The sequence below is a fragment of the Cydia strobilella genome, chromosome Z (assembly GCF_947568885.1).
Source record: "Cydia strobilella chromosome Z, ilCydStro3.1, whole genome shotgun sequence".
Lineage (NCBI taxonomy): Eukaryota > Metazoa > Arthropoda > Insecta > Lepidoptera > Tortricidae > Cydia > Cydia strobilella.
The window spans coordinates 976,801-2,130,233 of record NC_086068.1 but is presented as its reverse complement, the minus strand read 5'-3'; the positions used below and the strand labels follow the sequence as shown (position 1 = coordinate 2,130,233).

Below are 1,153,433 nucleotides of genomic sequence, written 5' to 3'. Positions count from 1 at the left end.
GCTTTAACTTGCCCTGATTGTTTAAAACCGCGGTCCGTAAGAAAATCAGCTGTAGTTCTGTTCTAGACACAAATAAATGTGACGTTTTCAACCAAAAGGTACCACATTGTCGGTTGTCAATAAGGTTGATTTTAAATGGAAGCTATACGGAAATAGCCCCGTATTGACAACCGACAATAAGTACCCTTTTGGTTGAGAATGGCACAAATGTTAGTAGAACGTTTATCCTCACACAGTAACTTAAATGGGACATTTTCTATGAAAAGGGACCTTATTGTCGATGGCGCTTACGCCGCACAGCGTCGCGCGGCATTGTATTTATTTCGGAGCATCGTTTATAATGGCTTTAGCGCCATCGACAATAAGGTCCCTTTTTATAGAAAATACCACAAATGGTCGCGCAATGTGCGGTTTCTATGTTCTATAGCGTGACGTGTCGTAAGTGTTTTGCGTTAAGTGTCATTTTGTATGGGATTTTGAGTTTCCAATTTAATCCCATACAAAAATAGACACAGCCCAGGTAACAAAGTGACGTCAGCGACGTCATAATGACGTAATAATGACGTAATAATGGCGTCATAATGACGTCGCTGACGTCATAATGACGTATAAATGCTGTTAGGGAGTATACAGTTACAGCCTTTCAACTTAGCAGTGTGCAGTGCGACAATTGGCACATTACGTATGTCGAAAATTTATAGGGCCATATGTACTGTACAACGTTGTACGACACATGTGCGAATTTCCTATTTTTCGCACTTGTATCGTAATGTACTATTGTTAATCTACATAAAAATAATTACCTATATCTGAAGAAAATGCGTATTTATGTGATGCAATTTTATACTTTTCAAGTAACAAAAGAAACCCTTAGTCACAACAAATCGGTCTAAGATTTAGATTTGCCGTATCAGAGTTCAGTTAGAAATCAACAAACTCCGATAGACCATTCATTTGCTCCCATCTAAATCAAATTCTCATATTACCAAAATAACTTGGTCTGTACTTTTCTCACTGTAGTACTAAACGAGGGACCAGTATAACTGGTGACTACAAACGCGCTGCTATTCCACCGTATTACACTCTCAATTCAAAAACGACACAAGTACATTGTAACTCGTGGCGCTTAAGCCTTTACTCATCCGCGTTTGAAACTTTAATTCTAAAACGTCTTATGTGCATACAAACGTGATGTACTTAGGGCCTTTTAGTTCTGAGTTCGTGTTAACGGTACTGCACGGCGCAGCGGCAGCGTGCAAAGATTGCTAACACGACTGTTGATAACACATCGGAAAATTAACTTTAATAGGATTGAGTACAGTTCATTATTGCTTGTGCGAGTGTTAATTTATTTTACGTAAAAACTTAAGGTCAAGTTTGTATTGCGTACGGAATAAGAACTAGTTTTGATTGGACAGTAAATGTGGTAAATTGATAAATTGATTGTTAGCTGATGGTATTTCATTTATTTCCCACATATAAGCGGATGAATGCCATATAGGCAAAATAATGTTAGGGATGAATGTTGATGGTCGGAGACTCGGAGAGCGTATGGTAGACCCAAAAAGCGATGGATGGATTGTGTGAGAGGATATGAGAAAGGAAGGAGTGAGTGCTGAGGTGACGAAAGATAGAGGAGAATGGAAGGGAAAAACATGTTGTGCCGACCCCACATAACGTGGGATAAGGGCAGGGTGAAAAAAAAATGACAGTATTTCACCAAAACGCTTAAACGGCAATAATAAAAAAAAACTTAAAACAACAATAAAATAGTTATTTGTTATACAAGGGTGCAAAGTTGTATTTTACCCGCGAGTGTAGAATTGAAACACGAGCAAGCGAAAGGATTCTATAGGTGAACCACGAGCGAAGCGAGTGGTTCTAAAATAGAATCCTGAGCGTAGCGAGTGTTTCAACACACGAGAAATAAAATACATTTGCGCCCGTGTGTAACACAAAACTTTTCACCTCACTATAGCGAGGAAAGTGCAACATCCACAGGCGTTAGATCATCTTCATCACTGGAATCACTCATTTCTTTACGATATTATAACAGAAAACTCTGGAAGTTGTGTATTTTTACGCAAGTCGGTGAGAAAAATTGTTGATAATGTTGACATTGACTTTTCTGATGTATGAAATGTCAACGATGCGAAAATGCGATGCGATGCGATGTGAAATTGCATCGACTCAACTTGTGCGTTCAGAATTATATTTAACATCATTATAAAAAAACGAACGTTTCTTATGGAATTGTAAGGTTTATGACTTAAAATCATTAAATAAAGCTAAATTTGGTATTTTTTATTAGATTCTCAAACCATTTATTTAATGATAATTAATATCGAACGAACCATTATCATGAGCGTTTTACGTTTTGTTATCTGTCAAGCTACTTAAACACGCTCCATCCAAGGTCAAATTACTTTCCCCACTAGTGGATAAAACGCGTTTTTCCCCGCTTGTATTGAAGGATAAACGACAACTTTCCGAGCTAGTGAGGGGAAAAAAAACTTAAAACTAATCAGTTGCGCATAACAGGCATACAATAATTTAGACATATTAAATTGTTATCCTCAATTTTTGTTTTGCTTTAAGACATTGGTCCTATACAGACATTTGATACTCAAAACAAACCTGATCGACTGATACCATTAAAAAAAATTGGCACCTACCCAATTATAATAGAGACAAAGTCAGGTTAAAAAAAAAACAGAATTTCGTTCGCTACGGCGCAAACCATTGGCATCAATGGGATCTTGGTTACTTAGACCACAGAATAAGTAATAGTATTATCATACAGAACGGCCACGCACCGCCCCGCCCCGACTCGAATTACCTCGCCCCGCGACAGCAGATTGACGGCCGTTCGCCGACGTCTCAGTACTATTTTTAAGCAACTTACACTAAGACGCATGACGCGTGTACAGACGTGCCGTTCATACATAGAAACGCAAGTGATTTTTGATGTGTAGCGTGTCCGCCCTGTGCTTAGACCCTCTGTTCAGATGCTATATTTTATTTTCTTTGTTTTACTTCTTAGCCATTTAGTCAGAACCCCGTCGCTAGCTATTAACAGTGGCCATATTTAGCATAGACTGCGTTTTTTTAGGACATTTGTGACGTTTCCAACTAAAAGGTACCACATTGTCGGTTGTCGATAAGGTTCTTCTTTATGGAAATAGCACCTTATTGACAAGCAACAAAGTACCCTTTTGGTTGAGAAACGCACATTTTATGGTTTTTATTAATAAAACAGGCTTCCAAAAGCGTCTGTGGGGTCGTTAACTTAGTCGTGTGCAAAAAGCATAAGATAAATCTACGTTTTAGTATAAATTAAGTTTTATATTCCAAGTATTCCGTACGTATTACACAATTTTTAACAATGTATTTTTTTATGTGAAACGTGAGTGAAATGTCTTTAAAAAACCGGCCAAGTGCGAGTCGGACTCGCGCACCGAGGGTTCCGTACTTTTTAGTATTTGTTGTTATAGCGGCAACAGAAATACATCATCTGTGAAAATTTCAACTGTCTAGCTATCACGATTCATGAGATACGGCCTGGTGACAGACAGATAGACGGACAGACGGACAGCGGAGTCTTAGTAATAGGGTCCCATTTTTACACTTTGGGTACGGAACCCTAAAAACCCGTAGGGGTCGAATCAAAAACTTAGTAATTAAGTGCGACTCACGCTTGACTGTATATTTCTAATAGGTTTTCCTGTCATCTACAGGTAAAGAACTATTTGTGTATTTTTGTTTTCAAAATTTACAGACCCAGTAGTTACGGAGATAAAGGGTGTAATGGTAATATTTATCTATTTTCGTTAATATCTTCTAAACTATTTATTTTAAAATTACAAAAAATATTAATTTGAGATTCTTAAAATAAGGTCTTTCATTTGATATGTAACACGATGTAATTTAAAAAACTTTATTTTTAAATTTTCTCATTTACCCCCCAAAAGTGACCCCCATGTTTGAAATTCATTTGTTTACGTTACATGTCCGTCTTTGGGTCACAAATTTACATATGTGTACCAACCAGTAGTTTTGGAGAAAATGGGCTGTGACAGACGGACAGACAGACGCACGAGTGATCCTGTAAGGGTTCCTTTTTTTCCTTTTGAGGTACGGAACCCTAATAAAAACTTCGTCAAAAAATCTATTTAATCATCGAACTTGCTCACAAAAATAGCTCGAAAAATTGAGCTCGAAATAAACGTTAATTTATTTTTATTTTTTATTTCTCGAGAATCTGTTGAGAATTGCGACCTGTAGAGGAGAACATGCGGACATACTAAAGCATTTTTGCCCAAGCTGAAACAGCGACCTTCGATAACGCTCGGTCAATTATAAATGCGAAAGTGTCTGTCTGAGGGCCTACCGCAAACCACGTTCGACGTGTTGCCTCCCTGTCACACTTACATACGAATTTATAAGGGCAACAGAGAGGCAACACGTCGAACGTGCTTCGCGGTAGGCCCTCTGTTACCTTTTAACGCTTAACCGCTGAACCCATTTAGATGAAATTTGGTATGGAGATAGTCTATCCGCTAAATTTTATCGAAATCTGTCAATAAAAACCGGCCAAGTGCGAGTCGGACTCGCGCACCGAGGGTTCCGTACTTTTTAGTATTTGTTGTTATAGCGGCAACAGAAATACATTATCTGTGAAAATTTCAGCTGTCTAACTATCACGGATCATGAGATACAGCCTGGTGACAGACAGACAGACGGACAGCGGTCTTAGTAATAGGGTCCCGTTTTTACCCTTTAAGTACGGAACCCTAAAAACTACAACATAATAAGAATCTGTCCAAATAACCCTGATTATGGAGTTGAATTTATATTTTATATTTACATATGGACATGTTTCACTTAAATCCCCGTAAATTTGTATCTGCAATGAAAGCATCAAAATCAAATAAGCAAACAAATGATAACAATAATTAAAAAAAAAAAAAAAAAACAAATAAAAATAAATAAAAAAAACTAAACAACGAGCACTAATTTTTATTTATTATTGTTTTCCATTTATTTTGTTACACTAGCAGCTCTTGGAGCTGATGCGTGTTAATGTAGTAAATCAGTTTAAAATTTCTTCTTCTTTCTCTTTTTTTTTTTAAATATTATCATTAATTTACTTGTTCATAAATTATGTCATTAAATTGTATAATCTTAGTTTCAGTTTTAGTTTGTAATTGCCTTGTTAATTTACGAATGTGCATGTACTGCATGTTGTTTCTCTCAGAGCAATCATTGTGTTACCTATAAGTGGAAACTGTTCTGGCTGTTGTGTCAACTCAATTTGTTAAACTATATGTGTGATTATATGCTGTTTGTTTCCCTTTGCAATAAAAAAAAAAAAAAAAAATTATTATCAAAGATAGATATAACTCCGTAATAGATGGATACAGTCTAAGGAAAAAACGTGCCCCGAAAATCAAGAAAATTTTATTCTCGTTCAGAGGGCGCTACTAGTTTTGGCCTACAGTCGAATAGATGGCGTTGACGGTTTCGTTTGTTATTTAACAATTTTAGCGCATATCAGTGAAAGAACATGGGTCAAAATCATAAAAATAATTAATGCTAATAAAAAAAATCATTTATCTATATTTAAATACATTCTATCGTATTTTTATAAATCTTCATTTTTAGTTTTAAAGTGTGTCGACAGATGGCAGTGAATTTACTGGGGTTACAAAATTTACTATGACAGTACCGCTCTAGTATAAGTTACTCTATGTTATTATAAATCGTGTATCGTGCACCAGATTTTTTTATTTATTAATGGTATCACTCGATCAGGTTTGTTTTTAGGATCAAATGTCTATATGGGACCCATGGGGAAAGCAATACAAAAGTCACAAATGATGTCAAAGTCCGACAGTCGTACTTCACTCGCGAAACGCTCCTAACAAAACGATAAGTGAACGTGACGTCACGGTCACTGAGAGCCCATCTTGAATGTATGGTAAATAAGTAAAATTGCGATTTTGTCGGTGAAATATTGCGTTTAGGCATATAGTTGCTATACAATCTTATTTTGGATAAAATGTAAGGAATCGAATGGTACCCTTACTTTATTCCATTTTAAAGTTACAAAAAACTAAATTTTGAAACCCTGTATTTTTTACATTCCATATATTATGTTAATATCCGCATTATTGCGATAAATCGCTCATTTGCTATCTATTTTACTAGATTTTGAAAATTCAAGTGTCATCATCCCTATTCATTTTGGCGAAATATAATATAAAATAAAGAATACTTACGTTTTACTGTTTACTATTTATCTTTGATTAGAAGATATGTTGTTTTTGTTATATTTTCTGTATGCACCTAGATTAAGATTCATCAAACACAGATGTAATATTGTTATTGAATAAATAAATGAACGACGAATGAATTCAATCCGAATTTCACATGCCTAACGTTTGTTCCTCGGAAAGCATATTGTAGCCAAACTACTGTGCCTGACAGCTCGAACAGCTTCCATCATATCAGGTACAGAAAACAAACGAATATCGCGAACCTGGATGCCAGTATTGCTGCAAAATATTCCATTTACAAAGCTTACCTCGTAACTGCATAAGCTTCAACAAGGCAATATATATGAATATATGATATGAATTTAATCAAGTGGTAATGAAATTTTGCTGCTGGCTATTAGAGGAGAGAGAGATAATTTGTAACTTAAAAATGGATGAGAATTTTAATGTATCCACGAATTCAGTGTCGATAAAAAACCCGATGGGGTTTCACGGCACTTTTCTGTCTGATTTAATGTAAGATTCTAATATAGAATAAAAAATATTAATAATAAAACTTCCTTGAGACACTGATATAGAGTTAGACCAAGAAAACTCGAAAAGTATGTACAAGATTTTGATAGCATGTTAGTCATGTTACGCAGTGCAAGTTTGACGTTGAAAATTTATTTATTTATTATTAACAATATATTTACCCGGCATTACAGACAAGCCAATACACCGAGAAATTAGACATTGCAGATTACACAGTATGCAAACACATGAAATATATATAAGAGACAATTAATGTAAGTGACATTAAACATAAGTGCTGGACAGCCTGTCATCCATCAACTCGCAGAACTTTAAACATTCACGGCACACAGTCGCCCATCTCCAAGCAAACAAGTCACATTCAGGTACCGATGTCAGGAGCGCATTGAGCGATTCGCGCCTGCTGCCTCCACCGTAGCGGGCTGCGCAGGGCTCCGGGGGAGTCCCTGCGGTTTTTCTAGCTCACAGGACGGGTCACTCACCAAGTGGCACCCAAAAATGCTCACGGCCTGCGGGCCGCCCGCCGGGGCGCATGCGGTCGAATGCTGATAGCGACCCTGCGGCACCCCATCTAAGGCGGATTCGGCACTCGTTGGTGGTTTTAGACGGTAGTCCTCTGGTTAGTCCGTCATCCCTCCTGGTTCCCCCGGACCAGGTGGCATGCGTAAACGCATTTCCCCAACGTTAAAAAAGGAGCGCATTGAGCAGCGTCAGCGCACGATAGAGCGGCGAATTCCTATGCGACACCGTGCGCGCCGCCGGCACTGCCAGCAGTGGACGCGCTCGCGGTCTCAAAGGGATCTTTGGCAAGATAAAAAAATAACGCACTGCGTATGTTAACAAGATCGATGCAGACTTGTCTTGGTCTAACTCTATTAAATTGTTTTGACATATGTTGATGAGAGTGGCTAAGTACGCTGCACGCTGCGTCAGACATATGTGCACGCAACCGATATGCGTCACGACACAACGACACGACATACAAATGTGAACCCTTGACTGATAGCCGTTGCTTGTCCACCTCGAAAGGATGGGAGAAGATCGGGCAGTCATAAGAGCATCCCAGGTAGCATTTATACGACATTATGACGTCTGTTACGTCATTATGACGTATAAATGACGTCATCATGACGTCACTTGTACGTCGCTGACGTCACTTTGCTACTTGGGATACTTGGGATGTCCGAGCGCGGGCGCACGCAAGCGGGTGCCTTACTTACTTCCGATGGCGCTACCACCCTTAGTGGGTCTTGCCCTCCTCCACTATCTTCCTCCAGTTGTCGCGATCCTTGGCAACCTTTATCCAGTATATTTCCTCATCCTCCTAAGATCTTCCACGCAATCCAGCCATCTTTTCTTAGGTTTACCACTAGGCCTTTTCTATTGCGGGTGCCATTGTAGCTAAAATCCGCCGCCCGCGTCCGCGCCGTTAGCGTTGCTCATACTACCGCTAGCGGTTATCCTAAGACTCCAGAGTCCAAAGTATCGTCAAATAGAGTGGAGATGTGACGCAGCGTACTACTTAGGCGAACAACACGCTAACGCGAATGCGGCGCGGGGTAAATCAATCCTTTGATACGTATAGAAGTCTACGTGGGCGATCTCGTTGCGAACGCGAACGCCGTGGGCCGCCGCGCCGCGCCGCTTCGCTTCGCGTTCGCGAGATTACGTGACAATCAAAGCTCAGAAAATCAAAGCTGGCGTGAATCCGCGCAGGACTTGGTAAAATGGCGTGCTCTTGTGTTAGAGCAACTGATTTTGGGTCATCGCACCAGTCAAGTGAGCAAGTACACCCATTAAAAAAAAACATTTTTTTCGGACGATATTACAATCCATATTTTGTTAGTTACAAATATACTAAAATTACTATGTTAGTACCTAAACTAAGATGTTGGGAGGTCCAGTGCCTAATAAGTGCATTAAGTGTGTGGTAGGTAGTGGTTTCACTTATAAAAACTGCTACGTAACATGAAGGTCGACTAGCACCTACGCTCAAAACTCAGACTTTGATAACAGCTACCTAACTTATCAATGTTTGAGTGTAACTAGTGTTCTAGCTTAACCTCATTGTCCCGGAGACAAATTAAAATTTTGAACTTTTATAGAACCAAACAATACCATTTTTGCACCAAAATTTGTCCTCGTTAAAGTTTGCTTTTGATTAGGAGATTTCATTATAATTCATAATCATAATTCATTTATTGCATCCATTAGGTACATAGGTATTACACAGTAGTAGTAAGTTTCACATGGACCCTGATAGGGTACAGCAAGTCTTAAATCTAAGTTATGCTAGGTTACATTTCATGCGGTCGAATGCTGATAGCGACCCTGCGGCACCCCATCTAAGGCGGATTCGGCACTCGTTGGTGGTTTTAGACGGTAGTCCTCCCTCCTGGTTCCCCCGGACCAGGTGGCATGCGTAAACGCATTTCCCCAACGTTAAAAAAAAAGGTATGGTTACAGAATATTGTAATTAAATTCTCTAAGTAAACGAGGTTTTATAACAATGGTTAGTTGATTTTATTTTTATGTTGAGTGACTTGGATCTTTCCGCTAATTGTTTAATGCAACTGGCTCTTAAAGACAGACAGATAGACAGACACTTTCGCATTTATAACAAGTAATGATAGTGTAAGTGTTTCACTTGCAAGAATCGCTACGTATCCTCAAGGTGAACTGGCACCCACGCTTAACTTTCTTCGATAAGTTCGATGTCAACTGCCGTACTACTTAATAGCAACTGTAAAGAGACACACAAGAACGAATTAGTTACTACTCACGTTATAAATATGTTATTACCGAACGTCGTTTCAAAATGAGCGTAACTTCAATTAGCCTCATGTATGAAGCTTATATTTAAACGAAATATTTTAGATCACATTTAGAAACGGGTCTATCGCGAATTTATTTTGTTACCTTTATTTACCGACGTTTCGACACAGGTACAGGTAGATATGTGTTCCCCAGGTAGCAAAATGACGTAAAATGACGTCAGCGACGTCATAATGACGTAATAATGCCGTCATTGTGACGTCGCTGACGTCATTTTACGTCATTTTGCTACCTGGGTTCAAACCGCGAAAGTTTTAAATGAAATATTTTAGATTTGGATGTTTGTTACCGTTATATCATGTTACAAATGCATTTCCGTTATTAAATTATCATTTATTTGCTTAAAATCTTAAAAAGGCATGTGACGTCACGCGTTCGACAGATGAAATTATTTTTGTCAACATCACTATTATTTTCTCTATTTATTTTCCTTCTTAGGTTAGGGTTTTTACAATATGTATATAAAATTAGTGCTAAATTAAGTCGTGTTAAATTGGAGAGACAAGGTCCTGAAATAAATATACGTACCAGGTAGCAAAGTGACGTCAGCGACGTCATAATGACGGCATTATTACGTCATAATGACGTCGCTGACGTCATAACGACGTATAAATGCTGCCTCTAGTGTTATACATATATTAGACAGGGCGACCCCCTCTCACCAAGAATCTTTAAAGCTGTCCTCCAAAGCGTGATGAAAACTCTGAACTGGGACAGAAAAGGAATAAACGTAAATGGGAAAGTTCTCAGTAATCTCCGCTTTGCGGATGGTATTATACTTTTTTCTGAAACAGCATCTCAATTGGAAAAAATGATTAGTGACCTAAATGAGGTAAGCAGTAAGATCGGCTTAGAATCAAATAATACCAAGACCAAAGTAATGACGAACCATCAATAAATACCAATAAGTGTTGTGATGTCTTAGCCAGGCCAAGAAGCTCTACTATTGAAGCTTTATAATCTTAAATAATGAAATTTTCCTCTACCTACTAGTTTACTGATTGAAAGCCAGATGGCGTTCTGATCCCACCGTCGTATTTTCAGCGCAAATATAACGCGCGAAATTCAATCCTAACAAATTCAGTAATTTCCGAGAGAGTAAATAAATGAATGTCAGTCTGTTAACAACAACACACTAGAATACGTTCAAAGCTATATCTACTTGGGCCAACAGGTGTCATTCTCTGCGACAAGAACCGAAGACGAGGTTAAAAGAAGGGTTAACATAACATAGAATAAATTTTACAGTACATATGGTGCTACTTTCTCGCACTAGTGCATCAAATAGCACTTTTCGTGCATATGTCGAAAGTTTAAAGGGCCATATGTACTGTAAAACGTTGTACGATACACGTGCGAATAGGTAATTCGCAACTCGTGTCGATTTATAACACTCCCTGCGGTCGTGTTTTAATTTATCGCCACTCGTTTCGAATTTCCTCTTTTCCGCACTTGTATCGTAAATAACTATTGGAGCAATAAAAGTTCCCCATGAAGCTGAAGAAAAAAGTTATCTACTGTTGTTTACTACCCTGCCTGACATACCAAACCTGGACATATAAAAAAAAAATAAAAAAAAAAATACAAGTAAGTCAAAGAGAAATGGAACGGAGTGTACTTAATATAAGATTAAAACACAGAAAAAGAAACACTGAAAGGAAAAACCACTAAAATAATAGATGCTTTGGAACACTCAAAAATAAGGAAATGGGCCGGTCATATAGCACGCATGGACAAAGAAAAATGGACACAGAGAAATAACTACTTGGCAAGGACCAGCAAACAAAAGAAAAAGAGGTAAACCGCGGGAAAAATGGATCGACGAAATTATAAGATAAGCCGGCAAAGACTGGATCACAAAAGATAAAAATTAATAAAAATAAATAAAAACACGACTGCTGAATTTTAAGCGAACTGAAAAGCTAAAAAAGCTCTTCATTTTGATACCCCACTCGATAAGTTTGCAATTTTTTTTCCAAATGTCGCGCATTATTGTGTATTACGTCCGCCATATTAATTTTATTGTGACGTCACATAGCCTATGTCACCCGGGATGACGTAAGGATTCTAATGATATATCATACATCTAAATCGGTTAAGGCATTTAGAAGTTATTGTGGAATAAAGAAACTCACATACAAACATGAACCCTGAAAACAATACACTCCTTTTTTTTGGGCAGTCGTGTAACAATACACTCCTTTTTTTTTGGGCAGTCGTATAACAATACACTCCTTTTTTTTTTGGGCAGTCGTGTAACAATACACTCCTTTTTTTGGGCAGTCGTGTAACAATACACTCCTTTTTTTTGGGCAGTCGTGTAACAATACACTCCTTTTTTTGGGCAGTCGTGTAAAAAGCACAGGATACACAGGCGTAGAGCGAAATGTAGGAGGCCTTTACCCGCTGAAAAATGAATTTTTCGACGGCGTGCACTCTTGAACTGGTTCACAATCCCAAGCTATAGAAATGTAAAATATGAATTTAACTAACCATAATTATGGGATATACTTACATGAACTTACTGTAAACAGTTAAAGCTATAAATAATAAATTTTAAATAATAATTGTACCTACCCGACATAATTATCTTATACCTAATATTATATAGTACATAAGTTTTGTTATGTAACTTAGATATAAATAGTTGTAAATATGAAATACTGTGTTTGACATGTAAAACTATGTTTTATAAAGAAATGAATGAATGAATGAATTGTATAAAAATTTTATAAATTTCAGATTCTTACCCAGCTTTAACATAATTACCTATATAGAGAATGAAACTTAATTTCAGCATGGAACAAAATTTTATTTATTAATTAATCGTGATAAGACAACAATTTAATAATCAATTTGTAAATGTAATAATTATGTTATGCATGTTAGATATGTACTTAGATTAATTATTCATTATGGAAATAAAGAGGCTTAGGGCCTGTTTCACAATGTCCAAGTAAAGTCCTGAATAAGCTACTTGCCACTTATCTGACGAATAAAGTCATCGTTGGCGTTTCACAATCTCCAAATAAGCTTTATCTGCTGGATAAAGTGCTTTTTTTGTAGGAAATTTTATCTGCCAGTAAATTAATTGGTAATTAGCTATCTAATATTTTACTTGGACATTGTGAAACAGGCCCTTATTATTATTTATTATTTTTATAAAATTAAAATATAAAAACACAAAACAATACAAAAACTATATAAACACATTATAAAAAACCTAACCCAGGGTGCCGCCGGCAGCGGGGCAAGGCCCAAACTGCCGGTGGTCAGGGCCGCAAAGTGAGGAACCGACGTACTATACGCACCGTGTCCAACATTATCCTGCATCTGACCCTCGATCCAACCACCCAGCGAGTCTCTCTAGGTTTTAGTCGAGACTCTTCGCTATGAAACCGTTCGCTGACACGACTATAGGAACAATGATCGTCGAGTCAACATCCCACATGGTTATCTCGTGAGCCAAGTCTATTAGGTACTTGCTGGACTTGTACTTCTCGGCCTTCACTATTATTATTGACCTGAGACTATAGCTAGGAATGCAATAAACAACAGGCCAGGTGTAAGAAACATACACACCTGTTTAACTGGGGGACTAAATGTCAACCAACATAAATTAACATAGGGCCTTTTCGACTTGTCAGCATTGACATGTCGTGACGTGGCCTCCATGTGTCCACTTCATGTTGCACTAAAATTCATTTCGTACTAAGTCTGCCGTTTAACTGGTGGTCTTAGGGGCCGATTCTTAGAAACCCCTATCCCTACTACTAACATCAGAATTATGTATCAATTAGAAACCCCTATCTTCCTCTTTTCTTCTTGTCTGTTACTCATCGGAAGATCAGCGCTGGAAGTCACCAGCAACATGCTGAGATGATGCCATTTCGTGGCACTTTAATCTTATTTTATGTTTTCTTTTGTATTATGTAATGTCTTGTTTGTTTGTGCTTACGAATAAAATCTCATTCTATTCTATTCTATTCTATCCCTACAATATCCTTACTCATATTCATCATCAACATCATTATCATAACAGCCTTTTATCGCCCACTGCTGAGCATAGGCTTCTCTTCGAGTACGCCACTTATCCCGGTCCTGAGCCAATCTCATCCAGAAGTGACCCGCACTCTTCCAAATGTCGTCCACCCAACGAGCCAACGGACGCCAGGCACTCCTTTCGTCTGAAAGCGGCCACCATTCCGTTAACATTTTGGTCCACCTGCCATCATTCTGCCTGGCAACATGTCCCGCCCAGCTCAAAGTTTGGTAATGAATGACGTATTGACATTCCTTACTCGGTCCTGAAGTTTGATGCCGAGCATGGCGCGCTCCATGGCTCTCTCATACTCATATTATAAATGCGAAAGTGTATTTGTCTGTCTGTCTGGCAGCTCTTCACGCTCGAAATCGGATAGTTTCCTTGGCATTCATGATTTTAGTGTCTGCTTCACTATTAGATTTAACTTAGTAGTTACCCTAACAGTATTTATACGTCATTATGACGTTAGCGACGTCATGATGACGCTATAATTACGTCATTATTACGTCATTATGATGTCGCTGACGTCACTTTGTTACCTGGGTAGATTTCCTCTAAAATATTGTTTTTTGTTACAGGAAATATATGCCGACCCGACCTTCGTGAGAGACAATTGCGATATATTTGACGTCGTACCAGGAAAATTAGGTATTTTTATAATTTATTTGATTATCTGTAGTCATACGAACTGGCAACCCACCGCCAAAAAGCCGCTCAAATACAATCGAAGTGACGCTTTCATGTTAAAACGACATGCTTAAATAATGGCTCACGCTAGACCGGGCCGGGGCCGGGCCGGAGCTTCCGGAGCTTCGTTTTCTATGGAAAGACCCACGTGATCACCGACCCGCCGTCATAGAAAAAGTAGGGTATCCCAATTTTGTTAACACTGATACTCTTGCATTTTATTTTCATTATTGTTTTTTTTCTAATTAAGATTATAGGTTATATTATCTTAAAAATTTAATGTTACAATTTAAATACAATAACAAAACTTATAAACTATTATTAAAATTAACCTATAAACCTAAAAACAAATTAAAAGTAACAGAAATAAATTAAACTACGAACTAAACAAACTAAACTAAAACTACCTAAAAAGTCCTACAAATAAAAAATTGGCCCCAGGCACAGATTAATAAATAGTTACTACGTCCCCAGATCTGTGCCGTTTGCACAAATAGCTCTGTTTTACTCTGTAGAAACTTTATTAAACATGTTAAAATATTTTGTGTCGTTTTTGTTCTTGTTTGCACAAATAGCTCTGTTTTACTCTGTAGAAACTGGACACTGTGAGTCTAGCTTTAATAAAATTTCCAGTGTTATGTATAACTATAAAATACTGTTTGTTTCTTAAAGGATGACTCACGTTAGACCGGGCCGTGTTCGGGTCGGAGCTTCCGGCGCTAACTTTTCTATGACATGACAAGTGATCACGTGATGCTTTCCATAGAAAACGAAGCGCCGGAGGCTCCGGTCCGGACACGGCCCGGTCTAACGTGAGTCATCCTTAAATAAATAAATAAAAAATATAAACATGGGACCGGCAAGAAACTCGGCGGGACACATCTTTTTAGAACATATTATACTCAGAATTATGTCCAGCATCATCCAACACAAAAGATGAGAAAAGAAAAAAAAGATGATGATGATGAAGATGAGCAAAAGATGATGTTTTGAAAAGATGTGTCCCGCCGAGTTTCTTTTCGGTCCCATATTGGGATACCCTCCTACAATTAAGGAGGGAATTAAATCTTCACGGGTCAGAGGTGTAGGGTTAGAGCCGGCGTAGCTTTATCGCGTATATCTTTACTTGAAAATAGTTGTATTGTATAACTAGCCTTATGAATCGATTTTGCATGTACAGCCAGCCTTAAAGTTTATAGTTTATTATGGTTCATTATTTTTGTATGTGAGTATTTTTGCACATTGTAGCTTTTCCTCAGTCACCCGTTGACCACGAATGCTGTAAAGGGTTCGAATCGTCGGGATGTATTAAAAATTTAATATTACACGATATAATCCGTTTTCATAGTTTTATAACATAATACTTTCCCCTCACTAGCTCGGAAAGTTGTCTTTTATCCTTTAAAACAAGCGGGGAAAAACGCATTTTATCCACTAGTGGGGAAAGTAATTTGACCTTGGATGGAGCATGTTTAAGTAGCTTGACAGATAACAAAACGTAAAACGCTCATAATGATGATTTGTTTGATATTAATTATCATTAAACAAATGGTTTGAGAATCTAATAAAAAATACCAAATTTAGCTTTATTAAATGATTTTATGTTATAAACCTTAAAGTTCCATAAGAAACGTTTGTTTTTTAATAATGATGTTAAATATAATTCTGAACGCACAAGTTGAGTCGATGCAATTTCAAAACGCATCATTGACATTTCATACGTCAGAAATGTCAACATTGTCAACAAAAATTTTACTTAAACTTCTCACATAAAAATACAGAATTTCCAGAGTTTTTTGTTATAATATCGTAAAAAAATGAGTGATTTCAGTGATGAAGATGATCTAACGCCTGTGGATGTTGCAGTTTCCTCGCTATAGTGAGGTGAAAAGTTTTGTGTTACACACAGGTGCAAATGTATTTTACTTCTCGTGTCAGAGGTGTAGGGTAAGAGCCGGCGTAGCTTTATCGCGTATATCTTTACTTGAAAATAGTTGTATTGTATAACAAATAACTATTCTAATATTAACAATAACGTGTTACACATGTAGTACATAATTCGTTTCCATCGTATTTTCACGGAAACGTACGAACGTGTCTTGCTATTTCAGTCAGTCTCGGTACCACCTCGGTACATAATGTACTGAGATTGACTGAAGTAGCATGACAAATACAATTATGCACTACTTAACTATCATTCCGCCGGACGATATCGGCCTGTCATTTAAAGCAAAAATTTGACAGATCTATCCGAACAACAGACAGGCCGATATCGTCCGGCGGACTGATAGTCAGTTTTACATCTGTACTGTAGGGCTAAGATGGTTGGTTTTTTATTACCTCTCATCATGCCTGTCACGTTCTAACAAGTATGTTAGTGGGAAAGTGACGCATGACATGACAAGTGATAAAAATGCGTCCATGATACCGCCGCTGACATTACCGTTTGTCCACAGGCGATAAGTGGCTGGTGTCGTGTCTATCAGTCCTGTTTCTGAGCAAAGGTTTACTCTACAGAGTAGTGCCGGCCGATCAGCGAGTGGACGCCGGGTACGCTGGCATCTTTAGGTACGACATCTATAACGAGGTTTAGACTAGCAAGAACTTGGAGGATGGATGACTCACGTTAGACCGGGACGTCTCCGGGCGGGAGCTTCCAGCGCTTCGTTTTCTATGGAAGGCATCACGTGATCACCTGTCATGTCATAGAAAAGTCATCATCATTAACTTAAGAGTTATTCTCTTGTCGGTGGAGTATCTTCCAGCTTTCCCTATCCCGCGCCAGCTCTTTGACTTTTTGATACGACACGACCCCTACTTTTTCTTTCACTTGATCTAAAAAGCTGCGTCTGGGTTTTCCTCTACCCCGCTTCCTTCCTATCCGCCCCTCCAGGATAGTTTTAAAGAAGTAGTCGTGTCGTATTAAGTGTCCAATCATTTTCCCGCGTCTATTTGCAATAGTGTTCAGAATAGCTCTTCTTTCACTCACTCTACTTAGCACCTCCTCATTCGTTATCCTGTCTCTCCAACTAATGCCTTCCATTCGCCTCCAGCACCACATTTCAAATGCTTCCATTCTCTTTCTATCTCTTAGGGTCATTGTCCACGTTTCACTTCCATAAAGGGCTATACTCCAGATGTACACCTTAATCAGTAGCTTCTTGCTTCTGCATGATAAACGGGATTTCAATAATTGTTTCCTCTGGTTGAAAGCTTTTTTTGCCATAGCAATCCTTGAAACGATGTCTGGTGTGCACCTGGAGTCCCTGGTAATTAAGCTACCTAAATATTTGAAACTATCAACCTGCTGAATTGGGATGTTGTTGAGAACTATTGGAGGATGATTAGTTTTGCGTTTTGAAGTTATAAGGGTCTTAGTTTTCTTTATGTTTATTTTTAAGCCTAATTCGTTAAATACTGTGTCCATTGTTAACATTAGATGTTCTAGTTGAGCTGAAGTTTCTGCAAACGCCGCGATGTCGTCTGCAAATCGTATAAAATGTATTTTCTCCCCATTGAATTTTACCCCTCCCTTGTCTGCTTCAACAATTTTTCGTATAGCGTATTCTATGTATATATTAAATATTAAAGGTGAAAGTGGACACCCCTGTCGTACTCCTTGTCTAATCCTTGCATTCCCAATTTCCTCTCCCACTTCCATCAACGCCTCCTGCTCCTTGTAAAGTTGGTAGATTATTCTTCTATCTCTATAGTCTACTCCTACTTCTTTCAAGATGCTCATCATTTTTCTCCAGTTAACTTTATCAAAGGCTTTCTCTAAGTCTATGAAAGCGATATGAGTGTCGAGTCCTACATCCAGCCGTCTGTCTACTACTAATCTAAGAGCTAGTATAGCCTCTCTGGTACCTTTGTTTTCACGGAAACCATATTGGTCGGGGCCTAAGTAATTCTCTGATATGGGTCTGATTCGGTTCTGAATTATTTTTAAAAGTATTTTACTTGCGTGTGAGATTAAACTGAGGGTTCTGTGTTCTTCACAAAGTAGGGTATTAGGTTTCTTGGGCAAAGCTACTATTTTACTTTGTTTAAAATCTCTTGGGATCTGGCCTGTGGTATGTATTTGTTTCGTAAGTAAGAAAATTTCATGAATAACTGGATCACAAGCTGAAAGTTTGATCAATTCTATGTAGATATTGTCAACGCCTGCAGCTTTACCGTTTTGAAGTCTCGCAATTGCCTTATCAAATTCTTCTCTAAGTATTTCTGGACCCAGCTCATCTTCTGGTACTAGTTCTTCCGTCTCTAGATCAAGTTCTGTCAACTCTTCGCCTTCATATAAACCCTCAAGATACCTCACCCATCTATTAACTATGTCTATGTTATTTAATAGTATTTTCCCTTGTTCATCCACTACTGATGTGCTTCTAACTTTATACTTTCTATTTGAACTTCTTATAATATTATATGCTTGGTCTAACTTTCCTTTTTTGATAAGGTTTTCTATTGTGTCACAAGTTTCAATTACATCTTTCTCTCTCTCGGCTCTGCATTTTAATGTTATACGATTAGTCAGTCTCTTGTATTCCTTAATACTAATATCATCGGTTTTATTTCTATACTTTCTTCTTTCTATCATTAAGTCAATAATCTCCCCTGTGAGCCATTTTTTCCTAGGAGCAATCTTCTCCCTTTTTAGTGTTTCTTCAGCCCCTTTTTTTATAATATTTTTCACATTCATCCATCTGTCTTCTATACTAATATTGCAAATGTCCTCTGTTAAATTATTCTTAAAGTCTATAAGCTTATCCCCTATATAATTACTATATTGCACTCTAAAATTGCTATTTGCGTCCTTAAGTTTACTGAGATCTATGTTCTTCGGCTTTGGCTTCTTCTTTATCTTAGCTGTAGTAAAATTGTGTGCACTTAGTAGCAAATTGTGGTCGGTATTTAAATCTGCACCCGGAAAAGTTTTGCACATATTAATTTGATGGCGGTTACAATTTTTTATGAGTATGTAGTCTATTTGGTATCTTCCTATATCACCCGGCATCTTCCATGTGTATAGTCTTCTTTTGTGCTGTTTAAAAAGGGTATTAGTAATAATTAAATCGTTTTCCATACAAAATTGGACTAATCGATCACCTCTTTTATTTCTCTTTCCAAGTCCGAAATCACCTACGATATTACCTTCCTTTCCTTCACCTACCACCGCGTTGAAGTCTCCCATTATTATTAAGCTATCATTCTTGTTAACGGAATCTAATATTTCGTCTAAGTTATTATACACCTCTTCTATTTTATGATCTGGGTAGCTTCCTGTTGGCATGTAAACTTGCACAATGACAATATCTGTTGGATTTGATTTAATCTTTACTGCAGTTATCCTTTCACTGTGGTGTATAGTGTTTTCAACCTGTAAGCCCCATTTCTTGTTTAACACTATTGCAGTTCCGTTTTTACCTCGCTTCTCCCCACCATACTACCATAGAAAAGTAAGCGCCGGAAACTCCGGTCCGGACACGGCCCGGTCTAACGTGAGTCATCCTTTACATTGCCGACTACTAAGGTAAACTGCATTCAAAATGTGTTATCAGATACTGCAATGTGATGAAAATTGCATGCAAGTTTTTGCTAGTCTAAACCTCGCTTATGGCTTTTAAGATGAAAGTGGAGGACCCGTGAGAAATCCCGATCCTCATTTTCCTCTCTGGATATTAACATTATTGAAAATATTCTAACACAATTTGTTGTATATCAACCACAATGCCCATACGTTTGTTTTTTTTCGAATATTTAATTATTATAAAAGTATTTAAAGTAATTGGCCAAGCACTATATAGTCAACTACGGTGTTCAGAGCTCCGCACCACGCATCCCTAGGCGGTATTAACGTTGGATACTAACACCTACTACTTTATCCCATACATTTTATTCATAGAAAAATAAGTAATGTTTGGAGGCTCTGGGATCTTAGACTATTATTAAAGGCCTCTGGGCTATTATATAGGTAGTTAATGTAGAAGTTATAAAGCTTGTACCTTAGATAAACGGAGATGCGGCCGCGGCGGATTTTATTATCCACCTTCCCAGGTAGCAAAGTGACGTCAGCGACGTCACAATGACGTAATTATGACATCATTATGACGTCGCTGACATCATAGTGACGTTTATATGCTACCTGGGTTGCCGGATTGAGTGATTTATATATTCATACCCAATTACAATCTCCATCCATCATCTTTGAGGTAAGATGAGGGTGATTGATGAATAAATCGTAAACCACACTTTTGTTTTACTGCTCGGCCAATTGAAGAACCTTTATAAGTCTACCGCTTATCTAAAACGTTTGGTGAAAGCACAGCCCAGGTAGCATTTATACGTCATTATTACGTCCGTTACGTCATAAAGACGTCATTTAGACGTTGCTGACGTCACTTTGCTACCTGGGAGTTCTAGTAGCAACAAATTATTTCGAATTTCTCTGTATACTTAATTGTTAGTTTTACAAACCATTTCGTAAAATGTCATTTGGTTAAACTATTTTGTAAACATGTTCATCTCACGATCTCTTTTTTCGTCAGGTTCCGTATCTGGTGGTGCGGCCAGTGGCTCGAAGTCCTCGTAGACGACCGTCTACCCACCGTCAACGGGAAGCTGGCGTTCCTGCAGACCAGCTCCACCGAGCAGCTGTGGCCAGCTTTATTGGAGAAAGCGTACGCTAAGTAAGTCAGAGCTAGGTCTTATGGCGCTGCTGAACACTGCTCAACAATTCAAAGAGAAGCGAAGGATTTAGGGTGCGCTAAGTAAGTAAGAATAATCCTCAAATTCTTTGGACACATCACTCGTAACGAGGATTCCATGGAACACTTGGTGGTGCAAGGTAAAGTCGAGGGCAAAAGATCTCGTGGCCGCTCCCCAACACGATGGACAGACACCATTAAGTCTATCACAGGAAATACAGTCAACGTTCACGGATAACAATTGCCGTGGCGCATAAATCGACCGTGACATGACCACGACCACTGTCAAAGAGTGTACGACTTAGAAGTAAGTAAGTCAACGGGAAGCTGGCGTTCCTGCAGACCAGGTCCACCGAGCAGCTGTGGCCAGCTTTATTGGAGAAAACGTACGCTAAGTAAGTTATCAGAGGGCCTAGACAAAACCCAATTCATCCAGTTCGATCTGTCCGGACGCAGGCGCTGCCCGCTGCATGTGGGACTCGCCAGCGGCGTCATCGGTCAAGTCAATAGTACCTCTTTCTTGGGCTTTCATATTGACCAAAGCCTGACGTGGGAGAGCCACATCGAATACCTGTGCGGAAAACTAGGGAGTGCTTGTTTCGCCTTAGGTAGGCTGATGACTGTTCTCCGACGACAGGCAGTCATCAGCTGCTACTATGCCAGCATACAGTCTATTGTACAATATGGGCTTGAGCTTTGGGGACGCGCAGCTGATTGGCAGCGTGTTTTCCGGCTCCAAAAACGCGCCGTAAGATCCTTGGCTCGAGTACCATGGCATGAGTCGGCAAAGCCACACTTTACCGCCTTAGGTATCGTCACATTGCCGGGTCTCTTAATACTGCAGACAGCAGTGTACACACGGGAGAATCTAGATAAATATCCCAGACGGGGTGAAAAAAGCGACCGTGTAACTCGCTACGGTCACAAATTTGCGGCAGTGCCACGTAGATTAGCCAAAACGGCTAAATCTATACAAGTCATGGGCCCCGCTGTCTACAACAACTTACCAGCATCCATAACTGATGCGCCTAGTCTGGTGAGTTTCAAGGCAAAACTCAAAAATTGGCTTATTGAGCGGCCGTTTTATAGTGTCGAAGAATATCTGACCTCAAAATATGTATAAATAAGTTAATTATGTAACAAAACTAAATGAAGTTAATAATAATAATTAAGTAATAATGCTGTAATAATGATATAATAATAATAATTGATTTCATCCATTTATATTTCCGAAATGTACATATGTAAATCTTGACATGTAATTTATATTACCAATAAAGTATGAGTATGAGTAAAACAAAAATCGTTGGTAGAAAACGCCTATCGTAACTTGCCAATTCAGTACAGAGCGTACTCTATACTACATACCTACAAGATTCCTCGCGATTTTCCTCACCGAATAGATAATTTTCTTGTTCCTGGTGCATACCAAACTTCTAAGAATATTACGCAAAACTCTGCGCAGGGGGCGCCACTACCACAATCTGAGAGTATATCGCGAAAGAAGAAAATCGAAAATTCGTTATCTACATCTCTGTAACTCTTGCTTATCGAGCGATAAAGAGGCAGATAACCAAATTTCGGATTCGCGTTTCCCGGTAGGGGACCTAATAAACAAACCGCCTTGATGCATCAATGTCATATTTATCTAGTATTACAAATTTCTTTACATACAAGATATATACAGTGGTACTACGTAAACGAAATTAATAACTAGCTTAAATCTAAAATAGGCCCTTGAGGCATTGTACCAAGGATGCTGGCGGCATTTCCCCGCTGTATCGCAATGCTGATACGTTGTGCGAGAAAGCCGCCAGCTCTTCGGTCACCAGTTACGTCAACCAGACGCTTCGCGATTTCTGAAAACAACTTATGCGCGCTGGGACCCCATGGACCTAGAGTTTCAACTCCAAATGGAACGAAATGATACTCTCTACCGAGGCTCTTACATTTATTACGTTTTAAACGCTCTTATATTTTATTATCTCTGAAAACGTCAAAAACCTGTTAAAGCTACAGTATGTATAATTGACTCTATGCTTTACTAAAAAGGCTAGTGCTGCACTCTGGTGGCAGAACATTGCAGTAATATCCCTTACGGCTGACAAGCAATCCTCACAAAACTGACGGTCAATGTCAAACACTGACTTAAAACTCAACTTAAGTCACGCTTGATGAATGACACGCTAGACCGGGCCAATGCCTCCGACACGTCATTTTCTACGACGGCTGATCGGCAGAAAACGAAGCGCCGGAAGGCCCGGCCCCGGACCGGTCTACTGAGTCATCCTTTAAAGTACAAGTTAAGATGAAAATGCTCTGACAGCACTTCATTTTGCAGGCTCCACGGCTCTTACGAAGCGCTAAAGTACGGGAGCCTATTAGACGGCATGGCGGACCTCACCGGCGGCATCACGGAGTCCCAACCAGTCCGCGAGCTGAGCGACGGCCACGCGCTGGCCAACCTACTACGCGCTACTAGTGTGGTCACTGCCCACTACCAACCCAGCGTGAGTAGATACAGCACTAAAGTACGGGAGCCTACTAGACCGCATGGCGGACCTCACCGCCGGCATCACGGAGCCCTCTGGGGGTAGGACAGACAAGACTACGTGGAAAGCGGGGTGCTCTGGTTCGGTTTTGGGTGACCTTGAGATTTTGGTGGCCGCGAGGATGGTGGTGCAGTGGTACAAAAGGTAATATAAATTGATAAAACAGCATTACCAATTTGCCTTTTGCCAATTTGGCAATTTGCCAACGACGCCGTTTGTAAAATGCCGAATCTTACAATTTGCCTGCGACATATACAATATACATAGGGCATGGGCGGGCGGTGGGAAAGGGCTAAACATCGTTTTTTCCAGCTTGGACGTTGTTTCAACCTACCTCTTTTTTCTCTCACCTCGGTCTCCCCTAAGCAAAATGCTCGTATTGCTTGTGTTGTGTTGGGTGTTTGCTGGGGGGTTATATCTATACTATACCTCGTTTTTAGGGTTCCGTACCAAAAAGGTACAAAAGGAAACCTTATGGTGCGGCTCTGTCCGTCTGTCTGTCTGTCTGTCTATCACATTGCTAAATATCTCGAGAACTACTGAAGCTATCGATTTGAAATAGGGAATAGTTATGAATAACGCTAACCTAAACACATTGGAAGTGTATTTTTTTTAATTAATTATGAAAAATGCCCAATATAAAAATTTCAGTCTTACAAGATCGAGTGGGATATCTTTTAAAAGAGCTCGAATTGAACATAACAAAACAATTTTTTTTTTTTTTTTTTCATAGAAATAAATAAAATATTGACTTAAGAAGGAAAATGTGAAAAAAATATATACCATTCCCCCTCCCTTATCTCCGACGTTTACCAACGAAAAGTTATATAATTTTAACATAACAATAATATTATCATAAATATTACAGGAAAAATATAATCATACCTTATCTTAAAAACTTTTTTTTAATTATCAAAAACCATTTTCTAATTTAATTTGCAATTTAAACCCACTTGCAGATGTTTGTTACCTATACTTGAAATGTCTATGAGATTACACTAAAAATACCTTATTTCAAATAAAACGAAAATTGTTGAAATTGGTTCACATGGTAAAGAATTAAGTATTCTTGAAAAACCAACATACATACAGGTCGCGCAAATTAGTTAGCCAATTTGCCGATAGATCGCGCTGTACACAATTACGCTTAGTATACTTCTGGTCAAAAGTCTCGTGATTCATTTACATGAGAAAATTGAAAGTTTGTACGTAACCCTCGGTGCGCGAGTTAAAAGAAGTCTCACTTGACCGGTTTTTTTTATATTATGAATAATATGATGCTTTAAAATTCCTTTTCTAGCCTCCCTGACTTGTGGAATGTGCATGGGGTTTATATATATTATATTATAAGCCTATACGGTGTCTCACTGCTGCGCAAAGGCTTCCCCCCTAAGTTTGTGGGCTTTATAAAGAACAAAATAGACGGTACATTTGAATCGGACAACTGAACAAACTGTTAGATTTTTTGCCCGACATTCCGTTATCAGGTCACCACATCTTCATACCACGCATAGCTGTATCTGATGACTGATTGCTAAAAGTATATTCTAGACGTCACCGTAAAGGTTTGACTGACTAAAACAAATTAACATGAAAACGTTGTGTCCGAAACGAAAGTGAGAGAAAGAATATGAACGTAACCTTATTTGAAGTTGGGGGTTGCAACCAAATTTTGGGGCACCCACTATCTGAGGATGCAAAATGTTTATACAAACTTGTTGCGCTTGGACTAAATAGAAGATAGTCACATTTTTGTATACGCACAGAGCGACATCGTCACAAAAGTGACAAAGCTCTTTAAACAAGGATTAAAAAAAAAAACAAAGACGTCACCGTAAAAGGTTTGACTGACTAAAACAAATGAGTCTAATATAAAACGTGAAATTATTTAATATATTCTAGGTGTTTGTGGATTCCTCCTTACTGGTAAGAGCAAAAAACCGAGCTGTTAGTATTTAATCCTAAATCGGAAAAATCCTTATACTTCCGTACACCCTTAGACTAAAGACTTATATTGACCGGGATATAGACCCATGCATGTTTATGAGCTCCCGATATTTCGACGCAGTTACATGCATCTGGTTCACGGGTGTCTATATCCCGGTCAATATAAGTCTAGTGAAACTAACCGTGAATAATTCAAAACCCCTTCCTTGTTAAATACGGAATTGATACTAAATGTCGGCAGTACCTATCGCTGATAATACTATTACTTATTCTGTGCTATCGCCTAGGCGCACGGCAATGCCTCTGCCTGGATAAGACAAAGGGTACAGTAAACCTTTTAGTAGGGGAGAGCACAAACGTAACGGCGGGTGGAAAGTACCTATTGCTTTGTAGGTTTATCTAAGTCAAAACACCACTCCGCTACTATTAGGTTAGTGGCTACCACTTCACTTGCATTCAGTCGAAACGGGCGCCGTTCTATTAGATTGTGTGAGAGGACGCAACGTGGTTTTTCGAATCAAAAGTACCCCAGGTAGCAGTGACGTCAGCGACGTCATTATGACGTAATAATGACGTCATAAAGACGTCGCTGATGTCATAATGACGTATAAATGCTACCTGGAACATTTTTTGACTTTTAGTTATTTATTGTTCACGTTGTAACAAAAGACATACATTTATCTATATTTGCATATTGATTAGATTGATTGCAAAATGATTTCATTTGTTTTCTATGGTTTTTCTCTAGCACGTTCCGTTTCAAACATATGTCATGTTTTCAGAAAAATGCGGGTACAAATAAAAAAAACAAAGCCGTAGGGTACAAAAGTAACGTTTTACATCCCGTACAATGTATTAGATCTAATATGGGGTCACATGCTAAATGCGTCAATGATGATTTAAATGATGTATGCCATATTTGTGAGTGAAAAGAAGTCTGACTGAATTATCTGATTAGAAAACATGTTTATAACACAGTAATGAATGAATGGATGAATGTTTATTTGTATCAAACAAGCGTATATACAGGTGTTGCGTTTTTGTTTTTGGGCGATTCTTGTTTTGAAGAAGAAAAAAACCATCATGAATCGATCTCATCACTTGAAATATAGGTACAAATAATTTCTAACGAGGAATTTAAATTGATTTGTTTTATTAAAATCATAGAGTAACTTATACTAGAGCGGTACTGTCATAGTAAATTTTGTAACCCCAGTAAATTCACTGCCATCTGTCGACACACTTTAAAACTAAAAATCAATATTTATAAAAATACGATAAAATGTATTTAAATATGGATAAATGATTTTTTTATTTGCATTAATAATTTTTATGATTTTGACCCATGTTCTTTCACTGATATGCGTTAAAATTGTTAAATAACAAACGAAACCGTCAACGCTATCTATACGATAGTAGGCCAAAGCTAGTAGCGCCCTCTGAACGAGAATCAAAATTTTCGAGGCACGTTTTTTCCTTAGACTGTATCCATTTATTACGGAGTTATATCTATCTTTGTTAAAATGCTAATGTTTAAGTAGTTGCAAGTATTAAAGTGTATTTATTATTCATAACAATTTACATAATTAGTACTTTTTAGGGTTCCGTACCCAAAGGGTAAAAATACTCCGCTGTCTGCTGTCTGTCTGTCACCAGTCTCATGAACCGTGATAGCTAGACAGTTCAAATTTTCACAGATAATTATTTTTTTGCCGTTTTTTGCGTAATGGTACGGAACCCTTCATGCGCGAGCCCGACTCGCACTTGGCCGGTTTATTTTAGCATTAGATAAAAGGTAAAAAATCTTGTCGTGTCTTTTTATTGAAAAACACCAGTAAAAAATAAGTCACGGCAAACATATAGCAATTGTAAGTCTTATAAGATAATTTACATTATTTTGCTTTCATAAGTAATAAACACTGATTTTTGAAAAGCGTTTCTTAATAACACGTCAATATTGTTTACCTTTTTTCTAATGCAGAAAAAACGAGGTATAGTTAGGTCAGACCAAATTGGCAATAAATAAGAACAAAAAAAAACTATAATCATCCTTTTCTTTTGGGTGTTCTAGTACTAGTGGAAGACAAAGATAGTATGATTCTCTCTGTCTATGTTTGAAATGAGACAGTCCTTTGACAAACTATATAAACGTTGATGTCTTGTTACAGGGCGTGGAACAGAGGGGCTTGGAGCCTGAAATGAACTACCGCATCTACAGCTGTGAAGATGTAAGTTAAATTCTTACTCATACTCATTCATTTGGCCAGAATATCTCGCCAAATCAGGAAAAGGCTTATCAAAGTGTACATCTGGAGCATAGCGTTATACGGGTGTGAAACGTGGACAATGACACAGAGGGACAGAAAAGGCTTGAAGCCTTTGAAATGTGGTGCTGGCGGCGGATGGAGAAGATTAGTTGGACCGAGAGAAAATCTAACGAGGAAGTTCTTAACCTTGTGCAGGAGAGGAGGTCTCTGTTGCAAATCATTGAGAGCAGAAGAGGGAAAATGGTTGGGCACCTGTTACGACACGACGAAGGAAGGCGGAAGAGAGGGAGACCAAGAAGAACATACATGGACCAACTAAAGGAAAAGATAAACGTCGTGACGTATCAGGCGGTCAAACGAAAGGCTCAGGAAAGAGATACATGGAAATTGCTCCACCGACAAGAGCTAGGCTCTTAAATTAATGATGATGATGACTCATTCTTATTCATAGTTCAGTAGTTTAGCCCAACGTTAATAAACGTCCCGCCGAATAGGCTAGGTGTACCTATGTATCGCGCTTGCATGTTTCCGCCACGGCTGACGATGTGGTGGAAGAAGATCCGTTACGAGCTGAGGATGTTCTAGCTGCCATCGCGCCCTTACGTGTAGTTCAGCTCGTTTGTGGTACGCGAGCCGCGGCCGCTACTGGGCCAGGTAGCATTTGTACGTCATTATGACGTCGCTGACGTCACTGCTACCTGGAAGAACCATCGCGAGCGCGTCATTATAACGTCATTATGACGTCGCTGACGTCACTGGTACCTGGAGGGGAACCATCTCGAGCGCGGACTTCTGGGCGAAGGGTGTGTCGGGGGTTACGTGGGAATTTGTCGAATCCTACACCGCAACAGTAAACTGTCGCTGATTTTTTTGTCCCCCTAAATTAGTAAATAAACTTTTTTTTCGTCTAAATTTGTCCATGTGTAGTAAATTGATATTTGATTTTGATTTTAAAAGTCAAATGGATCTAGAATACTCACAATATTTTGTAGGGTTCCGTACCCAAAGGGTAAAAACGGGACCCTATTACTAAGACTCCACTGTCCGTCTGTCTGTCACCAGGCTGTATCTCATGAACAAAAAATAAACATCTAAGCAACACAGAATAAAATAAACATTTAAGTGCGGCTCCCATACAACAAACGTGATTTTTTGCCGTTTTTTGCGTAATGGTACGGAACCCTTCCTGCACAAGTCCGACTCGCACTTGGCCAGTTTTTTTATTTGTTTTTATTTTGGTCAGGTGGGGTAAGTAACGAACGAACGTCTCTATTAGTTTGTATGTACATATTAAATTTAAACCTTTACCTCGTTTTTTTAGGATTACAAAAATGTTAAACAATCTTGACATGTCTTTTTATTGAAAAACACTAAAAAAAATAGTAACTATTACTTATGAAGCCGAAAGAATGTAAATATATATCCTTGCTACGTAAACGAAATTAATAACTAGCTTAAATCTAAAATAGGCCCTTGAGGCATTGTACCAAGGATGCTGGCGGCATTTCCCCGCTGTATCGCAATGCTGATACGTTGTGCGAGAAAGCCGCCAGCTCTTCGGTCACCAGTTACGTCAACCAGACGCTTCGCGATTTCTGCAAACAACTTATGCGCGCTGGGACCCCATGGACCTAGAGTTTCAACTCCAAGGGCCTATTTTAGATTTAAGCTAGTTATTAATTTCGTTTACGTAGTACCACTGTATACATCTTGTATGTAAATAAAATAAAAGTTATCCTTGCTATATAATTGTTACATATTTGCTGTAACTTATTTTTAAAAGTGTTATTTAATAAAGACACGTCAAGATAGTTTACCTTTTCTTTAATGCAAAAAAAACGAGATATATAGGTAGTTACAATTTCATAATGAGAATAACATTGTTTTCCAGATAGTGACTGATGACGGCCTCGTGCAGCAGGTGCGTCTGCGTCGGCCTCTCACATCACGGGACTCGCAGCGGGACGAGGCCGAGTGCGTCCTACTTTATTATTTATGAAGTCCGGTATATAATGGGAACTTAACCCATTAAGTGGCAGACAATAAATAAATAAATTTTAAATAGACATTCCCGCTGCGGGAGTTTGCCAGACGAAGGAATAATTATATAGGTGTAAAGTAAGAACGCCAAGCACGAACTATTACGTATCTACATTGACCCATGATGCCAGCCATGAGGACAGCAATGTAATTACGCGAGTGCGATAGAGATAAGAACATGCGGGTCAGTGTACGATATTATTCGTGTTTAGCGTCCTTACCACTGTCACAGAATAAGTAATAGTATTTTTACGGGACCTTATTACTAAGACTCCACTGTCCGTCGGTCCGTCTGTTTGTCTGTCTATTTGACTGCCTGTCTGTCTATCTGTCTAACTGTCTACGAACGTTTCCGAGAAAATACGATGAAAAACCATTATGCACTACATCCATGAATCTAGTATTACTGGATCGGTCATGAGGGGTGGGGGGAAATGACCGAACGGGATAGTCTTATGTATCTTTTAGTAGGAGTAGCAGAGAAAGCGCTGTTATTGTTTGTCCTTGTCACAGTCTCACATTTTTAGGGTTCCGTACCCAAAGGGTAAAAACGGGACCCTATTACTAAGACTCCGCTGTCCGTCTGTCTTTCACCAGGCTGTATCTAATGAACCGTGATAGCTAGACAGTTAAAATTTTCACAGATGATGTATTTCTGTTGACGCTATAACAACAAATATTAAAAACAGAATAAAATAAATATTTAAGTGGGGCTCCCATACAACAAACGTGATTTTATTGCCGGTTTTTGCGTAATAGTACGGAACACTTCGTGCGTGAGTCCGACTCGCACTTGGCCGGTATTTCCGCCAAGTGCGAGTCGCCCGATTCGAATGCCCTCGCCCCGCGACAGCAGATTGACGAGCTTTTGCCGGCCGCTCAGTACTGTTTTTAATCAACTTACACAATGACGCATGACGCGTATACAGACGTGCCGTTCACACATAGAAACGCAAATGATTTTTGATATATGGCGTGTCCGCCCTGTGCCACTGTCTATTAAGTTATAGTTAACTGATTCAGGAATACGGATGGCAGTTGATCTTTAAGGGGCCCAATGATTACCAGTCCGCCGGACGATATCGGCCTGTCAGTTGTTCGGGACTGTCAGTTTTTTGTTCTTATTGACAGGCTGATATCGTCCGGCGGAGTGATAATCAGTGGGCCCCTTTAGTATCTTCACTAACGCTTCTAACCCGTTTAATGCAGCCCATTTTCGGAAGTTCTTTACTATGTATGGACGTCCGTCATTAGATTCGAAAATCTACGGTAAGTATACTCTTAAATACTTAACTTATTTATAAAGTATATAGTTCGTTTTTTTTTCAGCTTTAGAAATAAGGTAAACAATCTTGACGTGTCTTCTTATTGAAAAATATTGAAAAACGCTTTTAAAAAAATTGTTTATATTACTTACGAAAGCAAAAGAATGTAAAAGATCGTGTATGATTTATAATTGTAACATATGCAAAATTTCAAAAGTGATTTTCAATAAAAAGACACGTTAAGATCGCTTACCTTCGTTCTAATGCTAAAAAAACGAACTATAGTAAATAGAATACATCTGACAATACAACAATATGGTACCAAGCACAGTCGGCTATAAATAAGCCTAACAGCATTTATAAATACGTCATTATGACGTCATCTATGTCATTATGACGTCAGTGACGTAATTATGACGTCGTCTATGTAATTATGACGTCGCTGACGTCACTGCTACCTGGGAAGGCAACATTTTTTTATATTTTAATTTCTCTCTAGCCGTAAAATCACCAGCGCCGACCGCGAGCGCCTCAACGCACCAAGCATCGAGTTCACCATGAGTTTCATCGACTTCCAACGTCTATTCCACCGAGTGGAGACCGTCCATCTTGACGCGGAGACCTCCTGGCCCGAGCCTACCCTCGCGGACAAGATGAAGTGGCAGGTGAAGATGCATCAGGGGGCCTGGAGGAGGGGGGTCACGGCTGGGGGGTGCAGGAATTATGTCCGTAAGTATATTTATAACTAAAATATAAATCTGTATTGTGTCATTCGGATCTTAAAATCGTAATATAATTCTATAGAAGTATAAATTATAAATAGTTAATTCCAAAGCTAGCTTAAAATAATATTGAATATGTAAACAGTTTTGGAAATAATCGGTCAACCCAAGACTTGATGAATATAGGTACGTTATTGGTTAAGCCGTTTTTGAATTTTAGCCTGAAATATCCCTTAGTAAAAACCAATAAGAGGCATGGTGTGAGTAATTTTCTAATAATTATTAGTAATTCCGGGTTTTATATTATGCCTTCATAAGTTCACGGCATAGCGAGATATTTTCTCGTGTTTTCTGGTTCTTGTTTTAACAATTTTATTGAAATTCCCTATCTGCAGCTCTGCTAGACTTAGGATTGGAGAATGGTTAGTAATTACACATAAGTGAATATTTTTATAACCGTCTATTTTGATCGGCGCAGAGTAAATTTTGCTCATTGACAAATGACGGCTACATATAAATTGCAAGACTTGACGACATATGGCGTTTTCTAGCAGCTGTTTTGCTCCAAATGTCATCCAATATCGGATCGCACAGTGTGAAAATGCTCTTAAGGTAACAGACGGTTTTTTGCATCCGACCCTTAACTACAACCTCACCATTGATAAAAAACACTATTCGTATCGATTACTATCCAAATACCTAACTATAGACAGGAAGAGAATGGAAGCATTTGAAATGTGGTGTTGGAGACGAATGGAAGGCATTAGTTGAAGAGGCAGGATAACGAATGAGGTGTTACGAAGACTGAGTGAAAGGAGAGCTATTCTGAACACTATAGAAAATAGACGCGGATAGAGGAAAACCTAAACGCAGTTACTTGATCAAAATCAAGTAAAAGAAAAAGTAGGGGTCGTGTCGTATCAAAAAGTCAAGGAGCTGGCGCAAGATAGGGAAAGCTGGAAGATACTCCACCGACAAGAGAATAAATATATCCTCTTTGGAATAAATTAAGTCCACCAACGTGCTCACTAGCGCCACTGCTTAATAATTGTGATTATTTAAATTTAACGATAGATATTTAAAAAGGGGCCCGCTACGTATTTACTGTAGTTTATATTTAAGTTCCTTTTGAATACTTCAAACTAGTTTTTATGTTGCTGGATTCGTCGATCTGGTATTAGTGGCCATACAGATGATTCCCGGAACTTGTCAAATACTGTTGTAGGGATACCGATTTTATATGATTTGTACGACTCGTGCTTTGAGGTTATTTGTTCAACACTATATTCGTATTCATCGCAGATGGATTTTAGGTGCTGTATTAGCTTATCTGGGGTAGTTTCTTTTTCGAAGTAGCAGCCGTGGAGAAATTTGAAGGCTTCAACTCCGTGTAGGGTGGTGTTGGTGGCGGAACCTTTTATGATATGACCAGTTTTATTGCTACGGCGCTGATGGTGACGACTTCGGACAGTTTCCCAGTCGTTTTTGTCGGACAGACTTATATCATTGTCATTAGTTCCATCAAAGTGACCTATGAACTCCAAACAAAAACGGCCGTTTCAACTTTGGAGTTGGACGCATAGATTGACGAATCTAGCAACTTGAAAACTATTACAATGTATTCAAAAGGTAGTTAATTACAAAATAGACGTAGCGGCCCCATTTTTTAAATATCTATCGTTAAATTTAAATAATCACAATTATTTAGCGGAGGCGCTAGTAAGCGCGTTGATGGGTTAAGTTCATGATGATACCTTACTAGATTTTAACCCCATTTTTTCCAGATTTCTTCCACATGAACCCCCAAATCCAGATAGTGGTCTCCGAGACCGACACCCTCGTGGTGTCCCTGAACCAGCACAGCGTGATGGAGCCCAAGGTGATCGGCTTCAGCATCTATAAGCTGCCGAAGCTGCTCATCGAGACCGCTACCCCGACCCAGTTCAAGAAACTCAAGAGTACCGTAAACTCACAGTATACGAATAGCAGACAAGTTAGTCACAGGTGAGATATAATAAACCGGCCAAGTGCGAGTCGGACTAGCAAGGGGGAAAAATCACGTTTTTGTATGGGAGCCCCACTTAAATATTTATTTACTTCTGTTTTTAGTATTTGTTGTTATAGCGGCAACAGAAATACATCATCTATGAAAATTTCAACTGTCACACTTTTGCCCCTTACTCCTTTGTAATAAGGTGAAAAATGTAAACATATCTGTGACGTTGACTGTACTAACACCAAACGTGATTTTCATCTGCATCCCTAAACAGTCCAGCGTTATTCATAAACGCATTATTGACCTGAATTAGCTGTGAATCGTTTGTCTTTATCTGTCATTTTGACTTATGTATTTGTAAGAAAGGGATAAAACATAATTTAACTAAATCAGGCCCGTAAAGTTTTATGAATAAAGGATGACACGTTAGACCGGGCCGTGTCCGGGCCGGAGCTTCCGGCGCTTCGTTTTCTATGGAAGGCATCACGTGATCACCTGTCATGTCATAGAAAAGTAAGCGCCGGAAGCTCCGGTCCGGACACGGCCCGGTCTAACGTGAGTCATCCTTAAGGGGGTTATTAATTTGTCTTCGTCACAAACTCAACGGCTCATTTCAGACACAGAATAAGTAATAGTATTATCATACAGAACGGCCACGCACCGCCCCGCCCCGACTTGAATGACCTCGCCCGCGACAGCAGATTGACGAGCTTTTGCCGACCGCTCAGTACTGTTTTTAAGCAAGTTACTTACACAATGATGCATGCCCCGTGTACAGACGTGCCGTTCACATAGAAACGCAAGTGATTTTAGACGTATGTGTCCGTCCTGTGTTTCAGATGCGATCTCCAGCCCGGCTCCTATCTCATCATGCCGACGACCTTCGAACCGCGTGAGGAAGCCAACTTCTCGCTCCGCATCTTCTCCACCAAGACCATCAGGATGAGGGCCTTGGACTCCGCCCCGCAGATGATCAAAGCTGCCGTCATCAGGGCTCCGCCTGGCTTGGAACTTAGCCGATCAGTCAGGTTAGTATTCCTTTTTCCTTCTTGTATCTGTCGTGGCTAGACCATAGAATTTGATCATTTCATGAAATACATATTTACCATTTCAGAATTGATCACTTCATGATATTATTATGGTTAAGTTAGGTTTGACTTTTTCATGTGGCCAACCGCTCATTTCTTGAAATAATTGCCACATCATGAAATGATCAATTCTAAGATCTGACCACGACATATCCACTATCCTAAGCAATTACTTGTCTCTTCTCTCCAATGCGAACGGATTCTAGCATCTTTTGTTAACATGTTACACATGTCATTTGTCGCAACATCCACCCAGTATGTTGGGGTTTCTGTGGGTTCTCTACTAAAATCCCCCGATCCAATAAATGCCAATTTTTACCTTCTCAAAAGCCTGTTTGAATAATGATAATTACGCACTGTGGATCGACGCCATAACTTGTGGTTTGACATGAGAATTTTCTGTCTTTCGATGATCGATGATATTTTTTTCTGGTGTTGACAACGAATCGTTAAATTTGGGAGACATAGTCCTGGACAGATTCCCAAGATTCTTACAAAAATTCACAGTATTTATTTTGTTAAGATAATAAAAGGTTATCGTCGAATAACAGAAAATCTCATGTCCAACCACATGGCGACTTTCCACAGCGTTACGGTCTAGATTACTATTTTTCTGCCTCCTTAAGAAAAGGCCTATAACTTAAGTATTTAGCTTAATAAAATAAAAGGTGCTCTAACAAGAAATGCAAAACAGTGCTCGAGAGAATGCTGTGTACCTTAACGTTTGTTTGTTATTCTAATTGTTCTGTATAAAACTCGATAAAAATGCTTTTTGATCAATATTAATGTATGAATTATCAGAATCCATTTTAGACTATTCTTTTACAGTCCTGAACAAGAAGAGCTAAAGCAGCTGTAAGTAATAGCCAGTAAGCAAGAAAACACAAAAAAATCAAATGTAAAAAGTTTTATCACAATAGACGTAAAATATGGCCCAGGTAGCAGTGACATCAGCGACGTCATAATGACGGCATCATTACGTCATAATGACGTCGCTGTCGTCATAATGACGTATAAATGCTACCTGGGGGGACATCGACCCTACGCGCCTACATTTTTTAGTATCCCCTGTGCTTGCCAAACTATAGAAGACACAAACCAAACTGAGAACTGAAACTGAAGTTCGCCTTTGTACATCTTATTATTTGTACCATGTAATTTTTAATATGTATATTTGTACAATAAAGAGTTTACTACTACTACTACTACTACTGACGACAGTCGTAAAACTTCAGATTCTAGCTCACGAGGTCGAAGGTAGGGTGAGAGAGATAGAGATATGATCTCGTCGTCAGTTGGTTTGCGTAAAGTGCGGATGCCAGACTGATCATCATTTGTGACTTTTGTATTGCTTTAAGACAATGGGTCCCATATCATATATAATAAATCTGATTGACTGATACCTTACTAAAATTTGTGGAATACCCTATTGACGCTTCTAAGCAGATACTGCCCGCTACACCCCAGGTAGCAAAGTGACGTCAGCGTCGTCATAAAGACGGCGCTGACGTCATAATGACGTATAAATGCTACCACGGTTACGCTGGCTCTATTTCACATAGTAGGGTCATGAATCTAGGTGCCATTTAGTGGAAATCTAAAAATGGAAACTTGACATCATGCTTCGCGCCAATGAATAGGGGGCTTCTGTGCTGCCATCTACAGTTCATGCACGCCATATAAGCTCATATAGAGCCCTAGACATTAGTATATACAAGTAGTTATAGACGCGCCACCGAGCGACCGGGGGTAAGAGAAAGAATATTCATATAAAATTTGGGCAGCATAGGATATTTTCTCTTTCACTCTTATAAATTTCGGTATTTCGCCATTGCCTACCTATCTATGATGCCACCCGGTCGGTGATAAGGACAAAGCATGGCACTATTTTCTCTTTCCTCTTATAGGAATCGCAATAAGACTATATTTCTCTATCAAAGAGTGTCAGGCCCTTGGCGCAAACCAGGTCAAGTCTCCATTTTTAGATTTAAGCCACTAGATGGCACCTAGATGCATGACCCTACTATGCAAAATAGAGCCAGCGTAACCCAGACGGTCTAGCATAAGTTGCGTTCTCGCGCGCGAGTCCATACTTGAAGTCGCGCTAGATGTATGGAGTCGCACGCGAGAACGCAACTCATGCTAGACCGTCTGGTAGCATTTATACGTCATTATGACGTCAGTGACGTCTTTATGACGTCATAAAGACGATATTATTCCACAAGCCATCCATAGCTTATATAGAGCCTTTGTTGGTCCAGCTTCGCCCAGTACGAGGCGATCTTCCTTCAGCTAGCCGACGAGCACCGAACCATAGACGCCTTCGAGCTGCAAGAGTTGCTGGACGCATGCCTGCCCAACGATTATATCAAGAGCTGCGCGTCCATCGACACGTGTAAACAGATTGTGCTGTCGCTTGATGTATCCTTTTTAATACAGTTGCTCAAAAAAGTGGTACTTTTTGTGGCTGCGTAGCGTGCGAGAAGCTCAATTTCTCGAACTAGTGCTTTTTACTTTTTAGTTCCAAACTATACTTTCGAAACGCAGTTAAATAGTTATTTACGATACAAGTGCGGAAAATAGGAAATTCGAAACGAGTGGCGATAAATTAAAACACGACCGCAGGGAGTGTTTTAAATCGACACGAGTTGCGAATTACCTATTCGCACGTGTGTCGTACAACGTTTTACAGTACATATGGCCCTTTAAACTTTCGACATATGCACGAAAAGTGCTCTTTTACGCACTAGTGCGAGAAAGTAGCACCATATGTACTGTAAATGTAATTTAGCGCGGAGCAGGTACCAGGGCCTCATGAGTTACTCGGAGGTGTCGTTGAGCAACCCGCGCCGGGCCCGCGGCGGCCGCGGCCGGGGCGCGCACGAGTATGAAGGTATCGCGGGCTGCGGCAGCTCAAGTATCGCGGGCTGTATAGATACTTTTGGTTTTGGTTTCGTTTGGTGGTATGATTCTACTAATGATATATTAATTTATTATTTTTTCGCAATTGTATTAAAAAAACGTCGTTTACAACACGTGTGAAATGTCTTTTCACACTAGTTGTAAAATGTACTATTATAATACCAGGGCTGCGAAACTCGCTTCGGGCAAACTCGGCTCCGTTCGGCTCAGCATTGCTCCGAGCAATTATTAGGGTTGGCACAACTTGACGTCCCTTTGCGTGCACGACCACAGACAAGTCTTTCATCCAAATATTTGAAGCCGATTTTGCGTCAATGAGAAAAAAATGATAGTCAAGTAGGTATAATTTAGTTTTACCTTCTGCATTTCCGCAGATTAAAAGCATTTTATTTCGTGTATCAGAACTTTTTCGGAGTTTAAAGTCGATATTTATTTTTCTGGGCATATTTTTGACCATTTGTCACAGAAAAATAAACTGGTATACCTGCAAATCTTCATAAAATACGTGTTTATACGAGACAACGGTAGACAACTTTCACACAACAGGCCGCTTACAAATATCTGAACACGCCTCTATAGGGAATATTACGCGAAACTTTGCGTAGGTGGCGGCACTACCACAATCTGAGGGTCTATCGCGAAACAAGAAAATCGAAATTTCGTTATCTAGCATCTCTGTCACTCTTGCATATTCGAGCAGATAAAGAAAATATATAACGAAATTTCGGATTCGCGTTTCCCGGTAAGTCCTCTGTAAACAAACCGCCTTGATGCATCAATGTCTTCTTCTTCTTTTCTTTTAAAATTATGGCTTCAGCCCAGTGGGACTATTTCGCCAGTGTCAAGGTATTAAGAGGTTTAAAAACGACAAAAATTGTACGGTTGTACAAGACAGTGTACGGTGATTTGTTAGCTCTTGTAAATCGATAGCTAGACTTTACAAGAAGCACGTGGACTACCGGCCGTTGACTCCAAGATGATGGTTAAACGCGCTTCAAAATTAATTCTCCATTCACTGTACACTACCACATTAGTTTACTGTATAATAAGCTATCGATATTACACTTTAAACAATATTAATGAGCAAAAAACAAAGTAATTAATCACGATGCTAACTATCAAGATGGCGCTCGAACCGGAAGTCCCTGCATCAATGTCATATTTTATTATCTTTGAAAACTTGTCAAAAACCTGTTAAATGTACAGTATATATAAGTTACTCTATGGTTTACTAAAAAGGCTAGTGCTCACAGATTTAATGTATACGCTAGATTACGCAAATATCACGATATGTATTGAAACCAAGTGTGCCGACTTTTTCATACAAAATTTACTTATAATATTCTTTTAAAATTACTTACCTGCGATAGGAAATATGTTTTTGCCTTTGGGTGCTCGCAATTATTGGGCTGTTCCAGTTAATTATCACGCAACAAGGCATTTTTTAAGTTTTCACGGACGTCCGGCTGCAACAACTGACGCGCGTGGACTGTCAAGAGCGACAGTCAACCCCGAGGATTCGTCGGGGTTCGGACACGCGAAGTAGATACATTTGCTGTGCGTCTGCCGCTCCGATATCTCTGATGGCGACTACATAAACCTTCCTTAGCCATCCCCCAGAAAACAGGCACCGGGCGCATCAGCCTCGCCAACTTCAAGGACCTGATGTGCTCCCTGAAGCACTGGCAGATGGTCTTCAAGGCCCATGCCCGCGAGAAGATGGGAGTGTTGCTAGCGGAGCGCCTCAGGGATGCGCTACGAGAGGTATCTGTTATTTATGTAATTCCAACAGCTAAGCATTCCAAAAACAGTATGTTATGTATCTAATAATGCCCGTGTAAACAAAATAGTACAAAAAAAAACATGGTTTATGAAAAATCTATTTTAAAACACGAAATCAGTGTTCTAAAGATTGATTCACCCTTTTGACATTCAAGATCACGTCTTCAAAATCACCCAGTATAATCCAAGTAATAAGAAAAAAAAACCTCGGTTGTTACCACAGGTAATAACTTGGTAACTAGTGGGAATACCGTAAAACGGTCCTACTTTGCACCAATTTTTGCTCCATTTTAAGGGAATTTTGAAACTTGAAACTGTTCATCATTAAATATTTTGACGAATTATATATTAAGAAGTACGTCTTATGTAACATATTTTATCGGTAAATCAACTTTATGAAATGTTGTTTTATATATGGGGCATTTTCTATGAAAAGGGACCTTATTGTCGATGGCGCTTACGCCGCACAGCATCGCGCGGCATTGTATTTATATCGGAGCATCGTTTATAATGGCGTAAGCGCCATCGACAATAAGGTCCCTTTTTATAGAAAATACCACATATAACCAAAGATAGATATTGATATAACGAAGCTATGAATAAGGAGCACAAGATACCCATTGTTTGGGGTATTTTTGCTCCTACTGATAGTTTACTTAGGAGTGCAAAGTTACCCCATTGTGCGACAAATTAATAGGCCGTGCCAAAAAAGATAGATTAATTTTATGACTACTGTAGCAATTGAAAATATGAATACAATTTAGTTTATCTAAGTATATAAAAATTAACATATAAATATTATGTTTGAAAATATTAGACGTTAAGTCCTTTTTTTGAACTGGAGCATAGTTACCCACTAGCAAATAGGACCGTTTTACGGTAACCCTAATTTCCTTTCCGTATCGTCACTTTTTTACAAGCTTTTATTTAACTTGTAATGTACCTATGTAAGTATGTATGTAAAATGTTTGTAAGGGTCAAATCTTGCAAGTTCAATATGACCCACTTCCCGGTTTCCGATGAAGCTGAAAATTTGTATACATATGTAAGTCGTGTGACAATACAATATTATGGTACCATCGACCTGATCTGATGATGGAGACAGGAGGTGGCCATAGGAACTGCGATAAAACAACGCAACCTAATTGTGTTTGGGGTTTTTAGAATTGTCTGGATGAGTATTAGTTGCGTGTGGAAAAAAGTACAGTCAGTGATAAAAGCTTGTACTAAAAATGAAATTTTTGCTAAAAACTTATTTTCCAGGTGGGCTTCGTTGTTCCCGATAGGGCGATGACCTTGCTGCTTCTGAGGTACATGAGGAAAGACGGCATGCTGCGGTTTGGAGACTTCGTGTCCACCGTCATGCACTTGCATCGAGCGTTCAGTAAGTTTGTGTCTACTGTCTAAAAGCTAGTTTCTTAAAATGGCACATAAGCTAATACCTCAGGTGATCAGAGGGCGGTACTTCCTTTTTAGCGAAATTTATTTCGCCAAATTTCACTTGGCAACCAACTTTTCGCTAAAGTTTCATTTGGCGAACCAATCGTTGGCATAACCTTACTTCGTAACCATTTCATTTCCCAACCAAATACTTGCGAAATGAAAATGACGTACTAGGTTGGGTTAGGTTAGGTTAGATTATGTAAAATGTATATCAAACCCCTGCCTCTAAATCCATTCAAAGCCCAACTATATACTTGGCTCAAAAAACAGGTGTTTTACTCTTTAAATGAGTTCCTCCAAAAATAGTAATATTAAATAGAAATTATAGTTTTAAGCAAAGATAGATATAACTCCGTAATAGATGGATACAGTCTAAGGAAAAAACGTGCCTCGAAAATCAAGAAAATTTGATTCTCGTTCAGAGGGCGCTACTAGCTTTGGCCTACTGTCGTATAGATGGCGTTGACGGTTTCGTTTGTTATTTAACAATTTCAACGCATATCAGTGAAAGAACATGGGTCAAAATCATAAAAATAATTAATGCTAATAAAAAAAATCATTTATCCATATCTAAATAAATTTTATCGTATTTTTAAAATATTTATGTTTAGTTTTAAAGTGTGTCGACAGATGGCAGTGAATTTACTGGGGTTACAAAATTTACTATGACAGTACCGCTCTAGTATAAGTTACTCTATGTTTTAAGTAAACAATGTAATAGATTAAGACATAGCTTTAAGATAACATTTGCATGCTTAACCAGCAAAATATGTCACTGTACGGGAAAACCTTTCCAATATGAAATTTTAATTTTTTAAATTTGCGAAATGAAATTTCGGCCAACTAAAAATATGGGATAAATAGTTTGGGAACTGAAAGTTTGTCAAGTAATTTTCGCCGAAACATCAGTAAACCCTGGCAGCTACCTCAGCCAGAGGATAAGCCTGGCCATCCAAAAAGGTAACGCTGCCAGCCTTCTGGGCACTATAACGCATGAAGGTGACCTGGGGAGCATTTTTTATTTATAAGTTTACTCATAGAGTAACTTATACTAGAGCGGTACTGTCATAGTAAATTTTGTAACCCCAGTAAATTCACTGCCATCTGTCGACACACTTTAAAACTAAAAATGAAGATTTATAAAAATACGATAAAATGTACTTAAATATGGATAAATGATTTTTTTATTTGCATTAATTATTTTTATAATTATGACCCATGTTCTTTCACTGATATGCGATAAAATTGTTAAATAACAAACGAAACCGTCAACGCCATCTATACGACTGTAGGCCAAAGCTAGGAGCGCCCTCTGAACGAGAATCAAATTTTCTTGATTTTCGAGGCACGTTTTTCCTTAGACTGTATCCATCTATTACGGAGTTATATCTATCTTTGGTTTACTTTAAGATTTATTAAATTATTATTACCTTCACGCTTAAACCGCTGAACCGATTTAGTTGAAATTTGGCATAGAAACAGTTTGAGTCCCGGGGAAGGACATGATAGTTTTTATCTCGGAAATCATCCCTAAAAAAAGTGTAAAGGGTGGTGAAATTGAGAGATTTAATGAGTTGCCTGATAATTGTGTCAAGGAATTAAGCTTATGCCTAAATTGAATTATTGCTATTACACTTTCTCCAGGCGCTAAATTTACTCTAGCTACTGTTAAGGGGCCTACTGACTATCAGTCCGGCGGACTATATCGGCCTGTCAGTTATTCGGAACTGTCTAATTTTGGTTCTCAGTGGGCCCCTTTACTGATTCCACACAGACGAAGTTGCGGGCAAAAGCTAGTATATTTTTAACACTTCGTTTAAACTAGCTGAGGTTCTCTCGCCTTAATTTATATTTATATGTGAGACAGATACCTATTACTTATTTTACAATTTTGTTTTTTTTTTCAGACGTATTTTACGCAAACGCGGCCACGTCCAACTACATCAATCTGAACCTATCTGAGGTAAGTATTTTTTTTTTATCTTTTTAACTCAATATCAGCACGGCTAGCACATCTTAAGGATGACTCACGTTAGACCGGGCCGTGTCCGGGCCGGAGCTTCCGGCGCTTCGTTTTCTATGGAAAGCATCACGTGATCACCTGTCATGTCATAGAAAAGTAAGCGCCGGAACGGAAGCTCCGGCCCGGTCTAACGTGAGTCATCCTTAATTTGAAGTCGAAGAAAACGGTGTACCTATAGATCATACTCGTATCGCTCCATGAAAACCATACTTTCGTCACAGGGCGGACACGCTATACATAAAAACAATTGCGTTTCTATGTGTGAACGGCACGTCTGTACACGCGGCATGCGTCATAGTGTAAGTTGCTTAAAAACAGTACTGAGCGGTCGGCAAACGGCCGTCAATCTGCTGTCGCGGGGCGTGGACATTCGAGTCGGGGCGGGGCGGGGCGTGGCCGTTCTGTATGATAATACTCGTACTATTACTTATTCTGTGCTTTGGTTATACAGAATCATTTGTGTTTCAAAATTTAACTTTTGACAAATCGAACAATGTCATTTTTTTAAACTAAAGTAAAAATCATTTATTGTACACAAAGATTTAGGCAGAAACAAAAATTAACTGGTCTTAAAACTAAGGGACAATTATGTACATTTATGCATTTACAATGACCAAAGATAGATATAACTCCGTAATAGATGGATACAGTCTAAGGAAAAAACGTGCCTCGAAAATCAAGAAAATTTGATTCTCGTTCAGAGGGCGCTACTAGTTTTGGCCTACAGTCGTATAGATGGCGTTGACGGTTTCGTTTGTTATTTAACAATTTTAACGCATATCAGTGAAAGAACATGGGTCAAAATCTTAAAAATAATTAATGCAAATAAAAGAAATCATTTATCTATATTTAAATACATTCTATCGTATTTTTATAAATCTTCATTTTTAGTTTTAAAGTGTGTCGACAGATGGCAGTGAATTTACTGGGGTTACAAAATTTACTATGACAGTAACGCTCTAGTATAAGTTACTCTATGCAATGACGGTTGTACCGGTTCCTACACTAGGCGTAGCCTGTCACGTAGGTAACCAATCCAGACACGAAATATCAGTGACATGATTTGTGCGAAATGCCAATAAGACACTATACTTAAATTTAAAGAAGTTACTAATGAGTAGGTGATCACAATAATAGTAGTTACAAAGCTAAAATTAAGATAATTGAACAGATACTTACTTGTTTGTCTTGTAAAAGTCGTATAGTAACCGTCGGTGGTTCTCAAGGAGCGATACGAGTATGTCAAGTTGCGCTGCGGGCTTAGCACGGTAGCATTTTTATCGCCTGTCACGTTCTAACAAGTATGTAAGTGCGAAAGTGACAGGCATAGTGACAGGTGATAAAAATACAACCATGCTGACACCGGATCACAGCAAGTTGTCCTAGCCGTGCAGTAGTTATCTGAATGTTTTTGCAGTATGTTTCCCTATTTTGTTTTTGTTACCCGTATAATGCGTCTCATACATTGCTACCTGGTCCTGATACAGATCATCAACCTGATCTAAAAATGAAGGCCGGAGATCAAAGATGAAATCTCGTTGAGTTTAGGCTATTATGTGAGTATTTGAGCATTAGGTGACTAAAAGTTCGTGTCATTCACGATGACGGGCAGATTTGTCAAATCTAACCCACAGGGCGGACATACATCAAAAATCACTTGCGTTTCTATGTGTGAACGGCACGTCTGTACTGTACACGCGGCATGCGTCATTGAGGAGCGGTCGGCAAACGGCCGTCAATCTGCTGTCGCGGGGCGGGTGGTGCGTGGCCGTTCTGTATGATAATACTATTATTTATTCTGTGTCTAATCTTTAAATCTAACAGTTAATTTTTTTATCCTCATGACAATACGTATAATGAATAGAATCCTGCGTTACTTTGAGGAAATCCATATTAATTAATACAAAAATATTAACACATGCGTCTTCGCGAATGACACGATCTATACCTACCAAAAGATAAGTACAGCCACCGATATTAGGGGCCATTTTATTTAAAGTTGTACGGTTAAGGAATTTAATTTCAGTACCATTTCGTACCTTGTCACAGTGATAATAGTATGAGGTCCCTAGCAACTTTCATATTGATTATCCCTTTGACAGGTACGAAATGGTACTAAACCTACTGAAATTAAATAGGTACTTTGACTGTATACTACACTATGATTTCAGATTAGTGATAATCGAACTTAAACTATCGTGAGACATATTTCAAAATATTTAGATCAGTACGGTTTTTACTCACTATTATTTTTAGTCGCTTTTTGCGACATGTTTCGGATTCTTTGCACTGTGCACGACGTACAACCGCCGCGGACACTCGTGCCTGAGGAAGGATTCCCAAAGAATCCGAAACATGTCGCCAAAAGCGACTAAAAATAATAGTGAGTAAAAACCGTACTGATCTAAATATTTTCAGATTAGTGATTTTTTAAATGTTATTTCTACTTAGAATAACAAGTTCATTCGATCCTACTAGGAGAAAAAAAAGTCCCTAGATTTTCCATTCCCTCACCATTTTTTGTACACTTTGTATGACGGTAACGGCATGCAAGCCACGGCTGGATTGAATAGGGACGAAATTAGAAATGTGATTTAACTGACAATTTTTTATGTAATACCCCAAAAATTATATCATTCGATTGAAAATTTAATTGTATATTTTGTATAATACAATTTGTGTGGGTATTTTTTTAAGAAATTGTCAGATAAATCACATTTTAAGTTTTGTCCCTATTCACCCCCGCCATCAGGGATGGCAGTTAGTGTTAATAGGAGAATAAAAGTACAAAATTTATTCTCCTATTAACACTAACTTCCTTTCGCTTTTACCACTGACATAGATACGTCCGTGCATTACAGGTAATGCACAAATGTATAGAGTTAGACAAAGAAAATCCTGCAACGATTTTGATAGCATACGCAGTGCAAGTGTTATTTATACGTCATAATTTCATACAAGTTTGACGTTTATAATAACGCTCTCGGTATGGATGGTATAGAAAGGATGCCAATCTCTTATGGCAGAATTGTTGTAAAACTGACCGCTTTCAGCTTTCAAAAATAGTTCCTAATCTCTCCGGTGGCGCTAGTTAGGCTCTGGGACATGAGTATAACATGAACCATATAAGGCAACAAATAACCCGACCAAACTACGTAGGTTGTTTTTGGTAGTATTTCGGTGTATGGTGGCGCCGCCTAATTACTGTTTTTTGATGGACACTTTTCATACATAGAGATTTGGCTCCTTTATATAGTCTCCATGCAGAGTAGTTTGACGGTGCATTTCATGTAATGTACGGACAGTCAGTGTTAAAATCGAAAGAGCTTCCTGATTCCGAGTAGGTAGAATCAACATATAAATTCACAAATTTGAAAAAAGGTACCTACTGTAAATATGACCCTCGTACAATATGTGAGTAATGTGACCAATATTTTTTTTGTTGCAGTGGCTGAAATGTGCGCTAACCTGTTGAATCATCAGTTGAACATCATCCTTGTTATGTGTGTAAAAAAGGACGATTTCATATCGATATTGATAATTAACTCGTTTTTAAGTGACATCTTCATACATGGAGTCAAACCAAGAAAAGTATGCAGAGATTATGACAGCACACGCAGTGCAGGTGTTATTTTAAACGTCAAACGTATGAAATTATCACTGCATAGTATTAAACAAAGTCGCTTTCCGCTGTCTGTCCGTCTATCCCTATATGCTTAGGTCTTTAAAACTACGCAACGGATTTTGATGCGGTTTTTTTAGTGTTTCAAGGGGAAGGTTTATATGTATAATTTGTAAAGGTTTTGTGTAAATTAGTTGAACTACCCGTGCGCAGCCGGGGCGGGTCGCTAGTGACGTATAAATAACACCGGCATTGCGTGTGCTGTCAAAATATCTGCAGAATTTTCCTGGTCTAACTCTATACGTTTTGTGGTAATCAAATGTTATATCGATGGTTGTATTTTATCATTATTAACAGATCAAGAAAACATTTACTCGTCCAATTTTCAACAGTAATATATAAAAGTAATAAAGTTATAACTTTCATGATATTTCACAGTATAAAGTGTATATTGTTAATTTGAATTCTTAACTGGCATTATGCTCGTAGTTATTGGACTTTTAAGAATAATTCGTAGATACTTGACAGTACTCAAGCTATAAGATAATTTGTGTAAATGTCATCCCAGGTAGCATTTATACGTCATTATGACGTCAGCGACGTCTTTATGACGTAATAATACCGTCATTATTATGTCATTATGACGTCGCTGACGTCACTTTGCTACCTGGGATAGCTTAAAAACGTAGGTAGGTACTCTAAATTGAACGTCAACGCTGCTTACACACGTAAAAATCTATATAATTCCGAAACAAGAAATAATTCTACAAGATCCAACGTTAAGTAGTTATTTTGAAAATGTTCAAAAACATTTCGTCTCGCACAGAATTACTAATGTTTGTCTGTCTTAGAATCGTATAGCACTTTCGACAGTAAATAATATGTTCCAAAGTTTATTTAGTTCGAACTCTGGCCTAAAAAAGCACTGATATATAAAGATGATATTAACCACCAAAATTTTAATTTTATTTTAAAAATTTGCTATTTTACACGAATTAAAAAAGGTCTCGGCTTTTTGTTAGTTAGTTCGTTTTGCTGGGCATTTTCCGCAACTCGACATCCAATGTGCCTATTTTGCGTGAAACGAGGTAGCGCTACTCTAACCACCCCAGCTCCTCCACGAAGCCTAGCAAAGTCTTCAGGTTGCTAGTTGCCTCATTTAGTGTGCATGGATTCCCTAGGTATTTGCTCCTATATACTTCTACCTGTTTACAGTCTAGGAGAATATGTTTTGTTGTTTCGGCTTTTTGTTACAACCGCATGTGTATGGCCAGCTACACAATGGAATACTCGATGCATTTAAAATTAAATTATGTGTATGTGTGTATAAATGTTAGTTAAGATCAGAAATTTAATTATAAACGATCTCGCTTTAAAAATAAAAGTATTTTAAGTGACATTTTTAAAGATCACCAAGGTGGCGTTATGCTGTATCCACACTTGTGCAAACTTGTGTTTCAATCCTTAGGGCAGTTCCCTGAGCCAGAGGGCTAAAATATCTTCTTATATGATCATACTTTTCTAAAAGACGTTGATATTCGTAGACGTGGAAAAAATATATGTAGTTCTTGATTATATTATCTTTAATTTATAATATTCCGATACACGAATTATGAGAATTCGCTCGATACAATTAATTCCCAAAGTAACCTCTAACTAGGACTTTTAATCCAACTTTACTCGGTTGTTTATTATGTGACACCATAGAGTAACTGATACTAGAGCGTTACTGTCATAGTACATTTTGTAACCCCAGTAAATTCACTGCCATCTGTCGACACACTTTAAAACTAAAAATGAAGATTTAAAAATACGATAGAATGTATTTAAATATAGATAAATGATTTTTTTTATTTGCATTAATTATTTTTATGATTTTGACCCATGTTCTTTCACTGATATGCGTTAAAATTGTTAAATAACAAACGAAACTATCAACGCCATCTATACGACTGTAGGCCAAAACTAGTAGCGCCCTCTGAACGAGAATCAAATTTTCTTGATTTTCGAGGCACGTTTTTTCCTTAGACTGTATCCATCTATTACGGAGTTATATCTATCTTTGGTGACACTATAAACGAAAAAAAGAAGAAGAAACAATCTTAACTTAAATAGTAATTTGACCGCGTTCGAATTTCGATATTGTAAGGCAACGTTTTAAAAAAAATCGACAAAATTCGATCAAAATTGACATTTGGCGCGCATGATCTTCCCCGTTCTTTCTTGCGAAATGTGACAGTGATAGCGGCAAACCGATGGAACGGCCTTAAGGCATATGACTAATAATAGTTTGCTGTGTGAAAAGTCGCAGAAAAAAAAATGTAAGTCGTGGTGATATGACAGTGAGACTACAATTGATTGCGTCGATTGATGGTCCCTATCACAGTGCCTACAAGTCTCTTTTGGTTAAGCTTAATTTGAGAAATAATTGAAGAAAAATGTTTTTTTATTATATTACATAAAATGTTACATTTATTAAATAATAGGGTATTACACCGTATATAAAATAAATTATTTCACACCATGCACGAAATAAAGCACCAGATAATTATTACAGATACAGCAGTTATTTCTAAACACAATTTCTATTTAATCGGATTGAAGTATAAAAAGTAGGTGAGTTGACCGTGACGTCATTGTTTAATGTTTCATATAAATTCCATATGTGGTATTTTCTATAAAAAGGGACCTTATTGTCGATGGCGCTAAAGCCATTATAAACGATGCTCCGATTTAAATACAATGCCGCGCGACGCTGTGCGGCGTAAGCGCCATCGACAATAAGGACCCTTTTCATAGAAAATGCCCCATATTAGCAAATCGTTTTGACAGTTCTAAAAAAGAAACTGATTTGACTAGTAGGAGAATACCCTATTGTGTTAAACTTAAAAAAAATGTCTAAAAACTTTTTTCTCAAGCATGCTATGTAATATTGATATTACGTTCGTTTTTTTATATTAGGCTGGGAAGTATCGCGTTTCAGGCGCGGCTAGACGAGAGGTCTGTAATGAAATTTCATACAAAGTTGCAGGCCTAGGCCGGGAAGTGGCTTTTTTTTAATTTCTATTTCACATATAATTGTGGCACAGGATCATGGCATTCAGCCATTAAAAAAAACTATAAGCAATATTTGCTTTTTGGTTCGTTTATGACATTCTGCCAATACGCCTATTAAAAAAAATTTTTTTCTTTTTTTTAACCTGACTTGGGCTCTATGGCTTAGGGACATTAGAGCGGTAGGACTGTGGGGGGATGGTAGCCTGGGGAAAATCCAGGACCCTATATTAATCGTTTGAGAAAAGCACTATACATACATCGGCGTGAAAACGGGTTGTCGGCCTCATAACTATCCGGCCTCACTACCCCGGCAACCCCTTCCTTCCCGGCCTCTGTAGTAATGTACTATTACTTAACAGGTACTCGATAAAAAAGGGAAATGTCATAGGGAGAATCATTCATTTTAGCATGCTAAAATTTTCAATAGCTTGGTGGTCTTTAAAGTATTCGACCTAGTAATATGTTCTTAAAGCTCTTGTATGCTATAAATCGCTTCTATTTATACCCCAGGTAGCAAAGTGACGTCAGCGACGTAAAAGTGATGTCATAATGACGTCATTTATACGTCATAATGACGTATAAATGCTACCTGGGACGTATTACGTTATACGTTACGTATTAAATTACTAAAGTTTCCACCGACTTGGCGTTTCAAATTAATTGTAAGACTCTTTTCACATGAAATTACCAATTCGTTAATCACATTATTTTGTATCAAAGCTGGGTTTTTAAGTTTTTATCAATTTTTTTAATAAGGGGGCCTAGCCAAAATGACAATCGTACATCGAAAAACGCCAAACGAAAGGAAATCTCGTCTAAGCTAACTTTGTATTGGTTTAAAAGGACAAAGTCAGGTAGTGTCATTATTTAATGGAAATGAAAATTAACGATGACATTGTCACACTTTATCAGGATCAGGAAAAAATAACAGAATGACATATGCTAAGAAAAGTCACGTGACTTTTTCCATACATTATTTAAGTTTCGAATAGCGTTTTTATCTTTTTTTTTGTTCTGTGCTCTACAGCATTCTTGCGAATTTAGCTGGAGGTCCTATTTGTGTATGCTCCTTTTTTGGGCCTCCCGATACACTGATAATTTTTATTTATTGAAACGCGAGCACTCGCAATGCGAGGCATAGTAGTAGTTTTATCAACTTGTCATTTTGGTTAGACCCATGAATCTAGTTTAACTGGATCGGTCATGAGGGGGGGAATGACCGTACGGGATAGTCTTATGTATCTTTCAGTAGGAGTAGCAGAGAAAGCGCTGTTATTGTTTATCCTTCTCACAGTCTCACTTTTTTTTATTCCTCACCGTAAATTATGGTTTATGGTGGGCTACAAATCTACTCGACCAATCATATTGTCGCGTTGCGTATGTTCTGTCCCTCACGGGCGCACGCGTATAGCTCATCTATGTAATGCTAGATGTATTGTTAGACCCCTTGTTTGTTTAACCAGGTAGCATTTATACGTCATTATGACGTCAGGGACGTCTTTATGGCGTCATAATGACGTCATCTCTGACGTCACTTTGCTACTTGGGATAGTATATAGAAATCTGTCAAATTCTCAAAGATGTCAAATAAAATACGTATAATTTAGAAGGTAGTTGAAAGGTGGAGCTGATTATTACGTTAAATTTTTCGCTATATTTCGTGGATACAATCCACTGTTATTTAGATAAGTTAAATTTACTATCTGGCATTCCTGTAGCCTTTAAACTAGATTTACTAAAACTTAAATGTTTTTTAGAATTAAACGTTATTTCTCGGATTTGTAAAAATATGACATAATTGAAGGAAAATTTATGGGAAGCGAGGGCGTGAGAGGCGCATATCATCATGGACTTAAAATATAAGAGACTAGTTAAAAGTAAAGAGCATAGATAGACTAATTCGCATTGCTGAACATAGAGACCTATAGACATATGGTCGCCGACGGAGATGGCACGTGAAGAATAAAAAAACAAACGGAAATGCTTAGTGTAAATAGACTAAAATCAAAGTTAAAGTATGCGAATAAAATTTGGAGCTAAATTATAATGGAAATTATTACAGGGCATGGTGTTCTGCCTTTTCGCAGAGCTTTTTTTGGCCGAATTTCATTTGCCAACCAACATTTCGCCGAATTTGCGATCAATATTTTCGGACCGATACGACCTTCAGACCTTCAAGAAAAGTGCGTACTCCCATCTTAAAGGCCGGCAACGCGCTTACAACCCCTCTGGTGTTGCGGGTGTCCATTGGCGGCGGCAATCGCTTACCATCAGGTGATCCGTCTGCTCGTTTGGACACCCGCAACACCAGAGGGGTTGTAAGTTCGTTGCCGGCCTTTAAGATGGGAGTACGCTCTTTTCTTGAAGGTTTGAAGGTCATATAGGTCCGGAAATACCGCAGGCGACAGTTCATTCCACAGTTTAGCTGTGCGAGGCAGGAAGTTTCTAGAGAAACGCACAGTTGAGGACTGCCAACCATCTAAGTGGTGAGGATGGTAATGTTGTCGCGTAGGGCGATGGCGAAAAGAAGCGACAGGGATTAATCCGAACAATTCCTCAGAGCACTCCCCGTTATTGTGCACATAGCCAGTATACACGATAATCTAGTATCCTGATAGCCCGATAGATGTCGTGGGCCAATTCCAGTAGTTTAGTTGTTAGTGATTGTATGCTGTTTCATGTTAAAGTACTATGTAACACGTGATTTGCTTTAACCTTTTCGACGCCCCAGGTAGCAAAGTGACGTCAGCGACGTCATAATGACGTCATAAAGACGTCTCTGACGTCATAATGACGTATAAATGCTACCTGAGGCCGTGTCAAACATAAAGCTGTCATCCAGACGCCACGTCACCGAAGTGTCAAAAAAATTGAACTATGCATAGACTTCCGGTTCGAGCGCCATCTTGATAGCATAGCATCATGATTAATTACTTTGTTTTTTGCTCATTAATATTGTTTAAAGTGTAATATCGATAGCTTATTATACAGTAAACTAATGTGGTAGTGTGCAGTGAATGGAGAATTAATTTTGAAGCGCGTTTAACCACCATCTTGGAGTCAACGGCCGGTAGTCCACGTGCTTCTTGTAAAGTCTAGCTATCGATTTACAAGAGCTAACAAATCACCGTACACTGTCTTGTACAACCGTACAATTTTTGTCGTTTTTAAACCTCTTAATACCTTGATACTGGCGAAATAGTCCCACTGGGCTGAAGCCATAATTTTAAAAGAAGAACTATGCATATGCATGTAGGTCTATGTTGCTCTGTGGTCTATGACCGATTAATCGGTCTTTGGCGTTGAACCTACGGTGCGTATATATCGGTCATTGGCGTCCAAAAGGTTAAGGCCTTAAGCATTGTGAAATACCTGAGAACCCAGTTTTTACCTAATCTTTCTATTTATATCTTATGTAACTTATGTAATTGATCTAATCACAATAATTACACATTGTATGTACTATATGTGGTTACAAATAAATGTATGAAAAATTACTCTCGTGTTTTATTATATGTACGTACACTTTAATTGACCGAGCGAAAGCGAAGGTTTCCCTTTCAGCTTCGGCAAAAAAAAATCTTATGTGTCGGATGTTCTCGTCTACAAGTCACCTTTTCCATCCAATTCTCTTCTGGCGTTTATTATATTATTCTATAAAGAATCTATTCTAAATGGGCCCACTGACTATCAGGCCGCCCCAGTAGCATTTATACGTCATTATGACGTCAGCGACGTCATTATGACGTAATAATGCCGTCATTAAGACGTCGCTGACGTCATTTTGCTACCTGGGGCCGGACGATATCGGCCTGTTAGAACAAAAATTTGACAGATTCAAAGATTCATTTATTTCGTCATCATGGGTTACATAAGGTGTCATTTCGGTAATATATTAGGTCCATGAGCCATGGTGTGCCTTTCGGCGTACGATATAAAAATATAACAAACACTAAAATACCTAAGAGTACACGCTAAAATATTCTTAAAATAACAACAAACACTTTAAACATAAGGCCAAACTCACATGCAAAAAAAAATTAAACCAGATACAAAACAGATGTCAGAGGTGTGTTTTTAAAAAGAAGCATGTCAAAATTGTCAAACAGTTAACAAAAGAAAAAAAATATAGTAAAAATTTATACATCATTCAACACATTCATTAATAAATATAGTTCCGAACAACTGACAGGCCGATATCGTCCGGCGGACTGATAGTCAGTGGGCCCCTTTTGAACCACGTGAAGGTATGTTTACAAATATGCATGTATGCATAGGATCATGAAGACAAAGATATATTATGAGTCATAATTACACATGAAAAAAATGTGCATGTCCATTGCCCATAGGAACTATGTAAAATGCCAGTGTAATTAGTAGAATATAAAACAACATTAGTGAAACAAAATATTTATTCACAAAAAACGACAAATGTCAAATATATCTAGATCATCCATACTAATATTATAAATGCGAAAGTCTGTCTGTCTGTGTGTTCCCTCTTCACGCTTAAACCGCTGAATCGAGTTAGATGAAATTTGGCATAGAAATAGGTTGAATCCCTGAGAAGGACATAAGATAGTTTTTATTCCGAAAATCATCCCTTAAGAAAGTAAAAAGCGGGGTGGAATTGAGATAATTAATGAAGTGTCTGCTAATTTGTGTGCATGATATGCTCAAATTGAATAATTGCTATGAAAATTTTTCCAGGCGCTATACTTACTTTAGCTGCTGTTACTAAGTCCGCGCAGACGAAGTCGCGGGCAAAAGCTAGTGATCAATTATATAATTATTCACTACTACTAGTTCTAAATGCACTGCTTGCTAAAGGTAAAATAATCATAACATAATACTATACAGGAGTTTATAACAGAAAATACACAAAATGATAATATACATTAAAATTATCAAGTCAATACACATTTTTCTATAATAAATCGAGCTTATTTCAATAAAAAAATAGAAACGGGAGTTGGAAGGGGCAGACCTCGGCGGCGGCTTCTCTGATCAGATCGGGGAAATCCTGAAGAAAGGCCAGGTCAAGAGCACCCTGAACCGGCGAGCGTGTATGAGGAATGTTATGAAAGTGAAGGAAGCGAAAGAGGTATGTCAGGATCGTAGCAAGTTGAAATCCGTGGTCTCTGCCTATCCCTCCGGGAAATAGGCGTGATTATATGTATGTATTTCAATAAAAAGTACTTAATATTAAAACAACACCGTATTGAAAAAAAGGTCTTCGTTATTTCTTTAAACAGGTATAATTAAACATTATTATATTATTAATGTAGAAGTTTTACTTCGCTCAAAAGTTACGTTTCTTTTTTTCTTTTTTTTCTCTCAGTGCACCCACCTTGACGCTTTTCTGTTTAGCCCTATGGTTGACTGGTAGAGAATGCCTATAATGGCATTAAGTCCGCCTGTTGTACACTTTTTATGTGCAATAAAGTTTAAAAAAAAAAAACTTATATTGTGTGTTTCATGGATTTATTATGCGTGAGTATTTTTTCGACAATGCTTGAGCTTATATTATGCAGATGCGTGCGCATATTGTCTTTGGTGCATACATTTTTCTTATGCTTGCGAATTTTGGTGAAAGTGAATCACATTTCCGTTGCGTTATGTTTGCGAGTTTTGAGTATTTCGACTGCATATTATTATTAATTCAAAATTCCTTATGTTTTGTAATTTTTGTATCAATTGATTTTAAAGATTACATGTCAATATATACCAGAATCATATATTTGTCAAGGAAAATACCAATTGTAAAAAGTTTATTTTCACTTCTCTCAATTTTCAGATTTAATTGAAAAACAATTACCTAAACTATCAATTTCATGCTTTACTGAAATCCATTATAACTTACTATTGTATTACTATTTCACTCAGATAAATTGATGTACGGTTAGCAGCAGAAACGCGCTATTATTCTCTTAACAATAAAGTCGTGTCAAGATCATTTTGAACACCTCGCCCGCTTAGCAACTTCTGTTCCTGACTGTACCTACGCTAGCTCATATAGTAGGATTTAATTTTGTACAAGAATTGATGTCATAGTTACATGCTTTGCTTAGCATATATTTATCCAAACCTAATTGGCGTAGGCACTAGTTTTTACGAAAGCGACTGCCATCTCACCTTCCAACTGAATACCGAAATTTATAAGAGTGAAAGAGAAAAAATTCTATGCTGCCCAAATTTTATATGAATATTCTTTCTCTTACTCGGTCACTCGGTGGCGCGTCTATAACTACTTGTATATACTATGTTTATTGCGTGAAATGACAATGTCAAGTTAAAGGTTTAATTTTAGGTCACAAGATGGCAGTCCTTCCAACTCGCAAGGTATACATGCGAGCAGTGCCTCAGTGCATATAAACTACTTTTCCTTACTTCCACCGTCCTCCGCTACCGATGCTGCTCTGTGCAGTTCGTAGAGCTGGCACAGCTGTTCGTCGCTCATGTGGTCGAGCAGCTTCGGGTCCAGGTATTTGCCTACTTCTTTCCTCTTTGCTTGCTGCAGCGGTTTCATCTGCTTTGCCAGGTTTATGGCATAGTCCTGGTAATTGAAAATAACATTAGTAAGTATTTAAGAAATTACCCATAATTTTTGTTTTCTAATAGTTTTTGTTCCATTCGCGTTTTTCCCCATTCTGCTTTTTAACCAGCGTTAATTTTTTTAGTAGTTAATTTAATCACAGACGCTTTTTTCCCCAAAGAGTAATGTTTTAACGATAGTCACACTAAGTCGATAGATAGGTAGGTTAGGTTCGTTAGGTAGCTTCAGATGCCCAAAGGGCAAACCGCCAAGAAATAGGAGCCCGCGTAGCGGGGCTCCGTCGTCTCAGGCTAAGAAGGGCATGTTCTCGGAAATATTACTCTTTGGGGAAAAAAGCGACTGGGACATAGGCGTGTGATTAAATTAACTACTGAAAAAATTAACGCTGGTTAAAAAGCAGAATGGGGAAAAACGCGAATGGAACAAAAATTTTGGGTTATTAATGTATACAGTCATGCCATACTTTGTTACCAAGGATTGGATACCGGTATTTTTACGTTCTTTGTTAATTATAAAATAGTGAACTCTTTTAATGGGGGAGGTATGTTATGTATAGACAATGGTGGTAGGTTTTGACATTTGGGTACAAAGTGGGGTAGTTGTGAAAAGTCAGTCTGTCAACGCGAACCTGACCCATGCCAGTGTCTGGACCCCTAAACTGTGAGTTATATTAATTTCTAATTGGGCAATCTAATAATACGAAGTTGTTACCTAAAAACACAACTGAGTCCTACATTTGGAGTATAAAATAATTCGAAATCGTTATGTCAAAGTTTGTGTAAAAAACCGGTTCCTTCGGTAAATATCAATGAGTTTCTCACAACTTAGTTATTGACTGGTTGCTATGGAATTTTTACCAGCATAACTATAAACCTAAATTTTGCCTTGCATTCACAATAGGGCAGTGATTTATGGAAAATAACACCAGTATTTATCAGTACGGTTTTTACTCACTATTATTTTTAGTCGCTTTTGGCGACATGTTTCGGTGTGCACGACGTACAACCGCCGCGGACACTCGTGCCTGAGGATGGATTCCCAAAGAATCCGAAACATGTCGCCAAAAGCGACTAAAAATAATAGTGAGTAAAAACCGTACTGATAAATATTTTGAAATATGTCTCACGATAGTTTAAGTGCGAATAACACCAGTATTCAAACCCCGGTCTTTGGTGAATAATATATGCATACAACTGCGAAATTCAATGCTGTAAAGTCTATATTCTGTAGCTAGCTAATCCTTGTACAAGGTTATTACACAATAGTAAAATATATGATCAAAGTATAAAATATCTGTACAACTTCATATCATCTTGTAACTTTCATATTTGTCACTGTGAAGTATGAAGCGTACAGAAATTAATTTCCTTAACCATATTTAGATTAACCTTTTCGACGCCATGTCAAACACAAAAGCAGTCATCCAGACGCCACATCACCGAAGTATCAAAACTGAAATTGAACTTTATGCATATGCATCATCTATGTTGCTCTGTGGTCCATGACCGATTAATCAGTCTTTGAACGGTTAAACCTACGGTGCGTATATCGGTCATTGGCGTCCAAAAGGTCAACTGTATTTAGATTAATAAAGCTTGTTCACACCGTCCATTCATTAAGGAATATTCCCGCCTCCTCCGGACCGCACTGTTTGTGCCTCTTGAACTCGTCCCTCGCGTAGTTGTCCCCCATCACACGGAGCTCCGCGGGCAGCGCCCGGTGCACTCGGAATATCAGCTTGTAAAGCTGCCGCACACGGGATACATGCTCTGAGGACATGCTAAAAAAAGGCCGAAAACACAGTAGTTATAGAATATATTTAAAAAATAAACTATTTTTTTTTTTTTTTTTATTAAAGACAACAAAATGGTCCAAAGAGTGTTAGTTGATCCTAGCCTACGTTAGTACTTAATAATAAACACAGATTTTGTCCTTTGACACAATTTCCACATCAAAGGACAATCAAGCTTATTAGCTATCATGTTTAAGATGCTATTACTGCTCCCACGTACCCTACTTAAGAGCGAGGACGTTTTCTTACGCCAGATAGCGTCGAAGCTATCAGTCCGCGCCTCAGCAAACATAGTCGACGCGCTGCAGTATCGTGGAAGCCGTAGTAGCACCCTAAACGCGTTGTTATACTGTACACGCAGAGCATTGTAAGCCCGCTGCGTGTAATTGACCCACAGACTTGACGAGTACAGTGATGTGCAGTATGCCTTAAATAAGGTTATTTTGACAGAATTTGTACATCGTGCAAATCTGCGGGCCAGCATGTTCGCACGGACTGACAACGCTCTGCGCTCCCTCTCCATATCGGCATCGTCCCTCAGGTCGTCTGTCAGCAAATGTCCTAAGTATTTAAATTTAGTAACCCGCGTAAGTGGAACACCATTAAGTACAATGGGAGGAAAAAAGAAAGGACATTTGCTGCCAGCTTTAAAGACCATGTACTCGGTCTTTTTAACATTATATGAGAGACCGTGCGAGACCGCATATGTCTCACAGACAGCAATTAGCCGGCGCAATGCAGTGACCGAGGGGGCCAACAGGACCATGTCGTCTGCGTAACTTAAATTATTGACGCAGACACCGTCCACAAAACATCCGACATACATGCTGCTGAGCTCCTCGATCAATGCATTGACATATAGGCTGAAGAGCAGAGGCGAGCTCAACCCCCCCTGCCTTACTCCGCACTCCAGTCTCTGGGGATTCGACAACTCACCCGCCCACCTAACCGTATTCTCCTGGTTCAGGTACCAGTATCTAAACAGTGAGATCAGCTCTGGTGGAAGCCCTATATCACCCATCTTACGCCAGAGAATGTCGTAGGAAATCGTGTCGAAAGCTTTCGACAGATCCATAAAACATGCATAGACAGGTGTTTGCCTGTCCGTGTAATACTTGACAGTGTGTTTCAAACTCAAGATGGCGGCTTCCGTCGACAGCCCGGGAACGAACCCGAACTGCGCGTCATGTAACTTAACCTGTCTTTTTAAATACGAGTTGAGCACACTGTCAAGTACTTTTGCCACTATCGTGGCCAAAGAGATGGGTCGGTAATTTGACTTATCCGACACATCCCCTGTCTTATTCTTGATAACAGGCACCACCAGAGTTTTGACCATATCCTGTGGAAGATACGAGTGACCTAAACAGAGGTTGTATAAAAGACTAAGTACGCGAGGGAGGTGATTGCCAGCATACCGCAGATGCTCGACACTGAGGCCATCGTGCCCAGGTGATTTGCCCCCTTTCATCTTCTGTATAGCCAAACTGACATCCTTGGCTGTGATCAGTATTGAGGGCTTGCCAAAGTCCTCAGTGTCGAGCAATCTGTTCGGCGGTCCTAAGGGTGACTTAACGCTAAAATGGTCCTGAAACATATTTGCGATTTCCCCGGGACTCGACACACCGTCGACACTCACGGGAGTACCAAGCTTAGAACTTAACTTATTAGTGCATTTCCAAAACTTTCGAAAATCTTGTTTTGCATGATGACCAGCAATTAAATCCATTTTTATTTGTTCTTGGTTGTTCTGACACCATTTCAACTTACCTTTAAAGATTTTACGGGACTTAATCATATTGTCATATACTTGACCCCTATTTGGTTTACCAAACCACACCCAAGTATCAAAATGTAGCTTGGCACTCGCGTGAGCCTCGCTCACATGCTTATTCCAGCCAGTCACAGGTTTTTTACGACCCTTTCGCATGACGTCACCCCTAGTGCAACTTGCCGCTCGACATAACACATTAACTATTTTATAATACAATTTATCAATACACTCTCTGTGACTACCATCAGTACAAGACTGACCACAACACGTGATAAATTCTGAAGGAAAATCTATATATTTTAACTCATTATCACATATTACATTATAATTATTTATCTGTTCTAAGTTACGTTCACCCCATCGAATTTTGTTAGTCGGAGATACATGTAAAACAGATTTTGGCCTTATCATATTTAAATTACATTTAACAACAAGCGGGAAGTGGTCCGACCAGTACACATCATATTTAACGTACGCATCCACAACACATTGCTGTGCCGCAGAGGTAACTACGCAGTGATCCAGCCATCGCTTACAGCCGTGGGCTTCACTTACGAATGTAAAGGTATCTGAACATAGGCCTAACATCTCAACATCCACGCACGACCAGTCTTGTACTATCGAGAAGTCAATAAGTTCCTTGTAAAATCTAGTACTAGGGTGCGCATTGAAATCGCCCAGTATAAGCACAGACTCAACGTCACTTTCCTCTATAATAGCGTGTACCGAACTCAGACAGTCTGTGAACTCCGTAACGTTTTCAGCGCAGTCCGTAGGCATGTATATACTGAACACTAACACTAACTATGTATGGTGTTGTTTTTTTTTTACTATTTTGGTAGAATTACGACTATGTTCTATGCTCTAAGTGGTTTAGAGATCTACATATTTACAGATAGGTAAATAAATATGTAAAATGTGAATCCGTAGTCTTTAAGCAGATATTTTTAGTAACTAGAAAACCAAATAAAATACTGTTTTCATTTACAAATCCCGTTTTTTGACCGTAAATTAATGTTATGAAACACGGAACGATTTCGTAAACATAACCTAAAAATATACTTATTAAATTACTTACGTTTATGAAGAAGGAATCGCAGATTGTATCATATTATTTTGTATTGTTTTCCAACATTTCACTTAGCACATTACTTCGATTAGAAAGTATAAGTTTACGAAAATTTCTCTTCTGTTATGCAGCTGTCAGTTCAGTGAAGAGTGAACTCTGAACTTCAGTGAACTTCAGTGTCAAGGTGTCAAAGTCAAGTGACATCTGTCAAGGTACTTTTTTTGTTACTCCTCTCCGGGTGTGGCACAGGCTAAAACCATACTGCCTTTTAAAAACCACAGATTATAAGCAGAAGGAGTTGAAAATAGAGTTCCGGTTATAATATTAGCTGAAAATCGTTGCTTTACTTTCCGTTCACCGCGAAATCTATTGTCGAGTAGCACTGATAGTTCCGCTACATGACGCTAGATGCCGACTACGAAAATAATAGTCGTTTTGGTAACAAAACTGATGTATGGAGTGAGTACTCTGTCCTCTTGAATTCACTTCGTCAACGTAATGACTTTTTTCAAACGATTGCAGCGTCATCTGCGTTAATCTTTGCGCATGTATCTTCATTTTGGCCTAAAGGTGCGTCAAAGAATATTGTACTACTCAATAAAATAATGATAACTTCATATTACCAATACCAAAGATATATAACTTAGATATAACTCCGTAATAGATGGATACAGCCTAAGGAAAAAACGTGCCTCAAAAATCAAGAAAATTTGATTCTCGTTCAGATGGCGCTACTAGCTTTGGCCTACTGTCGTATAGATGGCGTTGACGGTTTCGTTTGTTATTTAACAATTTCAACGCATATCAGTGAAAGAACATGGGTCAAAATCATAAAAATAATTAATGCAAATAAAAAAAAAATATTTATCCATATTTGAATACATTTTATCGTATTTTTATAAATCTTAATTTTTAGTTTTAAAGTGTGTCGACAGATGGCAGTGAATTTACTGGGGTTCCAAAATTTACTGCAGTACCGCTCTAGTATAAGTTACTCTATGCCAATACAGTGCCAACGGACTCATTTCCGAAAACAAAATTAACACACCTAGCGTTCTCTTCGCAGTAAATATGTTATATTAAGTGTATTAGGACCTTTATTTGAAAAGAAAAGCGCACATAAATGTCTTAATAATTTAATTCCAACTAACACATCCCAACTTAAGTAACTTCATTGACACTTCATTACATCTTGTGAAATAAGCCTAACTATAATTAAACTTAACTTTAGATCCACTGCTTAACTGAGACGGTTTGGTGGGAAGCAAAGATAGATATAACTCCGTAATAGATAGATACAGTCTAAGGAAAAAACGTGCCTCGAAAATCAAGAAAATTTGATTCTCGTTCAGAGGGCGCTACTAGTTTTGGCCTACAGTCGAATAGATGGCGTTGACGGTTTCGTTTGTTATTTAACAATTTTAACGCATATCAGTGAAAGAACATGGGTCAAAATCATAAAAATTATTAATGCAAATAAAAAAAATCATTTATCTATATTTAAATACATTTTATCGTATTTTTATAAATCTTCATTTTTAGTTTTAAAGTGTGTCGACAGATGGCAGTGAATTTACTGGGGTTACAAAATTTACTATGACAGTACCGCTCTAGTATAAGTTACTCTATGGTGGGAAGTAAAGGGGAAAAGAAAAAAAAAAGTTATTTGCGAGGTTTTTTAAGTAAAAGTCACCACATTGTCGCTTACCATAAGGACGAAATTTGCTAATATCTTTATACGAATAACCTGTCAGAGCGTGCTTATGGCAAGCGACAAAGTGGTACCTTTTGCTTGAAAACGACACATTTAGATTGACTACTGTTAGTATTTCCAGTAAGAAAAATCTCCAGATTTTTAATGCACAACTACCATGCCAAGCGTCTGAGTTGAGTGGAACAAATGTACAGTCAAATAATTTAATTTCCGTACCATTTCGTACCTTGTCACACTGGCAATCAATATGAAAATCGCTAAATCACACTATTGTTGTGTTGTTCACCTGTGTTGTGTACAGTCGCTATCAGATATATCAGAGCGCCCGAGGTGGTCACAAATATCTGAAAACGCCTAGTGTGTACAGTCGCCATCAGATATATCAGAGCGCCCGAGGTGCTCACAAATATCTGAACACGCCTCTATTGTCAAGGCGTTAAGAGTGCGTGTTCAGATATTGTGAACACCTTGGCTGCTTCGATATATCTGATGGCGACTGTACAATAAAGTGATTACTACTATTGTCACTGTGACGAAATGGTGCTGACATTAAATTTCTTGACCGTACTACACAGGGTTTTTCACATCGCCAGATGAATATATAGATTATACTGAAGGGGGGCGTTCAAATTTTAAATATTACGTAACACAATATGGGGTGGGGGGGGCGTCTTGTAAAACGTTACGATTGACCAAGGCGTTACATAACAATGCTTTTTTTTATTAAATAAAATATATACATAATCACGCCTATTTCCCGGAGGGGACCACGGATTTCCACTTGCTACGATCCTGACATACCTCTTTCGCATAACATTCCTCATACACGCTCGCTCTATTCTTAAATATGATTATACTTTGCTTAACATATTGTGACTTTTAGGTAAAACTGGTCAATTGGGTGTTACGTAACTGTTAGGTAGGGGGAGGGGGAGTACACGAAAACGTTGCGGCGCCTTACACGGGGGGGGGGGGGGGGGGGTCAAGAATATTCGAAAATTGCGTTACGTAATATTTGAACGCACTAACGCCAGAATAAGCTAACAAAAGTTAGACCATTTTTTTCGGGATTTTGAGGTTGGTTCATATTAAAACAACCTGTATATTCACCTTGATGTTACATAACACCCTATATATGCGTGCGATCTACACCAGATTCTATATCAGCTTATAAAATATACATTTTAATTCCGTAACTAAAACGATGATAATATGTGACGTTTTCAACCAAAAGGTACCACATTGTCGCTTGTTGATAAGGTTGATTTCTAATTGAAGCTATAAGGAAATACCGCCTTACTGACAAGCGACAGTAAGTACCCTTTTGGTTGAAAATGGCACATCTGATAAATCCAAGATAAATCTGTGCCAAGCTCCAAAATTCCTATATTCGTACAACAATAACCCGCGTAGCGGGATGGCAGCGAAGTTTTTTTACAGACTTGGGCAGATTTTTATTATGATGCTTTTTTTGTTAGATTTGGATAGAATAGGGATGTTGACATGAATCGCGAATATAATATGCCAAAAGTGTATTTGACTGTATTTAAAATAAATTATTTTACACTACACATGAAATAAAGCACCAGAAGATTAATAGAGAAACGTAGACAGCAGTTACTTTTAGACACAATTCCTATTTTAAAACTCGTAAAAAACTATAAATAGTACGTAATTTGATTGTGACATCACATGCTAGTGTATCATATCAATGAGGATTACGGAGTTATATCTATCTTTGATCATCCACTGTTTTTTGTTGACGTGATCAGGTCCTGGCAGAAAATCAGTGCTTTTCCTAATGGGTGAAGCGTAATACTGAGCCAGAACCTTTTTGTTTTGCTGCGACGCACACAGGATTTTTATTTGTATAAAACAGTATTTTTATGTATTTTTTTCCTTTTCCTCTACATATTATGTAAAAATCGGTGTGACTTATTTGTTGTTGTAATTTTTATTTATTTTCTGGATTGTTCTGTGTACCTATGTCATTTCTGTATTTGAATATTTTGTGTGTATTGTGGCAAACAAATAAACTGTTTATCTATCTATCTATCATCTAAATTCTATAGTAGCAAAATCGTTTTGACAGTTCGAAAAAAGAAACTGATTTGACTAGTAGTTCCTAGTAGTCCTATAGGGATGTTGACATGAATCGCGAATATAATATGCCAAATGTCGCAAAATTGTATTGAACTGACATCTATCAGATAAGCGTACCAATCTTTGGTACCATACTTCCTGTTTGAAGTTTCTAATTTAAGCCACTAGGTGGCAGACTCTTAAGGTATTTAACTACTAATCAACTACTAATCAAATCAGTTTCTTTTTTCGAACTGTCAAAACGATTTTGCTACTATGGAATTTATATGAAACACTAGCATGTGACGTCACAATCAAATTACCTACTCTTCATAGTTTTATACGGGTTTTAAAGTAGAAATTGTATCTAAAAATAACTGCTGTCTACGTTTCTCTATTAATCTTCTGGTAGACTATATAAAGGAGCCTAATCTCTATGTATGAAAAGTGTCCATCAAAAAAAAGTAATTAGGCAGCGCCACCATACACCGAAATACTACCAAAAACAACCTACGTCATTTGGTCGGGTTATTTATTGCCTTATGTCCCAGAGCCTAACTAGCGCCACCGGAGAGATTAGGAACTATTATTTAAAGCTGAAAGCGATCACTTTTGCAACAATTCTGCCTTAAGAGATTGGCATCCTTTCTATACCATCCATATTCTGGTGCTTTATTTAATGCATGGTGTAAAATAATTTATTTTAAATACAGTCAATAGGGTATTTGACTTGACGCCAAGAACGTTTATAAATTTTAAATCAGACTAAAAGTAAAACTGTTAAAGTAAAGTTCAGATACATTTCAAGTCTAGACATAGTATATACAAGTAGTTATAGACGCGCCACCGACCGAACGGGGGTAAGAGAAAGAATATTCATATAAAATTTGGGCAGCATAGGATTTTTTCACTTTCACTCTTATAAATTTCGGTATTTCGCCATCGCCTCCTACCTATGATGCCACCCGATCGGTGATAAGCACAAAGCATGGCACTATTTTCTCTTTCCTCTTATAGGAATCCCAATAAGACTGTCTTTCTCTATCAAAGAGTGTCAGGCCCTTGAAGTCTAACGACATATTAACCCTTAAATGCATGCTTTTTTTGTCCGAAATTAATATGTGTATAATTGTTTACCGATTCTGGGAAAAATAATAAATAAAATTAAAACATCGATTTTTACTGCTAAAACAGTGTTAGAAGTTACATAGGGTAAATCATAATTTTGTAAATATAAAATTATTGATAAAAGGTACTGTCATAGTAAATTTTGTAACCACTGTAAATTCACTGCCATCTATCGACATACTTTAAAACTAAAAATGAAGATTTATAAAAATACGTTAAAATATGGATAAATGATTTTTTTATTTGCATTAATTATTTTTATATGATTTGGACCCATGTTCTTTCACTGGTATGCGTTAAAATTTTAAATAACAAACGAAACAGTCGACGCCCTCTATACGAGAGTAGGCCAAAACTAGTGGCGCCATCTGATCGAGAATCAAATTTTCGTGATTTTCGAGGCACGTTTTTTCCTTAGACTGTATCCATCTATTACGGAGTTATATCTCTTTGATAAAAGATATATGAAAAATCTTACTACCGTCGGGAAATTTACACTATTTGTGCTATACTCGTACCTATAATAGATATATTAAATAATTGCAAACCCCGAAAGAAACCGCCTTAATCACATACTAAAAACCGGCCAAGCGCGAGTCGGACTCGAGCACCGAGGGTTCCGTACTTTTTAGTATTTGTTGTTATAGCGGCAACAGAAATACATCATCTGTGAAAATTTCAACTGTCTAGCTATCACAGAGATACAGCCTGGTGACAAACGGACAGCGGAGTCTTAGTAATAGGGTCCCGTTTTTACCCTTTGGGTACGGAACCCTAAATATCATCAACTTTAGACTTTTTCCAAATTTTCCGCCATTCCGTCTTAAAACGAATGTAAATTTTTAATACTAAAATTTGAATAAAAAATCGGAAAATTCATTAATTTACTGGTAAAATAAATGTACAGGAATAAATCGATTTTATCTATTTATGGGTGAATCAACTATTTCATGTTGTTATTGTGTCCCGTCCAGCCAGGAGACAATATTAACACAGTTTGTCAGACGCAAAGATAGATATAACTCCGTAATATGTAGATATAAGGCCTTTCCAATGAGCTACCACTAATAAGCACGTTTCTGGATCGTTATACAACATTCCGTCTGACAAAGAGGATATAATATTATAGAGCGGTACTGTCATAGTAAATTTTGTAACCCCAGTAAATTCACTGCCATCTGTCGACACACTTTAAAACTAAAAATGAAGATTTATAAAAATACGATAAACTGTATTTAAATATGGATAAAAAAAAAAATTATTTGCGTTAATTATTTTTATATAATTTTGACCCATGTTCTTTAACGAATATGCGTTAGTATTATAAATAACAAACGAAACCGTCAACGCCATCTACACGACAGTTAGCCAAAGCTAGTAGCGCCCTCTGAACGAGAATCAAATTTTCTTGATTTTCGAGGCACGTTTTTTCCTTAGACTGTATCCATCTATTACGGAGTTATATCTATCTTTGCTGCATTTGAGGGTTAAGCTGTTACATTCTATCCGACAAGGACCTTATTTTATAAAGCTACGAGTAACACTCGTCAACGGTAGATGTAAGGGCAGCTTCATAAAATGTGACGTTCTCAAGTAAAAGGCACCACATTGTCGCTTACCATAAGGGTGAAATTCGCTTGCATCCCTATACGAATAACCTGTCAGAGCGACCTTGTGGTAAGCGACAACGTGGTACCTTTTACTTGAGAACGACACAAATTGGACCCTGGATTTACTAATATTTTTCACATGAGACGTGAGCAGGACTAATTCTCCACACTCAGTAACTGTTGATTGCATGGAGACTGTATAAAGGAGCCAAATCTCTATGTATGAAAAGTGTCCATCAAAAAACAGTAATTAGGCGGCGCCACCATACACCGAAATACTACCAAAAACAACCTACGTAATTTGGTCGGGTTATTTGTTGCCTTATATGGTTCATGTTATACTCATGTCCCAGGGCCTAACTAGCGCCACCGGAGAGATTAGGAACTATTATTTAAAGCTTAACGCGGTCACTTTTACAACAATTCTGCCATAAGAGATTGCGATCCTTTCTATACTATCCATAGTTGATTGATTTATTTGAAACAAACCACACTTTTTCTGATTTTTTAACTTTTTGGGTGAGGACAAATTTAATTCTCTACAATCGTGGTTACCCTACAACATCTAATTAATAAACATAAAACCTCTTGAACCGTAATGACTTATTATGACTCAATGACTGCATTTTAATTATGAAGAAAATAAACAATCAAACTTGAGTGAGATAAGAGTTTTCAAAAGTTACCAGATTGATGACAGGATGACAGTGATGAAACGGTGATGACACTCAATTTGACACAGAATATCGGTAGTTTAGTACTTATTTTAATTGTAGTGCGACCATGCATGTCGTAAATAAATTAATAACTTTTTTTTGTCTATCTGTGGTAACACAGTAAATTCACTGCCATCTATCGACACACTTTAAAACTAAAAATGAAGATTTTAAAAATACGATAAAATGTATTTAAATATAGATAAATGTTTTTTTTTATTTGCATTAATTATTTTTATGATTTTGACCCATGTTCTTTAACTGATATGCGTTAAAATTGTTAAATAACAATGAAACCGTCAACGAGAGTAGGCCAAAGGTAGTGGCGCCATCTGATCGAGAATCAAATTTTCGTGATTTTCGAGGCACGTTTTTTTCCTTGGACTGTATCCATCTATTACGGAGTTATATCTATCTTTGTTAATACTGATACGAAACAGTTGCTTGTAAATTACGAAACGCGCAGTGTTGATCCTGCTCACGTCTTCTGAATCACCCTGTATGCTTGGCCGGGTCAAGCATGAGCATGCGCTCCAGTAGATCCTTGAGCTGCGTGATCTTCTTCGCTTCGAGGCCTTGTTAGTCAGTGGTGGCAGATTTATGGGAATTTTATAGTAGAATTAGTTGTTTTGCCATTTTAGTTGATTAGGTGTGATTTAGATAAATGTTTTTAATATTTTTGTGTCATTTAGACATTTCAGTGTGATTACTGATTTCACTAAATATTGTCAAGTTTGTGTGACTTTCACTAAATATGGTCAATTCAGTGTGATTTTTGTAGTGCCCTGGTCATTTTTAGTGTGATTTTAGAAACAGCAGTCATTTTAGAGTGATTTAGTTAACTTAATATATCACTTGAAGGGTACACGGAAAGAGGGTCATGTCTAGTCACTTTTTTTCGAAAATGAGATTTTAATCTCAAAATATAGAGCCCTCAATGAACTATTAGTTACAACTTCTGTTACCGCTGCAATTATAAATATAACTCCTTTTTTTCTCACTTTAAAATCACTACTAAACGAAAATAATATGGTTAATTACCTACATCGTTCCTTTCAAACAGCGATAACTCAAAATGTTGTCACAGTGACAAGACATGTTCTTTCCGTGTACCCTTCACTTATAATACCACCAATTTAGTGTAATCATTGTAAAATATGACAAATTTATTTTTTATAATCGTTTTTTACTACAAAAATACGCTCACCACCCGACTAAGGGTCGGTTGGACCAAAAAGTCTGTCACCGCTAAAGGGTTCGTTATATTTGTGCCATTCTCAATCAAAAGGGTACTTGCCGGTTGTCAATAAGGCGCTATTTCCAAATAGCTTCAATTTGAAATCAACCTTATTCACAAGCGACAATGTGGTACCTTTTGGTTGAAAATGGCACATTTTATTGTATGGAAAACTTTATAGATATCTGCTGCGTGACGTTGATATTCGCCCTAAATATTGAAATGACCTGCTTAGTACATGAAAGGGTATATGCTATATTTTCTCCTGTATAAAGGCGTGCGCGAGACAGTGGTTGACGGACGCACGCTTGGCCGGGTCAAGCATGAGCATGCGCTCCAGTAGATCCTTGAGCTGCGTGATCTTCTTCGCCTCGTTGGCTGGGAGGCGGTGGTGGGAGGGCGCGAGCTCTGATTGGAGGTCGCGTGACGGTTTTATGCTGGTCATTACTACTACTTTTTCCTGAAATTTGAGGAAAATTTGTTAATTGTGACGTTTTCAACCAAAAGGTACCACATTGTCGCTTGTCGATAAGGTTGATTTCAAATTGAAGCTATATAGAAATGGCGCCTTATTGACAACCGACAATAAGTACCCTTTTGGATGAAAATGGCACAATTATTTAAGGGTTTCCAGAAAACTCGGTTCTCTATACAAACGTAGTTCGCTCTCATTTTAAAACGACTAGCTAGATTTCTCAACTTTGTACTTACAATAGGATAAGGTATATCTATGCCTGTAAATATTTTATCTAGCTTCAGATACCATAGTTAAAAAAATACAGTGAATTTAAGTTTTCCATACAAAACTTGTTTTTGCTCTATTTCGTTTGTTTTATAAATTGGAGCTATATAAACTAATTTTAGACCTAGATATACCTCATATCATTGGACTACTGGAGTCTAAAAGTGACCAATAAAATAAGTTTTTCATTTTTTAAACAAGCTTTTATCGCTGACTGTACTTTTTCTCCACAGACAACTAATACTCATCAAGACAATTCTAAAAACTAAACACAATTAGGTTTTGTTGTTTTATCAGAGTTTCTATGACCACCTCCTGTCTCCATCATCAGATCAGCTCAATTGTACCATAATATTGCATTGTCACCCGACTTACAAATGTATGCAAATTTTTAGCTTCTTTGGAAGTCTGGAAGTGGGTCAAATTTAACTTGCATGATTTGACCCTTACAAACATATTACATACATACATACATAGGTACATTGCAAGTCAATAATACATACACTACCGCTCAAAAGTATTTAGGCGCCCGCAATTTTCACCATACAATTGTATACAAAAATTATTTTCAAAATCATACTGTTCGATCGCAGGCAAATGACTCTCTTACATGTTGGATTGAATTTTAATTTAGGTAAATATATTGAGTCTCAAATTGTTGCCAAAGACATCCTTTAAAATTTCGAGTTTACTTTATGCAACGATTTAAAAAACCCTTATGTACTAGTTCATACAAAATAAAACGATTTTGTACTGGAAAACGATTTATGGATTTTTTAACCCTTGCCATTTGGTAAATAGGCAATGTACACGAATATTCTGCACATCATTTTGGAGCTCGATATGTCTGTTAAATTAAAAAAGTAAACTGCACAAAAAACTGTCACCCGACTGCGACTTGGCGGTATAATTCTGAAAGTCGATTTTGTATACAATTGTATGGAAAAAATTACGAGTGCCTAAATAGTTATGAGCGGTAGCGTACATAGGTACATTGCAAGTAAATAAAAAGCTTGTAATAAGCCAGCTTTTAATAATTTCCCCCAAAAACTAAAAATCAAAATCACCAAACTCACCCTCTCAGTAACCCGGTCCAACTCGTGATACAGGAAATTGCACTGCGCATCAAAATGCTGGTCCTTAAACAATCCCTTCTTAATAATCTTATTGGGTATCTTTCCCTTCAAATCCATGAAATATTTCAACATTTCATTATTAGATTTCCCACTGAACATGATCCGTCCGGTGGACAGTTCGTATATAGTGCAGGCCGTGGACCACATGTCGATACCGAAGTCATAGGGTACTCCGAGGATGATCTCCGGGGCTCTGTAGAATCTGGAGACGAGGTATGGGGTGAAGTCGTTCTCTGTGACCATGGCAGCAGAGCCGAAATCGCACAGTTTGAGGAGGAGCTTGCTTTCGTTCACTAGGATATTGTCGGGTTTTATATCTGAAAAGAAATTCATATGTTTATTGAGGTGTGTAGCATACCGTTAGAAATTTCATAAACCAAAGATCTAAGAAAATGAACCCTCCAATAGCTATTACTTTTTTAGGGTTACGTACAGTCGCCATCAGATATATCTGAGCGGCCGAGGTGCTCAAAAATATCTGAACACGCACTAACGCCTTGACAATAGAGGCGTGTTCAGATATTTGTGAGCACCACGGCCGCACCAATATATCTGATGGCGACTGTACCCAAAGGGTAAAAACGGAACCCTATTACTAAGACTCCGCTGTCCGTCTGTATGTCACCAGGCTGTATCTCATGAAACGTGATAGCTAGACAGTTGAAATTTTCAGCAAATGTTGTAGATTGTATTAAAATTACGTGGAAATTAAATCGATGTTAAGAGAAATTGTCACTTGTTTTGAAGTAATTTCTGGAGAAAATTGATATCGTCTAACTTTCATTTACACAAAATTACTATTTTTAGCAGTCCAAACTTCACCAAATTTACAAATAAGAGCGACAAAATCAGTGCTATACGCGTCCATAAACCTCCATATACCTAAACGTCCATTAGAAAAAAAAAACATTACTAATTTAGTGGGTCTGTTTTCAAAAAATTTATCTGTAAAACGGCAAGATGAGAAGACGTGCTAATAGAAACCAGTACTTATTATTTCAATTAGCCTCATGCATGAGGTTTATATTTGAACGAAATATGTTTTATTCGGATGTTTGTTACCGTTATATCATGTTACTAATGCATTTCCGTTTTTAAATTACCATTTAATTACTTTAAATTATAAATAAAAATTACAAAAATTTGCCCGCGAAAAGCTAGTGAGCGAAACGCTCGAAACGCCACGTGACGTCACGCGTTCGACAGATTAGTGTCATTAGTAGCAAACGTCAGTTGGGCCGCCCAACGTGTGACGTCATCACGCTCTGTCGAATTCGCGCCAAAAATTATGAGCGTTTCAACCGCTCAAAAATTTTCAACATTTTAAATATTTTTAATAAAATAATGTTAAGGTTTACAAAAGTATTTTTATCATTTCCGGTGTTCCAACGATATAAATTATGAATCCAAAAATAAAAATAAATTCATGCATGGAGCTAATTACGTATCAAAAGGTGTACAATATTAGCGACTAAATCTATCAATTTTACATTTTTGTGACTAAAATCGATAACTGGTTTTTAACTAGGATACACATACCAGCGTGTAATATTCCAGTCTTCTTGAGCAGTTTTAGGGCCAGCAGTATCTGCTGAGTATAACTCCGCACTGCTTTGATGTGGATTCCGCTATTTTTGCCATATTTCTTTAGCACCTAAAAAAAAAAACAAATAGGTTCATTGAAGATTTATTGACTGACGAAATTAAAAGTATAGTAGATTTTAAAACTTTTGACAAAGCAGTTAAAGAATATTTCTTGAGCCGTCCTTTTTATTCCATAAATGAATACTATGATAAGTTTTTTGACCAATGTACCTGACATCTCTTTTATTACTAATCTAACGCATTTTGTTCTTCTATAATAATTTGATATTTGATTTGACATTATTATTGTTTTTTTTATTTTACATAGTTTTTATTATTTGTGATCCTTGTATTAATGTTTTATTCTTTAAACTTACCTGTCTAATTTTAAGATGTGTGTGTGTATTATTATTTCTAATATGTATTGTTGTGATCTGTTTTTTTTTTTAAATTGTATTTGCATGCATTTTTATGTGTTTGACGCAAATAAATAAATGAAATGAAATGAAAATGAAATTATATCGGTAAAGTACCTATAGTAAGTATAATGTTATTAACCAGATGAAGTCCTTTCGAAAGATAAAGGAACAAGTTACATTTTTCATTTAATCAAAAGGGCATTTTATTACAAGTCCCCGGCAAGCTCGGCCGAATTACACCTTCCCATACAAACGTAGTTCCGCTCTCATTTTAAAACTACGTGTTGGATTGTAATGAAACTTTGCACATACAATGACATGAGGTACTCATATCTAGGCATGAAATTAGTTTTTTTTTAATACCACGACGGTGGCAAACAAGCATACGGCCCGCCTGATGGTAAGCAGTTACCGTAGCCTATGGCCTGCAACACCGGAGATATTACACGCGCGTTGCCGACCCTTTAAAAACCTGTACACTCCTTTTTTGAAGAACCCCATACTGTAGCCCCTCGGGAAAACCTCGGCAGGGAGCTCATTCCACAGCCGAAGCGTACGCGGGAGGAAATTCCTCTCAAACCGCACAGGTATTCCTTTTATATAGCTCCAGTTTATAAAACAAACGAAATAGAGCAACAACAATTATTGTATGAAAAACTTAAATTCGCTGTATTTTTTTAACAATGGTATCTGAAGCTACATAAATTAATTACAGACATAGATATACCTCATCCTATTGTAAGTTCAAAGTTTCAGAGCAATCTAGCTAGTCATTTTAAAATGAGAGCGGAACTACGTTTGTATGGAGAACCGAGCTTGCCGGAGACTTACAAAATGTATCTTTTTTTTTTTTTATATATAATCTGGTTTTTATGGAGGCTTTGGACACTCTAGGTGAACATGTCAGCCTCATGGGTGCTATCATAGTTCCCTACTCAAGGGAGAGGTCAATAAAGTGGTAAACACTGATTGCTTTGTCCGATATAGGCTCTGCCAACCAGCAATTGATCTGTCCATTGTGCATGGAGCCCAGACTACCAAAAATTCTTTTTCTCAAGTCCGAATTCCGGACGCATTCCAACAACACGTGAGACAAGTCATCAGTCTTCTGACAGTTTGCACACAGTGGTGACGATTTAACACCCATCATGCACAGAAATTTGTTTGTAGGGATGTGTCCGGACCGGACTCGGAAAGAAAATGTATCTTTGCTAAAATAAAATGTTCTTTTGATTAAATGCATAATGTATCTTGTATCTTTATCTTTCAACAGGCGTCGTAGCACGGTACGCTTATCACTATGCCTGTCACGTTCTAACAAGTATGTGAGTGCGAAAGTGACGGACATAGTGATAGGGGAACCATGCTGCGCGGGCAGGACTTCATTTGGTTAATGACATTGTATATAATAAAGGGTGAAACGGGTATTTACGGTATTTAATGTACGATCACAGTGTAATCCGCGCCACACAAAACGATCTCTGGATATTATGTATGTATGTATGTATGTATGTATAAACTCTTTATTGTACAAAGACATAGAACACAAATATGGCACAGAGATAGGCAGTACAAAGGCGAACTTATCCCTTTAAGGGATTTCTTCCAGTTAACCTTTGAGTAGATGAGAATTGATGAACGGTAGACAAATATAGCACTGCGTACAATAGACTAGAGGAAAGTCAATAAATTTATAAAAGAGGGCGAAAATAAATAAAATAAGATAAAAATTTGAAGTAACAGTACTTATACTTACTTATACCAACTAGATATAGGTTAAAGATGAGTAAGAGCTTACCTGACCCTATGGGATGTGAACTATATAATAAGTTACCATACAATATTAAAAATATAGAAAGCGAAAGTTTATTCCGTTTACGAGTGAAAACACTTCTGTTGTCTCGCACATTGTACAGCGTTAAAGAGTACATGACCAATGATTATTCCGAATTTGATATTATTTTAAACAATAAAATATTATGAAATAAAACTATGAAAACGGATTATATCGCGTATATTGAATTGTGTGGTGTAGGGTTGGAGCCGGCGTAGTTTTTATCGCGTGTATATATATATATATATATCTTTACTTTAAAATAATTGTAGTGTATAACTAGCCTTATGAACCGATTTTGCATGTACAACCAGCCTTAAAGTTTGTAGTCTATGATTGTTCATTATTTTAGTATGTGGGTATTTTTGCACTTTGTAATTTTTCCTCAATCACCCGTTGACCACGAACGCTGTAAAGGGTTCGAAACGTCGGGATGTATTATAAATTCAATATACGCGATATAATCCGTTTTCATAGTTTTATTTCATGAGTAACTATCGCGGTAACCGAAGACAATATTAATAAAATATTATGTAACCACAGTAGTTGAGCTGACCAATATATAATATTAGTAGTGTTTGACGAAACTTAATTTTTCACTGTATAGATATAATCTTAATAAAAATTGTAATATACTGTACTATAATAATAATAATAATACAAAATTGTATTCCTATGAACATAATCTCTGACGATCATTATAGTTATGCGTTTTAGGTTTGATTGAAGGCAAATTTATAATGTATTTTATAATGAAATAAAGATATCTTATCTTATCTTATTTGTAGTAAGATAAAAGAGCATTTTTCTAAAGTGACATGCGAACGTGCCAAATATACACGGTACTTGAGCCACTGAAAACCTGAGACACCCCAACAGATTTTATTTTTATTTTAAACTCATCTTGAGTATTTATTCTTTAATCCGGTAAATATTAAAATAAAATATTCGTTGTTTAGTTTTCTTAACAATTCTATTCGACTAGTAATTCTACACACGATACTTCGTCGTTTGAGTGACATCAAACAATTGCTAGTTACAATCGTAAACACTGTTAACTGACCATTTGTCAATACTAAAGTCCCTATCAAAAAGTTGACCGTTAGAGAAGTTCAGAAAAAAATATCCTCTTGGCTCAGCTCTCTTTCCTACGAGGACATAGAAGAACTTCTAAAAGTTGACAATTAAATAATATTCTTTTCACACACACACACCCATATACATACATACATACACACACACACACACACACACACACACAGACACACACACACATTCACTTTAAAATTCCAATAAGTTTAAATTAATTGTATAAACTCAAACTAAACTAAACTCATTCGAGTCTGGGTTACCTACGAGACAGGCTAAGCCTAGTGTAGGAACCAGAGTAACCTGACTGTATTTTTCTATACCAGGTACATTTTGTCAACTGTGTTTAATTTAAGTTAATCTTAACAACCCTAAAAATATTTTGTGTACCTACAATAAAAAAAAAAATGATTTTTTTATTTTATTTGCATACCTTACTGCAACGAGATAAGGTCTACCAATGGCCAGTTAAGGGTGTTGCTCATTGACATATAACGTGTCAAATGCTAGTTATTGATATTGTTGCATTACAAACTTGTAGACTGAGCATGTAAGAATAATAAAAAATAATAAAAAAATTACCCCCATTAAAATATAGCGTAATCGATTCTCCTATCGATTCTGAACAAACCGTTTTTAAGTTTTCAGTGGGTCATGAAACACCGTGTATAGTTTTGTGGTGAAGTACTCACCTCTCGTAGATTCATAGATAAAGAGTACTCACCTCTCGTAGATTCATAGATAAAGAGTACTCACCTCTCGTAGATTCATAGATAAAGAGTACTCACCTCTCGTAGATTCATAGATAAAGAGTACTCACCTCTCGTAGATTCATAGATAAAGAGTACTCACCTCTCGTAGATTCATAGATAAAGAGTACTCACCTCTCGTAGATTCATAGATAAAGAGTACTCACCTCTCGTAGATTCATAGATAAAGAGTACTCACCTCTCGTAGATTCATAGATAAAGGTTCCATGACCATGCACAGATGGCGCTTGTGGAAGAAGTGGCGGAACAGACGGAGACAGTGGAACTTGTCGTCCGCGTCCGCGTCGTTCAGACGTTTCAGGATCTCCAACTCGCGGAGACCGGTCTTGTGCCTGTGAAGAAACAAGCGCTTAGTGTGGGCAAAGAGGATATAATAAGATAGAGCGGTACTGTCATAGTAAATTTTGTAACCACTGTAAATTCACTGCCATCTATCAACACACTTTAAAACTAAAAATGAAGATTTATAAAAATACGATAGAATGTATTTAAATATGGATAAATGATTTTTTTTATTCGCATTAATTATTTTTATATGATTTTGACCCATGTTCTTTCACTGATATGCGTTAAAATTGTTAAATAACAAACGAAACCGTCAACGCCCTCTATACGAGAGTAGGCCAAAACTAGTGGCGCCATCTGATCGAGAATCAAATTTTCTTGATTTTCGAGGCACGTTTTTTACTTAGACTGTATCCATCTATTACGGAGTTATATCTATCTTTGTTATTAGCAATGTTTAGACACACATGCTACTAAGTAGCAATTGCTCAATAGTGGCATGCTTTCGTGCTAGTTATCAGCAAATGTAAACAGTTCATAAGCATGCTCATGAATGATAGCACGCTTTTTAGCATGCTATTCTAGAGCATGTGTAACAGTAGCTTTAGGCAACTTTAGGTTAGGTACTCACATGATCTCGTTGTTCCGTATGATCTTGACGGCGACGTCCGCGCCTCCACGCGCCTGGTCGCGCGCTCTGATCACGTTACTGAACACGCCCTGCCCCGTGTATCCGTATACCGCGTAACGGTTGTCCAGGGATTCGCCGATACGGACTCTGGCGACATTCATCATATATATATTTTTTTTAATAAATAAATATTATAGCACATTCTTACACAGATTGACTAAGTCCCACGGTAAGCCTAAGGAGGCTTGTGTTATGGGTACTCAGACAACGATATATATATTATATAAATACTTAAATACATAGAAAACACCCATGACTCAGGAACAAATATCTGTGCTCATCACACAAATAAATGCCCTTACCGGGATTCGAACCCAGGACCATCGGCTTCACAGGCAGGGTCACTACCCACTAGGCCAAACCGGTCGTCGAATAAATAATGTACACTACCGGCCAATAATATATCACCATGTTTTTACGGTATAACTTTTTTTTATATATTTGTGAGTGACAACCTTCACTGCTTTAGGCGGTCTAGTAGTATTCCTTTGTAGCTATAAATACAATGCCGCGCGACGCTGTGCGACGTAAGCGCCATCGACAATAAGGTCCCTTTTCATAGAAAATGCCTCATATTTATGCCCTTGACTGTAAACACTTTACCTGTAGTATCCTTCGGCGTCATCCCAATTGTCAGTGAGGGATGGATTCTCTAGAGTATTCTTGCCACGAGGTCTGCCAACTGTAGGGCTCTGTGGACAACGGACATTTTATTATATTTTTATTTTATTAATTCAAAAAATTTACACAGCATTACAGCGAACTAATACACTGAGAAATTTATAATAGAAAGTATTTATACAACTAGGTACATGATACAGTCTAGAAAGGACAACAGAACAAATGTAAGAAAAAAACTAATACAAAACAGATGATTCACGCTTATCCATCGCCTCACAGTACCTCATACATTCTTTACACATTCCTCGCCAGTCTGCCTTTGACCACGAACGTAACGTCACGTTCGAAACGTCAGGTCATAAATAAACGTAAGTTTTTACGCGATTAAGTCCCGTGCTTGTTTTAAAAACATTTTATTAATTCGCATTTCGCTTTTCTTTTTCAGGGTTCCGTACCCAAAGGGTAAAAACGACCCTAGTCCGTCGGTCTGTCTGTCTGTCACCAGGCTGTATCTCATGAACCGTGATAGCTAGATAGTTGAAATTTTCCCAGAGGATGTATTTCTGTTGCCGCTATAACAACAAATACTAAAAAACAGATAAAAAATAAATATTTAAGTGGGGCTCCCATATAACAAACGTGATTATTTTGCTGTTTTTTCCGTGATGGTACGGAACCCTTCGTGCGCGAGTCCGACTCGCACTTGGCCGGTTTTTTATTTTCTATTTTGGTGTGATAATCTTAATGCGGTTCACAAAATACATCTACTTACCAAGTTTCAACAGTAAAGTTCTTATAGTTTCGGAAAAAGTGGCTGTGTCATACGGACGGACAGACAGACAAACAGACAGACAGACATGACGAATCCATAAGGATTCCGTTTTTTGACATTTGGCTACGGAACACTAAAAAGGAAAATACTCACATCGACATCGAAGTTATCCTGATCCGCAAACATGTCCCACTCCGAGCCCGTTCTCTTCTCCGTCTTATGAATTCTGTCTTCCTCCTTCTTATCTTCTTTAGGTTTGTCTTCCTTCTCTTTCTGTTCGGGTTTGGGCTCCGGCGTGTCGGGTTTGGGCTCGGGTTTTGGGTCGGGTTTTGTGGGCGGCGTTATGTGGGGTTCGGGTTGTTTTTCTTCTTTTTCGTCTTTGGCGCCGCCTAGCCTCTGTAATTAAAAGAAGGGTTAATAGGGAATATTACGCGAAACTCTGCGTAGGGGGCGCCACTACCACTATCTGAGGGTCTATCGTGAAACAAGAAAATTTCTTCATCTCTGTCACTTTTGCAATAATATTGCATTGTCACCCGACCTACATATGTATGCAAATCTTCATCGGAAACCGGGAAGTGGGTCAAATTTAACTTGCAAGATTTGACCCTTACAAACATGTTACATACATACTTACATAGGTACATTGCAAGTTAAATAAAAGCTTGTAAAAAACTGTCCATCGACACATCAGTAACAAGCACACAAGTCAGATAGCAAGCCAGTTAACAGGCGCCATCAGATATATGAAAGCGGCCAACGGATAACTAAACACGCCTCTATGGTAAAGGCGGTGAGTGTTAAGATATTTTTGAGCACCTCGGCCGCTTCGATATATCTGATAGCTGCTCCCGCTGGTTGCGTCGCTCGATCTGCTCCTCGTTTCCCTCATCATCAGTGTTGAAGATGTCCAGCTCTGATTAACTAGCTACTAGGTGCTCCTTTACATGGCGACCCTGTGCCACAAATTATGTAATAGTTCTTACGAACAGATACTTATCTCTCAAAGAATACGTAAATACCTACCGTTTTGATACCTACACAAGAATACAATGGAGTGACCTTCAACGCGCCGCTCCCCGCACCGCGCGCGCCGGCACAGCGCTAGGGTTGCCGACACTTCTTTCAAACACTTAGGTATCTTAGGTAGATATCTAGCTATAAATGTGTCATAAAAAACATTACCTACATCTTTACTACTTAGCTTGTAACTATCGTAAAAATAATAACAGTAGGTGTAAGTACCTATATTGAGAATGTCTACTTTTTCTCATTTGTCGGAAGAGTAAAAAACGATAATTAATTATTTGTTTTTGGTATTCCTGCATCCACACACTACAAGCTGACCTATTGTTTCGTTGCGAAGACATTTCTTTCGTATAATCTCCGGCGTGTTCGAGCGCGCGGTGACGCGTGTGGCAACCAACTGGCTTGGTACCGCGAAGGGGACGCGATTCGTAGGTATAAATCCGAGCTCGCGCGGAGAGTTCCTTATCTGCCTGCCTGTGCACCAACCTTGAGCAGCTGCTCCCTCTGCTTGCGGCGTCGCTCGATGATCTGCTCCTCGGTTTCCTCCTCATCATCAGTGTTGATGGAGATGTCCAGCTCGTCGGACGAACTGGCTACTAGGTGCGCCACTTCGCTGCCGGAGTTCTGAAATCATTTTTATTAGTAACTATGGATACTTTTGCTTCTAACAAAAAATGTGTGTGTAATCTTTACGCACGATTGAAGTAAAACTTCTTTGACGATGACGTTTATCGCTATGTTGACACTTTGACGTGTCCTATTGTGCGTGTGTCACTACTGAGCGTTACTTCCGTCAGAAAAAAGTCTAGTCTAGTCGCGCCTAAAGAAGTTTTACTTAAAAAAAAACAGTTTAATATCCCATCTTTTGTGGCTTTCCATAGAGAAGAGTCCTTATGCACATGGAGCGTAGGTAAGGACCCTTTAGGCATGGAATGCCACATTACTTCATAGTATTATAGTCTTCATCAAGAGTTCCACTTTAGAAAATTATGGTTTTCTTGAAGGAACAATTTTAGAATTTAATCCTTTTTCGGTCGGTTAAAAAAGAATTAGGGTATAAAATCTAGGCTCAAAATGTTCCCTTTTCAATTACACAAATTGACTGTCTTCTAAATAGCCCTTCTGTACTCATGGACAAATTAAGGGGATCGTAAAACCCGGCCAAGTTCGAGTCGGACTCGCGCACGAAGGGTTCCGTACCATTACGTAAAAAACGGCAAAAAGATCACGTTTGTTGTATGGGAATAGGGGGGGCCCACTTAAATATTTATTTTATTCTATTTTTAGTATTTGTTGTTATAGCGGCAACAGAACTACATCATCTGTGAAAATTTCAACTGTCTAGCTATCACGGTTCATGAGATACAGCCTGGTGACAGACAGACAGACGAACAGCGGAGCGGAGTCTTAGTAATAGGGTCCCGTTTATTACCCTTTGGGTACGGAACCCTAAAAAATAGAAACCTATATAATTCTTACCTTGCGTCTATCCCTGCTCCCTCCTCTCCTATCTCTCGACCGATCTCTCTGTCTCTCTCTCGACCTTCTATCTCTGTCCGACGGCCGTCTCGTACGTCTCAGCGGCGACCTCTCTCTAGACCTTCGACGCCTGACTTCACTCTCTCTATCCCTCTTTACCACTTTATCACGTCTTTCTCTTTCCCGCTCACGTTCGCGCTCTCTCTTCTTTTCTCTCTCGCGTTCCCGCTCCCGCTCCCGCACCCGCTCCCTCTCAGCTTCGTGAATCTTCCGTCGCTCGCGCTCTTTCCTTTCCCTATATTCTAATCGTTTCTCCATCTCTTTCCTATTCTCTCTGTTAATGATCTCTCGTAAATCTTCTTCGTGCCTTCTTGTTCTATGTCGTTCCTTTTCCGTTTCAGCGGATCTGTCTTTGCTTGTTTTCTTTCTTTTGTCATCTGTTTTAGATTTTTTGCCAACCGGTGATTTATCATCGTTAATACATATGACATCATCTTTTTTTTTCTCACTATCGCTTTCATCACTTTTATCCGAATAGTAAGCGACAAGAAACGCTTGTAGCAGTTCTTTTTGTTTCATAAGTTCTTCCAGATTTAGATCATCTTCTATCATATTTAGTTCAGGGCTGGCGCAGTCTTCTTGGTAATTTTCTGTCTCTGAATTTGACGATATGATCTCTAACGCTTCATCTTTTTCTTTAGTGTCACCGTTCTTCTCTTTAACTATTGAAGGTTCTTTTGGCGGCGGTTTTCGGTCTCTGCTCTTCTTTATAAGTTCTTCCACATCAGAGAGAGATGTCTCACTCTCCGGTTTGGGGCTTTTATGTTTTTCCTTTTTAGATTTTTTCTTCTTTTTGTAAGCTTTGTCTTCATCCTCTTCGCTCCGCTTGTGCTTTTTGTGTTTCTTGCTTTTTTTCTTTTTTCGCGTTTCGTCGTCGTAGTTGGAGCCGTTTAGAGCCTTCTCGGCATCTAGTTTACTTCTGGAAAAAAGTAGAATTTCATGTTAAAACTTATTAAATCATGGCTTTGTTTAAAAGATTGTTGTAATAATTGGTTTTTTTCACCGAGCGTTAGCGTTGCCATAAGGAGTGGTAAAATGTGAACATTATAACATTATGACATCTGTTATGCGACAGCAGTAGGCCGAGCACATGATTGGCGCGACAGTATCTCGCCGCGAGATAGACTACCCGTCTTTTACTAACTGTATGAATTAAAGAGGGACGTGTACTCTCTCGCCAATCATGTGTTAGCCCGGCTGCTAGTGTATAAAATAAATAGTGGAGAAATATGTCACATAAAACGTCATGCACATTTGTTGTAAAACCATCGCCTAGAAAGTAAGATTTGTGTCGATCTCGAATAAAAGGTACCACATTGTCGTTTATCACAAGGGCGCTCTGACAGATTATTCGTATAGAGATGCAAGCAAATTTCACCCTTATGGTAAGCGACGACGTGGTACCTTTAACTTGAGAACGACACCTAATGAGTTAAATAGGGGCGAATTTCGCAAAGCTGCGGGCACAGAATAAATAATAGTACTAGGTACGGAAGATTCACTCTCTAACAAAACGCGACAAATATGGCCGCTAGGTGGCGCAAGCGCGAACAGGCGACCGTTCCATAGCGCTCGGCAACTACTATGGCTAGACACCAAAATTGGTGTGGGCCGCATGTACTTGTAGCGACGCGACGAAATCGCGGAGTGAGCCACGCCTGCTGCAGGGCTATAACTATGTACATACTTCATAAATATGTATACATTTCTTTACCCTAATGGATTAAGGTGAAAAAACCGGCCAAGTGCGAGTCGGACTCGCGCACCGAGGGTTCCGTACTTTTTAGTATCTGTTGTTATAGCGGCAACAGAAATACATCATCTGTGAAAATTTCAACTGTCTAGCTATCACGGATCATGAGATACAGCCTGGTGACAGACGGACAGCGGAGTCTTAGTAATAGGGTCCCGTTTTTACCCTTCGGGTGCGGAACCCTAAAAATGAACACATATTTACGAACTCGTTTGTAGCTATCAGAAGCATAATATATCAAGGGCCCGTTTATCAAAAGCTTGTAGCTTTTAATACAAGTGGATGTCCCTTTTTGACAGCTTTTGTTAGAAAGGGACTTCCACTTGTATTACAAGCTAAATCCTGACCAGGAATATATGATCACGCGCCATGTTGCGGAATTTCACTGGAACTAATTTCATACTAAACTGAACTGTCACCCTATACATGAGAATAACAGCGCCCTCTTGACAATGATATATTTCTGGTCAGGCTTTACAAGCTTTTGATAAACGGGCCCCAAGTCGCAAATCTCGCGAAATAGTGCTTATCGTCTCTTTCGCTCAGTAGTAACTAGAAAGGGAATTACGATCGCTAGTAAGATAAGTAAAGATAATCGAATATGACAAGGTAATTTAAAAAGATAATAATAAGTAGCCAATAAGCCTGACATTGTGATAATAGATCGATCGCAACGCCGGGCCGTGCTCGTCGACATCACCATCCCGCATGATGAGAATCTCGTGAAAGCCGAGAAGGACAAGTCCAGTAAGTACCTAGACTTGGCTCACGAGATAACCGCCATGTGGGATGTTGATTCGACGATCATTGTCCCGATAGTCGTTTCAGCGAACGGTCTCATAGCGAAGAGTCTCGACCAACACCTTGAGAGACTCTCGCTAGGTGGTTGGATGCAGAAGGCGGTCATCTTGGACACGGCGCGGATAGTCCGTCGGTTCCTCCCTCTGCGGCCCTGACCACCGGCAGTTTGGGCCCTGCCCCGCTGCTGGCGGCACCCCAGGTTAGGTTTTTTATAATATGTTTATATGTATTTTATATTGTCTTTGTACGTGTTTTTGTATTTTTTTTTTAAATCCATATTATAAAAACCTAGCCTAAGATGAAAGAAAAATAAAGAGAATAATAATAAAAGACATAATATTGTCTTCGGTTACCGCGATAGTTACTCATGAAATAAAACTATGAAAGTAGTGTTTAAACTTTCTTGGATCACCTAAATTCCATCCATAGCAAAATAAAATTTACTATGGAGTTGGAAAAAGACTGTTCTCTCCCCTTCTTAGATGTATTGGTAAAAAGAAATCCTGATAACACCCTAGGTCGCACTGTGTATAGGAAACCTACTCATACTGATATATCTTTACTTGAAAATAATTGTAGTGTATAACTAGGCCTTATTAACCGATTTTGCATGTACAACCAGCCTTAAAGTTACTATAGTCTATGATTGTTCATTATTTTAGTATGTGGGTATTTTTGCACTTTGTAATTTTTCCTCAGTCACCCGTTGACCACGAACGCTGTAAAGGGTTCGAAACGTCGGGATGTATTATAAATTCAATATACGCGATATAATCCGTTTTCATAGTTTTATTTCAATAATAAAACACGTTTATTCAAGAAGTTTAAACATAGATACATAATAAAAGTACACGATAATGCTTACAAACTAATAAGATAGGTGTTAGCTGGTACTTACTCTTTACCCATGATTGAATCCTCAGTGTGTGTTGAACTAACTTGTTATTCGGACTATATCTGTAAATCAGGGAAGTGATGTTGTTAACAAATTATTCAAAGGAGCAATCATAATCATTTATTTCTAGAATGCGGTACAATAAAGATGTAATAAAACAATTTTTGATCAGCACATCCTGCCTGAATAGGCATAGAAATAATAAGTATTGCCAATAGAACTTATACTAGAGCGGTACTGTCATAGTAAATTTTGTAACCCCAGTAAATTCATTGCCATCTGTCGACACACTTTAAAACTAAAAATTAAGATTTATAAAAATACGATAAAATGTATTTAAACATGGATAAATGATTTTTTTTATTTGCATTGGTAAGAGTGTGCGACTTTCTGAAGGTCGCCGGTTCAATATCCGGCTCGTACCAATAAGTTTTTCGGAACTTGCTGTACGAAATATCATTTGATATTTACCATTCGCCTTTCGGTGAAGGAAAACATCGTGAGGAAACCGGACTAATCCCGATAAGGCTTAGTTTACCCTCTGGGTTGGAAGGTCAGATGGCAGTCGCTTTCGTAAAAACTAGTGCCTACGCCAATTCTTGGGATTAGTTGTCAAGCGGACCCCAGGCTCCCATGAGCAGTGGCAAAAATAGAGCGGCAAAGGAACACTTAAAACAGTAGGTACCAAATATTCTATAGGTCTAGCCTTTAACTGAGGTGGTTCGCACTAAAGCTATCATGGGCAGCTAAGGACTGAGTGAAGGCTTGGCTGCATGAAGCTGATTTTGTATTATTGGTAAGTTAGTAAATCCCTACTAATATTATAAATGCGAAAGTATGTCTGTGTGTTACCTCTTCACGCTGACAACGCTGAACCAATTTAGTAAAAATTTGGCATAGAGATAGTTTGAGTCGCGGGAAAGGACATAGGATAGTTTTTATGTCAGAAATCATCAATAAAGAGAGTGTAAAGCGGGGTGAAATTAAGAGATTTAATGAATTGTCTGATAATTAATGTCAATTCAATTAAGCTTATGCTAAAATTGAATGATTGCTGTTACACTTTATCCAGGCACTAAACTAATACCTTTCTCGTCACACGACTTTCATCCCATCGCATCACATGCCCGTACCACGCTAAGCAATTTGCCCTTACTTTTTCTGTTATGGGTGCAACTTCCAGTGTTCCTCTTATATACTCATTCCTTATCCTATCCATTCTCGTCACGCCACACATCCATCTTAACATTCTCATCTCTGCTACATGCAATCTCTTTTCATCCGTCACCTTTAGGGCCCAACACTGATCCATACATGACGACAGGACTTATGATTGTTTTATAAATTTTACTCTTCAAGGGATTACCTATAAACAGAATTAATTTTAGTAGGAAGTGGCCCTACTGCATAAGCAAAAAGTGTGGTGCAACCTCTTTTAGTTTTTTTTTTATATTTCGACTTGGGTCATATTCTAGAGATCCTAAGGATTAACACTGATTTCTAGTTACTGAGTATCCTTAGTAACCAAGCTAAATTAATATTGAGTAGGTTATCTTCGTGAATTATTAAGATATCCATGTCATAAATAAGTCTAAACACGTATTTCAGCTATAAGTAAACCAATTTTGAGAATGAGATCTTAAAGCTATCAATTTTGTAGCCCGTAATTGATAGATGAAGAGTACTCAAAATTGTTGTTTAGTCCATAGCCTAATGTGTACAACTGTTTCTTATATGCCGCCTGCTTGCTCTAAATAAGTGATTACTTAAAGGCGTTAGAGGCATGTACTCACGGAAATCTTCTTCGGAACTTATGGATTAACTTACTTAACACTATTTACAGCTATATACGAACACTTTTTAAGTGGAAAATTATAAAATATAAACGTGACATTACCATGAAATTTCACAGGAACATTTTGATGGACGGGATAATAGTGTTGCCAGCACTATTGATGATGAGCCCAGTAAAAAAAGTAAGTATAGTCTGTAACTAATGAGTTTGTCAAATTTCAAACATAGAGAATCATACTATCTTTGTCTTACACTAGTACTAGCACCCAAAAGAAAAGGATGAGTAAAGTTTTTTTTTCTTATTTACTGCCAATTTGGGTTGACCAACTATATTTTTATAGCTATTTTTAATTTGGGTGCTAGTACTAGTGTAAGACAAAGACAGTATGATTCTCTCAATCTATATTTGAAATGAGACAGTCCTTTGACAAACTATATTTTGAGTTCTCCCCACGATTAAAACATTAACTTTTTCTATAATTGTTATTTTTTAGTTTGTAGGTACATGATTAAAAAAAGATTAATCGTTTTCATGTTTCAAGCAATGGTTTTGAAATAAATGCAAATCGAACTTTACACAACTGCTACACAAAGATAAATTATGTATCTTTTTCGCTTGTTTGATTTATATAGTTTGTCAAACCAAATTATCAGTAAATAAGAACAAAAATAACTATATTCATCCTTTTCTTTTGGGTGCTAGTACTAGTGTAAGACAAAGATAGTATGATTTTCTCTGTCTATGTTTGAAATGAGACAGTCCTTTGTCCAACTATATATAGATTTACAATTTATTTACAAGGTTATATTATTATTTTTCTTTGCATTCAACCTATTCCCTGTCCTCTACCATATTTTTTTACATGGGCAACACATATCGGCGTGGGTTTTGGTGAACGATTGTTGGCGTGGGTTGATTCATAACAATTTACGTATATTTTTAACGAAAACTGGACGAAAAACTGAAAAGACGATTAAATTATTATATTATGGGTGAGTAATCTTTGAAATAGCTGCGGCGACACGGCACGCTGTTATTGCATTGTTATTGATTGATGTCATCCTGGCCGGGCTCGCGTTCGGTCGTTTTTTTTTTTGTTAAATCATTCGTTATTAAGATTATCCAGTGATGTGTTGTGTTGAGGTGTGTTTTAGCTAAGTTAACATTCCAATGTGAAGTGTTGTTTAATTCCTGCCTTTGAAGCACCGGCGCAGTCCGTGGGGGGTATGATGGAAGTAAGACAAGCAACTATCAATTTACTTTGTTGGTGTTCCTACGCAATATAGTGGTTAGTGTCCTCATGAGTGGTAATATCTTGCGTCTTAGCCCTTTAAAATCGCTACGTATCTCAAACAAATGCTGTCACATCAAGTAGAAATGCATTCTGTTTACTTTTTTCACAAAGAATTGTGTGTTTCGTTAAACGGGAAGTATCAACATCTACCTATGTAAAATCGTGTATACTGTAACTTACAGCGCAGTGAAGAACTTAACTTTGCCAAAAAATACCAGTTACAATAACTAAAACATACAAATGATTTTTCCTAAACACCTAACCTTCTTTACAGGCTTATAAAATATATGCACTTACCTTTTAATGGTATTTCTTATATTGATTTTGATTGTGGATCTCAGATGTTACTTATCACTTGTAGTTTGTTTAGAAACTAGTTAAATAAACAAAGTTGTGTTAGAAATGTAAAATTAAGTATAAAGACCCATAGTCAAAAGGGAAGATGAGTTTAGCAGGCTGTGTGTGTTTTTGTGATGTGTGTTCCGCCGTAATGTTGGAACTGAGCTGATTTTAGTAAGTAGTGTCAAACAATGGGGATACCGCCGTTTAGCCAAAATATTTTTCGCCAAATTTCACTTCCCAACAAACTTATGGCATCAGTTTCATTTCCCAAATGAAATTTTTGCAAGTTTTTTACTTCGCAACCATTTCATTTCCCAACGCCATACTTGCGAAATGAAAATGACGTACTAGGTTGGGTTAGGTTAGGTTGGATTATGAAAATTTGCGAAATGAAATTTTGCCAAATGATAATTTGCTTAAAATAGTTTGGGAAGTAATACTTTGGGAAACGATTTTTGGCAATACATTAGTAAACCCAAATAATGTGATGTTGTAGCCCCACTGAATGAGTTTCTATAAAAAAACGTATTTTTTTTTTCAAAAGTCAAAAAAGCCAAAAAGTCAAAAGCATTTATTTGTTCAACGCTTCGTTTCGTCATTGTTCTGTGTATTATTTACATTAGTTGGCTGAGAAGGCACTTGTAGCTGAAGTTGTCTATCCTCTTCTGCTTTTCTTTCGCGTTCCCTGCGCGTTGTACTGCGAGTATTAACCATCTTCACAGGCGGAGTATGGAACATAAATCTGTTGATGATTCCACAATAAAAGCTCACAATACGGGACACGAAAAACAGTTTAATTATCAAAAAGTTACAACACCATGTGATTTTAATATGAGAGCAGTATATACGTGAGTCGCGCGCGGATTGACAAGCCGACTGACTTGGTCAAAGACAAAAACCGTTGGAGCCTTGTCGCTGCGTCACACGTAGGTATATCTACCTTCAAATTTCAGCTTAAGACTAAAGTTGAACAAATTATTATAGTACCACCATAATGAACAAAATTAAATACAAAGAAAAAAAAAACCATTTTGAGCACGTCGCTAACAATAGGTAAGGTACATAAGTACAGGTCTCACATAATCATTGTATCACTATGTTGTGCCGTAAGGCGTACAATTTTCCATTTATGTACTGTGGCTGCATGCTCATCACAGTTACTTATCAAATTCAAATTTTGTTTTCTTTTTTTGGGAAATTTATGATGGGCTCCTGAAGAAATGGAGGGAACTGCTCAAGTTTTATAGGCACCTATAGATCTTTTTATGGTAACTCATGCATATCTTTTGAAACCAACATTTGGTGTACTTCACCTTCACGTTTTTTTTTTCTCTCATTTTATCTGCAATCAACCGTTCTAGCCATAATCAGATGTTCTGTCTTTTTAAGGGTTTTGAGAGGATTAAATACTCTCTCTTGACTTTTATAGAATAGAATTTATCTTCTAGTGCCTCTGGTCTATCCGCAGTATTTGCCACCTTTTGAGCCTACTCGGGTTGTCATTGATGTTAACCAAGTCCCTTGCAAGTTCGTTTGTATGTTTTTTTTACAATATTGCTAAAAATTATAGTACAATCTTTTGTGAAGTAGGTTTAAAAAAAAATAGTTGTTTCTATAAAATGTATCTTTCCTGGCAGTTCTAGAGTAACAGGGAATAGTTTTTTGACTCAAATAGCTTGATATTTAGTCTAGCCTTATGGAAATCAGCCACAATTCCTAAGATAGTCTAGTCGGTGTTTTTTAATCTGTGGGTTGCGACACCCAAGCGTCTAACAGCAATACATAAGGATGTCGCATCATGAAAGAGGTTGAAAAACACTGGTGTAATGACTAGTGACCCACTCGGATTTACACAGGTTACACAAAAGCGCATGAAAATCTGTTCAGTAGTTTTTTAGTTTATAGTGGACATACAGACAGATAGACGTGGTTTGTTTTATAAGGTGTAGATAAACAAAGAACCAGATGACTCGGTCATTCAGGTACAACATTTTTGTATCTATAGAAATATTAGAAATATCATCGCTATGCTTACTCAACATCATATCTGCAAGAATCATTTGATGGAAATGTCGCTTTTCTTTCATTCGGAATACGGGTGTTTTTGTCATCAAATGAGTGTTACAGATACGAGGTTGAGTAAGTATAGCGGCGGTATGTCATTTCCCAAACACGAATATTCTTTTCAGATCTATGCAGAATAGACTATGGTACAGTCGCCATCAGATATATCGGAGCGGCCGAGGTGTTCACAATATCTGAACACGCACTCTAGCGCCTTGACAATAGAGGCGTGTTCAGATATTTGTGAGCGCCTCGGCCGCTCCGATGTATCTGATGGCGACTGTACAGTCAACGTTAAAGATATTATGCTTACATTTTTCGCCTTATTACAAAGAAGTAAGGTGCAAAAGTTGACTGTACCACAGAATAAATAATAGTATTAGGTACAAGCGCAAGCGTGAGCAGGCGACCGATCCGTAGCGCGCGGCAACTACTATGGCTAGACACCAAAATTGGTGTGGGCCGCATGTACTAGTAGCGACGCGACGAAATCGCGGAGTGAGCCACGCCTGACTGTACATATATTTTGTGCTTGTTTACAATATTTTCCGTTTATATGAGCTCTTTAAACAAGTTATGTAAAAGTAAATTTTTGTCTCTCTCTCTCTCTCTCTCTCTCTCTCTATTAACAAGCTTTAGACTGTGACCATGCTAACTTTGCACAAACTTGACAGTAATAATGCAAACATGGCCCTATATAAGCTCCATACTTAACATAGCCGTTAGCATGAAAACATAGCATGGTCTGCCTATAACTCATAAATAAGAATTTTAAATCAGTATTTCTTGGTTTCGAAGATATTGTAGATTCTGATGATTTTAATCTCACAAGGACATGGTTTTAAAAAGTGACCCAGGAGACAACCAAGTAGTTTTTTTAGTATTTGTTGTCATAGCGTCAACAGAAATACATCATCTGTGAAAACTTCAACTGTCTAGCTATCACGGTTCATGAGATACAGCCTGGTGACAGACAGACAGCGGATTCTTAGTAATAGGGTCCCGTTTTTACTCTTTGTGAACGGAACCCTAAAAACTATACTGAACGGATTTTCATGCGGTTTTTAAATACAAATATCTTAATTTTGCTTAAAAATGTGGTACAAGGTACCACATTGTCGCTTGCCATAAGGACACTGATAGATTTTTCGTATAAAAATACAAGCAATTTTCGTCTATATGATAAGCGACAATGTGGTACCTTTTGATTGAAAACGTCACAATTTGTTAAGGTTTTGTGTCCGTGCGAAGCCGGGGCGGATCGTTAGTAACTAAAATATATGTGCGATTTTCAACCAAAAGGGTACTTATTGTCGCTTGTCAGTAAGGCGCTAATTCCATATTCAATTAGAAATGAACCTTGTCGACAAACGACAATGTGGTACCTTTTGTTTGAAAACGTCACATATTATCGTCTGACTTGCTCTCTAAAATTAGAACTGATACATATCAAATGAAACAACATTGTATATGAGAGAGCCACATTGTGTCTGTACAATCAGAATATATCCAAGACATTTACGCAGTGATAAGGCGGTTGAGCGCGCTGTTTTACGAGCCCCGATGCAAATTAGTTCGTCTAGTTCCACACAACAATTTTGTTTATTCTAATAAATTTTACACATGAAGATAAAATGACCCAGTAATGGGAACAGTAATAGTAATGTTTAATCTCGTTTATTATGATCGTATAATAAAATTGCATGACTCTTATTGTTAAAAAAGTGTACTTTTCAAAAACGTTCTCCAAATCATATTGTCCTCTCCTATAGCACTGCTGCATGCATGGGCTCGAAACAAAATTGTCAGTACATTGGTAGAGCCGTGTTGCTTTCTCTAGTAATAGCCCTTTTGACATCTGTTAATATATTTCTACCCGTCAAATAAAAAATCGTTTTTTTTTTCTTTCAGTCAAACGGTATTTCTTGTATTTGGATTTAGTTAATGGAGAATATTACCATATAAAATTTAACTACATTAGCATTAGCATTAAATGTTAGTTATTATTGAACTTAATAGTACATTATGATACAAGTTGGTCAATACACACGAGGCGATATTGTGCGCGCGAGCTGTAAGCGAGCGCGCAATAAGAAAGCCGATGTGTGTAATGACCAATGCACACGCGTTTCATACGACGTTTTTCAACACACTTGCGAGAAAAAAAAGATACTCATATTAATCAAATTTTAATAGTTAAAACAGTTAGTATTGTGTGTTGCATCTGTCATACTGCCGGCCGCCCCTCGCCCCGGCCGCGGGCGGCGCGGCGGGCGCGCCGGTGCCCGCACGTCCGACCAATTAAAGAAGGCTCCCTTTCCATGCATATTATTAGCAATCAGTTACCTTCTTAACTCAGTCGGATAATATAATGAAAAAGCACGAGTGGAATAATACACTGAAAGAGCACGCGTGTTTAATATCTAGGATTATGAGCCAAAAATCGGTGGAATAAAAACGTCGTTTTGAGCAAGTGTGTTGAAAACATTATTTTTGTACAAACGCGAGAACCTCAAAGAATGGTCTGCGATAAACGCAGCGTTAAACGCATGCGTTAACGGAATGTATGAAAAATTACAATGCGTTTACCGCGTAAAACAATAGTCATCATCTTCCTCGCGTTGTCCCGGCATTTTGCCACGGCTCCATGGGAGCCTGGGGTCCGCTTGGCAACTAATCCCAAGAATTGGCGTAGGCACTAGTTTTTACGAAAGCGACTGCCATCTGACCGTCCAACCCAGAGGGGAAACTAGGCCTTGTCGACCGCGTAAAACAATAGTGTCATTAGATTATATAATGTAAAATGTAATTTTTCTTACGTTCCGTTGATAACACTGATGTGGAACCGCACGTCGGTGCGGTATGCGAGCGAGACAGCGCTTTACAATATTGTATTGTATTGTTTACATTATGTTTACCACTACATTTTTGCAAATAAATCATCATCTTCCTCACGTTGTCCCGGCATTTTTGCCACGGCTCCATGGGAGCCTGGGGTCCGCTTGGCAACTAATCCCAAGAATTGGCGTAGGCACTAGTTTTTACGAAAGCGACTGCCATCTGAACTTCCAACCCAGAGGGGAAACTAGGCCTTGTTGGGATTAGTCCGGTTTCCTCACGATGTTTTCCTTCACCGAAAAGCGACTGGTAAATATCAAATGATATTTCGTACATAAGTTCCGAAAAAGTGTGTTACCTATAAGTGGAAACTGTTCTGGCTGTTGTGTCAACTCAATTTGTTAAACTATATGTGTGATTATATGCTGTTTGTTTCCCTTTGCAATAAATAAAAAATAAAATAAAAAAAATAAAAACTTAATGGTACGAGCCGGGGTTTGAACCTGCGACCTCCGGATTGAAAGTCGCACGCTCTTACCGCTTTTAAATAATTAAATTTGTATTTGCCTTTGCGTTACTATAGTCAGCTATGCGAATTTTTATATTAACTTATTGCTACCGCAATATTCGGCGTTGGTCCCTCTTAAGCCGAAATAACATTATTAAAACGTGACGCGACGCCACCAACGCATATGTGCCATTCTCAATCAAAAGGGTACTTATTGTCGGTTGTCAATAAGGCGCTATTTCCATATAGCTTGAATTTGAAATCAACCTTATCGACAACCGACAATGTGGTACCTTTTTGGATGTAAAAGGTCACATATTTCCCACCTTGTACCAATGAGGATATAATTAGATAGAGCGGTACTGTCATAGTAAATTTTGTAACCGCTGTAAATTCACTGCCATCTATCGACATACTTTAAAACTAAAAATGAAGATTTATAAAAATACGTTAAAATGTATTTAAATATGGATAAATGATTTTTTTATTTGCGTTAATTATTTTTATATGATTTTGACCCATGTTCTTTCATTGATATGCGTTAAAATTATAAATAACAAACGAAACCGTCAACGCCCTCTATACGAGACTAGGCCAAAACTAGTGGCGCCCTCTGAACGTGAATCAAATTTTCGTGATTTTCGAGGCACGTTTTTTCCTTAGACTGTATCCATCTATTACGGAGTTATATCTATCTTTGCTTGTACCAATGATGTTGGACTGTTGGCGTGCGCTTGATATTTTTTAATTTGACTAGCTAGCCGATTGCGAATTTAATTAATTTTGTCTAATATTGAAGTTTATAAAATTATTATTTACTTACAATGTATGATTTGGTTTCAGTAAGGAGTTGGAGTCATTCAGAGCACACTGAATAACACAGGTAAGTTCTTTAAAGAAACTGCACTTTCTATTTTGTCATCATTATTAACCCAATGTGCATTACAATGTACACATTGACTGTATCTATCCAAAAGGTACAACCAAAGAGGATATAATATTATAGAGCGGTACTGTCATAGTAAATTTTGTAACCACAGTAAATTCACTGCCATCTATCGACACACTATAAAACTAAAAATAAAGATTTATAAAAATACGATAAAATGTATTTAAATATGGATAATTTTTTTTTATTTGCATTAATTATTTTGACCCATGTTCTTTCACTGATATGCGTTAAAATTGTTAAATAACAAACGAAACCGGCAACGCCCTCCATACGAGAGTAGGCCAAAGGTAATAGCGACATCTAATCGAGAATCAAATTTTCTTGATTTTCGAGGCACGTTTTTTCCTTAAACTGTATCCATCTATTACGGATTTATATCTATCTTTGGTACAACTGTACAGTCGCCATCAGATATATCGGAGCGGCTGAGGTGCTCAAAAATATCTGAGCACGCAGACCTTGACAATAGAGGCGTGTTCAGATATTTGTGAGCACCTTGGCCGCACCGATATATCTGATGCCGACTGTACAAGGCACTAATCTAAGTGGAAATCTCTTCAGCGATGCTAAAGTATTTTATTATGAGTGTGTTAGTCAAGTTTATTTATTATTATTATTTCTTTCTCTCATCATCATCATCATCACTTAAGAGCTTTGCTCATGTCGGTGGAGTAATTGCCAGTCCTTTCTTTCCTGAGCCAGTCTTTTGATTTGCTCGTACGATGCATTCTCTTTTACTTGGCTCAGATATGTGATTCTAGGCTTTCGACTGCCTCTCGTCTTTTCAATTTTTCCTTCCAGGACGTTAAGGAAAAAGTTGTCGCTTCGTATTAGGTGTCCTAACATCTTGCCTCTCCTATTCCTTATATCCTATTCCTTCTTTCTCTCCTAAGACCTATTTATTTATTTACTTCAATGTGCTTTAAACCATAACTATCAGGACCATGTTGATTTACTTTTGATTATTTCTATTTCAAAATAAAAGAAATACAACCAAATTTTATACACTATTTATTTCAAATTCAACAGCCAATTTTTAGGGTTCCGTACCGTAAAGGGTAAAAACGGGACCCTATTACTAAGAATCCGCTGTCTGTCTGTCCATCTGTCACCAGGCTGTATCTCATGAACCGTGATAACTAGACAATTGAAATTTTCACAGATGATGTATTTCTGTTGCCGCTATAACAACAAATATTACAAAAGTACGGAACCCTCGGTGGGCGAGTCTGACTCGCACTTGGCCGGTTTTTTCTTGTAATAGCCTTAGGAAGCTTTCAAAACTCCGAACAACCAATACTAAAATACTATCCCGTTCAGGCCGCCGCGATGTCGCAGCAATACAGCCTCAGGTGGAACAACCACCAGCCGAACTTCATATCCATGTTCACGACGCTGCTGAACACCCAGACCCTGGTGGACGTGACCCTCGCGGCGGAGGGCAAGCATCTGCAGGCGCACAAGATCGTGCTCTCGGCCTGCAGCACTTACTTTCAGGTATGCTGGTTCATATCCATGTTCACGATGCTGAACACACAGACCCTGGTGGACGTAACCCTCGCGGCGGAGGGCAAGCATCTGCAGGCGCACAAGATCGTGCTCTCGGCCTACAGCACTTACTTTCAGGTATGCTGGTTAATATCCATGTTCACGATGCTTAACACCCAGACCAGCATGCTGCGCAAATGTTTTAAGATCTGACCTCAAATGAGGCCGTAAAGGAGCTTATGGAAACAATTCAATCTTTAATATAGTTGTTTTTCTTTCTTCTTTCTTACATTACACTACCGCTCATAACTATTTAGGCACTCGTAATTTTTTCTATACAATTGTATACAAAATCGACTTTCAGAATTATACCGCTAAGTCGCAGTCGGGTAACAGTTTTTTGTGCAGTTTACTTCTTTTATTTAACAGACATATCGAGTTTCAAAATGATGTGCAGTATTCGTGTACATTGTCTATTTACCAAATGGCAAAAATATCCATAAATCGTTTTCCAGTACAAAACCGTGTTATTTTGTATAAACTAGTACATAAGGGTTTTTTAAATCGTTGCATAAAGTAAACTCAAAATTTTAAATGTATTTTGCAACAATTCGAGGCTCAGTATATTTACCTAAATAAAAATGAAATCCAACATGTATGAGAGTCATTTGCCTGTGATCGAACGGTATGATTTTGAAAATAATTTTTGTATACAATTGTATGGTGAAAATTGCGGGTGCCTAAATACTTTTGAGCGGTAGTGTATACGTAATGTTTAAAGAGTGGTGAGTCATGAAATTTCCCATATATATACAATATTAAACAGGTCTATTCTATTAGTAGTTTAAGCGTATTTCCGGACATTTATTAGAGAGAGCTTGTCCTTAATAGGAATTGCCAACCTTGTCTTACTTAACGGTCTCGCTTCTGCCCGTTACGCTCAACCAGCGACTCTTAGTGCCAGTTGCACCATCCGCACTTGACTAACTGATCAACGTCACCCGGCGCGCCGCGGCGGTTTACTATGAAACTTTCCATACAATTAAATTAAGCGAACTCTTTAACGATGACATACAGTTTGGTGCAACTGACCCTTAGTATGTCCTGCAATGAGGGCTCCCGCGTTTAATTTCGCCGCTAGGGGCGCTAGCGTAGATGGAGGTCTTTCAAAATGTCAAATGCATAGAAGTTTTGGGGGTTTCAAGCTTTTTTATCGGGAAATTTCACTCATTCATAATTGTGGTAAATCTTTGTTCATCTTTGATTAATCTTTAATTATTTTTCACACTGCACCCACATTCGAGAATTCCTGTTTTGCCCTATGGTTGACTGGTAGAGAATGCCTTGAGGCATTAAGTCCGCCATTTGTACGTGTTTTAATTGTGCAATAAAGTTTTAAATAAATAAATAAATAATCATGGTAAACAATAGATATAGCTCAATAAATGTTAGTGGTTTAAAAAAAGTGCCGACTAGAATATATGCAAAATTGAACAAGTTGAAAAAATGGCACATTCAGACGTTAAAATACCTTTGTGTACATTAGAACGTATTGATTTTATAAAATAAGCATAGAAGAATTTTGAGATCTGTTTTTCTGGACCAACATCAACAGTGGCGCCAACTGGTGAGCACAAAAACGGTAGCCCTCATTCTCTATGTCCTTTGTAGTAGGTAATACTATTAATTAATGAATTAAAACACTTTACTTTACTAAACTGTTTATTGTTTTCCAGGCGCTATTCGTTGATAACCCATCGCAGCACCCCATCGTGATCCTCAAGGATGTGAGCTTTGCGGATCTCCGAACCATGGTGGACTTCATGTACTGCGGGGAGGTCAATGTTACCGAGGAACAGTTGCCACAGGTTAGAACGCCTTAGGGTTTGAATAGTTGCGCGCGTTCAGAGTTTGAATAGTGGAGTCGTCAGCGGGGCGTCAAGTTTACAAGTCTTTCGTACAGTGCAGGGATGTCGCGAATATTCGCATCCTCATCCGCATCCGTGGAACTTCGCATTATTTTCAACATCCGCACCCGCATAAATTCGATGCGGATGTGGAACAGGTAGGTACAGGAACGTCTTAACGGCGGCGTAAGTGCTAGGTAATTTCGTCATTAGCCAATAGGAATCTCGTTTCGTTTGTGTGATTCGTCGATCGAGCACTTTAGCCTATGACGGACAGCGGTAAGAAGTGAAAAGTTTGTTTTGCGTAATAGTAATAGTAATGCGATTGTGGGGCACCTATATTCTTGTTGAAATACTAAAAGTTTAGTTTTTTTTAAAAATAAAAATTACTAAAGTGTAATATTTGACGTTTTTTAAGTGCCTAATCTCGACATCCGCGTCCGCGGATGTGAGCCTTTAAAAATCCGCATCTGGATCCGCGGATGTCAAAAAATCGGCATCCTCAACATCCCTGGTACAGCGTGTCGTACAGCTGCGTTCGTTCGTGGCCCTCAAACAAATGGTCTCGCCGGTAGATCAGCGCTGACTTTTGAGCATTATGCTCAGGCGGGACCATTTCGTGGTGAACTATTTTTTTTTATACTACGTCGGTGGCAAACAAGCATACGGCCCGCCTGATGTTAAGCAGTCTCCGTAGCCTATGTACGCCTGCAACTCCAGAGGTTGCCGACCCTAACACTCCTCTCCCTCGAGTTCTGGCAACCTTACTTACCGGCAGGAACACAACACTATTAGCAGGGTCTAGTGTTATTTGGCTGCGGTTTTCTGTAAGGTGGAGGTACCTCCCCAGTTGGGCTCTGCTCTAGATCTGGAATGACATCCGCTGTCCTGTGCCCTACCACACAAAGCGAGATGTCATTCACAGTGCCCATACCTCTCTTTTGGACGTAGTTTAAGGACATATCCGGGTCCAAAATTTATTTTTATTATTATTTATTTTTATGTTTATATTTCTTTGTTGTTTTTATACTTTTGTATGTTATAGTTTGTCACGAATAAATGCGATGATTTCTGATTTCTGATTTTTCTCTCAGGTGTTAGACACAGCAAAGCACCTAAAGATCAAAGGCCTGACCGAGATGCCGGAGACGACCTCCCTCACCCGCTCGCAAGGCAACGAGATGCAGTCACAGGCGGACTCGCTGGATTCGAACCGGCACTCCGCCTCTCCCGCCACCTCGCCCAACACCAAACGGAAAAGGTACGGAATGTGAGTCATTGACCATTTACATAAGTAGCGTTAGACGCAGTTGCAGTACTCGACGCGCTCGGCAACCAAACTGCAAAGGTGAGCCATTTTTGATAAAAAACTTTTTACAAATAGGCTTCTTCTTCTTCCTCCTTCCCTTAGTCCCAGTTCTATCTGGGGTCGGGCCTCCTTGTACGGCGGCGCCAGGACGCTCTATCCTGGGTTGTCATAGGGGTAAGGTTCTGGGCTTTCATCTCCCGCTTGATATTGGACCACCATGTGTCGGGAGGTCTTCCTCTTCCCAAGGATTTAGTGGGGATATTTAGGACGGATTTAACTGGGTAATGGTCATCTCGTCTCATGATGATTTTTACAAATAGGCTCGATGACAAATTTTCATTAATGTTATCAATCGATCAGATTTGTTTTTAGGATCAAATGTCTGTATGGGATCCATTGTATTAAAGCAATACAAAAGTCAGAAATGATAGTCAAAGTCCGACTGTCGTACTTTACTCGCGAAACTCTCCTAACAAAACGATAAGTGAACGTGACGCGAAGGTCACTGAGAGCCCATTTTGACGTATGGACAAAACAATTAAATTGTGTTGTATGTAGTTGCTATACAATATTTTTGTAGATAAAATGTAAGGAATCGAATGGTACCCTTACTTTTTTCCATTTTGGGAGTTTAAAAAAAAAACTGTATTTTTGTATCACTTCCATATATTATTTTAATACCCACATTATTGTGATAAATTGCTCATATGCTATCTATGTTACTAGATCTTGTTATAAAATTCAACATGTGTCTTCATCCCTACCATAACGAGCGTTTCGTGCACGGTGTTAAATAATTTATTTTACAATGCATGTGCTCGAAAAGAGCGTTTCCTACGGAGCCATATCATGCCCAAAGTACTACTTTTCCGCACTAGTGCTTTTTGTTTTCAATTTTTTTTTACAGTACATATGGTGCTACTTTCTCGCACTAGTACGGAATAGAGCACTTTTCCGCACTAGTGCTTTTTGTTTTCATTTTTTTAATAATTAAACTTATTTGCCATGATATGTTTTTTTATTTACTCGCACAATGCATAGTAAAACATTGTATGATACACGTGCGTAAAGATGATTTCCGACTCGTATTCCTTTATACACTCGTCGGAAATCATACACTTTCCGCACTTGTTGCATAAATAGCTATTTCATTTCTCATGCTCTGAAAGAGGGTCATTGTTGTTCTAAAAGGTGTGCAGAAAATGATACGTGTCTGCACTAGAGCATTTTACGTTCGAAGTACGATTTTTTTTTGTACAATAAGCAATTAAAATTTGAGTTTAAATGGATTTAATCGCACTTAAACTATCGTGAGACATATTTCAAAATATTTAAATCAGTACGGTTTTTACAAACTATTATTTTTAGTCGCTTTTGGCGACATGTTTCGGATTCTTTGGGAATCCTTCCTCAGGCACGAAATAAAAATAATAGTGAGTAAAAACCGTACTGATCTAAATATTTTAAATGGATTTGTTATACAATTTTCATTCATTTGACTCTCCATTCCATAAATAACGATACTTTTGTCTGAATTGTTAATTGAAAGTACTCTCAAGAAATACTATAAAAATGTATACTTAGCATGACGCTTTTAATAAAAACACATTCATTTTACTTTCCTCGTATTCGAAATGAAAGTGTTTAACACGTGTGAAAGGCATCATTTCAGCCTCGGACTATTTTCGCTCTCTGCTTTCTAGCGCCAAGATACCTCGGCAAAGATGAGTGCCTTTCATCCCTTGGTTAAGCCGGACACAATCTACTATTAAGTAGAGGAAACTCCTTTTGATCGCTCTCTGCGTGCATTAAATCATGTTCCTTTTGTCAGACGCAGAAAAAGCTCAACCGGTTCAACGTCGCTCAACATGGTCGAGGAACACCGAGAGGAGCAGCAGGAACCAGCGCGGGAATCCGTCACGCTCAGCAGCCTGCCGCGGAGGCGCGAGTACGAAGACACGCACCAGGTACTTAAGTCCGTTCCATCGGTTTGCCGCTGTCACTGTCACATTTCGCAAGAAAGAACGGGAAAGATCATCCGCGCCAAGTGTCAATTTTGATCAAATTTTGTCGATTTTTATTTATTTTAAAAACGTTACCTTACAATATCGAAATTCCAAAGCTATGAAATTACTATTTAAGTTAAGATTGTTTTTTCTTCTTGTTTTGTTTATAGTGTCACATAATAAATAACCGAGTAAAGTTGGATTAAAAGTCCGAGTTAGAGGTTACTTTGGGAATTAATTGTATCGAGCGAAGTGTCACAATTCGTGTATCGGAAGCTATGTTGTTAAAGATAATATAGTCAAGAACTACATATATTTTTTCCACGTCTACGAATATCAACGCCTCTTAGAAAAACGTGATCATATAAGGAGATTTTTTGCCTTCTGGCTCAGGGAACCGCCTTAAGTCACTTATGTCAGGTCGGACACGCTATACATCAAAAATCACTTGCGTTTTGTATGTGTACGACAGCCAACGTGGCAATGATAGTTCCAGTCAGCAAAATAAAATAAAAAGTGTTACAGTGAAATCGTATTATATGACGTTTTTATTTCTATAAATAACAAATAAATATTTACTTTATATCGTGTAACAATACTTTTTGTATGTAATAAATGTCTAATGGCAAAATAAAAATATAATAAGTTTTTGAACATCCAAACTCTTTGGTATGGACGTATCGATTACGGTCAGAATTAAATTTAAAAAAGCTGGTAAAGTAAAAAGCACTAGTTCGCAAACAACAACTTTGCGAACGCTAAACAGCTACGTAAAGTAGCACTTTTTTAGCAACTGTATTAAAATAGTAGATTGTGTCACAAGGGAGCAAAATGACATATTTACGGCGAGGGCGTACAATTGAATTCTAAACGGAGCGAAGGATTCTATAATAGAATCCCGAGAGTAGCGAGGGGTTCTAAAGGAGAATCCTGATCGTAGTGAGGGATTCAATTGTGTTACGCCCAAGATGGAAATAATTTTGCTACCTATGAGGTAATTAAAATGTTTAAAACTATTATTTAGCTAAAAAAATGTGAAAAAAAAAATGTAAAAATAGTGTCCTAAATAGAAAAGAAAAGTGCCACTTTGATCCCTCCTAGCAGGGAAGAAAAAGCCCTTTTTCGAACTGGTGATGTCATGATGTGAAAACATATATGCACTACAGCTGTAATATATTGTTTAGTTACTGGAAAATATCTACAAAATTCTTTTAAAACCACATATGTGCATACGCTGACAACACCGATTGTCGTATGTGTGGCGAAGAGGAAGAGACAATAGAACACCTTATGTGTGAATGTCACGCCCTCGCCAGACAAAGAATGAAGGACTTTGGAACAGGCTACCTGGTACCAAAGGAATTCAAAAAGCTACCCATAAGGTCCAACATCCGGCATATGGAGATGGTGGGGAAGGCTCTTGAGTAGCGGACGGATCTTTCCTAGGGGGTAACTGCACAAAAGATCCCTATGGGTCGAAGTGTATCCGTAAGGGCCCCCGAAACTATAAGATAAGATAAGATAAGACATATGTGCATTTTAATGTCTCGTCTGATCACAAGTGTAGTTTCCGTTCCACCATTGTTTCAAGTTGTCGTGCGCGGCGTTCTGCTTGTACTCATTCTCATTCAACGCCTCACAGAATTTACAATAATCATCAGTATCGGGGCTCGAGTGTCGGAACTCGAAACTGTAGTGATTCCGCCATCTGAAGTACGAGTAGTATTCGTCGGGGTGCTTCATGAGGTGGTTGATGGTTTCGGCTAGTTTCGCTGGGCCTAACTCGCGCGCGTTTAGGTACGAGCCGGGTGGTAGAAATCTGGAACGATGAGTAGTTGGGGTGAGATTATAGAGAAATAAAACCGGACAAGTGCGAGTCGGACTTCGTACTTTAGGGTTCCGTACCCAAAGGGTAAAAACGGGACCCTATTACTAAGACTTCGCTGTCTGTCTGTCTGTCACCAGGCTGTATCTCATGAACCGTGATAGCTAGACAGTCGAAATTTTCACAGATGATCTATTTATGTTGCCGCTACAACAACAAATACTAAAAACCGGCCAAGTGCGAGTCGGACTCACACACGAAGGGTTCTGTACCATTAACTATAAAAACGGTCACCCATCCAAGTACTGACCCCGCCCGACGTTGCTTAACTTCGGTCAAAATGAGGCGTGTTATAAGTAAAACCGGCAAAGTGCGAGTCAGACTCGCGCACGAAGGGATCCGTACCATTACGCAAAAAACGGCAAAAAAATCACGTTTGTTGTATGGGAGCCCCACTGAAATTTCTATTTTATTCTGTTTTTAGTATTTGTTGTTATAGCGGCAACAGAAATACATCATCCGTGAAAATTTCAACTGTCTAGCTATCACGGTTCATGAGATACAGCCTGGTGACAGACAGACGGACAGCGAAGTCTTAGTAATAGGGTCCCGTTTTTACCCTTTGGGTTTGGGTTTGGGTTGTTGGTGAGTGTATGCCAATCGCTGATACACAATGGTCACGCGCGCGCACAAAAGGAACAAAGGCTTTTGTTTAACAGATAAGGGTCTTTGACGAAAAAAACCATTTGAGAAGATGCACACTATAATAGGGTCCCGTTTTTACCCGTTGTGTACGGAACCCTAAAAACTGAGTCCGTGTCTCAGATATGAAGCTTCAAATGCGAGTAACTAAATGTGCCATTTTCAACCAAAAGGGTACTTATTGTCGCTTGTCAGTAAGGCCAAAGATAGATATAACTCCGTAATAGATGGATACAGTCTAAGGAAAAAACGTGCCTCGAAAATCAAGAAAATTTTATTCTCGTTCAGAGGGCGCTACTAGCTTTGGCCTACTGTCGTATAGATGGCGTTCACGGTTTCGTTTGTTATTTAACACTTTTAACGCATATCAGTGAAAGAACATGGGTCAAAATCATAAAAATAATTAATGCAAATAAAAAAAATCATTTATCCATATTTAAATACATTTTATCGTATTTTTATAAATCTTCATTTTTAGTCTGAAAGTGTGTCGACAGATGGCAGTGAATTTACTGGGGTTACAAAATTTACTATGACAGTACCGCTCTAGTATAAGTTACTCTATGGTAAGGCGCTATTTCCATATAGCTTCAATTAGAAATCAACCTTATCAACAAGCGACAATGTGGTTTTGGTTCGTCACAAATACACTTCAATTGCACAACAAAAAGAAAATTTTTATAACAGATTTACAATGTAAATCTCAATCAATGTAAGTCTGCGTACCTCGAGTAATTCGCTCCTCCATAGACAACAGGCACCGTATTATGTTTATAAGCGGTCAACACCTTCTCCGTAACATAATCCTCGCCAAATGAATTCTCGAAAGCGAAATAAAAATAGTATTCTCTCTCCAATAAACGCAGACATCTCTCGTTTATAAAAGATGGACACTGCAACGTCCCACATGCGCCATATATATCAACACTCAAACTATAATTCTTTAAATGACCTTTTACTCTCTCCACAAATACTTCTCTGCGGCTCATCGTGTGACAGTTTGTCGCGAACCACGCTACCGCTTTCGTCTTATTTCTCAATTTAATTTTGAATCTCTCGCTGATATCCTCCATATTTTCAAAACTCACCCAAGTGGCATCTAGTTTTGGCGCCACCACATTTCCGGTCTTGTTTTTAACGATAAAATAACCCCAGTTTATATCCGAGTCTAATCTATACGTCCAAGTCAAGTTGAAAAATCCATTGAAGTTGCATAACGGGTAGTTTTGCGCTGATTCTATATTAGCGTATACGTATTTTTGACTTAAAGTACGACTGTTTGGTAAATCGTACATGTTCAACATTTGTGTTAGTTGCGGTCCGTTGAATAAAACTACGTCGAATAATGATATATCTCCCAATTCCTGTCTATCTCCAGTCACGTAGCAATTCTTATATTTGCAGGATTTCTCTCTGAATGTATACGAACCTTTACCTAAGTAGTTGAAAGGCGATGCTCTTGGATCCGTCCATAGAAGTATATATTTCGTATTATCGTTTGTCCTCTCATATATTTCTGTTTTTTCCATCGTTGTTACCTCATAAAAGTGATCTTCGTCGTGACCAATTAAGAGCAGAGCGAGGGTCGTTAGAAGAACTATTACCGTAAATAAGCCTGTACGTTTGATGGCTTTGAAAAAGTACGTTGCTACCGCCATGGCGATTAAACTCTGGCGAGAAAAGTCGAGAGATTACTCTAACATTTGCTTTGTAATGTAAGACATTTTGTTTGTAAATACACAGTGTGGATGTCTTATTGTTTGCGAGATTTATACGCATTGAAATGCGTGCTGACATTTTTCTCGGTTTTCTTTATAAATTAAAGGCGTTTCTAATGCAAAAATTAGTGCAAATTATACTATGCATGTAAATATTTGGTAATTGAAATAGATGCGGTTCTATTTCAATTGCCAAATATTTATTTCGTTCATTATCTGTGGTAATATTTTTTCGTTTATTGCAGAACACCGATCCCCACATGAACGTGGAACCATTGCCTATGGAGGGAGGCTCCGCCGGTCTACCGCAAGGTAAGGTTTTATATTATTTCTAATCTTCTTCTTCTTCTTCTTTGTCGTAACCTCATGGCTGAGGGACGTGACGAGTGTGGACACTCTTCACCAGTGCTCTCCAGGCCGCTCTGTCTTGGCCCCAGTGCATGTGGCGTTTGTCACTGATGTTATTCTGTCCGCCCAACGCGTGGCCATACGTCCATCCCTACGCTTCCTTGCCATGCGGCCAGTAATTATGAGCCTTTCCAGGCTATCTGGCCCTGTCCTGCTCAGATGACCGAAGAAACCAAGTACACGTTGGGAGCAAACAGTGGAAAGCCTCGTTGTAATGTTAAGTTCGTCGTATTTCTAATACAACTGTACTAATAGGCATCGGTGGAAATTACCCCGTTACAATATTGTCAGTTAACAGTAGACAATTGTGCCTTGATCTGAACAAAATAAGCTATTTTACCGAATTCAATTTCACCTCTAGGGGCGCTAATGTAGATGGAGGTCTTTCAAAATGTCAAATGCATGGAAGTTTGGGGGGTTTCAAGCTTTTTTATCGGGAATTTTCACTCCTTATTCATAATTGTGGTAAATCTTTGTCCATCTTTGATTAATCATGGTAAACAATAGATATAGCTCAATAAATGTTAGCGGCTTAAAAAAAGTGCCAACTAAAATATATGCAAAATTAAACAGGTTGAAAAAATGACACATTTAGACGTTAAAATACCTTAGAACGTATTGATTTTATAAAAATAGGCTTAAAAGAATTTTGAGATCTGTTTTTTTAGACCTACATCTACAGTGGCGCCAACTGGTGAGCACAAAAACGTTAGCCCTCATTCGGCTACTCTTTCAGCAACATCACACGATTTGTGGCTATGGATTTATGAGTCGTATGTAGCACAGGGCGGACACGCTATACATCAAATTTTTATCCGGAGATAATATGTCTGATTCTCACGGAAGTAGGTAAGCCACAACCGTATTCCTTTGAAAATATGTCGGTCAGTTCCTAATATTGTTTCTGGGCAACCAATATTCAATAAATTAAGGATGTTTTATACGGATTAGATCGAGATTTAGGTTTCGAAGCCATTGTGTATTTTCAATTTCCCGCGAGCGCCACGTGACACGACTATCGTGCGAGCCGAGCGGCAGCCCACTGCCATACGCCTGCCCGGGAGGCGCGCCGGCCAAATGTACCTAAACTGCGTAGTGACACCCCCCTATCGCTGGGACAGGTTGTGTATCATCGTTTGGGGAGCTGTGGCACATACGCATAGAGTATCTGAGCCGCTTAGGCCTCCCCACCTTACCAAGGTACATGACTGCCCCACCTTACTGGTAAGGTACATGAAGTGATTCTATTGGTTCTTAACAAACGCATCCCTCGCTACGCATCCTCGCACATCTCTAGTGGAAACGCAGCCTAAAATTACACTTAAACTGTCATATTGTCACAGGGCCGACACTCTATACATCAAAAATACTTGCGTTTCTATGTGTGAACGGCACGTCTGTACACGCGTCATGCGTCATAGTGTAAGTTGTTTAAAAATAGTACTGAGAGCACGCCAGAAGTCCGCCAGATTTCTGTCGCGGGGCGAGGTAATTCGAGTCGGGGCGGGGCGGTGCGTGGCCGTTCTGTATGATAATACTATTACTTATTCTGTGGTATTGTTGTTGTTGTGTGCGTGGCCTCTCCTTACCTTGCGACACCTGTATCCGGACATCATTTCCAGGGAAGGGAGATCAATGTGTATCACAGTAGTAAGCCAACATTTACAGAGACCAACAGTTATAACAGACTGCTAATGTCAAAGGCAAACTTTTGTGTGGTCAAAATTGCAGTTTCACTACTCTCATACGTCTATATTATTAAATATGTACCTCATATTTCGATATTTTTACGTTGAAATTACTTGTGAATCTATGGAATAATAATATAAATTGTCATATCAGAGGTACAATTTTAAAACCAAAGCTCATAATATTATGTGTGAGAACGTCTAGTGATAATGCCATTTTGACACTTTTCTTTGACTTAGCACTCGTGTACGATTCATGTCACACTTTTGATGTCGGATAACGTCTTACTAGTCAAAGGAATTTGAATCTTCGATACTAAAGTTGAAAAGCTCAAATTCCTTTGACTAGTAAAACGCGCTCCGGTTCCCGTTTGATGTAAATCGTACGTAAGAGTCCGTCTAAGCTAACTATGCGCCGACTTCGCAGTGACAAAGCGTGGGAATGCCACTAAAAACGTCGCGTTTTCATGGTGACATTTCGACTCTGTTACTGCAAAGTGGGTCAATATCAGGGGCGGTTCAACCGCCTAATTTCTTTGGACACATTTTTGTCGAAATGCTGCATTTGAATGATATTTCTGGTGACTTATTAGTAGTCATACAACCAAAAATATCATCAAGATGTCGAAACACTAGTCCAAAGAAATTAGGGGGCAAAAACGCTCAGATATTGATCCAAGTCCGTGCAGTTAGCTTGGCCCGACTCTATAACTGCACTCTGACATTGATAATCTAAACCGTTTATCTCTCTTCCCAGGGGCCCAGTGGAGTATGATGGACACGTACCCCCGATACTCGAACGCGTGTCTCGGCCTCCAACACGACCCGGCCATGTACATGGGTAACGTCATCAACCAGCACATGGAGAACGATATCAACGATTACGCACAAGCAGTAGGCGTCACGGGACCCAGCCCCGGACCGAGCTGCGTACCCGAAGCACAAGTCACACAAGAGCAAACACCCCAACAACCCAAGAGACGCAGAGCCACCAACCCACAGTCAGAAGAAAACTTCCAAAGGGCATTAGAAGCTGTGCGCTTCGGAGGCATTGGCTTCTGCAAAGCCGCTAGAATGTTCGGTGTCAACAACAGAACACTCTGGCTCGAATACAAAAAGAAAGGCTACCCGAACAACCGACCCAGCATCAAATCTCGCATCAAACGCGAACACACCACACCCCCGCCAGAACACAAAGAGGACCCGCCGCTACAGGAACAGCAAATGGTCCTCTGTCCCCCACACCCGGTCCCTGTGGGCTTCATCGACTCCCGTCCCCTAGACTTTAACTTACAAGGCGTCCCGCACAACTCCCCCCTCAACATCTTAGGGGTGAACTTTAATAACATGCAATAGAATACCGCATGCGGGGCTCCCATTGAAGAGTACCACTTGTGACAAGAGTGGGCGGGCGAGCCGCCGGCCACCCCGCCGAGAGTCCCGCGCTACGATATTTATACGCACATGCTGATGTAAATAGTTACCGGTAAGGTGGCCTCGGGGTGTCTGACTGTAGTAAAACCTTTTGACACTCATATTAATCCTTTGACCGCAAAAGACGTCATCTGGCGCGCGTCTACAACCCAATTCAAGGTTAACGATGACGCGCTGAACACGATAAGCGTTGCGTTGAAAGAGTTAAGCGCCAATAACTGATTTTAAGTGACAAAAAATTGTCAGTAACTAGTGTTTGTTCACGGAAACTGGTTCTCAGTGGGCAACAACTGGTTTTTCGTCACTGATAACTGCTTTTGCGTCACCGTAACTAGTTTTTAAAGTTCAATAACTGTTATTTAGAAATTTATGGACACTAATGAGTTAAACTAGTTTTTGACCACCAGTTTTTTTACGCCAAAAGGTATTTTTCTATAGTCAGTAGGTACCCCGGTCTTGAAGTAGGTCCAGTATTAAAGAACCCCACCTATGACGTCATACCTCTATATAGCAATAACTGGTGGGATGCCACAATGCCTTTTCTACTCGGGTTGATGACGTCATAGTTATTGGGTGGCGCGGTCAGTAAACGCGAAGATCGAGCTGTACACTAGGGGACAACGAAAACGGGTCACTGTATGACCCAGTTTTGATTTCTTCATAGTGCGGGAAAATTATGCCCAAGCATTTTAACCCAGTGTTTTAATTTTTATTTTGTCTTAAAACATGACACGGCAATGAGAAGTAAATAGTAAAGACAGTTATTAGAAAATAAATAATGCGTATTTATCATTGTTATGGATATAGTCACCAGTCTCAGTACCATGTGTTCTGTATTGTGCTTTGACCTTCGGCAATCGTATCATCTCTACAGTCATGGGTGAATCAACTTTTTCTTTTCACTCGTTGCAACGGTTCGGTCGCCTGGGTCACTTTTTTATATCCTAGTTTTGTGGCATTCAAATTACACACATGCATTTATGTGGTGGCATTTATAAGCTATCCACAATGGGCCGTGACTGGGCACTATTGTCGCCTGACTAACGGGAGAGAATAACAACAAGAAATAGTTAATTCACCCGGATTAATTTTTCAGCAGTTACTAAACTCTTAAAATATATATAGATCGTGTCATTCACGATGACGCGCAGATTTGTCAAATCAAACCTTTAATGACATGACAATACGAGCCAAAGCAGCAATGTAAACTGTACAACGCCACCTATATTTCCTCGTTAAGAAAGCAAGGTCAAAAGAATACTCAACAGGCCTAGTGACGCCATCTATCACGACGATAACGCAGTGAATTTCTGTCTTTATTATTTAACTGTCTCTGCTAAGGCAGCTAACACGTCTCTATCTAAGCGTTGCTCAAAGGATTGCGATGTATTTACCAGTGTTCTGATCATTAAATACATTTGTAGTCACACAAACAAATAATGCATTTGCGAATTTTTATTGAACATACAAAGGTATGGATTTTTTTTTTTTTAACTTGGTTAAACTAAAGAGTTAGAGTCAGACGAACGTAGTCGCACCCATGCGCAGTCGTAGTCACGCTGTCATTTCATAGCGGCATTCTGAAATGACATTAAATTTGACATGAATATTCAAGGTATACCTACACCTACTACTACTAACTGAGCGTATTTTTTGCCATTTTTTTATGTGACCTTTTTGCCACTTTTGTGTTATTTCTAGTCGGGATCACGAGCCCTTTTCATCCTTATATGTAGGAGAAAAAGTGTCCCAAAATTTCCATACATTTTTCAAACTCCTTTTGGTTACCGCCATCGAAAGTATATGGGGAATAACAAATACATAATAGAAAAAAAAAACCTTGGGACATTTTCTTATCCCATTAAGATCGAAAGAGCTCGTGATCCTGACTAGGAATAACACAAAAGTGGCAAAAGAGGTCACGTAAAAAAATGGCAAAAAAAAAACTCAATACTAAAAATAGTATCAGTCATAGATTTTTGAAGTTTGAAGTTTCATGTAGTTTGTGCAATTTTCAACCAAAAGGGTACTACTTATTGTCGCTTGTCAGTAAGGCGCTATTTCCATATAACTTCAAATGGAAATCAACCTTATCAACAAGCGACAATGTGGTACCTTTTGGTTGAAAACGTCACATTTAAGCATGTCGTTTTCAAACGAGAGCGTAACTCCGATTGTATGGGAGCGGATAAATTTGTGTGTCTACTCTTATTAAGATTGTAGAAAAAGTGTACAGCCTAAGAAAAGAGAGGGCCCCGATTTACGGAGCCGTGCAGCGCACTCTTCATTAGCTGTCAAAATCGAAGCATCAATTTGTCTTAGACTTTACACATCTAGAGTCGGACCAAGCTAACTCTGCACGGCATTTGAATGAAGTGTGGCAATGTCATCTGAAAACATGTCGTTTACAATGACAACCCCCCCCCCCCCACTTTGTTCTGTTCATGTCGATGCATAGTTAGCTTAGATATACTCTAGTACAATCGCCATGAGATATATCTTAGCGGCCATGGTGCTCACAAATATCTGAACACTCCTCTATTGTCAGAGTGCGTCCAGATATTTTTGAGCACCTCGGCCGCTCAGATATATCTGATGGCGACTGTAAAATCAACGAGCCTGTATCAAAGTGGCGAAATATATATTGTGTCGTATGGAAATAAAAAAATAAAATATAAAGCAATAATGTACATATCTGTATTGATGTTAGCTTTAATATGATCAAACGCTAAGCGATTTTTTTACTGTGTTTAATGTGAAATCAATTTGACCTTATTTTATTTATATTTGATTATTGTTTAAAAAGAAACTGACAGTCGTATACAGAGAGTTTAATGGTTGCTGACAAAAAAGTAGATAACACTTTTTATGTCAACAAAAAGTGTTAAAAAGTAGTAATTTCAATACGGGTAAGTGTACTGGCCTTCACATTTACACATTGCTTAGTGTTTAATAACCACTTGGCGCACCAGCGACACTCGCAGCTGTAGAACGCAGTCGCTGTGGCCGTAAACTGCTTAGTAGATGATGATGATGACTCGTGCAGAGCCCGGAATTTTCGCGGCAAAACTAAAAACTATCGCAATCTTGCTAGAGTTAGAAACATTTTTTTATCGACATCGATAGTTGGGTAATAGAAGAAAAAGGCGGTCAACCAAATAAAAACAATATTTCCAAATATTTGTGAGGTTTTGTATAAAATTATATACAAACAGATACAATTAGTATACATAATTTAATATTATACATAAATGGCTATATTGATAAACGAAACAGTTTACTTCCAGTGAAGTTTGAGAAATTAATGATCATATAGGTATATGATTATCTACTCCTATCACAAACCAAACACAATGTCATATGCTGCTGTGTGTCATCATCATCATCATTGGCCACGACATCTATAGCAGATGATTGTTGCAGCGTCAGGTAAAATCAGGTGTTACGGGGAGTTTGATTGCAACGTCTGCGATGACTTAAGAGTCCAATACCAGAGCGGCATCTTCTGCCACAGCAATCACAAACATGACGTGAGTCCAAGGGAGGAGGTCTAGCAGCGCGGAGTCTTTTCTGCCAAAGGTTTTCTAACCAGTCCTCGTCATGTTTGTCCACACCCGCTTTGAGATCTCCACTCTAGTCTCATTTCAGCCTGAGACTCCCAATTGTGAGGCTGAATGTTGAAGCAGATCAGGTCTCTTTTGCAGCAGTCCTTAAATCTAAGCTTAGGGCGTCCAACCGGCCTTCTGGCGTTTGCGATTTGGCCCAGCACAGCAACTGCTGTGTGTACTGAAGTAGATTTGAAAGAAGAAATTGCATCTGTTTCTATTTAATCTTATAAAAACCTTGCGTAAATTTTCTTATTATTTTTTAATTGGTGGGCCATTTTTTTCTTCCATTACCCAACTATCGATATCGATAAAAAAATTATTCTAACTCTACCAAGATTTTGGACCCGGGTATGTCCTTAAACTACGTCCAAAAGAGAGGTATGGGCACTGTGAATGACATCTCGCTTTGTGTGGTAGGGCACAGGACAGCGGATGTCATTCCAGATCTAGAGCAGAGCCCAACTGGGGAGGTACCTCCACCTTACAGAAAACCGCAGACAAATAACACTAGACCCTACTAATAGTGTTGTGTTCCTGCCGGTGAGTAAGGTTGCCAGAGCTCGAGGGAGAGGAGTGTTAGGGTCGGCAACGCGCATGTAACTCCTCTGGAGTTGCAGACGTACATAGGCTACGGGGACTGCTTAACATCAGGCGGGCCGTATGCTTGTTTGCCACCGGCGTAGTATAAAAAAAAAGATTGCGACAGTCTTTTTGGTTTGCCGCGAAATATGCTATACGTACCCGTATTGACATTACTACTTATTATGAAGTAAAAACCGTTTGGATATCTCTGAGTACAGACACATCGCAATCCTTAACTCAGTTTGCCATAATGTCTTAAGTAGATCTCAATAATGATAAGTTGTAAAATAGCTATGCGTTTTGCATGTTTTTTTTTTTTTTTCAATTATAATTCTTGCACAATATCTAGGTTTAGATAAGGGAATGAATTGTGATAGATATCTCGGTGTAAGATGTACTTAAGCAGTTAGTTAATGCGAGAGATGTGTGTTTTATTAGACTTAAAAACTCAGAGCTTACTTTATTTTATTGACACCCTTTGAGAAAAAAAAACTGGGCCTTAATATGGTTATTTACCTATCGCAACCCCGAAACATTTTTGTCCGATATTTCATACGAACGTTTTTTTTTCCAAAACCGTCTTTAAATGGGTCACAAATCTAACCCGACGGAACCCAGAGGCTTTTACACTATTTCTTTTTAGTTTAGAAAAAATGACGGTTTTTGATTTAAAAAATTTTTACAATTGTAACAACCAACAAACATTTTTTGAAGTTGCGATTGGATACCGTAGGTAGATATTTTCAACCAAAAGGGTACCTATTGTCGCTTGTCAGTAAGGCGCTATTTTCATATAGCTTCAATTAAAAAATCAACCTTATCGACAAGCGACAATGTGGTACCTTTTGATTGAAAACGTCACATATTCTAATAAAGGGAACTTTACAGAGTTTAATCTAGATAAAAGCAAAGCAGTTTTACAAGCAATTTTTTTTGTCCCGTAAGCCAGAATACACCGGTGTTAGAGTTGGAAAATTACTTATAAACATATTACTAAAAACTAACGCGTAAAATCCTATTTTCGTAAAGTGACCCAGGAGACAGCGGCATCACAATATTTAAATGTCTGTAATATAATTTTGAAACGGAAAAACTTCACACGGGTTACTCGAAACCTTAACAAATTATACCTAAACCTTTCTCAAGAATCACTCTATTGATAGGTGAAAACCGCATGAAAATCCGTTCCGTAGTTTTTGAGTTTATCGCGCACATAGATACACACAGACAGAGGCGGTGGGGGGACTTTGCTTTATAAGGTGTAGTGTTTCAATGTAATTATATTACACATCTCTCGCATCCACGCATTTATGTTTGAGGAAGGCAGCTTATTGATTTCAAACTACCTCCCCCAAGTATTCGAAGTATTTTTTTTTTACATTTTTATACTCCTTTTTTACACCAAAATGATGCAGTATTATCTAAACAGTTGTGTACTTGTATGTACCCAGTTTTACATGATTTTCTACAATTTTTATATGGTCATGAATTTTTAATTTTTTTTTAAATATTTTGAATTTTAAATGAATCTTACGCATGTCGGTGAATGACACGTGTTTCTTTCTCTGGCTGAATATTTAAACTCCTCGGTATATCATTTATTTATTTAATGAATCAGTAAGTTACTTGTATACAAAGAGACAGCTTAAGAATCACACGAACCCGTCACCAAAAAGCCGCTACTGATGGTACTAATAGTTTTTGTTGATAAAAATTGTAATACAAATAAAAACTTCTATTTGTCACTCTTTCTCTTCTCTTTAGCGAGTTTTAGACTAGCAAGAACTAGCATACCTCGCTAGAAACGTGTTAGTCTCAGCTTTCCGAGTCCGGTCCAAACACATCCCTACAAACAAGTTTCTGTGCATGATGGGTGTTAAATCGTCACCACTGTGTGTAAACTGTCAGAAGACTGATAACTTGTCTCACGTGTTGTTGGAATGCGTCTGGAATTCGGACTTGAGAAAAAGATTTTTTGGTAGTCTAGGCTCCATGCACAATGGACAGATCAATTGTTGGTTGGCAGAGCCTATATCGGACAAAGCAATCAGTGTTTACCACTTTATTGACCTCTCCCTTGAGTAGGGAACTATGAAATCACCCATGAGGCTGACATGTTCACCTAGTGTCCAAAGCCTCTATAAAAACTAGATAAAAAAAACACGCATGCAATTTACTTTACATTGCTGACTACTGAGGTAAACTGCATTCAACATGTTTGATCAGATAACGCAATGTAATGAAAATTGCATGCAAGTTCTTGCTAGTCTAAACCTCGCTTTTGTTTGGTAGTGGCAAGTTTCATGTGACTCTTAAGTAGGTGTAGCTACTGTAGCTATACTCTGGTTGTCAAAAGTCAGCGTTTGACATTTTAGCCTTTTTGGAAACGATTTTGCCAATGAAAGAATATAATCGTGATGTCACTGAAACTGGCATGCGTCATTTTTCAACTATATCAGGATACGTTGGACTAAATGAACCGGTTCATCACATTTTTTGTGCCAATACGATGATTTTTTTATTGTATACACTTTGGCAGCAAGAATAAGCATTTACTACACTCTGGCGATGATTTCCATACTCACGAATGACTTATTTCCACACTCAATAACTCAATAGTGTCTCTAATGGATAGGTTCATAAAAGTCACAACAACTTAGCCACCGTTATACAATCGAAGTAATATTTGTACTGAACTGTCAAAATTCTCATGAAATACGCGCCAGCTTTCGTGAAAATTCGGCCTATAGTGATTTTATTCGTTGGCTATTTATATTTGATGCGAAGTTTGATAGCACGCAATTGCGAAATTCTTACTATTTTTAAGATAACCATCCTTTTAAAGTATGTTGCCAGCATTTACGTTTATTATTTTAAAACATTCCTTTAAAAATAATTAAGCAACATAAAGTAATTATCTAAGCATTCGTGCGTATGGAAATACTTGTTGGAGCTGAACGTTTATATTACAGTGAGAGATCTCGATTTTGTATATAATTTTTGTATAGTTTAAGCTTTAGAACGAAAAGTTGCTATCGCTCAAATTCTTTGACAAGTCGCGAACTGATTTTGAATTTTAACTTACACTGGAAATAAATACGATCGACTTTTTATTGCTTTTTCGTCCCGTGACCCAGGATACAACACTGGTAAAGTTTCTAAATGTTATTCAAAGCTTATGGACTATATGGTGTCAAGAAGTCCACTGCATTTTTTTGTTAGATTGTATCAAAAATTATACCTCTCAAAAGTGACCCAAGAGACATTCACGACGACAAGCAACTGAAAGTAGATTGACATAGAAATGATTTCGACTTTTTGGATAGTTTGAGCTGTAGTATCTTGGATTTTTAGTGTTAGATTTCTTATTAAGTGTCTAAAGGTACCAGTGTCGATACCTTTAGACTTCAGGGGTATTTTATATATAAAAAAACTGTTTTGTACAATATAATTTACAAGTATTTTTTTATTTTATTACGAAATTGTGTCACCATTACAAATAACAGTAATTATGATAACCAAAAGTATATTATGCATTATTCTTTTTAAAAGCATTTATTTTATAATCCATAAAGACAGTGTCAGAATAATCGTCTGCGAAAATATGGTGTTTATTAAGTTACTTCCACACGTCTAAAGTCAGTGCAGAGTTACCTTGGTCTGAAAGCAAACTGGGCCATACAAATGTCAAATACACCAAGTCGAATGTTGAGCACTTAATGTGTTCAGTTACTTAGAATTCCTTGTATGCATTTACTGTTAAGTATTATCTTGCCGCTTGCGAGTCTTTGCGCGTGGCTTTGTAAAATATTCTCATTTTAAAATTACCTAACAACGAAACCTGTATGGATATACGTAAATTATATTTGATAATAATCTCATTCCGTCCATCACAGATTAGACTGTGGCTGAGATGCACTGAGATTAATATTAAAACAATACAAACGGGTTATTTATTATTCTGTGGACTTTCCTTCAAGTTTTTGAATAAGGGAGCGCTATATTACCCTAACAAGCTTTCTGAGCGCTAGTCCAGCTGTAGTACTGTAATATAAGTAGGCCTCCGCGGCCTAAATTTATGTATACATATATCTTCATCTGGAAACGTTGACCACCAAAAACTTGAAGGTCTTTAATACATCCGCCTTTCTCGCTCTCTTGGCATCAGAAAAAGAACGAATCTATCGACATCGCAAGCGGCCATAATCATCACTAAGATACACTAAACGCCAATGAAAACAGTACATTAATAAACAACTACTAGGTTTTCATTGCTGTTAAGGTGAAACGCAAAATGTAAATTTGTTTCGCTAATTTAGATATTTATTAGTTAATTAACAAAGCATTACTCTGCATTTCACCTCTGCACTCAAAAAACAATCACAACGGGTCATTTTGTATGGAATTTCTCTGCAGTGACTGGTTTTGATTGTACGAAAGTGTGTATTATATTTTTCTAATGGAAATTGTCTCTATAAGAACGTCGCTGTGGTGTATTGCGATCTCTTTGTTTATGACTGATTTTTTACTTTTTATTAGGTTTAATATGTAAGATTACTTTTAATTTTCGCTAATATATATAGATATGAGCGAACATGTGAGATATATCTGTACGTATAGTAAATAAGCTCTATCATAAGGCCAGTCGAGAAGATCGCAGACATCTGTTAGAATGAGAGATATATAACTATCCCGTTCCAGATATGTCTGTCTCATATATGTAACATGCGGTGATAAATGGGCCGATTTTATATTTAACGTCGATTTTTTTTTGTTAGATTTGGATCAAATTTGGTAGGTTTGAAGAGGCTCCTAATTCTGTCAAGGTCAATAAAGATTGCATGTAATTTTTTCAACGAAAACGTGCGACTATGGTAATTTCGTAACTAGAGGAAGTTTTTAAGGACATACGGTGATATTCCGCTTAATTTGTACAAAATAGGGAACTATCTATCCAGATTCACATTATTTATTGGTAAAAAGAAATTGATTTAATATTAGACTTAAATGTACGATAGATATAGTTAAATACAATTTCAATATGACAGTTATTTGTTCAAGTTAATAATCAGAGAATATTGTTGTAAATTGATTTAAAATTACGAAATAGAATTATCCAATCAACCAATCTTTATCAGGGTGAATCAACTTTTTCTTGTCACTCGTTGCCATGGTTACGTTCCCCTGGGTCACTTAAAACCCCGATTTTATGGTAATTAAATTAACCAAACATGCATTTTTGTGGTAGATATAAGGCCTTTCCAATGAGCTACCACTAATAAGCACGTTTGTGGATCGTTATACAACATTCTGTCTGACAAACTGTGCTAATATTGTCCTCTGGCTGACGGGACACAATAACAACAAGAAATAGTCGATTCTCCCATCAAAATCTAACTAAAATCCGACAAAAACATAAAAAATCGGGCCACATACTCCCGCCCGGCGAACCCCCATACGCGGTGTATATAAATGTAAATATTTTATTAAGGAGCAAATATCACGTATTATCAAGTTGAGTCGCGAGGAAAGACTGCTAGAGTGAACAATTATTATGTAAACTGTCCTGTTCTTAGACCCCTACATAGTTAAATGCATGGATAATTGTAAAAATACACGTACAAAATTAAACAAGGAGTCGTGACGTTAGAATATTAGTGTTCTCCATGTTCAAACATTGCCATACATTGTAAAAGTGCATCAACACCACAGTAAACTTATGTGTTTTGCAAATATAAGTTACCTTATGCACAGTGTTCCTTCACTAAATTTAACTGCGGAGTGAATGCACCTTGAGAATCCAATACGATAGAAATTTAAATACAATGTATGATCGAGTGGTGTGAACGTAAAACGTTAATCTTTTATTAATTATTACATAGTCTACATATATGCTACACCTCAAATATTTTTATAAATTAATCTTTAAAGATTTAACCCAATTATCTATGGTAATAACTTCTGACAAAAAAAAACTAAACTAGTTTTTTTGCACAAACAAATATTGTTTTTACTTACCCATCACGTACAATGCGTTTAGTACTCGATCGTATTGGATTTCCACACAGTGAAGTGAAATTGTGAATAAACTATATTAACAGAACGACATTTTGTTTATTTCGTACGTTTATTATTTCAGTAATCTGTGAAATAACTGTAATAAGACTATCAAGGAACCTATACTATATCTGTCTTAATAAAAAAAACATAAATATGGTTTAAAATTATATTACAATGGGTCACATATTAGGCAGTGTTGGACATTATGTCTAAAAATCCAGCTCTAAAAATGACCTTACATAGTTACTGAAATGTCTACATTGAAATTAATATACATAGTATCGTATATTGGAGAGTATTTTGATATGATTTTGTATCAAGCCATGTTTTAAGTGATACGAACATAGTGATTTTAGATCTGGATTTATCTGTGCCAGTACGTACGCGGTGAAAAATAAATGCATACATATTTTCTGTAATGAACTCGAAAATAGCATTACCACATATATAATATATGGGTAAGCATTTGATAAAAAAAGTTTTTTTTTTGCGTTTTTTATTCAATTTTTTATTTGTTTGTTTTATGTGAGGCAGGGGACAATTATATGTTCCCAAAAGAACATATGCACACATATTTTCTGTAATGAACTCGAAAATAGCATTACCACATATATAATATATGGGTAAGCATTTGATAAAAAAAAATATTTTTTTTGCGTTTTTTATTCAATTTTTTATTTGTTTGTTTTATGTGAGGCAGGGGACAATCATATGTTCCCAAAAGAACATATGCACACATATTTTCTGTAATGAACTCGGAAATAGCATTACCACATATATAATATATGGGTAAGCATTTGATAAAAAAGTTTTTTTTTGCGTTTTTTATTCAATTTTTTATTTGTTTGTTTTATGTGAGGCAGGGGACAATCATATGTTCCCAAAAGAACATATCTGGGGAAACGTTTCGCTTAATTCACTTTACCACATAATATAGTTGATATTTTTATTGTGTCCCAGGGGACAAATATTATGTGTGTTTTTTTTCAATGGCCAGTAATATGCATTTATGTTTTCGACGCGTACACAATATACTAAATGTAAAATATGAGATGTGCAGTTATCGTGTGATTCCATGACGTGCGTCTACGCTGGTCTCATGCGATTTACACAATACCTATTGTATTTTAATAAAAAAAACTGAGCCGGCATTTGTTGTAAAAAAAATAAACACATCACTTGTCCAATTTCGTTAAAAATTAAGTATTTTTTATTTTATTTCTTCGGGTCTCTATTGTTTCCCATATAGTTTTGTCATAATGTATTGTTTGTTCACATTTTCGTTAGTCATAATTTGGTTTTTCTCTGAAACACGTAACTTTTCAGGATTGCCATAAAACAAACCTAACCTAATCTAAAGGATAACCTGAGGAAAATCATGAAAAGTTAACGGTTTCAGAATTATGACTAATGATAATATGACAATCATTACATTATGACTTTCAATAATTATGTCATACAAAGGGACCCCTATTTGTTCTCACCGGGGTTGGAATTAGGTACTATCGCGAAAAACGAAAATCGTAATAGTACATTTTACAACTAGTGTGAAAAGACATTTCACACGTGTTGTAAACGACGTTTTTTAATACAATTGCGAAAAAATAATAAATTAATATATCATTAGTGGAATCATACCACCAAACCAAACCAAAACCAAAAGTAGCTATACAGCCCTTGATACTTGAGCTGCCGCAGCCCGCGATACCTTCATACTCGTGCGCGCCCCGGCCGCGGCCGCCGCGGGCCCGGCTCGGGTTGGTCAACGACACCTCCTCATAACTCATGAGGCCCTGGTACCTGCTCCGCGCTAAATTACATTTTAACTGCGTTTCGAAAGTATAGTTTGGAACTAAAAAGTAAAAAGCACTAGTTCGAGAAATTGAGCTTCTCGCACGCTACGCAGCCACAAAAAGTACCACTTTTTGAGCAACTATTAAAAATTTCTTTATCTGCCTCTATCGTTCTTACATACTCGAGCGATGAGAAAATTTACGATTTATTGTACTCATACTCTCATACTAATACTCATTTATTAATAAAAATATTTCATATTACACGTCATAATTGGATTTACATAATATATTCAATTAATTCAAATAATCATTAATTAAAATTAAAGTAAAATAAAACAGTATAAAAATATTGAGAAGCGCTGGTGGCCTAGCGGTAAGAGCGTGCGACTTTCAATCCGGAGGTCGCGGCTTCAAAACCCCGGCTCGTAACAATGAGTTTTTCGGAACTTATGTACGGAATATCATTTGATATTTATACCAGTCGCTTTTCGGTGAAGGAAAACATCGTAAGGAAACCGGACTAATCCTAACAAGGCCTAGTTTCCCCCTCTGGGTTGGAAGGTCAGATGGCAATCGCTTTCGTAAAAACTAGTGCCTACGCCAATTCTTAGGATTAGTTGTCAAGCGGACCCGAGGCTCCCATGAGCCGTGGCAAAATGCCGGGATAACGCGAGGAAGATGATGAAAACAATATAAAAATAATCAACACATTACAAACTTCCAATAATTATTAAAAATACAAAATATAAAATTAAATTAAGATTAAATTATTATTATTATATTCTGACATGTCATAAAAAGCTTTAGTGGTCAACCATTTTTTTTAACTGATTATAGAGTGTCAGGCCATTTTCAATATTTTTAATGTTATCAGGTAGTTTATTGTAAATACCCTGTATTTCGCGATAGTATCTGAGGCCCCGGAATTTTCATAGCACGTAAAGGGGCCCACAGACTATCAGTCCGCCGGACGATATCGGCCTGTCAGTTGTTCGGAGCTGTCAAATTTTTGTTCTAACTGACAGGCCGATATCGTCCGGCGGACTGATAGTCAGTGGGCCCCTTTAGACTAAAGTGATGTACAGCCTGGCAAAAAAGACTAGAAATTAAAAAGTGGCAACTTGTCGTACCGTTTTCCTTAGATTGATTTGAAAGGTTATGACACTACGGTGTTGCCACTTTTTAATTTTTAATTTTTTTTCTACTCTTTTTTGCCAGACTGTAAGGAGTCGATTAAAATTCAACCCACACGTATTCGACTGTACCGACCAAAAATATATCACTTTCAGGTTTTTACCGCAAACGTTTTTAGGGTTCCGCAGTACACTATGAACCCTAAAAAGAACCCTTGTCGTAAAAACCTGAAGGTGACATTATTTTGGGAGGTACTGTAGCCGGTTCAAATTTTCTTATTAAAATAACAATCATATTATATAACAAAATGTTACCACATAAGATGCTTGTTCGACTGAATTACTGGTGTAAGTGAAACTAGCACAAGTGACAACGCGACACAAAAGTACCACTCTATATTCAATTAGCAGTGTCAAACTGACATATTCGCTAGCGTATGCGTAACTTACTTTCTATACATCTCGCTCGCACTTATATGCCAGTACGAGCGAGATGCATAGAAAGTAAGTTACGTGAATATGGTGTTAGCTGTTTAAATAGTTTTGTAAGAACGTATATCACGGTGTCGTTTATTCTATAGTATTTTTCAAACTGGAAGGGTATGCTGACAGGTGTCATCTCCATACAATTTATAACCTAAAAATGCTAAATGTCGCAAAATTTTATTGAATTGACATCTATCAGCGTACTTTTCCAGTTTGAAAAATACTATAGCCGCACAAGCCTTATTGATCGGACTATTACCCCAGTAATTCAGTCCTTCGAGTGCGATTAGTTGACGGCAGAGGTTAGCGACGTTGAATTTATAATAAATAGCTTAAATAATCAAATATCATGAGGGAAATGAATAATGTGCGTAGCACTACATAATAATGTTCTATACCAAAATAGATAATAAATTCTTTGGTTATTTTGTAATTATGGAAGTTTTAATTATCTCCCCATAACTATCCTAAGTACAGTCACAGGGCGGACACGCTATACATCAAAAATCACACGTTTCTATGTGTGGACGGCACGTCTGTACACGCGGAATGCGTCATAGTGTAAGTTGCTTAAAAATAGTACTGAGAGCACGGCAGAAGTCCGTCACATTTCTGTCGCGGGGCGAGGTAATTCGAATCGGGGCGGGGCAGTGCGTGGCCGTTCTGTATGATAATACTATTACTTATTGCGCAGCAATTACTATGGCTAGACCCCAGAATTCGGGGCGGCCGCATGTACTTGTAGCGGCGCGACTAAATCGCGGAGTGAGCCGAGTGAGTCACGCCTGACCAAGATTGGTGATTCGAGGTCTCGCACGAAATATCTGAATCGAGATTGGGTGTTTCGAGATCTTGAGCGTCAGTCTTTCGAGATCGAGATTTGACAAAGTATGTAATTGAAAATGTGTTGCTTGTCAATACTACTTTATTAGTTAACGTCATGATATATTTAGAAAATGAAAACAAATAATAGATACTGTTCAGCTTTGTTTTTTGTATACCTTGGCCGCTCTGGTATAAAAGGTGAAAGCTATCAAATTTTTGCAGGTCGAACATGCTACTACGAAGAGAAAATGAAAATCCAAAGTCTCTTAAATGACTAATTTTTAACCCCCGACGTAAAAAGAGAGGGGTGTTATAAGTTTAACGTGTCTCTCTGAAGTGACACACAACGTAGCTGTTAGCGAACTAATTTATTTAACCCGTTATCGCGGTGGGCGCAGCCACCGAGCGTACTTACATCTATCTATGCATGCATATACAACAATCCCTTCCCCATAGTTTCTTACCCTAACTTAAAACTAGCACAGTCCGATCAGCTTAGAAGTACTGTTTATAATGAAACCGCTTGAGCCGTGAACACGCGGCCGGTGGGTCCGCCGAGTCGGGAGGCGCGTCGCCCGCTGCGGGGCCGGGCGGCCAAGGTTGCCGACGCAGGCACAGGAGCCGGCCTCGGCGCGGCCACAGACGCTGTGTCGAGCTCGAGAGGCCTCGCATCCTTCTCCCCCATCGTCAGTTCATCTTCGTTATTCCAGCCTACAGGCTCGTGTGACGGGGATTGCCTAGTCATTGCCTCCGGTCCACCAGCTAATATGTTAGGCACCCCAGTAGGCCCGACATTAAAAACGGGAGGTGCGTCAGGAGATGATGACTCGCTGGAGAATTCTGGTGTTATGTTTGGCTCGGGAAGGCACACAAGTGACACACAACGTGGCTGTTAGCGAACTAATTTATTTAACCCGTTATCGCGGTGAGCGCAGCCACCGTGCGTACTTACGTCTACCTATGCTATTTATTTAGTAAGTAATTAATTAATGTACATATATATAAAAAGCATGTTTGTAGGGTTAATAAATAATGATAGGGTTAATATTGTATAATTTTAATTTTGAATTTTTATTAATGTTATTTTATATTTTTCATTTTTTATTTTCTATTTTTCTTTTTGTAATTTTTGTAATGTGTTAAAATATGGGTTTGTAAGACCTGAAATAAATGATTTTTTTTTATGCATGCATAATTGCATATATCAACAGTGGGGTAAGTAAGACTACCACTTAAGGGGCCCTCTGATTATCAGTCCGCCGGACGGATATCGGCCTGTCAGGACAAAAATGTTTTTTTTTTTGTTCTGACAGGCCGATATCGTCCGGCGGTATTGTTAACCGATGATTCGATGAATCACATCAAAAATAAAGTCCGGGAATTTTCTCGTCGTTCGTTAAAATAGCCATTAGGTATAATTTGTTTATTGATTTTACTAACATAGTTTGTTTTGCTCAGGGCAAGACTAACAGTATGAGAATTGCATACAAATGATAGTCTTACAGTTTTGACTTATTCACGGTTAGTTTCACTAGACTTATACGTCGAAATATCGGGAGCTCGAAAACAATAGGGTATTTGACTGTATTTAAAATAAATTATTTTACACCAGCATGAAATAAAGCACCAGAAGATTAATAGAAAAACGTAGACAGCAGTTATTTTTAGACACAATTTCTATTTTAAAACCCGTATAAAACTATAAATAGAAGGTAATTTGATCGTGACGTCACATGCTTATAGTGTTTCATATAAATTCCATAGTTATTTATTTATTTAGTCGTATGGCATATTACAATTCATGGTCGCTTTACAGATTTACAAATTAATAGTTAGGTTCTTCACCCAAAGGGCTGCGTTGTCGCTTAGCTTAAGTAAGTCCAGAGGATCTCCTGTGTACTTCCTTTTTGGACACTCGCGGACTATGTGGTAAATGGACTGTACAGGTGCTCCACAGTCGCACTTCGGTTCTATAGTAGAAAATCGTTTTGACAGTTCGAAAAAAGAAACTGATTTGACTAGATAATCACGGTCCATATCCCGGTGAATATAAAGGGGCCCACTGACTATCAGTCCGCCGGACGGTATCGGCCTGTCAGTTGTTCGGAACTGACACATTTTTGTTTTAACTGACAGGCCGATATCGTCCGGCGGACTGATAGTCAGTGGGCCCCTTAACCTAATGTAATTATATTCTGTTTTTTTATTCCGTAGACTAAAATGACATTTCATGTGGTACTAAGAAATGTCATTTCATACACATGAAACGTAATTTTAGTCTACGGAATAAAAAAACAGATTTTCATTTTCATCCTGGCAGGGTCGCCATGTGAGGTGGGACGTAAAGGAGAAGTCGATTGTGTTGAATATAAGTTTATTCTGTATTAAATAACAAGTACATGCCCTTATATACTAAGCTACGCACGTGTGTGGGTAAGGCGTACACACTACACATGATCTAAATTAATAATCTGTATCTGTTTTTACTAGATGCCGCGAGCCGCCAGCGTCGCTCAAAGTACTTCAAGCGTCAATCGCGCGTGCAGCCCGAAGAGAGAGAAGTGAGGAAACAAGCGTCCGAGCCCGCGCCCCCCGCGCCCGGCCCCGCGTCCACTCCCGCGCTCAGGAAACATGAGTCCTACCCGCAGTATGGCGGACAGGTCAGTGCCTATTATGCTCTATTGTACCTAATATTGCCAGCGTCGCTCAAAGTACTTCAAGCGTCAATCGCGCGTGCAGCCCGAAGAGAGAGAAGTGAGGAAACAAGCGTCCGAGCCCGCGCCCCCCGCGCCCGGCCCCGCGTCCACTCCCGCGCTCAGGAAACATGAGTCCTACCCGCAGTATGGCGGACAGGTCAGTGCCTATTATGCTCTATTGTACCTAATACTGCCAGCGTCGCTCAAAGTACTTCAAGCGTCAATCGCGCGTGCAGCCCGAAGAGAGAGAAGTGAGGAAACAAGCGTCCGAGCCCGCGCCCCCCGCGCCCGGCCCCGCGTCCACTCCCGCGCTCAGGAAACATGAGTCCTACCCGCAGTATGGCGGACAGGTCAGTGCCTATTATGCTCTATTGTATCTAATACCACAGAATAATTAATACGGTACAGAAAGGAAACTTCCTACAAAATCGAAGTTTGACAGCGGTTCAGGGCGTCAAGTCATTATCTTATCTGTGGTCGTGCACGCAAAGGAACGTCAAGTTGTGCCAACCCTAATAATTGCTCGGAGCAATGCTGAGCCGAACGGAGCCGAGTTTGCCCGAAGCGAGTTTCTCACCCCTGCTAATACTGCCAGCGTCGCTCAAAATTCCTCAATCGTCTATTTATACTTACCATCATCAAATCGTCCATCTATAATATACGCGTCACATCACTAGTATAGCGGCCGGCAGACATTTTAGTCTGACGCTCACATCGCTAGCCTAATATTACAGGGTTCTATGTTTCACTTTTATCGAACTGAAATTTGAACTTTATCATAGTGACATTAAGTCGAATTTCAACTATCTGGAAAATGTAACATAGAACCCTGTAATAGTCCTTGAAAGGACTAATCACGGCACGGGAATAGCTTGCCGCCTCTCCCGCACCTCTATATTTTTGACATCATCGGTTTAATTAAATAAATCCTCAAATCTACGCCTTATAGACGACCGGTCTGGCCTAGTGGATAGTGAGTGTAGTGACCCTGCCTGTGAAGCCGATAGTCCTGGCTTCGAATCCCGTTAAGGGCATTTATTTGTGTGATGAACACAAATATTTGTTCCTGAGTCATGGGTGTTTTCTATGTATATAAGTATGTATTTATCTATGCAAGTATGTATATCGTCGTGCAAGCTTTGCTTAGTTTGGGGCTAGGTTGATATGTGTAAGATGTCTGTAATAATAAAAAATAAAAAAAACGCTTATTGACAGGCAAGGATCACCCATGAAAAATTTACAGACACAATTACACTATTTGTGGTATTTTCTATAAAAAGGGACCTTATTGTCGATGGCGCTTACGCCATCATTAACGATGCTCCGATATAAATACAATGCCGCGCGGCGCTGTGCGGCGTAAGCGCCATCGACAATAAGGTCCCTTTTCATAGAAAATGCCCCATTTAACTACATATATGTGACGATTTCAACCAAAAGGTACCACATTGTCGCTTGCCGATAAGGTTGATTTCAAATTAAAGCTATATGGAAATAGTGCCTTATTGACAACCGACAATAAGTACCCTTTTGATTGAGAATGGCACATGTATACCCATGCTACCTAACAATAAATAAATTGCAAATTGCAAAATATGCCACAAGTATATCGTACATGGTTATTTCCGATTCTCATCGGTGTACAGACACCCAATATCGGAAAAACAGGCTGTCCGGGTTATTTATTAATTTTATTATTATTTATTTTATTGTCTGTGCGTCTTAATACACGAAGTAAGATAAAAGTACCTATTTTGAACCGTTACTCTCACTGGTCCTACTTGAAATAAACTCTAGAAGCTTTTGGTTTTTACTGTTGATATGCGTAAGAAATGATACCTGACCTAGGCAGCAAAGTGACGTCAGCGACGTCATAATGACGTAATTATGGCGTCATAATGACGTCACTGACGTCATAATGACGTAATTATGGTGTCATTATGACATCACTGAGGTCATAATGACGTATAAATGCTGTTAGGGGAAGAGCTGTTCCATGTATAAATAGTAATTATAATTGCCTCTTCTCACAGAACCGCACGCGGACTCTAGACCACGAGATAGGTTCGCTGCTGATCCGCGCCGTGACGTACATTGACCGGCAGACCAACGCCCCCTCGGCCTCCACTTCCTTCGAGGAGGCGCCAGCCACGCGAGCCAGTCACACACCCGCCGTCAGGTAAGTGAATTGTTAAGGTAGCTATTAGGGGGCGATGTCCCCATTTGCTAGTGGAGAAACTGAGAGACTTTGCCCCCTGTAAGCATTAAGACTTGTTTAACTTGTGTGTTATTGTAAGAGCGAGATGAGTTGGTAATTTAAAAAAAACCGGCCAAGTGCGAATCGGACTCGCGCACCAAGGGTTTTCCGTACTTTTTAGTATTTGTTATAGCGGCAACAGAAATACATCATCTGTGAAAATTTCAACTGTCTAGTTATCACGGTTCATGAGATACAGCCTGGTGACAGACAGACGGACAGCGGAGTCTTAGTAATAGGGTCCGGTTTTTACCCTTTGGGTACGGAACCCTAAAAACATACCAGCTGTTAGGTGAGTGATCTTACAGAATCACTAGGCCACGAGATAGATTCGCTACTGCCGATCGATGTACGTCACCGCGCGGTGACGTACATCGATCGGCAGACCACTTCCTTTGAGGAGGCGCTACGCGAGGTTTTGATTAGAGTAAAGAAAGTAGAAAAACTTGGCGTTCAAAAAGACAATTTACTATTCATAAAATAAATAGATCGTCGATTATTGTCTCTAAATCGAAAGCAATGAAAAAACTGTCCAAGGAAAAGTTCGCTTTAATTTGACGGTTGCGGTGTCGATCGGGAGAATTAAAATTGTATAACGAAAACTAAGTTGCCATTGCAGCCTTTTATGCTTGACCGTCCGGCGTCAACTTAAAATGCTTGTTGGTAGGCCTACATGAATAAAGTATATATGTGACAGTTTCAACCAAAAGGTATCACATTGTCGCTTGTTGATAACGTTGATTTCTAATTGAAGCTATATGGAAATAGCGCCTTACTGACAAGCGACAATAAGTACCCTTTTGTTTGAAAATGGCACAAATGATTCTTGAAGCTTTTATTCAAGGCCAAAATATCGTATGAACCGTTTGTAGGACTAGGTACCCCTGAGCGATAAAGCTTAAACTTTCACTCACAGGAATGGTCCCCCTCTAAGCTGCAACTTCTGCTGGAACACAGTAGACGAGTGCGGCCGCATCCTCCGACGAAAGACGCAGTACCACTGCCCAGAATGTCAGACCAACCTGTGCATCGTGCCCTGCTTCCACGAGTACCACGAGGGGCCCGACGCGGCTGACGCCAGTGCGAGCGCGGCCGCAAGTGCCAGGTGAAGTGTTATTAGGTACCATTAAGACTGATCTTAGCTACGCTAGTCGCACGAGCTACCGGGGGGCGAAGCACCAAGGTAATGTGGCAGAAATGAGCTATTAAGGGGCGATGCCTTTGAGTGAATGGTACCTGAGGGGCGATGCCCCTTGTAAGCATAAAATTGAATGTTTTGTCGTTGGAAAAAAAAAATGAAAATTGTTTAATTTTGTATACGTTTTAGGATTGCTTATTATTTGGAAATTAATATATGGCGTGCCTTATATCTCGATAGTGTATGCGCTGAACGTGGAACTATAGTATTAAAATGTCCTACATTGTCCATGTTAAGAGAAGAGACGTTAAATACGCAAGTGTCTCTCTGTTTTTTTTTTAAACAAAAAAAATGTGTGAATTTATGCTAAATTTCGTAATTATTTTGAACGTATTTAAAGTTGCACTTTTTTTTAAAAAGGGGAATTATTATGTTATTTCTGCTTAGAATCACGAACTCCTTTCGATCCTAATGGAAGAAAAAAATTCCCAAATTTTCCATTCATACGTTCCTTTTATTCCGTTGCCGTGATGCAAAGTCGATAAAAATGGTAACATAAAAATGGAAATAAAAACCTTGGGACACATTTTTTTCTCCTATTAAGTTCGAAAGAGCTCGTGATTCTAAGGAGATATAACATAAAATTTCCCAAATTTGGAAAAAAGGGTCCCTTTAGACTACATATTTGTCAGCGCATTTGTAAAAAAATATATTTGTTGCGATAGTTAATATAGAATAAGGACCTCCGGCTTGCTCAGCTAATTCATTATAGTTTGAATCTTCTCAAATGATTTTTACGCCAAAAGCCATAGTTTCGTGCCACGCGCTGAGACACAATGGCCACGCGCTCAGACACAATGGCCACGCGCTCACACAAAAGAAACAATCGCTTTTGTTTAACAGATTAAGGTCTTTGGCGTAAAAATCATTTGAGAAGTTTCAAACTATACAAGCGGAATAAGCAATAAACTGCCTTAAAACTGATTAACACTTATAGAGGTTATATGACAAATACATGTTCAAAACATACAACCTATTATGAAATATAATAACCAATCATATAATAAGGTTAACATTTTAAAGTATTTAAAGTTACAAAGTAATTTATAGATATCGAGAATAACGTTTAAGTGGTCTATCTATATCACTTGTTTGTATTTATTTATATTAATATGTTTTTATAGGGTAAATCGTCAATTACCGGCCACTGTTTAATAACTGGCCACCTTAAACTAAAAATTCACCTATAAATAAATTAATTTTACTGACACCTTATACTAAAAATGATTTCTGTTTAGGTATAGATGAATAAAATTCATTTTCAGTAGGTATGAGGTGGCCAGTTATTAAATAGTGGCCAGTAATTAAAGATTTACCCTACATCTTACTGTACCGAAAACCTCTGTGTTGTGGGAGCATTTTAGAAGTATGGCTTATATGTATTTCGGTAAACGACACTGGTGGAAGTCCTTACTGAACCGAAAGCAGAACCAGATGTTTTAAATTTGGTTTATCGGAACCAGAAATCGGAACCGAAAACGGAACAGGAACCAGAATCATAGCCTGAGTCAGTACTGTCAGTAGGTACACATTACACAACACAATACATACGAATAGATATTTTTAATTCAATAACACGAATAAAACAAAACAACTAATTAGTGCGGCACGTGGCAATCGGGGAGATGAGAGAATGACAGGTACAATAAACCTGTTTGTTTTTGATGTACGCCGCTCATGTCCCGAATGCTAAGATTTGACATCCGATACAACTTCCGATTCAAAAGTAACGGAACCGGAACCGAAGCGGATTTGTAATACCAATCGGAAATTCCGTCTTAACGGAACCGGAGCTCCGTAGCATCCCTAGATCGGCTTTTCGGGGGCAAAATTAAATGACAGATATGGAGTCCCTATATCGATTAACTTAAATATCGATGCTTTTCTAGTGATCGCTCCAAGTTATGCTTGATAGAATAATAATTTAATTTTTTTCTTCTTATTTTAAGGGAATGTTTAAAACTTCTCTCTACATCGCGTTTTTTTTTCAAGTATGTCTTTCCGAATAACCATCCCATTATGCTATTTCTTTTTTATAACGCTTTTTAATTAACTTTTTAATTTTTAATATAGAGATAACTACATATTTCATCATTCAAAGGTACCTTACCTGGTGATAATTTGAAGTTATGAGAATCTTTGTCTCCAAAATAGTACTCCCAAAAAGAACACTTCCAAGCAAAGCGGGGAGCAATCACGAGTAAGATTAATAATGGTATTCTCCTATTAATCAAATCAGTTTCTTCTTTAGAACTCAAAACGATTTGCTAATATGGAATCTATATGAAAACTAACATAGTGACGTCACGGTCAACTCACCTACTTTTTATATTTATATCCGATTGATAAAATAGAAATTGTATTTCTTACAATTAACTGGTGTTTTATTTCGTGCATGGTGTAAAACAACTTATCTTAAATACAGGAAACATCCCTATTGAGTTTATCGATCGAACTCCCTGTCTATAATTTAATTTTGTTCTTAATAACACAAAAAAATAAGAAAACTAATAAAAACCTAAAATATCGTGACACAAAAATCATCGACAATAACAAAACCTTCATGATCTGCGACACAGGAACTTAGTATCGAAAAAAAAACTATAGTCACGTTTCAACTCACACTACTTTTTGCGGCAATAACTTTTTTTCACACAAAGATTTGGGACTACCTGCCGTCCGTAGTAAAAGTTTTACAATTTAGAATAACCTGTCCGGTGACATACCGATTGCCCTTATTGGTCAAATTTGCCTCCTTTAGATTCAAAAAATTCGAGTTTTTCCCAACGCTGCCAGGCTATTTATATCGAAAATTAGCTAATTATGCCTTTAAAAGTTAATAAAACAATTTGACATTTAAAGAAAATATGAGGTAAGCGATCTACTATAATATATGCGTATTTTGTTCCCCAACGGTTTATTAGATCTGATCTGATACTTGTGTATTCCCGTTTGTCCCAGCCCCCAGCCCAGGGACATGGAATGATTCATGTGAATGTATATTCCCATCTGTGCCCGGTGGGGACAAATGGGAATATACCGATAATTCGATAATATCTAGTTAGATGTATGCTTTAAAATGTCATCGCTCATGCTGAACTAATACAGGGTGCAAATTAATTTGGTGCCGATTTTTACGGAGCTAAATGAAATAGCATTGCATAGAGTATTTACTTTTGTTTATTCCCACCATTTTTAGCGTAAAGTAGCTAAAGCCTGACAGGATTCTATTTGGCCCTGAGATACTGTCGCTACAAGCACCTTACATTATATGTACATATGTGCTATAATATAATGTGCGTACGTCATGTAAGTCAGTACCAATGAGGGCTATCGTTTTTTTGCTCACCAGTTGGCGCCTCTGTTGACGGTGGTCCAAAAGACTAAAGAACAGCTGTCAGTCATTGAAGTGACAAGTGACATTTGACATTTCGAACTATGACCACCAACTACACTAGCGCCCCTAGCGACGAATTCATACGCGTTAGCCCTCATTATGTCAATGAGTAATCTAAAAACATTGTTAATCGGAATGCTACAAAATCCTTCGTCCTATTGACGCAATGTTTTATTGTATTGATAATATTTTTTCTTGCATTTTGACAATCTATTTTGAGGTAAAATTGCTAATAATTGCGAAATATATTCTTCTTGTTGACATTGGTGTCATTCTATGACATTCAACGTCTGGTGTCATAAATTCTCCTTGCCAGTAAAATAAATTAGTACCCATAGACATATATATATATTACTTCGTAAAGGCTGGCCTTACGAGCACTACGAATGGGGCCTATACATTGGAGTCAAAATCGCATTTAGATGCACCAGCGCGCTCAGTCGTGTGGCGAATTGCGCAGTGGAAAGACATCATAGGCGATAAGCGTACGCATACAATTCCGACCGAACACCGACGCCTTTCCACTGCGCAATTCGCCACACGACTGAGCGCGCTGCTGTAACTAAATGCGACTTTGACTCCAATGTATCAGCCCCATTCGTAGTGCTTGTAAGGCCAGCCTTTACGAAGTAATATATATACACCCCAGGCCAAAACAACGTTGTTTTCTTTAATATCTCATGTTTCTATCTTTGTTGTATATATTTGTAAACTAAGACTTACATTAGGCAAACCCAAAAGATTAAAAATACACGCTTAATATCAAAACATCCTAAAATATTGTCAAAAAGCTAAAAAAATAAAGAAGGAAAATGTTACATAAATAAATAAATATTATAGGACATTCTTACACAGATTGACTAAGTCCCACGGTAAGCCCAAGGAGGCTTGTGTTATGGGTACGCAGTTAACGATATATATAATATATAAATACTTAAATACATAGAAAACACCCATGACTCAGGAACAAATATCTGTGTTCATCACACAAATAAATGCCCTTACCGGGATTCGAACCCAGGACCATCGGCTTCACAGGCAGGATCACTACCTCTAGGCCAGACCGGTTGACATAATTATACCTAGCCTTTAATTACATGACAAAATGTTGAATTGGCAACTATCACAGCCAGAGTAATATACTTTTAAAATGTTTTATTATTATTTTTATCAAATTGTCAATGAGTAGTATAAAATCCATCGCTTAAGGCCGTTTCGTCGGTTTGCCGCTGTCTCTATCACATTTCGCAATAAAGAACGGGAAAGATCATGCGCGCCAAGTGTCAATTTTGATCGAATTTTGTCGATTTTTATTTATTTTAAAAACGTTACCCTACAATATCGAAATTTGAAAGCTATGAAATTATTATTTAAGTTAAGATTGTTTTTTTCTTCTTTTTTTATTTATAGTATCACATAATAAATAACCGAGTAAAGTTGGATTTAAAAGTCCGAGTTAGAGGTTACTTTGGGAATTAATTGTATCGAGCGAAGTGTCATTATTTGTGTATCGGAAGCTATGATATTAAAGATAATATAGTCAAGAACTACATATATTTTTTCCACGTCTACTAATATCAACGCCTCTTAGAAAAACAGGATCATATAAGGAGATTTTTCGCCTTCTGGCTCAGGGAACCGCCTTAAAAGATCACACTTTTCTATTAAAATACAAGCTTGTTTCCATACTTTTGGCCTGGGGTGTATGTCTATGTTAGTACCACTGAATATCCGCTACATGGCGTAGGCCAAATATAATTATGTCAGAGTACAAAAGTCAATATTAGACAAGATATTTATCTGTAATTTATTCTGTGCTGTTAGCATCTATTTAGCCCCTAAAACACCGGTAATGTCCGCCCAAATGTATAAAATTGTATATTGACATGGTGATTACAAAGTTCTTTGTAAAAGAACTTTAGTTGTCTCGAATTAGTGTTTAGTAACTTAGTAATTTAGTGTTATTTTTATACTATTGGCGGTGACTCAAAGTCTTTCGATGCTTTAAGAATATGCCTGTGGATTTTAGAGTGAGTTGTTGCGAATAAATTTAACCTAAAATTCGCTAAATGAAAAATTGGTAATTATAGTCTGCCCATACAAAAGCAACATTAATTCAATGTACTTTTGAAATCCATCGGCATTCATCGGTAGAATGGAATGGTCATATCCATTTGCTACTTTTTTTGTTGCATGCAGTAGAAAATCAGTACTCACTGAAAAAACTCATTTTGCACCCTTGTTGCGTTATAGTACATTTCGATACAAGTGCGAAAAGTAGACACGTGTTGCGAATTACTTATTGCACTTGTATCGTACAAGGTTGTAAATCGTCACTTTGTCGTCGTACTGGCCACTCTTTAATAACTGGCCACTATGGTTGGCTAGTTATTGACACCTTATACTAAAAATGAATTCTGTTCACTTATAAACAGAATTCATTTGTAGTATAAGGTGTTAACTAGCCAACCATATAGTGGCCAGTTATTAAAGAGTGGCCAGTCAATAACGATTTACCCAATGTCATACATTTTCGATATAGGCACGTTAAGTGCAAATAAATAAATAAAAGTAAACATATGTACTGTAAATAATAACTGGGTCATTCTAATGGGTTGCGTCTAATTGCCACGACCCCTTTCATACATTTTGTATGGGTCGCGGCAATTAGACCGCAGTCATTTTTTTTCTGAAATGAAATTATAGGTGATATAATTTATTTATAAATATTATTTGAGAAATTGTTATGCCCATTCCAACTTCGATGTTTGTTTTCTAAAGTGCCATGAAGAATTATTGCAGGTTTATAACTATAAAACTATAAAACTTTAGATTGTACGAAATTCTTTGTATGAAAAATATGTAATACGTGTTTAAATTTATACGTATTGTTGTATATAAATTATATGAGAGAAATTTTTGTTAGAAATTATTTAGATTAAAGAATTTTATAAAAATTAAGGTTTCACCTGAAGCCCAAACCACGAATATATAGTTATAAGGACACAAATAATAATTATTGCACTAGTTTTCATATGCATTGATGTTGATATATTTAATATGTATTATTAAGAATTATAACCAATGTTAAAGTATTTTAGATAAGTTTATATTTCTGTGTAAATCAGCTCAATTTATCTCTTATTACCTCTAATGAATACTTGTTAATTTATTGTATTTATAACTTTTAAAACTTTATGTTTACTTAATTTCTATATACGTTGGCCATCACCAAAGATTTATGCTTGTATAAGACGTGTAATGGGTAATGGCAAATACGTGCTTGGAAATGGACAGCTAATGGGGAATATTACGCGAAACTCTGCGTAGGAGGCGCCGCTACCACAATCGCGAAACAAGAAAATCGAAATTTCGTTATCTAACATCGATGTCACTCTTGCATATTCGAGCGATAAAGAGGCAGATAGCGAAATTTCGGATTCTGGTTTCCCGGTAGGTCCTCTGTAAACAAACCGCCTTGATGCATCAATGTTATATTTTATTATCTCTGAAAACTTGTTAAAAACCTTTTAAAGGTACAGTATGTATAAGTTACTCTATGGTTTATTAGATGGGCTAGTGCTGCACTCTGGTGGCAGAGCATTGCAGTAATATCCCCTATTCAGAGGGCACTGTACGGCTCGGTGCATTATGCGGTAACTTTGTTTGGTGACGTTTTACAATTTATGTGAATACAGGTAAGTGTGGCTGCGGGCTTACGTCCTGGCCACGACATTGCACGACTGGCTTCGGCTAAGGCGACAACCATAGGTTGGAGCGAGACACAGCGATCGGATATGGTTTTGGTCGCATAATGACGTGGCCAGGACGTTAGTGTGGCTGGCCTTCACATTAGGGCCTGAACCGCGAACACGAAAGTTCGCAAATTTCGAGCATCTTTCTCTTTTACTCCAATTAAGGCGAAATTAGAGTAACAGAGATATTTGCTCGAAATTGACGAATCATTATCTAGGGCGCCGTACAGCGACATCTAGACCTCTCAAGTTCACTTTGTCTCTAGGATACGATTTTAAAAAATTATACCTATTCTACAATCAATAACTCTTTGGTAACATGATACAGTCGCCATCAGATATATCGGAGCGGCCGAGGTGCTCACAAATATCTGAACACGCACTCTTAAGGCCTTGACAAGGAGTGCGTGTTCAGATATTTGTGAGCACCTTGGCCGCTACGATATATCTGATGGCGACTGTACTAAAGTGTAGTTCAATAGAAATGGCAAATAATGTAAACAAACCAATTTACCTTTATTACTTAATATTTTCGCACACGCAACGCTTTGTGCGAATGGGGCCTAATGCGACGCCTGCGCAGCGGCGGAACGATCGTGGAGGCTAATGACAGCCCCATAATTGGCCACTGGGCAAAATCGCATGCGTCGTTAGTAGATTACGATAAATGACATTTAATGAGACCTGTTTTTATTGGTATCACTTAATTATTATTATTTTCTATTTAGATTTTATTATTTCAACTTATGTGTGTCCAATTTCGTCTGAATAATGTAAATAATATGTAAGTGTGATGAGCGAAAGCTTGAAATGCCAACATAGAAAGAGACCTCAAAAGATCCCAGATGTCAAAAGAGACAACCCAAAACAGAGTTGCTTGGCGCAGAAGAGTGAGGAGGCCCGACCCCAAATAAAGGGAACAGGGAAAGAAGAAGAAGAGATGTCAAATGCCAACAAAATCTGTCATGCCTATCTTTTTATTTACATTATCCGCAATTTCTATTTTACTCAACTTTACTTGATATTTATTTTGGTAAATTTGGTGCCCTCCCTGTAACAGCAACACTCTTAACTGTCTATCGATGGACCTTATGCGTTTTATAATAAGGTTTACGAACTGTCACACTGTGGGCGATGGTACTGCGTTGTTAAAGGTGTAAGACCTGTGGCTCTAAAAAATTATGGCTCTTCAAACTAAACGACGTAATAATCATTTCTGATATATATTCTTGATTATAATAAATTTGTGGACTGTGTAAATCTCACCCTGTATACTGTCCTGCAATACCTGTGTTACTATTTAGGAAATGTGATATGACATATCAGGAGTATATGGAGATTATGGAGGTGGTGTATGTTTTATAATACTTAAAATGTAAATAAATGGTCAAAACTGTAGTTTGTTTTGTATTTTATGATCAGAGAAGGGAACCAATGCTGCTGATTGATTCCCTTCCCGCACGGCTCATCGCCACTCAACTCCGCCTCAGTGGAAATGCAGCCTTAGTCTGATTTATTAGCTGTGTGCGTGACAGTGGTGTCCGCTGGCGGTTATAGTATACAAAGGATTGACACATGTCAAATATATATTTTAGGCTGGTCCTTATTTGTCGAAGTTGTTTTTCTACGGCCATTTACCACTAAAAAAACAATGTATTTTTTTTTAGAATTTTTAAATATATTTTAGGGGTGTTTTATTTCTTATTTTCTTCGATTTTTCGTTGTGGGGCGATGAGTCAGGATGTATTCCAGGGTGTATATCCTACATTGGTTTTTAGTGGTAGATTTTGTGAGAGAGTGGGTGCCCCGTAGAAAAATCGTCAACGAAATAAGGATCATCCTAATATGGTGGCCAAAAATAAGTGCATTCCCGTTGCCAGGGAGGTTTTGGGATTATACTGAGCGACTTTTCCTAATGGACTAACCCCCAGATCGGAAAAAATATTGGCTGGTTCATACATTTTAGCTGGTCCATTTTCTATGGGAGGGTAAATTTTTCGCGATTTCCTGGTTGGTCCCATAGTAGAAGTTGCTCAGTATAATCACAAAACCTCCCTGGCAACGGGAATGCACTTATTTTTTAGCCATCCTGTATTTAATAGGTATGAAAATTTGTATGGCAAGTAAAATACATATCAGTGTATAAAAAAGTTTATTTACAACCTTATAGCTAGTTTGACTAGAATTTAAAGTGTGATGAGACTAGTAATTTCAGCCTTTTAGAAGTTTCCGCACGGATATAAGCTGTGTCCCCATCACAACATTAATTAAAATGTAAAATAAACATATTAACACGGGTTGGAGGAGCGACGCAGACTCAGACAGTTTGCCTCGATCCGCCAATGCGTGCTCCTGTTGAAGCTTCTCGTTACGGAGCGAAACATTTCGAGCGATTTGGGACTTAGGTTTAAAGAACGAAAGAAAGAACTTCATTTAAAGAAAATTGCATACAATACAAGTGTATTTTGAATTACAAGAGCATCAAAAGACTTAAGGGGCAGAAGGGGACGATATCGGCCTATCAGTTAGAACAATTTGACAGTTCCGAACAACTGACAGGCCGATATCGTCCGGCGGACTGAGTCATTGGGCCCCTTTAAAAACGTAAGGGGTCAGTTTAAATATATTTATTTATTTTAACTGTTTTTTAATTGACTAGTGTAAATCGTCAATAACTAATAATTTTATTTACCTATAAACAAAATTTTAATTTTAGTATATGGTGGCTAGTTATTAAAGGGTGGCCAGTTATTTACATCTTATACTAAAATGAATTATGTTTATAGGTGAATAGAATTCATTTTTAGCATAAGGTGGCCAGTTATTAAACAGTGGGAATGGGAATTTACTTTTAATGTATAAATCCTAAAGCACTAATTCAGTTCTAACGAAGCTACATGTATTAGGCACTTTTTATAAGCTCTTCGTTTATATGGTTTCTTAAATAAATAAATAGATACAGAAATACACATTATTTATACAAGTATTTTACTTCTATCCGATATTGAATCGGACAATGTGAAAACGCTCATAGGATATATTTGCGCCAAAATAGCAGTAACTCGGAGTCCACTTTCCAGGTAGCAAAGTGACGTCAGCGACGTCATAATGACGTCATTATTAAGTTACAATAACGTCGCTGACGTCATAATGACGTATAAATGCTACCTGGGTTGGTTACCCTGGACAGTGTATGGGGCATTTTCTATGAAAAGGGACCTTATTGTCGATGGCGCTTACGCCGCACAGCGTCGCGCGGCATTGTATTTATATCGGAGCATCGTTAATAATGGCGTAAGCGCCATCGACAATAAGGTCCCTTTTTGAAAATACCACGTATGTGTAGCCTACGAAGGCTTGAGGCGCGCGTCAGTTGACGTCTTAGACGATGAAAGGGTTAAACGTAGTATGAATGTTGCGTGGCAGGACACGTGTCGGGTGGGGGGTGAGGACACCCCACCAACACTCGGCAGGAGGGCACTGGCGTTGACGAGTACTGCTGCAATAAAGATATCAATCAAACAATCAATAATAATTTATTTCGAACAATCCATAATGTGTTAGTAACATACATACTAATTCTTAAATCTAGGGTTAGTACAAACATAATATTAATACAGAATTTTACATAATGGGGCACGTAGCTGCACCCAGTGCTTCAGTGGATATTATTAAGTCTTATTGGAGGGAGGGGGGGAGGCTGAGAAGATCACGAATAACCCTGCAATGCCTGCCCACGAGGAATTCTTCTGCCCACCCCCTCGGCGACTAAAATCCCGGAATCCACCCTGTGCTGCAGCTGCGAGCCTGAGCAGCTTTAACGTTTCGGATAGGTGGAAAGCGGAATGGTCTGCTTCGGCAACTCCGGGAAGCCACATATCTGACCCGTTTACAAAACCGAAAGGGTTTGACCTTCCTCGTAAAATCTGGTGCCGCCTGAACAGGCTGAGAACCGGACACGGTCGCTGCAATTCAGCTACACACAAATGGGGATGGACGGCTTCCCCACTTTGCGAATGTGGAGAGGAAGAGCAGACCACAGAACATATTTTTAAACGCTGCCCACTCCACTCATACCCTGGGCCTGCTGAGGATCTGAGCACCGTGACACCTGAGTTGGTTGCTTGGCTTGGCAACCTCAGGGCTACACTCTGATTGCCCTCAATGTAGGTATGTATGCCATACGATTAAATAAATAAATTAAGTCTTATTTTTTTACTAGCGACCCGCCCCGGCTTCGCACGGGTTACATAAAACCTTTACAAATTATGCACTAAAACCTTCCTCAAGAATTACTCTATTGATAGGTGAAAACCGCATCAAAATCCGTTGCGTAGTTTTAAAGATCTAAGCATACATAGGGACAGACAGACATACAGAGCGGAAAGCGACTTTGTTTTATACTTGTACAATGTACATACCTATGTATTTTAATGTAGTTTTGATACGTGCGCATATTGCAAAGGTAGTTCCTAGTGTATGCCCTAAAGAACACACTTTCCTAGGTTTTATTAAAAACCGGAAAAGTGCGAGTAGGACTCGCCCACCGAGGGTTCCGTACTATTTAGTATTTGTTATAGCGGCAACAGAAACACATCATCTGTGAAAATTTCAACTGTCTAGTTATCAGGTTCATGAGATACAGCCTGGTGACTGACAGACGGACAGTGGAGTCTAAAGGGGCCCACTGACTATCAGTCCGCCGGACGATATCGGTCTGTCAGTTAGAACAAAAATTTTACAGTTCCGAACAACTGACAGGCCGATATCGTCCGGCGGACTGATAGTCAGTGGGCCCCTTTAGTAATATATATTACTTCCTAAAGACCGGTCTTACGAGCACTACGAATGGGGTCAATACATCACCTATTTAAATTTTAAAGTTTTTTGATGGACACTTTTCATACATAGATATTTTGATCCTTTTACTTCTACACTCCATAGAAAGTTATGATTGAGTTGTTAGATTTTGAAGTTGTAGGAATACATATCTGGGGCCCGTTTCTCAAAAGCTTGTAACTTGTAATACAATGATGTCACTTTTTGACAGCTTTTGTTAGAAAGGGACTTCCACTTGTATTACAAGTTACAAGCTTTTGAGAAACGGGCCCCTGTTCGGGTATTTGGGATACATCGTGATTAGGGAATATTACGCGAAACTGCGTAGGTGGCGCCACTACCACAATCTGAGGGTCTATCGCGAAACAAGAAAATCGAAATTTCGCTTTCTAACATCTCTGTCACTCTTGCATATTCGAGCGATAAAGAGGCAGATAGCTAAATTTCGGATTCGCGTTACCCGGTAGGTACTCTGTAAACAAACCGCCTTGATGCATCAATGTCATATTTTATTATCTCTGAAAACATGTCAAAAACCTGTTAAAGGTACAGTATAAGTTACTCTATGGTTTACTAAAAAGGCTAGTGCTGCACTCTGGTGGCAGAACATTGCGGTAATATCCGTTATTGACTTACATTCTGACACGAAGCCAGCTGGTTGACGGTGATATTGGTCGTACCCAGCACCCGCTCGCCGCCCACGAAGTCGGGCTCGCGATGGAACGTTCCTGTTGCCAAAAAGGAGATCATTAGGATTAGCTTAGGAAAGATGTTTGGGTTCAAAACCCGGTAAGGGCATTTAATTGTGTTAATCACGAATATTTGTTTAAAGTATATATTTATCTATACATTGTATAAAACCGGCCAAGTGCGAGTCGGACTCGCGCACGAAGGGTTCCGTACCATTACGGAAAAAACAGCAAATAAATCACGTTTGTTGTATGGGAGCCCCATTTAAATATTTATATTATTCTGTTTTTAGTATTTGTTGTTATAGCGGCAACAGCAATACATCATCTGTGAAAATTTCAACTGTCTAGCTATCACGGTTTATGAGATACAGCCTGGTGACAGACAGACAGACGGACAGCGGAGTCTTAGTAATAGGGTCGCGTTTTCACCCTTTGGGTACGGACCCCTAATTTTTTTTATTTTATTAATTCAAAAAATTTACACAGCATTACAGCGAACTAATACACTGAGAAATTTATAATAGAAAGTATTTATACAACTAGGTACATGATACAGTCTAGAAAGGACAACAGAACAAATGTAAGAAAAAAAAACTAATACAAAACAGATGATTCACGCTTATCCATCGCCTCACAGTACCTCATACATTCTTTACACAGATCCATCCAACTACTTGCAAATAAATCACATTCCGGTGCTGATGCGAGGTAATAAGTATGTATTATCGTCGGCATAGTACCCATAGTACAAGCTTTGCTTGTTTGGGGCTAGGTTGATCTGTGTAAGATTGTTCCCAAATATTTATTTATTTATTTGCAAAACGGTGAAAGATTTCGATTGAATGAGGAATCTAATTTAACCACATACACAGACATACAGCGTAGTCGCCGCGACAGTGACAAATGGCAAACACTCCGTGTAAAGCGCTTTACGTGTGTCTGTGTCTGCACTGCGCGCACAGAGAACCATCCGTTCTTGTGTCTCCGTGACACGGTGACAAAGCGTTGTCGCCGCTACAGCGACAGTGACAACGACAAACACTCACCATCCGCCCTCGGCACCAGATCAGGGTTGTCCGTGTATCTCCTCGCCCGCACCGCGCGCACGCAGAGCGTTGTCGCCGCTATAGCGACAGTGACAACGACAAACACTAACCATCCGCCCTCGGCACCAGATCAGGGTTGTCCGTGTGTCTCCTCGCCCGCACCGCGCGCACGCAGAGCGTTGTCGCCGCTACAGCGACAGTGACAACGACAAACACTAACCATCCGCCCTCGGCACCAGATCAGGGTTGTCCGTGTGTCTCCTCGCCCGCACCGCGCGCGCGCAGAGCGTTGTCGCCGCTACAGCGACAGTGACACCGACAAACACTCACCGTCCGCCCTCGGCACCAGATCAGGGTTGTCCGTGTGTCTCCTCGCCCGCACCGCGCGCACGCAGAGCGTTGTCGCCGCTACAGCGACAGTGACACCGACAAACACTCACCGTCCGCCCTCGGCACCAGATCAGGGTTGTCCGTGTGTCTCCTCGCCCGCACCGCGCGCACGCAGAGCGTTGTCGCCGCTACAGCGACAGTGACAACGACAAACACTAACCATCCGCCCTCGGCACCAGATCAGGGTTGTCCGTGTGTCTCCTCGCCCGCACCGCGCGCGCGCAGAGCGTTGTCGCCGCTACAGCGACAGTGACACCGACAAACACTCACCGTCCGCCCTCGGCACCAGATCAGGGTTGTCCGTGTGTCTCCTCGCCCGCACCGCGCGCACGCATAGCGTTGTCGCCGCTACAGCGACAGTGACACCGACAAACACTCACCGTCCGCCCTCGGCACCAGATCAGGGTTGTCCGTGTGTCTCCTCGCCCGCACCGCGCGCACGCAGAGCGTTGTCGCCGCTATAGCGACAGTGACAACGACAACGATGGCTGACACCTCGAGCCAACGTGCCCAACCGCGGACCGGAGTCGGTTCTGTCACTGCTAGAAAAATTAAAATATATTTTTAAATTAAAGGAAAAATGGAAAAGTTTACACCTCCGGCAGCGCTCGAACCTGCGACCATTGGAACACCGGTCCAGTCGCTTCTGCCAACTGAGCCACGAAGGCCTACCATTACCAGTACGTACCAGTACCAGTCAATAGGAAAATGAAAATTAGGGGTAACACTAACACTCTCTCATCATTTGTGACGTTTTCAATCAAAAGGTACCACATTGTCGCTTGTCGATAAGGTTGATTTCTAATTGAAGTTATATGGAAATAGCGCCTTACTGACAAGCGACAATAAGTATCCTTTTGGTTGAAAATGGCACATTTAGAGCCTCAAGCAAATAAACAAAACCAAGTATTTGGTCAAAAATCAACAAAAAAGTCCGAATGATGGACTATACTAGTACTCTCCTGCCGCAAAGATCGTCTTATTAGGTTTTTTTTTTCTGGATGACATGGGTTTTGATGTAGCTTTGATTGGAAATAATAGGCAAGATACTAAATTACAATTATAGTACACAATTGTATTTATTTCGTAGGTTGTTACGTGTTTATAATAATTTTCGCGAGGTACTAAAAAGCCGATTCATGTTTTTTTTACTTCCAATATTATTTAAGTAAAGGTTAATACTATGGATGGTATAGAAAGGATGCCAATCTCTTATGGCAGAGTTGTTGCAAAAGTGACCGCTTTCAGCTTTAAATAATAGTTCCTAATCTCTCCGGTGGTGCTAGTTAGGCTCTGGGACATGAGTATAACATGAACCATATAAGGCAACAAATAACCCGACCAAATTACGTAGGTTGTTTTTGGTAGTATTTCGGTGTATGGTGGCGCCGCCTAATTACTGTTTTTTGATGGACACGTTTCATACATAGAGATTTGGCTCCTTTATATAGTCTCCATGGTTAATACAGTTAATTTTGAAACAATGTCAAGAATGCAGTAGAATTATAAAAAAAGATCCAATATAATTGATCTGAAGTTATAGTTTTTCCTAATTTTAATTTTACTGCTATTATATTATTTATATTGCTAGCACCATGCTGAGTCGGGACCATTTCGTGGCTTGTGTTACTTTTGTTGTGTTACGTACGTGTTATTATCTTCTTTTTTTGAGACGAATAATATGGTATTTTCTATAAAAAGGGACCTTATTGTCGATGGCGCTTACGCCATTATTAACGATGCTGCGATATAAATACAATGCCGCGCGACGCTGTGCGACGTAAGCGCCATAGACAATAAGGTCCCTTTTTATAGAAAATTCCCCATATACGCTATCTATCTATAACTGTATGTTTTGACCTCAGTGATAAAAATCTTTTACTTTTAAATCTGTACATCCTTAAAGACTCACCAAAAGCGCTCATCGGTGTATTCTGCATCTGTAACTCCACCTCCTCGCTCCGGCCCCTACTGTTGCTCGCGTACACCACCGCACTCAGGTTGCGCCCGGCCAACGCTAGCTGGAAGTGGCCCGCGGCGTCGGAAGCGTTGGTGACCACCGTACCGGTGGAGTCGCGGACCACGAGGTGAACGGTTTGGGGCCGGCCGCCGTCCCAATCTGGAACGGTTCATTGTTTTTTTTTTATTGTTACTTGCAAAGGCATTTTTAGGCGGGTTTTAGTGTCACGCGGATCGTCCGTGCAGATCGCTCCGCACCGGACCAATATGTATTAAGTTCAAGGAGCGTTTTAGAGTGGTACGCGCGGACAGCTTTGTCATACAATTTGGCGGTGCGGAGCGATCCGCACGGACGGTCCGCGTGACACTAAACTCCGCTTTAATGAATGCCTTGACCGACACCTAAACTTAAAATGACTAAGAAAATGTGCGACGACGCCGTCATGACTTTTTATTTGTTTGGGGTTGTACCAACTATCCTTAACTTTCCTAAATGGCATTTGAAGAATATACGTTTCAAATATAAGTCTTTCCATCGGTGGTTTAGGATGCGCGTTGTCATGTCTCACAAACGTAAACTTAGACTTCTAAGACTTCTTTCTTGCACTGAATGAAATTTCAAGCTCCCCACGGCTTAGGATTTGTGTTGTCTTTTCTGCCATCTAACTAACGTAGGTTCCCAGGTAACATAGTGACGTCAGCGACATTATGACGTCATTATGACATCAGCATGACGTCGCTGACGTCATAATGACGTATAAATGCTACCTGGGTTTTGAACCTCCAGAACCTCACCTTTCTTGCACTGAATCCTTAGAGTCCCCACCTCCTTGAGCACGCACCGCGGCGCACGCGGCGCGCCGCCCCGCGCCACCGCGTACGCGCATGCGCGCTTTTGCTCGCCGAACGAATTCGTTGCTCGGCAGAGCAGCGCGCCGTAGTCGCCGGCTCGCGGCAACCAGGTAAGCGTTGAGCTGTAGCGGTTCTGGTGGCCTGGGAGTTTCTGAAAACGTTGATAAATTTTATATATATCTTCTTGGATTTCATATAAAACTCGGTCTTTTGATAGACTTACGTGGGGATATAGATCCAACACGTAGAGGCCCCTTGCAGAGCTTTAATGTCATGTAGAACGCCTGATGGAACCTGTTCACAGGCGCAACAATAGACACCCATGAACCGGTCGCCGCAGGCATTGAGACTATTGCAGAAAAAGTGAACGGTATACCGGTCTAGCAAAGATAGATATAGCTCCGTGGTAGATGGATACAGTCTAAGGAAAAAACGTGCCTCGAAAATCAAGAAAATTTGATTCTCGATCAGATGGCGCCACTACCTTTCGCCTACTCTCGTATAGATGGCGTTGACGGTTTCGTTTGTTATTGAATTTTAACGCGTATCAGTGAAAGAACAAAAAAAAACATCGATAGATGGCAGTGAATTTACTGTGGCTACAAAATTTACTATGTCAGTACCGCTCTATCCTATTATATCCTCTTTGGGTCTATGGATTGAAGTTTGAGTGGACAATGAGAATGGGTTATTGCAAAGACGTCCGGACACCTGCCATAACAATGTTTTCACTAGTTATCCAGTAGAATCCAGTAATTATTTATCGTCTTATTTATTTTTAAACTGATTCACATTTTGTGCTAAAACCATACGTCTTCTGGGACCCAGGTAGCAAAGTGACGTCAGCGACTTAATAATGACGTAATTATGGCGTCATAATGACGTCGCTGACGTCATAATGACGTATAAATGCTGTTAGGGGATTTTATTCCAAGCCAACTCGTCGGTTGCCCAGAAAGTGTTTGTATGGATTAGGTAGTGCGGGAGATATGGGTTTTGTAGCTTTAAGGATGACTCACGTTAGACCGGGCCGTGTCCGGGCCGGAGCTTCCGGCGCTTACTTTTCTATGACATGACACGTGATCACGTGATGCTTTCCATACAAAACGAAGCGCCGGAAGCACCGGCCCGGACACGGCCCGGTCTAACGTGAGTCTTCCTTTAAGTGATAAGCCCTAAGACGGGTGTTGTTTTTGCGCTTAAACATCTCTTGAAAATCTTTAAGGTAATAGAGCCCAGATAGTATTTTGTTCTTTTCTATTAAGTAAGTCTCGTTCTCTACGGTGAACACTTGACAGGCAGACTGGAAGTTCATAAACCATTAGAAATTAATATAATAATAAATAACACCAAAATTGAGGAAGTGGACACTTTTAACATGTTAGGAATATCCCTAGACAGTAACATAAACTGGAAAAAACACATAGAAATAACTAAAACCAAAATCTCAAGCTTCCTATATGCACTGTACAACCTTCGTAGGACAACAGACTTAAAAACTGCTCTATCGGCCTATCATGCATTAGCACACTCGCGGTTAAGTTACGGAATCATGCTGTGGGGCAACAGCACAGATTCCGAGGATTTATTTGTCATGCAAAAAAAATGCGTCCGAATAATGGTTGGCATTCAATGCCCTGAAAGCAGCAGACCCTATTTTGAGGAACACGGGATACTGCCATTGCCGTGCCAGTATATCCTATCATTAGCCATATATGCGTGGAAATATAAATATTTATTTAAGGAACCAAATAGTGTCCGGAGAAAATATCAGCTTGTTATCCCCCCTTCCAGAACAAAAATGCTATCCAATAGCCCACAATATACAGCAATCCGGGTATACAATAAACTGCCAAACAAAATCAAGTCGCACAATAATTATAAATTATTTTATAAGGCAATCAAGGAATTTTTGTTACACAAATGCTATTATTCTTTAAATGATTTCTTAAATGATAATTTGGAATAAATTGAATTTCATAATAATAATGTAAAAATTTGTAATTGTAAAAATATTAATATTGGGATAATTTTATGATAAATTATAATTTAATATAATTTAAGCTGGTGAATAATGTATAGCTGTTAAAATATAATTTAGACTAAGTATTATTTAAGTAACTATGTTGCTATGCCCTAACGGGTGCATGTTGTAACCTAAGATATAAATAAGACCTAATGTAAACACATGTATGCAATAAATGATATGACTATGACTATGATAACTACCTTAACGCTGGTATACAGGGTGCGCGAGTCCGCGAAGGTCCAGCTGAACTGTAGGGGCTCCGGTGACGCCTCCACCACACAAGTTACTGTCTCGGCCTCTCCAGGCATGGCACCTATGGTCTCCTCGCCGCTTGACAGGCAGACTGGACGATCTGAAACAATTAGGAAGAAGTTAGGTTATGTTTGAAGAGTTTGTCCTATATCATAACCTGGTCCTGGAACACCAGCCCGGGGAGTCGCAGCTCGTGCTGTCGACAGATGGCGCCAGTGTCTACGTGTAGTTAGTATAGACAACTCACAGCCCACATTCAGAGTGACCTAGTCCTGGAACACCAGCCCTGGGAAGTGGGAGCTCGCGCCGTCGACAGATGGCGCCAGTGTCTACGTGTAGTTAGTATAGTATAGACAACTCACAGCCCACGTTCAGTGACCTGGTCCTAGAACACCAGCCCGGGGAAGTGGGAACTCGCGCCGTCGACAGATGGCGCCAGTGTCACGTGTAGTTAGTATAGACAACTCACAGCCCACGTTCAGCGTGACCTGGTCCTGGAACACCAGCCTGGGGAAGTGGGAGCTCGCGCCGTCGACAGATGGCGCCAGTGTCACGTGTAGTTAGTATAGACAACTCACAGCCCACGTTCAGCGTGACCTGGTCCTGGAACTCCAGCCTGGGGATGTGGGAGCTCGCGCCGTCGACAGATGGCGCCAGTGTCACGTGTAGTTAGTATAGATAACTCACAGCCCACGTTCAGCGTGACCTGGTCCTGGAACACCAGCCTGGGGAAGTGGGAGCTCGCGCCGTCGACAGATGGCGCCAGTGTCACGTGTAGTTAGTATAGACAACTCACAGCCCACGTTCAGCGTGACCTGGTCCTGGAACTCCAGCCTTGGGATGTGGGAGCTCGCGCCGTCGACAGATGGCGCCAGTGTCACGTGTAGTTAGTATAGACAACTCACAGCCCACGTTCAGCGTGACCTGGTCCTGGAACACCAGCCTGGGGAAGTGGGAGCTCGCGCCGTCGACAGATGGCGCCAGTGTCACGTGTAGTTAGTATAGACAACTCACAGCCCACGTTCAGCGTGACCTGGTCCTGGAACTCCAGCCTGGGGATGTGGGAGCTCGCGCCGTCGACAGATGGCGCCAGTGTCACGTGTAGTTAGTATAGACAACTCACAGCCCACGTTCAGCGTGACCTGGTCCTGGAACACCAGCCTGGGGAAGTGGGAGCTCGCGCCGTCGACAGATGGCGCCAGTGTCACGTGTAGTTAGTATAGACAACTCACAGCCCACGTTCAGCGTGACCTGGTCCTGGAACTCCAGCCTTGGGATGTGGGAGCTCGCGCCGTCGACAGATGGCGCCAGTGTCACGTGTAGTTAGTATAGACAACTCACAGCCCACGTTCAGCGTGACCTGGTCCTGGAACACCAGCCTGGGGAAGTGGGAGCTCGCGCCGTCGACAGATGGCGCCAGTGTCACGTGTAGTTAGTATAGACAACTCACAGCCCACGTTCAGCGTGACCTGGTCCTGGAACTCCAGCCTGGGGATGTGGGAGCTCGCGCCGTCGACAGATGGCGCCAGTGTCACGTGTAGTTAGTATAGACAACTCACAGCCCACGTTCAGCGTGACCTGGTCCTGGAACACCTGGCCGGGGAGGAGCGAGTTGTGGGCGCGGCACGCGAGCTCGCGCCCGCCGTCGCGGAGAGATGGCGCTAGTGTCAATGAGGATACCGTGTAGTTGCCGTCGTGGAGTTCCTGCAAATTATATATAATTATTATTTGACGGTAAATATTATACCAAAGTCAAGCGTGATCACGGCTTCCTGTTCCTTCACCGTCTACGTCTCAATCCCCGTTAACTAGTAACTTGGTGTAAGATTGGTCTAAAAAAGCGTCTTATTCGCCGAATCTCGACAATGTTTCGTCTAACCTCTGCACTCTGGGTTTAACTGTGGGACTCGATCAGGAAACTACTTGCGAGGTGCGAGGCATACGCTGACCGGCATGGTCTTAGGTACAATGCAGGAAAAAGTGAGGTCATGGTATTCAAGACACGAAAGTATAACCCGACCACTGTACCTAGAATCGTGATGGGAGGCGCACCCCTTAATGTAGTAAACAAATTTAAATATCTGGGTCATGTAATTAATAATGAACTAAGAGATGATTTAGTCAGAGAGAGAAAGGAGGGCAATGTCTATAAGAGGCAACATGCTTGCCCGCAGATTCGCACGGTGTAATAAGCAAGTAAAGCTGACGCTATTTAGAGCGTATTGTCAGACGTTTTACACGTGCGGTCTGTGGGCAAGTTTTACACAAAGGGCCTACAACACGTTGCGAGTCCAGTACAATAATGTCCTTAGGGTGCTGTTAAGGCTGCCGAGGCACTGTAGTGCGTCAGGCATGTTCGCCGAGGCGCGAACGGACGACTTCTATGCCATTAGACGGAAGAGAGTGGCCTCATTACTCCGACGTGTGCGCGGCAGCACTAACAGCATGCTAAGGGCGTTAGCCGAGCGCCTTGACTGCCCGCTCATTAGGTACTGGACAGAAGTAGTCATTGGTAGGTCTAAGTAGATATAGGTTACTAACATAATATTAAGGCTAAAATGTTACTAACAAAATATGGATCGCTTTTGATCTGAAATAAATATGTTTTATTTATTTTATTTTTTATTTAAAAGATTAAATTAACAAATAAGCAGTTCAGCCATATATTTGTTGTAATACTAGGAAGTGCACGCGCATAGTTAGGTTAGACATATCATGTGGCGCGTTTACCAAATCTGGACGCCTTTAAAATGCAACAAATTTAATAATATATGGAAAATGATAAAAAATATCTACCTTATGCACGCTCAGTCTTAGTAAAGTGTCCCCTAAATGCCAGGTGACGGAGGGGGGAGGCACGCAGCCAACACCACGCAATCCACCATTCTACCTTTGTTGTCCTACCTTATGCACGCTCGGCCTCAGCAGCGTGTCCCCCAGGTGCCAGGTGATGGAAGGGGGCGGCACGCAGCCAACCACCACGCAGTCCACCACTCGGGGTTGGCCCGCTTCAAAATCTACGTTGTTATTTAGGCGTATCTCCACGCTTAGAGGAGGCACTGAAATTAAAGAAATCAATAATTATCGGGGTAATTTACTTACACAAATCGAGATAACCCCGGCTGTCTTAGGGAGTCCGCAATGTCGCTCGTCATGAGTGCACGCACGTGTACGCGCGCAGGTGACATTGTAGGTAAAATCCGCCGCACGCGCCCGCGTCAGAGCGACGCTCATAATATTTTGACTAGGAGGATATAACCAGATATTACCAAAACGGAGACGCCACGTCTGTAATTTTCTTTACAAAAAGGTCTGCCGATTTTTGCGGGGGAGGGGAACGTCAAATGTATACGTAACGTAAAAATAGCCATGTCAGATAAACGTCAGTCCATACATTGTGTATGACCATTGGCCGACTATTTTCGACAGAGGGGAACGCCTGTTAATGGCTACTCCGTTTGGTTATATCCTCTTAGTATTTTTCGTTAACTCGCTCGCCCGCTCCGTGCACATGCGCGCTGTTGCGGACGCCATAGAAGGTAGGATCCTATAGAAGTGGCCTACCGACTGGCACTGGTCTCGGACTGGCATGTATCGGAGGAGGTGTCGTGCTCAGACCACAGGTGGATTCGATTTGACATTCAGGTAAAAACACTCACAGCAGTGCCAAGGCGGGACCCACGTAGGACGAATCGCGACCTCTACACCCTGCGTTTAAGCGCAGCATTGGAACAGCAGGGGGGTCCCCTCAAATTGGAAGGCACAGCGAGAATTGAAGAACAGGTAGACATCCTCACGAACACTATCCTGGATTGCTACCAACAGGCATGCCCATTATCCACCCCACCGACAGGAAGCGGAAGGAAGAACAACTGGTGGGGACCTGAGCTGGAGAGACTCAGGCGCAAGATGAGGAGGCAACTCAACAGAGCTATGAACACTGGCGCCGACGAGGACTGGGATAACTACAAGTCCACCAAGGCCGCGTACAAAAAACGTCTCAGGTACAGAAGCACAAACTCATGGCGCAAGTTCTGTACTGACATTGAGACCACCATGCAAGCTAACAGGGTAAGGAAGGTCCTCTCCACCAACTCGACTATTACCTTAGGATCCCTGCGTAAGCCAGACAACTCTCTCACCAACTCACCGGAGGAAGCAGAGCGGGTCCTGGTGCAAACACACTTCCCGGACTGCGCTATATCGCACCCAGTGAGTCTGGGGGAAGAGGAGACTACTCCGACAGAGGACGAGTGGCTACAGACACACGAGGTAATCAGCCTGCAGCGCACGCAGTGGGCCATAAACAGCTTTGACTCCTTCAAGTCTTCAGGAACGGACGGGATCTTCCCTGCGCTACTCAAATGGGGCGGGAAGCATCTCACCCTGAAGCTGACCATCGTTCTGCGCGCCTGCCTGGCTCACAGATATGTGCCGAAAAGATGGAGAGAGGTCAAAGTGATCTTCATACCGAAACCAGGTAAAGGCGACTACTCGGATCCTAAATCGTTTAGGCCCATCAGCCTGACCTCCTTCATGCTGAAAACCTTGGAGAGGTTGTGCGACAGGTATCTGAGGGAGAGGGTGCTAAGTAATGTGCCCCTACATCCCAACCAACATGCCTACAGCCCTGGCAAATCTACAGAGTCGGCACTTCATGCAGTGGTAAGCAAAATCGAGGTGGCGATCAAAAGCAGGTCCATGTGCTTAGGAACCTTTATTGATATAGAGGGAGCTTTCGACAGGACCAGGTTCAGCAGCATAACAGCAGCACTGGTAAGGCACGGTGCGAATGCAGTTATGACCAAATGGATAAACAACATGTTGAGCCAGAGAGTCATCAAACTCGGGACAGGTGAGACACAACAGGCACTAGTGGCAAAGGGATGCCCCCAAGGCGGAGTCCTATCACCACTTCTATGGAACCTAGTGGTGAACGACCTGATCACTACACTAAACAACAATCACTACTACACGATCGGCTATGCCGACGACATAGTGATACTAACGAGCGGCAATCATTCAGGTACGGTGTGCGAGGTTACCCGCTCTGCACTAGCCATCGTGGAGCGCTGGTGCATTAACAACGAACTCACAGTCAATCCACGCAAGACGGATCTGGTTATGTTCACCAACAAACGCAATTTGGGAAACTACCGCCTTCCCAAACTGTTCAATACAGAACTCCAACTATCTGCAGAGGTAAAGTATCTAGGGGTAATACTCGACAGCAAACTAAATTGGAGCAATCACTTAAACAGCAAAATTGACAAAGCTACAATCGCATTCTGGCAATGTCGTAGAATGGTTGGTAAAACCTGGGGACTAACTCCCAGGATAATTCTATGGCTCTACCAGGCAATCATACGACCAATAATAAGCTACGGCGCGATAGTATGGTGGCCACGCACCAAACTATCCACAGTGGAAGCTAGACTACAACGACTCCAGAGGCTGGCCTGTATGGCGGCCACGGGCTGCATGAGAACAACACCAACTGCGGCCCTGGAAGCCCTACTGGGCCTGCCGCCGCTGCACCTCTTTATACAACAGGAAGCGCTAGCTGCGGCGGTACGTCTCAAAAAATCTAATCTCTGGAGACCGCCTAGGGTGCCACACACCGAGATCCTCTACGAGGCCATAGGTAAGGAACCGCTAATTGAGGCGGTGACTGACAGGATACCCAGGCAATTCGTCTTCGACAAAAAGTACAAAATACAATTACACGAAGAACCCCATGAAGGACTCAACCCAAGGGAGCTGAGAATCTTCACGGATGGATCAAAGACAAGGTCAGGCACTGGCGCTGGGGCATTCTCAGAGGACCTAAACATACACATCTCGACACCACTTGGTGCACATAACACAGTCTTCCAGGCAGAATGTATGGGCATCATAATGGCAGCACACGCAATCGTCTCAAGGAAAGTACTGGACTACCCCATCCGCATACTCTCCGATAGTCGGTCGGTATTACAAGCCCTGCAAAGTTATACTTTGACCTCAGGGCTAATCTACGAATGCCACAAAGCTCTATCAGAGGTATGTACCACCAATAGCGTAACTCTGCAGTGGATTAAAGGACACAGCAACTCGCGAGGTAACGATGCAGCCGACATATTAGCAAGAGGAGGCTCGGAACTGAAGGTGGCAGGACCGGAGCCAATCCTACCTCTGCCATATGCCTGGCTCCGGAACATGCTGCGACACAACACCAAGGTAAAACACCAACAGTATTGGACTAACCTAGGTACCTGCAGACAGGCGAAGGAAGCCCTCCCGACGATCAACCCAGGTCTGTCACGGAGGCTGCGACTGCTGAAGAGGCCACAACTCCGGCTACTAACTGGAGCCATAACTGGCCACGCCTCACTAAACAAACACTTACTAACCATGCGTGTTACAGATAGCCCCCTTTGCAGGGCATGCATGGAGGCAGAAGAGACAGCCGCCCACGTCATCCTCGAATGTCCAGGGGTGGCAGAATACCGGGCACAATACCTCGGTTCGCCGGGGTCTCTCCCAGAAGTCGTCGGCAACATCAAGGGTCTGCTAGGCTTCTTGGAGGAGTTGGGTTGGCAGGAGTAGTGCCGGCAACCCATCACGCAAAATAGGCGCATCGTAAGACGTCGAGTTGCGGAAACCTAGCCCGCGAACACCTAGTGGCCTACCGAACGCCCGTGAGGGACAGAACATACGCAATGCGACATTACGATTGGTAGAGTAGATTTGTAGCCCACCATAAACCATACAAATTTACGGTGAAATCAAAAAAATGTGAGACTGTAACAAGTACAAACAATAATAACGCTTTCTCTGCTACTCCTGATACATAAAAGATTATCACGTTCTGACAGTTCCCCCCACCACTCATGCCTAATCCAGTTTTATACTAGATTCATGGCGGACGCCTTTTGTATAAACTGGCGCACAGTGTGCGCGGTTACATGTATAGTAGACACAGAGACATCTTGTGTACTAAGTAATCACTCAGGGACATATATGTTGCCAGACAGGGTGATGGCAGGTGGGCCGAAATGTTAACGGAATGGTGGCCGCTTTCAGACGAAAGGAGTGCCTGGCGTCCGTTGGGTGGACGACATTCGGAAGATTGCGGGACACTTCTGGATGAGATTGGCTCAGGACCGGAATAAGTGGCGTACTCGAAGAGAGGCTTAAGGATGACTCACGTTAGACCGGGCCGGAGCTTCCAGCGCTTCGTTTTCTATGGAAAGCATCACGTGATCACCTGTCATGTCATAGAAAAGTAAGCGCCGGAAGCTCCGGCCCGGTCACGGCCCGATCTAACGTGTCATCCTTTATGCTCAGCAGTGGGCGATAGAAGGCTGATATGATGAAGTAATTACGTGTAGGTTAGGTACTCACAATACATAGTGACCAGCACACTCGCGCTCAGCGGCTCTGTGACGTCGGCGTTCTGCGCGAGGCACTCGTAATGCGCGTCCAGCTCGACGCGCGTCGCGTTGGTCACGCTAACTGTAGCGCGTAGCGTGCGCGGGCGCGACGCCTCGGCGCGCTCGATCACGATGCCGTTGCGACGCCAGAAGAGAAGCGTGTCAGGCTCTGGGATACATAGAAAACGTGTATCATTTAAGGCAATGGCCTGACACTCTTTGATGAAGAAAGATAGTCTTATTGCGATTCCTATAAGAGAAAAGAGAAAATAGTGCCATGCTTTGTCTTTATCACCGACCGGGCATTTTTTCATGGTCGTATGGCATCATGTGGGCATCATAGCAAGGAGGCGAAGGCGAAATACCAAAATTTATAAGTGAAAGAGAAAAGACATTGGACATGCAAACCGGATAAATTGCGTACATTTTATATGAATAGAGTAAGACCAAGAAAAGTCTGCAGCGATTTTGACAGCATACGCAGTGCAAGTGTTATTTTGAATGTCAAACGTCTATGAAATTATGACGTATAAATAACGCACTGCGTGTGATATCAAAATCGCTGCAGACTTTTCTTAGTCTAACTCTATTCTTTCTCTTACCCCCGGTCGCTCGGTGGCGCGTCTATACTACTACTACTACTTGTATATACTATGTCTATGATTTAAAGCTTAGAGTAAACACGTCACATTTTTATACTTATTAACAAAATGAATAGCAAAAAATTACGTAGCGGTTGCAGACTATTTGATATTTTATTAACACGTCTCTTAAAAACTGTAAATCCCGCCATATTAAGGATGACTCACGTTAGACCAGGCCGTGTCCGGGCCGGAGCTTCCGGCGCTTCGTTTTCTATGGAAAGCATCACGTGATCACCTGTCATGTCATAGAAAAGTAAGCGCCGGAAGCTCCGGCCCAGACACGGTCCGGTCTAACGTGAGTCATCCTTTAGTCAGCGCTATGGAAATATATCAAGTATTGAATATAAATATAAATAAGTAAATGTATAAATGTAACTTTCCGGTTGTCCTACCTACCTAGGTAGGTATGGCTCATGTTTTTCTTTGATCTTCTTTTTATCTCTGCTGTTTAGTGTGTATGGTAACATTATGTTCTTAGTAATGACTGTAGATTTGTTAGTTCGCATGATTATTAATTTATTTTATTTTATAATGTTTAGCCTAGATTACGGTCTAATATATTGTTGTATGTCCTCACAGGACGTCATGGACTGACTTTCAGAATTGATGTAACACCTAAATTATAAAATGTATGTATATACATGACTTTACAATCAATAAATGATATGATATGAATGAACCTCCAGGTCTGTTTCTTAAGTATGTTAAGTACATTTGTACTTCAAATCCATTTGTGTTCTAAATAAACTAAAAAAGAAGATTAACTTACCATCAGCAACTTCGCAGGTGAGAGTAAAGTTGGTTCCAAGGCTAATGTGCTGGATGTGACCTCTCTTAAGTGGTTCACCAGCGTCATTGTAGATCTGAGGCGTGCCGGGAGAATCTGAAATACATTCGTGATTCTAAAGCTTAGAATTATACCTACCAAGCTAAGTTGGCAGCGATTTTTGATAGGACAGACTGTGCAAGTGTTATTTTAAACGTCATAATCCATACTAATAAAGCTAGACCAAGAAAAGTCTGCAGCGATTTTGATAGCACACGCAGTGCAAGTGTAATTCCCCAGTAGCATTAATACGTCATAATTACGTCAGCGACGTCATTATGACGTAATAATGCCGTCATAATGTCGTCGCTGACGTCATTATGACGTCGCTGACGTCATTTTGCTACCTGGGTTACGTCATGATTTCATAGAAGTTTGACGTTTAAAATAACACTTGCACTGCGTATGCTATCAAAATCGGTGTAGACTTTTCTTGGTCTAACTTTATTATAAATGCAAAAGTGTGTCTATCTGTCTGTCTGTTACCTCTTCACGGTTAAACCGCTGAACCGATTTAGTTGAAATTTGGCATAGAGATAGTTTCCCGGGGAAGGACATAGGATAGTTTTTATTCCAGAAATCACCCTTTAGGGGGGTGGAAGTTTGTATAGGAAATCGATAAAAGGCAGATTAGATAAAAAATAAGCTACCCAAATTACTAACTCCAAGCAGACGAAGTCGCGGGCAAAAGCTAGTTTCAAATAACAGTAGGTAAACTGAAATAAATGTTATATACTAAGGAAAAGTGACCCATTCGGCCACCGGGCCACAGCGGCATAGGTCGAATTTTTCCAAGTATATGCACTTGTTACTGAAGGCTAAGGCGACCCTGGCCATCACTAAGGTAGAACAGTAGGGTTCGACCTTCTAACTGAATCAACCATGTGATGATGTGTGATGTGAGTATTTTCTGTAAATAATTTAATTTGTTCTAATACTTCTACCAGTGACAGTAGGTACTTCGAGTAAAGGATGACTCACGTTAGACCGGGCCGTGTTCGGGCCGGAGCTTGCGGCGCTTCGTTTTCTATGGAAAGCATCACGTGATCACCTGTCATAGAAAAGTAAGCGCCGGAAGCTCCGGCCCGGACACGGTCCGGACACGGCCTGGTCTAAAGTGAGTCATCCTTAACAGTACTTTGGATAAAAACACAGACTATGGGTTAGATTAGGCAACACCACAGACTATGGGTTAGATTAGGCAATACTGTGAGAGAGAGATTGTGGTAGAACTATACGTACACAACTACTCACCAACCAGTCTTATATCGATGACATAGTCCACCGACGGCGACGCCTGATAGTGCACCCGGCAGCGATAAACGCCGCTGTCTCTGTCGCTCACGCGCTTTAGAAGGAGAGAGGTGTCGTCGTGGCAGGCGCCCGCGATGCACGTCGTGCCGAATACTTGGTCTAGTGAGAGTGATCTGGGGAAGTAGTGTTGAGTTAGCGATAGATGGGGTAAGTCTGATAAAGGTAATTAATTTTGCATTAAACATTTTAAATAGTAATTAATTTATAGAATAGAATAAAATTTTATTCGTAAGCACAAACAAAGGAGACATTACACAATATAAAAGATACATAATATAAAAGAAAACACAGAATAAGATTAAAGTGCCACGAAATGGCCTCATCTCAGCATGTTGCTGGTGGCTTCCAGCGCTGATCTTCCGGTGAGACCATCAGGTGAGAAGAATCACGGAAGGTAACAGACAAGAAGAAAAAATACATAAAATAACATACAGTCAACAAATAGTAAAATAAGAAAAAGTTACACAGCAAGAAGATACAACATAACGACTAAATTAAATTGAAAATATTTATATAAAACAAGCATCGTACTGTATAGGTCGGTTATAGGATGACTCACGTTAGACCGGGCCGTGACCGGGCCGGAGCTTCCGGCGCTTCGTTTTCTATGGAAAGCATCACGTGATCACCTGTCATATCATAGAAAAGTAAGCGCCGAAAGCTCCGGCCCGGACACGGCCCGGTCTAACGTGAGTCATCCTTATAGTGGTAGGTGTACATGCTCAACCGAATTTAGCATGCAAAATGGGTAACTTAAAGGAATATTTTACAACTGAATACCCGCAGAGGAGCCACAACACCTCTTAGTCCCTTACGTAAGCGAACAACTCGCAACGCGAAGCGGCGCGGCGCGGCGGGCCCACGGCGTTCGCGTTCGCAACGAGGACACTACGTACGAGGACGTAGGACACTTCTAGAAGGTATCAAAGGATTGATTCAACGCGTGTTGTTCGCCTACGTAGTACGCGTACCTTCGTTGAGTCTCCTCATTAGGGAAGCGGTAGAGGAATTCCCTTTCGTTCTTGAGCCACAGCACGTAAGCGTCAGGCCCGTCTAGAAACACCTTGCCTTGGCCGCAGGGAAGCCGTGCGTCGTGACCCCTTACGGCTCTGAGGACCACCACTTCTGTGAACGACATTATTAATTGTGGTGTTTTCTATAAAAAGGGACCTTATTGTCGATGGCGCTTACGCCATTATAAACGATGCTCCGAAATAAATACAATGCTGCGCGACGCTGTGCGGCGTAAGCGCCATCGACAATAAGGTCCCTTTTCATAGAAAATGCCCCAATTTACTTTAGGGGTTATATCTTGAAATTGACGACCGGTCTGGCCTAGTGGGTAGTGACCCTGCCTGTGAAGCCGATGGTCCTGGGTTCGAATCCCGGTAAGGGCATTTGTTTGTGTGATGAGCACAAATATTTGTTTCTGAGTCTTGGGTGTTTTCTATATATTTATGTATTTGTACATTATATATATCGTTGTCTGAGTACCTATAACACAAGCCTTCTTGAGCTTACTGTGGGACTTAGTCAATCTGTGTAAGAATGTCCTATAATATAAAAAAAAAATATTTTCATTATCAATATTTAGTTACATGTGAAGTGATAAGAAATGGGATCGCGGGCTTAGCATGGTAGCGTGACAAGGCCGTGATAGGGCGAAATCGTGATAGTTATCCACATCTGACAGCGGTAGATGACAGAATGACAGCGGTAGATGACAGAATGACAGCGGTAGACGACAGAATGACAGCGGTAGACGACAGAATGACAGCGGTAGATGACAGAATGACAGCGGTAGATGACAGAATGACAGCGGTAGATGACAGGAGCTTGACAGACGACAATTTGCATAACATAGTCGTTGCCGTCGTTGATAATTTGACACATTGTCCCATTTTGACAGTTCAACTTCGTTAATTCTATCTACGTGCTTCTTAGGTGACGATAAGCCTTGTCGTGAAAGCAAAATTATTGAATAAACCAATTTTAAGGTATAAATTACGGGTAAATATCAGTTTTTCTATGATATTGAGTTATTAGTTACAATGTTCCGCTGTATATATATATTGTCAATTTTTTCTTTGCAGGAAAGTCAAATTTTATTATTCCTACTCGCGGATGCTGTTAAAGAAAAAGAGCGTCTAAAAATCTCGTGCATAGCTTTATCAAGACACTCTTACAACCCGTCTGATATGCCAGACGAAGAATTTCGGGCATTTCGCATATTTACAGTTATGTGCCGAACTTAACGCCGAGCCTCAAAAGTCAAAACGGTGATGGATTACTAAAACACCTAAAGGTAAAGCTATAAAATTGCAGTGTTTCTCGTAAAGTTTACATGTCTGTCAAACAAACCTCTCGATAACAATGCTCCTAAACTCTTAAATACTACCTCACATTATAAATGTAAAAGTTAGTATGATAAGATATCTGTTGCACAATCTCTTACTTATGCTATTAACCTAGGTTAGGTTACATTACTAAGCTACTTTTTACCTCAACATTCAAATCCTAACCTAAGGGGGAAAATCTACTTGAAAAACTTACATCTAGGTAGATACTTTTTTGTTTTAGGTTCTAACAGGTGTAATAACACCTGCTAGCTGATGGCAACTAGTCCATTGGTCAGACTACTGTGAGCCAGTAGCTATTGAAGCAATTTGTAATAGCTGTAAATAGAAGGTAGGTTCTTTTGAGTACCGAATTAAGTACTAGACATAAAAAAAACTGTAACGCTCCACTAGGTCTGTCTTAGTAGGTAACTTTTACTCTTTTGAATAATTATGAGTGTGGCTGTATTGTGCAATGAGATAGGTACCTATTATTTGATAGTTAGGTACCTCTGAGATACATAATCTGGGAATGCAATATTAGGTTTAAATAAGGCACCCAGTTCTAATCTAATCTGCGCCTTGTTTACAGACATAAAGACAAATGATTGTTCCCGGCGATTAGTTAGTATATCTTGGGTGCAAATATACTGTTCTCATGTGAAAATATTTCCTCCGTTGCTGCCACATGAACCTACTTTTACTTATTTCCTTCTATTTCTTCCAGAAAACTTCTCTTGGATCAAGGGAGAAATTAAGGATGGCGCTCAAGGACTTCCTAAGCATCATGCACAAAACCGGCTGTTACTAAGAGTGTGCGCTTGCGAGTTGCTAGCGAGCTTAATAAATACATACTTATGTCGCCTATGTTTTACTATCACACGAATACCTACCTAAACTATTTACCTATGTTTCTATACAAGTAGAGACTAGTAAACATTCAAGACGGACAATCTTCATACAAAACAGCATTCCCCGCAACTTTAATGGACTCGACATAGGTGAATAGGTTTCGCTTATTCCTATTTTTTATTTTAGCTTTATACGTATATAAATCTGTCACTGTTAGGTACTTAGTACCTCTATTATAGCTGACTCATAGCGCGGTCCCGATACTTTAGCACTGAATTATCTCTGTTAGTGCTGAGACAAAACAAGCCTCTATAACTGAAATAACCTCAAGTCTCATCTCTATAAATGGAACCCTCTGTAAATGAGACAGAAATTTACTTATACCTGGCTGAGACCCTGGGTAGGTGGAATAATAATAATAAAATTCTTTATTGTGCACTACAAAGAAAAATACATGTTACAAACAAAGACAGGACATAATGTTTTAATGTTTATTTGGGCACAAACGGTACATGTTTCTTATAACTAGTTTCTTATAAGTGAGAAATATTGCCCCCCCTTGATGAGATGAGTATAGGCTAAAGGTGTGGCGCCATCTATTCGAGTATAACTTTTTCTTGCTTTCCGAGGCACATTTTTTCCTTATACTATTTATCTTGCTTATACGGAGTTACATAATTATGTCTTTGCTATAAGTAACTTAAATTCCATTTACAACAATGACAATTCTTGCGGCGTTGTCAGTCTTCTATGTTTACTAATGTAAACTCTGATACAGATATGTAACAATGTCGGATTGTCGGCTCTGTGCTGCTGGAGAGAATATTATAAATGAGTAAATAATACAACCATTGCCAAGAAAATAAACGAAGTTTATTTACACAAACCTATTAAGTAAATGTAGATAGATAGACAAATCATTTATTCTTTTGCCACAATACACACATATAAAAGAAACAAAAGAAAAATATAAAAACAAAACAAAAAAACCCGTAGGATTGCTGTGTGCGTTGCAGCAAAACAAAATTGCTGTGCCCTTACAGGGTCTGTATTCTTGTAATTTGTAATACTATGAGCAATAAATATGTTTGAGTTTGAAAAGGGTTCCAAATTATTGTTATAATTATTAGCTTCTTGACATATTATAAAAATGTTAAATTAAATTAGATATGCAGGCATTATAATTGGTACAAGCAATAGATTATAATATAAGTATAAGTAGGTAACAAAGATAGATATAACTCCGTAATAGATGAATACAGTCTAAGGAAAAAAAGTGCTTCGAAAATCAAGAAAATTTGATTCTCGTTCAGAGGGCGCTACTAGCTTTGACGGTTTCGTTTGTCATTAAAACAATTTTAACGCATATCAGTGAAAGAACATGGGTCAAAATCATAATAATAATTAATGCAAATAAAAAAACTCATTTATCCATATTTAAATACATTTTATCGTATTTTTATAAATCTTCATTTTTAGTTTTAAAGTGTGTCGATAGATGGCAGTGAATTTACTGTGGTTACAAGATTTACTATGACAGTACCGCTCTAGTGTAGGTAATGAGGGCTACCGCGTTTAATTCCGCCGCTAGGGGCGCGAGTGTAGATGGAGGTCTTTCAAAATGTCCAATGCAAAGAAGTTTTAGGGGCTTCAAGCTTTTTTATCGGGAATTTACTTAACTCCTTCCTTATTCATAATTGTGGTAAATGTTTGTTCGTCTTTGATTAATCATGGTAAACATGATATAGCTCAATAAATGTTAGTGGTTTATAAAAACTGCCAACTAAAATATATGCAAAATTAAACAAGTTGAAAAAATGGCACATTTAGACGTTAAAATACCTTTGTGTATATTAGAACGTATTGATTTTATAAAAATAAGCATAGAAGAATTTACATCTACAGTGGCGCCAACTGGTGAGCACAAAAACTTTAGCCCTCTGTAGGTACCTCATAAGTACTAACATTATGTGCCCTACCCGGGTGTCAATGTACTGACTACATTTTACTAACATCTTCTGTAATGCACATGACTTTTAATGTTAAATAAATGAAATGAAATAAGGACTTTGTTCAAACTGATATTTTTGATACAAGTTTTTATTGCCGATTCTTTTAACAGGCAAGGAGGACTATCGTTTTTTTGCTCACCAGTTGGCGCCTCTGTTCTTCTTCTTCTTTTAAAATTATGGCTTCAGCCCAGTGGGACTATTTCGCCAGTATCAAGGTATTAAGAGGTTTAAAAACGACAAAAATTGTACGGTTGTACAAGACAGTGTACGGTGATTTGTTAGCTCTTGTAAATCGATAGCTAGACTTTACAAGAAGCACGTGGACTACCGGCCGTTGACTCCAAGATGGTGGTTAAACCATTTACTGCACACTACCACATTAGTTTACTGTATAATAAGCTATCGATATTACACTTTAAACAATATTAATGAGCAAAAAACAAAGTAATTAATCACGATGCTAACTATCAAGATGGCGCTCGAACCGGAAGTCCGGCGCCTCTGTTGATGGTGGTCCAAAACACTAAAGAACAGCTGTCAGTCATTGAAGTGACATTTGACATTTCGAACTATGGAAAAGACCACCATCTACACTAGCGCCCCTAGCGGCGAATTCATACGCGTTAGCCCTTACTAATACTTATCAAGACAATTCTAACAAATCCAGACACAAATTAGGTTGCGTTATTTTATCTCCTTCTATGACCTCCTATATGACCACTTCCTGCGTCCATCATCAGATATTTGATCGTACTGCAGGGAAAAGGTACCCTACGTTCATACAAATTTAAATTTGTATGCAGGGGGGTGCCTTTTCTCTGCAGCTGACTGTACCATAATATTCCGTTATCACCCAACTTATATAATGTATTATGTTATCACCCAACTTAAAGAATGTATGTGAAGTTTTAGCTCAATCGAATACAGGGAAGTGTGGTCGTATTGATTTTATAAAAATAAGCATAGAAGAATTTACATCTACAGTGGCGCCAACTGGTGAGCACAAAAACTGTAGCCCTCTGTAGGTACCTCACAAGTACTAACATTATGTGCCCTACCCGGGTGTCAATGTACTGACTACATTTTACTAACATCTTCTGTAATGCACATGACTTTTAATGTTAAATAAATGAAATGAAATAAGGATTTTGTTAAAACTGATATTTTTGATACAAGTTTTTATTGCCGATTCTTTTAACAGGCAAAGAGGACTATCGTTTTTTTGCTCACCAGTTGGCGCCTCTGTTGATGGTGGTCCAAAACACTAAAGAACAGTTGTCAGTCATTAAAGTGACAAGTGACATTTGACATTTCGAACTATGGAAAAGACCACCATCTACACTAGCGCCCCTAGCGGCGAATTCATACGCGTTAGCCCTCACTAATACCAATAGATGGATACAGTCTAAGGAAAAAACGTGCCTCGAAAATCAAGACAATTTGATTCTCGTTCAGAGGGCGCTACTAGTTTTGGCCTATAGTCGTATAGATGGCGTTGACGGTTTCGTTTATTATTTAACAATTTTAACGCATATCAGTGAAAGAACATGGGTCAAAATCATAAAAATAATTAATGCAAATAAAAAAAATCATTTATCTATATATCTAAATACATTTTATCGTATTTTTATAAATCTTCATTTTTAGTTTTAAAGTATGTCGACAGATGGCAGTGAATTTACTGGGGTTACAAAATTTAATATGACAGTACCGCTCTAGTATAAGTAACTCTATGCTAATACTTATCAAGACAATTCTAACAAATCCAGACACAAATTCGGTTGCGTTATTTTATCTCCTTCTATGACCTCCTATATGACCACTTCCTGCGTCCATCATCAGATATTCGATGGTACTGCAGGGAAAAGGTACCCCACGTTCATGCAAATTTAAATTTGTATGCAGGGGGTGCCTTTTCTCTGCAGCTGACTGTACCATAATATTGCGTTATCACCCAACTCATATAATGTATTATGTTATCACCCAACTTAAAGAGTGTATGTGAAGTTTTAGCTCAATCGAATACAGGGAAGTGTGGTCTAATTTATCTTGCAGGACTTGATACATACATTGCAACGTTGCAACTTAAGTTTGTAAAAAAAAATCCTATACACTGTAATAGATTCACCTACATATGTTTTACAAATAAACACTGACTATTGACTATTCGAAATGCATGGACATGCCACTTGCTGAGAGGTTTGTTCCAGGCGGAATGTAAGAACTTTTCTTCTTTCGTTCGATAGCTAAATTTTATGACTATCCCTTTTCTAAATAAGTCTTCCATGTCCTCGATAATTTGAGTGTCCTCTAATATGTTATGACTGAAACAGAAACAAAATAGATTAGATGAGGTCATGAGTTGTATAGGTATAGTGGTGCAGGCTAGTATGGCGGTTCATTGGCAAATTATGAGAAAATAATGTCACTTTTAGAAAGCTCTCGTTTTTAAGTCAGGGGGATTTTTTTTGTTTCTCAGTATTCAGCAACATCTACCTGTAAGAAATGATCTTAACACACACACACACACACACACACACACACACACACACACAATGTGCTAATACCCATACTTAACTTTTTTTTTAAGCAGAAACATATGCGAGCGTTACTCCAGATTTTTAAATTAAAGGAAAAATGGAATAATTTACACCTCCGGCAGGACTCGAACCTGCGACCATTGGAACATCGGTCCAATCGCTTCTGCCAACTGAGCCACGGAGCCCTACATAATTTATGCCACAAAGTGTGGTGGTCTTTTTTGTCAATAAACTTGGATTCTTGCATACAAAACCAGGTTCTAGAATATAGGTACAGACAGGGTAAGAAAAAAATGTTTTTGAAGTTTTGAGTGAGGTCGACGGGTTTCAAAGTTTTTAATATTTGTTAGAATCCTTATGCACTTTTTCTATAGTGTGAGTAAATGTATGAATAATTACGTAGTTTTTAACAAGCAGAAACGTCTGCGATCGATGCTATTAAGCTTAGAATAAATTTAAAAGTGGAAAAATTACTGCCTTGGGTGAGACTTGAACTCACGGCCTCTGGATCTATACTCCAGCGCTCTGCCAATTGAGCCACCAAGACCTCATCCATAGTCAGCAAATCTTCCCACTATATGGGTCTAGGGGACCCTAGCGATATCTACCGTAAGAGTGTTACACTTCTTAAATGGCCACCGGAGTTCCAAGTAATATTGGAAGTTCACGTTCAGTTAGTGATAGTTTAACAAACTTACATACATACATATAATCACGCCTATTTCCCGGAGGGGTAGGCAGAGACCACGGATTTCCACTTGTTACGATCCTGACATACCTCTTTCGCTACCTTCACTTTCATAACGTTCCTCATACACGCTCGCCGGTTTAGGGTGCTCTACCTGGTCTTTCTTCAGGATTTCCCCGATCTGATCAGAAAAAGTCCGCCGAGGTCTGCCCCTTCCCAACTCCCGTTTCTACCTCTCCCTTATACACTCTCTTTGTTAGCCTTTTTCCACTCATTCTTTCCACGTGTCTAAACAGGGAGTATATATATATATATATATTTCGCTAGCATTTTCTTCTGCGCCTAAGCATCGTCATCGACTGAAAAACAAATTCATGATAAAGTCAGTTATTGATTATTGGTCAAACAATCTACACGAACTATAACTTTTTCTATAAATAAATTATTGTTCTTTAGAGAAACTTACATTATCGGTGGCATTTTCTTTAGTTATCATCAAATCAGTATATATTTTTTTCTAGTCAGTTGTATTTTCTTCAGACGCGCACGCGTGCTTGTCAATGTCAATATTGTCAATTGTCAAAACGTTAAGCCCGCTACAGACTACGCGGTGCGAAGCCGCGAACGCGAGCGTGAGTCGATTTCGCTTTAGATTAACTTGCGTTCGCGGCTTCGCGCCGCGATTCGCGCTCGAGTGTGCTTTAAGTTGAGAGAACACAATTATCCGTGCATGTTAGGCCCCACCCATTCGCACGAGAGCTTATAGAAAGAGATATCGCTTTCTCGCTCTTACTTATGGGTGCGTCCCACACGCAACGCTTTTTAAGCTCTCGTGCGTATGGGGCCTTATAGTTGGTCAAGCTAATCTTATCAGTAAATAAGAACAAAAAAAACTATACTCATCCTTTTCTTTTGGGTGCTAGTACTAGTGTAAGACAAAGATAGTATGATTCTCTCTCTTGTTTGAAATGTCTATGTTTGAAATGAGACGGTCCTTTAGCCCCATAGACCTACGACTCTACGAGTAGCATTACATAGATGCGGGCTACCGCGTGCGCCCGTAAGGGATAGACATAGATGACGTCATAAACGTGGGGGTACCATATTGGTAAAAATTACGTTGGGGCGATTACCCTGGAGGCAAAGTTTGACGGTATTAAAATTGTTGAATAAATGTCAATGGGCCGTTCTATTTAGGCGTATGAACAATGAAATACCTCCTATAATTCGCGCAGGTGGTACAAAACTAAACATGTTTAGTAAATAAAACGTAAAATAAAATGTATTATGAGTTAAAATTTTATGAAATCACAAATCACAATCACATTATTCACACCAATTAATGTACACCACATTTAATCTTCACAACATTTGTTTATTTTATTTTTTAGAATTAGAAATACGAAAAACTTAAGTCAAAATTACCCATAAAATGATGATATCTTCATCTGGTATCCCTAACATGATTGTTATGCAGCTAAATTAAGAAGAAGATTAAAAACGGCTGACTTCAGACTCGTCTGAGTAGCTGACAGATTACCACAAACAACCTACGTAATTTGGGCGGATAATTTTACAAATAATGTTTTGTTAATTTGCGTAAATAATTGTGATATTTTTATTGAAATCGTTTGATTCTACATTGCTTTGAGTGTAACGTAATTTTACGATGTTATTCTCACATATTGCGTTAAGAGGAAGGTGTAAAATACCGTACTTACGTGTGAAAGGTTATGTTCTCATATTTTTGCTCAGAGCGGCTATGACAGCCAATTACAGAACAATTCACCATTATTTTATCAATTCAAAACGCTAACCATCACTATGTTTTATAAGAGAAAGCACAATTTCATAGAAAACAACAATAATTAAACAAGCAACGAAGCATGACATGTCACGTACTTATTTGTTTGCCACAATTTCGGTTGTGGCAGCGGTGGAAAAGTGAAACTATGACAAAGACAAAAAGTAATATATTGCTCTCTGTCACTACTACTTAAAGATACATAAGACTATCCCGTTCGGTCATTTCGCCCCACCCCTCATGACCGATCCATGTTATACTAGATTCATGTTTAGCCCGCTCCAGACTACGCGGCGCGAAGCCGCGAACGCAAGTGTGGATTCGATTTCGATGATTAGCGAACTAGACTCCAAACTCGCGTTCGCGGCTTCGCGCCGCGATTCGCGCATGAGTGTGGAGGGCCCTTTTGACAAACTATATAATGCAAGTCAATTTGTATAAAGCTGTCACTCAACTGTCACTCATTTAAACTCTTTTCAATTTGGAAGTGTAGTAATAAAACTAACTATTCGTGTTCAATCTTTGTCCGACACACGTCCGAAATTTAAATAAGGCCAGCCATTGACATACACTCTAGGCATAGATAATCGTGGTCACTTTCGAATGATTGTCGATAACTTTTTTCATTACCGACGTGATATTGTTATCGTAGTCATGTATGAATGAATGAATGTTTTTCATGGAAATATGGGACACTTGGCAACACTGGCGCACGTGTGCGGCAGTCTGTAAGGTTCGCACCGTTTTGACGTATTTGCCTTTACAGGTCGTAACACACCGTCGCACCGCACCAAGGTCATTGTGCGACGCATCCATAGGTAAGAGCGAGAAAGCGATATCTCTTTCTCGCTCTTACTTATGGGGGCGTCGCACAATGACCTTGGTGCAGTTCTAGGAATAGGTAGTACTGGCGTGGGCTTCCATACTATCGCACCGAACCGTCAAAACGGTGCGATCCTACCTTACAGACTGCCGCACACGTGCGCCAGTGTTGCCAAGTGTCCCATATTTCCATGAAAAAAAAAGAAAAACATGGAAATATGGGACACTGTTTGTGTCCCTATTCCTAAGGGCCCTCCACACTCGTGCGCGAATCGCGGCGCGAAGCCGCGAACGCGAATGTGGAGTCGATTTCGCTGAATAGCGAACTAGACTCCACACTCGCGTTCGCGGCTTCGCGCCGTGATTCGCGCATGAGCGTAAAGGACCCTCTAGAATTGCTCCAAGGTCACGGTGCGGTACGATGGTGTGTTATGGCCTATAATTTCGAAGTGTAATAATAAATCTAGCTATTCGCGTTCAAACTTCATCTGACACATGTCCGACAATTGAATAAGGCCACCTATTGAATGGATCTTTCAAAAACTCTAGGCATAGACAATCGTGGTCACTAACGAATGATTGTCGATTAGAGACTTCCGGTTCTAACGCCATCTTGATAGTAGCCTCGTGATTAATTCCTTTGTTTTTTGCTCATTAATATTGTTTAAAGTGTAATATCGATAGCTTTATTATACAATAATCTAATGTGGTAGTGTGCAGTGAATGGAGAATTAATCTCAAAGCGTGTTTAACCACCATTTTGGAGTCAACGGCCGGTAGTCCACGTGCTTCTCGTAAAATCCAGCTATCGGTTTTACGAGACAACTACAACAACCACCGAACAGCGTCGTGCTCTAAGAGCATTTATTTTGTTCCTACCCTTTTACGTGACATTGGCTACGGGCAACACCGCCCTCAAGTCCATCAAGAAAAGGAAAAAAAAAAGATTGTCGATTACTTGCATTATCGACGGGATATTGTTATCGTAGCCCGGTACCATGCTCGCAAAATGACAGTTTTTTACGATAACGTTAGAAGACAGCAGTCCTATCACGCGCAATATGATAATAACCATTTCACGCGCAATATGACAATAACCGTGCTAAGCCCGCAGTAAAGTAACTTAAGTAACTTTTGCATGTAAATTGTATATTGTATACCTACAGTTCAATCAGTCAAATCACATTATTAAATTATATATTTATGGACAGAAATAATCAAATATCTAACTGCTAGATAAAAAGCATGTCACACTTGCAAACTGGTAAAGAGCCAACTATGCTTAAACCTGACCAGTAATATATTTGTCAAGAGGGCGCTGTTATTCTCATGTATAGGGTGACAGTTCAGTATAGTATGAAAAAATTTGTTCCAGTGAAATTCCGCAACATGGCGCGTGATCATATTACTGGTCAGGCTTCAATTTCAATTCAAATATGGAATGACTCATAGTATAAATAATAATTAGTGTTTATTAGACTTATTAACTTGTAAGTAAGTAGGTATACAGTACATACCTGTGTCGACACAAAATACTGGAATGCATATTAGCCCGAAGATCACGTAGTGTATCAGCATTGTGGGGCCTGCAACATAACATTATCCTATATAATATTAAAAGTATTATACTCAAGATCATATTGAGTATTTTGCGCAACAACCTATAATTCTATATACAATCTATGCAAGTTATATACATATACCTATACAAAACAACTAATCCAGTACCATTTTGCAGCCATATAACAAAAAAACAAAATCGCTAAGTACCAAATAACTTTAAAAAAATCCTGCAGCCTTATAAACAACAATCCAAGGCCTCAAGTACCAAAAAACAAAAAACTGCCATGCATAGCATATCCAAAACGTGCCCCCTATGATTCATTCAAATAAACAAAACACCTACGTTTCTAACTGGACCCCATCCTTTCGTACTTTTCTAAGTAATATAATAGCTTTATCAAAGACAACAGGGGGTTGGTCGGCCAATATATACTGGTCTTACCAAAGTGCATTGAACACGCAACGTGTGAGTCATACTATTGAGTCGTAATTTGTGATTAGGACGATTTTAGCGCTTTTTAATGAAATGGGTCGATCGGTTGGGGCCAGGACGCGGGGGATCGACCCGTTTTGAGTGTTATGATACGGTTTTTGAAATGGCCTGCATTCATTTCATATCTATTATTAAAATTATAAACCCAAAATTTATGCTTAACCGCTTTAGATGAAATTTGTAGTGTAGATAGACAGATAGATTGGTTAATGAATTAATTATGTGTTCAAAATATTTTTGTTTTTTAAATAGTGAAAGACGTGTAAGTAAGTAATTAGCTTATTTTTGACTAAATACCCCCATACCCCTCCTCCTCCCCTTGGCCATCGGACGGAAGGATAAAGGTAATTCTATCCCAGATCTCCTAGCACGACTTGCGATATCACGCGCGATTATAACTTTCAGGGTGCAGTCGCGCGCTTTAACGCAATTTTTTTTATACTACGTCGGTGGTAAACAAGGATACGGCCCGCCTGATGTTAGGCAGTCTCCATAGCCTATGTACAGAGGAGTTACATGCGCGTTGCCGACCCTAACACTCCTCTCCCTCGAGCTCTGGTAACCTTACTCACCGGCAGGAACACAACACTATTAGTAGGGTTATGCTAGGGGCTCCAAAATCAGCATTCAGCGTATAGACTCAGAAGCAAAAAAATTGCGAAGCAAAATATACACAATCGCTTTGCTATGACAATAACGACAATTTGATTCAAACGCACAATGAAGTATAAAGGATGACTCACGTTAGACCGGGCCGTGTCCGGGCCGGAGCTTCCGACGCTTCGTTTTCTATGGAGAGCATCACGTGATCACCTGTCATGTCATAGAAAAGTAAGCGCCGGAAGCTCCGGCCCGGACACGGCCCGGTCTAACGTGAGTCATCCTTAAGAAAGAAATGTAACACAATTAGAAAACATTTATTTAAAAACTGCTCTGCTGCTTTCGGCCGTAGTAGCTCCAGCAGTTTTTGAGAATGAAGAGCCATAAATAGTACAGTATAAAATAAGAAGTACAATAGTTAATGTCTGGGAGACCGAGCTTTGCTCGGAAAACATAAAAACTCAAAAATCCGCGTTTTCCCAGAGATAAGACCTAGCTAGACCGATTTTTGCCCCCGAAAACCTCCATATAGCAAATTTCATGGATATTTAGAGCCGTTTCGAGATCCCCAAAATATACAGGACAAAGCCGAAATGTACATATGCATTAGATTTTTTTGAAACAGTATACAAAGTAACATAACAACCGGTGTAGCGGTTACGAAGAAATTAAGAAATTACGATTATTTACTTTGGAGCAGCCTGTATGTATTAGTATCTCCAGGTCATAAATAGTATGAAACCTTCTTCGACCTTCTTGATTCTTCCTTCCTTTTTTTTATTTATGGCACTAATAAGATTGACTTTTGACAAATGTCATAATTGCCGCACATTTTCAAACAAATTGTCAAACGCACTGCCAATGATTAATACGGTATGTTTCTTTTTGTTGCCGATTATTGGAAATAACTTGTTTGAAAAAAAAATATTAACAGATCATTCCTGAAAAGTAACCCTACGTGGGATTTCAGGATTTTTACAATCTAAGGACACCCTGTATATGTGTGTGTTATATGTTTTACAAGGGGGTAAAGTTGTTGTTTAACCTCTTGTGCTAATATTGATACCCGAACAAACGAAAGGTTCCAAAATTGAACCACGAGCATATCGAGTGGTTCGAAAAACGGAATCTTGAGCGTTGCGAGGGTTTCAAGGCACGGGGGTTAAACAAATTTTGCCACCGAGTGAAACACAAAATGTATCAGCACACGAACACGTGGAAAATACTATGAAATATCCAAAAAATCAAACCAAATCAAATCCAAATGAACGTAATAAAAAAATCATTTAAAAACATCATTTAAAAGTCAATTCTGTCAGCTAACATAAGGAAACAACTCAAAATTTGCATCTGATTACTTTTTCCCACATGTGGATAAAATGCAACTTTCTCATTCGTTTTTGAACAATCAAGAGGGCCTTAACCAGTTGGTATGGTGAAAATCTAGTGTTAATATTGTCTTCGGTTACCGCGATAGTTACTCGTGAAATAAAACTATGAAAACTATGAAGTTTATAGTCTATGATGGTTCATTATTTTTTGTGTGGGTATTTTTGCACTTTGTAGTTTTTAGTTTTTCCTCAGTCACCCGTTGACCACGAACTCTGTAAAGGGTTCGAAACGTTTGGATATATTATAAATTCAATATACGCGATATAATCAGTTTTCAAAGTTTTATTTCATCTATTGTTAAAGGATGACTCAGACTTTAGACCGGGCCGTGTCCGGGCCGGAGCTTCCGGCGCTTACTTTTCTATGACATGACAGGTGATCACGTGGTGCTTTCCATAGAAAACGAAGCGCCGGAAGCTCCGGCCCGGACACGGCCCGGTCTAACGTTAGTCATCCTTAAGTCAACTAAGTTAAAAAGCATTAAAAAGTTATAAAACTTACTTAAAAGATACTTCCTTTGCAGTACACATAAAAAGTTTCAAATAGGTAATGCAAGAGGTACCAAAAAAAAGTAATTAAACTAATTAGGTAAGTAATGACTTACCCGGTAGTCAGCTGGCGAGTGCTGGCACGAGTGGGCTCGCCGGTGGTCGGGCCGGAATGATTCGTGGGCGTTCTTGCGCCCTTCAGGTGATGGTGTATTTGTGTGGATAAGACAACAGGGTTGATTCATGCTAATTCTAATAACCAAGGGCATTCTAATAATCAGGTTTGTTTTGACTCTTTGATAGAAAAATATAGTCTTATCGCGATTCCTATAAGAGGATAGAGAAAATAGTGCCATGCTTTGTCCTTATCACCGACCGGGTGGCATCATAGGTAGGAGGCGATGGCGAAATACCGAAATTTATAAGTGAAATAATCCTATGCTGCCCAAATTTTGTATGAATATTCTTTCTCTTACCCCCGGTCGCTCGGTGGCGCGTCTATAACTACTTATAAAACAGACTAACAACTTAAACAACCGTGTACAAATCATAAAATCACTATCTAATAAATTTCTTATAGTATGCATGTTTATGAAATGAAATGAAATGAATATACTTTAATTCAGACCATGTCAATACAATTAAATTACATGTAAAATTAATATTAAATTATATAATAAATTTCATTTGTTAGTAGCAGTATTAAGCCTTACAACAGGGGCCCACTGACTATCAGTCCACCGGACGATATCGGCCTGTCAGTTAGAACAAAAATTTGACAGTTCCGAACAACTGACAGCCCGATATCGTCCGGTGGACTGATAGTCAGTGGGCCCCTTAAGGTTAGTATATACATATATACTATTCATTCATTCACACAGCATTCTATTTTTACATACAATAGGTTTATCACCAGGCTTCGGAGTTTACGCAAAACTCGGACATTTAGGACCCAAATGAAGGTATTAAAACGATATCTAGCTTGCTGGGGATTAATTCCTCAAAACGCTTTTTTTGGAAATTTTGATTGGCTTATATAAGTGTCTAGAGTCAAACCAAGAAAAGTCTTCAGAGATTTTGACAGCACACGTATTGCAGGTGTTATTTTAAACGTCAAACTTCTATGAAATTATGACATACTAGCTTTTGCCCGCGACTTCGTCTGCGTGGACTTAGTAACCGCAGCTAGAGTAAGAATAGCGCCTGGAGAAAGTCTTATAGCAATTATTCAATTTGAGCATATTATGCATACAAATTAGCAGACACTTCATTAATTATCTCAATACCACCCCGCTTTTTACTTTCTTAAGGGATGATTTTCGGGATAAAAACTATCCTATGTCCTTCTCAGGGACTCAACCTATCTCTATGCCAAATTTCATCTAAATCGATTCAGCGGTTTAAGCGTGAAGAGGGAACACACAGACAGACAGACAGACAGACAGACTTTCGCATTTATAATATTATAGTATGGATATATAGTATGGAAGTATGGATTAAATAGTATGGATATGGATAAATAACACTGGCACTGCATGTGTTGTCAAAATCTCTGCAGACTTTTCTTGGTTTGACTCTATCTAGCTACTCTAGCTAGGAGTATCTCTTTATTGAAATTCTATGAAATTGTCACAAATAAGTAACGTCGAACTGCGTTTGCGTGATTTTTGCGATTTTCAATATTTTTAGTTATTGCTACTTTTGCTTTCTTTTCTTTGTGTGTGAGCAAACTGAGTGAAATTACAGTCTACATGTACGGTCAAGTTTATAAACATCTTTACAAGCTAACGTTGCAAAAATATATCCACACCAAAGATTTTAAAAGTACCCGGCCCGGCCCGTTCATATAACGCCGAGCGACCACGCGCACCAACGAATTATATTTTTCGAACATTGGGTTATAGATGTTTAAAAATTCAACTGTACCTACATTTTTCCTTACAATGTCAGTCTTTCATTATCACGTGTAATTTAATATTAATCCACATTATGTCTGTCCGCGCGTAAGTTTCTCGGTGTCTGCTTACAAAATATACCCTCAAAAGGTGACCACACACCCCAATGTAAAACCAACCCTTTGGCTCACCAATAAAGTCCATTTTTGATTGACAAAAAATATACTTACACGGATATCACTCGGCCGAAGTAAAAAGGTTGTAATTCGTTGAAAAATGTATCAAACATAAGACCTTTTGTAATTGATTAGTTCAGTTCCCCTCGTTGCATATCGGGAGTTCATTAAAACTCTTTCATTATATTATTCGCTGCGCCAATCAAAGAGGAAAGTAAATTAAACATCACTGTTTTAACATCAAACTTTAATATCCTATACATATAGTCTATTTTCGCTTGTGTTATATTTGGTAGTTAATCCGTTTCCGTTTTAAACGGAGATGCATTTGCAATTACCATTTGGAGGTCTTGTCGGCGATATTTCGACTGTTTATTCACGAAAACTCGTATTTGTTTTGATATTATCGAAATTAATGAACCTTAACTCAAAGTTGTAAGGGTGAAATACGTTTGCAGCGTTTCATAATGAGCGACTGTTTTATAATAATCTTTTTATGAAGTGCTTGCTTTGTGAGTTAAGCGATCCAAAGGGAAAATGGAAAAAATAAAGAAAAGTCCGAACTGAAAGGTAAGGGAATAATGTATACTGAAAATCCATTAAAATATTACTTACTCTAGATTATTTTTTAAGTTTTTTGAGGCAGAAATAATTTCAGTATGTAATTACACCTACATTAACGGTGTGCCACACTGCGTGTGAAATTGTAACTTGCAGTTCACTAACTTTTTTAGTTACATTAGCGCTCAATAGTTATTTTGGTAAAGAAATAGTATGATAAAATAGGGTCAAATAAGCAAATAATAAATAGCTGAATAAATAAGTATTACGGGATAATCTTACACAAATTACAGTAAGCCAGAATAAGTAATAGTATTATCATACAGTAAGTTCAATAGGTAAAGGGGCCCACTGACTATTAGTCCGCCGGACGATATCGGCCTGTCAGTTAGAACAAAAACTTGACAGTTCCGAACAACTGACAGGCCGATATCGTCCGGCGGAATGATAGTCAGTGGGCTCCTTAAGGACAACAACGATATATAATATATATAAACAAATACTTAAATACACAGAAAACATGCATAACTCAGGAAAAATACCAGAGATGAACACACAAATGCCCTTACAAGTATTCGAACCGGCTTGCTACGTAGGCTACCAGATAGTGTCACTACCAGCCTATTTAAAATTGTGACCTATTAAAAATTTTCACAATTATTTTGTCGAATTACGGCATATTTTTTAAATTGTATTTCAGCGTCCTGTAGACTGTTTTTTCTCTTGTTGAAATAAAGCTTATTTCTCCAAGTGTACGGAAATCGCACCATTAAATAACTCGGCGGCGCTTTACCGAAGGGCGTGACACACGGCCGTCGCGAACGTCATACACTGGCAAAAATCTGCTGATGAGTCAAACAAACCCGCTGCCATAACGGTTATTATAAGAACAGTACAGTCAACAGAGAACGCGAGTCCGACTCGCACATGAACGGTTTTTTAGGGTTCCGTACCTCAAAAGGAAAAAACGGAACCCTTATAGGATCACTCGTGCTTCTGTCTGTCTGTCTGTCCGTCTGTCACAGCCTATTTTCTCCGAAACTACTGGACCAATTAAGTTGAAATTTGGTATACACATGTAAGTTTGTGAGCCAAAGACGAACATGTAACGTAAACAAATGAATTTTAAACATGGAGGCCACTTTTGGGGGGTAAATATGAAAATTAAAAAATAAAGTTTTTCAAACTATATCGTGTTACATATCAAATGAAAGACCTCATTGTGAGAATTTCAAATAAATTTTTTTCATAATTTTAGGATAAACAATTTAGAAGTTATTCAAGAAAATAGGCAAAAAATTACCATTCCCCCCTTTATCTCCGAAACTACCGGGCCTAAAATTTTGAAAAGAAATACACAAAATAGATCTTTACCTATAGATTACAGGAAAACCTATTAGAAATGTGCAGTCAAGCGTGAGTCGGGCTTAATTACTTAGTTTTTGATCCGACACCTACGGGTTTTTTTAGACATTTTTTTTTACTCACGTTTCACATAAAAAATACATTGTTTAAATTGTGTTATTAACGAACCCTTAGAACGCGAATCCGACTCGCATATGCCCGATTTTTTTCATTGACAATTGGGTAGTTGACAATTTTTTTATGGTATCAGTCGATCAGGTTTGTTTTGAAGATCAAATGTCTGTATGAGACCCATTGTCTTAAAGCAATACAAAATCACAAGTCTGGCATCGCCACTATACTGAGCAAACGCTCTAAAACGAATGGCAACACATCGTGACCTCACCGTGCCACTTTGCTTTGAAGCCGTTTCCATGTATGGAAAACAAGGAAATTGCGATTTTGTCGGTGAAATGTAGCGTAAATATATATATTTTTTAAATACAATATTTTTTAAATTAAATGTAAGGCATCGAATGGTATCGTTATTTTTTTCTTATTTGAAATTTAAAAAAAAGTTTTTCTAAACTTTAGTCTTGTATTTTTTATTATTCCCATATAAAGAATAAGAATAAAGATCATTTATTTTCAGCTAAAGGTTACAGACATTCCAGGGGTCTCCGCACTAGGCAGTGCCTGTATCGCGGGGAACCAATTACAATTTAAATATCAAACTTTTATTTTTTATGTTTTTTATATTATATTTTTTAAGTTTCAATTTTATGTGATTAATTGCTCATTTTCTATCTATTTAACTAGATTTAGTTATACACTTCAACATGTGTCAACGACCCTATTTGACAGATTTTACTATTATACTTAATTTACTCTTTGAATTTTACTTTACAAAAGCATTTTTTTAAATGTCCTACTGCGGTCGTAGTGTCAGACCGACCGTATAGTTCCTGTATACGGTATCTCGACGTGAGATCGTAAGGTTTACGTATTCTACACGTTAAATTAATAGGCTTCATTAGGATACAGACGCGCTTTGGTCACAGAAAGTTGCATGTCCGCGTTGTTTTGTTTTTATATGAGTTTTGATTTTTTTCAATGTCTGGCTAAATATTTATATTATTACATTGTACCAATAATAGTTTTTTTTAAATAAAAGTAAAGTGTGAGGGGGGGGGAAGTAGGGGAATTAGGGGGGGGGGGTAAGGGGAGGGTTGCAAGATTTTTAATAGTTCTTAATCAACTAAGCTACCAAAGCTTAGCGGAAGCGTGCGAAGATAAAATACTATTACCACATCCCTGTAAATGTTCAAACCCTGGCGCGTACCAATGAGTTTTTCGGAACTTATGTACGATCATTTATTATTTACCATTCGCTTTTCGGTGAAGGAAAAACATCGCGAGGAAACCGGACTAATTCCTAACAAGGCCTAGTTCCCCCTCTGGGTTAGAAGGTAAGATGGCAGTCGCTTTCGTAAAAACTAGTGCCTACGTCAATTCTTAGGATTAGTTGTCAAGCGGACCCCAGGCTCCTATGAGCTGTGGCAAAATGCCGGGATAACGTGAGGAAGATGATGATAACATTAAAATAAAATAAAACTGCATTGAATAGAATGCACCCCGAGACACCCTCTAACTAACACAGGGGGCGTGCGATCAACTGATAAGATGGTATCTGCCTGTTTATAGACATGTCTGGACATGTCATTCCTTAATTACTATTTTTGTATCTAAGTCACATATTTCTTGATGGCTAGGAGGATATAACCAAACGGAGTAGCCATTAACAGGCATTCCCCTCTCGAAAATAGTCGGCCAATGGTCATACACAATGTATGGACTGACGTTTATTTGACATGGCTATTTTGACGTTACGTATACATTTGACAGTCGCTTTTAGGTGAAGGAAAACATCGTGACCAACATTCTCCTCACGTGTGAAAGTCAAAAACCGACATTGGCAAATTCACCCCGTGCAAAATTGCGGGGAGTAAAAGCCAGATAGGATAAAAAAAAAAAAACATCGTGAGGAAACCGGACTGATCCTAACAAGGCCTAGTTCCCCCTCTGGGTTGAAAGGTCAGATGGCAGTCGCTTTCGTAAAAACTAGTGCCTACGTCAATTCTTAGGATTAGTTGTCAAGCGGACCCCAGGCTCCCAGGAGAACGCGAGGATGCCGGGATAACGCGAGGAAGAAGAAGGGACGTATATATTTGACGTTCCCCTCCCCCGCAAAAATTGCCAGACATTTTTGTACGGCTCCGTTTGGTTATATCAAAGATAGATGTCCGTAATAGATGGATACAGTCTAAGGAAAAAACGTGCCTCGAAAATCAAGAAAATTTGATTCTCGTTCAGAGGGCGCTACTAGCTTTGGCCAACTGTCGTATAGATGGCGTTGACGGTTTCGTTTGTTATTTAACAATTTTAACGCATATCAGTGAAAGAACATGGGTCAAAATCATAAAAATAATTAATGCAAATAAAATAAAATAAATATACATATCTAAATACATTTTATCGTATTTTTAAAATATTTATTTTTAGTTTTAAACTGTGTCGACAGATGGCAGTGAATTTACTGGGGTTACAAAATTTACTATGACAGTACCGCTCTAGTATAAGTTACTCTATGGTTATATCCTCCTAGCTTGATGGTTATATCCTTCCAGTTTATTGTAATAGACTATTCTAAACAAAATATCCAATGTAGTTACTAGATTTTGACAGCGACTTGGCGTAAATAGTAAATATAGGTAAAAAACCGGCCAAGTGCGAGTCGGACTCGCGCACGAAGGGTTCCGTACCATTACGGAAAAAACAGCAAAAAAAATCACGTTTGTTGTATGGGAGCCCCATTTAAATAATTATATTATTCTGTTTTTAGTATTTGTTGTTATAGCGGCAACAGAAATACATCATTTGTGAAAATTTCAACTGTCTAGCTATCACGGTTCATGAGATATAGCCTGGTGACAGACAGACAGACGGACAGACGGACAGACGGACGGACAGACGGACAGCGGAGTCTTAGTAATAGGGTCCCGTTTTTACCTTTTGGGTACGGAACCCTAAAAAAGATGATTTTCGTAATAAAAGTACCTAAGTACCATACCATAAAGGATGACTTACGTTAGACCGGGCCGTGTCCTGGCCGGAGCTTCCGGCGCTTCGTTTTCTATGGAAAGCATCACGTGATCACCTGTCATGTCATAGAAAAGTAAGCGCCGGAAGCTCCCGCCCGGACACGGCCCGGTCTAACGTGAGTCATCCTTTATACCGAATTTCCTCAAAATCGGTAAGAGGTATCACGAAAATATAGTTACTTCCGAATTTATAATATTAATAGTAGGAATACCTACATATTTTTGTAACAGAAAATTTATTTTATTAACTAAGGTAGGTACCGTCAACCGGGGTGAATAGGGATGGCTGAGGTGAATAGGGACAGAACTTAAAATGAGATTTACGTGACAATTTCTTAATATCTACCCACTCAAATGGTATCATTCCATTGAAAATAATAGTAGTTATTGTATGATACAATTTGTGTGTGTAGATATTAAGATTTTGTCACGTAATTCTAATTTTAAAGTTTGTCCCTATTCACCCCGGTTCCTGAAGAAAAATACCCAGTCTATTGAAGTTTAAGTTCAATCATGTTAAATGAAGCTAAAGAATTGGAGGTTTTACTCGTACTGCGAAAAAGAAGCAAGGAGCGCTGGTAGCGTAGCGGAGAGCGTGCGACTTTCAATCCGAAGGTCGCGGGTTAAAACCCTGGCTCGTACCAATGAGTTTTTCGGAACTTATGTACGTAATATCATTTGATATTTACCATTCGCTTTTCGGTGAAGGGAAACATCGTGAGGAAACCGGACTAATCCCGATAAGGCCTAGTTTGCCCTCTGGGTTGAAAGGTCAAATGGCAGTCGCTTTCGTAAAACAAGCAAGCAAGCGTACTCCAGCCTCCCAGGAGTCGTGGCTAAAATGCCGGGACAACGCGAGGAAGATGACTGCGAAGTCTACTTTTCTTGCATCTTAATTATCAATTGACAGCTTTAACGATCCGTATCTCTAAACAAGGTGATGCAGTTAATGAGGCGTGAGCTGCCCTAAGTCTTGTTAGGCATTCACAAATATTCAGTGGGCCGTAATTGTTTCCCGTCTGGCCGTCACGTAGTGCCGCGTCCGATGTCTGGGCCTAGTCCCATGAAATTGTCTAATAAACTTTAAAATTAGAAAAAAAAATAGATCACACACCCACACCTGGATCACACAATATAGGTCACAAACTAAACGCAAACTAATATTAGTCTCTACAGCTACAAGAATATGGTCGAATTTGATTTACAATACCTCCTCAGGGGTGCGTTTCGAAGGGTGAATGAGTCACTGTAAGTGAATCATTAGAATGTTTCGAAGAATAGTAATTCGACACTAGAACAGGTATGGATAGTATTAGTAATACTGTAAGAAGTTGAGTCATATACAAACTCCATTATTAAAGTAACAGTTAATTAAAACGCTTCCTGTGGACATCATAAAATTTATGTAAAGTACATTCATTTTTAACAGACTTCAAAACATCAAACATTTATTCAGCAAATAGGCCACAGGGGCACTTTTACATGTCAATTTTTACAAACAATAAAATTAACCCAAAATTACAAAAAACAATTACATAAATATAAATGTCAAATTACACAAAAAAAAACCAATAAAATATATACAAACAACAGAAGTACTAAAATAGTTTAGAGATGTAAAAGTCTGTAGGTGTCAGAGATAAAATGTAGGTATATAATAATATAAAAAAAACATCAAATTATCCAGAGATGTAATGGGTCTCCAAGACTTGAATTGTTATATAATTAATAAAAAGACAAGCTATTAAATCAGACAAACAGACAAGAACCGAATGAAGTGCCTCACGTTAATGCCACTCAAAAGTAAAGTTACATAGGTAAAATGAAGCCCGTGTAAACTTAAACAGACCGAAACAAAACTATGTAAACGGATTATATCGCGTATATTGAATTTAACTTTTTTTTATAAATATACGCGATATAATCCGTTTACATACTTTTATTTCATGAGTAACTATCGCGGTAACCGAAAACAATATTATAAGACTTCAAAGTCTTCGTATGTTTGTTACAGAACTCCGTCATATTCCGTCATGTTCATAATGCTTCCAAGATTTCAAACATATTTATATTATTTTATCCTTTTGATGCCTTTTTCTTTTTCTTCAAAAGTTATACCTATGATGCCCTATGTGACAATGTGAAGCTTAATATTGTTGCTGAGGTTCTTAGAGGCATATTCAACATTATTTTAACCTTATATTGGATGCCTTAGTAACGCATCCAAATCGTTTAATTATTAAAGTATCTACAGGATAGAAGTTCCGTAAAATGGTCATACTTTGCTCCCCAGTGGGTAATGCTCCACTTCAAAAAAGGACTTAACGTCTTATATGTGGTATTTTCTATAAAACGGGACCTTATTGTCGATGGCGCTTACGCCATTATAAACGATGCTCCGATATAAATACAATGCCGCGCGACGCTGTGAGGCGTAAGCGCCATCGACAATAAGGTCCCTTTTCATAGAAAATGCCCCATATAAGGTCGTAAGGTTAAGGTTAGGTAAGGTCTTTGTAATATGGGCCTTGTTGCCTGATTTAAATTTTTAAATAAAATAAATTAAATAAATAAATTAAATAATACATAATATTGTCTTCGGTTACCGCGATAGTTACTCATGAAATAAAACTATGAAAACGGATTATATCGGATAATAATACATTCAAATATTATTATTTATATACCTAATTACCTACTCAGACAAACGAAATCTTATATATATTTTGAAAAAAATAATATCTCTTATTGGGCGGGGGCCTTTTAATTTGGTGCACATTAGGGTAACTTTGCGCCACTAAGTAAACTTCCTATAGGTAATAGGTAGGAGCAACAATACCCCAAACAATGGGTATCTTGTGCTCCTTGTTCATAGCTTTAATACCTATATAAAACAACATTTCATAAAGTTGATTTACCAATTAAATATGTTGAATAGTTTAAGAAATATTCAAAATTTCCTTAAATTGGAGCAAAGTAGGTAGGTGTTACGGTTTTCTAAAACCTAAAACTGCCAAACATAGTGCGAAACTAACTCGAATATCTTCGTTCAGGTGTGAATATTATTTGAATGATGCATTTTTAAGGCAATTTAGTTTTATAAAAAGAAGAAAATCAGACAACACCAAAGATGATTGGTATTGACACCTACTTAATTAGGTACTCAATCGGGGTGAATAGGGACATCTGGGGTGAATAGGGACAAAACTTAAAATGATATTTACTGTCACACAAATTGTATCATACGAAATCTACAATTATTTTCAATCGAATGATACAATTTTATTAATAAATTGTCAGGTAAATCTCATTTTATTAACTTTGTCCCAATTCACCCCAGCCGTCCCTATTCACCCCGGGTGACGGCATTGAACTTGTGGACTACAGTTGGGTGATGTTACACATCGTACTTAATTCAGAATTTCAGAATCCTAAGGGCCACCCCCCACTAGCGTCTCCCGAGCGTCGCCGTCTAGCCAACACTATAGTTGGCGCAACTGCGCAGCGACGCTATTTTTCATAGCGCCGACGCTCAAAAGGCGCTAGAGTGGGGTCTCTCTTTATCTCAAAGGTTTAGCAAGGACAGCAATTTGAGCATTTTAGTCTGACTAAGGGCCAGCCCACACTAGCGTCTCCCGAGCGTCAGCGAAAAATTGAACCTAGTGTAGGGAGGGTCCCTTTTAGGGTTAGGAACATTTTTTTAGTATCCTAGTCAGGATGTCAGTTAGGACGACTGAATAAGTAAGGTGTGTGTTTAACCCGGTTGTCTTGTTGAGGTGGAATAGTGTGGGTTAGATAAATAAAATACAACCGTTGCCATATAAACTTTTATTCCTCAAGGAAAACAATCTGTCGAAGCAACAAAAATAACCAATGGCGAGCCGCGGCGCGCGGCCGGCTCCTGGCCTATAAGATACACACTAACTTTAGTTAACTAATTTATTTACACATTTTTTGTATTTATTATTTGAGTTTTTCTTGGCCCGTCTAAGCTAACGCACCGGCTTGAACAGAACAAAGTGAGATCATTATAATATGTCATATTTTCATAGAAATTCGACATTATCGATGACAATGTAACACTTTGCCATTGCAAATGCCATGCCGACTTAGCCTGGTCTGACTAATCCTTTGCATATTCAATTGTAGTAAAACAATAACCCATTTTTAAACGGTTTCATTATATAAGGTAAACGTCCCAGTTCTTGACATTTGTCCAAAATATTACACTCCGCTGTCACAACTACTGTCAGTTTCTTAAGTTCAGTCCCTTTTCCGCGACTAACGCTCGCAGCTACAGCCAAATGTCAACTTTCGTGCATTCCCACAAGGCTCACTATTGCGCGCCGCGCACGACAGGCGAGACGATCAAAAGGTTAAAGATGACATGTCATTGGGACAGTGACTAGGACATCTACCCTATTTAACAACAAAAATCCATTTTGTAGAATTTAAGATAAAAAAAATACAAAAAATGTATAAATCGCTAATACATATCCCTCAACTACTGCAAGGATTACATGATTCATTTGAATAAATCAAATTACTTGTACTGACTTAATAAAAATCACATCACAAACTTAGTATATTAATATATGTTCTTTTACATTTAAATATATATATCCATTATCAACTTTTTAAAGTTACTAACATATCGTCGACTTGACGATCGGGCTTGACGCCCTGATACCGGTACTGAAATGCTTGCATGAGATTTCGGGTTCAAAATATATCTCTAATCCGGTAAGCGAAAGCGGTAGCACGTCAGTTACCGGTACCCAACGATATAATTTCTTTTTTAAATATTACAAAATGAAAAAAAAAAAGAAATCTATGCATTCTTAAACAAATGCACTCTCACTTTCGATTGGGGCATGCCCCAATATAATTCACCCGTTAGCAAAATGCCACATTTATTTACCACATTAACGTTTTAACAGATTGCCAACCGTCAACCGGGGTGAATAGGGACAAAACTTAAAATGCGATTTATTCGACAACTCCTTAATAACTACCCACACAAATCGTATCATACAAAATTTACTATTATTTTAATTCGAATGAGACCATTTTCGTGGGTGTTATTTAAGAAATTGTCAGGTAAATCACATTTAAAGTTTTGTCCCTATTCACCCCAGCCATCCCTATTCACCCCGGCTGACGGTATATCTGAAAAATTTACTGACAAAATAAGGGAATTATTTTTCGTCGCGTAAAATACTTTACATAGATTTAATATTGGAAATCTGGTAAAATGTGTCGTTTAAAAAATGTGGTACTTTAAAAACGAGTGATATAATTCTATAAAAATAAAACTGAAAGAGCCAACTCGACGCCTGTTCGATTTGTTTATTAATAAATATAATTTAGTACTTACTCCAACTTTTACTGAAAAAAAACCAGCAGCTTGTAGGGAACTGTCAGTTTACTTTTTTATTGCACAAAAAATAAATAACAGATATGCCAAAAAAAAATTAGGCACACTTGACCTCAAAACTGTTTTATTCTCACGTATTTTTTAAATTTAATAATTATTATTTTCTGTTGCCTTTATACAGAATATAGAAGAATGTAAATAATTCATAAATCTAGGCAAACTTGAATTACTTGAAGTCGAAACTGTTTTTTTTACATAAAATTTATTGCAAATCACATTTTCTTTTGCTTTTATACAGAATATAGACGAATATAAATAATTCATTACACGTACCAGAATTTAATGTCGTAACTGAATTCTAAATTTAAAAACAATCTATCGACAGTTCCTCAAGCTACAATTTTTACTAAAATCATACAATATTTAATTACCTAATGATTAGAAAAATTTAGTGATTTGTTTAAATTATCCTTAAACTATATTTTTACACAATTAAATGCATTCAAAGTAACGTGGTGTGACGGAAATTTCACGGGCGGATTTCGCTTGTTATTATATTTTAATTACAGTAAAAATTATGACGGTATTTATTACTCGTATGTAAACTTAGAAGAAAACTTCTTAGAAACTTAGGTATTCAAATAAGGCCGATACGGATAAGTGTGGCTGCGAGGTAAGTGTGGCTGGCCTTAATACCAGGGCCTGTTTACACATTGATTATTGCGATTTAAACGCAAGTAGCAAAATGTATTCACTCGCAATACACACTTACCCGTTACCAGTATTGATCTTACTTTTTTTTATCTGCATATTTTCTACCAATTTATAGACGCGCAAAGATTCCATGAGTGTATCAGACCTGTTAAGTATAAGACAAACTAGTGCTTCGAATTAGATAGATGGCGCTGTACGCTTCAAGAGTTGATGTTTCACAAAGGTAATAAAATTTAGGTACATGGCGCCGTTATTTTCTTTAACTGTCAAGTACAAACGCTGTTTATAAGACTTTACGCATCTTATGCTATATGAATCTTTACTACGTACAACACCAGAGACGCAGTTATCTGCTAGAATGAGATATGCACAAAGTATATTACTATCCCTTTCTGTCTGATCCCTTCGTCTCACTCGGACCGTAAATTACAATTTATAAAAGTGCTGTGTACAGTCAAGTCTCTTTAAGTCAGAAAAAGTTTATAAACTGTGCAACCTAAAAGCGAATAATGTTTTCGTATTTATAGAGAACAAGTTTTTTTATTCATACCTAATGTATTTACTCAGGTATAAAGTAAGTATGGCTGACCACTTTGATTAGTAATACACATTGATGCCACTAAACGCAAGTAACAATATGTAAGAACTCGCAATAAACACTAATCATTGTGTAAACAAGCCCCAGTGTAGCCACACTTACCCCTACTGACCTTACTTGTGATAGTTGTGATACTGTGTAATTGGTGCCTTAGACTATCTGACACCTAACAATGAAAGCAAGCTCAAACGAGTTAAAGCTAAAAGATAAATAAATACTAATATGATTATTTCGCTACTTAATTAGTCGTTTCAATTAGTCTTAAGGTATAGACTGAGCAACGCTGGGTGCGAATATATCAACTGTTCACTTTTATAAAAAAAATCATTTTTAATGACTGTTTATGTGACTGATACATAAAGAAAGGCAGACGAGAGTGTGTTTAACTGTTTATTAGGCGAAGTTGGGCACCAATGGCGAGTTAGGTTAGGAGTTTATTTTATTGAATAACAAAGAAACGTGTGAAAAAGTGAACAGTAAAACATAAAGCATCAGCAAAAATTGCACAAAAAAAATCAAATCACTTAAATTATTAGTAACCTGGCCTTGAAACAGACCGCGACGCAATAAATATGACTTTTCCTAGGAAAAACAAATATTACCAAAAATAATTTGGTGGCTTATATCTACATCCCTACAGATAAAAGGTTACACGAGTCGGGTTTTTTTTAAAAGGTCTACCGTTTAACTGAGGCTGCTGGTAAGATGTTATGGTCAGCTATATGGACTTGTTGAATGCAGCTGATTTGTATTATGTTAAGGAAAAATGTAATGCCAGCTGTACACAATAGTCGAGAGGCTCGCGCCGAGTCTCAGAAAAAACCGACCCAATCGAAGACTGACGCGACGAGAAGGGAGCAATATGTACACACCCATAGATATATTAAATCTGTGTAATCACCCGTTCTCGACCTGAGGGTCGAGGCTCGAAGAGTGTGTCCAGCTGGCTTAATATGTGCCATCAACCAAAAGGGTTAATGTCGGTTGTCAATAAGGCGCTATTTCCATATAGCTTCAATTTGAAATCAACATCAACAACCGACAATGTGGTACCTTTTCAAAACGTCACATATATAAAATAGTTTTAAACTCAAAACTGAGCTGCAAATCAAATCGCCGCGGATTTATGTACCAATCGCCTGAGAATCTAGGCTTTCGCTGTTGAGATTATTAGTTCGACTCGATTTTTATTAGTGTACACCTAGTGTACATTTTATTCGATAGAGTGACGTGATGTACGTTTGCGTTAAGTTTCATTTTGTATGGGATTTTGAGTTTCCAAAACGTCCCGCTTAGCGCGCTGTTCAAAATCACATACAAAAACTTTATCGAATGAAATTCACACTAGGGATTCAGAGCGAAAAGTGTACGTAGATATTTATCTGTCGTCCAGTATTTTATTAGATTAGTCAGATTTATTATGCGACAGTCCACGCATGTGCAAGCTGCCGAAAGTTTGAAAAAAGTTCTCGGAAATTCCAGGAAAGTTTCATAGGGAATCAAGGAAACTCATTTCGGACACGGAAAATTATGAGCCCGATACAAAAATATGAGGTTTATGAAAATTTTAAGTGTGAAAATTTTGCAATTTCGCACTTTCCGACGGCACATCAATACGCGATGGTACCTACCTAAAACATACTGAAAAATCATTACAAAGGAAGTAAATGAGATAAATATAAGCAAAACTTCAAAATAAACTAGTATACGATTGCACTAAGTTGATCAACAAAAATCTAGTCCAATTTAGTTATCGTGCAGTACCAAAAAAAACGGTACCACTTAGTTTTCGGTACCGGGATAAATACCAACTAGACGACTTAAGATTGCAGAATATTGCAGAGGACTTACCACATTTATTTTAACGACAAAATAACTGTCTTAAAACAAATTCATTAATAATTACATTTTAATAGGATAATGTAGATTATTAACTCTATAACAAAATGAAAACGTCTGTTACTACAAAAATAAGACGACGCAAATGCCTCAAAAACGTTCCATCCTTTTCACCACATTGAGAGTGAGCAGGACAGCGATTCATCAGAAAAGCACGTCGCCAACACCGCCATTAGTTTCTAAACATTCCTTATCACAAAATAATTATATTTACAAAATGGGCGTTGAATTGTATCTCTCAGCTAAATCTATTTTACAGCCTTACGTTATTTTTCATCAACGCTCCACCCACACTCCATCCTTTACCGTTATTTAACACGTTTTTTGGGTAACGGCCTAAAAAGTACCGGTATTGATGGTAAGAATGAAGTGCGGGTTGAACATTATTATAAGATGTATCACCAGCCTTAGATGTCGCTCCCTATATACCAAAAATATTACTATTTATACTCTAGCATTACCGAAGGAAGCTACGCACTACTTGGATTTATTTGGGAGCGTTTCAAACGTGGGCTTGTGAAAAATAACCGTTAAAACGCAGTTAAAGTAAAATATGTGATGTATAACTAAGCAAAGTTAAAGGCACTAAATGTCGGCTCAGAGATCAACACACTGAACATATTTGCACGAAGCCGATTAACGATAAAAATAACGGTAAACTAACGGCAAATCGGTACCGTTAATTACCGGTATACTGCTACCGGTTTTTTTAGGCATACCGATACAGAATTAAATCGTACAACTATTTAATAGTTATGAAACGTTCCCAACTAGACAGCGAGAGAAAGGATGAAAATACCTTAAAGCGCGGCGCTTTAACGTCTTATCGTCCGACATGTTTTTTCGTATTTTACCGAACTCTTAAACTTCAGATTAGTGATTTTTATATAGGTATTACTTATTTCTAGTTCGTGAGACAACCAACTTATTAAGCTTTCGAATTCAACTCAAAATAATAATAAAAGCTGACGTTCCACGAATAAAGGTCCCTTATGGCGGTTGGTGCTTATTATTATCCACGACGCTCCTATACTAATACGGTAATATGCGACTTAACCGCCGATGACTATAAGGTACCTTTACCTATTAAACATCACAAATTCCTTAATGAATCAAATATCGATTTATACGCGACTTATCTACACATCCGACGATACTACGTACCCATTACCGACGCATTTAAGTAGCCACACCGTGCACATATCTCAAAAAATACCTACACTATTGCCCAGTGTGACACGACTTCTTATAGAAGTTATACCCAAAACTACATTACTGTATTACTAAAAAACGTAGACCACTACCTCAAGTTTTACAAAAATTGTAAACATTCATATAACGGTTACCAAAAACTTGACTTGAATCGTTATTTTGATACCACGTTAAAAAACCGGTTATTATATTTTCAGTATCAAAAAAGTACATCACAACATATGGAACGAATTTATTTTATCATTATTCATTATAAACAATATCAGTCGTTTGGGTACAACTTCTCGGGAGAAATATCAGCTTATACAAATTTGATTGACATATTTTTCTAATACTCTAAGTAAGAAAGTACTCTCATACAATTTTAAGTCGACACAGAAACTATATGGAGAAAAGTTGTCAACACACAACAGAAACGTCAACTGCCTTATAGTACTCATATATAACAAAGACATTAAATGATTGTATTAGGTGTGTAAAGTCAACAACAAATGTGTTAGAAAGTTGGTTGTCAAAAGTTGACGTTTGACAATTCCGTAAACACAAAGCGGTCAATACGGTTAAGTGTAGATGCGGGATAAGTGCGGTTGATCTTCACATTGGAGCCTGTTTAGTGTTTACACATTGTGTGTGTGTGTGTGTGCAAGTTCATACAGCGATAGGTGTCGCGCGCTAAAACTACTCGCGTCCCCGCGGCGACGGTTGGCCAAGGCCCGAGCGTCTCTCAGCGTCTTCGGGCCCAAAATATACAATAAAATTCCAATTGACATAAGAAATGCAGACAACAATTTTCAAAAATAAATTTAAGTATTTATTTATTAAATGTGCTAGTTACGACATAAACGAATTACTGTCATATTGAGATTGTATTTAATTATATCTACCGTGCATTTAAGTTTAATCTTAAAACATGCAGAAATATGACGTGTAAAAATTGTATTCTTTTACCAATAAAAATCTGAATCTGAATACATTTGCTACTTGCGTTTAGTGGCAAATGTATGTACTCTCAATAAACACTATACAACGTGTAAACCGGCTCCGGTATGACGGCCAGTTACATTTACCCCACAGCCACACTTATCCGTATTGACCTTACGATTTTCTTCTTAAACTTTACTTATCTCATCAAATTATTCTTTAAAAGAAGATACTAAATGTTTAAACAAAGCGTAAACGTCCAATGAATTTAAAAAACAAACTCTTTTATTGCAACAGTCCAAAAACACCCGATTACGCCTAAATATTACTACTTACATTCTTCTACCTAGGTTAGTTAAGGTAGGTTAAGTTAAATTAAAACGCGATACGACGCGAAATAAATAGATTGATAGTGTATATTGGCATATTCCAAATTATCGAAAATATGATATACAGTGATGCAAATCCTATTTTATTCAAGAATATTTAATATAGACAAATGGATTATAATTATAACAGAAACCATAAGCAACACGTCGTGATTGTTTACTGTACGACATATTGCTCAACTGTGTACGTATATTATAATTTATTTGTCCATAGTAACGCCTAGAAAAACCTTTCTGTACTAGTTTTATAGTATACTAGAAGGGCAGTTATACGTCGTCTAAAGACTTTAGTAAATCCTGTAACACATCACACATAAGATATACGCAACTATAATATTATATCAATAGTGTAAATCCACCGACTGTTACTTGATAATGTTGAAAGTGTGGCTGCGGGTGAAGTGTGGCATGTTTACACATTGAATAGTGTTTATTGCAAGTTCATACATTTGTAAGTTGCGTTTGTAACTCGCAATAAACACTAATTTGTGTAAACAGGCCAAAATGTGAAGTCCAGTTACACTTACCTCGCAGCCACACTTACCCGTGCTGATTTACTTAGCTGAGTGCTATGAAATCATTTTTGCCCTACGGTAACTTTGGCCACTGATGATCAAGGACAAATGCCCATTTAATTGTAAGTTTGCCCGTTTATAATTATAGGCAAACATGCGTATTTAACTATATTAAAAACAGTGTTGACATAATAACACTATTATTTATTTGTGTCATATTTAAGTATACGAGCAAGTTGAATTTTATGATTTGCTGTGTTATACAGCTCTGTTAAAACTTATTTTGATTACTATTACTACTGTAAAATCGCACTTAAAATAATATAAAATAAAATCTAATAAGAAGTTACTTTCACAATACGTATTATTTCATAAGTAACAGTCGACAAATCCTAAGAAAGTTACAAAATTAATTTTGCAGTCCATTTTTACGTAACGAATGGAAAAATGTGAAAAACGATGGCCAACAGAGCGCAAATCTAATCGGATGACGTTAAATCTATACGAGTGTCAAAATAATGATTGACGAATGTATGTTGACAATTTGACATGATACTTAATCAACATATACCTACACACTACACATACCTCTATCGGTCAGTTTTAAATACAAGACCGTATTTTTCTAGATTTACATGTCAGGTATGACGGCAAATAAATTTAATTTAACTTTGCCCCCTGACATGATATTTTAGTGCGACTTGGCCCGCCGTCAGTATGGGCGTTCGCATAATATTTAAATAGTTGTCACGTCTATGACGAAAATAGTATCTCCTATGCCTTACCGATTCAAGTACCTCGGATTTCTCTACAAGTTCTTGTTTCCGTCAACAATATTGTTGTTATGCAATTTAGTATTAATACAGTCATATATGGCACCAAACGAGACTATTGTATCTGATTTATCTGTACATTATTGTGAATATATTTGCCTATTTACAATGTATTCGTATAAAAAAATAAGTTTACGAGAACTAGCTATAACAACAACTAACCGACATATAAGTAATAAAAATATATCCTTCAAAAAGCTATTACTTCATTCTTACTTTGCCCACTGATTTCTAAAAAAAATATTTATACTGTTTATATAGTAATGTAATATGTACGATAAATACAGGCATTTGCTATAGAATGTACTTTGTTGAAGAAACAAATAGCTAGTACTGAATATTTCGCTCGGTATAAAACTTAAGCTTCTATTTACTGCTACCTGCTACCGCTATAAATATATATTTTCTGCATCTATCGATGGAAGGAATTTATTAAGAACTGCTAGAAGTAATGAATGACGACGTATTAGGAAGAATATAGAACAGTGTATTCTTAAAGTTCGATCGCTGGTGGTTTACAAAATAGCGTCCCCACCCCACACCACACTAGCGTCTCCCGAGCGTCGTCTAGTCAACTCTATGGCTACGTTGAACTGCGCAGCGACGCCATTTTCCATAGCGCTGACTAGACGCCAACGCTTAAAAGACGCTAGTGTGGGGGACTAACAAAGAAAGGTACCCAACTATCCGGCTTCAATTTGATTTACTTTTATATGTTATAGAGCAGTCTATAATTACACACGTATTTTTTTAACTGCCCAAACTCAACCTACATTGGCCCCCAAAGTACTAAAAAGCGACAAAACCTTCTAACTTTTGTAAAGAGTTTTGTTCAAATTGCTAGTTAATTGCTGTACATCAGAAAAATAATGGACACGTGTTTTGTTATTTTGGCTCAAACTCATGTTTTACAAAAAAAAAACATTTCAATGTTTCATACTTCTCATCGTAACCTATATCAAAATAAATCAAATCGGAGCCGGACAGTTGGGTACCCTTACTTGTGTCTCACATGAACTCGCCGCCTAAAAGCCGATATTATACAATCGAAGTAACACTTTCATTTTATAATGATATGCTTATTTACATGAAAGGCTTGAACACAGCTGGTCGGTACCGACACTAAGGGCGAGCTCATGTTGTAGAGGCTGCGGCGATGGTTTTGAACACACAAATCAACAGTTTGCATTCGCAATCGCATTTTTGATTTATCACGACGGACGAGCTTGCCATTACGAGCATGAGCAGCAATCAAATCGATCTACCTTCAACTGGCTTTTATAAACGTCAAAAAATTCGAAGAAACTATCCTACCTACTGTCGCTAATTAATGCGTTCCATTTTACGATCTATATATCGTATGACATTTCTCAAACAAATAAACACTAAACTAGAATGTATGGTGTACGGAACCACGGATTTTTGTCTTACACTAGTACTAGGACCCAAAAGAAAAGGATGAGTATAGTTTTTTTTGTTCTTATTTACTGATAATTTGGTTTGACCAACTATAGAAATAAGCAACGAAAATTAGAAGTTAAGCATAATTAAATATTTAGAAAGTCATCTTTAAAAATTACTCTATAATAGATCTAGTACCATGAAGTGGTATCACTTTCAGATTGAAAATGTTTTTTTGTTTTTTGCAAAGTTAGTGCACTATTTGATAATATTTAGATGTGTATTTATACTTACAGATGAAAAGAAACGTTTACTTTGTGTACGCTACAGGTAACCGATCTCTTTTTGCACGAGAACACGCTGCAATGCCTGCAATTCGGCATTTTTAGCTCCGATCATTCCGCTTAGAATTATGACGTCATCTTTTTTTTGTATTGTTAAAAAAATATATTTTTGTTGAGAAACCTATCGTGTGTGATATTAAATGAAGGGGCATTCTGAGCCGGTTCTTAAAATATATCACATTACATTTCAGTCACGTGTTTTAAATTAAAATTAAAATAATTTCAAAACATACCAAGTTCGGGCATCCTACAGATACGATACAGTTGAATTTTTTTTTGGGTGAACCGCCAGGACTATAACCTCGATGACCCGCGGCCGAGGACTTGGCAGAGGGGAACGTCTGTTAATGATACTCCATATTGGTTATATCCTCCTAGGTTAAAGTGACCGAACCATTTTTATGCATGTAAGTAGCACTTGCGGTGTTACATACAATAAACAATGAGTTAGCCGTAAGCCAGCTTGAAATCTAAAGACTATGCTTCGCCTTCACGTGTCTCAGCTAAAGGTCAGCAGTAAGGGTGCTTTAGAATGAGCACCAAGTTCCGATAGCTGTCATTATCGGCGTCTTCGTGTAGGCAGGTCCATCTATTGTCCATACAATTAGGATTCACTTTCGTCAACAGACGGTTCACATTTTGAATACAGTTTTCGCTTGCAGCTATGTGCAATGACTTTGAAGTTTTTGTGTTGAGCGAACTGAAATCCATGCTTGATTAATATATAATGCTTTAATATTTTTTTAATACAGTTGCTCAAAAAGTGGTACTTTTTGTGGCTGCGTAGCGTGTGAGAAGCTCAATTTCTCGAACTAGTGCTTTTTACTTTTTAGTTCCAAACTATACTTTCGAAACGCAGTTAAAATTGAATTTAGCTTGAGCAGGTACTGGGGCCTCACTCGTTACTCCTCGGTGTCGTTGACCAACCCGCGCCGGGCCCGCGGCGGCCGCGGCCGGGGCGCGCACGAGTATGAAGGTATCGCGGGCTGCGGCAGCTCAAGTATCAAGGGCTGTATAGCTACTTTTGGTTTTGGTTTGGTTTGGTGGTATGATTCTACTAATGATATATTAATTTATTATTTTTTCGCGATTGTATTAAAAACGTCGTTTACAACACGTGTGAAATGTCTTTTCACACTAGTTGTAAAATGTACTATGTGAATACAAACATGAAATATTTTCCGTTGCACTATGATTGCACAATGAGTATTTTTTATTATGACTTTCCTTGCGGGTTTTGGCAGGAGCATAAAGAAACAAGAAAGAGCATTCCAACTCAAGGCATAAAGGTAATTTCCATGATAGGACAGAATTTTAATCATGTTCTTGTGAATAGAACGTATTCTCATTTGAAATCAACTTACAGATTTAGTGCATAATTATTCCATCGTTTTTTTTTCACGGAAACGTACAAACGTGTTTTGCTGTTTCAGTCAGTCTCGGTACAAAAAGTTCAGTACTTTTTTTGACTGAAGTAGCATGACAATTACGAACGTTCCCGAGAAAATACGATGGAAAATAATTATGCACTACATATGTACTTACTTCCCACTTGTAAGCTCAAGTAACGTCTTTGATTTCAAATAATAATACCTACTATTAGGCCAGATTACAGAACGAGCCGCCTCGGGAGGGAATTGCCGCGCGGAGCAGCTCGGTCTGTGTAGACGTGCTTCGGCCGCATTGCCTTGCCGAGGCAAGTCTACACCGACCTATCATCAAATGATTCTAGTCGTCGTTGGCATGGGAACGATTAAAGGAATCTATTATAAGTATTATAACCTATATGAGCTTATCTCGTCTTGTGACATATATGACTGGGCAAAGTTGCATAATATTTTATTATAATGAAGTTTCGGTAAGATATAGAAGCGCTATTTCGTGTAGGTAAAATTTGAATAATGCTACCCGAGAAAATAAAATGCAACCGAGTTAGTCCACAAAAAAAGTAATTTAGGAGAAAATTATGACATTGCCCCAGAAATACTGATGCGTGGTTTATAACTCAATAGCAGCAATAAATTTTAACCTTAAAAAAAGTACCTGATTTGACTCGATAGAATACTATCCTATCAAATCAATACTTCAAAAAAAAAGACAACTCTGTCGTTAAAAATAAAAAAAATATTTGAAACACTTAAAACTATTCAATAACTTAAGCTTAATTTACAATAAAAAAAAATATCATACTTTTTTGCCGATTTGCGGTATGATAAATAAGTGTGCCTGACTGGCTGTATTTAAACAGTGACGCACTTTATCAATCCAGATAGGATACTAGTCCAGTAATCACAGTAGTAGCTAACTAAACGAAGTTTTCAAAACTTTATTATTACGTAAGAGGTCAGTTTTTGAATATTGTTCATAGGGCATTGTTGCAACTGACCGTACTTGACCCCCGATCTACCCGTTTCACTCAAGAAGAGTATGAAAAAGAAAAACAGTTCAATATTAATGCCACTAGTGGAAATAATTGAGTTTTGTCAAAATAAGCGGACCTAAAGTCATAAAAAAAGTCTAAATATGTCCCGTGTAGCATAATAGAGTTAGACAAATAATAATAGACGTACCAAGTACTCGTGCCTTGCACTTTACAGTTTTGTAAGATTTTTGGCTAAATTTTATGCCCACTTCAAATTGATCAGTTTTTCACAAATTCATTTGATATTTTATTTCAAACATTGTATATGTTTAATTTCAAGTCTTGAAATAAATCTTTAGGCCCAAACGCTGGGCAAAGTTAATAGTGGGCAATGTTGCATATACTTTATAGATGCGTTTCTTTTTTTAAAGACAAAATTACTAATAATTCCACTAAAGCATAAACTAAAGCATAATTCGAAAAGAACATTGCTTCTAGTGATGAGAAAATATTTACGGTAAAACCTTTTCGTTGGTCATATTCATATACGACAAATAGTTCAACTTCAAACCACCTGATATTAAAATAGTCATGAAAAAATTATCAGGCAGTATAATTAAGTCAGGGACAGGGGTCGCCGGCCGAGTCAACGAGCGAGGTCGTTTAATAACACGAAGCCGGCAATTCTCGTCCGGACAAGATTATCAGTCAATTACACATTAGAACGATATTTTGGCGCATGTTTTCAATACGAGTCATAGACACACAGAAAAACAAAAGTCGTGTCTTCTGTCCCCTAAAGGAAAATGTAATCCGTGGGAACTCGAAACTTTTGGGAACATGAGAGATAAATTAGAACTTAAAATTATATACGGCACTAGTTTATATTTCAGTATAGAAGTAATAAGAGTCCATCAAATCTAACTAAGCGACATAGGGTATGTGAGAATATGAAATGTATAGTAGCACTTACACACTTTTTCGTTGCAAAGTTGATACAGAGTTTAGACCAGCGGCCCTGCTTTTTATTGATAAAGCCAGAGATACACTAGGGGAGAAATGTCCTGCGACATTTGAGGTGACTCACGACTACGCGAAACTTCACCTGATATTTCCGGCGACATCGCACGACTTCTAGCGACACGTGTCTTCGCGATGTTGCCAGACACGACGAGTGAAGTTCGGCAACGTCGCGCCACTTCACCCGTCGTCGCGGCAACACGTTGCGCGGGACATTTGTCGCCTAGTGTATCCCTGGACCAGTCGACTTTTTTGCCAGGGACAATCAACTGTTAAGTGGAAAAAAAGTCAACAAAAGCTTTGCTGGACTGCTTTAGATGGACTCTATTATAATATTTTAGTGAAGGGGTAATGTAATGTACAGTCAGCAAAACTAAGCATCCTGGCTAAAAAGCTTATCATCCCTGAATAGAAATATGTATGCAGGGGTGCCAAGCTAATAACAATGCTGACTATACTAATAACAATGTTATTGTGAACTTAGTCAGCGCTCTTGAACTCCGTGTCAATGCGGCGCGCGAGCGCTTCGAGCTCCTCTTCCAATTCCTGCTAAAAACAAAAGATTTGAGTACAACCCTAACAGAAACCATCGACCACAGATTTAATATATACGCTAGATGACGCAAATACCACGATTTGTATTGAAACCAAGCGTGCCGAACTTTCATACAAAATTTACGCATAATATAACTTTAAAATTACTTATCTGTGATAGGAAATATGTTCTTGCCTTTGGGTGCATGCAATTATTGGGCTGTTGCAGTTAATTATCATGCAACGAAGCATTTTTTATGTTTTCACGGACGTCCGGCTGCAACAACTGACGCGCGTGGACTGTAAAGAGCGACGGTCAACCTCGACGCTTGGTCGGGGTTCGGACACGCGAAGTAGATGCATTTGCGTCTTCTATAGTATATTTATTTCTGTGCCATCGACATATCCGTTTAGAAACAATTCCATGTTAACTCTTAAATGCATATTTTTTTCTATTTGCCCGAAATTAATATATGTGTTACGTAATTGTTTGCTGATCATGGGAAAAATAGTAAAAAAAATATACCATCGATTTTCACTGAAAAATCAGTGTTAGAAGTTGCATAGGCTTATATAATTTTCAGTAAGAGATATGAAACATCTTACCGCCAACAAAAAGGTACACTATTTGCTATACGTTTATGATAAAGTTTTTAAATATAAAATAATTACAAACCCCGAAAAAGACGTCCAAAATCACATACTAAAAATCATCAAATTGTGGATTTTCAAATTTTCCGACATTTTGTCTTAAAACGAATGTAATTTTTATAAATTAAAATATTGTGTAAATTAAAATAAAAAAATCTGAAAACGGATAAGTTTTACTATTGAAATTATAGGAACAAATAAATTCTATCCAATAATGTATAAAATTAGACGTTTTTGTAATGTATGCTGCATCCATTACTATGCGTTTATGTGTGTATACATGTGGCATAAATAAACAACGGCCATTTCGAATATTCTCAATCTCCAGATTTTATTTTTCCTAAAAGCCCAAATGATGGGCAAAGTTAAAAGTGGGCAATGTTTCATGTACTTTTTATTGGCATTATTGCGGTAGTTTCGGAACGAGTTTTGTAAGAACTTAAATTTTTAAGTCCCGCCATCTATACATTTGTTCATACAAAATATGTACAAGCGGCTATATCAAAACCTAGCTCCTTGTAACATTGCCCACACTGTTTAACTGTCCATGGATGGACCTTACGCCTGTCCACCGATGGGCAGTTTAGAGTGTTGCTGTTTCTACTTACTTCATCTGCGAGGCAGGAGGAGTTACGGTCTGGGTTGGCGAGACGGTCTGCGCCCACCACCCTGCGGTCTCCCACACCGAACATCTGCAATATACACGACAATTAAAAAACCGGCCAAGTGCGAGTCGGACTCGCGCACGAAGGGTTCCGTACCATTACGCAAAAAGCGGCAAAAAAATCACGTTTGTTGTATGGGAGCCCCCCTTAAATATTCATTTTATTCTGTTTTTAGTATTTGTTGTTATAGCGGCAACAGTAATATACCATCTGTGAAAATTTCAACTGTCTAGCTATCACGGTTCATGAGATATAGCCTGGTGACAGACGGACAGACAGACGGACAGCGGAGTCTTAGTAATAGGGTCCCGTTTTTAACCTTTGGGTACGGAACCCTAAAAACGGTCGATTTCATAGACTATTACTTCGTAAAGACCGGCCTTACGAGCACTACGAATGGGGCCGATACCACAGGGCGGACACGCTATACATCTAAAATCATTTGCGTTTCTATGTGTGAACGGCACGTCTGTACACGCGGCATGCGTCATAGTCATAGAGTAACTTATACTAGAGCGGTACTGTCATAGTAAATTTTGTAACCCCAGTAAATTCACTGCCATCTGTCGACACACTTTAAAACTAAAAATGAAGATTTATAAAAATACGATAAAATGTATTTAAATATGGATAAATGATTTTTTTTATTTGCATTAATTATTTTTATGATTTTGACCCATGTTTTTTCACTGATATGCGTTAAAATTGTTAAATAACAAACGAAACCGTCGACGCCATCTATACGACAGCCGGCCAAAGCTAGTAGCGCCCTCTGAACGAGAATCAAATTTTCTTGATTTTCGAGGCACGTTTTTTCCTTAGACTGTATCCATCTATTACGGAGTTATATCTATCTTTGGTCATAGTGTAAGTTTCTTAAAAATAGTACTGAGAGCACGGCAGAAGTCCGTCAGATTTCTGTCGCGGGGCGAGGTAATTCGAATCGGGGCGGGGCGGTGCGTGGCCGTTCTGTATGATAATACTATTCTGTATGATATGATATATTATTAGCCGGTACTGTATGTATGATGGATCAAATGATTTAATTTCAATGAATAATAATCAAATTAAGTGATAACTTACGTCTTCGGTGTTATTAGCAAATGGCTCCATCACATTGGTCACGCCGTCGAAGAACGCCTGGAACAAATGTATACAATATAAAACTAGCCAAGTGCGAGTCGGACTCGCGCACCGAGGGTTCCGTACTTTTTAGTATTTGTTGTTATAGCGGCAACAGAAATGCATCATCTGTGAAAATTTCAACTGTCTAGATATCATGGTTCATGAGATACAGCCTGGTGACAGACAGACGGACAGCGGAGTCTTAGTAATAGGGTCCCGTTTTTACCCTTTGGGTACGGAACCCTAAAAAGAAACTACTTAATAGTATTACCACAGAACAGCCACGCACCGCCCCGCCCCGACTAGAATGCCCTCGCCCCTCGACATCAGATTGACGGCCGTTTGCCGGCACAGTACTATTTTTAAGAAACTTACACTATGACGCATGACGCGTGGACAGACGTGCCGTTCACACATAGAAACGCAAATGATTTTTGATGTATATCGTGTCCGCCCTGTGGTATCGGCCCCATTCGTAGTGCTCGTAAGGCCGGTCTTTATATGTCTATGGTAGATTTCCTCAAGCAAGCGCAGATGTACTCGTATCACAATATTATGAGTTCTACTTATTCATAAGCGGCTGTCAAACATTTGCCCCTAGCCCCGATGTCCTTTAAAGAGAACATTGGGTAGGAGGGTAAAGGTACAGTACCGGCCAATAATATATCACCATGTTTTTACGATATAACTTTTTTTTTTTATATTTGTGAGTGACTTCCACTTCACTGCTTTAGGGAGTCTAGTAGTATTCCTTTGTACGGGCGATGAGAAAAATTGGTCTCATGTAATTTTTTTATCATAGTTTTTTTTTTTATGTATTGTTAACTTCATTCTTTTTGCTAGAGGTTATGTAGTAATATGCTGAGTATCCTATTGTATATCCTATATATTCATCATATATTTGTATAAAATGACTAGTAAAATATGCCATGTACAAACTAACCTATATTGTTTACTCTATACAAGCTCATACAAAAACACTCAAAGGTGATATATTATTGGCCGGTACTGTATGTATGATGGATCAAATGATTTAATTTCAATGAATCTATTTAAGTGATAACTTACATTTTCGGTGTTATTAGCAAATGGCTCCATCACATTGGTCACGCCGTCGAAGAACGTCTGGAACAAATGTATACAATATAAAACTAGCCAAGTGCGAGTCGGACTCGCGCACCGAGGGTTCCGTACTTTTTAGTATTTGTTGTTCATCATCTGTGAAAATTTCAACTGTCTAGCTATCACGGTTCATGAGATACAGCCTGGTGACAGACGGACAGCGGAGTCTTAGTAATAGGGTCAAGTTAGAGTTTTGAATGATTCACGGTTAGTTTCACTAGACTTATATTGACCGGGATATAGACCGTGATTACCTTTTGTATTATTTGTAAGCTCCCGATATTTCGACGCAGTTACATGCATCATGTTCACGGGTGACTGAAGATAGCGGGTGGGTGTCAAAGTTGTGTAGACAGCGCTCTGTCTACCCTCATTCTTGCGCGTCGGCTGCGTTCACTTTCAACGTTACCAACGGTCGCATTCACACTTGTTGGTCCGGTCGCGTTCACACTCGTTGGTCTGTCCAAACACACTACACTCACGGTGTCACTACGCGTGTTTGATTCGGATATCACTGGTTTTTTACACAAACAAATCACAGGATTCCACACATTTGACAGTTTAAACCCATCTTCACGATTAAAATTTTTGTATTTGTGAATTTCAACGGCTTCTCTTACCAATCTTGGTATATAGTGGCGTTCTGTCGAAATGACCTTGGGACTATGCAACTCGATCCAGTGATTTGTACCCGACTCAAGGAGATGCTGAGCAATAGCTGATTTGCGAACGTCATTGTTCTTGACCGCAGCAATGTGTTCTTTAATTCTGCAGGCAATAGTGCGTTTGGTCTGCCCAATGTACGAACTACCGCAGGTGCACTCAACTTTGTATACACCAGGTTTTTCCAGGGGAAAATTGTCTTTGGGCGACCGCAGAAATTGTGCAATATTGTGCTCACAAATAATACAAAAGGTAATCACGGTCTATATCCCGGTCAATATAAGTATAGGGTCAAGTTTTTACCCTTTGGGTACGGAACCCTAAAAAGAAACTGATTTGACTAGTAGGAGAATACCCTATTCCCGTGTCGTTAGATGTTCTTATACCTAGTTGACCGGCGGCCACGTCTCGAGCCTCCTCTGACAGATTTCCACGTACTAGACGCCCTACTGCGTAAACGCCACAGAAATAAATATACCATAGAAGACGCAAATGCATCTACTTCGCGTGTCCGAACCCCGACCGAGCGTCGAGGTTGACCGTCGCTCTTTACAGTCCACGCGCGTCAGTTGTTGCAGCCGGACGTCCGTGAAAACTTAAAAAATAAACTGAAATAAATGTCATATACGAAGGAAAAACCGATACGGATAGCCGAGCGGTTCAGGCACCTGTCCGGTAAACGGCGTACGCTGGTTCGATTCCAGCTCTGGACACTGGAGGCTGGTCGTTTTTTCCTTCGTATATGACATTTTTCAGTTTCTAGTTTAAATAGTAGTGTGTCTACTTGAAAAAACACAAATTAAAATATTTTCATAGAAAATAATTTAATTTGTTCTTCGAGAACTTAAAAAAAAATGCTTCGTTGCATGATAATTAACTGCAGCAAAAATTGCGGCCACCAAAAGGCAAGAACATATTTCCTATCACAGATAAGTAATTTTAAAATTGTATTATACGTAAATTTTTGTATGAAAAAGTCGGCACGAATGGTTTCAATACAAATCGTGGTATTTGCGTCATCTAGCGTATATATTAAGGCCAGAGCCAGAAGGCGAAAAATCTCCTTATATGATGTTTTTCTAAGAGGCGTTGATATTCGTAGACGCGGAAAAAATATATTTAGTTCTTGGCTATATTATCTTTAACAACATAGCTTCCGATACACGAATTATGACACTTCGCTCGATACAATTAATTCCCAAAGTCACCTCTAACTCGGACTTTTAATCCTACTTTACTCGGTTATTTATTATGTAATACTTATAAACAAAAAAAGAAGAAAAAACAATCTTAACATAAATAGTAATTTCATAGCTTTAGAATTTCGAAATTGTAAGGTAACGTTTTTAAAATAAATAAAAACCGACAAAATTCGATCAAAATTGACACTTGGCGCGTATGTTCTTTCCCGTTCTTTCTTGCGAAATGTGACAAAGACAGCGGCAAACCGATGGAACGGCCTTAAATCTGTGGTAAACGCCTTGCTGCATATGCTGCACTGGTAGGGTTTCTCGCCCGTGTGGATGAGGGCGTAATACATACCTCATTGACCGGCTGCCACGGGTCCCTGTTGACCGGCACGTAGTTAGAGTCCCTCCGGAAATCCGGACGCGGTTCCGGAGGCACTGTTAACAAAACTACATTTAGTATCAAGTATTTCTCCCGGGGTCCCTTTGTTTGACATAATTATTGAGTCATAATGTGGTGTCATATTATCATTAGTCATAATTCTGAAACCGTTAACTTTTCAGGATTTTCCTCGGGTTATCCTATAGATAGGTTAGGTTTGTTTTATGGCAATCCTGAAAAGTTGATATATGATAATATGACAATCATTACATTATGATTAGAGTTTTGAATGATTCACGGTTAGTTTCACTAGACTTATATTGACCGGGATATAGACCGTGATTACCTTTTGTATTATTTGTGAGCTCCCGATATTTCGACGCAGTTACATGCATCATGTTCACGGGTGTGAGTGAGTCACCCGTGAACATGATGTATGTAACTGCGTCGAAATATCGGGAGCTCACAAATAATACAAAAGGTAATCACGGTCTATTAGATTATGAGTCAATAATTATCTCAAACAATAGAGACACATTTCTCTCTCAAAAAATAGGGAATATTACACGAAACTCTGCGTAGCCACTGCCGCAATCTATTAATAGGTGAAAACCAAATGAAAATCCGTTCAGTAGTTTTTGGATTTTTCGCGAACATACAAACAGACAAACGCTTATAAGGTGTAGTGATGATGAGCCAGGATTACACTCTTAAGTTTTACTTACGTAAGTAGGGACACAGCTATACTACAGAATGATATATGAATATCGTTATCTCATTCTAGCAAATAGACCCTACTTACGTAAGTGAAACTTACAAGTGTAATACTGGCCTAACCCCGATGGACGTTCTCTCAATAATAGGGAATATTACACGAAACTTTGCGTAGGGGGCGCCACTACGACAATCTGAGGGTATATCGCGAAACAAGAAAATCGAAATTTCGTTATCTAACATCTCTGTGCATATTCGAGCGCTAAAGAGCTAGGCAGATAGCGAAATTTCGGATTCGCGTTTCCCGGTAGGTCATCTGTAAACAAACCGCCTTGATGCATCAATGTCATATTTTATTATCTCTGGAAACTTGTTAAAAACCTGTTAAAGGTACAGTATGTATAAGTTATTCTATGGTTTACCAAAGGAGCTAGTGCTGCACTCTGGTGGCAGAACATTGCAGTAATACCCTTATAGTTATTTAGTTTTAAGTCTAATTTTAAGTTTAGTAATAACTAGTGACCCACGCGGCTTCGTCCGGGTAAACAAATTATACACCCTCCTAAAGAATCACTCTATTAATAGGTGAAAACCAAATGTAAATCCGTTCAGTAGTTTTTGGGTTTTTCGCGAATATATGATGATGCTAATCCCGATGGACTTACGTCTAAAACATAGAGTAACTTATACTAGAGCGGTACTGTCATAGTAAATTTTGTAACCCCAGTAAATTCACTGCCATCTGTCGACACACTTTAAAACTAAAATTGAAGATTTGTAAAATACGATAAAATGTATTTAAATATAAATAAATGATTTTTTTTATTTGCATTAATTATTTTGATGATTTTGACCCATGTTCTTTCACTGATATGCGTTAAAATTGTTAAATAACAAACGAAACCGTCAACGCCATCTATACGACTGTAGGCCAAAACTAGTAGCGCCCTCTGAACGAGAATCAAATTTTCTTGATTTTCGAGGCACGTTTTTTCCTTAGACTGTATCCATCTATTACGGAGTTATATCTATCTTTGGTCTATAATAAACGATATTTTTTAATAAACGAAAACTCAATATGTTTAGATGTTTTATCACCTACCGTTGGTTATCTTTAGTCTCCTTAATTCGACTCGACTCGACGTCATAATAAAACATTGTGACAATATGTACTCACGCAGGCGTTGCTGAACACGGTCTCCGGGTACCCGGCCCGGTACACGGGCAGGTACTCCGAGGGTAGCTCGTTGTGCGGATAATACTGCCGGTCGGTCATCAGTATATGCACCGGATATCCGGTTACTATCCGGTATCCGGTCCTTATTTTAATATCAGGCTGGTTACCGGCTAGTGACCTATTATCCGGCCGGATACCGGATAGTAACTGCTCGAATTCGGAGTACACAAATTGGATGTAAGAAACTGTCAAGGTCATAATCGTACTCGTTTATTATTAAAAAAAAAAACTTTCCACACTTGCACGCGCACTCATTTCAAACCTAGAAATGAGACCGCGCAACGATAACTACGAAACAGGTCAAAACCTCCATAATGCGCACCTGAAAAACCGAAATGTAGGTATAGTTCCGTCGGCCGATTATTCGGCGGCCGGAAACCGAATATTCGGCCGATGGTCATGCCGAACATCCGGTATCCGGGCAAACAACTATTCGTTGCATCTCTATTAACGACGTTGTAGTTGGCGTTGTCGAACACGATCTCCGGGTACCCGGCCCGGTACACGGGCAGGTACACTAGCGGTAGCACGTTGCGCGGGTAATACTGCCCGTCTGTCATCAGTTGCTGGTATATCAACGAGTACTCACGCTCCCTTTGATCGACGTTGTAGTTGGCGTTGTCGAACACGATCTCCGGGTACCCGGCCCGGTACACGGGCAGATACTCGCGGAACTCCGCGGGCGGTAGCACGTTACGCGGGTAGTACTGACTGTCGGGTAGCATCAGTTGTTGGTTGTGCAAGTGATTGAAGTTTCTGAAAGGTAAAAAATTAGGGTAATTGATAGGTTTGCGGGGTGTTCCAGGGGGGTTCGGGTTACTCTGTTTAGAGCGTTCTGTACTTCCCTGTATGCCTGCAACCTTTGGGTTCAGTATTCGCAGCGGGCCTATGGGGCTCTCCGTGTCCAATATAATAACGCGTTCCGGGTGATTGTGGGACTGCCTCGCTTCTGTAGCGCATCAGGAATGTTTGCGGAGGCGCGCGTTGATTGTTTTCAGACGACCTTGCGCAGGCGCGCCGCATCCCCGGTGCGCCGGGTGCGGGACAGTCCCAACATCATCTTAAGGATGATAGCGGATAAGCCGGATTGTCCGCTAATGTTACACTGTGCGGGGCTACATTCCCCAATGGGCTCCATACAGTGGTAACTTGTAGGTTAAGTGTGTAGGTTTAGGTATAGGTATAATTGTTATTAGGCTTAGGTATACTAACCCTCTTGAAACTGTCTTATACTAACAGAATGTATGTGTCACGGTTACACGAAATAAAATTATTTCATTCATTCATTCATAGGCAGAGCCCGGAATTTTCGCGGCAAAACAAAAGACTGTCGCAATCTCGCTAGAGTTAGAAACATTTCGATCGATATCGATAGTTGGGTAATGGAAGAAAAAGACAGTCAACCAGATTTAATTCCCCCCTCAATTAAAAGAGGTAGTTAAAATTCTCAATAATTAGCCTTCGTTTGAGCCGCAATAAATTCGACACTGTGTATTTAGCATTTATTTTATTTATTTATTAGCAAACTTACACTAACACGTATACCAAACGTGTAAGTTATGTCTTTTTCTAATACCATAGAGTAACTTATACTAGAGCGGTACTGTCATAGTAAATTTTGTAACACCAGTAAATTCACTGCCATCTGTCGACACACTTTAAAACTAAAAATGAAGATTTATAAAAATACGACAAAATGTATTTAAATATGGATAAATGATTATTTTTATTTGCATTAATTATTTTTATGATTTTGACCCATGTTCTTTCACTGATATGCGTTAAAATTGTTAAATAACAAACGAAACCGTCAACGCCATCTATTCGACAGTTGGCCAAAGCTAGTAGCGCCCTCTGAACGAGAATCAAATTTTCTTGATTTTCGAGGCACGTTTTTTCCTTAGACTGTATCATCTATCTATTACGGAGTTATATCTATCTTTGCTAATAGTAATATTATAAATGCGAAAGTGTGTCTGTCTGTCTGTCTGTTACCTCTTCACGCTTAAACCGCTGAACCGATTTAGTTGAAATTTAGCATAGAGATAGTTTGAGTTCCGGGGAAGGATATAGGATAGTTTTTATCCCGAAAATCATCTCTTAAGAGGGTTAAAGGCGGAGTGGAATCATGGTGGAATTGAGATAATTAATGAGTTGCCTGATAATTTGTGTGTGATTTGTATTATGCTCAAATTGAATGATTACTACTAGACTTACTCTAGCTGCTGTTACTGACTCCACGCAGACGAAGTCGCGGGCAAAAGCTAGTATGTGTATAAAAGCGGTTTTATGACATTTTTTTCAACGATTTCAACAATTCTACAAAAGTTTCGGCCGAAACTTGAGACAAACCAGAACCTTCGGTTTCGGTAAAAAAAAACATGTTTCGGTCGGACACTAAAAGTAACTCACTCAAGTAACGGTTAGTATTTAAGTCGACTTTTCATATATATATATATATATACATATATATATATACACGGTGTTTCATTACCCACTGAAAACCTAAAAACAGCTTGTTCAGAATCGATAGGAGAATCGATCGCGCTATGTTTAAATTTTTTTATTATTAACAATATCAATAACTAGCATTTGACACGTTATTTGTCAATGAGCAACACCCTTAACTGGCCATTGGTAAACCTTATCTCGTTGTAGTAAGGTATGCAAATGGTCTGTTAACAGTGTTTACGATGGTAACTAGCAATTGTTTGATGTCACTCAAACGACGAAGTATCGTGTGTAGAATTACTAGTCGAATAAAATTGTTAAGAAATTTAATATTTAATTTTTTTTTTAATATTTATCGGATTAAAAAACCGGCCAAGTGCGAGTCGGACTCGCGCACGAAGGGTTCCGTACCATTACGGGAAAAAACAGCAAAAAAATCACGTTTGTTGTATGGGAGCATCATTTAAATATTTATATTATTCTGTTTTTAGTATTTGTTGTTATAGCGGCAACAGAAATACATCATCTGTGAAAATTTCAACTGTCTAGCTATCACGGTTCATGAGATACAGCCTGGTGACAGACAGACAGACAGACGGACAGCGGAGTCTTAGTAATAGGGTCCCGTTTTTACCCTTTGGGTACGGAACCCTAAAAATAAATACTCAAGATGAGTTCAAAATAAATAAAAACTGTTGGGGTGTCTCAGGTTTTCAGTGGCTCAAGTAACACCGTGTATATAAATATATATATTCTTTGCCACCTACCGTATATTCTATTCTATTGTCTCCGATACCTAAAGGATGTCTTGAAGAGATCGCTTTCAAGCGTTAAGGCCGCCTGTTGTTACCTCTATCCAATTATGTGTTGTTTATGTTTCTGTACGTTTATTGTAAATTATGTGAGGTGTGCAATAAAGAGTATTGTATTGTATTGTATTGTATTGTATTGTATTGTACTGTATTGTAACTCACGAAGGTTGGCCGGGCTCCGCGTGCGCGTTCTCCTGGTTGTACTCGGCATTTGCCAGAATCTCCGGCTGCAAGTTTGGAGGCGGCAACGACGCCATATCTGGAACAGAGGCACAGTGTAAAAAGCAAAGTGCGAGTCGGACTCGCCCACCGAGGGTTCCGTACTTTTAGTATTTGTTGTTATAGAGGCAACAGAAATACATCATCTGTGAAAATTTTAACTGTCTAGCTATCACGGCTCATGAGATACAGCTTGGTGACAGACAGACGGACAGTGGAGTCTTAGTAATAGGGTCCCGTTTTTGCCCTTTGGGTACGGAACCCTTATAAGTAACAGTGGACCGAAGCCTTTGATGTTTGCGTAAATGCCGACACCGCACAAGAACACAGTAGAGTTTTCACAGACTTTTACATAACTGGGCAGTTATTGACTTACTATAAGACACGTTAGCCCTGTAAGTAGTACCGAGCTACTAACAATGGCGACGTATGCAGCTCGGGTGCGCGCGACCCACCCCTCGCACCCCTGTTTAGACGGCTTCGTCTAATGAGTGTATTGATTTATAGACTGTGACAGTCATCAAATACATATATACTCTGGCAAACATACTTTGTCAGTACAGAAAGGCGCGAAATTCAAATGTTCTACATTTTTTAAAGTTACCCCCCTTTTGTACTGAGCGTACTGACGGTAATGGCTTGCCAAACTATATTTAAATGTGTTTTTTTTTAGTTTTCCGCCAAATGTAATATTAAGGTACAATTTTAAAAACAGGCCTATAACGGCCCCATTTTGTGCAAATCCCCAAAATTTTCTCGAGTGATTTCTCTATTTTTATATTATAAAAACCACAATTAGGTTAATCCAATAGGGTATTTGACCGTATTTAAAATAAATTATTTTACACCATGCATGAAATAAAGCACCAGAAGATTAATAGAGAAACGTAGACAGCAGTCATTTTTAGACACAATTTCTATTTTAAAACCCGTATAAACTATAAAGAGTAGGTAATTTGATTGTGACGTCACATGCTAGTGTTTCATATAAATTCCATAGTAGCAAAATCGTTTTGACAGTTCTAAAAAAGAAACTGATTTGACTAGTAGTCAAAAATTTCCCCACAAATCGGGTAATCTCCCGACTCTCGGGTAATACCACTCACTTGGCGCGTAGGGGGGGTGGTAGGGCGGGTAGACGGCGGGCGCGGGCAGCGCGGGGAGCACCGCGCCCGGCGGGAGGAATAATCCATTGCCGTTCAAGCCCGGCGGCATGGAGCTCAGGTAGGTGCGGTACCTAGAAAAGTGAGCAAAATAGTACATTGTGTCACAAGGGAGCAAAATTACATATTTACGGCGAGGGCGTAAATTGAATCCTGAACGAAGCGAAAGATTCTATAATTGAATTCGGCTTGCGATTTAACTATACTCACGTTTGCAATATTATTACGCCCCGAGTTACACATGATGTTTTTCATCACACTTGCGATACAAAAAAAATATTTATTTATTTTATTGATAAGAATGTTTACATGACATTACAGTTGAACCAATGCGTCACGAAACTCAAAACTAACAGCAATAATAATACATAAAACAGCAACAATTATAACAACAATAATATCACATAACATTAGTATAGACAGACAGACAAATTATGTTGGAACAGTTGAGCACCTAGCATCCATCGCCTCACAGAATCTGAGGCATCCATCGCCACGCAAATAGGTCGCACTCAGGCGTCGATGCCAAGAGCGCATTGAGCAGTGAAAGGGCGCGGGGCAGCGGCGAGTTCCTGCGCGATACGGTGCGCCCCGGCGGCACGGCCAATAGATCGCATGAAGTAGAAAATGAAGTATACACAAAAAAACTGTAAATTATAATACTGGAAACTTCATAACTACCTAGGGAAGACGCTTTTTCTATAGTTCCCGCTAAGGCTGCGTGCAATTCCACATTTACTGAGCGAGTGTGATGAAATAGTAGATTGTGTCACAAGGGAGCAAATTGACATATTTACGGCGAGGGCGTACAATGAAACCTGACTGAAGCGAAGGATTCTATAATTTAATCCTGAGCGTAGCGAGGGATTCTAAACTTGAGCGTAATCTTGGGTTCAAGTGTTAACGCCCAAGGTGGAAATAATTTTGCTACCATGTTACACATACTGTTTTTCACATCACCTAAAAGGAAACTAATATGTTCTAAAATATTAATTACGTCAAAAAAAACTGTGTCCTAGAACAGAAAAGTGCCACTGATCCCTCCAAGCAGGGAAGAAAAGTGGCACTTTGATCCCTCCTAGCGGGGAAGAATAAGCCCTTTTTCGAATAGGTATAAATTAAATAAAAATAATTAAAGTATTTAAAATAATGCCCAGCATCACGTGACTACAAACGCAAATCGGAGCGCGTGACGTCACGGCGTGAGAAACACGCACAGACAAGTTGTCAAACCTGGTGGTCCTCTGGCATCACATCGTTACGTCATCCAGTAACTAATTACGTTCGTTTTTCCCTATAGTTCTTTCAACATCCATTGTAATTGTTTAGGGCTTAAAATTATATTCTACTAGCTTTTGCCCGCGACTTCTTCTGCGTAGAATTAGTAGTTTGGGTAGCTTATTTTTTACCCAATCTGCTTTTAATCGATTTCTACCCCCTTAAAGAATGATTTCTGGGATAAAAACTACCCTATGCCCTTACCCGGGACTCAAACTATCTCTATACCAAATTTCAACTAAATCGGTTAAGCGGTTTAAGCGTAAAAAGGTTACAGACAGACAGACACATTTTCGCATTTATAATACTAAGTATGGATTAAAAGATATTACTAAAGTATTCTCACTGAACCCATCTTGACATGTTTCTGTTTGGCCCTATAGTTGACTGATAGAGAATGCCGCGAGCCATTAGGTCCGCCATTTGCATATTTTATAATGTGCAATAAAGTACAAAAATAAATAAATATTATTTGTACAGTTTTGTTGACTAAATTAAGAACTACCCACATATGGTTATTAGAACCATAAAAAATATTAGGTACTTTAAATATAGGCTTCTTGTAATGAGGGCTACAGTTTTTGTGCTCACCAGTTGGCGCCACTGTAGATGTAGGTCCAGAAAAACAGTTCTCAAAATTCTTCTATGTTTATTTTTTATAAAATCAATACGTTCTAATATACACAAAGGTATTTTAACGTCTAAATGTGCCACTTTTTCAACCTGTTTAATTTTGCATATATTTTAGTTGACCCTTTTTTTAAACCACATTCATTTATTGAGCTATATCTATTGTTTACCATGATTAATCAAAGATGGACAAAGATTTACAACAATTATGAATAAGGAGTCAAAATTCCCGATAAAAAAGCTTGAAACCCCCAAAACTTTTATGCATTTGACATTATGAAAGACCTCCGTCTACACTAGCACCCCTAGCAGCGAAATTAAACGCGGTAGCCCTCATTGTTCTCAAAACTTATGTACCTATATTATGTGCGTATCTTTAGGTAGTTAAATAAATGTAAAGAATGTGTTTTTACATTTTCGGGTACTTAAAACATTTATCAGTCAACCAGCCAACCACAAAACTGCCTGGATCTGTTCCTCAGCGTTCTGGCTTTAACCTATTTCATTTAATCGTACAATGTTTTCATCTACCCTCAAATGGCTAAATATTCGATCTTGTTTTAGGTTATTTACGAAGTAATGGCGTATATTACAAAATTAAATTACTATCTGTAATTCCATTCAATTTAATCTAAAATTCATATATGTATAATAGATTAATTTAATTTATATTGTAATTTAATATTATAAAATAAATAAATCTAAATTTATGACATTTTTACAACAAATACATCCATGCATAGATCGTGATCGGCAACGCAGGCTTCGTCAAGTGGACACAAAAGCAAATCAGAAATTACTATTGATTAATCAAATCATCCCGATGCATTCATATGTGTCATTTTCAACCAAAAGGGTACTTATTGTCGCTTGTCAGTAAGACGCTATTTCCATATAGCTTCAATTAGAAATATCCTTATCAACAAGCGACAATGTGGTACCTTTTGGTTGAAAACGTCACATATTAACAAAATAGCACGAATATAACAGCTTCGTTGTTACGTTAAGTAATATATTGTAGCAAAATTTCTGTAAGTTTCGGCACATTGAGTTAAATTAATGACTTGAAGAATTTTCTTGCCCAATAAAATACCAAATTGTGGTTTGCGTACATTCTTTTAAATACCTAAAGATACAGACTATCTGCCACTACACGTAAAGAAATAACCAGTTTAAAAAAAATAAAAACCGGCCAAGTGCGAGTCGGTCTCGCCCACCAAGGGTTCCGTACAAATAAAACTTTTTATTTTATTTTTGGCATTTGTTGTTACGTTGTGTTTGGCAACTGTAGCTATCACGGTTCATGAGTTACAACATGGTGACAGACAGACAGTGGAGTCTTAGTAATAGGGTCCCGTTTTTACCCTTTGGGTACGGAACCCTAAAAATAAAACATCGATTCAATTTCGAGTACGAATTGCTGTGTCTGGTACCTACTTTAACTTTTTTTTTATCCTGTTATTTTTGTAACAACTTATGTACATGCACTAACATGCCAACTTTAAAGAAAAATAATATCGTTTACGATATGACCTGGAAGATGGACAAGGAGGGCCGACCCCAAGTAAATGGGAATAACGGTCGAGGAATATATATATGACCTACCCAAGAAAGTTTTGTACCATTTGGAGTTGAAGCTAGGTCTGTGGGGTCCCAGCGCGCACAAGTTGTTTGCAGAAATCGCGAAGCGTCTGGTTGACGTAACTGGTGACCGAAGAGCTGGCGGCTTCCTCGCACAACGTATCAGCATTGCGATACAGCGAGGAAATGCCGCCAGCATTGGTATAATCGTCTAAGAGGCCACAGCTTAAAGATTATTTGAGTTCCCAGCACAAGCAATCCTAGGAAGCACTTTCTATCAAACCGCGTCGTACGCGAGTGGAATAAATTACCAGAAGCAGTAATATGTGCTCCTTCAGTGAACACCTTTAAAACAGACTTGACAAACACTTAAAACAACTAACAAAATGAACACTAATAGACCTAATAGTAAAAAAAAACACGTGCAGTGATATACACGCATCAGCTTTCAGCTGCTAGTGTATTAAACAATATAATAATGCCTCAAGGGCCTATTTTAGATTTTAGCTAGTTATTAATTTAGTTTAGTGTTTTTACAGTTACTGTGGTACCTCTGTATATATCTATAATGGAAATAAATGATTTTATTATTAGAAAGTTGAACCAACTCACCGTAACAGAAAATGTTCGTTGATTTCCAAAACGGCTAGACACCGCAGCTCGGTGTGTAATGAGTATGTACGATAGTACATAATTCTAACAAACATATTTTGAAAACAAAAACTTAACAATCAATTAAATCTTTGATTATTATGGCAAAAACTTAACAAGTATTAACAAAATGATGCCACGCGGCGCAAGTCACTCGGGGAAATGGAAGGAGAATAATAAATGTGTCGGTAGGTCAATTTATTAATGAATTTATTACGTTAAATATCCATCTACCCACATAGTTATTTATAGTTAGTTACTTAGTGCCATAACAGACGGTCGAACGTAACTTGCCGAAGTTGTAACAGATGATCGAACTTGACGGACAACGGATTTTATCCGTTCCGGATCAAATCAAAAGGCGTCTATAGTAAATTCAATGCGATTTAAATATGTATAAAGAAGCACAGCGCATAGCCTAGTGGGATTATACTGTTGTCATAACCATACCCCGCAATAGGGAATATTACTCAAAACTCTGCGTAGAGGGCGTCACTAGCACAATCACATGGCCTACCGCGAACGGTTTCTGCCTCTATCACTCTCGCCTATTCACTCGATAGAGAGGCAAATAACGAAATTTCAATTTTCGCGTTTCGCGGTAGGTATATGTCTGTCTGTCCGTCTGTCACAGCCTATTTTCTCCGAAACTACTGTACCAATTAAGTTGTAATTTGGTATACATATGTAAGTTTGTGACCCAAAGACGGACATGTAACGTAAACAAATGAATTTTAAACATGGGGGCCACTTTTGGGGGGTAAATAAGAAAATTTAAAAAATAAAGTTTTTCAAACTATATCGTGTTACATATCAAATGAAAGAGCTCATCGTGAGAATCTCAAATATATAAACAGTTTAGAAGTTATTCAAGAAAATAGGCAAAAAATTACCATCCCCCCCCCCCCCTCTTTAGCTCCGAAACTACTGGGTCTAAAGTTTTGGAATAAATACACAAAATAGTATTTTACCTATAGATCACAGGTAAACCTATTAGAAATATGCAGTTAAGCGTGAGTCGGACTTAATTACTTAGTTTTTGATCCGACCCCTACGGGTTTTTAACCGACTTCAAAAAAGGAGGAGGTATTCGACCGTATTTTTTAGTATGTATGTTACCTTATAACTCCGTCATTAGTGAACCGATTTGGAAAATTGTTTTTTTGTTTGAATGTGTATAGTCCCAAGTTGGTCCCGTTTTTGTCTAAACCCAGTTCTGATGATTGGATCCATTAGGAATCCAGGGAACTCCTCAAATCAAATTTTATAGGCATACATATATCGGTTTTAGTATTTTCATCAACAAACCAAGCACTTTCATCCAAAACAGTACCATTTGATGAAGTGGAACTACTGATGATGACCAGAACGGGACTCTTTAACAACGCATATATAAATTATGGCGATTTAAGTCTTCTTCGTTATATTTGTTAAGCACAAGTAAGTTCTGAAGGAACATTTGTGTTAAGGTCTAGTTCTAATGATGGGTTCCATGAGGTCCAACTGCTCAAATCTTGATAGCTTTGATCCAGACCTTGAAACTTACCCGAAGTGCAAAAATGTTTAGTGCTGTCACTATTTGGCCAGACAGATGAAGAAACACTAAAAATGGAAACTTAAAATTAATCTTTAAAAAAAAAGTAAAACCGACTTAAAACGGGAAAAAAACATATTATCTCGTTTTATATGCGCTAGCAAACTGATACGTTTGAAGTCGGTGCCAAGCTAAATAGTTACAATACTGGTTATTTTGTTCTTATCAAACTATACCAGGGTTGGGATTCGGTTTGATGGCAACTTGACGCTTTTAAGATTTGGCTTGGCACCGACTTCAAACGTATTAGTTTGCTAGCGCATATAAAATGAGATAATATTTTATTTTTTCCCGTTTTAAGTCGGTTTTACTTTGGTTTAAGATTAATTTTATTTAAAGACATTTCAGTCACGTTTCACATAAAAAATACATTGTTTAAATTGTGATGTACGGAACCCTAGCAATGGAACGTGAGTCCGACTCGCACTTGGCCGGTTTATTTTTAATAGAAAGAGTGATTCAAGAGGCAGGTTTATATGTATACATTGCACCCGTGCGAAGCCGGGACAGGTCGCTAGTCCGAAATAAAAGCTTTATAATTTATTTTTAATTTTTTTACGGCAGACACTTTGTGATGAACTCGCTTAGATCATAATCATATATAAAAAAATCGCTGTAGCAAGTATTGAGATATCAGAAAGAAATCTTAATTTAAAGATAACTTAGAAACTATCAGTGCAAGGAAAATAACATTTTGTATAAACATATAATGCTTCGTACACCACCCACGTCGTTCTCCGGATATTCTCGAAAAAGTAATGATGACGGGCAAAGTTGAAGGCACAAGACCCTCCTCCCACTAGATGTATGAAAATATTTAATGCCCTTCCTGAACATATCAAACCCCTGCCTCTAAATCCATTCATTGCCCAACTATATACCCAGGTAGCAAAATGACGTCAGCGACGTACTGGGGTACTTGGCTCAAAAAACAGGTGTTTTACTCTTTAAATGAGTTCCTCCAAATATAGTAATATTAAATAGAAATTATAGTTTTAAGTAAACAATGTAATAGATTAAGACTTATAGCTTTAAGACAACATTTGCATGCTTAACCAGCAAAATATGTCACTGTACGGGAGAATCTTTCCAATATCACCTTGTTGTACCATATTTTATGCAAATAAAAGAATTTTTGTTTGTTTGTTTTTGATGGTGTGCTCAAATAACGGCACTTATGGAATTAAAACTGCACTAGGCCATGCGCTTGGCGAGGAACAGAACCCTATGGAGGAAACGCCTGCTATGAATATATGAATATGAATAAACTTTGTTCTATAAGTAAATTAAAACACAATACAGAAACACAATGTCAAAAATTATACAAATATTAATAAATACCTAAAATCTAAAATAATCTACATACAATTTCATCAAAAATATCTAATATATTTTAATATATAAAAAAAAACACACACAAATACAAAACAAAACACCAAGCAGTAAGCAACAGTCAGTCAAAAATCCCACCCCGCGTCATCCCCGGCGCAAAGGTGCCCAAAACGCTCGCCGCATTACCGCGCTGAACCGCAATGGATAACCTCTGCACCAAGACTCTCAGATGACATCATGTAAAACTTATTTTAATAAGTTTGAAATTCTCACAGTACCTAGTGTCTATATTCTTGTGATTCTTAGCGACCTTATAAAGTACCTTAACTGCATTGAAACGTTGGAAGAAAGTCAAAAGCGATTGGAAACCAGAAGGAAGGACTTACCACAAATAATAACCACTAAACTGCAAGTGGTCAAACACTCTTCGGCTTACCAGGCAGTTACTCTATTCAATAGATTGCCATCCGATTTGAAGACAGTTACTAAATTAAATTTGTTTAAAAATTATATCAAAACTTATTTGTTAAAGAAGTGCTTTTATTCGGTTGATGAGTTTTTGTCAGCTCAGAGTACAATATAGTATTAATGAATCTTTTTTTTCTCTTATTTTCTGACATAATCAATAGTAACGAATAATTAATTTAGATGAATTGACATAGACTTGGGAATTATATTTATTATTTTATTATAAGCCAAATTGTTATTATGTTAGATAGTTGTAATACATTTAATTGTTATTTATAAAATTGTAATTGTGATATAATGTGAAATTCAAACGCAATGTATATTGTTATATGAATAAATGACTATGACTATGACTAAGAATGACCCGGAGCGGGGATCCAGGCCCTTATTCCGCAAACGGTTCCCAACCTCCTTGAAAAACTCTCGAGCCTCTGAGCACAAACAGCCAGCCGTAAGTAAATTGGAACGAATTTAGTTTGTTTTATTTACAACGCAATGAAACAAAAAAAGAAATGCTACTTTATTTGATGACCCTGCCTGTGAAGCCGATGGTCCTGGGTTCGAATCCCGGTAAGGGCATTTATTTGTTTGATGAGCACGGATATTTGTTCCCGAGTCATGGGTGTTTTCTATGTATTTAATTATTTATATATTATATCGTTGTTTAAGTACCCACAACACAAGCTTTATTGAGCTTACCGTGGGACTTAGTCAATTTGTGTAATAATGTCCTATAATATTTATTATTAATATTTATTTATTTGTTAACCGACACCAATTTCATAGAAGAAGGAGGTTCTGTATTAGGTTGTGGCTATTTTTTATGTATGTTCACCGATTACTCCGAGACCCGTGGTCTGATTTGAGTAATTCTTTTTTTGTTCGAAAGGAGCTACTTCCAAATTGGTCCCATATTAATCTGGTTCTGGTCTGATGATGGGATCCATGAGGAATTGTGGGAACTCCTCAATTTTTAAAGGCATGGTGCTTTGGGTGTTTTCATAAGCAATTTGAGCATTTTCCGAACCACCAATAAGAAACTGGATCTTGTTTTGATGATAATGATGATGATTATTTCATGAAAGGTTCAAATTAGATTGTAATGAATATGTACATAAAAAAAAGGCCTTTTATTTTCAAATTTACAATTTTTTTTACATTAGAAGTTCTAGCGTATTGGTTAGTAAGTTTCTTATAGTTAGTAGTTAGTGTTAGGTTTATGTATGCTATTTACTATCTATTTATTTGATTTGGACCCCTCTTCGGGTGTAGGCCTCCTCAAATTCTCTACATTTCTGCCTGTCGTCCGCTTTGTTTAGCCAGTCTTTCCCTGCAGTTTCTTTTATATCGTCTAGCCATCGTCGGGCCTATGGAACTCTCCGCGCGAGCTCGGATTTATACCTACGACTCGCTTCCCGCCGGCGGGACTCAAGCCAGATGGTTGCCACACGCGCTCACGCATGCACGTCACCGCGCGCTATGCCAAAGTAATGTCTTCGTAACGAACAAATAACACAGCTTGTAGTGTGGATGGATGAAGAAACAACAAAACAAATAAAAAATATCGTTTTTTCCTCTTTCCACAGATGAGTAAAACTAAGTAGACATTCTCAATATAGGTACTTACACCTACAGTTATTATTTTTACGATAGTTACAAGCTACGTAGGTACTATTAAGTTGTTTTAAAGATGTAGGTAATGTTTTTTACGACACGAGTGTTTGAAAGAAGCGTCGGCAACCCTAGCGTTGTGTCGGCGCGCGCGGTGCGGGGAGCGGCGCGTTGAAGGTCACTCCATTGTATTTTTGTGTAGGTATCAAAACGGTAGGTATTTGCATTTTCTTTGAAAGATAAGTATCTGTTCGTAAGAACTTTTATATAATCTGTGCCATCGTTTATATGGCTTTCCTACTATTATTTTGCCAAATAGGAAAAAATAATGTACATATTAAGGTTAAAAGACACATCATACCTTTCCAGCTCCTCCTCAGAATGGGCAAACGTGCAGGTGTTGCCGCGTGGGCAAAACGAGCGGGCAGCGGCGTCGCGGCACATGGACACCTTGTACTTGGAGTGGGTGGGGGTGGTCGCCGCGGCTTGGGGGGAGGGTTGACCTGGAACGAGGGTCACATATTAGGGCCTTTCCACATGCCCTGTCAAAATATCAAAAGCACGAATAAAATCGGAATGATGCCGATGCACTAAGCTGCCCTGCTAAGGATGGTATCCACCTATCCAATTTCTTTTTTATGTATCTTTATGCATCGCCAAACTGTAACCAGTTTGTTGGCGATTGAAGCGCTCAATTACATCCCAGGTAGCAGTGACGTCAGCGACGTCATAATGACGTAATTATGGCGTCATAATGACGTTGCTGACGTCATAATGACGTTGTTGACGTCATAATGACGTTACTGACGTCATAATGACGTTGCTGACGTCATAATGAGGTATAAATGCTGTTAGGGATAATAGAATCATGCAGTGGAGGGCTCCGGAGGCTTCTGGTTGTGGATGGTGCTCTGGTGCAAGTAGTATATGAGCCCGAAGACTATCTTCAGTGTCACTATCGTCATGCGCATAGCCAGTACTCACTAGTGGAGGGCTTCGGGAGCTTCTGGTGCTCCGCTGCAAGTAGTGTGAGCCCCGACACTGCCTTCAGTGTCACTACAGTTGTGCACTCACTAGTGGAGGGCTCCGGGGGCTTCTAGTTGTGGAAGGTGCTCCGCTGCAAGTAGTGTGAGCCCGGAGACTGCCTTCAGTGTCACTACAGTCGTGCACATAGACAGTACTCACTAGTGGAGGGCTCCGGGGGCTTCTGGTTGTGGAACGTGGTCCGCTGCAAGTAGTGTGAGCCCGGACACTGCCTTCAGTGTCACTATTGTCATGTGCATAGCCAGTACTCACTAGTGGAGGGCTCCGGGGGCTTCTGGTGCTCCGCTGCAAGTAGTGTGAGCCCGGACACTGCCTTCAGTGTCACTACAGTCGTGCACATAGCCAGTACTCACTAGTGGAGGGCTCCGGGGGCTTCTGGTTGTGGAAGGTGCTCCGTTGCAAGTAGTGTATGAGCCCGGAGACTACTTCCTTTAGGGAGGTCATCACTTCGGCTAGCTGCTGCCATGAGGGGCTCTTGGCATCTAAAAAAATAATGTTAGGTCAATAGGGAGCGTGCATAAACTGTAGGGGGCAGCACAGGAGACCTCAGATTTTTGGCGCGAGGCATAAATGTGTAGTAGTGTGTACTTTTATTATGTACCTATGTTACAACTTCTTGAGTTAACGTCTTTTATTATTATTATTATTAGTTTATGCTTCCAAAGTAGCCCACAAGATGGCAGCACTTGCTTTGTTCCGATTCAACGGCGCGGCAAATTTTCGCGGCAACACAAAACTGTAGGAATCTTGCTCTTGCTCAAAAGTCTGTAACATTTTTTTAATTAGGGTTCCGTACCCAAAGGGTAAAAACGGGACCCTATTACTAAGACTCCGCTGTCTGTGTGTCCGTTTGTCACAAGGCTGTATCTCATGAAACGTGATAGCTAAACAGTTGAAATTTTCACAGATGATGTTTTTCTGTTGCCGCTATAACAACAAATACTATAACCAGAATAAAATGAATACATACAACAAACGTGTTTTTTTGCGTAATGGTACGGAACCCTTCGTGCGCGAGTCCAACTTGCACTTGGCCGGTTTTTTGATATCGATAGTTGGGTAACGGAATAATTTGAAAAACTATTTTTTAATTTTCTCATTTACCCCCCAAAAGTTTAAACATGTTTAAAATTCATTTGTTTACGTTTCATGTCCGTCTTTGGGTCTATTTTTAAACCATTCTAAGAGCATTATGCATATGTGTCGTTTTCAAGAAAAAAGGTACCACAAGGTTTGCCATAAGTAGAGCGGTACTGTCATAGTAAATTTTGTAACCCCAGTAAATTCACTGCCATCTATCGACACACTTCAAAACTAAAAATGAAGATTTACAAAAATACGTTAAAATGCATTTAAATATGGATAAATGATTTTTTTATTAGCATTAATTATTTTTATATGATTTTGACCCATGTTCTTTCACTGATATGCGTTAAAATTGTTAAATAACAAACGAAACCGTCAACGCCCTCTATACGAGAGTAGGCCAAAACTAGTGGCGCCATCTGATCGAGAATCAAATTTTAGTGATTTTTCGAGGCACGTTTTTTACTTAGACTGTATCCATCTATTACGGAGTTATATCTATCTTTGCCATAAGTATGTTCCGACAGGTTATCCGCATAGATACAAGCAATCGTCGTTATGGTGAGCGACAAAGTGGTACCTTTAAAAAAACGTCATATGACGATGGATATAAAAAGGGTCACCTGGACTGGCGTCTATGGTGGCGAGTCTGTCCAGATGCATGCTCATCACGACCAGCTGTTGCGGATCCCCGGTGCGTTGGAGAGCTATGAACAGCTCTTGAACTGACTGAGCGAACGACTGCGGCGTCTGGAGCTTATCTATTGAATGAGAATAGGAATAAATTTTCATTAATGGTATCAATCGATCAGGTTTATTTTTATAATATCTATATGTGCCATTCTCAACCAAAAGGGTATTTATTGTCGGCTGTCAATAAGGCGCTATTTCCATATAGCTTCAATTTGAAATAAACCTTATCGACTAGCGACAATGTGGTACCTTTTGGTTGAAAACGTATTAAAGCAATACAAAAGTCAGAAATGATAGTCAAAGTCCGACCAGTCGTACTTCACTCGCGAAACGCTCCTAAGAAAACGATAAGTGAACGTGACGTCAAGTTCGCTGAGAGACCATTTTGTATGTATGGACAAAACAAGAAAATTGCGTTTTTGTCGGTGAAATATTGCGTTTATATATATAGTTGGTATACAATATTTTTTTGGATAAAATTAAGGAATCTCCCCTTTTTTAGAATAGAATAGAATAAGAAAGTGGCACCAGTCCGAAGTAAAAACAAAAAATATGAAAAACATCCTTTTTTTTTCTTTTCACCCTTAAACCGCTGAACCAATTTAGTTTAAATTTGGTATAGAGATAGTTTGAGTCCCAGGGAGGAACATAGGATAGTTTTTATCCCAAAAATTTGTACGGGGATTCGATAACAACTAAACTGATTTAGATAAAATTTGAGCCCAGCTTCGGTGGCTATTTGGACTATTTTACTATAAGGCTATTTGGAGTGTTGCTTACCTATAATGCTCTGCATGTGGCTCTTATGCACCGTGTCTCAGTACAATAGCGCGCTCCACTGGTCCGGGGCTATCCTGAGCCCAGCTTCGGTGGCTATTTGTACTGTTTTGCTATAAGGCTATGTTGGCTATTTGGAGTGTTGCTTACCTATAATGCTCTGCATGTGGCTCTTATGCACCGTGTCTCAGTACAATAGCGCGCTCCACTGGTCCGGGGCTATCCTGAGCCCAGCTTCGGTGGCTATTTGTACTGTTTTGCTATAAGGCTATGTTGGCTATTTGGAGTGTTGCTTACCTATAATGCTCTGCATGTGGCTCTTATGCACCGTGTCTCAGTACAATAGCGCGCTCCACTGGTCCGGGGCTATCCTGAGCCCAGCTTCGGTGGCTATTTGTACTGTTTTGCTATAAGGCTATGTTGGCTATTTGGAGTTTTGCTTACCTATAATGCTCTGCATGTGGCTCTTATGCACCGTGTCTCCGTACAATAGCGCGCTCCACTGGTCCGGGGCTATCCTGAGCCCAGCTTCGGTGGCTATTTGGACTGTTTTGCTATAAGGCTATTTGGAGTGTTGCTTACCTATAATGCTCTGCATGTGGCTCTTATGCGCCGTGTCACCGTACAAAAGCGCGCTCCACTGGTCCGGGGCTATCCTGAGCCCAGCTTCGGTGGCTATTTGGACTGTTTTGCTATAAGGCTATTTGAAGTGTTGCTTACCTATAATGCTCTGCATGTGGCTCTTATGCGCCGTGTCACCGTACAAAAGCGCGCTCCACTGGTCCGGGGCTATCATGAGCCCAGCTTCGGTGGCTATTTGGACTGTTTTGCTATAAGGCTATGTTGGCTATTTGGAGTGTTGCTTACCTATAATGCTCTGCATGTGGCTCTTATGCGCCGTGTCACCGTACAAAAGCGCGCTCCACTGGTCCGGGGCTATCCTGAGCCCAGCTTCGGTGGCTATTTGGACTATTTTTCTATAAGGCTATGTTGGCTATTTGGAGTGTTGCTTACCTATAATGCTCTGCATGTGGCTCTTATGCGCCGTGTCACCGTACAAAAGCGCGCTCCACTGGTCCAGGGCTATCCTGAGCCAAGCTTCGGTGGCTATTTGGACTGTTTTGCTATAAGGCTATGTTGGCTATTTGGAGTGTTGCTTACCTATAATGCTCTGCATGTGGCTCTTATGCGCCGTGTCACCGTACAAAAGCGCGCTCCACTGGCCCGGGGCTATCCTGAGCCCAGCTTCGGTGGCTATTTGGACTGTTTTGCTATAAGGCTATGTTGGCTATTTGGAGTGTTGCTTACCTATAATGCTCTGCATGTGGCTCTTATGCGCCGTGTCACCGTACAAAAGCGCGCTCCACTGGTCCGGGGCTATCCTGAGCCCAGCTTCGGTGGCTATTTGGACTGTTTTGCTATAAGGCTATGTTGGCTATTTGGAGTGTTGCTTACCTATAATGCTCTGCATGTAGCTCTTATGCGCCGTGTCACCGTACAAAAGCGCGCTCCACTGGTCCGGGGCTATCCTGAGCCCAGCTTCGGTGGCTATTTGGACTGTTTTGCTATAAGGCTATGTTGGCTATTTGGAGTGTTGCTTACCTATAATGCTCTGCATGTGGCTCTTATGCGCCGTGTCACCGTACAAAAGCGCGCTCCACTGGTCCGGGGCTATCCTGAGCCCAGCTTCGGTGGCTATTTGGACTATCTGCGCGTCGTGCTCGCGCCGAAGCGACTCGTACGTGCGAAACTCCTCTTTTAATTGCATAAGGGACGAATCCGATTCGCGTTTTGAGACCTGTTGATAAAGGTAAGGTGGTAAGGGTTGGTGTCTTATAAAGATAAGGTATTTACAAAGGTGTTATATAATTTTACATGCGTCCGTTTTATATTGACATTAGAAAAGTCTGCTGTCTTTTTTAGTTTTTTCGTTCTGACAAATTTTGCGATATCCTCAGTTCAGTTACAGTTACAAGTGGCCATACAAAAATAACATTTCTAACATCAATATTCTAAGTAAAAATAATATAAAATTTCTAGAAATATAAGTATTTATATCACAGATTTAATATACACGCTAGATGATGCAGTATTGAAACCAAGCGTGCCGACTTTTTCATACAGAAATTACGCATAATATAATTTTAAAATTACTTAACGGTGATAAGAAATATGTTTTTGCCTTTGGGTGCTCGCAATTTTTGGGCTGTTGCGGTTAATTATCACGCAACGAGGCATTTTTTAAGTTTTCACGGACGTCCGGCTGCAACAACTGACGCGCGTGGACTGTCAAGAGCGACGGTCAACCCCGAGGATTTCTCGGGGTTCGGACACGCGAAGTAGATGCATTTGCGTCATCTATGGTATATTTATATCTGTGATTTATATGATCACTTAGTGCCCACAGTACAAGGTTTGCTCAATTTAGAGCTATGTTAGATCTTATAGCGCCCCCAAATACTTGTTTAATTTTATTTATAGTTATGTAACAATCGGGGACATTGCCGGTGAACCACTTCACATACAGATAACCAATTACGATGCAATTAGGATTCTTTATCTTAATAATGGAAAGTGAGGACAGTTTATATGTTGTTGTTTAGCCTAAGCTTCGCCTCCCCATTAAGATAAACAATTAGGATGCATTTTGGATTCCTTATCTTAGCTTGCAAATGCCGGCCGTCACAAAGACAATTAACCGCAATAAACTTTACCTGAGAAACTTTTTTTTTTCAACACCCACATTTTTAGGTGCCATGATATTTGTCATCACTTTTATGATAAACACGACGCGCGATATAGTAGTCGGACCACAATGTGGCCGATGCTCGTTTTGGACGCCTGAGGGAACTGGGACTCTAACCGTTGGACGTGTAAAAACGTCCGACGTGTATAGACGTCCGACGTGTATAGACGTATGACGTGTATAAACGTCCGACGAGTATTGACATCCGACGTGTATAGACGTATGACGTGTATAAACGTCCGACGTGTATATACGTCCGTTGTGTAAAGACGTCTGACGTCTACAACCGTTACCTTGAAACACGACGCGCGGTACAGTAGTTGGACGACGTGACCGATGCTCGTTTTAGACGCCTGAGGGAACTGGGGCTCCAACCGCTGGACGACGAACATCACCAACACCTAAAATAATAAATAAGTAAAAAAAAAAAGTTTCTTTAGGTTGCTCAAATCGGGTAAATCAGGATTTGGCTCATTCTAAAAATACCTTATGAAAAACGAACGCTTGCGCGTTGTACAAGTACAGCAAGCTGCAGACATAACTGACCCCCCCGCATAGAAACTTGTTTGCAGTGGGGGTAAGTAATCTTACAATACGCTCCGTACGGAACCGCGCCATCTAACGGTAAATTGGGTAAACTCAAAGCATTTATAGAAATACCTTTCTGGACAGTGCCGTTCCTCCTCAAAGGCCAGTAGAACTAGTATCAAAGTGGCCTACCACGAACCACGTTTGACGTGTTGCCTCTCTGTCGCACTTGTAAATTCGTACGTAAGTGTGACAGGGAGGCAACACGTCGAGCGTGGTTCGCGGTAGCCCCCAGGACCTCTATACGACGGGCCCTAGGAACTGGCAGCCCCTCGCTCTCACGGCAGCCCGTACGTTCGCGGCAAGGGCCTGACACTCTTTGATAGAGAAAGATAGTCTTATTGCGATTCCTATAAGAGGAAAGCGAAAATAGTGCCATGCTTTGTCCTTATCACCGACCGGGTGGCATCACAGGAGGAGATGGCGAAATGAAATTTATAAGAGTGAATAAGAAAAAATCCTATGCTTAACTAACTTAGCGGTTTCACTGACGTGTTTTTAGTCAATCCTAAGCTGCCCAAATTTTGAAAGAAAGAAATAAGAAAGAAAATACATTTATTTGACGCCACAACATAGTACATAAAAAAGAAAAGCATGCAGACAAAAAACATTTGGACGCCAAAAAGGATCCCCACTCAGCATAGTGCCGCGGCAAACCGTGGCGCTGGTTTTCTGTGGGGACCTGGCTTAATCTAAAAAATTAATGGCGACACGTACGCCAACGACACACAAATAAAATTTACATTGACATAAAAATACAAACATTTTATATGATTATTCTTTCCGTTACCCCAGCCCGCGCAGCATGGTTCCCCTATCAATAAGTCCGTCACTTTCGCACTCACATACTTGTTAGAACGTGACAGGCATGGTGATAAGCGTACCGTGCTACGACGCCTGGTCGCTCCGTGGCGCGTCTATAACTACTTGTATATACTGTGTCTATGGTTCGCGGTCACCTCATAAAACTACGAGAAACAAACGCTTGCGCGTTATACGATCCGCTCCGTACTTGCGACATCTAACGTGAAATTTAGTAAACTCAAAGCATTTATAAAATTACCTTTCTGGACAGTGCTGAACCGTCCTCAAGTGCCAGTAGAACTAGTTTGAGGACCTCTTCTTGCATGGCGGGCCCTAGGAACTGGCAACCTCTTGCTCTCACGGCGGCCCATAGGTTCGCGCTCAGTTGTTGTGGATTCTAGAATATAGACATAATATTTTTTTAGGGTAACCGTAAAATCAGTTTATTTACTTAACATCCTTTTTATAATATAACAGCCCTTATTTATTATTAATAATTATATTATGTAGATAAACTTATGTAGATATGTTCAATTTACACAAGCACAGTTCTAAGCAATCAGTGACGCTCCGGTCCCAGCCCTCCTCATCTATTTCTTTATTTTATCAAACAAGTAAAACAGTATGACAGTAAAATACCAAACCACTGCTAACTTACGCAGAAAATACAAAAAGAAAAAGAAACAATATACAATTTATCACAAATTACAATACTAACATTTAAAAATAAATAATTAACACATTTTAAACAGTTGAAAGACGTGCATCCATCTTCTCACAAAACCTCAAACATTCATCACGCACAACCACCTGTCTGCCTGCAAACAAATCACACTGAGGGGCTGATGCAAGGAGCGCATTCAAAAGGAGCAAAGAACGAACCAGGGGAATTCCTACGCGATACAGTACGCAAAACCGGGACTGCCAGGAGACAACGGTCACGAGGTCTGAAATCGATTCTGGTCCGTGAGGGAACGTACAGACGTACCAATTGCTCCGCGATACAGCCCGATTCCCCGCGCAGGATACTGCAAGCAGTAGTGAGAAGTGCAAAATTACGCCTTACCTCCAGCGAGTTGAAACCCAGTCTATGACGCAACACTATATGTATCACTAACCTAGTGTTGTAGTATCAGCTCAGAGACGCTTATTCTCTCGCCTAATGACCTCGCCGCTCGCGCGCGCCGCCCCCACCCACCCCTCCTCATCTATGACGCAACACTAAACGTATCACTAACCTGGTGTTGCAGTATCAGGTGACGTTTCTCTCACCTAGCGACCGCATCGCCCGCATCCCTTTTCATCTATGACGCAACATTATATAACCGTCACTTACCTGATGTTGCAGTATGAGCTCAGTGACGCTCCGCTCGCCTAATGACCTCGCCGCCCGCGCGCACCGCCCCCGCCCCTCCTCGTCTGTGACGCAACATTGTAGAAGCGTCACAAGCTTGCGTTGCATCGGCCGGGATAGACGACCGGCTACGGTGTTGTTGGATACTGTTAATTAAAAATGTTGAAGACACATTCAAATACAAACATAAATTCTTTAATTTCATGAAAAAAATTAAACTAATACTGACTGGCCGTCAATATCTATATGATGCTGATTGCACAATGACATTAAGTGGACGTTGGTCAAAATTTCTTGACATGTTATATTTGTACCGAAATCTGACGAATGCGACATCAAATCTTGTCAAAAACCTGAATAACTACAGATAAACTATAAAACTCCCGTGAGACTCAAACATATTAGATTATTTTAAACCGGGTCACTCACGTATTATTAAGTCGAATAGCTCGACATGTTTCGGTCCAATTTACGAGGACCGTCTTCACGGAGCCACAACACGTCTTCACTGGTCGAGGGCGCGGCGTGTACTGCGGGCCAAAGCCCCGACTCGTCCGGCCGCTCACGACAGACGGCGTCGGCGGTGCCGGCGACGTCACCGTTGCGAGGATAGCTCTACCCTCCGTATTGCGTTTGTCAAATGTCGGATCGCACACAACACTCACTGAGTCACTTGCTAAAGGCCAGTCCACACTGACCACCGACGCAGTACCCAAAACCGTTTTCCAACTAGGCGGCACCAACCAGCCACTGTCACGATTGAAATTCGGATAACGACTGATCTCAATAGCTTCCCGTATTTTTCGTTGAACGAAGAACTTTTTTCGCGCCAGAACGGTTACCCTATCAAACCTAATATAGTGCGTCGCGTCCGAATCCAGTACGTGTTCTGTCACTGCGGAGCTTTGGCCGTCCCGGTTTTTCATACTGCGTATGTGCTCAGAAAGTCTCGTCGAAATGTTCCGGCCGGTCTCCCCAATATAATACTTCCCACAGGAGCACGAAATCCTGTACACCCCAGGAACATTTAAGGGCTCCTTGTCCTTTGGCGAACGCGTCCACCGTCTAAGCTGCGCGTGCGGGCGGAAAATCGTCTTGATGCTATATTTACGGCGTAACAAGTGTCCGATCTTATCCGTCACACCCTTAATGTAAGGCAAGTACATAGGCTGTCTTTCCACCACAGGCGGTCGTGGGCGCGCAGATGCATTCGCAATCCGATTACTGTGCCTCCAGTTGTAACCGTTACTTTCCAGGACACGCTTAACGTGAACCAACTCGCGATCCACGTGCTGTGGATCACACAAACTCAAAGCGTTCATTTTATTTAATCAGTCTCGGCACAGAAGACAAATAAGCTGGGTGGTGGTGTGAATCAGCCCTTAGGTAGCGGTCAGTATGGGTCGGCTTCCTGTACACCGTTGTTTGTTAACGCCCACTGAGATTTCGCATGACTAGGACGTCCAAAAATGGTAAATTCCCATCTATCTCCTCCGCCGTAAACCCGATTTTAGGGTGTAAAGTGTTCACATATTCCGTGAGCTCCTGTAGGCCATCCTTTGAGACAATAGCAAAAATATCATCCACATAGCGACACCAATATCTCGGTTTTACAGGCGCGCTGTTTAAAGCTTTACATTCCAGCCATTCCATAAAAATATTGGCAGCCACGGGAGCTATCGGTGAGCCCATGGCCACTCCATCAACCTGGAGGTAGTAGTCACCGTGCCACATCAGATATCCAGATTTTACACACAACTCAATAGCGTCCATGTACACAGTAGGTATGTCTGTAGCAGCTAAAAGGTCTGATATTATCTTTATTGTCTCATCCACTGGTACATTCGTGAACAGTGACGCTACATCAAAGCTCGTCTTCACACAGCTGAATATCCGTTAGCAAATTGATGAAATGCCTCGAATCTCTTATATAACTCGCAGTCTTGCCTGTGAAATGCTGCAATACTGTCGACATATGACGGGCAAGTTTATAAGTAGGCGAGTCAATCTGACTGACTATCGGTCTTAACGGCCAGTCAGGTTTATGAATTTTAGGCAGACCATAAATTTTAGGCGACGTTGGGTTATGTGGGCGCAAGTACAGATAAATCTATACAAATGGCAATCCTACTTAACATGTGTGGGTAAGTAGGGTCAAAAACCTAAATAAGTACAGATAAACCTATACAAATGGTAACCCTACTTAACATGTGTGGGTAAGTAAGGTCAAAAACCTAAATAAGTACAGATAAACCTATACAAATGGTAATCCTACTTAACATGTGTGGGTAAGTAAGGTCAAAAACCTGAATAAGTACAGATAAACCTATACAAATGGCAATCCTACTTAACATGTGTGGGTAAGTAAGGTCAAAAACCTGAATAAGTACAGATAAACCTATACAAATGGCAATCCTACTTAACATGTATGGGTAAGTAAGGTCAAAAACCTGAATAAGTACAGATAAACCTATACAAATGGCAATCCTACTTAACATGGGTGGGTAAGTAAGACAAGGATGTATAAACTCACCATTGCCCGTATATTTCAGTATGACGGCCAAGTTCTCCATACATCGCACGACGGAGTCGTACGCTCTTCTATCGCGCTCGCACAGCGCCGCTATACAGGGTGGGTGGTAGGGCTGGGAGGGGGGCGTGTAGCCGGCCAATTGGAGGAGTGCTGTGTTGACTACCAGCTCTTCTGGTTCCACTTGTATCACTGTCTGTAAATAATAATAAAAACATCACTGTGTCGAACATACGAACGTAACCTAATAGTGATTTTATAACAAAATCTAGTAAAATACACTACCGCTCAAAAGTATTTAGGCACCCGCAATTTTCACCATACAGTAGGCTAAATGACAAATTTTTATTTCTCAAACATGCAATGAAATATCGTCCTTATGTGCGTCAAAACAGGCTTCAAAGTATCACGTTTCGGGCGGAGCAACTCAAGAGAACTGTATCTTCATACGAAATTGAAGGCCTAGGCCGGGAAGTAAATTTTTTTTTAATTTTAATGTAAACATGGCGTCTGTGTTCGTGAACAGGCTAAACAACTGAATTATATTTTTTAGTTTTTTTCTACTGGCTGAATGGTTATCGGACCAAAAATATCCGCGTTAACGCCTATTACACACGAACTGATATTAAGTATACTAATCTGTATAGCCCGCTCCATACTAAGCGGCGCGAAGCCGCGAACGCGAGTGTGGAGTCAAATTCGCTGATTAGCGAATGCTCGTGCGAATGGGGCCTAACCTAAGTCAACAGAGACCATAGACAATATTTAAGATCCCCTGCATTTATAGTTTGTCAAAGGACTGTCTCATTACAAACATAGACAGAGATAATCATACTATCTTTGTCTTACACTAGTACTAACACAAAAAAGAAAAGGATGAGTATAGTATTTTATTTATTTATTTTTTGTTCTTATTTACTGACAAATTGGTTTGACCAACTATATCAGGTTGTGTATAATAATCCTAATAAGGTCTATTCGAACACTACACACGCGAAATACGCACGACATCCGTAAAAAAAACATTATGTAGGGATCTAGGGATTGGAGGGAAAATTAAAAAATTTTTGTCGAGTAGCTGGATTTTATATTTGTGATTGATATTTATAAATAAAATTTCAATGTGAGTTCCGATGATAATAGCGACGAAGAAATTATAATAACATGTTGCCGCCATGTCGAAGGAGAATTTTTTTTTTTTGAGTTGTGTTTTTCTTTATTTCATTGCATAATATGTTTGAGAAAAGCACTATACATGCCTGGCCGTGAAAAGGGCTTACCGGCTTCGTATTACTATCCGGCCTCACTACGGTCTATACCTACTCAGCCGGCAAGCCATTCTTTCCGGGCGCCTGCAGTAATGTACTATTAATGCTATCAATCGATCAGGTTTATTTAACTTTAGCCAGTCTTCTCCGACACCACGGGGACAACGCCGTCCTCGAAACGTCGGAGGTAAATTTAAAACTTATTTTACGCGATTAAGTCCCGTCGTGATGAATAATAATGATCCCAAAAACAAACCTGATCGATTGATAACATTAATAAAAAAATGTCATCACGCCTATTATTAAGCGATACTCCTTAGGACAGGATACAGGACACAGCTATAGCTATACTACAGAATGATATATGAATATCGTTATCTCATTCTAGCAAATAGCTTTGTCCCTACTTACGTAAGTAAAACTTACAAGTGTAATCCTGGCCTTAGAAGAAGACAGGATAAGAAATTACTATCAATTATAGGAAATTCGCAATGAGTGACGTTTTAAATTTAAATCGACACGAGCTGCGAATTACTATTCGCACGTGTAACGTACGTTTATAGTACATATGGCCCTTTAAATTTTCGACGTAGTTACGTAATGTGCTTATTATAGCACAGGGTGTCGTAATGGAGCACCAGATGTACCGTAAAAGTTTCTATTCAAAAACTTTACCTCATATGTGATTTTTCTTAATTTTTAGGATTCCGTACCTCAAAAGGAAAAACGGAACCCTTATAGGATCGCTCGTGCGTTTGTCTGTCTGTCTGTCACAGCCTATTTTTTCCGAAACTAATGGACCAATGAAGTTGAAATTTGATACACATGTAAGTTTGTGACCCAAAGACGAACATGTAACGTAAACAAATGAATTTTAAACATGGGGGCCACTTATGGGGGCTAAATCGGAAAATTAAAGAATAAAGTTTTTCAAACTATATCGTGTTACATATCAAATGAAAGAGCTTGTTGTGAGAATCTCAAATATATTTTTGCTGTAATTTTAAATTAAATAGTTTAGAAGTTATTTAAGAAAATAGCCAAAAAAAAAACCATGTTGTACAATAGTTCACAAATGAATTAATAAGTTTTCCGTTTGTCAAAACAAAGTATTGCACGGAACACTAAAAATAGCGGAGACGTAGGTATCTGCCTACTTCCCATGCCACTCGTCGAGTATGTGGCCGGGGTATTATGCAGTGCAGGCAGTATAGGCAGTCACACACACACACACACACACACACACACACACACACACACACACACACACACACACAGCGTCAGGACTTTATAAAGACTGCTGTCATAGTCCTTACAAACATGACATCTATTTAGCGCGTGTGACATTCAACTTGCTTTGGTACCGCCGGCGGTACGCGACGAGTACCAAGAGCTTACCTGGTCGAAAGGGCATTGTTTCTTATGCAGGTTCTTGAGGCAGTGCCTACAGAGGGTGTGGCCGCAGCCGAGGCTGACGGGGCTCTGGGGCGGAGCGCCGAACTCGCGCCGGCAGACTGGACAGTTCCGGTAGTCGGTCCATTGTGGCGCCTGGATTGGCATTCTGCAGAAAATGAAACCATGTTAGGAATCATACAAATAAAGATAAGGTGATAAACTAATAGATGTCATATATTAAAACAAAAGTGACAAAGCCCAGGTGCAAGCGCGAACTGCTTGCCCTTAGAGCTGGTCAAAGACGCCTAGTCTTACCATAGAGTAACTTATACTAGAGCGGTACTGTCATAGTAAATTTTGTAACCCCAGTAAATTCACTGCCATCTGTCGACACACTTTTAAATTAAAAATAAATATTTATAAAAATACGATAAAATGTATTTAAATATGGATAAATGATTTTTTTATTTGCATTAATTATTTTTATATGATTTTGACCCATGTTCTTTCACTGGTATGCGTTAAAATTATAAATAACAAACGAAACAGTCAACGCCCTCTATACGAGTGTAGGCCAAAACTAGTGGCGCCATCTGATCGAGAATCAAATTTTCGTGATTTTCGAGGCACGTTTTTTCCTTAGACTGTATCCATCTATTACGGAGTTATATCTATCTTTGGTCTTACTAAGATGGCATATAGTCGAGAAATTCGGACGGGCACCGCCGTGGCGAGGTGGCCTAGGGGTTCATGGCGTTAGCCGCGATAGCTAAAAACGCCGGTTCGAATCCGGCCTTCACCACTGGAGGGCTTTGTCACTTTTTCTTTAATATATGACATCTATTACAGTTTATAATTTATATGTATATAGTAGTGTGACTACTTAAAAACCACAAATCAAAATATTTAATAAAATAATTTGATTTGCTCCCAGTTGTTTAAAGATAGGGTGGGTCATCATTTTTTTTTTATACTACGTCGGGGGCAAACAAGCATATGGCCCGCCTGATGTTAAGCAGTCTCCGTAGCCTATGTACGCCTGCAACTCCAGAGGAGTTACATGCGCGTTGCCGACCCTAACACTCCTCTCCCTCGTTGAGCATTTTTAACCGACTTTAAAAAAGGAGGTTATCTTGTTATAATTATATTTCGTTGTATGTACAGTCGTGTGAAAATATCGATACGGACAAAGTGACAAAAACATGTTTACATGACCTTATTTCCCATATATAAAGGGGCCCACTGACTATCAGTCCGCCGGACGATATCGGCCTGTCAGTTGTTGGGAACTGCCAAATTTTTGTTCTAACTGACAGACCGATATCATCTGGCAAAAAAAATAAAATCCGGCAAGTGCGAGTCGGACTCGCGCACCGAGGGTTCCATACTTTTTAGTATTTGTTGTTATAGCGGCAACAGAAATACATCATCTGTGAAAATTTCAACTGTCTAGCTATCACGGTTCATGAGATATAGCCTGGTGACAGACAGACAGACGGACAGCGGAGTCTTAGTAATGGGGTCCTTTGGGTATGGAACCCTAAAAATTACAGTCTAGTATACATTCCATGTATATTTTTGTAACAATTAGTAACGTGTCATAAGTAAGCTATAATCAATATCATCTACAGTACAAACAGCAACACTTAAATGTCCATCATTGGACCTTATGATTATAGGAATAAGGTTTACTAACTGTCAGTTAACAGCGTGGGCGATGTAGGCAGTCTAGTAAATTGGATTAGGTTATAATAATATTGTCATCGTAGTCGGACAACGCAACAGACAAGAGATTTTTAATTTTAATAATATGTACTGCTACAGATATATGTATAATACGAAATAAAAGCTTTTTAATTTAATTTAATACGCCTATTAGGGTTCCGTACTCAAAGGGTAAAAAATGGAACCTATTACTGAGACTCCGCTGTCCGTCTGTCTGTCATCAGGCTATATCTCATGAACCGTTATAGCTAGACAGTTGAAATTTTCACAGATGATGTATTTCTGTTGCCGCTATAACAACAAATACTATAAAGTACGGAACCCTCGGTGGGCGAGCGACTCGCACTTGGCCGGTTTTTTTTTATTAACCATTGAAATATAAGATAATCATTATGTAACAATCTTATTATATTTTGTAAATTTTAAGTTTCAAATCGATTGGATAATAATTTCTTTTTCTATAATTCATAGCTACCAAAGATAGATATAACTCCGTAATATGGATACAGTCTAAGGAACAACGTGCCTCGAAAATCAAGAAAATTTTATTCTCGTTCAGAGGGCGCTACTAGCTTTGGCCTACTGTTGTATAGATGGCGTTGACGGTTTCGTTTGTTATTTAACAATTTTAACGCATATCAGTGAAAGAACATGGGTCAAAATCATAAAAATAATTATTGCAAATAAAAAAAATCATTTATCCATATTTAAATACATTTTATCGTATTTTTATAAATCTTCATTTTTAATTTTAAAGTGTGTCCACAGATGGCTGTGAATTTACTGGGGTTACAAAATTTACTATGACAGTACCACTCTAGTATAAGTTACTCTATGTAGCTACATATATAAATAAATGGCATTTGAAGATGTTTTCATATACATATTCGTACTACACACAAAATTATCATATTCAGAAACTACCTTCATCTCGCGAGTTTCACTGCACAAAATGATGATGATGCTTAATAAAAACCACCCTGTATCCTTCTCCATACCAAATTTCATCAAAATCAAAAAACGTTGACGCCAAAACGGTGGATAAACTCGTATCTAGATTAATTCTTCATTATCCGCAAACGTCTTCGTTAGTTTACTGCATAATAAGCTATCAGTATTACACTTCAAACAACGTTAATGAGCAAAAACAAAAAATTAATCCCGACTCGATGTCGCCAAGATGGCAGTCGTCAAGCAACTCTTTTGATTTCAAGTTGAAGCTATATGGAAATAGCGCCTTATTGACAACCAACAATATGTACCCTTTTGATTGAGAACGGCACATATATATTACAGCCTCGATAATCCATACACAGGCTAATCCAAACGCTGTAATCCGAACTGCCGAGTGACCCCATTCTCTGGCAAAGCTCTTGCTAGGTCGATTACTTAAGTTACTTTGTTGATAATATTCTGTTTTTGTAATTTTGTTATTAAATAATATGTGGTATTTTCTATAAAAAGGGACCTTATTGTCTATGGCGCTTACGCCATTATTAACGATGCTCCAATATAAATACAATGCCGCGCGACGCTGTCCGGCGTAAGCGCCATCGACAATAAGGTCCCTTTTCATAGAAAATGCCCAGTATTATATGTAACATACTATAATCCGAAATATCTGAATGCTCCGTGAGTCCGAATAGGGTATCCCAATATAGGACCGGCAACAAACTCGGCGGGACACATCGTTTCAAAACATATTATACTCAGAATATCCAACATCATCCAACACTAAGGTCTCACAGTCTATGTCTCGCTTGCTCCTTTATATGTTGGGTCCTATATTGGGATACCCTCCTACAATATAGGAGGGAATTAAATCTTCTCGGGTCCGAGGTGTAGGGTTGGAGCCGGCGTAGTTTTTATCGTAGTTTATATATATCTTTACATAAAAATAATTGTAGTGAATAACTAGCCTTATGAACCGATTTTGCATGTACAACCGGCCTTAAAGTTTATAGTCTATGATGGTTCATTATTTTTAGTATGTGGGTATTTTTGCATTTTGTAGTTTTCCTCAGTCACCCGTTGTCCACAAACGCTGTAAAGAGATCGAAACGTCGGGATGTATTATAAATTCAATATACGCGATATAATCCGTTTTCATAGTTTTATTACCTGAAATAAATGGGTTTTTTTTTATAGGACATTCTTACACAGATTGACTAAGTCCCACTGTAAGCCCAAAAAGGCTTGTGTTATGGGTACTCACACAACGATATATATATAATATATAAATAGTTACATAGAAAACAACCATGACTCAGGAACAAATATCTGTGTCATCACACAAATAAATGCCCTTACCGGGATTCGAACCCGGAACCATCGGCTTCATAGGCAGGGTCACTACCCACTAGGCCAGACCGGTCGTCACAACCGGTCGTCCTCTTTATTAACAACTTTATTTTATTATATTATAGGACATTCTTACACAGATTGACTAAGTCCCACGCTCCCACGGTAAGCCCAAGGAGGCTTGTGTTATGGGTACTCAGACAACGATATATATAATATACAAATAGAAAACACCCAAGACTCAGGAACAAATATCTATGCTCATCACACAAATAAATGCCCTTATCGGGATTGGAACCCAGGACCATAGAATAAGTAATAGTATTATCATACAGAACGGCCACGCACCGCCCCGCCCCGACTCGAATTATCTCGCCCCGCGACAGCAGATTGACGGCCGTTTGCGGGTCGCTCAGTACTATTTTTAAGCAACTTACACTATGACGCATGCCGCGTGTACAGACGTGCCGTTCACACATAGAAACGCAAGTGATTTTTGATGTATAGCGTGTCCACCCTGTGCCAGGACCATCAGCTTCACAGGCAGGGTCACTACCCACTAGGCCAGACCGGTCGTCAACTTATGCCATTTGGCTTTTGATGGCAAAGCAGTTGTAGTAAACCTTTCAGTGATAAGGGACCACTCAACACTATTTATTTATGATGACCTCAAACTGATTGACAAATTAAGTCAACAAAGGTTTGTCCTAGTTATAAATTTGCAGACCAAAGGTTAAGATCCACTGTTGTAGAGATATCTAATTTCTCTAATCCTAGTCCCTTTGCATAAAAAGCAGGAGATCCCGGGTTTGAATCCTGGTAACGGTACTATCTGTGTGTCTATCACAAATATTTGTTTCTGACATATATATAATTATGTATACAGGGTGGAACAGAACGAACGACCTTTACGCAAACGGTAAATTGTTTAGGCTACGTACTTTATTTTTCACTTATTAATCACGTTAATATTTATAACCGTTTGTGAGATACAGTTTGTTAAACATTTGTGCAAAAATCTGTATGTTTCAACCCTAGCAAGTAGATCCGAAATGAATGACATGGCATGTGTCAATTAAAAATGTAAATAACTTTGTAGGGGGACTTCCGGTTCGAACGCCATCTTGATAGTAGCCTCGTGATTAATTCCTTTGTTTTTTGCTCATAAATATTGTTTAAAGTGTAATATCGATAGCTTTATTATACAGTAATCTAATGTGGTAGTGTGCAGTGAATGGAGAATTAATCTCAAAGCGTGTTTAACCACCATTTTGGAGTAAACGGCCGGTAATCCACGTGCTTCTCGTAAAATCCAGCTATCGGTTTTATGAGACAACTACAACAACCACCGAACAACGTCGTACTCTAAGAGCATTTGGTATCTACCTCTAACCGTGTCTGGCTAGAGCCCTAGAGGCCCATAATTTTATTGTTTACCGTACACTGGCTATGGCCGATATGTTTTAATCAAGAAACATTAATTCGATCCCACGTGGATCCCACTTTGACGTTGGCGAAATCATCGACAGTATCGATGGAGCCATACTACCTGAAAAATTGATTGATTGATTGAACTTTGTAGGGTTGTCACTGATATAAACATATTTAATTTTAATGATTTTGTTTTACTTTTTAATCCAGCTTTGCGATTGTAATAACTCGATTGTAGATCACTTAAATAACACTGTCCTTTCAGCTCAGTCGCTAGAAATGTCCCACTCTGTATATTTTCTTATGTATGTAATGGATATTTTCTTATGTATATAAGTATAAGTATTTATGTATAATTATATATTATACTAACTGCTTACTGCTAGTCAGTCATTGAGAGAAGTAATGAAGAGTAAAGAAATTAATATAGCCACAAAGAGGAGGTTGTTTAATACATGCATTCTACCGGTCTTAACCTATGGCAGTCAAACTTGGACACTAACTAAGAACAACTTAAATAAACTACAAGTGTGTCCAAGGTCCATGGAAAGAAGTATGATTGGAGTTAAATTGAGAGACATCATGAACAAGTATATTAGATCTAATACACGTGTAGAAGATGTAACCATTAAAGTTAAAACACTCAAATAGAGGTGGACAGGACATACGATCAGGGGCAAAGAAAAATGGAGCAAGAGAATTATATGGTGGTTCATGAAAAATAGAAAAAGAAAACAAGGACCACCAAAAATGGGATGGGAAGACGAAATTGTAAAATTCGCAGGGAGACATTGGACCAGACTGGCGAGAGACAGGGAAAAATGGAAAGGGATGGAATAGGCCTTTGCCAAACGGCATAACTCTCAAATTGTAAAAAAAAAAATGTCTGAATAAAAGGCTTATATTATTATATATTATACAGGATAGGGCAATTGTGTTGTGGTGAAAACTAGTGCCTACGTAGTTGCCAAGCGGACCCCAGTGCCGTGGCAAAATGCCGGGATAACGCGAGGAACATGATGATGAGGGCAATTGTGCCTGTTTGCTGTCCAGTGCTAGTTTTCGTCCACTTGACGGAGTTGCTACAAAGAATTGCGTATAATTTGAATATAAACCTACCACACCGCACAATTTTAGACTTATCGCAAACCTTAATGTGTAAAAAATTGATCTATCTACATAAATATGATATTTCGCAAGTAGTGCATTAAAAATAAAACATATTAGTAGTAGTAGCAATACAAACAAATATAACACATTTAAGTAAGAGTACTTAAGGGTCTCCGGCAAGCTCGGTTCTCCATACAAACATAGTTCCACTCCCATTTTAAAACAACTTCCTAGATTGCTCTGGTATATCTATGTCTGTAATTAGTTTATGTAGCTTCAGATACCATAGGTAAAAAAACAGCGAATTTGGGAAGGTGCAATTCGGCCAGCTTGCCTGGGACTATTATTATTTTTCGCATTTCAAAGTTGGCATCTCCTATAATTGGACGTAATCTGACACACCTACCCCATTTATATGTATATTGTATAGTCATCTAGTAGCCACAACACAAGCTTACTTAGCTTACTCTGGGACTACGTTGATCTGTGTAAAATTAGTCTGATCCACACAGAGTGAGCTTACGCGCGAGGCATTTTCCTCACGCACAAAACGGCCAGTGTGGACAGTGTGTTGTATCGACACCTTTAGACGTGCCTCGCGCGCGCCGCCTAGGCCGAGACACGTCTACACTGGCCATTTTGTGTACGAGAAAATTGCCTCGCGCGTATGCTAGTTCTGTGTGGACTCAACTATTGACTTTTTTTATATTGTGCATGTAAATGTCACTGATATTCACTATTTTCTAATACAGACCCTCATTGGATAAAACATCATACGGGCATTTGACTACTAGTTAAATCAGTGTTATTTTTTGAACTGCCAAAACGATATTGTTACTATGGAATTTATATGAAACACTCATGTGACGTCACAATTGAATTACCTACTATTTATAGTTTCATACGGGTTTTAAAATAGAAATTGTGTCTAAAAATAACTGCTGTCTATGTTTCTCCATTAATCTTCTGGTGCTTTATTTCATGCAAAAATAATAAATTTTATATACAGTCAAATACCCTATAGTGCTTGTTTATCTATCATGTTCAAAAGTTTTCTGTGGCACACATTTATTTGAGTCATACATCATCATCATCATCATGTCAGCCGATAGACGTCCACTGCTGGACATAGGCCTCCCCCAGGGCTCGCCACTCCGACCGATCCTGTGCCGTTCGCATCCACCAAATTCCCGCGACCTTCACCAGGTCGTCGCTCCATCTCGTTGGAGGCCTACCAGCAGTTCGTCTTTCGGTACGCGGACGCCACTCCAGAACCTTCCTGCCCCACTGGCCATCAGTTCTGCGAGCAATGTGCCCCGCCTACTGCCACTTAAGGTTTGCAATTCTGCGAGCTATGTCGGTGACCCTAGTTCTACATGAGTGAGTGAGTCTTACATGCTATCTAATAATTTTATAAGGCATACTTGAATCACAATGGTATTTTAGATTGGTGCAATGTTTCATTTGCCAGGGTTTTTTTAGGGTTCCATACCCAAAGGGTAAAAACGGGACCCTATTATTAAGACTCCGCTGTCCGTCTGTCCGTCTGTCACCAGGCTGTATCTCCTGAACCGTGATAGCTAGACAGTTGAAATTTTCACAGATGATGTATTTCTGTTGCCGCTATAACAACAAATACTAAAAACAGAATAATGTAAATATTTAAATGGGGCTCTCATACAACAAACGTGATTTTTTTGCTGTTTTTTTCCGTAATGGTACGGAACCCTTCGTGCGCGAGTCCGACTCGCACTTGGCCGGTTTTTTTAGTACAAGCACATTTTCATCATTAGTAGTTATAAAAAATATGAGTAGTTGAATTTATCAAAGAGCACAGCTGTTTCTTAGGAATGTTATGTCAAAAAGGTTCAGGCAATGTTATTGTTTTAGAATGACATGCAAGAGGTGACCATCGCCAAGCAGATATACATAACAAATATGTACGTATTAACACTAAATATTAGCCAGTGACTAACTCAAGGTCCTCCTTATAATTGGATAAAGAAATGTACGTACAATGTAACCTCTGACATCAGTGATAGCAGCTGTATGCTCCCACAGCATAGGCACAAATCATCATCACAAGACTCGACTTCGCCGTAATCACAGAAACCGTCCAAACCACCCAGCACAGCATACAAATCTACTATTTTTTCACATTGCATCGCCATCAACAAGACAAATATGCTAACAATAATAGTGATATGATCAAAACCCAGAATATTCCAAAATATCTGACATCAAAAATGCCACCTAGGCAGGACATCGGCGCGCTGACCAATACATCGACATCGTCAACAATCCGAGCATAATCTATATGTGTATTTATAAAGGGTAGTTTGGAATGAAAATAAATCGTATTTACCTTAAAAATTACACGAACACTCATCACAAAAATAACACATTTGGCTTCTACCCACTTCAAAACATCATCCGTCAAGTCAGCAGCCCTTTAGTACCACAGATTATGGATATGGATTTAAGACAATCAAAACCACAGATAAGGGCAACCATAATGTCATATGTTGAGTTTTAATTATTAATGCGTTCATAATTTTGTTTCTAATTTCTATTAAATTTATTTATCCGTTTTTTAAGTCAAGTTTAAGTTATATTAATCACAAACAATTGAACCTTTTATTTTAAATAGTTTCTAAACTTTTCGAATGACTATTATATAGTTTGTCAAAGGACTGTCTCATTTCAAACATAGACAGAGAGAATCATACTATCTTTGTCTTACACAAGTACTAGCGCCCAAAAGAACGGGATGAGTATAATTTTCCTGGTTGTTATTGAATGACAAATTGGTTTGACCAACTATATCTTGTCACCAGTATCAAGCTTTAGCTCCTTTCAAAACTTTTTACCTGTTTGTTTACCCAAACTTTCCTGTAATGTTCCTTTATAAAAAAAGAAAAAAATCCTGGCAGTTGGCTCATTACTTTCTATAGAACCTCAGTATAAAAATGGACACAGTCACTGGCTAAGTACTGTCACTGTCATGTCACTGTCATGTCATTCTGACAGTTTGAGTTTGTACCTGTTGGCTCTCAGAATTGGTTGCTGTGATGGTTGGCTAGCTGTGTTGTGTGCGGTATTGCTTAAAAATGTAATCGAAAAACCAGCCCTTTTATACGGAGCGGACGTGTAAAGATTTATCCTTACATTAAATTTTGGCTTATGAATAAATACAGTGTATTTTTGTAAGAGGACTTAACTTGGGCCGTTTTGTAAAAACAACTATTTATTGCTTAAAGTTTACAACTTTATATAAACTTTGTGATCTTTCAAAATGATAACAAATGCAGTGATTGTTTTGTCTCTTATATTAGGAACTTTGGTAAGTACATAATGTTATGAATATTGCTTTTTAACAACATTCAATCAAATGCAAATATTGACATTTCAACAAGTCTTTTTTTTTTATAATCATATTTTTTAATTATGTGTTCTTTAAAGTTCTAATCAAAAAAGTTGCAAAAATGAGAAAAAAAATTTTTTTTATGAAAAATTTCTATGTCCTAAAATGGGGCCCCTTTTGCTATACTCTGACCCCCCTCTATCAGGATTTAAAAGTGGTAGCAGCACGTTGGATCATATATTGTCAATGAGAAGCATTATAGAAAAGACGACTGAATATCAAATGCCTTTGTGGTTAGCATTTATAGACTATAAAAAAGCATTTGACAGTGTTGAAACATGGTCGGTCATAGAATTACCACAAAATGCACGCATAGATCACTGATATACTGCTCTAATCGAAAATATGTACAAGAGAGCCAGCCTAAAAGTGAACCTACCCCCGCTGACCGAGCCAGTTCGGATTGAGAAGGGTGTACGACAAGGTGATACGCTTTCACCAAAACTGTTTAATCTGGTGCTAAGGACATCTTAAAAAGCCTGAACTTGGAAAAGCGTGGATTGAATATATGGGGTAGTCGCTTGAAAAATTTGCGGTTCGCTGATGATATTGTCTTGCTGGCAAGCGACCCCGCTGAACTTTAAAGCATGATCCAAGAACTCAGTGATGCTTCCATACGGTGTGGCCTGGAAATGAATCTAGACAAGACAAAAGTTTCAGACCAACACAGATGTCAAGGCAGATATCACAGTTAACCATACCGCCATCGAAACTGTCTATAAATACGTGTATTTGGGACAAGAGATAGTGACTGGAAAAAAGAACCAAAGCAATGAGATCAACAGACGCATACGACTAGCCTGGGCAGCCTATTCCAATCTTGAGTTTGCCTTCACGCATAATTCACCAATGTATCCTGCCTGTTCTCACTTGTGGAGCTGAAACCTGGGTTTTCAGCAAAGACATACTATGTAAATTGAGCGTTGCCCAGTGGGCGTTAAAGAGAAAATTGGTGGGGATCACATTGAGAGACCGTAAAACAAATTAATGGCTGAGACAACAGAGCAAAGTCAATGATGTTATAAAACGCGTAGCCAATTTGAAGTGGGAATGGGCTGGTCATATAGCACGGAAGACCGATTCGTGGAGCAAACGACTACTCGAGTGGCGACCATGGGGGAAAGAGCGTCCTCAAAGTAGACCCCAGATGTGTTGGGACGACGACATTAAGAAGACTGCGGGGAAACAGTGGCTCCAAGTCGCACAGAACCGCGACGAATGGCGCAAAATGAAGGAGGCCTACACCCAAAGGGTAGAAAAAGGCTAAAGAGAGAGAGAGAGAGATAGAGAGACCCCTCTATCTATCCAGGCTGGAGATCCCCGGCCAGTATTTTGTACACCGTAATTTGTTTCGGACGGAGATTTGTCTTGATACCTGCAGTCGAAAAGTAGATTTATTTAAATAATAATACGTATTATATTCTATTAGTCCTCATCCAATACAAACGCAATGAAATGAGCTACAGATTGGTGCAGATGCCGAATATAACTTCACTTTCCAGAAATTTCAAATGCGTTGAAAACAATATTTTTACAAGTACATCTTAAGGGGCCCACTGACTATCAGTCAGCCGGACGACATCGGCCTGTCTGTTGTTCGGAACTATCAAAATTTGGTTCTAACTGACAGGCCGATATCATCCGGCGGACTGATAGTCAGTGGGCCCCTTTAAAGTAATATACATTTGTCGATAGCATATATCTTTGAGAGCCAGAATAAATAAAACAAGTTATAATAAATCACTATCATAATTAACGAGCATATTTAATATTTATGTTCCCTGGAGTTGGAGCTGCAGGTTACTATCTCGGCGGCATTCCCACACTATTCTCCTCAAATCTTCTTGTTTTCCAGAACATAAGGACATCTTTTAGTTCGACATCCTTCAGTGCGAATGAGCCGTGGTTACTGTAATGAAATATGTTGAGTACTGTATTTCCAATATAAACAAAATGAAGCCTGATTCATGCTCTTCCAAAAAACATAAGCTTTGTTAAACAAAAGTATACATTTTATTTTTATTTTAAACGATAGGGTCAAGTGGTTTGCTCCGAAAAAACCGTGTCAAATTCGAGGGCACCGCGCGGGTGAGGACCGGGTAGACGGGGTTAACAAAGATTTGGCCGGAAAACTCTAGCCTGGGTGCATAGGTGCTGGGTGCCTGGGTTTATAGATATAGATGTATCCCTAGGTTTAAGAAATACTAATACATAATTAAGGGCCTGTTTCACAATATCCAAGTAAAGTCCTGAATAAGCTACTTGCCACTTATCTGACGAATAAAGTCATAGTTGGCGTTTCACAATCTCCAAATATGCTTTATCTGCTGGATAAAGTGCTTTTTTTTGTAGGAAATTTTATCTGGCAGTTAATTTATTTGTTAATTAGCTATCCAATACTTTACTTGGACATTGTGAAACAGGCCCTTAGAATTAAGTTTTACTAACCACATTATGAGTGTAACTTACTTGCAATAAATGAATTATTATAGAGGAGTACTTTTTGTTTGACAATGGTAGACGACAGGATTAGCTCCAGATGCGAATCGGTGTGCAATATTGATTTCCCTTATCCCATACTGACAGGGTGTCAAAACAAAGCATATGTTGTTTCTCACACATGCAAGTATAAATATATGTTAGAAAGAGTACAAATATTTGATGAATATTCAATTCAATTATTTATTTCAGGCAAATGCCCATATAATTTGTTAGTAATACAATTAAATTAATCTTAATATGCTAATGTTAGTAAACACACATTAAATTACAAATAAAAATAAAAAATAAAAATAAAAAATAAAAAATATACAGGTTGGCTAAAAAATAAGTGCATTCCCATTGCCAAGGAGGTTTTGATTTGAGATTATACTGAGCAATTTTTGCTATGGGACCAACCATGAATTGCCTGATAATTTGTGTGCATATTATTTATGTTACTGATTCCACGCAGACGAAGTTGCGGGCAAAAGACAGTTATGAAATAAATCTAAATCATATAAGCTGTAATATGTGTAGAATGTGTTAAAATGATGGCGTAGTGTTTTGGAAGCCCATTCTTTCTTTGCTAAAGTTTTTCATTTCCTATTTCCAGGGTCAAGTGTACGAAGACAAGCGTTGTAAATGTGTGTGCCCGAGCCCCGCCATGGTGTTCAACAGCACTGTGAGTCCGCAACGAAAGCTGTACATAGCTGACGTGCCGCCCAACAAGTGGTATGTCAAACTTCAACATTAATTCAGCAAATAAATAAATCAAGGCATAATAAATAGGCCTTTGTCATCTGTGTCAGGTGTTTCAAGCAGCATCGCGGTTACGAGTGTTACGACACGCGTTCGTGGCTGTAAAGCCCTATACGAGAGAGGATCCCTCGGCCACACACGCAGCAGGTGTATGCTCCCCCAGGTGGACGGGGGTTGGAGGCCTGCTCGTGGCGCCTGGTCTCACAGTAACCCTTACAAACACTTTCTGAGCAACCGAGTAGTAAGGGCTTGGAACAGACTTCCAGAAAACGTGGTTTCAGCACAAAATGTGAACCAGTTTAAAAATAAATTAGACAAGCATAACACTACGTCTAATACTCGTTCATGATAACTATATATCTTTATGATTACTGTATACAGGCCATATCAGTTGCCATAACTGTCTGCCTGCTTATTAAATAATAATAATAAATAGGCCACAAGGGCACTTTTACACTTCAACATTGAATTTACATACAAGCAAAAAGAACCGGACATAGTATGAATTTTCTCAAATGATTTTTACGCCTAAGACCCTAATCTCTTAAACAAAAGCCATTGTTTCTTTTGTGCGAGGCTACTGTGTTTGAGCGCGTGCCAAAGCAAAACAATGTTGTTTAAAAATCGGCTGTATCGTGGTGGTTTAAAGGTTTAAATCTATGTATGTAAGTAGTATTTAATTGTGTACGCAATATGGGTAAATGCCTGAAATAAAAGCTTTTTATTTTATTTATTTATGTACAGTAGACTCCGGTTATAACGACGCCCAAGGGACCGTCGTAATAACCGGACGTCGTACTAAACGAACTGCCAATTTTAATATAATTTTTATCAAAATAATTACAGGTGTTATTTTAAACGTCAAACTTATATGAAATTATGACGTATAAATAACAATGGCACTGCGTGTGCTGTCAAAATCACTGCAGACTTTTCTTGGTTTAACTCTAGTAACGCACGGTAACGCGGGGTTCAGGCAGACCGAAAAGGAGATGGCGGCACAGAATAAGTAATAGTATTATCATACAGAACGGCCACCCACCGCCCCGCCGCGACTCGAATTACCTCGCCTCGCGACAGAAATCTGGCGGACTCCCGGCGTACTCTCAGTACTATTTTTAAGCAAATTACTCACACTATGACGCATGACGCGTGTACAGACGTGCCGTTCACACATAGAAACGCAAGTGATTTTTGATGTATAGCGTGTCCGCCCTGTGATGGCGGGACGACTTGGACGCATTCTACCCCAAATGATGGGAATATGCCGATGACAGGGTCGAGAGGGGAAAACGAGGGAACGCCTTTGACCAGCAGTGGGACACCAAAGAAGGCTAAAGAAAAACTTTCAGTTATCTTTTCATGGTTTGTGAAACAGTTTATTTATTTATTTGCAGCAACTGCCTCGAAGTAGTACTCCCGCGGCTCGGCGACTTGAAAGGCCGGGAGGCCGAGTACTGTCCGCGGTGCGAGTGCAAATACGAGACGAGAAACACCACTGTTATTAAGGTAAGGAATGGAATGCGCTACCGCCATCTGTATTCCCTGATCAATATGACCTCTGTCTCTTTAAAGCAAGAGTGAATAGGCTGTTACTGAACCGGTGAGCTCCATCTTAAGCCCTGTCTTCTCTGTCTGCGACTAGCGCCAATCGCCGAAAAGTTTATAATAATAAAAAAAGTTAAAATGAAACATGTGACGTCACAATGGACCCTTTTAACCCCAAGACGTCAACTGACGCGGCTACGGCCCAACATCAACGTTGATGCATTCTGACAAGGTTAACGATGATAGATAGATAGCGTTTATTCGTGGAAGAAAAGGAAAACAACACGTAGCTTACACAACATAAATAATATATGACACGAATTGGTCCCGACTCAGTATGCCGCTAAAGTCGTCGTCAATAGAACCTGCAAATAAAGTAAACAAACCATTTTACCTTCATTACTTCGTAATCTTGCTCTTTAAAAGGACAACCATGACCTTATCAACAGTCTATATACTTAAATATTTTATCTATATAAAGTTTTAGTTAAATTAAATGTTAACTATTGTTTCAGAGAATAGTTAACACTGGCACTGCTAGAAACTAGGTATTTCAGAGAAAATAACCTTTGTAAAAATGTTAGATTATGTGTCAAACGCTAACAAAATCTGTCATATTTGTTTACAGTATTTGCATGTTCTAATGACGACGACTTTACAGAGAATACAGCAAGTCAAGTGGATGTAAAAATAAGCGGTGTTATTGCTAAAAAGCGATTTATTACTATATTCAGTGACATGTTATTTCAGGTAGTGGTAATAACGGTTGTCTGGCTGATAGCTTTACTGCTCGTGTACGCCGGGTTCCTGGCTTGTTTGCAACCGCTCATGCGCCGAAAGCGGACCTACAAGGATCACTCTGAAGAGGTAATATCTTAGTAAATATAAATACTCCAGCTGTAGATATAAAGTCGTCGTCAATAGAACTTGCAAATAATGTAAACATACATGACAGATTTTGTTAGCGTTTGACACATAACCTAACATTTTTACGAAGGTTATTTTCCATGAAATATTAATAATTAACGTTTAATTTAACTGAAACTTTATATAAATAAAATATTTAAGTATATAGACTGTTGATAAGGTCAGCGTTTGACACATAACCTTACATTTTTACGAAGGTTATTCCCTAAAATATTAATAATTAACGTTTAATTTAACTAAAACTTTATATAAATAAAATATTTAAGTATATAGACTGTTGATATAAGGTCAGCGTTTGACACATAACCTAACATTTTTACGAAGGTTATTCCCTGAAATATTAATAATTAACGTTTAATTTAACTGAAACTTTATATAAATAAAATATTTAAGTATATAGACTGTTGATAAGGTCAGCGTTTGACACATAACCTAACATTTTTACGAAGGTTATTTTCCCTGAAATATTAATAATTAACGTTTAATTTAACTGAAACTTTATATAAATAAAATATTTAAGTATATAGACTGTTGATAAGGTCAGCGTTTGACACATAACCTAACATTTTTACGAAGGTTATTTTCCATGAAATATTAATAATTAACGTTTAATTTAACTGAAACTTTATATAAATAAAATATTTAAGTATATAGACTGTTGATAAGGTAATGGTTGTCCTTTTAAAGAGCGAGATTACGAAGTAATGAAGGTAAAATTGTTCGTTTACATTATTTGCAAGTTCTTTTGACGACGACTTTATGAATGAATACATTTCTAATCTAAGGCAATACAATATAACATACTATTATTCACAACGAAGGAACTAAAATAAGCTTATTTTACTCGATTAAGTCCCGTCGTTGTGAATTTTTTTTTATACTACGTCGGTGGCAAACACGCATACGGCCCGCCTGATGTTAAGCAGTCTCCGTAGCCTATGTACTCCAGAGGAGTTACATGCGCGTTGCCGACCCTAACACTCCTCTCCCTCGAGCTCTGGCAACCTTACTCACCGGCAGGAACACAACACTATTAGTAGGGTCTAGTGTTATTTGTCTGCGGTTTTCTGTAAGGTGGAGGTACTTCCCCAGTTGGGCTCTGCTCTAGATCTGGAATGACATCCGCTGTCCTGTGCCCTACCACACAAAGCGAGATGTCATCCACAGTGCCCATACCTCTCTTTTGGACGTAGTTTAAGTAGTTTGAATAATAATGAATAAAAATCGTGAAAGTTTAAATCAATGGAATACAACATATATCTTAACTGAACCAGCGCGTGCGCCGTCTCCTGTCTATATAGTTAGGCCTACTGTCCACGGAAGCGTAGCTGCATAGACGCGTACTCGTCATTGTACGCTTGCTGTACGCTTGCTTGCAGCCTACATACAAAACCGCACAACTCTGTCGACGGAGCGGCAACGTCGCGTCAGTGACGCTGCATGCAAGCTTCACGCCGCTGGGCGTACTGCATGTCATACGCCGGGCTGCATCGCAAGGAATAGCACGTTGAGTTTTTGTAAATAACGTCTTCATCGTTGGACGACATTCTCACGAATGAAAGGAAATGTAGGCTACGATACGCTTACGCTACGCTTCGTTGACAACGTCTGTACGCTGGGCTACATGGCAGCTGCACTGCGTATTCATGCAGCGTCTATGCAGCTACGCGTCGTGGACAGTAGGCCTTTTTGTCATCTGATGATAATATTTTGCTGACCGGCAAGCATTTCTGTAGCAAAGTCTACTGTTAAAAAAGTGCGGTTATTTTTCTTTTTATCGAAAATTCGGCATGTCGGTTTTATCTTTGTTAACGGCATCTTCCTTTTATACTAATACTTCGTAAATCTATGAACAATTTGAAAGAAATATTTTATACACGTGCCATATATTCTGCCTTCGTGGTAGACAGTGCAACTCGAACTAGCTGTTCACCCCTGGAACAAACAATTTTCATTTTTTCATCATGGAAGTGAGGTAAATTCAATGCTAAAGTACTTATGACAATCTGTAGTTTTGTGTAATGCCATTAACCAGCTATATAGTCAGCCTAAGCTAACTTGAAAAGATCAGTATGAAGGAGTGTCCTTATACCTAAACGTCATATTTTCATAAAATTTTGACATTAATTATGACATGGCCACACTTTGTTATTGCATAAGCCATGGGGAGTTAGCTTCTGCCTCGCGCTGTCCCGGCATTGGAACTAGTTTTTAAAAACCGGCCAAGTGCGAGTCGGACTCGCGCACCGAGGGTTCCGTACTTTTTTAGTATTTGTTGTTATAGCGGCAACAGAAATACCATCATCTGTGAAAATTTTAACTGTCTAGCTATCACGGCTCATGAGACCTAGTGACAGACAGACGGACAGCGGAGTCTTAGTAATAGGGTCCCGTTTTTACCCTTTGGGTACGGAACCCTAAAAAGCGACAGCCATCTGACCTTCCAACCCAGAGGGTAAACTAGGCCTTATTGGGATTAGTCCGATTTGAACCCGCGACCTCCGGATTGCAAGTCGCACGCTTTTACCGTTAGGTCACCAGCCAGTGTTGGCCGAACGTTAATTGCAATTAACCATTAACCAGTACAAATTAAACCGTAAACTGTAACCGTCTGTTATTACGGTTTAATTTGTACTGGTTACATTAACGTTTCGGCCAACACTGCCACCAGCGCTTTTAATGTTTAGATTCCTTGTGTTTCGATTCTTGACTTTTACTGTTTTTAGGGTTCCGTACTCAAAGGGTAAAAACGGGAACCTATTATTAAGACTCCACTGTCCGTCTGTCTGTCTGTCCGTCTGTTTGTCACCAGGCTGTATCTCATGAACCGTGATAGCTACACAGTTGAAATTTTCACAGATGGTGTATTTTGTTGCCACTATAGCAACAAATATTAAAAACAGAATAAAATAAATATTTAAGCGCGGCTCCCATACAACAAACGTGATTTTTTGTCGTTTTTTGCGTAAGAATACGGTACCTTTCGTGCCTTTGGGCCAGCTCGCACTTGGCCGGTTTTTTTAACCAGGCAATGTTGGGTACGGTGGGCAATGTTGAGGAGCTTTCGTTTTTAATTTTCTATACATTAGATTATACCATACAGTAACTTATACTAGAGCGGTACTGTCATAGTAAATTTTGTAACCCCAGTAAATTCACTGCCATCTGTCGACACACTTTAAAACTAAAAATAAATATTTATAAAAATACGATAAAATGTATTTAAATATGGATAAATGATTTTTTTTATTTGCATTAATTTCTTTTATGATTTTGACCCATGTTATTTTACTGATATGCGTTAAAATAGTTAAATAACAAACGAAACCGTCAACGCCATCTATACGACTGTAGGCCAAAGCTAGTAGCGCCCACTGAACGAGAATTAAATTTTCTTGATTTTCGAGGCACGTTTTTTCCTTAGACTGTATCCATCTATTACGGAGTTATATCTATCTTTGATTATACCTATGTTTCAGGCTCGACACCTAATGCAAAGTTACGACGACGAAGACTGAGCTACGGACGCTTTAAACCAAGACCTATGCGATTACTTAACTGATATCGGCCTTATGTACCTACACTTAAGACCGGTTTCACTTTGTTAGATCCTATATCGGATGTAGGATCCTACCCGCGTAGTCAGGCCGCGGGCGCGCGCCCGGGCGCCATCTTTAACGGTCACGCACACTACCACAAGCATTATGCCTACACATACGCACACAAATATTATCGGTCCGACAGCTGACGGGGGGATCCGACATGGCTGAATATGGCGAATCGGATTTCGGAAGGCGCCTATGACAAAAACAGCTGCAGGAGAGTGCGATTGCATTAAGCCCGCCTTTTTGCGTTATTTATCGTTATTTATTAATAATGATTTATTAAATGCATTAATAAACACATATATCTTACATTTTACTTCCTTCCTACATCCGATATCGGATCGGACAATGTGAAAACGCTCTAAGGCTTACAAATAGGGTATTTGACTGTAATAAAATAAATTATTTTACACCATGCATTAAATAAAGCACCAGATGATTAATAGAGGAACGTAGACGGCAATAATTTTTACACAAAATTTCTATTTTAAAACCCGTATAAAACTATAAACAGTGAGTAAAATGATCGTGACGTCACATGCTAGTGTTTCATATAAATTCCATAGTAGCAAAAAATAGTTATGACATCGAAAAAAGAAACTGTTTTGACTAGTAGTCAAATACCCTATTATCAGTTAGAGTTAGACCGAACGAGTAGCGACAGTACTAACAGTAACGACACCTACTGGCTGTTATATAAGTTTGTATAACTGCCAGTGTGAGAGCACCATAACACTCCCTGGTGGAAAATGGTCGAACTAAATCACTACATATATACAGGCTGGCCCAATACGTTGACAAAGTTTTTTCCAATTATTTTATCAAGTACTTACGTAACCAGTACAAAATATGTTACATATTAAAACTACAGTCTTTTTGAAAGCATACAAGCTACGTAAAACACAACTACTTGAGGATAAAGATAAAAAAAGTCCGCTTGGAGAGATGTCGGTTGATTAACCTTTAAATGCATATTGTTGCCAAATGTATACAAAGCATTAGACACTTGGACAGCTCACAGGTTCAACAGAAAATAAAAAATAAAATAAAATGGGTTCCAAAAATAAAAAAATCGTGCATTTTAGGGTTAAGCAATGTGCAGCTACTGAAAAGTGGGAAAATGTACTTTTTACTGATGAAAAACTTTTTTGTATTGAACAGGCCCATAATCACCAAAATGACAGAATTTACACTTCTAGTCGCCTTGGAGAAGACGCGGTCATTCATCATCGCCAAAAGCAGGATTCAGTTATGGTTTGGGCCTTTAAAATAAAAAAATAAAATAAAATTCATTTATTTCGGATCCATATATCACAATTTACATAAAAAAACAATTTACATAAAAGGGTCGGTATTTGCAGTAGTGTGCAGCAAAGATAATTTTCACCTCACTCGCTCGGAAAACCTCAGTTTATAGCGCGAAATCTGCGTGCAAATAGTTATTTACGATACAAGTGCGGAAAAGAGGAAATTCGAAACGAGTGGCGATAAATTAAAACACGACCGCAGGGAGTGTTTTAAATTGACACGAGTTGCGAATTACCTATCCGCACGTGTATCGTACAACGTTTTACAGTACATATGGCCCTTTAAACTTTCGACATATGCACGAAAAGTGCTCTTTTACGCACTAGTGCGAGAAAGTAGCACCATATGTACTGTAAAGTCTATTTTATCCGCTAGCGTGCAAAAGTCATTTGAATTTCGAACACGATGAATATATGTGCTTTTCTCTTGTTTATTTTGTTTTGATTTGAGTGTGTTATGTCTTAAATTTGATATGTTAAATAGAGGGCATAATTTTTTTTTTTTTTAATCCAATGGATTATAGTTTGTGGTCAATCTTAGAGACAAGGGCCTGTGCTAGTAAACACAAAAGTGTAAACGGTCTAAAAGCAACACTTACCAAAGAACGGAAAAAAATATCCTCGGAGGAGCTGCGGGGCATATCGTTGAAAATTTTAATAAACCTTTGCGTTTGTGTATCAAAGCGAAAGCAGGCTATTTTGATGACAATAATTTTTTGTTACATAAGAAAGACTGTAGTTTTACTTTTTAACTTATTGTACAAGATAAGTTAAAAAAAATACGTAACTGGTTACGTAAGTACTTAATAAAATAACTAGAAAAAAACTTTGTCAACTTATTTTTGGGCCAGCCTGTATACGAAACTATTATGAGATCTTTGGTAGTATGTTATATACTCGTATTGTTGTAAGGTCAATACGGATAAGTGTTGCTGCGGGGTAAGTGTGGCTCACCTTCACATTGGAGCCTGTTTACACATTGGTTAGTGTTTATTGCGAGTCCATACATTTGCTACTTGCGTTTAGTGGACAATGTATGGACTCGCATTAAACCCTTATCAATGTGTAAACAGGCCCCAATATGAAGAGCAGGCACACTTACCCCGCAGCCACACTTATCCGTAATAACATTAGCATAAAAAACGGAATATGAAACCCCCATCTCTCGGGGGTAAAAAACTTCCTTGATATTATTAATTTAGATATGAAGTTTGATTATGTTTTTGTCGATTGCAAATATTGTAAAGCAGTCAATGTTGTAGAGCATTTAAAAAAAAAAGTTTCTGAATAAATGATTTTACATATTATATATTAAAATTCACTCGGTCACTCACTGCTCGAGTAAAAACATGAGTGACCCGTTTTTAATATATCCGAGTCTTACGAAAGTTTTGTTATTAAAATTATAATATATGATGAGGTTAATAACTATCAGAGGTTCTTATAAATGGCGCCACTCTGTGTAAATTTTTTTTATGAGATTTGGCTTAAAAGGGCTAGAATCCAATCGAAATAATATTCCAAAAAGTCAAGAAGAATTTGACACTGTTCGTATCGTAGGATTGACAGGTAAAACTTATGCTGGCGCCATCTGTAAAATACTTCGACCTGCCAAACCTGCATTTAATATTTTTCTATATAGTTGTTTTAATCTGGGTATGGGTATTCATCGCCTTAAGTTAATTGAATTGTCAAAAAAAACTTGATAACGAAATAACACACATTTAATAACAAAACTTCCGTGAGACACAGACATATTAATAACGGGTCACTCACGTATTGTGTCGAAAACGCTCGAGATGTTGTCATGTCGTTGTCGTGAGTGTGTTATAACACACATTTAAACTCAATTAAAAAGTATTTACTAACTTTTTTTTGGAAATGCTCAGTTTGTTTTGTTATTTCTTTTATATTTTTGTACTTTGTAATAGGCACTAATTCTAAGTTAGTTATAATCCCTTCTAAAAAGCCTGCATGTATTACATATTTATTATTTTAATACTTATAGTATGTATTTATAATATAAAAATACATTTATATGTAAGTATGTTTGTACATATATATTTACTATACAATTCAACAAAATGTCGTGGTTGTGAAACACGTATATGTCGAATATATAATCGAAATTATACACTAATTATATATTTTTATATCGCTAGACAAAAATATTTATACGGCGAAGAAAAAAACTACCATTTGTTTTGGCATTGAAAAATATTTATCTATTGGACGCCGACAATACTTAAATAAATGCGACGTGAAATTACGTGCCAAAAAAACCGGTCAAGTGCGAGTCGGACTCGCGTTCCAAGGGTTCCGTACATTACACAATTTAAACAATGTATTTTTTATGTGAAACGTGAGTGAAATGTCTTTAAAAACCCCGTAGGATCAAAAACTAAGTAATTAAGTCCGACTCACGCTTGACTGCACATTTCTAATAGGTTTTCCTGTAATCTATAGGTAAAGATCTATTTTGTGTATTTTTTTTTCAAAATTTTAGACCCAGTGGTTTCAGAGATAAAGGGGGGGGGGGAGGGGGGAATGGTCATTTTTTGCCTATTTTCTTGAAGAACTTCTAAAATTATAAAAAAAAAATATTTGAGATTCCCACAATGAGCTCTTTCATATGATTATGACACGATATAATTTGAAAAACTTTATTTTTAATTTTCACTTTTACCCGCCAAAAGTGGCCCCCGTGTTTAAAATTCATTTGTTTACGTTACATGTCCGTCTTTGGGTCACAAACTTACATATGTATACCAATTTCAACTTAATTGGTCCAGTAGTTTCGGAGAAAATAGGCTGTGACAGACGGACAGACAGACAGACGCACGAGTGATCCTATAAGGGTTCCGTTTTTTCCTTTTGCGGTACGGATCCCTAAAAACTGCCTAGATTCTCGTTTAAATTGACAAAAAAGGGCAGCGGGCATTGAAATATAAAAATCATGTAACATTATTTAAAAAATGATCAGTCATAAATGTTGTCAAAATTACGGCAGTGATGGAACGAAATACATTATTTAAAAAATGATCAGTCACAAATGTTGTCAAAATTACGGTAGTGATGGAACGAAATGACCGGCTGTGATTGGAAGATAATAATGTTAATCTCTTAAGAAGTGCCAAATTGTATTGATTTATATTATTTTTTTGGTACATTACATAGTAAAAACATGAGTGATTAAAAACATTGTGTAACTCCGGGGGTAAGAATATTGCAAACTCGTCTTTATTAATATAAAGACTGCGGCTGTCAGCATGAATATGAGTTTATAGATTCGTTTACAATATTTCACTTACCCCCTCGTTGCACAATGTATAAGTGCTATTATAATGAGGGCTACCGCGTTTAATTTCGCATTTAATAGATGGTCTTTCAAAATGTCAAATGCATAGAAAGTTTGGGGGTTTCAAGCTTTTTTATAAATCTTTGTCCATCTTTGATTAATCATGGTAAACAATAGATATAGCTCAATAAATGTTAGTGGTTTAAAAAATGTGCCAACTAAAATATATGCAAAATTAAACAGGTTGAAAAAAAATGGCACATTTAGACATTAAAATACCTTTGTGTATATTAGAACGTATTTATTTATAAAAATAAGCATAGAAGAATTTTGAGATCTGTTTTTCTGGACCTACATCTACAGTGGCGCCAACTGGTGAGCACAAAAACGGTAGACCTCATTGCGTTGTTATATGTTAAAGTCATCACACTGGCGATTTGCAGGAGAGTTGAGAGCAAGGCGAGCACAGCAAATTTTTAATTAATTTGCTTATATATTTTTGTAAATTCCCAGAATCTCCGTACTACGCAGCGAATTCGTTGCGCGCTCGCCTCGCTTTCAATTCTCCTGAACTGTGATAATGCTGTAAAACGCCAATAACAATCCATACTAATATTATAAATGCGAAAGTGTGTCTGTCTGTCTGTTACCTCTTCCCGCTTAAACTGCTGAACCGATTTAGTTGAAATTGGGTATACAGATAGTTTGAGTCCCGGGGAAGGACATAGGATACTTTTTATCCCAGAACCCCTCAAGGGGGTGAAAATTAGTATGGGAATCAATAACCGCTGAAACGATTCAGATGAAACTTGGTATGGTGATAGTTTGAGCTGTGTGGAAGGATATAGAATAATTTTTATCCCCGAAATCATCCCTTAAGGGTGAAAAAATGGGGTGGAAATTTATAGAGTGGACCAAAAAAGGATGGATTTAAAAGCAGATTTGTTTAAAAATTAAGGTACCCAAATTACTAATTCCACGCAGACGAAGTCGTGGGCAAAAGCTAGTTTTAAATAAATATAACAAGTGGCGGTGAAAAGTATGTACCTAATTATACTCATATTTATTTGTTTCTTACAACTTATAATATTATTTCCAAATGTTTAAAATAATACTTAGAATAAATTTGTATACTAGTTAAACAAAGAAAAGTCTGCAGAGATTTTGACAGCATACGCATTGCCAGTGTTATCTATACGTCATAATTTCATAAAACTTTGACGTTTAAAATAACACTGCGTGTGCTCTCAGAATCTCTGCAGACTTTTCATGGTTTAACTCTATCATGACGGTACGAAGTAGTTTTTTTTATGTAAAAACACTTAATAAAACGTTACCAAAAGTGAATCTATTTAATATTAATGTACTATTAATAAGAAATATTGTATGTATACGTCCCCGTTGTTATAACTAATAATTCCAGAACAAATCTATAATACGGCCTAATACTTGTGAAGAAAACTAGTTTGTATAACTAGCGACCCGCCCCGGCTTCGCACGGGTACAATGCTGATGTATTATACATATAAACCTTCTTCTTGAATCACTCTATCTATTAAAAAAAACCGCATCAAAATCCGTTGCGTAGTTTGAAAGATCTAAGCATACATAGGGACAGACATCCATCCAGACAGCAGGAAGCGACTTTGTTATATACTATGTAGTGATAATTATGTATACATGTATTTAATCTCTGTGATACCACAACAGAGATATACAATGTTAAAACTTTACTGGAGTATTAAATATTTAAAATTAACGGCAATGTTTTATTTACTTGATGACTTCGAAATATTGATAATATGTGCACTGAGGAAGATCTGAGGGCCACACCCCGAGGGTTAGAAGTAGGGTTGCCACCCATACTATAATATATGTATAGTATCGTACTATATTTTAGTCAATTGTACTATATATTATACAAGAACAATATAGTATGAAAAATACTATATTTTCATAACTTAAGAAAGGGTTATATAAATGTCACCGATATCACATCGTATGCGAATTGGATTTTTAATTCGCCTCAAACTTCAAATGGCGTCCTATTTTTTATTTTATTTTTCCCAGTAAATACTATATTTTTTTCAATATTTTGACAAAAATACTATGTGTGTAAAGAAAAAAGGTGGCAACCCTAGTTAGAAGTGGCAAAACATTGACAGACAAAAATTTAGTTTTAAGAAGTTTGATCGCTTTACACGAGCAAGAAGAAGAACATCGAAATTTTGGATTTTTGTCCCCCCTACATGCAATCCGGGCTCCCAATGATTATTATTTATTCCCAAATTTGAAGAGGGAGTTACAGGGAAGGAAATTAATGATGCAATTTTGGCTCATTCCCACAGGAAAGTAAAAAAATATGATTTTCGATATTTAGATTATCTTTTTATCCCGATCACACAAGAGTACCTTAAAGGGGCCCACTGACTATCAGTCCGCCGGACGATATCGGCCTGTCAGTTGTTCGGAACTGTAGAATTTTTGTTCTAACTGGCAGGCCGATATCGTCCGGCGAACTGATAGGCAGTGGGCCCCTTAAGGGGGATTATATTGAAAAGGAAAAATAATAATAGATATTAAGTAGGTGCGTATGTCAGGCTTTTGAATAGTAAATCACCCTCAACCCTTTAAATTAGGGGATGGAAGACCAAAATAAGTGAAATCCCACCAAAAATATTTCAAGTTCCCCCTCCAGGAGAGAAATAGGAGGTGAATTAGCCGCTTACTGACACAGATCGAATTTCAGCTAGGCTTTAATAACACAGCTTCCGATACCCGAATCGAACACTTCGCGAACACTTCGCTCGATACAATTAATTCCCAAAGTAACCTCTAACTCGGACTTTTAATCCAACTTTACTCGGTTATTTATTAATTATTATGTGACACTATAAACAAAAAAAAGAAAAAGAAACAATCTTAACGTAAATAGTAATTTGACAGCTTTCGAATTTGGATATTGTAAACCAACGTTTTTGAAATAAATAAAAATCGACAAAATTCGATCAAAATTGTGACAGTGATGGCAAACCGATGGAACGGCCTTAAATAGATTTAATATTAATACATACAAAACATCCATAACTCAAAAACAAAATATCAGAGTCTGTTACCATTTTTAGGGCTCCGTACTTAAAGGGTAAAAACAGGACCCTATTACTAAGACTCCGCTGTCCGTCTGTCACCAGGCTGTGTCTCATGAATCGTGATAGCTAGACAGTTGAAATTTTCACAGATGATCTATTTCTGTTGCCGCTATAACAATAAATACTAAAAAAAAGTGGAACCCTCGGTGTGCGAGTCCGTCTCGCACTTGGCCCACAAACACTCCCCTAAAATCAAATCATGAAATTAACGAGCTAACTGGGAACGAATAAAACTATTACATTTAACCCCATCAATAACCTTGGTGACGTCATAATACAGCAGGGAGGTGGAGGGTCACGCAGGTGTGCAACGGTATTCGTAGTAGAAATAATAATAGTATTGTATAGTGGTGTAATAATGGTAATGGCGTGGGAACGCGGGGGATAACGGTCAAAAAAATCTTACGAGTGTTTGTTCGTGTAATGGCACGCGCTGAAGTTTTTCTCGATTGTCTCATTAAAGAATGGGTCACTCACGTCACATTTTTTAAGTCGAATGTTTAGCTAGTGCAACCGACCCTTAATCTAAAAAACTTGTAAATACCCCTTTTTGTCAATTCCATTTTCAAGGGAACCATTCAATATTGTTTAATAGTTTTTGCCAGTTTAAGTAAATATTTGCCTTGATAAAGTACCTACGCGCGCGGTGTGCTTTTATATTTAAAATTTGCGTAATAAACTTTAATGCTTATTATTTGCTTATGCTTCTACCATACAAAACATCTAAATGGAATAAATACATAAAATCTAGAATCCTAGATCGAGTATACCTTAGTGTGTACCTAATGACAATTAGACCACCCTCTGACCTCTTTACAAGCGCTCTGAATAGCGGGATGATGTCTTTGATGATGGTAAATAGTTATAGTTTGTTCACAACCTTTGCGATTTTCTTTTAATATTGCCTTACATTCCGAATACTAGCGGATGGCCCAATGGCTAGGTAAGGTACCCACCCTAGTAGCATTTTGGTTTGGTAGGCATTTTGTTGGGCCTCTGTTTACTTACATAGGCCCAACAAAATGCCGTACCAAAACGCTACTAGGGCAGCAATATAAGGTGATTCGTCGCGGACACCGGGTGAATTATTCGCACCTCGTGCCTTACATCTCTGTTACGCTCAATGTTCCAAATTCAAATTAGATTTATTACACTTTTAAGCTCAAAAATCGCAGCAAAAACTTTACTCTCGCACAACAACATAGGTAATTATTATTTGACTACAAAGTGCATTGTCCTAAACTCTAAAGTCACCACCAAATTTGAAGGGAGGGCCGAAGCAATTCCCTCATGCCATTGCCATGAAACAACCAGTATAACTAAGACGTAAAAATCCGTAACAATTTCAAGTAACCAAAGGGCTATTTATACTGGTAAAAGTAGGCTATAGAAACAACATCCCAGGTGTTACACAGAAATTCCGCTAAGGAGGGAGATTTGCGAATAATTATTTGTAAATACGTCTTATAACAGTGTGATTTAATGAGTGTTGTGATGGAGAGCACATTTGCGTTCCCACGCGTTGGTAAAGAAAGCGTAGGTTGCAATAGTTGACGAAGACGGTTGTACTCTTTAAAATAATAGGTACAATACGCCAAGTAAGTATTCTTTCAAGCGGATGTTACGTAAGCGTTTGATAAAACAAGAATAATATTTACTCATCAATATTATATTTATAATATGTATGTGTCTATTATTTATAGTGTGTAATGTGTATGTATTTTAATAACAAAACTTCCGTGAGACACAGACATATTAAAAATATTGCTGCGGCCCGCAGTCTGCGCCGGTCCGTCACCGTCTACGCAAGCTCCTGATGAAGTGATGACGCTACTCGGTACGGAGTCAAACATGTCGAGCGTTTTTCGACTTAAAATACGTGAGTGACCCGTTATTAATATATTTAATGTGTATGTATGTTTGTTATTTATGTAATATACGTAGTTTATAAGTATAATAGTTTGCTTTTCATCTAATTTTTTTTTCTTTCTCTCCTTGCACCAATTGTAAGTCTCTGTTTGGCCCTATAGTTGACTGGTAGAGAATGCCATTTGGCATTAAGTCCGCCATTTGTACATTGTTGTATATATTTTGTGCAGTAAAGTTTAAATAAATAAATACAATAGGGGTCTGTAGGCCTCACGGTAACAACAGCACTCTTGTGAGGAAAGTAAACGTAGTTCCGATTTTCCTCTGGATGTTTAACATTATATGTCTCTTGTTTTGATCTTTTTGATCTTTAACCCTTCGAATGCCTTGTCCCGTATACGTCACAGACAATTTGAACTTTAATTTACAATTTCAAGGTTATTAATTCGGTAGCAAATGTTTGACACTGGCGTTCGAGGTCTAACTAAGTCCCCAACAAGCTCGGCCGAATTTCACCTTCCCATACAAACTGAGTTCGTTCGTTCTCATTTTAAAACTACGTGTTGGATTGTAAATGCAACTTTGCACAAACAATGACATGAGGTATATCTAGGTCTGAAATTAGTTTATAGGTTTATCCATACTAATATTATAAATGCGAAAGTCTGTCTGTGTGTTACCTCTTCACGCTTAAACCGCTGAACCGATTTAGTTGAAATTTGGTATACAGATAGTTTAATTCCCGGGGAAGGACATAGGATACTTTTTATCCCAGAACTCACCCCTCAAGGGGGTGAAAAGAGGGGTGGAAATTTGTATGGGGAATCAATAACCGCTGAACCGATTTAGATGAAACTTGGTATGGGGATAGTTTGAGCTGTGGGAAAGGATATAGAATAACTTTTATCCCCGAATTCATCCCTTAAGGGTGTAAAAAATGGGGTGGAAATGAATAGTGTGGACCAATTTGGAGGTGAAAAAAGGATGGATTAAAAAGCAGATTTGTTTAAGAATTAAGGTACCCAAATTACTAATTCCACGCAGACGAAGTCGCGGGCAAAAGCTAGTATAAAATAAACGAAATAAAGCAAAAACAAGTTTTGTATGAAAAACATAAACTCGCTGTATTTTATTAGGGTTCCGTACCCAAAGGGTAAAAACGGGACCCTATTACTAAGACTCCGCTGTCCGTTTGTCCGTCTGTCTGTCTGTCACCAGGCTGTATCTGATGAACCGTGATAGCTAGACAGTTAAAATTTTCACAGATGTATTTCTGTTGCCGCTATAACAACAAATACTAAAAAGTACGGAACATTCGGTGCGCGAGTCCGACTCGCACTTGGCCGGTTTTTTAACTATGGTATCTGAAGCTAAATTAAAACTGAAAAACCGTTAATAAGTTTAAAATCGCACGAATTATCGCGAAATTGTAAACATTCTCTGCCTACCCCTCCGGGAAATTGGCGTGATTATGTGTATGTATGTATGTATGTATTGTAAACATTGGAAATTTACGTTTGCCGTCAATACGAGTTTTGTCAATAATATACTATGTTAGTAATTGCACTTAAACTATCGTGAGACATATTTCAAAATATTTATCAGTACGGTTTTTACTCACTATTATTTTTAGTCGCTTTTGGCGACATGTTTCGGATTCTTTGGGAATCCATCCTCAGGCACGAGTGTCCGCGGCGGTTGTACGTCGTGCACCACTTAAACTAATACCATAGAGTAACTTATACTAAAGCGGTACTGTCATAGTAAATTTTGTAACCCCAGTAAATTCACTGCCATCTGTCGACACACTTTAAAACTAAAAATGAAGATTTATAAAAATACGATAGAATGTATTTAAATATAGATAAATGATTTTTTTATTTGCATTATTTATTTTTTATGATTTTGACCCATGTTCTTTCACTGATATGCGTTAAAATTGTTAAATAACAAACGAAACCGTCAACGCCATCTATACGACTGTAGGCCAAAACTAGTAGCGCCCTCTGAACGAGAATCAAATTTTCTTGATTTTCGAGGCACGTTTTTTCCTTAGACTGTATCCATCTATTACGGAGTTATATCTATCTTTGCTAATACCGACTAAAAATAATAGTGAGTAAAAACCGTACTGATAAATACTATGTTAGTAATGTTATTCAAATGGCATCACACTCCAGGTGTGCTCGTGGGAACGTGGGAGTTCAGATGGGGTGATTATTGCTTATTCCGGCGCCCCCTGTGACGTCACGCTCACGTTACATTGTGCCGTAATTTATAGTTTTTTTTTATACAATTTCGGCAAAACATACTTGACTGTTAATATTGTTTTATTTTACATAAATCCCATGCCCATGCTATATACTGTAGGTTATAGGTTTACCTGTCTTTTAGGAAACTAAATATTTTCTTTCATGCCGTTTAGTACTACAGCTTTGATGTCTACCGTTCTCCAACTCTCCCTCAATTAGCTCCATGCATGAATTTATTTTTATTTTTGGATTCATAATTTATATCGTTGGAACACCGGAAATGATAAAAATACTTTTGTAAACCTTAACATTATTTTATTAAAAATATTTAAAATGTTGAAAATTTTTGAGCGGTTGAAACGCTCATAATTTTTGGCGCGAATTCGACAGAGCGTGATGACGTCACACGTTGGGCGGCCCAACTGACGTTTGCTACTAATGACACTAATCTGTCGAACGCGTGACGTCACGTGGCGTTTCGAGCGTTTCGCTCAGTAGCTTTTCGCGGGCAAATTTTTGTACTTTTTATTTATAATTTTAAGTAATTAAATGGTAATTTAAAAACGGAAATGCATTTGTAACATGATATAACGGTAACAAACATCCGAATAAAACATATTTCGTTCAAATATAAACTTCATGCATGAGGCTAATTGCTCAAAGGTTAACTGGAAGAGATCCCTGAAAGGGATAAGTTCGCCTTTGTACAAATGATGCGTTTTTCTCTTGTTTTATGTTTATTTTTGTACAATAAAGAGTTTTACTACTATCTGCTACTACTACATACGATTAGCTTGATGGCAAGCGGTTGCCATAGTCTAAGGGCATTGGGTATTTCCTATTAGCTGGGGTCCGCCGTTTAAAATGTTCTAGAAATTGTAATACGTTAGGTGATTTATTTATTTTTGCTTTACGTGAAAGTGCCCTTGTGGCCTGTTTGCTGAATAGATATTGAAGTTTCTTAAAAAGCTAAACTTCGTATAGGGTAACTACCCTACCCTACCTACCTACCCTATGTTAATAGTTATTAACAACTGATAGTTTTAATTAATAGGGGCTATTACTGCAATGTTCTGCCACCAGAGTGCAGGACTAGCCTTTTTAGCAAAGATAGATATAACTCCGTAATAGATGGACCAATTTTAACGCATATCAGTGAATGAACATGGGTCAAAATCATAAAAATAATTAATGCAAATAAAAAAAAACATTTATCCAAATTTAAATACATTTTATCGTATTTTTATAAATATTTATTTTTAGTTTTAAAGTGTGTCGACAGATGGCAGTGAATTTACTGGGGTTACAAAATTTACTATGACAGTACCGCTCTAGTATAAGTTACTCTATGTTTTTAGTAAACCATAGAGTAACTTATACATACTGTACCCTTAACAGGTTTTTGACAGAGATAATAAAATATGACATTGATGCATCAAGGCGGTTTGCTAACAGAGGACCTACCGGGAAACGCGTATCCGAAAATTCGCCATCTGCCTCTTTAGGCTAAGTACAATCTCGCACAAACTCGCCAAAACGGAAAGATCAGTATACTACATGGACCTTCCGTGTGTAATCGGTTGCCAAGCACAGTACGAAATGCAGCATCCGCCCAAAGCTTTAAAAGTAGACTGAAGACGTGGCTCGAGGAGAATAATTTTTATAATTATCAAGATTTTTTCAATCTGCCTCTTGCAGTATAAATAAAAAAAAAAATTGTAATTAAATATATATAATGTATTTTAATAAATAAATACTTAAAAATAAGTACTTAAATATACCAAATGTGAAATGTGAAATAATCTAATTATGTATTGACCTATAACTGTGTGTTATGAATAATAAAATTCATTTCATTTCTTTATCGCTCGAATATGCAAGTGACAGAGATATTAGATAAAGAAATTTTCTTGTTTCACGATAGACCCTCAGATTGTGGTAGTGGCGCCCTGGCGCCCCCTACGCAGAGATTCGCGTAATAGTCCCTATTAATTTTACAGCATTTTTTTTTATTTGTATTTATTATTTATATTTTTATTTATTTATTTATATTTTTTTTTATTATGGAATCAGTTACGGAAATACACCAAACAGAGGGTTCGGGCGGAGTACGTCCTTTCTGAGTACGTAACTTTCTGAGTACGTCACTTTCTGAGTACGTCTGAATGCGTCTGAGGCACAACGAAATTTCGATTTTCGTTTTTTGTGGTAGGCCCTCAAATCCTATGATTTTAGGTAAACCAATAGCAAGGACAATAGAAGAGAACTTCTATTGTCCTTGCCAATAGTAACATTGGTAACACGTAAAGTCAAGCCATTCATTCTACGGAGGTACTAGAAAAGAAACAAATCATTTTAATGTTTTATAAAAAGGTGCTGATTTGTCTAATAAATTACTAAAATGTCTAAAATAGGTACTTAGCCTATTTGCACTCGTAAATCGATATTTGTCTAAATTTATTCAATACCTACATAGATGCTATTACTGTTATTTTCATGCAAAATAAGTACATTTTTATTGTTTTAAGTTCTATTTAAATGTTAATATATTTTTCCTTTTTTTTTATTGTGGGACGTACCACATTATTACAATCTATAAATTGTATATACAGATGTAAATCACAATGAAAAAATCAACGATGATCAAACTCTGGTCAACGTGGGACTCGAACCCACATCCTTGGATTGCCGGTCCAATGCGCAATTGGTAACGCATTGGACCGGCAATCCAAGGATGTGGGTTCGAGTCCCACGTTGACCAGAGTTTGATCATCGTTGATTTTTTTCATTGTGATTTACATCTGTATATACAATTTATAGATTAAGTTCTATTGTCAAATATAAATAAAGAGTCTTCTCCGAGACCACGGGGACAACGCCGTCCTCGAAACGTCGGAGGTGGGTTTAATACTTATTTTACGCGATTAAGTCCCGTCGTTGTAAATAATAATAAGTAAAAATCGTGAAAGTTTAAATGAGTATAAATAAAGAATATCTGATGGACTGCTAGTGTCACACACCAATTGTATTCTGTTGGTTGCTTGACATAATGATAACTCACAATATTGCTGAAAATAAACACTTTATTGCTACTAAAATACTTTAAATATAAAAGCGCAATATTATGAATGATATTGCTTAATGAGGACACGCGTGATAGGTTCTAATGGTGAACGTGTACTGACTAGTATTTTATTCAGTGATGCCAGAGCACTGAAAACTAAGATACGACCCCGATCTAAAAAAGGTACGATTTTACCAAAAGAAGTACAATTTCATTTTTTGTTCCAAAAAAACAGTATAAACAGAAGAAGTGTTTTAGAAACGGGTGATTTTTTTAAACTGATAATCCACGATAAGTACGCAAAATAGTAAGGTATAAAAATACCAAAACAAACAAGTCACAAATTTTTACGGAATAAAATGGTACTTTTTTGGTCTGTCACTATTATTTCTACGCCATTTTGGCATATTTTTGAACCACTCATACGAAAAGTACGTAAAATCGTACTAAAATGTACGGTTTAGCCAAAAAGTACGATTTTAGTACGGTTTTGGGCGGGGTACGTTTTAAGTACGCACGCTGTTCAAAAAGTACGTAAAATCTTACTAAAAGGTACGATCTGGCAACACTGATTTTATTGCTTTACGCATTTGTAAGTAATTTCGCTGAGATAGCAATGTGCGGTATTTAGACCGTACAATATCAAACCTGACAAATCTAGATGTCAATGAATCTAGAGTTAGACCAAGAAAAGTCATAATCATAATATTTATTAATAATATAAATTACATGTCACATTTTATACAGTGTATAAAGATTATATTTAAGCATGAATTTTCGCTACATAATGTAGGTTGTATTTAATATCTTACATCTACCTAAGTTCCTAATTTAAATAACTTTATGGTCGTAGAACGCTTGCTCGATTAACCATCTTTTTAATTTTCGGATACGCGTTTCCCGGTAGGTCCTCTGCGTCACATTGAAAGAGAGGTATGGGCACTGCGAATGTTATCTCGCTTTGTGTGGTAGGGTAGGGCACAGGACAGCGGATGTCATTCCAGATCTAGAGCAGAGCCCAACTGGGGAAGTACCTCCACCTTACAGAAAACCGCAGCCAAATAACACTAGACCCTACCCATAGTGTTGTGTTCCTGCCGGTGAGTAAGGTTGCCAGAGCTCGAGGGAGAGGAGTGTTAGGGTCGGCAACGCGCATGTAACTCCTCTGGAGTTGCAGGCGTACATAGGCTACGGAGACTGCTTAACATCAGGCGGGCCGTATGCTTGTTTGCCACCGACGTAGTATTAAAAAAAATTGTTTTTAAATACTGCTACGCTTTTAGCAACTACTATTGAGTCTGCATACGCAGTGCAAGTGTTGTTTATACGTCTTAATTTTATAGAAGTTTGACGTTTAAAATAACACTTTCACTGCGTGTGCTATCAAAATCGTTGCAGACTTCTTGGTCTAACTATAGGTACTTTGGTTACATTTACTACCGAAGACCTGTATTCCGAATTATTTATTAACAAGCAGAAACGTCTGCGATCGGTGCTATTAAGCTTAGAATAAATTTAAAAGTGGAAAAATTACTGCCTTGGGTGAGACTTGAACTCACGGCCTCTGGATCGATACTCCAGCGCTCTGCCAACTGAGCCACCAAGACCTCATCCATAGTCATAGTCGGTGGCCGTTTAAGAAGTGTAACGCTCTTACGGTAGATGTCGCTAGGGTCCCCTAGACCCATATAGTGGGAAGATTTGCTGACTATGGATGAGGTCTTGGTGGCTCAGTTGGCAGAGCGCTGGAGTATCGATCCAGAGGCCGTGAGTTCAAGTCTCACCCAAGGCAGTATTTTTTCCACTTTTAAATCTGTATTCCGTTTTATGTCTCATACTAGCCCCCTCGCATGAGAGGGACAGGTGTGGCTGCGCCCTTACCAACGCCCGCCATTCCCACGCTATCACAAAAGGGACCTTAGGACTAGTGTGGCTCAAAAAGTTGCACAAAAATAAAATTATCTACAATTTAATACGATTGCACAAGAAATTCCAATTTGGGGCAAAATAGTTATTTGTGCAACAAGAGAGGAAAGTTGGTTTTTCATGCGAGTGTTTATTTTGAGTCCCGAGAAAGCGAAAGATTCTATAATTGAATCACGAGCGAAGCGAGTGATTCTAAGGAAGAATCTTGAGCGTAGCGAGGGACTCAAAAACACGAGATGTAAAATAACTTTGCTCTCGTGTTGCACACATAATTTTTCACCTCAGTAGTGAGAACATATTAAAGGTTAAAATGTATTTCGAATTACACAGAATAAACAGAAAAAAAAAGTATTATAATATGTACGATAAGATACGATACGATACGATACGAGACAAGACCGGACCGTACCGGACCGGACCGGACCGGACCGTACCGTACCGTACCATAAAAAAAATGTAATAAAAGTATGAAGTTCATGGCCTTCACTAAATTAAAAAGCTACATTGTTTCACTCCCTGGAGTGAGGAAAGTCGCACTTTCCTCACTCCAGGGAGTGACGAAAGTAGGCTTGTTCGAGCTGCCGAGGTGAAAATGAATGATCTATTCACATTTATAGTTAGACCAAGTAAAGTCTGCAATGAATTTGATAGCACACGCAGTGAAAGTGTTATTTTAAACGTCAAACTTCTATAAAAATTAAGGGTCGGTTGCACCAAACTGTTTGTCATCGTCAAAGATAGATATAACTCCGTAATAGATGGATACAGTTTAAGTAAAAAACGTGCCTCGAAAATCACTAAAATTTTATTCTCGATCAGATGGCGCCACTAGTTTTGGCCTACTCTCGTATAGAGGGCGTTGACGGTTACGTTTGTTATTTAACAATTTTAACGCATATCAGTGAAAGAACATGGGTCAAAGTCATATAAAAATAATTAATGCTAATAAAAAAATCATTTATCCATATTTAAATACATTTTATCGTATTTTTATAAATCTTCTTTTAGTACTGAAGTGTGTCGATGGATGGCAGTGAATTTACTGGGGTTACAAAATTTACTACGACAGTACCGCTCTAATATATTATCGTTAAAGAGTTCGCTACATTTTATTGTATGGAAAGTTTCATAGTAAACCGCCGCGGCGTGCCGGTTGACGTTGATCAGTCTGTCAAGTGCGGATGGTGCAACTGGCACTAAGACGTATAAAGTCTGGCTAATGAAAGTTGAACCTGAAAGAACGGCAATTTCAAAAAATCTGTAGCAGGCGGCTCTTTGATTACAAGGATTGGATAATTTTTATACTTTTTATGATTTCTAGAATACGAAAATTATAACTTTCATTAGCCAGACTAAATAACACTTGCACTACGTATGCTATCAAAATCATTGCACTTTTCTTGGTCTTACTCTAATAACATTTCAAATAACATCAAATCAGAAGAAAAATACAACATATTTTTTTCTTCTAAAAATTCGGCTAAAAAAAATCTTAGCTAAATATGCATCCTCCATCGATCCACAACTTTCATCACTACATACTATAAAAAACAGGCCAAGTGCGAGTCGGACTCACGCACCGAGGGTTCCATACTTTTTAGTATTTGTTATAGCGGCAACAGAAATACATCCTTTGTGAAAATGTCAACTGTCTAGCTATCACGGTTGATGAGATACAGCCTGGTGACAGACAGACAGCGGAGTCTTAGTAATAGGTTCCCGTATTTACCCTTTGGGTACGGAACCCTAACAAAGTCGCTTTCCGCTCTGTATGTTAAGCTTGTACCTAATACTGTTTTTTACTGTTTTTTTTGTATACTTACTGCGACAATAAATGACTTTTTATTTTATTTTTATTTTATTTATGTATGTCTGTCCCTATGTATGCTTAGATCTTTAAAACTAGGCAACGGATTTTTATGCGGTTTTTTTAATAGATGGAGTGATTCAAGAGGTAGGTTTATACTCGTATGTATAATTAGTAAAGGTTTTGTGTAAATTAGTTGATCTATCTGTGCGAATCCGGGGCGGGGCGCTATTAGTAATATGATATAGTAGATATAATCATAGAGTAACTTATACTAGAGCGGTACTGTCATAGTAAATTTTGTAACCCCAGTAAATTCACTGCCATCTGTCGACACACTTTAAAACTAAAAATAAATATTTATAAAAATACGATAAAATGTATTAAAATATGGATAAATGTTTTTTTTTTATTTGCATTAATTATTTTTATGATTTTGACCCATGTTCTTTCACTGATATGCGTTAAAATTGTCAGATAATAAACGAAAACGTCAACGCCATCTATACGACAGTAGGCCAAAGCTAGTAGCGCCCTCTGAACGTGAATCAAATTTTCTTGATTTTCGAGGCACGTTTTTTCCTTACACTGTATCCATCTATTACGGAGTTATATCTATATTTGATATAATATAGATATTGTATTGTAAATTAATAAATTTTATAAGTGTTTATTAAGCAAGGTGTATTATTCCAGCTGTCTAGACATATCCATCGAAAATCAATCATAAAGTACCGCCCGTCTTTGAAATTTAATACTTATTTGTATTTAACACTCTGTCTGCCATGGGCCTTATTACATAGATATAATTAGAGTTGTCATTGTTTTGTTACATTTAATTCTATTCGTTGTAGAAATATTTACTAAAATCTTTAGTACTTAATATTAAAATAACTAATTTTCACCTCAGCAGCTCGAACAAGCCTACTTTCGTGACTCCAGGGAGTGATGAAAGTGCGACTTTCCTCACTCCAGGGAGTGAAACAAAGTAGCTTTTTATTTTAGTTAAGGCCATAAACTGACACTTCATACTTTTATTACAATTTTTTTTCTCTTTTTTCTCTATTATTCTGTGTAATTCGAAATACATTTTAACCTTTAATATCTCACTACTGAGGTGAAAGATTTATGTGTGCAACACGAGAGCAAAGTTATTTTACATCTCGTGTTATTGAGTCCCTCGCTACGCTCAAGATTCTAACTTAGAATCTTTCGCTTTCTCGGGACTCAAAATAAACACTCGCAAGAAAAACCAACTTTCCTGTCTTGTTGCACAAATAACTATTGCTACTGTCAGGGTTCATGTTTCAAATATTATGTTACTTTGTTGTTACTTATGTTGTGCATGAATGCAATAAAGAATGATTATGATTAAGTTTTATAATTTACAGTTGACTTACCTACGAAAATTCCATAATTAAATTAAATAAAAGGCCCTGGCATTAATTTCTTAGGCCCTGTCTTCACTTTCCATCAGGTGTGACTAGGGCCAATCGCCGATCAGTTTATAATAAAAAAAAAATAAAAAAAAAATAAGAGACAATAATTGTAAATACAAATTCGGAGATTTTGTTGTTTTATGTTATTGGATGTCTCTTAGTGTGGTGTGTCTGTCGGCATAGGCCTCTTCTAACTCTTTCCAGTGCTTCCTGTCTAAGTGTAAGGCCTGAGTGGACGCTCGAAGCGGAGCTTTCGGCGGGGCGTGCAGCGTGGCGTCGGGCTCACAAGTGATTTGAGCGGCGTGCACTAAGGCCGTTCCTATACGTTTGCATTTGTTTAACATGCACGCCGCACGCCCCGCCCCGCTGCACGCTCAACTCGAGCGTCCACTCAGGCCTTACACTAAGGCAACTGGTCCAGTGTGGTCCTAGAGTAAACTGGATGTCATCTTCCTATCTGGTTGTTTGCCGTTTTTGCGCTTACAGCCTAGTGGGTACCATTGGGTCACTTGTTTGCTCCATTTTTAGGGTTCCGTACCCAAAGGGTAAAAACGGGACCCTATTACTAACTCTCTGTCTGTCTGTCTGTCTGTCTGTCTGTATCTCATGAACCGTGATAGCTAGACAGTTGAAATTTTCACAGATGATGTATTTCTGTTGCCTGGTGACAGACGGACTGCGAAGTCATAGTAATAGGGTCCCGTTTTTAGGGTTCCGTAGCCAAATGGCAAAAAACGGAACCTTCTGGATTCGTCATGTCTGTCTGTCCGTCCGTATGTCACAGCCACTTTTTTCCGAAACTATAAGAACTATACTGTTGAAACTTGGTAAGTAGATGTATTCTGTGAACCGCATTAAGATTTTCATACAAAAACAGAAAAGAAAACAATAAAATTTAAGGGTACCCATACTACAAAAAATTTTTTTTCATCAAACCCATATGTGTGGGGTATCTATGGATAGGTCTTCAAAAATGATATTGAGGTTTCTAATATCATTTTTTTCTAAACTGAATAGTTTGCGCGAGAGACACATCCAAAGTGGTAAAATGTGTCCCCCCCCCCCCCCGTCCTGTAACTTCTAAAAAAAGTGAATGATAAAACTAAAAAAAAAAAATGATGTACATTACCATGCAAACTTCCACCGAAAATTGGTTTGAATGAGTTTTTTTTTAATAAGTCATAAATCGTAAACCGCAATTTACCTTTCACTCACGTTTCATATAAAAAATACATTGATTAAATTGTGTAATGTACGGAAGCCTCGGTGCGCGAGTCCGACTCGCACTTGGTCGGTTTTTACCCTTTGGGTACGGAAACCTAAAAACGGGTCACTCACGTTTTTTAAAATCGATCGTTGTTCGATACTATGTTTTGACATCGACGTGCATCTTTTTTAGCAATAATTGGGGTCACCCGTTCACATATTTAATAAAGTCTGTAAAAAAATAAAAACAAAATTTATATTTGTATTTTAGTAGTAAAGTACCACTTGATCATAATTTTCTGGTAAAATTCTTGAAGTTTAAGGAACGCCAAAATGCGCGGGAAAAATCCCATCTTCCATCTCAAGGCGCCAACATAACAATAATAGCACAAGTAGGCGTGTGTCGGAGCGATTATAGGTGCGTCTGCTGGAGCAGCTGCGTAGTCGCGAGCCACCCCCGTTCTCACGATAGCCACGCTTAAGTATTATTTATTATTTCTTACCCCAATGACGTCTCTGATTTGAGGTAACGGTAACGGTACTCATTCCGTCTTCGGAAGTCGCACGCGCTGCATCTCGGGTCTATGCGCATAGACAGTTTTTTTTTGTGCAGTAATGGCGGTCGCCGGAAATTTTCAAATGCTGGATGTGAGCGGTGAGTGTTTTTGTTTTTTTTTGCAATCTGCGATTTTTTTTTATTTAACGGTTGGTTTTAGGAATTTTAAAGTGATTAACAATGTTCTTAAATATTGCAGTGCGATTTTATTTATTATTATTCATTGCTATAGCGCGTGTAAATTATTTTTAACCGCTTCTAAAGGAAATTCTTAATTTTTCTTAGACCATGAGACCGATTAAAAAAAAAATTCAAACATTCAAACAAGTTTAAATCATTCATTTTTTTTTTATCTTTGCAATAATTCGTTAACACAACAATTACTTACCTAATTAAATGTGATTTATTATCATATTTTGTATATTGTATTTTGTATTTAATTTTTTGCTAAATTATAGCATTGGGTTAATCCCGTAATGATAATTGTATGTGTGGAAAAAAAAAATGCAATTTAAGTTCTAAATCATTTAGTTACGCTAGTGTTATCCGACAATGTGTATGTTTATATGGTTTATAATTAAGTCCTATGTTTTCCGGTTAAGCCTTTTGCCGCCGGCGTTCGAATTTTGCGTAATTTTTCTTACATTAACTCAATGTAACATGTCAAAATATAATATCACAATTAAAAAACTATAAATTCAGGTAATGAATACTTATAAATACTAAATATAGTTTGTCAAAGGACTGTCTCATTTCTAACATAGACAGAGAATCATACTATCAAAACTATCATGTCTTACACTAGTACTTGCACCCAAAAGAAAATGATGAGTAGTTTTTTTTTTGTTATTATTTACTGACAATTTGGTTTGACCAACTATATGTATAACGACGCGGTACTTGGCGGTATTTGTGCAAATAGTTATGGCTTTGCGTGTCTGAATTTAGTTTCTAAACTAAATAAATAATTACAACGCGGTAATTTGGTTAAATACAGCAACTTGGTTTACTTAGTCTGTGTAAAACAACTTTGGTATAATTATTACACCATTCATATAAATTAAACACGAAATAGTTAAACGGATAACCAATACATAGATAAACCTAATTCTTCAAATAATTTTCTATGCACATACATCTGGGCAATTTATGAAAAATACATACTTAGGATGATCTTGAAATTCTTAAATACTACTCTAATACCTACTTAAGAATGTGAATCCAGTCTAAAGTAAACATCCAGTTTTAATAACAAAACTTCCGTGAGACACAATATGTTAAATATATTAATAACGGGTCACTTACGTATTTTAAGTCGAAAAACGCTCGACTTGTTTCACTCCGTACAGTCAACTCTTATACCTTACACACTAATGTCGTGTTCACATATTTTTGTGCCATCTGTCTAGATGTATATTTTTGCCTTCGACTGTACCGAGGAGTGTCAACGCGTCCTGATGACACTCCTCGGTACAGTTTCCAGAAAAATGATCCAGAAATTCCATTTCCATTTGTAATGAAACGATAGCCTTTTAACAATTATTACCTAATAGTTTTACTGTATTTTAGAATTAAAAATTTCATTGCCAAATATTATTTTAATTTGTGCTAATAAACCGCCCAATATCTCAACTCAATTTGCGCGCCGCCACCAAAGTCACCGCCGCCACCGGTAATGAAGTTTCATACAATATTACCGGCGCGCGCGCCGTTTAATCTGTCTTTTATATTAAATATATTTTAATTGTTTTTATATGTAATCTTAAGTATTGTTAAGTATTGTTAGCCTAATTGTTTTTTTTAAACTACATATATTGGGTTTTACCGTTAGGTTAACCATAAAATCACCTAATATATTAAATATACTATACGAACTATACTACGAACGTTTTTCGACTTAAAATGAGTGACCCGTTTTTAATATATTTGATATGTCCGTGTCTCACGGAAGTTTTGTTATTAAAACCACCTGACTATATATAGTCCAATACTACAAATATAGTATACAAGTTTAATGTCGGTTTTTTCTTAGTTTGCCCTCTCATTTTGGACTATAAACGGGTAGTTTTCACGTTACTTTTTTATTTCCTTTATTAGTTATCTGAAATAGACAATCGAGGGGGTGCAGTAAAACCCGATAAGTCGTCCAAATGGGGTATATATAACGCGCGTTATGTAATTGACAAAATATCTCGACTTGACTTTGATTGTAGGTTTGACCGCCCATCCCTCGCAAATCTCGCAATCGACCCTTACTTCCCGGTTCCCGGCTTGCTTCTGATCCGTACCTCTAAGGAGAATGTTCAAAAAATGTTAGGGTTGCTGAAAAGGGGGAAAATCCTACACGCGCTTTCCTAAAACACATGTGGGTGATATTAAACAACAATTTTAACAGAATTTGAATTTCATTTTTGCAAAAAACGTAGTTGGATTAATTTTAAGATCAAATTTTTATTTTCTTTTTATTAGCCTACTTTGGTGTCCCACTGCTGGGCAAAGGCCTCCCCTCGTTTTCTCCACTCGACCCTGTCATCGACATTTTCCCACCATTTGGGGTAGAATGCGTCCAAGTCGTCCCGCCATCTCCTTTTTTTTTAAGATCAATTATTTTGCTTCATCAGGTATATGTTACGTTTATTATTTAAGTGACAAAATATCTCGACTTGACTTTGATTGTAGGTTTGACCGCCCATCCCTCGCAATCGACCCTTACTTCCCGGTTCCCGGCTTGCTTCTGATCCGTACCTCTAAGGAAAATGTTCAAAAAATGTTGCTGAAAAGGGGGAAAATCCTACACGCGCTTTCCTAAAACACATGTGGGTGATATTAAACAACAATTTTAACCGAATTTGAATTTCATTTTTGCAAAAAACGTAGTTGGATTAATTTTAAGGCCAATTTTTTTTATTAGCCTTCTTTGGTGTCCCACTGCTGGGCAAAGGCCTCCCCTCGTTTTCTCCACTCGACTCTGTCATCGGCATTTTCCCACCATTTCGGGTAGAATGCGTCCAAGCCGTCCCGCCATCTCCTTTTTTTTAAGATCAATTATTTTGCTTTTTTCGCATAACCCAGAAATAGGTCTTATATTTCTAGGCCTTTCCTTACACGTACTTACTTTATAAATGCGATCCCGTTGCCTCAGTTACACAGATTTGAATAAGTTATTCATTTTGCAAGCCGCGTAATATATTGCCAGTTCTAAAAAGTCGAAAAGTGCAATACATTTGTACGGGAAATGCGTCGTTTTAAGCATAATGGCTTAAACTAGGCCGTAGGCAGATGTTCTGACGACACTATTACTTACATAATTCTTAACCAATTTCGAAAAATAGCTGGAAAAGCATTACGCCTAGAGTAGGTACTCATACCTTTGAAGTGTTTTGAAAACAGCAAAACAAAGACTTGGCTTTTTTAAATTAAATTTAAATTTAAAAAAAAATTACAAAAAATTGGTAAATTTATGACATTCTAATTCTTAGTATATTCTATATTATTTTGAATCTGACATATTAATTATTACTATTATATTCATTATTTAAATTTATTGGATTGTGATTTCATTGTTGAAAGTTTTATAATATTGTCTTCGGTTACCGCGATAGTTACTCATGAAATAAAACTGAAAACGGATTATATCGCGTATATTGAATTTATAATACATCCCGACGTTTCGAACTCTATACAGCGTTCGTCACCCGTTGACCACGAACGCTGTAAAGAGTTCGAAACGTCGGGATGTATTATAAATTCAATATACGCGATATAATCCGTTTTCATAGTTTTATTTCATGTTGAAAGTTTTGTTTAAATTTATTGTATGTATTTACTAACACATAGCTATAACGATGGTACTAACAATATTGTATGGAATTTTGAATGTTCCGAAATAAAGTTTTTTTTAAAGGGCATATGATAAGCTTTGGTAACTCAGTTGATTAAAAGCGGTTGGACCAAAAGGTCGCAAGTTCGAGTCTTGATCGAAGCCATGATTTTTAAATTTGCCTTTAACATGAAAATTTAAAGGAAAAATGAGTTACCACCGTCAAAGAGGATATAACATTATAGAGCGGTACTGTCAAAGTAAATTTTGTAACCACAGTAAATTCACTGCCATCTATCGACAGACTTTAAAACTAAAAATGAAGATTTATAAAAATACGATAAAATGTATTTAAATATGGATTTTTGTTTTTTTTATTTGCATTAATTATTTTTATGATTTTGACCCATGTTCTTTCACTGATATGCGTTAAAATTGTTAAATAACAAACGAAACCGTCAACGCCCTCTATACGAGAGTAGGCCAAAGGTAGTGGCGCCATCTGATCGAGAGTCAAATTTTCGTGATTTTCGAGGCACGTTTTTTCCTTAGACTGTATGCATCTATTACGGAGTTATATCTATCTTTGCCACCGTGTAACAAATCAAAACAGGCATAGATTGCTACTGCTACTAAAAACAGTAAAAATTAAAAAAAAGTAGACAAATTGGAGCTACTCGTGTTTTTTAGGGTTCCGTACCCAAAGGGTAAAATCGGGACCCTATTACTAAGACTTCGCTGTCCGTCCGTCTGTCCGTCTGTCACCAAGGCTCTATCTCATGAACCGTGATAGCTAGACAGTACTCTGAGTTAAGTAGGTACCTATGTAGGTGTCAGCACTATAGGTATTACTAATGCATCGTAAGGAGATCAAGATGTGCTTCGTAATAGCACAGAATAAGTAATAGTATTATCATACAGAACGGCCACGCACCGCCCCGCCCCGACTCGAATGACCTCGCCCCGCGACAGCATATTGACGGCCGTTTGCCGGCCGCTCAGTACTGTTTTTAAGCAACTTACTCACACTATGACGCATGACGCGTGTACAGACGTGCCGTTCACACATAGAAACGCAAGTGATTTTTGATGTATAGCGTGTCCGACCTGTGGTAATAGGCTACGTCTATTCTGCGGTATAGGGAGCATGAACTATAGGGGGCAGCACATGAGCCGTCAGATTTTTGGCGCGAGGCGTAAATGTGATGTTTATGCTTCCGATGTAACCCACAAGATGGCAGAACCTACTATGCACAAGAAAACGTACGAACGGTAGAGGGCAGCACTTTCTTTTGCAATGTACATGTTTATGTTTCCGGTCACAAGCTCAATTACGGGATAATTCTCTGTGGGAACAGTACTGACATAAATGATATATGTCCTTCAAAAAAAGTGCGTACGAATACTCGCCAACACTACAGACTTAGAAGATTGTAGACAATACAATACAAATCTTCTTTATTGCTCACCAATATAAATAGGACATGACATACAAATTAAGCACTTAAACTATGGTAGACAACAGGCCTTGTAGATATACTTTATTAAATACAAAATTTTGACTTTAACATCAATTTACATTCTAGAAATCTGCAAGTTTGTCAGGAAATACCCGGAATTCTTTCCAAAAATTGCCGACCGTCCTCGACGTTTTAAAAGTAGATTTAAGAATAACCTGGCGCCACCTACAAGCTCTGTACTAAAACTACATAAATCAAGCCCAAACATGATGGCAATCAAAATTTACAATAAGATCAGGGAATTGGGGAGACGCATGCGGGAGAGGGGTTTGGATCCTCGCTCTGGGTCCTTCCTGATGCAAAGATTGTCCATCGCGGTTCAACGTGGCAACGCGGCGAGCGTCATGGGCACCTTTGCATCGGGGGGGTCGCAGGACGATTTTCGGGACGGCTGAAATGTGACTTATTATTAGTGTTAGTTTTTAGGATAGTATAGTTTAGAGTAAGAGTAATTTGTTATTGTGATGTATAATTGTATATTTGATTTAATGTAATGTAATTTAGTATAATTTTTAGAGTATGAAAGATTGACTGTTATAACCAAATTGGTTCAATAGATTAATTATACAAAGAAATATTATTAAATAAGATCAGCGACAACATTAAATTACAGACGTCAGAAACGCTATTTTTTTTATACCACGTCGGTGGCAATCAAGCATACGGCCCGCCTGATGGTAAGCAGTCACCGTAACCTATGGACGCCTGCAACACCGGAGATATTACACGCGCGTTGCCGACCTTAATAAATAATATAATAAGCAGTATATATTTAATAAGCAGTTGAATTTAATTAATTATATTCTATAATTCTATAATATGGACATATAATATGACTCAATTTTTAATTTTCAAATTTTAATTTTTGATGTTTCAATTTTTAATGTTTAATTTTAATCTTTTGCGGTACGAGCGGATCAGCTTTGGAATGAGTTGTCTCCCTCCTTAAGAAAATCGCGGTCCGTTGCATCGCTTAAGGGGCAGTTAAGGAAACTGTGGCTATCGGACCAGAATTAACTGTTTGTGACTATGGATGTATATTTATTATATAAAACGTAGGTATTATATATATTTGTTATACTGTTACTTCAAATTTTTCTTATTTTATTTATTTTCGCCCTCTTTTATAAATTTATTGACTTTCCTCTAGTCTATTGTACGCAGTGCTATATTTGTCTACCGTTCTTCATCAATTCTCAATTTCTCATCTACTCAAAGGTGAACTGGAAGAAATCCCTTAAAGGGATAAGTTCGCCTTTGTACTGCCTATTTCTGTGCCATATTTGTGTTCTATGTCTTTGTACAATAAAGAGTTTATACATACATACATACATACATTTTTGTTTATAATTTTTATTTAAGTTTTATTAACATAATTTATTGATAATTGACATTAACCGTAATAATTTTTTCATCATGAATATTTAATTTTAATTAATCAAGATATTGATAATCATTGTACATACATACAATCTCTAGATTTAATTATATGCCGTGCCCTACCAGGGCCCATGTTTTTTTTTATACCACGTCGGTAGCAATCAAGCATACGGCCCGCATAAGCATATGGTAAGCAGTTACCGTAGCCAAAGATAGATATAACTCCGTAATAGATGGATACAGTCTAAGGAAAAAACGTGCCTCGAAAATCAAGAAAATTTGATTCTCGTTCAGAGGGCGCTACTAGTTTTGGCCTACAGTCGTATAGATGGCGTTGACGGTTTCGTTTGTTATTTAACAATTTTAACGCATATCAGTGAAAGAACATGGGTCAAAAACATAAAAATAATTAATGCAATTAAAAAAATCATTTATCCATATTTTAACGTATTTTTATAAATCTTCATTTTTAGTTTTAAAGTATGTCGATAGATGGCAGTGAATTTACAGTGGTTACAAAATTTACTATGACAGTACGGCTCTATCTTATTATATCCTCATTGGTATGAGTATGAGATGGCAGAACCCTCCAACGCGTACGGTCTGTGTGTTTCAGCTGGCATTTTCATCATTTCATTGAATCTGTTGCTCTTTTTTGGTAATACAAATGATAGATACAAAACTTGGTGTACTTCTGGACTGTGGCGCCTCATGAGTCATAAGTTACAGCAAAGATAGATATAACTCCGTAATAGATGGATACAGTCTAAGGAAAAAACGTGCCTCGAAAAACAAGAAAATTTGATTCTCGTTCAGAGGGCGCTACTAGTTTTGGCTTACAGTCGTATAGATGGCGTTGACGGTTTCGTTTGTTATTTAACAATTTTAACGCATATCAGTGAAAAAACATGGGTCAAAATCATAAAAATAATTAATGCAAATAAAAAAAATCATTTATCCATATTTAAATACATTTTATCGTATTTTTATAAATCTTCATTTTTAGTTTTAAAGTTTGTCGACAGATGGCAGTGAATTTACTGGGGTTACAAAATTTACTATGACAGTACCGCTCTAGTATAAGTTACTCTATGCTGTTAGTGACTCATGGTACGGATACAGTTGGCATCTGTCAAATAGTTTAAAAACGTTGGCCTAAGATGAATATGTGGCGTCTGCAATTATTAGCTTTGTGCTCTCGCAGTGGGGGGGGGGGGGGGGGGGCTTCGCACGGGTTACACAAAACCTTAACAAATGATGTGCATCACACACAGTTTTTTTTCACACCATCGTCCAGGGATGTACATCAAAATCACTTACCGAACGCAAACAAAATTAAAGCATAACCAGTACAACAGCGCTTTCAGGCCGCACATAGTTCCTTTGAAACAAGAGGTCACCTTATACTGGCTAGTAAAAAAAAACCGCAAGTGCATTCACTCTCGCCTATTTCCACTCCCGCGCACGCGACACAGGTGCATCAGTTGCGTCCCGACCGTCGCTCGGGGCAGACGTGTTGCTAGTGGGGGGCCGCGCGCGCGGGGGCGGCGGTACCGGTCTTGCGACCTGACGACCTTACACACTCACTTCTGATCGTAGAACTGCAAGTCTGCAACTAGTAGTTTCGTGAGAAACGCTGTTTTGAAGTGAGTTTCAAGTTTTTGTTCGCGATTTGTGTTGTGTGGGTGAGGAACTGGGGATTCCTTTCGCCAATCTGATGCCTCTAAGTTGGAGTGAAGTTTGTTTATTATGTTATGAAACAAGCTTGAATCAAATACGGTAACATAAACATTTCTAACTGTTCATATAAAGCGTTATACGAAAAGTAATGCATATAACCAGGTTAATGTGAATGTTGTGTATATAGCCAACACACAACGAAAAGGTTTGAGAAACTTTAATCCTTGTATGGGGTTTCGTATACTCATCAAAATCGGGTAAACAGTATTGAAGCTTCTTTAGACGTTGCAACAAATAGCATGCGATTTAAGGTAACTGGTGGATGATTGCTGGCTAAGTAGGAGCAAAGAATTCAATCGATTTACCAAATGCCGCAATGTACTTATTGCAAATCACATGAAGACACAAACATTTGCGGTATAGTTACCTAACTACCTATACTATTCAGCAGAGGGTCTAAAATTACCGGTTTTTTGCAGATTGTGCTTTTTTAATATTATTAATGTTTAATACAAAAACAAATAATCGGGAAATAAAATATGTAATCCCACCAAAAACAATTCATGTAAAATGTTGCCAAGAACAAACCATAAGGCTCGCACTGTCAAAAAGTTATCAGATCTTTTGTAGAGCCAAGTTTCTAACTCTACAGACCCTAACTTCACAAACTCTACACCTGAGTTAAAATATGTGGCTTGGCAGTTTCGCTACCGTCACATGGGCGTAAGGTGAAAATGTATTCACTATAAATTATTTTTTATGTAACAAAACGGCCAAGCCACATACTTTAACTAAGGTGTAGAGTTTGTGAAGTTAGAGCCTGTAGAGTTAGAAGCTTGGCTCTACAAAAGATCTGATAACATTTATTATACAATCTGCTTTTTACTGATTCCCCTTACAAAGTTAAACCCCCCTTTCCCCTAATGCCCTTTTCCACCCCTTTTTCACCCTTACAAGGTGATGTTGGGGTTGAAAACTATTCTATATCATTCCCCATAATAAAAACTATCTACATGCCAAATTTTAACTAAATCGGTATAGCGGTAATTGATTCACCGTACAAAATTCCACCCCCTTTTCACCCCATTAGGGCCTAAAAATTTAAAGTTTTCGATTTTTTTTGTTGTTTATGTACTATGACTATCGTACATGCCAGATTTTAGCTTCCTAGGACTTCTGGAAGTACCCTAAAGCTTTTGAGTGGCTTTTGATAATCATCAGTGCGTGAGTGAGGGACGAAATCAAGGGTTTTTAGGTATGAATAAAATCTAAAGTATAAGAATTATGCAATTGAAATTTTTTATGCTTAATAAGTCCACTATTGGCATCATACCCCGAGAATTTTGTTTAAATCCAAACCCAAGTAATGAGGGGTCATAAAAACGACGTAGCGCTTCGAGAAAAGGTAGTCCCTTGCGCCTCGCTTTGCTCGTCTTGGCGGTGCCCCCAGATTTCAACATATAAATACATACATAATATTGTCTTCGGTTACCGCGATAGTTACTCATGAAATAAAACTATGAAAACGGATTATATCGCGTATATTGTATCGCGTGTACCAGTCACCCGTTGACCACGAACGCTGTAAAGAGTTCGAAACGTCGAGATGTATTATAAATTCAATATACGCGATATAATCCGTTTTCATAGTTTTATTTCATATAAATACATACGTTTTATTTTGTAAATTTGATAATTGCAAGCTTAATAGTTTTCTATCTAAGTATCTACTAAATTGAAATCAGAGATGGGCATTAATCGATTAATCTTTTAGTTAACTAATCAATCGATTAAAAATATCAATCGTCATTTTTTAATCGCGATTAATTTAGTTGCGATTAAATTAGTTGTGAGAATGTTCGACTAACAACTAAATTAGTTTTAGTTTCAATCGACTAAATTTCACGATTAAATCTATATTAAAACTACGTAGTCGCCCGTTTTTGCATTTTTTATCTTGCAATATGTAACTACAAGTACGTATGTATGTAACATACGGAGGTACTCGTATGTTGTAACTATGTTAGTTTGGGTTCCCTAGTTCTTATTTACCCTTAGATAAGAGAAATTTAATCCAATTTCAGAGAGATGCACTACTTTTGTAGCAAAATAATAGTGAGAACAGATCTCACTCCTTAGAAACGGTCAAAATATCGTAAGTAATTCATGACTAAGATGTCCTAATCAGTCTGTCAACAAAGCCATACCGAGGTATTCTATTCAATTTGCTTCTAACATTAGTCGCGAGAAAATAGTCTAACTAATTAGTCGATTACAAAATTTAGTTGTCCGAAATCAATCGGCAACTAATTTAGTTGCAACTAAATTAGTTGCACTCTATACAACTAAGATTGATCAATCGTCGTTTTCAATCGTCAGTCGCAATTAATTCTTGTAATCTTAATCGTTAATCGTTAGTCGATTACATTTTGCCAATCTCTGATTGAAATCTGACGGCGAAATACGACCCTTTTTATCAAAAATAATGAAACTTGCGCTTTCTGTGCTGAGGTTTAGATCAGCCTACTCGGCATTTAAATAAAAACTTTAGTCAAACTTTAATAACAAAACTTCCGTGGGACGCAAACATGTTAAATATATTAATAACGGGTCACTCACGTTAAGTCGAACAACATTCACATCACATTCGACATTTTATTATTTTTCGACTTAAAATACGTGACTTATATTGACCGGGATATAGACCGTGATTACCTTTTGTATTAGTCTAGTGAAACTAACCGTGAATCATTCAAAACTTTAAAATACGTGAGTGACCCGTTATTAATATATTTAATAAAAGGTACGAAAAATACGTTCTCAGGAAAAAATGCAAGATGAAAAAATATCGGTTAGGATGCTTATACACAGGTGACAAGAGGTTATCTGCTAAACTAAAATAAAATCACAACTCTTCCCTGCCTTTGCCTTAGTTGGGTAAAAGCAGATAGGCATTGACCATCTGTGTGCAGCATCGCCTAATCTAATAAATAAGTGAACACTATGAAAACTAGTTTTAAATTCATATAATAAAACATTCAGAAAAACATATTCCTTCACATTAGTCACGGTCAAAACATCCCCCACAAAAGCGCGCGTCGCCATTAAAAATACGTCTATGAAAAACCAAACAAACTCAGGCCTGAATCCTAGCTTCTTTCAAGTTCCTTTTATGTACCAAACCGGATCAAAAATGATTGAAATGACATTATCCTTTGTGTAAACCCTCCGTAGACCCATAGCAACATTTACAAAGCAGACCCCTCCTTACCCGAGTTAAAGAAAAAAATGTCCCACGCCTCACAACCCAAGGGGGATTCTTGGCATCGGATTGGTCCATAAAATTAACCAATAGGAAGCTTAAGATAGTGACGGGCAACGAAAAGGTGCAATGTAATCATCGGTAAATAGTGCAAAAGTACACCTGCCTAAATTCGCGACATCTCTCGTGGCAAAAAAAAAAAATTGTCTTTTTTGTGGTTATTTCCGCATACGGAAATATTTCTGAATAACCCACGTATTTACCGTGAAAAAATCGGTCAAGAGCATGTCGGGCTATGCTCATTATTGGGTTCCGTAATAGTTCCGTAGTTACCATTATATCAGAATAGGCTAAATGAGTAGGCACGTACTTATGTACAAAAGGATGTTGACAATTTTTTTTGAACTGTTTTCAATTTTCGTTTTATAGATAGACGCGTAATTATGGCAAAAAAATCTTTAAATTTTTATTCATTATTTTTTATACAAAATCAACGTTAATTAGTTTAGTATTGGCCATAAATGTTCAAAAAAATTAGTTTAGTGTTTAAATTTCGCGCAAAAACGCTCCAAGCTGTCACGTGATCCGGATGACGTAACGATGTGATAAACAAACGACTGTCGGTGCCAGAGGACCACCAGGTTTGACAACTTGTCTGTGCGTGTTTCTCACTCCGTGACGTCACGCGCTCCGATTTGCGTTTGCAGTCACGTGATGCTGGGCATTATTTTAAATACTTTTAATTATTTTTAATTAATTTATTACGCATATTTACAAAATATAATTTTCAGCATTCTTATATTCCCTGCTATGGCAAAAACTAAAAACATAACATTTTATATATTCGCGATTCATGTTAACATCCCTATTACAAGCATACCTAAGGGAGCACCTTCGCAGCGCTTCGTACGTATTTTTACTGAGAAGAGGAAACTTCGCAATAACTAAAAACCGGCCAAGTGCGAGCCGGACTCGCGCACCGAGGGTTCCGTACATTACATAATTTTAACAATGTATTTTTTATGTGAAACTTGAGTGAAAGGTAAATTGCGGTTTACGATTTATGACGTGTTAAAAAAAATTACTTACTAGATCTCATTCAAACCAATTTTCGGTGGAAGTTTGCATGGTAATGTACATCATATATTTTTTCAGTTTTATCATTCTCTAATTTTAGAAGTTACAGGGGGGGACATAGATTTTACCATTTTGGAAGTGGCTCTCGCGCAAACTATTCAGTTTAGAAAAAAAATGATATTAGAAACCTCAATATCATTTTTGAAGACCTATCCATAGATACCCCACACGTATGGATTTGATGAAAAAATTTTTTTTGAGTTTTAGTTCTAAGTACGGGGAACCCCAAAAATTTATTGTTTTTTTCTCTATTTTTGTGTGAAAATCTTAATGCGGTTCACAGAATACATCTACTTACCAAGTTTCAACAGTATAGTTCTTATAGTTTCAGAGAAAAGTGGCTGTGACATACGGACGGACGGACAGACAGACAGACATGACGAATCTATAAGGGTTCCGCTTTTTGCCATTTGGCTACGGAACCCTAAAAACGTCTGGACTGATCATATTCGCTATAGTTTAATTAAAGTATTTACTAAGCTCTTGTGTAGTTGACTACGGAACCCTAAAAAGAAGTTTAAAGGATGACTCACGTTAGACCGGGCCGTGTCCGGGCCGGAGCTTCCGGCGCTTATTTTTCTATGACATGACAGGTGATCACGTGATGCTTTCCATAGAAAATCTAACGTGAGTCATCCTTTATCCTATCCTATCTAACAAACAAGCGAACTTGAAGCATATGTACAAGTTGTAAGTACTTACAACAAATTACCATTACCCTGACCTGACGACGACGACCTGACGATTCTATATAGTAGGTAGGTATATTCGCGGCAATTATTTAATTAGTGTTAGATTATTTAATTTTAGTTTAGTTTTAGAATAGTTAAGCTTAATATAGATGAGCATGTATAAATTTAATGTAATGGGTTGATACCTAAATAAATAACATTTTTATTTATTATATTAAATTATGACTCACTCTAGAACGGTCTGGGCCGAGGCGTTTCTTCGTTTCTTATAGAAAGCATCACGTGATCACCGATCATTACTCATCATAGGAACAGAAGTGTCAGACGCCTAGCGTGACACCAAGGGCCTGACACTCTTTGATAGAGAAAGATAGTCTTATTGCGATTCCTATAAGAGGAAAGAGAAAAAAGAGAAAATAGTGCCATCATAGGTAGGCGATAGCGAAATACCGAAATTTATAAGAGTGAAAGAGAAAAAATCCTATGCTGCCCAAATTTTATATGAATATTCTTTCTCTTACCCGAGGTCGCTCGGTGGCGCGTCTATAACTACTTGTATGTACTATGTCTATGGTGAGGGCAGTAGCTTAAATGACAGGTGCAACGAAAACTTGCGTGTCCATTTCCATGTTTTGTTTTGTTTGGCATTTTGTTTGATATATTGTCACTTGGCTAGGCCGTCAGGAGACATAACCCGCCATCGATTCCTGTTGGAAATAATCGATGTTGATTCCCTTGCTTGTTTACAGGCTGGACAGCGTTCGCCCCAGATGCGCGCGCAGCCAACATGTGCACCACCAGCATGAGCGAGGCTCCGCGCAGCCCGCGCCACCTGCACAAGCGGAGGCGCCTCTCCCGGCTCCTCGACAAGCTGTCCATTCAACTACAGAACAACAACCACTACCCGCAGTGGGAGAAGATGCCCGAAGATGTACCTCTAGACTTATCAGTCAAATCAAAATCGCCTCCAGCATATTCCTGCGACGCTTGCGGACAGACGTTCACAGTTCACGACCGTTTAGCGAAGCATGTAGCGTCACGACATCGGAATAGAGTGCCGGAGAGCGAGCGCGCATACGAGTGCGATATATGCGAACGCCGCTTCGCGCGCTCGGATATGCTGACGCGCCACGCTCGTCTCCACACCGGGCACAAACCGTACACTTGTCCCGCTTGTGGCCAAGTGTTCTCCAGGTCTGATCATCTGGCGACGCATCATAGGACTCACACAGGTGAGAAGCCGTACAAGTGCACGGCGTGCCCGTACGCGGCTTGCCGCCGAGATATGATCACGCGCCACATGAGGACACACACGAGGCGACCGCAGCCCGCCTAGCTGTGGGACTGGACCTTGCTGGTCCCAATTATAGGGTGAAGGTTTTAACCAGAGCCGTTTTAAAACGTGAAGTGCATTTAACTGTTAGTTTTGTTTTGCCTATTTATAGAAGTGTTTATGCTAACTTTGTACCGACAAGATGTGTCAGCGCCACTTCAATGATACCATATAAGTAACTATATGTATTATACATACGAGCCGCGATGCATATATGTTTTCGTCTAGTCAGACCATTTTTTGAGGTTCTCGCGTTTGTACAAAAATAATGTTTAAGTTTAAAAATCACTAACATTTAATGCTAATGTAGTTTAATTTTATATGGTAATATCCTCCAATAACTAAATCCAAATACAAGAAATATCGTTTGTACTAAAATAAAAAAATAACGTTTTTATTTTTATTTGACGGGTAGGAATATAACAGATGTGAAAAGGGCTATTACTAGGGAAAGCAACACGGCTCTACCAATGATGTACTGACAATTTTGTTTCGAGTCCATGCATGCAGCAGTGCTATAGTATAGGAGAGGACAATATGATTTGGAGTACGTTTTTGAAAAGTACATTTTTTTTACAATAAGTCTTATGCAATTTTATTATACGATCAAAATAAACTAGATTAAACATTACTATTACTGTTCCCATTACTGGGTCATTTTATCTTCATGTGTAAAATTTATTAGAATAAACAAAATTATTGTGTGGAACTAGACGAACTAATTTGCATCGGGGCTCGTATATATAAGGGGCCAAAAATACTTCCATATTTATTTCATTACCTACGAATGAATCTGTTTTTGTTGAATAATTGGCACGACTAGGTTAGATGTCATATAAATATATTAATAACGGGTCACTCACGTATTTTAAGTCGAAAACCGCTCGTACGAGCAACCCGTTACGGATACGTGAGTGTCCCGTTATTAATATATTTAATATGTCTGTGTCTCATGGAAGTTTTGTTAGATGTCATATTTTTATCAGATTTAGAAGAATATGGCCGTTCGCGTGACCAGTCGGTGCAGGTAGCTTAAATGTAACATTCATTTAATTTAATTTCCGTACCATGTACCTTGTCACATTGACAATCAATATGAAAGTCGCTAGACCTCATACTATTGTCACTGTGACAAGGTTCGAAATGGTACTGAAATTAAATTTCTTGACCGTACTCTAAATACGTTTGATTTAGAATCAGAGGGGCTACCGCGAAAACCGAAATTCGCAAATTGCCGGGATCTTTCTCTTTTACTCCAATGAAGGCGTAATTAAATTATTTTAAAACGGGTCACTCACGTATTATTAAGTCGAATAGCTCGACATGTTTCGATCCAATTTAAAATAATTTAATATGTTTGAGTCTCATGGGATTTTTATAGTTAATGCGTAATTAGAGTGGCAGAGAAAAATGTCCGCAATTTGCGAACTTCGATTTACGCGGTTATAGCCCAGTTTTATTGCGAATTAGTCTGAAATATGAGTAAGGAATCGCGTTGCGTCATAGAGAAATGAGTAAGCATAGTGCTCACTCCATCATCAGTTTTGTTACCAAAACGACTATTCTAACCTAGTCGTGCCAATTATTATTGTCGTAGTCGAAATCTAGCGTGCTATTCGATAATAGATGGCGCGATGAACGGAAAGTCTAATGCTCAACAATTTTCAGCTATTATAACCGGATTAATCGGAACTCTATTTTCAACTCCTTCTGTTTGTAATATTAGTTGTAAATGGTTGAGCAATACACTTTTCAGTCGCGACACACGTGACATCTATTACATATAATTCCGCTACTTGACGCTAGTTGTCGACTACGAAAATAATAGTCGTTTTGGTAACAAAACTGATGTATGGAGTGAGCACTCTATGTTTACTTATTTCTCTATTGTTGCTTTTTTGTTATTATGTGTTATTATTGAGTTATTATTTTGAAACCTTTGATGATACTTTGATGATTAGTAGTGTGATATATTAATGGCGTTATTCATAAGCGTTTGTCAAAACTAACAAACCGTTGATAACCGTTTGTCCCTTTCCGTCATTTTGTTATTTCTGTTTGTTAGAAAGAGACAAAATTTGACGGAGGTTTGTAAGTGATTGCCAAGTTGTATGACTAAGACGGTAGATATATTGTAACAGGTCACTCACGTATTTTAAGTCGAATTCGACTTAAATGCGTGAGTGACCCTGTTAATATATGTATTGTTATATCTGTGCCTCAAGTTTAATGTGACATAAAATAGTAGAAATGAAATGAAATGGAACTAAAAAACTTCCATACTAAATTATTTACAACAAAAATGTGACAGTTACGAAGGAAGTGGCGCCCTCATTTATTTTCTACAATTTCTTGTCGGACTTATAAGTATTATTATTAAAGAAGTGCGATGTGCCAGACATAAGTGCTGTTGTTTACACATAAAAGCTTAAAATATTTCGCTTTTCTAGGTATTTAGACTGCGGTTAGTTTTAAAAATGTAAAATTGAAATGTTCCTTTGAGAGTGTATGACAAGAATGTTGGAGTAGCTAAATATTTTTGTAAGTACAAACCTTGTATTGTATACCTACGTTACTAGAGTTTAGAAGAATGGTAAATCATTGCGCATATGCGACGTTAAATATTACAGAAAGGGGGCAGTTAAGAAAACAGCAAACTAGGTTTACCCAAATAAAAGCCGTAACAGACTATCGCACCGCACTGCGACCTTGGTGCGGTGCGGCGCACGTATCGATAGTGTGTAAGGGGTCGCCATACGTGCGTTAAGGATGCAGCTATAAGTTAGAGCGAGAAAGAGATATTTTGACCACCATTGGTGTAAACAATGCATACAATTCCGACCGAACAACGACGCCTTTCCACTGCGCAATTCGCCACACGACTGAGCGCGCTGGTGTAACTAAATGCGATTTTGACTCCAATGTATCGGCCCCATTAGTAGTGCTCGTAAGGCCGGTCTTTACGAAGTAATATGTGGTATTTTCTATAAAACGGTACCTTATTGTCGATGGCGCTTATGCCATTATTAACGATGCTCCGATATAAATACAATGCCGCGCGGCGCTGTGCGGCGTAAGCGCCATCGACAATAAGGTCCCTTATCATAGAAAATGCCCCATATATATGTCTATGTGGGCTACTGTAAAAACAATTCACAAAACAACAATGTTCAAAAAAGCGAAGATAGCTTACAGGACTTCCCAGGTAGCATTTATACGTCATTATGACGTCCGTTACGTCATAAAGACGTCGCTGACGTCACTGCTACCTGGGTTAATAGGTAAGTTTGACGAATGAAAGAACAGAGATATACTTGTCTTATGTTTTGTATGCTTATTGTTTTGAGCTTTATTACATCTAATGTAAAAAAAATATGTTATTTAATAACTATGGCTGTAATTGCATAAAAACGTTTTGTTTGTTAGAATAAAGTTTGTACATGTGATGAACGATATCTAAATATAAGTGAGTTATAAATTATTATAAATATCTTAGCGCCACTTGCACCATCCCACTGACCCGGGGTTAAACCGTTAACCCAGTGTCAAATTTAAGCCGCATTCACATTTTGTCTGTCGTATTGTGTTGTGACACACTCGTGCGCGAATCGCGGCGACGCAACCATAATTAAATGTATGAAACCGATGCATCAGACAAATGGGGTATTTTCTATGAAAAGGGACCTTGTTGTCGATGGCGCTTACGCCGCACAGCGTCGCGGCGTTGTATTTATATCCGAGCGTCGTTAATAATGGCGTAAGTGCCATCGACAATAAGGTCGCTTTTTATAGAAAATACCACAAATGTGAACGCAATCATATTAAATGTATGCAACGTGATGAAACTGATACCAGTCACAACACAACACCCGGGGATATTGAGAGGTGCAAGTGGCCCTTAAAGCTCACTAGATGGAGTTGAGAGACGTGGGGGGGGGTTAACCAATAGAGGATGGATAAACGTGAATCTTCTGTTTTGTATTAGTTTTTTTTTTTTTTAATAATAATAATATATTTATTGCTTTCACATTGGTAAAATTACAGATGTTCTTAATCGATAATGTATCACATGACACCCTGTAAGGGTATTGCAATTTTATCTATCTACTCTAAACTAATACATATGTAAATTAAACACAGAGATAACATTACACAAAAGTTATACCTACCTAAGCATACAATTCCGTACCCAAAGGGTAAAAACGGGACCCTATTACTAAGACTCCGCTGTCCGTCTGTCACCAGGCTGTATCTCATGAACCGTGATAGCTAGACAGTTGAAATTTTCACAGATGTATTTTTGTTGCCGCTATAACAACAAATACTAAAAACAGAATATGTTAAATATTTAAATGGGGCCCCCATACAACAAACGTGATTTTTTTGCTGTTTTTTTCCGTAATGGTACGGAACCCTTCATGCGCGAGTCCGACTCGCACTTGGCCGGTTTTCATTTTTGCATTTGTACCTACAGTCAAGGGCATAAATATATATACTTACATTCCCAAAGTTATTAAAATATGTGTACACTCTTACACCTTAATAGAATAGAATAAATAGAATAGAAATTTAATTATTAATTAATTCTATAAAGATCATTTGTTTTCAGCTAAAGGTTACAGACATTCCAGGGGTCTCTAGGCAGTGCCTGTATCGCGGGGACCCAATTACAATTTAAATATCAGATCTGTTACAATTAAAAACTATCATTTAGTAAGAAACTACAAACTAAACCTTACCCAGGTAGCATTTATACATGTCTTAATGACGTCATAATCACGTCGTTATGACGTCGCTGACGTCACTTTGCTACCTGGATAATCTAGACACAATATTGGAACTAAATTTTGTTAAATATGGGCTTCTTACCTTAGACAATAAAGTCGTGTTCACATATTTTTGAGCCATTTGTCTGGATCGATATTTTTGCTCTAGACTGTACTATTTGTCATCTACTTAAGACCGTATAATGTACGTAGTCTGTATACTGTGTGTTTTAAATTTCACAGTGTATTAGTTCGCTGTAATGCTGTGTAATTTTTTGCATCAATAAAAAAAATTGCATTGGTTGAAATTCAACGGAGCGAAGAATAGAACCCATGCTATGGTTGTCCCCGTTCCCACTCGCACGTCCCTCTCTCTGCCTCAGTGGAAACTGGGGAAAGGCAGCCTTAACCAAGTGTTTTAGCGGTCCAGTAATTTTAAAAAAGCTCAATAAATTATACAGTATGTAACTGGACGTATAGCAATTACTCAAACCTGTTTAGGTCATACTGAGCATTTTTTACTATGGGACCAACGCCGAAACGTTTAAATTAAATTTCCATCTGCAGGTAAAGCAATTACTCAAACCTGTTAATGTTTAGGTCATACTGAGCAACTTTTACTATGGGACCAACCCCGAAATCGCGAAAAAAAATTTGGCTGTTTCATACATTTTGCTGGTGTGATGCTGTGATGTTGAAATTTCCTATGGGAGAGTCCATTTTTTTCGGGGTTGGTCCCATAGTAAAAGTTGCTCAGTATGACGTATGACCTAAACATTAACAGGTTTGAGTAATTGTTTTACCTGCAGATGGAAATTTAATTTAAACGTTGATAAAAAAAAAAACTGCGGCAATTCGGTAAATTATTGATAATTTTATTTAACAAGTGTTTGCGTTTATATAATAAAGGTAGGAGTATATTGAAAATAATACGTTTTGTTTTAGTTAAATGATTGTAGTTTTTCTTTTCAATGACATTGTGTAAAAGGCGTGTCAGGTAAGAAAAAATATTCGTATTTTTTTTTTACATATTATTGTGCCACTGTAGTGAGTAAGAGCATACGAGGCCTACGTTTCTTATTAAGTTTAGTATTGTTTTTTTTTTCTTCATATTTAAGTCGTTTTGTATTTGAGTGCTGGTTGTTTTTTTATTGGTTATTTAATTCACGTTCAAATATCGTTGCGGGAACGATTGTAAAAGTCATAGAGACTATATAAAGGAGCCAAATCTCTATGTATGAAAAGTGTCCATCAAAAAACAGTAATTAGGCGGCGCCACTATACACCGAAATACTACCAAAAACAACCTACGTAATTTGGTCGGGTTATTTGTTGGTTCATGTTATACTCATGTCCCAGAGCCTAACTAGAGCCACCGGAGAGATTAGGAACTTAATTAAAGCTGAAAGCGGTCACTTGTAACAATTCTGCCATAAGAGATTGGCATCCTTTCTATACCATCCATAGTAAAAGTTTTATCACAAGTATGGACGGTATATAAAGGACGACAATCTCTTATTGCAGAACTGTTGCAAAGGTTGCAAAAGTGATCAGCTCTCTGGGGTATGACATATGACATGAACCATAGAGGTATAGTAATATAGAGATCAAATGGGGGAGGGGCAACAAATAGAGAATAATCCGACCAAATTACGTAGGTGTTTTTGGAATGCTGTCAGAATAAAATAGAATAGAATTCATTTATTCATGGTAGACTACATTGCATACAAACGTATTACAAATTGAAACGACAGATTAATAATGACGTCGCTGACGTCATAATGACGTATAAATGCGACTGTGTGAACACCATAAGGCCACGCTACACCAAATAACATATACTAATCTATGCGCTACACCACGATTCCCATACGATTCCTAGAAGTGTATAAAAAACCGACAACTTCCCGATTGCGCACCACGATAGACAATTGATGGCCAGTCGTCCGCCATTGTATACCATTGCCCCCTGTACACAATGGCGATGGCTTATCATGTACCTTGACCACTGCGGACTGTGGCCTTAACAATCGTCCCGCAACAAATGTCATTTGAGTTGATTGATTATAAAATACCTAATAAAAGTTATAAACTTTTAGATGTCATCCTCCTAATTTCATCTGTGTTAGTTCTGTTAGTGTTACTGCTATATTCATTTGTCTTTAATAGTGTTATCGAGTGAATATTGTTTTTGTAATTATAAGAGTTGTGCCAAATTAATAGAACTTGGAACTACGTATAACAACGATGCGATGTTATAGCGCAAAAAATAATGTTTCAATAATGTTATATTATTTTAATAAACTTTAAAATATAGGTTGGTGTTTTTTTATGAAATAGTAACCAAAAGTACCCGATAGTTTTAGCGATGCAGCCGATATAGGACAAATTACATCCACACTCGCTAAGTCGCTATCAGGCATATAAACGCAAAAATCGAAGTTCGCAAATTGCGGGCATCTGTCTCCGTCACTATAACTACGCCCTCATTGGAGTAAAAGAGAAAGATCCCCGCAATTTGCGAATTTCGGTTTTCGCGGTAGCCCCTCGGCCCCGATGTCAAGGTCCCAGTTTACAGTGGCTATCGATGGGCCATACCAAGCCACTGCCATGGGCGACTGTGTGCCACGAATAGTTTACATGTGTGAAAGAGAAAGTATAACAATATACTTGTAAGAGTGAGATAGATTTAGTTTTGTTGAGGTTTTGTTAATTCCAACACGCCCCTCTAAAATAAATCTAAGTTTAAAATCTTTATACAAAATAGTAACAACATTACCTGCCTTGCTCTGGGAAACATCATGGCCAACATTTGTTCGAAGGTAAGAGAAACCCAGGAAAACCTTACCAGCTATGTCAACTAATAGTTTGTCAAAGGACTGTCTCATTTCAAACATAGAGAAAATCATACTATCTTTGTCTCACACTAGTACTAGCACCCAAAAGAAAAGGATGAGTATAATTTTTTTGTTCTTATTTACTGACAATTTGGTTTGACCAACTTAATTCAGAAAGTCTTATTGCGATTCCTATAAAGAGCCCTCCAGACTATGTGCGCGAATCGCGGAGAGAACATGTCGCGACGTTGACGTATGATTCCACACTCGCAACCTTCACGGCGATTTCGCAGTTTGGTTCGCGTCAAGATGGCGGAAAAGCATCAGCTGATCGAGTTTAACTGCTATGGCATCATACGTGATTTAGCTATTGTTCCACTTTGTTTTGTTGTAAAACCGTAAAATATAGCCGCTTAATATAATATAAGTATCATTTATCTTGCCACATATGAGTCAAAATAGTGCGTAATGTGGAGTCTTGCCAGTTCGCGCTTCGCGCTTCCTTTGACGCGGGCTAATAAACCGACAAAAAACGGGGAACTAGGCGCGAAGGCGTGAACAATCTGCGAAATCGACGCCACACTTACGTTCGCGGCTTCGCGCCGCGATTCGCGCACGAATGTTGAGGGCCCTTAAGAGGCAAGAGAAAATAGTGTCATGCTTTGTCTTTATCACCGTCCGGGCATTTTTTCATGGTCGGGTTATGGTATCATGTGGGCCTCATAGCAAGGAGGCGATGGCGAAATACCGAATTTATAGGAGTGAAAAAGAAAAGACATTGGATATGCAAACCGGATAAATTGCGTAGTATACATTTTATATGAATATTATTTCTCTTACCCCCTGTCGCTAGGTGGCGCGTCTCTAACTACTTGTATATACTATGTCTATGATATGAACCATTGTATTACAATTCAAAAGCTCGCTTTAGACTACGCGGCGCGAAGGCGCGATTCGCGCACGAGTGTGGAGGGCCCTTAATACCATGCGTTATCGTAAGTCAGAGGAAGATTTTGTAGGACATACTCTAAAAAATGCGCTTAAATATTGTTCAGAATAGGGGACTATATGTACCTACATATCTATATATATCGGCCATATTTTATCGAATTCTGACGAAAAAAACTAGTTACAACAAAGTTCAATCGGCCCAACAGGTGTTTTCTTGTGCTTAGTTCTTGTTACACCTTCCTAAATTTATTATAGTAACAGACGAGAGGGACGCCGTAATACATGAGAAACGACAGGATATATATCTTATCGTGTCTCACGTATTGCGTATTTGAATTTTTTTTATGGTAAAGGTATAAAGAACTTTTTTACTGTAATATAAACGGCCAAACATGGGCCAAAATTTCGGGTGCGTTCATAACGCCATCTTGTTTGCCTCGCCATAGACCATTTGACATTGACGAATATTTATCACTGGCAACATTGCATCATTTTGTACTATTGTATCGTAGTTCACACTGCGTCCGCCATTTCGCGTCAGCGTCACAATCGCAAGAATTGATCGAGTTGAAGACCGAGACGCCCTCGTTGGGAAAAAGTAGAAGTTATAGTTTTCCCATTTACGGGATCCAGGTATATTAATGTGATTTTACCTAATTTTGTTAATTAAGATGCACTTTTCAGGATTCCTAAGCGGTTAGACGGTGATAAGTTGGTCAATCAAGTGAAATTTCTGTCGAAATGTGCTTCATTTTCGTAACATCATTTGGCATATAAGCGACCTGACGACAGCGCTCTCTGTGATGCCTTTTGCTAGGTAGTTTTCACTTAGTGGCGCTAATTTGTCATTATTCATTAATATTATGATAATACAATAGAAGTTAATTATTTATTTTGTTATTTCGTTTTGTGCACCGCGTGTTCGATTATTTGGCTGAATCCCTTCATAAGATGGCGGACATCCTAACGCCATTTATTTATTTATACGACGAGTAAACCGTTTTATTCGTTGTGCAAAGTGTTTGTGTTGAAAAATACTCTTAAAACTACAGTGTGATGGACTCAAATTCGGTCTATTAACAATTTAGTGTTCGGTACTGATATATATATTACTCAAAGTACATATGATTGTTTGTGGACGGTTTTTTTCTCTGCTTAACGCATCTCTGACTCGGTCAAGTACGCCGGTTATTGATTGATTTATTATTTATACGGCGAGTTGCTCTTTAGGTCACTGGGGTGAGGAAATACATAGTTTCAAAGCAGTAGAAAACATCCAGGTTTTAGTTTCTGGTGTAGATACTAGTACTAGACGTGTAATAATAACAGAGATAAGCAATGATAGATACAATTAGAGTTGTGCATGCTCGTTCACCGAAAAGAGCGCTCCCAACTAGTACAATCTCACAACTTACTAGTGCGGTCGGTTCGGTTTTAATACAGTAGTACACACATCAAAGGTTTGATAGGTTTCCTCGAGGAGCTGGGCTGGCAGGACTAGCCCACCCCCATGTCACGCAAAATAGGCGCCAGTCGTCGAGTTGCGGAAAATCGCCCGAATTACAATACAATACAGTAGTACACAGAGAGACGACGTTTAGTTTTAGTTCGGTCGGATCACTCGGATCGCTTTGCTGTCATTGTCACTCCTCGGTCCTCGCTCCCATTCTGTTTCGTTCGCGTGTATTGTACTAAAACATACTAAGAGCAGAATCATTAGGGAATAGTTCGGTCTAGTACAGTGGAGGGAATCGTGTCTTTGATTTTAGTACATGTACTACACAAGCCTAGATACAATAACTAATCTAAGAATAAAAAACTAGTGTTGGTCAGTGGCGGATTTGCCCTAAGGCCCAGTAGGCTGGGGCCTAAGGTGGCAGTCTAAATGGTGGGGGGCTGAGAAAAAGGGCGGCTAGTGTTTACTACATGACCTGGGGCCTAGGGAGGCCAAGACTGCAAATCCGCCACTGGTGTTGGTTGAAAGACTTGAGTTCTCTGCTTTAAGACTGAAGTTTTTTGGTTGGTTGGTTTGGTGTGGTACATTATTTACACCACTACATTAATTTTTACTGACAGTAGTATTGCGGTACTTCTATATTACTATAGATCTCAGTACTAGACATGAGTAGTTCGCGAATGAAAGATTCAAATGAAGTACTTCACTTGATGTAACTCTTTCATTCACTAGTTCTGTTCGGATTTATTTAGTTCTTTACTTCAGCAGTTCAGTTTAATTATCTTTTCATTTACTTGCTCATTCGCTTAGAGAGTGACAAGGACGCCACATTTAAACCTTCGATTTATAAATTCATTTATTTAAGTGATTCATATTGAATGAAATTATCAATCGAATCCTTCATTCAACTCAATATATCCGCGAATGAGAGATAGAAAACCAGTACTGATGATATAGAAGAATCTTTTGAGCTACTGAACTAAACTGAACTAGTGAACTAAAAGAGTGAAGTACTTCACAGCGTATGAAAGATGCATATCAATCTTTTCTTTTTAGTGACGCATTTTGCGCATGACTGAGTGACGAAACCCCATTAAAAAAAATATAGATAAAAAAAAAGTTTTTTGGTTCAGAAACCCGAGGCTTTTGTTGAAACTTATCAGACCTCTTTTTTGTAGAAAAAAAATGTCAATAACAGATTTTCTTTACTGCTACTAGTATTTAGATAAAATCTACAAAATTGTTGATTGGGAGTCTTTAACCCTTAAATGCATAGTGATGTATGTATGTACACAACAAAAAACATATAATTTTATGCATAATTAGGTAAAATCTATTTGATCCTGTATATTATTTTGATCGTAAATTAATACACTTTCCGTCGTTTTATTGAAATTTGCGCAGTATTTAAGTTTAAAAAAATTACATTTCTTTTAACACGAAATGGCGGAAAATTGGGAAAATTTAATGATTTTTAATATGTAATTTAGGCGGTTTTTTCGGGGTTTGTAATTATTTATATTTAAAATCTTTATTATAGGTATATTACAAATAGAATAAATTTCTAATGGTAGTAAGATTTTTTATATCTTTTACCAATAATTGTATAAATTTACATAAATTATTATTTACCCTATGTAAATTCTAATACTGGTTAAGCAGTGAAAATCGATGTTTTAATTTATATTTTTATTTTTCCTAGAATCAGTAAACAATTATGTAAGACATATATTAATTTCAGGCAAAAAGAAAAAATCATGCATTTAAGGGTTAAGCAAGATTGGAGGTTTTTATTATTCCGAGGCTCAAGTCCTTTTGAGTATTGCTTAAAATACCGGACTTGGACTCGCCCAGAGAGGGTTCCGTACTTTTAAGTATTTGTTGTTATAGCGGCAACAGAAATACATCATCTGTGAAACTTTCAACTGTCTAGCTATCACCGTTCATGAGATACAGCCTGGTGTCAGACAGACGGACAGCTATCTAAAAGAATGGGCTTGTTGTAGTGTAAAGGTGTAGCATGCAACTTCGTACCTCAGGTATCATTACTAGTAAAAACTGGCCAAGTGCGAGTCGGACTTCCGCACAAAGGGTTCCGTACCATTACGCAAACAACGGCAAAAAAAACACGTACCCAAAGGGTAAAAACGGGACCCTATTACTAAGACTCCGCTGTCCGTCTGTCTGTCTTTCCGTCTTTCACCAGGCTGTGTCTCATGAACCGTGATAGATAGACAGTTAAAATTTTCACAGATGATGTATTTCTGTTGCCGCTATAACAAATAATAAAAACAGAATAAAATAAATATTTAAGTGGGTCTCCCATACAACAAACGTGATTTTTTTGCCGTTTTTTGCGTAATGCTACGGAGCCGTGCGCGAGTCCGACTCGCACTTGGCCGGTTTTTTTATAACATGAATGGGGTTATACAATATACAAGTCCCGTTTTCGTAAATAATAATGTGTAAAAATCGTGAATGTTTAAACAAAAGGATTGACTTGTCCACAGCTGAGCAAAATGCCGCCGCCCGATAAGAAGGCTATTGCGGAGGGAAAGCTGATACAGTCCTATCTGAACAGCTATAATGCCACCACGGAGACTCCTGTCCTGGACTGTAAGTTATATTATATTATCCTTTATTTCAGACAGTAAAGTAAATTTCATATTTTTACAGTTCTTGCATATTTTATTGCTGTCTGTGTGCCACTTATTGGCAAAAGGCCTCCTCCAACCTTCTCCATTCCTCTCTATCCTTAGCAACTCTCGTCCATGTGCTTCCTGCTATGGCTTTGATATCGTCCACCCATCTTCTATATGGTCTACCTCTTTTTCTTTTCTTATGGCCCGTGAACCAGTTCATTATCAGTTATCAGTTCAGTTTGACGACCGGTCTGGCCTAGTGGGTAGTGACCCTGCCTGTGAAGCCGATGGTCCTGGGTTCGAATCCCGGTAAGGGCATTTATTTGTGTGATGAACACAGATATTTGTTCCTGAGTCATGGATGTTTTCTATGTATTTAAGTATTTGTATAGGTATTATATATATCGTTGTCTGAGTACCCACAACACAAGCCTTCTTGATCTTACCGTGGGATTTAGCCAATTTGTGTAAGAATGTCCCTATAATATTTATTTATTTATTATCGATTTCGACCATTAATTGTATGTCCTGAACATTTCCATTTCAACTTTTTTATTGTTTTTGTGACATCTTTTGTTTTGGTGAGCTTCTTTATGGATTCTATTCTTATCTTATCCGATAGTCTTTTCCCCAGCATACTTCTCTCCATGGAGTTTTGGCAAGTTCTTTCTAATGTGTGTTTTAGTGAGAGCCCAGGTTTGGCAGCCGTAAGTGAGTACAGGAAGTATGCTGGTATCAAAGAGTTTTTTTATCGGGGGGACTAAGTACTGTACTTTAACCCTCTCTCTTTAGCGAAGAGAAGTTGACAGTTCCGCTACTTGACGCTTGATGTAGACTACGAAAATGTGACGTTTTTCAAGTACCACATTGTCGCTTACCATAAGGACGAAATTTGCTAGTATCTTTATACGAATAACCTGTCAGAGCGTGCTTATGGCAAGCGACAAAAGTACCTTTTGCTTGAAGGCGACACAAATAATAGTCTTTTTGGTAACAAAACCGATGTATGGAGTGAGCACTCTATGGCCTTTTCCCCACTTGGCGGTGCGGTATCGGTGCAGTACGCAGTATGTATTTGTCATTGGTGCTGATTCGCGGGCGCGTAGCGCGGTCCCGAATCTGCACCAGTGACAAAGAAATACTGCGTACTGCACCGATACCGCGCCGCCAAGTGCGAAAGCGGGCTACGTCTTCTTAATTCTCTTTGCTAAAACTTCCTGCCTAGCACAGCTAAACTTTTTTGTCTCATCTTAGTAAGGCCCACGGTCCTACCTGTAGTACTAATTACTTCAATGTAATGTAAACCATTTTCAATGGGGTTGGCCGATCGAAATAATTAGCAGATGGCGCCAGCATAGCTTGCCCTGTCAATCCCTAGAATTGTGTCAAATTTTTGTTTTTTTAATGCCCTGGATGCCGGCCCTTTAAGCCAAATCTCATAGAAAAAGGGGCAAGCTATGATGGCACCATCTGCAAACCTTTGACAGTTGCCAACCCCACGTTTAATTTTCCCGCTAGGGGCGCTAGTGTAGATGGAGGTCTTTCAAAATGTAAAATGCATCGAAGTTTTGGTGGTTTCAAGCTTTTTATCGGGAATTTTCACTTCTTATTCATAATTGTGGTAAATCTTTCTTTATCTTTGATTAATCATGGTAAACAATAGATATAGCTCAATATATGTTAGTGGTTTAAAAAAAGTGCCAACTAAAATATATGCAAAATTAAACAGGTTGAAAAAATGGCACCTTTACCAAAAATACCTTTGTGTATATTAGAACGTAATTGATTTTATAAAAATAATCATAAAAGAATTTTGAGATCTGTTTTTCTGGACCTACATCTACAGTGGCGCCAACTGGTGAGCACAAAAACGGTAGCCCTCATTGGAACAGAGTTGCATTTCTTTTGTTTCGTTCGATTTCAAAACAAAATAAATTTAACCATATCTATTTCACTATTGATTTTAAATTCAGATGGCTGTTTTATAATGTTTATTTTATTAGTTGCCTGTTGAGAAAGATTTTTTTGACATAAAGCTTATTTTATATTTTCTCAAAAGTGCCGGTTGCAACAAACAGTATATCAAATCACAACTAATCTATCTTTTTTAGTGAACAGCGATGGTGGTGACACAGACGAGGTGCCCACTAATGGCGTCACTTACTTCGTGGACGAGCAAGGCCGCTACTACTACCAGCAGGGAGAGAACCAGTCCATCATGTCTCTACCCACCCCGGATGATAATGATGTAAGAGTATTTTAGGGTAGGGAGTGCCCAGCAATAGCTTCACCTTGCGGACGAGCAGAGCTAGTACTACCAGCAGGGGGAAACCAGTCCATCATGTCTCTACCCTGCCCCGAATGATAATGATGTGAGTATAATTCAGGGTAGGGAGTGACTAGCAATGGCTTCACCTTGCGGACGAGCAGAGCTAGTACTACCAGCAAGGGGAAACCAGTCCATCATGTCTCTACCCACCCTGGGTGATAATGATGTAAGAGTAGGGAGTGCCCAGCAATGGCGTCACATTGCGGACGATCAGAGCTAGTACTACCAGCAAGGGGAAACCAGTCCATCATGTCTCTACCCACCCTGGGTGATAATGATGTAAGAGTATTTTAGGGTAGGGAGTGCCCAGCAATGGCGTCACATTGCGGACGACCAGAGCTAGTACTACCAACAGCGAGGACCAGTCCATCATGTCTCTGCCCGCCCCGGATGATAATGATGTAAGTGTAGTTCACTGTTCAGGGTAGGGCCCAGTTAGCAAAGTGACGTCAGCGACGTCACAATGACGTCATTTATACGTTATAATGACGTAACGGACGTCATAATGACGTATAAATGCTACCTGCCGGGCTAGCACATGATTGGCGCGAGAGTATCTAGCCGCGACATAGACTATCCGTCCCCCTTTAATTCATACAGTTAGTAAAAGACGGGTAGCCTATCTCGCGGCGAGATACTGTCGCGTCAATCATGTGCTCGGCCTACTGGGGGACAATGGCAGCGCGCTAGGAGAAATATATAGATAGATAGATATATTTATTTCTAATTGGATGTTACATGTTATTTTCACTTAAAAATATCACAAATTCACAAAAAGATCGTCAAATATAAACAAAAATAATAATAAGCAACAAAACAAAATATAAGATAATCATACAAACCAATAATGTGAACAAAAATAAATAAAATTTATAAATAAAATAGTTAAATTCCGAATTGAAGTAAGGCATATTATTCTGTAACCGAATTCGTAGCAGATGGAAACATTTAGTCAAATTTGTTGTTATTAAGAATGAGTGACATTTTATTAATTGTATCTTATTGTTTTTATTTTCCTTTCATATGTACTGACTGCTAGTTTTAGAATTTTATTTTATTGCATGTTATTTTTAATTTTGTAAATATCTCTTATTCAAACACAATGTATGTTGTAAATGAATGAATAAATGAAATGAAATGAAATTTAAAATTTAAATATGAAATATGAAATGTCAATATGGGCGCTAGCGGCATTTACTTGTGGAAATATAACAAAGTCAATACTAAAGTCCCTATCAAAAAGTTGACCGTTAGGGGAGTTCAGAAAAAAATATCCTCATGGCTCAGCTCCCTTTCCTACGAGGACATAGAAGAACTCCTAAAAGTTGACAAATAACTAATTTTCTCTTATCACATACACACACACACACACACACACACACACACACACACACACACACACACGCATACACACACGCACACACACATTCACTCGCAACAATTAACTTGATCGAGTCGCACGCTGATGGGATAACTTTATAATTCTAATAAGTATAACTTAGTTAGTTTCAATATAATTTAATATAGTTTTAGAATGCTCGTTTCTTAATAATTTATTGTAAAAAATGTAAAATTAATTCTGTTTTGTATCTCCTCTTATAGGCTTTATGTTAATTAATTGTGTAAACTCATTCGAGTCTGGGTTACCTACGAGACAGGCTAAGCGTAGTGTAGGAACCAGAGCAACCTGACTTGTATATTTCAATGCCAGGTACATTTTGTCAACTGTAGTTAATTAGGTTAATCTTAACAACCCTGAAAATACTTTTATGTACCTACAATAAAAAAAAATTGAATTTTGAATTTGAAATAAGACTAGGGTTCCATACCAAAAAGGTACAAAAGGAACCCTTATGATGCGACTCTGTCCGTCCGTCTGTCTGACACATTTCTATTTTCCATGTCGTGATTCGGTACGTACGTCTGTTAGTTGTGTTAGTACAGACAGCAGCAGAAGTTGCTAAACGGGCGAGGTGTTCAAAATTACCTTGATACGTTCTTATTCTCTTAATAATAGAGTCGCGTCAAAATGGCTCAAAACTAAAACATACGAGGAAACAGAAAGCCTTTTAACGTTGAGTACCATTACACACACCACACACACACACACATACACACACACACACGCACGCACGCACGCACACACACACACACACACACACACACACACACATGCGCGCAGGCTTGAGTACCTACTGGAACTTCCATGTTGTTTGTTTGTAGTGCTTGGAATTAGTATAGTTTGTCTCTAAATAGTATTAGTATAGGCAAAGATAGATATAACTCCGTAATAGATGGATACAGTCTAAGGAAAAAACGTGCCTCGAAAATCAAGAAAATTTGATTCTCGTTCAGAGGGCGCTACTAGTTTTGGCCTACTGTCGTATAGATGGCGTTGACGGTTTCGTTTGTTATTTAACAATTTTAACGCATATCAGTGAAAGAACATGGGTCAAAATCATCAAAATAATTAATGCAAATAAAAAAAATCATTTATCTATATTTAAATACATTTTATCGTATTTTTACAAATCTTCAATTTTAGTTTTAAAGTGTGTCGACAGATGGCAGTGAATTCACTGGGGTTACAAAATTTACTATGACAGTACCGCTCTAGTATAGGAAATAGGTAGTAAATGTTTGTAAATAGTATAGCACTGATTAAATAATAATTGTGTTTAAAAATAACTGCTATCTATGTTAAATCTAATAATTATCTGGTGCTTTATTTCACGCATGGTGTGAAATAATTTATTTTAAATACAGTATAACCTATTGACACTAAATATGATCAGTACTTCATATTCTGACACTATTGGCACTTTAACATCTTTATATGTGACGTTTTCAAGCAAAAGGTACCACATTGTCGCTTACCATAAGGACGAAAATTGCTTGTATCTTTATACGAAAAACCAGTCAGAGCGTGCTTATGGCAAGCGACAATGTGGTACCTTTTGCTTGAAAATGACACATATAAACACAACGGTATACGTCAATTAAAATACAGCCCAATCCGCAGGAGGGTATAGCCGAAGACGAGAACAACCTGATGGAGGAGGGGTACCAGACGGTGACGCTGGTGCCTTCGGAGACAGGGTCCGGGGAGGTCAGCTATGTGCTGGTGGTACAAGAAGAAACCAAGCCAGTTCTCAATGTGGACATCAAGATTGATCAGGTATGTTATATAACCATGGGGGAGGGGTATCAGACAGTGACGCTGGTGCCTTCGGAGACAGAAACCAAGCCAGTTCTCAATGTGGACATCAAGATTGATCAGGTATGTTATATAACCATGGGGGAGGGGTATCAGACAGTGACGCTGGTGCCTTCGGAGACAGAAACCAAGCCAGTTCTCAATGTGGACATCAAGATTGATCAGGTATGTTATATAACCATGGGGGAGGGGTATCAGACAGTGACGCTGGTGCCTTCGGAGACAGAAACCAAGCCAGTTCTCAATGTGGACATCAAGATTGATCAGGTATGTTATATAACCATGGGGGAGGGGTATCAGACAGTGACGCTGGTGCCTTCGGAGACAGAAACCAAGCCAGTTCTCAATGTGGACATCAAGATTGATCAGGTATGTTATATAACCATGGGGGAGGGGTATCAGACAGTGACGCTGGTGCCTTCGGAGACAGAAACCTAGCCAGTTTTCAATGTGGACATCGAGATTGATCAGGTGTGTTACCCATATTCGTTATTTAATGATGATGATTCATTCCTGTTATACCTCATTAGGGACATAGGGCTCGCAGAAGGATTCTCCATTTGTCGCAATCTTGTGCGGCTACTTCCAGCTCTTTCCAGCCGAGTCCAGTTGAGCCAGCCTCCTTCTCGACTGATCATCTCCATGTAGTTAATACAAGGCCTCCCCGACCGCCTACTGCCAGCCGAATGCCAGTGGAGACCCTGCTTGGCCAGGTTGCTGACCGGCCTACGGAGTACGTGACCGATCCAACGCCATTTCCCGTCCTATGGGTTTCTGCTCAGTCATCTGCCATAGTCTAACGTTTGATATGTATAATGATATTAATGATAAAAAACTTGTTATGATTTTTATAAGTCGGGTGACGATGCAACATTATGGTACCATCGAGCTGATCTTATGATGGAGATAGGTGGCCATTACTATTACTAGGTGGCCATAGGACTGTGATAAAACAACGAAACCTAATTGTTTGGGGTTTTTAAAATTGTATTGTCTCGATGAGTATTAATTGTGGAAAGAAAAGTACAGTCAGCGATAAAAGCTTGTACCAAAAATGAAATTTTTGCCAAAATCATATTAATAACCAATGTTAACAGGAGGAGGAAGAGGACAAAGGCAACGAGGACGTGTACAATTTCGAGGAGGAGGGCGCCGAGGAGGCCTCGGAGGGGGAGGAGGAGGGGGCCAAGCGCAAGAAGACCCCCAAGCGGCGCAACATGCGCTCCAAGTTCACATGCACCTTCTGTAACTACACCAGCCACCGCCGGTGAGTTACCTGAATACTCATCCTCCTCGTGTTATCCTGGCATTTTGACACGGCTCAAAAAAAAAAACCGGCCAAGTGCGAGTCGGACTCGCGCACCTAGGGTTCCGTACTTTAGTATTTGTTGTTATAGCGGCAACAGAAATACATCATCTGTGAAAATTTCAACTGTCTAGCTATCACGGTTCATGAGATACAGCCTGGTGACAGACAGACAGACGGACAGCGGAGTCTTAGTAATAGGGTCCCGTTTTTACCCTTTTGGTACGGAACCCTAAAAATTATCATTTTAAAGGTTGGTTTAGACCCGCTACCCCGCAGACTTGCAGTGCTGAGGTAGAGTAAGATAGGAGAAGTATCAGGCAAACTTTCAGCTTTCCTCAAGGACCTACTCTCTCTCTCGAAATTCTTTGGTACGCACCAAAGAATTTCGCATATTAAGTATTGTATATGCAAGTACGAGCGAAATGCATAGAAAGTAAATTACGCCGACGTTGGCGAATATGTCAGTGCCAAGCTCGTGGTAAGGCTACTGGTATTAGTAGTGATTCCTATGACGTAAAGAAAAAACCGGCCAAGTGCGAGTCGGCCTCGCCCACCGAGGGTTCCGTACTTTTTAGTATTTGTTGTTATAGCAGCAACAGACATACATCATCTGTGAAAATTTCAACTGTCTAGCTATCACGGTTCATGAGATACGGCCCGGTGACAGACAGACAGACTACTGAAAATGCAAGGCATTTAAAGGGTTAAAATGTAACGTTTATGTATTTCTCTGCTAATAATAAGGTCTCTTCCAGCTACCTTCTCCTGCGACACATGAAGACCCACTCCGAAGACCGGCCCTACAAGTGCAAGGTGTGCGAGCGGGGCTTCAAGACCATGGCCTCGCTGCAGAACCATGTCAACATGCACAACGGGGTCAAACCGCACGTCTGCAAGTATTGCAACAGTCCCTTCACCACCTCAGGTCAGTACCTAGAATTTTTTTTAACAAGGATTATTTTAAGCTTAGAACAAATTTAAAAGTGGAAAAATTACTGCCTTGGGTGAGTTGAACTCACGGCCTCTTGATCGAAACTCCAGCGCGCTGCCAACTGAGCCACCAGGACCTCATCCATAGTCAGCAAATCTTCCCACTATATGGGTCTAGGGGACCCTAGCGACATCTACGGTAAGAGCATTACACTTCTTAAACGACCACCACTTCCACTTTTAAATTTATTCTAAGCTTAATATCATCGTTCGCAGATGTTTCTGCCTGTTGAAAAATTAAGGATTAAATTAAGGAAGGAGGAAGGAAAGGTTCACTGACGTTGTTTTTGTTGCTTTTAAATCCTTGGTACTTATGATTCCGAACTGACTTTTCGATCGTCATATGAAGTTTTTTTCATATAGCACGAAATACCAATTCGTGGAGTAAACGACTACTCGAGTGTCGACCATGGGGGGATGAGCGTCCTCAAAGTAGACCCCAGATGCGTTGGGACGACGACATCAAGAGGACTGCGGGGAAGCAGTGGCTCCAAGTCGCACAAAACCGTGACGAATGGCGCAAAATGAAGGAGGCCTACACCCAAAGCAAAGACATATAACTCCGTAATAGATGGATACAGTCTAAGAAAAAAAACGTGCCTCGAAAATCACGAAAATTTGATTCTCGATCAGATGGCGCCACTACTTTTGGCCTACTTTCGTATAGAGGGCGTTGACGGTTTCGTTTGTTATTTATAATTTTAACGCATAACAGTGAAAGAACATGGGTCAATATCATATAAAAATAATTAATGCAAATAAAAAAATAATTTATCTATATTTAAATACATTTTAACGTATTTTTATAAATCTTCATTTTTAGTTTTAAAGTATGTCGATAGATGGCAGTGAATTTACTGTGGTTACAAAATTTACTATGACAGTACCGCTCCATCTTATTATATCCTCTTTGCCCATAGGGTAAGAAAAAGGCTAAAGAGACAGAGAAAGATGCAGTTTTTTTAGTTACCTTTAGGCTTTTCTTATTTCATCCATCCATACTAATATTATAAATGCGAAAGTCTGTCTGTCTGTCTGTGTGTTCCCTCTTCACGCTTAAACCGCTTAACCGATTTAGATGAAATTTGGCATAGAGATAGGTTGAGTCCTTGAGAAGGACATAGGATAGTTTTTATCCCGAAAATCATCCCTTAAGAAAGTGAAAAGCGGGGTGGAATTGAGATAATTAACGAAGTGCCTGCTAATTTGTGTGCATAATATGCTCAAATTTAGATTGCTATGAGATTTTTTCCAGGCGCTATTCTTACTCTAGCTGCGGTTACTAAGTCCACGCAGCAGAAGTCGCGGGCAAAAGCTAGTTGTTAAGGCGGTTCGCTGAGCCAGAAGGCGAAAAATCTCCTTATATGATCCTGTTTTTCTAAGAGGCGTTGATATTAGTAGACGTGGAAAAAATATATGTAGTTCTTGACTATATTATCTTTAATATCATAGCTTCCGATACACGAATTATGACACTTCGCTCGATACAATTAATTCCCAAAGTAACCTCTACCTCGGACTTTTAATCCAACTTTACTCGGTTATTTATTATGTGATACTATAAACAAAAAAAAGAAGAAACAACAATCTTAACTTAAATAGTAATTTCATAGCTTTCGAATTTCGATATTGTAGGGTAACGTTTATAAAATAAATAAAAATCGTCAAAATTCGATCAAAATTGACACTTGGCGCGCATGATCTTTCCCGTTCTTTCTTGCGAAATGTGACAGAGACAGCGGCAAATCGATGGAACGGCCTTAATAAGATAATGTGTTGTACAGGCGAGCTGGTGCGACACGTCCGCTATCGTCACACGCACGAGAAACCGCACAAGTGCACCGATTGCGACTACGCTTCCGTCGAGTTGTCCAAGCTGAGACGACACGTGCGGTGTCACACCGGCGAGCGACCCTACCAGGTACTGTATAAATACTAATATCAAATCACTTTATTGTACAAAAAAAAAATATTGTTAACATGAAAACGTTGTGTCCGAAACGAAAGTGAGAGAAAGGATATGAACGTAACCTTATTTGAAGTTGGGGGTTGCAACCAAATTTTGGGGCACCCACTATCTGAGGATGCAAAATGTTTATACAAACTTGTTGCGCTTGGACTAAATAGAAGATAGTTACATTATTGTACACGCACAGAGCGACGTGACAAAGCTCTTTAAACAAGGATAAAAAAAATATGAAATTCATATAAATTTAGGTACAAAGGCGAGCTTATCCCTAAAAGGGATCTCTTCCAGCTAACCTTAGAGGTAATGAGTGGAAAATTCGAATTAGATAGATAGACAAGCTTATAGAACGTACTACGTAATATTTAAAAAGTTAAACTACAATATTAACGTCTACGACTAACTAAAATACATCAATAGCATTATACAATAAAATAAATATGTACTAGCATACATAAATATCTAGTACTAAATAAATAAATATATATATATATATATATATATATATATATATATATATATATATATATATATATATCAAGTGCAAATAAGAAAACAATAATAAAAAGATTAGTACTCAACCAAATCACACTTCGTGGGAAAGCCAAAGCTTTTTCAGATTAACTTTGAGTGATGTTACAGACCGGGACCATTGAGCGACAGGGGCAACTCGTTCCACAACTTCACAGCGTGCACTGTGAATGAATTTGCATCATCATGTCAGCCGATAGACGTCCACTGCTGGACATAGGCCTCCCCCAAGGCTCGCCACTCTGACCGATAAGAAGGCTCAAGGTCACGCAAAGGGCAATAGAGAGAGCTATGCTCGGGGTTTCTCTGCGTGATAGAGTCAGAAATGATGATTCCGCAGTAGAGCTAGGGTCACCGATATATCTAGCAGAATTGCAAACCTTAAGTGGCAGTGGGCGGGGCACATTGCTCGCAGAACTGATGGAAGACGAACTGCCGGTAGGCCTCCAACGAGATGGAGCGACGACCTGGTGAAGGTCGCGGGAATTCGGTGGATGCGAGCGGCACAGGATCGGTCGGAATGAATTCGCATACGTCATATAAATAGTAATGATGGCATTAGTTTGTTTTAATGATCCGAGCACCATATATTTTGACTTAATAGGATCAGGCAATTCGCAGATGGCCACTCTGATAGTCGTTTCAGATCCTCATAGCCTTAGAACAGTTGTAGCGAACTCTCCAGGATGAAACGATAGAAAAACCTGCAGATCATCCGCGTAAAGATGGTATTTACCAAGGGCTTGACACTCTTTGATAGAGAAAGATAGTCTTATTGCGATTCCTATAAGAGGAAAAGAAAATAGTGCCATGATTTGTCCTTATCACCGACCGGGTGGCATCATAGGTAGGAGGCGATGGCGAAATACCGAAATTTATAAGTGAGAGAGAAAAAATCCTATGCTGCCCAAATTTTATATGAATATTCTTTCTCCTACCCCTGGTAGCTCGGTGGCGCGTCTATAACTACTTGTATATACAACGTCTATGGTATTTACAGTATTTTATGCAGTAGATGATATCGCTGCTGTACAAAAAAAACACTATCATGGGCATTTTCACTTAATAGTGTACCATTTTTTTTTTTCAAAACTGCATTAATTTTTGGGTTATTTCTACTCAGAATCACAAGGATTATCGATTTAAAAAGAAAAAAAAATATATCCCGAAAAAATGACAGTTTTGTAACGCATTTTCACATATTCTGACGTCGGTCGAGCGTACGAATTAACATAATGTTCTATGACTCTGACGTCCGCGGCAGATTTTTCATCCGACGGTACGCTCGACAGACGTCAGCGACGTCAGCCTAGGAGGAAATCAGAGGGCCTACCGCGAACCACGTTTGATAAGTTGCCTCTCAGTCGCACTTGTAAATTCGTACGTAAGTGTGACATGGAGGCAAAACTTCGAACGTGGTTCGCGGTAGGCTCTCAGGCCTTATAGTGGTTTTACCAAATATTCAGACTAACTAACCGGACTCTAATATAAGTAATTTTTTCCAGTGCCCGGACTGCACATATGCTTCCCCAGATACGTTCAAGCTGAAGCGACATTTGCGTACGCACACTGGGGAAAAACCCTACAAGTGCGACAGCTGCAACATGTGCTTCACGCAGTCCAACTCGCTCAAAGCTCACAAACTCATACACAACGGTAAGACTTTTTAAGATAATTTACTTAACAAAATTACGTAATTTGTCACTAATAATTGAGGGTTAACCGTCTAGTTTCAGAGTGAATGTCCGAGCGTTTTTGCGCAAAATTTAAACACTAAACTAATGAAAGTCGATTTTTTATTAAAAATTAATGAATAAAAATATTAAAAATATCTTTTTGCAATAATTACGTGTCTATAAAATGAAAACAGTTCTAAAAAAATTGGCAACATCCCTATTACTGTCATTTATATCAAAAATAAATCAAGTTTCTACATTAGAATTTTTGACACAAGATCCTTAACTGTTTATTAACTGGCATAGTTAATGGCAGTTAAACTCAGGTCGCTTCTGTAGGTCTCTATTCTTTCCCATATAGTTTTAAGTCATATTGTATCGTTTGTCCACATTTTCGTTAGTCATAATTTAGTTTTTCTCAAAAACGCGCAACTTCTCGGGATTGCCATAAAACAAACCTAACCTAACCTATCTATAGGATAACCCGAGGTAAATCCTGAAAGTTAACGGTTCAGAATTATGACTAATTCAATTTCAATTTCAATTTCAATTTATTTATTTCCTTTAAGTACAATTTTAATTTACATCATGTTGTTCATAAGAGCAGGAAACGATTCCTCCGTACTAGTAAAAACTGTATGACGGCAGGAAGCACCACCTCTCCCGGATCACATTTAATCTTATCTAGCAGTAGGTATACATGTATTTGCGCAGTACTAGATATATATACATATATATATGTAATATTGTATAAAGATGACAAGAAAATGAAAAAATAAAACAGGTTGCAACAAGAAAAAAAAAACAAAGCAAATAGCATTGGAAATAAGTGTTTGTGTATGTGCGCGCGTGTGAGTGTATGTGTGTGTGTGTATGTGTGTGTGTGTGTTGTATGTGTGTGTTTGTGTGTGTAGTTGTCATCACTAGTGAGATTCTAAAGATCATGAGAAGCATAGCATGTATGGAAGCATATATGGATATATGATGGATATGTAATATGTGAGGGAAGCACAACGTATATAGAAAAAAAAAATAGATATCAAGATTATCAAGCATTGCGTGTTCATTTTAAGTGGAGGGTAATTCTTTAATATGATAATATGACAATCATTACATTATGACTTTCAATAATTATGTTATTCTCACGCGTGAAAGTAAAAAAACCGACATTGGCAAATTCACCCTGTGCAAAATTGCGGGGTCTTGCTTGCCAGACAAGTATTAGTATTTTTTTTTGTAAATATTTTTGTTTTCTGTTTTTTTTTTCTTTTTCTTGTTCTTGACATTCGACAAAACCTAGGTTGGCCCTAGCTATGTATACATTGACATCTCTTTTTTTGTGACATTTGTTTTATTTATTAATTTTATATTCTATTATTTGATTTTTGTTCTAATCTTAAGTTGACGATCTTTTAGTGAAAGCCTTTGTTTTATCCCTTTTTGTAAAATACTGTGCCTTTTTCTTCAAGAAATAAATATATCTAATCTAATCTAATCAAGAGAAAAAAAAAAAGTCAAACAAAGGTACCCCCGCTTCTGTATTGCAGTGGCAGAGAAGCCCGTGTACCGATGCGAGCTCTGTCCGGCCAAGTGCGGACGGAAAACAGATCTACGCATCCACATACAGAAGCTGCACACCTCGGACAAACCTCTCAAGTGCAAACGGTGCGGGAAAACTTTCCCCGACCGCTACTCATGCAAGCTACATAACAAGGTACACACTTCTCCTCGCTTCGCTCGTCGTCACACTTCAAGAACCCAAATGTTATGCTTATGATTGTCAGTTTTTAGGGTTCCGTAACGGGACCCTATTACTAAGACCCCGCTGTCCGTCTGTCTGTCAGTAGGCTGTATCTCATGAACCGTGGTAGCTAGACAGTTGAAATTTTCACAGATGATGTATTTCTGTTGCAGCTATAACAACAAATACTAAAAAGTACGGAACCCTCGGTGGGCGAGTCCGACTCGCACTTGGTCGGGTTTTTAACGAATAATAAAATTTGTTTAGTCTAAAGCACGTCACAGACGGAGCGATAACATACCAAAATATATATATTAGCAAGGCATCTTACGTACTATTTGACAGTGTCCACACACGAAGCTATAATATATATTATGGTATATTACAATATCTTATAGGCATCTTAAACTAGCTCGGTACCTATATTTCGATATATTTTGGTATATTTCGTCTCTCTCACGATGAAGGTGCTAGACAGTGAGAGATGCATGTTTTGGTATCACTGTCGTGTGTAGTGCTTAGCTATACTATAAGATATATGTCGGTATCTTACGGGTATATCAACATATAATATCGTTCCGTCTGTGACGGCTTTAACGCTAAGTTTTTACTTTCTTTTTCAAGTTTTTTAGTTTGTAACCCTATTTCATGCCATAAAAAAAGGTACCCGATTTTTGTACGTAAATTGTATGAATGAGTCAATTATGTGAAGATTAATACAAAATGTATTGTGAATAGGCGTCACTGTGACATAAGCACTCGTCCCTGGTTCTGAGAATAAAAAACCCCAATTTTTTTTATGCAAATTAGACAAAGATACAGAATTGCACGTTTTCCTAAAAACTGCTCATTTATATCACAATTTTTAATGAGCTAACAAATAGATTTACAATATTAACAAATTTGTATCATATTTCTAATTCTCTCCTTTAATGTTTAGACTCACGAAGGGGAGAAGTGCTTCAAGTGCGACCTGTGCCCGTACGCGTCGACAATGCTGCGCCATCTCAAATCGCACATGCTCAAGCACACCGACGAGAAACCATTCGTGTGCACCGATTGCGACCAGAGCTTCCGGTAACTATATACAGTCTATCTTACTTAACTCTGTAGACCACGAAGGGGAGTCAAGTGCGACCTGTGACACTACACTGGCAGATCTTACAGTTACGAATTTTCCCTTGAACTTGAATCTTCTTCTTCCTGGCTGTATATGTCCTATATCATTTGGGGTCAGCCCTCCTTGTACGTTTACGCCACAATGTACGGTTTTGTGTTGTCTCCGTATCTACCTCCACCAATTCCAGGTCCTTTTTAATGGTCTGACTCCAAGTCGCGGGGGGTAGGCCTGAACCTCTTTTTCCCTCCTGAATGGTCCCTTGAACTTGAATGATATTGTTAATTCAGCACACACTACGTTCAGCCATGATTAACATTGCAAAAGTTTATCACAATAACTAATTTCATACATAAACACTCTCACAGTTGAATTATTTTCATTTAATTTTTTTTCTGCCTACGTGGCAATGATAGTTTCATTCAGCCAATAATTAAAAAAAAGTTTTTTGTGTAATGTCGTATAAAAATATATAGTTTTTAGATATCCAAACTCTATGGTATGGACGTATGGATTACGGTCACAAATAAATTTAAAAAATTTGAAAAAGTAAAAAGCACTAGTTCGTATTATACCAACTTTGCGAACGCTAACCAGCTACGTGAACAAGCACTTTTTGAACAGTATTTAATAAAGAATTTATTTTAAATACAGTCAAATCAAGTTTATTTTAAATACGCCCATATCAAACTCAAACACGCGCACAAGAGGACACAACCTTAAACTAATAACAACAAAGCACAAAACAAATATCGGCAAACACTTTATTGCAAACCGAGTAGTAAAGGCTTGGAACAAATTACCCTCAGAAGTTGTGAACTCTGCAAGTGTTAATCAATTTAAAAATAGACTAGACAAACTATGCTAACTGTGCTAAGTGAACTATGATTTAGACGTACCAGCATCAGCTGCCTGTCTAAAATGAAATAATAATAATAATAAATACCTTATTAAATAGACATCTCCGCCACTCACGGTTCCGTCTTATGAAGTATGACCAATAGTCAATATATTCTTTATTCAAATAGGCCTAGCAACAAGCACTTTTAAATTGTCAAGTATTAAATATCACCTTAATCTAAATATCAGAGCAATTTATTGATACAGTTATTATTACCTATTCTTAAAAACATTGAATTATTATAGACTAGCTTTTGCCAGCGACTTCGTCTGCGTGGAATTAGTAATTTGGGTACCTTAATTCTTAAACAAATCTGCTTTTTAATTCACCCTTTTTTCACCCCCAAATTGGTCCACACTATACATTTCCACCCCATTTTTTACACCCTTAAGGGATGATTTCGGGGATAAAAGTTATTCTGTATCCTTTCCCACAGCTCAAACTATCCCCATACCAAGTTTCATCTAAATCGGTTAAACGGTTATTGATTCCCCATACAAATTTCCACCCCCTTTTTCACCCCCTTGAGGGGTGAGTTCTGGGATAAAAAGTATCCTATGTCCTTCCCCGGGACTCAAACTATCTGTATACCAAATTTCAACTAAATCGGTTCAGCGGTTTAAGCGTGAAGAGGTAACACAGACAGACAGACAGACTTTCGCATTTATAATATTAGTATGGATATGTCATACTTAATAATAAGAATTCACAAAAGGATCGTCAAATACCAAAATTGTCGCACTTAAACTATCGTGAGACATATTTCAAAATATTTATCAGTACGGTTTTTACTCACTATTATTTTTAGTCGCTTTTAATAGTGAGTAAAAACCGTACTGATAAATATTTCACAAAAATTGTATTAAAAAAAATACTAGTCTAGAAACTTTCTGGAATAAAAATCTAAATGTCAAAAAATACGGATTACCTAATATAGGTATTCATTGAATTATCATTTTCATCATTATTAACCGATGTTTTTGTGTGTTGTTTAGTCAGAAGCAGTTGCTGAGGCGGCATCAGAACCTGTACCACAATCCGGACTACGTGCCCAAACCTCCCAAGGAGAAGACGCACGCTTGCCACGAGTGCAAGCGTACATTCGCTCACAAGGTTGGTCCTCTGTTCTGTTACATTCAGGGACCGGACAACCCTTTCCGCGATAAAACCCTTTCAATGGGCGACACTTAAACACGGCTAACACATTGAAAGACTTTCCCTTTTGAGCTGCAAGCCCATTCATACCCTTACCTTTGACTAACCCTTACCGAAAAGCTAACCAAAAATAAGGCTAGCTCTTAATAAGGGTTACCCTTATCTTTAAGCGCTTTTTATAAAGGTTTCCCTTTGCGTGAAAGAGGCAGGATTGGTATATATCTACGGTAGTGTATGAAAAGGAAAGAAAATACTTGCCTAGTCAAAGAACGCCGCCGTCGCCGCCGACGATCGCTCGGATTCGAAGTAATGTGTGCTTTATGAACAAGGTAGACAACTTAAATTAGCACGCTTATATGCTAAAAGGGAAGCCCTTTATAAGGCTAACCCTTATAAGCAATATGCAAGGTGTTGGTGAGCGGATGATAAGGGTTTTGTAAGGGTATTTGGGCTACCGATTACTCAAATGTGGTAGCTTTATATAAGGGTTTTTAAAACCAAAACAAAGGGTTTCGTCTGGCAAAGGGTATGGTGAGTTAAGCCTTATGCAATACCCTTATAAAACCCCGATAAGGGATAGCGGGCCGGTCCCTGGTTACATTTAGACCACTTCATCTATTTCGATCATGGTGAATGCAGTGACAACTTAATTTATTATACATCCATACTAATATTATAAATGCGAAGTCTTCACGCTTAAACCGCTGAACCGATTTAGTTGAAATTTGGTATTTATATTTAGACCACTTCATCTATTTGGAGTTATCCAATTATTACTTCACAGGTTTAGGGGGAGGGAGGGGGTCAAGAAAATGTGACATGTGGCGAGCGGGAGGGGGGGAGTCACCAACTTTGTGACGTCACTTCAACTTATTTAAATTATTTTATTCGCTATACTGTTAAATAACAGAAGTAAGGGCAAATCGCCTAGCATGGTACGGGCATGTGATGCGGAGGGATGAAAGTCATGTGACGAGAAAGGTATTAAGAATGAATGTGGAGGGAGGTACGAGGAGAGGAAAACCTAGGAAAAGGTGGATGGACTGTGTGAAAGATGATATGAAACTAACGCACGTGAATGATGAGATGACGGGTGACAGAGAGGTATGGAAGAAAAAGACATGCTGCGCCGACCCCAAGTGAATGGGACAAGGGCAAGCGAATGATGACTGTTAAATAACAAGTTTTGGAACGATAATCGTTTTTATCCGTTTAATTTTCTTTCCTGGTCAGGTTTGGGTTATAAAATTACTTAATAATATTTCTTTTGTCAAAAATATATTATTATGTTATTATATTATGTGTCTAAAATGTTTAATACTTAATTCAATTTGCCGATATCGTTGATAAAATGTGACGTCACACCAGGGGGGGAGGGGTTTGCCAAATGTGACCAAGTGTGACAAGGAGGGGGGAGGGGTCAAAAAACTTTGTAATTCGTGTGACGTAATTACCCTAGCCCCTTACCCCCTCTATGACTCGGGGGTTTCCAATCTTTTTCAGTCCGCAGCGACTAGAAATGCGAAAAGAACATGCAAATAATGTATACAAATATGACAGATTTTTTAGCGTTTGACACATAACCATTTTGACACACACAAACATTTTTACGAAAGTTATATTCCCTGAAATATTAATAATTAACATTTAATTTAACTAAAATAATATATAAATAAAATATTTAAGTGTTTAGAGAGTATATTTAGTACGCCAAAAGGCAAACTTAGCGAGACCAATTTTATAATTTTATACATCACTGCAAAGATATACCTCCGTAATAGATAGATACAGTCTAAGGAAAAAACGTGCCTCGAAAATCAAGAAAATTTGATTCTCGATTAATTTAATTTAATTTATAATTTAATTTAATTTTTAATTTAATTTATAATTTATTTATTTAGATAACTAGGATCCATTGGGGTTAGGTACATGGTGACTTAAGATCTATTGTTAATATTTTAAATACTAATTAAATTAAATTAAATTAATTTAAAAATTTACAATAAATTAAATGAATGGATTTTTTTTTTACAATAAATTAAATTAATACAATCAAAATTTGCAATAAATTATTAAAATCAATTAAAATAGAATTCACAAATAAATAAATAAAATCAATCAAATTAAAATTTACACAATTGACTACCCATGATCGTTAAGTTATTAATGTGTTTGTGCATGGGCGAATCAGGCTTTTCTATAAAAACTTTTAGGATGCTGTTAGAGCTGCCCCGCATCCTACTGACTAGCGAGGCAGTTCTTTTGCGCACGATGGCGTGAAACCCGTCTGTACGTGCCTCCGCAAACATTTTAGATGCACTACAGAAGCGGGGCAGCTTCAACAACGCCCGAAAGCCGTTATTATATTGAACCCTCAGGGCACTGAGCGCCTTCTGAGTGCAGTTGTACCACAGGCTGCTCGTGTAGAAGCTCTGACAAAACGCTTTAAATAGAGTGATCTTGACTTGATCCGAGCAACGAGCAAACCTGCGGGCCAACATGTTACTCCTCACCGCCAGTGCCCTGCGTTCTCGTTCAATATCTAAATGATCTTTAAGGTCGTCGGTTAGATAATGCCCCAGATATTTGAAACTATAGACTCTCTGCAATGGTGCACCGTTGAGACAAATGTCCGGCACATTAAGAGGTGGCATTTCCGGTCTTTTACCGGCGGCCTTAAAGATCATGTATTCACTTTTTTTTACATTATATTGTAATCCGTGTCTGCTCGCATAGGACTCGCAAATATTCAGGAGCCTTCTCAGTGCCTTCACCGATGGGCTCAACAACACCATGTCGTCTGCGTAGCTGATGTTGTTTACACAGACACCATCCACGTGACATCCCACATGCGTGTTGCTGAGCTCAGATATAAGCCCATCCATATACAAGTTAAAGAGCTTAGGCGAAGACAATCCTCCTTGTCTTACGCCACACTCTAAACCATACGAGTCTGAACGTGCACTAGCCCATCGTACACAATTGCGCTGATTAGCGTACCAATACTGAAATATGCTGGTCAATTCCGTTGGTATGTTCCTATCCCTCATCTTCTGCCATAAGACGTCGTAGGAAACTAAGTCAAAGGCTTTAGAGAGGTCCAGGAAACATGCGTAGACGGTAGTGCTACGTTCAGTGTAATACCGGACGGCATGCTTAAGGCTCAAAATGGCAGTTTCAGTCGAGAGGCCAGGTCTAAATCCAAATTGTCCGTCCTGAAATTGTAAGTAGTGGTCAAGATGGGCGTTAAGCATGCCATCCAATACTTTGGCGAGTACATTTGCGAGAGAGATTGGTCTATAGTTGGTTTTGTCAGCGATGTCTCCAGTCTTGTTTTTCACTATGGGTACAACAATGGTATTCATTAACTCATCTGGTAAGTACGCATGGCTTAGACAAAATGAAAAGAACATAGACAAAACTCTCGGCAAATGAATCCCGGCATATTTTAAGTGTTCGATACTGAGGCAGTCACTACCAGGGGATTTGCCTCTAGTCATACCTCTAATAACGTTTGCTACTTGTTTAGCCGTGATATTAATTGTTGTCCTGTCATAACTAGTCTCAGCATCGATCACCTGTTGCGAAGGACCTAAAGGTGATTTCACCGTGAAATGCTTCCTAAATACCTCCGCAATTTCCTTGGGTTCACTTTGACCTGCAACGCTCACGGGTAGGCTAGGCTTTATATTTAGCTTGTTAGTAGCTTTCCAAAATTTAGTGAAGTTTTTAGTTTCCCTATGCATTGCAATGATATCCATCTTAATTTGTTCTTGGTGTTTTATGCACCAGTTCAGTTTACTTTTAAATACTTTACGAGATTCACACATTTCGTCATATATTTTTCCTTGACTTGGTTTATTACAATTAAGCCACATTTTGTATTTATGTCTAGCCTCCCCGTGCGCACTACGAACATGTTTATTCCAGCCACAGACACGTTTATCTCTTTTGGAACTGGTCACATTGGCAACATGAGTTTGAATAGCAGCATCAGACAAAATATGCACAATATTGTTATACAGTTTATTTATTATAATCTTGTGTTCCTTACAATGGCAATGAACACCACAGCAGTTAATAAGTTCTCGAGGAAAATCTATATTCTTTAACTTACTGCTACATATATTATGGTACATATCTATTTGCTCCTCGTTCCTGAGCCCCCAAATAACCTTACTACTTTCTTGCAAACAATGGTTAGTTTTAGTTCTTATTACGTTAAAATTACACTCAACACTAAGAGGCAAATGGTCAGAACAATAAACGTTATAATCTATATAAATATGAGTCACAGTACTCCAGGCGCTCTGTGTGACCACACAATGGTCCAGCCACCTTTTGCTCCCATGCGCATCGCTTACAAAGGTATGGCTATCAGAGTTTGATTTTAAATATTCTAAGTCTGCACATAACCAAGATTGGTCCATACAAAAGTTAAGCAACTCATTACAAAAAAGTTCACCTGGGTGAGCGTTGAGGTCTCCCAAAATGTACACTGCCTCTATGTCACTACTTTCCACTATAGCACTGATTTCACTTAGGCACTCCGTGAAAATTGGTAGGTTATCTAACGACGCGGTCGGCATATACACGCTGAAAACTAAAACTGAACGCTCACCTACGGACGCTTTAATGGCCGCTAAACGAGAACTGCTACACTCCACTACTGACACAGATTTGAAAAGCCCCTTCCGCCACAGAATCGCCACTCCACCATAGGGTCTGCCTCTCAGTGTTCCAGTTGAAATGTCGACGGCTGATTTCCCAAAATATTCAAAGTCAGGATCGATGGTTCCCAGAAATGGAATATCAAACGGAAGTAACCAGTGCTCTTGCAGGGCAATAACGTCCGACTTTTTACACAGATAACGTATATTTTCAGTTGACGTCTTTACTGACTTGCAGTTAAAGCTAGTAAACACAAGCCTTTTTTGTCTATTATGCAAACTTTCCATTAAATATTATTATTTTCTTTATTTTGCAGGCGATCAGAGCCGCGTACTTCCTTATCCTTGTGGATTCGTTTTGCAAAACGCCTGTATGTAACCCCCATTGGCCAAAAGGAGTCATCCAGCATCGTATCCAATTTGCTTTTTGAAACGTACACTTTATATGAGTCATATCTTCTGTCATTTTGCGTATTTATTTTGTAAAGTGTAGCATCCTCGCCTATTTTACTTTTTATGTAATCTTTTATATCTTCTTCTTTTGTTTCCTTACAGACATGAGATATATGCAATGGCACCTTAACTTCCACAGATTTAAATTTACAGTTTGGGTCAAAGTTTCCTTTGCCCAATTTTCCCACAAACTGACTTGGTCTTCGCCTTGTTTTCTTCGAAGTTACGCGCTTCCATTCATTCTTATTGGCTACTAGTTGTTCTCGATTAGGACTCGAGTGAGTAATATTCGACGCGCGCCCGACCGCATCGCTATACAATGACTGTTGTTGAGACTCACTCGCACGGTCCGCGCCTTGCTGGGTGACTTGCGCACCCGCGGTAGGGCTGCATTGTGCCTGCTCGCACAGCTGCTCGTTATCAGTAACCGTTATGTTGTGCGATGTTATACTCGGCTGACTATTTAAGTTACTTTTCATACTTTTGCACTCAGTGTTTGGGAATTCGGTCAACTCGTACGCATTCATGTGTTGGTCTGACAAAATCCTCGATTGATTTTCGATGTTTTGTGGAATATCTCGAAGGTCAACGGCCGTTGTAGAGGTCAACGGCATATCATCACTATATTGCGGATTTAGGGTTTCGAACAATACGGGATTAAGACCCATAGGACCGCTATTGTAAGTAAAGCTGTTCATTAAGTGTGCTCCTCGCTTGTTATTAACATATTCAAAGCCGTTAACGACAGACGAACGTTTCAAATTATGCAGCTCGTTTTGAACTACCGTCAAGTCTGTTTTTGTGACATATTCGGCTTTAATTGTATGTAAATCATTTTTTAGCAAAAGAATGTCTTTTAATAGGCGAGTAGGATCGATATGGTCGAAACAGACCGGGGGAAGTTTGTTTAGGTCTTTAGCCACGAAAATAGGCAATAGTTCGTCATCAACTCCCTTAAATAACGATACAATATCTTCAATATCACGCAATGTTTTCCCCGTATTTCTTCGAGATTTTAGTGTCGAGTTAGGTACTGAATCGAATAGTAACATCTTCGCTCGTTTGATGTCCTCGGCGGAGAATGCAGTATTACAAATTTGCACTAAATTGTCTTTGTTCATAATGTCCACTTTGTTTTGCACAAAGGCAAGTACTTCATCAATCACGATGTTACACTTGTCACATTTTAACACTTTCGATGCCTTTGAGGCCATCTTCAATACACTATTTAATCAAAACGACAATAAACACGTAAAGACGACGAGGGCTATAAGCCACGGCGGATATGCGTGCGTACTCGCTCATGCAACGGCATAGACTGATGATTAGATGTCGCTACTACCTTTGGCCTACTCTCGTATAGGGGGCGTTGACGGTTTCGTTTGTTATTTAACAATTTTAACGCATATCAGTGAAAGAACATGGGTCATAATAATAAAAATAATTAATGCAAATAAAAAAAATCATTTATCCATATTTAAATACATTTTATCGTATTTTTATAAGTCCTCATTTTTAGTTTTAAATTGTGTCGACAGATGGCGGTGAATTTACTGTGGTGACAAAATTTACTATGACCGTAGAGTAACTTATACTAGAGCGGTACTGTCATAGTAAATTTTGTAACCCCAGTAAATTCACTGCCATCTGTCGACACACCTTAAAACTAAAAATAAATATTCAATAAAATGTATTTAAATATGGATACATGTTTTTTTTTATTTTTCATTAATTATTTTTATGATTTTGACCCATGTTCTTTCACTGATATGCGTTAAAATTATAAATAACAAACGAAACCGTCAACGCCCTCTATACGAGTGTAGGCCAAAACTAGTGGCGTCCTCTGATCGAGAATCAAATTTTGGTGATTTTCGAGGCACGTTTTTTCCTTAGACTGTATCCATCTATTACGGAGTTATATCTATCTTTGCTATGACAGTACGGCTCTACATATAATATTATATTCTCTTTGCAACAGGGCAACCTGATCCGACACTTGGCCATCCACGACCCGGACTCGGGGCACACGGAGCGTGCCCTAGCGCTGAAGATCGGACGCCAGCGCAAGATCAAATACATGCAGCCGCGCGCGCAGGTGACCCATCCTTACTGTTGACTCTAGTTCCTCATAACGTGAAATAAGAATGAGGGCTATCGCGTATGAATTCGCCGCTAGGGGCGCTAGTGTAGATGGTGGTCTTTTCCATAGTTCGAAATGTCAAATGTCATTTGTCACTTCAATGACTGACAGCTGTTCTATAGTCTTTTGGACCACCATCAACAGAGGCGCCAACTGGTGAGCAAAAAAACGATAGCCCTCATTGAAACGCCGATTTGCAACACAATTTTTTTTTTTAAATATTACGTCGGTGGCAAACAAGCATACGGCCCGCCTGATGTTAAGCAGTCTCCGTAGCCTATGTACGCCTGCAACTCCAGAGGAGTTACATGCGCGTTGCCGACCCTAACACTCCTCTCCCCCGAGCTCTGGCAACGTTACTCACCGGCAGGAACACAACACTAGAGGGTCTAGTGTTATTTGGCTGCGGTTTTCTGTAAGGTGGAGGTACCTCCCCAGTTGGGCTCTGCTCTAGATCTGGAATGACATCCGCTGTCCTGTGCCCAATTACAATTATATTATTAATAAATTAAACGCGTATACATGTTATTTCTTTGAAGGATATTGTAAAAATAAAAAGCTTGACAATGGCCGCGCTTATATAGGTCGCAGGAAACCAGTAGCGCGCTGTGTGTACAGCGCAGCGCCATCTACCATGAAATTGAGTATGCTTTCTTGCTTGCCGCAACATTTACCTTCGCTACATACTACGAGGGCTGCTACTTATGTATCCAGAATGGGCCACTTACTGGAACAATATTAAAAATATATATACAATATATATTTTAAAAAAACCGCGTGTCGGACTCGCGCACGAAGGGTTCCGTACCATTACGGAAAAAAACAGCAAAAAAAATCACGTTTGTTGTATGGGAGCCCCCCTTAAATATTCATTTTATTCTATTTTTAGTATTTGTTGTTAGCGGCAACAGAAATACACCATCTGTCTAGCTATCACGGTTCATGAGATACAGCCTGGTGACAGACGGACAGCGGAGGTCTTAGTAATAGGGTCCCGTTTTTACCCTTTGGGTACGGAACCCTAAATACGCTCCAAATCGGCTGTCATCCTCTAAAATATAGACGCTGTGCGCGAACTCATAATGCAAGATCGTCTCAGTACATATCGCAATATAGAGGCGTCTCTGGGCAATAGTATGACGAGCATTTCTAAGATATTACATCGAACATTCGGCTGTTAAGAAAAAGAAAACATCGCGAACATTTCTGTGTGCTCTGCCTGGCGCCCGAGTTATATCTTTAATTATATTTATTTAAACTTTCTTTGAGGGAATTTAGCCCATTCTTTACTTTTTCTCTATCTTGGCAGAATAGACAGACGGTTTAAATTTTTATGGAGAACGTGGCGTGGTAGCCACCTCACCGAGCCTTAGACGGATTGAAAGAGCGACAGCCCCAAGTGGCCCGTTACATAAATTGGCATTTTTGCGAACATAATGCACGTTTTGTATACATAAATCAGAATGGAAAAAGTGCTATTTAAAGTGGTTTCAACGTATGAAAAAGTACATTGTTCATCTTCGCGAACAAATATAAAAACAATAAAGGCATAAATAACTAAGATTTTTGTAATTTTTTTTGCTTTTCCGGATACATAAGTAGCAGCCCTCGTATATAAACAAAGTCGCTTTCCGCTGTCTGTCCGTCCATCTGTCCCTATGTATGCTTAGATCTTTAAGCTTTTGGACGCCAATGACCGATATATTTACCTTCTTGCCGAATCGTGTGGTAAATGTGTATAACTTTCTAACACTGTTGTTAGTGCACCATCAGTGAACACTCAAAAATATACTGAATACCCATTTTAGAACTTTGAAAAGTGCGAAATAAAATACAAGTGTTTCGATATACACGCATCAGCTCCAAGAGCTGCTAGTGTATTAAAATAAATAAATAATAAAAATGTGCCATTTTCAATCAAAAGGGTACTTGTCGGTTGTCAATAAGGCGCTATTTCCATGCAGCTTCAATTCGAAATCAACTTTATTGACAAGCGACAATGTTGTACCTTTTGGTTGAAAATGTCACAAATAATAATAATATACGCACGCTCAACGCCAAAGACCGATTAATCGGTCACAGAACGCAGAGCAACATAGACCTACGTGCATGTGCATAAAGTTCAATTTCAGTCTTCACATTTCGGTGACTTGGCGTCTGGATGACAGTTTTTGTGTTTGACACGGCGTCGAATCTTATTAATTTATTTATTTATTATTAACAATATATTTACCCGGCATTACAGACAAGCCAATACACCGAGATATTAAACATTGCAGATTACACAGTATACAAACACATGAAATATATATAAGAGACAATTAATATGTAAGTGACATTAAACATAAGTGCTGGACAGCCTGTCATAAAAAAAAAAAAAAAACAGCCTGTCATCCATCAACTCGCAGAACTTTAAACATTCACGGCACACAGTCGCCCATCTCCAAGCAATTAATAATCTCATTCTATGATTTCTTTTTTATTATCCAACGTCTTGTCTGTTTGTGGTTACGAATAAAATAATTCTATTCTATTCTAATTATTATCACGTTTTGTATTAATGCAGCCTGCGGAATTATGCCAAGTAAGTATGGCAATAAAAAATATTTACAGACTATATTAAAAACATAGCAAATTATTTACATATATAGCAAAAGGCCTGTGTAAAGTTTTCAATAAGGAAATTGAAATTATTAAACTAGTGCCTACGCAAAGTCATGGGATTAGTTGCCAAGCGAACCCCACGCTCTCATGAGCCGTGGCAAAAATGCCGGGATAACGCGAGGAAGAAGAGAAAACAATTTGTGGTATTTTCTATAAAAAGGGACCTTATTGTCGATGGCGCTTACGCCATTATTAACGATGCTCCGATATAAATACAATGCCGCGCGACGCTGTGCGGCGTAAGCGCCATCGACAATAAGGTCCCTTTTCATAGAAAATGCCCCATTTACACTCGCAAGACATGATTCGTAAATTTCATATATGTAATGCACGCTTTTGCGAATTGACTTTAATTTTAATAGCGCCGTGCGAAAACATAAACATGTACATTGCCAAAGCAAGTGCTACCATCTACCGTTCTCGTACGTTTTCTTGTGCATAGTAGGTTCTGCCATCTAGTGGGCTACATCGGAAGAATAAACTTCACATTTACGCCTCGCGCCAAAAATCTGACGGCTCCTGATGCTGCCCCAAATAGTTCATGCTCTCTCACAGAAAACATTTATAAATCTATACTAAATATATTATAAATGTGAAAGTGTGTCTGTCTGTCTGTTACCTCTTCACGCTTAAACCGCTGACCCGATTTAGTTGAAATTTGGTATAGAGATAGTTTGAGTCCCGGGGAAGGACATAGAGTAGTTTTTATCCCAGAAATCCTTTAAGGGGGTGAAAAGGGGGATGGAAGTTTGTATGGGAAATCGATAAAAAGCATAATGGATAAAAATATGCTACCTCCATGCAGACGAAGTCGCGGGCGAAAGCTAGTAAAATATAAGCACAATTTTTTGAAACGTGTGTTTATTCTAAGATACAGCCAACACCGCTTGACAGATAGTAACATATTAGGTGTCCTTAATCTGGGGCATTTTCTATGAAAAGGGACCTTATGGTCGATTTCAATTGTGGCAGTGACATACATAGGCCTCGCCGGCCGTATGTATGTATGTCAGTTTCATTTTATAGATTTGGAATCAATTCTTCTAACATCAATTATTATTTTAATTACATATAATAATGCTGCCTTGCGAATTTAATTAAAAATTAATTAATTACTCTGCGTAAATTTAATTTACTTATAAAGTGGGGTAACATAGTTCATTTTGCTCGGGGCAAGACAAACAGTATGAGGAATCCATGCAAGTGATAGTCTTACCCCATTTTAACTTACTTCGGAGGTTTAGGAATTGTATGTTTTTTTAATGAAAACAACATAATTTAATGTAACATATAACTATTTTACGCGTTCTGTTTGTTAGAAATAAACAAAATGTAAAATAGGTTTGTAAGTTCTAAGTTTAGATCGATAGATAGATATATTTATTTGTAATTGGAAATTACATGTTATTTTCACTTAAAAATATCACAAATTCACAAAAAGATTTACTAATAATGGTGGTTAGTCTTTATTTATGATCATACATTATTACATACGGATTTACTAAAACGCTAATGCCGCCTTGCGAATTACAAAACATATGCATAAAAATAATTTTACTCGAAATTTTTAGGCTTTTATTAATATTATACGATAATTTAACGCAGATTTTAAATTAACTATTTAGGTTAAGTAGTAAAAACAAAGTTTCAGTAAGGCTTGTGTTGTGGCATAGAGTAACTTATACTAGAGCGGTACTGTCATAGTAAATTTTGTAACCCCAGTAAATTCATTGCCATCTGTCGACACACTTTAAAACTAAAATTGAAGATTTGTAAAAATACGATAAAATGTATTTAAATATAGATAAATGATTTTTTTTATTTGCATTAATTATTTTGATGATTTTGACCCATGTTCTTTCACTGATATGCGTTAAAATTGTTAAATAACAAACGAAACCGTCAACGCCATCTATACGACTGTAGGCCAAAACTAGTAGCGCCCTCTGAACGAGAATCAAATTTTCTTGATTTTCGAGGCACGTTTTTTCCTTAGACTGTATCCATCTATTACGGAGTTGTATCTATTTTTGGTTGTGGGTACTGGACATATCCATACTATCCATACTAATATTATAAATGCGAAAATCTGTCTGTCTGTCTGTCTGTGTGTTACCTCTTCACGTTTAAACCGCTGAACCGATTTAGTTGAAATTTGGTATACAGATAGTTTGAGTCCCAGGGAAGGACATAGGATACTTTTTATCCCAGAACTCACCCCTCAAGGGGGTCGAAATTTGTATGGGGAATCAATAACCGCTGAACCGATTTAGATGAAACTTGGTATGGGGATAGGTTGAGCTGTGGGAAATGATATAGAATAACTTTTATCCCCGAAATCATCCCTTAAGGGTGTAAAAAATGGGGTGGAAATGTATAGTGTGGACCAATTTGGGGGTGAAAAACGATGGATTAAAAAGCAGATTTGTTTAAGAATTAAGGTACCCAAATTACTAATTCCACGCAGACGAAGTCGCGGGCAAAAGCTAGTTTGTTTATATGTAAGTACTTATATACATGGAAAACATCCATAACTCAGGAACAATTAATTGTGATAAACACACAAATAAGTGCCCTTACCTGGATTCGAATCCGGGACCTCCGGCTGGGGTAGGATAGCTAACAGGTTGTGATTATGATAATGAATTAAATCTACTGTTATTTGACTTTACCTATAATTTTCTTCTCGACATAACTTTGGTTTTGTCAAAACAACACAGCATTCGAATAATATACGATTTTAAGCGTGGTTAGTTAACTAAGGCCCCTTTGCACCATTCACTAATCCAGGGTTAACCGGTTAAACCTGGAGTTACCAGTACAATTTGACACTGGGTTAACGGTAACCCCGGGTTAGTGGGAGCAAGTGGCGCTATATTGGGCTGTGGCCGTGCGCGTCAGTTCACGTCTTTGGCAGTAATGCTTAACCTTTTGGACGCCAATGGCCGATTGATACGCACCGTAGGTTCAACGCCATAGACCCATTAATCTGTCACAGACCACAGAGCAACATAGACCTACGTGCATATGCATAAAGTTCAATTTCAGTTTTGACACTTCGGTGACGTGGCATCCGAGTGACAGCTTTTGTGTTAGACACGACGTCGAAAAACTTAATCAATTTTCCTTTTCATTACTATTACGAATTAGGTATGTTAAATATATTAATAACGGGTCACTCACGCTATTAGGTATGCTTTAGCGAATGGCCAGCAATGACTATCCAATATTCCTAATTTCTATCAACTGTTTCTTTAACTAAAACCAAAGATAGATATAACTCCGTAATAGGTGGATACAGTCTAAGGAAAAAACGTGCCTCGAAAATCACGAAAATTTGATTCTCGATCAGATGTCGCTACTACCTTTGGCCTACTCTCGTATAGAGGGCGTTGACGGTTTCGTTTGTTATTAAACAATTTTAACGCATAATCAGTAAAAGAACCAAACCTTCAAGAAAAGAGCGTATTCCCATCTTAAAGGCCGGCAACGCACTTACAACCCCTCTGGTGTTGCGGGTGTCCGTGGGCGGCGGTAATCGTTTACCATCAGGTGATCCGTCTGCTCGTTTGCCTCCTATTTCATAGAAAAAAAAAGAACATGGGTCATATCATATAAAAATAATTAATGCAAATAAAAAAAAAACATTTATCCATATTCAAATACATTTTATTGTATATTTATAAATCTTCATTTTTAGTTTTAAAGTGTGTCTACAGATGGCAGTGAATTTACTGTGGTTACAAAATTTACTATGACAGTACCGCTCTATCTTATTATATGGGGCATTTTCTATGAAAAGGGACCTTATTGTCGATGGCGCTTACGCCGCACAGCGTCGCGCGGCATTGTATTTATATCGGAGCATCGTTAGTTGTTGCGAACGAAACCTTTTATTTGTATAAGGCAGTAGCAAAACGCAGCCGTCGGGCTCGCTTACTATGCGGAGGCTTATTTAAATGCACCAATAGGAGCGCTCCACATAACCTGTATCGCGGCCAATTAGAGGCACCTAAATTAAGACTCCCTTTTTACCATTCAAAATTAGCTTAATCACTTTCGCATCAGCCTCCATACTATTACCACCACTTTTACACCTTTAACCGTTTACGTCAACTGTACCTTGTAACGTAACCAGCACCTATATATTATAAGTTTACTTCAAATCGAAGTCTTTTTATTTGTCGTCGAGACCTGCACGGCGGCTACAGTTAGTAATGGCGTAAGCGCCATCGACAATAAGGTCCCTTATTATATAAAATACCACATATCCTCTTTGCTATTACGAATTAGGTATGCTTTAGCGAATGACCAATGACTATCCAATATTCCTAATTTCTAATTTACTATCAACTGTTTCTTCAACTGAAACCTAACCCTCAGGAGGAACAAAACGACTCTGACGACAACAGTATGGTGAAACTCGGTCTGACGTCGAACGAGCTCCGCCGCGGCGAGCTGGTCACCGTGGCCGACGGCGACGGGCAGCAGTACGTGGTGCTGGAGGTGATACAGCTGGAGGACGGCACCGAGCAGCATGTCGCCGTCGTGGCGCCCGAGTACATCGAGTGTGAGGAGCCAGGTGTGTACTCTTGACAGTACTGCTGCTGAAATGCTGGAACAACCTTCCACCTCCTATTTGAGAGAGCATGACTGTTAGTAGGTTCAAGTCTAAACTGAAAACACACCTAATAGCTCAACAAGGTATTGCTGCCTAAGGGCATCATTCTACATAGCTCCAGTTCCTAAATATTACTAACCCCCAAGTCGATTTCTAGTTACCGCAATATAATGAATTTATATGTATAATACGTGTACCTTTGCTGTAATATACATGTATTTATATTTCATATTTACTATTGACAAATGTTTATTTATTTATTATTACCTGACACACAAGTCGCGCAGTATGCCGTTCCGCACACCTCTCCTCCTGGCTCCACAGAAAACCAGCGCCGTTGACAACGCTTAGTCGTGCCAACTGCGTTGCTGAGTGGAGACCATTTCAGCCTCACATCCTTATCTGTTAGTTTTGTATTTTTCACCTTTGTTTTTTTTTTTTTTTCTTGTTGTTGTTAATGTATCTTTGTAATGTAATAATGATTTCTACTCCTCTATCCTATATATTGTCTTTGCTTGACTACAAAAAACCGGCCAAGTGCGAGTCGGGACTAAGGGTTCCGTACTTTTTAGTATTTGTTGTTATAGCGGCAACAGAGGTACATCATCTATAAAAATTTCAACTGTCTAGCTATCACGGTTGATGAGATACAGCCTGGTGACAGACAGACAGACGGACAGTGGAGTCTTAGTAATAGGGTCCCGTTTTTACCCTTTGGGTACGGAACCCTAAAAAATCAGCTAAGCATTCAGCCCCATTGTGGCCAATCACAGCAATTTCTCACCATCCACCTCAGTTAACCATAGAATTACAACGTATTTCCGTTTCCTATTTAATTAAATATATTAATAACGGGTCACTCACGTATTTTCAGTCGAAAAACGCTCGACATGTTTTACTCCATACCGAGAAGTGTCATCAGGAGCTTGCGTTCCGTTTAATATATTTAATATGTCCGTGTCTCACGGAAGTTTTGTTATTAAACATCCTATTTAATTTCTTAATGTTAATTTAACTAAGTTTACACAAGTTGTGTTTGCCTATAATTAGCTGTTCAATAAAGCTTAAGATACCTATTGAATGTATACCTAACGTTGTATCATTGTAACAACTTTTAAATAAAATAAAATACTGTAAAAACCATATTTCATCCTAGAGTTTAATTTATGACGATAAGTTTTTCTTCTTCAACCATGTCCGCTGAAGAAGAGGAGGAGGACCAAGAGCGGGAGTCAGTGGCCAGCGGCATCGAGGAGGTCCGGCACAAGGAAATGGAGACCGTGTTGGAGAAGAGCATCAAGCTCGAGAAGGACGTCACCACATGCTTTGGCTTCGATGTGAGTAGCTTGTACGGTCTCGGTCACAGGGCCCATTACCAAGTCGCACAAGATAGAGACCAGGTGGAGAAGAGTATCAAACAGAAGGACTTCACCACATGCTTTGGCTTCGATGTGAGTAGCTTGTACGGTCTCATTCACAGGGCCCATTACCAAGTCGCACAAGAAGATGGAGACCGGGTGGAGAAGAGTATCAAACAAAAGGACGTCACCACATGCTTTGGCTTGAATGTGAGTAGCTTGTACGGTCTCGATCACAGGGCCCATTACCAAGTCGCACAAGAAGATGGAGACCGGGTGGAGAAGAGCATCAAACAGAAGGACGTCACCACATGCTTTGGCTTCGATGTGAGTAGCTTGTACAGGGTCTCAGTCACGGGGCCCCGTGACCAAGTGGCACAAGGAGAAGCCGGGGCGGGTTGCTAGTACACCTATATGGTACAAGTTTGTGCTTCTGGTTTTATAGATATTTATCATTTTCAAAATTAACCCACTTTTGAAGTTATCCCAATAGAACAACAAAAGTTATATATTTAGTTATATATTGTTTAATATTATATATTGGTTAAACAATATATAATAATATATGTGACGTTCTCAATCAAATGATACTTCGTACATAAGTTCCGAAAAACTCATTAGTACAAGCTGGGGTTTGAACCCGCGACCTCCGGATTGCAAGTGCTCTCTTACCGTTAGGCCACCAGCGGTTCTTTTCATATTTGTGTGAATCTGTATATTAAACTGGGTTAATTTGTCTCGCAGGAAGACGATGAGGGCGAAAACGAAGAAGACTACGAGATGTTGGAGGCCCGGGGCTAAACCGGCATGACATGACTATAAGGGGCTAAACCGGCTACTAGTGACAATGTGACTATAACGTGACTCAGTGACGAAAAAGACGTTTACTGCGGCACTAACGGCTTTTACACGGGCGTAGTGTGATCCACACACTAATAAACATACTTATGTATAGCATAATTCTTTTCCATAGTATTTTCACGGAAACGTACGAACGTGTCTCGCTATTTCAGTCAGTGCCGGTACAAACGGTACTGCGGTTGACTGAAGTAGCATGATAAATACATCTGTAGTATGCGTACCCACAGTTTAATAACTACTTAGTTAAATTTTGTTAAGAAGTGTGTGAAGATTATTATGGATACATGGCCCATTTAGACATACGTATACCTAGTCGCGTCGTATGATTCATATTATGACAGTTTCTTTAAGGCCGTTCCATCGGTTTACCGCTGTCACTGTCATATTTCGCAAGAAAGAACGGGAAAGATAATGCACGCCAAGTGTCAATTTTGATCAAATTTTGTCGATTTTTATTTATTTTTAAAAACGTTACAATATCGAAATTCGAAAGCTATGAAATTACTATCTAAGTTAATATTGTTTTTTCTTCTTTTTTTGTTTATAGTATCACATAATAAATAACCGAGTAAAGTAGGATTAAAAGTCCGAGTTAGAGGTTACTTTGGGAATTAATTGTATCGAGCGAAGTGTCATAATTTGTGTATCTGAAGCTATGTTATTAAAGATAATATAGTCAAGAACTACATAAAAATTTTTCACGTCTACTAATCAACGCCTCTTAGAAAAACATGATCATGTAAGGAGATTTTTCGCCTTCTGGCTCAAGGAACCGCTTTAAAACTCTTCCTTGGGCTTAATTTCCGGCCGGCCCGCTTATTGTGTGCTTGTTTGCAACAGAGTAAAAAAAAATTGAGAAACTAGTCATGGCAAGTCAGGCAAGAGTCAGGAACTTTCACCACCGGTACCACCGTAATGTTTAATTTGAAAAATATTCACAAATCAGAAAGAAAACTATTAAATAAAGTTATACAGTCATATCTAAAATAATTCAATGTTTTTAAGAATAATAATAACTGCATCAATAAATTGCTCTGATATTTAGATTAAGGGGATCCCATGCCCCAATGACCTTCGATTTGAATCCCTTAGTTTTCTTATGTTTTTTGTAGCTTATCATATTAACAGCAACGGATTTTAGCAATACAGCATCCCATATCTACTTCAAACTTCATTGTTTTCGAAATATTTGGCATCAAAAATGAACAATTTTAGGCCAAAAAACTGGTTTTCTGGCCATAACTTTTGTGTTAATTAGTTTAAAATTAAAACCTTAGGCAAATTTTTAAAGACGTCTAAGACGAACCTAAATATGTAGATTTCGTATAAGTAAGATCTTTCACAGCAATCGAGATACGATAAAAGTGTTTTTTTAGACAATGTTTAACACAATCATAAATAAATAAGTATTCATTTTTTTCACAATCCGGTAGACAAAAACGGAGATAAAAGATTGAAGAACCGATAGCCGCTTGTCTTATAATTCTATATGTAGTGCAAAAGTAGGAGATACGATTCAAAGCTTGTCAAAAATCGATGAAAACCTCAGGTAGCCCCTTAAGGTAATATTTAAAACTTGACAATTTAAAAGTGCTTTTTGCTAGGCCTATTTGAATAAAGAATATATTGACTTTGATGGTGTATTGTAGTTTGCCGGATTGCAGTGTCACTGCAGTGTCACGGGGTCAAATAATCCAAGCAAAGTTTTCTTAACGATTAATTGTAAAATTAACGTCATGAAAAGCCGGATTATAAGTTTTTCTTCCGTTGTGTGCTAATATTTTATCATATTAGTAAATAATTTAGAACATATTGTTTAAAAACATAAACTGTTACTTTATGCTAGGGCATGACAAAATGTTCATATGACTGTATCGATAACTTAACCCTCAAATGCATATTGTTGCCAATTATTTTTTTTTTTATTTTTTTTTTTTTTAATAACCTGTAGTATCCCACTGCTGGGCAAAGGCCTCTCCCTTAGATTTCCATGACTCCCGTTGTTGAGCTGTTTCCGGCCAGTTATTAGTGAAGGTGTCTAAGTCGTCCCGCCATCTCCGCCTGGGCCTGCCACGTCCGCGCTTCTTTTGCGGCATCCACTTGGTGGCTATACTAGCCCACCTATCCGGATGCATGCGGCAGACGTGACCTGCCCAGTCCCACTTCAGCCTAGCGGTCTTCTCCCCTACGTCAGCTATGCCTGTTCTGGAGCGCAGGTGTATTATATTACGCATAATTATATTACGCATAATTAATTAATTAGTGATATTACATTGATTAATTTAATCATGAATTTAAGGGTATTTAATCTACGTAATATTTTTATTTATAAAATTTACATTCGTTTTAATACAAAATGTCGGAATATTTGAAAAAATCCTGAATTTGATGATTTTTAGTATGTGATTTTGGACGTTTTTTCGGGGTTTGTAATTATTTTATATTTAATAACTTTATCATTGGTGTATTACAATTAGTGTACCTTACTGATGTCAGTAAGATTTTTCATATATCTCTTGCTGAAAATTATATATTTACATAAATATGATTAAGGCCTTTGCAACTTCTAACACTGATTTTTCAGTGAAAATCGATGTTATAATTTTTTTTATTATTTTCCCCATAATCAGCAAACAATTACGAGACACATATATTAATATCGGGCAAAATAAAATAATAAAATAAAATAAAATAATAAATAAAATAAAAGGAAAAAATCATGCATTTAAGGGTTAACTAATATTAATAGCTATGTATAATATTTCTTTCACAAGATATCATTAAAATATAAACCACTTCAAGTAATAAAGATTGACATGTCTGTCGCATGCACCCGGAAAGGTGGGCCAAAATGGTCACTGAGTGGGACCCACGGAGCACCATAGACGGTGCAGGCCGGGGTTAAGGCAGACCAAAAAGGAGATGGCGGGACGACTTGGACGCATTCTACCCCAAATGGTGGGAAAATGCCGATGACAGGGTCGAGTGGAGAAAACGAGGGAAGGCCTTTGCCCAGCAGTGGGACACCAAAGTAGGCTAATAAAAAAAAATACCTTTTTGAAGGTGCACATGTTTAGCGGTAAATTTATTATAAATAACCTGGTATCCCAAGGACCCTTACTTACGTCGGAATTTCGGAAATGGTTGCGTGCAATTAACAGGGAAACTTGGAGTCCACATAAATATTCTGTTGTTTGTGGCAAACATTTTCATACAAAATCTAGTATTAGTAGTTAAACTTTTTATTGTACAAAAAGAAACCTGAAACAAGAGAAAATGTTTCAGAGGAATAGTAAAAAAAAATCTCGAGAACGGCTCGAAACTTAATAGTTTTTTTTTCCTGATTTGTTTATATTTTTCAATTTTAAAAATTACCGTGATACTCTCTTGGCCATCCGCGGCCGTTGTCAAACTCAAAAATGGTCAGATAAAAATAGAAATATTTAATAAAAGATACAACGGGAACGGGGATTTGAAAAAGTAGTCGATAAAGCAGTCAAACACCGATAGATTTTTTTTAATACCACGTCGGTGGCAATCAAGCATACGGCCCGCCTGATGGTAAGCAGTTACCGTAGCCTATGGACGCCTGTAACACCAGAGATATTACACGCGCGTTGCCGACCCTAAAATTAAGATTATTAATATGTTGTGACATGACATCACTATTTTTGATCTCACATAGACAATTTACGCACACACTTGCATTTCATTTTTGGTCGCACTTTTAAAGCTTGACAGTTGTTCTTTGTCATCCAGTTCTGTGCGCTCCATAGACATAGTATAGTAGTTATAGACATGAAACCGAGCGACCAGGGGTAAGAGAAAGACATATTCATGTATTGACAGGTTAATGTATGGCAACATAATCCTTTTTCTCTTTCACTCTTATAAATTTCGGTATTTCGCCATCGCCTACCTATGCTGCCATAACCCGACCATGAAAAAAAACCCGGTCGGTAATAAGGACAAAGCATGGCACTATTTTCTCTTTCCTCTTATAGGAATCGCAATAAGACTATCTTTCTCTATCAAAGAGTGTCAGGCCCTTGGTGCCCTCACATTTTACGTGACAGCTAGCTACACCATATAAATTTAACTGTCATTCGACGCGACAGGTATACGGGTAACCATATGTCGCACTACAGCGGGCATGTCACTTCGTAAGGTTCACAAAACAATTATCGAGTTGTCAGAATAAAGTATTTGTACTTAGTATTTGGTACCTAGTATTTGTAATGTGCAAATCCAAATACTTTAGCAACTAAGACTGTAAATTAGTTAGGTATCTATTAGTTTATATCTCTTTCATTTTAAATAAAAATAAGACTGAATAATATGAAACGACAGTCATAAACGCACGCACGCATGTCAGCTATTAATCTGTTTTTTAGATGGCCGTTTAAAGCGGTTCCCTGAGCCAGAAGGCGAAAAATCTCCTTCTATGATCATGTTTTTCTAAGAGGCGTTGATATTTGTAGACGTGGAAAAAAAATGTAGTTCTTGACTATATTATCTTTAATAACATAGCTTCCGATACACGAATTATGACACTTCGCTCGACACAATAAATTCCCAAAGTAACCTCTAACTCGGACTTTTAATCAAACTTTACTCTGTTATTTATTATGTGATACTATAAACAAAAAAAGAAGAAAAACAATCTTAACTTTAATAGTAATTTCATAGCTTTCGAATTTCGATATTGTAACGTTTTAAAAATAAATAAAAATCGACAAAATTCGATCAAAATTGACACTTGGCGTGCATGCATCTTTCCCGTTTTTTCTTGCGAAATGTGACAGTGACAGCGGCAAACCGACCTTTAATGAAGTCACTTCAAACTACCAACAAAATCGACGTCAAAGTTCATACGGTCATAGATTTTTTTAAATATCGAATTAAATTAATTAAAACTCTTGATCTTGCATCAACCGAACAATGAAATAGATAAACTAAGACGTCGAGTTTAAGTCTTGTCAAAGCACTTATATTCACAGCTTGGAAACTAAATGAAACTAACCCTCCTTTGGTAAGAAAATGAAACCGCTCTCGTCCCGAACGTCGTATGCGTCGTTCAGTTCCTCGCAAAGCTTCACATAGTCCGCTTCCAAGCTTCTCTTCCAAAATCTTAACTTAAATAGTAATTTCATAGCTTTTTAAAATAAATAAAAATCGACAAAATTCGATCAAAATTGACACTTGGCGCGCATGATCTTTCCCGTTCTTTCTTGCGAAATGACAGTGACAGCGGCAAACCCATGGAACGACCTTAAATGGGCTTATCAGTTGTCACATCAAAGAGTATTAAAGATTAATACATGATGACAGGTAACTGTTACAAATACTAAGTAAATGTACTAGTAAGTTAAGATTTTTTGTAAACCTTACCAAATGACTTGCCCGCAAAATGGCCGCTGTAGTGCGACGTATGCGGATAACATACTGCGAGATCATGTTCAAAGTAATAACAAGAAAAAAAGGTTGCCTCGTACATTTAGCCTTTCGTATGTTCCTGTCAAAAAATTGCTATTTAAATAGCAAACTGACCTCTAGCAATTTCATAGCTTTTTAAAATAAATAAAAATCGACAAAATTCGATCAAAATTGACACTTGGCGCGCATGATCTTTCCCGTTCTTTCTTGCGAAGTGACAGTGACAGTATATTTTAGTTGACACTTTTTTTTAATTACTAACATTTATTGAGATATACATTGTTTATCATGATTAATCAAAGATGGACAAAGATTTACAACAATTCTTAATAAGGAGTGAAAATTCCATATAAAAAAAGCTTGAAACCCTCAAAATTTCTATGCATTTGACATTTTGAAAGACCTCCATCTACACTAGCGCCCCTAGCGGCGAAATTAAAAGCGGTAGCCCTCATTGTGTTTTTTGAAAAACAAATTATAGCCAGTAATACCTTATGTAAATATATATTCAACTTTCGAACCTAGAAATGAGTTCGAGCGAAATTTCACTACGAAACAGGTCAAAACGAAATGTGAGTATATTTCCGCCGGCCGAATACTGAATATTCGGCCTATGATGAAGCCGAACATCCGGTATCCGGCCAAACAACTATCCGTTGGATCTCTACTGTAAACGTTGTTATAATCATGCGTTTGTTCGAGAAATATTTCTATTCATGATTTTGCGTTTGGAATCATAAATAAACTACAAATTATGCTAACAATAGGGTATTTGACTACTGGTCAAATCAGCTTCTTTTTTCGAATTGTCAAAATGATTTTGCTACTATGAAATTTATATGAAACACTAGCATGTGACGTCACAATCAAATTATCTACTCTTTATAGTTTATACGGGTTTTAAAATAGAAATTGTGTCTAAAAATAACTGCTGTCTACGTTTCTCTATTAATCTTCTGGCGCTTTATTTCATGCATGGTGTAAAATAATTTATTTTAAATACTGTCAAATACCCTATTGTTGTGTATAGTGCGACATAAAATTGTAGAAAATAAATAAAACGGAACTAAAAAAGTTCCATACTAAATTGTTGCCATGTTGCATTTTACATCAAAAATGTGACAGTTACCATAGAGTAACTTATACTAGAGCGGTACTGTCATAGTAAATTTTGTAACCCCAGTAAATTCACTGCCATCTGTCGACACACTTCAAAACTAAAAATGAAGATTTATAAAAATACGATAGAATGTATTTAAATATAGATAAATGATTTTTTTTATTTGCATTAATTATTTTTATGATTTTGACCCATGTTCTTTCACTGATATGCGTTAAAATTGTTAAATAACAAACGAAACCGTCAACGCCATCTATTCGACTGTAGGCCAAAACTAGTAGCGCCCTCTCAACGAGAAACAAATTTTCTTGATTTTCGAGGCACGTTTTTTCCTTAGACTGTATCTATCTATTACGGAGTTATATCAATCTTTGCAGTTACGTAGGAACGCCCTCAATGATATTCTACAATTTCTTGTCGGACTATAAATTGTGATTTTGTCATTACCTCTAATTGACTGCTATGAGAAATCGTTTTAATTTACCTGTTATCAATATTATGTTACAAATCAATATGGAGGAATGTATATTTTCAAACTTTAGCACACTGATTTGGAAATTGTTATATTCTGTAGATCTAATTCGTTTACCACTCTGCGTGTATTTTAAGAAAGTAAACGCATCAAAATATAAGTTATCTTTCTACTAATATTTCTGCGACATGTGGTCAGATAAATCATAATGGCCTGTACAGTCGAAGGCAAAAATATCGATCCAGACAAATGGCTCAAAAATATGTGAACACGACTTTATTGTCTAAGGTGTAAGAGCGTACACATATTTTTCAAACTTTGGGAATGTATATATATTTATGACCTTGACTGTACAAGTGTACATTAATCTCGCTGAAGATTAAGTGTTAAAAACACCCTGTATGTATGTAAAGAGATGACGGACCAAATTCTAGTTCAGAATCATGCATTCACCTTGTATAGAATAATCACGACGATTGCTGTGGTAATATGTGACATTTTCAACCAAAAGGTACCACATTGTCGCTTGTCAATAAGGTTGATTTCAAATTGAAGCTATATGGAAATAGCGCCTTATTGACAACCGACAATAAGTACCCTTTCGATTGAAAATGGCACATATGACTCCTTATGTGCCATTTTCAATCATTTAAGGGTTAACTAATATTAATAGCTATGTATAATATTTCTTTCAATAATAAAGATATTTGAAGTGGTTTATATTTTGAAGGTGTATATTTTGAACCTTTTTGAAGGTGCATATGTTTAGCGGTAAATTTATTATAAATAATCTGGTATCCCAAGGACCCTTACTTACGTCGGAATTTCGGAAATGGTTGCGTGCCATTAACAGGGAGACTTGGATAAATATTATGTTGTTTGTGGCAAACATTTTCTAGCTATATGGTTCAAATTGAAGCTATATGGAAATAGCGCCTTATTGACAACCGACAATAAGTACCCCATGGAGACTATATAAAGGAGCCAAATCTCTATGTATGAAAAGTGTCCATCAAAAAACAGTAATTAGGCGGCGCCACCATACACCGAAATACTACCAAAAACAACCTACGTAATTTCGTCGGGTTATTTGTTGCCTTATATGGTTCATGTTATACTCATGTCCCAGAGCCTAACTAGCGCCCCCGGAGAGATTAGGAACTATTATTTAAAGCTGAAAGCGGTCACTTTTGCAACAATTCTGCCATAAGAGATTGGCATCCTTTCTATACCATCCATAAAGTACCCTTTTGATTGAGAATGGCACATATGACTCCTTCAAATGAGGGCTACCGTTTTTGTGCTCACCAGTTGGCGCCACTGTAGAATTGTTTGACATGATGCCAACGGCCGCTTTCTATCACCGCACCGCTCGCCATCGGCAGGGCGTTCATCCTCACACCCTAGCACCTAAATGGTCGCGTACTGTGCGGTTTAACAGGAATTTCCTCCCGCGTACGATTCGGCTGTGGAATGAGCTCCCTGCCGAGGTTTTCCCGAGGGGCTACAGTATGGGGTTCTTCAAAAAAGGAGTGTACAGGTTTTTAAAGGGTCTGCAACGCGCGTGTAATATCTCTGGTGTTGCAGGCGTCCATAGGCTACGGTGACTGCTTACAATCAGGCGGGCCGTATGCTTGTTTGCCACCGTCGTTGTATAAAAAGATGTAGGTCCAGAAAAACAGATCTCAAAATTCTTCTTTGCTTATTTTTATAAAATCAATACGTTCTTAATATACACAGGTATTTTAACGTCTAAATGTGCCACTTTTTCAACCTGTTTAATTTTGCATATATTTTAGTTGACACTTTTTTTAAACCACAATCATTTATTGAGCTATATCTATTGTTTACCATGATTAATCAAAGATGGACAATGATTTACAACAATTCTTAATAAGGAGTGAAAATTCCATATAAAAAAAGCTTGAAACCTTCAAAATTTCTATGCATTTGACATTTTGAAAGACCTCCATCTACACTAGCGCCCCTAGCGGCGAAATTAAACGCGGTGGCCCTCATTTATTTCATCAATAGTATGATACCTTTGGGTATGGTCCTATACGCACATTAGTTTCCCATCCCCACCCCCTAACACAAGACGCAATCCCCCCTGTTAGCATTAAATATGACCTGGTTGGCAATTTTTCAAAGAAATCAAGTTGGCTTATCTCTGTAAATATATATATGAAATTTATTAAGGACTAGCTTTTGCCCGCGACTTCGTCTGCGTGGACTTAGTAACCCCAGCTAGAGTAAGAATAGTGTCTGGAGAAAGTCTTATTCAACTCATTAATTATCCCAATTCCACCATGATTCCACTCCGCTTTTCACCCTCTTAAGGGATGATTTTCGGGATAAGAACTATCCTATGTCCTTTCCCGGGACTCAAACTATCTCCACGCCAAATTTCAACTAAATCGGTTCAGCGGTTTAAGCGTGAAGAGGTAACACACAGACAGACAGACTTTCGCATTTATAATATTAAGTATGGATCATTTCTTGACAATTTTTTCCTAGTACTTTTCTCAAAAAATAAAAATAATATCGTCATTTGGGACATATTTCTTGCTAAAAGGGGGGGTTGCGTCAGGGGGAGGGGGGGGGGGACGCTAGTGTACCAAAGGTATCATACAACATTAATTTCATGCCGGCTATAATTTGTTTGTCTTCCCCATACATTAGAACATAACTTGACCGAATCAATAGTGAAAAAAGTCTCATGTTCATATATTTTTGAGCACATTGGCCGCTCAGATATATCTGATGGCGACTGTACGTTTAGAAACGTTTAAAAGCCGTTAGCGTGTGGACATTTTGAATCTATTAATTCGAAAAGAACCAATGTCAATATGAATTTTCGAATTAATCGATCACATTATTGTATATTTAATAATGTACATTATATTGTAATAATTAGATAACTAGACGACGTTCCCATTAGTATAACTTTAGTTATTTATGTTTAAGTGCAAGTTGGCAACTGTGTAAGGATGAGTTTTTGAAATTGCAGAGTTTTTCTAAATGTGATTTTATCAACCAAAAGTTGTCGCTTGTTGATAAGGTTAATTTCAAATTGAAGCTATATGGAAATAGCGCCTTATTGACAACAGACAATAAGTACCCTTTTGGTTGGGAATGGCACAAATATTGACCTTAATGTATTTTATGTGAAGGGTTAACATATTTATAATTATTCATGCGATGAATAGATATAAGTTTAATATAGAATTATGATTTTTATTTTAGACCTCTGCGTATATTGCGACAAAATAGAAATTTAATAAAAATGGAACTTAAGATTCCCTGCTAAATTGTTGCCATTTTAAGTCAAAAATGCCTAAATAATTTTCTACAATTTATTGTCGGACTATACTATTGAAATGATTTCGACTAAACCCAAAGTATACGTAACTTTAACAGACGAAAGATCTCAACTTGTTTAAGCAAGTAGGGCTCGCAACGGTTATTGAAATACCCGTTAATATCGTTACGAACCGTTATATTAATTCGTTAATTCAAAAACCGGTTTATGGGTGATTGATGGAACGCGAACTTAAATCCATCGTTCTTTCTCCTTAACAGTAAGAAGAGGGAATGAAATTTTATGGTTCGCTGGGATCGATATAATACCGGTTAACCTCGTTTAACCCTTAAATGCATATTGTTGCCAAATGTATACAAAGCATTGGACAGCTCACAGATTTAAAAAAAAAGTAATAGGTTCCAAAAATAAAAAATCATGCATTTAAGGGTTAAATATGTGAAAGTGATAGCAATGGCGTCCCTACGTTTGACATAATTATTGAAAGTCATAATGTAATGATTTTCATATTATCATTAGTCATAATTCTGAAACCGTTATTTTCAGGATTTTCCTCAGGTTCTCCTATAGATAGGTTAGGTTTGTTTTATGGCAATCCTGAAAAGTTACGCGCTTCTGAGAAAAACCAAATTATGACTAACGACAATGTGGACAAACAATACATTATGACTTAAAACAATATGGGAAACAATAGAGACCCGATAGCAATACTTATTAGTTCTATTTTGCTTCGATATTTTCAATTTAACCGGTAATTTTCGTTCCACAAAAACGACAGACAATCGAATTTGTTATAAACAGGGTGCGTAGCCAAAGTGCCAATCGTTAACGCTCCGTGGCGAACGAAACAGTTGTCTCTGTCGCACTAATATGGAAGTGATAGAGAGAGAGATGACTACGATACGCTACGGAGCGTTAACAATTGGCACGTTGGCTACGCACCCTGGTATCTCAAAAGAACAGTGCCTTTAACCGGTAACCGCTAACGGAAACAAAATCCTTTTCGTTTCCGGGTGTTTGAACGAAAACGGTTTGAAAAATAAAACTGTTTCCGAGGGTGTATTCCCATTTGTCCCCGCCGGGCATAGATGGGAGTGTCTTCATATTAATCATTCCCATTTGCCTCATGTATGGGAGTATATTATTATTGAACCATGTATTATACGACCAAAAACTATCGCATTTAGTCATATTTTACGTGCCAATACGTACCCCAGAGCGGCAGTCAGAAAGAAAATCATCTTTTTCTGGATATGTTCAAAATCTTTTTTTTTAATGTACAAACGCCTTGTGGTTCTTAAGATCTCACTATTTTTTAGGGTTCCGTACCCAAAGGGTAAAACGGGACCCTATTACTAAGACTCCACTGTCTGTCACCAAGCTGTATCTCATGAACCGTGATAGCTAGACAGTTGAAATTTTCACAGATGATGTATTTCTGTTGTCGCTATAACAACAAATACTAAAAACCGGCCAAGTACGAGTCGGACTCGCGCATCGAGGGTTCCGTACTTTTTAGTAATTGTTGTTATAGCGGTAACAGAAATACATCATCTGTGGAAATTTCAACTGTCTAGCTATCACGGTTCATGAGATACAGCCTGGTGACAGACTGACAGACAGCGAAGTCTTAGTAATAGGGTCCCGTTTTTACCCTTAGGGACGGAACCCTAAAAATCACTTGCGTTTCTATGTGTCAACGGCACGTCTGTACACGCGGCATGCGTCATAGTGTGTGTAAGTTGCTTAAAAATAGTACTGAGCAGCCGGCAAACGGCCGTCAATCTGCTATCGCGGGGCGAGGGCATTCGAGTCGGGGCGGGGCGATGCGTGGCCGTTCTGTATGATAATACTATTACTTATTCCGTGCTTTAGGTTTGACGAGGCGTGTTCAGATATTTGTGAGTGCCGTACATATTTACATAGGCTTTCTTAGTACTTGTACAATTCACGTTTTTAAAGGTTTCTTTGCGTTCAAAGGGTACAATATTGGATAAAGGACCTCATTGTACTATTAAAATGTTAATGTATGATTGGTCTTATTGTCTATAACCTTAAATGTTATCTGTCTGTGTGTATCTTACAGCGTCTGTTAGCTATATATGTAAATAGTTGTAAATATAACATGTACATGATGTTACTGTTTGTTTTGTATTTGACTTAAATTACATACGTCATTTTTTAGGAGAATAGATAGGATTAAGTCCGACACGAATCCCGCCAAAACGTCGCTCCCATACAATTGAAGTTATGTTCTCATTTTAACCCATATATGCCCATTGGGTCGTTTTCGACCCACACTCGTTAAGGTTACAGACTCACTCCCCTACTAATTTTAACGTGTAGCTTGTTTTATTGATTAGGTCGAAAACAACCCAATGGGCATATTTTTAGTTCCATATTATACTCGTATGTGGCTTAATTTTTGCTTATTTAAATGCACGAATAAATATGACGCAACACCACGGAAGTAAGAGTCAGAACTAAATAAACCGGCCAAGTGCGAGTCGGACTCGCGCACCGAGGGTTCCGTACTTTTTAGTATTTGTTGTTATAGCGGCAACAGAAATACATAATCTGTGAAAATTTCAACTGTCTAGCTACCACGGTTCATGAGATACAGCCTGGTGACAGACGGACAGCGGAGTCTTAGTAATAGGGTAGGGAACCCTAAAAATTGCGGTCGAGAGTGCAGGATAGGGAAGTAGGCAAATCGCGGGCGATAAGTCAAAATCAAAACTTGCGCAGCCGCAACAATACCGCAGCCTAACTCCGGTAAAAATTTAACGAAGGCGGAGCCGGAAGTGCAACATTAAAAATACCTAAAACCAAACTGAATTTCCGGTTTATCGGTTCCGGAGGCGAAGCCACAGGGCGGACACGCTATACATTAAAAATCACTTGCGTTTCTATGTGTGAACTGACGTCTCTACACGCGTCATGCGTCATAGTGTAAGTTGCTTAAAATTAGTACTGAGCGGCCAGCAAACGGCCGTCAATCTGCTGTCGCGGGGCGAGGGCATTCGAGTCGGGGCGGGGCGGGGCGTGGCCGTTCTGTATGATAATACTATTACTTATTCTGTGGTAAAGCTCCGTATATAGATGCCTACCCAAGATACTGAAGATCCGTTGGTCTGTTACTGAAGTGCTGCGTAGAGCATGTGGGTGGTATTGAGTATACCTCATGCGACGTGCTACGGTGGTGCGGACACGTTTCACGGATGAACGACCAGCGTGTGGCTAAGTGCATTTTTTATTCTGAGCATGAGGAGGGCAAGCGGAAACAGGGCGGCCATATTCTCAGGTACAAATATGTGGCACATGAAAGTGTCGTATAGAGGAGCAGGCAGCCATACGAACAAAACTGCGGGCTGCAATAAATGCCAAGGTAACTGAATTTGCTCGCAGAACTGATGGCCGGTGGGGCCGGAAGGTTCTGGAGTGGCGTCCGCGTACCGGAAGACGAACTGCCGGTAGGCCTCCAACGAGGTGGAGCGACGACCTGGTGAAGGTCGCGGGAGTTCGGTGGATACGAGCGGCACAGGATCGGTCGGAGTGGCGAGCCTTGGGGGAGGCCTATGTCCAGCAGTGGACGTCTATCGGCTGACATGATGAACTGAATTTAAGACTTATTGAAGGCGCTTAGAGCTGGATGCCAAGCGCGACGAAATAAAAGCCTTAAATAAAATTATTAAAGCCGTTTTTTTCCCATCTCAATCAATCAATCAATGTTTTTATTTGTTAAACATAGGTACATAGGTGTTACAATAATTACTTAGAATCACTATGTCTTACCAGCATTAGGTATACAAATTTGTTTGTGTTGGTAAGTTTAATAATAAATCTTACTCAAATTATTACATTAAATTAAATTATTGTCTCTTTTATATTCGTCAATGGAGTAATACGCTTTGTTTGATAAGAATGCAAACAGACGTTTCTTAAAGAGTTATGTTGTCTGTATTTAAAATGCTATTTGGTAATAGTACATTATGATACAAGTGTGCTAAGTTGGTCATTACACACGAGGCGATATTGTGCGCGCGAGCTGTAAGCGAGCGCGCAATAAGAAAGCCGATGTGTGTAATGACCAATGCACACGCGTTTCATACGACGTTTTTCAACACACTTGCGAGAAAAAAAAGAAACTTTCATATTAATCAAATTTTAATAGTTGAAACAGTTAGTATTGTGTGTTTCATCTGTCATACTGCCGGCCGGCCCTCGCCTCGGCCGCGCGCCGCGCAGGCGGTCGGGCGCGCCGGTGCCCGCCAGTCTGACCAATTAAAGAAGGCTCCCTTTCCATGCATATTATTAGCAATCAGTTACCTTCTTAACTCAGTCGGATAATATAATGAAAAAGCACGAGTGAAATAATACACTGAAAGAGCACGCGTGTTTAATATCTAGGATTATGAGCCAAAAATCGGTGGAATAAAAACGTCGTTTTGAGAAAGTGTGTTGAAAAATATTGAAAATTCTTGAAGCCATTCCAAAAACACTTTTAGATAGCAAGGCCGTGTTAAATGAGATAGTATTGCTAATCTTCCCTTGTTGACGTACACTATTAAAGCTTTGAAATTGATTTTTATTTTGCTTAACATAACATGAAATTTCATAGATCAAGTTATTTGCTTTACTATTTCATTGTTTCATGATCATTTTCTAGGATAGGAACCCCTGTCTGGGTATAGGCCTTCCAGTTTTCTCTGTCTTTAGCTTGGTTTATCCACTCTTTTCCAGCTGTAGCTACCGCTCCATCGCTTAGTAGGTCGTGCCTGTCGTCTTTTTCCACTGGGACCTTTCCATCTAGTTATTTATGCTTATAATTATTAAATATTATAAATGTGAAAGTGTCTGTCTGTTACCTGTTCACGCTTAAACCGCTGAACCGAATTAGTTGAAATTTGGTATATAGTCCTGGGGAAGGGCATAGGGTAGTTTTTATCCCAGAAATCATCCTTAAAGGGGGTGAAAACGGGTGGAAGTTTGTATGGGGAATTGATAAAAAGCAGATTGGGTAAAAAAAACCGGCCAAGTGCGAGTCGGACTCGCGCACGAAGGGTTCCGTACCATTACGGAAAAAATCAGCAAAAAAATCACGTTTGTTGTATGGCCCCATTTAAATATTTATATTATTCTGTTTTTAGTATTTGTTGTTATAGCGGCAACAGAAATACATCACCTGTGAAAATTTCAACTGTCTAGCTATCACGGTTCACGAGATACAGCCTGGTGACCGACAGACAGACGGACAGCGGAGTCTTAGTAATAGGGTCCCGTTTTTACCCTTTGGATACGGAACCCTAATAAGCTACCTCTCTAAGCAAAATGTGAGATGACATAACAGAACAGTGTAATGGTGTCATTATAAATGACATTTAATTTTATAGAAAATTCGACATTAATGATGACATTGCAAATGCCAGGTGGAGTTAATAGCTTGGTCAGACCCTAGCGCATGGAGACTAAATAAAGGAGCCAAATCTCTATGTATGAAAAGTGTCCATCAAAAAACAGTAATTAGGCGGCGCCACCATACACCGAAATGCTACCAAAAACAACCTACGTAATTTGGTCGGGTTATTTGTTGCCTTATATGGTTCATGTTATACTCATGTCCCAGAGCCTAACTAGCGCCACCGGAGAGATTAGGAACTATTATTTAAAGCTGAAAGCGGTCACTTTTGCAACAATTCTGCCTTAAGAGATTGGCATCCTTTCTATACCATCCATACCCTAGCGGTCTCGCTTCAGTCAGTTCACCGCAGCGAATAGAACCGGGGTGAATAGGGACAAAACGTATAAGGTAATTTACCTGACAATTTCTTAAAAAAAAGACACAAATTATGTCATACGATTGAAAATAATAGTCAATTATGTATGATATAATTTGTGTGGGTATTTTTTTATGAAATTGTCAGTTAAATCACATTTTTAAGTTTTGTCCCCATTCACCCCAGTTGACGGTATTTAGAAATTTTTCGCTGCGGTGAACTCACTATTTTTTAAAGAGCAGAACGGGTCACTAGGATTTCTACACAGTGACCCGTTTCCATTGCTCTCGAGTGTACGACATTGTAACAAAGTTAATGGTAGTTAGTTTAAATTTAGTGGACTAGGCAAGTCATTGTGAACGCCTATTGCCTTCGGCGTAGGGAATGCAAACCGGTTTTTAATTGTATGGATAAACCGGTTATTAGTCGAAATTTCATACAAATAAAAACCGGTTTGCCATCCCTACTTTTCGGCGTTCCGTATTTGGAACGTCGGGCGGTAATAGGCGTGTAACTCGCGGGGGTATAATGTAAATATTACACTACTGTATGAAAGGATTATGGAATAAATTAATGAGCTTAATAAGCGTTGGATGGTTTTATTTTTAACGATTTAAACTAAATTTAGCAAATAGGGAATATTACGCGAACATCTGCGTAGGGGGCGCCACTACCACAATCTGGTCTACCGCGAAACAAGATGAAAATCGAAATTTCGTTATCTAACATCTCTGTCACTCTTGTATATTCAAGCGTACTATTTCTCAATTTTAGACCGTTTGATGTAAGGTACTGTTATTATCATTTATCCGTGTCATTTATTTAGAAAGCCTGATTCATTTCCAAATTCAATGTAACAGTGGAATAGTTATTTGTTATACTAGGGTGCAAAGTTGTATTTTACCCGCGAGTGTGGAATTGAAACACGAGCATGCGAAAGGATTCTATAGTTGGATTCTAAAATATAATCCTGAGCGTAGCGAATGTTTCAACACACGAGAAGTAAAATACATTTGCACCCGTGTGTAACACAAAACTTTTCACCTCACTGTAGCGAGGAAAGTGCAACATGCAAAAAAAAAAGCTCATAAAAAAGTCTTTATTGGTACACATTACAATCATCATCGGGTTAATTGGAATCATCAAGGGCCTGACACTCTTTGATAGAGAAAGATAGTCTTATTGCAATTCTTATAAGAGGAAAGAGAAAATAGTGCCATGCTTTGTCTTTATCACCGACAAGGCATTTTTTCATGGTCGGGTTATGGCATCATAGCAAGGAGGCGATGGCGAAATACCGAAATGTATAAGAGTGAAAGAGAAAAAAATATTATTCTCTTTATTTATATATCTTTCTTCTTAAGTTACTTATTTTATAACATGAATATAAAAGTAAAATATAAAAACACAAAACTTACAATAGTACATTATGATACAAGTGTGCTAAGTTGGTCATTACACACGAGGCGATATTGTGCGTGCAAGAAAGCCGATGTGTGTAATGACCAATGCACACGCGTTTCATACGACGTTTTTCTACACACTTGCGAGAAAAAAAAACTTTCTAATTAATCAAATTTTAATTGTTAAAACAGTAGAAGTCTAAAATCTGTCATACTGCCGGCCGCCTCTCGGGGCCGGCCGGGCCGCAGCAGGCGGTCGGGGGGCGCCGGTGCCCGCCAGTCCAACCAATTAAAGAAGGCTCCGTTTCCATGCATATCATTAGCAATCAGTTACCTTCTTAACTCGGTCATATAATATAATGAAAAAGCACGAGTGTTATAATATACTGAAAGAGCACGCGTTTAATATCTAGTATTATGAGCCAAAAATCGGTGGAATAAAAACGTCGTTTTGAGCAAGTGTGTTGAAAAATACATATAAATACATTATAAAAAACCTAACCTAGGGTGCCGCCAGCAGCGGGGCAGGGCCCAAGCTGCCGGTGGTCAGGGCCGCAGAGAGAGGAACCGGCGGACTATCCGCGCCGTGTCCAAGATTACCGCCTTCTGCATCTGACCCTTGACACAACCACCTAGCGAGAGTCTTTCAATGTCGAGACTCTTCGCTATGAGACCGTTACTTACAATTAAGTATACAGAGAAATTCATAATAATTTAGAAGCAGTAGACCTATATAGGTTCTTAAATTGGCCGAGCAAAAGTGCTTACGATCTTTTCATCAATAATCCTCATCTTACCTCCAAGATGAGAGTGATCATTAGTGCTAGACAGCCATAATTTCATATGGATATACACGGTGGCTAAAAAATAAGTGCATTCCCGTTGCCAGGGAGGTTTTGGGATTATACTGAGCAACTTTTACTATGGGACCAACCACGAAATCGCTGAAAAATTTGGCTGGTCCATTTTCTATGGGTGTAAAATTTTTTTCGCGGTTTCGTTGTTGGTCCTATAGTAAAAGTTGCTCAGTATAATCCCAAAACCTCCCTGGCAACGGGAATGTACTTATTTTTTGCCACCCTGTATAAATCAATTGATCTGACAAGGTGGTAAATAAATAAAATCCGCCGCGGCCGCATCTCCGTATATCTAAGGTGGAAGCTTTATAACTTCTACATCTATCTATCTATTCATTCTATATATATGTTTCCTGACTGAATGTAAGTATAATGTCTTAGTTTTTTAATAGAACACAAATACAGCAAAAGTGAAATAATGACCTTGGACGTGATACAATATTCAATCAAAATATTTCATAATTCAGGAAAGTAAATTTGGTATAAGTATTTTCGTTCTTGAAGTACACGAATGACAAAAATTATAGTCACAGGCGTCACAGCCGAAAAAGGTAGAATTTTGTAGTCATTAGTAGATCAATTCATAGAATTTAAGTTATAAATAAATAACCTAAAATAACCGTGCCCGGTTAATCAAGTTTCCAATAATCGGATATGAAATATTTCAGTTACGGTCATAACCAATTTGCATTCCCTAATAGTAACATTTTACCTTTGTATACACAGAGTAAATGAACGTGGGAAGGAGAGAATAGTACCTAATTGTGGAGATGAAAGGTAGGTTTATCAAAATTCTAGTTTCATTGTTCAAAATTATCTGCGAAGGGGGCGCCACTACCACAATCTGAGGGTCTATCGCGAAACAAGAAAATCGAAACTTCGTTATTTAACATCTCTGTCACTCTTGCATATTCAAGCGATAAAGAGGCAGATAGCGAAATTTCGGATTCGCGTTTCCCCTTAGGTCCTCTGTAAACAAACCACCTTGATGAATCAATGTCATATTTTATTATCTTTGAAAACTTGTTGAAAACCTGTTAAAGGTACAGTATGTATAAGTTACTCTATGGTTTACTAAAAAGGCTAGTGCTGCACTCGGGTGGCAGAACATTGCAGCCATCATACTTTCACAGCAACGCATGAATATCTTATGCTATATTAGTCAGGCTCAGTACAAAAAGTATGATGGAAAACAATTATGCACTACATCGGTAATGTGTTTGAGTATACAGAGTTGAAATTCATAAAATAATTAGTAATAGTTATCTGGAATATAAAAACCTATAACCTATAAAAATGGTTAACCTTTTGGACACCAAGAGTCACTAAATAGGTCGTGCCTGCCATACCAGCCACTAAAGTGGTCATGGCGGATGCTGTCAAAGCAATTATATTCGTTATTCACTAGTCGAGATATTGGCATGTAGGCCACATCTTGACGCTTGAGGAAAAGCGTTCAAAAGGTTCAAAATATTAGCAACAAGACAAATCTTATACCATTAAATCAATTCTTGTATATATTATATTTCGGGGATCTCGGAAACGGCTCTAACGATTCTGATGAAATATGCTATAAGGGGGTTTTCGGGGACGAAAAATCGATCTAACTAGGTCTTATCTCTGGGAAAAAGCTCGGTCTCCCAGATATTGATAAATTATATGAAGTAAGAATTCATAGCAGTAACAAATGTCATAACCAATTGGTTATGGATTTATACAGTAAGTGTATACTGTGTATATCAATAAAACATAATACAATTCAAAATGGGTCTATGGCATGTTCCCTCAAAGTCATGTAATAATTCATCAATATCATTGTCCAAGTCATCACTCTGCGCCATCTTAGAAACCATGTCGCTGATGAGAAATGCACCGATGGTAGCTTCCTCGTGGTTGTCCTGTATGTCCATGTTGATCACATGCACAGGCTGGTTGTGGATGGACCTCCTTGACCCGAACCATTCAATAACTTGATCGTATACTCTTTCTTCACATGTGATGATCACATCAAAGCGGTTTTTACAATCCTGGAACCTCTCCGGGCATGGCTTGATTCTTCGATTTCTATCTAACATGTGTAACAATCCATTTTGGGTGTAGTATGTTTTATCTTTGTCCAACAAGTCGTTATAGATATCATCGTAAGGAACCCCAAACTCGTAACAATTGGGTCGATCGGCTGATGCACCCGGTAGTTTCACTTTTTCTCCCGTACCAAATGATTTCACTTTGAACCCCTTCTTAGCCAGGAATGCGTGAGCTTCCATGCTACGATTCATGTTCGAAGAACAAACGACAGCGACAAATAAATCTGCCATTGTTGCTGTGACTGCCTCAGTGGCCTTAGTTCAATCTCGTATAATAAATTCCTTAGCTTGAGACAGAACGTTCATTTAATCATTTTTAGGAATAGTCTATTCTCGCGCGCTTTACATAAAAGACTTTTCCTAATACCTTGTTTTTAATTAAAATATAAACGTTTTGTTTGGAGAAATGAGGTTAGATTACGTTTACGGCTTACGTTCCGATTTGGCGATAGGGTGCGTAGCAATAGCAAACGTGCAATCGTTAACGCTCCGTAGCGAACGAATAGCAATTGTCACTGTCGCACTAGTATGGAAGAGTGATAGAGAGAGATGACTAAGATACGCTGCGAAGCGCGATTGGCACGTTGGCTACGCGCCCTGACCTGACATTTCGTTCGTTCATTAAAGCTCTTTACAGACGGGCGTACCGGACAGCGACTTGGTGCGGTCAAAATATCTGTTTTTCGCTCGGAGGATATAAACATTAAGCTTACTCCAGACTACGCGGCGCGAAGCCGCGAACACGAGTGTGGAGTCGATATCGCTGATTAGCGAACTAGACTCCACACTCATGTTCGCGGCTTCGCGCCGCGATTCGCGCACGAGTGTGGATGGCGCCCTTTATGAAAAATAACCATGTTGTTTTTGTTTTATACGGCATTGAAATTTGTCCAGATTTCACTCCGCATACGTTATTGCGGGGAGGGGAACGTCAAATGTACCTATATACGTAACATAAATCTAGTCTAACTGGATCGGTCATGAGGGGTGAGGGGAAATGACCGAACGGGATAGTCTTATGTATCTTTCAGTAGGAGTAGCAGAGAAAGCGCTGTTATCAGTGGCGAAGCGTGAACTAATCTAGCCGTGTGCGAAATCGCATCTGCGAGGCCCTATTTCTTCACTATGCCCGAAAGAGCCTCGCGCGAGGCCCCCCCTTGGGGCGCGAGGCCGTGGGCGACGGCCCACTTCGCCCACGCCTAGCTACGCCATTGTTTGTCCTTGTCACACTCACATTTTTTTTTATTCCCCACCGTAAATTTGTATGGTTTATGGTGGGCTACAAATCTAATCGACCAATCATATTGTCGCATTGCGTATGTTCCGTCCCTCACGGGCGCACGCGTATAGCTGATTTGTGCAATGCTAGGTCTATAGGGCCCTCCACACTCATGCGCGAATCGCGGCTTCGCGCCGTGATTCGCGCATGAGTGTGAAGGGACATTTTGATACGTAACGTAAAAATAGCCATGTCAGATAAACGTCAATCCATACATTGTGTATGACCATTGGCCGACTTTTTTCGAAAGAGGGGAACGCCTGTTAATGGCTACTCCGTTTGGTACTACTCTACTACTCCGTAAAGTGCGCTCCAGACTACGCGGCACGAATGCGAGTGTGGAGTCGATTTCGCTGATTACCGAACTTGACTCCACACTCGCGTTCGAGGCTTCGCGCATGAGTGTGGAGGGCCCTTAAGGTTTTTCGTTCTCACTGTTAAGTGAGTCACACTTAACTATGTCCTAGTCAAAGAATATAATACTCACTGTCCTAGTCCTAGACGGACGTACGACGGACCACGTACACACGATCGAACGTGCGCCGAATCCCACCAAGGTCGCATCTGAGCGTTTCTTTTTTTTTGTCTTTTTTTTGATGTGACTTTTTGAAACTTTTGTGTTACTTCTCTATGGCTATTTCTACTCAGAATCACGAGCTCTTTCAACCCTAATGGGATAAAAAAATGTCCCAAGGTTTTTTCCTATTGTGTTACCATTTCCCCATATACAAATTTTAGGACACTTTTTCTCCTATAAGGATGAAAAGGGCTCGTGATCCTGACTAGAAATAACACAAAATTGGCAAAAAAGGTCACATAAAAAAATAGCTAAAAAAAGAAACGCTCATCTCACTATGTTGTGTTGACTTTCTCACTATATTGAATTTGTCTGTGGAGCCCTTTATGATAAGGAAGTTTGTCTTAGTGCTTATGGCACTATACAACGCCATCTTCTTCCGCCGTCAAGTTTTTTAGGCTTTACGCATACAAACAATGGTTACAAGAGTGAAGCTTATATTATATATACATATATTATTTGAAGGTATAATAAAAAGGATAATAATTGCTGCAATATTTTTTAATAGTGGAAACTTCAATATCGGTATTAGATACAAAACCACGTTATACAGGGTGGTTAAAAAATAAGTGCATTCCCGTTGCCAATAGACCGATAGTGGGACCATATTTTTGACCTTAAAGTTATGATAATTCTAAAGAAGGAAAAGTGATGCTTATATGGCAGGGGACATGTTTTTAAGCATATTTGTAATTTAAGAGGAAAAGTTAGAACGAGCGTTAGGTATAAATTAGGTATTTATATATTTTGATTGATGCTTTTTGAATATTGAATTAAAGTGCAAAGTTTAAGCTTCATCGTTTAAATTATGTATGACTCTTTAAACTGTTACATTTTTAGACAAAAATTTAACGTGCTTCTTTGTCAAACTAAAATTAGCTTATTATTTTGTCGATATTGAATTAAAGTTTTAAAAATCCACAATAATATCTCTAAATTCTTAAGTTAATAGACAAAGCCGAAAAATTAGAAAAATAGGATTGCTGCTTAAATTTTAATATGCGTTTTTTGTCCTGTAAGGTCCAATATTGAATTAAAGTCTATAAAGATAAGTTTCATACTATAAAATAATATATGCAACCATATTATGAAAAGTAAGAAATTTCTGTGTGTAGCTTCCATTGTTATAGCCAAATCTATTTAAAAAGGCGCGAAATTCATACATACGCCGCGCTGGTCCGTCAAGGTGCCGGCGCGGCACGCGGGAGCCTATCGTAGCATTCGTATCTATCTATACCTATAGGTACCTCGCCCGGTCGCCCCACCCCCCGCTCAGCTTCGTAAGTACTTCGTACTTTTCTTGTCATTCATTAGTTTGTTTACCGTGCACATAAATTAGATGCCGATATTACGTGAAATTAATGTAATTATGACTTCAAAATGAGTACAAAATGTTTGTTATGTGGACTGATTATTTGTAGTTACTTAGTGGTCCGAGAGCTGGTAGACATTTTGGAGTAGGTCCTTGAGGCAAGCTGAAAATTTGCCTGATACTTCTCCTATCATACCCTAACTCAGCACTGGAGGTCTGGCTGCAGGGTAGCGGGGCTAAATCAACCCTTATATTTTTTAAGATTTTTTAGGGCTCCAAAAAAGTTCGTGAGGCAATCTGTAATTTTTACAGGTTGAAGTTAAGTATCTAAATAGTCACAAAAAATAAGCCTGAACATTTGGTCGGGTCTTTGACCTTGCCAGAAGAGCTAAAAAGTAACGTATGGCACTTACTCGTACGTAAAATTAAGTTTGTCTACTATAGTAATTGTATGCATTACAAAGTTATTTTTGTAGTACAGTAAATTAAAGACTACTGGGTAGGATGTACAGTCAGCAATACTATTCGCTTAGCACCGTTGCATACAAACTTCTTTACAGGGGTGGTATGTTTTCTCTGCAGCTGACTGTACAATGTGATTGTAACTATGACGATGGTGTATATTTATGATATATGTTATTTATTGTGTTTTTTGTATGTTACTTAAGGGCTTCTGTTAAGGGAACGAAAATTTGATTATTTAAGCCCTGTAAATATTTTTTTCTGTTTTTTTTTTTCTATTTGTTTTTTTTTTAATGTTTATTAAGGGTCCACTGCAGGCGAACGAAAATGTTTATTATTTTGCGCTACGGCACACGGTTTAGGAGATACAGAATTAAAAAGGTTTTTTGTGTTTTTTTTTTAATATATTAGTTAAGGGTTTCTTAGTGGAACGAAAATTTGATTATTTTTGCGCTCCGTCGCACGGTTTAGGAGATACAGCCCTCTAAAAAAAATTTTGTTTTTTTTTTCTTTTCTTTTTAAATGTTAATTAAGTTGAACGAAAATTTTATTATTTTACGCTACGACGCTATTATTAAATTATGTTAGATTTTGAAATTTTTATATTAAATATATCTACTTATATATAAAGTTGAAGTTTGGTTATTGAATTTTATATTATATAAATATACAAAAAAAGAAATATAGGGCTGTATCTCCTAACCCGTCCGTCGCGCGTCGTAGCGCAAAAATAATAAAATTTTCGTTCCCCTTTAAAAACACTTTTAATATACAAAAAACACAATGAAACACAATAAGAAAAAAAACTCTACACGGCTGTATCTCCTAAGCCGAGCGTCGTAATATTAAAAAAAAAAAAAAATACCAAAAAAGTCTTTATAAGGCTGTATCTCTGAACCGTGGGTCGTAGAGTAAAATAATAAAATTTTCTTTCAACTTAATTAACATTTAAAAAGAAAAGAAAAAAAAAACAGAATTTTTTTTTTTAGAGGGCTGTATCTCCTAAACCGTGCGTTGTAGCGCAAAAATAATCTAATTTTCGTTCCCCTTTGAGAAACCCCTAAGTAACATACAGAAAACACAATGAAAAACTAAAAAGAAAAACAAAGAAAAAATCTTTATAGGGTTGTATCTCCTAAACCGTGCGACGGAGCGCAAAAATAATCAAATTTTCATTCCACTAAGAATCCCTTAAGTAATATATTTAAAAAAAACACAGAAAATTTTTATAAGGCTGTATCTCCTAAACCGTGCATCGTAGCGCAAAATAATAAAATTTTCGTTCCATTGCAGTGGACCCTTAGTTAACATTAAAAAAACAGAAAAAAAAAACAGAAATAGTACATTTCGATGCTAGTGCGGAAAGTATGTCATACTTTACATACTTTCGAAGAATGACATTTCCGCACGAGTATCGAACGACGTTTTTTAATACCGTTGCGAAAAACAACAAGTAAGGAATTCGAAACTTTTATATTATTAATTCTGTGACATTATTGACATTAGACTTATATTGACCGGGATATAGACCGTGATTACCTTTTGTATTATTTGTGAGCTCGCGATATTTCAAAACCACCGTGAATCATTCAAAACTCTAATTATTGACATTGACATTATGAAGAGGTGTTTTTATAGCTTTTATTCGACTAGAATGGATTTTGTTATTATTATTGAACCCACTACATACAACATTATACACATTGTATTGTTTTACAAATATAAAACATTGTACTATTATTACCTAAATATCGTTATTAACGATTATTTCAATACTCAATACTCAGTAATCAACATAAAAACCTACTGTTAAAGTAAGAATACGAAAAATATACATATTTCATATTTTATTACTTACCTCTTCATCATTATAACACGTCTATTTTTTTATATATTGAATATTGAAAAACCGTTCTTAATAAGTTGTCTGAATAGAACGGAACGCCTGTCAAAGGAGAGGCGTTTTTTATTTCTGCTTTAAATTTCCAAAGGCAACATTCGATATTGTTTTTATAAATGTACGATACACAAATAATCGTAATTAACGATATTTGGGTAATAATAGTACAATGTTTTATATGTACAATTGTCTTATAGAACATGCATTTAAAAAAAACTTTCATTAAAGTGGGTTCAATAATAATAACACCCAGCTAAAAACACACCTCTTCATAATGTCAATGTCAATGATGTCACAGAATTAATAATATAAAAGTTTCGAATTCCTTACTTGTTGTTTTTCTTATTTTTTCGCAACTGTATTGAAAAACGTCGTTCGATACACGTGCGGAAATGTCTAATAATGACACACTTTCCGCACTAGCATCGAAATGTCCTATGACAGGGCTGTATCTCGTAAACCGTGCGTTGTAGCGCAAAACTAATCTAATTTTCGTTCCCCTTTGAGAAACCCGTAAGTAACATTCAAAAAACATAATCGAACAACAAAGAAGAAAACAAAAAAATAAAAAATCTTTATAGGGTTGTATCTCCTAAACCGTGCGTTGTAGCGCAAAAATAATCTAATTTTCGTTCCCCTTTGAAAAGCCCCTAAGTAACATACAAAACACACAATGAAAAACTAAAAAGAAAACAAACAAAGAAAAATATGTTTATAGGGTTGTATCTCCTAAACCGTGCGTCGGAGCGAAGAGCAAAAATAATTAAATTTTCGTTCCACTTTAAGAAACCCTTATTAATATTTAAAAGATACAACCCTATAAAGATGTTTTAATTTTTTGTTTTCTTTTTTGTTTTTCATTGTATTTTTTGAATGTTACTTACGGGTTTCTCAAACGAGAACGAAAATTAGATTATTTTTGCGCTTCAACGCACGGTTTAGGAGAGACAGCCCTGTAAAGATATTTTTCTGTTTTTTTTTAGTTTTTTTTTAAATGTTAACTAAGGGTCCACTGCAATGGAACGAAAATTTTATTATTTTGCGCTACGATGCACGGTTTAGGAGATACAGCCTTATAAAGATTTTTTTTTTAAATATAAATTAAGGGTTTCTTAAAGTGGAATGAAATTTTGATTATTTTTGCGCTACGACGCACGGTTTAGGAGTTACAGCCGTGTAAATATTTTTTTCGTTTTTTTTTGTTTTTTCTCATATTAAAAAAGGGTTTCTTAGAGGCAAAGAGGATATAATAAGATAGAGTGGTACTGTCATAGTAAATTTTGTAACCGCTTTAAATTCACTGCCATCTATCGACATACTTTAAAACTAAAAATGAAGATTTATAAAAATACGTTAAAATGTATTTAAATATGGATAAATGATTTTTTTATTTGCATTAATTATTTTTATATGATTTTGACCCATGTTCTTTCACTGATATGCGTTAAAATTATAAATAACAAACGAAACCGTCAACGCCATCTATACGAGAGTAAGCCAAAACTAGTGGCGCCCTCTGATCGAGAATCAAATTTTCGTGATTTTCGAGGCACGTTTTTTCCTTAGACTGTATCCATCTATTACGGAGTTATATCTATCTTTTTTAGAGGGGAACGAACATTTTACTTTTTTTGCGCTCCGACGCACGGTTTAGGAGATACAGCCCTATAAAAAGATTGTTTTCTTTGTTTTTTTCTTTTATGTTTTCATTGTATTTTTTGTATGTTACTTAGGGGCTTCTGATAGGGGAACGAAAATTTGATTATTTTTGCGCTATAACGAACGGTTTAGGAGATACAGCCCTGTAAATATTTTTTCTTTTTTTTTCTTTGTTTTTTTTTTTAATGTTTATTAAGGGTCCACTGCAGGCGGACGAAAATGTTATTATTTTGCGCTACGGCGCACGGTTTAGGAGATTAAGCCTTATACGGATTTTTTGTGTTTTTTATATACCTATATTAATCAAGGGTTTCTTAAAGTGGAACGAAAATTTGATTATTTTTGCGCTCCGTCGCACGATTTTTGCTCTACAACGCACTGTTTAGGAGATACAGCCGTCTAAAGAATTTTCTTTCCTTTTTTCTTTTTTTTTTAATGTTAATTTAGGGTCCACTGCAGTTGAACGAAAATTTTATTATTTTGCGCTACGACGCACGGTTCAGGAGATAGAGCCTTATAAAGATTTTTTCGTTTTTTTTTTGTTTTTTTTTTTTATATTAATTGAGGGTTTCTTAAAGTGGATCGAAAATTTGATGATTGTTTTTGTGCTACGACGCGCGGTTTAGGAGATACAGCCGTGTAAAGATTTTTTTTTCTTTTTGTGTTTCATTGTACGACCGGTCTGGCCTAGTGGGTGACCCTGCCTGTGAAGCCGATGGTCCTGGGTTCGAATTCCGGTAAGGGCATTTATTTGTGTGATGAACACAGATATTTGTTCCTGAGTCATGGGTGTTTTCTATGTATTTGTATATTATATATATCGTTGTCTGAGTACCCATAACACAAGCCTTCTTGAGCTTACTGTGGGACTGTCAATCTGTGTAAGAATGTCCTATAATATTCATTTATTTATTTATTGTGTTTTTTGTATATTGAAAGAGGGGAACGAATTTTTTTTTTATTTTTGCGCTGCGACGGACGGTTTAGGAGATACAGCCCTATATATATTTTTTTGTTTATTGTTGTTTTTTTTGTATGTTATATAATATAAAATTCCATAACCAAAATTCAAATTTTTATATAAGAAGATATACTCAATATAAAAATTTCAAAATCTAACATAACTTTTAATAGAAATGTCCTCATACATCATAAATATACACCATCCTCATAGTTACAATCACATTGTACAGTTAGCTGCAGAGAAAAGATACCACCCCTGTATAGGTTTGTATGCAAAGGTGCTAAGCGAATAGTATTGCTGACTGTACATCCTACCTAGTGGTCTTTAATTTACTACAAAAATAACTTTGTAATGCATACACTTTGTTTAGTAGACAAACATAATTTTGCGTGCAAAAATAACTGCGATGCATACGCTTTGTATAGTAGAGAAACTTAATTTTGTGTGCAAAGATAACTTTGTAATGCATATAATTTGTATAGTAAACAAACTTAATTTTGCGTGCAAGTAAGTGCCATACTTTTTAGATCGCCTGGCAAGGTTAAAGACACGACACGACCAAATGTTCTGGTTTATTATTTTTATGACTATTTAGATACTTAATTTTAACCTGTTAAAAATACAGATTGCTTTTAGAACATTTTTTTGAATTTTGTGAAATATTATTTTGCACGCGTCTAGCAAGGTTAGGTTACCCGCTAGCCCGTTGATCTATATACCGTTGATCTACCTATAGGTATATATCAATACCGTTTGATCGCTGCCTCGGCGGCGCACAGCGCGGCGCGCGCAACCATGCCGCGCGTTTGAAATGTAACGTAAATATAAGCACGGAATGCATACGTATCAGTATTTAGTGACGCACAAATTTTATATTTCTAATCTTTTGTGTGGGAACTAAGATCATTGTCATGACCGTTTAATATTAACTCTACAAACTTTAATTCAATATTGGCTATACTGCTTAACCAGATATCAATATCTAGAGAAGCACATTGTCTACATTTCTAATTTTTTACAAGTATAATAAGCTGATCCATAATATCGTAATTTTGCAATATCAGCTACTCTAATTATTTATTTACAAAATAATTCATGTTTTTAAGTTCACCAGAAAGCACATGTTCCAGATTTCTAAAAACCGAATATTGTGTATAAATTAAAGTGGTATTCAATATGTTAAAGTTTTTTGTAACTTTAATTCTATATTTACAAAGTTATTAGCAGAAATTAAAATATTTCAATATATCCGAACGCTCACCCTAAAAATTTCTAACTTTTTACGAAAGTCTTATTTAACATGCTAACAATGACATATCGAAAAAGAAAAAACTTTAATATTATCAAAACCCATTTTTGTCCCACCGCTGGTCTACAAGGAGGTTTTGGGATTATACTGAGCAAATTTTACTATGGGACCAACCACGAAATCGCGAAAAAAAAAATTTACCCTCCCATAGAAAATGGACTAGCCATGATGTATGAAACAGTCAACATTTTTTCCTCGATTTCGGGGTTGGTCCCATTAGTCCCATAGTAAAAGTTGCTCAGTATAATCCCAAAACCTCCCTGGCAACGGGAATGCACTTATTTTTTTGTCACCATGTATAATTTACTAATTACAAAAACATCTACTATATACAAGTCTACGTGTAAAACTTACAATATCCAAAAAACGTTGTCTGTCGATAGTTACACCGAAATATAGTTGGTAAGACACGAGTCTTAATTATTCGAGTTTCGAGTACTGACGTGTCATCAGAAACTTTTCTTAATTTAGAAATTTTCAAATAGAAATATTTCTGAATCTTGTCATTCTTTTGTATGGGGATAAAAAATTCAATTTCCAAAGTGGTTAAAATTATTTACTTTTACTTAATAAAATCGAGGTTAAGAATCGAGTTGATATGAGTAGTTAACACTTAAGAAACGAGTAGTAAACTCTTAGGTTAGGAAATGAGTTGACACGAGTAGTGAACTCTTAGGAAACGAGTTGACACGAGTAGTAAAGTCTTAGGAAGCGAGTTGACACGAGTAGTGAACTCTTAAGAAACGAGTTGAGTAGTGAACTCTTAGGAAACGAGTTGACACGAGTATTGGATTAAGAAATGAGTTGACTTGAGTAGTGAACTCTAAGAAAACGAGTTGACACGAGTAGTAAAGTCTTAGGAAGCGAGTTGACACGAGTAGTGAACTCTTAAGAAACGAGTTGACTTGAGTAGTGAACTCTTAGGAAACGAGTTGACACGAGTAGTGGATTAAGAAACGAGTTGACTTGAGTTGTAAACTCTTAGGAAACGAGTTGACACGAGTAGTGGATTGAGAAACGAGTTGACTTGAGTAGTGAACTCTTAGGAAACGAGTTGACAGTTGACACGAGTAGTGAACTCTTAAGAAACGAGTCTTTACCAACACTTCACTGAAATAAATCTTAAAGCTAATTACTATAACATCAAAATTCGTAAAATAAATGTTATTGCTAAATTATTGCCAACGCTGGTGTTTTGATTTTATAGCCTTCACATAAATGAAAATGTGCGTTTCATTCGTATAGACCGCAAGCCAGGCGCAAATTTCGTCAGTCATCGCCTCCCGGGCGAAAACTCGTATAGCGGTTAACGGCTATGTATGATGAACCCTCGTGAACGTCAGCTGCCGCTCCGTTGGTGGGTTGAGGAATGACAGCCACCGAAACGCTAAACACGGTCTTTCCACCACGATATAACCAGCTAACGATTTGTTTTATTAACAATAGCATCTAAACTATCATCTGACAAAGTATCAAGCGGGAGGCGATGACAAAAAATTTTTTTTTTTGACTTTATTTGCTGCCATTCCTCAACCCACCAAACGTAGCGGCAGCTGACGTTCGCGAGGGTTCATCATACATAGCCGTTAATCACTATACGAGTTTTCTCCCGGAAGGCGATTGGTCATGGAAATCTGTTCCTGGCCCGCGGTCTAGTACAAAAAATAATTTCAAAGTGTACATATTTAATTATTTCGACCTGCGAAAATTTACGGCCACTACTTTATCCCAGCCTAGATAACAATAATTCTGCTTTGCGATGTTTTTTTGTACGATTGAGTCGAGCGCACATATAATAGTACATCACACGATACAAGTGCGAAAAGTAAGAAATTCGCAAGAAGGGGCGATAAATTAAAACACGACTGAAGTGTTTTAAATCGACACGAGTCGCGAATTGCCTTTTCGCACGTGTCTTGTACAGCGTTTTACAGTACATATGGCCCTTTAAATTTTCGACATATGCACAAAAAGTGCACTTTACGCACTAGTGCGAGAAAGTAGCACCATATGTACTATAAAAAATATAATATGTTTTTATTGTACTTAATATGTATTTGGTATTCGAAAAATAAACAGTGTAACAGGTAGGTAAGTACAAAAACGTCTTATTAAGATAGTCGAACTTAATTTGTATGACTCTCCATAGTTTTTTATGTATATTAACAAAGAGGATATAATAGGATAGAGCGGTACTGTCATAGTAAGTTTTGTAGCCACAGTAAATTCACTGCCATCTATCGACACGATTAAAACTAAAAATGAAGATGGTTAAAAATACCATATAATGTATTTATATTTGGTTTTTTTTTTATTTGCATTAATTATTTTTATTATTTTGACCCATGTTCTTTTATTGATATGCGTTTAAATTGTTAAATAACAAACGAAACCGTCAACGCCAACTTTTCGAAAGTAGGCCAAAGGTAGTGGCGCCATCTGATCGAGAATCAAATTTTCTTGTTTTTCGAGGCACGTTTTTTCCTTAGACCGCATCCATCTATTACGGAGTTATATCTATCTGATATTAATCTACAAAGAGTGAAATGTGTATGAAATGGAAATGTTAATATTAATACCTAGCTTTCTAAGCGTGAAAATGTGCAATGACTATCTAAACGAAATGATCGCTCTTATACATTATACTTATGGTGATATTCATAACATTATGGCTCTTGACTAATGCATGTAATGTCTTACGGGGGAGACTGTCCTGAATGAGGGCTAACGCGTATGAATTCGCCGCTAGGGGCGCTAGTGTAGATGGTGGTCTTTTCCATATATGGATGGTATAGAAAGGATCGCAATCTCTTATGGCAGAATTGTTGTAAAAGTGACCGCGTTAAGCTTTAAATAATAGTTCCTAATCTCTCCGGTGGCGCTAGTTAGGCTCTGGGACATGAGTATAATATGAACCATATAAGGCAACAAATAACTCGACCAAATTACGTAGGTTGTTTTTGGTAGTATTTCGGTGTATGGTGGCGCCGCCTAATTACTGTTTTTTGATAGACACTTTTCATACATAGAGATTTGGCTCCTTTATACAGTCTCCATGTTTCCATAGTTCGAAATGTCACTTGTCACTTCAATGACTGACAGCTGTTCTATAGTCTTTTGGACCACCATCAACAGAGGCGCCAACTGGTGAGCAAAAAAACGATAGCCCTCACTGGTTGCACAGCTCGTACGCTTGTTCGTTCCATCTATAGCTAAGGCCCAATTTAATTTCCGACCGCGAAGTTGTCACCTATTAGCTGTGCCTAAAACGCGCGAGTCTCATGGCATAGAGTAACTTATACTAGAGCGGTACTGTCATAGTAAATTTTGTAACCCCAGTAAATTCACTGCCATCTGTCGACACACTTTGAAACTAAAAATGAAGATTTATAAAAATACGATAGAATGTATTTAAATATAGATAAATGATTTTTTTTATTTGCATTCATTATTTTTATGATTTTGACCCGTTCTTTCACTGATATGCGTTAAAATTGTTAAATAACAAACGAAACCGTCAACGCCATCTATACGCGAAGCTAGTAGCGCCCTCTGAACGAGAATCAAATTTTCTTGATTTTCGAGGCACGTTTTTTCCTTAGACTGTATCCATCTATTACGGAGTTATATCTATCTTTGCTCATGGCAAATCACCGCTTGTCCGCGCTCTATAATATATCAACGCGCTCCTCGCATCATCACCGGAATGTGATGTATTTGCAAGTAGTTGGATGGATCTGTGTAAAGAATGTTTGAAGTACTGTGGGGCGATGGATAAGCGTGAATCATCTGTTTTGTATTAGTTCTTCTTTCTTACATTTGTTCTGTTGTCCTTTCTAGACTGTATCATGTACCTAGTTTATATAAATACTTTCTATTATAAATTTCTCAGTGTATTAGTTCGCTGTAATGCTGTGTAAATTTTTTGAATTAATTAATAAAATAAAATATCTAAATAAAAATAAAATATACTGGCCTGAATTAGCTATGGATCGTTTCTTTAGATTTATGTATTTGTAAGAAAGGGATAAAACATAATTTAGGGCATTTTTTATGAAAAGGGACCTTATTGTCGATGGCGCTTACGCCGCACAGCGTCACGCGGCATTGTATTTACATCGGAGCATCGTTTATAATGGCGTAAGCCATAGCCATTTTTATAGAAAATACCACATTTAAGTCAATCAGGCCCGTACATTTTTATGATCGCGAAGAGACTTATATGCTCTACCTAGAAACGTGATCTATGGATATAAGGCTGCCTATCCACTGAGGAATAGCATTTAGTCCAGCGGAATGGAGAAGAGAACCAATGATATTGATTCCCTCATGTCTCCTCTCGCCTCCGCCTCAGTGGAATGGCAGCCTAAACCACTGACGAGACTAGTTACGTAAATATATACGAAAGATTAGATCACATAAATTATTCGATGTGCAGAAAATACAGTGGAATATAATATTACAATTCCAAATGTGATAAAATAATAGATTTTAAATATTCTTTTTCTCCATTATGTTCACCTTATTGTTGCAAAAGTAGTACGAAAAGTTCTTTACAGTACATATGGTGCTACTTTCTCGCACTAGTGCGTAAAGAGCACTTTTCGTGCATATATCGAAAGTTTAAAGGGCCATATATACTGTAAAACGTTGTACGATACACGTGCGAATAGGTAATTCGCCACTCGTTTCGAATTTCCTCTTTTCCGCACTTGTATCGTAAATAACTATTATTCTCAAACTCAAACTAAAATAAATCAAATCTTTCTGTCTTGTTTTACCGGACGGGAAGTATAAAAAATACAGTAATAACTTATAGGGTGTTTGACTGTATTTTAAATAAATTATTTTACACCATGCATGAAATTAAGCAACTGATTTGACTATAGTTAGATCAAGAAATGTTTAAACGTCAATCTTCTATAAAAATTATCAAAACCGTTGCAGACTTTACTTGGTCTAACTCTAGTACTTTTGGGGTTGCAATGACAATATTTTGGGATTACTATGACATTTGGGGTTGGAATAAGAATGTGTTGGGAGTGGCAATGAGAATCTTTCGGGGTCACAGTGAGAATATTTAGGGGTTGCAATGAGAATCTTTTGGGGTTAGAGTGAGAATATTTAGGGTTTGCAATTACAATGTCTTGAGGTTACTATGACATTTGGGGTTGGAATATGAATGTGTTGGGAATGGCAATGAGAAGCTTTTCGGGTTACAGTGAGAATATAACCTTACATTATAAACAAAATATGTCTTACGCAATAAAGACTTAAGAATTTTTTGAATTCTGAATAAAATACGAGGAATTCCGTACCAGTGTACACCTTCTATTATAGAATTGGGGTTGCAATGAAAAAGTTTTGGGATTACTATGACATTTGGGGTTGGAATAAGAATGTGTTGGGAGTGGCAATGAGAATCTTTTGTGGTCACAGTGAGAATATTTAGGGGTTGCAATGAGAATCTTTTGGGGTAACAGTGAGAATATTTGGGGGTTGCAATGAGAATCTTTTGGGGTTACAGTGAGAATATTTAGGGGTTGCAATGAGAATCTTTTGGGATTACAGTGAGAATATTTGGGGGTTGCAATGAGAATCTTTTGGGGTTACAGTGAGAATATTTAGGTGTTGCAATGAGAATCTTTTAGGGTTACGATATTTTGTGGTTGCAACGATGTCACCCTGTTATCCAAGGCAGGCTATATCTTAAGGTTGTAATGTAGTTCTTGGTGCACGGAGTGTACTGGTGGCGCGCGGCTCTCCGCAAGCAGCGCGGCCGTGAGCGCCTCGTGCCCCTTCAGGCGCGCCACCAGGGGCTCCCACGGCCCGTAGTTCAGGGACGTCAGTTGGACGGCCTTCGTGAGTATCTTGTGGGTCTCCAGCAGCCAGTCCCTATGAACAAAGGTAGATATAACTCCATAATAGATGGATACAGTCTAAGGAAAAAAACGTGCCTCGAAAATCACCAAAATTTTATTCTCGATCAGATGACGCCACTAGCTTTGGCCTACTTTCGTATAGAGGGCGTTGACGGTTTCGTTTGTTATTTATAATTTTAACGCATATCCGTTTAAGAACATGGGTCAAAATCATATAAAAATAATTAATGCAAATAAAAATATCATTTATCCATATTTAAATACATTTTGACGTATTTTTATAAATCTTCATTTTTAGATTTAAAGTATGTCAATAGATGGCAGTGAACTTACAGTGGTTACAAAATTTACTATGACAGTACCACTCTATCTTATTATATCCTCTTTGCTATGAACAATAGGGTATTTGACTGTATTTAAAATAAATTATTTTACACCATGCATGAAATAAAGCACCAGAAGATTAATAGAGAAACGTAGACAGCAGTTATTTTTAGACACAATTTCTATTTTAAAACCCGTAAAAAACTATAGAGTAGGTAATTTGATTGTGACGTCACATGCTAGTGTTTCATATAAATTCCACAGTAGCAAAATCGTTTTGACATTTCGAAAAAAAAAAACTGATTTGACTAGTAGTCAAATACCCTATAGTACATTGTGCAATATGGGGCGTAAGTTAAATATTGCAAACGAGAGTATAGTTAAATCGCGACGCCTTAGCGGAGCGATTTATAGACTCGAGTTTGCAATATTATTACGCCGCGAGTTACACACAATGTTTTTCATCACACTTGCGATACAAAAATGAAGTATAAAGACAAACTATTAATTATAATACTAGAAACTTCATAACTCCCTAGGGAAAACGATTTTTCTATAGTTTCCGCAAAGCAAGCGTGCAATTCCACATTTACTGAGCGAGTGTGATGAAAATGTACATTATTGTGTCAAAAAAGAGCAATGTATTTATTTACAGCGAGGGCGTACATTGAATCCTGGGCGTGATGGGGGATTCTAGAGTTAACGCCCAAGTTCCTTCACTTTCATAACATTTCATACACGCTCGTCGTTGTAGGGTGTTCTTGACTTGGCTTTTCTTTAGGATTTCCCCTTTCCCCTTTAGGAGTTGTGTTCTCGCGCGCGACTCCGTACATCTAGCGGAACTTCAAGTATGGAATCGCGCGCAACTTATGCTAGATCGCCTGATCAGAGAAATATCCGCCGAGGTCTACCCCTACAAACTTCCGCTTCTACTTCTCCCTTATACCACAGGGCGGACACGCTATACATCAAAAATCACTTGCGTTTCTATGTGTGAACGGCACGTCTGTACACGCGTCATGCGTCATAGTGTGAGTAAGTTGCTTAAAAATACTAAAAATAGTACTGAGCGGTCGGCAAACGGCCGTCAATCTGGTGTCGTGGGGCGAGGTCATTCGAGTCGGGGCGGGGCGGGGCGTGGCCGTTCTGTATGATAATACTATTACTTATTCTGTGCTTATACACTCTCTTTGGATGTAAAATAATTTAGAATATATGTGCTCACCGGTAGTCGGGGTTCTGCTGTGAGTTGAAGATCCTCTCCAGCATCACGTCCGACAGCTTCCTCAGCTCGTGGGCCACCTGACACACAAATAATGTATTTTCATTTCGAGGATTTCATAGAGAGAAGGGCAAGTATAAAAACCGGCCAAGTGCGAGTCGGACTAGCGCACGAAGGGTTCCGTACCATTACGCGAAAAACGGCAAAAAAATCACGTTTGTTGTATGGGAGCCCCACTTAAATATTTATTTTATTCTGTTTCTAGTATTTGTTGTTATAGCGGCAACGGAAATACATCTTTTAAAATTTCAACTGTCTAACTATCACGGTTCATGAGATAGAGCCTGGTAAAATCAGACAGACAGTGGAGTCTTAGTAATAGGGTCCCGTTTTTACACTTTGGGTACGGAACCTTAAAAATCCCTATACGTCTATATCTACTTGCCCTGCAACCCTCCATTTCCCGGCCTCTATAGTAATGTACTATATAAAACCCCTATTTTAATCCATACTATCCATACTAATATTATAAATGCGAAAGTCTGTCTGTCTGTGTGTTCCCTCTTCACGCTTAAACCGCTGAATCGATTTAGATGAAATTTGGCATAGAGATAGGTTGAGTCCCTGAGAAGGACATAGGATAGTTTTTATCCCGAAAATCATCCCTTAAGAAAGTAAAAAGCGGGGTGGAATTGAGATAATTAATGAAGTGTCTGCTAATTTGTGTGCATAATATGCTCAAATTGAATAATTGCTATAAGACTTTCTCCAGGCGCTATTCTTACTCTAGCTGGGGTTACTAAGTCCACGCAGACGAGGTCGCGGGCAAAAGCTAGTTTCTAAATAAATGTCCTATCGTCTTCTTCAACCCAGCGTTTTCCCGGTCTAACGCCAGGGTCCGCTTTCCTGCTCAATCTTCACTTTTCCCGGTCTTCGGCATCCTCAAGTGTGAGATTGTTCTCTTGTATGTCCGCTATTACGACGTCCAGCCAGCGCTTCTTATAGACCGCGGGCCAGGAACAGATTTCCATGATCAATCGCCTCCCAGGCGAAAACTCGTATAGTGGTTAACGGCTATGTATTGAAGTGTAGGTATAGAATATTAGGTAAGGATTCAAATAACATGTAATTAGATCATAAGGTTAGCGGTACCATATACGGAGAGTCATGCAATATGACTCTCCACCGTATTAGGCTAGGAATGTAGACCACACACGGAGAGTCATGTAAGATGACCCTCCGCCATATAAGGTCAAGCTATTGGACACCTGCCACGTACAGGCCTCCCCCTCCACCTAACCACATTTATATATATACCAGTTTTAATGAATAAATAGTACAGTTTATACTCGACAGTCTTGTGTTTTAATACTGTCCTGGGTCCCATCCTTACATGGCCTTATATGGCGGAGAGTCATCTTACATGACTCTCCGTGTGTGGTCTACATTCCTAGCTAATACGGTGGAGAGTCATATTGCATGACTCTCCGTATATGGTACCGCTAACCTTATGATCTAATTACATGTTATTTGAATCCTTACCTAATATTCTATACCTACACTTCAGTATGATGAACCCTCGTGAACGTCAGCTACCGCTCCGTTGGTGGGTTGAGGAATGGAAGAAAATAAAGTCTATAAAAAAATTAGTCATCGTCTACCGCTTGATACTTTGTCAGATGATAGTTTAGATGCTATTGTGAATAAACAAAATCGTCAGCCGATTGTATCGCTGTGGAAAGACCGTCAGCTGGTCACATGAACATGTAAAGAAGAAAATTCTTTTCAGTCATCGGCGTCATCGCGTCCCGTTTGATACTTTGTCAGATGATAGTTTAGATGCTATTGTTAATAAAACAAATCGTCAGCCAGTTGTATCGCGGTGGAAAGAACGTGTTACGCGTTTCGGTGGCTGCAATTCCTCACCCACCCCTCAACCCACCAACGGAGCATCAGCTGACGTTCACGAGGGTTCATCATACATAGCCGTTAACCGCTATACGAGTTTTCGCCCGGGAAATTTGCGCCTGGCTCGCGGTCTAAGGCCTTCCGCGGCCGCGTGATCTAGGACCTAAATAAATTCCTAAAATTTCTATAAACAAAACGATCGACACGACGACCTGTCACAGGAATCATAGACATAGTATAGTAGTTATATACATGAAACCGAGCGACCAGGGGTAAGAGAAAGACATATTCATGTATTGACAGGTTAATGTATGGCAGCATAATCCTTTTTCTCTTTCACTTATAAATTTCAGTATTTCACCATACCCATGCTGCCATAACCCGACCATGAAAAAAAAACCCGGTCGGTGATAATGAAAAAGCATGGCACTATTTTCTCTTTCCTCTTATAGGAATCGCAATAAGACTATCTTTCTCTATCAAAGAGTGTCAGGCGCTTGTGCTGTTCACAGGTTCACGATGACGTAGGCTTGTGTCAGTCACGTTGTTCGCGAGTCTCGGAAGAGAGTACCAGGCGGACTATATTCTCAAAGATAGATATAACTCCGTAATAGATGGATACAGTCTAAGAAAAAAAACGTGCCTCGAAAATCAAGAAAATTTGATTCACGATCAAATGGCGCTACTACCTTTGGCCTACTCTCGTATAGAGGGCGTTGACGGTTTCGTTTGTTATTTAACAATTTTAACGCATATCAGTGAAACAACATCGGTCAAAATCATAAAAATAATGCGAATAAAAAAAAATCATTTATCCATATTTAAATACATTTTATCGTATTTTTATAAATCTTCATTTTAAGTTTTAAAGTGTGTCGATAGATGGCAGTGAATTTACTGTGGTTACAAAATCTACTTCATAGTAGATTAAATGTCCGCGCGGTAAAATAGAGCGGTACTGTCATCAGTACCGCTCTATCTTATATTATTATACCATAGAGTAACTTATACTAGAGCCGTACTGTCATAGTAAATTTTGTAACCCCAGTAAATTCACTGTCATCTGTCGACACACTTTAAAACTAAAAATTAAGATTTATAAAAATACGATAAAATGTATTTAAATATAGATAAATGATTTTTTTTAAATGCATTAATTATTTTTATGATTTTGACCCATATTCTTTCACTGATATGCGTTAAAATTGTTAATTAACAAACGAAACAGTCAACGCCATCTATACGACAGTGGGCCAAAACTAGTGGCGCCCTCTGAACGAGAATCAAATTTTCTTGATTTTCGAGGCACGTTTTTTCCTTAGACTGTAAACATCTATTACGGAGTTATATCTATCTTTGATTATACTATGCGTATAGCTGAACGAATACGCACCTCAACGCTAAACGAGCCATACTGATATTCGTGGCTTTGGATGTTCTGCTTGATCAACTCCACGCTCTTCGTGAATTCACCTGGAAACATAACATTAAGAATAAGAATAAGAATGATTTATTGCAGTACTGTGTACATTTGTAGATGGTAATCATGATACAATTAGCTCCATGCATGAATTTATTTTTATTTTTGGATTCATAATTTATATCGTTGGAACACCGGAAATGATAAAAATACTTTTGTAAACCTTAACATTATTTTATTAAAAAATATTTAAAATGTTGAAAATTTTTGAGCAGTTGAAACGCTCATAATTTTTGGCGCGAATTCGACAGAGCGTGATGACGTCACACGTTGGGCGGCCCAACTGACGTTTGCTACTAATGACACTAATCTGTCGAACGCGTGACGTCACGTGGCGTTTCGAGCGTTTCGCTCACTAGCTTTTCGCGGGCAAATTTTTGTACTTTTTATTTATAATTTTAAGTGATTAAATGGTAATTTAAAAACGGAAATGCATTTGTAACATGATATAACGGTAACAAACATCCGAATAAAACATATTTCGTTCAAATATTAACTTCATGCATGAGGCTAATTACAATTTGTTTCAACAGTTACCCATTAATTAAGTACAATCAGCAACACTCTTCACTGTTCATCGATGGCCTTTTGTGATAAGTTTTATGAACTGTCACAGTGTGGGCGACGGTACGAAGGCGATTAGTATAGTTAACGCTATCTCTACTGAGCTCGTTCACTTACTTACTAACAATGGCATTATGTTAAACAAAAGCCATTATGTATTTTGTGCCTGAGCGCGTGGCCTTTGTGCCTGAGGCTCCCACACAATAGCCACGCGATCAGGCACAAAGGCCACGCGCTCAGGCACAAAAGAAATAATGGCTTTGTCAGTACAGGTAAGTGAACGAGCTCAGTAGATAGACCGCATACTATACCTAATAGGGATGACATGAATCGCTATAAAATTTCATTTTTTATCATAGCACGGAATATTAGAATGCAGAAAATCATATTTTGTAAGTGTAAATATGCGTAATAAATAAATTGAAAGTATTTAAAATAATGCCCAGCATCACGTGACTGCGAACGCAAATCGGAGCGCGTGACGTCACGGCGTGAGAAACACGCACAGACAAGTTCTCAAGCCTGTAGGCCATGCACATGATTGGCGCGACAGTATCTCGCCGCGAGATAGATTACCCGTCTGTTTCTAACTGTATTAATTAAAGAGGGACGGGTAGTCCATTTCGCGGCGAGATACTGTCACGCCAGTCATGTGCTAGCCCGGCTGGTGGTCCTCTGGCACCGACAGTCGTTTGTTTATCACATCGTTACGTCACGTCATCAAGATCACGTGACAGCTTGGAGAGTTTTTGCGCGAAATTTAAACACTAAACTAATTAACGTCGATTTTTTATAAAAAAAAATAATGAATAAAAATTGAAAAAAAAAATTTTTTTTGCAGTAATTACGTGTCACGTAAAATGAAAAGAGTTCTAAAAAATAGCCAACATCCGATATTTGTAAATTTGAAGTTAAGTTTGGTATGCAATAGGAAGATCACAGTCTTTTGGAGTTTAATGGGTACCAAAGTACAATAACCGCACGAGGTCGGCGTTCCGTTATATTATAATTACCGGCGTCGGCGTGGTGTTATTGTAACATAATGACCGGCGTCGGCGTAGTGCCGCGTCGGCGGTGTAACGTGGTGTAACACTAGTGGTTTCAGCTTGCAGGCGGCGTGGTGTCACTGTAACATAATTACCGGCGTCGGCGTAGTGCCGCGTCGGCGGTGTAACGTGGTGTAACACTAGTGGTTTCAGCTTGCAGGCGGTGTGGTGTCACTGTAACATTTACCGGCGTCGGCGTAGTGCCGCGTCGGCGGTGTAACGTGGTGTAACACTAGTGGTTTCAGCTTGCAGGCGGCGTGGTGTCACTGTAACATTTACCGGCGTCGGCGTAGTGTCTAGCTAGGCGGTCGGCGGCGGCGCGCAGTGAGGCATGGTGGCGGTGTAACACATGTTGCTTTAGCTTGTAGGCGGCGTGGGCGTGCTCGATGCGAGCTTCCACGGATGGCGCGCGTTCCGCTGTTAGATGACTTTATTTAAATCAAAGTTTAATACAATTATTATTTACAACGACGGGACTTAATCGCGTCAAATAGTTTTAAATTTACCTCCGACTCCTCCGAATTTAAAACTATTTTACGCGATTAAGTCCCGTCGTTGTAAATAATAATGAGTAAAAATCGTGAAAGTTTAAATCAGTGTTTAATACGATTGTTTGGAGCGGACATAAAACTGAAAAAAAACCGGACAAGTGCGAGTCGGACTCGCCCACCGAGGGTTCCGTACTTTTTAGTATTTGTTGTTATAGCGGCAACAGAAACACATTATCTGTGAAAATTTCAACTATCACGGTTCATGAGATACTACAGCCTGGTGACAGACAGATGGACAGACAGACAGAGGAGTCCCGCTTTTACCCTATGGGTACGGAACCCTAAAAATCGAGAAAACCGTAAAAGCTATGGCGCTCTCGACGATGGCCACATACCTTGTAATAGCAACTCGTTGGCGCGCTCCAAGGTATCCAGAGCCCCTTGCAGTTGGAATGGCACGTGGCATTGTTGGCATTGGGCACGTTTGGCACTGCCACTGCATATGACGGGGCCTTTGCACGATTGGCATAGGTAGGCAGAGAATAGTAGCTGAGAAACAACAACCAACTATAATATTTGCCAAAAATAAAAAGGCTTACTCATATTAGTCAAGCTCGCAGTCACCATATACTCTACCGCTCATAACTATTTAGGCACTCGTAATTTTTTCCATACAAATACAAAATCGACTTTCAGAATTATACCGCTAAGTCGCAGTCGGGTAACAGTTTTTAGTGCAGTTTACTTTTTTAATTTAACAGACATATCGAGCTCCAAAATGATGTGCAGAATATTCGTGTACATTGCCTATTTACCAAATGGCAAACGTAAAAAAATCGATAAATCATTTTCCGGTACAAAATCGTTTTATTTTGTATGAACTAGTACATAAGGGTTTATTAAATCGTTGCATAAAGTAAACTCGTAATTTTAAAGGATGTCTTTGGCAACAATTTGAGGCTCAATATGTGCCATTTTCAACCAAAAGGGTACTTATTGTCGCTTGTCAGTAAGGCGCTATTTCCATATAGCTTCAATTAGAAATCAACCTTATCGACAAGCGACAACGTGGTACCTTTTGGTTGAAAACGTCACATATATTTACCTAAACAAAGATTCAATCCAACATGTAAGAAAGTCATTTGCCTGCGATCGAACAGTATGATTTTGAAAATAATTTTTGTAAACAAAGGGATTGGCCGGTCGTAATAACTAGCAGATGGCGCCAGCACAGCTTGCCCTGTCAAACCCTAGAATTGTGTCAAATTTTTGTTTTTTTAATGCCCTGGATGCCAAACCTTTAAGCCAAATCTCATAGAAAAAGGGGCAAGCTATGATGGCGCCATCTCTGCAAACCATTGACAGTTGCCAACCCCATTTGTGTGGTGAAAATTGCGGGTGCCTAAATACTTTTGAGCGGTGGTGTACCTACGTACCTATTGTGTGACCAGGGATAACATTGTTTAGTATATTAGGGCACGGGGAACGTGAGTCAAAGACGAGCGCTGCTTTAAGACTGGTTTATTATTTTTCTCCAACAACCCTCCACATGCTAATATATGACAATTCCCTTTTTAATAAAAAAAAAGGAAAAAAAAAACTATTACGTTATATATAAACCAACTTAAAAATAAATTATGATCGAGTATCCATTTTACACGTAACATCAAAATATAAGTTGACATTGTAAATTATTTAGGTACTCATTGACTATAATACATTCCTTTCTGAACATGCAATAAGTTTTATCTGTTATCTCCTTGCTTCATTAAATAATAATCATCAGTGTAAATAACAAAAACGCATTACAATTCATTAATAGGTAGATTCTTAACTTTGGTAAAAATAAGTATTTATTACAATAAAATGCATTTCAATTCATCTATAGGTAAAACTTTAAAATTGGTATAAATAAATAATATAAGCAAAAATTTTGGTAATTAAAAAATAAACAACTTTGAGGTAAGTTAAACATTACCATTACATGCAATTGATTTCCTATAACAGTACAGTTACCTACTTAGTCTAAACTTTTTTCGCCGGGATTGGATTCACTGGATGTAGTTCACCCTTCATGATGTGGCTGGGAATCCCCACCGATCAGGAGGTCGTACTTCCCTGCCGGAACGAGTAGTTCGGTAAGTATTGTTTATGGGAACGTTAGAACCGGTGCTGGGCGAGTGTGGAGGGGATTGCGCGGGGGCGCGGGCGTAGGAACACGTGGGCGCACTGATCAGCTGTGCGTTATTTGTACCTACTCGTATATTTATGTCATCATAATTTGCACGCGGCAATTCATTATCAACCCTAAACTGTGAATCGACAATTATGTGTTTTCTGTTTCGTCTTAATACTGTGCCTGACTGTAATTGAATAACGTAAGATCTAAAACTCAGCTTTTTCAGTATCGTGCCAGCTATCCAAGAATTGTTATGTCTAGCTTTTACTTTTTGACCAATGTATAACTCCGGTAATTGTCGAGCTCCCCTATCATAATAAAATTTCTGGATGTACTGGCGGGCCTTCAAGTTTTTGACAACATCTTTCTGTATTCTCGGCATTAACAAATTAGGTGAACATGGAACTATAACTTCTTAATTTCCTATTGTAAAATAATTCCGCCGGGGATGGTAGACTAGATGATATGGGTGTGTTTGCGTATTCCAGTAAAGCTAGGTTTAAATCTGTGTTATCAAACGTAGTTTTACGCATCATGTTTTTAATTACCTGTACGAATCGCTCGACTTGACCGTTCGATTGAGAAAACCCAGGGGATGACGTCACATGCTGGAAGGACCACTCTTTGGAAAACTGTTTAAAACTGTTCGAGCTAAACTCTGGGCCATTATCACTCATAAGTATTTCGGGAATACCGTGCCTCTTAAAAATAGTTTTTATTTTAGTGATGACATATTCGGTTCTTAGGCATTTTAATTTTACTACCTCTGCAAATTTGCTATAGTAATCTATTAGTAATAGGAACGATTTCCCGCCATAGTGAAAGACATCTACACCTACTTTGCTCCATGCTCGCTCGGGAACTTCATGTGGTATGAGGGGCTCCTTACTATTTTTCTTTCTATAAGTGAGGCATGCCTGGCAACGCGACAAATAGTCTAATAGTTGTGAATTTAAATTCGGCCAGTACATAATCTCACGAGCTCTTAATCGACATTTTTCTATACCTAAATGCCCTATATGAACTTTTTGTAGCATTTCTGTACGCATACACTTAGGAATTACAACGCGGTTTCCTTTCCAAACTATTCCAAAGGCAAGCGTGAGTTCATCCCTCACATCCCAATAGAGATTTAACAATGTATTTATTTTATTTTTGTGTGTCGGCCACCCGGACTTAATTACTTTAATTAGCTGCTGTAATTCATCATCCTGCTTAGTACACTTTTGTATTTCTAAAAAATGTGAATCTGTGAGTGGATTTGAAGTGGTCAGCGCACACACCTGCGCCTGCGCCTCGAGATAGTCGCGTGGGACGGAGCTCTCGCTCGCGCCCGGTGCAACTGCACGGGATAGTGCGTCCGCTATAAACAAGTACTTACCCGGCTTGTAAACAAGTTTAAAGGTATATGGCTGAAGTCTCAATAACATTCTTTGTAATCGCGCAGGTGCATTTGCTAACGGTTTATTTACTATGCTAATTAACGGTTTGTGATCTGTTTCTATAGTTACGTCACTTCGCCCGTATATATAGCTATAAAATCTTTCACACGCATAAACACAGGCATATAGCTCCTTCTCGATCTGAGCATACGATTGTTCGGCTTTTGACAGGGACTTTGAAGCATACGAGACTGGTAGGTCATCCTGAAGTAAACAGCAACCTAATCCTTGTTTACTCGCATCTACCGAGATCACTACTGGTTTATCGAGACTGTAATATTGTAAGACCGGTGGATTAGTCAAACATTCCTTTATTTTATCAAAACATTCTTGGTGTTGATGATCCCAGTGCCATTTTACAGATTTCTTTAATAGATCCCGCAAAAGGAATGTTTTCTCTGATAAGTTTGGGACAAATCTACCTACATATGTAACCAATCCTAAAAACCGTTCGACGTCTTTTGTATTTTGTGGCCTCGGGAGATTTTTTATCGCTAATATATGACTATCATCTGGCTTTATCCCTGAGTGGGTGATTTTATGACCTAGATATTTTAATTCTTTTAATCCAATTTTACACTTCTCACGATTTAATTTAATATTTATTTCCCTGCACCTCTCGAGTACCGCCTTAAGTCTCTGATCGTGAACTTCTTTTGAGTTTGCGTATACTAATAAATCGTCGACAAAAAGAATTACCCCCTCGATATCCTCAAAATGCTCATATAGTTTCCTATGAAATACCTCTGATGCAGACGAGATGCCGTATGGCATTCTGAGAAATTTGTACCTACCGAAAGCCGTATTAAATGTACATAAATCCGTACTTGACTCATGTAGTGCCACTTGCCAGAATCCATGTTTTGCGTCTAAAGTACTAAAGTACTTAGCTCCCGATAAACAAGAAGTTATTTCTTCCAAGGTTGGCAACTTAAAGTGCTCACGCCGAATAGCCTTGTTAAGGTCCTGGGGATCTAAACATATCCGCAGGTCGCCATTTGGCTTTTTTACCACCGTCATGCTATTCACCCAATCCGTGGGGCGCTCAACCTTGGCAATAATGCCCTGTTCCTGCATTTCTTGCAACTTATTTTTAATTTTATCTTTTAATGGTACCGGTAATTTCCTAGGGGAATGGACTACCGGTCTGACGTCATCTTTTAGCCTTATTTTGTAATTTCCTGGCAAACAACCTACACCTACAAAAATGTCTGAATATTCATCCAAAAATTCACTTTTCTTTTGTAACGTATATACTCTCTTAACCAAATTAAGCTCTCGACATGAGTACTTGCCTAGTATCGGCATCGAATCTGTGTCGACGACAACAAATCGTAAAACATACACATTCGTTCTATGTGTGACTTTTAAATAACATTTACCTACCACTTTTAACTGATCCCTTGAATACGCTTCCAACTTAAGGGACGTTTTAGTCAAATCAGACTCACGAATATTTAATTGTTTTAACCTACGTAAAGGAAGGACATTCACGTCAGCACCGGTATCTAACTTGAAAGCTATGTTTTTACCACAAATTTGTAAACTCTCTAGAAAATCATCTGTCTTTATATTCATATGTTTATTTACCTGATCGGAAGAATCCTCACGCACCTCATAAATTCCACACATTCTCGAGTAGTGGTTAAATTTCTTACAACTTAAACATTGTTGTCCATATGCCGGGCACTTAAACTTTGCATGAACTCCACCACATTGTAGACAACCGCGATACATCGGTGTGTTGTGCCACTTTCTCTCCTCCCGGTAGCGTGAAGAAGGTAGGCCTCCTCTAGCACCCCTTGAGTCCTGATGCTGCTCTTGCTGCCGCGACGGACCTGGACGCGACCACTGCCCGCCCGGTCGCGTGCGCGATGACCTTGACCGCTGCGCTCGAGAAAACCGACGGTCCTTATGTATAGCATCAATCTCCTTCACTTGTGAGTTTGTACCTTGATTTTCATTAGAAATTTCATGTACATGGTGATGCTCAGTGCTCTCCGATTTCAAGGTCACAGCTTGTGCGCGAGATAATTCTGCCAAATTACCAATCTCTACAGCCTTTGTTAAAGTCAAATCTGGTTCCCTCAACAAGCGTTCTCGTAATGTTCCATCCCTTATTCCACATATCAATCTATCTCGCACTAAGTCTTGGCACAGGTCTTTGAATTCACATTTCACCGCCATTTTGTTTAATTCGAACACGTACTGTTCGACGGACTCGAATTCACTGATCGCGTGTAAAGAATCTGTGACGTTCAATCGTTAAATTCTTTTTTGGGTAAAAAAAATCATCAAATTTCGCCAACACTTTGTCAACCGTATCACATTTTGTTTGATCCGTAAACTGATCGTACACGTCTCTGCACCGATCACCAATGACATGAAGCAAAATATTTATCTGCACTGTGGCGTCTTTCTTCCCGATTTCACACGCTGCATAGTAAATTTTGAAACTCTTTTTCCATTTGTCCCACTCTTTACTTAAATTACCAGATGTCACATTTACAAGATTATTTTCAAATATAAATGGCGGCGGTGGTTGCAAAATGGTTTCCATTGTACTTGGTAATTAGTTTTGCTTTTATATTTCACAACACTCAGTTTTTTATTACATTTATCTTATCACTTCGACTTCAAATAGCACTATTAATCTCTTTTAAAAACCGACTGCGCCATGTTTAGTATATTAGGGCACGGGGAACGTGAGTCAAAGACGAGCGCTGCTTTAAGACTGGTTTATTATTTTTCTCCAACAACCCTCCACATGCTAATATATGACAACATGGTACGTACCACTCCGTCCTGGGGATCGGTGCAAGCGTCGCAGTTACATGTGAACATGTATTGTGCACGTAGCGAGGCGCGCCGGTGCGCGGCAGGCTCGCGGGACCGCGCGGGCCCGTAGCAATTCAATACCTGGGGCAATATGTGGTATTTTCTATAAAAAGGTACCTTATTGTCACAAGATAGGGACCTTATTGTCACAAAAAGGGACTTTATTGTCACAAAAGGGACCTTATTGTCACAAAAAGGGACTTTATTGTCACAAAAAGGGACTTTATTGTCACATAAAGGGACTTTATTGTCACAAAATAGGGACCTTATTGTCACAAAAAGGGACATTATTGTCGATGGCGCTTACGCCATTATTAACGATGCTCCGATATAAATACAATGCCGCGCGACGCTGTGCGACGTAAGCGCCATCGACAATAAGGTCCCTTTTCATAGAAAATGCCCCATATGGAGTTAATAAATAAATATTATACAGTATGTCTCTGACCATGGAGCTTTATGATCAGGGTTCGATTCTATTCGCTAAACTGAGCTACTTTTGTTATGGGACCGACCTCAAAATCCCGAAAATTTTTTTGGCTTTTCCATAGAAAACGTCATCTGATCAACCAAAATATATGAAAAAAAAAACCGGCCAAGTGAGAGTCGGACTCGCACACCGAGGGTTTCGTACTTTTTAGTATTTGTTGTTATAGCGGCAACAGAAATACATCATCTGTGAAAATTTCAACTGTCTAGCTATCACGTTTGATGAGATACAGCCTGGTGTCAGACAGACAGACGGACAGCGGAGTCTTAGTAATAGGGTCCCGTTTTTACCCTTTGGGTACGGAACCCTAAAAAGTCAAACTTTTTTCGCGATTTCGGGGTTGGTCCTATAATAAAAATAGCTCAGTTTGAGGAGTATCCAGCTCTGAATTTAAAAGGTAGCATGGAGTAGAAACATTCATACACAAAATGTAAGCTCAAGAAGGCTTGTGTTATGGGTACTCGGACAACGATATAACTACACAGTATAAAACAAAGTCTCTTTCCGCTCTGTATGTATGTCTGTCCCTAATTATACTTAGATCTCTAAAACTAGGCAACGGATTTTGATGCGGTTTTTTTTAATAGATAGAGTGATTCAAGAGGAAGGTTTATATGTATAATTTGTAAAGGTTTTTGTGTAAATTTGTTTAACAACCCGTGCGAAGCCGGGGCGGGTCGCTAGTTTGTAATATATACTTAGAAAACATCCAAGACTCAGGAACAAATATCTTTTTTCTTTTTTAGGGTTCCGTACCCAAATGGTAAAAACGGGACCCTATTACTAAGACTCCGCTGTCCGTCTGTCTGTCACCAGGCTGTATCTCATGAACCGTGATAGCTAGACAGTTGAAATTTTTACAGATGATGTATTTCTGTTGCCGCTATAACAACAAATACTAAAAACAGAATAATATAAATATTTAAATGGGGCTCCCATACAACAAACGTGATTTTTTTGCTGTTTTTTTTTCGTAATGGTACGGAACCCTTCGTGTGCGAGTTTTTATTTATATATTATGGGTACTCAGACAAAGATATATACCTATATAATATATAAATACTTAAATACATAGAAAACACCCATGACTCAGGAACAAATATCTGTGCTCATCACACCAATAAATGCCCTTACCGGGATTCGAACCCAGGACCATCGGCTTCACAGGCAAGGAACCACTAGGCCAGACCGGTCGTCAATGTTAGTTAATGGAGTTACGGCCACTAACCCAGTGTGAAATTGTAGTGGTAACCATGGTACCTCCAGGTTTAACCGGTTAACCCCGGGTCACAGAATAACTAATAGTACTACCGTACAGAAAATTCACTCATTTACAAAAGTCAGATTTAGGTATAAAATTATACCTATACTCGCCGCCTGCAAGCAAAATTGAAACTTATAACCGCGCACGAACCGTGAATCTTCTTTGCGCGCCGCAGTTTTATGACCGAGCTGCGAGTGTCGGCACGGGGTTGTCACTTGACAAGTTTTTGTACCTATACCTACTTATTTATTATTTTTAAGACAAATATGTAGGAATTACAAACGTTGATTGTGTAAACATAGTTTTTTTATCCGGAGATGGTATGTCACATTCTCACGGAAGTAGTTATGCCACAGAAGTACTTATTTCTTTGAAAATATGTCGGTCAATATAGTCCGGAATAAAAAAAAAAATGTTATTTCTGCTTCCTTGTTCTTCCGTTTATTCACACATTCGTAAACAGAACAATATCTATAGATTTAGGTTTCGAAGGCATTATGCATTTTCAATTTTGCGCGAGTCGAGCGGCAGCCCATTGCCATACTCCTGCCCGGGAGGCGCGCCGGCCAAATGTACCTAACCTGAGAAGTGACACCCCCCTGCCCGGGTCAGTGGAATGGTGCAGTGGGCCTAATAATGTTAGGATTAAATCACTAACCTCGGTATTGGCTGGCAGTTCACGCGCGCACACTACGATCAAGCGGTTACGGTAGAACCTGGGGAACAAGGGGATGTATAGGACGATACCAACGTGCATCTGACATCAAAATGATGTCAGTTGTCTTTTAAATAATATATTATCGTTTTTTACTCTTCCTACAAATGAAGAAAAGTAAGTAGACATATGTGACGTTTTCAATCAAAAGGTACCACATTGTCGCTTACCATAATGACTTAAAGAGGAATAGTTATTTACGATACAAGTGCGGAAAAGAGGAAATTCGAAACGAGTGGCGATAAATTAAAACACGACCGCAGGGAGTGTTTTAAATCGACATGAGTTGCGAATTACCTATTCGCACGTGTATCGTACAACGATTTACAGTACATATGGCCCTTTAAACTTTCGACATATGCACGAAAAGTGCTATTTGACGCACTAGTGCGAGAAAGTAGCACCATATGTACTGTAAATTAAATTGTATCTTTATACAAATAACCTGTCAGAGCCTCCTTATTGGCAAGCGACAATGTGGTAAATTTTGATTGAAAACGACACATATAGGTACCAAAGATAGATGATAGATAGATCACCGCTAGATGGCGCCACTTTGTATGCGAGTTATCGATTCGCTTAATGGTTCTCGATGAAATGTATAGATGTCGCCAGAGTCAGTGGACGTGTAATTAGTTTATTTAGCTTCAGCAAAGATAGATATAACTCCGTAATAGATGGATACAGTCTAAGGAAAAAACGTGCCTCGAAAATCAAGAAAATTTGATTCTCGTTCAGAGGGCGCTACTAGTTTTGGCCAACTGTCGTATAGATGGCGTTGACGGTTTCGTTTGTTATTTAACAATTTTAACGCATATCAGTGAAAGAACATGGGTCAAGATCATAAAAATAATTAATGCAAATAAAAAAATCATTTATCTATATTTAAATACATTTTATCGTATTTTTATAAATCTTCATTTTTAGTTTTAAAGTGTGTCGACAGATGGCAGTGAATTTACTGGGGTTACAAAATTTACTATGACAGTACCGCTCTAGTATAAGTTACTCTATGTAGGTACATACATACACCTATTGTTATTATTTTTATGATAGTTACCAGCTGCGTAAGTACTATAAAATTGTTTTACAGTACATATGGTTCTACTTTCTCGCACTAGTGTGTCAAATAGCACTTTTCGTGCCAAAAGTTTAAAGGGCCATATGTACTGTAAAACGTTGTACGATACACGTGCGAATAGGTAATTCGCAACTCGTGTCGATTTAAAACACTCCCTGCGGTCGTGTTTTAATTTATCGCCACTCGTTTAGAATTTCCTCTTTTCCGCACTTGTATCGTAAATAACTATTATTGATGTAGGTAATGTTTTTTACGACACATTTATAGTCATATATCTACCTAAGACACCTAAGTGTTTGAAAGAAGCGTCGGCAACCCTAGCGTTGTCCCGGCGCGCGCGGTGCGGGGAGCGGCGCGTTGAAGGTCACTCCATTGTATTTTTGTGTAGGTATCAAAACGGTAGGTATTTGCGTATTCTTTGAGAGATACGTATCTGTTCGTTAGAACTATTATATAATCTGTATCTGAACCACAGAAATATATGATCTAAACTCACGTGTTGATGATGTTGGGATCGCAAGAGTGATTCATCATGGCCGCCGAAGGGTATATAGCTGTCGCACGTCGCACCTCTCGCTCGCTCACTGTCCGTCCTATAGAATCATAGACAGATGTATATAGATCATAAGTAGTTATAGACATGAAACCGAGCGACCAGGGGTAAGAGAAAGACATATTCATGTATTGACAGTTTCATGTATGGCAGCATAATCCTTTTGTTAGGAGCGTTTCGCGAGTGAAGTACGACTGTCGGACTTTGACTATCATTTCTGACTTTTGTATTGCTTTAATGCAATGGGTCCCATATAGACATTTGATCCTAAAAACAAACCTGATCGATTGAATACCATTAATAAAAAAATGCCATCAAGCCTATTGTTCTACATTTGTATGAATAGTTGCGCGCCATTCCCTGAGCCAGAAGGCGAAAAATCTCCTTATATGATCATGTTTTTCTAAGGGGCGTTGATATTCGTAGACGTGGAAAAAATATATGTAGTTCTTGACTATATTATCTTTAATAACATAGCTTCCGATACACGAATTATGACACTTCGCTCGATACAATTAATACCCAAAGTAACCTCTAACTCGGAATTTTAATCAAACTTTACTCGGTTATTTATTATGTGATACTATAAACAAAAAAAAGAAGAAAAAACAATCTTAACTTAAATAGTAATTTCATAGCTTTCGAATTTCGATATTGTAAGGTAACGTTTTTAAAATAAATACCGACAAAATTCGATCAAAATTGACACTTGGCGCGCATGATCTTTCCCGTTCTTTCTTGCGAAATGTGACAGTGACAGCGGCAAACCGATGGGCGGAGCATTTTTAGACATAATAATGAATAATAAATGTGGTATTAACCGTCCTCGTGGTCCACCGTGGCCAGGCTGAGGGTCGCGTGTCCGTTGCAGACCAGCTGGCCCATCGCCCGCAGCAGGAGGGCTGCTGCGAATAACCGCAGCTGACCTTGAGACAATGGGTAAGGCACCTGCAACAATATATTGAGACTTACACACAGTACACTACACACGGGTCATTTACCTACTGTCTTAATATTTAAACAAGTAATTATCACACGACATGCACATATAATCACACTTTACACAGTACATTTCATTCCGCTTACGTAAGCACATTGTATATATATTATCTGTTGTGACCTGGGTCCCGGCAGAAAATCAGTGCTTTGCTCCAAAGAGCGAAGCGTATCACTGAGCCGTGACCCTTTTGTCCTGCTGCAACGCACACAGTTTGCACATAATTTTACACCATTTCTGTTTCATTTTTATTAGGGTATTTTCGTTATAATTTTATTTCTTTGTTAGTGTAAGTAGTAATTAGTTTTTTTTTCTTCTGTTGTGTTTGTATAAATATTGTGTGTAATTGCAGCTGTACAAATAAATCTTTTATCTATCTATCTATCTATCTATATTAACTTTCTTATAATATAGCCTCAATAGGGATTGACACGTGTTGAATTTTATAATAAAATAAGCGATTTTGACTTATTTACAATATTAGTGGTGGTAATTGTTATAACTGTTTCAAATTTTAGGTGTCTACGTCAAATGGTCTCCGAGAAAAACGCATTTAACTGATTTGCAAGACCGAAGTGATCCCATAAGTGTTCCGTTTGTCAAAACAAAGTTTTGCACGGAACACCAAAAAACCGACAAAGTGCGAGTCGGACACGCGCACCGAGGGTTCCGTACTTTTTTTTGTATTTGTTGTTATAGCGGCGACAGAAATACATCATCTGTGAAATTTTCAACTGTCTAGCTATCACGGTTCATGAGATACAGCCTGGTGACAGACAGACAGACGACCAGACGGACAGCGGAGTCTTAGTAATAGGGTCCCGTTTTTACCCTTTGCGTACGGAACCCTAAAAATCTAGTAAAATAGATATAAAACCGAGAACCGAAAGAATAGAGTCGGACTCGCCCACCGAAGTGTCCGTACTTTTTAGTATTTGTTGTTATAGCGGCAACAGAAATACATCATCTGTGAAAAATTAATATTATAAATAAATAAATATTATAGGGACATTCTTACACAAATTCACTAAGTCCCACGGTAAGCTCAAGAAGGCTTGTGTTGTGAGTACTCAGACAACGATATATATAATACTTATACAAATAATTAAATACATAAAAAACATCCATGACTCAGGAACAAATATCTGTGCTCATCACACAAATAAATGCCCTTACCGGGATTCAAACCCAGGACCATCGGCTTCACAGGCAGGGTCACTACCCACTAGGCCAGACCGGTCGTCAAAAATCTAAATTACAACTGTCTAGCTATCACGGTTGATGAGATACAGCCTGGTGACAGACAGACGGACAGTAGTCTTAGTAATAGGGTCCCGTTTTTACCCTTTGGGTACGGACGGTACTTACCCTAGAAGGCAGATAACTGAAGAATTTCGTGTAATTCTCCAAATATAACGTCAACATAGTAGCCGTCTGTAAATGAAAACAATTAATCAATAAATCAATCAATCGGAGTCAATTTTAAGGGACAAAACTTAAAATGTGATTTACCTTACAATTTCTTAAAAAATACTAACAAATAAGTTTTTTGTAAAAAAATTCATTTTTGGTACAAGCTTTTATCGCTGACTGTACTTTTCTTTCCACAGGTAACTAATACTTATCGAGATAATTCTAGAAACCCCAAACACAATGGGGTTGGCAACTGTCAAAGGTTTGCAGAGATGGCGCCATCATAGCTTGCCCCTTTTTCTATGACTTCTGACAGGGCAAGCTATGCTGGCGCCATCTGCTAATTATTTCGACCGGCCAACCCCATTAGGTTGCGTTGTTTTATCACAGAGTTCCTATGACAACCTCAAGTCTCCATCATCAGATCAGCTCGATGGTACCATAATATTGCATTGTCACCCGACTTACATATGTATGCAAATTTTCAGCTTCACCGGAAACCAGGAAGTGGGTCAAATTTAACTTGCAAGATTTGACCCTTACAAACATGTTACATACATATTACATACATACTTACATAGGTACATTGCAAGTTAAATAAAAGCTTGTAAAATTTTATCATTCGATTGAAAATAATAGTCTAATTGTGTTTAGAGAAACGTGCAGATTGCATACCTACTTAATACTGGCCACTTACATTTCGTTACGTTAAATAAAAAAAAAAGTTTAAAAGTAAAAAATCTAAAGAGAAAAATCTAAAAGAGGTTCACACATTTCGTATTATGTTATATTAAGGCGAGTCTAGGAAATGTATGTAAAGATATCTCTATGTTCTCCCTCAGATAAAATTTTGAAAAAAATACATGTTGTAGTTTATTAGTGGGTGTACTATTGGTGAAAAAACTAGAGCGGTCTCTAACCTGTAAGTAATTAAAAAAAATTTAAAAAGTTTAGTCAGCTTTTTTTTTTTTTTTGCTATGACATAATGAAAATATTATTATGTCATATAATTATCTTGACTCAATGTACAACATATGTGAATTATACTAAAATCGGTTAACTAGAAAAAAAGTTATCAAAGAACAATGATTTTCCGTTTTTTTTTTTTTTTTTTTTTACAAAAACTATAATGTTTAGGGTGCTCAAATTTTGCACAATAATTACTGGTGTAGAGCCATACCAACCATAAAAATTACAAGCCCAAATTCGTCGGGGGCAGAATCACTTAGCTTATCCTGGCACGCCCTTTAAAATTACTTATCTGTTATAGGAAATATATTCTTGCCTTTGGGTGCTCGCAATTATTGGACTGTTGCAGTTAATTATGATGCAACGAAGCATTTGTTAAGTTTTCACGGACGTCCGGCTGCAACAACTGACGCGCGTGGACTGTAAAGAGCGACGGTTAACCACGACGCTTGGTCGGGGTTCGGACATATTTCTGTGTTTGTTGCTGATAATACTATATAGTTTGAAATAATATAGCATGTCTTACCAGCGCGTATTGTATGTAGTCTGTGTTGTTCATTTTATCGAAATTATTGAGTAGCCCAAACATCCTGTGAAAGGGATGCGTCTGGCGCGCATATAGCGGCGCTTGTACATGCGCGTAGCCCTGGAAGATGATTATTATAATAAGTTCAATGTATCAGGTAAGGCCATCTTACAAGCTATTGTCCGTCCGTCCGTCCGTCCGCAGGAATAGCAAACCTTATCTATAATGTAGTGTTGAGGATGTTAAAAAAACCGGCCAAGTGCGAGTACGACTCGCCCCCGAGGGTTCCTTACTTCTTAGTATTTGTTGTTATAGCGGCAACAGAAATAAATCATCTGTGAAAATTTCAACTGTCTAGCTATCACGGTTCATGAGATACAGCCTGCTGACAGACAGACGGACAGACAGTACGGGTACGGAACCCTAAAAACACCGCATCAAAATCCGTTGCCTAGTTTTAAAGATCTAAGCATACATAGGGACAGACATACATACATCGGAAAGAGACTTTGTTTTATACCATGTAGTGTCAAAGGACTGTCTCATTTCAAACATAGACAGAGAGAATCATACTATCTTTGTCTTACACTAACACTAGCATCTAAAAGAAAAGGATGAATATAGTTTTTTTTTTGTTCTTATTTACTGACAATTTGGTTTGACCAACTGTATGTAGTAAACGGCATAATCTTATGACTATATATAGTATAACTTAGTATGCATTATATGTATGTATGGTAGCGAAGTGGAAGACGAACTGCCGGTAGGCCTCCAACGAGATGGAGCGACGACCTGGTGAAGGTCGCGGGAATTCGGTGGATGCGAGCGGCACAGGATCGGTCGGAGTGGCGAGCCTTGGGGGAGGCCTATGTCCAGCAGTGGACGTCTATCGGCTGGTAGCGAAAGTTGGGTATGGCAGAAGAGGCATCAGAGCCAAGTGAATGCAGTGAGAGCGTTGAGAAGTGTGTGTGGTGTGAGATTACAAGATAGAATTAGGAACAGTGTGATAAGGGAAAAGTGTGGACTGAGAGAAGATGTAGTGACAAAAATTGAGAAAGGTATGTTGAGATGGTTTGGACACGTGGAAAGAATGAGTGAAAGAAGGCTAACGAAGAGAGTGTATAAGGGAGAGGTAGAAACGGGAGTTGGAAGGGGCAGACCTCGGCGGAGTTTCTCTGATCAGATCGGGGAGATCCTGAAGAAAGGCCAGGTCAAGAGCACCCTAAACCGGCGAGCGTGTATGAGGAATGTTATGAAAGTGAAGGAAGCAAAAGAGGTATGTCAGGATCGTAGCAAGTGGAAATCCGTGGTCTCTGCCTACCCCTCCGGGAAATAGGCGTGATTATATGTATGTATATGCATTATAACGATTTTTAGAATATATTTGTGTCGTTTTCAAGGAAAAGGTACCACATTGTCGCTTGCCATAAGTACGCTCTGACAGGTTTTTCGTATACAGATACAAGCAATTTTCGTCCTTATGTTAAGCGACAATGTGGTACCTTTTGATTGAAAACGTCACATTTAATACCTGAAAAAGCTCCATAGCGGTCCGGGGGTTTTCTGAGGGGGAAAGTGGGGGGAAGCCGTCCTCCGCGCCTACCAGGAGGACCCTGAAATAGGGATGATGGCACATGTTGAATTTTGTGACAAAATCTAGTAACATAGACACCAGATGAGCAATTTATTGGCAACTAGCTTTTGCCCGCGACTTCGTCTGCGTGGAATTAGTAATTTGGATACCTTAATTCTTAAACAGATCTGCTTTTTAATCCATCCTTTTTTCACCCCCAAATTGGTCCACACTATACATTTCCACCCCATTTTTTACACCCTTAAGGGATGATTTCGGGGATAAAAGTTATTCTATATCCTTCCCCACAGCTCAAACTATCCCCATACCAAGTTTCATCTAAATCGGTTCAGCGGTTATTGATTCCCCATACAAATTTCCACCCCCCTTTTCACCCCCTTGAGGGGTGAGTTCTGGGATAAAAAGTATCCTATGTCCTTCCCCGGGACTCAAACTATCTGTATACCAAATTTCAACTAAATCGATTCAGCGGTTTAAACGTGAAGATGTAACACACAGACAGACAGACTTTCGCATTTATAATATTAGTATGGATAAAGTAACCTGTAACGTGTCATCTCATGACAAAATTGTTGATAACTAACTTGTCGTAAATTTTATGCTCTACAACTCTTTCCTACATGTAAATACAATTCTTAACCAAAGAAAATGAGCTCAAAATCAAAGTCACTCAACAAAGTATGGAGAGGAGTATGCTGGGAATAAAACTAAGAGACCGATACAGACTCACAGATATTAGGAAAACAACCAAAACACAAAACCAAGAACCCACCCAACCCACCCAGAAACCCAGAACCCATCCACCCCAGAACCCACCCAGAAAACCCAGAACCCAGAGAATCCGAACGCTCAAATGGAAATGGACAGGGCACATGATGCGCTCACAAAAAGAAAAATGGACAAAAGATGTCACGGAATGGTACCCAAGAGGTAATAAAAGACCCCAATGTAAACCATACAAAAGATGGGAAGATGACTTTCCTGAAGACTGGAGAAGACTCTCAAAAAACCGCGATGAGAAGAAGCAGAAAAAAAAGAGCATAAATAAATAAAATATAGATACATATACTAATATAATTGTAATGTAAAAACTGAGTCAGGAATAAAGGCTATTTCAATTCAATTCAATTCAATACATGCAATGAGGATATAATAAGATAGAGCGGTACATTCATAGTAAATTTTGTAAGCACTGTAAATTCACTGCCATCTATAGACACACTTTAAAACTAAAAATGAAGATTTATAAAAATACTTTAAAATGTATTTAAATATGTTTTTTTTTTATTTGCATTAATTATTTTTATATGATTTTGACCCATGTTCTTTCACTGGTATGCGTTAAAATTATAAATAACAAACGAAACAGTCAACGCCTTCTATACGAGAGTAGGCCAAAACTAGTGGCGCCATCTGATCGAGAATCAAATTTTCGTGATTTTCGAGGCACGTTTTTTCCTTAGACTGTATCCATCTATTACGGAGTTATATCTATCTTTGATACATGTAAATAACATCGGAGCTATAGAAATTTCGATATCCGCGAAAAACCGATTTGTGTGACATTTGACCTAGAATAACTTCTGACGCTCACACGATTTATGCGTAGATTTTTAAGAGAACCTTTATTACGTCATAACGAAGGTGTATACGAGTTTCCAGCTTATTATCACTCATTCCGAGGTTGACCCCTTTTTTAGGCTTAAAATGACTGGCCCATTGTGTTATGGGTACTCAGATAACGATATATGTAATATACAGATACTTAAATACATAGAAAACATCCATAACTCAGGAACAAATATCTGTGCTCATCATACAAATAAATGCCCTTACCGGGATTCGAACCCAGAACCATCGGCTTCATAGGCAGGGTCACTACCCACTAGGCCAGACCGGTCGTCAAACAGGACAGGTGACAGATGACCCCATACAGGTGATACTGACCTGAGGGCCAAATGGGCGATGCCAATAGTGGGGTAAAGGTTGAACGTGGACCCGGGGCACTCCCAGCGGTGATGGGTCGCTGGCACCCGACACTCCACGGAGCAGTATATAGACCGGGAACATGTGACGCACCTGAAAAATACAAGAATTTTATTTAAAAAATGTACAGTCAACGAGAAAAATTCACAAGTAATAGCACAGACTAAGTAATATAGAACGGCCACGCACCGCCCCGCCCCGACTCGAATGCCCTCGCCCCGCGACAGCAGATTGACGGCCGTTTGCCGGCCGCTCAGTACTGTTTTTAAGCAACTTACACAATGACGCATGCCGCGTGTACAGACGTGCCGTTCACACATAGAAACGCAAGTGATTTTTGATGTATAGCGTGTCCGACCTGTGCTGAAAGTTTCCGTACTCACGGCAGAGGGTTGGTGCCCGCGCCCCCGCAGCCCTCGCAGACGGGCTCCGGCGACGGCAGCGCCACCCACGCGTAGGGCTCCTCCGAGAACAGCGCGTCGCCTCGACGTGTTGGCGCGGTCGTGACCACGTGCCGCCCTACTGTTTCGTTTTGCCTGAAATGGAAACATTAGAATTTATTACGATTTGTACTCTGGCACAGCCACATTGAAAAAGGGGGCAAATTCGTTGACAGTCCGAAGCTGAAACCCGAGTTAAACACTCTACTTTTCATTTCGAATACAAGGAAAGTAAATGCATGTGTTTTTTTTTTACAAACATGATCACTACATAGTATAAAACAAAGTCGCTTTCCGCTGTATGTATGTCTGTCCCTATGTATGCTTAGATCTTTAAAACTACGCAACGGATTTTGATGCGGTTTTTTTTTAATAGATAGTAATTCAAGAGGAAGGTTTATATGTATAATTTGTAAAGGTTTTGTGTAAATTAGCTGAACTACCCGTGCGAAGCCGGGGCGGGTTTTTTTTATAACATAAGTAGCTTGAGTTGAGGGTACTTTCAATGGGGTTGGCAACTGCCAAAGGCTTGCAGAGATGGCGCCATCATAGCTTGCCCCTTTTTCTATGAGATTTGGCTTAAAGGGCTGGCATCCAGGGCATTAAAAAAAAACAAAAATTTGACAATTCTAGGGATTGACAGGGCAAGCTATGCAGGCGCCATGTGCTAATTATTTCGATCGGCCAACCCCATTAACAATTTAGGCAAAAGTATCGTTATTGATCGAATGGGAAGTTTCAATGTTCAATTGCTAAACGTAAAAAAAAAACGTACTTGTAACGTAAATTGCTCTAGTGCAGAAACGTATCATTTTCTGCACACCTTTTAGAACAACAATGACCCTCTTTCAGAGCATGAAAAATGAAATTTTTTTTTTTTTTTTTTTTAATTTATTTAGGAAACAAACAGTCACATACAGATAAGTTTAAACTTGCAGATATACAATAAGACCTATAGTTCCAAATTAAGCCTTCGCTCCAGTCCTTAAAACCTTAAATTAATTATAGTAAATAAATATTCAATTATTAAATTCAAAAAACTGCAAAAAAATACTTTTACTTAAATAAAGCAGTACCTTAAGAGTCCCCGGCAAGCTCGGCCGAATTGCACCTTCCCATACAAACGTAGTTCCGCTCTCATTTTAAAACTACGTGTTAGATTGTAATGAAACTTTGCACATACAATGACATGACAAATGAAAGTTTTGTATGAAAAACTTGAATTCGCTGTATTTTTGTAACTATGGTATCTGAAGCTACATAAACTAGTTACAGACATAGATATATCTTATCCTATTGTAAGTACAAAGTTTCAGAGCAATCTAGCTAGTCGTTTTAAAATGAGAGCGGAACTAGGTTTGTATGGAGAACCGAGCTTGCCGGGGACTATTTAACTATATTGCGTTATGGCGGGATTTCACTAGTGTGAAATAAATAAATAAATATACCATAGAAGACGCAAATGCATCTACTTCGCGTGTCCGAACCCCGACCAAGCGTCGAGGTTGACCGTCGCTCTTTACAGTCCAACCGCCTCAGTTGTTGCAGCCGGACGTCCGTGAAAACTTAAAAAATGCTTCGTTGCATGATTATTAACTGCAACAGCCCAAAAATTGCGAGCACCCAAAGGCAAGAACATATTTCCTAGTAATTTTAAAATTATATTATGCGTAAATTTTGTATGAACAAGTCGGCACGCTTGGTTTCAATACAAATCGTGGTATTTGCGTCATCTAGCGTATACATTAAATCTGTGGCAGTACCACATGCAGTTTTGTACTGAATATGCTTGTACCACACACTACACACTGGTGAAATCCCGAGGCCGGGGAACACAAAATACACTAAAGTACCTTAACTCTATAGCATTAGATCCGGACACAAAGTTGGGGTTCTCGCCCATATACAGTTCGGGCAAAGGTCCCTCTTTCTTCACTTCCGTTTCCTGTTGGGTGGCCATCTTTTTTTCCATTATTCTCACAAGTCGCTCGAACTCCGCTGTAAAGAAACCAATAAGCGAAGTATAGTGATTAGGGTTCCGTACCCAAAGGGTAAAAACGGGACCCCATTACTAAGACTCCGCTGTCCGTCTGTCTGTCACCAGGCTGTATCTCATGAACCGTGATAGCTAGACAGTTGAAATTTTCACAGATGATGTATTTTTGTTGTCGCTATAACAACAAATACTAAAAAGTACGGAACTCTCGGTGGGCGAGTCCGACTCGCATTTGGCCGGTTTTTTTAAAATGAGGGCACCCACCAGATTCCGTGTTGCTGCCACAAAATGGTCTTAGGAAGCCATCTCTAACTTTTTAATTATACATTGACTTTTACAGATTCTAGAGAAAAAAATAACGACTAAATCGATCACTTTGAGTAAATTATTATTTGGATGCCAAATACTGTCATTGAGAAATCGGAAATTATTTATTTGCATTCATACAGCATTGGGATGTTGAAATACATCGTGTTACACTTCATGTATCTAGCTTGCGTGCAAGCATGCTTTAATATGTGCAAGCAAAACAACAGCATAGAAACAACAGCTAATAAAACACAACAAAATCAACAAAATGGAAACCAAACAACAAATGTAAATAAGAACAAACTCCCCAAGCCGATTGGTCATCGTGGGGATTGCGACCAAAACCCTCCCACAAATAAAACACACACGGAGCCCAAAAAGTGTTTAAATTTGAATACTACCATAAATATCGGAACATATAACGTCAGATCCCTCTCATCAAATGAGAGATACCTGCAACTCATACATGCACTAGACAACATCAATATTGATGTGCTAGGACTATCTGAAGTTAAGAGAATTGGCTGCCAAATCGAAGAATATCAGGACAACATTCTGTGCTACATTGGAGAAACAAAAGGTTTACATGGCGTGGGATTTCTGATTAAGAAGGAACATAAAAACAAAATACATAATTTTACAGGTATCTCCGAAAGGGTTGCCTTGCTACAACTAAAAATAGAAGATTGTGACATCTCAATTATTCAGACATACGCCCCAACAGACACAGCACAAGAGGAAGTTGTTCAAGCATTCTATAACGACTTGGAGAAAGCACACGATCTAGCGGACGAGAACCTCATAGTAATGGGTGACTTCAACGCAAAAATTGGACAGCCTGAGAAAGAAGAAGGCCTGTGCTTTGGAAATTATGGATTTGGAGAACGCAACACGAGGGGTCAACTATTAGTAGACTATGCTCTCGAACACAACCTACTAATTATCAATACACTTTTCAAGAAAAAAAAGGGAAAGCGATGGACATGGACATCTCCCAATCATAAAATCCAAAATGAGATAGATTTTATTATGACAAATAAACCGCATATGGTCCAAAACATGGAAGTTTTAAACAAAATCAACTTCTCTTCGGACCACAGACTACTTCGAGCAACATTCAATCTATGCCACAAAAGTAAAAACAGAAAAAATTATAAAAACAAGATAAGAAGCCCTAAAACTGTTGATGAAATTAAAAATTACATAGACAACCTAAAAACAAATCTTAATGGAGAACTGACCAATAAGCCTGAAAGTGTACAAACATATTACAACTACTTGGAAGAGAATATATTGCGCAGTTTACAAAGTAGGGAGGAAACTAGAAGGAAACAACATACAATACTTAGCAACCATACAAAAGAACTAATCAAGAAACGTGCAGAATTAATACAAACTAAAAACAAAACTAAAGAACAAAAAAAGGAACTCACAAAAATGTTTAAAAATACTAACAAAGCAATCAAAGAAGACTACAATAATTACAGGGAAGAGATAATAACAAGAAATCTACAAACGCACAGAAGTACCAAAAGAGCTTACAAGGAAATGGCTCTACACAAGAATTGGATACAAAAGTTAGAGAATGGCTCAGGCGAAACCAAATCAAGAAAGGAGATATTAGAGCATGCAACTAAGTTTTATAGAGAACTCTACAGCAAGAAAGAAAATACTCCATTACAGCAAGAACATATCAACAACAATGAGTGCAACTCAGTTAAATCAATTGACGAAGACGAAGTAAACTCTCACATAAAGAAATTGAAAAATGAAAAGAGCCCTGGCCCAGATGGACTAGCAAATGACTGCCTTAAACTAGGAGCTCCAATATTACTTAAGCACCTAGCGAGATTATTTAATATGATACTAGAATTTGAAATAGTTCCAACACAATGGTGCTCTTCTGATATAGTACTAATATACAAAAAAGGAGACCCACTAGACATTGGAAATTACAGACCCATTAGCCTACTGACAAGTGTATACAAGCTCTTCACATCGATTATACTGAAAAGAATTGCTATAAAAATCGACACCATACAACCAAGAGAACAGGCAGGCTTCCGCTCAGGCTTTAGCACCACCGATCATATACATGTAGTGGAACAACTAATCGAAAAATTTAATGAATTCAGGAAACCATTATATGTTGCTTTTGTTGACTACAGCAAAGCCTTCGACAGCATCAGCCATAACTCAATCTGGAATGCACTGAAAATGTCAGGAGTAGAAGAGAAATACATAAATATCATCAAACACATATACTCACATAGCACAAGCAGAGTTAAACTTGAAACAAGAGGAGATCATATTAAAATTGAAAGAGGAGTGAGGCAAGGCGACCCTCTGTCGCCTAAGCTTTTCATTGCCGTACTAGAAAATATTTTTAAAAACTTAAACTGGACTGGATATGGTATCAACATTGAAGGATGTCACCTAACGCATCTGCGGTTTGCAGACGACATAATCATATTTGCGGAAAATGCCAAACAACTAGAGAATATGCTATGCACACTAGAAAAAGAAAGCAATAAAGTAGGCCTACAAATGAACAGAAGCAAAACGAAGGTAATGACTAACAGCCCAAACATTCCCATCAATGTCAATGGAAACACTATTGAGTATGTAAAGAAATACATATACCTGGGCAAGCAAATTTCCTTTTCACGGACTAATAACGAGGAAGAGGTAGATAGAAGGAAGAATATTACATGGCGAAAGTTCTGGTCATTCAAAGAAATTCTGAAAGGAAAATATAGTATGAAGATAAAAAGGATAGTAATGGACACATGCCTTTTGCCCAGTTTACTATATGGATGCCAAACGTGGACTTATACTAACAAAATCAAACAAAAAATAAATACTACACAACGAGCTATGGAAAGAAGCATACTGAGAATTAACAAAATGCATAAAATTAGAAACGAAACTATAAGAAGCAAAACAAACGTAAAGGATGCGCTCACACAAGCTCTAAAGCTCAAGTGGCAATGGGCAGGACACATCTCAAGGTGTATAGATAACAGATGGACAACATTAACAACAAAATGGAAAGGACCATTACCAGCGAAGAGGAAAACTGGAAGACCTGTCAAACGGTGGACCGATGACATAGTAGAGGTTGCCGGGAAAGACTGGATGTACAATGCCAAACATAGATATTTATGGAAGAAATGGGAGGAGGCCTTTACCCAAACGGGATCCATACCCCAAGAAAGAAGAAAAAAATAACAGAAACAACAACAGCATAAAAACATATTTTAACCAAATAAAAAAAAAAAAAAAGAAAAAAAAAAAAAAAAAAAAAAAAAAAAAAAACTAAATAATGGAAAAGAGTATGGAAACAAAGAGGCTATAATAATAATAATAATAATAATGCTTTAATATCAATAAAATTACACACAATAAATTTAAATCAATATTGTACGGGTTGTACATCTGAGCTGATATAATTCTTGATCTTGATGGTTGATTGATATCTTGATGGAAACACTGATTTATGTATATGTCTTTATTTATAACCAAGGTATATAATGAGTACTAGCTAGGTGTACGTAAACTGAAATATAAATCAAAGTAACCTCTAACTCGGACTTTTAATCCAACTTTACTCGGTTATTTATTATGTGATACTATAAACAAAAAAAGAAGAAAAAACAATCTTAACTTAAATAGTAATTTCATAGCTTTCGAATTTCGATATTGTAGGGTAACGTTTTTAAAATAAATAAAAATCGACAAAATTCGATCAAAATGGACACTTGGCGCGCATGCTCTTTCCCGTTCTTTCTTGCGAAATGTGACAGAGACAGCGGCAAACCGATGGAACGGCCTTAAAGCGTAATCGCCATGCATGCGTAAGCGCAATCGTAAAGATCATGTCCATCAGAAGCAGAATACAGGCCATACAGGGTAGTGCAACAGCATACTAAATATGTTAGCGGACATGCCAGATAGTCTTTTACAAAGACATTGGATGTCTGAACTTATAAACCCCCATTTATATATTTTTTTAATTGAGGTAGTGTGTAGTAAAAATAGTTTTAGTATAAATAACATAGCTTTTAAGTAACTAACTAACAAATTTCGAACACAGTGTCTGAATAAAGAAATTATTTATTTATTATAAACAGCAATAGAATGTCAAATTGAAATAAATGAAAAAGTTAACATAATATCTAGGAGGATATAACCAAACGGAGACACCACGTCTGTAATTTGTTGTACAAAAAAGTCTGCCGATTTCTGCGGGGGAGGGGAACGTCAAATGTATAGGTAACGTAAAAATAGCCATGTCAGATAAACGTCAGTCCATACATTTGTAAGACCGTTGGCCGACTATTTTCGACAAAGTACCCGCCTCCTAGCATTATAGGCATATCAAAATGCAAGAATAATTTAGTAATTTGAGATTTAGATTGATGATTTTCTATGATTCCTTGGTTTGGCCGCAGGGTTTGAAGGGATAATTATCAATGATAGTTAGTTATCTTGATAATTATCGTGATTTTTATGCCTGATAATTATCGATTTGATAATAACCGAAAATTTACGAAGATTCTAAGACGAGATTTTAAAATTTACTAAAGAATTCAATGAAAATAAATGTAGCACCATCCATACTTGGTATATATCGGATAATTATCGCGATAATTATCAAAGACTATAATTATTATAATATAACGCCATTTTGCCGGGGACTAAGGGCCGGTTGCACCAAACCGTCTGTCACCGTTAAATCGTTCACAAATTTAATTGTATGAGACTTTTCATAGTTCTCTGCTGAGTGATGTTGAGCTGTCATGTGTGATTGGTGATTTAAATTTAAGAATAATACAAAAAACAAGAAATATAGACATCGGCAAGAGAACAAAGATAACAGATGCTCTGCAGTTTAGTCTGAAACAAAAGTGGAGGTGGGCAGGTCATATAGCAAGATATCAGGATCAAAGGTGGACAAATCTTGTAACAAAATGCCCAGGCCCAGCTGGAAAAAGAAGAGCGGGAAGGCAAAGAAAAAGATGGGCAGATGACATCCTACAGGCTGCGGGAAGAAAATGGATGAATGTTGCCACCGACCGACAAGAGAGGTGGAGACAGATGGAGGAGGCTTATACCCTTAGGGACCACTAATGTGGGATAAAGCTAAATAATACTAATAATAATGTGATTGGTGCGACTGGGTCTTAGGAGTTTCCATTTTACAAAAATAATGCTAACCAGTACTAGCCGGGGACAGTCTTAGCTCCGCCGCATGGGCCCTCGCTTCATCCAGCGCCGCCAGGGCTTCGGTCCGCGCCCGGAGCTCCGCGTGGCAGTCCGCGCGCCGGAGGAGCAGCTTGTGACGCTGCTCGCGCGGATACCCGTGCGACAGGGCTAGGGATATGTCAGAGAGGCATTCCTGAAAGATGATACTAGTTTGATGATACAGTCAAGGGCATAAATATATATACATTCCCAAAGTTTCAAAAATATGTATAAGCTCTGAGCTTAGACAATAAAGTCGTGTACACATATTTTTGAGCGATTTGTATGGATCGATATTTTTGCCTTCGACTTGTACGTTAAGAGCGAGGAAACTGAGTATCTTTGTATAGAGGTGACCTGTAAACTGATTTACGCGTGTGCTAGACGGTCGCTGCGAACCTTCAGACCGTCTGACCTTGGTATGTTTAGTTTTGAATGATTCACGGTTAGTTTCACTAGACTTATATTGACCGGGATATAGACCGTGATAAACTCATAAATAATACAAAAGGTAATCACGGTATAGACCCCGGTCAATATAAGTCTTGGTATGTTTGTACGCAATTTTGTTGGAGACAACTGTCTACACGGTCCGTCAAGACCAAGGCCACGCGGTCTGAGGGGCTTGTCGGCGACCGTCTAGCAAGGCCTTTAAACAGCACGATTTTTCACATATTAAGTACAGAACGAATTATCTCAAATAATTTTTTCGCCCAAACCCTAAGCTGTTGAAAAAAAAAGGCATTGTTTCTTTTGTGCGCCACGGTGGCTACCTTCTTTATCGTTTAAAAGGCAATTTTAGCGTTCTACTTTTATGGTACAAATTCAGTCTCCTCTCTCCTCCTCATGCATTCTGTCTCTTGAGTTTGTGCAAAGTAAGCTTAGTCAGAGTCTATGCATATTTATTATAGGGTCATTGCGCTAGTTTTCGTCCACTTGACGGATTAGCAAATAATATATTTCATTTTTAATTTGCTACTTGTAAAATTATATTTTTATGTAGGTAAATATATTGTTTAGACCACTTTAGACATTAAGGCTAAGTCTGCCAAAATAGTATGGAAAGAAGCATGTGAATATAAAACTTAGAGATATAGAATAAAACTGAAGGACATTAGAAAGAGAACAAAAATAATCGACGTAAACCACACTATGAAAAAACTAAAATGGAAGTGGACCGGCCACATGCTCCGAGACAATAGAGAAAAATGGTCAAAAGACATCACAACATGGTACCCAAGAGACGGAAAAAGGGATGATGGAAGACAAAAAATGAGATGGGAAAACGAGTTCAGGCAGGTGGCTGGAGCCTTCTGGAGAAGACAGGCTCTGGACAGGGACTCGTGGAGGAATATGGGAGAGGCCTATGCCAAGGGCAACCAGACAAGACATCTGCGGAGAAAGGCTAGCAGTAAGCAGTAAGATATTAAGGATTGCAATAAATCCAAATTTGTACAGTAATGTAGGTTTATATTCAAATTACGTCAAGTGGACGAAAACTAGCGCAATGACCCTATTATAACAAGTTCATTTCAAGTCAAAAACAGAGTGAAGTCACTATAGGTACACTCAAGTTATAACGACATTACATAGGTTAGATAAGTAACTGATGTGACTCCCAACTTACTCCCATCTTTATAAAAAAATACACACACACACTTCACTGGCTCAGTGACCTAAAAAGGATCTTGGCCTCTGACTCAAGAGAGCGCCACTCTGCCCTATTCTGCGCCACTTCTAACCAGTTGGGTATTCCGAGGGCGGACAGGTCTTTTAGGGCTTCGTCACTCCAGCGGTATCTGGGATGCCCAGACGGACGTTTCCCGCCTGGGTGCCCCACATACGCTCTTCTCTCAACACGAAAAAAAATAGATATAAAAAAAACTAACCTTAAACCTCTTCATCCTGAGCAGCGCGGCAGACCTGTTAGCCAGAGCGAGAGGGAACATATCTCCATCCTGTGTCGCATACAGTACACTCTTGTTATAGCACTCGTAGCTATCCAGCAGCATGCTGGCTCTAAATTTCTCGTTGCCCCGCTGCCTCCACAGCAGGGAGACGGAGTCGCATTTGAGGGCAGTGTCCGAGTCGCTGGTCTTACGGGCGTAGGTTGAGCGCATTTGGCTGAGCCAGTGGAGAAGGATTTTTCTATAAACCGAAATAAATGTAATATAGTGTGTAATTGAAATAAGAATAAGAATAAAGATTTTCAACTGTCTAGCTATCACGGTTCATGAGATACAGCCTGGCTGGTGACAGACAGACAGACAGTGGAGTATTAGAAGAATACTAATATCAGATTACGACAAGTCTAAAAGAGAGGTTACTGAGTTACAAACGAACGAGCGGTATTTCAACTTGTTTACAGAATTATTTATAAACGAACCTCACTCCTTCATTCTTCAAGAAGTAGTTCATCGTGTCCACTTCGCAGTCACACGTTCTGTCTATCTTCTTTTCTTCAGAAGACAACAGAAGGAGAAGGATTTCCCACTGTTTCGATACATCCTCCGGCATATCCATACTGTTCGTTCCACTCATTTTGTATAAATTAGGCACTATAACTGGATCTATACTTAGCGAACACTATTTTCTCACTATATTGTTGGTTTGTATTGCATATTTTATATACAATTCTTAAGCTAACAGTGAAAATATTCAATAACTCAAGCTCAAGTGTTATTATTTGTCGATTTCTACTGTGTAACACTAACGATTTGCATAGGCGTTGCTTTTGCGGAAACTTTAAGCTAAAACGTACCTACTTATTTTGGTCGGGTTTATTGATTTGACACAACTGCGTTTCGTTACACGCAAGGTGCGGTGCACTTAAAATGTAAAGATCATCGACATGGTACACAGAGGGTCTAACGTGAAAATCGATATTTTATTTTGTTATCTGCCTCTCTATCGCACGAATGCAGAAGAGAGCACCATGTCCTGTCTAAAGTATATACAGGATGATTTATTGGTCGTGATCCAGAACCACCAAAAAGAGATGGGATGCATTTAATTAACTTGTAGGCTGTACTGACCACCAGACATTGTAAACTATAGCCAAAGCCATTCACCTTGCATGTATGTAACATACGGTGGGTAAGTGTCATGAATCTAGTATAACTGGATCAGGCTTGAGGGGTGGGGGGAAATGACCGAACGGGATAGTCTTATGTATCTTTCAGTAGTAGCAGAGAAAGCGTTGTTATTGTTTGTCCTTGTCACAGTCTCACATTTTTTTATTCCCCACCGTAAATTTAGTATGGTTTATGGTGGGCTACAAATCTTCTCGACCAATCATATTGTCGCGTTGCGTATGTTCTGTCCCTTACGGGCGCGTATAGCTCATCTATGTAATGCTAGGTCTATGGTAGTACTAGCTTTTGCCCGCGACTTCGTCTGCGTGGACTAAGTAATTTGGGGAGCTTATTTTTATCCAATCTGCTTTTTATTGATTCTGTTTCCAGTTCCACCCCCCTTTTGAGCCCCTTAAGGGGTGAGTTCTGAGATAAAAACGATCCTATGTCCTTCCTATGAGACCAAAGATAGATATAACTCCGTAATAGATGGATACAGTCTAAGGAAAAAACGTGCCTCGAAAATCACGAAAATTTGATTCTCGATCAGATGGCGCCACTAGTTTTGGCCTACACTCGTATAGAGGGCGTTGACTGTTTCGTTTGTTATTTATAATTTTAACGCATACCAGTGAAAGAACATGGGTCAAAATCATATAAAAATAATTAATGCAAATAAAAAAATCATTTATACATATTTAAATACATTTTAACGTATTTTTATAAATCTTCATTTTTAGTTTTAAAGTATGTCGATAGATGGCAGTGAATTTACAGTGGTTACAAAATTTACTATGACAGTACCGCTCTATCTTATTATATCCTCATTGCCGAGACTCAAACTATCTCTATACCAATTTCAACTAAATCGGTTCAGCGGTTTAAGCGTGAAGAGGTCCACACAGACACACAGACAGACACGATTTCGCATTTATAATATTACTAGCTTTTGTCCGCGACTTCGTCTCCGTGGAGTTAGTAATTTGGGTAGCTTATTTTTTATCCGATCTACTTTTTATCGATTCCCCATACAATCTGTCTGTGTGTTACCTCTTCACGCTTAAACCGCTGAACCGATTTAGTTGAAATTTGGCATAGAGATAGTTTGAGTCCCGGAGCAGGACATGGGATAGTTTTTATATCGAAAATCATCCCTTAAGAGGGTCAAAAGCGGGGTGGAATTGAGATAATTAATGAATCCTAATGCTCAAATTGAATGATTGCTATTAGACTATCCAGACGCTATTCTTACTCTGGCTGCGGTTACTAAGTCCACGCAGACGAAGTCGCGGGCAAAAGCTAGTATTATATATATATATATAAAACTACTACTACTACCTTTCCTACTACTAACCTAGTACTTTAATACTAGCTTTCCTGGGTGTCATGCTTCAATACTTGTATCACCGAATTAGGCGTGTCAACAAATAATGTGAGTTTACCCTACCTTCATCAAGCGATTTGTCTGTTCGTTTGCCTCCTATCATTAAAAAGTCACTAGTTGCTAAACTCCACCACATTACCAGTCCATTTACTACCATCAATCCTTATCGTCGTTGTGTAAACAATGATTACTAACACAAATGGAACCTGCCTTATCCGACTTGGTGCCACTTTAGACCTATCTTTATTCAAAACCATTAATTCTTATCAGGTTTGCTAACCTAATCTACCGTTAAAAGAAAGCGCTACTTCTGTTTTACCTGCTGTATTTAGATCCCACAATGTTGAAAACTATGCATATTCGGCGGTCAAGAGTTATTGGTTGCTGTACATGCGCAGGATAATACTTTCATGCATGCATACCTTTACCATATATATAGTGGACAAAAGCTATACTATGACCAACAGAGAATAATGTTTCGCTATTTGATATTCAACTCTATTCCACTATAATAGCGTAGTTAAAGGATGCATAATTTAATTTGGTAGTAATTCTACAAGACTTTTTTTCAATTGGCATTCGATTTTGAACTTTAACGGTTTTGTAATAGCATTGGTGTGAGGTATCAAAGTATCTTTGTCACATTTTCAAAATGGTCGACGGATTGTCATGGAATCCTTTTACGATTATAGTAGGGTAATCAGAAATTTATAAAGGTCGCTCCACACCCATGCGCGAATCGCGGCGCGAAGCCGCGAACGTGTGTGGAGTCGATTTCGCTGATTAGCGAACTAGACTCCACATCCACACTCACGTTCGCGGCTTCGCGCCGCGTTTCGCGCATGGGTGTGGAGGGCCCTTAAGGTGTCCGTAGATACAAACTGCCCGATTCGAATTTTAAGATATAGTTTGTCAAAGGACTGTCTCATTTCAAACATAAACAGAGAGTATCATACTATCTTTGTCTTACACTAGTACCAGCACCCAAAAGAAAAGGATGAGTATAGTTTTTTTTGTTCTGACAATTTGGTTTGACCAACTATAGGTACGTCAAATATTTTGTCTAGATACGATATGGTTAATTACTATCATGAGATTAGAGATCAATGTTCTAAAATCTACTCAATATCCAGGTCCTATGCCAATGATGGTGTTACTTTAAAAAAAGTTACAAATGCTAATAAGTATGTCACTAATTCGAAAAAGGGCTTTTTCTTCCCTGCTAGGAGGGATCAAAGTGGCACTTTTCTTCCCTGCTAAGAGGGATCAAAGTAAAACTTTTCTGTTCTAGGACACAATTTTAAAATTTTACGCACATAATTTTTAAAGCTTAATAGTTATTTGTTATACAAGGGTGCAAAGTTGTATTTTACCCGCGAGTGTGGAATTGAAACACGAGCAAGCGAAAGGATTCTATAGTTGAATCACGAGCGAAGCGAGTGGTTCTAAAATAGAATTCTGAGCGAAGCGAGTGCTTCAACACACGAGAAGTAAAATACAAGGTAGAATCTTGAGCGTAGTGAGGGACTCAAAAACACGAGATGTAAAATAACTTTGCTCTCGTGTTGCACACATAATTTTTCACCTCAGTAGTGAGAACATATTAAAGGTTAAAATGTATTTCGAATTACACAGAATAAACAGAAAAAAAAGTATTATAATATGTACGATACGGGACCGGACCGGACCGGACTGGACCGTATCGTACCGTGCCGTACCGTACCGAACCATACCATAAAAAATGTAATAAAAGTATGAAGTTCATGGCCTTCACTAAATTAAAAAGCTACATTGGTCGCACTTTCCTCACTCCAGGGAGTGACGAAAGTAGGCTTATTCGAGCTGCTGAGGTGAAATAGTTATTTGTGCAACAAGAGAGGAAAGTTGGTTTTTCTTGCGAGGGACTCAAAAACACGAGATGTATAATAACTTTGCTCTCGTGTTGCACACATAATTTTTCACCTCAGTAGTGAGAACATATTAAAGGTTAAAATGTATTTCGAATTACACAGAATAAACAGAAAAAAAAGTATTATAATATGTACGATACGATAAGATACGATACGATACGAGACGAGACGAGACGAGATCGGACCGGACCGGACCGGACCGGACCGGACCGTACCGTACCGTACCATACCATAAAAAATGTAATAAAAGTATAAAGTTCATGGCCTTCACTAAATTAAAAAGCTACATTGTTTGACGAAAGTAGGCTTGTTCGAGCTGCTGAGGTGAAAATAATTTTTCAACACACTTGCTCAAAACGACGTTTTTATTCCACCGATTTTTGGCTCATAATCCTAGATATTAAACACGCGTGCTCTTTCAGTGTATTATTCCACTCGTGGTTTTTCATTATATTATCCGACTGAGTTAAGAAGCTAACTGATTGCTAATAATATGCATGGAAAGGGAGCCTTCTTTAATTGGTCGGACTGGCGGGCACGGGCGCGCTCCTCGCGCCTGCGCAGTGCGCGGCCCGGCCGGCCCGCCCGCCGCGCCGCCCGCCGCCGGGGCGAGCGAGGGCCGGCCGGCAGTACGAGTATGACAGATGAAACACACAATACTAACTGTTTTAACTATTAAAATTTGATTAATATGAAAGTTTCTTTTTTTTTCTCGCAAGTGTGTTGAAAAACGTCGTATGAAACGCGTGTGCATTGGTCATTACACACATCGGCTTTCTTATTGCGCGCTCGCTTACAGCTCGCGCGCACAATATCGCCTCGTGACTGTAATGTTCGATTCAACAAAAAGAAGTTTCAATGCATGATTAGACAAGTCAAATACTTAGGGCAAATATTTGAAAATGGTACGGTCCGACCTAATGACGACGCGATTAAGACTATAACTAATTATGACAGACCCAATGACAAGTCCGACTTACAAAGTATGGATGGTATAGAAAGGATGCCAATCTCTTATGGCAGAATTGTTGCAAAAGTGACCGCTTTCAGCTTTAAATAATAGTTTCTAATCTCTCCGGTGGCGCTAGTTAGGCTCTGGGACATGAGTATAACATGAACCATATAAGGCAACAAATAACCCGACCAAATTACGTAGGTTGTTTTTGGTAGTATTTCGGTGTATGGTGGCGCCGCCTAATTACTGTTTTTCGATGGACACTTTTCATACATAGAGATTTGGCTCCTTTATATAGTCTCCATGTTACAAAGACTATTAGGTCTAATTAACTATTTAAGACCATATATTCCCAATCTGGCTTCACTTACTAGCCCATTGAGAGATCTACTAAAGAAAAACACGATATTTGACTGGCAAAAAATTCATACTGATGCCTTTGAGCGAATTAAGACTATTTTATCGACGAATCCCGTTCTGCAAACTTTTGATCCCAGCAAAGAGATCGTGATTCAGACTGACTCGAGCAAGACAGGCATAGGTTGTGTACTTTTGCAGGATAATATGCCTCAAAATCCCTAACAGAGACTGAAATAAATTATGGTCAGATAGAGAAAGAATTTCACTCATTTAATTATGGCCAAAAAGTAATTATGTTGACAGATCATTTACCGAGATTTCTATAATGAAAAAAAACTTACATGACATTCCGTCAACTCGCCTGCAGAGAATAAAATTAAAATTAAGTAAATACGACTTAACCATGAAGCATGTTCCAGGTACACAAATGCATATAGCCGATGCATTAAGTCGAGCCTGCTCCGCGGCTAGTCAAGACTGTGAAAGTGATCTCAATGTAGTGATTCACAGTGTTAACGTTTCAGATGCAATACTATCTCAATTAAAACAAGAAATAAAAATAGATCCTGTAGCATCAAATTTAATGGATTTCTTCAAAAAAGGATGGCCAACTTCTGTATCTAAGGTACCGATTGAACTGAAATGCTATTACGACATCCGAAATAACATTAGCTTTGAGGATGACTTGATATTTATAGACCATAGGCTTTACGTTCCCAACATCTTTACTAATACTGACAAAACTGCACGAGTGTCATTTCGGCATGTCTAAGACCAAAGCTCGAGCGAAAACACTATTTTACTGGAAGAATATGTTTTTCCCCTCACTAGCTCGGAAAGCCGTCTTTTATCCTTTAAAACAAGCGAGGAAAAACGCATTTTATCCACTAGTGGGGAAAGTAATTTGACCTTGGGATGGAGCGTGTTTAAGTAGCTTGACAGATAACAAAACGTAAAAAGCTCATAATAATGGTTCGTTCGATATTAATTATCATTAAATAAATGGTTTGAGAATTTAATAAAAAATACCAAATTTAGCTTTATTAATGATTTTAAGTCATAAACCTTAAATTCGATAACAAACATTTCTTTTTTTAAATGACGTTGCATGTAATTCTGAACGCACAAGTTGCAATTCGAGTCGATGCAATTTCAAAACGCATCGTCAAAAATGTCAACATTGTCAACAAAAAAATTCTCACCTACTCCGACACGTAAAAATACACAACTTCCAGAGTTTTCTGTTATAATATCGTATTATCGTTAAAAAAATTAGTGATTCCAGTGATGAAGATGATCTAACGCCTGTGGATGTTGCACTTTCCTCGCTATAGTGAGGGGAAAAGTTTTGTGTTACACACGGGTGCAAGTGTATTTTACTTCTCGTGTGTTAAATACAACTTTGCACCCTTGTATAACAAATAACTATTCTGATATAGACAATTTCATTTCTGGCTGTAGTGTGTACCTTAAACATTCTAATAACAACATAAAAGTCAAAGACAAACTAAACAGTCTACAGTGTGTAATGACCAACTTAACACACTTGTATCATAATGTACTATTTTTGAATACAGTCAAATACCCTATTATATAGGTAACTGTAACTTTTTCGTTCAGGTGTGTCTGTTACTGTATTTTTTGTCGTTCTAAGGCAAACTTTGTTTATAAATGGAAGAAAAAACTCGGAGTAAACCAATAGAAACATTGGTATTGACATTTAATTTCCTAATTAATGCCATTACCGGTTCTAACGCGATTAAATTTCATTATTTTACCTTTTTTCCGACAAAAAAATAAAAAATAAATACTTAAAGGTAAAATAATAAAATTTTACCGCGTTAGGCGGTAATGACATTAATTATGTGTACAAAATGCGAGAGTTTAAAGTGTTATACTTCATTTCCTTTTGAACTTACATAGGTTTTACGGTACAAGTATTTTCGTTGAGTAGGTATATAATATAGACAGAGAGGCAAGATGTTAGGACACCTAATACGAAACGACAACTTTTTCCTTAACATCCTGGAAGGAAAAATTGAAAAGACGAGAGGCAGTGGAAAGCCTAGAATCACATACCTGAGCCAAGTAAAAGAGAATGCATCGTACGAGCAAATCAAAAGACTGGCTCAGGAAAGAAAGGACTGGCAATTACTCCACCGACAAGAGCAAAGCTCTTAAGTGATGATGATGAGGTATATAATATAGACAGAGCATTAGTAATATTAGTGTATTTAAGCTCCAAAATAAATTTAACGAGTACAAATCATAATGGCTCGATAAGAATCAATGTTAAAAACTGTTGTATTTAAGGGTCTCCGCCAAGCTCGGTTCTCCATACAAACGTTCCGCTCTCATTTTAAAACGACTAGCTATATTGCTCTGAAATTTTGTACGTACAATAGAAAAACCAAAAAAAAATTACCTAGGGAAGAGCGGTGCCTCCCGACACAGGCAATTTTTTGCTTTCCGGGCGGCTCCATCCCCTAAATCATGGCAATTTGTATTTTAAAGAAATAAAGAACTTTCCTATGTTGTTGTTATATTTTATTATTGTATCAAATCTACTGCGGATGGTGTACCGAGACAAACCTTACTGGTTTAACGGTACTTTTGTAATTAAGTTGTATATTATGTGTATTTACCTGATTAAAAAAAAACAAAAAAAAAGAATTTTGTATTTGTATTTTATATAAGGTATATCTATGTCTATAATTCGTTTATATAGCTTCAGATACCACAGTTAAAAAATACAGCGAATTTAAGTTTCTCGTACAAAACTTGTTTTTGCTCTATTTCGTTTTGTTTTATCAACTGGAGCTTAAACAAATTTCAGACCTAGATATACCTCATGTCATTGTATATGCAAAGTTTCATTACAATCCAACACGTAGTTTTAAAATGAGAGCGGAACTACGTTTTAGGGAAGGTGCAATTCGGCCGAGCTTGCCGGGGACTTAAGGACTCTGATTTTTCGTTACATATTGTTGTTTTCTCGTTTTCTTCATGTTTGCCTTTCTACCAATATTCAGAGCAAAGATACTGGTTCAAATCAGCGTTGGACTCTTCATTCGGAATGACGCGGCAGAGGCAGTGGCAGTGGTACCCACGGACGGAGCGGCAGGTAGAGAAAGTTCGACGCGCCCCACTGCCCCGCTTGCTGCGTCATAACTTGTAATAAAACGTGAACAGTAAACGTGAGCTTTTGCAAATTTATCATTCACTTCATCCATTTGTTTATTTATTTGCATCCATGAATACACCTTTAGGCAATACAATATACACACATACAGTACCTACACGTGTAGGTAGTTTGAACCCAAACCCCTTAGGGGAGTGGTAAAAGATAAAATTCACAGTACAATGTCAAAGGGTAAATATCGTTTAAATTCAGAGTATAATAGATTTTAACACGCTTTTATTAGGTCGACCTGTATGTAACTAACTGCTGAAAATTAGCATACGCATGTAAGTCGGGTGACAATGCAATATTATGGTACCATCGAGCTGATCTGATGATGAAGACAGGAGGGGGTCATAATAGGAACTCTGTGATAAGTGTTTTTAGAATTGTCTCGATGAGTATTAGTTGCCTGTGGAAAGAAAGTACAGTCAGCGATAAAAGCTTGCCAAAAATGATTTTTTTGCCAAAAAACTTATTTATCAGAAACATTTGAAGGGTAGGTACTGAATTTATTGTAGGTACATGGAAACAACATGTCGAAAAAAGTCTAATGAGGGCTATCGTTTTTTTGCTCACCAGTTGGCGCCTCTGTTGATGGTGGTCCAAAAGACTAAAGAACAGCTGTCAGTCATTGAAGTGACAAGTGACATTAGACATTTTGAACTATGAAAAAGACCACCATCTACACTAGCGCCCCTAGCGGCGAATTCATACGCGTTAGCCCTCATTGAGGAAGTATTAATGTACTAATTTGTTTTAGTTTATGAAATAAAACTATGAAAACGAACCCTTTACAGCGTTCGTGGTCAGGGTTCGAAACGTCGGGATGTATTATAAATTCAGTATACGCGATATAATCCGTTTTCATAGTTTTATTTCATGATTCATGAGTAACTATCGCGGTAACCGAAGACAATATTTTGTTTTAGTTTAGTTACATTGTTTTGTAGTACATAAATGAGTGAAATAATTACAGTTTTATTTTATAGAGCGTATCTAACAATGGAAACCAATCGAATTACACCATTTCATCGCTTAGGGCTTTGGCACCGCCATTTTTGTTCCGACTGCCATACAAACACGGCGAACTTAGAAAATATAAATTTGGTTACCTGCCTTTATATTGTGGTATTTTCTATAAAAAGGGACCTTATTGTCGATGGCGCTTACGCCATTATTAACGATGCTCCGATATAAATACAATGCCGCGCAACGCTGTGCGGCGTAAGCGCCATCGACAATAAGGTCTCTTTTCATAGAAAATGCTCCGATTTTTCTCTTTCTTGAGATTTCAATAAAATCAGTTTTTCACGGAAATGTACGAATGTGTCTTGCTATTTCAGTCAGTCTCGGTACAAAAAGTACTGCTACTACATCTTTCTCTGTTACTCTTATTACTCCTTCATTGGAGTAAAAGAGAAAGATCCCCGCAATTTGCGAATTTCAGTTTTCGCGGTAGGCCCCCTGTTGAGCAAGTGGCGCTCATAGTGTTTAAGTTAACTATAAGTATAACTTGTTATAAGTTAACTATATGTTATAAACAAGTTTGGGAACAAATCAAATTATTTTATTAAATATTTTGATTTGTGTTTTTTAAGTAGTCACACTACTATATATAAATTAAAAACTGTTATAGATGTCATATATTATCGGCGCCACCCAACACATGCATTTTTGCTTACCGGGTGGCTCCATCACCTTATATTATGAAATAAGTGTGTCTTACGCAATAAAGAATTTTGATTTTTGATTTTTGATATATTAAAGAAAAAAAAATAGAGAAATTCGGACGGGCATCGCCGTGGCGGGGTGGCCTAGGGGTTCATGGCGTTAGCCGCGATAGCTAAAGACGCCGGTTCGAATCCGGCCTTCACCACTGGAGGGCTTCGTCACTTTTTCTTTAATATATGACATCTATTACAGTTTTTAATATATGTTATAAGTTAACTATAACTAAGTATAACTTGTATGGCTGCCTTTCGCGACGACCGCTAACAAGACTTAATTTCATACTTTTGATCGCAAATCCGTGCTGCTTTCTTAGAGAATTGATCTGTCTCGCCCGCGCCGCGGTCGCGGGTTGCTTGTGCAACTGAAGCCCTCTTAATTTTGCTTTTTTTAATTGTTAGGTGTTACATTTTATGGTTACCTCGTCATAAAAAAAACAAAGCTATGAAGTCATAATAAGATAGGTAGAGTTAGACAAAGATAAGATTATGATAGCACAAGCAGTGCAAGTGTTATTTTAAACGTCAAACTTCTATGAAATTATGACGTATAAATAACACTTGCACTGCGTATGCTTACAAAATCGTTGCAGACTTTTTTTTTTGGTCTAGTCGGATCAAGCTATCTGCATGACATTTGCATTGACAAAGTGTGGCAATTGTCGTCATTAATACAAAAATTTAATAGAAAACCGGCCAATTGCGAGTCGGACTCGCGCACCGAGCGTTCCGTAATTTTTAGTATTTGTTGTTATAGCGGCAACAGAAATACATCATCTGTGAAAATTTCAACTGTCTAGCTATCACGGTTCATGAGATACAGCCTGGTGACAGACGGATAGACGGACAGACGGACAGCGGAGTCTTAGTAATAGGGTCCCATTTTTACCCTTTGGGTACGGAACCCTAAAAAACTGATGTCAATGATTACAATCCAACACTTTGTTCTATTCGTCGGTGTAGTTAGTTTAGGGCCGATACGAACGAACTGCAATCCGACTGCAATTTGCATGGGAATTGTACGCCAACCAGTGGCGTAACTAGGGGGGGGGGGGGCGCAGAGGGGGCAAGTGCCCCGGGCGCCATCCAAGGGGCGGCGCCAAAATGGGCAAAATGCATAGCTGGGAAACTTTTGCCAGTCGTTAGTGGGCGCAAATTTGGTGACTGCCCCGGGCGCCATATCCTCTAGCTACGCCCCTGACGCCAACTGCAACGTCGGCGTGCAGTTCCCACACAAGTTGCAGTCGGGTTGCAGTTCGTCTGCACCGGCTCTCAAGTGCTATTAATTGTAAGGTGCGTTGGGATAAGATTGAATAGTTATTTGTGCAACAAGGAGGTTTTCTCGGCGCGCGGCAGCGGCAGTACGCAATACACGGTCGTCGTGAACGCTGCTCGCACTATTAGTGCTTGAGAAAGGAGACCTAGGCTCTCCGAAACATGTCGCGCGAGTGACTAAAACAAGTGAGTCTAAACCGTAAAATGATTTATTATAAGAGAGGAAAGTTGGTTTTTCTTGCGAGTGTTTATTATGAGTCCCGAGAAAGCGAAAGATTCTAAGTTAGAATCTTGAGCGTAGCGAGGGACTCAAAAACACGAGATGTAAAATAACTTTGCTCTCTATGACTGATGGACCATCAGTCATAGTTTCCTTTTACGCCCAGATGCTTCATTCATAGGTACATTAGCTACTTGCAGTGGCAAATGTATGAACTCACACTGGACAAATGAAATGTGTAATAAGGCTCCGGCATAAAGGATACTTATCCCACAGCCAGTCTTACCAATACTGACTATACCTAATTTAATCAAATAAAAGTATTTTTTGCAGTAATATAACAAGTAATTAGCTTTTCAAATTTCGTACCTCACATAGTACCATACGGTATAATAGAATAGAATAGAAGAAATTTATTCAGAAAAAGATTAAATTTAGGTATTACATAGACAACAGAACCAAAGATAGATAGAACTCCGTAATTGATGGATACAGTCTAAGGAAAAAACGTGCCTCGAAAATCAAGAAAATTTGATTCTCGTTCAGAGGGCGCTACTAGTTTTGGCCTACAGTCGTATAGATGGCGTTGACGGTTTCGTTTGTTATTTAACAATTTTAACGCATATCAGTGAAAGAACATGGGTCAAAATCATAAAACTAATTAATGCAAATAAAAAAAATCATTTATCTATATTTAAATACATTCTATCGTATTTTTATAAATCTTTATTTTTAGTTTTAAAGTGTGTCGACAGATGGCAGTGAATTTACTGGGGTTACAAAATTTACTATGACAGTACCGCTCTAGTATAAGTTACTCTATGTTATAACATACTGATATTGATAACAAGTAGAAACAGGGCTTGTTCGGCACTGCCTATAAATAGGAAGATACACAGAAAATATTGGCTTACAATCTTTATTGTTCATGAATGTCAAGATACCACACGCTGGTCTTCCGTGGAGATCCTTCCGAGAGAGTGCAACTACACGCTAAACTACATAATATTTTATATTTTATTTTACATAAGTGCAGTTTCAAGTAAATTTAATAAGGCATAATTATTATTATTCATGAAATAAAACTATGAAAACGGATTATATCGCGTATATTGAATTTATAATACATCCCGACGTTTCGAACCCTTTACAGCGTTCGTGGTCAACGGGTGACTGAGGAAAAATTACAAAATGCAAAAATACCCACATACTAAAATAATGAACGATTATAGACTACAAACTTTAAGGCTGGTTGTACACTACAATTATTTTCAAGTAAAGATATATATATACGCGATAAAAACGGGTTCGGGGGGTGGGGGGGGGGGGGGAAACGGGGGGTCGGGATGTATTATAAATTCAATATACGCGATATATATAATCCGTTTTCATAGTTTTATTTCATGAGTAACTATCGCGGTAACCGAAGACAATATTATTATTATTCAATTAAAAACTACAATTTACCTAATTTAGTCTAATAAAAGTATTTTTTGCAATAATATAACAAATATAGCTTTTCAAATTTCGCACCTCACATAGTACCTCTGTACTCGATTGAAATAGTAGATTGTTAACCAAGGGATGAAAGGCAGTCATTTCTGCCGAGGTATTTTTGGCGCTCGAACGCAGTGAGACCGCTAATAGTCCGAGGCTGAAATGATGCCTTTCACCCGAGTTAAACACTCTACTTTTCATTTCGAATACGAGGAAAGTAAAATGCATGTCTTTTTTAAAACATGACCAAGTATAATTTTTTATAGTATTTTTAGGTACCCTACCTTCAGTTAACAATTTAGGCAAAAGTGTCTCTATTTATAGAATGGAGAGTCAAATATCAGAATGGAAATTGTATAACAAATACATTTAAATTCAAATTTCAATTGCTTATCGTAAAAAAATTCAAAAAATCGTACTTCGAACGTAAAATGCTCTAGTGCAGACACGTATCATTTTCTGCACACCTTTTAGAACAACAATGACCCTCTTTCAGAGCATGAGAAATGAAAAGCTTTTTTCAACACACTTGCTCAAAACGACGTTTTTATTCCACCGATTTTTGGCTCATAATCCTAGATATTAAACACGCGTGCTCTTTCAGTGTATTATTCCACTCGTGCTTTCTCATTATATTATTCGACTGAGTTAAGAAGGTAACTGATTGCTAATAATATGCATGGAAAGGGAGCCGGTCGGCTTTCTTATTGCGCGCTCGCTTACAGCTCGCGCGCACAATATCGCCTCGTGTGTAATAACCAACTTAGCACACTTGTATCATAATGTACTATTATCGTATAACTATTGTATAAAATAATACCAATATGTTTATACTTTTCTGCCCACCGGGGCTTCAAAAGTTCAAACAGTACCCATAACGATTCGTGCACCGCACGGATTCGAACCCGTGCCCCAGTGACCCAGTACGCCGCATCGCGTATTCGGCGCGCGATCGAACGTGTGCATGTGTGACACATCCGTGTTGCCCTATAAACACTTACCGATTTGGCTGCGTTAATCCGTAATAGGCGGCAGACTATAATCGAAATAGGTTAATTTAATACTTAAGAGGGGGCGTAAGTAAAGCCAGGGGCGTAGCTAGAGGATATGGCGCCCGGGGCAGTCACAAAATTTGCGTCCCCTGACTGACAAAAGTTTCCCTGCTTCTGCCTTTTGCCCATTTTGGCGCCTACCCTTGGATGGCGCCTGGGGCACTTGCCCCCTCTGCCCCCCCCCCTAGTTACGCCACTGAGTAAAGCCAAGATATTAGAAATAACTGTCACTTGGTCACTTGCGGTATGTCCGGACCGATTCGACCTTTAAGAAAAGAGCGTACAGTCTAGGGTTTGCAATCCGGATCCGAAATGTATGAAATAATCAGCGGATCTTTCCATACATTTCGGATCCGTCGTGCAAACCCTAGTACAGTCTGGCAAAAGAGAGTAGAAATTAAAAACTGGCAACACTGTCGTGTCGTCCCGTTTCTCTTAGATTGACTACAGTGCTGCCAGTTTTTAATTTCTACTCTTTTTTGCCAGACTATACTCCCATCTTAAGAGTCTCCAGCAAGCTCGGTTCCCCATACAAACGTAGTTACGCTCCCATTTTAAAACGACTAGCCAGATTGCTCTGAAACTTTGAACTTTGATAGGATAAGGTATATAAAGTCCTGTAATTAGTTTATGTATTGTAAAATACAGCGAATTTAATTGTTACATGTTATATACAAAACTTGTTTTCACATCACGCTATCCAATGAAATTTACACTAGAACAGTTAATGACACTCATACATGGTGACACTCATACTGAACTATTTTTGTTAAGATATCAAAGAAAGGTAAATAGTAGTTTGGTGGTGACTGTAATTTTTTTATTTCTTCGTTATTTTTACTAAGAATCATGAGTTCCAAGATTATTATTTCCTTTTCGTTGCCATTTTTCATGACGGTAACGGAATGAAAGGAACAAAAAATTTAAGAAAAGAAAACCTTTTTGGGTCAGTTTTTCTCCTATTAGGATTAAGAGGTAGTTTAAGCTAACTTTGTACAGAATTAAACAAAACAAAGTAAGTTAGTGTCATTATAAACGGCATACAGTCGAAGGCAAAAATATCGAGAGAGAGCCAGACAGATGGCTCAAAAATGTGAACACGACTTTGTCTAAGGTGTAAGAGCGTACACATATTTTTGAAACTTTAGGAATGTATATATATTCGTATTTATGCCCTCGAAGTAAAAAGCAATATAAATTTGACATTAATGAAAACATTGTTATTCTTTGTCATTGCAAATGCTGTGGCTAATTGGACTCAATTTGTATTTATAACTGTTTTCTGTTTATCATACTATGCCATACGATTAAATTAATAAATTGCAAATGCCTTGGTCCGACTTAAAATAAAATGGCCGGCGAGGTGTGTATAGGCCCTTACGAGCTCTTGGGGCTGCGCGCGCGCACCTGCCAGTGCAGCCAGTGCCGCCAGTGCGCCGCCGCCCGTTGCGCGTCATGCCGCGAGTGTTGTGACTGCTGCAATCATGGATGTGCGATTAACGTTGCTGTTCATTGCAGGTGTGTTTAATAATAACAAGTGGTTGTACATTAAAAAAAAGGTTTTGGTGTTTTTTTAGGGTTTTATTTAATTTTCGCGCTTATTAGAAAGTTTAGAGGATATAAAATTGTGTTTCGGATGAATACTTACCTGGTTTTTTAATTGTTTTTGAAACGTTACGTTTTTAGGGATTTATTTGGATATATATTTACTATAAGTGATTTTTTTTATTATTTAAGCACAGTGTTATGGAGTTCTTGTAAATTTCTCGGCTTTCTTTTAATTGCAAAAGTTTTCCAGTTGAGTTTTGAAGATTAGAGAGTGGTTGCAAGTTTTTAATTGTAACTAAAATTAATAATTATGTTTATTTTTTTTAAATAATAGTGTAGATAATTAGGATGGTTCTATGGGTGCGCTTTTACAAATTTTAGTGAAAAAGGCATATGTTTCGGAGAAAAATAGTTTCATGAAATTCAAAAAGTTTATTTAATAAAATAAATAATTATATAAACTTGGTGGTATTACAAGGTTTAACAGGCAAACTATTTTTTTGTAGAATATTAAGGGAATTTCTACTCACTTATGTCCTGTCATTGTTTGTAACATGTATTTTTCTTTGTAGTGCACAATAAAGTATTTTATTATTATTATTATTAAGGGGTAAGTACTAAAAAACTATAAATTTGCTTACGAATGCATTGAATCCACTTTAAAGTGAAAATCGAGTACAAAAAAATACAAATACGTGTGTTAAATAAATGTTTGTGATTTTGTATAAGTATTCTTTTATGATTGTGATATTCACAACTCCCATTGATTTCCACGGCTCTGCCGGCTACGGTTGCAATATGAGAATAAATGTGCCATTTTCAGCCAAAAGGGTTTATTGTCGGTTGTCAATAAGGCGCCATTTCGATATATTTAATTTGAAATCAACCTTATCGACAGCCAACAAATTGATTGAAAACGTCACAAATGCAAAATCCTGACATTTTCTTGATGGCATCTTGTCATCGCTCCAAAATCCATGGTGGGTGTATTGGTCCGAGTGGTCAACTAAATTAGACCTCCGTACCTTAAAATGTTCATCCTCATACCCTAGAACCTAAATGGTCACGTTCTGTGCGGTTTAAGAGGAATTTCCTCCCGCGGACGCTTCGCCTGTTGAATAAGCTATGCCGAGGTTTTTCCGAGGGGCTACAGTATGGGGTTCTTCAAAAAAGGAGTGTACAGGTTTTTAAAGGGTCGGCAACGCGCGTGTAATATCTCTGGTGTTGCAGGCGTCCATAAGCTACGGTAACTGCTTACCATCAGGCGGGCCGTATGCTTGATTGCCACCGACGTGGTATAAAAAAAAATACGCACTAAATTAAATTCCATTTATATACCGAATATACAATAACAAAACACAAATAATGATTTAAAATTAAGTATAAATTAATAAAATAAAATAAATAAAACTTACTCACCTATTTTAAGTCCTCTAGATCTGTCCCCTGCGGAACAGGCTGGCTCCATTCCCACGCTGAATAGCTAGCTATAGCTGCCTATATAAGCCTATTCTTTGAATGAGCCAGCCCTAGGGTCACCCGTAGTCTCAATCAGTTTTTTAGGCCCTGACTATGACAATTTGTGGTTGTTTCTAATATGTTTTGGTTAACTCACAGAAACTTAGGTAGGCATATTTTCTAAATAAAAAAATATAAAATATGTAAAAATAAAATATGTCCGGATGGCAGTTGTTAACTCGCCACCATAATAATTATGCTATAGCTACAACATAACCTTCCCTTTTCTCTGTCCAACTCCAAACTTTGAGCTAGCTTCATGGTTAGCTGAGGATTATAATAAACCGTCAAGTGCGAGTCGGACTCGCCCACCGAGGGTTTCGTACTTTTTAGTATTTGTTGTTATAGCGGCAACAGTAATACATCATCTGTGAAAATTTCAAGTTTCTAGCTATCACGGTTCATGAGATACAGCCTGGTGACAGACAGACAAACGGACAGTTGAGTCTTAGTAATAGGGTTCCGTTCGGGCTCCCATACAACAAACGTGATTTTTTTGCCGTTTTTGCGTAATGGTACGGAACCCTTCGTGCACGAGTCCGACTCTTGACTTGGCCGGTTGCCGTCAGTCCATTGGGACAATTTAGCCAGTGTCAAGGTATTGGTATACACATAAAATTCAGCTAGGTGTCAGTATTACACTTTATACAATGTTAATAAGCAAAAACAAAGAAATTAATCACGGGCCGATGTCAACAAGATGGCGGTCGACAAACGTACCCCAATTGACTATAAAAACTTCTTACAAACTGAACCACCTCAACAACGGTATATAGTACCTACATGTCTAAAACGCTAACCCGCCATGAATTCAGCTAACCTCGTATAACACTAACACTAAATTATACAGAAACACTTTATCTCCGCGTTTTAAACATACTTACATCTCGCGACAGTTATACATAAACACTTAATAAATAGTTATGGCGTGTAGAGAAAGTTACCGCAAATATGCTCGTCGCTCGAGAAACTTTAAATGTCGGCGAGACATGACATGATATTTAGCCATGATAGTCAGTTCAAAAGTTACATTTATGGTTTAGTCGTGAGGCCCTTTTTTAGAGTTCCGTACCCAAAGGGTAAAAACGGGACCCTATTATTAAGACTCCACGCTCCGTCTGTCCGTCTGTCTGTCACCAGGCTGTATCTCATCAGCCGTGACAGCTAGAGAGTTGAAATTTTCACAGATGATGTATTTCTGTTGCCGCTATAACAACAAATACTAATAAGTACCGAAGGAGTCGTTCGACTCGCACTTGTCCGGTTTTTTTATAATTCTCAGCTCCACTAGAAGCTAGCTCAAAGTTTGGAGTTGGACAGAGAAAAGGGAAGGTTATGTTGTAGCTATAGCAAAGCGGGTCCAACTCGCACTTGTCCGGTTTTTTTGGACCTCATAAAGCCATAGCTCTCGCGTCGAACGACCACCTATGACAGTTTCTTGAAGTCTCACACAGCCGAACGCCGGATTACAGAGCGGTTGCCGGTTGCATTTGTTCGTATTCGGTTTAAGTAATTAACAGATGTCAGCATTGGTGTAAGCTGTCAATCTACTGTGTATATATCCAGCATCCATATTGCATCATTGGCCAGTGGTGCATTAATATCTACACGCCCTGTTATTATTGTACCCGTTATGACAGCACCGGTGCGCGCGCAAAAACGCGCCACGCGCCGTTGCGCGTTACATTTCATCTGCCATATCTGCCAATGTGTAAGTCAATCAGCATGGACAGACAAATTACGAGGAATATAGCTTTACTCTTATAATGCTCTTATAGCATTTACACGGGAGTCGCATTTAAGAGCTTTTACCTCTGCCGAAAACCTAGCACAATTGTGCATACTTTTGTATGGACTGACGTTTATCTGACATGGCTATTCCATCTGTCAGTTACAATTACTTACGTGGTCGTAGCTATCGCCTTCTAGCTAATGAAACCTCTTTCACACGATAGCACACCTGGGGCCCGTTTTTATTAAAAGCTTGTAATACAAGCGGATGTTACTTTTTGACAGCTTTTGTTAGAAAGGGACTTCCACTTGTATTACAAGCTACAAACTTTTGAGAAACGGGCCCCAGTACTCTCTAATCGTCCGCTCTTTGACACTCCTCAATTTTTTTTTATTTTGCACCTGACTGCGACTTGTTTGCCGACAAAAATCATAAACTTTTAAAAGATTTTTTACGTTTTTGTGAATCAACATAGGTAGCTTATTAATTATTGCAATATTTATCGTATAACTTTATTACATATAAGCTTTAATTACTTAGTTTTACAGCGCATTGGCGCCCTTAGCTGTAATGCTGTGAAATTTTATTTCAATAAATATCAAATATTAAATTTGTAGGTAGGTATACAGATGGGTCAAAATTGTCAAAAACCTTTAGTGGATGTAGCAAAATAGAGCTAATAGTTATCTCTGCACCTTACTGTACACTGATAGATTAGACGAGGCAATCAAAAACTGTAAAATATTTAATTGAGTTTAAATTTTAGTCCCAAAAACATCACATTTCGCGATATATTATGCTCCCCCTCGCCGAAACCGGAAATGCGTACAGAACCCTTACTTCCTGTGTCATATCTGAGCATCATTATAAGTGCATTATAGAGCGGATGTCTTTTATTTACTTGTTTTATCCATTCTAGCCTCCTAAGCCATGAAAGAAACCACAAATGAAAAAAAAAACAAAGGATTGATTCAGCCGCGTCGCGCCGCTTCCCTTCGCGTTCGCGCGTCGATCGCCTACGTAAGACGCTACGTAAGATGTTCCCTAATTTTTATTTATTTATTTAAACCCCCAATGTAAGATATCTAAAAATCCTCTCCTCCAGTCCGCCGCGTAAAATGAAAGAGTTTTCAATGTAACGTAATCCAGGACATCCCGACAAAAAACCGGCCAAGTTTAGGCCGGCCATTTTACGGTTTAGACTCACTTGTTTTAGTCACTCGCGCGACATGTTTCGGAGAGCCTAGGTCTCCTTTCTCAAGCACTAATAGTGCGAGCAGCGTTCACGACGACCGTGTATTGCGTACCCGCGCACGAACGGTTCCGTACCATTACGCAAAAAACGGCAAATAAATCACGTTTGTTATATGGGAGCCCCACTTAAATATTTATTTTATTCTGTTTTTAGTATTTGTTGTTACAGCGGCAACAGAAATACATCATCTGTGAAAATTTCAACACGGTTCATGGGATACAGCCTGGTGACAGACAGACAGACAGACGGACGGACAGACGGACAGCGGAGTCTTAGTAATAGGGTCCCGTTTTTACCCTTTGGGTACGGAACCCTAAAAACGCATTCTTCGTCGAACCTTCTGGGGTGTTGTTAAGTTGTTATTATCTCGACTAGTCGCCTCACTGATATGCTGTTTTATAATGGTCGCTATGAATCTTATTTAGCAATAATAATATTTTCACAGATAAAAAATTTGCTGCAATTATGTTAATGTTGGCCACATAGACATAGTATATGCAAGTAGTTATAGACGCGCCACCGAGCGACCTGGGGTAAGAGAAAGAATATTCATATAAAATTTGGGCAGCATAGGAATTTTTCTCTTTCACTCTTATAAATTTTGGTATTTCGCCATCGCCTCCTACCTATGATGCCACCCGGTCGGTGATAAGGACAAAGCATGGCACTATTTTTGCTTTCCTCTTATAGTAATCGCAATAAGACTATCTTTCTCTATCAAAGAGTGTCAGGCCCTTCGTTGGCCATTATTCACGGATTTTAAAGGCATCATAGAGTGTTTATGATTTGTGTCATATGTGTAGATAGAAATAATAAATCTATAGATTTTAGTGGTTAAGCCACCAACGCTCTCTAAGCATTAGGAACGGCTCCCCTGTCTGGAATTATCCCCTAAAATTGCCCCCAAAAATACCTCCGACCACTTAAAAAGGGTCCGGCACGATCTCACCCTCCATACACAAAGGGCGTTAGCGACTATAGGAATGCCGACTATAATCAACCAAAATTCTATAATAGCGTGACGGTAACGTTGGCAACCTCGTATCTTGGCACTGAAGCCATATGTGGTATTTACTAGGGACCTTTTTGTCGATGGCGCTTACGCCATCATTAACGATGCTCCGATATAGATACAATGCCGCGCGACGCTGTGCGGCGTAAGCGCCATAGACAATAAGGTCCCTTTTCATAGAAAATGTCCCATATTGGGATGCTTTAATGTTGTTTGTGATTTGGGTGACCAGCGATGCTTCTTAGTACGTTTTGAATGCCGTGCCGTTTAAATGGACTGACATGGGCGAGTTTTTGAAATGCCTTTGAGTTGAGTCAGGATGTCAGGATGATAGCCGATTTCTAAACATACTAGTGTATCTTAGGCCTGAGGTTATGTTGAAATAAAACTATGAAAACGGATTATATCGCGTATATTGAATTTATAATACATCCCGACGTTTCGAACCCTTTACAGCGTTCGTGAGTTTACAGTGTGCGTGAGTTTTTTCCTCAGTCACCGTCGGGATGTATTATAAATTCCATATACTCGATATAATCCGTATTCATAGTTTTATTTCACGAGTAACTATCGCGGTAACCGAAGACAATATTCTGAGGTTATGTTTTTAGAAAATTTGATGTATGTCTGTATATTTAACCATAGCTATACCTCTTCATTTGAGTATTAAATTTTTAGGGTCCCGTAACTAGGAACTATAGTTTCGCCATGTCCGTCTGTCTGTCCGCCCGCGGCTTTAGAATAGAATAGAATAAAATGGAATTTCTTTATTTGCTAGAATACGTGCGTTGCTGCTCAAATCATGCTTGGCGACGGAAGGGTTAATTAAATGGGGCATTTTCTATAAAAAGGGACCTTATTGTCGATGGCACTTATGCCGCACAGCGTCGCGCGGCATTGTATTTATATCGGAGCATCGTCAATAATGGCGTAAGCGCCATCGACAATACGGTCCCTTTTTATAGAAAATACCACAATTACTTACTAATAGCTTCCGTTTAGCCTATTCTGACAGCATTCCTGGTTCCATACCAAAAGGCGCAGGGCGGACAAGCTATACATCAAAAATCACTTGCGTTTCTATGTGTGAACGGCATGTCTGTACACGCGGCATGCGTCAGTGTGAGTAAGTTGCTTAAAAATAGTACTGAGCGGCCGGCAAACGGCCGTCAATCTGGTGTCGCGGGGCGAAGGTCATTAGAGTCGGGGCGGGGCGGTGCGTGGCCGTTCTGTATGATAATACTATTACTTATTCTGTGCCAAAGGGTAAAAACAGGACCCTATTACTAAGACTTCACTGTCCGTCTGTCTGTCACCGGGCTGTATCTAATGAACCGTGATAGACGTTGAAATTTTCACAGATGATGTATATATATCTGTTGCCGCTATAACAACAAATACTAAAAAGTACGGGACCCTCGGTGGGCGAGTCCTACTCGCACTTGTCCGGTTTTTATTTTAGGTAGGCAGTTAGAGACGAACCAAGCTATCTCTGCATGACATTCGCAATGACAAAGTGTGGCACTTTCATTTCATGTGGCAGTTTACAATAATGACACTATTTTACTTTGTTCTACTCATGACAAGTTAGCTCATCGCGTATTGGATATAACTATAATACAGATGTAACAAAAATAGTAGGGATCCGTTGAATGGCATATTCGGTATCGTATTCTGAACAACCGAATATGCCCACTTTTTTTGTTATAGCTGCCACTCTAATTAGTACTATGTTTACTGACCATTACGGCTCAATTTCAATTACCATTAAAAGCGCTAGTTTCCGTTACCCCATAGAGTAACTTATACTAGAGCGGTACTGTCATAGTAAATTTTGTAACCACAGTATGCCATCTATCGACACACTTTAAAACTAAAAATGAAGATTTATAAAAATACAATAAAATGTATTTAAATATGGATAAATGATTTTTTTTATTTGCATTAATTATTTTTATGATTTTGGCCCATGTTCTTTCACTGATATGCGTTAAAATTGTTAAATAACAAAACTAAACCGTCAACGCCATCTATACGACAGTAGGCCAAAGCTAGTAGCGCCCTCTGATCGAGAGTCAAATTTTCTTGATTTTCGAGACGTTTTTTCCTTAGACTGTATATTACGGAGTTATATCTATCTTTGGTACCCGCACGTAGTGATGAACTGATTCCGTAGTTATCAAACTCTCGCTGCACTCGAATACGTAGTATGCACTCTGTCACACCTAATCGCCGCAGGTAAGTGTGACAGAGAGCACACTACTAATTCGCGTGTTTGGGTTTTAGTATAACGGTACCGGGGCGGGCACCGGTTTCCGAACGGTCCAGAATTCGATGCCCGCTCTATGCTCAGTGCCGTTAGAGTATTTAATAAAACATTTTCGCATACTGACGGGTCAAAGTTTAGATTTGGTAGAAAGAGGTTTGGTTTATACCGTTCAATCTGCATGTATTTAGGTTAGTTTTTACAGACAAACATACAGCGAAAAGCGACTTTGTTTTTGCACTTATTTAGCTTCACTGCGTATATACCTACCTTTGTATATACATATAGTGCTTCAAATCTTGAACCTAAAATTTGAACCACTTCCCGGTATCTGATTCAGTTGAAATTTGGAGTACTGCTATATGCTAACATGGTGTTCTGATGATGCAGCCGGTAGGTAGCCAAAGGAACTCCTCGATGGAAAAACACAAACACATCAAATGTAGGCTCATTATAAAGGTCTCAAGAAGTACTTGATAGACATGCAAGGAGAAGTATAGTCAGCAATAAAAGTGTGTCACAAAAAAATTTGTATACTATGTAGTGATTCTATTAAGCATATACTCTTTAGACTGTATGACGCGAGAACTGTCACAACATGTATGGCCATACCATAGACATAGTATAGTAGTTATAGACATGAAACCGAGCGACCAGGGGTAAGAGAAAGACATATTCATGTATTGACAGGTTAATGTATGGCAGCATAATCCTTTTTCTCTTTCACTCTTATAAATTTCGATATTTCGCCATCAGGAGGTACCTATGCTGCCATAACCCGACCATGAAAAAATGCCCGGTCGGTGATAAGGACAAAGCATGCCACTATTTTCTCTTTCCTCTTATAGGAATCGCAATAAGACTTTTCTCTATCAAAGAGTGTCAGGCCCTTGGGCCATACAAACAGGTGAATGACATGTGTCGTAACCGCGACTAATTAGGACTTTCTCCACTCTTACTCGCGTTGCCGAATTCGGCCATCGTCTGTTCACTTATATTTTAAACTTTAACACAAAGACTTAAGGTATAACATTAGTTGAATTTATGTTACTCTTAATAATGTCAAATGTAAAACGATTTTACACTGCTACATTAGGATAAGACGTAAAACGTAATGGTGAGTGTGTTTTGAGCTTAATAGGTGTAATAAGTTATTGGCAAAAATTTCATTTTTAATAAATAAATAATAATAAAAGAATTTTATTTCGGACATAAATCCATAGTTGTTAGTTACATATTACATTAACTTATAAAATAGTGTTAGAAGAATTACAAAACTAATCTTAACCTACATACCTAAGTATAAATTAACCTATTTTACTGCAGTGTGGTACAAGCTTTTATCGCTGACTGTACTTTTTTTCCACAGGCAACTAATACTTCTCATCGAGATAATTCTAAAAACCCCAAACACAATTAGGTTGCGTTGTTTTATCACAGTGTTCCTATGACCAGCTCCTGTCTCCATCATCAGATCAGCTCAATGGTTGGGGGAGGCCTTTGCCCAGCAGTGGCATTTACTGTTAATACTGTATCTCAAGCACAGATTAATAAATAGTTACTATCTCAAGTCTATATTGAAAAACCGGCCAAGTGCGAGTCGGACTCGCGCACGATGGGTTCTGTACCATTACACAAAAAAACAGCAGAAAAAATCACGTTGGTTGTATGGGAGCCCCATTTAAATATTTATATTATTCTGTTTTTAGTATTTGTTGTTATAGCGGCAACAGAAATACATCATCTGTGAAAATTTCAACTGTCTATAGCTATCACGGTTCATGAGATACAGCCTGGTGACAGACAGACAGACGGACAGCGGAGTCTTAGTAATAGGGTCCCGTTTTTACCCTTTGGGTACGGAACCCTAAAAACCGGACCAGTGCGAGTCGTACTCGCCCACCGAGGGCTCCGTACTTTTTTAGTATTTGTTTTTATAGCGGCAACAGAAATAAGTACCTACATTATCTGTGAATATTTCAACTGTCTAGCTATCACGGTTCATGAGATACAGCCTCGTGACAGACAGACAGACGGACAGAGGAGTATAAGTAATAGGGTCCCATTTTTACCCTTTGGGTACGGAACCCTAAAAATGGCTTAACCGATCATGTTTGCTTTTAGTTTTCATTGAAAGTTTTTACTAAGACTTACTTTCACGGGTTGTTTCATATTTTTTGGACCCATGATTCCAAAGTTAGAGGGGTGCCAGAGCCAGACAGACAGACGGACAGAGGAGTCTTAGCAGGGTCCCGTTTTAACTCTTTGGGTACGGAACCCTAAAAATGGCCTCCATCACGTTCAGTACCGTAAATAATGACCTAAAAACAATCGGTTGCAACTTCCCCTAGAAATCGCTTGCACAAGCGATCGCCCGTGTGATACCGCTCGACTCGCTCGAGCAATGCGTACATAGGTGCTTAAAACATTAGGTAAGTACGTCAGTACCGTGCTGACCCAAGACGTAGGGACCGGCCCGCTATCCCTTATCGGGGTTTTATAAGGGTATTGCATAAGGCTTAACTCACCATACCCTTTGCCAGACGAAACCCTTTGTTTTGCTTTTAAAAACCCTTATATATATAAAGCTACCACATTTGAGTAATCGGTAGCTCAAATACCCTTTCAAAACCCTTATCATCCGCTCACCAACACCTTGCATATTGCTTATAAGGGTTAGCCTTATAAAGGGCTTCCCTTTTAGCATATAAGCGTGCTAATTTAAGGCGTCTACCTTGTTCATAAAGCACACATTACTTCGAATCCGAGCGATCGTCGGCGGCGACGGCGGCGTTCTTTGACTAGGCACGTATTTTCTTTCCTTTTCATACACTACCGTAGATATATACTAATCCTGTCTCTTTCACGCAAAGGGAAACCTTTATAAAAAGCGCTTAAAGATAAGAGTAACCCTTATTAAGGGCTAGCCTTATTTTTGGTTAGCTTTTCGGTAAGGGTTAGTCAAAGGTAAGGGTATGAATGGGCTTGCAGTTCAAAAGGGAAAGTCTTTCAATGTGTTACCCGTGTTTAAGTGTTGCCCATTGAAAGGGTTTTATCGCGGAAAGGGTTGTCCGGTCCCTGAGGGTAACTCGCATTATTTGGGGCATTTTCTATGAAAAGGGACCTTATTGTCGATGGCGCTTACGCCGCACAGCGTCGCGCGGCATTGTATTTATATCAGAGCATCATCAATAATGGAGTAAGCGCCATTGACAATAAGGTCCCTTTTTATAGAAAATACCACAATTTTATTCAGTTAGAGTTAAGGGGCCACTGACTATCAGTCCGCCGGACGTTATCGGCCTGTCAGTTGTTCGGAACTGTCAAATTTTTGTTCTAACTGACAGGTCGATAGACTTCCGGTTCGAGCGCCATCTTGATAGTTAGCATCGTGATTAATTACTTTGTTTTTTGCTTATTAATATTGTTTAAAGTGTAATATCGATAGCTTATTATACAGTAAACTAATGTGGTAGTGTGCAGTGAATGGAGAATTAATTTTGAAGCGCGTTTAACCATCATCTTGGAGTCAACGGCCGGTAGTCCACGTGCTTCTTGTAAAGACTAGCTATCGATTTACAAGAGCTAACAAATCACCGTACACTGTCTTGTACAACCGTACAATTTTTGTCGTTTGTAAACCTCTCAATACCTTGATACTGGCGAAATAGTCCCACTGGGCTGGAGCCATAATTTTAAAAGAAGAAGACAGGTCGATATCGTCCGGTGGACTGATAGTCAGCCCCTTTAGACCAAGAAAAGTGCAACGATTTACATAGCACACGCAGTGCAAGTGTTATTTTAAACGTCAAATTGTATGAAATTATGACGTATAAATAACACGTCAAAATCGTTGCAGGCTCGTCTTAGCAAAGATAGATATAACTCCGTAATAGATGGATACAGTCTAAGGAAAAAACGTGCCTCGAAAATCAAGAAAATTTGATTCTCGTTCAGAGGGCGCTACTAGTTTTGGCCTACAGTCGTATAGATGGCGTTGATAGTTTCGTTTGTTATTTAACAATTTTAACGCATATCAGTGAAAGAACATGGGTCAAAATCATAAAAATAATTAATGCAAATAAAAAAATCATTTATCTATATTTAAATACATTCTATCGTATTTTTATAAATCTTCATTTTTAGTTTTAAAGTGTGTCGACAGATGGCAGTGAATTTACTGGGGTTACAAAATGTACTATGACAGTAACGCTCTAGTATCAGGGTGCGTAGCCAACATGCCAATCGTTTACGCTCCGTAGCGAACGAAACGCAACTGTCACTGTCGCACTAATATGGAAGAGTGATAGAGATACACAAACCGTTTCGTTGTCGTAGCCCAAGCGATTGTCATCTTGGCTAGGCACCCAGTTACTCTATGGTTTAACTCTATCAGTTTGTTTTGCTCGTCAAGAAAAGTAAAGCTTATTCGTTCCCTAATACTTAATCAGATCGCGTGCGCTAGCGATGGCCGGTATACTTCTTATGCGCGTGTAAAGTTTAACACTATAAGGCGATGTGTAATTATAGTAATGGGCTAATTAATGCTGCCTTACCTACTGCCACACAGACAGATTGTAACATAGACAGTATATACAAGTTATAGACGCGCCACCGAGCGACCGGGGGTAAGAGAAAGAATATTCATATAAAATTTGGGCAGCATAGGATTTTTTCGCTTTCATCATAAATTTGGTATTTCGCCATCGCCTGATGCCACCCGGTCGGTGATAAGGACAAAGCATGGCACTATTTTCTATTTCCTCTTATAGGAATCGCAATAAGACTATCTTTCGCCATCAAAGAGTGTCAGGCCCTTGGCCTGAAAGTTGTTCGGAACTGTCAAATTTTTTTTCTAACTGACAGGTCGATATCGTCCGGCGGACTGATAGTCAGTGGGCCCCTTAAGCCGCACAGTAAGTTCAAGAACGCTTGTGCCGTGGGTACTGTTTGGTACTGTAAAGGGATACGACCTGTACAACGATATAGGTACATACATAATATAATATACTTACAGATAATTAAATACATAGAAAACACACCTGTTGTATAATACGCCTGATTTACTGTGTTTACTCAATTTCCCGGTAGATGTCGCTTTTTATTTCTAGAACTAGTGAACGGTTGTCTATCGTAGGATTCATAAGATATTTTGATTTGTGTGAGCCATAGAGTAACTTATACTAGAGCGGTACTGTGATAGTAAATTTTGTAACCCCAGTAAATTCACTGCCATCTGTCGACACACTTTAAAACTAAAAATGAAGATTTATAAAAATACGATAGAATGTATTTAAATATAGATAAATGATTTTTTTTATTTGCATTAATTAGTTTTATGATTTTGACCCATGTTCTTTTCTGATATGCGTTAAAATTGTTAAATAACTAACGAAACCGTCAACGCCATCTATACGACTGTAGGCCAAAACTAGTAGCGCCCTCTGAACGAGAATCAAATTTTCTTGATTTTCGAGGCACGTTTTTTCCTTAGACTATCCATCTATTACGGAGTTATATCTATCTTTGGTGTGAGCCCATTAAACATACTATTATTTTAAAGGAGGTGTTTGGTTAAAGCTTTCCTTTCGAAACCAGAGTCCAAATTGTACACCTGTCTCAGGAATAAATATCTGTGTTCATCACACAAATCCCCTTACCTGGATTCGAGCCCAGCTCTGTTACTATTTACTTTATCTGGATATTTTGTAAATGGGGCTTATGTCTGGGAAGTATCTCTGTGTCTCAAGTACACCGCTGGGGCGGTGCTGACCTTATTATAATGTTTGCGAGCTAACTGCGCGTTGGACACGTAACGGTGCCGCGGGAGTGCTCGTAGGTTACACATGTACTGTTACGATGGTACGGGAGTGCGATAGTAAAACGTAACTTAACTTTTAGCGTTTGATATGAACTGATATTTTGATGAAGTTATTACAGACACAGGGCGGACACGATATACATAAAAAAAACACTTGCGTTTCTATGTGTGAACGGCACGTCTGTACACGCGGCATGCATCATAGACTCATAGTGGGAGTAAGTTGCTTAAAAATAGTACTGAGCGGTCGGCAAACGGCCGTCAAACTGCGGGCGAGGTAATTCGAATCTGGGCGGGGTGGTGCGTGGCCGTTCTGTATGATAATATTATTACTTATTCTGTGTTACAGATGAGTAAGTCGTACTCGTGACTCTAACAATAATAACAATATAGGCCTTTGTCCTTCAGTACACCTGAATTAAATAAGATTCGAGCAAGTGTCATGAAAAATTTACGGATATTAAAATGTAAACGCAATATTATGGATGTCGCCCGTCAATGTGACAAGTCAAATCGGCCCCGAGCCAGGGGTGCGAAACTCCATGCTTCGCGCAAACTCGGCTCCATTCGGCTCAGCATTACCCCGAGCAATTATTAGGGTTGACACAGCTTGACGTCCACACCACAGATAAGATAATGACTTGAATTTTGACAACCCTAAAAAGCCGAAACGGATAGTGCCATATATTAGAAAGGAACATCATGATTCGACCCTGAACCGCTGTCAAAGATCGGTTTTTCAGGAAGTTTCCTTTCTGTACGGTAGTATTATTTATTTATTCTGTGCCCCAGCTAAAGTTCTGCGTGCCAATTCCCACTATACCCAAAACGTGTCAGAAATGCTCATAAAAAAACATTCAATTCATAAAATTGTCCATACCTTTTTTATGTAGTTAACGAATACTTTCTATAGCCCGCGGCAAACAGGTGTATCGTATACGGAACAGTAGGTCGAAGAGATACCTTAAGAATAATGACTGTTAACTGTTGCAGTGTAGAACAATGCCATTAGTTTTCGTTGGATTTGAGAATTTTCATATCTTTATTGCTATTATGTTCATTAGAGTACAGGCCCCTATTTCACCACGGTGACAGGTGCGACAATTGTCGACATCACTGTTGCTGATGTCACAGGCCTCCATGGGTTACGGCCCGGCCACGACATCGCGCGCGGCGGCGGCAGCGGCGAGCGGCGTCCATAGGTTGGAGCGAGACACAGCGATCGGACCTTTCGTTCCCACCTATGGCCGCCGCTCGCCGCTTTCGCCGCCGCGCGATGTCGTGGCCGTGCCGTTACCGCTTACCACCGGGCGTGCTGTATTCCTGTTTGTGTTTAGTGCGAATTTATACAATTGCTACTAAACGTAAGTACTATCTCGGACGACCGATGTTCGAAATGACATTGATATTTGTTTGGTTGAGTTAAATAATAATGCCCGTGTTACAACGCTATATATGGGGCATTTTCTATGAAAAGGGACCTTATTGTCGATGGCGCTTACGCCGCACAGCGTCGCGCGGCATTGTATTTATATTGGAGCATCGTCAATAATGGCGTAAGCGCCATCGACAATAAGGTCCCTTTCTATAGAAAATACCACATATACAACATTTAATACCTTTTATGTATATATATATTTTAATTAATTATTCATTCATATTCATTTAATCATTGCTTTGTGTGTACAAAAAGATTTACGACATTATGACATTTCGTTTCCTTAAACGTACTTAGTAAGTTAGTATACCCCGAAGTTAACAGATTTCAATAAAAACACGGTGTATAGACCCAATGTTGGCCGAAACGTTAATGCAATTAACCATTAACCAGTACAAATTGAACCGTAAACTGTAACCGTTACGGTTTACGGCTCAATTTGTAGTATTTGTACTGGTTTTTTTTTAAGTAATTACAAAAACAATATCTAACTAATTTACAAAGTATCGTTAAACCCGTAGGGTTTGTCTCGAATATTCCAAAACATGACATCTTATACAAAAACATAACAAATGGCCGAACGTTAATTGCAATGATTGCAATTAACGTTCGGCCATTGTATAGACGTAAGGTCAAATTCTTTCAGTAACAATCTCTATTATTGCTGGTCACTGGTCGCGATGAGTCAGCCAAACGGTCCCTTTACAGCGTCCCAAAAACTATTCTAAAAGGCTCTTAAGCCATTTCGTGTAATTTATCCGATCTTAAACCTTACTGCTACGACTTAAGGTACATTGATGCTTACTCTTAAGAGTAATGTCCGAATAATAACTGTTGCTTGAATACGAAATCAAGACGATTGTTATTGGTCGTGATGGAATTCAGATTTTTGATATTTGGGTGACTGGGTCTTGCCCATCTTCACCAGCATACTTATAATATACATATGGGGCATTATCTATAAAAAGGGCCCTTATTGTCGATGGCGATTACGCCGCACAGCGTCGCGCGGCATTGTATTTATATCGGAGCATTGTTAATAATGGCGTAAGCGCCATCGACAATAAGGTCCCTTTTTAAAAAAAATACCACATATGATACAGTGTGCAAATCCAATACGGGCAAATTAAACGGTAAGAAGTATTGAGATAAATTTTGCTTAGAAATACAATGAAAATATTAACCATACTAAATAAATCGGCCTGTCAGTTGTTCGGAACTGTCAAATTTCTGTTCTTACAGGCCGATATCGTCCGGCGGATTGATAGTCAGTATCATTCCAGACCTGTGGTACAGGACGGACACGCTATACATCCAAAATCACTTGCGTTTCTATATGTGTGAACGGCACGTCTGTACACGCGTCATGCGTCATAGTGTGAGTAAGTTGCTTAAAAATAGTACTGAGATTCTGAGATGACTGAGATGAGAGTACGCCAGAAGTCCGCCAGATTTCTGTCGCGGGGCGAGGTAGTTCGAGTCGGGGCGGGGCGGTGCGTGGCCGTTCTGTATGATAATACTATTACTTATTCTGTGCCTGTGGTTTGACCCCACATACCATATTGACCACTTATCGTGTTTTAATCGGTTCACGAGTTTACATAACCAACCATGAATGCCATTTTCCCGTGCCAGTGAAAAATACTTAATCTCACTTTCACCTGTCAAATTACGTACGAATGTTGTGGAAATACGTGTGTCTGCAAGTGCCTGACACTCTTTGATAGAGAAAGATAGTCTTATTGCGATTCCTATAAGAGGAAAGAGAAAATAGTGCCATGCTTTGTCCTTATCACCTACCGGGTGGCATCATAGGTAGGAGGCGATGGGCGAAATACCGAAATTTATAAGTGAAAGAGAAAAAGGATTATGCTGCCATACATTAACCTGTCAATACATGAATATGTCTTTCTCTTACCCCTGGTCGCTCGGTTTCTTGTCTATAACTACTATACATAGACATAGTATATATGTACAAGAAGTTATAGACGCGCCACCGAGCGACCAGGGGTAAGAGAAAGAATATTCATATAAAGGTTGGGCAGCATAGGATTTTTTCTCTTTCACTCTTATAAATTTCGGTATTTCGCCATCGCCTCCTACCTATGATGCCACCCGGTCGGTGATAGGGACAAAGCATGGCACTATTTTCTCTTTCCTCTTATAGGAATCGCAATAAGACTATCTTTCTCTATCAAAGAGTGTCAGGCCCTTGCTACTATACTATGTCTATGTGTGCTGTGATTATGGGGACGTTTAACTGGCGGTTCGTAAGTCATTATAGTCAGAGGGCCTACCACAAACCACGTTCGACGTGTTGCCTCCGTCACACTTACGTACGAATTTACAAGTGCGACAGAGAGGCAACACGTCGAACGTGGTTCGCCGTCAGCTACGGACTGGAAGCCGCCTCCTAAAAGCCGCTACCATACAATCGATGTTACGCTGTCATTTGCGGCATTTTCTATGAAAAGGGACCTTATTGTCGATGGCGCTTACGCCGCACAGCGTCGCGCGGCATTGTATTTATATCGGAGCATCGTTTATAATGGCGTAAGCGCCATCGACAATAAGGTCCCTTTTTATAGAAAATACCACAATTAAAATCTCAAAATTTAGCTAAACTGTGTTATTGAGTCCGGGAGTTCCGGGGCCTGACATGTAGGTCGATAAGTACTTTCGTCCTACATTTATTTACGTGACATATTTTTATGTAGGTATGTCATATATTTATTGGTATGGTATATATTTATTAAGGTAAGTTTTCGTTGCTAAAAATTGTTATACAAAGAAAATATAGCGAATGGAATTTTTCTGTCAGTTTTTACAAGTCTCAGCGCATAGCTCTTTTTTTTTATACCACGACGGTGGCAAACAAGCATACGGCCCGCCTGATGGTAAGCAGTCACTGTAGCCTATGGACACCTGCAACACCAGAGATATTACATGCGCGTTGCCGACCCTTTAAAAACCTGTACACTCCTTTTTTGAAGAACCCCATACTGTAGCCCCTCGGGAAAACCTCGGCAGGGAGCTCATTCCACAGCCGAAGCGTACGCGGGAAGAATTTCCTCTCAAACCGCACAGTACGCGACCATTTAGGTGCTAGGGTGTGAGGATGAACGCCCTTTTTTTTTTTTGTCGGAGTGGGAATGCACTTACGCACGGTGTGTGGGACTCGCCGCTCCTTTTCGGGGGAGAATTGGCCCTACCCACTAAACCCACTCCGGCGTTTCACCCTCTTGGCCGTTCGTGAGGGCGCACTAGGATCGATAGCATTCCACCACGGCGCCCTCCGAGGATGAACGCCCTGCCGATGGCGAGCGGTGCGGTGATAGAAAGCGGCCGTTGGCATCATGTCAAACAATTCTTCAGCTATCGGTCTCCGGACTCTCCGGCTTGGAATCTCAATATGCGCAGAACATAGCTGTGCTTCTTGTGGGGCCCGGGGCCCCAGTCTACCGGCTTTGCCCCCACGGCCTTTCAGCTGATCCTGCCGCAGCCGCCTGTCTCGCCACTCCGCCCTTAACGACATCCTTAGAAGGGTTCTCGTCAGCGCAAACGTCCCTGCAACTCTGGAGCCCGGGACGACGTCAAGCGCCCCGACGGGTTGTCGTTGATCCCCTGGAGGAAGGGCCGTGTGCTGGTGTGGCGATATTTCAGCAACCAGCTGATATGCCGGGGCGGCGGCCGACGCCTGAGAACGATTCAAGGCTAACAAATGTAGCTGTCTCGGCGCCAACTACGAGTTCGTAGCCTTTGGCGTCGAGACTCTCGAGACGTGGGGCAAAGGTGGACGTGGGCTCCACTAGGACCTCGGGTGGCGTTTAAGGGAGGCAACAGGAGACCCTCGCGCCGGTAGCTTTCTCGCGCAAAGACTCGCTATCACGATACTCTCGCTGCCTGCGTGATGCGTGGGTTGGAGGGTAGTTTTTAATCATTTGGGGCATTTTCTATCAAAAGGGACCTTATTGTCGATGGCGCTTACGCCGCACAGCGTCGCGCGGCATTGTATTTATATCGGAGCATCGTCAATAATGGCGTAAGCGCCATCGACAATAAGGTCCTTTTATATAGAAAATTCCATATTTTTCATTCTAATAAACATGTTTATCTACATGAATGTTTGTAGATTATTTTGCTCTTACACACGCTTAGATATTTCTGCAGCTATGATGTACAAAACGACCTTTCTCTGATAAAACGAGCTTCTCGTATTCAATTCCGAACGTACAACTTTGCCATAAATATGTACACACCCTTGCACCATAATCCATTGAGTTAAAGTCACAAACATGTTCACATATTTATGCGTTCAGTCGGGGCGATTATATCGTTAAGAAAGCGTAGTGTTGACCTCAACTATTTTAGTTTGCCGTCGGTTTAATCTGTCGTATATTTGCGACTTTAAGTCGAAGGGTTAAGGTTTAGATTGGAAAAGGTTGTGATGTCGAGCGCATTGGTATTGTTGTTATTGGTAGAACGGAATTGTAGGTATTTTGCAGTTTGCACTTTATTATGAGACAGGTAATATATGATTTGTTTTTAAGTGTTTATGTTCTACATATTAATACGACGTCTGTATGTCATTGAAAACTTTCGCGTCTTCGCTTTTACAATGAAAATATTAACACCTGACCAGCCAAAATGTATGAAACAGAAATTTTTTTGTGATTTGTGGTTGGTCCCGACAAAACCTTGCGTGATTTGTGCACAAGCCCTTTCCGCCATCGCTCTACCCGACATAGTTTTATCGTTCTCTTATTTTAGAAGTTACAAAGGCGGGGGGGGGGGGGACAAATTTTTGACGAATCCATAAGGCTTCCGTTTTTTGCCATTTGGCCACGGAACCCTAAAAAAGAATTATAAGTCCTATAACGTACCTATCTAACTCTTAAACCAAACTAAAATAGTTGTAAGAAAGCCTAGAAATGAAATAATATACCCTATGTTACTGTCTCACTTTACCACCTAGCTGGCTCCTGCTCTAGAGCAAGTAAACCGTAAGACTTAGAGAGAAACCTAAAGTAATTCTAGGCTTTCCCCGAAGGTCTAACGTCTCCGCAAATATGCCTTGTAAAGAGCCATTTAATTTAAATAATAAACACATTTACGATGTAATATAAATAATTTATAGTTATCTATGTATATAAATAGAGGTCAACACCCTCGGGGCCTACAAACTTAGAAGATACATAAACAGTAATTCCCATGAAAACTCGCCATGTTAAGTTCACCTTTACCCCCTTGATACTGTCCTCCGTATTAAACAAGGGCCTGACACTCTTTGATAGAGAAAGATAGTCTTATTGCGATTCCTATAAGAGGAAAGAGAAAATAGTGCCATGCTTTGTCCTTATCACCGACCGGGTGGCATCATAGGTAGGAGGCGATAGCGAAATACCGAAATTTATAAGTAAAAGAGAAAAAATCCTATGCTGCCCAAATTTTATATGAATATTCTTTCTCTTACCCCGGGTCGCTCGGTGGCGCGTCTATAACTACTTGTATATACTACGTCTGTGGTATTAAATGTTAATTTCCTTTTTAACTTATGATCCTTCTAAAATAAGATGGGAATAGGTCAATAGGTATTAATCAGACATAGTATATTTATACAAGTAGTAATAGACGCGCCACCGAGCGACCGACCGGGGGTAAGAGAAAGAATATTCATATAAAATTTGGGCAGCATAGGATTTTATCTCTTTCACTTATAAATTTCGGTATTTCGCCATAGCCTCCTACCTATGATGCCACCCGGTCGGTGATAAGGACAAAACATGGCACTATTTCTCTTTCCTCTTATAGGAATCGCAATAAAACTATCTTTCCCTAAGTACCTATTACTTTGAACTCACATATAGCTGGCACCTGAGGGTCTACCGCGAACAGAAGTTCGTAAGTTGCGGGCATCTTTCTCTTCTACTCCAATAGAGGCGTAATTACAGTGACAGAGAAAGATGTTCGCAATTTTGTGAGCTTCGATATTCGCGGCAGACCCTCTGAAAGGACTGCAGGTTCATCTAATTTAATCAATCTGATGTAGAGCTTATGTAATGTTGATACGGTATATTTTCCATATTGCGTGTGAAGTGAAAGTGACGAAGCCCGATAGAGGGCGCGCTCAGTGTGTTATTTTCGATTTCAATTTTAATTTTATATTTGTTTTTATTATTTTTATGACGTGCAAAAACTGATTATGAGCCTTGCAGCTTGAAATAAATGAATTTTATTTTTATTTTTATTTTTTATTTTATTTTTTTTTATTTTTTTTTTTTTATTGAGGAAAATACGTTTCTTAAGTCATTTAGACCCGAGAGAGTAGTTTATGGATGTGATGTCATCTGTGTCACTGTGAGGCCTAATATTCGAAATATGTGACGAAGTGACAAATAAGTATAGAATATCACCACTGCAACAAAATAAAAACCGGCCAAGTGCGAGTCGGACTCGCGCACTAAGGGTTCCGTACATAAAAATGGCATAAAATCACGTTTGTTGTATGGGAGCCCCGCTTAAATGTTTATGAAATATTTTTTTTTATATTCGAGTTGATTGAATGAAAGGTGAATTGCGGTTTACGATTTATAACGTATATATTGAAAAAAAAAAAAAACTACTTACTAGATCTCGTTCAAACCAATTTTCGGTGGAAGTTTGCATGGTAATGTACATCATATATTTTTTTTAGTTTTATCATTCTCGTATTTTAGAAGTTACAGGGGGGGGGGACACACATTTTACCACTTTGGAAGTGTCATTCGCGCAAACTATTCAGTTTAGAAAATTTTTTTATGTGAAAACCTCAATATCTTTTTTGAAGACCTATCCATATACCCCACACGTATGTTGGATGAAAAAAAATTTTTGAGTTTCAATTCTAACTGTTCTAAGTATGGGGAACCCACAAAAAAATTTTGTTCTAATTTTGTGTGAAAATCTTAATGCGGTTCACAGAATACATCTACTTACCAAGTTTCAACAGTATAGTTCTTATAGTTTCAGAGAAAAGTGGCTGTGACATACGGACGGACAGACAGACAGACATGACGAATCTATAGCCCAGGTAACAAAGTGACGTCAGCGACGTCATAATGACGTAATTATGGAGTCATAATGACGTATAAATGCTGTTAGGGAAGGGTTCCGTTTTTTGCCATTTGGCTACGGAACCCTAAAAATCACCCAAGTACAACATATATATTTTTTTTTAATTTATTTATTTAAGAAACAAACAGTCTTCTATAGTTATACATAACACTGGAAATTTTCTTAAAGCTAGACAGTTTCCTTAATGAAAATATTTTAACATCATGTTTAATAAAGTTTCTACAGAGTAAAACAGAGCTATTTGTGCAAACAAGAACAAAAACAATAACAACAATAATGAAAAAAAAGATGCAAGAGTATCAGGGTGTTAACAATTAAATTGTATATAAACTGAATACTAAAAAGGTTTTATTATTCTTATTTTTTTTTTATAAATAAATAAATATTATAGCACATTTTTACACAGATTGACTAAGTCCAACGGTAAGCCTAAGGAGGCTTGTGTTATGGGTACTCGGACAACGATATATATAATATAATATAAATACTTAAATACATAGAAAACACCCATGACTCAGGAACAAATATCTGTGCTCATCACACAAATAAATGCCCTTACCGGGATTCGAACCCAGGACCATCGGCTTCACAGGCAGGGTCACCCACTAGGCCAAACCGGTCGTCAAAATTTTAAAATATTACTTATTAACGTTCAATACTGAGATTTTTTCCTAATAGCGCCAAACTAATGATCTGGGTTATTACACTGCATGGATAGTGTTTATAGATATTTTAGATAACTCGAACCAAATGGCCATAGTCTACAAATATGGCTAGAATACTAAAGAATCCAGCCATAGCCAACACTATTCTGAATGCACGCTTTCTCTGATCTATGGATCATATCGAATTTGGTTGTTCGGCGCATTCGTCATGCGTCACTTTCCCTTACTTGTTTGTCCGTTGCTCTTAAACTGTTTCCATATTTGTGGTATTTTCTATAAAAAGGGACCTTATTGTCGATGGCGCTTACGCCATTATTAACTATGCAAATACAATGCCGCGCGACGCTTTGCGGCGTAAGCGCCATCGACAATAAGGTCCCTTTTCATAGAAAATGCCCCATTTATATCCGAGCGCGGCAATAGTAGATTGTGTCACAGGGGAGCAAAAATGACATATTTACGGCGAGGGCGTACATTGAATCCTGAACGAAGCGAAGGATTCTATAATTGTATCTTGAGCGTAGTGAGGGCAAGTGTTAACGCCCAAGGTGGAAATAATTTTGCTACCATGTGACACATACTGTCTTTCACATCACCTATGAGTTGTTAAGTTCCAAAATATTATTTAACCTAAAAAAATTGTATGCAAAAAAAATATATCCTAGAACAGAAAAGTCCCACTTTGATCCCTCCTAGCAGGGAAGAAAAGTGCCACTTTGATCCCTCCTAGCGGGGAAGAAAAAGCCCTTTTTCGAATCTTAGGTGATGTGAAAAACCAATTTTTACTCGTAATGGAGGTGTTTGATAAATATAAATTATATGGATATGGATTAACCTTTTCGACGCCGTGTCAAACACAAAAGCTGTCACCGAAGTGTCAAAACTGAAATTGAACTTTATGCATATTGCATGTAGGTCTATGTTGCTCTGTGGTTAATGGCCGATTAATTGGTCTTTGGCGTTGAACCTACGGTGCGTATATATCGGCCATTGGCGTCCAAAAGATTAAACATAATATGGTCGCTTACTTTACGATGTTACTCTTTCATCGAACTAGAATAACAGCTATAGTAAGTCTGACTAAAGCTCAAAAACCGGCCAAGTGCGAGTCGGACTCGCGCACGAAGGGTTCCGTACCATTCCGTAATATCGAGCAAAAAACGGCACAAAAATCACGTTTGTTGTATGGGGGCTCCCATACCCACTTAAATATTTATTTTATTCTGTTTTAGTATTTGTCGTTAGAGCGGCAACAGAAATACATCATCTGTGAAAATTTCAACTGTCTAGCTATCACGGTTCATGAGATAAAACCTGGTGACAGACATACAGTGGAGTAATAGTAATAGGGTCCCGATTTTACTCTTTGTTAAAACCACTGCACTGCGCGCAGCTCGATATGTGTTAAATTAAATGTATCAATTAAAATGTGCTAAATGTGTAACAGTTAAATTGAATATGTATGTACATGATGACATGTAACTTGGCGTTATGAATAAACTATCTGTATCTGTATCTATCTGTATCTGATAACATCTGCAAATATTTTTGTAACGCCGCGCAAAATATTTGACATAATTAGAGTTTTATCTTTAGCCATTAGAACTTTTGGCTGAGAATTTGTTTATTAGGTAATATTCGAATATGCGGCCGGGGTATATTTATGGGAAGGGACAACATTCAGTGATATGTGTTAGACAATTTGCTGGTGCTTTTATTTCGTGTGTGGTGTGAAATAATTTATTATTTTTAATTGCAACATCCCTATTGTGTATGGTGTACAAACCTATCAACGTTGGGTGGTAATTGTGATCCTCTGCAGTAAGTAAAATTGTCCCTAACAGTCCCCGTTTGTCGTCAGGCGCGTCAGCAACATGCCGGTTCCCGGGCGCCCCCGCTCACTCCCACGTCACATTCTCCGACGAGACCCTCGAGGAGGGCTCCGTCGCCACGTACGCGTGCGAGCGGGGCTTCGAGCTACTGGGCCCCGCGAGGCGGGTCTGCGGCGACAATGGGAGGTGGAGCCCTGATGGAATACCCTTCTGCGGTGAGTACTTTAGAACTGTCTTAGAAAGTGACTAAGGCCTGACCAGTAATATATGATCACGCGCCATGTTGCGGAATTTCAATAGAACTATTTTTTTCATACTATACTGAAATGTCACTACATAGGTAAATGACAACAGCGCCCTCTTGACAATGATCATATATTAGGTCAGGCTTTACATTGGTGCTTTTTACTGTTTTTCACTTTCATAAGGATTTCAATAGGGGATATTACTGCGATGTTCTGCTACCAGAGGGCAGTATTAGCCTCTTTAGTAAACCATAGAGCAACTTGTACATATACTGTACCTTTAACAGGTTTTTGACAATACTTACATTGATGCATCAAGGCGGTTTGTTTACAGAGGACCTACCGGGAAACGCGAATCGGAAACTTCGCTGTCTGAATCTTTGTCGCTCGACTATGCAAGTGACAGAGATGTTAGATCGCGTAATTTCGATTTTCTTGTTTCGCGATAGACCCTCAGATTGTGGTAGTGCCGCCCGCTTCCAGAATTTCGCGTAATATTACCTATTGTGAAGAAAGGTCCAATCTCATCCTGACCTTGGCAAGGTCATGTGGTCGCAAGTCTCATTTCCAACCGTGTACAGTTAGCATATGGGGCATTTTCTATGAAAAGGGACCTTATTGTCGATAGCGCTTACGCCGCACAGCGTCGCGCGGCATTGTATTTATATCGGAGCATCGTTTATAATGGCGTAAGCGCCATCGACAATAAGGTCCCTTTTTATATAAAATACCACATATGCGTATGAGATAACGCGGCAATAGTATCTGCCACCCTGAATAACTCATCCAGACAGAAATTGTATATTCTCTACAGTTCGCTGATTGTACCTAGTAGGAAAGCAGGTGATCTTTATTTGTTTACACTTGTATCTTTATCCAAACGTGCTCACAAATGTGTCGTTTTCAAGCAAAAGGTACCACATTGTCGCTTGCCATTGGGACAATCAAATCATTCCGATATAAATATTCCTATTAACAAAATAACACGATTATAGCAGCTTAGCTATAGTTTACGTTGAGTAAGTAAATAATATATCGTAGTAGAACTTCTGTAAGTTTTGGCACATCGTGTTAAATTAATGAGGGCTATCGTTTTTTTGCTCACCAGTTGGCGCCTCTGTTCAATCAATCTTTAAGTAGTATGGCTCCATCGGTACGTCGATAATTTCGCCAACGTCAAAGTGGGATCCACGTGGGATCGAATTAATAATTCTAGATTTTCTTCAGCCAGTGTACGGTAAATAAAATTATGGGCCTCTAGGGCTCTAGCCTGACACGGTTAGAGGTAGAAATACCAAATGCTCTTAGAGCACGACGTTGTTCGGTAGTTATTGTCTCGTAAAACCGATAGCTGGATTTTACGAGAAGCACGTGGACTACCGGCCGTTGACTCCAAAATGGTGGTTAAACACGCTTTGAGATTAATTCTCTATTCACTGCACACTACCAAATTAGATTACTGTATAATAAAGCTATCGATATTACACTTTAAACAATTTTAATGAGCAACAAACAAAGGAATTAATCACGAGGCTACTATCAAGATGGCGTTCGAACCGGAAGTCCGGCGCCTCTGTTGATGGTGGTCCAAAAGACTAAAGAGCAGCTGTCAGTCATTGAAGTGACATTTGACATTTCGAACTATGGAAAAGACCACCATCTACACTAGCGCCCCTAGCGGCGAATTCATACGCGTTAGCCCTCATTGACTGGAAGAATTTTCTTGCCCAATAAAATACCTAATAGCCTATTTGACTGTATTTAAAATAAATTATTTTACATCTTGCATGAAATAAAGCACCAGAAGATTAATAGAGAAACGTAGACAACAATTATTTTTTGACACAATTTCTATTTTAAAACCCGTATAAAACTATAAAGAGTAGATAATTTGATTGTGACGTCACATGCTAGTGTTTCATATAAATTTCATAGTAGCAGAATCGTTTTGACAGTTCGAAAAAATAAACTGATTTGACTAGTAGTCAAATACCCTATTGTGTATGGATGGTATAGAAAGGATGCCAATCTCTTATGGCAGAATTGTTGCAAAAGTGACCGCTTTCAGCTTTAAATAATAGTTCCTAATCTCTCCGGTGGCGCTAGTTAGGCTCTGGGACATAAGTATAACATGAACCATATAAGGCAACAAATAACCCGACCAAATTACGTAGGTTGTTTTTGGTAGTATTTCGGTGTATGGTGGCGCCGCCTAATTACTGTTTTTTGATGGACACTTTTCATACATAGAGATTTGGCTCCTTTATATAGTCTCCATGCTATTGTGGTTTGTTTACATTCTTTTAAATACTTAAAGATACAGACTTATAAACACTACATTAATTTTAGGCTACCCTATGGCTATAGTATAAATGCTATAATAATACAATACGGTAAAAATTGTAGCTGACTGCCAAACTACACAGTTGGGGACGCAGTAAAAGCGAGTGAAGTAAAAATTTGAGGTTATGTTTATATTTTTATCAAAATGTGCTCACAAACGCATAATGTGTTACATTGATCCACGTTACTAGAGAGAGCGGCCTGCTTTTACTTTCTCTCGAAACTCTGGTAAAGAGACGGAAGCTCCCATCCCACGGCTCTCTCGATTGTCATGCGCTTTCCTTTAATTCTTATATTACTCATCTTGCTCTTGTACCACTTACCTTGGCTGCTTAATTATGTACACATGTGCAGGCATCATTGGCGCGAGTTTATAGCGATTGCGAAGGCATTAAGTGACCTAATTAAGCACTGTAACACCAACCCCTATTCGATAGCGTAACGTGACGCGTTTGCGTTGTCATTTTGTATGGGAGATTCCAAAACGTCCCGCTTGGCGCGCTGTTCAAAATCCCATTCAAAAATAGACATATTTGTATGTTGGGTATTTTATTGACATTGTTTAATATTATACCCGATTTTTTTTTGTTTCCTAGCGTGTAAGTAAATTTGAAATTAGAATTTGTTTTGACATTTTTATGCGCATGTTTTTATAAGTATTTATGTTGAGGTTAGTTTTAATTCCTACTCATATCTGTACTCCTAGCATGTAAGTGAATTGGTTTTAAACTGTAAACTTACATTATTTCCAATAAATAATAATAATAAACAATCGCGAACGCACGTCATGCTATTGAATGAAATTTGCACTAGGGGCTCTGAACTACATTCCTATACTAAATACATGTCTTTTTTTGACGATCGGTCTGGACTAGTGGGTAGTGAGTAACCCTGCCTGTGAAGCTGATGATCAAAGATATTTGTTCCTGAGTCATGGGTGTTTTTTATATATTTAAGTATTTATATACTTATTATATATATATCGTCGTCTGAGTACCCATAACGCAAGCCGCCTTGGGCTTACCATCACACTTAGTCAATCTGTGTAAGAATGTCCTATAAAATTTATTTATTTAATACAAACTATGATCCACAGTTTCAAAATGTAATTAAGACGAATGTAGACTACCGGCGCGATACCGCCTTTTCATACAAACGTAATGCTCAATTTCCTCTCAGGGTTTCATTTTTGAAAATATATGTGGTATTTTCTATAAAAAAGGGACCTTATTGTCGATGGCGCTTACGCCATCATTAACGATGCTCCGATATAAATACAATGCCGCGCGACGCTGTGCGGCGTAAGCGCCATCGACAATAAGGTCCCTTTTCATAGAAAATGCCCCATATTGACACAATTTGATGTAGGTATATCAAGTATCAACCACAGCTAAGAAAGAAGCTAGTAAGTAGCTTAGTATAATATGTTTCTTGCCATTACGCGTCTATTATCACGCAATTTGTTTTTAAAAATTGCGATTGAGGTAAAGGCCCGATGACTCGGACAGGTGGGTCGCGGTGTGGGTCAAGTTGGAGGCCACCCGCGACCGGCCACTTTCTACTGCAAGTTGGAGGTCGCCCGCGACCGGCCACTTTCTACTGCATTTCGTTAGTCAGACCAAGCTACGGGACCTAATAACCAGGAATGTCAGGATAACAACTGTTGATCGTTGATAGAAAATGCCAATCAAAAGTCAAAACCCTCGCCAGTCCGCGTACTTGTCTAAGTACGCATTTAAGGTACAAATTCAATTATCTGGAGTTACAGGCGTACATAGGCTACGGTGACTGCTTAACATCTGCTTAACATATAAATTAATTAGAGTTTATACATTATACCTACTGCTTTGAAATAGTATCCTAATCTCTTTTACTAAATGTCGACAACCATAGACCAAGACAAGTCTTAAGTCTTACGTCTTACTTACTTACTGACGGCTTAGAACCTCTTAGTCTTCGGAGAGACGTTGGCTCTCTTTGCATGTTCTACCGTCTGTACAATGGGGAATGTTCCGTTGAACTTTTTTAACTGGTGCCATCGTCTCGTTTCTATCACCGCACCTCCCGCCAAAGGAGCAAAGCTCATCCTCACTTCTTAGACACATGGCACACCATGAATAAGCGGACATCCCGCTCGTTTCTTCCCAGAACGTGCAGAATGTGGAATGAGTTGCCTCCTGAGGTATTTCCTTTGCGCTACGACATGGGATTCTTCAAGAAGCGGGTATTTAGGGTTCTCAAGGGTCGTGATGTTGCTTACGTCCATGGGCGATGATGACTGCTTCCCATCAGGCGGCTCGTCTGCTCGTTTGCTATCACATTAAAAAAAAGTCTGCAACGATTTTGGTAGCACACGCAGAGTGCAAGTGTCATTTATACGTCATAACTCATAATTTCATAGTAATTTGACATTTAATAATGCTACAGCGTTCGCGTAGTTTTCAGGGTTCCGTACCCAAATGGTAAAAACGGGACCCTATTACTAAGACTCCGCTGTCCGTCTGTCTGTCACCAGGCTGTATGTCATGAAACGTGATAGACAGTTGAAATTTTCACAGATGATGTATTTCTGTTGCCGCTATAACGACAAATACTAAAAAGTACGGAACCCTCGGTGGGCGAGTCCGACTCGCACTTGGCCGGTTTTTTTTGTTTCAGTTGGCCTATGACAGGGGTCGGAAACCGGTAATTTTTGTATGGGAACGAAATCGGTATTTATTCGTTCTTTGTTAATTATTTCATTTCTAATGGGGCAATCCTATAATAACGAAATAGTTACCTCACAACTGAGTCTTACATTTCGAGTATAAAACAGTTCGAAAAATAAGGCTATTTCGAAATTTTTGCAACACCGATTCCGATCCCTCCCAGGTAGCAAAAAGACGTCAGCGACGTCATAATGACGTAATAATGACGGCATTATTACATCATAATGACGTCAGCGACGTCATAATGACGTATAAATGCTACCTGGGCTGGCCTATGACACACGAACGTGATAAAACAACACTAACTGCGTGTGCAATCAAAATTGTTGCAGATTTCTCTTGATTCAACTCTATGTTACTGTCATTAATAGAAACGCAGTGGCTTCAGTCGTACACAATAGTTTATTATGACAGCTAGCATTAAAATAAATCAAAACGACACCTTAATAGCTAAATATAAAATAGAATTACATATAATAATAATAATAAGTGTACCAAATGAAGAAGCACGTACTAAACCCATTTATTTAATAGACTTAATAGCGGACTCAATAAAATGAGTACAGAATACGAATTGCAGTATAGCCCGAATAAAAAATAACCTTATTTTATACTAGTTAGAGTCCAAATTAGATTCGGTGCGTGATACGAGCTTGTAGCTGTAACAACATAGGCACGTATGAAATGTATAGTAATGTAAAAAATGCGAGTGTGGGTCTATTTTTTATTAGCGACCTCCTACCCTAGTCGTACATGTGTCCATATAAACATGGAAAATAAAATATGCATAACTCAACGCAATAAATGTCCTTGTCAGGATTCGAACTCGGGACACTTCGTAGCCCAGGTAGCAGTGACGTCAGCGACGTCATAATGACGTCATTTATACGTCATAATGACGTATAAGCTCACTACCTACTAGGCAAGTTCATTACAGATGTAGTGCATAATTGTTTTCATTTCTCATGGTCTGAAAGAAGGTCATTGTTTCTATGGTTCTAAAAGGAGTGCAGAAAACGATACGTTTCTGCACTAGAGCATTTTACGTTAAAAAGTACGTTTTTTTTTAAATTTTATTCGAAAAGCAATTGAAATTTATGTTTAAATGGATTTGTTATACAATTTCCTTTCTAATATTTTACTCCCTATTCCATAAATGACGAAACTTTTGCCTAAATTGTTAAAGAAAAACACATGTATTTTACTTTTCTCGTATTCGAAATGAAAAGTACTGTTTAACTCGGGTGAAAGGTATCATTTCAGCCTCGGACTCTTGGCGCTCTCACTGCGATCAAACGCCAAACTACCTCGGCAGAAATGAGTGCCTTTTTATCACAGAGTTCCTATGGCCACCTCCTGTCTCCATCATCAGATCAGCTCGATGGTACCATGGTACCATAATATTGCATTGTATTCCGACTTAAAGCCTGACCAGTAATATATGATCATTGTCAAGAGGGCGCTGTTATGCTCATGTTTCCTCATTGTTTTATTTATTTCCAAGCCTTCGCCCGCGGCTTCGTCCACGTTATGTACAAGTCGTCAAAACTCTCACGTCAGTATGAGTTGAATTTCAAAATAATCTTTCTTACTGGAGCTCTTTAACATTTGAAGAATTTATGTTCCCAATGACACCCCTTCGATGGTTTAGGCTGCGCTTTGTATATTTGTAGGTATCGAAGTAACGGAACTATTTTAAATATCCTCGACAGGGTGAGTGAGGGTGACAGTTCAGTATAGTATTAGTTCCAATAAAATTCCTCAACGTGGCGCGTGATCATATATTCCTGATCAGGCTTTACAGGGAAGTGGGTCAAATATAACTTGCAAGATTTGACCCGTACAAACATAGTAACATAGTCTTTGTCAATATTTACAACTTGCAAATAATGTAAACATACCATTTTACCTTCATTACTTCGTAATATCGCTCTTTAAAAGGACAACCATGACCTTATCAACAGTCTATATACTTATATATTTTATTTATATACATTTTTACTACCGACATAGCTCGCAGAATTGCAAACCTTAAGTGGCAGTGGGCGGGGCACATTGCTCGCAGAACTGATGGCCGGTGGGGCCGGAAGGTTCTGGAGTGGCGTCCGCGTACCGGAAGACGAACTGCCGGTAGGCCTCCAACGAGATGGAGCGACGACCTGGTGAAGGTCGCGGGAATTCGGTGGATGCGAGCGGCACAGGATCGGTCGGAGTGGCGAGCCTTGGGGGAGGCCTATGTCTAGCAGTGGACGTCTATCGGCTGACATGATGATGATGATGATGATACATTTTTAGTTAAATAGAATGTTCATTGTTAATATTTCAGGGAAAATAACCTTCTTAAAAATGTTAGGTTATGTGTCAAACGCTAACAAAATCTGTCATATGGAGCATTTTCTATGAAAAGGGACCTTATTGTCGATGGCGCTTACGCCGCACAGCGTCGCGCGGCATTGTATTTATAACTGGTCAAGCAAATCTTGTCAGTAAATGAACAAAAAAACTATACTCATCCCTCTCTCTTGGGTGCTGCTAGTACTAGTGTAAGACAAAGATAGTATGGTTCTCTCTGTCTATGTTTCAAATGAGACAGTCCTTTGACAAACTATAAATCGGGGCATCGTTAATAATGGCGTAATCGCCATCGACAATAAGGTCCCTTTTTATAGAAAATACCACATATTCGTTTACATTATTTGCAAGTTACATTACTTACATAGGTATTGCAAGTTAAATAAAAGCTTGTAAAAAATGTGAATTTAGTTATTTTAGCGGAAAGTTCACACGATAACCCGATTGTGGTAGTTACGTGAGGGGGGAGAGGGGAGTCGATGACACGCAGGTCGCGCCGTTAACGACAAGTACTGACACACTTTCTGGCTCCGTTACTCGTAGGGTTGCCATCTTACTTATATTTGCAATTTAAATTTCAATGTCATTTATTAACTACTAGCGACCCGCCCCGGCTTCGCACGGGTGCAATGCTGATGTATTATACATATCAAAGAGGATATAATAAGATAGAGCGGTACTGTCATAGTAAATTTTGTAACCACTGTAAATTCACTGCCATCTATCGACATACTTTAAAACTCAAAATGAAGATTTATAAAAATACGTTAAAATGTATTTAAATATGGATAAATGATTTTTTTTATTTGCATTAATTATTTTTATATGATTTTGACCCATGTTCTTTCACTGGTATGCGTTAAAATTATAAATAACAAACGAAACAGTCAACGCTCTCTATACAAGAGTAGGCCAAAACTAGTGGCGCCATCTGATCGAGATTCAAATTTTCTTGATTATCGAGGCACGTTTTTTCCTTAGACTATCCATCTATTACGGAGTTATATCTATCTTTGATACATATAAACCACATAAACCTTCCTCTTGAATCACTCTATCAATTAAAAAACCGGCCAAGTGCGAGTCGGACTCGCGCACCGAGTGTTCCGTACTTTTTAGTATTTGTTGTTATAGCGGCAACATAAATACATCATCTGTGAAAATTTCAACTGTCTAGCTATCACGGTTCATGAGATACCTTGTGACAGACAGACAGACGGACAGCGGAGTCTTAGTAATAGGGTCCCGTTTTTACCCTTTGGGTACGGAACCCTAAAAACCGCATCAAAATCCGTTGCGTAATTTTAAATATCAGCATACATAATATATCTAAGCAAGCATAATAATCATTAATACATGTTTTTACCATATTTTTATTATTTTAATGTTGCATTTCTTAGCTCCACTTGCACCATCCCACTAACCCGGGGTTAACCGGTTAAACCTGGAGTTACCAGTACGTGACAGTTAATCCATATAAAATGAACTGTCATATCATTCTACGCGAGAGGCATGGCATACCAGCAGCGGTATCATGGTCGCGTTTTTATCACCTGCCATGTCATGCGTCACTTTCGCCCTTACATATTTGTTAGAACGCGACAGGCATGGTGACAAATGATAAAAGAGCCGGCCATCTTAGCCATGGATGTAAGTAAATACCTACATCTATGATCTTAGCCCATGGAGACTATATAAAGGAGCCAAATCTCTATGTATGAAAAGTGTCCACCAAAAAACAGTAATTAGGCGGCGCCACCATACACCGAAATACTACCAAAAACAACCTACGTAATTTGGTCGGGTTATTTGTTGCCTTATATGGTTCATGTTATACTCATGTCCCAGACCCTAACTAGCGCCACCGGAGAGATTAAGAACTATTATTTAAAGCTGAAAGCGGTCACTTTTGCAACAATTCTGCCATAAGAGATTGGCATCCTTTCTATACCATCCATATCTTAGCCCTTCTGGTCACGTCATTTTGTGAATCTTGTTTTGGTGACAGCCCTAGACGCCGTACTACGCAGCCTCAATGGCTACTACTGGCGCATTCCTGACGTAATTTCAGAGACAAAGGTACTCTACTACCAGGAATCTGCTCATTCATTGTCCCCCAAACAAGACAATAAAGCTATGAAAACGGATTATATCGCGTATATTGAATTTATAATACATCCCGACGTTTCGAACCCTTTACAGCGTTCGTGGTCAACGGGTGACTGAGGAACAATTACAAAGTGCAAAAATACCCACATCCTAAAATAATGAACAATCATAGACTACAAACTTTAAGGCTGGTTGTACATGCAAAATCGGTTCATAAGGCTAGTTATACACTACAATTATTTTCAAGTAAAGATATATATATACGCGAAAAAAACATCATTATTTTAGTATGTGGGTATTTTTGCACTTTGTAATTGTTCCTCAGTCACCCGTTGACCACGAACGCTGTAAAGGGTTCGAAACGTCGGGATGTATTATAAATTCAATATACGCGTTATAATCCGTTTTCATAGTTTTATTTCAAGACAATAAAGGTTTACTAGTAATACGTTTCGTTCTTGATCGTTCGTTTTAATCACGAGCGACCCGCCCCGGCTACGCACGGGTTACACAAAACACAAAAAGTTATACACCTGAATCTTAAAGAATCACTAGTGATACATACACACAGACAGACGCGGCGGGGGAATTTGTTTTCTAAAGTGTAATGATCGTGAAAAGACGGACGGACTGCGGAGTCTTAGTAATAGGGCCCCGTTTTTACCCTTTGGGTAGGTACGGAACCCTAAAAACGATGTACTCCCAGACTCGATGGTGGTAGGAGACCTCCACCTTACTTCTTAGTATGGATGGTATAGAAAGGATCGCAATCTCTTATGGCAGAATTGTTGTAAAAAAGACCGCGTTAAGCTTTAAATAATAGTTCCTAATCTCTCCGGTGGCGCTAGTTAGACTCTGGGACATGAATATAACATGAACCATATAAGGCAACAAATAACCCGACCAAATTACGTAGGTTGTTTTTGGTAGTATTTCGGTGTATGGTGGCGCCGCCTAATTACTGTTTTTTGATGGACACTTTTCATACATAGAGATTTGGCTCCTTTATACAGTCGCCATGCTTCTTAGGCCAGCAATTTACGGTGAATGTCATTGTTAGGTGACAATTGTCATGGTGAAACAGAGGCCGTCTCGCTAGAAATATTACAATGTCAATGTCATTGTCAAGTGTCAAGTTATCACTTATCAAACAATGACGATCGCGTAGACGTGTGCGCCGCCATAAAAATTCGCGGCGGCGGCGCGCCGCAGATTTTTCGCGGCGTGGCTGGACCACGCCGGCGTCAAGGTCGTCGGGTGTTGTTCGATGGTTCTTATTAAAAACAAAGTGGAGTTTTTAGCTTTTTAACTATATTTATAAAAACAACAACATAATGCAATCGTTATTGTTCATCTAACCTAAACTGCTAAATAAACAATAAACGCTACTAGGCCATCAAGAAAGTCATGCAGGCTACACAAGTTGCACATCCTATGTGCGTATTATAAATTACATGCTTTTTGCCACTGAATCCTGCCACTGAAAACACCCGTTCACTGGGCGTACTGGTGGCAGGTGTTGCCAGTACAGCTCTGGCTAGTGCAGCGATCCAAGGAAGAGAATGACGTTTTTCACGCCAAAACTTTTAACTGCCATTTAACTGCTCCACTAGTTCTTTAGGAACCGCAGTAGCCAGATATTTCCAGCACCTGAAAAGCGGGATCTGTGGACTCATCGTAACTAAAACTGCTGTGTTTTAATGACAGTTTATTCAAAAGGCTGGAAGTTGTATCGGTCTTTGAAGTACTTGGCATTGTGACTGGATCTGGTGTAGCTATGTCAGTAGGGTCGACAAATCGCTTGATCATTTCCGAAAGAAAAACTGCACGCGTGGTGTGCTGTTTTTCGAGGAAAGCGTCAATTTCCTTTAGACCAGAAAATCTAGTCTTGAAGCGCTGCGCAAACAATATTTTCAGACAGAGGGAATCTCTTATCTATGTTAGATAACATATTATTTTTTAAAGACAAGATTATTAGTGACAAGATTTGTTAAAGACAAGATTATTAGTGTTTCATCTTCAGGTACATCATCGAGTACGTGCTTTAATTCTGTCCTGAGTACAAGTGCTAAATTTATAGAGGCGGTCTTTTGTGCAGACAGGACTTCGACAGCCGCAGCCTCACGAAATTTCTTCAAAAACCGTATCATGGACATGTTCCACTCTGCTTGAATAAGTTTTAGTTCTCCCTGTCCGATTTTCGTCAGCATTTCGTTTATCGGACCACGATTGCAGAAATGAGCCAAACTCTCAAGCATGGCCAAAACACTATGGCAACGTGTAGGTGTCGACGTTTTTACGGTCGGCACATGGTTTACCTCACCGAACTCATTGTTGAAGGAGACAGTAGTTTGGGCACTACAGTCTTCGCGTGTTGGTGATGATAAGTCTTCGTCAACCATAGAACAAATTCAATATCTTCACCAACGCTATCTATTTCTTGCAGAAATTTACGTTGTTCTGTCTCCACCTCTATCTCTAGGTCCGGCAAACGATACCTGATACTTTTGAATTTTTTTTACACTTGGTATCCACAGCATCAACTTCTGGGACGCGTTTTATTCCGTCTACTATTACTAGGTTGTGTAACCCATGGCCCAAATACAAATGGCCATCCAAGTTACCCAGTGCGATAGCTCGCTTCATATTAGATCCGGCGTCAGTAACGACATGAAGGGTTTTATCGCACAAACCGAATTCCGCCACCGTTTTGTTTAGCATCTCCAAAATCATTTCCCCCCGCGTCTCGCTGCCGCCCGTGTCCTTGATCGCCGTCGCACGCGGCCTAGCGGTAAATTCAATTTTTCAAAATTTAGCTCACGGCGCGAATTTTTAAAACCGCGGCGGCGGCGGCGGCGTGGCGTCCACGGCGCGGCGGCGCCGCGCCGGCGCGGCGCACACGTCTACGATCGCGATGACCTAAGTCGCCATTGGCGCCGGCGTTTAGAAACAATAGAGAGGGATGGAGAACAAAGTGAGGGAGTGTCATTATGAACTTCATGTTTGATAAATTTGATATTGTTGATGACATTACCACACTTCGTCATTGCAAATACCTTGCCTAACCGTGCGTGTTAAACGGTCTACCAATGACGAAGGCAACTGTCAAAGGTACATATTTGGCTTAAATGCCATACGATACCAAAAAAACCGGCCAAGTGCGAGTCGGACTCGCGCACGAAGGGTTCCGTACCATTACGAAAAAAACAGCAAAAAAATCACATTTGTTGTATGGGAGCCCCTTTTAAATATTTATATTATTCTGTTTTTAGTATTTGTTGTTATAGCGGCAACAGAAATACATCATCTGTGAAAATTTCAACTGTCTAGTTATCACGGCTCATGAGATACAGCCTGGTGACGGACAGACGGACGGACAGACGGACAACGGAGTCTTAGTAATAGGGTCCCGTTTTTACCCTTTGGGTACGGAACCCTAAAAACAAACGAAAGTGACAATATTGTTAACATACCTAATATTAAATAGATGATTACTTCGAAACCATTAATTTACTGTGAACATAATTATAGGCCTTTTGACAATTATATGATGAGTTATTATCTTGTCTAAGTCCCTGATTTTGACGTCAAAAGTCACCTTTGCTAGTGCATCCCCCCTAACACAGTTCGGCTTGACAAGGTAGGTAACATTTCATGTTAGAATTGTACTAGATGCCATGTGCCAAAAGCCATTCAGGCAGGTCACACTCAACGACAAACTTTATATAATCTATTAATTCAGCGTTACTGATTAAATTTTCACGATGATTAATTACATACATCTATTCATGACGTGTGTGCGTGGCCTTTTCTTACGTTACAATGTTATTTCTTTGGCGTTCAGACAAAGAAAAAAAAACATTATCAAGTGTCTAGTCTAGAAAGAAGGTTCACATAGTAACTTTCATTTTTATAATAAATAAAAGAGGCCCATTGACGTCTCCGTACAGTTCAAATATGACAATAAACCCCTTTAAAAAAGGAAAACATTTTGAAAGTAAAAGTATCAAACGTTTTGGAAATGGCCATATAAAAGGACTTAAATACTAAAGAAATATTTGGCGCTTATGCCCTTTTTAAGTTTCAAATCACGCGCATTAGCCTAGATCCTTGGCCGCCAAAAATGTCACAGCATTTGGAACACTATTTGTAAAGCTTTAAAGTCAATTTTTGTATACTTTTTTGGCAATCTCCGTTTATTTACGCTAACTTAAGATGATGATTTTGTCGAATTTATTTCAGATTTAGTATAATGAGGTGCTTATATCTTATATGTGAGCTTTGAAACAGCTGGTAAATTAACCAAGGCTGTATGCGCGACAGTGCCGCCGCTAGCGGCAATTATTAGGGTTCCGTACCCAAAGGGTGAAAACGGGACCCTATTACTAAGTGCCAGTTGCACCATCCGCACTTGACAGACTGATCAACGTCACCCGGCGCGCCGCGGCAGTTTACTAACGATGACAAACAGTTTGATGCAACCGACCCTAAGACTCCGCTGTCCGTCTGTCCGTCTGTCCGTCCGTCTGTCCGTCTGTCACCAGGCTGTATCTCGTGAACCGTGATAGCTAGACAGTTGAAATTTTCACAGATGATGTATTTCTGTTGCCGCTATAACAACAAATACTAAAAACAGAATAATATAAATATTTAAATGGGGCTCCCATACAACAAACGTGATTTTTTGCTGTTTTTTTCCGTGATGGTACGGAACCCGTCGTGCGCGAGTCCGACTCGCACTTGGCCGGTTTTTTTCTACTCGTCGACTTTAATTGCGTATGTACTCCCGACTCAACTATAATAATGACTTCTTACGAAACGCTTTAGTCAACTGTAATTAATTCGACCAATCACTTGTCGCCAAAAGATAGAACAAAAGACATCAACGCGCTACTATTTAATAAATAAAACATTTTGCGTTGATGTCTTTGTACTATTTTTTTATCTACTGAGATACTTATCTAGTTTTGTTTAATTATTTAGGTTTTACATACATATAATCACGCCTATTTCCCGGAGGGGTAGGCAGAGACCACGGATTTCCACTTGCTACAATCCAATCTTTCGCTTCTTTGACTTTCATAACATTCCTCATACGGATTTCCTCATTCCTCAACCCACCAACGGAGCGGCAGCTGACGTTCACGAGGGTTCATCATACATAGCCGTTAACCACTATACGAGTTTTCGCCCGAAAGGCGATTGGTCATGGAAATCTGTTCCTGGCCCGCGCTGAAGTCGGTTAATGAAAACTAAGTGTACTTATTCTGTGCTTAATACAGGGCAATCTCGTCCATGACAACTTCATAAGGCATCACAACAACCATCGGAAAGCTCATTCAATTCTCTACCATATTGCCTTGTCATCAAAGTCCAAAATCCAAACTGCTCCACGTGCAGTTACGACTTTTTTGCGTATTGGGGTATTTTATGGGACAGATAAGAGTTCGTTGGCCCGAAGGCGACCGCACAACGGGACCGATTAGAGAACAACCTCTAATTGGACGTGTCTTGCTACATGTTGAATAGGTAGTCGCCATCAGATATGTCGGAGCGGCCGAGGTGCTCACAAATATCTGAACGCCTTGACAACGCTTCGGCCGCTCCGATACCTTTATATTTGATAGCGACTTTACAATAATAAATAGGTATCGCTCGATATATTTTTGGCCGATGTTACATTTGACCATCATCTTCCTCGCGTTTTCCCGGCATTTTGCCACGGCTCCATGGGAGCCTGGGGTCCGCTTGGCAACTAAACCCAAGAATTCAATTCAATTCAATTCAATTCAATTAATTTATTTCAGAATAAAAAATTCCATATACAATTACATTTACATTTAAAATAAAATAAAATAACTAATCCTAAATTAAAACTAAATATGTTAGTAACAATAGGTAATACTTAGAACTATGTTAGTACACAGGAAATAATTTGTTAATAAAATACATTAAAATAAAATAAAATTACATTAAAATAAAATAAAATTACAATTTTAATAACAAATTCATTACAATTAAAAATCCTTCAAATTTTTATTTCCCCACTGTGGAATGGAGTTCAATCCATCGCCGCAGTATCGCACCAGAATTGGCGTAGGCACTAGTTTTTACGAAAGCGACTGCCATCTGACCGTCCAACCCAGAGGGGAAACTAGGCCTTGTCGGGATTAGTCCGGTTTCCTCACGATGTTTTCCTTCACCGAAAAGCGACTGGTAAATATCAAATGATATTTCGTACCGATTACGTTGACCGAACGCGTTTTATTAGTAATGTTTTTAAAATTTTGAATGCCATTGGGTTAGGTTGATTGGGTTAGGTAGATTGGGTTAGGCCAAACTAGGTCCTCGAGACGAAGGGTGTGTCAAAAAATGTAGGCACGCCCCAAATGCCGGTTGGGAAATCAATTTCCCGGAGATGGGGCTTAGCAGCCGGCCGATTTAAAGATTGCGTAAAGAGGGACATGATTGCCTTCCATATCGACCACCCTGACTGGGAGAGGCTCGCAGAACAACGGACGGAGTGGCTCAAAGGCGTTTTGGAGGGTCGCAAGTATTGTGATGAATCCTGGTTCGCCGCACTCGCTGAGAAGAGGCAAAAACGACGTCAAGACGTTTCAGTACCGTTTTCCGCAAGCTTCTCTTGTCAGGCCTGCGGTAGGCCATGTCGGTCTCGCATTTTTTTTAGCCATCAAAAACGGTGTCTCTCCGGTGTTACACCATAAATCGTCTGCAACAGACGATAAGGCCAATGATGAGACTTGGGGTCCCATCAGCCCAAAACAAGGAGTCCCACATAACCACTCGGGTTCGTCCCCGCGCCCGAGTGGTATGCGTAATTGCATTTATCCCCCCCTAAAAAAAAGAAGGTAGATTGGGTTAGGTAGATTGGGTTCGTCGTGGTTAGAATGCTAGCGATCACATGGCGCCTCCCGTCAACGGCAGGTGACGGAAACGCCGCAGGGGATGTTAGTGGGTATTCTCCTCCTCTCTCTGACTAGCAGATAGCCTTGGGTTGGGAGAGGAACATACTTTTAGTCAGAGAACGTAACGTTGATTCTGGGAGCCGTCAAAAGAGACGATGGCAGTTGGAGGATCCGAAAGAAAAACGGCCGGACTATTTATTATGTACTAGCGAACGACCCGCCCCGTCTTCGCATAAAAATCAACGTGCCTCATGTAATAAATTAATAATACATTTTTATCTAGGTTTGAATACCGGTTTTGTCCCTACTCACCCCATTTTACGGTATGTTATGTCTGACCGATCTCTGAGACCCCTAATATGTAGGTCACAACTGAACAACTACCATGTATCTGTACCTACACAAGCAAACTTTACTGATTTCCGTTTCTTTTTCAGTTCTAAACGTGGCAGCGGGCAAAGCGCCCATGCAAGCGTCTACGGAAGACTCGGGCGTCCCCCAGCGGGCGCTAGATGGCAGCACTTCGTCCGTGTACAGCCCCGAGACGTGTACACTGACGAAGCAAGAGCGTGTACCTTGGTGGTACGTCAACCTACTGGAACCGTATATGGTGCAGTTGGTACGGTTAGACTTTGGGAAGCCTTGCTGTGGTGAGTCGCTTGTTTACCTACTATTTAATATGTCAGTTTAACGCGCTAGATGGCAGCACTACTTATTCAGCCAGGAGACGTGTACACTGACGAAGCAGCGCGTACCTTGGTGGTATATACGTCAACCTACAGGAGGTGCATTCCACGAGAATGTCCCTTAAGAAACGCCGTTCTTCTAATAATTCTGAAAAGACTGAGAAAATGATATTGCGTCTGGTAATATTTCATGACTAAAATAAATAAATAAAACCTTACATTTAAGTATCTTTGTGCTCATCCGGTTGCGTCTGTGTTTGTAACTTAGTTCTGTATTACCATAGAGTAACTTATACTAGAGCGGTACTGTCATAGTAAATTTTGTAACCCCAGTAAATTCACTACCATCTGTCGACACACTTTAAAACTAAAAATAAATATTTATAAAAATACGATAAAATGTATTTAAATATGGATAAATGATTTTTTTATTTGCATTAATTATTTTTATATGTTTTTGACCCATGTTCTTTCACTGGTGTGCGTTAAAATTATAAATAACAAACGAAACAGTCAACGCCCTCTATACGAGTGTAGGCCAAAACTAGTGGCGCCATCTGATCGAGAATCAAATTTTCGTGATTTTCGAGGCACGTTTTTTCCTTAGACTGTATCCATCTATTACGGAGTTTGGTATTACTTAATAATTATTAACAATAGTCTTGTAAGTTATGCTTTGTACATGTACCTAATACTAACACTTTTATGGGCTTTGCCTGAAATAAATGGTTTATTATAATTATAATAAATAAATAAATAAATTGGCAGTATATTCTCGAGCTTTACGGATTTGCTTGAATTAAATAGCTAACATACTACATGGTACGGGCATGTGATGCGGAGGGATGAAAGTCATGTGACGAGAAAGGTATTAAGAATGAATGTGGAGGGAAGTACGAGGAGAGGAAAACCGAGGAAAAGGTGGATGGACTGTGTGAAAGATGATATGAAACTAACGCAAGTGAATGATGAGATGACGGGTGACAGAGATGTATGGAAGAAAAAGACATGCTGCGCCGACCCCAAGTGAATGGGACAAGGGCAAGCGAATGATGACTACAAAAGCATTTCGTGTGGGACATTCTCGTGGAATGCCCCTGGACTGGAACCCTATATGCTGCATATGGTCTGCCTTACGATGCGTCACTACGATTCTGTATCGTCACCGTTATTAGGGTTCCGTACCCAAAGGGTAAAAACGGGACCCTATTACCAAAGATAGATATAACTCCGTAATAGATGGATACAGTCTAAGGAAAAAACGTGCCTCGAAAATCAAGAAAATTTGATTCTCGTTTAGAGGGCGCTACTAGCTTTGGCCTACTGTCGTATAGATGGCGTTGACGGTTTCGTTTGTTATTTAACAATTTTAACGCATATCAGTGAAAGAACATGGGTGAAAATCATAAAAATAATTAATGCAAATAAAAAAAATCATTTATCCATATTTCAATACATTTTATCGTATTTTATAAATCTTCATTTTTAGCTTTAAAGTGTGTCGACAGATGGCAGTGTATTTACTGGGGTTACAAAATTTACTATGACAGTACCGCTCTAGTATAAGTTACTCTATGCTATTACTAAGACTCCGCCGTCTGTCTGTCAGTCTGTCTGTCAGCAGGCTGTATCTCATGAATCGTGATAGCTAGACAGTTGAAATTTTCACAGATGATGTATTTCTGTTGCCGGCCGCTATAACAACAAATACTAAAAAGTACGGAACCCTCGGTGCGCGAGTCCTACTTGCACTTGGCCGGTTTTTCTAAGCAGCGGTGTGGCCCTGTGGCCGAACCTTATCATATTCATGAACGTTTTAGCCGTAAGCATAAATTTTATGTCTGTGGTTTTAGCGTAAGCATAAATTTTAGGTCTGTGGTTTTAGCGTAAGCATAAATTTTAGGTCTGTGGTTTTAGCGTAAGCATAAATTTTAGGTCTGTGGTTTTAACCATTGAAATGGCAGAAACTGGCTCGCGGACATTTTACGTCCATTTAAATTTGGAATTAGATTGATATTATTGTCTTCGGTTACCGCGATAGTTACTCATGAAATAAAACTATGAATACGGATACGATTCAAGATACGCGATATAATCCGTTTTCATAGTTTTATTTCATGGAATTAGATTAATTAAAAAAGAAAGGTTGCCTTTAGGGGGGGGGGGGGGGTCAAATGTGACATGTTGTGACAAGGAGGGGGTCACAAAGTTTGAGACGTCACTTTCAACTTATTTAAATTATTTTATTCGCTGTACAGTTAAATAATAAGTTTTTGGAACGATAATCGTTTTTAATCGTTTAATTTTCTTTTCTAATCAGTTTTGAGTTATAAAATTACGAATATTTCTGCTATATTTATATAATATTTTTGCTAGGCCTATTTGGATAAAGAATATTTTGACTCTTTTAATAATAATTAATTAATTCATTTGCCAATTTCATTTAAAAAATGTCACGTCACACCAGGGGGTGGGGGGGGGGAGGTCAAAAAACCTCGAAAATCGTGTGACGTAATTAATGGATGAACCCTTATCTCATACTATCACCCTACTGGATGTGTAATGCGTTACTGGCCATAGCAGTACAATTTTTATCTAACCAATAAGGCAACGCCATGTTGTGCAACTTGTAATAGCGGACAAGGAGGGACTTTGTGAATGTTTCGACACGGTTAATAGGTGTTTAATAAGTTTGTATGCTGAAGGACATTATGTACTGTAAGTTCATATGTTCTCCGGCTCCGTTTGGTTATATCATAGTCCGCCAGTTTAGTATCCGAATGTTACTTAAGAGATCTTCTTTACGGACATCTTTAATAATTCTAACTGTACGATCCGGGGTATAAAATTCACAAACAATAAGCAATAATAAGTGCACTTGCAGATTGTTATTTTATAGTAAACCGAGAAGGGCGATAAGAAAGCGGCATCAAATTGATGGAAACTTAGACGCCGAGGTCGGCCGAGCATGTGGGCCGTCGCTACTAGTTCGCAGAATTTATATAACTACGAACGATATACACTGTCTACAGTCGTTTGTTGTGGCCACCACGTGAAATAACTGGGGGCCTAGCTGTGTGAAACACACCTAAATAAATATCAGATAGTGAACCGCCTTTACAGCATAAAACGCCTCCAGCATGTGGCAACACTGGTACTCTCTCTTCCTATATGCTCTTCTTAGCGTTCACGTTCTCAAAATGTAATAGTTTCTTGTTTTATTTTAATTAATAAATGTAGTAAAAGTGCTATTGTAAGAGAGTTTGTACTCACAATAGGATAAGGTATATCTAGGTATATGTTTTATATACTAGTGAGTAGTGTAGTTAGTGTAATTTGACCATCTTTGTAGCATATTCTATGAAATAAATATTTGTATTTGTAGAGCTATATCAAAGATAGATATAACTGTAATAGATGGATACAGTCTAAGGAAAAAACGTGCCACGAAAATCACGAAAATTTGATTCTCGATCAGAGGACGCCACTAGTTTTGGCCTAGTCTCGTATAGAGGGCGTTGACGGTTTTGTTTGTTATTTATAATTTTAACGCATATCAATGGAAGAACATGGGTCAAAATCATATAAAAATAATTAATGCAAATAGAAAAATCATTTATCCATATTTAAATACATTTTAACGTATTTTTATAAATCTTCATTTTTAGTTTTAAAGTATGTCAATAGATGGCAGTGAATTAACAGCGGTTACAAAATTTACTATGACAGTACCGCTCTATCTAATTATATCCTCATTGGCTATATAAACTAATTACAGACCTAGGTATATATACCTCATGACATTGTATGTGCAAACGAAATTTTCTATAAAAATTTGGTATATTTTTTTATCATCTCTAACAATTTTGTTAAAGGTAAAACCAATTAAGTTCTGAGAGAAAGAGTGTTTTGTACAGTAAATTTGGAAATCGACCATGTGTGGTATTCACCCTGAATTCACACGGGGACGCGGCGCACGCGCCGGCACTCCAGTCGAGCGTGGCGCCTTTTTTCTCACATACCTGCCTATTAGGGTTGACACTTGCTTAGAGTTAGAGTCTGTGCAGAAAGAGAAGGGTCGTGGCAGAAACGGGAACTAACATTACCAATTTTATATGGCAATCCAACCTTTGACACCTGTCATGTAAAAAGTAAACAGACTTCTATTGTCTTCGGTTACCGCGATAGTTACTCAGCGTTGCGTTGCACGAACGCTGTAAAGGGTTCGAAACGTCGGGGTGTCTTATAAATTCAATATACGCGATATAATCCGTTTTCATAGTTTAATTTTATGAGTAACTTCTGTCATTGTGTATTTTTATTGACAAAAACTGCAAGTTTTATATATGAAATACTTTCAAAACAGCATAAAACCGTACATAATACTACAAGGGAAATAACGTTTGACATTATTCGGTTTTGTCACCGAGAAAAAAATGGCTAAAAGCCGACTATCGATTTAAAAAAAGTTCACACAATGTGTTTCTGCTAAGACGGGTATTTATTAGTATAAAAAGTTATTTATTATTAACTTCAAATTGTTGTTTTAGGAATAAGTTTGAAAAACTACCCTTTATTTCTCATATAACGCAAACAATCCGGAACGGCACGGGTTTGTGGCCAATTTTTGCGGGAGGAAACGTACACAGTCGCACTTCTCACTCACTACATACACAATCCAATCTGTAATGACGACACAAATACATAGAAAATGACACACGACGAAGACAAATCTTGCACACCGCGCTAGTTGTGTGCATGCCCAATGAGGGCTATCGTTTTTTTGCTCACCAGTTGGCGCCTCTGTTGATGGTGGTCCAAAAGACTAAAGAACAGCTGTCAGTCATTGAAGTGACAAGTGACATTTGACATTTCGAACTATGGAAAAGACCACCATCTGGACTTCCGGTTCGAGCGCCATCTTGATAGTTAGCATCGTGATTAATTACTTTGTTTTTTGCTCATTAATATTGTTTAATGTGTAATATCGATAGCTTATTATACAGTAAACTAATGTGGTAGTGTGCAGCGAATGGAGAATTAATTTTGAAGCGCGTTTAACCACCATCTTGGAGTCAACGGCCGGTAGTCCACGTGCTTCTTGTAAAGTCTAGCTATCGATGTACAAGAGCTAACAAATCACCGTACACTGTCTTGTACAACCGTACAATTTTTGTCGTTTTTAAACCTCTTAATACCTTGATACTGGCGAAATAGTCCCACTGGGCTGAAGCCATAATTTTAAAAGAAGAAGAAGGAGACCACCATCTACACTAGCGCCCCTAGCGGCGAATTCATACACGTTAGCCCTCATTGGGCATGTGCGGCAGAGGGAAAATAGTGCGAATGCCGACTCCCTTCCCGGTGTTGCTCGAAGATTAAAGGTATACTTAAATTAACTTTTCCTTTAATAGTAGTAGTAGTTTTGAAGTCTTAATTATTCAAATTTAAATGAAATAAGTGTAATATTCTATAATGTCAACTGCATTCTAGGAGCCCAAGTCACAGGCATAGCCTAGTTTCGGATCCACTGTATCCATGTGTCTGTACACTGTGTTTTCTATTGTCAATAAATTATTTAAAAAAAAACCGTCGCTGGTTGTAGTATTGAGTTTGACAACCCTACTATCTAAATCTAGTTAGACAGGTATCAAGTGTTACATACGGTTAATTAGCTATTAAATACTGCTGTTATGTCACAGTATCTTCGCTAACTCGGTCATACGGACACTGATAAAAAAAGTCTTTCCTCTTCAGTGGAGCTTGAATTGCTTGATATTGGGTTTTGAATATTTCAGTTGAATATTCGATCGATAAGCAGTTAAAGAATATTTCTTGAGCCGTCCTTTTTATTCCATAAATGAATACTATGATAAGTTTTTTGACCAATGTACCTGACATCTCTTTTATTATTAATCTAACGCATTTTGTTCTTCTATAATAATAATCTGATATTTATTGTTTTTTTTTACATAGTTTTTATTATTTGTGATCCTTGTATTAATGTATTATTTTTTAAACTTACCTGTCTAATTTTAAGATGTGTGTGTGTGTTATTATTTCTAATATGTATTGTTGTGATCTCTGTTTTTTTTTTAAATTGTATTTGCATGTATTTTTATGTGTTTGACGCAAATAAATAAATGAAATGATATTGGCTGCTGTTACATTACAGTCAAGAGGTTAGAGTTAGACCGAGGTAAGTCTGCAACAATTTTGATAGCATACGCAGTGCAAGTGTTATTTATACGTCATAATTTCATAGAAGTTTGACGTTTAAAATAACACTTGCACGGCGTATGCTATCAAAAACGTTGCAGACTTCTCGATCTTACTCTATTTATTTATTACCTCTGATTTATTAATGATTGAGGTTTATTGATTTATTAAAGAGAATGTTGAGATGAATGTGTGGAGTGACGAGAAAGGATCGGATTAAGAATGAGTATATTATGAATGAATGAACGAATTAATGAGGGGAATTTTGAAAGTACCACCTGTAACGGAGAAGATGAGGAGTAGTAGGTTAGCGTGGTATAGGCATTTAATGAGGAGGGATGAATGCCATATAGGCAAAATAATGTTAGGGATGAATGTTGATGGATGAAGAACGAATGGTAGACCCAAAAAACGATGGATGGATTGTGTGAAAGAGGATATGAGAAAGAAAGGCGGTGCTGAGGTGACGAAAGAGAGGAGAATGGAAGAGAAAAACATGTAGTGCCAGCCCCACATAACGTGGGATAAGGGCAGGAAGAAGAACAGGTTATTTATTTATTACCTGTAGACTACAGGCTGTAGTACAGTCACCTGCAATAATACGACAACAACACAACGAAGACCGCTAAAATATCTGACGCGATCTTATTTGTGCCATTTTCAATCAAAAGGGTACTTATTGTCACTTGTCAGTAAGGCGCTATTTCCATATAGCTTCAATTAGAAATCAACCTTATCGACAAGCGACAATGTGGTACCTTTTGATTGAAAACGTCACATTTGTAGAGCCTTGAGCGTGTCACATATTTTTCCGGCCTTCGAAGAGACATGTATTACTTATAGGGTTGTTGATTTTGTAACTAAATCTAGTAGTTAAATAGATATAAAATGAGCAATTTATCAAAATAAATTGAAAATTTAAAAATATGGGAATTATAAAGAAGTGCGACATCAAATTTTCAATTTTTTTTTCAACATCCAAAAAAGAAAAAAGTTATTGTTCCATTTGATTCCTTACATTTTATTAAAAATAACATTGTGTACCATAACATTCTTCCATGATAGTATGCGGTCTATCTACTGAGCTCGTTCACTTACCTTCACTGACAATGGCATTATGTTAAACAAAAGCCATTATTTCTTTTGTGCCTGAGCGCGTGGCCTTTGTGCCTGATCGCGTGGCTATTGTGTGGGAGCCTCAGGCACAAAGGCCACGCGCTCAGGCACAAAATACATAATGGCTTTTGTTTAACATAATGCCATTGTTAGTTCGTAAGTGAACGAGCTCAGTAGAGATAGCGTTTACTATACCTCTAGTACATTCTAGCTGCAATGATAGGTAACTATTACAGTAGGTATAATATTAGAAACCTTAAGTCGAAGCCCTCCTTTCTATGCCATTATCAGAATTACTTGTGGATAAGCTTCAGTGCCCGCCAATTGTAGAAAGTGATACCAACTGTTTATCCGAATGCAGCGCTGCCTTACAGTTTACTTCTATTCTTAGATAGGGTAAACTCGCATTTTTTGAGACACGCCTAATTCGGTGATGTATATGTTTTGAAGCATGACACCCAGAAAAGCTAGTGAGTTAGGGCCTTTTAAATGGGACCTCACGGCAAAGCCGCCGAAGCCACGCCCCTCCGCGACGCTGTTCGCTCGCCACTGACACCGTACCACAGGGCGGACACACTATACATCAAAAATCACTTGCGTTTCTATGTGTGAACGGCACGTCGGTACACGCGTCATGCGTCATAGTGTAAGTTGCTTAAAAATAGTACTGAGCGGTCGGCAATCGGCCGTCAATCTGCTGTCGCGGGGCGACGGCATTCGAGTCTTGGCGGGGCGGTGCGTGACCGTTCTGTATGATAATACTATTACTTATTCTGTGACCGTACATTAACACAACGCATAAAATTACGCGTTATGTCGATGCGTGACTCACTGTCAATAATTATGGTGATTTCGCGAAAATCATCTATCACTTTCACGTTACGCAAGTGTTACGCGATGAGACGGAAACATCGTAGTGGCGATTAGCGTGTGTTAGGTTTAATTCGTGACAATTATTGTTACGATTACGGGAAGGTCTTTTCATGGTTTGTCTACACGTAACATATAATATGTTGACCTGTGTCTTACGTGGTTTATACAAAATAGAAAGCTCTCGTTTGAAAATGGCTCGTGGATCAAAAAATACTGCCACCCTACAAGAGTCTTTGGGTCTGTGAGCTGTAGACCTCCCGTTAAGCTTAAAAAAACCAGCCAAGTGCGAGTCGGACTCGCGCACGAAGGGTTCCGTACCATTACGGAAAAAACAGCAAAAAAATCACGTTTGTTGTATGGGAGCCCCATTCAAATATTTATATTATTCTGTTTTTAGTATTTGTTGTTATAGCGGCAACAGAAATACATCATCTGTGAATTTCAACTGTCTAGCTATCACGGTTCATGAGATACAGCCTGGTGACAGACAGACAGACGGACAGCGGAGTCTTAGTAATAGGGTCCCGTACGGAACCCTAAAAATGTAAATATTTAAAAGTCAACAAAAGTCAAAAGCATTTATTTGTTCAACATAGGTATATGTACATAAGTACAGCTCTCACATACATTATCATTTATGGACTGTGACTGCATGCTGTACACAGTTACAATTACTTACCAAAATCATCTAACAAAAATTCACTTACACTATAATATGCTATTTAGTATTTTTTATTAAACTAAACTCTACCCTGTTGTCCCCAGGAGCCAACAAGCCCGCAGTGATCGTGGTCCGTGTTGGCAACAATCGACCAGACCTCGGCACTAACCCCATCTGTAACCGCTTCACCGGCTTCCTCGAGGAGGGGCAACCCCTGTTTCTACCCTGCAACCCCCCTATGCCGGGGGCGTTCGTCAGCGTGCACCTAGAGGCATCTACGCCGAGCCAGCTGTCTATATGCGAAGCTTTCGTGTATACAGATCAAGCTTTGCCTATAGAAAGGTGAGTCTATATAATGTCTTTCGATCCCGTTTTTGTGAGGTTAAATGTCTATGGACCTCGTGCGTTAAAGCAAGACAAAAGACAGAAATAGTCTGTTCTTCACTGCCTTTCCTTGAGGAGGGGCACTAGGGGCAACCCCTGTTTCTACCCTGAAACCTGAAACCCCCCCATGCCGGGAGCGTTCGTCAGCGTGCACTTAGAGGCGTCTACGCCGAGCCAGTTGTATATAGGTATGTGAAGCTTTCGTGTATACTGATCAAGTTTTGCCTATAGAAACGTGAGTTTTTGTTTGAAAGGTGACATTTTTCTGGTGCCAGTCGAACCCGTTTTTTGGGTAAGTTATGACCAGGTTTAAAACTACAGAAAAGTTAGAAATAGTCAAATCTTAACCTGTTCCTCGAGGTACAATAAGTCAATATGTCAATTTATGACAACACTCATCCATTGACTTTCTTCTGCAGATGCCCTCAGTTCAGAGACCAGCCGCCCGGCAGCACGGCCACCTACAACGGCAAATGTTACATCTTCTACGACCGCCAGCCCACCAACTTCCGCGACGCTATCGCGTTCTGCCGCGGCAGAGGAGGCTCGCTTGTCGACGAGAGCAACCCGGCGCTGCAAGGGTTCATCAGCTGGGAGCTTTGGAGGAGGCATAGGTATGTTTATAAAAGCCCTTTCATTTGATACCCCACATTAAAAAACTTTGTACTGCCGACTTTATGACGTCACAGTAACCACCCCCATTGTCACGCTTGTCCATCTCACGTATTTGTAGTTCAGGACATCATACTGAATGCACTGATACCAAATATACCCATGTCGCCGACTTTATGACGTCACAGCAACTACCCCCATTGTCACGCTTGTCCATCTCACGTATTTGTAGTTCAGGACATCATACTGAATGCATTGATACCAAATATACCCATGTCGCCGACTTTATGACGTCACAGTAACTACCCCCATTGTCACGCTTGTCCATCTCACGTATTTGTAGTTCGACATCATACTGAATGCACTGATACCAAATATACCCATGTCGCCGACTTTATGACGTCACAGTAACTACCCCCATTTTCGCGCTTGGCATTTCACGTATTTGTGTTCAGGACATCATATTGAATGCACTGATACCAAATATACCCAGATGACTTGAGCGAAAATCGATTTCTAGAAGACTGGTGGACAAAATGCCAGTCAAATTAAGTAAGTAATAAACATTTTAATTTACTAAACAAGGATAATATGTCCCGTAGCTCTTATGTCAGCGAGTTACGAACTATGGGACATATGTTTGAGTAAGTTATCTACACCCATATGTCCCATATTATTACACTTGACTGTACCTTAGTTTTGGGACTAAAACTAACTTAAATTTACAATGCAGCTAAGCTCGTCAACCAGTCCGTAACTAACCACAACTTCTTACCAACCGCCAGTGTGGCAATGTCATTATAATGTCACATTTCTATAAAAATATTTATGACACAACCTCACTTTGCTGTATTCAATTCAGTGCAACTGCAAAGTTTAACGGCACATCTCGCACTAACACACCTGTCATACCTAACTCACGGATACGTCACAAATACGTCAGATATTAAAGATAGTTCGGTAAATCGGCCGTTAGAAGTAACGGATATTTTACCGATATGATATGTCACGAGGCAAATTGGCAGTAACGTTAGCCCACATCGGGTTTATGGTTTGACCGGACTCGGTTCATAGGCATAGATGTTACAAGTATTACCTTGGTTCATAGATCTAGGCTAGATGCAGTCAGGTGCAAAAATGTTTACCGTATAACCTAGCAACAGAATGAGGACTAGCACCGGGCGCTATAATCGGCTCGGGGTACCTTGATTCCTATGCGGTAAAAACCTATTTCTTCATCATCTTAATCATCATTCGCCGTGCCGATTATAGCAATGTGCAAGGCGCATGACATTCTCAAATTTTCCGCAATTTCTGGAAACTTTTCTGAGAAAATTCGCAATGCAAGTTTCCAGTTAGAAAGTTCCCGTTCAGATTAGGGATTTTTAGGTTTTTAACTGTTGTCGTAACTACAATGGGTTTCCAATATGAAAACAGTTGAATGATTCACGGTTAGTTTCACTAGACTTATATCAAGCGAGATATGAACCGTGATTACCTTTTGTATTGTTATCGAGCTCCCGATATTTCGACGCAGATTCATGCATCTTGTTCACGGGTAACTGAAGATAGCGGGTGGGTGTCAAAGTTGTGTAGACCCCGCTCGGTCTATTCTTATTCGATTCATAACCCGATCGTTATTAATTATAAACTGATATATAACATACACTAAAGACAAAGTGACCAAGTCCACCGTTGGCCGAGGCGGGAATCGAACCCGCGTCTTCAGCTTACGCGGTTAACGTCCTGGCCACTAGACCACCTGGCCACGGTACAAAAAATTATCTGGTGTACGCTATCTTTGAAAGGCTAGGCGCCTTTGACCAACTCTAAGGGCGAGCAGTGTGATTTCATAAATTAATTTGATTTGTTCCCTAGTTCGGTCGATATAAGTGTAGTATTTTCATATGTCAAAGAAATCGAAACTAACCGTAAGTAGGTTTGGCAAACGTGCAGAACACCGAGAACATTTCATGAGAATTTGGACATTTTCGAAAATTCTCTGTCGCACATTTACCGGGCGCCCATAGATAGATAGGTAGAATGGTCTTTATTGACACACCTTAGTAAAAGATACAACTTAAGGAATAAACTATTGATTAAAGCACAGAAATAAATATACCATAGAAGATGCAAATGCATCTACATCGCGTGTCCGAACCCCGACCAAGCGTCGAGGTTGACCGTCGCTCTTTACAATCCACGCGCGTCAGTTGTACCTACTTAAAAAATTCTTCGTTGCATGATAATTAACTGCAACAACCCTAAAATTGCGAGCACCCAAAGGCAAGAACATATTTCTTATCATAGATATGAGATAAGTAATTTCAAAATATATATTATTCGTAAATTTTGTATGAAAAAGTCGGCACGCTTGGTTTCAATACAAATCGTGGTATTTGCGTCATCTAGCGTAGGTATATATTAAATATGTTGATTAAAGATAGAGGCAGACAACAGACGGCCTTATCGCTAAAAATATATCCCTTCAAGACAGCCTTTTGGTAGCGAAAACAGAGACAGAGATAAATAAACAAGGGTTCCGTACATTACACAATTTAAACAATGTATTTTTTATGTGAAATGTCCTTAAAATACCCGTAGGGGTCGGATCAAAAACTAAGTAATTAAGTCCGACTCACGCTTGACTGCACATTTCTAATAGGTTTTCCGGTGATCTATAGGTAAAGATCTATTTTGTGTACTTTTTTCGAAATTTTTGACCCAGTAGTTTCGGAGATAAAGGGAATGGTAATTTTTTGCCTATTTTCTTGAATAACTTCTAAACTATTTATCTTAAAATTATAAAAAGAATATATTTGAGATTCTCACAATGAGCTCTTTCATTTGATATGCAACACGATATAGTTTGACAAACTTTATTTTTTAATTTTCTCATTTACCCCCCAAAAGTGGCCCCCCTGTTTAAAATTAATTTGTTTACGTTACATCAGTTACATGTCCATCTTTGGGTCACAAACTTACATATGTATACCAAATTTTAACTTAATTCAGTAGTTTCGGAGAAAATAGTGTGTGACAGACGGACAGACAGACAGACAGACGCACGAGTGATCCTATAAGGGTTCCGTTTTTTCCTTTTGAGGTACGGAACCCTAAAAAGTAGTGTAGTTAGTAAAAACATGCTGTATAGTGTATACCCACCGTCCTTATGGATTAATTAAAGTCTTGCAGGTATGTTAGACGTTACACATATTGTACTTGTACATTAAATCATATCAAATCACAATTACAACCGCCTATCGCGAATTTATTTGTAGTGATGTGATTTAATATGTGTTAAAAACGCGAGTTTTAAATGTTATACATTAAGCATATTACCTCAATTTAAAATCCAATTCAGTTTTACTTACGAGTGATTAATTGGTCAGAAACTTTCTCGAGTTGTAAGTATTCTCTTCGATTGAGTCTTACTATATTAGAAATAACAATTCCAAATTTCAAATCGATAGCTTAAGTAGTTCTCGAGATATTTAGCAATGAGACAGACAGACGGACGGATGGACGGACAGAGTCGCACCATAGAGTAACTTATACTAGAGCGGTACTGTCATAGTAAATTTTGTAACCCCAGTAAATTCACTGCCATCTGTCGACACACTTTAAAACTAAAAATGAAGATTTATAAAAATACGATAAAATGTATTTAAATATGGATAAATGTTTTTTTTATTTGCATTAATTATTTTTATGATTTTGACCCATGTTCTTTCACTGATATGCGTTAAAATTGTTAAATAACAAACGAAACCGTCAACGCCATCTATACGACAGTAGGCCAAAGCTAGTAGCGCCCTCTGAACGAGAATCAAATTTTCTTGATTTTCGAGGCACGTTTTATCCTTAGACTGTATCCATCTATTACGGGCGCACCAGAGAGCGGATCAGCTACACGCTAATAACGCGAATTAAAAATTGCCTACTCCAGAGCACACAGTCGCTGTGGCCGAAATCGGTCAGGAGAGCATCATCATCATCATCATTACGGAGTTATATTATATCTGTCTTTGGTCGCACCATAAGGGTTCCTTTTGTACCTTTTTGGTACGGACGGAAGTTACGGAACCCTAAACATAACTCGAATTCAAAAAGATGCGAAAAGAGACTCCAAAAATAATTGACCCAATAATCAATAGAAGTATTTTAAGCGCCGTCTTAATAATATAATACCTGGTCTATTAGTCTAATTCTTTCCCAGGTAGCAAAATGACGTCAGCGACGTCATAATGACGGCATTATTACGTCATAATGACGTCGCTGACGTCATAATGACGTATAAATGCTACTGGGGTTAAATTTAGACTTAAGACTACGCATCTTAAACACAGTTGTAATAAACACTAAGTTTTAGACCTATTAAGTAAAATGGGCACCACAGATCACCCGAGGCAGAGGCAGGCCAAAAAGGAGATGGCGAGACGACCTGGACTCTTTTTGTAGCGACTGGCGGGGTTCTTCAAAAAAGGAGTGTACAGGTTTTTAAAGGGTCGGCGCGTGTAATATCTCCGGTGTTGCAGGCGTCCATAGGCTACGGTAACTGCTTACCATCAGGCGGGCCATATGCTTGATTGCCACCGACGTGGTATAAAAAAAAGCATGCATAAAGCCGTGACGAGTGGCGGAAGACAGGGGAGGCCTTTGCCCAGCAGTGGGACACAATATAGGCTATGAAAAAAAAAAAAGTAAAATAGAATATAGTTGGTCAAGCAAATCTTGTCAGTAAATAAGAACAAAAAAACTATACTCATCCTTTTCTTTTAGGTGGTAGTACTAGTGTAAGACAAAGATAGTATGTTTCTCTCTGTCTATGTTTGAAATGAGACAGTCCTTTGACAAACTATAGAATCCATGCCCTGAACCTGACCTATAGGTTAAAACTTTGTTTTTGTTAATTCCATCTAAGTTAACTTTGAAGTGACAATTAAAAGTGGTAGTGGCACATATTCACAGAAATTGCAAGATACAAGATACAAGACATTTATTGGTAAATGTTAATGTTTTACAGGTCAGTAAAATAGGTAGGTACATAGTAGGTACAACATTTCTAGAGTAAGTATTTATCTCACTTAAACTTAATTATTATTAAATAAAACATATTTTGAGCAAAGCAGGTTCGTAAACAGTAGACAATAGGGTCGCATATGGCTTAACAAGTCGTCATTTTAATTTATAAGGTATAAATTTGCTTATACATATTAATTAGGAGATAAATTACTTAGGGTTAGTACACGTTTCAACAAATTCGTCGACGCTGTAGCATGCTAAGTCAGTTAACATTGTTTTAAGATTTCGGTCAAACTTTTTATCCGTTTTAGCTAATTTTATTTCCTCGTGTAGCAAGTTATACAATTTTAGGCCTAAGATCCCAAGTGACTTTCGGGCCTTTGCAAGCCTGCACCGCGGGACGATTAGCCGGTTACTTCTACGGGCCAGGGAATGGGTAGCGTATTGATCCACGTTTGCCCTAAAGTACTTACATGCGGTTAATATGTAAACACTCGGAAGAGTGAGAATCTTATGGTGTTTAAATAAACTTTTTGCGGGATGATCATATGGCTTTCCGCTAATGATACGAACAGCACGTTTTTGTAATTTGAAAGGCCTTTCGCGGTCAGCCGCCGTCGCCCACAGGTCAGCACCCATAATAAGAACAGAATGAAAATATCCGTAGTACGCTTTTATCACATTTTCATGTGTCAAGGTCGGTGCTATTCTTGAAAGCGCATAGCAAGCGGAAGACAGTTTGTCGCACATACGGTCGATGTGAGGGGACCACGTGAGACCGGAATCCAGGATGAAGCCTAGGTAACTTACCTCTTTAACTTGTGGTACCTCGATGTCATTTAGCTTTATAACTAATTTGTTGTTGATGTTATGTCTAAGCTGGAAATATAAAATATTGTTTTTTTCTAAATTTAATAGCATTCCGTTTGCAGCAAACCATTGAGATATTCGTTGCATAGCAATTTGGACCCTAGAATTCAAAATTTGAAGGTTGTCAGCACTTACCAGGATGCATGTGTCATCGGCATACGTTATGAACTCCAAATCGGGACTTGCCGATGAGATGTCGTTTACCAGAATCAAAAATAGGACATTTCCCATTGTCGATCCCTGCGGTACAGCAATATTACCAACATTTTCTAAATTCGATTTAGAGTTCATAACGCATGTACTCTGTTTACGGTTATAGTGCCACGGCCACACACTGTCACTGCAAAGTCTATTCAGAGTTGGCTCGGTGTCTTGGTATCTACCTAAAAAACGAGTGGGACTCGAAATTCAATTTTTAGTATTTATTGTTATAGCGGCAACTGAAATGTGTACATCATCTGAAAATTTCAACTGTCTAGCTATCACGGTTCATGAGATACAGCCTAGTGACAGACAGACAGACGGAAAGTGGAGTCTTAGTAATAGGGTCCCGTAAGACCCGTTTTTACCCTTTAGGCACCACACCATAAAAAGATGAAAACCTTCATTTGAAACCTTCCCCTCAGTTTTAAAGTATTATTCTTAAAATGTCCAAACCTTTAAATTTGCGAAAGTAATATTTACTGTACTGTAGGTATCTAGGTATGTAACACCTACCAATTCCCAGCAACTTTCTCAATCCTACATAATTCATTACACTTGCATCGATTTCGAAGAAAACATATCACACTCAATACACTTTAAAACCATAATGCATTGCGAAATACTTTACTTGCACCAAAAAGAAATAACGTACTCGACCTCCATTTCAATTTGAACCTTAATGGGCTCGTAATTAGATTTAAAATTATGTGGATTTCTGATTATGTTATTTCCTTTTGTAACCACATGCGAATTGTTGCCAGATTGTCTTCTGCGAAAGCTGCATTAGCGAAAAGGGATATCTGTTTTTTTTACTCATTGTTGCTATACAGAAACTTCAAGTGGCACAGAATGTTGTAAGCGTGGAATAAGATTGAAAGGGTTTTTCATGTGGGGTAAGATGAACAGTCGCCCGTAATGCTTCGGCATACGGACGATTTTTTGTCTTACCCCTCATAATCAAAAACTATGTGCTCAATCCATTTTAAGAGGCCGGTGTCGATTTTGGAGCAAAAATATAAAATTGATATATTTAGTCGTTGAAATTTTACACGTTTTGTTACGTAATATCTAAATAACAAGTATTGGTTTCTATTAGCACGTCTTCTCATCTTGCCTTTTAATAATGAGGCCGCGAGCGTGCGTCACCGGTAATATATGAAGAGAAGGGGCAGTTTAAAAAAAATATCAAAAAATTATGGTGGTAAATTATACAAATTGATGTATAAGAATAGTTTCAGCAAATGTTGTAGATTGTTTAAGTATCAAAATTACGTTGAAATTAAGTCGATTTTCAGAGAAACTGACCCTTGTTTTGAAGTAATTTCTGGAGAAAATTTAATTCGTTTAACTTTCATTTCCTCGAACTCGTAAGTCATATAACAAAAATGTAATCTGATAAAGGTCAAGTACAGAATATGTGTAATACAAATATACTGTTTTTATCAGTCCAAACTTTACGAAATTTACAAATAAGAGCGACAAAATCAGTGCTTTACGCGCGTTTAACTAAACGTCCATCAGAAAAAAAATCATTACTAATTTAGTGAGTCTGTTTTCAAAAAAATGATCTGATAAAAGGCAAGATAAGAAGACGTTCAATTAGGTAACAAAAGGTGTACAATTTCACCGACTAAATCTATCAATTTTACATTTTTGCGACTAAAATCGACACCGGCCTCTTAATTGCGGTTTTTGTATACTACGTCGGTGGAAAACAAGCATATGGCCCGCCTGATGTTAAGCAGTCTCCGTAGCCTATGTACGCCTGCAACTCCAGATCACTATCACTACACTTTTTTTTTAATAAAACAAAGTCCCCCTCCACGTCTGTCTGTCTGTGTGTATGTATGTTCGCGATAAACTAGAAAACCACTGAACAGATTTTCATGCGCTTTTCACCTACCAATAGAGCGATTCTTGAGGAAGGTTTAGGTATATAATTTAAGGTTTACCCGTACGAAGCCGGGGCGGGTCGATAGTAATAATCTAAACGCGATAAAGAGTCACTGGATTACTAATAGCCGCCGCCGTCATACAATCAAACACGCTCTCATTTTAAAACGGTATGCGAAATTAACATGAAACTGCTTTCATTTCATTTCATTTTTCATATGCAAGTAAAACAAGGGGTGCGAAACTCCTCGCTTCGAGCAAACTCGGCTCCGTTCGGCTCAGCATTGCTCCGAGCAATTATTAGGGTTGGCACAACTTGAAGTCCCTTTGCGTGCACGACCACAGATAACATAATGACTTGAATTTTGACAACCCTAAATAGCCGAAAGGGATAGTGCCATATATTAGAAAGGGATAGCTTTATTCGACCCTGAACCGCTGTCAAACTACTGTTTTGTAGGAAGTTTCCTTTGTACCTACGGTAGTACTAATATTTATTATATGGTAGAACTTGCATGATTGTACAGTCGCCATCAGATATATCGGAGCGGCCGAGGTGCTCACAAATATCTGAACACGCACTCTAGCGCTTTGACAATAGAGGCGTGTTCAGATATTTTTGAGCATCCCGGCCCCTCCGATATATCTGATGGCGACTGTGGATGGCTGCGGCTATATTCTTGTGACTCTTAGCGCCACTTGCACCATTCCACTAACCCGGGTTAACCGGTTAAACCTGGAGTTACCATGGTTACCAGAACAATTTCACACTGGGTTAACGGTTTATCCGCTTACACCCGGGTTAGTGATGGTGCAAGTGGCACTGAAAGATGACTCAATATGAAATGACTCGTGCTACGGAGCGTGCGTTCAGTGGCCGAGGCAACTTCTAGTACTTGAGGTGAGGTTGAGGTGAGGGTGAGGTTGAGGTGAGGTAGTGTTCGACGTGATCTTATCTTATTACGAATATACTAGAGAATTTGGGACGGGTACAGCCGTGGCCATTGGGTCCATTGGTCAAGATTAGCCGCGTAAGCTGAAGGAGCCGGTTCGATTCCGGCCTCGAACATCGGAAGGCTTGGTAAATTTTTGTCTAGTTCTTCTTCAATCGTTCCCTCAATGCTGAGGATCGTGACATCATGTTCTGTTGAAGACCAGGTTCCTTCATAGGCTTCTAATTCTCGCTAAGCCATGGTTTTCTCTAGCATATGACATCTATTTTAGTCTGTAGAATAGAATAGAATAGAATGGAATAGAATAGAATAGAATATAAATAATATATTCGTTAGCACAAACACAAAAATAGAAAATTATACAAAACAGAGAAACATAAAAAAGAAAAAGTGCCACGAAATGGTCTCACCTCAGCATGTTGCTGGCGACTTCCAGCGCTGATCTTTCTGTGAGACCATCCGGTGATACAATCACGACAGGTAACAAGAAAAACAACAAAATTAATATATATATTTTTATACCACGTCGGTGGCAATCAAGCATACGGCCCGCCTGATGGTAAGCAGTCACCGTAGCCTATGGACGCCTGCAACACCGGAGATATTACACGCGCGTTGCCGACCCTAACACTCCTCTCCCTCGTTGAGCTCTGGCAACCTTACTTACCGGCAGGAACACAACACTATGAGTAGGGTCTAGTGTTATTTGGCTGCGGTTTTCTGTAAGGTGGAGGTACTTCCCCAGTTGGGCTCTGCTCTAGATCTGGAACATCCGCTGTCCTGTGCCCTACCACACAAAGCGAGATAACATTCACAGTGCCCATACCTCTCTTTTGGACGTAGTTTAAGGACATATCCGGGTCCGGACGCAATTTAAGGACATACCCGGGTCCATATATAACATACAAAAGACAATGACAAAAATAAGTTAGAGATACATATTACAGAATTCTTTATTACGAGTACAATAAATGGTAGTATTACGTACAGCTGTTATATCGGGCCAAACTCAACTTGGCCGTACATTACGTCTGAGAATATAACTAGCGCCATGCGGCAACTACGCAAACTAAACTAAAGTGACAGCTAATACAGGTCGATTTTATTAGAACAAAAGCAATACTGTATCGATCTAGATATTACCTTCTATGATTTGATCTACCTATAATCCTAACTCTATTCCAGGAGCGACAGCAGTAGCCAATACTGGATGGGGGCCGTACGAGACCCCCAGGATCCGAACAACTGGAAGTGGGTGAACGGGAATGACGTCACTGTCTCCTTCTGGAATAGCGTGCCTGCGGGGGGCGAGGGGTGCGCGCGGTTCGACGGCAGCAAGGGCTGGCTGTGGGCGGACACGGACTGCCAGGCCAATCTGAACTTTATCTGCCAGCACCGTAAGTTTTTTTTAGCTAAAGGCCTGTGTATAATATACAGTTGTGAGAGATATGACACGCCGCTCTACGTATGGTGTGCGTGCAAAGATGTAAATAACACCTAACGGCCCGGCCACGTCATCGCGCGGCGGCCATAGGTTGGAGTGAGACACAGCGATCGGACCTTTCGTTCCCACCTATGGCCGCCGCGCGATGTCGTGGCCGGGCCGTTAAAGTGACCATAGGTACAAAATAATTATAGAAGTGGCGTTCGTAAGTAACACTGGGGGAAAGCTAAAGAACAATTTTATTTTTTTCTGTTTCTTATGATTATTAGCTGACGAATGTATTTTATGTGCTGCGCTTGCGATTTTGCTATTGCGACTGTATAACTGCGACTTTTTTTTATACTGTTATTTTTAATGGCATTTTAAGTCTCCGGCAAGCTTGGTTCTCCATACAAACGTAGTTACGCTCTCATTTTAAAACGACTAACTAGATTGGTCTGAAACTTTGTACTTACAATAGGATAAGGTATATCTAGGTCTGTAATTAGTTTATGCAGCTTCAGATATAGTAAAAAATACAGCGAATTATGTTTTTCGTGCAAAACTTGTTTTTGCTCTATTTCGTTTGTTTTATATACTAGAGCTATATAAACTATATAAACTAATTACAGACATAGATATACCTCATTTCATTGCATGTGCAAAGTTTCATTACAATCCAACACGTAGTTTTAAAATGAGAACGTAACTCCGTTTGTATGGGTAGGTGAAATTCGGCCGGTCTTGCCGGGAACTCTTAACCCTTTAATGCATATTGTTGCCAAATGTATACAAAGCATTAGACACTTGGACAGCTCACAGATTCAACAGAAAAAAAAGGGTTCCAAAAATAAAAAAAATCATGCATTTAAGGGTTAACTATTTATTTTTGGAAGATCGTCTCTATCAAACAAAGGTATCGATGAATTATACATTGTGTATAGGTAGTCAAATTCCAATTGGATTAATGAAATTGTTGGGTTTATTGCCTTTTTCTATAGACTCCAATTCCCCGAGCGCGAGCGGAGCGTCTCCTTCAACATGGGAAAAGATTTCTTATCTTTGGCTGTGTGGCTGTTTTCCTCGACAGATCGCATTTCTCAACAGATTTTCATAAAATTTGGTGAAGCAGGTCACGAGTAGGGTAGGGTAGGAAACAGTGGCTCCGCTCGAACAGTGGCTCAGTCCTAATATCGCCTCTTGGAATCAGGTTAAATGAGCCACTGTACCCGGCTATTTTTTTCCGAGCCACTGTTTCCTACCCTACCCTAGATAAGATTATATCAAGAAGCAATATTTGCAATGAAAAATTTTATGACGGAGCTGTGAGATATTGCAAGGTCTAAATAAGAGGCACTCCACAAAAAGGTGTACCTTTTTATTATGATTATTTATTTATTTAATAAAATACAGAGTATTCATACAATAATCATAGCCCCGCAAAACTCAATAATGAGTTTGACTGTGGGGTCATCAGTCTCTAGTTACATTTGTACTTAACTTAATTTTATAGTAGTGCAATTACTACAAAATATTGAGGTAGTGTATTTTTAACATAGATTTAAATTGAGACTTCTTATTTTCACATCTTATGGCTTCGGGCAAACTATTAAGCAAATATGGTATTCTTTTCCTAAGGGTTCTATCCCCGTAGTAGTAATTAATTCTAGGAACGCATAGTTTGCCTGAAGTCACAGCCTTTGTGATGTAAGTGTGAATAACTGGTGTTAAAACCTTGTCGGGGCATATGGTAGGTACTTTAATAATAATAACCTGCAGAAATGCCAAATACCGGTTTGTCTTAGAAAAATCAATTAACAACTAAGTTTTACAACTAAATTACAAAAAGGCTTACAACATCTACGTAATTCTAACGATCTTTGTCTTTAACCAGCTAGAACTAAATGTGGCAAAAACATGAATCTGGTATAACTGGAGCGGTTATGAGGGGTGGGGGAAAATGACCGAACGGGATAGTCTTATGTATCTTTCAGTAGGAGTAGCAGAAAGCGCTGTTACTGTTTGTCCTTGTCACAGTCTCACATTTTTTTGTATTCCCCACCGTAAATTTAGTACGGTTTATTAAATCTACTCGACCACTCATATTGTCGCATTGCGTATGTTCTGTCCCTTACGGGGGCACGCGTGTAGCTCATCTATGTAATGCTAGGTCTATATGCAAAAAAAATTGTATTAAAGATAAGTATTAAACAGTGCAAAAATTACAATATTCACAAGCGAAAACTATTGGACTATGTAATTCATAATATCTAAATTCGGCCCTGGCAAACATTCACATTGGAACAAAAGGTATTAAGAAAAATTAGAAGGTATATTAACAGGTCGAAGTGGCATTTCGTCGCTATACTTACTCAACCTCATATCTGCAACAATCATTTGATAGAAATGTCGCTTTTATTTCATTCGGAATACGGGTGTTTTTGTCATCAAATGTGTGTTGCAGATACGAGGTTGAGTAAGTATAGCGGCGATTTGTTAGCGGCCATTATTCTTCTGCTGATTTCTGAAGATACATCGTTATTATCGGTTACTAAGGTACTATGGATGGTATAGAAAGGATGCCAATCTCTTATGGCAGAATTGTTGAAAAAGTGACCGCTTTCAGCTTTAAATAATGGTTTCTAATCTCTCCGGTGGCGCTAGTTAGGCTCTGGGACACGAGTATAACATGAACCAACAAAAAACCCGACCAAATTACGTAGGTTGTGTTTGGTAGTATTTCGGTGTATGGTGGCGCCGCCTAATTACTGTTTTTTGATGGACACTTTTCATATATAGAGATTTGGCTCCTTCATATAGTCTCCATGTAAGATACACAAATTTATTGACGCTAGCGAACGTGTTCATAGAAGTTTGACGTTTAAAATAACGCACTGCGTTGTGCTATCAAAATCGTTGCATACTTATCTTGGTCTAACTCTAGTACCGTAAAATGGGGGTTAGTAGGGGCAAAATTGACATTCAAATCTCAATAACATTTTATTTTTACATATGAATGGTGTATATAATAAGTGTTCCGGACGTTTGTATTTTAGTTTCTATTTTATTTTGGGTAGTTCCATTTCATAACTTTGACGATAAACAGGAAATCCCACCTCACCCCGTAGTCCCTCGTAATTGGGGTGAGATGGGATTTCATACAAAGGTGATTTTGAAAGATTGTTGGATCTTTTATTTTTATTATGAGTATTACTAATTACTATAGCTCCATTTTAAATTGGAATTCATTATTTTTGTAGCAGTAGCCTTAAAATCCCATCTCACCCCCTTTCATCCCTTCTCTCCCCATTTATAACCCAACTCTCCCCGCGAACCGTACTCACCCCATTTTGCGGTGCAATAGGAGTTCAAAGTTAGAGCCTGCACTCATTTCTCAATCTCTTTCCAGAACCGAAGGCGTGCGGGCGTCCAGAGCAGCCCCCAAACTCGACCATGAGCACCGAGTCCTTCGAAGTAGGCGCTGCGGTGCAGTACTCATGCGACCAGGGGCACCTGCTGGTCGGCCCCACTGTCCGGACATGTCTGGACACCGGGTTCTATACGGAGTTCCCGCCCGTGTGCAAACGTGAGTAAAATCAAATAGAACATTGGTAATTATACCCATACAATCATTACGCTCTCATTTAAAAAATAAAAGCTTGTAAAATAACATAAAAAATATATATGAAAAAATGGAAATGAAAATATTTTAGTACAATAATTATAGTAGTTATAGCTGACAGGCTCGACAGTCAGCTTATCGTGCACTGGACCAGGGTGCACTCATTGGTAGCTGCGTACACATGAGTATGTAGCAGCCGATGAGTGTACCCTGGCTCCTGCCAAAATAGAAATACAATAATAATAATATAAATAATTTAAGTTTAGTTGCTTAAGATAGTATTAAGTACTAACATGTATGGACCATTATGAAGCCTGACATAAACGAATTTTATTTTTATTTATAAAATGTTACATTACAAGGTAGTACGTTGGGACTTGCTATTAGGTATATTATACCTGTATCAGGAAGCCCCGCTCCTCCGTAGCAACAAGTTGCAGGTTAACAAAAACAGAAAGAAAACAAGCTAATACTATTTTATCTACATGTGTGTGTGATGAAATTTTATCTATATTCGTGTGTGTGTGTGTGTGATGAAATATCTAGAAATTGTAATACAAGTAAATTAGAGGGAGTAGAAGTTTTACATACTACATATCTGTAGGTGTATCGAGTCCCATAGAAAAGTTAAAAATAACTTTCAAGTAACATTAAAACAAGAACGATATAAATTAACTTATGTCGGTACTTTGATAAACAACTTTTGACGACTGGTCTGGCCTAGTGGGTAGTGACGCTACCTGTGAAGCCGATGGTCCTGGGTTCGAATCCCGGTAAGGGCATTTATTTGTGTGATGAGCACATATATTTGTTCCTGAGTCATGGGTGTTTTCTATTTGTATATTATATATATCGTTGTCTGAGTACCCGCAACACAAGCCTTCTTGACCTTACTTTGGAACTTAGTCAATCTGTGTAAGAACGTCCTATAATATTTATTTAATTCAATTCATAATTACCTATAGTTTACGAACAAAAAAGATTTATTTCTCATTATTTTCTTTTGATCCTATTTTGGCTCAGATTTTCGCCACCACGGCAATTCCTCGTAACTTACCTGTGACAATGTCTATGCCTATAAAAACTTTTGTATAGCTAGCCATACATGCACGGATTTGCCCGTCGGATCTGCCTGAAAAATGTATCTGGCGGACACATCCGTCAATGTGTGGCGAGAAATAGACACAGATGGGCAGCGGACGGGCATCCGGCGGACACATTATTTGGTGACACGCCATTCGGCGATACAAGTTTTGAATTGTTTTGAATTAGGGTGAAGCCTTGAGGTCCCATTTATAAGGCCCTAATTCACTTTTTCCTCGTTCTCATGCTTCAAAACTTGTATCACCGAATTAGGCGTGTCACCAATGCGAGTTTACCCTACCTATAGTTCCAAAGATATAACAATGCCATGTCACGTTCCAGGAATTGAATGCGGCTACCCAGCGGAGATCGCGCACGGCTCGTACACGCTGCTGAACGAGTCCGTGTCGTACCTGTCGCACGTGCAGTACGAGTGCTCGGAGGGCCACGAGATGGTGGGCAGGTCGCGACTAGTCTGCGATATAGATGAGAGGTGGAATGGGCCCCCGCCGCGGTGCGACGGTACGTTCATAGTTGACGTATAGTCGTCATCTAGTACCCAAAATACTATTATCTTACTGTGACACTAGGTCCACCTGTGTAAAATTGTTCTATAATATTTGATAAACAAGTCTACAAAAAATCAGAGCTACCGGATTTGATGCAAACGCTAAATGTACCTACATATAAAATTACTGTAAGTATTAAAAGCTTTCGCTATAATAATTTAATTCACAATAATCATTAATTCATTTATGTGTTTAATAACTTAATTATTTAATTTAATTATTGGGTGCTTGGCATGTGTACAATGCGAAAGTTTAAATTCATCATCATCAATTCAATCATCAATGCGCCCGTTTCGCTACATCTGCTGCTGGTTGTATCTGACAGTTATTTTTACTAATAAAATGTTAATTTCTAAAGATAAAGGACATTTGTGCCATTTTCAACCAAAAGGGTACTTATTGTCGCTTGTCAGTAAGGCGCTATTTCCATATAGCTTCAATTAGAAATCAACCTTATCAACAAGCGACAATGTGGTACCTTTTGGTTGAAAACGTCACATTATTCGTGACTATGACTAGTATGACTATTACTAACATATACAGACAAAAGAAGCAGAGATAAAAGCAGAAAATTGTGCATCACGAAATGGACCCAACTATTACGTTCTTATTTCGTTGAGCCCATTCCGTGATGTCACGACAAATAACACGTAAAGATACATACAGTACCGGCCAATAATATATCACCTCCACGTTTTTACGGTATAACTATTTTTTATATTTGTAAGTGACTACCTCACTGCTTTAGGTAGTCTAGTAGTATTCCTTTGTACGGGCGATGAGAAAAATTGGTCTCATGTAATGGTTTTTTCATACAGGTTTTTTTTAAATGTATTGTTAACTTTATTTTTTTACTAGAGGTATTTTAGTAATATGCTGAGTATCCTGTTGTAATTCACAGTATTTCATTGCAACATTTATCACATATTTGTATAAAATGACTAGTAAAACATGCAATCTAGCTATAAACTAACCTATATTGTACTCTATACAAGCTCATACAAAAACACTCAAAGGTGATATATTATTGGCCGGTAATGTACATATTTATAAAAATAATGTGTTCTTGTTTTACAGTTGTGCACTGCGAGCCTCCAGCGCAGGTCCCCAACGGACGCGTAACGCTGTCCCACAACGCGTCGGTGTACGGCGCCGTCGCGGAGTACGCGTGTACCCGCGGGCACCGCCTCGTCGGCGTCCGGCGAATGAGCTGTCTAGCGAGCGGCGTCTGGGACCAGCAGCCGCCTAAATGTCAACGTGAGTTCTAAGTTAATAATAACTGGGACCAGCAGCCGCCTAAATGTCAACGTGAGTTCTAAGTTAATAATAACTGGGACCAGCAGCCGCCTAAATATCAACGTGAGTTCTAAGTTAATAATAACTGGGACCAGCAGCCGCCTAAATGTCAACGTGAGTTCTAAGTTAATAATAACTGGGACCAGCAGCCGCCTAAATGTCAACGTGAGTTCTAAGTTAATAATAACTGGGACCAGCAGCCGCCTAAATGTCAACGTGAGTTCTAAGTTAATAATAACTGGGACCAGCAGCCGCCTAAATATCAACGTGAGTTCTAAGTTAATAATAACTGGGACCAGCAGCCGCCTAAATGTCAACGTGAGTTCTAAGTTAATAATAACTGGGACCAGCAGCCGCCTAAATGCCAACGTGAGTTCTAAGTTAATAATAACTGGGACCAGCAGCCGCCTAAATATCAACGTGAGTTCTAAGTTAATAATAACTGGGACCAGCAGCCGCCTAAATGTCAACGTGAGTTCTAAGTTAATAATAACTGGGACCAGCAGCAGCCGAAATATCAACGTGAGGTCTAAGTTAATAATAACTGGGACCAGCAGCAGCCTAAATATCAACGTGAGGTCTAAGTTAATAATAACTGGGACCAGCAGCCGCCTAAATGTCGAGTTCTAAGTTAATAATAACTGGGACCAGCAGCCGCCTAAATGTCAACGTGAGTTCTAAGTTAATAATAAGTGGGACCAGCAGCCGCCTAAATGTCAACGTGAGTTCTAAGTTAATAATAACTGGGACCAGCAGCCGCCTAAATGTCAACGTGAGTTCTAAGTTAATAATAACTGGGACCAGAAGCCGCCTAAATGACAACGTGAGTTCTAAATTAATAATAGCTGGGACCAGCAGCCGCCTAAATGTCAACGTGAGTTCTAAGTAAATAATAACAGGGAGGTCAAAGGTTATGACTTATGACACATGCATTAGAAGTGAAGGTTACAGAAAAATATGTCACAAATCATTACAACATTGTCAATAATAAAGCTTAGTTAGTTAAAATACAACGGTCTAGATCGAGGTTAAGTTTCTGTAATTAGACATATGTAGACAATTAGGCCCACTTGCACCATCCCACTTAGCCGGGGTTACGCGGTTAAATTGTTAACCCAGTGTCAAATTATACTGGTAACCATGGTAACTCCAGGTTAAACCGGTTCACTCGGGTCGGTGGAATGGTGCAAGTAGGCCTTAAACACATACATACCTGTATTTATTTATTTAAGAAACAAACAGTCTTCTATAAGTTACACATAACACTGGAAACTTTCTTAAAGCTAGACTTACAGTTTCCTTAATGAAAATATTTTAACATCATGTTTAATAAAGTTTCTACAGAGTAAAACAGAGCTATTTGTGCAAACAAGAACAAAAACAATAACAACAATAATGAAAAAAATGCAAGAGTATCAGGGTGTTAACAATTAAATTGTATATAAACTGAATACTAAAAAGGTTTTGTTATTTATTTAATATGTAATTACGTAATTAGTATCCGTAATCTAACTAAAGTATGTACCTGACGACGTATTTTTTTTTACGTCTTTACAGATTAGTACTCACTTGTATTATTTCTCTCACAGCCGAAGAGCGCTCAACAACGACGACCACAACGCTCCCTCCCCCCACCACGGCTGTCCCCCCCACGCGCGTCACGTCACGCGCGCCGCCGACGCGGCCGCGCTCCACGGCACGTCCCGCGCCGACGCCGTTCGTCACGCCGGAGACGCGCCGTCCCCGACCAAAGACCACCGAGAGGCCGACCACGAGATACGAAACGAAGGTCACGGACGCGCAGGAGTCGCCGACCAGCCATGTGCCGCATATTATTGTGGCTAGTCATCCTAGGGAGAACCAAGTAAGTAATACAAGAGCTTCTCTTTTTTTTGCCATTTTTTTATGCTACCTTTTTTGCCACTTTTGTGTTATTTCTAGTCAGGATCACGAGCCCTTTTTATCCTTATAGAAAATAAAAAGTGTCCCAAAAGTTACAATACATTTTTGAAATTTTCCTTTTTGTTACCGCCATACAAAGTAAATGGTAACACAATAGGAAAAAACCTATGGACATTTTTTTTATCCCATTAGGATCGATAGCTCGTGATTCTGAGTAGAAATAACACAAAAGTTGCCAAAAAGATGACATTAAAAAAAAATGGCAAAAAAAAAACGCTCACGTGTAACAAAAATAGTGGTTATCCGTTTAAGGGCATATTCAGACTCGTGGTCTCTACACGTAGTGTTAAAATGAGAAGGGAACTCCTTTGGAAGGGATGGTGAAATTCGAAAGACTTAATTAAACATTTGTCATTGAATTTATTTTTACCTGTAACGCCGCTTCAGATCCTAGGCAGCGGCAACAACATCCGCGCCGAGCAAACCCCGCGCGTCAACGTGCCCCAATCGGTGGACGGCGAACGGCGCGAGACGGTCGGCGCGCGCCTCAACCTCGGCGCCGTGGTCGCGCTCGGCGCGTTCGGCGCGATCGTCTTCCTCGTAGCGATTATCACTACCATCGTCATATTGGTGCGGAGGTGAGTTTTAATGAAGTCGGCGTGAATTTTGAACTGTGTGTTGTCGACGAATCACAGTTTAATACTGAGTGGCTACCATGTAAAGGGGAGTAGAGGGATTCAGTAAAAGATGCGCGAGCGTGACTAAAGCTTTTTTTTTACAAATTACACAGTATGACAGTTAAAACCAATTCACTGTGTGTTCATTCAGAATCAGATTAACAACTTTAACATACACAATGTCATGCAGATTGGAGATTGGATTTATATAAGTGTATACAATTATGTGATCAATAATATAGCAGAGACATTTAAAATACAAATCTTAACCTCGGTGCAACTAACAAATATAATAATTATTGTTGAAGTGAAACTTCTTATGGGACTTCCAACTGAGAGTTGCGTTAAACGTTTAACGCTACCATAGATAAAGTTTGTCTTAAAGAAAGTAAAGAAACAATATGAGTTCACTAAAAATCAATTTCTACCCGTTCCTATTTCCATTTCCACATTACGAAGTTTCACTTCTTCCGCGCGGAGGGACTCCACGATTTTTTATTTTATTTTATTATGAATAGCTTAAACCATCATACTATTCATTTGAAAGACCACGGTTGTCATGGCAATGACTTTCACTCCGCCGGTATTATACACGGTGGCAAAAAAATAAGTGCATTCGCATTGCCAGGGAGGTTTTGGGATTATACTGAGCAACTTTTACTATGGGACCAACCCAGAAATTTTGGCTGGTCTATTTTCTATGGGAGGGTAAATTTTTTTTTCGCGATTTCGTGTTCGGTCGCACAGGAAAAGTTGCTCAGTAAAATTCCACAACCTCCCTGATGGCAACGGGAATGCACTTATTTTTTAGCCAACCTGTTAAAGTACGTAAAAGTTTGTGATCTCTACAGTGATTTAATAAGTGATAGTTGGTGATAGAAACAACAGTATCACAGTGATTATAATATATCCAGTACACTTATACTCGTAGCAAAGATAGTAAATAAAGTAGATATAAAAGTTTCAAATTCAAATACAAAAATTATTTATTTGTCCAACATAGGTGTACATGGGGTGTTATAGATCAGTCAATTTCACTATGTGGCGCTTTACGGCATACAATTTTTGAGTTTTTAACCAACTTTCTAGTCGAAACCTGTGTACCAACTATATTAAAAAGCCATAGCAATGATTTCAAAAATATTTCGGTATTTAGGTATTTTAACGGCCACGGCGTGGTGATTTATAAAACGTGATAAGTGTTTAGCTACCATAAATAATATTACTCGTAAACATAAAATATAATCATGCAAGAACTTTTTAATTATCTGACAACCCACTGACATACTGTCTCAGACTTGCTTTCATAATTTCAATGTGCAGGCGAAAGAAATAGTATTTTAAATAATTTTCTACGTCTTAAAATGAACTTTTAAAACGCCTTTAACGATATCTTTATCTTTTTCTTTCCTACGCTTCTGTTTGTTGCTATCAGCCCAACTAAGAACTGGGAATTTCTTTTCTATTCTTAAACTGAAGATATTTAGTTTGGTATTTTTCATACGGGACACCCAATATATTGAATGCGATCAGACATGAATTCCGTATTTTGTTTTAAAATCAATAGCATAGCTCTATGTGTACGTGTTTATAGATTTAAAATCTAGCTACCGAAGATATGTCTCTGTCCTTTGCGGATTACAGTGTTAAGGCGGGATTCCACCGGTGTGCGGCACAAACTTTTTTTTTAATGAATATACTTGTGCTGCACAGCGCCGCATACTAGTGGATTTATGCCTAAACACCTAGTACTCGTATTAAGACCGAGTGCGTTGTAGAGTAATCAAAATCTAGAACTTTGTCACTTACGATTTGCGCCAGGGATGTTGCGGATGCCGATTTTTTGACATCCGCGGACGCGGATGCGGATTTTTAAAGGCTCACATCCGCGGACGCGGATGTCAAAATTAAGGCGCATGAAAAACGTAAAATACACTATTAATTTTTATTAAAAAAAGACGAAACAGTATTTGAACAAGAATATAGGTGCCACACAATCGCATTACTATACTAAAGTCCAAATAAAACAAACTTTTCACTTCTTGTCGCTGTCCGTCATAGGCTAAAGTGCTCGATCGACGAATCACAAAAACGAAACGAGATTCCTAATGACTAATGACGAAACTACCTAGCAGTTACGCCGCCGCTAAGACGTTTCTGTACCTACCTGTTCCACATCCGCATCCGCATTAAGCTCCACATCGATTTTATGCGGATGCGGATGTTGAAAATAATGCGGTAGTTCCGCGGTTGCGAATATTCGCAACATCCCTGATTTGCGCTAGTAACAACCCCATACAGTCCTCACTGGTTAGCGGTGACGTAGCAAATATTTGTGAAACAACACCATCTAGCGACATATACCTTAACTACGTCGGCCATTGGTTAGCGGCGGCGCGCGACGTACGGCGGCGCCGGCGCCGCGCTGGTGCTCGCTGCTGGCGCTCCCGTTCCCAGACCAGCAGGTTGGGCGGAGGGAGTTTGCGCGTGCGCACCGCCATGTGCGCGCAGGACGGTTCAGCAACCCGCTGTAGAGGTACATACTGAGCTACTGGCGGGGTCTGGGAGAGTTAATGATTGTAACGCCAAGGCCACGAAACGTGAACGATCAACGTCAGCGTTGAGCGTTCACGCTCGGAACGTGCGCTCTGTGGCATTCGGGTGAAAGTTACGTGCAAGGAAAAGTTGTGGCTGAATTTGACAGATAAAAATTATAAATGATTGCAACCTTTTATTTTGTTCAAAGTATATTTCATGTTTAGAATGTTTTTACGATGCAATATCGGACGTGAAGTTACAAATACGTTTATTTATTTGATAATTCTTTAAGCAACTCTTTTCAATTATGTAAGCCTTTAAAATATGGATGGTATAGAAAGGATGCCAATCTCTTATGGCAGAATTGTTGCAAAAGTGACCGCTTTCAGTTTTAAATAATAGTTCCTAATCTCTCCGGTGGCGCTAGTTAGGCTCTGGGACATGAGTATAACATGAACCATATAAGGCAACAAATAACCCGACCAAATTACGTAGGTTGTTTTTGGTAGTATTTCGGTGTATGGTGGCGCCGCCTAATTACTGTTTTTTGATGGACACTTTTCATATATAGAGATTTGGCTCCTTTATACTTATAGTCTTCATGGTTATTACTGGATTTTCAAACACCAACTTTGACAACCAGTTACCGCATGATACGTACGTAGCCAGATAGCGCCATCTATATAAATTTTTTGTCAAATTCCGTGCAACATTTTTTCTTACACTTTACAACAACTCTTCTACAATCAATCTCTTTTTTCAGTCATTTAATAAAATCACTAAAATGATGACCTATTTAGCGTATGATGGTCGCGTTTACATCTTTGGAAAAAGCTACAGCTCGTAATCATGAGAAGTATTTAGCACAATTGTTTGGTTCTCTGTTTGCCTCGTACAATTGCTGCATCAGCCTATAGACCTCGAGCCAGGAACAGATTTCCATGACCAATCGCCTCCCGGGCGAAAACTCGTATAGTGGTTAACGGCTTTGTATGATCAATAAGATAGAGGGGTACTGTCATAGTAAATTTTGTACCTACTGTAAATTCACTGCCATCTATCGACATACTTTAAAACTAAAAATGAAGATTTATAAAAATACGTTAAAATGTATTTAAATATGGATAAATGATTTATTTATTTGCATTTTTTTTAATATGATTTTGACCCATGTTCTTTCACTGATATGCGTTAAAATTATAAATAACAAACGAAACCGTCAACGCCCTCTATACGAGAGTAGGCCAAAGCTAGTGGCGCCATCTGATCGAGAATCAAAATTTCGTGATTTTCGAGGCTCGTTTTTTCCTTACTGTATCCATATATTACGGACTTATATCTATCTTTGGTATGATGAACCCTCGTGAACGTCAGCTGCCGCTCCGTTGGTGGGTTGAGGAATGGCAGCAAATAAAGTCTATAAAAAAAAATTTGATCATCGCCTCCCGCTTGATACTTTGTCAGACGATAGTTTAGATCAGGGTTTCTTAAACTTTTTGCAGTCACGGACCATTTTCACAATTTAAATATTTCCACGGACCCCGGTCAAAAAATATTTTAGAAAAATAATAAAAACCCTTATGTATATATTTTTTAAATTAAGTTTCATTACACTTAGATTTCGTCAAGTTTACTACAAAATTTTCTAATAACTATATTTAAAGTAGGTAACTGACTTACTACGGACCCCCGATAAACATGCTACGGACCCCTAAGGGGTCCATCTCTCATAGCATCTAAACCCCGTCCGTGGGGGTCCGTTTAAGAAACCCTGGTTTAGATGCTATCCGTCAGCCGATTGTATCGCTGTGGAAAGACCGTCAGCTAGTCATATGAACATGTAAAAAAGAAAATTATTTTCAGTCATCGGCGTCATCGCCTCTCGTTTGATACTTTGTTAGAATAAAACAAATCGTCAGCCGGTTGTATCGCGGTGGAAGGACCGTGTTACGCGTTTCGGTGGCTGCCATTCATCAAACCCACCAACGGAGCGGCAGCTGACGTTCACGACGGTTCATCATATATAGCCGTTAACCGCTATACGAGTTTTCGTCCAGGAGGCGATGACTGACGAAATTTGCGCCTGGCTCGCAGTCTACTAAAATATATACAAGTTTTTATTTATAACTTTGCCCAGTTGAACAAACCATTTTTCAATTTAAACATTATCAGACGGGTCTACTGGCAAATGGCTGGTCTTTGCCCATTTTGCTTTACTTTGCCCACCAGGGAAAGGTATCCAATATAATCCGTAAGCCTGATGTAACTAAGTGACGTTTTCAACCAAAACCACATTGTCGCTTGTTGATAAGGTTTATTTCTAATTGAAGCCATATGGAAATAGCGCCTTACTGGCAAGCGACAATAAGTACCCTTTTGGTTGAAAATGGCACAATGATTGACAGTCATTAACCAATTGTGCCTTTATCTAGGACAGTAAACGCCCATCACACGATTACACGTCAGTAGCTTCAGCTGGGAGTCGCGTCGTTGTGGGGTAATCGGTAGCTTATGGATCATTAATGGCGTAGAATCCGACCAAGCATTTGCAACGATAAAGTGATATACCTAATGCCATCATTATTGACAAAATTCTATGAAAATATGACGTTTATAATGAAACTTGCAAAGTTTTAAGCAATTTAGCTGAATGGTTTGATGCGCTGTATCGTTTAAACTTTAATAGATAAACATTTGAAGATATGTCGCAACATGTGATAGATAAAGGTATGTCATATGAATGTAATAAATTGAAAAACACCTAACTACTCATCTAGCTATCTAAAAGTCGAGAGAAGAACGAGAAAAAACAGAAAAGTCAAAGTCTTTAATATGTATTTTGCCAAACAGCAAAACGTAACTTTTTGTTCATACTTATACTAATAATTATTCGATAGCATCGGTGATTCATAAGTTACCGAGGGTTTCAGCCCGTCGTCAATTTAGGCAACTTAGCGACGGCACGACAAGCGACAGAATATCACTTTGGTTGTCGTGATAAAGTCCAATTTTGCATAGTGGAAAGAAAGTGATATTGTCGCTCTTCTGTCGCCGTTGCGTCGCTTGAATGAACGACGTGCCTTTCGCAGGTTTACAGTGTGTAAGGTTGACATGGTGGCTGATTTTGACAAACAGAGGCACTTCAATTTAATGGAAAAGGTAAAGAAATCGTTTTTAAGTAAGTCTAATTAGTAAGGTTATCGATCTTTAGTAAACAAGCCGATGTAGGTATTCAAACGTAGTCTATACATGTATCGTAGTCGATACAATAAAGAGAAACAGGCCAAGTGCGAGTCGGACTCGCGTACCGAGGGTTCCGTACTTTTTACACGACTGCCCAAAAAAGAGAGTGTAATGTTTTTAGTATTTGTTGTTATAGCGGCAACAGAAATACATCATCTGTGAAAATTTCAACTGTCTAGCTATCACGGTTCATGAGATACAGCCTGGTGACAGACAGACGGACAGCGGAGTGTTAGTAATAGGGTCCCGTTTTTACCCTTTGGGTACGGAAGCCTAATAAAAAACGTCGTGTGTTCACACTAGACAATTTGTACATTCGCGATCGCTTGAAACAACTAAAGCGCTTTTACAAATACAAAAGCCATCATGTCATCCACTGCACACTCACAGACAAGCACCGCAGACACGCCATCTTGAAAAAACTACACGTTGACAGCTCACCGCAACACAAAATACGCAAAGAAAAATCACAAAAGCACATCGGATTTACAACACGTCTTGCATTTGTACATACAGTATACGTTTATGCACCTTTTTTACACTTCTGCGTTGTTTTTAGGAACACCTGTATCGCACAAACGTTTAGAATGATTTACTACCTAAATACAACTACACCAAGCTTCGCATCGTCACAACGTTTCGTTCTATTTTATTCCTTAAAAGAATATCTTATATCAACTTACTGATTCCTGTTAGGCACCGTTGCCGCTCTACGCACATCTTTTGTTCTCATGAAAAGCTTGAAATGCTAAGGTTTTATTACATGACTTCGGATGCAACAAAACAGCCATATCAAAATTACAAACAAATATGAATTCACCTTTTACAGAAACAAAGTCGGTCAAATGTGATGACCCGGTACGTATATTTAACACACAATAAAACGACCCTGTCACATAAAACGCGATTCTGGCCAAAGCACGGCATCCGCAGTCATGTTTTAAAACCAATCTCTCCCCTTCTAACTCATACTTCTCCTTGCAGAAAGCACCACGACGGCAAACGCTACCGCCACCACGTGTCCCCCGACTGCAACACGGTCGCCTCCCTCGACTCCTCGTCATCAGAGTCCCGTTCGGGCCTGAACAGGTACTACAGACAAGCTTGGGAAGAGCTTCACGAAGCAACCGGCGCTAAAGGGCGAAGACACGACAGGGAAGCGCCGAAGGACGGGTCGGAACTTGTCGTGTCAGACGTGTACCCGGCTCCGAGGGACAAGAGGAGACACCATCATCATCACCACCACCGCCAGCCGAGGCATCCGGATTGGCATTCGCCGCATCGTCCGCAGCACAACCATAAGCCTAGGTATTAGCAGTTGTAAAAATAGTTTCAGTCTGACGTATTTCATTAGTGCGCTTTGTGCACAACACACGTATTTAAAGTATGGCACGTAGGTAAAACAGTCAAATTTTGCACTGTATTTGTTAACCAAGGGCCAAATTTGCAGGTGAAATAAGTACGTTGTTTTTAACTATGATTGAATTTGACGCAACGCAATTTTAACTCAACTTTGCCCGGTCACTTAATTACCTAACTATCCAAATCCGTAAGTGCAAAGTTAGACTTTTTTTACGACACAGTGAAATGCAATGTTGGAATGATTCGGCGAACTAAGGCTGAAATGGTTTTTTAGACACCGTAATTTAAATATTGCTTCCATTGGCATTGGGTCGAAATGGCGCTAGTGTGTTGGTAGATGATGAACGTAGGTATTAAATGTCAGATGTGTTTTGTTGACCGGATACTACCGCCAGGGCAAAGTCATGTAAATAATTAAATATATGACCACGCGCCATGTTGCGGAATTTCACTTGAACAAATTTTTTCATACTATACTGAACTGTCACCCTATACATGAGAATATACAATGTTTTTAAGAATAGGTAATAATAACTGTATCAATAAATTGCTCTGATATTTAGATTAAGGTAATATTTAAAACTTGACAATTTAAAAGTGCTTGTTGCTAGGCCTATTTGAATAAAGAATATATTGACTAATAACAGCGCCCTCTAGACAATGATCATATATTACTGGTCAGGCTTTACCTTGTGATTAATGCATGAAGAATGACTGTGTGTCCTATTGGTAGAGGAAAATATCTGGTCAACAAAGCACAGTGTGGCGAAAAGTAGAATGACATGACTTTGCACAAAGCTCGTCTGTTTATAATTACATAGTACAGTTTAGTGTATCAAGAAAGTCGTGTCGTAGTAAAAAGATATGCACCTATATCTTTCTTATGTAACGGTTTTTCCGATACATACTCGTATTTACGTAAAACTTAGTATATGACTATTATTTAGTAACGACATCAGAACGACACATCCACCAAATATAAATATAATCTAATTTGTATTCATTTGTATTCTTTATATTTCAAATCATTAACTAGCACTAGCACACTGTAAATTTGTAAAGTACGTAGGGTAATTCGTCAATTACTGGCCAATTACTGTTTAGTAACTGTTTATATTATTCTGTTTATAGGTGAATAGAATTCATTTTTAGTGAAGACTGTCAACTTGTTCCAAATGATACTTGATAACTGGACCAGTTGACAAAAATATGGATCAGTATTTTTTCTTATAAAATATGTTTTCTACTATGAAAAATCTTACACGTTTTCAAGACTCACTGTGACATGCAAACATGTCTCTTGACTGTCCTACCACTTCGTAACGAATCCTCAATTATGACTATATATTTAATAGAATTCAATAATTGGCTATTCATGTATTCGTATTATTGGACTGATATTACATTATAGTATATACTTATAATTATTTTCATATATTCTTCTCATAACCTCAAGCTGTCTTGAGTGAAAGATTATTTTTTTGTCTCTCCGTCACTGGCAAAGTTCCAGGCAAAGGGAATTGAGATTATTAGATATATGTTTCTAATTATTATACTCGTAAGGCCCACCATACAAAGTTTCCCTATTTTTAATTTGAACCTTATCGTATAGAAGATTAGGGTGACTTTCGTTTGTTTTAGAAAACAATGAAACAAAAGAAATGCTACTTAATTCAGTTAGTGTAAGGTTCAAATTAGATTGAAACAGAGTGTACATTGTAATGCACATTGGGCCTTACGAGGTTATTATTGATTTAATTATTTACTTATATATGTATAGGGCCTTACTGATTTACTTAATGATAAAGGAAAAACTGAAGGTAGGGGAGACCGAGGCAGGTTAACACAAATATTTCTCTAACTATAGACGCTAGAAGTATGACTCCAAACAAAAAAATGTTTCATTTTCCATTTTTATCAACTTCATCATACATGGTTTAGGCTTCAGATGAGCAGTTCAGATTCTACAGCGGTTTGAGCTAAAATATTGCTTAAATTAAGTTTCTCGACATTTTTTTCAAGGCCATTTTTTTATCAGTTTGGCATTTTTTCGATATATGTTTGAATCATTCTGGCAGTGATTTTTATCATATATTTGGACTTATCAACGTTTTTAAGTATAGCCAATGTTTTCTAAACTAAAATTGCAAAGGAGTGTAAACATCTGAAAAATACCAAAACAAATAAATATTCGTCATTTTTTTGTTTGTTTGGCAGGCTAATTTTTCAATATTATTTAACCTTTTGGTTACCAATTGAAACCTTATTGAAAAATATGTGTATTTCATAATGCTTCTGTCACTAAAAAGTTAACACGACAAAAATATTGATTAATGTAGCATATTTTTCTTTTTTTAAATTATAACCCGCTAAAAGGTGAAATTTCTAAATTGAGCTGCGCTTACCGGTGAAAATGTTTCACTGACAATTTATTGTTTCAATTCATAAATTATTGATGTGTGTCAACTTACATCAGTACCCGTTTTAAGTTACCTCGGTATTAGGTGAGTTGGAGTTAGGTGAAACAGTCTGGATTGATACAAAACAAATGTTTTTAAATAGTTCTAAGAACACTGTGGTATTTCTGTTCTGGGTGGTAAATGGTTATGAAATTTGCTATCAGATGATAAATAAATAAATAAATAAATAAATCTTTATTGTCACACCTTAGGAAAAAAATCTACAATTTGTGAAAGGATAGCTTAAAAATACAATATAAACTAAACTTAAACTTAAATATCAATATCCGGCCTTCACCACTGGAGGGCTTCGTCACTTTTTCTTTAATATATGACATCTATTACAGTTTTCAAATATCAACTTAACATAATAACTTAAATCTATAGTGAGGCAAAGGGTCCCAATCTTAGCATGTGCGGTGCCAGAGGGCTTCGCGCTGATTTTCAGACTGGTCCCGGGACGGTTGGGGATGATGCAGATTTCATAAATCTAAGCTTTTAATAGAGTTACGGGCGAAAAAGTAAAATTGGTTCCAACTCTCCTTGGTCTCCCCTGTTTATTAGACTGGCGGTGCTTTGTTCAAAGTCTAGTACTAAACCAAATAGCTATTTAAACAATTGTTATTTGTTAATTATGTTTAAACCTTAGTATAAGGGATTTAACGAACATTACTTTCTATGTTATTATTGTTAATAAATAAATGATTTCATTACGCATACAACGAAGTTAAAGATGTGACACCGTTTGTATACATTTCAACTGGCATAAGTAATTGATATTACTGTAGTATTTAACATTTAAGATTGTATTTTATGTACCTTATAATGATATTCTGACCTTGACAATTAGCCTCATGCATGAAGTTTATATTTGAACGAAATATGTTTTATTCGGATGTTTGTTACCGTTATATCATGTTACAAATGCATTTCCGTTTTTAAATTACCATTTAATCACTTAAAATTAAATAAAAAGTACAAAAATTTGCCCGCGAAAAGCTAGTGAGCGAAACGCTCGAAACGCCACGTGACGTCACGCGTTCGACGGATTAGTGTCATTAGTAACAAACGTCAGTTAGGCCGCCCAACGTGTGACGTCATCACGCTCTGTCGAATTCGCGCCAAAATTTATGAGCGTTTCAACCGCTCAAAAATTTTCAACATTTTAAATATTTTTTAATAAAATAATGTTAAGGTTTACAAAAGTATTTTTATCATTTCCGGTGTTCCAACGATATAAATTATGAATCCAAAAATAAAAATAAGTTCATGCATGGAGCTAATTGTAATATTTATAATAGACTTAATTATATCCAATCGCCTAGACGCATGCAGTTGAGGTCGATTACAAGCTTTTATTTCAGTAAAAAAAAAAAACAAAGCAATAAATATTAAGACTTAAGAGTAAGTATTAAAGAATATTCACAGCCGCTCTTGTTTGATAGCTGAAGTATATGACTCTATATGAAAGAAAGTAAATATATAAAACACATTACATAATAAAACTGTATAGATATTTATTCTCATAATATGAAATTACATTATAAATTATGCTAGACTAATCTACATGAATTTATATAAATTGTGACTTCAAAATATTACGTACACGACTGTGGCTCTTAAAGTGCTTCTACGGAAGTTGCAACAAATGGCATGCGATTTTAGATAATTGCTGGTAACCCTTTTGCAAATCGCATGTAATTATACTTTATAGGGTATTTGATTATATTTAAAATAAATTATTTTTCACCATGCATGAAATAAAGCAACAGAAGATTAATATAAAACCGGAGACAGCAGTTATTTTTAGACACAATTTCTATTTTAAAACCCGTATGAAAATATAAAGAGTAGGTCATTTGATTGTGACGTCACATGCTAGTGTTTCATATTAATTCCATACTAGCAAAATCGTTCAGACAGAGAAAAGAAACTGATTTGACTAGTAGTCAAATACCCTATTGGTTACGTTTGGAGAGCCTTTAATTCCTTTGTATTGAGTATAAATGTGCCATTTTCAATCAAAAGGGTACTTATTGTCGGTTGTCAATAATGCGCTATTTCCATACAGCTTCAATTTGAAATCAACCTTATTGACAAGCGACAATGTGGTACATTTTGGTTGAAAATGTCACAAATATTAACGCTATGACTATGATTACCTTGATCTGTTCTTATTGTTTATTCATTTATATTATTATTTCTTAATACTATTTTAGTTAGTAAGCAGTTATTCTCCACTGTACATATTGTAGGTTAGTTTCGGTAAGACGTAAGACTAGATTGAAGTAAATCATCGTGTTCCGCTCTTTACTAAGTTATCTGTATTTATAATTATCATCTTTTGTAAACTTTGCCCGGGTACAAAGCTAGAAGCCGTCTCTGTAGCGATTCGATCAGAACAAAGTGAGGGTATGTCCTTATAAACATCATATTTAAAGCCTGACCAATAAATGATCATTGTCAAGAGGGCGCTGTTATTCTCATGTATAGGGTCACAGTTCAGTATAGTATGAAAATATTAGTTCCAGTGAAATTCCGCAACATGGCGCGTGATCATATATTCGGTCAGGCTTTTCCATTTCCATACTATTTCTTTGCAAATGCTCCCACCTTAGGCACCATATTGTCACATAATAAATAATAGTACTACCGTACAGAAAGGACACTTCCTATAAAACCGAAGTTTGACAGCAATTCAGTGACGAATCATGCTGTCCCTTTCCGGCACTATCCCTTTTGGGTAATTAGGTGTTGTCAAAATTCATGTCGTTATTCTGGTTCGTGGTCGTGCACGCAAAGGGACGTCAAGTTTATCAATTTGTGTCAACCCTCCCTAACAGCATTTATACGTCATTATGACGTCAGCGACGTCATTGTGACGCCATAATTACGTAATTATTACGTTATTATGACGTCGCTGTCGTCACTGCTAACTGGGCTAATAATTGCTCGGAGCAATGCTGAGCCGAACGGAGCCGAGAAAACCAGAAAGGAGGAGTGTCCCCCCACTACTATTACGTTTAGTTTTTGTATTGTACTTAATTTTAGGTAAATCCTGACCAGGAATATATTATCATAGTATCACGCCATGTTGCGAAATTTCACTGGAACTAATTTTTTCATACTATACTGAACTGTCACTATACGTGAGAATAACAGCGCCCTCTTGACAGTGATCATATATTACTGGTCAGGCTTTACAATCAACTGATGAACAGCACAACTTTCCCGTTATAGAAAACTCTCATTTTCACCTCAGTTGAATTATAATATATATTTAAGAAAAAGATGGGCAAAGTTACAATATTTGGAGTAGTAAAATTACGCTAGCTCAGTGGTTCCCAAAGTTGACTGGGCTCCGACCCACATAACAAAAACTGCCAAATTCGGGACCCACCTCTTGACCTTCTTAAAGCATTTACAATAGTAGATTGTGTCACAAGGGAGCAAAATGACATATTTACGGCGCGGCGAGGGCGTACATTGAATCGTGAACGAAGCGAAAGATTCTATAATTGAATCCTGAGCGTAGCGAGGGATTCTAAAATAGAATCTTGAGCGTAGTGAGGGATTCAAGTGATAACGCCCAAGGTGGAAATAATTTTGCCACCATGTGACACATACTGTTTTTCACATCACCTATGAGGAAATTATTATGTTCCAAAATATTAATTACCTAAAAAAAATAGTATGCAAAAAAGAAAAGAAAATGTGTCCTACAACAGAAAAATGCCACTTTGATCCCTCCTAGCAGGGAAGGAAAGTGCCACTTTGATCCCTCCTAGCGGGGAAGAAGGTGATGTGAAAATATTATTAGTATCGACTGTTAAACCGACCGGTCGGCATCTCGTCTTAAGGAGCCCACTGACTATCAGTCCGCCGGACGATATCGGCCTGTCAGTTGTTGGGAACTGTCAAATTTTTGTTCTAACTGACAGGCCGATATCGTCCGGCCCCCTTTATGTTTCAGGGCCCATTCAAATTTCGTTCGTTTGGGAAATGCTGCGCTAGATATTTTCTTTCTTATTTTATGATTTTGACACTTTCACGTGTGGTACAAAGTAATATTAATTAAATCGACTCGTGAGTAGTACAAGTCATGAATTTGTATGAAAAAACAATTTGTATGAAAATGTGCCATGAACGGGCAGACATGACGTAAGACGATCTGATTATGATCTGATGGTGTCTAATAATTTATTACTGTGTACGAATAGATATACTTATTTTGTAAATAATTAAACTGGTTACAGTTGGCGATTGATGTATATTTTTAATTAGAACTTGTAGGTAACTTAAAAACAATAGCTATCATACACCGACACGGAATATATTATGCGTATTTCAAGTTAGGTTTGTGGGTATAACACACACACACACACACATTTTCATATTTCATTTTCAAGTAGGTAATATTTAAATATTGTTGTTTGTTTTATTGTTTATTTGTTGTTTGTAACTTCTTAATGTCTCTCTTCTTCCTCGCGTTGTCCCGGCATTTTTGCCACGGCTCATGGGAGCCTGGGGTCCGCTTTGACATCTAATCCCAAGAATTGACGTAGGCACTAGTTTTTACGAACTTTGTAACTTCCTAATGTATCATTGGATAAAATGTTCATGTTAAACCGACTCGGTGCGTCCCAAGATACAGGCTCAGCCTAGTTTGGGACACACATGACAACATTTGTGCAACTTCTATCTACCATGTTTCTGTTAAAATAATAAATTATTCTTATGTTGTGATAACTAGTAAAAGAACCATTCAATAATTTATTTACTTCGAGGGATTTTTTACAGGAAATTCATTATGTTATAAATCGAGTCATAATTATAATTACCTACTACAACGTTTTACAGTACATATGGCCCTTTACATTTTCTATATAGGCACGTAAAGTGCTAATTACCGCACTAGCGCGGTAATGATGTCATAAAAATATCAAAGCGTCAAAATACTTTTGTTGCCGGCTGTACCAGTCTGTGTTTACGGTTGTATAGATGTCCGACTTATATCAGAGTATTTTAGAATTAAATATTTTGTGATAAACAATATTTGTTTTCTTTTCCTTATCTAAGTATAGCTAATATTATAATCGCACCGCAACAGCAGCCAAATAACACTAGACCCTACTAATAGTGTTGTGTTCCTGCCGGTGAGTAAGGTTGCCAGAGCTCGAGGGAGAGGAGTGTAAGGGTCGGCATCGCGCATGTAACTCCTCTGGAGTTGCAGGCGTACATAGGCTATGGAGACTGCTTAACATCAGGCGAGCCGTATGCTTGTTTGCCACCGACGTAGTATAAATAAATAAATAAATACACTATTTATACGGTGTATTCCTATTTGTCCCCGCTCCTCGTTACCACCGCCATACATGAAGCGGAAATGGTAATGATTTTAACAAAAACACTCATTTGTGGGCGGCGGGGGCATATACTTTAAGGCTGGAAACAGTGCTCGATCGACGGTCAGCGCTGATCCTCGGTCCTGACCAAATCACGCGCGTACGGTCAGCGTAGCTGTGTGCGCGTTCATAGACTTGCGTAGATATAGCTACGCCGACTGACGGTCAGCGCTGTCGGTCGAGCACTGTTTCCAGCCTGACCCCGCGCGCCGACCGTGACCGTCATAGCGACGAACACATGGGAATACAATATTCAAGACGAACACACCGTACACACCCCAGAACGTGGAACTTTGTAAATTATTTTATTTTACCTACAGCAGAACCTCGATAAAACGACTTTCAGGAAATCGCTAAGTTCGTGTTGATAAATAGGGAATATTACGCGAAACTCTGCGTAGGTGGCGCCACTACCACAATCTGAGGGTCCATTGCGAAACAAGAAAATCGAAATGTCGTTATCTAACATCTGTCACTCTTGCATATTCGAGCGATAAAGAGGCAGATAGCGAAATTTCGAATTCGCGTTTCCCGGTAGGTCCTCTGTAAGCAAACCGCCATGGAGACTGTATAAAGGAGCCAAATCTCTATGTATGAAAAGTGTCCATCAAAAAACAGTAATTAGGCGGCGCCACCATACACCGAAATACTACCAAAAACAACCTACATAATTTCGTCGGGTTATTTGTTGCCTTATATGGTTCATGTTACTCATGTCCCAGAGCCTAACTAGCGCCACCGGAGAGATTAGGAACTATTATTTAAAGCTTAACGCGGTCACTTTTACAACAATTCTGCCATAAGTGATTGCAATCCTTTCTATACCATCCATACAAACGGCCTTGATGCATCAATGTCATATTTTATTATCTCTGAAAACTTGTCAAAAACCTGTTAAAGGTACAGTATTATGGATGGTATAGAAAGGATGCCAATCTCTTATGGCAGAATTGTTGCAAAAGTGACCGCTTTCAGCTTTAAATAATAGTTCCTAATCTCTCCGGTGGCGCTAGTTAGGCTCTGGGACATGAGTATAACATGAACCATATAAGGCAACAAATAACCCGACCAAAATACGTAGGTTGTTTTTGGTAGTATTTTGGTGTATGGTGGCGCCGCCTAATTACTGTTTTTTGATGGACACTTTTCATACATAGAGATTTGGCTCCTTTATATAGTCTCCATGTACAGTATGTATAAGTTACTCTATGGTTTACTAAAAGGCTAGTGTTGCACTCCTGGTGGCAGAACATTGCAGTATGATTGCAGTAATATACCCTATTTTCGCCTTATGTTCGTTGGTTTCGGTTCGTTTTAAATAGAGGCTAAGCCTACGAGAAATTCGTTTTACAGGACTAGGATATACGGATTAGTTCCCGGAATGTGAATCCGGCGAAACAGCCGGCCTAGCCAAGTTAACTATCGTTACGACAACAAAACGCTTCATGTCTCTATCACTCTTCCATATTAGTGCAACAGTGACAGTTGCGTTTCGATCGCTACGAAGCGTAAGCGATTGGCATGTTGGCTACGCGGCCAGGTATCCGGCAAGACAAGAATCCGGCGAATCGGGAACTATATAATGACTGACTATCAGTCCGCTGCGATATCGGCCTGTCAGTTGTGCGGAACTGTCAAATTTTTGTTCCAACTGACAGGCCGATATCGTCCGGCGGACTGATAGTCAGTGGGCCCCTTTACAGTCAGTCAGGATCAAGATTGAGATCTTTTATTGATAAAATTATAAATAATGTTACATGTCACACATGACATAGGTATTTGATTATATATGATTATAACTAAGTATTTAGGTAGGTAGGTACCAAAGATAGATATAACTCCGTAATAGATAGATACAGTCTAAGGAAAAAACGTGCCTCGGAAATCAAGAAAATTTGATTCTCGTTCAGAGGGCGCTACTAGTTTTGTCCTACAGTCGTATAGATGGCGTTGACGGTTTCGTTTGTTATTTAACAATTTTAACATCATAAAAATAATTAATGCAAATAAAAAAAATCATTTATCTATATTTAAATACATTCTATCGTATTATTATAAATCTTCATTTTTAGTTTTAAAGTGTGTCGACAGATGGCAGTGAATTTACTGGGGTTACAAAATTTACTATGACAGTACCGCCCTAGTATAAGTTACTCTATGGTAGGTACATATCACAGATTATAAAATACTAGATTTTATTGCGAAATGGAGTTAATAAAAATATCGGTGTCGGAGAAAGTTACTTGATTTTAGGTCAGGAATGTACCCTTCAAATTAACGGATATAACAATTCACTCCTTTTTTTGGGCAGTCGTGTAAAAAATAAACACGGTGTATACATATTATAGGTATAGAAGAAATGCTGCTTAAATCATCTGTACATATTATAGGTATAGAAGAAATGCTGCTTAAATCATCTGTACATATTATAGGTATAGAAGAAATGCTGCTTAAATCATCTGTAAAGATGCACAAGGCCTAATGATGATGATGATGAGAGGAAATGTATATGCCGATTTGCATTTGATTTATATTCTTATAACTCGCCATAATTTTCTTTTATTTTTTCCTTGCTTATCGATAACATTTATATCGATATTTCATTTTGTCAATCCCTCGTTTTGCTACAATAAGTTAAAGGTGTAGTCCCAATATATGGGGCATTTTCTATGAAAAGGGACCTTATTGTCTATGGCGCTTACGCCGCACAGCGTCGCGCGGCATTGTATCTATATCGGAGCATCGTTAATGATGGCGTAAGCGCCATCGACAATAAAGTCCCTTTTTATACAAAATACCACATATTTGATTACTTTGGCTGTCACTTATGGATGGTATAGAAAGGATGCCAATCTCTTATGGCAGAATTGTTGCAAAAGTGACCGCTTTCAGCTTTAAATAATAGTTCCTAATAATCCTAATCTCTCCGGTGGCGCTAGTTAGGCTCTGGGACATGAGTATAACATGAACCATATAAGGCAACAAATAACCCGACCAAATTACGTAGGTTGTTTTTGGTAGTATTTCGGTGTATGGTGGCGCCGCCTAATTACTGTTTTTTGATGGACACTTTTCATACATAGTGATTTTGCTCATTTATATAGTCTCCATGCTGTCTCTATTTGTTTGAAGCTGACTGCATGTACCAGTTGTTTTCCTCGAGTTCATAGGTTTCTAAGTTAATGACTATTGGCAATCATATGATAGATATCAAGAGCTATGGAGGTTAAATCTAAACCATGTAAGTCATGTCTAATCACTTTATTGAGTTAGAACCTTTTTACAATTTATATTGTATGAACCTAAGTAAGTACATACTTAGGTACTAGATAGGTATCTAGTCCTAATTATGGCCTACATAGGTAACTATAAAAATAATCAGCTTTTGTACCTAATTGAAAAAAGCAGTTACGTACATTTTATGTTTGGTTTTGATTAAATAATAAATTGCATTTATTGATTTTGTGATTGAATATAGATTTTAATTATAAATCCAATCAATGCATTTCAGAAGCAATTATTTTTAGTAATTACAATACTGCATATATATATGCAAGTGTTGCCTACAAAGCATCATTTGTACATAAAGTAATATGAGACCCCAGTAGCATTTATACGTCATTATGACGTCAGCGACGTCATTTTGCTACCTGGGGAGTAACGATGGTCGAAAGTTGACGGCCGGAAGATACATATTACAGATATCTGAGATATCTAACTAATATTTTATTTTCAGATACATAAAAATATTTTTTTGTCATTTACTTGACTTTTTTAACTATTGCGATGTCGTGAGCGGCACAGTAAGAGCATAACCACTTAGGTAAAACAGTACGTTGTATATACATACCTACATGTCATATATAACACTGTTTTTATACTAATTGACACACTTTGTGTTGCTATCTCTTTTATTTTCAGAAGACAGGTAAGTGATGTATTGTGTCTGTTTTCCGACCGGAAAACGTCAACTTTAAACGCTAACGAAGTTGACGCTTTCCGGCTCCGTCGAACAGAACAATAGTATACACACCTCGGACAGTCAATAAGATAATCTCAGATCACATTTTAGTGCAATTTAATGTGATCCGACACATGTCTCACTTTACTGCTCTAGGTATGTAATACACCTAGTATTAAGACTATTTATTTACTTTAGTTTTTAAGAATCCTGTACAAGTGCAGACAAGTATTAAAACAATACATTTTTGCACTTACTTCCTTAAAAATTGTACAATACCCATCGGAAAATCGGAACAATTAGGTAGGGTAGGGTATTAGGTAGGGTAGGGTATTGTTAGGTAGGCTCGTAGGTAGGGCACTCTAGGTTAATGTAGATATTTTACTAATAAATTTCTGATTCTGATTCTGATATGTTAAGTGTTATTTCATTTGCATTCATATTTATAATTCTCGCTACTATTGCCACAGCCGCTGTCCCACTCGCAACGAGTGTGACGACAGTAGGAGACTCATCCCGATCATGCCATTAAACTCAGCAATAGTTATTAATAGTAGAAAAGGTATAGTGTAAGAAATATTGGTGCCTCGAGCCTGCCAGCTGTCAGCTGAAGGTGCCGCCGCGCGACGCCGCACATTGTGTGCTGCAGTCGAGGTGTTTTATATCGACACGAACAAACTGACAGAACGTGTACACACTGCCATAACTCACGGGCAGTAAGGCTGCGCGTGCACGCATATTCTGTCACTTTACTGTGTCCATGTTTAATACCTTCACTGTAACTGACTGACGTCTGGCAAGTCAGCGACTACAAAATATGCGGCGCCATCTGGTGCAGCAGCTCTTAGACCACACCTGTTCTACAATCAATAACCGTTTGCTCCCAGCGTAGACAAGGGAATGCGGAACACGAGGGTGTGCATATTGGAGCCGCTACGTACACCGCTGAAATAGGTGCATACGGTTGTGGTGAATGGATTATCAAACGCGAGCGCTTGTCACACTAGTCACCGCATGACGTACAGGGCCCACCTACTTCAGCGGTCCAACTTGAGGGTACAATATTAGGCACTGCTACACGTGTGCGCGTCGTATGTCCTTGTTTATGCGCGGAAAATGTTTACTTAACTAACTAACGACGCCATTTTTCACTTCAGATGAAAGGTATAACAACCAATGCGGCGTAATGAACCCCGAAGATGATACCGCTAAAAGTAAGTACACCATCATCACCGAACCCCATTATCACTGTTGCAATTAATTAAAAATAAGGGTTTTGTATATAAGTATCTACCGTAGGGAACCCTAACTTCACTGATGGTGCCCCCACAACTACACAAGCAATAGTAGATTGTTAACCAAGGGATGAAAAGCACTCATTTCTGCCGAGGTATTTTGGAGCTCGAACGCAGTAAGAGCGCCAATAGTCCGAGGCTGAAATGATGCCTTTCACCCGAGCTAAACACTACTTTTCATTTCGAATACGAGAAAAGTAAAATGCATGTGGTTTTTTAAAAACATGACAGTATACATTTTTATAGTATTTCTTGAGGGTACTTTCAATTAACAATTCAGGCAAAAGTATCGTTATTTATGGAATGGAGTCAAATATCAGAATGGAAATTGTATAACAAATCAATTTAAACTCAAATTTTAATTGCAGTACAGGTGTTATTTTAAACGTCAAACTTCTATGAAATTATGACGTATAAATAACACTGGCACTGCGTGTGCTGTCAAAATCACTGCAGACTTTTCTTGGTCTAATTCACTAGTCAAATACCCCTTTTATATATGATGTATATGATATATCTGGTTATTTTCCTCGCAATCGATCTGAAAAGCAGAGTACCTATAAAACTCGGGCATACATGCTCATTTTTCCCAAGTCAATTTATCGGTCCGAGGATATTTTAAGGTCAAACGGGATAAAAAGTCACTTGAGGCATAGAGTAACTTATACCAAAGATAGATATAACTCCGTAATAGATGAATACAGTCTAAGGAAAAAACGTGCCTCGAAAATCACGAAAATTTGATTCTCGATCAGATGGCGCCACTAGTTTTGGCCTACACTCGTATAGAGGGCGTTGACTGTTTCGTTTGTTATTTATAATTTTAACGCATACCAGTGAAAGAACATGGGTCAAAATCATATAAAAATAATTATTGCAAATAAAAAAATCATTTATCCATATTTAAATACATTTTATCGTATTTTTATAAATATATAAGTTACTCTATGATTATACTAGAGCGGTACTGTCATAGTAAATTTTGTAACCCCAGTAAATTCACTGCCATCTGTCGACACACTTTAAAACTAAAAATGAAGATTTATAAAAATACAATAAAATGTAATTAAATATGGATAAATGATTTTTTTTATTTGCATTAATTATTTTTATGATTTTGATCCATGTTCTTTCACTGATATGCGTTAAGATTGTTAAATAACAAACGAAATCGTAAACGCCATCTATACGACAGTAGGCCAAAGCTAGTAGCGCCCTCTGAACGAGAATCAAATTTTCTTGATTTTCGAGGCACGTTTTTTCCTTAGACTGCATCCATCTATTACGGAGTTATATCTATCTTTGCTTGAGGTAAATGAGTCTTTTAAAGATTTTTTAGAACTATTCGAATTGTGGTCACTGAACTTTCAATGCAAACAGCTATATTAATTATAATATTTTGAGTTTCGAATATGTCTTCAAAAGACGCATTTATCCCGGTCGACCTTATGCCCTGACTATTATTTTGTATTGTCTGTCCGACCGACCTTTCAGTCTTTATTACCTACTTTCAGAATGGGTCAACAGAATCAGCCGAACGGGCAGTTGCTACCGTTTGATGCTGGAGAACAATACAAATTATGTCGGCGCAAAAGCCAATTGCATAGCAGAAGGGGGCCAGTTAATAGTGATAGATAACGAGGTGGAGCACGACGTCATCAGAGAGATACTGAATGAGATCGACTATACAACTTACAAGCTCCTATACACGGATTTAACCCGCAAAACTTACGATGGAATGTATGTAGATAGTGATGGTAAGTGTCCCATATAGAGTTGTGCCGTTCCCGGTAACATTACCCATTTAGTATGGGGAATGTTACCGAGTGTGAAATTTCCCCGTACAAAATGGGGAATGTTACCGGGAACGGCACAACTCTAGTCCCATAACTCCAGTTACACCATATGTGGACAAAATTATATATTATCAACAGAATTATATATTCTCATCTATCAACTACCTACATACACCATACACATAGCGATAAAGAACAGTTCATATAGAATTGTTACATAATTAGTTGTGGTAAAAAAAATTTCATGGCGTGAAAAAAATTACAATTACAGTTCAATCACCAACCTCAAAGTATTCATTGTGAAATAGTTATTTGTTATACAAGGGTGCAAAGTTGTATTTTACCCGCGAGTGTGGAATTGAAACACGAGCCAGCGAAAGGATTCTATAGTTGAACCACGAGCGAAGCGAGTGGTTCTAAAATAGAATCCTGAGCGTAGCAAGTGTTTCGACACACGAGAAGTAAAATACATTTGCACCCGTGTGTAACACAAAACTTTTCACCTCACTATAGCGAGGAAAGTGCAACATCCACAGGCGTTAGATCATCTTCATCACTGAAATCACTCATTTTTTTACGATATTATAACAAAAAACTGGAAATTCTGTATTTTTACGTAAGAAGTTTTTAAGTAAAAATTTTGTTGACAATGTTGACATTTCTGACGTATGAAATGTCAATGATGCGTTTTGAAATTGCATCGACTCAACTTGTGCGTTCAGAATTATATTTAACATCATTATTAAAAAACAAACGTTTCTTATGGAACTTTAAGGTTTATGACATAAAATCATTAAATAAAGCTAAATTTGGTATTTTTTATTAGATTCTCAAACCATTTGTTTAATGATAATTAATATCAAACGAATCATTATTATGAGCGTTTTACGTTTTGTTATCTGTCAAGCTACTTAAACAAGCTCCATCCAAGGTCAAATTATTTTATCCACTACTGGGGAAAGTAATTTGACCTTGGATGGAGCGTGTTTAAGTAGCTTTTGACAGATAACAAAACGTAAAACGCTCATAATAATGGTTCGTTCGATAATAATTATCATTAAATAAATGGTTTGAGAATTTAATAAAAAATACCAAATTTAGCTTTATTTAATGATTTTAAGTCCTAAACCTTAAATTCCATAAGAAACATTTGTTTTTTTAAATGATGTTGAATGTAATTCTGAACGCACAAGTTGAGTCGATGCAATTTTAAAACGCATCGTCAGAAACGTTAACATTGTCAACAAAAATTCCGACTCCGACACGTAAAATACACAACTTCCAGAGTTTTCTGTTATAATATCGTATTATCGTAAAAAAATGAGTGATTCCACTTCCAGTGATGAAGATGATCTAACGCCTGTGGATGTTGCACTTTCCTAGCTATAGTGAGGGGAAAAGTTTTGTGTTACACACGGGTGCAAATGTTTTTTACTTCTGTGTTTTGATCACTCGCTACGCTCAGGATTCTATTTTAGAACCACTCGCTTCGCTCGTGGTTCAACTATAGAATTCCATGCTCGCGGGTAAAATACAACTTTGCACCCTTGTATAACAAATAACTATTGCTGGCTTTATGCATTTTAAAGTTTTCGACCATGGAAATTGAGAAAAAGAGAATAATCGTGAACAAATACCTAGAAAATTTTTATCGATGCTAAAAACTATTGTTTGCAGTCACCTATCGAAGTAAAACATTCCAACCACAAACATTACAACTACATTTATTCATGTATTTTTATCAAATTATCAATATTGGACAGTACAATATTTTAATAGAAAAAAACTGACGTTTGGTTATAGGTCGGAATATTCATGAAATCGGCTACGCGCCCTGGGCGTGGGTAGTAGACTCGTCTGTTACTCAATCGGTTTATCCAGACCTATCAGCAGTCACCATCAGGACCAAGGACGCCCTGTATTCAGAAGAGTAAGTATTTTATAATGGCATGTATTTAACGCGGCGACAAATTAATCTGATTTAGGGATTTATAAAAAATTAAAGGGGGTAGCAAAAATAATAAGTTGGCGACTAATTGCGGAGACTAGTATAAAGTAAAAAGTAGCAGCTAAGTAATCAATTTTCGGATTTGTTTCAATATAAACTAGCATCGAGTTATTGTTTTGGCGACTGAATTAACTAATTAAGCGGAAACATGACAGCGGATAAAAAGTTGAAAATGGCCTACTCTAATTGTTCAATGGAGATTGCATATAAAATAAATCAAGGTCATAAAAAAAATACTTTGTGCGACACTTTAAGAGCTTTAATCAAAGCTGAAAATTGCATGTATAAATAATAATTTTGGTCTATACTTTTATTTAGTGGCCAGCTAACTAGACGGAGCCCCGCTTCGCGTGGCTCCTATTTCTGGGCGGTTTGCCCTTCGGGCATTTAAAGCTACCTAACGAACCTAACCTACCTACTGATTTAGTGTAATTTTAGATTCCCATTTTACGCGATCCGCACGCCACTTCAAACGAACGCGCTTGTCGCCGTCTTCATTACATTATGGTTTCGAAAACTAAAAAAATAACTCCCCATTACTTTTATATAGCACCCATTTTAATATTTAAGCTGCCAGCAAATCAAAGCCCAAAATGCTTTTTTAGATGGAGACCTGTAGTTGCCACTAATATAAAGTTTGTTATCCTTCTGCTAATATTAGTCGCCAAGTCATTATTTATAGTACCTCGCCTATGATTTCAGTAATCTTGTTTATTATTTCTGCTACCTTAAATTAGCTGCCATTATTTGAATTTTAAAATATACTTAGTTTAAAGCTCATTTAATATAAATGATTGCCAACATATTTAATCGCTGACAAGTTATTATTTTAGTTGCAAATAGTTTGCTGCTCTTTAATTTTTCTGTCGCCGCGAAAATAATAAGCCTTTTATAATACCCCAGATACTCGTTAGGCGGAGTAGGTAGGTCACTTTCTCAGGAAGTCACTCACTGACTTCGTCACTTTTTTTAGCATAAAGTGGCATTCTTAGACGTCCCAAGAAAGTGACGTACTCCGTCTAATAGTAGGGCAGTTTCAGGTTTTTTTTAGGTACTAAGGGTCCATAGCTTTAAGTTTTTGATAGAATGTCGGCCATCTTTAATTTTATGGCGGCCATTTTAAACTATACGTATACGTAAGAACCAAAAAACTATACTCATCCGTTTTTTTAGGGTTCCGTACCTCAAAAGGAAAAAACGGAACCATTATAGGATCACTCGTGCGTCTGTCTGTCTGTCCGTCTGTCACAGCCTATTTTCTCCGAAACTACTGGACCATTTAAGTTGAAATTTGGTATTCATATGTAAGTTTGTGACCCAAAGACGGTCATGTAACGTAAACAAATTAATTTTAAACAAGGGGGGCACTTTTGGGGGGTAAATGAGAAAATAAAAAAATAAAAAAATTCAAACTACCTATATCGTGTTACATATCAAATGAAAGAGCTCATTGTGAGAATCACAAACATATTTTTTTATAATTTTAAAATAAACAATCTAGAAGTTATTCAAGAAAATAGGCAAAAAATTTATCTCCGAAATTACTGGGTCTAAAATTTTGAAAATAATACACAAAATAAATATAGATTACAGGAAAACCTATTAGAAATGTGCAGTCAAGCGTGAGTCGGACTTAATTACTTAGTTTTTGATCCGACCCCTACGGGTTTTTTAAAGACATTTCACTCACGGTTCACATAAAAAATACATTGTTTAAATTGTGTATAATGTACGGAACCCTTGGAACGCGAGTCCAACTCGCACTTGGCCGGTTTTTTTAGGTGCTAGTACTAGTGTAAGACAAAGATAGTATGATTATCTGTGTCTATGTTTGAAATGAGACAGTCCTTAGACAAACTATATATCATTAAAATTTGCTAACTGCTTGAAAAATTATTTAACGAGTAATTGTTTTTATTCTATACAAGAATATTTTGATTGTAATAAATACCATAAATAGACATATAAGTGATAATTACATAGCTTAGATAGGTATAACTTTTGTGTAATGTTATCTCTGTGTTTAATTTACATATGTATTAGTTTAGAGTAGATAGATAAAATTGCAATACCCTTACAGGGTGTCATGTTGTGATACATTATCGATTAAGAACATCTGTAATTTTACCAATGTGAAAGCAATAAATATATTATATTATATATATATTGTAATTAAAATCTCGAGTTCTAAATAACGTAGAATCACAAACTTAGTGTCTATATATATAATATATATTTTAATTTTAATTTTATAAATTTTGGTAAAATAAAATCAGTTATTGACTTTAAAAATAACTATAAAAATAAACATTTATTTATATAAACAAATATTTTTGCTTGTATGTACATACTGTTAAGATATATAGATCATAATATATTATATAATAGAACTATGAAATTATCAGGCAATGTATAGGTAGGTATATAAAAGGCCTATGTCCCGTTCCGACTGTCACCTGGTCCAAACGTGCCAAAAATGCTAGCGGCATTGCCGCGTTGCACGGCCAGCGATATTTGCTGGACTAGGTAAGAGCCGGAACGGGGGTCGCAGCCCCTATCCCTCAAACGTCGCCCCAAAGTTTTTATAAATGTTTTGGCCTCCGCACACCAAGGCCCTGCCGTTTCTATAGCGACCGGAACAAAGTCGTATGTTGGTACCAAGTTTGCATATTTGTTACTTTTTAATTTTGCAGCAATAAATAATAATAATAACTATATATTATATAATACAACTATGAAATTATTAAAAGTTAAATAAGACACTGTCAAATATATAAATTAATCTTTAGATTTAAGATAATTGCCTTGCCCTACCAGGGCCCATGTGAAACTATTATATATGTAACACCTGTGTACCATGGATGCAATAAATAAATATGAATATGAATATATTTGGGGCCAAGGAATTCAACTAGATATTTTTTTGAGTCGAGTTCCCAAAGGATATCAAACAGAACCCTGTTCCTAACCCAGGTAGCAAAATGACGTAAAATGACGTCAGCGACGTCATAATGACGGCATTATTACGTCATTATGACGTCGCTGACGTCATTTGACGTCATTTTGCTACCTGGGAAGTTTCCGCTGTCCATCCGGCTGTCTGCGTATCAGCAATAACTAGACAGTTCAAATTTTCACAGTTGTTTTTCTATTGCTGCTTTAACATACATTCATAAAAATAAAAATAAATTAAAAATTAAACAGTGCTCTCATACACGAAACGTAATTTTATGGCGTTTTTTGCCCGCCCATAACAACCCAGGTAGCAAAATGACGTCATTTTGCTACCTGGGAATCGGTATAGAACCGTAATATATGTATATGTGGACACTTGAAATTTCCGCAGACTATGTATTACTCTTACTTATTATATAATAACGTTAATAATTGTTTTTTTTAACATAACTTAAACCAAATATATAAATTAACACCAATTTTGTATTTTCAAGTAATAGAGATATGTTAAAATACTTATCTAGATGAATTCCCTGACCCCAAATATGTATATTTAGACACCAAGTTTGTGATTCTAAAGGGGCCCACAGACTATCAGTCCGCCTGTCAGTTGTTCGGAGCTGTCAAATTTTTGTTCTAACTGACAGGCCGATATCGTCCGGCGGACTGATAGTCAGTGGGCCCCTTAAGTGACTTAGAACTCGAGATATTATAAATTAACTATTATTCAAAATGGCCGACGGAGGAGTTGGTTCCTATCAAAAACTTAAAAGCTATGAACCTAACAAGTGTCTGAAAAATAATTAGTGCTTTTGTCCAGCGTGTTCACATTTACGACAATTTGTTCGAGCGCTCTGCCCCACTAATAAACATTCATTTTGAATAGATTTGCTTTGTTTTTGTTTGATATTTTACAGTTAGTATTTTCCTTTTGTTCGTGTGATGAACAGTCGCAACCCTCGCAACGCTCAAGATTCCATTTTTCGAACCACTCGCTAGTCGCTACGCTCGTGGTTCAATTTTGGAATCTTTCGCTTGCTCGGGTATCAATATTAAAATGTTTAAGCAATCAAGATATTTTTTTTCTCTTATTGCACGAATAACCAATTGTTTACTTACAGAAAGGGCAGTCACGGATTTTGTGAAAAGAAAATAGAATAGGGGCCGGATGGACTAACACAAAAATGAACAGAAGGTTACGCTATCGTATTGCGGTTTTAATTAGACCCCACTCTGCACTCCATATAATATTTGTGGTTTTTACAATCAAATATAGATCAATGATCGAAATTAAACTATCGTGAGACATATTTCAAAATCTTTCAATCAATAAGGTTTCACTCACTATTATTTTTAATCGATTTTGGCGACATGTTAAAAGTAACACGCAGTGTTGCCAACTCGGAATTTGAAAAAATGCCAGACTTATGTCTAAATTATGCCAGAAATATGCTAAATAATTTTGAAATGTGCTAAAAAAGATGCTAAAATATTATAAGTAACTAAAAACCGGCCATTATGACATATGACATGACATTGACTATACCATAGATAACACAAAAAGATTAGTGGGTGTAGACGAGACAATTTTTCGCACAATCTGATTGTCAATTTAATTGGTAACGCGTATGAAAAAAAGGTCGCGGTGCGGTGCGGTAGTCTGTTACGGCTTATTATAATTCCTCGTATGTATAAAATTTCCTTTGACGGTTGTGCCATGCATTGTCTATCACTGCCAAGTAGGTTTCAAACTTGGCTTAGGGACATAATCACTTGATTCACTAAATTATGCTAAAAAAGATGCCAGATGCTAAATGAAAATTTTCGATGCCAGAGAGTGTGAAATTATGCCATATCTGGCACCAATTATGCCAAGTTGGCAACACGCGCTTCCCGTTCGATGGCTCGGGGCCTCGGGGCGGTGTAAAGCCCGAGAATACCGAATGCCGCTCGTAGCGGCGCTCGCGCATCTTCGGAATAGCTCGTTAGCGTTAGGGATCCGCTTTTAGCGCTTTAAGTAATTACCGAGGTTCAGTATTTAAGATTAAGTTAACGCGTACACTAAGAGTGCGACGTTACATATACATTGGACATTCCATAGCGTATGTATGGAACAACCAGCAATGAGGTTGGCAACTGTCAATGGTTTGCAGAGATGGCGCCATCATAGCTTGCCCCTTTTTCTATGAGATTTGGCTTAAAGGTTTGGCATCCAGGGCATTAAAAAAAAAAATTTGACACAATTCTAGGGTTTGACAGGGCAAGCTATGCTGGCGCCATCTGCTAATTATTTCGACCGGCCAACTCCATCTAGAACCCTAAATGGAGTAACAATAATCGCGGAGCGTGATGACATTACGTATGGTCAAATAAAATGTGGTATTTTCTATAAAAAGGGACCTTATTGTCGATGGCGCTTACGCCATCATTAACGATGCTCCGATATAAATACAATGCCGCGCGACGCTGTGCGGCGTAAGCGCCATCGACAATAAGGTCCCTTAAATGTTATTACGAGGCATGTCAACGGCTAATTTCAAAACATTGCTTATTGGAATAATACGAAATACTTCATTTTTAAAATCATTTTTCTTGCGTCTTTGACAATCTTTTTGTCAGTTTTGTGAAACTACATTTATATAAATATGCAAAAATATTTCTTCTTGTCGTTTCAACGATCAACGTCTGTTCTCAGTCTCCTTGCCAGTAAAATAAGTTAGTACCTACCACTGAAAATCCGCAACATGGCGATGGCCAAATAAAATCCTGTCAGGGCACTATCGAACATTAGTGGGCAAAGTTGACAAATAAACAAGATTGGCAACTTTGCCCGCTTTCGTATTCCTGACGATGACTGTCCACGGTTGTTTTTATATAATATTTTTCTTCTTTCTTTATTGTCGGATAACTTTTTTTTATTAGTATACATTCAATTATTATAAGTCTGAGGCTAAATGTGACGTTTTCAACCAAAAGGTACCACGTTGTCGCTTGTCGATAAGGTTGATTTCAAATTGAAGCTATATGGAAATAGCGCCTTATTGACAAACGACAATCAGTACCCATTTGGTTGAAAATGGTACAAATACTTATACGGTTTCGCCTGCTTCATGCGTCATGCGTTGCACAAATGAATATAGTCAAATAAAAACCCTTAGTAATTATGATTACCGCATTTTATTCGTAAAAATATATTCAATAAGTTTTTTGACAAAAAACATTTTTTGATACAAGCTTTTATCGCTGACTGTACATTTCTTTCAACAGGCAGCTAATACTCACCGAGACAACATTTACAAACACAACTAGGTTGCGTTGTTTTATCACAGTGTTCATATGGCCACCTCTTGTGTCCATCATCAGATCAGCTCGATGGTACCATAATATTGCTGTCTCCCAACTTACATAGTTTCAGCACTTTCAGCTCAATCGAATAGCGGGAAGTAGGTATAGCTTGCAAGATTTGACCCGAACGAGCATATATGGTATTTTCTATAAAAAGGGACCTTATTGTCGATGGCGCTTACGCTATTATAAACGATGCTCCGATATAAATACAATGCCGCGCGACGCTGTGCGGCGTAAGCGTCATCGACAATAAAGTCCCTTTTCATAGAAATTGCCCCAATATATATAAAAAAATACAAAAAAAATGATAATAAAAAAAGGGGTAAAAACTACAATTCATTCACCTGTCCAACGATCAACACGCATATTTACTTTAAGATATACCTAACTATATTTACAGAGCTAATCAAGTTGATAATGTGCTGGAATATTTGTAACTATAAAACAGAACCTAAGTATGTAATGAAGAGCTGGCGGCTTTCTCGCACAACGTATCAGCATTGCGATACAGCGGGGAAATGCCGCCAGCATCCTTGGTACAATGCCTCAAGGGCCTATTTTAAATTTAAGCTAGTTATTAATTTCGTTTACGTAGTACCACTGTATATATCTTGTATGTAAATAAATGTTTTTACAGTATGTAATGTATATTATGGATGACAGTCGCACTCCGAAACGGATGAGGACCCTTGTTCATAAAAACTTAACCCTTAAATGCATGATTTTTTGTATAACTTTTTAATAAATTGTAATAGATCTGTCATGCTGTATAAAAGTAATAAATGTGATTTTGGATAGCTGCTTATTGAGCCACGGACCATCAAATATACGATGCATATATACATCATTATGCATTTAAGGGTTAAATCTGTTAAAGGACTAATGGGTCAAAATGGTCCAAATACCAACAGAGTTGAGAGTTATCTCATTTAATAGGTATTTTTAGGGTTCCGTAGCCAAATGGCAAAAAACGGAACCCTTATGGATTCGTCATGTCTGTCTGTCTGACTATCCGTCCGTATGTCACAGCCACTTTTTTTCCGAAACTATAAAGCTCGCTCCAGACTACGCGACGCGAAGCCGCGAACGCGAATGTGGAGTCGATTTCGCTGATTAGCGAATTAGACTCCACACTCGCGTTCGCAGCTTCGCGCCGCGATTCGCGCACGAGTGTGGAGGGCCCTTAAGAATTAAACTGTTGAAACTTGGTAAGTAGATGTATTATGTGAACTGAAAATCGAAATTTTTTTTCATCAAACCCATCTATGGATAGGTCTTCAAAAATGATATTGAGGTTTCTAAATATCATTTTTTTTTTCAGTGCAACCGACCTGACTCTGACTCTATTGCCAACGTAATAAGGATGACATTTTGACTAAAATACCAATATATCAGTTCCGCAGTGGAATTCCGCTTGGTGCCCATAGAACGAAATGAAGTACATAGAAATACCTATCTAATGACCTCTCATTTCTATTGGTTTTTGGACCACACGCCATACAAAGTTGCCCATGGGCCTTTTGTCCCTTTCTAACACATGTCAAAATGACGGGTAAGGACTAACGATTAAAAAGGGCTTGTTAGAATTGACAAGCTTAGAATAACGTCACTAAACAGTAGACCTATATATCGCACTAAACACGGCGCGGTGTAGCGTGAGACACGGCGAGGTGTAGCGTGAGACACGGGGTGTAGCGTGAGACACGGCGCGGTGTAGCGTGAGACACGGGGTGTAGCGTGAGACACGGCGCGGTGTAGCGTGAGACACGGGGTGTAGCGTGAGACACGGCGTGGTGTAGCGTGAGACACGGAGCGGTGTAACGTGAGTCACCCTTATGTTAATTTGAGCCTTAAGATGATTTATTTCATAAAAAATAAAGGTTTCCTTTTAAAAAGTGGACCACAGTCAAACGCAACTAAAATATTTACTCTGTAATACCTTATCAGCTTATTTTTATGTCACATTTATAATTTATAGCTGCGTTGATGTCGCAATCGAACATCCCCTAATTTTGTCAAGTTATGTAATGTTTGAACAAAACAACAAACAATAGCTAGCTAGGCCGATTTTAATTTACATGTATTTAGGTTTAGAAATGTATTTTATAAGCCGGATTTTGATATAATTTTCCTATTCTGTACAACATAAACGTGATTTCACCTAATGTCCTTAAAAGTCTTGCACTAAATTACGAAAAAGTAACTTACTGAGTACTTATTAAAAGTACTTAAGTTACTGATTTTCGTAAATACAACGGAGAATTACTTAATTTTTTTTAGTGGCACGTCGTTATTTAGTATTTATTCTGTCTAGAATGAGCTCTTCAAACCAGCAACATTTTATCCAAGTCTTACGGCAATATTTTTTTTTACAAGAAAATAAAAATCGACAAAGGTAAGCAAGACAATCTGTAAGAATTTTGACTCGCATTATTTTTACGATTACTTATAACTCGCGTCACTGATTATATAATAGTTCTTCCCACTCAATGACGCGTCACCATAAACATTAATGAAATGCATCAATATTAAACTGTGGTGTTAAAATCGTGGTTATCAAAGGGTTAAAATCGTGTAACTTTGCCCATTGATTCAACTGAAGAACAACAAACAATTATTGCTTTAAAAAGATAAGAGAAAGAGAGATATTAAACATAATTGTTATCTTGCGCGCGTTTGAAATGTGATCCACTTTAATAAACTAAGTTAGTTATAATCTATACATATATTTCCCCTTTAAAAAATATAATCTATTTTCTATTATACATACGAGTATTTCCCTTTAAATTAGATAATTTCGTCAATATTTGGCGCAGTCAGAAAGTTTATTGAATTCTAATAACATTTAAATATGTCTGTGCCTATTTTGTGAATAATTCTAAAAATAAAATTTCATTCGTGAAAATTCATCTGTTCTCGATACCCGGGCTTTTTTTTCTGTCGCTTTTTTGTTTTCGTTCCCTTTGGATAAAATTTGGCTGGTATGAAGAGTTCCTCATTCTGGGTGGGATAAATAATATAATAATAAATACCACACGTTTTCGTCAGTGGAAGATTTTTTGACATAGGTAAAGTGAAATCTGGATAATCCGTATATATTTTTGACATAGGTAAAGTGAAATCTGGATAATCCATATATATTTTTGACATAGGTAAAGTGAAATTTGGATAATCCGTATATATTTTTGACATAGGTAAAGTGAAATCTGGATAATCCGTATATATTTTTGACATAGGTAAAGTGAAATCTGGATATGGTATATCCAGAAATCCGGCACCAAAATTGGGATACAAATGGTCATTCTATGTCCTAATTTAATGTGCGCTTTCATTTTCGCCCTTCCATCTCTTCATAAATGGCTAAGTTTCAGATAACAGTAGAATTTTCTTTGAATTTTGTATTTTAGTAAAATGTATTTCTACGGCATATTAAAAAACACATCAACAATTCTGCATATATGTATGCAGTTTTGGTCTAACTTCCAGTAATCCGAGATTTCCAGTAATCCGGCTCTTGTGTCAGCATTAGTGCCGGATTAGTGAGATTGTACTGTACTTACAGTGAAATGCGCTTATGTATAGAATAGGGAACTCTCTATCCACCAAATTTTATCGAAAGCAGACGATAAAAATCGGCCTAATCACGGCCTGACCCCTTTTCTTACAGAGTGGCCAGTTACTGACCAATTTCCCTATTTCTATTTGACTAAGTTGTCATGTTCACATAGTGGGTACTATAACCGTTTGTAATTCTCGAAAGATAATTTTGTGGTTTAACCTTTTGGACGCCAATGACGGATATATCGGCACCGCAGGTCCAACGCCAATAACTGATTAATCCGTCACAGACCACAGCGCAACATAGACCTACGTGCATGTGCATAAAGTTCAATTTCAGTTTTGACACTTCGGTGACGTGGCGCCCAAGTGACAGCTTTTTTTTACACGGCGTCGAAAAGGTTAAGGAATTATGTATTTTAGTTCATTTTTAAAACTCTCAAACTATACCAATATCGGTAGTTTCATAAGACCTTTTTTGAAATGGAGGTCCAAAATGGAATATTTTTGTTCTAATAAACATGACGTCTGAACGATTTACTTACAGATATACACATACAGAGCTCAGTTCCGAAGCTTAATTACTATACAAAATAGTAAAGAAATTGAACAAAAGCGAAGTTAATATAAAAAAATATTGTAGAGCTTTAGTGACCCGTGGATTAACTATCTTATGATTAAGTTAGCTTTAGCTTCACTAACACAAAATGACTTCACATAATGAGCTTCACTTTAGTGTCGCTTACGAACGCTAATATTAAATTATTTAATAAAAATATTTAAGTGTTATTTCAAGTATAAAATTAAAAACTATGCCCTAGGCTGGAGTCGAAACAATCGGACCCTCTGCATTCGCGGCAGTTGCCTATACCGCACGGCGACCCGGGCCACGGCGGTCCAATTTTCTAGTATATAATCCCTTAAGGGCTTAGGGCGCCCTCTACCTACGCTGCGTTATCTTTTTAATCGGTCTCTATTGTTTCTTATATAGTTTTAAGTCATAATGTATTGTTTGTTCACATTTTAGTTTGTCACAATTTGATTTTTCTCCGAAACACGTAATTTTTCAGGATTGCCATAAAACAAACCTAACCTAATGTTCGGGCATAATAAAACATGTTCATCGGCTCATCATCATCATCATATACTTAAGAGTAAGTCTCTTGTCGGTGGAGCAATTTCCATGTTTCGCGGTTCTCTGCCTTCTCTTTGACAGCCTGATACGACACGACGTTGAGTTTTTCTTTTATTTGATGCTTGGTCTTCCCTCCTTCCTCTTTGCTTCAACTTTCCCTTATATGATGTTTTTGATAAATTCGTCGTGTCGTATCAGGTGCCCAAGCATCTTTCCTCTTCTATTATCTATAGTTCTTAACAAAGTCCTCTTTTCTCCTACTATACGTAAAACCTCTTCGTCGGCTACATAATTCAAATGACGCGGGAAAACGCCGTCGTTGCGCCGATCGCGCGACAGTCACGCCGCTCTCCGGTGAGCTCCGCCCGTGGCTAAAAAGGGAAACGAGTCGCAAGAGAAAACAAAATACGGGCTGCACGTTTTTGCTGTCGCGCTGTAATAAAAACGGTTTTATTGTGAAAATGCTATACTTTTGACCTGTGACGGTTCTGTGTTTGTGTAAAAGGTGTTAAGGAACTCGGAACATTAAATTTAAGAACCAACGAGAGCGGGGGCTCTGCACCTTGCCCCATTGAAGCCGGCTTCGAGGCGGTTAGCAACAGGTAATTACCGTGTTATTTGTTTGTGTAGTTGATGATGTGTATTTGCCTGAACATGGGGTTTATTAGAGTATAGTTATTAACACCTAAACTAACTGTAGGATAACCTGAGGAAAATCCTGAAAAGTTAACGGTTTCAAAATTATGACTAATGATAATATGCAACCACATTATGACTTAATAATTATGTCAAACAAAGGGACCCCGTTTTTAATACTAATTAAGAAACACATTTGCAGAATTTAATATCGAAATGAACCGGTAGCAATATTACAAAAGTTTCGCCTTTTTGTGTTAGTAAGGCATAACCTAAGCCTATGCGTCATTATGTATACATATACCTATATTATATAAATATACTTATTTGGCATATCTAGCACACCGTAGTCCACAAGGGGTTGTGAATATCGTCCGGTTTTCAATGAAAACGGACACAAAACAGACATAGGCTGAATTTGAATTCTTAATTAATTAACGAAAAAATTAAAACTAATTTGCAACGTTACATTATTTTACTAAACATTCAATCTTCAGTTTGGTTAAAAAAACAACAATGCTGCGTTCTGGCCGGCGGGAGAACCGCCATTTTTCCCCTAAATAAAACATCTACATTTCGAGACGATTGACAGTTCCTTTTAAAATGGAGTAGCTGCCCAGATAGCATTTAATACGTCATTATTACGTCCGTTACGTCATTATGACGTATAAATGACGTCATTATGACGTCACTGCTACCTGGGTGTAATGTATAATGTTTGTAGCAATTTTTTTTAAGTTATAGTTTATTAACAAATTACAACATTTAAGTAATAAAAATACAGTAAAAACCTATTTTTTTTTAAAATAATTCAGCTAATAGATATTTGGAGAAACTGTCATTCGGCACGGGAGGTATAACCTAACTTTAAAACGGTTAAAATTTGATCGTGAACCAATAGGACTTTATTAGGTGCGAAACGAGTTATTTGCAAACTATTGTGAACGTATCAGGTATACGTAGATTATAAAATGTAAGTCGGGATACTCATAAGTCGTAACCCGCCTCACAAATATCTAAACACGCCTCTATTGTCAAGGAGTTAGAGTGCGTGTTCAGATATTTTTGAGCGACTCGGCCGCTCCGATATATCTGATGGCGACTGTATTAAAGTTCGATAACTATTAAAAAAAAGTAATACCTTGAAATATCAAAACAATAAACACAGTAAAGTAAAGAATAGAATATTAAAAACAAAACATAAAATGCTCCATTAGACATAGTCTATACAGGGTGTTTCTGGCTTTAAATTCAGGGCTTGATTCTACTCGCTAAACTGAGTTACTTTTATTATGGGACCAGCCAGCAGTGAAAAAAAAACTTTACTTTTTCATAAATTTTGGTTGATCAGATGTCGACGTTTTCTATGGAAAAGCCAAAAAAAAACGCGGTTTTAGGGTTGGTCCCATAATAAAAGTAGATCAGTTTAGCGAGTAGAACCGAGCCCTGACATTAAACACCTATGGTCAAACTGTAATAAATGTGTGATGCATTTAAATGCCTATAGTATAACAATAACTAAAATATTAAAGATATGAACACTAAATTTTGCTAAAATAAAAACTAAATTCAATATAAAACCCTTTGTCACCTAGCCACGTTTAAAAAAATAATCTAATACGTATGTATAAAAAGTATAGGCCCAGCAGTTTTTGACACAGATATACGTATGTTTTATAACTAATTATGTCTGAAGTAGATCTCGTGTGGTCTCTTATATGAATTTAAATACAATACTAATTAATATATTCTACAATAAAACACGTTTTTCGATTACAAAGATCATGAATATCATTACCCAGATAGTAAAGTGACTTAAGTGACGTCAGCGACGTCATAATGACGTTATTTTTTTATTTTTTTAAACCATGGTATTTAAATTATGACGTCGTTATGACATCATTATGACGTCGCTGACGTCATAATGATGTATAAATGCTACCTGGGTACAATTTTGTCATTATCGAGTGTAGCGACACGACATTATGTTACAAGCACAAACTCCCATCTCATAGTTCCGTCCTTATTTTAATAACAATTCCGTCCTTATCTTTCAATTAAAAAAATAGGCACAAAACTAAGTTTTAATAAAAAAACTTCCGTGAGACACGGACATATTAAATATATTAATAACGGGTTACGGGTCGGGCCAGCAGTGCGCCACCGTCAACGCAAGCTCCTGATGATACTCCTCGGTACGGAGTGAAACATGAGCGTTGTTAGACTAAAAATACGTGAGTGACCCGTTATTAATATATTTAATACAAAACTAAGTTGACCGTTAGACTAAACTTCAGTTTTCATCAGTTCATCACAAAACTGTAACACATTTTTCTTAGCTGTATCCTTACCACGAGTTTGACACTGAATTATTCGCTAGCGATGGCGTAAAGTAACTCACAATGCATCACTCAAGGTAAGGATACTGTTCTTACTTCTAACAATACAGCTGTGAAAATTGCGTCCGTGTGTGTGACGTAGGCCGAAGGGACCCGACGACTGCCGAAGCAGACCCGAGAGCTGCTGAGTTAGGCCTGCGGTGGTAGGTGACGTAATGTGGGGGGGGGAGTGTATAAAGGCGTCGCTTTAGTCACCAACGCCGCTGCCCGCAGCACTGCGTCTCCTGAAAAGGACAGTAGCTTACAGTGGGGGGGTCCCACACTGGCTGTTATAGACCGCGAGCCAGGCGCAAATTTCGTCAGTCATCGCCTCCCGGGCGAAAACTCGTATAGCGGTTAACGGCTATGTATGATGAACCCTCGTGAACGTCAGCTGCCGCTCCGTTGGTGAGTTGAGGAAGCCACCGAAACGCCACCGCGATACAATAGGCTGACGATTTGTTTCATTAACAATAGCATCTAAACTATCCTCTGACAAAGTATCAAACGGGAGGCGATGACGCCGATGACTGAAAAGATTTTTTATACATGTTCATATGACCAGCTGACGGTCTTTCCACAGCGATACAATCGGCTGACGATTTTGTTTATTTACAATAGCATCTAAACTATCATCTGACAAAGTATCAAGCGGGAGGTGATGACAAAATTTTTTATATATTTAATTTGCTGCCATTCCTCAACCCACCAACGGAGCGGCAGCTGACGTTCACGGGGGTTCATCATACACATACATAGCCGTTAACCACTATACGAGTTTTCGCCCGGGAGGCGATTAGTCATGGAAATCTGTTCCTGGCCCGCGGTCTAGTAAAAATGACGTCATTTTGTACACAGGTGGATGTGGTGAATATAGTACATTTCATAGCAAGTGTGTCATTATGTACAGTGTCGCTCCGTACCTGTCAGCGGCCATCAGCGCCTGGTGCGCCTCACGCTGCGCCGACACCTGCACCAGCTCCGCCACCGTCGCCGCCTGTTGCTCCGCTGGAACAACACAACATAAGTTGTTCTAAGCAAAGTGACACAGTGACGTCACGATGTGTTGCCATTTTGTAAGAGCGTTTGCTCAGTAAAGTGGCGATGCCAGACTTTGACCATCATTTGTGACTTTTGTATTGCTTTAAGACAATGGGTCCCATACAGACATTTGATCCTCAAAACAAACTTGATCAACTGATACCATAAAAAAATGTCAACTACCCTATTATTTTCATCACACTTGCTCGTAAAGTATAGCTATTTATGGAAGTGAAACGCGGACAAGCCTAAGAGACAGAATGAGAATGGAAGCATTGGAAAAGTGGTGCTGGAGACGAATGGAAGGCATTAGTTGAAGAGACAGGATAACGAACGAGGACGTAGTACGAAGAGTGAGTGAAAGGAGAGCTATTCTGAACACTATTGAAAATAGACGCGGAAAATTATTGGACATTTAATATTATACGACCATTTCTTTAAAACTATCCAACTCATATGGCTGTACGCGCGCCACCGCGCCTCGAACACAGGTGCTAGCGTCCGTGCCCCTCTTATTGTACAAGTTGGCAGTAGGATCAACGAGGGGTAGTCACCTGACAGCGGCCGGTATAGTCGCCGCTCCAGCTGGCCGTCGCCGCGGCAGCACCGCCCACCGCGCCTCGAACACAGCTGCTAGCGTCCGTGCCCCTCTTATTGTACAAGGAGGGCCAACGAGGGGTAGTCACCTGACAGCTGCCGGTATAGTCGCCGCTCCAGCCAGCCGTCGCCGCGGCAGCACCGCCCACCGCGCCTCGAACACAGCTGCTAGCGTCCGTGCCCCTCTTATTGTACAAGGAGGGCCAACGAGGGGTAGTCACCTGACAGCTGCCGGTATAGTCGCCGCTCCAGCCGGCCGTCGCCGCGACAGCACCGCCCACCGCGCCTCGAACACAGCTGCTAGCGTCCGTGCCCCTCTTATTGTACAAGGAGGGCCAACGAGGGGGAGTCACCTGACAGCTGCCGGTATAGTCGCCGCTCCAGCCGGCCGTCGCCGCGACAGCACCGCCCACCGCGCCTCGAACACAGCTGCTAGCGTCCGTGCCCCTCTTATTGTACAAGGAGGGCCAACGAGGGGGAGTCACCTGACAGCGGCCGGGACAGTCGCCGCTCCAGCCGGCCGTCGCCGCGGCAGCACCGCCCACCGCGCCTCGAACACAGCTGCTAGCGTCCGTGCCCCTCTTATTGTACAAGGAGGGCCAACGAGGGGGAGTCACCTGACAGCTGCCGGTATAGTCGCCGCTCCAGCCGGCCGTCGCCGCGACAGCACCGCCCACCGCGCCTCGAACACAGCTGCTAGCGTCCGTGCCCCTCTTATTGTACAAGGAGGGCCAACGAGGGGGAGTCACCTGACAGCGGCCGGGACAGTCGCCGCTCCAGCCGGCCGTCGCCGCGGCAGCACCGCCCACCGCGCCTCGAACACAGCTGCTAGCGTCCGTGCCCCTCTTATTGTACAAGGAGGGCCAACGAGGGGGAGTCACCTGACAGCTGCCGGTATAGTCGCCGCTCCAGCCGGCCGTCGCCGCGGCAGCACCGCCCACCGCGCCTCGAACACAGCTGCTAGCGTCCGTGCCCCTCTTATTGTACAAGGAGGGCCAACGAGGGGTAGTCACCTGACAGCGGCCGGGACAGTCGCCGCTCCAGCCGGCCGTCGCCGCGACAGCACCGCCCACCGCGCCTCGAACACAGCTGCTAGCGTCCGTGCCCCTCTTATTGTACAAGGAGGGCCAACGAGGGGGAGTCACCTGACAGCGGCCGGGACAGTCGCCGCTCCAGCCGGCCGTCGCCGCGGCAGCACCGCCCACCGCGCCTCGAACACAGCTGCTAGCGTCCGTGCCCCTCTTATTGTACAAGGAGGGCCAACGAGGGGGAGTCACCTGACAGCTGCCGGTATAGTCGCCGCTCCAGCCGGCCGTCGCCGCGACAGCACCGCCCACCGCGCCTCGAACACAGCTGCTAGCGTCCGTGCCCCTCTTATTGTACAAGGAGGGCCAACGAGGGGGAGTCACCTGACAGCGGCCGGGACAGTCGCCGCTCCAGCCGGCCGTCGCCGCGGCAGCACCGCCCACCGCGCCTCGAACACAGCTGCTAGCGTCCGTGCCCCTCTTATTGTACAAGGAGGGCCAACGAGGGGGAGTCACCTGACAGCTGCCGGTATAGTCGCCGCTCCAGCCGGCCGTCGCCGCGGCAGCACCGCCCACCGCGCCTCGAACACAGCTGCTAGCGTCCGTGCCCCTCTTATTGTACAAGGAGGGCCAACGAGGGGTAGTCACCTGACAGCGGCCGGGACAGTCGCCGCTCCAGCCGGGCCAGCCGGTCGTCGCGGCGCGGGTCGCGGGCCCGGCGCTGCGCCACCAGCCGCGCCCACCGCGCCTCGAACCACAGCTGCATTGCGTCGCGCTCGTCCACGTACGACGGCCCTGCTGTTAGTTTGGTTATGGGCGGTGAGTCTGATGAGAAAAGCGAATGTTAAAGCTATGAATGAACAGAATCAATGATCAAGAATCATTGGTACGGTGGTACGCTTGCCATAAGTACGCTCTGACAGGTTATTCGTATAAAGATACTAGCGACAATGTGGTAACTTTTACTTGAAAACGTCACAAATGGTTTCATTTCTTTGCTAACCGTCTGAAACAAGTGATGGCAAATCAATACAGCATATTTAATCTGTTAGGTCGTACGCGTACGTAACCAAGATGAAAGATGACAAATGCCAAAAAGCAAATGTATTGGGATGACAGGATGCGAACGAAAACTTACGTGATCTACATGCATCATTAAGTTTCGTTAGGCAGTTTCTATTCTACAAACAATTGTCATTTGGCTATACAGGGTGGTTAAAAAATAAGTGCATTCCCGTCGCCACGGAGGTTTTGGGATTATACTGAGCAACTTTTACTATGGGACCAACCACGAAATCGCGAAAAAAAATGTTACCCTCCCATAGAAAATGGACCAGCCAAAATGTATGAAACAGCCAAATTTTTTTTCGCGATTTCGTGGTTGGTCCCATAGTAAAAATTGCTCAGAATAATCCCAAAATCTCCCTGGCAACGGGAATGAACTTATTTTTTAGCCACCGTTTGCTCCTTGATAGTAAATCTTACTGTAGAGCAGAGCGGGGTCAGTTGTAACACTAGTCTCGCTATTTCTCACTTAGCAGCCAGTTCTGTCGCAACTCTAGTGAGGATGATATTAGATAAGAGTGGAGTCAGTTTTGTCTTGCTGTTATTATCTGACGGCAGTCACTATTAAGTGGGAAATTGTAATATATGTCATATACTTATGAGAAAGTGACCAAGGCCTCCAGTACCCAGGTGAGATCGAACCAGCATCTGCATTTTGAGGTGTACGCCACAACCACTAGGTCACCAAGGTTATGGGTCGAAATTTTAGTAGTACATATATGCAACCGTTGGCTAACTCTAAGGTAGAATAGTATGTGCTCTTACCTCCTATCCGAATCCTGGCCTGATGGCACTGGCTGAGGATCCTGGGTGGAACGGGGTTAGTTGACACTAGTCTAGCTGGTGAGCAGTAGAGGGGGGGGGGGGCTGTAACGGACTCACCTGGCAGCGGACAGGGGGGACGGTAGCGCGCCGGGGGCGGCGGCACGGGGGGCGGTTCCTGCAGCGCCCCCGTCGACTTGTGGGCACTGTAGCAACTCTGTGGCGGATCCTGGGGCGAACGGGGTCAGTTGTTACACTATGTCTTATTTTAGGTTGCCTCGAATTTAGAAACATTTTTACCTGTTTTTTTTAGGATAAGGAGTTAGGATAGTTTTTATCAATCATCATCATTCCACCCAGACGAAGTCGCGGGTAGAATTAAGTAAAATATAGGTATTACAGTAGGCAAATTTTGGCAGTTTGTTTTAACTTAAAGTCAATATAGTTACATGGAAGTGTACGAGTAAGAATTTGAAAAAAGAAATCAAGATACTTTTCACATCACCAATTCCAAAAAGGGGTTTTCTTCCCTGCTAGGAGGGATCAGTGGCACTTTTCTTCCCTGCTAGGAGGGATCAAAATAACACTTTTCTGTTCTAGGACACTATTTAAAAAAAATGCACATTATTTTTTAGGCTTAAATAATATTTTTAACATCATAATTATCTCATAGGTGATGTGAAAAGCAGTATGTGTCACATGGTAGCAAAATTATTTCCATCTTGGACGTAACACACTTGAATCCCTGACTACGTTCAGGATTCCACTTTAGAATCCCTCGTTACTCTCGGGATTCTATTATAGAATCCTTCGCTTCGTTTAGGATTCAATTGTACGCCCTCGCCGTAAATATGTCATTTTGCTCCCTTGTAACACAATCTACTACGAGTATTTAAGTCCAGTTAGCTTTTCTAACGACAAGGCATAAAGCTAAATACAATAGCAAAACAATCACATTGCGAGAACGAAATGAAAAAGGAATTGCCGGCTGATGCAAACAGGCAAGCGAATCGAGGACGTTTATTAACGTTCAGGATGCTGATGGGGTTGCCGCGGTACTGCAGTGCTTCGGGGATGTTCGCGGAGGCACACAAGGATTATTTTCATGCCATTATGCGCAAACGCGTCGCGTCCCTGATGCGCCGTGCGCGCGGCAGCACCAACGGGCTCGTGAGCGCGGTCGCAGGGGCCTATGACAGCCCGATATTCAGCCACTGGGCGAAATCGCACGGCGCACATGCAGTCTATCAAAAGTAATTTTTTAAATATGATAATTTTATGTTAATTTCAAGTTTAGTATTAATTTATTTTTATTTTACAATTTTAATAATGTGTAATTCTATGGATGTAATATGTAATCCGAAATAAAAGCTTTTTAATTTTTTAATTTAATTAACACAAGGCCGGCAATTCCTGTACCGACAAATTCTGTTATAAGAGCTTTGCACAAAAAATGCACGCATATAAATAAACACTGACATTAATTAGAAAGCTTTATTTTTTAAATGTGATGCTTTGTAGTTTATGGAAATAATCATGGGGCCAATATACCCCGCATTCATTGAGAAAATAATTTAAAGTAATCCGTGTGTTGTTATGTTCGTACCTTTAAATCGTTGTTTCTTTTTTTGCCTTTTTTTGACACCTTTTTTGCAACTTTTGTGTTATTTTCTACTCAGAATCACGAGCTCTTTCGATCCTAATGGGATAAAAATATGCGCCAAGGTTTTTTTCCTATTGTGTTACCATTTCCCCATATACTTTGTATAGCGGTAACAAAAAGGAAAGTTTGAAAAATTTATGGAAATTTTGGGACACTTTTTTCTCCTATTAGGATGAAAAGAGCTCGTGATCCTGACTAGAAATAACACAAAAGTGGCTAAATAGGTCACATAAAAAAATGGCAAAAAAAAGAAACACTATTAAACGTAAACTTTAAAAAAATTTTTTAAAAAAATTAAAAAATGTGAAAAATATAATCATATAAGATTTTTCGCCTTCTGGCTCAGGGAACCGCCTTAAGAGTGGCCAATTACTTATAAACACAGGGAAGGGATTTTTTAAAGGGATAATGATACTTCAATACAGAAAGCGCATGCCAAAACGTCCAATTTACAATAGGTCTTATTAAAATAGGCTTAGAGTAGAAAATTGAAAGCACAGTAATGCATACGAGAACATTTTTGTCCGAAATTCACAATAAGCCGTGCCTTGTGTGCTCATGCCACATGTAACACTGAACTGACCGCCGGCGAACTTTACGTGTAACAAGGCATTTTGATACGTATACGAAGACGAAGTCACCACACATAGCCGCAATTATGCATATGAAATCCTTCGTGAGCTGCCAGCAAACTAGAATACCTATGGAAGCCTGACTACTGTTCAATAAACCGCCCAAGTGCGAGTCGGACTCGCGCGGACTCGCGTACCGAGGGTTCCGTACTTTTTAGTATTTGTTGTTATAGCGGCAACAGAAATATCTATGACGGTTCATGAGATACAGCCTGGTTACAGACGGACAGACGGACAGCGGAGTCTTAGTAATAGGGTCCCGTTTTTACCCTTTGGGTACGGAACCCTAAAAATGAGCCTAATCGTACAAGCCAATTGAAGCCTTATTGTTAAGGCAGTTCCATCGGTTTGCTGCTATCACTGTCACATTTCGCAAGAAAGAACGGGAAAGACCATGCGCGCCAAGTGTCAATTTCGATCGAATTTTGTCGATTTTTATTTATTTTAAAAACATTGCCTTACAATATCGAAATTCAATAGCTGTCAAATTACTATTTAAGTTAAGATTGATTTTTCTTCTTTTTTTGTTTATAGTGTTACATAATAAATAGCCGAGTAAAGTTTGATTAAAAGTCCGAGTTAGAGGTTACTTTGGGAATTAGCTGTATCGAGCGAAGTGTCATAATTCGTGTATCGGAAGCTATGTTATTAAAGACAATATAATCAAGAACTACATATATTTTTTCCACGTCAATATCAACGTCTTTAGAAAAATATAATCATATAAGATTTTTCGCCTTCTGGCTCAGGGAACCGCCTTAAGAGTGGCCAATTACTATGAAGTGCCAGTAACTGTAGCAGTCACCCTATACGCAATTGTGTGGTGACCGTCGTCTTATATCGTCGTATTGTGGACGTTAACCCCCTTATTCATAAACGTCTACTAAAGTTAACAAGCCGCTAATAATAGTTTGTCCCTTTCCGACGTATTGGTGTGATGGAAAGGGACAAACGATTATTAGTGGCTTGTAAACTTTAGCACAGAATAAGTAATAGTATTATCATACAGAACGGCCACGCACCGCCCCGCCCCGACTCGAATGCCCTCGCCCCGCGACAGCAGATTGACGGCCGTTTGCCGGCCGCTCAGTACAATTTTTAAGCAACTTACTCACACTATGACGCATGCCGCGTGTATAGTTAATGCTATCTCTACTGAGCTCGTTCACTTACTTACTAACAATGGCATTATGTTAAACAAAAGCCATTATGTCTTTTGTACCTGAGCGCGTGGCCTTTGTGCCTGAGGCTCCCACACAATAGCCACGCGATCAGGCACAAAGGCCACGCGCTCAGGCACAAAAGAAATAATGGCTTTTGTTTAACAGAATGCCATTGTTAGTACGTAAGTGAACGAGCTCAGTAGATAGACCGCATACTATACAGACGTGCCGTTCACACATAGAAACGCAAGTGATTTTATGAATAAGGGTAAGCTGTTGCAACTAGGTTCCCTAACGGTCAGCCAAGTGATGATTCCTTACTTGTAGTGTAAGATCCGGCTCCGAGTACCACTGTAAACGTAACTACTGTTAGTCTACTGGTGTCCGCTACGTGGCGTAAGTATACTTAGATAACTAGTGTTATATAAAAAAAACAACTATGAAAACGGATTATATCGCGTATATTGAATTTATAATACATCCCGACATTTCGAACTATTTACAGCGTTCGTGGTCAACGGGTGACTGAGGAAAGAAAAAACTACAAAGTGCAAAAATACCCACATACTAAAAGTAATGAACCCATCATAGACTATAAACTTTAAGGCTGGTTGTACATGCAAAAACGGTTCATAAGGCTAACAACAACACAACTATTTTTAAGTAAAGATATATAAAAACCTCGAACGATGTAAAGGGTTCGAAACGTCGGGATGTATTATAAGCTCAATATACGCGATATAATCCGTTTTCATAGTTTTATTTCATGAGTAACTATCGCGGTAACCGAAGACAATATGTGCCATTTTCAATCGAAAGGGTACTTATTGTCGGTTGTCAATAAGGCGCTATTTCCATATAGCTTCAATTTGAAATCAACTTTATCGACTAGCGACAATTTGGTACCTTTTGGTTGAAAAAGTCACATATAGTGTTATATTTGTTGTGATACGGCTCATTTAGACGGTGCGCGTACTCGCTTGCGATTTAAATTACATTGCGTTTATTTTGGGGCGTTATCACACTAGCGATTTGCGGGGGATTTAAAAGCGAATCGAACGCGCAGCGAGTGCGACGCGGCCGCGCAACGTGTTCGCCGCGCGCAAAGATAGATATAACTCCGTTACTCTATGCCGCGCGGCCGATCTCGTCGCGCGCGTGCAACGATTTAGCTGGGTACTAAGATACTGGAATCATAGAGTAACTTATACTAGAGCGGTACTGTCATAGTAAATTTTGTAACCCCAGTAAATTCACTGCCATCTGTCGACACACTTTAAAACTAAAAATGAAGATTTATAAAAATACGATAAAATGTATTTAAATATGGATAAATGTTTTTTTTTATTCGCATTAATTATTTTTATGATTTTGACCCATGTTCTTTCACTGATATGCGTTAAAATTGTTAAATAACAAACGAAACCGTCAACGCCATCTATACGACAGTAGGCCAAAGTAGCGCCCTCTGAACGAGAATCAAATTTTCTTGATTTTCGAGGCACGTTTTTTCCTTAGACTGTATCCATCTATTACGGAGTTATATCTATCTTTGGTCCATAGTAAAGATGTGTCTGTCCATAGTAAAAAAGATTTGTTCCGATATATTTTGCCATATTGATCACTATTTGATGCCGACTATGGATTACATTGGTTAAAACTCCTGATAAAGTCGTCGTCAATAGAACTTGCAAATAATGTAAACGAATATGACAGTTTTTGTTAGCGTTTGACATATGGATGGTATAGAAAGGATGCCAATCTCTTATGGCAGAATTGTTGCAAAAGTGACCGCTTTCAGCTTTAAATAATAGTTCCTAATCTCTCCGGTGGCGCTAGTAAGGCTCTGGGACATGAGTATAACATGGACCACATAAGGCAACAAATAACCCGACCAAGTTACGTAGGTTGTTTTTGGTAGTATTTCGGTGTATGGTGGCGCCGCCTAATTACTGTTTTTTGATGGACACTTTTCATACATAGAGATTTGGCTCCTTTATATAGTCTCCATGGTTTGACACATAACCTAACTTTTTTACGAAGGTTATTTTCGTTGAAATATTAATAATTAACATTTAATTTAACTAAAAATGTATATATATAAAATATATAAGTATATAGACTGTTGATAAGGTCATGGTTGTCCTTTTAAAGAGCGAGATTACGAAGTAATGAAGGTAAAATGGTTTGTTAACATTATTTGCAAGTTCTATTGACGACGACTTTAACCTCGTAAGGCCCACCGTACAAAGTTTCCCTATTTTTAATTTGAACCTTATTGTATAGAAGGTTAGGGTGAATTTCGTTTGTTTTAGAAAACAATGAAACAGGAGAAATGCTACTTAATTCGGTTAGTGTAAGGTTCAAATTAGATTGAAACAGAGTGTACATTGTAATGCACATTGGGCCTTACGAGGTTAAAGATGAACGAAATAAATGCGTATGAATGAAACGTCCATGGGAATTCAAAAACAGTTTACAGTCACAGAAAGTTATTTCGTAAATGTTAAAGGCCAGCGTGTGCATACGCTATTGACGCAAGGGCCTGACACTCTTTGATAGAGAAAGATAGTCTTATTGCGATTCCTATAAGAGGAAAGAGAAAATAGTGCCATGTTTTGTCCTTATCACCGACCGGGTGGCATCATAGGTAGGAGGCGATGGCGAAATACCGAAATTTATGAGTGAAAGAGAAAAAATCCTATGCTGTTCAAATTTTATATGAATGTTCTTTCTCTTACCCCCGGTCGGTCGGTGGCGCGTCTATAACTACTTGTATATACTATGTCTATGTATTGAAACGTAGGTATCGTACAAGGTACAAGGTGTTCACTTAGTGGCTTAGCGCCCAAATTCCGCATTAATATCGGAATACGCGGAAAAGGTTGGAGCAGTGCGTAGCGTGTTAACATTTAAAAATATGATTTATCAAAAAACTTAATCCGCATTATCTTCTTTACTAAAATAAAAAAATATTATAGATTTTCAACTTTTCACAAAAACAAAACGGAAATTTGCTGCTGGACACCTGCAAAACCAGAGCTCAGTCACGGGAATGGCTGTTTAGAATTAGGATATACATGTGGCATTCTTAAACAAGAGGGTACTTATTGTCGGTTGTCAATAAGGAGCTATTGCCATATAGCTTTAATTTGAAATCAACCTTATCGACATGCGACAATGTGGTACCTTTTGGTTGAAAACGTCACAAATAGATACGCATTTATTCCCTCACCACGATTTATTACACTACATTGCCATCAGGTGGACACCCCAACGCTGCCACCAACAATATTATTTACATATACGTAAAATAATATAAACAGTATTGAAACACATACCTTCTGCCGCGGGCCGAGCCTCCTATTCAGATAGTTGGAAATACTTTTCATAATACTCTTCCGCCGTCTCTCTCTCGCCAGCTCCGGGTCTGAGAAAGACGGGGTGACTTGCATTAAGGGGGGCGCGGGGCGGGGAGGCGGAATCTCAGGGGGCGGGGGCGGGATCTCAGGGGGCGGAGGCAAAGGGGGCGGGGTCGGTAAGGCAGGGGGCGGGGGGACAGGCGGAGGCACGTTCAAACAGGGCGATACTTTAGTTCTCCTCGTAGATTTCCTATTCAATCTAGGCCCGCTCCCTAACCGCTCCAAAACTAATCTTCTAACAACCTCTGTCTGTTCCTCTCTTTCTCTCTTTATCTCTTGGACTTTGTCTGTAGTGTTTAAAGGGGTGGGGCTGACTGGCGACACGGAACCAGAGCTAAGCATCAAAGACACTGATAATTCTATGCTTCTAGACGGCGAATCCGTACTTCTCGAGTAGGATAAGTTGATGTTATCGCTCGCAGATCTGCAGATAGCCGGTAAATACACTCTTAAACATGGAGCGAAGCTGTTTGAGTTGTAGATGGGTGCGTTTGGAGATTTTGGAGTTTCGGCCGCCAGCGGCGGAGACTCAGATTCATTTTTTGTGTCTAAAGGTGGCGATACGTCTGAGAGAGATAAGGAATCTATCTTTATATCCGGAGATAGAGAGTCTTTGTTATCATCTTCGCTCTTTTCAGGTTTAGGCACTTCGGTAACTTCGACCTTACGCTCTTCTAAAGGTTCCAGTTCAACAACTTCAGTCACAGCCAAAGTCGGTTTGAAGACCGTTTCAAAACTCCTCTCAATGAAATTCATTGATCTATCATTGCTGGGTGAATATTCAAAGTCATCTACCAATTCCATATACCCTTCGTTGCGTGGTGTAGCTTGGGTCTCAATAGAAGGATCCTGTTCACCTTCATCGGCGAATTCAAAATGCTCCAAAGCGTTAGAATATACCACAGGTTCAGGGCTAGTTTTCCCGCAAACGTGCGAAGAAATCGTTGCGATATTTTTAGCGTCGTGAACCGTTTTTAAACCGCTTAGTTTCCTCGGTTTATTTCTCTTATTGTCTTCTAGACATTCGTCTAAAACAGCACTTTCTGCGGCCCAATCCGATAGCTCAGTTTCTGTCAAAGCTAACGTAGTTGCGTCTCTACAAGATTCTGAAGATTCCGACTCAGCCGCGACGACCGTAGGGCCGGTTTCAGTCGCTGTGCCGGACGCTTTCTCCGTGTCTTCACTGTTAACTATTGTTAAACTGTCTAATTGAATCAATTCCCCGCCCTCATCATGAACTTCGACTCTCGGCACGGATTTAGGGGCCGTTTCCGTGTGCGATGAGTCCGACAATGAATCTGAATCTAATTCCTTTTCTTTCTCTTTAATTGTCTCTTCTCTCCACTCTTTTTTGACCTCTCTAGACAAGAGATCAACTGGAGCATCATCGCAGAGATTTTTAATGATATCCGGCATAGGTTGAGCCTTCTTGTCTTCTGTATGGTAAGCGACTACTGGGCTTTGAGTGGTCGTGGCGGGATGTAATAATTTTTGGAATTCCGTTATAGTGGATCTGAAGGCTTCAAATTTGGTGTCGAGTTGCGAGGTTGAATCTGATTTTCTGACAGCGGGAGGGGATGGTTCTCCGAGCAAGTATCTTCTTTTGAGTTCTAGAGCTCTTTTGGTGGCGAGTCCGCTGGCGGATTTAGTTTTGCTTAGAGGGTATTCTAGAGGGGGCGGGGGTTCGGTGACGAGGATGGCGGGCGGGGTGGGTTGGGGCGCGGATTCCTCGGCGGCGAACTCGCTGTCGGTGGAGACCTCGGTGGCGGAGGACACGTCCTCGTCGCTGGAGGAGCTGTCCTCGGACTCCACCTGTGAGGGGAGCTTTATAATAAACTACGGCCCGGGGGCCGGCTTTTAAAGGCTATACAATCAAGGGAAGAGAAGTAAAGGCATGGCCATGATAAGATCAAAAAGTTTGAAGACTTTGGATTTTAACTGGAACAGGTTTAAGACAAGTGTCGCTTTTAAGTCATGTAGGGTTAGCAGTAAAAGTTGCTAAGCAAGCGAGATGTTCACAAATATCTTGACAAGTCAATGTTCCAAAAATATTTACACGTGTGCACAACTTTGTTGTTAAGAAAAAAAAACGTGGGTAATTAGAGCACCAGCTTAGCTAATTTTATTGCTAATGGTATAGACTATTTTTTGACGTTAGAAATAACATGAATGTAAAAATTTCCACAAAAGTAATACCGTCAACCGGGGTGAATATGGATGGCTGGGGTGAATAGGGACAAAACTTAAAATGTGATTTACCCGACTATTTCTTAAAAAAATACCGACAAAAACTGTATCATAATAAATCTATTATTATTTTCAATTGAATGATACAATTTGTGTGGATATTTTTCAAGAAATTGTCAGGTAAATCACATTTTAAGCTTTTTCCCTATTCACCCCAGCCATCCCTATTCACCCCAGCTATCCCTATCCACCCCGGTTGACGGTAATGTGTAAGTACTCAACACTTTTTTACGTAAATAGTAAACTGATTCTGAAAGTTTAGGAATACCTATTTCTCCTTTTTTTGTTTTTAAAAAATTAAAAGTTACACTTTTTGTCAAATAATAACAAAATATACCTAATTTATGGAATATTATCTAGCTTTTATACCAAATACTTGATTCCTTCAGCCAATTCAATGAAAATAATATAAGTATGATTTTAGCTGAAAACATCGAGTCATTTTAATTTATCACAATTCTTAAATAGCAAACAAGGCAATAAAGATCAATTTCCTTTACGCTATACTCTAATTAAGTATGAATTTATCATAAACAGCGTCAAGGGAAAATGAGCTTTATTCGATAGAAAAGTGCGCCGCAGGCATTCACACTAACTTATCGCCCTTCGTGATGGCAAATCAAACTCTCGCTGCAAGCTAATACATATGCTCTCTGTCACACTTACCTAAGGCGGCTAGGTGTGTTGGACCCGGGTATGTCCTTAAATGGACCCGGGTATGTCCTTAAACTACGTCCAAAAGAGAGCTATGGGCACTGTAAATGACATCTCGCTTTGTGTGGTAGGGCACAGGACAGCGGATGTCATTCCAGATCTAGAGCAGAGCCCAACTGGGGAGGTACCTCCACCTTACAGAAAATCGCAGCCAAATAACACTAGACCCTACTCATAGTGTTGTGTTCCTGCCGGTAAGTAAGGTTGCCAGAGCTCGAGGGAGAGGAGTGTTAGGGTCGGCAACGCGCATGTAACTCCTCTGGAGTTGCAGGCGTACATAGGCTATGGAGACTGCTTAACATCAGGCGGGCCGTAAGCTTGTTTGCCACCGACGTAGTATAAAAAAAAAACTACGCATTCGCGTGCAGCGAGTGTTATATTTTACTATAGATCCAATATCGCTCGAATATGTGTCGTTTTCAAGCAAAAGGTACCACTTTATCGCTAGCCATAAGGGAGCTCTGACAGGTTATTCGTATAAACTAGAAAATTTCTTCCTTATGTTAAGCGACAATGTGGTAACTTTTACTTGAACACGTCAATCTCCTATAAGATTTCGGCGTAATGTCAAGCGATTTCGAACCCAACCCACGCGTATAATACATAAATACAGTAAGGGCCTGTTTCACAATGTCCAAGTAAAGTCCTGAATAAGCTACTCGTCACTTATCTGACGAATAAAGTCATCGTTGGCGTTTCACAATCTCCAAATAAGCTTCATCTGCTGGATAAAGTGCTTTTTTTTGTAGGAAATTTTATCTGGCAGTTAATTTATTTGTTAATTAGCTATCCAATACTTTACTTGGACATTGTGAAACAGGCCCTAAGTGTTATAAAAACCCAAAAACAGCATTATTTACACATATATAAACATATATACATCGTTGCTTGTATATACATATTACATATATACATATTTTTATTCGGAAGCAGTTATTATGGCGCTTTATGTGTTTTTTTATTTTGTTATACCGGGTGTTTCCTGTAACAAGAGCATTAAATTAAGCTGTAGGATGTACTCCTCAAACTGATCAACATTTGTTCAGCAACTTTTAAAAATAACTTGTGTTTTGATTTTCATTACACTTTAAAGTTTATTCTAAGATGCAATGTATTGCAAAATTTGTTATGTTTAAAGGGTGACAGGCAACGTCAAACACACAGATGGCAGCGTACATTGAAAATAATATTTAATTAGTATGAATATCAGTAAGGCAGAATATCAGTGCTTCACTCAATAGAGTGGAGCGTATAGCCGAGTCGGAACCCATTTGTTGTTGCTGCAATGCACACAGCGTACAGCTAACCACTAAAAACTAATTTTTCGTGTTTAAGTAATTTTTGTTAATTTAACTTAAGTACATAAGTTTTGTTCTGACTGCAATGTACCTATTTATAAAATTGTGTGTTTTTGCAGCATCCAAATCATAGAGTAACTTATACTAGAGCGTTACTGTCATAGTAAATTTTGTAACCCCAGTATATTCACTGCCATCTGTCGACACACTTTAAAACTAAAAATAAATATTTATAAAAATACGATAAAATGTATTTAAATATGGATAATGATTTTTTTATTTGCATTAATTATTTTTATATGATTTTGACCCATGTTCTTTCACTGGTATGCGTTAAAATTATAAATAACAAACGAAACAGTCAACGCCCTCTATACGAGTGTAGGCCAAAACTAGTGGCGCCATCTGATCGAGAATCAAATTTTCGTGATTTTCGAGGCACGTTTTTTCCTTAGACTGTATCCATCTATTACGGAGTTATATCTATCTTTGATCCAAATAAACGTTTTATCTATCTATCTATCTAAAAAGGTATAATCTGAAAAATTTCATAATTTTAAAAAGTTGCTGAACAAATGTTGGTCAGTTTGAGGCGTACAGCTTCCAGTTTAATTTATTGCTCCTGTTACAGGAAACGCCGTGTATATTTGTGACGTTTTCAACCAAAAGGTACCACATTGTCGCTTCTCGATAAGGTAGATATCTAATTGAATCTATATGGAAATATCGCTTTACTGACAAGCGACAATATGTACCCTTTTGGTTGAAAATGGCACAAATAAGGTCGCAAGGCACAAAATATCAAGTCTCCAGGACGGTAGTTAGTGTGGTCACACTACACTCACCGCGGCCGCCGCCAGTGTTAGCGGAGCGCGTACGGATGATACGGCAGGAAATGCACCTTAACGTGGTCAGATTAGAGTTGAATTTCGAACGCTTGTAAACGAATAGGGGTGGCTACGCGATGGAATCATGTTTATATGGTTCCGTACCCAAAGGGTAAAAACGGGACCCTATTACTAAGACTCCGCTGTACGTCTGTCTGTCCGTCTGTCACCAGGCTGTATCTCATGAACCGTGATAGCTAGACAGTTGAAATTTTCACAAATGATGTATTTCTGACGCGTGTGGACTGTAAAGAGCGACGGTCAACCACGACGCTCGGTCGGGGTTCGGACACGCGAACTAGATGCATTTGCGTCTTCTATGGTATATTTATTTCTGTGTTACTGACCCTGACCACGTATCGCATACCGTCCACAGGCATATTTATAATTAATGTATGTAATTAATTGATGGATGAATGCCTATAAGGGCGGCGGCACACGGACGACTGAGCGCACCTCTCCACCGCTTCCTTGGGCGAGCCGGGCAGGGGCAGACTACCCATTTAGAAAAAATTGTTTTAGACCTATTTTCGACCGTTCTTATAAGTCTTCAAGTTTCTACCCACTTATGTAACCAAATTTAGAATTATTTTAATTTATTACGATTGACGGAAAACGGAAATACATTTTCAACCAAAAGGGTACTTATTGTCGCTTGTCAGTAAGGCCAAAGATAGATATAACTCCGTAATAGATGGATACAGTCTAAGGAAAAAACGTGCCTCGAAAATCAAGAAAATTTGATTCTCGTTCAGAGGGCGCTACTAGCATTGGCCTACTGTCGTATAGATGGCGTTGACGGTTTCGTTTGTTATTTAACAATTTTAACGCATATCAGTGAAAGAACACGGGTCAAAATCATAAAAATAATTAATGAAAAAAAAATCATTTATCCATATTTCAATACATTTTATCGTATTTTTATAAATCTTCATTTTTAGTTTTAAAATGTGTCGACAGATGGCAGTGAATTTACTGGGGTTACAAAATTTACTATGACAGTACCGCTCTAGTATAAGTTACTCTATAGTAAGGCGCTATTTCCATATAGCTTCAATTAGAAATCAACTTTATCAACAAGCGACAATGTGGTACCTTTTAGTTGAAATGTCACATATGTCTTTGATAGGTATTTCCGTTTTTCGCTTTAAGTTATATTTGATAGCTTTATAAGTTAGCTTTGATTTGTTTTTGTGATTTTTTTTGTTGTTTTTAAGTTTAAACTATTGATGTTATGATGTTTATATTTAGTGAAATGTAATTTTATTTTATGTGCTCTGTAAGTGTAATTATCTTTATCAATAAATATATGAATATGAATATGGAAAAAAAATAGTTTTACACCTATGCAGTAACAAATTCTGTTTTAAAGCGATAAGACCGCCTCTTGCTACCTTTTATTTAGATTATTCTGTTATTAGCATAGAGTAACTTATACTAGAGCGGTACTGTCATAGTAAATTTTGTAACCCCAGTAAATTCACTGCCATCTGTCGACACACTTTGAAACTAAAAATGAAGATTTATAAAAATACGATAGAATGTATTTAAATATAGATAAATGTTTTTTTTTTATTTGCATTAATTATTTTTATGATTTTGACCCATGTTCTTTCACTGATATGCGTTAAAATTGTTAAATAACAAACGAAACAGTTAACGCCATCTATACGACAGTGGGCCAAAACTAGTGGCGCCCTCTAAACGAGAATCAAATTTTCTTGATTTTCGAGGCACGTTTTTTCCTTAGACTGTAAACATCTATTACGGAGTTATATCTATCTTTGGTTATTAGCATAGAGGTTATTAGGTTTGTTTTCTTTGGGTGCAGTAAATAGTATTTAATTTACTTGGTGGGCGTTTGCGGCTGATGATTGATTGATGATTTTTAGATATATTATAGAAATCGGATCATTTTATAAATTATGTTGAAAAATAATTTTTGAATTGTGTTCAATTGTGAACAGGAAAGCTTAATTTATAACTCTTTGGCAACATTAAATATTTCGTATATTTTACTTTGGTATATTTTTTATTCCTACATTTATTTTGAGATTCATAATTCAGTCATATATATAGTTATAATTATCACGTCTGTAGCTTCAATTAGTAACTATTATTTTGCAACGTGTTTAAGTTTGTATGTTTCTTGCTGTTTAACAATTTTCAAATCTTTTCAGTGCATAATAGACTTTTTCGCTTTAATTAACTTTATTCTTTTAAAAGAATAAATAAAAGCACTATGTAGGATTGTTTGAACAGTTTGAAGTAATTCAATTTTATAATTCTGATACAATTATGCTCAATAAAGCTAGCTATTATGTACATATTAATTTATAGGTATATTGTATTAATTCGAAACAGACTTTTGTGTTTTTATTAATTAATGAGAACCTTTAAGCACTTTTAAATATTTTTACTTATTTTTTTTTATAGCTGCATTAGTTTTTATTAAGTTTATTTCTGTTGTAGTCTTTTTAAGTTTATAACTTTAATTATGTTAATTTGTATGATTCGTGACTATTCATACAAAGCTATTTATAAGTCGGCTGTTTGATTTTTTTACAATTATTTTTTCAGCGTAGATTTTTAATTATGTTGATTTTTATTGTTTTAGCCAGAGCTTTTGAGCCATTTTTTTTTATCAGTAAAAGCCCTATCGATTATTATCTATAATTTTGATAGCTATTTTACATTGAGAAGCTAAATGTATTTAATAATGACTGAAACAGAATACGGTAGGTATAATATTTTTTTAGTATTTTTTTATCAGGAGCGCAATTTTATTGTCTATAAATTGGATTAGATACTTAATATTTTCTTTTAAAATCTTATTTAACATATTTAAACATGTTATAAACATATATAGCTTTATTTATTGTATAATAATTACTAAACTATAAATTAATAATAGTTAAGCAAGCTCCAAATGTGCTTAGAAATTTTTAAATTGTATCGGTTTTTTATTTTCTGGTTAGTGTAAAACAGTCGCGCACCGTTAACCCCGTTTATAACATGTTTAAATATATTAAATAAGATTTTATAACAAAATATTATGTATATAGACAATAAAATAAGAGCTCCTGATTAAAAAAAAAAACAAAAAATTATAAGATATAATAAGATAGAGCGGTACTGTCATAGTAAATTTTGTAACGACTTTAAATTCACTGCCATCTATCGACATACTTTAAAACTAAAAATGAAGATTTATAAAAATACGTTAAAATGTATTTAAATATGGATAAATGATTTTTTTATTTGCATTAATTATTTTTATATGATTTTGACCCATGTTCTGTCACTGATATGCGTTAAAATTATAAATAACAAACGAAACGGTGAACGCCCTCTATACGAGAGTAGGCCAAAGCTAGTGGCGCCAGAATCAATTCGTGATTTTCGAAGCACGTTTCTTCCTTAGACCGTATCCATCTATTACGGAGTTATATCTATCTTTGCCTCCGGTAATGTTTCAGTCATTATTAAATACGTTTATCATCACGATGTAAAAATAGCTATCAAAATGATAGACAAAATGATGATTTTATTTTAGATGTTATTATTTTTTGCTCTCAATATTTCCCCTATCCCCCCCCCCCTGCCCCTCTGCCCCCCCCCCCCTGCCCGGTCACGCGACTGCGCAGCGCGGTACCTCGCTGCTGTCGGTGGGGGGCCTCGCGTCTGCGGGCACCTCGCGGCGTCTCGCCTCACGCGCCAGGCGCATGCGCGAACACGACTCGCCGCCAGATGACTCCGCGCCTGTAATGGAGCATGGAGACTGTATAAAGGAGCCAAATCTCTATGTATGAAAAGTGTCCATCAAACAGTAATTAGGCGTCGCCACCATACACCGAAATACTACCAAAAACAACCTACGTAATTTGGTCGGGTTATTTGTTGCCTTATATGGTTCATGTTATACTCATGTCCCAGAGCCTAACTAGCGCCACCGGAGAGATTAGGAACTATTATTTAAAGCTTAACGCGGTCACTTTTACAACAATTCTGCCATAAGAGATTGCGATCCTTTCTATACCATCCATATAATGGAGGATCGAAATTAATCACATTTATTCAGCAAATAGACCACAGGGGCACTTTTACATGTCAATTTTTACAAACAATAAAATTAACCCAATATTACAAAAAAAAACCAATTACGTAATATAAATGTCAAATTACACAAAAAAAGCTAATAAAAAATATACAAACAACAGAAGTACTAACATTATTTAGAGATGTATAAGTCTCTATTTAATTATTATTTTTATGATTTTGACCCATGTTCTTTCACTGATATGCGTTAAAATTGTTTAATAACAAACGAAACCGTCAACGCCATCTATACGACAGTAGGCCAAAGCTAGTAGCGCCCTCTGAACGAGAATCAAATTTTCTTGATTTTCAAGGCACGTTTTTTCCTTAGACTGTATCCATCTATTACGGAGTTATATCTATCTTTGCATATACTAAGTGAGTGGAGCTCCATATCTCTCCTGTTTCTAACATGAGGCTATATTCTTACTCACCCTCGGGTCCGGTGGACAGGTCGTCGTATCCGGACGAGTCGTCCGAGTATAACGCCGGACGGATGTGCGGTAACGCGTCCGGGGAGCGTCCGCCGGACCGGTCCGACGCCGCGTCCGTGTACTCGTCCGAGCTAGACTCGTCTTCGTCGCTGTCGGATAAAACATTTTATGTTACTAAGAACAATACTTTTTTGTAGTGTCCACAGATTTTGTATATATGACGTTTTCAAGTATAAGGTACCACATTGTCGCTTACCATAAGAACGAGATTTGCTTGTATCTTTATGCGTCCTTATGGCAAGCGACAATGTGGTACCTTTTTCTTAAAAACGACACATTTATCTCTTTATTTCATTAACAATACAGTAATAAGTATTAATTTTTAAGCAAGCTTCGAGATTAATAATACGTTTATCAAGTCTCCGATAACTTAACATTATTAATTTATTAAGTAAGGAAAATCATGCAAGTCACTCTGATCCTACTTACTTATATTTCTCGACGGTAGTAGGTTTGTTCAAAAACTGATGAGACAATACAGTATTGTTTCTGAATATTTTTTACATGCTAACTTAGATTAGGTAAGTATTAGGTAACTAACTAGGTAGGTACACTAAAGAATACAGCCATCACTAAAAATGACAAAGCGAGATTACAATTCAGAATATTAAAGGAAATGACCCCCGTTCTGAGTCATGGCTTGTCCAAGTCTCCATCGCCATGCAGCGCTCAACCGATATAACAAATATAGAAAACATTAAAACTACCTATTAACTAAACAAAATAAAAATAATATTAAGAAATATATAAATTAGGAAAACAATACAAAAATTAATCATTAATTCAAGTAAGGTAAAAGCCGCCTTGAGCTTTGCTCCAAGCCCCCAAATTACTACCCCATAACGCGATATACCATGACACTACCCAAAGTAAAGTAACCCAAAAAATAAGTGCATTCCCGTTGCCAGGGAGATTGTGAGATTATACTGAACAACGTTTACTATGGGACCAACCACGAAATCACGGTTTTTTTTTACCCCTCATAGAAAATGGACCAGCCAAAATGTATGAAACAGCCAAATTTTTTTTTTCGCGATTTCGGAGTTGGTCCCATAGTAGAAGTTGCTCAGTATAATATCAAAAACTCCCTGGGAACGGGAATGCACTTATTTTTTAGTTATCTCTGTCTAACCTGAGGCCGGGGGCGGCGCTCGTCTCGCTCTGCAGACAGTTGCGATCGGTCCACTCATCCTCGTCTATCTCCCTCGCTCCATCTGACAGCTCGATGCTGATCCGCTCGGGGGTTGGGGTGGGGGTGGGGGGCTCGGGGGCGGCGCCCGCGTGCCGGAGGCACACTAGGCGGCTGCCGTAACGCTCCATCGCGTAACTCCTATATAAAAATAATAGATGAATGAATATCACAGGACAATCTTACACAAAAACAAAAAAAATCTTAAAGATTTCGCAAAAAAGTCTTGTTTTGCTGGGAAAATTCCGGGCTCTGTAGGCGCAAATTTCGTCAGTTATCGCCTCCCGGGCGAAAACTCGTATAGCGGTTAACGGCTATGTATGATGAACCCTCGTGAACGTCAGCTGCCGCTCCGTTGGTAGGTTCAGGAATGGCAGCCACCGAAACGCGTAACACGGTCTTTCCACCGCGACACAACCGGCTGACGATTTGTTTTATTAACACACAGCATCTAAACTATCATCTGTCAAAGTATCAAACGGGAGGCGATGGTGCCGATGTCTGAAAAGAATTTTCTTTTTACATCTTCATGTGACCAGCTGACGGTCTTTCCACAGCGATACAATCGGCTGACGATTTTGTTTATTCACAATATGACTGACTGATGACTCAATTTTTTTTATAGACTATTTGTTGCCATTCCTCAACCCACCAACGGAGCGGCAGCTGACGTTTACGAGGGTTCATCATACATAGCCGTTAACCACTATACGAGTTTCGCACGGGGGGCGATTGGTCATGGAATTTTTTTCCTGGTCCGCGGTCTATCATTTTTACATAGTATAACCATAGAGTAACTTATACTAGAGCGGTACTGTCATAGTAAATTTTGTAACCACTGTAAATTCACACTTTAAAACTAAAAATGAAGATTTATAAAAATACGATAAAATGTATTTAAATATGGATAAATGTTTTATTTTATTTGCATTAATTATTTTTATGATTTTGACCCATGTTCTTTCACTGATATGCGTTAAAATTGTTAAATAACAAACGAAACCGTCAACGCCATCTATATTTATATTAAATTGAAGAAATGGCTAATTGACAAAGCCTTTTATGACTTACAAGAATTATTGGAAATGTAGAATATAATATGATATGACTTTTGTAATTACATTTCTGAACATAATTTTACTTTTATTGTTTCGATGTAGAAATAAATTGAAATTTTAATTGTTATTCTACTACATGTAATTGTATTTTGTATTTTGACGTGTAATATATGTGTATATTAACAAGTTTGAGAACAAATACAATTATTTTATTAAATATTTTGATTTGTGTTTTTTTTTAAAGTAGTCACACTACTATATATTAATTAAAAACTGTAATAGATGTCATATATTAAAGAAAAAGTGACGAAGCCCTCCAGTGGTGAAGGCCGGATTCGAACCGGCGTCTTTAGCTTTAGTAAGAGCTATACTCAGTAACCTGACAATACTTAAAAACAAAATGCCATATAATACACTCCGTCTAATATACATGGCCATGGCTGACTCGGTGATAAACTATGGAATATCTAGCTATGGCAGAACCCACAAAAGTCACCTACAGCGAATATATAGTTTACAGTTAAGAATCTTAAAATCCATTGTACCACTAAAAATCAAATATAAACATAAACATAATTATGATAACTTATTCCAACATTGTAGAATAATGAATGTGTATGATAAAGTGAAACTAGCGATAGTATTAGAATATAGACATAAATTGGAAAGTCTGAATAGGTATGACAGGCCAACTAACCTTAGAGTACTGTTAAATAAAAAATATTTCAATATACCAAGTAGCAACAACTATTATGGGCAAAGAGTCTGGTCGAGTTATTTGCCACACATCTTAAATAGTCTTCCTAGAGATATAATAGATAATTTAGAAGAGGGTAAGCCCCATAAAATTAAAATCATGATAAAAAAGCACTGCCTGAATATTTAAGTTAACCTCATAATTGTTAAATATAGCATATTATACCATAGACCATACTTAGCATACAATCTATTAGAATGTAGATTAGGCTAAGTCTGTAAATAGTCTTTGTAATCTTTCTTGAAATAAACAGTTTAAAATTTTTTTTTTTTTTTAAGCTGTCGCGGCTAACGCCATGAACCCCTAGGCCACCCCGCCACTCACCACTGGAGGGCTTCGTCACTTTTTCTTTAACATATGACATCTATTACAGTTTTTAATATGTGTATATTATTAATAAATATGAATATACGACAGTAGGCCAAAGCTAGTAGCGCCCTCTGAACGAGAATCATATTTTCTTGATTTTCGAGGCACGTTTTTTCATTAGACTGTATCCATTCTATTACGGAGTTATATCTATCTTTGGTATAACTGACCCCGGGCGCAGCACAGCCTTGCACACGGCGCAGCGGAAGCACGCACGGTGCAGTTGTAACCCGTCGGCCGTCACGCGCTCGGCGGCGAACACGCGCGTGCCGCACGCCGCGCACTGGACGCCCGCTGACGACGGGCCGCGCCAACTCTTCTTCTACATAACAAATAAATAAACTAAAATAGTACATTTTACAACTAGTGTGAAAAGACATTTCACACGTGTTGTAAACGACGTTTTTTAATACAATTGCGAAAAAATAATAAATTAATATATCATTAGTAGAATCATACCACCAAACCAAACCAAAACCAAAAGTACCTATACAGCCCGCGATACTTGAGCTGGTCGTTCCATCGGTTTGCCGCTGTCACTGTCACATTTCACAAGAAAGAACGGGAAAGATCATGCGCGCCAAGTGTCAATTTTGATCGAATTTTGTCGATTTTTATTTATTTTAAAAACGTTACCTTACAATATCGAAATTCGAAAGCTATGAAATTACTATTTAAGTTAAGATTGTTTTTTCTTCTTTTTTTGTTTATCTTCTCTTCTTCTTTTCCTGTTACCCCCTGCTGGGGTGTAGGGCCCGAATCTTGTCTTTCCATTGACTACGGTCTTGGGTTTTTGTTTATAGTATCACATAATAAATAATCGAGTAAAGTTTGATTAAAAGTCCGAGTTAGAGGTTACTTTGGGAATTAATTGTATCGAGCGAAGTGTCATAATTCGTGTATCGGAAGCTGTTATTAAAGATAATATAGTCAAGAACTACATATATTTTTTCCACGTCAACGAATATCAACGCCTCTTAGAAAAACATGATCATATAAGGAGATTTTTCGCCTTCTGGCTCAGGGAACCGCCTTATGTTGCGCGCGGCCAATACCATCAACCTTCACGCGTTCCGTTAAAGTTGAATATATATATATTTTTAATATTATACATATAACTCTTACCTCTTCTTTAGGTTGAATTTTAGCGTCCGGTTCTTCCTTTTTAACAAATTTGGTAGCTAGGTTGGCGACCTAGAAAAAAAAACTTTGATGACAAATATATAATTTTAAACAATTTCGTTCGTAGCGGGGTGGGCCGTGGCCATTCTGTATGATATATTGCTAATAGGGTAAACTCCTACTAGTCAAATCAGCTTCTTTTTAGGGTTTTTAGAACTGTCAAAACGATTTGTCAATATGGAATTTATATGAAACATTACACAATTACTCATCTACTTTTTATATATCTATCCGATTTATTAAATAGAACTTGCGTTTAAAAATAACTGCTATCTATGTTGTTCTAATAATTATCTGGTGCTTTATTTTATACATGGTGTGAAATAATTTATTTTACAGTACATATGGTGCTACTTTCTCGCACTACTGCGTAAAGTGCACTTTTTGTGCATATATCGAAAGTTTAAAGGGCCATATGTACTGTAAAACGTTGTTCGATACACGTGCGAATAGGCAATTCGCAATCGAATTTCCTCTTTTCCGCAATTGTATCGTAAATAACTATTACAGTACATATGGTGCTACTTTCTACTTTACCGCACTAGTGCGATAATCAGCACATTAACACATTACGTATAGTCCGACAAGAAATTGTAGAATATAAAAAGTGGCAATACTGTAGTGTAGTTCCTTTCAAAAAATTGAATTTTCTGGAGAAAAGCACAGTTGAGAACTGTCAACCATCTAAGCAAATGGAAATGTCGCGTAGAGCGATGGCGGACATAAGCGGCAGGGATTAATCCGAACTAAAGTTACCTTAGTTAGTTAGTAGTTCGCATAGGAGGTGCAGGCGCGCACTGCTTGCCCTTAGAGCTGGTCAAAGACTCCTAGTCTTACTAAGATGGCATATAGTCGAGAAATTGTGACGGGTACCGCCGTGGCGAGGTGGCCTAGGGGTTCATGGCGTTAGCCGCGATAGCTAAAGACGCCGGTTCGAATCCGGCCTTCACCGCTGAAGGGCTTCGTCACTTTTTCTTTAAAGCCGTTCCATCGGTTTGCCGCTGTCACTGTCACATTTAGCCAGAGAGAACGGGAAAGATCATGCGCGCCAAGTGTCCATTTTGATCGAATTTTGTCGATTTTTATTTATTTTAAAAACGTTACATTACTATATCGAAATTCGAAAACTATGAAATTACTATTTAAGTTAAGATCGTTTTTTCTTCTTATTTTGTTTATAGTATCACATAATAAATAACCGAGTAAAGTTTGATTAAAAGTGCGAGTTAGAGGTTACTGTGGGAATTAATTGTATCGAGCGAAGTGTCATAATTCGTGTATCGGAAGCTATGTTATTAAAGATAATATAGTCAAGAACTACATATATTTTTTCCACGTCTACTAATATCAACGCCTCATAGAAAAACATGATCATATAAGGAGATTTTTCGCCTTCTGGCTCAGGGAACCGCCTTAATATATGATATCTATTACAGTTTTTAAAGTTACCTTCTTAGTGCCGTGGTCCGGGCGACCGGAGTCCTTCAATTTCTGATCGAGCTTGTGCAGAGTTTCGTCTATTTCACCCCACCTCTCCTCGTTGTCGCCCTCTTTTAGACGTTTCTGGCGGCCTAAGAACTGCGAATAACAAAATGTATATGTACATCGGCAAAAATATCGATACAGACAAATGGCTCAAAAATGAACTTTATTGTCTAAGGTCACAGGGCGGACACGCTTATAGATAAAAAATCACTTGCGTTTCTATGTGCGAACGGCACGTCTGTACACGCGTCATGCGTCATAGTGTAAGTTGCTAAAAAACAGTACTGAGCGGTCGGCAAACGGCCGTCAATCTGCTGTCGCGGGGCGAGGGCATTCGAATCGGGGCGGGGCGGTGCGTGTCCGTTCCGTATGATAATACTATTACTTATTCTGTGCTAAAGTCTAAGAGCGTACACATATGTGACGTTTTTAACCAAAAGGTACCACATTGTCGCTTGTCGATAAGGTTGATTTCAAATTAAAGCTATATGGAAATAGCGCCTTACTGACAACCGACGATAAGTACCCTTTTGATTGAGAATGGCACATATTTTTGAAACTGGGAACGAATATACAGGTTGGACAAAAAATAAGTGCATCCCCGTAGCCAGGGAGGTTTAGGGATTATACCGAGCAACTTTTACTATGGGACCAACCACGAATTCGCGATTACATTACATTTGCTGTTAAGATTGGTTACGTCAGTCACCTGAGAGCACACCCATGTAGCAAAGTAACGTCAGCGACGTCATAATGACGTAATTATGGCGTCACAATGACGTCGCCGACGTCATAATGACGTATAAATGCTGTTAGGGCACCAGCGACACTCAGCGGTAGAAAGCAGTTGCTCTAACCGAAAACGGCTAGGAGATGATCTGTGTGTCACGGAAATTATGTTATTAAAATTCACCTGTTCTCTGTCCCACTTCGGCACGCGCTCGGCTGCCCTCGGCTCCGGTCGGCCGAGCTTGTTTTCCAGTATCTTGCGTTCTATCTCCCTCACGTTCCAGTCGTCTCGCTCTATCTTGCCAACGGATCTGAAAGGAAATGATTGTTAACTTGAACCTTGTCAAAGTTTGTTCACGCAATGAAATTTTGCATTTTATCCACAAGAGTGGCAAAGTATCCTGATCCAAACGGGGTCCCTTTGTTTGACATAATTATTGAAAGTCATAATGTAATGATTGTCATATTATCATTAGTCATAATTCTGAAACCGTTAACTTTTCAGGATTTTCCTCAGGTTATCCTATAGATAGGTTAGGTTAGGTTTGTTTTATGGCAATCCTGAAAAATTATGCGTTTCTGAGAAAAACGAAATTATGACTAACGACAATGTGGACAAACAATACATTATGACTTAAAACTATATGGGAAACAATAGAGACCGGAGGCAAACTTTGTGTTGTTCCCTCATATTTGTTGGTAAAATTACCTTTTAATAAATATTACCATAGAGTAACTTATACTAGAGCGGTACTGTCATAGTAAATTTTGTAACCCCAGTAAATTCACTCCCATCTGTCGACACACTTTAAAACTAAAAATGAAGATTTATAAAAATACGTTAAAATGTATTTAAATATGGATAAATTATTTTTTTATTTGCATTTTTTATTTTTATATGATTTTGACCCATGTTCTTTCACTGATATGCGTTAAAATTATAAATAACAAACGAAACTGTCAACGCCCTCTATACGAGAGTAGGCCAAAACTAGTGGCGCCCTCTGATCGAGAATCAAATTTTCGTGATTTTTCGAGGCACGTTTTTTCCTTAGACTGTGTCTATCTATTACGGAGTTATATGTATCTTTGGTAAAATTAAGTTTTAATAAATATTTAATAACAGTTGTAGTACATTTTACAGTAGTACGGATATTTCCTGAGATGAATAATTTTGTGTTTCAGTCGGGTTTAACCGCCGTACCTTGAAACTATTGTATCTTATCTTACTTTATCCAAAGATAATATACAGGATAGAGGGGTACTGTCATAGTAAATTTTGTAGTCACAGTAAATTTACTGCCATCTATCGACACACGATTAAAACTATAAATAAAAATATCAAAAAATTTATATATGTATGGATAAATATTTTATTTATTTATATTTATTATTTTTATATAAGTTTCACCTATGTTCTTTCACTGATATGTGTTAAAATTGTTAAATAACAAACGAAACCGTCAACGCTGTCTAAACGAGAACAGGCCAAATATGTTTTTTTTATTTTATTTTATTTTATTTTGAAATAGGAGGCAAACAAGCAGACGGATCACCTGATGGTAAGCGATTACCGCCGCCCATGGACACCCACAACACCAGAGGCGTTGTACCTAAGTGTGTTGCCGGCCTTTAAGATGGGAGTACGCTCTTTTCTTGAAGGTTTGAAGGTATTGGTGGTAGCGTCATCTGTGCGAGAATCAATCTTCTTTCTTGATTTCCGAGCCACGTTTTTTCTTAGACTTTATTCATCTTATACGCAGTTATATAGGTTTTTGCTTTATCTAATTAATGCAAACGGTGGAAATAGTTATTTACGATACAAGTGTGGAAAAGAGGAAATTTGTTTGAAATTGTTTGAAATTTGTTTTAAATCGACACGAGTTGCGAATTACCTATTCGCACGTGTATCGTACAACGTTTTACAGTACATATGGCCCTTTAAACTTTCTACATATGCACGAAAAGTGCTCTTTACGCACTAGCGCGAGAAAGTAGCACCATATGTACTGTAAATACCTTTTTTTATTTTTTATTTATTAAAGTTCTAAACATTAAATAAATCGCAGAGTTTCATGTTTCTTAACTGCTAAGCCAGAAATGGCTTGTTAAGGCCCCATTCGCACGAGAGCTTAAAAATGTGTTGCGTGTGCGACGCACCCATAAGTAAGAGCGAGAAAGCGATATCTCTTTCTCGCTCTTACTTATGGGTGCGTGCGTTAATATTCCACACATGTTATATGCTTTTATTTAACTTGCAATGTACCTATGTAAGTATGTATGTAATATGTATGTAACATGTTTGTAAGGGTCAAATCTTGCAAGTTAAATTTGACCCACTTCCCGGTTTCCTATGAAGCTGAAAATTTACATACATATGTAAGTCGGGTGACAATGCAATATTATGGTACCATCGAGCTGATCTGATGATGGAGACTTGAGGTTGTCATAGGAACTCTGTGATAAAACAACGCAACCTAATTGTGTTTGGGGTTTTTAGAATTGTCTCGATGAGTATTAGTTGCCTGTGGAAAGAAAAGTACAGTCAGCAATAAAAGCTTGTACCAAAAATGAAATTTTTGCCAAAAACTTATTTTTAGGGTTCCCTACCCAAAGGGTAAAAACGGGACCCTATTACTAAGACTCCGCTGTCCGTCTGTCTGTCTGTCTGTCACCAGGCTGTATCTCATGAACCGTGATAGCTAGACAGTTGAAATTTTCACAGATGATGTATTTCTGTTGCCGCTATAACAACAAATACTAAAAACAGAATAATATAAATATTTAAATGGGGCTCCCATACAACAAACGTGATTTTTTTGCTGTTTTTTTTTTCGTAATGGTACTGAACCCTTCGTGCGCGAGTCCGACTCGCACTTGGCCGGTTTTTTCTTATAAAACAATCACCTCACCTCATCAAATCCTTAGGTTTGGACGCCTTCGGCGCGCTGACCGGCGCCGCTCCGGAGAGTTCGGCCGCGAGCCTCGCGACGCGCGCGCCGCTGCCCGCCGTGCGCCCGCCCCCGCCCACTATTCGCCCCTCCTCCTATAGCAATACGGGTCAAATTAGCTTGGCTTGGGACAAAGTTGGCAGTAGATTATAACTTTGTTTTGTATCGTCGACACAATAACCAGGGGCCAATTTGACAATTTCTCGAACGATAATAGTCTAGTATTATTAGTGTGTTGTCATGGCAACCTATACGATTTGACTGGACTAATATTGGACCCGGGTATGTCCTTAAACTGCGTCCGGACCCGGATATGTCCTTAAACTACGTCTAAAAGAGAGGTATGCGCACTGTGAATGACATCTCGCTTTGTGTGGTAGGGCACAGGACAGCGGATGTCATTCCAGATCTAGAGCAGAGCCCAACTGGGGAGGTACCTCCACCTTACAGAAAACCGCAGCCAAATAACACTAGACCCTACTCATAGTGTTGTGTTCCTGCCGGTGAGTAAGGTTACCAGAGCTCAACGAGGGAGAGGAGTGTTAGGGTCGGCAACGCGCGTGTAATATCTCCGGTGTTGCAGGCGTCCATAGGCTACGGTAACTGCTTACCATCAGGCGGGCCGTATGCTTGATTGCCACCGACGTGGTATAAAAAAAAATACTTATAGACATGAAACCGAGCGACCAGGGGTAAGAGAAAGACATATTCAAGTATTGACAGGTTAGTGTATGGCAGCATAATCCTTTTTCTCTTTCACTCTTTTAAATTTCGGTATTTCGCCATCGCCTACCTATGATGCCATAACCCGACCATGAAAAAAAAAACCCGGTCGGTGATAAGGACAAAGCATGGCACTATTTTCTCTTTCCTCTTATAGGAATCGCAATAAGACTATCTTTCTCTATCAAAGAGTGTCAGGCCCTTGTATAATATAGTTCGAGAAATGGGCCCCCGTTGTCAAAGCGTCTCCTTACCAGTAAAATAAACCACTGAAAATCTGCAATACGGCGAAGGCCAAATAGAGTCAGACCAAGAAATCTGCAACTATTTAGATAGCATACGCAGTGTTATTTATCCATACTAATATTATAAATGCGAAATTCTGTCTGTCTGTTTTTCTGTCTGTGTGTTCCGTCTTCACGCTTAAACCGCTGAATCGATTTAAATGAAATTTGGCATAGATATAGGTTGAGTCCCTGAGAAGGGCATAGGATAGTTTTTATCCCGAAAATCATCCTTAAGAAAGTAAAAAGCGGAGTGGAATTGAGATAATTAATGAAGTGCCTGCTAATTTGCGTGCATAATATGCTTAAATTAAATGATTGCTATGAGAATTTTTCCAGGCGCTATACTTCAGCTGCTGTTACTAAGTTCACGCAGACGAAGTCGCGGGCAAAAGCTAGTAAGTAATAATTCCATAGCAGTTTGACGTTTAAAATAACATTTGCACCACAGAATAACTAATAGTACTACCGTACAGAAAATTCACTCGTTAACAAAAGCCAGATTTAGGTATAAAATTATACCTACACTCGCCGCCTGCAAGCAAAATTGAAACTTATAACCGCGCACGAACCGGGAATCTTCTTTGCGCTCCGCAGTTTTATGACCGAGCTGCGAGTGTCGGCACGGGGTTGTCACGCCACAAGTTTTTGTACCTATACCTACTGATTTATTATTTTTAAGATAAATATGTAGGAATTACAAACGTTGATTCTGTTAACATAAAATTTTTAGCCGGAGATAGTATGTCTGATTCTCACGGAAGTAGGTATGCCACAGAAGTACTTATTCCTTTGAAAATATGTCGGTCAATATAGTCCGGAATTTAAAAAATATGTTTTTTCTGCTTCCTTTTTCTTCCGTTTATTCAGACATCCGTAAACAGAACATTATCTTTTATACAGATTACAGATTAGATCGCGATTTAGGTTTCGAAGCCATTGCGTATTTTCAATTTTGCGCGAGCGCCACGTGACACGACTATCGTGCGAGCCGAGCGGCAGCCCACTGCCATACACCTGCCCGGGCGGTGCGCCGGCCAAATATACCTAAACTGCGCAGTGACACCCCCCTGCTTGCACTGCGTATGCTATCAAACTCGTTGCAGACTTCTCTTGGTCTAACTCTCATATTTTTCAGTCAATCAGTTATGTATCGCCGAAACACAAGCTCTCAGAAAAGTTTGATCAAACAACAAGTGTGCCATTTTCAACCAAAAGGGTACTTAATGTCGCTTGTCAGTAAGGCGCTATTTCCATATAGCTTCAATTAGAAATCAACCTTATCAACAAGCGACAATCTGGTACCTTTTGGTTGAAAACGTCACAAGTAATTAAACCGGCGAGCGTGTATGAGGAATGTTATGAAAGTGAAGGAAGCGAAAGAGGTATGCCAGGATCGTAGCAAGTGGAAATCCGTGATCTCTGCCTACCCCTCCGGGAAATAGGCGTGATTATATGTATGTATGTATGTAAGTAATTATGGCAATTTATAGGGGAATATCTACTGCCAACATTAAATATTTATGTTAGTACAACACTGTGTGAATTCAAAACAAAACATGTGTTTTCGAGCAAAAGGTACCACTTTGTGGCTCGCCAAAAGGACGCTTTGACACGTTATTCGTATATACAAGCAAATTTATTTAATTTAAAATTTTATTAAAAAAAAAACAAGAGTGAATAGGCTGTTACTGAACCGGTGAGCTCCATCTTAGGCCCTGTCTTCACTTTCCATCAGGTGTGACTAGGGCCAATCGCCGATTAGTTTATATATATAAAAAAAAAATCGTCCTTATGGTAAGCGATAATGTGGTACGTTTTACTTGGAAACGTAACATATGTACAACAAAAAAACATAAGTTTCACAACAGTGACTGTTAGAAGATAAGTAGAAAGTGATAAATAAGACACGACATGGTTTTCTAATATACACAATTTGTACGCTCAGCATCAAAAAGATGGTAGCAAATTTACTTGTGTACAGTCGAGTGTCAAAATTTGGGAGCATATAATTTAATCAAAAATATGTCTCATAGTCACTTACTCGTAATTCGCTGACATAAGAGCTATGAGAAATATTTTTGTAATTTTTTATTACTTTTACAGACAGGAGAAATCATGCAAACGAAATAAAAACCTTAAAGGAGGAACCAAAATCTGTGAAATTGAGATGAGAGCTCGTTTCAGAGAAGGTTGTTATAATACTTAGAAATAATGTTTATAATAAATAAAAGTATTTTTTTCTCGAAACGGGCCCTAGTTCAGTTACGAAGACGTAGATTTAGAACAAAAAATTGCATCTGTTTCTATATAATTTTATAAAAACCTTACGTAAATTAACTTGTATTTTTTTTTATTGGTGGGCCATTTTTTTGTTCCACTATCGATATCGATAAAAAACAGTTTCTAACTCTAGCAAGATTGCGACAGTGGTTTGTTTTGCAGCGAAAATTCCGGTCTCTGGTAACGACGTTGACAATACCGCAAAGTTATAGTATTTTTCAAAACTCTATGGGTAGAATGACAGCTGTCATTTCAATACAATTTTGGGAGATTTAGCATTCTTAGGTTATAAATTATATGGAAATGACACCTGTCATCCTATCCATCGAGTTTGAAAAACATTATAGTATACTTCGGCTATTTTCATTGAATCTTGTGTTACGGGCTAGTAGTTTGGGGTAACACTACTGGCAGTTTCTACCCAGTATAGACTTTAAATACATCTAACCGCCTTTTTATTTTACTAGATACCGTCTAAGCTAACTCAGCACGAGTAGCAGGGCCAGGAAAATCGACACAAATTGCACACACACTATTTTTATAGTAACAAAGTTGCAGTGAGATATTTTTGTCCACTTTTGCCATCACTGTATTTTTGATGATGACATTCCAACGAGAATATGACGTTTGTCGGCGCCAGATGACAATAATAAATCGATAAACGTTTTACGAAAAGCCACGTGACTATTTCCGTACATTTAAGTTTCACGTTTTCTATAAATGATTATCTTGGCTAGGTACCAGAGTTAACTTAGACGGTTCAACACTCCGTTAGTTGGCATGCCACACGACTCTCACATAATGCTGCAGCTGTTTCTCCAAAGTCTTGACTCGATCGTCGAAGTGCGGCGCGCTCGCCCTGTACTGCTGCAGCCCATAGTCATTCTCTAGATCCGCCCCAGCGAAGTCCAACTTCGGTTCCGCCGCTAGCATTTGTAAACTCTTCTCAAATCGCTGCTTCATTATAACCCTGGCCGCTTTCCTTCTACCACAATTCTTCTTCTTCTCAGCTCTCTTCTGCATCATGTCAGACACGCGCTGCATACGAAAAGCTTGCATGTCCGACGATTTCTTAATATAATCATCGCTTTCGCTCTCTTTCGGCTTCTGTCCGTGTATTAAATCGTGCACTCTCTGCCTTCGAGCGGCCATTTCGTAATCTCCAATAGAATCTAATTTCAAACGTTCTGGATTATAAGTCTGTTTTCCTTCTATAATATTAGCCATGCGTTGACACCGGAGAACCATCTCTGGGGTTGTTATAGAGCTGGAGCGTTTAGTCCTCGACTCTGGACTGGGAGTGTTCCTTCTAGACTGTCCTTCGAATATCTGCGCTATGCGTTTAGTGTTCTGAAGAGTTTCAGGTGAATCTATAGAGTTGGACCGCTGCTTTAAACTTCTACCTTTAGGAGATTCCGTTGAAAACGATCGCGTAAACTTCTCAGTAAGTTTCGGTGTATCTATCGACGCAGATCTAACAAACTTTTCTTGTCGCAGCTTAGCTAATTTCTGTTTTTGATCTATTTTAAAATCATTAACTAAAGTTACATCTGTTTCCGATATGTCTAAATCTGATAAATCCACGACTTTGATTGTAGACGCGTCTAAACCTTTCAATCTCCGCGGCGGTTTCACAGGTATCTTATCATCTTTGTTGAAATAGCTAGCAACGGATTTTTCATCGTTAACTTTAGCTTTAGTTGTGCCGAGTAGTTTCCCTAGTGATTCTCTTACTAGTGCTGGATCCGGAGTGTCCTCTGGGTCGAGTAGCGCTAGTATTTGTTCTTGCAGCTCTCTCTGCTTATCTTGATGTGTGTCCGCGGAGTCGTGTCCTTCTATGAGGCGTGCTAAGTGTGTTATATCGTTGAGGTCCAGTTTGCCGATCTGCTTGCGGATGTATTCGGCGGGGTCGGTACTTACTTGGGGTGTGCGGAGCGCGCGTCGCTTCTTTCTGTACGACGAGTGCGATTTGTCCGCCTCGGCTGCGTCTGAAACAGTTGCGTTTATATATTAGATTATTTGACTACTAGTCAAATCAGTTTTCTTTTTTCGATCTGTCACAACAATTTTTCTACTATGGAATTTATATGAAACACTAGCATGTGACGTCACAATCAAATTACCTACTCTTTATAGTTTTACACGGGTTTTAAAATAGAAATTGTGTTTAATAATAACTGCTGTCTACGTTTCTCTATTAATCTTCCGGTGCTTTATTTCATGCATGGTGTAAAATAATTTATTTTAAATACATTCAAATACCCTATAACTAGGTACTATTAAAAACCGGACAAGTGCGAGTCAGATTCGCCCACAGAGGGTTACGTATTTTTTAGTATTTGCTGTTATAGCGGCAATAGAAATACATCATCTGTGAAAATTTAAACTGTCTAGTCATCACGGTTCATGAGACACTGGTGACAGACAGACGGACAGTGGAGTCTTAGTAATAGGGTCCCTTTTTTACACTTTGGGTACGGAACCCTAAAAACGGGGTAGGTATTTACAGTTGAGTTGTACAGATGCCATCGTAACGGAGTAATAGTAGACTTCAATTGTCACATATATTGATTTAAACTAACACGATTTTCACTCATACTTTTAAACTATAACTTTAAACTAACACTGGGACTTAATCGCGTAAAAACTTACGTTTATTTATGGCCTGACGTTTCGAACGTGACGTTACGTTCGTGGTCAAAGGCAGACTGGCGAGGAATTGTATCAACATCTTGCCGCGCGGGTTTTGCGAACTACCCGCACTTTATCTTGATTATTAACTTGTACGCTAGGGTTGTCACTTTGCCCACACAACACTCACGACATCTGACGGTATGTGGTGGGATGTTTTATCCCCCTTACATTTGCTAATTACTGGATTCCACGAAGACGAAATCCCCTGTCCCTTATTTTGATTGAAATTTCGATGTTTTCTGATTTCAATTGCTTCACGTACGTAGTAAAAACGTTCCGTTGAGAGGACTTTGAGATTATGGAGCTCAATCCAGTGGTTTGGTCCCGACTGTAGCAAATGTTCGGCTACCGCAGACTTATTTGACGTTTTTCTACGCTTTCCGCTATAGTACGCTTGGTTTCTCCAATATAGGAACTACCACAGCTGCATTAAATCCGCATCAATTGTCACTTCTTCTTCCTCGCGTTTCCCGGCATTTTGCCACAGCCTGGGGTCCGCTTGACAACTAATCCTAAGAATGGACGTAGGCACTAGTTTATACGATAGCGACTGCCATCCTCCCAACCCAGAGGGGGAACTAGGCATTGTTAGGATTAGTCCGGTTTCCTCACGATGTTTTCCTTCACCGAAAAGCGGCTGGTAAATATCAAATGATATTTCGTACATAAGTTCCGAAAAACTAATTGGTACGGGGTTTGAACCCGCGACCTCCGAAAGTCCCACGCCACCGCTAGGCCACCAGCGCTTCTGCATCAATTGTTACGATAAAATTAATAATACTTACTTGAGTACACAGATATGGCGTCGTTCGCTGTTCGCGCGTGTTTCTCGTTCTGCTGACTGATTTTAATCTGTAAACACACTTTATGTTAGCTACCTTCAAGACATTTCATTTTAACAAACATTTGCAACATTTAGGAAAATTATCTAAAACAACACCTCAGTTGTTAAGACCAAACACCAGGAAGAATGGGACAGTCTGACGGGTCTAAAGCACTCAAAGCTCTTTATAGAAGGGGTAGACTCTGGTTGGAGCGAAAAGCTTTGGAAACTTAGCAAACGGCAACTCCAAATAATAACGGGGGTGTTTACTGGCCATTACGGGGTCAAGGGAATCCTGGTCAAGATGGGGCACGATGACAACACCGATTGTCGTATGTGTGGCGAAGAGGAAGAGACAATAGAACACCTTATGTGTGAATGTCACGCCCTCGCCAGACAAAGAATTAAGGGCTTTGGAACAGGCTATCTGGAACCAAAGGAATTCAAAACGCTACCCATAAGGTCCATCATCTGGCACATGGAGATGGTGGGGAAAGCTCTTGAGTAGCGAACAGATCTTGGTCCCTATGGGTCGAAGTGTATCCGCAAGGGCCCCCGAAACTATAAGATAAGATAAGACACCTAAGTTGGCAGTATGGATCAGTTTTTTTTAATAGTTTTTTTTTTATGTACAAGGTCAAATGCGGACGCAATATAAACAAATGGTTGCGCTCGCATACTAAACCAGTGGTGTCAGCATGGTTGCTTTTATATCACCTGTCACTATGCCTGTCACTTTCGCACTTACATACTTGTTAGATCGTGACAGGCATGGTGACAGGCGATAAAAATGCTACCGTACTAAGCCCGAAGTACGAGAGCACATATGTGTGGTTGCAGCGAGGTGTTTTATATGCTCAATCTTGTAATTTAGTTGTTTTGTACCTGTTCGAACTCGTACCCGTTTGTGTCACGTGAGGCACCTTATTGAAGGCGAGGTACTTCACGAGTTCTCAACTTTGCCTGGTCCTGCCTGTATAACTCACCTGTCCGAACTCGTCACCCTTGTGTCACGTGAGGCACCTTATTGAAGGCGAGGTTGATGAGGTCTCAACTTTTCCTGTTCCTGCCTGTATACCTCACCTGTCCGAACTCGTCCCCCTTTGTGTCACGTGAGGCACCTTATTGAAGGCGAGGTACTTCACGAGGTCTCAACTTTTCCTGTTCCTGCCTGTATACCTCACCTGTCCGAACTCGTCCCCCTTGTGTCACACGAGGCACCTTATTGAAGGCGAGGTACTTCACGAGGTCTCAACTTTTCCTGTTCCTGCCTGTATACCTCACCTGTCCGAACTCGTCCCCCTTGTGTCACGTGAGGCACCTTATTGAAGGCGAGGTTGATGAGGTCTCAACTTTTCCTGTTCCTGCCTGTATACCTCACCTGTCCGAACTCGTCGCTCTTGTGGTGCACGTGAGGCACCTCACCCTTGAAGGCGTGATACACCCTCATCAGGTAAGAGCGGAGCTTTGCCTCGGTCACGTCTCGGGTGGAGCCCGTTGAGGAGAACGGCGCGATACCTTCAAACAAATTAGAGACTATTTGTTCATTGTATGTTATTTTATGTATCCTTTCTTCTTGTCTGTTACCTTCCGTGATTCTTCTCACCTGATGGTCTCATCGGAAGATCAGCGCTGGAAGTCACCAGCAACATGCTGAGATGAGGCTATTTCGTGGCACTTTAATCTTATTTTATGTTTTCTTTTATATAATGTAATGTCTTGTTTGTTTGTGCTTACGAATAAAATCTCATTCTATTCTATTCTACTAACTTATATCATAGAGTAACCTATACAAGAGCGGTACTGTCATAGTAAATTTTTTAACCCCAGTAAATTCACTGCCATCTGTCGACACACTTTAAAACTAAAAATGAAGATTTATAAAAATACGATAAAATGTATTTAAATATGGATAAATGATTTTTTTATATGCATTAATTATTTTTATGATTTTGACCCATGTTCTTTCACTGATATGCGTTAAAATTGTTAAATAACAAACGAAACCGTCAACGCCATCTATACGACGTAGGCCAAAACTAGTAGCGCCCTCTGAACGAGAATCAAATTTTCTTGATTTTCGAGGCACGTTTTTTCCTTAGACTGTATCCATCTATTACGGAGTTATATCTATCTTTGCTTATATTGACCGGGATTAATGTTTTCGAGCTCCCGATATTTCGACGCAGTTACGTGCATGCTTGAAGATAGCGGGTGGGTGTCAAAGTTATGTAGAACCGCGCTCGGTCTACCCTCGTAGGTAATATAAGTCTAGTGAAATTAACCGCGAATCATTCAAAACTCTTAAATTAACAGAGACTCGTCTCATTAAAAAACCGGCCAAGTACGAGTCTGACTCGCGCACGTAGGGTTCCGTACCATTACGCGAAAAAAGGCAAATCACGTATGTTGTATGAGAGCCCCACTTAAATATTTATTTTATTCCGTTTTTACAATTTGTTGTTATAGCGGCAACAGAAATACATCATCTGTGAAAATTTCAACTGTCTAGCTATCACGGTTCACGAGATACAGCCTGGTGACAGACAGACAGACGGACAGACAGAAAGCGGAGTCTTAGTAATAGGGTCCCGTTTTTACCCTTTGGGTACGGAACCCTAATAACGAAGAAACATATTATGAAGCTAATAATAACACACTAAGAAACTTTAATTTCTTTTTGTGTTTTGCGGTAATCCTTGCTTTGTATTCTTAAGGGCCTGTTTCAGAATGTCCAAGTAAAGTCCTGAATAAGCTACTCGCCACTTATCTGACGAATAAAGTCATCGTTGGCGTTTCACAATCTCCAAATAAGCTTCATCTGCTGGATAAAGTGCTTTTTTTGTAGGAAATTTTATCTGGCAGTTAATTTATTTGTTAATTAGCTATCCAATACTTTAGTTGGACATTGTGAAAGAGGCCCTAAGTCTCACCCTGTGTGTGAAGTGAATGGCTCAAAACGAAACACTAATGAACGTTCCATAATGCGGTGTCTAAAATCTGTAGTGTATTGTGGTATTCTCTATAAAAAGGGACCTTATTGTCGATGGTGTTTACGCCATTATTCACGATGCTCCGATATAAAATTAAAAAAAATAAAATCCCGCGCGACGCTGTGCGGCGTAAGCGCCATCGACAATAAGGTCTCTTTTCATAGAAAATTACAAGATAGAATTAGGAACAGTGTGATAAGGGAAAAGTGTGGACTGAGCGAAGATGTAGTGACAAAAATTGAGAAAGGTATGTTGAGATGGTTTGGACACGTGGAAAGAATGAGTGAAAGAAGGCTAACAAAGAGAGTGTATAAGGTAGAGGTAGAAACGGGAGTTGGAAGGGGCAGACCTCGGCGGAGTTTCTCTGATCAGATCGGGGAAATCCTGAAGAAAGGCCAGGTAGAGCACCCTAAACCGGCGAGCGTGTATGAGGAATGTTATGAAAGTGAAGGAAGCGAAAGAGGTATGTCAGGATCGTAGCAAGTGGAAATCCGTGGTCTCTGCCTACCCCTACGGGAAATAGGCGTGATTATATGTATGTATGTTCATAGAAAATGCCCCATATTAACTCACCGAATTCCTGTTGTAGTACTGCATGAGGGGGTGTTTCGTCTGCGAGTAAGTCGGGCCGGTAGCGGGCCAGTAGCGCCAGTAGCGGGCCCGGGCCGCACGCGGCCCGCAGCCCGCCTTCGGTCACCTCTGCCCAGGACAGTAGGACTTCGTCGGACACGTCCGCTTCTGTAAATAATAATACCAGTTATCTGTTTGCAAAGATACAAGTTGCTACGTTACCCAATCATTTATTCCGATATGTGAAAGCATAGGTTCTATCAAAGATAGATATAACTCCGTAATAGATGGAGACAGTCTAAGGGAAAAACTTGCCTCGAAAATCACGAAAATTTGATTCTCGTTTAGATGTCGCTACTACCTTTGGCCTACTCTCGTATAGAGGGCGTTGACGGTTTCGTTTGTTATTTAACAATTTTGACGCATATCAGTGAAAGAACATGGGTCAAAATCATAAAAATAATTAATGCAAATTTAAAAAAAACATTTATCCATATTTAAATACATTCTATCGTATTTTTATAAATCTTTATTTTTAGTTTTAAAGTGTGTCGACAGATGGCAGTGAATTTACTGGGGTTACAAAATTTACTATGACAGTACCGCTCTAGTATAAGTTACTCTATGCTAATATGTGGCCCTTGGCTGCTAAAAGGTTGCCGACCCCTGGTTTAGGGTGACTGGTATAGCTATTGGTACATTTGTGTCATTTTCGAGAACGTTCTCCATTTTGTATGTGGAACATGAATCTAGTATAACTGGATCGGTCATGAGGGGGGGGAAATGACCGAACGGGATAGTCTTATGTATCTTTCAGTAGGAGTAGCAGAGAGAGCGCTGTCATGGTTTGTCCTTGTCACAGTCTCCCTAGTCATTATTACTAAGACTCCGCTGTCCGTCTGTCTGTCACCAGGCTGTATCACATGAACCGTTATAGCTAGACAGTTGAAATTTTCACAGATGATGTATTTCTGTTGCCGCTATAATAACAAATACTAAAAAGTACGGAACCCTCGGTGCGCGAGTCCGACTCGCACTTGGCCAGTTTTTTTATTCCCCACCGTAAACTTAGTACGGTTTATGGTGGGCTACAAATGTACTCGACCAATCATGTTCCGTTGCGTATGTTTTGTCCCTCACGGGCGCACGCGCATAGCTGATCTATGTAATGCTAGATCTATGATGTGGAATGGTTCTCTGCCTTTTCGCCGAAAATTGTATTGCGGAATTTCACTTGGCAACCAACTTTTCGCTAGTTTTTTTTTTTTTTTTTCAACCTTCCAACCTAGTACGTCATTTTCATTTCCCAACTATAAAGTTGAGAAATGAAATGGTTGCGAAATAATTATTTGGTAACGCTTGGTTTGTCAAATGAAATTTTGGCGAAAAGTTGGTTGCCAAGTGAAATTCGGCAATACAATTTTCGCCAAAAAGGGAGTGCAGCATGTGGAATGTTCCCGTCCGGTACCGGACCGGGAGTGTAACTACATACCGCGTCGTCGCTTGCGCAGAGCCGTGCCGGCGTCGAGCGGTAGAGGCTCGTCCGAGTCGTAGAACCCGGTAACCCGGAGCGCCGCCACGGCCGTCCGGTTCAAATTCCGGTACCGGGTGCCCGGGTCGAGTGTGTACGCGCCGAAGTCCCGGTGCAGGTTCTCGGGGGTCGTTTGAGCTGGAAATATAACATTATGTTAGTAAGGGCCTGACACTCTTTGATAGAGAAAGATAGTGCATGATGGATACAGTCTAAGGAAAAAACGTGCCTCGAAAATCAAGAAAATTTCATTCTCGATCAGATGGCGCCACTAGTTTTGGCCTACACTCGTATAGAGAGCGTTGACTGTTTCGTTTGTTATTTATAATTTTAAGGCATACCAGTGAAAGAACATGGGTCAAAATCATATAAAAATAATTAATGCAAATAAAAAAATCATTTATCCATATTTAAATACGTTTTATCGTATTTTTATAAATCTTCATTTTTAGTTTTAAAGTGTGTCGACAGATGGCAGTGAATTTACTGGGGTTACAAAATTTACTATGACAGTACCGCTCTAGTATAAGTTACTCTATTTGGTGACCTATAAAATAAAATAAAAAAAATCAAAATGAGTGTACTAACCCAGCAGTCTATATACGGACTCCCGCTCCGCTATGACGTGTAAGGGGTGTAGGGCGCCGCTCCAGGTCCGGACGGCCCACGCGGCGTCGAGCGCGGAGAGGAAGCCGCGCGCGCAGCCCGAGCCCGTCGGCCAGAACGGCTCCAGCAGGCTGTCGCCGACCAGCTGGCAGAGCAGACGACGCCCGAGCCGCTCGTACACCTGCCATGGCATTTATCATTTTTGTGATTAAATCATTTATTCTCATGTAACTGTGACACATACATTTTGTTAGTAAAAAACAGTTTCAAAAGGGTTAGTACCTAAGCCTAATAATAACAATTATACCTTTTTTTTTAATGTGATATTCAGCAAACGAGCAGACGAGCCGCCTGATGGGAAGCAGTCATCGTCGCCCATGGACGTAAGCAACATCACAGGAGCCACTTAAGCATTGCCGACCCTTGAGAACCCTAAATACCCGCTTCTTGAAGAATCCCATGTCGTAGCACAAAGGAAATACCTCAGGAGGCAACTCATTCCACATTCTGCACGTTCTGGGAAGAAACGAGCGGGATGCCCGCTTATTCATGGTGTGCCATGTGTCTAAGAAGTGAAGATGAGCTTTGCTCCTTTGGCGGGAGGTGCGGTGATAGAAACGAGACGATGGCACCAGATCAAAAAGTTCTTCGGAACATTCCCCATTGTACAGACGGTAGAACATGCAAAGAGAGCCAACGTCTCTCCGAAGACTAAGAGGTTCTAAGCCGTCAGTAAGTTCGGAATTGCCGACAATACGAACTGCCCGACGTTGGATGGAGTCAAGGGGAAGGAGCTGGTATTGTGGAGCGCCAGACCAGTGATGAGAACAGTACTCCATAACCTATACCTAAACCTACACACTTAACCTACACGTTACCACTGTATGGAGCCCATTGGGGAATGTAGCCCCGCACAGTGTAGCATTAGCGGACAATCAGGCTTATCCGCTATCATTCTTAAGATGATGTCTTTTAGACAATACTTATTTTCACCTCAGCAGCTCGAACAAGCCTATTTTCGTCACTCCCTGGAGTGAGGAAAGTGCGACTTTCCTTACTCCAGGGAGTGACGAAAGTGCGACTTTCTTCACTCCAGGAAGTGACGAAAGTACGACACTCCTCACTCCAGGGAGTGACGAAAGTGCGAGTTTCCTCACTCCAGGGAGTGAAACAAAGTAGCTTTTTAATTTAGTGAAGTCCATGAACTGCCACTTCATACTTTTAATACATTTTTTTTTCACTAATAACTATTGTGCACAAGGAAGGAAAGTTGGTTTTTCTTGCGAGTGTTGATTTTAAATCCTGAGTAAGCGAATGATTCTATAATTCTACTCGCTTTGCTCGTGATTCTAAGTTAGAATCTTAAGCGTAGCGAGGGACTCAAAAACACGAGGTGTAAAATAACGTTGCTCTCGTGTTGCACATATACGGGATGACTGTGCCAGACTGCAGAGAGATATTCGGGCTGTTGCAGATTGGAGTGATGCTAACAACTTGCAATTTAACGCATCTAAGTGTAAAACCATCACTTTGACTAGGGACCAGTGTACGCTGCATACCATCTTCGGGACGTTCCGCTTGGAAGAGTCAGTGAAATATCTGATTTGGGACTCAAACTGGATGTGGAGCTCGACTTTCGTACACATATAACACAGTCGCACTTAAACTATCGTGAGACATATTTCAAAATATTTATCAGTACGGTTTTTACTCACTATTATAGCGACTAAAAATAATAGTGAGTAAAAACCGTACTGATAAATATTTTCATATAACACAGATGTGTAAAGCCGCTACGAAAACGCTCGGGTTCATAATGAGTGTATCCGCGCAGTTTAAAAACATCAGGGTGGCGATATTGTTGTACAATGCATACGTCCGCAGTAAGTTGGAGTTTGGAGTTCATTCCAAACTAACCGTCATTCTTAATTATATTGATAACAGCGCCATCTATCGTATTTCTCACCATACTAGCGTTCTCAGCAGCATACATCGACGTAAAGTCGAACAGCGCTACATCCGGCTCGCCGTAGTGGTTAAGCGCGAACTCGGAGAGGGGCAAGCGGCCCTCGGTTGAGAAGCGGGCCGCTTCTTGGGCGTATCGCATGAGGGCCGCTCGGTCGACGTTCTCGAACGAGAGGAGGCGGGAGACTTCGGCGTAATCCTGGGTAATAATAGTTCGGTAAAATATTTTTCTCAAACATACTGATACATATTGATATTACGTTCTTTATATTAGGCTGGGAAGTATCACGTTTCAGGCGCGGCTAGACGAGAGGTCTGTAATGAAATTTCATACAAAGTTGCAGGCCTAGGCCGGGAAGTGGCTTTTTTTAAATTTCTATTTCACATATAATTGTGGCACAGCATCTTGGCATTCAGCCATTAAAAAATAACTATAAGCAATATTTGCTTTTTGGTTCGTTTATGACATTCTGCCAATACGCCTATAAAAAAAAAATTTTTTTTTAACCTGACTTGGGCTCTATGGCAGTAGGGCTATTAGAGCGGTAGGACTGTGTGTGGGGATGGTAGCCTGGGGAAATCCAGGACCCTATATTAATCGTTTGAGAAAAGCACTATACATACATCGGCGTGAAAACGGGTTGTCGGCCTCATAACTATCCGGCCTCACTACGTTCGGCCGTATATTCTATTCGGCCGGCAACCCCTTCCTTCCCGGCCTCTGTAGTAATGTACTATTCACTGAATGCAGTTAAGTGTTGATTTACTTTCCAAGTATATATTGTCTTCGGTTACCGCGATAGTTACTCATGAAATAAAACTATGAAAACGGATTATATCGCGTATATTGAATTTATAATACATCCCGACGTTTCGAACTCTTTACAGCGTTCGTGGTCAACGGGTGACTGTGGAAAAATTACAAAGTGCAAAAATACCCACATACTAAAATAATGAACAATCATAGAGTACAAACTTTAAGGCTGGCTGTACATGCAAAATCGGTTCATAAGGCTAGTTATACACTACAATTATTTTCAAGTAAAGATATATATATATACGCGATAAAAACTACGCCGGCTCCAACCCTACACCACGGACCCGAGAAGATTTAATTCCATCCTAAATTGTAGGAGGGTATCCCAATATGGTATATACTTAAGTATATACTTCTTTTTGTTTCGTAGGTGCGATTAGCAATAAAAATCGAAGTGATATACAGACAGACACAAAACATTCATACATTGCGTCTCTATTGTTTGACATAATTATTGAAAGTCATAATGTTATGATTGTCATTTTATCATTAGTCATAATTTGGTTTTTCTCAGAAACGCGTTACTTTTCAGGATTGCCATAAAACAAACATAACCTAACCTAACCTATCTATAGGATAACCAGAGGAAAATCCTGAAAAGTTAACCGTTTCAGAATTATGACTAATGACAATATGACAATCATTACATTATAACTTTCAATAATACCGAACATTCTCCTCACGTGTGAAAGTCAAAAACCGACATTGGCAAATTCACCCTGGTGCAAAATTGCAGGGAGCAAAAGCCAGATAGGAAAAATAATAATAATAATAAAAACCGACCAAGTGCGAGTCGGACTCGCGCACCGAGGGCTCCGAACTTTTTTTGTATTTGTTGTTATAGCGGCAACAGAAATACATTCATCTGTGAAAATTTCAAGTGTCCAGCTATCACGGTACATGAGATACAGCCTGGTGACAGACAGACAGACGGACAGCGGAGTCTTAGTAATAGCAATGAGGATATAATAAGATAGAGCGGTACTGTCATAGTACATTTTGTAACCACTGTAAATTCACTGCCATCTATCGACATACTTTAAAACTAAAAATGAAGATTTATAAAAATACGTTAAAATGTATTTAAATATAGATAAATGATTTTTTTATTTGCTTTAATTATTTTTATATGATTTTGACCCATGTTCTTTCACTGGTATGCGTTAAAATTATAAATTACAAACGGAACAGTCAACGCCCTCTATACGAGAGTAGGCCAAAACTAGTGGCGCCATCTGATCGAGAATCAAATTTTCGTGATTTTCGAGGCACGTTTTTTCCTTAGACTGTATCCATCTATTACGGAGTTATATCTATCTTTGGGTACGGAACCCTAAAAAGCAGGAAAGCGGACCCTGGCAAAGGCCGGGATAACACTAGGTTGAAGAAGAATAATTATGTCAAACAAAGGGGTCATACATTACGTGTACTCACATTTAACAGCACTCCTTTATCCAGCAGACTGGGTTTCTTAGCCGTCATCACGAAGTAATGCGTGTCGTCCTTATAATACACGATGTTCTCCAGATCTATACCGGTGACCTCGTACAGTTCTTTGAAGAATTTCTGATTGAATATGAACGCAACGCCGCTTATTTCTGGGACCTGAAACAAAACAATCGGTTGTAGAAAATTTCAATTTTGTCGGCCATCTTTAATTTTATGGCGGCCATTTTAAACTATACGTATACTTGGTCAAACCAAATTGGCTGTAATTAATAAGAACCAAAAAAACTATACTCATCCTTTTTTTTAGGGTTCCGTACCTCGAAAGGAAAAAAGGAACCCTTATAGGATCACTCGTGCGTCTGTCTCTCCGTCTGTCACAGAATATTTTCTCCGAAACTACTGGACTAATTAAGTTGAAATTTGGTATACATATGTAAGTTTGTGACCCAAAGACGGACATGTAACGTAAACAAATGAATTTTAAACACGGGGGCCACTTTTGGGGGGTAAATGTGAAAATTGAGAAATTGTTGCAGGCGTACATAGGCTACGGAGACTGCTTAACATCAGGCGGGCCGTATGCTTGTTTGCAACCAACGTAGTATAAAAAATAAAGTTTTTCAAATTATATCGTGTTACATATCATATGAAAGAGCTCATTGTGAGAATCTCAAATATATATATTTTTTTTATTTTAGGATAAACAGTTTAGAAATTATTCAAGAAAATAGGCAAAAAATGACTATTTATCTCCGAAACTAATGGGTCTAAAATTCTGAAAAAAATACACAAAATAGATATTTACATATAGATCACAGAAAAACCTACTAGAAATGTGCAGTCAAGCGTGAGTCGCAATTACTTAGTTTTTGATCCGACTCTTACGGGGTTTAAATACATTTCACTCACGTTTCACATAAAAAATACATTGTTTAAATTGTATAATGTACGGAACCCTTGGAACGCGAGTCCGACTCGCACTTGTCCGTTTTTTAATGATAAAGGAGGCAAACGAGCAGAGGAATCGGCTGATGTTAAGTGATTTATCGTCCAGAGGACTTGCAAGAGCGCTGCAGGATTGGAGCGATACCAGTACTCACCAGTGATGTTGCGAATATTCGCATCCGCATCCGCAACCGCGGAACTTCCGCATTATTTTCAACATCCGCATCCGCATAAAATCGATGCGGAGCTTAATGCGGACGCGGATGTGGAACAGGTAGGCGCAGGAACGTCTTAGCGGCGGCGTAAGTCCGTAATTTCGTCATTAGCCAATAGGAATCTCGTTTCGTTTTTGTGATTCGTCGATCGAGCACTTTAGCCTATGACTGACAGCGACAAGAAGTGAAAAGTTTTTTTTCTACTCGTCGAGTATAATCTGTGTATTACAACGTCGCATGCAACACTACAACATTACTCTTTTCAACGTTGGATAGTCTATGGCACTTCCGACTCAAGCATAAGAATTTTATCGATACGGTTTAGTCAATTATAAAAAATTTGAAATAGAACTTCATACATTTCGATAAAATATTTCTTGTTTAAGGAGACTCGATTCAATGCAAATTAGCCTACTTAAACACGCTGCTGCGTCGCATCTGCTTTGTGATTCGTTGGCCAACAAAAACATTTTATTTTATGTTGTAGTAGAAACAATTGCTTCATACGTCAGAAACGCGTATGTGACACCCTTCATATAGCAACATCCATACCCTAAGAAAACCGCTTAGCGTTGCTTGTAAGTCTCCATAGGCTACGGTGGCCAAAATCGAGAAAAAAACTGTCTTAAAATTGAATTTAGCGCGGAGCAGGTACCAGGGCCTCATGAGTTACGAGGAGGTGTCGTTGACCAACCCGCCGGGGGCGCCGGTCCCGTACTCACCGAGGCCTCCTGCTCGCTGTGCCGGTTTATGAAGTTGGCTGTGATGGCCATGGCGAGTTTGCCGCGGAACTCTTTCCGCTTGAAGCCGTGCAGCGTGTTGCGTTTGCCGTCCGCGCCGAGCAGCGCGTCGAACTCATACTTGGACACCGGGTGGTCGGGCGGCGACACGCGCGCTCGCCAACCCAGGGCTGCAAACAGGAACCATAGAGTAACTTATACTAGAGCGGTACTGTCATAGTAAATTTTGTAACCCCAGTAAATTCACTGCCATCTGTCGACACACTTTAAAACTAAAAATGAAGATTTATAAAAATACGATAGAATGTATTTAAATATAGATAAATGTTTTTTTTATAATTGCCTTAATTATTTTTATGATTTTGACCCATGTTCTTTCACTGATATGCGTTAAAATTGTTAAATAACAAACGAAACCGTCAACGCCATCTATACGACTGTAGGCCAAAACTAGTAGCGCCCTCTGAACGAGAATCAAATTTTCATGATTTTCGAGGCACGTTTTTTCCTTAGGCTGTATCCATCTATTACGGAGTTATATCTATCTTTGCAGGAACTAAGATTAGGACGGGACATTATATTGTCTTCGGTTACCGCGATAGTTACTCATGAAATAAAACTATGAAAACGGATTATATCGCGTATATTGAATTTATAATACATTCCGACGTTTCGAACTCTTTACAGCGTTCGTGGTTCAGTCACCCGTTAACCACGAACGCTGTAAAGAGTTTGAAACGTCGGGATGTATTATAAATTCAATATACGCGATATAATCCGTTTTCATAGTTTTATTTCATTAGGACGGGACATTATAACGTAGCATTATACAGGATGATCAACAGGGGGTCAGTATGGAGAAGACAGAAACTATGAGAGACAGCGACACCTGTTCTCAGGAACCATGGCTTCGGTTTTAGATTTGATAACAATGGCATGTTTTTTTTTCTATTTTTTTTTTCAAAGCGCTGGTGGCCTAGCGGTAGGGGCGTGCGACTTTCAATGCGGCGGTCGCGAGTTTTTAGAAACTTATGTACGAAATATCATTTGATATTTACCAGTCGCTTTTCGGTGAAGGAAAACATCGCGAGAAAACCGGACTAATCCTAACAAGGCCTAGTTCGCCCTCTGGGTTGGAAGGTCAGATGGCAGCCGCTTTCGTAAAAACTAGTGCCTACGTCAATTCTTAGGATTGGTTGTCAAGCGGACCCCAGGAACATGATGATGACTAATATTATAAATGTGAAAGTCTGTCTGTCTGTTTAAGGTACTTAAATACAAAATACAGTACGTAGCGGCCCCCTTTTTAGGGTTCCATACCCAAAGGGTAAAAACGGGACCCTATTACTAAGACTCCGCTGTCCGTCTGTCTGTCTGTTTGTCACCAGGCTGTATCTCATGAACCGTGATAGACAGTTGAAATTTTCACAGATGATGTATTTCTGTCGCCGCTATAACAACAAATACTAAAAACAGAATAATATAAATATTTAAATGGGGCTCCCATACAACAAACGTGATTTTTTGCTGTTTTTTTCGTAATGGTACGGAACCCTTCGTGCGCGAGTCCGACGCGCACGTGGCCAATTCAAATAATCACAATTATTTAGCAGTGGGGCTAGTGAGAACGTTGATGGGCTCTTAACTGGTTCATAAAAATAGTTTGCTCACTTTCAGAATTCTCTGTAACTGTGGGCTCGAGCAGGCCTTCGAAACTGACTCCCTCGTGGATCTCCACGCCGAGCAACAACGCCACCTGTCAACAAACACAACCATTCGTTACAATTTTAATTTACTGTATTTAGTTCGTATTGCATTGTGTTCGTGTTCGTGACGACCGGTCTGGCCTAGTGGATAGTGACCCTGCCTGTGAAGCCGATGGTCCTGGGTTCGAATCCCGGTAAGGGCATTTATTTGTGTGATGAACACAGATATTTGTTCCTGAGTCATGGATGTTTTCTATGTATTTAAGTATTTGTATAGGTATTATATTTATCGTTGTCTGAGTACCCACAACACAAGCCTTCTTGAGCTTACCGTGGGACTTAGCCAATTTGTGTAAGAATGTCCCTATAATATTATTATTATATTATTATATTGCAATATGTCAGGAGACACTGAAATATTTAGATTTAAGGGTCTCCGGCAAGCTCGGTTCTCCATACAAACGTAGTTCCGCTCCCATTTTAAAACGACTAGCTAGATTGCTCTGAAACTTTGTACTTACAATAGGAAAAGGTATATCTATGTCTGTTATTAGTTTATGTAGCTTCAGAGTTCAGATACCATAGTTAAAAAATTATAGTGAATTTAAGTGTTTCATACAAAACTTGTTTTTGCTCTATTCCGTTTGTTTTATAAACTGGAGCTATATAAACTAATTACAGACCTAGATATACCTTAAGTCAGTATGTGCAAAGTTTCATTACAATCCAACACGTAATTTTAAAATGAGAGCGGAACTACGTTTGTATGGGAAGGTGTAATTCGGCCGAGCTTGCCTTCGCTTGAGCCTTGAGCTTCGTGGTTGGTCCCATAGTAAAAGTTGCTCAGTATAATCCCAAAACCTTCCTGGCAACGGGAATTCATTATTTTTTAGACAACCCGTGTTTTTATTGAATTCCGTTAACTTCGGGGTATGGTTAATTACGTTTAATAAAACTAAATGGCATAGTTAATTTTCAAATTTTTTTTTTTGTTTTTTTTTTTATAAAAAGTAATGAAATGTTGAAATGTTGCAAGCGCTGGTGGCCTAGCGGTAACAGCGTGCGACTTGCAATCCGGAGGTCGCGGGTTCAAACCCCGGCTCGTACCAATGAGTTTTTCGGAACTTATGTACGAAATATCATTTGATATTTACCAGTCGCTTTTCGGTGAAGGAAAACATCGTGAGGAAACCGGACTAATCTCAACAAGGCCTAGTTTCCCCTCTGGGTTGGAAGGTCAGATGGCAGTCGCTTTCGTAAAAAACTAGTGCCTACGTCAATTCTTGGGATTAGTTGCCAAGCGGACCCCAGGCTCCCATGAGCCGTGGCAAAAATGCCGGGACAACGCGAGGAAGATGAATGAAATGTTGCATATAGCGTTTGTTGTAACATGGGCATAACATTTCACTCAATAAAACAATTGAATACTGTGACATATCAATGTCATTTCGAACATCGATCATCCGAGATAGTACTTAAGTTTAGTAGCAAATGTATGAACTCACATTCTAAACACTAATCAATATGTAATATAACGGCAAGTGTACACGCTCGTAGGGGCCTAATCAGAATTTTTTTTTATTGATTATCTCCGAAATGAAGATAATTAGTATACCGGTGTCTTTAAGAAAGTTACTTGATTTAAGCTCAGGTATGCACCCTTGAAATTAACGGAAATAAAAAAAAACACGGTGCATAAATACTTAAAAACATAGAAAACACCCATGACTCAGGAACAGATATCTGTCATCACACAAATAAATGCCCTTACCGGGATTCGAACCCAGGACCATCGGCTTCACAGGCAGGTCACTACCCACTAGGCCAGACCGGTCGTCAAACCGGCCCATGCTTCTTCGTCTAAAACAGTTTCTATCCAGTGACAACGCCGAGTCCAAGTCTTGCACTTCATCTCTCCAGCGGTACCCAATACCTCCAGAAGGATGTGGATGGAGGTGGTGACCTTAGACGTGATCCTGTCTTTATTACTTTGAACAGGAACTACAAGGGTCCTTCAACTAGGGAAGACCCGACTGAGCATGGTAACCAGTGTCATAACAGGTCATGGACTATTTAACAAACATCTTTTCATAACAGGTATCACAGATAGTCCCCTATGCTGTGGATGCATGGAGACAGAAGAAACAGCCTCTCACGTGGTGCTGGAATGCCCTACAGGGCAAAACATCTCGGATCCCCGAGAGACCTCCCCGAGGTCCTCAACATCAAAGTTTTGATAGGATCGAGGAGCTGGGCTGACAGGACTAGCCCACCTCCCATGTCACGCACGCGCCAGTCGTCGAGTTGCAGAAAATCGCCCGAACTACAATACTTTTTTTTTATGTGATAGTCAGCAAACGAGCAGACGAGCCGCCTGATGGGAAGCAGTCATCGTCGCCCATGGACGTAAGCAACATCACAGGAGCCACTTAAGCATTGCCAACCCTTGAGAACCCTAAATACCCGCTTCTTGAAGAATCCCATGTCGTAGCACAAAGGAAATACCTCAGGAGGCAACTCATTCCACATTCTGCACGTTCTGGGAAGAAACGAGCGGGATGTCCGCTTATTCATGGTGTGCCATGTGTCTAAGAAGTGAGGATGAGCTTTGCTCCTTTGGCGGGAGGTGCGGTGATAGAAACGAGACGGGTGCCATCGTCTCGTTTCTATCACCGCACCTCCCGCCAAAGGAGCAAAGCTCATCCTCACTTCTTAGACACATGGCACTCAAAAAGTTCTTCGGAACATTTCCCATTGTACAGACGGTAGAACATGCAAAGAGAGCCAACGTCTCTCCGAAGACTAAGAGGTACTAAGAGGTAATACAATACAATACCTTGAGCAGGATGCACTGCAGCTGCCTGATGCTGATATGGTCGATGGAGCCGGCGCAGAACTTCCCGAAGAACTTCTTGGCGGCCAGCGCACGCAAATCGTGGATTACGAACGGCCACAAGTGCAGCACGTTGTTGCGAGACATGCGGTCTCGTTTCTCGACGACCACCTGAAAGGTATTGTCACGGTCACGATATACATCAAAAACCGGCCAAGTGCGAGTCGGACTCGCGCACGAAGGGTTCCGTACCATTACGAAAAAAAACAGCAAAAAAATCACGTTTGTTTTATGGGAGCCCCATTTAAATATTTATATTATTCTGTTTTTAGTATTTGTTGTTATAGCGGCAACAGAAATACATCATCTGTGAAAATTTCAACTGTCTAGCTATCACGGTTCATGAGATACAGCCTGGTGACAGACAGACAGACAGACGGACAGCGGAGTCTTAGTAATAGGGTCCCGTTTTTACCCTTTGGGTACGGAACCCTAAAAATTAGATGCGTTTCTATGTGTGAACGGCACGTCTGTACACGCGTCATGCGTCATAATGTGAGTAAGTTGCTTAAAAATACACTACCGCTCAAAAGTATTTAGGCACCCGCAATTTTCACCATACAATTGTATACAAAAATTATTTTTAAAATCATACTGTTCGATCGCAGGCAAATGACTCTCTTACATGTTGGATTGAATTTTTATTTAGGTATATTGAGCCTCAAATTGTTGCCAAAGACATCCTTTAAAATTTCGCAACTTTATGCAACGATTTAAAAAACCCTTATGTACTAGTTCATACAAAAAAAACGATTATGTACTGGAAAACGATTTATGGATTTTTTTACGCTTGCCATTTGGTAAATAGGCAATGTACACGAATATTCTGCACATCATTTTGAAGTTCGATATGTCTGTTAAATTAAAAAAGTTAACTGCACAAAAAACTGCTACCCGACTGCGACTTAGCGGTATAATTCTGAAAGTCGATTTTGTATGGAAAAAATTACGAGTGCCTAAATAGTTATGAGCGGTAGTGTAATGAGCGGACGGCAAACGGCCGTCAATCTGGTGTCGCGGGGCGAGGTAATTCGAGTCGGGGCGGGGCGGTGCGTGGCCGTTCCGTATGATAATACTATTACCTATTCTGTGTTATTGTTATGTAAGTTTAAATGTCAAATCTATTGCGGGACGTGTGCGACGCCTTGAAGATGTGATGATGATTGATTTTTGTCTTTGATGCGAGTGAGGGGGGGAAGGCCAAAAGCACTTCGCGACACTTTAAAACAATGCGACAAATTTTCGTGATTTCTGTCATCATTCTGTAGGCCGAGCACATGACTGACGCGACCGTATCTCGCCAGATAGACTACCCGTCTTTTACTAACTGTATGAGTTAAAGGGGGACGGGTAGTCTATATCGCGGCGAGATACTTTCGCGCCAATCATGTGGCTAGCCCGGCTGCCCTATTAAGCTTATAAAGATTTATCCATTCCACGCAATCTGTAAAGCCTGACATGATGACGCGCCATGTTGCGGAATTACACTGGAACTAATTTTTTCATACTATACTGAACTGACACTCTATACATGAGAATAACAGCGCCCTCTTGACAATGATCATATATTTCTGGTCAAGCTTTACTTTCATTATGTCCGTCGCCCGTACCATAGAGTAACTTATACTAGAGCGGTACTGTCATAGTAAATTTTGCAACCCCAGTAAATTCACTGCCATCTGTCGACACATTTTAAAACTAAAAATGAAGATTTATAAAAATACGATAAAATGTATTTAAATATGGATAAATGTTTTTTTTTATTTGCATTAATTATTTTTATGATTTTGACCCATTTTCTTTAAAATTGTTAAATAACAAACGAAACCGTCAACGCCATCTATATGACAGTAGGCCAAAGCTAGTAGCGCCCTCTGAACGAGAATCAAATTTTCTTGATTTTCGAGGCACGTTTTTTTCCTTAGACTGTATCCATCTATTACGGAGTTATACCTAACTTTGCCCGTACTGAAGCGGCCGTCCCCTTTCCTCACGAACTTGTACGTATGATTTACGAGTACATATGAGGCATTTTCTACGAAAAGGGACCTTATTGTCGATGGCGCTTAAGTCGTACAGCGTCGCGCGGCATTGTATTTATATCGGAGTTTATAATGGCGTAAGCGCCATCGACAATAAGGTCCCTTTTTATAGAAAATACCACATATGGATGTCGTAGTGGAAACTAAGATTTCCATACACAATCTGTTACTTTTTTTAAGGTTCCGTACCCAAAGGGTAAATACGGGACCCTATTACTAAGGCTCCGCTATCTGTCTGTTCGTCTGTCACCAGGCTGTGTCTCATGAACCGTGATAGCTAGACTGTTGAAATTTTCACAGATTATGTATTTCTGTTGCCGCTATAACAACAAATACTAAAAACAGAATAAAATAAATATTTAAGTGGGGCTTCCATACAACAAACGTGATTTTTTGCCTTTTTTTGCGTAATGGTACGGAACCCTTCGTGCGCGAGTCCGATTCGCACTTGGCTGTTTTTTTGTAATGATGGCTACCCAGTGCCGGCCCGAGTCCTTGATCAGGGTAAAGCGAAATCGGGTTTTGGCGCCCTTCGTTGAAGCTTTTTACCCAAAAGCAAAACGAACCGTATTTTGGGCCCGCGTCACACTCGTGTCTTTTAAAACTTATTTTTTTTTTCTCATTTGCCATTTTGGCGCCCCGCTTGCCATCCGGCGCCTAGAGCGGCCGCTCCACTCGCTCTACCCTAGATCCGGCCCTGTGGCTACCTTTAACTGACACGTACCACTTTAGCCCCCAGTAGCTGGCACTCGACGGCGGCGCGCAGCCCGCACGGCCCGGCGCCGATGATCAGCACCTTGTTCTGTGCACATATCCGCCCCTTGCCGTACACCTTGTGGTTGGCTCGCGCGTCAAACTTCTTGAACAGAGCTTGCGCTTTCCATGAGCTGCTGAGTTTTGCCTGAAAACAAAAGACAGTTTTTTTTTATAATGATGGAAACCAAGGAAAAACGGTAACTATATACGGCGGTCCGCGCGCGAATTCCGTGCACGGCTGAGGAATGTTAGGAATGTTGGGCGTCATGACAGAGTGGTGTCATTTTGTACGTACGGCCGCGGCGCACACCCTCCCACTTCCTCGACCTCCGAATGCACGGAATTGGCGCACGGACAAGTAGAAAGGAAGAAAAGAAACAGCGCTGTTCGCAAAATTTGCGACGGGCGATAAGGACGTCGCGGTGAATAAAAACGGGTTTGTCGCCATTGCTCATACAATTTTTCGTTAGCCCGCTCACCCGGTCCGCGTACCAGCGCCAGCTAGCGGAAGCCCTTATCCATACTAATATTATAAATGCGAAAGTGTGTCTGTCTATCTGCTATAAAAAAAAACATTTTTTTCGGACGATATTACAATACATATTTTGTTAGTTACAAATATACTTAAATTACTATGTTAGTACCTAAACTAAGATGTTGGGAGGTCCAGTGCTTAATAAGTGCACTGTCCCATCTCCCTGCCACGATTATCTCTTCAAGCTTAAACCGCTGAACCGATTTAGTTGGAATTTGGCGCATAGATATAGCACAGGGCGGACACGCTATACATCAAAAATCACTTGCGTTTCTATGTGACGGCACGTCTGTACACGCGTCATGCGTCATAGTGTGAGTAAGTTGCTTAAAAATAGTACTGAGCGGTCGGCAAACGGCCGTCAATCTGCTGTCGCGTGGCGAGGTCATTCGAGTCGGGGCGGGGCGGGGCGTGGCTATTAATTATTCTGTGGATATAGTTAGTCCCGGGAAAGGAAATAGGGTAGTTTTTATGTCGAAAATCATCCTTAAATAGAGTGAAAGGGGAGGGGGGGTGAATTTGAGTTAATGAATTGCCTGATATTGTTGAATGCAATTAAGCTTATACTCAAATTGAATTATTGCTATTACACTTTATCCAGGTGCTAAACTTACTCTAGCTGCTGTTACTGATTCCACGCAGACGAAGTCGCGGGCAAAAGCTAGTCAATTATATTTTAAAATATACCTGAATCATATTTACAATATTTTCTCAATAGCTGATGTTAGTTTACTCAGTATAGGCATAGAGTAACTTATACTAGAGCGGTACTGTCATAGTAAATTTTGTAACCCCAGTAAATTCACTGCCATCTATCGACACACTTTAAAACTAAAATTGAAGATTCGTAAAAATACGATAAAATGTATTTAAATATAGATAAATGATTTTTTTATATGCATTAATTATTTTGATGATTTTGACCCATGTTCTTTCACTGATATGCGTTAAAATTGTTAAATAACAAACGAAACCGTCAACGCCATCTATACGATTGTAGGCCAAAACTAGTAGCGCCCTCTGAACGAGAATAAAATTTTCTTGATTTTCGAGGCACGTTTTTTCCTTAGACTGTATCCATCTATTACGGAGTTATATCTATCTTTGGTATAGGCACGGTTCATAACGGCGTCCGTGTATATAGTCCGTAAATAATTTAATAAATAAATATTATAGGACATTCTTACACAGATTGACTAAGTCCCACGGTAACCCCAAGGAGGCTTGTGTTATGGGTACTCAGACAACGATATTATAATATACAAATACTTAAATACATAGAAAACACCCATAACTCAGGACCAAATATCTTTGTTCATCACACAAATAAATGCCCTTACCGGGATTCGAATCCAGGACCATCCAGTCCGCAGAATTAATTCTAGCGCGGGTTTGCAAAAGTAACTGAACATTCCGCTCTTGCCCCGTAAAAATCACAAAGTACAGGTTTAATTACTAAAAAGGAAATACATAATCATAATACACATTAGTACATTTTACAACTAGTGTGAAAAGAATGACTTCTTACCACTAGTACCGAGGTATCTTGCCACGAGCTGAAAGCGAGTGGCAAGACTCGGTACGAGTGGTAAATTTGGTAAAAAGACATTTCACACGTGTTGTAAACGACGTTTTTTAATACAATTGCGAAAAAATAATAAATTAATATATCATTAGTAGAATCATACCACCAAACCAAACCAAAACCAAAAGTATCTATACAGCCCGCGATACTTGAGCTGCCGCAGCCCGCGATACCTTCATACTCGTGCGCGCCCCGGCCGCGGCCGCCGCGGGCCCGGCGCGGGTTGGTCAACGACACCTCCTCATAACTCATGAGGCCCTGGTACCTGCTCCGCGCTAAATTCAATTTTAACTGCGTTTCGAAAGTATAGTTTGGAACTAAAAAGTAAAAAGCACTAGTTCGAGAAATTGAGCTTCTCGCACGCTACGCAGCCACAAAAAGTACCACTTTTTGAGCAACTGTATTAAAATAGTTATTTACGATACAAGTGCGGAAAAGAGGAAATTCGAAACGAGTGGCGATAAATTAAAACACGACCGCAGGGAGTGTTTTAAATCGACACGAGTTGCGAAATACCTATTCGCACGTGTATCGTACAACGTTTTACAGTACATATGGCCCTTTAAACTTTCGACGTATGCACGAAAAGTGCTATTTGACGCACTAGTGCGAGAAAGTAGCACCATATGTACTGTAAAATAAATTATTGATAAACACTCGCTTGGCATGCAAAGCGGTCTGCCTACGTGCAGTCGTGCAGTAAGTACGCGAATCCTACGCATTGCTTTATTGGATAACGTAAGACTATAATTTATTCGACTTTTATGTTATAAGTAACGCCATAAATTAGTTGTTTTATTTTATTGTATTAGATACAATAGGCTAGATGACAAATTTTCATTAATGGTATCAATCGATCAGGTTTATTTCTAGGATCTGCGGTATTACAACCATGGATTCATGTAAACCTCATTTTATAGAATTAAAAATACTAACAGTCCCTTGTTTATATGTGTATGAAATAGCAACCTATGTCAAATGTAATATGAATAAATTTACAAAATACAATAGCCTGCGTCATCAGGAAAAAAATAATTATAAGTCATCCAGAACCGCCTTTGTGTCTACAAGCATAATTGGTATGACGACCCGAATATTTAATAACTTACCATTAAGCATCCTAAAACTAGAAAACATTAAAGAATTTAAAACTGCATTGTATACCTTTTTAGCCTCTAAGGCATATTATACTATTCAAGAATATCTCAATGATATACATTTGTAATAGAGTAGGTATAAGTAATTTGAGCATGCAATATACATATACATTACACACATGACATTTTAAATATATAGTATAGTAGTTTTGATATCGCAAGTTAAAAATATTTGTAACCGTTTGAAAGATGTATATAATATTAGGGATAGCTTTAAGCCATAGTAATTAAGTTAGATTTAAGTTATATTGCATTGCCCTACAGGGTTTCATAGCTGAACCAATAAAATGTACCAACTTGTATACCTATGACAGCAATAAACACTGATTACTGATTACTGATCAAATGTCTATATGGGACTCATTGCATTAAAGCTATACAAAAGTCAGAAATGATACTCAAAGCCGTACTTCACTCGCGAAACGCTTCTAACAAAACGATAAGTGACATCAAGTTCACTGAGAGCCTATTTTGAATGTAATGGACAAAATAAGAAAATTGCGTTTATGTATATATTTGCAGTACAATATGTTTTAGATAAAATGTAAGGAATCGAATGGTACCCTTACTTTTTTCCTTTTTGAAAATTAAAAAATTACTTAAAGTCCTGTATTTTTGTATTATTTCCATATATTATTTTAATATCTACATTATTGTGATAAATTACTCATGTGCTATCTATGTTACTAGATTTTATTCATCCCTATCCTCTCCTCTCAGAGAGGTATGGAGCGCAGCATATTAGGTGTGAAACAAAGGGATCGCATCCGGAATACCACGCTGCGCTCTAAAACTCAAATAATAGATATAGCTCGAAACGCGGCCAAGTTAAAATGGGACTGGGCTGTTCATGTCTGCCGGATGCCGAATGACTTGTGGGTCAAGATGACCACGGAGTGGGTGCCTCGTGAGTCAAACCGGGGATCCGGCAGACCTCGTCGGCGATGGCGGGATAGCTTGGACTCCTTTTTGAGAGACTGGCCAGATATAGCTCAAAACCGAGAGTGGAAGAGGGGGGAGGCCTATGCTCAGCAGTGGGATACAATAGGCTCGTAATAATAGATACAATCTGCTCTACTGCTTCCTAATATCGGTGACTGAGCGAGAGCGAAGCTTGGGCAAAAATATCCCTCATTGTATGTCCAGCTGTTCTCCTTTACCTATACAGCTCACATTCCTCAAGAGATTCTCGTGATATTTGGTGAAATTCGATAATTACCTATATATCTTTTTGTGAACTCTCAAGTCAACATGATTTCATTTTCAATTAAATATCATTTGATTTCATGGCATTTACCATGAGAGTTCGCGAGTGATAACAATAATCCTTAATAGTCGCTATAGGAGTTCCCATAATACTTGAAGAGCCTTGCCATCGTTACGATACAAACTTGGAGACACTTTCAAACAAGGTAAAAAAGATTTACAAATCCCGACAGAATGAGAACTATTGAAATGTTTAAGTCTGTTAAAATGAAGTGTTAAACGAAATGTGGCATTTTCATCTAAAAGGGTACTTATTGTCGGTTGTCAATAAGGCGCTATTTCCATATAGCTTCAATTTGAAATCAACCTTATCGACAAGCGACAATGTGGTACCTTTTGGATGAAAACGTCACAAATATATACTAGCGGGTCCCAGCGCGCACAAGTTGTTTGCAGAAATCGCGAAGGTCTGTAACGTAACTGACGACCGAAGAGCTGGCGGCTTCCTCGCACAACGTATCAGTATTGCGACACAGCGAGGAAATGCCGCCAGCATCCTTGGTACAATGCCTCAAGGGCCTATTTTAGATTTAAGCTACAGCTATAGCTAATTGTTGAATATTTCTTTAGAAAAACTGGAATCTCTGAAGACTGGAATCGGATAAGATGCAGCTATTACTTGTGTAAACTGTAAGAAAAACGCAAAAAGCTCTCTTATAATTAAGTTAATAATTTGTACTGTAAATACTGTAATGGAGAATAGTCACGAATGCATTCGCAAGCAATAACAACCTGAGTAATAAATCATAACTAATTCGCAATGCAATTGAAATAGTTAAAATAATATTATTTATGACACCTTAATAAGTTAAGTTATTAAGTTTTTAGGTTACAGTTTTAATTCAAATTTATTTATTTTTTTGTAAATTTTTTGTAAGCTTTGTTTCTATGTTTTTTTATATATACTTAATTCATTGTGCATTTAATATTTCATTATTGTTTTTATTTTTTCTCTTTTATTGTTTAGTATGTATAGATTTTTTTGTGGCAGTTACTTACTTTTTGTCTGTGTTTTTTGTTTGTGTCGTTGGCGTATGTGTCGCCACCAACTCATAGTTTTAAGTCAGGTCCCCACTGAAAACCAGCGCCGCGGATTACCGCGGCATTATGCTGAGTGGGGTCCTATTTTAGCGTCCAATGTTTTTTGTCTGTATGTTTCCTTTTTTTCATATATGTATTCTGTTGTGGCGTTAAATAAATGTATTTTCTTTCTTTTCTTCTTTCTAATATTCTTAATATTAAAACAAAATCGGGTTTGTTACAACACTTTAGGGTCACTTTCACCCGGGGTTACCATTCAAACCTGGAGTTACCATGGTTACCAGTACAATTTGACACTGGGTTAACGGTTTAACCGGTCAACCGCGGGTTAGTGGGATGGTGCATGGTAAAAACTAATAAAGTGATTGATATTAATAATATAAAAATAATATAATGTGCAATTTAATATTATCATAGAGTAACTTATACTAGAGCGGTACTGTCATAGTAAATTTTGTAACCACAGTAAATTCACTGCCATCTGTCGACACACTTTAAAACTAAAAATAAATATTTATAAAAATACGATAAAATGTATTTAAATATGGATGAATGATTTTTTTTATTTGCATTAATTATTTTTATGATTTGACCCATGTTCTTTCACTGATATGCGTTAAAATTATAAATAACAAACGAAACCGTCAACGCCCTCTATACGAGTGTAGGCCAAAACTAGTGGCCCCCTCTGATCGAGAATCAAATTTTCGTGATTTTCGAGGCACGTTTTTTCCTTAGACTGTATCCATCTATTACGGAGTTATATCTATCTTTGATATTATGTAACTTTATAATTTAATGTTTATCTTATCTTTGAATATTTTGTATTTTTGTTTGACATGTAAATGAGATGTACATTTATCAATAAATCATCTGAAATCTGAAATCTGAATATTTCCGCACTTATATCATGAACACACGACATATTTATGAGTGTGATTACGTCAACGCTTGGAAATAAACGTTGATAATCGCCGAGTTTTCCCGACAGCGATTCCTTAATCCAGGGGTCGGCAACAGGCGGCCCGCGGGCCGCATGTGGCCCGCGAACCTCTCACTTGCGGCCCGCGAGCCTCCCTGGCTATTTTGTATGTAATTTTGACAAACGACAATACCTGATAAAGTCATAGATATTATCAAAGTGCGGCCCGCGTCAATTTCGTTAACTGCTATGTGGCCCTTGGCTGCTAAAAGGTTGCCGACCCCTGCCTTAATCTAACCGTGCTACGGTATAGGATTATGATTATCACCACCATGGATCGAATACCGGTATATTTTTCATACAAATTAACCGGTATTCAATTTCTGTATCACGGTTATTTATGTATATTTTTTTTCATTTCATTTAGGTGATATGATAACTCGTTGTCCTTACCTCAATACCATTGTACAATATCAAAGAAATATTTCGAATGCTACGTGATATTTTGATTTTAAGTTATACCTGTAACGATCCCAGCCCGCGCAGCATGGTTTCCCCTATCACTATGTCCGTCACTTTCGCACTCACATACTTGTTAGAACGTGACAGGCATGGTGATATGCTAGTAAATAGTGCTAGTAAGTTTGTTATTTTTTATGTATTATGATTCTGGCCCTTACTATTACTATTCTATAGGTTTATCACTTAAACGACGCAATATTTCCTACCTGTATAAAAGAATATAACTTAGAGATTTAAAAAAACTGTTGTTATGTTGAAATGTTTAGAGTCGGACCAAGATAAATCTGCATTAAGATTACTTATTCTGTGCTGAAGATACCTGTATTAATGTTATTTTCACATGACCAATTCGAAAAAGGGGTTTTTCTTCCCTGCTAGGAGGGATCAAAGTGGCACTTTTCTTCCCTGCTAGGAGGGATCAAAGTAACACTTTTCTGTTCTAGGACACTATAAAAAAAAATTATAACATTATTTTTTTAGCTTAAATAATATTTTTAAACGTCATAATTACCTCATAGGTGATGTGAAAAGCAGTATGTGTCACATGGTAGCAAAATTATTTCCACCTTGGGCGTAACACACTAGAGTCCCTCACAACGCTCAGGATTCTACTTTAGAATCCCTCGTTACTCTCGGGATTCTATTATAGAATCCTTCGCTTCGTTTAGGATTCAATGTACGCCCTCGCCGTAAATATGTCATTTTGCTCCCTTGTAACACAATCTACTATTAGGCTCCCTGATCAACCGCAATGTATGAAACAGACCATTTTGTATACCGGGTTGGTCCCATAGTAAACGTTGCCACAGGGGCGGACACGCTATACATCAAAAATCACTTGCGTTTCTATATGTGAACGGCACGTACACGCGTCATGCGTCATAGTGTGAGCAAAGATAGATATAACTCCGTAATAGATGGATACAGTCTAAGGAAAAAACGTGCCTCGAAAATCAAGAAAATTTGATTCTCGTTCAGAGGGCGCTACTAGTTTTAGCCTACAGTCGTATAGATGGCGTTGACGATTTCGTTTGTTATTTAACAATTTTAACGCATATCAGTGAAAGAACATGGGTCAAAATCATAAAAATAATTAATGCAAATAAAAAAAATCATTTATCTATATTTAAATACAATCTATCGTATTTTTATAAATCTTCATTTTTAGTTTTAAAGTGTGTCGACAGATGGCAGTGAATTTACTGGGGTTACAAAATTTACTATGACAGTACCGCACTAGTATATTACTCTATGGTGTGAGTTAGTTGCTTAAAAATAGTACTGAGCGGTCGGCAAACGGCCGTCAATCTGGTGTCGCGGGGCGAGGTAATTCGAGTCGGGGCGGCATTTCGGCTTAGCGTTCCTCATTACAATCGTAAAATCGTAAAAAGCAGTAGTTACACAGGTTAGCGTGTTTGCAGACGCACTTTCGCTCGGTGTCGGCGCTACAGCGATTAACACTTAGATACATTCATGCTGACTTTGTCGCTGTAGGCAAAGATAATATACAGGATAGAGGGGTACTGTCATAATACATTATTTCTACTCGTCGAGTATAATCTGTGTATTACAACTTCATATGCAACACTACAACATTACTCTTTTCAAGGTTGGATAGTCTATGGCACTTCCGACTCAAGCATAAGAATTTTATCGATACGGTTTAGTCAATTATAAAAATTTTGAAAATAGAACTTCATACATTTCGATAAAAATTAGCCTACTTAAACACGCTGCTTCGTCGCATCTGCTTTGTGGTTGGTTGGCCAACAATTTTTTTATTTTATGTTGTAGTAGAAACAATTGCTTCATAAGTCAGAAACGCGCATGTGACACCCTTCATATAGCAACATCCATACCCTACGAAAACCGCTTAGCGTTGCTTGTTAGTCTCCATAGGCTACGGTGGCCAAAATCGAGAAAAAAACAGTCTTAAAATTGAATTTAGCGCGGAGCAGGTACCAAGGCCTCATGAGTTACGAGGAGGTGTCGCTGACCAACCAGCCCGGGGCGCCGGGCCCGGCGGCCAGGGCGCATACGAGTGTGAAGATATCGCGGCTGCGGCAGCTTGCGTATCTTAGCTGTATACTTTTGGTTTGTTTACCTATATGATTCTACTAGTTGAAAGTATAATTTTATTGTCTCGTAGAAAAAGTATTGTATACAATAGTGATATAATCAAGCTTTTCAATCTCGTACCGTAACTTAAGCAACTCAGCAAGCTTCGTTGCTTAAACACGGTACTCGACTGAAAAGCTCTCTATGATATCACGATTGTATAAAATACTATTGTAGTCACAGTAAATTTACTGCCATCTTATCAGTCTAAGGCAAAAACGTGCCTCGGAAATCAAGAAAATTTTACTAGACTTAAATTGACCGGGATATAGACCGTGATTACCTTTTGTATTGTTTGTGAGCTCCCGATATTTCTACGCAGTTATAGTTTACGCTATCTCTACTGAGCTCGTTCACTTACCTGTACTAACAATGGCATTCTGTTAAACAAAGCCATTATTTCTTTTGTGTGAGCGCGTGGCCTTTGTGATTGGGCGCGTGGCCATTGTGTGTGAGCCTCAGGCACAAAGGCCAGCACGCGCCCACACAAAAGAAATAATGGCTTTTGTTTAAGGCGGTTCCCTGAGCCAGAAGGCGAAAAATCTCCTTATATGATCCTGTTTTTCTAAGAGGCGTTGATATTCGTAGACGTGGAAAAAATATATGTAGTTCTTGACTATATTATCTTTAATATCATAGCTTCCGATACACGAATTATGACACTTCGCTCGATACAATTAATTCCCAAAGTAACCTCTAACTCGGACTTTTAATCCAACTTTACTCGGTTATTTATTATGTGATACTATAAACAAAAAAAGAAGAAAAAACAATCTTAACTTAAATAGTAATTTCATAGCTTTCGAATTTCGATATTGTAGGGTAACGTTTTTAAAATAAATAAAAATCGACAAAATTCGATCAAAATTGACACTTTGCGCGCATGATCTTTCCCGTTCTTTCTTGCGAAATGTGACAGAGACAGCGGCAAACCGATGGAACGGCATAATACCATTGTTAGTATAAGTGAACGAGCTCAGTAGAGATAGCGTTAACTATACATGCATCATGTTCACGGGTGACTGAAGATAGCGGGTAAGTTGTGTAGACAGCGCTCGGTCTACCCTCATTCTTGCGCGTCCCGTACCGCGTAATCATTCAAACTCAAGAAAATTTGATTCCCGCACAGATGGCTTTACCACAATACCAACCTTTGGCCTATTCTCGGCTAAATGGCGTTGACGGTTTCATAATCAAAATCATAGTCATTTATTCATTTCCTCAAAAACTCCAACACGGACGCAGAGACGACCCAGAATAGACCACTCTGGAGACTTAGGATTAGGAGAGCCGACCCCAAATAGAGATGGGAATAAGGCCTGAAGAAGAAGAAGAAGATAGTAATTTATTCATTTCTTGAATGCGGTGAAATAAAGATGTAATAAAACAATTTTTGATCAGTACATCCTGCCTGAATAGGCGTAGAAATAATAAGTATTACCTATTCGTTTGTTATTTAACAATTTTGACACATACCAGTGAAATAACTGGTCAAAATTATACAAAAATAATAAATACAAATAAAAAAAATCATTTATCCATATACATAATATATAAGTACTATTTTTATTTTTAGTTGTAATCGTGTGTCGATAGATGGCAGTAAATTTACTGTGACTACAAAATTTACTATGACAGTAACCCTCTATCCAATATATTCTCTTTGGCTTTACTGAAAGCAACTACCAAACAACATCATGTTCCGCGAGCACACTTTTGACAAGTCATTTAAAGAAAAAGAAGATGCCTCTCCAGTCTCCAGGCATTAACCACCTCTTTCTAATTAGCACTGAGTGAAAAAGACAACGTATTGACAGGCACACGCTCGCACAGATGTGATAAAGCATATGTAAATCTAATACAAGAACCACTGTTTTAACCAAGTCATCGCAAAATGAACTTTATTCGTTAGCAATAGAGTCCACGGCAGCCCACGCATAACACCATTTTAAACGCATACTTGAATAATTAGCTGCCAGTATTCGTACTTTTCTTTCGCTTAAGCGGTGATCACACTTTCCAATGTAAAATATTGTACGCTTTGGTACTCAGAAATATCTAAACATGGATTATGGCCTACAGTCACAGAATAGGTAATAGTATTATCATACAGAACGGACACGCACCGCCCCGCCCCGATTCGAATTACCTCGTCCCGCGACAGCAGATTGACGACCTTTTGCCGACCGCTCAGTACTGTTTTAAAGCAACTTACAAAGCAAGAGGTACCACGAAAGTTACAAAACATTGTGACGCAGCCGGACAGAAAGTGACGTCACAGGATGAGCGCTATTTTTAGGGTTCCGTACCCAAAGGGTACAAACGTGACCCTATTACTAAGACTCCGCTGTCTGTCGGTCTGTCAACAGGCTGTATCTAATGAACCGTGATAGCTAGACAGTTGAAATTTGCTCAGATGATGTATTACTATTGCCGCTATAATTATTAATCTGTGGCTATAACGACAAATACTAAAAACAGAATAAAATAAATATTTAATAGTTGTGTGTTAGTGGCGTCCCCTACGCAGTTTCGCGTAATATTGTATCAGACCTGTTCAGGGATGGATTTATTAAAATCGACGAGTGTACAGCAAGCTTTATATCTGTTTTAGCGCTGCCCACCTTTTAGCCTTGACGTCATTCGAACTGGCCGTTCTATTATCGACCCTATTATGACATGGTTGTTGAATTAAAAATGGCACGCCGATTTGTACGATCTATTTATTGTGCGTACAAATGAGTTGTTAGAACAAATTCGCATCGGAAATCTGTTATTATTGGATATGAGTATAGATTATATAGGTAGATACAGTTCATTTAGTCAAAGAAATTAATTTCAATACCATTTCGTATTTACCTTGTCACCGAGACAATCAATATGAAAGTCGCTAGGGATAGTAGGGAGTTAGGGACCTCATACTATAGGGTTGTTTCCACATGTTGAATTTTATAACTAAATCTGGTTAAATAGATAGAAAATGAGCAATTTATCACAATAAATTGTTAACTTAAAACATATATGGAAATAATAAATAGAAGACTTCATAAAAAAAAACTTCCAAATAGGAAAAATTAATGGTACCATTTGATTTCTTACATTTTATTAAATAGTTATTTGTGCAACAAGAGAGGAAAGTTGGTTTTTCTTGCGAGTGTTTATTTCGAGTCCCGAGAACGGACCGTACCGTACCATAAAAAAAAAGTAATAAAAGTATGAAGTTCATGGCCTTCACTAAATTAAAAAGCTACATTGTTTCACTCCCTGGAGTGAGGAAAGTCGCACTTTCCTCACTTCAGGGAGTGACGAAAGTAGGCTTGTTCGAGCTGCTGAGGTGAAAAATATATTGTATGGCAACAATATACATAAACGCAATATTACACCGACAAAATCGCAATTTCCTTGTTTTCCACGGCTTCTAAGCAATAGCGACGTTACATGCTGACGTCACGATGTAATGCCAATTTGTTAGAAGCGTTTCGTCAGTAAAGTGCGGGTGCCAGACTTTGACCATCATTTGTGACTTTTGTATTGCTTTGACAATGGCTCCCATACGGACATTTGATCCTCAAAACAAACCTGATCGACTGATACCATTCATACAAAATGGTGGATTACAATTGTCAGTGTGACGAGATACGAAATTGTGCTGAAATTAAATTCTTTGAACGTACATCTATACAGTACATAGGTCTACCGTTTAACTGAGGCGGTTGGTAAGAAGTTATTATGGTCAGCTACGGACGGGTTGATTTCATGATCGTCATCATCATCATTTTCAACCCCCGACGCAAAAGAGTTGACGCCAATGTATATGTGTCTGTCTGTGGCATCGTAGGTCCACGGATGGACCGATTACGATGCGGTTTTTTTACGTGAAAGCGAAATACTTGCGGTGGTTCTAGCTATGTTTGATAATCCAGTAGTTTAAAAAGTATCCGCTCTTTACCACAATGATGTAAGGCATTTTTAGCATGAAATGTCTTTTTCACCTCAGCAGCTCGAACAAGCCTACCTCACCTCAGTCCAGGGAGTGAAACAATGTAGCTTTTTAATTTAGTGAAGGCCATGAACTTCATACTACGGTACGGTACGGTACGGTACGGTCCGGTCCGGTCCGGTCCGGTCCGGTCTCGTATCGTATCGTACATAATAAAACTATAATACTTTTTTTTTCTGTTTATTCTGTGTAATTCGAAATACATTTTAACCTTTAATATGTTCTCACTACTGAGGTGAAAAATTATGTGTGCAACACGAGAGCAAAGTTATTTTACATCTCGTGTTTTTGAGTCCCACGCTACGCTCAAGATTCTACCTTAGAATCTTTCGCTTTCTCGGGACTCAAAATAAACACTCGCAAGAAAAACCAACTTTCCTCTCTTGTTGCACAAATAACTATTTTTTATAATGCTTAGGTTTTTAAAATTTTTTAATTTAATATTTAACACACACGTGCACGTTCTACCCGTGTGGGTAAGATTTACAAAGAGGGCAAATAACACACTGCGGGTGCAATATAACAACGTCGTCAGAATGCTGCTGAGGCGGCCAAAGTACTGCAGTGCTTCTGGCATGTTCGCCGAGGCAACAACAGACGAATTTTTTGCTATTCGGCGAAAAAGAATTGACTTTTTTGCTTTTCGGCGACGCGGTAGCAGCAACAGCATGCTGAGGACTTGGGCCGGACGTCTCGACTGCCAGCTTCCATACTGGGTCAGTGTCATAATTGGAAGGGACAAATAGGCTAAGTCTAGACTTTTGTCCTATTAGACTTATATTGACCGGGATATAGACCGTGATTACCTTTTGTATTATTTGTGAGCTCCCGATATTTCGACGCAGTTACATGCATCATGTTACCGGGTGACTGAAGATAGCGGGTGGGTGTCAAAGTTGTGTAGACAGCGCTGTCTACCCTCATTCTTGCGCGTCGGCTGCGTTCACTTTCAACGTTACCAACGGTCGCATTCACACTTGTTGGTCCGGTCGCGTTCACACTCACTTCGTCGTCCACCCAACGAGCTAACGGACGCCAGAAAAGAAAAAAAAACCAGCCAAGTGCGAGTCGGACTCGCGCACGTAGTGTTCCGTACCATTACGCAAAAAGCGGCAAAAAAATCACGTTTGTTGTATGGGAGCCCCCCTTAAATATTCATTTTATTCTGTTTTTAGTATTTGTTGTTATAGCGGCAACAGAAATACACCATCTGTGAAAATTTCAACTGTCTAGCTATCACGGTTCATGTGATACAGCCTGGTGACAGACGGACAGACTGACAGACAGACGGACAGGGAGTCTTAGTAATAGGGTCCCGTTTTTACCCTTTGGGTACGGAACCCTAAAAAGAAGAGAAAGCTGAACATATAAATTAGCTTTAGTTCTAAAAATGTTCAGTGACTCAGATCCGCGAAGGAAAACACTATTTGTATAATTTTTGTGAATGTTGCCAAAAATGCACAGCATTTCCTGGAATAAACTAGAATATTATGTCTTGTTTTAGTAAACATCCCTTGACCAATTGCCTAGACATAAGTATGTATGCATAACAAAAAACCGGCCAAATGCGAGTCGGACTCACACACGAAGGGTTCCGTACCATTAACTATAAAAACGGTCACCCATCCAAGTACTGACCCCGCCCGACGTTGCTTAGCTTCGGTCAAAAATCACGTTTGTTGTATGGGAGCCCCGCTTAAATCTCTATTTTATTCTGTTTTTAGTATTTGTTGTTATAGCGGCAACCGAAATATATCATCTGTGAAAATTTCAGCTGTCTAGCTATCACAGATCACGAGATACAGCCTGGTGACAGAGAGACAGACGGACGGACAGACGGACAGCGGAGTCTTAGTAATAGGGTCCCGTTTTTACCCTTTGGGTACGGAACCCTAAACACAACAAATAACAGTTAGTTATATTGGGCATATAAATAATAAATTAAATAAATATTATAGGACATTCTTGCACAGATTGACTAAGTCCTACAGTAAGCTCAAGAAGGCTAGTGTTGTGGGTACTCAGACAACGATATATATAATATACAAATACATAAATACATAGAAAACATCCAAGACTAAGGAACAAATATCTGTGTTCATCACACAAATAAATGCCCTTAACCGGGATTCGAAACCCAGGACCATCGGCTTCACAGGCAGGGTCACTACCCACTAGGCCAGACCGGTCGTCAAAGGCAATCATTCAATTCAATATTTTGCGTGAAAAACGAGGTAGCGCTACTCTAACCACCCTATCTACTTTAATAAACCTAGCAAGGTTTTCAGGTTGCTAACTGCTTTCTTTTGTACGCACAGAAACCCTAAGTGTAAGGCCTGAGTGGACGCTCGAGTTGAGCGTGCAGCGGGGCGGGGCGTGCGGCGTCCATGCAAATGCAAACGTATAGGAGCGGCCTTAGTGCACGCTGCTCAAATCACTTGTGAGCCCGACGCCACGCTGCACGCCCCGCCGAACGCTCTGCTTCTAGCGTCCACTCAGGCCTTACACCAAAGATAGATATAACTCCGTAATAGATGGATACAGTCTAAGGAAAAAACGTGCCTCGAAAATCACGAAAATTTGATTCTCGATCAGATCAGACTAGTTTTGGCCTACACTCGTATAGAGGGCGTTGACTGTTGAGTTTGTTATTTATAATTTTAACGCATACCAGTGAAAGAACATGGGTCAAAATCATAAAAATAATTAATGCAAATAAAAAAAATCATTTATCCATATTTAAATACACTTTATCGTATTTTTATAAATATTTATTTTTAGTTTTAAAGTGTGTCGACAGATGGCAGTGAATTTACTGGGGTTACAAAATTTACTATGACAGTACCGCTCTAGTATAAGTTACTCTATGGTTCCGGCAAAAAACTGCCAAACTATTCGGCTGCACCGATGCTGTATTTACGGTAGTGTCCAGCCAAATGTGGTATTTTCTATAAAAAGGGACCTTATTGTCGATGGCGCTTACGCCATTATTAACGATGCTACGAAATAAATACAATGCCGCGCGACGCTGTGCGCAATAAAGTCCCTTTTCATATAAAATGCCCCAAATCATGTTTCTGTGCCTAATAACGTTCGGGTCCGGACAAAACTAAAGCAAAATTGAACCTTCGGTTTCAGTAAAAAAAAAAACCGGTCGGACACTAGTGATAATACGACCATTAAGAAGGTAATTTAAATACAGTAACGAGCAATATTAGCGCGTGTTACCGAGTCACCCTGTAGTCGCGGTATCTGGAGCGGAAAATAAGTAATTGAGGCAAAAAGTAGAAAGTACAATGCTAAGCAAACAGGCCGGAAGACATAATGTCTTATAAATTACCCGCTTTGATCAACTCCGAGATATAATTATGATGCAACTCGGATGTAATAGTCGAAGAAAAACATTTTCTATGATACAGGAGGCAAACGAGCAGACGAATCGTCTGATTGGAAGGGATTACCGTCGCCCATGGACACCCCATACTTTAAATATACTTTCCCTCGGGTAGTCGCACAAATCTCTGTTTTGACATTTTGCTGGGACGTGAGCGTCAGTTAGCCGCGACCACGACCAGTGAAACCTGTGTCGAAACGTCGGTAAATAAAGGTAAGGCGCTGTCTGTTCGTTGTAACATGTTGGCACGTAGATTTGCAGGGTGTACAAAGGAGGCTAAAATAACTTTATTTAAGGCGTACTGTCAGTGCTTCTATACCTGCAATCTATTGGTCAAATATACGCAGAGAACGTACAGCGCTCTGCGTGTGCAGTGAAATAACGCTTTTAGGGTGTTAATTGGACTTGGACGGAGGTGCAGTGCGTCGGGCATGTTTGCGGAGGCAGGCGTGGATGGCTTCCATGCGATCATGAGGAAGCGCTGTGCCTCCTTGCTCGGTAGGCTGAAGGAGAGTCCAAATAGCATCCTAAGAGTGTTTGCCGAGAGATGGGATTCACCGATGCTCCAAAGCTGGCTTAATATGCACTCCAGCTTTGTAAATTATAACTGGTAACACACTCCGGATTGCGTTGTCTTAATTAGCATTTATTATCTATTGAATATTCTTTGTGTTTCGATTGTAAATGTGATTTAATAAATAAGGGTGTGTACCGCTATTTGGCCACTTTCGCCGTTACTATCTTTTTGATGCTGACTGCACTTTAGAATCTGACTTCGCCTATTAACCCACAGTGGACTGTTTTACAAACCAAGTAACCTCACAACCTTGTGTCCGAAGTGCTTACGGTGGGGCAGCGTGTATTGGTCTCGTACAGGCCAGGCCAACAACCGCGAGTGTTGAAATTCCATATCAAGACGGATCTGATGGCCACATCTATACGTGTGTATAAATAGGCCAGGAAATTAATGCTCAGAAAAAGCGAGGGAAATGCTTGGAACACAATTTTCACAACATGTCGCTCAGACGCATAATTTCCGAGATATAATCGTAAAACCGAAAAATGGAACCTTTACCCCCCCCCCCCCCCTCCTCGCCCTGGCACCTTAATTGAAAGTACCACCAAATCTTGAGGGTATACTTGCAATTAACAATTAACAATTTAGGCAAAAGTATTGTTATTGATGAAATGGGTAGTTAAATATCAGAATGGAAATTGTCTCACAAATCCATTTAAATTCAAATTTCAATTGCTTATCTTAAAAAAAAATTAACGTAAAATGCTCTAGTATCATTTTCTGCACACCTTTTAGAACAACATTATGACCCTCTTTCGGAGCATGAGAAATGAAAAACATAATAATCAATAACTCTTTGGTGAAAGTTAACTATAAGGTATTTACATAAACTGGTTCCTGCGAGCCTAAAACAAGGTAGACAACGAGAATGTATCAAACGAGCCAGTCATTTCTGGCCATGTGCCAAACTGCATTTCCCGCAGCGCGAAAATTGCTATTTTCTAGTGATGTACCTATACCGACTATTGATTTGGCCGACTAACCGACGATAAACAAAAATAAATATTTTTTTGATAACGAAAATTATGCCATTGTTTCAATACATGTCAGGCGTCCGCTTAAACTCTCTGAACCATAATAGACATGTAGCCAAAAGTTGAACCGCCACACTACTCCCCCGCTGAGACCGTTGCGTCTGGACGCAAAGTGTACGTGTACGTTTCGACCACTGCGAGTTCGTCTTGCCATAGTTAATTCTTGCTGGCCTGGATGCGGATTAGCAGGAGCAGGTGCGGGCAGTTGCGGATTTGATCGCGCATTAGCAGTGTTGGAGTTGGGATTTTTCCGACCTTTTAATCGAATCGCCCGACCTTTTACTGTGAAGGGCGCCACAGGCACCCTGCATGCAAGGGAGCGCAGAGCGCGCTGAATGACCTTTTATTGTGGATATGTTACTAACTAATATCTTTTTTTTTTCATTTATTCAGACTAATATCCAGTTCACAAGTGAACATCGTTAACCTAAACCTAATAAAACTAATATAAAATAACTTTGGAGCAACCTGAACAGTCTCGTCATATTACGCACTTAAATATACAAACATAGAAAGCATCCATCACTCGGGAAAGTGTTCGTACTCATCACACACACAGTTCTCTACCAGCATTCGTACCCAGGACCACTAGCGTACCTATTAGTTAATGTATACTTTATAAGCCAATATATCGATCTACAGCTACGGAACCCTTCATTATGCGTGGTCCGACATGCACTTGACCGATGGCCAAGAGATTTACCGATCGTGAATAATGCAGTAATCACCGTTCTTTCACTAATAAAGTGCCGACTAATCAGCCATTTATGGTGGTTAGTCGCCGACTACAAATGAAGCCGTATAGACTAGTCTACTAGTCGGTACATCCCTACTATTTTCTGATTACGACCCTTTGTTTTCGGGGCAACTATGCGTCAGAGGGGCTTTGGAGCGAATTTGCGCCAGCAATAGTCAAGGTTTTTGCAAGCTATTTTCATTTCTCGCGTCCTAGTCTTTATGAGTGATATCACTTAGACACAGTCAGGAAGAGCTTCGCTCCTTCTGTTCTACCGACCTTCTGTAAGAGTATGTGTCCAAGCTCAAGAGTTAGAAGCGAGGAAAGACCTTGTAGACGGTCTTTTCCACATTGACAAAGCAGCCGCCTTCAACCAGTCCTTAACTGACCATAAAAGTTTCAAACCAACCGCTTCAATTAGACGGTATACGGTATACCTATACATATATTATAATAAACTATATTTTCTCCGAAAAAACGTCGAGATTGAAGATCTTGTGGCTGCACCCAACATTATAGGCGAGACAAAAGCTCACCGTCTCCACTGGTTCGGCCACGTTTTGAGAATGGAGGAGGATCGCGGCGTTAAAAGGGCATACTTGGGACGCCAGGTGGGGCGGAGGCCGACCGGACGTCCCAGGTATCGCTGGGGCGATGCTGTTGGAGTAGACTCGAGCGATCTCCATGCCGATAACTGGCGGGAGATGGCACAGGATCGAGACGACTGGCGTACACTCGTGTCGGAGGCCAAGACTCATTTTGGGTCGCTGCGCCATTAAGTAAGTAAGTATATTTTCTCACCTTAAGTTTGGGGTAGAAGTCCGGCAGTCTGTTAGGCTTCAATCCGAGCGTGTTGCACATCTCTCTGTGCAGTGCGAGGATCTGTTTCATGGTGCCGGCCGCGCAGAAGTGGTTGAGCATTTCAGCTGCGAGCGCGCACTCCGGCGGCGTCGGCTCCGCTCGCCCACGATTCATGTTGGGGCTAGAAATATAGATCTGGTTAATTGTGTAAATTGTATCACGTGGATGATCCCCCCCATCCCCATGGATGGTCATCCGTTGACCACGAACGCTGTAAAGGGTTCGAAACGTGGGGATGTATTATAAATTCAATATACGCGATATAATCCGTTTTCATAGTTTTATTTCATGAGTAACTATCGCGGTAACCGAAGACAATATTACATGGATGATGTTTTTTTCCACAATTTTACCATATTTTACCGAGGCGAATAAATAGGTCATACTGTGAATTTTTTCCATGGGAAACGGGACCAACCGACCCCGATATAAAACTTTCAAATCAACTGATTGAAAAAAGATGTCTTCATGTAAAATTCATGGGTTAAGTACTGCACACAATAACGCTTAAATATTTATCTTTACTGCTACACTTGCTACAGTATTAAGACGTAGATAAAAACTACAAAATTGTTGACGGAGCTCCGCGGAGTCAGTATTCGGAAATCTTCAAATTTAGACTCAATAGACTCCTAGTAGTCACTGGGCGGGCACGCTATACATCAAATATCACTTGCATTTCTATGTGTGAACGGCACGTCTGTACACGCGTCATGCGTCATAGTGTAAATTGCTTAAAAATTGTACTGAGCGGCCGGCAAACGACCGTCAATCTGCTGTCGCGGGGCGAGATCATTCGAGTCGGGGCGGGGCGGTGCGTGGCCATTCTGTACGATAATACTATTAAATACTTATTCTGTGGTAGAGTAACCGACACCAGTCAAACATGTCGAGCTCACAAAGATACGCAAAAGATTTGTCCCAGTGACACTTTACAAACATTAGGTTATTTTCCGCGAGAGAAAGCCACTTTGACTCCCAAAACGGACATAGGAAAGTATAATATCCCTTTGCCTTTAAAATGCCCAACGCAGTTTGATATGCGCTTTCTAGATACATACGTTACATATGGAAATACGGGGTCCTCATACAAGTTCATGTTTATTAATGAAAAACGTGTTGTTTATTCTTAATTTTTATCAGTCGTTTTCAATAAATATAGCTAAGGTTAGATGGGGGACAATATTATTTAGCATTCCGATTAGTTACAAAATGGATATTGTCAAACACTGATTTAAACTTTCACGATTTTTACTCATTATTATTTACAACGACGGGACTTAATCGCGTAAAATAAGTATTAAACCCACCTCCGACGTTTCGAGGACGGCGTTGTCCCCGTGGTCTCGGAGAAGACTGGCTAAAGTTGACATCAACATGTTCTAGGCGCGCGAGTTTTTCGAACTACCCGCACTTGGTCTTGTCCACATCCCTAGTGCGCAAAACGTTCAAGTTAATAAACAAGACCAAGTGCGGGTAGTTCGAAAAACTCGCGCGCCTAGAAGATGTTGATGTCAACTTTAGCCAGTCTTCTCCGAGACCACGGGGACAACGCCGTCCTCGAAACGTCAAAGGTGGGTTTAATACTTATTTTACGCGATTAAGTCCCGTCGTTGTAAATAATAATGGATATTGTCGCCCAGGCGACGAAGATTAAAGTCTGAAAATGTGGAAAAAATGTTGATTGTATATTATGAAAATTTTATAAAATATTAATAAGGTTAATTGCTCATAAAGTTTATTTATGTGTCGTTTTCTTCTTAATTCTTATTCTTAAAATTATCACAACGGTTGTACGTCATTTTTAGGGTTCCGTACCCAAAGGGTAAAAACGGGACCCTATTACTAAGACTCCGCTGTCCGTCTGTCTGTCACCAGGCTGTATCTCATGAACTGTGATAGCTAGACAGCTGAAATTCACAGATGATGTATTTCTGTTGCCGCTATAACAACAAATACTAAAAACAGAATAATATAAATATTTAAATGGGGCTCCCATACAACAAACGTGATTTTTTTGCTGTTTTTTTCCGTAATGGTACGGAACCCTTCGTGCGCGAGGCCGACTCGCACTTGGCCGGTTTTTATCGATATCAAGTAATAAAATTAATTTAATTTGTCCTCGCACTATTAAACGTCAGTTCAGATTTGCCCCGTCAATCCGGTGTTTGGTTATCTGGCAGAAATCGCTCTTTAGCGATAAGACCGCTTGTTATTTACCTCTACTTTTAATCTTTTTGTGAAGAGAGAAATGACAAGAAAAATAGAGAAAATGAAAAGTCCCTGATGACAATTCAAACTGCCCTAGAATTCCGGCCTTGAGGGCCTACCTGAAAAACCACGTTCGGCGTGTTGCCTCCCTGTCACACTTACGTACGAATGCACAAGTGCGACAGAGAGGCAACACGTCGAACGTGGTTCACTGTAAGCCATCTGATTATTGTTTTACGTTTGGCGATTCAATCGAGTTTGTGAAAGTTATAAAACCTATTACGAATCGATAATAGCCAGAAAATTACCAAACCAGTTTTAATACTGTTACGTGCATAGACAATACTATTACAAGTAGACATGCATAGACATAAAACCGAGCGACCAGGGTATGTATGACAGCATAATCCTTTTTCTCTTTCACTCTTATAAATTTCGGTATTTCGCCATCGCCTTGCTATGATGCCATAACCCGACCATGAAAAAATGCCCGGTCGATGATAAAGACAAAGCATGGCACTATTTTCTCTTTCCTCTTATAGGAATCGTAATAATTTCTTTCTCTATCAAAGAGTGTCAGGCCCTTGGTTACGTGTCTTACCATAGAGCAACTTATACGGAGTTATATCTATTATGGATGGTATAGAAAGGATCGCAATCTCTTATGGCAGAATTGTTGTAAAAGTGACCGCGTTAAGCTTTAAATAATAGTTCCTAATCTCTCCGGTGGCGCTAGTTAGGCTCTGGGACATGAGTATAACATGAACCATATAAGGCAACAAATAACCCGACCAAATTACGTAGGTTGTTTTTGGTAGTATTTCGGTGCATGGTGGCGCCGCCTAATTACTGTTTTTTGATGGACACTTTTCATACATAGAGATTTGGCTCCTTTATACAGTCTCCATGATATCTATCTTTGGTCTTACTGTCTTAGAACGGCCGTTTCCTGCCTGGTACAGTCAGCAGAAGAATCTAACGGGCGATGTGTTCAAAATGATCTGCACGCGCTTTTATTAGATATCTAAACTTATTCAGTTGTGTTTGTGATTGTACGAGTCAATTACATTTAGAATATAAAGTCGCCCATTGCCATTCCGCCGGACGATATCAGCCAGTCAGCTAAAACAAAACATTTGACAGTTCCGAACAACTGACACTCTGACAGGCCGATTACGTCCGGCCATAGACATAGTATAGTAGTTATAGACATGAAACCGAGCGACCAGGGGTAAGAGAAAGACATATTCATGTATTGACAGGTTAATGTATGGCAGCATAATCCTTTTTCTCTTTCACTCTTATGAATTTCGGTATTTCGCCATCGCCTCCTAACTATGCTGCCTTAACCCGACCATGAAAAAAAGCCCGGTCGGTGATTAGGACAAAGCATGGCACTATTTTCTCTTTCCTCTTATAGGAATCGCAATAAGATTATCTTTCTCTATCAAAGAGTGTCAGGCCCTTGCGTACGGCGGACTGGTAATGGGTGGGCCCCTTAAGAGGACTTAGAGGACTGCACGTCAAGGCCAGAATCTAGAGGCAAAGATAATAGAGTGTATAGAGAGTTACTGCCATGGTAAATTATGTAGCCACCGTACTACGTATCTGACGTGTCAATACAATACATGTTACTTGAATGTTCATATCAAATTTTATGTTATTTCAGGATGTCGTCTTTGTTTTATACTACGTCGGTGGCAAACAAGCACACGGCCCGCATGATGTTAAGCAGTCTCCGTAGCCTATGTACGCCTGCAACTCCAGAGGAGTTACATGCGCGTTCACCCTCGTTGAGCTCTGGCAACCTTACTCGCAGGAACACAACACTATGAATAGAGTCTAGTCAAGGGCCTGCCACTCTTTGATAGAGAAAGATAATCTTATTGCGATTCCTATAAGAGGAAAGAGAAAATAGTGCCATGCTTTGTCCTTATCACCGACCGGGTGGCATCATAGGTAGGAGGCGTTGGCGAAATACCGAAAGTAAAAGAGTGAAAGAGAAAAAATCCTATGCTGCCCAAATTTTATATGAATATTCTTTCTCTTACCCCAGGTCACTCGGTGGCGCGTCTATAACTACTTGTATATACTATGTCTATGGGTCTAGTGTTATTTGGCTGCGGTTTTCTGTAAGGTGGAGGCACTTCCCCAGTTGGGCTCTGCTCTAAATCTGGAATGACATCCGCTGTCCTGTGCTCTACCACACAAAGCGAGATGACATTCACAGTACCCATACCTCTCTTTTGGACGTAGTTTAAGGACATACCCGGGTCCAAAATGAGATGAATGAATGAATGAAAGATGAGATGTCTTTTGAATGATTCACGGTTAGTTTCACTAGACTTATATTGACCGTGATTACCTTTTGTATTGTGAGTGTACGGGTTGTACATCTGAGCTGATATGATTCTTGATCTTGATGGTTGATTGATATCTTGATGGAAACACTGATTTATGTGCATGTCTTTATTTATAACCAAGGTATATAATGAGTACTAGCTAGGAGCACGTATGTACGTAAACTGAAATATAAATCGAACTAAAGCGTAATCGCATAAACAGCAATCATTCATTATATTAAATGCTGACGCGAGAAATGTGCGATGCTTGCATTGTACAGTGAGCTCCCGATATTTCGACGCAGTTACATGCATCTTGTTCACGGGTGACTGAAGATAGCGGGTGGGTGTCAATACAAAATGTAATCACGGTCTATATCCCGGTCAATATAAGTCTAGATGAGATGTCGTTTTAAAACGAGAGCGTTACTTTTTTTTTATTTATTATAAACTGATCGGCGATTGGCCCTAGTCACACCTGATGGAAAGTGAAGACAGGGCCTAAGATGGAGCTCACCGGTTCAGTAACAGCCTATTCACTCTTGTTTTAAAGAGACCGAGGTCATAATGATCAGGGAATACAGATGGCGGGAGCGCATTCCATTCCTTAGCCGTCCGTACCAAAAAGGAGGAGGCAAATGATTGTATGGCGCTGGCGGCGGCTAGGTTCGTGTAAGTTAAATGAGTTACGGCTGTTATGACTCACAAACAAAGTAAATACGTTTGCGAAGCGCAAGTCCGGTCAATATTACAATTAACGTTTCCTCTTACGCAAGAGAGTTTATATTAACACGAGCCTCGGTCATAAATATGTATACAATTATACACCTTACCACAACGACTTTAGGTTACAAGGCGTATACGTATTTTGATTGTAACTTATTAGCATGCCCTTCTGAAATCAACAGTGAAATCTCGGTATGTACAGCCACAGACTAAGTAATAGTATTATCGTACAGAACGGCCACGCACCGCCCCGCCCCGACTCGAATGCCCTCGCCCCGCGACAGCAGATTGACGGCCGTTTGCCGGCCGCTCAGTTTACTAATTTTAAGCAACTTACTCACACTATGACGCATGCCGCGTGTACAGACGTGCCGTTCACACATAGAAACGCAAGTGATTTTTGATGTATAACGTGTCTCAACGGTTTGTTTCTTCCCGAAAAAATGCCCGATCGGTGATAATGACAAAGCATGGCACTATTTTCTCTTTCCTCTTACAGGAATCGCAATAAGACTAGGGATGAAAATTCCGGAAATCTCAAATGTTTTTTTTTTTTCGGGAATTTGACAAAATTTAGTTCTTTTCGGTTATTTCAAGTTCTGTTCAGAAAAATTAAATACGTCACACAATGCCACTGATGAGTGATGACAGTGTCAATGCCATAAACAAACACATTAGACATGCAACCTTAACCTGAGACTTAAGAATTTTGTATTTGTATTTAACCTACCTGTTTAAATTCCTAATTAAGTATATGTGGTATTTTCTATAAAAAGGGACCTTATTGTCGATGGCGCTTACGCCATTATTAACGATGCTCCGATATAAATACAATGCCGTGCGGCGTAAGCGCCATCGACAATAAGTTCCCTTTTCATAGAAAATGCCCCATATTGAAAAATACATAAGTTTTGAAAAAAAACTTGGTTTTTTAAGCATTATTCTTTTTTTCGGAAGTATTGTAACTGAAATTTGCATTGTTATTTCGAAAGAAACTTGAAAAAAAACGAGCCGTTTTAAAATTTTCGTGTAATTTTCCCGGGTTTTTTCAACGCTAAATAAGTCTATGACTAAGACTCCCTGCCGAGGTTTTCCCGAGGGGCTACAGTATGGGGTTCTTCAAAAAAGGAGTGTACAGGTTTTTAAAGGGTCGGCAACTGCTAATATCAGGCGGGCCGTATGCTTGATTGCCACCGACGTGGTATAAAAAAAACTATATTTCTCTATCAAAGAGTGTCAGGTCCTTGTTACAAACACTAGTACCAACATACTCGTACAACATATATATGTATAAGTACATCCGTACATACATTTTACTGACAAATGGTACATCTTATTACAACGTTATTAAGGTGCATTGATGATCAAAGCTGCTGTATGCAACTATGCACACGAGCCGCTTGACCTTAGCTCGAACATTTATGTATGTATGTATGTATGTACGTCATTAAACGCCCTTCCTTGTTCAACGAATAGCTGTGGATCGCTTGGATTTTTTATAACTACATAATTATATATAGGGATATATGTGGGAACTATAGCCGTCTACGTCGGTGGCAAACAAGCATACGGCCCGCCTGATGTTAAGCAGTCTCCATAGCCTATGAACGCCTGCAACTCCAGAGGAGTTACATGCGCGTTGCCGACCCTAACACTCCTCTCCCTCGAGCTCTGGCAACCTTACTCACCGGCAGGAACACAACACTATGAGTAGGGTCTAGTGTTATTTGGCTGCGGTTTTCTGTAAGGTGGAGGTACTTCCCCAGTTGGGCTCTGCTCTAGATCTGGAATGACATCCGCTGTCCTGTGCCCTGCCCACACAAAGTAGTCCCAGCAGTGGGACGTAAATATATAGGCTGAATTATTATTACATTACATATATATACCTACCGTAGATACATACTATTTTAAGACAACTTATATCATGGAATGTTTTTTTTTTATCTGGTTTTTGTTGAGGCTTCGGACCATGGAGACTGTATAAAGGAGCCAAATCTCTATGTATGAAAAGTGTCCATCAAAAAACAGTAATTAGGCGGCGCCACCATACACCGAAATACTACCAAAAACAACCTACGTAATTTGGTCGGGTTATTTGTTGCCTTATATGGTTCATGTTATACTCATGTCCCAGAGCCTAACTAGCGCCACCGGAAAGATTAGGAACTATTATTTAAAGCTGAAAGCGGTCACTTTTACAACAATTCTGCCATAAGAGATTGCGATCCTTTCTATACCATCCATACTTCGGACACTCTAGGTGAACATGTCAGCCTCATGGGTGCTTTCATAGATCCCTACTCAAGGGAGAGGTCAATAAAGTGAAACAGTAGGTAATGCTTCTAGCAAAGAGGATATAATATTATAGAGCGGTACTGTCATAGTAAATTTTGTAACCACAGTAAATTCACTGCCATCTATCGACACACTTTAAAACTAAAAATGAAGATTTATAAAAATACGATAAAATGTATATGAATATGTATAAATGATTTTTTTTATTTGCATTAATTATTTTTATTATTTTGACCCATGTTCTTTCACTGATATGCGTTAAAATTGTTAAATAACAAACCAAACCGTCAACGCCCTCTATACGAGAGTAGGCCAAAGGTAGTAGCGACATCTAATTGAGAATCAAATTTTCGTCATTTTCGAGGCACGTTTTTTCCTTAGACTGCATCCATCTATTACGGAATTATATCTATCTTTGCTTCTAGTAATGTAGACATATTAAACATATTATGTATTATGTATGTAGACATTACAATTTTCACTTTGTGGCCGGTACCTTATTGGCAAAGATAGATATAACTCCGTAATAGATAGATACAGTCTAAGGAAAAAACGTGCCTCGAAAAATCAAGAAAATTTGATTCTCGTTCAGAGGGCGCTACTAGTTTTGGCCTACAGTCGTATAGATGGCGTTGACGGTTTTGTTTGTTATTTAACAATTTTAACGCATATCAGTGAAAGAACATGGGTCAAAATCATAAAAATAATTAATGCAAATAAAAAAATCATTTATCCATATTTAAATACATTTTATCGTATTTTTATAAATCTTCATTTTTAGTTTTAAAGTGTGTCGACAGATGGCAGTGAATTTAATGGGGTTACAAAATTTACTATGACAGTACCGCTCTAGTATAAGTTACTCTATGATATTGGGATACCCTCCTCCAATTGAGGGGGGATTTAATCCTTCTCAGGGCAGAGGTGTACGTTCATAAGCGCATTGTAATATGCCTACTTAAATAATAAACTATCAAACTAGGATAAGCTTTCGAAAATATCAAATTAACCTTTTCGACGCCGTGTCAAACACAAAAGCAGTCATCCAGACGCCACGTCACCGAAGTGTCAAAACTGAAATTGAACTTTGTGCATATGCATGTAGGTCTATGACCGATTAATCGGTCTTTGGCGTTGAACCTACGGTATCGGTCATTCGCGTCCAAAAGGTTAAATAATTACAATCAACAAGTCACACCTAATTCGAAAATCGTTACCCTTCCTTAAGTTAGCGGTAAAATGGGGCATTTTCTATGAAAACGGTCCGTATTGACGATGGCGCTTACGCCGCACAGCGGCCGGCATTGTATTTATGTCGGAGCATCGTTTATAATGTCGTTAGCAAACCAAACATCATCATCAATGCATGATGAATGCAATATTAATGAGATATTCCTTAACTGTATGAATGACGCATAATTAATAATTAAAAATTTCTTTGTCATTTGACATACAAGGTGAGGGCCTTAATGGTGCCTAAGGTTCTAAATGGCATATTTCCCAGATGAATGTACAACGAATTGGCGTAGGCACTAGTTTTTACGAAATTGGGATTAGTCCGATTTCCTCACGATGTTTTCCTTCACCGAAAAGCGACTGGTAATTATCAAATGATATATCGTACATAAGTTCCGAAAACCTCATTGGTACGAGCCGGGGTTGCAAGTCGCACGCTCTTACCGCCAGGCCACCAGCGCGTATCACTTTAGTATATGATATCTATTTTAGTTTATAATCGCACATTTGCCAAGCAAAAGGCAATCCACCGTAGTTCTAAATCCTAAAAGATCTAAGAATAGCCGCGGCGAAGCGAAATTGTAACAAATTCCAGCGAAACAATCATCTTTCCTAGTATTGCTATTTTAGGACACTCCAGTCTCGAGAAACTTTAAGCGAAAGTTTATTTGGGTCATGCATAGACAGAAAAACAATAGTACACTGTGCAACGAGGGGGGCAAGTGAAGTTTTGGAAACGAGAGTGGTAATTCCCGAGTTTGTGTGTTTTTTTATCACACTTGCGAAGTAAAAACCAAATTTTAAGCTAAATAATTCTTCGCACTTAAACTATCGTGAGACATATTTCGAAATATTTATCAGTACGGTTAAAAGCGACTAAAAATAATAGTGAGTAAAAACCGTACTGATAAATATTTTGAGATAATTCTTAACTTTTTCGACGCCGTGTCAAACACAAAAGCTGACATCCAGACGCCACGTCACCGAAGTGTCAAAATTGAAATTGAACTTTATGCATATGCATGTAGGTCTATATTGCTCTGTGGTCTATGACCGATTAATCTGTCTTTGGCGTTGAACTTACGGTGCGTATATATCGGTCATTCTCGTCCAAAAGGTTAAATACGGTGACACATCAAACATTCGTCCTCCATATTGTCATTTCTTGACAGGTTTGTCAGCATTCAACCCATCCAAGTTGCGTAGAAGTTAGGTATAGAGATAGTTTGAGTCCCGGGGAAGGACATAGGATAGTTTTTATCTGGAAAATCATCCCGTTAGAGGGTGAAAAGCGGGTGGAAGTGAGATAATTGATGTGAGAATATGCTCAAATTGAATGAATGCCATTACACTTTATTAAGGCGTTATAGTTATAGGCATCTCAAAAATAAGGAAATTTGTATGGGGAATTAATAAAAAACCGGCCAAGTGCGAGTCGGACTCGCGCACGAAGGGTTCCGTACCATTACGGAAAAAACAGCAAAAAAAGTCACGTTGTATGGGAGCCCCATTTAAATATTTATATTATTCTGTTTTTAGTATTTGTTGTTATAGCGGCAACAGAAATACATCATCTGTGAAAATTTCAACTGTCTAGCTATCACGGTTCATGAGATACAGCCTGGTGAGAGACAGATAGACGGACAGACGGACAGCGGAGTCTTAGTAATAGGGTCCCGTTTTTACCCATTGGGTACGGAACCCTAAAAAGCAGATTGGATAAAAACTAAGCTATCCAAATCACTAATTCCACGCAGACGAAGTCTATGTCTATGTCTGGTACTAGTTTTCTTTGCTATAAATTGTTATATGTACAAAGAAAATAGAGCGGGTAGAAATGTTGTTTTGTAAAACGAGTTGAATTTTTTATAAATACAAAGGTATTTACATATTAAATGTATTTACTGTATTGATGACTTCACAATTTATCAGGAATCTGATCGTTACTAATAATTGTCAATTAAATTAGGCTGTCTGTAGATTAGGTTATATTATTTTTCGTTATCAACTGTTATCAGTGATAACATGACAGAATTTGTAAATGTTATTGTTCATATTTACAAATTTTCTCATTCTTGCTGTTATAATAGTGTTCAATCTTCATCTCAAATGACTTTTTCGCCTAAGATGGTGTAGGCGCATGCCACGGCGAATGAGGCGCTCACACACAATGGCCGACCGCTCTCACAAAAGAAACAATGGCTTTCGTTTAACAGATCAGTCTTAGACGATAGTCATTTGAGAAGATGAAGATTGAACACTATAACAGCAAGTAGATAGACTATATAGTCACGAGTCTAAGTTTAGTTTTTTTAAGTGCATAAATGTTTAAAATGTAAAAATGAGCGCCATCTCGCCAACAAACTGCAATCGCAGCTTGGCGAGGAATATAATTATAAGAAAATTGTTGTGTATTTTGTGATAAATAATAAAAAAAACCGGCCAAGTGCGAGTCGGACTCCGTACCATTACGGAAAAAAACAGCAAAAAAAATCACGTTTGTTGTATGGGCGCCCCATTTAAATATTTATATTATTCTGTTTTTAGTATTTGTTGTTATAGCGGCAACAGAAATACATCATCTGTGAAAATTTCAACTGTCTAGCTATCACGGTTCATGAAATACAGCCTGGTGGCAGACGGACGGACAGCGGAGTCTTAGTAATAGCAAAGATAGATATAACTCCGTAATAGATGGATACAGTCTAAGGAAAAAACGTGCCTCGAAAATCAAGACAATTTGATTCTCGTTCAGAGGGCGCTACTAGTTTTGGCCTACAGTCGTATAGATGGCGTTGACGGTTTCGTTTGTTATTTAACAATTTTAACGCATATCAGTGAAAGAACATGGGTCAAAATCATAAAAATAATTAATGCAAATAAAAAAAATCATTTATCTATATTTAAATACATTCTATCGTATTTTTATAAATCTTTATTTTTAGTTTTAAAGTGTGTCGACAGATGGCAGTAAATTTACTGGGGTTACAAAATTTACTATGACAGTACCGCTCTAGTATAAGTTACTCTATGGTAATAGGGTCCCGTTTTTACCCTTTTGGTACGAAACCCTAAAAATGTAGACTAATGTAGAAATAAATGAAGAAACGTCAAGTTCGGGACGCCAGTTCAGTTCAGTTGTAGCAAATATTAACCAGAGATAATTCGACAAGGATCTGTTTAACATCAGCAAGCTGTCCATTAGGCGCTGAACTGATTTAGACGATCTTACCATCATAAATATACACTGTTTTACACAACAGACAATTTTATACATTATTACAAAACCAGAAGGTTTACTGAGGAGAAAATGCAACCATGCTAACTGTTTGGATGTTACATGTTTGACACCAAAGTCTGTCTGTCTGTCTGTAGCATCGTAGTTATTCAACGGGCCGATTTCGATGCGGTTTTGTGACGCTAAAGTGAGTTTTTATGCCATGGTTCTTGGTGGCGGAGAACGATCACATCCAATTCATGAGTTAGGTACACAAATCAAACAATAACGCCTACATTATTGACTTTTAATTAGATAAAACCTACAAAATTGTTGACAGAACCCTTATTCTCGCGGCTCGAGTCCATGTACTGTTGGCAGCTTAAACAAATAATAACTTCAAATTGTTTCCTAAAGTATGTTTGTTTATTCCAGTGTTTCTTGACCGTTCATTGATAAGGGACAACTCTGAATGGTCAATTAATTAAGAACAGCATATTGCGTCCATATTTATGGAATATATATAGGTATTTATAGTTCGTTGTACATAAGTAATTGAAGTGATCTAATCAGTGACAGACACATATACAGTACCCCTTACTCGTCAGTCGCATAAAATTAAACATGGACAAAAATAAAACGCGTGGGTGTTTCAATTTGTCATCAGTTTCGCGACGGTATGAGTGGTATGACGAATGGCCATTAATAATATATAATGATATGTCCCACGTGACTGTAATGCTTTCCACCGAATTAGATTAAAGTAGTATCGTCAAATATTGTCTCTTTTACCGCGATAGTTACTAATGAAATAAAACTATGAAAACGGATTATATCGCGTATATTGAATATATAATACAGGTTGGAGCCGGCGTAGTTTTTATCGCGTATATACATACATCTTTACTTGAAAATAGTTATTGTATAACTAGCCTTATGAACCGATTTTGCATGTACAACCAGCCTTAAAGTTACCCTGGTCTATGATGGTTCATTATTTTTAGTATGTGGTTATTTATGCACTTTGTAGTTTTTCCTCAGTCACCCGTTGACCACGAACGCTGTAAAGGGTTCGAAACGTCGGGATGTATTATAAATTCAATACACGCGATATAATCCGTATTCATTGTTTTAGTATCGTCAAAGTTTGAACTTGAGCATAAAAGTATACACACATCGAATACTAAGTAATAAGCTGTGTGTTTACCCCAGATACCTAAAGGGGCAGCCTATCAGTCCGCCGGACGATATCGGCCCGTCAGTTGTTCGGAACTGTCAAATTTTTGTTCTAACTGACAGGTGATATCGTCCGGCGGACTGATAGTCAGTGGGCCGCTTAAAGGCCACTTCGATTGGCTAATTATAATTAAATCCCTAATCATCCTGGTTTGTACCCCGACGGCCCCGACGCAAAAAGAAGGCTGTTAAGGGGATCCCATGCCCCAATGACCTTCGATTTGAATCCCTTAGTTTTCTTATGTTTTTTGTAGCTTATCATATTAACAGCAACGGATCTTAGCAATATAGTATTCCATATTTACTTCAAAGTTCATTGTTTTCGAAATATTTGGCATCAAAGTTGAACAATTTTAGGCCAAAAAACTGGTTTTCTGGCCATAACTTTTGTGTTAATTAGTTTAAAATTAAAACCTTAGACAAATTTTTAGAGACGTCTAACACGAACCCAAATATGTAGATTTCGTATAAGTAAGATCTTTCACAGTAATCGAGATACGAAAAAAGTGTTTTTTAAGACAATGTTTAAAACAATCATAAATAAATAAGTATTCATTTTTTTCACAATCCGGTAGACAAAAATGGAGATAAAAGATTGAAGAACCGATAGCCGCTTGTCCTATAATTCTATGTGTAGTGCAAAAGTAGGAGATACGATTCAAAACATGTCAAAAATCGAAGAAACCTCAGGTAGCCCCTTAAAGATGTTTGATGAGAATGTCTGTATGAATGTCTGAAAACGAGTGTCCTCGCGATAGTTCTCAGTTGTGTGATAAAAATAAAAATCGATCCAGCAGTTTGAAGAGTCAGCTATTTTCTGTAACTACGTGAAGCATATTTTGAGGCATCTTCAAACTGAAGATTATCAGCTTTTTTCCAAAATGATGTAATGCATTTTTGGCATAAAATCTTATGATTAGCATAGGGGTTTTTGAAGTTTATAATTTTATAGTGTCATTGCATATTGCTAACTAATGATTACTTGAAAGGCGATATATGATACATGTCCGAAGCCATTGTTTCCGAATAGGATCAATTATCACAGAATAAGTAATAGTATTATCATACAGAACGGCCACGCACCGCCCGCGCCGATTCGAATTACCTCGCCCCGCGACAGCAGATTGACGATCTTTTGCCGACCGCTCAGTACTGGTTTTAAGCAACTTACACAATGACGCATGCCGCGTGTACAGACGTGCCGTTCACACATAGAAACACAAGTGATTTTTGATGTATAGCGTGTCCGACCTGTGCAATTAGGCTGGAATTGGTGGTAATGGTAGCCTGATAAGTTTCACTTAATGTTGGCTATTAACCTTCAAGTTGTACTTCATTGTACCAGCTTAATTAGCCTATAGTATAGGAGATGCAAGCGCGTACTGCTTGCCCTTAGAATTGGTCAGACGCCTATTCTTAGTATGATGGCATATAGTTGAGAAATTGGGACGGGTTCCGCCGTGGCGGGTCGGCCAAGGGGTTCAAGGCGTTCCCGGATTGTTAAAGACGCCGGTTCGAATCCGGCCTTCACCACTGGAGGGCTTCGTCACTTTTTCTTTAATATATGATATCTATTACAGTTTATAATTTATATATAGTAGTGTTCTACGAACACCTAATATACTACGCTCCATAGCTCGCTGGCAAACCTTGAGTTTCGATTTTAGGGCCTCAGTTAAAGAACTGATCGAATCAGAAACACGGAACTACGCTCCAGAACTAGAGTTGCAGATGTAGGCGTCAAGACCGCTAAGCTTAAGTGGGACTGGGCGGGACATGTCTGTCGCATGCACCCGGAAAGGTGGGCCAAAATGGTTACTGAGTGGGACCCACGGAGCACCATAGACGGTGCAGGCCGGGGTTCAGGCAGACCAAAAAGGAGATGGCGGGACGACTTGGACGCATTCTACCCCAAATGGTGGGAAAATGGCGATGACAGGGTCGAGTGGAGAAAACGAGGGGAGGCCTTTGCCCAGCAGTGGGACACCAAAATAGGCTAATATAAAAAAAAAATATAGTAGTGTAGTGTGACTACTTAAATACACATATCAAAATATTAAAAAAAACAATTTCATTTGTTCCCACAGTTGTGTACTAAAATTTTGTCAAAAACAGGTAATAACATAGATATTGCAATGAGGTAAGTTCGCCATCAGATATATCGGAGCGGCCGAGGTGTTCACAATATCTGAACACGCACTCTAACGCCTTGACAATAGAGGCGTGTTCAGATAATTGTGAGCACCTTGGCCGCTCAGATATATCTGTACTATGTTATAACAAATTCATCATTATCCTAGCGTTTGTTCCGACTTTTTGCCACGGATCACGGCCCAAAAATTAGTTACCAAGCCTAGGTCCGCTTGGTAACTAATCCCATAAAGGTTTGGTTTGGTTAATATGTTTGTAATTATTCCTTGTGTGTATTTTTGTAATGTTTTAATATGTATCTTTGTGTGTTATCTGTCGTGGCATCACCGAATGGGCCCTACGGAAGACCAGCGCTGGCTTTATAGCTATGCTGAGTTAGGTCCATTTCGTGATGCACACTTGATGATTTCTTCTTTTTTTGCTATTGTTGTCTGTACATGTTCGTGTTGTGATCGTCACGAATAAATAAATATATTTTTTATCTTTTTATAAACCGGCACAGACAGTTTTCTACGGAAGCGACACCCATCTGACCTTCAAAGGCTTCAAACCCAGCAGGGAAACTAAGCCTTATTTGAATTAGTCCGATTTCGTCACAATCTTTTCCTTTACCGAAAAGCGACGATGGTAAATATCAAACCATATTTCGTACATACTTAAGGTCCGAAACTGATCTCTGGATTGGATGTCGCTTTGACTATCCGAACTCTCCGAACAAGTCTCGGTCCTAATTAGAGTAATTAGGGCGCACGCACGCGGGAGCCATTGTAAGCAAAGACCTATATAACTCCGTATTAATCTACGTAATTTTTTTTTAAATGTATGTTCACCAATTCAGAGACCGCATGGTTAGTAGTATCATAGAGTAACTTATACTAGAGCGGTACTGTCATAGTAAATTTTGTAAGCCCAGTAAATTCACTGCCATCTGTCGACACACTTTAAAACTAAAAATGAAGATTTAAGTATAGATAAATGATTTTTTTATTTGCATTAATTATTTTTATGATTTTGACCCATGTTCTTTCACTGATATGCGTTAAAATTGTTAAATAACAAACGAAACCGTCAACGCCATCTATACGACAGTAGGCCAAAACTAGTAGCGCCCTCTGAACGAGAATCAAATTTTCTTGATTTTCGAGGCACGTTTTTTCCTTAGACTGTATCCATCTATTACGGAGTTATATCTATCTTTGGTAGTATGCATATTAGCAAAAAGGATATACAGGGCTCAGTCAATTTGTGTAAGAATGACCTATAATATTTATTTATTTATTTAATTATGTTGTATATTATAGTTGGTCAAGCAAATCTTGTCAGTAGAAAAAGACGCGAAATTCAAATTTTCTATGGGACGATCCCTTCGCGCCTACATTTTTTTTAAATTTGCCGCCTTTTTCTACTGACAAGATTTGCTTGACCAGCTATATCTATTTTTTTTTGTAATCGACAATTATAGTAAGTTAAAGGAAAGTTTTCGAATGGGTAGAGACGTACAAGCTCACAGAGCGTCTTGTTTACTTGACTAATGAACTAATGAATAAAGATATCACAGATTTATGTTCCTGGGTCAGTAATAACAGCAACAATATTTATTAGTTTTATTACTCACAAATGGCTAACTACATTTAAGGAAACTGAATGGCATAACTAATAATCAATTTATTTTTATTTTTAGGGTTCCGTACCTCAAAAGAAGGGTTGCCACCCATACTATAATATATAGTATCGTACTATATTTTAGTCACTTGTACTATATATTATGCAAAAACAATATAGTACGAAAAATACTATATTTTCATCACTCAAGAATGGGGTATACAAATGTCACCGATATCGCCGATATCGCATCGTATGCGACTTGGATTTTTAATTCGCCTCAAATCGGCGTCCTATTTTTTTTTTCAAATTTCCAAAGTAAATACTATATTTTTTCAATATTTTGATAAAAATACTATATGTGTATAGAAAAAAGGTGGCAACCCTACTCAAAAGGAAAATCGGATCACTCGTGCGTCTGTCTGTCCGTCTGTCACAGCCTATTTTCTCCGAAACTACTGGACCAATAAGTTGAAATTTGGTACACATATGTAAGTTTTTTACCCAAAGACGGACATGTAACGTAAATAAATGAATTTTAAACATGGGGGCCATTTTTCGGGGTAAATGAAAAAAATTAAAAAATAAAGTTTTTCAAACTATATTGTGTTAACGATGCGCGATGGGCGCTAACGATGGGCCTCATAAGAAGGCTCAAGGTCACGCAAAGGGCAATGCAGAGAGCTATGCTCGGGGTTTCTCTGCGTGATAGAATCAGAAATGATGATATCCGCAGTAGAACTAGGGTCACCGACATATCTCGCAGAATTGCAAACCTTAAGTGGCAGTGGGCGGGGCACATTGCTCGCAGAACTGATGGCCGGAAGGTTCTGGAGTGGCGTCCGCGTACCGGAAGACGAACTGCCGGTAGGCCTCCAACGAGGTGGAGCGACGACCTGGTGAAGGTCGCGGGAATTCGGTGGATGCGAGCGGCACAGGATCGGTCGGAGTGGCGAGCCTTGGGGGAGGCCTATGTCCAGCAGTGGACGTCTATCGGCTGACGTGATGATGATGATGATTGTGTTACATATCACATGAGAGCTCATTTGCTATGTACAAGAAAATGTACGAGAATAGTAGATGCCGTACTTGCTTTAGCAATGTACATGTTTATGTTTCCGATTCTGGTCACAAGATGGCAGAACCTCCAAAACGCACGGTCCCTATTGAATGTTGGATTAAACAACAAACAATGACAGATATAACTCCGTAATAGATGGATACAGTAAGGAAAAAAGGTGCCTCGAAAATCAAGAAAATTTGATTCTCGATAAGATGGCACCACTACCTTTGGCCTATTCTCGGATAGATGGCGTTGACGGTTTTGTTTGTTATTTAACATTTTTAACGCATATCAGTGAAAGAACATGGGTCAAAATCATATAAAAATAGTTAATGCAAATAAAAAAAATCATATATCCATATATAAATACATCATCATTTTTAGTTTTAATCGTGTGTCGATAGATGGCAGTGAATTTACTGTGGCTACAAAATTTACTATGACAGTACCGCTCTATCCTATTATTTTTTGCTACAAAGAAGCAAAATGCTAAAAGGGCATTTTTAAACATTTAACTATTGATTGTTGTTCAAAAAAAAGTGTTAATGCTAAAATTGATGCCATAGGATGTATTTAGCAGCTGTATATTGATTTGATATTGTACCAGACAATGTGAAGACAGTGAATAATCAGGGGCGTAGCTAGAGGATATGGGCCCGGGGCAGTCACCAAATTTGCGCCCCCTGACGACTGACAAAAGTTTCTCTGCTGCTGCCTTTTGCCCATTTTGGCGCCTCCCCTTGGATGGCGCCCGGGGCACTTGCCCCCTCTGCCCCCCCTAGTTACGCCACTGTGAATAATATGAGTGCAAGTGTACCTCGCTACACTGTTATGTTTACTGCAGTAATTATGTAAGCTCAGTTAGATTGAGAACTTCCTTAACCAATGTTACAGCATAGGTTTCCAACAACATAGTACTCATATTAATAAGTACGGTTTTAAAGATAACAGTAATATGTTTATTTATTTGCGTAAAGTATATGTACAGTCGCCATCAGATATATCTGAGCGGCTGAGGTGTTCACAATGTCTGAACACGCACTCTAACGCCTTGAGAATAGAGACGTGTTCAGATATTTGTGAGAGCATTGACCGCTCAGATATATCTGATGGCAACTGTACTGTTTAGCTGTTATAGTAATCATTTAAAAACGGTTGGGGTAACATCTTTGTACGAAAACATAGTTAATAACGTTATTTCTGTGTTATCTGAAATATCCGTTTAATCGAATATTTTGAGTTTTATTATTCGAATATTTTCGGATATTATTATTGGCGGATATTCGAATATTATTCATATAACCTATTAAATTAATTGATTTATTAATAACAGGTGTACTGATGAACTTGTTTAAAGATTAATAAGATAATTGACTTAGAAGGAACTATCCAAACAATAAAGGAAGTTTTACAGAATTACGGTGAAAGTATTTTCTATTTTGCTTGGCTTAACACAGACTAGACCTAGGTTTCACTGCAATTACTTGTCACACAACATGCTATAAATGATGTAGTTTCTATTGTTTCAAACTATTATTATAACTAGTATTAAAGAGGAGTATAAAAAAAAATAACTGGCTTCCATACAGAAGACCTGTATGGTATATGTAAGACAACATGCATAGGTCTTGTAAAAAAAGAGAAAGAGAAAAGAATACCACCAGAGACAACCCAGGACAGACGCTCTTGGCGAAGCCGTATAAGGAGAGCCGACCCCAAGTAAATGGGATAAGGCTAGGAAGAAGAAGACTATGGTATATGTAGGATAACCACAATGGGAAAACCATAAGGAATGCCTTTAAGTAAAAAATATAGTTAAAACAAAGGTTTTTCTTTTTTATTTATATACTTAGGGTAACCTATAAGTTAATATTTAAGACAACTTAAAAGTTTAAAGAATACTCAGGTTAATAGTGATAACGTAGGCATTCAATGTTATTAATTCAAATGAAAACTTATAATAGTAAATCGGGAAACACCGTTTTATACTGTTTAGATTAGCTACCCAAAATTTTTATTCCCAGATAGCTTTTGTTCCATTTGCGTTTTTCCCTATTCTGCTTTTTAACCAGGCGTTTATTTTCAGTAGTTAATTTAATCACACGCGTATGTCCCAGTCGCTTTTTTCCCCAAAGAGTAATGTTTTCGCGATAGTCAATAGTTAGTTAGTTTTGCTGGACATTTTCCGCAAATTGACATCCAATGTGCCTATTTTGCGTGAAACAAGGTAGCGCTACTCTAACCACCCCAGCTCCTCCACGAAGCCTAGCAAAGTCTTCAGGTTGCTAGTTGCCTCCTTTAGTGCGCTTGGATTACCTAGGTATTTGCTCCTATATACTTCTACCTGTTTACAGTCTAGGAGAATATGTTTTGTTGTTTCTTCTTCTTCCATGCACACACTGCACATGGGGCTGTCAGTTTTACCCATATTATGTAGGTGTTTGTTTAGTGTGTTATGTCCTGTTATTAATCCTACTATTTTACGTAGTTGGCTTCTTGGTGTTTTCAGTACTAAGTCGATAGATAGGTCGGTTAGGTTTGTTAGGTAGCTTCAGATGCCCGAAGGGCAAACCGCCCAGAAATAGGAGCTCCGTCTAGTTAAGTTGTGAAGGAAATGTTCTCGGAAATATTACTCTTTGGGGAAAAAAAGCGACTGGGACATACGCGTGTGATTAAATTAACTACTAAAAAAAATGTCTGGTTAAAAAGCAGAATGGGGGAAAACGCGAATGGGACCAAAGCTATTGGGGAACGAAAATTTTGGGTAATTAATCTATGCAGTCCCCTTAAAGAAAGTGCAGTAGCAAATCAATCGAGTGTACAGAACTAGTAGGTCATCAGCCACTCCTAATTTCACTTCAAATTATGCGACAAACGCCATGCATTTGAATTAAACTACACTTTATTTAAACTATATTCGTATTCAGCACAACCAAAATGCGAGGCCAAAGTGTTACACATACAACAAGAGGTGAACGCACGAAGTGTAAATTTAGAAAAATACACCTACTTAAAAACCTACAGTTAACTCAATTCTACAGAAACAGTTCACTTCTTCAGTTTCAACAATAAAATACTCACAAGATCGTAACTACCGCGCAACTAGAGCCAGTAAATAAACAAAGAAAAATACACAATTAAAAACAATATTAAAAAAATTACCTATAAAATTAGGAACTCGGTATGAATTCTATGCGGGCGTTGACACAACACATTTAAGTTTATAAACTATTATTTCTTTAACAGTCTTCATTGACATTAGTGCACTTTGTAATGTTTTAACACTGATTAAAATATCACTCACCTGTAATTCACTAGAAATTAAAAACACTCCCCTTCCGTGACTTTGATTTCGTTTCGACTCTCAGAATAATGACTAAAGCAAAGAAGCCGGGCAAAAATAAAAGCTTGGTAAAAGATATCGTATTCACAACACGTTATTACTTTTTGTCTATGAGTGAGTGAGACAACAATCCGCAAGTTCTTTCGTTTTTTTCAGTATTGTCATAAGATGAACTGAGGGAAATGTCAAATGGTCCTATGTGGTTCTATAATATAATCCAGCCAAATAAAATATATGTTCGTTATTTCACAGGTAGGTGTCAACTGTAACAACTTGACATAGTCGTATTATTTTAGTTGAAATATTTCGGGATGTTTCAGCGGTCATCTTGGTTTATTTTAATTATAATGTTGCTATTCCTGAAAGATTGTTGGAAAACGTGCTGAGTTTTTATTTGTAATGGTTTGAAGTTCCCTTTGTGATAATGTCTTGTGTGATCGAGGGCTGTAAATCGTATACAGGAAGAAAAGAAAATACGCACGAACCGATAACCTTTAATCGGTGAGTTTTGTTCAATTTTGAAGAAATTAATTTATAGGACCTGACCCTAAACATAGAAATCGATATGTTGTTTATGTAATTATTACTTGCATTCAAGTCTTTATAGATTTTTGCATATTTTTTCGAACTTTTCTGCTAAGTATGAAAGGTTATATTTTTGGCATAGTGATGTATCGACCTCAGATCAATAACGTATCGACATTTACAGCTTTCTTATAGTTTGGCCCAGGACTGTCTCATTTTAATTGATGAGTACAGTCAAGGGCATAAATATATATACATTCCCAAAGTCTCAAAAATATGTGTACGCTTAGACAATAAAATCGTGTTCAAATATTTTTAAGCCATTTGTCTGGATCGATATTTTTGCCTTCGACTGTACCTATAGTTTTCTTTGTTCTTACTTACTGACAGATTGTGTTTGCCAGACTATAGTTTAATACTAAAAACCGGTCAAGTGCGGGTCGGACGCGCGCACCAAGGGGACTACTTTTTAGTATTTGTTGTTATAGCGGCAACAAAAATACATCATCTGTGAAAATTTCAACTGTCTAGCTATCACGGTTCATGAGATACAGCCTGGTGACAGACAGACGGACAGCGAAGTATTAGTAATAGGGTCCCGTTTTTACCCTTTGGGTACGGAACCCTAATAAAAAAGACATTAATGATCAGTGATGAATGTTCCTTTTATTAATACTGTTGGTCACAAAACTCAACTTTTTATTTCAGATTTCCAAAGGACGAGGAATTGGGGATATTACTGCAATGTTCTGCCACCAGAGTGCAGCACTAGCTTTTTTAGTGCACCGTAGAGTAACTTATTTATACTGTACCTTTAACAGGTTTTTGTTAAGTTTTCAGGGGACCTACCGGAAAACTCGAATCCGAAATTTCGTTATCTAGCAGCCTCTTTATCGCTCGAATACGCAAGAGTGACAGAGATGTTAGATAACGAAAGTTCGATTTTCTTGTTTCGCGATAGACCCTCAGATTGTGATAGTGGCGCCACCTACGCCGAGTTTCGCGTAATATTCCCTATTATTAAATAAAAAAAATATATTACACGAACGTTTTTTTTTTTCATTTCCTATTTGGTACAGTCAGCTGCAGAGAAAAGGTACCCCACGTCCATACTAATTTACAGAACTTTGTATGCAGGGGGGTGCCTTTTCTTTGCAGCTGACTGTACATGACTAGAAACTATACTTAGTCTTTTAGCATTAGAAAAAACGGTAAACCATTTCCACGTGTCTTTTTATTGACAAGTTTTTTTATAAATAAAGCAATATTTTACTTATGAAAGCAAAAGTATGTAAATTATCGTATATTATATTTGTTGTGACTTATTTTCAAAGTGTTTTTCGATAAAACGACACGTTAAGATCGCTCGCCTTCTTTCTAATGATAAAAAAACGAGAGGTATAGTTAGACGGTTCTGAGTGGTAGACTGCAAATGAGATAAAAGCTATATTAGGTACATGCATTAATCCTCATATCAGGCGGCTCTTTGATTCCAAGGATTGCATAATTTTTATACTTTTTAATGATTTTTAGAATATGAAAATTATAAAAAGTATAAAAGTTATGCAATCCTTGTATTCCACGCATTTCATTTCATTTCAACGAGCCGCCTGCTACAGATTTCTTAAAATTGCCGCGTTTTTTCAGGTTCAACTTTCATTAGCCAGACTATTATCAATTTGCCAATTTCGTGATTATTCTTTTACACGGCACATAAACTTATGCATAATTTATCGATATAAAAAGTCGACACAGTTACATCCCTAGCAAATTATCAAACTTATGACACCATACGTAAATGAGAAATAACAAGCATATATGCATCTCTTTTCGGCACATTATCTAATTCGTGAGGAAGTAAAGTACGGGTATACATATTTGCGAAGCATTTTTGCCCTACTTCTATGCTTTAGTCATTATTCTGAGTTTCGACTTAATCGCACCACAGACGCGGTATATTTTGCTCACTAATGAAACTTTCACGCTACGTCGTTCATAATCTGTGGTTCGTACCTGGCGTTTTTAAGGCTTCTCCAGACGAGGACAATTTTTCGCCAATCTGATTAAATTGTCTGATCAAATCAGGCCGCCCGGCGCCCGGACTTAAGGCGCTTCGCGCAGTTTTTGGCCAAAAACTGTTACTTTTTAGAGCTTATAACTTCTAAATGAGTCAACCAAAAATTATGAAAAAAATATATATGCATCTTCACTCTATGGACAACAATCGCAACATTTGACTTTTTTCCTGAAATTTGTAGTTTCACCGAAAAAAAAATAACACGACAGGCCGTTTTGCGGCTAACTTTGCTTATAACTTCTAAACGGCTTAATCGATTAAATTTATTTTTAAACTAACAAAAATGTTTTAACAGGTTCTACAAATGCAACATAGCTTTTCTTAATCAAAAAATATTTTCTTAAGAAATCGAACGTTTTTCCACATTTCATGCGTATGCAGCCTGAAAATGGCGTGGCCGGCAGTCGTGTGCCAGCTTTGAGACGAGGAGGCTGTGTCGCTCGTCGCTCCGTGCCTTCCTTGCACTATGTTCGCTTATGCACAAGCAAAGTGCTATAATATCGGAGTTATTGTGGCCAAAGAATAAATAACTGCAGAGCGCTGATTTGGTTGCGACGCGCATTAGCGAGCGCAACACGGTATTTTGCGGTCTATTACAATGAATGTAATGATAATATCCCTATATATTATACTATAATATACGTATGTTTGAGAAAACTTCATTTGAAATAAATAAATTATAAATGTTTTCTAACCGACATATTATAATGTCATTCAAGTTTTACGTTTTGAAAATTGTTCCATTCCATCTCGAAACAATAAATAATTGATTTAACATAAGCTACCTATTACGTTGTATGTATGAATAGTACCTGTTGAAAAACATTGTTTTTGTAGTTTAAAAATAATTTTAATCGATCAAGAACTAGCAAAACGGCCTATCGTATTTTTATTTACGGAAAAACTTACTATTAAGTTTATTGTAGGTTTAGTTAAGTAGTAATTAGTGTTAAATAGTGTAATTGTAGTTATGTCTGTAAATTTTTCATGGGTGATCCTTGCCTGTTAATAAACTTTTTATTATATTATTATTATTTGTATCTCCTTCTGGATATCAGTAATTATTTCATTGGGTCAACTTGGTGTATTATGTCTTCTAAATGGGTAAACAAAAAATTATGAAAAAAATATATATGAATCTTCATTTATTGTTCAACAATTATAAAATTAAACTTATTTCCTGATATTTATAGTTTTACCGTAATAAAAATAATAAAACAGGCCATTTTGCGGCTAACTGGTTATTTTTACTAAACGGCTAAATCAATTAAAATTATTTTTAAACTAACAATAATGTTTTAATAGCTGACGGTCTTTCCACCGCGATACAACCGGCCGACGATTTGTTTTATTAACAATATCATCTAAACTACCATCTGACAAAGTATGAAATGGGATGCGATGACTGAAAAGATTTTTTTACATGTTCATGTGACTAGCTGACGGTGCACCGAGATAAAAACCGGCTGACCATTTTTTTAATTCACAATAGCATCTAAACTATCATCTGACACAGTATCAAGCGGGAGGCGATAATAAAAAATTTTGCGTGGTTCGGTGGCTGCCATTCCTCAACCCATCAACGGAGCGGCAGCTGACGTCCACAGGGTTCATCATACATAGCCGTTAACCACTAAAAAAATAAATGACTGCAAAGCGCTGATTTCGTTGTGGCGCGCTTGTAATAAAAACCGGCCAAGTGCGAGTCGGAGTCGCGTTCCAAGGGTTCCGTACATTACTCAAATGAAACAATTTATTTTTTATGTGAAACGTGCGTGAAATGTCTTTAATAAACCCGTAGGGGTTGGATCAAAAACTAAATAATTAAGTCCGACTCACGCTTGACTGCTCATTTCTAATAAGTTTCCTGTGTTTTCTGTGGTAAATATCTATTTTGTGTATTTTTTTTTCAAAATTTTATACCCAGTAGTTTCTTTATTCTTTAACAATTGCATACATGTAGTAGGTACAAAAGGTATTAAATATTACAAGAAGTTCTTACATGCTACCCGATTCGGGTGTTGCAACACGGGTGGTGTTGTAGTTTCGGAGATAAAGGGGGGGAATGCTCATTTTTTGCCTATTTTCGTGAATAACTTCTAAACAATTTAAAAGTGCTTGTTGCTAGGCCTATTTGAATAAAGAATATATTGAATTGAATTGACTGTTTATCCTAAAATTATAAAAAATATACATTTGAGATTCTCACAATGAGCTCTTTCATTTGATATGTAACACGATATAGTTTGAAAAACTTTTTTTTTTAATTTTCTCTTTTACCCCCCAAAAGTGGCCTCCGTGTTTAAAATTAATTTGTTTACATGCCCGTCTTTGGGTCACAAACTTACATATATACCTACACCAAATTTCAACTTAATTGGTTCAGTCGTTTCCGAGAAAATAGGCTGTGACAGACGGACAGACAGACAGACAGACGCACGAGTGATCCTATAAGGGTTCCGTTTTTTCCTTTTGAGGTACGGAACCCTAATAATGATGATATTCCCACGTAATGATTAAGAAAACTTCGAACTTCGAAAAATAACACATTTGTAGTAGTATATGAAGTTAACTATTAATGGCATTATTTATATTTATTTATTACGGATAAAAAAAACTGTATAAAATAAACGCACTGTACGCCTCAACTCTGTCTGTAGCTTTAGCTATAAATCTTAATCCGTCGATTTGACTTAGGTATTTATTTGTAAGAAACAGATAAAACACAAATTAACTAATTGAGACTTGTAAAGTATAATGCATTAAGGGAATATATTTTATTATAATTTACGACCTCAACTACACGCATGATCTACTCATACTCAAACAACAAAATATCTCCAAAAGATACACAAATACGAGGTATAGCGCCAAATGCCGCGCGCCTCTGGGTTGTAGGTTATTCTTTGAACCTCGTTCCGCCGCAGTCGCCGCACCGAGACGAAATTCACGTACGATCGCAGTGAGCGGGGTGCGGGTACAGAGACGCTGAGACGCTCAAGGCCAAATCAGCGAGAATCGTCTTAAACGTCAGTGACGCCAGTAGGGGGTATTATTGCAATGTTCTGCCACCAGTGCAGAGTGCAGCACAAGCCCGTTTAGTAAACCATAGAGTAACTTATACATACAAAATACAAATACAAAATTCTTTATTTCATAATAATATACAATTTTGTGATACCCTTTGGGTTGGGAGGCATCGTTCTTCCCTCGGTTTATAAGTATAACATTTATTTTTACTAAAGCGACGAAAACTATTATAAATACGGATATTACTTATACAGATATAGGTAATTATACAGAATTACTAGTTAAAAGATTTTTAACTTATTCCAAGACATGAAAACACAGGTACATTGTCTCTGTTAATTCTTACTTGTTTAATTTAAGGTGTGAATAATTGTGACGTTTCAACCAAAAGGTACCACATTGTCGGTTGTCGATAAAATTGATTTCTAATTGAAGCTGTATGGAAATAGCGTCTTACCGACAAGCGGCGATAAGTACCCTATTGGTTGAAAATGGCACAATTTAAACTGAGACTGGTTTGTGTGTGTGTGTGGCGTCCAACAGTGACTGCTTACCATCAGGCGGCCATATACTTGTTTTATTAAAAAAATCGTTTCGAGCCATATTATAAACTTGTATGAAATGGTAAAGACGCTAACTTCCGTTAGTGCCAATTTTTACGACGTAGCGCATGCGCAACGATCGCGGACATTTTTTTCAGAGGCCTAGCAGTATAGCAGCTTTATTACCCGCTCCAGACTACGCGGCGCGAAGCCGCGAACGCGAGTGTGGAGTCGATTTCGCTGATTCGGCTTCGCGCCGCAATTCGCTCACGAGTGCGGAGGGAGCTTTAGATTATGAATTTATGACCGATATTACCGATAAAATGGAGGTGCGGACGCAAAAATACGAATTTGTGACGCTAGTATTCGCGTTTGGGGGCATTTTTTAATTTAGAGCGCTATCACCATAAATCTACAAGCCGTAACACACTACCGCACCGCACGTGAAATATCTCTTTTTCGCTTTCACTTATGGGTGCTGTGGTGCGGTGCATCAAGGTCGCGGTGCGGTGCGGTAGTGTGTAGCCATCGAAATTGGTGTTAAAATTGGAGATTAACGCCAATTACTATTCTAATCTAAACGGTTGATTTGATCATTCCGTCTGGACTGGCCTTATATTGAAAATTGCAAATATAGTTGGTTACAGGGACCGGACAACCCTTTCCACGATAAAACCCTTTCAATGGGCGTCCCTTAAACACGGCTAACACATTGAATAACTTTCCCTTTTGATCTGCAAGCCCATTCATACCCCTACCTTTGACTAACCCTTATCGAAAAGCTAACATATATTATACTACTCTTTGAAGCTAACCAAAAATAAGGCTAGCCCTTAATAAGGGTTACCCTTTGCGTGAAATAGAATCCTATCTACGCTAGTGTATGAAAAGGAACGAAAATACGTGCCTAGTCAAAGAACGCCGCCGTCGCCGCCGCCGATTGCTCGGATTCGAAGTAATGTGTGCTTTATGAACAAGGTAGACGACTTAAATTAGCACGCTTATATGCTAAAAAGGAAGCCCTTTATAAGGCTAACCCTTATAAGCAATATGCAAGGTGTTGGTGAGCGGATGATAAGGGTTTTGTAAGGGTATTTGGGCTACCGATTACACAAATGTGTGTACACAAATATAAGGGTTTTTAAAAGCAAAATGAAGGGTTTCGTCTGGCAAAGGGTATGGTGAGTTAAGCCTTATGCAATACCCTTATAAACCCCGGATAAGGAATAGCGGGCCGGTCCCTGGTTGGTTAAGCAAATCTAGAGCGAGGTTTAGACTAGCATGAACTTGCATACAGTTTACGTTACATTGCTGACTACTAAGGTAAACTGCATTCAAAATGTTTATCAGATACCGCAATGTAATGAAAATTGCATGCAAGTTCTTGCTAGTCTAAACCTCGCTTAGGACTCAAGATGTGAACAAATATCAATGATGGTAGGCCGCCATCTTTGCTTCCCTTTTTGCCGACCCGTCCCCCCCTCCATAAACTAAAACCGGTCAATGGGGTTGGCCGGTCGAAATAATTTGCAGATGGCGCCAGCATAACTTGCCCTGTCAGTCCCTAGAATTGTGTCAAATTTTTGTTTTTTTAATGCCCTGGATGCCAGCCTTTTAAGCCAAATCTCATAGAAAAAGGGGCAAGCTATGATGGCGCCATCTCTGCAAACCTTTGACAGTTGCCAACCCCATTCGTATTCTAGAGACCACGAGGTACACATCCATACCAGTTTTAGGTATTTAGAAGAGATATCGACGACTTTTCTTCAAACAGGCCGGTTTCCTCCATTCTAAAAACTTTTACACTAAAAAATTGTAAGTCCTAACATATCTGTCCGCGCGCGAATTCCGTGCACGGCTGAGGAATGTTAGGAATGTTGGGCGTCATGACAGAGTGGTGTCATTTTGTACGTACGGCCGCGGCGCACACCCTCCCACTTCCTCGACCTCCGAATGCACGGAAGTTTCGTTGCAGTCACATAAACACTCCCTCGGTGGACTTGTTGTGCAAAGTAGTAAGTAAAGCCTGACCAGAAATATATGATCATTGTCAAGAGGGCGCTGTTATTCTCATGTATAGGGTGACAGTTCAGTATAGTATGAAAAATATAGCTGGTTTCAAATTCTGAAAGTGTCACTGTCATGTCATTACAGTTTACGACAGTGGTTCCTAACCTTTTCAGTAGTCACCCCTTTGACTAACTAGGGAACTCGATTTTACCCCTCCTCCATAATCATTAATATTCTTTCTTATAGATAGGCCTTTGTTATCTTCGATTTTGAACCCCGTAAAATGCCAGTTTTACCCCCACGGGGGAAATTACCCCCAGATTAGGAACAGCTGGTTTACGATATTGTTCATATAACAGTAAAGAAACGGCCAAGCCGTACTGTTTGACCAAGATGTTGGCTTTACGAGTATACAGTTAGAGCTTATAAAGTTAGAACTTACAGAGTAAGTCTTGGTACCTACTACGGGATCTGATAACTTTTTAGTGTAAAAGTTATTAGATTCATGGCAACACTTTACATGAAATGTTTTTGGTGGGATAAGATTAATAAGTTAAAAAAGAAAACAAAAAAAGCATGCAATATTGTTGAACAAAAAACAATAAATAAAAAGGAATTTTCTTTATTTTCAATTATCTATTAGGCAGTATTAGACGTACAGATGCTACACTAGCCGTAACAGACTACCGCACCGCACCGCGACCTTGGTGCCGTCAATATAACTCTAACTTATAGCTGCGTCCTTAAAGGGCCCTCCACAGTCATGCGCGAAGCCGCGACTCGCGCACGTGTGGAGAGAGCTTAACACATTCACTGCCAACGTTTTCGTAGCGCCCCGCTCGTAGCCGATCCCAGCGTTTTCCCGCTTTGTAAAGAAAAGCGTCTATCTATATCGATACGTGCGCAAGGTAGCGGTGCAGTGCGCTATTCAGTTACGACTTTTACATATAACATATCGGTAGGAATTGACGCAAAATTAATAATTAAGTATCACAACCTATTCATATTCAATTTTACAAAATAGTGAACGCAATATTTACACTTACAATACTAACATATACAGATTCTAGAACATTTGTATGCGTGATAATGAATGACCATTTGATACTGTGGTAAATAAACATAACTTAATAACATTTGTGTGTTAAATAAATAATAACGGGTCACTCACGTATTTTAAGTCGAAAAACGCTCGACATGTTTCACTCCCCGAGTGACCCGTTATTAATATATTTAATATGTCTGTATCTTACGGAAGTTTTGTTATTAAATAAATATTATTGGGATTTGTGGTGTCAAAATACACGTAACTGGCATCGCTGTTCAACTATCATGACGCCGGCGGTGTTACAAGTGCTCTGTGTGGTGCAATAACAAATTATTATAAAGCCTGACCAGGAATTATATGATCACGCGCCATGTTGCGGAATTCCACTGGAACTAATTTTTACATACTATACTCAAAGATAGATATAACTCCGTAATAGATGGATACAGTCTAAGGAAAAAACGTGCCTCGAAAATCACGAAAATTTGATTCTCGATCAGATGGCGCCACTAGTTTTGGCCTACACTCGTATAGAGGGCGTTGACTGTTTCGTTTGTTATTTATAATTTTAACGCATACCAGTGAAAGAACATGGGTCAAAATCATATAAAAATAATTAATGCAAATAAAAAAATCATTTACCCATATTTAAATACATTTTATCGTGTTTTTATAAATATTTATTTTTAGTTTTAAAGTGTGTCGACAGATGGCAGTGAATTTACTGGGGTTACAAAATTTACTATGACAGTACCGCTCTAGTATAAGTTACTCTATGCTATACTGAACTGTCACCCTATACATGAGAATAACAGCGCCCTCTTGACAATGATCATATATTACTGGTCAGGCTTTAATTACAATAATTGTTATCCCGAGCGATATTGAATTGATAATTGATGAAAATTCATACATTACAGGATTAGACAATGATTTAAAAAAATATTGTCGTATAATACATTATTTTCAAATCAAATTACAAGGAAATATAGTAAACATTTGGCCATATCGCCCTTATTGCACGAAGTACAGTCCGACAACACAGAATATAAATTATAGTTGGTCAAGCAAATCTTGTCAGTAGAAAAAGGCGGCAAATTTAAAAAATGTAGGCGCGAAGGGATATCGTCCTATAGAAAATTTGAATTTCGCGCATTTTTCTACTGACAAGATTTGCTTGACCAACTATAAATAAAGAGGAACTAATAATACACAGCTGGCAATACCGGATTGTCAAAAATGTGTCAATGCAAACGTGCAAAAAAAAATCAGTGGGAAGACACTCCCCGTTTCGGGCAAACTCGGCTCCGTTCGGCTCAGTATTGCTCCGAGCAATTATTAAGGTTGGCACAACTTGACGTCCCTTTGCGTGCACGACCACAGATAAGATAATGACTTGAATTTTGACAACCCTAAAAAGCCGAGGGCCATACATTAGAAAGGGACAGCACGATTCGACCCTGAATCGTTGTCAAACTTCGGGTCTGTACGGTATTTTTTTCAAATATAGTTGTTTCGATGTAGGTACCTAACCTACTCGTATTAATAATTACATATTTTATATTCTTTTTTGTAGGACTATACTATATCTTGTTCTAATCTCTATGTTATTATTATAAGTTCTTAAACAAATTAATCACTCAATGAGAGTTCGAAATACATTTTACATAAAGGAATGTATTCGCGCCACTAAAAATTAATGACAGAAGGGCCAAGTGGGACCGAAGGGGCAATTGCGGCTACCCTGTGTACACCTACACCTTAAAGCCCGCTCCAGACTACGCGCCGCGAAGCCGCGAACGCGAGTGTTGGGTCGATTTCTCTTAATGACATGTACTTACAAATAACTGACATATTGAAATTGTATTTAATTATATCTACCGTGCATTTAAGTTTAATCTTAAATCATGCATAAATACGACGTGTAAAAAATTGTATTATTTTACCAATAAAAATCTGAATCTGAATCCAAGCGAACTAGACTCCACACTCGCGTTCGCGGATTCGTGCATGAGCGTGGAGGGTTAAATGGTTAGATTAGAGCCACCGAAGTGAAAGGTAGGCCGTAGTTGACCCTATTGGGCGCACTTGTCCCGACTACTTATCTTTAACAATACATTAAAATTAACGTTGACCAGTCAAAATCGATAACAATATTTTCGTATTTATTCGTACTACCTTAAACTGTCTTCTAGTGCTCTTATAGTTATCAAAATAAGATCTAACGTCAGTCTCAGAGATAATTAAATACTTGAATAGTAATTAATTATATAGTGATCTTTCAGTTCTATAAGGACAATGTGATGAAGACCGACAAATAAAATGTTTGAAAAGGAAGACCGTCACAGGGCAATAACTAACTAATAGGGTATTTGACTACCAGTCAAATCAGTTTCTTTTTTCGATCTGTCAAAACGATTTTGCTACTATGGAATTTATATGAAACACTAGCATGTGACGTCACAATCAAATTACCTACTCTTTATAGTTTTATACGGGTTTTAAAATAGAAATTGTGTCTAAAAATAACTGCTGTCTACGTTTCTCTATTAATCTTCTGGTGCTTTATTTCATGCGTGACGTAAAATAATTTAGTTTAAATACAGTCAAATACCCTATTTATATACGTACGAGTACGTCGCTCAGACACAATGAGATAGGAAGAGCTTGGCTCCTTCTGTAAGTGAAGTATGTGTAGACTGGCTAAATCCAAAAAACTCACCCACGTCATGGGCCGTAAGGTGTACAATCATCTACCGCGGGAAATTATAACAGCACAAAGTGACGGTCCTCGTAAATTGGACCGAAAAATGTCGAGCTATTCGACTTAATAATACGTGAGTGACCCGGTTTAAAATAATCTAAAAGCTCAAAGTGCTTCATTTTTTAAATCAAAACTTAAAAAATGGCTTCTTGAGCAGGCGTTCTACGACCACAAGGAGCCTTTTAATTGATTAATTATTTAAGTTTAACCTTATGGTTTAGAATTTTATGATATTTGTATAGTTAGACGCTGTAATGTAACATACTTATTGACATGTATGTGTCTGATTATGATTATGTATGTGTACCTACCTACAAACGCAAGAGTTAGAAGCGACGAAAGAGCTTGTAGACGGTCTTGTCCGATAGGCGGTCTTCACCACATTCAACTTAATGTTTTCTTAAACAAAGCTGATGAGTTTTTAAAGCTTCAAATAATTATAACCGATTAAATCTGATCAACTTTACCATTCTAAAAACACTCATATAATTAAATATGAACTGTCTTTTGTCGTTGGAGCTTTTAAATGGTACAATCGATTCTTCCACACTTATCCTTATTGGACTTAGGTACTTATGTAATTTAGTTAAGATTCTGTCATAGTACCTAATAATAAGTAAATAAAAACACCAAAGACATAAGACGTTTTAGAAACGGTAACACTAAGTACGATCGTAACGCTTAAACCCGAAATCGATTCTTGCGATTTATCATTTAACTATGACTTTAAACACTAAATTCGTATACTAACATGAAGGGAGGTGGGTAGTCGGCCTATACAGCCCGACAAACAAGTAGAAATAAATAACTGAGGATCTAAATCTTTTATAAATAGAACATCATTTATTTTTCATTTTTGTTCTAAAAGGTGTGCAGAAAATTATACGTGTCTGCACTAGAGCATTTTACGTTCGAAGTATGTTTTTTTTTTTTACGATAAGCAACTAAATTTTGAGTTTAAATGGATTTGTCATACAATTTCCATTCTGATATTTGACTCCCCATTTCATAAATAACGATACTTTTGCCTAAATTGTTAATTGAAAGTACCCTCAAGAAATATCGTAAAATTTATACTTAGTCATGTTTTTAAAAAAACACATGCATTTTACTTTCCTCGTATTCGAAATGAAAAGTAGTATGAAAAGGGATGAAATGCATCATTTCAGCCTCGGACTATTGGCGGTCTCACTGCGTTCGAGCTCCAAAATACCTCGGCAAAAATGAGTGCCTTTCATCCCTTGGTTAACAATTTGAGAAAATATTTTAACGGGAAGGGAGGCCTTTGCCCAGCCGTGAGACACACTTATAGGCTAATAAAAAAAAGCAATGTTTCGTTTCTGGAGCTTGAATTAAAGATTCTTAGGTACATTTCACAAAAAGTTCTACTTTGTCGGTGACGTGACGCATATGGCTACTTTAACCTTTTCGACGCTGACACTGAACAGCTGATTTTTTATTAGGATTAAGGGAGCTCCATAGTAAAGGTAGATCCGAAAAACATATTTAATTATTTACCGCCTATTAAGCTTTGGTTTCCTAGGTAAGCGGTGCCGTGATATAGCGGACGCAAAAAGACGGCCGTCTTTACGGTGACGACATGTCATGCGCCATGTATGATTTTTGTAATAAATCAGGGGTACTTTGCTGATATGCGCTTCTTATTAGCAAGGCCATCTTTATCAGTGAAATATATTTCCTTTTCTGGCGAATCAATTTCCTCATCACTGCTAACAATAACGACACTTGCTTGAACTATACATTGCACATACAAGTGTGGGGTATTAAACGAAAGCCAATTAAATATTCTAATTGTTTTAATTTAAGAAGTTCAGTTTATAGTTAATTATATGTTTTTAGTTTTGTCTTTTTTTAGTTTAGTTTTAATTTAAGTAGTTTAGTTTGTAGTTAATTTTAAGTTTTTAGTTGCGTCTTTTTTTAGTTTAGTTTTAATTTAAGTAGTTTAGTTTATAGTTAATTTTAGGTTTTTAGTTGTGTCTTTTTAAGTCTAGTTTTAATTCAAGTAGTTTAGTTTATAGTTAATTTGAAGTTTTTAGTTGTGTCTTTTTTTAGTTTAGTTTTAATTTAAGTAATTTAGTTCATAGTTAATTTTAAGGTAATTTTATCCTGATTTATTTGTAGTTAATTTGTATTTAAATTTTAAAATGGTGACATGTATTTATAAGTTTATTTTTAATAGTAATGTGACAACGAATACGAATTTAATATCAATATGAAAAGGAAATTTTGGTCTATTGACAACGCTTTTGCTTTTTGAATTGCTTGAGCCAGCCATTCATAACAAATTTAAAGAGGGCACATTATGATTGTGTCCATTGGAGACAGATAAAGTATTCAGCGGCAGAGGTGCCAGGGGTAAAGGAATCCTTGTTCTCGCTTTTACATTTTCTTTGTCTTGGTATTTATCCATTATATTAAGCACTTCACTAAAGTTTATCTTTGCGGAATGACGTCATCAAAATGACTCCCGCCTCGTTGTGAATATTGCATATTGCACCCAAACCATGCATTGTACATACACGTGTGGGTAATTAAACGAAAGCCAATTAAATATTCTAACTGTTTTAATTTAAGTAGTTTAGTTTATAGTTAATTTTAAGGTAATTTTAACCTGATTTATTTGTAGTTAATTTGTATTTAAATTTTAAAATGGTGCTAAGGTGTATCTTATTCTTGTATAATTATTTTATCTTTTTGCACTTCGGCACGACCAGCGCGACTGTTTATATGTTTAAGCTAAATGTCATTCCAAATAAAAACACCTATATGAAGACACCGCTTTCCTAGGAAACCAGAGCTTCAAGGATTTGCCACACTGAATGCGTTCTGCGGTCAGCGGTCAGGTCAAACCCGCATTATGTATGAACAACATTGACAGCAACCTTTGAAGTTGAAGTTTGACCTGACCGCTGCCCGCATAACGCATCCAGTGTGGCAAATCCTTTAGTCCCAAAGACTCAATTGTGTCTGTCAGTGGCATCCTCAATTATTTTCTACTCTCCACTGTCCGACTGTACATGGGCCGTGGATAATATGTGACGTTTTCAACCAAAAGGTACCACATTGTCGCTAGTCAATAAGGTTGATTTCAAATTGGAGCTATATGGAAATAGCGCCTTATTGACAACCGACAATACATACCCTTTTGGTTGAGAATGGCACATATCTTTGATAATACTTCATCATTGTTCTTTTAAACACCACATTGTGAAGGCTGCGTTTCCACCAGTGCTAGGATGCGTAGTGAGGGACGTGTTTGTTAAGAACCAATAGTATCACTACACTTATCCTCGCTCGTTCTAGACGGCAATTTTGCTATTTGTTTATAACAAACACATTACTAGTAGATTCATGGTGGAAACGCAGCCTAAACGTACCTTAATCATAAGCAACACCATTATAGACTTACGGAGTTGAAATATGGGGCATTTTCTATGAAAAGGGATCTTATTGTAGATGGCGCTTACGCCGCACAGCGTTGCGCGGCATTGTATTTATATCAGAGCATCGTTAATAATGGCGTAAGCGCCATCGACAATAAGGTCCCTTTTTATAGAAAATACCACATATATATTTGGGAGTCGTATTTGTAAGGCTCAAAGTGACCGACGTTCAAATAGATGACGTAGTGCACTCGGCCGCAAAACTAGCAAAGCGTTTACCGTTTTAACTAGTGGCGCCCCCTACGCTGAGTTTTGCGTAATATTCCCTAATCCCTATTACTGCATAATGCACTGCTTTTACATGATCCGTCTTTTTGTCTATATCGACGCCAAGTGCGCATTGACACATTAAAAGTCCATTAGTGCTCACTAGCGCCACTGATAAATAATTGTGATTATTTTAAATAAACGATACCCAGGTAGCAAAGTGACGTCAGCGACGTCATAAAGACGTAATAATGACGTCATTATGCTACCTAGATATTCAAAAAAGGGGGTAGCAACGTACTATATTTTGTATTTAGGAACCTTTTGAATACATTATAATAGTATTTACGTTGCTAGATTTGTCAATCTATGCGTCCAAAGTTAAAACGGCCGTTTTTGTTTTGTGTTCATATAGATCGACGAATCCAGCAACGTAAAAACTTATATAATGAACGAATTTAAACTATCGTAAGACATATTAACTGAACTTACTTAGCGGTTTCACTCGCGTATTTTTGGTCACTAGCGCGACATGTTTCGGAGAGCCTGGGTCTCCATTTTCAAGCACTCAAAGTCAAAAGTATTCTTTATTCAAATAGGCCTAGCAACAAGCACTTTTAAATTGTCAAGTTTTACAAATATTACCTTAATCTAAATATCAGAGAGATTGGTGGCGTGTAAGTTGCATAGAGGGAAAAGATCGATAATAATAAAGTCACGTGTTTTGACCCCACAGGATTCACAGGAATCCTATACTAACATCAACGTAGTAGGTACAATACGGTCATAATTACACTTAAAACATTATAACAACACGTGCATTTTTCCAGTACGAAGCTGCATCTACAAAAACAACAGCTTCAATCATATTTGTTATGACGAAAAACGAATAAAAATCAAATGAATAAAGTAAATTACATACTGCTTCATGCTGCGGATCAAAGAGATCTTAGTATATCTGCGGATTGTTCGACGGGTTCGACCAGTGACCACGAGGTAGATGTAGCAAATGTTGTTGTTGTTGTATACTGAATGCAAAAGTGGTGTAGCCAGTGTTACCAGCCCGTATCCCCAGTTTCAGACGATGTGTCAAGTCAAAGTCAATATAATCTTTATTCAAATAGGCCTAGCAACAAGCACTTTTAAATTGTCAAGTTTTAAATATTACCTCAATCTAAATATCAGAGCAATTTATTGATGCAGTTATTATTGTTCTTAAAAACATTGAATTATTATAGATATGTCAAGCTTAACAATAAGAATTTCTGCACTAACAGTGCCCGAGTGAAACATGTTAGTTAAACTATTATAATGTATTCACCTCCTGCCCACCATGACATACGGTGCCGAGACATGGACGCTCACTAAGGAGGCTGTGCATAAAATCCGCGTAGCACAGAGAGCCATGGAGCGCGCCATGCTCGGTATCAAGCTTCAAGATCGAGTAAGGCATGTCGAGATCCGTCGACGCACCAAGGTGCAAGACGTTGGTTTCGCCATTACCAAACTAAAATGGAGTTGGGCGGGACATATTGCTAGGCAGAGTGATGGCAGGTGGACTAAAATGTTAACGGAATGGTGGCCGCTTTCGAATGAAAGAAGCCCCTGGCGTCCATCGGCTCGTTGGGTGGACGACATCCGGAAGATTGCGGGTCACTTCTGGATGAGGTTAGCTCAGGACCGGGACAAGTGGCGTACTGGAAGAGAGGCCTATGCTCAGCAGTGGGCGATAAAGGGCTGATATGATGATGATGAATGTATTCAAAATGTACCTAAATACGAAATACAGTATGTAGCGGCCCCCTTTTTTGAATATCAATCGTTAATTTTAAATAATCACAAATTATTTAGCAGTGGCGCTAGTGAACACGTTGATGGGCTCTTGAACACGTGAGTCTAGATTACACACACACTCCGTGAGTCTAAAACATTATTGTCGATGTCTTAATACTATTCCGTACAAAATCAGTGCATTTACATACTGCCGTCACTCTGTGACGTCACGCTATGCCTACGGTCATTTTCACTTAAAAGTGTACCATTTACTATTTTTCGAAAAACTAACAACTTTCGGGTTATTTAGACTCAGAATCATGAGTAGGGTAGGGTAGGTAACAGTGGCTCAGCTCGAACAGTGCCTCAGTCGCCCCAATATCGCCTCTATCATGTTGGAATGGGGTTGGCAACTGTCAAAGGTTTGCAGAGACGGCGCAATTCTAGGGATTGACAGGGCAAGCTATGCTGGCGCCATCTGCTAATTATTTCGACCGGCCAACCCCATTAGGTTGAGTGAGCCACTGTACCCGGCAAATGACACATTTAGACGTTAAAATACCTTTGTGTATATTAAAACGTATTGATTTTATAAAAATGAGCATAGAAGAAATTTGAGATCTGTTTTTCTGGACCTACATCTACAGTGGCGCTAACTGAGCACAAAAACGGTAGCCCTCATTGTAAGTTTGTTGCGTTATTCGGGCCCACTGTATATCTCTAGGCATTTTTACCAATTCACACAATCTTGTTACATACATACAACACACACACTAACTATAGATACAGCATAATTGGCGCGAGAGTATTTCGCCGCGACATAGACTACCCGGCCCTCTTTAATTCATACAGTTAGTAAAAGACGGGTAGTCTATCTCGCGGCGAGATACTGTAGCGTCAATCATGTGCTCGGCCTACTGAACTGCAAGAGTGAACCTTGCTCTCGAGGTTGTCGAAAGTTGGGACCTTTGAGAAGACAAACCCAAACAGTTAAGGAAACGTTGAAAAATGATGATCTTAAAGGTCCAAAGGGTTAGCACGGTAGCATTTTTATCGCCTGTCACCATGCCTGTCACGTTCTAACAAGTAGGTAAGAAGTGACAGGCATAGTGACAGGTAATAAAAGTAACATATAATATTGTAGCCGCAAATATGACTGTCGAGGTTAATAGCTATAAAAATATAAAAATTTGGCGCTACTTTCAGTATTTGTTTAAATTCATGGACTGTTAGGAGACAAAACAAATTAACAAGAATCTTAATTACGCTTATACGGTAATGTAAAATTGTCACAATTGTTCTATTTGTACATAATTGTAAAATAAATTCGAGCATAAAATACATATCAAAATGGACGAAGTCGAAATAAGACTTTAGATACATAGAATTGAAAATGCATCAAAATAAAAATAAAAATTATGTACTAACATATCTTGTAACATCAAATTTTGACAGCCTATTAACTGGTCATAATCGCAACATCCCTTTGGAGGAAACGAGACATAGACGCACAAGATTTACACCATGACATTATAATACTCGTATAGTGTAAAATAGTTAATATGATGTAAATTCCCCGTCATGGAGATTGTGCCAATGGTTGCCACATTCAATCTTAATTCCAAGCGATAGAAAAAATTCGTAATATCTTGTAAAATTAAAAAAAAACCATCAGTGCCATTTAGTAAATTAAAACCTACCTAAGTAATAGCTTGTTAAAGTTAATTAAAGTTAATATTGTCTTCGGTTACCGCGATAGTTACTCATGAAATAAAACTATGAAAACGGATTATATCGCGTATATTGAATTTATAATACATTACAATCATCATCAGGTCACAATTCCTGAGGCCTGTAAAATGCAATACCCCTCTACAGACTGCAGGAGTGTACAGGCTGGACTGTGAGTGTGGCCTATCATATGTCGGGCAGACGAAACGGAGCATTTCCACTCGGGTGAAGGAACACATAGCTGATGTCAAGCACCGTCGACCTAGGTCTGCTGTCTGTGAGCATGTCATGGATAAAGCCAATCACTCAATCAAGTTTGATAAGCCTCTGGTTCTTGCCAAGGAGAAGCGTTACATACCCAGAATGCTGCGCGAGGCCATTGAGATTAAGAAATATCCAAACTTTAATAGGGAAGATGGCTTTTCTCTACCACCAGCTTGGGATCCTGTAGTCCACCTGATAAAGGAGCAAGCGAGACATAGACTGTGAGACCTTAGTGTTGGATGATGCTGGACATTCTGATGTTTTGAAAAGATGTGTCCCGCCGAGTTTGTTGCCGGTCCCATATTGGGATACCCTCCTACAATTTAGGAGGGAATTAAATCTTCTCGGGTCCGTGGTGTAGGGTTGGAGCCGGCATAGTTTTTATCGCGTATATATATATATATATCTTTACTTGAAAAATAATTATAGTGTATAACTAGCCTTATGAACCGATTTTGCATGTACAACCAGCCTTAAAGTTTGTAGTCTATGATTGTTCATTATTTTAGTATGTGGGTATTTTTGCACTTTGTAATTTTTCCTCAGTCACCCGTTGACCACGAACGCTGTAAAGAGTTCGAAACGTCGGGATGTATTATAAATTCAATATACGCGATATAATCCGTTTTCATAGTTTTATTTCATTAATTAAAGTTACCGAAAAATGGTGATAAGTACCGAAAAAGGGTTGTCATCTCATATACGTATTAATCCCATAACAACCCGAAGGTTTTTACCAATCATACAAAAAAATACCAATGATACCAAAAGGTAAGTCGAATATAGGTCATCTGGGGGTTGAAAATAAGACTTATGAGAATAGTGGATATATCATTAACACTCGAAACAGTTAAGTGTCAAAGTTAATCTATCCAAAGGGTTTTAACAAACTTATGGTATCATTAACTACTAATATTTACCGAAAGGAAATATTAAAGAAAATCCGGAGGTCAAAAACAGACTAATGGTATAAGCGGGAGTTGTTACTGGAAACTAAGATATAAATAATATTTAGATCCACCTGTAGGCCGAGCACATGATTGAAGCGACAGTATCTCGCCGCGAGATAGACTACCCGTCTTTTACTAACTGTATGAATTAAAGAGGGACGGGTAGTCTATGTCGCGGCGAGATACTCTCGCGCCAATCATGTGCTAGCCCGGCTGGAAGAATTACACTAATATCTAGCAAAGTTACCGAAAGGTCAACGTCAAAGATCCCCAGCAGGTTAAACCGAGTCAAAATATGAAATTGAATTGAATTGAAAATATTACTGAGAGGTACGAGTTGCATTGCAGGTAGATAACTCGTAGGGTAAAACAGACAAAGTATTGGGGAGTTATCAATATCACGAAAAGGTAAGCTGTAGATCTGTAATAGCATGTGATGGGTTACAAACAGACTATTTTATATAGGACCTCCTATATCAATAGCGGCGGGTCTAAGGTAATATATAGTATAGTAATCAACCCGTTGTTAAAAATATTGTTTAAGTATTGGGGAGTTACCAATATCACTGAAAGGTAAGTTATACTATGTAGATCGTGTTACCGAAGAGTAAACACCCCAGGGGGTTGATAAACAGAGATGAGTTACAGTTGACGACGGGTATATGGGTCTAAGTTATAGTACACTTACGATAAAAACAGACTTAAAATATTACTGAAAGGTAAGTTATAGTATGTAGATTATGTTACCGAAAAATACCCAAGTTACCGAAAGGTTTCGACGGATTTAAAACAGACTTAAATTAGCAACCCGACCATAAGCAACGGGTGTAAAGGTAGGTCAAAAACAGACTTAATTTCATTGGAGTTACAGTTACCGAATCTAAGGGTCAAAGACAGGCATGGTGGCGATCTTTTGTTTGGCCGCGTCCGTGGAGTCATCGCAGAGCAGCAGGGTGTGCGAGTAGCCCATGGTCACCTGGGTCACGTTGGTTCCCTCCATGCGGGTTACCTCTTTAGGCTTGGCGGTTGACTTGGTGATTTCACCGGTGCCCTGTGAAAAATGTTAATTAGTTTCTGGCGGGTAATTTCTCTTTGTTAACGGAATTTATTGTTCAGAACACAAACAGTCATACATAAAGAATATAGATATCAGTTACAAAAATATATAAACACAAACCTGGAGGTTCAGAACTCTTAAAATATTATAGATATAGCCACACTTATATGTGATTTTCTTTAACTTATTTAAGTTTTAGCAGTGAAAATCGACGTTTTAATTTTTTTTCCCTAATCAGTAAACAATTATGTGAGACATATTAATTTCAGGCAAAATAAAAAAATAAAAACCGGCCATGTGCGAGTCGGACTCGCGCACCGAGGGTTCCCTACTTTTTTTGTATTTGTTGTTATAGCGGCAACAGAAATACATCATCTGTGAAAATTTCAACTGTCTAGCTATCATGGTTCATGAGATACTGCCCGGTGACGGACGGACAGCGGAGTCTTAGTTAATAGGGTCCCGTTTTTACCCTTTGGGTACGGAACCCTAAAAATCATGCACTTAGGGGTTAACTAACTTACCAGTTCCCCGTAGGTCGGGGACACGCCCCAGGCTATGAGGGAGTCGTCGGCCGCTATCACGATCGAGGTGTTGCTTGTACCGATGCTACGAATGTTCCAACCTGAAAGCACAGGGCGGACACGTTATACATCAAAAATCACTTGCGTTTCTATGTGTGAACGGCACGTCTGTACACGCGTCATGCGTCATAGTGTAAGTTGCTTAAAAATAGTACTGAGCGGCCGGCAAACGGCCGTCAATCTGCTGTCGCGGGGCGAGGGCATTCGAGTCGGGGCGGGGCGGGGCGTGGCCGTTCCGTATGATAATACTATTACTTATTCTGTGCTGAAAGGCTATAAAGTTTTTACAAGCTTTTTACAAATTTGCAATGTAAATATGTAACTATGCTTGTACGGGTCAAATCTTGCAAGTTAAATTTGAGTAATTTGACCCATTTCCCGACTTCCAGTGAAACTGAAAATTTGCATACATATTGTAAGTCGGGTGAGTTTTTTGACAAGTTTTCACTTATAATTTGTTACGGATCGGTTTCACGGTCTATCGTGAAACCCAAAAATCGAAATTTCATTATCTGTCACCATCACTCGAATATGCAAGAGTGATAGAGAGGCGGATAACGAAATTTCTATTTTCGTGTTTCGCGGTAGGCCCACTTTTTCTGCTAGTGGCGCCCCAGAGTTTTGGGTAATATTCCCTATTGTTTCGATAATAATTTTATGTAAATAATAAAGGTTAAAATGTAATTGACAAAATGGATTAAGGTTTATAAATATTGACATTGTTATTATATAAAATAAAATAAAAATAAAATGCCCTTTTATTTCTTGAACTTTTTTACATTTTTTCATATTTGTTTAAGCGTTCTATATATATAATATTATTCAAGAACCCCGTTTTCACAGGTGAAGGCCTCCTCCAAAGCCTTCCATGTATCTCGGTCCTTTGCCACTTGTATCCAATTTGGCCCAGTAATTTTGGCGATATCATCTTGCCATCTCATAGTAGGTCTTCCTATCCCTCTTTTTCCTAGAGGTCCTTTCCACGACGTCACCCTTGCTGTCCAGCGCCTGTCTTGAGTACGTGCTACATGGCCCGCCCACCTCCATTTAAGTTTTTTGGCATAGCTGAGAGCATCTATGCTCTTTGTGTGTTATTAAGTAATAAATAAGTAATCCATGAAATGCTAATCACTACATAGTATAAAACAAAGTCGCTATCCGCTCTGTATGTATGTATGTCCCTATGAAATTACAGACTGTGTACTTTAGCCAGTAGAATTTTACGTGGGGATTCTGACTGCCCCGAACTAGTAGCTCAGTTACTGCGTCTATATGTTCCCTCACCGACTAGAGTTCTGTTTCGACCGCGTTGTCGCCATTTGTTAGCGCTGCCACCAGTACGAACTGTGTCCCGCCGTAAATCACCGCTTGTTCAAGCCTTGCACCTGATAAACTCGCTCCTCGAATCAGCACCAAACTGTGATGTGTTTGCGAGTGGATGGTTGGACGTGTGTTATGAATGCTTGAGGTTCTGCGAGACGAGGAATGAACGGCCTTCTTCTGTTATATGTTAATTTAGATTTGTGTACTATGTGTATGAAATGTCTATTGGTTTCACAGTGCTTTGGATCACTGTTATGCTGTGAAATGTAATGAATAAAAAAAAAAAAAAAAAAATGTATGCTTAGATCTTTAAAACTAGGGAACGGATTTTGATGCGTTTTTTTAAAAATAGATAGTGATTCAAGAGGAAGGTTTATATGTATAATTTGTAAAGGTTTTGTGTAAATTAGTTAAACTACCCATGCTAAGCCGGGGCGGGTCGTATATAATAAATGCATGTTAGTAATTAATATTTGTAGTAAAATTTGCACGCAGTAATTCTGCAGACTTGAGCTGGACGAATATTTCGATGTAACATCTGTGTTAACCATGATTCTAGCAAATAAATTAGGTTGTGGTATCTGTAATGTTGCTCACCGGTGAGATCCTGAACGGGCTTGGGGTACATGTTCGCCTCTCCGGTGCGTTTTGTCTGCCCGAATAGGAATAGAGTACCTGAAAGAGTTTTGAATGATTCACGGTTAGTTTCACTAGTATATTGACCGGGGTATAGACCGTGATTACACGCGTCGATGATGATGATTGCGTCGAAATATCGGGGAGTAGCGTTGAAAAAACCGGGAAAATTTCAAAACGGTTCGTTTTTTTCAAGTTTCTTTCTAAAAAAACAATGCAAATTTCAGTTACAACACTTCCGAAAAAAATAATAAAGCTGAAAAAAAAAATTTTTTTTTTTTTCAAAACTGTATTTTTCTATATACTTAATTAGGAATTTAAACAGGTAGGTTAAGGTTGCATGTCTAATGTGTTTGTTTATAGCATTGACACTATCATCACATGGCATTGTGTGTGACGTAATTAATTTTTCTGAATAGAACTGGAAAGAAAAAACAATTTTTTTTAAAATTCCCGAAAAAACATTTGATTTTTTCCGCAATTTTCATCCCTAATCGGGAGCTCACAAACAATACAAAAGGTAATCACTGTCTATATCCCGGTCAATATAAGTCTAGAGTACCTGAAAGTCACACAACATGCAACAACACAATCAACACAATAGATTAAGGCTATGCGACTGAGACGCAAGCGACGCAGCTCCACGCGGCGCAGAATTTGTAAAGTATAGAACGTCCTTGCGCCGCACCGTGCATAGCTATAGTAGATTGTTAACTAAGGGATAACTTAAACTCGAAATAAAAAATATAACTCGACTTATATTTTTTGATATGAATTTCAATTTAATACCTGAGCAAAGGGGTATTTATTATATAAAATATTTTTATTATATGATGTAACTAAAAATTTACGGTTTTCGCAATTTTTCCTTTATCTGTGCTATAAGACGTTGCTTCGTACCAAATTTCAAGATTCTGAGTTCACGGGAAGTACCTTGTAGGTTTTGATTCCCTTGCGAGTGTCGAAAATTTGCGGCATAATCGGTATCTTTTGATTGCGTTGGTTTAGAAGTTTAATTTTTTCACAGCTCCAAGAGACAGGACCTGAGTAATTGAGTATTTGATATAAATTCCAGCTTAATACCTCCACGCGTTCCTGAGAAAAAGGGTCTTGACAGACAGACCGACGGACGGATGGACAACAAAGTGATCCAATGGTTCCGTTTTTTCCTTTCGAGGTACGGAACTCTACTAAAATGACTCTACATATGACTCTACATATGACTCACCGATCTCGTTGACAGCGAGACTGTAGGTAGAGCCGCAGTGTACGGAGCGCACGCCGCGCGCGGCAGTATCGAAATATTTGATGAGGCGAGGCACCGACTCGTCTTTCTGTTCGGCGTGACCGAGACGACCGAACCCGCCGAAGCCCCAGCTGAACGCGCGCTTCTTCGAGTCTATGGCCACCTGCGGACAAATATGGCGGAATTAGGTACAAGACAAAGCAATAGAATAGAATTTCATTTAATCAAGTAGGATTTTACAATCTCTTTTGAATCGTCAAAAGTACATTACAACTAAATTAAAAAATACATAACAGCTTACAAAATACAAAATTCAACAAATTAAAATTTCAAATACAATACAAATACATTTCATAATTCATTCATTTACTTATAGAAGGCCATGCATCTTTATCATTAATATACTCTTCGACTGTGTAATAGGCTAGCTAAATGACAAAATTTCATTAATGATATCAATCGATCAGGTTTATTTTTAGGGTTCCGTACCCAAAGGGTAAAAACGGGACCCTATTACTAAGACTCCGCTGTCCGTCTGTCTGTCACCAGGCTGTATCTCATGAACCGTGATAGCTAGACAGTTGAAATTTTCACAGATGATATATTTCTGTCGCCGCTATAACAACAAATACTAAAAACAGAATAATATAAATATTTAAATGGGGCTCCCATACAACAAACGTGATTTTTTTGCTGTTTTTTTTCCGTAATGGAACCCTTGGCCGGACTTGACTCGCACTTGGCCGGTTTTTTTTTTTCGTGCGCGAGTTTGACTCGCACGAGGCCGGTTTAAAAAAAATGTCAAACACCGTATACCGACCGTGTGGTTGTTACCGCAGGAGAAGTCCACTATGTCTACGTCCTTGACGGGCACCACGTGGCCGTCCTTGGTCTTCTCGAAGAACAGTGCGATATGTTTCGGAACCGTCTCGAAGTGATACGAGAGCTTCGTCGAAGTCACGAAGTATTTGCCGTCCGTGTTGTGGCCTGGAAGGAAAATTCTTTAAGTTGGAGTAGGCTTGTGTAGTACATGTACTAAAATCAAAAAAGACACGATTACCTCCACTGTGGACCCGGGTATGTCCTTAAACTACGTCAAAAAAAGAGGTATGGGCACTGTGAATGACATCTCGCTTTGTGTGGTAGGGCACAGGACAGCGGATGTCATTCCAGATCTAAAGCAGAGCCCGACTAGGGAGGTGCCTCCACCTTACAGAAAACCGCAGCCAAATAACACTAGACCCTACTAATAGTGTTGTGTTCCTGCCGGTGAGTAAGGTTGCCAGAGCTCGAGGGAGAGGAGTGTTAGGGTCGGCAACGCGCATGTAACTCCTCTGGAGTTGCAGGCGTACATAGGCTACGGAGACTGCTTAACATCAGGCGGGCCGTATGCTTGTTTGCCACCGACGTAGTATAAATAAATAAAAAAAACTGTACTAGACCGAACTATTCCCTAATGGCAAAGATAGATATAACTCCGTAATAGATGGATACAGTCTAAGGAAAAAACGTGCCTCGAAAATCAAGAAGATTTGATTCTCGTTCAGAGGGCGCTACTAGTTTTGGCCTACAGTCGTACAGATGGCGTTGACGGTTTCGTTTGTTATTTCACAATTTTAACGCATATCAGTGAAAGAACATGGTTCAAAATCATAAAAATAATTAATGCAAATAAAAAAAACATTTATCTATATTTAAATACATTCTTATCGTATTTTTATAAATCTTCATTTTTAGTTTTAAAGTGTGTCGACAGATGGCAGTGAAATTACTGGGGTTACAAAATTTACTATGACAGTACCGCTCTAGTATAAGTTACTCTATGCTAATGGTTTATCTGGCTATTATATATATATTACTATTGTATTTTAGGAATAAGTATATTATATACCCTAAACCGGTTGATTGTGACACTTACTATTATAAGATACTATTGTAGCATCTGTATACTGACATGCACAATCTGACAATAAATGATTACTTACTTACTTACTTAATGATCCTGCTCTTAGTATGAAACAGAATGGGAGCGAGGACTGACAATGACAGCAAAGCTATCCGAGTGATCCAACTCATCCGACCGAACTAAAACTAAACGTCGACTCTCTCTGTGTACTACCATAGAGTAACTTATACTAGAGCAGTACTGTCATAGTAAATTTTGTAACCCCAGTAAATTCACTGCCATCTGTCGACTCGACACACTTTAAAACTAAAAATAAATATTTTTAAAAATACGATAAAATGTATTTAGATATGGATAAATGATTTTTTTTATTTGCATTAATTATTTTTATGATTTTGACCCATGTTCTTTCACTGATATGCGTTAAAATTGTTAAATAACAAACGAAACCGTCAATGCCATCTATACGACTGTAGGCCAAAGCTAGTAGCGCCCTCTGAACGAGAATCAAATTTTCTTGACTTTCGAGGCACGTTTTTTCCTTAGACTGTATCCATCTATTACGGAGTTATATCTATCTTTGGTACTACTGTACTAAAAGACCGAACTAGTACAGTTGAGATTGTACTAGTTGGGAGCGATCTTTCGAACGAAGTGAGAGCGGCGCAATAGTCCCGAGACTGAAATGGAGCCTTTCACTCGAGTTAAACACTCTACTTTGCATTTCGAATACGAGGAAAGTAAAATACATACAAAACATAAATACAATAAAATACATAAACACACAATTCAGTAGTGTTTCTTGAGGGTACATTCAATTAACAATTTAGGTAAAAAATATCGTTATTTATGGAATGGGGAGTTTAATATCAGAATGGAAATTGTACAACAAATCCATTTAAAACAAAAAAAAATAATTGCATATCTTTAATAAGAAAAAAAAAAACGTACTCATAAAGTACAGTGCTCTAGTGTGTAAACGTATCATTTACTGCACACTTTTTAGAACAACTACGATCTACTTTCAGAGCATGAGAAATGAAAATCTAAGTACACATCTACAGTCTTAAGAAGTAATTGCTCATGGTTGGGGGCCTTAGAAAACCGTTTATGAATGTGAATAGGGAACTATTATGGGAAAGTCGTTAAGTGGTCAGTGATAGGCCGTGACTACGTTTCATTGCGCTGGAAATAATCGGGAAATCAGTAACGCTTACCCAACTGTCCGTATTCTGGCAGACCGAACGAGTGCAGCCCGCCGTTGCAGTCCAAGATCATGGAGAATTCAGCCCCGCACCCCACCTTGACGATTGGTTTGCCGCTATAACATTCAGTTAAGTCAATTAAGTAAATAATAAATAAATAAATATTATAGGACATTCTTACACAGATTGACTAAGGAACGGTTGCACCAACTGTTTGTGAGCGTTAAAGAGTTCGCTGTACGCGGAATGGAGCGTAGTATGCTAAACATCAAGAAAATACAAAAAATCAACCATACAAAAATAAGACAACACACAAAGAGCATAGATGCTCTCAGCTATGCCAAAAAACTAAGAATGGAGGTGGGCGGGCCATGTAACACGTACTCAAGACAGGCGCTGGACGGCAAGGGTGACGTCATGGAAAGGACCTCTAGGAAAAAGAGGGAAGAGGGAGGGAGGGAAGACCTACTATGAGATGGCAAGATGATATCACCAAAATTACTGGGCCAAATTGGATACAAGTGGCCAAGGACCGAGATACATGGAAGGCTTTGGAGGAGGCCTTCAACTGTGAAAACAGGGTTCTTGAATAATTTTATATTTATAAAACGCTTAAACAAATATGTAAAAATGTAAAAAATTTCAAGAAATAAAAGGCTTTTTATTTTTTTATTATTTATTAAAGAGTTCGTTAAAATCTATTGTATGGAGTGTTTCATAGTAAACCGCCGCGGCGCGCCGGATGACGATGATCAGTCTGTAAAGTGCGGATGGTGCAACTGGCACTAAGTCCCACGGTAAGCCCAAGGAGGCTTGTGTTATGGGTACTCAGACAACGACATATATAATATATAAATACTTAAATACATAGAAAAACACCCATGACTCAGGAACAAATATCTGTGCTCATCACACAAATAAATGCCCTTACCGGGATTCGAAGCCAGGACCATCGGCTTCACAGGCAGGGTCACCCACTAGGCCAGACCGGTCGTCAATTAAGTTAAGTAAATAGGTGTCAAAACTGGCAGGTCCATGTGCAGAGCGTGTATGGAAGAGGAAACAACAAAACACATTCTTCTAGACTGCAAACAGGTAGAAGGTATACAGGAGCAAATACCTAGAAACTCCGTGCACATTAAAAGCGGCAGTTAGAAACCGGAAAACATTGCTAAGCTTCATGGAGGAGCTGCGGGCTTAGCACAATAGCATTTTTATCGTCGCGTTCTAACAAAAGTATGTAGTGTGAAAGTAACGGGCATAGTGAAAAGAGATAAAAATGGAACCATGCTGCGACCGCTGGGGTGGTTATAGTAGCGCTACCTCGTTTCACGCAAAATAGGCGTTTTTACCAATAAAATAATTTGATTCGTTTCCAAAACTTGTTCAATGGCGGAGGTTTTGATATACTTATTCTTACTTGTATCTTATGCGAGTAGGCTTGAGCACTTGCGGTGAGCTGCTACCCAACCCGCACTGGCCGCTCTTGTTGTCGCCGCAAGCGTACACCGTGCCCGTGTCTGCGAATACAATAAACTAGTTGTCAGTACTCTTTACAGTACATATGGTGCTACTTTCTCGCACTAGTGCGTAAAAGAGCACTTTTCGTGCATATGTCGAACGTTTAAAGGGCCATATGTACTGTAAAACGATACACGTGCGAATAGGTAATTCGCAACTCGTGTCGATTTAAAACACTCTCTGCGGTCGTGTTTTAATTTATCGCCACTCCTTTCGAATTTCCTCTTTTCCGCACTTGTATCGTAAATAACTATTATAGTTTTATACGGGTTTTAAAACAGAAATTGTGTCTAAAAATAACTGCTGTCTACGTTTCTCTATTAATCTTCTGGCGCTTTATTTCATGCATGGTGTAAAATAATTTATTTTTCACTTCTCACGCTCTAAAAGTGCTTCATATTAGACCTGCAAAGCGGGGCAAAAATCGTAAAAAATCATTCAAACAATTAAATCATAAAAAATAAAAATTTAAATAAAAATTAAAAAGATTAAAATTCAAAATATATGCACACCTCGCCTAAATTGGATCGTTTTATTCCCTAGTCACACAATCTACTAAACATAAAAAATAAAAATTGAAATAAAAATTAAAAAGATTAAAATTCAAAAATTCAAAATATATGCACACCTCGCCTAAGTTGAATCGTTTTATTCCCTAGTCACACAATCTACTTTTACTACTACTACAGTCAAATACCTGTGACAAACAGCGAGTGGTGTCGCCCGACGGCCGCGTGGATGATGTTCATGCCCTGCAGAGCTGGCACGGCTTCAGGTACGTTCCGGGTGTTTGTGTCGCCGAATCCTAACTGACCGCTGCCGTTGCGACCTCAACGACAAAACCTCTGGTTGTGACGAATATTCAATACCTGTGACGAACAGAGAGTGGTGTCGCCCGACGGCCGCGTGGATGATGTTCATGCCCTGCAGAGCTGGCACGGCTTCAGGTACGTTCCGGGTGTTTGTGTCGCCGAATCCTAACTGACCGCTGCCGTTGCGACCTCAACGACAAAACCTCTGGTTGTGACGAATATTCAATACCTGTGACGAACAGAGAGTGGTGTCGCCCGACGGCCGCGTGGATGATGTTCATGCCCTGCAGAGCTGGCACGGCTTCAGGTACGTTCCGGGTGTTTGTGTCGCCGAATCCTAACTGACCGCTGCCGTTGCGACCTCAACGACAAAACCTCTGGTTGTGACGAATATTCAATACCTGTGACGAACAGAGAGTGGTGTCGCCCGACGGCCGCGTGGATGATGTTCATGCCCTGCAGAGCTGGCACGGCTTCAGGTACGTTCCGGGTGTTTGTGTCGCCGAATCCTAACTGACCGCTGCCGTTGCGACCTCAACGACAAAACCTCTGGTTGTGACGAATATTCAATACCTGTGACGAACAGAGAGTGGTGTCGCCCGACGGCCGCGTGGATGATGTTCATGCCCTGCAGAGCTGGCACGGCTTCAGGTACGTTCCGGGTGTTTGTGTCGCCGAATCCTAACTGACCGCTGCCGTTGCGACCTCAACGACAAAACCTCTGGTTGTGACGAATATTCAATACCTGTGACGAACAGAGAGTGGTGTCGCCCGACGGCCGCGTGGATGATGTTCATGCCCTGCAGAGCTGGCACGGCTTCAGGTACGTTCCGGGTGTTTGTGTCGCCGAATCCTAACTGACCGCTGCCGTTGCGACCTCAACGACAAAACCTCTGGTTGTGACGAATATTCAATACCTGTGACGAACAGAGAGTGGTGTCGCCCGACGGCCGCGTGGATGATGTTCATGCCCTGCAGAGCTGGCACGGCTTCAGGTACGTTCCGGGTGTTTGTGTCGCCGAATCCTAACTGACCGCTGCCGTTGCGACCTCAACGACAAAACCTCTGGTTGTGACGAATATTCAATACCTGTGACGAACAGAGAGTGGTGTCGCCCGACGGCCGCGTGGATGATGTTCATGCCCTGCAGAGCTGGCACGGCTTCAGGTACGTTCCGGGTGTTTGTGTCGCCGAATCCTAACTGACCGCTGCCGTTGCGACCTCAACGACAAAACCTCTGGTTGTGACGAATATTCAATACCTGTGACGAACAGAGAGTGGTGTCGCCCGACGGCCGCGTGGATGATGTTCATGCCCTGCAGAGCTGGCACGGCTTCAGGTACGTTCCGGGTGTTTGTGTCGCCGAATCCTAACTGACCGCTGCCGTTGCGACCTCAACGACAAAACCTCTGGTTGTGACGAATATTCAATACCTGTGACGAACAGAGAGTGGTGTCGCCCGACGGCCGCGTGGATGATGTTCATGCCCTGCAGAGCTGGCACGGCTTCAGGTACGTTCTGGGTGTTTGTGTCACCGAATCCTAACTGACCGCTGCCGTTGCGACCTCAACGACAAAACCTCTGGTTGTGACGAATATTCAATACCTGTGACGAACAGAGAGTGGTGTCGCCCGACGGCCGCGTGGATGATGTTCATGCCCTGCAGAGCTGGCACGGCTTCAGGTACGTTCCGGGTGTTTGTGTCGCCGAATCCTAACTGACCGCTGCCGTTGCGACCTCAACGACAAAACCTCTGGTTGTGACGAATATTCAATACCTGTGACGAACAGAGAGTGGTGTCGCCCGACGGCCGCGTGGATGATGTTCATGCCCTGCAGAGCTGGCACGGCTTCAGGTACGTTCCGGGTGTTTGTGTCGCCGAATCCTAACTGACCGCTGCCGTTGCGACCTCAACGACAAAACCTCTGGTTGTGACGAATATTCAATACCTGTGACGAACAGAGAGTGGTGTCGCCCGACGGCCGCGTGGATGATGTTCATGCCCTGCAGAGCTGGCACGGCTTCAGGTACGTTCCGGGTGTTTGTGTCGCCGAATCCTAACTGACCGCTGCCGTTGCGACCTCAACGACAAAACCTCTGGTTGTGACGAATATTCAATACCTGTGACGAACAGAGAGTGGTGTCGCCCGACGGCCGCGTGGATGATGTTCATGCCCTGCAGAGCTGGCACGGCTTCAGGTACGTTCCGGGTGTTTGTGTCGCCGAATCCTAACTGACCGCTGCCGTTGCGACCTCAACGACAAAACCTCTGGTTGTGACGAATATTCAATACCTGTGACGAACAGAGAGTGGTGTCGCCCGACGGCCGCGTGGATGATGTTCATGCCCTGCAGAGCTGGCACGGCTTCAGGTACGTTCCGGGTGTTTGTGTCGCCGAATCCTAACTGACCGCTGCCGTTGCGACCTCAACGACAAAACCTCTGGTTGTGACGAATATTCAATACCTGTGACGAACAGAGAGTGGTGTCGCCCGACGGCCGCGTGGATGATGTTCATGCCCTGCAGAGCTGGCACGGCTTCAGGTACGTTCCGGGTGTTTGTGTCGCCGAATCCTAACTGACCGCTGCCGTTGCGACCTCAACGACAAAACCTCTGGTTGTGACGAATATTCAATACCTGTGACGAACAGAGAGTGGTGTCGCCCGACGGCCGCGTGGATGATGTTCATGCCCTGCAGAGCTGGCACGGCTTCAGGTACGTTCCGGGTGTTTGTGTCGCCGAATCCTAACTGACCGCTGCCGTTGCGACCTCAACGACAAAACCTCTGGTTGTGACGAATATTCAATACCTGTGACGAACAGAGAGTGGTGTCGCCCGACGGCCGCGTGGATGATGTTCATGCCCTGCAGAGCTGGCACGGCTTCAGGTACGTTCCGGGTGTTTGTGTCGCCGAATCCTAACTGACCGCTGCCGTTGCGACCTCAACGACAAAACCTCTGGTTGTGACGAATATTCAATACCTGTGACGAACAGAGAGTGGTGTCGCCCGACGGCCGCGTGGATGATGTTCATGCCCTGCAGAGCTGGCACGGCTTCAGGTACGTTCTGGGTGTTTGTGTCACCGAATCCTAACTGACCGCTGCCGTTGCGACCTCAACGACAAAACCTCTGGTTGTGACGAATATTCAATACCTGTGACGAACAGAGAGTGGTGTCGCCCGACGGCCGCGTGGATGATGTTCATGCCCTGCAGAGCTGGCACGGCTTCAGGTACGTTCCGGGTGTTTGTGTCACCGAATCCTAACTGACCGCTGCCGTTGCGACCTCAACGACAAAACCTCTGGTTGTGACGAATATTCAATACCTGTGACGAACAGAGAGTGGTGTCGCCCGACGGCCGCGTGGATGATGTTCATGCCCTGCAGAGCTGGCACGGCTTCAGGTACGTTCCGGGTGTTTGTGTCGCCGAAGCCCAGCTGACCGCTGCCGTTGCGACCTCAACGACAAAACAGTCTATTAAAAAAAACCGGCCAAGTGCGAGTCGGACTCGCGCACCGAGGGTTCCGTACTTTTTTAGTATTTGTTGTTACAGCGGCAACAGAAATACATCATCTATGAAAATTTCAACTGTCACTGTCACTAGCTATCACGGTTCATGAGATACAGCCTGGTGACAGACGGACAGCGGAGTCTTAGTAATAGGGTCCCGTTTTTACCCTTTGGGTACGGAACCCTAATAAGCAGTTGGGTCCGAACAGAGTACTCGTGACATATACATATAAACACATACAAAGTTAAATGTATCGTTTATAGCTGTTAGAATTCCTTGATGACATTCTTTTTATTAATGGTGTCAATCGATCAGGTTTGTTTTTGGGATCAAATGTCTATATGGGACCCATTGCATTAAAGCAATACAAAAGTCAGAAATGATAGTCAAAGTCCGACAGTCGACGCTCCTAACAAAACGATAAGCGAACGTGACGTCAAAGTCAATGACAATAATAGTATGAACTTACCGAAAGTATACGCTGTACCATCTTCACCAATGAGGATAGAGTGACCCGCGCTGCAACAACTCACGATCAGGCGGTACTAAAACACAAATGACAATTTTTGTACAAACAGCATCTAAATGAGGGCTAACGCGTATGAATTCGCCGCTAGGGGCGCTAGTGTAGATGGTGGTCTTTTCCATAGTTCGAAATGTCAAATGTCACTTGTCACTTCAATGACTGACGGCTGTTCTTTAGTCTTTTGGACCACCATCAACAGAGGCGCCAACTGGTGAGCAAAAAAACGATAGCCCTCATTAGCGGGTGAAACACCTAGGGCCTAGGGCCTGATTTACCCACAGGCTAATAAGGCTAAAGCATAGTCAGCCTAGGGCGGTCAGAACTCTAAGTCAGACCCTGGAAACACCGCGCCAAAAGTATCTACCATCATTGAATACTTTTCACGCATAGTCTGATAGGTACATTATCTTCGATACTGGCTGTTGTACTGTCCGCGCGCGAAATCCGTGCACGGCTGAGGAATGTTAGGAATGTTGGGCGTCATGACAGAGTGGTGTCATTTTGTACGTACGGCCGCGGCGCACACACCCCCCCCACTTCCTCGACCTCCGAATGCACGGAATTGGCGCGCGGACAGTACATATTCCACAATCTATTTTTAATCTTTATTTGAGTACCTTAAGGGGGAAGAGGGGAAGGGGAAGGAGGGTCACCTGGCTTGACAACGTTAAAAAATGGACGAACGTGGATAACGCAGCAATACTGGCAAGAATAGCTAAGAGCAGGAGAGAGATGGCAAAGGTGATTTTCTAGTAGAAGCTAGCCTAGTTTTGGGACTAAAACTAATTTATACACATCTTTTCTTAACGTAATGCAAATCAACATCAGAGGAGGAGGAGGAGGAGGCATTATTTTCGTAGTCGACATCAAGCGTCACGTAGCGGATTTATCAGTACCGCTACTTGACACTAGATGTCACGAGTGTCGCGACTGACGAAAAGTGTATTGCTTAATAAAATTACAACTAATATTACAAGCAGAAGGAGGTGAAAATAGAGTTCCGGTTAACCCGGTTATTTAGCATTAGACTTTTCGTTCGTCGCGACATCTATTGTCGAGTAGCAGTACTGGTAAATCCACTATTTGACGCTAGATGCCGACTACGAAAATAATAAGCATTTTGGTAAGAAAACTGATGTATGGAGTGACCACTCTATGCTTACTTATTTCTCTATGGTTTTATTTCTGTGAGCCGATGGAACGTGTACAGGTTGGGATGGATGCGGGCGGTCGCGTTCTCCTTCTTGGCCGTCAGGTCCGCGAGACCGGAGACCTCGCTTCAACTATACCTTGGGGTCTGTGAGCCGCTGGAACGTGTACAGGTGGGATGGGTGCGGGCGGTCGCGTTCTCCTTCTTGGCCGTCAGGTCCGCGAGACCTCGATTCAACTATACCTTGCGGTCTGTGAGCCGCTGGAACGTGTACAGGTTGGGATGGGTGCGGGCGGTCGCGTTCTCCTTCTTGGCCGTCAGGTCCCAGGACACCAGGCCGGAGATCATCAGAACTCCGGGAGTCTTGTAGAACGTCTTCAGCAGCTCCTGAATATTATGAACGTTAGAAGTGAGATTGTATACAAATAAGCAGACAACAACACTTGTATGGAAGAAAAATAAATGACTTCACTGTCACTACACATAATAAATTATTGTGTATGTGCAGTACACACGTCGCGCGCTCGATTAAAGGAGGTACCGATAAAAAAAAATTTTTGCAATATTTACGTGTCTATCTATAAAATGTCATGAGGGTTGGGGGGAAATGACCGAACGGCATAGTCTTATGTATCTTTCAATAGGAGTAGCAGAGAAAGCGCTGTTATTGTTTGTCCTTGTCACAGTCTCACATTTTTTTTAAATTCCCCATCGTGTATGGTTTATGGTGGGCTACAAATCTATTGTCGCATTTATCTATGTAATGCTAGGTCTATGGTATATGTACCTATAATTGACAATCGGAACTCCGTAGGCGCGATGTAGAAAGCTAACGCAATCTGTTCAATCAATCTTTAGGTAGTATGGCTCTATCGATACTGTCGATGATTTCGCCAACGTCAAAGTGGGATCCACGTGGGATCGAATTAATATTTCAGCCAGTGTACGGTAAATAATAAAATAATGGGCCTCTAGGGCTCTAGCCAGACACGGTTAGAGGTAGAAATACCAAATGCTCTTAGAGCACGACGTTGTTCGGTAGTTATTATTTGTAGTTGACTCGTAAAACCGATAGCTGGATTTTACTCCAAAATGGTGGTTAAACACGCTTTGAGAATAATTCTCCATTCACTGCACACTACTACATAAGATTACTGTATAATAAAGCTATCAATATTACACTTTAAACAATTTTAATGAGCAAAAAAAAGTAATTAATCACGAGGATACTATCAAGATGGCGTTCGAACCGGAAGTCCACGCCATCTGTTACAATATTGTGGCACGTTTACCTCGGGCAATTTGACAGTAGGCTCATCCCCCATCGGTGACGGCGTCCTCTGCTGCTCTCTCGGCTCTGATTTCACCGAGTCATTGCTGTCTTCGTCTTCGGAGAGCTGCTTGCGCGGCTTCCGCGGCTTACCGCGCGGCGCCGACGGCAGGGAACGCTTGCGGGTGCCGTTGTTTGACATTGCTGGTCTGTAAATATCAAGGGCCTGACACTCTTTGATAGAGAAAGATAGTCTTATTGCGATTCCTATAAGAGGAAAGAGAGAATAGTGCCATGCTTTGTCCTTATCACCGACCGGGTGGCATCATAGGTAGGAGGCGATGTCGAAATACCGAAATTTATAAAAGTGAAAGAAAAAAAATCCTATGCTGCCCAAATTTTATATGAATATTCTTTCTCTTACCCCCGGTCGCTCGGTGGCGCATCTATAACTACTTGTATGTACTATGTCTATGGTAAATATACATCAAACATTTATTTAGCAAATAGGCCACAGGCACTTTTACATGTAAATTTTTTACAAGCCAAATAACCAAAATATCACAAAAAAACAATTACAAATATGGAATCAATTATTGGAGATGCGGGATTGGTAGAGGCTAGACTGCAGAGCCTTGAACACTGTAGAAAGGTAGCTGGTTGTATCGGTATTCTACAGGATACATTTCGGGGAGTGTGCGATGGGATTACATAATCTAATCCCCCCATCTCCATTCTGCCACCGTGGGACTAGACGCGGACTTGAGTTTCAACCTTACGTCGTTACTCTGCCACTGATTCGAACTAAGTGCTATGCATCCAGCTTTATCATGCGAACGGCTAAGGAGTGGAATTCACTTCCTGCAAATCTATTTCCAGTCCACTATAACTTGGATCTTTTTAAATGGAGAGTGAATAGATATCTTTAAGGTAAGCATGATCCACCCTAGACTGCATCGGCACTTACCATCAGGTGAGATTGCGGTCAAATGCTTGCCTTTTTCTAATAAAAAAAAATATTAGATAAGAATTGAGTAATTTTTGTCTTTGAGTAAGTTTACGTCGAGCTCCCAGGACGAAATGTGTATTTTGTTAAAGCACATTTTGTTAATTGAACACATGTGTAATGTTTAATGAAAAATGTAATATCAAAGGGATAAGTTGTATTTATTATAAACGATAAAGTCCTTAAGTTGCTTTCTTCTTTTCTTTTCTTAATGGACTTGAGGGCGGTGTTGCCCGTAGCCAATGTCACGTAAAAGGGTAGGAACAAAATAAATGCTCTTAGAGCACGACGCTGTTCGGTGGTTGTTGTAGTTGTCTCGTAAAACCGATAGCTGGATTTTACGAGAAGCACGTGGACTACCGGCCATTGACTCCAAAATGGTGGTTAAACACGCTTTGAGATTAATTCTCCATTCACTGCACACTACCACATTAGATTATTGTATAATAAAGCTATCGATATTACACTTTAAACAATATTAATGAGCAAAAAACAAAGGAATTAATCACGAGGCTACTATCAAGATGGCGTTCGAACCGGAAGTCCTTAAGTTGCTTTCGTTATTGGTGTTATTACCCTATATTGTGTTTGCTTGACTGGACAGATGGGTAGTGATTTAAACACATGCAAAATATATGCCTTTCGATCTATCCAACTTCGATGTGGTTCGGCGTTTGGCATTATTGAGAATTTCTGCTGCACTCACTGGAGTGTAGCTTTTAGCCTCACTGTTTTGCTGAGGGCAGGTAGAAAGCAGGCTCTTAGCTTTGGCCTTTAACCGTAAATTGGCATTAAGCCTAAAAGCCCGGTTAATAGTACCGAGCTTTTAGGCTGAATCAAAGAACCAAACCCCCCAGGCTAACTGCATTTCAACGTATCCTTGTGTTGCGCTTTGTCCTCCACTCGCTCGCCAAAGCCTTTAATTGCACAGTATGTACTTGGATGAGAAGTCATAGCAGCGTAACAACTGTCAAAGACCCAAGTGTTATACCTTCGATGCCTCTATTGCTTTTCATGAACACAAATAGGCCACCAAACGAAGGAAAATCGGGGGAAATAATTCGTGTAAGCGTATTTTGGCATAGTTGTAGCAAAGATAGATATAACTCCGTAATAGATGGATACAGTCTAAGGAAAAAACGTGCCTCGAAAATCAAGAAAATTTGATTCTCGATCAGATGGCGCCACTAGTTTTGGCCTACACTCGTATAGAGGGCGTTGACTGTTTCGTTTGTTATTTATAATTTTAACGCATACCAGTGAAAGAACATGGGTCAAAATCATATAAAAATAATTAATGCAAATAAAAAAATCATTTATCCATATTTAAATACGTTTTATCGTATTTTTATAAATATTCATTTTTAGTTTTAAAGTGTGTCGGACAGATGGCAGTGAATTTACTGGGGTTACAAAATTTACTATGACAGTACCGCTCTAGTATAAGTTACTCTATGGTTGTAGATAAAGGTGCCTGAAACAACATACTAAAAGTACTGATGGATGAAGGGGAAGCTAACGGGTAGTGGGGGGTGTAAAGGTCCCTTTTTTTAGTTTTTCGTAAATAACTCGTAAAGTGACCTATAGCAAAAAATGTCCTTTCACGTAAATAATCTACATAAAATTGCCTACAAGTAAGATTTCATTCACTTTTTCGCTAGGAACAATATTTAAAAAGACATTAAACGAGAAAGTTAATTAAAATCAAATCTATGGTGTTTTTTTTTATATTTTCGTAAATAACTCGTTAACGGTGGCCAAAAGCAAAAAATGTTGTTGAACGTAGATAATGTACACAAAATTTACTACAAAAAAGACTATGCATCTATTTTGCTAGGACTAATATTAAAAAAAATATCATCTAAAGATGCTGTGGCCAATGATGATGATGAATATTTAAAAAAATATATTAAAGGGAATGTTAATTATAATCAATTCTAAGATTTTTCAGTTTTTCGTAAATAATTTGTAAAGTATGTAATATTGTCTTCGGTTACGGTGTAAAGTATGATCTATAGCAAAAATTAAATCTGATACACAAATTTTCGAGCTCCCACTCTGTGGCGATTTTGCCCCACAACTCATTCGGCATTCGGCAGGTGACCAGCCTAGTCCCATTTTAGCTTGGCCGCCTTCCGAGCTACATCAACAATTTGTGTTTTGGAGCGCAGCGTGTGTTCCGGACTCGATCCACCAATTTGACACCTAATAATCTAATTAGTCAAAGACCTAGTATGTGCACCGTAGGTTAGAACTGGGAATTCTTTATTATTTTGTAAATATAAACCAGTGGCTCTGTGAGCTGTAGACCTTGCCATAATCAAAGAGGATATAATAAGTTTTTTTTTTATTTGCATTAATTATTTTTATATGAGTTTGACCCATGTTCTTTCACTGATATGCGGTTAAATTATAAATGACAAACGAAACCGTCAACGCCCTCTATACGAGAGTAGGCCAAGACTAGTGGCGCCATCTCATCGAGAATCAAATTTTCGTGATTTTCGAGGCACGTTTTTTTCCTAAGACTGTATCCATCTATTACGGAGTTATATCTATCTTTGCCATAATTAAATAGTTAGGTTGTGTTGTAGGTCGAGGTGTAAGTCCATCTTGGTTAGAGATGGTGATATGTAGAGATGCCCTGTCTTGAAAGCCAGAAAGAAAAGTGCCAGTCAGCAGCAGAAGTTGCTAAGCGGGCGAGGTGTTCAAAATTACCTTATTTATTATTTATTTATTTAAGCCTTTATTTTTCCTTAAATAGTTTTACATGATAAAAAAGTTTTCTAATATTATTGTTTTCCATTTTTACTATTTTAAGGACCCCTGTCGGGTATAGGCCTCCTCCATATCTTTCCACCTTTCTCGGTATTTTGCCTTGATTAGCCAATTTTCTCCGGCTGTGGCTATAATATCCTTGGACCACCTTGTTATGGGTTTTCCCGCCTTCCTTTTGCCATGGGGTCCTGGCCACTTTGTGACTTTGTTGGTCCATCTGTCATCTGTCAATCTTCCTATGTGGCCGGCCCATCTCCATTACCTTAACACAATCTTATTCCCTTAACAATAAAGTCGTGTCAAGATCATTTTCAAGACTGTCCCACGGGTATTATGGCTCATATGATAGAGATTATGATTTTTATTTATCGAAACTTTATTGCACAAATAAGAAAAATGTACAAATGGCGGACTTTGCCAAAAGGCACATACAGTTTTTTGTTCCTAACTATGTAATTAATTCCAAGGGATCAGTCAATAAATAACATACTCATCAAGAACACTGTGTTATATTTAATTTGGAAATAATTCAGATTATAAAGCCCATATTTCCCAGCAACTCAAGGCCAGCAGAGGAAATAAAACCGGGCCACGAAGGGTTTCGTACCATTACGCAAAAACCGGCCAAGTGCGAGTCGGACTCGCGTTCCAAGGGTTCCGTACATTACACAATTTAAACAATTTATTTTTTATGTGAAACGTGAGTGAAAATTGCCTTTAAAAACCTGTAGGGGTCGGATCAAAAAGTAAGTAATTAAGTCCAACTCACGTTTGACTGCACATTTCTAATAGGTTTTCCTGTGATCCATAGGTAAAGAACTATAAGAACTATTTTATGTATTTTTTCAAAAATTTTGATCCAGTAGTATCGGATATAAAGGGGGTGGGGGGGGATGGTCATTTTTTGCCTATTTTCTTGAATAACTTCTAAACTGTTTATCCTAAAAAAATAAAAAAAAAATATTTGAGGTCCTCATAATGAACTCTTTCATTTGATATGTAACACAATATAGTTTAAAAAACTTTATTTTTGAATTTTCTCATTGACCCCCCAAAAGTGGCCCCCATGTTTAAAATTCATTTGTTTATGGTACATGTGTTTGGTATACAAACATACATTTGTATACCAAATTTCAACTTATTTGGTCCAGTAGTTTCGGAGAAAATAGGCTGTGACAGACGGACAGACAGACAGTAGACGCACGAGTGATCCTACAAGGGTTCCGTTTTTTGCTTTTGAAGTACGGAACCCTAAAAACGGCAAAAAAATCACATTTGATGTATGGGAGCCCCATTTAAATATTTATTTTATTCTGTTTTTAGTATTTGTTATAGCGGCAACAGAAATACATCATCTGTGAAAATTTCAACTGTCTAGCTATCACGGTTCATGAGATACAGCCTGGTGGCAGACAGACAGAGAGCGGAGTCTTAGTAATAGGGTCCTGTTTTTACCCTTTGGGTATGGAACCCCAAAAATTTACACTTTAAATATCATTCTTTTAAAAGTTGTTTTTTTTATATTTTGACAAATTTCTAGTGTTCTCAAATATTGTAATTAAATGCACTGCGTGTCGCTGACGTGCACATTAATAAGATTATTGTATAATTAATAAAGCATTAAAAATAACTTAAAAAACTAAATCTTGATGTCTGCTTTCAATAACACACATTTTATGTTAATTTGCGCAATGCAATAGTACTCAAGTAATATTTATTTATTTATATTATCTCCTTGGATATCACGGGCCTATAAATCCCGGTCTTTTGATAGGCTTGCGTGGGGATATAGATCCAACACGTAGAGGCCCTTTGGAGAGCTTTAATATCATGTAGAACGCCTGCTGGAACCCGTTCACAGGCGCAACAATAGACACCCATGAACCGGTCGCAGCAGGCATTGGGACTATTGCAGAAAAAGTGAACAGTATACCGGTCTATGGATTAAAGTTTGGGTGGACATTGAGACTGGGCTATTGTAAAGAACTCCGGACACCTGCCATAACAATGTTAAAACACGTTATCGAGGCAGGTGGTGACTTGCCGCTGACTAGATGGGCCCCTGAAACTGCCGTCGTGAAGACGACCAGGAGCAACACCGGTGTGAGCGGCTATTTATATTATTATTATTATATTAAAGATATTAAATGGCCCAACCAGTGTTAGTTGATCCTAGCCTACGTTAGTACTTAATAATAAACATAGATTTAAAAAAAGTTTTAGACGCAAACGAACTCCATAGAATTCAATAACGGCCTGTCAGACAATGGAAACATAACGGTCAAAAATAAAACACAAAAATAACCGTAAACAAGCGCGTTTTCAACGTAATCTGCCGGTAATGATAAATTAAAGTGTGTTGGCTTGTAAACCCACACTTTATTTAGTATTGTCGCAGAATATCATCCTTCCATCTCACAAATTTAGCGAAAAACGAAAGGCTTTACACGTGCCGAAAAACAAAGTAAAAGCTCACATCACAATTAATTCATTAACTTATTTAAGCTTAATATTAAAAACAACCAAATCATTGTGTAACTTACCGGTATAACACAATAAACTAAACTTAAAAATATTATTTATAATTATGTCTATCAAAGCTTGCGTTGCTCGCAGCCGTCGCAGCCAAAAAATGGGGATGCCGTAAAAAAAAACATCAAACAGCGTTTGTTTTCTATTTCCTATGCTCCATGGCTGTTATTATCAAAGAGTATATAACCACTATAAAAATGGCGACTGTCAGATGAAGTAAGATGGATACACTGAGAGAATGAGACGGCAATATCCGCCATTACACCGCCATTAGTATTATAGTTTTTTCCATACATTTCGTATTTCTGTTCCTAGTTGCGCCAGGCTGGTTATTATTATCTCATTTTCGTACTCTTTTCATCAGTCTGTGGTCGTAAAATAAAACTGGCCAAGTGCGAGTCGGACTCGCGCACGTAGGGTCCCGTACCATTACGCACTTACACCCCCCCCCACTTAAATATTAATTTTATTCTGTTTTTAGCATTTGTTGTTAAAGCGGCAACAGAAATACTGAATACATCATCTGTGAAAATTTGAACTATCTAGCTATCACAGTTCTTGAGATACAGCCTGGTGACAGACGGACAGACAGACAGACAGCGTAGTCATTCGTGTCCGCAACTATTTTGTCTCTCACATCAAGCCTATGGGTAAATATGAAAGTGCGCGCATGTAGCGACTTGACAAGCGGGAGACTTTGGCCGACCGGCGACTTATTTGTCGCCCGTGCATGCACTTGCATTGAAACCAATGGGGAAGGAGACAGTTTCGTCGCGAGCTTGTCACCGAAACCGCGGACAAAAAAGTCTCCTGGGAGTCACCTCGCTACGTGTGCGCACTTCCATACTAGCCCATAGACTTGATGTGAGTGACAAAATAGTCGCGGCGACAAAAGTTGCTCGTGCGTGCATAACCTAAAAATGTAGTTTTCGTGGATAATCAGTTAAAAAAAAACACCCGTTTTAAAAGACTTAGGCCTCATAATCACGAATGACACATATGGAAACATGTGTATTTATGTGGTATTTATTCACACGATGGCGGTAGCGCTTTTTAACAAGCGTTGTTGGATTTTCAACTTGGTCTTTGAATCGAATTTAGCGTACGGGCCGATTCAAGCGCTATTTTAACGCGCGTTGAAAAAGCGCTCGTGTTAATGAGGCCTTATGCCATTATTGGGCATTATTGCCACATTAACATAATTTCGCACGTCATGTACTTGACGCAGTTTCTATCTGTGGAAACTTGTAATTGGCTCACTGTTTCTGTTATTACCATAGACATAGTATATACTTAGAATTGCTTAGAAGTAGTTTAGTAATTTAGTATTAAGGTCCTCCACACTTATGCGCGAATCACGGCGCGACGGCGATTCGCGCATGAGTGTGGAGGGCCCTAAAGAGACCAAAGAGTATTGTAATCTGGCATCACTGGTGCGAAGCCCAGGCCTAGAAGCTACTTAGTGATGAGCACGGATTTAGATTTTAATAAACCGGATGGAGTACACGGGCCAAAAAGTGTGTCCACATGAGAAGTCAAAGTGGGCGGTTGCATCTCTTTCTAATTAGGGTGACCATAAGTCATATGTATGTGGGATATTAGGATAAGTTGGAATGTATAGTTTGGCCAAGATCTTTTTTCATTCATGCATAGGAAGTCAGAGAGAATGGATATAGTTTTTTTTCTCCTCTGTAAAACGCTTCTCAAAACCTTACTTAATTTAGTCGTTATAAAAGCTGTTACTGATGACAGACAGACTGACAGACGGACAGCGGAGTCTTAGTGATAGGGTCCCGTTTTTACCCTTTGGGTACGGATCCCTAAAAATTGTCACTTTTTTTCATTTTTAGTCTGCCTCTTTCGCACTCATGGTATGTTCATATACGTAATGGCTTCTCTTTTGCACACATCAGCTATTCTTTAAGCGTCATCGTAGTTAATTGTCCCATTTTTTTTTAATTTGCCGCCTTCGTGTACTGACGGAAATGTGTGTTCAACTTATATAGAATATTATGTATAAATGTGTCTGTAATATTTAAGGATTTTGGATTTAATTTTTGGCAATTATATAGCTCTCATTACGTGCACAAATAAATCATTTATCTATCTATCTATCAACCAAATAATTAAACATGCCGAAATAAAGATATACTTATTTAGGTAAACTTATTTTTACATTAAGTAAGTACGTAGGTAATAAGAACTCTGTAAGGCCGATTCACATCGTGCCAACATCATAGTCACCCTAATGAGTTTGACAATGTTTTCTTTTATTTTTATCGTAAACTTTAATAGTTGAGGCTTACCTGTGAAAAGATATACCGCAATCAACAAAACTTTCACTTCTGCAACCTTTCACACAATATCTTTTACCCATTTTATACTTAATTTCGCAAATAAATCTTGAGCGCCGCCATTCATGTATTTTGAAAATTTCTTTATCAAGTTGGGGATACCAATTAATATTCAAAGTTACTACAATGTCTACCATATTAAAATTAATGTATTTTTTGTTGTGCACATGCTTGGTTAAATCAGTTAATAATATTGACATTATAACTATTTACAAATTACGTAAAATATATTAGAACCGCACTCTGAATATAGCACTTAAATAATATAAGAAGGTATTTAATTTTAGTAGTTATTGATATAAATACTACCAAAATGGTATTTTTTTAACATTGGCAACATGTGCGAGTGGGACACCGCGACCCACTTTTGCTATCTCATGTGGACCGTTTTCTCTAGTCTGGTACGAACACCTTTCTGGCTCGGTGATAAGGTTCAATTTAGTATGGCAAAAAAAGTGACAGCTCGCTCCTGTTTAGGGTATAACTTCATGGTGATGAGCGACTTCGAATGATTTGCCTATTCGAATGATTAGCGATTACTAATCTTTGTATTCGAATTGGAAATTAGTAATGCACTTATGCTGATAATCGAATGATGACTACTAATTAGTAGTAACTAATCTCCTCTACTAGTACCGAGCATTAACCAGCGTAAGTCATTCGAATGATTTTCAAATTAGGCGAATGATTCGAATGATTATAATAATCGACTAATTGAATTCGTATCATTCAAGGTCGCGCAACTCGCGCATCACTAAAGCTTATCCGGAAGCCGGCTCACGGCTACACCCAGTGTTGCCAGATCGTTCCAAATAGGACGATTTACCGAAATACCATCCATCGACGGTACATATCGAGTACCTAAGTAGCATGTGCCTATGTATTTGTCTATACATCGATAATTTGCCTGTTTTGAAGAAGCCTGATGTACTAACAACGCACTAACATTGATAGTTTTGACCATTTGCATTGATCGCAGGTACACAAATTATGATAAAAATGTTCCATCTTTGTTTTCGTCCCATTGTGATAAAAACCGTCCCTTTTTAGATTACACATTTAGATTTTTATTCTAGAAAGTTTCTAGACTAGTATTTTTTATACAATTTTGGTGTTTGACGATCCTTTTGTGATATTATTAAGTTTGACATATATATAATAATTCAATGTTTTTAAGAATAATAATAACTGCATCAATAAATTGCTCTGATATTTAGATTAAGGTAATATTTAAAACTTGACAATTTAAAAGTGCTTGTTGCTAGGCCTATTTGAATAAAGATTATATTGACTTTGACTTGACACATCGTCCGAAACTGGGGATACGGGCTGGTAACACTGGCTACACCACTTTTGTATTCAGTTGATTCAGTATACAACAACAACAACATTTGCTACATCTACCTCGTGGTTACTGGTCGAACCCGTCGAACAATCCGCAGATATACTAAGATCTCTCTAATCCGCAGCATGAAGCAGTAAGTAATTTACTTTATTCATTTGATTTTTATTTGTTTTTCATCATAACAAATATGATTGAAGCTGTTGTTTTTGTAGATGCAGCTTCGTACTGGAAAAATGCACGTGTTATAATGTTTTAAGTGTAATTATGACCGTATTGTACCTGCTACGTTGATGTTAGTATAGGATTCCTGTGAATCCTGTGGGGTCAAAACGCGTGACTTTATTATTATCGATCTTTTCCCTCTATGTAACTTACACGCCACCAATTCAGTAAATTCACAATAAAAATAAGTTCTTTTTATTTATCATGCTCTGAAAGAGGGTAATTGTTCTAAAAGGTGTGCAGAAAATACGTCTCTGCATTAGAGCATTTTACGTTCTAAGTAAGTTTTATTACGTTTTATAATGGCTTTTATTATATTATTTTCTTTACGAGCAACGAATACATTGGAGACAATTCTAAAAACTCCAAACACAATTCGGTTGAATTTATTTAATTACACCAACCGGTCTACCGCGATTTAATTTCATTGTTTGTTAGGTTGCGTTGCACGCAAAATAGGCGCCAGTCGTCGAGTTGCGGAAAATCGCCCGAACTACAATACAATACAATAGGTTGCGTTGTTTTATCACAGAGTTCCTATGGCCACCTCCTGTCTCCATCATCAGATCAGCTTGATGGTATTATAATATTGCATCAAACTTATATTGACCGGGATATAGACGTGATTACCTTTTGTATTGTTTGTGAGCTCCCGGTATTTTGACGCAGTTCACGGGTGACTGAAGATAGCAGGGCGGGGGGTGAGTTTAGTGAAACTAACCGTGAATCATTCAAAACTCTTATAATATTGCATTGTCACCAGATTTACATATGTATGCAAATTTTCAGCTTCATAGGAAGTCGGGAAGTTGGTCAAATTTAACTTGCAAGATATGACCTGTACAAACAGTTACATACATACTTACATAGGTACATTGCAAGTTAAATAAAAGCTTGTAAAAAGAGTCAACTGCTGTTGGGACCTATTTTATCTGTTTATCACCCTTGAATCACAATTTACTGTCAGCAGCAGAAGTTTCTGAGCGGGCGAGGTGTTCAAAATTACCTTGACACACTCGTATTCTCTTAACAATATGTCGCTTCAAGAACTTCTGTTGCTGACTGTATTATTAAAAGAAAAAAAATGAGCAGGCAAATTGTATTGGAATTAACAGTGTTTAAAAATAGTTTGAAATTTACTTAACAAAATTCCATTCCATTTAATAATTAATATCCATACTAATATTATAAATGCGAAAGTGTGTCATGTCTGTCAGTTACCTCTTCATGCTTAAATCGCTAAAGCGATTTAGTTGAAATTTGGTATTGAGATAGTTTGAGTCCCGGGGAAGGACATAGGGTAGTTTTTATCCCAATTATCATCCTTTGAGATGCAAGAGGTGAGAAACTGGTGGAATTTGCATTTGAGAATCAACTGTCAATTATGAATACATACTTCAAAAAAAGACCAAATCGCAAATGGACCTGGTGCTCACCAAATGGAAAAATAAAGAACGAGATAGACTACATATTAACAAACCAACCAAAAATGTTCCAAAATGTTGAAGTCCTAAACATAAACTACCCATCGGACCACAAGATGGTCAGGTCTACTATCAACATTCATTCTACTAGAAAGAGCAGATCCCAGTTCAACAGCAAAATAAACATCAAATCAACACTATGTAAAACAGAGAATATAGAGAAATACAAATTGAACCTTTCTAAATACATACCGGACCTTCTTGCCCCAGACCACAAAGGAAACAACACTGTACAAACATACTATGATAGCCTAACAAACGCAATATACTCCAGCATACAACAAATTGAACGACCAAGTCAGGAATCTCAAGAAAACCTGGCTCTGTCAGAACGAACAAAAGCACTGTTGTCCCGCAGACAGCAATTACAAAAAACGAAACCAAAATCACGGTCCATGAAAAACGAGCTTAGGGCGTTATACAAAATAACAAATAAATGTATCAAAAACGACTACAAGAACTATAAACTTAGAATACTAGAAAAGCATCTCACCCAAACAAGCAGCTTAAAAAAGGCTTATAAACAATTACAAACACACAAAACCTGGATTAAAAGTTTAGCAAACCAGCAAACAACAGCTCATAACCGCAAAGAAGTCTTGGACGTAGCCACAGCATTCTACAAAGATTTATATAACACAAAAGAATATGAGAACACAAATATAAGTACAAGCCAAGATCATACAACTCTGCAAAACAACAACATACAACAACAAGATGAATTAGAAAATATCACGAAGAACGAAGTATCAAAGGCCATCCAACTTCTGAAACTTGACAAAAGCCCAGGCCCAGACAACCTGAGCAACGAAGCCATAAAAGCCGCAGAGTCTCTCCTGTGTACTCCACTGACATTCCTATTTAACCTTATATTGAAAACTATAGAGATTCCAAGTCAATGGTCAGAATCAAACATAATACTGCTTTACAAAAAAGGGAATCCTAACGATGTTAACAATTATAGACCGATAAGTTTAATGCCCATCCTATACAAACTCTTTTCATCAGTTATAGAAAAAAGAATAAGCACCATCCTAGATAGACACCAACCACTTGAACAAGCGGGCTTCAGACGGGGTTTTTCAACAGTAGACCACATACACTCGTTGGAACAAATCATAGAAAAACACCAAGAATTCAACACACCACTTTATATAGCCTATATTGATTACAAGAAGGCTTTTGACACCATACTACATTCAGCCATTTGGGAAACACTAGAAAACCAACAAGTTCACAACACCTACATAGCAGTAATTAAAAAGATTTACATGAATAGTACCAGCAAAATACAACTTGACAAAATTGGCCCATCATTTCCCATTAAGAGAGGGGTAAGGCAGGGAGACCCACTATCCCCAAAAATTTTTATAGCCGTGCTAGAATCAGTTTTCAGACAGCTAGATTGGAAATCACTTGGCATAAATATTGGAGGAAAAAACCTGACACATCTAAGATTTGCGGATGATCTGGCCCTGTTTGCAAGAAGTAGTAAAGACTTAGAATATATGATGAACACATTGAACATAGAGAGCAAAAAAGTTGGACTTGAAATGAATTATAGCAAAACTAAAGTTATGTCAAATAGCAACAAAAATCAGATAACTATAAAAAATGAAAATATAGAGTATGTCGACCAATACATATACCTGGGAAAACAAGTAAGCTTCAACCCAAATGCAAACGAACAGGAAATTGAGAGAAGAACTAAAAACACCTGGAATAAGTACTGGAGTCTAAAAGAAACCCTAAAAAGCGACCTACCTATCAAGCTTAAGAAGAAGGTAATGGATATGTGCATACTCCCAACAATGATCTATGCATGCCAAACATGGAAATTCACTTCAAAGGCCAAAAGGACCATAGTTTCATGCCAAAGGGGCATGGAACGGAGTATACTTAAAATAAGAAAAATTTACAAGATCAGACATTCCATAATCCGAGAAAAAACTAAGCTTATAGATGCACTAAGCCAGGCCCAGAAACAAAAATGGAGATGGGCTGGCCATGTTGCCAGACTCCAAGACGAGAGGTGGACTTTTCACACAACGGCCTGGAAAGGTCCAGACGGAAAGAGGAAGAGAAGACGGCCATTGGCACGATGGTCGGACGACATAATTAAAACAGTGGGGGCCAACTGGATATGGGAGGCCCAAGACCGAAGAAAATGGCAGATTCTGGAAGAGGCCTATACCTCTTAGGAGGGTTCTGGAGTGATCATTAGATATTAGACATTTAGAAAAATTTAGATTAAGTTTCATCCCAGAAATAAAAGGCTTTTTTATTTATTTATTTATTTATCATCCTTTAAGGGGGTGAAAAGGGGGGTGGAAGTTTGTATGGGAAATCGATAAAAAGCAGATTGGATAAAAAATAAGCTACCCAAATTACTAACTCTATGCAGATGAAGTCGCGGGCAAAAGCTAGTAATTATATAAAGCTTTTGACCGCGACTTGTCTGCGTGGACTTAGTAACAGCAACTAAAATGTAATACCAACCATTCAATTTGAGCATATTCACACAAATTATCAGATAATTCATGAATTATCTCAATTCCACTCCGCTTTTCAACCTCTTAAGGGATGATATTCGGGATAAAAACTATCCTATGTCCTTCTCCGGGACTCAAACTAATGTCAACTAAATCGGTTCAACTACAATTAAAGAGGCTTAACGCTAGGCATGTACGGAATATTTTGCATCAATTAAGAACCAGCCGAACTGTTTTGCGTGACTATTTATGAATTATTATATCTAAGTTTTTTGTTTTATAATGTATTTATTGTTTGATATTTAGTGCAAAAGCGACGTTGTTTTCATGTAGTATAATATTGTATAAATCGTTTGCTGCTAATGCCTTTCTAGAAATAAAACGAGTTGACATACTTATATTCTTATCAACATGTCGAGTGTAACCGGCCATGCTTTTGACTTAATTAAAAATTACCCATTATGTGATGAAAATTATTTCATTGCCATATATCACACTAAAAACATATTTTGAGAAGAAAAGGGTCATTGCGGGTATATTCTATGAAAGGATATTAAACTGTAAGGCAGCAAAGTCCAAGACTGCATTGGAGTTAGTTAGAATATGTCGAACATTTAAGGAAAACTTAGAAATTCTATCAAAGTATCAATTAAAAAAATAAATAAAAAAGCCGTTTATTCACACTAAGTTTAGGTTACATTTGTAGGTTGAATCTATTTTAATTTGCTTAGTGGTGAACCCCTCTTTGGGTGAAGGCCTCCTCCAACTCAATCCATTTGCTTCTGTTTGAAGCTATTGCCATCCATTGCTTTCCCACAGCCTGGGATAGGTCATCAGCCCAACGCTGCTGCGGCCGGCCAGCCCGCAGCCCTCCTGGTGGTCCTCTCCATTTTGTTGTTTCTATGGTCCACCTTTTGTCAGTATAGCGTGATATGTGGCCAGCCCAGCGCCATTTTAGGGATAAAGCTTGTGTGAGACCACAACCCGCCAAAGTATCAATTGCCTGATACAAACTTTATGTTGTTCCATACACTTTGGTCAAAATTAGATGTTAGTACTAAGGAAGCATTTGAATTGCAACTGGAGTCGAACACAGAAATTCCTAGTTTTGAAAAATTAATGTTAATTGAAAAGCGGAGCCGGGCGTTAGAAAACAGCTGTGGTAAGCCGTTAACATTGTCTAGTAAACCAGTGTATAGTAAGCCAGTGTCGAATAAGGCTAAGCCTTCTCTCCTTGTGCCGCCAGTGTCTAATGTAAACAACTGTGTCATGTGTTCCGCACCGGGACACAGATTGGATAACTGTACTAAATTTTAGGAGCTGCGGCCAATGGAAAGGTTCGCTCAAGTTAAGGAGAGGAGACTTTGCATACTTTGTTGTAGGCCATCCCACTCAGTTAAAAATTGTAAATCGTCGGTGACTTGTGGCATTTGTAAGCTCAGACACCATACATTAATGCATTTCGAAAAGGATAAGGAGGTTGAACCATCAACTCCGCCGACCCAAGTGGCATTGGCTGTGCATAATGCAAATGCACCAAGTTTGTTCTCGACAGCTATCGTGCTGATAAAAAAGAAATTTAATAATTTTGTATCGATGGACAATGCCTCGGCTTGTAACTTTGTAACAGTGAAGTGCGCTAAAAAACTTGGAATACCAATTAGAAATAATTCACCGTCAGTGAACGGTGTTGGTCTATCGTTGACTGACACATTTGGAATTGTCGATTGTGAGATAGTCCCTTCGAATGGGGACTCCTCATGCAAATTTTCGTTTGAAGCGTTCGTGCTTCCCCAGATCTGCCCTGATATGCCACCAGAACCACTGAATTTGTCTTCTTGGAGGCATCTGAAGGATTTAGATCTCGCTGATCCGTCTTTTCACAAATCTGGACCTAGACATGTTGGTTAACGTCAATCTTTTCGCTTCTGCACTACAATCTGGCGTTGTCAAGGGCAACCAGGGACCGGCCCGCTATCCCTTATCGGGGTTTTATAAGGGTATTGCATAAGGCTTAACTCACCATACCCTTTGCCAGACGAAACCCTTTGTTTTGGTTTTAAAAACCCTTATATAAAGCTACCACATTTGAGCAATCGGTAGCCCAAATACCCTTACAAAACCCTTATCATATCATATCACCAACACCTTGCATATTGCTTATAAGGGTTAGCCTTATAAAGGGCTTCCCTTTTAGCATATAAGCGTGCTAATTTAAGTCGTCTACCTTGTTCATAAAGCACACATTACTTCGAATCGGCGGCGACGGCGGCGTTCTTTGACTAGGCACGTATTTTCTTTCCTTTTCATACACTACCGTAGATATATACTAATCCTGTCTCTTTCACGCAAAGGGAAACCTTTATAAAAAGCGCTTAAAGATAAGGGTAACCCTTATTAAGAGCTAGCCTTATTTTTGGTTAGCTTTTCGGTAAGGGTTAGTCAAAGGTAAGGGTATGAATGGGCTTGCAGTTCAAAAGGGAAAGTCTTTCAATGTGTTAGCCGTGTTTAAGTGTCGCCCATTGAAAGGGTTTTATCGCGGAAAGGGTTGTCCGGTCCCTGAGGGCAACGCAGATGAGCCCATAGCTGTCCGCACTGTTTTCGGCTGGTTGGTGATGGGTGTGTGCCCTATAAACGTTAACACTTCTCGTTCTCGTTGTCATAAGGGTTCAGAAGGTGATACGGAGAGGTGCTTTCTCGTGTCGAGTCTTTCATTAGACAATAATATCAAGCGCTTTTGGGAATTGGAAAACGTAGATCCTTCCAAAAATATCGTTTTGTCGAAATCAGAATTGGGGTCCCGTTTTTACCCTTTGGGTACAGAACCCTAAAAATATTTATTCGCGATTTCGTGCATGGTCCCATAATAAAAGTTGCTCAGTATAATCCCAAAACCTCCTTGGCAACGGGAATGCACATATTTTTTGACCACCCTTTATACTGTATATAGCTATAGTATTACGCGTTTTATTTATCATCGTCGGCGCGACAGTACCTACCTATACTATCTATGCAAAAGCGAAGGTGTGGATTTTTCATGGGGTCTCGTACTCAACATACGTTCAGTTGACGAACGTTGGCACATAATTAGGTTAGCCATAAACCAATTCGGCGCACTCTGTGTTGGCTAGAGGGCGTAAAGGCCGTGCCAGGATTAAGCTAAGTGAATCTGCCCCAGCGAGTTTTGGTTGCACAAACAAGGTGTACTGTCAAGGGCATAAATATATATACATTCCCAAAGTTTCAAAAATATGTGACGTTTTCAACCAAAAGGTACCACTATGGATGGTATAGAAAGGATCGCAATCTCTTATGGCAGAATTGTTGTAAAAGTGACCGCGTTAAGCTTTAAATAATAGTTCCTAATCTTTCCGGTGGCGCTAGTTAGGCTCTGGGACATGAGTATAACATGAACCATATAAGGCAACAAATAACCCGACCAAATTACGTAGGTTGTTTTTGGTAGTATTTCGGTGTATGGTGGCGCCGCCTAATTACTGTTTTTTGATGGACACTTTTCATACATAGAGATTTGGCTCCTTTATACAGTCTCCATGGGTACCACATTGTCGGTTGATATATGCGGCGATGATGACATTTGTCAAAAGTCAAAATCTTATTAGTGTCTTAAATAAAAAAGATAATCAAAAAGGTCAAAGGTGTCATACTATTTATGACCTCAGGAGCTACTAACACATACAGGCTGCTCCAGTAAAAAATCTAATTTATGACGTTATCAACCAAAAGGTACCACATTGTCGGTTGTCGATAAGGTTGATTTCTAATTGAAGCTATATGGAAATAGCGCCTTACTGACAAGCGACAATAAGTACCCTTTTGGTTGAAAATGGCACATATGTGACAATAAAGTCGTGTTCACATATTTTTGAGCCATTTGTCTGAATCGATATTTTTGCCTTCGACTGTACATAGTGGAACAATAGGTCAGTTATAAGTGTTATAACTCAGAATGCTTTCGTTATTTAGGATATGGTGTTTTAAGGTATTTTTAAATATATTGAAAGTGCGTGCGTTTTTTATAGTATCGGGTAATTTATTATATAACTATACTCCTGCATAAGTTATCGTTCGGTTACCTTGAGCGCTTTTTAGGGTTCCGTACCCAAAGGGTAAAAACGGGACCCTATTACTAAGACTCCGCTGTCCGTCTGTCTGTCTGTCACCAGGCTGTATCTCATGAACCGTGATAGCTAGACAGTTGAAATTTTCACAGATGATGTATTTCTGTTGCCGCTATAACAACAAATACTAAAAAGTACGGAACCCTCGGTGCGCGAGTCCGACTCGCACTTGGCCGGTTTTTATTTTTGGCACAACAATGTGATTCTTTCGTCGGCTATTGCTTTTGTATATTTGGTGTTTTTTAATAAATGTGATTTGACCATGAATCATCATATGGGGCATTTTCTATGAAAAGGGACCTTATTGTCGATGGCGCTTACGCCGCACAGCGTCGCGCGGCATTGTATTTATATCGGAGCATCGTTTGTAATGGCGTAAGCGCCATCGACAATAAGGTCCCTTTTTATAGAAAATACCACATATATGTACCTACAATGTTTCCCGCTCAAGATGTTTGTTTTATCTAATACTAACGACCCGCCCCGGCTGCGCACGGGTAGTTCAACTAATTTACGCAACACCTTTACAAATTATACATATAAACCTTCCTCTTGAATCACGCTATCTATTAAAAAAATCGCATCAAAATCCGTTGCGTAGTTTTAAAGATCTAAGCATACATAGGGACAGACATACATACAGACAGCAGGAAGCGACTTGGTTTTATACTATGTAGTGATTTGTCTTAGGGTTGGTATAATAACGTGGTGAATTTCTAGTAGAAGGTAGCTGAGTTTTGGGACTAAAACTATTGTTTATATAAATTTCAACAAAGAATCCATACTTACTACTTTAATTTTTTTATTTTATTAGAAGCTTTTTCACATCACCAATTCGAAAAAGGGTTTTTTCTTCCCTGTTAGGAGGGGTCAAAGTGGCACTTTTCTTCCCTGCTAGGAGGGATCAAAGTAACACTTTTCTGTTCTAGGACCTAGGACACTATTTATACATTTTTTGCGCATTATTTTTTTAGCCTAAATAATATTTTTAAACATTATAATTACCTCATAGGTGATGTGAAAAGCAATATGTGTCACATGGTAGCAAAACTATTTCCATCTTGGGCGTAACACACTTGAATCCCTCACTACGCTCAGTATTCTACTTTAGAATCCCTCGCTACTCTCGGGATTCTATTATAGAATCCTTCGCTTCATTTAGGATTCAATTGTACGCTCTCGCCGTAAATATGTCATTTTGCTCCCTTGTGACACAATCCACTATTGTAATGCTTTAAGAAGCTCAAGAGGTGGGCCCCGAATTTGGCAGTTTTTGTTATGTGGGTCGGAGCCCAGTCAACTTTGGGAACCACTGAGCTAGCGTAATTTTACTACTCCAAATATTGTAACTTTGCCCATCTTTATCTTATTAAATCATTTTACGGTTTAGACTCGCTTGTTTTAGTCACTCGCGCGACATGTTTCGGAGAGCCTAGGTCTCCTTTCTCAAGCACTAAGTGTGCAGTAAGCAGTGAGTTCGTGCTGTGTGGCGCTACAAGTGTTAGGTGACCCAAACCCAAACACACCACTGTGCCCGCCTACAACGATAGCGCAAGACCTCCCCCAACCGGTTGTCACGGCGCGAGTGACGCGGCGCGCGGCAGTGGCAGTACGCACTACGCAACACACGGTCGTCGTGAACGCTGCTCGCACTATTAGTGCTTGAGAAAGGAGACCTAGGCTCTCCGAAACATGTCGCGCGAGTGACTAAAATAAGTGAGTCTAAACCGTAAAATGATTTAATATTAGTATGTCTCACAACAGTTTAAATTCGATCTTTATCTTAAATATATATTATTATTCAACTGAGGTGAAAATGAGAGGATACAATCATGAAGCCAATAATAGGTATCCCTAACAGATACAAATGAAAATAAATATTTGCCTCCATCCAAAAATCCGTACCTACGATATGCAGGTTGACAATGTCTTTTAATAAAAATACTTTATGAGAAGGGGCTTTCGAAATTAGATTGTATTGACTAATAGTTCGTTTTGGGACTAGTGCATTTGCCACCGGAGTGGTTTGATTGGCTACCCTTTTCACTCCACTTTGCCTTTAGGCACACAGATTTTAACTCACCCCCTGTTCAGATTTCGATTTAGAAATCCTGCCGGCCTTGTCATCCAAAATTAAAAGGCCGTACGTCTTTGTTACCTTTTGACCGCCGCCATCTTGTACCTTAACGGAATGCAGGAAGGTTGATATTGCGCGACGCCGACTGTGTATATCAGAGGTCCAGTGTATCAATTAATAGCTAAGTTCCAGTACGTTCAATGGAAACAATATGGGATCTCTGATTATTCATAATTGTTCTGGCAGTCGGGGTCCGGATATTTTGGCTGGGGGGCTACGAATAGGGATAGGCTTTTCGTGCCTGGCCTAACTTAAATACATACGACGCGGGTGCGTATTGATGGTGTTACAGACGTATTAGATAATTGCAATAGGGGATATTACTGCAATGTTCTGCCACTAACCTTTTTAGTAAACCATAAAGTAACTTATATTTACTGTACCTTTAACAGGTTTTTGACAAGTTTTCAGAGATAAGGTTTAAGATCATTTATTCTCATAAGAATTGTACAAAATATTTATCAGTACGGTTCTTACTCACTATTATTTTTAGTCGCTTTTGGCGACATGTTTCGGATTCTTTGGGAATCCATCCTCAGGCACGAGTGTCCGCGGGCAGTGTGGGCGGCGCGGGCAGTGCACGACGTACAACCGCCGCGGACACTCGTGCCTGAGGATGGATTCCCAAAGAATCCGAAACATGTCGCCAAAAGCGAATAAAAATAATAGTGAGTAAAAACCGTACTGATAAATATTTTGAAATATGTCTCACGATAGTTTAAGTGCGATTAAGAATTGTACAATTCACATGACAAGATAAATACACAACAGTATATTAGATGTTGTTTAGAGCGCACAAGAAACTTAAATACTTAATTTAACTTAACTAATACAGTTAGTTTTACAATAATAATTATTAAGGGGCCCACTGACTATCAGTCCGCCGGACGATATCGGCCTGTCTGTTGTTCGGAACTGTCAAATTTTTGTTCTAACTGACAGGCCGATATCGTCCGGCGGACTGATAGTCAGTGGGCCCCTTTAGAGTCAGATCAAGCTGACGCTGCATGGTAATTGCAATGACAGAAGTGTGGCGATGATATCATTATTGTCAAATTTCAAAAAAAATACGCCTTTTAAAATGACACTCCTTTTTGCTCTGTTCGTGGGCCCGTTTCTCAAAAGCTTGGAGCTTGTAATACAAGTGGAAGTCCCTTTCAAACAAAAGCTGTCAAAAGTAACATCGGCAAAGTTAGCTAACTTCGCTTGTAAGTAACTTATTAAAATCGTGCCATCGTATCGTATCGTATCAAAACAATACCTATGCAATAATTTAGTAAGTACCATTGAGAAATAAAGTGGAACTCTTTTGCACCAAATTAAATGCAAGCATAAAATACAGTCAGCAAATGGTTAGCAAAAAGAGAATAGTAAAAAAATTCAGTTATACAGAACTTATTATCCATACATTCGCGTCCCAAGTTTAGCAACTTTTCGCTTACTGCTAAATTGGCAACATCGAATCGATCGAACCCGGGCCGCCGGGCCTCGGTGTTGGGCATTCAAGAATAAAATCATTATTTGAATAAGAATTCGTAAGAATAAATCCTGATTTTATTTCCGTCAAAATTATTCAAATAATTTTGGTCGGGACTAATGCGTATGTGACAAAATTGAATGGGAACAACTTATTCAAATAAATTTAATCATGATTTTTTATTCCAAATAATATTCCTGGAATAAAAATGTAGTCTGGGTACCGTATAGGCGTTACGTATAGATAGAGGTAAATAATAATAATTTCTTTCTTGTCTAATTTATACCTATTTTTATGCAATAACATCTTACAAATTGACTGCCGCATAGTCTTGGTACCCGTATTGCTTTCAATGTGATAACTAAATCATCAGGTACAATTCAGCTGATCTGATCGGATGGTTGGTAGCGAAACTCTTCAAATGGTTGACTGTACCTAAACTAAACTAGGCCTATTTGAATAAAGAATATATTGACTATAGTAACAAATACCTATAGAATTACATGTTTTGAAAGGCACGATGAGTAATGGCTCGATATGGTGTATTCCTATTTCTCCCCGCCGGGGACATATGTAAATAGGCGCTTCATATAAATCATTCCTATATGTCCGCGCCTCATGTATCATAGGAACAAATGGGAAATACACTTTGATTTTATTGTTTTCGAATTATGTTTAGTAGTTTTACTGTTTGAATTACTACCGAGACTTATGGTGTTTTTAAAAGTTCTTTTGATATTTAAAATTTGCATTTATTATCCGACGGAAAGATAACATAGAAACAGTATTAAAATCGTTTGACACACCGCCTGCCGCAGTGCTAACAAAGAATTCACCAGCCACGACTTAATCCTATTATTATTGCCAATAAGTAATAAATGACGGTCACAAGTGGAAATTAACACGTCAAATAATACAATACAATTCATGCTGCGTTTTCTGCAAATCTAGCGATAAGCGTAGGACTCTTTTCTTACCTGCTGTAATTTACTCTCTCATTCACTTTCAAATCTATCCCACCATTGAAAAGAGGGATGAAATTCATTTTACAAACTTATAACCAATTGTACTACAAAAGTTAATCCATTTCAACATTTTAATTGAATAAAACGTTAATTAGAATAATCCTACATCTGGACTAATTAGTCCGTTTTTTATTCTCATTTAAAATAAAAGACATGATTTAGTCCTGTTCATTTTTTTCTGGACTAAAGAGTGCAAGAATTTTTCTTATTCAAATCGATTGGACTAAGAATAATATTTCTGTTTTTATTCTTATTCTAATTCAAGTAAATTTTTGCCCAACTCTGGCCTCCGGGCAGTGTTCGCGCCGATGCAAGTGCAAGCCGTGCATGCGTTCACTGTTCAGTCTACACGCAGCAGTTGCACTGGTAACTGCGTGGTTTAACCCTTACCGTGTGCGACGCGCGACGCGACGCGATCGTGAACCTTGTCGGCATTCATTTACTGTCGAGTACAGTCGAAGGCAAAAATATCGATCCAGACAAATGGCTCAAAAATATGTTTTTTTTTTAATATACTACGTCGGTGGCAAACAAGCATACGGCCCACCTGATGTTAAGCAGTCTCCGTAGCCTATGTACGCCTGCAACTCCAGAGGAGTTACATGCGCGTCGCCGACCCTAACACTCCTCTCCCTCGAGCTCTGGCAACCTTACTTACCGGCAGGAACACAACACTATTAGTAGGGTCTAGTGTTATTTGGCTGCGGTTTTCTGTAAGGTGGAGGTACCTCCCCATGTGAACACGATTTAATTGTCTAAGGTGTAAGAGCGTACACATATTTTTGAAACTTTGGGAATGTATATATATTTATGCCCTTGACTGTACATATACCGTCCGCGCGCGAATTCCGTGCACGGCTAAGGAATGTTAGGAATGTTTGGCGTCATGACAGAGTGGTGTCATTTTGTACGTACGGGTGCGGCGCACACCCCCCCACCTCCTCGACCTCCGAATGCACGGAATTGGCGCGCGGACATTAAATATGTATACATTTCTTCACCTTAATCCATTGCAATGTGAATAAATTTATACATATTTATGAACTCGACTGTACCAAAGTTAATATTGGGCTCTATAGTTCATTTTAAGGAAATTAGAAAGAAGTTAAGCAATTTTGACGTGTCTGTTAAAAATCACTTTTGAAAAATAAGTCATAGCAAATATGTTATTTACAATTATAAATTATAACGTATGCGGATTGTAATCTGCACGAAATTCAATGTCGTATTAAATAAAATAAAAACCGGCCAAGTGCGAGTCGGACTCGCGCATGAAGGGTTCCGTACCATTACGCAAAAAAACGGCGAAAAATCACGTTGGTTGTATGGGAGCCCCACTTAAATATTTATTTTATTCTGTTTTTCGTATTTGTTGTTATAGCGGCAATAAAAATACGAACTTATTTAGCTTTAAAATTTATTATAATTAATTTTCCAGCTTTAATATATTTTTTAAATATTGATCCTTGCGAAAAGTGTTTCACATGTTTCTTGTAGGAAATTCTATGTTAATTATTTATGTAACAGTTTTTTTTGCTATGCGTCATACTTTACAAATTAATTACGAAAAACTAAAAAAAAGGAACCTTGGAATTGATTATAATTAACTTTTCCGCTTTAATATCTTTTTTAAATATTGATCCTAGCGAAAAGTGTTTCACATGTTTCTTGTAGGAAATTCTATGTTAATTATTTATGTAACAGATTTTTTTTGCTATGCGTCATACTTTGCAAATTAATTACGAAAAACTGAAAAAACGGAACCTTAGAATTGATTACAATTAACTTTCCCGCTTTAATATCTTTTTAAATATTGATCTTAGCGAAAAGTGTTTCACATGTTTCTTGTAGGAAATTCTATGTTAATTATTTATGTAACAGATTTTCTTTGCTATGCGTCATACTTTACAAATTAATTACGAATAACTAAAAAAAGGAACCTTGGAATTGATTATAATTAACTTTTCCGCTTTAATATCTTTTTTAAATATTGATCCTAGCGAAAAGTGTTTCACATGTTTCTTGTAGGAAATTCTATGTTAATTATTTATGTAACAGATTTTTTTTGCTATGCGTCATACTTTGCAAATTAATTACGAAAAACTGAAAAAACGGAACCTTAGAATTGATTACAATTAACTTTCCCGCTTTAATATCTTTTTAAATATTGATCCTAGCGAAAAGTGTTTCACGTGTTTCTTGTAGGAAATTCTATGTTAATTATTTATGTAACAGATTTTCTTTGCTATTCATCATACTTTACAAATTAATTACGAAAAACTAAAAAAAGGAACCTTAGAATTGATTATAATTAACTTTCCCGCTTTAATATCTTTTTTAAATATTGATCCTAGCGAAAAGTGTTTCACATGTTTCTTGTAGGAAATTCTATGTTAATTATTTATGTAACAGATTTTCTTTGCTATGCGTCATACTTTACAAATTATTTACAAAAAACTAAAAAAAGGAACCTTAGAATTGATTATAATTTACTTTCCTTCTTTAATATCTATTTAAATATTGATCCCAGCGAAAAGTGTAATAAATCTTTTTTGTAGAAATTTTTGTGTAGATTATTTAAATTACACAATATTCTTTGCTATTGGCCGCCGTTTACGAGTTATTTACGAAAACTTAATAAAAGGAACCTTAGAATTGATTATAATTAACTTTCCCTCTTTAATATCTATTTAAATATTGATCCCAGCGAAAAGTGTAATAAATCTTTTTTGTAGAAATTTTTGTGTAGATTATTTAAATTACACAATATTCTTTGCTATTGGCCGCCGTTTACGAGTTATTTACGAAAACCTAAAAAAGGTACCGTAGAATTGATTATAATTAACTTTCCCGCGTTAATATCTCTCTGAATATTGATTCAATCGAAAAATTGTACGCAATCTTTCTTGTAGGCAATTTTATGCAGATTACTTGTGTAGAAGAACATTTTTTGCTATGCGCCACCGTTTAAGTTATATCCGAAACCTAAAAAAGGGACCTTAGAATTGATTATAATTAACTCTCCCGCGTTAATATCTCTCTGAATATTGATCCTAGCAAAAATTATACGGAATCTTTCTTGTTGTATAGAAGAACATTTTTTGCTATGCGCCACCGTTTACGAGTTATTTACGAAAACCTAAAAAAGCTTTTGTTTAATCTTTAAAGGGCTATATATTTCGAACCATAGCAGATGGGTACTCCAAACTTTCAGAAAATACGTGTTATTATTACTGCTATTTTCAGCAATAATAATTATAAAAAAATATATTTAAAAAATATGGGTCTTCATACAAGGAACTCATTAGGGTCGGTAATAATGGCCGCCATTTTGAATATCTCACTTCCGGTCATTTCGATCGAGCAACTGGCAAATTCGGATTCAGCGGGGTCAAATTAGGTTAAAAAACCCGGTTGCCAAAAAGTAACATGATTTGCCAGTCGAAATCGATTTTGTCAAAAATATGACCTGACTAAATTGCACCTTCCCATACAAGTTAGCCGATTAATTGACTTTTTTTTTTTTTTTTTATACCACGTCGGTGGCAATCAAGCATACGGCCCGCCTGATGGTAAGCAGTTACCGTAGCCTATGGACGCCTGCAACACCCTTAACTTACCTTATCTTATACCTTTAAACGAGCAATTCTTGTATATATAGATATATATATTTATATATTTCGGTGATCTCGGAAACGGCTCTAACGATTTCGATGAAATTTTCTATATGGGGGTTTTCAAGGGCGAAAAATCGGTCTAGCTATGTCTTATCTCTGGCAAAACGCGCATTTTTGAGTTTTTTATATGTTTTCCGAGCAAAGCTCGGTCTCCCAGATATTATAGACTTTAAATTGGCAGTTAGATAAAATGTCAGTTTAAATTTTTTGTTTACTTTTTACATGTTCAAAACTTTGTGCAGATTTTACTCCGAATACGTTATACGATCGTTTGCTTTCATAAATAATAAGCTAATATTTTGAAAGCGTTTATCAATATTTTTCAACAAAAAGACACGTCAAGATTGTTTACCATTTTTCTAATGTAAAAAAAAAAGAACTACAGCCGCGCGCGTCAGTTGACGTACCGTAAAACGGTCCAACTTTGCACCAATTTTTGCTCCATTTTAAGGAAATTTTGAATAACTTTTTAAACTCTTCCTTATAAATATTTAGACGAATATTAAGAAGAACATCTTATGTAAAATATTTTTCAACACACTTGCTCAAAACGACCTTTTTATTCCACCGATTTTTTTGCTCATAATCCTAGATATTAAAGACGCGTGCTCTTTCAGTGTATTATTCTACTCCTGCTTTTTCATTATATTATCCGACTGAGTTAAGAAGGTAACTGATTGCTAATAATATGCATGGAAAGGGAGCCTTCTTTAATTGGTCAGACTGGCGAGCACCGGCGCGCTCCTCGCGCCTGCGCGGTGCGCGGCCCGGCCGGCCCGCCCGCCGCACCGCCCGCGGCCGGGGCGAGGGGCGGCCGGCAGTATGACAGATGCAACACACAATACTAACTGTTTTAACTATTAACATTTGATTAATATGAGTTTCTTTTTTTTCTCGCAAGTGTGTTGAAAAACGTCGGATGAAACGCGTGTGCATTGGTCATTACACACATCGGCTTTCTTATTGCGCGCTCGCTTACAGCTCGCGCGCACAATATCGCCTCGTGTGTAATGACCAACTTAGCACACTTGTATCATAATGTACTATTATCAGTAAATCAACTTTATGAAATACTGTTTTATAAAAAACGAAGCTATAAATAAGGAGCACAAGATACCCATTGTTTGGGGTGTTTTTGCTATTACCAATAGTTTACTTAGGGGTGCAAAGTTACCCCATTGTGCGCCAAATTAACAGGCCCCGCCAAAAAATATAATATAATATTTTATGACTAATGTAGCAATTGAAAATATAAATACAATTTAGTTTATCTGAGTATATAAATAATAACATATAAATATTATGTTTGAAAATATTATACGTTGTCCTTTTTTCGAAATGGAGCATAGTTGCCCACCAGAGAGCAAAGTAGGACCGTTTTACTGCATTTTCTTTTTGGTGAAATAAAGTAGGTAATGTTGCATAATGCCGCGCCTGAAACCGCAACTGACCAAAATGACCACGGTCATCTTTAAATTGTAAGTTTTATTTTATATCATACTAGCTTTGATATTTACCAGTTGCTTTTCGGTGAAGGAAAACATCGTGAGGAAACCGGACTAATCCCAATAAGGCCTAGTTTTCCCTCTGGGTTGGAAGGTCAGATGGCAGTCGCTTTCGTAAAAACTAGCCTACGTCAATTCTTGGGATTAGTTGTCAAGCAGACCCCAGGCTCCCATGAGCCGTGGCAAAATGCCGGGATAACGCGAGGAAGAAGACTAGCTTTTGCCCGCGAGTAGCTAGAGTAAAGCCAGGATTACACTTGTAAGTTTTACTTACGTAAGTAGGGACAAAGCTATTTGCTAGAATGAGATAACGATATTCATATCTCATTCTGTAGTATAGCTGTGTCCCTACATACGTAAGTAAAACTTACAAGTGTAATCCTGGCCTAAGTTTAGCGCCTGGAGAAAGTGTAATAGCAATAATTCAATTTAGGCATAAGCTTAATTGCTTGACAACAACTATCAGGCAACTCTTTAAATCTCTCAATTTCATCCCCCTTTTCACTCTCTTTAGGGATGATTTCCGACATAAAAACTTTCCTATGTCCTTCCCCGGGACTCAAACTATCTCTATGCCAAATTTCAGCAAAATCGGTTCAGCGGTTTGAGCGTGAAGAGGTAACACACAGAAAGACAGACAGACTTACGCACTTATAATGTTAGTATGGATTGTCTTCGGTCACCGTGATAGTTACTCATGAAATAAAACTATGAAAACTGATTTTACCGCGTATAATGAATTTATAATACATACAAACAACAACCAGCCTTAGTTTATAGTTTACTAGCTTTTGCCCGGACTTCGTTTGCGTGGAGTAAGTTCTTTGGGTAGCTGATTTTTTATCCAATCTCCTTTTTATTGATTACAAACTTCCACCCCCCTTTTCACCCCCTTAAAGCATGATTTCTGGGATAAAAACTACTCTATGTCCTTCCCCGGGACTCAAACTATCTCTAAACCAAATTTCAACTAAATCGGTTCAGCGATTTAAGCCATAGGTAACTGACAGACAGACAGACACACTTTTGCATTTATAATATTAGTATGGATTATAGTTCATTATTTTTGTATGTGGGTATTTTTGCATATTGTAGCTTATCTTCAGTCACCCGTTGACCACGAACGCTGTAAAGGGTTCGAAACGTCGGGATGTATTATAAATTCAATATACGCGAGATATAATCCGTTTTCATAGTTTTATTTTATTTTATATCATTTAATTCAAAATATAAGTTAGATTCCGCAACTTATTTTCTATACACGGTGACTGAAAAATGAGTGCACTGTTGTGCAAGTGTATAAGTGCAGTGCACAATAAGTTACTGAGCGAGTGTGATGAAATAGTAGACAAATGAGCAAAATAACATATTTACGACGAGGGCGTAAATTGAATCCTAAACGAAGCGAAGGATTCTATTATAGAATCCTAAGCGTAGTGAGGGATTAAGTGTGTTACGCCCAAGATGGAAATTATTTTGCCACCACCGTGACACATACTGCTTTTCACATTACCTATGTGGTAATTATGATGTTTAAAAATAGTATTTAAGCTAAAAAAATGTGCAAACAAAATGTAAAAATTGTGTCCTAGAATAGAAAAGCAGCATGGAAGGGTATAGCAGGGAAGAAACGTGCCACTGATCCCTCCTAGCAGGGAAGGAAAAGCCCTTTTTCGAATTGATGTGAAAAGCAATTTTGTGGGGACGAAAGGGTTTGAACAAAATTAAAACATTAGTAATATGATGCGGGTCGAGAGGGCCAGCAAAGTGACATTTCGTTTTCTCGGACCTCGAGTTCGATAACTCAACTAAACAAACATTTTTAGAAAATGTGCGAAAATTAGTAGATTGTTAACCAAGAGATGAACACTCATTTCTGCCTCGGAATACAGAAATGAGTGCCTTTCACCCGAGTTAAACACTCTACTTTTCATTTCGAATACGAGGAAAGTAAAATGCATGTTTTTTTTAAAACATGACTAAGTATACATTTCTATAGTATTTCTTGAGGGTACTTTTAATTAACAATTCAGACAAAAGTATCGTTATTTATGGAATGGAGAGTCAAATATCAGAATGGAAACTGTATAACAAATCCATTTAAACTCAAATTTCAATTGCTCATCGTAAAAAAAAAATTAAAAATCGTACTTCGAACATAAAATGCTCTAGTGCAGATACGTATCATTTTCTGCACACCTTTTAGAACAACAATGACCCTCTTTCAGAGCATGAGAAATGAAATAGTTATTTACGATACAAGTGAGGAAAAGAGTAAATTCGAAACGAGTGGCAATAAATTAAAACACGACCGCAGGGAGTGTTTTAAATCGACACGAGTTGCGAATTACCTATTCGCACGTGTATACAACGTTTTACAGTACATATGGCCCTTTAAGAGGCCGGTGTCGATTTTAGTCGCAAAAATGTAAAATTGATAGATTTAGTCGGTGAAATTGTACACCTTTGTTACCTAATTGAAATAACAAGTACTGGTTTCTATTAGCACGTCTTCTTATCTTACCTTTTATCAGATCAATTTTCTGAAAACAGACTCACTAAATTAGTAATGTTTGCTTTTCTGATGGACGTTTAGGTAAACGCGCGTAAAGCACTGATTTTGTCGCTCTTATTTGTAAATTTCGTAAAGTTTGGACGGCTAAACATGGTAATTTTGTGTTACACATATCCTGTACTTGACGTTTATCAGACTACATTTTTATTATTATGACTTTGAAGTAGTGTAAATGAAAGTTAGACGAAATCTATTTTCTCCAGAAATTACTTCAAGACAAGTGACAATTTCTCTGAAAATCGACTTAATTTCAACGTAATTTTGATACTTAAACAATCTACAACATTTGCTGAAACTATTCTTATACATCAATTTATATAATTTACCACCATAATTTTTTGATGATTTTTTAAAAATTACCCGTTCTTTTCATATATTACCGGTGACGCACGCTCGCGACCTCATTATTAAAAGGCAAGATGAGAAGACGTGCTAATAGAAACCAATATTTGTTATTTAGATATTGCGTAACAAAACGTGTATAATTTCAACGACTAAATCTATCAATTTAAAATTTTTGCTCCAAAATCAACTACGGCCTCTTAAACTTTCGACATATGCACGAAAAGTGCTCTTTAGGGAACATAATATAATAGAGAACATATTCTTACACAAATTGACTAAATCCCACGGTAAGGTCCCTCATTAAGAAGGCTTGTGTTGTGGGTTCTCAGACAACGATATATATAAATATTATACAAATACTTAAATACATAGAAAACATCCATGACTTAAGACTCAGTAGAGCGCCGGGCTCATAGACTCTTTGGCGATGACCCATCTGTCAAGTCAAGGATACAGAGCCTTGAGCATCGCCGTCGAGTCGCTTGCCTATCGGTGTTCTATCGGATACATTTCGGGGAGTGCGCACAGGAACTGCACGACCTGATCCCACCTTCCCCTTTCCATTATCGGACATCCAGGCGCGGGGAGCGAATGCACCCGTTCGTGGCCCACATTCCATTCGTTCGGACGAAACGTTTTGCCTCCTCCTTTTTGGTACGGACGGCTAAGGAATGGAATCCCGCCATCTGTATTCCCTGATCAATATGACCTCGGTCTCTTTAAAACAAGAGTGAATAGGCTGTTACTGAACCGGTGAGCTCCATCTTAGGCCCTGTCTTCACTTTCCATCAGGTGTGACTAGGGCCAATCGCCGATCAGTTTATAATAATGCCCTTACCGGGATTCGAACCCACGACCATCGGCTTCACAGACAGGGTCACTACCCAGTAGGCCAGACCGGTCGTCTTTACGCACTAGTGCGAGAAAGTAGCACCATATGTACTGTAAACACTTTTTTTTTGCTCAGAAACGGAGTAAGACTCGTGCAGAGGAAGTTCGCGCAAGGTGTACCCATCCCGGCAAGCAGCGTCAGCGTCGCGCCCGCGCCGCCGGAGCGCAAGGACCCACCTTACCCTCCCAAAAATATTTACCACCACAATATGTCCGCAAGAAACCTGCTTGACATTGTGTCTATGCATAGTAAGTTGAATAAGTTTTAGGCAAAAATTTCATTTTTGGGACAAGCTTTTATCGCTGACTGTACTTTTTTCCACAGGCAACTAGTACTCATCGAGACAATTCTAAAAACCCCAAACACAATTAGGTTGCGTTGTTTTATCACAGAGTTCCTATGGCCACCTCCTGTCTCCATCATCAGATCAGCTCGATGGTACCATAATATTGCATTGTCACCCGACTTACATATGTATGCAAATTTTCAGCTTCATCGGAAACCGGGAAGTGGGCCAAATTTAACTTGCAAGATTTGACCCTTACAAACATGTTACATACATACTTACATAGGTACATTGCAAGTTAAATAAAAGCTTGTAAAATAGTAGGTGCCGGCCCGAGTCCTTGATCAGAGTAGAGCGTAATCGGGTTTTTGGCGCCCTTCGTTAAAGCTTTTTACCCAAAAGCAAAACGAACCGTATTTTGGGCCCGCGTCACACTGGCGTCTTTTAAAACTTTATTTTTTTCTCATTTGCCATTTTGGCGCCCCCCTTGCCATCCGGCGCCTAGAGCGGCCGCTCCACTCGCTCTACCCTTTTTTTTTGTCGGAGTGGGAATGCACTTACGCACGGTGTGGGACTCGCCGCTCCTTTTCCCTCTTGGCGAAGAGGGGGGGGGGGGAGAATTGGCCCTACCCACTAAACCCACTCCGGCGTTTCACCCTCTTGGCCGTTCGTGAGGGCGCACTGGGATCGATAACATTCCACCACGAGCACTCGCTCTACCCTAGATCCGGCCCTTAATAGTACATTTTGCAACATGGGGCGTAAGTTAAATATTTCAAACGAGAGTATAGTTAAATCGCGAAGGCTTGCCGGAGCGATTTATAGACTCGAGTTTGCAATATTATTACGCCCCGAGTAACACACGATGCTTTTCATCACACCTGCGATACAAGAATGAAGTATAAAGACAAAAAGCTTTTAATTATAATACTAGAAACTTCATAACTTAGGGAAATCACTTTTTCTATAGTTCCCGCTGATCCTGCGTGCAATCATAGAGTAACTTATACTAGAGCGGTACTGTCATAGTAAATTTTGTAACCCCAGTAAATTCACTGCCATCTGTCGACACAGTTTAAAACTAAAAATGAAGATTTATAAAAATACGATAAAATGTATTTAAATATAGATAAATGATTTTTTTTATTTGCATTAATTATTTTTATGATTTTGACCCAAGTTCTTTCACTGATATGCGTTAAAATTGTTAAATAACAAACGAAACCGTCAACGCCATCTATACGACAGTTGGCCAAAGCTAGTAGCGCCCTCTGAACGAGAATCAAATTTTCTTGATTTTCGAGGCACGTTTTTTCCTTAGACTGTATCCATCTATTACGGAGTTATATCTATCTTTGGTGCAATTCCACGCTTACTGAACGAGTGAGATGAAAAACATGTTTTTGCTGTACCCTTCCAGGGTCCATTATGTAAACATACTGGTATGCAAATAAAGATCTCTATCCCTAAAATTAATTTTAAATTGATAGAAACATGAAAAAAAAAAACTGCTTTAGACAATATTCTAATTCGCTACCTTTCAGAACACCGGTACGATCGCTCTAACCAACTCAGCTACCGAACCTTGACAAACCCGTGTGAAACAGAATGGCATAGTGGTGATTTGTTCAATTTTTAGGGTTCCGTACCCAAAGGGTAAAATATTACCAAAGATAGATATAACTCCGTAATAGATGGATACAGTCTAAGGAAAAAACGTGCCTCGAAAATCAAGAAAATTTGATTCTCGTTCAGAGGGCGCTACTAGCTTTGGCCTACTGTCGTATAGATGGCGTTGACGGTTTCGTTTGTTATTTAACAATTTCAACGCATATCAGTGAAAGAAAAATCAAAATCATAAAAATAATAATGCAAATAAAAAAAATCATTTATCCATATCTAAATACATTTTATCGTATTTTTATAAATCTTCATTTTTAGTTTTAAAGTGTGTCGACAGATGGCAGTGAATTTACTGTGGTTACAAAATTTACTATGACAGTACCGCTCTAGTATAAGTTACTCTATGATATTACTAAGACTCCGCTGTCCGTCTGTCCGTCCGTCTGTCCGTCTGTCTGTCTATCATGACCCGGAATAGCTAGACAGTTGAAATTTTCACAGATGATGTATTTCTGTTGCCGCTATAACAGCAAATACTAAAGAGCAGAATAATATAAATATTTAAATGGGGCTCCCATACAACAAACGTGATTTTTTTGCTGTTTTTTTCCGTAATGGTACGGAACCCTTCATGCGCGAGTCCGACTCGCACTTGGCCGGTTTTTCCTTTAATTTTACACAATACTTTTTGGATCCAACCCAAATATATCTATACAACGTAATTAGAACTTTCTGTCAAATTAACATTAGCTACACTTAGTTCAATTTTATTATTACACTTTTATTTAGCTTCACTGCTATTTATTTAGCTATCTGCCTCTTTGTCGTTCGAATATGCAAGTGAAAGAGATGTTAGATAAAGAAATTTAGATTTTCTTGTTTTGTGATAGACCGTCAGATTGTGGTAGTGGCGCCCCCTGCGCAGAGTTTCGCGTAATATTCCCTATTAAATGCTATGCTTGTGATGAAGGACATATTTACTGTCCGCGCGCCAATTCCGTGCATTCGGAGATCGAGGAAGTGGGGGGGATGTGCGCCGCGGCCGTACGTACAAAATGACACCACTCTGTCATGACGCCCAACATTCCCAACATTCCTCAGCCGTGCACGGAATTCGCGCGCGGACAGTATTAACAAAGATAGATATAACTCCGTAATAGATGGATACAGTCTAAGGAAAAAACGTGCCTCGAAAATCACGAAAATTTGATTCTCGATCAGAGGGCGCCACTAGTTTTGGCCTACACTCGTATAGACGGCGTTGGCGGTTTCGTTTGTTATTTATAATTTTAACGCATATCAGTGAAAGAGCATGGGTCAAAATCATAAAAATAATTAATGCAAATAAAAAAAAATCATTTATCCATATTTAAATACATTTTATCGTATTTTTATAAATATTTATTTTTAGTTTTAAAGTGTGTCGACAGATGGCAGTGAATTTACTAGGGTTACAAAATTTACTATGACAGTACCGCTCTAGTATAAGTTACTCTAAGGCATCAATATCTTCGAAATTATAATATAATGTATCTTTCAGACATTCATAAACATAAACAAGAACCACTTGTGGTTCTTGAGCGTCTCCGAGACGATGAGATACCATCCGCGCCCGTGCCCGTGGCGAACGGGCGGCGCGTCCGACCTAGGATCCGGGTGCCCTTGAGACGGCGAAAGGTCAAGGGCAAGGGCAACAAGGGCAACATGTGCCTGAGGTCGGGCAAGCGAAAGTCCACCGAGGCTGGCAAGGTAGGTCACTTTTACTTGGCTCCTGTACACCATGGCCCAGCGTACGCCAGACTAAGGGACGCAGATATGCGGAATGAGATAGCAATATCACTTGCTCCCTCTAACGCATAAATGCGTCCCTTGTACTGGCCTACCCAGTGTACATTTTAGATTACACACACACAAGCAGGTTTTATCGGAAATCGGAACCGAAAGCGGAACCAGATGTTTCAAATTTAATTTATCGGAACCAGAAACGGAAACGGAACCAGAATAGGAACCTGAGTCAGTACTGTCTGTAGCTACACATTTCACAACACAACATGTAACAAATGTTATCAATAAATATTTTCATTTTCATTTTCACAACACACACGAATAAGTATTTTTGAGAGCGCTGGTGGCCTAGCGGTAAGAGCGTGCGAATTGCAATCCAAAGGTCGCGGGTTCAAACCACGGCTCGTACCAATGAGTTTTTCGGAAATTATGTACGAAATATCATTTGATATTTACCATTTTTTATATCTATCTTTGGTATTATGATTGTTATAATTTTGTATATATTTTAAATGAAATAAATATTATCTTATCTTATTTTATTATTATTCTGTGCTGTAAAATATATTTTATTCAGGGGCCCATAAAGAAACGCAAGAAGCTGTCCTCGGAGTCCACGGACGATATACCGCTTGTATACTACTGTAACGACAGACCCGCCAAACCGCGTTACGGACTAATCACAGGTATGCTCACAGCTTTGTTCCCCTACAGCTAGAATAAGTAATAGTATTATCATACAGAACGGCAACGCACCGCCCCGCCCCGACTCGAATGACCTCGCCCTGCGACAGCAGATTGACGGCCGTTTGCCGGCCGCTCAGTACTATTTTTAAGCAACTTACACTATGACGCATGACGCGTGTACAGACGTGCCGTTCACACATAGAAACGCAAGTGATTTTTGATGTATAGCGTGTCCGCCCTGTGGCCATACTACAAAATGTAGGTACATTAAACTAGTCGCTAAAATTAAGAAAAAATTGTCTGATTTTGGTTAACGTATTCGACATATTTTTTTAAAGATATCGAACTTTTTATATTACTAATCGACGGATCATCAAATTTGCAGTCAAACTGTATACTTAATTCTGTCGGTTACATTAATTCATTACAAGTGACGATATGATATTTTGTGTGAAACGATATTTCTCATACCATCATGGAAAGAATGAGTGAAAGAAGGCTAACAAAGAGAGTGTATAAGGTAGAGGTAGAAACGGGAGTTGGAAGGGGCAGACCTCGGCGGAGTTTCTCTGATCAGATCGGGGAAATCCTGAAGAAAGGCCAGGTCAAGAGCACCCTACACCGGCGAGCGTGTATGAGGAATGTTATGAAAGTGAAGGAAGCGAAAGAGGTATGCCAGGATCGTAGCAAGTGGAAATCCGTGATCTCTGCCTACCCCTCCGGGAAATAGGCGTGATTATATGTTCTCATTCCGATCTCATGTTGGTACAGATAAAAAAGTGAAACCGTCACAGAAACGTGCGCCCACACCAAAGAAACAGATTGAAAAACCCACTTTAAGGGCAGCGTCGACAGGTAAGATTGCATTTATAGTACACTAACTTTTGCCCGCGACTTAGTCTGCGTGGAATTAGTAATTTGGGTACCTTAATTTTTAAACAAATCTGCTTTTAAGTCCATCCTTTTTTTACCTCCAAATTGGTCCACTATAAATTTTCACCCCATTTTTTACACCCTCTAGGGATGATTTCGGGTACAAAAATTACTCTATATCCTTCCCCACAACTCGAACTATACCCGTACCAATTTTCATCTAAATCGATTCAGCGGTTATCGATTCCCCATACAAATTTCCACCCCCCTTTTCACCCCCTCGAGGGGTGAGTTTTGGGATAAAAAGTATCCTATGTCCTTCCCCGGGACTCAAATTTCAACTAAATCGGTTCAAGAGGTAACAGACAGACAGACACACTTTCGAATTTATAATATTAGTATGGATTAATTAATATGGATTTTTGCAAAGTAACGCCTTATTCTATTCATTGTGTTGATTAAATGCCTTTTTATAGCAAAGTACAGTCAGCGATAAAAGTATTTTTGATAAAAAAAAACATTTTTATCCTCAGATGATGGAAGCTTTACATTTAAGGAGCCGCCAAGCCCGGCACGCCTTAGCTACAGGTTGTGCAAGAAAACAGCCGCTACAGGTACTACCCTTTCCCCCTTATACACGGTGTTACTTGAGCCACTAAAACCTGAGATACCCCAAGAGATTTTTTTTATTTTAAACTCATACTATATTCTTTAATCCGATAAATATTTAAAAAATATAAGTTATTTAGTTTTCTTAACAATTCTATTCGACTGGTAATTCTACACAAGATGCTTCGCCGTTAGTGACGTCAAACAATTGCTAGTTACCATCGTAAACACTGTTAACTGACCATTTGCATAACTTACTGCAACGAGATAAGGTTTACCAATGGCCAGTGGGTGCTGCTCATTGACAAATAACGTGTCAAATTCTAGTTATTGGTAGTGTTGCATTACAAACTAGTACTTGGGAACAAATCAAATTATTTTATTAAATATTTTGATTTGTGTTTTTTTTTAAGTAGTCACACTGCTATATATAAATTAAAAACTGTAATAGATGTAATAAAAGAAAAAAAAAAGTGACTTTTTCTTTAATATATGACATCTATTACAGTTTTTAATCTGTTTTTAGGTTTTCAGTGGGTCATGAAACACCGTGTATATAGGGTGGCTAAAAAATAAGTGCGTTCCCGTTGCCAGGGAGACTTTGGGATTATACTGAGCAACTTTTACTATGGAACCAAGCACGAAATCGCGAAAAAAAATTGTACCCTCCCATAGAAAATGGACCAGCCTAAATGTATGAAAAGGCCGAATGTTTTTTGCGGGGTTGGTCCCATAGTAAAAGTTGCTCAGTATAATCCCAAAACCTCCCTGGCAACGGGAATGCACATATTATTTAGCCATATGTGTATGGCTATTAATAAGAGAAAAGGGGACCACCGCTTCTACACACAAACGTAGTCCCCATTTTCCTCTCAGGCTATTGACATTATGGAAAATATTTTAACATAATTTGATGTACATTAACCTTTTCGACGCCGTGTCATAATACAAAAGCTATATTTTAATAACAAAACTTCCGTGAGACACAGACATAATAAATATATTAATAACGGGTCACTCACGTGTTTTAAGTCGAAAACGCTCGACATGTTTGACTCCGTACCGAGGAGCGTCATCAGGAGCTTGCGTCGACGGTGACGGACCGGCGCAGACTGCGGGCCGCAGCCCTCCGCGCCCGATGACTCAGCGCGGGCGCCGGTGGCGGCAGGGGGGGCGAGAAACTACCCTCGTTTACGGCATTATTGTCAAATGATGGGTTGCACACAACACTCACTACGTCATTCGCTAATGGTTCGTCCACACTGTCCACCGACGTAGTACCCAAAACAGTTTTCCAGCTCGGAGGCACTGACCAACCACAATCACGGTTAAAATTCGGATGACGACCAATTTCGATAGCCTCCCGTACTTTTCGCTTAAAACTTTTCTTTCGCCAGCACGGTTACCTTATCGAAACGTAACGTATATAGTGTACCGTCGACGCAATCTCCTGATGACGCTCCTCGGTACGGAGTGAAACATGTCGAGCGTTTTCGACTTAAAACACGTGAGTGACCCGTTATTAATATATTTATTAAAAGCTATATTCAAAATATCAAAAGCAAATTGTCGCAAAACCACAATGACAATGGGCTGCGTTCCGAGTTATTGGCATATGAGTCTCAGTATTGGTCAGGGCTAGCGGATGCACGACGTTGCCATGTAAATAGCATTATTGAGAAAGCAGGTAATAACATGTGTCGAAGCGTCTGGCGCGTAATATCGTCCGAAACCTGCAGTGACAATAAAAATAGGTCCGCGGCGATCGATGTACTCGTTAATCGGTCTGCCGGTAGCTGTGGCGATACTCGAACTGCGGCGGCTGCCGCGCTACTTAAGAGGCCGTAGTCGATTTTGGAGCAAAAATGTAAAATTGATAGATTTAGTCGTTGAAATTATACACGTTTTGTTACGTAATATCTAAATAACAAGTATTGATATCTATTAGCACGTCTTCTCATCTTGCCTTTTAATAATGAGGTCGCAAGCGTGCGTCACCGGTAATATATGAAAAGAAGGGGCAGTTTTTAAAAATTCATCAAAAATTTATGGTGGTAAATTATAAAAATAGTTTCAACAAATGTTGTAGATTGTTTAAGTATCAAAATTACGTTGAAATTAAGTCGATTTTCAGAAAAATTGTCACTTGTTTTGAAGTAATTTCTGGAGAAAATTGATTTCGTCTAACTTTCATTTACACTACTTCAAAGTCATAATAATAAAAATGTAGTCTGATAAACGTCAAGTACAGGATATGTGTAATACAAAATTACCATGTTTAGCCGTCCAAACTTTACGAAATTTACAAATAAGAGCGACAAAATCAGTGCTTTACGCGCGTTTACCTAAACGTCCATCAGAAAAGCAAACATTAATAATTTAGTGAGTCTGTTTTCAAAAAACTGGTCTGATAAAAGGTAAGATAAGAAGACGTGCTAATAGAAACCAGTACTTGTTATTTCAATTAGGTAACAAAAGGTGTAAAATTTCACGGACTAAATCTACCTATTTACATTTTTGCGACTAAAATCGACACCGGCCTCTTAATCACTACTACATTGATACATGTAAACAACAGACTACCGTGTAAAGACGTCGCTCTGGAATACTTGGTCAAACACTTACCGCAATTGCCTCGGAGATTCCGATTCACACATTTCACCCTACAAGAAATAATGAAGGTGTGGAAAAGTATAAAACGAAAGGACTCGAAAGATATAAATGACATGTCAACCCGCGTACTTGACTACCTTCCTCCAGTCTTTATATCTTTACTGTTAATGTTATTTAACCAATGCATCGATATAGGTGTGTATCCTGACATATTAAAGCAAGTAAAAATTCAACCTGTTTATAAACGCAAAGGTGACATGCAAGAACCTAAAAATTACCGCCCAATCTCCATAATCCCAGTTATATCAAAGGTATTTAAGAGTTTGTTATGTAAAAAAATAATGTATCACATAAGCACTGTGCTTAATGAATTGTCACCAATATGCATACCAAACTGGCCGATCGACGTCGGATGCAGCTCGTGATGTGGTTGCGCGGGTGCTGGCCCACCTTGAGGGCGGGCGTCAGGTCGCAGCGGTCTTCTGCGACCTGTCGCGCGCATTCGAGATGATAGACCACTCCCTCCTCCTTAAAAAGCTATCCCTATATGGCTTTGATGGTAGCTTCCATGATACAATCGCTTCCTTTTTAAAAGACCGTAAACAAAGTACTTGCGTCCAAAATGTAAGGTCCCTACTAGAACCAATAGGCGACTGCGCGGTACCCCAGGGCTCGACCATGGGGGTACCCCAGGGCTCGACCATGGGAAACAACCTGTTTCTCATGCTAATCAACGATATTACATCCGCGTCATCTGAGCCAGAATATGTTATTTATGCCGATGATACGTGCATTATAGTACACGCTGAAAACATTGATGATCTAGTATCAAAACTGAGTCAAACCATGATAGAGATAGATAAGTGGTTCTCTGCAAACGGAATGCTCCTAAACCTAGACAAAACAAACATTGTGCACTTCAGGTTAAGGCGTACTGACATATCCCAGCTAAATATCAAAATAAATAATATAATAGTCCCAGAAGTAAACCAAACTAAATATCTTGGATTCTTATTCGACTCTGGATTTACGTGGTCCCCCCACATCGATCAGTTGTGCGATTCGCTTTCGTCGGCGTGTTTTGCCTTGTCCAGGCTCGCGCCCACCCTATCGGCAGATAACCTAAGAAAGGCCTATTATGGATACTTCCACTCGATTCTAACGCGCGGTGTTGACCTTTGGGGCTTGGCCGCGAGTCGGGACAACGTATTCAAAATACAAAAGCGGGCACTGCGGATAATATCTAGAAACCTTACGACCACCCAGCTAAGGAACTATTTGCTCGCAACAAAGTGTTAAAACTGTAGCCGCGGTGAGAACAACCGCAGGCAGCCAATGTTGATTGCCCCTGTAAAGCGACTCGCTAAGCTCAGGAGTTCACTCAGTGTCGTTGGGGCCAAGATCTACAACTCGGTCCCGACTGATATAAAGTCAGCGGAAAGTGACAATGAGTTTACAAGGAAACTCTGCCAGCAAAACCAGATCTACAAATGTTTAGAAATAGCCCTCATTATAGATCTGTGATAATTTATAATCAATTACCAAAAAGCGTAACTAATGAACAAAAAACGCAATCATTTATTAACAAACTGAAATCAATTTTAATACGAAAGCCATATTATACAGTCGAGGAATTTTTATCAGATAATGCAATAGATTAATTATCAGTCCAAAGAATTAATTATTTTTATTTTTATTTCATGTTATTATTTATTATTGTTGGGCTTTTATGATGAATTATATATACAATTATAAATGAGTAATGCAATAGGAATGACATTTAACCAAATTTTTGTTTATTATCATAATTTATTTAGCAATTTCCTAGTTCAATAATGTTTTTTTTTTTTTTTATGATGAATAGGCAGGCGTTTGACCACGATCCCACCTGATGGTAAGTGATGATGTGGTCTACGGTGGAGCACGTTTACCTATGAGATACCTATTAACTCTTGCCTTGAAGAGCTCCAAATTGTACTCATGCGGAAACACAGAATCGGGCAATATAATAGGATATCTGTAAATAGTTCAGTACCTAGTATTAAGATTGTCGCAGTGCCCTAACGGGGTATCATGTACCTACCAGTGTTGCCAACTTGGTATAATTGGTGCCAGATATGGCATAATTTCACACTCTCTGGCATCGAAAATTTCCATTTAGCATCTGGCATCTTTTTTAGCATGATTTAGTGAATCAAGTGATTATGTCCCTAAGCCAAGTTTGAAACCTACTTGGCAGTGATAGACAATCCATGGCACAACCGTCAAAGGAAATTTATACATACGAGGAATTATAATAAGCCGTAACAGACTACCGCACCGCACCGCGACCTTTTTTTCATACGCGTTACCAATTAAATTGACAATCAGATTGTGCGAAAAATTGTCTCGTCTACACCCACTAATCTTTTTGTGTTATCTATGGTATAGTCAATGTCATGTCATATGTCATAATGGCCGGTTTTTAGTTACCTATAATATTTTAGCATCTTTTTTAGCACATTTCAAAATTATTTAGCATATTTCTGGCATAATTTAGACATAAGTCTGGCATTTTTTCAAATTCCGAGTTGGCAACACTGGTACCTACTTCAAAATGTTTTGTACCATCCTCTTTAATGAACATGATCGCAATAAAGATATATGAAACTCAAATCGCTGCTAATCACACAGGCATGCTACAGCGTAGACGAGTTTCTTCGTGGAGCTCATTAATTATAACGATTTCTGAATGTGTAATATTAGTTACCTAATATTTATTGCGTTTAGTTAATTATGCGTAGTTTAAGATTTTGTTGTAAATGTATAAGCAAATGTTAGAATATGTAAATATAATCACTATTATCAGTATCATAGAGTAACTTATACTAGAGCGGTACTGTCATAGTAAATTTTGTAACCCCAGTAAATTCACTGCCATCTGTCGACACACTTTAAAACTAAAAATAAATATTTATAAAAATACGATAAAATGTATTTAAATATGGATAAATGATTTATTTATTTGCATTAATTATTTTTATGATTTTGACCCATGTTCTTTCACTGATATGCGTTAAAATTGTTAAATAACAAACGAAACCGTCAACGCCATCTATACGACAGTAAGCCAAAGCTAGTAGCGCCCTCTGAACGAGAATCAAATTTTCTTGATTTTCGACGCACGTTTTTTCCTTAGACTGTATCCATCTATTACGGATTTATTGATCTATCTTTGTCAGTATGTACATAAATATGACTGTAATTGTAATCTTGACCTGTAAAACAATGAATTTACCAATAAATAAATCAATCAATATCATCCAGATGCCACGTCACCGAAGTGTCAAAACTGAAATTGAACTTTATGCATATGCATGTAGGTCTATGTTGCTCTGTGGTCTATGACCGATTAATCGGTCTTTGGCGTTGACCCTACGGTGCGTATATATCGGTCATTGTCGTCCAAAAGGTTAAACATAACTATGCCCCTTCGTTTGACTTTTTTGGATGTTTTGATTATTATTAGATTCCATACTAGTTTTTAAATGCTCCTTTTTTTTATATTAGCCTATTTTGGTGTCCCACTGCTGGGCAAAGGCCTCCCCTCGTTTTCTCCACTCGACCCTGTCATCGCCATTTTACCACCATTTGGGGTAGAATGCGTCCAAGTCGTCCCGCCATCTCCTTTTTGGTCTGCCTGAACCCCGGCCTGCACCGTCTATGGTGCTCCGTGGGTCCCAATCAGTAACCATTTTGGCCCACCTTTCCGGGTGCATGCGACAGACATGTCCCGCCCAGTCCCACTTAAGCTTAGCGGTCTTGACGCCTACATCTGCAACTCTAGTTCTGGAGCGTTCCGTGTTTCTGATTCGATCAGTTCTACGAACACCTAATATACTACGCTCCATAGCTCGCTGGCAAACCTTGAGTTTCGATTTTAGGGCCTCAGTTAATGACCAAGTTTGTGCACCGTAGGTTAGGATGGGCTCCTAACTCTTATAATATGGATTACTTCCGGGATTCGAACATAGGTGTACTATCAATACTATCAACCTCATTGTGTATAATAAGTATCCTGTCCGGATTTTTAAGTCATATTTTTGCATATTTTTTTTCTGCTCTATACAGCACATCAGAGGTTTGAAGCCAGGATTGACCAACCACACACATATGAAAGGTTAAGGCGGTTCCCTGAGCCAGAAGGCGAAAAATCTCCTTATATGATCATATTTTTCGAAGAGACGTCGAAAAAATATATGTAGTTCTTGATTATAATATCTTTAATTTATAAGCTTGCGATCAGGGGTCGGAAACCGGTATTTGCTTCATACAAAAATACCGGTATTATTACGTTCTTTTTCGTTCTTTTGTTTATAATTTCATTTTTAATGGGACGTTTTAATAATGCAATATTGTTTCCTAAATACATGATTCAGTCCTACGTAATGAGCATAAAAAAATTCAAAATATTGGGCTATTTCGGGGTTTTTAAAAAATACCGGTTCCGAGCCCTGCTTGCGATACACGAATTATGACACTGCCCGATACAATTAATTCCCAAAGGACTTTTAATCCAACTTTACTCGGTTATTTATTATGTGACATTATAAAGAATAAGAAGAAAAAACAATCTTAACTTAGTAATTTTACCGCTTTCGGATTTCGATGTTAAGGTACCGTTTTTAAAATAAATAAAAATCGACATAATTCTATCAAAATTGACACTTGGCGCGCATGTTCTTTCCCGTTCTTTCTTGCTAAATGTGACAGTGACAGCGGCAAACCGATGGAACCTTTATGGATGCCTTTATGTATGTATGTTGTATTCGCAGCTCGTCAAATAAAGACAGGGCTGCCGAAGGACCCGCGCTGGTCCACTCTCCGCTCGGCGCGAGCGCCCTCCGATACCAGAGGCATAGTGCGGCGCCTCCGCAACAAAGTCCTACTAAGTACTGGTAAGTCAATTCCAGGGATGTTGCGAATATTCGCAACCGCATCCGCAACCGCGGAACTTCCGCATTATTTTCAACATCCGCATCCGCATAAAATCTATGCGGAGCTTAATGCGGATGTGGAACAGGTAGGTGCAGGAACGTCTTAGCGGCGGCGTAAGTGCTAGGTAATTTCGTCATTAGCCAATAGGGATCTCGTTTCGTTTTGATTCGTCGATCGAGCACTTTAGCCTATGACGGACAGCGACAAGAAGTGAAAAGTTTGATTTAAACTTTAGTATAGTAATGCGTTTGGGGGGCACCTATATTCTTGTTCAAGTACTAAGTTTCGTGTTTTTTTTTAAATAAAAATTTAATATTTGACGTTTTTTATGTGCCTAATCTCGACATCCGCATCCGCGGATGTGAGCCTTTAATAATCCGCATCTGAGTCCGCTTCCGCGGATGTCAAAAAATCGGCATCCGCAACATCCCTGGTCCATTCGTACCTACACATTTGTCGCGAATATCGCGAAACGGTCAATAGTTGCCAACGTCATGGAGTAGATGGCGCTCGTAGTCACGTTTAAGTTAAATAACCGCTTCTAGGTGGTGTGATTTTTTTGGGTGAAGATAAAGGCTGGCGTCCACTAGGCTCGCAGAATCAAATCGCAATAATTCGCCTTCTATACATTTACTTAGAAACTGCGTCTATTAACGAAGAGCCGCGGCGCGTCGAATCGAATTAACCGTTCATAGTAAATGTATAGATCGCGAATTATTGCGATTCGATTCGATTCGCCTCGGCGAGTCTAGTGGACGCCAGCCTTAAGAGGGTAGACGCCCGAATGACAGTAAGAAAAGGAGATTGTGTGAGGCCAGACAAACCAGAAGAATGACTTCATTTAGGTACCTATCCTCGCTCAGCGCAGCACTACCTTCGGTTTTTTTTAACAAACACATACAGTACCGGCCGATAATATATCACCTCCATGTTTTTACGGTATAACTTTTTTATATATTTGTGAGTGACTTCCACGTCACTGCTTTAGGTAGTCTAGTAGTATTCCGTTGTACGGGCGATGAGAAAAATTGATCTCATGTAATGGTTTTTTCATACAGGCTTTTTTTTTTTTTAAATTTATACCACGGTGGCAATCAAGCACACGGACCGCCTGATGGTAAGCAGTTACCGTAGCCTATGGACGCCTGCAACACCAGAGATATTACATGCGCGTTGCCGACCCTTTAAAAACCTTTATATTTAACCTTTATTTTTTAGTGTATTTGTCAACTTCATTTTTTTTGCTAGGGGTTTTTAGGGTTCCGTACCCAAAGGGTAAAAACGGGACCCTATTACTAAGACTCCGCTGTCCGTCTGTCCGTCTGTCACCAGGCTGTATCTCATGAACCGTGATAGCTAGACAGTTGAAATTTTCACAGATGATGTATTTCTGTTGCCGCTATAACAACAAATACTAAAAACAGAATAATATTAATATTTAAATGGGGCTCCCATACAACAAACGTGATTTTTTTGCTGCTTCGTGCGCGAGTCCGACTCGCACTTGGCCGGTTTTTTAGTAATATGCTGAGTCCTTTATTTTTTAATGTATTTGTCAACTTCATTTTTTTGCTAGAGGTTTTTTAGTAATATGCTGAGTATCCTATTGTAATTGACAGTATTTCATTGCAATATTCATCATATATTTGTATAAAATGACTAGTAAAATATGCCATGTACAAACTAACCTATATTCTTTACTCTATACATGCTCATACAAAAACACTCAAAGGTGATATATTATTGGCCGGTACTGTACCTCGCTACGCATCGTCGTACTACCGCACAGCATGAAACGGTAACACATAATATGTGGTATTTCCTATAAAAAGGGACCTTATCGTCGATGGCGCTTACGCCATTATAAACGAAATAAATACAATGCCGCGCGACGCTGTGCGGCGTAAGCGCCATCGACAATAAGGTCCCTTTTAACAAGTTTGGGAACAAATCAAATTATTTTATTAAATATTTTGATTTGTGTTTTTTCCAGCCTCCGCCATCGGGCCTTCACCACTGGAGGGCTTCGTCACTTTTTCTTTAATATATGACATCTATTACAGTTTTTAAGGTCCCTTTTCATAGAAAATGTCCCATATAGGATAGTGACAGATTGCGTTTGTATTTAAAAGCACTAGCGCGAAAACAGCACCACGAACGCTTTTTGATTGCACGATAGTGCGTGCTTGTTTACTTAGCCCGGAATAAACAAACAGGGGGTCTTATTGAAATGCCCGCGACCGTGAGCGAACTAAATTGATTCACGGCTACAGTGGCATTTTCAATAGCGGACACGAAAGGAAAACTTTTATGAGCACAAAACATGGTAATGATAGAGATTCCGAAACAGATTACAGGGGGTCTTATTGAAATGCCCGCGACCGTGAGCGAACTAAATTGATTCACGGCTACAGTGGCATTTTCAATAGCGGACACGAAAGGAAAACTTTTATGAGCACAAAAAATGGTAATGATAGAGATTCCGAAACAGATTACAGGGGGTCTTATTGAAATGCCCGCGACCGTGAGCGAACTAAATTGATTCACGGCTACAGTGGCATTTTCAATAGCGGACACGAAAGGAAAACTTTTATGAGCACAAAACATGGTAATGATAGAGATTCCGAAACAGATTACAGGGGGTCTTATTGAAATGCCCGCGACCGCGAGCGAACTAAATTGATTCACGGCTACAGTGGCATTTTCAATAGCGGACACGGAAGGAAAACTTTTATGAGCACAAAGCATGGTAATGATAGAGATTCCGAAACAGATTACAGATTATAAACACAGCATATGTGACGTTTTCAACCAAAAGGTACCACATTGTCGCTTGTCAATAAGGTAGATTTCTAATTGAATCTATGGAAATAGCGCCTTACTGACAAGTGACAATAAGTACCCTTTTGGTTGAAAATGGCACATATGTGTGCAGTACAAATTATTTGTGAATGAAAACAAACAAAACTTCTACACAATCGGTTGATAAATGCAAACTGTAGAGAACATCCGGACATACTCGTATGAAAGCATTTTTACTCAAGCTAAAACGGAGACCTTCGTTAACGCTCGGTTATAAAGATAATCCAGATAAATTAATTGCAATAATTATAACAACGAAATTTAAACTTGAAAAGAATCGTCATGCTTTTATAGGAGGGAAAAAATTGATTGTAGAAGATATGTAAACATATTAAAGTTTTTATATATTTAATATTAAAGAAATATAAATTTTTGTAACAAGCCCTCGATAATTTTTTGTCGAGCTTACTTCTATTACCTCTATTTTTATTATTTTAATCCATGATCCTATTAATTGATTTTATTTTTACCTATGTCTGACGTACCTAATTTTGCAATGCTAATTTTAATTTTGAATTTTAGAATTGTCCAAATTAAAATGTTATTAAGTAATACTAACTCATTTTAGTTGTAGTATCTTAGTTTTTTAGTATTTAGTATTAATATTTTTACATACATATAATCATACATATAATCACGCCTATTTCCCGGAGGGGTAGGCAGAGACCACGGATTTCCACTTGCTGCGATCCTGACATACCTCTTTCGCTTCCTTCACTTTCATAACATTCCTCATACACGCTCGCCGGTTTAGGGTGCTCTTGACCTGGCCTTTCTTCAGGATTTCCCCGATCTGATCAGAGAAAGTCCGCCGAGGTCTGCCCCTTCCAACTCCCGTTTCTACCTCTCCCTTATACACTCTCTTTGTTAGCCTTCTTTCACTCATTCTTTCCACGTGTCCAAACCATCTCAACATACCTTTCTCAATTTTTGTCACTACATCTTCGTTCAGTCCACACTTTTCCCTTATCACACTGTTCCTAATTCTATCTTGTAATCTCACACCACACACACTTCTCAACGCTCTCATTTCCACTGCATTCACTTGGCTCTGATGCCTCTTCTGCCATACCCAACTTTCGCTACCATACATAAGTGTAGGCACCAGCACCCCTCTATGCACAGCCAACCGTGCCTTTTGCGACACCTTCTGGCTGCTCATAAAAGCATTAAGTGCCCCATTCACGCGATTTCCAGTTATAATATTATTAATATTAATAGTATTAATATTTTTAGTTTTAATTTTTAGTTAAGAACTTACTAACAATGCTATGGACCTATGAGTTGTCTGAAAATAAACGAATTTTATTTTATTTTATTATTTATTTATTATTATTTAACCTCGTAAGACCCACCATAGAAAGTTTTATAATTTTTAATTTGAACCTTGTGCTATAAGTAAATTGGAACGAATTTCGTTTGTTTTACAACGCAATGAAACAAAATAAACGCTACTTTATTTGTTCCATGAAAGGTTCAAATTAGATTGCAATGAATATGTACATGTTGTAATTCTTGTTCTTTATAAAAAAATAGTTTTTTTTTTTTTTTTAATGTACTCACGAGGTTAAAATACACAAAGTTTGCTAAGTTATATGAATAAATGGGGTAATGCACTAAAAGATGCCTATGCGTAAATTGTGTGTCAATATTAAATAACATTCCGTAGGGCGCTTGCTTCCGTCAGCGTGCCGGCCATACTTGAGCCGAACGTTATCGCACGCGACGACGGCAAGCGGCCCGACGGGATGACTGTCACCATAGAGTAACTTATACTAGAGCGGTACTGTCATAGTAAATTTTGTAACCCCAGTAAATTCACTGCCATCTGTCGACACACTTTAAAACTAAAAATAAATATTTATAAAAATACGATAAAATGTATTTAAATATAGATAAATGATTTTTTTTATATGCATTAATTATTTTTATGATTTTGACCCATGTTCTTTCACTAATATGCGTTAAAATTGTTAAATAACAAACGAAACCGTCAACGCCATCTATACGACAGTAAGCCAAAGCTAGTAGCGCCCCCCTCTGAACGAGAATCAAATTTTCTTGATTTTCGAGGCACGTTTTTTCCTTAGACTGTATACATCTATTACGGAGTTATATCTATCTTTGCTGTCACTCATTCCATGGAGGCTGGGGAGGACGCTTGTGTGGGACGCCACCTGCGTTGACACGCTCGCGCCGTCCTACCTACAGGCGACCTCCGTCAAGGCGGGTGCTGCGGCCACAACGGCAGAACTAAACATACATACATACATACATATAATCACGCCTATTTCCCGGAGGGGTAGGCAGAGACCACGGATTTCCACTTGCTACGATCCTGACATACCTCTTTCGCTTCCTTCACTTTCATAACATTCCTCATACACGCTCGCTGGTTTAGGGTGCTCTTGACCTGGCCTTTCTTCAGGATTTCCCCGATCTGATCAGAGAAAGTCCGCCGAGGTCTGCCCCTTCCAACTCCCGTTTCTACCTCTCCCTTATACACTCTCTTTGTTAGCCTTCTTTCACTCATTCTTTCCACGTGTCCAAACCATCTCAACATACCTTTCTCAATTTTTGTCACTACATCTTCGCTCAGGCCACACTTTTCCCTTATCACACTGTTCCTAATTCTATCTTGTAATCTCACACCACACACACTTCTCAACGCTCTCATTTCCACTGCATTCACTTGGCTCTGATGCCTCTTCTGCCATACCCAACTTTCGCTACCATACATAAGTGTAGGCACCAGCACCCCTCTATGCACAGCCAACCGTGCCTTTTGCGACACCTTCTGGCTGCTCATAAAAGCGTTAAGTGCCCCATTCACGCGATTTCCAGCACTCACTCTCCTTTCAATATCTTTATCATGCTTACCGTTCCTAGTGAATAATGTTCCCAGATACACAAACTCTTTCACTTGTTCTACTCTTTCTTGACCAATCAAAATTTCACAGTTTGTCATATATTCCTCCTTTTCAAATACCATAACTTTCGTCTTACTTACATTTATTTTCATTCCTTTCCTTTCAAAAGATCCATGCATTCTAGTTACCATCTCCTGCAACTCTTCACCCGATGACGCTAGCAATACCAGGTCATCAGCGTAAAGAAGACATTTGACGGGTAACCCACTCATTCTCAGCCCACATTCATCATTTCTCAAATCATGCAAACTACTGTCCATGAACAGATTAAACAGCCACGGTGACGCTACACACCCCTGCCTAACACCCTTTTCGATGCTAAACCACTCAGTGTACGACCCGTTTACCCTCACACAAGCACTGGAATCCTCATAGAGCGATTTCAGTGCCTGAATGAGACGGCCGCTCAATCCATGCACCGACAGTACCGACCAAAGTTCATTCCTTACCACTCTGTCATAAGCCTTTTCCAAATCCACGAAAGCGCAATAGACCTTCTGACCTTTGGCCAAATACTTTTCGGCTATGCATCGCAAGGAAAAGACTTGATCCGTACATCCCATACCCTTTCGGAATCCCGCTTGTGCATCCCATACTTTCTCATCGGTTTCTTTCACTACTCTTTCAATCAATATCTTTGCATACAATTTGCCGACGACGCTGAGTAAGCTAATGCCTCTGTAGTTTTTGCAATCCAGTTGTGATCCCTTTCCTTTGTAAAGAGGTACAATGATGGCCTTGCACCAGTCCCTGGGCACTTGACCGGTTCTGAAGCACATATTGAAAAGGCGGTACAACTGACTTGCTACAATGCCTTGTCCAGCTTTCAGCATCTCGACAGAAACTCTATCATACCCTGCAGCCTTCCCTGATTTCATTCCTTTCAACGCTTTCACAATTTCATCCATGCTAATACTATCTTCGTTCTCCGACACGTTTTCAATGCTTTCATTCAACTCCGAAATTGACGTGCTTGCCTCCTCTTTATCAAACAAACTTTCAAAATACTCTTTCCATCTTTCTAAGATGCATTCTTCCTCATTCACTAATCTTCCATTCTTGTCTTTTATTGACTTTAGCTCAGAATTCTGGGTGTTACCCCTGGCTAAACGAACGGACTTCCAGAAAAACTTTATATTTGTTTGGAAATCTTGAGAGAGCCTTTCTTCCATTTTATCTTTCTGTTCGTCTTTCTTTCTGTCTACTAACTCCTTTACTAACACTTTCATTCTTCTATAATCCTTTTTCGCTTCACTGACTTCGTCAAATGAAGCCGTGTGATTTCTTTGGTTAGCTCTTGTGGCTAACCAATCCAACCACAACTTTTTCTTCTTACACACTGCTTCTTGCACTTCTTTATCCCACCAAACATTCTTCTCCTTTTTTCCTTTGTGCCTCTTCCTTACTCCACATACTTCACTTGCCACACTTACTACTTTATTTTTAAAACTATTCCACAATTGTTCAGTCTCACTAATCTCATTCATACCATTGAATTCGGTTTTTAATCTGCTCCTATACTCATCATTTACTCCTTCTTCTTGCAAATTTTCCACTTTTATTCTTTTTAACTCGACAGTAACTGTACGGGGTCGTTGTCTCCATCCTTTAAACAAGCCACTTAATCGGCACATTACCAGGAAGTGGTCAGAATGGATACCCGACCCTCGATACACCCTGGAGTCGATAACATTCTTCCTAATTCTTTCATCCACTATCACAAAGTCAATCATACTTTTCCTAACATTCTCCGCCTCTCGAGTGTATAAGTGTATCCTTTTGTGGTCAAACATCGTGTTTGTTACACAAAGGTTCCACTCTTGGCAAATTTCTAACACGCTTCTCCCATTATCATTCACTCTCACGTCTCCGTACATTCCAAGAACCTTTTCAAATCCGTCCCTTTTTATTCCTACCCAGCCATTGAAGTCACCTAACAAAACTAATCTTTCATTACTCTTACATACTTTCAAAACCTCTCTTAGTTCATCCCAAAATATCTGCCTTTCATCCCGAACGCGCTGTGAGATACTCGCACCCCGGTCTACTGGAGCGTAAACTCCTACCAAAAATATACGCATCATTCCCACTTTCAGTCTAATCCACATCAGTCTGGAATTCACACATTCAAATTCTCTCACACACTCAGCCATTCTTGCGGAAAGTACAACACCTACTCCCTGACAGGCGCGATCCGAACTAGGTACCCCAGACCAATACGCCGTGTAGGTTCCATGCAAGGTGGTATCGCATCCTTTCCGTTTCGTCTCATTAACACACAAAATATCAATTTTTCTCTCATCCATCATCTGCAAAACCTCATTTAATTTCTCTTCCATTCCTCCTCCAACATTCAGCGTAGCAAAGCGGCTCTCCGTGAGCCGCTTGTCGCCCCCGCGAGAAACGAGACGTGACGGGTGGCGTACCACGTCGCCGCCATTCGGATGATTATTATAATTTTGAATCTCCATTGCGTTCCCACGAGTAAAAGGGATTTAAATGTCCACAACAGCAGAGCCCTGTACTGAAGCAAGGCGGTTCACCACTGTGTCCTGTGACCGCCAACACAGACACCCTCCGTTCAACGCCAGTACTACCCTCTGGCTATGCATCCCTCGGCACGGGTCGGCTAACACCTTGGATTTGGGGGTTTTATATTGGAGTTTTCCTTCTCCTAGACGGGTAGCAGCACAAAATGCTAACGAGGCCCATCTCCCCGGGTTCTATTTTGGAGTTTTCCTTCTCCTAGACGGGTTGCAGCACAAAGCTAACGAGGCCCATCCCCCCGGGTTATATTTTGGAGTTTTCCTTCTCCTAGACGGGTTGCAGCACAATGCTAAGGCCAAATGCTAACTAAACTAAACAAGCGGCGCAAATATGCTGTCCTCGGCGAGGGCTACATATTTGCGCCGTTCGGAGTCGAAACTCTGGGACCGTGGGGGCCCAGTTCCAAATCATTGTAGTCAAGGATATTGTAGACGCCTCTGGTGACCAGAGGGCTGGCAGCTACTTCGGCCAGAGATTAAGTCTGGCCGTCCAAAGAGGTAACGCTGCCAGTCTTCTGAGCACATGATAGCGACCTGGGGAGCATTTTTTATTTATAAGTTTATTTTAAGTTTAGTTTAGTTTTAGAGATTAGTTAGTTTAATAATATTTGACCTAGTTTCAGGTAAAAAGCCACCGAAACCTGCAGCCAGGAAAGCGACCTCGGAAACTACCACAGGTACTCATTTGTTTACTATTACACTGCAAAAAAAAATTTGCTCGAAAGTACCCATTTGTTTCGAAATCGTAGTCTGTTTTTTTATTCCGTAAACTAAAATGACATTTCATGTGTTGCTAGTTTTTTACGTCTTATAAATAGTGATGTGCTACAATCGGTACTAACCGAAAATAAACTATTGGGAGATACTTATATTTGTGGATGAAGACGAGAGAAAACGCACTGAATACATCCGATCACTATAAACCAAATTTTTAAAAGTGGAAAAATTACTGCCTTGGGTGAGACTTGAACTCACTTGTTCTTGTTTCTGCTTGTTAAAAATTAATTTAGAATGGGTAGCACATCGTAACTGGTGAATTTCCAATATGACTTGGAACTCCGGTGGCCGTTTATGAAGTGTAACACTCTTACGGTAGATGTCGCTAGGGTCCCCTAGACCCATATAGTGGGAAGATTTGCTGACTATGGATGAGGTCTTGGTGGCTCAGTTGGCAGAGCGCTGGAGTATCGATCCAGAGGCCGTGAGTTCAAGTCTCGCCCAAGGCAGTAATTTTTCCACTTTTAAAATTTATTCTAAGCTTAATAGCATCGATCGCAGACGTTTCTGCTTGTTAAAAATTAATTTAGAATGGGTAGCACATCGTAACTGGTGAATTTCCAATATGACTTGGAACTCCGGTGGCCGTTTATGAAGTGTAACACTCTTACGGTAGATGTCGCTAGGGTCCCCTAGACCCATATAGTGGGAAGATTTGCTGACCATGGATGAGGTCTTGGTGGCTCAGTTGGCAGAGCGCTGGAGTATCGATCCAGAGGCCGTGAGTTCAAGTCTCACCCAAGGCAGTAATTTTTCCACTTAAAATTTATTCTAAGCTTAATAGCATCGATCGCAGATGTTTCTGCTTGTTAAGGCCGTTCCATCGGTTTGCCGCTGTCTTTGTCATATTTCGCAAGAAAGAACGGGAAAGAACATACTCGCCAAGTGTCAATTTTGATAAAATTTTGTCGGTTTTTATTTATTTTAAAAACGTTACCTTACAATATCGTAATTCTTAAGCTATGAAATTACTATTTATGTTAAAATTGTTTTTTCTTATTTTTTTGTTTATAGTATCACATAATAAATAACCGAGTAAAGTAGGATTAAAAGTCCGAGTTAGAGGTTACTTTGGGAATTAATTGTATCGAGCGAAGTGTCATAATTCGTGTATCGGAAGCTATGTTGTTAAAGATAATATAGTCAAGAACTACATATATTTTTTCCACGTCTACGAATATCAACGCCTCTTAGAAAAACATGATCATATAAGGAGATTTTTCGCCTCAGGGAACCGCCTTAAAAATTAATTTAAGTTAACCAAAAATACCAAAATGGCGTTGCGTCAGGTCGGCGATACGTCAATGTAATTTTTTTAAATGTTTGAGTAGGTTAGTAGTGAGTAGATTTTATTTATTGTTTATTTTTAAACTAAAATTAATTTACTATTTATCGGTTATTCACAAACCGAAATCAAATATCAGCACTGTTTGAGTTTTGAATGATTCACGGTTAGTTTCACTGGACTTATATAGACCGGGATATAGACCGTGATTACCTTACACTTATGACGTACGATAACGGACTTATGAAGAAGCGCTGGTGGCCTAGCGGCAAGAGCGTGCGACTTTCAATCCGGAGGTCGCGGGTTCAAATCCCGGCTCGTACCAATGAGTTTTTCGGAACTTATGTACGAAATATCATTTGATATTTACCAGCCGCTTTTCGGTGAAGGAAAACATCGTAAGGAAACCGGACTAATCCCAACAAGGCCTAGTTACCCCTCTGGGTTGGAAGGTCAGATGGCAGTCGCTTTCGTAAAAACTAGTGCCTACGTCAATTCTTAGGATTAGTTGTCAAGCGGACCCCAGGCTCCCATGAGCCGTGGCAAAATGCCGGGATAACGCGAGGAAGATGATGATAGACCGTGATTACCTTTTGTATTATTTATGAGCTCCCGACGCAGGTAATCACAATCTGGCGAGTCCCACACACCGTGCGTAAGTGCATTTCCACTCCGACAAAAAAAAAAAAAAAAGGTAATCACAATCTATATCCCGGTCAATATAAGTCTAGTCAGCGCTGTTTGTTTTAAGCTGGTCACATTATTTCTACGTTTGATATTTATGTTTGTCATTTTAGGGCCTGTTTCACAATGTCCAAGTAAAGTCCTGAATAAGCTACTTGCCACTTATCTGACGAATAAAGTCATCGTTGGCGTTTCACGATCTCCAAATAAGCTTTATCTGCTGGATAAAGTGCTTTTTTTTGTAGGAAATTTTATCTGCCAGTTAATTTATTTGTTAATTAGCTATCCAATACTTTACTTGGACATTGTGAAACCCTTAGTCTACGGAATAAAGAAACGGGCTATAGTAGATAACTTAAATTTTTAAAGTTTTGACCGGTAGTGTGTTATATTGTATTTGTTTTGTTTATTCGTTAGATGACACGCTTCTATCGCCGCCGGGCCCGTCCGGTTTCAGAGTGCCACGACCGCCGCCCTCTGAAAGCAGTGAGTATATTTACCATGTATATAATAAGGGCGAGATAAGCTGGCTCTGCCATAACCTATAATCAATTTGCTTGAATTATGAAAGCGGTGTGCTGACGTGCCCGAAATGCGCTCGAATATTTAGCAGAAAGATAAGGGTACGCGAGCCACCTAACGGCGCACTAGAGAGTGGACCATCTACGGCATCTACACTTAGGTACCCGGTAACGATTTTAGAGCAAAAATTTTAAAATTGATAGATTTAATCGTTGAAATTGTACACCTTTTATTACGTAATATTTAAATAACAAGTATTGGTTTCTATTAGCACTTTATCAGCAAACTATCACCACATTTGTATAATAGAATAAATAAAAAATTTAACATATATGCTTTACAACAATATAAGTGCAAGAAAGTAGTATCTGAATGGATAAGAACCTTAAATTAGAATGACGTAGAAGGACTCCTTCATTCAATATAACTCCACACACACACGCGCGCACACACACACACACACACACACACACACACACACACACACACACACACACACACACACACACACACACACACACACACACACACACACACACACACACACACACACACACATAAGTATGTACTTACACAAAATCATGCAATTTCCACTTTTGTTATTTTTAAGCTTCTAATCTTACTTAATATAAGTACTTTTTGTTCATTTATTTTTATTATATAGGTAACTACTCGTAACATAACGGATGAGCAGGATCTCCTGCCACAGGTATTGTATACCTACTAGGAGATCTTTACCATTGTAAAATAACCTGTATGTTTTAAAAGAAATAAACATTTTTCATTTTTTTTCATCTCATCTTGCCTTTTAATAATGAGGTCGCGAGCGTGCGTCACCGGTAATATATGATGAGAAGGGGCAGTTTTTAAAAATTCATTAAATTATAGTGGTATATTATATAATATGATGTATAAGAACGGTTTCAGCAAATGTTGTAATGTGTTTAAGTATCAAAAATACGTTGAAATTAAGTCGATTTTTAAAGAAATTGTCACTTGTTTTGAAGTAATTTCTGAAGAAAATTTATTTCGTCTAACTTTCATTTACACTAACTCAGTCATAATAACAAAAATGTAGTCTGTAAAAGGTGGAGTACGGGATATGTGTGATACAAAATTACCATTTTTAGCAGTTCAAACTTTAAAAAAAAATACAAATAAGAGCGACAAAATCAGTGCTTTACGCGCGTTTACCTAAACGTCCATCAGAAAAAAAATCATTACTAATTTTGTGTCTGTTTAAAAAAAATGATCTGTGAAACGGCAAAATGAGAGGACGTGATTATAGAAACCAGTACTTGTTATTTCTATTGCGTAACAAAAGGTGTACAATTTTACCGACTAAGGGTCGGTTGCACCAAACTGTTTGTTATCGTTAAAGAGTTCGCAAAATTTTATTATATGGAAAGTTTCATAGTAAACCGCCGCGGCGCGCCGGGTGACGTTGATCAGTCTGTCAAGTGCGGATGGTGCTACTGGCACTAAATCTAACAATTTTACATTTAACGGAGTATAGTCAACTCTACGGCTGCTGCTCGACGCAACGTTGACGCAACTGCGCAGCGACGCCATTTTCCACAGCGCCGATTAGACGCCGACGTTAAAAATTTGGTAGTGTGGAGTGGCCTTAATAATGCTAATTAACAGAGACCTTGCTAGCTTGTCGCAATTTAGCTTCCAGTGTTAAAAACATTTTATTTTTGCGCTCACAAGACAAGTTACAGACATTTATATAAATTACATTATTAATAATAATAGTTATAAACTAATAGATTGTAAACTGTAATGATATCGAGTGTTATTATATCGTGCCAAAATCTTCACATTATTTTATAATCATCAACCGGCGGCCGTTGGCTTATGTTTCTTCGGCTTTATGTTGCCCTGGTCATCTATAACAGCAAATAATAAAAACAGAATAATTTAAGTGGGGCTCCCATACAATAAACATGATTTTTTTGTGATTTTGGTACAGAACCCTTCATGCGCGAGTCCGACTCGCACTAGGCCGGTTTTTTTCTTCCATTACCCAATTATCGATATCGATAAAAAAATGTTTCCAACTCTAGCAAGATTGCGACAGTCTTGTATTGCCGCGAAAATTCCAGACTGCTTATTACCATCGCCCACATTGTTAGCTGACAGTTTGTAAACCTTATTACTAAAGGCATAAGGTCCAATGATAGACAGTTATTAGTGTTGCTGTTTACCACAGAAATAAATATACCATAGAAGACGCAAATGCATCTACTTCGCGTGTCCGAACCCCGACCAACAGTCGTGGTTGACCGTCGCTCTTTACAGTCCACGCGCGTCAGTTGTTGCAGCCGGACGTCCGTGAAAACTTAACAAAATGCTTCGTGGCATCATAATTAACTGCAACAGCCCAAAAATTGCGAGCACCCAAAGGCAAGAGCATATTTCCTAGTAATTTTAAAATTATGCGTAAATTTTGTATGAAAAAGTCTGCACGCTTGGTTTCAATACAAATCGTGGTATTTGCGTCATCTAGCGTATATATTAACCTCGTGAGTCTAAATGTACATATTCATTGCAATCTAATTTGAACCTTTTGATGAAACAAATAGAGTAGCATTTCTTTTGTTTCACTGCGTTGTAAAACAAACGAAATTCGTTCCAATTTACTTTTAGAATAAGGTTCAAATTTAAAAATTGAAAAACTTTATATGGTGGGTCTTGCGAGGTTAAATCTGTGCTGTTTTTACAGTAAAGTGTCTTCTTGTTGCAGGCTATGTCCCATCAGAACAGGATTCTCTTGATTCCTACAGGCTTTCAATCCCTCCCCGTTACAATTTCGGTATGTTCCATGTTGTGAATGTCCCGTCGTTGATAATATTGTCTTCGGTTACCGCGATAGTTACTCATGAAATAAAACTATGAAAACCCCACCCCATATGAGTCACCCGTTGACCACGAACGCTGTAAAGAGTTCGAAACGTCGGGATGTATTATAAATTCAATATACGCGATATAATCCGTTTTCATAGTTTTATTTCGTCCCGTCGTTGACTTGACTCCCTGCCCCAATATCACAGGGGTCTATGTTATATTTTCAAGATAGTTGAAATTCGACTTAATGTCACTATGATAAAGTTCAAATTTCAATTAGATAAAAGTTAAACATAGACTGTATGTGTGTGTAATATTGGGGCAGCGGACTGTTAATTGACCTTTTGCGAAATCCGTACCGAACCAACTCTGCAATGCTATAAGCGAAGACAAAGTGTGGCCATGTCGTCATTAATTTCTATGAAAATATGACGTTTACAATAACACACTCTCTCTTTGTTCTGTTTAAGTCAGTGCAATGTTTGTCAGTCAGTGTTTGTTTTGTTTTTATGTTCTGTGTTGTTTTGTGTTTGTTTTACGTGTCGATCACTGAAAATCAGCTTCGTCGTCACATGCTTGAGTGTTATCCTTTTCTGGAACCACTCTCTTCTTCTTCAGCTTCTAACTAATCTAGATTTAAGCCTATTTTAATGTTGTCATGTATGTGTAAAAAGGTAAAAACCCGCGCGAACGCCATATCTTCAAGTTTCCCGCGGCGCACTGTCTTTTGTTTCATCTTGATCCCCTTTCCCTTCTAAACTTTTTCTACGTATAGTATAGAGTATTTGACTACTGTTCAAATCAGTTTCTTTTTTCGAACTGTCAAATCGATTTTGCTACTATGGAATTAATATGAAACACTAGCATGTGACGTCACAATCAAATTACCTACTCTTTAAAGTTTTATACAGGTTTTAAAGTAGAAATTGTGTCTAAAAATAACTGCTCTCTACGTTTCTCTATTAATCTTATGGCGCTTTATTTCATGCATGGTGTAAAATAATTTATTTGAAATACAGTTAAATACCCTATTATGTGCTTATTTGTTTATAGATGAGTCTCAGGCGGGTCCATCCGGTTTCAAACCACCAATGCCTCCACCCACAACCTGTAAGTATATTAGAAATACAAATTCATTTGACGTGAAAAAACGTAGTAGAAACTAGAAATCCATACTAATATTATTGTAGCACGTGCAAATCTCGACGACTCAAATAAAAAGACTTCGATTTGAAGTAAACTTATATAATTTTCAGTAGGATCATCAGATATATCGGAGCGGCTAAGGCGCTCACAAATATCTGAACATGCCTCTATTGTCAGGGCGTTAGAGTGCGTGTTCAGATATTGTGAACACCTCGGCTGCTCCGATATATCTGATGGCGACTGTACTAGTTACAAGGTACAGTAATAAAGTTGACATCTATTAATCTTATGTTGCTTTATTTCATGCATGGTGTAATAGTTATTTGTTATACAAGGGTGCAAAGTTGTGTTTTACCCGCGAGTGTTTCAACACACGAGAAGTAAAATACATTTGCACCCGTGTGCAACACAAAACTTTTCCCCTCACTATAGCGAGGAAAGTGCAACATCCACAGGCTCATCTTCATCACTGGAATCACTTATTTTTTACGATATTATAACAGAAAACACTGGAAATTCTGATTTATACTTGAGTCGGTGAGAAGTGTTTATATAAGTAAAGATTTTGTTGACAATGTTGACATTTCTGTTCTGACGTATGAAATGTCAACGATGCGTTTTGAAATTGCATCGACTCAACTTGTGCGTTCAGAATTATATTTAACATCATTATAAAAAAACTAACGTTTCTTATGGAATTTTAAGGTTTATGACTTAAAATGATTAAATAAATCTAAATTTGGTATTTTTTATTAGATTCTCAAACCATTTATTTAATGATAATTAATATCGAACGAACCATTATTATGAGCGATTAACGTTTTGTTATCTGTCAAGCTACTTAAACACGCTCCATCCAAGGTCAAATTACTTTCCCCACTAGTGGATAAAATGCGTTTTTCCCCGCTTGTTTTAAAGGATAAAAGACGGCTTTCCGAGCTAGTGAGGGGAAAAATAATTTATTTGAAATACAGTTAAATATCCTATTATGTGCTTATTTGTTTATAGATGAGTCTCAGGCTGGTCCGTCGGGTTTCAAACCACCAATGCCTCCACCCACAACCTGTAAGTATATTAGAAATACAAATTCATTTGACGTGAAAAAACACAGTAGAAAGAAATCCATACTAATATTATTGTTAGGCGAAGCAATAAGAAGGTATAGAGGGAAATGCAAGGAACACAATTTTTAACTTCGTAGCTTTCGGTTTTTCAATTATATCTCGGAAACTATGCGTCTGAGCGACTTGGCCACTTATACAAAATGAAAAGAGATTTAATTTGTTACAAGTTTTATTCAGTCAAGTTTTTGAGATATCCGCTCTTGAAGGTTTATTTAGGGCTCTCATTTTTATCTTGATTATCTACATCAGTGAAGCTGCTAGGCCGGGTTTGGTAACGTTTTCGTATAAATCGGGGGTGCTGAATTCATTTATGGTATCAACAATACATCTTTCCAAAGTAGTGTTTGTTTTGTTTTTATGTTTTGTGTTTGTTTTACGTGACGATCACTGAAAATCAGCTTCGTCGTCACATGCTTGAGTGTTATCCTTTTCTGGAACCACTCTCTTCTTCTTCAGCTTCTAACTAATCTAGATTTAAGCCTTTTTTAATGTTGTCGTGTATGTGTAAAAAGGTAAAAACCCGCGCGAACGCCATATCTTCAAGTTTCCCGCGGCGCACTGTCTTTTGTTTCATCTTGATCCCCTTTCCCTTCTAAACTTTTTCTACGTATAGTATAGAGTATTTGACTACTGTTCAAATCAGTTTCTTTTTTCGAACTGTCAAATCGATTTTGCTACTATGGAATTAATATGAAACACTAGCATGTGACGTCACAATCAAATTACCTACTCTTTATAGTTTTATACGGGTTTTAAAGTAGAAATTGTGTCTAAAAATAACTGCTCTCTACGTTTCTCTATTAATCTTATGGTGCTTTATTTCATGCATGGTGTAAAATAATTTATTTGAGATACAGTTAAATACCCTATTATGTGCTTATTTGTTTATAGATGAGTCTCAGGCGGGTCCGTCCGGATTCAAATCACCAATGCCTCCACCCACAACCTGTAAGTATATTAGAAATACAAATTCATTTGACGTGAAAAAACGCAGTAGAAACTAGAAATCCATACTAATATTATTGTAGCCGCCATGCAGGTCTCGACGACTCAAATAAAAAGACTTCGATTTGAAGTAAACTTATTCTGTGCTTATTTCTTTATAGATGAGTCTCAGGCGGGTCCGTCCGGTTTGAAATCACCGATTTCTTCACCCACTAAAACCTGTAAGTATATTAGAAACTAATTGGCCGCGATACAAATGATGTGGAGCGCTCCTGTTGGTGCTTTAAAAAAGCCTCCGCATACTAACCGAGCCCGACGGCTGCGTTTAGCTACTGCTACGAATATTTTATATAAATAAAAAGTTGCTTTCGCAACATTATAAATGCGAAAGTGTGTCTGTCTGTCTGTTACCTCTTCACCGCTAAACCGATTTAGTTGAAATTTGGTATAGAGATAGTTTGAGTCCCGGGGAAGGACATAGGGTAGTTTTTATCCCAGAAATCATACTTTAAGCTGGTGAAAAGTGGGGTGGAAGTTTGTATGGGAAAACGATAAAAAGCAGATTGGATAAAAAATAAGCTACCCAAATTACTAACTCCACGCAGACGAAGACGAAGCAAAAGCTAGTTTATTATTTTTCAAATAGGCATGTAACAATGCGCTTATGAAAGTCAAATAAAATTACACCGGCTCTCACCTTACACCTGTGCCCGAGAAGATTTAAATCCTTACTAAATTGAACCGCTTCTTCATACGAATGTAGTCCCCATTTTCCTACCCTCAACATAATTTGCATTATTTGCCATCTTTTGTTTTCTTGCCAATTTTTTTTACTAGCCTAATTTAGTGTCCCACTGCTGGGCAAAGGCCTCCCCTCGTTTCCTCGACTCGACTTGCGAAAAAAATTTGAAAATAATTTTACGAAATCACACACGCACACTTTTGGAAAACGGTAATTAGAGTAGCGAATTTAGTACACGCTCTGCTACCATGTTGGATATTCCGTGGACTACTCAATGAAATACCATATTAAAGAAAGCAAAATATATTGTGCATCCGCACAGGCAAGCGATTACAAGAGAAGTGACATCTGTCTAGAAGACTTATTATTCTATATAGCCAGAGTTTATACTGGGACATATATACGAACTCCATGTAGATATATTAGGCACATGCCAACATCATTGTTCTAATTATATTAGTTCCAACAGTTATGCACCACACACTAAACAAACACCTACATATTATGGGTAAAACGGACAGCCCCATGTGCAGAGCGTGCATGGTAGAAGAAGAAACAACAAAACATATTCTCCTAGACTGTAAACAGGTAGAAGTATATAGGAGCAAATACCTAGGGAATCCATGCACACTAAAGGAAGCAACTAGCAACCTGAAGACCTTGCTAGGCTTCGTGGAGGAGCTGGGGTGGTTAGAGTAGCGCTACCTCGTTTCACGCAAAATAGGCACATTGGATGTCGAGTTGCGGAAAATGCCCAGCAAAACTAACTAACTAACTAACAGTTATGCACCTTCGTTTGACTGTTTTCGATGTTTATTATTATTATAAGACGCGTTTAAGAGTCCCCGGCAAGCTCGTCCGAATTGCACCTTCCCATACAAACGTAGTTCCGATCTCGTTTCAAAACTACGTGTTGGATTGTAATGAAACTTTGCACATACGACATGAGGTATATCTAAAGTCTGTCCACGAAAACAAGTGGTCATGCATAATAGTGTAAATATTTTATTTGAATGTGAATTTTCAAACAACACGTTTTGTACATAATTTGTGGATATCAAACTACATATTAAAAATACAAAAATGATATAACGTTAGGTTTTCTATGCATTTTGGCAATATATATCCCACGGTACCAATGTTTTCTTCTAAAGCGCCTTCTGGCAGTTTTTACCAAGTTATCCTGCTAAATATATGGTTTATTTATTAATTAGATAATCCAAATTATACTTTACGACGTCCTCTTTTTACAAAAGAAACAATTTTTCTAATTGTATTCAGATTATGATAGTTCTGAGGTTCTTGGTGAATTTGAATTTTTGACGAAAAAATGCCTCCCGTATAAAAAACTACATTCAGTGCTTGGAGTAGAAAGTCTTCCTGATTACCACAAATAGAAATGAGTTTTAAGAAGTTTTTTTTCTGTAAGATGACATTCTAATGTGCCTAAAACAGCTTGGGCCATGGTCATCAGACACCAGACAAGTTGTGAAAGAAATTTCAAATAAACTTGTCTGGGTGTCTGGCGATTTTCGAGCGGGCGAATATTTCGCTCAGCGGCTAAGTCTGGCAATCCAGCGGGGAAACGCAGCAAGCGTCCTGGGGACGATGCCCCATGCAACTTTAGGTTTTTAATATCTGTATTATGAAATTTGTATTGTAAATGTTTGTTGTGAAATATAATAAAAGACTTGGCTAACAAAAAAACAGCTTGTAAAAATATAAATACTGTTGCTACATTATAGCAGGAAGAGAGTGAAGAATGTCAAAAAACGCTGTACAAGCAATGAAACGTATGATGGAATTTATTTGGCGAAAACTCACACAAACGCGTACATTAAAATACGATTTTATTTTTAAATTAATTTTTAACCCTTAAATGCATGATTTTTTGTATAACTTTTTAATAAATTGAAATAGATGTGTCATGCTGTATAAAAGTAATAAATGTGATTATGGATAGCTGCATATTGAGCCACGGACCATCAAATATACGATGCATATATACATCATTATGCATTTAAGGGTTAACAAGCAGAAACGTCTGCGATCGATGTTATTAAGCTTAGAATAAATTTAAAAGTGGAAAAATTACTGCCTTGGGTGAGACTTGAACTCCTCTGCTCTGACTCTGGTGACTCTTGAGCTAGGGTCCCCTAGACCCATATAGTGGGAAGATTTGCTGACTATGGATGAGGTCTTGGTGGCTCAGTTGGCAGAGCGCTGGAGTATCTATCCAGAGGCCGTGAGTTCAAGTCTCACCCAAGGCAGTAATTTTTCCACTTTTAAAATTGATTTTATTTTTGTTATATAGTATTATAATTATATACAAATTATTAAAATAAAAAACATCTTGTAAATGTACATTCGGTAAAAAGATATACCAGATCATCCACGACCACTTTTTTTCGTGGACGTACTTTAGGTCTGAAATTAGTTTATATAGCTCCAATTTATAAAACAAACGAAACAGAGCAAACACAAGTTTTGTATGAAAAACTTAAAAACGCTGTATTTTATTTAACGATGGTATCTGAAGCTACATAAACTAATTACAGACATAGATACACCATATGCTATTGTAAGTACAAAGTTTCAGAGCAATCTAGCTAGTCGTTTTAAGATGAGAGCGTAACTACTGTGAACTGTAAATGTAATTTAATGCTAATTTTAATTGTAATTTATTTATTTTATAAGATAACATTTTGCGCATTTCAATATTAATTAGATTCTCGCTCTCTTTGACATTTGTATGCCAACCGGCAAAACATAGTGCTCAATGTATACCTACACCTAAGACCCATGTATACCCATGTTTTACAAATAAAGCATTCTGTTTCTGATTCTGATTCTGAACTACGTTTGTATGGAGAACCGAGCTTGCCGGAGACTCATAAATCCATAAATCTTTATGTGCATTTTGATTCAGGTGCAGCGGTGGTACCATATTATCGTCGCGATTCACTAGAATCCATCGAACGATTTCTCGCTCTCAAAGGTATTGTCATGTCAAGATTATTTCTTTAAGTTATTTTTCTGCTAAATAAGTACATCATATGGTTAGTTTGTGACCACATGTAAATAGGGGGTATTACCACAGAATAAGTAATAGTATTATCATACAGAACGGCCACGCCCCGCGCCGCCCCGACTCGAATGCCCTCGCCCCGCGACAGCAGATTGACGGCCGTTTGCCGACCGCTCAGTACTGTTTTTAAGCAACTTAATGACCCGTGTACGGACACGCAAAGAAACGCAAGTGATTTATGATGTCAAAGATAGATATAATTCCGTAATAGATGGATACAGTCTAAGGAAAAAACGTGCCTCGTAAATCACGAAAATTTGATTCTCGATGAGATGGCGCCACTAATCTTAGCCTACTCTCGTATAGAGGGCGTTGACGGTTTCGTTTGTTATTTAACAATTTTAACGCATATCAGTCGTATCAGAAAGAACATGGGTCAAAATCATAAAAATAATTAATGTAAATAAAAAAAATCATTTATCCATATTTAAATACATTTTATCGTATTTTTATAAATCTTCATTTTTTGTTTTAAAGTGTGTCGACAGATGGCAGTGAATTTACTGGGGTTACAAAATTTACTATGACAGTACCGCTCTAGTATAAGTTACTCTATGATGATGTACAGCGTGTCCGCCATGTAGTATTACTGCAATGTTTTGTCGCCAGAGAGCAGCACTATCACATCACATAAACCATAGAGTAACTTATACATACTATGCCTTGAACAGTTTTTAGGGTTCCGTACCCAAAGGGTAAAAACGGGACCCTATTACTAAGACTCCGCTGTCTGTCTGTCACCAGGCTGTATCTCATGAACCGTGATAGCTAGACAGTTGAAATTTTCACAGATGATGTATTTCTGTTGCCGCTATAACAACAAATACTAAAAAAAGTACGGAACCCTCGGTGCGCGAGTCCGACTCGCACTCGGTCGGTATTTTTGAGAAGTTTTCAGTTACCATTCTACTCCACAGATGGTCTGGCGAACTCAAGCATGTATAGCAGTTCTATCAGCGTGGGAGGCCCCCCCATGTTATACGTGCCATCGCCTGTTCCCAGCGTCGTTCCCTCCACCGACGGGTATGTTTATAGTGTTCATACTACCGCCGTATAATGCCGTGCGCTCGGGTAGTTTCTCGATGCCGATGCCGCCCCCGGCGCCCGCGCCCTGCCCCCGCGCCCGTGCCCTGCCCCCGCGCCCTGCCCCCGCGCCCGCGCCCCGCAGTCTGCGCCCGCGCCGGTCCGTCACCGTCAACGCAAGCTCCCAATGACACTCTTCGGTACGGAGTGAAACATGTTGAGCGTTTATAGACTTAAAATACGTGAGTGACCCTTTATTAATATATTTAATATGTTCACACTACCCTTCTCGCAGCTCGGAGATCAGACTGAGGTGGATTCACGAAAGCTGACACTAATGGAGTAAACGAAACTTTAATTAGCCTCATGCATGAAGTTTATATTTGAACGAAATATGTTTTATTCGGATGTTTGTTACCGTTATATCATGTTACAAATGCATTTCCGTTTTTAAATTACCATTTAATTACTTAAAATTATAAATAAAAAGTACAAATATTTGCCCGCGAAAAGCTAGTGAGCGAAACGCTCGAAACGCCACGTGACGTCACGCGTTCGACAGATTAGTGTCATTAGTAACAAACGTCAGTTGGGCCGCCCAACGTGTGACGTCATCACGCTCTGTCGAATTCGCGCCAAAAATTATGAGCGTTTCAACCGCTCAAAAATTTTCAACATTTTAAATAAATTTTTAATAAAATAATGTTAAGGTTTACAAAAGTATTTTTATCATTTCCGGTGTTCCAACGATATAAATTATGAATCCAAAAATAAAAATAAATTCATGCATGGAGCTAATTGTATGAGTGACACCTGTATCGGTATAGTCGGTATATAGTCAGCCACCATTTTAATGGTTAATGTGACACACACATAGATATTTTCATCCATTCGTAGGGTGACTGTATTTAATAGTTATTTGTTATACAAGGGTGAAAAGTTGTATTTTACCCGCGAGTGTTACAAACACACGAGAAGTAAAATACATTTGCACCCGTGTGTAACACAAAACTTTTCACCTAACTGTAGCGAGGAAAGTGCAACATGTAAAAAAACTGCTTATAAAAAATTAATCTTTATTTGTACACATTATAATTTAATCATCAGGTAAATTATAATCATCTTCAATATAGTATAACATTATGTAAAATTTTTGTTGACAATGTTGACATTTCTGACGCTGCGTTTTGAAATGGCATTGACTCAACTTGTGCGTTCAGAATTTTATTCAACATTGTAAGGTTTATGACTTAAAATCATTAAACAAAGCTAAATTTGATATTTTTTATTAAATTCTCAAACCATTTATTTAATGATAATGACGGCTAACGCGTATGAATTCGCCGCTAGGGGCGCTAGTGTAGATGGTGGTCTTCACATAGTTCGAAATGTCACTTGTCACTTGTTTAATAACAATGACTGACAGCTGTTCTTTAGCAACAGCATGGAGACTATATAAAGGAGCAAAATCTCTATGTATGAAAAGTGTCCATCAAAAAACAGTAATTAGGCGGCGCCACCATACACCGAAATACTACCAAAAACAACCTACGTAATTTGTTCGGGTTATTTGTTGCCTTATATGGTTCATGTTATACTCATGTCCCAGAGCCTAACTAGCGCCACCGGAGATATTAGGAACTATTATTTAAAGCTGAAAGCGGTCACTTTTGCAACAAGAGATTGGCATCCTTTCTATACCATCCATAAGCAACAGCGACAACTGGTGATCAAAAAAACGATAGCCCTCATTAATATCGAACGAACCATTGTTCCTTGCATGTTCCTTGCATGACGTGAAATATCTTACCTTTTCTTAATACCAAAATGGCATAATCTGACAGATGTATTTACCAGAGTTTGAAGTTAAATTAAATTAAATTAAAATTCATTTATTTCGAGTATCTGATGTGACTCATAAGTACATAATACAAACATTAAACAAAACACAAGCATTAAACAAAACACAAACATTAACCAAAACACAAACATTAAACAAAAAACTACAAAAATTACATTAAGGTAGGTAACTGTGGTAAACACATTGACACCCTTTATCTATTTCTCAATGTGTTTACCACAGTGCCGCCGGGCGTATGAAGTCCGCAGCAAAATGTGATATACGGACAAAACTTGTCCGCAATCATTTCTAGGACGCTGTTGGAGCTGGCGCGGACGCGTCGCACCAGGGACGCGGCTCGCAGGCGCATAGTAGCTTTAAAACACGCCACATGCGCCTCCGCAAACATCCCTGACGCGCCGCAATATCGCGGCAGCCCCATCAGCGCCCTAAACGCGTTATTATATTGTACTTGTAGGGCCTTATACGACTTCAGGGTGAACTTTCGCCACAGACTGCAGGTGTAAAATGTTGTGCAAAAAGCTCAAACGTTAAGCGACTCATATAGACATTGTCGTTCTCATTTTATTTTCATATCTGATAATCATAGGATTGCTCATGGCAAAAATCAAACGTTAATAGAGTTGGAACGTTGAAATTTCTCGACTTTTCAGCTATCGATAAGTTCAGTAACCTTAAAAATTCCGGAAATGTGGATTATTAATTTTTTTTCATGGAATGTTGCAACAAACGAGAAATATAATCAAATCTAGATAAAAACTATTATCGTTATTTACCTCTTTAAACTCAGGTGAATGTGTTTTACTCGTTATGTGAGTTTTAACGCAATATTTTTTTAGGTGCTTTAAGTGAACCTTACATTTAGATCAGTATATTGTTGAGTTGTTTTCGTTGTAAGTAAGACAAGGATACTTCTTTATCCATTTGTTAATTGTTTTTCTTTTTGGATTAACCATTTTTTTTAAACGTGAATGATTTTTGCCATGAGCAATTCCGCCCTCTGCTTATAATTCTCCATTTTGTGTCCCTTTGACCGCTAAAAACGTCAAGTAACGCGCGCGACTACAGCCCGATATCAATCTTTGTGCATACCGTAAAATGGGATGAGTAGGGTTCGCGGGGAGAGTTGGTTTATGGACAAACACCGTATTGACGGGGGCAAAAGTGCACCTGTGCTAGTGATTAATTAAAAATCTACTAAATTTATCCACATCGTAAAAAACAATTTTATCCATCATTATCAAAATGGCTAATGGCTAAGTTCGAATAGGCCTGCCTGCCTAGGAACCAACTGCGCAACTTGGTTAGGGTGCTTACCGGGCACTGCGGCGTAAATAAGCACATGCACACTATGGGGAAACGTGACATGGGGCGGTGCAGACTCTGTATGGAGGCAGAGGAGACGCCCCTACACATCCTCACAGAGTGCCCCTGCCTAATGCGCACTCGTGACTTGATCCTGGGTGGACATATATTGCGCCCGGAGGAGTTAAAGTCTCTCGAAACCAAAAAGATCCTGCAGCTGTTTGAAGTTGCAGGTTTGGATCGAGAGTTGTAGTAGGTGGCGATCACAATAGATCAGAGATGGTCGCAGTGATACATAGGCTCTGGAGCCTTACATAGCCCCTAGAAACAAAAGCAGAAGAAGAAGTTTGAATACATTTAATTGTGTGCAAACCTCTTTCATTCATACTTATCACAAGTATGAACAACCGATATCTGACATTGACGGTGTCGAGTCACTTGTGAGAAGTATTGAAATTACATTGTATGGATGGTATAGAAAGGATGCCAATCTCTTATGGCAGAATTGTTGCAAAGTGACCGCTTTCAGCATTAAACAATAGTTCCTAATCTCTCCGGTGGCGCTAGTTAGGCTCCGGGACATGAGTATAACATGAACCATATAACGCAACAAATAATCCGACCAAATTACGTAGGTTGTTTTTGGTAGTATTTCGGTGTATGGTGGCGCCGCCTAATTACTGCTTTTTGATGGACACATTTCATAGTCTCCATGTTACATTGATTAATTCAGTACAATTCAGTACATTAATTACGCCTACCTTTTTTTTTAAGTCTGTTAAAAATGCCTCGCAAGAAAAAGATCGTTAATTTTCATGGAAACACGACCATTCAGATATAGAAGATAGAGGTACGACTTACTTTTGCATGAAATGTAAAATTCATATGTCACGAAAAAAGTTTTCCGTACAAAAGCATATAAGAAGCAAAAGGCATAACAGCATTGCTAAAAACCAAAACGTATTTAACCTGGACTTGCTAAAAAATATTTTTTCTACTCGTCGAGTATAATCTGTGTATTACGACTTCACATGCAACACTACAACCTTACTCTTTTCAACGTTGGATAGTCTATGGCACTTCCAAAAATTTATAAAAATTTTGAAAATAGAACTTCATACATTTCAGTAAAATATTTATTGTTTAAGGAGACTCGATTCAATGCAAATTAGTCTACTTAAACACGCTGCTGCGTCGTATCTGCTTTGTGATTGGTTGGCCAACAATTGCTTCATAAGTCATAAACGCGCATGTGACACCCTTCATATGACGACCGGTCTGGCCTAGTGGGTAGTGACCCTGCCTGTGAAGCCGATGGTCCTGGGTTCGAATCCCGGTAAGGGCATTTATTTGTGTGATGAGCACAGATATTTGTTCCTAAGTCATGGATGTTTTCTATGTATTTAAGTATTTGTATAATATTTATATATATCGTTGTCTGAGAACCCACAACACAAGCCTTCTTAATGAGGGACCTTACCGTGGGACTTAGTCAATTTGTGTAAGAATGTCCTATAATATTTATTTATTTATTATTTATTTATATAGTAACATCCATATCCTACGAAAACCGCTTAGCGTTGCTTGTTAGTCTCCATAGGCTACGGTGGCCAAAATCGAGAAAAAAACTGTCTTAAAATATAATTTAGCGCGGAGCAGGTACCAGGGTCTCATGAGTTACGAGGAGGTGTCGTTGACCAACCCGCCGGGCGCGGCGGCCGGGGCGCGTACGAGTATGAAGGTATCGCGGGTCGCGGCAGCTCGCGTATCTTAGCTGTATACTTTTGGTTTGTTTACTTAAGTATATGATTCTACTAGTTGAAAGTATTATTTTTTTGTCTCGTAGAAAAAGTATTGTATACAATAGTGATATAATCAAGCTTTTCAATCTCGTACCTTAACTTAAGCAACTCAGCAAGCTTCGTTGCTTAAACACGGTACTCGACTGAAAAGCTCTCTATTATATCACGATTGTATAAAATACTATTAGCTTGCAATATACCATTGTTTTACATTCTTAAAATTACACAACGGTTGTACGTCATTTATATCGATATCAAGTAATAAAATTAAATTAATTTGTCCTCGCACTATTAAACATCAGTTCAGATTTGCCCCGTCAATCCGGTGTTTGGTTATGAATAGGAAGATAAGGTATGAAAGGGGGGTGAGATAGGTTTTTAGGGCTACCGCTACAAAAATAATGTATTCCAATTTAAAATGGAGCTATATTAATACTCATAATAAAAAATAATCGATCCAACAATCTTCCAAAATCACCTTTGTATGAAAACCCATCTCACCCCAATTACGAGGGACTACGGGGTGACGTCAAAGTTATGAAATGGAACTGCCCAAAAAACTAAAATACAAACGTCCGGAACACTTATTATATGCCTCAAGGCGTTAAGTCCGCCATTTGTACTCTTTTTGTGTAAATTTGTGCAATAAAATTTAAATAATAATAATAATAATAAGCCCGCAGGGCAGCTTGTGGCGAGCTGTTGGGGAGTGACGACCCCACGGACCCGAGTGCTCCAGAGAGTCGGTCAGGGTCTCCGTCTCCGGCGTGTCTTCGTCGGTCGGAGTGGACCCCAAGGGGACCCGCAGGACTCTCAGCTCTGGCTTGCCTTCATTGGCCGTCCAGAGGGGAGTCGTAAGAGCTATATGCTCCAGGGGTGGAAGTGAAAGATGCATAAGACGCGAGTTGGCACAGTGGCTGTTAACAGTCACTGGGTAGAAAGCGGCGCACACCTCTCGACACCCCTGAGCCGCTCACACCGGTGTTGCTCCTGGTCGTCTTCACGACGGCAGTTTCAGGGGCCCATCTAGTCAGCGGCAAGTCACCACCTGCCGCGATAACGTGTATTAACATTGTTATGGCAGGTGTCCGGAGTTCTTTACAATAGCCCAGTCTCATTGCCCACCCAAACTTCAATCCATAGACCGGTATACTGTTCACTTTTTCTGCAATAGTCCCAATGCCTGCTGCGACCGGTTCATGGGTGTCTATTGTTGCGCCTGTGAACGGGTTCCAGCAGGCGTTCTACATGACATTAAAGCTCTCCAAGGGGCCTCTACGTGTTGGATCTATATCCCCACGCAAGCCTATCAAAAGACCGGGATTTATAGGCCCGTGATATCCAAGGAGATACAAATAATAATAATAATAAATAATAATAATAAGCCCGCAGGGCAGCTTGTGGCGAGCTGTTGGGGAGTGACGACCCCACGGACCCGAGTGCTCCAGAGAGTCGGTCAGGGTCTCCGTCTCCGGCGTGTCTTCGTCGGTCGGAGTGGACCCCAAGGGGACCCGCAGGACTCTCAGCTCTGGCTTGCCTTCATTGGCCGTCCAGAGGGGAGTCGTAAGAGCTATATGCTCCAGGGGTGGAAGTGAAAGATGCATAAGACGCGAGTTGGCACAGTGGCTGTTAACGTGTCACTGAGTAGAAAGCGGCGCACACCTCTCGACACCCCTGAGCCGCTCACACCGGTGTTGCTCCTGGTCGTCTTCACGACGGCAGTTTCAGGGGCCCATCTAGTCAGCGGCAAGTCACCACCTGCCTCGATAACGTGTGTTAGCATTGTTATGGCAGGTGTCCGGACTTCTTTTCAATAGCCCAGTCTCATTGTTCACCCAAACTCCAATCCATAGACCGGTATACTGTTCACTTTTTCTACAATAGTCCCAATGCCTGCTGCGACCGGTTCATGGGTGTCTATTGTTGCACCTGTGAACGGGTTCCAGCAGGCATTCTACATGACATTAAAGCTCTCCAAGGGGCCTCTACGTGTTGGATCAATATCCCCACGCAAGCCTATCAAAAGACCGGGATTTATAGGCCCGTGAAATTCGAGGAGATAAATAATAAGTTAGTATTTAATAAGTCGCCTTTGTACTGCCTATTTCTGTGCCATATTTGTGTTCTATGTCTTTGTACAATAAAGAGTTTATACATACATACATACATACATAAATAAATAAATATATACACCATTTAGTTTGCATATGTAAAAATCAAATGTTATCGAGGTTTGAATGTCAGTTTTGCTCCTACTCACCCCATTTTACGGTACCGAGAAGGTTCACGATGACGGCGGCGTTGAAGGGGTTACCTAAGATATGTTATAAAATTAATCATTTTTCAACATTCCTATCGTTTGTTACACAGAGTGGAAGACTGGTGTATACCCCCAGAACCCCCAGTTAAACCCCCGCAATCTCCCATCAACGAGTCAGAGTTCAGCCGGGACATGATCCTGCTTCTGACACCACCACCACCACCAGAGCCCACAGCGACCCCACCAGAGCCCACAGCGACCCCACAGGTCCTTCTAGAAAGGGCAATAATTGAACCTGTAGATACACATAAAGGAAAGGGAGTGGGGAAGAAAACTCCAAAGAAAAAACAGACCAAGGGAAGGTATGTATAGATTCGTTTGTCTGAGGGACGATTAGAAGTTATTGTGGTCAGTTAAAACGTAATATATAAAAAAAACCGGCCAAGTGCGAGTCGGACTCGCGCACCGAGGGTTCCGTACTTTTTAGTATTTGTCACAGACTTAAATATGTCTGCCAAATTCCAACAGAACGACAGACGGACGTGACAGACGGACAGACAGACAGACGCACGAGTGATCCTATAAGGGTTCCGTTTTTTCCTTTTGAGGTACGAAACCCTAAAAAAAATTATGTTTTTAGTATTTGTTGTTATAGCGGCAACAGAAATACATCATCTGTGAAAATTTCAACTGTCTAGCTATCACGCTTCCTGAGATACAGCCTGGTGACAGACAGACAGACGGACAGCGGAGTCTTAGTAATAGGGTCCCTTTTTTTAACCCTTTGGCTACGGAACCCTAAAAACTAGTTTTGGGAAGATTCAGCTATCTTCAATGAGAAAATCAACGCGCAATTTCTTTAAATGAGGTAATTAGCCACTCTTAAAAATAGGATATCTATTTCCTTGTTACTTTCTGACTTGTTAAGAGTGACCCTACATTTAAAAATAGAGGCGTATTGACAAAGTCAATTTTGTAACCACAGTAAAGTTACTACCTTCTTTCGACAGGTGATTAAAACTTTTAGAACGCCATTTGACTTTGATCCTTATTCTTTCACTGATATGTGTTAAATTTGTTAATTATCAAAATGTATCACCATCTAGAGTATAGGCCAAAAGTATAATGTCATCTTTTCGAGCGAAAAATTATTTTGACAATCCACCTTATATTCTCTTTGGCGGTAGAAAATAAAGTGTTAATTCGCGGTCACCAAAAATTTTCCCTTGTAATGCAGTTAAAGTAGATGTATCATGAAGCCTCGTGTATGTCATCTGCCGCTCCGTTAGTCCTATAGGGATAACCACTAGGCCACATGTTAAATGCAATTTCGATATGTCAAAATTAAGAGGCCGTAGTCGATTTTGGAGCAAAAATTTAAAATTAATAGATTTAGTCGTTGAAATTATACACGTTTCGTTACGTAATATCTAAATAACAAGTATTGGTTTCTATTAGCACGTCTTCTCATCTTACCTTTTAATAATGAGGTCGCGAGCGTTCGTCACCGGTAATATATGAAAAGAAGGGGCAGTTTTTAAAAATTCATCAAAAATTTATGGTGGTAAATTATACAAATTGATGTATAAGAATAGTTTCAGCAAATGTTGTAGATTGTTTAAGTATCAAAACTACGTCGAAATTAAGTCGATTTTCAGAGAAATTGTCACTTGTTTTGAAGTAATTTCTGAAGAAAATTGATTTCGTCTAACTTTCATTTACACTACTTCAAAGTCATAATAATAAAAATGTAGTTTGATAAACGTCAAGTACAGGATATGTGAAATACAAAATTACCATGTTTAGCAGTCCAAACTTTATGAAATTTACAAATAAAAGCGACAAAATCAGTGCTTTACGCGCGCTTACCTAAACGTCCATCAGAAAAGCAAACATTACTAATTTAGTGAGTCTGTTTTCAAAAAATTGATCTAATAAAAGGTAAGATAAGAAGACGTGCTAATAGAAACCAGTACTTGTTATTTCAATTAGGTAACAAAAGGTGTACAATTTCACCGACTAAATCTATCAATTTTACAATTAGCTACTAAAATCGACACCGGCCTCTTAAAATTCGAAATCAAATGGAATGGGATACCTGTTTATAGGTTTCTGTGCGGCTAGAGGTTAAAGATGTTTCTTAAATGTTACGGATATATATATATATACGGTGTAACATGAGGATACCGAATAATTTTAACAGCGTATTCCTGATCATATTTAAAGACTAAAATGTCCTATAAACTTTTCTGTAATTTGCCTAGTTTCAGAGTTAATACCAATTAAAAAAAAAAGGCCAAGTGCGAGTCAGACTCGCGTTCCAAGGGTTCCGTACATTACACAATTTAAACGATCTATTTTTTTATGTGAAACGTGCGTGAAATGTCTTTAAAAAACCCGTATGGATTGGATCAAAAACTAAATAATTAAGTCCGACTCACGCTTGACTGCACATTTCTAATAGGTTTTCCTGTGATTTATAGGTAAAGATCTATTTTGTGTATTTTTTTTTCAAAATTATAGACTCAGTAGTTTCGGAGATAAGGGGGGGGGGGTCATTTTTTGCCTATTTTCTTGAATAACTTCTAAACGGTTTGTCCTAAAATTGTAAAAAAAATATATTTAAGATTCTCACAATGAGCTCTTTCAATTGTTATGTAATACGATATAGTTTATAAAACTTTATTTTTTAGTTTTCTCATTTACCCCCCAAAAGTGGCTCCCATGTTTAAAATTAATTTGTTTACGTTACATGTCCGTCTTTGGGTCACAAACTTACATATGTGTACCAAATTTCAACTTAATTTGTCCAGTAGTTTCGGAGACAATAGGCTGTGACAGACAGACAGACAGACGCACGAGTGATCATATAAGGGTTCCGTTTTTTCCTTTTGAGGTACGGAACCCTAAAAAAACAAGTTTTTATTGTTACATAGTGCAAAACGCATTTTTGATGTCGATGTTGCCAGTGTGGGACGTAGTCTAAGTAACCCTATTGATAGATGTCAAAAAGTGACAAGTAACACTTTGTAAAAACTACGTTTTACGAGAAAAAAAAGTAAAAGTCCTTTTTAAGTGACAAGTTTACCAATAATATTTACTTTTTATGTACAAGTACATCTGAAAAATCGAAAAAAACAACAAACAAAAAAAAAAATTTTTTTGCAAATTTGACCTAAACTTATTACATTTTTTCCTTCTTTTGGCCTCAGAAAAGCGTGGTTAAAATCTTTCGGTTTCCTCGTGAACACCTTGTATATATATATTTTTTCTTCTAGGAAGCCGAAAGCAGCACAAGTCAAGAAAACATTACCGAAGCGAGCGGCTAAGGCTGCCCCTACACAAGAAGAGGTGGCTCCCAAGAAAAGACTTTTAAGGAAGTAAGTATGATCACAGAATATATAATAGTAGTAGGTACAGAAGATTCACTACCTAACAAAACTCTACTACCACGCGCAAGGCGGCGCAAGCGCGTGCAGGCGTCCGTTCCATAGCGGTGTGCGGCAATTAGCTCCATGCATGAATTTATTTTTATTTTTGGATTCATAATTTATATCGTTGGAACACCGGAAATGATAAAAATACTTTTGTAAACGCTCATAATTTTTGGCGCGAATTCGACAGAGCGTGATGACGTCACACGTTGGGCGGCCCAACTGACGTTTGCTACTAATGACACTAATCTGTCGAACGCGTGACGTCACGTGGCGTTTCGAGCGTTTCGCTCACTAGCTTTTCGCGGGCAAATTTTTGTACTTTTTATTTATAATTTTAAGTAATTAAATGCTAATTTAAAAACGGAAATGCATTTGTAACATGATATAACGGTAACAAACATCCGAATAAAACATATTTCGTTCAAATATAAACTTCATGCATGAGGCTAATTACTACGGCAAAACCTCAGAATTGAGGCGGCCGCAGGTACTTGTAGCGACGCGACGAAATCGCGGAGTGAGACACGCCTATGATATACAGGGTGGGTTGGACAAACCCTGAAAGAACGTAGAGGTACTTCTCAGGAATGCTCTAACGTTAATATTTTTTAGGGTTCCGTACCCAAAAGGTAAAAACGGGACCCCATTACTAAGACTCCGCTGTCCGTCTGTCCGTCTGTCTGTCTGTCTGTCTGTCACCAGGCTGTATCTCATGAACCGTGATAGCTAGACAGTTGAAATTTTCACAGATGATGTATTACTGTTGCCGCTATAACAACAAATACTAAAAACAGAATAATATAAATATTTAAATGGGGCTCCCATACAACAAACGTGATTTTTTTACTGTTTTTTCCGTAATGGTACGGAACCCTTCGTGCGCGAGTCCGACTCGCACTTGGCCGGTTTTTTAATTAGAACAAAAGATAAAAACGGATCGATATGACCTTCAAACCTTCAAGAAAAGAGGTGACCCTCTGGTGTTGAGGGTGTCCATGGGCGGCGGTAATCGCTCACCATCAGGTGATCCGTCTGCTCGTTTGCCTCCTATTTCATAAAAAAAAATATTGGTTGTTAACCGTGGCGCCGAGCGGTCGTGCCGTGAGTGGTTTAGTGTTATTGTGTATTTTACAAGTGGCGAAGAGGCTGACATGTTCACCTAGAGTGTCCAAATCCTCCATAAAAACCAGATAAAAAAAAAAACAACAAGTGGCGAACGTGGATAATGTAAGTACATTGTAACACTAATTGTTAAAAGGAACATTAATTAGCTTAAAAGTTGTAGATACGAATGGAAGCGAACTTTATATCGAGGTGTTGTTAGATTAGATTAGATTAGATTTATTTCAGCATAAAAATTACACTATAAATTTGTCATGTCAATTTTCTCTCCCAATAAGGATCTACATATAAGTATGTATTAACGAAAACATGTCAAAAACTGATGTCAATCTTAGCAATTTAGAATCATCATTAAATGTCAAACGAAATAAGATATCACAAAAGAGGTAAATGTCATTTTTAAAATACAATAAATCATTTGTATCATAAATAAAATTACATATATCATCACAAATTCAATTCCATGAAGTCACTTATAGAGTACAGAGGGTTATCCAACAAAAGGTTTCTCAATTTGCGCTTAAATGCTTCGCTTGCTTTGCTTTATTCTGTTTTTTCTACTCGTCGAGTATAATCTGTGTATTACAACTTCATATACAACACTACAACCTTACTCTTTTCAACGTTGGATAGTCTATGGCACTTCCGACTCAAGCATAAGAATTTTATCGATACGGTTTAGTCGTATAAAAATTTTGAAAATAGAACTTCATACATTTCGATAAAATGTTTCTTGTTTAAGGAGACTCGATTTAATGCAAATTAGCCTACTTAAACACGCTGCGTGGCATCTGCCTCGCCTTATAGCCCTGAGGCGGTTTTTAGTGGGTAAACCGTGGGTCCCATGAGCCTATACGGGAGTCCCACATAACCATCCCAGGCCCGTCCCCGCGCCTGGGTGGTATGCGAAAAGCATTTTCCCCCTCTATAAAAAAAAGGGCCTCATGAGTTACGAGGAGGTGTCGTTGACCAACCCGCCGGGGGCGCTAGGCCCGGCGGCCGGGGCGCGTACGAGTATGAAGGTATCGCGGCCTGCGGCAGCCCTATATGATTCTACTAGTTGAAAGTATTATTTTTTTGTCTCGTAGAAAAAGTATTGTATACAATAGTGATATAATCAAGCTTTTCAATCTCGTACCTTAACTTAAGCAACTCAGCAAGCTTCGTTGCTTAAACACGGTACTCGACTGAAAAGCTCTCTATTATATCACGATTGTATAAAATACTAAGTAAACAACTGCTTTTACCTATAATGAACAGTTTAGTTGATGGAAATGGTGATAACTGTTTTGTTTACGAAATTTGCAACGGCAGACGCGGCGCGGGGCAATGATGACTCGATGCATTATTGTGTTGTTTACCTGCAAATATAACTACCTACCTAGATGGAAATCAGCTTTCTTTAGTATGTTCTGAAAGTACCATTAGTGAATGATCAGATAATTATTACTGGATTCCTTTCATTAAGTCTATTCTAGTACCATTACCCTTTTGGTTGAAAATGGCACATTTGTTGTGAATGTTGTGATGACGCGTACTACCAAACGGCCAAATAATACAGTATTCGCTTTCATAAGTAAGAAATGTTTGCGGATGTTATTAAGGCGGTTTCCCTGAGCCAGAAAGCGAAAAATCTCCTTATATGATCCTGTTTTTCTAAGAGGCGTTGATATTTGTAGACGTGAAAATTTTTTATGTAGTTCTTGACTATATTATCTTTAATATCATAGCTTCCGATACACGAACTATGACACTTCGCTCGATACAATTAATTCCCAAATTAACCTCTAACTCGGACTTTTAATCCAACTTTACTTGGTTATTTGATACTATAAACAAAAAAAAAAGAAAGAACAATCTTAACTTAAATAATAATTTCATAGCTTTCGAATTTCGATATTGTAGGGTAACGTTTTTAAAATAAATAAAAATCTACAAAATTCGATCAAAATTGACACTTGGCGCGCATGATCTTTCCCGTTCTTTCTTGCGAAATGTGACAGAGACAGCGGCAAACCAATGGAACGGCCTTAAATGAATAGTACATTATTGTTGAGGCTCGGAAGTAGCTGCTTGCTGGCTGAGGATTCGTTTTAAACGGACGAGCTTGGGAGTCCGTTTAATTGAATCCGAAGCCAGCAAGTAGCCTTCCAGCCGAGTCATATATAGTGCTTTTCTCAAAAATGGCGCAATAAATGCAAATATAATAGTAATATTTTACAGAAGAAACGTTCTTATGTATATATTTTCACAGAAAAAAGTAAAAAGATTTGCTTTGCCGCCGTTTTTTTTAATTAAAAATGGAAGTGAATTTTTCTGCTGAAAATACGCCAACCTATTTGAGACACCTAAATAGTTGCGGTACCAACATTATAATAATAAGTACTGATCATCTGTTTGGCTGTTTAATGGACCTATGCCTTTATTTGATATGGCCACTTTAACTTTTAAAAACTTTGGAACTCGACAAATAATGGAATTTGTATGCAACATTGCAGTCCCGAAATCGAGACTGCAATGTTTTTAACTTTTTAATTTTTTGACTGACCATAAACTACGCACTTCGCGACCTACTTTTTAACCGGCAACGTCGACTTCCCCGACCATTTTTGAGAAAAAGTTATTACCGGTATTTTGACGTACACGAGGATTGTAGATAAACATAAAGGAAAGGGAGTGGGGAACAAAACTGTAAAGAAACAGACCAGGGGCAGGTATGTATAGATTCGTTTGACTGAGGGGCGATAAGACGTTATTGTGGTCAGTTAAAACGTAATATATTAAAAAAAAACCGGCCAAGTGCGAGTCGGACTCGCGCACCGATGGTTCCGTACTTAATAGTATTTGTTGTTATAGCGGCAACAGAAATACATCATCTGTGAAAATTTCAACTGTCTAGCTATCACGCTTCGTGAGATACAGCCTGGTGACAGACTGACAGACGGACAGCGGAGTACGGTAGTACTATTAGTTATTCTGTGCCGCCGGTTCCTCTCTCTGCGGCCTTGACCACCGGCAGTTTGGGCCTTGCCCCACTGCCGGCGGCACCCTAGGTTAGGTTTTTTATAATGTGTTTATATGTATTTTGTATTATTTTGAAAGTGTTTTTATATTTAAATTTTATATACATATAATAATCATTATTTAAGCATCAAGCATCACTCAAATCGAAGTTCCTCTTAGGGACCGGACAACCCTTTCCGCGATAAAACCCTTTCAATGGGCGACACTTAAACACGGCTAACACATTGAAAGACTTTCCCTATTGAACTGCAAGCCCATTCATACCCTTACCCCTACCGAAACCCCTAACTAACCCTTACCGAAAAGCTAACCAAAAATAAGGCTAGCTCCTTATAAGGGTTACCCTTGTCTTTAAGCGCTTTTTATAAAGGTTTCCCTTTGCGTGAAAGAGACAGGATTAGTATATATCTACGGTAGTGTATGAAAAGGAAAGAAAATACGTGCCTAGTCAAAGAACGCCACCGTCGCCGCTGACGATCGCTCGGATTCGAAGTAATGTGTGCTTTATGAACAAGGTAGACGACTTAAATTAGCACGCTTATATATATGCTAAAAGGGAAGCCCTTTATAAGGCTAACCCTTATAAGCCATATGCAAGGTGTTGGTGAGCGGATGATAAGGGTTTGGTAAGGGTATTTGGGCTACCGATTACTCAAATGTGGTAGCTTTATATAAGAGTTTTTAAAAGCAAAACAATGGGTTTCGTCTGGCAAAGGGTATGGTGAGTTAAGCCTTATGCAATACCCTTATAAAACCCCGATAAGGGATAGCGGGCCGGTCCCTGGTTCCTCTTCCTCCTTCTTTAATTATTTACCTTTGATTCCATGAAAAGCAACAATGAGGAACTGAACAGGAAGGTGTCAGCGTTGGAGGCGAAATGTGACATCCTCGAAAGGCAGCTGCTCCACGTGATGCAGAAATTAAAATCCTGCGTAGCGAGGGATTGTAACATAGAATCCTGAGCGTAGTGAGGGATTCAAGTGTTAACGCCCAAGGTTAAAATAATTTTGCTACCATGTGACACATACTGCTTTTCACATCACCTATTAGGTTTCAAAACATTATTATTATTTTAAGCAAAGATCGATACGGACAAAGTGCCAAAAATATGTATACCCGACCTTTGTATAGGCACATACTTTTGGCACTTTGTCCGTATCGATATTTTCAGACGTGACTGTACTGACAAATTAAAAGTACCTACAGCTCATAATTATGTACCTAATATCTTTTCAAAAACAGCAGCAAACACCTAAAACGATAGAATGAAAATCAAGTACATTACCTATATTTTTGTAGATTTTTCTGGTAACAAATTAGCTGTTACCCCTTTGAACCAAATCTTCGGAAGAACACTATGAAGACTGATATCACATTTTTGGCACTTTGTCCGTATCGATCTTTGCTTAAAATAATAATGTTTTGAAACCTAATATATGTATGTAATTACCTCATAGGTGATGTGAAAAGCAGTATGTGTCACATGGTAGCAAAATTATTTTCACCTTGGGCGTTAACACTTGAATCCCTCACTACGCTCAGGATTCTATTATAGAATCCCTCGCTTCGTTTTGACACATGAGGTTTTGTACCTTCTTACTGTTTTTGACGTATTTAGTTTTTTACATACGAAGTTGTCATTTTTATTGTCAACTTTGACGTATATTGTTGTTATTTCGGTTATGGATTGTATAGAAAGGATCGCAATCTCTTATGGCAGAATTGTTGTAAAAGTGACCGCGTTAAGCTTTAAATAATAGTTCCTAATCTCTCCGGTGGCGCTAGTTAGGCTCTGGGACATGAGTATAACATGAACCATATAAGGCAACAAATAACCCGACCAAATTACCTAGGTTGTTTTTGGTAGTATTTCTGTGTATGGTGGCGCCGCCTAATTACTGTTTTTTGATGGACACTTTTCATACATAGAGATTTGGCTCCTTTATACAGTCTCCATGATTTCGGTGTTTGGAAATAAAGATATAAGGACCATGGATGTAAGTAAAGGGAGGTAGATATGGTACCAGGCGCACGATCGTGAACCATCAAATACAGGTTCCGGAACCTATATTGAGTTAGTCGTACAGGTGACGCCAATGTGTCAACATTTTCACAACCATCTAGAAAATCATACGAAAAAATGCCGTGTTGCGCCTTTTTCGACTGTTTTAACAGCTCGAAACATAAAAACAAATCTCACGGAATCAATTTCCATTCGTAAGTACTGTTATAACATTTAAAAACATTATTATTTGTAAATAATTTTAAAATTATCTTTGTTATTGAGTGAGAGAGATACCTAAATAATGCATTACCCATGTGAGAAACACGTTTATCCGAGTGTGCAAAACTGTCACCTAGGCATGCCCGCTTCAGGAATAAGCTGCAATTGTATAATCTCTTCCCAAGCGTGTCTTTTCGGTCGAACCGTTTCAAGTGAAACCTCGAGATCCGTACTGCCTGTGCGTAACCAGAGATCATATCTTTATACTGGTTTTTTTGCAACGATACATTAGTTTAACATGGCGAATACTTGACCAGGGTTTCAGAAGTATAAAACGAGGGTCAATTTCATGCTTTAAAATATGATACTCAATGATTCGATATTAATCTCAGTGCAACTCGCTCGCTCATATATTTGCGTGAGAGAGACGGACTAAGATTAGATAATATCAAATCGAGATATTTTTTAAAAATCTAAATAACTTAATGTCACCTTAAGACGACAATGTAAGAAGTATGTAAGTCTCGCCTACACATCTGTATGTGTTATAAGTTTATCTCTATTGCACCTCGAGCAATACGTAAAATATAGGAGTCTCGCTTGCACAGTTGTGTTAACTGTATTCGGTTATCCCTGTTGCTCGTTGTGCACATATACATTATAACGGTGTGTAGTATTTGCAAATGTGTGGGTGCTGGACCAGATTTTAGTTTTGTCAACTATTAACGTCACATATCTACCCCTTTATACCTACATCTATGATAAAGACAGATTTTATGCTACTGGACGTGAGATATAAGAGGGACAGTAGGTGTCTACGACACGGATATCAAATGACGCCTCCCTCTGTGCATCCTAGACGCCGCGGTAGCAAAGATGGCCGCGAAGTCCACAGTCGCCTTCGGTGATGATGGGTTCTTTGACCACGTTCCCCCAGATTATATTATATTCTTATAAGAGTTAGGGGCGAAAACCAGGTTTTATACAATTTTTGAAAAACTCCTATAAGTCGGGCATAGCTATGTTTAAAATATATCAAATTGTGTAAACACATTTGTGGTATTTTCTATAAAAAAGGGACCTTATTGTCGATGGCGCTTACGCCATTATTAACGATGCTCCGATATAAATACAATGCCTCGCGAAGCTGTGCGGCGTAAGCGCCATCGACAATAAGGTCCCTTTTTATAGAAAATGCCCCATTTTCCATTATTTCAATATCTAGGGAGGAAAGTGCTAAGTTTGTGCGGAGAATCGATTGTCCCCTATCCTCTTAATGTATGCTAGAGACCTCATACTATTGTCACTGTGACATGGTACAAAATGGGTCATAAATTAAACCTGTTCGAAATACCTTAAGCAATGATAAAAGCTTTAACTATTTAATAAGCTTTATCATTTCATAGTGTTTGAGATATGCCTAAACTTTAATGCGTCATAACGACCTGCAATAATAATTATGTTACTCTTCAAATGCCGCAAAAATATGAGGCACGCTCAGGCTCTACAAATAAGACCATGTCAGATATTTTTGCGGCCTTCGAAGAGTAACATAGTATTGTAGATGACTGTACGATAGTAGATAGATTACCTACTCACGGAACACTTTGCTACCGCAGTTGTGACTGCGGGCTTGGCCAAATTATTTTGTATGCAACCTATTACTTGGGAATTGTATTAAAACGTCAAAGATGTTTTCGTGAAATGTATTGATTGGCATAATCTAATTTCGAAAATATCATGTTGCACGGATGTTTATTCCATCTCGGCCAAATAATCTACAGGTAAGAATTTCCTATCCTGCTAGCTGTTTATGTTCTAAACAGGCAGCAGGTTCTTAAGGCAGGGGTCTTTAAACTGGCTGGAGAGAGAGCGGGGCTCGCTAACCTTCCGGTTGGTGCAGGTGCTCACGGGTCATGGCTGCTGCGGGAGCTACCTGCACCGGTTCGCAAGACGGGAGGTGACGGCCGAGTGTCACCAGTGCAGCTGCGGCGAGGACACGGCGCAGCATACCCTGGAGGAATGCCCAGCCTGGGCGGGGCAGCGCCGTGACCTCATGGCAGTGGTGGGGGACGACCTCTCCTTGCCGGCCGTAGTTAAGGCTATGGTCGCCGACGAGAGGTCGTGGTAAGCGGTCCTCTCCTTCTGCGAGGATGTAATGTCGCAGAAGGAGGCAGCGGAGAGGGAACGGGAGGCCGACCTAGCCTCGCACCCGATCCGCCGCAAGCGCGCAGGGGCTCGGAGGAGGGCGTATGCCCATCTCCTCCCCCCCACCTAGCGAGGTCTGGGCAGCGGCGAGGGGGCGTCGCTGCCCATTACATAGGCCTCGCAGAGAAGGCGCGCGTGGTGTGCCTACGCGCCTTCTTAGAAGGCAGGGCTAGAAGTTACTCCCTAGCCCCCCCCCCCCCCCAGAGAAGGGGCCGCTGCATGTGGTAGTGGCGGGCGGCGCCGGCGCGGTCACGGTTGCGTACTTAAGAGAACCCGTGGCCACGCCCCATTGGCGGCGCGCTGGCATACCGTTGGTTTTTTAGTGGGTAGTGGCGCCTTTTGCCGAGTCCCACATAACCCGCACTTTCTCCCCCGAGGGTGTGGGTATGCATAAGCATTTTTCCAACGAAAAAAAAAAAAGGTTAGAACTGCGACCCCTTAGAAGATAAACTGCTGGCAGAACAGTAGGTTAGGTTAGAACTGCGACCCCTTAGAAGATAACTGCTGGCAGAACAGTAGGTTAGGTTAGAACTGCGACCCCTTAGAAGATAAACTGCTGGCACAACAGTAGGTTAGGTTAGGTTAGAACTGCGACCCCTTAGGTCTAAGGGGTCGCAGGTTAGTTCTAAGGGTTTTAAGGGGTCGCAGTTCTAACCTAACCTACTGTTCTACCAGCAGTTTATCTTCTAAGGGGTCGCAGATCTAACCTAACTAACCTACTGTTCTGCCAGCAGTTATAATGATTTGCAACATAAAAGTTTGCTGAAGTAAAGCTTTGCAATGTAAAAATTTGCCAAATGATATTTGACAATGTCTTGAACGCCTAAGAAGATCATTTGCTACATAAATATTTGCCACATGGAAGTGTGATGAAGTAACATTTTGCAATATAAAAATATTGCGAAATTAGAAAAATGCGAAATAAGGTTATGCCAACGATTGGTTTGTCAAATGAAACTTTGGCGAAAAGTTGGTTGCCAAGTGAAATTCGGCGAAATATATTTCGCCGAAAAGGGAGTACACCCAAATATAAATATATACACAATACAGAACCGCATAATTATGCTTTGTTAAATATTTGTACAAAACTTTACATACCTACTTTAATCAACATCATTACCTATTATGTATTACTATCAAACTATGTACCTATTACTAATAAAGTCTTTAAAATTATAAACTGTCCAATAACATCGCCTTGGCAGCGAACTATTCGTCTGGTTATTTAGTAAGTTACTCGTAGTTAGGTTAGTTATTTATTTAATACACTTAGAGACCTTATACACCTCTAAGATTTTATTATGTTTTACCTTTATTTTTAATGATTTTGACAGGTAGAGACCTTTACATCTCTATGTCAATTTAAATTTGTAATTTAGTTATTTATAGGTAGGCATACTTCTTACGAATTATGTTGTGATTATGTGGCGCTATGCCGTCTTTAATGTAACATACAAGCACAAATGTTGTATCTCACTGAATTAATTTACTTCATATATATTAATACAGCCCGGCAACTTGAACATGTCATGCTCGCTTAAAAGTCTTTGCTTACGGTGGCGTCGTTGATCGGGTCGCCACTTTCCCGAATGAAGGTTGAGGGAGACGATAACTGAGATACGCGTCATACTCGTGAACGGGTGCTGTTTGTGGAGACCGGTCTGTTTAAGTTTACACGGGCTTCATTTTACCTATTTAACTTTACTTTTGAGTGGCATTAACGTGAGGCACTTCATTCGGTTCTTGTCAGTTTGTCTGATTTAATATCTTGTCTTTTTATTAATTATATAACAATAGGCTATTTGACTAATTTTTGAAAATGGTTTTAATTGATTGTTTATGACTTAATAATTACACTACATTGATATTTCCGTGAAATTTCCTGTATTAAATATAAAAAATCAATGTTAAAGTTTATTTATTTTGAACGCGCCTTAAACGCTGTTTTTGCAAAGGGGCTAATCACTTGACACGTGTGACGTCACACGCGAGTAAACTCAGTCAATGACCTTAGTAAATCTTATGGTTTATGTGCATTGAATTGATTATTTCACTGTAAAATGGTATATAAATGGTGTATAGTGCCGCAATGTTCAAGTACGACTATAAAAAATCCAGATAAATTGTTTGTTTCCGTTCCAACGAAACCCAAAAACAGAAAAATGTGGTTAAAACTAGCGCGAAGAGACCCAAAGAGCATTTTAGCGCATACAAATGTTTTTATGTGTGAAGACCACTTCGATGTAAGTAATATTTAACTGTAAATAAATATGGTAGTTGAAGCAGCGGATTTTGTTGTATTTAACGAAACAAGATCTAGGTATTTAATGTATTACTACATAACCTCATAACATAGCTCTTTCAGCATTAGTAGGTAGTTAGTAGCATACTTTTTCTTTCAAACTAAAGTGCAGTATGGAGATACTATTCTCGTCATCGTACTCTATATATATATATATATATATCGTCGTCGTATTCGTATCATCGAAATCGAAATGTTCGTAAATAAACAATTTCTACGTATACTCACATAGCTGTTTTTACATTTCTAAGTTCCGCAGCATAGTAATCCGGATTATCTTTAAAGAAAAGTGCAACCATTGATGCGTCTATGTCTGGTAGGTTGCCGCTATCAGCTTTCACATATTTCGGCTCCATTTTGAGTTTCTTATGAATATTGTGCTACTAGATATACGGATAAATCGAAATATATCAGAAAACTGTGGAACAATGACTAAAATTAACTAAATACAAATAAAACAGTTAAAACACTCAAGGCAATCAAGAATGTTTACGCGCGTGTGACGTCATCCGAGCGTTGACCAATCACAGAGCGTTCACGTCCCTGATGAAATTTCAAAAAATATTAAATTTTCTTTCGTTTATATTCCAAAAACTAAACATAATTTACATTCAAATATAGTGAAATATACTTTATTAGTTTATTATCTTTCAGGATGACAGCAATTCGTTATATATTTTTAATGTTGTCAAATACCCTATTCAAGTCTTGGAGACCCTTTACATCTCTGGATAATTTGATGATCTTTTTTATTATTATATACATTTTATCTCTGACACCTAGAGACTTTTACATCTCTAAACAATTTTAGTACTTCTGTTATTTTTTATAGTTTTTATTAGTTTTTTTTTGTGAAATTTAACATTTATATTTATGTAATTGTTTTTTGTAATTTTGGATTAATTTTATTGTTTGTAAAAATTGACATGTAAAAGTGCCCCTGTGGCCTATTTGCTGAATAAATGTTTAACTTAGTTAAGAATTAGCTTTAAGCCTCGTCCATTTTACTGCACAAATATTTATTTTGTTATTCTATCAGATTTTTATTGTACTCGCCATTCCTTGTTTTATTTGTGTTGGTAAATATATATTTTTTTATTTTTTATTTTATTTTATTTCGTAAAAGTTAAGGGCACAACTTATTCTGCCATTCAGTACCGTTCAAAATTCGTTCATTCAAATAATTGTGCACGCATGAGATACTTAAAAATATATAAAAGTTATAGTATTAAACTTTATTAAGCAGTATTTGCACGATCATGCACGACTGTCTTGTAAGAACGAGACATGTAACGTCGTTTATCATACTATAGTAGCCTACTATTAGTAGGGTACGTAAGCGACTCGAGTATGCACTTTTGTCTCGGGTGATGCCGCTTGGCACGACTGTTCCTTAGGTCAAACAAAACTGGTTTGGCCCGGTAGCCACGATATCGTACCGCGCAAAAAAGGGCCAAAATGCATGAAACAAGCATTAAAACATTATAATCATAGTTTAAAAACGCCAAATTCAGTGTTTTTGTAAACATTTTTAATCTTTGACCTTGGCCATAGTTCCATTTGTATGAAAATCGTCACCGCCTTGGGCTATAAATTATTTTTTTCCTACGAAAAAATGTATAATGGCTCCTTGGAAATAATGTTTCCAGAATGAAGAATAAATGTCCAATTTTTCATTTAGCGTAAATCGCCACACTATGATTGTAACAGACAAAAATGTTACAAAAAATTACGTACTAAACATTTTCATTTTTTGCACAAAAATATATTTTTTTGTATGAAAAGGTATAACAATTATTTCAAAAATGAATTCCTCGTCCCTAAATTATCCTAAAATGACATATAACTTGCCCTAGTTGTTAAGACCTGGACGAATAAGACCTAGGGAGTCGACCCCTCCCCCCCTCTTTTTTTGGGGGAGTCGACCCCTCCCCCCCTCTTTTTTTTGGGGTAGGCACGGTCCGATCTCGTGGCTACCGGGTCAAATCAGCTTTGTTTGAGAATACAAAAGTCAGAAATGATAGTCAAAGTCCGACAGTCGTACTTCACTCGCGAAACGCTCCTAACTAAACGATAAGTGAACGTGACGTCAAGTTCACTGAGAGCCCATTTAGAGACAAAATAAGAAAATTGCGTTTTTGTCGGTGAAATATTGCGTTTATGTATATAATTGCTATACTTGCTATACAATATTTTTTTGGATAAAATGTAAGGAATCGAATGGTACCCTTACTTTTTTCCTTTATGGAAGTTGAATAATTACTTAAATTTTGATACTTTCAAGTCCTGTATTTTTGTATGATTTCCATATATTATTATAATGATTACATGAATACTAATTTCCTATCTATGTTACTAGATATTAGTATAAAATTCAACATGTGCCATCATGCCTAGTGAGGTGTGCGCGGACACCTAAAAATTATACAAATTTGTTCAGCGTACTGGTAAGTGCAAAGTGTTGAACGTTTTATTAGGATAAATAATTTTAGGATAAAGTAGCTCTCTTGTAATTCGCTTATTAATCAGTGTTTAACGTTTTAAATCATACATTCCTATTTTATGCTACATGCCTTTGCCAGAATGATATTGCAATTTCCTTTGTTCTCATAGTGGCGGGTACAAGTAAGTATGTACGCGTACCCCCCAACTTCTTTCTTTCTTTACTCTGTGCTTTTCATTCGCTTTTGTAACTCCGCTCTGCTTGTGAACACAAACAAGCTTTCTGCTTATGGTGCACCGGCTTCCCCATGGTCCCATCATCATCACAGGGTGTTCACAGAAGCAGAGCGAGCAGGAACACTTCACTAAGACGTTTGTAAATCCACAGAGCTTCGTTATATTTAAAAAAGAAGACCGTCGGCCGACAAGCCACGCTACCATCTCGACGGCAGGGTTGGAGCCATAGTCGTTCACCCGCCGTCGCCCCCTGCTCCTCTTCAGCGCTTTTTTTAAATAAATTAATTTTGTTAACGAGTTGGTAGTTAATTATTTACTTCCCCTACCAACATAGGGACATAACTTCCCCAAACGTTACATTAGTAGCATGGCCTGTAAATGTAATTTAGTAATAAGCTAGATATATGTTGTCATATTTGTGTGTCCTGATAGGCTGTCATAGAAGCTTCCTGTATAACTTTAATAACATCCCATGTACATGACTTTACAAATAAATATTTTATCTAAGATGACCAATGGAGATTTACTGTTTAGCGAAGTCGGTTGTTTTACAAGCTTTTATTTAACTTGCAATGTATGTAAGTAAGTATGTATGTAACTATATTTGTAAGGGTCAAATCTTGCAAGTTAAATTTAACCCACTTCCCGACTTCCTTCTTCAGTCGGTCCCTCAATGCTGAGGATCGTGACATCATGTCCTTCTGTTGAAGATCGCCAAGCGCATGGCCTCGTGCAGTTTTAATTGCATAGGTGCAGTGATTTGAGCACACTATCTAGTAGGAGGGCCCTGAGGTCTGGTGCCTTCAACTTTACCCGTCATTATAACTCTCTCCAGGCTATCCGAGGAGCGACGTGAGAGGTGTCCGAAGTATATGAGTAGGTCCCGACTTCCAATGAAGCTGAAACTTTGCTCAACTCAAACTAATTGTGATTGGGGTTGTTAGAATTGTCTCGATGAGTATTAGTTGCCTGTGGAAAGAAGTATAGTCAGCGATAGAAGCCAAAAACTTATTATTAGGGTTCCGTACCCAAAGGGTAAAAACGGGACCCTATTACTAAGACTTCGCTGTCTGTCTGTCTGTCCGTCTGTTACCAGGCTCTATCTCATGAACCGTGATAGCTAGACAGTTGAAATTTTCACAGATGATGTATTTCTGTTGCCGCTATAATGAAAACAGAATAAAATAAATATTTAAGTGGGGCTCCCATACAACAAACGTGGTTTGTTTTACGTTTTTTGCGTAATGATACGGAACCCTTCTTGCGCGAGTCCGACTCGCACTTGGCCGGTTTTATTATTATATATGATTAATTGATTATTGTTAGTACGAGTATCTGCAGCGGTATCATGGTCGCATTTTTATCACCTGTCATGCCATGCGTCACTTTTGCACTTACATTTGTTAGAACGTGACGGGCATGCTGATAAATGATAAAAGCTAGCCATACACGCACGGATTTGCCCGTGGGATCTGCCTGAAAGATGTGTCTGGCGGACACATCCGTCAATGTGTGGCGAGAAATAGTCACATATGGGCAGCGGACGGGCATCCGGCGGACAAATCTGTGTCTATTTCTCACTAGCTAAAGAGCCGACCATCTTAGCCCTACTGGAGTATATAGTATATAATTATTAATTAACTCACTCGACTCGACGCTAGTATTGTTATATCTAAGGTATTTACAATGTTATGAGTACGTACATAAATAAATAAATACTAGTGATGTACCGAGCTAGACATGTGCGCCGATGGCAAAATCATCGGCGGCGGCGTCCGATGATTTTTTGACCGGCGGCGGCGGCGTGATCGGCGTGGCATAATTTTTGATACTGCATGAGAACGTGGCAGTAGAAACTCTAAAGCCTTCTGAGTATTTACTAGGCTATCCAAAACATATTATGTGTGTTTTCTAAATTATTGCCGAAAATTGGCAACCCTTTCTTACCAACCTAACGGTTACCAACGGTATGTTATTACATAACAAGGATACTTTAAAACGCTACATTTTAGGTATAATGACTTTGTAAGCGTAATACAAATAAAATACAAAAAGATTTCTTTATAAGTTAAGAGCCCGTTAACGATTTTGGAGCAAAAATGTAAAATTGCTAGATTAAGTCGTTAAAATTATACTCGTTTTGTTACTTAATATCTAAATAACAAGAATTGGTTTCTATGAAGTAACCAGTACTTGTTGTTTCTATAACGTATCGAAAGGTGTACAATTTCAGCGACTAAATCTACCAATTTTACTTTTTTGCGACTAAAATCGATAACGGGCTCTTAAGTCGGAAATTTAAAAAAACCGGCCAAGTGCGAGTCGGACTCGCGTTCCAAGGGTTACACAATTTAAACAATGTATTTTTTATGTAAAACGTGAGTGAAAATTGCCTTTAAAAACCCGTAGGGGTCAAATCAAAAAGTAAGTAATTAAGTCCGACTCACGCTTGACTGCACATTTCTAATAGATTTTCCTGTGATCTATAGGTAAAGAACTATTTGTTTTTTTTTTTTATCCAGTAGTTTCGGAGATAAAGCCCCCCCGCCCCGCCCCCTTTATATTAATGGTAATTTTTTTGCCTATTTTCTTGAATAACTTCTAAACTGTGTATCCTAAAATAATAAAAAAAAAATATTTGAGATCCTCACATGAGCTCTTTGACATTTGATATGTAACACAATATAGTTTAAAAAAGTTATTTTTTAATTTTCTCATTTACCTCCCAAAAGTGGCCCCCATGTTTAAAATTCATTTTTTTATGTTACATGTTCGTCTGTGGGTCACAAACATACATTTGTATACCAAATTTCAACTTAATTGGTCCAGTAGTTTCGGAGAAAATAGGCTGTGACAGACGGACAGACGCACGAGTGATCCTACATACATTACATTATACAGAAAACACAATGTTTCTCAGTCCTGTAAACTACCAAGAGATTTATAAAAGTATAAAAGGACTAAAAAACAAAAACAGCAGCGGCATAGATGAACTTCCACCATCTCTCATACGACAATGTGCTGATTCACTTGCGCCCCCCTTCTGCAAATTAATAAATCAATCGTTTAGCGAAGGAGCTTTTCCAAACAAACTAAAGACGGCCCTTATAAAGCCGATACACAAAAAGAAGTCTAAAACTGACCCCAACAACTACCGACCAATTGCCCTGCTACCAACGGCATCTAAACTCTTCGAAAAAGCCATGTGCGACCGTGTTTTCGCCTTCTGTGAAAAATATAAAATATTAACCGAAAGCCAAAATGGATTTCGCAAAGGGCGATCTACAACAACAGCAGTCTATAAGTACATGCAGGAGGTTGCAAACACTCTGAATGCCAAAAAATACGGAGTTGGCGTCCTCCTGGATATGACTAAAGCCTATGACAAAGTCAAGTATACAATACTTTTGGATAAATTGTATGGGGTGGGGATACGAGGACCAGCCCACAAATGGTTTGAATCGTACCTAAAGGATAGAGTACAACTTACGGAGATAGAATACTATGACATAAATCACAGAGAAATAAAAATGATACGATCACACAGCAAAGTAGTCAACTCCTCAATCCCCCAAGGAAGCGTTGCGGGATGCCTTCTATTTGTGTTATACATTAACGATCTTCCAAAGATATTAGAGGAGACATGCATACTATTTGCTGATGACATTTCATTACTCATTGAATGCGAAAATAACGACCAATTAAATGACAAACTAACGTCGGTATTACAGAATATAACAAATTGGATGTATGACCATAATCTCGAAATAAATTACACGAAAACAAAATTAATGACTTTCCACCCTCATCAAAAAGCTCCATTAGATTTAGTATTTCATTATAATAACACTCAGATAGAAGTAGTAGAAGAATTATCTTTACTTGGACTTGTTATAGACAAAAATATAAACTGGAAGGGACACATACAATTATTAAAATCTAAAATCTCTAGTTTTACATACGCGCTGAGCGAGATAAAGAAAACCACAAACTTACAGACAGCTCTCGCCGTGTACTACGCGTACGCCAACGCATGGCTAAGATATGGGATCATTTTATGGGGGAACAGTACTGACGTACCATCATTATTTATACAACAAAAAAAGCTGATCCGCATACTGGCCAACGTAAACTACACACACACATGCCAACCACTTTTCCGACTATTCAAAATTCTCACATTACCATCTATATACATCTTCGAAATGTGTAAATTTGCAAAACAAAATAATCATATATTTAAAAAAAGATACGAATTACCCACAACCCACCTACTGAGATATCAAAACAAATTACTACTACCGGCCTCTAAAATTAAAAAGCACTCTAATAGTACCTATGTAATGGCAATAAAAATATTTAATAAACTACCAGAGGCTATAAAAAATGTAGAAAATGATAAAAAAATGTTTAAATTAATTAAATCTCTTTTATTAAAAAAATGTTATTACACATTGAACGAATATTTAAATGATAAATAACGAAATAATATAGAATGAATAATTAATATCTTAGTAATTATGTCATTTTCTATCAGAATGTAATATGTAACTTATAAAATAAAATAAAAAAAATTGTTTTGTTAATTTAGTTTTTAAGACATTTTTGCTGTGCCCTAACAGGGTATCATGTACCGACTATATTTTATTTACCACCTGTATGAAATGAACATGATTGCAATAAATAAATGAATATGAATATGAATATAAGGGTTCCGTTTTTTGCTTTTGAGGTACGGAACCCTAAAAAAAACTATATTGACTTTTCCCAGCAGCTGTCGCCTCACTTATGATTTGTTACGAAATAATGATGAATATACATTTGTGTAAAATCAGTCAGATAATAAGATGTCGTCGTTTTCGAAAGTAAACGTCTCTAGCAGGTTATTCGCTCAACAGAATGTCTTAGAACCTGTCCGTTGTCGTATGGCACTTGCTGCAGGGCAAACCAGCCTGTCTTGAGACCTACATACTGCGAGCGACTAGTCGACAACCCAAAGATTTGATTGACGAGCCCTCCGAAGGAAAATCAGGAAAATTTAAGAGAAGATTGAGAAACTTATTATGAGAATACTTTAAAATTAACGCTAATTCGTTATCACAGCTAACACTGCAACGACAAAAATGATACTAATTTGTTTCACTAACAAATAATAAGCGAAAAAGCATACCTAAGGAGATTTAAATGATTCGACACTATCTACTCAATTCTACTCACTACGCAACATGCAATAAGACACGATTGGTATCAAAATTTTCCACGCCGATTATACGCCGGTCAAATTGATCGGCGGCGGCGGCGTGGAAAAATCGTCGGCGGCGGCGGCGGCGCGGCGCACATGTCTAGTACCGACTATGGGTTTGGCTGACTAGCCGACTAATCGGCGCTCGGATGGCCGATTAGTCGGCCGACTAGCCGCCTAGTCGGCCACAACCAATCATATTGATTCTTGCGTTTAGCTATTTGTCAAATGAACTGAAAGATGTACCCTGCTAGTTCAAAGACTTAATGATTGGTCGTGTGGAGTCCGAGATCCGATCTTTACCCGATTAGCAGTACACCTTGTTTTACGTACGTAGTTATAGTAGATAATCAAGAGCGGACATGGGCTCGACTACAATACAACTTGTTTCTCTATGGGGCTATCCCTTTGAGGCTCAAAGGGATAGCCCTATAGAGAAAGAAGTTGTAAAAGTCTATGCTCAAATTGAGCTTAGACTTTTCTTTAAAAACCCATGTTTTGTGAGGTCCTAGCTTAAATAATAATAATAAATAATTACTCTCTGTAATGAAATAAAACTATGAAAACGGATTATATCGCGTATATTGAATTTATAATATATCCCGACGTTTCGAACCCTTTACAGCGTTTTTTATCGCGTATATATATATGTATCTTTACTTGAAAATAATTATAGTGTATAACTAGCCTTATGAACCGATTCTGCATGTACAACCAGCCTTAAAGTTTATAGTCTATGATTGTTCATTATTTCTAGTATGTGGGTATTTTTGCACTTTGTAATTTTTTCCTCAGTCACCCGTTGACCACGAACGCTGTAAAGGGTTCGAAACGTCGGGATGTATTATAAATTCAATATACGCGATATAATCCGTTTTCATAGTTTTATTTCATGAGTAACTATCGCGATAACCGAAGACAATATTACTCTCTGTAATGTTACGATTGCAATTGTAACCAACTACAAAATATTATACGGTGTGCAAAGACATACCTACATGAATTTTATATGATAATATAAACAATAATAGTTGCAGTAGTATGATGCACCCTAAACAGGTAGGTATTATTTGAGTAAAATAGGTATTAAATCATATGCTGCTGCTGTTCTTTATTACGTGTATGTCCTGTTTTTCTGTAAGAAATAATAGGCCGACTAATCGGCCTTTTTTGCCGACTAATGGGCCTTTTTTGCCGACTTATCACCGACTACAAATATGGCCGGATAAATAGTCTGCTTTCCCGACTAGTCGGTACATCCCTAATAAATACTCCATTGCAACAGTGTAGCAATATAGCGATGTCACGCTCACACACGTGCGGAATCGTATACATTTTAGATTTAATTTTTTATTAATTTATTCCAAAAAATACTTAGGACTAGGTTCACAATCTCGTCGCCAAACTACCGAGATAAATGTGAAGAGCTTGGTCTTCAAAAACTTACAAATACTATTTATTCCAGCTCCCGCGAACCGCCGCCAGCAAACCCGGACGTGTACGAGTTCGACGACCTCGAAGGCTCTCGGCCTCCCTCCGGCCTCCGTCGCCGCAACCAGCCCACCCCCGACCCCCCCGCGCAGAGCCCCGAAAGTATACAGTACATGGACATTCTCCCAACAAGCTCACAACTTGTCAAAATTAACACTAAAAAAGAAGAACTTGGGAACGTACTTAGTGCCAGTTTAGTGTGTAAGGACGACATATATAAGAAGCAGAGGAATTTAATTGATAACCTGGCTAATAGTCCAGCGCTGCTAAATAAGTTTTTTAACTGCCTACCGACGGAACTGCAGAATGAGCTTGGGAGTTTGGCCACGGAGGGGAATGGGCGGGAAGAAGCTTATTTGGCAGAAAAGGCGGGAACTGTCTTAGAGGCACCCACGTATCATCCCACGGCTGAGGAGTTTGAGGTATATGTTTGTGTTGCTCGTTTGTTCAAGGTTTTCTTGTAACTCGCTGTCATGATTACGTTCTACTGTCACTCTTTAAAGTCTGGCTGGCGGACGGGACAGAATAACGACAAGATAGGTGATCCAGCCTAATATCTCATTTATTAAATCGGATTAATCCGTTGACGGCCACAGACGCGAACGTTACAGTCTAACTACTAACCTTCTTTATTCCAATAAGGTTTAGGATAAGTTTCAACAGTTTATCTTCTCTTAGTTCCAATACTTAGTAAAGAAGTTGCAGGGTGGTTTTGACTGAAAGTAGTTTTAGAAATTAAATCTGTTTATTTTCGATCCTTCGTCTAATATATTACATTTTCTTAAGCTTCATTGAAATCATTAATATTTAAGATAATTTTAACTAAGAAGCGCAACTATATACCCTACATACGTACGAATATAGTTAGATGGGGTAAGAGAGACAGTTGTAGGTAATCCTCATACTGTTTCTCTTGCTCCGAACATAATCAACTATGTTCCTCTTCTTCTTCTTCTTCTTCTTCTTGTCAGCCGATAGACGTCCACTGCTGGACATAGGCCTCCCCCAAGGCTCGCCACTCCGACCGATCCTGTGCCGCTCGCATCCACCGAATTCCCGCGACCTTCACCAGGTCGTCGCTCCATCTCGTTGGAGGCCTACCGGCAGTTCGTCTTCCGGTACGCGGACGCCACTCCAGAACCTTCCGGCCCCACCGGCCATCAGTTCTGCGAGCAATGTGCCCCGCCCAATGTTCCTCTTACATATACTTAATGTTTATTATTATAAAATTATATTTTATATTTTTGTGCTTACTAACTTATTTATTATTTACAGGATCCGATACAGTACTACGACAAAATCGCTCCCGAGGCCTCAAAATACGGTCTCTGCAAAATAGTTCCCCCTGACAACTTCAAACCTACATGCATCATGAGCGACACGATCCGCTTCGCCGTCATATACCAGTACATCTCCAAGATGTACAGCCGCTGGGGGCCCGTGTCCAGGGAGCTGGCTGCCATCAAGGCGCACCTGCGGACCCAGAGCGTCGTGTTCGCGCGGTCTCCCCTAGTGAGTACACCCTCTACCGTGAGCGACATGATCACATACCAGTACATCTCCAAGATGTACAGCCGCTGGGGGCCCGTGTCCAGGGAGCTGGCTGCCATCAAGGCGCACCTGCGGACCCAGAGCGTCGTGTTCGCGCGGTCTCCCCTAGTGAGTACACCCTCTACCGTGAGCGACATGATCACATACCAGTACATCTCCAAGATGTACAGCCGCTGGGGGCCCGTGTCCAGGGAGCTGGCTGCCATCAAGGCGCACCTGCGGACCCAGAGCGTCGTGTTCGCGCGGTCTCCCCTAGTGAGTACACCCTCTACCGTGAGCGACATGATCACATACCAGTACATCTCCAAGATGTACAGCCGCTGGGGGCCCGTGTCCAGGGAGCTGGCTGCCATCAAGGCGCACCTGCGGACCCAGAGCGTCGTGTTCGCGCGGTCTCCCCTAGTGAGTACACCCTCTACCGTGAGCGACATGATCACATACCAGTACATCTCCAAGATGTACAGCCGCTGGGGGCCCGTGTCCAGGGAGCTGGCTGCCATCAAGGCGCACCTGCGGACCCAGAGCGTCGTGTTCGCGCGGTCTCCCCTAGTGAGTACACCCTCTACCGTGAGCGACATGATCACATACCAGTACATCTCCAAGATGTACAGCCGCTGGGGGCCCGTGTCCAGGGAGCTGGCTGCCATCAAGGCGCACCTGCGGACCCAGAGCGTCGTGTTCGCGCGGTCTCCCCTAGTGAGTACACCCTCTACCGTGAGCGACATGATCACATACCAGTACATCTCCAAGATGTACAGCCGCTGGGGGCCCGTGTCCAGGGAGCTGGCTGCCATCAAGGCGCACCTGCGGACCCAGAGCGTCGTGTTCGCGCGGTCTCCCCTAGTGAGTACACCCTCTACCGTGAGCGACATGATCACATACCAGTACATCTCCAAGATGTACAGCCGCTGGGGGCCCGTGTCCAGGGAGCTGGCTGCCATCAAGGCGCACCTGCGGACCCAGAGCGTCGTGTTCGCGCGGTCTCCCCTAGTGTGTACACCCCCTACCGTGAGCGACATGATCACATACCAGTACATCTCCAAGATGTACAACAGCCGCTGGGGCCCGTGTCCAGGGAGCTGGCTGCCATCAAGGCGCACCTGCGGACCCAGAGCGTCGTGTTCGCGCGGTCTCCCCTAGTGAGTACACCCTCTACCGTGAGCGACATGATCACATACCAGTACATCTCCAAGATGTACAGCCGCTGGGGGCCCGTGTCCAGGGAGCTGGCTGCCATCAAGGCGCACCTGCGGACCCAGAGCGTCGTGTTCGCGCGGTCTCCCCTAGTGAGTACACCCCCTACCGTGAGCGACATGATCACATACCAGTACATCTCCAAGATGTACAGCTGTGATGTCTGTGTGTTTGGCCTGTCTCATTAGATGCATAAGGGTTCATCCATTAATTACGTCACACGAATTTCGAGGTTTTTGACCCCTCCCCTCCTCCTTGTCACACTTGGTCATATTTGGCAAACCCCTCCCCCCTGGTGTGACGTCGCATTTTTTTCAATGAAATCGGCAAATCTAATTAAGTATTATTAATATATAATCAAAATATTTTTGACAAAATAAATATTAGTTATTTTATAACCCAAAGCTGATCATGAAAGAAAATTAAACGATTAAAAACGATAATCGTTCCAAAAACTTGTTATTTAACTGTACAGCGAATAAAATAATTTAAATTTAATAAGTTAAGTGAATTAATGGATGACCCCTAACCACAGGGCGGACACGCTATACATCAAAAATCACTTGCGTTTCTATGTGTGAACGGCACGTCTGTACACGCTTCATGCGTCATAGTGTAAGTTGCTTAAAAATAGTACTGAGCGGTCGGCGAACGGCCGTCAATCTGGTGTCGCGGGGCGAGGTAATTCGAGTCGGAGCGGGGCGGTGCGTGGCCGTTCTGTATGATAATACTATTACTTATTCTGTACCCTCTCTGTGTTCTTTTAGCTGGACGGCAGCGAAGTGAACCTTCCAAAGCTATACCACGCCGTTGAGCGTAACGGCGGCCTCAGCAACGTGATACAACGCAAGCGCTGGGGCCGTGTCGCTGACGAGATGAAGCTGACCAAGTTGCAGCATCCGGAGCGCAAGCTGGACCCCATATACATGCGATACCTGCTGCCCTACGCCACGCTGTCCGACCGTGAGTGTTCCCAAATAGGATAGACCGGTAATGTCATAGTAAATTTTGTAGCCACAGTAAATTCACTGCCATCTATCGACACACGATTAAAACTAAAAATAATTATATCAAAAAATGTATTTATACACGGTGTTTCTTGACCCACTGAAAACCTTAAAACAGTTTGTTCATGCATGACTTTACCTCAGCCTCAGACCAGGCGGAATTTGTTTTATTTGCCGACGATGGGTGTGTCATTGTCGCTGCTGAAACATACCTTCTATTAAAATCTAAACTACAAGAAGTAATGGATCAAATATCATCATGGTTTTCTGCTAATGGCTTGGTACTAAATGTGGAGAAAACACACATCATTCACTTCAGTCTGCGTTGCTCAAGTGATTACTCATTAAATATTATGTGCAATGACCAACCTGTGCCTCAAGTTGACCAGGTAAAATATTTAGGGCTAACCATTGATGCTGGATTGAAATGGGCACCCCATATTGACAACTTATGTCAAAGACTGTCCTCTGCTTGCTTTGCTCTTAGCAGACTGCGTCCATGTCTCAGTTCCACTAACGTAAAAAAGGCCTATTATGGTTATTTTAACTCTATTTTAATATATGGAATTGACCTTTGGGGCTCGGCTGCGGAACGCGAGAGAGTATTCAGGCTCCAAAAAAGAGCAGTGCGTATTATCGCCGGTGTGAGTTGGGATCATCCTGCAAAAGACCTGTTCAGGAATCACAAAATCTTAACATTACCCAGTCTTTATATCCTAGAACTGGCTAAGTACGTCAGAAAACACGTTCATCTCTTCCGTACCAACGCTGATACGCACGGCTCCATTACCCGACGGCGGCATGAGCTTAACTTACCTCAAACACGACTCGTTAAGGCTAAGAAAAATCCTAGTTACATTGGTACTAAGGTTTACAATGCAATCTCTCCGGAAATTAAACAGGCTTCAAGCTATAATTCATTTGTACGACAAATTAAAGCAAAACTTGAAATAGACGCTCTGTACTCGATTGATGAGTTTTTTTTAGTAAGTAGTATTCAATGATTAAATAATAAATGGACATGTAATATATAATATAAAAATATCTAATTTCGTAATATGTATAACTAACTGATAGCAAAATGTGTATTAATGTGTTAATAATAAAAAACTGTATATGTACCTTTGAAAAATTTGACGTGTAAAATGTATATTTTATCAATAAAATATTGAATTGAATTGAATTGAATTCATAATCGATAGGAGAATCGATCGCGCCAGGGCTCGGAACTGGTATTTTTTTAAAACCCCGAAATAGCCCAATATTTTGAATTTTTTTATGCTCATTACGTAGGACTGAATCATGTATTTAGGAAACAATTTTGCATTATTAAAACGTCCCATTAAAAATGAAATTATAAACAAAAGAACGAAAAAGAACGTAATAATACCGGTATTTTTGTATGGAGCAAATACCGGTTTCCGACCCCTGGTCGCGCTATGTTTTAATGGGGGTATTTTTTATTATTATTTTTTATTATTTTTACATGCCCATTCTACGGGTTTGTAATGCAACAATATCATCAATAACTAGCATTTGACACGTTATTTGTCAATGAGCAACACCCTTAACTGGTCATTTGGTAAACCTTATCTCGTTGTAGTAAGGTATGCAAATGGTCTGTTAACAGTGTTTACGATGGTAACTAGCAATTGTTTGATGTGACTAAAACGACGAAGCATCTTGTGTAGAATTACCAGTCGAATAGAATTGTTGAGAAAACCAAAGATAGATATCTCCGTAATAGATGTTTACAGTCTAAGGAAAAAACGTGCCTCGAAAATCAAGAAAATTTGATTCTCGTTCAGAGGGCGCCACTAGTTTTGGCCCACTGTCGTATAGATGGCGTTGACTGTTTCGTTTGTTATTTAACAATTTTAACGCATATCAGTGAAAGAACATGGGTCAAAATCATAAAAATAATTAATGTATTAAAAAAAAATCATTTATCTATATTTAAATACATTTTATCGTATTTTTATAAATCTTAATTTTTAGTTTTAAAGTGTGTCGACAGATGGCAGTGAATTTACTGGGGTTACAAAGTTTACTATGACAGTACCGCTCTAGTATAAGTTACTCTATGAGAAAACGAAACGACTAATATTTTTTTTTAATAGTTATCGGATTAAAGAATAAATACTCAAGATGAGTTCAAAATAATAAAAAAAACTGTTGAGGTGTCTCAGGATAACTTGTTAGATAATTTTCACAAAAGCATTTTTTCTGAGTAGCGAATTTTCAATTAGCGGTTTTTCAAGATCGCAAATTTATTTATTCGTCTTTTTTCATGTAGCGTTTTATAATGTTCACGTTTATTTGTTTCGCTTATTTTAATAGTAGATTATTTTATTATTCGTAACTATTATCAGTATAATATAGTGCTGTTTGTTAGATATTTTACTCGAAATAATTATTCTAACAAATCGTCACCCCTTAGTGTCCACGTTATTACACATTAGGTAGGTTAGGTTAGGTTCGTTGGTTATCTTCAGATGCCCGAAGGGCAGACCGCCTAGAATTAAGGGCCCCGCGAAGCGGGGCTCCGTCGACATAAGGCGTGGGTTGCCCAATGCTGCTGAAAATATATGCAACTGATGAAATAATCTACTGGGAAAATAAGCGAATAAAATAAACGCGAACATTTTAAATCGCTACATGAAAAAAGACAAATAAAGAAATTTGTGAAAATTATCTAACAAATCATATATTTAAAACGGAAACACAACTATTTTCAACTATTAGCAGTTTTAATCTCATTTTCCATTTACAGAGGAACGCCAAAGTATAATGGCGGAGGTGGAACAATGCTGGACTACCAAGTACCAGAAGATGCTGGAACGGGCCCGCAATCCCTTCCAGCGTCAGAACCGCATGCTGGGCACCGAGTGCGAGTCCGAATCTGACGACGAGGCCGACGACGGCAACACAGCCGGCGCGCTGCTCGAGGCCGAAGACTGCATAGTGCAAGGACGCACTATGAACCTGGTGACGTTCAAGAAGGTAAGGCTGAATCTGACGACGAAGTCTTATAATGGCGTCCGTAGCACGCGCTCAGTCTCAATGGCACACAATGGCCGACCGCTCGCACAAAAGGAACAATGGCTTTTGTTTAACAGATTAGTTTGAGAACATGCACACTATATGTGACGTTTTCAACCAAACCACCCGCCGACCCACCCACCGATTGCATTGTCGCTTGTCGATAAGGTTGATTTCTAATTGAAGCTATATGGAAATAGCGCCTTACTGACAAGCGACAATAAGTACCCTTTTGGTTAAGAATGGCACAAATATTGATTTAAACTAACACTATTTTCACTCATAAATTTTAAACTAACACGGGACGTAATCGTGTAAAAACTTACGTTTCTTTATGGCCTGACGTTTCGACACGTCACGTTCGAAACGTCAGGCCATAAAGAAACGTGTCCCGGATATGTCCTTAAATGGACCCGGGTATGTCCTTAAACTGCGTCCGGACCCGGATATGTCCTTAAACTACGTCCAAAAGAGAGGTATGGGCACTGTGAATGACATCTCGCTTTGTGTGGTAGGGCACAGGACAGCGGATGTCATTCCAGATCTAGAGCAGAGCCCAACTGGGGAGGTACCTCCACCTTACAGAAAACCGCAGCCAAATAACACTAGACCCTACTCATAGTGTTGTGTTCCTGCCGGTGAGTAAGGTTGCCAGAGCTCGAGGGAGAGGAGTGTTAGGGTCGGCAACGCGCATGTAATATCTCCGGTGTTGCAGGCGTACATAGGCTACGGTAACTGCTTACCATCAGGCGGGCCGTATGCTTGATTGCCACCGACGTATAAAAAAATAAAAATAAACGAAAGTTTTTACGCGATTAAGTCCAGTGTTAGTTTTAAAATTATGATGCAGACTATAATTTTAATAACAAAGATTCCGTGAGACACAGACATGTTAAACATATTAATAACGGGTCACTCGCGTATTTTAAGTCGAAAACGCTCATGTTTCACTCCGTACCGAGGAGCGTCATCAGGAGCGTAGCGAGAGCGGTCCGTCACCGTCGACGCAAGCTCCTGATGACGCTCCTTCGTTTTCGACTTAAAATACGTGAGTGATGTTTAATATGTAGACTATAATAGATTTTGTTCAGATATTTTTGGCCTTGGCCTTGTCCGTTACTATAAATCTGATGGCGAGGGTATAATAATAAATAAATAATAAATAAATATTATAGGACATTCTCTTACACAGATTGACCAAGTCCCACGGTAAGCCCAAGGAGGCTTGTGTTATGGGTACTCAGACAACGATATATACATGAATAAATAATATATAAATACTTAAATACATAGAAAACACCCATGACTCGGGAACAAATATATGTGCTCATCACACAAATAAATGCCCTTACCGGGATTCGAACCCAGGACCATCGGCTTCACAGGCAGGGTAACTACCCACTAGGCCAGACCGGTCGTCATATGATATGACGTCGGGTATGATAATGATTGTGTTGTTATTTCAGATCGCGACGTCCCTCATGGACGCCCACTTCGAGCCGTCAAAGCAGCCCCCGGGCGCCGTCGACGTCGAGAAGGCGTACTGGCGCGCCGTGCTGCTGGGCACCGAGCACATCGGTATAGTCTTTAGCTTTAAAGCTGGCCTCTCAGGGATATAACTGTATTTGACTGTATTTAAAATAAATTATTTTACACCTATTCAATAAATTTAACCACCAAAAGATTATAAACTGTAAGAGATCATACATTAAAGAAAAAAAAACCGGCCAAGTGCGAGTCAGACTTTTAGTATTTGTTGTTATAGCGGCAACAGAAATATATCATCTGTGAAAATTTCAACTGTCTAGCTATCACGGTTCATGAGATACAGCCTGGTGACAGACAGACAGACAGACGGATAGCGGAGTCTTAGGAATAGGGTCCCGTTTTTACCCTTTGGGTACGGAACCCTAAAAATAACCAAGTCCACCGGTGGCCGAGGCGGGAATCGAACCCGGGTCTTCAGCTTACGCGGCTAATGTCCTGACCACTTGACTTGGTCACTTTTTTAGGGTTCCGTACCAAAAGGGTAAAAACGGGACCCTATTACTAAGACTTGGCTGTCCGTCTATCCGTCTGTCTGTCTGTCACCAGGCTGTATCTCATGAACCGTGATAGCTAGTCAGTTGAAACTTTCACAGATGATGTATTTCTGTTGCCGATATAACAACAAATACTAAAAAGTACGGAACCATGTGTAAGACAAAGGTTGTTTCCCATATAGTTTTAAGTCATAATGTATTGCTTTGTCCACATTTTCTTTAGTCATAATTTGGTTTTTCTCAAAAACACGTAACTTTTCAGGATTGCCATAAAACAAACCTAACCTAACCTTATAGGATAACCCGAGGAAAATCCTGAAAAGTTAACGGTTTCAAAATGATGACTAATGATAATATGATAATCATTACATTACGACTTTCAATAATTATGTCAAACAACCCCATGTTTGAAATCAGGGCTATAACCGCGAAAATCGAAATTCGTCAATTGCGGGCATTTTTCTCTGTCACTCTAATTACGTCTTAATGAGAGTAAAAGAGAAAGATCCCCGCAATTTGCGAATTTCGATTTTCGCGGTAGGCCCCCAGACAGTCCTGTCAAACTATATGTAAATGTTTGTTTGTTCAGTGGCCAACACGGCGTCCATAGACACAGGAGAGGAGGGTTATGGCTTCCCGAAGGACCCGCAGGTCGAGTACGGCGACCATCCCTGGAATCTCAAGGTTGGTTATGTTACTGCTGCCACTTCCTGACCGATTTCGGCCACAGCGAGTAGGCAATATTTCATTCGTGTTATTAGCTTGTAGCTGATCCGCTCTCTAGTGCGCCCTTAGGTGGCTCAAGTACCCTATCTTCTTGCTTAATACTCGAGCGCATTTTGGGCACGTCAGCGCACCGCCTACATAGTTGTAGGCAAAGATAGATATAACTCCGTAATAGATGGATACAGTCTAAGGAAAAAACGTGCCTCGAAAATCAAGAAAATTTGATTCTCGTTCAGAGGGCGCTACTAGCTTTGGCCTACTGTCGTATGACGTTGACGGTTTCGTTTGTTATTTAACAATTTTAACGCATATCAGTGAAAGAAAATGGGTCAAAATCATAAAAATAATTAATGCAAATAAAAAAAAAATCATTTATCCATATTTAAATGCCTATATTTGTATTGTATGTTGCTTTATATTTTTCTACTTCTTTCCAATTTTTAGTGTATTTTCCTGATTCCTTTTTGTGTAATATACTATATGTTTATCTTATTAATTTTGTATGTATTTATATCCTTTATCTTTCTGGTACCTTGTTGTACATTTTGCTACATTTGTCACCCTCTTTTCACTTTCTCCTCTCATCTACTCAAAGGTTAACTGGAAGAGATCCCTCAAAGGGATAAGTTCGCCTTTGTACATTTTATTATTTGTACCATGTAATTTTTAATATGTATATTTGTACAATAAAGAGTTTACTACTACTTACTACTACTTAAATACATTTTATCGTATTTTTATAAATATTTATTTTTAGTTTTAAAGTGTCGACAGATGGCAGTGAATTTACTGGGGTTACAAAATTTACTATGACAGTACCGCTCTAGTATAAGTTACTCTATGGTTGTAGGGAATCGAGATTGGCGGGCGAGCCTTAAGCTCATCTCGTTTCCTGTCGAGCTCACTGCGGCGTTCAGTCTCGAAATCGGTGCCTCGATCGTGATTGAGGCACCGCCACTCGGGCCAATGCGCTGCTTTCCATAAATGTTGTAATGTTTTGACTATAGTCACATTAAGAGGCCGTAGTCTATTTTGGAGCAAAAATGTAATATTGATAGATTTAGTCGTTGAAATTATACACGTTTTGTTACGTAATATCTAAATAACAAGTATTGGTTTCTATTAGCACGTCTTCTCATCCTGCCTTTTAATTATGAGGTCGCGAGCGTGCGTCACCGGTAATATATGAAAAGAAAGGGCAGTTTTTAAAAATTCATCAAAAATTTATGGTGGTAAATTATAGAAATTGATGTATAAGAATAGTTTCAGCAAATGTTGTAGATTGTTTAAATATCAAAATTACGTTGAAATTAAGTCGATTTTCAGAGAAATTGTCACTTGTTTTGAAGTAATTTCTGGAGAAAATTGATTTCGTCTAACTTTCATTTACACTACTTCAAAGTCATAATAATAAAAATGTAGTCTGATAAACGTCAAGTACAGGATATGTGTAATACAAAATTACCATGTTTAGCAGTCCAAACTTTACGAAATTTACAAATAAGAGCGACAAAATCAGTGCTTTACGCGCGTTTACCTAAACGTCCATCAGAAAAACAAACATTACTAATTTAGTAAGTCTGTTTTCAAAAAAATTATCTAATAAAAGGTAAGTTAACAAGACGTGCTAATAGAAACCAGTACTTTTTATTTGCATTAGGTAACAAAAGGTGTAAAATTTCACGGACTAAATCTATCAATTTTACATTTTTGCGACTAAAATCGACACCGGCCTCTTAAACCAATAGATAGGTAGGATCGGTCCGTTAGGTTCATAGACATAGTATTAAATAAATACAAGTAGTTATAGACGCGCTACCGAGCGTCCGGGGATATGAGAAAGAATATTCATATAAAATTTGGGCAGCATAGGCTCTTTCACTTTTATAAATTTCAGTATTTCGCCATCGCCTCCTACCTATGATGCCACCTGGTCGGTGATAAGGACAAAGCATGGCACTATTTTCTCTTTCCTCTTATAGGAATCGCAATAAGAATCAATGGCAGCACATTTGTACTTTTAATATCTCATAAAATATAAAATAAGTACCTACCTGTTGTTTTTCTTTATTCAAAGTGAAAAGTAGTGTATAACTCGGTAATAAAACCCATTTTCGCCGTTCCGGCCCGGGTAGCTACTCGTATATGCGCACCTCGCCTAAAATGGATAGTTTTATTCCCTAGTCATACAATTCATTTCATTTCATTTATTTAATATGTAATATTAGCACTAACAGATAAACCTTACATGCTAACATTGAAATTACATTTATCCATACTAATATTATAAATGCGAAAGTCTGTCTGTCTGTCTGTCTGTTCCCTCTTCACGCTTAAACCGCTGAATCGATTGAGATGAAATTTGGCATAGAGATAGGTTGAGTCCCTGAGAAGGACATAGGATAGTTTTTATCCCGAAAATCATCCCTTAAGAAAGTAAAAAGCGGGGTGGAATTGAGATAATTAATGAAGTGTCTGCTAATTTGTGTGCATAATATGCTCAAATTGAATAATTGCTATAAGATTTTCTCCAGGCGCTATTCTAGCTGGGGTTACTAAGTCCACGCAGACGAAGTCGCCGGCAAAAGCTAGTATTTATATAAAGACTACAGTGACGAATCTAACAAACATTGGCGAAAACTGCACCGGTCCGAGAACGGCCATCTTTAGTGCATAAGTTTGTAAATGTTTTATTTCATTGTTTTAGGTTGTAAGTTTTAGTATTTTGTACTGTATTTTTTTGTTTATTTTTACACCTTTATATCATCATCTTCATCGCGTTATCCCGGCATTTTGCCACGGCTCATGGGAGCCTGGGGTCCGCTAGTTTTTACGAAAGCGATTGCCATCTGACCTTCCAACCCAGAGGGGGAAACTAGGCCTTGTTAGGATTAGTCCGGTTTCCTCACGATGTTTTCCTTCACCGAAAAGCGACTGGTATAAATATCAAATGATATTTCGTACATAAGTTCCGAAAAATTGGCATTTGTACACCTTTATATTAGATTGTAAAAATTAGGTTTCTTGCCTGCCAAATAAAGAATTTATTTATTTATTATTTATTATTACAATCTACAATCTACTATTGTAAGTCAGCATTCGAACTTCCTACCTCCGTTCCGCAGGTGCTAGCGCGGAACCTGAACAACGTGCTCCGCTACCTCGGCCCAGTGCTGGGAGTGACCGTGCCCACCCTCCACCTCAACATGTTGTTCAGCACGTCGTGCTGGCACCGCGACCCCCACGGCCTGCCCTGGACCGAGTACATGCACAGCGGCGCCGAGAAGATATGGTGAGGGCACTACCGCAGGGCGGACACGCCATACATCAATAACCGGCCAAGTGCGAGTCGGACTCGCGCACGAAGGGTTCCGTACCATTACGGGAAAAAAACAGCAAAAAAATCACGTTTGTTGTATGGGAGCCCCATTTAAATATTTATATTATTCTGGTTTTAGTATTTGTTGTTATAGCGGCAACAGAAATACATCGTCTGTGAAAATTTCAACTGTCTAGCTATCACGGTTCATGAGATACAGCCTGGTGACAGACAGACGGACAGCGGAGTCTTAGTAATAGGTTCCTGTTTTTCACCCTGTCACCCTGTATACAAGTAGTTATAGACGTGCCACCGAGTTAGAGAGTTCAACAAACACATTACATTACAGCCCAAAACAATATGGTAATTCCTAGGTACAACGTGCGTTAGTTCGTTTTTTAGCATTTAGAAAAAACCGGACAAGTGCGAGTCGGACTCGTCCACCGAGGGTTCCGCACTTTTTAGTATTTGTTGTTATAGCGGCAACAGAAATACATCATCTGTTAAACTGTCTAGCTATCACGGTTCATGAGATACGGCCTGGTGACAGACAGACGGACAGTGGAGTCTTAGTAATAGGGTCCAATTTTTACCAAAGGGTAAAAATCAATATTACTATATGAAAGCAAAAGAATGTAAGTAAATAATTGATTGTATACGGTTTATAATTGTTATATATTTGCAGTAACTTATTTTTTAAAAGTGTTTTTAGGGTTCCGTAACCAAAGGGTAAAAACGGGACCCTATTACTAAGATTTCGCTGTCTGTCTGTCACCAGGCTGTATCTCATGAACCGTGATAGCTAGACAGTCGAAATTTTCACAGATGATGTATTTCTGTTGCCGCTGTAACAACAAATACTAAAAAGTACGGAACCCTCGGTGGGCGTCCCGATTCGCACTTAGCCGGTTTTTTAATCAAAAGTCACGTCAAAATCGCTTACCTTCTTTCTACCCCAAAAAAAACGACTATAGTAAAAGGGCCGCCACAATAGATCACTACAGGTCGATATGGCACTCAAAAAGGCCAATAATTCAATATTAATGGCCTTATTCCAGGTACGGCATCCCTCGCGACGAAAGCACAAATTTCAGACGAGCAGTCGAAACCCTTTGCCCCGCCTACTGCCAAAACAAATCCATCTGGCTCGCCTCCGAGATCACCATGGTCCCACCCAACATCCTCAGCGAGCACGGAGTGAAGCTGTCAAGGCTGCTGCAGCGGCCCGGGGAATATGTCCTGGTGTTCCCTGAGGCCCATTCGTGCTCGATAACAACCGGATTTGGGATATCGGAGAGCGTCTACTTTGCTTCAAACGCTTGGCTGGCGGATGTGTACAAACTATTCCAGGTGAGTCTTTTTTATTCGTTGCTAATTTAGGTACTATTAAGCACCAATGGTCCCAACGTTAGGGAACTGGAAGCTGTCAAGACTGCTGCAGTGGCGATATTCCTGGCCAAATTTCATAGTTCTGACGGACAATAAAGTGATCCTAAGGGTAAGGGTTCCGTCTTTTACTTTTTCAAACAAACATCAAACATTTATTCAGCAAATAGGCCACAGGGGCACTTTTACATGTCAATTTTTACAAACAATAAAATTAACCCAATATTACAAAAAAAAAACAATTACATAAATATAAATGTTAAATTATACAAAAAAAGCTAATAAAAAAATATACAAACAACAGAAGTACTAACATTGTTTAGAGATGTAAAAGTCTCTAGGTGTCAGAGATAAAATGTATATAATAATAAAAAAGATCATCAAATTATCCAGAGATGTAAAGGGTCTCCAAGACTTGAATTGTTATATAATTAATAAAAGACAAGATATTAAATCAGACAAACAGACAAGAACCGAATGAAGTGCCTCACGTTAATGCCACTAAAAAGTAAAGTTACTTTTTACGTACGGAATCCTAAAACGACAAATAAAACTCATATAACGGAGGAGGTCTTTAGGTGAGCATGCCTTATTGAAATTTCATTGTGCTGTATTTTTTCTTCGTGTATCTTCTTTAGTTAATTTCGAATTATAAGTTTACTAAAGCTTTGGCGTTAAAATTTAGGTATCGTGCAATAGTGCTAACCACCAATGGGGTTAGCAACTGTCAAAGGTTTGCAGAGATGGCGCCATCATAGCTTGCCCCGTTTTTTATGAGATTTGGATTAAAGGGCTGGCATCGGGCATTTAAAAAACAAAAATTTGACACAATTCTAGGGTGTGACAGGGCAAGCTATGCTGGCGCCATCTGCTAATTATTTCGACCGTCCAACCCCATTGTTTTTGTAAATATGTAGCTACTGGTGAGAACCTGTAATTGGCTTTTTGTATCATATTCATAAAAACTATAGACATGTTAACAGCTGTTGATATTAGTTTACTATCATGTCACTACCTGTGAGTTCCTATAATTGGCTTCCTGTATCAACTATAATTTTTATGTTAATGTCACAGCTGTTGGATCTCCAAATAAATAAAATAAATAATGCCAACAGGAGCTGCGTAACAGCTGCGAACCGACCATGTTCTCCCTGGAGCAGCTCCTCCTCAACGGCAGCGCCGACCCCTCGGCCCCCTACCAGGTGTGCTCCGTGCTGGCCACGCTCCTCAACGCCGAGCTGGAGCACCGGCGCGCCCTCGAGCAGAAGGGGCTCAAGGTAACACGGCCATGTTCCCCCTACAGCCCCTCACGTCTCCTCGGCCCCCTACAGCCCCTCACTGCTCCTCGGCCCCCTACAGCTCCTCACTGCTCCTCGGCCCCCTACAGCCCCTCACTGCTCCTCGGCCCCCTACAGCCCCTCACGGCTTCTCGGCCCTCTACCAAGTGTACTCCGTGCTGGCTAATACGCTCCTCAACGCCGAGCTGAAGCAATAATCATCGCCATCGCTGCAAAGTTTGGCGCGAACCGTGGGTCGATGTTATGGGACCTAATTGGTTGTTATTATCACTGTTCTTTTAAGGGGCTACCTGAGGTTTTCATCGATTTTTGACAAGTTTTGAATCGTATCTCCTACTTTTGCACTACATATAGAATTATAAGACAAGCGGCTATCGGTTCTTGAATCTTTTATCTCCATTTTTGTCTACCGGATTGTGAAAAAAATGAATACTTATTTATTTATGATTGTTTTAAACATTGTCTAAAAAAACACTTTTTTCGTATCTCGATTGCTGTGAAAGATCGTACTTATACGAAATCTACATATTTGGGTTCGTCTTAGACGTCTCTAAAAATTTGTCTAAGGTTTTAATTTTAAACTAATTAACACAAAAGTTATGGCCAGAAATCCAGTTTTTTGGCCTAAAATTGTTCAACTATGATGCCAAATATTTCGAAAACAATGAACTTTGCACTAAATATGGGATACTATATTGCTAAAATCCATTGCTGTTGATATGATAAGCTACGTACTAAGTAAATAAAATTGCGGTTTACGATTTATGACGTATTAAAAAAAAAACTACTTACTAGATCTCGTTCAAACCAATTTTCGGTGGAAGATTGTATGATAAAATGTACATCATATATTTTTTCCAGTTTTATTATTCTCTTATTTTAGAAGTTACGGGGGGGGGGGGGGGGACACATTTTACCACTTTGCAAGTGTCTCTCGCGCAAACTATTCAGTTTAGAAAAATAATGATATTGTCTTCGGTTACCGCGATAGTTACTCATGAAATAAAACTATGAAAACGGATTATATCGCGTATATTGAATTTATAATCATTGGGATGAATTATAAATTCAATATACGCGATATAATCCGTTTTCATAGTTTTATTTCAAAATAATGATATTCGAAAAAGGTTTGAAGTTTGAAATTTGAAGACCTATCCATAGATACCCCACACGTATGGGTTTGGTGAAAAAATTTTTTTTGAGTTTCAGTTCTAAGTATGGGAAGCCCCAAATTGGCTGTGACATACGGACGGATAGACAGACAGATAGACATGACGAATCCATAAGGGTTCCGTGTTTTGCCATTTGGCTACGGAACCCTAAAAAATGGGGTATAGTATTAGGACCGTGGGCTGGTAGAGGGTAATTTTTGACAATTTTGCAGGTGACAAAACTTCCGTGAGACACGGACATATTAAACATTAGTACGGGTAGTAACGGGGTCGGGGTAAATACGTGAGTGACCCGTTACTAATATCATAGAGTAACTTATACTAGAGCGGTACTGTCATAGTATTTTGTAACCACAGTAAATTCACTGCCATCTGTCGACACACTTTAAAACTAAAAATGAAGATTTATAAAAATACGATAAAATGTATTTAAATATGGATAAATGTTTTTTTTTATTTGCATTAATTATTTTTATGATTTTGACCCATGTTCTTTTACTGATATGCGTTAAAATTGTTAAATAACAAACGAAACCGTCAACGCCATCTATACGACAGTAGGCCAAAGCTAGTAGCGCCCTCTGAACGAGAATAGAAATTATCTTGATTTTCGAGGCACGTTTTTTCCTTAGACTGTATCCATCTATTACGGAGTTATATTTATCTTTGCTAATATGTTTAATTTTGCAGGTGCAAGAGCGTCCCCAGTCGTCGTCGGCGCCGCTCAACACGTCGTATTTCCGCGCGTGGAACACTCGCGACCAAGACGAGTGCGAGTATTGCCGCTCCACCCTCTTCCTCTCCAAGGTCAGACATTCATTCTATCTTTATTTATTGATACTAGCTTTTGTCCGCGACTTCGTCTGCGCGGACTTAGTAACAGCAGCTAAAGTAAGTATAGCGCCTGGAAAAATTCTCATAGCAATCATTCAATTTGAGGCACTTCATTAATTATCTCAATTCAACCCCGCTTTTTACTTTCTTAAGGGATGATTTTCGGGATAAAAACTATCCTATGACCTTCTCAGGTACTCAACTTATCTCTATGCCAAATTTCATCTAAATCGGTTCAGTGGTTTAAGCCTGAAGAGGTAACACACAGACAGAAAGACAGACAGACAGACTTTCGCATTTATAATATTAAGTATGGATTATTGATGTCAAAGGCGTTTTGTAATAACCCGCAGTTTACAAACGACGCCGTCATTTTATAAACGCGAAGCGATTTGCAGATTGCCGAAGGAAATGTGTTAGGGCGCTTAATAGTGTCAACGTCAAATGTTGGGGTCTCGTTAGGGTGACCATGGCTTTAAAAAAAAACTTAAAACTTGACAACGGGCGGTTTGCCCTTCGGGCATCTGAAGCAGGGATGTTGCGGATGCCGATTTTTTGACATCTGCGGATGCGGATGCGGATTTTTAAAGGCTGGAAAAGGATGTCGAGATTAGGCACATAAAAAACGTCAAATATTACTCTTTAGTATTTTTTATTTAAAAAAAAAACGAAACTTTTAGTAGTCCGTCATAGGCTAAAGTGCTTGATCGACAAATCACAAAAACGAAACGAGATTCCTATTGGATTATTTTAAACCGGGTCACTCACGTATTATTAAGTCGAATAGCTCGACATGTGTGTGGGCGGGCCGGGCGAGTCGGGGCTTTGGCCCGCAGTACACGCCGCGCTAGAGATGGGCGAAATGTGTCAGTAAAAAGAAAAGAGTGATATATATCTTTCTCTCACTGGGATATATATCACTCTTTTATATCTTTATATCCGTATGCGTCACTGCTCCCGCTCGCAACTGTATCGGCACTTGCTCACTTTACGTCATGTTATGACTGTTATGAGTGAGAGAGAGGACACTAGAGTAGTTATTATACCGTGGCGAGATTGTTTCTTTCATTTTGTACCTATATATTGGATGTCTTGGATGATTGTATCATGATGGATATAGATCGATTCATTCACGAAGGCGCTTGCTTTGGTTCGTATTGTCATGCTCATGCTATTACTTTAGGTTTGACAAATCTGCGCGTCGTGAATTGCTCTATCTATAACCTTGACCTTGCATTTAAAAATGAATATATTGACGTTATTGAATTTTAATATTTTTGCGTAATAAAATACCTTATTGCGGTTTGTTTACATTTTATTAAATACCTAAAGGAATACACTCAAGTCCCGTCGAAACGAACGAGGTCAAAGCGAAGCGAACGATTTGCAAAATTTTGGAAATCGCAAATACGTTTTGTGTAAATCCTTAAACTTACCAAAATATGACCTAAATTAGTTTGCATATGCATAGTTTAATTCTAACTTTGTAGGAACAAAACGCAGCTAGTGTATAATAACAACGAAAATAATCATGCTAGGTCCAAACAACTAAGCTTTAAAACTTTAAGCAATAGAACTCAATTTGACTCATCACATCATTGCATTGTACTTCGGTTGATCGACGGCGCGGCGTCGACGCGCGGCCGAGACAAAGAGACAATAGACATCGCTTATCTTATCTATCTATTCACTTTAGTAAATCCTTGCCGCGGGTGCGACGGTGCGAGTGTACGGATATATTGGGATATACTGATATATTCGGATTCGTAAAGACAAGAAGAGTGATTCATGAAAAGAGAAAGATATATATCCTTTATATCTATATCCCCTGAGCTACCCATCTCTACGCCGCGCCCTCGACCAGTGAAGACGTGTCGTGTCTCCGTGAAGACGGTCCTCGTAAATTGGACCGAAACATGTCGAGCTATTCGACTTAATAATACGTGAGTGACACGGCTTAAAATAATCTAATATGTTTGAGTCTCACGGGAGTTTTATAGTTGAGATTCCTATTGGCTAATGACGAAATTGCCTAGCACTTACGCCGCCGCTAAGACGTTCCTGTACCTACCTGTTCCACATCCGCATCCGCATTAAGCTCCGCATCGATTTTATGCGGATGCGGATGTTGAAAATAATGCGGAAGTTCCGCGGTTGCGGATGCGGATGCGAATATTCGCAACATCCCTGATCTGAAGCTATCTAACAAACAAAAGCTACCTAAAAGTGTAGGTAGGTAAGTAGGTTAGTGTTTTCACGGACGTCATAAATCAATAGGTGGATAGGTTACGTTCGTTAGGTAGCTTCAAATGTCCGAAGAAAAATTCATGCATGGAGCTAATTATCAAGTTTTTGTAGACTTTAATACACATCTTTAAAATACAATATAGAATAACTGGTATATCTTTGTGGTAACAATTTACTGGTTCGTTGTGTTTTTTTCGAACTGAGTTTAGTTAAATATATAGGTAGGTAATAACTTGTTTTTGGATTAGTAGTAAAAATAAAGTTTATTTCGCGTTGTGTGCTTAAAGAGTTAAAAAAAATAGCATTTTGGTTTTTAAATGTTACGGATATTTAGTTAAGTTGGTAGTTACAAAACATAAGTTTTAGTATTTATTTATTTTTAAATTTTAGTTAAGAGCTTTGTAAGCGAGTACGCATGCACTCGCTATACTTACAGATTATTTATATATATTCAGTTCTGCTGTAGTTAAGTTTCTCTAAAATAAATATATTATAGGGACATTCTTACACAAATTGACTAAGTCTCACGGTAAGCTCAATAAGGCTTGTGTTGTGGGTAATCAGACAATGATATATATAATATACAAATACTTAAATACATAGAAAACATCCATGACTCAGGAACAAATATCTGTGCTCAACGCACAAATAAATGCCGGGATTCGAACCCAGGACCATCGGCTTCATAGGCAGGGTCACTACCCACTAGGCCAGACCGGTCGTCAAAGTTAGATGTATAATTCGTCTCTGAAGTGAAATGTATAATTTGTTTGAGAAAATAAAGTTCTATAAACGTAAGTTATTTGACAGGTGACCGGGCTCACGGGCCGCAAGTCGGCCGTGTGCCCCGAGCACGCGCTCCGCCTGCTCGAGACCAAACGGCACAAGAACGTCGATCTGCACACGCTCGAGTTCCTCTCGTCGTTCACGACGCACGCGCTCGAGGAGATGCTCGAGCGGCTCGAGTCGCGCACCGCCGGCGAGCAGAGCGCGCAACCCGACCCCGAGTAATAGTAATAATAGGTGAGTTGTCTAACCTCTTCAACCTACATAATATGGATAAAACTGACAGCCCCATGTGCAGAGCGTGCAGGAAAGAAGAAACAACAATACATATTCTCCTAGACTGTAAACAGGTAGAAGTATATAGGAGCAAATACCTAGGGAATCCATGCACACTAAAGGAGGCAACTAGCAACCTGAAGACCTTGCTAGGCTTCGTGGAGGAGCTGGGGTGGTTAGAGTAGCGCTACCTCGTTTCACGCAAAATAGGCGCATTGGATGTCGAGTTGCGGAAAATGCCCAGCAAAACTAACTAACTAACCTCTTCAATCCCAAAAGCCTTTATAAAGGACAAATAAGTCTAGTGAAACTAACCGTGAATCATTGAACACATATTTAAATCGTGTCTATCGCGAATTTATTCTGTTACCTTCATTTACCGACGTTTCGATACAGGTTTCACTGGTTTTAAATGTGATTTAAATTAATATTAAATTACTGTCATAGTAAATTTTGTAACCACAGTAAATTCACTGCCATCTATCGACAAACTTTAAAACTAAAAATGAAGATTTATAAAAATACGATAAAATGTATTTAAATTATAGATAAATGATTTTTTTTTAAATTTGCATTAATTATTTTTATACGATTTTGAACCATGTTCTTTCACTGATACGCGTTAAAATTGTTAAATAACAAACGAAACCGTCAACGCCCTCTATACGAGTGTAGGCAAAAGGTAGTGGCGCCATCTGATCGAGAATAAAATTTTCTTGATTTTCGAGTCACGTTTTTTCCTTACTGTATCCATCTATTACGGAGTTATATCTATCTTTGATTATTACCTTACAGACGCAACCACAGCGCGTTCACTCGATCGCCTCGGGGTCAGACCGCACCTGCTCACAAAGGGCCGACAGCGTTCAACCGACGCTGTCCCACGCCACGCATTTAATATTTATTTACGATACAAGTGCGGAAGAGAGGAAATTCGAAACGAGTGGCGATAAATTAAAACACGACCGCAGGGAGTGTTTTAAATCGACACGATTTGCGAATTACCTATTCGCACGTGTATCGTACAACGTTTTACAGTACATATGGCCCTTTAAACTTTCGACATATGCACGAAAAGTGCTCTTTTCCGCACTAGTGCGAGAAAGTAGCACCATATGTACTGTAAAGTCTATTCTTAGACTAAAATAACATTTCATGTGTTGATAGTTTTGTACGTCTTATAAATAGTGATGTGCTAAAACCGGTACTAACCGAAAATAAACTATTGGGAGGTACTTATATTTGTGGATGAAGTGTTTGTAACACAATGAATGGGTAATCCGTGACGTGCTACAAGGGGACACTAGGAGAGGTATTAAAAAGGGTGAAAAAGTGTAAGTAAAAATGTGAGGTGAGGGCTTCTTAAGGGGTGAGTTCTGGAATAAAAAGTATCCTATGTCCTTCCCCGGGACTTAAACTACCCCGTTACCAAATTTCAATTAAATCAGTTCAGCTGTTTAAGCGTGAAGAGGTTACAGTTAGACAGACAGACAGACACACTTTCGCATTTATAATATTAAGTATGGATTTCCTATTATGTAACAAGTAGATTTCATTTCTTGTTTATTTTGAATCTAAAATTAATTTAATATTTATCGGTTATTCACAAACCGAAATCAAAGATCAGCAGTGTTTGTTTTAAGCTGGTATCATTATTTCTACGTTTGACATTTGTGGTTGTCATTTTAGTCTACGCAATTAAAGAATAGGACTTCCGGTTCAAACGCCATTTTGATAGTAGCCTCGTGATTAATTCCTTTGTTTTTTGCTCATTAATATTGTTTAAAGTGTAATATCGATAGCTTTATTATACAGTAATCTAATGTGGTAGTGTGCAGTGAATGGAGAATTAATCTCAAAGCGTGTTCAACCACCATTTTGGAGTCAACGGCCGGTAGTCCACGTGCTTCTCGTAAAATCCAGCTATCGGTTTTACGAGACAACTACAACAACCTACGAACAGCGTCGTGCTCTAAGAGCATTTATTATGTTCCTACCCTTTTACGTGACATTGGCTACGGGCAACACCGCCCTCAAGTACATCAAGAAAAGAAAGAATTAAAGAATAGACTTTAGTCCCGGTTGCTAGACGATCCCGCCATGCGGGACGACATGTGACGTTTTCAACCAAAAGGTACCACATTGTCGCTTGTCGATAAGGTTGATTTCTAATTGAAGCTATATGGAAATAGCGTCTTACTGACAAGCGACAATAAGTACCCTTTTGGTTGAAAATGGCACATATGTCGTCAGCTGACCAAAATTACGTTGACAATTATTTTTTTACGTACTTTTAATGCGTTTTTTTTAAGTTAAAACTCATTTAGATGATAATGTTAATAATTTTTAAACTAACACGGGACGTAATCGCGTAAAAACTTACGTTTATTTATGGCCTGACGTTTCGAACGTGACGTTACGTTCGTGGTCACAGGCAGACAGGGTGTTAGTTTTAAAATTATGAGTGAAAATAGTGTTAGTTTAAATCAGTATAATGTTAATGTTTAAAAAACCCACCACCATTAATATTTAAAAAAAGTTGTTGTAATTGCAAACACTGCAACTTTAGGATAACTAGGTTTAGATATTTCTCAAAATATGGTCAAAGACTGAATAAAAAAAATTAGATTTAAGATAGCATTCGGCCATTTAATAGAATGGTCATTTTTTAGGGTTCCGTACCCAAAGGGTAAAAACGGGACCCTATTACTAAGACTCCGCTGTCTGTCTGTCTGTCCGTCTGTCTGTCACCAGGCTGTATCTCATGAACCGTGAGACATGAAGACATGAGACAGATGAAATTTTCACAGACGATGTATTTCTGTTGCCGCTATAACAACAAATACTAAAAAATACGGAATACTCGGTGCGCGAGTCCGACTCGCACTTGGCCGGTTTTTTATTTTCTGTAAACTGTTTATTAGGGATGTACCTAGTTGTCGCCGACTAGTCGGGAAAGCCGGTTATCCGGCCACATTTGTAGTCGGCGATTAGTTGGCGTATTATTAGTTACAGAAAAATCCGGCCCAGTGCGAGTCGGACTCGCGCACGAAGGGTTCCGTACCATTACGCAAAAAATGGTAAAAAAAATCACGTTTGCTGTATGGAAGCCCCCCTTAAATATTTATTTTATTCTGTTTTTAGTATTTGTTGTTATAGCGGCAACAGGAATATATCATCTGTGAAAATTTCAACTGTCTAGCTATCACGGTTCATACAGCCTCCCGTTTTTACCCTTTGGGTACGGAACCCTAAAAATGAAATAAACAGCAAATATTTATCAAACGTTCAACCCTTTATAGGGCAGCGGTCTCAAAAATCTTTTTGTATTTTTTTCTTGTGATTGGCGATGAGGCTTGAATTGAGGATTTTTTTCAGTCTTGCCCATTAACCCATCTTACTCGAATATTAAAATTCATACTGTATACTTATTAAGGGTGCATACGAATATTTTTGTTCATTGTAGATAGAGTTCATGAACTTAAAACTACAACGGCAAAAACATGAACCAGGGATGTTGCGAATATTGGTAATCGCATCCGCAACCGCGGAACATCCGCATTATACTCAACATCCGCATCCGCGTAAAATCGATGCGGAGCTTAATGCGTATGCGGATGTGGAACAGGAACGTCTCAGGAATCTTGTTTCGTTTTTGTGATTCGTCGATCGAACACAGACGGACGGACAGCGACAAGAAGTGAAAAGTTTTTTTTTTTTGGACTTTAGTATAGTAATGCGATAGTGGGGCACCTATATTCTTGTTAAAATACTGATTCGTTTTTTTTTAATACTAATAAAGTGTAATATTTTACCTTTTTTATGTGCCTAATCTCGACATCCGCATCCGCGGATGTGAGCCTTGAAAAATCCGCATCCGCGTCCGCGGATGTCGAAAAATCGACATCCGCAACATCCCTGACATGAACCCATAATCGTGTAGTAAACTGTAAGTTAATGTATTGTACTTATTTTTGTGTCAACTTCCATGCTATCGAATTAGGATATCCTGTTATTGATGGTTGTGTGTATTGGTGTATGTAATAAATAAATAAAAATAAAAAAAATTAAGAAAATAATACAAAAAGGAAAAAAATATATGTTATTATAGTATGCGGTCTATCTACTGAGCCCGTTCACTTACCTGTACTGACAATGGCATTCTGTTAAACAAAAGCCATTATTTCTTTTGTGCCTGAGCGCGTGGCCTTTGTGCCTGATCGCGTGGCTATTGTGTGTGAGCCTCAGGCACAAAGGCCACGCGCTCAGGCACAAAAGAAATAATGGCTTTTGTTTAACAGAATGCCATTGTTAGTACGTAAGTGAACGAGCTCAGTAGAGATAGCGTTAACTATAACAAATAAATAACCATTGCAACACACAAAAATGTCAAGCTAGGGTAATAGGTATTGTCGAAATATCAATAAAATATGTATGTCGTTGCAGTCCGTAAAATATTAATAATGATTTATGGATTCGGCCGACTAGTCGGCCGACTTATCGGGCATGCGAGTGCCGATTGGCCGGCTAGTCGGCCAAATTAATAGTCACATCACTACTGTATATCCTAAAATCATAAACAAATATATACTTGAGATACCCACAATGAGCTCTTTCATTTGATATGTAACACGATATACTTAGAAAAACTTTATTTTTTAATTTTCTCATTTACCCCCCAAAAATTGTCCCCATGTTTAAAATTCATTTGTTTGCGTTATTACATGTTCGTCTTTGGGTCACAAACTTACATGTGTGTACCAAATTTCAACTTAATTGGTCCAGTAGTTTCGGAGAAAATAGGCTGTGACAGACGGACAGAAAGACAGACGCACGAGTGATCCTATAAGGGTTCCGTTTTTTTCCTTTTGAGGTACGGAACCCTAAAAATGGTACTTTTTTTGGAAAAACCAACTTTAGGGTTACTTAGAATAACGACTACTATTGAATGAGACAAAGAATAAAAGTGTCCTCAGTTTTTCATACAAATTTTGGGTGTCAGTTTTGTAACGGTCCATATTGTACTTATGTGAAAATGCGATACAAAACTGGCATGTTTTTGGGGTCACATTTTTTTTTTCTTTTTAATTCGATAGGGTTCGTGATTTTACAAATTAGTTCAGAGTAGAAATAAACGAAATGTTGATGGATTTAAAAAAGTAAATGGTACACTTTTGAGTGAAAATGCCCAAGGGTCACACTGACTATCAGTCCGCCGGACGATATCGGCCTGTCAGTTGTTCGGAACTGTCAAATGTTTGTTCTAACTGACAGGCCGATGTCGTCCGGCGGACTGATAGTATGGATGGTATGGAAAGGATGCCAATCTCTTATGGCAGAATTGTTGCAAAAGTGACCGCTTTCAGCTTTAAATAATAGTTCCTAATCTCTCCGGTGGCGCTAGTTAGGCTCTGGGACATGAGTATAACGAACCTTATAAGGCAACAAATAACCCGACCAAATTACGTAGGTTGTTTTTGGTAGTATTTTGGTGTATGGTGGCGCCGCCTAATTACTTTTTTTTGATGGACACCTTTCATGCATAGAGATTTGGCTCCTTTATATAGTCTCCATGGGCAGAATGGCAGGCCTGCGCTCAACTGTGGGACTGTGGGTGCAACACTAAACTACCCGACATTAGTTTAAATGTTCCGGGTAGACAAATAAATGTATCTACCCGTTTCTGTTTAATGTTTATTGTCCACGGCACGACGCGGCAACACTTAAGGGGCCCACTGACTATCAGTCCGCCGGACGATATCGGCCTGTCAGTTGTTCGGAACTGTCAAATTTTTGTTCTAACTGACAGGCCGATATCGTCCGGCGGACTGATAGTCAGTGGGCCCCTTTACAATATCCGCACACTGGTCCGAAGATAGATCCCTTGGTTGCCATTGAACCAAGCTGTCATTAATAAAGTCGGTGAAATTAATTATCACGAGCACAATCTCGTTATAAGCTTATGCCAATGGAATTATGAGTTCTATCTGAATGAAATAAACGTCAAATTGGCATACCAAAAATTTTATACTGTCTTTTGAACTACACTTCACTTCATCCGGTTCGAAGGACCACTTTGTTAATATATTGTTTACAGTACATATGGTGCTTCTTTCTCGCACTAGTGCGTAAAAGAGCACTTTTCGTGCATATGTCGAAAGTTTAAACGGCCATATGTACTGTAAAACGTTGTACGATACACGTGCGAATTGGTAATTCGCAACTCGTGTCGATTTAAAACACTCCCTGCGGTTGTGTTTTAATTTATCGCCACTCGTTTCGAATTTCCTCTTTTCCGCACTTGTATCGTAAATAACTATTATGCTCGAGTCGGAAGTGCCATAGACTATCCAACGTTGAAAAGAGTAAGGTTTTAGTGTTGCATATGAAGCTGTAAATGTTGTAAATACACAGATTATAGTCGACGAGTAGAAAAACGGTATATCGAACTACATATAATTAGAGTTGTGCCGTTCCCGGTAACATTCCCCATTTTGTATGGGGAAATTTCTCGCTCAGTAACATTCCCCTTACAAAATGGGGAATGTTACCGGGAACGGCACAACTCTATAGGTACATATAATAGACGGGATACCGCCGTTTAGCCAAAATATTTTTCGCCAAATTTCACTTCCCAACAAACTTATGGCAATCAGTTTCATTTCCCAAATGAAATTTTAGCAAGTTTTTTACTTCTCAACCATTTCATTTCCCAACTCCATACTTGCGAAATGAAAATGACGTACTGGGTTAGGTTAGGTTGGATTATGAAAATTTGCGAAATGAAATTTTGCCAAATGATAATTTGCGTAAAATAGTTTGGGAAGTAATACTTTGGGAAACGATTTTTGGCAATACATTAGTAAACCATAATAGACTAATAGTATATGAAAATTAATTATATAAAATGCAATGCAGGGGGGTCAGCAATTAAGTAAAAGCGCTGTAAGGTAGCGTAATCTTTTATTTTCCTAAACCAGTCCAATTTTTTTCATTGAAATTCTCTTTTCGCATATACCGAAGTATACCCATCTCCCTGGCCTGTAAGTAAATAATTGGTTATTTGTGCAACAATAGGGGATATTACTGTAATGTTCTGCCACCAGAGTGCAGCACTAGCCTTTTTAGTAAACCATAGAGTAAATTATACATACTGTACCTTTAACAGGTTTTTGACAAGTTTTCAGAGATAATATAAAATATGACATTGATGTTACAAGGCGGTTTGTTTAAGGCCGTAACACACCATCGCACCGCACCGCGTCCTTGGAGTAGTTCTAGGAATAGGTAGTACTGGCGTGGGCTTCCACACTATCGCACCGAACCGTCAAAACGGTGCGATCCTACCTTACAGACTGCCGCACACGTGCGCCAGTGTTGCCAAGTGTCCCATATTTCCATGTTATTCATTTTTGCGATGCGATGGTGTGTTACGGCCTTTACAGAGGACCTACCGGGAAACGCGAATCCGAAATTTCGCTATCTGCCTCTTTATCGCTCGAATATGCAAGAGTGACAGAGATGTTAGATAAAGAATTTTTCTTGTTTCATGATAGTTTCAGATTGTGGTAGTGGCGCCCCGACACAGAGTTTCACGTAATATTCCCTATTAGCCCTAGCCTGCCTAACTCGTAGTTACAGGTGAAATGGGGTTGGCCGGTCGAAGCGTTGAGCAGATGGCGCCAGCATAGCTTGCCCTGTCAATACCTAGAATTGTCAAATTTTTGTTTTTTTAATGCCCTAGATGCCAGCCCTTAAAGCCAAATCTCATAGAAAAAAGGGCAAGCTATGATGGCGCCATCTCTGCAAACCTTTGACAGTTGCCAACCCGACAGTTGGGATTTTTCTGTAACTAATAATACGCCAACTAATCGGCCATTTTGGCCGACTGTCGCCGACTACAAATGTGGCCGGATAGCCGACTAGTAAGGTACATCCTTAATAAACGGTTTACAGAAAATAAAAAACCGGCCAAGTGCGAGTCGGACTCGCGCACCGAGTATTCCGTATTTTTTAGTATTTGTTGTTATAGCGGCAACCGTAATACATCATCTGTGAAAATTTCAGCTGTCTAGCTATCACAGATCACGAGATACAGCCTAGTGACAGACGGACAGCGGAGTCTTAATAATTGGATATAGGCGGTTATCAGACTGAATGCGATACGCACGTCGCTCCAATGTACGAGCGGGATGTCGTTGTAATACGCGCATAGCGTTGTCTCGCTCAAACATTGGAGCGACGTGCGAATCTCATCCAGAGTGATATTGTACGAGTAGGTAACCGCCATATGATAATAGTGACGTCTCTATCCGGTAAGTACTTACCGGATATCGTACTTGCAATCGTCGGTTCTGAATAGGATCCCCACCCAATAGTCCCATTCGTTACCTTCTACTCCAGTGGTGTTATGGCTCCATTTCTGGTAGTCCACCTCGTGTAGAGACTCCTTCGGCGGGACTGAAAAAAAATTCGCAATTCAAGCCTCATGCAGCGCCATCCTAGTCTTAAAATACAAAAATATGCTGTTACAGGTTAGTCTTTTTAGGGTTCCGTACCCAAAGGGTAAAAACGGGACCCCTATTACTAAGACTTCGCTGTCTGTCTGTCTGTCACCAAGCTGTAATTCATGAACCGTGACAGCTAGACAGTTGAAATCTTCACAGATGATGTATTTCTGTTGCCGCTATAACAATAAATACTAAAAAGTACGTAATCCTCGGTGCGCAACTCCGAATCGCACTTGGCCGGTTTTTTTAGACCGCTGCCCTATAAAGGGCTAGAACAGAACACCTCAGGTACAGTCGCCATCAGATATATCGGAGCGGCCGAGGTGCTCACAAATATCTGAACACGCCTCTATTGTCAACGGGCTAGAGTGCGTGTTCAGATATTTTTGAGCACCTCGGCCGCTCCGATATATCTGATGGCGACTGTACAATACGGAGCATAAGCAACATTAAGGCAACACGGTTACGGTACCTTCAAAATGGCGTAAGTGCAATTCGGTGCACCTAGTTCTGATGATGGTGACATTGGTCACGAAATTAGTCTTAAGTATTTAGTTAAGTACTTATGCTATACGTGCGAGCGCATACCTAGTTATAGATCAACCAATATATGTATAAAGTCATGTATTTTGTTAGTATAGAATAAATTACCAGAGAACACGTTTGAGTTTGAAATTCCCGGCTCCTCAATAGTTAACCTTGCCGCCTGGACATATAGTCCAAATCGAGCCGGATTGGATTGGTCACACACACCACACACACCTCCCAGGTAGCAAAGTGACGTCAGCGACGTCATAATAACGACATTATTACGTCATAATGACGTCGCTGACGTCATATTAACGTATAAATGCCGCCTGTGGCCGATAGTCGGCCGCCATTTTTTCTCCCCCTTTTTTTCGACCCGTCCCCCCCTTCATAAACTAAAACTGGTCAATTCGTACCCATCAAAAACATTACATGTAAAAAGATGCCAGTCTCGCAATGGAATACTTCTACTACAAAAAAGTTTAGAGATGTAATGTGAATCACATTATGTGATACCAAGTCGGTTATTTTAGTCAGTGCCAGGGGGTGTTAAAACCGCATCAATATTAGATATCTTTAATTTTTAATACGTATAATGACTTGGCCATCGCACGGCTGCATAATGACATAAGGATCATCGTCAACTATTAAAAATCATTCTAATTTAACATAACGCTAGCGTTAATCACATGCAGCTTGAGCATTCGCGCCATAACACTTTTTCGTTACATCGGTTTTTGATCCTGGCCCCTCTACGGATTTTCAAAAACGCTCACCTTAATACTAGAACCGTAAAATATAGCCGCTTTATATAATACTAGCTTTTGCCCGCGACTTAGTCTGCGTGGACTTAGTAACCCCAGCTAGAGTAAGAATAGCGCCTGGAGAAAGTCTTATAGCAATTATTCAATTTGAGCATATTATGCACACAAATTAGCAGACACTTCATTAATTATCTCAATTCCACCCCGCTTTTTACTTTCTTAAGGGATGATTTTCGGGATAAAAACTATTCTATGTCCTTCTCAGGGACTCAACCTATCTCTATGCCAAATTTCATCTAAATCGATTCAGCGGTTTAAGCGTGAAGAGGGAACACACAGACAGACAGACAGACTTTCGCATTTATAATATTAAGTATGGATAGTATGGATAATTATTATTTATCTTGCCACATATGAGTCAAAATAGCGTGTAATGTGGAGTCTTGCCAGTTCGCGCTTCGCGCTTCCTTTGACGCGGGCTAATAAACCGACAAAAAACGGGGAACTAGGCGCAAAGGCGTGAACAATCTGCAAAATCGACGCCACACTTACGTTCGCGGCTTCACGCCGTGATTCGCGCATGAGTGTGGAGGGCCCTTAAAATTTCCAGCTTGTCTATAAAAAACATCACGTGATCAGTAATCACCGATCACGCGTCATAGAAAACGAAGTGTCTCAAGACTCGGAAGCCTCGCCCCGGACCCCGCCCGTATTAGCGTGTATATCTAATCCAAAGGGTTCCTTTTATACCTCTTAGATACGGAACCCTAAAAACTGTAGGATTACTTTGGTTTTTGGGTGGCACTTACCGGAAGTCATAAACAGATCCCAAGGGTTTATCCGTGTGAAGTCAGTCCAGAAGCCTTCGGTATTTACCATCCCAACCATGTCCGAAATGATATCGTGCTCCTCCTCAAAATTCAAAATTCAAACAATGGGGTTGGCCGGTCGAAATAATTAGCAGATAGCGCCAGCATAGCTTGCCCTGTCAATCCCTAGAATTGTGTAAATTTTTTGTTTTTTTAATGCCCTGGATGCCAGCCCTTTAAGCCAAATCTCATAGAAAAAGGAGCAAGCTATGATGGCGCCATCTCTGCAAACATTTGACAGTTGCCAACCCCATTATTAAATATTTTACAGTCGCCATCAGATATATCGGAGCGTCCGAGGTGCTCACAAATATCTGAACACGTCTCCCCAGGTAGCAAAGTGACGTCAGCGACGTCATAATGACGTATAATAATGCTACCTGGGTCTATTGTCAAGGCGTTAAGTGCATGTTCAGATATTTTTGAGCGCCTCGGCCGCTCCGATATATCTGAAGGCCTACACAAGTAGTACCTACACTATTAAATTAAATAATCATTTAATTCAGGCATCACGACCCATACAAGTGTGGCGAACCTCTTTGGTCGGTTTACGTCCGCCTGCAAACGCAGGCCGCTAAGCCGATTATGTACTTCTCGTTAATCAAAAACTGAGTGATGTAAAATAATTGTTCTTTGATTTTGTCAGAAGAAAATATAATTAGTTTTCTTTCTTATTTGTTAATTGATTATTTATTCATACCAAAAATAGAAGTCCCACAACTATCACGTCGGGGTCACCAGTTGTATGTATTTTCTTCTGACAAAATCAAAGAACAATTATTTTACATCAGTCAGTTTTTGATTAACGAGAAATCGGCTTAGCGGCCTGCGTTCGCAGGCGGACGTAAACCGACCAAAGAGGTTCGCCACACAAGTGTTAGTAACAAAAACTTAAACAATTAATTAAAACCTACCATTATTTTATTAGTGTTATGAAAAATATGGATGGTAAAGAAAGGATGCCAATCTCTTATGGCAAAATTGTTGCAAAAGTGACTGCTTTCAGCTTTAAATAATAGTTCCTAATCTCTCCGGTGGCGCTAGTTAGGCTCTGGGACATGAGTATAACATGAACCATATAAGGCAACAAATAACCCGACCAAATTACGTAGGTTGTTTTTGGTAGTATTTCGGTGTATGGTGGCGCCGCCTAATTACTGTTTTTTGATGGACACTTTTCATAAATAGAGATTTGGCTCCTTTATACAGTCTCCATGATGAAAAATACATTGCGACATTTAACAGCCAATAACTGAGTAAAGTAGGTTAGCATTATCTATATTTACTATGGGACCAACCACGAAATCGCGGAAAAAAATTTGGCTGTGTAAGTATCAAAGAGGATATAATAAGATAGAGCGGTACTGTCATAGTAAATTTTGTAACCACAGTAAATTCACTGCCATCTATCGACACACTTTAAAACTAAAAATGAAGATTTATTAAAATACGTTCAAATGTATTTAAATATGGATAAATGATTTTTTTATTTGCATAAATTATTTTTATATGATTTTGACATTTTTGACCCATGTTCTTTAACGGATATGCGTTAAAATTATAAATAACAAACGAAAACGTCAACGCCCTCTATGCGAGAGTAGACCAAAGCTAGTGGCGCCATCTGATCGAGAATCAAATTTTCGGGATTTTCGAGGCACGTTTTTTCCTTAGACTGTATCCATCTATTACGGAGTTATAGAGTCTAGTAAGTAGTTAAATTTTGTAACCACAATAAATTCACTGCCATCTATCGACACACTTTAAAACTAAATATGTAGATTTATAAAAGTACGATAAAATGTATTTAAATATAGATAAAGGCTTTTTTTTACTTGCATTATTTATTTTTGTATGATTTTGACCCATTTCTTTTACTGATATGCGTTAAAATTGTTAAATAACAAACGAAACTGTCAACGCCCTCTATACGAGAGTAGGCCAAAAGTGGCGCCATCTGATCGAGTATCAAATTTTAGTGATTTTCGAGACGTAAATTTTCCCATTTATCCCCCAAAAGTGGCCCCCATGTTTAAAATTCATTTGTTTACGTTACATGTCCGTCTTTGGGTCACAAACTTACATATGTATACCAAAGATAGATATAAATCCGTAATAGATGGATACAGTCTAAGGAAAAAACGTGCTTCGAAAATCACGAAAATTTGACTCTCGATCAGATGGCGCCACTAGTTTTGGCCTACACTCGTATAGAGGGCGTTGACTGTTTCGTTTGTTATTTATAATTTTAACGCATACCAGTGAAAGAACATGGGTCAAAATCATATAAAAATAATTAATGCAAATAAATTTTTTTTATCCATATTTAAATACATTTTATCGTATTTTTATAAATCTTTATTTTTAGTTTTAAAGTGTGTCGACAGATGGCAGTGAATTTACTGGGGTTACAAAATTTACTATGACAGTACCGCTCTAGTATAAGTTACTCTATGTGTATACCAAATTTTAACTTGATTGGTCCAGTAGTTTCGGAGAAAATCGGCTGTGACAGACGGACAGACCACTGATCCTATAAGGGTTCCGTTTTTTCCTTTTGAGGCACGGGAGTAATATTATACAATAATACATAGATGTACAGTTTCCACGGTTCCACGGCCTCACCTCGTTGTCTATCACCAACAGTTGATCCCCGCCCTCTCGTATACACCGATCTCTAGCGTCCCACTGCTTTTGTTCCTCTTCCAGCATCATGCGGTAGCAGCTGCCGACCAAGTCTACCCGGTCGACCCATCCTGAAAATAATGAATAGAATAGAATTTCTTTATTTGCCAGAATACGTGTATAAGATGACAACAGAAAAGGTTTACATGTATCAGTATTCAGTCGAGGACACGACATGCAAATAATTGACAATTTAATAATTTTAACATAAAAGTACAAATGAAAACAGTGGGTAATTTTTCCTGTTTAAGTAAACTAATAATAAGTTAACTAGTAATAAGTGAAGGCTGAATGTAGTTCGTGCCCCAGTAGCATTTATACGTCATTATGACGTCAGCGACGTCATTATGACGTAATTATGACGTCGCTGACGTCATTTTGCTACCTGGGTGCAGACATTGTAATATAAACGATTACATGGATTATGTTTAGCAATGATAATGATTAATGATAATCTGTAAAGTACCAATTATTAGGGTTCCGTACCTCAAAAGGAAACGGAACCCTTATAGGATCACTCGTGCGTCTGTCTGTCTGTCCGTCTGTCACAGCCTATTTTCTCCGAAACTACTGGACCAATTAAGTTGAAATTTGGTATACATATGTATGTTTGTGACCCAAAGACGAACATGTAACGTAAACAAATTAATTTTAAATATGGGGGCCACTTTTGCGGGGTAAATGAGAAAATTAAAAAATAAAGTTTTAAAACTATATCGTGTTACATATCAAATGAAAGAGCTCATTGTAGGAAAATCAAATATATTTTTTTATAATTTTAGGATAAACAATTTAGAAGTTATTCAAAAAAATGGGCAAAAAATTATCATTCCCCGTCTTTATCTCCGAAACTACTGGGTCTAAAATTTTGAAAAAAAATACACAATATAGATCGTTACTATAGATTACAGGAAAACTTATTAGAAATGTGCAGTCAAGCGTGAGTCGGACTTAATTACTTAGTTTTTGATCCGATCCGGTTTTTACATACATTAAAATACATTGTTTAAATTGTGTAATGTACGGAACCCTTGGAACGCGAGTCCGACTCGCACTTAGCCGGTTTTTTGTCCTCCGGCTGTCAAAAAATGACAATATGGCGGACGAATGTTTGAAATGTCATCGTTTTGCTTAATATTTAATTTTTTTTTTGCAAGTTTGATGAAATAGTTATACAAGGGTGCAAAGTTGTATTTTAAAATATTTATTGTCAACATTGTCAACAAAAATTTTACATAATGTTTAACTATATTGATGATGATTATAATGTATACAAATAAAGAGTTATTTTTTATGAGCTGTTTTTTGCATGTTGCACTTTCCTCGCTATAGTGATGTGAAAAGTTTTGTGTTACACACGGGTGCAAATTTATTTTACTTCTCGTGTGTTGAAACACTCGCGGGTAAAAAACAACTTTGCACCCTCGTATAACAAATAACTATTTCACGTCACCCATTCGAAAAAGGACTTTTTCTTCCCTGCTGGAGGGATCAAAGTGGCACTTTTCTGCCCTGCTAGGAGGGATCAAAGTGATGATTTTCTGTTCTAGAACACGATTCTTTTTTTGCATAATTTCCTCATACGTGATGTGAAAAGCAGTATCTGTCACATATTTGTTAGAAAAATTATATCCACCTCGGGCGGTAACACTTGAATCCCTCACTACGTTCAGGATTATATTTTAAAATTCAATTGTAGAGAACCCTTCGCTTCCTTCAGGATTCAATGTACGCTCTCGCCGCAAATATGTCATTTTGCTCCCTTGTAACACAATCTACTATTAACTAGACTTATATTGACCGGGATATAGACCGTGATTACCTTTTGTATTATTTGTGAGCTCCCGATATTTCGACGCAGTTACATGCATCATGTTCACGGGTGACTGAAGATAGCCGACGCGCAAGAATGAGGGTAGACAGAGCGCTGTCTACACAACTTTGACACCCACCCGCTATCTTCAGTCACCCGTGAACATGATGCATGTAACTGCGTCGAAATATCGGGAGCTCACAAATAATACAAAAGGTAATCACGGTCTATATCCCGGTCAATATAAGTCTAGTGAAACTAACCGTGAATCATTCAAAACTCTAATCTACTATTAAATTAGCAGTTGGATATAGTTTCAGTTTAATTTTTTGTTTACTTTTTACATGTTCAAAACTTTGTCCAGATTTCACTCCGCATCACTCACTAACACTTGTATCATAAATCATAATGTACTAATACTTACAATACAATACAATACAATCATTTATTAATAAAATTAAAATTTTACACGTCATAGTAATGATATTACAATGCTATTCTAAATTACATTATTATTCACATACATTAAATTATTAAAATTACAATGCATTATTATAAATTCGGTACACAATCGGTTAACCAAATGTTTATTATATATAATATTATAATGTTTGAAATATGCAGGACTCATGTGACATTCTATTCCTATCAGAAGAATTCGTTTAACGAGTAAAAGGCAGCAGAGACTAGGTATTTTTTAAGTTTCAGTACGAAAGAATTGTAGCTATTCGCAGTTTTTAAGTTAAGACTCGGTTATAGATTTTAGGGCCAATTGTGTGCAGACATTTTTTAGATTTAGCTAGCCGTGTGCGGGGTGGACGAAGTTCGTGGCGGTGCCTTAAGTTGTATTTGGGTTCCGCAGCGTTAGACTGGAACTGTTCGTAATTAAACCTTACCTGTTTAGCTACCTCTAGGATATAAAGGCAGGGTAGTTAGTATTTTGTTACTAGTGAACAGTTCTTTGACAGGGAGGTCCCATTTGACACCGGCGACTACACGAATGAGGGCTAACGCGTATGAATTCGCCGCTAGGGGCGCTAGTGTAGATGGTGGTCTTTTCCATAGTTCGAAATGTCAAATGTCACTTGTCACTTCAATGACTGACAGCTGTTCTTTAGTCTTTTGGACCACCATCAACAGAGGCGCCAACTGGTGAGCAAAAAAACGATAGCCCTCATTGCGCGCTTCTGTAGTTTAAAGACTCGCGCTCCTCGGTTTACGCACGTGTGGAAGAATATATACTTACTATGTTTCATTTCTTCGGTGTTGTGAACGCCGCATCTACTGTTGTAATCTTTATCTGGAGATTGAAATTGGCTTTCGTTAGTTATAATTTGTTAAACATTCTCCGCGCATAGACAAGTATAGGACGCACACACGTGCAGCAGTGCCTAATATCCCCTCAAGTTGGACCACTGAAGTAGGTGGGCCTTGTACGTCATGCGGTGACTAGTGTGACAAGCGCTCGCGTTTGATAATCCATTCACCACAACCGTATGCACCTATTTCAGCGGTGTACGTAGCGGCTCCAATATTTGCACACCCTCGTGTTCCGCATTCCCTTGTCTACGCTGTGAGCAAACGGTTATTGATTGTAGAACAGGTGTGGTCTAAGAGCTGCTGCACGAGATGGCGCCGCATATTTTGTAGTCGCTGACTTGCCAGACCTCAGTCAGTTACAGTGAAGGTATTAAACATGGACACAGTATAGTGACAGAATATGCGTGCACGCGCGGCCTTACTGCCCGTGAGTTAAGGCAGTGTGTACACGTTCTGTCAGTTTGTTCGTGTCGATATAAAACACCTCGACTGCAGCACACAATGTGCGGCGTCGCGCGGCGGCACCTTCAGCTGACAGCTGGCAGGCTCGAGGCACGAATATTTCTTACACTATACCTTTTCTACTATTAATAACTATTGCTGAGTATTAACCCTACCTGCCTACTGCAGAATGCCCTACCTACGAGCCTACCTAACAACCCTACCTAGCAATACCTACTGCCCTACCCTACCTAAATGTTCCGATTTTCCGATGATTATTGTACAATTTTTAGATAAGGAAGTGCAAAAATGTATTGTTTTTATACTTGTCTGCACTTTTACAGGATTCATAAAAACTAAAATAAATAGTCTTAATACTAGGTGTATTACATACCTAGAGCAGTAAAGTGAGACATGTGTCAGATCACATCAAATTCCACTAAAATGTGATCTGAGATTATCTTATTGACTGTCCGAGGTGTGTATACTATTGTTCTGTTCGACGGAGCCGGAAAGCGGCAACTTCGTTAGCGTTTAAAGTTGACGTTTTCCGGTCGGAAAACAGACACAATACATCACTTACCTGTCTTCCGGAAATAGAAGTGTTAGCAAAACAAAGTGTACCATTAGTATAAAAACAGTGTTGTACAATATAATACATGTAGGTATGTATATACAACGTACTTTTACCTAAGTGGTTATGCTCTTACTGTGCCGCTCACGACATCGCAAAAGCTAAAAAAGTCAAGTTAGTGACAAACAATTTTTTTACAGTACATATGGTGCTACTTTCTCGCACTAGTGCGTAAAGAGCACTTTTCGTGCATATGTCGAAAGTTTAAAGGGCCATATGTACTGTAAAACGTTGTACGATACACGTGCGAATAGGTAATTCGCAACTCGTGTCGATTTAAAACACTCCCTGCGGTCGTGTTTCAATTTATCGCCACTCGTTTCAAATTTCCTCTTTTCCGCACTTGTATCGTAAATAACTATTATGTAAGTATCAGAAAATAAAAATATTAAATTAATTTAGAATGGGTAGCACATCGTAACTGGTGAATTTCCAATATGACTTGGAACTCCGGTGGCTGTTTAAGAAGTGTAACACTCTTACGGTAGATGTCGCTAGGGTCCCCTAGACCCATATAGTGGGAAGATTTGCTGACTATGGATGAGGTCTTGGTGGCTCAGTTGGCAGAGCGCTGGAGTATCGATCCAGAGGCCGTGAGTTCAAGTCTCACCCAAGGCAGTAATTTTTCCACTTTTAAATTTATTCTAAGCATAAAAATATTAGTTAGTAGATATCTGTAATATGTATCTTCCGGCCGTCAACTTTCGACCATCATTACTCTTCTATTACTTATGTACAAATGATGCTTTGTAGGCAGCACATACATGCAGTATTGTAATTACTAAAAATAATTGCTTCTGAATTGCATTGATTGGATTTATAATTAAAATCTACAATATTCAATCACAAAGTCAATAAATCTGGTTCATTTTTAATAAAAAAAAAAAAAAAATTAACGTAAAACTACCATTTTCAATTAGATGTACCTATACCATCAAAGCCATAATTAAAAATAACCGGCCAAGAGCATGTCGGGCCAGTGTAGGGTTCCGTAGTTACCCTTCCGTCACAATAGGCTATAGTTAGTACTGTTAGTTAGTATAGAAGATTGTTAACAAAAGAATGAAATTATGTTTGGTGCCTTCCACCCGTTAAACAATCTACTTTTCACCTCAGCAGCTCGAACAAGCCTACTTTCGTCACTCCCTGGAGTGAGGAAAGTGCGACTTTCCTCACTCCAGGGAGTGAAACAATGTAGCTTTTTAATTTAGTGAAGGCCATGAACTTCATACTACGGTACGGTACGGTACGGTACGGTCCGGTACGGTCCGGTCCGGACAGGTCCGGTCCGGTCTCGTATCGTATCGTATCGTATCGTACATATTATAATACTTTTTTTCTCTGTTTATTCTGTGTAATTCGAAATACATTTTAACCTATAATATGTTCTCACTACTGAGGTGAAAAATTATGTGTGCAACACGAGAGCAAAGTTATTTTACATCTCGTGTTTTTGAGCCTCGCTACGCTCAAGATTCTACCTTAGAATCACTCGCTTCGCTCGTGATTCAATTATAGAATCTTTCGCTTTCTCGGGACTCAAAATAAACACTCGCAAGAAAAACCAACTTTCCTCTCTTGTTGCACAAATAACTATTTCATATCGAATACGAGGAAACCAAACGAACAAGGCAAATTTGCATCATAAGTACCTTCTTAATTAAAGTAGTAGACGTAAGGCCATGATTTTTAGGGTTCCGTACCCAAAGGGTAAAAACGGGACCCTATTCTAAGACCGCTGTTCGTCTGTCTGTCTGTCTGTCACCAGGCTGTATCTCATGAACCGTGATAGCTAGACAGCTGAAATTTTCACAGATGATGTAGGTATTTCTGTTGCCGCTATAACAACAAATACTAAAAAGTACGGAACCCTCGGTGGGCGAGTACGACTCGCACTTGTCCGGTTTTTTCCTTAGAACTTACTTTCAATCGGAGATGCCTTGGTCATAATAATCCATAGCAAAAAACATTAAATTACAATATTTATGAAAAAGCACATAACATCAAAACATCAATTTAGTAAACTGCAGTAATTTTAAAATGTTTTGTTAATTAAAGTATGAAAATCAGGGGGGTTTGCCTCTTACTTTTTAATTTTTTACTTTTTCATTCTAAAACTGCCAATATTCAACGGCATTACTCATTCAGCCAATGAAACTGTTTTAGAGATATTAAATAACAATTAAATTTTTTACTCATTTAATTGTTATTTAATATTGAAATTCTCTTACATATTACTTTATTTACATACTTAATGTCAAATAACTTTGAAAATCCATTTAATGTCGTAATAACATTGAACTGTGGCTGTACGGGTTTTTACTATGAAGGGGACACTTTTTGCGATAACTCAAAAACTGCTAAACTGATCATGTTCGTTATAGTTTTCATTTTTTAATGTCTTCTTAATATCTACGATTTTTTTCATATTTTTTTGGCCCATGGTTCAATAGTTAGGAGGGGGAACACATTTTTTTTCACCTCAGCAGCTCGAACAAGCCTACTTTCGTCACTCCCTAGAGTGAGGATAGTGCGTCTTTCCTCACTCCAGGGAGTGAAGAAAGTGCGTCTTTCCTCACTCCAGGGAGTGAAGAAAGTGCGACTTTCCTCACTCCAGAGAGTGAAACAATGTAGCTTTTTAATTTAGTGAAGGCCATGAACTGTCACTTCATACTTTTATAAGTTTTTTTTTTCTCTGTATTGTTCTGTGTAATTCGAAATACATTTTAACCTTTAATATGTTCTCACTACTGAGGTGAAAAATTATGTGTGCAACACGAGAGCAAAGTTATTTTACATCTCGTGTTTTTGAGTCCCTCGCTACGCTCAAGATTCTAACTTAGAATCACTCGCTTCGCTCGTGATTCAATTATAGAGTCTTTCGCTCTCTCGGGACACCAAATTTGCGCCCCCTGACGACTGTCAAAAGTTTCCCTGCTGCTGCCTTTTGCCCATTTTGCCCCCCCCCCCCTTGGATGGCGCCCGGGGCACTTGTCCCCTCTGCCCCCCCCCCCCCTTAGTTACGCCACTGAGTGTTCTAAACTGATTAAAGTATCTGGGGCACTGACTTAACGTTTATATGTATTATGGTGAATCACCTTATTCTTGTCACCCGTTGTCAACTTGTCACCTGGGTCACTTTTGAAACCCTGGTTTTATGGTATTTAACCCTTCGCCTGCAAAACTGCCGTAGCGGAAAATATGTAGTTACCTATTATTATTAGAATTTTTTTATTAAATTTTTTATTTTATTTATTAAGAAACAAACAGTCGTTCGTATGTTACATTATATTTTTTTATACCACGTCGGTGGCAAACAGGCATACGGCCCGCCTGATGAGAAGCAGTCACCGTAGCCTATAGACGCCTGCAACACCGGAGATATTACATGCGCGTTGCGCGTATACATACTCCATTTTTATCTACCGGATTTTGAAAGAAATTAATACTTATTCTGGTCACGGCTCAAGGTCTGGGGTGACACCTTAGCTTAGTTTAATGCGGATTATATCATGTGACGAAACCTGTAGCTGATTTGTTTTTGTGGCCACTTGACGATGCCTGCGTTGCTGATCACGAACTATGAATGCACTTGTTTCTACTTATTTTTCAGATCCCCATGTTAGCATATTATTGCATTGTCTTCGGAATTAAGGAAGTACTAACTCAGTTTCAGGTGATCAGGAAGTAGTTTATATTTAAGTTTTAACCTTTCGTATGCTTAGGAGCAGATCTGTTATATATATATTCAACTTAAACATAAAGTTGTCATGACAGCTATTTATATGGCAAATTTTTGGCAGGAGCATACGAAAGGTTAAGATTTGTTCCAAACAAATATACAGGGCTAAATAAGTGTATAAACGAAAGTTGACAGACTGTTTACTATAAATGACAGTACAAAGTGACAGTTTGTACAATTCAGCATTTCTTCAAGAGGGGGCACCACTCCGCGAGGCCCGCGGGGCCCTTCCTGTGAACCTGCACCTTCAAGCCCTGGTTGGCCAGGGTCTCGCACAGGTCTGGCCTCTGCTTGCACGACGAAGGTTGGCTACCTGTCACACATAAACAATAGGCCCGTGAACGTGGAGTACAGCGAGTGGGTCTGGTTTCGAAATATGGCCCGTGAACGCAGGGGCGTAGCTAGAGGATATGGCGCCAGGGGCAGTCACCAAATTTGCGCCCCCTGACGACTGACAAAAGTTTCCCTGCTGCTGCCTTTTGCCCATTTTGGCGCCCCCCTTGGATGGCACCCGGGGCATGGGATTCTTCAAGAAGCGGGTATTTAGGGTTCTCAAGGGTCGGCAATGCTTAAGTGGCTCCTGTGATGTTGCTTATGTCCATGGGCGACGATGACTGCTTCTGCTCTGCTCGTTTGCTATCACATAAAATAAAAATAAAACACGATATCAAACCTGGTTCTGGGGGTGGACAGTGGCACGACGCAGGCTTCTTCAGAGACTTATAAGATCCTGAAACGAAGAAACTTGTTAAGTATTTAATGCATTCATTCAGTTACGGTTTTCTGAAGGGTAGACCGAGGAGAATCTGATCGACTAGGCGAATTGGATTGGATTTAATTTATTGATATTCAAAATATTTCGTACTAACTTTTGCCCGCGACTTCGTCTGCGTGGTTAGTAATTTTTTTATCCAATCTGCATTCTATCGATTCCCCATATAAAACTTCACCTCCCTTTTCACTCCCTTAAAGGATGATTTCTGGGATAAAAACTACCCTAAGTCCTTCCCCGGGACTCAAACTATCTTTATAGCAAATTTCAACTAAATCGGTTCAGCGGTTTAAGCGTGAAGAGGTAGCACATGCACATACAGACTCGTATTTATAATATTAGTATGGATGAGTGGCGTCATGGTGGCGTCGCAGGCTAAAAGAGACGAACGCTGCAATTTTAGTGTGTTCATTTCAATGTAATATATCAATTAACAGATATTTCATCTTGATCCGATTCGCCTCGGTCTACCCCTAAGCGGCATTTCGCGAGTATTTTTATTATTTAGGTAATAGTTCCAAAGATTACCTGGGGTTCGATACACGCATGGGACCACACGTTCCTTTGGGCCTTTATTCACTGAAACAAAGTTACTAAATATTACTGTACATCAGTTCTGTTAAGGTGCCCTCTTTGGGCCACCTTCCCCTATAATTGGTAAAGGTTTTGTGTAAGTTTGTTGAACTACCCGTGCGAAGCCGGGGCGGGTCGCTAGTCAATCATAAAATAAATAATCAAACAAATCATGAGAAACTGACCAGGATATTATTAAGCGCAATTTTTATTTTATTGTAGTTACTTTTTCTTCAGAAATTCGATAAAATTCGGTTGATCCCTATTTTTAACCGACTTCCAAATCTCAAAAGGTTGTTTTTTTTAATGTTTGTTACTCTATATTTTCGTCATTTTGTACAATATTAGTTATGTATATAGGAGCAGGCGGGTCTATCGCTATCGCACGCTGTCAAAGTACGCCTTAGTAAAGATAAAGATGTAGAGCTATGAGCAGGCTTCCTTTCTTTACAATCAATGAATGAATTATTACATCTTTATTGTACCATCGCCCACATTGTTAACTGAGTTAGTAAACCTTATTACAAAAGGCATAAGCCGCATAAGGTACACCGATGGACAGTTAACAGTGTTGCTGTTTGTACCGCATTCAATAAATAATAGTCAAGGGCCTGACACTTTGATAGAGAAAGATAGTCTTATTGCGATTCCTAGAGGAAAGAGAAAATAGTACCATGCTTTGTTCTTATCACCGACCGGGTGGCATCATAGGTAGGAGGCGATGGCGAAATACCGAAATTTATAAGTGAAAAAGAAACAATCCTATGCTGCCCAATTTTTATATAAATATTCTTTCTCTTACCCCCGGTCGCTCGGTGGCGCGTCTATAACTACTTGTATGTACTATGTCTATGACAAAGATAGATATAACTCCGTAATAGATGGATGCAGTCTAAGGAAAAAACGTGCCTCGAAAATAAAGAAAAATTGATTCTCGTTCAGAGGGCGCTACTAGTTTTGGCCTACAGTCGTATAGATGGCGTTGACGGTTTCGTTTGTTATTTAACAATTTTAACGCATATCAGTGAAAGAACATGGGTCAAAATCATCAAAATAATTAATGCAAATAAAAAAAATCATTTATCTATATTTAAATACATTTTATCGTATTTTTACAAATCTTCAATTTTAGTTTTAAAGTGTGTCGACAGATGGCAGTGAATTTACTGGGGTTACACTCTATGGTCTATGATAATAGTAGATTGTTAACCAAGGGATTAAAGGCGCTCATTTCTGCCGAGGTATTTTGGCGCTCGAACGCAGTGAGAGCGCCAACAGTCCGAGGCTAAAATGATGCCTTTCACCCGAGTTAAACACTACTTTTCTTTTCGAATGCGAGGAAAGTAAAATGCATGTGTTTTTTTAAACACGACCAAGTATACATTTTTATAATATTTTTAAGGGTGAAAGTACCCTTAACAATTTAGGCAAGTGTCGTTATTTATGGAATGGAGAGTCAAATATCACAATGGAAATTGTATAATAAATCCATTTAAACTAAAATTTCAATTGCTTATCGTAAAAAAAAATTAAAAAAATCGTACTTGGAACGTAAAATGCTCTAGTGCAGACACGTATCATTTTCTGCACACCTTTTAGAATAACAATGACCCTCTTTCAGAGCATGAGAAATGAAAATAAATTATTATGATTTTACTATGCATTGGTACCTGTAGGGGGCAAGGCGGTAACTTGCGGTGTATGTGGCACTGGTTTCCGGCCTGAAACATAGTTCATTTATTTTGCAAGCTTTTATTTTACTTGCAATTACGTAAACCTAAAAAAAAATGGACCTTAGAATTGATTATAATTAACTTTCCCGCGTTAATATCTCCGTACGGAATCTTTCTTGTAGGCAATTTGTTGCATATCACTTATGTAGAAGAACAATTTTTGCTATTATTTACATACATTTGCATAATGTGTCCAGGGCACATGCAAAGGCACCACGTTTCTTTGGTGGCTCTGAAACAAGATGTTATATGTAGTTGGTCAAAACAAATTGTCAGTAAATAAGAACAAAAAAAAAACTATACTCATCCTTTTCTTTTGGGTGCTAGTACTAGTGTAAGACGAATATATAGTGTGATTCTCTCTGTCTATGTTTGAAATGGGACAGTCCTTTGACAAACTATAGTTATGAAGATGGGCTATTTGATTATACAGATTTAGGCGGCCGATCGTAAAATCCGTCATATTATGAATAACTATCAATATGGATACCATTAGCCAGGAGACAATATGGGGCATTTTCTATGAAAAGGGACCTTATTGTCGATGGCGCTTACGCCGCACAGCGTCGCGAGGCATTGTATTTATATCGGAGCAGCATCGTTTATAATGGCGTAAACGCCATCGACAATAAGGTCCCTTTTTATAGGAAATACCACATATTAGCACAGTTTGTTGTATTAAGATCTACTAACGTTCTAACCAGGGTTCGAAATTATCCAGATAATTATAGTCTTTGATCATTATCGCGTTAATTATCAGATAAATTTATCGGATAATTATCCCTGGTATGAATGGTGCTATATTTATTTTCTTTGAATTCTTTAGTAAATTTTAAAATCTTGTCTTAGAATCACGTAAATTTTAGGTTATTGTGAAATCGATAATTATCAGGCATAAAAATCACGATAATTATCATTGATAATTATCCTTTCGAACCCTAGCTGGGTCTAACGTGGCAATAAATGGCACGCTGTGGAAATACCATAAAACTGGAGTTTTAAGAGTGACCCAGGAGAACGTAACCATGACAACGACGAGAGAGAGTAGATGCAACCCACCTGGTTCCGGACACTGGCATGTAATGATGCTGGCTTTAACTAATCTGGACCCTGAAAAAAAGAAATTAATCATAGACCGAAAGACAGTCATACTAACATAAAGCAAATTTTACGATTTAAAATACGTAAGTATGTATGTATAGACTGTCCGTTTTTCTTAGATCTTTTAGTTACTCGCGCGACATGTTTCGGAGTCTAGGTCAATTTTTTTTTTTTGCCAAAATTCAAGTCATCATGTTGTGCCAACCCTAATAATTGCTCGGAGTAATGCTGAGCCGAACGGAGCCGAGTTTGCCCGAAGCGAGGAATCGTTTTTAGGGTTCCGTACCCAAAGGGTAAAAACGGGACCCTATTACTAAGACTCCGCTGTCCGTCTGTCCGTCTGTCCGTCTGTCTGTCTGTCTGTCTGTCTGTCTGTCTGTCACCAGGCTGTATCTTATGAACCTTGATAGCTAGACAGTTGAAATTTTCACAGATGATGAATTTCTGTTGCCACTATAACAACAAATACTAAAAACAGATTAAACAGAATAATATATTTAAATGGGGCTCCCATACAACAAACGTGATTTTTTTTGCTGTTTTTTTCCGTAATGGTACGGAACCCTTCGTGCGCACTCGCACTTGGCCGGTTTTTTATTAATAAATCTCTCGCTGGCTCATGTGTCGGTAGGCTCTATTGAGTAACATAAATTAGGTAATTACAATTACACAATATTGTACCTTTGACACAGTCAACCACTTGAAATCGTTCCTTCTTATTTTTCTCATCTTGGCCACAGATTGGCAAACACACGTCCGTGGTCAGTTGCTTAGTTTTCTTCTTCTTTCTTTTATTTTTCTCGTATTGCTCTACGCTGATCACTCCTTTTTGGTCGGGCTTGTAACTGCCAGGATCTTTTAGTTTGACCACGGTTCTACGTATAGGTTTAGGTGACTCTCCAGGTGAAATAGTTGGAGGCCGCTTTCCTTTCGATGATTTCACCGACGTTGCTGATATTGAATTAATTGAACTTTCGGAAGACATTAATTTCTGTTGACAGATACCACATGGGAATTCAGCCGATTTCGGTGCTGGTCTTGTTGATTTTACCGATGTTGCTGATATTACTAAACCAGATGAACTGTCGGAAGACATTAACTTCTGCTGACAGACACCACATGGGAATTCAACCGATTTAGCTGGTTTTGAAACTTTTGCTGATTTCGGTGACTTAACTTTTGCAGGTTTTGGTGATTTTACTTTTGATGATTTTACCGATGTTGTTGATATTAAACTAGATGAATTATCGGAAGACATTAATTTCTGCAGACAGATAGGACATGGGGATGTAGCTTGATTTGATTTTACTGGCGCTTTGGAAGCTTTTGGCGTTTTTGGTGGCTGTATAAGTACTTTGGGTTGTTTTGCCGAATTTGATAATTTTTTTGAACCATCAGTACTGCCCATTCCTGATATTTCCAAACTAGAATAACTGCCGCAGGGCGTAATTTTTTGCTGAGACATGTCGACGCATGGAATTCCTACTTTCCTTGATTGTTTTTTCGATTTTGGTGATTTTCGTGATTTAACTTTTTTTGGTTTTACATATTTTGCCGAATTAGCTGATTTTAAAGAGCCGGCACTTTCAAAAGAATTCAAGCTTTCCGCGCTGCCGCTGGGTACCCCGTCATCCTGGCAGATTTGAGCACACGGATAATCGATTCCTTGTACTTCTTTAGATTTGGTTAGGTTTCCTGATATTTTCTTCTGCTTTACCCGATTTTCTGGTTTAATTTCTTCGTAAGGGTATTCAGTTTGAGCGAATGATCTGGACAGTAGTGCTGGATTGTTTGCATCACGTTTTGTGTATAGTGGGCCAACTGATCTTTGGCAGTAGTGTGGACAGTCGGGGTCGCATCGTGGAGTGATGGGGTAGCCCGGCGTCCCTTGTAAATGTGAGGCGCCAACTTGATCGCACCCGGAATAACCCTGTGGGCACTCAGGGTCACCTCCCGGAGTGATGAGGTAGCCTTGTGTCCCTTGTGAATGTGAGGGGCCATCTTGAGCGCAAGCGGAATACCCCTGTGGACACTCAGGGTCGCATCCTGGCGTGGTAAGGTAGCCTTGTGTCCCTTGTGAGTGTGAGGCGCCATCTTGTGGAGTGGAGGGGTCGCACTGCTGGCTCACAGGGTAGCGCTGTAACTCCTGCGGACTGGTGGGACTGGAAAGGTAGTCTCCTAGTTCCTGTGGATTGGAGGGGTAGTCCTTTACCTTCTGCGGTCTGGAGGGGACGGGAGGGGAAAAGTATTTCAGTGTCCTCTGTGCAACTGGCCGCAATTTTAAACACAATCCCGTTCGGCTTGAAAGTTTGGATGAGTATGGAAGTACGGACTTGTAGTGCGTTTCCAACGATCGGGTCTGTGTCTCCTGTGTACGATACTTATCGTTACAGCATTTTTCGTCATCGCGCTTATCCTCGTTAGACTGATATGCCTGTGAATCAGCACTAGGATATGAGTTTATACATGGCGGGTGTTCGTTAGTTTGTAAAATTTCGAAACAGCAGACAGATCTGCAATTGGTCGGGCTACGCTGCATGTTAGTCGGGATCATGTATCTCGAAGAGCATGCACATTGCGTATTAGCTTTACTGTTACTAATGCTATTAGCCTGCATGTTTTCCGGTTTGCTCCGAGAGGTGTTATTACCACAGCAGGATTTAGCCCAGTGGGTTTTCTTGTTATTGTAAAGTTGCACATTGTTTTGTGATGTTTCTAACGTCCTGCGGGAGGTTGCGCTGTTTTGTATTTGTGGATCTTTTACTCGACAGCAAGGACCTATTGAACTATTTGTAGGCTGTCTGGTACAAAATAACGTAGCAGGCTGATTGTTGTTAAACAACGTGTCATGATAAGGACAAAGACTCGACCATCTTGGTGTGGATGAAGTTTTTATGTTTGCTTGAGATTCTCTATAAGGACAGCAAGAATTGTCGCAGCTTTCTACGGACGTAGTTTGATTTTCATCCGTATGTGAATCTTTAAAAGGGCAATCAGGATTCGCGCAGCTTTCTATGGATGTAGTCTGATCTCTGTCCGTCTGCGAATCTCTGAAAGGGCAATTAGGACTCCCACAGCTATCTATGGAAGTAGTTTGAATCTCACTCGCCTGCGAATCTTTTAAAGGAAATACAGGATTGCCACAGCTCTCTATTGACGTTTGATTGTCAGATATCTGTGAACCTTTGAAAGGACAACATGGATTTTTACAGCTCTCTACGGATGTCGTTTGACTTTTGCTTGTCTTGGTATGTTTGTTTGTTTGGGAGGATGTGAATGGAAGAGAAGGATTGATGAAGCGTTGCATCGAGGTGGAGTTACTAAGGAGTTTGTTCTTGTTGTGTCCAATTTTTTTAGAACATAATGGTGCAGAGTCGGACATTTGGGTATTGATGTTCTGTGCTTGACTTCTGGGTTGTGTCTCTTTTACTAGTTTGGAGCAGTAGGGTTTCTCACGTGACTCGGGTGACCCTTGTAGGTTTAAGACCTCTTGCTGGCTTTTAATTGCCTGTGATTGGTCTCCAAGTATCAGGCCGTACGGGCACGTATCACTTGTAGCTGGGTTCTGATTACTCGGGCAAAGGGACTTATCACAATTGGATTTCTTCTTTGACAGAATCTTGCCGGGACATGTTTCTGTAATAAAATGAATAGTAGATGTACTTTCACGCGATGGACACAATAAGGATTAATTTAGGTATACTATTTCTAAAAACTTACTTGAACCGCATCCAAAACGACGGTTTAAGACCTCTTGCTGGCTTTTAATTGCCTGTGATTGGTCTCCAAGTATCAGGCCGTGCGGGCACGTATCACTTGTAGCTGGGTTCTGATAATTCGGGCAAAGGGACTTATCACAATTGGATTTCTTCTTTGACAGAATCTTGCCGGGACACGTTTCTGTAATAAAATGAATAGTAGATGTACTTTCACGCGATGGACACAATAAGGATTAATTTAGGTACACTATTTCTAAAAACTTACTTGAACCGCATCCAAAACTACGGTTTAAGACCTCTTGCTGGCTTTTAATTGCCTGTGATTGGTCTCCAAGTATCAGGCCGTACGGGCACGTATCACTTGTAGCTGGGTTCTGATTACTCGGGCAAAGGGACTTATCACAATTGGATTTCTTCTTTGACGGAATCTTGCCGGGACACGTTTCTGTAATAAAATGAATAGTAATTAAGTAGATGTACTTTCACGCGATGGACACGATAACAAGGTATACTATTTCTAATAGCTTACTTGAACGGCATCCAAAATAACGACATTTTGCGTAAAATCCTTTGCATTTGTTGAGTATTGTATTTTTTCGCTTAGCCGCTTTCTTACGTGGTATGTTACACTTTTCGGAAATTTTAGTTTCTATAGTTTTGCAGCGTTTAGTATTTACTGGGGCTGGAACATTGACACACTGGGGTGTATTCATTTGGGTTTCTACTGTCTTGCAGCATTTAGTATTTACTGGGTGTTGAACGATGGTATACTGGGGTGTATTCATTTGGGTTTCTACTGTTTTGCAGCATTTTATTGGGTCTGGAATGATGGCACACTGGGATGTATTCAGCGCGGCACTACGTGTTGGTGTGTCCAGGCCGGGATCTGATCCGACGCCAATGCTGCGACTCGGAATTTTGGATTTTGCTTGCACCTCTCCTGCCCAGCTGCAGCAAGATCGTAAAGTGGATGTTTTGATTGCTGTACTTTTTTTATGTGCAACTGATCTAGTACTTTTTATAATGGGTCTGTTCGATACATTGTCACTAGATTTCCCTGTACATGAACATGTTTTTTCTTTGAATTTTCTCAGTCCTTCATAAGCACAACAAGGACGTAATAAGCCAGTTTTGGTTCTCTTGAATATCACATAGCATGAATTTGATTCATCAATTTCACCGGATTCTAATTCGGGTCCCGGATCAGTTCCCCGTTGCTGAATGGTCAGTCCTTGGTCCCCACAGCACGGTCGGGGCCCGGTGGCGGTACTAGACTTTGATTGCTCTGTGTTGGTGTGTCGTTCCTCAAAAGACTTTGCACATGTAACACATTCATTACAGTTAACAGTATCAACCGACTGTGTTGCGTTCGTATTGCTTAATGGGGGTTTTTCAACTTGTTCTAGTTTTATTCCAGAGATTATATCCTTTGCAGGTCCGCTAGCTGGTTCACAAGCAGCTAAACATCTGGTTTCTTTAGGCTTATAGTCATCACCGGTGATCTCGGGTCGCGTGTTCGTGCCGTGTGTTGATTTTGCAGGTTCCGAGACCGAACTTTTTTTTGTGTCACCGAGAGGCCGGTCGGGTCCGACGCCTATGTTTCGCAAGTTATTCGAAGTATTTTCCTTTTGTCGGATTCCTGTAGACGGGAACGATAGAGCGGGGTTGGGCAAGTGTGACCCGGTGCCTACCTTCCGCATTTTAACCTCTATTTTTAGGCCTTTTGATCTTCCGGTTGGAGATGCAGTTACTTGAGATGGTGGACGACGTGAAGACAACGAAACTACACTTGGCGAAATCGGAGGACATTGCTGCTCAAATGTCTTAAAAGCGGGGCTTCCTTCGTGGTCTTTACTGTACTTGGCTGGTTTATCGTTTGGCAGATCAGCTTGGATTGATTGATTGATTTTGGAGCTTAAAGTTGAGCTGCGGGGCTCGGGTGAACTGATTTTTCGACTTGTGGCTTGCGGCTCGGGCGTCGCTTGACGGGGTGTAGGTATCTCGTAACCTCCAGAACGATACGGTCTGCATTGTGCAGGTGGTTCTGGTAAACCTGGTTCAGAGTTCTTGACTTTACAACCTGGGCATCTGGTTAGTGGCGGTGTTTTGGATTTACATTTTTCGCACCCCGGAAATGAGTTTTTCCTAATCGGTGATTGTGCAGCTGGTTTTGGTGAATCTGGTTCAGAGTTCTTGACTTTACAACCACCTGGGCAGCTGGTGAGTGGAGGTGTTTTGTGTTTACATTTTTCTAACCCCGGACATGAGTCTTTCGAAATGGATGATTGTTTAGATAGTTCAAAGTCCTTGTCTTTACAACCACCCGGGCATCTGGTTAGTGGCGGTGTTTTGGGTTTGAATTTTTCGAACCCCGGACATGAGCGTTTCCAAATCGATGCTTCGACTTTGGTCTTTGAATCTGAATATATATGTTGTTGATTTTGTACTATGTCTTTTGAGGTGTATATTTCTGTTTTGGAATTCGGTAAAATAATATTACGACTCATTCTGGCCTGACAACCTCCTGGACACTTGGTTTGTGGGTCAAGAGATTCGTTATTTATGCACTTGCCGGGCCCGAGGCACGGGCTCTTCAGTACAATGGTCGCTGAACTCGCAACGCGGGCTTGGAAGTCGGGTGTCTTGACTTTGCAATTCTCAGAATCTGTGCAGTAGCCTTTTAATAATGGCGGCACAAGGGGCGGTGTTTTTGTTTCTGCAGGACTGGCAGCCTCAGAAGTGTTTACTTCCGTAGGAGTTTTTTTGTTCAGTTGCTCATTACATTTAGAACGTTCGCCGCAAGTTAACTCCCTGCAGGGCGGCTTGCAAAGTGGATGATTTTGAGCATAAGAATTATTTTCTTTCGTAGGAGTGTTTTTGTTCAGTTGCTCATTACATTTAGAACGTTCGCCGCAAGTTAACTCCATGCAGGGCGGCTTACAAAGTGGATGATTTTTAGCATTGGAATTATTTTCTTCCGTGGGAGTTTTTAACGTGGGGTCAAAACAAGATTTTTGTGACGGCGATTTGTAGCACAATGCACCTGGGCAGTTATTTTTACCGTTTTGCTTATCATTCATTAATTTATTTCTGCTTGTTCCGCTTTCTTCGCCCACACTAGGCTGACAGCTGCACTCACAATTGCACTTATGATTGGAAGTGCCTGAATATAATAGTGATTGTAGTTTTGCTGCCAACGCTTCGCCCAGTGACTTTGCGGCCGCAGTGACGTCCAAGGATGAACAGCCCGTGGAGTCAGATTGGTCGAGGAACGGTTGGGACCTGGAGTTAGAGACCCAGGTGTGTTTGTGGCACCTTGGGACGTAGCTCCTGCTCTGGTCGCGGTGAGTGATGGACTTGGACGAACTGGCCGCGGCCTTGGCTTTGACATGTCCTCGATTTTTCGAAGCCTCGTTTTGAGTTGTACGCGCTTCGGCCCTGTAGTGGTCAGTGGGTAATATTGTTGCGGCGTCGACTGCCTTACTTTCACTAACATTACATTTGGGTGAAGAGTCAATACTATGGTCTAATATATGTATACTGCTTTTATGTGAACTGGGGGTAACATCAATATCAGGTTGTGACTCTTGGTTAACCTTTGTTTTTCTCTTGGGGTATACTGTGACTGGGCGACTGGGGTTTGTTTCTGCAACAATAAATTATTGATACTAGGCGTAGAATGTATATCGCACAGGTTGCCTATTTGACTCGTCAAAGAGACAGGTCGTATCGTGGCCGCGTGATTAACATTTGTATTGGTAAGATATACCTTTTTACAAACCGGTTACCGGGCATACGGACGGACATTCCGGCCAATTTTAGAGGTAATTTGGAGTTAATCATGGCGCCGTGAGTTCGTTCAGGTTACAGCTCGCTGCTTATAGATATGCCGAGCGGACAGCCGTGCGTGTTTGAGATCGCGGACATAATTTTTATTATAACGCTTTAAACTCTCGCGTTTTGAACATATATTTACACGAACGGGTCTACCGCGATCTAATTTCATTTTTTTTATACCTTTAATTGCCCATTCTTTTTATTGTTTTTAAGGTTAAAACAATGAAATTAAATCGGGGTAGACCCGTTCCTGTAATTAAATATCATTGTTTTTTTATATTTGTAATAAACTTTCCATTTTAAGAAATTTACTCATGGGAAAACTTTGGAAACTTCTATTGGAGTTTGAGTGTAATTCTACCAGGATTGAATAGATACCTTGTTCTAAGTAGTCGTCGATAAGGTCCTGAGCAGTTTTGCTAACACTGAACAGCTGCTGACTCCCTGCGGAGCCTCCATTGGGTATAAAGTCAGTTAGCAACCTCACTGGAGGCAGCACGATATCGGAGTCCATAGACAACTTACTTGCACCGCCTAATTTCAGGCAATTGTCCGGTAAATCTGGAATGATTATACATACCATAACTATAGTCCAAAGCTCCCAACTATGGTCATAAATTTTTATTTGCAAGAACACGGTTACAACAAAAGGTCTTAAAAATACAATAGATCCACATACTCAACCTGCATGCAGGTGTGCAAATTATACATGCAATGTGCTGCTAAGCATCACTTACCTACTTAAAATCTAGAATTCTATACCTATTTACAAATATGATTATTAATTCTCTAATTATATTATTTCTGTCAAATACTATTAAAACCATTTTCTTGGAGCCATTGTGTCAACTTAATTTTAAATGCATTTTTAGTTTCTAATTTAATTTCGTCAGGTAAATTACTATACATCGTTATACACAAATTGTAAGAGTTCCAAAATAAACTATACTTTTTTCGTTCAGGTGTGTCTTTTACCGTATTTTTTTGTAGTTCTTATGGAAAGGTATGTAAATGGAAGAAAGGTATTATCGGTCAGACAGCTGACGGGGGCTTCGACATGGCTGAATTTATCGGAAGCGCCTTTCCGATATCGGATGTCGGAAGGCGCCTATGACAAAAACAGCTGCAGGAGAGTGCCATTGACATTTACCTGCCTTTTTTGCGTTATTTATCGTTTTTTAGTAATAATGATTTATTAAATGCATAAATAAACGAAAAGAAACACATATAATATATGGATGGAGGAATGGGCGGTCAAACCCGATAAGTCGTGCAAATGGGTTTTTGAAATTAGAACTATATGTGACGTGGAGCTTTGGAAACTTAGCAAACGGCAACTCCAAATAATAACGGGGGTGTTTACTGGCCATTACGGGGTCAAGGGAATCCTGGCCAAGATGAGGCACGCTGACAATACCGATTGTCGTATGTGTGGCGAAGAGGAAGAGACAATAGAACACCTTATGTGTGAATGTCACGCCCTCGCTAGACAAAGAATGAAGGACTTTGGAACAGGCTACCTAGTACCAAAGGAATTCAAAAAGCTACCCATAAGGTCCATCATCCGGCATATGGAGATGGTGGGGAAAGCTCTTGAGTAGCGGACGGATCTTTCCTAGGGGGTAACTGCACAAAAGATCCCTATGGGTCGAAGTGTATCCGTAAGGGCCCCCGAAACTATAAGATAAGATATGCGTGCCTAGAGTTCTTATTTAAGTGACGAAATATCTCGACTTATCGGGTTTGACCGCCATTCCCTATCTTGCATTTTACTTCCTTCCGACATCCGATATCTGTTTGGACAATGTGAAAACGCTTTTACACGTAACTTAAACGCCAACATTACGAGCATGAAAAGTGAAAAAGGATCTCACATGGTTGCCAAGTCTGGAACAAGGTGTGACAGCTAACGGAGTGGCTGCCATCGGACTCCAAAATACAGAGCATGCTGGAGGACTCGGTGACGCTTTCGTAGTGGTACTCGCTCAGGACGGGGCTGCTTCGGGTAAGGTACACTCCGACGTTTTCCAGGTTTGCGGTAATTGAGGTCATTGTTTACGGTTTCAGTTTACGCTTCACCGGAAAAAGTAATGCGTTTTCACTTAGTCTTTTGAGCAAACATTTTGTTTTAAGCAAATGTTTATTCTTCCCATTTACTATTGTGGCAATGGACGATTGGTCGCTCAGAACTGTTCAGAGCATTAAGATCAAACGCGGATCACTTTTGTGAGGGGACGTAAAGCCACGAAATTTAAAGGATACATACGAGGTGTTCACGAGGAAACCGAAAGATTTTAACCACGCATTTCTGAGGCCAAAAGAAGAAAAAAATTTAATGTTTAAGTGAATATCGCAAAAAAAAAAGTTGTTTTTTTTCGGATTTTTAAATGTATTTGTACATAAAAAGTTAATATTATTGGTAAACATCACTTAAAACGGACTTTTACTTTTTTTCCGTAAAACCTAGTTTTTACAAAGTGTTACTTGTCACTTTTTGAAATCTATCAATAAGGATACGTAGACTACGTCCCATAGTGACAAAATCGCTATCAAAAATGTGTTTTGCACTATGTAACAATAAAGACTTGTTTTTTTTTATTGATATTAATTCTGAAACTAGGCGAATTACAGAAAAGTTTATAGGGCATTTTAGTCTTTAAATATGATCAGGAATACGAAGTTAAAATTATTCGGTTTCCTCATGTTACAACGTGTATATAACAAAAGAAATGGCGCGCCGCTCATTTGCAAAGGTATGGCTGTCGCACGGATTTTAACATTTTATCTCAATTACTTCAGCAATATACTGTTTATACTGCTAGGTATACATATAAATATTTACAATTTACAACTAAAAATAAATAAAAACCGGCCAAGTGCGAGTCGGACTTGCCCACCGAGGGTTCCGTACTTTTTAGTATTTGTTATAGCGGCAACAGAAATACATAATCTGTAAAAATTTCAACAGTCTAGCTATCACGGTTCATGAGATACAGCCTGGTGACAGACAGACAGACGGACAGCGGAGTCTTAGTAATAGGGTCCCGTTTTTATCCTTTGGGTACGGAACCCTAATGAAAATTAGTCAAGTTTTCGTGATTTTTAGGGTTGTACCTCAAAAGGAAAAAACGGAACCCTTATAGGATCACTTTGTTGTCCGTCCGTCTGTCTGTCAAGACCTTTTATCTCGGGAACGCGTGGAGGTATCGAGTTGTTTTTTTTTTAATCTCAACCATGCATTCCATTTACTCAGGTTTACATTTACTCCCTTTTGTGTGAAAAAATCAAACTTAGGTTAACGTGAAAAAACGATACGGCTGTTTATGCCGCAAAGAACGTATATATCGACAATGTAATCAAGGGAATCAGAATTTATAGGTTATTTTCCGTTGACCTAGAACCACAGAATAACTAACTAGAACTATGAAATTTGGCAAGTAATTTCGTGTTACACTACAAGTACAGGAAAAAATTTGAAAACTATAAATCTGTAAAAAATAAAAAATAATTAAGAAATAAGTTAAATTTGTACGGAACCCTTGGTGGGCGAGTCCGATTCGCACTTGTCCGGTTTTTGTATAGGTATCTAGCCAACAACAAGAAAAAATGTTATACTCCGACCAATATGGTGGCAGGAGTCCCAAATGTTCCTATAGTAAATCAGTATAATATGTGTGGTCTTTATGTGGTCTTATATAATACTAGCTTTTGCCCGCGACTTCGTCTGCGTGGAATTAGTAATTTGGGTACCTTAATTCTTAAACAAATCTGCTTTTTAATCCATCCTTTTTTCACCCCCAAATTGGTCCACACTATAAATTTCCACCCCATTTCTTACACCCTTAAGGGATGATTTCGGGGATAAAAGTTATTCTATATCATTTCCCACAGCTCAAACTATCCCCATACCAAGTTTCATCTAAATCGGTTCAGCGGTTATTGATTCCCCATACAAATTTCCACCCCCCTTTTCACCCCCTTGAGGGGTGAGTTCTGGGATAAAAAGTATCCTATGTCCTTCCCCGGAACTCAATTTGGTTCAGCGGTTTAAGCGTGAAGAGGTAACACACAGACAGACAGACAGATAGACTTTCGCATTTATAATATTAGTATGGATTTTATAAGCTAGGTAATATACCCATACAGTTGCCTTTGTTTTGGAGTCACCACTGGCGGTGGTCTCTGCCACCAGCAGCCCAGCCCGTCAAGTGGTGCCGATCGGACATTTCTGCTATTTAACTAATACATTTTTATAATTTAGAAGACACATTTTTGCTGTTTATGCAAAGAACATTGTAATCACTACATTGTTATGTATACAATGACGTTGAATGACGTAATGACGTTTTGTCTGATAAAACTATTTATTCTAAAAGATTAATCAAAGACAAAATATATAACCTTTATACTTAATCAAAGTACAAAATAAAGGTTTTATTGATTAAGGTTGACCTAATTTGGTGGTCATTATTAGCCTACAAACATTCTACTTGTAGCCTAATTAATATATCCTCTTTGCCCAAGAACAGAAATAAGGAAATAACTTTTTTCCACAAGTCAAACGTTCCTAATATATATAGTTTGTCAAAGGACTGTCTCATTTCAAACATAGACAGAGAGAATCATTATACTATCTTTGTCTTACTAGCACCCAAAAGCAAAAAGTTTAGGATGAGTATAGTTCTTTTTTGTTCTTATTTACTAACAAGCTTTGCTTGACCAACTATACTTACTACTCTTTGGTCAAACGTCAGCCCAGAGACAAGAGTGGACAAGAGCCATGGAGACGATATACCGCCCATAAGCTATACTTGAGCTATACAATATTTTAATTTTTCTACCCAGTATACCAAAAATGAAATAGAAACACGTAATTAATAATCATCTAGAATAAGTTTATTTTAGTTTTCTCGGAAGGGTAAAATGGGTACTCTGTCGGCTGTTAAGTCTTGCCGCTGTTGTGGTCCGAAAGGGGAAAAGGTGTCTCCTAAGAAAAAGCTGTTGACAAGAGCTATAGAAAGTTTCTATGACAACTGTGCCGCGTACAACTTAAGGTACCTAATGCACAGATCTAAGAACTTTAGGGGCATATAATTGTCTAAGTGTGGTAAAATCCGTGTACCCAACCCGAACCATAGAATTAGTAATAGTATTATCATACAGAACGGCCACTCACCGCCCCGCCCCGACTCGAATGACCTCGCCCCGCGACAGCAGATTGACGGCCGTTTGCCGGCCGCTCAGTACTGTTTTTAAGCAACTTACTCTATGACGCATGACGCGTGTACAGACGTGCCGTTCACACATAGAAACGCAAGTAATTTTTGATTTATAGCGTGTCCACCCTGTGACCCAACTGAGAGAGAGAGTACTGGCGGGAAGTGGCGCAGAATATCGCAAAGTGGCGTTCTCTTGTGTCAGAACTGTCAGAAGCCAAGATCTTTATCCTATTCGGGATAAGTTCGCCCTTTGTACTACACATTACATGTTCCATCTGCTGTAAAATATTTCTTATTCGTACAATAAAGTATTTACTTACTTAGAGATAGACATAGAAAAATTGTATTTACTTAACCCTTAAATGCATGATTTTTTGTATAACTTTTTAATAAATTGAAATAGATGTGTCATGTTGTATAGATTGAGGGAAAAATAAAGAAAAAAATCATAGTATTTAAAAAAACCATCAAATATACGATGCATATATACATCATTATGCATTTAAGGGTTAAGATTCTTTTTGAGTCACTGAGCCAGAGAAGTAAGTAAATATAGTAAGTCATAATCATTAACGGACGACGTGAACGATCTCAAGACAAAAGAAACCGAACTGCAGGCAAGCATGGGTCAATGCCAAGAAAAAGAAAACAAATATGAGGACACTATAAGAAATCTTCAGCATGACACTTCGTTCCTTCTTTGCAAAATCGAGGATTTAGAACAAAAAAACAGGTCGTGCAATATAGAAGTTAGGGGGATTCCAGAGGTGCAAGGAGAGAACCTGCTCAAATACTTGGACGACATGTGTACCTTCTTAAAGATTAAAATCGACAAAAATGACTTGTACACGTCATTCAGATCAGGCCGCAAAAGTAACAAACCGCGCTCGATAGTGTACATATTTAAGAGTGTGATTCCTAGGGATGATATTTTAAGAGCATCGAAGAACTACAATAAAAATTGTAATGACCCAAGCGAGCGTTTAAAGACAGTGCACATTGGTATTCCGGGTGAGCCAAATTCAATTTATATTTCTGAGCACCTCTCACCAAAACTTAAGTATCTACTCGCAAAAAGTAGGACGGCAAAGTCTTCCTTAGGGTATGAATTCTGTTGGGTGCTAAATGGTAGAATATTTATGAAAAAAAATGCTAACCAGAAACCTATATGGGTTAAGGATGAGAGCACACTTGCAAATTTGTGACTAGGAAGCGCAAATCTTCAAAAAACTTATAATATTTTATATCACTATTATCTTGTCACTTCTTATAATAACATCTTTAGATATCTATTATTAGTATATTTATTGTATCTATTAGGTGATAATCGTCGTACTACAATATTTACTGCGGAGAGGTCAAATTATGGTTGTAAGAAAATTCGTATTTGTACTCGAGCATTAGTGTTTGCAAATTCTGAGCTGAGTTTGACAAGTGCCAACCTCTTTAATATCTACGATAATGGATAATGACTTTACATTTATAAATGACAATTTGGACAGGCTCTCGTGTGATTCGGCAGTGCTTGAAATAGATAATCCTCTAACATTGAGAAATCACCTCAATTCAAAAATAAACTCGTTGAAAATCATGTCAATTAACATAAGGTCTATTTTCAAAAATTTTGACAGTTTATTAGTCACTATTCAGGATAATATTAAAGATTTTGATGTTTTAATCTTAACGGAATGCAGAATAAAACACCGCAAACCCAATCAAACTATCCCCGGATATACCAGTATCTCCACAGAAATAAACCCGATTCAAAATGATGGCGTTGTAATGTTTATTAAAAATGATTTGAATTTTGCATACAGGGAAATTGTACTTTGTGGGGCGAACTGCCTGAGGGTGGATCTTAAAGAGTGTAGCGTATTTGGTATTTATAGATCCCCCTCGTCATATAATATAGAGATATTCCTGGAGTCACTTGACAAAGCTCTTGATGATTGCAAAGGTATAAAAAATACGGTCTTAATGGGCGACTTAAATATTAACTTCTTAGACTCTTCTGGCAGTAAGCACCCCCATGCTGACGAGTACATCGATTTACTTACTCTACACAAATACAAAATCGGAATTAATAAGCCCACAAGAGAGAATAGTTGTCTGGATCACTGCATGATAAAATTGCAAAATCTTAAACATGAATGTTTAATTTACAGCGCTGCAGTGACTGATCATATGTTAACCCTGTGTCTGCTTGAAAATTATCCAATAGACCGTAGGAGTATCCCAAAAATAGTAATTAAGAAGGTGGATCACGAACAACTTGTGGTAGATCTTGAAACGGAGCGGTGGAGCAGCGTATATAGTAGTAAAAATGTTAATATTGCACTGGACTCATTTAGGGATTCGCTACATGGGCACATAGAGGCAAATACTACTATTAAAATAGTTAGTAGTAAAAGTAATAAACCGATTAAACCTTGGATTACACGGGGGCTCATATCTTGTATGCGCAGAAGGGACAAACTACACAAGATATACAAAAAACACTCAGATAATCCAGTTTTAAAACAGAACTACATAGAGTACAGACGAATTTGTAACCTATTAATTAAAAAAGCAAAAACTAAGTACTATGGGGATAAATTTAGTAAAGCGAAAAACAACTCCAAACTGATTTGGTCTACAATAAATGAAGCTTCTGGTAGAAAACAACATAATATTAATAGTATAAAAGAACTCAAAATAGGAAATGAAACAATTAAAGTAGCAAATCAACCGCTTTCAGCTGCAAATGAATTTAACTCATATTTTACTGGTGTAGGTCGTGACCTAGCTACTGAGCATCTGAAACATCTGAACATATCTGAAACGCAGTTAGCGGACGAGTGGGAGCTGTCATACAAAGTGGACACAACTTTTTACTTTAGACCAACCTGCGTAAAAGAAGTGAACTCTGTGATTAGGTCGCTTAAAAATAATAATTCTAGTGGAATGGATGGCTTTACAGGAAATACACTAAGAAGGGTATCAGAATATATAGTGCGCCCACTGACCTACATTATAAACCTAAGCTTAAAATCAGGTATGTTCCCTAAATCACTAAAGGAGGCAGTGGTTATACCGATCTATAAAAAAGGGACAACAACAAGTGTATCCAACTACCGCCCCATATCTCTCTTATCAAGTCTCTCAAAAATTTTTGAAAAAATTGTAAAGGCAAGGTTATGCTCTTATCTGGATAAAACTAATATACTCTTTAAGCATCAGCACGGCTTTAGAAAAGGGCATAGTACTAGTGATGCAATTGCTGAATTAACAAAATTTGTAGTAGAACATACTGATAAAAAGTGTAAAGTACTCTCGATTTTTGTAGATCTGGCTAAAGCATTTGATACCATTTCGCATAAAATACTCTTGAAAAAGCTGAAAGCTTATGGAATCTATGGTAGGATGCTAAGCTGGTTTGAAAGTTACTTATCTGGTAGAAGTCAAGTTGTAAAGATTGATAATACTGTCAGCGAAATCAAAAGTATCGACTTTGGCGTGCCACAAGGCAGTGTATTAGGCCCAATTTTATTTAATATTTACCTAAACGACCTCTGTTCCATACTGCAATCAGACACTTGCCAATGTATTTGCTTTGCTGATGACACAGTAATAAGTTTTGTGGGTAAATCCTGGGATGAAGTAGGCATTAGAGCATCAGAGGGCTTAACAGTGGCTCAAAATTGGTATGAGAGAAATTTATTGACTCTAAACATCTCAAAAACCAACTACATTTGTTTCTCGCTAACTAAGACAGGACAACCTAAGCAAAACATCAGCTTGAAAATTCATAAATGTCGTCCTACTCCCGACATTGCCTGTACATGCACTACAATAGAACAGGTACACTCAACAAAATACCTAGGTGTTGAAATCGATGAGAATTTAAAATGGGATCTACATTGCAAACATATTGCTAATAAAATTAGACAAACCGCGTATATATTTCTAGAACTTCGAAATATAATTGACCAGAGAACACTTGAAACTGTGTATTTTGCCTTAACCCAGACTATACTATTGTATGGAATCATAGCGTGGGGTGCCTGTAGCGCAAAAAATATAGCAAACATTGAGATTGCACAGAAACTGATCCTAAAAATTATTAAAAGAAAACCAAGGCGTTTTTCTACTGAAGCAATTTATAGGTTAAGTAAAGTGTTAGCACCAAGGCAACTATACATCTGGCAAGTAATAATATATATTAGTAGACATATAGATGACATGGTATTAAATGTTAACCCGGCAAACCTTCGAAACACCAGAAGCAAATATAAGATACCGATTACGAACAGTGCTGCAGCTAGGAAACACTACTCATATGTTGGAACTAGGCTTTTTGACAAATTACCAGGTGACCTACAGGACATAATACAACCTAGCTATTCAAGCGTGTCTACTCAAAATAATCAAAGTTACATAAGTAGGCTGAATAAAAAAACTAAAGTGTTTCTCCTGAGTTTTTCTTTTACTGAATTTAAAGACTTCTACACAAAAATATTTCCTCAGTGAATAGATTGCTACGTAACTCCGTGTCATATTTCTCTATTTTTCCATATAATATATATGTATGTATGTGTATTAGATAGCAAATAATATATATATATATATATATATATCTACTTACATAATTATAAAACCCAATATACGTATATTAAATACGTACATAAAAATAAAAAAATACCAGTAATGCATGTTTATTTAATTAAGCTTGTTTAATTGAATTAAGTAAACTTTATATTATAAGAAAATTGTTTATCCAAAATCCGATCGCTCTCTAAAAATTGTGTCACATATATTGTAACTAGCCCTAGCACAGGCCCCGGTCTTTTTGGGCTGTTACTGCACACTATGTCTTTAAATGCTGGCTTAAATTAAAATGTATAATTAGAAATAGTGAAAAGTTTGTTGTATATATTTAATGAATAAAAAAATATAAAAAAAAAAAAAATAAACATTTGTGAATATTTTACCTCTAAATGAGTGTTTCTTAAAAAAATCCACTCATACATTGTGTATTTTTAATAATTTTTGTGTTATTAAATATATTAATAACGGGTCACACGTGTTTTAAGTCGAAAACGCTCGACATGTTTCACTCCGTACCGAGTAACGTCATCAGGAGCTTGCGTCGACGGTGACTTAAAACACGTGAGTGACCCGTTATTAATATATTTAATATGTCTGTCTCACGGAAGTTTTGTTATTAAAATTTTTGTGTTATTTTTACTCAGAATTACGAGCTCTTTCGATCCCAGTGGGATAAAAAAATGTCCCAGTTTGTTTTCCTATTGTGTTACCATTTCCCCATATACTTTGTATGGCGGTAACATTAAGCCGTAGATTCCCCTCTGGGTTGGAAGACCAGATGGCAATTGTTTCCTTAAAACCTAGTGTCTACGCCAGTATTAGAGGAGAAAACACCATACATCATTAAATAAAGGATTTAATACATAAAACCACGGAAAACAGGCATAGCTTAGGTAAATCACACTCCGACGCCGTAATGGCGGGCGATCCTCGTTTGACAGTTCGCGACGCTCCACACGACTTGAGTCCATCGACACAGACCATAGGGCTGCGCTCGAGCAAACTACATAATCGGTTATTAATAGGGATGATGACACGTCGTGTTGAATTTTATAACAAAATCTGGTAACATATAGAATGAGCAATTTATCACAACAATGTAGATATTAAAATAATAATATGGAAAGATTACAAAAATACAGGACTTGAAAGTTTCAAAATTTAAGTTATTTTTAACTTCCAAAAAGGAAAAAAGTAAGGATTACCATTCGATTCCTTACATTCTATCCAAAAAAAATTGTACGGCTGCTATATACATAAACGCAATATTTCACCGACAAAAACGCAATTTTCATGCTTTGTCCATACATTCAAGATGGGCTCTCAGTGACCTTGACGTCACGTTCACTTAGAGTTATCGTTTAGTTAGGTGCGTTCCGCGAGTGAAGTACGACTGTTGGACTTTGACTATCATTTCTGACTTTTGTATTGCTTTAATGCAATGGGTCCCATATAGACATTTGATCCTAAAAATAAATCCGATCGATACCATTAAGGAAAATTTGTCATCTAGCCTATTCTTAGGATTGGTGGGAAGCTGACCCCATCAGTGGCGTAACTAGGGGGGGCAGAGGGGCCAAGTGCCCCGGGCGCCATCCAAGGGGGGGCGCCAAAATGGGCAAAAGTGGACAAACAATGCATTATGACTTAAAATTTTATGGGAAACAACAGAGAGCCGAGCCTAGAATCAGTGGCGTAGCTAGGGGGGCTGGGGGGGGGGGGCAAGTGCCCCGGGAGCCATCCAAGAGGGGGCGCCAAAATGGGCAAAAGGCAGCAGCGGGGAAACTTTTGTCAGTCGTCAGGGGGCGCAAATTTGGTGACTGCCCCGGGCGCCATATCCTCTAGCTACGCCCCTGGACCCCATGCAAGCTCCCATGAGCCGTGGCCAAAAGCCGGGATAACGAGAGAATGATGATGATATCTAAAATTTATCAGTAATGAGAACAACATTGCTATTTATTGTTCAGATATATCCCGTACCGAACGATGACCGACCAGACCTGCCTCCAGACCATCGTGAAAGACTTTGTGCTGCTGTTCTGTTTCTTCGTGACGAATTTCGTCGTGTTCCTGACCATACTGAGTAGGATTGCTATGCATGTGTGCGATCTTGGCTTGGAAGCTTTTGAAAGGACCAAAGAAATAATAAGGTGAAAACTTGAAATGGTTGAGAAACTTTACCCGGCTGTTCTTTTTTTTTAGGGTTCCGTACCCAAAGGGTAAAAACGGGACCCTATTACTAAGACTCTACACAAGTAGCAAAGTGACGTCAGCGACGTCACAATGACGTAACAATGACGACATTATGACGCCATAAAGACGTCGCTGACGTCATAATGACGTATAAATGCTACCTGGGCACTGTCCGTCTGTCTGTCTGTCTGTCACCAGGCTGTATCTCATGAACCGTGATAGCTAGACAGTTCAAATTTTTACAGATGCTGTATTTCTGTTGCCGCTATAACAACAAATACTAAAAACATATTTTTTTTAGGGTTTCGTACCTCAAAAGGAAAAAACGGAACCCTTATAGGATCACTCGTGCGTCTGTCTGTCTGTCCGTCTGTCACAGCCTATTTTCTCCGAAACTACTGGACCAATTAAGTTGAAATTTGGCAGACATATGTAAGTCTGTGACCCAAAGACGGTCATATAACGTAAACAAATGAATTTTAAATATGGGGGCCACTTTTGGGGGGTAAATGAGAGAATTAAAAAATAAAGTTTTTTTTAAATATATCGTGTTACATATCAAATGAAAGAGCTCATTGTGAGAATCTTAAGTATATTTTTTTTATAATTTTAAGATGAACTGTTTAGAAGTTATTCAAGAAAATAGGCAAAAAGACCATTCCCCCTTTATCTCCGAAACTACTGGGTAATTTTTTTTGAAAAAAATACACAAAATAGATCTTTACCTATATATTACAGCAAAACCTATTAGAAATGTGCAGTCAAGCGTGAGTCGGACTTAATTACTTATTTTTGATCCGACCCCTACGGGTTTTTTAGACATTTCACATAAAAAATACGTTGTTTAAATTGTGTCATGTACTTGGAACGTGAGTCCGACTCGCACTTGGCCGGTTTTTTTTTTCTATTTTTGTAATGTGGTAAAATATGGGTTTGTAAGACCTGAAATAAATGTTTTTTTTAATAATAAAATAAATATTTAAGGGAGCCCTTACAACAAACGTGATTTTTTTGCTTTTTTTTGCGTAATGGTACGGAACCCTTCGTGCGCGAGTCCGACTCTCACTTGGCCGGTTTTTTTTGTTCTTTGTTTGCATCAAACAATAGTCCTAGTGATTCTGAGTCTAACACAAAAGTTATAACTATTTTGAAAAACAAAGTACCTAAATGGTACCCTTTTTTGTGACTGCCGTCAAAAACTCATTGCCCGCAGGTCCCAGCACAAAGCGTGCCAGAAGAAAATGCTCACTCAAGTCCATCAAGAGCAGGCTCTAGCCCCACAAGACTGCCCCAATTTCTGCCGGAACCCTCGGAACAGACCTCGTTAACCTACAAAATTAAGATGCAGGGGTAACTACGGAAGCGTCGTAAAGACCTGGAACATTTTTTAGAAAAAAACGAGGGATTGACAGAATGAAACATTGACAACATGTTGTCTTCATCATCTCAAATGACTTTTTCGTCTAAGACCGCTCGCACAAAAGAGACAATGGCTTTTGTTTAACAGATTACCGTCTTAGACGAAAAAGTCATTTGTTTAGATGAAGACTATATAATTATACTAGATATATGTGGTATTTTCTATAAAAAGGGACCTTATTGTCGATGTCGCTTACGCCATTATTAACGATGCTGCGATATGAATACAATGCCGCGCGGCGCTGTGCGGCGTAAGCGCCATCGACAATAAGGTCCCGTTTCATAGAAAATGCCCCATATAGACTTATAGTAGCTGTTTGTAAAGAAAAAGGACGCAAAAATATTATAAACAGGCCTTTAGCTCTAATATCTACTGATAATATACTAAATAGGTACTAATCCACTTCTACAAAACGTTTCACTATCTTCGCTTTCGGCCATAGCGAATGTCTACTGAAGAAATTACATAGTTTCGCGACGTTGTTCTTCTCTGTGGACCATAATTTTAAGAGAAAGAATCCAATACCCATGAAACTTACCGATTTAATTATCAGATAAATAGAGTAACGTGGCAGTAAGATATAATTTCAGTTTGTTATTTTTTTTACTTTATAAACTGTTCTGTTTATACATGTTCAAAACTTTGTCCAGATTTCATTCCGCATACGTTAGTGGAGGTAGGTACCTACGTATCGATAACACTTGTTGATATTTCATTTTGTCAATCTCTCGTGTTTGCTAGATAAATTAGTTCTAGTTATAATTATGAAAAACACTAATATCTACTAAACTTTCTACTGTGACAACAGCAGGTATGCAAGATGCCTTGATAAGAGTAACAGTGGCGTGTGTTGCCATATTATGAAGTGCCTCAAGATAGAGATTAGAGATGTAAATTTTCCCCGTTGTCGAAGTTATCCCAATGCACCATAAAATAATATTAATAAGACGATTCGAAGAAGATGGGGTTATTCTTATTTCGTAGACGCAAACACATACGCGCCAATACAATTTCAACCTTAGCAATCCGATTTAAGGTTCAAATTAGATTCCATTTTCGGAAAGTTTGACTTGTCTTGAACGTGAACCGTCTCGGTATGCACGAAGGTCAAAGTATTGACTTTTCATTTTGGACTTGATTCAAACGCGAACGTTATACCCTTATACCTACTCTCAATTCGTCCCCGTCTCGTAGTGTAAATTTCATTCGATAGTGTGACCTTAGAATAAATAATAGTACTACCGTACAGAAAGGAAACTTCCTACAACCGAAGTTTGACAGCGGTTCAGGGTCGAATCATGATGTCCCTTTTTAATATATGTCACTATCCCTTTCGGCTATTTAGGGTTGTCAAAATTCAGGTCATTAATCTTATCTGTGGTCGTGCACGAAAGTTTTGCCAACCCAAATAATTGCTCGGAGCAATGCTGAGCCGAATTTGCCCGAAGCTAGGAGTTTCGCAACCCGTGACGGTACGTGTTATTTTGTATGGGATTTCGAGTTTCCAAAACATCCCGCTTGGTGCGCTGTTCAAAATCTCATAAAATAGACATAACGCAAACGCGAACGATCGTCGCGCCGTCGAATGAAATTTACATTAAGAGTCCCCCGGCAAGCTCGGCCGAATTGCACCTTCCCATACAAACGTAGTTCCGCTCTCATTTCAAAACTACGTCTTGAATTGTAATGAAACTTTGCACATACAATAACATGAGGTATATCTAGGTCTGAAATTAGTTTATATAGCTCCAGTTTATAAAACAAACGAAATAGAGCAAAAAAAAGTTTTGTATGAAAAAACTTACATTCGCTGTATTTTCTTAACTATGGTATCTGAAGCTACATAAACTAATTACAGATATGTCTTATCCTATTGTAAGTACAAAGTTTCAGAGCAATCTAGCTAGTCGTTTTAAAATGAGAGCGGAACTATGTTTGTATGGAGAACCGAGCTTGCCGGGGACCCTTAAGTGTTCAGAAACCCATATTTCTAACAGCATTGTACCTTAGTTTATTTATTTTTTATTACGAGTGAATTGTACTGTCCGCGCGCCAATTCCGTGCATTCGGAGGTCGAGGAAGTGGGGGGGGGGTGTGCGCCGCGGCCGTACGTACAAAATGACACCACTCTGTCATGACGCCCAACATTCCTAACATTCCTCAGCCGTGCACGGAATTGTGTCACAGCGCACCTCACTTTATACAGTTAGGGATCGATAAGCTGGTTTCTGTTGAAAAAGTTCTCGGAAATTTCAGGAAATAAAGGAAACTTTTATTTTAGAAATGGTGTATTTCGATTCCCACAAAAATAAGAGGTGTTTCCTTAATTTTACCACGGAAATTTTTCAATTTCGTAATTATTCCGACGACACAACAGTAGTTGGGGGAGGTACTTACAAAATTACATATGCCTTCCCTCTGTATTTTAATAATCTATTGTCATACGATTTAGTTTCCTGTATTTTTTGGGCAAATATAAAATTAAAAATGCATTTTATAGATTATATTTTTAATACAAGGATTTGGTCGCTATTAGTTTTAACCCATTGAATCTGTACACCAGTGGACCTTATTACAAAAGACATACGGTCCACAGGTGGACAGGTAGTTACTTAGTGTAAGCGATCCTGTGTGTCTTAGCTACAATCATCTATGATCTTAACGCGTGAATAACGATTTTGTGAGTATGACATTCAGACAGAGATTCAATAAAATGAGAAAACTTGCCTTACCACGAGCTTGTCGCTGACATATTCGCTAGCGTGTGCGTAACTTACGTTCTATGTATCTCGCGTGTTAGTGCGAGCGAGATTTATGAAAAGTAAGTTAGAGCGTTTTCACATTGTCCGATTCGATATCGGATCCGCATCTGCAACCGCGGAACTTCCGCATTTTTTTCAACATAATATCGATGCGGAGCCTAATGCGGATGCGGATGTGGAACAGGTAGGTACAGGAACGTCTTAGCGGCGGCGTAAGTGCTAGGTAATTTCGTCATTAGCCAATAGGAATCTCGGTTCGTTTTTGTGATTCGTCGATCGAGCACTTTAGCCTATGACGGACAGCGACAAGAAGTAAATAATTTGTTTTATTTGGTCTTTAGTATAGTAATGCGATTGTTTGGCACCTACATTCTTGCTCAAATACTAAAAGTTTCGTTTTTTAAAATAAAAATTACTTAAGTGTAATATTTGACGTTTTTATGGGCCTAATCTCGACATCCGGATCCGCGGATGTGAGCCTTTAAAAATCCGCATCTGCATCCGCGGATGACAAAAAATCCGCATCCGGAACATCCCTGCACTAAACCTACCTGTTAAAAAATAAACCTATTGATTTGTTTTCTTTTACTCAGTGTCAGACGGCGAATCACTCCAAGTATTATGGTTGAGCGCTCGCGCCTTCATGAACAAGTATTTCGACTGCATATCCCTCAGCTCTCCCTCTCTTTCCAACGGCTTCATCTCTCTCTTACGCGGGACCGACTTAGGCACGCCCCACACGTCTACGACGGAACGTATTTCCTGGCTAGACTCCGCATGCAGAATGATCAGAACTGATGATCCGTCAATTCCTCCCCTTTTTAAGGTCGCCACAGCTCCGCACGTTTTCTGGGCTACATTGTCGACGTGAATGTATTTTATTGTGTGTCTCGGGAAAGTGTTCTCGTACACGTAGAATTGTCCCTCTGCGGCTGAAACTGGGTTGTTCTCTATGGTCGCCGCGTCGAGGTGCTGCAGGTGTCCGTTCCACTCCCCTAGTTCAAAAGGCGCCTTTGCTTTGCCACAATTCTTGGCTATAACAGTGACGGCTTGTAGTATGAGAAAGTACGCGACTGACGCCATTGGGATACATGTGTGTACTGCACCTGGTCTCTTAACAATGACTCGATAACAATGATTTTTTACTTCATTTAAGTTGGATTATTTTCTATTGTTCCTTACGTTAGCAGTCCTCGATTCATTTATGCAAGGTTGATAAATCTTCTTATACAGTCGGCGTCAAATTAGCGGAGTTAAATGTTTTAGGTGATACAAGATACTGTCCGTGCGCCAATTCCGTGCATTCGGAGTTCGAGGAAGTGGGTGTGCGCCGCGCCCGTACGTACAAAATGACACTACTCTGTCATGACGCCCAACATTCCTAACATTCCTTAGCCGTGCACGGAATTCGCGCGCGGACAGTACATACGCGACTTTAATTACTGAGAGCAACTGTTATGAGAGCATATTGAAATGATTTATGCTATTAGGTTCTAATATATCGGAGCGGCCGAGGTGCTCAAGGTGCTAAAGTGTGTCCTTCGGAATCCTTAACGTTTGCCCTAAAGTCACTTACCCTAACTGGTTTGTCCTAATGGGCATTAGCCCTAACGATCACTTGTCATAACAATTATTTTCGGCCATTCGATAATAGAGCATATTATACGAGTGTTAGGACAACTGATCATTATGACAAATAATATTAGGCAATGTAAAAAATAGGATAAAAAAAATTAGGGATTCCGATATAGATCCGCTCTAAAATATTTGAATACGCATAAACGCCTTGATAATAGGCGTGTTCAAATATTTGTGAGCACCTTCGTCGCTCCGATATATCTGATGGCAACTGTACCAGAGAAAATACCTACGGATTACAGAGAAAGCTACCTTTACCTACTGAGATAAGAGGTAGCTGTTATCTCAGTAGGTTAGTAAGCTATACGCGATGATTTCCTCGTAGAAAAGTAGACGAGTTTGGCAACCGAAACTAATTAATATAGTGTGGAAAAAATTTATAGGCCCATAAAATTTCACAGGAAACAAAGGTAACTTTAATTTTAGAAACAGAAAATTTCGAGTCCCATATAAAATGTTACCATCTGGAAATTTCGCAATTTTTGAAAAGTTGGCGACGGCACATCAGTAGTTTAACAGGGGTCCCTTTGTTTGACATAATTATTGAAAGACATAATGTAATGATTGTCATATTATCATTAGTCATAATTCTAAAACCGTTAACTTTTCAGGATTTTTCCTCAGGTTATCCTATATAGGTTAGGTTAGGTTTGTTTTATGGCAATCCTGAAAAGTTACGCGTTTCTGAGAGAAACCAAATTATGACTAACGAAAATGTGGACAAACAATACATTATGACTTAAAACTATATGGGAAACAATAGAGACCCAGTTTAACATCTCCACGAACGAAGTCGGGGGCAAAGGCTAGTCAGAATGAAACCAACAGTGAAAACATTATGGTATATTACGTATCACTAACATGTATTACATTAAATATAAATATAAGTTACGGCTACAGTTGCTATTATTTATAGTATTATCCATCAGACTTCAATATCAGTATTGTTTTATATTGTAGAGACCAAAATTATTATTATTTTGCATTGGATGGAAACTTCTTAAGAATCACACGAAGCCGCCTCCCATAAAATCGAAAGTTACTCTTTCATTTTGAAACATTGCCAAATGTATACAAAGCATTGGACAGCTCACAGAGTCAACAGAAAAAAAAATGGGTTCCAAAAATAAAAAATCATGCATTTAAGGGTTAAATTAAGCTTAGAGTAATTTTAAAAGTGGAAAAATTGCCTTTGTGGTATGGTGGAAGGATTCGCTAGCTATGGATGAGGTCTTGGTGGCTCAGTTGGCAGAGCGCTGGAGTATCCATCCAGAGGTCGTGAGTTCAAGTCTCACCCAAGGCAGTAATTTGTGGTATTTTCTATAAAAAGGGACCTTATTGTCGATGGCGCTTACGCCATTATAAACGATGCTCCGATATAAATACAATGCCGCGCGACGCTGTGCGGCGTAAGCGCCATCGACAATAAGGTCCCTTTTCATAGAAAATGCCCCATTTTTTCACTTTAAAATTTATTCTAAGCTTAATAATAACATCGTTCGCAGACATTTTTGCTTATTAAAAATTAAATGCTTAAATTGCATGATACTTGGCGTGTACAGTCGCCATCAGATATATCGGAGCGGCCAAGGCGCTCACAAATATCTGAACACGCCTCTATTGTCAACATGTTAGAGTGCGTGTTCAGATATTTTTGAGCACCTCGACCGCTCCGATATATCTGATGGCGACTGTACATATTAGTAAAGTTAGACCAAGATAACTGCAACGATTTTAACGGCACAGATTGTACAAATGTTATTTATACGTCATAATTTCATAGAAGTTTGACGTTTAATTTGTTTAACATATATCTATGTCCAGTATTAGTTTTCGTTGCTAGAAATTGTAATACAAAGAAATGACAGCGATTAAAGTATAAGTAATAGGGTCAAGGAGGAAACAGTGGCTTGGTACAAAAAGGCCGGGTACAGTGGCTCACTCAACCTAATTTCAACACGAGAGAGGCGATATTAGAGCGACTGAGCCACTGTTTCCGCCTTAAATTGACCCTTCATACAAAAGTTACATACAAAACCTCTACTCGCTTTATTTTCTTTTGCGCCTTTATAGTGGTTTTTAGTGACTTTAAGTTTACCTAATATGTATAATTTTGAGTTCAACTTTCGTACAGTCAAACTCATTTACATTGTAAGGAAATTACAGCCCAGGTAGCATTTATACGTCATTATAACGTCAGCGACGTCTATATGACTTCATAAAGACGTCATTATGACGTCGCTAACGTCACTTTGCTACCTGGGAGTCCAATACAGTATAAACGGATTACAGCGCAATTAAACTTCGATGTAAACGTGCTTGACTGTACTTACACACACATTCGCATACAAAAGTTTTATATCAAATATATAGTTATTATTATGTTATATGGGCAGGGGCGTAGCTAGAGGATATGGCGTCCGGGGCAGTCACCAAATGGCGTATAAAAAAAAACTACTTACTAGATCTCGTTCAAACCAATTTTGCATGGTAATATACGTCATATTTTTTTTTTCCAGTTTTATAATTCTCTTATTTTAGAAGTTACAGAGGGGGACACACATTTTACCACTTTGGAAGTGTCTCTCGCGCAAACTATTCAATTTAGAAAAAAGTGTTATTAGAAACCTCAATATCATTTTTGAAGACCTATCCATATATGGGTACACGTATGGGTTTGATGTAAAAAAAATTTTTGAGTTTCAGCTCCAAGTATATAAAATTTACCCATAAAATTTATTGTTTTGTAATGTTTCGTACTCAAAGGGTAAAAGCGGGACCCTATTACTAAGACTTCGCTGTCCGTCTGTCACCAGACTGTATCTCGTGATCTGTGATAGCTAGACAGCTGAAAGTTTCACAGATGATGTATTTCGGTTGCCGCTATAACAACAAATACTAAAAACAGAATAAAATAGAGATTTAAGTGGGGCTCCCATACAACAAACGTGATTCTTGACCGAAGTTAAGCAACGTCGGGCGGGGTCAGTACTTGGATGGGTGACCTTTTTTTATAGATAATGGTACGGAACCCTTCGTGTGCGAGTCCGACTCGCACTTGGCCGGTTTTTTTATTTTATTTATTAGAGGCGATTTGTTTACCGAATTTTTCAAGTGTGAAGTCTAAGAATAAAATCCTGCCCCCGAGTTTGACTGCTGAACTAGATGGTGCTACGTATGTTTTATGGTAAATAAATTATCGTATAATTTGTCGTCGTCGATATTTTCTTAGCTTCATACCTTTTCTACTATTAATAACTTTTTTTATTGTTTTAAATTTCTAGATGTATATTGTAAAATATTGTCAATATTTCTCAGATAGGTATTATTAGGTATATTTATTGCTTTGAATGGATTCGTGATTGACACCAGCTATAGATGTGAACTACAGAAGGACAGTTTTCAAAAAGTTGGGAAAGTTCTAGGAAATTTCAGGAAATATTCACAGGAAAATAGATAAAACTGTCATTATGGAAATGGATTTATTTTGGTTTCCATATAAAACATGATGTTTCCGAAGCTTTTCATGTGAGAATTTCGCTTTTTTGGAAACTTTCCGACGGCACATCAGTAATGTGAACTATTCTAGATTAGGTTATTATATGCGGTTATATATATAGCAAAGAGGATATAATAAGATAGAGCGGTACTGTCATAGTAAATTTTGTAACCACTGTAAATTCACTGCCATCTGAAGACACACTTTAAAACTAAAAATGAAGATTTATAAAAATACGTTAAAATGTATTTAAATATAGATAAATGATTTTTTTATTTGCATTTATTATTTTTATATGATTTTGACCCATGTTCTTTCACTGATATGCGTTAAAATTGTAAATAACAAACGAAACCGCCAACGCCCTCTATACGAGAGTAGGCCAAAGCTAGTGGCGCCATCTGAACGAGAATCAAATTTTCTTGATTTTCGAGGCACGTTTTTTCCTTAGACTGTATCCATCTATTACGGAGTTATATCTATCTTTGGTGGTATTAAGTCAGTGGTTAAGAAAGGCTACGGCCGTTTCTCTATACAAAGTAAAAAAGTAGTCCCCATTTTCCTCTCTGGATATTGACATTATGGATTTTTTTTACATATTTGGATGTATATTAAGCATAGCTATGCCCCTACGTTTGACTTTATTCGATTTATTGATAATGGTAAAAATTAAAGGCGAAATTTCATACAAATTGTTAAATACTCCTAACTCTTAAAGTTAATTAAAAATTCGAAAAAAAAACGTAGGGGCATAGGTGTGGTCGACATGTATAAAAAATTGTGTCAAAATATTTTCAATGATGTTAATATCCAGTGAGGAAAATGTATGAAAAGGCGATTCGCGCGGGTCCTCCTCTTTTTTCTTAATGTACAAATATAAGTAAGTATTTATTTGCAAAGAAATAATATAGCTACATAAATGTGGATTTAGCTCAACCTGTTTGATATAAAACCCCCGTAATTAACTACATGTACATAACATATATCCACGTAAATTAACATATACATATACTAACATAACCATTAATATAAAACTACATTTCGTCACTACTTTGAAAAAAATCTCGTACAGTCGCCGAGGTGCTAAAAAAAAACTGAACACGCCTCTATTGTCAAGGTTTGTTCAGATATTTTTGAGCACCTCGGCCGCTCCGATATATCTGATGGCGACTGTACGGCTGTACCTCACACTGCTACTGAAAGTAGAAACGCAGTTAATACATTTTTCTTTTGATCGACAGAACAAAATACGAGTTTTTTTTTTAGTGTCGATTTATGACGGTATAATATTACTGCAGATATATAAACAGAATATAACACATTATATATAACCAAAATATATATTCTACTCCCTAATAAAGGTCTTATATACTACCTATTTCTAGTTTATCGCCTAGGCTGGCCTGGGGTGGCCCACACTAGCGTTTTTGAGCGTCGGCCCATCGGCGTCTAGTCAAATCTATGGCTGCATGGAGACTATATAAAGGAGCCAAATCTCTATGTATGAAAAGTGTCCATCAAAAAACAGTAATTAGGCGGCGCCACTATACACCGAAATACTACCAAAAACAACCTACGTAATTTGGTCGGGTTATTTGTTGGTTCATGTTATACTCATGTCCCAGAGCCTAACTAGCGCCACCGGAGAGATTAGGAACTATTATTTAAAGCTGAAAGCGGTCACTTTTGCAACAATTCTGCCATAAGAGATTGGGATCCTTTCTATACCATCCATATATGGCTGATGCTCGACGGCCTCGAAGCAATGTTGGCGCAACTGCGCAGCAACGCCATTTTCTATAGCACTGAGTAGACGCCGATACTCAAAAGACGCTAGTGTGGGGTAGTGTGGGTTCATCGTATATACAAGTTCATTCATAAATGTCAGAAAAGTTAATAAATAAAAATCCGTTATGCGTATGAAATGTATGATTACATATTTGATTGTATTTAAGAATAAGAATAAGAATAAAGATCATTTATTTTCAGCTAAAGGTTACAGACATTCCAGGGGTCTCCGCACTAGGCAGTGCCTGTATCGCGGGGAACCAATTATAATTTAAATATCAGACTTTGTTACAATTAAAACTACAAACTAAGGCTTAAACTAGACACAATATTGAAACTAAATTTTGTTAAATATGGCTTCTGTCTCGGCATAATTTTGTAAGTGCAGCAGTTTGAAAAGCAGTTTTTTCGCTTCCATTTGTGTGCAATCCCTGAGGTTACATAGTTTATTTATAGCATTGTATGTAGACGCCCTGATGCGTTCCCCAAAACGTTTGCCAAAAGCTGAATTTACTCTTGGAACGGGTAAATTGAAGACGCGTTTTTGTGATAATATATTATACTCCTTTGATACTTTAGACGATTTATGTGTTTGTAAGCAAATTTTGTGTATAAACAGTTGACGAACAGATAGAACTTTAGCCTGAGCAAAGAGATCAGCAGTTGGAAAACGAAAAGGTTTTTTGAACATTACTTTCAAGACTGAACGCTGCGCTCTTTCAATTTCTAACATGGTAGTCTTTGCTGCACTGCCCCACACTGCAATGCAGTAACAGATTATTGACTGGCACAGTGCGACGTAGACCAGTTTTAGCAAAGATTCATCTGCAGAATGACGAAGTTTCTTAAATATATAAATAGATTTTCTAATTCTACCAGAGAGTTTGTGAATGTGATGTTTAAAATTTAAGTTTTCATCTACAAACAGGCCAAGGTATTTTATAATGTCAGCAATTTAAAATAAATTATTTTACATTATGCATGAAATAAAGCATCAGAAGATTAAAAAACGTAACAGCAGTTATTTTAGACACAATTACTATTTTAAAACCCGTATAAAACTATAAAGGGTAGGTAATTTGACCGTGACGTCACATGCTAGTGTTTCATATAAATTTCATAGTAGCAAAATCGTTTTGACAGTTCGATAAAGAAACTGATTTGCCCTGTAGTCAATCACCCTATTCCAGTCTCTGTTCATGTCGGACGGACGTATGTTATCATTAGCGCTGTGGCTGTGCATTGGCACGTTTTGTTTGTTAGTTCACGTACTGGGCTGCCCAAGTCTACATTTGAGTAATGTCATGATCATGAATTAAAATGTGTCAGAAAGGTACGTAATATGATTATTGATGTGGTGGTAGGCCCTCTGATCTAAACCCTGACCAGTATTAAACTGCATAACAACAAATACTAAAATTGGTCAACCGTGATCCGGACTTAGAGAAAAGAAAATAGAAACTGTGCTAAAACACGATTTACTGACTAGAGAGCAATAGCTATTGGTGTGTATATGTTTTAAATGTTTATATTTTAAAGTTATAAATATTGCCTCATACTGCGGTTAATAGGGATGATGACATTGACACATGTTGAATTTAATAACAAAATCTAGTAACATAGATAGCAAATGAGCAATTTATCACAATAATGTAGATATTAAAATAATATATGGAATTAATAAATATTTTCAATTTCAATTTCAATACAAAAATACAGGACTTGAAAGTTTCAAAATTTGAGTAATTTTTCAACTTCCAAAAAGGAAAAAAGTAAGGGTACCATTCGATTCCTTACATTTTATCCAAAAAAATATTGTACAGCAACTATATACATAAACGCAATATTTCACCGACAAAAACGCAATTTTCTTATTTTGTCCATACATTCAAAATGGGCTCTCAGTGAACTTTACGTCACGTTCACTTACAGTTTTGTAAAGGGGCCCACTGACTATCAGTCCGCCGGACGATATAGGCCTGTCAGTTAGAACAAAAAATTGACAGTTCCGAACAACTGACAGGCCGATATCGTCCGGCGGACTGATAGTCAGTGGGCCCCTTTAGAAGCGTTTCGCGAGTGAAGTGCGACTGTCTTGCTTTGACTATCTTTTAAGAAGAAGAAGAAGAAGAAGAAAGACATTTATTCCATAAAGCACACATACACAGGACAATACAATGAAAGAAAAAAGATGTTTAAAAAAGGGAATATAAAAATAATAGCAAAAACAAAAAAAAAAAAAAAAAATTAAATTATTTACACATTCAAAACATAAAAAACATGTGTGCAGTAGGGAAGAGGCCCTGTCTCAGCATATTGTTGCAATTTGCAAGTGAGGCAAATTCCAACGCTGTTATTCTCGCTTTTCTGACTTTTGTATTGTTTTAATGCATTGGATCCCATATAGACATTTGATCCTAAAAATAAACCTGATCGATTGATATCATTAATAAAAATGTATCATCTAGCCTATTGCTTGCCTATCATAGGGTAGAACATAAGGACTACTATTAATTTTAAGACCACCGATTGTATCAAAACACTATGTTCTAGCAATAAATATATTTAATTTAATTTAATTTCATTCCATTGCATTTCATAAGCTTGTACAAGTTGTACAGTCACCACACGGGATTGTTGCGCCATTTAGGATTCTTACTAAATTGAAAATTCAATAGCGTAAGTGTTGAACAACTAATTTAGCTAGAACCCTAAACGGCGCAACAATCGCGGAGCGCCATGGTACCTACTTTTTTGTTACATTACTAGCAGAGATATAATTATGATTCATACACCAGCATTACTTTGTAAAACCAGGGATACACTAGGGACGAAATGTCGCGACATGTGTCGGCGAAAAGTCAAGCGAAGTCGAGAAGATGGCGACATCGCGCAAGTCGGTAGTATAGGTAGTCCTGTAGCTTCTCAAATGACTTTTTCGTCTAAGTGTAGGGCCTGAGTGGACGCTCGAGTTGAGCGTGCAGCGGGGCGGGGCGTGCGGCGTGCATATTAAACAAATGCAAGACGTATAGGAGCGGCCTTAGTGCACGCTGCTCAAATCACTTGTGAGCCCGACGCCACGCTGCACGCCCCGGCGAACGCTCCGCTTCGAGCGTCCACTCAGGCCTTACTCTAAGACGGTAATTTATTTTGTGCGTGCGACGTCGCTGGCGAAGTGGCGACATGTGTCGCGAGACATTTGTGCCCTAGCCCTCCCCCCCCCCCCCCCTCGTACTCCCTCGACTCGTATATAAATTAAATGTAAAGACGATTGCATTAGCGATATGTAGTATTTATTATAATTATTATTGTAATATCTTAATCCATTTCTCAGTATAATACCTCGAAATGATCGGCGATCGATTATTAATGAGAGATATTTTCTCGTTTTTATGCTAAACAAAAATATTCAACTAAAAGTATTTATTTATAAACATAAATGTGAAAAAAATATTGCCTCTTTTGATGATCACATTTTGATTTCAAAATGATATCTAACTTAAGTATTGTCTTTTGTTATCATTCGTGCGTACATATCATCGTACTTAAATAAATAAATGTGGTATTTTCTATAAAAAGGGACCTTATTGTCGATGGCGCTTACGCCATATTTTTTTTTTATTTGGCTCACAAAGCAAGTTACAGACAATTAATACAATATTAGCATACAGTTCAGATCTAGACTATAACTCTAAACATGTGTGCACAGAAGGATAAGAAGATTTAGTTACAATTTATTGCTAGAGAGGTGAGATGCCATTTCTACACAAGATTATGGACAGAAAAGTAAAATAAACAGTAGCAAGATTTAGTTTGCAGTTGCGTGCGCTAGTAAATTAAACTACCTAAGTCTAAAACTAAAACTAAATTATACTAAATATATTTAATTAATTAATCAAAAAGCGTTTACGGAAATTACAATTATGAACGCAGCCTATGGACACAAAATATTGCGGATTTTATTTTTGAATGTGGGTAAGCTGCATTCAAATATATCTAAGGACGGATTCTCGGTAACGGTTTCGTTATATAAATGACACGTTCTTGTTATGGGATTATAAAATAATGTGTTGTTTTTGTAGATCTGTAGACAAAATTTAGAAGAGAAAGAAGGGTGTGACAGTCAATTTTGGAGTGTATAATTTTATAAAGTATTAACAGTTCGCTGCACTTTCTGCGATTTGTAAAGGGATGGAATATTGAAGTACTTGAGCGCTGGCATATGATCTGAGGCTGCGACCAAGCTGCAGCCTGAAGCTGAGGATATTAAGAAACTGCTTTTGCACTTTTTCTAACCTGCCGATGTGAGTGTTGTAATAAGGTGCCCATATTACAGGTCCATACTCTAAAGTGCTCCTGACCAAGGAACAGTAAAAGTATTTTAAAACGTGTGTTTTTTAAATCCTTGGTAAAGCGAGATATAAAACCATTCAACTTGAAACCTTTGGAAATTAAGTACTCATAGTGAGATTGGAATGTTAATTTTTCGTCAAAGCAGATACCGAGGTATTTAATTACGGATGTACGATTAAGCGTAAAATTATTTAAAGAATAATTAAAAATTTACTTTCGTTTTGACGTTGAGAAAGAAATTACGTAACATTTATCCTTATTTAGGAACATACGATTGGAGATGGACCATTCTGCAATTGTATTCAGATTACTCTGAAGGATTTCACAGTTTTGGACGTTAGTTATTGTTGAGTAGATCTTGAGGTCACGACAGACGCTCGACTAGGTCATTAATAAAAACAACAAAGAGAAGAGGACCCAGGTGCGATCCTTGAGGAACGCCCGAGGTAGCTTTCATTGGCGCAGACAGATGACCTTTGACACTTACAAGCTGACTTCTGTTTTCTAGGTAAGATTTAATCCACCTTAGCAAGTTACCGTGTATTCCATAGCCTTCCAATTGATTTATTAAGATAGTGTGATCGACTTTATCAAAGGCATTATTAACGATGCTCCGATATAAATACAATGCCGCGCGACGCTGTGCGGTGTAAGCGCCATCGACAATAAGGTCCCTTTTCATTGAAAATGCCCCATATAATGACGCCATACTGCTCTGCATACTACTTCCCATTTTGACATCGACACGTAACTGAAATGTATTATCGTATCTAATGTGACACAACGGAAACTAGTTTCCAGTATTTATAATCAACTCATTTCAAACTTGATCGACATACATTGATAAGCTAGTTGTTATCTAATCTAAGCAACAATACAAATCCTCTTTATTGCACAACCTCAGAATAAATGTGGTATTTTCTATTAAAAGGGACCTTATTGTCAATGGCGCTTACGCCATTATAAACGATGCTCCGATATAAATACAATGCCGCGCAACGCTGCGCGGCGTAAGCGCCATCGACAATAACGTCCCTTTTCATAGAAAATGCCCCAATTGTTTAAGTTTAGGTTCTAAGTCAAGTTTAGTATAATTTTTATCTAAATCAGATACGTAGATTTCACCTAAATCGATTCAGCGGTTATTGATTTCCCGTACAAACTTCCACCTCCCCTTTCACTTATGGGTCAGAAAAAACGGTACCATTAACTTTTTTCGAAAAACCATCACCTTTTGGGTTATTTAGACTCAAAATCAAGACTACTATTGAATGAAACAAAGAAAAAAGTGTCCCCAGTTTTTCATACAAATTTTTTGTGTCAGTTTTGTAACGGTCCATACAAAATGTATGTGAAAATGCGTTACAAAACTGACAGTTTTTGGGGACACATTTTTTTTCTTTTTAAATCGATAGTCCTCGTGATTCTGAGTAGAAACAGAAATAACTCAAAAGTTGATGGATTTTCGAAAAAAAAAATGGTACACTTAAGTGAAAATGCCCTTAAAAGGGAAAAATGTTGGCATAAAAACTATCCTATGTTCTTCCCCGGGACTCAAACTATCTCTATACCAAATTTCATCTAAATCAGTTCAACGGTTATTGATTCCCCATACAAATTTACACCTCCCTTTCCACACCCTCAAGTGAGGATTTTTGAAATAATATGATTCCTTGGGTCCAAAAACTCCAAAGGAAATCTCTTGTTCACGCAACGCCGTATTTCACGAGCTACATGTAGAACTATTTCACTTCATTGTCGTATTTCATTTAACTGTTCAAACTTCATATTACATATAATTTTGACCCAGATATGATCTTATTTTGGTCGATGAACGCAGTTCATTTCGTCGCGCCAATACCTATACGAGACATGCAACGTACAACGTCGACACGAAAAGAAGAAGAACGTAAGTAAAGTCAAAATGAGATCAAATAATAAATGTTGTAACGCCTCACTGGCACTCGATACTAATGCATATTTCTCTACACACCAGTATTAATATACCCCGTAAAAGTTCATTTTGGTCAAATGCTAAGTGACATCATAGAGTAACTTATACTAGAGCGGTACTGTCATAATAAATTTTGTAACCCCAGTAAATTCACTGCCATCTGTCGACACACTTTAAAACTAAAAATGAAGATTTATAAAAATACGATAAAATGTATTTAAATATGGATAAATGTTTTTTTTTTATTTGCATTAATTATTTTTATGATTTTGACCCATGTTCTTTCACTGATATGCGTTAAAATTGTTAAATAACAAACGAAACCGTCAACGCCATCTATACGACAGTAAGCCAAAGCTAGTAGCGCCCTCTGAACGAGTGACATCGAGTGACGGACATACATCTAGACTTTTATTATTAGTATTATGGATTTTCAATTTTTTTTAAAGTACAAAACACTTATTGTAGAACTTACTTTATTTGGTCTTTTACTCAAAATCATTAGCTAATTTAGTCGATAAAAAAATGTATTAACTTTTTATTTCCGTATCGTCACTATTTAGACTATTTAGTTGGTCTTTTATGACGTGACGTACACGAAAATAAATGATCATGCAAAAACGCTCGACATGTTTCACTCCGTACCGAGTAGCGTCATCAGGAGCTTGCGTAAACGAGGGTAGTTTCTCACCCCCGGCCCGCAGTCTGCGCCGGTCCGTCACCGTCGACGCAAGCTACTGATGACGCTCCTCGGTACGGAGTGAAACATGTCGAGCGTTTTCGACTTAAAACACGTGAGTGACCCGTTATTAATATATTTAATATGTCTGTGTCTCACGGAAGTTTTGTTATTAAGATCATGCAAAATATAGATATAATGATGCTATTCCATCTGTCCAATATCTTGGTCCAATATGTATTTGCGTCTCACATTTTGCTTAATGATTTAGATTTATTTATTTCATAATACGAATATTAAATTACATTATAAATTATTTTAAGCTAATCCATTATGATCGTCAACTATTATATACAAATGTCAATACAGATATAAAAATATCAATCGCAAAATAAATTCATTACAAAGTCAAATAAATATTGGGAAATAAATATACAATGTCAAATAATAGCATCATTACGAAAAAGATGTCAAGTTCGCAATAATGAGGTGGTAATGATCGTCAAATTAAATTACAAGGCATTACAATATAAGAATAAAAATAACCATATCATATCATATAATTCCCATATATTCTTTTACATAATATAATGGATTATCCAATTAAAAATGAGAAAGTGAGACGCAATGCACATTTGACAAAGAGATGACAGGTTGTCTACCGTTGTCCCGTACGAACGCGAATGTTCACAATTTCAGGTATAGAAGTTTCTATTTCTGTAACAAATGGTCAAAAATTTTGGTACCCAAATAACTAACCATCCCTAGTGTAAATTTGGGGCATTTTCTATGAAAACGGACCTTATTGTCGATGGCGCTTACGCCGCGCAGCGTCGCGCGGCATTGTGTTTATATCGGAGCATCGTTTATAATAGCGCGTATGGCGGTCAGCAAAATATTATCGGCGCGTGTCGATAACTTAGTATAGGTTAGAGCACGCGCTGATTGGATTAAGATAATGTCTGTACCGCCGTAGATTAGAGATGTATAAAACACTTGATTATGATTTAATAAATCAGTCTAAGTCTACCCGTCAACGGTCGCTTTTACTCACCCAACTATGTTCCTCTAAAGTGGTGACCCCGAGTGGGGTCCCTACGGGGACCGACGTGCACGGTTGCCACTTCCCTACAGTGGTAACCGGCCGAAAGAACACGCACCTACTGAGATGTCTACACGAAGAGCTCCAGTGAAGAAGCCTCGGAAGTAAGTGACTGCGACACTCAATTGCTTTTCGAGAAGAACTGACAAAGTGATCTCGTCTCAATTTGATTTCGCCACCCTTCCATCAAATGACATCACCGACACTGCCAAGTAACATCGCGGGAAAACAGCGGCTACTCCCAGTATATTCCGGTTTCCGGATTCTTGGACCACAGAATATCTTCAGAAGGAAAAAGAGATAATTACAACGAGCATGACATGACCTCACCATGACATCAGATATCCACCAACGCTTTATGGCAAGAGGATCCTGATTAATCCTGATGTGGCACGCAGCAATCCTAGCGACCCGACTACTCTACTCAACGCTCCACTACTAGTCGTCGCCCTCAACGCTCGCCTTGTCGGCTCCGAGCACCCCGCTCGCCACAATGGCTCGAGATTCTCCGCTCGCCACCCTGGCTCGAGCATTTCCGCTCGCCACGCTGGCTCTGAGCACCCTGGCTGCACTTCATACGTCCGCCCAGACGTATTAGAAGACATAGGCACGTCTCCGTTTCTTCCAAGAACGACAAGTTTAAGGAAATGATGCAACGGGGAGGACTGTCACAACGCATCAGGAATATATTCAAGGGAATTCACGCCGAATTGCAAATTAATTAAATGAAGTCATGCCAGCTACATATTATAATTGTTTTGAAGCCGCACTCAAGAATGCAAGCAAGCACAATACGCGACACGCGCGAGGAAATTATTTTCAACGCAGCACGCGTCGAGACATGCCGCAGCAATTCATTTTCAAGTTCACGGTCGCGGAGCCGTGATTGAAGCTATAACGTCGTGGAAGTGAAATAATCGTATCGTAATCGTAGGCAATAATCGTATCCTGTTCAGGACAGCTCCTGCGAAGGACCTGGTCGTCAACCCTACCGGTTGACTAAGGGGGGAGTACTATGGCGGTCAGCAAAATATTATCGGCGCGTGTCGATAACTTAGTATAGGTTAGAGCACGCGCTGATTGGATTAAGATAATGTCTGTACCGCCGTAGATTAGAGATGTATAAAACACTTGATTATGATTTAATAAATCAGTCTAAGTCTACCCGTCAACGGTCGCTTTTACTCACCCAACTATGTTCCTCTAAAGCGCGTTTACAATAGTTTAAAATATATAAGGATTACAGTGAACAGAAACCAAGTCGCTTATATACTAGGACAATTCATAATATATAAGTACATTTAGATAGAAATAACCACAAAAAATAATACAACTGTCATAAAAACTAAAATTAAATTAAACAAAGTAAAATGTCACAATATACATTACATTAAAATTCATGCATTAATTTTTAAATTCAAATAAATCCTTTCAAAAATTACACACAATTATTATTTAAATAAATGTTAGTTTTTGACCAAATCCACCAACACTGTCCGCAAACACGTCTAGATGTGTCCACATATGTGGTATTTTCTATAAAAAGGGACCTTATTGTCGATGGCGCTTACGCCATTATAAATGATGCTCCGATATAAATACAATGCCGCGCGACGCTGCGCGGCGTAAGCGCCATCGACAATAAGGTCCCTTTTCATAGAAAATGCCCCATATAGATGTGAAGCGTCGATGGACATGGCATTTAGCATATCCAGGGCCCTAGCGGTAGGCGCTTTTCCGCGGCGCGTGCGCACTGCGCTCGACGCGAAGAGCCGCTGCGGGCGCTTCGCCGGCAGCGCGCTGCCTTACGGGACAAGGGCGCGCATTGTATGGGATTTTGAGTTTCCAAAACGTCCCGCTTGGCGCGCTGTTCATAATCCCATACAAAAATGGATATTAAACGCAAACGCTCGTCACGCTATCGAATAAAATTTACACTAGCCCTAACAGCATTTATACGTATGACGTCAACGACGTCATTATGACGCCGCTAACGTCATTTGCTAAAATGTGTCTGTACATGACAGCCCGTGAAATGCTTCTGATTATGAGTAGTTCAACCCAAAAGCAAGTTTAAACACAAAAAATGCTTTGTACAAAAAAGTTTGGAAATGCAGTTTTAATTTACCTAATCTGCCTCAGTGTCCCGGTCCCTTTTTAGTGTATCCTCCGATTTAAACCTGAAATAACAAACCGACTGTCAAGATCCCGCCTCTTCATTTATTATAAACTAATTTGGGGCATTTTCTATCAAAAGGGACCTTATTGTCGATGGCGCTTACGCCGCGCAGCGTCGCGCGGCATTGTATTTATATCGGAGCATCATTTATAATGGCGTGAGCGCCATCGACAATAAGGTCTCTTTTTATAGAAAATACCACATTTAGTTAATTTTAAGTTTAGTATTTAAACCAGACTTAGTTGTAAGTTGTAAATTCAAATTTAGTTAATTTAAATTTAGGCTTGGTTAATGCACTTCATTTAAATGAAATGATACACTAAACAGAGTTTTTTTTTTTCTTAATATTGAAGTTAATGTATTGCTTGCTTCGCTTGCATTTTAAGGTTATAACAAATAAATTGATATTAATTTTAAATATTCTTATGGGCAAAGTATATACTGAAACAAGAACTGGAAAAAATGAGGTGGAGAGGGGAAAACTAATGAAACTCCTGAAAAAAATTCATGAAAGAGTTTATTTGGGGCATTTTCTATGAAAAGGGACCTTATTGTCGATGGCGCTTACGCCGCGCAGCGTCGCCGCGGCATTGTATTTATATCGGAGCATCATTTATAATGGCGCAAGCGCCATCGACAATAAGGTCCCTTTTCATAGAAAATACCACATTTAATGTTTTGGGGCAATCGCTTATTTGTTAATAAAATGTAACCTAAACCAATGATAGATATAACTCCGTAATAGATGGATACAGTCTAAGGAAAAAACGTGCCTCGAAAATCAAGAAAATTTGATTCTCGTTCAGAGGGCACTACTAGCTTTGGCCTACTGTCGTATAGATGGCGTTGACGGTTTCGTTTGTTATTTAACAATTTTAACGCATATCAGTGAAAGAACATGGGTCAAAATCATAAAAATAATTAATGCAAATAAAAAAAATCATTTATCCATATTTAAATATGTCTTTCTCTTACCCCTGGTCGCTCGGTTTCATGTCTATAACTACTATACTATGTCTATGGGCGCAGTACAACGCCATCTGTTTTGGCTGTCAAACTAAGAGGCACGTTTTCTTCTTAGACTACCTCTCTGTAACTATAACTCTTTGAGAAGTCTTAAAATAGAAAAGGAACTTGTAATGCCCAATGATTGTCCTTGATTAACCTATTTTCTTATTCTATTTTAGAATGTTGGCAGTCGTGGTACAGTAATGAAGGCTATCGCGTTTAATTTCACCGCTAGGGGCGCTAGTGTAGATGGAGGTCTTTCAAAATGTCAAATGCATAGAAGTTTTGGGGGTTTCAAGCTTTTTTTATCGGGAATTTTCACTTTTTATTCATAATTGTGGTAAATGTGGTAAACAATAGATATAGCTCAATAAATGTTAGCGGTTTAAAAATGTGTCAACTAAAATATATGCAAAATTAAACAGGTTGAAAAAATGGCACATTTAGACGCTAAATTACGTACGTATATTAGAACGTATTGATTTTATAAAAATAAGCATAGAAGAATTTTGAAATGTTTTTCTGGACCTACATCTACAGTGGCGCCAACTGGTGAGCACAAAAACGGTAGCCCTCATTAATTAGGTACAATTTTACGTTACATTTTTAATTTAAAACGATTTTAGACGTCGGTGCCGCGAAATTCGATATTTGTGACGTTTTCAACCAAAAGGTACCAGATTGTTGCTTGTTGATAACGTTGATTTCTAATTGAAGCTATATGGAAATAGCGCCTTACTGACAAGCGACAATAAGTACCCTTTTGGTTGAAAATGGCACATTTGTTTGCGGTAAATGTCCCTGAGAGCCTCCCGAGGGCGTATAAGCTATCTATGCACTGACTTGAATAGAAGAAAGTGTGGCAGTGTCATTGTTAAGAACCTCCTGCAAGCTCGGCCGAATTACACCTTCCCATACAAACTTAGTTCCGCTCTCATTTTAAAACTACGTGTTGGATTGTAATGAAACTTTGCACATACAATGACATGAGGTAACACACCAATAGTTTATATTTCAAATCAGTATCTATAATTTTGAGTAAGTATGATAAAAAATATAATTACTTATTATAATTAGTGTATAAAGAAAGGAATGTAGATGTAGAAAAGTGATGTTATATTATTTGAAAATAAAGGATACACTATTATTATTTTGACTGTGCCGGCTTTCAATATATTACAGAACATATGGTGCTACTTTCTCGCACTAGTGCGTAAAAGAGCACTTTCGTGCATATGTCGAAAGTTTAAAGGGCCATATGTACTGTAAAACGTTGTACGATACACGTGCGAATGGGTAATTCGCCACTCGTTTCGAATTTCCTCTTTTCCGCACTTGTATCGTAATAGTTATTTATCTATAGTTTGTCAAAGGACTGCGTCATTTCAAAAGAAAAGGATGAGTAGTTTTTTTTGTTCTTATTTACTGACAATTTGGTTTGACCAACTATAATATATAATTTAAAAATCTGACTAACTGTATAGATCAGGGGTTCCCAACCTTTTGTCTTGAAATAATCATGCTCCCTTTAAATTGTGTTCGTATAAAACAATGAGTCAACGAGTATTTCCCACCCTTAAAGTTGAACACCCCTGGAAGGAGAGTGTTTTTGACAGACAAAATAAAATTTCAATAAAATCACCCAATTTATACGAACTAGTGTCCTTTTTAAAGTGTTTTTTTTTTAAGTAATCTTTATTCAACAACGAAAATTAAATAATTAATTACACTCAATATTTTTGATCATGACTGTCTAATTTATTCTTGTTGTCTATCATAAACAATAAATAAATAAATTACGAAAATATAGTCAAAATGATCCCGGGACAGCCAGCACCAAAAGTGTGAAAGAAAAAAAAAACAATAAATAAATATTTCCAAAATTTATTTTTATTTAAAGTGGCTATAACCATAAAATTGGCTAGAATACAGGTGTCAGTCGTAAAAATAATAAAATTCATTAAAACTAGTCTAAAATTCGATTACAAAATAAAATCATTATTGTATAATCATTATTGATAATATAATCAAAATTAATAAATACACTTTTGCCGCTGCCTGTACATGGCATTGTAAAGCTGGGGCTACACTTTCGCATTGCATATTCCCCGTCTAACCTAACTCTGCACTGGCTTTGAACATAGTGTGGATGTGCCATTATATTATAAACGTAATTTCTTTAAAAAAAATAGCTTATCAAATGTATGATGATTTTGGTAATGTACAGTGTGGTCGTGAGAGAACGACGTCGTTCGGAAGTTGATGAACTAAAGTGATAACTGGGGCCAGTTGCTCAAAAGCTTGTAACTTGTAATACAAGTGGAAGTCCCTTTCTAACAAAAGCTGTCAAAAAGTGACATCCGCTTGTATTACAAGTTACAAGCTTTGAGAAACGGGCCCGGACTTCACTATGGATTGAAAATGTGTTGACAAAAAAATGCCTAAACGCGTTTCGAGACTAATTCTTTTACTTCACTTTATTTTAATGCATAATATTATTAAGCTACAGATGTAGTGAATGGGGATATTACTGCAATGTTCTGCCACCAGAGTGCAGCACTAGCCCGTTTAGTAAACTATAGAATAACTTATACATACTGTGCCTTTAACAGTTTTTTGACAAGTTTTCGGAGATAATAAAATATGACATTGATGCACCAAGGCGGTTTGTTTGCAGATAACCTACCGGGAAATGCGAATCCGAAATTTCGCTATCTGCCTCTTTATCACTCGAATATGCAAGAACGACAGAGATGTTAGATAACGAAATTCCGATTTTCTTGTTTTGTTCAGATTGTGATAGTGGCGCCCCCTGCGCAGCAGAGTTTCGCGTAATATTCCCTATTGTTTCCCATCGTAATTTCTCGGAAACGTTCGTATTTGTTATGCTATTTCAGTCAAACTCAGTACATTTTGTACCGAGACTGACTGACAAGACACGTTCGTATGTTTCCGTGAAAATACGATGGAAAATAATCATGTACTACATCTGTATCAATATTACACTTTAAACAACATCAATGAATAAAAAAACTAAACAATATTCTCGATACGAATTCACCATTTTGTAGTTCAACTAGAAATGTCAACAACGTCATATTATCATAAATATTTGGGGCATTTTCTATGAAAAGGAACCTTATTGTCGATGGCGCTTACACCGCACAGCGTCGCGCGGTATTGTATTTATATCGGAGCATCGTTAATTGGCATAAGCGCCATCGACAATAAGGTCCCTTTTTATAGAAAATACCACATATTATCATAAATATTTGGGGCATTTTCTATGAAGAGAAACCTTATTGTCGATGGCGCTTACACCGCACAGCGTCGCGCGTCATTGTATTTACATCGGAGCATCGTTAATTGGCGTAAGCGCCATCGACAATAAGGTCCCTTTTTATAGAAAATACCACATATTATCATAAATATTTGGGGCATTTTCTATGAAGAGAAACCTTATTGTCGATGGCGCTTACACCGCACAGCGTCGCGCGTCATTGTATTTACATCGGAGCATCGTTAATTGGCGTAAGCGCCATCGACAATAAGGTCCCTTTTTATAGAAAATACCACATATTATCATAAATATTTGGGGCATTTTCTATGAAAAGGGACCTTATTGTCGATGGCGCTTACGCCGCACAGCGTCGCGCGGCATTGTATTTATATCGGAGCATCGTTACGGCGTAAGCGTCATCGACAATAAGGTCCCTTTTTATAGAAAATACCACATTTTACATAATGACACGGCCACACATCGTTGCAAATGCAGAGTGAGCTTGGTCAGACTATAAATTGATATGGTTAAATTGACATTTATAAATTTTGGCTACATTTAAATAACTTATACAGACTTATACATATTTCGTATAACGCCTCTTCCAAGGCATCTAACAACTAAGGTGAGTTTATAAATGCAATATTTGATATAAAATTGATTCAATTCGTAAGCCCCAATTTCGTAAAGAGCTCATAGTAAAAAAAAAAAATTATTAAGCGTAATCAACTAAAAATCCCTATTAAAATTATAAAAACGTACTGTAAAATCGATTTACAATGAAAGTTTTTAAAGTATTTGTCATGCTACTTCAGTCAATGTCTGTACTTTTTAGAGTTCCGTACCTCAAAAGGAAAAAACGGAACCCTTATAGGATCACTCGTGCGTCAGCTGTCTGTCTGTCCGTCTGTCACAGCCTATTTTCTCCGAAACTACTAGACAAATTGAAATTTGGTACACATATGTAAGTTTGTGACCCAACGATTAAAAATGATCACCCCCCCTTCTTTATCTCCGAAAGTACGGAGTCTAAAATTGACAAAAAAAAACGACGAAATAGTTCTTTACCTATATATGACAGGAAAACCTAAATGTGCAGTCAAGCGTGAGACGGACTTAATTACTTAGTTTTTTAACCGACCCCTTCGGGGTTCTTGTAGACATTTCACTCACGTTTCACATAAAAAAATATATTGTAAAAATTATTTAATGTACGGAACCCTTGGAACGCGAGTCCGACTCGCACTTGGCTGGTTTTTGTACCGAGACTGACTGAAATAGCAAGACACATTCGTACGTTTCCGTGAAAATACGATGGAAAATAATTATGCACTACATCTGTACAATTACAATGTACAGTCGAAGGCAAAAATATCGATCCAGACAAATGGCTCAAAAATATGTGAACACGGCTTTATTATCTAAGGTGTAAGAGCGTACACATATTTATGAAACTTTGGGAATGTATATATATTTATGTAGTCAACTGTACATGCAGGAGAACGGGCAATGTATCTAAAATCGTCTCACCGCACGTTTATCTGTGCGTGTGTAGATTACTTTGACCGCCTCGTCCGGCCAACTTCTGCTGTACACTTGTCATCAGATATATCTGAGCGGCCAAAGCGCTCAAAAATATCTGAGCATGCACTTTAAGCTTTAAAACGCCATCTGTCAAAACCTAGTACCGTCACGCACACGGTAATGAGGGCTACCGTTTTTGTGCTCACCAGTTGGCGCCAATGTAGATGTAGGTCCAGAAAAACAGATCTCAAAATTCTTCTATGCTTATTTTTATAAAATCAATACGTTCTAATATACACAAAAGTTATTTTAACGTCTAAATGTGCCATTTTTTCAACCTGTTTAATTTTGCATATATTTTAGTTGGCACTTTTTTAAACCACTAACATTTATTGAGCTATATCTATTGTTTACTGTGATTAATCAAAGATGGACAAAGATTTACCACAATTATGAATAAGGAGTGAAAATTCCCGATAAAAAAAGCTTGAAACCCCCAAAACTTCGAGGCATTTGACATTTTGAAAGACCTCCATCTACACTAGCGCCCCTAGCGGCGAAATTAAACGCGGTAGCCCTCATATCTCCGGAATAAGCTCGCAAATACACCGTGTTTTTATTGAATAGGGGATATTACTGCAATATTCTGCCACGAGAGTGCAGCACTAGCCGTTTTAGTAAACCATTTTGGTAGTCAAAAACCTCTTAAAGTTGCAGTATGTATAAATTACTCTATGGTTTACTAAAAAGTCTAGTGCTGCACTCTGGCGGCAGAACATTGCAGTAATATCACCTATTGTCCGATTTCTATTGATCTATTAATTTATTTTCTTTCTTTCGTGTATCGTATAAAATGATTATATCGACGTGGGTATGAGAATGGACCCAGTGTTTGACACATGTATGATACGTGTTTGACCGTTGCCTTGCCGTTAATAACTTACCCCCTTATTCATGAAACTTTACGTACCCGATTTAGTTAAATTATTTTTTATATTACTTACAAATACATAAGTCAGAATGACAGGTAAATGATTCATAGTATGGTCAGGATGTCAGGACCGAGTTTGACGTGACAATCAGGTTTTTGATGTAGGTTAATGATTGTTAACACCAACAGTAGGGATGTTGACAATATCTTAGAACTGTTTTATAGAAACCAATGATAGATATAACTCCGTAATAGATGGATAGTGTAAGGAAAAAACGTGCCTCGAAAATCACGAAAATTTAATTCTCGATCAGATGGCGCCACTAGTTTTGGCCTCCTCTCGTATAGAGGGCGTTGACGGTTTCGTTTGTTATTTATAATTTTAACGCATATCAGTGAAAGAACATGGGTCAAAATCATATAAAAATAATTAATGCAAATAAAAAAATCATTTATCTATATTTAAATACATTTTAACGTATTTTTATAAATCTTCATTTTTAGTTTTAAAGTATTTATTTATTTATTTATTTATTTTAAAATTTATTGCACAAGAACAAGTACAAAAGGCGGACTTAATGCCTTGAGGCATTCTCTACCAGTCAACCACTGGGCCAAACAGAAATTAGTTAAGGTGGGTGCAGTGCGAGTAAGTATGTCGATAGATGGCAGTGAATTTACTGTGGTTACAAAGTTTACTATGACAGTACCGCTCTATCTTATTATATCCTCTTTGTAGATACGTAATTATTGCAAAAAATTTTTTAATAAAAATCGACTCATTAGTTTAAGTGTTTAAATTTCGCGCAAAAACGCTCCAAGCTGTCACGTGATCTGGATGACGTAACGATGTGATAAACAAACGACTGTCGGTGCCAGAGGACCACCAGCCCGCGCAGCATGGTTCCCCTATCACTAAGTCCGTCACTTTCGCACTCACATACTTGTTAGAACGTGACAGGCATGGTGATAAGCGTACCGTGCTACGACTCCTTGTTTGACAACTTGTCTGTGCGTGTTTCTCACGCAGTGACGTCACGCGTTCCGATTTGCGTTTGCAGTCACGTGATGTTATTTTAAATTAATTCATTACGCGTATTTACACTTACATAATATGATTTTCAGCATTCTAATATTCCCTGCTATGGTAAAAACATAACATTATATCAGGCCTCCTTCACTCGCTCAAAGCCACGCGCTATATGCCTACCGCTCGGCGTATCGTCGACGATATAATCGACAGAGGGCCGCCGAACGCCCGCCTGAGCGCTCGCACCGCACGTTTCCCGCGCTTACGCTTCGAAATGCCGAAACCACGTAATTATTGTGCAGTAGATAGGTGTAAAAGTCAAAAAACAAAAGAAAATTTGTCGTTTTTTAGGGTTCCTTACCCAAAGGGTAAAAACGGCACCCTATTACCAAAGATATAACTCCGTAATAAATGGATACAGTCTAAGGAAAAAACGTGCCTCGAAAATCAAGAAAATTTGATTCTCGTTCAGAGGGCGCTACTAGTTTTGGCCTATAGTCGTATAGATGGGGCTTACGGTTTCGTTTGTTATTTAACAATTTTAACGCATATCAGTGAAAGAACATGGGTCAAAATCATAAAAATAATTAATGCAAATAAAAAAATCATTTATCTATATTTAAATACATTCTATCATATTTTTATAAATCTTCATTTTTAGTTTTAAAGTGTGTCGACAGATGGCAGTGAATTTACTGGGGTTACAAAATTTACTATGACAGTACCGCTCTAGTATAAGTTACTCTATGCTATTTTCGAAATCATTTATGGCGTTTTTAGGGTTTCGTACCCAAAGGGTAAAAACGGGACCCTATTACTAAGACTGCGCTGTTCGTCTGTCCGTCTGGCTGTCTGTCACCAGGCTGTATCTCATGAACCGTGATAGCTAGACAGTTGAAATTTTCACAGATGATGTATTTCTGTTGCCGCTATAATAACAAATACTAAAAAGTACGGAACCCTCGGTGGGCGAGTCCGACTCGCACTTGGCCGGTTTTTTCATTTCCGAGAGACGAAGAAAGGTGAGTAGTATTTTAAATCTATCTTTATGAATTTTGACACTATTTATTTCTTTGAACATAAGTAGATAAATCGTAAATTAAGGAGTTTTTTGAGTCAGGTATTATAAGTGTTGTTTTTAAATATTTGATTGACTAATATAAAATATGGTTGATTCGCAACATTCGTTTTATTACAATAATAACATAAGTAACAGTTCAACCCTAGCGCATTCTTACGATGACGCGTTGGCACGTGACTCGCGCGGCGAGCAAGGCAGTCTCGACTCTTTGTGCGCCATACTTATGGTACATTTCTTCTCGTCCTGAGCAGCAGGTATTATTATTAAGATTTTGTAGGCTATTATAGAGTAGGTATTTTCGCTTTTGTATGGGAATGATGTATCTGTTACGTAGTAACTATTTATTAATCTGTGATTATATATGTGAAGTTTTCAAAAGGTACCACATTGTCGGTTGTCGCTAAGGTTGATTTCAAATTGAAGCTTCATGGAAATAGCGCCTTATTGACAACCGACCAGTACCCTTAAGGGGCAGTTAAGGAAACTGTGGCTGGATAAGAATTAACTGTTTGTGACTATGGATGTATATTTATTATATATAACGTAGGTATTATATATATTTGTTATACTGTTACTTCAAATTTTTATCTTATTTTATTTATTTTCGCCCTCTTTTATAAATTTATTGACTTTCCTCTAGTCTATTGTACGCAGTGCTATATTTGTCTACCGTTCTTCATCAATTCTCATCCACTCAAAGGTTAACTGGAAGAAATCCCTTAAAGGGATAAGTTCGCCTTTGTACTGCCTATTTCTGTGCCATACTTGTGTTCTATGTCTTTGTACAATAAAGAGTTTATACATACATACATATATTCGCGATTCATGTCAACATCCCTATTCGTGTCACATATATAGACGCCGGGCCCAGTTATGGACAGGTTCGTGCCCAGTTACTGACACAATGTCTTTTTATTTATAACGCCGACGTTGATGTTAAGAAGTTTGTATAAGGACCTTCTAACTTTGTAGTGTGATGTGGAGTGAGTATTTAACATGTCTAGTATTTGAAGTAAGCGTAGTTTTTTTTTATTCCGTAGATTAAAATGACATTTCATGTGTTGATAGTTTTTTACGTCTTAAATAGTGATTTGCTACAACCGGTACTAACCGAAAATAAACTATTGGGAGATACTTATGTTGATGGAGACGAGAACGCACTGAATACATCCGATCACTGTACGAGTAAAGTAACGAATGTCGAATACGTAAACGAAAAATATCAAAATGGCGTTGCGTCAGGTCGGCGATACGTCAATGTCATTTTTTAAACGTTTGAGTACATTAGTAGCGAGCAGATTACATTTATTGTTTATATTTTGAATTTAAAATTAGTTTAATATTTATCGGTTATTCATAAGTCGAAATCAAAGATCAGCACTGTTTGTTCTATGCTGGTCACATTATTACTACGTTTGACATTTGTGGTTGTCATTTTAGTCTATGAAATGAAAAAAAAAAACTTTAAATGCCACCGGAGTGTTAAAAGATAGTTAGAAGTGTACAATTCTAGTTTTTGACGTAGGACAGTGGGCTTAGTTATCGTCAACGCGTAGCCCAGTAATGGACATGTTCGAGCCCAGTAAAGGCTTCGGGGGGTTTAAAAAAAATACCATGTTTTTTTTTTCGAAAAACTATCAACTTTTGGGTTATTTTCAGAATCACGAGTACTATTGAATGAGACATAGAACAAAAGTGTCCAAGTTTTTCATACAAATTTTATGTGTCAGTTTTGTAACGGTCCATATAAGATATATGTGTAAACGCGTTACAAAATGGACATTTTTTTTTTTCGAGTTTTTTTTTTTAAATCGATGGTTGATGGTTGTCCTAGTGATTCCGAGTAGTAGTAACCAGTGATGAATTTTCGAAAAAAAAGAAAAAAGTAAAATGGTACAGTTTTAAGTGAAAAATGTCCACCGGACATGTCTAGTGTTTAACGTAAGCGTAGATGACAATGCCGGCGAGTATGACGCCGAAGGTGATGGTAAGGGGTTTGTACAAGGACCTCTTGAGGTCGTGCCAGCGCTCGGCGTCGCGCGCGCGCCGCTTGATGGCGGACACGCGCTCGGCGAGCGCAAGGGTGCGGCGCCGGCGCAGCTCCGCCGCCGCTGGCTCGCTGACGCTGGAATATAATGGGAGCTTTAAGGCCTCATTCTCACGAGCTGGACCGCGAGCAAGGCGCAAATTTCATCAGTCATCGCCTCCCGGGCGAAAACTCGTATACAAATACAAAATACAAAAATTCTTTATTTAATAAATTAGCAATATATAATGATTTAAAGGGATGGAGCCGCCCAGTAAGCATAAGAATGCCTGTGTCGGGAGACAACGCTCTTCCTTAACTATGTTTTTACATAGAAACAATAACACGACTAATACAATCAATTCTAAATTTAACATGCTAACTATAAACTATAACTATGTAAATAAAGTAACGGTTAACGGCTATGTATGATGAACCCTCGTGAACGTCAGCTGCCGCTGCGTTGGTGGGTTGAGGAATGGCAGCCACCGAAACGCGTAACACGGTCTTTCCACCGCTATACAATTGGCTGACGATTTTGTTTATTCACAATAGCATCTAGCATCATTTTTATAGTAAATATTTTAGTTAATGTAATGTACTAATTTCATATAGCCATAAGTTTACTGCATGTTCACTATTGTTCACAGGTACAAGACACTTATATAAGTTGTGGTTACCTATAATTAGATAAGCATCAGTCATGATTGTTATATAGATTTAAGAGCATGTAAGATGTATTATCTTTTGGTAATCCTAAATAAAGAAAATTAAAAATTAAATTAAACTATCATCTGACAAAGTATCAAGCGGGAGACGATGACAATTTTTTTTATAGACTTTATTTGCTGTCATTGCCAACTGAGCCACCAAGACCTCATCCATAGCCAGCTAATCTTTCCATTATATGAGTATATGAGTTCAAGTCTCACCCAAAGCAGTATTTATTCCACTTTTAAATTTATTCTAAGCTAAATATTTCGCAGACATTTCTGCTTCTTATTATTTACAACGACGGGACTTAATCGCGTAAAATAAGTATTAAACCCACCTCCGACGTTGATGATGTTGATGTCAACTTTAGCCAGTCTTCTCCGAGACCACGGGGACAACGCCGTCCTCGAAACGTCGGAGGTGGGTTTAATACTTATTTTACGCGATTAAGTCCCGTCGTTGTAAATAATAATGAGTAAAAAACGTGAAAGTTTAAATCAGTATTTCTGCTTTTAAAAAATCAATGTTTTGTTAGTGTTCTTAGATTTCGTGTACTCACCTCTCGGGTGGAGGCGGCTCGTCCTCGTCGTCGGCGGACGAGGCGGGCGAGGTGTCCGGCGCGGGCGAGGCAGGCAAGCTCTCGTCCGAGGACGCCTCCGCAGTCAACTGGTGCATATCGCCTACAACACATTTAACAATGTATATAGTTTGTATAAAACTTGTTTTTATAAAACATACACTTCATTCGTATCTTTCTATAATAAGACGAATACATACATATACAGGATGGCAAAAAATTAAGTATATTACCGTTGCCAGGGAGGTTTTGGGATTATACTGAGCAACTTTTACTATGGGACCAACCACCAATTTAAGCTCCCATATAAAATGGTCCAGCCAAAATGTAATGAAACAGCCAAATTTATTTCGCGATTTCGTGGTTGATCCCATAGTAAAAGTTGCCCAGTATAATCCCAAAACCTCCCTGGCAACGGGAATGAACTTATTTTTTAGCCACCGTGTATAAATACATAGAAAACACCCATGACTCGGGAACAAATAAGCTATCCGTGCTCATCACACGGCAGGGTGCACCACTAGGCCAGACAGGTCAGTTTATCTATCTTTACGTAGGTAATTGCTTCCGGACCCCCCCTCATGTACTTACCAAGCGATGCACTGACGGGTATGGAGGGTAGGGGCCTCTTGGGGGCCCTGGAGAGGCTCTCCCCGCGCGGAGGGGGCGGCGGTGGGGGCTCCTCTTCGTCGGGCACTGTCGAGTATATGCTCTCTTCCATATCAGGTTCCTTCTGAAAAATAAGTTTGTATGGAATTAATTAAAAAACGTTCCAGGTTTTTATGTTACACGGACGTGACCGAACACTCTTACATTCTGTTTAAAATTGGGTATTCCACCATTTTTAGGGTTCCGTACCCAAAGGGTAAAAACGGGACCCTATTACTAAGACTCCGCTGTCCGTCTATCCGTCCGTCTGTCTGTCTGTCACCAGGCTGTATCTCATGAACCGTGATAGCTAGACAGTTGAAATTTTCACAGATGATGTATTTCTGTTGCCGCTATAACAACAAATACTAAAAACAGAATAATATAAATATTTAAATGGGGCTCCCATACAACAAACGTGATTTTTTTGCTGTTTTTTTCCGTAATGGTACGGAACCCTTCGTGCGCGAGTCCGACTCGCACTTGGCCGGTTTTTTATTAATGGTATTTATCAGTCGATCAGGTTTGTTTTGAGGATCAAATGTCTGTATGGGATCCATTGTCTTAAAGCAATAAAAAAAGTCACAAATGATGGTCGAAGTCTGGCACCCGCACTTTACTAAGCAAACGCTCCTAACAAATTGGCATTACATCGTGACGTCAGCATGTAACGTCGCTATTGCTTAGAAGCCGTTTCGATGTATGGGAAAACAAGGAAATTGCGATTTTGTCGGTGAATTATTGCGTTTGTATATTGTTGCTATACAATATATTTTTAATAAAATGTAAGAAATCGAATGGTGCCATTATTATTTCCTATTTGGAAGTTTTTTTTTTAAACTGAAGTTGTATTTATTTAATATTCCCATATATTTTTTAAGTTTCCAATTTATTTTGATAAATTGCTCATTTTCTATCTATTTAACCCGATTTAGTTATAAAATTCAACATGTGGAAACAACCCTATATTAGTAAGTATAACTAACGTAGTCGGGGTCCAGTCGCTTGGCGCCCTCTATGATGGCCTGGTAGGAGAACCGCAGCTGGTCTGGGGTCTGAATGAGCCCCATGCGGTCCTTCCGCATCTCCAAGAGGACCTGCTGCACGCTCAGGTTCTCTATGCCCTCGTTTTCGATCTGTAAACAACGGATACAATTAGAAATTCATACAATAGTATTTAAAAAAAATCACCACCGTCGGCCTCTCGGCCTCGCCACTATACTTACAATGACAAGGCATGAGTCCACCAGACAGAAGGTCCCGGAACGCCCAATTCCCGCGCTTAAATTCACCACCGTCGGCCTCTCGGCCTCGCCGCTATACTTACAATGACAAGGCACGAGTCCACCAGACAGAAGGTCCCGGAACGCCCAATTCCCGCGCTTAAATTCACCACCGTCGGCCTCTAGGCCTCGCCGCTATACTTACAATGACAAGGCACGAGTCCACCAGACAGAAGGTCCCGGAACGCCCAATTCCCGCGCTTAAATTCACCACCGTCGGCCTCTAGGCCTCGCCGCTATACTTACAATGACAAGGCACGAGTCCACCAGACAGAAGGTCCCGGAACGCCCAATTCCCGCGCTTAAATTCACCACCGTCGGCCTCTAGGCCTCGCCGCTATACTTACAATGACAAGGCACGAGTCCACCAGACAGAAGGTCCCGGAACGGCCGATCCCCGCACTGCAGTGCACCACCGCGGGCCCCGCGTCCGCCTCCAACGCGCCCGAAGCCCGCACGCGCCGAAGGAACTCCAGGAACGCGTGCGGGGACTGCGGGACGCCGAAGTCGGGCCAGGTTGTGTAGTGGAACTGTATCACTTCGCGAGACTCGCTGGTTTCGAGGTCCACAATCCTGTCAAGAAAAGAGTTCGTTGAAATTAAACCGAGTCGGGTTGAGTGGAGACCGCATATCGGCCCCTAAAATTAGATGGAGCGATGACCTTACCAAGGTGGCTGGCAAGAGCTGGATCAGAGTTGCCGCAAATCGTGCTCAATGGCGTGCAATTGGAGAAGCCTATGTCCAGCAGTGGACAAGAGTAGGTTGATGATGATGATGAACATTAAAATGGCACATTGGCACTGGGCGAACACGATATACATCAAAAATCATTAGCGTTTCTATGTGTGAACGGCACGTCTGTACACGCGTCATGCGTCATAGTGTAAGTTGCTTAAAAATAGTACTGAGCGGCCGGCAAACGGCCGTCAATCTGCTGTCGCGGAGCGACGTCATTTGAGTAGGGGCGGGGCGGTGCGTGGCCGTTCTGTATGATAATACTATTACTTATATTCTGTGCCTGCACGGTCCCTATAAGTATGAATAGCATAAGGCTATTTCACTAGTATATTTCACCTGAACACCCTGGTGGAGTAGTAGTTGAAGTCCTCTTCCTGTATCTGCTCCACCGTCAGCTGGACATCCTTAAGCACCATCTTGCTGTCTTCGCCGACGGCCCGAGGCCAGTACCTATAATGATAATGAGAATATCTGTCGGAACTGGACGGACTGTAGCTGTACCGCGAGAACTGATGATGCCTTGAGTAAGTTAATATGTCTCACGATAGTTTAAATTCGGTTAATTGGCCTGTTTAGTTAACAACTTTAGTATACAAGGTGATCAATCCAAACGGGTCAGTATGGAGAAGCAAAAACTATGGGAGATAGCGAAATCTGTTCATAGGGACCATGGCGTCGATTTTAGATTTAATAATAATAACATTCAAACTTTTTTTTAATTTCTCATACATAACCGGGAATCAAACCTGGTCAATATTCTTAGGGTTCCGTACCCAAAGGGTAAAAACGGGACCCTATTACTAAGACTCCGCTGTCCGTCTGTCTGTCCGTCTGTCACCAGGCTGTATCTCATGAACCGTGATAGCTAGACAGTTGAAATTTTCACAGATGATGTATTTCTGTTGCCGCTATAACAACAAATACTAAAAAGTACGGAACCCTCGGTGGGCGAGTCCGACTCGCACTTGGCCAGTTTTTTTATGCAATCGCGTGTAGTATTTGTTTGTATAATTGATCCTGAAATTTTAACGAAAAATTAGAAAAAATTGAATGCCATCATCATCTTCCTCGCGTGGTCCCGGCATTTTGCCTCGGCTCATGGGAGCCTGGGGTCCGGTGGCAACCAATCCCAAGAATTAGCTCCATGCATGAATTTATTTTTATTTTTGGATTCATAATTTATATCGTTGGAACACCGGAAATGATAAAAATACTTCTGTAAACCTTAACATTATTTTATTAAAAAATATTTAAAATGTTGAAAATTTTTGAGCGGTTGAAACGCTCATAATTTTTGGCGCGAATTCGACAGAGCGTGATGACGTCACACGTTGGGCGGTCCAACTGACGTTTGCTACTAATGACACTAATCTGTCGAACGCGTGACGTCACGTGGCGTTTCGAGCGTTTCGCTCACTAGCTTTTCGCGGGCAAATTTTTGTACTTTTTATTTATAATTTTAAGCAATTAAATGGTAATTTAAAAACGGAAATGCATTTGTAACATGATATAACGGTAACAAACATCCGAATAAAACATATTTCGTTTAAATATAAACTTCATGCATGAGGCTAATTGACGTGGGCACCGGTTTTTACGAAAGCGACTGCCATCTGACCTTCCAACCCACTCAAACCCAGAGGGGAAAATAGGCCTTAGTGGGATCTAGGAAAAAAGATTTTTGTCGGCAAACAAGTCGCAGTCAGGTGCAAAAGATAAAAAAATGTTGAGGAGCGTCCGAGAGCGGACGATTGGAGAGTACTGGTGTGGTGTGCTATCATGTGAAAGGTTTCATTCGCTAGGAGGCGATGGCTACGACCACGTAAGTAGTTGTCGGTACCGAAAAAGATTATTCATCTTCGCCACCAAGTCCAAGCAGTCAGACTCTCCTCTTAATATTTGAGATGCAGTAGACATTAGGTTGACATTACGCCGTACCTCAAGTATATTGAGTTGAATCGGGAGCCCATAGTGAAAAGATTGCGATTATAGTTTTAATAGTAAATTTAAAAAATATGTAAAACGTTAACTTATCTCTAAAGCCTATTAGCACACAAGACTACATGAATGATGAAACACCGTGGGATTGTGATTGAAAATAATTAATTATTTATTATTATGTTAATAATGATGAAATTTATAATTCAATGAATACCTATATTAGGTAATCCGTATTTTTTGACATTTAGATTTTTATTCTAGAAAGTTTCTAGACTAGTATTTTTTATACAATTCTGGTGTTTGACGACCCTTTTGTGAAATTCTTGTTATTAAGTTTGACATATCTGTAATAATTCAATATTTAAAAAAATAATAATAACTGCATCAATAAATTGCTCTGATATTTAGATTAAGGTAATATTTAAAACTTGACAATTTAAAAGTGCTTGTTGCTAGGCCTATTTGAATAAAGAATATTTTGACTTTGACTTTGACTTAGTCTAGGAGTAAACTGTAAAATATTTTTTTGTGACACACTTTTATTGCTGACTGTACTTCTTCTCATTTGCATGTCTGTCGAGTACTTCTTGAGACCTTTCTAATGAGCCTAAACTTGATGTGTTTGTGTTTTTCCATCGAGGAGTTCCTTTGGCTATGTACCGGCTGCATCATCAGAACACCTCCATGTTAGCATATTATTGCATTGTCACCGGAATTACGATACTAGTCCAAATTTCAACTGAATCAGATACCGGGAAGTGGTTCAAATCTTAGGTTCAAGATTTGAAGAACTATATACATACAAAGGTATATAAGCAGTGAAGCTAAATAAGTGTGTAAAAAAATGGGTACCAGTGGCACTTGGTCTCGTTCTTCTCGATGATCTTGTTCAGCATGAGGATGGCGCGGGACCTCTGCTCCCACACCATTAGCCAGAAGTGGCCGACGGTGAATGCGAGCGGGCCCTGGGTCAGGATGTACTTGCGGTTGGCTCGCTGCATCTGAAACGTCGGATCGTTGATGGATTCAGTGTACCTTTTAGTACGATTTTACGTACTTTTTGAACAGCATACGTACTTAAAACGTACCCCGCCCAAAACCGTACTAAAATCGTACTTTTTGGCTAAACCGCACATTTTTGTACGATTTTACGTACTTTTCGTATGAGCGGTTCAAAAATATGCTAAAATGGCGTAGAAATAATAGTGATAGACCAAAAAAGTACGATTTATTTGCGTAAAAATTTGTGACTTTTTTGTTTTGCTATTTTTGTACCTTACTATTTTGCGTACTAATGTAGTTTTCGTGGATTATCAGTTTAAAAAAAAATTGGCTAAGCCCGCAGTCATAACTGCGGTAGCAAGTGTCCCGTGCGTAGGTAATCTATCTACTATCACCTATGATTACACAACTATGATTATGACTTCCCACTGCCGTTCACTCCTTTAATCACTACACCTAATAAAACAAAGGGGTTGGAATAAATCGCCATATTTGAGGATAATAACTGTCGCTGTGGGTGGCGTTTTTGGATTGTTTTTAAATTATTTAAAGCAATTTTAGCCGCCGAAAATAAGTTTAATTTTATTTTATTTTATTGAATATTACCTACGTGAAACTAAACGCACGGCGGCCTTATTTTTTTGATTTCATTGAATATTTTGTGGCTACTTTTGTACACCATACATACCAAAAATCGAATCGGAGCACTCAACTATCCTGAGCCGAGCATATTTTCTGTTTTAAAGTTCAAATTTGTCATGGAACCGAATTTGTCAACCCCGACCCCACGTGGTCTTTGTGGCCCCTACCCCTAGAGTGTATATAAAAGCCTCCGCCCGCCGTAAGAAAGTGCAGGCACCGAGTTAGGCGAAGCGACAGAGGCTAGTCGCCGAAGGCGACCAAAAAGGAGAAGCTGCGGAGGCGAGCGTTGGTGCCGCACTTTCTTATAGTCATACTTGTTATGAACAAAATGCTGCACTTCATGATAAAAGCAAGCCGCTTTGCACAGTGATAGTAGGGACCAAACTGAGCGATTTGACCCGCAGCAGCGGCAGTTTCACCCCTTAGGAACAGAGATGGCGCCACTTCTTTAAAAAATATTTCAAAAAATTCTACAAGCTAAACCAATGAACCGATTTAAATGTTTAATATCTCAAATGAAAGCGCATTATATACCTTACTTTTAAAAAAATACTCAAAAAATATATACTCAATACTTTTGATAAAAACGGGAATTTTAAGTTTGTTTTTTTACTCGATTGATAGTTTTTACTTGATTTCTCAAAAAAATTGTATGGAATATGATTAGTTTAATGCATGTATATATTACTGAATAAATAACAAGTATTATAAAAAAAAACCCGACACCGATATCTCTCATACTTCTCGAAATATGAAAGTTTGAATGTGAGTGTAAATTTCTTCAAGATATATTGCAAATAATTCTACAAGCTAAACTATTCGACCGATTTTAATGTTTAATATCTCAAATAAAAGCTCATTATATATACTACTTATAAAAAAATATTCAAAAAACATATACTGAATACTTTTGGCAAAAAACGGCATCTTAAGTTTTTTTTCTTACTCGATTGATAGTTTTTACTTGATTTCATAAAAAAAAATTACGGAACATGAATAGTTTAATGAATATATATATAGTACTGAGTATATAAAAGTATTACAAAAAAACCCGACACCCATACCTTTGATTCTTCACGAAATATTTAAGTTCAATTATGCACGTTCTTGCAAATAAATTCTTTAAAAGAAATCTTCAACCGCAGTAAGTGCACTGATTTTAATATGAAATGTGCCATATGAAAAGAAATCACCCAATTTATTTTAATAAATAAAAAATTAATAAATAAAAACTGAATAAAGTTTTTTCCTGGTGCTGAATTACAAAAAATATATAACAAATCTAAAATAAGGAATTATTTTTATTTAAAGTGACTACATTTGTAAACAAAAAACTTAAATGTCCTCTTCGGGTTCACCGGTAGATGTAGAACTGAAAAAAAAAGTCGTTTTGAGAAGTACTCGTACCATTTCAATACTACAAAATCACCGATCATACATGAACTGGTTGCTGTAGATTACTGTTGGAAAACTTTTGTGCCTGTAGATTTACTGTTGAATTATTTTTGTGCCTAGTTGATTACCATTAAACCTATAATTTTGTGCCACACCTATAATCAGTGGTCAGCATGCAAAATAACTCTGGATTGAAAATTACATTAACTTACTTTTGATTTGTACAGCCACCCTTGCATGATTTACACTGGGCTGTGCATGGTAAGCTGACGCGACGACACTCACAACGCATATAGGTAGTTTCGCAGCCAGATTTGCAGCCACAATGGTCCAAGAGGCTTAATTGCGACCAAATCGCTGTAACTGCCGACCATTCCGGAGTCCAACTCTCTTTTTCCTCAGTCCATCCCCAAGAAGATGGACATGGTATGGAAACTTCTGGTTTCATAGCGTTTCCCCATATATGGCCCGCTTGGTAAGCGGCTCGAAGTGCATGTTTATAGAGAGCAGCTGATGTAGGTGGCAGGCTTGACACAAGCTTGTTTTTTGAAGCAAACAAATATTTGTGAACTTCATTTACGTTTATGTGTTCCGTTTGGCCAAACAATAACACAAATCTAGGGTTACTTTATACTAAAATTAAAATATGTAGTTACACACCTGACAACTGACAAAATCAAAAACTTAAAAGTTGACATACTCCTATTTTCCCGTCTTTTTATAGTGGCCAGAGAAAGGCAGCTTGATCTGAACGAATTCTTCCAGTACGAAAACCAAATTTGTCCACCTTCGTTGTCAGTCAATGGAGGGCGTCGTTCAGGGAACAAATCTGATTTGGCCGAGAAATTAGAACCTGCCAACCCTGCCACCTACATCAGCTGCTCTCTATAAACATGCACTTCGAGCAGCTTACCAAGAGGGCCATATATGGGGAAACGCTCTGAAACTAGAAGTTTCCATACCATGTACATCTTTTTGGGGATGGACTGAGGAAAAAGAGAGTTGGACTCCGGAATGGTCGGCATTTACAGCGATTTGGTCTCAATTAAGCCTCTTGGACCATTGTGGCTGCAAATCTGGCTGCGAAACTATGCATTGTGGGTGTCGTCGCGTCAGCTGGCCATGCACAGCCCAGTGTAAATCATGCAAATGTGGCTGTACAAATCAAAAGTAAGTTAATGTAATTTTCAATCCAGGGTTATTTTGCATGCTGACCACTAATTATAGGTCTGGCATAAAATTATAGGTTTAATGGTTATCAACTAGGCACAAAAATAATTCAACAGTAATCTACAGCAACCAGTTCATGTATGATCAGTGATTTTGTAGTATTGGAATGGTACGAGTACTTAACAAAACGACTTTTCTTTTTCAGTTTTACATCTACCGTGAACCATATAATTTGACATCACGTAATAATAATTAGTTGCCCGTTTATTTTTGTATTTAATACACTGACAATTACCTGATTCAATTCGGCTTATATGTATAAAAACTACTAAATTGACCTACTTTTATATTATACACATAGATTTAAGATTAGATCCTAAGTATGCATGTAATATTGCTATGCCCCCACGGGGTCCATGTGGAACTACCAAGAATTTGTAATACCTATAAAACCATGGTTGCAATAAATAAATATGAACCCGAATAGGACATTTAAGTTTTTTGTTTACAAATGTAGTCACTTTAAATAAAAATAATTCCTAATTTTAGATTTGTTATATTTTTTTGTAATTCACCACCAGGAAAAAACTTTATTCAGTTTTTATTTATAATTTTTTTATTTATTAAAATAAATTGGGTGATTTCTTTTCATATGACACATTTCATATTAAAATCAGTGCACTTACTGCGGTAGAAGATTTCTTTTAAAGGATTTATTTGTAAGAACGTGCATAATTGAACTTAAATATTTCGTGAAGAATCAAAGGTATGGGTGTCGGGTTTTTTTGTAATACTTTTATATACTCAGTACTATATATATATTGATTAAACTATTCATGTTCCATAATATTTTTTTTAAGAAATCAAGTAAAAACTATCAATCGAGTAAGAAAAAAAACTTAAGATGCCGTTTTTTGCCAAAAGGGTTCAATATATGTTTTATGAGTATTTTTTTATAAGTAATGTATATAAAGAGCTTTTATTTGAGATATTAAACATTGAAATCGGTCAAATAGTTAAGCTTGTAGAATTTTTTGAAATATATTTTGAAGAAATTTACACTCACATTCAAACTTTTATATTTCGTGAAGTATGAGAGGTATCGGTGTCGGGTTTTTTTTATAATACTTGTTATTTATTGAGTAATATATACATGCATTAAGCTATTCATGTTCCATACATTTTTTTTGAGAAACCAAGTAAAAACTATCAATCGAGTAAAAAAAAAACTTAAGATGCCGTTTTTTGTCGAAAGTAATCAGTATATATTTTTTGAGTATTTTTTTAAAAGTAATGTATATAATGAGCTTTCATTTGAGATATTAAACATTTAAATCGGTTCATTGGTTTAGCTTGTAGAATTTTTTGAAATATTTTTTAAAGAAGTGGCGCCATCTCTGTTCCTAAGGGGTGAAACTTGCGCTGCTGCGGGTCAAATCACTCAGTTTGGTCCCTACTAGCACTGTGCAAAGCGGCTTGCTTTTATCATGAAGTGCAGCATCCGGGCAAAAAATGGCCATAACAAGTATGACTATTACGCCAGGGCGGCGGGGCTGCGCTTCCCGCAGCGACGGAGCCACCACGGAGTCCACCTCATTCTCCCTCCCTCGCTGCATTACAATCTTTGGCACTGTTATAACACTTATAACCTTAACAAGTTATTTTTAAAAGTCGCTGAACAAATGTTGGTCGGTATGAGGAGTACAGCCTACAGTTTAATTCTTTGCTCCTATTACAGGCCACACATTGTATAAGCTCGCACATATGTTATTCTACACATTATAGAGTTATACTTCAAACAAGTTGTTTCATTGAACATACAACACTACAATGTTGTCAATTTCATTGTAACGAGTATCTATAGGCGGAAACCGGAAATGTATTGATGTATGTAACAAGAATGTAACAGATAAACTCGTACATCAAATAAAGACCATACTTAGTTATATAATATAACTAATATTTGCGAGGGCAGACTCTAGGCGCCACTTGCACAATCCCACTAACCCAGGGTTAACCGGTATTGTGTTCCAAATATTTCCCTCTATACCTTCTTATTGCTTGGCCTACCAAACAAACATACATTTTATAATTTAAGATGGACTGGATTGGCGAGTGGACGACGACTGGGAGACGTCCCGTCGGAAGGCCTAGGTACCGGTGGAACGATGAGGTCCAGACGGACCTATGTGACATCCAGGCGGCTGAATGGCGTCGGATCACACAGGATAGGAACGAATGGTGAAACCTAGTATCGGAGGCCAAGATCCACTTCGGGTCGCTGAGCCAGCGAAGTAAGTAAGTACTTAATAGAAATCAGCTTAATTCAACCACCTTTCAAACAGTCCGTAGCAGACCATAATAAATTGTTACCAACCGGCTCAGTTAAACGGTAGACCCTGAACCCTGCCTTTCAATCATGACGGAGGCGGAGGGGCCAGAAATGCAATAATAATATGCACATCATCCGCCAATTGGCTGGGCTGGTGCACTACGCGCCCACGGGAGTAGGTTGCACTATAATTCCTATATTATAAATGCTAAAGTAACTGAAGGGTACACGGAAAGAACATGTGTAGTCACTTTTTACGGAAACTGAGATTTTCAAAATGTAGAGCTCTTAACGAAGTATTAGTTATATATTTTGCTACCACTGTATAATATATGTAACACAACTTTGCTTTTAGTTAAAAAACCGGCCAAGTGCGAGTCGGACTCGCGCACGAAGGGTTTCGTACCATTACGGAAAAAACAGCAAAAAAAATCACATTTGTTGTATGGGAGCCCCATTTAAATATTTATATTATTCTGTTTTTAGTATTAGTTGTTATAGCGGCAACAGAAATACATCATCTGTGAAAATCTCAACTGTCCAGCTATCACGGTTCATGAGATACAGCCTGGTGACAGACGGACAGGCGGACAGCGGAGTCTTAGTAATAGGGCCCCGTTTTTACCCTTTGGGTACGGAACCCTAAAAAGACCTGGTCACGGAATTACCATACATTTGGACATTGTTCCAAATTTTAAAACCGCGGTTACTCAAAATGTTACTAAAGTGACTAGACATGTTCCTTTCGTGAACCCTTCAACTCTATCTGTCTGTCTATTCTGTTACCTCTTCGCGCTTAAACCGCTGAACCGATTTAGATGAAATTTGGTATAGATGTCGGCGGCCGATCGTAAGATCAGGCAGATCGTGAAATTCCTAGGCATATCGTGAGACGTGAAAATCTTTGTCCCGTTGCCTGAGTCAACGGAGCCCCGCTACGCGGGGGTCCTATTTCTGGACGGTTTGTCCTTTGGGCATCTGAAGCAATCTAACGAACCTATCCTACCTATATGTATCAAGATTGGTTTAATGTATGCATTTTTACACACACACACATAGACCCACATACAAACAAAAACTCGTACACGTTCAGCTTAGAAATAATAACATATATGTTAAAATATGCATAGCTATCTGTAAGTTTCAATGTAACTCTCTGTACAATTTGTACCAATATATACCTAGATTAAGAAACTAGTATAACGAAACTGGGTCCTGTAACACAGGGTTTCCTAGCTCAGGACACAGGCACAGAATAAGTAATAGTATTATCATACAGAACGGCCACGCACCGCCCCGCCCCGACTCGAATTACCTCGCCCCGCGACACCAGATTGACGGCCGTTTGCCGGCCGCTCAGTACTGTTTTTAAGCAACTTACACAATGACGCATGACGCGTGTACGGACGTGCCGTTCGCACATAAAAACGTAAGTGATTTTTGATGTATAGCGTGTCCGCCCTGATGTGACAGGGTCGTGATTTACTGTATGTTTAAATTTTTTAATTCTTTTACATTACACAACAGGGGGCCTACCGCAAACCACGTTCGACGTGTTGCCTCCCTGTCAAACTTACGTACGAATTTATATAGGTAAGTGCGACAGAGAGGTAACACGTCGAACGTGGTTCGCGGTAGGCCCACAGGAACATTACGATCTGCCTGATCTTACGATCGGCCGCCGACATACAATTAATACACGGCGTAAATATTGCTCGTAGATTAAAGTAGTGTATACATATTTTTGCAAATTTGGCCGTGTCAATATTTAATACCTTGACTGTAAATATTATTTTTAAATATTATAATATTTAAATTATCATTGGGCTCGAATAATTGGCAGGTTACGTAAAGCCCTGATGTTCGTGGGTGAAGCGTGGGTGAGCGTTTTATAAAAAAGTTCGCAAATTAATTTCCAATAGCAATCCTTTGAATTTATATTCAATTCAGAAATTCTAGCTAAATGTGCAAATTTTATTACGGTTTCCTTAAGGCGAAGATCTATTTAAGGGCGGACACGCTATACATCAAAAATCACTTGCGTTTCTATGTGTGAACGGCACGTCTGTACACGCGTCGTGCGTCATAGTGTGAGTAAGTTGCTTAAAAATAGTACCAAAGATAGATATAACTCCTAGGTGGATACAGTCTAAGGAAAAAACGTGCCTCGAAAATCAAGAAAATTTGATTCTCGTTCAGAGGGCGCTACTAGTTTTGGCCTACAGTCGTATAGATGGCGTTGACGGTTTCGTTTGTTATTTAACAATTTTAACGCATATCAGTGAAAGAACATGGGTCAAAATCATCAAAATAATTAATGCAAATAAAAAAATCATTTATCTATATTTAAATACATTTTATCGTATTTTTACAAATCTTCAATTTTAGTTTTAAAGTGTGTCGACAGATGGCAGTGAATTTACTGGGGTTACAAAATTTACTATGACAGTACCGCTCTAGTATAAGTTACTCTATGGTCATAGTGTGAGTAAGTTGCTTAAAAATAGTACTGAGCGGCCGGCAAACGGCCGTCAATATGCTGTCGCGGGGCGAGGTAATTCGAATCGGGGCGGGGCGGTGCGTGGCCGTTCTGTATGATAATACTGTTACTTATTCTGTGGTTAAACGCGTTGCGTTCCACCAAAGCTGTGCGAGGTATCTAGCTGAGCGGTGCGAGGATGCGTAGCGTCAATTTGGAACGATGTGAATGTTCCCACCAGAGATGTGCGAGGTAGCTGAGCCCACGCCCACGGCCTCGCACTTAAAGGGGCCTCGCAGAAGCCAACCCTTTTTATTATTATCTTGGGAATACACATTGAAAGAAAAGCGCCTCGCAGATGCGACTTCGCCCACGGCAAGATAAGTTCACGCAAATATTTATATAACTCCGTATAAGATGAATACAGTCTAAGGAAAAAGCATGCCTCGGAAATCAAGAAAATTTGATTCTCGAACAGGCTCCACCACGTTTTACCACCTTCGGCCTATTCTCGACTAGATGGCGAGCATTGGTGGAAAAGCAATCTATTGTGCTCGATGCGAAAAGTGCTTCAAATTAACAAATTCGTGAAATAAAACCCATGAAAACGGATTATATCACGTACATTGAATTTATAATACATCCCGACGTTTCCAAACACAACACACAAACACAACAAGCAAATTCAAACAAACAACACACAAACACAACAACAACACACAAATACACACAACGACAACAAATTCGTGCTTTTAATTTTCGTAGCACTGTACGGCTGTTCATAAACATACCCCGTTATCAATTCCACACGATTGTGTCGTTTTTTAGGGTTCCGTACCCAAAGGGTAAAAACGGGACCCTATTTATTACTAAGATTCCGCTGTCCGTCTGTCTGTCTGTCCCACCAGGCTGTATCTCATGAAACGTGATAGCTAGACAGTTGCAATTTTCACAGATGATGTATTTCTGTTGTCGCTATAACAACAAATACTAAAAAGTACGGAACCCTCGGTGCGCGAGTCCGACTCGCACTTGGCTGGTTTTTATTTTATCAATGTTGTGGTTCATTGAAAATTAGGATTGGCAAAACTACGTACTTACTCTTATAGAGTACATAACTTCTCCGTAACTAGCATTAAATCATAATTCCGCATTTTACGTATAATTTATTGCTTCAAATTAATTTTATTTATTGCAAGTAATGTTTTTGTATGTCTTTCTAAATTTTTTTTTGTATTTTTTTTATGTAATAGGAAGCAAACGAGCAGACGAGCCGCCTGATGGGAAGCAGTCATCGCCGCCCATGGACATAAGCAACATAGGAGCCACTTATGCCGTTGCCCACCTTTGAGAACCCTAAAATACCTGCTAATTAGATTAGACGTGATAATTGCATGTTAGAAACTAAATAATATGATACCAATTAGCACGTAAGGTTCAGCTGATTGAACGAATAAATAAATGATATAAAAAAGAAATCCATTATAATTTATGTATTAGAATTTGGAATAAGTTTTAGTACAATTTACGGTATCATAATCACTTGTCTCATTCGTTTATCGTTTATTTCTTATTTCGTAGCATTCAGATGATTTTTTTTTTTTTTTTTAATCTGGTTTTTATGGAGGCTTTGGACACTCTAGGTGAACATGTCAGCCTCATGGGTGCTATCATAGTTCCCTACTCAAGGGAGAGGTCAATAAAGTGGTAAACACTGATTGCTTTGTCCGATATAGGAGTCTTTCTGTTGCCGCTATAACAAAAAATACTAAAAACAGAATAAATTAAATATTTAAGTGGGGCTCCCATAAAAGAATCGTGATTTTTTTGCCGTTTTTTGCGTAATGGTACGGAACCCTTCGTGCGCGAGTCCGACTCGCACTTGGCCGGTTTTTGGTATTATTCTCTCTTTATTCGTTTCTCGTCATGGTCTTCCTAGTCTCATTCGTTGTTTGCCTTTCTCATTTGTCGTATCAAACGCAGGTTATTTTTAGTCACATTCGTTTTTCGTCACTCTCTTTTTTGCCCTCATTGGCAATACGTCTCATTCTCTTTTGGGCACATTTGCTACCCGTCGCGTTCTCGGTCGTGCACTTTTTCGTGATCATACACAGGCATGAGGTCAATAACTGCTCGGAGCAGTTCTGAGTCGTACCAGTTGTATGTGTGTAGGCCAAGCAACTAGAAGGTATAAAAGGAAATGCTTCGAACACAATTTTTGACTAGTTAGGAGGTGAACATATCAAAAGTCCCCGGCCGTAACCCTTGAGGGGGTTTGAAGGTCCCATTTTTCGGTTTTTCACATATCTTGGAAACATCTTGGGTCTTCGGGACATGACTACTTACACAAAAAGAAAGATGATTAAATTTGCTACAAGTTTAATTCAGTCAAATTTTTCGATATCTTGAATAGTTTTGGAGATATCATCTATTGAAAGTTCTGTCAATTTGATCTTGATATCGACATCAGTGAAGGCCGTGTTTGGTATCGTTTTCGTATCTTTGGGGACCTTTGATATGTTCACCTCCTAACTAGTCCGAACAAAGTTACGGAGTCAAAAATTGACTTTCAAGCATTTCCCTCTATAACTTCTTTTGAACATTCATGGCCTGACCCTGACGTATACACTTCATTTAAGGCATTCTGGAAGACTGAATACAAGTCAAGACCGTCTACACTGTAGACGGTGACCGGTGACGGTGAGGTAGAAAAAGCCTTTAAGACTCTACAGGCTTTTACATCGCATCGAACTCTTGTGATTTTTAAATATTATCTTTTACATTTTATTATGAAAATTGTTGATTGTAGATTTTGTCATAAAATTCAACATTGTGTCACCGCCTCATCACTCATCATTCCTATTCTGTATGTATTACTATTATCTATTCTATGGCAATATTGACACAAGTACCAGATTAGTGGAAAATTGGGATACGATGTACATTTAGTATCAAATACGAATAGATGGCTAATGTGGCATATTTAGTTGTCATTATCTGTTTATCTATCAACGGTGTGTTACAATCTTCGAGCAACCGGGCATTTCTACCCGGCATTCCTACTATTTCTCCTCTGCCGAAGCATAGGAACAACTGTGCTTATGGCGGTGCATGTTGTGACTAGTACACAAAAAGTGATCGAGGTATGCAAGATTTGTCTTTGACGAGTGTCAGATTCTATGTATTTGTGTCGTCATTACAGGTTGGATATTGTATGTAGTGAGTAAGAAGTGCGCCTGTATGCATGTTTCCCGGTAAATATCGCTTATCGCTTGGTGGACCCTTCCGATGTGTCGGAAGCCGGTGATGTTTGAAGGTTACAATACATTAGGCCATTTGGCTATCAGACTGTTTAGATGCTGACTGCACAAGAAAATGAAGCAAATCTGTACTATATTTTTATACATTGAAAAAAAAATACAGTCTAAAACTGCTGTACCAATAGAGATGAAAATTGGTGTGGAAAAAATTCTGTTGCATTGCATGATTTATGTATCCATGCCAAATTGCAGCTTTCTAACACTAACGATCACGGAGCAAAGCCGCGGACAGACGGACAGACGGGCATGGTGAATCTAAAAGGGTTCCTAGTTGACTATGGAACCCTAAAAAGCAGAGCATTTAATTAATCATTAGAACTTAATTAATTAAAATGAAAAATCGCACGCAAAATATACAGCGCATAAACCAAATTTGAATTTGGAACAGAATTCCGCGACCTACCTTGACTAAATTGGCGTTGATGTAGTCCCTTTCGCATCGCTTCAGAATGACGCGGCTGTGGTCGTACGGATTCACGTCCCGGTACCGATTCAGGGGCTTATTCTCCAGCTTCTTCGCCTCGGTGCATGTGTATGGATATGCGTGACACTCCCGGCCGATTTTCTGCGAAACACCACCATTGGTTATCAAACAACACTAGCGTCGTGGCAATTTCCCGATGCCGCCAACTTACCTGATACACGAGAGCCCACGCATTTCTGTTCGCAATGTCCGTGTATTCGGCCTCCACACCGCTAACAGTAATACTATCCCCGTTCATTGTGGAACTATATCATTTCAAACACTTATAGCACGGAAACAAAATGAGATCCGGACGCCGCGTGCGGTGCTGCTCCGGTGAGTAGCGAATCGAGGGCGATATCTACACTTATTTACCGTACGGATCGAACTAAATAAACATAAATATGCGTCGCATTAGATCTACGAAGTTCTCGGTTAACAGCGGACGATAACCGAACGAGCACTACAAGCGGCCTTCCCTTTATAAGTGAGAGCCAAGCGAACCACCAGTCTTTTTGCTGACATGACCAATGACAAACTTTTCTCGAGTCCCGAGTTAACGCTCAGCCAAGTCATGCACATACAGATTATACGCGTCCAATTTTGGATAATATAAAAATTAAAGAGAAAATATAGCTGGACAAACCAAATTGTCAGTAAATAAGTAAAAAAAAAACTATACTCATCCTTTTTTTTTGGGTGCTAGTACTAGTGTAAGACAAAGATAGTATGATTCTCTCTGTCTATGATTGAAATGAGACAGTCCTTTGACAAACTGTATTTGGGACATTGACCGATAAAAAATGTTTTACGGTCTATTTTTATGGTTCCTGTGCACCATGTAGGCCAATCCAAGGGACGCATTTATGCCGTAGAGGGAGCAAGTGATATTGCTATGTCATTCCACCGCATAGCTGCGTCCCTTAGACTGGCCTACGCTGATCCATGGTGTACTAGAGCCATTTGATTTTTTGAACCGGCTATTTCATTTTTTTTTGTATAAAATGTAAATAAAGGCAAACACTAAATTTCGACCTGAGCAATCACCGTTAGGTGCACTACACACGAGCTAAAATCATCATAAATTCTCCAATTTCTGCATCGAAATCTCCATGGTACCATTTATCAAATTTTTATTAATGGTATCGGTCAATCAGGTTTGTTTTGAGGATCAAATGTCTGTACGGGACCCATTTCCTTAAAGCAATACAAAAGTCACAAATGATAGTCAGTCTGGCAAGTGGCAATCGCGCTTACCTGACGAAACGCTTCTAACGAAATGGCAATACATCGTGACGTCATGATGTAATGTTACTATTGTTTAGACTTAGAACCCTTTCGATGTATTAGGATGTATGGAAAAAAAGGAAATTGCGATTTGTCGGTGAAATTTTGCGTTTATATATTTATGTATATTCCTGTCCGGTAAACGGGGTACGCTGGTTCGATTCCAGCTCTGGACACTGGAGGCTTTGGTTTTTTCTTTTTCCTTCGTACATGACATTTATTTCAGTTTATGTATATTGTTGCTGTACAATATTATTTTTTTAATAAAATGTACGGAATCGAATGGTACAATTTCTTTTCCTTTTGAATATAAAAAAAATTGAATGTATTGTTTTTTTCCATATATTTATCAAGTTTTCAATGTATTGTGATAAATTGTTCATTTTCTATCTATTTGCCTAGATTTAGTTATGAAATTTATTCAACATGTGTCAACAACCCTATTGGACTGAACGTTGTTTTGGCTGTACGTTATGGGCTACCATAAAGAATATAGAGTCAAGTGCCATTTGTCTTTGTGACAGCCATGCCATGATACAAACTAAAAAAAATGGATGCCTCTTGATATGCAAAAATAACATCAAAAACCATAATAAGCATAAATTGAAAATGTTACATTCGAATTTTATTGAAATAAATGTAAAAATGAAAACGGGCTGCTTTAAAATCCCTTCGACTAATCTTCTAACAAAAATAACGCGTTTAGTCTATGGATGCCAACAAGAGATTTCGTATTCGTAAACGTAGATTTTGACAGCCAGCCACAATCACTTCAACTGCAACGGGGCCTACCGTGACTCCGGGTTGGGACCGTTTCAAAGTTTCTCGTCAAGCTGAAGGGATCCAAGACATCGGACCAGATGGCGTCGCCTCAAACACGACGTCGTTTAAACCTCATCCGCTCTCAAGACAACAACCATGTAAGAAATAACCCTGCAGTTGTGTTGTTACGAGTTTTATTAGCGACAGTCAGCATGTTATGTTGGGTTTCAGAAATGTTTTGAGTGCGACACTTCGAACCCCCAATGGGTGTCGGTGACGTACGGGATATGGATTTGCCTGGAGTGCTCGGGCGTGCACCGCAGCCTCGGCGTGCACATATCCTTCGTTCGATCCGTCACCATGGACAAGTGGAAGGAAAACGAAATTGAGAAAATGCAAGTGAGTGCACCCCATTTCATCACCATTGCGAAATTGGCCATGGTATTTTTTTTTATTTGCTCTGGCTGCTTGTTTTTTAAGAATGGTTTTATTGCGAAATTAGACAGGAAATAGATTAGGATAATATTAAACGAATTTTTTTAATGCTATTAAAGAATAATCTTCATACAAAAAGTACGTATTTAAGAGATTCTCTAAGGTATAACTCCTGCACAGCGAAATTAGCATGCAAGCATTACAGTAAATGCAATGGAAACAAATTATTATTTGTCAAGATTTTTAAAACTTACAATGTTGACCGAGGGTCTGGGGTGGGGTCAGGGCCGGATTTAGAGATCTGGAGGGGTCAACAAAGGAGTTGCACCCTGGCCCTAAATTATTATTTTATTTAATTTTATTTTATTTATTAGGAAAACTTACAGCTAAAGTAACATGTTAGGTAATAAAATAGAAGCAGTGAGCCAATTACAAGTTTCCACAGATAGAAACTGCGTAAAGTGCATGGCGTGCGAAATTACAACTAATAATACTTACTAACTTATAAATATACTTTACTTATCTTACTAGAGAGGGAAAATTGGTTTAAACAGTAACAAGAAGAACAAAAGAGAGAAAAAAAGAACAGGATAGAGATTACAGTGTTGAGTTAACACTTTTTCCACTGTTAACACTTAACAGTGGGAAAAGAGAGAGAGTGGGAGTGGGAGAGTGGGTTTATTTTCCAATTGTCTCTATTGTGGGGGCTCCTCTTTTGTGGAGGCCCCGGGGCTGTAGCCCAAGTTGCCCTCCCCTAAATCCGGCACTGGGTAGGGTAATTCATAGTTGTCTTAATGCATTCACCATGAAATATTACATAATATTAAATTATAGAGAATCCTGTATCTATACTACAACCAAGATTCCATTATCACCATTTCAGAAAATACACAATTATTTTACTTGCTCCTGCCGGGCTAGCACATGATTGGCGCGTGAGTATCTCGCCGCGACATAGACTACCCGTCCCTCTTTAATTCATACAGTTAGTAAAAGACGGGTAGTCTATCTCGCGGCGAGATACTGTCGCGCCAATCATGTGCTCGGCCTACTGCACTGTTTGTTTCTATAACATGTCATAAAAATAAAGAGGTACTTATTTAATTTGCAAAAATGTAGCGGTAAACATAATTGAACAGTAGGTAATTTTAAGTGCACACATTTTACTTAAATAAGCATGCATATTTTCCTCTTTCTGCAAATAATATACTGCCCTCTATCCCTTCCCCTTAGTACTAAATTTAATTATAATATTCATTGCACCTCCTTAGTTGACGTTGCTGGGATAAAAATAATCCCATTTTCCATAACATACATCCCTTATTATTTGTATCTCGTTGGATTTCACGGGCCTATAAATCCCAGTCTTTTGATAGGCTTGCGTGGGGATATAGATCCAACACGTAGAGGCCCCTTGGAGAGCTTTAATGTCATGTAGAACGCTTTGCTGGGACAACGCGAGGAATATGATTTTGTTTAACAATGAACTTCACTCGCATGAGCTTAATTTTTGATGCTGATTGCGATATTGTTTTCGCATATGTCCGCCTATTAGGGTGAGGTTGGAAGGTGGGCGACCCACGCTTGCGGCTTGATGAGGGCTGCCGCGTTTAATTTCGCCGCTAGGGGCGCTAGTGTAGATGGAGGTCTTTCAAAATGTCGAATGCATAGAAGTTTTGGGGGTTTCAAGCTTTTTTATCGGGAATTTTCACTCCTTATTCATAATTGTGGTAAATCTGAATAATCATGGTATACATATAGCTCAATAAATGTTAGTGGTTTAAAAAGTGCCAACTAAAATATATGCAAAATTGAACAGGTTGAAAAAATGGCACATATAGACGTTAAAACGAATAAATTTAAATTTATTCAGTAATAGTCATACATGTCAAAATCAAAAATTATACGATTAATAATAAATACCTAAAAACTTAGAAAAAAATAAGCAATTAATTCTAAAACATAAAAATAATCTATATACAATTTCACGTTAAAATACCTTTGTGTATATTAGAACGTATTGATTTTATAAAAATAAGCATAGAAGAATTTTGAGATCTGTTTTTCTGGACCTACATCTACAGTGGCGCCAACTGGTGAGCACAAAAACGGTAGCCCTTATTGGATGTAATAGTATGTTTTAAAATATTTTCATTCGTGCATTGCATTCAATTTCAATTTTAATAATGTGTAATTCTATGGATGTAATATGTAATCCGAAATAAAAGCTTTTTTTTTTTTAATTGCGAATGTGCGTCGCAGGCAAAAAACCGAAGAAAAAACCGTATGAAAAATCGATGGATTTGACAATTTAAGAAGATGGCGCGCAGGCGAATTATAGAGCTATATGATATGACAAGTATTTATTAATGATATCAGTCGATTATAAATAAATAAATCCATACTAATATTATAAATGCGAAAGTCTGTCTGTCTGTGTGTTCCCTCTTCACGCTTAAACCGCTGAATCGATTTAGATGAAATTTGGCATAGAGATAGGTTGAGTCCCTGAGAAGGACATAGGATAGTTTTTATCCCGAAAATCATCCTTTAAGAAAGTAAAAAGCGGGGTGGAATTGAGATAATTAGTGAAGTATCTGCTAATTTGAGTGCATAATATGCTCAAATTGAATAATTGCTATGAAAATTTTTCCAGCCGCTATACTTACTTTAGCTGCTGTTACTAAGTCCGCGCAGACGAAGTCGCGGGCAAAAGCTAGTAAATAATAAATTCATTTATTATATTTGCTTTGAGGATCAAATGTATATGGGACCCATTGCATTAAAGCAAAACAGTACCTCGAGAATGGCCGCTTCTAAAGGGCCCTCCACACTCGCGTTCGCGGCTTCGCGCCGTGATTCGCGCATGTGTGGAGGGCCCTTAAACGGTACTTGATCGTGACGACACGTTAAGTTGAAGCCGATAGCCGAAGCGATATTAACGGTGAAATATTTCGTTTATGTCGTGTATTTGCCGTACAGTCGAAGGCAAAAATATCGATCCAGACAAATGGCTCAAAAATATGTGAACACGGATTTTATTGTCTAAGGTGTAAGAGTGTACACATATTTTTGAAACTTTGGGAATGTATTTGATATTTATGCCCTTGACTGTACAGTATTTTTTTAATAAAATGTAAAGAATAAAATGGTACTATTTTTACAAGTTACTCGTAAATAAAACTTATATTTGGGTCCTGTTCTGTGCCTGAAATAAATATTTTCAATTTCAATTTCAATATTTTGAATCTTAGAAGTCTTGTATTTTTTTATTATTTCCATAATTTATGTATTGTAATAAATTGCTCATCTATTTAACTAGATTTTTTAAAACAAGGTCAACTTATGTCATCACCCCAATTTTCTGCGAAAGTTTTTTTTTGTTATTTTATCAACACGTGTCCCGTTGTCAGGTCGGCGGCAACGCCCGCCTCAAGGAGTGGTTCGACAGCCGGCCCGACGTGACCCCAGGGATGACCATCGTGCAGAAATACAACACGAAGGCCGCGGCTATGTACCGCCAAAAGGTCAGTTAAGTTCCGTTGGCAGGTGACACGCCCGTCTCAACTGGTTCTACAAGACGTGACTCCAGGGATGACCATCGTGCAGAAATACAACACGAAGGCCGCGGCCATGTACCGCCAGAAGGTCAGTTTAGTTCCGTTGGCAGGTGACACGCCCGTCTAAAGTGTTTCGACAAGACGTGACTCCAGGGATGACCATCGTGCAGAAATACAACACGAAGGCCGCGGCCATGTACCGCCAGAAGGTCAGTTAAGTTCCGTTGGCAGGTGACACGCCCGTCTCAACTGGTTCTACAAGACGTGACTCCAGGGATGGCCATCGTGCAGAAATACAACACGAAGGCCGCGGCCATGTACCGCCAGAAGGTCATTAATTCAAACGTGGCACGCTCTTAACCGGTACATTTGTCGTCAGATTACCGCGCTCTCGGAGGGCCGCGAGTGGAGCCCCTCGGACTACCAGCCGGACCGGCCGGCGCCCAAGCCGCAGCCCTACGCCGCCTCCAAGGACTCCTACTCCAACGGCCAGGAGTTCCACAACAGCGGTTCAGACAACAACATCAGCTATCAGTGAGTAATTCACTAGCTGTATCACAGAATAAGTAGTAGTACTACCGTACAGAAAGGACACTTCCTACAAAACCGAAGATTCAGGGTCGAATCATGATATCCCTTTCTAACTTATGGCACTATCCCTTTCGGCACAACTCTGCTTCGTTTTACAGCAGCGAGTACGGAAGCGGTCGCTACACGGGCTTCGGCAACCAGCAGCAGACGCGGTCAACCCCCATGTCGCCCACGAACACCGGCAACGAAGTGGTGGACAACAGTATTGCTGCCTTGGCTTCGGTAACTGTAACATTCTTGTAGTTGCTTCGGTAACTTCGGCAACCAGCAGCAGACGCGGCCAACCCCCATGTCGCCCACGAACACCGGCAACGAAGTGGTGGACAACAGTATTGCTGCCTTGGCTTCGGTAACTGTAACATTCTTGTAGTTGCTTCGGTAACTTCGGCAACCAGCAGCAGACGCGGCCAACCCCCATGTCGCCCACGAACACCGGCAACGAAGTGGTGGACAACAGTCTTGCTGCCTTGGCTTCGGTAACTGTAACACTCTTGTAGTTGCTTCGGTAACTTCGGCAACCAGCAGCAGACGCGGCCAACCCCCATGTCGCCCACGAACACCGGCAACGAAGTGGTGGACAACAGTATTGCTGCCTTGGCTTCGGTAACTGTAACATTCTTGTAGTTGCTTCGGCAACTTCGGCAACCAGCAGCAGACGCGGTTAACCCCTATGTCGCCCACGCACACCGGCAACGAAGTGGTGGACAACAGTCTTGCTGCCTTGGCTTCGGTAACTGTAACACTCTTGTAGTTCGGTATTTATTTACACTTTATTGCACAATTACTTTGAACAAAAAAATAACCTGGTGAAGAAATGATGGATTTAATTAGGTACCTATATTGTAGTAGGGTCAAGGCGGGAACAATGGCTCATCGGGTTCTCTCCTAAGAGTAAATGTGCCGTTTTCAATCAAAAGGTACCACATTGTCGCTTGCCATAAGGACGCTCTGACAGGTTATTCGTAAAAAGATACAATTCAATTTCGTTCTTATGGTAAGCGACAATGTGCCTTTTGATTGAAAACGTCACAAATATGCACGAGTTCCTATAAAAAAAAAACACCAAAATCAATCAAGTCTAATTGCCTATAATATGTATCTGAAGAGTTAATTTGATTTCTTTATTCCAGCGCTAAGCTTCACCCGTTTATTTTCATTTTTAGGGTTCCTTACCCAAAGGGTAAAAACGGGACCCTATTACTAAGACTCCGCTTTCCGTCTGTCTCCAGGCTGTATCTCATGAACCGTGATAGCTAGACAGTTGAAATTTTCACAGATGATGTATTTCTGTTGCCGCTATACCAACAAATACTAAAAAGTACGGAACCCTCGGTGCGCGAGTCCGACTCGCACTTGCCCGGTTTTTTTTTAGAAACTTAATTACCGTTATGTGTGACAGGGATGGTCGCTGTTCGCGTCGACGGTGTCGAAATGCGCTCGCACCGCCACCGAGTCAGCCGTCCGCTATGGCGGCATCGCCTCGCAGCGGGTCTCCGAGATGGCCACCACCGTCACTGAGAAGGTAAATAGCCCGAGATGACTGACGACAGTTTTAAACCGCGGGCCAGGAACAGATTTCCATTCCTCAACCCACCAACGGAGCGGCAGCTGACGTTCACGAGGGTTCATCATACATAGCCGTTAACAGCTATACGAGTTTTCGCCCGGGAGGCGATGACTGACGAAATTTGCGCCTGGCTCGCGGTCTATTTTGACGACCGGTCTGGCCTAGTGGGTTGTGACCCTGCCTGTGAAGCCGATGGTCCTGGGTTCGAATCCCGGTAAGGGCATTAATTTGTGTGATGAGCACAGATATTTGTTCCTGAGTCATGGGTGTTTTCTATGTATTTAAATATTTATATATTATATATATCGTTGTCTGAGTACCCATAACACAAGCCTCCTTGGGCTTATCGTGGGACTCAGTCAATCTGTGTAAGAATGTCCTATAATATTTATTTATTTATGTTTTTGAATATTAGAATGCTGAAAATCATATTTTGTAAGTGTAAATACGTAATAAATTAATTAAAACTCATCTAAAAGTATTTAAAATAATGCCCAGCATCACGTGACTGCAAACGCAAATCGGAACGCGTGACGTCACGGCGTGAGAAACACGCACAGACAAGTTGTCAAACGGTGGTCCTCTGGCACCGACAGCAGTTTGTTTATCACATCGTTACATTCGTTACGTTCTTGAGGTCGATTTTTTTATTAAAAATTAATGAATAAAAATTAAAAAAATATTTTTTTTTGCAATATGAAAACAGTTCGAAAAAATTGTCAACATCCCTATTCTGCGTGACTTCAATTTTCAAGACTAAGATGATATGTTTTCAAATATCGTACCATTAAGTCAAAGTCAAAATATTCTTCAAAATATTACTCAAATAAGCCTAGCAACAAGCAGGGGTCGGAAACCGGTATTTGCTCCATACAAAAATACCGGTATTATTACGTTCTTTTTCGTTCTTTTGTTTATAATTTCATTTTTAATGGGACGTTTTAATAATGCATAATTGTTTCCTAAATACATGATTCAGTCCTACGTAATGAGCATAAAAAAATTCAAAATATTGGGCTATTTCGGGGTTTTTAAAAAATACCGGTTCCGAGCCCTGGCAACAAGCACTTTTAAATTGTCAAGTTTTACAAATATTACCTTAATCTATATATCAGAGCAATCTATTGATGCAGTTATTATTGTTCTTAAAAACATTGAATTATTACAGATGTCAAACTTAATAATAAGAATTTAACAAAAGGATCGTCAAACACCAAAATTGTATTAAAAAAATACTAGTCTAGAAACTTTCTAGAATAAAAATCTAAATGTCAAAAAAATATCACTTAGGCCAACTTAACTTGAAAAGCTACTTAATTTATATTTTGAATGTAGGTGAACAACCGCGGTGGCTGGAGTTCGCTCGGCGGCACGACCGACACCCGGCGGGGCTCCTCCAACGGTTCCAGCCAGCTGTACCAGTCCCAGTCATACGGGGCCATGCGGAGCTCCACCTCCGAGCCCTACTCGCAGTGGTGAGTATCCTAAAGGACCTGAAGTCCGGTTTTGACAACTTCAAGAATTAGCCCAAACAAAAGTTTTTAAGAAAACCGTTAGCCATCTGAACTAGGCCTTATTGGGATAATTTTAGTTTCCCACGAAGTTTTTCTACCGTAAAGTATGATATTTATTTGTACATCTAAGTTCGTTTTTTTTAGCATTTATTATTATTATTTGTAATGCAGGCAGGCAGTTTAAACAACTGATAATGCCTGTATCCAGAGTCATAAACCAAGTTCTCAGTGTTGAGTAGAATTTGAAAAAACTTTGCAAAAGTTGAAAGAACTTTATGTGGTTCCAAATAGGGCTCTTTTGCGGTACAATTTTTGAAGTAAATTAGAAGTATTGACTGTGCTACATTAGAAAATTTCATTATTATTAACAACTAGCTTTTGCCCGCGACATCGTCTGCGTGGACTTAGTAACCGCAGCTAGAGTAAGAATAGCGCCTAGATAAAGTCTAATGGCAATCATTCAATTTGATCATAAGCTTAATTGCTTGACATTAATTATCAGGCAGTTCATTAAATCTCTCTTTAGGGATGATTTCAGACATAAAAACTATGCTATGTCAATGTCCTTCCCCGGGACTCAAACTATTACTATGCCAAATTTCAACTAAATCGGTTCAGCGGTTTAAGTGTGAAGAGGTCCCTTAAGAATCTGCCGTCTTGTAACCTAAAGGTTGGTTCCACCAAAGATAGATATAACTCCGTAATAGATGGATACAGTCTAAGGAAAAAACGTGCCTCGAAAATCAAGAAAATTTGATTCTCGTTCAGAGGGCGCTACTAGTTTTGGCCTACAGTCGTATAGATGGCGTTGACGGTTTCGTTTGTTATTTAACAATTTTAACGCATATCAGTGAAAGAACATGGGTCAAAATCATCAAAATAATTAATGCAAATAAAAAAAATCATTTATCTATATTTAAATACATTTCATCGTATTTTTACAAATCTTCAATTTTAGTTTTAAAGTGTGTCGACAGATGGCAGTGAATTTACTGAGGTTACAAAATTTACTATGACAGTACCGCTCTAGTATAAGTTACTCTATGGTTCCACTAAACTAACTGTTGGTTACCAAAACGATAGCTAAATTAGTTTTTAGGGTTCCGTACCCAAAGGGTATAAAAACGGGACCCTATTACTAAGACTCCGCTGTCCCCGTCTCTCCGTCTGTCTGTCACCAGGCTGTATCTCATGAACCGTGATAGCTAGACAGTTGAAATTTTCACAGATGATGTATTTCTGTTGCCGCTATAACAACAAATACTAAAAACAGAATAATATAAATATTTAAATGGGGCTCCCGTACAACAAACGTGATTTTTCGTTTTTTTGCGTAACGGTACGGAACCCTTCGTGCGCGAGTCCGTCTCGCACTTGGCCGGTTTTTTAGTTATATAAGCTGACAGCTTTTTCAAGTGCGCCGTTGTACTTCTATGGCGAGTTTGATCCTTGAAATTGGCCAGGCCAGGCTAACAAACCTTTTTTTCCTAAGGAATGAGCAAGTCCAGTCATCAGTGGCGGCCCGTAACAACCTGGACACCCGTGACCTCTCGCAAGTGGGCGTGTCCAGCCCGCCCCCCGACATAAAGGACCTCAAGATACGCAAACAGGAGGACAGCTGGGACTGGCTCAACAACTAGATCTGAAGTGAGTATAGTGTCACCTGGACTTTGCCGTTTTATATCAACTATGGGTGTTACTCCAAATTTTATATTAAGGCGGTTCCCTGAGCCAGAAGGCGAAAAATCTCCTTATATGATCCTGTTTTTCTAAGAGGCGTTGATATTCGTAGACGTGGAAAAAATATATGTAGTTCTTGACTATATTATCTTTAATATCATAGCTTCCGATACACGAATTATGACACTTCGCTCGATACAATTAATTCCCAAAGTAACCTCTAACTCGGACTTTTAATCCAACTTTAACCGGGTATTTTATTATGTGATACTATAAATAAAAAAAGAAGAAAAAACAATCTTTACTTAAATAGTAATTTCATAGCTTTCGAATTTCGATATTGTAGGGTAACGTTTTGTAAAATAAATAAAAATCGACAAAATTCGATCAAAATGGACACTTGGCGCGCATGATTTTTCCCGTTCTTTCTTGCGAAATGTGACAGAGACAGCGGCAAACCGACGGAACGGCCTTAAAGGAAAAAATGGAAAAAGTTACACTTCCGGCATTGCGGATTGCGGAGGTTGCGGGTTCAAATCCTGCCGGAAGTGTAACTTTTTCCATTTTTTCCTTTAATATAAAATTTGGAGTATCTCTCGCAGATGTATCTGCATGTTAAAAAAAAATTGAACTATGGGTGTTTCCTGTAACAGGAGCATTAAATTAAACTGGAGGCTGTACGCCTCAAACTGACCAACATTTGTTCAGCAACTTTTTAAAATTATGAAATTTTTAGAATCTAATTAAATATTATTTTCAATGTACGCTGCAATCTGTGTGTTTGACGTTGCTTGTCACCCTTTAAACATAACAAATTTTGCAATACATTGCGTCTTAGAATAAACTTTAAAGTGTAATGAAAATCAAAACACAAGTTATTTTTAAAAGTTGCTGAACAAATGTTGGTCAGTTTGAGGAGTACAGCCTACAGCTTAATATAAAAAATGCTCCTGTTACAGGAAACACCCGTATAGGCGCTCCCGTACTCATTTAGGAAATGGGAGCGTCTATGTGGAGACACATGGGTAATTTTCTTGTATTGTCTTATTATTTATTAAGTATGATGAAAACGAAAACCGATTTCACCCATATCTGAAGTCCCTATAATAAGGGTTCATCCATTAATTACGTCACACGAATTTCTAGGTTTTTGACCCCACCCCCCTCCTTGTCACACTTGGTCACATTTGGCAAACCCCTCCCCCCAGTGTGAAGTCACATTTTTTCACCAAAATCGGCAAAACGTGTGATGTATTTAATGGATGACCCGAAAGATTATTAAGTTAAAGCTTAAAATAAATGCAATTTCTAAGCATTTCTCAACAACAGAAATATAACAAGTATATTTTCTATTAAATATATTAATAACGGGTCACTCACGTATTTTAAGTCTATAAACGCTCGACATGTTTCACTCCGTACCGAGGAGCGTCATCAGGAGCTTGCGTCGACGGTGACGGACCGGTTGTGTGCAACCCATCATTTGACAATAATGCCGTAAACGAGGGTAGTTTCTCGCCCCCCCTGCCGCCACCGGCGCCCGCGCCGAGTCATCGGGCGCGGAGGGCTGCGGCCCGCAGTCTGCGCCGGTCCGTCACCGTCGACGCAAGCTCCTGATGACGCTCCTCGGTACGGAGTCAAACATGTCGAGCGTTTTCGACTTTAAACACGTGAGTGACCCGTTATTAATATATTTAATATGTCATGTCTCACGGAAGTTTTGTTATTAAAAAGTATATTTTATCCACAGAACGACAAACACCGACGGAACCAGATGGCCAATGATCGTATCGTGAAGTTAGTTTGTTCCTACTCTCACTGCACCTCGCTAGGTCCATCCATATATTTAATACCCCATAGTATCCCTGCAATGCAACCATAAGTGTATGTTCCTTCACACCATTACCCCATAGCACTATGCCGTACTGGATCAAGCCATGAGAATACCCGTAATACTTTAGATTTACTAGGTAAATAATCTTAGAAAATATCATAAAAAACCGCGCGGACAAGTGCGAGTCGGACTCGCCAACCGATGGTTCCGTACTTTTTAGTATTTGTTGATATAACGGCAACAGAAATACATCATCTGTGAAAATTTCGACTGTCTAGCTATCACGGTTCATAAGATACAGCCTGGTGACAGACAGACGGACAGTGGAGTCTTAGTAATAGGGTCCCGTTTTTATCCTTTGAGTACGGAACCCTAAAATCGATATGTTGCTGAATAAAAAATCTCTCCGTTCGTTTATGGTGCATGCTTTCAAATGTTGATGTTTATAGCAGTTATTAAAAGATATATGTATATTCTACGTTTTCTCTTAATTGTAATGTTAAGATAAGACATTATTTACATTATTACATTTAATATATGTAATGTTCATGCTAAAAACATTTTGAAAATTTTATTTTTTGAAAAATATACTTTTAACTTTTAAAATTTTCAAGCTCATACATAATTTATGAATGTTATCTTTGAGCAACTTATGTTTTAAAAATTATATGAAAGAATCATCAGATAATATTTATTTATAGTTGGTCAAGCAAATCTTGCCAGTAGAAAAATGCGCGATTCAATATTTCTATGGGACAATATCACTTCGCGCCTACATTTTTTAAATTTACCTCCTTTTTCTACTGACAAGTTTTGCTTGACCAATTATATTATGTATGTTACTTTGTCACATTATAAATACCTAATTATTTATATAACAAAGAATTAGCTTTTTATGTAATTGTCCGTACTTAAATAATAAAGTGCGCTATAATGTTAGTTTCAACAATCGTTTGATGGAGATGTCGCTTTTCTTTCATTCGGTATACGGGTGTTTTTGTCATCAAATGAGTGTTGCAGATACGAGGTTGAGTAAGTATAGCGGCGATATATCGCGCCTCTACGCCACTGTACAACTCCTTATTAAGCTTAAACCTTCTTTCTACGTTTCCATGCTGCCCTAATAAGCCAAATAGCGCTATCTCAAAATATAATTAATTGCTAACATTTAAAACTTTCGCGTTTTGAACACATATTAAATCACATTTACAATTGGGTCTAACACGAAATTATTTTGAAATCTGTGCCGAAACGGTAAATAAATGTACCAAAATAAATTCGCGTTAGACCAAGGGCCTGACACTCTTTTATAGAGAAAGATAAATTGCAATTCCTATAAGAGGAAAGAGAAAATAGTGCCATGTTTTGTCTTTATCACCGACCGGGCAATTTTTCATGGTCGGGTTATGGCATCATAGCAAGGCGATGGCTAAATACCGAAATTTATAAATGAAAGAGAAAAAGGATTATGCTGTCATACATGAATATGTCTCTCTTACCCTGGTCGCTCGGTTTCATGTCTATAACTACTTGTATATACTATGTATATGCGTTAGACCGTGTATAAACTGTAGGGGGCAGCACAGGAGACGTCAGATTTTTGGCGCGAGGCGTAAATGTGTAGTTTATGCTTCCAAAGTAGCTCACAAAGTGGCAGCACTTGCTTTGGCGTGAAGTGTCAATGTACATGTGATGAACATGTTTATGGTTCCGATTCAGGCCACAAGATGGCAGACCCTCCAACGCGAACGGTTCCTATTGTAAATGTGATTTAATAATTTCTATTTCTATAGCTGATATTTCCATTTTCAAAATAATTTGTTTTTGAAATAGCGCTATTCGGCTTAGATGGGCAGCATAGTACAAGGAATGAAGAATTAAGATAGCTAGTACTTGTCCACTTTTCATTTATTATCTTGAGAGTTGATAAAGGGGCCCACTGACTATCAGTCCGCCGGACGATATTGGCCTGTCAGTTAGAACAAAAAATTGACAGTTCTGAACAACTGACAGGCTAATATCGTCCGGCGGACTGATAGTCAGTGGGCCCCTTTAAACCAGGATATCTTTACTGATTTGGGTGTGAGCATTTAAAGCACGATATATTCCATTAATGTTATAAAATTATTATAAAATTTAAATAACATTTTTTTACAATTATGTATGTATGTGTACGATAACTGAATCATCTAACTTAGAAAACAATACTTGTGGCGTCACATTTAAAAATAAACATGTGATAAATTTTGAATTCACGGTTAGTTTCACTAGGCTTATATTGACCGGGATATTGACCGTGATTACCTTTTGTATTGTGAATGCGACCGAATGGGGGTAGACCAAGGGCCTGACACTTTGATAGAGAAAGATAGTCTTATTGCGATTCCTATAAGAGGAAAGAGAATATAGTGCCATGCTTTGTCCTTATCACCGACCGGGTGGCATCATAGGTAGGCGATGGCGAAATACCGAAATTTATAAGAGTTAAAGAGAAAAAATCCTGTGCTGAACAAATTTTATATGAATATTCTTTCTCTTACCCCCGGTCGGTCGGTGGCGCGTCTATAACTACTTGTATATACTATGTCTATGGGTTAGACCGAGCGCTGTCTACACAACTTTGACACCCACCCGCTATCTTCAGTCACCCGTGAACATGATGCATGTAACTGCGTCGAAATATCGGGAGCTCATAAACAATACAAAAGGTAATCACGGTCTATATCCCGGTCAATATACTAGTGAAACCTGTGATGCTCGCCGTTTTCAACGTAACCGTCGAATCAAATTTGAATAATTTCCATTACCTACATAATATTAAGTTTATTATGTATTGTATATATGTATTATTAGGTCACCACTGAGACGCTAAACATTCAAATAACCAATAAAAAATTATGTTGTGTGTCTTTGGTGGTGGCTATTTTAGGAAAAACACGTCCACTGCGTCCCGGTTTGTATCGGTGACAATTTGGGGCGACATATTAGATAATTTTTATAATTTATTTTGTAAACTTATATGCGTATTTGGTTGGTCCATTAAGTGTTGGCCGAACGTTAATTGCAATTAACCATTAACCAGTAATTAAACCGTACCGGACGGTTACAGTTTACGGTTCAATATGTACTGGTTAATTGTTAATTGCATTAAGGTTTCGGCCAACACTGGTTCATATTGTTATAAGTATAAACAATTAAACATAAGTTTGTTATTAGATATGGCGGAGAAAATAGTTTTTTTTTTTTTTTTTATACTTGTAATTTATGGTTAATAAGTTTTGGTTTAAAAAAAATGCAAGTAGCCATTTATTTGCGCTCTATGGCAAAATTTCTATATGTACACAATTGTATTTTAATTTAAATATAGTTAGGCATAATAAAAAAATACTATATTTTAAGGGTAATTATTATAATTTAGTAAACACTCCCATCTTAAAGGCCGGCAACGCACTTACAACCAGGGCTCGGAACCGGTATTTTTTAAAAACCCCGAAATAGCCCAATATTTTGAATTTTTTTATGCTCATTACGTAGGACTGAATCATGTATTTAGGAAACAATTTTGCATTATTAAAACGTCCCATTAAAAATGAAATTATAAACAAAAGAACGAAAAAGAACGTAATAATACCGGTATTTTTGTATGGAGCAAATACCGGTTTCCGACCCCTGCTTACAACCTCTGGTGTTGCGGGTGTCCATGGGCGGCGGTAATCGCTTACCATCAGGTGATCCGTCTGCTCGTTTGCCTCCTATTTCATTAAAAAAACGACTATTAAATTTGAATGAAAATAATGTTAAACTGTTTTGCTTATATGGCGTCATATGTATGTAATTCGGCCTGTAAGATCCTAACGAACTTTTAAACGATATACAATATTTTTTAACCTTTTGGACGCCAATGACCGATATATCGGCACCGCAGGACCAACGCCAAAGACTGATTAATCCGTCACAGACCACATAGCAACATAGACCTACGTGCATGTGCATAAAATTCAGTTTTGACATTTCGGTGACGTGGCGTCCGAGTGACAGCTTTTGTGTTTGACACGGCGTCGAAAAGGTTAATAAAACAATTGTTCTGTATTTTTTTAATTAAAAAAGTAACACACAATATTGTTATGAGTTTTTAGTAATACAATAGGCCCGAACTTCACAAAATTTTTGAAAGATTTAAAACAAAATCATAATTTTACAATTTGTATACAGATCGAGTGCATAATTGTGCCATTTTCAATCAAAAGGGTACTTTTTGTCGGTTGTCAATAAGGCGTTATTTCCATATAGCTTCAATTTGAAATGAACCTTATTGACAAGCGACAATGTCGTACGTTTTGGTTGAAAATGTCACAATTGTTTTCCATCGTATTTTTACGGAAACGTACGAGCTATTTCAGTCAGTCTCGGTACAAAAAGTACTGACGTTGACTGAATAAGCATGACAAATACGAACGTTTCCGAGAAAATACGATGGAAAACAATTATGCACTACATCTGTACGTTATTATTATTTTTTATTTTATTGTAAGATAAACTTATGTACAAAGTCGCACTTAAATTATCGTGAGACATATTTCAAAATATTTATCAGTACGGTTTTTACTCACTATTATTTTTAGTCGCTTTTGGCGACATGTTTCGGATTCTTTGGGAATCCATCCTCAGGCGCTCGTGTCCGCGGCGGTTGTACGTCGTGCGCTGCCCGCGCCGCCCGCCTCGTCGCTCGTTGCGCGCGCTGATGGGGCGGGGGGCGGGGGGCGCGGGGCAGTCCGCAGATGGAGTCGTCAAGTGATGTCGCCAAAAGCGACTAAAAATAATAGTGAGTAAAAACCGTACTGATAAATATTATGTACAAAGTATTTATTTCTATAATTCATTTTTATTATCATAATAAAGATAAGGACGTTAAATGCTTTAAATATGGCCTACTATAACTAGACATTATTTGTAGTATTTTCTATGAAAAGGGACCTTATTGTCGATGGCGCTTACGCCATTATTCTCCGATATGATGATGTCCTCCCAGACGTATCCGTCGACAGCGACATCCCGACAAGCGTTTTATTTGTATATTATTAATATTATTATTTCTAAAAGGGATTTTATTAACTATTCTCCGATATAAATACAATGCCGCGCGACGCTGTGCGGCGTAAGTGCCATCGACAATAAGGTCCCTTTTCATAAAAAATGCCCCATTTTACTTTACATAATAACAATAACAAACACATTATCGCCTACAGTATTGATATTTTTACGTACTTATATCAAATTTACCTAAAGACGTATTGGTAACTCACTAGGTTAAAGGCGTGCGACTTTCAATCCGGAGGTGGCGGGTTCACAACCCGGCTCGTACCGATGACCTTTCGGAACTTATGTATGATATGATATAATAGTTATTTACGATATAAGAATAGAGAAATATGTGTCATTCTCAATCAAAAGGGTACTTATTGTCGGTTGTCAATAAGGCGCTATTTCCATATAGCATTAATTTGAAATAAACCTTATCGACAAGCGACAATGTGGTACCTTTCGGTTGAAAACGAAAGTGTGGTAACTCCATACATTAGTTTTCGCGCCTTATTTCGTACTCGACAATAGATGTAGCAGCAAACAAAAAGTGTAATGCTAAACGATTTCAGCTAATATTATAACCAGAGTAACCGGAACTCTATTTTCAACTCCTCCGGTTACTCTGGTTATAATATGGGGCATTTTATATGAAAAGGGACCTTGTTGTCGATGGCGCTTACGCCGCACAGCGTCGCGGGGCATTGTATTTATATCGGAGCATCGTTAATAATGGCGGAAGCGCCATCGACAATAAGGTCCCTTTTCATAGAAAATACCACATAGCTGAAATCGTAATTGAAGGCGCGTTTTGGCAAGAAAACTGATGTACCACTCTTTCTGTACTTATATTTCTCTATGATATAAGTGCGAAATTCGCAACGAGTGGTGAATTTTAAGACACGACCGAAGGGAGTTATTTAAATCGACACGTGTTGCGAATTAGATATTCGCACTTGTATCGTACAACGTTTTACAGTAACATATGGCCCTTTTAATGTTCGACTTAGTTACGTAATGTGCTTATTATAGCACAGGATGTCGTAATGGAGTACCGCATGTACTGTAAATATATATCATTTGATATTTACCCGTCGCTTTTCGGTGAAGGAAAAGGAAAACATCGTGAGGAAACCAGATTACAAGGCCTAGTTTCAGCGCTGGTTTGGAAGGTCAGATGGCAGTCGCTTTCGTAAAAACTAGTGCCTACGTCAATTCTTGGGAATTAGCTTCAAAGCTCCCCCGGGCTCTCATGAGCAGTAACAAAGAGAATATGTGGTAATTTCTATAAAAAGGGACCTTATTGTCGATGGCGCTTACGCTTACGCCAACGATGCTCCGATATAAATACAATGCCGCGCGGCGTAAGCGCCATCGACAATAAGGTCCCTTTTCATAGAAAATGCCTCATATTTCTAGTAATACATGTATACATATGTATGCCTTCGTTCAAGTCTAATAATACAGCTGTAGTTGTAATTGAAATACTATTATCGTAGTCAATGTCCGACTTATAAGATGTTAATGTAGCCATGATTGAATAAAATAGTTTGTGAAAAGGCTTTTTATTATTCATTAGGCATTTCTCTCCCGCCTCCTGTTAGATTGCAATTCACTGATTTAAACTTTCACGATTTTTACTCATTATTATTCACAACGACGGGACTTAATCGCATAAAATAAGTTTTAAATTCGCCTCCGACGTTTCGAGGACGGCGTTGTCCCTGTGGTCTCGGAGAAGACTGGCTCAAATTGACATCAAAATCACTATATATTTGGCCAACCAAAATGTATACCTTGGTCAGCAACTTAAGGTTAGCAATTCAAATTGGTAAATTACTTATTTGATCGGCAATTCGGCAGTAAGCGATCCACCATTAATCAAATTTCGGTAAGCAATCGGTGGGTAAGCGGATTATTCGGTTTAAACAAATTTATTGTCTAAGAAATAACCGAAATTTCCCTTATGAGACAACTTATAAACCGCAAACTTAAAGTAATTATTTACAAGTTATTTGTGTTACAAGTGATTATTTCATTTTTTTTTTTACACAATTTAACTGATCCGCAAAAAATTATTTGCTGAAAAATCAGTTGATCAGCAAATGTCTAACCAACCTAAGCAACCCGCTTTGCTGATCAGCTGATTAAAAAAAAATTGTCCATCATTTAATTACTTCCCTTTCGTTTTGTCCATGGAGACTGTATAAAGCAGCCAAATCTCTATGTATGAAAAGTGTCCATCAAAAAACAGTAATTAGGCGTCGCCACCATACACCGAAATACTACCAAAAACAACCTACGTAACTTGGTCGGGTTATTTGTTGCCTTATATGGTTCATGTTATACTCATGTCCCAGAGCCTAACTAGCGCCACCGGAGAGATTAGGAACTATTATTTAAAGCCTAACGCGGTCACTTTTACAACAATTCTGCCATAAGAGATTGCGATCCTTTCTATACCATCCATAGTTTTGTCCTTCAAAAAAACTTACTGCCAACTTTGTTTTTTTGTAGCAGTTGGTGTTTGTTGGACCGATTTCTAATAAAAATTTACGGACGTACACTGAAAGTACACTACAAATAGTACAAATACATACATTTTGTGTGAAATAATGCAAGATTTCACACATACCTTGTTTTGTACCTAGCTCGTTTTAGGGATATACTGATTTCTAATGAAAGTTTTTATTCATTTTGGTAGTATTTAATTACATGTCATTAAGATAAAATATATTACAAATAGCATTTTTATATTTTGTGATCATAATATACACTTATTTAAATTAATTTTATTGTAATAATAAATAATTGTAATTGTAATTTTATTGTAGTAATAATAAATAATATGGGCCTATGTCTAAAATAAATAATTGAAATTATTGAATATAAATATCGTAACTAATAGTTACTCATATAATTATAAATTAATATAATCATAAACGGTGGTCCCACACGAACTGTTATGTAACATTAAGTATAAAACCGGCCAAGTGCGAGTCGGACTCGCGCACGAAGGGTTCCGTACCATTACGCAAAAAACGTTAAAAAAATCACGTTTGTTGTATGGGAGCCCCACTTAAATATTTAGTTTATTCTGTTTTTAGTATTTGTTGTTATAGCGGCAACAGAAATACATCATCTGTGAAAATGTCAACTGTCTAGCTATCACGGTTCACGGTTGCCTGGTGACAGACAGACGGACAGCGGAGTCTTAGTAATAGGGTCCCGTTTTTACCCTTTGGGTACGGAACCCTAATAACGTCGCGTGACATACGCGATACATGATTAATAATATTGATAGTGTTTTATTATGTTGTCCCTGTTACACAAAGTTACATAAAACTTTATAACAGCCAGTGTGAGAGCGCCATTACTTACAATTCGTAATTATTACAAACTAACGATCCGCCCCGGCTTCGCACGGGTTACATAAAAACTTGACAAGTTATACACCTAAACGTTCCTCAAGAAATAATTATATTGATAGGTGAAAAACCGCATTAAAATCCGTTCATACACACAAACGGAGACGCGGCGGGGGACTATAAGGTGTAGTGGTACAATCGCCATCATATATATCGGAGCGGCCGAGGTGCTCACAAATATGCTGTACACGCCTCTATTGTCAAGGCGCTAGAGTGCGTGTTCAGATATTTTTGAGCACCTCGGCCGCTCCGATATATCTGATGGCGACTCCTATCCACCGATGGTCACAAATACATTAGGTAATATTAGCTCGTCGCCACAATATACTAATAGTACATTTCATTCAAATACGGCGTGTTTATTTGTGACATTTTCAAATAAAAGGTACCACATTGTCGCTTACCATAAGGGCGAAATTTGCTAGTATCTTTATACGAATAATCTGTCAGAGCGTCTTTATGGCGAGCGACAATGTGGCACCTTTTGCTTGAAGATGACATTTAGTCACCTCGTCATACAAAGCAACTTTTATAAAAACCAGATTAAAAAAAAAGAAAAAAAAGCAATGATCGTGTCACTAAGACGCATAGTTTCCGAGATATATAACAAAATAGAATAATAAGGTTGGCCGGTCGAAATAATTAGCAGATGGCGCCAGCATAGCTCGCCCTGTCAATCCGTGGAATTGTATCAAATTTTTGTTTTTTTAATGCCCTGGATACCAGACCTTGAAGCCAAATCTAATAGAAAAAGGCAAATCCGCCACATTTTATAAGTAAAATCGCATTTGCACTATTATAACTTGCTCTTCATAAACGCTTTATAATGCGGTGTTTGTTCTAGTTTCTAGACGGTTAGCTGAAAATAGTCAACTATTTCAAAAGCAACATAATTAGACTTACGGAACGGATGTGCAAGATGCCGAAACTTTCAAAAAAGTTGCAAAAGCTCTCGGAAATTTCAAGATAATTTCAAAGGAAACTTTCATTTTGGTAACGAAAAATTTCCATCTCCGGAATACGAAAATATGACTAGTTTCTGAAACTTTTCAATGTGAAAATTTCGCCATATTGGAAACTTTCCGACATCACATCAGCAATTAAACCAGTTCGCTTGCTACATGCGCCTGGCAGCTGCTCGTTAGTGGAGGTCTATTTTCTGGCTACTTGTCCTCGATTTCCTTGAAACGCTGTTTGAGCTGCTTAGTGTAAGCGTCGAGACGGTACGCGCTGGTTTCGAACCTGGATACCTGTGCGTCGATGGCGTCTATCTGCTGCAGCAGCGGCCGGATCTGGGTGTTGTCTTGGAATAGGTAAATTAACAATAATTAATAGAGGTAACAAAACTTCAGTGAGGCATTTACATATTAAATATATTTAACCGGCAAAGAGAGGTGGAGACAGATGGAGGAGGCTTATACCCTTGGGGACCACTAATGTGGGATAAAGCTAAATAATAAAAAATAACCGGGTCACTCACATTTATAAAGTCGATGATTGCTCGACATGTGCTCAATTGGTGGCTCTGGCCCGATGCTTGCGAAAATACTCCTCGTTATGGAGTGAAGCACTTTACAAACGTGTGACCCAGATAAATATATTTAATAAGTTTTTAGCAAAAATTTCATTTTTGGCACAAGCTTTTATCACTGACTATACTTTTCTATCCACAGGCAACTAATACTCATCGAGACAATTCTAAAAACCCCAAACAAGAATTAGGTTGCGTTGTTTTATCACAGAGTACCCACGGCCAACTCCTTTCTCCATCATCAGATCAGCTCAATTGTTGATCATATTACATTGTCAACCGACTTACATATGCATGGACATTTTCAGCTTCATTGGAAACCGGGAAGTGGGTTAAATTTAACTTGCAAGAATTGACCCGTACAAACATAGATACATACATAGGTACATTGCAAGTTAAGTAAAAGCTTACACAGAAAGACTTACACATTTCATTATACTCATTGAGTGTTTTGCTCAGGTTCACCGCCAGGTTACGGAGATCAGCGTACTTGGTTATTGTGAGGCGGTTGATCTGCTCCAGCAGATGGTAGTGGTCCTGAGATATAATCAAATAGTCAACTTTCGAATAGATAACAAGAGCACTTTATTGTAAGATCACTTAGGGCCTGTTTCACAATGTCCAAGTAAAGTCCTGAATAAGCTACTCGCCACTTATCTGACGAATAAAGTCATCATTGGCGTTTCACAATCTCCAAATAAGCTTTATCTGCTGGATAAAGTGCTTTTTTTGTAGGAAATTTTATCTGGCAGTTAATTTATTTGTTAATTAGCTATCCAATACTTTACTTGGACAATGTGAAACAGACCCTTAAGAAACATTATTATTCAAATAGTTCAATATTGCCAGGTACCAACTTTTGATCTGATCATATGAATTATATGAATTGAATGTAGTACCTATATACATGTATTGACTTATAAATATTTTATATTTACAAATAAATGATCTGAAATTGTACCATTGGTACATAAGATCATAGAGTAACTTATACTAGAGCGGTACTGTCATAGTAAATTTTGTAACCCCAGTAAATTCACTGCCATCTGTCGACACACTTTAAAACTAAAAATGAAGTTTTATAAAAATACGATAGAATGTATTTAAATATAGATAAATGATTTTTTTTATTTGCATTAATTATTTTTATGATTTTGACCCATGTTCTTTCACTGATATGCGTTAAAATTGTTAAATAACAAACGAAACCGTCAACGCCATCTATACGACTGTAGGCCAAAACTAGTAGCACCCTCTGAACGAGAATCAAATTTTCTTGATTTTCGAGGCACGTTTTTTCCTTAGACTGTATCCATCTATTACGGAGTTATATCTATCTTTGATAAGATTGATCGGGTACCACAAACTTGGTTAACAATTCCTAATAATGGGAAAGCTGTAAATAGAATTGTTTGACAGTGAATCACCGATTTTTCCACTGATGATTAGCATGGTATGCCATATCCACCAAGTCTACAGATTTTACCAACCTGGCCCGCAGACATTTCTCCCTGTAGGTAGTCATTGGTGCGCTTGAAGAGCTGCGTGGCGAGGCGGCTGATAACCGGGTCGTGCGGGTCCAGCACCTCGAAACTCGAGCAGCTCGTTGACACCTGTAAATCTAAGAAATTACTTGCCTTAAGATGTATGCCTGATCTTTAAATTAGGAACTTAGGTAGATGTAAGATATTAAATACAACCTACATTATGTAGCGAAAATTCATACTCATCTTTATACACTGTATAAAATGTGACATGTAATTTATATTATTATTATTTGTATCTCATATAAACTCACGGGTATATACATCCCGGTCATTTGATAGGCGTGCGTGGGGATACAGATCCAACACGTAGAGCCCTTTGGAGAAGTTTTCTGTTATGTGTTACACCTGCTAGAACCCATTCACGGGTACAAATAGATACCCGTAAATCGGTTCCAACAGGCGTAGAGGCTATTATAAACAGTGGAAAAGAGTGCCGGTTATGGTGTGGAAGTTTGGCTGGTCAAAAGATTGGGCTATTGCTGAGAGGTCCGGACACCTGCCATAACAATGTTGTACACGTTATCGAGGCAGGCAATTATTATTATTATTCAGTAAGCAGGCAGGCAGTTGTGACAACTGATAAAGCCTGTATCCAGTTATCATTGGTAGATGTAGAGGTATGCTTGTCTAACTTGTTTTTAATTTGATTTACATTTTGAGCAGTAACCACATCTTCGGGGAGCTTGTTCCAAGCCCTCACTACTCGGTTGCTCAAAAAGTGTTTGTATGGGTTACTGTGGGACCTATGCCTTTCTAACTAAGTGATGACCTCTCAGACGGGTGTTGTTGTTGCGCTTGAACATCTCTTGGAAATCCTTGAGGTCATAGTGCCCAGACAGTATTTTATGGGTTTCTATTAAGTCTCCACGTTCTCTGCGGTGTTTAAGAGTAGTGAGCTTCAGTTCCTTAAGTCTCTCCTCATATGGCTTGTTCTTAAGTTGCTTTGGCAGTTTCGTGAAACTTCGTTGGACCTTCTCCAGCATGTCTATGTCCTTGGCAGAGTAAGGACTCCAGGCTTGAAATGCATACTCCAGCATAGGTCTGACATACATTTTATAAATTTTTAGCATCATTTCTGGTGTCAAGGTTTTGAAAGCTTTTCTAATGAGGGAATTAATAAATATTATGTATGTATAAACTCTTTATTGTACAAAACACAGAACACAAATATGGCTCAGAAATAGGCAGTACAAAGGCGAACTTATATCTTATTATAACATACTTAGAAGATGGATGTACACTCACTTGATCAAACAAAAGTACAAAACTTGTTCAAACTAATGTATAATAATCACTTGATTAAATGTTTTGCCAGTACAGGATACATTATATGCTTTGACTTACCTTTGTTGCGGCCATCTTTTATCCATTTCTCGATATCTTCGTCTGACATTCTGCTTAGAACTAGTTCTATGCTAGTTCTTTTAGTTTTTATCACAAAACTAAATTCTAAATTCCACCTTTACAAATAAATAAAATTTATGATTGTTGTCATAGGTTTTTTTTTTTAATTCGCCTTCTGGACAGGCTAAGACCATAGGCCATACTGCCTCTTTTTCAGTAAGATGTTGTCATAGGTTGTCAGATGTGAGCGACCGGGGGTAAGAGAAAGATTATTCATACAAAATTTGGGCGGCATAGGATTTTTTCTCTTTCACTCTTATAAATTTCGGTATTTCGCCATCGCCTCCTACCTATGATGCCACCCGGTCGGTGATAAGGACAAAGCATGACACTATTTTCTCTTTCCTCTTATTGGAATCGCAATAAGACTATCTTTCTCTATCAAAGAGTGTCAGGCCCTTGGATGTTAAGGGTACTCCACACTCGTGCGCGAATCGCGGCGCGAAACCGCGAACGCGAGTGTGGAGTCTAGTTCGCTAATCAGCGAAATCGATTCCACACTTGCGTTCGCGGCTTGCCGCCGCGTAGTCTGGAGCGGCAAAGATGACAATGACATGCAGGGGGCAGTTCGCTGATTAGCGAATTAAGCTCCACACTGGCGTTCGCGGCTTCGCGCCGTAATTCGCGCATGAGTGTGGAGGGCCCTACATGTCTATAGACAATATAGGTTTTTTTTTGTATGCTTCCAGTGTTGCCACATCATAAAGGATATTATATGTTCGTATGTATGGACAGTCTATTCACTGTCCTGCCTAATAACCAACATAATGCAGACATGGTGTGTCACCTCTCTTTAGTCAATATGTCTGTCCCTCTCACATGTCTTCACGGCGAATATACTGGCAAGAAAAATGTTTTTTAATAAATTTTCAAATCTCAGCAGCTGTTTAATTTGAATTCGATTCCATATGACCGTCTATTTTGTTTAGTTCGAATTTTGGAGTGAAACCAGAAGGAACCCATAGCAAAAGAATAAGTTTTTTTTAGTTTAAGTTAATAACTAGTAATCACATATAATCAAGAATGCGTGAGTGTATATCTATACACGGCGGACAGGCCGGCGTGCAAATCGGCAACGCCTGCTGGGAGTTGTACTGCCTGGAGCATGGCATCCAGCCGGACGGGCAGATGCCGTCAGACAAGACCGTGGGCGGCGGCGACGACTCGTTCAACACGTTCTTCAGCGAGACGGGCGCGGGCAAGCACGTGCCGCGCGCCGTGTTCATCGATCTGGAGCCCACGGTGGTGGACGAGGTGCGCACGGGCACGTACCGCCAGCTGTTCCACCCCGAGCAGCTCATCACCGGCAAGGAGGACGCCGCCAACAACTACGCGCGCGGACACTACACCATCGGCAAGGAGATCGTGGACCTGGTGCTCGACAGGGTACGCAAGCTAGCCGACCAGTGCACGGGTCTGCAGGGTTTCCTCATCTTCCACTCGTTCGGCGGCGGCACCGGCTCCGGCTTCGCCTCGCTACTCATGGAGCGGCTCTCCGTAGATTACGGGAAAAAGTCCAAACTGGAGTTCGCCATCTACCCCGCGCCACAGATCTCCACCGCGGTCGTGGAGCCCTACAACTCTATCCTGACTACGCACACGACGCTAGAGCACTCCGACGCTGCCTTCATGGTCGACAACGAAGCTATCTACGACATCTGCAGAAGAAACTTGGATATTGAACGACCAACCTACACTAACTTGAACCGGTTGATCGGACAGATCGTATCCTCCATCACTGCCTCGCTACGATTTGACGGCGCGCTAAACGTGGACCTAACAGAGTTCCAGACCAACTTGGTGCCGTATCCTCGCATCCACTTCCCGCTAGTCACGTATGCGCCCGTCATCTCCGCCGAGAAGGCGTACCACGAGCAGCTATCTGTCGCGGAGATCACCAACGCGTGCTTCGAGCCGGCGAACCAGATGGTGAAATGCGACCCGCGGCACGGGAAGTACATGGCATGCTGCATGCTGTACCGCGGGGACGTGGTGCCGAAGGACGTGAACGCGGCGATCGGAACGATAAAGACCAAGCGCACAATTCAATTCGTTGATTGGTGTCCGACCGGATTTAAAGTTGGGATTAACTACCAGCCGCCGACGGTCGTGCCGGGTGGGGATCTGGCTAAAGTGCAAAGAGCTGTTTGCATGTTGTCTAACACTACAGCAATTGCCGAAGCGTGGTCGCGCCTGAATCACAAGTTCGATCTCATGTACGCGAAGCGCGCGTTCGTCCATTGGTACGTCGGTGAGGGTATGGAGGAGGGGGAGTTCTCAGAGGCGCGCGAGGACCTGGCGGCGCTCGAGAAGGATTATGAAGAGGTCGGCATGGACTCTGGAGAAGGCGAGGGCGAAGGTGGCGAAGAATATTAGGAACAATATATTTTATATTTTATGTTAGGACGTTTTTGGTTCTCTTAGGTCTAAAACTACGCGATTTTACTTTTCATGTGTGCACATACTGAATTTTTGATCTGTATTTATTAAATTTGGGCGTTGCTTTTACCCGTACTTTGTTTTGATGATAATCAGATAATCATATATGATACCCCATGGGCCATCACGAATTAACCCTTTTCGTGGTCGTACCAATCTAGGTTTTCCGAAAAATCCAAATGTATTCAGAACAGTTGTTTTGGTGTTTCAATTGGTCACATTTCCCGAAAGTAATTAAATTTGAACCCTAAATCGGACTGCTAAGGTTGAAATTAAATTGACACGTAAGTGGTAGGATAAACCGTACGTACTATGTCTGGAAAAGGCATGTTGGCTACGTAGAATAAAATCGTAGTCGGGTTACAATTCTCAAGTTATCAAATCTTTTGTTATATATAAATGAAACAATAATCATCATCTCATCTCTTTATTAATAATAAAGTACAATAATAGACATATATCCATGATAACTAAACTTACAACTAACATTATGATTTATGATTGATCTTAGGACTAAGTTACAAATAGTTCGGTTTAGATCTTCCATGATTCGTTGACTAGAGATTAGAATATGACCTATAATTATTTTTGTTACTTTAGTACAGTCAATCATAATATCTTGGAGTTACCCTTTGAACAAATAATAAACAACTTTACAAGATTATAACGTTACGTAAGGTTTATATCAATGTTGGGCGCAATTAATTACTTGTGTAATTTAATTACTAATTTAATTGCATGTAATTAATCCTTTGTAATTTAATTACATGCAATCCCATTTCCTATGTAATTTGGAAATGCAATTACATCAATTAGAAATGAAGTTACTGAATTACTGAATGTTAACTTTTTTCTTATTCACAAAGACGAACAAATGTATTACATTCACTCTTACTGATATTTTTTTATACATTAACTTAAACCCGATGGTATAAAAATCTAACATTTTAATCCTTGAATTTCCGATACATAAAACTGTTTATTATTTATGTATTTTTCCGTTTGTACATAAACTTGCAAAAATACTCCTTTATGTTTTTTTAATACAACAAGTCAAATATTGTAAGGTTAGTCAAATTTAAAGCTCATCCATAATTTTAATATGATTTTGGAAATAAAGATGATCGAAACCTTGTATTCAGTTAAAGTACTTTGTAATTAAGTAAAGTAGTTAATTTCTAATTTTAATTTCAAAATTAGAAAAATTAAAAATTTAATTAACCATTAAATTTTGCAATTGCAATTGTAAATTGAAGGCGCAATTACTTTTAACATGTTTTTTTTTTAATTTCAATTACTTATTGTAATTGTAATTGTTAATTGGTAATTAAATTACTTTGTGCCCAACACTGGTTTATATTAGTTAGCTTGTACAAATCACGTTGGCGTCAGCGTCACATTTTTGGTGAGCGTTCAATGACCTTTGGTGCTCCAAAATATTGAATGGACTGTACATGTCATTCTTACACAAACTGTTAATAGCGAATTCATATTTAAAACTGTTTCGTCAAAATATTTATTGGACTAGTAACTGTTAAAACAATATATTAATAAATATTATTATGTTCTTTATATGGGACAATACATGTCATACCTTATCGCTTATCGGCAAGTCTTGAGTTATGTAGTCAATTTACTTTTTCAGACGCAACCCAATGTCCTTTATAAAGGACATTATAATTTATTTTGTTACCTGTTATCAAAATATGGAGTTTTTTTTCTGTCAATAGCACATTCTTCAAATACCAATTAATATTGTCGTATTATTTATTACGTATATTAATATTATATTAACTAAATACTATGTGCCACATGATTAAACAATTCGATTTGAAATAAACACTTCTCAGACATGACTGACGGACTTACATAATAGCATAATATAAACTTAAAATAGGTACTAAAGAAAAAGTGACCAAATCCACCGGTGGCCGAGGCAGGAATCGAACCCGCTGGTCAAAGGCGCCTAGCCTTTTAATATAGCATACACCAGAGAATTTGGGACGGGTACCGCCGTGGCCGGGAGGCCTAGCGGTCAGGACATTAGTAGTAGTAGTAGTAAGCTGAAGACGCGGGTTCGATTCCCGCCTTGGCCAACGGTGGATTTGGTCACTTTTTCTCTAGTGTCTCTATTTCTATCTATTTCAGTTTATAGTTTATATGTAGTAGTGTGACTACTGAAAAAACACAAATGAAAAAATAAATTGATTTGTTCCCTAATTATATAGCAAATATTTAATATGTAATTTGATTTGTATTTTGCTGTAGAATTTTTTTTCGTGTGATTTTTCTGGGCGGCTTCTCATTCTGGGCTGAATACATACGAAATCAAAACTTGTCCCGAAAAAAAAAGAGGAATTTGTCGTTGAGTTAAGGATACCGATAATTATCGTAAATAAGAGGAATATTTAATCACATTTACAATCGGCGAAAGTTTTAAATGTTATAAGAGTAATATTTTAGGATAAAGCGTGAACTGCAAAACTGCGCCTTCCCACGTCCTCTACGCAGACGAAACACACAAACATGGAAAAGAATACAGTCGTCCGTTGCGTTTGTGTGCGTCTTAGACGTCAAAATTAGAGCCTAGAGGGCGCGCAAGTTTAAAATGGTCTATTTTTATTATGTAATGTGAATACTCACTACTTCGTTTGATATCAATCAGAAAGCTTTAATTTGTTTATAGCTACTATAATATTCATTGTAAAAAAAAAAAAATACACGGACAGTTATTTTACTAAGCGCTGATATTGAAAAACAATGAACAATTTTAAGTTTGTGCGCGGCATGTAGCACCAAATTGGGTGGGCCAATCGCCGATCAGTTATAATAAGAAAAAAAAAAAAAAAAAAAAAAAAAAAAAAAAAAAAAAAAAAAAAAACAATACACACTTCTTTTTCTTTTCTTAATATTTCATATTACCTATTATCTACTGTACTTTAAGGAAAATGTACGTATAAAATGATTTAATTGTTTAAAATATTGGGATTGGGATTATTCTAGTGTTTAAATATATGACCAAAATCTTAAGGTATTTTGTAAAAAGTTAAATACGCATAAGTAATGGATTTTTGGCAACATGATTTTAAGTAGGTAATATGTATTAAAAATGCTGTTTCTAGACTCGATTTGGTTAAGTATTAATAGGTACAAATTTAAATGTGGGTGGCATCTCAAGCGGCCTACTTTTCTTTCCACTTGTACAATATACATACATGTTGAAAAATATGTTTTTAATACACTATTACTACAGAAATATTGTGTTATCTGTTTTTACAATTAGAATGATAGCCTTCGTTAAATACAATTATGTCCTTCACAAAGAACTTATTCAAGAGTGTTTTTTAGCCCCAACATTTTGTTTAAAATTGTGATTAGGCAAAACAATGCAAGGACAGTGCCTTTTCTGAGTATCGAATTAATCATTTTGCAAAATAATTATGTTTATCTAAGCGAAGGCATGTCGTGAAAAACCGTTAAACGACCAACTAAAAACTGAACACACAGTTTTTAAACACAGTCTGTTAAATATATTATAATCACCTACACAAAAACATTATTCATACCATAAACAACACTACGATTCATAAAGGATATTTCTTGCGCGTAATTAAAATCAGATTAGCATTTCTTAAAACAAAATCATTAGTACCATTAATTATGTTATGTTATATTCGTTGTAAGTACTAAAACTATTTTATTTTTACGTAAACGCAATATCTTATATTGTTAACTAAAGCAATATCTTATTTACCAATACTTTTATCATACATGAAATTTTAAAACATTTTTATATCACATACCGTCAACCGGGGTGAATAGGGACGGCGGGGGTGAATAGGGACAGAACTTAAAATGTGATTTACCTGATAATTTCTGAGAAGACACACAAATTGTATAATGTGATTGAAAATAATAGTAGATTTTCTATTATACAATTTTTGTAGGTGTTTTTTTTAAAAATTGTTTAAAAACCATTTAAGTTTTGTCCCTATTCACCTCAGCTATCACTCACCCCCGTTGACGGTATGCTTTTTCAACCCTTGGACATACTGTGCGAGGTGAAAGTCATATATTAAACAACATTTACTTCCAGCGGTGGTAGCACGGTCGCAATTTTATCGTTTGTCACCATGCCTGTCACGTTCTAACAAGTATGTGTGCGAAAGTGACAGGCATAGTGACAGGCGATAAAAATGGATCCATGCTGCGCCCGCTGACCTAGCGAGAAATCGGTAATAAAATTAGCAAAAGTTGTTCATTATAAAGTACCTATACCCAATGACAAGATTTTATTTGGCCTTTGACATGTTGCGGGTTGAATTTATTTTAATTACTGACAAGGAGATTGACAACAGTCACGAATGTCACCGATGTAAACAAAAAGAAAATATTTCGTAATTATAAACGACTAGCTTTTGCTCGCGACTTCGTCTACGTGGAATTAGTAATTTGGGTACCTTAATTTTTAAACAAATCTGCTTTTAAATCCATTCTTTTTTTCACCCCCAAATTGGTCGACTCTATAAATTTCCATAACATTTTTACTCTATTTCGGGGATAAAAATTATTCTTTATCCTTCCCCTCAGCTCAAACTGTCCCCATACCAAGTTTCATCTAAATCGGTTCAGCGGTTATTGATTCCCCATACGAATTTCCACCCCCCTTTCACCCCCTTGAGGTGTAAGAATCCTATGTCCTTCCCCGGGATTCAAACTATCATTATACCAAATTTCAACTAAATCGGTTCAGCGGTTTAAGCGTGAAGAGGTAACAGACAGACAGACAGACACACTTTCGCATTTATAATATTAGTATGGATTAAAGGCACAAGAATAGCAAAAAAGATTGTCAAAGTTGCAAGAATAATTATTTTGAATACAATTAAATTTATTATATGTACATCAATAAAATGATTGCGTAGCGTTTCAATAAACTATGTTCTGAAATAAGTCTTCGATATGGACTTCCGGTTCAAGCGTCATCTTGATAGTTAGCATCGTGATTAATTACTTTGTTTTTTGCTCATTAATATTGTTTAAAGTGTAATATCGATAGCTTATTATACAGTAAACTAATGTGGTAGTGTGCAGTGAATGGAGAATTAATTTTGAAGCGCGTTTAACCACCATCTTGGAGTCAACGGCCGGTAGTCCACGTGCTTCTTGTAAAGTCTAGCTATCGATTTACAAGAGCTAACAAATCACCGTACACTGTCTTGTACAACCGTACAATTTTTGTCGTTTTTAAACCTCTTAATACCTTGATACTGGCGAAATAGGCCCACTGGGCTGAAGCCATAATTTTAAAAGAAGAAGATGTCTTTGATATGACCGGTACTGACATTTTATTTGATTATACATCTGTAAGATATTTGTAGCTATAGTATCTCAGACCTAAATAGAATCTTGTCAAGCTTGACTGAGTATAAGTTGTGTATCACCTACATATTCAGTAAGCGAAGTATGTCTAAAGGGGCCCACTGACTATCAGTCCGCCGGACGATATCGGCCTGTCAGTTGTTCGGAACTGTCAAATTTTTGTTCTTACTAACAGGCCGATATCGTCCGGCGGACTGATAGTCAGTGGGCCCCTTAAGGATTGTAAAAACATTCTGTATGAGTAACACAATAATATCAACCAAAGCCCTTGTGTCATATCTCCCTGATATATTTGACATTGACATCAGTTATGTTACATTAATTTCGCCATTATAATCGCATATAGTTTAGTGTCACTAATAGTACATAGAGATGGGCCGAATATGGACTTTGCCGAATATTCGGTTGGGCTAAAACTGTCTAAAAAGCTGAAAACAAGTTCATACAGGTGCGTGGTCTGCTCTCATCGCGTGTTTTTGATCCTTCCCCTTCCAACCGACTGGGAATTTTTTGTTAAAGAAACGGAACCGTCTAATACCTGAGGGCCTACCGTGAACATTGAAGTTCGCAAATTGCGGGCATCTTTCTCTGTCACACTAAGTAATTACGCCATAATTGGAGTAAAAGAGAAAGATGCCCGCAATTTGCGTACTCCGTCTTTACAAAAAATTGTTTATTCGGTAAATATTCGGCATTGCGAACCGAACTATTCGGCCGAATACGAACATTGAAAAATATGCTGAATACCGAATAATTACCGAATATTCGGCCCATCTCTAGTACATACATAAAACTTTGTTAATTACCTTGGCATGTGTAGCAGTGCACGACAAAAGTATGAATGCCGTATGTCCTTTACGAAGTACAAATGTAGTTTTACAATTTATCACTTACATAACGACATGATTACAAAACTGATTGTAATATTAGTCAAAGCAATTAAACATGTGTCACTTTTTCCCGTTAACCCGGCATTTTGCCACGGCTTATAGGCCTGGGGTCCGCTTGACAACTAATCCCAAGAATTGACGTAAGCACTAGTTGTTACGAAAGCGACTGCCATCTGACCTTCCAACCCGGAGAGGAAACTAGGCCTTGTTGGGATTAGTCCGTTTTCCTCACGATGTTTTCCTTCACCGAAAAGCAACTGGTAAATATCAAATGATATTTCGTACATAAGTTCCGAAAAACTCATTGGTACGAGCCGGGGTTTGAACCCGCGACCTCCGGATTTAAAGTAGCACGCTCTTACCGCTAGGCCACCAGAGCTTATAAAATGTGTTGATTGTGTAGTCATCAATAAAATAAAATTGCCATTATCGCACATTTGATTTACATAAGGTACACTATAAGTTATAACTGACTGTGCTTTATAAAAGGCGTTCGCAATCTTATAAGTACTTATATACTGCATTGTGCTGAAAATTTTCAACTTTTCTGCACTTTCATTATTGAGACTTTTCCCGTTTCATTTATTTTCTTTTTCTATTTAAGTTTAGTAACAACATTCGCATGGCAGGCAAACGGATTGTGGTGTAGTCGAAGTGTCAAAATTTTCAATTATGGACGAATGTCTCAATACTCATATCAATTACTAAATCATACTCAAGTACACATGCCAGGGCACCAGGGGCTTGTTTCACGAAAACTTGTAATACAAGCGACTGTTTTTTAACCTCCTTCATCCCAAAGACCTTTATAAGGATCAAATTAAATACGTACTATTATTTTATAAGACCAGGGGCCCGTTTATCAAAAGCTTGTAACTTGTAATACAAGCGGAACTCACTTTTTAACAGCTTTTGTTAGAAAGGGACTTCCACGTGTATTACAAGCTACAAGCTTTTGATAAACATGGCACAGGGGCCCGTTTCTCAAAAGCTTGTAACTTGTAATACAAGCGGAACTCACTTTTTAACAGCTTTTGTTAGAAAGGGACTTCCACTTGTATTACAAGCTACAAGCTTTTGATAAACATGGCACAGGGGCCCGTTTCTCAAAAGCTTGTAACTTGTAATACAAGCGGAACTCACTTTTTGACAGCTTCTGTTAGAAAGGGACTTCCACTTGTATTACAAGCTACAAGCTTTTGAGAAACGGGCCCCAGGGTCCTATATCAAAATACTTACAATTACAATTTACAAGTGACAAGTTACAAGATTGTAGAATAAACAAGTTGGTGTACCAGAAAATATAATGTTACAAATTCGTATTATTTATTTTTAACACATATGAAAATTGTAGGAATAGATCACCATTTGACATAAGCACCAGGTTTTGTGTCACGCGTTGTGTGAATTTTTTGTAAATTGTAAACTTGTAGATCTGATAATGTGTGTAATAATTGTGCATGTAACTCATTATCTACAACCTAATAATATTGTTGACTTGTACAGTTTTTTGTGATAGGGGCCCAGGCACAGGGCGGAGACGTTATACATGAAAAATCACTTTCGTTTCTATGTGTGAACGGCACGTCTGTACACGCGTCATGCGTCATAGTGTGAGTAAGTTGTTTAAAAATGGTACTGAAAGTACGCCAGAAGTCCGCCAGATTTCTGTCGCGGGGCGAGGTAATTCGAGTCGGGGCGGGGCGGTGCGTGGCCGTTATGTATGATAATACTATTACTTATTCTGTGGCCCAGGTATCAAATAATAAAACAATGGCTTCTACGTTTTAGGAGGTTAAAAAAAAGCTTCGTTTATACAAGGCATTACGAAACTGCCCAAGCTAAGCTAAGGATAAAGACAGATGTGTACGTCAGATCTTTCTGGAAGACAAATCTATCAAATAATATACATATATGCCCACCGTTAGGCACCGGTGTCTCCGTGGATAGATCTTCGTAGTGGCGTAACTATACCGAGGCCCGTGGTACTCATCGAATATGATATACAGTGTGGAAAGAATGAATGGGCCCTGGAGGGAAAGTGCCTTAAAACCTTAAGTTCTAAGGGCCCATTCATTCTTTCCACACTGTATAGTCGATATAGTTAGGCTTGTACTCAAGGCGTCTTAGTAAAATGGGGCTATTTTAAAGCCGGGGGACTGTAGCATTTTGCCCACTTTGCCACCACACCCTTGTAAATCCCCGCGTACTTGTACAAGTACAAATTAAATTCGAATTATGATAGAAATAAAAGAAAGTTCCAAACTTAAAAGCACTAAAATTGGCCTGTTTCTTACGTTACTATACACGGTGGCTAAAAAATAAGTGCATTCCCAGGTGCGTTGCCAGGGAGGTTTTGGGATTATACCGAGCAACTTTTACTATGGGACCAACCCCGAAATCGCGAAAAATTTGGCTGTTTCATACATTTGGGCTGGTCCATTTTCTATAGGAGGGTAAAATTTTCGCGATTTCGTGGCTGGTCATATAGTAAAAGTTAGTATAATACCAAAACCTCCCTGGCAACGGGAATGCACTTATTTTTTAGCTACCCTGTATATGTACGTATACAGTTACGCCACTGGATCTCCGGCAGACGCATCTGTATATCCCCAGCTACATACAGTGAGCCACTCGCTTAATTGACGTTGTGGAATCGCAGTATGGCGCGGCCCTTGATCTCCGAGTTGCACAGTTTGCGGACCACCTCCTGCGCCTCCTCGGCCGGAAACACCGAGTGGGGGGGAGGGGCGATCTGGATAATAGGGAGAAAGTGCTTTTTAAAAGGGTAGCCAGGAAAAAAACCGGCCAAGTGTTTGTCGGACTCGCGCATGAAGGGTTCCGTACCATTAGGCAAAAAACGGCAAAAAAATTACGTTTGTTCTATGGGAGTCCCACTTAAAAAAATATTTTTTTGTTTTTAATATTTGTTGTTATAGCGGCAACAGAAATACTGTTCATGAGATACAGCCTGGTGACAGACAGACATACGGACAGAGGAGTCTTAGTAATAGGGTACCGTTTTTACCCTTTGGGTACGGAACCCTAAATAGTAGGTACAATAGAATGTAACCGGGCCATGGAAAGTTACCTCCCCCCTGGCGACGAGCCCCACCAGCTCGCGAAGCTGCTCCAGCGTGCCGTCGGGCACGACCACCACGTGCACACGAAGCGCCTCGGCCTTCTTCGCGAACTTGGGCAGCAGCTTCTCGCCCACGGCCTCCGTTACTAGGACCACGCCACCCTGAAACGATACATTGTGTAAGTACGTCATAAATATAGCAACAATATAGTTAAATATAACAACTTCGCGTAGAACACCCTCATTTCCCATTTCTACCCCCCATGGCTCCTCAAGGCAAGGGATCTTCAAAAATTGTGTATGATGACATTTATAAAGAACTAAGTCACTGTAAGGAGCGGGAAATAGTTCACGACGAGGTAAACATGGCCACATGTACTTCGTATAGGACATTACCGGCGCTAGGCACTGCAGCGAGCGGTGTAGTGAACGCGAGGTGGTGCCGAAGTTCATGACGAGATCGACGGGGCCGCCGCAGGTATGTTGTCTCTCAGCTGCCCGTAGTTACTGGCGAAAGCCACGTGTACTTCGTATAGGACATTACCGGCGCTAGGCACTGCAGCGAGCGGTGTAGTGAACGCGAGGTGGTGCCGAAGTTCATGACGAGATCGACGGGGCCGCCGCAGGTATGTTGTCTCTCAGCTGCCCGTAGTTACTGGCGATAGCCACGTGTACTTCGTATAGGACATTACCGGCGCTAGGCACTGCAGCGAGCGGTGTAGTGAACGCGAGGTGGTGCCGAAGTTCATGACGAGGTCGACGGGGCCGCCGCAGGTCTGTTGTCTCTCAGCTGCTCGTAGTTACTGGCTAAAGCCACATGTACTTCGTATAGGACATTACCGGCGCTAGGCACTGCAGCGAGCGGTGTAGTGAACGCGAGGTGGTGCCGAAGTTCATGACGAGGTCGACGGGGCCGCCGCAGGTCTGTTGTCTCTCAGCTGCTCGTAGTTACTGGCTAAAGCCACATGTACTTCGTATAGGACATTACCGGCGCTAGGCACTGCAGCGAGCGGTGTAGTGAACGCGAGGTGGTGCCGAAGTTCATGACGAGGTCGACGGGGCCGCCGCAGGTCTGTTGTCTCTCAGCTGCTCGTAGTTACTGGCTAAAGCCACATGTACTTCGTATAGGACATTACCGGCGCTAGGCACTGCAGCGAGCGGTGTAGTGAACGCGAGGTGGTGCCGAAGTTCATGACGAGGTCGACGGGGCCGCCGCAGGTCTGTTGTCTCTCAGCTGCTCGTAGTTACTGGCTAAAGCCACATGTACTTCGTATAGGACATTACCGGCGCTAGGCACTGCAGCGAGCGGTGTAGTGAACGCGAGGTGGTGCCGAAGTTCATGACGAGGTCGACGGGGCCGCCGCAGGACTGTTGTCTCTCAGCTGCTCGTAGTTACTGGCTAAAGCCACATGTACTTCGTATAGGACATTACCGGCGCTAGGCACTGCAGCGAGCGGTGTAGTGAACGCGAGGTGGTGCCGAAGTTCATGACGAGGTCGACGGGGCCGCCGCAGGTCTGTTGTCTCTCAGCTGCTCGTAGTTACTGGCTAAAGCCACATGTACTTCGTATAGGACATTACCGGCGCTAGGCACTGCAGCGAGCGGTGTAGTGAACGCGAGGTGGTGCCGAAGTTCATGACGAGGTCGACGGGGCCGCCGCAGGTCTGTTGTCTCTCAGCTGCTCGTAGTTACTGGCTAAAGCCACATGTACTTCGTATAGGACATTACCGGCGCTAGGCACTGCAGCGAGCGGTGTAGTGAACGCGAGGTGGTGCCGAAGTTCATGACGAGGTCGACGGGGCCGCCGCAGGACTGTTGTCTCTCAGCTGCTCGTAGTTACTGGCTAAAGCCACATGTACTTCGTATAGGACATTACCGGCGCTAGGCACTGCAGCGAGCGGTGTAGTGAACGCGAGGTGGTGCCGAAGTTCATGACGAGGTCGACGGGGCCGCCGCAGGCGTCTGTGGTGCGCTCGATCAGCTGCTTCTCGTATAGGTCTTCGTTCCATTGTACTACTTTTATTCTGGAAATAAATACATAAAAATAAATTTGTTTGGTGTTTCATAGAACGGTAATTTTTTTTTGTAATAAATACCTACATATGGTTTTATTTATAAATGTGCCATTCACAATCAAAAGGGTACTTATTAATGTAATGTAATGTATATTATGTAATAAAATTGTATTTTTGAAGTTATCAAATAATGTAAATTGTATGTACTGACGATCATAATATAAATTCGTGTAGATTAGTCTAAGATAATTTATATTGTAATTTTATATTATGAGAATAAATATCTAAATCTAAATCTATTGTCGGTTGTCAATAAGGCGCTATTTCCATATAGCTTCAATTTGAAATCAACCTTATTGGCAAGCGACAATGTGGTACCTTTTGGTTGAAAATGTCACTAATGTTTGTCAAATATATTAATAATTGTTTGTCACCCTATCCATCATTTTGAGATTTCTGTTTGTTAGAGGGAGACAAAATAGGCTTGATTATAATGTATGTATGTATGTAAACAATACTCACTGTTCGCAGTCGTTGGCGTAGAGTAAACCTTCCTCGTTGAGAGTGGCGACGGATATCCGGACGCGATCATGCCAGCAAGACTGACGGAAGTAGTGGCTGGCTATGCGCAGGGCCCAGAGCGCGAGGCCGCCGGTGCCCACTATGAGCACGGTGGCTATGTCCTTGTGGTCGGGCCCTGGAATATTAATACACACATTTATAATATTGTCTTCGGTTACCGCGATAGTTACTCATGAAATAAAACTATGAAATCGTATTAACGGAACGGAAACGTTAAAATTGTAGCAATACTGGTAAAATGGTTACCAGTATCGCTACCATTTTAACATTTTGTCAGTACCGACATGAGCAAAGCCTTCGATCTTGTGGACCATGAATTAGTAGGTACTAATATGGGGTGTGCCGCAGGGAAGTGTATTTGGCCCCCTGCTTTACAATGTTAACTGACCTTCCAGGATCTTGTGCAGGCAGTCGCTGCCCGTGTTGACGGTGTTCATGGCGAGCAGCGCGCCGGTGGGCAGCATGGCGGCCACGCTTAGCGGCAGCTCGGGCGGCACGCGCACCAGGCACTTGAAGTCCGGGACGACGATGTAGTCCGCGTAGCCGTGGGGGACTCCTGGAATGTTTGGATTACAAATTTTATAATTAATATCATGACCTCATAAAACTCTAATTAAGTTAGACTTGTCTTCTGTTTAGAAGATGACATTCTATGGTCAAGGAATTTGACTTCTGTGCCACTCCTTACCTTGTCACAGTGACAATCATATAAAATCCCTAGCAACTTTGATATTAATTGTCACTATGAGAAGGCGTGAACTGGCACAGAAATCAAATTGTGTCTGTAATCAGTAAGCTCTTTTCTTATTGCGCACTCATTTTTTATTATGCTTTTTAGCGCCACTTTTATCCCAAACTGTGCCATGTAGTATACGAACTTGGTACCTTTATATTAGCTCGTGGTACTGTGGTAATCTGAACAGGTTCAAAAATCAAACACACCACAACAGTAAGTTTTGAATAGGCTGACGATCGGTGTCCTAAACCTTATAATTATGTTACCTGCCTGCAAATCAGTTGGATATTCGTAACATAAATAAGACTGAGAGGACACTCTGAAACTGACACGGACGCAGAGTAACAGCAACCACAGACGACACTTCCTATCTAACCGCGTAGTGAAAGTGTGGAACAATTTGCCCGAATCAGTGATCAGTGCACCCTAGATAAAGTCTTTTTCTCAAACATGCTATGTAATATTGATATTACGTTCTTTATATTAGGCTGGGAACTATCACGACTCCGGCGCGGCTAGACGTGGGGCCTGTAATGAAATTTCATACAAAGTTGCAGGCCTAGGCCGGGAAGTGGCTCTTTTTTAATTTCCATTTCACATATATTTGTGACACAGCATCATGGCATTCAGCCAAAAAAAAACTATAACCAATATTTGCTTATGGTTTGGAATGACAAAAAAACAATAAACGATAATTAATATATTTTGCAGTTTTATTTGTATCGAATTTACAAAAATGTACTATTAAAAACAAACTCGATGAACACTCACGAAGACTACAAAACACAAGTGGAGATTGATGTGCACGTATCAGCTTTAAGCTGCCTGTGCATTCACACATAATATTGGGAATTCATAGGTTTAGGATGCAAGATGACCCCTGACCTTCGTACGGGTACAGCACGATCCTGTCGCCCTCCTTGATCCCTTCAGTGTCGGCGTTTTTGCCGATGGCGTCAACCACTCCGGCCACCTCGTAGCCTGGAAATAGGGCTCCGTCGCGTAGTCCTATAACAATGTACAATCACGTTGGTGTCCGTTTTAAGTGTTCCGTACCCAAAGGGTAAAAACGGGACCCTCTTACTAAGACTCAGCTTACCCGTTTTATGAAGTGCTTAAAAAGCCGATAAAAATGGGTTTTTGTTAGCAACGGCTTTGGTAGAAGCAAAGCCTTACGAAATAGGATAAGGGGATACCGGTCTTTTTTTTTCTTTTTTTAGAGTTCCGTACCCAAAGGGTAAAAACGGGACCCTATTACTAAGACTCCGCTGTCCGTCTGTCACCAGGCTGTATCTCATGAACCGTGATAGCTAGACAGTTGAAATTTTCACAGATGATGTATTTCTGTTGCCGCTGTAACAACAAATACTAAAAAGTACAGAACCCTCGGTGCGCGAGTCCGACTCGCACCTGGCCGGTTTTTTGTTTTTGTGGGGATGAAATTGGCAGCAATACATTAACCTTAGGAGCTCTAATGTACACCGTTTCAATCTATTAAAACCTTTCATAAGTTAAGAGGCCGTAGTCGATTTTGGAGCAAAAATTTAAAATTGATAGATTTAGTCGTTGAAATTATACACGTTTTGTTACGTAATATCTAAATAACAAGTATTGATTTCTATTAGCACGTCTTCTCATCTTGCCTTTTAATAATGAGGTCGCGAGCGTGCGTCACCGGTAATGTATGAAGAGAAGGGGCAGTTTTTAAAAATTCATCAAAAAATCATGGTAATAAATTATACAAATTCATGTATAAGAATAGTTTCAGCAAATGTTGTAGATTGTTAAAGTATCAAAATTACGTTGAAATTAATTCGATTTTCAGAAAAATTGTCACTTGTTATGAAGTAATTTCTGGAGAAAATCGATTTCGTCTAACTTTCATTTACACTACTTCAAAGTCATAATAATAAAATTGTAGTCTGATAAACGTCAAGTACAGGATATGTGTAATACAAAATTACCATGTTTAGCCGTCCAAACTTTACGAAATTTACAAACAAGAGCGACAAAATCAGTGCTTTACGCGCGTTTACCTAAACGTCCATCAGAAAAGCAAACATTACTAATTTAGTGAGTATGTTTTCAAAAAACTGATCTGATAAAAGGTAAGATAAGAAGACATGCTAATAGAAACCAGTACTTGTTATTTCAATTAGGTTACAAAAGGTGTAAAATTTCACGGACTAAATCTATCAATTTTACATTTTTGCGACTAAAATCGACACCGGCCTCTTAAATAAAGTAGCATTGCTTTTGTTCATTGTTTTCTTAAACATATGATATTTATCCCGATCCATACTAATATTATAAATGCGAAAGTCTGTCTATCTGTCTGTCTTGGTGTTACCTCTTCACGCTTAAACCGCTTAACCGATTTTGTTGAAATTTGGCATAGAGATAGTTGGAGTCCCAGGGAACGACATAGGATACTTTTTATCCCAGAACTCACCCCTCAAGGGGGTGAAAAGGGGGGTGGAAATTTGTATGGGGAATCAATAACCGCTCAACCGATTTAGATGAAACTTGGTATGGGGATAGTTTGAGCTGTGGGGAAGGATATAGAATAATTTTTCCCCTCACTAGCTCGGAAAGCCGTCTTTTATCCTTTATAACAAGCGGGTAAAAGCACATTTTATCCACTAGTGGGGAAAGTAATTTGAACTTGGAGGGAGCGTCTTTAAGTAGCTTTTGACAGATAACAAAACGTAAAACGCTCAAAATAATAGTTCGTTCGATATTAATTATCATTAAAAATTTAAAAAAATACCAAATATATCTTTATTTAATGATTTTAAGTCATTAACCTTAAAATTCCGTAAGAAATATTTGTTTTTTTTATAATGATGTTGCATATAACTGAACGCACAAGTTAAGTCGATGCAATTTCAAAACGCATCGTCAAAAATTTCAACATTGTCAAATGTCAACAAAAATTTTACGTTTAGAACCATAGACATAGTATATACAAGTAGTGATAGACGCGCCACCGAACGATCGGGGTTAAGAGAAAAAATATTTATATAAAATTTGGGCAGCATAGGATTTTTTCTCTTTCACTCTTATACATTTCGGTATTTCGCCATCGCCTCCTACCTATGATGCCACCCGGTCGGTGATAAGGACAAAGCATGGCACTATTTTCTCTTTCCTCTTATAGGAATCGCAATAAGACTATCTTTCTCTATCAAAGAGTGTCAGGCCCTTGTTTAGAACGTATTAGAATCTAAAAACTTCTGTTTACAAACCTATATGTGCAGGTGTTGAAGTGTGAATCCCGAAGTTCTCCATCTCGCCCGACAGGCTGCCGATGGACGAGACGGAAGATGTCGAGCACACGGACGCGGAACGGGTGCGGTTCGCCCTGCAACGTTAACATCCAAGAACTTTATACTCTGCATCGGTTTGCCGCTGTCACTGTCACATTTCGCAAGAAAGAACGGGAAAGATCATACGCGCCAAGTGTCAATTTTGATTGAATTTTGTCGATTTTTATTTATTTTAAAAACGTTTCCTTACAATATCGCAATTCGAAAGCTATGAAATTACTATTTAAGTTAAGATTGTTTTTCTTCTTTTTTTGTTTATAGTATCACATAATAAATAACCGAGTAAAGTAGGATTAAAAGTCCGAGTTAGAGGTTACTTTGAGAATTAATTGTATCGAGCGAAGTGTCATAATTCGTGTATCAGAAGCTATGATGTTAAAGATAACATACTCAAGAACTACATATATTTTTTCCACGTCTACGAATATCAACGCCTCTTAGAAAAAAGAGAATTTTCGGCTTCTGGCTCAGGGAACCGCCTTAAACAAAAGCGTTTGTTCCTTTGTGTGCGCGTGCCCGTTGTTGGTGGGCGCGTGACCATTGTGTATCAGCGAGTGACATGCACAAAAGGAACAAAGGCTTTTGTTTAACAAATTAGGGTAAATACCCTCCCATAGAAAATGGACTAGCCAAAATGTATGAAACAGCCAAAATTATTCGTGATTTCAGGTTTGGTCCCATAGTAAAAGTTGTTCAGAATAATCCCAAAATCTCCCTGGCAACGGGAATGCACATATTTTTTGGCCACCCTGTATAGAAACAGATGCAATTTCTTCTTCGAAATCTACTAATTGTATCTGCTGGTATCATGTTTTTTTTTTTTTTTTGAAATATTGTTTTTATTTTGTTGACCGTTTTTTTCTTCTATTACACAACTATCGATATCGATAAATAATGTTTCTAACTCTAGCAAGATTGCGACAGTGTTTTGTTTTGCCGCGAAAATTCCGGACTCTGTTTATGACATGGTCAAAATAGAGAGTGTAGGTACATGGTATAAGCAAAGAGGATATAATAAGATAGAGCGGTACTGTCATAGTAAATTTTGTAACCACTGTAAATTCACTGCCATCTATCGACATCCTTTAAAACTAAAAATGAAGATATATAAAAATACGTTAAAATGTATTTAAATATGGATAAATGATTTTTTTATTTGCATTAATTATTTTTATATGATTTTGACCCATGTTCTTTCACTGATATGCGTTAAAATCGTTAAATAACAAACGAAACCGTCAACGCCATCTATACGACAGTAGGCCAAAGCTAGTGGCGCCCTCTGATCGAGAATCAAATTTTCGTGATTTTCGAGGCACGTTTTTTCCTTAGACTGTATCCATCTATTACAGAGTTATATCTATCTTTGGTATAAGTTAAGTGGCACTAAGCTCTACTCATTTCTTGAACTTTCAGTATAGTTCCATTTGTCCTGGCTGAGCTTATAAGTTTTTAATTTCGTCATCACTTTCTGTGGAGTGATTTTCAGCGAAAATCTATATTGCCTCTTTGCTCATGTATATTCAATTCATTTATACAAGGCAAAGATAGATATAACTCCGTAATAGATGGATACAGTCTAAGGAAAAAACGTGCCTTGAAAATCACGAAAATTTGACTCTCGATCAGATGGCGCCAGTACCTTTGGCCTACTCTCGTATAGAGGGCGTTGACGGTTTCGATTGTTATTTAACAATTTTAACGCATATCAGTGAAAGAACATGGGTCAAAATCATAAAAATAATAATTATTATTATTATAGCCTTTACTTCCATATTCTTTCTTATTGTTTATTTTTTGTATTTTTGAGCAAGTTATTTTATTTGTATTTATGGATCCCTCTCTGGGTGAAGGCCTCCTCCAGTTTTTTCCAACTTTAACAATTTTAACGCATATCAGTGAAAGAACATGGGTCAAAATCATAAAAATAATTAATGCAAATAAAAAAAAAACATTTATCCAGATTTATATACATTTTATAGTATTATTATAAATCTTCATTTTTAGTTTTAAAGTGTGTCGATAGATGGCAGTGAATTTACTGTGGTTACAAAATTTACTATGACAGTACTTCTTTCAATGATATGCGTTAAAATTGTTAAATAACAAACGAAACCGTCAACGCCCTCTATACGAGAGTAGGCCAAAGGTAGTAGCGACATCTGATCGAGAATCAAATTTTCGTGATTTTCGAGGCACGTTTTTTCCTTAGAGTGTATCCATCTATTACGGAGTTATATCTATCTTTGATACGGGTATTAAAATAGAAATTGTGTCCAAAAATAACTGCTGTCTACGTTTCTCTATTAATCTTCTGGTGCTTTATTTCATGCATGGTGTAAAATAATTTATTTTAAATACAGTCAAATACCCTATTATAATTACGTCTGCAACTCCAAGAAGTGTTTCATGCGCGTTGCCGACCCTTTACAAATCTTGACAAAATCAATCCCTTAAAAAAACTTCGGCGGGAAGCTCATTGCACAGCCAAAGAGTCCGCGGGAGATAATTCCTCTTAAACCGACCAGTACACGACCATTTAGGTTCCGGGGTGCATAGAGTAACTTATACTAGAGCGGTACTGTCAAAGTAAATTTTGTAACCCCAGTAAATTCACTGCCATCTGTCGACACACTTTAAAACTAAAAATGAAGATTTATAAAAATACGATAGAATGTATTTAAATACAGATAAATGATTTTTTTTATTTGCATTAATTATTTTTATGATTTTGACCCATGTTCTTTCACTGATATGCGTTAAAATTGTTAAATAACAAACGAAACCGTCAACGCCATCTATACGACTGTAGGCCAAAACTAGTAGCGCCCTCTGAACGAGAATCAAATTTTCTTGATTTTCGAGGCACGTTTTTTCCTTAGACTGTATCCATCTATTACGGAGTTATATCTAACTTTGTGGGGTGTAAAAGAGAAGTTGCTGTTTACAAAGTGTGGTAATGTCATCATTAATGACGAATTTCTATGACAATATGACGCTTATAATGACTGTTCTGGTCAAGTCGGTCCAAAGTTTGCTTAGAGGGAGTTTAGAAGGCTTTGGCATCATGTCAAATAAGTACCTGTAGCAGGCGCCGGCGTACGCGACGCGGATCCATGCGCCGTACACCGGCACGTCGAACATGCACTCCAGCGTGGACCCAGGGACCCTGGGCGCTGGTGGTTGTTGTTACCTGTAGCAGGCGCCGGTGTATGCGACGCGGATCCATGCGCCGTACACGGGCACGTCGAACATGCACTCCAGCGTGGACCCAGGGACCCTGGGCGCTGGTGGTTGTTGTTACCTGTAGCAGGCGCCGGTGTATGCGACGCGGATCCATGCGCCGTACACGGGCACGTCGAACATGCACTCCAGCGTGGACCCAGGGACCCTGAGCGCTGGTGGTTGTTGTTTCCTGTAGCAGGCGCCGGCGTACGCGACGCGGATCCATGCGCCGTACACCGGCACGTCGAACATGCACTCCAGCGTGGACCCAGGGACCCTGAGCGCTGGTGGTTGTTGTTACCTGTAGCAGGCGCCGGCGTACGCGACGCGGATCCGCGCGCCGTACATGGGCACCTCGGGCACGGGCACGTCGAAACTGAACACGCACTCCTTCAGCGTGGGCCCGGGGGACTCGATGGACACCTGACGGCACAGCTTGCTCATCTTGATCTCTGCGGATTGAAGGTCAATTTAAGAGATCTTTACATTGGACCAGGTGTGGCTCACTCCGCGATTTCGTCGCGTCGCTACAAGTACACGCGGCCCACACCAATTTTGGTGTCTAGCCATAGTAGTTGACGCGCACCGCTAAGGAACGGAGGCCTGCTCGCGCTTGCGCCACCTTGCGGTCATATTTGTCGTAATATACGCATTTTGTTAGAGAGTAAAACTTTTGTACCTAATGCACTTACCTGTACTAACAATGGCATTGTATTATTACAATACTATTGTCTGCTTTTGTTCTCGTAGCCGCCAACTAGTTACTTACAAAATAAGTTAGAAGTTCGACGGTTGTAAAATGCAAATAAATGTTAGCCATTATTTAGTTAGTGTATTTTGTAGCCTATTGTTAAAAAATAGAGTCGTTAATCTATACTAACATTTCAAGGCGGTTATAATCTGCTTTTACTACGAGGTAGTTATCCTAATTTGTGGTTTACCACTCAATAGCATTGTATTCTTGAGACTCTTTGAGTAAACAGGTAAGTGCATTAGCTCAATGAGGGCTAACGCGTATGAATTCGCCGCTAGGGGCGCTAGTGTAGATGGTGGTCTTTTCCATAGTTCGAAATGTCACTTGTCACTTCAATGACTGACAGCTGTTCTTTAGTCTTTTAGACCACCATCAACAGAGGCGCCAACTGGTGAGCAAAAAAACGATAGCCCTCATTGATATGATTCCATCTATACACAGTTTATAACCGCAATAATTCACCGACAAGTCAACTAATGTCACGGTGTTGGAAATATCGCCATGTCAAACGTTATCAACCTTGTCATGTCACGTGTGGTGTAACTGACGTTACAGCGTTGTCAGGTGCATCACTAGCTTTTCCGGGTAGCGATAAACTTTGCTATTTGCTGCTATAATTATAATGTGAAATGGTGCTTTAATGCATGATTTTCAGAGACCGGAATAAGTGGCATACCTGTCTTACAAGGTGTGTATTCGACAACGAACTAGAATAAGTTAGCGATTCAGAATAATGCGTCAAATGAGTAACTTTTTATGAATTGCTAAATTTGACATTGCTGCGACTCAGTTTCGGCTCAAGGCAGGTCATGGTATTAAATACACTTGAGAGGACGGGTATGTCCTTAAACTGCGTCCGGACCTGGATATGTCCTTAAACTACGTCCAAAAGAGAGGTATGGGCACTGTGAATGACATCTCGCTTTGTGTGGTAGGGCACAGGACAGCGGATGTCATTCCAGATCTAGAGCAGAGCCCAACTGGGGAAGTACCTCCACCTTACAGAAAACCGCAGCCAAATAACACTAGACCCTACTCATAGTGTTGTGTTCCTGCCGGTGAGTAAGGTTGCCAGAGCTCGAGGGAGAGGAGTGTTAGGGTCGGCAACGCGCGTGTAATATCTCCGGTGTTGCAGGCGTCCATAGGCTACGGTAACTGCTTACCATCAGGCGGGCCGTATGCTTGATTGCCACCGACGTGGTATTAAAAAAAAAAAAGGAGCGAATGAAATAGCTGGGTCGCTTATCGCTGGCTTGGTCGATTTTTTTTCTTTATTGGGGAAAAAAACAGACATAGGCAGATAATACAAAAAGAAGAGAATGGTTTTTACTTTAATAGGTGGAACCTACATCCTGAGACAATTCCCACTAAGATTTATAAATCAAAAGTGTATAAGTGGTGGTAGGTATAGTAGATAGGTACTATACTAATATTGATCATTTGATCGCAATAACAATGTCGTGGTAGGAAATAGCGACGCAGTTCAGTTTAGGTCTAGGTGGCAGGGCTGCAGAGCTCTGAAATGTGCCCACGAAAATTGTACCGCAAGCGATTCAACTGTACAGCGCGCATCAACAAAAACGTCAAATATTGTAATAGTCAACAGTCCAGAGAATATAAGAATATTGTAATTTTTGTTCTTTATGAAAAATAAACAGTTTAATTGTTTTTTTTCTCTCACGAACCGTGATAGCTAGACAGTTGAAATTTTTACAGATGATGTATTTCTGTTGCCGCTATAACAACAAATACTAAAAACAGAATAAAATAAATATTTAAGTGGGGCTCCCATACAACAGACGTGAGTTTTTTGCCGTTTTTTGCGTAATGGTACGGAACCCTACGTGCGCGAGTCCGACTCGCACTTGGCGCTTTTTTGTATGCAATGATATTCACATCAGTTTGGCTCGAGACAAAGAACTAACCGCATAAATAAATCAAGTTTAACCTACTTCCAGGCAGTTGAGATGCATCGGGGTAAGGAATAGTCGGACAAGCTAACTCTGCACAAACTTTTAGTGACAGAGTATGGGAGTAGGTAGTTTTTATCAAGCAGATATGTCTGTGATACTATATATTTTTTAATTAAAGCATAAAATACCCCTAAGGTGTGAAAACATAAGAAAGGAATGGAAAAGTTTGTATGGTTTTTATCATCACACATTAAGTGACGGGTGTGCCACCATAAACAATTCTTATGAAAATATCACATTTACAAATAGTGGCACCCCACAATTTGTCACACGTAGGTTGCTGTAGAGTTAGCTTACACGGATTTTAACATAACAGTGTTAACTGTTACCAAAAACGAAACAAAACAAAAAAGAAACAATAAATAAACAATTTTTTTTTGCATTTACAACACATGCAATACCTGATATGCACATACAGTCACTAATTAAGTCCAAATAATATTTAAAAAAAAAAGTAATTAAAGTTTTTACAAATGTTTTAACTACACTAATTACTTAACAACAGAACTAAGAGATAATGAACTCCAGTAAATAAATTAGTACCCATACCTGCCAACAAAATATTACTATAAGCATATTGAAGAACACTTACCCTGTTTCTCGCAACAAAATATTGAAAAAAAAACTATAAATAGTCACTCTGCATGTGATAACAGAGTGACAGGACAAACAGTTTTAACAACTATCACATCACACACTATTTATTACTGTGCAAACAAGGGCGGCTAGAGGACGCCCATCTATATACAAATCAGTTAATGCATAAAATACAATAATAAGCAATATTATCACTGCCTTGCTGCCACTACCACCGCTAAACCAAGAAAATGTTCACTTCACAAATTCAAATTTCGAATAAACCCATTTTGAAAAAAAAAAACTTGAAAAAAAATGTTTGTGGTCTCATTTGCTTCTTTTTGGACTAAGGTGATATTCAATGTATCACGCTGCAGCCGAGTGCAAAAACAAAGACCGAAACATTATATAAACAGTATAATGACCTTTCAGCCCGTGAAGGTCAATCTTAAATCAAAATAAAATAATATTTAGGACGCACAGAATATCCAAAATACCTTAAAATGACAAAAATAACTTCTAGCAACTTTTTAAGGTAATCGCAAAACAAACACAATTACATAAATATCTCTATTGTCTCATTCCCCTACTTCTTTATGTTGAAGGAGTGCTTTTAAAACGCAATTTCTAATGGTATTTAGATTTACAAAATTACCTTTTTTCACGTCGATTGTGTTACTTATTGTAGAACTCTGTAATGTTCTTCTAATTTACACGTCTTCCAGTTATATTTACAAGGACAAAGAAAAGATATCTACATAAATACGAGGTTTTATACGTCCGCCTATTTTAAATTTTGACCTAAACAGATGACAGTAATTTCATAATTTGACAGATGACTCCTCTACACGCTCCTATACACGTTTACGACTATCACTTAATTAAAAAAATTGTAATTAAATTTTGGCTTGCGTGATACTCTCATTCTCAGATGAAACTTCTGTAACAAAATTAACGTAATGGACGTAACTATTTACTTCTTCATCTATCTTATCTTGCTTAAGTGCGTCTTAAAAGGAGTATGTAACTTTTGATAATGAACAGACTAAAATAAAGCTGCTTAATAAGAGGAAATCCTAAAGGTCCATCCACACTCATGCGCGAATCACGGCGCTAAGCCGCGAACGCGAATGTGGAGTTGATTTCACTTTTATTTCACAACTAGACTCCAAATTCGCGTTCGCGGCTTCGCGCCGTGATTCGCGCATGAGTGTGGAGGGCCCTTAAGACATGTCTTTGTCTATAGACAATATAGGTTTTTTTTGGTATGCTTTCAGTGTTGCCACATTATAAAGTCGCTTCAGACTACGCGCCGCGATTCGCGCACGAGTGTGGAGGGCCCTCTAGCCCATCATGAATCTATAGTGTGGCAAAGGACTGTCTCATTTCAAACATAAACAGAGAGACTCATACTATTTTTGTCTTACACTAGTACTAGCACCCGACAGAAAAGGATGAGTATAGTTTTTTTTTGTTCTTATTTACTGCCAACCTGACTAAAGCATAGAAGTCGGGCAAAAATGCTTCGCAAATATGTATACCCGTACTTTACTTCCTTACGAATTAGATAATGTGCCGAAAAGAGATGCATGTATGCTTGTTATTTCTCATTTACGTACGGTATCATAAGTTTGATAATTTGCTAGGGATGTCACTGTGTCGACTTTTTATATCGATAAATTATGCAAAAGTTTATGTGCCGTGTAAAAGAATAATCACGAAATTGGCAAATTGATAATAGTCTGGCTAATGAAAGTTGAACCTGAAAAAACGCGGCAATTTCAAGAAATCTGTAGCAGGCGGCTCGTTGAAATGAAATGAAATGAAATGCGTGGAATACAAGGATTGCATAACTTTTATACTTTTTATAATTTTCATATTCTAAAAATCATTAAAAAGTATAAAAAATATGCAATCCTTGGAATCAAAGAGCCGCCTGATATGAGGATTAATATAGCTTTTATCACATTTGCAGTCTACCACTCAGAACCGTCTAACTATACCTCTCGTTTTTTTATCATTAGAAAGAAGGCGAGCGATCTTAACGTGTCGTTTTATCGAAAAACACTTTGAAAATAAGTCACAACAAATATAATATACGATCATTTACATACTTTTGCTTTCATAAGTAAAATATTGCTATATTTATAAAAAAACTTGTCAATAAAAAGACACGTGGAAATGGTTTACCGTTTTTTCTAATGCTAAAAGACTAAGTATAGTTTCTAGTCATGTACAGTCAGCTGCAGAGAAAAGGCACCCCCCCCCTGCATACAAAGTTCTGTAAATTAGTATGGACGTGGGGTACCTTTTCTCTGCAGCTGACTGTACCAAATAGGAAATGAAAAAAAAAACGTTCGTGTAATATATTTTTTTTATTTAATAATAGGGAATATTACGCGAAACTCGGCGTAGGTGGCGCCACTATCACAATCTGAGGGTCTATCGCGAAACAAGAAGATCGAACTTTCGTTATCTAACATATCTGTCACTCTTGCGTATTCGAGCGATAAAGAGGCAGCTAGATAACGAAATTTCGGATTCGAGTTTTCCGGTAGGTCCCCTGAAAACTTGTCAAAAACCTGTTAAAGGTACAGTATGAATAAGTTACTCTACGGTGCACTAAAAAAGCTAGTGCTGAACTCTGGTGGCAGAACATTGCAGTAATATCCCCTATTCCTCGTCCTTTGGAAATCTGAAATAAAAAGTTGAGTTTTGTGACCAACAATATTAATAAAAGGAACATTCATCAATGATCATTAATGTCTTTTTTATTAGGGTTCCGTACCCAAAGGGTAAAAACGGGACCCTATTACTAATACTTCGCTGTCCGTCTGTCTGCTACCAGGCTGTATCTCATGAACCGTGATAGCTAGACAGTAGTCTGGCAAACACAATCTGTCAGTAAGTAAGAACAAAGAAATCTATAGGTATAGTCGAAGGCAAAAATATCGATCCAGACAAATGGCTTAAAAATATGTGAACACGATTTTATTGTCTGAGCGTACACATATTTTTGAGACTTTGGGAATGTATATATATTTATGCCCTTGACTGTACTCATCAATTAAAATGAGACAGTCCTGGGCCAAACTATAAGAAAGCTGTAAATGTCGATAGGTTATTGATCTGAGGTCGATACATCACTATGCCAAAAATATAACCTTTCATACTTAGCAGAAAAGTTCGAAAATATATGCAAAAATCTATATAGACTTGAATGCAAGTAATAATTACATAAACAACATATCGATTTCTATGTTTAGGGTCAGGTCCTATAAATTAATTTCTTCAAAATTGAACAAAACTCACCGATTAAAGGTTATCGGTTCGTGCGTATTTTCTTTTCTTCCTGTATGCGATTTACAGCCCTCGATCACACAAGACATTATCACAAAGGGAACTTCAAACCATTACAAATAAAAACTCAGCACGTTTTCCAACAATCTTTCAGGAATAGCAACAATATAATTAAAATAAACCAAGATGACCGCTGAAATTCCCGAAATATTTCAACTAAAATAATACGACTATGTCAAGTTGTTACAGTTGACACCTACCTGTGAAATAACGAACATATATTTTATTTGGCTGGATTATATTATAGAACCACATAGGACCATTTGTCATTTCCCTCAGTTCATCTTATGACAATACTGAAAAAAACGAAAGAACTTGCGGATTGTTGTCTCACTCACTCATAGACAAAAAGTAATAGCGTGTTGTGAATACGATATCTTTTACCAAGCTTTTATTTTTGCCCGGCTTCTTTGCTTTAGTCATTATTCTGAGAAAGTGACCGCTTTCAGCTTTAAATAATAGTTCCTAATCTCTCCGGTGGCGCTAGTTAGACTCTGGGACATGAGTATAACATGAACCAACAAATAACCCGACCAAATTACGTAGGTTGTTTTTGGTAGTATTTCGGTGTACGGTGGCGCCGCCTAATTACTGTTTTTTGATGGACACTTCAGAGATTTGGCTCCTTTATATAGTCTCCATGACATATACTATGTCGATGCCATAGACAATAGACGTAGACGTGCTGTCACAGTGACAGTGACGTTTTGCAATTGATGCCCGTTTTTGATGTTAGATGTGTGACGGTATGTATTTCACATAAAATAATAAATATTACAGTAATTAACAGTGCCGAGTAGGTAATGCCAAAAGTATTCCTCTTTGTTATCCAGCATACATAATAACAAATGATTAAAGTGAAGTTTTAAAAACCGTTTTCAAAGCAAAAAAGGCAATCCAAACATTGTTCGATCAAAATTTTCCTTATATTTTATCTCGACGTAGCGGCATAACATAAAAATTAACTACATTAACGTTAACCGAGGGCAAAAACACCAATATTCAAGATCATGAACCTACAATTCATAAAACAGTTGGTAGGTAACTAAAATTGTTTTTTTTTTTTTTTCACAGCAATATGTCGAGGCAAAGGCATTTTTGTCGTGACGACGAGACCGGCGAGATTATCACGTACCTCGTTAACGCTGAGACGGGCGAGTCGACGCCATGTTCGTCTACCGTCGTGCACGGGCCGCGCAAGTCCGTGCCTCCAACCGAGACCATACAGTTTCCTAAGGGATACATGAGCAAGACGAAAAAATTCCAAGCATTAAAAGAGAATATAATCAGAGGTTCGAACGTGTTTAGTCCAAGGTTGCTTCTGATACCGATGGCAGCAGTTTTTCCAGCAGTTCTGATCATGCTACTTATGATTGCCGAAGTGTTTCTACACGTCTGTTGCCACGAACAGAACAAGTCGCTGAAGGACCCAAGCCTGTACTACCGCAGTCCGCTACACATGGTCACGAGCATCATCTGCGGAGTGTGCCGGGAGAACGAGATGTCTTCCAAGATCGGACAGCTGCAGGATCAGAGGAGGTGCCGCTACGGTTACTTTAAGGGAATGACTATTTAGTAATTTTAATTTACAAGTATTAACGCTCTCTTATGTATTGCATATTCACAAAAAATTTATATAACTGTTACTGGAACCAGGTGGTAATCCAATAGGGTATTTTAACATGGAGGTTAGAATCTAAACAAAATACAGTATAATGATTCATTCCCTATAACATCCATATTTGTTAGCTATAGTTGCGTCACTTTAATATTAATTGCTATTTTTATAACGAAATCTCTCTATAGCGTCAAAAAACCTCCGCTCCCTTGAGTGTCGCTATATGTGGCATTTTCTATAAAAAGGGACCTTATTGTCGATGGCGCTTACGCCATTATAAACGATGCTCCGATATAAACACAATGCCGCGCGACGCTGTGCGGCGTAAGCGCCATCGACAATAAGGTCACTTTTCATAGAAAATGTCCTATATAGAGTTTACACTGTACTATTTCAGCTACTTTTAGCCATGTAGTTATGCAGTCAATAAAACATTAAATCCTTTTCAATACAGAACTTGCCAGTATGCTCAATTAAGAAACTCATAATTCTCATAAAGCTTAATTTGTGCCATTTTCGCTCTGTACTTATTGTCGCTATTTCCATATAGCTTCAATTAGAAATCAACCTTATCAACAAGCGACAATGTGGTACCTTTTGAATTTTAACGACGTATGAACACTATTTTGCGAAGCATTAATAACTGTTTTTTGGAGTGTAGTTCATTAAAAATGAACATAAAGAATGAGCCATTGACACCAATGCAGGAAGACTTCGATACTAATTTTTATGATTCAGTGAAACCCGAATATTCTAATGGAGGAAACTTGACGCCCATGACGTCTTCCTACAAATCCATCTGTTGAGCTATTTTTCCCGAAGCTCGTACGCCGAAGACTGGAACGCGCTGGCCGAAGAGAAGCTGCTGCTGCTGATTACCTCTAAGATACCACCACCATGTTACCGGGTTAGTGTGAGGGTTAGTAAGAACACTTATTTTAGGGTAAATAAAGTGTTGTGTAGGGGTGTTGTAGATAGACTGAAGAGGCTACTACTACTTTGTCATCTTACACTCCCCTACTAGGGGTGTGAGGAGGCCATTTCTGGGCTAGGCCCATTTTGGCGGCTTCTGTCGCGGGCTGTCACTACAGCCCGGTCTGTTTGGGCCAGCGTTTAAGTTGCTGGCCTTTCTTCTTCTTTCTTGCTAGTATATGGCTTCTTGGCGGCCATCTTGGCGGCCATCATGGTGGCCATCATGGCTTTGTGGACATGTTGGCCATCTGCGGCTTGGTGGAGTCTAGGGGTCTTGTGGTGGCACGAGCTCACGTGGTTGGGCTCGTGTCCGGCGGGCTTCGGGGGGGCGGGTGTGAAGAGGGGCTATTTCCAGTTTCGGAATCTTGAGGTCCCTGTAGAGTGTTATGTTCCGCACTCCGCGTGGGGCTCTTACTATTGATCGAAGGCTGAGCGTCTCCTGGGCTCTGAGTTTCCGCCTGTTCTTCTCAGCCGTCCTGGCATACCAGGCAGGAGTCGCGTATGTCAGCCTTGATCTTATGTATGTCTTGTAGATCCCCAGCTTCGTGCGGATGGGGAGGCTGCTGTTAAGTACTGGTCGAAGAAGGGTGCGTGCCGTTTTGGCTCGCCTCACCACCTCTTCACTGTGCGTCTTCATTGTGAGGCCCCTGTCAATGGTGACCCCCAAGTATTTCGCCGTTCCGACTGAAGAGGCTCGGTTGGGCGGCCATATTTAAATGGTTGCGCACCGTGCCCCGCCCACTATGTCACGTCAGTCACGTGGGTGAGTTGTGCAGAGTCAGTTTTCATTTATTGGCCAATCAGCTTACGCCATTACATATCGTAGGGAATGCGTATATATTTATTGTGGGACATTCTTGTAATAACTAGTAAAATGATTGCTTAAATCTATGCCCAAACATATAAAAGTAAAAACATAAACACACGAAATGGAAATAAAACAGTTATCACACAAACAGAATCGTCAATTATTTACACGTTATTTTATGCCTAGACCTACTTATACCTATTCGCGACACCATCATAAAGGAGGAGCCAGTTACTCAAACAAACGAGGATTATTCAATTAAACTCGAATATGGAGGAATAAGGAAATCTATGTCTATGAACGACATATCTACGCTTTTCGCAGGAAATCATGAACATGCAGACCACGGGCACCATGAAGATACAGAACCAGTTGAGCTGTCATAAAAGAAATTCGTATCAATGGCTGAAGCAGTTTATCATTATCAGGCGAATACGCCAAATCGCTTCCATTTTAATGCAGTTCCAGTTCCAGGGCCGTCAAAGCTCACTATTCCTCAGTCACCCACGTTAAGATGTAAAGCACGATCCCGACCTCTTTATATCATGTCACAAAAAGAAAAAGAAGAAATTGAAGTAGAAACGATAAAAAAATTCAAGATTAAAGCTAATCCAATTCCGAAATCAGTGATTGAAGGCTGTAGGAACCTTCCTTTGGTGCCAAAGAAACCGTCAACAGTTCCAGAACCATTCAAATTGACGGAGGGTAAAAAAATTGCACAATCACCCGTACATGTTTTTGTATTCAAAGCGCGTCCTGCACCCAAACACATACTTGTGAAACCGGATATTCCACTCGCCGTACCGGTCGATTCCAAGTTCCGCTACGGAGCATCCCCTCGGCCTAAACCACCCGAGCCAGTTAAAAAGCCAGTCCGTCCTGGAGAGCCATTTTCATTTGAGAAGAGAGATTAAAAAACAAGTTGAAGAGGACCGCAAACAAGCATGTTTGTTTAAAGCTCAGCCAGTGCCAGGAGCTGTAAAGAAGCAAATGCAAGTCGCTACAGCCAAATCTGGTTCATCTTCAGCATCCTCGGAGAAAGAGAACCATGAAACAAAATTTACAGCTAGACGTCCTGTAGTATTGTCTAAAGAACCATTTAAACCTGTAAAAATGCCAGCACAAGTTACAAAACCATCCATGCGTGCTCCATTCGATCTACAATCAGAAAAGAGAGGAGTGGATCAACAGAGATTCGATAGTTTCATAAAAGACAAGGAGGAGAGAGAAGAGAGGCTTAGGCAACAGAGAGAGAAGGAGTTACGAGCGGCCGAGGAGCAAGCTGAAGCCGAACTGAGGGCTACACTGGTGCACCGTCCAAGACCAGTTCCTGTCGACAACCCATTTGTTCAAGATAAATCTGATGTTCCGCTTACTTTGCCAGAAACGCCTCAATGCGTTCGTAGAATGAAGAGACATTAATCGCCCAACCTCATTCGTTATTTTTATTATTTGTTTGAATTATATTATTATTTGTGGTATTTTTTACAAAAAGGGACCTTATCGTCGATTGCGCCAGCACGTTTAGAATACTGCTTGGGCTGTGGCGAAGACGGTTGATTAATGACGCACACCGTTTTCTAACTATTGCGTCGAAACTATCAGTGTGCGCCTCGGCAAACAGTTGCAGAAACGCGGCAGCCCAAACAGCACTCTAAACGCGTTATTGTATTGCACGCGCAGGGCGTTGTATGCCCGCTGAGTAAAACTGACCCACAGATTGCAGGTGTAGAATGTTTGACAGTATGCTTTAAAAAGCGTTAGCTTCACTTCATTACTACAACGAGCTGAGCAGGAATGCAAATAATAGCCCGCATCACCTACATGCAGGACCCTCACGATTTCTACGTCCGACGCGTGCGAGACGACGCGTTGCTCTCCATAATTGAGCACCACCTTCATGAAAATCCTGCACGGTTGACGCGCGAAGTTGCTATAGGAAAAATATATTGTGTCAAACACGAGTACCCATGGAAACGTGGGCGCGTCGATAGAATAGACATGATGAAGCAACGAGCCAGCCTTCGTACCGTGTCACCTTCGTCGACTTTAATTGTAATGATATCTATTTTAATTGATCCGAACACAACACTGAATTTAGGCGAATACCCGCAATAACAATCATAACGACACGAATGAAGGTGCTTTGAATGTACATAACATCTTCTACCATGTTAAAATAATTAAATATTACGATATCACTAATGGAAGAACGTGTTATGTGCGCACATAGCACGTTCTTCCGTTGAAACGGCGACATAACACGTTCATCCATGGAGAATTTGATTTTTTTATGTACATAGCATGTTCTTCAATTGCGTTTGAGGCTTTTATGGCTTGAAAACGTGAAATCTAAAAATGTAAAACTATTCATTATACCTTTAAATATGCATTTATGGCAAAAAACCAAAATCTGAAAAAATGTTACATAGCACGTTCATCCACTCACGTCTTCAACTGCCTAAAAATTAAATTTATTAACCATTTATTTTGCCGAGCGGTCGTGCCGAGAGTAGTGTAGTGCTGTTATTGTGTACAAGTGGCGACGAGGATGGGATTAGTCTCAGTAGTTAGTTATTACATGGTTATTACCAATATAAAATAAATAAATATAATAACAAAAAATTTAATTGCACTTTTGTTGGTAAAATCGTACCTTTTTAGGTCCGGGTTGTACTTTTAGCTTTCACTTTTCAATGCTCTGGCATCCAAAGAGACCAAAGAGTATTGTAATCTGGCATCACTAGTGCAAACCCGGAGAAGCTCATCCGGAAGCCGGCTCACGGCTGCACCGCTTTTGCATTCAGTAATCAACAACAAAAACAGTACCTACCCGACATCGTAGTCAACTTACTTACGGGCACCAGGCATCTCATTTTCAACGGTGGTCGACATTGGTTAACAATCCTCAAGATGAAGCAAAACTGATTGAGACTTGTGCAGAGGAAGTTTGCGCAAGGTGTACCCATCCCGGCGAGCAGCGTCAGCGTCGCGCCCGCGCCGCCGGAGCGCAAGCCGGAGCCACCTTACCTCCCAAAAAACATCTACCACCACAATATGTCAGCAAGGAACCTGCTTGACATAGTGTCTATGCAAAACATAGACAAACATAAGCAAGAACCACTTGTGGTTCTGGAGCGTCTCCGAGACGACGAAATACCATCCCGGTCGTGGCGAACGGGCGGCGCGTCCGACCGAGGATCCGGGTGCCCTTGAGACGGCGGAAGGTCAAGGGCAACATGTGCCTGAGGTCGGGCAAACGAAAGTCCACCGAGGCTGGCAAGGGACCCATCAAGAAACGCAAGAAGCTGTCCACGGACGATATACCGCTCGTTACTACTTCAACAACAGGCCCGCCAAGCTGCGCAACGGACTACTCGCACACAAGGAAATCACAGATAAAAAAGTGAAACCGTCAGTAAGAGAGAAACGTGCGCCCGCCTACACCAAAGAAAACCGTCACGAAGGAGCGGAGCGACACTACACTAACTGAGAAACCCACTTTAAGGGCAGAGTCCGCAGCCACTGATGATCGAAGCTTCACATTTAAGGAGCCGCCAAGCCCGGCACGCCTAAGCTACAGGTTGTACAAGAAAGCAGCCGCCGCTACAGCTCGTCAAAAGAAAGGGCTGCCGAAGGACCCGCGCTGGTCCACTCTCCGCTCGGCACGAGCGCCCTCCGAGACCAGAGGCATAGTGCGGCGCCTGCGCAACAAAGTCCCACTAGGTAAAAAGCCATCGAAACCTGCAGTCAGGAAAGCGGGCTCGAAATCAAACACAGATGACACGCCTCTAACGCCGCCGGGCCCGTCCGGTTTCAGAGTGCCACAACCGCCGCCCTCTGAAAGCAGCTATGTCCCATCAGAACAGGATTCTCTTGATTCCTACAGGCTTTCAATCCCTCCCCGTTACAATTTCGATGAGTCTAAGGCGGGTCCGTCCGGTTTCAAATCACCGATGCCTCCACCCACTAAAACCGGCGCAGCGGTGCCTTATTATCGTCGCGATTCACTAGAATCCATCGAACGATTTCTCGCTGTCAAAGAGGGTCTGGAGAACTCAAGCAGCCTTAGCAGTATAATCGACGTGGGAGGCCCCATGTTATACGCGCCATCGCCAGTTCCCAGCGTCGCTCCCTCCACCGACGGAGTTTGTTCATAGTGTTACCGTATAATACCGTGCGCTCGGGTAGTTTCTCGCCCCCCCCTGCCGCCCCCGGCGCCCGGAGGGCTGCGGCCCGCGCCCCGCAGTCTGCGCCCGCGCCGGTCCGTCACCGTCAACGCAAGCGCAAGCTCCGCCACTCCGAGAGTGGAAGACTGCTGTATACCCCCAGGGCTTACGCCATTAAAAACGATGCTCCGATATAAATACAATGCCGCGCGATGCTGTGCGGCGTAAGCGCCATCGACTATAAGGTCCCTTTTCATAGAAAATGCCCCATTTGCATGTTCAATATTGTATATAATTACTAAAATGATCACATTGTTTTATAGCATTTATTAGTGTTCTTACAAACTTGATAGGTAGGGATCATGAAGGTTTATTTAATTTTATTAAATTTTTATTTTTATATGAAATTAATGTATTGTATAGAAACATTTTATCTTCAGTCATGTTGAAGTTGATTGTTTGTATACAATCATAATTGTAACAATCAAGCATGCATTAGGTACTTTCATTTTGATAAATTTTAATTGTAATAGAGATAACTGAATTTTAATAGAGAGAAATTGATATTAAAGTATATATATAAGTATATTAAAGTATTGATATAGGCAACACCATGTCGACGTTATAGGGAGTGAATCGTTATATCGAGTGACGTTATATATGGAGTTTACACTGTATTTGCCCCTACATGGCCCTAGTAAAGAACCTAAAACAAGACGAATTATTTAGACCAGTTATTAGGTGTGAATATTATTCGAATGTCGCAGTAAGGAAAAATGTTTTTATAAAATAAATGGTACTTAGAAAAAACTCGGGCAACACTAAAAAAACATTACTGTATGTTAACTTGAGGTAAAAAAAAAAGTTTTTTTAAAGTATTTGTAACTTATCCTAAGATTAAACCTAAATCCTACCAGAACCCTCTTAGAGGAGGCATATACCGCCAGCTTTTTCCATTTTGTACGGTATCTATTTATACATTAAGTTATTTTACAGTACATATGGTGCTACTTTACCGCACTAGTGCGATAATTAGCACATTACGTAAATATGTCGAAAATTTAAAGGGCCATATGTACTGTAAAACGTACGATACGTGTGCGAATAGGTAATTCGCAACTCGTGTCGACTTAAAACTTGATTTATCGCCACTCGTTACGAATTTCCTATTTATCGCACTTGTATCGTAAAAATGAAAATGAAAATGAAATTTTATTGATCACAATCGTTACAGGTCTGTAATGTACATGGTCTCATTTCTCTCTTTACATTTTTAAATTTATGTAGACCTAATTTAAATGGTGCTCTGAGCAAAGAATAATAAGCAAATATGTGGTATTTTCTATAAAAGGGGACCTTATTGTCGATGGCGCTTACGCCATTACTAACGTGCTCCGATATAAATACAATGCCGTGCGGCGTAAGCGCCATCGACAATAAGGTCCCTTTTCATAGAAAATGTCCCATATAAAGACATAAGTTACAGTCAGCACCAAAAGATGCGTACCTATCAGACTATGCATCAAAAGTATATAGCATTCTCTAGCTAGCTAAACAAAAATAGGTATGTCTCTATTATATGTGACGTTTTCAACCAAAAGGTACCACATTGTCGCTTGTCGTTGATTTCAAATTGAAACTATATGAAAATAGCGCCTTATTGACAACCGACAATAAGTACCCTTTTGGTTGAGAATGGCACTTATAGAACACTTATACTATTGCGGATAGATAAACAAAAAGAAATGTCTCTATTATACGCGGTGGATAAAAAATAAGCGCATCCGTTGCCAGGGAGGTTTTGGGATTATACTGAGCAACTTTTTTTATGGGACCAACCACGAAATCGCGAAAAAAAAAATTACCCTCCCATAGAAAATGGACCAGCCAATTTTTTTTTCGCGATTTCGTGTTTGGTCCCATAGTAAAAGTTGCTCAGTATAATCCCAAAACCTCCCTGGCAACGGGAATGCACTTATTTTTTAGCCACCCTTTATAATCCAACTAACGAAGATTCCTTTCTAACCGCTCTTTTTGACTTGTTTTCTTATTTTGATATTTAGTTACTAGTTGTTTTACTCTAAATAAAGATTTTTGTTAATTTTGCAATTGTCTTTCCTTACAACTATTTGTTTTTAGGACTTATTTTATTAATAAATATTTTTTCACATCACCTATTCGAAAAAGGGCTCTTCCCCGCTAGGAGGGATCAAACTGGCACTTTTCTTCCCTGCTAGGAGGGATCAAAGTGGCACTTTTCTGTTCTAGGACATGTTTTTTTTTCTTTTTGCATACTATTTTTTAGATCAAATAATATTTGGGAACATAATAATTTCCTTATGTGATGTGAAAAACAGTATGTGTCACATGGTAGCAATAGTTATTTGTTATACAAGGGTGCAAAGTTGTATTTTACCCGCGAGTGTGGAATTGAAACACGAGCAAACGAAAGGATTCTATAGTTGAACCACGAGCGAAGCGAGTGGTTCTAAAATAGAATCCTAAGCGTAGCGAGTGTTTTAACACACGAGAAGTAAAATACATTTGCACCCGTGTGTAACACAAAACTTTTCCCCTCACTATAGCGAGGAAAGTGCAACATCCACAGGCGTTAGATCATCTTCATCAACTGGAATAACTCATTTTTTTACGATATTATAACAAAAAACTCTGGAAATTCTGTACTTTTACGTGAGAAGTTTTTAAGTAAAATTTTTGTTGACAATGTTGACATTTCTGACGTATGAAATGTCAATGTTGCGTTTTGAAATTGCATCGACTTAACTTGTGCGTTCAGAATTATATTTAATATACTTATTAAAAAACAAACGTTTATTATGGAGTTTTAAGGTTTTATGACTTAAAATCATTAAATACAGCTAAATCTGGTATTTTTTATTAAATTCTCAAACCATTTATTTAATAATAATTAATATCGAACGAACCATTATTATGAGCGTTTTACGTTTTGTTATCTGTCAAGCTACTTAAACACGCTCCATCCAAGGTCAAATTACTTTCCCCACTAGTGGATAAAATGCGTTTTTCCCCGCTTGTTTTAAAGGATAAAAGACGGCTTTCCGAGCTATTGAGGGGAAAAATTATTTCCACCTTGGGCGTTAACACTTGAATCCCTCACTACGCTCAATTCTATTTTAGAATACCTCGCTACGCTCAGGATTCAATTATAGAATCCTTCGCTTCGTTCAGAATTGTACGCCCTCACCGTAAATATGTTATTTTGCTTCCTTGTGACACAATCTACTATTTACCCTCACTAGCTCGGAAAGCCGTCTTTTATCCTTTCAAATAAGCGGGTAAAACGCATTTTATCCACTAGTGGGGAAAGTAATTTGACCTTGGAGCGTATTACTCTCTATGGCGGTGGCCCACATCGGTGAGTATATGAGTAAGTATACTCCGATTTCTAACTAAATTCCCAATAAACTCACCTCACTCAGATCCTTTTTCTTTCGTAATAATGGAAAATATGTAAAGAAGTAAACTCAAATTTCCCTTTTGCATACTCTAGCATTTAAAATAAATATTGATGTATCCTTTTAGCTTTGTTTAGTTTCTTAAAACATACGGAAAAGAGAAAAAGTGAGGTTAGATTTTTGTAATATTTAATTATAAATCAGAGTTTAAACGAGGTCTCCAGCGCCTCGACCACGGCGAAACCCGTTTTTTTTTTAAATCTTTATTAAAGGGCTTTTTCGAGTGAACGAGTGAAACCCGTATTGTAATCGTAATCAGTAATCACGGGTGTTACACTGCCAAGATAAGGGTTAACCTGCTTGATGGCACGTGGGCGAAGGTCGAAGGAATCTTCAGGAGTCTGAGATGAAACCAGTGTACCTCTTATGGCGTATATTGGGAAAGTTTCTTATATCTATCCTAAACTAGTCTATTGATTATAGCGCCACCTATGGACTTTCTCGTGAACTACGTACCCTGGTGGGTGCGTAAAGTAGGTAAGCCATCAAGGGTTCGATAGAGAATACAGGGAGTGCCATAAATGGCGCTGTTAACGCAAGTTAACACCGCGCCAGCTACATTCTGGCAAAAGAGTAGAAATTAAAAAGTGGCAACACTGTAGTGTCGTCCCGTTTTTCTTAGATTCATTTGAAAGGGAGGGAGGGAGTGTTGCCACTTTTTAATTACTACTCTTTTTTGCCAGACTGTAAATAAATGAAAATCCCAGGATCAAGTAAAATGCAAAATAAACACAAATTCTTATGAATCACATTTATTTACATGAAGTGAAACATCCTTACATCTCTTACATTTGTATAGTTCGTTACGCGTGATATTTATTTACAATGTTGCAGCGTCCGCGCGCCGCAAACGACACGGGGCTCTATGTCTACGCCCTTAGCTTAGGACTCAACTTGGTCATGTGCATAGTTCAGTTTCCTTTGCCATTTTTACATTTTGTTTCATGTGTTTTATAAACATTTTTAACGGCTTTTTAGCTCAAAAGAGCTTAAATAAATTATATCTCATAGCTGTGACGCCTATATTAATACTTGCTTATTAATTCATAATTCATGTATACTTTAGAAAGTGAACTATACACTGACAACACTCAAAATACAAAAAGTTCATGACAAAACATAAATGTTACAAACTCGCGCGTTTACCGATGTAATACGCATGTCAAAAACAAGTCGATAGAGTAAACAACCCTAGCAGTGGTGACTTACAAAAATATGTCAATGAGGGCTATCGTTTTTTTTGCTCACCAGTTGGCGCCTCTGTTGATGGTGGTCCAAAAAACAGAACAGCTGTCAGTCATTGAAGTGACAAGTGACATTTGACATTTCGAACTATGGAAAAGATCACCATCTACACTAGCGCCCCTAGCGGCGAATTCATACGCGTTAGCCCTCATTGGGTAGTTTTAAAAAATTGACATGGGCAATTAGTAATCGTTATCACAAAAATAGAGCTTCGCCCGCATTTCACAAGTCTTATCACGAATCCTTGCACCTTATAGCTAACCTGCCTTGCCAACAACGCTGGCCTTTTAAGCTGTGGCAGTGTCGTTTCGACCGCCTTATATTAATAGGCGCACTCGTTTAAGGATTTGCCACACTGGATGCGTTCTGCGGTCAGCGGTCAGGTCAAACCCGCATTATGTATGAACGACATTAACAGCAACCTTTGAAGTTGAAGTTTGACCTGACCGCTGCCTGCAGAACGCATCCAGTGTGGCAAATCCTTTATAGTGTACAGAGATGGTACCGACCCAATTTAAATAGCAGTTTCATTAAATAATACAACCATTACAATAATTTATATAGCTGCGTTCAAAATATTAGGCAAATCTTTACTGCTATCGCATCAAATGCCGCCATCTTGAATTATTACAAAATGCCAGCTCGAAGTAGCAAAATGGCGTCCGGCGTTCAACGACTATTTGAGCTGCATCACATATTTATCTAAAATTTAAAAAATTAACGCATTATTGATATAGTGCACCTTTTTGTTAAACAAATGTGCCATTCTCAACCAAAAGGGTACTTATTGTCGGTGGTCAATAAGGCGCTATTTCCATATAGTTTCAGTTTGAAATCAACCTTATCGACAAGCGACAATGTGGTACCTTATGGTTGAAAACGTCACAAATATAGTTTTTAGACGTTAGTCCTATTAAACGTACCAGCGTTACGTGTTTTGAAGCGTAGTTATAACTTATAACCCAGACGACTTTGGAAGACATCTGAACTAAATTACGAAAACAATAGGGATGTTGAACACAGAACTGGATGACAAAGAACAACTGTCAATCTTTAAAAGTGCGACCAAAAATGAAATGCAAGTGTGTGCGTAAATTGTCTATGTGAGATCAAAAATAGTGATGTCATGTTACAACATATTAATAATTTATCGGTGTTTGATTGCTTATTCGACTACTTTTTCAAATGCGTTGTTCCCTTTGTTTCTTTTATCAATTATTTTTATTTTTATCTGACCATTTTTGAGTTTGACTATGGCCGCGGATGGCCAGGAGAGTATCACAGTAATTTTTAAATTGAAAGATATAAACAAATCAGGTAGAAAACTATTAAGTTGGGATCGAACCGATCTTGAGATTTTTTTTACTATTCCTCTGAAACATTGCATTTCTTCACTTTTCATCAGGTGTGACTAGGGCCAATCGCCGATCAGTTTATAAAAAAAAAAAAAAAATTTGAATCGAAATGTTTGCCACAAACAACATAATATTTATGTGGAGTCCAAGTTTCCCTGTTAATGGCACGCAACCATTTCCGACGTAAGTCCTTGGGATATCTGCAAAGGAAGGGGCAGGGATATCAGCTGATTTATGTTAAATTTACCGCTAAATATGTGCACCTTCAAAAAGGTATAACAAGCGTTATTATTTGAAATCGGTTATATAGCTATTAATATTAGTTAATAAAGTTATCGATACAGTCATATGATCATTTTGGCAAGCCCTAGCGTAAAGTAACAGTTTATGTTTTTACACAAAATATTCTAAATTATTGACTAATATAATAAAATATTATATAAACCGGCTTTGTACACTTTTTATGCTGTTAATTTGACAAAATATCGTTAAGAAAACTTCGCTCGGAATATCATAATTACCAGTGAAATGAGTATTTGCGCGGGTTATTTGGCCCTGTGATACTGCAATACGGCATACTACATGACACCATATTCACTACATTAGTTTATTCTACGTTTTCTTCCTGATTTCTTTATTATTTTTTACATTAAAAAATACGGCAATACGCTCCGGGTCGACTTGGGCCGCCCTGTCACTCAAAAATGGTCACGTTTTCTCATTTGTAGTCTGACTCTTTCGCACTCATGGGATGTTCATATACGTGATGGCTTCCCTTTCCAACACTTCAGCTGTCTATGCGTAAACATAAAAATTTCAGGTCTGTATTGTTGACATGAATCGCGAATATATAAAATTTTATGTTTTTACCATTGCAGGGAATATTAAAATGCTGAAAATCATATTTTGTAAGTGTAAAATATGCGTAATAAATTATTTAAAAATTATGCCCAGCATCACGTAACTGCAAACGCAAATCGGGGCGCGTAACGTCAGCGTCACGGCGTGAGAGACACACTGACAAGTTGTCAAACATGGTGGTCCTCTGGCACTGACAGCAGTTTGTTTATCACATCGTTACGTCATCCAGATCACGTGACAGCTTGGAGCGTTTTAGCGCGAAATTTAAACACTAAATCAATTAACGTTGATTTTTTATTAAAAATGAATAAAAATGAAAAAACATTTTTTGCAATAATTACGTGTCTATCTATAAAATGAAAAGAGTTCTAGAAAATAGTCGACATCCTTATTAGTATGGTGCTTTCGTTTCTAATGCATCTTTTACGTTTTTCGCTATTGCCTATTCGCGGCGGGGCCGCGCGGGGGATATTAAAAGTAAATGACTTTCGTGGGCTCAAAGTACCTAAAGTCATGTCTAATTGCACATAGCCAATAGCAAAAGCTCAAAAATCAAAGGTATGATCACAAACAGAAATATATAAACGCACACATCTATAGTGGTGATATACAATGAATAATCGAGCACGAGACACGTCAATAATAGGGTAGTGTGCAATCAGTAATTATTATTTATGAAACATAACGATTTTTACTATAAAGATAGTCTGAAAATGCTATCTAAAGATAGTTTGAAAACGCAAAAAAAAAAGTTTGTCCTTGTTTCTTTGACGTAATTTCTTAAGGCCATTCCATCGGTTTGCCGCTGTCTCTGTCACATTTCGCAAGAAAGAACGAGAAAGTGCATGCGCGCCAAGTGTTCGTTTTGATCAAATTTTGTCGATTTTTATTTATTTTAAAAACGTTACCCTACAATATCGAAATTCGAAAGCTATGAAATTAGTATTTAAGTTAAGATTGTTTTTTCTTCTTTTTTTGTTTATAGTATCACATAATAAATAACCGAGTAAAGTAGGATTAAAAGTCCGAGTTAGAGGTTACTTTGGGAATTAATTGTATCGAGCGAAGTGTCATAATTCGTGTATCGGAAGCTATGATATTAAAGATAATATAGCCAAGAACTACATATATTTTTTCCACGTCTACGAATATCAACGCCTCTTAGTAAAACATGATTATATAAGATTTTTCGCCTTCTGGCTCAGGGAACCGCCTTAAATTTCGTGTCCGCTGTGCAAAACAATTTAATCAATCTATAGGAAACAACTCTATTCTTGAATGCCTCAAACCTTATAACACCACTACAGTCGTGGTATTTATTTTCAAATTCGTTTTAGTTTTTGACAGTCCTAGTTTGGTACAAGTAAAAATCAAAATCACAGTAAAAATGTGCCTCTTCAAGTTCCCTTTACAAAAGGAACCCTTATTATTTAATTAGTCACTCTTACGAGTAAAGGTTAGAGTGAAATAACTGTCATGCGTCATGCCAATATCAGTTTCTGGCGATTCGAGTATTGTTAGATTCAGTTTCGTTACTACTTTTACAGTTCTTAAATACCCTTTGACATATGTGACGTTTTCAACCAAAAGGTACCACATTGCCGGGTGTCGATAAGGTAAATTTCTAATTGAAGCTATATGGAAATAGCGCCTTACTGACAAGCGACAATAAGTACCCTTTTGGCTGAAAATGCCACATATAATAAGAAAGTGAGCCATCTCATCTAAATGGTCACAAGTGAATTCAATTTACCACCAGTGTACGAAATTTAGGACAGAAATATCCATAAGATAGCTAGCGAGTGCGTTCGGGCGAGTGTCAACCGATAATTTGTAAATAATAAAAATTTGTCCGTCATCTGCAAAAGTCGACTCTGCCTTTAAAAACGCTATATCCACATCTCTAGCCGCATGCCGCCCAATGTGCAATACATTGTACACAGTAACACTCGGCATAAACGCCCAGACAGTAGTATGCCTTCTATATTTTACTTGAATTCACGAGATGAATGCGATTAATTACGTTACGAATGTCAACCGAAAACTAAAAACAAAAAATAAAAGAAATAAAAAGAAAAACAAAAAATCTCCGCCCAACCGCAATAATAGTTGACAATCGTTCTATTTGCCGTTCACGCCTTCTCTATTTCAATTGTATTCACGAGATGAATGCGGATAATAACCCTATTATATTTTTAATGTTGTCAAATACCCATTTGACAACATTAAAAATATATAACGAATTGCTGTCATCCTGAAAGATAATAAACTGATAAAGTATATTTCACTATATTTGAATGTAAATTATGTTTAGTTTTTGGAAAATAAACGAAAGAAAATTTAATATTTTTTGAAATTTCATCAGGGACGTGAACGCTCTGTGATTGGTCAACGCTCGGATGACGTCACACGCGGGTAAACATTCTTGATTGCCTTAAGTGTTTTAACTGTTTTATTTGTATTTAGTTAATTTTAGTTATTGTTCCACAGTTTTCTGATATATTCCGATCTATCAGTATATCTAGTAGCACAATATTCATAAGAATCTCAAAATGGAGCCGAAATATGTGAAAGCTGATAGCGGCACCTACCAGACATAGACGCATTAATGGTTGCACTTTTCTTTAAAGATAATCCGGATTACTATGTTGCGGAACTTAGAAATGTAAAGACAGCTGTGTGAGTATACGTAGAAATTGTTTATTTACGAATACGACGACGATATATATATAGAATACGATGACGAAAATAGTATCTCCATACTGCACTTTAGTTTGAAAGAAAAAGTATGCTACTAACTACCTACTAATGCTGAAAGAGCTATGTTATGAGGTTATGTAGTAACATTAAATACCTAGATCTTGTTTCGTTAAATACAACAAAATCCGCTGCTTTAACTACCATATTTATTTACAGTCAAATATTACTTACATCGAAGTGGTCTTCACACATAAAAACATTTGTATGCGCTAAAATGCTCTTTGGGTCTCTTCGCGCTAGTTTTAACCACATTTTTCTTTTTTTGGGATTCGTTGGAACGGAAACAAACAATTTGTCTGGATTTTTTATAGTCGTACTTGAACATTGCGGCACTATACACCATTTATATACCATTTTACAGTGAAATAATCAATTCAATGCACATAAACCATAAGATTTACTAAGGTCATTGACTGAGTCTACTCGCGTGTGACGTCACACGTGTCACGTGATTAGCCCCTTTGCAAAAACAGCGTTTAAGGCGCGTTCAAAATAAATAAACTTTAACATTGTTTTTTTATATTTAATACAGTAAATTTCACGGAAATATCAATGTAGTGTAATTATTAAGTCATAAACAATCAATTAAAACCATTTTCACAAATGAGTCAAATAGCCTATTACGAATGTCAACCGAAAAACAAGAACTAAAAAGGAAAACAAAAAACAAATAATCTCCGCCCAACTGCAATAATAGTTGACAATCGTTCCATTCGCCGTCCACGTCGATATACAGTAGAATAATTTAATTTTAGTATCATTTCGTACGTTGTCACACTGACAATCAATATGAAAGACGCTTGGACCGCGAGCCAGGCGCAAATTTCGTCAGTCATCGACTCCCGGGCGAAAACTCGTATAGCGGTTAACGGCTATGTATGATGAACCCTCGTGAACGTCAGCTGCCGCTCCGTTATCACCTCTAAAGCAATGCGGGCAAACTTATAGATGTGACACTTCAAAACAAAAATACAAAATTCATATAAACACTTACACTTAAATATACGTATAAAAACAATAATGTACTTAACTCATTGTACAGTCGCCATCAGATATATCTTAGCGGCCAAGGTGGTCAAATATTTCTAAGCAGGACTAAATTTCACTAAATTCTGCACACTGCAAATACCAATTATATCATAACTGCTGTAATGTCATAAATATATCAGAAAGATGTTATTCAATAATTTCTTTGCATACATGCAGCCGAAAATTTCTGATCGCATAGAATGTCAAACGTATACATTTGAGGAGAATATACCTTGTCATTGCCATATGTCATATAATTTGACAGCGCGTGGCCATTGTGTGTGAGCCTCAGGCACAAAGGCCACGCGCTCACACAAAAGAAATAATGGCTTTTGTTTAACAGAATGCCATTGTTAGTACAGGTAAGTGAACGAGCTCAGTAGAGATAGCGTTAACTATAATTATACCTACTGGCCTAAAGCTGTCGTTAATAGGACTTGCATATAATATAATAATTTGTGCCGTTTTCAACCAAAAGGGTACTTATTATGACTTTGTTCCGACAAATGTTTCGTAACCCGTTCCACTTTCTTTTCTGTATCCCTCAAAACTACCTCATCCAGTTCCATAGCCGTCTGATACAGGGCATAAGTCTCCCTCGGAGAATTCTGTAGCTCCCTGACACTGTCAACGAGTTCTTTCAAGTCGGGTTTGCCGTCGAGAAACAATGTCTTCCTTTGTCAGTATGCTGTAGTTGATTGCTTTTATTTTGGATTTCTTTGCCAATTTTAGTTGTCTGAAATGTGTTTCATGATAGACCCTCAGATTGATTAAGTTTCGCGTAATATTCCCTATTAAATTCAGGCTTTTTGTATATTTTCCTTAACACTATTATTTCAGAATTATAAACATACCAAAATCCAGCACCCTAGCTTTATAAAAAACGACAAAAAATTATGATGATTAATGAGTGAGTCAATTGTAGTTAACGCTATCTCTACTGAGCTCGTTCACTTACCTGAACTAACAATGGCATTCTGTTAAACAAAAGCCATTATTTCTTTTATGTAAAGAAAACACAAAACACACAAAAGAAATAATGGCTTTTGTTTAACAGAATGCCATTGTTAGTACAGGTAAGTGAACGAGCTCAGTAGAGATAGCGTTAACTATAATTATACCTACTGGCCTAAAGTTGTCGTTAATAGGACTAATAGCATTTTTTTTTTTTGTAAGCCTACTAAGTGTCCCACTGCTGGGCAAAGGCCTCTCCCCTTGATTTCCACGACTCCCGATTTGTTGTTTCCTCCGGCCAGTTGTTCAGGAAGCTGTCCAGGTCATCCCGCCATCTCCGTTTGGGCCTGCCCCGTCCACGCCCCTCTACCGGCATCCACTTGGTTGCTAAGCTAGCCCACCTCTCCGGATGCATGCGGTGGACGTGACCGGCCCAGTCCCATTTGAGCCTAGCGGTTTTCTCGCCTACGTCAGCGATGCCGGTTTTTGAGCGCAGCGTATAATATAATAATTTGTTTTCATTTCTCATGCTCTGAAAGAGGGTCATTGTTGTTCTAAAAGGTGTGCAGAAAACGATACGTGTCTGCACAAGAGCATTTTACGTTAAAAATACGATTTTTTTAATTTTTTTTACGATAAGCAATTGAAATTTGAGTTTAAATGGATTTGTTATACAATTTCCATTTTGATATTTGACTCTCCATTCCATAAATAACGATACTTTTACCTAAATTGTTAACTGAAAGTACCCTTAACGATATGGCAGATATTTATTCAACAGTGGCGTCCCCACTAGCTGCCACTGTCGACGTCATCTAACAGATGGCGTTAGGGAGCTAGAACGCAATTAACTAGAAACCTACATCGCGCTTACGAAGTTTCAAATGTCACTTACTATATATACTCCTTCTGACTAACTCTCAGTGGACTTCGGTCCCCAGGCATAACACCCGCCTGGAGAGAGTACTCTCTATTGCCCTCTCTCTATTATTACCACACAACTATGACCACAACCAAACCCAACTACATTTCTAGTGCATAATTATTTTCCATCGTATTTTCACGGATATTGATGAAATTACAGCAGTTATGATATAATTGGTATTTGCAGTGTGCAGAATTTACTGAAATTTAGTCATGCTCAGAAATATTTGACCACATGGGGCTAAGATCTGATGGCGACTGCAATGTACACCACAAAGGAAACGGGTCTCTTTGAAGATTCACCCGTTTTTATTGTTCCAGTGTACATAAATGATTTTAGTATAGTCTTTTTCAATACATGTGATGTCTAGCCTCAAATGTGTGCACAGTAAGCACAGTAACATTGATTTGTATATAAAAAATATTAATGTTGACTACTGCATACAGAATGACTAAAAAATAAGTGCATTCCCGTTGCCAGGGAGGTTTTGGGATTATACTGAGCAACTTTTACTATGGGACCGACCACGAAATCGCGAAAAAAAAAATTACCCTCCCATAGAAAATGGACCAGCCAAAATGTATGAAACAGCCAAATTTTTTTTAGCGATTTCGTGGTTGGTCCCATAGTAAAAGTTGCTCAGTATAATCCCAAAACCTCCCTGGCAACGTGTATGCACTTATTTTTTAGCCACCCTGTATAATCCAACTAACGAAGATTCCTTTCTAAACGTTCTTCTTCTCTTACTTAATTATAATAATTTCAGTATACCCTCCCATTGACGGATGGCAAAATTATTCTTATTATTAAATAATTAGTTTAAAGCACCATCATTTGTATGGCCGGTTAATTTTATATTATTAGGAAACATTGCCACCGTAGAAAGTCTGACTCTTAACTAAGTTTAAGGTTAAAAAAATAACATATAGGAATGCATTTAAAACTCGGCAAAAAAAACTTGTTATTAGATTTCTTCGTTTATTGGACTAACAGAGACGATAATGATACTTCGTACATAAGTACCAATGAGTTTTTCGGAACTTATTTACGAAATATCATTTGATATTTACCAGTCGCTTTTCGGTGAAGGAAAACATCGTGAGGAAACCGGACTGATCCTAACAAGGCCTAGTTCCCCCTCTGGGTTGAAAGGTCAGATGGCAGTCGCATTCGTAAAAACTAGTGCCTACGTCGATTCTTAGGATTAGTTGTCAAGCGGACCCCAGGCTCCCAGGAGCCGTGGTAAAATGCCGGGATAACGCGAGGAAGAAGAATTGGACTAACAGAGACAATTCTATGCATATTTGTTAATCTCATACGCGTTTAAATATATAACTGACGACCGGTCTGGCCTAATGCGTAGTGACCCTGCCTGTGAAGCCGATGGTCCTGGCTTCGAATCCCGGTAAGGGCATTTATTTGTGTGATGAGCACAGATATTTGTTCCTGAGTCATGGGTGTTTTCTATGTATTTAAGTACCCATAACACAAGCCTCCTTGGGCTTACCGGGGGACTCTGTCAAACTGTGTAAGAATGTCCTATAATATTTATTATTATTTATAACTACTGCATGTGAAGTCTTTGCAATAACAAAGTGTGATAATGTCATCATTATTGTCAAATTTCTATGAAAATATAAGGTTTACAATGACACTGGCTCACTTTGTTTTGTTCAAGTTCTTACAATGTTAGCTCAGTCTCCATGTTATTCGCGAATAGTACACTTACAGAAAACTATTTCGTTTGTATTCAGATTCAGATTTTTACACTGTCAAGAGTCAAGACTCAAAGTGGGGACACTTAAAAAAAGCAGACTTATATGAGAATATCGAAAAATCAAAACAAGGTATTTAAATAAAAAAAAATAACGGTTAACGGGCCGATTTATGTCATTTTCGTCTCGTTGACCAAAAAAAACCGACAGAATTAACAATCGGCACTAAGAGATATAGTAGAGGAGATAATTCCGTCTAGCTTTGTGCATAAGTTTGTCGACAATACACTCGCAATCAGATATATCAGAGCGGCTTAGGTGCTCAAATACATCTGAACACGCCCCCTAACAAGCGGGTTCAGATGACTAAATAGATAAGACAGGTAAATATTGTATATATACAACTTACACTGTGTTAATGTAATATAAAAGTGTATTAACATTAGTAATGTAAGTTAATTATTAAATTTAGATTAAGGTACTAGTATTGAAAATGAGTGCATCATTTCGCCGTTAAACGCAAGTTTGGCGAACCCAGTATAAGTTTAAAATGTACCATACTTAAAATAAAAAAAAAGATAATGTGTGAGCACCTTGCCCGCTGCGTTTTATCTAATGGCGACTGTACAATTGTACAGTGCTCACAAATATCTGAACACGCCTTTATTTTCCAGGCGTGTTTAGATATTTTTGAGGACTGTTGCCGCTCCGATATATCTGATGGCAACTGTAAAAACTACAAACATCACTATTACTATGACATGCTATTGGAAAGTTCGAAAAATTTCCACTTGGAATCATTTCGTGAAACTTGTCATATTATTGTATAGGAATCGATATTATCCATTACCAAAATGACACGTTATTCCTCTCCTGAATTTTTATAGAGCTTAATTCCCAACTATTTGGAAACTTTCACATACACTTTCGTAACAAACCGCCGCTATACTTACTCAACCTCGTATCTGCAACACTCATTTGATGACAAAAACACCCGTATTCCGAATGAAATAAAAGCGACATTTCCATCAAAGGATTGTTGCCGATATGAGGTTGAGTAAGCAGCGACGAAACGTAATATCGCGTCCAGCGATAAATCAATGAGAAATATTAACGATTACTTGTGTTACAAGGAAAATAGACAATTAGCCTCATGCATGAAGTTTATATTTGAACGAAATATGTTTTATTCGGATGTTTGTTACCGTTATATCATGTTACAAATGCATTTTCGTTTTTAAATTACCATTTAATTACTTAAAATTATAAATAAAAAGTACAAAAATTTGCCCGCGAAAAGCTAGTGAGCGAAACGCTCGAAACGCCACGTGACGTCACGCGTTCGACAGATTAGTGTCATTAGTAGCAAACGTCAGTTGGGCCGCCCAACGTGTGACGTCATCACGCTCTGTCGAATTCGCGCCAAAAATTATGAGCGTTTCAACCGCTCAAAAATTTTCAACATTTTAAATATTTTTTAATAAAATAATGTTAAGGTTTACAAAAGTATTTTTATCATTTCCGGTGTTCCAACGATATAAATTATGAATCCAAAAATAAAAATAAATTCATGCATGGAGCTAATTACAACGTTTGCCCTTACATCTGGTCACTCAAGTACTGACCTAAAGAGACGATATGAAATACACTGTCTATCTCTAAAGCAATGATCATTCTACCATTTAACTTACGGGCCAATTCGAACAATGATCTAGATATCAACTAGATATGAAACAGAAACGATAACGTGATATTTAAGAGTCAAATTTGACATTTCCGCGATTCCGAATGGCGTCTGGAACGATCTCTTTAAGATTTGCTTAAGATATTAATTAGACATCTAATGGATATCTAATTGATATCCCAAAACGTCGCAATAATTGTAGCGTGAAATGACAATTGGTTTCACGAATCGAATTGCAAAAGATAACTAGTTGAGAACTAAACTATAAAGTATCTATTAGATCTCGTACTGTTCTCGTATCTAGTAATTATCGCGTTCGAATTGACCGGTTAGGCATATTAAGTCAAATTACATGCCACATAGTTCTAGGTCAACGGGAAGTACCCTATCAATTTTGATTCCCTTGGATGTCTATATACGTTTTTTTCCGCCATAAACGGCCGTAACTTTTTTTTACGTTAGAAGTTTGATTCACAGCTTCAAGGGACCGTAGACCTGAATATATGTGCTATTCTCAATCAAAAGAGTCGGTATTGTCGGTTGTCAGTAAGGCGCAAATTTCCATATAGCTTCAATTTGAAATCAACCTTATCGACAAGCGACAATGGTACCTTTTGGTTGAAAAAGTCACAAATTAACTTTTTCTTGTAACTCGTTGCCATGGTTCCGGTCGCCTGGCTCTTAAAACACTTTTTTTGTATTTAAAATAACCAAACATAAATTTTTTTATGACAGTTATAATCTCTTGCCATATTGGGTCATACACTTGTCATATTAAACACAGTGAAACAGCTGACGGGACATAATAACAAATGAAATGTTGGTCCATTCATACAATAAATGAATATTTGCTCATAAGTTGAACAGGTTATATCTTTAAACATATATCAACCGCCAAATACTTATACCTATGCATTAGCCGCAAATTTCTAGGCCAGGTGATGTTCTGTCAATAGTGCCAAAATTATTTTCGTCGTTTTTTTGTCCTCAGAGTGAAATATGTGCCATTTTCAACCAAAATTAGGGTACTTATTCTCGCTTAATTGTCAGTAAGGCGCTATTTCCATATAGCTTCATTTAGAAATCAACCTTGGCGACTAGCGACAATGTGGTAACTTTTGGTTGATAACGTCACATAGTTTCTACAGCTAGAAATACATGTAATAACTCTTCAACTTTTTTTTATTTGTTTGATAAAAGACAAAAACAGAAGCGTGGGACTCGGAAACAAGACAACGAAAATAATTTTGACCCAATACGTAAATGCAGTGCATTTTACAGACATGCGCGGTGCCTGCACAATGGAAATATAAATAGCCTTGGCTATATTTAATTATTATTTTGAGTCAGCTTAAGAAATAAGGTATTTTACCATGTTTGTAGCGGAATAGTTATTTACAGTACATATGGTGCTACTTTCTCGCACTAGTGCGTAAAAGAGCACTTTTCGTGCATATGTCGAAAGTTTAAAGGGCCATATGTACTGTAAAACGTTGTACAATACACGTGCGAATAGGTAATTCGCAACTCGTGTCGATTTAAAACACTCCCTGTGGTCGTGTTTTAATTTATCGCCACTCCTTTCGAATTTCCTCTTTTCCGCACTTGTATCGTAAATAACTATTTCGACTTTAAACTTTCGAAATATGCACGAAAAGGGCTCTTTTACGCACTAGTGCGAGAAAGTAGCACCATATGTACTGTAAAAGAAATTAACTTATCGGTAAAGAAGGTTGACTTTACAGGTTTTAACATTTTAATTAAAATATTTATATATTTTTTTCTGTAGTACATTACTAGCATATGTGTAAACTTTAATTATGAAAATTAAGCCTTTTTAAGATTATATGATAACGATAAAACAATAATTATTAACAAAGGATGAAATTAAGTCATATTTCTGACTATTTATCAGTACGGTTTTTACTCACTATTATTTTTAGTCGCTTTTGGCGACATGTTTCGGATTCTTTGGGAATCCATCCTCATGCGCTCGTGTCCGCGGCGGTTGCACGTCGTGCACACACACACGACGCAGTGTGCACGACGTACAACCGCCGCGGACACTCGTGCCTGAGGATGGATTCCCAAAGAATCCGAAACATGTCGCTAAAAGCGACTAAAAATAATAGTGAGTAAAAACCGTACTGATAAATATTTCGAAATATGTTTCACGATAGTTTAAGTGCGTTCATATTTCTGACATTTCATAGTAAAATACCCAATTTAAAAACTGTATAACTATGATTGACCAAGCAAACTAATATATTCCTTTATACAAGCGCAAGTCATTTGATAACAGAAATATAAAAATACATTATGTTATCTATCGAAACATTCCATTTTAAATGCTAATACTACATAACATGCGTTTTAAACGCTTCGCTCCACAGCTCCATACGTGACATGATTGTTACCACAGATAACGCCATTGTTACCATAAATATACGCTAGATGACGCAAATACCACGATTTGTATTTAAACCAAGCGTGCCGACTTTTTCATACAAAATTTACGCATAATATAATTTTAAAATTACTAGGAAATATGTTCTTGCATTTGGGTGCTCGCAATTGGGCTGTTGCAGTTAATTATGATGCAACGAAGCATTTTGTTAAGTTTTCACGGACGTCCGGCTGCAACAACTGACGCGCGTGGACTGTAAAGAGCGACGGTCAACCACGACTGTTGGTCGGGGTTCGGACACGAAGTAGATGCATTTGCGTCTTCTATGGTATATTTATTTCTGTGATTGTTATCTTATAATAAATAAACATAATTTAATGTACGTACATAATTGTCTGTGTTCGTGTTTATAGCACTGTTATGTGATTACGATCCGAACTTGAACTTCGTTGGGACTTGAGCGGGAACTGTGAACGAGTAGCCTGAAAGTATAAAACAATTATTTTATATTATAAACTTAAAAAAAAAATACGGACATTTGTCATATGGGACATTTTCTATGAAAATGGGACCGTATTGTCGATGGCGCTTACGCCGCATAGCGTCGCGCGGCATTGTATTTATATCGGAGCATCGTTAATAATGGCGCAAGCGTCATCGACAATAAGGTCCCTTTTTATAGAAAATACCACATATTGTCACGTCAGGATCAGATGATGTCGTGGAAAAATCTAGGGAGGACTATATAATCATAGTCATTTTATTGGTAAAGCTAATTTACATGTCAGTCTGGATACAATATCTCGATATATATATTCCGCCATAGATTTATATACAAGGAGGAGGATAAGGAGGAGTCCTCCTTAGATTTGTATATATAAGGAGGACTATATATACAGTCCTCCTTACATTTATATACAAGGAGGAGGATAAGGAGGAGTCCTCCTTAGATTTGTATATATAAGGAGGACTATATATACAGTCCTCCTTACAATTTATATACAAGGAGGAGGATAAGGAGGAGTCCTCGTTAGATTTGTATATATATAAGGAGGAATATATATACAGTCCTCCTTACATTTGGGAGGACTATATATATAGTATATAAGAAGGAGGATAAGGAGGACTATATATATAGTCTTCCTTAGATTTCTATACAAGGAGTCCTCATCGCCGTGTCCGATAACGGCAACTCCTCCAACTGTTTTTAATAGGGAATATTACGCGAAACTTTGCGTTGGGGACGCCAAAACTACAATCTGAGGGTCTAACGCGAAACAAGAAGTCGAACTTGCGTTATCTAACCTTATCACTCTTGCATATTCGAAGGATAAAGAGGAAGATAATGAAATTTAGATGTTCGAGGTTCCTGGTAGGCTCTCTGTAAACAAACCGCCTTGATACGTCAATGTCATATTTTATTATCTGTGAAAACTTGTTAAAAACAGTTTAATGCACAGTATATGACTATGGTTTATGATAGTTGCTAGTGGTGCACTCTGGCGGCAGAATATGGCAGTAATACCCCATATTGGAAACATGAAACGCTCTTAATCTACAAGTCGCATGAATCTATTAATCACCTAATGATCAAAAATAAAATTAAAACCGGCCAAGTGCATGTCGGGACACGCTCAGTGTCGGCACAGGGCGGACACGATATACATCAAAAATCACTTGCGTTTCTATGTGTGTACACGCGTCATGCGTCATTGTGTAAGTTGCTTAAAACCAGTACTGAGCGGTCGGCAAACGGCCGTCAATCTGGTGTCGCGGGGCGAGGGCATTCGAGTCGGGGCGGGGCGGGGCGGGGCGTGGCCGTTCTGTATGATAATACTATTACTTATTCTGTGGTGTCGGGTTCCGTATGTTTGCGTACTGACCTCCGCTCTGCTCGATGCGCTTGCTGTCCTGCTGCGCCTTCCTCTGGTCGGCGAGCACGAGCACGGCGCTCAGCTGCTTCTGTTGCTCTTCATCTAACACTTGGGTGAGCGCGTGGTATAACTCCGGCTCCGTCGTTGATATGCCTGCAAACGGAAATTTAATTTTATGTCCATAATTTTATTTTCACAAAAAAAAAAACACACTGTATTTATTACACATGTGGCCATAATTTTTCGTCTGTGAGCGCGCGTGGCAATCAACCCGCTTTTGCACCGTGTGCGGTGCGCGTCGCGTAGGTATCAATCCGAGTTCGCGCGGAGCTCCACAGGGCTGGTTTTACGCTAGGGTAAATGTACAAGTATTAAGTCGCTCACCTGAGAGAGCCGCCTTGAACTTGACGTATTCATCGACGGGACAATCCCTGTCGTCTAGGGGCGTCGTGTAACACTCGATGGCTGTCTCGTCTGGCTCGTAGTCGTCCTCGTCGTCCTGTCACGTGACCAAACAGTTATTATTAAGTTTGACTATCCAGAATACCACGAACTGGGGGCACGATTATACATATATAGATCTTATTTAACTGAGGCGGTTGGTAAAAACTACTGTCAAAGTTGAAATGTTTTAATTCAATGTTATTTACCTACGTTCTTGTACTAATATAATCTTTATTCTGTTTGCTCAATAAGCACCTAACTTGTACTTCATTGCTAACACGAAATACCTAAGATACAAGTATTAAGTTACTTTAAGGTATTGATGTAAAATATGTTAGAGAGTTTTTATGTTTACTTTTCTAAACCATGATTGTACATTTATAGTATTTAAGTAACTATTTACGCTTACGATTGTTTGTATTTTTTGGATATTTTTCAATGAAATAAATTTTATCTTATCTTTATCTTATTTTATTCGCTGTACAGTTAAATAACAAGTCTTTGGAACGTTAATAGTTTTTCATCACACTCGCTCAGTAAATGTGGAATTGCACGCAGGCTTAGCGTTTTCCCTAGGGAGTTATGAAGTTTCTAGTATTATAATTAACAGTTTTTTGTCTCTATACTTCATTTTTGTATCTCAAGTGTGATGAAAAACATTGTGTGTAACTCGGGGCGTAATAATATTGCAAACTTTAACTTACGACTTAACTTGCAATATTTAACTTACGCCCCATGTTGCACAATGTACTATTTAATCGTTTAATTTTCTGTCTTAATCTGTTTTAGGTTATAACATTACTAATATTTCTTTTGTAAAAAATATTGATAATACTTAATTCGATTTGCCGATTTCATTGAAAAAAATGTGACGTCACACGAGGTTAGCCTAATGTGACCAAGTGTGACAAGGAGGGGGGGGGAGGGGTCAAAAAACCTCGATATTCGTGTGACGTAATATTTTAATGGATGAACCCTAACCACATGGCGGACACGCTATACATCAAAAATCACTTGCGTTTCTATGTGTGAACGGCACGTCTGTACACGCGTCATGCGTCATAGCGTGAGTAAGTTGCTTAAAAATAGTACTGAGAGTACGCCAGAAGTCCGCCAGATTTCTGTCGCGGGGCGAGGTAATTCGAGACGGGGCGGGGCGGTGCGTGGCCGTTCTGTATGATAATACTATTACTTATTCTGTGCCCTAATGAAGGAATATTATTGTGAGTGAATTCAACTCACAGAATCGCTGTCGTAGTCCTCGAAGTTGGCGGTCATGTTGACGCCCTGCTGCGCGGCATTCTTGACCGCCATACGCGACAAGTTCTCCAGGTACTCGTTGTTCATGTCGTCTATGTCGTCCTCGTCGCTAGAGAGCACCTCTGAAACAATATCAGGATGATTAAGCTCATCATCATTAACTTAAGAGTTATTCTCTTGTCGGTGGAGTATCTCCAGCTTTCCCTATCCCGCGCCAGCTCTTTGACTTTTTGATACGACACAACCCCTACTTTTTCTTTCACTAACTAAAAAGCTGCGTCTGGTTTTTCCTCTACCCCGCTTGCTTCCTATCCGCCCCTCCAGGATAGTTTTAAAGAAGTGGTCGTGTCGTATTGAGTGTCCAATCATTTTCCCGCGTCTATTTGCAATAGTGTTCAGAATAGCTCTCCTTTCACTCACTCTTCTTAGCACCTCCTCATTCGTTACCCTGTCTGATGATTAGCTAGATGACAAATTTTCATTAATGATATCAATCGATCAGGTATGTTTTTAGGATCAAATGTCTAGGACCCATTGTATTATAGCAAAGATAGATATAACTCCGTAATAGATGGATGCAGTCTAAGGAAAAAACGTGCCTCGAAAATCAAGAAAATTTGATTCTCGATCAGAGGGCGCTACCAGCTTTGGACTACTGTCGTATAGATGGCGTTGACGGTTTCGTTTGTTATTTAACAATTTTAACGCATATCAGTGAAAGAACATGGGTCAAAATCATAAAAATAATTAATGCAAATAAAAAAAAAACATTTATCCGTATTTAAATACATTTTATCGTATTTTTATAAATCTTCATTTTTAGTTTTAAGGTGTGTCGATAGATGGCAGTGAATTTACTGGGGATACAAAATTTACTATGACAGTACCGCTCTATCTTATTATATCCTCTTTGATAATAGCAATACAAAAGTCAGGAAAGATAGTCAAAGTCCGACAGTCGTACTTTACTCGCGAAACGCTCCTAACAAAACCATAAGTGAACGTGACGTCAAGGTCACTGAGAGTCCATCTTGAATGTATGGAAAATAAGTTAAATTGTGATTTTGTCAGTGAAATATTGCGTTTATGTATATAGTTGTTATACAATCTTTTTTTGGATAAAATGTAACGAATCGAATGGTACCGTTACTTTTTACCTTTTTGGAAGTTAAAATTTTTTTCGTAATTTTGAAACTATCAGATCCTGTATTTTTGTATTATTTTCATATATGGGGCATTTTCTATGAAAAAGGGCCTTATTTTCGATGGCGCTTATAGCGCACAGCGTTGCGCCAGGCCTCCTTCACTCGCTCAAGGCCACGCGCTATATGCCTACCGCTCGGCGTATCGTCGACGATACAACCGACAGAGGGCCGCCGAACGCCCGCCTGAGCGCTCGCACCGCACGTTTCCCGCGCCTACGCTTCGAAATGCCGAAACCACGTAATTATTGTGCAGTAGATGGGTGTAAAGTCAAAAAACAAAGAAAAATTTGTCGTTTTTTCTTTTCCGAGAGACGAAGAAAGGTGAGTAGTATTTTAAATAAATTTATCTTTATGAATTTTGTCACCATTTATTTCTTTAATATATAGGTAAATCGTAAATTAAAGAGTTTTTTGAGTCAGGTACTATAAGTGCTGTTTTTAAATATTTGATTGACTAATAAAAAATATGGTTGATTCGCAACATTCGTTTTATTACAATAATAACATAAGTAACAGTTCAACCCTAGCGCATTCTTACGATGACGCGTTGGCACGTGACTCGCGCGGCGAGCAAGGCAGTCTCGGCTCTTTGTGCGCGTACTTATGGTACATTTCTTCTCGTCCTGAGCAGCAGGTATTATTATTAAGATTTTGTAGGCTAATATAGCGTAGGTATTTTCGCTTTTGTATGGGAATGATGTATCTGTTACGTAGTAACTATTTATTAATCTGTGGTCGCGCGGTATTGTATTTAATATTTATATCAGAGCATCGTTTATAATGGCGTAAGCGCCATCGACAATAAAGTCCCTTTTTATAGAAAATATCACATATTTATTTTAATATCCACATTATTGTGATAAATTGCTCATTTGCTATTATTCGAATTTGCTTTATTAGCAAAGCGTCTCACTGATGCTACGGGTGACCAGAGGGCTGGTTACTTCCTTGCCCAGCGCATTGGTATCGCTATTCAGCGCGGCAATGCTACCAGCCTTCTGGGCACCTTACCATCCGGCGGCGAGCTAGCTCCCATTTTTTACTTGTAAATATATGTAGATATTTTTAGTTAATTTATTATTAAAATTCAACACATGTTTCATCATCTCTATCTTTAGGCCTCACCCTCGTCCTGGTCGTCGACTTCGTCCTCGTCGTCGGTCTGCTCGTCGGCCTCGGCGCGCAGCTCGTAGGCGCGCTTGAGGCCGTCGAACAGCACGAGGCACGAGGGCAGGATGCGAGGCAGCACGGCCGAGAGGGGAGGCCGGCAGGGGCCCATCTCCAGCAGGGTGCATATGCCGAGCACGCATAGCTTTCTGTCGTGGAGGCTGCGAGATAAACTTAGATTAGAAACCTATTTTAAACTGCTAAATTTTAAAAAGAGGTCATTCCGGTTACCAATTCACCGGGAACGATTTCTTTTTAAAAATGGACGTCAAAGTCGACGTTGCCGGTTAAAAAGTAGGTCGCGAAGTGCGTTGTTTATGGTCAGTCAAAAAATTAAAAAGTTAAAAACATTGCAGTCTCGATTTCGGGACTGCGATGTTGCATACAAATTCCATTATTTGTAGAGTTCCAAACTTTTTTTTAAGTTGAAGTGGCCATATCAAATGAAGGCATAGGTCCATTAAACAGCCAAACAGATGATCAGTACTTATTATTATAATGTCGGTACCGCGACTATTTAGGTGTCTCAAATAGGTTGGCATATTTTCAGCAGAAAAATACACTTCTATTTTTAATTAAAAAAAATAAAACGGCGGCAAAGCAAATCTTATTACTTTTTTCTGTGAAAATATATACGTAAGAACGTTGCTTCTGTACAATATTTCTATTATATTTCGTTCGTGTCATTCTTCAAATATTACATTTACCAGGTAGTCCTTTAAACCTACAGGCGACTTTTGCACTATATTAATAGACAGTCAATTGACTATTGAAGTGATTTTTAGTTCATTCATTCATTTCCTTACCCTTCCTTCCCGTTCGTTCCACCCTCATAGTTGCTCATTCTTTTTTCGTGCACGGCGACGAGCGCACGCGCCCTTTAGCTTCTCGGCTACGACATTATTACGACGGATATGTTCGGACCCGGGTATGTCCTTAAACTGCGTCCGGACCCGGATATGTCCTTAAACTACGTCCAAAAGAGAGGTATGGGCACTGTGAATGACATCTCGCTTTGTGTGGTAGGGCACAGGACAGCGGATGTCATTCCAGATCTAGAGCAGAGCCCAACTGGGGAGGTACCTCCACCTTACAGAAAACCGCAGACAAATAACACTAGACCCTACTCATAGTGTTGTGTTCCTGCCGGTGAGTAAGGTTGCCAGAGCTCAACGAGGGAGAGGAGTGTTAGGGTCGGCAACGCGCGTGTAATATCTCCGGTGTTGCAGGCGTCCATAGGCTACGGTAACTGCTTACCATCAGGCGGGCCGTATGCTTGATTGCCACCGAAGCAGTATATTAAAAAAAAACCTACAGAAATGTCGAAGCGCACAGCTAAAGACAAGTTAAAATATTACCGTGAAAAAATTAAACGTCTTGAATATCATAAAAGACGATACCGGACATTTTATGATTCGTCTTCATCGGAAGACGAAGGCAAGTTCTTTGTTTTATTATTTGGTGTTGAGAAGTGATTAAAATGAGCCGACATAGGGATTGACTGAGAGTCTCTAACTATGATCATATAACCATCGGGGTTGACCGCGAGTCTCCAACGATGTAAACAAGCAGAACAATGCGCGCACTCTTCAGTAGATACGCGTTACTCTGCGACACTAATATTTTCTCAACCTACCCCCAAGAGAAAATATTTTTCATAAAATGTAATAATCTCTTTTGTTTTAGAGGTTGTAATGGAACAAAATCTAGATGGTTCCATACCGGCTCATCATCCTATTATACAGGAACCACAATTAAACATCGATCCCGTAATACCGGAACATAATGGTGATGTGCCGATGCCGGACCATAATAACGGGGTTCCTGTACCTGAAAATCAGGCAGATTTGCCCATGTCGTCAGCTCAATCCGAGCTCGACGTAGATATGCTGCTGGCTCTTGGGGAATCGACCGAGGATACCCCCGAGTATGGCGAAAAAATCCACGATAATTTATCCAAACTTTGGTTACCGTTACTTAAAAAAGGTATGACCAATGAAGCCAAAGATAAAATCCAAAAAGGCTATTTGGTTCCCGACAACTGTCGATTGTTAAAAGTACCAAAATTAAACGTGGAGATTTCAGCAGCCGTACCCGATATGGTCCGGAACCGAGACAAAAATCTGGCTGCAACGCAGCAACAACTCGGCCACGGGATCGCTGCCGGTCAACAGGGCCATGGATATTCTAATTAAATGTGTCGATGCCAACGGAATCGAAGCTATGAAATACCTCAGCAATGGTTGCCGTAGTTCAAACATTAGCGCTTATAAAAATCGAAAACATTGTTATTTTCACAAACGGTGTCAAAATTGGAATTACTGACATAATTAAAACATCAGCTGCCGGACGAGAACAACCTGTTCTCTTCCTTCCATATTTTAAAGACAACCGTCTCTACATGCCCTGCTACAACTTTAAGGTGGTTCGACTAGGTTACCCAAAGCTTAAACCCCGCTAGATGGCGTCACTTTCGCAAATTTTCAGGTTTTATTTTTTTGTGGAATAGTGTTGGTATCTGTATACTTAAAAGTATGTTTAGCGCACTCTTTACATAAATATTGAACTATTATAATAAACATTGAATACTTTATTAGTGCAAAAAACACTTTTAAAGTCGACAGAGTGTTTCTGTCATGCTATTTCCTACTATTACTCACACATGCAAACAGTGTTTTCGTGATGCTTGTAGTAGACAATTTCATGCAGTGTAAGTATGCTGCAATGGCGTTGCGGTATGTTCGTGGAAATACGTGCAAGAGGATTCGGGTTCGAGACTGGTACGTCAGGGGTACTTTTTTTTGTCCTTTTTGTGTTATGTTTCTTATACCTTTTAGTCTTCGAATTCTTGTCCGATTCCGATATAACCGAAATATATTTCAGTGATATCGGAAACGGCTCTAACGATTTCGATGAAATTTGCTGTAAGGGGTTCGATCTAGCTAGGTCTTATCTCTGGGAAAACGAGCATTTTTGAATTTTTTACTTATGTTTTCTTTTTCTCCCAGATATTCAGTATTATTAATAAATTAGTTTATAACGTTTTATAAAAATATGTGACGTTTTGAACTAAAAGGTACCACATTGTCAGTTGTCGATTAGGTTGATTTCATTTTGAAGCTTTATGGAAATATGACAACAATAAGTAGGTGTAGGTACCCGTTTGGTTGAAAACGCCACATATATTGAAAACCTGACTTTCACAAATCTCACCTTTTTGGGTTCTTCCAACTCAGAAAGGATGGAGAATACTGACGATTCTTAGTAGCACTAGCCCAAGGAAGTCCAGGTTTGTAAGTGTCAGGTATCAGTATTTTTTTAAAGCGCTAAATATAGTTCTACAAGTAAAGCAATCCCCTACTGCCCAGCCTCTATAGTATTTTTCAAACTGGAAGGGTACGATGATAGATTTCATCTCCATACAATTTATAACCTAATAATGCCAAATGTTGCAAAATTATATTGAATTGAGATCTATCATCGTACCCTTGCAGTTTGAAATAGTTATTTACGATACAAGTGCGGAAAAGAGAAAATTCGAAAAGAGTGGCGACAGATTAAAACACGACCGCAGAGAGTGTTTTAAATCGACACGAGTGGCGAATTACCTATTCGCACGTGTATCGTACAACGTTTTACAGTACATATGGCCCTTTAAACTTTCGACATATGCATGAAAAGTGCTCTTTACGCACTAGGGCGAGAAAGTTGCACCATATGTACTGTAAAATACTTTTTAGTACATATGGTGCTACATATACGTTACCGCCCTAGTGCGATAATTAGTACAATACGTGCATATGTCGAAAATGTAAAGGGCCATAATTATGTACTGTAAAACGTTGTACAATACACGTGCGGAAAGGTAATTCGCAACTCGTGTCGATTAAAACACTTCCTTCGGTCGTGTTTCAATTTATCGCCACTCGTTGCCAATTTCCTACTTTTCGCACTTGTATCGTAATGTACTAATAATAAAGTAGTAATTGTAAAATAAAATTAAAACTTTTTTTATATATTTTTTTTTGGATTCAAGTAGGTACAGTGAGTAACAACATTGCATGGCCTTCTAATTATAACTATTATAGAAAACGGGATATTTATCATGTTTATTTATATTATTTATTTCTCGATATTTTGGCCGGTCTTGCAAGACCAGTCGTTGTGGAGATCCCTGGGGAGGCCTATGTCCAGCAGTGGATGTTTTGTTGGTGTAGATGGATTCACACAACAAATGAAATAACATTTTTTCATATTTGTTATCCGTAGTTGTCCCTGTACCTGAAAGAAAAATAATATCATGATAGCACAAAATCTCTAATGTTATAGGAAGAAAGATGATGCAACAATATGGATTCTAATAAAGTTATCATTTACTTACCTAGTAATAATTGTGTTTTTCATTCATAGACAAAATTCCATAATTTTCATCCCCAGGAAATGTTTTACTTTACTTTATTGCAGTATGTCCTGATTTTTTCTGGCTAATGAAGGAAAACATTTTATTTCCAAGAATGCCTCTTCATTTTGCACAATACCTAAAAAAAACCTAGAGTTAGTGACACATTGACTATTCGGCAACCAAAACAGTAATAATTACATTATATAGGTATTGTTCACTGCTTATATCTACCATTACGGAAGAAGTGAGAATTATTTTCTAAAAAGATCGGCACGAGAAAATTACAATGTACAATGAAGGAATGAAACTGTACCTACCTGACGAAACTTCACCATCATGAATTCCGCTTCAATTGAGTCTGAATTTTTCTGGATTTTCGCGGACCAGAACACCGATGATTTTTGTAACTTGATTTAGACGTTGCTATCATTTTCACTTTATACAAACAAATTGATGTCATAATAAACATGACCCTATGTGTCAGTGTCAACACTGTCAAATAAAAATGCACTAAACATGACGGCACTGCAAATCCTGCCAGGTCGGCCAGGCAACGTCGCCAACGTCATAGAGTGGCAACGCCGCACGCAACGTATTTGTACACGACATTTGTGACACACACATACGTAAAATTGATGAAAAAATTACGTTGATTTATGTATGATTTCTGTATGAAACAAAGTTTTTCTATTAATTTAGCGCAAACGAATATTCGAAAGTAGATAAATGAGCAAACATTTCTGTAGTAATAGTGTGTAGTGTCTTAATTAAAGCAGATTGAATTTTGTATGAAAATCGAACCACCTTAAAAGATTATATTTTAGTAACAAAAATAAGAGTCCACATAGGCCTGCAATTTCTCAGACCATCAGCATCATCATCATCATAATTTAAGAGCATGGCTCTTGTCGGTGGAGTATGCGCCAGTTTTCTCGGTCCTCGGCCAGGCTCTTTAGGTCCCTGTAAGACACGACATTTGCTTTCGCTTTCAGTTGTTGTGTGTAGTTTGCTCGTGGTTTTCCGCGGCCTCTTCTCGCTTCTATCTTGCCTTCTAATATAGTGTTAAAGAAAGTGTCGTGTCTTATCAAGTGACCTATCATTCTGCCTCGTCTATTTTGTATTGTTCTCAGCAGATCATCAGCAGATGGATTAAAAATGTTTTGTCGAAAAGTGGCATTGACATTACAGTGTATAGCGCGCACACCGCACAGTTAGGGTTGCCACCTTTTTTCTATACACATATAGCATTTTTGTCAAAATATTGAAAAAATATAGTATTCACTGGGAAATTTGACAAAAAATAGGACGCCGATTTGAGGCGAATTAAAAATCCAAGTCGCATACGATGCGATATCGGTGTCATTTGTATACCCCATTCTTGAGTAATGAAAATATAGTATTTTTCGTACTATATTGTTTTTGTATAATATATAGTACAAGTGACTAAAATATAGTACAAGTGACTAAAATATAGTACGATACTATATACTATATACATTCCAGATCTAGAGCAGAGCCCAACTGGGGAGGAGAGGAACCTCCACCTTACAGAAAACCGCAGCCAAATAACACTAGACCCTACTAATAGTGTTGTGTTCCTGCCGGTGAGTAAGGTTGCCAGAGCTCGAGGGAGAGGAGTTTTAGGGTCGGCAACGCGCATGTAACTCCTCTGGAGTTGCAGGCGTACATATGCTACGGAGACTGCTTAACATCAGGCGGGCCGTATGCTTGTTTGCCACCGACGCAGTATAATAAAAAAAAAATATTATAGTATGGGTGGCAACCCTACGCACAGTGCGCGCCACGCCGGCGCCAGCGTCGACACTATCCGCCGCACCGCAGGCTGGACCGCGGCGTCTACGTCGTTCGCGCGGTGTATAATAGGCCACTATCGGATGAAGGACTCTTTGCGAGAGTTTGCTTGTCGAGTACAAGTGACAATCCTAAAGGGGCCTACTGAGCCAGGGCTCGGAACCGGTATTTTTAAAAAACCCCGAAATAGCCCAATATTTTGAATTATTTTATGCTCATTACGTAGGACTGAATCATGTGTTTAGGAAACATTTTGCATTATTAAAACGTCCCATTAAAAATGAAATTATAAACAAAAGAACGAAAAAGAACGTAATAATAACGGTATTTTTGTATGGAGCAAATACCGGTTTCCGACCCCTGCTACTGACTATCAGTTCGCCGGACGATATCGGCCTGTCAGTTACAACAAAAATTTGACAGTTCCGAACAACTGACCGGCCGATATCGTCCGGCGAACTGATAGTCAGTGGGCCCCTTTAGATAAGATTATCGATCATAACTAGTTGATTTAATAATATGAATAAATTTTAATATCTGATCTGACTGACTGACCACTAAGATCACGTCAAAGATGACAATAAATATATGATTGTGTGTTTACATATATCTATAGTTTCATTCCACCTAAGCAAAACTTTAAGACTGAACATCTGCCTGGTAAATGTAATATCTGAAGAATGAAACGAACGAAATATAATAGATGATCAAACGAACTTCTCGAGCGAAGTTCGATCACTATTTTATGAGTCGTTTCATTCGAAGATATAATAACACTCCCACCCTAATATGATCCCAAATTTTAAAAGTTTTGCGTTTTCTCTAAAGATAATGAGCAACTATGAGGGTGGAACGAACGGGAACGGTAGGGAAATGAATGAATGAACTAAAAATCAGTTCAATAGTCAATTGACTGTCTCTTAATATAGTGCAAAAGTCGCCTGTAGGTTTAAAGGACTACCTGGTAAATGTAATATCTGAAGAATGAAACGACTCATATAATAGTGATCGAAGTTCGCTCGAGAAGTTCGTTTGATCATCTATTATATTTGTATTTATTGTGATGCAGTTTGTCCAGTATAGTGAACAGGAGCACTGGGTTGCAGTACAATATCGCTATAGTATTACCCCATGAAGCAGTCCGTGTCGTGTATCCACTGCTTGATGAAGTGCTGCGTGATGGACGCGTTGGGGACGGCCTGCTGCAGCTTGTCCAGTATTGTGAACAGGAGCACTGGGTTGCAGTACAATATCGCTATTAGCACCTGTGGAAGAATAAATGTTATTAGCTCAGGATAAACCTAGGAGGATATAACCAAATGGAGTAGCCATGAACAGGCATTCCCATCTGTCAAAAATAGTCGGCCAATGGTCATACACAATGTATGGACTGATGTTTATCTGACATGGCTATTTTGACATTCCCCTCCCCCGCAAAAATTGGACGACTTTTTTGTACAGCAAATTTAATTACAGACGTGACGGCTCCCTTTGGTTATATCCTCCTAGGGATAAACACATAAATGAAGAATGGCCAGGAGCGTGCACTTCAGAAAGACAAAAAGACACTGCCCACCCTACTATAATTCCGATATCCATCCTTTCAAATTTACCTATACATGATCATACTTTTCATACTATCAGTAACCCATAGACTAAAACAGAAAAATCGAAAAACGTAAAACCGCTCCATCTATCGGTTAATGACTGTCGTTATCTGCAAAATAGCGACCACAGACCTGTCATTTTTATGCTTATGCATAAGGACAGCTGAAGTGTGCGAAATTGAGGCCATCACGTATATGATCCCATGAGTGCGAAAGAGTCAAGACTACAAATGAGAAAACGTGATCATTTCTAAGTTAGATGTCGGCCGCAGTCGGCCCAGAGCGTATTATCAGGAAAAACTGGCCAAGTGCGAGTCGGACTCGCGTTCCAAGGGTTCCGTACATTACACAATTTTTAACAATGCATTTTTTATGTGAAACGTGAGTGAAATGTCTTTAAAAACTCCGTAGGGTTCGGATCTAAAACTAAGTAATTAAGTCCGAATCACGCTTGACTGTACATTTCTAATAGGTTTTCCTGTTATCTATAGGTAAATTTTGTGTAGTTTCCCAGTACCCAGTAGTTTCGGAGATAAAGGGGTGGGGGGGGGGGAATGGTAATTTTTTGGCTATTTTCTTAAATGACTTCTAAACTATTTATTTTAAAATTACAGAAAAAAAATATATGAAATTCTTACAATGATCACTTTCATTTAATATGTAACATGGTATAGTTTAAATAACTTTATTTTTTAATTTTCTTATTTAGCCCCCAAAAGTGGCCCCCATGTTTAATATTCATTTGTTTACGTTTCATGTTCGTCTTTGGGTCACAAACTTACATGTGTGTACCAAATTTCAAGTTAATTGGTCCAGTAGTTCCGAAGTAAATAGGCTGTGACAGACGGACAGACAGACGCACGAGTGATCCTATAAGGGTTCCGTAGCCAAATGGCAAAAAACGGAACCCTTATAGATTCGTCATGTCTGTCTGTCTGTCCGTCCGTATGCCACAGCCACTTTTCTCTGAAACTATAAGAACTATACTGTTGAAACTCGGTAAGTAGATGTATTCTGTGAACCACATTAAGATTTTCACACAAAAATAGAAAAAAAAAACAACAATAAGTTTTGGGGGTTCCTCATACTTGGAACTGAAACTCAATTTTTTTTTATCAAACCCATACGTGTGGGGTATCTGTGGATAGGTATTCAAAAAGGATATTGAGATTTCTAATATAATTTTTTTCTAAACTGAATAGTTTGCGCGAGAGACACTTCCAAAGTGGTAAAATGTGTCGTCCCCCCCCCCTGTAACTTCTAAAATAAGAGAATGATAAAACTGAAAAAAATATATGATGTACAACATCACCATGCAAACTTCCATCGAAAATTACGGTTTCACATAAAAAATACATTGTTAAAATTATGTAATGTACGGAACCCTCGGTGCGCGAGTCCGACTCGCACTTGGCCGGTTTTTTTTTCTTTTGAGGTACGGAACCCTAATAAAACGGCATCCGTATCATCCCTGCTTTTCACCGCCAGGACAGTGTGAAGCGATAACCTACCTGCAGCAGCATGGTCCTGAGCTCCGAGGTCTTCACGGTCCTGGTGAGCCGGTTCAGCACCAGCTCCACGAACGAGGGCAGGCAGTTGTCTATCTTGCCGTTGCACTGCAGCACCATCACCTCGAGAAGTTTCGCCGCGTAGATCTCGGATTCGTCTTCAGAGTCGGAGTTTAGCACCTGTGGGGTACAAAGGATTTGGCAAAAATTTTATTTTTGGTACAAGCTTTTATCGCTGACTGTACTTTTCTTTCAGACAACCAAAGATAGATATAACTCCGTAATAGATGGATACAGTCTAAGGAAAAAACGTGCCTCGAAAATCAAGAAAATATGATTCTCGATCAGAGGGCGCTACTAGCTTTGGCCTACTGTCGTATAGATGGCGTTGACGGTTTCGTTTGTTATTTAACAATTTTAACGCATATCAGTGAAAGAACATGAGTCAAAATCATAAGAATAATTAATGCAAATAAAAAAAAAACATTTATCCATATTTAAATACATTTTATCGTATTTTTATAAATCTTCATTTTTAGTTTTAAAGTGTGTCGACAGATGGCAGTGAACTTACTGGGGTTACAAAATTTACTATGACAGTACCGCTCTAGTATAAGTTACTCTATGAGACAACTAATACTCATCGAGACAATTCTAAAAGCCTCAAACACAATTAGGTTGCGTTGTTTTATCACAGTTCCTGTGGCCACCTCCTGTCTCCATCATCAGATCAGCTCGACGGTATCATAATATTGCATTGTCACCCGACTTACATATGTATGCAAATTTTCAGCTTCATCGGAAACCGGGAAGTGGGTCAAATTTAACCCTTACAAACATAGGTACATTGCAAGTTAAATAAAAGCTTGTAAAAAGAAAGAGATGTACAGTGAAGTGTAAACATATGGGTGCACTCATCATACACAAAAAAAAAACCGGCCAAGTGAGAGTCGGACTCGCGCACCGAGGGTTCCGTACTTTTTAATAGAGATGCAACGAATATTCGCCCACTATTCGGTATCCGGCCTATTCGGCCACAATTTCACTATTCGGCCGAATACCAAATAGTACGTTAACACGTAGATAACAGTAAACGAGGGGTAAAATAGTAACACTTTTGGTTGCCACGTCTTTATATTCCTACTATTACACTTATAGTAAACAAACACTAAACACAAACAGTTTTAAAAGTCAAAATGATAAAAATCGCTACAAACATATTTTTTACACACACGACGAAAACTAACGCACCGCAATGTCCGCAATTCAATACGCACTGCGTGCAGAATAAGCGCAATTTCTATCAAAGTTTCTCACTGTAGACATCTACAGTGAGAAACAAGTTGCAACTTGCACAGCGCACGCACGCGCGCGTTCGAATTTACTTCATTTTAGGTAAAACATCTAGCCGAATATTCGGCTATTCGGCCGATGGCTCCGCCGAATATTCGGCTATTCGGCCAAGCCACTATTCGTTGTATTCGCTTTACGTATTGTGCTACTGTAAGTTAATGTATTGTACCTATTTTTGTGTCAATTTCCATACTGTCGAATTAGGATTTCCAGTAATTGATGGTTGTGTGTATGTAAATAAAATAAAATAAACTACTTTTTAGTATTTGTTGTTATAGCGGCAACAGAAATGCACCATCTGTGAAAATTTCAACTGTCTAGCTATCACGGTTCATGAGATACAGCCTGGTGACAGACGGACAGACAGACGGAAATAACGATAGCCCTCATTAAATCACGTGCACAGGCATTAGTGCCTGATCTGCTATTAAATTTCACAAACGTCATCTCGGTAATTTAAAAAAATATATTTAATAAATAATAGGAAATAAAAATAAAAGAGCTGCATTTCCGTGATCGTTATGACGAATACTATCGGATAAAAATATAATTTGCCTTTTTTGAACTTTACCTACCCAAATTGTTTGTTAAAGAGATATAAGATTTAGATTTTTTTATGAATACCTATAGTCTGTTTTTTAATTCCGTAAACTAAAATGACATTTCATGTGTTGCTATATATCAAAGATAGATATAACTCCGTAATAGATGGATACAGTCTAAGGAAAAAACGTGCCTCGAAAATCAAGAAAATTTGATTCTCGTTCAGAGGGCGCTACTAGCTTTGGCCTACTGTCGTATAGATGGCGTTGATGGTTTCGTTTGTTATTTAACAATTTTAACGCATATCAGTGAAAAAACATGGGTCAAAATTATAAAAATAATTAATGCAAATAAAAAAAAATCATTTATCCATATTTAAATACATTTTATCGTATTTTTATAAATATTTATTTTTAGTTTTAAAGTGTGTCGACAGATGGCAGTGAATTTACTGGGGTTACAAAATTTACTATGACAGTACCGCTCTAGTATAAGTTACTCTATGATATATATATATTATATGGAGCAGTGTGGACAAAAAAAAAACACCAAATTGCTATGGACATTCGTTCGCAAGTAAATCAAAAACACAAAATGCAATCGCAAAAGGCTTCAGACTATAAACATGTATAATTAGGAACCATATATGAAGGCAATAGCTTCTAAAATGAAAATAGATACTATATTAAGGGTAGGTTGCACCAACTGTTTGTGATCGTTAAAGAGTTCGCTTAATTTCATTGTATGGAAAGTCTCATAGTAAACCGCCGCGGCGCGCCGGTTGACGTTGATCAGTCTGTCAAGTGCGGATGGTGCAACTGGCACTGTTCATTAATAATTAACTTAAGTCGTCGTCAATAGAACTTGCAAACATTGTAAACAAATATGACAGATTTTGTTAGAGTTTGACACATAACCTAACATATTTACGAAGAAATAAAACTATGAAAACGGATTATATCGCGTAGATTGAATTTATAATACATCCCGAAGTTTCGAACCCTTTACAGCGTTCGTGGTCAACGGGTGACGGGATGTATTATAAATTCAATATACGCGATATAATCCGTTTTCATAGTTTTATTTCATGAGTAACTATCGCGGTAACCGAAGACAATATTATATTTACGAAGGTTAGTTACGCTGAAATATTAATAATTAACATTTAATTTAACTAAAAATTTATATAAATTATATCACTATTGTATACAATACTTTTTCTACGAGACAAAAAAATAATACTTTCAACTAGTAGAATCATATAGGTAAACAAACCAAAAGTATACAGCTAAGATACGCGAGCTGCCGCGACCCGCGATACCTTCATACTCGTACGCGCCCCGGCCGCCGGGCCCGGCGCCCCCGGCGGGTTGGTCAACGACACCTCCTCGTAACTCATGAGGCCCTGGTACCTGCTCCGCGCTAAATTCAATTTTAAGATAGTTTTTTTCTCGATTTTGGCCACCGTAGCCTATGGAGACTAACAAGCAACGCTAAGTGGTTTTTGTAGGGTATGGATGTTGCTATATGAAGGGTGGCACATGCGCGTTTCTGACTTATGAAGCAATTGTTTTTACTACAACATAAAATAAAATGTTTTTGTTGGCCAACCAATCACAAAGCAGATGCATTGAATCGAGTCTCCTCGAAATGTATGAAGTTCTATTTTCAAAATTTTTATAATTGACTAAACCATATCGATAAAATTCTTATGCTTGAGTCGGAAGTGCCATAGACTATCCAACGTTGAAAAGAGTAAGGTTGTAGTGTTGCATGTGAAGATGTAATACACAAATTATACTCGACGAGTAGAAAAAAATTCTTATGCTTGAGTCGGAAGTGCCATAGACTATCCAACGTTGAAAAGAGTAAGGTAGTAGTGTTGCATATGAAGTTGTAGTACACAGATTATAGTCGACGAGTAGAAAAAATATTTAAGTATATAGACTGTTGATAAGGTCATGGTTGTCATTACATTGTTTGCAAGTTCTATTGACGACAACTTTACAGTATAGAATAGAATAGAATAGAATAGTATGTATTGCATACATTTCAAAAATGGCAGAACAATGTAACATGCGATTCACGCAGTTAAAAGTCGCTTTAGCATAAATCATCAATAGATAATATAATAAAAATATGCAAATATTTCAACTTATTTGGGATACCCTCCTCCAATTGAGCCTCCTAAATCATCATCATCAGATGATTTTTTTAAGTTATCCTATGTCCTTCCCTAAATCTCAAACTATCAATATACCAAGTTGCATTTAAATCAGTTCAGCGGTTTAAACGTCAAGAGGTACTATAGTCTGCATGTTCTCAGGTCTGGCATGGTCAGTAGTGAACATACCATCTCGGGTTCGAATCCCAGGGCATTTATTTGTATAATGAGCACAGATAGGTTCCTGAGTCATGGATGTTTTCTATGTATTTAAGTATTTCTATATTATATATATCGTTGTCTGAGTATCCATAACATAAGCCTTCTTGAGCTTACTGTAGGGAAAGATAGATATAACTCCGTAATAGATGGATACAGTCTTAAGGAAAAAACGTGCCTCGAAAATCGAGAAAATTTGATTCTCGTTCAGAGGGCGCTACTAGTTTTGGCCTACAGTCGTATAGATGGCGTTGACGGTTTCGTTTGTTATTTAACAATTTTAACGCATATCAGTGAAAGAACATGGGTCAAAATCATAAAAATAATTAATGCAAATAAAAAAAAACATTTATCTATATTTAAATACATTCTATCGTATTTTTATAAATCTTCATTTTTAGTTTTAAAGTGTGTCGACAGATGGCAGTGAATTTACTGGGGTTACAAAATTTACTATGACAGTACCGCTCTAGTATAAGTTACTCTATGCTGTAGGTCAATTTGTGTCAAATTCCTGTACTACCGTTTTTTAAATATGTTAGTGTTTCAGTATTATTTAATGAAACTAATATGATCTGTGTTAAATGACATGCAGGATATATGAAAACTATTAAAAGATGCCATTTAAATTACTTAATATGAAACATTCGCATTGCAGTTACCACACACACACTGATAGCTACGCAAAGGCAGAGCATACATAAGCATAAGAAATACACGAAAAAACACATTAAAAAAACAACAAAGCTCTGACATCGCCATCTGGTGTTTAATTCGGTTTTTATTCTGAGATTATTCTCTTATTTAAGAAAATATTACTCTTCAAAATTGTGCAGTTTAGTTTTGGAATAGTTGGAGATATTGGAGTATACTTGTCAGGTCAAACCCGCATTATGTATAAAAACATTGACAGCAACCTTTCAAGTTGAATACCATGTAATCCGATATTGCAAGCATTAAAAGAATGTTACATTTGGAAAATGAACAATTAATTTATTAAATCTATTCGCGGTGGGTGGTCTCAGCTGTTGTGAGTCACTATATGCTACAGTTTGACCGGACCGCTGCCCGCAGAACGCATCCAGTGTGGCAAATCCTTAAATATATAATATCAACTCACCGCTTTAGCCATATTAAACATGGCCAGAATATGGTTTTCATTGGAGACGAAGGCGTTGGTGTCGACTGTGATGTAGTTGTGTAGCACAGGCATCATGTCGGTGAAGTAGTCGAAGCTGTCCTTCTCGAACACCTGATACAGCAGCTCGAGGACCTTCCACATGTCTTCGGAGATCTGCTTCGCTGTGAGGTTGCAGAGGAGGGTCATCGCCTCTTCGTAGTATTCTGGAAGGGAGATTTTTGTTATAATTAGGTCAAATGGCATCCATTACGTTATGTAAAAATCAGTTGTGGTAACTCTTGGTTTATATTACTGAGTTGACCCTAGGAGTCATGGCGAAGTGCTATTTACCATAGTCATGCGTGTCTCACTCCGCGAATTCGTCGCGTCGCTACAAGTACCTGCGGCCGCCTCAATTCTGAGGTTTTGCCGTAGTAATTGCCGCACACCGCTATGGAACAGACGCCTGCACGCGCTTGCGCCGCCTTGCGCGTAGTAGTCGATTCTATATTCTATTATATATTCTGTGCCATAGTAGCCATCGCTCATAGCCTCACTTCACTAACGGAAGAGTACAATATTCATTTTTAAAACTCACCAATAACATTATTCTGCAAGATGTGGCCAACAACAGTGAGAACAGTCTTCTCGAGCTGGGCCATGATCTCCGGGTTGTCCTCCATCACGTTCAGCACCGTCTCCATAGTGTTCAGCAGCCCCATAGCTGTGATGGCCTTCTCATCTGTTCCGGAGTCTGTCTCTATAAAAATAAAACGTTTATTAAAAGAAATATAAAATTACACAAGTGCATCAGTCGTCTCACACTAGGCACACTAGGCTAGATCTGGCCCCTATTCCACAGTGACAGGTGCGACAATTGTCGACATCACTGTTACTGACGTCACAGGCCTCCCATAGGCTACGGTAACCGATTTAAAAAAAAAATCGTTAATTCTTGACAGGAAATGAGTTGTGTCGAAATTTCGTGACAATTAGATCCATGCATGAATTTATTTTTATTTTTGGATTCATAATTTATATCGTCGGAACACCGGAAATGATAAAAATACTTTTGTAAACCTTAACATTATTTTATTAAAAAATATTTAAAATGTTGAAAATTTTTGAGCGGTTGAAACGCTCATAATTTTTGGCGCGAATTCGACAGAGCGTGATGACGTCACACGTTGGGCGGCCCAACTGACGTTTGCTACTAATGACACTAATCTGTCGAACGCGTGACGTCACGTGGCGTTTCGAGCGTTTCGCTCACTAGCTTTTCGCGGGCAAATTTTTGTACTTTTTATTTATAATTTTAAGTGATTAAATGGTAATTTAAAAACGGAAATGCATTTGTAACATGATATAACGGTAACAAACATCCGAATAAAACATATTTCGTTCAAATATAAACTTCATGCATGAGGCTAATTGTCGACATCACTGTTACTGACGTCACAGGCCTCCCATAGGCTACGGTAACCGATTAAAAAAAAAAAACGTTAATTCTTGACAGGAAATGAGTTGTGTCGAAATTTCGTGACAATTATCGCACTTGAGACATATTTCAAAATATTTATCAGTACACGACGTACAACCGCCGCGGACACTCGTGTCTGAGGATGGATTCCCAAAGAATCCGAAACATGTAGGCAAAAGAGACTAAAAATAATAGTGAGTATAAACCGTACTGATAAATATTTCGTGACAATTGTCGTGTTTCTTGTGACAACTGTCATTGGCTTCGCAAAATAAGTACTTATTTACTGGCGATATAATGGAGTTGTTTTTTTAAATTAAAATGTTGCTGGCAAACAAGCACACCGCCCGTCCGATAGTAAGCGGTTACCGTAGCCTATGGAGGCCTGTGACATCAGCAACAGTGATGTCGACAATTGTCTCACCTGTCACCGTGGTGAAATAGGGGCCAGATCTAGCCTAGTGTGAGGCCAACGTCATGATGTGTTAGTGTGTAAATGATGTAGCTGTATGAGGGTTAACTTACCTATGACTTTCCGGAATGTTGTCGCCAGATGCTCAGTGATCTCGTAAGCCATGGGCATCAGTTGCTCGGTATACAACGGTACAATCTTCTGTAAGACGCTGGCTATGTTATCATTCTCAGTTTCTCGGATAACTTTAAGAAGTTCTGTGGTGACCGCTTTAACTTGAGGCTCCAGTAACTTGTGGACTTTCTCTTGTGATCCGAGTAGAGTTTGTAATGCGATAGCAGCTTCTACTTTGACGGGTAAGTCAGTGTCGTTGAGCAAAGCGCTGACGGTTAAGCGTACAGCTTCAACTAGTAGCGGTTCGCTCTTGAAGCGAACGGTGGCGAAGCAGTGGAGCACCCAGCAGGCCCGGGCTCTCATGTAACCGAGAGGATTGCTGTATTCAGGGAACACATATTGGCTGAGAAGAGAGTCTATTTCGTCCTTGTAGAATTTCTTTTTAATCAGTAAGTCACTAAGTGTTCCGACCATGTGGAGGGCGCCGTCTCGCTGCCTAGGGCTGTACTCTCCGTTCTGGCTGGTGAGGACCTGCATGCAGAGTTGCATGGTGCGTTCGAGCATTTCTTTCCGCTTCTTGCAGCAGGATATAAGGAGGGTTTGGGCGGCGATTATCGGTGACACGAAGTCTTCGAATATGTCTACAACAATATTGAAATGGTCAGTATATTTCTATTGCACCATGGTAATTACAAGACAAACGGGTATGGCAGTTAAAACTAGGACTAGTGGTAATATAAATATTAAATTAATAAAAACTATAATAATTTACATAGTAACATTAGTTGGTACAAACATAGGAATCATTTAAAAATCGTCAACTGCATAATAGTTTTTATTAATAAGAAATGCCATCAACTTTTTTGCAAACGTTTTGTCCCTCTCCTCTGACCTAATGTAGTTTGGAATATTATTGTAATATTTAGCAGCGGCGTATTTTGCAGGGGCTGTTTCGGAATATATAATATCATGTATATATCGACGAGAACTTATCCAGCATTTTGGTATGGAAACATTCGAAAAGATTGTCAACTAACCGAATTTGATTCGTATGTACTCGTGCGGGTCCGTGTTCCACAGTTCCTCGTCGGCCTCGGAGTACGACATCAGAGGGAACAGCACGTCCTTGATGATCTCAAACATGTTCGGCTTCAGGATCTTCCATGAGTGCGAGTGGGAGACGCTGAGAAACAAGTTTTTTTTGTTAAATATTAACATAGCCTGTAAGTTAATACTAACAACTATGGACTAACTTTTTTTTTATAGTAATCTTTTAATATTGACTGTACTCTTTTTTGAACAGACGAATCTAGCGATCATAAAATAAAGACAGGAATAATCCCTTGCTTAATGATGTTGCGTTGTTTCATCATACAGCGGACAATCGCAGCCAGGAGACGCACTGGCAAAACAACCGTAGGGTTTACTACGCTTACGGACGAAGAAACGGAAACAATAAGTACACCCCAGGCCAAAAGTATGAAAACAACGTTGTTTTCTTTAATATCTCATGTTTCTATATTTGTAAACTAAGACTTACAGTAGGCAAACCCAAAAGATTAAAAATACACGCTTAAGAGGCCGTAGTCGATTTTGGGGAAAAATTTAAAATTGATAGATTTAGTCGTTGAAATTATACACGTTTTGTTACGTAATATCTAAATAACAAGTATTGGTTTCTATTAGCACGTCTTCTCATCTTGCCTTTTAATAATGAGGTCGCGAGCGTGCGTCACCGGTAATATATGAAACGAAGGAGCAGTTTTTAAAAATTCATCAAAAATTAATGGTGGTAAATTATACAAATTGATGTATAAGAATAGTTTCAGCAAATGTTGTAGATTGTTTAAGTATCAAAATTACGTTGAAATTAAGTCGATTTTCAGAGAAATTGTCACTTGTTTTAAGTAATTTCTGGAGAAAATTGATTTCGTCTAACTTTCATTTACACTACTTCAAAGTCATAATAACAAAAATGTAGTCTGATAAACGTCAAGTACAGGATATGTGTAATACAAAATTACCATGTTTAGCCGTCCAAACTTTACGAAATTTACAAATAAGAGCGACAAAATCAGTGCTTTACGCGCGTTTACCTAAACGTCCATCAGAAAAGCAAACATTACTAATTTAGTGAATCTGTTTCAAAAAATATATCTGATAAAAGGTAAGATAAGAAGACGTGATAATAGAAACCAGTACTTGTTATTTCAATTAGGTAACAAAAGGTGTACAATTTCACCGACTAAATCTATCAATTTTACATTTTTGCTACTAAAATCGACACCGGCCTCTTAATATCAAAACATCCTAAAATATTGTCATCAAGCTAAAAAAATAAAGTAGGAAAAACTTACATAATTATACCTACCCTTTAATTACATGACAAAATGTGTAAATGGCAACTATCACAGCCGGAGTAATTTACTTTTAAAATGTTCTATTATTATTTTTACCAAATTGTCAATGAGTAGTATAAAATCCATCGCTTAAAAGATCACACTTTTCTATTGAAATACAAGCTTGTTTCCATACTTTTGGCCTGGCGTGTATAATTATGCATTTAGGGAGGGTTTTCTGATTGTGTATACTTGATTGATTTTGCTGCATGTTTCGGTGAAGGTTATGTGATGTACCATCTATAGGTTCTTAGTTAAGTTAACGCACTTTATAGCCCTGTTATAATTTTGATGGAACCTTAAAATTTAAAACAGCAGGCAGTACTCACCACTGGTCAATGTAGCTGATCGTCTGCTGCAGCACCCTCGGGGACACGTATATCTTGTTGCGGTACTGGTCCAGGACCCGGAGGAGCACGTCGAGGATGCCGCCGGTGAAGGTCGTTAAGTACCACTCCGCGAACTGTACGTATTCTTTACGCGTGTTCACGGGGCTGCCGTATCTGCAAGAAAAATAACTTTTATTCAGCGATATAGTATACAAGGAGGTTTAGGTTTAAGTTATTCTAATAATATATACCAATACCAAATGGACTGATGTTCGAAATAAATATATTTATTATTATTACTTGTCTGTATTTCGATATCTCGGGACCATGGGGTGGGAGGCGTGTGTTAATAATAGTGTTGTGTTCCTGCCGGTGAGTAAGGTTGCCAGAGCTCGAGGGAGAGGAGTGTTAGGGTCGGCAACGCGCATGTAACTCCTCTGGAGTTGCAGGCGTACATAGGCTACGGTGACTGCTTAACATCAGTAGTATTAAAAAAAAGGCATGCGTGGGGCCGAAACCAACAGCGCAGAGACAGACAAGTCTAATTAAGACAAATTAATCTAAAAGCAATTATTATTAATGCCCACAAGTGCCGACTCGCTCCACGCGCCGTGCTTCTAATGAAGATTTAATTGAAAAATAATCTTGCGGTGCGGTTACGATTGGCAAAAGTTAGAAAGTCATTCGTAGGACAATCGTATACATTTTTACAACGAAATACCTAGTCACATAACAGATTTACCATATCATCAATTTAAAAAGAGTTGTAAAAAGTTAAAAACCAATTTAACTAAGAAAGCCTACTATAGAATATCAGATTATTTAACTGATAAAAATGTTTGGGATGATTATGATATTGTTGCTTAAAGAGTACAGTCGCCAGCAGATATATCGGAGCGGCCGAGGCGCTCACAAATATCTGAACACGCCTCTATTGTCAAGGCGTTAGAGTGAGTGTTCAGATATTTTTGAGCACCTCGGCCGCTCCTATATATCTGATGGCGACTGTACATGCTAAGTCTGTATAAGAAACAAACAAACTGATATGTAACAATACGCCGGGCACAAGTGTATCTTGTACACCTATGTGGGAAATAAATAAATAAGAATAGCCGTGTCCACACCGAGCGAGCATACGCGCGAGGTAATTTCCTCGCGCACAAAACGGTCAGCGTAGACGTGAATCGCGCGCACCGCTTCGCCCGAGGCACGTCTAGGCCGAGGCGGCGCGCGCGAGGCAAGTCTACATTAGCCGTTGTGTGCGCGAGGAAATTGCCTCACGCGTATGCTCGCTCGGTGTGGACCCGACTAATAGTGCTGCAGTAGAGAAAACAGATTAAAACGCTATCAATTTATGGTTTTATACTGATTTAAACTAACACGATTTTTTCACTCGTAATTTTAAAATCAACAGGACTTAATCGCGCACAAACTTTCGTTTATTCGTCTACAAGATAAGATAGGTAAATATTGTACTACAAAGAAATTTTTAAAGAAAAGCAACATATATACCTACAACTTACACTGTGTTAATGTAATATAAAAGTATGTATTAACCTTAATAATGTAAGTTAATCATTAAATTTAGATTAAGGTAACTAACATTGAAAATGAGTGCATCATTTCACCGTTAAACGCAAGTTTGGCGAACCTAGTATAAGTTTAAAATGTATTATACTTAAAAAAAAAAAAAAAATTTGGTCTGACGTTTCGAACGGCGTTTGTTGTTTGTTGTGTGAATAGGGTTTGGCGTTTGTACGCGATTAAGTACTGTGTTAGTTTTAAAATTATTAATTTATGGTTTTCTCAGTAGATTCCACCTCCACAAATGCCTTAAGTTCGCCTTTGTACTTCCATTACTATAATTTATTTTTATAAACCTGTGTTGTGTACAATAAAGTGATTACTACTACTACTAATCCTACTACAAATGCTGCTTTGCTCTATAACATTCGATTTCTCCAGGATACCATCATCATATACTTGGGAGCAAGCTTATCCGACCTTTTGAGCTTGACATCAGAAGTGGGATCTCACCTCTCAAACAGCCTGTAGAGAGTATGCACGGCCCACTTCTTGCACTTCCACCACGGCAGCTCCAACCGTTCATCCTCGTCCACCTGGAGGGTGTGCTCCGGTACCGGCTGCTCCATCACCTTTCGGAGGACCTCCATCCACTTGGTGAACACCTCTTTGGTGATGAGATCCAGGGGGAGTATGTACTGGGGAATAATTCGTCATGTTAGTATGCAATGTTGCATATTTGTGGCTGGAATAGTAGATTGTTAACCAAGGGATGAAAGGCACTCATTTCTGATATGATGCCTTTCACCCGAGTTAAACACTCTACTTTTCATTTAATAATGTTAGACAGTACAATTAATTAAAACCTACCATGCAAATCAATATACTTAGAGCTAGGACTAGGACAATACAATACCGGGTGAACCGTACACTTTTACATTACATAAAACATTTACATTAAAATTTAAAATTTGACTAGTACAAGTTTGACTAAACAGATCACTCAGAGTAGCTAGAAATGGAATAACAAAAGGTAAAAAATGGATCTGTCCTGACCAGTCTGAAAGATGAAAATGGTAACAAGCATAGCAATAGAAACAAAATAATGGACATATGCACAAAATTCTACACTTCCCTCTACTCCGACCAACAAAATACACATAGAACTGAAAAATACTTCTGTGCTGATACCATCCCTCCTGTGTCAGCCGACGAAGTGGCAAAAGTCTTGTCCACAATGAAACTCGACAAGAGCCCCGGAACCGATGGTATAAGCACAGAGGCACTTGTTTTCGGTAAACAAAATCTTTTATTCCCCCTATGTAAATTTTTCAATAATATGTTAAGAATAGGACAAATCCCCCAGAAACTACTCCATTCCAACATTATACTGCTCCACAAAAAAGGGGATAAAAGTGACATAGCCAACTATCGACCAATCAGCCTAGTGTCACACATCTACAAGACATTTATTAAAGTGATAGAGGGTCGCATTGCTGGGCAACTCGACCGGCACCAGCCTCCCACTCAAGCTGGATTTCGCCCTGGATTCTCCACAATTGACCATCTCCACACAGTTAACCAGATCATCGAGAAATATACGGAATTTAAACTCCCTTTATACTTAGCATTTGTCGATTATACTAAAGCTTTTGATAGCATCACCCACTCCTCCATAATAACCGCACTACACAACCAAAACATCGAACAGACCTATATTAATTTAATCAAAATCATATATAAGAACAGCACAGCAGACATTAAACTCCAATCTTCCGGACCAACGTTTCGGGTACAGCGAGGTGTCAAGCAAGGGGACCCGCTATCTCCAAAACTTTTTACGAGCACGCTTGAAGAAGTTTTCAGAAGCCTGGCGGTTTCTTGGGAGGAGAATGGAATAGTCGTCGGTAACAGGAGGTTGTCAAACCTTCGTTTTGCCGACGACATAGTTCTTTTTGCCTCCTCTGCCACAGAACTTCAGCAAATGCTCCAAGATCTGAGCAACGCAAGCCTTCAAGTTGGACTTCAAATGAATCGTGCAAAGACTCAGGTGATGACTAATAGCACGAAACGTACGGTCGAAGTTGACGGGCAGATTATACAATATGTCAGGGCCAGTTAGTCTCTTTCAGCGACAGGCAAGACAAGGAAGTTGAGCGCCGTGTTCAAAACGCCTGGAAGAGCTACTGGTCCATGAAGGAGCTAATGAAGGGGGACCTTCCAATGTCACTAAAGCGTAAACTCGTTGACATGTGTATTCTGCCTGTCCTAACCTACGGTGCCCAAACATGGTCGCTCACCGAGAGTCAGAAGTCCAAATTGGAGGTTTGCCAGAGAGCAATGGAGCGCAGCATTCTAGGTGTCACAAGGATGGATCGCATCCGAAACACTACACTGCGCTCCAGAACAGGCATAGCTGACGTAGGGGAGAAGACCGCTAGGCTGAAGTGGGACTGGGCAGGTCACGTCTGCCGCATGCATCCGGATAGGTGGGCTACTATAGCCACCAAGTGGATGCCGCAAAAGAAGCGCGGACGTGGCAGGCCTAGGCGGAGATGGCGGGACGACTTAGACACCTTCACTAATAACTGGCCGGAAACAGCTCAACAACGGGAGTCATGGAAATCAAAGGGAGAGGCCTTGTCCCACATTTGCCCAGCAGTGGGACACTACAGGTTATTAAAAAAAAACTGGTATCACAAACATGACTGAAACTATACATTTTTATTTCTTAAGAGTACTTTCAATGAGGGCTATCGTTTTTTTGCTCACCAGTTGGCGCCTCTGTTGATGGTGGTCCAAAAGACTAAAGAACAGCTGTCAGTCATTGAAGTGACAAGTGACATTTGACATTTCGAACTATGGAAAAGACCACCATCTACACTAGCGCCCCTAGCGGCGAATTCATACGCGTTAGCCCTCATTAACAATTCAGACAAAAGTATGGTTATTTATGGAATGAGAAGTCAAATATCCGAATGGAAATTGTACAACAAATCCATTTAAACTGCTAATTTCAATTGCTGATCGTAAAAAAAATAAAAAAAACGTACTTCGAACGTAAAATGCTCTAGTGCAGACACGTATCATTTTCTGCACACCTTTTAGAACAACAATGACCCTCTTTCAGAGCATGAGAAATTAAAAATATTTTTTTTAGTAACTATAGGGTGGCCTATTTCGGCCTCGGTTTCGAAAAATAAGTTCCGCAGTCTCTTGCGCCGGGCCGGTATCACCTTTCTAGCGCCGGTTCTTAGATGTGTTTTATCAAAATTGGTTTATTCGATTATTAAGTTATTCTATACGTTTATTGAAATACCGGTACCTTCATCAACATGTTACTAAGTATGTATTAAATTAATTTAGCTATATGCCTCTTTATCGCTCGAATATGCAAAAGTGACAGAGATGTTAGATAACGAAATTTCGATTTTCTTGTTTCGCGATATAGGTACCCTCAGATTGTGATAGTGGCGCCCCCTACGCAAAATTTCGCGTAATATTCCCTATTAGCTAAGTGTTAAATATAGATTGTTTACAAAGGGAAGTTGTATAAAAGTTATTGAAATGCTATATACTTTCAAGTCCCTAAAAATAGATGTCGAATCGAAACAATAAAATTTTGAAATATTAAATGTTTCGAAAGAGAAACTGTACAAGTTAAAAAGGTTTTAGGCAATTGCTGAACGATTTCACAAGATCTAAAGGTTTCGTTTCGCAAATAGAAAATTTCGTTCCATAAAAAACGTGAGAACATTCCTGTTTTTTTTTTTATATTTCGCAATTTTCATATTTCAGTTCATAACTTATTCTGTGACGTAACCGTGGCAACGGGTGGCATGGCAAGGTAAAGTTGATTCAGCCAAACAACCTCGCGTGGGGGTTGAAAATGAGTAAAGTTTCGTTTGGCATTAGACGAACCGACCTATCTACCACCCACATATCAATCGATATCACGACCGTAGACACAATTACTTGCTTCTTCTGTCCTTGAATAAGTCGTTCCAGTTTACGCTATATAAGGTAAACTCCCATTATTTGGTGAACGCCTAATTCGGTGATACAAGTTTTGAAACATGACAACGAGGAAAGCTAGTAAATTAGGATCTTTTAAATGGGACCCCACGGCTTCGGCGGCTTTGCCGTGAGGTCCCATTTAAAAGGCCCTAATTAACTAGCTTTCCTCGGTGTCATCAAAACTTATATCACCGAATTAGGCGTGTCACCAAATAATGCGAGAATACCCTAAGTATAAGATTTTTGTATGTAAGATCTATCTGTTATACAGGTCATATGTAGTGAAAGTTATAATACAGTACCGGCCAAAAACATAAGAGTTCAGGTTTTTATATCAAAACTTTTTTATGTCTAATAAAATCAAATATTTAAATAATTTATAATGTAGAAACCTTGGGCGACCAGTGAGAAACCTGGCCACATTATAGAGGAAATTTAGAACATTTTTGCCGTTTTTAACCCCCCCGCAAAAAGAGGGGCGTTATATTACCATTATTTAGCTATATAAACGATCTGTTTGAAGACTATCGGCTCTTTTTCCAAAATGATGTAGGCATTTTTGGCATAATTTTGATTTTGTTGGCATATAGCATAGTAGGGTTTTTAATTTTTAAAATTTAATAGTGTCCACATACTCTACATAGCAGTATTAATGTATAAAAAAAAACTTGAGAAATACTAATTATATTAACATACCAAGTATACCTTAGGTTCCACTTTAGGTTGGTCCGACAAATGGCTCAAAAATATGTGAACACGACTTTATTGTCTAAGGTATAAGAGGGTACACATATTTTTGAAACTTTGGGAATGTATATATATTAATGCCCTTGACTGTACGAATGAATTTCGCTCGCTCCGATTCGACCCAATTCGATATTCATCGAAAAATAATGGTCACAAAAACAACATTGCAAGGTATTTTCTCGAAAGCTGTCAATTCAGATTTGAGAAGTGCGTGCGGCCTATTTTCAGACTTGTGAATTTTTCATGCGCTTAGATTTTATTCATACACGACCATCCCATTAGAATTAGATGCGCTGTTTCCACGCGAAGGATAATTTATTCATCGCTATTGCTACTCGTTTTTCCCTGATCGCCGTCTGTCCGAAATACTGTCCGCGCGCGAATTCCGTGCACGGCTGAGGAATGTTGGGAATGTTGGGCGTCATTACAGAGTGGTGTCATTTTGTACGTAAGGGCGCGGCGCACATCCCCCCCACTTCCTCGACCTCCGAATGCACGGAATTGGCGCGCGGACAGTAGCTGCTAAGTACATCTCATAAAACAAAGTCCCCGCCGCGACTGTCTGTTTGTACGTTCCCGGATAAACTCAAAAACTACTGAACGGATTTTCATGCGGTTTACACCTATCAATAGAGTGATTCTTGAGGGAGGCTTAGGCACAGGGCGGACACGCTATACATCAAAAATCACTCGCGTTTCTATGTGTGAACGGCACGTCTGTACACGCGTCATAGCGTAAGTTGCTTAAAAATAGTACTGAGAGTACGCCAGAAGTCCGCCAGATTTCTGTCGCGGGGCGAGGTAATTCGAGTCGGGGCGGGGCGGTGCGTGGCCGTTCTGTATGATAATACTATTACTTATTCTGTGTTTAGGTGTACAATTTGTTAAGGTTTACCCGTGCGGTCGCTAGTTAGTTTCAAAAACAGTATTTTCCACAGATCTAGAATTACGCTTACGCTCAAATATAATTGAAGTGTGCAAAAGGGAAGCCATCACATCACGTATACGTATATTTCATAAGTGCGAATGAGGCAGACTATAAAATATAGCTTTTTAGCTTCACAGCGGCCGTTTGAATGAACCAAAACGTAAGCAGACTGGACAATATTTAATTTATTTAATTAAGCTTTTTTAATTGACTAAGTAAACTTTATATTATAAGAAAATTGTTTATCCAAAATCCGATCGCTCTCTAAAATTGTGTCACATATATTGTAACTAGCCCTAGCACAGGCCCCGGTCTTTTTGGGCTGTTACTGCACACTATGTCTTTAAACGTTGGCTTAAATTAAAATGTATAATTAGAAATAGTGAAAAGTTTGTTGTATATACCTAGTCGGCTCATAAGTTCTGTCATATACATAGTATCAAATAAAATCAAAAGTTTAAGTTTATTCCGTATAATTTGTACAGCGTTTGAAAGCTTATAAACTAGAGAATCTAAATGTATAACATTTATTCAAAATGACCGCCATAATTATCTACACAGGCTTGAAGTCTTCGTGGTCAGTCGTCAATGGATTCACGCACCACTTTCATGTCGATATTGGCCACTGCCGTAGCAAGAGATTTTTTCAGCGAGTCTAGATTTGCATGAGGTTTTGAGCACACCTTTTCCTCTAAATACTGCCATATTTTATAGTCTAAAGGATTAAGATCTGGGCTAGAGGAGGGCCAATCTTCATGCCGTATAAAGTCGATTTTATTGGAGGCGAGCCAGGCTTGTGTAGACTTTGCCTTATGGGCTGGAGCAGAGTCCTGCTGGAAAACCCAATGCTGGTTTAGAAACATCGTATGGGATAGTGGTTTCACAATATTAGTCAACACCGTGTCTTGGTACACTTTGGCACTAGTTTTTACTCCTTTCTCACAAAAATGCATACTAGTGACGCCCGCATAAGAAACTCCCAGCCAAACCATCACAGATGAAGGGTGATGACCTCTTTGAATACGGGGAATGCTATTAGACGCTTCTTTACTATTGCGAGCGTACACTCTATCATATTGTTTATTACAGTTTTCTTCTATGTCAAAAATTTTCTCGTCCGAAAACAGTATACAACGGTGCTTATTTTTAGCGTACTTCTTCAATAAAGCTTTAGATCTTTTAAGCCTTAAAGCTTTAAGCTGACCATTGAGAAGATGGCCAGTTTTTCGTTTATAAGCACGAAGTGACAGGTCTTGATTAAGCACTCTTTTCACCGTGTTTTTGCTCAAACCCATCTGGAGGGCCATAACTTTTTGTTTCCTAGCGGGATTTCTGGCAATGCGTGCCCTAATTGCTTGTACAACCGCTGGAGTCCTAGCTGTACGCGGACGACCGCTTCTTTTCTTGTCATTTAAACTAGAGACCTCACTGTATCTTTCTATGGTACGATACACAAATCTTAGAGAGAATTTTAAATTTTCAAGTAGCTTAAAAATTTTAGTCGGCGAGTGACCACAACGATATAGTGCAATTATTGCGGTACGGCTATCTTTAAGCGTCCACTCCATGTTGAAGAAAACAGAAAATTGCAAAATTATACTACTCAAATATTTAATAAAGATTCGAAATTCAAATGCAGAACGGTTTTTGTTTTAGGAGTTCCAAATTTAAATTTTAAAGGCCAGTGACAGAACTTATGAGCCGACTTGGTATTTAATGAATAAAAATAAATATAAATATAAAATATGAAAAGTTAACAACAAATAACCCAACCAAATTACGTAGGTTGTTTTTGGGTATGTCGCCAGGATGTTAAAACGTGTTTTTAATTTTGTCGCATTGCGTATGTTCTGTCCCTCACGGTCGCACATCTATATAAAATACTAGGTCTATAAAAATAAAAAAGAATTTTATTTTGGACATAAATCCATAATCTATGACATTTCATTTCGGTGTATGGGTGGCGCCGCCTATTTAATGTTTTTTGATCGTAATTTTTCATACGATAGAGATTTTGCTCCTCTATATAGTCTCCATGCTTCTAATGACAGTAATAATGACACTTGACATCATTCCGATTTTTGTCGCTTTTCTGATTGCTGACAGGCATTATAGGGTATTTGACTGTATTAAAAATAAATTAATTTACACCATGCATAAAATAAAGCACCAGAAGATTAATAGAAAAACGTAGACATCAGTTATTTTTAGACACAATTTCTATTTTAAAAACCCGTATAAAACTATAAAGAGTAGGTTATTTGATTGTGACGTCACATGCTAGTGTTTCATATAAATTCCATAGTAGAAAAATCGTTTTGACAGTTCGAAAAAAGAAACCGATTGGACCAGTAGTCAAATACCCTAATGTAAGGACATTCTGGACCAGTGGTTTCCGCCATCGAAAGACGGGAGCAAAATAATTAGTATCAAAGCCATCGTTTATTTATTGATAAAATGAAATGAAAGCATTTATTTCTGTTATTGTTAGTTAGTTATTGTACTGGACGCGCAGAGCACTGTAGGCTTTTTTGGTGTAGTCTCTCCACAGGTTGCACGTGTATAGGTTTTGGCAATACGTTTTGAACAGGGTTATTTTCACCTCAGTAGAACAACGCGCAAACCTGCGAGAAATCATGTTACACCTTACCGACAGTGCTCTGCGCTCCCTTTCTATATCAATATCATCTTTTAGTGTCAGTAATCCAGTGAACCAAGACCCAAAAACCACCCACTGTTAGAAATGAATTAAAAGCTGCCAAACAGGCGTTTTCCTGTCTAGTGGAAACCTGACATACCTCGAGGTAATACCTGGCACATTCCGCACCCTGGGACAATTTAGAATGGTTAACTCTGTTTAAATAGGGAATATTACGCGAAACTGCGCAGGGGGCGCCACTACCACAATCTGAGGGTCTATCGCAAAACAAGAAAATCGAAATTTATTTGGGGCATTTTCTATGAAAAGGAACCTTATTGTCGATGGCGCTTACGCCGCACAGCGTCGCGCGGCATTGTATTTATATCGGAGCATCGTTTATAATGGCGTAAGGGCCATCGACAATAAGGTCCCTTTTTATAGAAAATACCACATTTATCTAACATCTCTGTCAGTCTTGCATATTCGAGCGATAAAGAGGCGGATAGCGAAATTTCGGATTCGCGTTTCTCGGTAAGTTCACTTTAAACAAATTGCCTTGCATGTGCATCAATGTCATATTTTATTATCTCTGAAATGTTGTCAAAAAAACTGTTAAAGGCACAGTATGTATAAGTTACTCTATGGTTTACTAAACAGGCTAGTGCTGCACTCTGGTGGCAGAACATTGCAGTAATACCCCCTATGGTAAGCGTTTCTGTAATTATTACCAAAGAGTATATAATAAGATAGAGCGGTACTGTCATAGTAAATTTTGTAACCACTGTAAATTCACTGCCATCTATCGACATATCTTAAAACTAAAAATACGTTAAAATGTATTTAAATATGGATAAATGACTTTTTTATTTGCATTAATTATTTTTATATGATTATGACCCATGTTCTCTCACTGATATGCGTTAAAATTATAAATAACAAACGAAACCGTCAACGCCATCTATACGAGAGTAGGCCAAAACTAGTGGCGCCATCTGATCGAGAGTCAAATTTTCGTGATTTTCGAGGCACGTTTTTTCCTTAGAATGTATCCATCTATTACGGAGTTATATCTATCTTTGTTATTAACAAACTCCGTTTATCATTGTAGTTTATTGAGAATAAGTACGTAAAAACGTAATTACCCTATTTTCGCCTTAATTAAATAATTAGATTCATATTCCCCGTTTGAGAGCGCACTCTCATGCAAGTTTAGTTACATTGCTTACTTACCAGGCCCCAATTTCACCACGGTGACCGGTGCGACAATTGTCGAAATCACTATTACTGACGTCACATGCCTCCATAGGCTACGGTAACCGCTTACCATCGAACGGGCTGTGTGCTTCTTTGCCACCAACATTTCAATTAAAAAAAAACTTCATAATATCGCCAATAAATAAGTACTTATTTTGCGATGCTAATGACAATTGTCACAAGAAACACGACAATTGTCGCAAAATTCCGACACAGAACTTATTTCCTGTCAACAATTACCGAAAATTCTTATAAATCTTGTGACAATTGTCATAAACATCGTCATGAACGTACCTGTTTTTTGCCGATATAATAGTTTTTTTAAATATTACAATGATGGTGGCAGACAGGAATACAGCCCGCCCGATGGTAAGCGGTAACCCTAGCCCATGGATGCCTGTGACGTCAGCAACATTGATGTTTTACAATTGTCGCACCTGTCACCGTGGTGAAATTGGGGCCAGGCGTGTCTCACTCAGCGATTTCGTCGCGTCGCTACAAGTACCTGCGGCCGCCTCAATTCTGAGGTTTTGCCGTAGTAATTGCCGCACACCATGGAACGGACGCCTGCACGCGCTTGCGCCGCCTTGCGCGTAGTAGTAGAGTTTTGTTAGGTAGTGAATCTTCTGTACCTACTACTATTATATATTCCGTGTTTCTACTGAGATTATTCATAAAACTTTATTTTTATATTTTATCCCTTCAAATACATAAGTCAAAATGACAGATAAAGACAAACATGTCATAGCTAATTCAGGCCAGTAACGCGTTTATGAAAAACGCCATAACTCGCGGGCAGAAGCTAGTAGATACTTTTATATATATAATTCATCCGGAGCTCAGAAACAATTTTGTTTTACACATAAATACGTAAGGTTCGAACCCGGGACCTCCTGGTCAGTATACCGACTAGGCTAGGATGACTTATAAACCCTTATAAAGTTAAAAATAAGTAGTTAAAAAACAATGTCGCCAATTATGGAAAGAGTACTTTGACAAAAGGGCAACAGAAAAAGGTATTTGGTACAGAACGATCCAGCCTGAACTTATAAATACACCATGGATAGATTGCTCGCTTAGTCGGCAAGAAATTGTAACAGCTCTAAGAGTACGTTCGGGGCACATTCCACTTAATAAGTTTGGATTCATGATGCGTAAAATTACCTCTCCATTATGTTCAGAGTGCGATATGATTGAGGACGTGTACCACATATTGGTGGAATGTGTGCGGAACGAATCCTTTAGGAGCCAACTGAAAATATCATTTAATATTTTTAACAATGTTGGTGGCTGCAATAGCGCCCTGGCTTCTCCATTGTCGGACGAGGCCAGAGCACTGTTTAAGCTAGTAAATATAGGCCTTAGTAATCGTAAGTGAGTGTGATTGTATGATGACTATATGGAGCGACATAATCGCTAAGCGATAAAGCTCTTTAATAAAGATTTAAAAAAAAAAGTTTTTGGCACAAGCTTTTATCGCTGTCTGTACTTTTCTTTCCACAGACAACTAATACTTATAGAGACACTTCTAAAAACCCCAAACACAATTAGGTTGCATTGTTTTATCACAGAGTTCCTGCCACCTCCTGTCTCCATCATCAGATCAGCTCGATGGTACCATAATATTGCATTGTCACCCGACTTACTTATGTATGCAAACTTTCAGCTTCATCGGAAACCGGGAAGTGGGTCAAATTTAACTTGCAAGATTTGACCCTTATAAACATAGTTACAAATTACATACATACTTACATAGGCACATTGCAAGTTAATAAAAAGGGGTCCCTTTGTTTGACATAATTATTGAAAGTCATAATGTAATGATTGTCATATTATCATTAGTCATAATTCTGAAAGGGTTCAGGATTTTCCTCGGGTTATCCTATAGATAGGTTAGGTTAGGTTTTGAATGATTCACGGTTAGTTTCACTAGACTTATAGTGACCGGGATATAGACCGTGATTACCTTTTGTATTATTTGTGAGCTCCCGATATTTCGACGCAGTAACATGCATCATGTTCACGGGTGACTGAAGATAGCGGGTGGGTGTCAACAAAAGGTAATCACGGTCTATATCCCGGTCAATATAAGTCTAGGTTAGGTTTGTTTTATGGCAATCCTGAAAAGTTACGCGTTTCTGAGAAAAACCAAATTATGACTAATGATAATATGACAATCATTACATTATGACTTTCAATAATTATGTCAAACAATTGAGACTCTAATAAAAAGCTTGTAACACTCACCTTAATCAGTCCATAGAAGCACTTGAGGATCTGCTTCTGAATGAGCACCGACTCAGCCGACTGGTCGGGCTGCAGCGTCACAATCAAATTGTACAGCATCGGCAACAACAAATTCATCGCCTCAATCAACGGCACCCGTTTCTCTGCTAACTGGTATTCATAGTTCTTTATAAGCTGGTACAAGCATAGGAGCGCCCCCATCCACCCATTAGGCTCCGGGTTTTGTAAATATATATGAATCTTGTCGACGACCTGAGTCCAGCGTGTTGGGAAGTCGTGTTTGATTATAGTTTTAAGACAGACGCATAGTTGGACGCGGATAATGTCGGGCGCTTGGCTGATGGCGTCTACTATGCTGTCTCTGATCATGGCTTGGTCCTGTTCGTGGATGGAGAAGGCGAGGGGCTCGTTTTCCTCGGGCTCCTTCTCTTGCCAGCCAGAGGTGATGAGGTTCTTGAGGTAGACGACGCCCGCCTGCCGCAATGGGATGGCCACGTCGTTCATCATGACCACTTGGAGCAGGGTCGGCGCAAAACCGATTATTTTGTGAATCTGAAAGGGATGGTTTTGGTTAATGTTGACATAATTAATGGCTTTGTTGATTGGTAGGTATAGTCTTTTCTACTGATGCCCCAGGGGGGTTATAATGCGTACTTTGAAAAACACTATCTGACTTTTATGATTTAAGACCGGTACAGACCAGGGATGTTGCGAATATTCGCATCCGCATCATCAACCGCGGAACTTCCGCATCATTTTCAACATCCGCATCCGCATAAAATCGATGTGGAGTTTAATGCGGATGTGGAACAGGTAGGTACAGGAACGTCTTAGCGGCGCCGTAAGTGCTAGGTAATTTCGTCATTAGCCAATAGGAATTCCGTTTCGTTTTTGTGATTCGTCGATCGAGCACTTTAGCATATGACGGACAGCGACAAGAAGTGAAAAGTTTGTTTTATTTGGACTTTAGTATAGTAATACGATTGTGGGCCACCTATATTCTTGTTCAAATACTAATGGTTTCGTTTTTTTTAAATAAAAATTACTAGTGTAATATTTGACGTTTTTTATGTGCCTAATCTCAACATCCGCATCTTTTAAAAACCCGCATTTGCACCCGCATCCGTGGATGTCAAAAAATCGGCATCCGCAACATCCCTGATACAGACGGGCTGCAACCCGACTGTAGTTTGTATGTGAACTGCACGCCAACTGCAACGTCGGCGTGCAGTTCCCATACAAGTGGCAGTCGGACTGTAGTCCGTCTGTGCCCGCCCTTAGAGTTTTGTGGCATAACCATGAGTATTTTTCACTAGGATTAAATTTAAGTTGGAGATTAGATTTAAAATACACACGGCAATACGAAAAACGACAAAATAAACTTGAAGACGGGGTAAAAACTGATGCCATACTACATTATATGACGATGTAATTTTGAATATTTTAATGTGATAAAAAAAAATATTAAAAAATATGACGTAATGTAATTTAAGATTTGGCTTGGCACCGACTACAATCATAATCAGTTTCTAGCGCATATAACGTCGGGTGACAAGCAACAGTCACTAAGTACCACCATAAGTTATTAGCCATAGTGAACCGTATTATTATCCGAATAAGGTTGATTTTTGTTTAATTATTTTTCAATAATTACTGTAATTAGTTAGTTTTACTTGTCACCTGACGATTAAAGGGATCACATTTTTTATATCCTTTTTGAAGTCGGTTTTCTTTCAAGGTCTGACTGAATCCATCAAGACTTGTTTCCTTTATTCCTCATGGATTTCATCATCGAACTAGACTTATTAAAAAATGTACAGTCGAAGGCAAAAATATCGATACAGACAAATGGTCAAAAAATATATGAACACGACTTTATTTTCTAAGGTGTAAGAGCGTACACATATTTTTGAAACTTTGGGAATGTATATATATTTATGCCCTTGACTAATGTACATACAAAAATCGCGATATGTATGCTGATAAGTTTTGAGGAGTTCCCTCATTTCCTCATGGATCCCATTATCAGAACTGAATGTAAACAAAAATGGGAATAATCTCGAACTAGTTAAACAAAAAATAATTTGCAAATCGATTTAGAAAGGAGAGACAGTGGTAACGAGCATACAAAAAAATAAGAAATAAGCGGTTTTGACTTATTTACAATATTAGTGGTGGTAATTGCTATAACTGTTTCAAATTTTAGGTATCCACGTCAAACGGTCTCTGAGAAAAACGCATTTAACTGATTTGCAAGACCGAAGTGATCCCATAAGTGTTCCGTTTGTCAAAACAAAGTTTTGCACGGAACACTAAAAACGGTCGAATTGATAACCTCTCCGTTTTTTTCAAGTTAGATAAAAAATTTACGAATAATTATTTTTCAGCCTGTATCTACGTCAAACGGTCTCTGAGAAAAACGCATTTAACTGATTTGCAAGACCGAAGTGATCCCATAAGTGTTCCGTTTGTCAAAACAAAGTTTTGCACGGAACACTAAAAACGGTCGAATTGATAACCTCTCCGTTTTTTTCAAGTTGGATAAAAAAAATTACGTGTAGGCGAGAAATATAAATAATTATTTTTCAGCCTAACGTCCTTAGTTTAGACGAGCATGAGCACGCTGATGGAAACCTGCCCGTGCACACTGTGCGGCTCGGTGCAGCACGGAGTGCACGGCACACCGCTTGCGTGACGTTGACTTGTGCGTGCACGGCTCCAACATTTTAGCGCACGTGCATTTCAACGCACACGCAGCCGGTATGCTCTGGCTTTGGTCTCCGGCAAGCTCGGTTCTCCATACAAACGTAGTTCCGCTCTCATTTTAAAACGACTAGCTAGATTGCTCTGAAACTTTGTACTTACAATAGGATAAGGTATATGTCTGTAATTAGTTTGTAGCTTCAGATACCATAGTTAAAAAAATACAGCGTATTTAAGTTTTTCATACAAAACTTGTTTTTGCTCTATTTAGTTTGTTTTATAAACTGGAGCTATATAAAGTAATTTGCAGTCTCATTACAATCCAACACGTAGTTTTAAAATGAGAGCGGAACTACGTTTGTATGGGTAGGTGAAATTCGGCCGAGCTTGCCGGGGACTTAAAACTTGCAATATAGAGTATATAGACCTCAATATTCAAAGAAATAACAAATTGCACAACATTCAAACCACCACACTCAATCTGTCCAATTACTTGAACACTCTTAGGTATCCCAGCTAAAAATTATATATCGTCACCCTATTCACAATCGCACAGTCAAGGGCATAAATATATATACATTCCCAAAGTTTCAAAAATATGTGTACGCTCTTACACCTAAGACACCAAAGTCGTGTTCGCATATTTTTGAGCCATTTGTCTGGGTGTGGCAGAAGAGGCATCAGAGCCAAGTGAATGCAGTGGAAATGAGAGCGTTGAGAAGTGTATGTGGTGTGAGATTACAAGATTGAATTAGGAACAGTGTGATAAGGGAAAAGTGTGAACTGAACGAAGATGTAGTGACAAAAATTGAGAAAGGTATGTTGAGATGGTTTGGACACGTGGAAAAAATGAGTGAAAGAAGGCTAACAAAGAGAGTGTATAAGGGAGAGATAGAAACGGGAGTTGCAAGGGGCAGACCTCGGCGGACTTTCTCTGATCAGATCGGGGAAATCCTGAAGAAAGGCCAGGTCAAGAGCACCCTAAACCGGCGAGCGTGTATGAGGAATGTTATTAAAGTGAAGGAGGTATGCCAGGATCGTAGCAAGTGGAAATCCGTGATCTCTGCCTACCCTTCCGGGAAATAGGCGTGATTATATGTATGTATGTATTTGTCTGGATCGATATTTTTGCCTTAGACTGTACAAACATCAACACTGTTAACTGATGTCTATCATTAGACCTTTTTTTTTTTTATCCTATCTGGCTTTTACTCCCCGCAATTTTGCACGGGGTGAATTTGCCACCTTATGTCTTTTGTAATAATGTTTACAAACTGTCAGTTAACAGTGTGGCCGATGTCACAGTCACCATCAAAAATATCGGAGCGGCCGAGGTGCTCACAAACATCTGAACACGCCTCTATTGTCAAGCCGCTAGAGTGCGTGTTCAGATATTTGCGAGCACCTCGGCGGCTCCTATATATCTGATGGTGACTGTACTAATGAGGGCTAACGTTTTTGTGCTCACCAGTTGGCGCCACTGTAGATGTAGGTCCAGATGAACAGATCTCAAAATTCTTCTATGCTTATTTTTATAAAATCAATACGTTCTAATACACACGAAAGGTATTTTAACGTCTAAATGTGACATTTTTTCAACCTGTTTAATTTTGCATATATTTTAGTTGACACTCTTTTAAACCTAACATTTATTGAGCTATACTCAATAGTGTTTATGACGTGTAAAGTGTACTGTTTATATTTACCAATAAAGTCTGTATTTCTGTATTTCTGTATATCTATTGTTTACCACGATTAATCAAAGATGGACAAAGATTTACCACAATTATGAATAATGAGTGAAAATTCCCGATAAAAAAAGCTTGAAACCCCCAAAACTTCTATGCATTTGACATTTTGAAAGACCTCCATCTACACTAGCGCACCTAGCGGCGAAATTAAACGCGGTAACCTACATTACGCGAAAAATTTGGTCGTAATATAGACCTTTTGTTTGCGCACGGTAAAAATTTAGTACCATTGTGAACTAGAGTGACGATATTTCAACATAAAAAACATTAACAGTTAATAGTCATATAGGAGCACTTTAAAAAAAACTGACAATAACAACTTTTTCACTCCTAAGCCGAATAAAGTAAAAACTTTTGCAATAATCGCACTTAAACTATCGTGAGACATATTTCAAAATATTTATCAGTACGGTTTTTACTCACTATTATTTTTAGTCGCTTTTGGCGACATGTTTCGGATTCTTTGGGAATCAATATAGTTGGGAATCAATAATAGTGAGTAACAACCGTACTGATAAATATTTTAAAGTAAAAACTCCCTACAAAAAAAGAGACAGTTTTTGAATTTCAAGGCAAGTTACACGGGCAATATTTATTTAGTGAAATACTGCCTAAACATACCTATATTTTTCAATTACTATGAGCAAGTTATACGGTTAGACGCCAGAAAACGGTCAACCAGTGACCCCATAAAAGGTTATTTTACCCTACTGTTGTCCGTAAAGACTCATCGCCCGTCCGCATCTTTAGCAAATTAGGGTAAAGGCAACGCAGAGGTTCCCAACCTTTTTTCTACAGCTTGCTCAATAACTATTAAGCGAGGTTTAGACTAGCAAAAACATGCATCAAAGATAGATATAACTCCTTAATAGATGGATACAGTCTTAAGGAAAAAACGTGCCTCGAAAATCAAGAAAATTTGATTCTCGTTCAGATGGCGCTACTAGTTTTGGCCTACAGTCGTATAGATGGCGTTGACGGTTTCGTTTGTTATTTAACAATTTTAACGCATATCAGTGAAAGAACATGGGTCAAAATCATAAAAATAATTAATGCAAATAAAAAATATCATTTATCTATATTTAAATACATTCTATCGTATTTTTATAAATCTTCATTTTTAGTTTTAAAGTGTGTCGACAGATGGCAGTGAATTTACTGGGGTTACAAAATTTACTATGACAGTACCGCTCTAGTATAAGTTACTCTTGCATGCAATTTAAGTTACATTGCGGTACCTGATCAAATCTTTGAATGCAGTTTACCTTAGTAGTCAACAATGTAATGTAAATTGCATGCAAGTTCTTGCTAGTCTAAAACTTCGCTTTATGGCCAGTATGTTTTATTAACTCGTTGGAACAAGTCTTCAGAATTTAGATACTAGGTTACCCACTTTTGGATGGTTCGGAACCGCTGCTAGAACAAAAAAGAATTGTAGGATTTGTCGCAAGACCAGTCTAACATGGCATAATAAACCGCGATTGACAACATTTCAAATGTAAAAGAAGCAAAAAAAAAGTTTTAATATTCTGATTTTGATATATGTATGTATTTATAATGTAACAACAAAGCTATTTGTAATAGTGGGGCTAAATTCGAAACATTTTTATGACAAATTGCCTTTCTAATTATATAGTCTCCATGCTTTCCAAGGTCTGTTTTTTATTCCGTAGACTAAAATGACGTTTCATGTGTAACACATGACATTTCTTAGTACCACATGAAATGTCATTTTAGTCTACAGAATAAAAAAAAAGAATATAGTGTATCCGGGCCACTTTGACACCTATTAAGTAGCGTAGTCCTAGGCCACAGAATAAGTTATAGTATTATCATACAGAACGGCCACGCACCGCCCCGCCCCGATTCGAATTACCTCGCCCCGCGACAGCAGATTGACGACCTTTTGCCGACCGCTCAGTACCGTTTTTAAGCTACTTACTCACACAATGACGCATGTAGCGTGTACAGACGTGCCGTTCACATTCGATTTTTGATGTATAGCGTGTCCGCCCTGTGCCTAGGCCATGAATTTACGTAAAGCCTGACCAGGAATATATGATCACGTGCCATGTTGCGGAATTTCACTTGAACTAACTTTTTCATACTATACTGAACTGTCACCCTATACATGAGAGTAACAGCGCCCTCTTGACAATGATCTGGGGGCACGGCCGTGCCCCCGCCAAGACGACACAAAGGGCAAAAGGCATCATATATTTCTGGTCGGGCTACCTTGTGGTCAAGGAAGGGCTACCCAACCGAAAAAACGCGCGCAATTTAAAAATGTACGCTATAGGTCCACATTAATAAAACTTATCGCCTTTTCTACTGCCAATTAGTTTCCCAGAGTATAATTTATTCATTGGCCGCTGCTGAAAACTACTGTGAGCGCGGACTTCTGGTGGCATTTCGATTCCGTGGGAACGAATCCTACACAAGAACACAGAATAAATAATATTACTACCGTACAGAAAGGACACTACCTACAAAACCAAAGTTGGACAGCGATTCAGGGACGAATCATGCTGTGCCTTTCTAATGCATGGCACTTTCCCTTTTGGCTATTTAGGGTTGTCAAAATTCAAGTCTATCTAATCTGTGGTCGTGTACGCAAAGGGACGTCAAGTTGTGCCAACCCTAATAATTGCTCGGAGCAATGCTGAGCCGAACGGAGCCGAGAATGCCCGAAGTGTCCTCACTGACCAGAACAAGTGACGCAACAGAAACATGTGTCGCCCATTTCTTTTTTCTTTTCAAGATTTTTATTATTGTATGCATGTTAGTTTGTAAGGCTTCCGCTGCCTGAAAATGATATTTTTGATTTGATAAGAACCTCCTTATGAATAAATGTCTTTTATCTTTATCTTATGAAGTCTCGATAAAAAGCAGTAGTTTTGAAATGCTGTCATTCGCGTCCGTCACCTGGTGAACCTCGCTTCCGTCGGTTTTTGTCCGTCCGTCTCTATCTTTTAGCCCGAATTCGTCCTTAGCCGTCCGCGAGGTCAAAGGACACGGTGTGGACATCATCATCATTATCTGAGCAGAAAATGTGACACGATTTTACTGGTCACTCGTCACTCATAAAAAGAGATGCTGTTTAGTTTTAGGGTTCCGTACCCAACGGTTAAAAACGGGACCCTATTACCAAAGACATTTTTTATTTTTTATTTTATTATAAACTGATCGGCGATTGGCCCTAGTCACACCTGATGGAAAGTGAAGACAGGGCCTAAGATGGAGCTCACCGGTTCAGTAACAGCCTATTCACTCTTGTTTTAAAGAGACCGAGGTCATATTGATCAGGGAATCTATAATATAATATTATATGACATGACACTCCTCACTTTGTTCTATTCAAGTTGGCGCAAAGTTAGCTTAGACCAGCGGTTCTCAAACTTTTTTTGGTGACGGAACCCTTTTGGAACGCGAAATATTTGACGGAGCCCCAAATAAAATAAAAAGTTTGTCACTGTGGACCCGATCTACCTATTAAAAAGCTGTTCTTTTTAGGGTTCCGTACGCAAAGGGTAAAAACGGGACCCTATTACTAAGACTCCGCTGTCCCGTCTGTCCGTCTGTCACCAGGTTGTATCTCATGAACCGTGATAGCTAGACAGTTGAAATTTTCACAGATGATGTATTTCTGTTGCCGCTATAACAACAAATACTAAAAACAGAATAATATAAATTATTTTTTTCTTATTATTTGTACCATGTAATATTTAATATGTATATTTGTACAATAAAGAGTTTACTACTACTACTATAAATATTTAAATGGGGCTCCCATACAACAAACGTGATTTTTTTTGCTGTTTTTTTCCGTAATGGTACGGAACCCTTCGTGCGCGAGTCCGACTCGCACTTGGCCAATTTTTTTTAATTATTCTCGCGTACAAGTATTCTCGCGGAGCCCCCACAGAGGCTTTGCGGAGCCGTAGGGGTCTGCCGAGTACACTGAGAATGACTGATGTTGAGAGCAGTGTTGGCCGAACGTTAATTGCAATTAACCATTGACCAATTGATTGATTCAATTTGTACTGGTTAATGGACTGCATTAACGTTTCGGCCAACACAGGTTGAGAGGCAGCAACTCTGTATGAAACTCATACATAACATTGTATATAGCATAGGCTACTCCATACTACTCCATACTACTACTTCATATTAAATCTAGTATTTCTCAAAAGTATACAAAATAATTAGCAACTGCTGATGCCTGTTATACAAGGTGGCTAAAAAATAAGTGAATTCCCATTGCCAGGAAGGTTTTGGGATTATACTGAGCAACTTTTACTATGGGACCAAACACGAAATAGTGAAAAAAATGTACCCTCCCATACAAAAATGTATGACAGCCAAATTTTTTTTTTGCGATTTCAGGGTTGGTCTCTTAGTAAATGTTGCTTAGTATAATCCCAAAACCTCCCTTGCAATGAGAATGCACTTATTTTTTAGCCAGCCCTGTATATAGACCGCGGACCTGGAACAGATTTCCATGAGCCTCCCCGGCGAAAACTTGTAAGTGGTTAATGGCTATGTATGATGAACCCTCGTGAACGTCAGCTGCCGCTCAGTTGGGGGGTTGAGGAATGATGATGAGATGACCGAATGATAGCTTTAAACCTGTTTATTTTTGATGTACGCCGCTCATGTCCCGCCACCGCAGTAATCTTTGACATCCAATATAATCGCACTTAAACTATCGTGAGACATATTTCAAAATATTTATCAGTACGGTTTTTACTCACTATTATTTTTAGTCGCTTTTGAGGATGGATTCCCAAAGAATCCGAAACATGTCGCCAAAAGCGACTAAAAATAATAGTGAGTAAAAACCGTACTGATAAATATCCAATATAACTTCGGATTAAAAAATAATGGAACCGGAACCGAAGGGGATGTGTAATATCAATCGGAAGTTCCGACTTGGAACTGGAGAGTAACATCCCTGATACATATGTAACAACATTATGCATTTATATAACTATTTAAACTTAATCACAGAGCCTAATAGTTTTGAAATTCTGTTATTTATATCATAACCTGCAACTAAGTAAATAACTGTTTTAAATGTAGGTTGTATTAAAAGTAGTATACACCTTAGGAATACACAATATTTATTATTATTATTATTTATTATTTAATAAGCAGGCAGGCAGTTATGGCAACTGATATGGCCTGTATACAGTAATCATAAAGATATATAGTTATCATGAACGAGTATTAGATGTAGTGTTATGCTTGTCCAATTTATTTTTAAACTGGTTTACATTTTGTGCTGAAACTACGTCTTCTGGGAGTTTGTTCCAAGCCCTTACTACTCAGTTGCTTAGAAAGTGTTTGTAAGGGTTACTGTGAGACCTATGCCTTTCTAGCTTTAAGTGATGACCTCTCAGACGGTCGCTGTTGTTGCACTTGAACATCTCTTGAAAATCCTTGAGGTCATAGCCATATACATGTAAGTACATTGCTAAACAATTATATGAGCATGTGATTACACAGGCTTGTCGTAAATTTCTTATAAATAGTTAAGGAATGTAGTTAGAACTAAATTAAGTTCAGTTACTCCAAAGATAACCAAAGCATAACTAGCAACATGTAGATACTAAACATTTCGTTTCACAATGTATCCCTCGGTATAGCCGGTCTCTACCCTCATTCCACAGAGCTACGGCGTGTTGTTAACCAATTGCAAACTGCACATTGAATATTTATCTATTTTTAGCCCAACTCGAATGCAATAAAAGCAATAAAAAAACTAATCCTGACACTTTCAGGTTGTGAACAACGATATACCTAAATATACAAGAATAAACAAAAAACTTCGCAACATCATCCAAGAATACGCGAAAACCAACCCCGGTTTCTAAATAAAAACAATTATTTCCCGTTAAACATGCTTCCGTAAAGCGACCCAGCGCGGCATGTCTAGAAACATCTCAAGTCGAAGAGCCCCCAGCACAATGGGATTTGTTCCAATACGGGGGGCTTTGATATTTGGTCGGTTTGCAAATTTCTCAACCACATGGATGATATGATGGATGCAAAAAATCTGTACCTGGGATAGCTGCTCCTCTGCCTGCGCCCTCTGGTTAGGGTCAATGGTGGCGCGCAAAATGTCGATCAGCTTTCTTGTATCCATTTTGCGATTTTAACTATATTACTTCCCAAATATAATATTTCTCAACTGGAGGCATGGACTGCCGCCAGGGGCGTGGAGTAAAAAAGACAGATTGTCGATTGTCTGTTGGTCACGTGACTAATGAGAGACCGTTCGGATACCATTAAATATTAGCAACTGTGAAACATATTTTGACAACATATAAGATAAAATTCATTCATGATCAAACCAAAAGTATATCAAATAATTATTTAACAATAAAAAGATCATTGCAATATTCATTTAACGTTCAGTTTGATATCGAGGGATTATGTTAACCAAATGTTAGCTGTCTAGTGAAAATCAGTACACTTGGGGTTAAATCTGACCGATCCTTAATGATTGCTGTTCACGAGATAACTATTCTCCAACCGTCAAACCTCCGTCAAACAATTTTGTCAAAAAAACTAACAAGGCTTTTCAGGGGGCTTCTTTCTCTTTTACTCTCATTAAGACGTAATTAGAGTAACAGAGAAAAATGCCCGCAATCGACGAACTTTATACGAACTTAGATTTTCGCGGTTATAGCCCAGGCCAGTCAAATTAGATTATTTCCAGGAATTAATTCCCAGTAAGCTGGAAATTGTCTTAATACCTTCATTTGGTTCTAAAATAGTGTAACCCGAGTTTGCTTCATTGTGTGTGTGTGTGTGATGCACACTACGTTAAGTTCGTCCGTTCTTTGGTCGTTCCATTGATGTCGGTCAATCCTAAGCCGCTCCAGACTACGCGGCGCGAAGCCGCGAACGCGAGTGTGGAGTCTATTTCGTTGATTAGCGAACTAGACTCCACTTGGACTCCACATTCGCGTTCGCGGCTTCACGCCGCGATTCGCGCACGAGTGTGGAGGGCCCTATGGATTCGAAAAACGTTAGCCGAAACTAAGGACAATAGAAGAGAACTTTCTCTTGTCCTTGCCGAAACGAAAGAGTTTCGCGTATGTATGGTATAGAAACATAGACCTAGCATTACATAGACCAGCTATATGCGTGCGCCCGTAAGGGATAGACATAGATGACGTCATAAACGTGGGGATACCATATTGGTAAAAATTACCCCAATATTTGATATCACGTTGGGGCGATTACCCTGAAGGCAAAGTTAGCTTGTTTGACGGAATTAAAAAATTGTTAAATAAAATGTCAATGGGCCGTTCTTTTTAGGCGTATAAACAATGAAATACCTCCTATAATTCGCGCAGGTGGTACAAAACTAAACATGTTTAGTAAATAAATCGTAAAATAAAATGTATTATGGGTTTTAATTTAAAGAAATCACAAATCGCAATCACACCAATTAATGTACACCACATTTAATCTTCACAACATTTGTTTATTTATTTTTTGGAATTAGAAGTACGAAAAAACTTCTAGGTCAAAATTACCCATAAAATTATGATATTTTCATCTGGTATCCCTAAAATGATTGTTATGCAGCTAAATTAAGAAGAAGTTTAAAAATGGCTGACCTCAGACTCCTACCTACCTACGTAATTTGGGCGGATAATTTTACAAATAATGTTTTGTTAATTTGCGTAAATAATTGTGATATTTTTATTGAAATCGTTTGATTCTACATTGCTTTGAGTGTAACGTAATTAATTACGATGTTATTCTCACATATTGCGTTAAGAGGAAGGTGTAAAATACCGTACTTACGTGTGAAAGGTTATGATCTCATATTTTGGCTCAGAGCGGCTATTACAGCCGATTACAGAACAATTCACCAGTATTTTATCAAAGTTCAAGCATTCAAAACGCTAACCATCACTATATTTCATAAGAGAAAGCACAATTTCATACAAAACAAAGATAATTAAACAAGCAACGAACAAACATGACATGTCACGTACTTATTTGTTTGCCACAACCTCGGTTGTGGCAGCGGTGGAAAAGTGAAACTATGACAAGGACAAACAATAACAGCGCTTTCTCTGCTACTCCTACTGAAAGATACATAAGACTATCCCGTTCGGTCATTTTCCCCCACCCCTCATGACCGATCCAGTTAATACTAGATTCATGTATAGAAACGATGCCAATCTCTTATGGGGATTCTTTGGCGGGAACTTGAAAAAAGTAGTCGGAAAATTTTCGCTCCAAACTTTTAAAATTGTGGTTTATTAGTTTAAACTAACTTAATTTGTATATATTTGATGTAAAATTTTGTAAATAATTATAGTTACTGGCTAAACAATGGGAGGAAACGAGGGGGGCGGGGAAAACCCGCCCACCCTTAAGCGCTCCAAAACCGACGGCCTAGGCGGCACGGACGATGGCGGCGGGGGTGAGCAATCTAATAGTACTAATAGTGCATATTTACCGTACTTTAAACCGGACTACAAAAGACTATACCCTGAGAACTCGGGAAAATTGGAGTTTAAAGTTTTTGTAGAGCATGTGGACCCAAAGGACAGATTGGGAAATAAAAGTCCAATATTTCTCAACCACATATTCACAAGTGGCATAAAAGGTGTAACGGCTATACAGCGCGTAAATGCTAACAAAATTGCGGTCGTTTTCAAGCAGTATAATACAGCGAACAACTTTCTAAACAACGCTACATTTTTGACCAAATATAACATGAAGGCATACATACCGGCGACCCAAATCGAAAAAACAGGAATAATCAGATTTGTGCCAGCCAATATCTCTAACAAGGATTTATACACAAAGTTGAGCTCTATCTATGAGATAATAGCGGTCCGCCGCTTCACGGAAAAAAGTCGGACAGGAACGTGTTGCTTTACAGACAGTGAGCATTACGTTCTTGTCGCATGTACTACCGGACAATGTACAGTACGATTTATTCTCGTACAGAGTCTTCGAATATGTGCCTCCACTACTGCAGTGTTTTAAATGCTTTAAATTTAACCATGCAGCTAAAGTATGTAACGGAAGACAGCGTTGCTCCATTTGCTCGGGCGACCACTTCTACAAGGACTGTGACAAACCGGATCAGTTATGTTGTGCAAACTGCAGCGGACCTCATTTAGCAATATCGAAAACTTGTCCAATAAAACTCCAAAAAATAACAGAAAAAAAAACTAATATCACATACGCCTCTAAAGCCGAAACTCGAAAAGTTGAGTTTCCGATACTCCTTGACAAAACTGTAAAACTTCCAGAAAAAGCAAATAAACCACAATCGCAGAAAAAAAATGTTTCTCCTACAGCTACACCAGCAGAAACACCGAAACTTGACCTTAAAAAAGAATTACTACAGAATGTAGACTTGTTGAACGCTTTGGTTAGCACTCTCATAGAATTAGCAAATAAGACCGATTCTAGTCCAATCACTAACAGTTCTATTAAAGATATGCTTATTAAAAATATTAAATAATGGATTATACACATATTCGAATTGCTCAATTTAATATACAATCAGCCACAAATAAAAAACCGTTGCTAATTAATTTTTTAAAAGTTTATAATATTGATGTTTGTCTTCTTAATGAAACCTGGTTAAAATCAACTAATACTGCTTTTAGGATACCTGGTTATAATATTTACTGCAAATATGCTAAAAATGGACATGGCGGAGTTGCTATACTTGTTAAAAATATATATAAACATACTTTTATACACACTGACTTTTATGAAAATATTCAAAATGTAGCAATCTCAATTGTGACTGACCGAGGGCCTTTATCAGTTTTATGTGTGTACTGTCCTCCAAACCGTCCACACATAAGACTAAATAGACTTAAAAATATAATTGAGAAATTACCAACACCTATAATAATATCAGGAGATTTCAATGCACATCATACAGCGTTTGGTTGCGCTACTAACCAATCTCGGGGTAACACCCTGTTTGATATTATAAGTGACTTAGACCTATGTATCTTAAATGACGGAAATCCAACTACTGTTACTTACCCAAATCGAAATCCCTCAGCGATCGATGTCAGCTTCTGCAGTGCAAGTATAGCACCTCTGTGCGAGTGGCAAGTCCATGATGACCCTATGGGCAGCTATCACTACCCTACTATAATCAGTATATTGACCTCTCTTGAAAAATACCAAATAAATGATCCAATAGATAAATTTATATATACTAAAGCTGACTGGAATAAATATAAAGAGCTTTCAGAAGAGGTATTCTCGAATTTTACTTTAAATGAGAATGATCCTATACAATCTTATGACAAATTTAGTTCTGAACTCGATCTATTAAAAATACAATGTATCCCAAAACTTACTAAAAATACAAACTTTATTAGCAGACCGCCGGTTCCTTGGTGGAATAAAAAATGTAAGGATAGTGTCATTTAAGCCTATGAGGCGTTAAAATATTACAGGGCCAATCCATCTTTAGAAAATTATATTGCGTACAAGAAACTTGTTGCTCTTAAAAAACGTACAATAGCAGAGGAAAGAACTAGTAGCTGGCGTAGTTTTTGTGCTTCTTTAAATCGATGTACACCTATTGGGTTAATATGGAATAATATTAAACGTTTTAAGGGGTTAAAATCTAAGCAGATAATCAAAAATGATGAATTTATAGAACCATTCATAACTAAACTAACCCAACGTTGTAGTAACGATCCTACCTCTATAGAAAGTTTATTTGAAAGTAACAATGATATTAATGAGTCTAAGTACCTTATTGAACCTTTTACTTGGGAGGAATTCATTGTAAGTCTGCAATCTAGGAAATATACTACCCCAGGCTTGGATGACATACCATATTTGCTTTTAAAGAAACTGCATGTTAATGGTCAAAAAGTTTTATTAAGAATTATGAATTTACTTTGGTTACTAGGAAAAATACCTCAATCTTGGAAAACACAATGTGTAATACCTATTTTAAAACCAGACAAGCCTCCTAGTGAGGCAAACTCTTATAGACCAATTTCTCTATCTTCATGCGTTGGTAAAGTTTTTGAGAATATGATAAAGACTAGACTTGATTGGTATGTTGAGGCAAACAATATATTGCCTTCATTTCAAAATGGCTTTCGGCGAGGTAGAAGCTGTTCTGACAGCTTTATATCTCTTATATCGGATTTAAAATTGGCTAACTATAACAAGTCACATGCTGTTTGTATATTTTTGGATGTACAAGGAGCATTTGACAATGTTGATCCTACAATACTAGTAAAAGTTCTGTCTAATATTAATATCCCCGGGAAATTATGCAAATGGATATTTAATTTTTTAGACAATAGAGAGCTATATGTTAAATTTAATAATATATTACATGGACCACGACAAGTTTTCAAAGGCACAATGCAAGGAGCAACGCTGTCTCCTCTACTGTATAATTTGTATACTAGTGAGATAAACTCGTTTGTAAATACTTCTAATGTTAATATACTGCAATTTGCAGATGATCTTGTAATATATTCTATTAATTCTAATTTAGATGTAGCTAAAGCTCACATTAATAATGCGCTAAATGAACTTCATGTTTATTACAATAATTACTTATACTTAAAGATCAATCCAGACAAAAGCAAGTTATTAATATTGAGCAAGGACACAACAAATGTAAATATTGTATATAATAATGAGATTATCAGAGAAGTCCCTTCTCATAAGTTTCTAGGCGTAGTCATAGATAATCATTTAAATTTTGACCTACATGCTAAGCACATAATTTCTAATTCTATTAAAGGTTTAAATGTTATGAGATGTCTTGGCGGTATATCTTGGGGCGCAGACCCTCAAGTACTGTCTTTACTGTATAAAACCCTTGTCAGAAGTCACTTTGACTATAGTTTTCTTGTACATATGAATACTGATCACACACATAAACTACAAATAATTCAAAATAAGGCAATGCGAATAATATCAGGGGCAATGTGTTCAACCCCAATAAGAGCAATGGAAGTAGAGACTAAAACAATGCCTTTACCTGTCAGATGGGTGTTGTTAGCTTATAGATATTTAATTAAGATATATGCTAAAAATAATCAAAGTGTAATAAGAAGAATAAAGGGTCATCCCAGAATTTCTAAGTTAACAGCATTACTCTTACAGGTGGAAGCTAAGTTTTGTAATATATATAAAAATGAAATTTGGCCATGTTATGAAGATAGCTTTAATAGTAAACTTTTAAACATTACAGTATGCACAAAATCTATCAATAATAATACTGATTTTCTACATTTCTTGTCACAAATTCCCAATTATTACAAATTATATACAGATGGTAGTAAAGCAGAGTCTCACGTCCGAAGTGCAGTGTATGATCCTCAGACTAAATTTGTACAGAGCTTTAGATTGCATGATTTATGTTCCATATTTACGGCTGAAGCATATGCTGTATTTGAAGCCCTGAAAGTTATAATAAGAGTGTCAGAATATAAACATTTCTTTATTTTCACTGATTCACTTAGCTTAATTTATGGATTACAGAATAATCAATTGCATTATAAAGATAATTTTATTTTGTACAAAATTAAAAAGATGTTATTACAATTGAAAAATAATAATGTAAATATAAATTTTATGTGGATTCCATCCCATACTGGTATAACAGGGAATGAAGTTGCAGACAAAGCTGCTTATTTAGGTATTAATGAATTAGATGTAAGATGTAGTACTAGAATTCCACTAACTGATTGTCAAGCTTCTGTTAAGACTGATGTTGTGAAGATGTGGATAGATTTATGGACCAAAGATAGAGAGATAAAAGGAAGATGGTACGCTAGTATTCAAACCGACTTACCTGGAAAGCCTTGGTATGAGAAGATAAAGATGGGAAGTCGTAGTTTTATTACCACCATCAATAGATTGAGGTTTGGTCACAACTGTGCACCAGCGCACTTAGCTAGATTTTCGATTATAGCCGATGGTACATGTCCTCACTGCCAGAATGGTAGCGTTGCAGATGTTGAACACCTTATATTTAAATGCCAAGTGTTTGCGTTTCAAAGACTCATCCTTGCAAGTGAATTAAGTGAAGTGTTTGATAATAATGTCCCCCGCCGCCTCACCGATATTCTTAAAAACGTTGACAGTTACGTTCCGTTATACGAGTACATCAAAAATACAGCATTGAAGATTTAAAGTGAAGTGTATTAACAAAATTACTAGTGCATTCTCTGCCATTTAACCCTTTAAATGAAGTGTTTTAAAAATAGCAAAATAAAGACTTGGCTTAAAGGACTCGCATCCAGGCCATAAATGTTAAAAAAAAAAAAAAAAATCTCTTATGGCAGAATTGTTGCAAAAGTGACCGCTTTCAGCTTTAAATAATAGTTCCTAATCTCTCCGGTGGCGCTAGTTAGGCTCTGGGACATGAGTGTAACATGAGCCATATAAGGCAACAAATAACCCGACCAAATTACGTAGGTTGTTTTTGGTAGTATTTCGGTGTATGGTGGCGCCGCCTAATTACTGTTTTTTGATGGACACTTTTCATACATAGAGATTTGGCTCCTTTATATAGTCTCCATGGTTTCGCGGTAAGAACGAGTTGTTTCTTTCGGGTTATGTTAAGGCCCCATTCGCATGAGAGCTTTTTCAACGCGCGTTAAAAAAGCGTTTGCATGACACAAATGGAAACGTGTGTATTTATTCACACGATGGCGGTAGCGCTTTTTATCAAGCGTTGTTGGACTTGTTGGATTTTCAAATTAAAGCGTTGGTCTTTAAATGGAATTCAGATTCAAGCTCTTTTTTAAAAGCTCTGGTGCGTATGGGGCCTAACTGCGGATGGCGCTCTATCGATCGATTTTGGCGGTAGGCCTCCTGGGATGGAGCAAACTCGAACTATACGCATTTAGAACCAAATTAAGGTATTAAAATGATTTCCAGCTTGCTGGGAATTAATTCCTCAAAACGCTTTTTTTTTCTATCTAAAGCGCTGCGTGAAGCCGCGAACGTGAGTGTGGAGTCGCATTCGCTAATCAGCGAAATCGACTCCACACTCGCGTTCGCGGCTTCGCGCCGCGTAGTCTGTAGCGGCTTAATTTGACTAGCCTATTTTTCGTTTCATGAAATATCAACACACCTTAACAATATTTCAAATGTGAAAAATATTATACTACTCTTTGGTTCAAGTGCAAAAACATCAAACCATGGAGATAGTTTCCACTTTTTAATTCTTCTCTTTTTTGCCAGACTGTAATTGGCTGTTAAGGGCCCTCCACACTCATGCGCGAATCACGGCGCGAAGCCGCGAACGCTAGTCCAGCACCGATCAAACGGTTTCATTTTGTAACGTTTGTATTTCAAATAACCACAAGCAACGTTCAACGTTCGTCTGGTTCGTCATTTCAATTTCAATCGTGCTTTGGTCGTCGTGTCTTGTGTTTCAATGTTTTGTGCGTGTAATTTAATAGAATATAATTGTGGTGAAATAAATCTATATACATTGTTCTTTGTTGTAATCTATAAAATTTGTGGTGTTACGTGTAGAGATGGGCGAAATGTGTCAGTAAAAAGAAAAGAGTGATATATATCTTTCTCTCACTGGGATATATATCACTCTTTTATATCTTTATATCCGTATGCGTCACTGCTCCCGCTCGCAACTGTATCGGGCCGATACAGTTACTATCGATACTATCGGCAGTTGCTCACTTTACGTCATGTTATGAGTGAGAGAGAGGACACTAGAGTAGTTATTATACCGTGGCGAGATTGTTTCTTTCATTTTGTATATTGGATGTAATAATTGGATGTAATTTTTGTATAATAACAACGAAAATAATCATGCTAGGTCCAAAAAACTTTAAGCAATAGAACTCAATTTGACTCATCACATCATTGCATTGTACTTCGGTTGACCGACGGCGTCGACGCGCGGCCGAGACAAAGAGACAATAGACATCGCTTATCTTGTCTATCTATTCGCTTTAGTAAATCCTTGCCGGGGGTGCGACGGTGCGAGTGTACGGATATATTGGGATATACTGATATATTCGGATTCGTAAAGACAAGAAGAGTGATTCATGAAAAGAGAAAGATATATATCCTTTATATCTATATCCCCTGAGCTACCCATCTCTAGTTACGTGAAGACGGATGATAATTTATTGAATCTTCACGATGATTGCATTAACTGACGACGTATACAAATTATTGTAAGTATATTACCGGAAAATACATAAATAACACGTACGTTAAAAAAATACCATGGCTTCTTGGTATAATTTGTCACAGTGCCCGTAGAAGTTACTTTGTATTAGCTTTTGCTAAACCGCGCCCAAACAGTTTGTCATTAATTATTAACTCATGTATCCAGTGACAGCATCACAGAGAAAGTATGCCGAAATGTCCGTCAGCTAATGGAGCAGCTATGGCTGATCTGGTCCCACGTCGGTGTAGAATACGACGTGAAGGTCAGCAACATATACAAGCTGGTGCAGATTGAGAAGGATCTCCACAGGGATGTGTTGTATGAAACTAAACAGAAACTTAAGACCATGGAACAGCAAGTTGAAGGTAAATAATTCTTATTTTAACCTTGGGTGAGTCTAGTATTTGAAAGCTTGTAAGTTATAAGCAGAATTATCTGTAAACTCATGAGTCATTGTATTTTGGATTGTACTACAAGTTATAAGTTTTTATGACGCTTTCTTCATATGTTTCAAGTTTGATCAGGATGACAATTTTTTTTATCTTATTGTTAATGCTTTTGGTATAATAAAATACCTACCTATGCAACTAAAACTGCATGAGGCCATGCGCTTGGCGAGGAACAGAACCCTATGGAGGAACCTGGTCTTCAGCAGAAGGCCATGATGTCACAATCCTCAGTATTGAGGGACCGACTGAAGAAGAAGAAAAATAATAAAATATCGCATAATTATTTATGGTTCTAGAATTAAAAGACGAGACCAAGAAATTGAGCCAGTACCTGTCTGTTGACATGAGTATTACAGAGTACAACGATGAGATGATGCTGTTCGAGTATAAAAAAGTGCTGGAAGACCAGATTATGGAGTAAGTAAACATGAAAGTTTGTCAAGTAGAAATATTTGTTTAACGGGATATATTTTGTAGCGCCTCTTTTCAAAGTTTGTTTAATGGATCTTTGCCAAGCTTATTATAGTAGGGTTGGTCAACTATTTCTTGTTACTATGTCCTGTCAGCCAGGGGACAATATTAACATGCTTTGTTAGAACTACTAGCACGCTAAGTAGATGGTCTATTATGGAAAGGGTATGTAATTTCAACAGAACCTTGTTTTGGTAATTTCAATACCATAAAACCCGGGTTTTACAAGTGACTAACCCATAACCAGCGGGTGACAAGAGAAAATTGATCCATACTAATCCTATACTCACAAAGGCAGAGAAAAAACAAAATATTTTTGGGTCACCCAACTGACCAAAAATAATGTCACAGATATAGAGAACAACTGGAGCAGCGGCGCACTGAAATCAACCGCCTGCTGGAATGGCAGCATGATCTGACAGATAAACTCGGAGTCACCTTCCCCGAGATGCAGGACATCCCGCTCCCGCCCCAAGAGGAGTTGGACAAGTTGAGGGAGCATCTTGAAATGCTGCAGTCAGAGAGGGACAAGCGATCTGAAATATTCCTGCACACACAGATTGAAATTAAGGATATTATGGGTATGATAACGCGATAAAAACGCGATCTTATTACTAAGACTTCATTGTCTGTCTGTCTGTCTGCCTGTCTGCCCGTCTGTCACCAGACTGTATGTCATGAACCGTGATAGCTAGACAGTTGAAATTTTCACAGATAATGTATTTCTGTTGCTGCTATAACAACAAATACTAAAAACAGAATAAAATAAATATTTTAGTGGGGCTCCCATACAACAAATGTGTTTTTTTCAGATAATGGTACGGAACCCTTCGTGCGCGAGTCTGACTCGCACTTGTCCGATTTTTGTGATAAGCTATCTCTCTCTTTAGCCTTTTTCTACCCTTTGGGTGTAGGCCTCCTTCATTTTGCGCCATTCGTCGCAGTTCTGTGCGACTTGGAGCCACTGTTTCCCCACAGTCTTCTTAATGTCGTCGTCCCAACGCATCTGGGGTCTACTTTGAGGACGCTCTTCCCCCCATGGTCGCAGATAAGCTATCTAGCCCTGATTAAAGTTTTGTTTAAAATATGTCTAACTTTTTGTTTTGATACATATCGTGCCCTGTGGGATTCCGAGTAAAAATCTTCAAAAACTCTTAAATAAATCTTATTTAAAATAACACTCAATAGAATTACAGTTTGCGGCATTTGAGTGATGTCCATTCCTGTCCACAGTAAGATTTCTAGTAGGAATCCCGCGGGTGGCACCGTCCGTGCCGATCACTGAGTATAATGTTTGTTGATAGTTAGGTTTTACTTTTTTCTTAGACAACATTTGTTAGAATACAATACTCGGGTAAATCCATTCGACCCTCTTAGGAAATATCTACCCTATTACGTTTTCTTAATACCAAAATCGCAAAATCTGACAGTTGGATTTATCTGAGTTTGAAGTTAAGCTACTCAAGTTAGACCTAGGCGAATTTTTGTGCTTTTGCATTAGGGGCTGTCTTTTATTTTAGTTCAAAACCTGAATTTAATTTGTACTTGTACAAGTAGGTATGCCAGAACTTACAAGGCTATATGACGTATTTTAACAGATATAATTCTGGTATAGATTTTTTGGAACTGGATAAACAATCTCTCCAACTTTTGACAATAATCTGGCTCAGGCTCCAAAATTTATTAACAAAACAAAAGCCAAAGAAGAAAATTTCATTTCTTATTTTATTTTATTTTTTATTTTATTTTGGTACATGGAAAACCAACAGCGCTAAACATATCAACAAACTATAATAGAATTAGAGAGCCAATTATAGGTTTTCACTTATAGAAACGGAATAAAATATAACAAGCTTATTGCCCAACTTAATTACACATGTACAAGTTCATACAGCACAAGAACAGAGGATCGATATGAATATGATCGATATGAATATTTCATATACTTATTACTTATTGTCATGATTAAGCCAGGCTTTTACTTTTTTTCATACCCTTTGAAATATCAAAATGTTTTCCATTTCCAGGAAAACTCCATATCAGACCACAGGGCAAGTTTGAGCATGATGTGGTCATCTCTCTATATGTGGACTTCAAGGTGACGGATCTGAACATGGACCGTCTGGCCAAGTTCCGCCAGGACTTGCAGGAAAAGTATGACCGGACCAACAACCGGGTAAGTTGCGTGGTTGCGATATTTTCACAATGATAGAGTAAATGATTACATTAGTCATACTGCAAAATCCAGAAAATGATCAACTTCACTATCTACATTATAGATTATCCCTATACTCAACCACAATTTAATTGCAATACCGGGATATCAGGGTCCAGCAAGTACTGACTGGGCAGTGGCGAATTAGCCACGTGGCAAAAGTAGCAAATGTCACGGGCCCCGCGCACCTACGCGTTGTGGCCGTAACAAAACTAAGGTTCACTTCGTCTGACAAAATTAAAACGATCCATGGGCCCCATGATAGAATTTGCTACAGGCCCCGCGCTGGCTTAATCCGGCACTGGCACTGGGGACTGTCAATCCAGCTAAATACCGGGTTGAATTCCTAATGCAGGATTGCCTTTACTAGTTGAGTACTATTGGACCATAAGGAACATTGTTCGGCACTTAAACAGAAGTATTTCTTTTTAAGATAGCTGGTTGAATAATTAAATTTTTTTAAGAAGTCCTCATCTATATATATATTACGCGAGGCCAATTTTTGTTCATCCCATCAGATCTACAGTTATGGTTCGATTTTAATAAATTATATATCATTAGATTCGTCTCATGCTACAGATTTGCAATAAGCTCTTAATTTTTTGATTTTTTTCCGAAAAAGTACTAAACAGTTAATTTGAAAAAATGTACCACGTGACCTTTGTTCTGACTTGAGATTGAATTGAACTCAAACCTATATCCAATGTATGTAAGATATCCAATCCATTCAAATATTTGTTTTGAGACTGTAACATGCATACACCACACTAAAAATTATATTAAAACACCATCAAATTTTATTATTGTGTTTGACAACATGTCAGACATGTGTCATCCACATCAAAGAGCATATAATCACTACGTTCTAATCCACATCGTACTCATCAAAATGACACACGTTTATTTTATTGTTGCTTTGGCACATATATAGAAGGTAGGATCCTATAGAAGTAGCGTACCGCGTGCGCCCGTGAGGGACAGAATTTGTAGCCCACCAGGCCACCATAAACCATACAAATCGGTGGGGAAAAGCATCTATATTTACTTCAAAAAGCACGTACGGCGAGGTTTGTTCTTATGAGGATGTTAAATGATGTCGGATCTTTAAGGTAAACGGTCAGCCAATGGGGTTGGCAACTGTCAAAGGTTTGCAGAGATGGCGCCATCATAGCTTGCCTCTTTTTCTATAAGATTTGGCTTAAAGGACTGGCATCCAGGGCATTAAAGAAACAAAAATTTGACACAATTCTAGGGATTGACACATGGAGACTATATAAAGGAGCCCTATGTATGAAAAGTGTCCATCAAAAAACATTAATTAGGCGGCGCCACCATACACCGAAATACTACCAAAAACAACTTACGTAATTTGGTCGGATTATTTGTTGCCTTATATTATGGTTCATGTTATACTCATGTCCCAGAGCCTAACTAGCGCCACCGGAGAGATTGGGAACTATTATTTAAAGCTAAAAGCGGTCACTTTTGCAACAATTCAGCCATAAGAGATTGGCATCCTTTCTATACCATCCTTAGATTGACAGGGCAAGCTATGCTGGCGCCCTCTGTTAATTATTTCGACCGGCCAACCCCATTTTCCGCATCGGTCCGCGCCCTTGATGCAGTGCGGCGTATGTGCGATCGTGTGTAAAAGCCGTAACAGACTACCGCACCGCACAGCGATCTTGGTGCGCCACACCCATAAGTGAGAGCGAGAAAGAGAATATCTCGAAAAGCCGTATTGGTGCGGTCAAAATATCTCTTTCTCGCTCTAACTTATAGCTGCGTCCTTAACGTATGTACAGTGACAACCTTGCACTTTATCGATACGTGCGCCGCACCGCACCAAGGCTGCGGTGAGGTGTGGTAGTCTCTAACGGCTTTTACGATAGTCTGTTAAAAAAAAAAAAAAAAAATTCATTTATTTCAAGCTGCAAGGCTCATAATCAGTTTTTGCACGTCATAAAAATAATAAAAACAAATATAAAATTAAAATTGAAATCGAAAAATTGGTACCTATTAATAAAACAATAAAATAAATTTAAAGCATACACTAAGTCCCTATCCTATGCCAGTCTTAATTACATGCCTGTGACAGCAGTGCATGATGTAAGGACAGTCCACTCTGTCCGCGATCATCGCTAGGACTGTGTTGGGGCTGGCTCGCACCCGCTGGACCAAGGACGCGGCGCGCAGTCGCATAGTGGTATGAAAACACGCCGTGTGCGCTGCCGCGAACATTCCCGAGGCGCTGCAGTAGCGAGGCAGCCCCATCACTGCCCGGAACGCGTTGTTGTATTGGACGCGAAGTGCATTGTATGCTTTCTGTGTGTAGTTAGCCCACAGGCTGCACGTGTACAGCGACGTGCAGTAGGCTTTGAACAGCGTCAACTTCACGTCGCTGGAACACCGAGCAAACCTGCGCGCCAACATGTTAGCCCTTACACACAATGCCCTTCGCTCCCGTTCAATGTCAACGTTATCTTTCAGGTCAGCAGTAACGATATGCCCTAAATATTTAAAACTCTTTACTCTTTCTAGTGGTGTTCCATACAGAATTACATCAGGTACATGCAATGGTCGATTACTGCCGGCCTCAAAGACCATATATTGGCTTTTAGCCACATTATATTTCAAGCCATGGCTCACAGCGTACTCCTCACAAATTCTCAACAACCTTCTGAGACCACAAACCGACGCGCTCAGCAGCACCATGTCGTCCGCGTAGCTAAGGTTATTCACACACACGCCATCCACATGACAACCGACATGCTGACTGCTGAGCTCGCCGATCAGCGCGTCCATGTATAGATTGAACAGTGCGGGAGAAGTCAACCCCCCCTGCCTCACCCCGCACCCCAACCCATACTCCTCCGATGTTGCTCCTGCCCACCTGACCCTATTGACCTGGTGTCCGTACCAATATTTAAATATATTAATTAATTCCCTGGGCATGTTTATGTTCTCCATTTTTTCCCATAGTACTTTGTAGGACACGAGGTCAAAGGCTTTGGAGAGGTCCAGAAAGCAGGCATACACCGGGGTCAGACGATCGGTATAGTATCTGACTGTATGCTTAAGACACAGTATTGCACTATCTGTGGACAGTCGAGGACGAAAACCAAACTGATTATCGTGCAGTTTCAAATATTTCTCTAACTGTGTATTAAGCATACAATCAAACACTTTTGCAATAATCGTTGCTAAAGAAATTGGTTAAATACGGCTCTAATATTTCTTTCTCGCTCTAACTTATAGCTGCGTCCTTAACGTACGTACGTTGACCACCTTGCGCACTATCGATACGTGCGCCGCATCGCACCAAGGTCGCGGCGAGGTGTGGTAGTCTCTAACGGCTTTTAAGATAGTCTGTTAAATACGGCTATAAAGCGGCTAACACCGCACCGCACCAAGGTCATTGTGTGACGCACCCATAAGTAAGAGCGAGAAAGCAATATCTCTTTCTCGCTCTTACTTAAGGTGGGCTGCCGTACGCCGAGAGCGAGAAAGAGATATTTTGACGGTACCAAGGTCGCGGTCCAGTCGTTGTACATACTTTCAAAAAAGTAAATTAAAAAAAAAAAACTAAATTAGGTTCAAGGGCCTGACACTTTTTGATAGAGAAAGATAGTCTTATTGCGATTCCTATAAGAGGAAAGAGAAAATAGTGCCATGCTTTATCTTTATCACCATTTTTCATGGTCGGGTTTGCTATGATGGCATAATCAAATGGAGGCGATGGCGAAATACCGAAATTTATAAGAGTGAAAGATAAAAAACCGGCCAAGTGCGAGTCGGACTCGCCCACCGAGGGTTCCGTACTTTTTAGTATTTGTTGTTATAGCGGCAACATAAATACATCATCTGTGAAAATTTCAACTGTCTAGCTATCACGGTTCGTGAGATACAGCCTGGTGACAGACAGACGGACAGCGGAGTAACCCTAAAAAGGATTATGCTGCCATACATGAAACTGTCAATACATGAATATGTCTTTCTTTTACCTCTGGTCGCTCGGTTTCATGTCTATAACTACGTGTATATACTAAGTCTATTATTAGGTCAGAGGGTCTACCGCAAAAACCGAAATTCGCAAATTGCGGGGATCTTTCTCTTTTACTCCAATGAAGGCGTAATTAGAGTGACAGAGAAAGATGCCCGCAATTTGAACTTCGATTTTCGCGGTATAGCCCAGAAACGGAATGTCACGGAATGTTTGTAAACTTCAGTCTCATGAATAATAGGAAAAAGAGAATTAAATATAAATTATACTCTAGCCCTATGAAATTTTAGGCATGAGAGCCAAATGACAAGAAGGCATCCTATCCACGAAATCTTGATTTACCGTATCATATCGCGATCGCGTATCATGATTTTTAGTTTAGAAAGATGCGAAAAGATAGACAATAATTATGTCTTTTTTGCATCAAAACTAACGATCACTTTCGCATTTATAATATTAGTATGGATAATTATGTATAAGATTTCATATTCTGTGGGTATAGTCGGCATCAAATAGATAGTGACAGCCAGTGATTCATCTGAAGACGTCACATTTCCTGATTTCATTAAGCGTTCAGTCTTAGGGTGCCTGTCCACAGGAGCGGAGCGAGGTGGCGGAGCGATGAGCGAGGAAAAATCTCCGCTCTGAAATTTTAATGAAATTCTATTTCTGGGTTTTTTTCCCGCTTACCGCTCCGCTCCAGTGGACAGGCAACCTAACTTTTAGAACCATACTCTAGCGGCGTGTTGACGCCGCAACGGGTCTCTAGTATTACTTAAGACTTCTTTAGCTAACTTAAATAATCGATTTCTAGAAGACTTCTAGACAAAAAACCGACCCTCTATTGAAGTTTATATAAGTTTAAAGGGGAATTTACAGTTTCTATTCTTACTGTCCCTTAGGTATTAGAACTGCGCGAGCGTCTGTCCAAACTGTGGGAGTGCTTGGACGAAGACCAGATATACAGAGACAATTTCCTCCAGGAGCACCCTGGGTGCCATCCGGCCACTGAAGCCGCTATTAAAGAGGAGATCAAGCGGTGTGATCAGATCAAGAGGCAGAAGAGTCAGGTAGTTAAATCATCATCATATCAGCCGTAAGATATCCAGTCATTGCTTATCAGGCCTCTCGCAATTACAAGGACTACGTCGGTGCCAATCAGTTAGTTTATTATACCTTCAAAAACCTATTGGCGTTCTAACGTTCGTACAACTGTTTTGTTACCCAGGTGTTGGAAGATCATGTACTCGAGCCCGCAGCGAGATTTTGCGCGGCACAATTATCTGGATATACCGGCCAAGTGCGAGTCGGACTCGCCCACCGAGGGTTCCGTACTTTTTAGTATTTGTTGTTATAGCGGCAACATAAATACATCATCTGTGAAAATTCAACTGTCTAGCTATCACGGTTCGTGAGATACAGCCTGGTGACAGACAGACGGACAGCGGAGTCTTAGTAATAGGGTCCCGTTATTACCCTTTGGGTACGGAACCCTAAAAAGGATTATGCTGCCATACATGAAACTGTCAATACATGAATATGTCTTTCTTTTACCTCTGGTCGCTCGGTTTCATGTCTATAACTACGTGTATATACTAAGTCTATTATTAGGTCAGAGGGTCTACCGCAAAAACCGAAATTCGCAAATTGCGGGGATCTTTCTCTTTTACTCCAATGAAGGCGTAATTAGAGTGACAGAGAAAGATGCCCGCAATTTGAACTTCGATTTTCGCGGTATAGCCCAGAAACGGAATGTCACGGAATGTTTGTAAACTTCAGTCTCATGAATAATAGGAAAAAGAGAATTAAATATAAATGATACTCTAGCCCTATGAAATTTTAGGCATGAGAGCCAAATGACAAGAAGGCATCCTATCCACGAAATCTTGATTTACCGTATCATATCGCGATCGCGTATCATGATTTTTAGTTTAGAAAGATGCGAAAAGATAGACAATAATTATGTCTTTTTTGCATCAAAACTAACGATCACAAAACATGCTGAGGTGCTACGCGACCGAAATATAATACGCTAAAATTATACAAACGTGTCGCCATTTTATAAGAAACTAGCTTTTGCCCGCGACTTCGTCTGCGTGGAATTAGTAATTTGGGTATCTTAATTCTTAAACAAATCTGCTTTTTAATCCATCCTTTTTTCACCCCCAAATTGGTCCACACTATACATTTCCACCCTATTTTTTACACCCTTAAGGGATGATTTCGGGGATAAAAGTTATTTTATATCATTTCCCACAGCTCAAACCATCCCCATACCAAGTTTCATCTAAATCGGTTGAGCGATTATTGATTCCCCATACAAATTTCCACCCCCCTTTTTACCCCCTTGAGGGGTGACTTCTGGGATAAAATGTATCCTATGTCCTTCCCCGGGACTCAAACTATCTGTATACCAAATTTCAACTAAATCGATTTAGCGGTTTAAGCGTGAAGAGGTAACACACAGACAGACAGACAGACAGACAGACTTTCGCATTTATAATATTAGTATGGATAATTATGTATAAGATTTCATATTCTGTGGGTATAGTCGGCATCAAATAGATAGTGACAGCCAGTGATTCATCTGAAGACGTCACATTTCCTGATTTCATTAAGCGTTCAGTCTTAGGGTGCCTGTCCACAGGAGCGGAGCGAGGTGGCGGAGCGATGAGCGAGGAAAAATCTCCGCTCTGAAATTTTAATGAAATTCTATTTCTGGATTTTTTTCCCGCTTACCGCTCCGCTCCAGTGGACAGGCAACCTAACTTTTAGAACCATACTCTAGCGGCGTGTTGACGCTGCAACGGGTCTCTAGTATTACTTAAGACTTCTTTAGCTAACTTAAATAATCGATTTCTAGAAGACTTCTAGACAAAAAACCGTCCCTCTATTGAAGTTTATATAAGTTTAAAGGGGAATTTACAGTTTCTATTCTTACTGTCCCTTAGGTATTAGAACTGCGCGAGCGTCTGTCCAAACTGTGGGAGTGCTTGGACGAAGACCAGACATACAGAGACAATTTCCTCCAGGAGCACCCTGGGTGCCATCCGGCCACTGAAGCCGCTATTAAAGAGGAGATCAAGCGGTGTGATAAGATCAAGAGGCAGAAGAGTCAGGTAGTTGAATCATCATCATATCAGCCGTAAGATATCCAGTCATTGCTTATCAGGCCTCTCGCAATTACAAGGACTACGTCGGTGCCAATCAATTAGTTTATTATACCTTCAAAAACCTATTGGCGTTCTAACGTTCGTACAACTGTTTTGTTACCCAGGTGTTGGTAGCGAACATGCGCACGAAGATCGAGCTCATGTGGGACAAGATCATGTACTCGAGCTTGCAGCGAGATTTTGCGCGGCACAATTATCTGGATAGACCTCTGGAAGACACCTTCACACTGCACCAGATTTATCTGGATAGGATTAATAACTACTACAATGAGCACAAGTAAGCTATTAATTTTATTTATTTGAACATACATGTAATGTACTGTATTTACCTCAGTATATCATACGATGTAATGTATTTCCAACGATTCGCCAACACAAACATCACGCGGTACGTCCGGCTCTGCTCACGGCATAATATCGACTGACCCTAACTGTCAGTGATGTCACCATGACGTAAGCGCTCGAAGCGTCAATACACTACATCCCTTCTTTGTTTATTTTTCGAGAACTAAGTTAATCATAACAATACATAATTACATACCCAACGTTCTATGAATGCGCTGGTACCATTGCCTTGGGTGGACATCTCCAAGACTCCGAGATCTATGACTTACCCCACTTGGGACTTTTGTAATCTTTTCATTTCATTTCATTTATTGCAGAACCATGGTTACATTAAGGTGTTAACATGTATTAAGTGCATGCATGGTTACCCTGTTAGGGCATAGCAACACAATTCTAAAAACTAATTAGGTACTAAGATAAATAAATAGTTAAACATAAAATTTCATTCAAGTAAAAGCTAGGAATTAATTACATTTAAAAGCTAGGAATTAATTACAATTAAAATAAAGGAACAATACAATAAACATTTCAAATATAGTAGTCTCAGTCATAAATCCATCTTCAATTTCTCTACTGTATTGTCGATATCTCCTGTAAGTCTGATACCTGAATCCCTTTTCCTTTCCCCCTTTTTCCGTAAAGTCTAAGTGCTTATACTTAATCCCCTTGTTTTTATAATCGTCAAAACCGTTCCTAAAATGTTCGTGATATGGATAGTGGACTACATCATCGGGTAATGCCTAACAAAACAATCCGTAGCCAACTCAGTCTGTGATAATTAACTTATTTAGGTACTGAGTTTATTATCTGTATTAATTATGAAATGATTTCATGAAGCTCCAACTGCTCCAAGAGTTAGTAGTTTCCCTCTAGAAACCAATACATATTATTTACCTATATACATAAATATTACATACATACCAAGTATAGAAGTATATACTTATATAGTAAACATAACTAAATATATACATCATACAAATACACTTACATATATAAATATAATAACACTAAACATAAATAATAGTTACCCATACAGTAAATATAAATAAATAAATACAATACATATAAGTATAAATACATAAATAAATATATAAAAACATTCACTTTTACTATAGTAACGCACATGCAATACATACAAATAACGCATTAAAATCAACATAGATACAAACAAAATATTTCTACATATTTAATATCCCTAGCTAGGTACTGTGTCGAAACGCCGGGCGCGGTGGACAGGCTGCCGTGACGTCACACCAGAAAACCGGATCGACGAGCTGCGCGCCCGCACGGCTGCGCCGGCCAGCCACGCCTCAGTGAGACACCCAACCTTACGGCGAATGCACGTTGCTCCGCGCTCGCGCCCACGCTTGTCTATCGCTTCGATCTGTGCTTTGTTTACATTATCTTCTCTTCGCTTGTGCCTCAACCTATGTACCGCTTTGTTTCAATTAGATATGAGGGCCGCGCCGGCGCGCCGCCGCCGCCGACGCCGACGAAATTTCCGCGCCGCCGCCGCCGATGCGGCGCCATCGGCGTGGCATCGGCGTGACCTTGTTATTAGATACTACTACTTTCAGAATCGCAAATTATATATTTTGTGGAGTCGAGGACGTTAACAGCGCCACTCCAATTAACTTATGGAAATTAAAAGTGTTTTACGTCCGTATAATTTAAAAATATCAATGTTAAATGAAAAGTAATGTTTTAAGATAATTATTGTTAGATAGATAGATAAACTGTTTATTTGTTTGCCACAATACACACAAAATATTCAAATACAGAAATGACATAGGTACACAGAACAATCCAGATAATAAATAAAAATTACAACAACAAATAAGTCACACCGATTTTTACATAATATGTAGAGGAAGAGGAAAAAATACATAAAAATACTGTTTTATACAAATAAAAATCCTGTGTGCGTCGCAGCAAAACAAAAAGGTTCTGGCTCAGTATTACGCTTCACCCATTAGGAAAAGCACTGATTTTCTGCCAGGACCTGATCACGTCAACAAAAAACAGTTAACAGTTAAGTAAACAGTTTGTTAGGCACTGCGTTCCCTCTGCTTCAAGCATTAGGGCAACGTGGTGTAGCCAATGATATGGGAGCCCCTACATAGTAATATTCTCAGAGCGGCTAACAAAGTACTGGGATGTCTGGGATACTGGGAAGAACATCAGGGGAAAGAAAATACCTAAAGAAACGTGGTGGTGGACTCGGCCAGTGCAAACTGCTCTAAAAGAGAAGAAAATAGCTTTAAAGAAATGGCAAGTCACTAAAACGGATGAAGATAGGGAAGATATAAAAATCTCAAGAAAGCAGCCGGGAAAGTAGTCGCTCAAGAAAGGTCTGAAGCCCTGAAAGGTATTTATGACAGGCATCTAAAGACATCACAAAAACGAAACTGCTAAAGTTCTTCGAGTGGACAGATACTGTATAGCGATCGGGATATTATACAGCGCTGGTACAAGTACTCCGACGCACTTCTGAACACTAAAAGTCCTACCTTAAGTCTTTCGACACCGCAACCGAATAAAGGAATGATAGCACCTATATCACCATCGGAAGTCAATAAATCTTTTAACAAGATGGCCAACAAAAAAGCTCTAGTACCAGATGGCATTCCAATTGAGGCGTGGAAGTGCTAAGGAGATAAAGGCGTCGTATGTCGTATTACTGACAAATCTGTTCAACTTTATCATGCTGGAGTCCCTACACATGCCGGATACGCGGAGGCTTAGCACCATTGTACTTCTTTATACAGGCAAAGGCAATCGTTATGAATGCAACAACTACAGAGGCATAAAGTTATACCATGAAGTTGTACGAGCGAGCTCTTTCAACCAGTACGGCTTTGTGCCAGGCATGTCGACCATTGACTCAATGTTTGCTCTCCTCTCTTGTTTGTTTACTCTCTTGCACCGCTGTGTATGGCCTTTCTGGAAATGGAAAAGGCATTTCACCGCGTGCCTCGTGAGACAATATGGTGGTGTCTTCGGACTAAGAACATTCCTGTGGCATACGTCAGTGTAATAGCCGACATGTACCGGGAAGCCAGGTCAGTGATCAGGACCACCGCGGGAGTAACCAGCTCAATACCAGTCACCGAAGGAGTTCATCAGGGGTCGGTGTTAAGCCCGTACCTGTTTAGCTTGGTACTAGATACTCTTACGGAGGGTGCTCAGAACGCACGGTGGACATTTATACATGCGGATGACGTGGCAGTATGTACCGAGAGCCGAGAAGACCTACAAAGTTTATTACTCTCGTGGAAGCATCAGCTGCAGAGGGTCGGTCTTGTGTTGTGTGTTCAAGAAACGCAATTCATGGAGTGCAATGTCCCCGATTCAGACTCCGAATCAATATTGGTTGACGGACATGCAGGAAGTACAGAAATGCAACCAATACAAATATCTCGGGTGCATTGTGCACGATTCCGGTTCACTGGAGACCAACATTCAAGGGACAGGATTGCGGCCGCCTGGTTAAAGTGGAGAGAGGTAACTGGTGTGACCTCCGACAGTAAAATGCCGATAAAAATGAAAGGCCTCGTGTACAAGACCATCATAATGCCGGTCCTCACTTATTATGGCAGCGAAATATGGCCAGTGAGCGAGGCCGACGGCCGAGCTGTGCATAAGGCCGGAGGCTCGTAGCGTCTAATAGCGGCATGCTGCCCTGTGAGGCAGTGCTGGATTAAGCCAGCGCGGGACCTGTAGCAAATTCTATCATGGGGCCCATGGATTATTTTAATTTTGTCGGACGAAGTTAACGAAGTGAAACTTGGGTTTTTTACGGCGACAATGCATAGATGTGCGGGGCCTCTAAACGCGCGGGGCCCGTGGCATTTGCTACTTTTGCCACGTGGCTAGTCCGCCACTGCTGTGAGCCTGAAGGCCGAATTGCAGAGCTAAAAGCACTGGTCATGTCTAAGCGAGGCTGAAGGTTACGAATATGATTAAAGTTTTCTGCGGGCCCAAGGGACTTAAAGGCCGAGCTTCAGTGGGCCTGATCTGAGACAAAAACCTGTGCCTAAGACGAGCTCTGCATAAGTCCCGGATCGTCCAATTGCGGCGCTCTTCCGTGCAAAGCCAAAGGTCGAGGTGGGAAAAATCTATGTTTAGGATTGGAACAATGACCAAGTTAAAGTGACACCAGAGGCCGAGCTCCGCATACAGCACTTCCATGCAAGGCCGAAGACCGAGCTGGAGGAGGGGAGAGCTTGGAATTGGCTTGGAGCTTGGAACCAATGTGATTTCGGTTCTCCTGCTACTCGATCTTTGGCGTTCGCTTAAAAGCGAAGGCGCGACTTGCTGGAAATGCTGGAATGCTTCGGGCCTTCTGGAAGGCGCGACATTTAAGCTTTTCAGCTAGGGCTCGCAGCCTGACCTATTTATGGATGTAGGATCCTACATCCACAATGTCGACATGAGGGGTGGCTTCCCGTCGGCGGGGGGAGGGCTTCAGCGGTCACGCACTCTAGTATTTTACTTGATATAAGAAAAATCGTCTAATTCCTTAAGAGTTTGAAGCAAAAAACACGTTTTTTCGCCAAATTTTGGGTTTGATTTTTGTTCTCTTGAAAAACCGATTTTCAAGGCCACGCCTCCGATACACCGCCGCCGCCGACCGATTTTGACCGGCGCGCCGCCGCCGCCTAAATGTCTATCGGCGCTCATATCTAGTTTCAATACAGCTGTAAAAGTGAGTCGGTTGTTTTCTTTGGAACTAGATACCAACAACAATAACCACACAGTGATAGCTCGATAAAGTGGTTCGCAAGCTATATGAGTAATCGATAGCAATTTGTCCAAGTGCATGGCACAGACGGCTCAACCGTTACGTCGGGATTACTTCCAGTATCTAGAGGGGTGCCGCAGGGCTCTATTCTGGGGCCAGTGTTGTATAGTCTCTACAGTGCAGATATCGTACATAACATAAAACATTGCAAATTCCATATCTACGCCGATGACCTACAGCTTTTCATATCATTCAAACCAGAAGACATGCAACAAGCTGTCGATAGACTAAACGAAGACCTGCACCGCATTGACAGCTGGTCAGAAAATAACAGTTTGGTACTTAATCTGACGAAATCAAAGTTCCTCGTTTTGGGCTCAAAAAAACAAGTAAACCGAATTACAGCTGCTAAGCCTAGTGTTAGAGTCGCCTGCTTGCGCCTTCTGGAAACATTGGGACAGTGTACATATGGGATCCAGAGGCTTAGTTTATAGGTTATTATAAGTTAGTATAGGTTTAACTAACATAGGCTTAAGGGAATGTACACTAACACTATGGACATTAGTCTGAAATAAAATATATTGATTGATTGATTGATTGATAATCCTCATGTCAATATCTCAGGCAAACATGTGGAGATGGTTTTGGAAGCCCGCAACCTGGGCGTGCTTATGGATAGCTTTGCAGACCAGTGCTTTGCACCACTTTGAAAACCACATCTTAGAAACTGTCAGAAACTGTTTCTATAGACTGACAGTCCTTTACCGGGTTCGTAACTATCTTAGTGTAGACATGCGTGTGAAATTGTGCGACACACTCATCCTATCCAAGCTTAACTACGCGGATACGGTGTATGGTAACTGCTTACTCTCTCGTACTAAGAAAATCGTTCAACGGCTGCAAAACGCCTGCACACGTTCTTGTTTTCCAATACCCCCACGATCCCATATTACTCCGTATCTCAATATGAACAAGTTTTTAAATATGGATGGTCGACGTACCCTACATTTTGCCACACTCTTATTTACTATTTGCAACAGCAAGAAACCCACATATTTGCATGATAAGATGGTCTTCTACCAGCGTCGCATTAGACGTGTTCCCCGACTGGTTTGCCCAAGGCACAATACCGCTGCATTTCGTGGCAGTTTTCGTTATGCTGCCACGAAATGCTGGAACAACCTTCCACCTCCTATTTGGGAGAGCATGACTGTTAGTAGGTTCAAGTCTAAACTGAAAACACACCTAATAGCTCAACAAGGTATTGCTGCCTAAGGGCATCATTCTACATAGCTCCAGTTCCTAAATATTACCAGAGACAATATGTCTCTGATATTACTAACCCCCAAGTCGATTTCTAGTTACCGCAATATAATGAATTTATATGTATAATACGTGTACCTTTGCTGTAATATACAAGTATTTATATTTCATATTTACTATTGACAAATGTTTATTTATTTATTATTACCTGACGCACAAGTCGCGCAGTATGCCGTTCCGCACACCTCCTCTCCTCCTGGCTCCACAGAAAACCAGCGCCGTTGACAACGCTTAGTCGTGCCAACTGCATTGCTGAGTGGAGACCATTTCAGCCTCACATCCTTATCTGTTAGTTTTGTATTTTTCACCTTTGTTTTTTTTCTTTCTTGTTATTGTTAATGTATCTTTGTAATGTAATAATGATGTGTTGCCTGAATAAATATTATTATTCTCATAAAAGCTCATCCTAATATTAAGTTACGTGGAGTGGAGGGTAAGCAATTTTCGTCCTTATGGAAAGCGACAATGTGGTACCTTTTGATTGAAAATGTCACATATTACCACGAATTAACATATTACTCAGTTAAAAGCTCTCATATTAGCTTCCGCATCTTCAGACCAAGTGTTATCGAAATTAAATGTCAATTGCATTGCATTATTTTTATTTATTATTATTACGAGCCTATTGTGTCCCACTGCTGGGCAAAGGCCTCCCCCCTCTTCTTCCACTCCTCCCGGTTTTGAGCTACATCTGGCCAGTCGCTCAAAAAGGAGTCCAAGTTATCCCGCCATCGCCGACGAGGTCTGCCGGATCCCCGGTTTGACTCATGGGGCAGCCACTCTGTGGTTATTTTGGCCCACAAGTCATTCGGCATGCGGCAGACATGACCAGCCCAGTCCCACTTTAACTTGTCCGCTTTCCGAGCTACATCTATTATTTGGGTTTTAGAGCGCAGCGTGGTGTTCCGGATGCGATCCCCGAGTTTCACACCTAATATGCTGCGCTCCATACCTCTCTGACAAACCCCGAGTTTGGACTTCTGAGCTTCCGTCAAAGACCAAGTCTGAGCACCGTAGGTGAGGACTGGAAGTATGCACATGTCCATGAGCCTACGTTTGAGTGATAGAGGTAGGTCTCCCTTCATGAGGTGTTTCATGGACCAATAGCTCTTCCAGGCGTTCTCGGTCCGTCTGTCGACCTCTTTTTCTTGTCGCGCCTGGAAAGAGACTATTTGGCCCAAATAAAGGTATTCATGGACATATGCAATGTGTTCTCCGTTTACCTCAATCCTACGTTTTGTGCTGTTAGTCATGACTTTGGTCTTTGACATATTCATCTTCAGTCCAACCTCGAGGCTTGCGTAGCTAAGGTCTTCTAGCATATGATGTAGCTCGGATGCCGTTGAGGAAAAAAGGACAATGTCATCGGCGAAGCGAAGGTTGGTTAACCTTTTCTCTCCGACAACCAACCCCTTGTCTCCCCAACGCGGCGCAAGCTTCTGGAAGACATGTTCTAATGTGCTGGCGGCTGTACTATGTTTGCATTGTTAATAAATCAGTATAAATGACGATGAATGTTTAAAATATTATCATTACTTTACACCAGCTTTTGTCCGCGACTTCGTCTGCGTGGAGTTAGTAATTTGCTTTAAGCTTTTTATCGATTCCCCATACAAACTTCCAGTCCCCTTTTCACCCACTTAAAAGATGATTTCTTGGATAAAAACTACCCCATGTCCTTTCCCGGGACTCCAAACTATATCTATACCAAATTTCAACTAAATCGGTTCAGCGGTTTAAGCGTGAAGAGGTAACAGACAGACACACTTTCGCATTTATATAGTACTAGCTTTTGCCCGCGACTTCGTCTGCGTGGACTTAGTAATCGCAGCTAGAGTAAGACTCGCGCAAAATATCTCGGGTGATATCACTTTTCAGTTTTCTCCCTTGGTTATGATTATGATTATGATTATGTTAACATTAACAATCTAATACTTGTTTATAGGCATATATTCCAGTTAGTCTTGAAGCGCAAGAACCTCTGGCTGCAGCAAGCCGAGCTCGACGCGCTCGCCTCCGAGCCGGGCCGCTACCACAACCGCAAGGGGAATCTGCTGACGGAGGAAAAGAAGAGGAAAGCTGTCGAAAATAATGTAAGTCACATTATACGCAATATACAAAATATTCTGTAGTTTGACCAGTGAGTTATTCCTGTCAGTAAAACCTTGCGAAACGCGAATTTCAAAATTGCCGCCTTTTTTTTAGGGTTCCGTAGCCTAAATGGCAAAAACAGAACCCTTATAGTTTCGTCATGTCCGTCTGTCTGAATATCATATAAAATCAACGTGTTGCACGCTATTGATAGGTCTTAAAAACGTGTTTTGATTCAGTGAATACGTTTGGAAATAATCGCTCCTAAAGTCAAAAGAATTGTGCGACACCCGGTTTTTTAGTATGGAAATAGTTGGCCAGAACATGGATGATCACTCGTGTCACTTGTATGTAGAGGTGTAAATTTCAGTAATTCAACAAAATTTATCAGATCATTCAATGGTACCTAATCTTTAAAAAAATACCAATAATTTAAATCATATATTATTTACATTATTGAATGAACAAGTTTGGGAACAAATCAAATTATTTTATTAAATATTTTGATTTGTGGTTTTTTTTTTTAAGTAGTCACACTACTATATATAAATTAAAAACTGTAATAGATGTCATATATTAAAGAAAAAGTGACGAAGCCCTCCTGGCCTAGGGGTTTATGGCGTTAGCCGCGATAGCTAAAGACGCCGGTTCGAATCCGGCCTTCACCACTGGAGGTCTTCGTCACTTTTTCTTTAATATATGACATCTATTACAGTTGTTTACATTATTGAATATTGCGATGTTATAAACGAGAAGTCCTGTAGTTTCTATGATGCTATGTATTACCATCATTTTCTATTTTTAGCTCCCGAAAATTGAGGCCCAACTTCGCGAAGCAGTAACAGAGTTCGAGGCGAAAACTGGCGAGGTCTTCTACGTGAACGGACTGCCTCTGCTGCAGCTCACCGAGGACGAAAAGGAGTCGAGAAAAGCTGTGAGTAATTTAAACAATATAGTAATAAAAAAAAAGCCTTTTCGAAATATTTTTGTGGAATTAGACATTTTTCTAAGGTGCCACTGTTACGCCCACCGACTTGGTGACATTCAGAATTGAATAAATTGACAGCAGTTTAAGGGGCTACCTGAGGTTTTTTATCGATTTTTGACAAGTTTTAAATAGTATCTCCTACTTTTGCACTATAAGACAAGCGGCTATCGGTTCTTCAATCTTTTATCTCCATTTTTGTCTACCGGATTGTGAAAAAAATGAATACTTATTTATTTATGATTGTTTTAAACATTGTCTATAAAAACACTTTTTTCTTATCTCGATTGCTGTGAAAGATCTTACTTTTACGAAATCTACATATTTGGGTTCGTCTTAGACGTCTCTAAAAATTTGTCTAAGGTTTTAATTTTAAACTAATTAACACAAATTAGAATTGTTCAACTTTGATGCCAAATATTTCGAAAACAATGAACTTTAAAGTAAATATGGGATACTATATTGCTAAAATCCGTTGCTGTTAATATGATAAGCTACAAGAAACATAAGAAAACTAAGGGATAAGGGGAAGAAAACATTATTGTAGTGAAGAAGGTCCTAAAACTGAGTTGGTAAAATGTTCAGGAGATTCAGAAGAAGCTATCTGCGCGCAAGCAGACGTTGACGCCCACCACCACCGCAGGCTCCGCTCTGTTCCGCTGGGTGGCTACGTCGCCGCGCGGTAAGCGCAACAGCACCGCCGAGAAGAACAGGTAAACTGACTCCAAATATTCACATTCATAAGTCATAAGTCATTTATTCATAAAGCTAATTTACACGTTATAAAAATGGAACATATTTACATATGCCGTTAACAAATACACAAAATCAATTTGAAATAAACATAACATCACATAAATCACATTATTCGTAATAATATAGAAATAAAAGAATTAGCTAGTTAAGGAGGTTCCCTGAGCAAGAAGGCAAAAAATCTCCTTATATGATCATGTTTTTCTAAGTGGCGTTGATATTCGTAGACGTGGAAAAAATATATGTAGTTCTTGACTATATTATCTTTAACAACATAGCTTCCGATACACGAATTATGACACTTCGCTCGATACAATTAATTCCCAAAGTAACCTCTAACTCGGACTTTTAATCCTACTTTACTCGGTTATTTATTATGTGATACTATAAACAAAAAAAGAAGAAAAAACAATCTTAACATAAATAGTAATTTCATAGCTTTAGAATTTCGATATTGTAAGGTAACGTTTTTAAAATAAATAAAAATCGACAAAATTCGATCAAAATTGACACTTGGCGCGTATGTTCTTTCCCGTTCTTTCTTGCGAAATGTGACAAAGACAGCGGCAAACCGATGGAACAGCCTTAACATCCCTTTTGTGGAAATTTAGGTACTCGTCATAGTCATAAAACGGATGCTCAACAAGCCAGCGTTTGAGGCGACACTTAAAACTGCCCAAGCTCTGGGCGCTGGTGATGCTGTCGGGCAGCTTGTTATAGACGGCGGGCCCCATGATGTGGGTGAGCTTGGCCGACTTGGACATTTTACAGCCCACGCCGACGAGCTTGTGGGCGTTACGCGTGTTGTAATTGTGTACCATGCTATTCGTTTTGTAGGCTGTTAAGTTTGACCTCACATACACAGCCACCTGCAAGATGACTATTGCTGGCATTCATACTGTCGCTACATTTTCTTGTTGGAGTGTTCATTTTATAAGACGTAAGCGAGACCGACCTTTCATTATTGAATTGAAATAAAATCATTTTATTTCGTGTAACCGTGACACATACATTATGTTAGTAAAAGACAGTTTCAAGAGGGTTAGTATACCTAAGCCTAATAACAATTATACCTATACCTAAACCTACACACTTAACCTACAAGTTACCACTGTATGGAGCCCATTGGGGCATGTAGCTCCGCACAGTGTAACATTAGCGGACAATCCGGCTTATCCGCTATCATCCTTAAGATGATGTTGGGACTGTCCCGCACCCGGCGCACCGGGGATTATACAATAAATACTTCATTATATAGTCGTTCGATTTGTAGCTGGCCCCGAGCGGCTAATCCTTCGTTTATTTTTAAGTAAAACCGCAAAAAAAGCTAATTGGCACCTGAGCGCGGGCTAGGCCGACGCTCAAAAAATATTCAATATTTTCATACATTTTGTATAACTTTTAACTGAAGGCAACTTTTTTTGCCGACCCGATATCGTGTCCATGAGACTCGCTCGAGGGGTGATCTCGTTAGAATTAAACAAAAAATTATGAAGTAAAATATAAAGAATAGTAAAAACTAGTTATTCAAGTAGGTACAGGCGGCAGCAGGTTTTGCTTACTGGACCAGTTCTTGAAATTGAGCTAAACAAAACTTAATTGTTAAGACTAAGGTCATTTTGAGTACCTCGACATAGCTTCTGCTGTTATCCTTAAAAACCGAACATGCCTGTATGCCCCTCAACATTATACCATAGAACGGAATAGGCTATCTGACTACAAACAGTTTTGTTACCCCGTAGGCCGCCGTCGAAGCGCCAGCTGATAACCGGCAGCGCCCCCAAGGCTGTATCGGCGCTCACTCATAATCTGTCTGCAACATCTACTGCTAAGAGGTAATGTAAATTTTTTATTGCCATTTTATGTTTTATTTGCGGTTTGTCAACAAGTATGGCGTTATACATATTCCGTATTGTGTACGAGTATACTCACTTTTGAAAAAAAATGCTGATGACATTTGTCATCTATTTTGTTACATGCTGATGTAACAACATAGCTGACAAATGTCATCGCTTACACAAGTTACGTAGCCACTTTATGGAACATATAAGGCGTCTCTTCCGGTTCAAGCGCCATCTTGATAGTTAGCATCGTGATTAATTACTTTGTTTTTTGCTCATTAATATTGTTTAAAGTGTAATATCGATACAGTAAACTAATGTGGTAGTGTGCAGTAAATGGAAAATTAATTTTGAAGCGTGTTTAACCACCATCTTGGAGTCAACGGCCGGTAGTCCACGTGCTTCTTGTAAAGTCTAGCTATCGATTTACAAGAGCTAACAAATCACCGTACACTGTCTTGTACAACCGTACAATTTTTGTCGTTTTTAAACCTCTTAATACCTTGATACTGGCGAAATAGTCCCACTGGGCTGAAGCCATAATTTTAAAAGAAGAAGTAGATATAAGGCGTCTCGAGCACTCGTCTCTTTATGTAGCTTGTACAAACCTAATCTGTATAAGACCACCTATTTATTATACCTATTAACCGCATCGCTGTTTGGTCCCGTGACTTTGGAATCGCCGTTAACCCCACCAAATGCCAAGCTATTGTTTTAGAAGCCCCCGCCTGCTTTCGTCAACTGATCTTTCCCTCGTTGCGCCTATCCTATTCGATAGCACCGTCATTCCCCTGTCAGCGCATGTTAAAAATCTGGGCTTAATTATCGACAGTGGTTTGACATGGGAGCCGCATGTGTCTAACGTCAGTCGCAGGGTGACCAATACATTGCGGGCCGGGCGCTTTATATACATAATAGTACATTATTGTCGAGGCTCGGAAGTAGCTACTTGCTGGCTGAGGATTCGTTTTAAACGGACGACCTTGGGAGTCCGTTTAATTGAATCCGAAGCCAGCAAGTAGCCTTCCAGCCGAGTCATATATAGTGCTTTTCTCAAAAATGGCGCAATAAATGCAAATATAATAGAAATATTTTACAGAAGCAACATTCTTATGTATACATTTTCACAGAAAAAAAGTAAAAAGATTTGCTTTGCCGCCGTTTTATTTTTTTAATTAAAAATGGAAGTGTATTTTTCTGCTGAAAATACGCCAACCTATTTGAGACACCTAAATAATCGCGGTACCAACATTATAATAATAAGTACTGCTCATCTGTTTGGCTGTTTAATGGACCTATGCCTTCATTTGATATGGCCACTTCCACTTTTAAAAAGTTTGGAACTCGACAAATAATGGAATTTGTATGCAACATTGCAGTCCCGAAATCGAGACTGCAATGTTTTTAACTTTTTAATTTTTTGACTGACCATAAACTACGCACTTCGCGACCTACTTTTTAACCGGCAACGTCGATTTTGCCGTCCATTTTTGAGAAAAAACTTTTTACCGGCAAGCAATAAAGTTTTACTTGTTCAGCCTAATATTGCCAATCATTGACTACGCTGATGTGTGTGGCACTAACATTACACAAGCCTCGCTGTCCAAACTTGATCGTCTCCTTAACAATTGCATCAGATTCATCTTTAACCTCCGCAAATATGACCATGTCTGCTTTTCGCCGTAAACTCCATTGGCTCCCAATTCGTGAACGCCGGTCATTGCGAATTTTATGTACTCTGTATTCAATTTTGTTTGACCCAGCTGCACCCAATTATCTCAGATCTAAATTTGAGTTTATAACAGCCCGTCCTGGTTGTGTTCTTCGTGCTTCTCGTACTCTGAATCTGGCCATCCTCCCTCATCGGACTGGATTCTTCTCCAACTCATTCACCTGCCAAGCAGTTCGGCTGTGGAATGCTCTCCCTCTGCCTATCAGACAAGCTCAGAGCAAGCTTACATTCAAAAGCAAGTTGCGTAAGCATTTATTTGAACATTCGCGACTAAATGTCTACGTGATGTCTCACACTAGGTACATAATTATTATATATATATGTATGTTTATATATATATTAAATTTGTATATATGTAGGTATATTATTATTTTCTTTATGGATATTTGTGTAAATATAGTATCATAGTAGTCTGACTTGGATCTTTTTCATATTTACTCTTTACAATCCTGCACCAAACTAACTGTCTCTGTTTAGCCTAATGGTTGACTGGTAGAGAATGCCTCAAGGCGTTAAGTCCGCCATTTGTACTCTTTTTGTGTAAATTTGTGCAATAAAATTGTCTTCGGTTACCGCGATAGTTACTCATGAAATAAAACTATGAAAACGGATTATATCGCGTATATTGAATTTATAATACATCCCGACGTTTCGAACTCTTTACAGCGTTCGTGGTCAACGGGTGACTGACGCTGTAAAGAGTTCGAAACGTCGGGATGTATTATAAATTCAATATACGCGATATAATCCGTTTTCATAGTTTTATTTGTGCAATAAAGTTTAAATAAATATTTATGTAGGGTAATCGCGCGTTTTATCATCACCATCATCATCATCATGTCAGCCGATAGGCGTCCACTGCTGGACATAGGCCTCCCCCAAGGCTCGCCACTCCGACCGATCCAGTGCCGCTCGCAACCACCGAATTCCCGCGACCTTCACCAGGTCGTCGCTCCACCTCGTTGGAGGCCTACCGGCAGTTCGTCTTCCGGTACGCGGACGCCACTCCAGAACCTTCCGGCCCCACCGGCCATCAGTTCTGCGAGCAATGTGCCCCGCCCACTGCCACTTAAGGTTTGCAATTCTGCGAGCTATGTCGGTGACCCTAGTTCTACTGCGGATATTATCATTCCTGATTCTATCACGCAGAGAAACCCCGAGCATAGCTCTCTCCATTGCCCTTTGCGTGACCTTGAGCCTTCTTATGAGGCCCATCGTTAGCGCCCACGTCTCAGATCCGTATGTCATCACTGGCAACACACACTTGTCAGACTTTTGACTTAAGGCACTGCGGCAATTTGGACGAAAAGATACTTTGGAGCTTCCCGAACGCTGCCCAACCGAGTCGGATTCGACGAGTGACCTCTTTCTCGAAGTTGGACCTACCTAACTGGACTGTTTGTCCTAGGTATACATAATCGTCAACAACTTCGAGCGCAGAGTCTCCGATTAATACGGGAGTCGGCACAACATGGACGTTAGACATGATCTTCGTCTTGTCCATGTTCATTTTCAGACCAACTCGTTCAGATACTCTGCTGAGATCAGCGAGCATCGCACTGAGGTCCTCCATGGTCTCAGCCATGACTACGATATCATCGGCAAACCGAAGGTGATGACTCGCCATTTACATTGATGCCGCGTCCTTTCCAGTCCAGAACCTTGAAGGCATCCTCCAATGCAGCGGTGAATAGCTTTGGGGAGATTACATCTCCTTGTCTGACTCCCCGCTGCAATGGAATAGGCTTAGAGCTCTGGCCCTGTAGTCGGACGGACATGGTGGCGTTTTCGTACAAACACTTCAGCACTTCGATATACCGGTAGTCAATTTGGCACCTTTGGAGAGACTGCAGCACAGCCCAAGTCTCGATCGAATCGAAGGCTTTCTCGTAGTCCACAAATGCAAGGCAAAGAGGGAGGTTATACTCCTCAGTCTTCTGTATAACCTGCCGCAACGCATGTATGTGGTCTACGCGCGTTTTATATATTTATTTAATGTACTTGATTATCCTTGCATCAGCGTCATTGGTATGGGTTTTCAAAATTCTGTTTTTTTTTTTAAATGACGACAACTCAATTTTCGACAAGTAAACTAGGTAATACAATAGTTGCCAAAACAAGAAAACAAACGGTTAATAAAGTAAAAAAGTAAAAACATACATTTGTTAATCGTTCAAATATGTATTTTTGTATTATATTTTTTAGTATTTCTCATTCCTTGTTGCCAATTAGCTCCATGCATGAATTTATTTTTATTTTTGGATTCATAATTTATATCGTTGGAACACCGGAAATGATAAAAATACTTTTGTAAACCTTAACATTATTTTATTAAAAAATATTTAAAATGTTGAAAATTTTTGAGCGGTTGAAACGCTCATAATTTTTGGCGCTAATTCGACAGAGCGTGATGACGTCACACGTTGGGCGGCCCAACTGACGTTTGCTACTAATGACACTAATCCGTCGAACGCGTGACGTCACGTGGCGTTTCGAGCGTTTCGCTCACTAGCTTTTCGCGGGCAAATTTTTGTACTTTTTATTTATAATTTTAAGTAATTAAATGGTAATTTAAAAACGGAAATGCATTTGTAACATGATATAACGTTAACAAACATCCGAATAAAACATATTTCGTTCAAATATAAACTTCATGCATGAGGCTAATTTCAGTTCGCTAACGGCCAATAAATGCACCCATAACTACGCGGCGCGAGGCAAGTCTTACACTAAATTAGTAGCTATGTCAGTAGTTTTATTGCATTTTGTAATATCGTAAAAGGAATGAGTAATACTGTATGTTTGCTTAATACGTTTTTTTAATTTTATTGACATGTAAGTAGTACATATCTGTACTAGACTGCTAATGAGTCCATTTTACTAGCTTCACTATAAGTGAGTAAATTACTCGCGTGCGTACATAGCGTACGCAGAAGTGATTTCCGACGGACTGCCACTGAAATATTATTAGACATTATTTTTTCCCCTCACTAGCTCGGAAAGCCGTCTTTTATCCTTTAAAACAAGCGGGGAAAAACGCATTTTATCCACTAGTGGGGAAAGTAATTTGACCTTGGATGGAGCGTGTTTAAGTAGCTTTTGACAGATAACAAAACGTAAAACGCTCATAATAACGGTTCGTATAACTATAGAATCCTTTCGCTTACTCGTGTTTCAATTCCACTCGCGGGTAAAATACAACTTTGCACCCTTGTATAACAAATAACTATTTTTCAACCCTCAAGTTCTGCGATGTGTGACAGCAGTGTTGGCCGAACGTTAATTGCAATTAACCAGTACAAATTGAACCGTAAACCGTAACGGACGGTTACATTTGGTATATTGATCAAACTAATCAACTCTCCCCTATAAAACATCGCCTTCTGCTCAGACAAAATGTATGACACAGCCTAATATTTTTATAGTTAAATTTGCTCAGTATAACCTATACGTATATTCACTTAGCATAACGAGCACAAAGATGTGTTTCATAGAAGAGTCTACAGAATTCAGGTGCCGCTGGTGCGCACTGTTTTTGCTAAACGTTTCGAGCCTTACATATCAAGGTATATTTACAATGTCGCCATAAGATACTCTGATATCAAAGATAAATCCGTTTATGACGCTAAAGTACTTGTTAAGAAATGGCTAGCCAGTTTAACCTATGACGAGACAGAGAAAATTGTACAAATTAGAAATTACTAAAATATGAGATGCAAACAAACTGAATTTAATTATTTTTAGTTTACTTCCGATAGCTTGTAAATCTGTGTAGTTTTAGAATTTTTAGTCCTAGTTAAACTAACATTAAGTAAAATTGTCAACCGGTTATAACACTCTTTGTTACAACTACCTACTGTTTTTGGTCCCCGCGATACAGGCGCGCCTAGTGCGGGTACCAAAGTTAATCTTACACGAATTGTAAACTCTTAGTTAATAAATATTTTTCATTTTTTTTTCATTTTCATTTTCACTTCGCCAAATATGGCGGGTCAAAAAAACATTCTGTGTAGTAGATTCTTGGAATGGAGGGGCAGTGGTGGTTATGACTTATGATAGCTTAAGGCGGTTCCCTGAGCCAGAAGGTGAAAAATCTCCTTATATGATCCTGTTTTTCTAAGAGGCGTTGATATTCGTAGACGTGGAAAAAATATATGTAGTTCTTGACTATATTATCTTTAATATCATAGCTTCCGATACACGAATTATGACACTCCACTCGATACAATTAATTCCCAAAGTAACCTCTAACTCGGACTTTTAATCCAACTTTACTCGGTTATTTATTATGTGATACTATAAACAAAAAAGAAGAAAAAACAATCCTAACTTAAATAATAATTTCATAGCTTTCATATTTCGATATTGTAGGGTAGCGTTTATAAAATAAATAAAAATCGACAAAGTTCGATCAAAATTGATACTTGGCGCGCATGATCTTTCCCGTTCTTTCTTGCGAAATGTGACAGAGACAGCGGCAAACCGATGGAACGGCCTTAATAGGGTAGCGCTTCTCGGCGTTGTACATTTTGCTGTAAATCACTTATTAAGCTAACGCTTCACAATCTAGCAAACTCTCGACGTACGGCGCCTTGCAGCGCCATCCTTTTTTTTAAATACCACGTCGGTGGCAAAAACACATACGGCCCGCCTAATGGTAATCGGTCACCGTAGCCTATGGACGCCTGCAACTCCAGGGGTGTTACATGCGCGTCGCCCTACTCTTTAAAACCATTGTTTTACCACCCACTTATAAAGCCAATGCTACTATTTAAGTTGGTCCACTGCATGTAAGATAGTGTACCTATGAGTACCTACATTCACCCTGGATTATATTACAGGCGAGTCAGCGGGCGACTAGCCACGAAGGCCATCGTGGCGAAAGCGGAGAGCCACGGCGCCACCTTGGATCGTAAGCTGGACTACGGAGCCGATGTCCCCAAGCCGCCCAAAGCGAACGGCAGCATTCTGAAGCACAAGCGCTCGGTATGTCCACAACTTATGCGCGCGGTTGTTTTCGCAAAGGTCGTATGCTCGTTAAGAGCCAACAGGAGTGGTCATTTCTCCATACAAACGTACTCGACTGTTTCCTCCGTGGTTTTTGAAGCTAGAGGAATGATTTTTTCAACACAGATTAATATTGTCAATGTCTGTGTCGGTGTGTTTTGCTTTTTTTGATATTTTTGTTTTTTAAGGCGATAGAGCCCTTCAAACATGGCCAAAAATGGCCTCACTGACTATGCCGCAATGAGAGGCGTGGTATTCAAAACTGATATCAATTAGCCAAAAAATCAAAACAGTCCGACACAGACAATTTCATAATCATTTAGATTTCCAAATTTGGTTACGATTGGTTAAGTTTTGGAGGAGGAAACAGTCGAGTACAAAACCTCGATTTTTGAGATTTTTACGCAGGATTTTTCGCCTAAGCTGCAGTTGTCCTTATCGTACTAATTTTAGGGGCGGGGTCAAGTTTCTAAATACGTACACAGACAGAAAAGTGATGGGCAATAGTCGACATTGAATGTCGATAATCTAGTGATGTGATAAGATCGATAAACCATAACAAAGTCGCGATTTGCCTCTTAGTAGGCGAAGTAAGTAAAGTGAGTATGCACTTTGGGCTCAGGGGATATCGTTTAATACTATTTATTATTCCTTGGTTCATACAAAGCTGAGCTGACGCACTCGCTACGAGATTAAGTCCTGGCTACCCCCCAAAAAGGAAGGGGAAAAGTCGGCTTCTGCGGTCCAGTTTGCCTCTATTTCTACCTATCTGTTGATCATGATCTATGAGATCAAATTTGGTATAAATTTTGTGTAAATTAGGGACGAATAATTTATTTTAGAAATAATAGTTTCACATTTTCATACACAAATCTGAATATATGAACGAAACATTAAAATAAAATAAATATTTAAATGTCGCTCCCAAACAACAAACGTGATTTTTTTGCCGTTTTTTGCGTAATGGTACGAAATCCTTCGTGCGCGAGTCCGACTCGCACTTGGCCGTTTTTTGTTAATAGCTTTTGAACTTTTTTATGTGGGAATAAATTAACGCTTCGAATACATTTTTCTAGACATCATTCCGAATCCAATGAGGTATCATACGTATTTTTAGGAATTAGTATCTCTATTAGTGGCAGCCGTACAAGCCCAATTTCAATGAAAAACCGCAAATCGATGTACAGGTTAGCCGTTTGGCACACGCATACTAAGAGGTCAAACAAAATTTTTGACCCGCAGTTCCTAAAAAAATCCTTTTTTTTGTAAATTAAAACAAATAGAATTAAACAAGTTAAAGGGTTAAAGAGGTATTTCCCGTTGGATATATGGATATTACGTATCATTGTATGATTAATATGTACCGTATCTGCAGTACAGTTCCATAAGTCTCGTAAAATCGATATTGAAGTAGATTGTGTCACTTTGTATTTAAAAAAAAAACTAAATAAAATTATTTTTAAAATTGCTTTTTTGGGGTTCGATATGAGGATATCACGTATCATTTGTGGTATATTGTACCAAAAAAATCAGCCATATCGTAACTGGAGGAGCCCAAACTTGGTATGTTTTGAAAATTCTTTTTGTTTCAATTTAAGAAAAACCGGCCAAGTGCGAGTCGGACTCGCGTTCCAAGGGTTCTGTACATTACAAAATTTAAACAATGTATTTTTTATATGAAACGTGAGTGAAATGTCTTTAAAAAACCCGTAGGGGCCGGATGAAAAACTAAGTAATTAAGTCCGACTCACGCTTGACTGCAATTTCCAATAGGTTTTCCTGTAATCTTTTGATAAAGATCTATTTTGCGTATTTTTTTTTTTAATTTTAGACCCAGTAGTTTCGGAGATAAAGGGGGGAATGGTCATTTTTTGCCTATTTTCTTGAATAACTTCTAAATTGTTTATCCTAAATTATAAAAAATGTATTAGAGATTCTCACAATGAGCTCTTTCATTTGATATATAACACGATATAGTTTGAAATACTTTATTTTTAATTTTCTCATTTACCCCCCAAAAGTGGCCCCCATGTTTAAAATTCATTTGTTTACGTTACATGTCCGTCTTTGGGTCACAAACTTACATATGTATACCAAATTTAAACTTAATTGGTCCAGTAGTTTCGGAGAAAATAGGCTGTGACAGACGGACACACAGACAGACAGACGCACGATCCTATAAGGGTTACGTTTTTCCTTTTGAGGTACGGAACCCTAAAACTGGCTAAAATGTAATGATGTTGTATATTTTCAGAATCGCTTCAAAAAGCCCTTTCGTATGATAGATAAGAGAAGAATACGATAGGTTTGAAAAAAAAAAATTATATAAAAAAAGGTTTCAGCACTCCCTCCTAAGGGAATTTTTTTAGGAACTGCGGGTCAAAAATTTTGTTTTGACCTCTAGTATACGTGTACCAAACGGGTAACCTGTACATCGATTTGCGGTTTTTTTATGCGAACAACTTACACTATATTTTTCACCACCTTGAACGTTTTGTAGACAAGACTATTGTCCCAAATTGGGGTTTCATATTTATTCCGACCAGAATTAGCTCTTCAAACATTTTTATCAAGATCTGACTCATAAATAAAAAATGGACAATTAATAAAACTGTATAATTACATCAAAGTAAGAAATATCACATGTCACATGTTTCTTTGTTATGATATTTTATCTAGCCTGAGGCTATTTTTTTTCTATTCCACGTAGCCGGAGAGCGGCAAATTTGTTTTTAATCACACTTGCTCGAAAAGATCTTATTCTATGCAGGTGTACTGAAGGGAAAAAGCCTTATTGTTCCCGGGGGAGTTATAGCTTTCTTTTTTAATTAGGTATATGTCACTAATTCATACGAACCAAGTAAGTTATAAGTAAAATACTTTGTTTAAAGTCAAGGTATAAGGGAGTTTTACTTTTAAAATACTCACGACTATAATTTAATATTTTTGTTTATATTTAAAAATATTTAATTGGATTAATTTAACACAGCCGTTATCTTGTATGTTTTTATACAACAATGTTTTCTTGTATGTCCATGTTATGTTATGTTTTTTTACTCTTCTGTACCTCGAAATGTTAATTAGATTGCAGGTTGTAGAAGGATATTGAATTCAGTTATCAAGGAGTAATCAAGGAGTTAACCACAATAACAGGGAATAAGCAAACGCTTAGTGGTGGTAGCGAGCGAACGAGTTATAATCGAAGAATAAAGTAAGAAAAGAACTGGGTGGTGTGTGGCGTGATATGTGGTATGCATAGCTATAGCGTAGCGGGCCGGCCAGCGGAGGCCGGCGAGGAGCGCAAAATGCGTGCGCATCTGTGTGCGTGCACCACACACACTGGGATAGTCCCTCGCTACGCGGTACCGCCCCCGTCAGAGCGACGGCGATATTCAACTTGAAATCTCAAAATTGAACCCGGGCTCACCTCCTGTTGGCTCTTAATAAGGCTTTACAGCCATAACGATGCGATAATAATTCGCCGTTAGTAAAATTAGTAAAATATCGAGTTAGATAAAACTGCAGTTTGTGTTTTGATTGGTGTTGGTTTAGCATAGGCATTCATAGAGTAACTTATACTAGAGCGGTACTGTCATAGTAAATTTTGTAACCCCAGTAAATTCACTGCCATCTGTCGACACACTTTAAAACTAAAAATAAATAGTTATAAAAATACGATAAAATGTATTTAAATATGGATAAATGATTTTTTTTATTTGCATTAATTATTTTTATGATTTTGACCAATGTTCTTTCACTGATATGCGTTAAAATTGTTAAATAACAAACGCAACCGTCAACGCCATGTATACGACAGTAAGCCAAAGCTAGTATCGCCCTCTGAACGAGGATCAAATTTTCATGATTTTCGAGGCACGTTTTTTCCTTAGACTGTATCCATCTATTACGGAGTTATATCTATCTTTGCCTGCTATAAACCACATCGTATGGTCTCTTGACTCGCCCCTCATGGTGGCGGTTGTGAGAAGTATAGTATAACTAGTAACGGGGTTTGTTTGACACCAGTCCGTCGGCAAGCGGCGCAGCGGCGGGTTGCGCGAATCCGCGCCCCGCCCCCACCCCGACACCGACTTCGACACCGACACCAACAACAAGAACCCGCTCACGGAGACCAGACAGCTTACTTCACACACTGATTTCAAGGTAACATTACAAATAAGAATCCTGACGAAACTACAAACGATCGTTTCTTTTGTTACTGGTTTATTAATTAGCCTCATGCATGAAGTTTATATTTCAACGAAATATGTTTTATTCGGATGTTTGTTACCGTTATATCATGTTACAATTGCATTTCCGTTTTTAAATTACCATTTATTTACTTAAAATTATAAATAAAAAGTACAAAAATTTGCCCGCGAAGAGCTAGTGAGCGAAACGCTCGAAACGCCACGTGACGTCACGCGTTCGACAGATTAGTGTCATTAGTAGCAAACGTCAGTTGGGCCGCCCAACGTGTGACGTCATCACGCTCTGTCGAATTCGCGCCAAAAATTATGAGCGTTTCGACCGCTCAAAAATTTTCAACATTTTAAATATTTTTTAATAAAATAATGTTAAGGTTTACAAAAGTATTTTTATCATTTCCGGTGTTCCAACGATATAAATTATGAATCCAAAAATAAAAATTAATTCATGCATGGAGCTAATTATGTCTTAAACGCCTATTTCTTAAACTGAGGTTTTATTCGGCAGCGCAAAATTTGCAGGCAGGTTTCCTGGAATAACACTGATATATTTTCAAAATTATAAAGATGTCTTAAGTTTGTACTGCCGGCGAATGAGTTAATTAATACCATAGATCATAGTAACCTGTTCACTGGCCGAATGATTGAGTCACGATAACGTCTAGTTATGCTTACATTCCTTGAAATATCATAAATTACCGATCATAATAAAACTTTATTTTGTCTTTCAGGAAGACATGGTTGAGAAGAAAATAGGCCGCAGCTCCATGGTACCGAAGCCCTATACCGATGTCCCCATGATCACCGTCTACGACTCTATCGAGGAGATAAACTCCCCCGACTATCAAAAAATAAATCCGACCAGATTGGCGCCCATGACCCCAAAAACGGGAAAGGAAAATAAGCAACACGCTGAGACTAATCTTTTGTACACTCCCACAAGACTTACTAAATCAGCATTAAAACTACATAATGAAAGCTTCGCTCCCCGAGCGCCGCTCAGCGACTGCAAGCAAAACATTCATGGAACAAATTCCAACAACAACTTGGCTTTCAAGAACACCCACAGCAATATGTTAGGATCCAAAACGCAGACGGATCCACTGAGAACTAAGCCTTTTGTTTAAAATACTGTTAATATTCCATCCTAAAGAGAAAACGCATATAAAGTAACTGTGTATTTATTAGATACGATGGCAGTGAACATGTCTACACATATAATTTTGTACTGAATTTTATAAAAATGGCGACTGCACGTGGTAATTATTGTGATTGTAATTATAGTTAAAATGTTGTAGATGGTGATAATTTTATACGTATACTTTCTAACTAATGTTTGATGTATATATTTGAATATCTTTTTAATTTTAAAATAATATAATTTTGCGCGTTTAGTTGTGAGAAGTTTTAATTTGTTTATGAGTCAAATTAGGTTAGTTATAATGTTTTGACTTTGAATGTTTGTATTTCGGATTATAGATTGATTATTATGCGTGAATATCATGTTCAATTATTACAATATGTTTATGCCATTATCATCAGTTGCGATCAACTGGAATTGATCGATAATTTGAAGTCTCGTTACAGTAAAAGCAGCTTTTAGTTAAGGTGCTGCTTCTTCATATTATGGTTGTAGGTTGTAGCGTACTTAATATTATGGCGACTGCACGTGGTAATTATTGTGACCTTGTATAGAGTTAAAATGTTGTAGATGGTGATAATTTTATACGTATACTTTCTGACTAATGTTTGATGTATATATTTGAATATCTTTTTAATTTTAAAATAATATAATATTAATATAATTTTGTACTGAATTTTATAAAAATGGCGACTGCACGTGGTAATTATTGTAACCTTGTATAGAGTTAAAATGTTGTAGATGGTGATAATTTTATACGTATACTTTCTGACTAATGTTTGATGTATATATTTGAATATCTTTTTAATTTTAAAATAATATAATATTAATATAATTTTGCGCATTTAGTTGTGAGAAGTTTTAATTTGTTTATGAGTCAAATTAGGTTAGTTATAATGTTTAATTTTGTGTCATTTTACTTTTGACTGAATGTTTGTATTTCGGATTATAAATAATAAAAATAAAATAAAATAAATAAAGTTTTATTTCAGGCAACACGTACACTTGTACACCCATATCAACATACAATTTAAAAGTTACAATGCCAAAAGGAATACTTAACTAAAAACAAAACACTTAAAATAAAAGTTAAACAATTAAAATAGTATTACACTAATAATATTAGACTAAAACAGCGTGTGCCTATGTTGCACCAAACCTTAGATCAACTAGGTACTGCCAGGGTTCAGCATCAGCTCTATCATGGGTACAGCTCTCCTAAGTGCTCATCAAGACGAGTCGGATGCCTAAAACAGCGTGTGCCTATGTTGCACCAAACCTTAGTTCCGCTAGGTACTGCCAGGGTTCAGCATCAGCTCCATTATGGGTACTGCTCTCCTAAGTGCTCATCAAGACGAGTCGGATGACTAAAACAGCGTGTGCCTATGTTGCACCAAACCCTAGATCCACTAGGTACTGCCAGGGTTCAGCATCAGCTCTATCATAGTTACTGCTCTTCTAACTGCTCATCAAGACGAGTCGGATGACCAAAACAGCGCGTGCCTATGTTGCACCAAACCTTACTTCCACTATGTACTGCCAGGGTTCAGCATCAGCTCTATCATGAGTACTGCTCTCCCAAGTGCTCATCAAGACGAGTCGGATTACCAAAACAGCGTGCGCCTATGTTGCACCAAACCTGAGCACCACTATGTACTGCCAGGGTTCAGCATCAGCTGTATCATGAGTACTGCTCTCCCAAGTGTTCATCAAGACGAGTCGGATTACCAAAACAGCGTGCGCCTATGTTGCACCAAACCTAAGTTCCACTAGGTACTGCCAGGGTTCATAAGGAGGATGAGTAATACATACTCAAAACTTTTACAAGTTCAGTCTTGCAGACCTTTGATCCCTTGGACGCCTTTATAAAATTATGATATTTCTTCTTGTTAATTGTTGATTTTTAATCACATTTTTAATTTTCATTAAAAATTGATTTAATTTTTAATGGTTACTATTAACCATTAGTTTGTTTTAATTGTTAATTTTTTGAAATAAATTAACATTAATGGCCATTGATGTTAATGGCCATTACTAATTCATTTTCCGTCAATGGCTAATGGTTAATGGCATTAGCGTTCGGCCAACACTGGTTGTGTCCTTGCTCAATATTAATAACTTGCTTTTGTCTGGATTGATCTTTAAGTGTAAGTAATTATTGTAATAAACATGAAGTTCATTTAGCGCATTATTAATGTGAGCTTTTGCTACATCTAAATTAGAATTAATAGAATATATTACACATCTGCAAATTGCGTATATTAACATTAGAAGTATTTACAAACGAGTTTATCTCACTAGTATACAAATTATACAGTAGAGGAGACAGCGTTGCTCCTTGCATTATGCCTTTGAAAACTTGTCGTGGTCCATGTAATATGTTATTAAATTTAACATATAGCTCTCTATTGTCTAAAAAATTAAATATCAATTTGCATAATTTCCCGGGGATATTAATATTAGACAGAACTTTTACTAGAATTGTAGGATCAACATTGTCAAATGCTCCTTGTACATCTAAAAATATACAAACAGCATGTGACTTGTTATAGTTAGCCAATTTTAAATCCGATATAAGAGATATAAAGCTGTCAGAACAGCTTCTACCTCGTGAAAGCCATTTTGAAATGAAGGCAATATATTGTTTGCCTCAACATACCAATCAAGTCTAGTCTTTATCATATTCTCAAAAACTTTACCAACGCATGAAGATAGAGAAATTGGTCTATAAGAGTTTGCCTCACTAGGACCCAGGTAGCAAAATGACGTCAAATGACGTCAGCAACGTCGTAATAACGTAATAATGCCGTCATTATGACGTCGCTGACGTCATTTTGCTACCTGGGGAGGCTTGTCTGGTTTTAAAATAGGTATTACACATTGTGTTTTCCATGATTGAGGTATTTTTCCTAGTAACCAAAGTAAATTCATAATTCTTAATAAAACGTTTTGACCATTAACATGCAGTTTCTTTAAAAGCAAATATGGTATGTCATCTAAGCCTGGGGTAGTATTTTTCCTAGATTGCAGACTTACAATGAATTCCTCCCAAGTAAAAGGTTCAATAAGATACTTACTCATTATTATCATTGTTACTTTTAAATAAACTTTCTATAGAGCTAGGATCGTTACTACAACCAAAGATAGATATAACTCCGTAATAGATGGATACAGTCTAAGGAAAAAAATTGATTCTCGATCAGATGGCGCCACTAGCTTTTCCAACGACATCCCACATCATAGGGTTGAAACGAAACAAAAAATCCTAACATACATTTTGTTTCTTTCGAGGTGATTATTTCCGAAAATATTCACTTTATCAACAATTGATTTTTGAATACCCCTATTCATTTTAAAAGACCTATCCAACAATCCCGGCACTGTAGGTTTGAAATGAAAAAAAAAAAAAATCTTTACATACATTTTGTTTCTTTCGAAGGGATTATTTCCGAAAATATTCACTTTATCTAAAATTGATTATTGAAGACCCTTATTCATTTTAAAAGACCTATCCAACAATATCCGGCACTATATAGAGTTGAAACGATTTTTTTACATTACAAGACTTTTCTAACAAATCCAAACACAGCTATGATACGATGTTCCATCATGAATGTTCCTCTTGCGCGTAGTTTCCTGTAGAAACTCCAGTTCTTCGAGCGCTCAGGACGATTAACGCGTTCTTGACATCAGCTCCTGACTGCGATGTGTTTGCTAGCAGATGGCTAAATGTGTGTCGTGAATGTCTGAAATACTGTGAGATGATGGATGAATGATAGCTTTCTAATTTACCTTGTTGTCTATTGTGTATTGTTTGACATGAAATTGTATATGTAGTCGCAAAATCACTTGACATAGGTATTTTTAATTTATATTATTTGCATGACTAAATTGTATTTCAATAATTATGTACTGTTTTGCTATTTGCATGTATAAATTTGCCAGCGCTTTGGTGCAAACTGTAATGCTGTGTATGTTGTTATAATAATAAATAAATAAATAAATAAATGAAGTTTCAGTTCATACACCGGCTCCACCATCAGATCAGTTCGACAGTACCATATTATTGTATTGTCATCAGAACTACATACAGCTGCCAATTTTCATGACGCTACAATCCTTGGAAGATGGTTAAATTAATTACCTTAGATTTCATTACATAGTTAAGCAAGGTTTAGACTAGCAAGAACTTGCACGCAATTTACGTTACATTGCTGACTACTAAGGTAAACTGCATTCAAAATGTTTGTCAGATACTGCAATGTAATGAAAATTACATGCAAGTTCTTGCTAGTCTAAACCTCGCTTTAGTTACATACAGGTCGACCTAATAAAAGCGTTTTAAAAAGTAAACAAATTCTTAATTTTTATGTGTTATGTATTAAAACTATATAATAAGATCATGATTTAAGTTAACTTTTTTTTAAATCTAGTTCAATCATAATTAGTCAATCAATCAATCAAATGTTTATAATTAGTCTTTTTAGAATGAACATACCAAATAAACTTGACTACAATTGTCGAAACCTAATAAATGCTAAAATAGGCCCTTGAGGCATTGTACCAAGGATGCTGGCGGCATTTCCCCGCTGTATCGCAATGCTGATACGTTGTGCGAGAAAGCCGCCAGCTCTTCGGTCACCAGTTACGTTAACCAGACGCTTCGCGATTTCTGCAAACAACTTATGCGCGCTGGAACCCCATGGACCTAGAGTTTCAACTCCAAATGGAATGAAATGATACTCTCTACCGAGGCTCTTATATTAATTACGTTTTAAAATTTCGGCGCTTTCCGCCGCTCCGCCCGCTTTTACATTAGTCCGTTGGAGGTGGGACGGTGCCAGTGTCTACGCAGGTAGCATCCCACACCAACATCCGTCCCAAGCGCCAAGGAACCAAGGACATCCCATCGGGCCTCTTGCCATCATCTTTGATTAATGCCAGTCGGCACAAGAAGAGCGGGTACATTGATGGTGGCAAGAGACCGACGGATTATGTCATTAAGCGACGCATGTCTTGAAAAACGGCCGGCACTTTTTTGACAAGATAATCCATGGTGTCCCAGTCGGTCCACGTCCGTGCCACAAGAGCATATGTGTGGCGTACACACCGAAATCCCGAGTCGCAAACCAGTCTCCAGTCTAAGAGAGGCCGGATCCAAGAAAGTACCAGTATTAGGCGAAGGATGGGCATGTAACCCGCTTCCCGGGCTCCGACCGCCAAAAGCCTCGCGCGGTTTGGACCTGTACAGTTGTTTAGGAGAATATTGTAAGTTAAATCACAGTAAACATTATCCCAACTCCTTTGTGAATTTGGGTTGTCTGGAAATTGTTTTCCCGGGCAAGCAATTTTAAAAGCATTTTTGGCGTCCTCAAAGCCCGCAATCTCACAGTTTGTGGGCAAAGCCCTTAAAATATTTCCTATGAGACCAGACGTGCTATGAGTGGACGCCAAAAAGGCTGGAGAAGCCACACTGGAAATTTTGCGAATTCCTAAACCTCCAAACCGAATAGGGAGGGACGCTTGAGACCAGGAAGGCTCACTTAGCTGAATGTTTAGAATCGTCTCTAAACTAATTTTGATCAAATCATCTAAAGGCGACAATAAATTTTGATGTTTCCAAAAAGGACAGCAGCGGAGCACATATGTAAATTTAGGGACAAAAAGACAAAATTTAAGAATCACAAGAGCATAATGAGGGCTAATTTCGAGTAAGCGATTCGTGTGACTTTTGAATTTAGTTATAGAGTTAGAAATATAACCGGGAAAAGATTCTTCGAATATAGGAGATCCCAGGAGGCAAAGAGAATACTTGTCTACTCTACTGATTTGATATCAGGAGCCAGATCGTCAAATTTGGGTTGTATGTCTGCCAAAGAACAAGAAGATTTTTGAATAAAGAGTTCACATTTGCTGAAATTCAGTTCTAAACCAATATTTTCGAAACTACTCTTAATAAAAGACAAATCAGAGAACACAGTATTCACGTCGCCTCCTAGGGTTCCGTCATCTAAATACCAGACATTGAATTTTGATTTAAAATTTTTAATAATTGGAAAAAATAAGAATATATTAACATTTATTAACATTTATTTAACATTTTTTTTTTTAACATTTATTTGACTTTGTTATGAATTTTTATCTGTATTGACATTTGTATATAATAAGTGACGATCATAATATAAATTCGTATAGATTAAGTTAAAATAATTTATAATGTAATTTAATATTATGTAATAAATAAATCTAAATCTAATCTATTCCTCAACCCCCTTACAAAATAGATACTATATAACAACAACAACATTTCATAAAATTAAAATTCAAATCAGGCTACTAACTACTACAATTATATAATCAATTAACGTTAACCTGTAGCATAATTATTGTTTATTCACATTAGGGTCAGGGTTGGAGGCTGGTGGCTGCGCCCCCGGCGGGGCATTCTCTACAATCCAGGGGTGCTCCAGTACACCGGCAAGGGGCAGGCGGTTCTCTGGGTTCACCACCAGCAGCTTGCCCATCAGATCCTTTGCCTTTTCAGACACATACTCCGGATATTCAATTATTACTTGCATAATTTTCAAATACCTCTGCTTTGGTTCCTTGCGGGCAAACGGAGGTAATCCTACAAGTAACTCATAGCATAATACACCGAGACCCCAAATGTCAACTCCGTAGTTGTGGGGCTTCCTGGTAAGCATCTCCGGTGTTAAGTAGTCCAAGGTTCCACAGATTGTCATTCTTTTAGAGGATGTTGACCGCACGGACCAGCCAAAGTCAGCTATTTTCGGCTCCCCATTGGGTCCTATAAGTATATTCTCAGGTTTGAGGTCGCGGTGTATGACTTTCTTGCCATGGCAGTAGATGAGAGCCTTGGTGAGGTCGCGGATGTAGATGGAGGCAGTGTTCTCGTCGAAGCGGCCGCGCTGCTGGAGCAGGCCGAAGAGCGAGCCTTGCTTGGCGTACTCAAGGATGAGGTAGATGTGATCCTTGTCGTCGAAGAAGCCGTACAAGCGCAGGATGTTGGGGTGCCGCATCTCTTTCTGGATCTCCACCTCGCGCCGCACCAGGTGCTCGATCTGCGAGTCCTTGATCATGCGCTTGCACAGCACTTTCAGCGCCACCACGTACTTGGACTTCTTCTCGCGCGCCTGATATACTTCTCCAAATTTACCTTTGCCCAGTGCCGGTCCGAAGTCGAAGTCTGTCGGTGTCCAGCATATCTTCTTCACGGGTGCACTCTTGAGGCTCTTACCTTTACTGCTCGACTGCAGGGGACGGGGTACGGGCAACGTTGGCACTTTGAAACAATCATCAGCGGGTTTCTTGTTCTCACAGTTAGACACTTTCAATTTATTCGTGTCTGGGATGTTTTCTTTAGTGCTCGACTGCAGTGGACGGCGTACGGGCAACGCTGGCACTTTGAAATCTTTCGTGTTAGAAGCTTTTAATTCATTCGTGTCTGGGATATTTTCTTTAGTCCTCGACTGCAGTAGACGGCGTACGGGCAACGTTGGCACTTAAAAAAAATTTTTTTTTTTAATTCATTTGTTTCAAGCTGTTTGGCTCATATATAACATTACAATTAAAAAATACAATTAAATTAAAATGCAACGAGACATACACAGCGGAGTTCCACAGGGGTCAGTTCTAGGCCCTGTTCTGTACATAATATATACTTTTGACTTGCCTCACTGCTTAAACTGCAATATCAGTACCTTTGCAGATGACACTAAATTATTTGCCAACCCATTGCTTGACTATGACTTGCTACAAGACGACCTGAACAAAGTATGGAACTGGTCTAAAGAATGGCTCATAAACCTGAATTCTACAAAATGTACTGTTCTGCACATAGGTAAAAACAACCCTCATTACACATATAATTTGGACAACACTCCCTTAAAAGCTGTCAAGGTACAAATCGATCTGGGCGTCAAAATCACTGAGGACTTGAAATGGGAAGAACATATAACTGCAATCGTAAAGAAAGCAAAGAGCCTTATCTACCTCATAAGAAAAGCTTTTGGGAATCTGACGCCGGATATGATGATCAAAATTCACAAAACCTATGTTAGGCCTATATTGGAGTACGGATTTCAAGTATGGAGCCCTTATTTTATCAAGGATATTGAGATTTCCGGTTCCGACCTGTCAAAAGTACGACGTGTGTTTGCAAGTCTCTTGGAATTTTAATCAAAAGTGCGGCAATTACTTAAAATCCGGTGAAAATATTAGATAGATAGATAGATAAACCATTTATTCGTTTGCCACAATACACACATATTAAAACAGAAGAAACACAGGAGATACAAAAAAGCAACATTAAGATAAAAAAACAAAACTTAAAAAAATAAACCATAGAATTGCTGTGTGCGTTGCAGCAAAACAAAAGGGTTCTGGCTCAGTTATACACTCCGCTCTTTCGAGCGAAGCACTGGTAATTCTGCTAGAACCCAGGTCACTAACAGACTATCAATGTAGAAATTATAATGTTATAATAGTAATGAATAATTGGCCTATTTCTAATAAAATTGCCATTATAATGTCTGAATAGAATAGATGTGTCGTAGGGATGTATTGGTGTGGTGAGTGTTGGTGCGTGTGTGTAGTATTAACAAATACAACTGTAGTGAACGTCCTACAGACTACATCCGGTAATCTGTAACTAAGTACCCGTACGGAATACCTAAGTTTTGTTTATTTAAAAGGTGTTTTTTGAAATGAAACTTGAATGATTTTTTTGTTTTGAGGCATCCTAATGGTGGGGGGATATTATTCCAGCACTTAGTTGCCAGATACCGGAAGCAGCCAGTAAAAGCGACAGTTTTGTGCGGGTGCGTTTCTAAAAGGCAACGCCTGGTGGATCTGGTACCGTGTCTTTTGTGAAAGGAGGAAATGTGTATTTTTGAGTGCAGATATTCAGGTTTTTATCATTCATGACACTAAACAAAAGACTTGCAAGGTGTAGGTGTCTGCGAGACGACATATTGAGTATAGAGGCCTTATTAAAATGTGGAGTTATGTGACTCCTAGGCGGGATTGAATAACAAAAACGGTAGCAGGCATTCTGTACTCGTTGTATAAGACGACGAGTTTTCTCTAGTAGACGTGGCCCATACACTATGTCTCCATAATTCAGTTTGGAGAGAATAAGTGATTCACATAGAATCTTACGTACTTTCTCACTTAAGAGGTTTCGAATTTGGTATAAAACCTTCAGGCGAAAAAAACAAGACTTGACCAACTCACTTACATGTTTTTCAAACCGCAATTGGCTGTCAATAACGAGCCCTAGGTTTCTGGCTTCCTCCAAGCGTTCTATTAACGAACATCCTATACTTATTTTAGGGTCAAGATCCAGAATTTTAGATTTTTGTGCTTTGGAACCTAATTACGTACAAATACGAATCCATCTGCCTGGAGCAGAAACAAAGTGTCTTCAGTGAAAAATACAAGTGATTAGTGCGAAAAAACAGTGAAATACGATCAAGTACCATATATATAAGTATAACAGTCCCTACGTATAGATTGACGAAAATTGACGTTTGACAGCTGGGGCTGCCACACGAAAATACCAGACTTCCGACAGCTGTCAAAAACATTACCTACTTACCCACAGTTTCAGTTAAGAACAGCAATTTAAAAAACAGACAGAAAGCATCACAAAGACTATCACTGAAAATATCTCTGCCACTATAGATGAGAAATTGAAACCACTTTTGCTAGAAAATCAAGAGCTGAAAAAAGAGGTTGTCACTCTGAAAACAAAAATACAGTACATGGAATCTGAGCAAAAGAAAAACAATATAATAATATATGGGATAGAAGAATCTGAGAGCAACCACACGCAACTTCTGGAGAATGTCTTGCAAACGTTTAATACTGCATATGAGAAAACATAGAGAAATGGGACAAATGGGAAGTTAGCAATGTCCATAAACTAGGGAAGCCTGTCAAAGATAAACATAGACCTGTCCTTATTTCTGTAACCCTTACATGGAGAAATTTTGAACTATTGAAGAACAAGAAGCTTCTACCAAAAAATGTTTACGTCAGCGAAGACTACCCTAAAGACATATTGAATAAAAGGAAAGAACTCAGAGCACAACAACAGGAAGAAATAAAAAAGGGAAAGCATGCTTACATTCGCTTTGACAAATTGATTATAACAGACACACCTAAAAATGTTCGTGGAAAAAGGAAGCATGATAGTACTGTTTCACCACAAAATCAGGACAGACCTGGGCAATCAGAAGTAAGGGAGGAGGCCAAGAGGATGAACAGAAATACCATGAAAGACTACCTAAGACTAAGACCTAAGACCAATGGCCGAACCCACACCTGAATCGCCTTCAAAAAACTAAATAGAAACAACGAAAAGCGGAAATCAAAATCAAAACAAGCACCAACAAATCACAAACTGAAACAACATAAACAACCTCCCCCAAGCCGGCTGGTCCCCGTGGGGGAAAATGACCAAAACCCTCCAGTAAGAAATAGAGACTTAAACCAAAAACCTTTATTAATCGGAACATTAAATGTAAGATCCTTAGCATCTACAAGAAGGTACATAGAACTCATGCATTCGCTACAAAAAATAAAAATCGATATATTAGGCTTAGCCGAAGTCAGGCGAATGAGATGCAACATAGAAGAGCATGAAGATTTTATATTTTGCTTTAAAGGAGAAACGCTGGGCCTACACGGAGTGGGTTTTCTGATAAAAAAAGAGTACAAAAACAACATATTAAATTTCTCAGGCTTGTCAGAAAGAGTTGCGCTACTATATTGTTTCTATTATATATTAACGATTTACCTCGTGCCACACTTAATGATACAATACTTTTCGCAGACGACACAACTATCTTAATTAAAGAGATGAATGGTGATTCTCTATGTCATAATATTACTCACACGCTAACAAATATTACTAAATGGTTAGATGATAATAATCTTAATGTAAATCTAAAAAAAACACAGTTAATCCAATTTCAAACTTACAAAAGTAAATCCTTCGAGGTAACTACCGACTTCAATAGTGTGCAACTTAAAGAAACTGATGCTGCAGTTTTCTTAGGTATTCATATTGATAAATACTGCAATTAGAAAGCCCATATCAACCACTTGTGTGATAAGCTCGATCGTTTTGTTTATGTTTTGTATCGTTTGCGTTCTATTGTCTTTGAATCGGCAGCAACTGCAGCCTTTCACGGCTATGTATCTTCTCAAATCCGATACGGCTTAATAATATGGGGCAACTCTACCGAGGACGATAGAGCTTTTGAAGCCCAAAAAAAATGTGTGAGATCAATGTGCGGGGCCCACTACCTAGATAGCTGCAAGCCATTATTTAAAAGAAAAAAAATACTGCCTTTACCATCCTTGTACGTGTTCGAAATGTGCAAATTTGTTAAAAATAATATAAATTTGTTTAAAAAAAAGGGCAACGATAAACGGCACAAATACTATCTAGATATACCGACGCATCAAAGGCTAAAGCTGTTCCAAAATAACTGCTACTGCATGGCTATAAAGTTGTATAATTCTATTCCTGTTGGTATAAGGACACTAGAAGGAAAGGCTTTTCGAAAAAAACTGTACAGTATATTACTCGAACATTGTTTTTATAACATAAATGATATAATACAACATTTTAAAATTAATAACTTCTAGATATATAATTTAGCTAAGTACCAAATTTGATATTGATACATATTAACATTTGATTCGTTTTCTTTAATTTACATTATTCTGTCATGCTTCTTTTACCTGTGATTTATTTTTATTTTTGTGCTTAATAGAATGCTGAAGCCAGACATGTGAGGACCTGTACAGTTTAGTGTTGGAAAATTGTTTTATGACATTATTGACATTAATAATTAAATATAACTATTTAAAATTAATAATTTTTAGATAATTTAGTTTAGTAGTTTGACATTGACACACATTGACATTTTTTCAAAAAAATTCTGTACTCTGTATAATGTCTGACGGTATGCTTAAGACACAGTATGGCACTTTCTGTGGACAGGTGAGGCCGAAACCCAAACTGGTTATCGTGCAGCTTTAAGTATTTGCCTAACTGTGTATTAAGCATAGCGTCAAACACTTTTGGAATAACCGTGGCAAGAGAAATGGGTCGGTAGTTACCCTTATCTGTCAGATCTCCAGTTTTATTTTTTACTACCTACCTACTCACACACAAGTTGAAGAACATAGCAAGGACTCGTGATATGTGTGGACCAGCATGTTGAAGATGCTCAATGCTCAGACCGTCGTGACCGGGAGATTTGCCTCTTGAGATCGACTTTATCGCATTAGCGACATTTTTGGCTGTAAATCTTATCCCTACTACCTTATTTACGGTCCGAGCACCGGGCGTTAGACGCATCGGTCCCAGCGGTGATTGTACACGAAAGTGTTCTTTAAAAACGTCCGCTATGCCCTTCGAGTCACTCACCCCATCAATACTCACCATCTTTAACTTTCAAATTATCACGAGCGGGTTTCTTGTTCTCCATTTCAAAGTGAGAAGAGATTTCATAAGTTTACACAATATGTAACCGTAAATAATTATTATAATTATAGAGAAAATATTATTTTGTGGGATTTTTGAGAAACGAGTTTAAAACAATGTAAAATATCTATCGGCAGTGAAATAGGTTTTTTAAATTAATAACGTTTGCTATCAGTGGCAGCGATTTGAATGTCAGTCATAATCAAGAGTCAAGTGTCATCGTAGTGTTCAAAGAGTATATAACCACTATGTTTAAAGAGACGGGACTTCCTTACTGGCCAATGGAATCAATTTAGTATAGATCTAGTGACACACGCATAATATGACTCAGAATAATGTCTAAAGCATAGAAGTCGGGCAAAAATGCTTCGCAAATATGTATACCCGTACTTTACTTCCTTACGAATTAGATAATGTGCCGAAAAGAGATGCATATATGCTTGTTATTTCTCATTTACGTACGGTGTCATAAGTTTGATAATTTGCTAGGGATGTAACTGTGTCGACTTTTTATATCGATAAATTATGCATTTTGTAATTTAATTTGTTATTATTATCTTCAATTGTTCCTATTTTAATGACCATAGCGTCAATTGTACTTAATTACGAGCACAGATGTTATCATTGTAATTGATATAGTTAATAATTATGCTACCCTCCGGCCGTCCTAGTCTGGGACCGGTCTGAAAACCAGCGCCGGGCATCTCGGCCCGGCACACGCTGAGACTGGAAACCCTTTGCCCAATTGATTGTACTTACTTATAAATTAATAATTGTTTTTTCTTATTCTTGTTTTACGTAATTTAATTTTATTTTCTTTTGTACTTGATAATGTGGCAATAAACAATTCTTATTCTTATAAGTTTATGTGCCGTGTAAAAGAATAATCACGAAATTGGCAAATTGATAATAGTCTGGCTAATGAAAGTTGAACCTGAGAAAACGCGGCAATTTCAAGAAATCTGTAACAGGCGGCTCGTTGAAATGAAATGAAATGCGTTGAATACAAGGATTGCATAACTTTTATACTTTTTATAATTTTCATATTCTAAAAATCATTCAAAGAGCCGCCTGATATGAGGATTAATGCATGTACCTAATATAGCTTTTATCTCATTTGCAGTCTACCACTCAGAACCGTCTAACTATACCTCTCGTTTTTTTATCATTAGAAAGAAGGCGAGCGATCTTAAAGTGTCGTTTTATCGAAAAACACTTTGAAAATAAGTCACAACAAATATACTATACGATCATTTACATACTTTTGCTTTCATAATTAAAATATTGCTATATTTATAAAAAAACTTGTCAATAAAAAGACACGTGGAAATGGTTTACCGTTTTTTCTAATGCTAAAAGACTAAGTATAGTTTCTAGTCATGTACAGTCAGCTGCAGAGAAAAGGCACCCCCCCTGCATACAAAGTTCTGTAAATTAGTATGGACGTGGGGTACCTTTTCTCTGTACCAAATAGGAAATGAAAAAAAAAACGTTCGTGTAATATATTTTTTTTATTTAATAATAGGAAATATTACGCGAAACTCGGCGTAGGTGGCGCCACTATCACAATCTGAGGGTCTATCGCGAAACAAGAAAATCGAACTTTCGTTATCTAACATCTCTGTCACTCTTGCGTATTCGAGCGATAAAGAGGCAGCTAGATAACGAAATTTCGGATTCGAGTTTTCCGGTAGGTCCCCTGAAAACTTGTCAAAAACCTGTTAAAGGTACAGTATGAATAAGTTACTCTACGGTGCACTAAAAAAGCTAGTGCTGCACTCTGGTGGCAGAACATTGCAGTAATATCCCCGATTCCTCGTCCTTTGGAAATCTGAAATAAAAAGTTGAGTTTTGTGACCAACAATATTAATAAAAGGAACATTCATCAATGATCATTAATGACCTTTTTATTAGGGTTCCGTACCCAAAAGGTAAAAACGGGACCCTATTACTAATACTTCGCTGTCCGTCTGTCTGTCACCAGGCTGTATTTCATGAACCGTGATTGCTAGACAGTTGAAATTTTCACAGATGATGTATTTCTGTTGCCGCTATAACAACAAATACTAAAAAGTACGGTCCCCTTGGTGCGCGCGTCCGACTCGCACTTGACCGGTTTTTAGTATTAAACTATAGTCTGGCAAACACAATCTGTCAGTAAGTAAGAACAAAGAAAACTATAGGTACAGTCAAAAGCAAAAATATCGATCCAGACAAATGGCTTAAAAATATGTGAACACGATTTTATTGTCTGAGCGTACACATATTTTTGAGACTTTGGGAATGTATATATATTTATGCCCTTGACTGTACTCATCAATTAAAATGAGACAGTCCTGGGCCAAACTATAAGAAAGCTGTAAATGTCGATAGGTTATTGATCTGAGGTCGATACATCACTATGCCAAAAATATAACCTTTCATACTTAGCAGAAAAGTTCGAAAATATATGCAAAAATCTATATAGACTTGAATGCAAGTAATAATTACATAAACAACATATCGGTTTCTATGTTTAGGGTCAGGTCCTATAAAGTAATTTCTTCAAAATTGAACAAAACTCACCGATTAAAGGTTATCGGTTCGTGCGTATTTTCTTTTCTTCCTGTATGCGATTTACAGCCCTCGATCACATAAGACATTATCACAAAGGGAACTTCAAACCATTACAAATAAAAACTCAGCACGTTTTCCAACAATCTTTCAGGAATAGCAACAATATAATTAAAATAAACCAAGATGACCGCTGAAATTCCCGAAATATTTCAACTAAAATAATACGACTGTGTCAAGTTGTTACAGTTGACACCTACCTGTGAAATAACGAACATATATTTTATTTGGCTGGATTATATTATAGAACCACATAGGACCATTTGACATTTCCCTCAGTTCATCTTATGACAATACTGAAAAAAACGAAAGAACTCGCGGATTGTTGTCTCACTCACTCATAGACAAAAAGTAATAGCGTGTTGTGAATACGATATCTTTTACCAAGCTTTTATTTTTGCCCGGCTTCTTTGCTTTAGTCATTATTCTGAGGTGCCAACATAGCGAAACGAATAGTGCTGTACGCACGCATTGCCAGCATTTATCGATAAATTTTCCGTGGTACCTCTGGGGCGATACATAATAAGTTATCATTTTTATCGATAAAAAATAAAACCACCTTGCAGTCTAAGTGTTTTATTTAGAAAAATTACAAACATAACAAAGCCTATGTAGCTTTGCCACCTTGCTCGGACGTTTTTTAATAAATTGGCAGTGTTATCTTCTCCAGAGAAAATGAGTCATTTTGCCTTCTACATTCATTTCGTAATAGTAAAACAGAAAACATAATATAATTTTTGTGCCACTCTCGCAGGTTATATTTGTCGCTCTTTCTTGTCTGCTCATCGGCTGGTAATGCTGAACAGAATCTGCTAAAAGTGACGCCGTTTCACCCACTGTCTGTAACGGAAAAAAACCTAGTTATCGATAGTTACCAAGAGCAGCACTAGTGTTACGAACAAAACAATTTAACAATTTTTTAACAAATAAAGCATGCAATTGTGCTTTTACGTTACACGGGACTAAATTGTGTCCAATTTTTTGCTTACCGGTCAGGATCCAAGGGAAATCTCGCCATAAAAACTTCCTTTCTTTATTTCACATCGGTAGGCAAGAATTTCACAATAGCACAAGTTCTATATTGTTGTCTTGGTCGTATTTTTGTAAATATGCACAATCCGTTTCAGTAAACGATTTCTATATAATGATAACACGAATTAAAACCAAAAATACGACGAAAAGCTCGAAAACTAACAGAAATTGTTGAAGCTCCCAACAACACAATATGGCCGAAACAGAGCAGATAAAAATGGCGACTGTCAGATGAAGTAAGATGGATACACTGAGAGAATGAGACGGCAATATCCGCCATTAGTATTATAGTTTTTTCCATACATTTCGTATTTTTGTTCCTAGTTGCGCCAGGCTGGTTCCCTCCACCACTCATGCCTATTCCAGTTTCATGATTGACCACGGATGTAGAATTGATCCACTCGACTAAATTACTGACTAATCTACTCGACTACATTTTTGGTGTTCGGACACGTAATACTTGCCACTCGACTAAATTACTAACGTAGTCCGAACTAGGCTTTAACGTATGTTGGACAATGAATAACCAGCATAATTTTTATCAGTGGCTGATTAAGTTAGTGCTTGTGCTTGTACTTGTGAAGAATTTTAAAATACAAAAAGTACGTACTAACCACTAACTAAATGTCAAAGTTTTCATCTTGAAAATATCCCGATACAAAATTTTGATATTTTTTTTTATCTCTATCCTGTATTTCTTTCCTTGAGATGTGCGCGATTCGTAATTCGGCAAAAAAATGTGTGATAAAACTGACATTTATCTAAAATAGAAAATAGAGTACCTATTCAAAAAACATATATTTCCCTAGCTATAAGTTTAGTTAAAAATTTAAACATATTTCAACATGTTTTGAGTTCTAAATCTTCTCATTGCCAAATTACAAGTGTATTCAAAAAATAATGTGCTAAATTTTGTTGTTTATTGTAAATAATATACGGAAATGCGGCTGGGCGTGTGCTTGGCACCCGTTTGTTGATCGCGATCAGTATTTAGGTGTTAGAATGATGTGTTAGAATTGAAGTGTGGGCAGCATGAGGTTCAATAAGCCGGAGCTGCAGGCGCTAGCGTCCCAGGCGTCGCAAAACTTCGATAAAGAAGGGGTGTTGGTCTTCAGGGAGCGACAGGATGGTTTCTTTCGGAGATCTGAAGGTGAGATAATATGCTTCTTTTTCCATTAACAACTCAACACAGCATAACTTGTGGTGTTACATTCTATGTGTGCTATGTAATAGGGAATTTAAACAGGGTCAAACTTTTACCTTAAGGTTTTTGTCCTTAATATTGTCTTCGGTTACCGCGATAGTTACTCATGAAATAAAACTATGAAAACGGATTATATCGCGTATATTGAATTTATAATACATCCCGACGTTTCGAACTCTTTACAGCGTTCGTGGTCAACGGGTGACTGAGGAAAAATTACAAAATGCAAAAATACCCACATACTAAAATAATGAACAATCATAGACTACAAACTTTAAGGCTGGTTGTACATGCAAAATCGGTTCATAAGGCTAGTTATACACTATAATTATTTTTCAAGTAAAGATATATATATATACGCGATAAAAATAAACTATGCCGGCTCCAACCCTACACCACGGACCCGAGAAGATTTAATTCCCTCCTAAATTGTAGGAGGGTATCCCAATATGGGACCGGCAACAAACTCGGCGGGACACATCTTTTCAAAACATCAGAATGTCCAACATCATCCAACACTACGGTCTCACAGTCTATGTCTCGCTTGCTCCTTTATCAGGTGGACTACAGGATCCCAAGCTGGTGGTAGAGAAAAGCCATCTTCCCTATTAAAGTTTGGATATTTCTTAATCTCAATGGCCTCGCGCAGCATTCTGGGTATGTAACGCTTCTCCTTGGCAAGAACCAGAGGCTTATCAAACTTGATTGAGTGATTGGCTTTATCCATGACATGCTCACAGACAGCAGACCTAGGTCGACGGTGCTTGACATCAGCTATGTGTTCCTTCACCCGAGTGGAAATGCTCCGTTTCGTCTGCCCGACATATGATAGGCCACACTCACAGTCCAGCCTGTACACTCCTGCAGTCTGTAGAGGGGTATTGCATTTTACAGGCCTCAGGAATTGTGACATCTTCTTCATTGGCTTGAAATATGTTTTTATAGAAGCACGCTTCAAGATGTGGCTGATCCTGTCCGTGACCCCCCTGACAAAAGGCAGAATGGCAGGCCTGCGCTCGACTGTGGGGATCTTAATGTGGGACCTCTGGTTGACCCGCGGTATCCTGAGCTCGTTTGCCTGGAGCGCGCGCCTGGCATGCTGGAGCTCCGCGGCCAGATGCTGGTCATCACATATCCTCTGGGCTCTCTGAAACAAAGATTTGCCTACTGTAACAAGTTGACTGGGATGGTGATGCGATTTGCCATTTAAGTACCTATCAGTATGAGTAGGTTTCCTATACACAGTGCGACCTAGGGTGTTATCAGGATTTCTTTTTACCAATACATCTAAGAAGGGGAGAGAACAGTCTTTTTCCAACTCCATAGTAAATTTTATTTTGCTATGGATGGAATTTAGGTGATCCAAGAAAGTTGAAACACTACTTTTTGGAAGTATAGTAAAAGTGTCATCTACGTATCTTTTAAATATCTTCGGTCGCACAGGAGCCAATGAGAGTGCCCTCTCCTCGAAGTCCTCCATAAAGATGTCAGCGACTACTGGAGACACCGGAGACCCCATGGCCACGCCGTCAACGGCGTTCAAGTCGACGGCGTGGCCATGGGGTCAAGTCAGGCGGGGGTTCCGATTTCCTATGTGAAATATTGTACATTTATTATTATTATTCTCTATATTTATTCATTTTCTTATGTTAGGTTTTTTATAATATGGATATAAAAGTAAAATATAAAAACACTTACAAAACAATGGAAAATACATATAAACAATTTATAAAAAACCTAACCTAGGGTGCGGCCAGCAGCGGGGCAGGGCCCAAGCTGCCGGTAGTCAGGGCTGCAGAGAGAGGAACCGGCGGACTATCCGCGCCGTGTCCAAGATCACCGCCTTCTGCATCTGGCCCTTGATCCAACCACCTAGCGAGAGTCTCTCAAGGTGTTGGTCGAGACTCTTCTCTATGAGACCGTTCGCTGAAACGACTATCGGGACAATGATCGTCGAAGCAACATCCCACATGGCGGTTATCTCGTGAGCCAAGTCTAGGTACTTACTGGACTTGTCCTTCTCGGCTTTCACGAGATTCTCATCATGGGGGATGGTGATGTCGACGAGCACGGCCCGGCACTGCGATCGATCTTTTATCACAATGTCAGGCTTATTATTTATTTATTCATTTAAGCCTTTATTTTTCCTTAAATAGTTTTACATGATAAAAAAAAGTTTTCTAATATTATTGTTTTCCATTTTTACTATTTTAAGGACCCCTGTTGGGTATAGGCCTCCTCCATATTCCACCTTTCTCGGTTTTTTGCCTTGATTAGCCAATTTTCTCCGGCTGTGGCTATAATATCCTTGGACCACCTTGTTATGGGTTTTCCCGCCTTCCTTTTGCCATGGGGTCCTGGCCACTTTGTGACTTTGTTGGTCCATCTGTCATCTGTCAATCTTCCTATGTGGCCGGCCCATCTCCATTTCTGTTTCAGCACAAACTCGAGGGCATGTATGATGTTTGGATCGTATGTACTTGCTGTTAACCTTGTCCTTTAGTTTTATACTGAGAAATGAATGTCAGGCTTATTGGCTACAATAGTCCTGTCAGTGATAATAGATAGATCCCAATAGAGCGTGGCACGACCATTCTCGAGAACTGGCACAGGTAAATACTTGTAGTACGGTACTTCGCGGTCCACAAGGCCGTATAGAAGAGCAAGCTGCTGGTGAATAATCCTGGCTACGAGATTATGTCTGTGCAAGTACTCGCCGTTAGCAAGATGAGAACAACCGGAAATGATATGCCTGAGTGATAGTTATTTATTATTTATTATTATTATTTATTTGATACACTAGCAGCTCTTGGAGCTGATGCGTGTATATCGAGCACTTGTATTTTATTTTGTACTTTTCAAAGTTCTAAAATGTGTATCTAGTCTATTTTTCACTCTCTGTCTACTTTTCTAGTTCTTTTTTGTTTTGTCTAGTTTAGTATTTTTTTTTTTTTGGTGTTCACTGATGGTGCACTGACAACAGTTTCTGGTAGAGAGTTCCACACATTTACCACACGATTTGGCCAAACTATTTATTAATCTGTGATTTGGCAGTATTGTATTGTATTGTATTGTATTTGTTTATTGCATTTCACATGTACATTACAGGTTTTACAAGTACTTAAGAGTATAGGTAGGTATAGGGAGGGGTGTAGGTACACAAATGACACATGAAACCCTGATGGGCGCAGCAATGTAGGTAGATAGCTAAACAATATTAATCGTTTCATTATACAATTAGGTACATTGTTATTATGGCACCAAGACACAGGTACACAAACAAATATGAGCAGATACACTGGATGAGCTATATTTAGTATTTACTTACAAGTAGGTATTTAATTTAGTTGAAAATATACCTTTTGTATGTGTTTAAAACCTGAAACCGATGTGAATTTAGGAGGTATTTAAAAGTTAGACCAGTATTCAAATTTATTAACCAACTGTTTGTGGAGACCGGTCTGTTTAAGTTTACACGGGCTTCATTTTACCTATGTAACTTTACTTTTGAGTGGCATTAACGTGAGGCACTTCATTCGGTTCTTGTCTGTTTGTCGGATTTAATATCTTGTCTTTTTATTCATTATATAACAATTCAAGTCTTGGAGACCCTTTACATCTCTGGATAATATGATGATCTTTTTTATTATTATATACATTTTATCTCTGACACCTAGAGACTTTTACATCTCTAAACAATTTTAGTACTTCTGTTATTTTTTATAGTTTTTATTAGTTTTTTTTTTCTTGTGTAATTTAACATTTATATTTATGTAATTGTTTTTTGTAATTTTGGATTAATTTTATTGTTTGTAAAAATTGACATGTAAAAGTGCCCCTGTGGCCTATTTGCTGAATAAATGTTTGATGTTTGATTCTTTTGACCAGGTTGCTATTGCATCTAGATCATCTTGTAGTTGGCTGTAATCTACGAGTGGGTTAGCAAATAACTTGGTATCATCCGCAAAAGTACTAATACTGCATTTGAGGCGGCATGGAAGGTCAACCGTGTACAGTATGTAGAGCACCGGGCCTAGTAATATAATAATAAATAATAATAATAATTCTACATGACATTAAAGCTCTCCAAGGGGCCTCTACGTGTTGGATCTATATCCCCACGCAAGCCTATCAAAAGACCGAGATTTATAGGCCTGAGAAATCCGAGGAGATACAAATAACAATAAAAAAGCCTTTTATTTCTGGGTTGAAACTTAATCTAAATTTTTCTAAACCCAATATGTCTAATATCTAATGATCACTCCAGAACCCTCCTAAGAGGTATAGGCCTCTTCCAGAATCTGCCACTTTCTTCGGTCTTGGGCCTCCCATATCCAGTTGGCCCCCACTGTTTTAATTATGTCGTCCGACCATCGTGATATAGCAGATAGATTAACGAACAACATTTTAAATAACGGTATATATTAAAAATAATTGGATAAAATATAAAAACCCGCATAATAGCAATTTCTTCCGTCGCAAATTTCGCGCCCCCCTCTTAAGGCTGCGTTTCCACCAGTGACGTGCAGCGAGGGATTAACCTATAGAATATTGTCCACTAGAGCTGCGCTGAGCGAGGTCAGGTAAATTTAGTGATTCTATTGGTATACTATAAGTTACAGTCGCCATCAGATATATCGGAGCGGCCGTGGTGCTCAAAAATATCTGAACACGCACTCTAACGCCTTTACAATAGAGGCGTGTTCAGATATTTGTGAGCGCATTGGCCGCTCCGATATATCTGATGGCGACTGTAAATTATATACCAAGCAGTTCGCGAATACCAACTTTCCGCACGCTAAACAGCTACGTAAAGTAGCACTTTTTGAGCAACTGTATTAAACAAGTAACTGTTAAAATATTTTTTTGTGACACACACTTTTATTGCTGACTGTACTTTTTCTCATTTGCATGTCTATCGAGTACTTCTTGAGACCTTTCTAATGAGCCTGAACTTGATGTGTTTGTGTTTTTCCATCGAGGAGTTCCTTTGGCTATGTACCGGCTGCATCATCAGAACACCTCCATGTTAGCATATTATTGCATTGTCACCGGAATTACGACAGTACTCCAAATTTCAAATGAATCAGATACCGGGAAGTGGTTCAAATTTTAGGTTCAAGATTTGAAGAACTATAATTATATACATACAAAGGTATATACGCAGTGAAGCTAAATAAAAGTGTGTATATACTCGTATACTTAAAGGTTTTCCTTGAAATTCTAAGTAAATTAGTGTCTATGAAGAAGCAAGGTATATTCTTTAATTATTTTTTTTACCTTTGTGTCAACAGTGAATTTAATATTATAATTTATTTATTTATTTTAAACATTATTGCACATAAAATTGTACAACAGGTGGACTTAATGCCATTATAGGCATTCTCTACCAGTCAACCATAGGGCAAAACAGAAAAGCGTCAAGGTGGGTGCACTTAGAGAAAAAAAAAACAAAAAAAAGAAACATAACTTTTGAGCGAAGTAAAACTTCTACATGAATAATATAATAATAGGAATATATTTATTTAACTAAAATAAATTACAGAAAGAATTAAGAAAAAACTAAAAGATACTTAAACAATAAACAAATTACAAACTATATAATAAGACTAAATAATACTAAAGTAAAAATAAACTTAAAAATACTTACATAAAAGGCCCTTCTAAATTTTGCCCCCTAGGCGGCACCTTGCATCACGCAGGCGGCTTTCCCGCGCTGGATTGTTATAGCCAATCTTTGCGCGAGAAAGCCGCCTGCGCGAGGGTCACCTGTGGCCTCCCTTAGGCGTTTGCTAAGCGCTTTGTGGAGCCCCCGTGCCCCCTTACCCCAAGGGCCTAGTGTCTCGACGATAATAATATGTTTAATTATACCTAATATATTATATAATTAACGCGAGATCTGGGTTAGTCCTGTCCTGTAGGTAAGTGTAGTTGTTTAAAGGGGCCCACTGACTATCAGTCCGCCGGACGACATCGGCCTGTCAGTTGTTCGGAACTGTCAAATTTTTGTTCTAACTGACAGGCCGATGGGACTTCCGGTTCGAGCGCCATCTTGATAGTTAGCATCGTGATTAATTACTTTGTTTTTTGCTCATTAATATTGTTTAAAGTGTAATATCGATAGCTTATTATACAGTAAACTAATGTGGTAGTGTGCAGTGAATGGAGAATTAATTTTGAAGCGCGTTTAACCACCATCTTGGAGTCAACGGCCGGTAGTCCACGTGCTTCTTGTAAAGTCTAGCTATCGATTTACAAGAGCTAACAAATCACCGTACACTGTCTTGTACAACCGTACAATTTTTGTCATTTTTAAACCTCTTAACTTAATACCTTGATACTGGCGAAATAGTCCCACTGGGCTGAAGCCATAATTTTAAAAAAAGAAGAAGAAGAAGACAGGCCGATATCGTCCGGCGGACTGATAGTCAGTGGGCCCCTTAAGAGTCCCCGGCAAGCTCCGTTCTCCATACAAACGTAGTTAAGCTCTCATTCTAAAACGACTAGCTAGTTTGCTCTGAAACTTTGTACTTACAATAGGATAAGGTATATCTAGGTCTGAAATTAGTTTATGTAGCTTCAAATATCATAGTAATAAATTAATTAAAAAATTAAAAACACGACTGCGGAATTTTAATCGTCTCTCAAAGCTCTTCAATTTGATATTCCACTCGATAAAATTGCAAGATTTTTTTTTCCAAATGTCGCTCGTTATTGTGTATTACGTCCGCCATGTTGATTTTATTATGACGTCATTGGTGGATTTTAATGATATATCATACATCTAAATCGGTTAAGGCATTTGGAAGTTATGGTGGAATAAAGAAACTCACATACAAACATGAACCCTGAAAACAATACACTCCCTTTTTTGGGTAGTCGTGTAAAAAAATACAGCGAATTCTAGTTTTTCATTTGTTGTTTTTGCTCTATTTCGATTGTTTTATATACTAGAGCTATATAAACTAATTTTAGACCTAGATATAGTTATGTCATTGTATGTGAAAAGTTTACAAGGCCTTTACCCGTGAGGGGTCCTAACCAAATTATAAATATAGTTAGTTATAGATAGATAGATTTTAAAAATTTATTAAATACTTTGTTGAACTTAATATGTAAAAATTTTTAGTTAAGTTGAATCTTTGGTTAAGGAATAAATGGGCTTTTTTATTTTTATTTTTATTTTTATTTTTATTTTTATTTTTATTTTTATTTTTATTTTTATTTTTATTTTTATTTTATTTATTTATTATTATTTATGTGAATTACAATCCAACAAGTAGTTTTAAAATGAGAACGGAACTCCGTTTGTATTGAAAAGTGAAATTCGGCCGATAAAATCACCATGTATTTGTATTTCTTTACTTTTTCTAGTTTTTAGGGTTCCGTACCTCAAAAAGAAAAAAACGGAACCCTTATAGGATCACTCGCGCGCCTGTCTGTCCCTCCCTACAGCCTGTTTGCTCCGAAACTACTATACCAATTAAATTGAAATTTGACACACATATGTAAGTTTGTGACCCAAAGACGAACCCTAAACGTACGAATTAGAATTTGAGATTCTATCAATAAGCCCTTTCACTTGATATTATATGACACGATATAGTTAGCAAAATTTTGTTTTTAGGGTTCCGTACCCAAAGGGTAAAAACCGGACCCTATTACTAAGACTCCGCTGTTTGTCTGTCTGTCCGTCTGTCACCAGGCTGTATCACGTGATCTGTGATAGCTAGACAGCTGAAATTTTCACAGATGATGTATTTCTGTTGCCGCTATAACAACAAATACTAAAAACAGAATAAAATAGAGATTTAAGCGGGGCTCCCATACAACAAACGTGATTTTTGACCGAAGTTAAGCAACGTCGGGCGGGGTCAGTACTTGGATGGGTGACCGTTTTTATAGTTAACGGTACGGAACCCTTCGTGTGTGAGTCCGACTTGCGCTTGGCCGGTCTTTTTATAGAAACTTCATCGAAACCTGTCTGATGGTTCATCCAAACTTTCTCATTTCATTTTATTAGTGTTTTAGCAAATATCAATTTCGTATAGGTACATTTATACGTGTAATAATAGATTTCAAACAACACGTATAATGAAATAAAACTATGAAAACGGATTATATCGCGTATATTGAATTTATAATACATCCCGACGTTAATAGGGAAGATGGCTTTTCTCTACCACCAGCTTGGGTTCCTGTAGTCCACCTGATAAAGGAGCAAGCGAGACATAGACTGTGAGACCGTAGTGTTGGATGATGCTGGACATTCTGATGTTTTGAAAAGATGTGTCCCGCCGAGTTTGTTGCCGGTCCCATATTGGGATACCCTCCTACAATTTAGGAGGGAATTAAATCTTCTCGGGTCCGTGGTGTAGGGTTGGAGCCGGCATAGTTTTTTATCGCGTATGCCTTATGAACCGATTTTGCATGTACAACCAGCCTTAAAGTTTGTAGTCTATGATTGTTCATTATTTTAGTATGTGGGTATTTTTGCATTTTGTAATTTTTCCTCAGTCACCCGTTGACCACGAACGCTGTAAAGAGTTCGAAACGTCGGGATGTATTATAAATTCAATATACGCGATATAATCCGTTTTCATAGTTTTATTTCATGAGTAACTATCGCGGTAACCGAAGACATTATTAAACACGTATAATGTTACTAAAATAAACACGACACCACCATCTCAGCTAAACTTTAAGCTAACCATTTTCAACCTTAATTCCATACACTTACAGTCCATAATCAGAGCACGATCAATCACCAGTTTCAAGTATCCAGTACAAAAGTGCTGAATTTTCAAGTCCTATACAAGGTGTCTCATTTAAATCGGTCAGTATGGGAAAGTCTGAAACTTTCACCTTTCGATTAATGACTGTTTAGGTACCGTAATCTGTTATTATAGTTTTTAATTGAATAATAATAATTATGCCTTATTAAATTTACTTGAAAATATAAAATATTATGTAGTTTAGCGTGTAGTTGCGCTCTCTCGGAAGGGTTTCCACAGAAGACCAGCGTCGAGATATTTAACTGGTATCTTGACATTAAGCTGAGTGGAGACCCTGTCAGTTACGCTTATTAATAATACGAGTAAATTGTTCTGTTGTCTATGTAATACCTAAATTTAAGCGTTTTCTGAATAAATCTCTTCTATTCTATTCTAAACTATAAGACATACGAAGATCTGTTCGTAGGAACTGCATTCATACATTTAAGAAAACCTGTACTTAGCTCGGGAATCGAACCCGGTTGTTTTGAAAAAAAAAAAAAATAACTTCTATTTCTATATAAATATCGATTGTGTAGGTCTTTAGCAGTAAATGGCTCTTTCAAACATGATGTCTAAAATAAATAAAATGCATTGTTTTCACATACTTTAAAATCGATGACATGGTTCCTACGAACAGATCTTCGTATGTCTTATAGTTTCAGACTTTCCCATACTGACCGATTTAAATGAGACACCCTGTATATAAAGGCGGTTATGACACTGGATGCGATTTGCACATCGCTCCGATTTGCGAGCGGGATATCGCTATAATACGCGCACAGCGTTGTCTCGCTCAAGTATCGGAGCGACGTGCAAAATCGCATCCAGTGTTATGACCGCCAAACTCGTTTAAGAAGACCTTAAGCGCCATCGTTCACTTTAACTGACAATATGTAAACCTTATTGCCAATAGCATAAGGTCCTCCGAAGGTTAATTGTGTATTATTTGAAATTGATAGCTAACCTAAGCGAATGTGACGCTATTCTTAGGAAGCTCGTATCTTAGTCAGCAGAGGTTGCTAAGCGGGCGAGGTTTACAAAATTATCCTGACGCGACTTTATTGTTAAGAGAATAAGAGCGTTTTATGGTAATTTAGAACACCTCGCCCGCTTAGCAACTTCTGGTAGCTGACTGTACTGAATCGATACTGATATGAGAGATTTGTTTTGTATGTTTGCGTTGCTTAGTGAATTTTGATTTGATTATACTTGGCAAGTCAACTGTCGGTATATCTTATGCTCATTGACATAATAAGCAAACTCTCGGGACACATACTAAAGTGACGTAGCAAAATATTTTATCGACAATTAAATATATCGATGTTACTGTCAACATCTAAATCGCCGCTATACTAACTCAACCTCGTATCTGCAACACTCATTTGATGACAAAAACACCCGTATTCCGAATGAAAGAAAAGCGACATTTCCATCAAATGATTGTTGCAAATATGAGGTCGAGTAAGTATAGCGACGAAATGTTCTACAAAATAAATATATTTATACAATATCGCTTTGTATACTGCTTCTTAAATTCTAAAAAAGGTGTTTTTTCGAAGAATTTCTTTTATTTTTGAACCATGTCAGTGTTTCTACATTCGCACTAAATGTTTAATTCTAATAATTTTATATCGTTATTTATTATTTCTTAAACATTACTTCATTTTCATTGATTGCTAAAAGTACATAAAAAGTGAAATTTACCTTAAGTCATAAAAATACCATTAGGTACATAAACCATTTCGGGACAAACCTTATTTATTTTGTAAAATATGCCCGAAAGGAGTTCTTTATCAAAACTATTTTGACAATAAATATAATGACTAATTCAAAGTTGAAAGTGTTTTTATTTATGAGTATATGTCAAAATGATTACAGTGGCGATAAATAAATATTTGTAGTACTATACTCTGCCTGATGGCGTACAAAAACTTGAATAATTTCCTTACATGCCGAATAAATTTACATATCTATATGAATACCTAGTTATTATTAATATTAAAGTCATGTCAAATCAGAAGCGTTAAAATTATACAGCAATGGGCGGCTGACGCATGCAAAATATATATCGACATCTTTTTTATCGATATCAAATCCCTAGAATGTGCCCCGAGTTACCACAGGTGTGATAATAAGGTATATATTCGTTTAGTTGCTATTGGTGGTTAAGACTTTTTTTTAATAGTGTTAGAAAAGTGGGAATGTGGTATTGCAAATATGGCAATATGTGGTAAGAATCGGCGTTGTTCGTACGCAGTACGCTTCAGCCACAGGTGAGACATGTTTTAAGTATATTTATTTGCATTGTAGGTTTTAATTAATTGTACTGTTTAATATTAGTATTTAGCAAGTTTGGGAACAAATTAAATTATTTTATTAAGGGCCTGTTTCACAAAGTCCAACTAAAGTATTGGATAGCTAATTAACAAATAAATTAACTGCCAGATAAAATTTCCTACAAAAAAAGCACTTTATCCAGCAGATAAAGCTTATTTGGAGATTGTGAAACGCCAACGATGACTTTATTCGTCAGATAAGTGGCAAGTAGCTTATTCAGGACTTTACTTGGACATTGTGAAATTGTGAAATTGGTTAATATATGACATCTATTAAAGTTTTTAATTAGTATTTAAGTTTTTTGTTACTAACACTTCTATGCCTGAAAATAAATGATTATTTAATTTAATTTACTTCGTTTTCATCACACTCGCTCAGTAAGTGTGGAATTGCACGCAAGCTTAGCGGGAACTATAGAAAAAGCGTTTTCCCTAGGGAGTTATAAAGTTTCTAGTATTATAATTAACAGTTTTTTCTCTGTATACTTCATTTTTGTATCGCAAGTGTGATGAAAAACATTGTGTGTACTCGTGGCGTAATAATATTGCTAACTCGTCTATAAATATTTAACTATACTCTCGTTTGCAATATTTAATTTACGCCCCATGTTGTAATGTACTATTCCAGTGCTTTAATAACGCTTGTGTTGTGATAGACCGTACTGGGGGGGGGGGGGGGGGGAAATTTTGAATCGCTCGATTTCGTCACTTGAAAATGCTGATTTTTAGGGTTCCGTACCCGAAGGGTAAAAACGGGACCCTATTACTATATTACTAAGACTCCGCTGTCCGTCTGTCACCAGGCTGTATCTCAGAAACCGTGATAGCTAGACAGTTGAAATTTTCACAGACTAAAAAGTACGGAACCCTCGGTGCGCGAGTCCGACTCGCACTTGGCCGGTTTTTATTGAAATACGAGCAATAGAAATTGGTATTGACCACTACTTTTCAATGCTATTAATAGAATTTAAATGACTAGTAGTGGAGATATTATTGAACGAAATACACGAAATCGAGCGGTCGTATTTCAAAATTCCCGGTCCCTTGAACTAAATTATTTAGGGTGTTTATTTCAAGAGTAAGTAAATTTTTAAGTTTAAAAGATTTGAATTCACGACCTTGTACTTCACTTAAACCATTTTATTATACTTTAACAACATATTACCATATAATTATTCAACTAAAAGTAAAACTAAAACTAACTAAGATTAACAACTTATAAATAATAAAAATTAAGAAACAAAACTACTCTTAATTAAAAAACATCTAAATAAGGCCCCCGCGGCATTGTGCCAAAGATGCTGGCAGCATTCCCTCGCTGAATGGCAATACTTATGCGCTGCGAGAGAAAGCCGCCAGCTCTCTGGTCACCGGTTGCGTCGACGACCTTTTTGCTAAGTTCTTTAAAAAGAACTTTTGCGCTTCGACCCCACGGCCCCAGTGTCTCGACACCAAATGCCACAAAGTGGTATTGTGGGCCGAGACGAGACCGACTTATACCTAAATTTCGTATGTACCTATACATCCGACTGGAAGATTGGCGTCTCCTGTAATCTGGCTACTCGGAGGTCATATAGGAGGACCGGAGGATGGTTTGAGGATATGATAGATAGATTATAAGGTAATTTCTGTGCTCTGAAGAACTGTTTGACATGATGCCAACGGCCGCTTTCTATCACCGCACCGCTCGCCATCGGCAGGGTGTTCATCCTCACACCCTAGCACCTAAATGGTCGCGTACTGTTCGGTTTAAGAGGAATTTCCTCCCGCGAACGCTTCGGGTGTGGAATGAGCTCCCTGCCGAGGTTTTCCCGAGGGGCTACAGTATGGGGTTCTTCAAAAAAGGAGTGTACAGGTTTTTAAAGGGTCGGCAACGCGCGTGTAATATCTCTGGTGTTGTAGGCGTCCATAGGCTATGCTTGAATGCCACCGACGTGGTATAAAAAGAAAAGGTAAGTACAATAAGGATTGTAAAATCTTCGCTGGTCTCAGGTGTTGTTTAGGTGGTGAAATAAGAGTGGACTGTAGTTTTAAATGCTGGTTTACTTTCTAAACTACGAAGAAGTACAAAAGTGGCAAAGTGAAATTGTCGTTAGGAATCGAGAGAATGAATGGTGAGTTTTTGAAAGCCCTAACTGTCAAAGTCTTGAATACAAAATTGCCATATTAAAATCAGAACATTGAGACTTAAATTATAATATCATTGAATGTTTTAGTTAAAAAAACATGCAATATGAATTAAATTAATTATGTGAACATATTGAGACGTTAAAATAAATTATATAATATAAAACTGTGAAGTTAATTTTTAATACAAATATTCGCTATTTATCCTAACGAATACAGGATCGAAACTGGGTATATTTTCGAACGATTCGTAACATGCTCCCGGCTTTGAAGTGTGAGAGCTTCAATTATTGGTCGATAGGGAGAGGGCAGATGTTGTTGAAAGCTCGTCGGATGACCCCTCTCTTCGTCTTTATGTCTGCGACGCGCGCGACACCGTCGCTGCCATGAATAACTCCGACTACTCGACCGAGGTGCCAGAGAAGGGGAGGCAGAGTTCTGTCTTTGACGACAACCAGAACGCCTTCCTGAAGTTCTCCTGCGGATGAGTGCCATTTTGTCTTCTGTTGCAGCCAGAGGATGTACTCGTTGGAAAAACGGTGCCAAAATTGCTGTTTGAGCAGCTCGATGCGGTTCCAACGTTGAAGCGATGAAATCCTGGAGGCAGTAATCTGTGGGTGTGGCACGAAATTTGTGGATCGCCCTATAAGGAAGTGGGAAGGAGTAATGGGACAAAGGTCATTTGGGTCGTCTGACATTGGAGTCAGCGGCCTTGAGTTTAGAATTGCCTCAATTTGAATTAGCAGTGTAGACATTTCTTCGTATGTCATGTGTGTTTGATCAAGTACACGGCGGAGGTGATGTTTAACCGATTTTATGGCAGATTCCCATAAACCGCCAAAGTGTGGCGCATAAGCCGGTATAAAAGAAAACTTGATACCTTCGGCGACCTCTGATGACGACGATGCATTCAGAATTCTTGCGAATTCGTTACAAGTACCTTGAAAAGTCGTGGCATTATCAGAGCATATTGTTTGCGGCTTACCCCGGCGAGCAATGAATCGGCGCAAGGCTGCAATGTAAGCTTCTTTTGTTAGATCTGAAACAAGTTCGAGGTGCACTGCTTTTGTTGCAAGGCACACAAACGCACAAATATATGCCTTTACAAGTACACTACCTCTGCCTTTTCGGTTGGATATCATGACCGGACCAGCGTAATCAACACCAGTCTCAAGGAAAGGATACTCTAGCTCAACACGTTCTCTAGGTAAGTTACCCATTACGGGCTGTATTGTTTTGCCATTGAATCGCGTGCATTTGACGCATTTATATACTGTACTCTTTGCCAGATCTCTGCCACGGATAGCCCAATACTTATGTCTAACGGTAGCAAGAAGAAGTTGAGGCCCTGCATGTAAGAACGTGAGGTGATAGAACCTGAATATCAGTCTGCATAGGTGATGCTTGGAACTGAGCAACACTGGATGCTTAAGATCGTAATCGTAGCTGGAGTTGCTCAGTCTTCCCCCCACACGAATGAGCTTGTCATCGCCGAGAAACGGAGAAAGAGACCGAAGATTACATTTCCGAGGTAACGGTTTCTTTGAAGTTAACAACTCAATCTCGGTAGGAAAAGAGTCTTCTTGAGCCCTACGCAAAAGAAAGTTAGAAGAGTACTCAAGCTCTTTGTATGTAATATAGCCAGCCTGTTTGGCTGCTTTGTTGCGACTATTGTTAACGAATCTAAAAACGTATGCCATAATGCGCTTGAGCTTTGTGTAACTGGATGAGTCTTTTATTAACTGACTAAATACGTTTTCAGGTTGTTCATTGATAACAAGAGATCGCTCTACCGTTTCGGGCAGATCAACGTCGGATCTCCTGTTTGGATTGATTGGCCAGTGTGTCTGATCTGATTGTATGAATTGTGGGCCTGACCACCACATAGAAGTTTCACCTAACTGATCAGCGCTGAGACCACGGGAAACTAAATCTGCAGGATTTTCTTTCGACGGTACATAACGCCACTGACAACCAGCTGTACGCTCCTGAATCTCGCTTACCCTGTGACGCACGAACGTCCTTAGATTGAGCGGGTTTGCAGCAATCCACCCTAATGTAATTGTGGAATCAGACCAAAACACGCAGTGATCTATGTCTAGAGTGAGTGATGAAGATACCTTTGTATAAAGCTTTGCACCAAGCAAAGCTCCACTTAATTCTAAGCGCGGTATTGTAGCCTGTGGCTTAATTGGTGCTATTTTACTTTTGGATGCTAAGAGACGGACACTGACTATCCCGTCATTACCTACACTACGTACATAAATGCATGCACCATATGCCTTTTCACTGGCGTCTGTGAAAATATGAAGTGAGACTTCGGTAGGATTTAGTAATTTAATACATCTCGGGATTGACAAATTGTTCAAGTATGGCAGTGTATGAGCAAAATGGACCCACGCATTTTTAATTGAATCAGGAATTTCCCCATCCCATGAACATTTGCTAATCCACAGTTGCTGCATAATGATTTTTGCTTCTACTATGCATGGAGCGACCAGCCCTAGTGGATCGAACACCTGTGAAATCGTGGATAAAATTGACCTTTTATTAACTTTATTTTGTGTATTATTAACGTTGATGGAGAAGGTCAATCTATCTTGGAAACATGACCAGTTCAAACCAAGAGTCTTGGATGACTCTTCAATGCTAAGATCGACAGTGTCGGAACTACTGATATCTTGATTAACTGCAAGTAAGATGTCTTTATTATTTGAATGCCACTTGCGCAAATGAAACTTTGCTGACTCTAACTCACGTGTAACATTATGGCATAATGCAATAGTTTCTTCAACCGTGTCTCTGCCTGATAAAAAGTCATCAACATAAAAATCGTGACAAATTGCATGTTTGACTTTTACGTCATTTGAATTGTACCCTAACTGAGTAAGACACCTGGTTGCAAGATATGGTGCACTAGCTGTGCCATATGTCACTGTATTTAATGTGTATATCGCGATTGGCTGTGAAGGATGCGACCGCCACAGTATCTTCTGAAGAGACCGCTGTGAGTCTTCGATTAGTATCTGCCGGTACATTTTTTCGACATCAGCGGTCACTACATACTCATGTTGACGAAAGCGCATGAGTATAGACTGCAAATCGTCTTGAATAGTTGGCCCTACCCTTTGAATGTCGTTGAACGACTTGCCTGAGGTTGTGGGGGAGGATCCATTGAATACGACCCTTAATTTTGTCGTGGTAGAGTCCCTAAGCACTCCGTGGTGGGGCAAAAAACACGACACTTCGCGTTCATTACCTATGCTCTTGCTCATGTGACCCAAATTTTCGTATTCCTCTAAAAAGTCTACATAAAGATTTTTCAAGGTTGGATTGCGTTCCAAGCGACGTTCCACTGACAGAAATGTAGCCAAGGCACGCTGATATGAGTCCCCCAGAACCTCAGGCGACTCCTTCAACGGCATGGACACTATGAATCTACCGTCAGCATCACGTGTTGTAGTTTTTTGAAAATGCTCCTCACATGCGTTTTCTTCTGACGTGAGCTTGTGCCTAGGTGTAATCGAGTCTAACTCCCAAAATCTTGAGATGTCAACTAAGGGCAGTTCATGTGTGAACATGCATGTCTGTGGTACGTTTACCTTAGGCTGAAGGATTGATCCACACACTAGCCATCCCAACTTTGTTTCCCGAAGAGTGGGCTGATTTGTACCTAACTCGATTTTCCTCACACCTAGCACATCCCAAAATGTCTCGGCCCCTACTAAAATGTCAATAGATGACGGCTCATTAAATTTTGGATCGGCTAATTGAATCCCTGACGGCAATTGAATATCTTGAACGGGTATATATGTATACGGAATATGTGAAGTGATAATTGGAGTGACGGAGCAACTAACGTCCGCCTTGTATTCTCCATCGAATGAATGAATCTGAATGACACATTCCTGCGACGTACTAGATGTGTGATTCATTATACCAGTCACATTGGAAAAGGCAGGAAAGGTGCGCAGCTTGAGTTTATTACACAAATCGGTTGTGATGAAATTTATAGTGCTTCCATTGTCTAAGAAAACACGCGCCGTTTGCAGTTCTCCCTTGCTGTCAACTACCTTCACAATAGCTGTGGATAAAAGCTTTCGCTTAGATTGAGGGCTACAGGCTGACACTGACTGATCAGCAACCACTGCAATATTGCTTGGAACATCTGACTTTGGCTCTGTTCCCTGTGTTGGCTCTGTGTGAATGAGTGTGTGATTCGTAACAAGGATAAAAAGTATCATATTTTATCCGAGACAATTTATTGCTCCAAGCGTAAGCGAGGGCCGATATAGGTCGAAAATAAAATGGACATTTATATGGTTATTATTGTGTGCACCACATAAGCTTTAAGACTACTGAAAGTAATAAACAGAATGAGGTGTTCCGTCGATTTATTTACTTTACTTAAAAATAAGTTTTAGACAAAAATAATTATGGTACAAGCTTTTATCGCTGACTGTACTTTTCTTTCCACAGGTAAATAATACTCATCGGGACAATTCCAAAACCCCAAACACAATTACCTATAGGTTGCGTTGTTTTATCACAGAGTTCCTATTACCACCTCCTGTCTCCATCATCAGATCAGCTCGATGGCACCATAATATTGCATTGTCACCCGACATACATATGTATGCAAATTTTCAGCTTCATTGGAAGTCGGGAAGTGGGTCAAATTTAACTTGCAAGATTTGACCCCATACATACATTGCAAGTTAATAAAAAGCTTGTAATGAATAAAAAGAGGTTTTATTACGTTCAATTGCTTCTTTTAATTAAGTTATATCTACCTAATTATACTGTTTCAGTAACTGCTTAGGTAAAAGTTATTTTTATTAGTTTTGCCTTGGTTAGAACACCGCAGTGTTTGTGGTCGCCGGCAGATATCATCTTCAGAAGCGCTGCTAGAGACAGGCGCGAATAATAACCACAGCTAAGATATGCTCTATACCAGGGGTTTCCAATCTTTCTCGGCCCACGGCGAACGCAAGTTTAAAATTTCTGCGGCGGCGCCCTAACCTATCTAGGCCATTCGAAATAGGTAACATGGTAAAGAGGATTGCCTGCCGGCGCCCCTCTCTACTGTCTACGGCGCCCCAGGGCGCCACGGCGCACAGGAACCCCTGGGAACCCCTGCTCTATCCCGGCCGATACGACCTGCAAACCTTCAAGAAATGAGCGTACTCCCATCCCTCTGTTGTCCTTCTGTTGAAAACCAAGTTCAGTCAGCAGCAATAGTTGCTAAACGGGCGAGGTGTTCAAAATGATCTTGACGCGACTTTATTGTTAGGGTTCCGTACCCAAAGGGTAAAAACGGGACCCTATTACCACCAGTTTGTCAACAGGCTGTATCTCATGAACCGTGATAGCTATAGACAGTTGAAATTTTCACAGCTGATATATTTCTGTTGCCGCTATAACAACAAATACTAAAAAGTACGGAACCCTCGGTGCGCGAGTCTGACTCGCACTTGGCCGGTTTTTTAAGAGAATAAGAGCGCTTCAAGGTAATTTTGAACACCTCGGCAGTTTAGCAACTTTTGCTGCTGACAGTTCCACCATAGGCTTCTGTTTTTCGCCAACAGGACATTACACAGCGTGTTTTTGTTACAGGGTGCTCTCTGCGCTGGTTCCGCCTGCGCGGCAACTTGCTGTTCTACCTAAAGGGCCCCGAGCCGTGGTATGAGCCCATGGGCGTCATAGTCCTGGGCCACCATCAGACCAAGACCCAGCCGCCGGATGAGAACGGCCACTGGCCCTTTCAGATAGGTAAGTTTATTAGGGGAAAACTCGCGTTATTTGGTGACACGCCTAATGGGGTTGGCAACTTTCAAAGGTTTGCAGAGATGGCGCCATCATAGCTTGCCCCTTTTTCTATGAGATTTGGCTTAAAGGGCTGGCATCCAGGGCATTAAAAAAACTAAAGTTTGACACAATTCTAGGGATTGACAGGGCAAGCTATGCTGGCGCCATCTGCTAATTATTTCGACCGGCCAACCCCATTGGGTGATACAAGTTTTGAAGCATGACACCCAGGAAAGCTTTCAGCGGCTTTTACCCTATTAAATCGCGCCTGCATGTTTCCGCTACGGAAGAAGATGTGGTGGAATATGTTCGCTAGAAGGCCCGTTACGAGCTGAGGATGTTCCAGCTGCGATCATGCCATTATGTACACTTCAGTTCGTTCGTTGTGCGCAAAAATATAAATATACCATAGATGACGCAAATGCATCTACTTCGCGTGTCCGAACCCCGACCAAGCGTCGAGGTTGACCGTCGCTCGTCAACGCGCGTCAGTTGTTGCAGCCGGACGTCCGTGAAAACTTAAAAAATGCTTCGTTGCGTAATAATTAACTGCAACAGTCCAAAAATTGCGAGCAACAAAAGGCAAAGACATATTTCCTATCACAGTTAAGTAATTTTAAAATTATATTATGCGTAAATTTTGAATGAAAATGTCGGCACGCTTGGTTTCAACACAAATCGTGATATTTGCGTCATCTAGCCTAGCGTATATATGTATTAAATCTGTGGTTGTGCGCATGCCGTCGCCACTGCTGGAAGCCATCGCGAGCGCGGACTCTGGAACGGATTTAGATGAAATTTCATACGGCGTTAGTTCGATTCCCGGCGGAGGACATAGGGTAGTTTTGATCAATAATCATCGTCATGCCATGCATACGAAGTCGCGGGCAGTAGCTAGTAATTTTATAAACCAAGCCATTATGTTGTATAAAGGACGGCGAGACTAGCATTCATCGGGGCTTCATTTCATTCAATGTCAAAGAGTAAAATGATATGTTTTATTATGAGAAAGGTCTTTCGTTTCTTCTTACACGGTAAATAAAATAAAACCGGCCAAGTGCGAGTCGGACTCGCGTTCCAAGGGTTCCGTACATTACACAATTTAAACAATGTATTTTTTTAGGTGAAATGTCTTTAAAAAACCCGTACGGGTCGGATCAAAAACTAAGTAATTAAGTCCGACTCACGCTTGACTGCACATTTCTAATAGGTTTTCCTGTAATCTATAGGTAAAGATCTATTTTGTGTATTTTTTTCAAAAAATATGACCCAGTAGTTTCGGAGATAGAGAAAGGGGGGAATGGTCATTTTTTGCCTATTTTCTTAAATAACTTCTAAACTTTTCGTCATAAAATTATATAAAAAATATATTTGAAATTTTCACAATGAGCTCTTTCATTTGATATGTAACACGATATAGTTTGACAAACTTTATTTTTTAATATTCTTATTTACCCCCCAAAAGTGGCTTCCATGTTTAAAATTAATTTGTTTACGTTACATGTCCATCTTTAGGTCACAAACTTACATATGTGTGACAAATTTTAACTTAATTGGTCCAGTAGTTTCGGAGAAAATAGGCTGTCACAGACGGACAGACAGACAGATAGACGCACGAGTGATCCTATAAGGGTCCCGTTTTTTCCTTTTGAGGTACGGAACCCTAAAAACAAGTAAAGGTGAAGTTAAATAGAGGGCATGTCTGTCAAGAGCTTTATTAGTTTATTAATAAACACCATAGGACATTTTTGTAAGCTTTAGGTAGCTTTCTCCTTTTCCTTCACTTTACTCTTTCTTGACTTTCATTACAACAAAGATAGATATAACTCCGTAATAGATGGATACAGTCTAAGGAAAAAGCGTGCCTCGATAAAAAAAAAAAAAATTGATTCTCGATCAGAGGGTGCTACTAGCTTTGGCCTACTGTCGTATAGATTTAACAATTTTAACGCATATCAGTGAAAGAACATGGGTCAAAATCATAAAAATAATAAATGCAAATAAAAAAAATCATTTATCCATATTTAAATACATTTTAGCGTATTTTTATAAATCTTCATTTTTAGTTTAAAAGTGTGTCGATAGATGGCAGTGAATTTACTGTTGTTACAAAATCTACTATGACAGTACCGCTCTATCTTATTATATCCTCTTTGATTACAATGTTCGTATTATATGAACTTTACTGAAACAAAAAAACTTAAGTAAAGTCTTACTCGTATAATTAAGTTGTTCCGGCCGAATTTCATCTTCCCATACAAACGGAGTTTAGTTCACATTTTAAAACTACGTGTAGAATTGTATCGAAACTTTGCATATACAATGACATGAGGTATATCTAGGTCTGTAATTAGTTTATATAGCTCCAGTTTATAAAACAAACGAAATAGAGCAAAAGCAAGTTTTGTATGAAAAATTTAAATTCGCTGTATTCTTTTTACTATCGTATCTGAAGCTACATAAACGAATTACAGACCTAGATATACCTTATCTTATTGTAAGTACAAAGTTTCAGAGCAAACTAGCTAGTCGTTTTAAAATGAGAGCATAACTACGTTTGTATGGAGAACCGAGCTCGCCGGGCACTCTTAATCGGAAAAAACGCTTTATCCGCTACAAGCGTAGCTCGCGCTGGCATTGGGTGCCTAATGAAGGTAAAGGCGCCATTATTAAAGTTACACGTACACGCTTTGCCCAGATATAATTTGCCATTTGCCAGTTTTAATGCTCCTTTCCCTTTCAGTATGGGACAACGGCATGAGCTACCGCATGGCGACGCACCACGAGTCGGAGCGCACGCTGTGGCTGAAAGCAATACAAATGGCGCCCTACGACAACATCAAGGCGCAGATTGCGTCGTTGAGGGCTCGGCTTAACAAGATACGACCTCATGTTGATATAGCCACATATAGGCTGCAGAGAGGCATTGTCACTGGTAAGCATAGAGTTACCACTCTTTCTTTACTTATATTACTCTGTTTACTCTATGCTGGTATGTATACTTTTATGCCATGCAAAATTTTGTAGAAAGACATTGGGACCCAAACATGTTCCCTGCGGTACTCCTCAATAAACTATATGAAAATATCAGGCTTCAAAACGCTACCGTGTGGGTGCCCTACGACAACATTAATGAGCTATCGGTTCGTTGAGGGACCGGCTTAACAAGATCCGGCCTCTTGTTGATATAGCTTAATCTACGCATAGGCTTCGGAGAGGCATTGTCACTGATAAGTATACTTTTATGCCGGGCTTCAGTAGGAAGACATTGAGGCTCAAACATGTTCCCTGCGGTACTCCTCAATAAACTATATGAAAATATCAGGCTTCAAAACGCTACCGTGTGGGTGCCCTACGACAACATTAATGAGCTATCGGTTCGTTGAGGGACCGGCTTAACAAGATCCGGCCTCTTGTTGATATAGCTTAATCTACGCATAGGCTTCGGAGAGGCATTGTCACTGATAAGTATACTTTTATGCCATGCTTCAGTAGGAAGACATTGGGACTCAAACGTGTTCGCTACCGTGTGGGAGCCCTACGACAACATTATGAGCTATCGCTTCGTTGAGGGACCGGCTTAACAAGATCCGGCCTCTTGTTGATATAGCTTAATCTACGTATTGGCTTCAGAGAGGCATTGTCATCCAAATTTAGTAGAAAAACATTGGGATCTAATATGTTCCCTGCGGTACTCGTCATTAAGCTATATGACAACATCAAGGCACGGATCAACTCGTCGAGCCGTTAACCGTTAACCGTGGTCCCATTTTTTAAAAACTTTTTATTTAGAACTTATTAAGAACTTTAAATTTCCGGGCGTTTTGCCCTTCGGGCATCTGAAGCTACCTAACGAACCTAACCTACCTACGCCTTTTGCTTTAGAAGTATTGTCGAGCCGTGTATGTCGCACAATTTTACTTCGTTCAAAGATACTGCCGGACTATAGTTTCGTCGCACCCTATCACTTCGCAGAATTGCAGTGTCGTTAAAAGAAATATGTCGCACAATCGTGCATCACACACCCGTGGTCGCACTTATGTTACAGAACCAAATAAAAATAGTAATTAGCCTCATGCATGAAGTTTATATTTGAACGAAATATGTTTTATTCGGGTGTTTGTTACCGTTATATCATGTTACAAATGCATTTCCGTTTTTAAATTACCATTTAATTACTTAAAATTATAAATAAAAAGTACAAAAATTTGCCCGCGAAAAGCTAGTGAGCGAAACGCTCGAAACGCCACGTGACGTCACGCGTTCGACAGATTAGTGTCATTAGTAGCAAACGTCAGTTGGGCCGCCCAACGTGTGACGTCATCACGCTCTGTCGAATTCGCGCCAAAAATTATGAGCGTTTCAACCGCTCAAAAAATTTCAACATTTTAAATATTTTTTAATAAAATTATGTTAAGGTTTACAAAAGTATTTTTATCATTTCCGGTGTTCCAACGATATAAATTATGAATCCAAAAAAAAAAACATGCATGGAGCTAATTATAAATGACTGTGTGTATTGACGTTTCATACTTAGTCTCTAAATACCTTATTTGTTGGCAGACATGAACGAGGTGCCTCTCTGCGAGCTAGCGCTGTCCTGCGACAATCTCCTGTGCGACACGCACGGACGCCCCCCCTCACCCCTCGTGGTCCTCTACGTTCGTTACCCTAAAGGCCTATGCGTTCGCTATGGCACCACCGAGGTCGTTGAGGTAAGTAGCATTAGCATATAATAGAAAAGAAGATGAATGTAGCTAGAGGTTATGGCGCCCGGGGCAGTCACCAAATTTGCGCCCCCTGACGACTGACAAAAGTTTCCCTGCTGCTGCCTTTTGCCCATTTTGGCGCCCCCCCCCTTTGATGGCACCCGGGGCACTTGCCCCCTCTGCCCCCCCCTCCTAATTACGCCACTGCATGCGGCATGCTACATGCATACCGCCACTTTCCCGAATGAGCTGAGAAAGACAAGATATTAAATCAGACAAACAGACAAGAACCAAATGAAGTGTCTCACGTTAATGCCACTCATAAGTAAAGTTACATAGGTACTTATAACCAAAGATAGATATAACTCCGTAATAGATGGATACAGTCTAAGGAAAAAACGTGCCTAGAAAATCAAGAAAATTTGACTCTCGATCAGAGGGCGCTACTAGCTTTTGCCTACTGTCGTATAGATCGCGTTGGCGGTTTCGTTTGTTATTTATAATTTTAACGCATATCAATGAAAAAACATGGGTCAAAATCATATAAAAATAATTAATGCAAATAAAAAAATCATTTATCCATATTTAAATACATTTTATCGTATTAAGCTTAGAATAAATTTAAAAGTGGAAAAATTACTGCCTTGGGTGAGACTTGCACTCACGGCCTCTGGATCGATACTCCAGCGCTCTGCCAACTGAGCCACCAAGACCTCATCCATAGTCAGCAAATCTTCCCACTATATGGGTCTAGGGGACCCTAGCGACATCTACCGTAAGAGTGTTACACTTCTTAAACGGCCACCTTCTTAATAGCATCGATCGCAGACGTTTTTGCTTGTTAAAAATTAATTTTATCGTATTTTTATAAATCTTCATTTTTAGTTTTAAAGTGTGTCGATAGATGGCAGTGAATTTACTGGGGTTACAAAATTTACTATGACAGTACCGCTCTAGTATAAGTTACTCTATGTTATACACGAAGCCCGTGTAAACTTAAACAGACCGGTCTCCACAAACAGCACCCGTTCACGAGTATGACGCGTATCGTGGTCGCGGTTTTGTCACTTTCGCACTTACGTACATGTTAGAGCGTGACAGGTATGGTGACAAATGATAGACAACCGTCCATCTTAGCCCCGCTGGTGAGAGCTCGTTCCCACTATGTCGGATGTCGGTCCGATTTTTAATCGGGTGTCGTAGCGGCAGAACATTTTATATATAATTAATATAAATATTATAAATATAATATTTTGATATGTATAGCGCTGTTGGTTTTCCATGTTTTTTTTTGTTTTTTTATTTATTATTATTTAGCACTAACATAGCTATAAGTACTTACTAACACAAGCTATATGAGTCTGTAAAGTTACTCGAAAAAAAAAAAATGAAAAAAAAAAAAAAAAATATGAAGCTGTTCACACACGAACGACAACGATTTTGTGTCGGATCCGACATAAATTGTCGTGCGTTTTGTCAGCCCTCCGTCCGGAAAAAAATCGTGTCGGCGGCGCTGTTCACGTGATGTCGGATGTCGGACCGACCCCGCCCGCGCCGCACCCCCTGTGCCTCCCGCGCGTCAAATGAGAACCTCAAATGGCACCAGCTGCGGTCGTGGCCGACAGCCGACTAGTGTGAACAGAGAATAAGAATAAAAATCATTTATTTTCAGCTAAAAGTTACAGACATTCCAGGGGTCTCCGCACTAGGCAGTGCCTGTATCGCGGGGAACCAATTATAATTTAAATATCAGACTTTGTTACAATTAAAAATTATCATTTAGTAAGAAACTACTAACTACAAACTAGGGCTTAATCTAGACACAATATTGAAACTAAATTTTGTTAAATATGGCTTCTGTCTCGGCATAATTTTGTGAGTGCAGCAGTTTGAAAAGCAGTTTTTTCGCTTCCATTTGTGTGCAATCCCTGAGGCACCGACACCCGATTTAAAATCGTCCCAACAGTCGACTAGTGTGAACAGAGGCGCCGACATCCGATTAAAAGTCGGCGCCGACATCCGACATAGTGGGAACGAGCTCTGAGGCATCTAAAATCTAAATCAGTAGCCAGTTGATAAGGGCTCGCCGCCCGAGCCGCGCGGACGGGTAGGCGGGGGCGAACTACTCGTAGGTAAGTATTTTAGTCTAGTGCTGTAACTTATTCTTGATTTAGTTAATCCATACTTAATATTATAAATGCGAAAGTCTGTCTGTCTGTCTGTCTGTGTGTTACCTCTTCACGCTTAAACCGCTGAACCGTTTTAATTGAATTTTGACATAGAGATAGTTTCAGTCCCTGAGAAGGACATAGGGTTGTTTTTATTCCGAAAATCATCCCTTAAGTGAAAAGCGGGCCGGAATTGACATATTTAATGAATGCCTGCAAATTTGTGTACATAATATGCTCAAATTGAATGATTGCCATGAGAATTTTTCCAGGCGCTATACTTACTGCTGCTGTTACTAAGTCCGCGCAGACGAATTCGCGGGCAAAAGCTAGTTACTAAATAATTGACTGTTTTTATGATACGCCACTTTGGGAACGAATCAAATTATTTTATTAAATATTTTGATTTGTGTTTTTTTTAGTAGTCACACTACTACCTATATATGTATACACGGTGTTTCCTGTAACAGGAGCAATAAATTAAACTGGAGGCTGTACGCCTGAAACTGACCATTTGTTCAGCAACTTTTTAAAATTATGAAATTTTTAGATTATACCTTTTTCATACTAAGGGGGCGTTCAAATATTACGTAACGCAATTTGGGGGGGGAGGGGGATCTTGTAAAACGTTACGATGCGTTACAGGGGTGAGAGGGGGGGTTGAGACAAGGCGTTCCGTAACATGTTTTTTTAAATAAATATCATTATAATCACGCCTATTTCCCGGAGGGGTAGGCTGAGACCACGGATTTCCACTTGCTACGATCCTGACATACCTCTTTCGCTTCCTTTACTTTCATGCTATAACATTCCTCATACACGGTCGCTCATTTCTTCAATTTTATGATTATACTTTCCTAAACATAATTGTGACTTTTAGGTAAAAATGGTCACTTTTGGTGTTACGTAACTTTTAGGTAGGGGGCCCCTAACGTTAACGTTACGGCGCGTTACACGGGGGGGGGGGGAGGGGGGGGGGGTCAAACATCTTCGAAAATTGCGTTACGTAATATTTGAACGCCCCCTAATTAAATATTATTTTCAATGTACGCTGCCATCTGTGTGTTTGACCATAGAGTAACTTATACTAGAGCGGTACTGTCATAGTAAATTTTGTAACCCCAGTAAATTCACTGCCATCTGTCGACACTCTTTAAAACTAAAAATGAAGATTTATAAAAATACGATAGAATGTATTTAAATATAGATAAATGATTTTTTTTATTTGCATTAATTATTTTTATGATTTTGACCCATGTTCTTTCACTGATATGCGTTAAAATTGTTAAATAACAAACGAAACCGTCAACGCCATCTATACGACAGTAGGCCAAAACTAGTAGCGCCCTCTGAACGAGAATCAAATTTTCTTGATTTTCGAGGCACGTTTTTTCCTTAGACTGTATCCATCTATTACGGAGTTATATCTATCTTTGGTTTGACGTTGCTTGTCACCCTTTAAACATAACAAATTTTGCAATACATTGCATCTTAGAATAAACTTTAAAGTGTAATGAAAATCAAAACACAAGTTATTTTTAAAAGTTGCTGAACAAATGTTGATCAGTTTGAGGAGTACATCCTACAGCTTAATTTAATGCTCTTGTTACATGAAACGGTATATGTATAAATTATAAACTGAAATAGATGTGATATATCGTCGCTATACTTACCCAACCTCATATCTGCAACAATCAGTGCTCGGAACCGGTATTTAAATATCGGTTAATATCGTTCCTAAACCGTTATTCTATTTCGTTTATTAATAAACCGGTTAATTGATGGAACGCGAACTTTAAAATTTAGTTCTCTCTTCTTACCGGTTAGTTGAGAGAACAATTTGTTTTTGTTTTCGTGGAACTATATATAACTGTTAATCTCAGCCGCCTACAATTCTCCGAATTCTCGATGTTGACTTGAGAGTGCTGTTGCTTGCTGACTGAATTGTTTATTTTTTATACTTTTTAGGCGTGTGACATTTGACTGTTGGTGTGTAGTTGTTACATTTAAAATGGATTCACAAAGTTTTATAGTACATTATTGTCGAGGCTCGGAAGTAGCTACTTGCTGGCTGAGGATTCGTTTTAAACGGACGACCTTGGGAGTCCGTTTATTTGAATCCGAAGCCAGCAAGTAGCCTTCCAGCAGAGTCATATATAGTGCTTTTCTCAAAAATGGCGCAATAATAACAAATATAATATAAATATTTTACAGAAGCAACGCTCTTATGTATATATTTTCACAGAAAAAAGTAAAAAGATTTGCTTTGCCGCCTTTTTATTTTTTTTAATTATAAAAATAGAAGTGTATTTTTCTGCTGAAATACGCCATCCTATTTGAGACACCTAAATAGTCGCGGTACCAACATTATAATAATAAGTACTGATCATCTGTTTGGCAGTTTAATGGACCCATGCCTTCATTTGATATGGCCACTTCAACTTTTAAAAAGTTTGGAATTCGACAAATAATGGAATTTGTATGCAACATTGCAGTCCCGAAATCGAGACTGCAATGTTTTTAACTTTTTAATTTTTTGACGGACCATAAACTACGCCCTTCGCGACCTACTTTTTAACCGGCAACGTCGACTTTGCCGTCCATTTTTGAGAAAAATACAGTACCGGCCAATAATATATCACCTCTATGTTTTTACGGCATAATTTTTTTATGTTTGTGAGTGACTTCCACCTCACTGCTTTAGGTAGTCTAGTAGTATTCCTTTGTACGGGCGATGAGAAAAATTGGTCTCATGTAATTGTTTTTTCATAGAGGTTGTTTTTTATGTATTGTTAACTTCATTTTTTTACTAGAGGTTTTTTAGTAATATGCTCAGTATCCTATTGTAATTCACAGTATTTCATTAAAATATTCATCATAATTATATTTGTATAAAACTAGCTGTTGCCCGCGACTTCGTACGCGTGGATTTGTATGTTGGTGGTTATATAATTTTTTACATGAGCATATTAGAAGAGATATCAGTAGGGACGGTTAATCATTGGTTAATAATTATACAATGCATGAAATTTGTCTTTCACAAACTAAGAAGTTTCAAGCCCCTGAGCTAAAAAAATGTTCTCGATACTCACTCATGCCTCTCAGAAGATGTAAAAGTCCACAACTTTTTTTTTAATGTTCGCTCCCGATGCAAACTTTATTACTTAATAAAAACTTCAAAAACGGCGAAATCAGCTTTCGTCTATTTTAATATAATGCCCTTTTACCAAGTTTCAAGCTCCTACCTTAAAATAAAACTTGTACCACATATAAACTTACGTCCCCTTATTAACCCCCAGGGGTTGAAGTTCTAAGAACGTTGAAACAACTGTTTTTGTTATCTTAAACAATGATTTTCTAAGAAGTTTCAAAGTATTTGTAATTAATTTAAATTTTTAACCCCTTAAGACCCCTAACCCCTAAGAGATAAATATTTAAAAACGCTTCAATTCTTGTATTCTAATAATATGCCTTTACTCAAAGATTGATGTGTCGCACTCAAAAAAAAGGTTTGATCTCCATACATATTTTCAACCAATTTTTTACCACCTTGGGGAATGAATTTTCAAAAATTCTGAAATTAGTTATCTTCTCTTTTCATTAAATATCTTCCTACGAAGTTTCAAGTACCTGGCTTAAAATAAAATTAGGACCCCTACAAACTTTCAACCCCTTTAGGGGATGAATTTTAAAAAACCGGCCAAGTGCGAGTCGGACTCCTCGGTCGGAACCCTCCTTACTATTACGCAAAAAACGACAAAAATATCACGTTTGTTGTATGGGAGCCCCACTTAAATATTTATTTAATTCTGTTTCTAGTATTTGTTGTTATAGCGGCAACAGTAATATATCATCTGTGATAATTTCAACTGTCTAGCTATCACGGTTCATGAGATACAGCCTAGTGACAGACGGACAGACAGACAGACTGTGGAGTCTTAGTATTAGGGTCCCGTTTTTACCCTTTGGGTACGGAACCCTAAAAACGCTGAAATTACTTTTCTTGTATTCTAATAACATGAGTTTACACAAATATTCAAGTCCCGGCACTCAAAAAAATGTTTGACCTTCATACAAATTTTTAACCCCTTTGCACCACCTTAAGGGATGTATTTTCCAAAACGCTGAAATCAGTTTTCTTCTCTTTTAATGAAATACTTTTTTACGAAGTTTCAAAATTCATAGCTTAAAATAAAATTAGAACCCTATACAAACTTTCAACCCCTTTATAACCCTTTTAAGGGATGAATTTTAAAAATCTCTGAAATTACTTTTCTTTTATTCTAATAATATGCCATTATACAAAGATTTATACAGTCAAAATATATTTGATCTCCATACAAACTTTCAACCCCTTTTTCACCACCTTGGGGGATGTATTTTTAAAAACGCTGAAATTAGTTTACTTCTCTTTTAATAAAATGCTTTTTTACGAAGTTTTAAATTCCTAGCTTAAATAAAATTGGAACCCTATACAAACTTTCAACCCCTTTTTAACCCTGTTAGGGAATGAATTTAAAAAAAAACGCTGAAATTACTTTTCCTGTATTTTTTTTTTTAATTTATTGAATAAGGAAGCAAATTACAGTTTTTTAGATCATTACAAGACCCATCGTAGGCAAAACCTTATGGAGGTTTGTGTGCCGATGGGGAGTTCGAGAATAACATAAAGAAAAACAATATTATATCCTATATCTTATCATAAATATGATTCTTAGTATACATAGCTTGTGTCGTTAGTTTTTAATAAGTGCATTTTAACGACATTTTTTATATGTTTACCATTTAAATATTTAGCACAAACAACTTCTGGCAGATCATTCAATATTAATATTCTAATAATATACAAAGTTTCAAGTCCCGCAGTTGAAAATTTTTTGATCTACATACCAACTTTCAATACCTATTTCACCACCTTAGGGGATGAATTTTCAAAATCGCTGAAATTACTTTTCTTGTACTGTACTAATATGCCATTGTACAAAGATTTAAGTCCCGCACCCACAAAAATATTTGATTTCCATACAAACTTTCAACCCCTTTTTCACCACCTTGGGGGATGAATTTTTAAAAACACTGAAATTAGTTTTCTTGTTTTTTTTTTTAAATATAATACCTTTTTGCAGTTTCAAGTTCCTAGCTTAAAATAAAATTTGAACTCCAAGACAAACTTGCATCCCCTCTTTAACCCCCTTAGGGATGGAATTTCCAAAAACGCCGAATTACTTTTTTTTTGTAATCGGCTATTATGCCTTTCCAAGAAGTTTTAAAGCATTTGTAATGGATTCAAACTTTCAACCCCTTTTTAACCCTCTTACGGGATGAATTTTAGAAAACACTAAATTACTTTTCCTATATTCTAATAATATGCCCATACCATATACAAAGATTCAAGTCCCGCACTTGAAATTTTTTTTGATCTCCATACAAACTTTCAACCCCTTTTTCACCACTTTAGGGGATGAATTTTCAAAAACGCTGAAATTATTTTTCTTGTACTTTAATAATATATCTTTTCCCGCAGCTTCAAATTCCTAGCTTAAAATAAAAATTGAACCCCATACAAACTACCATTCCCTTTTCAACCCAATTAAGAGTTGAATTTCTTAAAATCCCTTCTTATTTCTTGTACACAATATAAATGTAACCTATTGTACAAAATTTCAACTTCAAAAGTCACTAAGTCAGTCACTGAAACTGAATACTAAATTTGTTGGTTTTCAATAAATAATAAAAATTATTAATAATATTTCTTTGTATAATTAATATAATTATTTAAACTGTTATAAAAAAGTTATTTTATTATAATTATATACTTATATGTAGCATGATTAGTATGTATTATAAACACATAAAAGCACTAGTTCTCATTATGTATTTAGGTATAGTAGGTACTTAATCGCGGTCGGCAAACTAAAACGATTTCAAAATAGTCATAAGTTTTTGAAATCTGCGCCCCCAAAGAATTTAAAAAAACTATTTGTTAACAAACAGGAAAATGAAATAAAACTATGAAAACGGATTATATCGCGTATATTGAATTTATAATACATCCCGACGTTTCGAACCCTTTACAGCGTTCGTGGTCAACGGGTGACTGCCGGTCGGGATGTATTATAAATTAAATATACGCGATATAATCCGTTTTCATAGTTTTATTTCATGAGTAACTATCGCGGTAACCGAAGACAATATTAAACAGGAAAATACTAACCAACATACAATAATTAAAAGATACCTATAAAATATTGAACACAAAAAAACAACATTCGTCACAGCAAAAGGATTCCTACTAAGCAATACGCTTCGCTTTTTCGAGCAAAGCATTGATAATCTGCCGGACTGCCGGTTACAAAGAATAAAACTCGTTTTAACTTGCTGCGACATTGTCAAATTAACCGGTTTATTGCGAACGAAATAAGAACTCAAGAACGAAATGCGAACGAATTGGTGTAAACCGTTCTCTCAAAAGAACTGTTCTTTAACCGGTAACCGCAAACGGAAACGAAATCCTTTTCGTTCCCGGGCGAATGAGCGATAACGGTTTGAGCATTGAGACCGGTTTCCGAGCCCTGGCAACAATCATTTGATGGAAATGTCGCTTTTCTTTCATTCAGAATACGGGTGTTTTTGTCATCAAATGAGGCATTTTCTATGAAAAGGGACCTTATTGTCGATGGCGATTACGCCGCACAGCAGCATCAGCTCAGGATTCTATTTTAAAATCCCTCGCTACTCTCGGGATTCTATTATAGAATCCTTCGCTTCGTTTGGGATTCAATTTTACGCCCTCGCCGTAAATATGTCATTTTGCTCCCTTGTGACACAATCTACTATTTATTTCCACCACAAACTGTACATATTAATTTATATGTAAGTACTTATAACATTATTATTTTGCGGCTGGAGTTTAAAACGGAACTTGTATAGATTCGTCAACTCCTTCTGTCCGTAAATCACATGTACTTGACTTGGCAACATGGCAACTTACACTTAAGATCGTTTAACGGGTCATTATAGGAAACATATTTTTTAAACGCTTAGGTGGTACGAATATTATGCCATAGCGCGTAAAAATTTAAACGCTTGGGCACTACGAGTGATATGCCGTAGCGGGTAGCAATTTAAACGCTTGGGCACTACGAGTGCTATGCCGTAGCGGGTAGCAATTTAAACGCTTGGGCGCTACGAGTACAATGCCGTAGCGCCTAGCAATTTAAACGTTTGGGCGCTACGAATGCTATAGCGTAGCGCGTAGCAATTTAAACGTTTGGGCGCTACTAGTGCTATTACGTAGCGCGTAGCAATTTAAACGTTTGGCCGCTGCTAGTGCTATGCCGTAGCGCTTAGGAATTTAAACGCTTGGGCGCTACGAGTGCTATGCCGTAGCGCGTAGCAATTTAAACGCTTGTGCGCTACTAGTGCTATGCCGTAGCGCGTAGCAATTTAAACGCTTGGGCGCTACGAGTGCCATGGCGTAGCGGGTAGCATTTCAGCTTGAGCAAAAAAATTTTAACCTCTACAGGAGGTAGATTCAAATTAACATTTTTTATAGTTTTGAACTGGTTTTGACACGACTTTGACCATCTACTTGGTGATGGCGCGCATCTCACGCACGACTTTCACTTTATTTCGAGTGCTGTTCAAGGTCGTATCAAAATAATAACGAAACAGCCGTTCCTCATCATCTCAGCCGATTCTCGCGAAATTTTGTGAGTTCGCTAATTATATAGAACTTCTGTCGATTCGGTTTGTGTTTTTTTTTCAAAATGGCGAATGTCAACTACTTTCTTTTACAGACGTGCAGCAATCCCTGCTTCTCAAAGACCATACTGTTCCGAGCGAGCGACGGTCTCGCCGGAGATGCGGTGGTACGCATAGTGGTCTACGACGTCAAGGAGAGGGTGTCGGAGACCACCGTGCCTATGGGATATACCTCGCTGACACTCGCTACTATACAGGTACTTGTAGTGGACTAAGACGTGAAGTGGTCTAAGACCAACGTGCAGCAATCCCTGCTTCTCAAAGACCATACTGTTCCTAGCAAGCGCCGGTCTCACCGGAGACGCGGTGGTACGCATAGTGGTCTACTACGTCAAGGAGAGGGTGTCGGAGACCACCGTGCCTATGGGATATACCTCGCTGACACTCGCTACTATACAGGTACTTGTAGTGGACTAAGACGTGAAGTGGTCTAAGACCAACGTGCAGCAATCCCTGCTTCTCAAAGACCATACTGTTCCTAGCAAGCGCCGGTCTCACCGGAGACGCGGTGGTACGCATAGTGTTCTACGACGTCAAGGAGAGAGTGTCGGAGACCACCGTGCCTATGGGATATACCTCGCTGACACTCGCTACTATACAGGTACTTGTAGTGGACTAAGACGTGAAGTGGTCTAAGACCAACGTGCAGCAATCCCTGCTTCTCAAAGACCATACTGTTCCTAGCAAGCGCCGGTCTCACCGGAGACGCGGTGGTACGCATAGTGGTCTACTACGTCAAGGAGAGGGTGTCGGAGACCACCGTGCCTATGGGATATACCTCGCTGACACTCGCTACTATACAGGTACTTGTAGTGGACTAAGACGTGAAGTGGTCTAAGACCAACGTGCAGCAATCCCTGCTTCTCAAAGACCATACTGTTCCTAGCAAGCGCCGGTCTCACCGGAGACGCGGTGGTACGCATAGTGGTCTACTACGTCAAGGAGAGGGTGTCGGAGACCACCGTGCCTATGGGATATACCTCGCTGACACTCGCTACTATACAGGTACTTGTAGTGGACTAAGACGTGAAGTGGTCTAAGACCAACGTGCAGCAATCTCTGCTTCTCAAAGACCATACTGTTCCTAGCAAGCGCCGGTCTCACCGGAGACGCGGTGGTACGCATAGTGTTCTACGACGTCAAGGAGAGAGTGTCGGAGACCACCGTGCCTATGGGCTATACCTCGCTGACACTCGCTACTATACAGGTAATTGTAGTCTTATATTGATTAAGACGTGAAGTGCAGCAATCCCTGCTTCTCAATTAATAAAATGTGGTATTTTCTATAAATAGGGACCTTATTGTCGATGGCGCTTACGCCGCACAGCGTCGCGCGGCATTGTATTTATATCGGAGCATCGTTTATAATGGCGTAAGCGCCATCGACAATAAGGTCCCTTTTTATAGAAAATACCAAGAAGTCATTTGTGCTACATAAATTTTAGTTATTAAGCCATTTTGTCGTTTGAATGCTATATAATGTTAAACGACTTCATTTCATTAGGTAAAGTATTATTTAAATGTTATAGAGATATACTAAGAAAAGATTTTTTACCTATTGGAGAGATTTAATGAAATTGAATACGCCCACGCAGCAGGCAAAGTTTTGTATTGGGATCAACAATTTATTGCAAAAACAAGTCTTAATTAACAATGTAATTTTCTTTCTTACTATTACTTTTTTAACATTGGAGAAAGGGTAAAAAATCTTGACTTGTCTTTATATAGAAATACTTTTACAAAAAAAGTAATTATACTAATTATGAGTGGATCAACGTTTTTTGTGTTTTTATTCTATCCTGTTGACCGAGGGATAATAGTGACATATTTTATTAGAAGAAATGATTACGTAATACGTTGTTTGTCAAAAATATGTTTACATTTTTACACCTCGCTCCTAAACGGCGAAAAATGAAAATATATCTTTGAACTTGACTACTAAATAACATGTTTAGTATGTTGCCCAACTGGGGAAGTACCTCCACCTTACAGAAAACCGCAGCCAAATAACACTAGACCCTACTCATAGTGTTGTGTTCCTGCCGGTGAGTAAGGTTGCCAGAGCTCAACGAGGGAGAGGAGTGTTAGGGTCGGCAACGTGCGTGTAATATCTCCGGTGTTGCAGGCGTCCATAGGCTACGGTAACTGCTTACCATCAGGCGGGCCGTATGCTTGATTGCCACCGACGTGGTATTAAAAAAAATGTAGTTATTGGCCTCAACTAACTAGAGCTGTAGAGGTCTGATTATTTAGGGCTTAAAAATGACTTGACGCGTATTGTCCCGCGAGCGACTCCACTGTAGGTACAGTCGAAGACAAAAATATCGATCCAGACAAATGGCTCAAAAATATGTGAACACGACTTTATTGTCTAAGGTGTAAGAGCGTACACATATTTTTGAAACTGGGAATGTATATATATTAATGCCCTTGGCTGTACGCCGCAGTTTGACAATGTCAAATATTATAAATTATAATGCCGAGCAAAATGTTTGATATACAGTGGAATCCGTTTATTATGACTCCGCTTATAGTGACCAACCGCTTACTATGACGTAATTACTGTGCGAAGTTTGGTTTTCATATAAAATTCTTTGTGACAAAGTAGAATAAAATTACTTCGCTTATAGTGACAAATCGCTTACTTCTTCTTCTTCCTCGCGTTATCCCGGCATTTTACCACGGCTCCTGGGAGCCTGGGGTCCGCTTGACAACTAATCCTAAGAATCGACGTAGGCACTAGTTTTTACGAAAGCGACTGCCATCTGACCTTTCAACCCAGAGGGGGAACTAGGCCTTGTTAGGATCAGTCCGGTTTCCTCACGATGTTTTCCTTCACCGAAAAGCGACTGGTAAATATCAAATGATATTTCGTACATAAGTTCCGAAAAACTCATTGGTACAAGCCGGGGTTTGAACCCGCGACCTCCGGATTGAAAGTCGCACGCTCTTACCGCTAGGCCACCAGCGCTTCGCTTACTAGCTGACAAATCGCTTACTATGGCCTATAAATCCTATTTTTATGAAATTTCGCTGTATTGCGTTGCCGTCCCCACGTCTTTTCCTGCGAGGAAGCTTGGTGCGCGTGTTAGAAGGGGTGAGATAATTTATATGATTTAGGTATATATTTAACTATATAGGCACTTAGGTATTTATAAATAAAACGTCAGAGCTTTTGGGCGGTCAAATACGAACTGGTTTATTCATCAAGCTGTAAGTAGAGTGAACCTGTTTGTTTACATTATGGGGTCGTGACGTCACACAACCACAGGGCGGCTATCACGCGCGTGGCGTGTTAGTTATTTTAGTTTTGGTTCTCGGTGACAAGTTGATAATTGGTACAAGGTTTATGAAACTCATCTGTCACAAAGGAATTTGAGATTAATTTGGGAAAAATAACAAAAATAAGAAGTTAATCAACTATGCTTTATTATGACATCCGCTTAGTATGACGTGTTTGTCACTTCCCTTCGATGTCGTAATAAGCGAATTTTACTGTATTTAGAATTTTATTCTAGCCAATAAAAATTTGATTGGCTAAAATTAAATTGAGCTATTAATATACATTTAACACATAGACGCCACCTGCGTTGACACGCTCGCGCCGTCCTACCTACAGGCGACCTCCGTCAAGGCGGGTGCTGCGGCCACAACGGCAGAACTAAACAAGCGGCGCAAATATGCTGTCCTCGGCGAGGGCTACATATTTGCGCCGTTCGGAGTCGAAACTCTGGGACCGTGGGGGCCCAGTTCCAAATCATTATTTAAGGATATTTCCGAGCGCCTTGTAGACGCCTCTGGTGACCAGAGGGCTGGCAGCTACTTCGGCCAGAGACTAAGTCTGGCCATCCAAAGAGGTAACGCTGCCAGTCTTCTGGGCACCATTACACATGATAGCGACCTGGGGAGCATTTTTTATGTATAAGTTTATTTTAAGTTTTATAAGTTTAGTTTAAGAGATTTGTTAGTTTATTTAATTTTAAATTTATTACATTATATATGTTACTTCTTCAAATAAACACTTTCACACTTTTTTTTAATAGCAGGAAGTTATTTATTGGGTAATATTCAAAGCGGGCGGGGTATATCTATGTAGAATCTTTCAGTGATGTGTCAGATAATTGACAGTCATATGTATTGGTTTTATAAGTCAAAAAGTACCGAGAGGTTCGTCTATACACGGTGGCTAGAAAATGAGTGCATTCCCATTGCCAGGGAGGTTTTGGGAAGTATTGGGAAGAGTATATTAATGATAAAGATGCATGGCCTTCTATAAGTAAATGAATAAATTATGAAATGTATTTGTATTGTATTTGAAATTTTAATTGTTGAATTTTGTATTTTGTAAGCTGTTATTTATTTTTTAATTTAGTTGAATGTACTTTTGACAATTCAGATTGAGATCGTAAAATCCTACTTGATTAAATGAAATTCTATTCTATTCTATTCTATTCTGAGCAACTTTTGCTATGGGGCCAACCCCGAAATCGCGAAAATAAATTTGGCTGTTTCGTACATTTTGGCTGGTCCATTTTCCATGGGAGGGTAAATATTTTTATCGCGATTACGTGGTTGGTTCCATAATAAAATAATTATAATCTCAAAACCTTCCTGGCAATGGGAATGCAGTTATTATTTAGCCAGCTTGTATAATGTTCTATTCTACAATACAATACTCTCCGACAGGATTCTCAACGTCTACGAGTGGCCTTATCAACTCGCGAGAACAAGACCGTCGGCTTCGTGACCATCAACGGCTGGAGTCTGGAACCCTCATACATCGGCAGCCCAATACACACCGACAAGACTGTAGACATTCACAAAATACAGTGCCACCGTCGCTCACAGTCCCTGCCGCCTCGGTTGGGCTTGAAGTTGAAGTTCCCGTCGTATGGGAACGTGCTGAAGCAGAACTTCGTGAACAGCCACCAAGTGACGTACAGGTTCCATTCGGGGCTGGGCGGGGATATCACGGTGCACGAGGTTATGGCTGAAGCCAAGATCTGCTTTCAACTGCCGGCTGAATTGCTGTAAGTAGCACCAGTATTCAATTTTTTTTATACCACTTTTTTTTTAAATGTGATATTCAGCAAACGAGCAGACGAGCCGCCTGATGGGAAGCAGTCATCGTCGCCCATGGACGTAAGCAACATCACAGGAGCCACTTAAGCATTGCCGACCCTTGAGAACCCTAAATACCCGCTTCTTGAAGAATACCATGTCGGTGGCTGAAGAATACCCGCTTCTTGAAGAATACCACGTCGGTGGCAATCAAGCATACGGCCCGCCTGATGGTAAGCAGTTACCGTAGCCTATGGACGCCTGCAACACCGGAGATATTACACGCGCGTTGCCGACCCTTTATAGTCACTTTATTTACCCATTCTTATTTATCGTTTAATCTTAAATAAATATTATGGGACATTCTTACACAGATTGACTAAGTCCCACAGTAAGCTAAGAAGGCTTGTGTTATGGGTACTCAGACAACGATATATATAATACACAAATATATACATCAATACATAGAAAACACCCAAGACTCAGGAACAAATATCTGTGCTCATCACACAAATAAATGCCCTTACCGGGATTCGAACCCAGGACCATCGGCTTCACAGGCAGGGTCACTACCAGTCGTCTTAAGTGCTCAATGAATGAATGAATAAAATTATTTAATCCAGAAAATATTTCCATATAAATATTCAATACTCCGTTTGATTATGTCATGTTCTTAATCTTTAAAAAAGCGTCAGTTAAAGATAAATTTACTGACTAGGCAAGCGATAGCGTCGAATCGCAACCAGAAATGTCAAGTTCCTATGAGTGTTAGTTGTTTATAGAGGGGCCGCTACACTTTATAGAGGGGCTGCTGCACTGTATAGAGGGGCTGCTACACTGTATAGAGGGGCTGCTACACTCTATAGAGGGGCTGCTACACTGTATAGAGGGGCTGCTACACTGTATAGAGGGGCTGCTACACTGTATAGAGGGGCTGCTACACTGTATAGAGGGGCTGCTACACTTTATAGAGGGGCTGCTACACTTTATAGAGGGGCTGCTGCACTGTATAGAGGGGCTGCTACACTGTATACATAGAGGGGCTGCTACACTGTATAGAGGGGATGTTGAATGTCAACTTTAGGCAGTCTTCTCCGAGACCACGGGGACAACGCTGTCCTCGAAACATCGGAGGTAGATATTAAACAATATATAATATTTAATTTGTACATCCTGTAAGTTTGTCTATCTGACCTGGCTATAGTTTTCCACTCATCTACTCGAAGGTTAGCTGGAAGAGATCCCTTATAGGGATAAGTTTGCCTTTGTACTTCCATTACTGTAATTTATTTTTGTAAACCTGTGTTGTGTACAATAGAATAGAATAGAATACTTTATTCGTAAACACACACACAGACAATAGACATACATTAAAAGAACATGAAAATAAAGTGTCACGAAATGGCCCCATCTCAGCATGCTGCTGGCGACTTCCAGCGCTGATCTTCCGATGAGACCATCAGGTGAGAATCACGGAAGGTAACAGACAAAAAGAAAGCAACATAAAAGAAAGAGACATAAAATATGGCGAAAAATAAAATTACACATCGTTTACACAAACTAATACAAAAAGAGATACAATATGACGACATAAGAACATAACATAAGTACATAACATTAAGTTACACGGATCAACCGACCGAACATGTGCCGGTCCGGTCGGACCATATCGTGGCGCGACATTAAGCGTGCATAACTAGCGCCAGTGGTGGCTACATGACATTAAATTCAATGACAATGACAGAATTGACAATAAAGTGATTACTACTACTAAACTTATTTTACGCGATCAAGTCCCGTCGTTGTGTCTTGTTTTGTCTTGCTTTGCTCTGTCATAAACCATGGCTTACAAGTGACTATTTTCAGGGACATGTACATCCAGCGCGAGAAAGAGTTACTGGAGCAGCTCCTCTCCGTGGGCGAGATCTGTGGGCACTGGCAGCACAAGCAGTTGGAGCTGGTCGGGGCACACGTGGCCCTGTTGAAGCACTACTGTCGGTGTCGACGGTGTTTGGCCAGTCCGGAGGCGCATTTCAAGCCGAGCGCCAAAAAAGGTAAAGTTCAATCAATCTTCAGGTAGTATGGCTCCATCGATACTGTCGATGATTTCGCCAACGTCAAAGTGGGATCCACGTGGGATCGAATTAATGTTTCTTGTTCTTGATTAAAACTTCAGCCAGTGTACGGTAAACAATAAAATTATGGGCCTCTAGGGCTCTAGCCAGACACGGTTAGACGTTGAAATACCAAATGCTCTTGGAGCACGACGTTGTTCGGTGGTTAAGGTAAAGTTGAATCATTCAAAATAAACGTTATCAAACCTGTCACGGTCGCCATGTGAGGTGGCGGGGTACGGCGGAGCTATCTTAATGGAAACATATTGTACAATAAAGTGATTTACTACTACTACTACTATATACTGTCTATTTTCCAAGCCGAGCGCCAAAAAAGGTACAGTTGAATCTTTCAATGCACTGCTTACCCTTAGAGATGGTCAAAGACGCCTAGAGACGGGTACCGCCGTGGCGAGGTGGCCTAGGGGTTCTTTAATATATGACATCTATTACAGTTTGAATTATTATTAGTTAAAGCGCTGGTGGCCTAGCGGTAAGAGCGTGAGACTTGCAATCCGAAGCTCACGGGTTCAGACCCCGGCTCGTACCAATGAGTTTTTCGGAACTTACGAAATATCATTTGATATTTACGGAACACCATAGCTGGTGCTGGCCGGGGTGCAGGTAGGCCAAAAAGGAGATGGCGGGACGACTTGGACGCATTTTATCCGGATTGGGGGGAAACTACAAACGACAGGATCGAGTGGAGGAAGCGAGGGGAGGCCTTTGCCCAGCAGTGGGACACTAAATTAGGCTAGTAAAAAAATTTACCAGTCTCTTTTCGGTGAAGGAAAACATCGTGAGGAAACCGGACTAATCCCAACAAGGACTAGTTTCCCCCCTGGGTTGGAAGGTCAGATGGCAGTTGCTTTCGTGAAACTAGTGCCTACTCCAATTCTTGGGATTAGTTGCCAAGCGGACCCCAGGCTCCCATGAGCCGTGGCAAAAAATGCCGGGACAACGCGAGGAAGATGATTACAGTTTGAATTATTCAAAATAAGCGTCATCAATTTAAAATGCTACCTAAAATGGGTAGCGTAGATAACTTAAAACATTTGTTCCTTAGTTGTAATGTAAATACTTAATTACTTTTCCGAGGAAATCTTTCAAGGATAAGAAAACATTAATTCAAAATATATGCTTGCTTTGGTCGAAGCGCACTTCAAATCTAACCTACTTTATTTATTTTTATTACGTTGTAAAAAGCCAGGGATGTACTTATTCCTGGCGTGGTCTTGGCTACTATACAATTTGAGTTAACAATCACACAAATTTGAGTCTTCCACAACCTTAAACAGAGTCGTTATTCCTTCATCCTTGTTCACAGCACAGAATAAGTAATAGTATTATCATACAGAATGGCCACGCCCCGCCCCGCCCCGACTTGAATTACCTCGCCCCGCGACAGCAGATTGACGGGCGGCCGTTTGCCGACCGCTCGGTACTAGTTTTAAGCAGCTTACACTATGACGCATGACGCGTGTACAGACGTGTCGTTCACACATAGAAACGCGTGATTGTTGATGTATAGCGTGTCCGTCCTGTGATTCACAGAGCACGCGAGCCTTGAGTTCGCGCCGATCAACCTGCACCTCCAGCGCATGTGGGTTCACAACGACACCCTCAACAAGTCCGGCTTCCACGACGTTATTACAGCTGGTGCATTCGCCGTGCATACTAATAAGAATGAACGCACAGGGGGACTTATACGGTGAGATATTTGCTATTTGGCAGGGTCGCCATGTGTACGACACTATCCATACGAATATTACAAATGGGTGAAATGATTGCTATTTGGCAGGGTCGCCATGTGTACGACACTAACCATGATGATGATGATGCTCTTCTGACCGATTTCGGCCACAGCGACTGTGCTCTGGAGTAGGCAATTTTTAATTCGCGTTATTAGCATGTAGCTGATCCGCTCTCTGGTGCGTCCTTAGGCGGCTCACGTACCCTATCTTCTTGCTAAATACTCGAGCGCATTTTGGGCACGTCAGCGCACCACCTACAAAGTTATACATTATCCGTACTAATATTATAAATGGGTGAAATGATTGTTATTTGGCAGGGTCGCCATGTGTACGATACTATCCATACTAATATAATAAATGGGTGAAATGATTGCTATTTGGCAGGGTCGCCATGTGTACGACACTATCCATACTAATATTATAAATGGGTGAAATGATTGCTATTTGGCAGGGTCGCCATGTGTACGACACTATCCATACTAATATTATAAATGGGTGAAATGATTGTTATTTGGCAGGGTCGCCATGTGTACGACACTATCCATACTAATATTATAAATGGGTGAAATGATTGCTATTTGGCAGGGTCGCCATGTGTACGACACTATCCATACTAATATTATAAATGCGAAAGTGTGTCTGTCTGTCTGTCAGAGTTGGGCGTTATTTAGATAATTTCTTGTCTAGATAATTATTTCAAATAAAATTATATTATTACAAATAGTGCGTTGACAAATTTTTTATTTAGATAAATTATCTAGATAAAGATAATAATCTAGATAGAAATGAAACTGATCTAGATAAATTCAAAATAACAAATGACGGATTATTTAGTTATTTCAAATAAAAGATGATTTAGTTATCTTCCCGGTTATTCGTAAATAGATAATTTTTGCCCAACTCTGCTGTCTGTTACCCTTCACGCTTAAACCGCTGATACGATTTAGTTGAAATTTGGCATAGAGATAGTTTGAGTCCCCGGGAAGGACATAGGATAGTTTTTATGTCGGAAATCATCCCTAAAGATAATGAAAAGGTGGATTTGAGATAATGAATTTCCTGATAATTTTAAGCATTAAACTATTAAACTTTATCTAGGCGCTACACTTACTTTAACTGCTGTAACTGATTCCACGCAGACGAAGTTGCGGGCAATAGCTAGTAATGTATATTAATTTGAGTTAATCGTTCCCCAGATTAGTCCAGCAAGCCAAAGACGTGAATAGCACGAAAGCCGCCATAGATTCAGCCACCGCCAACAAGATACAAGCGGAATATGACAACGTAGTGGCGATCAGGACGCTTCGGGACGATATAGCGGGTGGAGCCGCGCGCGTGTGCATGTATGTGCAGGCCGGGCGGGGGGAGGAGGCTACGGCGGTTGTCGAGGGTACGCAATAGATAATAACAAAGATAGATATAACTCCGTAATAGATGGATACAGTCTAAGAAAAAAAAAGTGCCTCTAAAATCAAGAAAATTTGATTCTCGTTCAGAGGGCGCTACTAGCTTTGGCCTACTGTCGTATAGATGGCGTTGACGGTTTCGTTTGTTATTTAACAAAATCATATAAAAATAATTAATGCAAATAAAAAAAGCATTTATCCACATTTAAATACATTTTAACGTATTTTTATAAATCTTCATTTTTAGTTTTAAAGTATGTCGATAGATGGCACCCAGGTAGCATTTATACGTCATTATGACGTCAGCGACGTCTTTATGGCGTCATAATGTCGTCACTGTTACGTCATTATGACGTCGCTGACGTCACTTTGCTACTTGGGCAGTCAATTTACAGTGGTTACAAATTTTACTATGACAGTACCGCTCTATCTTATTATATCCTCTTTGATAATAATTATAATAATAAATATCAAACATTTATTTAGCAAATAGGCCACAGGGGCACTTTTACATGTCAATTTTTACAAGCAATTAAATTAACCAAAAATTAAAAAAACAATTACGAATATGGAATCAATAAAATATTCATCATGTCAGCCGATAGACGTCCACTGCTGGACATAGGCCTCCCCCAAGGCTCGCCACTCCGACCGATCCTGTGCCGCTCGCAACCACCGAATTCCCGCGACTTTCACCAGGTCGTCGCTCCATCTCGTTGGAGGCCTACCGGCAGTTCGTCTTCCGGTACGCGGACGCCACTCCAGAACCTTCCGGCCCCACCGGCCATCAGTTCTGCGAGCAATGTGCCCCGCCCACTGCCACTTAAGGTTTGCAATTCTGCGAGCTATATCGGTGACCCTAGTTCTACTGCGGATATCATCATTTCTGACTCTATCACGCAGAGAAACCCCGAGCATAGCTCTCTCCATTGCCCTTTGCGTGACCTTGAGCCTTCTTATGAGGCCCATCGTTAGCGCCCACGTCTCAGATCCGTATGTCATCACTGGCAACACACACTGGTCAAAGACTTTTGACTTAAGACACTGCGGCAATTTGGACGAAAAGATACTGTGGAGCTTCCCGAACGCTGCCCAACCGAGTCGGATTCGACGAGTGACCTCTTTCTCGAAGTTGGACCTACCTAACTGGACTGTTTGTCCTAGGTATACATAATCGTCAACAACTTCGAGCGCAGAGCCTCCGATTAATACGGGAGTTGGCACAACATGGACGTTAGACATGATCTTCGTCTTGTCCATGTTCATTTTCAGACCAACTCGTTCAGATACTCTGCTGAGATCAGCGAGCATCGCACTGAGGTCCTCCATGGTCTCAGCCATGACTACGATATCATCGGCAAACCGAAGGTGAGTGATGTACTCGCCATTTACATTGATGCCTCGTCCTTTCCAGTCCAGAACCTTAAAGGCATCCTCCAATGCAGCGGTGAACAGCTTTGGGGAGATTACATCTCCTTGTCTGACTCCCCGCTGCAATGGAATAGGCTTCGAGCTCTGGCCCTGTAGTCGGACGGACATGGTGGCGTTTTCGTACAGACACTTCAGCACTTCGATATACCGGTAGTCGATTTGGCACCTTTGGAGAGACTGCAGCACAGCCCAAGTCTCGATCGAATCGAAGGCTTTCTCGTAGTCCACAAATGCAAGGCAAAGGGGGAGGTTATATTCCTCAGTCTTCTGTATAACCTGCCGCAACGCATGTATGTGGTCTACGGTACTATAGCCTTTACGGAAACCTGCTTGTTCGGGAGGCTGGAAGTCGTCAAACCTGCGTGCGAGACGGTTCGTGATGACTCTCGAAAACAGCTTGTAGACATGGCTCAGAAGTGAGATGGGTCTATAATTCTTCAGCAAGGTGTTATCACCTTTTTTGAAGAAGAGCACCACCACACTTCTGTTCCACGCTTGCGGCGTTTTTCCTTCGCGCATGACGGAACTAAACAGCGTCTGAAGGGCCTTAAGGACTGGTTTACCACCCGCCTTCAGGAGTTCGGCCGTAATTCCGTCATCACCTGGGGCTTTGCCATTCTTAAGTTGTTTGAGAGCCATACTAATCTCGTACAGGCTGACGTCCGGGATATCTTCGGTATAGTGTCGAGTTAGTCTAGCTCTAGGGTCTCTAGCTAGATCCACGACGGGTGCTCGGGTTGTTGTGTATAACTGTCCATAGAACTTCTCGACTTCTCCCAAGAGCTCAGGTTTGGATGAGATGATCCTGCCGTCGTCGGTCTTCAGTTTTGTCAGTTGGCTTTGGCAAATAGACAGATCTCTGGCAAACACCTTCGAGCCTCTGTTGCGCTTGATAGCCTCTTCAATACTGTTAGTATTGAATCGGCGTATATCTCGCTTCAGAGACTTCGAGATCCGTCCGTTGAGCTGCCTATAACGACAAACGTCACCTGACGACTGCAGAATCATCTCACGCCTCACCTCCATGAGCTTGAGAGTGGAGTCCGAGAGTTTCTTGGTTCTTGTACGACGAGTCTTGAAGAACTTGGACCCGACCGTATGAACAGCTTCCACAAACCCGTCGTTGTAATCGTCCAGGTCGCTAGCTAGGCATTCGAACCGGTTTTGAAGTTCGAGCTGAAAGCTCTCGGGGTTTTGGAGCTGGGCCGGTGCCGGGCGGAGCGTAGACTTTATCAGTCGAGATCTCTCAAGCCTAAATTGAATATTCAGTGTGCCTCTTACCATACGGTGATCGCTCCCGGTTTTGACCGAATTGATCACAGAAACATCACTGAATATTTGCTTCTTCGTCGACATGATAAAGTCGATCTCATTCCTTGTTGCACCGTCAGGGCTCACCCAGGTCCACTTCCTGTGCTCACGTTTCCTGAAGAAGGAGTTCATCATATAGAGTCCTTCCTTCTCCATGAAACCAGCCAGTAGGTGGCCCCGGTGATTCCTACGCCCCACTCCAAATTGCCCCACTCTCAGCTCTTCACCGTCTCGTTTGCCCAGCTTAGCGTTGAAGTCCCCCATAACAACTGTGAAGTGAGTTTTGGAGCTATGCATGGCTCTGGAGATATCCTCATACATAGCCTCCACCTCATCGTCGGAGTGTGTCGAGGTCGGTGCGTAGACTTGTATGACCTTCAACGAATAACGTTGGGTCATTCTGAGTACAAGGCACGTTACCCTGTTCGACACACTCTCGATCTTCACCACGTTGTTTACGAGGGACTTGTGGACGATAAACCCGACACCTCCCTGGGACCGTTGTTCGCCCTCCCGGAAATAGAGCAAGTTGCCGGAATTCAGAGTTATCATGTCCTCCCCCTCTCTACGGACTTCCGATAACCCTATGATTCCCCAACGTAACCTGCTTAATTCTTCCTCCAGTTCTAATAACTTTTCGTCGGTCCGCAGCGTACGGCAGTTGTATGTTGCCAGGGCCAAGGGTCGTCGGTTATGGTAGCCGGGCCTCTGCCGGTGATTCACTGTAGCACCCCCTGCCCCGCCATTACCCTGGCCGCTACCGGAGCCAGGAATAGCGGGGCTGCCGGGGACTAGGGGTCTGGGTTTTATTTGTGTCTGCATTATTTTGTTTTTGTTTTTATCCCTTGGGGGGGATTGCCGTAGTCGCCACGCTTGGCAGGCGGGTTGGCGACCGCAGTTTGATAGAGGTAGTTCTCGGAGGACGCTGCTGCCCATCCACCGGATTTCCTTCAGTCGCCTCTTACGACACCCACGGAAAGAGAGGGGGGGGGTGGTGCTATTCTTACCCGGCACCACACGGGTATAATAAAATAAAATATAATATAAGTATAATAAAATATTACATTTTTATATTATAATAATAATTATATTGTACGTCGGGATGTATTATAAATTCAATATACGCGATATAATCAGTTTTCATAGTTTTATATCATAACTAAACTCTCGTTTGCAATATTATTATGCCCCGAGTTACACACAATGTTTTTCAACACACTTGCGATACAAAAATGAAGTATAAAGACAAAAACCTGTTAATTATAATACTAGAAACTTCATAACCCTAGGGAAAACGCTTTTTCTATAGTTCCCGCTAAGCCTGCGTGCAATTCCACATTTACTGAGTGAGTGTGATGAAATAGTTGTTTGTTCTACAAGGGGGCAAACTCGAGCACGCGAAAGACTCCAAAATTGAACCGAGTTCGAAAAACGGAATCTAGAGCGTTGCGAGGGTTTCAAGGCACGAGGGTTAAACAAATTTTGCCACCGAGTGAAACATTAAATTTTTCACCACACAAACACAAGGAAAATACTTACTGTAAAATATCAAACAAAATCAAAGCTAATCGATTCAAAATGAATGTTATTAAATATTTATTATTCAAAAGCATCATTTAAAAGTCAATTTCTACCAGCCAACATAAGGAAACAACTCATAATTTGCATCTGATTACTTTGGTAGCAAAGTGACGTCATAAAGACGTCATTATTGAAATTGAAATATTTATTGCAGACCGTGGTCCATAGTGTGTTAGTATAGGTACAATTAATATTTACATGTAGGTAACATAGGTAATTAAATTATGGTTAGTTATTACATAGGAAACAAAACAAAACAATTACATAACAATTACAAAAAATATTAAAGTTACACAACATAAAATTACATCCTAGACTGGGTAGGCGCTCTAACATGTAGCTCCATCCAGTGCTTCTGAAAAGGACAGTCTAGCCTATTGCTCACTACGGTCAGGATGCCATTGGTACCGCCACGAACACGCTGAGCCAGGGATGCGAATTATGACGCCATTATGATGTCGCTGACGACATAATGACGTATAATAGCTACCTGGGTTCCCACATGTGAATAAAATACAACTTTTTTTTATTTTTTTATTTATTATTTTACTGGACCTTTATCATCCATCCATCCTTTATTGTTGTCCATCTTTACAGATGATTTAGGCAGCATCCATGAGTTGTGTTGTCTAGCGACATCGTCGCACTTGTCCGGTTTTTCAATAATCATGAGAGCCTGTACCAGCTGGTGCGGTAAAAAAAATATATAATTCCAAATTGTTAGGATCGACCACTACGCTTACCACCAAGTCAATAAAAAGCTTGTAAAAATATATATAAATATAAAATGTTATTGTTTACAGATATAAAGAGCAAAGTAAAGAATATGATCACTCTATGGGACCCGAACGCTATAGAGGAATCACTCTCAGTCATCGGCTGGCCTCAGAAAATCAGCAACGAGTCAGAAATACAGGTACCTACATAACCATAAGCACCACTTGCACCCCACTAATCCGGGGTAAAACGGTTAAACAGTTAACCCAGTGTCACGTTGTACTGGTAACCATCACTGACATAATATGTATAGACGAGTTGTCGAGAACTAATTGTGTCCGCGAGGTGTCCGCCATTTTTTGCGTTTGACGTCTGTCACTAAGCTAAAGAATAAGCGCAGTTAGCCAGTAGCAATTTGGCAGAATTGCGCTTAATTGCGCGGTAGCCACAAAGAAAAGAGTGAAGTGAAATGAAGCCAGTAGCAATGAAGTTCAAGTTGAGGTGCGGAAACATTTTCTTCGAGAGGCAATGGGGTCACTATCAAATTTACCTTATCGCTAAAGGACAATATAGCTGAAATGTCTGGATTGTGTTATGTCTTTGTAACTACAAAGACATGAATGCTAAATGCCTCTTTGGCAACACGTCTGGATCTTAGAACGTAACAATTTAAAATGATCTAGCAGCAAAACATCTTTATCTTTGAATGTCTTTATTTATTTATTTATTTTTTATTATAAACTGATCGGCGATTGGCCCTAGTCACACCTGATGGAAAGTGAAGACAGGGCCTAAGATGGAGCTCACCGGTTCAGTAACAGCCTATACACGAATGGAATGTGGACCACGAACGGGTGCATTCGCTCCCCGCGCCTGGATGTCCGATAATGGAAAGGGGAAGGTGGAATCAGGTCGTGCAGTTCCTGTGCGCACTCCCCGAAATGTATCCGATAGAACACCGATAGGCAAGCGACTCGACGGCGATGCTCAAGGCTCTGTATCCTTGACTTGACAGATGGGTCATCGCCAGACATGAACGCTAAACAGTCAAGAAGCAAAACGTCTGGATTGTGTAATGTTCTTATTGCTAATATTCCTTACAATCTTTCCGTGTTTTACACTGTCTAAACCTTCTGTGGTCTAAACATTTCAATGCCAAAATTAGCTAAATCTGTCCAGCGGTTCTCGAGTTTATGCGCGACTAACAAACGCATTTTAGTTATGTTTTTATTTCATGACGTTTTGCTATTAACTCGTTCTGTGTTTATGTCAATTAACTAATTTCACTTTCGGCTCATTAGATATTCTAATCATATGGACTATTTATATTTTCAGACGTTTGTCTACTTATTCATTCTAATTCTTAGCCATATATCTAAACTGTCTTTTTGCTGACCGAGTATTCTACTTTCATGTCGTCGCAGCTGAATGAGGGCTAACGCGTATGAATTCGCCGCTAGGGGCGCTAGTGTAGATGGTGGTCTTTTCCATAGTTCGAAATGTCAAATGTCACTTGTCACTTCAATGACTGACAGCTGTTTTTTAGTCTTTTGGACCACCATCAACAGAGGCGCCAACTGGTGAGCAAAAAAACGATAGCCCTCATTGACTATATACTGACTGTGTATTTAAATATTATGTCATCTAGCTGAAATGGTCGTTTAATGATAAGGTCAATTTGATAGTGACCCCCTCAATGGTAACCATTGTAACTCCAGGTTTAACCGGTTAACCCCGGTTTAGTGCAAGTGGCCAAAGGGTATTTTCATAATGGCCCCTCTACACTATCGGCGATGATAGACGATGCGGGCACGATAGCGTAGAGGGCATACTCGGCAGTTCCCGCCAGTCATCTACTCGTATCATTGTCTGCGATCCGTGAGTTATCGATTTTTTGGGCACGCATCAAAGGGAATCGCCGGGTTGCGTTGCGATAGAAGATTATACTATCAACGATCATCGGCGATAGTGTAGAGGAGGCATAATAGGCTTGATGAGAAGTTTTTATTAATGGTATCAATCGATCAGGTTTGTTTTTGGGATCAAATGTCTATATGGGACAATGGGCATTAAAGCAATACAAAAGTCAGAAATGATAGTCAGAGCCAGACAGTCGTACTTCACTCGCGAAACGCTCCTAACAAAACGATAAGTGAACGTGACGTCAAGGTCACTGAGAGACCATTCTGTATGTATGGACAAAACAAGAAAATTGCGTTTTTGTCGCTGAAATATTGCATTTATGCATATAGTAGCTATACAATCTGTTTTTGGATAAAATGCAAGAAATCGAATGTTATCTTTAGTTTATTCCTTTTTGTAAGTTAAAAAAAAATCTTTATATTTTGTTTGGTCGTTAAATTTTGAAAAATACAGGATCTGAAACAAAATATAATTTTAATATCCACATTATTGTGATAAATTGCTCATTTTCTTTCTATTTGACTAGATTTTGTTATAAAATTCAACATGTGTGTTCATCCCGATAGTATCCACTAAGGCTGGAAACAGTGCTCGACCGACGGTCAGCGCTGACCGCTGACCGTCGGTCGAGCACTGTTTACAGCGGTTTACTGATGTTTCGTTGAAAATTACTTGAGAAACTTTCAGTTCCCAAACTATTTATCCCATATTTTTACTTGGGCGAAATTTCATTTCGCAAATTTACATAATCCAACCTAACCTAACCCAACCTAGTACGTCATTTTCATTTCGCAAGTATGGGGTTGGGAAATGAAATGGTTGCGAAGTAAGGTTATGCCAACGATTGATTTGCCAAATAAAACTTTGGCGAAAAGGAAGTACACCATTTCCAGCCTTATAGTTTTAGTTTAATGACGCATTGGTCGTAACTATATTAAATACTCAAACGTTTTTCCATACAGACAACGTGCACAATAAAACGCCTAATTGAACAACTCAGCTCCACCGACACCCACAGCTCCGACTGCGACACCCTCTCCTCCTGTTCCTCCTCCAAAGACCCCTCCCCCACCACTGACCCCCCTCCACTATCCTCGAGCGCCCCCAACATCAACAAGAACCTCGAGTTCCACAACGATTACTTCGAGAGTGAACGGAAACTGTTCAACCGTTCGTTCCGTTCAGTTCGTTCGCAAACGCCGAAATTGAATGAGCAATGTCGGTCGTTGGATGCGAAGAATGAGTTTGGGAGTGTCGAGCTTCCTTATAAGTGCTTGGATTTGAGTGCGGGGAAGAAGACGGTAAGTGTGTTTTAAATAACATGTTAACTATTTATACCTTAGAGGATTTAACCATAGAGTAACTTATACTAGAGCGGTACTGTCATAGTAAATTTTGTAACCCCAGTAAATTCACTGCCATCTGTCGACACACTTTAAAACTAAAAATGAAGATTTATAAAAATACGATAAAATGTATTTAAGTAAGTAAGTAAGTAAATATTCTTTATTGCACCAAAATTGTACATTTTACATACAACACCGATAACTCCGTAATAGATGGATACAGTCTAAGGAAAAAACGTGCCTCGAAAATCAAGAAAATTTGATTCTCTATCAGAGGGCGCCACTAGTTTTGGCTTACACTCGTATAGAGGGCGTTGACGGTTTCGTTTGTTATTTATAATTTTAACGCATATCAGTGAAAGAACATGGGTCAAAATCATAAAAATAATTAATGCAAATAAAAAAAAACATTTATCCATATTTAAATACACTTTATCGTATTTTTATAAATCTTCATTTTTAGTTTTAAAGTGTGTAGACAGATGGCAGTGAATTTACTGGGGTTACAAAATTTACTATGACAGTACCGCTCTAGTATAAGTTACTCTATGTAAACAGGAAATTATTTGCGTTTTTTTACATATTTTAGTTTTCAATTTTGCACCTTATAGGGTTGGCTTATGTCAATGGCTTTTTAGTGAAACACTATTTAAAGCGAGGTAAATAGACTAGCAAGAACTTTCATGATTTACGTTACATTGCCGACTACTAAGGTAAACTGCATTCAAAAGTTTGATCATATACCGCAATGTAATGAAAATTGCATGCAAGTTTAAACCTCGCTTAAGGGTCAAATCTTGAAAGTTAGATTTGACCCACTTCCCGACTTCCAATGAAGCTGAAACTTGCATACATATGTAAGTCGGGTGACAATGCAATATTATGGTACCATCGAGCTGATCTGATGATGAAGACAGGACATAGGAACTCTGTGATAAAACAACAGAACTTAATTTTATTTGGGGTTTTTAATATTGTCTCGATAAGTATTAGTTGCCTGTTGGAAAAAAGTACAGTCAGCGATAAAAACTTGTATCAAAAATGATTTTTTTGCCAAAAACTTATTAGTTAGCGCACAGACGGTTTCCATGCTATCTTGCGTAAGCGCTCAGCCTCCTTAATGCAAAGAGCAAGAAGCAGTCCCAACAGATTTCTGAAAGTATTATCTGACAGGTACGACTGTCGAATATGGAGGCACCTGGTGGTCTTAACTGGGCGACCTGTATGTTGACCTGTATGGTGTTTAGTTCTTTTTAGTTGTAGAATAACTTATTTAATTACTAACACTAGTATTAGGTACTTAGCTTAAGACAAACTAACAAAATATATGGATTGTTATGATCTGCAATAAATGATTATTTAATTTAATTTAATTATATTCGGTTTTTGCGCGACTGCCTATATTTTAGTTCTAAAATACGACATTGTGTTTTTATTATATGTGCGCGACAATTATTGTAAACTTTGTTTCCTCGTGGTTCCGTGAAATAGCAATGCAATGAATAAAAATGAATGCGAAGCCGAAGCGATGAATTTTTTTTGGCGAGGCGAAATTTGATGAAGTAAGCTTTGCGAATAAAATGTGTGAAAATTAAATTTGTTCATTAACCTTTTCGACGCCCTGTTAAATACAAAAGCTGTCACTCATACTTGGCATATCCGCGAGAAGATTATTTATGTGTTCCCCTTTGCCTCCGTAATTGTTCTAGACATGGAGACTATATAAAGGAGCCAAATCTCTATATATGAAAAGTGTCCATCAAAAAACAGTAATTAGGCGGCGCCACCATACACCGAAATACCATAGAGTAACTTATACTAGAGCGGTACTGTCATAGTAAATGTTGTAGCCCCAGTGAATTCACTGCCATCTGTCGACACATTTTAAAACTAAAAATAAATATTTATAAAAATACGATAAAATGTATTTAAATATGGATAAATGATTTTTTATTTGCATTAATTATTTTTATATGATTTTGACCCATGTTCTTTCACTGGTATGCGTTAAAATTATAAATAACAAACGAAACAGTCAACGCCCTCTATACGAGTGTAGGCCAAAACTAGTGGCGCCATCTGATCGAGAATCAAATTTTCGTGATTTTCGAGGCACGTTTTTTCCTTAGACTGTATCCATCTATTACGGAGTTATATCTATCTTTGGAAATACTAACAAAAACAACCTACGTAATTTGGTCGGGTTATTTGTTGATTCATGTTATACTCATGTCGCAGAGCCTAACTAGCGCCACCGGAGAAATTAGGAACTATTATTTAAAGCTGAAAGCGGTCACTTTTGCAACAATTCTGCCATAAGAGATTGGCATCCTTTCTATACCATTCATAGTTCTAGAGTTAGACCAAGACAAGTCTGCAGCGATTTTGATAGCACACGAAGTGCAAGTGTTATTTTAAACGTCAAATTGACGATTAAAATAACGTTGCAGACTTGTCTGGGTCTAACTCTAATAATTATATTTGTGGTATTTTCTATAAAAAGGGCCCTTATTGTTGAAGGCGCTTACGCCATTATTAACGATGCTCCGATATAAATACAATGCTGCGCGACGCTGTGCTGCGTAAGCGCTATCGACAATAAGGTCCCTTTTCATAGAAAATGCCCCATTTATAATATTTATTCCAAGTATTAATGTCTTGCATGCCTATGTTGAATTACACGCAAAAAAGTGAATTTGTGTGGAAATACGAAAAGCGACTTTAATAGTAATTAAAATCAGAGATGTCAGTTTTTAAAATGTTTTGCTCATGATCACTAAACCTTATAAAGACAAAGTCCCCCTTCGCGTCTGTCTGTGTGTATGTATGTTCGCGATAAACTCAAAAACTACTGAACGGATTTTCATGCGGCTTACACCTATCAATAGAGTGATTCTTGACGAAGGTTTAGGTTAATTTTGTAAGGTTTTGTGTAATCAGTACGAAGCCGGGGGCGGGTCGCTAGTTTATGATAAATTGGAGGCCAAAAGTATGACCACAAAGTTGTTTTCTTTAATATCTCATGTTTCTATCTTTGTTGTATATATTTGTAAACTAAGACTTACATTAGGCAAACACAAAAGATTAAAAATACACGCTTAATATCAAAACATCCTAAAATATTGTCAAAAAGTTTTTAAAAAAAAGTAGGAAAAAGTTACATAATTATACCTACCCTTTAATTACATGACAAAATGTTGAATTGGCAACTATCACAGCCAGAGTAACTAAAATTTAAAATGTTCTATTATTATTTTTACCAAATTTTCAATGAGTAGTATAAAATCCATCGCTTAAAAAATCTCACTTTTCTATTGAAATACAAGCTTGTTTCCATACTTTTGGCGTGGGGTGTAATTGTAAAGTTTACTCAGAACCAACCTTTGCTGCATTGCTAGAACTAGCGGTGGTTTATTCCCTGATCCCTCCCAGGTAGCATTTATACGTCATTATGACGTCGACGACGTCTTTATGACGTCACTATTACGTCATTATGACGTCGCTGACGTCACTTTGCTACTTGGGCTATAAGACAGGTTTACCTAGTTTAGGGCTCAGGACACTACCTATATTCCTAGGCTGTCTAACAATAGAATACTCCTAAAAAATTAATTCTGCTATGTAATAAGCTGCATATTTGATACATAAATAAATCATTTTTCATTTTCATTTTCAATCTTTGCAAGTTGTTCTCAAAACAGTGCTTCAAAACCGATACAGCATTTTCCGAGTTGCGTAGACCTTCGCTCTTTCACAATGCGAAGTTTGTCGTTATACATTTTAATTGTGTGGTTTCAGAGCTACCATAGCCAGGACATGGGTCAAACAGACCCTGCAGTGAAAGAAAGCAATCTGTTTTGTCTAAAACACTTGGCCATTGAGCTGCAAGAAGCTTTAGAAGCCTACAGCTCTACTGCGGCGGACGCTGCCCAATGTAAAGGTGAGTTCTGCACCTACTGTTAATAGTTATTTACATACATACATACATATAATCACGCCTATTTCCCGGAGGGGTAGGCAGAGATCACGGATTTCCACTTGCTACGATCCTGGCATACCTCTTTCGCTTCCTTCACTTTCATAACATTCCTCATACACGCTCGCCGGTGTAGGGTGCTCTTGACCTGGCCTTTCTTCAGGACTTCCCCGATCTGATCAGAGAAAGTCCGCCGAGGTCTGCCCCTTCCAACTCCCCATCATAGTCATAGTTATTTGTTACACACGGGTGCAAAGTTGTATTTTACCCGGGAGTGTTTCAACACACGAGATGTTAAATACATTTGCACCCGTGTGTAACAAAACTTTTCACCTCACTAGCTCGGAAAGTCGTCTTTTATCCTTTAAAACAAGCGGGTAAAACGCAATTTTAATAACAAAACTTCCGTGAGACACATTCATATTAAATATATTAATAACATAACATGTCGAGCGTAATTCGACTTAAAATACGTAAGTGACCCGTTATTAATATATTTAATCCACTAATAAATTTGAACAAGAATATAGGTGCCCCACAATCGCATTAGTATACTAAAGTCCAAATAAAACAAACTTTTCACTTCTTGTCGCTGTCTGTTGAAGAATCACAAAAACGAAACGAGATACCTATTGGCTAATGACGTAATTACCTAGCGCTTACGGCGCCGCTAAGACGTTCCTGTACCTACCTGTTCCACACCCGCATCCGCATTAAGCTCTTCATCGATTTTATGCGGATGCGGATGCAAATGCGGATGTTGAAAATAATGCGGAAGTTCCGCGGATGCGGATACGAATATTCGCAACATCCCTGGTTTCCACCCTAAACTGTGACATCACTAAAATAATCAAACAATATAATGATGACTTGGATTGCTCTTGCCGTAGAATTATCCTACTTAAGAGGCCGTAGTCGATTTTGGAGCAAAAATTTAAAATTGAGAGATTTAGTCGTTGAAATTATACACGTTTTGGTACGTAATATCTAAATAACAAGTATTGATTTCTATTAGCACGTCTTCTCATCTTGCCTTTTAATAATGAGGTCGCGAGCGTGCGTCACCGGTAATGCATGAAGAGAAGGGGCAGTTTTTAAAAATTCATCAAAAAATCATGGTGGTAAATTATACAAATTGATGTATAAGAATAGTTTCAGCAAATGTTGTAGATTGTTTAAGTATCAAAATTACGTTGAAATTAATTCGATTTTTAGAGAAATTGTCACTTGTTTTGAAGTAATTTCTGGAGAAAATCGATTTCGTCTAACTTTCATTTACACTACTTCAAAGTCATAATAATAAAAATGTAGTCTGATAAACGTCAAGTACAGGATATGTGTAATACAAAATTACCATGTTTAGCCGTCCAAACTTTACGAAATTTACAAATAAGAGCGACAAAATCAGTGCTTTACGCGCGTTTACCTAAACGTCCATCAGACAAGCAAACATTACTAATTTAGTGAGTATGTTTTCAAAAAACTGATCTGATAAAAGGTAAGATAAGAAGACGTGTTAATAGAAACCAGTACTTGTTATTTCAATTAGGTAACAAAAGGTGTAAAACTTCACGGACTAAATCTATCAATTTTACATTTTTGCGACTAAAATCGACACCGGCCTCTTAAGTACTTAGTCTGTTCATCTTCTTAATTATAAAACGTTACTTATTAATTATAATATTTACAATTCTCTCAGATTTATTTAGCATACCAGGATAGCCTTTAAATTGATTGTTTTTTACGTAGCCTCCCTCGAGCTTCTAGAAACGCACGCAGCCCGCCTCCTAACATGCGCGCGCGCGTTAGTGTCCCGCGCGAACGTCGCGCACGCCGCGTTGCGTTTACGCTGCGAGCCCGCGCAGTGGACGCGGGATCACGCGCAGCTGCAGGCCAGAAGAGACAAGTGCTTCAGTCAGGCGGTCAGTACTGTTGTTCTTTTTACAGCTCGTTCCCACTATGTCGGATGTCGGGACGATTTTTAATCGGGTGTCGGTGCCTCTGTTCACACTAGTCGGCTGTCGGGACAATTTTTAATCGGGTGTCGGTGCCTCTATTCACACTAGTCGGCTGTCGGGACGATTTTTAATCGGGTGTCGGTGCCTCTATTCACACTAGTCGGCAGTCGGGACGATTTTTAATCGGGTGTCGGTGCCTCTGTTCACACTAGTCGGCTGTCGGGACAATTTTTAATCGGGTGTCGGTGCCTCTATTCACACTAGTCGGCTGTCGGGACGATTTTTAATCGGGTGTCGGTGCCTCTATTCACACTAGTCGGCAGTCGGGACGATTTTTAATCGGGTGTCGGTGCCTCTGTTCACACTAGTCGGCTGTCGGGACGATTTTTAATCGGGTGTCGGTGCCTCTATTGACACTAGTCGGCTGTCGGGACGATTTTTAATCGGGTGTCGGCGCCTCTTTTCACACTAGTCGGCTGACCGCAGCTGGTGCCATTTGAGGTTCTCATTTGACGCGCGGGAGGCACAGGGGGTGCGGCGCGGGCGGGGTCGGTCCGACATCCGACATCACGTGAACAGCGCCGCCGACACGATTTTTTTCCGGACGGACGGCTGACAAAACGCACGATATTTTATGTCGGATCCGACACAAAATCGTTGTCGTTCGTGTGTGAATAGCTTCATATAAAATGTTCTGCCGCTACGACACTCGATTAAAAATCGTCCCGATATCCGACATAGTGGGAACGAGCTCTTAGGGTTCCGTAGCCAAATGGAAAAAACGGAACCCTTATGGATTCTTCATGTCACAGCCACTTTTTTCCGAAACTATAAGAACTATACTCTTGAAACTTGGTAATTAGAACCTGTGAATCGCATTAAGATTTTCACACAAAAATAGAAAAAAAAGAACAATAAATTTAGGGGGTTCTCCATACTTAGAACTGAAACTAGAAATTTTTTTTTCATCAAACCCATACCCCACACGTATGGGTTTGATGGAAAAAAAATTATGGATAGCTTTTCAAAAATGATATTGAGGTTTCTAATATCGTTTTTTTCTAAACTGAATATATACAGTGGTACTACGTAAACGAAATTAATAACTAGCTTAAATCTAAAATAGGCCCTTGAGGCATTGTACCAAGGATGCTGGCGGCATTTCCCCGCTGTATCGCAATGCTGATACGTTGTGCGAGAAAGCCGCCAGCTCTTCGGTCACCAGTTACGTCAACCAGACGCTTCGCGATTTCTGCAAACAACTTATGCGCGCTGGGACCCCATGGACCTAGAGTTTCAACTCCAAATGGAACGAAATGATACTCTCTACCGAGGCTCTTATATTTATTACGTTTTAAAATTTCGGCGCTTTCCGCCGCTCCGCCCGCTTTTACATTAGTCCGTTGGAGGTGGGACGGTGCCAGTGTGTCTACGCAGGTAGCATCCCACACCAACATCCGTCCCAAGCTCCAAGGAACCAAGGACATCCCATCGGGCCTCTTGCCATCATCTCTGATAATGCCAGTCGGCTCAAGAAGAGCGGGTACATTGATGGTGGCAAGAGACCGACGGATTATGTCATTAAGCGACGCATGTCTTGAAAAACGGCCGGCACTTTTTTGACAAGATAATCCATGGTGTCCCAGTCGGTCCACGTCCGTGCCACAAGAGCATATGTGTGGCGTACACACCGAAACCCCGAGTCGCAAACCAGTCTCCAGTCTAAGAGAGGCCGGATCCAAGAAAGTACCAGTATTAGGCGAAGGATGGGCATGTAGCCAGTAACCCGCTTCCCGGGCTCCGACCGCCAAAAGCCTCGCGCGGTCTGGTCCTGTACAGTTGTTTAGGAGAATATTGTAAGTTAAATCACAGTAAACATTATCCCAACTCCTTTGTGAATTTGGGTTGTCTGGAAATTGTTTTCCCGGGCAAGCAATTTTAAAAGCATTTTTGGCGTCCTCAAAGCCCGCAATCTCACAGTTTGTGGGCAAAGCCCTTAAAATATTTCCTATGAGACCAGACGTGCTATGAGTGGACGCCAAAAAGGCTGGGGAAGCCACACTGGAAATTTTGCGAATTCCTAAACCTCCAAACCGAATAGGGAGGGACGCTTGAGACCAGGAAGGCTCACTTAGCTGAATGTTTAGAATAGTCTCTAAACTAATTTTGATCAAATCATCTAAAGGCGACAATAAATTTTGATGTTTCCAAAAAGGAAAGCAGCGGAGCACATATGTAAATTTAGGGACAAAAAGACAAAATTTAAGAATCACAAGAGCATAATGAGGGCTAATTTCGAGTAAGCGATTCGTGTGACTTTTGAATTTAGTTATAGAGTTAGAAATATAACCGGGAAAAGATTCTTCGAATATAGGAGATCCCAGGAGGCAAAGAGAATACTTGTCTACTGATTTGATATCAGGAGCCAGATCGTCAAATTTGGGTTGTAAGTCTGCCAAAGAACAAGAAGGTTTTTGAATAAAGAGTTCACATTTGCTGAAATTCAGTTCTAAACCAATATTTTCGAAACTACTCTTAATAAAAGACAAATCAGAGAGCACAGTATTCACGTCGCCTCCTAGAGTTCCGTCATCTAAATACCAGACATTGAATTTTGATTTTAAATTTTTAATAATTGGATTTATAGCCAAACTAAAAATTGCTGGCCCGAGAGGGTCACCCTGCTGACAGCCAACCTCAGAAGATAATTCATGTGACTTGTACATTAATTTAGATGAGTTTGAATAGCAAACGAAAAGGTAATTGTATAGCTCTGGAATTTTGTCCTTTACTTCTGTCAGCAAAGTGTCCCTACTAACCGAATTAAAAGCATTTTTAACGTCAATTTTGACTACAATTTCGCAATCATTGAGTGAAAGGTAGGTCCTTAGGGCATGGACGGCTGCCTCGCACCCACCTTTCGTGCCGAAACCTAGCTGTATTGGTTCAAAAAGGGACTGCAATTTTGATCTAACGTGTCTATTTAACCGCAATTTTTGATGCCAGACGTCGTAAAGTAGACCCCACAGCAATGGGTCTCACCCCTCCGTCCTTTTTGGTTAGGGCGATCAGGTTTGCACCGTATAGAATAGGGAGGATTTCAGTGTTAATTTTGCCTGAAAACATAAAATTTACTAATTTAGTAAGGGAACTGATAAGCTGCACACCTGCGTCGCCCACGGAATGAGAAATTAGATCCTTCAAATGTTGGGGCGAGATCCCATCCAGGCCGGCCGCCGAACCGTTTTTGAAAGAAAATATGGCGTCAATAACGTCTTTGTCTTCGATTTGGAGGCAGGCCCGGTCAGATGTAGGTGGGGCAAACAAGTGTGGTACTGAAGGAGCTGGGGGATGTTTAGAACGTAAAGCCGAGAGGGTATCAGGAGTATCTGGCGATAGCACGTCATTTGTGAAAAGAAGACGAGCGTCACCTTTAAGATCGCCGTCGCTAATTTTACTTTCAATTAATTTAGTTCTATTGAAAGTGGATGAGGCGCATCCAGAAGGTCGAGAAATGTGTGGAATTGTATTCGAAACGCAATTGTTTTTGATTTTTTGTGTTAAAGAAATTGTCTTATCCTTTTTGGCATGAAGGGTTTTGAATGAAAAAAGGAAAAGATTATGCCAATCATCAATTTGATTATTTTCCACACATTTTATAATTAGGCCTGAAAGGTGATTAGCGACTGTGATCCTGGCGCCGCGCGGAACTCTTTTAACAACGGGCACATTATTTTTAAGTTCGCTAAGGTATGAATGGAAAGGGATGGAATTTGGTTGGTCAGAAAGGGGGGTGGTCAAAAAGGGTTGGTCTAAATTTAAAACGGCATCATTTTGGCTGATACAAAGACGGTGTTTTTTGGAAATATGAATATTGAGGCCTCTCTGCGTTTTAAAAGAGTTGTCGCATTGTACAAAATTAAAATTTAGATATGGTGTGCCATCGCCTGATTGAGTTGCGGCATGCATCCACTTACCGTAACAGTATCTACAATAACTAAAGCACAAAAAACTTAAACACAAAATAACAGTATTCACTAAAAATAAAATTTATAGTTCGTAATAGACGTTGACGTCGGCCGTCAGGACGACACGACGTAGCCGTACAAGGCCGCAACGTCTGAAACAAAAAGATATGTTATTATTTGTTCAGTATTGGGCCTGCCCACACTATTGCACAGTAATCTGATGTTTTTAGATAAGATAAAAGCAGTTTCAGGCATCTAGAGCCATGTATAATTTGAAAAATAAGCCAAAAATATCACTGTGCAAAGTGACAGACAGAAGGTTGACAGCTTTTTTTTTTAATAACTGAATAATTTGCGCGAGAGACACCACATGTAACTTCAAAAATAAGAGAATTATAAAACTAAAAAAAAAAAACTATGATAAATATACATTACCATGCAAACTTCCACCGAAAATTGGTTTGAACGAGATCTAGTAAGTAGTCATAAATCGTAAACCGCAATTTACCTTTCACTCACGTTTCACATAAAATAGTACATTATTGTCGAGGCTGGGAAGTAGCTACTTGCTGGCTGAGGATTCGTTTTAAACGGACGACCTTGGGAGTCCGTTTAATTGAATCCGAAGCCAGCAAGTAGCCTTCCTGCCGAGTCATATATAGTGCTTTTCTCAAAAATGGCGCAATAAATACTATATATAATAGAAATATTTTACGTTCTTATGTATAGGTATATATTTTCACAGAAAAAAGTAATAACTTTTGCTTTGCCGCCGTTTTATTTTTTTAATTAAAAATAGAAGTGTATTTTTCTGCTGAAAATACGCCAACCTATTTGAGACACCTAAATAGTCGCTGTACCAACATTATAATTATAAGTACTGATCATCTGTTTGGCTGTTTAATGGACCTATGCCTGCATTTGATATGGCCACTTCAACTTTTAAAAAGTTTGGAACAACAAATAATGGAATTTGTATGCAACATTGTAGTCCCGAAATCGAGACTGCAATGTTTTTAACTTTTTAATTTTTTGACTGACCATAAACAACGCACTTCGCGACCTACTTTTTAACCGGCAACGTCGACTTTGCCGTCCATTTTTGAGAAAAATACATTGTTTAATTATAAGATTATTATTTGACCATTTCTCGACCTTATTTCCTAATATAATAGTTCCGTAATTTTTTGTGGACGAAATGTTCAGTCAACCGTCCAGACACGAAACTGAACACCGCCCACCATAAATAAAAAATGGAGGGGGACTTCTATGCAACGAAATAATGTCTGCGATTGTTAATTTATGTTTGAGTGCTTTTAGAACCCGTCTCAGCCTATTTCTTACCAATAAAACCTTCTATAACACTTTAAACTCTCACGTTTTGTACATAACTAATGTCATTACCGGGTCTAACGCGATCGCGCGCGGGGCTAAACTAACAAAATCTATCGATTAGACTTATATTGACCGGGATATAGACCGTGATTACCTTTTGTATTATTTGTGAGCTCCCGATATTTCGACGCAGTTACATGCATCATGTTCACGGGTGACTGAAGATAGCGGGTGGGTGTCAAAGTTGTGTAGACAGCGCTCTGTCTACCCTCATTCTTGCGCGTCGGCTGCGTTCACTTTCAACGTTACCAACGGTCGCATTCACACTTGTTGGTCAGTTGGGAGCTCACAAATAATACAAAAGGTAATCACGGTCTATATCCCGGTCAATATAAGTCTAGTGAAACTAACCGTGAATCATTCAAAACTCTAAAATCTATCGATTGTTATGATCTAATTGTAATGACTATTTAATTTTAATTTTTTTATTTAATTAGGGTTCCGTACCCAAAGGGTTAAAACGGGACCCTATTACCAAAGATAGATATAACTCCGTAATAGATGGATACAGTGTAAGGAAAAAACGTGCCTCGAAAATCACGAAAATTTGATTCTCGTTCAGAGGGCGCTACTAGCTTTGGCCTACTGTCGTATAGATGGCGTTGACGGTTTCGTTTGTTATTTAACAATTTTAACGCATATCAGTGAAAGAACATGGGTCAAAATCATAAAAATAATTAATGCAAATAAAAAAAAGCATTTATCCATATTTAAATACATTTTATCGTATTTTTATAAATCTTCATTTTTAGTTTTAAAGTGTGTCGACAGATGGCAGTGAATTTACTGGGGTTACAAAATTTACTATGACAGTACCGCTCTAGTATAAGTTACTCTATGCTATTACTAAGACTCTGCTGTCCGTCTGTCCGTCTGTCACCAGGCTGTATCTCATGAACCGTGATAGCTAGACAGTTGAAATTTTCACAGATGATGTATTTCTGTTGCCGCTATAACAACAAATACTAAAAAGTATGGAACCCTCGGTGCGCGAGTCCGACTCGCACTTGGCCGGTTTTTTTAAATTTAGTTTAAACGTCGGAAAAAAGGTAAAACCAATGAAATTTAATCGCGTTAATGACATTAATTAATTAAACCTTCTGTCTAGAGGTACGATAAATAAATTTTTCGGTAAAAACTTCGTATATTATTACTATTATAACAAAAAAAATTAAGTGCCAGTTGCACCATCCGCACTTGACAGACTGATCAACGTCACACGGCGCGCCGCGGCCGTTTACTATGAAACTTTCCATACAATAAAATTTAGCGAACTCTAACGATGACAAACACTTTGGTGCAACCATAGAGTAACTTATACTAGAGCGGTACTGTCATAGTAAATTTTGTAACCCCAGTAAATTCACTGCCATCTGTCGACACACTTTAAAACTAAAAATGAAGATTTATAAAAATACGATAAAATGTATTTAAATATAGATAAATGATTTTTTTTATTTGCATTAATTATTTTTATGATTTTGACCCATGTTCTTTCACTGATATGCGTTAAAATTATAAATAACAAACGAAACCGTCAACGCCCTCTATACGAGTGTAGGCCAAAACTAGTGGCGCCCTCTGATCGAGAATCAAATTTTCGTGATTTTCGAGGCACGTTTTTTCCTTAGACTGTATCCATCTATTACGGAGTTATATCTATCTTTGGTGCAACCGACCCTTAGTTACAGGGCGGACAAAAATCACTTGCGTTTCTATGTGTGAACGGCACGTCTGTACACGCGTCATGCGTCATAGTGTGAGTAAGTTGCTTAAAAATAGTACTGAGAGTACGCCAGAAGTCCGCCAGATTTCTGTCGCGGGGCGAGGTAATTCGAGTCGGGGCGGGGCGGGGCGTGGCCGTTCTGTATGATAATACTATTACTTATTCTGTGCCTTAGTCTTACAAATTAATTTACTCTTACAGCTAACAACCGTAACAACGGGCCTTGTATCCTGGCTATGCGGGGCGAATGCGCACATAGTTTCGCTCCTCTCGTCGGGTCTGGGCCCGCTGTGCGGGTTCGAGGGGCTACTTAGTCTGTACGCGGCCGAGCGTGCCATGTGGGGCGACATGGCCGTCGCGGTCGAGGACTTACATACTGTGCAGTTCACGTTGATTAAAAACGATTACAAGTAAGTTGCAATCAATCCTTAGTACCTTTGGGTTACGGCATTGACATCCATACTAATATTATCAAAGATAGATATAACTCCGTAATAGATGGATACAGTCTAAGGAAAAAACGTGCCTCGAAAATCAAGAAAATTTGACTCTCGATCAGAGGGCGCCACTAGCTTTGGCCTACTGTCGTATAGATGGCGTTGACGGTTTCGTTTGTTATTTAACAATTTTAACGCATATCCGTGAAAGAACATGGGTCAAAATCATAAAAATAATTAATGCAAATAAAAAAAATCATTTATCCATATTTAAATACATTTTATCGTATAGGTATTTTTATAAGTCTTCATTTTTAGTTTTAAAATGTGTCGTTAGATGGCAGTGAATTTACTGTGGTTACAAAATTTACTATGACAGTACCGCTCTAGTATAAGTTACTCTATGGTATTACACGCATGCACACACTTTTTTTTTGTTCAACTTCGTCCATTTACCTATTTCTATCAGACAATATTATACTCTGTGTCACGATCAGTACAGATCCAAAGAAGGCCAATAGCTAGCCATACATGCACGGATTTTCTTGATTTTCGAGGCACGTTTTTTCCTTAGACTGTATCCATCTATTACGGAGTTTTATATTTTTGGTAATACTTACTCGCGATTGAAGTAAAACTTCTTTGACAATTACGTTTCTAGCTATGTTGGCACTATGACGTGTGTCTGTGTCAATGTGCGTGTGTCAATGACCTTTCAATAGACGCGTGACGTTCATAGTTGACAAAACTAAAATGCAGGCAATATTTAGTAGATGATTTCTTGACACATTGGCGTCAGCCGTACGACTTACTCAATATAGGTTCCGGAACCTATATTTGATGGCTCGCGATCGAGCGCCGGGTCACAGATTAATAAATAGTTACTACGTAACAGACACATCATTCCCATACAAAAGCGAAAATACCTACGCTATAATAGCCTACAAAATCTTAATAATAATACCTGCTGCTCAGGACGAGAAGAAATGCACCATAAATACGCGGACAAAGAGTCGAGACTGTGTTGCCCGCCGTGCGGGTCACGTGTCAACGCGTCATCGCAATAATGCGCTAGGGTTATTGTAATAAAACGAATGTCAACCATATTTTTGATTAGTCAATCAAATATTTAAAAACAACACTTATAATACCTGACTCAAAAAACTCCTTAATTTACGATTTACCTACTTATGTTCAAAGAAATAAATGGTGACAAAATTCATAAAGATAGATTTAAAATTAGTATTTTCACCTTTCTTCGTCTCTCGGAAATGAAAAAAAACGACAAATTTTCCTTTGTTTTTTGACTACTGCACAATAATTACGTGGTTTCGGCATTTCAAAGCGTAAGCGCGGGAAACGTGCGATGCGAGCGCTCAGGCGGGCGTTCGGCGGCCCTCTGTCGGTTGTATCGTCGACGATACGCCGAGCGGTAGGCATTTAGCGCGTGGCCTTGAGCGAGTGACGGAGGCCTGGCCGGGTGCCATATCTACCTCCCTATCCATGGTCATTACTGAGCGTTACTTCCGTCAGAAAAAGTCTGAGCGTGAGTGAGCGCCTAAAGAAGTTTTACTTCAAAAATTCGTCTTCCAAAAATTCGTAATTTAAGTTAATGACCGTTTTTATGAAAATTCAAATTCTATTGAGAGATCTTTGTGCATTGGACCCTTTTTCCTAAACTGCATGTACGTATTTGTGACGTTTTCAACCAAAAGGTACCACATTGTCGGTTGTTGATAAGGTTGATTTCTAATTGAAGCTATATGGAAATAGCGCCCTACTGACAAGCGACAATAAGTACCCTTTTGGTTGAAAATGGCACATTTATTTATGTTATCATTGATTTATATGTTACAGCAATGTCTTACCTCACGTATCGGGGACGCGAGGTTCCCTGTTCGTGCACATACCAATCTCAGACTCCCTATACGCCAAATTTACTAATAAAGAGGTAAGGTTTCAAACGTAAAACCACATCTAAAATATATTAAATCACATTTAGAAACGGGTCTATCGCGAATTTATTTTGTTACCTTTATTTACCGACGTTTCGACACAGGTTTCACTGGTCGTGGTCGCGGCTAACTGACGTCCCAGCAAAATGTCCAAACAGACAGAAACCTGTGTCGAAACGTCGGTAAATAAAGGTAACAAAATAAATTCGCGATATACCCGTTTCTAAATGTGATTTAATATGTTTAAACCGCGAAAGTTTTAAATGCACATCTAAAATAGTCTTAGGGGATATTACTGCAATGTTCTGTCACCAGAGTGCAGCACTAGCCGTTTTAGTAAACCATAGAGTAACTTATACATACTGTAACTTTACAGGTATGGATGGTATAGAAAGGATGCCAATCTCTTATGGCAGAATTGTTGCAAAAGTGACCGCTTTCAGCTTTAAATAATAGTTCCTAATCTCTCCGGTGGCGCTAGTTAATTCTAGCTAGTTCCATTTTTCGGTTTTTCGATTATATCTCGGAAACTATGCGTCTTAGCGACATGGCCACTTATACAAAATGAAAGGTGATTTTTGTTAAAAGTTTTATGAAGTCAAGTTTTTCAATATCTTGTATAGTTTTTGAGACATCCGCTCTTGTAAGTTTATTTAGGGCTCTCAATTTTATCTTGATATCTACATTATTAAAGCTGCTAGGCCGGGTTTGGTATAGTTTTCGTATAAATCGGGGGTGCTGAATTCATTTATCACATTGAATGCCTAAAATTTCCAACATGAAATCATAGAGTAACTTATACTAGAGCGGTACTGTCATAGTAAATTTTGTAACCCCAGTAAATTCACTGCCATCTGTCGACACACTTTAAAACTAAAAATGAAGATTTATAAAAATACGATAGAATGTATTTAAATATAGATAAATGATTTTTTTTATTTGCATTAATTATTTTTATGATTTTGACTCATGTTCTTTCACTGATATGCGTTAAAATTGTTAAATAACAAACGAAACCGTCAACGCCAACTATACGACTGTAGGCCAAAACTAGTAGCGCCCTCTGAACGAGAATCAAATTTTCATGATTTTCGAGGCACGTTTTTTCCTTAGACTGTATCCATCTATTATGGAGTTATATCTATCTTTGATGAAATCAATATTGAGGGCTAACGCGTATGAATTCGCCGCTAGGGGCGCTAGTGTAGATGGTGGTCTTTTCCATAGTTCGAAATGTCAAATGTCACTTGTCACTTCAATGACTGACAGCTGTTCTTTAGTCTTTTGGACCACCATCAACAGAGGCGCCAACTGGTGAGCAAAAAAACGATAGCCCTCATTGGCCATACCAAGAATGTTATGGCCAATTTAATGACTAAAATTTCGGATGAAAATTCTGGAAAAAATCAAATGTTTTTTTCGGGAATGTTACAAAACTTCGTTCTTTTCGGTTTTTTTCCAGTTCTATTCAGAAAATTTAAATACGTCGCACACATGCCACTGATGAGTGATGACAGTGTCAATGCCATAAACAAACACATTAGACATGCAACCTTAACCGACCTGTTTAAATTCCTAATTAAGTATATTGAAAAATACATTGTTTTTTTTCGAAAGAAACTTGAAAAAACGAGCCTTTTTTAGGGTTCCGTACCCAAAGGGTAAAAACGGGACCCTATTACTAAGACTCCGTTGTCCGTCTCTCCGTCTGTCTGTCACCAGGCTGCATCTCATGAACCGTGATAGCTAGACAGTTGAAATTTTCACAGATGATGTATTTTTGTTGCCGCTCTAACAGCAAATACTAAAAAACTACGGAACTGCGGAGTCCGACTCGCACTTGGCCGGTTTTTTCAATGCTAATAATGACACTCCCAGGTAGCAAAACGACGTCAAATGACGTCAGCGACGTCGTAATGACGTAATAATGCCGTCATTATGACGTCGCTGACGTCATTTTACGTCATTTTGCTACCTGGGGCTCATGGAGACTGTATAAAGGAGCCAAATCTCTATGTATGAAAAGTGTCCATCAAAAAACAGTAATTAGGCGGCGCCACCATACACCGAAATACTACCAAAAACAACCTACGTAATTGGGTCGGGTTATTTGTTGCCTTATATGGTTCATGTTATACTCATGTCCCAGAGCCTAACTAGCGCCACCGGAGAGATTAGGAACTATTATTTAAAGTTTAACGCGGTCACTTTTACAACAATTCTGCCATAAGAGATTGCGATCCTTTCTATACCATCCATACCTGGGCTGTTTGTTATTTTTCAGCACCTAACCTTCACAATAACGGCCGTATTCTTTAACATCGGCGTGAATGAGAAGGCCACGCTGGCCGAAGCGCTGGGCGAGACCACGCCGCAGCAACACTCCAACTGCGACAACTATGACCGGATGCACAAGTATTATCTTAAGTACTGCAAGGTGTGCCCGCAGGACCACACGGCTAGAGGTAAACATAATAATAATATGACATCAAAGCTCTCCAAACGGCCTCTACGTGTTGGATCTATATCCCCACGCACGCCTTATAAATGAACGGGCTTGAAAACCCGAGACAATGAGGATATAATAAGATAGAGAGGTGCTGTCATAGTAAATTTTGTAATCACTGTAAATTCACTGCCATCTATCGACATACTTTAAAACTAAAAATGAAGATTTAAAAAATACGTTAAAATGTATTTAAATATGGATAAATTATTTTTTTATTTGCATTAATTATTTTTATATGATTTTGACCCATGTTCTTTCACTGGTATGCGTTAAAATTATAAATAACAAACGAAACAGTCAACGCCCTCTATACGAGTGTAGGCCAAAACTAGTGGCGCCATCTGATCGAGAGTCGAATTTTCGTGATTTTCGAGGCACGTTTTTTCCTTAGACTGTATCCATCTATTACGGAGTTATATCTATCATTGCCCGAGAGTTTGTAACGGAGATACATATAATAATTGGGCACTTTGCCAAGAGGTCAGGGTTTGTTATAGGGTTTTTTTTAGGTAGGTTTAGTTTTAATCGTTTTTTTTTATCATCATCATTAACTTAAGTTATTCTCTTGTCGGTGGAGTATCTTCCAGCTTTCCCTATCCCGCGCCAGCTCTTTGACTTTTTGATACGACACAACCCCTACTTTTTCTTTCACTAACTAAAAAGCTGCGTCTGGGTTTTCCTCTACCCCGCTTCCTTCCTATCCGCCCCTCCAGGATAGTTTTAAAGAAGTGGTCGTGTCGTATTAAGGCTGTTCTATCGGTTTGCCGCTGTCTTTGTCACATTTCGCAAGAAAGAACGGGAAAGAACATACGCGCCAAGTGTCAATTTTTATCGAATTTTGTCGGTTTTTATTTATTTTAAAAACGTTACATTACAATATCGAAATTCGAAAGCTATGAAATTACTATTTAAGTTAAGATTGTTTTTTCTTCTTATTTTGTTTATAGTATCACATAATAAATAACCGAGTAAAGTTTGATTAAAAGTCCGAGTTAGAGGTTACTTTGGGAATTAATTGTATCGAGCGAAGTGTCATAATTCGTGTATCGGAAGCTATGTTGTTAAAGATAATATAGTCAAGAACTACATATATTTTTTCCACGTCTACGAATATCAACGCCTCTTAGAAAAACATGATCATTTAAGGAGATTTTTCGCCTTCTGGCTCAGGGAACCGCCTTAAGTGTCCAATCATTTTCCCGCGTCTATTTGCAAGTGTTCAGAATAGCTCTTCTTTCACTCACTCTTTTTTATTTTATGAGTAGTCTTAATTTTGTTTTATACAATTAATGTAAATTTTATTTATCATCTTTTCAATAAAGCTTATAACTTACTATGTTTTACGAATAAATGCTTGAATCTTGAAAAAAAAAAAAAATATATATATATAATAATAATAAAATACATTATTGTGCACTGCAAAGATAAATACATGTTACAAACAAAGGCAGGACATAAGGGAGTAGGTAACAGGCGGACTTATCGCTAAAAAGCGATCCCTTCCAGACAACCTTCAGATAGCGTTAATGGGCAATGTAAAATAACAAACGTGTAAAGTGATAGAAAATTTCGATTTTCTTATTTCGCAGACCCTCAGATTGTGATAGTGGCGCCCCCTCACGCAGAGCGTAATATTCCATATTGACATTAAAAGCTCAATTTCATATTATAGATCAAAAAATTTGTAATTTTTAGCCTCATCACGAACAAAGCCGCTGGAAGAAGTAATGGAGAACCTCAGGATAGCGGTGCATAAGAAGGTGCCGAAAAACGTTGAGGTGCTACATCTAGCTGCGCTTGCCACAAGACTCATGAACGGTGAGTGAATTTATATATTATTTTTACCCTATTGAGACGGATTTATTCGTATTTTATCTAATGAATATTTATCACTTTAGTGAACAGCCATACAGGCCTTCCTGTGTGCCGTACATTAACCACCCGAACATATATTTCTGAATCCCCGGCAATTATATAGTCTCCATGCCCGGCAAGCTCGGTCGAATTTCACCTTCCCATACAAGCGGAGTTCCGCTCTCATTTTAAAACTACGTTTTGGATTGTAATGAAACTTTGCACATACAATGACATGAGGTATATCTAGGTCTGAAATTAGTTTATATAGCTCCAGTTTATAAAACAAACGAAATAGAGCAAAAACAAGTTTTGTATGAAGAACGTAAATTCCCTGTATTTTTTTAACTATGGTATCAGCAGCTGCATAAACTAATTAAAGACATAGATATACCTTATCCTATTGTAAGTACAAAGTTTCAGAGCAATCTAGCTAGTCGTTTTAAAATGAGAGCGGAACTACGTTTGTATGGAGAGCTCCATCTAAGGCCCTGTCTTCACTTTCCATTAGGTGTGACTAGGGACAATCGCCGATCAGTTTATAATAGATAAATAAAAACCGGCCAAGTGCGAGTCGGACTCCCGCACGAAGGGTTCCGTACCATTACGAAAAAAAAAACAGAAAAACAATCACGTTGTTGTATAGGAGCCCCATTAAAAAAATTATATTATTCTGTTTTTAGTATTCGTTGTTATAGCGGCAACAGAAACACATCTGTGAAAATTTCAACTGTCTAACTGTCACGGTTCATGAGATACAGCCTGGTGACAGACAGACAGACGGACAGCGGAGTCTTAGTAATAGGGTCCCTTTGGGTACGGAACCCTAAAAAAGAACCAAGCTTGCCGGAGACCCTAACTTGTTCTTCTTTACTGCCAGGTATTCGATTCACGTCTTGCAAAAGCGCCAAAGATCGCACAGGCATGTCGGTCACCCTTGAGCAATGCTCCATCCTCGCCTCCGAATATCATCTCGCTGACACCGAGATGAGGAAAGCACTCGCCATCATGAGAAGGTAGGTAAAGTCAGTCAAACGTAAAATCAGGGGGTTGTCACTGCGCAATTTAGGTATATTTGGCCGGCGCACCGCCCGGGCAGGTTATGGCAGTGGGCTGCTGCTCGGCTCGCACGATAGTCGTGTCACGTGGCGCTCGCGCAAAATTGAAAATACGCAATGGCTTCGAAACCTAAATCGCGATCTAATCTGTATAAAAGATAATGTTCTGTTTACGGATGTCTGAATAAACGGAAGGTATTGGTTGTATTAAGAGGCCGGTGACGATTTTAGTCGCAAAAATGTAAAATTGATAGATTTAGTCGGTGAAATTGTACACCTTTTGTTACCTAATTGAAATAACAAGTACTGGTTTCTATTAGCACGTCTTCTTATCTTACCTTTTATCAGATCAGTTTTTTGAAAACAGACTCACAAAATTAGTAATGTTTTTTTTTTCTGATGGACGTTTAGGTAAACGCGCGTAAAGCACTGATTTTGTCGCTCTTATTTGTAAATTTCGTAAAGTTTGCACTGCTAAAAATGGTAAATTTGTATTACACATATTCTGTACTTGACGTTTATCAGATTACATTTTTGTTATATGACTTAGAGTTCGAGGAAATGAAAGTTAAATGAATTCAATTTTCTCGAGAAATGACCTTCAAACAAGTGGCAATTTCTCCGAAAATCTACTTATTTTCGACGTAATTTTGATACTGAAACAATCTACAACATTTGCTGAAACTATTCTTATACATCCATTTGTATAATTTACCACCATAATTTTTTGATGAATTTTTAAAAACTGCCCCCTCTCTTCATATATTACCGGCGACGCACGCTCGCGACCTTATTAAAAGGCAAGATGAGAAGACGTGCTAATAGAAACCAATACTTATTATTATTTAGATATTATGTAACAAAACGTGTATAATTTCAACGACTAAATCTATCAATTTTACATTTTTGCTCCAAAATCGACACCGGCCTCTTACATGCTCGGTCTTTCAGTTACCTGTGGTTGACCCATTGACAAATACCTTCATAGTTTTATACAGCTTTTAGCAAAGGCTTATTAAAATTCCAGCGAGGGCTGCCGCCGAGAGAACACGTACAAGAACATCGGAGTGAGGAAATACGCTTTCACGAAGAAGCAAGTCGCAGCCCTACCCGAGGACTATAGGCCTCCCCCCGGCACCTTCAGCTCTTCGCAAACTTAAGTACTTCCCTCTTAGATCCTGACTGAAACATCCCCTCGTGACCCGAAGCCCCCTTTTAAGTGGTACGGAGAGGCAAGTAGCGGCACCCGAGGACTATAGCTTTCCCAGGCACCTTAAATTCTTCGCAATATTAAGTCCTTTTGTCAAAAACTTTTACCTGACTCTCATAGGGAACAAGGCCCCTTCGCAAAAGGGCAAAGCCCCATTTTAAGTGGAGCATGCATATTTAAAACACCTAGAGTATATGTATCTCTGAAGGTAGGCGAGTACTTGCCTCTGTGGGCTTTCCCTGGCATCTTAAAATCTTCGCAATCTTAAGTCCTTTTGTCAAAAACTGTTACCTGACTCTCATAGGGAACAAGGCCCCTTCGCAAGAGGGCAAAGCCCCATTTTAAGTGGATCATGCATATTTAAGACACCTAGAGTATATGTATCTCTGAAGGTAGGCGAGTACTTGCCTCTGTGTGCTTTCCCTGGCATCTTAAAATCTTCGCAATCTTAAGTCCTTTTGTCAAAAACTTTTACCTGACTCTCATAGGGAACAAGGCCCCTTCGCAAGAGGGCAAAGCCGCATTTTAAGTAGGTCATGCATATTTAAAACACCTAGAATATATGTATCTCTGAAGGTAGGCGAGTACTTGACTCCTTCACTCTCTTTAAGGGTCGCTACACCTTTAATTTTTTTCTTCGCCTCGACAAAGAGGTAGTACACTTTTTAAGGGCATTGTCCGTTTACTGTCTTTTACGCATATTGCCCCTTAATTGCAATTGACGTAAGAAATGCAGACAGTCACAATTTTCAAAAATAAATTAAAGAGTTTACTTATAAAATGTGCTTACTACAACATAAACGAATTCGAAAATTTCGAAATACTTAAGTGATAATTTGTATTTAATTGAATCGACGATACTTTGACATTTTGTAATTCTAAATCAATTTATAACAATCAATTCTAAATCAATTTATAACATTATTATCTGATTATATACTTGACATGTACTTACAAATAGCTGACATATTGAAATTGTATTTAATTAATAGATGGATACAGTCTAAGGAAAAAACGTGCCTCGAAAATCACGAAACTTTGATTCTCGATCAGAGGGCGCCACTAGTTTTGGCCTACACTCGTATAGAGGGCGTTGACGGTTTCGTTTGTTATTTATAATTTTAACGCATATCAGTGAAAGAACATGGGTCAAAATCATAAAAATAATTAATGCAAATAGAAAAAATCATTTATTCATATTTAAATACATTTTATCGTATTTTTATAAATCTTCATTTTTAGTTTTAAAGTGTGTCGACAGATGGCAGTGAATTTACTGGGGTTACAAAATTTACTATGACAGTACCGCTCTAGTATAAGTTACTCTATAATTATATCTACCGTGCATTTAAGTTTAATCTTAAATCATGCAGAAATATGACGTGTAAAAAATTGTATTCTTTGACCAATAAAAATCTGAATCGGAATCTGAGTGTACCTCTGGAAGGTAGGAAATTGCACTCTTAAAGAGGGACGCGTCTGTGTGGGGGGCGTTGCCCCATTCACAACCCAGGTAGCAAAGTGACGTCCGCGACGCCATAATGACGTAATAATGACGTCATAATCACGACGCTGACGCAATAATGACGTCAATATGACGTCATAATTACGTGTAAATGCTACCTGGGAAACTTTAAAAAGGGCGTTGCACTTTTATAGTACACCGAGACTTTCATATCCACTCCAAAAACGTATTGGAGTTTTTAATATTAAATCTCAGTTACCATCTCGTTTAGTTTAATTTAATTAGCAGTGTAGAAATACTGTAAATCGTTTAATGCATGACTGATTGTATTTGTCAAATAGCATTACCTTAAATACAATAGGGATCAATAGTTTTATTTAAATAGGTCTTATGAAGTAGGTAGTATCCTCGCAGACCG

The 1,153,433-nt window shown here is 38.8% G+C and overlaps 29 protein-coding genes, 6 long non-coding RNA genes, 5 other non-coding genes and 1 pseudogene across 55 annotated transcripts in view; 19 read left to right on the top strand and 22 right to left on the bottom strand.

Moving 5' to 3' along the window:
- LOC134754551 (calpain-C) overlaps window positions 1-48,458 on the top strand; it is a 67,466-nt gene extending 19,008 nt beyond the window's left edge. The window contains exons 3-16 of the mRNA XM_063690855.1: window positions 14,271-14,340; window positions 16,836-16,947; window positions 20,925-21,065; window positions 23,425-23,593; window positions 27,751-27,810; window positions 29,741-29,823; window positions 31,654-31,883; window positions 33,661-33,880; window positions 34,712-34,900; window positions 37,222-37,381; window positions 39,503-39,646; window positions 40,928-41,048; window positions 43,015-43,070; window positions 46,579-48,458. Coding sequence (XP_063546925.1) covers window positions 14,271-14,340; window positions 16,836-16,947; window positions 20,925-21,065; window positions 23,425-23,593; window positions 27,751-27,810; window positions 29,741-29,823; window positions 31,654-31,883; window positions 33,661-33,880; window positions 34,712-34,900; window positions 37,222-37,381; window positions 39,503-39,646; window positions 40,928-41,048; window positions 43,015-43,070; window positions 46,579-46,605 — 1,782 coding nt within the window. The 3' untranslated portion in view covers window positions 46,606-48,458. The remainder of the gene's footprint in view (window positions 1-14,270; window positions 14,341-16,835; window positions 16,948-20,924; window positions 21,066-23,424; window positions 23,594-27,750; window positions 27,811-29,740; window positions 29,824-31,653; window positions 31,884-33,660; window positions 33,881-34,711; window positions 34,901-37,221; window positions 37,382-39,502; window positions 39,647-40,927; window positions 41,049-43,014; window positions 43,071-46,578) is intronic.
- A 5,838-nt stretch (window positions 48,459-54,296) lies between these two features.
- LOC134753936 (succinate dehydrogenase assembly factor 3, mitochondrial) lies at window positions 54,297-61,148 on the bottom strand. The gene is made up of 3 exons (XM_063689915.1): window positions 61,010-61,148; window positions 57,971-58,145; window positions 54,297-56,365 (listed from the first exon to the last, which is right to left on the bottom strand). The coding sequence occupies exons 2-3, from the start codon at window positions 58,142-58,144 to the stop codon at window positions 56,186-56,188; spliced, it is 354 nt and encodes a 117-aa protein (XP_063545985.1). The 5' UTR covers window position 58,145; window positions 61,010-61,148; the 3' UTR covers window positions 54,297-56,185.
- Window positions 61,149-69,205: 8,057 nt separating this feature from the next.
- On the bottom strand, window positions 69,206-87,363 carry LOC134754545 (serine/threonine-protein kinase PRP4 homolog). Its single transcript, XM_063690848.1, has 11 exons — window positions 87,345-87,363; window positions 85,451-85,509; window positions 81,939-82,917; window positions 80,946-81,083; window positions 79,584-79,826; window positions 78,641-78,729; window positions 77,978-78,124; window positions 77,240-77,393; window positions 72,905-73,019; window positions 71,306-71,682; window positions 69,206-69,947 (listed from the first exon to the last, which is right to left on the bottom strand). The coding sequence occupies exons 2-11, from the start codon at window positions 85,459-85,461 to the stop codon at window positions 69,741-69,743; spliced, it is 2,460 nt and encodes an 819-aa protein (XP_063546918.1). The 5' UTR covers window positions 85,462-85,509; window positions 87,345-87,363; the 3' UTR covers window positions 69,206-69,740.
- A 717-nt stretch (window positions 87,364-88,080) lies between these two features.
- On the top strand, window positions 88,081-109,845 carry LOC134754555 (longitudinals lacking protein, isoforms H/M/V-like). 5 transcript variants are annotated; one of them, XM_063690861.1, is made up of 8 exons: window positions 88,081-88,234; window positions 95,132-95,171; window positions 96,561-96,737; window positions 98,465-98,596; window positions 99,730-99,905; window positions 101,782-101,911; window positions 106,441-106,507; window positions 109,049-109,844. In XM_063690861.1, the coding sequence occupies exons 3-8, from the start codon at window positions 96,570-96,572 to the stop codon at window positions 109,645-109,647; spliced, it is 1,272 nt and encodes a 423-aa protein (XP_063546931.1). In that variant the 5' UTR covers window positions 88,081-88,234; window positions 95,132-95,171; window positions 96,561-96,569; the 3' UTR covers window positions 109,648-109,844. The 5 variants fall into 5 exon arrangements, with proteins under 5 accessions (XP_063546931.1, XP_063546930.1, XP_063546933.1 ...); XM_063690860.1 differs by having other exon boundaries at window positions 101,776-101,911; XM_063690863.1 differs by having other exon boundaries at window positions 99,730-99,896; window positions 109,049-109,843.
- A 15,137-nt stretch (window positions 109,846-124,982) lies between these two features.
- LOC134755056 (uncharacterized) lies at window positions 124,983-130,602 on the top strand. Its single transcript, XM_063691533.1, has 6 exons — window positions 124,983-125,088; window positions 126,706-126,875; window positions 126,916-127,068; window positions 127,109-127,261; window positions 128,945-129,090; window positions 130,085-130,602. Exons 1-6 carry the CDS (start codon window positions 124,983-124,985, stop codon window positions 130,275-130,277), a joined length of 921 nt encoding a protein of 306 aa, XP_063547603.1. The 3' UTR covers window positions 130,278-130,602.
- A 10,150-nt stretch (window positions 130,603-140,752) lies between these two features.
- Window positions 140,753-160,914, bottom strand: LOC134755055 (neuronal cell adhesion molecule-like). Its single transcript, XM_063691532.1, has 13 exons — window positions 160,748-160,914; window positions 159,717-159,889; window positions 158,406-158,519; window positions 158,186-158,188; window positions 156,964-157,161; window positions 152,482-152,636; window positions 151,137-151,281; window positions 149,526-149,677; window positions 147,240-147,447; window positions 146,398-146,604; window positions 144,866-145,024; window positions 142,994-143,085; window positions 140,753-141,017 (listed from the first exon to the last, which is right to left on the bottom strand). The coding sequence occupies exons 1-13, from the start codon at window positions 160,912-160,914 to the stop codon at window positions 140,916-140,918; spliced, it is 1,875 nt and encodes a 624-aa protein (XP_063547602.1). The 3' UTR covers window positions 140,753-140,915.
- A 6,712-nt stretch (window positions 160,915-167,626) lies between these two features.
- Window positions 167,627-167,701, bottom strand: Trnai-gau (transfer RNA isoleucine (anticodon GAU)). The gene has a single exon. It is a non-coding gene; the product is annotated as a tRNA-Ile (tRNA).
- A 289-nt stretch (window positions 167,702-167,990) lies between these two features.
- Window positions 167,991-168,063, bottom strand: Trnay-aua (transfer RNA tyrosine (anticodon AUA)). Its single transcript has one exon. It is a non-coding gene; the product is annotated as a tRNA-Tyr (tRNA).
- A 29,858-nt stretch (window positions 168,064-197,921) lies between these two features.
- LOC134754075 (uncharacterized) lies at window positions 197,922-217,382 on the bottom strand. Of its 4 annotated transcripts, none has more exons than XM_063690148.1 (9): window positions 217,115-217,380; window positions 212,957-213,087; window positions 211,794-211,890; window positions 208,958-209,124; window positions 206,391-206,473; window positions 204,132-204,188; window positions 203,022-203,078; window positions 201,882-201,965; window positions 197,922-200,634 (listed from the first exon to the last, which is right to left on the bottom strand). In XM_063690148.1, exons 1-9 carry the CDS (start codon window positions 217,207-217,209, stop codon window positions 200,569-200,571), a joined length of 837 nt encoding a protein of 278 aa, XP_063546218.1. In that variant the 5' UTR covers window positions 217,210-217,380; the 3' UTR covers window positions 197,922-200,568. The 4 variants fall into 4 exon arrangements, with proteins under 4 accessions (XP_063546218.1, XP_063546217.1, XP_063546220.1 ...); XM_063690147.1 differs by having other exon boundaries at window positions 197,922-200,637; window positions 217,115-217,379; XM_063690150.1 differs by lacking the exon at window positions 203,022-203,078 and having other exon boundaries at window positions 217,115-217,382.
- A 5,079-nt stretch (window positions 217,383-222,461) lies between these two features.
- Window positions 222,462-245,455, bottom strand: LOC134755054 (roquin-1). Its single transcript, XM_063691531.1, has 10 exons — window positions 245,027-245,455; window positions 236,447-236,609; window positions 233,784-233,976; window positions 231,233-231,396; window positions 230,156-230,293; window positions 228,798-228,905; window positions 227,361-227,556; window positions 224,912-225,049; window positions 223,556-223,684; window positions 222,462-222,661 (listed from the first exon to the last, which is right to left on the bottom strand). Exons 1-10 carry the CDS (start codon window positions 245,179-245,181, stop codon window positions 222,462-222,464), a joined length of 1,584 nt encoding a protein of 527 aa, XP_063547601.1. The 5' UTR covers window positions 245,182-245,455.
- Window positions 245,456-246,084: 629 nt separating this feature from the next.
- On the top strand, window positions 246,085-257,193 carry LOC134754572 (transmembrane protein 9B-like). Its single transcript, XM_063690888.1, has 5 exons — window positions 246,085-246,353; window positions 249,529-249,647; window positions 251,072-251,183; window positions 251,973-252,089; window positions 255,629-257,193. Exons 1-5 carry the CDS (start codon window positions 246,306-246,308, stop codon window positions 255,665-255,667), a joined length of 435 nt encoding a protein of 144 aa, XP_063546958.1. The 5' UTR covers window positions 246,085-246,305; the 3' UTR covers window positions 255,668-257,193.
- On the bottom strand, window positions 253,013-616,470 carry LOC134754592 (uncharacterized). The gene is made up of 3 exons (XR_010128943.1): window positions 616,333-616,470; window positions 487,346-487,450; window positions 253,013-253,129 (listed from the first exon to the last, which is right to left on the bottom strand). It is a non-coding gene; the product is annotated as an uncharacterized LOC134754592 (long non-coding RNA).
- Trnad-auc (transfer RNA aspartic acid (anticodon AUC)) lies at window positions 272,413-272,485 on the top strand. Its single transcript has one exon. It is a non-coding gene; the product is annotated as a tRNA-Asp (tRNA).
- Window positions 277,404-292,748, top strand: LOC134754002 (zinc finger protein 90 homolog). Of its 2 annotated transcripts, none has more exons than XM_063690044.1 (2): window positions 277,404-277,726; window positions 291,868-292,748. In XM_063690044.1, exons 1-2 carry the CDS (start codon window positions 277,687-277,689, stop codon window positions 292,452-292,454), a joined length of 627 nt encoding a protein of 208 aa, XP_063546114.1. In that variant the 5' UTR covers window positions 277,404-277,686; the 3' UTR covers window positions 292,455-292,748. The 2 variants fall into 2 exon arrangements, with proteins under 2 accessions (XP_063546114.1, XP_063546116.1); XM_063690046.1 differs by lacking the exon at window positions 277,404-277,726 and adding an exon at window positions 285,844-285,993 and having other exon boundaries at window positions 291,868-292,747.
- On the top strand, window positions 301,407-340,720 carry LOC134754550 (transcriptional repressor CTCF-like). Of its 2 annotated transcripts, XM_063690852.1 has the most exons (15): window positions 301,407-301,638; window positions 304,972-305,077; window positions 307,215-307,351; window positions 310,455-310,610; window positions 311,747-311,916; window positions 312,714-312,883; window positions 314,733-314,869; window positions 316,951-317,101; window positions 318,669-318,835; window positions 319,803-319,939; window positions 321,876-321,993; window positions 329,140-329,256; window positions 336,349-336,547; window positions 337,793-337,923; window positions 338,689-340,720. In XM_063690852.1, exons 2-15 carry the CDS (start codon window positions 304,981-304,983, stop codon window positions 338,743-338,745), a joined length of 1,944 nt encoding a protein of 647 aa, XP_063546922.1. In that variant the 5' UTR covers window positions 301,407-301,638; window positions 304,972-304,980; the 3' UTR covers window positions 338,746-340,720. The 2 variants fall into 2 exon arrangements, with proteins under 2 accessions (XP_063546922.1, XP_063546924.1); XM_063690854.1 differs by lacking the exons at window positions 301,407-301,638; window positions 304,972-305,077; window positions 307,215-307,351 and adding an exon at window positions 307,799-307,833.
- Window positions 324,724-325,643, bottom strand: LOC134753918 (uncharacterized). Its single transcript, XR_010128851.1, has 2 exons — window positions 325,557-325,643; window positions 324,724-325,525 (listed from the first exon to the last, which is right to left on the bottom strand). It is a non-coding gene; the product is annotated as an uncharacterized LOC134753918 (long non-coding RNA).
- Window positions 357,628-359,707, bottom strand: LOC134754568 (RNA polymerase II subunit A C-terminal domain phosphatase SSU72-like). Its single transcript, XM_063690885.1, has one exon. It carries the CDS (start codon window positions 359,508-359,510, stop codon window positions 358,932-358,934), a length of 579 nt encoding a protein of 192 aa, XP_063546955.1. The 5' UTR covers window positions 359,511-359,707; the 3' UTR covers window positions 357,628-358,931.
- Window positions 374,338-410,555, bottom strand: LOC134754549 (SET and MYND domain-containing protein 4-like). The gene is made up of 18 exons (XM_063690851.1): window positions 410,084-410,555; window positions 409,587-409,845; window positions 407,671-407,851; window positions 401,999-402,143; window positions 400,089-400,241; window positions 399,667-399,798; window positions 397,657-397,738; window positions 396,126-396,245; window positions 394,586-394,651; window positions 393,042-393,168; window positions 392,164-392,260; window positions 390,530-390,587; window positions 388,076-388,198; window positions 382,054-382,207; window positions 381,447-381,584; window positions 379,471-379,550; window positions 376,173-376,249; window positions 374,338-374,636 (listed from the first exon to the last, which is right to left on the bottom strand). The coding sequence occupies exons 1-18, from the start codon at window positions 410,236-410,238 to the stop codon at window positions 374,444-374,446; spliced, it is 2,340 nt and encodes a 779-aa protein (XP_063546921.1). The 5' UTR covers window positions 410,239-410,555; the 3' UTR covers window positions 374,338-374,443.
- Window positions 425,760-504,509, top strand: LOC134754548 (CUB and sushi domain-containing protein 3). Its single transcript, XM_063690850.1, has 12 exons — window positions 425,760-425,853; window positions 450,565-450,750; window positions 467,656-467,868; window positions 476,878-477,115; window positions 477,577-477,771; window positions 487,900-488,111; window positions 491,547-491,723; window positions 493,185-493,364; window positions 494,489-494,668; window positions 496,297-496,571; window positions 497,057-497,247; window positions 504,052-504,509. The coding sequence occupies exons 1-12, from the start codon at window positions 425,820-425,822 to the stop codon at window positions 504,380-504,382; spliced, it is 2,412 nt and encodes an 803-aa protein (XP_063546920.1). The 5' UTR covers window positions 425,760-425,819; the 3' UTR covers window positions 504,383-504,509.
- LOC134754593 (uncharacterized) lies at window positions 476,864-477,337 on the bottom strand. Its single transcript, XR_010128944.1, has 2 exons — window positions 477,272-477,337; window positions 476,864-476,998 (listed from the first exon to the last, which is right to left on the bottom strand). It is a non-coding gene; the product is annotated as an uncharacterized LOC134754593 (long non-coding RNA).
- Window positions 520,589-525,607, top strand: LOC134754657 (uncharacterized). The gene is made up of 3 exons (XR_010128957.1): window positions 520,589-520,733; window positions 521,149-521,275; window positions 525,430-525,607. It is a non-coding gene; the product is annotated as an uncharacterized LOC134754657 (long non-coding RNA).
- On the bottom strand, window positions 534,307-633,416 carry LOC134754537 (F-actin-monooxygenase MICAL3-like). 5 transcript variants are annotated; one of them, XM_063690832.1, is made up of 28 exons: window positions 633,358-633,416; window positions 611,915-612,095; window positions 592,195-592,371; window positions 589,372-589,539; window positions 586,501-586,585; window positions 584,812-584,999; window positions 582,915-583,085; window positions 580,665-580,862; window positions 578,681-578,879; window positions 578,054-578,230; window positions 576,565-576,729; window positions 574,380-574,516; window positions 572,961-573,027; window positions 570,280-571,469; window positions 566,153-566,286; window positions 563,425-563,551; window positions 562,476-562,604; window positions 560,970-561,038; window positions 560,015-560,166; window positions 557,604-557,801; window positions 556,412-556,560; window positions 555,535-555,641; window positions 546,653-548,545; window positions 543,633-543,662; window positions 539,974-540,082; window positions 538,675-538,851; window positions 536,287-536,371; window positions 534,307-535,608 (listed from the first exon to the last, which is right to left on the bottom strand). In XM_063690832.1, exons 2-28 carry the CDS (start codon window positions 612,086-612,088, stop codon window positions 535,572-535,574), a joined length of 6,492 nt encoding a protein of 2,163 aa, XP_063546902.1. In that variant the 5' UTR covers window positions 612,089-612,095; window positions 633,358-633,416; the 3' UTR covers window positions 534,307-535,571. The 5 variants fall into 5 exon arrangements, with proteins under 5 accessions (XP_063546902.1, XP_063546906.1, XP_063546904.1 ...); XM_063690836.1 differs by having other exon boundaries at window positions 571,402-571,469; XM_063690834.1 differs by lacking the exon at window positions 538,675-538,851.
- Window positions 633,417-653,273: 19,857 nt separating this feature from the next.
- LOC134754582 (protein RCC2 homolog) lies at window positions 653,274-677,010 on the bottom strand. The gene is made up of 12 exons (XM_063690898.1): window positions 676,856-677,010; window positions 670,551-670,737; window positions 669,502-669,645; window positions 668,052-668,127; window positions 667,397-667,528; window positions 663,159-663,258; window positions 661,751-661,854; window positions 659,448-659,614; window positions 658,610-658,790; window positions 657,343-657,420; window positions 655,363-655,463; window positions 653,274-654,832 (listed from the first exon to the last, which is right to left on the bottom strand). The coding sequence occupies exons 2-12, from the start codon at window positions 670,728-670,730 to the stop codon at window positions 654,662-654,664; spliced, it is 1,434 nt and encodes a 477-aa protein (XP_063546968.1). The 5' UTR covers window positions 670,731-670,737; window positions 676,856-677,010; the 3' UTR covers window positions 653,274-654,661.
- Window positions 677,011-680,576: 3,566 nt separating this feature from the next.
- On the top strand, window positions 680,577-793,646 carry LOC134755052 (uncharacterized). Its single transcript, XM_063691530.1, has 31 exons — window positions 680,577-680,676; window positions 702,592-702,764; window positions 705,966-706,174; window positions 706,788-706,896; window positions 707,669-707,752; window positions 708,304-708,384; window positions 715,807-715,929; window positions 724,925-724,984; window positions 727,471-727,539; window positions 730,325-730,393; window positions 731,479-731,535; window positions 732,580-732,636; window positions 733,587-733,643; window positions 733,802-733,861; window positions 737,312-737,380; window positions 738,388-738,493; window positions 745,832-746,083; window positions 749,000-749,101; window positions 769,425-769,872; window positions 770,726-772,009; window positions 772,057-772,287; window positions 772,963-773,158; window positions 775,976-776,205; window positions 777,711-777,822; window positions 778,876-778,970; window positions 782,138-782,304; window positions 783,390-783,681; window positions 784,833-784,994; window positions 786,881-786,997; window positions 790,082-790,294; window positions 791,129-793,646. Exons 1-30 carry the CDS (start codon window positions 680,669-680,671, stop codon window positions 790,280-790,282), a joined length of 5,280 nt encoding a protein of 1,759 aa, XP_063547600.1. The 5' UTR covers window positions 680,577-680,668; the 3' UTR covers window positions 790,283-790,294; window positions 791,129-793,646.
- Window positions 725,758-725,830, top strand: Trnad-auc (transfer RNA aspartic acid (anticodon AUC)). The gene has a single exon. It is a non-coding gene; the product is annotated as a tRNA-Asp (tRNA).
- Window positions 793,647-808,442: 14,796 nt separating the features above from the next.
- On the top strand, window positions 808,443-808,515 carry Trnad-auc (transfer RNA aspartic acid (anticodon AUC)). Its single transcript has one exon. It is a non-coding gene; the product is annotated as a tRNA-Asp (tRNA).
- A 13,468-nt stretch (window positions 808,516-821,983) lies between these two features.
- Window positions 821,984-825,426, bottom strand: LOC134755049 (uncharacterized). Its single transcript, XM_063691528.1, has 4 exons — window positions 825,315-825,426; window positions 823,753-823,935; window positions 822,051-823,183; window positions 821,984-822,007 (listed from the first exon to the last, which is right to left on the bottom strand). The coding sequence occupies exons 1-4, from the start codon at window positions 825,424-825,426 to the stop codon at window positions 821,984-821,986; spliced, it is 1,452 nt and encodes a 483-aa protein (XP_063547598.1).
- A 14,710-nt stretch (window positions 825,427-840,136) lies between these two features.
- Window positions 840,137-840,659, bottom strand: LOC134754678 (uncharacterized). The gene has a single exon (XM_063691015.1). The coding sequence runs from the start codon at window positions 840,636-840,638 to the stop codon at window positions 840,141-840,143; it is 498 nt and encodes a 165-aa protein (XP_063547085.1). The 5' UTR covers window positions 840,639-840,659; the 3' UTR covers window positions 840,137-840,140.
- Window positions 840,660-867,437: 26,778 nt separating this feature from the next.
- Window positions 867,438-886,930, bottom strand: LOC134754554 (tyrosine-protein phosphatase non-receptor type 61F-like). The gene is made up of 9 exons (XM_063690859.1): window positions 886,504-886,930; window positions 886,272-886,433; window positions 874,381-874,529; window positions 871,924-872,037; window positions 871,197-871,422; window positions 870,553-870,702; window positions 869,510-869,651; window positions 868,901-869,021; window positions 867,438-867,726 (listed from the first exon to the last, which is right to left on the bottom strand). The coding sequence occupies exons 1-9, from the start codon at window positions 886,588-886,590 to the stop codon at window positions 867,531-867,533; spliced, it is 1,347 nt and encodes a 448-aa protein (XP_063546929.1). The 5' UTR covers window positions 886,591-886,930; the 3' UTR covers window positions 867,438-867,530.
- Window positions 886,931-888,382: 1,452 nt separating this feature from the next.
- LOC134754583 (ADP-ribosylation factor GTPase-activating protein 1) lies at window positions 888,383-899,990 on the top strand. The gene is made up of 9 exons (XM_063690899.1): window positions 888,383-888,538; window positions 888,612-888,779; window positions 892,229-892,342; window positions 892,755-892,909; window positions 893,065-893,188; window positions 894,366-894,488; window positions 895,869-896,008; window positions 897,540-897,694; window positions 899,478-899,990. Exons 1-8 carry the CDS (start codon window positions 888,479-888,481, stop codon window positions 897,685-897,687), a joined length of 1,032 nt encoding a protein of 343 aa, XP_063546969.1. The 5' UTR covers window positions 888,383-888,478; the 3' UTR covers window positions 897,688-897,694; window positions 899,478-899,990.
- An 8,329-nt stretch (window positions 899,991-908,319) lies between these two features.
- Window positions 908,320-912,636, bottom strand: LOC134754573 (biogenesis of lysosome-related organelles complex 1 subunit 2). Its single transcript, XM_063690889.1, has 4 exons — window positions 912,491-912,636; window positions 911,090-911,220; window positions 910,025-910,136; window positions 908,320-909,371 (listed from the first exon to the last, which is right to left on the bottom strand). Exons 1-4 carry the CDS (start codon window positions 912,537-912,539, stop codon window positions 909,232-909,234), a joined length of 432 nt encoding a protein of 143 aa, XP_063546959.1. The 5' UTR covers window positions 912,540-912,636; the 3' UTR covers window positions 908,320-909,231.
- Window positions 912,637-913,472: 836 nt separating this feature from the next.
- On the top strand, window positions 913,473-915,064 carry LOC134754553 (tubulin alpha-1 chain-like). Its single transcript, XM_063690858.1, has one exon. The coding sequence runs from the start codon at window positions 913,574-913,576 to the stop codon at window positions 914,924-914,926; it is 1,353 nt and encodes a 450-aa protein (XP_063546928.1). The 5' UTR covers window positions 913,473-913,573; the 3' UTR covers window positions 914,927-915,064.
- Window positions 915,065-920,582: 5,518 nt separating this feature from the next.
- On the bottom strand, window positions 920,583-938,349 carry LOC134754559 (uncharacterized). Its single transcript, XM_063690872.1, has 9 exons — window positions 938,189-938,349; window positions 934,532-934,682; window positions 930,925-931,040; window positions 928,562-928,684; window positions 927,329-927,496; window positions 926,881-927,055; window positions 926,220-926,367; window positions 924,353-924,505; window positions 920,583-924,016 (listed from the first exon to the last, which is right to left on the bottom strand). Exons 2-9 carry the CDS (start codon window positions 934,672-934,674, stop codon window positions 923,900-923,902), a joined length of 1,143 nt encoding a protein of 380 aa, XP_063546942.1. The 5' UTR covers window positions 934,675-934,682; window positions 938,189-938,349; the 3' UTR covers window positions 920,583-923,899.
- Window positions 938,350-941,608: 3,259 nt separating this feature from the next.
- Window positions 941,609-943,700, top strand: LOC134754571 (uncharacterized). The gene is made up of 2 exons (XM_063690887.1): window positions 941,609-941,639; window positions 941,968-943,700. Exon 2 carries the CDS (start codon window positions 941,972-941,974, stop codon window positions 942,467-942,469), a length of 498 nt encoding a protein of 165 aa, XP_063546957.1. The 5' UTR covers window positions 941,609-941,639; window positions 941,968-941,971; the 3' UTR covers window positions 942,470-943,700.
- Window positions 943,701-944,136: 436 nt separating this feature from the next.
- LOC134755047 (targeting protein for Xklp2-B-like) lies at window positions 944,137-947,735 on the top strand (annotated as a pseudogene).
- A 4,958-nt stretch (window positions 947,736-952,693) lies between these two features.
- Window positions 952,694-1,016,372, bottom strand: LOC134754542 (importin-7). Of its 3 annotated transcripts, none has more exons than XM_063690843.1 (17): window positions 1,016,181-1,016,372; window positions 1,005,663-1,006,214; window positions 1,002,319-1,002,348; window positions 994,342-994,526; window positions 992,305-992,478; window positions 990,614-990,759; window positions 989,576-990,217; window positions 988,169-988,330; window positions 987,571-987,794; window positions 982,175-982,351; window positions 980,185-980,321; window positions 972,801-973,003; window positions 970,453-970,592; window positions 969,151-969,265; window positions 968,776-968,919; window positions 967,280-967,374; window positions 952,694-953,904 (listed from the first exon to the last, which is right to left on the bottom strand). In XM_063690843.1, the coding sequence occupies exons 1-16, from the start codon at window positions 1,016,262-1,016,264 to the stop codon at window positions 967,319-967,321; spliced, it is 3,171 nt and encodes a 1,056-aa protein (XP_063546913.1). In that variant the 5' UTR covers window positions 1,016,265-1,016,372; the 3' UTR covers window positions 952,694-953,904; window positions 967,280-967,318. The 3 variants fall into 3 exon arrangements, with proteins under 3 accessions (XP_063546913.1, XP_063546915.1, XP_063546914.1); XM_063690844.1 differs by lacking the exon at window positions 952,694-953,904 and adding an exon at window positions 954,649-954,757; XM_063690845.1 differs by lacking the exon at window positions 1,002,319-1,002,348 and having other exon boundaries at window positions 1,016,181-1,016,371.
- LOC134754587 (uncharacterized) lies at window positions 973,807-979,012 on the top strand. Its single transcript, XR_010128938.1, has 2 exons — window positions 973,807-974,027; window positions 978,880-979,012. It is a non-coding gene; the product is annotated as an uncharacterized LOC134754587 (long non-coding RNA).
- Window positions 1,016,373-1,022,306: 5,934 nt separating the features above from the next.
- LOC134753997 (uncharacterized) lies at window positions 1,022,307-1,023,430 on the bottom strand. The gene is made up of 2 exons (XR_010128860.1): window positions 1,022,961-1,023,430; window positions 1,022,307-1,022,566 (listed from the first exon to the last, which is right to left on the bottom strand). It is a non-coding gene; the product is annotated as an uncharacterized LOC134753997 (long non-coding RNA).
- Window positions 1,023,431-1,024,482: 1,052 nt separating this feature from the next.
- Window positions 1,024,483-1,060,239, top strand: LOC134754546 (protein regulator of cytokinesis 1-like). The gene is made up of 16 exons (XM_063690849.1): window positions 1,024,483-1,024,651; window positions 1,025,257-1,025,322; window positions 1,025,484-1,025,683; window positions 1,026,064-1,026,184; window positions 1,026,590-1,026,819; window positions 1,028,266-1,028,414; window positions 1,033,359-1,033,526; window positions 1,035,408-1,035,575; window positions 1,035,734-1,035,906; window positions 1,043,987-1,044,134; window positions 1,044,938-1,045,066; window positions 1,045,703-1,045,830; window positions 1,047,613-1,047,705; window positions 1,054,285-1,054,429; window positions 1,058,477-1,058,614; window positions 1,059,390-1,060,239. Exons 2-16 carry the CDS (start codon window positions 1,025,288-1,025,290, stop codon window positions 1,059,783-1,059,785), a joined length of 2,421 nt encoding a protein of 806 aa, XP_063546919.1. The 5' UTR covers window positions 1,024,483-1,024,651; window positions 1,025,257-1,025,287; the 3' UTR covers window positions 1,059,786-1,060,239.
- A 5,644-nt stretch (window positions 1,060,240-1,065,883) lies between these two features.
- On the bottom strand, window positions 1,065,884-1,072,538 carry LOC134754099 (uncharacterized). Its single transcript, XM_063690174.1, has 2 exons — window positions 1,072,281-1,072,538; window positions 1,065,884-1,067,321 (listed from the first exon to the last, which is right to left on the bottom strand). The coding sequence occupies exons 1-2, from the start codon at window positions 1,072,324-1,072,326 to the stop codon at window positions 1,066,183-1,066,185; spliced, it is 1,185 nt and encodes a 394-aa protein (XP_063546244.1). The 5' UTR covers window positions 1,072,327-1,072,538; the 3' UTR covers window positions 1,065,884-1,066,182.
- Window positions 1,072,539-1,076,601: 4,063 nt separating this feature from the next.
- Window positions 1,076,602-1,152,435, top strand: LOC134754541 (type II inositol 3,4-bisphosphate 4-phosphatase). Its single transcript, XM_063690842.1, has 19 exons — window positions 1,076,602-1,077,117; window positions 1,096,028-1,096,183; window positions 1,098,963-1,099,154; window positions 1,100,783-1,100,934; window positions 1,110,896-1,111,057; window positions 1,115,547-1,115,890; window positions 1,117,788-1,117,975; window positions 1,119,590-1,119,746; window positions 1,120,986-1,121,179; window positions 1,126,322-1,126,434; window positions 1,129,121-1,129,459; window positions 1,133,303-1,133,444; window positions 1,135,230-1,135,402; window positions 1,142,729-1,142,937; window positions 1,144,822-1,144,915; window positions 1,147,204-1,147,384; window positions 1,149,124-1,149,246; window positions 1,150,163-1,150,298; window positions 1,151,368-1,152,435. The coding sequence occupies exons 1-19, from the start codon at window positions 1,077,000-1,077,002 to the stop codon at window positions 1,151,498-1,151,500; spliced, it is 3,306 nt and encodes a 1,101-aa protein (XP_063546912.1). The 5' UTR covers window positions 1,076,602-1,076,999; the 3' UTR covers window positions 1,151,501-1,152,435.
- The last annotated feature ends 998 nt before the right edge of the window (window positions 1,152,436-1,153,433 follow it).

Coding starts and splice junctions, on each gene's coding strand:
- LOC134753936 (XM_063689915.1), bottom strand. CDS start 58,144: ATGTCCTCAGAGCATGTATCCCGTGTGCGGCAGCTTTACAAGCTGATA. Junction 56,366..57,970: donor TATTCCTTAATGAATGGACG/GTGTGAACAAGC, acceptor TTCAATTACCAG/GACTATGCCATAAACCTGGC.
- LOC134754545 (XM_063690848.1), bottom strand. Junction 78,730..79,583: donor AGGATAACTTCGATGTCGAT/GTGAGTATTTTC, acceptor CGTTGTCCACAG/AGCCCTACAGTTGGCAGACC. Junction 73,020..77,239: donor TATCTATGAATCTACGAGAG/GTGAGTACTCTT, acceptor TTTTTTTTTTAG/GTGCTAAAGAAATATGGCAA.
- LOC134754555 (XM_063690860.1), top strand. CDS start 96,570: ATGTCGCAGCAATACAGCCTCAGGTGGAACAACCACCAGCCGAACTTC. Junction 99,906..101,775: donor AAACGGAAAAGGTACGGAAT/GTGAGTCATTGA, acceptor TCCTTTTGTCAG/ACGCAGAAAAAGCTCAACCG. Junction 106,508..109,048: donor CTCCGCCGGTCTACCGCAAG/GTAAGGTTTTAT, acceptor CTCTCTTCCCAG/GGGCCCAGTGGAGTATGATG.
- LOC134755056 (XM_063691533.1), top strand. CDS start 124,983: ATGTTAGGCACCCCAGTAGGCCCGACATTAAAAACGGGAGGTGCGTCA. Junction 127,069..127,108: donor ACCCGCAGTATGGCGGACAG/GTCAGTGCCTAT, acceptor TAATACTGCCAG/CGTCGCTCAAAGTACTTCAA. Junction 127,262..128,944: donor ACCCGCAGTATGGCGGACAG/GTCAGTGCCTAT, acceptor CTCTTCTCACAG/AACCGCACGCGGACTCTAGA.
- LOC134755055 (XM_063691532.1), bottom strand. CDS start 160,914: ATGTCGTTCACAGAAGTGGTGGTCCTCAGAGCCGTAAGGGGTCACGAC. Junction 152,637..156,963: donor TGTGCTGGTCACTATGTATT/GTGAGTACCTAA, acceptor CTTTAATTTCAG/TGCCTCCTCTAAGCGTGGAG. Junction 151,282..152,481: donor TGAGGCCGAGCGTGCATAAG/GTAGGACAACAA, acceptor TATAATTTGCAG/GAACTCCACGACGGCAACTA.
- LOC134754075 (XM_063690147.1), bottom strand. CDS start 217,209: ATGTTTGTTAGAATTATGTACTATCGTACATACTCATTACACACCGAG. Junction 209,125..211,793: donor GCGGAGCCCGGCCAACCTTC/GTGAGTTACAAT, acceptor TTTACCTTTCAG/AAACTTCAATCACTTGCACA. Junction 200,638..201,881: donor CCTCCTGCCTCGCAGATGAA/GTAAGTAGAAAC, acceptor TTTTGTTTTTAG/CAGGAATTGGAAGAGGAGCT.
- LOC134755054 (XM_063691531.1), bottom strand. CDS start 245,181: ATGGCGATGCAATGTGAAAAAATAGTAGATTTGTATGCTGTGCTGGGT. Junction 236,610..245,026: donor CTGATGTCAGAGGTTACATT/GTACGTACATTT, acceptor CATTTTCTGCAG/AATGCCAATCCAGGCGCCAC. Junction 228,906..230,155: donor GTTCAGCACTGTCCAGAAAG/GTAATTTTATAA, acceptor TTATTATTTTAG/GTGTTGGTGATGTTCGTCGT.
- LOC134754572 (XM_063690888.1), top strand. CDS start 246,306: ATGATAACAAATGCAGTGATTGTTTTGTCTCTTATATTAGGAACTTTG. Junction 249,648..251,071: donor GACGTGCCGCCCAACAAGTG/GTATGTCAAACT, acceptor ATTTATTTGCAG/CAACTGCCTCGAAGTAGTAC. Junction 251,184..251,972: donor GAAACACCACTGTTATTAAG/GTAAGGAATGGA, acceptor ATGTTATTTCAG/GTAGTGGTAATAACGGTTGT.
- LOC134754002 (XM_063690044.1), top strand. CDS start 277,687: ATGGCGGTCGCCGGAAATTTTCAAATGCTGGATGTGAGCG. Junction 277,727..291,867: donor TCAAATGCTGGATGTGAGCG/GTGAGTGTTTTT, acceptor GCTTGTTTACAG/GCTGGACAGCGTTCGCCCCA.
- LOC134754550 (XM_063690852.1), top strand. CDS start 304,981: ATGCCGCCGCCCGATAAGAAGGCTATTGCGGAGGGAAAGCTGATACAG. Junction 318,836..319,802: donor CATGCAAGCTACATAACAAG/GTACACACTTCT, acceptor TTTAATGTTTAG/ACTCACGAAGGGGAGAAGTG. Junction 337,924..338,688: donor CCACATGCTTTGGCTTCGAT/GTGAGTAGCTTG, acceptor TTTGTCTCGCAG/GAAGACGATGAGGGCGAAAA.
- LOC134754568 (XM_063690885.1), bottom strand. CDS start 359,510: ATGGCAGATTTATTTGTCGCTGTCGTTTGTTCTTCGAACATGAATCGT.
- LOC134754549 (XM_063690851.1), bottom strand. CDS start 410,238: ATGAGTGGAACGAACAGTATGGATATGCCGGAGGATGTATCGAAACAG. Junction 397,739..399,666: donor ATCGCCCATTTGGCCCTCAG/GTCAGTATCACC, acceptor TCCCTATTTCAG/GGTCCTCCTGGTAGGCGCGG. Junction 390,588..392,163: donor GATCCCAACATCATCAACAC/GTGAGTTTAGAT, acceptor CTTGTTCCCCAG/GTTCTACCGTAACCGCTTGA.
- LOC134754548 (XM_063690850.1), top strand. CDS start 425,820: ATGGATGTGCGATTAACGTTGCTGTTCATTGCAG. Junction 467,869..476,877: donor CTTTGGGAAGCCTTGCTGTG/GTGAGTCGCTTG, acceptor TGTTGTCCCCAG/GAGCCAACAAGCCCGCAGTG. Junction 488,112..491,546: donor GAACTTTATCTGCCAGCACC/GTAAGTTTTTTT, acceptor ATCTCTTTCCAG/AACCGAAGGCGTGCGGGCGT.
- LOC134754537 (XM_063690832.1), bottom strand. CDS start 612,088: ATGAATCGTGGGCGAGCGGAGCCGACGCCGCCGGAGTGCGCGCTCGCA. Junction 583,086..584,811: donor ACAGCGAGCAGGAGGCCTCG/GTGAGTACGGGA, acceptor GTTTTGTTTCAG/GTCCCAGAAATAAGCGGCGT. Junction 562,605..563,424: donor CGAAGTGGGACAGAGAACAG/GTGAATTTTAAT, acceptor TGTTATTCGCAG/TTCTTAGGCCGCCAGAAACG.
- LOC134754582 (XM_063690898.1), bottom strand. CDS start 670,730: ATGTCAAACAACGGCACCCGCAAGCGTTCCCTGCCGTCGGCGCCGCGC. Junction 667,529..668,051: donor TGGTACAGCGTATACTTTCG/GTAAGTTCATAC, acceptor TTTGTCGTTGAG/GTCGCAACGGCAGCGGTCAG. Junction 661,855..663,158: donor CCTACTCGCATAAGATACAA/GTAAGAATAAGT, acceptor TGAATGTTATAG/CGGCAAACCAATCGTCAAGG.
- LOC134755052 (XM_063691530.1), top strand. Junction 708,385..715,806: donor CAAGAAAACAGCCGCTACAG/GTACTACCCTTT, acceptor TTGTATTCGCAG/CTCGTCAAATAAAGACAGGG. Junction 749,102..769,424: donor AAGAAAAGACTTTTAAGGAA/GTAAGTATGATC, acceptor TATTTATTCCAG/CTCCCGCGAACCGCCGCCAG.
- LOC134755049 (XM_063691528.1), bottom strand. CDS start 825,426: ATGACCTCAATTACCGCAAACCTGGAAAACGTCGGAGTGTACCTTACC. Junction 823,936..825,314: donor CGAGTCCTCCAGCATGCTCT/GTATTTTGGAGT, acceptor TAATCATTCCAG/ATTTACCGGACAATTGCCTG. Junction 823,184..823,752: donor CGACGACTACTTAGAACAAG/GTATCTATTCAA, acceptor TTATTGTTGCAG/AAACAAACCCCAGTCGCCCA.
- LOC134754678 (XM_063691015.1), bottom strand. CDS start 840,638: ATGGCGTCAGTCGCGTACTTTCTCATACTACAAGCCGTCACTGTTATA.
- LOC134754554 (XM_063690859.1), bottom strand. CDS start 886,590: ATGAACGGGGATAGTATTACTGTTAGCGGTGTGGAGGCCGAATACACG. Junction 871,423..871,923: donor TACTCCACCAGGGTGTTCAG/GTGAAATATACT, acceptor TTTTCTTGACAG/GATTGTGGACCTCGAAACCA. Junction 869,652..870,552: donor AGCGACTGGACCCCGACTAC/GTTAGTTATACT, acceptor CTTATTTTTCAG/AAGGAACCTGATATGGAAGA.
- LOC134754583 (XM_063690899.1), top strand. CDS start 888,479: ATGGCGTCGCCTCAAACACGACGTCGTTTAAACCTCATCCGCTCTCAA. Junction 888,780..892,228: donor ACGAAATTGAGAAAATGCAA/GTGAGTGCACCC, acceptor TCCCGTTGTCAG/GTCGGCGGCAACGCCCGCCT. Junction 896,009..897,539: donor TCCGAGCCCTACTCGCAGTG/GTGAGTATCCTA, acceptor TTTTTTCCTAAG/GAATGAGCAAGTCCAGTCAT.
- LOC134754573 (XM_063690889.1), bottom strand. CDS start 912,539: ATGTCAGACGAAGATATCGAGAAATGGATAAAAGATGGCCGCAACAAA. Junction 911,221..912,490: donor AAAAGATGGCCGCAACAAAG/GTAAGTCAAAGC, acceptor GTAATTTCTTAG/ATTTACAGGTGTCAACGAGC. Junction 909,372..910,024: donor CAATGAGTATAATGAAATGT/GTAAGTCTTTCT, acceptor ACCTATTCCAAG/ACAACACCCAGATCCGGCCG.
- LOC134754553 (XM_063690858.1), top strand. CDS start 913,574: ATGCGTGAGTGTATATCTATACACGGCGGACAGGCCGGCGTGCAAATC.
- LOC134754559 (XM_063690872.1), bottom strand. CDS start 934,674: ATGAGCAAGCTGTGCCGTCAGGTGTCCATCGAGTCCCCCGGGCCCACG. Junction 931,041..934,531: donor TACGCCGGCGCCTGCTACAG/GTAACAACAACC, acceptor TTAACGTTGCAG/GGCGAACCGCACCCGTTCCG. Junction 928,685..930,924: donor TTCAACACCTGCACATATAG/GTTTGTAAACAG, acceptor ACATTGTTATAG/GACTACGCGACGGAGCCCTA.
- LOC134754571 (XM_063690887.1), top strand. CDS start 941,972: ATGTCGAGGCAAAGGCATTTTTGTCGTGACGACGAGACCGGCGAGATT.
- LOC134754542 (XM_063690843.1), bottom strand. CDS start 1,016,264: ATGGATACAAGAAAGCTGATCGACATTTTGCGCGCCACCATTGACCCT. Junction 987,795..988,168: donor CTTGCAGAATAATGTTATTG/GTGAGTTTTAAA, acceptor TCTCCCTTCCAG/AATACTACGAAGAGGCGATG. Junction 970,593..972,800: donor AGTCGACGACCAGGACGAGG/GTGAGGCCTAAA, acceptor ATATTGTTTCAG/AGGTGCTCTCTAGCGACGAG.
- LOC134754546 (XM_063690849.1), top strand. CDS start 1,025,288: ATGATTGCATTAACTGACGACGTATACAAATTATT. Junction 1,045,067..1,045,702: donor AAAAGGAGTCGAGAAAAGCT/GTGAGTAATTTA, acceptor TAAAATGTTCAG/GAGATTCAGAAGAAGCTATC. Junction 1,054,430..1,058,476: donor TTCTGAAGCACAAGCGCTCG/GTATGTCCACAA, acceptor GTTTGACACCAG/TCCGTCGGCAAGCGGCGCAG.
- LOC134754099 (XM_063690174.1), bottom strand. CDS start 1,072,326: ATGGAGAACAAGAAACCCGCTCGTGATAATTTGAAAGTTAAAGATG. Junction 1,067,322..1,072,280: donor TAATTTGAAAGTTAAAGATG/GTGAGTATTGAT, acceptor ATTTTTTTTAAG/TGCCAACGTTGCCCGTACGC.
- LOC134754541 (XM_063690842.1), top strand. CDS start 1,077,000: ATGAGGTTCAATAAGCCGGAGCTGCAGGCGCTAGCGTCCCAGGCGTCG. Junction 1,099,155..1,100,782: donor GCAGAGAGGCATTGTCACTG/GTAAGCATAGAG, acceptor ATTTGTTGGCAG/ACATGAACGAGGTGCCTCTC. Junction 1,119,747..1,120,985: donor CGCACAGGGGGACTTATACG/GTGAGATATTTG, acceptor ATCGTTCCCCAG/ATTAGTCCAGCAAGCCAAAG.